The sequence below is a fragment of the Schistocerca serialis genome, chromosome 9 (genome assembly GCF_023864345.2).
Source record: "Schistocerca serialis cubense isolate TAMUIC-IGC-003099 chromosome 9, iqSchSeri2.2, whole genome shotgun sequence".
NCBI lineage: Eukaryota > Metazoa > Arthropoda > Insecta > Orthoptera > Acrididae > Schistocerca > Schistocerca serialis.
The window spans coordinates 278,360,902-279,493,265 of NC_064646.1; the positions used below are offsets into that span (position 1 = coordinate 278,360,902).

Sequence of the window (1,132,364 nt, forward strand, 5' to 3'; positions counted from 1 at the left end):
TCTAACTCTGTAACAGAGTACGATCTCTCGCACTCCGTCAGCACATGACTGGCGAAACTAACTATCCTAATCTCTTCTTTATCTCTAGTTTTCTTTAGCTGGAACAAACAAGCGCCCAAGCCTTGAAATGAGGCGTCACAAGAAATGCAGAATTCGGAGTTCATATCCGGATGACTGAGGATATTGCTATTCAGAAGAGCTTGTTTGATTTTGTCAAAGGCTTGCTGACATTCAGAGGTCCATACCCAATGAACGTTTTTCTTTAATAGATTGTGCAACACTGGACTGTTCATGGATTGATTTGGTATAAAGTGACGAAAGAAAGACGTTAACCCTAGAAACCCTTTTAATTGTCTTTTGGTGCAGGGCACAGGGAAGTTCCTTATTGCAGACAGTTTGTTAGGGTCGGGAGAGATTCCCTCAGAAGAGATAATATGACCAAGGAATTTTACTTCCTTTTTTACAAACTTTGATTTCTGTAAATTGGCAGTAACGCCAAAGTTAGCAAACCTCACGAAGATTTTCCGAATCAAGACAAGATGTTCCTCCCATGAAGTCGAGGCTACTAAGATATCATCGACATAGACAGTTATTTTGTCCAGTAAATCATGACCTAAGACATGGTCAAGTGCGGTAATAAAGACACCTGAACTAATATTCAAGCCAAAGGGTACGACATGAAATTGATATGACCGACCCGCAAAGATAAAGGCCGTGTACTTCCTTGAAGAAGGCAACTTCACTTGCCAATAGCTACTTCGAAGGTCGATGGAGGTTAGAAATTTGATACCATAAAACCTTTGCAGTTGCTCCTCCAATGCTTCCAGTCGGGTACACACAGGAATAATAATTTTGTTGATGTTCCTAGCGTCTAGAACAAGCCTAACACTTCCGTCCTGTTTAAATATAGACAATAATGGGCTCGAATGTGGAGAGTCAGAGGGTTCAATTATTTTCCAGTTTAACATTTTTCGGATTTCCTGTCGTACTGCTTCCTTGCGGGATTGCGGAACTGCATAGGTGGTTTTACAGTAGGTGCTGTGGGGCTTAACCTTCATGTCAAATACATAGTTGGCTATGATTCCCGGTCTCTTAGAAAACGCATTAGTAAATTGTGTCATCAGGTTGTATAGTTCCTTTCTTTGTCGGTCACCTAATCCATCAGATTCATTTGCCTTCATCAGTAATTCTTCATGTGTCGGTAATAAGTCAAAGTCTTCGTCCGCATCTCCTGACTCGTCTAAATAATTGAAATATTGTTGCCGAGATGTGAGGTTGCGGAGCTTTACTTTATGTTCTTGGCTGGACAACTTAACTTTGGTCCTCATAAGTCGAATCACTATACTCTTATCACTGCATCTGAGAGTACATGTACCTTCATGCAAATCTATGATGACACGATTCTTACGTAGAAACTCCATTCCTAGGAGGCAAGGTACTGACAGATTTTTAACAACTAGAAAAGTACATGGTACGGTGTCTGATGCAAATCTCACTGGTACATGAATTTGTAGCGTCACCTTTTGAACTAGAGAGCCTACAGCTCCGGATATGGTACACCCTTGTACTGGCAATGACAGAACTTTTGCTACAGAACACACTTTCTTATATACACATAAAGACAAAACATTGATATTGGCACCAGTATCTATTATGGCGACAAGTGGTACATCATGAATATGAATCACAGTGGATGCCTGAACCTGGTTTTCCCATAAATCCTCACCATTCAAAAAGTCGTTCTCCTTCAGCAAGTCATCTCGTAAGTCACAGTCATTGTCATATCGTATAAGGTTGATTTGCCCTCTAATGAAATCGCCCCCAACATGTTCCACAGCTTCCCCAAGGAGGCAAGAAAAAGAAGCTGCTTTTAGTTTTCCGCATGTTCATTAGATTGAATTTCGCTCACAATTACTTTTGAAGTACCGGGCGGTACGCTCGGTACGAAGTTTGCTTCCGTATTCCACCCAAGTTGCGAGCTATTTGCCGGAATTTCAGTCGAGATGGTGTGTGTTGGCGGGTTTGCTCGGGCATAATAGATGCGAGAATTTTGAGGTTCATGATTTTGACTTTGATAGTTAGTAAAAGGTGGAGGACTATTCCTAAAGTTTGGAGCATACTGTTGTTTGTATTGCTTGGAAGGATCTGGAGCATTTCTCCCTTGAGAACAGTGCTGGAATCTAGGCTGGTTACCATACTGCTGTTTACTGTTGGTGTTAATCCAACGTCCCTTTCCATTGAAATTATTATTATTTTGGCGATCGTTATTGTAGTGATAGCGATCATTGTAATTAACTGTTGAATTACTGTATTGCTGTTGTGTTGTCTGGTATATGGGGTGGTACCTGTTTTGATCCTGGAATTTATGTTTCTGCTTCCCGCTACGGCGATAGTAGTTGTTATTATCGCACGGAACGTCGTGTTCTTTACTGTTGTTGGGTTGGTATGACATACCTGAGTCTGCGCCTACACCGTGCGGCTGTGTAGTGTGCAGGCCAAGATTACAATTACTCCGCGCACTAGCACGCACGTCTTCTTGAATCATGTCAAGGTTGTCAAGTACTGACAGAAAAGCCTTCGTGTCGTCGTCACTGACATTTACTAACTTCTCCCTGATTGATACCGGTAGCTTTGACTTAAGGATCATAATTACGTCCTTCGTGGAAATGGGCGTGTCCCAATATTGTATTTTTTTCAGGTATTTCTCGAAGTACCTACGGAGACCAGCACTTCTCGTGTTAAACGGTTCAGCATTATATACTTCCTTTCTAAGGCGTTGTTGTATGCCTGAACTCCAGAATTTGTTCAGAAATTGCTTTTCGAAGTCAGCGTAATTATTACATCTGTCAATTACTTCTGTTCCCCAGACAGAACCCTCTCCTTGAATGTAACCTACTATAAAGCGCATACGTTGCTTGTCATCCCAGCTCTCAGGAAAAATACCATTAAATGACTTCAGAAAAACCATTGGGTGGATGTTGCGTTTCTCTGACAGAAAAGGCTGGAACAATCGGTGCTTGAGAACGCTTTCTTCTTTCATTAGCTCGACAAGAGTTACTTGATCATTCTGGTCGAGTACTAACGGATTCTTACTGCTGTGTCCATGTACAAGTGGAGAGAATTCTACATGAGACACGGGATTATTATTGTATTCATGTTCTGAAGAAAGCAAATGTGAATGCTCACTTCTATTGTCATTAGGAAAATCATTGACTTGTTGTTTCAACTGCTCGATTTCCTTAGTGAGGTGTCGTTTCCACTCGGGAAGATCTCTGTGAAAAACTCTACGAATCTCTCCTAATTCAGTGAGAATCGTATCTCCTGATGTACCTGGAGCAGCTAAAACTTCAACTGTGGCTGACTTAACGGCTTCTTTTAAGTCGTGTTGAACCTTGTTTCCTATGTACTGTTCCTTAGTCTCGACCCATTCTACAAATTCTTTTCTTATCGTGGAACGTACGTTTGCTGCAGCATCATTCACCCTCTTTTCAGTGTTTATTTCGGATAGCGTCTGTGTCAGGTCATTGACCTGGCCTTGCAGAGTGACGACATGGTCTGCAAGCTTGTTTACTTTAGTTCCGACCTCAACGGATTTTTTTGAAACTTCTGTTGTAACTGCCTGGCAACTTTCGATTTGTACTTTGATGTCTTTGTGCACGTTACCTACTGTGCTCTCACATGCATCTACCTTCTGCAGAATACCTTCTATCCTTTCATTAACTTTAGTACTTAATTCCGAGATATATTCCACCGTGACTGTCCTTATTCTTGCCTCTAAGTTGGCATCAATATTATCTAACCTATTTTTCATTGTACCAATCATGGTATTTAGGTCAAACCATTTTCGCTCTGTCTCCCGCTCCTTTTCCCTTTCTTTTTGTTCCCATTCTTTTCTATCTCGTTGTTTCTGTAATTTATAAGCTTCCCTTTCCCGTTTCTCCTGTTCTCTTTCTTGAAAAAAAATTATCATCATTTCAACCATCAAATTTTCTCCCGCTTGCTGTGACGATGATTGCTGTGACGATACGTCACGTACATCACCATCGTCTGCCGTTCTCTCCATTCGCGAATCGGGTTTGCCTGTTCCCGTTCGCGAACGTAGTTGGTATGACTTGACAACTGTGTCATCACCGTCATCCACACTGTTTGTCGGCTTTCCTTTGTCATCTGCCATGTTTATTTTCAAGTTTGTGACGTAACTGCTCAAAGAAATATTTCGCGGCACGCCGATCGTCAACTCTCAGATGCGCGCGCTGATAGTCAAACGTCACACCGCGGTAGGTGACAATTGCAGAGCTATACCGTAGCTTTGAGGGATGAAGTAGTGAAGGCAGCAGAGGATCAAGTAGGTAAAAAGACGAGGGCTAGTAGAAATCCTTGGATAACAGAAGAAATACTGAATTTAATTGATGAAAGGAGAAAATATAAAAATGCAGTAAGTGAAACAGGCAAAAAGGAATACAAACGTCTCAAAAATGAGATCGACAGGAAGTGCAAAATGGCTAAGCAGGGATGGCTAGAGGACAAATGTAAGGATGTAGAGGCCTATCTCACTAGGGGTAAGATAGATACCGCCTACAGGAAAATTAAAGAGACCTTTGGAGATAAGAGAATGACTTGTATGAATATCAAGAGCTCAGATGGAAATCCAGTTCTAAGCAAAGAAGGGAAAGCAGAAAGGTGGAAGGAGTATATAGAGGGTCTATACAAGGGCGATGTACTTGAGGACAATATTATGGAAATGGAAGAGGATGTAGATGAAGATGAAATGGGAGATATGATACTGCGTGAAGAGTTTGACAGAGCACTGAAAGACCTGAGTCGAAACAAGGCCCCCAGAGTAGACAATATTCCATTGGAACTACTGACGGCCGTGGGAGAGCCAGTCCTGACAAAACTCTACCATCTGGTGAGCAAGATGTATGAAACAGGGGAAATACCCTCAGACTTCAAGAAGAATATAATAATTCCAATCCCAAAGAAAGCAGGTGTTGACAGATGTGAAAATTACCGAACTATCAGCTTAATAAGTCACAGTTGCAAAATACTAACACGAATTCTTTACAGGCGAATGGAAAAACTAGTAGAAGCCAACCTCGGGGAAGATCAGTTTGGATTCCGTAGAAACACTGGAACACGTGAGACAATACTGACCTTACGACTTATCTTAGAAGAAAGATTAAGGAAAGGCAAACGTACGTTTCTAGCATTTGTAGACTTAGAGAAAGCTTTTGACAATGTTGACTGGAATACTCTCTTTCAAATTCTAAAGGTGGCAGGGGTAAAATACAGGGAGCGAAAGGCTATTTACAATTTGTACAGAAACCAGATGGCAGTTATAAGAGTCGAGGGACATGAAAGGGAAGCAGTGGTTGGGAAGGGAGTAAGACAGGGTTGTAGCCTTTCCCCGATGTTGTTCAATCTGTATATTGAGCAAGCAGTAAAGGAAACAAAAGAAAAATTTGGAGTAGGTATTAAAATTCATGGAGAAGAAATAAAAACTTTGAGGTTCGCCGATGACATTGTAATTCTGTCGGAGACAGCAAAGGACTTGGAAGAGCAGTTGAATGGAATGGACAGTGTCTTGAAAGGAGGATATAAGATGAACATCAACAAAAGCAAAACAAGGATAATGGAATGTAGTCTAATTAAGTCGGGTGATGCTGAGGGAATTAGATTAGGAAATGAGGCACTTAAAGTAGTAAAGGAGTTTTGCTATTTGGGGAGCAAACTAACTGATGATGGTCGAAGTAGAGAGGATATAAAATGTAGGCTGGCAATGGCAAGGAAAGCGTTTCTGAAGAAGAGAAATTTGTTAACATCCAGTATTGATTTAAGTGTCAGGAAGTCATTTCTGAAAGTATTCGTATGGAGTGTAGCCATGTATGGAAGTGAAACATGGACAATAAATAGTTTGGACAAGAAGAGAATAGAAGCTTTCGAAATGTGGTGCTACAGAAGAATGCTGAAGATTAGATGGGTAGATCACATAACTAATGAGGAAGTATTGAATAGGATTGGGGAGAAGAGAAGTTTATGGCACAACTTGACCAGAAGAAGGGATCGGTTGGTAGGACATGTTCTGAGGCATCAAAGGATCACCAATTTAGTATTGGAGGGCAGCGTGGAGGGTAAAAATCGTAGAGGGAGACCAAGAGATGAATACACTAAGCAGATTCAGAAGGATGTAGGTTGCAGTAGGTACTGGGAGATGAAAAAGCTTGCACAGGATAGAGTAGCATGGAGAGCTGCATCAAACCAGTCTCAGGACTGAAGACCACAACAACAACAACATACCGAGTAGAAGACAAGATGGCAGCTAACTTTCAAAATAAATGACAAACACCTAAAGACACTGAATCCAGCTATTATGGCATCCATCTTGTGTTCTTAACTGTAGCAACAATGAAGATGCTCATAATACTAACAAATAAACTTTGCATGAAGAGATGATCAGAAATGAATTCTATCTACATAAATAAGCAACTCTGCAAGGAAATAACAGCGATAGGATAAAATGAAGCAGTAAGGAAAGAAATTTCGGAAATCAGTTTTTTTTTTTTAATACAAGACGCGAGATTTTATGCATAATGAAAACTGTACTTACATCAGTCGTTTTGCGCACTGCTGTTATTTTTCGAAAATTTTTTTTTTGTTAATAATTCCACGGTTTCGTTCAGTACTTCCTTTATGGCTTCCCGATGTCCACCGGATGATGTCATGAAAGAATAACAGACCAGATTAAAAAATTTTATCAGGTCCCTGTTCGGGCGCCACATCTATTACGATAAAAAAAATTATTACTATTATTAGGTTAAATATATTTCAATTCTATCAATTTAAATCTGTGTTTCATACTAGAATGTCATGTTCCCAGTTTGGCACAGCTTTGCCACAGGACACACGAAAGCGGTCAAAGACGTCCGTCTTCTGGTCGGCTCCTGATCGTTGTCAGAAGGAGGCTAGTTTTTGATTACGCAAAGACTTCTATTATTTGGAAAAGAACAACCCGGATTTCTTTACGTAATCAGTATGAATTTTATAATTACCTAAGGGACCTTTAACAATGAATAGTAAAAACAAATTGCATTTGCAAATGAAATCATTCATAAATGGGGCAGCTATGAGTTGTATAGAAGACAAGGAGTGGCCTTCTGTACACGACCAGGGTGCCGCAGTATTTTCTGCTGTAGTAAAAGCTGTTTGACATTTCTAAAAATAATATGGCATGGAAGTTAAAAAAGTATAAAGGAAAAGAATAGAATAAGAAATCTGGTAAACACTAAATATATTCTAATAATTCTCACAAGCAATTAGAGCTACTTTATAGACAGCATAACTTACATAAGTAATAATCTAACTCTGTGGTGCGATCAGATTTCAGCCTGTCCTGTACTAGCTCCTATGTTCGCGTTTTTGTCACAAATTACAGTCACTTTTCTCCTTCGTTAAAGACAATTCTTGCACTGTTCAACACCTCCGATAACAATAGCTTGCCGAGTTACAGTTTCTAACATAAATTACTTGAATGTTATTAATTAATAATGTTGTCTGCACGCTGAAAAGACCGCTCACTTTTTTAGCTTAAAGTCGACCTTCTTCACGCTTTCACACCACAAGCAGAAATGTGGTGTCACCGCCAGACACCACACTTGCTAGGTGGTAGCTTAAATCGGCCGCGGTCCATTTAGTACATGTCGGACCTGCATGTCGCCACTGTGTGATCGCAGACCGAGCGCCACCACAAGGCAGGTCTCGAGATACGGGATAGCACTCACCCAGTTGTACGGACGACATTGCTAGCGACTACACTGCTCATTAGCCGAGCAGATAGTTAGAATAGCTTTCAGCTAAGTCCATGGCTACGACCTAGCAAGGCGCCATTAGCCTTACATAGTTTGATAGTTATAGTATGAAATGTCTCATCAAGAACAATGTATACAACAAGGAATAAAAGTTAAGTATTCGAGGAGCTGCATACTTTTCTTATTAGCATTCACTACTTATCCTGTTCCAGAATTCACGCCCGTCTGCGTTAGATAGCGTGCATTTCGGCCTCCTCTATCTACAAGGTGTTGGCACATTTGCCAACACATCAAGAAGTACATTAAAAAATCTGAAGATCTACCAAAGTTTTTTTACTGTCATCTTTTATTTAGATCGAAGCGGAACGACAGTTCAGCTTCTGTTAAAATGTTTCTTTGACTGCGCAATCGATGTATTAGCGTCCGCGCTAGATGCGCATCTTTACAGTTATGTAAATTATACAAAACAAATGTCTTTCAAAGATTACTCAAAGCTTTCATAGGACGGAAATACCAATAATATTACAGTGTTCATTTTGCCTGGCGTGTCCATCGGGATCTGAGGGATAATCAGGTTGCCACCGGTGCCTTCATCTTGGCCTTTGAGGTTGACATATTGCCCGAGAAGGTCAAGGTGATGGTCTACTGCTGTGACATCAAGCCATACATCCCTCCCCCAGAACGGTGCTTTAAGTGCTGGAAGTTCGGCCATATGTCTTCCCGCTGTACTTCAAGTGTCACATGTCGAGATTGAGGACGTCCATCACTTCCTAATAATCCATGTGCCCTGCCTCCCATTTGTGTCAACTGCAGAGAGCATCATTCACTTTGCTCACCAGACTGCAGGATTTTTCAGAAAGAGAGGAAAATCATGGAATATAAGACACTGGACCAACTGACCTACACTGAGGCTGAGAGAAAATTTGAGCGCCTACATTCTGTGGCTATGACCACCTCTCACACTGCCGCTACGAGTACAGTTGCCGCCCCATCAGTTGCTCGCATTCCTGTCACCTCTCAGAACATGAAGACTATACCTGCCCCCTTGATGGTGGGGGGCATTTCCCTCCCTGTTGCTCCCGTACCACCTACTTCAGGAGCAACACCTCCCCCCCCCCCCCCCCCCCCCCTTAACCGTCGGGGACCTCTTAGCTGGAGAAGCGTAAGTCTTCTTCGGCCCCTCTCACTAGGAAGGTGTCCCTTGGGTCACTCCCTTCCCAGATTTCTGCTAGTGAGGAAGATGACACCTGTCAGTGGCTGGAGAGCCCAAAAGCAGTTGTTTGTGGGGCTTCATGATCATCCTCAGTCGTGGAGACTGAATCAGTGAAGACTGAATCAGCCTGGGGAACCCAAGGAGCATTGAGAGAAAGCCAAAAAGAAGGTATCCAAGACCAAGGGAACTGCAGTGGCACCCACACCACCGCTACCTGCGCGCTCTGCATCTGCGGATGAGGTGAAGATTTTGGCATCCACTGAGGACCTAGATCTCGCCGGACCCTCAGACTCAATGGATATAGACTGCTCAGGCAAAACGTCAGTGGCAGTAGGTCACCCCAAGGCACAGACTGCCTCATTGAATGTTCCATGCCTTCCCAGTCTCAAGATGATGTCATCCTCCAGTGGAATTGTGGAAGTTTTTTCCACCACCTGGTGAGCTACAGCAACTGTTAAGCTTTACACCTGCCCTCTGCATTGCCCTCCATGAAACCTGGTTCCCAACAATGTGGACCCCTGCCCTCCATGGCTATAAGCATACTACAGGAACCATAGCGACTACAATCGAGTGTCAGGTGGAGTTTGCGTTAATGTCCTAAAATCAGTCTGTATTGAAACTGTGTCCCTTCAAACCCCTCTTGAAGTGTGACTGTCAGAATGAGGATGACACAGGAAATAACTGTCTGCAATGTATATCTTCCTCCAGATGGTGCAGTATCCCTGAATGTATTAACTGCACTGATTGATCAACTCCCTAAACCTTTCCAACTTTCGGGAGATTTTAATGCCCATATCCCCTTGTGGGGTGTCACCGTGCTTACTGGCTGAGGCAGAGATGTCGAAACTTTACTGTCACAATTTGACCTCTGCCCCTTAAATACTGGGGATGCCACACATTTCAGTGTGGCTCATGGTAGTTACTTGGCCATTGATTTATCAATTTACGGCCCAGGACGTCTCCACCTATCCACTAGAGAGCACATGATGACCAGTGTGGTAGTGACCACTTCCCCATATTCCTGTCACTGCCCCGGTGTCAGGTCCACAGATGCCTGCCAGATGGGCTTTAAACGAGGCAGACTGGGGAACTTTCACCTCTGCTGTTACTGTTGAATCTCCCCCACACGGTAACATCGATGTGATGGTTGAGCAGGTGACTACAATCGTTTCTGTGGCAGAAAACATGATCCCTCACTCTTTAGGGTGCCCCCGGCAGAACGCAGTCCCTTGGTGGTCACCGGAAGTCACTGAAGCAATTAAGGAGCGTTGGCTAACTCTACAGTGCACACTTCCTTGGAGCACCTCATTGCCTTTAAATGGCTCTGTGCCTGCATTCACCAGCTTATCAAACAACGGAAGCAGGAGTGTTGTGAGAGATGTTTCTTGACCATTGGGTGTCGTACATCACCTTCCCAAGTCTGGGCAAAGATCAAACATCGTTTCAGGTACCAGATCCCAACAGGTGTTCCCAGTGTTAACATAAATGGCGTGTTATCTACAGATGCAAACGCGATTGCCGAGCACTTCACTGAGCACTTTTCTCAAGCCTCTGTGTCAGAGAAAACCCAACAGCCTTTCACACTCTCAAACGGCGGTTGGAAGGGAAAGTCCTCTCATTCACTACATGCCACAGTGAATCCTATAACGCCCCATTTACATAGTGGGAGCTCCTTAGTTCCCTTGCACATTGCCCCGACGCAGCTCCTGGGCCAGATCGGATCCACAGTCAGATGGTTAAACATCTCTCATCTGACTACAAGTGACATCTTCTCATTATCTTGAACCAGATATGATGCAATGGCATCTTTGCATCACAATGGCAGAAGAGCACCATCATTCCAGTGCTCAAACCCGGTAAAACCCCGCTTGATGTGGATAGCTATCAGCCCATCAGCATCACCGACATTGGGTTCTGGAGTCACTTGGCCTACTGGCTCCATGTCAGGGTGGCTTGCACCTGGGTTGCTCTACCACTGTTAATCTTGTGTTCCTCAAGTCTGCGAGTCTGCCATCTGAAAAGCCTTTTCCAGATGCCAACATCAGGTTGCCATCTTTTTTGATTTACGAAAAGTGTATGACACCACCTGGCGACATCATATCCTTGTCACATTATACGAGTGGGGTCTCTGAGGCCCGCTCCCAATTTTTATCCAAAATTTCCTGTCTTTTCGTACTTTCCATGTCCAAGATGGTGCCTCCCATAGTTCCCCCTGTATCCATGAGGAAGGGGGCCCGCAGGGCTCTATATTGAGTGTGTCTCTATTTTTAATGGCCATTAATGGTCTAGCAGCAGCTGTAGGGCTGTACGTCTCCCTTCTCTGTATGCAGACGACTTCTGCATTTCGTACTGCTCCACCAGTACTGGTGTTGTTGAGCAGCGCCTACAGGGAGCCATCCACAAGGTGCAGTCATGGGCTCTAGCCCACGGCTTCCAGTTTTCGGCTGCAAAGTCGTGTGTTATGCACTTCTGTCGGTGCCATACCATTCATCCAGAACCAGAACTTTACCTTAATGATGATCCACTCACTGTAGTGGAGACATATCAATTCTTAGGACTGGTTTTCACAACCTAATTGACTTGGCTTTCTCACCTTTCTCAGTTTAAGCGGAAGTGCTGGAAGCACCTCAATGCCCTCCGCTGCCTGAGCAACACTAACTGGGGTGCAGATTGCTCTACGCTGCTGCAGCTCTACAGAGCCCTTGTTCAATCCCGCCTTGACTATGGAAGTCTGGTTTATGGTTTGGTGGCGCCTCAGCATTGCGTATACTCAACCCAGTGCACTACTGTGGCAGTCACCTAGCGATAGGAGCTTTTAGGATGAGTCCGGTGACCAGCGTCCTTGTGGAGGCCGGAGTCCCTCCATTGCAGGTTAGGTGTGCTCAACTGCTGGCCAGTTACCTTGCACATATTTGTAGTTCTCCTGCACATCCGAATTACCGTCTCCATTTCCCACCCATGGCGGTTCATTTCACACATTGGCGGCCCAGGTCGGGGCTTCCAATTGCAGTTTGTGTCCAATCCCTTCTTTCCGAAGTGGAGTCCTTGCCTTTACCACACCTACTTGTGGTCCATTCACGTACACCTCCATGATGTACACCTAGGTCACAGCTTTGCCTGGACCTTTCACATGGCCCTAAGGACTCAGTTAACCCCACAGCTCTCCACTGCCACTTCATCTCAATTCTTGACGTTTACCGAGGCCACGAAGTGGTTTACATCGATGGCTCGATGGCTGCTGCTCACGTCAGCTTCATGTATGTCCTTGGAGGACATATTGTAGGGAAGCAGCCTACTCACGCTGTAGTAAATTCACATCAGTTTCCATTGTGTGCCAGCCAGTCTGCTGTAACTAGCTCTGACATCATAAATGTTGCGCAATACCTTAAAAATCAAGCAAATGACCTAAAACTTTTCTAGCATGTCAGGAATAATACTAAATTAATGTGTGTTAAATATCAGTTCGAGAACTTCAGCCATTTTCGAAATTTGGACGTTTTTCTGAAAAAATCATTGGCGCAACAGAAAAGAGCTAGAGACTTCAAAATTTATATTTAGATTCATCTTTCATAATGATTTAATAAAAACAGTACTTTGGATTTCACAAATTAAGATTTTAGTGGAAATTCATGATTTTCTGGTTTTCATCTCAAAACTGAAGGAAGCAAGATAGATTAAGTAGGCTAATAAATAAGGCTAGGATGTTTAGATTTAAATAAGTTGGAGGTCCGCTATGAATATGAAGATGTGAAAAGTTTCTTTTGAATACCTATAAAATTATAGCGATAGCGGATCTCAAAAGGGCCAGTTCGGAGCCAGTACACTGCGTGCAGTGTAATTTAATTAATTCTCTCGCCCAAAATATTTAACTTAGCCACGTCAAAATTTTATTATCAATACTTACCTGTGTGCTGAATGCACGTTTAAATTAAGAGCTTCATCGGCCATCAGCAAAAGAAGCTATAAATTATTATGTAACTTGAAGTGGTGCGTTACTAGCCCAGCGGCTAGTCGGGAGAACCGATTTGATCAGGCGTTCCCTTAGCCGTCCGCACCGCGGCTTTATATATAAGAACGTTGCGCGAGGAAGCAAGGCCCCAGTTCTCTCCAGACGCTGCATAACACGCCATCTGTGTCGGGAGTTGCGTCGCGTCGGTATCACTGCTACAAACAGTCTCGGGTGCCGTATTAAGTTACTAGAGATACGCGGAACCATGAAATCATTTCAAGTGAAGGGTTAATTCTGGGATGATTTTCATTATCTAGCTTCAGTTTGCATATTGTCGTATTTTCACGTGCCGTCGCGGGACAGACATTCTACCAATTATTTAGCGTGGCGTTTGATGAATTACTTTCATCAAATTATGGCGAGCATTCTTTTTAACATTTAATTCTGACATTTATAGTTGCATCGGCGCATTAGACTCTGAACTGCTCTGTTAGTTAGGTTGTAGGGATACTTGTGTTTTTTATCAGTGAATTTCAGAATATACTCAACTATTTTGGAAAATCGTTTTTTGATTAGAAATCCCGGACAATCTCCTAATTCCTCAGAGCTATAAGCTGCAGCTATAATGGTATTCTCAGATGAAGTGGGCACTAGGAACTCTATTTACAGGCTTCACGTTTTGTTAAATCACTTTCTGGGTGCTAAAAAGTAAATAGAGAGCCAGTGTTGAGAACGGCGAAAGACAGCATTAACAACATTCTAAAAGCCAAAAACTGATTCAACATGCAAGCATTTATACAGCAAAATATATTTTTACAAAATTATTCGCCGCCCCACATGTGGTGCCTCGGCCGGGAAATCAACTAAGTGAAAGTGATTTATAACTATTCGGATTCGCGAGTGAAATGCGACACGCAACTGAGTATAAAACAGGGAATGTGTTACGTGTGCATGTGGACGACGCAATTGGATTAACAACACATCTGGATTGGCGGAGCTGGCACTGAGTCTAGCGGTGCTGCCGGCATCGCGAGAAGCCAGTCTTGCCGCACCGCAGTCGTCCGCTGGAGCAGCCGGCGCAGCGCCTGCAATTGCGGGCCACACAAACACACAAGAGCCGTCGGAGAGCCGTCTGCAGTTCAACGTGCCACGTCGCATCAGGAATCCTGGTAATCCGCGCCGGCAACGCCATACGTCGTGCAGAAGGAACTAAGTTAAGTGAAAAGCTGTTAAAAATTTTACTAACCTGCACTAAAAAACTGTCGGCGATGGAACCGCCAAAAGAAGCTGAGGTTAAACTTAAATCAGAACCTATGTCTGTTGAGGGAACTGTAAATCCAGACAACGGTTCAAGTGTAAATATGCATGAAAGTAGTAATGTTAAAGTGAAATATGAAGTATTGTCTCCTGACAGTAGTGTGGGAAGGGGCAATGATTCAATAATAGAGACCCCTGTAGTAAAGCAGAAAGTAGAAATTGTAAATTTATTGGATGATAGTTTCTCTGATGAATTAAAAATGAAACAGTCTTCAGAGATGGTAGAGTTTAAGAAGGAGAAGTTAGATATGACTAATCAATCAGAAGTTTCATTTAGTTTTGACGATTCTGGTATTGGAGCTAGTTTTTCGTCACCTGAGTGTGATAAAAAGCCAGCTAGTGAGCAACCCAAAGATGCTGGGGCTGTTGATCTAAATGTTATATTACAAGCAATAGCTGCCAGTCAAACAAATTTTAATATGCGGTTTGAGGCAATGGACAATAAATTAGAATCCAATAATGCTGAATTAAAATATGAGATTATGGCCAGCCAAACTAATTTTAATAAATGATTGGAGGTAATGGACGATACCTTCAAGGCTGGTTGCAATAAGTTGAAAGAGGATCTAGACAGTTTGAATTATAAAATTGATTACAATCATGAAGATATTAAGAAAAAGGTTGTTCAACAGTTTTCTGAAATGTATAAAACAGTTAAATCCGAAGTTGCTGAGGTTCGCAAAGACTTCCAAATGGAAGATGTGAAGCTGGAGCACAAGTTAATAGAAAAGATCGAGGCGGAGTCTGAACTGTGCTCAGATAGATTTAAAGATGTTAATATAAAAGTAAACATATGTCAAGCAGACATAGATGCAATCAAAACTGATACTACTCATATTGTACAAAGAGTAGATAATGTGGAAATGAAAGTAGAAAATATAAGTACTAACATTGCTAACATTGATAGTAAAGTAGCTTCAGTAACTTCTGGTAATGGTAGTATACAGCAAGTTGTAGCTGCAAATGCCGCTTTTATTGGGTGTCGGCAGTTCTTGCGGTTTGATCCAGACAAAAATATCCACCCGCTAGATTTCTGGAACGATTTTGAAGATGTGATTCCACCAACTTGGTCTGAACGAGAGAAAATCTCATTTATTAAAAGCCATTTAGCAGGTGACGCCATGCGTTGGTCAGCTGATGTTATGTTAAAGTGTAAAACATTAGCGGAGTTTAAAACAGCTTTCATTAATGAATATTGGTCTAGTAATAAGCAAAATGAAGTGTTGAGAGAATTTTGGAGTGGAAAATGATTCAATGCAGGCAAGGAATCTATTAAAGAGTTTGCTAGGTCATGGATTTCACGTTTATCGCATTTGGACGAAAAGCTGAAACCTGAAATGATAATACTGGGTCTTGAAGCCAAACTGCCTTGGTACTGGCAAACTAGAATTATATCTGCCCCTAGAGACAATCTGGATCGTTTCAATGAGTATCTGGAATGTGTAGAACGTGTTGCTGCCAATGAGGAGCAAGCACGTAATAACAAAAATGCTAATAACAATAGTAGTAATTTTAGGAACGAGCAAAATGGCAATGTAAACATCAGAACAGTAGGTGTTCGCCATCCTAAGAGAGGTAGGAATTGGGGAAATAATTATCAGAACCAACAATGGCGTCCAAGGGATAATAATTTTGTTCCAAACAGAAATATGCATGTAAACAACAGTACAGAAAGTAATGCTGTGCCAGTCAACTATAATGAAAATAAAGGAAACAGTAGTAGGCCGAGGCAGGAAAACTAGTTCCCGTCTATGAGGACACTGGCGCTCACCAGGCGGTTACTTTTCCTATGCCAGTAGTTAAGGGAATTGGTAAGACAGATCAGAATACTCAAACTGAACATGTGGATGAAGAGTCGGTAGCACCTAAGAATACAGCGGAAATATTAGATCACTCACAGTATTTGATAGATAACGTGTTAGAGACGCTTTCTAAGTGGGAAGAGAAAGAGAAGGCGCAGCAGTGTAACGATAGGGAGGAGCTACAAAATACTGAATTGACAGGTGAAGAAGCAGAAGAAATTCATGCTTATATTTACGATGAAGATGATGTGCTCTTATCTAAAGTGCCTGTGCAGGATGTTGATAATGTACTAATAGATTTAGGACAGGAGATAAGTGAGAATGTAGAGGGTAGGCTGTTGGGGGTCGATGAACCCAGTAGCTGTGACCAGTTGTCACTTGAGAAGGAAACCGATGATAATGGTGAAAGTTGTTTAGCTGTAACTAGTGTTATGCCCGGTCTGGAGGCGCGGAATCGCTCAGACTACAGTAATTTGGGTTATGTTCAGCAAACTAAATGTAATGAAGTCATGCGGTGTTTTGATTTAAAATTAATAGACCGACTGGAAAAGGCAGCTGAAAATGTAATTCAGGAAACCCCTACACACTGTGACCTAAATGTAATGAAGACAGATGTCGATCACTTTAGTTGGAGACAAATCCAAAAGGAACTATTGGATGAGTTTGAGGAGCCACCTGTACAACCTAGAATAAGCCACCCTATAATAATAGTGAATATGTTGGGTATCAATGTACGTTGTCTCTTAGACAGTGGAAGTGAGGTGAGTGCAATATTTCAGTCCTTCTTTGATGCATTACCTGGTAAAGACAAGCTTACAATAATGAGGGTATCAGGACTAAGAATAATTGGTGCTACTGGCAAGGTTTCAAAAATGGTAAAGCAAGAAGCTTTACTACCCTTTAACATTAATGGTAATTTAATTGATCATCCATGTTTAATTGTAAACAATCTCAGTATTGAGGTTTTAATTGGCATAGATTTCTTGTCAAAATATCAGAGTGTTGTTGACTTTGAAAGAAGCCAGTTAAAAATGGTCTTGCCAATGACCGGAGTAATTATAGTACCTTTTAGTGATAAACATGTAGTAACTGATGATGAAACTTGGGAGCTGCCTATACGAGTTCTGAAAAATAGGAGATATTGGGACGAAGGTGTTAATCTTAGTAACAATAAGCTGAACACAGAAGAAGAAGAAGAAGAAGAAGCAATTATTTTAGACAAAATAGAAGCTAAATTGCAGGAAATCGATAAGATTTCAGCCAATCAGAAGGAAGAACTGAGACAGGTTATAAAAAGGCATCATAAAGTATTTTCAGATCTACGTGGCGTGGTCAAAGGTTATGAATGAATGCTGTAGGGAGGAGGTTGTTCTGTAACCTCTACACAGTGTGGCAGCTGTGCAGTCCCAGCTGTGTGAGATCTTCTTTCCCTTTCAGGTCTCACTCATTCTTCCTCTTTCCTGTCCTCAAAAATTTCGACCTCTTCTTTCATACATTAAATTTTCCGGTATGGTTATCAATACAGCATTAAACCAATGAATGCTGTAGGGAGGAGGTTGTTCTGTAACCTCTACACAGTGTGGCAGCTGAGCAGTCCCAGCTGTGTGAGATCTTCTTTCCCTTTCAGGTCTCACTCATTCTTCCTCTTTCCTGTCCTCAAAAATTTCGACCTTTTCTTTCAAATACTAAAATTTTCCGTTATGACTATCAAGCCAGCATTAAGCTCATGAATGCTGTAGGGAGGAGGTTGTTCTGTAACCTCTACACAGTGTGGCAGCTGTGCAGTCCCAGCTGTGTGAGATCTTCTTTCCATTTCAGGTCTCACTCATTCTTCATCTTTCCTATCCACAAAAATTTCGACCTCTTCTTTCCAGACATGAAAATTTTCTGTCATGGCTATCAAGCCATGAGTTATGTAACCATTCTATCTACCGATTAGTGAAGAAAAATACCTAATGTGACAAACCTAATAGTGACAAACAATAGAGAAGTATGACGTAATTAAGATATAAAATGTATTTGAGTAACAAGTATGTATAGAACCCAGGTAATATAGTAACTACAAAGTTTTGTTTTATTGGAAATGGTCCACCAACAGTAATTTAAAAAGATATATGAATTCATGTACAAGCAGGATCTGAAGTGGTAGTGAAACATAGTGTATGCATTAGAGCTAACTAAGAAATAGTAAAAGAGATTGCTTAGTGTTAGGAAAAATATGCAGATAAGTTGTAAGATTAAACTCACCTGGTGTAGCAAGGAAAGGCAGTGTAATAGAATTAAGCAGTGTTTGTGGTTGAGACATGAAGGACACGTCCCTGAAGTATTTATAAGGTTGGAGCTGGCCATTATTTTAGTGTAGTGTGTGACAGGATACACCTACACATATTGAGGTTATGAGTTGGAGGCGTGAATGCGACCATAGGTACCCTTATGTTAGATGAGACAGAGCAGCTCATGGTGTCCTATAGGTTTAAGGAATTTAGCATTACGCTCGTCCATAATTACTTAATGCACTTTAGTGGTAGGTCTGAGAGAGACTACCTGAGGTTTCAGCGTCCGATCGAGTGGAAATGGATTGCCACGTGAGCAAACTAATCAGCTGCAATACACTACGAATATGAAATAAATGTGCTATCCTATGCTTTAAATATTAATAGAGTGAGTGTTAAATAAGTACATACACTAGCAAAATAAATAAATAACATACTGACAGACGTGAAACATTATTTTAGCTCAGCATAAATACACTTCAAAGTAAGTAAGTACCTAATTGCAGATGTGGAACTGACAACAGCAGAGGACCAATAAGTGGATTTAGTAGTCAACTAAACGTAGTGTGTTTTGAACACTCACAACTGTACTATTACCAAAAGTTACTCACATGTACAAAGAAGCTGAGAAAACAACCACTAATCATACTCATACTATCTCTAAGAATAAGGTAATCAAAGATGAGTCAGTTAAGTGCTTAAAATACAAATGTATCAGGAATGTACCGAGCATTGGTTCAGTGTTCCGGCCCAGAAATAATAAATTGATGTTAAATAGGATTCATGATTGTATGCCTTGAGCATAGATTTTCTCTAGTACGTGACTAACGGCGTTTCGAGCCATTTGTTTACCGATTTTATGACAATTAAGTAACCACGAGAGTAAAATTGGAAAAGTTCTGTTAACTTTGTTCCAGCAAAATATTGAAGGATAAAATGTATATATCCCCATTTCATTGTGACCCGCCCATAGATATTAAGTGAACAGAGTCTGAGGCACTCTTTTTGTTTGTTCTACAGGACAAACCAGATAATGGCAGCCTGGTAGCTGCGTGAAAGCGTGGAGTGACTTGGACACAACTCACAGTGACCCCTCCCCTTTCCCCCATGTAATTTAGAGAGAACGTGAAGGACGCACACCATAGCAACTTCCCCTCCTCTACCCTTGTGAATGGAAGAGTAGGACGCCAGCCAAAGCGGCTACAACCACGTGTGTAAAAATAATTTGTGAACTTTTCTTTCAGGTTTAGAAAAGACTGCTAAGAGATAATCATCTGGTTATGTATCATGTTATTTTCTTTGAATTTGTGTATGTAAAAATGTATTTAATGTATTTAATGGGTCTAAGATTTTCATAATTTTTCAATTTGTATGTGTTTGTTTGTCTAAGGCAATATGTATGCCAAAATATTTCATTGACTTTGCTTAAAATTTTGAGTAATGACGTTGTTTAAAAGGCAGTGAACCTGCCCACAATTTAAATAATTAATTTAGGTAATCAGTTTTCTTTAATGTTTCTACATGTTTATATTTCAATTTTGATTTTTCATAGGGATTTAAACTGTACTCTTGCTTCCCTTTTTGTAATTAATTTTTTTTTTCATTCATTAACATTCATAAACAAAAAATTTAAGTAGAGGGTGATGTAGGGAAGCAGCCTACTCATGCTGTAGTAAATTCACATCAGTTTCCATTGTGTGCCAGCCAGTCTGCTGTAACTAGCTCTGACATCATAAATGTTGCGCAATACCTTAAAAATCAAGCAAATGACCTAAAACTTTTCTAGCATGTCAGGAATAATACTAAATTAATGTGTGTTAAATATCAGTTCGATAACTTCAGCCATTTTCGAAATTTGGACGTTTTTCTGAAAAAATCTTTGGCGCAACAGAAAAGAGCTAGAGACTTCAAAATTTATATTTAGATTCATCTTTCATAATGATTTAATAAAAACAGTACTTTGGATTTCACAAATTAAGATTTTAGTGGAAATTCATGATTTTCTGGTTTTCATCTCAAAAGTGAAGGAAGCAAGATAGATTAAGTAGGCTAATAAATAAGGCTAGGATGTTTAGATTTAAATAGGTTGGAGGTCCGCTATGACTATGAAGATATGAAAAGTTTCTTTTGAATACCTATAAAATTATAGCGATAGCGGGTCTCAAAAGGGCCAGTTCAGAGCTCATCTACTGCGTGCAGTGTAATTTAATTAATTCTCTCGCCCAAAATATTTAACTTAGCCACGTCAAAATTTTATTATCAATACTTACCTGCGTGCTGAATGCACGTTTAAATTAAGAGCTTCATCGGCCATCAGCAAAAGAAGCTATAAATTATTATGTAACTTGAAGTGGTGCGTTACCTGCCCAGCGGCTAGTCGGGAGAGCCGATTTGATCAGGCGTTCCCTTAGCCGTCTGCACCGCGGCTTTATATATAAGAATGTTGCACGAGGAAGCAAGGCCCCAGTTCTCTCCAGACGCTGCATAACATGCCATCTGTGTCGGGAGTCGCGTCGCATAGGTATCACTGCTACAAACAGCCTCGGGTGCCGTATTAAGTTACTAGAGATACGCGGAACCATGAAATCATTTCAAGTGAAGGGTTAATTCTGGGATGATTTTCATTATCTAGCTTCAGTTTGCATATTGTCGTATTTTCACGTGCCGTCGCGGGACAGACATTCTACCAATTATTTAGCGTGGCGTTTGATGAATTACTTTCATCAAATTATGGCGAGCATTCTTTTTAACATTTAATTCTGACATTTATAGTTGCATCGGCGCATTAGACTCTGAACTGCTCTGTTAGTTAGGTTGTAGGGATACTTGTGTTTTTTATCAGTGAATTTCAGAATATACTCAACTATTTTGGAAAATCGTTTTTTGATTAGAAATCCCGGACAATCTCCTAATTCCTCAGAGCTATAAGCTGCAGCTATAATGGTATTCTCAGATGAAGTGGGCACTAGGAACTCTATTTACAGGCTTCACGTTTTGTTAAATCACTTTCTGGGTGCTAAAAAGTAAATAGAGAGCCAGTGTTGAGAACGGCGAAAGACAGCATTAACAACATTCTAAAAGCCAAAAACTGATTCAACATGCAAGCATTTATACAGCAAATTATATTTTTACAAAATTATTCGCCGCCCCACAATATCAACAGCATTCCTTGCTCGATTGCTGCAGTGTACTCACTGCTGAGCTGGTGGCTACATCTCGTGCTCGTGAGCAGATCCGTTCATGCCCTGGGGAGTTGTTTCTTCTGTGTACTGACTCCTTGAGTGGCCTATAAGCTATCAATGAGTGCTACCCTTGTCATCCTTTGGTAGCGACCATCCAGGAGTTCATCTATGCCCTGGAACGGTCCAGACATACAGTGGTGTTTGTGTGGACCCCAGGTCACATCAGAATCCCAGACAACGAATTTGTCGACAGGCTGTTCAAAGAAGTTATGCGGAAACCGCATATGGAGATGGGCTTCTCTGCAACTGACCTGCGTTCAATACACCGCCACAAGGTTTTGTAGCTTTGGGAGATGAAATGTCATAACCTCAGCACCCACAACAAACTGTGTGCCATTAAGGAGGCTACGAATGTGTGGCAGTCCTCCACGTGGGTCTCCCGCAGGGACTCTGTGGTCCTCTGCCGGCTCCGCATTGGCCATTCTTGGTTGACACACAGCTACCTACTGTGCTGTGATGGCCCACCTCAGTGTCAGTCCGATGCCCGGCTGACAGAGACCTGTATCTTAGTGAGCTGTCCTTCTTTGGCTGCCCTGCGATGGACTCTTCAGTTACCAGACTCGTTGCCCTTAATTTTAGCTGACAACACCTCATCGGCTAATTTAGTTTTACATTTTATATATGACTGTGGGTTTTATCATTCCATATAAATTTAAGTGCATGTCCTTTGTCTCTTTGTGTTCTCCACTCTAATGCTTTTAGTGGGGATGGGGGATGTTTTAATGTGTCGCAGAGTGACTGGCTTTTCCTTTTTATTCTTGTGGTTGGCCAGCCACGGTCATCTGCTCTCTCGTTTTTACACCTTCTACCTGTATCTTGCTTCTCTCTGTGGCTTTCGTCCACGGTAGTGTTGGTTGTCCTTCTGTCATTCTTCTAGTTCTTCCTTTCTCCTGTTATTGTGCTGTCTCCTTTCTTTTCTTCTTTCCCTTCTGTAATTATTTTACCAGGAACAAGGAACTGATGACCTCACAGTGTGGTCCATCCCCCCCCCCCCTTTCACTTCTTTTAAACCAACCAACCATCTACAAATGAGAGAGAGAATGTAAAAACAAAAAAATGTGCAAATAATGACATAATATGGAGATGTACAGTTTCTTTTTTTTCTTCATCTGAATGTCACATATCAAAGATATGCCATGGCATTTGTCTTCATGAACCATGGACCTTGCCATTGGTGGGGAGGCTTGCGTGCCTCAGCGATACAGATGGCCGTACCGTAGGTACAACCACAACAGAGGGGTATCTGTTGAGACGCCAGAACAAACGTGTGGTTCCTGAAGAGGGGCAGCAGCCTTTTCAGTAGTTGCAGGGGCAACAGTCTGGATGATTGACTGATCTGGCCTTGTAACACTACCCAAAACAGCCTTGCTGTGCTGGTACTGCGAACAGCTGAAAGCAAGGGGAAACTACAACCGTAATTTTTCCTGAGGGCATGCAGCTTCACTGTATGGTCTGCCAGGAAGTTTCATATCAGCACACACTCCACTGCAGAGTGAAAATCTCATTCTGGAAACATCCCCCAGGCTGTGGCTAAGCCATGTCTCCGCAGTATCCTTTCTTTCAGGAGTGCTAGTTCTGCAAGGTTCGCAGAAGAGCTTCTGTAAAGTTTGGAAGGTAGGAGACGAGATACTGGCAGAAGTAAAGCTGTGAGTACCAGGCATGAGTCGTGCTTTGGTAGCTCAGATGGTAGAGCACTTGCCCGCGAAAGGCAAATGTCCCGAGTTCGAGTCTCGGTCGGGCACACAGTTTTAATCTGCCAGGAAGTTTCATATCAGCGCACACTCCACTGCAGAGTGAAAATCTCATTCTGGAAACATCCCTCAGGCTGTGACTAAGCCATGTCTCCGCAGTATCCTTTCTTTCAGGAGTGCTAGTTCTGCAAGGTTCACAGAAGAGCTTCTGTAAAGTTTGGAAGGTAGGAGACGAGACACTGGCAGAAGTAAAGCTGTGAGTACCGGGTGTGAGTTGTGCTTCGGTATCTCAGATGGTAGAGCACTTGCCCGCGAAAGGCAAAGGTCCCGAGTTCGAGTCTTGGTCGGGCACACAGTTTTAATCTGCCAGGAAGTTTCTCGTCAAATGATGATGGCGTCCTCTTGGGTAAAATATTCCAGAGGTAAAATAGTCCCCCATTTGTATCTCCGGGTGGGGCCTACTCAGGAGAATGTTGTTATCAGGAGAAAGAAAACTGGCTTTATACGGATCGGAGCACGGAATGTCAGATCCCTTAATCAGGCAGGTAGGTTATAAAATTTAAAAAGGGAAATGGATAGGTTACAGTTACATATAGTGGGAATTAGTGAAGTTCGGGGGCAGAAGGAACAAGACTGCTGGTCAGGTGAATACAGGGTTATAAATACAAAATGAAATAGGGGTAATGCAGGAGTAGGTTTAATAATGAATAGGAAAATAGCAATGTGGGTAAACAACTACAGTGCATTGCTATGGCCAAGACAGATACGAATCCCACACTTACCACAGTAGTACAAGTTTATATGGCAACTAGCTCCACAGATGATGAAGAGATTGATGAAATGTATGATGAGATAGAAGAAATAATTCAGATAGTGAAGGGAGACAAAAATTTAATAGTCTGGAACTCGATAGTAGGAAAAGGAATAGAAGGAAACATGGTAGGTGAATATTGAATGGGAGTAAGGAATGAAAGAGGAAGCTGCCTGGTAGAATTTTGCACAGAGCATAACTTAATCATAGCTAACACTTGATTCAAGAATCATAAAAGAATGTTGTTTATATGGAAGAAACCTGGAGATACTGGAAGGTTTCAGATAGATTATATAATGGTAAGACAGAGATGTAGGTTCCAGGTTTTAAATTGTAAGACATTTCCATGGGCAGATGTCGACTCTGACCACAATCTATTGGTTATGAACTGTAGATTAAAACTGAAAAAACTGCAAAAAGGTGGGAGTTTGAGGGGATGGGACCTGGATAAAATGAAAGAACCAGAGGTTGTAGAGAGCTTCAGGGAGAGCATTAGAGAACGATTGACAAGACTGTGGGAAAGAAATACAGTAGAAGAAGAATGGGTAGCTTTCAGAGATGAAATAGTGAAGGTAGCAGAGGATCAAGTAGGTAAAAAGATGAGGGCTAGCAGAAATCCTTGGGTAACAGAAGAAATATTGAATTTAATTGATGAAAGGAGAAAATACAAAAATGCAGTAAATGAAGCAGGCAAAAAGAAATACAAACCTCTCAAAAATGAGATCGACAGCAAGTGCAAAGTGGCTAAACAAGGACGGCTAGAGGACAAATATAAGGAGTTAGAGACATATATCACTACATGTATGATAGATACCGCCTATAGGCAAATTAAAGAGACCTTTGGAGAACAAAGGACCACTTGCATGAATATCAAAAGCTTAGATGGAAACCCCGTTCAAAGCGAAGAAGGGAAAGCAGAAAGGTGGAAGGAGTATATAGAGGGTCTATACAACGGCGATGTTCTTTAGGACAATATTATAGAAATGGAAGAAAATGTAGATGAAGATGAAATAGGAGATATGATACTGCTTGAAGAGCTTGACAGAGCACTGAAAAACCTAAGTCGAAACAAGGCCCCAGGAGTAGACAGTATTCCATTAGAACTACTGACAGCCTTGGGAGAGCCAGGCCTAACAAAACTCTACCACCTGGTGAGCAAGATATATGATACAGGTGAAATACCCTCAGACTTGAAGAAGAATATATAATTACAATCCCAAAGAAAGCAGGTGTTGACAGATGTGAAAATTACCGAACTATCAGTTTAATAAGCCACAGCTGCAAAATACTAACATGAATTCTTTACAGACGAATGGAAAAACTGGTAGAAGCCAACCTCAGGGAAGATCAGTTTGGATTCCATAGAAATGTTGAAACACATGAGGCAATACTGACCCTATGACTTATCTTAGAAAATAGATTAAGGATAGGCAAACCAATGTTTCTAGCATTTGTAGACTTGGAGAAAGCTTTTGACAATGTTAACTGGAATACTCTCCTTCAAATTCTGAAGGTGGCAGGGGTAAAATACAGGGATCAAAAGGCTATTTACAATTTGTACAGAAACCAGATGGCAGTTATAAGGGTCGAGGGCAGGAAAGGGAAGCAGAGGTTGGGAAGGGAGTGAGACAGGGTTGTAGCCTATCCCCGATGTTATTCAATCTGTATATTGAGCAAGCAGTGAAGGAAACAAAAGAAAAGTTCGGAGTAGAAATTAAAATCATGGAGAAGAAATAAAAACTTTGAGGTTCACCGATGACATTGTAATTCTGTCAGACAGAGCAAAGGACCTGGAAGAGCAGCTGAACGGAATGGACAGTGTCTTAAAAGGAGGATATAAGATGAACATCAACAAAAGCAAAATGAGGATAATGGTATGTAGTTGAATTAAACCAGATGATGCTGCTGGAATTAGATTAGGTAATGGGATGCTTAAAGTAGTGTATGAGTTTTGCTATTTGGGGAGCAAAATAACTGATGATGGTTGAAGTAGAGAGGATATAAAACGTAGACTGGCAATGGCAAGGAAAGCGTTTCTCAAGGAGAGAAATTTGTTAACATTGAGTATAGACTTAAGTGTCAGGAAGTCGTTTCTGAAATTATTTGTATGGTGTGTAGCCATGTATGGAAGTGAAATGTGGACGATAAATAGTTTAGATAAGAAGAGAATAGAAGCTTTCGAAGTGTGGTGCTACAGAAGAATGCTAAAGATTAGATGGGTAGATCACATAACTAATGAGGAGGTACTGAATAGAATTGGAGAGAAGAGAAATTTGTGGCGCAACTTGACTAGAAGTAGGGATTGTTTGTAGGGCATATTCTGAGGCATCAAGGGATTACTGATTTAGTATTGGAGGGCAGCGTGGAGGGTAAAAATCGTAGAGGGAGACCAAGGGATGGATACACTAAGCAGATTCAGAAGGATGTAGGTTGCTTTAGGTACTGGGAGATGAAGAAGCTTGCACAGGATCGTGTAGCATGGAGAGCTGCATCAAACCAGTCTCTGGACTGATGACCACAACAACAACATTGTCTTCATTCTGGGTGTAGTGGGTGTGCACTTATTGTTCACAATCTGATGCAGTGGCAGAAGACATCCATTTTTATAGCCCAGGCATTATTATTACCCTTCATACTCGCATTTTCAGTGGAGAGAACCCTGACCAACAGCATCCGTATCTGCTCGAACAACTATAGTTCACTTGTTAAAGTGTCAAACATTGTGAGCCACAAGACTCAGAAGTTATTTCATTGCACATGCATGTTCATGTCACCACACTTGACTGTCCACTTTTTGAAAGACACATATAGCTGTCCAAAACGTTGTATAAATTGCTTGTCTTCAAATTTCATTTCTTCTTATAGAGTTTGATTTCCAATGAAAATTCATACAAGTATTGAACTACAACAATATACATAACATGATAGATTATACCTATGGCTGAGAGTCCATCCATTGCTTATACTATGAACATAAATTTCTTAAGTTTTAAAATGTCATAAATTTTTCATTAACTGGGTTCTGTGACTACAGTTTGTTAGCTTTGTCTTATCTTCGTTCACATCACATATACAAATTAATTACATATCACATTATTACAACACAATACAAGCATATGATACTTTAATACTTCATTTTATAGATAGGCTTTTATCACTTATGGGAACTCATTTCTTCCTTGGATAGAAGAGGGAGGAAAGCATTGGAAATAGGACTTAATCATCATTCATTGCTGATCTAACTGTGCTTGGCCCCTCCTCCTTGTTTGAGAGGGAAGAAAGGAAATGCTTATCTACTGGTTCAAGGATTTATGAGGAAATGTTACTCGTAGAATGATGGACTATTTGCCAAGGAACATTTGCTTCATTGAAATAATGTGTACCAACCAATCACCCATGTAGTATCATGTTGTTTCTTCATGTGTTAGTGCTGTTTACTTCAATTCACATGTAGGTTAGTGTGAAATCTGATGTTTTAACCATCGTAGGCTTATCTTTTTAAAATACCTTGAAATGTCATTATTGAAGCTTTCATGTGACACGATAAAAGTTAAGTGGTTTTTGTAAAATTTCACACCTAAATATTTATGTGTACCCTGCAGTGAATAGGTATTGATAATTGTCACAGAGACACACTGCAACAATGTATATTTCATTTTTCATTTGCCTTACGACCTTTGTATAAATATCCTTATAACTAAATTGTTTACTTGAGGTATGGCCAATTTCTTCATTTGGTACTTGCTACTCTTGACGTAATTCTCTTCTTCTGCACTGTGACGATGCACTGGTCACTGAAAGATAAAAACTTGAAACTAACTTAAAACTAATTGCATTATGTAGCTCAGTGGCCACTGATAAATGTGGTCATTGCATACATCCACAGATATTTCCATAGTTTGTTTAAATTCATAAACATTCGATTATTTTCTTACCCATTATCGCCATTTACTCTGCAAAGAAAATTATTTGACATTTCTCATGGTATTGTGCCATTAGTCCTTAGCTTACATGTCCTATAAAGTTTTTCATTATGCTTCCTTTTGGTTGTAAATATGTTGTACATAGCTTAGTATTTAATTAAATCTCTGTGTGCATATATCAATAGGTTCCTTGGTTCATAGACAGTAGATGTATTTGCGTAGTATTTCTGTTTACTTTGTATTTAGGTTGGGTACATTGCTTATCTTAGAAGAAAGATTAAGGAAAGGCAAACCTACGTTTCTAGCATTTGTAGACTTAGAGAAAGCTTTTGACAATGTTGACTGGAATACTCTCTTTCAAATTCTAAAGGTGGCAGGGGTAAAATACAGGGAGCGAAAGGCTATTTACAATTTGTACAGAAACCAGATGGCAGTTATAAGAGTCGAGGGACATGAAAGGGAAGCAGTGGTTGGGAAGGGAGTAAGACAGGGTTGTAGCCTCTCCCCGATGTTGTTCAATGTGTATATTGAGCAAGCAGTAAAGGAAACAAAAGAAAAATTCGGAGTAGGTATTAAAATTCATGGAGAAGAAATAAAAACTTTGAGGTTCGCCGATGACATTGTAATTCTGTCAGAGACAGCAAAGGACTTGGAAGAGCAGTTGAATGGAATGGACAGTGTCTTGAAAGGAGGATATAAGATGAACATCAACAAAAGCAAAACAAGGGTAATGGAATGTAGTCTAATTAAGTCGGGTGATGCTGAGGGAATTAGATTAGGAAATGAGGCACTTAAAGTAGTAAAGGAGTTTTGCTATTTGGGGAGCAAAATAACTGATGATGGTCGAAGTAGAGAGGATATAAAATGTAGGCTGGCAATGGCAAGGAAAGCGTTTCTGAAGAAGAGAAATTTGTTAACATCCAGTATTGATTTAAGTGTCAGGAAGTCATTTCTGAAAGTATTCGTATGGAGTGTAGCCATGTATGGAAGTGAAACATGGACGATAAATAGTTTGGACAAGAAGAGAATAGAAGCTTTTGAAATGTGGTGCTACAGAAGAATGCTGAAGATTAGATGGGTAGATCACATAACTAATGAGGAAGTATTGAATAGGATTGGGGAGAAGAGAAGTTTGTGGCACAACTTGACCAGAAGAAGGGATCGGTTGGTAGGACATGTTCTGAGGCATCAAGGGATCACCAATTTAGTATTGGAGGGCAGCGTGGAGGGTAAAAATCGTAAAGGGAGACCAAGAGATGAATACACTAAGCAGATTCAGAAGGATGTAGGTTGCAGTAGGTACTGGGAGATGAAAAAGCTTGCACAGGATAGAGTAGCATGGAGAGCTGCATCAAACCAGTCTCAGGACTGAAGACCACAACAACAACAACAACATTGCATTCCTATTTCGGTTCCTTCTACCGGTCTGTCACACATGTGGGTGTGCACAGGTCAATGTCTCCTCTCCTGCTGATTGTCAAGTGCAGACAGTTGAGCCCCTACATTAATTTTGTTTATACTTTCACTTCGTATGAAGCAGTGTATTCCTTCTCATTACTGTTAATTTTTATGCCTACCTGTACAAATAAAAAGAATTACTTATGCATATAAACATTACTTTATCTTAAAATACACTCCAGAAGAAAAATTATTCTTAGAATTATGTACTCTATTTACAATTATCTTATGATAAAAAAAAAAAAAAAAAAGAAAAAATGTTACCACGCTTCATCGTTCTATAAAGGCTTTTATATCTTTGTGAGGGTGGAGACCCCTGTCTCTCCCTGTTTTCTCATAGGCTATTCTGTATGTACCAGGGTATGGTATTTTGAAAATTATATATGGTCCTGAATATAGTAATTGCCACTTATTCAGATAGCCAAATTTTGCCGGTTTAGGGTGTGTCTGTAAGAGGACTGGTTGCCTTTCAAAAAACTGTGTAAGACATTTCAGTTTCCTGTTATAAATTTTCCTTCTATACTTGGCCCTGTTTTCTAGTGTAACCATGGTTTGTTTGATTTTGTCTTACAGTGTCATTTCTGTAGTGGTTACTTTTGGTACGGGCAACTCCCACTCATTCGTTTGTTTTGTCTGGAACATCAATTCGTTAGATGTGAAACCTGTTGAAGAATGTGGAAGGTTATTGACAACTTGCATGAAAGGAGTTATGTATTCTACTCATCGGGTGTGTTTGTGAAGGGTGTATGTCCTAATAAACCAGTTAAATTCTTTAAAGACTCATTCCACTGTACTTGCTTCTGGGTGAAAAGGCTTACTAATATGTGCTTCATGCTCTGTGTGATCATAAATTGTTTACACTTTTTGCCCAATGAAATATGAAGCATTATCAGTTAGTAGTACCTTTGGTTTACCTACTCTTCTCAAATAGTCTCCCTCAATTCTTTTTCTGATATTTGCGGCTGTTGCATTTTTAATGGCATACATTTTCATATGTTTCGAGAAAATATCATATTGCGCTACTAAATATCTCACTCCTCCTTTACTTCTTGGATATGGACCAGTTATGTCCAGGGATACTATATATAAAGGGTTTTTTTGTGAATATTGTGTGTAGCTCAGTATATTTTGACACATTGGACTGTTTTGATTTTTGACATATTGCACACTTTCTTAATATCTGTAGGTCTTGCCTTCTCAAATTCAGAAAGTAACTATGTGTTGCAATTTTTTCAACACATTTGCCTACTCCATAAAGCACCTATGTGTGTGTCTTATAAATTCATCGATATAATCTTCAGGAATACACACACACCACATTGATCAGATTTTTATTGTTTTCTATGAAACAAAACCCTTGTACTCTTGATACCATTTACTTACCTTTTTACCTTTATCTTGCTTAAGGTTTTGCATGACTTTACTCCATCCACGATCTTGCTGTTGTATAATTGTAATTTGCTTACAAAACTTATTGTAATCAGACTGTTGTGTTGTACTTTGCATTAATAATGTTCTGAGTTCTGCATACTTCTCTGTTAATTAACCAAATTCCTCTAAACCTTATGGAACTAGGACAAGGCATCTGCAATAACGTTCTGACTTCCTTTAATGTAAATGATCTTGAAATTGAATTCTTGTAAATATAGACACCACCTAGCTAATCAATGGTCTAACAGTTTACATGTTAAAAGAAATGACAGTGACTGATGGTCACAGTAAACTTTGGTATTCTTGACCCACAAAAAATATTCAAACTTTTTAAATGCCCATATTACAGCTAAACTTCCCAATTATGACACAGAGAAAGATCTTTTTGCTTCTGATAATGTGTGACTATCAAAACTGATGACCTTGGGTACTTCTTTACCTTCTTCCTCTTGTATCTGAAACAAGAATGCCCCCCAGCCCTTGAGATGAGGCATCTGTGCTTAGACAAAAATCCTTGGACATATCAGGGTGGCTAAGAATGTTTGCATTGACTAATGCTTTCTGACACATATCATCCCGTAACAAAAGCCTATTTTTTCATAACAAGTTCAGTGATGCATCACTGTTCATCAGTTGTTTTGGAACGAACTTATGAAAAAATGAAGCTAGTCCTAAAACTGCTTTTATTTGTTTTTTATTCCTTGGAGCTGGACAATTGCATATGACATCAAGTTTTTTTGGATCAGGTAATATTCCTTGTTCTGACACAATATGTCCTAAATATTTGACTTGCTCCTTACCAAAACTAGACTTTTTTAAAATTGGATGTTACTCTGTAATCTGTAAATCATTGAAGCATGTGTCCAATGAGGCTGATAGGTTCCAACCAAGTGGGTGTAGCTGTTAACATGTCGTCTACATAAACAGTCACTTTGATAAGCAATTCTGGTCCTAAAACCTTGTCCTATGCAGATATAAACACTCCTGCACTAATGTTCAGTCCAGAAGGTAGAACATGGAATTCGTAACTTCTGCCACCACAAATAAATGCTGTATATTTTCAACTTTCTTCGTGGAGCTTTATTTGCCAGTAGTACATTTTGAGACTGAGTATACCGGAATATTTTGTATTTTAAAACTTTAGAAGCAGTTTGTCCAAGTTGTCTGGTGTCATGTGTACTGGTACTATAAACGTATTGATACCCCTAGCATTGAGAACTAATCTTACAGAACCATATCATTTGCTTACTGGTAATATTGGACTACAATAGAGTGAAAATGAAGGTTCTATAGTTCCCCATTTAATCATATGATTGAACTCTCCCTTACTGCCTCTCGTTTTTCCCATGGCTGTTTAGTATTCATGTTCGGCATAGGGCCTTGTGATGGTGAATTGTAATTCACTCATGCATTGAAATTACCCCTGCTGTTTTGAATATTTTTTTAAAAATTTTTCGTTTTTTCCATTCCTGTTACCGTACTCGTTACCTCTGGGTACATAATTTTGCTGCTGTGTGTACCATTCTTCCTGTGTGTTTACATCACATTTTACTGACTGATTTATGTAGCTATGTTGTTGTTGTGACTGATTTTCTGTTGCTCTATTGGGTACAGGTCTTTCCTCGTAGATTAAGTTGATAGAATCAAGCAATGACAGAAAATATTCAGTGTTGTGCTCTGGCATTGTGACTAATTTTTCTCTAATGTGCAATGGTTAATGACTTTTCAAAATTTTTAACATGTCTACCTGTGATATTGTGTTCATCCAGTAGCGTGTCTTCTTCATGTATTTTTCAAGTTATCCATCCACCATTGAATGGTGCTTGGTTGAAAATGTCACAGCTGAGTCTTTCTTGATTTATTTTGAAGATGCTGAGCTGCGATAGGCACAATAAAAAGATTCACACAATCATAGCTTTCGGCCATTAAGGCCTTTATACACACACACACACACACACACACACATACACACACACACACACACACACACACACACACACACACACACACATATGCAGGCACAACTTGCACACACATCTGCAGTCTCAGAGAGCTGAAACTACACTGGGCAGTGTAGTTTCAGCTCTCTGAGACAGCAGATGTGTGTGTAAGTTGCACTTGCGTGCGTGTGTGTGTGTGTGTGTGTGTGAAAGAGAGAGAGAGAGAGAGAGAGAGAGAGAGAGAGAGTGTGTGTGTGTGTGTGTGTGTGTGTGTGTGTGTGTGTGTGTGTGTGTGTGTACTGCTGACAAAGGCCTTAATGGCCGAAAGCTATGATTGTGTGAATCTGCTATATGGTGAGTAGCAACATTCCTTCTCTCGTATTGTTACATTCCATCCTGGATTTTCCATTGTTTGATTTATTTTGATTTATTTATTGATCCATTTTCATCTACAGCTGCACAATGTGCAAGAGATATTTGGATCTTTATGTCAATGTTAACAATTTTACATATAATATATGTTCGTACATAATAACACACATTAATATATCAATTAATGGTGAATACTTAAATAAATGTTGTTGCACTATATATATAGAGAGAGATAATATACAAATGTTCTTCTGTATGAGACTACATTGAGTTAACATAGAAAAATTTATTTTTGTGGATATTCATTTACTGTGTAAAATCAGTGATCAACCAAGTACAACTTCAATTTAGATTTGAAGTGACCAATGTTTTGTATGTGTTTAATGGTATCTGGCAAGGCACTATACAGTTTGATACTAGGATGGATAAGACTGTTTTGAAATAGCTTTGTGTTGGCATTGCCTCAGACCAGTATTTGTCGAGGAAAGCTTGTTCAGATTGGATATAAGTTGCCTATAAAAGCACATCACCTTGCTTGTATCCCATAACAAATCTAATTTTCTGTGCTTCCGTCCAGTTGCTTAGAAATACATGATGAAAAGCACTGATAAATACTACGGGATTCATTCTTTTACCTTTGGTAGTGAATGTAGGAAACTGCCGATGTCTTAGCAAACCTTTGTCTGCAAAAATAGTTGATAGACACATGACATTTTAGGTCATATTTATGATGTTATTGTAGTTACCTGTAATTCTGGCTTGTAATTATTCAGGTATTAGAGTTGTGGGTATGTTTACATTTTGCACTCTACAACTGTCACTGCTACCTGCTGTGGGACTCATGACAATTTGTGGATAAATACTGACAGGTTGTGGTTTGTTCACTGTAGCCTGTGTATTATTTACATGCATATTTTGAGATCCTGTAATAATTTCTTCTAAAAGATTGTGGATCCTATCTTCTGCAGCTTGTAGATTAATGTTTACCTTGTTCATGATTTCATTTTCTTTTTTCTGAATAGCCATTTCTATTACATCTGTGGATATCTTACAATTGGTTACTAACTTCTCTTCAATGGTATTACTTCATCTAACGTACCTGCTTCAGCTTCACTAATGATATCACTTAGATTTTCATTGATCCTGCCTCTCCTTCTTAGCACATGCTGAATCACCTTCTAATGTTGCTACTCTTAAAGTAAGCTCTTCTACAGCTAGAGATACACTTTCTTAGCCTTTATTTAGTTTGTTAATGACAGTGGTTACCTTTTTTACTGTCGAAACCAAGTGATTTTGTGTGGCTTCAGTGTTTCTGTTTGGGTCACTGATTTTCTTTATCTGTGGCTCTACTAGACCGTGATGGTCATTAAAAGAATCTATCTTCTGTTTTAACTCCATAATGTTACTGTTAACTCCAGAAAGTACTTCAAGCTTTACCTGTGTTTTTTTATCCTTCAATTTTTCATCAATTTCAGTGCGAAATCTTTTGGCTAAGTCATCAAATTTCTTAGAGACCATGTCTTGTAGATCCTTGAATACTTGTTTATGTTCCTGCTTCATTGCGTTTAGATCTTGTGTAACAGTGTTTTGTTGCTGTTTTACCATGTTCATATCTTGTGTGAAATTACTGAAATTGGTGTTCATATAGTGTTACATATCATTAGATTTCACATTTATGTTAGATAGTAACTGCCGTAGCTGTGCTTCACTTGTACTACTGTTGTTGCTGTCAGCTGTACTTCCCAAGTTAATGTTTGTATTGTGACCAAGTGGTGTTTGTAACAAGTTGTCAAAATTCATATTGGAATTGTTCTCCAATGTTTCATTCATGAGCAGTATGTCACTCTGGGAGATGCATGACATTGCCTCATCAATTGTAAACATTGTGTCATCTAGGTTGTTCTGCTGTGGAGTGTCACTATCATTTGTCACTCCTATGACACTCATTTATGATATATTTAAACTTTCTGCAGTAGGTATGCATGGTGCCTGAACTTCAATTGTTTGATCATGAAATTCTACACCATCTTGGCTGATGACATTTTCGCTATTGCTATTAACAATGAGCATATATTTTTCGGGGCCATGTTGTATGAATATGCAAAAAATATAAATTTCACAGAAATGTTAAAATTTCATATGCTAATTATTATACAGGGCTATTACAAATGATTGAAGCGATTTCATAAATTCACTGTAGCTCCATTCATTGACATATGGTCACGACACACTACAGATAAGTAGAAAAACTCATAAAGTTTTGTTCGGTTGAAGGCGCACTTCAGGTTTCTGCCGCCAGAGCGCTCGAGAGCGCAGTGAGACAAAATGGCGACAGGAACCGAGAAAGTGTATGTCGTGCTTGAAATGCACTCACATCAGTCAGTCGTAACAGTGCAACGACACTTCAGGACGAAGTTAAACAAAGATCCACGAACTGCTAACTCCATTCAGCGATGGTATGCGCAGTTTAAAGCTTCTGGATGCCTCTGTAAGGGCAAATCAACGGGTCAGCCTGCAGTGAGCGAAGAAACGGTTGAACGCGTGTGGGCGAGTTTCACGCGTAGCCCGCGGAAGTCGACGAATAAAGCAAGCAGGGAGCTAAACGTACCACAGCTGATGGTTTGGAAAATCTTACGGAAAAGGCTAAAGCAGAAGCCTTACCATTTACAACTGCTACAAGCCCTGACACCCGATGACAAAGTCAAACGCTTTGAATTTTCGGCGCAGTTGCAACAGCTCATGGAAGAGGATGCGTTCAGTGCGAAACTTGTTTTCAGTGATGAAGCAACATTTTTTCTTAATGGTGAAGTGAACAGACACAATTTGCGAATCTGGGCAGTAGAGAATCCTCACGCATTCGTGCAGCAAATTCGCAATTCACCAAAAGTTAACGTGTTTTGTGCAATCTCATGGTTTAAAGTTTACGGCCCCTTTTTCTTCTGCGAAAAAAAAAAAAAAGGTTCCAGGACACGTGTATCTGGACATGCTGGAAAAGTGGCTCATGCCACAACTGGAGACCAACAGTGCCGACTTCATCTTTCAACAGGATGGTGCTCCACCGCACTTCCATCATGATGTTCGGCATTTCTTAAACAGGAGATTGGAAAACCGATGGATCGGTCGTGGTGGAGATCATGATCAGCAGTTCATGTCATGGCCTCCACACTCTCCCGACTTAACCCCATGCGATTTCTTTCTGTGGGGTTATGTGAAAGATTCAGTGTTTAAATCTCCTCTACCAAGAAACGTGCCAGAACTGCGAGCTCGCATCAACGATGCTTTCGAACTCATTGATGGGGACATGCTGCGCCGAGTGTGGGAGGAACTTGATTATCAGCTTGATGTCTGCCGAATCATTAAAGGGGCACGTATCGAACATTTGTGAATGCCTAAAAAAACTTTTTGAGTTTTTGTATGTGTGTGCAAAGCATTGTGAAAATATCTCAAATAATAAAGTTATTGCAGAGCTGTGAAATCACTTCAATCATTTGTAATAACCCTGTACTTGACAATTGTAATTTACGTGATGTCAAAGCCTGTTTTATATCAATTATGATGTGCAAACTATTGTGTCACAATTATTTATGTTATACTGACAATGCGTATCACACTGAAAAATTTCTGTAAATTTTTCGCAATAAAATTCAAGGAAGGGAATAGTGAGGAAAAGATTTCTGCCTACTTCAAAAAAAACGCTACCAAGTGTAACCATGCAAGCAACTTGCGTAGCCGTCCTACATTTGCTGTGCCAAACAAAACATTTTACTACTGAAAATTTTTATGTAATCTGAGTCCAATTCTTATTCCTTTCCAAAATTTCTCCTCAATTTTTGCATTTTTGCAATACTTGCTCCCCATTGTGACTCATGCAAACAGAAAATACAGACAGTTGGTCTTTATGATTCATAACAATGTCGTAGAAATTTCTTACTATAACAATTGTTAACAAATACTACACACAACCGGTGCCCTGAAGTCCTAGCACACAGTTCGCCATTTGTGTTGTAATACAAAAGATAAATAAATATAAAATAAATATTACTATTACTAAATATTGTTGAATATTCATATTAACACACACTTTTGTAGGATATAATGCAATTGTGCTATTAGAAATGTTGTGTGCTTATTTGATTTTTTTTTCTATCGGACTTCACTTTTATTTCAATTGAAGTTGTGGGCAGTGGACTCTGAGAACACCAACACTTGTCATAATCAAGGAAATCCTCCTTATATGGTCTTCACTTCACTTCAATAATAAAAAATTTTTGATACTGTTGTTCAGTATACTATTATTCATGCACACATACAATACATAAAACTCATAATACTTCAAGCTTAAAATCTCAGATCTTCATCGTCCTTCTACGTATGAGAGACAGTGTGTGTAAAAACAAAAACCAGTACAAATAACTGAATGAATGTTTTTTCTTTTGTCTCTGCCTTTACCACACATTCATAATTAATGTGTTTGCCAATCCTTCTGGTCAATTGTTGTTTCATTTTTTGTTTTTGAATAAATATTAACTTTACGATATCTTAGGGGTCTTTCATCATGTACCTACATAGTGACTACATTGAAAACTAGTGTCACGTACTTGTGTCACTTTGAACAGTAGTGAAGCATTCAATGAAAGTTACTTGTACTGCTATGATCATGTGTAACCTACTTTTTGAGCTCCCCCTCAAAATTAATGTGAGCACACCACAGCATTTACACCACTATTTCATCTTCACATGATTGTCGTCCTTATACAGACTGGAGAGTAAAAATTGAAATAAAACAGCTTGTCATTGCATTAATTATTTATTTCAGGTAAATATAAATAGGAAAGCAGTCACATTGCTAAAATAGTTTATATCAATAAACATCTTCAATCATAACAAATTTCCATCTTTTGCTCATAATCTTCCCAGGAGAAATTATAATGTTCTGTTGAAAATGCTTCTTGCGGACAATGTTTCCATAACTGTTTCACATTGTCTTCATTCTGACATTTCTGTGTTGAATTGAATTGAATCGAATTTTATTTGATCCTGTAAGATTACATTGTGTACAGTAAATGTACGTGTAATATAGGACATATCAAAGTATTAAAATTCATTATCACTTATTTTTCTACACCTTTAGCTCACATTTTTACATCACTGATAATGAATAACAATATATACAAATTTAATGGCATAAGTATTCTGCAACACTGTAAAACTCTTTTTCAATGAGATAGTCTTTAAGTTTCTTTGGAAAGTCATTGTGAAGTACACTATCTTTGCAGGTTTTTGGGCAGACTTCTTAGTAGTCTGATATCAGAGTAATGGGGTCCTTTTTCTAGCATTGCCAGTCGGTGGGGTATGCTCCGTACTTCGTTTTTCCTTCTTGTATTGTGGGTGTGTACACTAGTATTTGTAATCCAGTCCTCACTACCTTTTCTGATGAACATTATTGTTTTGTATATATACAACGATGAAAAAGTTAAGGTACCTAAATTCTTGAAACAGTTTCTGCACGTTTCAGAGGTCTTTCTTCTTAAAATGGTCCTAATTGCTTTTTTTTTTTTGTAATGTGAACACTCGTTTTGTCTCTTGTTTGTTTGAGTTTCCCCACACAGTCACTCCATACTGTAAGTATGGTTCGAAAAGTCCATGATACACTGTACACAGAAGGTTCTTGTCTGAATACTGTGATAGCTGCATCATTAAGAATATGACAGAGCTCAGTTTCTTACAGACATTATTAATATGTTTTTTCCATTTCAGTTCATTCTCCACAAGAATGACTAAGAATCTAGCAGATTCTATTTCTTCCAGCCTTGTTCTATCAACATCTAAATCCATGTCTACAGCCTTTTCCTTGTTTTTAAACATTGAATACATAGTCTTTTTTAGATTTATAACCAGTTCATTTTCCAACAGCCATTGAGCTGTGACATTTGCAGATATGTATGCTCTTCTCTCAAGCTGTTCCATATTTTGGTCACTATTTGGTATTGTCATGTCATCAGCATACAATATTTTCTTTTCTTCCTCCTCAACACCTATATCATTAACAAACACATTAAATAACAATGGCCCCATTACCAAACCCTGTGGCACTCCATATTTGATGGGTTTGGTTTCTGATTGGTATGAGTTTCCTAATGATACATACTGCTTGCGGTTGCACAAGTATGATTTTATCCATTCACCTGGTTGCCCCCGAATGCCATAGTTGCGTGTATGATTTATTCCAGGTTTAGGTTTGTCATGAACTGGTCCACCTTTCCTGAATCTCTCTAGATATATTTTTATATCTTTTGGAAAATTGGCTAGTTTCGCTTGTTCTAGATGAGCATTCACAAGAGGTTTTTTTAGAAACAGCTGACACCTGTCTTTATTATCTGGGTGGTTGTTCCGAAAGATGGTGATTGAATTAAGTCCTGCGATATCAAGATGTCAACAGAATAATATGAGTGTCTATCTCTTGGTTATTCTGGCTGTTGTATATGATCCACAGTATCCACACCATCCTTGGTACAGCTGTAGTCTCAATTTACTGTTGATTTTCCACTTTTGATGTCAATTTCATTTTTATCACCCACAGTAGATGGGGGGGGGGGGGGGAGGGGGGGGGATCACAGTTTCTTCCTAGTGGCAGTCTAAGATGAGCCAAAATCATACTGAAAGCCACTAATTGTCACTCTGAGTCCATGTGGATTACGAGGCTGAAATTCACGTGGAATTTCCTTCCCCCCTGCGAAATGCCGATAGTTGTCAACTGTTTATCCAGAAGATTCTGAGCTAGACCATGGCAAGTGTAACAGTTATCAGTGATGACATGCCTATTTGTGCTCTTGATGAATGTTATCAGTCATTTGACGACATTTTCAATTTTTATTTGATTTTAGGCATAGTCTACCCAAGTATCTGCCACAGTATACATCAAAAGTTAGAGTATAAAATGTTTTGACATCAGTAAGGGCATATATTTTGATACCATACTTCACAGGCTATTTGGAATGTAGTGTACAAATTCACATTGGCCTTTCAAAACTTGCAGAATCTCATCAATTGTAACAAATTATCTGACTTTAAAGTGAGCAATATAGTTATTTGCAACTTTTTTGAAACTCGTGAAGAGGTTCCAATTTATTTGTAGGTTTTTCTTCAATTATTGCTTCTGTGTTGTCAAACCTAGTTGCCCTAAGAAGAAAATGGAAACATTTGTAATGGAAAAGTGGTCTGAAGATAGTCATACCAGTGCCACTGGCTGACCACATTCCTCTGAAATTTGCAGGGTTTCCTTTTCTTTGTACCAATTTAAACAATTCACCAAAAAGAGCACAATTTCCTTCAGCTTTAGTTTCTATACAATCTCCAGCTTGAGAGTAGTTGATATCACTATGATTTTTTTCTATTCCATCTGTTGGTGTGAGTTACAATGTCTCTATCACGTTTTCAACTATACCTACTGTAACATCATGTACAGCAATTTCCTGACTGTCTTCTTCCGATATGAACTGTTCGAATTCACTGTTGAAGTCATCAGCATTTGTAACTTTCTCTCCCATACCAAAAATGTCATCAGATTCATCATACATCAACTCATCATCCAAATTTCTGCTAGTAGCTGTAGGATCTCTTCAGGATTTTTATTTATTTATTTATTTATTTATTATTTCTTACACCATGGATCCAGCTGTGACAATTTCACATGGATGTAGTGTGTGTCAATTTTTACATTGTCAATGACAAGTACTTGTACACTATGTTTACAGGTAAAGAATATAAAGTTACTTAACCACTACAATGATCCATAACACAATATAATAGAATGAGAATCCTTAGACCTACAGATTACAGGTATAAAACAAAGTAAATTAAACCTGAAAAGGTCATATAACCCAGACTGTTAAATATAAGCAGTTAACACTAAAAGAGTTACATATGTGACAAGAATGTTCAGCTTAATGTTCAATTTATATGATAATACATCTTATTTTAAGGCCGTTTCTCACTGTGTTTCATAAACTCTTCCAAACTGTAAAATGACATGGCTAAAAGAAATTGCCTCAGAAGCTCTTTAAATGTAGATTTGTTGGCAATTTCACATTTGATTTCTGGAGGAAGAGCATTAAATATCTTTATACCAGAGGACTGTACACCCTTCTGCACAATCTTCAAATTTTTACCTTCAGTGTGGAAATCATGTTTCCTCCTTGTGTTATACTGATGGTATTCACTGTTACATTTGTATAAATCAGTGTTTTTACTTATGAAACACATAAGTGAGTATATATATTGAGAAGTAGTTGTAAGAATTCCCAGATTCCGGAATAGGCTTCTGCAGCTGCATCTAGGATCTACACCAGACATCACTCTTACAACACGCTTCTGAGCAATGAATATTTTCTTTGCAAGAGGTTGATTTCCCCAGAAAATAATTCCATATGCCATCAAAGAATGGAAGTAACCATAGTATGCAGCTTTTTTAATGCTTAAGTTTGCACTGACAGAGATGATTCGCATTGCAAAAACTGAAGAGCTGAGTCTCTTGTAAAGATCTAAAATGTGATGGGACCAGTTTACTCTACAGTCAATCTTCACGCCTAGAAACTTTGTTACTTCCACTCTTTCTATGACCTGTGTGGCATATTTAACAGTCATTTCTTCCTCAGTTTTGGCAGTTGGGGTGAACTGAATATAATTAGTCTTACTCAGGTTAAGTGAAAGACCATTTGCAGTAAACCATTTCATTAAATCTATAAGAATAGTATTAACAGACTCTTGAACATTTTCACATTTAAGACCATTAACCATTATGTTAGTATCATCTGCAAAGATGGTAAAATTGCACTGAATCATTGAAGAATAAGGTAAATCATTTATAAATAACAGGAACAGTAAAGGACCAAGAATAGAGCCCTGTGGAACTCCACAATTTATGTCTCTCCATTCCGATGAAATCATTCCACCACACAAATTGTCTGACTTATCTAAGACTACTTTCTGTTTCCTCTCTGTCAGGTATGACTGCAGCCAGTTATTTGCTACACCACTTATTCCTAGATGGTCTGCCTTCAGTAACAGTATTTGGTGGTTCACAGTGTCAAAGGCTTTACATAAATCACAAAATAACCCTGTTGTCACCATTTTCTCATTTAGATATTCCAAAACCTTATCTATAAAAACATATATTGCTTGTTCAGTTGACAGACCTTTCCGGAAACCAAACTGATGTTTGCTGAGAATATTGAATTTATGTAGGTGTTCTAAAATTCTAGAATACATGAGCTTTTCTAGTACCTTTGAAAACACAGTCAGGAGAGATATTGGTCTGAAATTTTTAACATCAGTTTTCTCCCCTTTCTTAAAGAGAGGCTTCACGATAGCATACTTTAGTCTATCAGGAACAATTCCTTGCTGCAAAGAGGCATTGAAAATATGACACAGTATATTGCTTACAGAAGTACAACACTGCTTTAACAATTTGCTAGAAATATTGTCTACTCCACAGGAGTTCTTGGTTTTCATGGAGGCAATTGTTCTTTCAATTTCTGATACTGTAACAGGTCTAATATGCATTTGGATGATTTTGTTAGGGAAAGCATTTCGCAAAAAGGTCAGGGCATCATTCACAGAACCCTTGCAGCCTATTTGCTCAGACACTGACAGGAAGTGTTTATTAAAGATTTCAGCTATGATCTCAGGATTTTGCACAAGATTCCCTTCATGTTTGATTATGAAGTTTTCTACAGCTCTTTTTTTATTGTTCCCTGTATCCTTGTTAACTATTTGCCAGACAGTCTTCATTTTATTATTGGAGTTATCAATTTCTTTTACATAATACAGTGCTTTTGATGTCTGAATAACTTTCTTTAGGATTTTACAATACATGTTATAATGGCTGATTAATTCTCTGTCCCTTGACCCTCTGGTTGCAACATAAAGTTCTCTCTTATATTTACATGACACTCGAATACCCTTTGTGATCCATGGCTTCTTTAAGGACGAGGAAATATTGTTCCTAACAAACTTTTTAGGAAAAGCTTCTTCAAAGTGTGATAGGAATTCATTTATGAATATGTTGAACTTTGTATCAACATCATCTACTCTGCGAACTGAATTCCAATCTTCATGCTGCAGCTTATGGTTAAAAAATTCCAGGGTCTCTTTGTTCATAAGTCTGATTGCCTTCCAGGATGGGACTGCTTTCTTGACAGGTCTGTAGTCATGTAGAGTGAGGAGCTGTCCATCATGGTCTGATACGCCATTTACTATTGCAGTGACAGTGAAGTTCTGGTATAAATTTACATCTAAAAATATATTGTCTATCAGAGATTGACAGTCAGGTGTGATCCTAGTAGGAAAGTCAACCACTGATGTAAGATTGTAGGAACTCAGCAAATTCTGGAGCTCTACTTTGTTGTTGCATTCCATTGCGAAGTTGACATTAAAGTCCCCAAGTAAGATAATGTCATTATTTTTAGAAAATAAGGTTGATAGTAACAATTCTAACTGAACCATAAAGACTGTGAAATTGGTTCCTGGTGCCCTGTACACTGTAACTACTATTAATTTGGAACTGTTTAATGTCACTTCTATTGCACACACTTCAAACTGTTGGTCACTGCAATATTTCCTTACATCTACAGATCTAAAAGTTAAATTATTCTTAATGAAAATTACTACTCCACCTTTTCTCATGCTATCTCTACAGTAGTAGGTGGCAAGGCTATAACTGTCTATATGTAACATTTCAATTCCTTCTGTAATATGGTGTTCTGAGAAACATAAGATATGAGCATTGTTCATAAAGTTTTTGTTATTTATGTTAACTTCTAATTGATCTAGTTTGCTTCTTATTCCCCTTATGTTTTGATGAAAAATGGAGAAGTTGTTTGGATTATTACCTATTTTGGTGGTTTCTTCTTTCTCGTGCCTGTGGTTAAAAAATCCTTCAGATGAGGAGGACACACAACTTTACGTTTACCTCCTGTTCTCTGTGATGATGTCGATTTTTCTTCAGTAGATGCTTCCTTCTTTACTGAAGATGATGAAACTGATGACTTCCTTGTTGATTTACCTTGAGCTGATGCTGTCAATTCCCTTGGAGATGATGAAGCTATTGACTTGCTTGCAGGTGGGGATAAGATTGCTGTTGCTGTAGGCTCCAGGGGTTGTACTGCTGTTGCAGCTGGTGTTTCTGCTGGCAGTGATATTTTTGACGAACTGCATGTAGGCAGGTGCACAAGTGGTGTTGCTGTAGGTTCACAGAGTGGAAATGCTGCCTTTTCTTCTTCTGCAGTACATGTAACCATTGAGTTATCTCTGTTTGGTGAAGAAACAGAATCATCTGTGCATCTAGGTACTGAAACTTCTGATCCATTCATTTTCTTCGTTTTTGTTATTAAGCATACTGGCAGAGGGATTACAGCACGACCTTCCACTGTGTTGCAGTTAATAGAATTTAACAATTGTTTGCACATAGCTTCCTTTCCCTGTGTGTTCCTGTGCATACCATGCTTTGTAAAGTGAGCTCTCTCCATGCTGTTTGCGTCAATAAAGGTAGCCTGTGGGAAACTGCAGCAGAGTTTTCTTATTTTCCTGTTGACTTTGTTAATTTCTAGGTTAACACACGAGCTACTTATTAAGTCATGCCTATGTGGAACACTAAGCACGAAAACTTTTATATGTAAGAGTTTTTCCAAAGTTTCTTTGAGTGCTCTTGTTGCATGATGGCTTTCATTACGATAAACATTGTTTGCACCACCTATTATGACACAGACAGAGGAATTTTTTGTTAGCTTTTCACAGTTTTTCACAATCTCGCCAAGAGGTGCACCTGATTTCACAACACTAGTAATTTTGTAGCGAGATTGCATAGCTATCATTATACTGGCTACTCCTTTGGCATGGCTATCTCCTAATATACATATTTCACTTTTATTTGGCACTGGATTGACATTAAGTTTCTTCCCTGTAGATACAATATCACTTTCTGGAAATGAATATACCCATAACACAAACATTTAAAACTTAAATATGAATAAATATGTGAAATATTGTAAATATGTGTTACCAATAGTAACTATATAAAGTTGAATGCATAGATATGTGATTAGGTTTGTCATGACAGTTGCCGCACTGCAGAGACTGGACTGAAGTTAGGAATGGTGTTACAGCTAAAGAATGGCTAGGTCATGTTTCAAACAATGTCTTACACACTCCATCAGTGATGAAGATTAAACACTAGACTGCATGAAAGCTGACTAGTAGCACCAGCCATGATTCAGAAAACTGAAATTTCTGGTGCCATTTCTGGAGCCATGACAGTGTACTCACTGGAGCATTGAACTACAGCTTTAGCTGAAATAGTATTAATAAAATAAGAGTTTGAGCTAAATTACTTGATTCCTAAGCAACATTAATGAAATTGCTACATTATTTCTGTTAAAGCTGTCTCAACTGCAATAGTGTAATACAGTCACAATGAATTTTCTCTGTTTTCCTTTGATTTTATTATTTGTGAAGAGTGAGATATATAGAAAAAAATAGTTTCATTTAATTTTGTCTTTTGTTGAGCTCTGAAGTAACCCAGACATCAACAATTAATAACTTAACTACAGAGAAAGAAAAAATGTTACAGCACCATATCACCAAAACTATATTTTAATAACATGAATTACGATGTATTGCTACTCACCACATACGGGAATCATTGTGCAGCAGAAAGATTATTTTCAAAGCAGACTAAGCTATAGTTTTTTCACTGTGTCTCAAATGAATTCTCAGGGTGGGGCAGGGAGTGGAGGAAGCAAGCTCTGCACACCAGCTCCCAGTACATGAGTACATGTGAGGGGGAGAGATGGTTCAGGAGAAACAAGCCACTCTTTCATCACACAGTGCCGGTGCTACAAGTGTGCCTACTGGTTGGCGCACCGTAGCATGACTATTACTTCACAACAAATACAATACACTTGCAAACTGTATTGTTAGATGCACAATATTGGCAGTGGGCAGATTCAAAATACTTATTGGCCCAAATTTGACCAGCTTCAGCCTATCCAAAGCTAGGGAGCCATCATTCACAGCACTGTGAATAAATAGTATTGGACAAAGATCTCCTTCAGATTTAGAAAAATACGCACACACACTTGTCCTCTGTCATTTCCTGGCATAGAGATCTGACTACAGTGAGCAGCGATCTCAATTGGGATGGGTAGTGAGGATTCAGAAGAGAAGTAGTGTGGGGGGAGGGGCGGGGGATGGGATAGCAGGGTTTGAGGGGGGAGGGAGAGAAGCTGTAGTGCTGTCTGGGGAAGTGTTTATGGATGTTGCAGGGACAGGATAGTGCACTGCTAATGTGGCGTCGAAATGCTATTCTGGCAGAGGGGGCGTGGATGGGAGAGGATAGCAACGTAGAAGAAGAAGGGCTATTGAGGTGAGTTAGGGGATTTTTGGGGAGGGGATAGAAGGCATACATGAAGCTGGAAAGGAGGAGGGAAGGGCATAGAGCCAGGTGGGGGCAGGTATAGTGAATATTGACACCATGGGGGATTAAATAAACAAAGGATATGTTGCAGAGAGAGTTCCCACCTGTACAGTTCAGGAAAGTTGGAGTTGGGGGTAAGAATCCAGATGTCTTAAGCTGTGATGCAGTTGTCGAAGTCTAGCAGACATGCCACATGACATGCTTGGCAACTTAATGGCTGAGTTTTCTCTCCGCCATGGTTTGGCAGTGGGCATTAATGCGGATAGATGCCTTGTTAGTGGTCATGCCTCATGCCTGTAGAAAATGCTGCACAGTGGTCACAGCTAAGTTGGTACATTACGTGGCTGCTTTCTTTGATGGGATAGAAAATGCCTGTGACAGGGCTGAAGTAAATGGTAGTGAGATTATGTATCCAACAGGTCTTGCATCTAGATCTTCTACAGAGACTGAGTCAGAGGAAAAAGGGTGGGAAGTGGAGATGGAATAGGGATGGATGAGGATATTGCATAGGTTGGGTGGGTGGCAGAATACCATAGTGGGAGGGGAGGGAGGAACTACTCATTTCAGGGTATGACGAGAGGTAGTCGGAGGCTTGGTGGAGAATGTGGTTCAGTTGCTCCAGTCCTGGGTAGCACTGAATTGTGAGGTGGACACTCCATTGTGGCCATTCAGTGGGCATGTGAAGGATAGTATGTGAATGAAGAGACAAAGGATGAGAGATCTGTTTCTGAACCAAGTATGGAAGGTAATTTCAGTCTGACCCTCAGCACATATATACAGACTGCTCATCACTTCAGATGCAATAACCAAAAGTTGGTAGGCTGAATGGAAGGGATTTCTTGATGCAGTGGCAGCTGTCAAAATTCTTGGTGGTTGGTAGGTATAATGTGGATGGAGATACTGTTTGAGCCACAAGTGAAGTGGAAGTTGACATCAAAGAAAGTGGCTTGCAGGGCTGAGGAAGACTGGATGATGTGAATGGGGAGAGTGTGTTGTCATTCTAGAGGAATGTGGATAGGTTGTTCTCACTCTCAGTCCACTGAGTATGTATCAGGTGAGCAGACTGAGATTCTATACGGGCCATGAATATATGAGGGCTGTTGAAAATGTATCCTACCTTATTTTTTACTGTTGAAAGCAACAGTAGTATCAGGGCACATGCATTGTAGTGTGTTTGCCTGAAATGTTATTTTCAGAGCTGTGGAAACAGTCAGTCACTGGCTATTTGTTGGCAAGTGAGTGCACGTAAGTGGTAGTTGTCAGATTCTGTGTTGTAAGCAAAATGAAAGACAAAGGGAAACAACATTATCATATCAAATTTTGTTTTAAACTTGAGGATTCTCAAGTTGAAAAAATGCACAAGGTTCAACAAATGTATGAGGACAAAGTAATGGGTACCACACAAATAAAGGAATAGTACAACTGCTTCAAAGATGGCTGCTCATCACTGAAGATTGAAGTACATTTAGGTTGTTGTTGTTGTTGTAGTGGCGGTCTTCAGACCAGAGACTGGTTTGATGCAGCTCTCCATGCTACTCTATCCTGTGCAAGCATTTTCATCTCCCAGTACCTACTGCAACCTACATCCTTCTGAATCTGCTTAGTGTATTCATCTCTTGGTCTCCCTCTACGATTTTTACCCTCCACACTGCCCTCCAATACTAAATTGGTGATCCCTTGATGCCTCAGAACATGTCCTACCAACCGATCCCTTCTTCTGGTCAAGTTGTGCCACAAACTTCTCTTCACCCCGATCCTATTCAATACTTCCTCATTAGTTATGTGATCTACCCATCTAATCTTCAGCATTCTTCTGTAGCACCACATTTCGAAAGCTTCTATTTCTTCTTGTCCAAACTATTTATCGTCCATGTTTCACTTCCATACATGGCTACACTCCATACGAATACTTTCAGAAATGACTTCCTGACACTCAAATCTATACTGGATGTTAACAAATTTCTCTTCTTCAGAAACGCTTTCCTTGCCATTGCCAGTCTACATTTTATATCCTCTCTACTTCGACCATCATCAGTTATTTTGCTCCCCAAATAGCAAAACTCATCTAAGTGTCACATTTCCTAATCTAATTCCCTCAGTATCACCTGATGTAATTAGACTACATTCCACCATCTTTGTTTTGCTTTTCTTGATGTTCATCTTATGTCATCCTTTCAAGACTTGTCCATTCCATTTAACTGCTCTTCCAGGTCCTTTTCTGTCTCTGACAGAATTACAATGTCATTGGTAAACCTCAAAGTTTTTACTTCTTCTCCATGGATTTGAATTCCTACTCCACATTTTTCTTTTGTTTCCTTTACTCCTTGTTCAATATACAGATTGAATAACATTGGGGATAGGCTACAACCCTGTCTCACTCTCTTCCCAACCACTACTTCCCTTTTATGACCTTTGGCTCTTATAAGTGCCATCAGGTTTCTGTACAAATTGTGAATAGCATTTTGCTCCCTGTATTTGGCCCCTGCCACTTTCAGAATTTGAGAGAGAGTATTCCAGTCAATATTGTCAAAAGCTTTCCCTAAGTCTGCAAACGCTATAAATGTAGGTTTGCCTTTCCTTAATCTATCTTCTAAGGTGAATTGTAGGGTCAATATTGCCTCACATATTCCAACATTTCTATGGAATCTGAACTGATCTTCCCCAAGGTCAACTTCTACCAGTTTTTCAATTCGTCTGTAAAGAACTCGTGTAAGTATTTTGCAGCCATGACTTATTAAGCTGATAGTTCCGTAATTTTCACACCTCTCAACACCTGCTTAATTTTGGATTGGAATTATTATATTCTACTTGAAGTCTGAGGGAATTTTGCCTGTCTCATACATCTTTGCTCACCAGATGGTAGAGTTTTGTCAGGGCTGGCTCTCCCAAGCCTATCAGTAGTTCTAATGGAATGTTGTCTACTGCCGGGGCCTTGCTTCTACTAAGGTCTGTCAAATTCTTCATGCAGTATCACATCTCCCATTTAATCTTCACTTACGTCCTCTTCCATTTGCATAATATTGCTCTCAAGTATATCACCCCTGCATAGATCCTCTATATATTCCTTTCACCTTTCTGCTTTCCCTTCATTGCTTAGAACTGGTTTTCCACCTCAGCTCTTGATATTCACACAAGTGGTTCTCTTTTCTCCAAAGGTCTTGTTAATTTTCCTACAGGCAGTATCTATCTTACATGTAGTGACATAGGTCTCTACATCCTTACATTTGTCCTCTAGCCATCCTTGCTTAGTCACTTTGCACTTCCTGTCAATCTCATTTTTAAGATGTTTGTATTATTATTATTATTATTATTATTATTATTATTATTTTTGCCTGCTTCATTTACTGCATTTTTATATTTTTTTCTTTCATCAATTAAATTCAATATCTCTTCAGTTAGCCAAGGATTTCTACTAGCCCTTGTCTTTACATATTTGATCCTCTGCTGCCTTCACTATTTCATCTCTAAAGCAACCCATTCTTCTTCTACTGTATTTCTTTCTCCCGTTATTGTCAATTGTTCCCTAATGCTCTCTCTGAAACTCTGCACAATTTATGGTTCTTTCAGTGTATCCAGGTCCTATCTCCTTAAATTCCCATCTCTTTGAAGTTTCTTCAGTTTTAATCTACTGATCATAACCAATAGATTGTGGTCAGAGTCCACATCTGCCCCTCAAAATGTCTTACAATTTAAAACCTGGTTCCTAAATCTGTGCTTACCATTATATAACCTATCTGAAATCTTCCAGTGTCTCCAGGCCTTTTCCACATATACAACCTTCTTTCATGATTCTTAAACCAAGTGTTAGCTGTGATCAAGTTGTGCTCTGCGGAAAATTCTACCAGGCGGCTTCCTCTTTCATTCCTTATTCTCATTCTGTATTCACCTACAGCTTTTCCTTCTATTCCTTTTCCTACTATCGAATTCCAGTCCCCCATGACTATTAAATTTTCAACTCCCTTCACTATCTGAATGCTTTCTTTTATCTCATCATACATTTCTTCAATCTCTTTGTCATCTGCTTAGCTAGTTGGCATATTAACTTCCCCTGTGGGCCCAGGGGTTAGAAAAGGCCCAAGGTACTCCTGCCTGTCGTAAGAGGCAACTAAAATGTGTCTCACAGCTTTTGACCATTATGCAATGGTCCCCTGTAGGGTTTGACCTTCATTTTTCAAAATTTTCCTGAACAGCGAGCCAATTGTGGAGGGTGCCTTACGTGGTGCATCACGTTCAACATGCATTGAGATATTTAGCCCACTTTCTCATCATGGCATTGCACTCCCCCTCATCCTCCATCTCTTGGGTGAGGACACCTTCCTAAGTGCATTTACCTCCACCCACTACGCAGTGTCATTTTCTGCACCAACAATGACCATGGAATTCTTTGCTCCTCATATCCACCATGGTAGCCACTCCATTGTGGTGGGGCCACCATATACCCTGTTGGTTGTAGCCCCCGACTACACAGGGATTGCTCTGCTGATGCCTGCACTGTTAACTCCCCACATATGCCAAGGAGTAGATGCCTGTCACCTTGGGGCATCGGGACTCCCGGCGATGGCCATCCTGCGAGGTGGCCTTCGCTGCGGCTGGGTGTTGCTCGTGAGGAGGGCCGCTGGTCAGAGTGGGTGGCATCAGGACAAATGATGTGCACCATGTCATCACTTGCTGGTGATCAAACGCCAGCAAACTCTAAGAATTCCAAGTCTCAGTACAATGCAAGGAAGTATGATTATAAATCATTCCTCTCCTTGGCCACACCATGGGAGGAACGCCAGGCTAAGGATGGCAGTGAACCTTATTTTCCCTGGTACCTCGTATGTATGAGAGTTGATGGAGACTCCTTTGTCTTGATGGTGCCTCAGTGTTTTGTAGAGCATTTAGAGGACAAGTTTGGAGAGGTGGAGGGCTTGTCCAAAATGCGGTCAGAGTCTGTCTTGATGAAAACAGCATCCTCTGCCCAGTCACAGGCATTACTCACTTGTGACATGCTGGGGGATGTTTCTGTTACCATCACACCTCATAAGAGCTTCAATATGGTCCAGGGTATTATATTTCACAGGGACCTTCTTTTGCAGTCTGACGACGAGCTGCACGCCAACTTAGAGCGACGAGGAGTGTATTTCGTCCAGTGCATCCATCAGGATCTGAGGGATAATCAGGTTGCCACTGGTGCCTTTATCTTGGCCTTCATGGGGTGACACATTACCCGAGAAGGTCAAGATGATGGTCTACTGTTCAGATGTCAAGCCATATATCCCTTCCCCAAACCGGTGCTTTAAGTGCTGGAAGTTCGGCCATATGTCTTCCCACTGTACTTCATCACATGTCGGGACATCCATTCCATCCCAATACTCCATGTGCCCCGCCTCCCATCTGTGTCAACTCTGGAGAGCATAATTCCCATTGCTCACCAGAATGCAGGATTTTACAGCGAGAAAGGAAAATCATGGAATACAAGACCCTGGACTGACTGACCTGCATTGAGGCTAAGAGGGAATTTGAGTGCCTACATCCTGCGTCTATGACCTCCTCTTATGCCGCTGCTATGAGAACAGTTGTAGTGCCACGAGTTCCAATCGGCTCTCAAAGCCGGAAGACTACACTTGCCCCCCTTAATGGTGCTTCTCTCCCTGTTGCTACCGCACCGCCTGCCTTGGGAGCACTGTCTCCCCAACCATCGGGGACACCAGACCCCACTTCTCAGCCAGAGAAGCATCAGTCTTCTTCGTCTCCTCTTGCTAGGAAGAGGTCTCTTGGGTCACTCCCTTCTCAGGTTTCTGCTGGTGAGAAACGTGACACTCGCCAGTGGCTGAAGTGCCCAAAAGCAGCTGGTCGTAGGGCTTTACGATCATCCTCTGTCTCAGAGATAGAATCAGTGAAACCCTCCCAGCCAGAGAAACCCAAGGATCAGCAAGAGAAATCCAGAAAGAAGACTCCCAAAAACAAAGGAATTGCAGTGGCACCCACACCACTGCTGCCTGCAACATCTGAGGATGAGGTGAAGATTCTGGCATCTGATGAGGACCTAGATCTCACCAGACCCTCAGACACAATGGATATAGCCTGTTCAGGAAATAAGTCGAAACCAGCAGATGACCCTGAGGCATAGACTGGCTCATTGAGTGTTTCATGCCTTCCCAGTCTCATAATCATGTCATACTCCAGTGGAATTGTTGGGGTCTTTTCCACCACCTGGCTGAGCTACAGCAGCTGTTAAGCTTTAGACCTGCTTTCTGCATTGCCTTCCAGGAAACCTGCAATGCTGACCCCTGTCCTTCATGGCTACAGGGGATATTACAAGAACCGTAGTGAATATAACAGAATATCAGGTGGAGTTTGCGTTTATGTCTTGAACTTGGTATGTAGTGAACCTGTGTCCCTTCAGACTCCTCTTGAAGTTGTGGTTGTCAGGATATGGGCAACACAGGAAATAACTGTCTGCGATGTATATATCCCTCCATATGGTGCGGTACCTCTGAACGTATAGCCTGCACTGACTGATCAGCTCCGTAAACCTTTCCTACTTTTGAGAGATTTCAACGTACATAATCCCTTGTGGTGTAGCACCGTGCTTACTGGCTGTGGCAGAGATGTTGAAAATTTACTGTCCCAACTCGACCTCTGGCTCTTAAATACTGGGGCTTCCACACATTTCAGTGTGGATCACGGTAGTTACTCAGCGATTGATTTATCACTTTGCAGCCCAGGACTTCGCCCATCTATCCACTGGAGAGCACATGACGACCTGTGTGGTAGTGACCACTTCCCCATCTTCCTGTCATTCCCCCCAGCATCATGCCAATGGACATCTACCCAGATGGGCCTTAAACAAGGGAGACTGGGTAGCCTTCACCTCTGCTGTCACTGCTGAATCTCTCCCCCCCCCCCCCCCCCCTGGTGCCATTGATGTTGTGATTGAGCAGGTTTCTGCGACAGAAAATGCGATCCCTTGTTCTTTAGGGTGCCCCTAGCGAAAGACAGTCCTCTGTTGGTCGCTGAGGCAATTAAAGAGTGTTGGCGAGCTCTACAGCAACATAAGTGGCACCCTTCCCTAGAGCACCTAATAGCCTTTAATCAGCTGCATGCCCGCATTTGCCTCCTTATAAAACCTTCTTGGTTTTCTTGCCGCATCAATTGTGGATAAAATCCCAAGCTTTTGATGATTACCTCCATCGTCATCATCAGAAGCAACTGACTGTCTTCACTGCTGCTGTGGTAGCCTTTTTATACACCATGGATGGCTTCTGATTGGTCAGCTTATGATTGGTCGGCAATTACATACTGCTGTCACAGACGGTGTCAATGTATGCAGTGATGCCGCCACTGCTTCCGTTGGAACGTAAACCTTGGAAGGAACGTCTCTGATGTTTCTCTGAATCAAGTGCTCGTTTCCATGCACAGCTCAGATGGTATCTGCTATTGCAGTTAAAGTTCTTTTGGCTCATTCTTATTTCAACAGCCTCCTTAATAACAGAATCGCAGTACGTGGAGGCATGGGACAGAAATTTTGTTTCATCGAACAATATTTTATGTTTATTCGTGAGGCTGTGATCCACAATTGCTGATTTCTCCAGTTCTCTATTTTTAATATGGCTTTGGTGTTCTGCACAGTGGTTGGAAATAGTATGCATGGTCTGACCTATATAATTGCTTCCACACTCACTGGGGATATTATAAACTCAAGGGACCCTAAGGTTGAGATTGTCCTTAACAGGCTGCATCATCTCCTTAATTTTCTTAGGAGGCCGAAAAATCGGTCTTATACCTCATCTACTCAGGACTCTTCCTATTTTGCTTGAGATCACGTCACAAAAAGGAAGAACTGCAATCAGTGTTTCATCCTGTGAGAGTGCAGCGTTTTTACATTTACTTTTTTTGGAGAACACTGCCTTTATATTGCGCACCGTAGCCATTCTTTCTAAACACGTACTTCAGATGGCTAATCTCGGACCTTAAGTGGTCCTTGTCAGAAACAGTTTTTGCTCTATATAACAATGTGTTCAAAACGGCTCTCTTCTGAGCAGGATGATGGAAACTCTGTGCATTCAGGTATAAATCAGTGCTGTAAATAAGTGCCATTGCGAAAAACTTCATTCCCATTTTACTTTCCTCCACGGGGAGGACATCACATGCCAGGTTCATCAACTGGAGAAGATGCGCATCAAATATACACAGTTGCACAGTAATTTGGCATTTCTGTAAAGCTGTCACAATAAGGAGATTGTGCCTAAGTTTGCTGTGGTAAAACACCATATCAAGTCAGTTGGAATGAACAATATATTACAGAGGACAAGCCAGAAAATCGTCAGAGAAAGGTTATGACACACAAGGTACGGACTGGATCTTAATGCACGAAGTTTATATAGTTGTCATCTTTTATTATCTACACTTCACTTGCCATTTGACTGGGAGTGGGTCGATATGACAATGGCTGCTCATCAGAGAGCTCAACTTAGCAATACATCAGCTAAACGAGTAAAGAAATTTGAGTGTCTTGCAGCTATGCAAAGATCAGAGTCATTGTATGAAACAGCATGCAGTGTCGTCAACCTGACGGGCACGAACCTGGACATATGAGCCATCTCGGCCCTTAATAAAGGTTTGAATTTTCCTCCTACACCATGTACTATACCCACTGTGGATCTTATCAGTGGAGTAGAGCAAATGGTACGCCATCTTGCACAGGATGATGCCGACAAAGTGAGACTTGTTACCAGTCGATTTTTGGCCTCAGCTAAGTTTCCCAGATCTAATATCAGTAGAGAGGAGAGGGAGGGCCCTCTGTTTACTTCGGAAGGATGAAGATCTTGTCACATTACCAGGTGACAAAGGAAATGTCACCGTGGTCCTTAATACTACTGAATATCATTGTAAAATGACATCACTGTTGGAGGACAGTATGTATAAATGTCTTAAATGGGGCCCGACTTCGACGTACAGCAGAAAAACCATGAAGTTAATGAAGAATTCTGGGCTGCCAGATGATGTTACAAAAAATCTCAGAGTCCGAGCTCCTAGACCACCCAGGTTGTATTATCTACCATAGATCCACAAGGATAATGTTCCCATGAGAGCTGCTGTCAGTGCAATTGGTTCTCCTACTTATAAGCTGGCACATACCTAACAAAGTTGATGACTCCTATAGTCGGTCGGTGTGAACATCACATCAAAAACTCCCAGATGTTCATTGAGAAAATCAAACAAATTAGAGTTGGTCCAAAAGACATTTTTGTCAGCCAGGATGTGGCATCGGTGTTCACAAAAGTTTCTGTGGAAGACACATTGAAAATGCTAGTGGGTATTTTTCCTCCTGAAACTATAAAGTTGTTCCGGCATGTGATGACGACCACCTACTTCTTGTATGGTAACAAATTTTGTGAAATGATGGATGGTATGGCGATGGGCTCTCTGTTGTATCCATCACTGGCTAACTTCTTTAAGGAGAATTTTGAGGAACGTGCATTAAATTCGGCTCCCCTCCATCCATCCTTATTTTATCGTTACGTTCATGATACATTTATGATCTGGCCACATGGCACAGAAGCTCTTGAACAATTCATGGAACTCATGAACAGCATAAATTTGAACATCCAGTTCACTGTCGAGATGGAGAAGGAAGGGAGACTGCCTTTCTTAGATGTTTTAGTACAACAACAGGGGGACGGGCATCTTGGCCAATCTCTATACCTTAAGCTGACACATATCGATTTATACCTGAATGCACAAAGTTTCCATCATCCTGCTCAGAAGAGAGCCATTTTGAACACGTTGTTATGTAGAGCAAAAACTGTTTCTGACAAGGACCACTTAAGGTCTGAGATTAGCCATCTGAAGTACGTGTTTCAAAAGAATGGCTATGGTGCGCGATATAAAGGCAGCGTTCTCCAAAAAATGGAAATGTGAAAATGCTGCACACTCACAGGATGAAACACTGATTGTGGTTCTTCCTTTTTGTGTTGTGATCTCCAGCAAAATAGGAAGAGTCCTGCGTAGATGAGGTATAAGACCGATTTTTCAGCCTCCTAAGAAAATTAAGGAGATGATGCAGCCTGTTAAGGACAATATCGGCCTCAGGGTTCCTGGAGTTTATAATATCCCCAGTGAGTGCGGTAGCAATTATATAAGTCAGACCATTCATACTGTTTCTGACCACTGTGCAGAACACCAACGCCATATTAAAAATAGAGAACTGGAGAAATCGGCAGTTGCAGAGCACAGCATCATGAACAAATGTAAAATATTGTTCGATGAAACAAAATTTCTGTCCCATGCCTCAATGCACTGGGATTCTGTTATTAAGGAGGCTGTTGAAATAAGAATGAGCTAAAAGAACTTTAACTGCAATAGCATACACCATCTGAGCTGTGCATGGAAACGAGCACTTGATTCAGAGAAGCATCCGAGATGTTCCTTCCAAGGTTTACGTTCCAACGGAAGTAGTGGCGGCACTGCCGCACACATTGGCACCGTCTGTGACAGCAGTACGTAATTGCCGACCAATCAGAAGCTGACCAATCAGAAGCCGTCCACAGGCTATAAAAAGGCTACCACAGCAGCAGTGAAGACAGTCATTTGCTTCTGACGATGACGATGGAGGTAATCATCAAAAGCTTGGGATTTTATCCACAATTGACACGGCAAGAAAACCAAGAATGTTTTACATATAAGTGCCATCATTAAAAACTTCGTTCCCATACTCCTTATAAAACAATGGAAACAGGAGTATTGGGAGAGGTACGTGTTGACCATTTGGTGCCATACATCACCTTCCCAAGTCTGGACAAAGTTCAGACGTTTTTTTGGTACCAAACGCCATCCCCTTTTCCCACCTGCAGCAGGTCATCTCCCACATCAGCACCCCAGGTCAGGGCTCCCAATTGCGGTTCACGTGTGATCCCATCTGTCTGAACTGGAGTCCTTCCCTTTACTACCTCTACTTGAAGTCCAAGTACGCTTCCAAGGTGTACATTTCGACCGAAGCTTCATCTGGATCTTTTGCATGACCCTAAGGACTCCATTAACCCTGCCGCTCTCCGCTGTCACTTCCTCTCAATTCTTGACATGTTCTGGGGCTCTGAAGTTGTTTACACCAACAGTTTGATGGCTGATGGTAATGTTGGCTTTGCCTATGTCCACAGATGCCATATTTAACAGCATTCCTTGCCCACTGGCTGCAGTGTATTCACTGCAGAGCTTATGGCCATATCTCGTACACTTCAGTACATCTGTTCCTGTTCTAGTGAGTCATTTCTTCTCTGTTCTGACTCCTTGAGCAGCTTACAAGCTATTGAACAGTGCTAACCTCACCATCCTTTGGTAGTGAACATCTAGGAGTCCATCTCTGCCCTGGAATGGTCCAGTCGTTCGGTGGTGTTTGTGTGGACCCCAGGACATGTTCGGAATCCCAGGCAACGAACTTACTGACAGACTGGCTAAACAGTCTATGTGGAAACCGCTCCTGGAGAAAGGCATCTCTGAAACGGACCTGCCTTATGCTGCAAGGTTTTTTGGCTTTGTGAGATGGAGTGGCATAACAGTATGCACAACAAACTGCGTGTCATTAAGGAGACTGCGAATGTGTGGAAGTCTTCCTTGCAGGCTTCTCACAGGGAATCAGTTGTCCTTGGTCAGCTCCATATTGGCCACATGTGGCTCACACATGGTTACCTCCTCTGTCACGAGGACCACCCCAGTGTCGCTGTGGCTCCCAAATGACAGTCGTCCACCTCTTGCTGGACTGTCCACTTTTAGCCACTCTGTAGTGGAGTTTTAACTTTCCCAGCACCCTACCTTCGATGCTAGGTGACAATGCCTTAACAGCAGCTTTAGTTTTATGTTTTGTTCATGAGGGTGGGTTATATCATTTGATCTGAGTTTTAGCACAAGTCCTCTGTCCCTCTGTGTCCTCCACTGTAGGACTTTTAGGGTGGAGGTTTAAATGTGTTGAAGAGTGGCTGGCTTCTTCATTTTTAATCTCATGGTCAGCCAGCCATGGTAATCTGCTTTTTACTCTTTAACCTCTTCTCCCTGTTTCTTGTGTCTCTCTTTGGTTTTCTTGTTCTGTTTTGTCCATTGTAGTGTTTGTTGCCCTTCTGTCATTCTTCTGGTTCTTCGTTCCTCCTGTTTTGTGCTTTATGTCTTCTTTTTCTTCTTCCCCTTGGGTAATTGTTCTACTGGGAAAAATGAGCTCACATAAACTTGAACTACTGTGGTAGGTGTAGGCTTTGTGTCTATCTTGGTTACAATAATGCATTCACTATGCTTTCCATAGTATCTGACCCATGCTTCTATTATTTTATTCATTATTAGACCTACTCCTGCATTACCCCAATTTGATTTTGTATTTATAACCCCGTATTCACCTGAACAGAAGTCTTGTTCCTCCTGTCACCGAACTTCACTAATTCTCACTATATCTAACTTTAACCCATCCATTTCCCTTTTTAAATTTTCTAACCTACCTGCCCGATTAAGGGATCTGACATTCCAAGCTGTGATCTGTAGAATGCCAGTTTTGTTTCTCTTGATTACAACGTCCTCCTGAGTAGTCCCTGCCTGGAGTTCCAAATGGGGGACTGTTTTACCTCTGGAATATTTTACCCAAGAGGATGCCATCATCATTTAACCATACAGTAAAGCTGCATGCCCTTGGGAAAAATTATGGCTGTAGTTTCCCCTTGCGTTCAGCTGTTCACAGTACCAGCACAGCAAGGCCATTTTGGTTAATATTACAAGGCCAGATCAGCCAATCATCCAGACTGTTGCCCCTGCAACTACTGAAATGGCTGCTACCCCTGTACAGGAACCACATGTTTGTCTGGCCTCTCAACAGATACCCCTCCATTGTGGTTGCACCTACGGTACGGCTATCTGTATCACTGAGGCATGCAAGCCTCCGTACCAACAGCAGGCTCCATGGTTCATTTAGATAGGCCCTTTATATCTGTAAATAAGGTTGTTATTGATCACGTAAGGACCATGGTGATGCAGGATAGGCAGAATAAAAGAATCACAAGCAGAGAAGTTGCAGATGATGTTAAAATTGATTCCATTTTAATGGAACATTTGGACCTCAGGAGGATCTCACAACAATGTGTTCCAAAGTTGCCAATAACTGAGCGGAAGCAACATCATTCAGAGACCCTACATGACATGCTAGATACTGTGAACCATAATCTTAACTTTTTTTAACACAGTGATCATTGGCGATGAGACCTTGGTTTATGGGTAAGACCCAAAAACGTAGTTCTAGTCATCGTTATGTAGAATTTGAGAGAGCAGCCCTGCAACACACTAAAAGAGGCTTTACAGTAATGCTTCCAGCAGTGGCAGCAGTGTTGGGGGAGGTGTTTAGAAGCTGAAGGTGACTACTTTGAAAGTGAATGTGTCAAACAATTGTATCTGAAAAAGAGATTGATTTTATAAATAAAAGTTGGATGCTTTCTCAACAGCCCATTTTTATGGCCTTGCCAATACTGAATGCTGCCTTTCTCCACATCTGAATGACTCCAAATCTATCTCCATGACCAGCTACATCTTCACTCACAAATATCTCTCCTTCGAAGGCCGCACAAACAAACAAATCCACAGTACTGATATGCACTCCCATATGACAACATCCCATACTAACATACACTTGGACCATCAAGAGGACTCCTTCCTAGTCACCTAGAATCACAGCTCCCTCACTAGCTTCACATTAATTGATGATAGTTACATGATTTGGATCAAGGGTGAGGTTATCCTATCGACATTCCTCTAGAAATGTGCATGGTACATGCAATACCAGGATGACTATGTTACCGTTATCTGTGGAGTTATATACAGAGAAAAATATACAAAGAGCATTTGTTTTATTTATATGTGGATGTCAGTTTCTGCAGAACCAATACTGGGCCTTAAAGCTCTGCAAGAAATAAAATAAAATTTGTAATGTTACAGCTTCCATAGCTGATACATATTTCATCAGTTGCTGATTTAAACAATTTTTTTATTTAAATTGTATAGGATACAGGAAGCCTGGAAAATTCATTTCTGTCACACAGGATGTGCCTGATTTTGGAAATATTTTGGGCTGTTTCTGGAAGAAACTATAAAACAAGAAATTATAGTGTTTTATTGTTTAGGATGAATTATAACATAAATGAAAGGAATGAGAATATCATGCTTGATATTTGTACACAAATAACTTACTGTTGGCAGGTGGCATACAGATTTGCTTACACACACACACACACACACACACACACACACACACACACACACGAGAGAGGGGGAGTGAGAGAGAGAGTGAGTGAGTGAGTGAGTTAGCTGGGTTAAATGTCGTATAGGTATGCAGTGCTCTTCAGAATCATGAAATAGCTGATAGTGGTTTATACACTTTATTCTTTCAGTAGTAGCTTCTGATAAGTATGAAATCATATATGGTTAAAATTGTTTCACATATTTGTAATTTCAGAAGCAGTTATAAGCTATGTTACTCATCATACTGAATCTCCTGGTTAAGTTGAAAATAAAGGTATTCGAGGTACAGGATCTATTCTAAGATAAACTGAAAACAAACACTCCAAAATTACTGCACAATTTATTCATAGGCCTTTTTTTCAGATGAGCAATAAAGTACAAGACTGTATAATAAAATGCTGTACAAATATACTGCATTACACATTACATAAAACATAAAACAAATATAAATGTAAATCATTTATAATTAATCATGAATAGCTGAGCACTCTTGTTTTTTGCAGCATTTCATGCACCGTGTGCACTTGAGAATAGGAAACATCCTTCATTATTTTTTTGGCCTGTGGTGACGCCTGATGTTGCAGCAAGTGATAAAGATCTGCATAAAACTATAAAATAAAACAACATGTTACTGTTTCAAGAATTAATATGTACAGAAACTGACTACAAATATGTAAAAATGAGACAGCTATTAAAAACAACAAAATATTGTTAATTATGACTATCATTTTACAATACGAAAATATCAGATCTAATGACCACAGCTATGGAAATAACACACAGTAACCCCCAGTCCCAAGCAAAAAATACAACCTGGAATATTTATTTAATGTTTTACAATGTGTTAATAGTTCAAAGCACTAAAATTATGAATGTTAATGGGAGGTAGTAGATTTCCATAGACAACTCAAGATGAGCTAGCTAACACATCAGACTACCTGTGACTGATTCCAGTGTTGATGTCTTGATACACTGGCACCAATTAATACCCCAACAAGATGTGTGGTAAAAGACATAGTGAAATAGGAGTCAGGTAGAGTCAGAAATGAGGAGGCCCAGGAAGCTTTAACGGTAAATGGTACATTTATGATAGGTATGTAGTGCAGAAAAACATCTTAACAATTATTTTAAATGTGTTACTGATAACACGTGCCTATCAAGTTAAGTAAGTACTGTCTTGAAATATCTGAGTGCAATCTTCACAAGTAACTTGATATGATGTGTCACCATAAAAAGTTCATTATAAAATCTTTAAAATAAACACATTCTAGTGGTTCCACATTTACATCTACACTCTGCAAATGACTGGGAAGTGCATGGTAGAGGGAACTTCACACTGAACCACATATTAAGATTTACCAAATTTGTAGCATCAGTAATGATGTACTCATACAGATATTTTACATGCTTGGGATAGGAAGTTTACCATGTTACACAATTCTTCTTCTAGAAAAAGTTACTTGAGAAACCTTTTTGAAATAAAAAATAAGAACCAACACAGCTAATGGGAGCTGCTGTGGAATTAAATTATGGTAACAAACTAGAATGTGAAACTGAAATAGGTTTCATTTCAAGTGTCTGCCACAGCAGTCTATGTTAGGAATTAAAAATGTGTGATTAAAATCAGTATGGATAAGAGTGAAAATTATGATTCTTTTCATTACCACTTTATTGTCATTTCAAAAAAAACTAAACATAAGAGGTCTTAATATGAATAAGAGTAATAACTTCACAAAATACTTTATCCATCTTTACAGTATAATGATTTGCATGACCTGAGAATATTATTCAGCTTACCTTTAGGCCAGGAACTACTTCTGATACAAATGACTGGCTGAACTCGGTGCAGTCAACAAGGGTGGCTTTCAAAGGTGTTGCATGCAGAGTACTGTGGTTTGCCTTGAACAAAGAAGTGACACTCAGTACCCAAGGCACATTATTTGTCTTAATGGTTTTTGAGTGTTCTGCCAGGTGAGATTTGAGAAGTCCCACAATGTTTCAGCAGTATATCAGTCTGCCATTATCACCTGACTTGGCATAAATAAAAGGTGACATATAATTCTATGTGATTTTTTTTTTAGTTTATCCTGCAATACTAATAACAAAATACATGGTGTAGAGCCAGGTCTTGGTGTCCAGCAAGCACAATATTTCAGCAAACGACCACACTGCCATCATTAGGTGTGCTGATGAGGTCCCCTTCTGCACCTCTCAGCAGATTCTTTAATTACACAAAAGGAATGACAATTAATGTTTAATGTTTAATGTATCAATGACATTGGAAAAGAGCACAGGTAGTCCCAGTCTTCAAGAAGGGTCGTCGAGCAGATGCGCAAAACTATAGACCTATATCTCTGACGTCGATCTGTTGTAGAATTTTAGAACATGTTTTTTGCTCAAGTATCATGTCGTTTTTGGAAACCCAGAATCTACTCTGTAGGAATCATCATGGATTCCGGAAACAGCGATCGTGTGAGACCCAACTCGCTTTATTTGTTCATGAGATCCAGAAAATATTAGATACAGGCTCCCAGGTAGATGCTATTTTCCTCGACTTCCAGAAGGCGTTCGATACAATTCCGCACTGTCGCCTGATAAACAAAGTAAGAGCCTACGGAATATCAAACCAGCTGTGTGGCTGGATTGAAGAGTTTTTAGCAAACAGAACACAGCATGTTGTTCTCAATGGAGAGACGTCTACAGATGTTAAAGTAACCTCTGGCATGCCACAGGGGAGTGTTATGGGACCATTGCTTCTCACAATATATATAAATGACCTAGTAGATAGTGTTGGAAGTTCCATGCCGCTTTTTGCGGATGATGCTGTAGTATACAGAGAAGTTGCAGCATTAGAAAATTGCAGCAAAATGCAGGAAGATCTGCAGCCGATAGGCACTTGGTGCAGGGAGTGGCAACTGACCCTTAACATAGACAAATGTAATGTATTGAGAATACATAGAAAGAAGGGGTAGCAGTTACTTCTGTAAAATATCTGGGAGTATGCGTACGGAACGATTTGAAGTGGAATGATCATACAAAATTAATTGTTGGTAAGGCGGGTACCAGGTTGAGATTCATTGGGAGAGTCCTTAGAAAATGTAGTCCATCAACAAAGGAGGTGGCTTACAAAACACTCGTTCGACCTATACTTGAGTATTGCTCATCAGTGTGGGATCCGTACCAGATCGGTTTGACGGAGGAGATAGAGAAGATCCAAAGAAGAGCGGCGCATTTCGTCACAGGGTTATTTGGTAACCGTGATAGCATTACGGAGATGTTTAGCAAACTCAAGTGGCAGACTCTGCAAGAGAGGCACTCTGCATTGCGGTGTAGCTTGCTCGCCATGTTTCGAGAGGGTGCGTTTCTGGATGAGGTATCGAATATATTGCTTCCCCCTACTTATACCTCCCAAGGAGATCACGAACGTAAAATTAGAGAGATTTGAGTGCGCACGGAGGCTTTCAGACATCGTTCTTCTCGCAAACCATACACGACTGGAACAGAAAAGGGAGGCAATGACAGTGGCACGTAAAGTGCCCTCCGCCACACACCGTTGGGTCGTTTGCGGAGTATAAATGTAGATGTAGATGTAGATGCAGACAATGAGGTCATTAGAGGTGGAGCACAAGCTTGGAGTAGGGAAGGATGGGAAAGGAAATTGGGCATGCCCTTTCAAAGAAACCATCCTGCCATTTCCCTTAATTGATTTAGGGAAATCATGGAAAAATCTAAATTTGAATGGGTGGATGGGAATTTAAAACTATTGTCCCCCTGGAAGTGATTCCAGTGTCTTACCATTGTACCACCTTATTCAGTTTTTGTTCAACAGTTTAGGTAAGATCACCAGTCCCTTTTCTTCATCCCTCTTCCTTCCCTTCAACCCTTCTGTCAGAAGAAAGAGCCACTGACTCTAGAAGCTTGCACATTTCTTTAATATTTATACATACTTTCTTCTGCTGCTACTTAGTGACTAGAATTTTTATCCATCCAGTTATACTATAATTCCATGTAATTCTGATAGACAGAACACTGTGAATGCCAACTTTTTGAAGTTCAGTAATTGAGTATGCTTTAGGTGTTCACAGCAGTGGACTTCAACAGTACACAATCCCTTCCATGTTTGCTATGCCAAAGTCATAGAGTATTTGTTAATATGAGACTTCATAGTTCAAAAAAATCTTTGAGACGACCAAGGAGAATCCCTCTTTAACCAGTGGGTAGAGAAAAGTCATCACATGATTTTTCCTGAGAATTCATCCTCGATAACATACTATTGTACGTGATAAATGCAGTAGCTGCATCCTCCTCAGGCTCCTCTTCCATTTCTGCAGTTTTACTGTCAGCATAGGGCAAAGGACTCTCCAAAACTAACACTGTGTATAGGCATTTCAGTTCTTGAATGAAACTCTCCATATCCTAAAGGGTGTGAGCCCTGTTTACCAATGATTTGATGTTCCAATTCCTCTGCACTGGATGGTGACATCTGTCTAGGTGCAAGTACAAGTTGGTGAGCATCTTCTTATAGAATACATTGTGGCCCAATGTACCATCTCCTCTCCTTTTTACCAGTTTTGCTGGAAGAACCTGAAGAACTATATTACATACCTCTGCAGGGAGGAGATGAATTACTGTATGAAGAAATCATACAAGCTACTCCATCAGAGAAGCTATTGTCTGAGTACTTCCAGGTTTATCAGGAGATGTCATTATGAATATGTGGTGCAAATTTTCACCAAAGTGATGCATCATTTGTACTCAGTGAAAGTTAGGAGACTGAGAAAATATACCAGTTTATACTTGATCAACAAGAGAGTGGGCCCTGCTGGAAGATGGAGTGTACTGGAAAATATAATGTGGTCCTCCTAAGAGAGTAGAGAGAAGCTACTGTGTTCATTCCATACAGAGGCACGTTATCCAGGAAAACAGGATGAATTCTTAGAGACTGCATTGTAAAGAATGTCATCTGTCCACTGATCACAACACATTATCTTACAGCACCAAAAGTGATCTGAAACTATGGACTTCCAATATCTGTCAAATCCTTTGCTAATGCAGCATGACATACAAAGGGCAAATGGTATATGCCACTGAAATCATTGCACTGAATGTGAATGGCATACTTGAATACTACAGCTCAACAATTTGGTGGTTGCAGTGGGGGAGGGGGGAAGCAGAAGAGAGATATACGCACAAACTGAGGTGGTCAGTTCATCAACATAACTGAGGATAACAGTTGTTGACCAAAATGTTGGGGCCTCTGGACACTGACATGAATTAATTTGTCGTAAATTATATGACTTATTTAAGTTTGTGCTTTTACTGCCTCTCATCCTCTACCACCCTACCTGTCTCATAGTAGTCCACCATATCAACCTGAACTTTTTTGCAGGGAGTGTCAGGAGCAGCAGCTGATTTTGGAACTGACTCTGAAATTGTCATTATTGTGACAAGGTTAACACTTTTAATTTTATTGTGGTATGTTACCTGGACTGGTAACTCCTTACACACATTCTATGCTGCTTTAGTTATTTCATGTTCCTTGGCAATATCATCACCATCTGGTTTTGAAATACCATGTGACTCATATGATTTCCCTTGTAGGACACCCAAAAACTCCATAAGAATTTTACCTCAGTATCCATGAAGTTTGAGAACTCACAAGATTTATTGCTAATTCTGTGCACTACTCTTACTTTATACCATAATTCTATCATCATGAATTATGACATCTGCAGTGGAATGCTGCAGTTTGTTAAACTAACTATACCTGTATAATATGGATGTCTTATTTTTCTTATTTTCAATTTTTAAGATTTTAAGTGTATAACATCTTATATTGGTTAAACATTATAAAATACAAATTTTCAGTTCATTTAAAATATTTCTGTGAGCTGGGCTGTGTGCCTTTTGGTGCAGCAGTTAGGATCAATGGCACTGCTGCTATTGTTCTTAATAAATATGCTTTCAGTGATAAGTGTTGTATTTCACTGATGATTTTGGATTTAGAATTGATTCTGGCTACAAGCTCAAATTGTTTGGTGAAGGTGCCAGGTACTTCAAAACATCTACATCACGGTGGCTCCAATTAGGAAATGTAAAAATTGTCACTTACACAGATAAGTGTCAAAACACAAGCAGTGCATCTTTCCTACTGTCTATGGATTCAGGATATCCATGGGTAACAAAACACCAGTAAATCAGCTGGTATGACTGACTCCCGCATGTGGTCCCTCTGTCAGTCATGGAAGACCACCACGAGCTCACCTCTTTCATGTGCAAGGTGATAAGAGAAGGGTTGCAGCAGGTAGAAATGTCAGCCAAATAAACTAGAGAAAGCAACCACTGGTGTAAACCCCACATATCAGGAGGTAACAGAGAATGTTGAGGAAGAGATATATCAATCTTTAGCACCAACCTCTGTGACCAGTTAAATGTACCATGAAAAATGGACTTGGCCAACTTGGTCTTACGCTACAGCTGTTAATGACAACCCAGTATCTGAGCAACATAGGTACAGCCAACTCCTCTTCCAAATAAAATGCCCCACAGAGGAACAGACATTTCAAGGAAAGAAAACAACATGCCAGTATGTTTTCACTGTAGACACCCTGAACATAGGGTATCATCCACCAATTAGTCAGCACTTACACAGGACAAGGGCTGAGGGTCTGCTGCTACTGCCACTGCCTTTGCCTTTGCCTCCTCCCTACGTGCCTTTCCCAGCCTTACAGGATATACCACAGTGGTGTGGACCCACCTTCCTTGTGGACATCACTGCATCCTGTCTCTCCTCTAGGGCCCCGATGCATGCTGCTGACCTTTCTCATGATGCTCTTCTACCACCTACACTTCTGCTATCACCTGGGCCAGCACCACTGGGTCCTTCACATCAGCATTCCTGGCACCACCACCAGAGTTGCCTGGGCACCTTCATTGTCGGTGCAGTTCCGTCACTTCAAGGACTTGGATGTCAAGATGCTACCAGTGCCATTATCACCGTCCTCCCTTATAGTACTTCATAGGGAGAAGGGGGAGGGTGGGGTGGGGGCAGCTGCTATGCATGTCAGTGGGCACACAACTTCTGACCCTACTCACCAGTTCTGGCCCTTCCACCACTCCCATCATCACCTGCGGTGCCCACCAAAGGGGCCATGGACGTGTCATCAGTCATTTTGATGCCTGCATCAGAGGAGCACTCTTACCCCAAGGGAGAGGGTGCTATGACCCTGTACCTCATACATGGCACCAGGCTGCTGGTGTGCAACACTAATACCCCACTAATGGCATCTGGACAGGCCAGCCACCAGAGCCCCTCTATGACTTGTGCACATGGTGCAGCACCTGCCACACCATCTACTGGAGATTGCCTCCATAACGACAGTGTGTCAGATACCCACCCTCAGATTATGTTCTACTGATTATTGTACTTTTTTATATTTGTTGCTTACTTGACTGTGTATAAATAAACTCTTATTGTTTGTGGCCACTTTATTGTTTGTACCTAGCATTATAACATTAAGGAATAATGCTGTGTTCACATTAGTGCCAGTTACAACCAAAGGCAGCTGTTTTACACAGATTCAGCACTCAATCTATGCTGTGTTTTTTATGCTATGATACAATTTTATGTGACAAGGAAGATGGTATTTCATTGCTTAGTTGGTAAGCATCTCTGGACCTCTACGTACACATAACAGTGAGCCAAATTTTGAAGTACTTCAGACCCCTCCAGATGCGAAATTATATGCTAGAATAATTATATATATTTAGAAGCACTTTTAAATATTATGTGCACCTATAGATGGGAGGATATTTCAGAAACATCACCAACACACTGCTCCAGCATTGCTTTTATTCAATTGTTGAATATCTGGAGATCAATTCATGACAAACATAATTCACATCTTGCTTACAGTGATGCTTCACTTACAGTTAAGTCTTATATTTCTTTCATTTAATTGATGTGATTATAGAGAGCAGTTCATATAAAATATAATAATATTCAACTTAAAATTAATCCTTATGTGGCATTTATAGCCTACTATATTCTTTACAGAACATGCAAGACTGTATGTAAAATTATTGTAACAGAAAGGTCTGTGCTTTTTTAGAATTTCATTAAGATGCACCCCTTATCAAGAACATGATTTTCTGGATAAATAAATGAATAAATAAACTTCTGATCATTTCTCTTCATTCAATACGGAAAAGCATCACAAAATATTTATAATTATGGCCAGGATGGATTGTACACTTTCTCTACAATTGCTGATACTGTTTCTCTTGCCTTCCTGATGAAGGAGGCCATAGCTATCAAAATTTATGCAGTGGGGTCTGTATATATGTTGACCTCACATTCACTCCGGTCTCATGTTTAATTTATACTTTTTCTCTCTTATGCAATATTACCATTTCCATTTTTATTTGTATTACACATTCATTCACATTCTTTTCACTTCTTCATTCATTTTCTGGTGCTTGCCATCAATAATTCACATGATTACTGCTATATTCACCTCATCATTCTTGTTCTTTAATCTAAACACACACAAAATATTTTTGTGCCCCTCTTGAGATTTTTTGTGTTACTTTATTCAGGGAGATGCCTCTGATTTCTTCCTTCCATGCATGTCAATGTATTGCTCATCCTTATATTGCCTCATGCTGTGGTCATCCACTGTGGTGTAATGGTTACAGTCACTGGCTGGTGACATGTTACCACTGGGTGTAATGGTTATAATCACTGGCTGGTGATGTGTTGGTTGCTGATTTGATTCCAATATCCTGAAATTATTTGTTACTTAAGCTTCATTATATCTGGAAGGTTCTGGGACTTACTTATTTTTGGAAAATTGTTATTTTCTATAACATTCTATGTCTGTGAAAAGAGGAACATTCTCTGATGAGGCAGACAGTTCAACTTCATCTATACATTCATGCATGCTACATAAATGTGCTTTAAGCATGAAGTGCCCATAATTTACACAAGACAATTGAATCTGATTGATGAAAGGAGAAGATATGAAAATACATTAAATAAAAAGGAAATGCAGATGGTAAAAAAACGAATTTGACAAAAAATGTGAACTGGCTAAATAGGAATGGCTAGAGGATAAATGCATTGCTGTAGGAGCATGCATGACCAGAGGAAAGATAATTGTCACTTACAGGAAAATTAAAGAGATCTTTGGAGAAAGTACATACACTACTGGCCATTAAAATTGCTACACCAAGAAGAAATGCAGATGATAAATGGGTATTCATTGGACAAATATATTATACTAGAACTGACATGTGATTACATTTTCACGCAATTTGGGTGCATAGATACTGAGAAATCAGTACCCAGAACAACCATCTCAGGGAGTAATAATGGCCTTGATACGCCTGGGCATTGAGTCAAACAGAGCTTGGACAGCATGTACAGGTACAGCTGCCCATGCAGCTCCAACATGATACCACAGTTCATCAACAGTAGTGATTGGCATATTGTGGTTAGCCAGTTGCTCGGCCACCATTGACCAGACGTTTTCAATTGGTGAGAGATCTGGAGAATGTGCTGGCCAGGCCAGCAGTCGAACATTTTCTGAATCCAGAAAGGCCTGTACAGGACCTGCAACATGCGGTCGTGCATTATCCTGCTGAAATGTAGGGTTTTGCAGGAATCAAATGAAGTATAGAGCCATGGGTCGTAACACATCTGAAATGTAACATCCACTGTTCAAAGTGCCGTTGATGTGAACAAGAGGTGACCGAGACATGTAACCAATGGCACCCCATACCATCACACCGGGTGATACGCCAGTATGGCGATGACGAATACACACTTCCAATGTGCGCTCACCGCAATGTCGCCAAACACAGGTGCGACCATCATGATGCTGTAAACAGAACCTGGATTCATCCGAAAAAATGACTTTTTGCCATTTGTGCACCCAGGTTCGTTGTTGAGTACACCATCGTAGGTGCTCCTGTCTGTGATGCAGTGTCAAGGGTAACCACAGCCATGGTCTCCGAGCTGATAGTCCATGCTGCTGCAAATGTCGTCGAACTGTTTGTGCAGATGGTTGTTGTCTTGCAAACAGCCCCATCTGTTGACTCAGGGATTGAGAGTGGGTGCACGATCCGTTACAGCCATGCAGATAAGAAGCCTGTTATCTCGACTGCTGGTGAAACGAGGCCATTGGGATCCAGCTTGGCGTTCCGTATTACCCTCCTGAACTTACCGATTACATATTCTGCTAACAGTATTGGATCTCGACCAATGTGAGCAACAATGTTGCGGTACGATAAACCGCAGTTGCGATAGGCTACAATCCGACCTTTATCAAAGTCGGAAACATGATGGTATGCATTTCTCCTCCTTACATGAGGCATCACAACAATGTTTCACCAGGCAACGCCAATCAACTGCTGTTTGCGTATGAGAAATCGGTTGGAAACTTTCCTCATGTCAGCATGTTGTAGGTGTCGCCACCGGCACCAACCTTGTGTGAATGCTCTGAAAAGCTAATCATTTGCATATCACAGCATCTTCTTCTTGTCAGTTAAATTTCACATCTGCAGCACATCATCTTCACGGTGTAGCAATTTTAATGACCAGTAGTGTATATTAATTAGTATGACCTGTCTTGATAGTTGTGTTCTCCTTGAAGGTGTGGGAAAACATTATATTTTCAAGACCCATATCACAGAATGTGTTACTTTTCAGTTCATGAATTTTCTGTGATGTGACTGGTGAAAAGCATTTGATCGTGCAGTTCGAAGTGTTCTCCTATTGAAGCTGAAACATAATGCTATCAGAGGTGTTGTAGGTAACAGATTTTGGTATTGTATTATTAAGATTTTGCAGAGTGTTGTATTAAGAAGCACAGGGAGTGTGCACAATAAAACAGTATCTTCAGAATGGGGATTAACCATCAAGGGTATATCACAGGTGTTGATATTGGATCCACTCTTGTTCTTGATATATATGGATGATATTCCGTCATAACTCAATAAGGAGAAATATATTTTTGCTGATGATGCAAGTATTATTATAAAACCTAATGGAGTAACTACAGCACATGGAAATGTAAATGTAAAATTGACTTGTTCCATATGATAGGCAGAGATTGAAATTATGATTGACAAAATATGCATATAACTAACTGAATGGCTAAATTTCATGGAAGACCTTCAGCACCACACATCGGTAACACAGAAAATTGTAAGAGGTGAGATATGGAGGTTGATACTGTCTGTTGATATGGAACTCAGATGGTCTAAAGTACCAGACTTGAATGTCAAACATGTAGAAGGCGATGAAAGAAGAATTGCTTATGCCTCCAGGTTACTCTTGAATTCCAACAAAAATTCAGTCATAGTTAAAGCTGGATAAATTTTTGTTTTGAATCTCAAATATTTCTGTCAACATTATCAATGGTTCTATTTTAAACCCATATACTGTTTTGTGCTGCATTCCACAGAGCAACTTGTGAATATTTATGTGAAAGCCACATTGCATCATCATGCTCAGTGATTCACTGCCTTTGTATAATTTCTGTATCCCACAAGATACAAACAAAAACTGTCCATTACACATGCTGAATGAAAGTTCTGCAAAAGTATGTGCTAGTCTACACCCACTAAAGCCTGATGGATTAGATGCAGAATGTAAGGATTACATTCAGAATTTGTACCAGGAGACAGGGATGCATGACTTCAAAAGGGAACCTGCAAGTCAGTCATTCTATAAACACAATAAAATCCATCAACATTACAGTGTTAGCCATCTAAAGAGAAATCTAAAGCAAAATCTAAGTACACAATGAGGCTGTAAGTGCGGTGCATTCCAAACAGCTTCATAAAGTGGAGTCATCTGCTATAGTGTACACTTTATAGGCTGGCTGGTTTGCCCAATACAATCATTTTCAGCAGTAGCTTCTACAACTGGGCATAGCCTCCATAAGGCTCTACCTCCCAGCAATATGCCTTATTAGGGTCATATCAATATCCTCATCTGGTGGCAGATCAAACATGTCTGCATCTTCGTCATTGCCAGATGAGTATACAATATCTCCCCCCATTAGCCAGGATTATGTCAGGCTGGAAGTGGTCTGGTCAGTGCTTTGCCTGACATCCAAGTCAACAGTCTGCATCTTGGGCGGGGAGGGGGGAGGGGGGGGGGGGGAGACAAGTATGGTGATGACACCCGTGCCATTTATAGGCAATATTGCGGGTGGCACTTGGCCACTTTTTTTGGGAGGCCAGTGCTGAGGCCTGCCTCCCTACTTCCAATTACCTGTGTAAGAGAGGAGGTCATAGCTGAGTGTGGTGTGTACCTCAATCTCCACAAGATCACTCCTTGTGAGTTGTAGTTGCAGCACTGGATGAGCATGAGCGTGGGTGCCATTCTGCTGTATAATAGGAGGCAAGGGTGATGCCTGTGAGGCAATGGAGGGCTTATGCAGCTGTTAGTGAGTATGGTTGTGTCTTATTGTGATGGCTACAGTTCATAATGATGGCTGGACTAGGTGATTCTGGATGGCCACAACTTCAAATTACTTGTGCTCCCTACAGCCTATGATAACATTTTGATTTCTGTCCAATTTATCTTTACTTCTATATAAAGACAACTTATTGTTTAACATCATCACCAAAAATCTTGAAAAGTACTTGACCAATTTACTTCAAATTTGTACTCAGATATATAAATAATATATAAAGAGGAAATATTGTTTCTAATAATCTCAGAAAGTTCCTGACAGATTACTTCAAATTTTTACAGGTTTCTCTAAGAAACATTTGGACAGACAAAGGCTATATGTATAATTTACAAATTTATGTACCTATTTAAACTAATATAAAAAGACAAAACTTTGTTTAATGTTATTTCCAAATATCTCCAAAAGATCTTGGTTAATTTACTTAAATTTTTAAACAATGCTCTAATAAACATTCAAATACAAATAGGCTATATATTTTTAATATATATCACACATAAAAGTATATATAATAAATAAAGATATCTAAAAACAAAGATGATGTGACTTACCAAACGAAAGTGCTGGCAGGTCAATAGACAACAAACACAAACATACACACAAAATTCAAGCTTTTGCAACCAACGGTTGCTTCGTCAGGAAAGAGGGAAGGAGAGGGAAAGACAAAATGATGTGGGTTTTAAGGGATAGGGTAAGGAGTCATTCCAATCCCGGGAGCGGAAAGACTTACCTTAGGGGGAAAAAAGGACAGGTATACACCCGCACACACACACACACACACACACACACACATATCCATCCGCACATACACAGACACAAGCAGACATTTGTAAAGGCAAAGAGTTTCAACTCCTTGCCTTCACAAATGTCCGCCTGCGTCCATGCATGTGCGGATGGACATGCACGTGTGTGCGAGTGCACACCCCCCCCCCCCCCTGCCCCCCCCCCTTCAAGGCAAGACCCCCGTTCCCGGGACCGGAACGACTCCCCCCCCCTCCCCCTCCCCCAAAACTCAACCCCCCCCCCCCGACGAATCAACCGTCGGCCGCGAAAGCCCGAAAAGCGGACTCCTTACCCTCTCCCTTGAAACCCACATCCTTTCGTCTTTCCCTCTCCTTCCCACTTTCCTGACGAAGCAACCGTTGGTTGCGAAAGCTTGAATTTTGTGTGTATGTTTGTGTTTGTTTGTGTGTCTATCGACCTGCCAGCACTTTCGTTTGGTAAGTCACATCATCTTTGTTTTTAGATATATTTTTCCCACGTGGAATGTTTCCCTCTATTATGTCCATATCATTAATTTGAACCCAACAATTACGTTTGTTATTGTCACTGTTGCATTTCGAAATCTTTTCTGTTGCCTTAATTTCTCTCTCTGTTTTTGCCACTAGTTTCACTTTGTATTCACTTTCTCGTTTTTACCGTAATCTACTATACAATTTTTTCCCGCCTATATATACTCGATAATACATAACCCACTTCCAAACCATAACCAAAAAATTTTTTTCCGCTTTCAACACTACCGCTGCTATTAAATCCACCGTTTCTAGTTGATAAACAATTCCTTTCAGCTACTAAACAGCCATTTCGGCTATTTCTAATAACTTTCGCCTTTTTTTCCTTTTCCGTTTTTCCCACATCACTGATCTTTTTTAGCCACTTCCCACAGGTTTTAACGTCATTATTTCTTCATCAGACAATTGTTAGCCTCAATTTCACAATCTGCCACCACAAATCCACTGCTTTCAATACATTTGCAAGCAGTTTTTTCGAAATTTTCCCGAATTGCTCCACCCTTTAACGTGTTTTGGCGGCAACACAACCACATCGTTGTCTACGAACCCAAGTTCACCACAGGATCAACAAGCCCAGCTATAACCAACACTTTTTCGCCTTTTTCCACACCAGATCTCCAGTTGCTTTCCAGTTCACCTTTATCTCTCCCCATATACATATATTTATATTTTTATTTCCTTTTTCATTTCAGCCTCATGTTACACTTTCCACCTTCTAATACCATGTCACCCTACCACCATCCCCACAACAACCCCATTAAGTTTTATTTACATTTCCTCCGCAAACATTCCTTTGCCCGAGCCAGATTACACTCCCATATTTGATTTTCTCAAGCTTGTCTGACATTTGGCATTACCCCCAAAGGCCTCACACTTAAAGTTCCCATCTCTGGCTGTAACCCTTCTTTCCATCAGTCCCTATACCAGTTCCAAACTGAACAATCCATTGCCCTCACCCACCTAATCCTTCACCTACACATCAACTCAGCCAATGAACACACCCGTCAACTCCTATCCTTAATAAAAGTCCTCAGTCTTTCCTCTCCCACATCCACACTGGCTGTTCAGAGCATCCTCCTACAGACTAACCGCAAATTAGAACAGCATCCCACCCTCTACCTCAAAAAACTATCCAATCTTCTGGTTTCCCACTTCCGGAAAGGCAACTCACTCACCCTTCACAACCTTTCCAGCAAACCTCAACCTCCTCTCATTGCACACAGACCCAGTCTCTCCCATCTACTTAACCTCCCACTTCCAGCTCCACTCCCCCCAAAACCTCAAAATTCCAATCAACACAATCTGGAACCACAACACCCTAATTCAGTAGTTAACCTTTCCTCCAAACCTCTCTCCCAATCCGAAACCTCTGTCCTATCCAAAGGCCTCACCTTCAGCCCCACTCCCAGATTCAACCAAACAGCCCTTGTCAAAGATTTACTGTCCTACACCCGTACTCTCTGCTGAAAATATCACTTTGCCTTGAAGAAAAATGATCCTAATCCTACTCCTAATGATCCAACTCCCCAAGACACTATCCAAATTGAACCCTGCCTGGAACAGTTCTGTCCTCCGTCACAGCGGGACCCACCTCCTCCTCCCCAAAACACCCTCTCCAAACCTTCCAGGAATTTCTGACTTCCAGCCTTGACTTTCAATCCTTCTTAAAAAACCTTAATCCTACTCCCAACATCACCACTGCTGAAGCCCAGGCTATCCGTGATCTGAAGGCTGACCGATCCATCGTCATTCTTCCGGTGGACAAGGGTTCCACAACCGTGGTACTTGATCGTCGGGAGTATGTGGCTGAGGGACTGCGTCAGCTTTCAGACAACACTACATACAAAGTTTGCCAAGGTAATCCCATTCCTGATGTCCAGGCGGAGCTTCAAGGAATCCTCAGAACCTTAGGCCCCATACAAAACCTTTCACCTGACTCCATCAACCTCCTGACCCCACCAACACCCCGCACCCCTACTTTCTACCTTCTTCCTAAAATTCACAAACCCAATCATCCCGGCCGTCCCATTGTAGCTGGTTACCAAGCCCCCACAGAATGTATCTCTGCCTACGTAGATCAACACCTTCAACCCATTACATGCAGTCTCCCATCATTCATCAAAGACACCAACCACTTTCTCAAATGCCTGGAATACTTACCCAATCCGTTACCCCCAGAAACCATCCTTGTAACCATTGATGCCACTTCCTTATACACAAATATTCCGCATGTCCAGGGCCTCGCTGCGATGGAGCACTTCCTTTCACGCCGATCACCTGCCACCCTACCAAAAACCTCTTTCCTCATTACCTTAGCCAGCTTCATCCTGACCCACAACTTCTTCACTTTCGAAGACCAGACATACCAACAATTAAAGGGAACAGCCATGGGTACCAGGATGGCCCCCTCATACGCCAACCTATTCATGGGTTGCTTAGAGGAAGCCTTCTTGGTTACCCAGGCCTGCCAACCCAAAGTTTGGTACAGGGTTATTGATGACATTTTCGGGATCTGGACTCACAGTGAAGAAGAACTCCAGAATTTCCTCTCCAACCTCAACTCCTTTGGTTCCATCAGATTCACCTGGTCCTAATCCAAATCCCATGCCACTTTCCTTGACGTTGACCTCCACCTGTCCAATGGCCAGCTTCACACATCCATCCACATCAAACCCACCAACAAGCAACAGTACCTCCATTATGACAGCTGCCACCCATTCCACATCAAACGGTCCCTTCCCTACAGCCTAGGTCTTTGTGGCAAATGAATCTGCTCCAGTCCGGAATCCCTGAACCATTACACCAACAACCTGAAAACAGCTTTCGCATCCCACAACTACCCTCCCGACCTGGTACAGAAGCAAATAACCAGAGCCACTTCCTCATCTCCTCAAACCCAGAACCTCCCACAGAAGAACCCCAAAAGTGCCCCACTTGTGACAGGATACTTTCCAGGACTGGATACTGGATCAAACTCTGAATGTGGCTCTCCAGCAGGGATATGACTTCCTCAAATCCTGCCCTGAAATGAGTTCCATCCTTCATGAAATCCTCCCCACTCCACCAAGAGTGTCTTTCCACTGTCCACCTAACCTTCGTAACCTCTTGGTTCATCCCTATGAAATCCCCAAACCACCTTCCCTACCCTCTGGCTCCTACCCTTGTAACTGACCCCAGTGTAAAACCTGTCCCATGCACCCTCCCACCACCACCTACTCCAGTCCTGTAACCCGGAAGGTGTACACGATCAAAGGCAGAGCCACGTGTGAAAGCACCCACGTGATTTACCAACTGACCTGCCTACACTGTGAAGCTTTCTATGTGGGAATGACCAGCAACAAACTGTCCATTCACATGAATGGACACAGGCAGACAGTGTTTGTTGGTAATGAGGATCACCCTGTGGCTAAACATGCCTTGGTGCACGGCCAGCACATCTTGGCACAGTGTTACACCATCCGGGTTATCTGGATACTTCCCACTAACACCAACCTGTCAGAACTCCAGAGATGGGAACTTGCCCTTCAGTATATCCTCTATTCTCGTTATCCGCCAGGCCTCAATCTCTGCTAATTTCTAATTTCAATTTGCTGCCACTCATACCTCACCTGTCTTTCAACAACATCTCTGCCTCTGTACTTCCACCTCGACTGACATCTCAGCCCAACCTCTTTGTCTTTACATATGTCTGCCTGTGCGGATGGATATGTGTGTGTGTGCGAGTGTATACCTGTGCTTTTCTTCCCCTAAGGTAAGTCTTTCCGCTCCCGGGATTTGAATTACTCCTTACCCTTTCCCTTAAAACCCACATCCTTTCGTCTTTCCCTCTTTTCCGATGAAGGAACCATGGGTTGCGAAAGCTTGAATTTCATGTGTGTGTTTGTGTTTGTTATTGTTTCTATCAATGTACCAACGCTTTCATTTGGTAAGTTACATCACCTTTGTTTTTAGATATATTTTCCCACATGGAATGTTTCCCTCTATTATATTCATATCATCAATTTGAACCCAACTATTACATTTGTTACTGTCACTGTTGCATTTCGAAATCTTTTCTGTCATCTTACTTTGTCTTTTTGTTTGTGCAAGTAGTTTCACTTTGTATTCACCTTCTCCTTTTTACCAATGCCTCTGTACTTCCGCCTTGACTGACATCTCTGCCCAAACTCTTTGCCTTTACGTATGTCTGCTTGTGTCTGTATATGTGCGGATGGATATGTGTGTGTGCGAGTGTATACCTGTCCTTTTTTCTCCCTAAGGTAAGTCTTTCCACTCCCGGGATTGGAATCACTCCTTACCCTATCCCTTAAAACTCACATCCTTTCTTCTTTCCCTCTCCTTCCCTCTTTCCTGTAATGTTTCAGATAGATTATGTAATGGTAAGACAGAGATTTAAGAACCAGGTTTTAAATTGTAAGACATTTCCAGGGGAAGATGTGGACTTTGACCACAATCTATTGGTAATGAACTGTAGATTAAAACTGAAGAAACTGTGAAAATGTGGGAATTTAAGGATATGGGATCTGGATAAACTGTAAGAACCAGAGGTTGTAGAGTGTTTGAGAGAGAGCATTAAGGAATGATTGATAAGAACAGGGAAACGAAATACAGTAAAAGAAGAATGGTTAGCTTTGAGGGATGAAATAGTAAAGGCAGCAGAGGATCAAGTAGGTAAAAAGATGAGGGCTAGTAGAAATCCTTGGGTAACAGAAGGGATATTGAACTTAACTGATGAAAGAAGAAAATATAAAAATACAATAAATGAAGTAGGCAAAAAGGAATACAAAAGTCTCAAAAATGAGATAAGCAGTAAGTGCAAAGTGATTAAGCAAGGATGGCTAGAGGACAAATGTAAGGATGTAGAGGCATTTATCACTACAGGTAAGACAGATACTGCCTACAGGAAAATTAAAGAGACCTTTGGAGAAAAGAGAACCACTTATATGAATATCAAGAGCTCAAATGGAAAACCAGTTCTAAGCAAAGAAGGGAAAGCAGAAAGGTGAAAGGAATATATAGAGGTCTGTTCAAGGATGATGTATTTGAGGGCAATATTATGGAATTGGAAGAGGATGCAGATGAAGATGAAATGGGAGATATGATACTGCGTGAAGAGTTTGACAGAGCACTGAAAGACCTAAGTCAAAACAAGGCCCCAGTAGTAGATAACATTCTATTACAACTACTGATAGGCTTGGGAGAACCAGCACTGACAAAACTCTACCATCTGGTGAACAAGTTGTATGAGACAGGCAAAATACCCTCAGACTTCAAGAAGAATATAATAATTCCAATCTGAAAGAAAGCAGGTGTTGACAGGTGTGAAAATTACTGAACTATCAGTTTCATAAGTCACAGCTGCAAAATACTAACACGAATTCTTTACAGATGAATGGAAAAACTGGTAGAAGCTGACCTTGGGGAGGATCAGTTTGGATTCCGTAGAAATTTTGGAACACATGAGGCAATACTGACCCTATGACTCATCTTACAAGATAGATTAACGAAAGGCAAACCTACATTTCTAGCATTTGTAGACTTTGAGGAGGCTTTTGACAATGTTGATTGGAATACTCTCTTTCAAATTCTGAAGGTGGCAGGGATCAAATACAGGGAACAAAAGGCTATTTACAATTTGTACAGAAACCAGATAGCAGTTGTAAGAATTGTGGGGCACGAAAAGGAAGCAGTGGTTGGAAAGGGAGAGAGACAGGCTGTAACCTATCTCCTATGTTATTCAGTCTATATATTGAGCAAGTAATAAAGGAAACAAAAGAAAAATTTAGAGTAAGAATTAAAATCCTTGGAGAAGAAATAAAAACTTTGAAGTTTGCCTGTGGTATTGTAATTCTGTCAGAGACAACAAAGAACCTGGAAGAGCAGTTGAATGGAATGGACAGTGTCTTGAAAGGATGATATAAGATGAACATCAACAAAAGCAAAATGAGGATAACTGAATGTAGTCAAATTATGTCAGGTGATGCTGAGCGAATTAGATTAGGAAATGGGACACTTAAAGTAGTAGATGAGTTTATGAGTTTTGCTATTTGAGGAGCAAAACAAATGATGATGGTAAAAGTAGAGAGGATATCAAATGTAGGCTGGCAATGGCAAGGAAAGCATTCCTGAAAAAGAGAAATTTGTTAACATCGAGTATAGATTTAAGCGTCAGAAAGTCTTTTCTGAAAGTATTTATATGGAGTGTAGCCATGTATGGAAGTGAAACATGGATGATAATTAGTTTAGACAAGAAGAGAATAGAAGCTTTGAAAACATGGCATTACAGAAGAATGTTGAAGATTAGGTGGGTAGATCATGTGACTAATTAGGAGGTACTGAACAGAATCAGGGAGAAGAGGAATTTGTGGCACAACGTGACTAGAAGAAGGGATTGGTTGATGGGATATGTTCTGAGGCATCAAGGGATCACCAATTTAGTGTGGAGGGTAAAAATTGTAGAGGGAGACTAAGAGATGAATACACGAAGTAGATCCAGAAGGATGTGGGTTGCAGTAATTACTTGGAGAGGAAGAAGCTTGCACAGGATAGAGTAACATGGAGGGCTGCATCACAGCAGTCTCTCGACTGAAGACCACAACAACAAGAACATCTGTAACTGCTATATGGTGAGCAGCAATCTATCCTTCTCACAATATTGTCATTATTTTATTTCGATTTTCAATGGATTCAGATCAGGTGATCTTGCAGGCCATGCATCTGGAAAATCTCTGGGAATAACATGTTCATGGAAGGTACATCTGGAAAATCTCTGGGAATAACATGTTTGTGGAAGGTAGCATTAAGCAGACCTTCCACTGCATGAGTGACATGAAGTGTTCCCCCATCTTGCATGAAAACAGTGATTTCCATGCAGTTGTGCTCCTCCGAAGAAGAATCATATGCCCTGTGGAAAGGTCACAGTAACATAGAGACATCATGGTACACTTGACCTGTGTCTATTCCCTTCAAAGAAATATGAATCAAGAATAAAGGCGCTTGTGAATCCACAGTGCACAATCCCATAAGGTGAGTGCAGTGGCTCTCCATGTGCAATAGGTGAATTAACAGTACCCACTACACCCTACAGTATAAAACGTGCTTTTGATTCCATAGAACATCATCCAGCCACAAGTCACCAATTTTGGTCCATGCCAGAACAAAGTCAGAATGTTGCTGTCAATCATGAGGTTTCAGTTGCTGCACTGTCTTTATGGGTACCAGTGTAAAACACACTTCAAAGCTTTCCATACTGTTGACTATGGGGTGGACAGTTCTTGTGACACTGCATGAGCCCTAGCACAACCAGGGGCATGGGCTGCATATTTAGTTACAACAACAGCAACCTCATCAGTAACTTCCACCTCTTCTTTCAGGTCCCACAGAAAACTCAACTATGTGTTCAAATTACATTATCATCTCTTTAAAACATTTAATGACATCAAGCCTCTCCTCAGACCTTTCAATCAGCAGTACTCTCTTACTGCAGCACTATAATTGCTGCTGTTAACATAAAACAGTTTCCCTAACCATACTGTTCACTCACATTATAGTTTGTCAAATGACAGCATGGATATTATATGGATAGTGTACAGCACAAGATTTTCACCTGGTGGCTAGGCTTTTTTTACAGTGGGAATTGGTAAATTAATTTCTAGTTCCCTTTCTTCCTAACCAACAACTTGCCTTTCCTTGCAGGGATAAAAGTCTGGTAATCACTTCTTTTCTTAATCTGACAGTATATTATCTCTCTGTCATATTTGAAGTGAAATGGTTCACAGTCTAAAAGCAAATATTACCTTTACCTGATAGCCATTGTCTCTTACCGTTTCTCATTAAGAAACATATTACATGAATTTGTTACAGCCAATATTTCTGAAACTGTTCAACAAAAAGATACAGTCACAGATAACAAGAAATTATTTGTATTGTTGTACAGTTATATGTAACAACAGTGACTTCAGTGGATGGAAAGGTCCATACTTACTAGTCTCCTACGGTCAAGATACTCTCGCATCTGTAATATCATATTACGTCTCCCAGCTAACAGATTCCAGCGACTCCAGGCAAAGTTGTAAACACTAGAAGCATGTGCCATGCAGTGATACAGGTGGTCCTCTGCCACACAGTGTTTGGGTGCAGAACCTTCCACATAACAAAAGGCATCAACTGGTGGGAAGATGTCAACTCCCCCTCTTTTCATCCGCTAAAAAACAAGGAAAGGTAAATGCACATTGTTCCATGATAACATGAGTTAGGTTGTTTTTTGGGCTTATATGTTACTAAGCTAAATTTTAATCATTTTTCTCGAGCCCTTAGATACAATGTCCAACAGCGTATGTAATTTTCATTCAGAGCTCTTTTGCAGTTCACCCACAGAACCTGGTACATGAGAACCACTTTTAGAGGTGTCCAAAGGAGCTTCTGGTGGTGTTCAATTGCTTCAGACAATTACATGAATTACAATGTGAAGTTGTATAGCAGTTAAGACACTGGCTTCATATTTAGGATGAATGGACTCCAGATTTAACTGAGGAAGCAGCAGTGTTTCTCAGAGTTGTGGCTATAGCCTGAGTAAGCACAAATAGAATACAGAAATGTAATGACAGAATCAAACGATGGAAACTCCAGGTAGGAATATCAACAATGTAGGAAAAGATAGATTGCTGCTTACCATAAAGAAGACGTTAAGTTGCAGACAGGCACAATTAAAAGACACTTACACAATGCTTTCTGCCACAGCCTTCATCAGCAAAAGGGAAACACGCACCATTCATACACACAAGCAAGCACACCTCAGGCACGTATGACCACCAACTCCAACAGCTTGAGCCAGAAAGCTTAGTGCAATTGTCTTTTAATTCTATATGTCTGCCAATTAATGTGTCTTCTTTAAGGTAAGTAGCAATTTATCTTTTCCTACATTGTTGAAATTTAGTGGCAGTAAGGTATCAACTATAAAAGTTCATGACGGAAGGAACCTTCTGTGGTACACAGCCTCTCCACAGAAATTTTTGACAAAACAGAGATTACAGCATAGAAGGTGCAAAACAAAGCAAAAGTCTATAGACAGAGTGATGGTGAACGAAACACATTCGATTGTCAAGAGAGAAATGTGCAGTGCTGTCAACTACTACTGTAGCAGAATATTAATGACAGATATCTCATGAAAACTAAAGGCTTTATGGCGTTTATGGTCATATGTAAAGCCTTCAATGGTACCAAAGTTAGTGTCCATTCACTCAATGACAAAACAGGAACTGAAATTAAAGGTAGCAAAGCAAAAGCAGAAATGCTGAATGCTGTTTTCCAAGGTTTCTTTACGAAGAGAAATCCAACTATATTGCCAGTGATAATTTCAAAAAACGCCAAGTCCCAAGCTCATGTATTAATGCTAACCTAATGAGTGAACATAAACAAAATGTTCAATGTAACGACAGAGAAATCTGTGAATTAAATGACAGTGTAATCCACAAAAGTGCATGCAAGAAACTGTTCCAAACTAGCAGTAGAAGAAGCGAGAAGTACAAGAAGGGCCGGATTCTTATATATGGAGACAGTCATGGTCGCGAAATAGCTCAAAACATCGTGAATATCCAAGATGACTTCACAGCTGTGACTCACATTCAACCTGGTGAATCATTCTCAGTAAATGATTATGTTGTTATCGTTGGTGGTACAAATGATGTGGCTAAAAATGAAGCAAATGACGCTATCAGGCACATGAAAGCAACACTCGGTAAGTTGACTGGACTTAAGTAATTGTCGTTAACATTCCACAGAGACATGATCTAATGGACCAATCTATTGTGAACTTGGAAGTGCATAAAACAAATGTTCAGCTTAAAACAATATGTAACAAATTTCACAACGTGTCTTTGGTAAATGTCAGTAACCTAGATAGAAACCTGCACACAACTCATAGTATGCACGTGAACAAGAGAGGTAAAAAGATTGTGAGTATATTAATTATTGATGAAATCAGATGAAACATCACACAAATCAGTGTAAATAAGCGGATTGCTATGTAATGGCACAACCCATCCAAACAGGATTTGCCACATGCCACAGCTACAGCTGACAAGCCAGGGAAACTTGTAAACTCTGCTGGACAGCCTGGTAGCTCTAAATCTCCCTGTATGGTCCAGCAGGAGAAACTTAGCCCTAATATCATACAGTTGAACCCTTGTACTCTTAAAAACAACCAGTCTGGAAGGGTGACATGTCCATCAAGTGTTCAACAATCCAAACTCACTTTCAAATTAATTCAGCAGAACTTTCAATGTCTTGGCAATAAGCACGAGTTGGATACCATTGCAGCAATTGATAACCCTGATGTTTTAGTTATAAGTGAACACTGGTACACAGATGTGCTAATTAGTGTATGTAAGCCACTCTCCATGATCTTTTGCTCTGCCTTCAGTAGAAAAGAGAAACATGGTGGTGGGGTAGCTATGTTTGCAGTCAGTGGTAGTAATTATAGTGTAATAGATGTAAGTGCTTTCAGCATTGAGGGTGTAATAGAACTAGCAGCAATTAATTATAAGTGGGGGAAAGAGAACTTAATTATTATAGGCCTATATAAAGGCCTCCATCTGGTAGCCTAGATAGTTTCTTTGATGTTCTTAATGACCTGCTTGTTGACATTGACAGTAAACACTGCAATAAAAATGGCTGGGTTAACATAATACTAACTGGAGATATAAACATTGACTTCCTGTCCAATGACTCTGTATCTAAAAAACTAATGCTAATACTAGCTCAATTTAACTTAACATTTCTGATAAATGAGCCCGCTAGAGAGGTCAATAGTGTAAAATCATGCATTGATAACATTATAACTAACATGTCCCACTTTACATGCAGCGCATCAGTTCTGAAGCTTGCCATTTCTGACCACCACACAATGCAGGTATTGATAGAAGCTGAAAATCTTTATGTCAATAGAAAAGAGAAACAAAATGTGACAAAAAGAATCACGAGGGATGACAATGTTAAAGATTTCAACAGTCTGCTGAAAAGCTTACAATGGGGTGAAAAAAACAGCATTACTTTTAGCGATTTATCATCAGATTTTTATTATTGCTTCAATGTCTCATTCCCAGAAATGACCTTTACAGTAAATCACCGCAAAAAGATACAAGAAAATAACTGGATAAATCATGAAGTAAAAACAGCAAGAGAGAAACTTAGAGTTCTCCAATATGCAATGATAAATAATAACAATAATAATAGACTAAAGGTAGAATTTAAGAACTATAAGGATTACTATAAAGATCTTCTGCTAGAAAGTAAAAGTAAATATGTAGCCACAATGTTAAGAAACTCTACTAACACTGGTTTAGCTGTTTGGAAAGTAATAAATAGCTTTAGGGATTGTAAGGACAGATCAACAAGTGATTTTACTATAAACCATAAAGGGCATATCATGAAATGTCAATGTCAGATTGCAAATGTTTTTAATGAATACTTTTCTTCTGTTGAAAAATATGTCAATGACCATTTTAAGAATCTTCAGCATAGATATAAGGGCATTCCAACCAAACAAAGCATATACTTGGCCCCAACAAATAGCAAGGAAGTCAAAAGCATAGTAATGTCATTAAAAAATACAAAATCAGAAGGCTATGATGGATTGTCTATCAGTACACTGAAAAGATGCATAGACAACATATCTGATGCCATGGTCACAACAGTAAATGATGTAATTGCATCAGGTTGTTTCCCAGATAGTCTAAAGATAGCACAAGTAACCTCGATTTACAAGAAAGGTGATAAATCTAAAATTGAAAACAACCGCCCCATCTCAATCTTACCTGCATTTTCTAAGGTAGTTGAGAAAGTTATTTATACTAGACTAATGACATTCCTGAGTCAACACAATTTAATATTTGAAAATCAGATGGTTTTATGAAAAGCAAGTCAACTTCAGTAGCAGCAGCACAATTAATAGACAAAATAATATCGGCCATAGAGAACAAGGAGTATGTAACTGGAGTGTTCCTTGATCTAGAAAAAGCTTTTGATTGTGTCAACATCACCATATTACTAGACAAGCTATGGAACCTGGGTATCAGAGGAACTGGCTATGAGCTAATAAAATCATATATGAGCAATAGAAAACAATTTGTCTTGCTTAAAACAAACAGTGGGTCTTACAAATTTAAAATTACTGATATCAAATATGGAGTGCCTCAAGGTTCTGTCTTGGGGCCCCTTCTTTTCTTGATTCATGTTAATGATATACAGTATTGTTTTCCTAACTGTACAAAAATATTGTATGCAGAGTACACGTCAATAGTGTGTAAACACAAAGACTATGAGAGTCTGGAGGTGCTGTGCAACAGTGTAACTAATGAAATAGTCAAGCATTTTATTGAAAGCCATCTAAATGTAAGTGCTTCAATAGTGGAATAGTGGAATTTAACAAAAGGAAACAAATAGAATTTAACATGAAATTATCCATAGGAAATGACATTGGAAAAAAGGAAAAATGGACAAAGTTCTTGGGAATTACAATCCAGGACAGCCTCAAATGGGACATGCATATCGATTCCTTAGCATGTAAGCTGTCGAAGAATGTGTTTGCTATAAATATGATTAGTAAATATTGTAAGGACATATGTGTACTAAAAACTGCTTATCATGCCCTATTCTCATCAAATTTAAACTATGCTGTAGAAATATGGGGTGCAACAACTCAAGCCAACCTAACCACATTATTAATACTACAGAAAACAGTTATCAGAATTATTTGTGGTGTCATACCTCGAGAATCATGTCGGAATCAGTTCCCAAAATTAGGTGTGCTTACCATTACAGGTGAATACATATTGAAAGTTATATTGCTTGTGAAAACAATAAATCCAAATTTCAACTGTGACCTGCGCCATTACGATACAAGGCAAAAGTTCAGATACCATGTCAATAGCCACGGAACAGCTTTATATGAAAAAAATGCACTTCGTGCTGGGCTGAAGTTAGCCAGTGCCCTACCAGAAAGTCTCACAACCCTTACTACTAACAAATTAAAAGATCAACTAAAAAGAATTCTAATTGAAAACCCTTTTTATTCCCTAGATGAGTATTATATCTGTATGAAAAGTGCTTCATAAGTATGTCAAGCTCATAGTTTTAAGTAGCCTACAACTAATATAATGTTGATAACAACAATATTAGTAATATTGTGATTGTATACTACCAAAAGTAAAATGTATCAAAATGTAAAATTTATTAATACAAACAAATCTTTAGTTTGTAATTTATTAACTGACCTATTCAGAAGAATAATCTGTATGATGTCCTGAAATTGTATTATTTCTAGGTATTGTATTTGATTATTTGATGTTGAATAAATATTATTATTATTATTATTATTATTACTATAAATTCTTGCACCACTGAAAAGAAGAATAGTGTAGATATTAATGTCAATAGTGTTGAGAAACTTCTGAAATCACTAAAATTGAACAAAGCTCCAGGGCCTGATGGACTCCTTAACAGACACTATACCTCATTTTCATCTGTGTTAGCCTTTCTTTTAACCATAATCTACCACTGTTCCTCTGAACAAAAAACCTTACCCCGTAGTTGGAAGAAAATGCAGGCTGCACACATCTACAAGAAAGGTAGCTGAAGTGATCCACAAAACTGCTGTCCATTCTCCTTGAAATTTTAGAACATATTCTGGGCTCAAACCAAGTTAGGTGTCTCAAACAGAATGAGCTCCTCCATGTTAACCAGTACAAATGCCAAAAAATATTAATTATGCAAAACCTAACTTGCAGTTTTTTCAGGTAACATCCTAAAAGCTACAGTTCAAGGCAGTATTTCATGATTTCCAAAAACCGTTTGACTGTATGTTTATAATCAAAACTACAGTTATATGGGACATCAAGCAAAATTTGTGAATTATTGACAGATGTAGAGGTAACAGCAGGCATCCCCCAGGAAACATGTTGGGACCCTTGCTGTTCATGTTGTATATTAATGACCTGCCAGAAAACATTAACAGTAACCTCAGCCTTTTCACAGTTTGTGCAGTTATCTATAATGAAAAAAGTTCTACATATATCCAGTCAGATTTTGGTATGATTTCAAAGTGGTGTAACGATGGGCAATTTGCCATAAATGTTCTGAAATATAAAATTGTGCACTCCATCAAAAAAGACAGAAATAATAACATATCCTATGATTGCAATATCAACGACTCACTCTTGGAATCTCTCATATCATACAAACACCTAAAAATTATATGAAATGGATGGATTTCTACTCACTGGGTAGAAGAGGCATTGACTGACAGATAGGCACATTGGATAAAAGACTCTTAGAGATTATCAGCTAGTGGACTAAGTCCTTCGTCAGATGTAGTCAAAACACACATTCACACATGCAAACCTCACACAAACTTGGCCACTGTTATAGAGATATGAACTGGAACCATCATGTAGGCTTCATCATAAATCACTGCACATTGCACTATAGTGCTCAGTGGGAACTTAATTCTTAGTCATCCAGTATGGCAAATGTATCATTCATACACAGAAGGCCACTTCCCCCCACTGCAAGCACTACTCACTATGCAGTTTACAGACTATATTTATAACAGAAAGCTTGCTGAAACCATGTGACAGACTTCAGTTCATTGTTTGAATGCTGGGGAAATGCAACCAGTCTGCAACGAAGTTGCCTACAGAAGACTCATGTGACCAATCTTATAGTACTGTTCAAGTGTATGGGACATATTCCAAATACAACTAATAGGGGATATTGAAAGTATACAGATAAGGGCAGCACAAATGGTCACATGTTTGTTTGACCCATGGGATTGTCATAGAGATTCTGAGAAAACGGAACAAGCAGACACTTGGAGATAGATGCAAATTATTGTGGGAAAGCATACTTACAAATTTTCAAGAATTTTCTTTACATAATGAATATACCACAAATACTGCACATTGTTCCCATAATGCTCAAGGGACAAGATTACGCTAATAGGAAGTGTAAAAATCCTATAAAGAAAGCTATTCTTGAAACCTTAGGCAAAAAACAGCACTTTTTTAATGCACTTGAACATAAATGGCATGGTTACAACCCATCAAAATGAAAGCATGAATAAAATTAATGAACTACAAATTTTACTCTCAGAATGTAAAAATATTAAAATTGTTTGTTTAAATGAGCATTGGCTTACAAAAAATAGTATCATAATTTTAAATAAGTTAAAAAATTTCAATGTAGCCTCAAGTTTTTGAAGAACAAATAGTACTCATGGGGGCTCATGCATACTCGTAAATAACTCTGTAGAGTATAAAGTAAAAGATGATTTCAATTTTCTAAATGAAGAAGGAGTATTTGAAAGCTGCTCAATTGAATTAGAAACAAAAAATATTATTATTGTTTCTATATATAGAATCCCACGTGTAGAGATAGCAAAATTATTTTTACCAAAATTAAAAAATCTTTTACAGTAAGTCATCAATTAGAAAAAGAAAAAGGCATTAATAGCAGCTGCTTTCAATATAAATTTATTAAATCAAACAAATGACTAGATAAAGTTTATGGACTTAATCCAAGAATTTGCTTTCAAGGTAAACTTCATGGAAATCACAAGAGAAAATGAAAATACATGAAGTTCTGCTCTAAATTAGAAGAGGTAGAGTGGCAAGTAGAAGATGATACTACACTCTCTGTACAATTTAACAGGTTTCTAGAAATGTGTGTTTGTAGCAGGTTTCTAGAAAGTTTCTAACATGTACTTAATGAAATATTTCCACTTACAGTATTCCACACAAAGGTGTGATGTAATCTAAATTGGATCACCACTGGAATAAAAATATCCAGTTGGAAGAAAAGACAACTGCACAAGGAGTTGAAATACAATGAAGACCCTGTTTTCGTAAATTATGTCAAACAGTATAAAGGCTTATTTAAAAGGGTAGTGAAAGCTGCAAAAGAAATGGTAAATAATAAATACATCTTGGCTCATGAAAACAAATCAAAGGCAGTCTTGTCTGTCATAAAATCAGAACTGGGGATGAGAACTAACAGCAAAGTTATCTCCAGAATTAAGGTGGGAAATAAAACTATAACAAATCCTGCTATGACTTGAGAATCTTTTAACAATTTTTTTATAAATGTATCAAAATCACTTGCGGATGTAGATGGTTATACCAAAAAAGTACAGTTAGGTCAGAAGGTGGAAGAATGCTTTAAAAAATTAAAAAAAAAATTCAGCCAAAGATGTAGAGAACACTACATTACAGCTCAAAAACAAAAATTCCACAGGGTGGGCTGGCATACCTACAAAAGTAGTTAAATCAGCTGCCAGGATAATAGCTCATCCCCTTTGCTCAATAATCAATAAATCACTCTAAGAAGGCCACTTTCCAGATGCCTTGAAGCATGCAGAGGTAAAACCTTTGTTCAAAAAAGGTTCAAGAGAAGATATGGGCAACTACTACCCAATCTCTATTCTCCCAATTTTCTCAAAAATCTTTGAAAAATTAGTAGTAATGCAAATCAAAAGATTTATAGAAAAATCAAACATACTGTCAGATAATCAATACGGCTTTCAGAAAGGCAAAAACACAATAGACACCATACATGAGTTTGTGAAAAAAATTTGTTCTTCCTTAGACAAGTCTAGCAAAGTTGCAGGATTGTTCTGTGACATCACGAAAGCATTTGATTGTGTAAATCACACAAAGAGAAAACAAAGAGTAGTTATATCATCAAGCAAGGGAAATTTCTACTCTGAACGGATGATTATTTCACAAGGCATTCCACAAGGCTTAATTCTGGGTCCAATTTTATTCTGACTTTACATAAATGATCTGCCACTAAACATAAATTCACACTCAGTTTTATTCAATGATGGTACATGTTGGCCTCATCGAAAGCAATTTCTCCGAACAAATTCCCTCAACTGTCACAAATCTACTAGGCAGTTTAGAAACTTGGTTCCAACTAAATGGGTTAAAACTGAATATTAGAAAAACAAATTTACTAAAGTTTGAAACTAAAAACTCTAAAACTAATGAAATTCATATTACCTGCAGAAACCAGGACCTGAAAGAATCAGATTGTGTTAAATTTTTAGGAATACATTTAGACCAAAATTTATCCTGGTCTTCACATATAGAATACTTAGCAAATAAGTTAAACAGCCTGACATTTGCTATGAAGATTTTGTCATATTCAACTAGCATGGAGATAAGAAAAGTAGTTTATCACAACTATTTTGAAGCTGTTATAAGGTATGGCATTATCTTTTGGGGTAATACAAGCAAAATCATTAGAATATTAAAATTACAAAAATCGTTAGAAATATGTGTAACACAAGACCAAAAGAATCTTGTCACCCACTCTTAAGAAACCTAAAAATATTAAGTGCCCTCTGTTTGTACATCTATGAACTTATTTTTGTATATAGTAGTCCTATGTTATTCACAGACAGCAATTTTAAGCATCAATACAGCACTAGGAATAAGACAAACTTCATGCTTCCTACTCACATGCTAAAGTTATATGCACAAACCCCAGAATATATGGGCATGAAAATCTACAACATGCTAAAAAAAGAAACAAATAAACAGCAAGGAGCTAGGGTAACTGAAACTAAAGCTGCACAGGTTATTAGTGGAGAAATGTTATTACTCCGTAGAAGAATTTATGAATGATGATGTGGAAATCTGAGCAAGAAAACATCACCTGTAAATTAAGCTTAGCAGTTTTGTGTCAAACAATTGATTGTAAAAATATGTTCACTGAGTAAACACTGTTGTTATATATTACTTTGTAAACTGGTGTGTTGATATATTGTTTTTGTAATACTGTATATACAAACTGTAATTGTAATGTAAATGTAATGTTGACGAGTCCCCAGTAGATCAAATCTGAGATTTGACTTTGTATGATATGGGATGGTAAAAATTCTGATTCTGATTACAGCACACAAAGAGGCATTCAAACAATAATTTTTTCCATGCTCCATGTGTGAATGAATCACACATAAGTTCTAGTAACTGATACACTGGGAAGTGCACTCTACCATGCACTCCACAGTGGTTTGCAGAATATGGACTTGAGCAGTATTCTAGGTTGTGTCTCATAACTGTTTTGAAAACAATGTCTTTTGTACACTCATTGCACCTTGATATAGAGTTTATGTGATCATTCAGTTTCATATCCCCACAAACAGTTACACTAAAGTAATTCACTGATTCCAATAGTGAGTCATCAGTATTGTGGTCATAAATTATTATGTTTGTGTGTTTTGTGATAAGCACAACTAAACATGAACATTAAAGCAAGTTGCCAACCTCTGTCCAACACTTTGAAAGCTTAACATAATCTTACTGAATATTTGTGCTCCTTTTTTCAGGCAGTACTTCATTATAGAAAACAGTTTCATCTGCAAAAAGTCTGCCAGGTCATTAATATACAAAATGAACAGTTACCTCCATTACTCACTTCCATAGCCCACACCAGAAGTGCTTCTACATCTGTCAGTGACTCTCCATCCAAGACAACATGCTATGTTTTTCTGCCAATAAGTCCTCAGTCTAGTCATACATTTCACTTGATGCCTCGATAGGACTGTACTTTTGTTAATAAGTGTTGGTGGGGTATGACTCATTTTTTTTTTAAATTTTGCTTTTCAGAAGTGCTGAATGCCTTCAACTGTGGCTTTCAGGATGTTGTGTGTGAAAAGTGCAAGTTGGGTTTTGCACGAAGGTGTTTGCAAAATTCGTGCTGCTTGGTACATGGGAAGTCATTACATTTTAAACATATCATTATGTTTGATTCAATATATGTTGTAAAAGTCTGGAACAGATGGATGTCAAAGATACTGGCTGACAGTTTTGTGGACAGCTTTTACCCACATGAAATAGCTGCCAAAACACATCTACAGATATCGTATTAGAAGACTCAATACATGGAACGACAAACCAACAGTGGCACATCATGCAAATGATGTATGGATCCTTAAAAAAAGAGTCAAAAAATTTAAATATTTATGGGAATACATACAAATAGGAGTATCAAACAATACATCCAACATAGAACTAACAGAATGACTCCAGAAAGCATACAAAATCACATGGTGACATTATAATAAGAAAAGCATATCAAGACAGGCCAGAATTAGACACTACAAAACAGTTGTATTACTGGAAGCACTATATGCATCAGAAACAACCACAACTGAAGCATCAGGCATTATAGAGACAGAAAAAATAGAATGCAAAATTCTCAGGAAAATATTTGGACCTATACACAAAGATGGCATATGGTTTTGATTTGATTTAATTTTTTATTGGTCCAGTTTTATCATACAGCACAAATTGGTCAAGTCAAAGATAAGTTACAATAATGCATAGTATTAGCAAAATAGTAGACAAATTAAAAATAGGTACCTCTTACAATTAATTTTGTTACTTAATCATAAATTCTCTGACAGAATAGAAATAGTGCTTTATTAGAAATGCCTTTAGTTTAGATTTAAATATTGGATGAGTAGCATTTTTTATTTCCTCTGGTATCTTATAGTGTAGTATTACACCAATGTTAATTATGCTCCTCTGATAGGTTGTTTTATTTTATTTAGCATATGGCTTATACAAACATATCATGAAATTAAATTACATATACATTATTGGTCCAGTTTTATCATACAGCACAAATTGGACAAGTCAAAGATAAGTTACAATAATACATAGTATTAGCAAAATAGTAGACAAATTAAAAATAGGTACCTATTACAATTAATTTTGTCACTTATTCATAAATTCTCTGACAGAATAGAAACAGTGCTTTATTAGAAATGCCTTTAGTTTAGCTTAAATATTGGATGAGTAGCATTTTTTATTTCCTCTGGTATCTTACTGTGTAGTATTATACCAACATTAATTATACTCCTCTGATAGGTGGTTTTATTTTATTTAATGTATGGCTAATACAGACATACCATGAAATTAAATTACATATACATATGTACATATTGACACACAAGAAACTTAAGTTTGTCTTTACAACTGAATATCCAGTCCTTCAATCCAGCGCACTGCATCTGGAGCTGGTAGCAGGAAGTGCTCTTTGGCGGCGTGATAGGCTCGAATCCTGCATTCACTGACGATGTGGTGAACAGTCTGGTATGGAGCCACGCAGTCACAGGCTGGATCAGGCAGCTTCTTCCACTTAAAGAGAGCATCCCTGCATCAGCCATGGCAGGTATGGATTCTGTTGAGAGTAGTCCAGGTCTTGCGTGGTAGGTCGAATCCACTTGGAAGTTTAGCACCTGAGAAGATGTTATCCAGGTGCACATCCATCACTGCTTCCCACTGACCTTTCCATTCTTCAAGAGGTTTGAAATCCTTAGCAACCATGTCAGCAGCTTCGCACAAAGTTGGATGGCGTGATATCAGTCTCTTTCGATTTAAAAGTGGCAGGTCGCTATGCACAGGTAGGTTAGAATTCCTGGAGATCTTGTGGAATTCTCTCATAAGGGCAGTACATCTACGTAGATCAGGAGGCATTATACCAGTTAACAGTGGAACCCTATAAACTGGAGTAGATCTGACTGTGCCAGATATTATGCACATTGTTGAATTCAGCTGGGTATCTACAAGCCTTGCATGATGGCTGTTCGTCCAAACAGGTGCACAATACTCAGCACTTGAGTACACCAGGCCCAGAGCTGAAGATCTCAGGGTGGTTGCTGAAGATCCCAGGTAGTTCCACATAGCTTATGGAGAATATTGTTTCGAGTCCTCAACTTTTCAGCTAAGTTAAGAAAGTGTTGTTTGAAGCATAGTGTACGATACAGGATGACACCAAGATATTTTGGGTTCCAATTACGATGAAGAATTCTGCCTCTGAAACTTACTTGCAGTTTTACATTCGACAACCGATTATTTAGATGGAAGCAACACACTTCTGTCTTACTCACACTGGGTTGGAGTCTCCAGATTGTGAAGTAATTATCTATTGCAGACAGGTTGTTGGTTAGAATCCTTCTGTTGTCTTCATGTACTGGTGTTTTACAGCTAGTGCCAGGTCATTGGCACAGCAGTATTTTCTGGACGAAGTGTCAGGTAGATCAGATAGATATAGGTTGAACAGTAATTGTGAGAGAACTGATCCTTGAGGTGATCCGTTGTTCAGCTTCCTCTCCTTACTTATGTTACTTCCAGTGATTACTTGGAACTTCCGATCGCTTAGCATGCTGTTAATCAGTTGAGCCATTGTTCTGCAGGGCATGATGTGGAGAAATTTGTAGATAAGGTCTTCACTCCACACAGTGTCAAAGGCGACAGTTAGATCAACAAACGCCACAGATAGGTGGTTGTTCTGTGATATTTTTGATGTATATTTGATTTCCCTCTGGTACTATAGTTGTGTACATTTTTGTTCTGTAGCAGTTTGCCTTCCCTACCCTCTGGCTCCTACCCTTGTAACCGCCCCCGGTGTAAAACCTGTCCCATGCACCCTCCCACCACCACCTACTCCAGTCCTGAAACCCAGAAGGTGTACTCGATCAAAGGCAGAGCCACGTGTGAAAGCACCCACGTGATTTACCAACTGACCTGCCTACACTGTGAAGCTTTCTATGTGGGAATGACCAGCAACAAACTGTCCATTCGCATGAATGGACACAGGCAGACAGTGTTTGTTGGTAATGAGGATCACCCGATGGCTAAACATGCCTTGGTGCACGGCCAGCACATCTTGGCACAGTGTTACACCGTCCGGGTTATCTGGATACTTCCCACTAACACCAACCTGTCAGAACTCCGGAGATGGGAACTTGCCCTTCAGTATATCCTCTCTTCTCGTTACCTGCCAGGCCTCTATCTCCGCTAATTTCAATTTGCCGCCGCTCATACCTCACCTGTCTTTCAACAACATCTTTGCCTCTGTACTTCCGCCTCGACTGACATCTCTGCCCAAACTCTTTGCCTTTACAAATGTCTGCTTGTGTCTGTGTATGTGCGGATGGATATGTGTGTGTGTGCGAGTGTATACCCGTCCTTTTTTCCCCCTAAGGTAAGTCTTTCCGCCCCTGGGATTGGAATGACTCCTTACCCTCTCCCCTAAAACCCACATCCTTTCGTCTTTCCCTCTCCTTCCCTCTTTCCTGATGAGGCAACAGTTTGTTGCGAAAGCTTGAATTTCATGTGTATGTTTGTGTTTGTTTGTGTGTCTATCGACCTGCCAGCACTTTCGTTTGGTAAGTCACATCATCTGTGTTTTTAGATATATGTCTCTCTTTTCTATGATAATGGCACATTTTTAGTATATTTTAGAGATTGTCTTTCATTTCAGATGCATAAAATGATATTTTAACTATTTAATGATAATGGAAGAGGACAATGTTGCCAGAATACCAACTTTTTACATAAGTCTTTTCATAATACATATCTCTTCAGTATGTCCAAGAAATAACAACATATATAATTTTAACACCACATTAAGAAATTTTAATAAATCATTAGTGAGTGGAACAATGCTACATAACTAGTTTACTAAATTTAAATCATACATAATTGTAATCATGTACAGTGATCATACAGCTGCACTAAGTTCTTTCAGTAAGCCAACAATGTGGCTTTTGCAATGGTTTATGAAATTCTGCTGTAACCCAAGAAACATTGTCTACAACAAAAATGATAGCCCCAAGGATAGGTATTCTTTGTTATCTTCCTCATCTTCCTATTCTGTGCCCTCCCAGCATTCAACTACAAGACATTTTTAAACCAATGGTTAGTCTAACTCTAAAATATAAAATAAGTGAACAGCAGTCAATAGCAGTATATTTATTTCCAGCTTCATTCACAAAGCTGTTATCCACATTGTAACACAAATTATTTTTATTGCTACAATTCTGGTTGTATCACCCCAGGATGCTTATGGTGATACCAGTAACAGGCGAGACTCAATTGCACCAGCAGCTTATGGTCACAGCAGGAACAGGTGAAACTCACATCATCAGTTTGAAGTAAACATCATAGGTCTAAGACATTAACCAGAAAACAGTAGCATCTACAATACTAATATTGACATTAACAGTGGAGGACATAGAAGTGCAGTCTGAGCTATATACTATTGCCTGTGACTCATTTATAAATGAAGACATGTATCAGAGCAGTGGTTCAGCAACAGTGTTACTGATAATATTACTTCTCATAGTAAATGTTAAAGCATTCAATACACAAGGGTTGGACATAAATACAGAAATATCAAAAAACACAACAGAGCAGCAGGCCTAACATTGTGTCAGAAACCTGTTGGCATTCAAAACAGCTTTCAGTCATCCCATAAAGAATAAATACAGGTCCTGTTTGCTTTCCAAGAGAATCTTATACTATTCTTTCTGCAAAATAATGGCAGGTTCACGTAGCAATGATGAAAATGGATAATGATCACACACCAAACTAGACCACAAAGGCTCAATAATATGGAGATCTGGTGACTGTGCTGGCCAGGGAAGATGCAACAGGTCATCCTCATGATCACAAAACCAGCCCTGGACAATGCAAGCTGTATGACCAGGGGCCCTGTCATCTTGGAACACAGCATCACCCATGGGGAACAAACACTGTAAATGGAATGGATATAATCACCTTAAAATGATCACATAATCCTTGACAGTAATGCAGCTTTGCAGAGTAACCATGGGGCTCATGGAATATCAAGATATGGCTTTTCCTTACATTCATGTTACACTCGTGAAATGGTCGTACAGGAAAACCCCCACTTCATCGCTATCTCAGAGATGCTGTGTCCCATCGCTTGTGTGCTGACTATAACACCACATTCAAACTCACATAAATCTTGATAGCCTGCCATTGTAGTGGCAGTACCCAATCTAACAACTGTGCCAGACACTTGTTGTCTTATATAGGTGTTGCTGACTTCAGCGCCATATTCTGCTTGTGTTTACATATCCCTGTAACTGAATATGCATATCTACACCAGTTTCTTTGGGGCTTCAGTGTAAATAAGTAAATATTAAGACGTGATGGAACAAGAGTTGGAAATTTCAGTAAGTATAGGCAAGGAGGGTATCAGGGATTAGGAACAAGTTTTGGATAAAGTTCCTACAACAAAATTTCTGAGGTGGTCCTGAAAATAAGATTTCAAATCACCCATATGGTGAAGCAGAAATCAAGATGATGGGTACTGTGTTGCAGAGAATTCTCTGTAACAAAGTATTAGGTGTTATCCAATTTTCACATCTGTCTTTCTTTTGTTTATATTGAAATATTCAAGGAACAATACCAACATTTGCCATAGTGAGGTCTTTCAAATTTATGACATTACTATCTTAACTCATAATTGTTTCACAAGTAAAGTGTTCTCTAGCACCATAAATTCATTTTAAAGTGTTTTTAACTTACCTTAATTAGAAAATATGGTTTGAAGTATGTCCCAACAATATCTTGCAGAGCATTAGTTGCACCATTCTGCAGGGCATTTAAGCACACCTTGTCCCCCTGTACATAAATGGACAAATATAAAACTGTTAATGAGTTAAAAGTCTGTTAGCATCACTAATAGATCAAGAATAGACCAAATTTTACATTTGGGATTAGAACTGTATTTATGAAACTACAACAAAGAACCATAGGAAAGATATTTAGTGTTGTCAGTATCGGAATTAGTTTTCTATGTGCTAACATTGCTAGAAATATAGATAAGAGTGCTGAGGGGTGAACATGAGTGAAGGAAGGAGGAAAACCAAACTAAGTGCATTGAAATGCAGATGGTATCTACAGAAAAACATAAATTTATGATAGGGAATATATAACAAATTAACATATGGGCATGCTGCCTGTGATCTCAGTGAGTTTTTTCAAAATGTAGGGGAAAGTATATGTACAGTGGTTGAGTTATAATGTCCCAGCCTGAAACAAAACACCTGTAATGAGCCAAAATAGATGCACAGTGACAGATTCACTCTCACAGGGCAGAGAACAAAACCACTGCATCTCACAAGAGTTCTGTCCATGACTTACAACAACACACTGAAAACCCTATATACAATATTTCACTCCCAGCATTTTAGGTGGGTCATACCTACATGAATTTATATTTTCACAAAGGAAAAGAGCACAATGATCAAATGATCAACCATAACAACATTAGATAGTGAATGAATCTAACTATAAGTTCACATGAAAGTGTTAATACAATGATGTTATTTCACATGCTCATAGTACACATGCACATGGGTAGGTGACTTGTGGAAAGTATTGAAGGACTCACAAATTGCAAATATGCTCATGAGGGCACACAGACTGCATCATTTGGCAGGTCCTAGGAGGGGGGGGAGGGCTGTTGTCCTCACTAATGTTAATGTGGCAGTATGGTTCGCGGGAAGAATGACTGCCGGAAAGCCTCCGTGTGCGCTCGAATCTCTCTAATTTCACAACCGTGATCTCCTTGGGAGGTATAAGTAGGGGAAGCAATATATTCAATACCTCATCCAGAAATGCGCCCTCTCGAAAACTGGACAGCAAGCTACACCACGATGCAGAGCGCCTCTCTTGCAGAGTCTGCCACTTGAGTTTGCTAAACATCTCCATAACGCTATCACGGTTACCAAATAACCCTGTGACAAAACGCGCCATTCTTCTTTGGATCTTCTCTATCTCCTCTGTCTACCCAACCTGGTACGGATCCCACACTGATGAGCAATACTCAAGTATAGGTCAAACGAGTGTTTTGTAAGCCACCTCCTTTGTTGATGGACTACATTTTCTAAGGATTCTCCCAATGAATCTCAACCTGACACCTGCCTTACCAACAATTAATTTTATGTGATCATTCCTCTTCAAATCATTCCGTACACATACTCCCAGATATTTTACAGAAGTAACTGCTACCAGTGTTTGTTCTGCTATCATATAATCATACAATAAAGGATCCTTCTTTCTATGTATTCACAATACATTACATTTGTCTTTGTTAAGGGTCAGTTGCCACTCCCTGCACCAAGTACCTATCCACTGCAGATCTTCCTGCATTTCACTGCAGTTTTCTAATGCTGGAGCATCTTGTTCCGTTTCACCACAGGGTTGCATATGAGCATTGGATTTGGGGTGCCAACAGGCGCAACTGGCACTGCAGAGAAAGCTACAGATCCACTGGCACTGAGGGTGCAGAGGCAACATGTTGTGTCATGGAAAGTGTGTCTGGGGTTGGGTCTGGCAGCAGGGGCAAGGTGATGAGCACTGCTGGTGGTTCCTCAGGGGCAGGTACCAGTGGAATGGGTGGCTCTGGAACTGGGTCCCATGCACTGGATGCTGTATCAGTGACACCAGCAGGTTGGTGGCATCTGTAAGGGCGTCAGCGTTGTCTGGTGCCAGCTTGATGTTGATCACTAGAGGTGCACAGGGGCTGAGTAGAATGAGATTTGCAGTGTCGTTGAGATGCAGAGAAAAGGTCTTTCCTCTGTGCTTGAGGACAAAGTGAGTGGCCAAGTACTGTGGGATGAGAGGTGGCTGGCAGGCATCTTTGCAGCACATGAATGTGAGCACATCCACAGGTCCCAGTGGACAAATGATCTGCACGCACCATGGCGCTGTGGTGGCTGCTGCTCCAAAGTGGGAATGCAAGCGAGCAAGCAGGGCAGTGGCTCACCAAAACCGCCTGGCACAACGAGAGGCTCACTGTATACAAACTCAACAGTGGACATCCCAAGTCGACTTTGTGGGTCACTTGAAAACATTGGAGAACCAGTGGCAGGGCGGCAGACCATGTGACAGTTTGGCAAGTGAGGGCAGCTTTTAAAGTCCTGTGAAACCACTCCACCGTGCCATTTGTGGCAGGGTGCTAGCTCATTGTTACATGAATGAAAGTGCCACAATTCTCGGTGAGAGTTTTGAAAAGGCAGCATGTAAATTAGTGCCATGGGCTGAAGTTATTTGGTGGGGGCAACAGAAATGTGATACCCTTGTGGCAACAAAAGCCCTAGCAAAGGTGTGCACTGAGATGTCCAGGATTGGCACAGCCTTCAGCCAGCAAGTTGTAATCTGTCCCCTCCTTTCTAATTCTAGCTATTACCCACAATAAGCAAAGTCTTTTATAAAAAATTTTGAGAGGAGCAAAGATTACAATTAACTTTCTAGTTTACTTAGCTCTTTGTGTAGATTTGGCTCCAGTTCTTTGTTTCAAGGAGTCTGATTCTTAGAAGCTGAAATTCTCTCATTTTTGGTCCTCATGGTTGAACTGATGTAAATAAATTTGAAGAGTGTTGTTGCAGAATTTTTGTTGTTACATTAATATATTTTGTCACGTTTTAGTACATTTTCACATTAACAAAGCCAAAATTACATTGTTTAACCTGAATACAAAAATACGTCCGATCACATCAGAGGCATGCTTACTACTACTTCACTCTGTGGTAATAACCATATTACAAAGGGCTTACAATTTTTCTTAACAAATAAATTTCTATTAATTTTGATTATTATTTCATAAATGAATCCAGAAATACACATAGTAAACAGTACTAGTTTAACTGTGCCAAGTAATTCATAATTTCAAATGTTTCTAAAAAAAATAACTGTACATTCAGAGATAGTACTTATCGATTGTAACATCAAAAATAAATTAATTGCTTTTAATAAATTTTTGCTTGAAATATAAAATACTGTGTGTAAAATTATATGAAAGTTTTCAGAGAAGCAGTTGACATAAAACTGACCCGTCCAAATCTCAAAAAATAATACAGGTATTGACAACTACAGTTGAGGAAAAGTAATGCTAAAGGAGGATGTCCCGTTACAAAGTGAACCTGTCAGATGTGGTGAGTACGTATCAGTAGCCACTAGACAATATAATGAGGCCTACAATGTTGACATGTAGATGCCAGAAACAATGTTCCACTGCAGGGAAAGCAGCAATCGAAGTGTGCACATGATGGCCCACTTTTGTGCATTGGAATGGTATAAAGGTGCATCCCCAGTTAGTACAATCTTGAAGAATACTGGGCTAGAAGAAATGCTCTGACATGATCATCACACATGAAAAGATGCTGGGATGTGACAAGCCATGGTGGTTGTCAAAGGCTGGTTTGCAGAGGTCCGGCATATGGCGGAGGTAGGGACAGATGCAGTATTCTGAACCATCTGGGTGGTCAGGGTTTGTAAGAAGGTCACTCCAGATGTGGAAGTTGGTACCAGGGACTTTTTGCAGTTGTAGAATGAGGCCAGATGTCCCCATGCATTGCTGGGGGATAACACCTAAGGTAGGCTGCCTGACATCAGTGATGATTGTGAGTGGGGCAGTAAAATGGGGGTGGGCCAGAAGGGCAGCACCAGCTAGTTCACACTTTGTGTGCTTGAAACTGTCTGTCATTGAGACACATCAGGGCAAGGATTTGTTTCCTTTTGTGTGGTCACCTTTTGTAGTGTGGCAGTGTAGGGATTACGTACGCTCACTGCATTTCTAAGGTGGTGCCAGAAAAAATTCACCATCCAAAGCAGCCGGCAGAGTTCCTTGAAGGTTGTGGGGTGTGGGAAGTCAGTTATTGTGTGGACCTTCTCAGCAAGTGGTTGGAAGCCTGCAGTGGATATAGCATGTTCCAGAAACTCGATCTCTTTAGCATCAAAAATGCTCTCCAGGTTAATTACAGCCCCTGCCCTCTGGAGGCAGAAGAATAACTCCTGGAATCTGCGAGGTTGCAAGGGTAGCTTAGGATATCATCCAGGTATGAAAAACATCCCAGAGGGCCGTGGAGAACACTGTCTAGAAGCACTGCTAGTTTTGGGCAGCATTGCAGATCCTGAATGACATAAAAATTATTTCAGAGAGGCCAAAAGATGTGATAACTGCTGTTTTCTCAATGTCCTCCAGGCAGACCAAAATTTTCATGAATGTTTTAAGGCAATCTATCTAGTTGAAGACTGTTGCACTGTGTAAGGGATCGTGATCCCACGAAGATAGATGCTAGTATCTGACACCCAGGTCAATAGCAGACAGGAGTCGATTGTCGAGTGCTGCAGGAGGCAGTGAGACGAGTGTTGAGTGAGCAGTGGTGATGGAGAGATGGGCAAGAATGGTGTTGAGTGAGTAATAAATGGTAAATTCACCGGAGTATGAAAAATGAGCGCGTCCCCCCTGATCGTCGTGGGGTGGACCCTCATCTATATCGATTCGCGAGTGATATGAATCCTAAAGTGCCAAGTGCCAAATTATGTGTTTCGCGTCAACCGCATCGGCCAGCAACAACCATGGATTGCAGTGAGGATTGTTGTGAATGATAACCATCATCATTGCGTGTGACGAAGTACCTAAAATCACCAAGTGATAAAAGACATAACCGTAACTAAATGTGTAAGGCGAAGGTAGCAACTGCCTCAAAATTTGTGTGTTAGTTGTTGTTGTTGTGGTCTTCAGTCCTGAGACTGGTTTGATGCAGCTCTCCATGCTACTCTATCCTGTGCAAGCTTCTTCATCTCCCAGTACCTACTGCAACCTACATCCTTCTGAATCTGCTTAGTGTATTGATCTCTTGGTCTCCCTCTATGATTTTTACCCTCCACACTGCCCTCCAATGCTAAATTTGTGATCCCTTGATGCCTCAAAACATGTCCTACCAACCGATCCCTTCTTCTAGTCAAGTTGTGCCACAAACTTCTCTTCTCCCCAATCCTATTCAATACCTCCTGATTAGTTACGTGATCTACCCACCTTATCTTCAGCATTCTTCTGTAGCACCACATTTCGAAAGCTTCTATTCTCTTCTTGTCCAAACTGGTTATCGTCCATGTGTGTTAGTAGAAAATACATATCAGTGTGTACATCACAACTTTTGTGGTCCTTAATAATAGACAAACTTTTCATCATTCCACTACTCAGTCTCAGAACAGCCGCATTCGGTTGAAATACCCCCCAAACTACAGAAGAAAAACTGATAGCCTTTCATCCATTAATCACACGGTCATATAATCATAATAACTAACTGTTAGGTGGCTTCGGTAAATTATACAAAACCCAATAAAGGAATTTAAACAGGGGTGTTACAACTGGAGAGGTCATTGCTGTAGCTGCACAAGAGGGGCACGGGTTAATAGTTGGGAACTGTCCACACGTTTAGTGCCTGATAGTATCCACAAGGGTGCCACTCCTATCTTTTCTGAGGTCCATGTGAAGGGCAGAGGCCCACGGGCTTTTACAGGGGTGGAGCACACTGGCAGTGATCACTGCCTCAATCTTACCCTGAGTGGCTCCTTGCTTGTATAGTGGAAGATGGCAGGCACTGGAGAAAACCAGATGACCCTGCATTGTTGCTAGGTAGTGTACCATGTCTAGTTGCACCATCTAGGAGAGAGGGTTTGGGGGGGTGGGGGGGAGGTGGGTGCTGAAAGGACAAGTGATGAGAGGAAGTGTGGTATCACATTTCAGTACCACCCCACAGGCATCATAGCAACGGAATTTCAAGTTTCCATCAGATGATGATCACAGTTGTGTGAGATCTTGTGGGCCAAATGGAGCACACTCACTGACCCACACCTCCAGTAGCTGTGAGCACCCTCTGCCACTTCAACAAAGGACAGCCAATAGCAGCTGCTCACCTCATTTGTGCTCAGAGCCACTTTGCGATAAGATGTTACACAGATGCTGCCTGGTCACTGCCCCATCATTGTTGTTCATGCTTTAGTACAGAGACATTTTTCCTTGTGGACATTGTGATAGTTGGACTCTGTTTCTTGCTACACTATTTGTAATGGTTCTTCTTATATTTGCCAACATATAAGTTAAGTAAATCTTCGGTTTACTGTGTTACAGTACTCGCTAATCACTTTTTTTCCTTTCCAGCTTTCCTATGATGACAGTTGCCCCACCAATCTGTAGACCACCTCCACTTACTATTGTGTATGAAGTCATACACAACTTCTGGTGATGAGACATCGAGCTTATGTGTGACAGTCATCAATCATAATTGCTTTCTTCCTGTTCTGTCATCTTTTTGTTTGGTTTTTGTAGCTCTTGCTTACTCAATGCTTGCTTTGCTTGTGCTCTTTATGTTCTAGGTTTTAGGCTTGGCATTTGTCACTTTTGCCTCCCCCCCCCCTTTTTCTATTTTCTCTGTGCTTCATTGTCTTACTATTTTTGATTTCCGCTGTTTGTCTTTGCGCCTTGATTAACTGTCTTGTTCTCTTACACATTGTTTACTTATTATGGCTACTAAACTGCACTTGCCTGCTGCACCACCTGCAGTTACTTTAGTTTATTCAGTTTCAGAGTCCACAAATTGTGCAGCTGCTTGAAGTGATGAATTGCTTCACAACAGTACAGGTGACTTCACAGAAGACACCAGGCCCAATAGGTGTAACACCACCTGCACTGCCTGTGTATGTGCCGTCATTTCACCAGTTTGACAAGATGGAGGAAGACTGGACAGAGTACCTTGCACTACTCAATGCACATATTGCAGCACAACACATATCAGGTACTGCCAAACATTATTATTTCTTCTCCATGGCAGGAGTGGTATATATCACTTGTGCACCAGATTCTTTCCCATATCCCACCCTGACCTAGTAGACCATGAGAACTTATTGCAGGCACTTACTAAATATTATGAGGATAGTGTTCAAGTGACAACTGCCCATTACAATTTCTTTAGGTTGTTTAAGCAACAAGGACAGACATACCATCAGTGGGTGACTGAAGTGCAAAGCCTTACTAGATAGTTTGGATTCAAATGTAACTGTGGCAAATACTACAGTGATGCAATGGTTCCTGATGCCCTCATACGCACTGTAGCAGACTGCACAGATTCTTAAGTAATGCCCACTCTTTCTTACAACAGGTTCTGCAGACTATCAGTGTCTGTGCAAAAGTACAGAAGACAATTTTGGGGGAGCACCTATTTGTCTGTAGGTAGCTGTGGCAAAACGGCCTCACCACTGGTACTGTCAGCCACAGTCAGACAGTGTTAATGAATATGTGTCGCAGCAGGCACAAGTGTGAACTCATAACTCATGCACGTTCACTGATCTTGGCCCTTGCATGAAGTGCCCTTCTTTTTTTTTTTTGTGGCAAATGAGGACATGTACAACGTACAGGCTGTGTGCTTACAGAAACATAAAACACCTCCTTCTGCAAGTTTAGGTCACAACATGTGTGTAGTGTGTTTTTGAAGCCCCAACAGTGTGGTAGCCATTCAGAAAAGGCTCCCAACTCATTTATAATGCTACATGAAGACAAAAAACATTTTGTGTCTCTCACTATTGCTGAACAATCAGTCAATTGGCAACTTGACACTAGAGCTTCAGTGACTTTGCTCAGCCATTGCACTTATGAAGTGTTAGGGTAACCCAAGTTGTGCACATCATGCCATATGCTAACTGTGTATACCAGCCAAGACATTCCTGTCTTAGTATCTTAGGTACTTGTATCCTTCCCACAGCTTTCCAAAATTTGTCAAAGACAGCGACATTCACAGTGCTTTCCTATGAAAACAGTAATAATATTTTCAGTCTAGACTCTTTTGATTTGTTTGGGCTAAGTATACAGGATAATGAACATCCTGTTTCTTACTTTGATCCTTGGGAGAGTGTTGTTAAGTTATGTGCAGAATTTCAGAATTTGTCGCCCATGTCAAAATGAAGGCCACTACACAGTCACATCTTGTTTGAGCTCTTCCTGCCCATCACACTCTTTGTGAACAGGTGGCTCAGAAACTTAACAGTTTGCAAGACAGAGGGGTCATAGTGCTCACTACTGCCAGTCAGTGGGCATCCCCTCTTGTCATTCTGAGGAACCTATCGAGCAGACTCCAGTTGTGTGCCAATTTTAAGGAAATTGTGAAGCCCCAAACAGTCATTGGTGGTAATGCCTTGCTACATACTGGGTGCTGGTCGTCACTTTTCTAAGACTGATTTGTGTGGCACTCAAAAATCCCTCTGGATTGATGGATCTTTGTATTAACACTCATCTAGGTCATTTCCAATTTTTGAGATTGCCATTTGGCAGTGCTTCCACACCCGCCATATTTCAATGCTTTCTGGAGTAGCTCACTGCAAAAATTCTTTTTTGCTGAAATTGTCATCTCAGGACACACTCCAGAAGAACACATAAGCAATCTTCACACTTTGTTCCAAGTGTTGTCTGCAGCTGGTTTTAAAAATAACAGAGACAAGTGTGTGTTTTTTCTGACTGAACTTGAGCACTTAGGACGTGTCATTAATAGTCAGGGTATTCACCCCTTGCAATCACATTTGCTTGCTATCTGTGGCCTTCTGTCCCCAGGCAATCTGTGGAAATTGCAGCCTTTGTTAGTGAAGCTCACATATTACATCCAGGTTATTCTTAATGCTGTTCAAATTGCAGCTCCCTTGCATCATTTGTGAATGAAAAATGTCTCTTGTGATCAATGCCTTGTTCATTTTGATCCACCCAAACCTATGATCTGGTGTGTAGATGCTTCCTCTTAAAACATTGGTGCAGTTTTATTACATACATTTGATTCTGTTGACAGACCGACTGCCTCTGCTTCAAAGTTATTGAGCAAAGCTCATTGTAATTATTCACAAATTGGAGAGGAGGCTCTCATCATTGTTAGTGATGTCATTAAGATTCACAGTTTCTTTTTGGCAGAAAATTTCATGTGGTGGCTAACCATAAATCTCTACAATCTTCAATTATCACTTCTTAGTCAGTCCCAACTTGCACAGTGCAGAAGTTGCAACAGTGGACTCTTCTTTCGCCAAATTATCGATATGACATGTATCAGCCCACCTATAATTATACTAATGCAGGTGCTCTTCTTTCCCTATCTGTTGGCCCAGATTCATATTTCAAGTCCTCTGCTTCTTGTTGCTACACAAATGCACAAGACACAGATGTTTGCATAGCATTCAACTTAATCCATTGACTTACTAATATTTTTCCCTACATTTACCGTTTAAATTTATGAAAATCAACATATTTTGTCTTACACACTCTTATTTTTTGGTAGTAATTCCTTATAATTCTTACCTTACTGTTTATTTAAGTGATGAGGAATGAAGATAATACTGTTTTAGAAGTTTTTGTTGGTATTAGACAAGGGATGTTCAAAAAGTAGGTGACTATTCAAATGGCACGGGCAACTTATATTCAGTTATTGATCTTTTTTTTTTGTTAAGTTGGTACATATGTACCAAACATATGTTCACAGTTTCAAGTGTACAGCGTACTTCATTTCTTTTTAACAGATGGAAAGGTTAGATGTGTTTTAATGTGCTCGGCAATTTTCGATTATTATAAAAAAATGGAGCAAAAAATTTGCATCAAATTTTATGTGAAAAATGGAATCAAGTGCTTTAAAACACTTGAAACATTGACAGAGGCATACAGTGAGTGTGCTCTAAGTAAAAAAAAATGTTTACAAGTGGTAGAAGCTCTTCCAGGATGGTTGAGAACATGCCAATGATGAACCTCACTCTGGATGCCCCAGCACTTCAACAACAGATGATAGCATTGAAGCTGTGAAGAAAATTGTTTTTGATAATCATCAAGCCTTCTTGGTTACCCAGGCCTGCCAGCCCAAAGTTTGGTACAGATTTATTGATGACATCTTCATGATCTGGACTCACAGTGAAGAAGAACTCCAGAATTTCCTCTCCAACCTCAAGTCCTTTGGTTCCATCAGATTCACCTGGTCCTACTCCAAATCCCATGCCACTTTCCTTGACATTGACCTCCATCTGTCCGATGGCCAGCTTCACACATCCGTCCACATCAAACCCACCAACAAGCAACAGTACATCCATTATGACAGCTGCCACCCATTCCACATCAAAGTCCCTTCCCTACAGCCTAGGTCTCCGTGACAAATGAATCTGCTCCAGTCCGGAATCCCTGAACCATTACACCAGCAACCTGAAAACAGCTTTCGCATCCCGCAACTACCCTCCCCACCTGGTACAGAAGTGAATTACCAGAGCCACTTCCTCATCCCCTCAAACCCAGAACCTCCCACAGAAGAACCCTAAAACTGCCCCACTTGTGACAGGATACTTTCTGGGACTGGATCAGACTCTGAATGTGGCTCTCCAGCAGGGATATGACTTCCTCAAATCCTGCCCTGAAATGAGATCCATCCTTCATGAAATCCTCCCCACTCCACCAAGAGTGTCTTTCCGCCACCCACCTAACCTTCGTAACCTCTTGGTTCATCCCTATGAAATCCCCAAACCACCTTCCCTACCCTCTGGCTCCTACCCTTGTAACTGCCCCTGGTGTAAAACCTGTCCCATGCACCCTCCCACCACTACCTACTCCAATCCTGTAACGCGGAAGGTGTACACGATCAAAGGCAGAGCCACGTGTGAAAGCACCCACGTGATTTACCAACTGACCTGCCTACACTGTGAAGCTTTCTGTGTTTCTTCAGTATATCCTCTCTTCCCATTACCCACCAGGCCTGAGCCTCCACTAATTTCAAGTTGCTGCCGCTCATACCTCACCTGTCATTCAACAACATCTTTGCCTCTGTACTTCTGCCTCGACTGACATCTCTGCCCGAACTCTTTGCCTTTACAAATGTGTGCTTGTGTCTGTACATGTGCAGATGGATATGTGTGTGTGTGCGAGTGTATACCTGTCCTTTTTTCCCCCTAAGGTAAGTCTTTCCGCTCCCGGGATCGGAATGACTCCTTACCTTCTCCCTTAAAACCCACATCCTTTCATCTTTCCCTCTCCTTCCCTCTTTCCTGATGAAGCAACCGTTGGTTGCAAAAGCTTGAATTTTGTGTGTGTGTTTGTTTGTGTGTCTATCAACATGCCAATGCTTTCGTTTCATAAGTTACATAATCTTTGTTTTTAGATATATTTTTCCCACGTGGAATTTTATTATATTTATATATATGCTACCCACACACCTGTTGAAACTGTATGCACAGACTCCACAGTACATGGGGATGACAATATATAACAAGTTAATTGGCAAAACATATTTAATATGAAGCCATAAATTTTAAAAATGAGTCTACAGCAGATTCTTTGGGAGAAATGTTACTATTCAATAGAAGAAATCGTAGAGGATGAAATGATCATTTGAGCAATGGGTAAGTAAGTATTAGATTTTATTGTATGTATAACAAAATCGTATTATTATTATTATTATTATTATGCTGTCTGTTAACATCAGCTGTTCTTTGTTTTTGGTAAAATTTTACGATAATTTGATGTGTCTCCTAGGTCTGAATCAAATGATTTAGATTATGTGCATTATGAGGCAAATCAACCACAATTCACAGTCCCAAATATGGTTGCATTAGTTCTATAACAGCATCAGTAATCAGGATTTCTTTATTACTTGGCTCATGTTTCATGCCTGTATAAATATCAAATTCTCAACAGTAGCCACTATTTGACTCACAAATTTTGAAGAACTTTATTTTGAAATGTGCCCCTTTTTTGGGGATTGAACTGGATGTGGCAGAGTCTACTCTGAATTTCATGAGGCTTTCATCAACTTCAGTATCTTCTTCAGGATAATAAACACTCCGGGAATTTTGTTGGAAATTGTTAGTAAAAGGTTGCAACTTGTTGAGATGTTTAGATGATTTGCAGGGGCAGCATTTCCATTGTATGCAAAATGAAGGAAACTAGAAATATGTAAGAATCTTCTATATGGCACAGTGGCAGAAAAGAAAGGACTATGAGCTGATTTTTTTAGGGACTAGTATCACTGAAGTGTTGGCTTCTTCAACTGTGCCTTAAGCATACATAAAGCAAAATATGCTTGAATTTCATCAACTGTAGCAGGAAACAAATCAGTTTGATTCTGAAGCAGGACTACTTTTATAACAATATGTTGCATATGTATTTGTTTATACTGCTACATCCTCCCAGAATGACAAATTAATGATTTTTCTGTGCATATCTAAGAGGGTTAGTTGTTGAGGGACTTGTCTTTGAACCCTAGGACTGATGCCACCAGGAAGGTCTATCCTGATTTATTCCCCATTTCCTTTTATCTACCTTCTGTTTTCTAGCAAAATCCCACCTGTTGCAGCGTTGGTCTCCTTTATCTTAACTATCAGAAACACCACTTTCAAAAACATCACTTACAGAAATGTCACTGTCACTTTTATTCAACAGACTTCCCACTTCGTTATAGAAACTTTTAATGGCACAGTATTGCTTACTCCTACACAGTTGGTGAAAAATCCTGAAAATGATTGCTTATAACTCGAAAAATATCAAAAGAAATAGAATGTATTACATACACCAGTAAACAACTCTATTTCTCAGATTTCCAATGTTATATAACATGTCATGCCATCTATTGACAGAAAAGAAGAAACACTAAGAAAGTGTTACAGATGCTTCACCTGTCTCACATCCAGCAAATGTAGTAACAGACTTTAGACCTGTGAACAACTGTGAGCCAGTTGTATAAGCCAATGGGTTTATCCACAGCAGTGGATCTTGATACACAAATTCTGTTGCACTATGCCTGCATTGGTTGGCTGTCTTGTCAGAGACTTTTGTAGCTTTGTGGTTTGCTGATATTTTGACTGTCAGCATGCCCTTGCAATTCTACAATGTGTCATTTTGTTTTGGGCTAATAATGACCAGTCACATGTTATGGTTCCCCAGGATCTCCAGCCTGACATGCTTCTTTTACTAACAACAGTCAATGGGGCATCATTCATGCAAAGCAGATGGCGCAACATCATTGTTCTTTGCACAGTCTGGATGTGGAAACTGAACAGTTGACTTCCATTACCAAGCCTGTACTGAACATCAGTCAGCCCCACTTCAGCAGTTCTTTGAATGACCTAAACCTCAAGCACCTTGGCAACATTTGCACTTGAATTTCATTGGTACTTACTGGAACACACGTTGGCTCATCATTGTTGACAGTTTCAGTAAATACCCCTTCATGGTTCCTATGCACTCTATTGTGGCTCATTCCACAATCCAGGCCTTGTCATCGATCTTTTACCTCAAGGGATTGTGTGAAGTGATAGTGACTGCCAACAGGCCTCAATTTGTTGCCATCAAGTTTGCATGGGTTTGCACTGCTCCCTGCATCAAGCACATTATGTGTGCACCATGCCACTCACAATCCAATGGCGAATCTGAAAGCTTTGAATGAACATTTAAGCAACAGATGGACAAACTTTGTAGCTCTTCTTGTCTTCCTACTGCTACCAGCCAGGTGACGGATAATTACTGGAGGAGTTGTTACATGGGTGGGTGCCACCACACCTTGCTTTTGTTGCTGCACCCTTCACAGTGGGTGGTGCACACTCCGTCCAGACAAGCAAAGTTTCACACTAATGATTTAGTCTTTTACAGACTGTATGGCAGATGGCGGTGGTGAGAGCGAGGCACAGTTGTATGATGTATTGGATGTTTATTTCTACTGCAGCACAACCAGGATCAAATTTGTCCTTGGGATATGTGTGATCCTTTCACAAGCTTTGTGCTTTTGAATTCTGAGCCTGCCTGGATGCAACAGTTCCCAGTGCCACTAGGTCTTGTGAGCCGATCAGTGCCAGTCCCAGATCTGATGGAAGTTGATGCCCTTTCCTGGTCATTGCTGTCTTGACAGACAGTGTCTTCTGGGGATGGGCCCCTCTTCCTGGTCACTGCTCCATGTGCTGCATCAGGTCCCTCTGCAGTCATCAAGATACTTCTGACTCTGTCTGCTGCTCTGCCTCTGGATGTGGGTGCACACGATTGGACAAGCTCAGGGCATATGCCGGGGCATAGGGAAGCTCAGCATTGGCCTCAGTTTTGGCTCCTCTCATTGCCACCTGCACCCAGCCCCCGCCCCCCCCCCCCCCCCCCCCTCCAATCATTGTTCACTCAACTACACTGACAACAAGGTTGAGGTCAGTTGTGGGGAAGGAATGTGATATCATGTATTGATACCACCCCAAATTTGCAAGTTTCTGTGAGATGCTGATAGTGGTTATGCCAAATGTGGCAAACTCAATGGAGCACACCCAGGGAGACTCACCTCCAGCTGCTCCACACTTTAAGTAAATCTTAGTTTTTCTGTGTTAACTTGCTCACTAATCGTTTTTGCTCCTGTCCCACTTTCCTAGATGACAGCAGCCATGCCACTCTGTAGTCCACCTCTCCCTTAGCACTGTGTACAGAGTTATACACAACAAGAGGGAATTCTTCAAGGAGATCAGCAAAATGGCCAAAATAAGATACCTGCATGGTGGTGGACTGAGTGGCTATGCAGGATGTATGGGGATGTAATAGGGGATGTGCCATTTATAATGCAGTGATTTGCCAGATTGAGAAGCAGGCCATTGTGGGAAATGAAATGATTGCCAAGGACAGGGTCCATGTTAGTGGAAGATAGTGGAAGGCCGTGAGAAATCTCGACTGATTCCTATGCCAATGGAACAGGTATGGGAGAAGTAATTGGTGGTGACTGAGCCATTAGATGCAGCGAGGAGTAGGGGGGGGAAGATGGGTGGTGGCCATAAGAGGGTAACAACTTACTGGGAAAAAATGGATAGGTCAGATCCAGTATCAACTAGGTATGCTATGGGGAAGGAAAGGTCACAATGATCATGTACAAATAGGTACTGTGAGATTGCAGAGCTACTTGGGGTGCCTAGAGCCAGTTGCTGCTGATGTTTGGGGCCATTAGCACAGTGCTTAACAATTTGGTGTATTGCTGCCAAAATGTTCATGGTACCAGTAAAGACACCCACACCAAAAAAATCTAGGTAATTCCCAGGGGTTGGGTGTGGGAGTAGGGGAGGGGTGGCCACACCAGGCAGGTTTCCATCAAGTGTGTAGGTGTCATGAATGTAACATGCACCATGCGCACAGAACTCTTGGGTGTTGTTTGGCTGAATCTGGCATTGAATGGTGAAAGGTCAGCAAAGGTCAACACCATCTGGAATACTGAAGGGATAGCTCACATCTGAGTGGCAGTGATCCCTGTGATCTCTGCACAGAGACTGATAAAATCCTACAGGTTGCTTGCAGGTGGGGGTCATTGGTAGGGAGGAGGTTGGGGGGTAGGAGAGGTTGGTGATCTGATGGAGCCATACGCAAAGGGCACAGAAAGTCAGTGTTTTGCTGTGCCATAGTGCCCATAATTAGTGCTTCACGTATAGAAGCTGTAATAGTGTATATGATATGTGTGTTACCAGTAAACTACACATGTGTGCTGTAGAAATTGTCAAACTCCTGACAATTTTCTTAAGTCTTGATTCAACACCAATGGCTACTAAGTAAATATTATGACATCATGGAGTTACAACCATACTTTATTATACATTGACTATACATTAGACAAGAGATTACTGAGTACAAGAGGTACTGACACTGAAGTGTTATTACTCAGTGGATGAATTAATGTGGGAGAAACTGGAAATTTGAGCTGGATACAATGTGTTACACATTCTGAGAAATATCCTTATGGTGTTAATATTTATTATAGTGCTATTATTTATTAATGTAAAAATCATTGTAGCTGTTTTATAAATTTTTGACATGTCTCCTGTATGCAAACCAAATGGATTGCAAATGTATGTCATGACATGAATAAAACCCAATTCACAATTATCATGTGCCTTTTTGTTAAACTGACACCTAGTTCTGATTATAGCATTCAATCAATCAAACAAAATGGTTGACATTATTGCTATAAATTATGTTCAAGACATTGATATTCCTTATAGCTGTGCATAGCACAGTAGCCCCTTTGCTGTACTTATGATGTCATCAAACACCATGCTACAGTCCTTGTCACCATATGAAGCCCCTAAGTAATACCTCATGAAAATAACTAGACCAACCATGACAGAATGCATTCCATAATAAACCTTCATATGTAATAAAGATAGTTCTAATTCTTGAAATGACTTTCCTACTCAACTTTACCAAAACACAAAACTATGTATATTTATACACTCTAAGACAAAAAAAAAATTGGCGTCATGAAGGAATTATCTAATGGGATGCACATCAACAGATGATATGCACATGTTAAGACAAACAAATGATTACAGTTTCATAAAAATTGGATGATTTATTCAACAGAAAGAGCTTCACAAACTGAGCAAGTTAATAATGTGTTGGATCATCTCTGGCCATTATGTAAGCAGTTATTTGGTTGGTAATGACTGAAAGAGTTGTTGGCAATCCTCCTGATGAATATTCCATCCAATTAACTCGTTACATCATCAAAATCTTGAGGTGGTTCAAGAGCCCTGCCCATAGTACTCCAAATGTTCTCAATTGGGGAGAAATTCAGTGACATTGCTGGTCACAGTAGGATTTAGCAAGCATGAAGACAAGCAATAGAAACTCTCGTTGTGTGCAGGTGGGCATTATCTTGCTGAAATGTAAGACTAGGATGATTTGCCATGAAGGGCAGCAAAACAGAGTGTAGAACGTCATTGACATACTGCTGTGCTGTAAGGCTGCTACAGATGGTAACTAAAGGGGTCCTGTCGTGAAAAGAAATGGCAACTCAGACCATCACTACTGTATGGTCGGTGGCATTCACGTTGGTACCCCCACTGTCTGGGACATCTCCAGACAATCTTTAGCCTGGAATCTCATTGATTGGAGTAGAATTATCTACAGTGATGAGTACCACTTTGAACTGAGCTCTGATGACCATTGAATACATACCTGGAGATTCCCCGAACAGTGGTGGATACGAACCTGATTGTTGTCCATCATACAGCCTGGTCTGGTGTGGCATTCTTTTTATAGGAAGACACATCTTCAGCTTGATATTTCATTGAATGGAGTAGAATTGTCTCAGTGATGACTATAATGTTTGGTGCATGCACACACATCTACTGCTGATGCTGAAACGTTTGCATCATCTGCTAGGGAAAATGTGTGGCACGTGCGAATGTTTGGTAGTGTGTTGCCATAAGAGTATACTGACAGCTGTATCCTTCCAGGAAAATTGTGCCAACAAAGAGAAAGAACCCAACACCATCTGATTAAAGGATTAGTTTGAATATCTTGAATGTGTCATATTGTATAAGTATTTAGCAGTAATACTATGAAGTGATATGAAATGGGATGTTCAAGTAAAATTGGTATTAAGAAAGTGGATGGAAGATTTAGGTTTTGGGAAAATGTAGCACACCTGTAAAGGAAATTTCATACAAGATGCTAGTGTGACCAATTTTAAAGTGTTGTTTTGAGTCCTTCTCAAGTAGGCGTGTCAACAGGGAACAAACAATTTTTAAGATGTGCTACTAGGATCTTAATAGGTTGATGTAGCCCATATGAAACTGTAACAGAAATGAGTGGAGAACTTAAAAGGGAATCCTTAGGAGAAAGACAACTTATTCTTGCAAAACCCAGTTGAGAAAATTTAGTGAACCCATAGTGACTGTTATGTTGTCACTATTGCATATCTCACTTAGGAGTGATGAGAGTAAGATAAGAGGGGTTACAGCACATACAGACACATAGAAAAAATCATTTTTCCATCAAGGAATATGAGAATGGTTGTTGCTGTTATTGTTGCCATTGTAGTGGACTTCAGTCCAAAAAGTGGTCTGATGTAGCTCTCCATGCTACTCTATCCTGTGCCAGCCTCTTCATTTCTGCATAACTACTACAATCTACATCCCTCTGAATTTGCTTCTGTACTCATGCTTTGGACTCCCTTCACAATTTTTACCCCTCACACTTCCCTCCATTACCAAACTGAAGTTTTCTTTATGTCACAAGACATATTCTGTCAAATGATCCCTTCTTCTAGCCACAATGTGTCATAATTTCATTTTTACCCAATTTTATTCAATACTTTCTCATTAGTTATCTGATCTACCCATCTAATCTTCAGCATTCTTCTGTAGCACCATATTTTAAAAGCTCCACTTCTCTTTTTGTCTGAATTGCTTTTCAACCACATTTCACTTTTGTACAATGCTAAATTCCAAACAAATACATTTAGAAAAGACTTTCTAATGGTGAATAGCAAATGGTATAAGACAGAAGATCTATACTATTCATGTGATGTACCATCCACCATTTATTGTAGAGTAACATGCAGAGTATATATGTAGACATAGAACTTGACTGTATCAGTGATCTGATTATTCATGACAAACTATCTTGCTGTAAAGAACATCACTGGTTTCTTCAATGCATACCATAGCTAAATTTAATCTCTCTAGACACTATTGACGTGCATATGAGGTTCATCTGCGCCTGCATCTACATACATATTCCACGATCCATCACATGATACATGACAAAGGGTACCTTGTACCCTACCAGTCGCTAATATCCCTGCTCCACTCACAAATGGAGTGAATAGTACTCGTGCAAAATTTATGTTGGTGGCAGTAAAATATTTCTGCAGTCGGCTGCAAATGCCAGTTCTCTAAATTTTCTCAACAGTCTTTCACTAAAAGAACACCATCTTGCCTCCTTGCATTCTTATGTATATGGCATAAATCTGTTTGTTGAATTAATCTTCATCGAACCACCAAGAAATATAGATGAGCAGCCAAGGGAGCACCCTGTTCAAGCCCATCAGTGTCAGTTATCACATAAATGTGGTTCTCACTTAAAATTATAGTAAACGTAGATCCCTAAACATTCTGAAATATTTTTGATTTTACTCTTGTAAATCTGTGGTTCCTCTGGGGGCTCCTCAATAGCATGCATGGTGCATGTCTTACTCTTAGCGCCACCAGGTCATGATTTTTATAAACCCCTAATGACGTCATTGGTCACAGAGAAATGATAAACATACCCTTCTGAAAGGCAGAAGCGTTGCATCATTGACAGGCACACAAACAGAAGGTACAGAGCTTGACTAGCTTGCAGAATGTACTTCCTTTCTCTAGCTGCAAGAAAAACATGCACACAAACACACAAGCACTCACTCATAGCACACACCTGCACACCTGTATTGGGGGCATATGGCATGTAGATCTGCACACATGGCAGTCCACAATACATGCGGCTGATGCTTCAGGGTGTAACAAAAGTGACATATGACCACATGTGTAATGGCCATTATGGAGTGCGTTTTAAAGGTGAGAGGGAAAAAACATAAGAGAAGGAAGTAGACTGACAATAGAGGGGAGCTAAATGAAGGAGATGCTAATGAAGGACAGAAAACACACACACACACACACACACACACACACACATATATATATATATATATATATATATATATATATATATATATATATATATATATATATATATATATATATATATATATATAGAGGGAAACATTCCACGTGGGAAAAATTATATATAAAAACAAAGATGAGGTGACTTACCGAACGAAAGCGCTGGCAGGTCGATAGACACACAAACAAACACAAACATACACACAAAATTCAAGCTTTCGCAACAAACTGTTGCCTCATCAGGAAAGAGGGAAGGAGAGGGGAAGACGAAAGGAAGTGGGTTTTAAGGGAGAGGGTAAGGAGTCATTCCAATCCCGGGAGCGGAAAGACTTACCTTAGGGGGAAAAAAGGACAGGTATACACTCGCACTCACGCACATATCCATCCACACATACAGACACAAGCAGACATATTTTAATATGTCTGCTTGTGTCTGTATGTGTGGATGGATATGTGCATGAGTGCGAGTGTATATCTGTCCTTTTTTCCCCCTAAGGTAAGTCTTTCCGCTCCCGGGATTGGAATGACTCCTTACCCTCTCCCTTAAAACCCACTTCCTTTCGTCTTCCCCTCTCCTTCCGTCTTTCTTGATGAGGCAACAGTTTGTTGCGAAAGCTTGAATTTTGTGTGTATGTTTGTGTTTGTTTGTGTGTCTATCGACCTGCCAGCGCTTTCGTTCGGTAAGTCACCTCATCTTTGTTTTATATATATATATAAAATAGAGGGAAACATTCCACGCGGGAAAAATATATTTAAAAACAAAGATGATGTGACTTACCATACGAAAGCGCTGGCAGGTCGATAGAAACACAAACAGACACATACATACACACAAAATTCAAGCTTTCGCAACAAACTGTTGCCTCATCAGGAAGAGGGAATGAGAGGGAAAGACGAAAGGATGTGGGTTTTAAGGGAGAGGGTAAGGAGTCATTCCAATCCCGGGAGCGGAAAGACTTACCTTAGGGGGAAAAAAGGACGGGTATACACTCGCACACACACACATATCCATCCACACATATACAGACACAAGCAGACATATTTAAAGACAAAGAGTTTGGGCAGAGATGTCAGTCGAAGCGGAAGTGCAGAGGCAAAGATGTTGTTGAATGACAGGTGAGGTATGAGTGGCAGCAACTTGAAATTAGCGGAGATTGAGGCCTGGTGGATAACGGGAAGAGAGGATATATTGAAGGGCAAGTTCCCATCTCCGGATTTCGGATAGGTTGGTGTTAGTGGGAAGTATCCAGATAACCCGGACGGTGTAACACTGTGCCAAGATGTGCTGGCCGTGCACCAAGGCATGTTTAGCCACAGGGTGATCCTCATTGCCAACAAACACTGTCTGCCTGTGTCCATTCATGCGAATGGACAGTTTGTCGCTGGTCATTCCCACATAGAATGCGTCACAGTGTAGGCAGGTCAGTTGGTAAATCACGTGGGTGCTTTAACACGTGGCTCTGCCTTTGATCGTGTACACCTTCCAGGTTACAGGACTGGAGTAGGTGGTGGTGGGAGGGTGCATGGGACAGGTTTTACACCGGGGGCGGTTACAGGGGTAGGAGCCAGAGGGTAGGGAAGGTGGTTTGGGGATTTCATAGGGATGAACTAAGAGGTTATGAAGGTTAGGTGGACGGCGGAAAGACACTCTTGGTGGAGTGGGGAGGATTTCATGAAGGATGGATCTCATTTCAGGGCAGGATTTGAGGAAGTTGTATCCCTGCTGGAGAGCCACATTCAGAGTCTGATCCAGTCCCGGAAAGTATCCTGTCACAAGTGGGGCACTTTTGTGTTTCCTCTGTGGGAGGTTCTGGGTTTGAGAGGATGAGGAAGTGGCTCTGGTTATTTGCTTCTGTACAAGGTCGGGAGGGTAGTTGCGGGATGCAAAAGCTGTTGTCAGGTTGTTGGTGTAATGGTTCAGGGATTCCGGACTGGAGCAGATTCGTTTGCCACGAAGACCTAGGCTGTAGGGAAGGGACCGTTTGATGTGGAATGGGTGGCAGCTGTCATAATGGAGGTACTGTTGCTTGTTGGTGGGTTTGATGTGGACGGATGTGTGAAGCTGGCCATCGGACAGATGGAGGTCAATGTCAAGGAAAGTGGCATGGGATTTGGAGTAGGACCAGGTGAATCTGATGGAACCAAAGGACTTGAGGTTGGAGAGGAAATTCTGGAGTTCTTCTTCACTGTGAGTCCAGATCATGAAGATGTCATCAATAAATCTGTACCAAACTTTGGGTTGGCAGGCTTGGGTAACCAAGAAGGCTTCCTCTAAACGACCCATGAATAGGTTGGCGTATGAGGGGGCCATCCTGGTACCCATGGCTGTTCCCTTTAATTGTTGGTATGTCTGGCCTTCAAAAGTGAAGAAGTTGTGGGTCAGGATGAAGCTGGCTAAGGTAATGAGGAAAGAGGTTTTAGGTAGGGTGGCAGGTGATCGGCGTGAAAGGAAGTGCTCCATCGCAGCGAGGCCTGGATGTGCGGGATATTTGTGTGTAAGGAAGTGGCATCAATGGTTACAAGGATGGTTTCCGGGGGTAACGGATTGGGTAAGTATTCCAGGCGTTTGAGAAAGTGGTTGGTGTCTTTGATGAATGATGGGAGACTGCATGTAATGGGTTGAAGGTGTTGATCTACGTAGGCAGAGATACATTCTGTGGGGGCTTGGTAACCAGCTACAACGGGACGGCCGGGATGATTGGGTTTGTGAATTTTAGGAAGAAGGTAGAAAGTAGGGGTGCGGGGTGTCGGTGGGGTCAGGAGGTTGGTGGAGTCAGGTGAAAGGTTTTGTAGGGGTCCTAAGGTTCTGAGGATTCCTTGAAGCTCCACCTGGACATCAGGAATGGGATTACCTTGGCAAACTTTGTATTTGGTGTTGTCTGAAAGCTGACGCAGTCCCTCAGCCACATACTTCCGACGATCAAGTACCACGGTCGTGGAACCCTTGTCCGCCGGAAGGATGACGATGGACCGGTCAGCCTTCAGATCACGGATAGCCTGGGCTTCAGCAGTGGTGATGTTGGGAGTAGGATTAAGGTTTTTTAAGAAGGATTGAGAGGCAAGGCTGGAAGTCAGAAATTCCTGGAAGGTTTGGAGAGGGTGATTTTGAGGAAGAGGGGGTGGGTCCCGCTGTGACGGAGGACGGAACTGTTCCAGGCAGGGTTCAATTTGGATAGTGTCTTGGGGAGTTGGATCATTAGGAGTAGGATTAGGATCATTTTTCTTCGTGGCAAAGTGATACTTCCAGAAGAGAGTACGAGTGTAGGACAGTAGATCTTTGACGAGGGCTGTTTGGTTGAATCTGGGATTGGGGCTGAAGGTGAGGCCTTTGGATAGGACAGAGGTTTCGGATTGGGAGAGAGGTTTGGAGGAAAGGTTAACTACTGAATTAGGGTGTTGTGGTTCCAGATTGTGTTGATTGGAATTTTGAGGTTTTGGAGGGAGTGGAGCTGGAAGTGGGAGGTTGAGTAGATGGGAGAGACTGGGTTTGTGTGCAATGAGAGGAGGTTGAGGTTTGCTGGAAAGGTTGTGAAGGGTAAGTGAGTTGCCTTTCCGGAGGTGGGAAACCAGGAGATTGGATAGTTTTTTGAGGTGAAGGGTGGCATGCTGTTCTAATTTGCGGTTGGCCTGTAGGAGGATGCTCTGAACAGCTGGTGTGGATGTGGGTGAGGAAAGATTGAGGACTTTTATTAAGGATAGGAGTTGACGGGTGTGTTCATTGGCTGAGTTGATGTGTAGGTGAAGGATTAGGTGGGTGAGGGCAATGGATTGTTCAGTTTGGAACTGGTATAGGGACTGATGGAAAGAAGGGTTGCAGCCAGAGATGGGAACTTTAAGTGTGAGGCCTTTGGGGGTAATGCCAAATGTCAGACAAGCCTGAGAAAATAAAATATACGAGCGTAATCTGGCTAGGGTGAAGGCATGTTTGCGGAGGGAATGTAAATAAAACTTAATGGGGTCGTTGTGGGTGTGTTGTGAGGGTGACATGGTATTAGAAGGTGGAAAGTGTAACATGAGGTTGAAATGAAAATGAAAATAACTGGAGAAAGTAACTGGAGATCTGTTGTGAAAAAAGGCGAAAAAGTGTTGGTTAAAGCTAGGCTATGTTGATCCTGTGGTGAACTTGGGTTCGTAGACAACGATGTGCACAAAGGTTAGGTGGTTGTGTTGCCGCCAAAACACGATAAAGGATGGAGAGATTTGGGAAAATTTCGAGAAAATGGCGTGTAAATGTATTAAAAAGAGAGGTTTTGTGGTGGCAGATTATGAAAATGAGGCTAACAATTGTCTGGCGAAGAAATAATGACGTTAAAACCTGTGGGAAGCGGCTAAAAATTATCGGTGATGTGGGAAAAACGGAAATGGAAATAAAGCGAAAGTTATCAGAACTAGACGAAATGGTTGTTTAATAGGTGAAAGGAACTGTTTGTGGACTAGAAACGGTGGATATTATAGCAGCGGTAGTGTTGAAAGCGGAAAAAAATTTTTTGGTTGTGGTTTGGAAGTGGGTAACGTATTATTGAGTATATATAGGCGGGATAAAATTGTAAACCGTAGTAGATTACGGTAAAAAGGAGAAGGTGAATACAAAGTGAAACTACTGGCAAAAACAAAAAGAGAAAATAAGACGACAGAAAAGATTTCGAAATGCAACAGTGACAATAACAAACGTGATTGTTGGGTTCAAATTAATGATATGAATTAATAGAGGGAAACATTCCACGTGGGAAAAATATATCTAAAAACAAAGATGATTTGACTTACCATACGAAAGCGCTGGCAGGTCGATGGAAACACAAACAGACACATACATACACACAAAATTCAAGCTTTCGCAACAAACTGTTGCCTCATCAGGAAAGAGAGAAGGAGAGGGAAAGACAAAAGGAAGTGGGTTTTAAGGGAGAGGGTAAGGAGTCATTCCAATCCTGGGAGCGGAAAGACTTACCTTAGGGGGAAAAAAGGACGGGTATACGGGTATACACTCGCACACACGCACATATCCATCCACACATACAGACACAAGCAGAAATATGTCTGCTTGTGTCTGTATGTGTGGATGGATATGTGCGTGTGTGCGAGTGTATACCTGTCCTTTTTTCCCCCTAAGGTAAGTCTTTCCGCTCCCGGGATTGGAATGACTCCTTACCCTCTCCCTTAAAACCCACTTCCTTTCGTCTTCCCCTCTCCTTCCCTCTTTCCTGACGAGGCAACAGTTTGTTCCTTTCTTCTTCCAGAAAATTATTAAGTGGTTCTCTGCAAGTGGTTTAAACAATTTGTACAATAAAAAGCATAACACCATTGATAAATAGAGACTATGAACAGAAGTCTGTTGCTAAGGCAGAAGATAAAAATTTATTAGTGTGTGAACTGATGAGAAATTGAATTGGAAGAAATACATTGATGATCTGCTGAAACGGTTAGGTCCAACTATTTATGCTGTTAGGGTTATTGCAAATTTTGGTGATAAACATGTCAGTAAATTAGCCTGCTATGCCTAGTTTCATTCACTGCCTTCATATGGCAACATATTTTAGGGCAATTAATTTGTCATTAAGAGAGAAAGTATTCATTGCACAAAAGCATGTAATCAGAATAATAGCAATACATATAGTCACTTATGAAATTTATCATTAATAACCCATCCCAAATAAAAATAACAGCAAAGTGCATAGGTACAATACTATAAGAATAGGTGATCTTCACAATTCTGGATTAAATCTCACTTTGGCACATCATTATGAAAAGTTATATTCATGATTTATGGAACAAGGATTGAAGTACGTATGTATGTAGATGTCCAAGGATATTTTCCTTTCAAGTAGTATTGTACACTTTCTCTCTGTTAAAATGACACCTTATGGATGGTTTCTTTTGCACTGGAAACTTTTGTGTAGCCAATTCCAACAGGGTCAGATTATCATTAAAAGAATAATATCTCTTCAGCTAAAACTAGAGGTAAGTAAGGAGCTTCTTGGCTTTAGAATTCATTTACCCAGTAGTTCATCATGAAATTCAAATCTTTCTCATGCAGATAGTAAGATTGCTATAGCTATTTGTGTGCATATGGTCCTTCCCTAGTTTGAGGAGTAGAATTAGGTTCTATGATTGCAAGAACCCAAATATTGCCAGACGTTATTCAATAAAGCATAGTTGGTTTACTTTGACCACGTATTAACATGCAATATTGTATCTCCTTATTATGAAGATTGATGTCTAGGAGCTCTGACAGAATAGGCTGATTAATACTACTGGAGATGCTTATTTTATAAGCAAATTTATGATGGTTAAAGTCTTTATATTTTTTCCTGAGTAGTTACTACTTCATTAAGAGATATTGTAACTTAGTATCTCTAAACCACATACACTCCTGGAAATTGAAATAAGAACACCGTGAATTCATTGTCCCAGGAAGGGGAAACTTTATTGACACATTCCTGGGGTCAGATACATCACATGATCACACTGACAGAACCACAGGCACATAGACACAGGCAACAGAGCATGCACAATGTCGGCACTAGTACAGTGTATATCCACCTTTCGCAGCAATGCAGGCTGCTATTCTCCCATGGAGACGATCGTAGAGATGCTGGATGTAGTCCTGTGGAACAGCTTGCCATGCCATTTCCACCTGGCGCCTCAGTTGGACCAGCGTTCGTGCTGGACGTGCAGACCGCGTGAGACGACGCTTCATCCAGTCCCAAACATGCTCAATGGGGGACAGATCCGGAGATCTTGCTGGCCAGGATAGTTGACTTACACCTTCTAGAGCACGTTGGGTGGCACGGGATACATGCGGACATGCATTGTCCTGTTGGAACAGCAAGTTCCCTTGCCGGTTTAGGAATGGTAGAACGATGGGTTCGATGACGGTTTGGATGTACCGTGCACTATTCAGTGTCCCCTCGATGATCACCAGTGGTGTACGGTCAGTGTAGGAGATCGCTCCCCACACCATGATGCCGGGTGTTGGCTCTGTGTGCCTTGGTCGTATGCAGTCCTGATTGTGGCGCTCACTTGCACGGCGCCAAACACGCTTACGACCATCATTGGCACCAAGGCAGAAGCGACTCTCATCGCTGAAGACGACACGTCTCCATTCGTCCCTCCATTCACGCCTGTCGCGACACCACTGGAGGCGGGCTGCACGATGTTGGGGCGTGAGCGGAAGACGGCCTAACGGTGTGCGGGACCGTAGCCCAGCTTCATGGAGACGGTTGCGAATGGTCCTCGCCGATACCCCAGGAGCAACAGTGTCCCTAATTTGCTGGGAAGTGGCGGTGCGGTCCCCTAAGGCACTGCGTAGGATCCTACGGTCTTGGCGTGCATCCGTGCGTCGCTGCGGTCCGGTCCCAGGTCGACGGGCACGTGCACCTTCCGCCGACCACTGGCGACAACATCGATGTACTGTGGAGACCTCACGCCCCACGTGTTGAGCAATTCAGCGGTACGTCCACGCGGCCTCCCGCATGCCCACTATACGCCCTCGCTCAAAGTCCGTCAACTGCACATACGGTTCACGTCCACGCTGTCGCGGCATGCTACCAGTGTTAAAGACTGCGATGGAGCTCCGTATGCCACGGCAAACTGGCTGACACTGACGGCGGCGGTGCACAAATGCTGCGCAGCTAGAGCCATTCAACGGCCAACACCGCGGTTCCTGGTGTGTCCGCTGTGCCGTGCGTATGATCATTGCTTGTACAGCCCTCTCGCAGTGTCCGGAGCAAGTATGGTGAGTCTGACACACCGGTGTCAATGTGTTCTTTTTTCCATTTCCAGGAGTGTATAACACTATTTCATTTTCTCTGTCAGCTGAACAATTTCAGGAGGAAATATCTCAGGTTTTTAATTTAGAGCTTTTTTATAGTTATTTTATTACAAGACATATTTGTTTTAATGGTTTACTGAATACCATACGAAACTTCTCCAATTTATCTTTTCTTTTCTTCATTTGTTATAATGTAAATTTTCATTTATGTGTTTTTGATGTAAGTCTCATGTTTTTATTCTTCAGATTTGTCTTTTCTTCTCTCCTTTCAATTTCTTGTATTATTATATGTAACTTTTCTAATTCATCCTCAACCACTTTGAACCAGTTCTTTATGAGTCGTAGTTTTTTATCCTGTAACCATATGCTCCGTCTTTCTTGCAATTCAATTCCTTTGCCATGAAGGCAAGAAGTTTATTTTCATTTAGGTACAGCTTCTAATGCTCTGTTTTATTCATTATGTGCTGTTCATTTTGGTAAGTTATTTTAACTGTGTTTCCTAGAGTACTACAATCTCATATCAGAATTAACCACCGTCCTTCAGGAGATTCTTAGCATTGCCAGTAGACATATAAAAGTATTCACTTTTTTTACTTTTATCCATAGTAGCTATTGCTGCACACTGTGACTGATTTACATTCATAAATGTAAAGGGAAGGACCCCACCTTTCAAACACGAACTGGTTTTCATACTAAGCACTTGAAGATGGGTGTTCAAGGATTGAAATGCATCATGCTTTAGATAAGGAAAGCATTTGTGATGTTTTGAAAGGGATAGATTGCTACTCACCACATAGAGGTAGCAGTGAGTGGTAGAAAGGTGCACAGAAAAAAAAAGACTGCTAGATGTCATAAGCAATCAGATTAAGTGCTTCATAAGACATAGACAAAACAAAACACACACACACACACACACACACACACACACACACACACACACAGGCTCATTGTTGTTCCTGTGTACTATGGCCTGCCTGTGTCTGATGTGAGCAGTGATCTTTGCTGGCGCATGTAGTGGGGATACAGATGAGGTGTGTTGTAAAGAGGGGGAGGGATAGCAAGATAGTATTGGGGGGAAAATGCTAGTACTGCCTGTAGGAGTGTGCAGGGACATGGTGGGCACAGGATACTGGGCTCCTAGCTGCAGCATTGGGAGGCAAGTGCTGGCTTGGAGGGGGCAAAGGGAAGAGGAGAGAAGTAAAAAAGATGTAGCAGGTGTGCTGTCAGGATAGAAGGCATGAGTAGGGTTGTGGTGGAAACAAGAAAAAGCATAGAGGCAGTTGGGGAAAAGGGGCGAGACCAGAGGGTTACAGGAATGAGAGATAAGTTGCAGGGAGAGTTTTCACCTGTGAAATTCAGAAAAGTTATTGCTGGTGGGAACAATCCAAATGGCACATCCTCTGCCAAGAGACAGTTGGATCATCAGTTTGCTGAGCATGCCTAACACCACTATGTGCTCAATTTCAATGACTGCTTCACAGCCTGTGCCATCTAGATTCTTCCCAAGAACACCAGCTTTACTGAACTGCACAGATGGGAACTCTCTTCGTAACATATCTTTTGTTCCCATAACCTCCCTTTGGCCTCAACCTTTGCTAAACCCTGTTCTCCAATTACCTATCCCTTTCCCTGCTATAACTCAAGCCCCACTCATGCTTTCTATCCTGCCTGCACACCTGCATGGCCCTTTCTGCTTCTCTACTACTCTCCTCTTCCCTTTTCTCTCATCCTTCTCACACACTTCCAGCACAACCTTTTGATCCTGCTCATCTGCAGCAGACAATCCTGTCTCCAATACATTCCTGCACCCTCCCACAAGCAGCATTAGTATCTTTCCCTACCCTGCTATATCTCTCCCTCCCCAGCTCACACCCCTATCTTTACCCTCACTGTCCACCCCAGCAAATATTGCTACAAATCTCAGAAGAAGTTGCAGTTAGGCCTCATAGTCCAGAGACGACAGTGGCCATGTGTATGTCAATTATGCACTTATGAATGTGTTTGTACTTTGTTTTGTCTACATCTGATGAAGAACTTATTCTGAAGCAAAATAATATTCAGCAGTATTTTTTCAATGTGCACATTTGCCACTCAACATCTCATCTGCCACTCAATGTCTTGTCTATGTGGTGAGTAGCAATCTAACATGCTTATATTGTTATTCCATACTGGATTTTCCATTGTTTGACATATGTGTAGTTTAAAAGTATTTACTTTTAAAATTAGTCTAATTTTAGGTTAGTGCGCTTTATTCAATGTTTCTGGAGGAAGTATATTCCACCTTGAAGTGTTATTCTGGATCTTCCGATGCCATTCTATGGTTCCTATATTCACCTCATGGGAGACAGAATATTATCCATCTACAAATTTACTTATGTGAAGAAACAATATTAGGAATAAAAATAACCTCCCAGCAACACTTAATATTACCCTTGCACAGAAAGGAGCTAAGTATGCAGCCATAAAAATATTTCACTACTCCACTTGTGAATCTATGATGCTGGTAGACAATGAAAACAGCTTAAAAACAGATTAAAATCATTTCTGTTTTATAATTATTTCTACTCCATGAATTAATCTCTGAATAGACAATGTTCATATGTAGTTGACTTCCATTGACTAAATTTTAGTGTAGATTAAGTTAAAAATCAATTTTTACTGTGATAATGTGTAACATCTGTAAGTTTACTCCCATGTTCAGTATGACAGCAGGTTATCACAAATATGATCTATGGAACATAGGAATACTCAAATTAATTTAATTGTAGCCAGAGGTAGCCAAATATGGTAAACTGGGTTAATATTACAACCTGTTGTAGTTCAAATCCTTCTGTTTTCCCTTTGTCAAAGCACTTTGGGAATAATAGCTGCTCAGGCACTAAGCTGAGCTTGGTGAGAGCACAGAGGTTTTGGAGAACCTGTGCGGGGTGCATGTCAGCACATTCTTTGGATGAAAACAGTGCCCACATGTGCTGCTTCTTTAATCATGATATCAGAGTATCATTAAATGCACAAAAACTGGTGGACTGTGGTGGGTCTCAAAACCACAACTGGGGATCACAGATCACAGGCATTGAATGGTGAAAGGTGAGCAAAGGTCAACACCATCTGGAATACTGAAGGGATAGCTCACATCTGAGTGGCAGTGATCCCTGTGATCTCTGCACAGAGACTGATAAAATCCTACAGGTTGCTTGCAGGTGGGAGTCATTGGTAGGGAGGAGGTTGGGGGGTAGGAGAGGTTGGTGATCTGATGGAGCCATACGCAAAGGGCACAGAAAATCAGTGTTTTGCTGTGCCATAGTGCCCATAATTAGTGCTCCACATATAGAAGCTGTAATAGTTTATACGATATGTGTGTTACCAGTAAACTACACATGTGTCCTGTAGAAATTGTCAAACACCTGACAATCTTCTTAAGTCTTGATTCAACACCAATGGCTACTAAATAAATATTATGACATCATGGAGTTACAACCATACTTTATTATACATTGACTATACATGAGACAAGAGATTACTGAGTACAAGAGGTACTGACACTGAAGTGTTATTACTCAGTGAATGAATTAATGTGGGAGAAACTGGAAGTTTGAGCTGGATACAATGTGTTACACATTCTGAGAAATATCCTTATGGTGTTAATATTTATTATAGTGCTATTATTTATTAATGTAAAAATCATTGTAGCTGTTTTATAAACTTTTGACATGTCTCCTGTATGCAAACCAAATGGATTGTAAATGTACGTCATGAGATGAATAAAACCCAATTCACAATTAACATGTGTCTTTTTGTTAAACTGGCACCTAGTTCTGATTATAGTATTCAATCAATCAAACAAAATGGTTGAAATTATTGCTATAAATTATGTTCAAGACATTGATACTCCTTAGAGCTGTGCATAGCACAGTAGCCCCTTTGCTGTACTTATGATGTCATCAAACACCATGCTACAGTCCTTGTCAACATATGAAGCCCCTAAGTAATACCCCATGAAAATAACTAGACCAACCATGACAGAATGCATTCCATAATAAACCTTCATATGTAATAAAGATAATTCTAATTCTTGAAATGACTTTCCTACTCAACTTTACCAAAACACAAAACTATGTATATTTATACACTAAATGATTAATGGAAAATCTCATATAAGATGTGAAACAAATACTAACAAAGAGATAGAGGGGCTGGCCAGTACTTACCTCAGCTCAGTACAGCCGATAGATACAACAAAACAGAACTGAAAATTTACATTCCTAGCTTTCGGAACTTTGTTCCTTCATCAGGGAGGAGAGAGGGGAAAAAAGGGAAGAAGGGAAAGTGGATTCAGTTACTCACAACCCAGGTTATGAAGCAACAGAGAAAGGTAAACAGGGAGGGTAGCAAGGATGGAGGCATGGTTGTCAGAGGGAAGTCAAAGATATTCTACTGTAAGTACTGTGCCAGCTTCAAACCAAAGAGGATGCATACAGAAGTAAAGAGGTATATAGTATAAAGATAAACACAACTATGTAGGATGAAAAGATGCGTGAATGGCTAAAGAGGAAAGAGAAAGAGGAGAAGACTGAAGAGTGAATGGGAGTGAGGTTGTTTAATGTAGGTTCAGTCCAGGGGGATGGCGGGATGAAAGGATGTGTTGGAGTGCAAGTTCCCATCTCCGCAGTTCAGAGGGACTGGTGTTGGGGGGGAGAAGCCAAATGGCACATACGGTGTAACAGGTTCCTAGGTCCCTAGTATTATGCTGGAGGGCATGCTCCGCTACTGGGTATTGGGCATCTCCTAGGCGGACAGTTCGTCTGTGTCCGTTCATGCGCTCAGCCAGTTTGGTTGTTGTCATGCCGATGTAAAAGGCTGTGCAGTGCAGGCATGTCAGTTGATAAATGACATGTGCAGTTTCACACGTAGCCCTGCCTTGAATTGTGTATGTTTTACCAGTAGTGGGGCTGGAGTAGGTGGTTGTGGGGGGATGCATGGGGCAGGTTTTGCAGCGGGGTCGGTTACAGGGGTAGGAACCGCTGGGTAGAGAAGGTAGTCTGGGAATATTGTAGGGTTTAACAAGGATGTTACGGAGGTTAGGGGGGCGACGAAAGGCAACTCTGGGTGGTGTGGGGAGAATTTTGTCAAGGGATGATCTCATTTCAGGGGCTGACTTGAGAAATTCATATCCCTGGCGGAGTAATTTGTTGATGTTTTCGAGGCCAGGATAATATTGGGTGACAAGGGGGATGCTTCTGTGTGGTCTGGGGGTAGGAACATTGTTGTTGGATGGGGAGGAATGTATTGCTCGGGAAATCTGTTTGTGGACAAGGTCTGCAGGATAGTTGCGGGAGAGGAAAGCACTGGTCAGGTTATTGGTGTAGTTGTTGAGGGATTCGTCACTGGAGCAGATACGTTTGCCACGAATACCTAGGCTGTAGGGAAGGGAGCGTTTGATGTGGAAAGGATGGCAGCTATCAAAGTGAAGGTACTGTTGTTTGTTTGTGGGTTTGATATGGACAAAGGTGTGGATGTGAGCTTCAACAAGATGAAGGTCAACATCCAGGAAGGTGGCTTGGGATTTGGAGAAGGACCAGGTGAAATTCAGATTCGAAAAGGAGTTGAGGTTATGCAGGAAATTAAGGAGTGTTTCTTCACCATGAGTCCAGACCACAAAGATGTCATCTATAAACCTATACCAGGCCAGGGGAAGCAGCTGTTGGGTCTTCAGGAAAGCCTCCTCCACGCGGCCCATGAAGAGGTTGGCATAGGAGGGAGCCATCCTGGTTCCCATGGCCGTTCCCCTGATTTGTTTGTAGGTCTGGCCTTCAAAAGTGAAGTAATTATGGGTGAGGATGAAGTTGGTAAGTGTGATAAGGAACGAGGTTTTTGGAAGATCTTCGGGTGGGCGTTGGGAGAGGTAGTGCTCAAGGGCAGAGAGACCATGGGTATGTGGGATGTTTGTGTGAAGGGATGTAGCATCTATGGTGACAAGAAAGGTTTCAGGTGGGAGAGGAGTGGGAATGGATTTGAGGCGTTCTAGGAAGTGGTTTGTGTCTTTGATGTAGGATGGGAGTCTGCGGGTGATAGGTTGTAGGTGCTGGTCTACCAGAGCTGAGATACGTTCGGTTGGGGATTTGAAGCCTGCTACAATGGGACGGCCAGGATGGTTCTCTTTGTGGATTTTGGGTAATAGGTAGAAGGTAGGGGTACGTGGCGCAGGTGGAGTGAGTAAGTCTATGGAAGCCGTTGTGAGGCCTTGTGAGGGACCTTGGATTTTTAGGATTTTTTGCAGCTCAGTCTGGATGGAGGGAATGGGATCCTGGGTAACAGCTTTGTAGGTTGAGGTGTCAGAGAGTTGACGCAGTCCTTCTGCCACATACTCCACACGGTCAAGTACGACAGTTGTGGAGCCTTTATCCGCCGGGAGGATGACAATAGAGTGGTCAATTTTCAGCTCCTTAATGGCACGGGATTCAGCTGGGGTGATGTTGGGGGTTGTCGGGATGTTCTTCAAGAAGGACTGGGAGGCAACACTGGATGTGAGGAATTCCTGAAATGTCTGCAAGGGATGGTTTTGGGGGAGGGGAGGAGGATCCCTTTCAGAAGGCAGTCGGAACTGTTCTAGACAGGGTTCAACACTGGGTCTAGTACTTGGGGGCTGTGTTTGGGTAGTGAAGTGATATTTCCAGTTGAGGTTCCGGGTGAATGAGAGGAGATCTTTAACCAGGGCAGTGTGGTTGAATTTAGGTGTGGGGCTAAAGGTTAAGCCTTTTGATAGAACAGATGTCTCTGGAGGAGAGAGGGATCTGGATGAGAGGTTTAGGACTGAATTGGGACTGGTGATATGTGGCATTTGACTGTGGTTATAGTTGAGATTTGGTCTGTGTGGGGTATGTGCTGGGATGGGGAGATTGAGTAGGGTGGCTAGGCTGGGTTTGTTGGCTATGAGGGGGGTTTGTTGAAGGTTCTGTTGTGGTTGGTGTTTGTGAGGGATAGGGAGAGGGACCCCACTTCTTAGGTGTTGCACTAGCACTGTGGATAGTTTTTTCAGGTGGTGTGTGGCATGGAACTCAAGTTTGCAGCTGGCTTCTAGGATGATGTTCCTCAGTGTGTTCTCCAAGCAAGGGTTTGAGAGGTGGAGGACTTTGAAGAGAGATAGGAGCTGTTGGGAGTGGTGGTTACATGAAGTAGTGTAGAGATTCAGGACAAGTTGGGTAAGGGCTAAGGATTGAAGGTTCTGGAAGTCCAGGAGAGACTGGTGGAAGGAGGAATTGCACCCGGAGATGGGAACTTTTAAGGTAAGCCCTTTAGGGGTAATTCCAAAGGTTAAGCAGGACTGGAGGAAAAGTATGTGGGATTGCAGTTTGGCTACGGTGAATGCATGTTTCCGGAATGAATGTAAATAATGTGGTATAGGATTAGGGTACATAGTGGGTAACTGGTGGGTAGGGAAATTAAATAACTAAAGTTGAAATAGTAATCATAAGAAGGAGTAAAACACGGAGGGAAGGACGAGAAGGAAAGAAATTGTGTTGGTAATGTTCAATACCAAAGGAAGACCACTAAATAAGAAAAATACGGAAAAAGTTGACCAGACCAAGCAAGTATGTCCAGATCAGGGGAAAAAGAACACACGTAGCTCAAAAACAGAGATAGCGAATGGCGAAAAAAGATCGCGCGTGCCGCAAAAGCGATCGCGTGCCGCAAAAAAGATCGCGCGTGCCGCAAAAAAGATCGCGCGTGCCGCAAAAAAGATCGCGGGTGGGGCAGAAATGTCCCAAAAAATTTTTCTTGTGGCAGAGAAAGATAGCCAATGGCACAAAAATATCGCCAGCAACAAGAAATCGACGGAAATGGATGATACTGGTAGGTGTGGAAGAGATTGTTGGCAGTGATTGTTGGCTGGGAAACAGCGAATAACGAACGTTAAAACTATGGAATGTTGAATAAATAAATAAATAAAAAGAGAAGAGGACTATAAACGGAACAAGATAATAGGAGGAAGATGAAACTAGCACAGTTGGTGACGAAAATATTTATTTTTGTATATATAAAACACTGAAGAAGAGAAAGTGTTAAGATGACAGACGTAAGTGATAGCTGACAAAAGGGACAAAACAATGAAGGATGTGAACCATATAGGTGATCTAAATGATTAATGGAAAATCTCATATAAGATGTGAAACAAATACTAACAAAGAGATAGAGGGGCTGGCCAGTACTTACCTCAGCTCAGTACAGCCGATAGATACACACAAAACAGAACTGAAAATTTACATTCCTAGCTTTCGGAACTTTGTTCCTTCATCAGGGAGGAGAGAGGGGAAAAAAGGGAAGAAGGGAAAGTGGATTCAGTTACTCACAACCCAGGTTATGAAGCAACAGGGAAAGGTAAACAGGGAGGGTAGCAAGGATGGAGGCATGGTTGTCAGAGGGAAGCCAAAGATATTCTACTGTAAGTACTGTGCCAGCTTCAAACCAAAGAGGATGCATACAGAAGTAAAGAGGTATATAGTATAAAGATAAACACAACTATGTAGGATGAAAAGATGCGTGAATGGCTAAAGAGGAAAGAGAAAGAGGAGAAGACTGAAGAGTGAATGGGAGTGAGGTTGTTTAACATAGGTTCAGTCCAGGGGGATGGCGGGATGGAAGGATGTGTTGGAGTGCAAGTTCCCATCTCCGCAGTTCAGAGGGACTGGTGTTGGGTGGGAGAAGCCAAATGGCACATACGGTGTAACAGGTTCCTAGGTCCCTAGAATTATGCTGGAGGGCATGCTCCGCTACTGGGTATTGGGCATCTCCTAGGCGGACAGTTCGTCTGTGTCCGTTCATGCGCTCAGCCAGTTTGGTTGTTGTCATGCCGATGTAAAAGGCTGTGCAGTGCAGGCATGTCAGTTGATAAATGACATGTGCAGTTTCACACGTAGCCCTGCCTTGAATTGTGTATGTTTTACCAGTAGTGGGGCTGGAGTAGGTGGTTGTGGGGGGATGCATGGGGCAGGTTTTGCAGCGGGGTCGGTTACAGGGGTAGGAACCGCTGGGTAGAGAAGGTAGTCTGGGAATATTGTAGGGTTTAACAAGGATGTTACGGAGGTTAGGGGGGCGACGAAAGGCAACTCTGGGTGGTGTGGGGAGAATTTTGTCAAGGGATGATCTCATTTCAGGGGTTGACTTGAGAAATTCATATCCCTGGCGGAGTAATTTGTTGATTTTTTCGAGGCCAGGATAATATTGGGTGACAAGGGGGATGCTTCTGTGTGGTCTGGGTGTAGGAACATTGTTGTTGGATGGGGAGGAATGTATTGCTCGGGAAATCTGTTTGTGGACAAGGTCTGCAGGATAGTTGCGGGAGAGGAAAGCACTGGTCAGGTTATTGGTGTAGTTGTTGAGGGATTCGTCACTGGAGCAGATACGTTTGCCACGAATACCTAGGATGTAGGGAAGGGAGCGTTTGATGTGGAAAGGATGGCAGCTATCAAAGTGAAACATCCAGGAAGGTGGCTTGGGATTTGGAGAAGGACCAGGTGAAATTCAGATTCGAAAAGGAGTTGAGGTTATGGAGGAAATTAAGGAGTGTTTCTTCACCATGAGTCCAGACCACAAAGATGTCATCTATAAACCTATACCAGGCCAGGGGAAGCAGCTGTTGGGTCTTCAGGAAAGCCTCATCCACGCGGCCCATGAAGAGGTTGACATAGGAGGGAGCCATCCTGGTTCCCATGGCCGTTCCCCTGATTTGTTTGTAGGTCTGGCCTTCAAAAGTGAAGTAATTATGGGTGAGGATGAAGTTGGTAAGTGTGATAAGGAACGAGGTTTTTGGAAGATCTTCGGGTGGGCGTTGGGAGAGGTAGTGCTCAAGGGCAGAGAGACCATGGGTATGTGGGATGTTTGTGTAAAGGGATGTAGCATCTATGGTGACAAGAAAGGTTTCAGGTGGGAGAGGAGTGGGAATGGATTTGAGGCATTCTAGGAAGTGGTTTGTGTCTTTGATGTAGGATGGGAGTCTGCGGGTGATAGGTTGTAGGTGCTGGTCTACCACAGCTGAGATACGTTCGGTTGGGGATTTGAAGCCTGCTACAATGGGACGGCCAGGATGGTTCTCTTTGTGGATTTTGGGTAATAGGTAGAAGGTAGGGGTACGTGGCGCAGGTGGAGTGAGTAAGTCTATGGAAGCCGTTGTGAGGCCTTGTGAGGGACCTTGGATTTTTAGGATTTTTTGCAGCTCAGTCTGTCCTCACCCATAATTACTTCACTTTTGAAGGCCAGACCTACAAACAAATCAGGGGAACGGCCATGGAACCAGGATGGCTCCCTCCTATGCCAACCTCTTCATGGGCCGCGTGGAGGAGGCTTTCCTGAAGACCCAACAGCTGCTTCCCCTGGCCTGGTATAGGTTTATAGATGACATCTTTGTGGTCTGGACTCATGGTGAAGAAACACTCCTTAATTTCCTGCATAACCTCAACTCCTTTTCGAATCTGAATTTCACCTGGTCCTTCTCCAAATCCCAAGCCACCTTCCTGGATGTTGACCTTCATCTTGTTGAAGATCACATCCACACCTCTGTCCATATCAAACCCACAAACAAACAACAGTACCTTCACTTTGATAGCTGCCATCCTTTCCACATCAAACGCTCCCTTCCCTACAGCCTAGGTATTCGTGGCAAACGTATCTGCTCCAGTGACGAATCCCTCAACAACTACACCAATAACCTGACCAGTGCTTTCCTCTCCCGCAACTATCCTGCAGACCTTGTCCACAAACAGATTTCCCGAGCAATACATTCCTCCCCCTCCAACAACAATGTTCCTACCCCCAGACCACACAGAAGCATCCCCCTTGTCACCCAATATTATCCTGGCCTCGAAAACATCAACAAATTACTCCGCCAGGGATATGAATTTCTCAAGTCAACCCCTGAAATGAGATCATCCCTTGACAAAATTCTCCCCACACCACCCAGAGTTGCCTTTCGTCGCCCCCCTAACCTCCGTAACATCCTTGTTAAACCCTACAATATTCCCAGACTACCTTCTCTACCCAGCGGTTCCTACCCCTGTAACCGACCCCGCTGCAAAACCTGCCCCATGCATCCCCCCACAACCACCTACTCCAGCCCCGCTACTGGTAAAACATACACAATTCAAGGCAGGGCTACGTGTGAAACTGCACATGTCATTTATCAACTGACATGCCTGCACTGCACAGCCTTTTACATCGGCATGACACAAACCAAACTGGCTGAGCGCATGAACGGACACAGACGAACTGTCCGCCTAGGAGATGCCCAATACCCAGTAGCAGAGCATGCCCTCCAGCATAATTCTAGGGACCTAGGAACCTGTTACACCGTATGTGCCATTTGGCTTCTCCCACCCAACACCAGTCCCTCTGAACTGCGGAGATGGGAACTTGCACTCCAACACATCCTTTCATCCCGCCATCCCCCTGGACTGAACCTACATTAAACAACCTCACTCCCATTCACTCTTCAGTCTTCTCCTCTTTCCCTTTCCTCTTTAGCCATTCACGCATCTTTTCATCCTACATAGTTGTGTTTATCTTTATACTATATACCTCTTTACTTCTGTATGCATCCTCTTTGGTTTGAAGCTGGCACAGTACTTACAGTAGAATATCTTTGGCTTCCCTCTGACAACCATGCCTCCATCCTTGCTACCCTCCCTGTTTACCTTTCCCTGTTGCTTCATAACCTGGGTTGTGAGTAACTGAATCCACTTTCCCTTCTTCCCTTTTTTCCCCTCTCTCCTCCCTGATGAAGGAACAAAGTTCCGAAAGCTAGGAATGTAAATTTTCAGTTCTGTTTTGTGTGTATCTATCGGCTGTACTGAGCTGAGGTAAGTACTGGCCAGCCCCTCTATCTCTTTGTTAGTATTTGTTTTATATTTATACACTCTAAGACAAATAAAAGTGAGGCGTCATGAAGGAATTATCTAATGGGATGCACATCAACAGATGATATGCACATGTTAAGACAAACAAATGATTACAGTTTCACTACTCCACTCGTGAATCTATGATGCTGGTAGACAATAAAAACAGCTTAAAAACAGATTAAAATCATTTCTGTTTTATAATTATTTCTACTCCATGGATTAATCTCTGAATAGACAATGTTCATATGTAGTTGACTTCCATTGACTAAATTTTAGTGTAGATTAAGTTAAAAATCAATTTTTACTGTGATAATGTGTAACATCTGTAAGTTTACTCACATGTTCAGTATGACAGCAGGTTATCACAAATATGATCTATGGAACATAGGAATACTCAAATTAAGTTAATTGTAGCCAGAGGTAGCCAAATATGGTAAACTGGGTTAATATTACAACCTGTTGTAGTTCAAATCCTTCTGTTTTCCCTTTGTCAAAGCACTTTTGTGATCAGGTCCACTGCTCTGATGATAGAAGAATTTTCTTTTGTTTCCAAGCCATTCCAAACATATTTTTTATGTAGTCTGTTTATGCATCTAGTGCTGTATTCACCAGTTAAATAAACATCATAATCTGAAGGGTAATAAATAAGAAAATCTTGCTTTCATCCCAGAAAAGAGTCATCACAACCTTTGTGGCACATGAAATTGACTCTGGTCTTTTAGGTGCAGTGCCACCAGATGTCACCCACTCATCTGATTATCTTTTCTCTGTAGTGGACCCATTTGTTACACAACAACCAACTGGTGCAACAAATAAACTGATCTCTTCTCAAAACATTGTGAACATTGAGAAATTTATTTTCACAAACATGTGTGATCAATATTCAAGTAATGCTTGTAAACTATTCAGAAACCTTTAATTTCTACACTCAGTACCATATTGTGCACTTTCCTTACATTTTCATCCTTTGTTGAAGTTTTGGGGTGTCTTTCATATGGATCATCTTCAAGAGAAATATGATCACATTTAAATTTATCTGCCCATTAATCAACTATTACAAATGACGCAAACAGCCTTTTCATATATTTTCACCAGCTTTGGTTAAATTTTTTTTGGTGATAAATCATCCAAAACAATGACTTTTATAATGGCATATTAGTTAAGTTCACAGTTAAAGAAAAATATGAGCAGCATAACTACTTTTAAAAGCCACATAAAAAAACTAATGTGTATATCAAGTTGATGTTAGTACTGTATGCCACATGTATAAATGTATTAAAAGCAAAGTTTAATTGATAGCAACACCATCTTCTACTGCCATAATATTATTTACTTGTCATATGCAAGTAGTTATCTGAGACAGTACACCAATTTACACAACTGAAACTTGAAAGTACCTCATCATTGTTGGAACTTGCCTCTATGTCATAAAATAAACATACACTGCATGTTATTTCATACAACCACATTTCTAACCTTTATATGAAACTCCACAATGACAACTGTAGCTGTTATGCTCAATATTATTCCTCCATTCTTGAGGTCAGGTTTCATTTCCCAAGACTGGTATGGGAGGTTAAAATAACGATAAGCAGCAAGGCCTATTGGACCAAACCTCCCAAGCCTAAATGTTATAACCTGAAACAGATATGAAACATGTGCATCATTACACAGTCTATGTTAATCACAGGCTAGGCAAGAACCAAGTGGAGCTAAAAATAAAGCTGATAATATTTTATCAAACAGTAATTAAATTTAATTGGATGTGACAGACCTTCACCATGTTACAGTTTCAAGTGACTGTAGATCCATAGGATGCAGGCTAAAAATAAATACAAACCTTGGAAAAATAGACTCATCAGGCAAGATGGCAGAAATACAAATTATGATTATACGGTTATTTATTTGAGAATAGGGAGGTATAAGAGATCAAATTAGGCAATATGTTCAGCACCTTACAAAATGAAGATTAAATATAGCAGGAAAATTTTGGTCAAAAGTAAATAACTTAGACATAAAGGGAACCACTCACCAAGTAGCAGAGATGTTGAGTCATTGACGAGCACACACAAAAGAGAAGGAAAGTTTGCTTGCTTTTGGAGTGACTCGTTTCTCAAACGAGAGTACTAATACATGTCTAAAAGACACACACACACAGGATGGGGCAAGATTTATGTTGGGTAGTGTGGGTAGATGGAGAGAGAGGTGGGAGAAAGGAAGAGGGTTTGGGGTGTGTAGCTAGTGGCTTGGAGGGAGGCAGTCAATTCGCTGGCTAGGAATGTGGGAGGTGGGAGGGAGGGATGGCAAGTGCACAGGCTAGGTATGATGATGTGAGGACATGAATTGGGAGGGAATGATAGGACAGAGGAAAGGGTAGCTGGTGGATGGAGGGTATGAGAAAAGTGAGCTAAAGAAAACTGAGGCCAACAGGGTTATGGGAGTGAAGGAGTGTTGCAAGGAGAACTCCCATTTGCATAGTTCTGAAATGCTGGTGATTGGGTGAAGGATCCAGATGGTCCAGGTTGTGAAGCAGTCACTGGAATCAAGCATGTTGTGCTCAGCTGCATGTTGTGTCACACAGTATGCAACTTTATTCTTTCCTCAGTTTGGTGATGGCCGTTGATTCTTGTGGATAGACAGTTCATTGTCATGCCAACAAAAAAGTTGTGCAGTGATTGCAGCAGATGTGGTATAAGGCATGGTTGCTTTAACTGGTGGCACCTTCCTGCACCAAACGTTTTCTGGGCTATCTACAGAAAACGTTCCAAGCCTCCCAAAACCACAAACCGTTATTCCGGTTAAGGTTCACTGATGATATCTTGATAATATGGCCAAGACACCCTATCCTCATTCCTCCACAACTACAAAACCTTCTCTCCCACACCTAAAATCCAGTTCAAAAACAAATTTTCTGTGCCATTTCCTCACACACCTCTATACTCTAAGCATCCTCAAGAATCAGCTACAAAGATGTGTCCCTCTAGTAACCCATTATCGTCATTGATTGGAGCAACTGGACCACACCCTTTGCCAGGGCTTTGATGATTTATCTTCATGCCCAAAAATCCTTCCAACCCCTCCTAAAGTGAAGTTCTGTTATCCACCCAACCTGAACAACATCCTTGTCCATCTCTATGCCACTCCCCCTCTCAATCCCTTGCTCCAGGGAGCATATCTCTGGGGAAGACCACATGCAAGACCTGCCCAATCCACCCATCCAGCACTACCTTCTCCAGTCCTGTCTCAGGTTTATCCTACCCCATCAGAGGCAGGGCCACCTGTGAAAGCAGCCATGTCAGATACCTAGTCTGCTGCAATCACTGCGCAGCTTTTGATGTCGATATGACAGCCACCAATCTGTCCACCATAATGAATGGCCACTGCCCAACTGTGGTCATGCTCGATTTCAGTGGCTGCTTCACAACCCAGGCCACCTGGATGCTCTCCCCAACCCTCCCCCCACCCAGCCCACCACCACTAGATTTTCCGAAGTATGCAGATGGGAGTTATCTTTGGAACACATCCTTCACTCCCATAATCCTCCTGGCCTCGCAGTCTGCATTAACCCTCTGTTCCCAAACCTTCCACGCAGCAGTTTTCCTTCCTCTGCCTTATCAGCCCCCCCTCCCCCCAAATTATATCGTATGTCACTACCCATCAGCTCTGACACCCATGCATCACATGCCTAGCTTGTGTAGCTGCCACCCCCCCCCCCCCCCCCATCCTAGCTGGCAAACCGGCTGCCTTCCTCCAGGCTGCTAGCTACCAACCCCAACCCCTTATCCTGTCTCCCACCTCTCTCTCCATCTACTCACCCCACCCAAACCTTTACCCCACCCCCATCCACCAGCCAAACTTCAATCACAGTATTGTGCTTTGGGTCAGTTCTGTGAAGCGGCACAATGTGTGTGTGCATGTATGTGTGCATGGTATGCAAAGGTATTCACTATCCTACAGTATCAGTTCGCAATTAGCTATGATACGAATCAAAAATTTCTGTGAAGATTTCAGAATTTCAAATCTCATGCTAATTGTTCTCTTGAGGCACGCATTTTAAAATCTGCTTAAATCTAAGTTCTTCACTGTAACTGAATGTGTGCCAATTTACTGTATTACTCATATCTGTAAACAATCCAAACTGTTTGTTTCTATATTTTAGAATGAGTTGGGGACTGGGATGGAGGGTTGAAGAAAATGGATGGTGATTGGGAGAGACTGATTATGTAACACCCGTACCATTCTTTGTAAACACAACATTTCTGTTATGTTTTCATTGCTTCGATTTTCTATAAATATGTTGCCAGTATTCATTATTAAATTATTGTTAATGTGGTCACTAGCTTTTGTATAAATCTTTTTCTCATTAATGTTTGCCTGTTTCATAACTATGACAGAAAACATGATAACAGCATCTTCATGCTAACACTTTTACAAAGACAAAACATTTCTTTCAAATGTGTTGTTTTTAATGTTTAACCTGAAGAATTGGTAACACTGCTGACCACTATACTAACATCTGATGGACAACAGAAGCATTGTAACATATATAAGGTAACAAACATCTGTTTAAAAATGCATCTACTAATATATTCCACCCATTTACATTAACTAGAGGTGCGGTATTTAAGTACCAGTAGGAGTACAAATCAATAGGGCGACTGCACTACAAACTGCAATCGCTTGAGGAAAATAGAAAAAAGTCCTTCACACTGACTTCTAAACATGAAAGTACAAAAGGAAATTGGAAATCATAGTGTGTAAATTGTTGTGGGTTGGCAGGAGAGCCAACACCGGGTTACTAGAGGAAGCCGAAAGGCATGCGTTTTAGCTCACGCAGGCTGGCATGAGGTCTGGAACAGGTCAAGGAAATTAGAATTTAGAAAAATGGACATAGCTGGTGGAATAATTAACTTTAATCCATTAATGATGAGCATCGCTCTTGACTGTACATTATTCACAATATCAATAGTAACTGAACATGGCACCTTGCTAGGTCGTAGCAAATGATGTAGCTGAAGGCTATGCTAACTATCGTCTCGGCAAATGAGAGCGAATTTGTCAGTAAACCATCACTAGCAAAGTCAGTTGTACAACTGGGGCGAGTGCTAGGAAGTCTCTCTAGACCTGCCGTGTGGCGGCGCTCGGTCTGCAATCACTGATAGTGGCGACACGCGGGTCCGACGTATACTAACGGACTGCGGCCGATTTAAAGGCTACCACCTAGCAAGTGTGGTGTCTGGCGGTGACACCACATTCCTCCCCCACAAATCGGCGCACGGTTGTGGCATAACGCTTCCGCCCGCCGTGGGGAGGACCCCATGTTGACGTATACGACAAGGTGGGGAGCCTAATAACAGGCAAGGCTGTGCCACCCGCACCCTGCCATTCAGACCGCAGGGAGCTAGGAAATGCCTGAAAACCTGCTCCAGGGTGCACGCCAACATGCGGTGTATGCGCCCGCAGAGAGACAGGAGGGGCCGAAGGGTCAACCTCCATCGGGCCGGGGCACCCGATGGGCGAAGACAACATACGGTCCGGAGCGGGCAAGAGTTCCATGTCGGAGGACAACTGGTCACCGGAAGTGATCAGCCGTGCGTGACACAGGGAGGCGCCCAGCAGTTGTAGCGACGCCTCCACTGCAGGCGTCGCCAGCGGGAGAACAGGCGGTGGCGGCGGCGGCGGTGGCGCATCGCCATGGGGCAAAATGGAAGGCAGCGTCGATAACACCTGGGGCTGAGGTGAGCCAGTAGATGGGTCCCCAGGGCGCTGACCGGACGGCACCATCACTGAAAGCAGACAGGGAGCGGCAGATCCCGTGCGACGACAGAGGCGCAGCTGATTGAGATGCCGTCGCACCTCACCAGAGGCCCCCAAAACCAGATACATAGCACGGCCGAGGCAGCAAAGAATGCGCCCTTTGACCCAACGCTGTGAACCTTGATAGTGGCGGTAGTAGACAACGTCGCCTGGGGCAAAAGCAGGTGTCTGCCGCTGTACAGGAACCTGATGCGGCGGATGTAGCAAAGACATCAAGGTGTGATGAGGGTGACCGTGAAGCAACTCAGCCAGCGAGCGGCCATCTCGGGGCTGAGACTGATACGAGGACAAAAAGAGCAATAACGCGCCCTCCTGAGAATGCGGCTCTTTCAACTTCAACATCTGTGACTTGAAAGTCCTGACCAATCGTTCAGCGGCACCGTTTGACTGTGGCGAAAACGGCACGGACGTCAGATGTTGAATACCATTGGCCTTGCAGAATGACTGAAATTCTGCGGATTTGAATTGTGGGCCATTGTCGGAAACAATAGTCTGTGGAAGACCTTCAATGCAAAAGATAGCAGATAATGCTTGGTGGCAGATGACGTCGTGGAAGACATCCGGACAACAAAAGGAAAATTACAGAAGGAATCTACCACAACCATCATCGAGCATTCCAGAATGGACCAGCAAATTCGATGTGTAAGCATTCTTGTTCGGCACACACCACGCAAGAAGAGCATATATTCGTAATCACGGCATCGATTCCGAACCAAGTACAGTGCTGACAAGCAAGTTGTTTCGTTCTCACTATACCCCAATGTCCTTGGTGGAGAAGCTGTAAGACAGAGGACTGTAACGAACGTGATACCACGACCCTGGACTGATCATTATCAGAATGCAACAGCAAAACACCACGTCATACAAAAAGTCTCTCCTGGTGAGCATAAAATCGGTGAACCAACGGATCCCCGATCCGTGACTTTGACAAGGGCCATTGCGTAGCAATAAAATGCAGAACGGTAGCAAGCACAGGGTCGGCAGCTGTGGCTGTAGCTACATGATGAAAATCAATTGGAAACGATTCGACCACGTCATCGGTTTCTGAATCAATGAACATGCAAGCAAGTTCGGAGGAATTGAATGCTCTATCCTCAGCAACAGGCAAATGGGACAACGCATCGCCATTTCCATGCTTAGCAGTGGACCGATACAAGATACCGTAGTGGTACTGCGAGAGGAAAAGAGACCAGCGAATGAATTTCTGTGCTGTACGTGGAGGTACAGGCTTGGTCGGATGAAAAAGCAATGTCAAAGGTTTGTGGTCTATGATGATGGTAAAGTGACGACCATACAAGAAATCATGAAACTCTGTAACACCAAATACGAGAGCCAATGATTCTTTCTCAATCTGTGAATAATTTCATTGCGCGGATGAGAGCAATTTGGATGCAAAGGCAATAGGGCGATTGTGCGATCCATCTTTGTGTGCAAGCACAGTACTGATCCCGAAATCCAATGCATCCACCATCAACAATAGGGGCTTCCGGGGATTGAATGGCATAAGGCAAGTATTGGAAAGCAACGCTGATTTCAACTGGCGAAAGGCGCGTTCGCATTCCATCATCCAGTCGAACGGAACACCTTTACGGCGTAAGCGATGAAGTGGAGCTGAAATGGAAGAGGCATGGGGAACATAGCGATGATAATAGTTAATTTTGCCCAGCACACTCTGTAGCTGCTTCAAATTCTGTGGTGAAGGCAAGTCTTGTATGGCACGGAGGTGCTCTGGACTGGGATGTATGCCTTGGGCATTGAGTACATGTCCGAGGTAGGGTTAGTCACGAGCAAATAACACACATTTGTCCTTCCACAAGTGAAGACCATTTTGTCGCAAGACCTGAAATAATGTTCTGAGATTGGTTAAATGTTCTTCTTCCATCTTTCCGGAGATCACAATATCATCCAGATAGTTTGCTGCAGTAGGGACCGAAGCACAAACAGTTTGTAGATACTGCTGAAACAATGCAGGGGTGGATGCACACCCGAATGGCACTCGTTTGAATTGATACAAACCAAGATGCGTGTTAACCACCAAAACGCACTGGGATTCTTCATCCACCGGTATTTGCAAGTATGCATCTGTTAGGTCCAACTTCGAAAAATATTTACCCAGGCACAATTTTTCAAAAAGATCTTCCGGGCGGGGAAAAGGAAAAGTTGCAGTCACTAGTTGTGGAATCACTGTTGCCTTGAAGTCCACACAAAGTCTCAATTTTCCGGAAGGTTTTGGCAAAATTACTAAGGGCGATGCCCAGAGAGAAGCCTGCACACGTTCAATGACACCTTGTGATTCCAAATCGTGTAATGTTTTTGTGACCTCATCACGCAATGGGTGGGGAACATTGTGAGCTCTGAAAAATTTCAGTTGCGCATTTACATTCAGTTCCAAATGTGCTTTATAGTTCTTAGCGCAACCAAGGCCCGGTGCAAAAATGCCTGCAAATTCTTCACATAGACGAGAAACACTGAAGGCACAGTCTTGTTCACTGATAGGACCTGACTTACTATAGACAAGTTAAACAGCTGAAATAAATTGAAACCAAACAAGTTCACTGCAGAAGAAGAACGAAGGATGTAAAATGACACAAGTTTTGTTTGTCCGTTGTATGTTGTAAGAAGGCTGCACTGTCCTAACACAGGGATCTCTTGACCTAAATAGGTACTTAACTTAACATTTGCGGCACGCAACAGAGGTGTGCCCAGCAGTTTGTAAGTGTCTTGATTGATCAGTGAAATTGCAGCCCCGGTATCGAGCTGGAATGGTATCACTTTGCCGTTAATGTCCAAGTCCACAAAAGTTTATTGCCCTGCTGACGACAAGAGTGACTGTCTCGTGCAACGTGAACTGACACTGGTACAAAATCACTTGCGACTTGACGGGAGTTCCGGCAATGTCAACACACACTATTTGTGGGACGAACACAGTAACTGTTAGAGAGAGTGGCACTGGGCGGAGTGGAATGAACTATATGAATTTCCATGGGTGAAGTGTCGCGAGCCTGAGTATCCTTGGCTCGATGCCGATTCCAGCATGAAGCAAAGGGCCTGGAATGGTTTTGAGCTTCCGTTTTGAGCTTTTCCTGGCAAACACTTTGAACATGTATTTTTTATTACAGTAAAAGCAAATAGCTTGGCGTGACGGGCAATTCTCACGCGGATGTCTAGTAGCACACCGCGGGCATGTTTTTAGCACTGCATTTGCTTGCCGGCGCGGTACACATGGCTGAGAGCCTGGCGGCAGCAGCGCGGCTGGGCGCGAGGACTGTTTACTGTTCCGTGCAGCTCGCCCAGCGGGCCGGTTAACCTGACACATGGGTAGCGAAGTTTCAAATGATTCCTGAGCAAAGTCAAGTGTGTCCTGCCGATCCAATATGTCCATCACTTGTTGAAGGGAGGGATTGACTAGTTTCAAAATCTGTTCCCTTATACAAACATCAGAAACGTTCTGTGCAATTGCATCACGTACCATAGTATCTGAATAAGGGAGTCCACATTGACACTCAAAAGCACAATCCCTAGTAAGGCCTTGCAAGGTTGCAACCCACTCCCTATTAGTCTGACCTGCCGTACGTTTTGTATGAAAGAAGGTATACCGTTTGGCAACTACATTGACTGATTCTTTGAAATATGCATCTAATGCAGACAAAATTTCGTCGTAGGACAGAGTTGCTATGTCGCGTCGGGGAAATAATTTGACTACCACACGGTACGTGTGCAGCCCTACAGAGGACAACAAAAAAGGCTGCCGTTCGCTACCTTGAATTCTGTAGGCGGCGAGATGGAATCCAAATTGGTGTGACCACTCCGTCCAGCTTTCAAGTGCAGCATCAAAAGGACGAAAAGGTGGTGCAACTGCGTGTTGTGGCTGCGTTAGCGGTGGGGCAGCGGCTGCCGCATCGTTTTGCATTGCACGTTGACCCTGGATGAGCTGTCCCAGGGCATCCAGTAAGGCCTGCGTATGCTGATTCTGTAAGCGATAAAATTCAGACAGTACATCTGGAGATGTCGGCGAAGCCATTACACAAGTAAATCAGGGCAGTGTAGTTATGAATGCAGTATTGTATTGTCGCCAATGTTGTGTGATGGCAGGAGAGACAACACCGGGTTACAAGAGGAAGCCAAAAGGCATGCGTTTTAGCTCACGCAGGCTGGCGTGAGGTCTGGAACAGGTCAAGGAAATTAGAATTTAGAAAAATGGACATAGCTGGTGGAATAATTAACTTTAATCCATTAATGATGAGCATCGCTCTTGACTGTACATTATTCACAATATCAATAGTAACTGAACATGGCACCTTGCTAGGTCGTAGCAAATGATGTAGCTGAAGGCTATGTTAACTATCGTCTCGGCAAATGAGAGCGAATTTGTCAGTAAACCATCACTAGCAAAGTCAGTTGTACAACTGGGGCGAGTGCTAGGAAGTCTCTCTAGGCCTGCCGTGTGGCGGCGCTCGGTCTGCAATCACTGATAGTGGCGACACGCGTGTCCGACGTATACTAACGGACTGTGGCCGATTTAAAGGCTACCACCTAGCAAGTGTGGTGTCTGGCGGTGACACCACATTCCTCCCCCACAAATCGGCGCATGGTTGTGGCATAAGGCTTCCACCCGCCGTAGGGAGGACCCCATGTTGACGTATGCGACAAGGTGGGGAGCCTAATAACAGGCAAGGCTGTGCCACCCGCACCCTGCCATTCAGACCGCAGGGAGCTAGGAAATGCCTGAAAACCTGCTCCAGGGTGCACGCCAACATGCGGTGTATGCGCCCGCAGAGAGACAGGAGGGGCCGAAGGGTCAACCTCCATCGGGCCGGGGCACCCGATAGGCGAAGACAACATACGGTCCGGAGCGGGCAAGAGTTCCATGTCGGAGGACAACTGGTCACCGGAAGTGATCAGCGGTGTGTGACACAGGGAGGCGCCCAGCAGTTGTAGTGACGCGTCCACTGCAGGCGTCGCCAGCGGGAGAACAGGCGGCGGCGGCGGTGGCTGTGGGACGTCGCCATGGGGCAAAATGGAAGGCAGCGTCGGTAACACCTGGGGCTGAGGTGAGCCAGTAGATAGGTCCCCAGGGCGCTGACCGGACGGCACCATCGCTGAAAGCAGACGGGGAGCGGCAGATCCCGTGCCATTATCGGAAACAATAGTCTGTGGAAGACCTTCAATGCAAAAGATAGCAGATAATGCTTGGTGGCAGATGACGTCGTGGAAGACATCCAGACAACAAAAGGAAAATTACTGAAGGAATCTACCACAACCATCATCGAGCATTCCAGAATGGACCAGCAAATTCGATGTGTAAGCATTGCCAAGGCGAAGTGGCTTTTGGCCATGCAAAAAATTTCCACGGCGGTGCTGATTCTTGTTCGGCACACACCACGCAAGAAGAGCATATATTCGTAATCACGGCATCGATTCCAAACCAAGTACAGTGCTGACAAGCAAGTTGTTTCGTTCTCACTATACCCCAATGTCCTTGGTGGAGAAGCTGTAAGACAGAAGACTGTAATGAACGTAATACCACGACCCTGGACTGATCATTATCAGAATGCAACAGCAAAACACCACATCATACAAAAAGTCTCTCCTGGTGAGCATAAAATCGGCGAACCAACGGATCCCCGATCCATGACTTTGACAAGGGCCATTGTGTAGCAATAAAATGCAGAACGGTAGCAAGCACAGGGTCGGCAGCTGTGGCTGTAGCTACATGATGAAAATCAATTGGAAACGATTCGACCACATCATCGGTTTCCGAATCAATGAACATGCAAGCAAGTTCAGAGGAATTGAATGCTCTATCCTCAGCAACAGGTAAACGGGACAACGCATCGCCATTTCCATGCTTAGCAGTGGACCGATACAAGATATCGTAGCGGTACTGCGAGAGGAAAAGAGACCAGCAAATGAATTTCTGTGCTGTACGTGGAGGTACAGGCTTGGTCGGATGAAAAAGCAATGTCAAAGGTTTGTGGTCTATGATGATGGTAAAGTGACGACCATACAAGAAATCATGAAACTCTGTAACACCAAATACGAGAGCCAATGATTCTTTCTCAATCTGTGAATAATTTCGTTGCGCGGATGAGAGCAATTTGGATGCAAAGGCAATAGGGCGATTGTGCGATCCATCTTTGTGTGCAAGCACAGTACTGATCCCGATATCCAATGCATCCACCATCAACAATAGGGGCTTCCGGGGATTGAATGGCATAAGGCAAGTATTGGAAAGCAATGCTGATTTCAACTGGCGAAAGGCGCGTTCGCATTCCATCATCCAGTCGAACGGAACACCTTTACGGCGTAAGCGATGAAGTGGAGCTGAAATGGAAGAGGCATGGGGAACATAGCGATGATAATAGTTAATTTTGCCCAGCACACTCTGTAGCTGCTTCAAATTCTGCGGTGAAGGCAAGTCTTGTATGGCAGGGAGGTGCTCTGGACCGGGATGTATGCCTTGGGCATTGAGTACATGTCCCAGGTAGGGTTAGTCACGAGCAAATAACACACATTTGTCCTTCCACAAGTGAAGACCATTTTGTCGCAAGACCTGAAATAATGTTCTGAGATTGGTTAAATGTTCTTCTTCCGTCTTTCCGGAGATCACAATATCATCCAGATAGTTTGCTGCAGTAGGGACTGAAGCACAAACAGTTTGTAGATACTGCTGAAACAATGCAGGGGTGGATGCACACCCGAATGGCACTCGTTTGAATTGATACAAACCAAGATGCGTGTTAACCACCAAAACGCACTGGGATTCTTCATCCACCGGTATTTGCAAGTATGCAGCTGCTAGGTCCAACTTCGAAAAATATTTACCCAGGCACAGTTTGTCAAAAAGATTTTCCGGGCGGGGAAAAGGAAAAGTTGCAGTCACTAGTTGTGGATTCACTGTTGCCTTGAAGTCCACACAAAGTCTCAATTTTCCGGAAGGTTTTGGCAAAATTACTAAGGGCGATGCCCAGAGAGAAGCCTGCACACGTTCAATGACACCTTGTGATTCCAAATCGTGTAATGTTTTTGTGACCTCATCACGCAATGGGTGGGGAACATTGTGAGCTCTGAAAAATTTCAGTTGCGCGTTTACTTTCAGTTCCAAATGTGCTTTATAGTTCTTAGCGCAACCAAGGCCCGGTGCAAAAATGTCTGCAAATTCTTCACATAGACGAGAAACACTGTCTGAAGGCACAGTCTGGTTCACTGATAGGACCTGATTTACTATAGAGAAGTTAAACAGCTGAAATAAATTGAAACCAAACAAGTTCACTGCAGAAGAAGAACGAAGGATGTAAAATGACACAAGTTTTGTTTGTCCGTTGTATGTTGTAAGAAGGTTGCACTGTCCTAACACAGGGATCTCTTGACCTAAATAGGTACTTAACTTAACATTTGCGGCACGCAACAGAGGTGTGCCCAGCAGTTTGTAAGTGTCTTGATTGATCAGTGAAATTGCAGCCCCGGTATCGAGCTGGAATGGTATCACTTTGCCGTTAATGTCCAAGTCCACAAAAGTTTATTGCCCTGCTGACGACAAGAGTGACTGTCTCGTGCAACGTGAACTGACACTGGTACAAAATCACTTGCGACTTGACGGGAGTTCCGGCAATGTCGACACACACTATTTGTGGGACGAACACAGTAACTGTTAGAGAGAGTGGCACTGGGTGGAGTGGAATGAACTATATGAATTTCCATGGGTGAAGTGTCGCGAGCCTGAGTATCCTTGGCTCGGTGCCGATTCCAGCATGAAGCAAAGGGCCTGGAATGGTTTTGAGCTTCTGTTTCGAGCTTCTTCTGGCAAACACTTTGAACATGTATTTTTTATTACAGTAAAAGCAAATAGCTTGGCGTGACGGGCAATTCTCACGTGGATGTCTAGTAGCACACCGCGGGCATGTTTTTAGCACTGCATTTGCTTGCCGGCGCGGTACACATGGCTGAGAGCCTGGCGGCAGTGGCGCGGCAGGGCGCGAGGACTGTTTACTGTTCCATGCAGCTCGCCCAGCGGGCCGGTTAACCTGACACATGGGTAGCGAAGTTTCAAATGATTCCTGAGCAAAGTCAAGTGTGTCCTGCCAATCCAATATGTCCATCACTTGTTGAAGGGAGGGATTGACTAGTTTCAAAATCTGTTCCCTTATACAAACATCAGAAATGTTCTGTGCAATTGCATCACGTACCATAGTATCTGAATAACGGAGTCCACATTGACACTCAAAAGCACAATCCCTAGTAAGGCCTTGCAAGGTTGCAACCCACTCCCTATTAGTCTGACCTGCCGTACGTTTTGTATGAAAGAAGGTATACCGTTTGGCAACTACATTGACTGATTCTTTGAAATATGCATCTAATGCAGACAAAATTTCGTCATAGGACAGAGTTGCTATGTCGCATCGGGGAAATAATTTGACTACCACACGGTACGTGTGCACCCCTACAGAGGACAACAAAAAAGGCTGCCGCTCGCTACCTTGAATTCTGTAGGCGGCGAGATGGAATCCAAATTGGTGTGACCACTCCGTCCAGCTCTCCAGTGCAGCATCAAAAGGACGAAAAGGTGGTGCAACTGCATGTTGTGGCTGCGTTAGCGGTGGGGCGGCGGCTGCCGCATCGTTTTGCATTGCACGTTGACCCTGGATGAGCTGTCCCAGGGCATCCAGTAAGGCCTGCGTATGCTGAATCTGTAAGCGATAAAATTCGGACAGTACATCTGGAGATGTCCGCGAAGCCATTACACAAGTAAATCAGGGCAGTATAGTTACGAATGCAGTATTGTATTGTCGCCAATGTTGTGTGATGGCAGGAGAGCCAACACCGGGTTACTAGAGGAAGCCAAAAGGCATGCGTTTTAGCTCACGCAGGCTGGCGTGAGGTTTGGAACAGGTCAAGGAAATTAGAATTTAGAGAAACGGACGTAGCTGGTGGAATACTTAACTTTAATCCATTAAAGATGAGCATCGCTCTTGACTGTACATTATTCACAATATCAATAGCAACTGAACATGGCACCTTGCTAGGTCGTAGCAAATGACGTAGCTGAAGGCTATGCTAACTATCATCTCGGCAAATGAGAGCGTATTTTGTCAGTGAACCATCGCTAGCAAAGTCAGTTGTATAACTGGGGTGAGTGCTAGGAAGTCTCTCTATACCTGCCATGTGGCGGCACTCGGTCTGCAATCACTGATAGTGGCGACACGCGGGTCCGACGTATACTAACGGACCGCGGCCGATTTAAAGGCTACCACCTAGCAAGTGTGGTGTCTGGCGGTGACACCACATAAATGAAATACATTTATTTGCCACATACTAAAATTAAAGATGTTGATACAGCATGGACAAGTTTTGCACCAAGAAGAGCAATGAAACTAAACATATTGAATATATTACACAAGGAGACTACTTTCTCAGAAAGTACAAGGTAGTACTAAATGGAGTTCAGTAAATGAAGCCTGAGAGAGTCGAGTAACACAGCAGAGTTGTATCATAAGCATGATCATGTAAACTCCAAAGAGGTAGAAGTATTTTAGTATCAAAGGTGTCATTGTCTAAGCAGTTGGGCAGCTAACAGAGATTCTCATGCAGGCAGCAAGGGAGTAATTGCTAAGGGCTCTGAAATATATCTTTAGAGAATCACTAAAGCCAGTGGTAAGGTCTATGTCATGAACTTAGTTCACCTTGTATTCCTCTACTGTTGTTTATGGTGTGATGATACCTCCAGCAACTGGGTTTTCCATTAGCTCCTTGTCTAAATTCATGTCCAGAGGTACTGAAGAAATCAAAGTAGGAGTGAAGGGAATATGTAGTGAACTGGCAAAGATAGCAGCAGATAAGAAAAATGATTCATAATCCAAGATAAATCAGTGTTCACATTCAGCAACATGATTTCACACATAACGTGCCAAACATGTGCTAGGGACCTACACAATATTATAAAGTTATTATTACTGTACCTGCTTATCTTCATTAAACTTCGTGTCATGACAGTCTTCAGTTGACCAGAAACCTTTCTCACCATCCCACCTGACCACAGTTGGTGGTTCAAACCAAAGAACATTATCAGGTAGCCTGCAACATTGATAGAATTATATGGATTTCACCAACTGAATTAAACAATAGTCAACAAAGAATCAGAGACAGGAAAGATAAGGCTGTAAGAGACATTATGTCACTAAACAAAGGATAAGGTGATCCTGTAAGTATGTGTGCCACCTCGGATTCTGGACTCCTTGTGGGTCAGTGTTCTGTTTTCATTACTACTGGCACAGCAGTGTCCTTGTATCACATGTTCAAGTGCAGTAAGCATATATTTATCATTGTGCAGTCTTTTCTGGTTTGTGCACTGCCACAGTCACTCTGTAGTTGCGTGTAGCAGCTCATATTAACCGAAAAATATCACGAGACAATTGGCCATGATCAGTGGTGGAGTCCAGAATTTGTAATTTGAGAGTGCTAAAGTTTTATAGGTGTTTAGTGCTCCAGATGCCTAAATTGTAGTTGTTTAGTGCTGCAGCTACCTAAGTACTGCATGACAACAGCAACAAAATGTGGTATGTGTGGTCATGGTGCTATTTACGTATGTGCAACTTGTGTATCTGGACAGGGCAACAAAATTACAGGGGCAGCAAACTTTTGGCATCAAAAAATTATTTTTTAAGTATATGTTTAATGTGCATTGCATCAACACTCAGGTGTTCAACAATTTATTGCCAAAGTGTTGGCAAATATTTTTATCTGTCATTGAATTTGTATTTTATTGTTAGTCCATTTGTATAAAATCTCCTGTGTACAAGCCTACAGGCTATGGTATGAGATAGCTCTCGACCTAATAATGTAGCCTATGAGATCATGCCTATGGGGCGTTGTTCAGGTTTTCATACATTCATTGTTATGATGGCACCATACACATCACAACATTATTCCATGTGGTTCTCAAGTTAAAATTAAGGTATGTAGTTCAGAATTTGGAATCAGTTCAACCTTCTTCAGTTGCTGAGAATCAGAAAAGGAAATGTCAGATTAAACACAAGAGATTCTTTGATGAGTCATTTGACTCAGAAGAAGTGCCCCAGTGCCCTGAAGAAGAAAGAGGATCAGACTTTGTTGATATCTGGAGAAGAATGAAAAAGTCATATTCTAGGATAATACAAACTCCTCAAGATGTGTTACAGAAGAGAGTTAATGTCTACAGAGAATATATAACTTAATGTTTTAATTTCTCTCAAACATCACTGAACTAGAAGGTGTTCAGATTTATGATGCTGCAAATAAACTTAGCGTTAGAACAACTTTGGTGAAGAATGTATACATTTTAAAAGCTATCTGACATCTGAAGAAAGTAGATGGTGACAAGTTGTCCTCTCTTCTGTTTCTCTGTAGAATATTGTTTAAAAAAAATGGCAATATCTGTCCAAATGTGTACACAGCACTCAAGATTTATAACTTTTCTCCAGAGCAACAAACTGTTCCCCTGAAAGGTCCTTTTCTTTTTTTAAATTGATTAAGAACTACCTACAGGCATTGAGAACAACTGGTGAATCTCATAGTACTAGCCTCAGAATCAGGCATGACAGTCAGTCTGGATCTTGAGGAAGTGAAATATGAATTCACAAATACAAAAGTGAGAAGGAAGTTAAAACTAAGTTCACTAAATTCTGGAAAAGTTCAAGTAAGTGGTATTGTATCGTATACTTTAGACTGACTAAATTTCACATTTAACTGACATAATTTTGGTGTACAGTATTAAACTGTAGTGATTTTCTTTTTGTTCTTACCATATATTGTGCCCAAATATACTGTTTCGGTAGCAATTTTTCAGCAATGGGGACTACTGAATTGTAGTAGTATTTTATTATTTTTTAATATTTAACTTACATATGTGCTTTGATATAGCTTCAAAGACATCATTTTGGAGAGCATCAAGGGAGCTGTCAAATACTGTCAAGTAATGGTTTGGGTAAAAGATGACCACTGTTTTCATGCTACCTTCAAATCTCCAAAACATAGTATTCTTCAAAGAAGTGTATCTCAAGGATATTGCACTGACAGTAGAACAGGGAGTGAACTGGACCAACCAGCTAATCTTCAGTGCAGCACTATAGCTCAAGGCAGGTGCTCACATTTATATGTAGCTGTTGCGCCCCTCCTCACTGTTTAAGCAAAAGCTGGAAGACAATGCAATGCGTAGCTACTGCTGTGTAGCTGAGCATTTGTGTGTCCATATTTGCATTTGAGTTCACCTGTATATAAAAACTAGAAGAAAAGTGGAAAATCAAATATTATGATCTTTTAATTGCAGCTATACACAATCCATTTTTCATCAGCAGGTGACTGGTTGCCTGTACCCTGTTTTTATATGGTTTCCACACTGGATTTTTCATTTGTCATAATATGTTAACTGTTCCACTGTAACTCTGTGGGAGAACTGATATTACAGGGTGTGGACAAAAATACCATAAACATAACACATTACCATGCCGAAAATGATGCAGGAAAACTGTCAGCATTCAAAGCAGTTTCCAATCATTTCAGAAAGGCCCTGTATGGTTGTCAAGGGAATATTGTACCATTCTTCCAGCAAAATGATGGCAAGTTCTGGTAATGATGATGGAGTGGTTAGCTATCATGCATCTTTCTCTCCAAAATAGACCGCAAAGGCTCAATAGTACTGAGCTCTGGCGACTGTGGTGGCCAACAAAGATGCAACAGTTCATCCTGCCACTCATGAAATGAGTCCTGGATGATGCAAGTTGTGTGAACAGTGGTCCTGTTATCTTGGAACATAGCATTACCGTTGGGGAACATATATTGTACCATGAGATAGACTTGATCAGTCAAAATGGTCACATAATCCTCAACACGATAACCATGTGCAGGATAACCATGTGGTCCATGAAATACCATGACATGGCTGCCCAAATTATCCCAAAATCCCCGCTGTATTTCACTCTTGGGATGTAAATTTGGTCAAAACTTCAAAACAAGACTTATCTGAACAGTCTCCTGTTGTGAGCATTTGCGCCACTGATGAGTTGAATTCCAGTTTGCCCTGCAGTTCCTTGTTTATGATGCTCACTTTATGTTGTTATGGTGCTGACAGAGTTTGCAAGTGTGACATTAGGTTCTGCTGTGACTTTTGCATCTGTCATCCTCTTTTTTTTTATCATAGTTCCTTTCAATGACTGTCCATCACAATACTCAGTACACACTTTCACCTACATTGTGACTTAGCAAATGATGTTTTTCTGCTTTGCTTGCATGTGGTGTAAATCTTCGATATGGTGCCTTTTGAAATACCAGCCACTTCAGCTCCCTTGGTTAAGAAGTACTCACTATTGAATACCAATAATTTGCCCATGTTTGATTTCACTTAACTCCAATATAATGCACTCAAAACCATACAGAACCATGTTCTGATCATGACTGAGACTCACAATGTATTGAAGACATTGTGGTTCAAGATCAAATACAACAGCACACTCTGCAGGCTTCATTAGCATCTCCGTTTATGTTCAAGTGTGCATTTGTTGCAGTGTTTTCAAACTTTTGTCCAACCCCTGTACATCTGATACTGAATAGACAAATAAAGCTTTCTCTAGTCATAACGGAAAATGGACAGCTCCACATCTTACTCTATACTTATGAGAGCAAGTTCATTCAACTCTTGCTCTTGCTTTCTGAGCTCAGCTTCAATATCTTCTGGAAGTCGCTTCTGCCCTGGTTCTGGTGGTGGTGGTGGTTGGTACCTAGCCCAAAAGTCCACTGGTTGTAGCTGTGCTGGTAAGGGCACTGTGAGAATATTTAAAACAATGTTAGCTCATAACATGTCAATTAAGACTGTTAAGATCTGATTATATTTGAAATAAAGCAACATTGTTATTACAAAAGATGCTGTCCACTCAAAAGTTCTCTATGTTATTCATAAATATAACAGAAATCATTAAATGAGTAGGAAGTAATAAACAACACACACAGAAAAATAATTTCTATGCTTCAAATTACTTGCAAGTAGTAGACATACACTGGAACAACAGACGACAAACACAGCAGGAAAACATCAGACCAATTTACAATGAAATGTTAACAAAAGACAAGATTTGAAAACCTGGAATGGCAGTGGCAAAGAAGGAAGCTGAAATGTCATAACAAATTTATACATTCATTCAGTCATTCTCTCACTCAATTGGGAGACCACTTGTCAAAGAAAGGCAAAGGTTCTGTGTTGGAGTTCTGGTACAGCACACTGTTTTCATTTGCCAGGAAGTTTCATATCAGCACACAGTCCATTGCAGAGAAGATATACATGTTCAACATGGTTAAGACAATTATATATCACAAAGAAAAAAAAAAAACATGAATCATAATAAACCAGATAATGTATAAGAAACAACTTTAAGTAGATAGAAAAATACACTAGACACTCTGCAAGCAGGTAGCATATTGAAGTGAAAAGCACAAAACCACATGAATCTAAAAGAAAAAAAAAGAAAAAAGAAAATGCTGTACGCACTGCAGTCAAATAACACTCTGAATAGTACTCAGCCATTGGAGGGCTCCTCTGGAGACATTGTGGATGCCTTCAGTTCCTTCTCCTTTGAAACCATAAATTACACAGTTTATAATATGATCCATAATTTGAAGTCCACCATGCTCACAGAAAGGGTCACCTGCAAGATACCAATTTATCATTAAGCTTTCACAGCAACCCGCTCCAGTATTTATTCTGTTTAGTCTTGTCCGGAGTCTTCTTGGAAGGTCAAAACCAGAAACTTATATGCTTACATAGGGAATCCATTTTGTGTGATGTTTCTTCACCAGTGTTTCTGCTAGTCCCTTTCTTCCTCAAAAACTTCTAGTCTATGGATGGTTTTCCAGAGATGCATCCTCAACTTCAGTTGATTGTTTGTGTGGAAATGATGATGAACAGGGAGATCACATTTGTTTGATATCTTCTTCCACTCCTTTTTTATTGCAGAGTGAAAATACATTCTGGAAACAATCCCCTCTAGGCTGTGGATAATCCATTTCTATGCAATATTCTTTCTTTCAAGAGAGCTAGCCCAACAGTGTATGCACAGAACTTCTGTGAAGTTTGAAATGCAGATTATACTTAATGACGAAAATAAAGCTGTGAGAGCATGTTGTGAGATGTGCTTGGATGGATCTGTTGGTAGATTACTTGCATATGAAAGACAAAGCTCCCAGGTCTGTGTCCTGGTCCAACATACAGCTTTAACCTGCCAGGAAGTTTAAAAATTAGTTATACATTTTAGGAACTGCTAACTGTTCACATCTTTGTCAGAACATTATGAATATGCTGCATATCCTCAATTCATTATAAGGCAGCATACATATGTGACAAGCATAATTTTGGAATTAGTAAAAACAACTGCTCAGTATACAGAGGTGGCATAAAACACATGAATAATAATTAGCACGCAGTACTTCAGTTTGTAACTTGTGTTGTGCCACAGAGCACACAGACACAACATTAATATTATCCCTGCACTGTGGTCTGACTAAGGTGTGGGTTGTGGTAGTGAAGTGGGTTAAATGAACAAGAAAAGGGTGATAGTAAGAAACGGATTAAGGTAAGAGATGGGTAAGAATTGGAAAAAGCAGAGACAGCTGGATATTGAGAACCTAGGTAAACTTGTGTATCCATCTCCCAACTGCCAAACTGCCACTCTTATATCACTGCATGGAACGACCTAATACTTCTACTTGTGCCATGTGAAACTTTCTTTTGTGCTGTGTTGTTGTACTGTTGTCCTGCTTTCTCTCCATGTCCTTGATCTTGCTCCTCAGTTCCCTTTGCTCCTTTCTTACCATAACAACTTCTTTATTTACTGCACTAACACCATCCAATATAAATTCTCACAACAGTGAAGCCATTGTACCAGGGCAGAGTAGCTTCCATGGTACTGGAGAGTCTTCTGCACCCAACTGTGCCCCTACCAGCTGGGGCCCCAGCAACTGTACCTGCCTACACTATGCAACTGAATTCACATGTCAAGACTGAATTCTCTTCTTGCACTCCTGCTGCTTGTAAAACGTGTGGTTTTGTCCCTAATAACCAGATTAGTACAGCTACTGTGTGCCAGTCTCCTAGTGCCTACAATCCCGATCTGGCACCACTCTACACTGCTACACCATCTGCACCTCCAAGTAGTGTGTTTGCTGCACCGACAGTTCCTCAGTACCTCGCGCCTAGCAGATTCCCAAAACTGCCAGCCCTACAAACAGAGAACCCTAAGACATGGTTTGCATTAGTGGATAAAATGTTGGACGTCCTAGATGACGGAGCCCAATTTGTGTGCCTTCTTAGTCACCTGCACGATCACACGGATCTTATTAGTGACCTGCTGCTTTCGCCTCCCGTGCAGAATAAGTACATATTTGCTAAGACTTGTATCGTTGAACGCTTATCCCATCCTCCTGCTGAGCTGATCCAATGCATTATCCATGAGGAACACATCGATGACCGTACCCCGTCACAGCTGTGGCGCCACTTGTGGACACAGAATTTCTACCAGACGTCGCACTGTGGACAATTTGGCTACTTAAACTTCCTTCTGAGCTACAACTGCAGCTATTGTCCCATGTCTCTGAGCCCCTCGAAGCATGCCTGTTCATTGCCGACCGTGCCTATAGCATCATTCAACACCGGTGCCTCCAGCATTTGAGTCCGGCATCCGCCGCCCCCACGCATTATGCAGTAACAGAAGCCAAGCCTACCTGCGGCCATGGCAAGACATGCGCCTCGCTGTCAGTGTAAGCAACGGCCCTGCCACCCCGTGGTCACCTGACTGCACTACCTACTTTTACGTTGCCGCCCCAGAGGTCATCGGAGACAGTCGAGTGAGCACCTGAGTACACTCCGGCTGTGCAGCTGGCCGCCTCACCGTCCAGCCCTGCTCCTGCACCGCAAGCTGGCTCTCCTTATTGCTGGTTCCACGCTAACTTTGGTGATGTGGCTCACAGCTGCAAACCCCCGTGCACTTTCACAAATGCTTATGGCGGGCACGTCTAGGCGCCACGTCCCACCGCGCTGCCTCACGGCCCCTACCGGCATCCGCCGCCTGCTGCACTGTCATCTGCTTCGCGCCTATTTGTCGAGGACACCAACACCAAACTTCATTTTCTAGTGGACACTGGAGCCGACATTATTGTTATCCCGCCCTCCCTCACCCCTAACGTAGATCCCTTATCTGCACCGCCACTGATAGCTGCTAACAATTCCCTGATTCTGGTGCTAGGTTCCTCACATCTCCTGCTTAAATTTGCCCGAGATCAGGTTTTCCCCTGGACATTTTAGGTCACAGAAGTTGATGCGCCTGTACTGGGCCTCGATTTTCTTCATCACTATACCCTCTCCCCTAATCAGCAAGTCGGCTGTCTGACTCACGTCTCCGGTTCGAGTGTTCCTGGTGCGTCACAACATTCCCCCCCTCAGCTCAAAGTTTCTACTGACTGTTCACACTCTGTCCTTTCAGAGTGTATGTCACTTGCTGCAAACCTTTCTTCTGCTCTCTCAGCTTTCTTATGCAAGCGTTCAGACATCGATGCATTGCGCACTCAGAATGTTGACCTGCATGTTCGCATTGATGAAGTCTATGCACAACTGTTGCAGACACAACAGCAGCTTCTGCAACTCCACACACCCACTCTTGCAATCGTGGACACGTCTCCTCAGCCTGGTCGTTGTTCTGCAGCTGTGACCTCATTAACAGTTTGGCCAGCCTCTGCCCCTCCCCCATCTGCCCCTACCCCCTCTGCCCCTCCCCCATCTGCCCCTACCCCTCTGCCCCTACCCCTTCTGCCCCTCCCCCATCTGTCCCTACCCCTCTACCCCTCCCCCATCTGCCCCTACCCCTCCTGCCCCTACCCCCCCCTGCCACTACCCCCCCTTCCCCTACCACTCCTGTCCCTACCCCTCCCTGCCCATACCCCTCCTGCCACTACCCCCCCTGCCCCTACCCCCCCTGCCACTGCCCCTCTGCTTCTCCCACGTTTTTGCATGCAATTACCAATGGCACGTGCCACAGAATAAACATGACTGAAGGACCCCCTGTGCGACATAAGGCACGCTGCCTAAATGCGCAGAGACATTGTTAAATATCTTTTGGATTCCAACATTCTCTGTCAATCTGATAGTAACTGGTCGCTGCCAATCCATCTCGTGCCAAAGAAGGACGGTATTTTCCACCTCTGTGGTGACTACCGTGCTCTTAATGCATCACTGTCATTGATAACTACCCTATCCCCCACATTCAAGATTTTATTCAGATGTTGCATGGTTCCCAGATCTTCTCCATTCTCGATTGTAGCAAAGCATATCATAAGATTCCCATGTTCCCCGACGACATCCCCAAGACAGCCATAATCACTCCATTTGGCTTCTTCAAGTACTGTTCCATGCCATATGGTCTCAAAAACGCCACACAGACATGGCAATGCTTCATTGACTCACTGTTGTTCGACTTCCCTTTCGCCTATGCCTACTTAGACGATATACTGATTTTCTCTCCCTCACCTGAGGAACACACTCTCCATCTATCCAGAGTGCTTGCACTGCTCGCTGCTAATGGAGTGGAGATCAACCACGAGAAGTCTCAGCTTGGCAGTCCTGAGGTCACCTTCTTAGGTCACACAGTCACGGCCGAGGGCGTCCGCCCTACCACCTCTCGGGTTGAATTCATACTTAGCCTCCCTCCCCCAGAGGACTTCGCGAACTTTGCATGGCATGGTGAACTTCTACAGGCGCCACCTGCCCCATGCTGCATCTATCCAGATCCCTCTGACCGACGATCTGGTGGGTAAGGATACTAAAGGCAAACACAAACTCGTTTGGACACTGGAGATGTCCGATTCATTCAAAAATCTCAAAACTGCCCTCTCTTAAGCTGTCACACTTGCTCACCCTGCTCCTGGCACACTCATTTCTATTACAGCTGATGCGAGTGACACTGCAATTGGTGCGGTCCTTCAGCAACATGTATTGGATACCCCCCAACCCCACCATTTCTTCTCCTAGCAATTAACCAAATCCCAGTCCAAATGGTCCGCCTTCGACCGTGAACTCCTCGCCCTGTACAAGGCAGTCAAATATTTCAGAGCCGATGTCGAGGGTTGCCCATTCATGATTTATACAGATCACAAACCCTTGGCAGATGCAATCCGTAATCCCTCACGCGATCTCCCCCACGACGCTTCTGCCATATGGGTTTCATATCCCAATATTCCACTGATGCTCAATATATCCAAGGCACTGACAATGAAGTCGCTGACTACCTGTCTCACATCAACATCATCACTACCCCACTTAACCTTACTGACCTGGCCCACCGGCAAACCAAAGACACCAATATTCGTGCCTTGCAACAAGACACAACCTCTTCCCTCCAACTGGAACAATGTGCATTCCCTGGCACCACAGAACCGGTTTGGTAGCCCCTTCCCTCTCATACCTGCAGCTCTCCACAGCTCTGTTTTTGATGCATTCCACAACCTAGCTCACCCAGGCATCAAAGGCTCCACCAGATTGGTCACGGAAAGGTACATCTGGCCTGGTGTTAAACATGATTGTAGGATTTGGGCTCGCACCTGCGTACCGTGTCAGAGCTAAAGTGGGCCGCCATGCACTTCCTCTGCCAGGCACTTTCGACACCTACGACATGCACATATTGATATCGTAGGTCCCCTCCCTCCCTCCAAGGGCTTTCGATATATCCTGTATGTTATTGATAGGGTCACTAGATGGGTCGAGGCAGTCCCTTTGGAAGATATTTCAGCTGAGTCTGTAGCTCGGGCCTTCGTTGCCACTTGGATTTCCCGATTCGGAAGCCCTACTTCACTGACCACCGACCGAGGAAGGCAGTTTGAATCACAGCTGTTCGCCTCCCTCTGTTCGTACTGTGGTGTCACGAAGTTTCACACAACCGCTTATCACCCCCAGGCCAATGGACTTGTGAAGCGCTGGCTCCGCACGCTTAAAGCCGCACTTATGTGCCACGGTGGCCAGTGGTCTAACGCTCTCCCCTGGGTTTTACTAGGCCTTCGCACCGCATACAAAGAGGACTTGCAAGCCTCCCTCGCCGAGACCCTTTATGGGGAGCCTCTGGTTTTACCAGCCGAATTTGGCGGGGATACGCCGCTACCAAGCTCTTCTGAGCTCCCAGCACTCATTGAGAGCGTCCGAGGGCACATTGCGCTCATCAAACCTCCCTTGCCTTCTGCCCACTGTAGGCCTCGTGTGTTCATGCATAAGGAACTGGCCACATGTGAATTTATCATGTTACATGACGACACAGTACGGTCAACCCTGCAGCCTCCCTACGCTGGTCCGTTTAAAGTCCTGTCCCGAGGCCCTTTCACATTGTTGATACTTAACAACGGCAAACCAGTAACTGTTTCACTCCACCGGGTGAAACCTGCATGGACCTTGTAGGAGCACTCTGCAAGTGACCCTGATGTACACAACACCTGCCCTCCTTCCCAGGAATCCCATCATGATTTGGACGGGCCCACCACGCCTATCCCCCTTCCTCCCCCCTTGCAGCCTACATCACGGGCCGGATGACTGGTGGTTCCACCCCACTGGCACAGTGATTACGTCCTAGCTTCAGGCGAGCTTGCTACACCTACTCCCAAGTGTTGTGCGGGTGATATCACCATGGACAAGTGCTTTTGTGACCATCAAGTGTCCCACCCCCACCGGGCTGGCACAGGACTTGATGCACCACCATGCTCCACACTGCAAGGGAGGGGAGGGGGGGGGGGTGGCGGGGGGGAGGGGGGAGGGGCCTCTGTGGCGACTATCAAATCTATGAGTTATATATCTCTGCTATAGCAGGCTCTCTGAGCCATGTGGACCTATTGTGCGCCGCCATATTGCTTTCCATTCTGTTTTGTGATGCCGACTGTATATGAGGTGCGGCTAGAAAAAAACCGGACTGATGCTGGAAAAAACATTTATTTACAATTTCATGTTATCTCCTTCAATGTACTCTCCTCCTCGGTCTCTACACCGCTCCATACGAATTTCCCACTGTTCATAGCAATGCTGCAGATCATTTTCGGTAAGTCCATACTTTACTTCCGTCACTTTTTCTTTTACTGCTTCAACAGTCTCAAATCTAGTTCCTTTCAAAGGTGACTTGACTTTAGGGAAAAGAAAAAAGTCACAGGGGGCCAAATCAGGTGAGTAGGGTGGATGATCTAAGATGGGAATGTTGGGTTTTGCCAAAAACGTCTTCACTGACAACGCACTGTGAGCTGGGGCATTGTCTTGGTGAAGCATCCATGACTTTTTTCTCCACAAATCGTTCCGTTTTCTCCGTACTCACTCACGTAGGGTAGCCAGGACGCTAATGTAGTAATGCTGATTCACTGTTTGTCCCTCTGGTACCCAATCAATGTGCACAATCCCTTTGATGTCAAAAAAAAACAATCATCATTGCCTTGAATTTCGATTTTGACATTCGTGCTTTTTTTTGTCGTGGAGAAGCAGGAGTTTTCCAATGCATCGATTGGCGTTTAGTTTCGGGATCGTAAGTAAAAAACCACGATTCATCACAAGTAATAACATTTTGTAAGAAGGTGGGATCACTTTCAATGTTTTCCAGGATGTCAGAACAAATCATTCTTCGGCATTCCTTCTGTTCAATTGTGAGACACTTTGGAACCATTTTTGAACACACTTTGTTCATGTTGAAACTTTCATGAAGAATTTGCCTAGCACTTTCCTTGTCAACTCCTGTTAACTCAGACATTGCTCTGATTGTTAAACGGCGATCTTGTTGAACAAGTTTACCAATTTTTTCAATGTTTGCATCAGTTTTTGCTGACAATGGTGTGCCAGTGCGAGTGTCATCACTGGTGTCTTCGCGGCCATCTTTAAATCGTTTAAACCACTCAAACACTTGTGTTCGCGATAAACAATCATCGCCGTACACTTGTTGTAACATTACAAACGTTTCACTTGCAGATTTTCCTAGTTTGAAACAAAATTTGATGTTAACACGCTGTTCTTTCTGTACACTCAACATTTTCCAACGCACAGACAAAACGTCAACTACTTAAAACAGACGCCACGGGCAGACTGAGTGCAGGAGACCGATGAAACTCGAGCAGTAGGCGGAGCGAGAGTCACGTGACAGGCCACGCGACTTTCAGCCTTATTGCATTCGTTTTATTGTTTCACCAGTACTAGTCCGGTTTTTCTCTAGCCACACCTCGTAAGACGTTGTAAATATTCACACATAATAAAGTTGTATTAATGTATGTTGGTGTGTTATTTAATGATCGCCGCCGCTCCGCATATCAAGAATAACCACATATGTATGTTCATCCTTCTGCTTTGAGGAAAAAATATAGAGTGTAAGCTTAATTAATGTTTTGCAATTCTTGTTTGAATACCTGTCCACAGCTTAACATATACACTGTACTCTGTGTGTTTACCCTTACTAATTCTACTAAATGTATCTCATTAACGGTTATCCAGTATGATTTCATTCACAGATAAAATCAGGGATCATTAAGAATGGGTACAGCAAGTTTAGAGCTCATCCTTCACCATGCTAGCGAGATTTGAACATGTAATGAGAGAAATATAACTGCACGCTGTAAGGCAATGTTATGATAATTGCCTCCTGATCAAATAGTGAGGACTGTTGAAAGCTCAGATCATGATTTTAATCATCGTACCAGTCTGAAGCTGAAGTACAACATGTTTTAATTTGTAAGGCTAAGTTGACTGAAGGCAAAGGCTGCAATAAGATGACTTGATTGAGATATGAAGCCCGACTGCCATCTCTCCTCCACTTGCCTGGTCAAAAATATTCAGTGCATGAACAGCAACAAGGAAGGGAATTATTACACTTTTTGGATATTTCATTCGAGCAACTTCAGAGAATTACTAAAAGTCAGCATCACAAACTTCATGGTGAAGCAAGCAGAGATGTTTCCAACACCTTTTATGTATGGCCAATTCAAACTTTCAGATTGCTCATGCAACAGTAGGAATTCTTTCAGAAATGAAATTTTAGTCACTGGGCTATTCATTTAACAGAAAAAAAATTGAGCTCAAGTCAAAAAGCCAATAATAAATCCCTACTCATATTGCTAGCTTACTGTAAGCTTTGAGTGAACTTTGATGCCATTAGTGAGAAACCTGACTTACATACTGAGGTTTTTGCCTTTCTTCCATGCTTAATGTGGACTTGTTATCACAGAATTATCAATTCTCATCTGTTACATTTTAGCTTTTCAATAAAGTTTCCATTAATTTTAAAGCACTTATCGTACTGGTTAATGAGATAAACATGGTGCTTATAGTATTCTGCATATTTTGCCCTGATAAAAATTAAAACAGTACAGTCCACATTTATGTCGCTACTGTAATGGTGATGGTAAAGTTCTCTCTGCAATAATGGAAATAACTGAAAAACTGTGATGTCATAGTATTACTGTTTAAGTGGAAAATGCGTAATTCATACAGTGCATACAGATATTTACATACTTGCAGGTCTAGTTTGACAAGGACAAGACAAAGTCAACCATGGTCATATGGTAGGAAACATGCCAACATTTTCCTGAAGTAATTTAGGGAAACTGCTGTAAACCTTAATCAGGATGCAGCCTCCATGCTATGAAAAAAAGGCCAGTCTGTTTAAACCAGTGAAATTACATTCAATTTATTTCTAGTGTACAATAATGTTTTGCAAAGAAGTCATTTAGTAATGTAAAAAGTTGGGCTACTCTGTTCATTCATCTACCACTACCAATAACACATTACACACACTATATTCATACTATTTCATAATTGCACAAACTTAATCTTTCATAAATAATTTGAATTCTCTTTTGTATCTCAAAAAAAGTTGTCTTTCAGGAAGAATTTTCATTTTCTCTCATAAGTAAATAGTGCTGTGCAAAGTAATTAAGTTTAACAGTTGCATCTGAGGTATGTAATACAACTGTGTCAACTGTGTCTAAACAGCCATCACCTTCAAACTATTTTATAAAAATATTAAATTTAGAAATGCCTTGTGTGATGTCATTTTCCAATCAAAGCTTAGTAGTTGAATACCTTGACTCTCATAATGAATGAGTGTGCAAATTGCCATAGAATCATAAGAAACGTCAGTCTGTGAGAAGGATGCCAGCATTATTATCATGTGGAATGTTGTAATACGCCCTACATGAGGAATGCTAATGGATGCTTCTCAAGATGCTGTGGCTCACACAACAACTACACAATTCTTGGGAAAAAACAGCTTATCTGGAAACTTTGAACTTATTTGCCAGTAGTGCAGGAAGAGGTAGCAGCTTTGTGAGCTACAGCAGGACTAGAAAAGAAGATTGGATTAAATCAAGTGTTCCAAATAAGTAATAGAACCAGGAAACACTACAAGTATGATTGCTTCACTCTATTTGTTTCAGAGAGAGTGAAGAAAAGTACAAAAGGATTAAGATAACCCACGAAGAAGCCCAGAAGAACTCTGCAATACAGAACATAAAGTGCAAGCTAAGTGTAACAAGGAATGTTTTAAGAAGCCCAAGAAGGTCTTACTGCTTCATAATACTCAGTAGAGGGGAATGGCAGAATCAATACAGAACTTGTTTGGATGTGATTACCAGGTAATCAGCATTTATAAAGTCTCAGCAATGCCACCTGCAATTAAGGCTCACTAGGGACTGATATTGGAATGGAAGATCATGTAATAAGAGTAGGAGGTGCAGACAACTGTTTGGATTGTAACCTTAATTGTAAAACTAAGGATGAAATCAAATCCACTGTAGAGAATGCTCCTTGCATTTTTGTGAAGACTGTATCACTCTTTGAGAATTGTGATAAGGCAGTAGAACATGTTCATGCAGAGATGGGAAACTGCTCAGGGGAGATGGATATTCATACATGTGTATGACTAATATATTTTCCTCCATGGTTTGTATATGAATGTTTCTGAAAAGAGGCTACTTTAGTAGTGAATTACCAGAGATATACCTCATCACAAAATAGTAACTGTCCAGTCCCACTGATTCTGATGTGTTCCCTAAGCCTTTCTTTTAGGGAAAATTCATTCAAAACTTACAGATGCAAAATATATATAGCTACAGCCATAACAGCTACTGGCACAACAAGATACTGCAGCTTGGAGATAATAAAAAGCATTTAATGCATTCCATCAAAATATTAAAAGCTTCATAAATAGAAAAAAAGCTTCTATGTAAAATAAATGAAATGCAACCGCTCACCTTTAGCAAACTAATATGTGGCACATAGACCCATGTAAAAGAACACAGTATTAACTAGTTTCTGTGCCGTGGCTCTTTTACTGAGTTTAAAGTATCTTGTGCTAAGAAGAGAGAATGCTACCTAATTCAGAGGACAAGCTGTTGTAAAGAGTTGAAACTCAGCTGCCACCAGCATTGTGAAATCCTTCTGTCTGCTATTAAAAAAGTAAAAATTATGTACTATGCTCAAAAAATGAAACACTTAAAGAATAAAGCAAAAAACATTTACAACATCATTAAACAAGAAACTAGCAAAAATAGCAACCCACATCAAATGATCTCCTGGTAAATAATTTGTTTTTCATAGCAGACTGGTGGTAACTGAGATTCAAATGAAATTCAATAATTATTTTTTTACAGTGGCACAAAACTTTTCACTCTCTAATAAAAAATCAAATACAGACAAATTACATTCACTTGTGCAGACACTGCATGTCTCAGCAACAGACATTAGTTTTTTAAGGTCACCTCCTAAGGATATTGTAAAATTCATCATGTCACTCAAAATTAGTAAGCCTACTAATTAGGATGGTCATCCTAGCAGAATATTGAAATCTTGTGCTGAATTGATAGGATTACACTTATTCTATCTTTGTACTCGATCAATGGCTCCTTTTCCTGATAGTAACACCCACTTTTGAATGGATTTACTCCTTAATGGTTTCCATTGTTAAGAATAAAAAGATAGTTCAATCTGATATACGTAATCACAATACAAGAAACAAAAATTATTTTCAAGTAGATTTTGCCTTCTTGTCTAGGATTGGCCTGAAGACCTGCAACAGGCTCCCATGTAACATAAGGCAAGAAATTTGGTATTATCTGAGCACACGGAATCAAGGATTGAAAATTTTTGTTCTGGTGTTCACTAACAGTGTCAGGTCCATTATGGACTGCTGCTATGGCAACACTCTACACACATAAGTGAGCTACGGAAGATACAACAAAAAGTCATAAGAGAAATATGTAGGGCTGGTCCAAGAGATCACTGTCAACCTCTGTTTAGTAAGCTTAATATATTTACTGTTGTAAACCTGTACATATGTGTCTTGTCACTCTACATTAAACGAAATGCAAAATAATTTCAAATGAAAGGAGATAAACACTAACACAACACAAGCGGAAAAATTAAAATGGGTATTCCAAAACACAGTCTTGTAAAGAAGCCAACTCGACCAGTCAGCTCTCTAAGAATCTTTAACAAATTAACAATTCAGCATGGTCTATGTCATGTAAATTATTCTGAAAAATTGTATAACTTTTTGGCTGGAAGTACATTTTATAATGTAAAAGAATTTTCTGATGTACAAGTTGTGAACATATGTTAAAATTTAAAATGTATAAAAATGTCTAATTGTGTGTATAATTAAGCACAGTGATAATGTGAATCACAGATGAAGCCTATTCCATTGTCTAAGTGGTCAATGATAAACATAGATGACAAGTGGTAAAGTTTTAAAGCTGTGTGACAAGTAGTAATGTACTGCACACAGAACTCATTATTTACAGATACAGTTAACTATTTTATGAGAAAAATGCCAGTGTAATTAAATAAATATTAAGCTACCAACGTTAGACAAACAGCAGCTATCTTATATAACTGAGGAAGTGGCAACTTTTTCTTTTTAGCATGATTAGTACTAAGCAGTACTGTGATACTTTACTATTAGTACAGTGTTCAGAATAAGTTTCTACAGTTTTCTTGCTTTCTGATAGTGTATAACTTGATCTGTTGCATATTTGGAGAACAATATTCAATGATCCTCTAACACACATATTCTGATGTGAGCACCTTTATTGTTCACAGTTATATATATAGCCACATATGCAGAGCACAACTTCACAAACTTCTTGGTGACCAAACATTACAATATATCAACAAAAGACATCACAATAATACATACTGGCGCATCCAGCATGCTACATAAGTTCATATTCGATCTTCGATTTATGTGTGCATCTGCCACATTATATTGTATCTGAAACATCTTCTTGCTGGGATCTACAGAACATGTTGAATAATTCAATTTTGAAGTATCCTCTGCCATGCACTTCACGGTGGTTGGTAGAGTATAGATCTGCATATCTGAACTGGATATTACAGGTTTCATAGCTACACAGAGAACTTTTTGGCTGGCTCATGTGAGAACAATCACAAGACTAATATGATAGAGTGGCAAAATATATGATTGCATATTAGTTTACAAAATGGCTACCTATGAAACAAGAGGGCATTTTTGCATGTTTATTGTCACATGCTGTGCTAATAGCTTTTTGACAGTGGCAGACATCCTAATCTAAAGAACCACACAACACAGTGGAATTTTGACTGCAATATAATATGGAATCACCAGCATGTATCCAAGATTGTGGCTAAATACGGATGAAGGAAGTGTGGGGCATTAGCATTAGTTCTTTCTGACCATTCATAATAAACATTCTAGAGGGAAACATATTACATGCACACATGGAGGATAACTGCATGAAAAAGATCTTCCATCTCTCCTGCCCATAAAGTTGCAGTCACCTTCAGTGGACCATAAAGAGCCAAAATCATATTATGTTGTCAGGATGAATCAGCTTTCTGCCTGTATATAAAAGAGGCTCAGCAATGTGATCATGAATCAGCTTTCTGCCTGTGTATGAAAGAGGCTCAACATTGTGATCAGTGGCAGGTATAGTGAGTACACTTTCTATCAAATGCCACTTTTATATTTATATGTATAGTTTATTTAGCACAGCACATTTTGTAACAAAAAACTGTTCCCAAATCCATTTTATCCCTCTGCAGATATAGCTCTCAGTCAGCTGAAGTTCCAAAAAAAAACACCATATCCTAAACTATTACTTCCAAAATCCATGTCTGCTTGTGTTACTGCAATTGGAATGTTTGTCAAAATCAGCAAGCAGTTGCCAGCAAGAGTGATAGCTAGTTTGTGTGCAGCATTTAGTTTAGTCATCTTCTTGCATGTTGGTTAAACTCATTTAAACGATATCGAGAACATGATAAACATACACATTTGGGCATTTATTGTAACATTTCATGTGTTGTGTCTAGACAAGACAGCCTAGACACATTGAGAGGAAGCCGAAAGGCACGCGCTAAGTTGAAGCTGGAGGGCGTGAGGTCTGAAACAGGAGACGTAATGAATGCTATAAAGAAAAGTACGTAGCTTCTGGAATACTTAACTTTAATCCATCCTTTTGGTACATCTGGAGATTGTGGCGATACAAGTGAGACTCTTTAGATACATGCAATGTTACTAATGGCGCCTTGCTAGGTCGTAGCCATTGACTTAGCTGAAGGCTATTCTAACTATTGGCTCGGCTAATGAGCAATGCTTCGTCCATGTAGTTGCTAGCAAAGTTGTCCGTACAACTGGGGTGAGTGCTAGTCCGTATCTCGAGACCTGCCTTGTGGTGGCGCTCGGTCTGCGATTCCTGACAGTGGCGACACGCGGGTCTGACATGTACTAGTGGACCGCGGCCGATTTAAAGCTACCACCTAGCAAGTGTGGTGTCTGGCGGTGACACCACATCATGGAGACACCAGAGCCTCTAAACCAGTTGAAGTAGTATGTGCAGACCTATGTGGACCAATGGAAGTTATGGAATTAGGTGCTGCAAAGTATTTTCTCATTTTGAAAGATGATTATACCCAAAAGGGATTTGCGTATTTTCTTAAGTCAAAGAATGAGACTTCAAAAAAATTTCATAAAATGGTGGGGAATCAGCCAGAAATAATCAAAACACTAAGAACAGATAACGGAAAAGAATTCTGTTGTCTGAATTTTGACAGTTTGTTGAAAAAAATGGCATTATACATCAGTTATCCAACAGCTATACACCAGAACAAAGCAGTTTGGCAGAAAGGTTGAATAGGACTGTTGTAGAAAAGGCAAGATGTTTACTATTTATGATAAACTTGATAAGAGATTTTGGTTTGAAGCTGTTAATAGTGAAGTACTGTATATATGTGAAATAGGTTAGTGAGTTCAAGGTTAGAGAATAAAACACCCTATAAACAATGGACTGGCAAGAAACCCAACATTAGTCATCTCCGAATAATTGGATGCAAGGTCATGGTGCATATTCCCAAAGTCAAGAGAAGAAATTGGGATTAAAATGCAAAAGAAATGATGTTAGTGGGATATAGCAATACTACAATACTACACTCTATGACCCTGAAACAAATTATGTAGTGATAAGCTGAGATATAATGGAAAATATTAATGATGCAGGAACTAAAATAAATAATCACAAAAAAAAAATCACCAGTTCAGTGGAGGATGATGAAAAAATGAGAAGTCTGATACTGTATTAAGAGAGGACTTACACAGTGTCTCAAAAGGAGCAGTTACATCAGAGAAAGAAACTAATGATAAAAGACCAAACAATGAAAAATCCAGGATGGAATGTAACAGGATTATGAGAAGGAAAGTTGCTATTTACCATATAGTGGACATGCTGAGTCACAGATAGGCAAAACAAAAAGACTTTCACAATTCAAGCTTTTGGCCATTGGCCTTTGTCAACACTAGACACACATATGCACATTCACACACTCATGCAAATGCAACTCACGCACATGACTGCAATCTCAGGATCTCCCTGAACCTCTCCCCGGAGTCCATCTCTCTACTCACCCCTACCACTCCCCACACTCCCACCTCCTACACGCTTCCTAAAGTCCATAAACCTAACCACCCAGGACACCCCATTGTGTCTGGTTACTGTGCCCCCACTGAGAGAATCTCTGCTCTCATAGAGCAACATCTTCAACCTATTACCCAGAACCTACCCTCCTATATAAAAGATACCAACCAATTCCTCCACTGACTCTCCACAGTTCTTGTCCCTTTACCACACGGTGACCCGCTCATCACTATTGATGCCACCTCCCTGTACACTAACATTCCTAATGCCCATGGCATTATCACTATTGAACACTATCTTCCCCAATGCCCAATGGATTTCAAACCAACAACCTCCTTACTAGTCACCATGACCAACTATATCCTCACCACAATTACTTCTCCTTTGAATGCATCACCAACAAACAAATGCAAAATACAGCTATGTGCACCTGTATGGAAACCATCCTATGCCAACCTATTCACAGACCATCTAGAGGAATCCTCCCTAAACACCCAGAATCCCAAACCCCTCACCTGGTTCAGATTCACTGATGACAGCTCTGCTATCTGGGTTGAAGGTGAGGACACCCTATCCACTTTCCTCCAGAACCTCAACAACTTCTCCCCCATTTGCTTCACCTGGTCCTACTCAACCCAACAAGCCACCTTCCTAGGTATTGACCTCTACCTCAAAGATGCCTACATCAATACTTCCATCCATATCAAACCTACTAACCACCAGCAATACCTCCACTTTGACAGCTGCCACCCATTCCATATCAAGAAGTCCTTTCCTTGCAGCCTAGCCACCCATGGTTGTCGCATCAGCAGTGACGAGCAGTCCCTCTTAAAATATACTGAGGGTCTCACTGAAGCCTCCACTGACCGTAATTATCCTCCCAACCTTGTACAAAAACAAATCTCCCATGCCTTATCTTTCCAGTCTCCCACCACCTCCCAAAGTCCCACTGTCTGGCCACAGAGGAGCATTCCCCTCATAACTTAGTACCACCCAGGACCAGAGTAACTGAATTACATTCTCCGCAGGGGTTTCCATTACCTCTCATTGTGCCCTGAAATGGGAAATGTCCTGCCCACTGTCCTTCCGACCCCTCCCACAGTGGTATTCCGCTGTCCACCGAACCTACACAATGTACTTGTCCATCCTTACACAACCCCTGTTCCAAATACTGTATCTCATGGCTCACACCCCCGTAATAGACTTAGATACGTCCCCCAACACCACCTACTCCAGTCCAGTCACTAACATCACCCATTCCATCGAAGACATGGCTCCCTGTGAAACCAGTCATGTGGTCTACAAGCTAAGCTCCAACCACTGCACTGCATTCTAAGTATGCATGACAACCAACAAGCTGTCTGTCTGCATGAATGGCCACTGACGAACTGTGGCCAAGAAACCAGTGGACCACCCTGTTGCTGAACATGCTGCCAAATATGATATCCCTCATTTCAATGACTGCTTCACAGCCTGTGCCATATGGATCCTTGCCACCAACACCAGCTTTTCTGAACTGCATAGGTGGGAGCTTTCCCTGCAATACATCCTTCATTCCCATAACTCTCCTGGTCTCAACCTTCGTTAGTCACTGTCCTCACCCATCCAGCCCCGTCCCTGTTCCTATTCCAGTACTAAGCAGCTGTCATTCCACCACCACATCCAGTCTTTTAATTTTTCTCCTTTTCCACTACCTACCCCCCCTCCCCACCTCTTCCCCACCCACCGTCCACCATTCCCATCATACTATCCCTCCCCATCCCTGGCCCGGCCTCATCCTTACCAGCACCCAGTCGCCACTCCCATCATGCACTGGTGCTGCTGCTCATGGTGTGGTTTCAGTTCCTGAGACTGCAGTCGTGTGTGTGAGTTGCATTTGCATGAGTATGTGTGAATGCCTATGTGTGTCTATTGTTGACAAAGGCTAATGGCCAAAGGCTTTAAGTGTGAGCGTCTTTTTGTTGTGCTTATCTGTGACTCAGCATCTCCACTATATGATGAGTAGCAACTTTCCTTCTCATAATATTGACGATAAAAGATGTGTTACACAAAAAGATGACGTAAAAAAATTAGAAGATCACAAAGGCAGCTCAAACCAAATAGAAGACTTGATGCTTAGCAGATCTGATGCAGAAGAATTGAAATGTGCTATGGATGAAGAGATACAAGCTTTTCAAGATAACAATGCTTGGGAGGTGGCAAATCTTCCAGAAAGAGTAAGTGTTGTGCAATGTTAGTGGGTTTTAAGAAAAAAGTCAACAGTGAAGGTGAAGCTCAGTTTTGTGCTAGACTATTGGCAAGAGCCTTCACTCAAAAAACTTGGGAGTTGATTATGATGAGACCTTCTCTCCTGTTGTAAGGCATTCAACCCTTAGACTTCTAATAGCTTGATCCATTGAACTAGATTTGAACATAGCAATCATCCGGAATGTGGGATCAAAGAGTGAATGATGTCTTAAGCTGTCTAGATTACAAAATATCTGACTTAGAACCTTGCTTGTTTACAAAACATAAAGATGAAGGCTTAGTTACTATGACAACTTCATATGTTGATGACTTTCATATATATTTTTCAAATGACTCAAGTGAGACTGAATTTTTGAAAAATAAGTTAAGTTCAGAGTTTGAAGTAAAAGATTTAGGAATGGCTAAAAATTGTTTGAGGATGTAAATCAAATATGATAAAGCTAATGGAGTGTTAGCTTTAAGTCAAGAGAACAATATTGATCAGTTATTCAAAAAGTTCAATATTCTAGACTGTAAAACTGTAAAGACTCCTATTGAAACTAAATTTGATTTTCTAAATCAAAAAGAAATTAAAACTGATATGGTACCTTATCAAGCCCTAATGGGTAGCTTAATGTATTTATCAGTACTTACAAGACCTGATATCTCTTTCAGTGTGAGTTACTTATGCCAGTTCAATAATTCTCATACATTGGATATGTGCTAAGCGAATTTTGAGATATCTGAAGGAAACTGAGAATTATGTTCTAAAATTTTGGGAAGGAGATTTAGAATTATGTGATTATGTAGATGCAGACTGGGCAAATTGTTTTTGAGACAGAAAATCGTATACTGGTTTTATTTTTAAGCTATGTGATTCTACATTGTAATGGCAGAGTGCTAAGCAAAAGACTGTTGCTCTTTCTAGCATAGAGGACGCATATGTGGCTCTTTATGAAGCTTGTTGGGAGGCCATTTATTTAAGGAACTTGTTACATGAACATATAAGCTATAATAAGTGTCTCACATTATTTAATGATAATCAGAGTGCCTTGAATTTGCCTGTTGATGCTTCAAATCATAAAAGGTCAAAGCACACTCATGTTCTACATCATTATATAAGGGAAGCTGTGTTCAATTAAGCTGTAAAAACTCTTTACTTACAAACAGCTGATATGCCTGCAGATATAGTGACAAAAGTATTGTGAAAAGAAAAGACAATATGAATTTCTGAATTGTATTGGTCTAGGTATTTTTTAAGAAAATCATTTAAACATTCTGAATTGCAGGTGTCAAGCTGGTCAAACCCATTCAAGTGATATTTATATGGGATGAGCTATGTGTGTATTATCTTTGACTGTTTTTTACATCTTTGTTCCTACATGTTGTTCTGTTCAGTTCTGTTTCGTCCATATGGATTGTGTATGTTTCCACATGTAGCAAAGTGTACCAACGTGGAAAGTCATAATAAATCACTAAATGTGTACATGCTTATCATGTCCTCAATATCCACAGAGCCTCACCAAAAGAGAATAGTAACTGTCTTCGTGTGTTGAGTACTGTTTGCATATTTTGCTGACTTTGTGATGTAGTGCTCTTGTCTTTGTCATGAGCAGCAGTATTCAGTTTGTGTAGAGCATTTATTTTTATTTTACTTGACTAGTTCCATAGGACCACAGGTACCAACTCCATGGAGCCCCAGGGGACCCCCCCCCCCTCCCCCCCAATTATTTAAGAAAATTATTAGTTATATTATGCTTCATAAAATCACAAAATTATGTTGGAATTTTTTATTTTCCTTGTTTGATAATAGTTACCTTTGTAGTGATTCCAGAATTTCTGTGTAAATTATAGAACCACTCAGCCTTCTACCATCTTGAACACATGATATTCTAGATATGAGTTTGGGATTGTAAAATCCTACCTACTGCATGACAGATGTTTGTGTGTGCAGGTTTAAAGTCAGTCGCGAGAAGGAAGTTGACGCATTGGTCAAACGGCACTGACAAGTACTTGTCGGGCAGTCCATAGATGTTTGAGAGGAAGAAACATGGAGTTTTTATGCAGCTCTGTGCCTATTGTGTCATTGACTATTGTTATGTGAAAGAAGAACAGCTGAAAAAGTAATCTTGAAAACTCTTAATCCAGCCTTAGAGGCAAGACCTATTTTATGATTCATGTGAAGTAGAGTCATGGTTATTAAGCTAACTCTTTTACAAATGTAATTAAATTTGTTTCTAACATTGTACAGAGCAAGTGACTTACTGGAAGTCATATATGTATGTGTAAAGTGAGAATTTCATTCTGTATGGAGTCCAAATATATTATTGGTTTGCATATCTGGTTATTTCACAAGTAGAGATAGAGGTTTAAATATTCCCATACCTAGCATCATTCTACGGAGATGAAGTCAAGAGAGTCCTCTAGCAGCTGGCCAGCCAGCAAAGAAAATCAGCTGCGAATCTCAAGTAAGTCACCTCGTATAAAAGAAGTGTGAAGTTTGTTGTATATCTACTTCAAGCTTTAAATCACCATCAAAAATGTTAGAACATGGCGACCTGTGTGAAAGAACTCGGGAAAACAGGAATTTTAAGTCAAAAACTAGGGAAGAAGTTGTTATGTGTTGCCCTATCAACCAAACATAACACGGCAATGGATAGACTCTGAGACATTGGAATATGTTCAAGTATCCAATGAAGCAAAATTTGAATGAAAAATGGTGAAAGACATGGAAAGTTCACAACTATAAAACAGCAAAGAACATTTTGATGCATTTGTCTAAGAAGAAATACTCGTAGAACGCTTCAACCAAGAAGATCCAATGCGGGGAGTATACAGCTCTCACACACATCGCAGGGACACAGACGCAGAAACCAACATACATCCAATGCCACCAGCATCAACTGCTGTTCACTGGTGCTGACCTGCCTCTACATCTGCTCACCTATGCAATGAGACTTCTATGCCAGGTGAGCATGAAATAAAACTTCATTACGTTAGTGCGAAGTGGTACATCCTGTTGAGTGAACTTTTATTGTGTAATTATAGTATTTAAAGCTAGTTTTAAATGCTTAGTAGAGCTAAAGCACATAAAAGCATGGACAATATCAACAACAAGTTGAGGTGACTCAAGAATGGCTGGGCAGAGTTGGTAAATTTAATCAAAACTCAGAGTGTGACACTATGTTTGGTAAATTCTCAATTAAAAGATCAGTCTTAAGGTAAACTCATTAGATTTGCAAGTAAATACCCAGAGTGAAGTTTTGAATGCCCAGAGTGAAACTCTAAATAATCTAGCAACAAATCTAGCTTCGCTAAATGCCAAAGTCAACTCGCAAAGCAAAGAATTTAGTAATCTATGTGAAGGCATAGGTGCTCTTAAGACTGGATTTGATGCCTTCAATAGTAGAGTAGAGAATTTAAAAATAGAGTTAAAGAACGAATTGACTAATACCTTGACCATTCATGTAAATAAAATGTTTACTGATCTTAGTCAGAAACAGAATGACCATTTCCAAGATTTATCAAAAAAGTTAGAATTTAACATTGAGGACAGATGTAATAATGTGGAATGCGAAATTAATGAAAAGTTAGGATCCTTTGAAAATGTGTCCAATGTTAAGTTTAGTGCTGTAAAGCAGGGACCAAATACTTTGAAAGAGAGTGTAGATAAGATTAATGACTTAATATCGATTATTCAATCGCAAATTACAGGTGTCAGCACTCGTGTAGATACTGTAGAGAGAAATTTCAAAGAGAAAATAATGAACTCTGATATCATAAATGGAAGTAGTTTGGAGGAACAATTTAAAGAAATTATAGATCAATAAGTTACCCAGAGAATAACCTCCAGAAACATATCGCCTATTCTGTCTTCCGAACTTGGTGATGCCAGGAAGGGTATAGACGACTTGTGGAGAGAATTCAAGCTTATCCAGGATAAATTAGAAAAAATGTTGTCACCTAATGTGGAGTTAACTAGTGAAGCTATGACTGATTTACAGTGGGGGCTAATTAGGGGTTATCTAGACAATACCCTAAATTTCAGCCAGATGGAGATGTACATGTGACCCATTTCTTAAAAAGGTTTAACCAAGCATTACCAAAAAATTAGAAAAATTCTAAGAAGATTGAATTTGTGGTGGAGTACCTTCTAGGGGAAGCCTCAGACTGGGGTACATTAAATATTGAGAATTTTTACTCTTGGGAGGACTTTCAAAAGAAATTTAAAGAAAATTACTGGTCTGCTGGGCCACAAGAAAATTTAATATCAGATCCATGGGGTCCGGTGGAGTCATATATCCCCCATCATTGTTGTTTTCGGTGTTTCTTCCAAAATAGTCTTCCTGCACTGAATTCCTTTAAAATCTTAAACTATTCTGTCATCTATCCTTTAAAATATAGACCTATCCTGGAGTCTTACTGCTTAGAAAACAGAATATGACTATAAAATAGAGAACAACTTAAGAAAATCACCAAAAAGAAGTGATATCTAGACAGAATAAACTGAATAGATTGCTATATTTATGGAAAATATAATAAGATGTGACTAGCAGAACAATTTTTATACTGTAGTGTATAGATTTTCTATTTTGGATAGAGTATTTTATACCTTTTATGAGATGTGATATAGATGGGAGGGTTTGTATAAATTTTGAAAGGGGTGGATATTATAGATAAGAACAGATAAATCATGACTACCACAAAATACACAGCACACCTTTCAAACAACCCTCACAAACAAGTGTGCCTGATGCTTCATCATTTACCATTTCCATAGAATTGCTAGGATTTCCTCCAGGGACCTCAAAGGGTGAAGGTGGGACAAGTCCATTCTGTAAGAGATGATTTAATACCAAACCTCCTCCAGCATCTCACTAAGTACCTGAGAGGTAGGGATCCTGGGGTAGGGGGGTGGGAAGGGTTTCCTATCTTTGGGGCTATCTTCTTTCTCTTCTTCGATCCTAGCAGCCACATCTATTTTTTCCTTTCTTACTTCTCATCTTGAGGACCTGTCTATTTTTTCTCTCTTTCCATATTCATAAACTTGTATCGCTGAAGTCCTTCTTTATTTCCATGGTTTCTAATAACCTACATCTTATCTTTAGATAAGAAAGCCGAAGAATTAGACAACACAAACATACATCTGCATATACACAAGTATACACTTAGACATACAATTAAAGACTAGAAAGCCTGTCATGATGTGAGAACCGCCAAGTGTTGTAGGGGAAAATATGGGTACATGCACACATATATAGGAAGCAATGATGGTTCTACATCGAATATACACAAGAAAAGGTGTATATACACTAAGAAAGAGGCATGAGCAAAGAGAGAAAATGAAAGCAGGAGAGAACGTTAATCATGATGATCAATAAGAAATGTCAGTATAATAAATACTCTAATGAACTGAAGGATAGTGGGACGTGAATAGTAATGTTGATATAGTATTTGTTGAGAGTATGGAAGTTGATAAGTAGAGGAGGACTCTAGGGAGTAGATGATGTATTAAAGAATAAATGTGGAGCTTAAGATAGATTTATATCTTTACCAGAAAATTCTTAATTATGTTACACATAGAAATGTATACTAGGGTAATGAATCATGAGGCCTTCTCAGAAAGGATAAGGGGAGTGTACCCAGTATAAAGGGCATGTGTACCTACATGGAGATAGGATGACCTGTGGCCTAAAAAAATGGGATGTTTTGTAAGGGGCATACCTATCAGAATGGAAAGAGGAAGTGCTCTCATAAGGTCAACCCACAAGCAAGGAATAGTTGCGGATCCTAGGAGAAGAGGACAGTATAGTGACAAAAGTCACAAATTTTATAGGAATTATTCTGGAAAGTATAAATTCTGTGAACGACTACCATTATTATGTTTTGTAGACATAAATGAGTGTCAAAAGAACACTTTTATTTCGCCCAGAGTTCCTCCAACCTACAACTAATGAAAATAGTACATACTAGGAAAAAGGTAGTACAAAAAGATGAAGAACAGAAAATAGATTACTTATGCCTCATAAACGCCTGAATTTTTGAATTGAAAAAGAAAATAAAGGAAAGAGAAAAAGTCCTCAGGATTCCTAAATGTTAGAAAAGCTGACTAAAACCTCAAGTGAATGCTCATGTCTTAATGTTAAAGTAAAATAAGAAAAGAATAGAGATACAATAAGAGAAAGCTTGTTGTTATAGAAAGGAGAGATATGTATAGAAACCTATGTAAAAAATATGTATATTGTTAAGATATGAAATGTTATTATGAATGATATTACTTGCATAATGATTACGTATAAAATATAGCATGTTCCATCTGGAAGGGGGCATATGTTATGATTCGAGAAGTTCTGTGTAAATTCTAGAACCACTCAGCCTTCTACAATCTTGAACACAAGATATTCCACATACGAGTGTGGGATGGTAAAACCCTACCTACCGCATGTCACATGCAGGTTTAAATTCAGTTGTGAGAAGAAAGTAGATGCGGTGGTCAAACAGCACCAACAAGTACTTGTCAGGCAATCCATATATGTTTTAGAGAAAGAACCATGGAGTTTTTATGCAGCTCTGTGCCTATTGTGTCATTGACTATTGTTATATGAAAGAAGGACAGTTGAAAAAGTAATCTTGAAAACTCTTAATCCAGCCTTGTTAGAGGAAAGACCTATTTTATGATTTACGTGAAGTAGAGTCATGGTTATTAAGCTAACTCTTTTATAAATGTAATTAAATTTGTTTCTAATGTAGTATAGAGCAAGTGACTTACTGGAAGTCATTTTAGTATGTGGAAAGCGAGAATTTAATTCTGTATGGAGTTCAAATATACCATTGGTTAACGAAATGTAAAGTTTGCATATCTACTTATTTCACAAGTAGAGAGAGAGAGAGGCTTAAATATTCCTGTACCTAGCATCATTCTATGGAGATGAAGAGAGAGTTTCCTAGCAGTCAGCCAGCCAGCAAAGAAGATCGGCGGCGAATCTCAAGTAAGTCACCTCGTATAAAAGAAGTGGGAAGTTTGTACGTCTACTTCACACTTTAAATCACCGTCAAAAACGTTAGACCTTTTAAAATACATTCAGTAATGAGTTAAAACAAATAATTATTATGGTAGTAAGCAGGTTAACTGAAAACAAATGACGTGAATCATGATAGTGTTACAGTGCAGCGGGCATACGTAGAATTTGTCCCGGTGTGCGAACCTTTGGATAATGTCTGGAGCCATTGGGCCAGTGCTGCGGCCACGGCCACATCAAAAGGACTGGAGCAGAAGTTCCTGAAACCCTAATGGCACCTTGACGCTTCAAGACATTACAACGCCATGGCTATATAAAGCCCATGCTGTCGCAGTCATTCAGTGAGGATAGTTTCATTCAGTGAATGCTGCAGATGTGTTTAGTTTTCCAACTTTAGTGTCTAGTGGACTATTTTATATGACTATATTTTATTCGTTTACTTTAGTCTCTTAGTGTATTGCAAATTAAGTTTGCAATGGATAAATTTGTTACCAAAAAGGCGCACTTGGAAGTTGATGATACTGCAAGTCAATGTCCAACAATTATTGTGTCATCAATTGCTTTGTCATCTTCAGGCAAGAACCATTCACAGCTGAAACCTGAACAATCTGGTAAGGGAATATCAGTGCAGAAGTCTTGGTTGATCAAATATACATGAAAAAAGGTTTTGGAAAAATTCTGTCTTCATGAAAATACCTTTACACATAAGGAAGGTGTTCTGAAACTAAATTCTATCGCTAACTGAAGTGTGGCCTCCCAATTGAATGAACAGTTAGATAGTGATATGAAGAAAGGTAATTTAGTTCTTGAGACAATTTTTACTACCATGGAATTTCTATTTCGATAAGGACTAGCAATTAGAGGCCATGAAGATGTAGACTCAATTTTTTTTCAATTGGTGGAACCCCGAAAGAATGACATACCTGAGTTTAAAGACTGGTTAGGGCGTTTGGGGTATAAGTGGATGTCCCATGATATTCAAAATTAGATCATTGATCTATTAGGAAAGTCGGTTTGACAAACTCTGTTTAGTATTTTAGAAGATGTTTTTGCTCACCTTGATTTGTCAATGGATAATTCAAGAGGACAGTGCTATGATGGTGCCTTGAATAAGAGAGGTAAGTTCAAAGGACTAAAAAAGCTAGTTTTGGATATACAACCAAAAGCACATTACATGCACTGCACTGCTCACATTTTAAACTTGGCAGCTGTAAACAGTCTTCGCCATCTTACATCTATGAGGGATATTATGGCTTTAGCCAAGGACTTGATAAACACCATAAGAGAATCCAACAAAAGGATGGGACTTTTCAGAAGCATACGCTATGAGAGCGCCAACAACCAAGCTGGTCTAAGACCCCTTTACTCACCTTGATGGACTGTGCGAGCTTCTAGTCTCTTGAGAATAATGAAAAACTTTGAATAACTTCTAGAGCTTTTTGAAACATTTTCTGCAGAGAACAAAACAGAGGCAGGTTACAAATGTGCAGGCTACCTTGAGTCAATGCTACAATCCAAGATTTATTTCTTTTTACAATGAACCCAGTAGAGGATATCAATGAAAAAATTCAATGCCCTCATCTAAGTGTTGCTGACCTGGAAAAAATATATGAGGGCTTGATTTGTATATTGAATGGAAGGTGTGACAGTTTTGAACACTGTTGGGAATTGTGTTTAAAAGAAAATCCTTCACAAACTGATGATCATTTGTTTCCTCAGAATTGAAGTACACCAAAGAAGTATGAAAACAATGAAGCTAGCTCACCACACACTTTCAGAACCCCAAAGGAATACTACAAAGCTATTTACATTGAAGTTTGTAAGATGGTGCAATTTTGCATTACTGAGCGGTTTGCTTCAACTGGACTCACACAGGTAATTGCAGTTGAACAAGAGTGCTTGCTTTTAGTAAACAGAGCTGAAACAAATTTGGAAAAATCAACTGAGTTTTTCAAGAATGGCCTAGACATTGAGAGACTGTGCTTACACTTGAATATGTTAGCCGATATTGCTAATAAAAACCAACTGGTCTTAAAAAACATGCACGATGCAAGAAAGTACATTATACAATAGCCTGCAGTTGAAGAAATGTTATGTGAAGTACATTAAGCTTCTCTAAGTATTTCTAATTATGGCAGTATCAGCAGAACGGTCATTTAGCACCCTTAGATGTCTGAAGTCATATCTCTCATCAACAATGGGACAGAAGTGATTGAACAACTTGGCTGTTCTTCATGCCCACCAAGATGTTTTTGATGAATTAGGTATCAAACCAGTCATCAACGACTTCATATTCAGTAATCCAGTCAGACAGTTGACATTTGCACCTTTCTAAAGACACTCTAGCCCTAATAATAGCATTTAGAGCAATATCAAAAATCTTTATAGAATAGAGAATTAAATAATACATAATGTCAAATTTTCAGTTTTGAAATATTAGTATTATTTTAGTACTGTATTACTATAGTACTGTATTAGTTATTTTCAAATACTTAAATATTTTTAGGGTGTAAGACCCAATTAAAACCCGCTATTTACATATTTTTTGACTGAAAGTATTAGACATACTGTATTAACTTTATTAACTGTATTAAAGCATTAACTTTGAGATATTGTTTTTATTTAATGAACCCTGAGCCTTATTTGAAGTAAGCTTAAATTAGCTATTTCACTTATTGATCAAAGTGCTACTACTATGCAACAGCAATATTTTATGTTATATTCTTTTAATGATAGTTTAGGATTTATTTAAATACAATTTCAGTCTTTTCATAGCTATATGTACACTGATCATATGAATCTAAAATGCTTTAAAAAACTTTAAAACTCACAATTTTTCATCTAAAATTTTGAAAATTTCCCAGAGTAAGACCCCCCACCCCAGTATGGACCCCCTCCCCCCAATATTTTTTATAAGTTGGCGCACCTGCATAGGACCAAATTGAGGAGCAAATATTCAAGGTTGTGGAACGTGTCAGTACGTAAAAGTAACAGCAGATAAAATAAAATGTTTATGAACCCATAAAATGACAAGCCATAAGTTTACGTAAACACAATCAACAATTTAACACAAGAATCAGATTAATGTTCAAGGAACTTCTCGGCAGAACAGAAGGAGTGACCTATGAAGAAACTCTTCAGTTTCAATTTGAAAGCACATGGATTACTGCTAAGGTCTTTGAATTCTTGTGGTACGTTATTGAAAATGGATGCAGCAGTACACCACACGTTTCTACACAAGAGTCAAGGAAGTGCAAGCCAAATGCAGATTTGATTTCTGCCTAGTATTAACTGAGTGAAAGCTGCTAATTCTTGTGAATCAGCTGATACTGTTAACAGGAAATGACAGTAAATATATATATTTGGAGGCCAATGTCAGAATACCCAGACTAATGAACAGCGGTCAGCAAGAGGTTCATGAACTTACGACTTATTGCTCGAGCTGCCCATTTCTGAACCAAAAATATCCTTTGGGAATGGGAAGTTATCCCAAAATATAATACTGTACATTATAAGCAAATGAAAATAAGCAAAGTAGACTATTTTTTGTGTCAAACTATCACTTACTTCCGATACCGTTCGAATAGTAAAAATGGCAGCATTAAGTCTTTGAACAAGATCCTGAATGTGCACTTTCCATGACAGTTTACTATCTATCTGAACACCTAGAAATTTGAACTGTCCAGTTTCACTAATCATATGCCCATTCTGTGACATTAAGACATCAGGTTTTGTTGAATTGTGTGTTAAAAATCATAAAAACTAAGCCTTACTATGATTTAGCGTTAGTTTATTTTCAACAAGCCATGAACTTATGTCATGAACTGCACTATTTGAAACAGTGCCAATATTGCGCACAACTTTCTTTACTACCAAGCTAGTGTCATCGGCAAACGGAAATATTTTATAATCACCTGTAATACTAGAGCATATATCATTTATATAAATAAGGTACAGGAGTGTACCTAGCACTGATCCCTGGGGCACCACACATTTGACCGTGCCCCACTGAGGCCCCATATCATAGCCATTCTCAACACTGTGGATAATGACCTTTTGCTATCTGTTGTTAAAGTAAGAGGGGAGCCAACTGTGAGCTACTTCCTGTAGTCCGTAACGGTCCCACTTCTGAAGAAATATTTTGTAATCAACACAGTCAAATAAATGCCTTAGTTAAATCAAGAAAGATATCTAGCATTTGAAACCTTTTGTTTAATCCATCCAGTACCTCACAGAGAAAAGAGAATATAGCATTTTCAGTTGTTAAATCACTTCTAAAACCAAACGGTACATTTGATAGCAAATTATGTGAAGTAAAATGATCAATTATCCTTACATACATCGTGTTTTCAGTAACTTTAGTTCAGTTGTTTCATTATATGCTCCTACTTACTGAGTAGCGATTTTTATTTTTCTTGTTGTTGGGTTATTTTGTGGGTGTTCGTGTCAAATTATGACACTGTAGTGTAGTTTAAGTCCACCAAAGAGCAACAGTCACCTGACTCAGTATGAATTAAGTGGCCTTTGCAGCGCTCCAGTCTTTGATGAATGAGTGACATCCAGGAGCAGCCCAGTAATAATTCTTCTAATGCATCTAATGTGTGCTTGTGTTGGTAGTGTATATGTTGTATAGTTGAATGCTGGTACAGATGGGTAGGGCATGCACACATTGTATAAAGCTGCAGTACAAGCTGCCCTGGGCTATGATGGGGCTTCCTGCAAAGGCAGTGGCACCTCTGAAGCCTGTAGTGTCATGCTGTATTCCCAGTATTGCAGTGCTTTCCTATATGCCTGACTTGGATGGTTGACATTTGCCTGAGTCTGAATGGCCAATTGTGGTGGAGTAACACATCTTTACGCAGATGGCAGAAGTGAGTACTGGCCACACAGCTTTTCCCTTAAGCCTTAAAAACAGATTTGAGTCTTGCCCATTGCTGAGAGTACCTTTAAGACCCTGCAGGATGCTTTGCCTGTTGCAAACGAGGTCAATCTCCTTTAAAGCTCTGAATAAAAGAAGAGGGTGAATTGGCTGTTCATTGTGAACTCTAAAAGACAGGTGGATGATGGAAAGCAGAACAGGAAGTTTAGTCAGTGTCCACCTGGGTTCATAGTCCATCCTTGATTTCTACTGACATTTGGTTGATATGGTGCAAGGATGAAAGCCGGGCTAGTATTTTACAGCATTGTTCCCAGAACCAATTGTGGTCCTCTGATTTGGAGCCAAAGAGCTTAAACCAGGGACTCAGATGATTCTGTGACACTCTCTGCTATTGGGTGGAGAATTGTAGGACACATCTTAACAAGGTAAGAATTTGGTACACAAAGGTAATGGCTACTAGCACAGCAAAGTATGTTTGGCGTGTAGGCATGTACATGCAGATTTTTTTAGGCTGTAGAAACTGCTCCACAGACTCAGTAGAAAACTCATCCACTGGTTTCAGAGAAGGGAGGATATCAGATCTACTAATTACAGATTACTGCATTTGTCACTGTAGGCCAGAAAAAGAAAACAGTATTATTAACCACAGAAATGACTTTGGGAAGATCCCAGAACTAGTCTCACTTATAAGTAGTAATAATGCCCACATAGTATAGTCTGTCTCCAAACTACATGTGAGCAGGCAATTCACCTCTCTCTCTCTCTCTCTCTCTCTCTCTCTCTCTCTCTAACTACACCACAAAGAGCTATCACAACCTGTTTTAGAAAGTTATAATGATCCTTCCACAGCACATCTTTTGGATCAGTGGTGATGTAGTGCCAACCCTGCCACAGCAGGATCTGTGGTGATGCAGTGTGCAGACACAAAGGGTGTTTATTTTCCAGTAAATGTGTTAACACTGCATTGAATACAGAATTAGGTACTAATATAACATATAGATGCAACACACACCTACAGAACCTATGTAAATCACTGAATACTGCACTACAGTGCTTGGCAGGAAATTTATTCGTTATCATCCAGTATGGCAGTTGAAGTATTCATTATGAAAAGACCACTCCCCTCAATGCAAGTGCTGCTCGCTCCTCAGTTTACAAACTACACTAGTAACAGAAAGCCTGCTGAAACCAGGTGGCGGCCTTGAGTTCAGTGATAGAATACTAGGGAAATGTAATCAGTCTACAAAGGAATAGCTTACAATATACCCATGCCATCCATCCTAGAATGTTGCTCAGTTGTGTGGGACCCATACCAAATAGGACAAACAGTGGATATTAAGGGCAGCATGAATGATGGGCCTATGACCTATGGGAGACTGTCACAGAGAGGCCAAAAAAACAATACTGGTACACATGTGTCAACAGATTCAGACTATCCTGAAAAAGCTACATAAAGGGTTTCAAAAACAAGTTTTAAGTGATGAATCAGGTGGGTACAGAAGCATTTAAACAGTCATTCTTCCCACACTCCCTGAGTGAACAGAACTTGAAAAAGTCCTAATAACTGACACAATGGAAAGTACCCTCTACCATGCAATTCATAGTGGTTTGCCAAGAAGGGAAGTAGATGCGGAACTTGTGATGTTATTTCTTCACTGATAGTGTTGACGTACTGCATTTTTATACTGGCTGAAAAATGGGGTGTGGAAGTTCAACACTGACTACCGTAAATGATGTAGCTGACAGTTGCACAGTTGCTTTTCACAGTTCTTTACTTTCACTGTTCACAACCCCACAATATTACACAGTTATATGGCCAGTTCACTATTGGTTAACTTTTGATAAGCCTCATTATTTGTTTGCAGGCAAATGTCAGCACACTGCTACATAGTTTACCGTTGAACATCTATGAGTAGTAAAAACCTAGCCACACAGTTCTTGCAGAATAATACGGTACGTGTGGCACTATTGAACAGACATTGTCATTATTTTAACACATGGCCTATTTGTGTTACACTTATTTCACCATTAAATTGATGCATTGCTGATGACCTAACCAATACAGGTTTCTCGTCTCAAAATCAGCCATGGACTGACTGTCTCGGGACCAAAAGTCGGGTCTTTATATATCCTCACAATAATGGATATTGAAACTACACATTGTTTGATGTTTAATTTCCAGAAATTACAATTAAAACATAATTCAATTAACTTAATATATCGAAAGATTCCTCCTCTTTAACAGTTCCTTCAATCACAAAGGTCAGGCCAAATTATTTGTTTAAATAATGAAATTAACAGATATAGTTATACAAACAATACTTTTGACAAACCTGGTAATTATTTTGAAACTAATTAAGGGCTGGTTTTGCTAATATGTTTTCAAATAGAGCGAAATAAATACTTGAAGAATACTAGTAGTTCTTCTTCCAAATGTATATAATTATTAAAGAATTTATATTTGTTTCTAAGTCAACAATAGAATTTATGTCATGAACCAATTACTGATTTCACCTTCTAATAAAATATATTAAATAGGAATAGTCAAAATAAATTAAGAAAATGATTACATACACAAACTAAGCTCAAAATTAGATCTCGTTTTATGTTCTTTAAGACTGAGGGCCAATCTTTCTCTTTTATGAAAATGCAGATTATATTCATGTATGTTAATAGTAATTAGTCAAAAATGAAAGAAATGAGTTTAAGGGAGCAGATGGCAAAACAAGAGAGGAAGTAAAGAGATCCCAGCTTGCTTTGTCACAAACTGAACACTGTGCTGTACTGCAAAGGAATTGCAACAAATTTGGTTAATTATGACTGGTATGTATATCACAAAGAAAGACATGTTTACAGGTATAAATAAGGCAATAATATTTGGTGAAGTTAGTTTAGATTCCATTTTTGAAATAATCTGGACAACGTTGAAAGAGAATCAAGCACATAAATTGGGTGCTTTTTCAAACCTTCTGATTCAGCAGCTACGTTGGCAGAACATTTACTGATAATATATTAACAGTAGGAGTGTGGGTCCTGTGATCTTGCTCTAAATACCGTACCAAAACTTATCTTCAGCAGTTAGATACTCAGTTTTCAATTCAATTCAATTCAATTTTTATTATTACATAACATGCCTTATACAATCAAAGATTTTGACATATAGGTGACTTGACAGTTTTACACTATATATAATAATAATACTAAAAATAGACAATAAACTAATAATATACATGGTGTAACATCTTCAAAGAGGTATTTTAATTACAATTATAATGCATTGTTGCCACTCATGTAATCTTCTAACTAGTATCATATTGATGCAAGAAGAAGTTGCCCTCAAAAAGTTGTGGGTTTCTTTTTGTGAAAGTGAGAGTTTCATACATGTATATGCTTGGAATGCTATTAGATCTAGTTTTACAAATAAAGGTTTACAATGTTGCTTTGGTTTTGCTCCAACCATTGCTCGGATGATTCTTTTTTGTACTCTAAAAGCTGTAAGTAAATTTGTTTTTTCAGACCCCCAGAAAATTATACTATACCTAATGACTGAAACAAAATATGCATTGTTTACAATTTTTCTTACAGCTAAATCAGTAATACTATTCAAGATATTCATAATATATACAAGGCTATTTAGTCGACCCAGTCTGTTGTCCACATGGTGACTCAATAACAGATTTTTATTGACTAATACACCAAGGAATTTGACACAGTCTGCAGTCTCTAATTTTTTGTCCATATACCTTATTTCACTTATTGACTGCGCAGATTCTTTTGTGGTGAAATGAACAATTTCTGTTTTTGTAAAAATTAATGTTAAGTTATTGTTTTTGACCCATGCCTCAACTTCCCCAAGTGTTTGTTCAATATGACGAATTAGGTCTACCTCATTTTTACAACAGACTACAGAGGATAGTATCAGACTGGACCTGACATGGCATATCATTAATATAATACAGAAAAAGCAGTGGCGCTAATATTGAACATTGTGGAACACCTAATTGAATGTATTTCCAGCCAGAAAGAAATTTCTTGCCGTTGATGTTAATAAGTACCATTTGCTTTCTGTTTGCCAAGTATGATGACATCCAGCTAAGAGATTTGTCTTGAAAACCATAGCGTGACAATTTTTGGAGAAGCAGGTCATTATTTACTGTGTCGAAGGCTTTGGGCAGGTCACAAAAGATGCCTGACACACACAGTCTGTCACCAAGACATCTGCTGACTTTTTTTTGTGACTAATTCATTTATTGCATGGATTGTGCTGCGGCCTTTTCTGAAACCATATTGATTGCCTAAGATAATGCTGTTAGATGAATTGTAATTTTCTATCTGATCACATGCAGCTCTTTCAAATATTTTTGAGAAAATTGGTAACAGTGAGATTGGCCTATAGTTGCCCAATTCATCTTGTTTGCCTTTTTTATGTATGGGCCGAATTTCTGCATATTTTAATCGATTTGGGAAACATCCCTCATCAAAAGATTGGTTGATTATGAAAGAGAGTGGATATGCAATACTGTGACGGACTATTTTTATTATTTCAGTGGGGACCTCATCCCACCCCGCAGATTTTGAATTTTTTAGGGACGTTATGATTTTGATGACATCTGAGATGGAAACATGAGAAAACTTAAAGCATGGGCAATTGCTGTCTGTCATACTGGGCTTTGTTTTTGGTGGTGAACAGCCACCAAATTTGTTACAGTTTATGACAAAGTCATTGAATGATTCACAAATGGCACTGGGTTCTGTAACAGCTCTACCATTTATCACTGTTTTAGAAGGGCATTTTCCCTGCCAACTTCGCTTCTTCTAACAGACCAAACAGCTTTTGATTTGTTTTTTGCATTTGAAATGAAGTTATTATTCGCAGTATATTTTGCTAGTTTAACTATTTTGTCAAAGGTTTTTTTTTTTTTTTTGTATGTGCTTACATACTTAAGAAATTGAGGGCTTCGATTTACTTTTGCCTCCATATGCAGTTTCCTCTTAGTAGCACTAGACACTCTAATTCCTTTTGTTACCCAGGATCTACTTTTTTGGGACCTGGTCCTCACTGTTACAAAAGGGAAGCGTTCATTGAATATACTCAAGAATTCAGTTAAAAAGTTATTGTAATTGTCACTTGTGGAAGTGTGTTTGCTGACTGTCCAATTGGTTTGGCTTAGTTTTTTGCAAAATACTTCCATATTTTCTTGACTGAAATTCCTACATCTTTTCGTTGTGCAGACTGAATTTTGCTTCGGTAGTGATACAAATAGCGCTTTATGGTCTGATACTCCTAAATCTAGAGGAAACTTTTTTTTACATAATAATTATAACTACTTACAATATTGTCAATACAAGTTGCAGAGGTTGCTGTAATTCTTGTGTACTGATCAAAATTGAGATTTAGCCCATTTGTGGCTACCAGGTTCTTTAAGTGTGAAGAAAATTTGTCATCAGTCCTTACATCTATGTTGAAGTCAGCACATATAACCACTTTCTTGTACAGTTTCTCACTTTTTAATTTATGTAGCAATGTATCAAACTTATCTAAAAATACAGAGCTTATATGGTACCCAGGGGTGCGATATATGCTGATAATTAGTATGTTATACTCTTTAAGTTCTATACAACAACTTTCAAATGTACCTTCTTCATTCAGATGGCGAAAATTCTGTCGGATATCATGGTCTAGCGTGGAATGAACTAGTATGCAAGAGCCTCCATACCCATTGGTCCTACAAAAGCTGGTAGCCAGTTTATAGCCTGTGAGTTTATTCAGGAGACTCATATTTTCAGATTTTAGCCAATGTTTATTAAGGAATATTACTTTCACAGGTTGTTTCACACTTTCTAGTAAAATTTCTATATCATAAATCTTCCTGGTCATTCCTTCAGACAGACCTCTGATGTTTAAGTGCATAATGAAATTACTACTGAATATATTATTAGGTAGAGGGCCTTTAAAACTAATTTGACTATAAAGTAATGGAACGTCCACCTGAGTGTTGACTGCTCGTTCTGGATTCGTTGTATTGGGCCAAACTCGGAAAGAATTGGCCCCCTTCATCAGTTTCCTTGTGTGTGAGCATCTGGATGATGAGTAGGTACAGTTTTCTTGACGATAATTGCAATCTCTGCTGTATCTTCTGAGGTTGGTTCTGGCACCGTCTCATCATCTTGACGTGATGTTCCTGTTTGAGCTGGTGCTGTGGTTGCGACTATGTGTGTGATTTTGAAGTTGTTATCCCTTTTTTCCATTTCCTTGGTCGAAACTGGTTGCATGGCAATTGGTTGTCTTGCAACATCGTCATCTTTTTGTATTAATTTCACTAGAATTTTGTCAACGTATGACTTGCCAGCATTATTATAATGTAGTCCATGTTTCGTAAACAAATCTCTTCCATCAGGAAGATCAAAAAATGTTACATTTTGCTGGGACTTGCATATTTTGTAGAACTGTCTGTTTACTTTTGCAAGCTCCAGATTTACAATGGAATTGTCTTGCAGGTCGTATCTGTGAGGCAAGCTAGAACTACGATGTTCGGAACTTTCAGATCAAGTAATGTAGTTTTTAAACACTGGGTCGCATTTTTACCCTCATTTCTGTATACATCATTACTTCCACCCATGATTATGATGGCATCATTCTTAGATAGCTCATTAAGTGAGTTGCTGCTCTTAACTATCTCAGTCAAAGGTGCACTGGGCTTCGTCATACATGTTAACGTGAATAACGTACTGTATTCATTTATTTTTTCGGCAATTTTCTTGCTGTGGCTATCACCAAGTACAACAACTCGTTTGATGTTCACTGGTTTATTTTTCGTATTAGATGTTTTCTTGACTGTGCACTCGCTTGGAAGTTTCGTTACTGATTTTTGTTCGTTATTGTTCGTTGTCTTATCACAGTCTTCGTCTAGTCCTGTGAATTTATTTTGATAGCGGTATCGCCGGAACTGTACTCACAGTCTGTTTATTTGTTTTTTTCGGCACACGCCACGTTTTTTGCGCAGAACGACGGTTAACAACACTGTCTTGTGCTAGACGATGATCTCGCTCTATCTCTTTGTATTTCGTTTCCAGTTCTTGATATTTCTGCCGAAGTTCTTCATATTTCGTATTTATAGTCATTAAATCATCTGTAAGCACACTTATTATTTTTTCTTTTGATTTTATCGTTCCCATTACCTCGTTTTTCGTGACACTCACAATGCACTGACGGCATGTCCAGTCATGTTCGTCTATTTTAGATTCACTTTAACACATTTGCCGTGATACCACGACCTGCACTGGATGCATAGGATACCTCTCTTTACCTTTTTTACGCAGATTTTACACGCATCACTATCACTTTTTAAGGAAACTGAGACATAGTTACAGAACAAAGTTTCATTCGGCGCCATCTTGGACACAAGGGTAATGTCATAGACCTGCTGGTTACAAATAGTCCCATTCTGATTCACTTAACACAGAATAGGTAATTAGTGACAGTAATGTCATTACAATATCTCTGACTATGAGTGTAAATTCACAGAGATTTCAATGCACCAAATGTGACTACAACAGAAAAAGGAGGAAGTCACAGAAATAAATGAAGTATCCTCCACCTCACATCAGAAAGTTGCTTGCAGCATACAGTTGTAGTAATTGATAGTTCTGATTGTTTTGAGCCATTTTCTTGACAGGCACATTTCAGTGTGATGTACCAGTGAGGTTTCAGGAGACTGTCAAACAGCGCATGTTTCCTAGTATTGAAATGCTATGCATGCACAAAGGTGACAGTAAAAAGCCACTCTCTGTTCATTAGATTTTCATATATTTTTATTTACAACTAATAAATACCATCTCCAACCTGTTATCTGGCAAAAGAATGTAGTGAAGCTACTCAAGCTACTGATGGGGCACTGTCCCCACCATGTTGAGGACTCAACAAAATTTGTGTCATTGTTTTAAAATATGCAGTAAGGAAGGAGAGATCTGGCAGTTGACTTTGAAATCACATTGCACTTCATGTGGGTCCCACTAGAACATCCCTGATAGCTGCTGGAGAAGCATGATGACACAGTACAGCTTGCTTCAACATACAGTCACTGTCATTTAGTTTCAAGACTTATGGACAGATAGGAAGGGTATCAATGGGTTTTCCCCTGGCTCCAGTAACTGCCATTTGAAATCGCTTATCTCAATCAAAGTCCTTATACACTGAGATGACAAAAGTCATGTGATAGTTTGGAGCTAGATACATGGGGCATTCCATTTCAGAAGCCGTTTGGGAATTCAATATTCCAAGATCCACAGTGTCAGGAGTGTACTGAAAATACCAAATTTCTCATTAGGGACAACAAAGTGTCTGACGGCCTTCACTTAGTGTCCGAGAGCAGTTACATTTGCTTTGAATTATTAGTGCTAACAGACAAGTAAGTCTGAGTGAAATAATTGCAGCAATCAACGAGGGATGTATGATGAACATATCGATTAGAACAGTGCTGCAAAATTTGGTATTACTGGACCTCGGCAGCAGCCGACCAATGTGAGTGCCTTTGCTAACAGCATGACATCATCTGCAGTGCCTCTCTCAGACTCATGACAATAGTGGTTGGACCCTAGATGACTGGAAAACTGTGGCCTGGTCAGTTGTGTCCTGCTTTCAGTTGGTAAGGGCTGATGATATGGTTTGAATGTGGAGCAGATCCCATAAAGCCAGGGACCCAAGTTGTCAACAAGGCACTCTGCAAGCTGGTGGTGTCTCCATAACGCTGTGGGGTATGTTTACATGGAATGGACTGGGTCCTCTGGTCAAACTGAATTTATCGTTGATTGGAAATGATTATGTTTGGTTACTTGGAGACCATTTGCAGCTATTCCCAGACTTCATGTTCCCAATCAATGGTGGAATTTTTATGGGTGACAATCTGCCATGTCAATGGACCACAACTGTTTGTGGCTGGTTTGAAGAACATTCTGGAGAATTCAAGCAAATGATTTGGCCACACACTGAACATTCATGGGACAATTCAGAGGTCAATTCATGAACAATATCCTGAACCAGCAATGCTTTCACAATTATGAATGGCTATAGAGGCAGGATGACTCCATATTTCTGCAGGGTACTTCCAACATCTTGTTGAGACCATGCCACATTAGGTACTCGTGTGATTAACGAGTTTGAAATAGAAGGTACCGTTAAATCAGGAGCTGGTTTATGAGATGTTTCAACATCAATCAAGAAAGAAAGCACAGGCCTCGCAGACAGAGACTTTGTAGTGTTAATGGCCGGAGCGAACGACGTCAGCAGAAACGAAAGGAAGATTGCTACTTCGACACTGAAGAAGACTCTCGGAATGTTAACCCACACCAACGTGGTTGTTGTTAATGTGCCACTTCGACGTGATTTGCCCCAGTGGTCATGTGTGAATAAGGAAGTGGAACAGACAAACAAGGAGTACAAAGCTATCTGTAAGCACTTTAAGAATGTTTCCTTAATTAACACCAGTAGTTGTAGCAGAGAATGGCATACCAAGCATGGTCAACATTTCAGTTATCTAGGTAAACGTGTTTTAAATGATACAATTATTGGAATAGTATTGGAGAAGCTAGAGAAGGAAAAAAGACCAGTAATGTGTTTGGACTATGTTTCAACTGAGATGACAAAAAACTTGTATACATAGACCAGGTTGGGTGTTCGAGTAACATAAGGAAACAACCTGGTCAACTTTCATGCAGTAACAGTAGGTCATGTCAACTAAGAGAATATGTCAAAAATTAAATGCCTAAAGTAGAGTTTAAAATATGCTACCTCAATATTCAGGGCACAGCAGATAAAAACTTAATTGTCAACGAATTTTCAAATGAAAACGTGATAGATATTGTATGTTTAAGTGAACATTGGTGTAAAGAGGATGAGCTTGGGTACAAAGTATAGGATGATTACACACTACTTAGTTGCTATTGCAGAAAACAGCACTTGCGTGGTGGGGTAGCAATATATGCAAAAGCACCTCTTGCACCAAACTGTGACAGAATAGATCTCAATACCCTCTGTGATGAAATGCATTTTGAAATGTCAGGTGTAGTAATTGAGAGCCTTAAGCTAATGGTAGTAGTAGTGTACAGGCCACCTAGTGGTGACCCTCATATCTTTCTGGAGAAACTTGAGGAACTCTTAATGTACATATGTATACCGAAATGGAAAAAATACAATGTTGTCATTGGAGGGGATATCAATTTAAGTTTTGATGTCCTGCAGGACAGAAAACTGTGACAGAGCTCAAAAATGTGCTTTGACAATTTAACCTGTACGATGTTAACTGCAAACCTACAAGAGGCTCATCCTGTCTAGACAATATATTTACAAATATTAAGAGAACTTGTATGTCCACTGATGTAATTTGTTTCCCTTTCTCAGACCATGATGCAGTATATCTTAGTCTTAATAATGTAACTTCAGACTGCACCAAACTAGAATCTAAAACTGTGATTACTAGACTAGTGAGCAGAGAGAGGATGGATAGGTTTAGATATGCCCTCACTTATTTCAGTTGGGACACGTGTTTTATTAGGCTTCAACACTGTTCAGCTGATATTGTATTCACAAAGTTTTTCTCCGTCTTTTTAAATGTATTTGAAAATAACATCCCTCTGAAAAAATGTACAGTGAATATTAGTAGTAATTACAAGAAAAGGAAAAGGAAGGAATGGTATACTCGACAGTTAGGGCAACTGAAAAATACTGTTATGCTGTATTCTAGTCTGTACAAAACCAGTAAATCAGAACTATATAAAGACCTGTATGCTAAACCTAAATTCAAGTATAGGAAGGCAATAAATGAAGCAAAGAAACTGCATAACATAGTAAACATTGAAAAATCTAACAATAAATGCAAGAAGGCCTGGAGTGTAATAAACTCCATTGCACAAACTAAACAAAAAGAGGAAATTGCCATTACCCCAGAAGAATTTAATAAATATTGCATTCAGTCCATTGAAGAAATTAGTAGTTCAATAATCAAACCACCTGAAAATGCACTTAGTATTATGGACAGCTGCTTTGAAAAGCTTCCCCCAAGCACCTTCACTTTCACAGAAGTGAGCCCAAATAATATCCTAAAAATAGTGAAAAATTTCAAACCTTCAGTTAGTGTTGATTACTAAGATATGTAATGTAATTTGTTGAAAGATGTTATTGATTGTGTGATTTATCCTTTAACCTTTTGTGTTAACAAATGCCTAGTTGAAAGTAAGTTCCCCGACGTACTAAAAATTTCTAGAGTTTTACCCATATACAAAAAAGGGGAAAAGAACTATCCCGCTAGTTACAGACCTATATCCATAACCCCAGTTTTTTCAAAAATTTTAGAAACGATTATGTATGAGCAAGTTAGTGCCTACTTGGGTAAACTAAATATAATTAGTGATAAATAGTTTGGATTTTGGAAAGGTAAATCCACAACGAATGCAATGGACTCCCTCGTAAAATTAGTCCTAGATGTGTTTGACGCTAGGGACTATGCCCAGGCTACATTTTGTGACCTGAGCAGAGCCTTTGACTGTGTAGAGCATGACACTGTGCTGAATAAGCTAGTTTACTATGGTTTTCATGACAACAGTATAAATATGTTCAGGTCTTTTCTAGAGAACCGTCAACAAGTTGTGTACATTGGTAGGGAGAAATCACATTTGGTTAATGTTAGGTACGGAGTGCCTCAAGGGTCAGTGCTTGGACCTTTACTGTTTATACTAAGGATTAATGACCTTCCCTTATTCATAAATTCTCATACAATACTGTATGCTGATGACACAACTTTTCTACATAAAAGCTCTGATCTAGGTACACTGAAAACACTGACCGAAAATACGCTTGCTCAGTCCTCATTATGGTTCAAAGCTAATGGCTTCTTGCTAAATGAAAACAAAACCCAGACACTTTACTTTAGCCTCAAAGAGATTCCTAACTACCAGGAACTAGAAACTGTTAAATTTTTAGGTGTTACTATTGACAATAATTTGACGTGGGAACCACACATTAAAAATATATTGGCTAGGCTTTCAAGAGTTATTTATCTAATTAGAAATTTAAAAAGACATGTTCCCAGTGACTATGTGAGATCAGCATGTTTTGATTTCTTCCAAAGCATCATCTCTTATGGAATTTTACTGTGGGGTAGTAGCTGTCATGTAAATGACATTTTACTTTTACAGAAGAAAGGAATAAGAATAATAACGGATTCTGATAACACAGAACATTGTAAACCTCTGTTTATTAAATTGCAGTGTCTTACAGTAGTAAACTTATTCATCAACAATGTTTTAATGTACATTAGAAACAATGTGTCTAATTTTGTGTTGAGAAGTGATATTCATAGCCATAATACTAGAAACAGAATATTTGTAGACGTACCATATCATAGATTATCAAAATCGCTTAACTCTTACCTAGTTCTTGGACCAAGGATGTTTAATAGACTAAGTGCTGACTTTACAGAACTGCCTGTAAATATCTTTAAAGCTAAATTATACAAGCTACTACACCATTGATGAATTCTTTGAAGATGAAAATACTGTATTCTAACGTGTACCTATTTTATGTAAGCCAATTTACATCGATATAGTAGTTTATGTAGAAATATATGCTCTTGACTTTGTCTATTGCTGTTATCAGCTGAACGACAATAAAATTATTATTATTATTATTATTACTGCATTAGGCTGGGCAAAAGGAGGTCTGACAAAATATTGGGAGATGTCCCATGACTTTTCTCATCTCACCGCACTGTTATGAGGATGACGCCTTTGTGCCACTTGGCGAAGAAATCCTACTGGAATTTCTGTGGTACCTCAATTGCATACATGAAAGCATGAAGTTCCCCATGCATTTTCCAATGCTTGATTACCTCTCTTGAGCATTTTAATAAAGAAGAAACAGGATGTTATCCTCTGGCACTCTGCAGCCACAGGGTCCTCATTTAGCTCCCTGGCTAGGCCATCATCTTGCAATCTGCCCTCTATATGCTGCTCAACTAAAACCCCCCATTGCTCAGTCAGTTTACATGTACTGCTTACTGCTTGCAATGTCACACACTGAACAAACTAAATGATTGTTGCTACTGCTGCTATTTTACCACTGCTCTTTGGTTTCTGTCATTGTCAAAACTGTTCTGCCAGTTTTTGAATACACTGATGGGTGTCTCAAAGTCGGAGAAAATGCAATATGTACATACAAAAATAAATTTAAGAGGAAATAAAATAACTGTTCTGTTACAAAACACGATGAGAACCAACATAAATAACTGGGCCTTTCTTGAATTATTTAATAGGAAATACTTTTAACACAAAAAATGTTACTTCAGTGATTTACCAAGAAGAAATCACTGATGCAGATTGACAGTATAGCTTGCTTTCACATTTATTGACTACCTCTTCACAATAAATAAATAGTTTCAAACAAAGTTGGTGTCTAAAAACAGTTTAACATTGCACTGAAGTTTACTCCCTGCTTCCAGCCGCCAACCCCTGCCCCCACCCATAGAGTTGAGGCCACATGTGAATGTCTGGAGCATCTCATCATTAAATACACAGCTGACTGGGAATACGCTTTACCTCAGGAAGTGTGATGGGACTACTGCGTGAAAAAAATAACACTGGAGGAAGCTTTGATGCTGTTGTAATGACACAGAAGTGAATCATTTAGTTAAGATGACAGATATATTGAATGAGAACAGCTACATCAAACTGCTTGACTACCAATTTTGATAGTTCGTATGTCATTTTAATACTGATCCTACATAGTGTTGTAGTGTATGTTATTGGCCCATAAATGATATGATGTACAACAGGTACAGAACAACCTGTCTTCCAGTCTCTTTGCCTCCCAAGAAAAATGAGTGATTGGCGTGATAGACATTCAGAAACAATCACTAATCTGGGTAGCCCTATTTGGTGCCTGTAATAATGTTCCTAACATCGGAGACTTCACCCTTAGAACACGGCCGAGATGTGTCACTTCTGTAGTCATCTGCATATCAGAAGGCAGATGGTGGAGTTTTGTGCAGCAGGAAGGAGCACTACATGACTCCAGTAGCATCATTCCGCTCCATCTGTCTGTAGTATGCCTTCGGCAAGGCTGGATCAAAAACATTTTTCAACACAAGCTACCTCCCCCCCCCCCCCCCCCCCCCCCCACCACCACCAGTCATTTCCTTAGTACATTGCACCTGTGGCAGTTTTTGCTACTAATGAAGATAGGCACTGTACACAAATCTTGCACTTTGTGGGGGGGGGGGGGGGGGACTGGTATCTCTCTCAGTTTGGTTCACCGAATTATGGGTTCTGTCATTTGGGCCTTAAACTTGTCCTGTACTTCAGTATGCATGTAGTGCGTTTGACATTGATTTTCATGTTCATTTAGCACAGTGAGGGTACTTCAGCACTGTAGAGTTTATTAAGGGTGGCATAAAGCATACATGTCAAATACATTAACTCAGCTGGCTTTTGAACATTGGTGTATGCATTGTAAGTTTATTTCTGAACAAATTATAAGTTGAATTTTCAATGCATCCATAGTGTATGTGATGTCTCTGCCAGGAGTTCCCTGTCACATCTAGAAATAAAAAACTTTCCCACAGGCAAAAGGGGATGGGGCTACACAAGCTGGGCACAATACACCCAAACGGGTGAATGCAAATCGCTGTTTATATGGTTGATTGGGTGTGCAAATGATGAACATAGATATGGTATAATTATTAGGAAATCCATAGATTCAGACAACCAGAGTGGAAAAAACGACTAACAGGAACAACAGATAAGAAAGATTACATATAATCTTCTCGGTGTATCCAAGAAAATGAAATTTTGACAGAAAATGTTTGCCAGAACCCTATACTATCCCAGGCATGTTCAATAGGGTTCATATCTGGAGAACATGCTGGCCACTCTAGTCGAGCGATATATCAAACTCTTCAGAAAGATGTACGCTACAAAATTAATATATTTTTGAAATTTTTTTTTTTTTACGTCCTGTCTCAAACGCTTGAGTGAGGGGGGAGGGCGCCACTATCAAGTTTTTGTCCCAGAGTATCTGCCCCGGGTGGCAATTTCAAGGAGTGCCAGATACATTTTCATGAAGAAAAAACCTTGTTTCACAAAGCGCCTAGCACATTGGTCTATCGATTGTTCATATAATTTTGAAACGCATCCTTGCTGGGTTTTGAATATTTTTGAACACATTCTAAGTTGGTTTCTGAACGAATCATAAGTTGATTGTTCAATACACCCATAGTATAGGTGATATCTCTGCCAGGGGACTCCCTGTTGCATCTAGAAGTGAAAAACTTCCCGCAGACAAAAGGGCATGGGGCTGTATGAGCTGAGCCGAATAAACCCGAACAGTTGAATACCAACGGCTGTCAGTTTATGTGATTGATTGGGTGTGCAAATGAGAGCATTTTTATAATTATTTGCGAAATCCATAGTTTCAGACTACCAGAGTCGAAAGAAACAAGTAACATATTGCCAATAGTGTCAGTGTCGTCCTAACCGCCGTCCGCTTCACGTCTGCTGTGCAGCGAGCTACCTTAATTTAAGTATTAACTGTATTTTTCTTACTTGTCATTTCTTCTTCCGTGTGTTTTTGCTTTTAGGAAGCTTTAATTGTCGGGTGCTATTAATAGTGTTCCATAGATTTCGTGTTTGTTTTGAATACAGTCAGAGAGAGTCCCTTTAGTCAACTATAGTGCCAGTAGTGCTAGTGTTTGTTTTCAATACAGTCCAGAGGCAGGTAGTGCTATTTTCATTGTTTTCTACAAGAAGTGGCTAGCAACCACAGTTTAGTCAATAAACAGCCGCCTTTAGTGAATTAGCGGTCTAGTTAAATGTTGATTAACCCTCTTCAGTAAATTGATTCCTTAGGATGGATAGGATGTGTGACTGCTGTGTACGGACGCAGGAGGAGCTGGCCACTGTTCGCGAACAGCTGAGCGTGTTGATGGCCGCGGTCAGCCGTCTTCAGGCTGCTGCCTCAGAGTGTAGCGGCAGTGGGGAGTCTGGTGCGTCGCAAGGTACACCCCAGGTGTTACATGCTTCACCCACCGTCCCTGCTGTCGAGACATCTTCGCGGGTACCGGGCGTGGTTGGGCCACCCTCTCCCCAAGGGGAGTGGCGGGTTCAGCGGCGTTCGCGGCGCACGAGGCGGAGGGTCAATGTGTAGGCTGGCCGTGTGGCATCGCCCGCTCTGCCTGTGAGTGGACATGTGACTGCTCCTTCAGCAAGGTCCGAGCAGTCACATGGGGGGAGGGGTTTATTAGTGATTGGGAGCTCCAACGTTAGTTGGGTGATGGAGCCCCTTAGGGAAACAGCGGAAAGGTCGGGGAAGAAGGCCAGTGTTCACTCTGTCTGCTTGCCGGCGGGTCTCATCCGAGTCGTGGAGGAGCCCCTACCGGCGGCGATAGAGAGCACTGGATGCACCCGACTGCAAATTGTTGCTCATGTCGGCACCAATGACTCCTGCCATCTGGGTTCAGAGGTCATCCTCAGTTCGTACAGGCGGTTGGCGGAATTGGTGGAGGCGGAAAGCCTCGCTCGCGGGTTGGAATCAGAGCTAACTATTTGTAGTATCATTCCCAGAACCGATCGCGGTCCTCTGGTTTGGAGCCGAGTGGAAGGCTTAAACCAGAGGCTCAGACGATTCTGCGGACATCTGGGGTGCAAATTTCTCTACCTCCACTATCGGGTGGAGAAATGTAGGGTCCCCCTGAATAGGTCAGGTGTGCACTACACGCCGGAAGCGGCTACAAGGGTAGCGGAGTACGTGTGGAGTGCACATGGGGGTTTTTTAGGTTAGAGAATTCCCTCCCTAGGCCCGACAAGACGCCTCCTGAGACGCGGCAAGGTAGGAGTACGCAAAATGCAACAGGGAATAACAATATTAATGTGCTAATAGTAAACTGCAGGAGCGTCTATAGAAAGGTCCCAGATCTGCTCTCATTAATAAACGGTCACAACGCCCGTACAGTACTAGGGACAGAAAGTTGGCTGAAACCAGACGTAAACTGCAATGAAATCCTAAACTCAGATTGGAATGTATACCGCAGAGACAGGCTGGACAGTGAAGGGGGAGGCATGTTTATAGCGATAAGAAGTGCAATAGTATCGAAGGAAATTGACGGAGATCCGAAATGTGAAATAATTTGGGTGAAGGTCACTGTTAAAGCAGGCTCAGACATGGTAATTGGATGTCTCTATAGGCCCCCTGGCTCAGCAGCTGTTGTGGCTGAACACCTGAAGGATAATTTGGAAAATATTTCGAGTAGATTTCCCCACCATGTTATAGTTCTGGGTGAAGATTTTAATTTGCCGTATATAGACTGGGAGACTCAAACGTTCATAACGGGTGGCAGGAACAAAGAATCCAGTGAAATTCTTTTAGGTGCTTTATCTGAAAACTACCTTGAGCAGTTAAACAGAGAACCGACTCGTGGCGATAACATATTAGACCTTCTGGTGACAAACAGACCTGAACTATTTGAAACATATAACATATTAGACCTTCTGGTGACAAACAGACCCGAACTATTTGAAACAGTTAACGCAGAACAGGGAATCAGCGATCATAAAGCGGTTACGGCATCGATGATTTCAGCCGCAAATAGAAATATTAAAAAGGGTAGGAAGATTTTTCTGTTTAGCAAAAGTGACAAAAAGCAGATTTCAGAGTACCTAATGGCTCAACACAAAAGTTTTGTCTCAAGTACAGATAGTGTTGAGGATCAATGAACATAGTTCAAAACCATCGTACATTATGCGTTAGATGAGTATGTGCCAAGCAAGATCGTAAGAGATGGAAAAGAGCCACCGTGGTACAACAACCGAGTTAGAAAACTGCTGCGGAAGCAAAGGGAACTTCACAGCAAACATAAACATAGCCAATGCCTTGCAGACAAACAAAAATTACGCGAAGCGAAATGTAGTGTGAGGAGAGCTATGCGAGAGGCGTTCAACGAATTCGAAAGTAAAGTTCTATGTACTGACTTGGCGGAAAATCCAAAGAAATTTTGGTCTTATGTCAAAGCGGTAGGTGGATCAAAGCAACATGTCCAGACACTCTGTGACCAAAATGGCACTGAAACAGAGGATGACAGACTAAAGGCCGAAATACTAAATGTCTTTTTTCAAAGTTGTTTCACAGAGGAAGACTGCACTGTAGTTCCTTCTCTAGATTGTCGCACAGATGACAAAATGGTAGATATCGAAATAGACGACAGAGGGATAGAGAAACAATTAAAATCGCTCAAAAGAGGAAAGGCCTCTGGACCTGATGGGATACCAGTTCGATTTTACACAGAGTACGCGAAGGAACTTGCCCCCCTTCTTGCAGCGGTGTACCGTAGGTCTCTAGAAGAGCGTAGCGTTCCAAAGGATTGGAAAAGGGCACAGGTCATCCCCGTTTTCAAGAAGGGACGTTGAACAGATGTGCAGAACTATAGACCTATATCTCTAACGTCGATCAGTTGTAGAATTTTGGAACACGTATTATGTTCTAGTATAATGACTTTTCTGGAGACTAGAAATCTACTCTGTAGGAATCAGCATGGGTTTCGAAAAAGACGGTCATGTGAAACCCAGCTCGCGCTATTCGTCCACGGGACTCAGAGGGCCATAGACACGGGTTCACAGGTAGATGCCGTGTTTCTTGACTTCCGCAAGGCGTTCGATACAGTTCCCCACAGTCGTTTAATGAACAAAGTAAGAGCATATGGACTATCAGACCAATTGTGTGATTGGATTCAGGAGTTCCTAGATAACAGAACGTAGCATGTCATTCTCAATGGAGAGACGTCTTCCGAAGTAAGAGTGATTTCAGGTGTGCCGCAGGGGAGTGTCATAGGACCTTTGCTATTCACAATATACATAAATGACCTGGTGGATGACATCGGAAGTTCACTGAGGCTTTTTGCAGATGATGCTGTGGTGTATCGAGAGGTTGTAACAATGGAAAATTGTACTGAAATGCAGGAGGACCTGCAGCAAATTGACGCATGGTGCAGGGAATGGCAATTCAATCTCAATGTAGACAAGTGTAATGTGCTGCGAATACATAGGAAGATAGATCCCTTATCATTTAGCTACAAAATAGCAGGTCAACAACTGGAAGCAGTTAATTCCATAAATTATCTGGGAGTACGCATTAGGAGTGTTTTAAAATGGAATGATCATATAAAGTTGATCGTCGGTAAAGCAGATGCCAGACTGAGATTCATTGAAAGAATCCTAAGGAAATGCAATCCGAAAACAAAGGAAGTAGGTTACAGTACGCTTGTTCGCCCACTGCTTGAATACTGCTCAGCAGTGTGGGATCCGTACCAGATAGGGTTGATAGAAGAGATAGAGAAGATCCAACGGAGAGCAGCGCGCTTCGTTACAGGATCATTTAGTAATCGCGAAAGCGTTACGGAGATGATAGATAAACTCCAGTGGAAGACTCTGCAGGAGAGACACTCAGTAGCTCGGTACGGGCTTTTGTTAAAGTTTCGAGAACATACCTTCATCGAAGAGTCAAGCAGTATATTGCTCCCTCCTACGTATATCTCGCGAAGAGACCATGAGGATAAAATCAGAGAGATTAGAGCCCACACAGAGGCATACCGACAATCCTTCTTTCCACGAACAATACGAGACTGGAATAGAAGGGAGAACCGATAGAGGTACTCAAGGTACCCTCCACCACACACCGTCAGGTGGCTTGCGGAGTATGGAAAAAATAATTACATATTATCTTCTTCGTGTATCCACAAAAATGACAATGACATTTTCACAGAAAATTTTTGTTTGATCACTACATTACCAAGGGGAACTTGTATAGTCCGTGATTAGCAACCGCTTAATTCTGTAGTCGGAATAGCATGGCAAACGCGTTGTACGAACACGTAATTACGCCTAACCAGAGAATTATTGCGCGGTAACTGGAATGATGATTCTGGTAGTGTTAGGGAAGTTAATCGGAGAATAAGTTTTGACAATGGTGGAAATAATTATAGAATTAGTGATGATGAGAGTGTTTGATGAACGAGGAAGTAGAAGAAATGGGGACATCGCACAAATTATATGGAAGAATATGACGATTCCAAATTTGTATAAAAATTTCGTACTGCTACTACTTTTCGATCTCATACTTGAGAAACTGGAGCATATGAATGAAATGTAAAACTGTTTCCTAACATAAAACCTTTTGCTCGTAGTACGCCTAATAGGTATTTCATGTTTGTACTTCGTGAATTGTATTCTGTCATGTTATTTATGTAAGTGAGGTAAATGAAGATGACCATTTGCGCCTAAACAATCTCGCTTTTTTGGCGTGTGTTACAATTGCTGCAATATCAGAAACAGTTATTTCATTTTATCTAGCGGACAGTGACAAAATAGACGTAATCAAATCGAGGACCCGAAGTAGTCTTGGGTACTATTCATATTAACAGCTTTTTCAGTATTGGACAACGAGATTTTGATTTTTCATGTAGCAAAATGGTCGACGAACTTTGGTGAAGCAATAGATTCTTTCGCAGAAAAAAGCGGTAAAAAGCTGTAGCAAGATTAGAGAGAAAAAAACGCTGGGACCTAAGGATTGAAGAAATGTGTACTGTCTTGCTTGTCTATTGTCTTTATTGCTTTTATGTTTCCTATATTTAATTTTATGTCGCACAAAAAAGAGAAAGTTATTAGCTAATAGGCAATAAATAGTTGAAATTTTCCGAACAGTTCTTATTCTTCTGGTCACAAGTAATCCCACCCAGTATTAATTGTGAGGGATTTTTAAAAAAATCGGCTGACGGGAAGCACGAGACACACCACAGCACATTTTAGTTACCACTGTTGTGAATAAGGTTTGATGGCTTCCATTACAAAATATACACTTTTGAATTCCACACAGAGAAATACAATGAGCGCAATAGAAGAAGATAGTGTAAAGAGGCGTGGCACTGCACTTTAGCACACTTGAGACCAAATAGCATGTCTTACATTTTCTCGAGCATATACAGTATGTTTTGTATGTCAAACTCTTCAAAAAGATATACACTATAAAATGAACATATTTTTGAAAAACCGTTTTTTTTCTGACGTCCTATATCAAACGCTTGAGGGGTAAGGTGGGAGGGGGAGGGGGGGGGGGCCACAACTATCAAAATGCGGCTTCAAGCGAAAATATTACCCAGTACAAAATTAAACTAAATTAAATTTCGTACGAAATTGGATGTATTCATTTTTTCTCTATGACTAATAGTTTCCGCGTTTCAGGGGATGGAGAAAATCACAGGTTAAGAAAAAAAGATGTTTTAATGGTATAAAATTAATGTTTGGTGGTGGAGGAAGTGAGTTACGAACAAATATTAAATGTGTGGACGACAACTGAGTGAGATTGAACCGTATTAAGGAATAAATCGTGTTCCGTGGGTATGACGGACTGGAGGGGGAGGGGAATGGAGGCTAGACACATCAGAGAAGGCAGGTCACTGGATAGTGGTCATGCTCTTCCTCCCTTCGTACGCCTCCAAGCTGAAGAGGGAGAAGACGAGTCCCCAGTCTTTCCACCCATCTACATCACAAGCAACAGCTCCTAGGTGTTTCACGAACTTATACCGAGGCTTCGGCTGCTCACCTTATGAACCACTTGTCACACAGTGTGCAGACATGCCAGGAGGATGATGATTTTCCACAAAGTCCACTAACACTACTTGAAATACAGCTAGGGGTTACTAATAATACTAGCACAAGAAATGCATATGGACAGATTCTACATAAATGTCTCCACACTGCTATAGAAGAAACTGATTCTTAGTCATCCTGTACTGCAGTTGTAGCATCCCTCTGGGAAAGGCGACTTTCCTCACCACGAGCGCTGCTCGCTTTTACGTTTAAAGACCTCACCAGCATTTCGTGACCAATTCTCCTATCTGAGTAGACTAAATACACTCCTGGAAATTGAAATAAGAACACCGTGAATTCATTGTCCCAGGAAGGGGAAACTTTATTGACACATTCCTGGGGTCAGATACATCACATGATCACACTGACGGAACCACAGGCACATAGACACAGGCAACAGAGCATGCACAATGTCGGCACTAGTACAGTGTATATCCACCTTTCGCAGCAATGCAGGCTGCTATTCTCCCATGGAGACGATCGTAGAGATGCTGGATGTAGTCCTGTGGAACGGCTTGCCATGCCATTTCCACCTGGCGCCTCAGTTGGACCAGCGTTCGTGCTGGACGTGCAGACCGCGTGAGACGACGCTTCATCCAGTCCCAAACATGCTCAATGGGGGACAGATCCGGAGATCTTGCTGGCCAGGGTAGTAGACTTACACCTTCTAGAGCACGTTGGGTGGCACGGGATACATGCGGACGTGCATTGTCCTGTTGGAACAGCAAGTTCCCTTGCCGGTCTAGGAATGGTAGAACGATGGGTTCGATGACGGTTTGGATGTACCGTGCACTATTCAGTGTCCCCTCGACGATCACCAGTGGTGTACGGCCAGTGTAGGAGATCGCTCCCCACATCATGATGCCGGGTGTTGGCCCTGTGTGCCTCGGTCGTATGCAGTCCTGATTGTGGCGCTCACCTGCACGGCGCCAAACACGCATACGACCATCATTGGCACCAAGGCAGAAGCGACTCTCATCGCTGAAGACGACACGTCTCCATTCGTCCCTCCATTCACGCCTGTCGCGACACCACTGGAGGCGGGCTGCACGATGTTGGGGCGTGAGCGGAAGACGGCCTAATGGTGTGCGGGACCGTAGCCCAGCTTCATGGAGACGGTTGCGAATGGTCCTCGCCGATACCCCAGGAGCAACAGTGTCCCTAATTTGCTGGGAAGTGGCGGTGCGGTCCCCTACGGCACTGCGTAGGATCCTACGGTCTTGGCGTGCATCCGTGCGTCGCTGCGGTCCGGTCCCTGGTCGACGGGCACGTGCACCTTCCGCCGACCACTGGCGACAACATCGATGTACTGTGGAGACCTCACGCCCCACGTGTTGAGCAATTCGGCGGTACGTCCACCCGGCCTCCCGCATGCCCACTATACGCCCTCGCTCAAAGTCCGTCAACTGCACATACGGTTCACGTCCACACTGTCGTGGCATGCTACCAGTGTTAAAGACTGCGATGGAGCTCCGTATGCCACAGCAAACTGGCTGACACTGACGGCGGCGGTGCACAAATGCTGTGCAGCTAGCGCCATTCGACGGCCAACACCGCGGTTCCTGGTGTGTCCGCTGTGCCGTGCGTGTGATCATTGCTTGTACAGCCCTCTCGCAGTGTCCGGAGCAAGTATGGTGGGTCTGACACACCGGTGTCAATGTGTTCTTTTTTCCATTTCCAGGAGTGTAATTTACAGTGCCGCACGGGGTAGCCGCGCGGTCTAGGGCGTCTTGTCACGGTCCGCGCGGCTTCCTCCGTCGGAGTTTCGAGTCCTCCCTCAGACATGGGTGTGTGTGTTGTCCTTAGCGTAAGTTATTTTAAGTAAGATTAAGTAGTGTGTAAGCCTAGAGACTGATGACCTCAGCAATTTGGTCCCGTAAGGCCTTACCACAAATTTCAGTGAACTCACATTTGTATATTGAAGTTATGGTTCAAATGGCTCAGAGCACTATGGGACTTAACTTCTGAGGTCATCAGTCCCCTAGAACTTAGAACTACTTAAACCCAACTAACCTAAGGACATCACACACATCCATGCCCGAGGCAGGATTCGAAACTGCGACCGTAGCGGTTCGCCAGACTGAAGCGCCTACAACCACTCCGCCACTCCGGCCGGCTATATTGAAGTTATTTTCAGTTTATTAAGTGAATAGTTATTTCCTGTTGTTCAGTGAGTTAATATGTTTAAAAGCACAACAGCTGGAGCTGTCATCTGTCTACCACACTGAAGTGCCTGCTGCAAGTAAAACATGCTGTCAGCATGTGTTTGGAAATGTCAGTTTCATATCCTCTACTATCAGTGGCTGGAATATTTTTCACAGACTTAATTTGGCTCCTTCTAAAAAGAAGTAGGTCACCTAGGACTTATGAAACTTCAGATATTTCAACATAAAGCAAGCAATGCTTTACAGCAGATTGCTGTTCTAGAAATGCACATTATCTGTCCTTTCCATTAGACGTATTTCTGCCCACCTTGCAAGATGTTCTATGGATGTGTGGGAAATGGTTTCACGTATTGCAGCCTGCTCTACAAGTGGCAGCAGTTTCTGAATGGATGAGATTTGTGCAGTCTACCATAACATAGTTGAAGATGTGAGAAGTGCAATAACTTCCAGGTTATTCATTAATTCACCACCAACTGGCTATAACGCCGTTACAAAGCTTGACAACACACTCTAAAGATAGACAGTAGCAAGATACCACATTTATCAATTCAATTCCTTTCCCACCAAGACTATATAGTCCACTGACGACTTAACAGTTACAAATTAAACGCTTCTCAGCTCCCTTAGAAACTCCAGCCGGCCGGAGTGGCCAAGCGGTTTAGGCGTTTCAGTCTGGAACCGCGCGACCGCTACGGTCGCAGGTTCAAATCCTGCCTCGGGCATGGATGTGTGTGTTGTCCTTAGGTTATTTAGGTTTAAGTAGTTCTAAATTCTAGGGGACTGATGACCTCAGATGTTAAGTCCCATAGTGCTCAGAGCCATTTGAACCATTTAGAAACTCCAAATAAGTACTCACTTAATAAACTGAAAATAACTTCACTATATAAATACGAGCTCAGTGAAGTTATTTATTCCACTCAGATAGGTGTATGTGACAGGAAATTCTGGGGAGATACATGATCCGCAAGGACATTATGACCACCTACATAATAGGCGGAATGTCTACCTTTGGCACGGATAACAGATGCGAGACATCGTGGCACGGATGCAATGAGGCCTTTGTAGGTCGCTAGAGGGAGTCAGTACCACATCTGCACACACGAGTCATCTAAATCCCATAGATTAAGGGGAGGGGAGTTCTGACGCCATGTTCAGCTATATCCCAGATATATTCGATTAGGTTCATATCTGGCGATTTGGAGGGGCAAGAATATCAAATGGAACTCACCACAGTGTTCCTTGAATCACTCCATCACACTCCTGGACTTGTGACATGACGCATTATCTTGATGAGAAATGGCAGTGCCATCAACCAGTGTACGATACTCCTTGGCTGTCATGGTGCCATGTACATGCTCCACTGGACCCATGGATGTCCACATGAATGTTACCCAGAGCATAATGGAACTGCCACTTGCTTGTCTCCGTCACACAGTACAAGTGCCAAGGAGCTGTCCCATGGAAGACAATAGATTCGCACCTTCCCATTGGCATGATGAACAAGGTATTGGGATTCATCAGACCATGTAACACACTGCCATTATGCCAACGTCCAGAGCCGACGGTCACATGCCCATTACAGTAATAGTTGCCAATGTAATAACATAGGTATATGCATGGGTCATCGGCTGACGAGATCCATTGTTAGGAGTGTTCGGTGCACTGTGTATTCAGATAAACTTTTACTCTGGCCAGCATTGAAGTATGATGTGTTCCACCACAGTTCGCTGCCTGTCGTGTTTTACCATCTGTAATGAGGGGTGGCTGCCCAATCCCATGATCTCTGGACTTGGTTTCACTTTACTTTTGCCACATGTTGAAGACAGTCATCACAGCACTCCTTGAACATCTGACAACTCATGCAGTTTCTGTAATGCTCATGCTGAGCCTCCAGGCTATCATGATCTGCCCTCGGTCAAATGCAGACAGATTGTGTGCTTTCCCCATTCTACACATGGACAGCATGCTCACTGATACTATATGAATTGTGCATTTGTCTGAGTAGCAATCATTGGTCGCCAGGTGATGCTGCTATCTCCTGCACGAGTTTGTGTCGATAGCGGGGTGGTAATCATTATGTTCTGGCTGATCAGTGTATATTCTGTCTGTAAACTGCAAAAAAAAGCAGCGCTCACAGTGGGAGAAGTCATTTTTTCCAGAAGGACGCTACAGCTGAGGCACAGGATGGTCTCTCTAGCACTGTAGAACAGTGTGGAGAGATTTACGTAGAATCGTCCATATGCGTTTTTCCTATACAATTATTAGGAAGACACCATGTGGGCACTTCTGCATTCTGTGTCACCAGTGAGTCATAAGGCGAGCTGTGGAAAGGTCGGTACAACTTTGTCAAACACCCTACAGTTGCTTCTTGTGACGTAGTGGGTAGAGAGAGCAGGAACTTGCATACTCGCTCATCAGTTTGCAGTCCTGCGAAGGAGGGAAGGGCAAAACTACAATCTGGTGACCTACTTTCACTGACTCATCTACACTACACTCCCCTCTCCCTCGAGCCCGAAACACCCCAATGCAGTTTATCGATTAATACGGTCCTGCTTTACGTAGGTGTGATACACAAATTCAATATTTGTTCCTAACCCACTTCATTTATCACTAAACATTAATTTTATACCATTAAAACTCTCTTTTTACCAATCTGCGATTTTTCCATCCCATCAAACGTGGAAGGTATTAGTCCTACAGAAAAAGTGAATACGTCCCATTGAGTAGGAAATTTAATGTCATTCAGTTTTGTACTGGGAAACATTTTCGCTGTAAGCCGTGGTTTTAGAGTTATTTAAGGAAAACATTAAAGAATGATCTTTAAATAACCCCAGTCCCCTTGCTCACGCACCAACAGTCAGGATTTTTGGTATGTTGCTCATACTACTGAAGAAAGTTTATGAGTGCATGAACTTAGCTAATTGAGGAAATGTGGATTTTGGTCATGGAATACCGTCATTTTACAGTATGAGAACTTGCAAACGATATACTTGTAAGTATTGGATTGATACATTTAATTTTAACCAATGATATGTGCATGAAATGAGTGTCAGCCACATTCATACCAAAAATGATGACAATGGACAGACGCAGGGCCATCTGGAAATCGCACAGGACATACTAGGGAATGCAAGCTGTAACCCCAGTCTTTTCAAAACAGGGATCACAGCCGGTGAGACATGGTTTTATGGGTTTGACCTAGAAACCAAGATACTGTCGTCATAGTGAAAATATCCCATATCACCGAGGCCAAAATGAGCACAGAAGGTAGCAGCAATGTCAATGTCTAGTTGACAGTTTTCTTTGGCTCTCATGCGGTACTGTATCACAAGAACGCGACATAAGACGAAATCATTACCAAAGAATATTACCAGGCTTCTGTGATGTCATACAATGCAAACGATAGGATATGTGAGAAGCAAAAAATTGGCAACTCACTCACAGTAATGTATCCATCCAACCTTCACATCTGATTCAGACTTTGCAAGCCAAACACAACCTTCTTGTGGTAAGAATGTCAGTAACTGCATAGCCAATACAAAATGTAATAGTAACACCAGGGGAATTTAAAGAGGGATTCTTGAAAGAAGGAATACTTAGTGCTAAAGACACCTGTTTGGTAAAGTTACTCAACCTGTACTAGAAGAAATTTGTGTGACCATCATGTACTTCCAGTAGGAACTACGTGAATCTATATTACTAAGCGACTGTCCTGGGATCCAATTCCAGTTGAAGGTTGCCTATCTAATGGCATCCAGGGGCAACAGGCATTTGACTTTCAACATTTCACATAGTTACTGGCAGAATTGAAAATGCTGTCATAATCTGTCCATTAAGAACTCCGATCTTATGTTAAAAGTTTAACACAATAAGACAAGTGGTATAATCAGAAACCATGTGTTTTCCCTGAGCTGAAACATAATGAGGTATCTTGAACAGAACGACCCCTCACATGCCAACCAGCATCAATTTTGAAAACACAGATCATGTGAACCTGACTCGCACTTTTCTCATATGGCATCGTGAAAAGACATAGGTAAACACCTGTGTGAAACGCTTATTAGCGATATGAAAATGGAACGATCAGAAACGCTCAGTCATGGCTAATGCAGGCACCCCAGATTTCGTTATATTGGTAGAAAACTGGGGAAATACAATTAGTCTACAAAGGAGATCGCTCACAAATCACTCGTGTGCCGCATGCTAGAATACTGTTCAAGTGTGTGGGATCCGTATAGCTAGCGTAGGATATGGTGGCCAATCTACAGTGACCAGTTTTTGTCCAAAGCACTGGTTGAGTTCATTCACTTATTCGGAAGGGGAGGCCGATAAGTGTTTCTCACCTTACCGCTGATCAGCGATGACAGAACTGAGGCGCGCACCCTGCAATCTTTCTCAAACGATTTTGCAGAAACTATTCTGTAAAAAAGTTTCATTTTTGCTTTACCTATAGCTTCATGTATCAGGTTACACACGATGTGCCCATCATTTCGTTATTGGTCATAGTTATTGTGATATTTACGTGAAACTAAGACACTGCGCGATATCCGGAAGAGTGTCCAATGAAAAATATAGAGGTCGCTTTAATTTTGCATTTGGTGCATATTACATAATATGTTGTTGTTTATGAAATTTAGCTAACATGTTGATTTTTTTTATAGACTTGGTTAGTGTGTGCATCTGTGTGTCACCAATCTCGAGAAAACTAATCTGATGTAGCACACTCATTTGCAGTCGCGCCGCGCCAGCGATAAAGCCAGAGTGAAATGTCAACAACATTCCTCATATTTCACAAATGGTTTGAGATATCGACATGAGATTTTGGCAAATGATAACACACAGTGAGGAGAGTATTTTACCATATCGTTATTATGTAAAACTTCATTATCTACTGTGTTGTTCCAATAAGTACAGACTTTTTCAGTGAAAGAATTTAATTTTTAAGGGCCATCGATAGTTACAGTTTATTAGCATTTATTACCAGGTCTTCATCATTCCCCAGCCATGGCTGGACAGACTGCGTCAAAGTTACAGTCAAGTGATTTACAATATAATGAATTACAGAATAACATCTAAACTTTATACAGATAATGTGTATAGACTACGTAATGTTCATTGTGTCCATTCGCTTTTTTCACAGTCAAATAATTCTTGGACCGAGTATAGTGGGTATTGTTTTAGGCTTTCAGCAATTTGTTTCTTGAAGTTGTCCAGTGGCAGGGTCGGCAATTCAACAGGTAGTTTGTTGAACATACTCACAGCGATCATCGGAAACTGTCTCTTGTTTTGGACAGTCGGCAGGTTGGTAGATTTATGTCTTCTTTGCTGCAGTATTATGTTTGTGGATATTATGCCTCTTGCTGTAGGTATCTAGGTTTTCCCTTATGTGGATGAGGCATAATAATACATAGGGGCTACAAACAGTCATTATTCCCCATGTTCTGAATAGCAGTCTGCAGAGTTCCTGGCTGCTGCTCGATGTTATAATTCTTATTGCCTTTTTTTGCAGTAGCAGCACATCCTTGCAGCCTGCCGAATGACCCCATAACTGTAATCCATACAAAATGTGGCTATGGAACAAAGTATAGTAGACAGTTATCAGAAACTGGTCTGTGATCACTTTTTTTAATCTTCGTAGGAGGTATATTACACGAGAGAGGTTCTTGCATACGTCCACAGTGTGTCCATTCCATGAGAGTTTGTGGTATATGGTGAAGCCTAACAATTTCACAGATTCTATATGTTCAGAGTATGTGTTTTTTCCAAGGCTGCATACCATACGCTGGGTTTTTTCTTTGTTTACTTGCATCTCGTTGGCGATGAACCATTTTTTTAGCGTTTTCGAACTGTACATCAGACTTAATGACTGCTTGGGCAGAATTTACCCCTTTGGCAATAAGAGTGGTGTCGTCCGCAAATTGTAGTGTCTCACGAACTTCACTTAGATCATTTACAAAAATGAGGAAGAGGAGTGGGGCTATGACCGAACCTTGTCGCACTCCATGTTCTACCTTCTGTTCCTGGGATGTTGCTCCTTGGACTGAAACAATTTGCCTTCTGTTTTCCAAGTAAGACTGAAGTGTAGCTAGGGCTGTACCTCCCACACCATAGCATTTTATTTTTTTGAGCAAGATCTTGTGGGGGATGCAGTCGAAAGCTTTGCTTAGACCACACAGTGTGAGTGTCAAAAATTCTCTCTCCTCGAATGCCTGCATTACTTTTCTTAATAAGTGTAATGCTGCAGTGGTACAGGACTTTCCCTTCCAGAACACGTGTTGTGCATCTTTGAAGAGATTGTTTTCTTCAAAATAAGTTAGGATCTCATTTTTCATGATAGATTCAATCACTTTTGCTATGTGTGTCTGACCTGCGAGAGTGTCACAGAGATGTTGAAAGAACTGAATTGACAGACTTTTGAAGGTAGACAGAAGCTATCCTGGGAAAGTATATTAACAAAGTTTAAAAAAAATGGGTTCAAATGGCTCTGAGCACCATGGGACTTAACATCTTAGGTCATCAGTCCCCTAGAACTTAGAACTACTTAAACCTAACTAACCTAAGGACATCACACACATCCATGCCCGAGGTAGGATTCGAACCTGCGACCGTAGCATCCCCGCGGTTCTGGACTGCAGTCCCTAGAACCGCACGGCCACCGCGCCCGGCCAAAGTTTCAAGAACTGCTTTTAAATGAATATACTACAACACCATTTATATTGCTGGCATAGGGATCTTGAAGATAAGACTACATTAATTACAGCACGCACAGAGTCATTTAAACGACGATTTTTCCCACGCTCCAGATGTGAATGTAACAGGAAAATGTCCTAATAACTGGTACAGTGGACCGTACCCTCTGCCATGCACTTCACAGTGGTTCACAGAGCATATATATAGATTTAGATGTAGGCAGCGTAAATGAGTGAGCGCAAATACATGGGCTTTATTCATACAGTATTTGCGAATGAGATCACTTAGAGACTTCCATCAAACTTTACACTTAATTTCAAATCTTTACGAAGCTTTTTCTTGTTGACAGCCCCTCACAAAATGACGAAAGGGAAAGAGTTCATCGCTTATTACATTTTCAGTGCTCATGCAGGAAAATTTCAGCAACAGATACGACGTTTTAATTTGTTACTACTTTACTACCACATTGAACCACCAACTAGGAAACCCACAGGTCGTTGGTTTAAGCAATTTCATCAAACTACTTGCCTGTGGACTGGTCCTTCACAAGTGGAATAAAGTGCCTGGACATGTTAGAACAACAGCTTTTTCCTCACATTCGCAGCACTTCATTTTCCAACAGGATGGAGCTTTGCGCCACTGGCAACCTTATGTCCAAGGCTTTTTAAACCAATCCCTTCCCCAGCGATGGATAGGTGAAACGGGAAACGAGACCTAGTTTTACACTTCTAGCCACCGAGATCTGATATCACACCCTGTGACTTTTTGTAGCGGGACTATGTTCCGGGGGCCGTTTACGACCCACATTTACCTTTACCAACAACTCGGCATGCTTATTCGTGTGTGGAATGAATCTGGTTACTGCTTAGATGTTTGCCGTGCAGCAACATTTATAATTTCTTTTTTTTTTTTTTTTTTTTTTTTTTTTTTTTTTTTTTTTTTTTTTTTGTAATATACTTGGAATATTCCTCCTTTCGTTGGTTCCGTACGTAGTCTGTTCATGTACAATTTATACTCTTTAAATCAATTAAATTGGGTGCATCTTTTTGAATAACCCGCTATATCACTGTGCGACACATAATTGACGAGATATGACGTCAAAGAGATTTAATGCATAAAAAACTAGCCTGTGTTTAAAATAGCGTGCAGTAAAACTTCAAAATCAGGCAAGACGTTATAATTTATTACTTCTTTTCTACTAACTCTATTCACAACTCACTTTGCAGGCAGTACTACACTACTGGCCATTAAAATTGCTACACCAGGAAGATGACGTGCTACAGACACGAAATTTAACCGACAGGAAGAAGATGCTGTGATCTGCAAATGATTAGCTTTTCAGAGCATTCACACAAGGTTGGCGCCGATGGCGACACCTACAACGTGCTGACATGAGGAAAGTTTCAAACCGATTTCTCAAACACAAACAGCAGTTGACCGGCGTTGCCTGGTGGAAAGTTGTTGTGGTGCCTCGTGTAAGGAGTAGAAATGCGTACCATCACGTTTCCGACTTTGATAAAGGTCGGATTGTAGCCTATCACGATTGCGGTTTATCGTATCGGGACACTGCTGCTCGCGTTGGTCGAGATCCAATGATTGTTAGCAGAATATGGAATCGGTGTGTTCAGGAGAGTAATACGGAACGCCGTGCTGGATCCCAACGGCCTCGTATCACTAGCAATCGAGATGACAGGCATCTTATCCGTATGGCTGTAACGGATCGTGCAGCCATGTCTCGATCCCTGCAGCATGGACTATCAGCTCGGAGACCATGGCTGCGGTTACCCTTGACGCTGCATCACAGACAAGAGCACCTGCGATGGTGTACTCAACGACGAAACTGGGTGCACGAATGGCAAAACGTTATTTTTTCGGATGAATTTAGGCTCTGTTTACAGCATCATAATGGTCGCACCCGTGTTTGGGGACATCGCGGTGAACGCACATTGGAAGCGTGTATTCGTCATCGCCATACTGGCGCATCACCCGGCGTGATGGTATGGGGTGCCATTGGTTACACGTCTCGGACACCTCTTGTTCGCATTGCCGGCACTTTGCACAGTGGACGTTACATTTCAGATGTGTTAGGACCTGTGTCTCTACCCTTCATTCGATCCCTGCGGAACCCTGCATTTCAGCAGGATAATGCACGACCCGGCCTCTGTGGCCGAGCGGTTCTAGGCGCTTCAGCCTGGAATCGCGCGGCCGCTACGGTCGCAGGTTCGAATCCTGCCTCGGGCATGGATGTGTGTGATGTCCTTAGGTTAGTTAGGTTTAAGTAGTTCTAAGTCTAGGGGACTGATGACCTCCGAGGTTAAGTCCCATAGTGCTCAGAGCCAATTTTTTTTATAATGCACGACCGCATGTTACAGGTGCTGCACGGGCCTTTCTGGATACAGAAAATGTTGACTGCTGCCGTGGCCAGCACATTGTCCGGATCTCTCACCAATTGAAAACGTCTGGTCAATGGTGGCCGAGCAACTGGCTCGCCTCAATACGCCAATCTCTACTCTTGATGAACTGTGGTATCGTGTTGAAGCTGCATGGGCAGTTGTACCTGTACACGCCATCCGAGCTGTGTTTGACTCAATGCCCAGGCGTATCAAGGCCGTTATTACGGCCAGACGTGGTTGTTCTGGGTACTGATTTCCCAGGATCTATGCACCTAAATTGCGTGAAAATGTAATCACATGTCAGTTCTAGTATAATATATTTGTCCAATGAATACCCGTTTACCATTTGCATTGAATGTACCTGCAAAATAATACCACTGTACATCACATGGTTCAGGAAATACGGCGTCATTTACGTTGAGATACGTAAAAACCTTAATTTTGCTTAAAATGGAACTCAAATTACCTCAACCTCACTCAGCCAGCATTTTCATAATGAGAGCACTTAGCGATTACCAACAAACTTTAAGCATGATTTCAAACTTTTTCTCGCTTAACCTGCTAACGTCATTTATTTTACAAATAAAATCATTTGTAATGAGACGTTTGAAGCTGTTTTATACAGCGGAGTTCAACTCTTTTTAAGAATCGGCTGTTTACTGGTAAGATAAGGAAGAGGCGGACGCGCACAGAGACACGCCCAAAGCAATTTTGCCCTGGATCAACACACAGATGGAGAAGGACAGAAAATCGATATAACTGCAATAAGGCAGTATCCATCATTTCACTGTACAGTGGCATGTAAATAGTATGTAGCTGTAGAGATCTGCTTTCTTATGCGGAAAGCACGACTTTGTTTTAAGGGAAAATCTTGACCAACATTCACTATTGCTTTATCTTCTGTCTTTCCACTTTTCTCCTATCCCTATCATGTTTAACTTTTGGACTCTAGTGTGCGATTGCAGACAACAGTACATGACAACAAAAATTGCCGAGGCAGAAATATTACTAGCGGACTTAATATAAGCTGATGTTACACACAAGTAACTCCGAGATACGATCAGCTTTGAGCAAAACATCCAGAAATAAGCTTCTAAAGAATCGTGGGAATCGACAATCTCTTAACGTTCCAGAAGCGACGAGTATCATAATGACGCTCCAGAAAGACACGTTCAAGGTTATGGAGATTAAGGAGCTATACAAACAATTCAGAAAGAGTTGCTGATAAGCTTGTGACTGATGTCAGATCTTTTAGGCGACAGTGTGATCAATTTTTATCATTACAAGCGTGACTGTTTTCATTGTCTTGAAGCACCAGCGTTAAGAACCCATTTAAAAAAGAGGTTTTTAAGACCTTCCGTAGTCAAAAGCTTTCGCACGGCGTACATTTGTTATAAACAACAGCAGCAAAACATGGTCGCCTGCTAACATTACCGCACGGTTCTTACCAACGCTGGAAGTAGTGCTGTTTATAATGAAAGCCAAGAGGGAAAATAAAATCGTTGAAATGAAGTAGTCAGTGGAACGCTCACAGAGAAATAATAGGTCGGTTTGGAAAATACAGCATCAATGAAAGGAAGAGGCTGCTTACACAGCCTCTGTATGTCGTCTTCCTTCACGTTTCAAGCAGAGTCAGTCCACCAACGGGCAAAGCAGTGGCTATCGTAGCAGCTCCAGTCCACTGTACCATACTACCAAAATATGGTACAGCCAGAACAACTTTCGAGAAGACCCGTAACATCAATTGTTCGAATAAGATTTTCGCAGACATGTTTCGCTACGCACCTGTACAAGTTCGAAGTGATACTCACTTCCGCTGCAACGAACTTCCATAAGGCGATGAAGACTTGAACCACGGCGTTTTGAGATGTATTAATTTCCTCCACACCGAAATACATTTTTGCAAAAGCCTCGCAAAATGTGGATTCCCTTGCCAAATACATTAAAACTAATAATGAGTCAAAGCAGAAATTAGTGTAATAGCGGGTAACCTGAAGGAAATGGCCATATGAGATACTATATTCACATTTGTAAATTTATGGATGTATAGAATAACTCTACTTGAAATTTAACTGTATTACCTAGCCTTAAAAACATTTCTAAATAACATTATTTCCATCAAAAAGCAAAAAACTCAAAAAAAATATACTACCACGGCAGTGTTGATGAATATACACTCCTGGAAATTGAAATAAGAACACCGTGAACTCATTGTCCCAGGAAGGGGAAACTTTATTGACACATTCCTGGGGTCAGATACATCACATGATCACACTGACAGAACCACAGGCACATTGACACAGGCAACAGAGCATGAACAATGTCGGCACTAGTACAGTGTATATCCACCTTTCGCAGCAATGCAGGCTGCTATTCTCCCATGGAGACGATCGTAGAGATGCTGGATGTAGTCCTGTGGAACGGCTTGCCATGCCATTTCCACCTGGCGCCTCAGTTGGACCAGCGTTCGTGCTGGACATGCAGACCGCGTGAGACGACGCTTCATCCAGTCCCAAACATGCTCAATGGGGGACAGATCCGGAGATCTTGCTGGCCAGGGTAGTTGACTTACACCTTCTAGAGCACGTTGGGTGGCACGGGATACATGCGGACGTGCATTGTCCTGTTGGAACAGCAAGTTCCCTTGCCGGTCTAGGAATGGTAGAACGATGGGTTCGATGACGGTTTGGATGTACCGTGCACTATTCAGTGTCCCCTCGATGATCACCAGTGGTGTACGGCCAGTGTAGGAGATCGCTCCCCACACCATGATGCCGGGTGTTGGCCCTGTGTGCCTCGGTCGCATGCAGTCCTGATTGTGGCGCTCACCTGCACGGCGCCAAACACGCATATGACCATCATTGGCACCAAGGCAGAAGCGACTCTCATCGCTGAAGACGACACGTCTCCATTCGTCCCTCCATTCACGACTGTCGCGACACCACTGGAGGCGGGCTGCACGATGTTGGGGCGTGATAATTTGCTGGGAAGTGGCGGTGCGGTCCCCTACGGCACTGCGTAGGATCCTACGGTCTTGGCGTGCATCCGTGCGTCGCTGCGGTCCGGTCCTAGGTCGACGGGCAAATGCACCTTCCGCCGACCACTGGCGACAACATCGATGTACTGTGGAGACCTCACGCCCCATGTGTTGAGCAATTCGGCGGTACGTCCACCCGGCCTCCCGCATGCCCACTATACGCCCTCGCTCAAAGTCCGTCAACTGCACATACGGTTCACGTCCACGCTGTCGCGGCATGCTACCAGTGTTAAAGACTGCGATGGAGCTCCGTATGCCACGGCAAACTGGCTGACACTGACGGCGGCGGTGCACAAATGCTGCGCAGCTAGCGCCATTCGACGGCCAACACCGCGGTTCCTGGTGTGTCCGCTGTGCCGTGCGTGTGATCATTGCTTGTACAGCCCTCTCGCAGTGTCCGGAGCAAGTATGGTGGGTCTGACACACCGGTGTCAATGTGTTCTTTTTTCCATTTCGAGGAGTGTAGTTTCAGTGCTAATTACGAAGGGATATTTTGTTGCTTTTATGCAAACTGCTATTGTTACTGTTCCGTATTTATTCCACCATGTTTAATACACTGACGAAATCAAATTTATCTGAGATGTGTTAATGTCACAGCAATGTCTCTGTAACTGAGGGGGCAGATCCGTGTGCCTGCCTGAACGCAAGCATACTTGTGGCGCTCAGGGAGATAGGGAGAAGTTTAGGGACATGTTCTTATACACAGGCAACTCAGCTTTCAGAAGCGCCACATGCAAGTTTGCAATTAAACGTGAACCTGTGCTGAAGGCAGCACGATTGTATAGCATGTGAAGTTGGCCAGTTCTGAAAACTTGCACAAGTACTTAAGCTGCAGCCTTGTTCTATGAAAAAATGAATCCAGTGTGTATTACTATTGATACTACAGCAGCATATATTGTAGCTATGTCTATGAACATAAATCAAAGAAAACATGGTACTTTGGTTAAGGAAGTAGTATAACAAAGAGAGAATGAGTAACCTCTGCATTGTTGCCAGATTTACAATACTGCCATCAATTATGTTATGTGCTGTTGCCAGATTTCCTCCCTTCCCAGCCTATCCCACACCCTCTCTGATACAGGCCAATTTCCCAATATATATAAAATGAAGGAAAATTAAAATATACCCCAGTAGTGCTAACGCTTTTCCCCCACTCCTATTTTGAGACTCCATAGTGGATGTAGGTCTGTCATCCTAAGTGGTAGGAAATTAATAAATCCCAGATGGTATATTGTTCTGTTGGTGTGAAATTCAAAAAAAATTCGAAATGGGAATGAAAGATGGCTGACCAGCTATACTGGCACAGCTCTATAATGTCACAACCTAAAGTGGTGACCCACGATGGCTGACCAGGGATATTGGTGCAGTCCGCATAGTTGCCAGATTTCCTGGGTTCTCTCCAGCCCTCATGCCAGTCTGAGCTTGCATGGGCTTCTATTCCCCATGCAGGTCCAAGTCTGCCTGCTATAATCCGTTCATCAAAGAATAAACCTGATGTAAACAAACACAAACGCGATGATTGGTCAGAAGCTGAAGCACACATACACTGGTGTTGTTATGCTCTTGGAAGTAGATCCTACTTATGTGTTAGATATCTTATTACTAAGTTACATTAAATGAAATGTTAAGATATTCAAATGTATTAAGAGCCATCAATCACGCTTTAGCTACGTAGTTTTCATTTTAAAAATCGTGTATACTCACAGCCTCTACAGCGTTGTGCTCTGCTTGTCGCCCTTTAATGCGGAGTATGAAAGTGGCTGAGGGTGCTTTCTGTTCTGTAGTGAAACATGCGCCGTTAACACGGTTAAGAAATGAGATGTTTTTAATATTTTTCATAAATTTACGGAGATAATCGGCTTTGAAGTTTTCCCAGCGTTGTATATACTGCAGTTCATAAACTAATCCACATAGAACGTGTAGCACAGTCGGTAGCCTAATACAATGGGAACCAAATGCTGTTGTTTGTGCGTAGCTTCAGTATAATTTTTTGTTTCTCGTTCAATTTGAAATACCTACATCTCGTAATTATTAAACACATCATCCTTTTTTATGAAAAATGCAATCTTCTTGTTTCTAATTATGCAATGGACTCGAAATTCCTGTTTCCGTTTCAAATAAAAATTCTTAATTATCGATGTTTTATGAAAGACTTCATATGACTTGTTTAAATTAAAAAACATAACAGTTTCATTATCTAAGGCAAAATTGAAAAGCCAGATCCTCTTTATTTGGACTATGTCCATCGTTTTATATCACAGAGGTAGACAAATATCGTAAAAACATGAAAAACAATCATTTTCACAGCATCGAGCACATCACACAAATGCTGCATTTTTACGTTTGCTACTGTACCATTACAAATGAACCCATCAGAAGTGATCTGGAACCAAGCTGAGGGATTTGGCCCGAGAAGTAACAAGACTGTTAAGTTGCCAGATGTACAGGAACTAACACACGCAGCTTTTGCACACGTCACTGCCGAACGCTGGCGGGATATAGAACGGCTCGTCATAAAATGAGAAAATGCTGCGCCTGGTTGGCTTCGTGGTTTCCGTTGTTGATAGGCTCATCAATGTAGCAGGTAATACTTCCAGAACTGAAATGTATTTCTCGGATTCGGATATGGAAGCAGCTAAGAGGTTGCCAGACAACTGACTGTAAGTAATGCCTTCGGTGGCTTCAATATTTAACTATACGGTGATATTCTTCAATACCGAAGACGATGGCCAAACGTAGTGCAGTCACTGTCTTTAGTAGATTTGTTGCACCTTGTTAGCGTTCTGCCAATAAAACGCAATCTTTTGTCTGTTTTCCTCGCAACATTTTCTATGCGATGGTTTCCATTTGAATTGTTCATAATTGTAATCCCTAAGATGAATCAACAATTAGCCGGCCGAAGTGGCCGTGCAGTTAAAGGCGCTGCAGTCTGGACCCGCAAGACCGCTACGGTCGCAGGTTCGAATCCTGCCTCGGGCATGGATGTTTGTGATGTCCTTAGGTTAGTTAGGTTTAACTAGTTCTAAGTTCTAGGGGACTAATGACCTCAGCAGTTGAGTCCCATAGTGCTCAGAGCCATTTGAACCATTTTTGAATCAACAATCATCAAATTTGTTTGACTGGTCGTGCAACCTAAATTTAAAGGGCTTCTCTTAGTTGTTATGTGGAGCACTTATCAATTTTATTGTTTAGGGTCAACCGCTATTTTTTGCACCATACGAGTGGCTTGTCTAATGAGTTTGCAATTCGTTTTGATCGTCTCATGGTTTTAGGAGTCGGTCAAAGACAGAAACAACTGCAAACATTGTGAGATAGCTTCTCAGATAGTCTCCTAAATCGTTTATGTAGATTAAGAACAGTAGAAGATCTATAATGCTGACCTGGCAAGGGAAACTCCCCGTGGCACCCCCTTCAGATTTAGTGGTAAGATGGGCTGTCAAAAACTGCACAAGGGTCAAGCACGAGAACAGGAAGAATGTGTACTGAACTGTGAAAAAAGAAACAGTGAACAGTAGAAGCTCAAGATATACATCGAACGAATTTGGCTAGCCGCAAGGTCATGGTTATATGGTCACGGTGTTGGACTGCGAAAGAGAAGGTATGTGTTCAAATCTCCGTCGACTCCAATTTTTATTTTTTTTTGTCACAAAAATATGAACTGTCCGTCTGGCCATTGATGTGTCTGTTCGGTGTACTCAGATTTGTATCCGTGTCGTGGTGCAACGTCCGTTTGCAATCGCAAGGTGTAAGGAAGGGACCTACAGACGTACGTATTTCCTGTTTATTCTACACAAGCGCCACTTGTCATAATTCTTGTGTTCCGTTTCGGGAGTTTTGGCTCTCGACTTACTTTTTTGTATCATAGTTCATATCCGATTATTTGTTGTATTCATTTCTGTGACAGATATACGCGACATCTCGCTAGTTCTCACTATTCGTCACTTTAGCTTGCGACTGTAATACACTACTGGCCATTAAAATTGCTACAACAAGAAGAAATCCAGATAATAAACGGGTATTCATTGGAAATATATATTATACTAGAACTGACATGTGATTACATTTTCACGCAATTTGGGTGCATAGATCCTGAGAAATCAGTACCCAGAACAACCACCTCTGGCGGTAATAACGGCCTTGATACGCCTGGACATTGAGTCAAACAGAGCTTGGATGGCATGTACAGGTACAGCTGCCCACGCAACTTCGACACGATACCACAGTTCAACAAGAGTAGTGCCTGGCGTATTGTGACGAGCCAGTTGCTCGGCCACCATTGACCAGACGTTTTCAATTGGTGAGCGATCTGGAGACTGTGCTAGCCAGGGCAGCAGTCAACATTTTTTGTATCCACAAAGGCCCGTACAGGACCTGCAACATGCGGTCGTGCTTTATCCTGCTGAAATGTAGGGTTTCGCACGGATCGAATGAAGGGCAGAGCCACGGGTCGTAACACATCTGAAATGTAACGTCCACTGTTCGAAGTGCCGTCCATGCGAACAAGAGGTGACCGAGACGTGTTACCAATGGCACCCCATAGCATCACGCCGGGTGATACGCCAGTATGGCGACTACGAATACACGCTTTCAATGTGCGTTCACCGCGATGTCGCCAAACACGGATGCGACCATCATGATGCTGTAAACAGAACCTGGATTCATCCGAAAAAAATGACGTTTTGCCATTCATGCACGCAGGTTCGTCGTTAAGTACACCATCGCAGGCGCTCCTGTCTATGATACAGCGTCAAGGGTAACCGCAGCCATGGTCTCTAAGCTGATAGTCCATGCTGCTGCAAACGTCGTTGAACTGTTCGTGCAGATGGTTATTGTCTTGCAAACGTCGCCATCTGTTGACTCAGGGATCGAGACGTGGCTGCACGATCCGTTACAGTCATGCGGATAAGATGCCTGTCATCTCGACTGCTAGTGATACGAGGCAGTTGGGATCCAGCACGGCGTTCCGTATTACCCTCCTGAACCCACCCATTCAATATTCTGCTAACAGGCATTGGAACTCGACCAACCCGTGCAGCAATGTAGCGCTACGATAAACCGCAATCGCGATAGGCTACAATCCGACCTTTATCAAAGTCGGAAACGTGATGGCACGCATTTCTCCTTCGTACACGAGGCATCACAACAACGTTTCACCAGGCAACGCCGGTCAACTGCTGTTTGTGTATGAGAAATCGATTGGAAACTTTCCTCATGTCAGCACGTTGTAGGTGTCGCCACCGGCGCCAACCTTGTGTGAATGCTCTGAAAAGCTAATCATTTGCATATCACAGCTTCTTCTTTCTGTCGATTAAATTTCGCGTCTGCAGTACGTCATCTTCGTGGTATAGCAATTTTAATGGCCAGTAGTGTATATTCTTAGCACATGACTCATATTCTATAACGAATGTACAGTATGACAATTGCGAAGACTACCAGAACGAGTACAGACACGTCAGTGACAGGACGGAAAGTTTATAATTTTGTGAAACGAAATGGGGTCCAAGGGAGATTTGAACATGGATCTCCCGCTTTGTAATCCGATACCGTGACCACACAACCACGACGCTGTGGCTTTAGTAACTCGCTCAGTGTTGCACATCTTGAGCTTGGACCGTTCACTGTTTTTATTTTGCTTCTTTTCTCGCAGTTCAATACACTTTCTTCCTGTTTTCATGCTTGATCTGCGTTCGGTTTTTGACGGGCTATCCACTGGGTAATTTTACCACCAAACCTGAGGAGGCTTCAATGGGGAGTTTCCCTTGTGACTACCCAGAGATGTAATTTCTGTTTCAATATATGCCTTCGCGTCAGTTATTACAAACTGTGACCTTTCTGACATGATATTACATATCCAGTCGCGCAATTCCATAGGCACGCAATATTATTAGAAGCCGATTGTGTGGAAAGGTGTGAAAAGTAGGTTCGTATCCTGCCTCGGGCATGGATGTGTGTGATGTCCTTAGGTTAGTTAGGTTTAAGTAGTTCCAAGTTCTTGGGGACTGATGACCTCAGATGTTAAGTCCCATAGTGCTCAGAGCTATTTGAACTATTTTTATTTGCTCCTAATTACATGAACATCTTGTACCTTGGAAAATGTTTTCACATTTGGAAAAACCTTAATTTTCCGGAGTAATTTTTGTAATTTCAGAGAAAAGCTGGAGCAAAAAAAAGGAAATATCGTCGTATTACGGGGCTCGCTAGAGTCGGCAGTCTGAAAAATTTATCGAAGTACTACTCTGTCCCCTATTCATCAGTGTGTACAGGGGACATGGAAAACTTTATCATCTAGCACCGTAGTTGCAATGGGCAACGTCAGGCGACCACATCCATCGTTTTAATTCTAGAATGGCGGAATGGCATATGCGAGGGGCTTTCAATAAGTAATACAACACATTTTTTTGTCGGCCAATTTTGATTGAAAAAAACGTGTAATTTGTTGTGGAACATCGTGAAATCGTTCCGCCTTAGCCTCTATAGTTTCATGAGGTTCCGGCAGATGGTGGCTCTACACGTAACCTTCAAAACTGTGTCTGTATGGAGGTGCGTCTCAAGCAAAGAGCTGTGATTGAATTTCTTTTGGCGAAAAGCCAGAGCATCGCATATATTCATAGGAGCTTGTAGAGTGTCTACGGAAACCTGGCAGTAAAGAAAAGCATGGAGAGTCGTTGGATGAAGCGTCTGTTATCATCGCAACAAGGTCGCGCAAAGCTGACCGATCTCCAGCGTGCCATGTAGGAACGTGTGGACACTCTCATTCGAGGTGATTGACGCATCACTATCAAACACTTCGCTATTTCACTGGACGTCTCTGTTGCTAGTGCTGACACACTCGTCCACGAATTGGAGTACTCAGAGGTATATGCTCGCTAGGTTCCTCGCTACCTAACAGATCATACAGAGCTTCTGTCTGTGCGGCTGAATGAAGGAAGCACTCCCCGGGAATCAGTACGTGGATGATGAGGATGTTACTGATACAGCAAGATGTTGTCTCAGACGTCGACAGGAGAGTGGTACCGTGCAAGCATACGGGCCCTGCCAGTAAAGTGGCATAAGGCCGTCGCATTGAACGGAGATTATGTTGAGAGTGGGGAGTAATATGGTGTATTGAAAATCTGAATGAAACCAATCTGATTTCAGATAAAAATGTATATCATTACTTACTGAATGCCGCTCGTACATCGCTCAATCGTATACAGGCTGTACCATATTTTATTTAATTTCTGTAGTAATGAGTGATATCACCCACTACTTTAATTTTTGCACAATTAGCTCCACCTTTAACAAAAATACAGGCAGACTCACGCTCACTTATTTTGCGATGGTTCCTCGTGCGGAGAACCAACGGCATCGATGACATGGAACAAGATTTTGCTCGTGTTCTGTTGAAAATTTCAGATATTTGAAAGGTGCGATAAGCAATTATGTCTCTTTCATTAAAACTTTCCAATCCTCCAACACTGGAAACTTTGTCTCCTGGATACCGTACAATAGCTACGGTCATGCAACCGTTTCCATGATCGTATGTTTCACTGTTATCGAAAGTAAAATTAAACACAGCTCCACAAAACACTGAAGGGCCGTGCAAAAACGGTTGTCCAGTCACTGGTTGAGCATTCAACTCCAACATCATCTACAGCTTTATAAACTGTTAGACGAGATCGTCTCCTCCTCCTGTAGTAACGCGGCATCATAAGTCTGTCTCGGTGCTTCTGCTCGACCGGATTAGTGTCGAAATGAAAAAAGTGTAAGAGCATAAAACCGGACGACTGCAAGCGAGAATTTCTCTAACTCGGTGCGTGACGGAATAAACGAGTGTCGGCGCGGAAACGCATTAACTGCTGAGCAAGATGCTACTTGACAATGACGCACAGTTATCTCGTCATGATATTGTGCAACTTTAAAATTAAAATCGACGTCATTCTCAAGTGCCGTTTAGAGAACCAAATCTTAAAGCGACGCAAGATAAAACACATTATGATGTTAAACAGGGGATGGAAAAAGAATGGACTACGTCTCAACGACCAAAAGGTCGAATTGCACAAGGTTACATGTGGTGTCTTTTTCAAAGAATTATCCTAGCACATGCATTTCGTGAATTATAGATTTGAACCACTCTCTTTGCACAAGACAGTCCAATGTAACTACTGTACCCTCTCGCTCTATAGGGGACTGTGTTTTAGGAGGAGGAGGAGGATATTAATATTTAACGCCCCGTCGACAACGAGATCATAAGAGACGGAGCAAGAGCTCGGAATAGTGAACGATGGAGCAGGAAAGCGGCCGTGCCTTTTCGAAAGTACCATTCTGGAATTTGCTTTAAGCGATTTAGGGAAATCATGGAAAACCTAAATCAGGGTGGCCGGACATGGGTTTGAACTGTCGTCCGCCCGAACTGAGTTTTTTACTGGGTCATAGTATAGCTAGGAACACACGATGATTGCTGTTCAGTGCTTGCTGAGTTTAGAATCAGATGAAGGAATGCGCTCTAGAGACTTTCATAAGCAGTATCTGCCATTTTCTACAGGTTTCTTTTTTTTTTTTTGACACGAAGTTCGGTTTCGTGCAACATTTGTAAATACACTCTAAGACAAAAACGACGTACCACGAAGGAGTTGTGTAAATTAGTTACAAACTGATGTTTATACAGGCACCGACGGAAAATGCGAAATTGTAAACTTCAGCGGCCAGTAGATGAATGTTCGATGTTGCAGCGCTATTTCACCCCGCAGTGCCAAGAATAGTACGCAGGGGACCTGTCGATGCCAGGACATAAAGTCTTTGCGATTTTAATTCCGTGACTCACTTGGACAGTAATTGTGCCTGTCAGACGGGCACATGAACAATATACGGAGACGTCAACGTTCGAGAGAGAGCTTGTAGTAGGGCTCAAAGAAGCTGGTTGGAGTAATGGGCGAATCGCTCGATATTTGGATAGAATCGACGCCACTATTCGACGATGCTGCCGGAAATTGATGAACCATGGCCGACAACGTCAAGAAGAAAGCGGGCGGCCTAGAGAGACAACAGAACGTGAGGGCAGGGTCGTTGAGAGACATTCAAAGACCCGGATTTATCACTGTCATCGATCCGTAGTGCAACTGGTGCTTTAGTGGCCACAAGGATCATTAACAGGCGGCTCACAGAAAGTGAGCTGAACTCCCGGCGCCCTTTGCACTGACTATCATTGACCTTTGTACACCAACAAATCCATTTGCAGTGGTATCGGCCACATTCGGCCTGGAATCTCATTGACTTGAGTAGAATTGTCTTCAGTGATGAGTCCCCTTCGAACTGAGCCCGTCTCTATGACCAGTCAAGACGTGTACGAAGACGCCCTGGACTGCGGTGGGATACCAACCCGACCGTCGCCTGTCTTATGGCCCGACAACCAGGTCTGGATTACCATTTCTGTTCCTAGCAGGACCCCTTTGGCTATCAAACGTGCCACCCTTACAACACAGCGGTACGTCGACGATATTCTACGCCTCGTTTTGTTGCCCTTCACGGCAAGCCATCATGGGCTTACATTTCAGCAAGATAATGCCGGCCCCTACAACGCGAGAGTTTCTACCGCTTGTCTTCGTGCTTGCCAAACCTTATCTTGGCCACCAAGGTCGCCGGATCTCTCCCCGGCTGAGAATGTTTGGGGCGTTATGGGCATGGCCCTCCAACACTCTCGGGATTTTGATGATTCAACGCGCCAATTGGACAGAATCTGCCACGATACCCCTCAGGAGGACATCCAACAACTCTATCAAACAATGCCAAGCCAAACAACTACTTTCATAAGGGATCGACGAGTTACTGACTTGCTCAATTTGTGAAGCTCTTTCTCTTGAATAAATCATCCAATTTTTCTGACACTGTAATTATTTGTTTGTCTGTACATGTACATAACATCTACTGATATCGGTCCCAGTCAGATAATTCCTTCGTGGTATTTGGTATACACTATTAATTTTCACCTGCAGAATTTTATGGTGAGTAAAACGCTATTTATTTTTAGAAGTTTTGATATAACATGTAGTCAGTTAGGCCACACTTCTTCGGTCGCGTACACCCTGCACCTTTGAAGAGAAGATTTTTTACCATGAAACATTTAGTGATAATTGCAGTTTAACTGAGTTTCTTTGACGTCTTAACAATGTTGCTTGTCTCGAAAATTAAAATTTGTGTTGGTTCCCAATAGCTTCTATTTCAAAATGTATTTAACTTGTAACTAGTTTTTGATACTACTGCTGCTTAATTTGATTTAGTTTACTGATTATTGCTGTGTAGAGAGTAATACTGTAACAGATAAACTATTAAATGAAGTATTCACAACATTTTAAAGCTATGGAAACTCAGTCGGATATTTGCTCCTAATTACATGACCATGTTGTACCTTGGAAAACGTTTTCACATTTGGAAAAACATTAATTTTCCGGAGTAATTTTTGTAATTTCAGAGAAAAGCTCGAGCAAATAAAAAGAAAATATTGTCATTTAAACACGGAATAAGAGAATATATTAAATATCTATTACGGGGCTCCCTAGGGTCGGAATTCTGAAAAATTTATCGAAGTACTACTCTCTCCTCTACTCAACACTGTGTATATGGGACATGGTTCAAATGGTTCAAATGGCTCTGCGCACAGTGGGACTTAACATATGAGGTCATCAGTCCCCTAGAACTTAGAACTACTTAAACCTAACTAATAATCTAAGGACATCACACACATCCATGCCCGAGGCAGGATTCGAACCTGCGACCGTAGCGGTAGCGCGGTTCCAGACTGAAGCGCTTAGAACCGCTCGGTCACAGGGGCCGGCAGGGGACATGGAAAACTTTATCCTGTAGCACCGTAGTTGTAATGAGCAACTTCAGGCGACCACACACACCGTCTTAATTCTAGAATGGTGGAATGCTATATACGAGGGACTTTCAATAAGTGATGCAACACATTTTTTTCTCGGCCAATTTTGGTTGAAAAAACGCGGAATTTGTTGTGGAACATCGTGAAATCGTTCCGCCTCAGCTTCTATAGTTTCGTGAGGTTCCAACAGGTTGTGGCTCTACACGTAACCTTCAAAACAGCGTCTGTATGGAGGTGCGTCACAAGCAGATAGCTGTCATTGAGCTTCTTTTGGAGAAAAACCAGAGCATCGCATATTGCCATAGGCGCTTGCAGAATATCTGCGGAAACCTGGGAGTAAACAAAAGCATGGAGAGTCGTTGGGCAAAGGGTCTGTTATCATCGCAACAAGGTCGCACAAAGCTGACCGATCTCTGGCGTGCTAGCCGTCCACACGCAGCTGTCATGTAGCAACGTGTGGACACTCTCATTCGTGATGATCGACGCATCAAACACTTCGCTACTTAACTGGACGTCTCTGTTGCTAGTACTGAACCGCTCGTCCACAAGCACTCAGAGGTATATGGTCGCTGGGATCCTCGCCACCTACGGAGCTTCTGTCTGTGCGGATGAACAAAGGAAGCACTCCACGGGAAGCAGTACGTGGATGATGAAGGGGTTACTGATACAGCAAGATGTTGTCTCAGACGTCGACCAGTAGATTGGTATCGTGCTAGCACACGGGCCCTGCCAGTTAGGTGGCATAAGGCCGTCGCATTGAACGGAGATTATGTTGAGAGTGGGGAGTAATATGGTGTATCGAAAATCTGAATGATACCAGTCTGCTTTCAGAATAAAATGTGTATCATTACTTACTGAATGCACCTCGTACATCGCTCAATCGTATACAAGATGTACCATCTTCTGTTGCAGGAACTGAAGCTAGCGATCAGTAAGGTACTCGTAATTAACTACTATTTCCGTATCATATAGATCCCACGAATGACATGTCGTAAGAATGTGCAACGCCTTCATCCGATTACAAAAATAACTCTTTTGTCAGCAACCGTCCTAACAATTAACACAAATGTCGGGGCTGCATACATATATCAAAACAAAGAAGCTCAAGTTCTCGCATTTCTAAGGAACTATTCGTTGTGGTGTGTTACTGAGTATCTGATTTTGGGCCAGTCACACGTCTGTTGAAAGCCGTCGTTCGCTGAGATGATAAGACTTTCGCGAAACGGTAAAATTTTGCCCAATAATTGCGCAATGAACGGTAAAATTTTGCGCAATAATTGCGCAATGATGCACCACCACAAATGTTTCTAAGTAACGCCATTATCCTCATTTCTTTATGTCAGTTCTCGTACTAATACTGAATGTACTTCTAGATCTAAATTTAAACACACACACACATAAATGGATACTAAAAAAATAATAGCAGTTTGCAGGTTCAATCTATTTTTATTCACTAATATTAATTGGATTACACACTTAGATATTCTAAATTCATCAGACATAAAATACTACTCCATCTAATATGAAAGATATTTGAGAGAAGAGCAGATGCCGCCAGGTGTGAATATTTCCAAACTATCAGTTTAATAAATACTGATTACAAAATACTAGCACGGATCTCCCTTGTAGAAAAATAGAAAAACTGGTAGAATCTGACTTCAGGGAAGATCAGTTGGGATTGCGGAGAAATATAGAAACACGCGAGGCATTACTGACCCTACAAGTTCTCTTAGGCAGCTAGATAGGTTGAGGAAAGGCAAACCTATGTTTATAGCATTTTTAGCCTTAGAGAAATCATTTGATAGTATTGTATGTATGTTAACCGGGGACCTAGAAACGACAGAGAGGCGCCGTCCCCGCCGCAGCCGCATTGATTCACAACCCCACCAACCTCACGACGACTACCGCAGTCCACTTCACCCCTCCGCCGCCCCACACCGAACCCAGGGCTATTGTGCGGTTCGGCCCCCGGTCCCGGTGCCACGCCACCCCCCCCCCCCCCCGCTCGAGTGTAACCCCTATGTTTGCGTGGTAGAGTAATGGTGGTGTACGCGTACGCGGAGAACTTGTATGCGCAGCAATCGCCGACATAGCGTAGCTGAGGCGGAATAAGGGGAACCAGCCCGCATTCGCCGAGGCAGATGGAAAACCGCCTAAAAACCATCCACAGACTGGCCGGCTCACCGGACCTCGACACAAGTCCGTCGGGCGGATTCGTGCTGGGGACCAGGCGCTCCTTGCCGCTCCGGAAAGCCGTGCGTTAGACCGCTCGGCTAACCAGGCGGGCTTGATAATATTGACTGCAATACTCTCTTTGAAATTATGTAGGTAACAGGAGTAAAATACAGGCATCGAAAAGCTGCTTACAACTTGTGCAGAAATCAGGCGGCAGTTATAAGTAGGGGGGCATGAAAGGGAAGCATAGTTGAGGAGGGAATGAAACAGGGTTGCAGTCTGTCCCGATGTTATTCAGTCTGTACAATGAGGAAGCACTGCAAGAAACCGAGTAGAAAATTGTAAGGGGAATTGATGTTCAGTGAGAAGAAATAAGCACTTCGAGATTTGCTAATGACAGTGACATTTTGTCTGAGATGGCAGTTGAACAGAATTGAAGTGGAACGTGGACGACGAAAAGTTCAAAAAATTTGACACACCTGAAGAATAGTGAAGATTACAGAAAGGTTGCTATCATTGGGCCACCTATAGGAAAGATGTAAAATCCTCAGATATAGTAATAAATATTTTATTTTCAGTGTAGTCACAAGGAGTGAGGTCTGGAAACCCAGGAGGCCACCGACGATGAAGTTCATGTTCTGCTCCTGCTCTTCCAATCCGACGCCCCAGGCCTCACTTCTTGTGACTTTTATCTGTGGGGTACGTAAAAGACCGTTTTTATCCCCTCTATACCTGACACACTTGGAATTCTGTGACATCATATTGTTGAAGTTTTGAATTCGATAACGAGAGGCCAACTGCTTCATGTGTGGCAGGAACTGCGCCATCGTTTTGATAGGTGTCGTGTAACACATGCTGCTCACATTGAAAGCATAAGAATTTGAACTTTTCTCTTCCCAGAAACGTTGAAATTGTGTTTTTATCTTTTGTAATTTGTAAGCAATAAATTGTTTAATATCTGTTCCTTTTTTTAATAGCCCTGCATTTGAAAAATAAAAACATGTGTCATGGGTCCAGTCAAGACGGCTGGTTCCCTTCATTGGTCAGGCAGTTTCTGTAAATGGACTACATTGTAAGAGCTGTTAAATACTACACAAATCTAAATAAGACTCTATGTATTTCCTATTTTTTTATTTTAGGAGTATTTTGACATCTAAAGCCGAATAAAATGTTTTCAAAACTAAAGTGGCTAAAAGAAGGAATATAGCCTTCGAAGGTAAAAGAAAAAAATCACACCAATTTTACTGATTACAAAAACGTTAACGAAGTATTAGAAAACATATAATGGAAACCATTATTTAAATTTTGATCATATCGGGGCCCTTAGGCCTAAGATTAGACAGAATTCTAGGCGGCTCATTCAAGGCTGCATCGCTTACCCACACCTAGTCTCCACCCACAGCACGTAACTTTATATTGTGGATATATGACAACATGACGTCAGTTCCCAATATTTAAATTACTACTAGGCAATTAAAAGAACACAGTTCAACTCCTACTTTTCTTGATTCTTGCTTTGTGTTCTCGTGTAATTACTCAAGACTAAGATGGCGAATCTTTGGCAACACGGGATACACCTAATGACCGGTGCTACACGCCTGTATTCATTATCCACAGAGAAATCGAGCCAGCCCATCGATTGCAACCTTACCCTAGGTGGGTAGACTGAGTAACTAGTGAAATGTACTGAACTGAATGAAGACAGAAAGGAGTTTTTCGGCACAAACTGACTAATGGAGGTATAATGAAATTCAGAACATTAGCTTCCTACAGGCGTTGATGAATATCATGGGGGTGCGTTGAAAATGTGTGCCTCGACCGGGACTCGAACCCAGGATCTCCTGCTTACATGGCAGATGCTCTATCTGACAGAGCCATCGACGACACAGCACATAGTGCGACTGCAGGGACTTGTCTCTGGCACGCTTCCCGTGAGACCCACATTTCCAACTTACTGTCCACACACTACTCTTGTAGTGCCCCTGCCCACTATAGTCATTACTCGCGGCAGACAATCTACCGATTCCCGTAAGAGTTTGAGCAGTGCGAGTGCATCCGCACTGAAGAAGGTCATGGGCCAGTAAGCCTTATGTATATTTAGATGGTATCTATTCTTTCGGACATGTACGAAAGAACAGATACCATCTTCATATTCATATATAATGGAATGATATGTTGATATGACACATTCTGAGGAATTGAGGAAAAGTTAATTTAGTAATGGAGAGAAGTATGGGGCGAGCAGTTAGTTCTGCAGAGGTGCTGAGACTGAGTAGTCCTGTAAGCTGTATCAACCAGTTTTCGGACAGAAGACTAAGACATAAACACCATTTTTAATTCACAGAAACAGATGAAATGCAAGTTTGTATAATGTACATGCTTGCAAAACAGGAACGTGAGTCGGACCGAGATCGAATTCGCTCAGTAGATTACTGACAATGGCTGGTGCACCACCCAGTCTGAGGATGGTTTCTGGGTGGTTTCCGACGCTTATTTAGGCAAATTTTGGGCTAGTCCCAATTGAGGCTCAAAATACATTGCCTTTGTCAGAAAAGTTTCAGGACAGGTATTTTTTATTTCTGAGTTTGCAATACTAAAAAGGAACAAACGTTGTTTTTATGTTACCTGGTATCTGTGTGTTCTTGAAATGACCTTGGCCATGTTTCTGCACCAAGTCACCAGGTGGCAGGGCAGTGCTTAGCAACACAATGTTTGGGTTCTTGGCATATTAGTTACAGTGACACAATGGATGCTGATAATGAGTAAAGACTTCTTCGTCAAGTCCAGGACAACCCCTAATGAAAAGTAGACAATGATTAAGCTAGCGTATGCAGTCGAGGTACTCTTAAGAAGTCGTGTTTTCGAGGGACACAAAAGATTTCGTGAAGGCAGAGCTTGGGAACAAGACAAATCCAGAGCTGGTCGCCCGTCTACAGGACATACTGATGCAAACGTGGACCGTGTAAGGTGGTTATAGCAAGAGGACCATCATGAAACTATGTGTGATATATCAGAATAATTCTTATGTAAATTAAGTGGCAGAAACTGTGTGCGCAACAGATTTCGTCAAGCCCAGTGCATCCCAATCTGAAATAGGGAGGAAATAGGTAAGTTTTTGTATGCCCATCAATGTGATTAGAGGATTTCAGCCATTTACCAGTAACCGTCCTTATGATGTCATTTATCGTATGGCTACCAGTTTCGGTGTTTCAGTGCACCATCCTCAGGCCTTAGCTGACGCTGAATGGGTTAACATCTCTGTATTCACAATGCATCAATGGCCAACATGTACAACTGTTTTACACAGACTACTGTAACAGCGATGTTATCTCTCCAACCATCAACTGTCAACTTAATGTTGACAGATTCCAACGACTTGTTCAGCGCTTGTCACATCGAGTTGCTGCACTACGATGGGCATAAGAAGGTCCGACATGATATTAGGAGGTACGCCATGACTTATGACACTCCAGTGTAATGCTAGTGTTTTAAAAAAATGTAATTATTGGTAACTTATCAGTATTGTAGTCTTAGGAAATAGTAGCAATAGTAATGATATTTTAAAAATAATTTCGTTTTGTGAAGGAAACGAAATTAAACCCTTTTGTTTTTATCTATCAGAAAACTAAATTTTACCCCCTCAATGGGGGCTGGAAATCACAATGCTATAACAACACAGTTTCAACACTACACACCTCAGTCAACCGCACGATACAATACATACAACGGCCGTTCATAATAAGTCACAGCAAATCAAAGGGAAACCACCTGTACGAGAATCCTGCATAGGATATCAAAACATGAACAGCAATGTGCGTCATCTATGCATGTTATAATCGCATTTGAGAGAGCCTCTCAACGGCGTTGAAACCTTACAATGTTGGAAGTAAGACACTTACGGAGGTTACGTGACTTTAACAATATGCTCTTCTACGCGAGGCTACATCGATCCTTATCATTCTGCCACGTCTGTATCTCAACAGGTGGCAAGGCTCCCGTCTGCGTTATCATGTCCGCTCGAGAGGTTCGCTTCCAGTCTTGATAAACCGTGTGAAACGGATGTATCTGTAGCACTCTAGGCTAAAGAGCACGATTCTGCTGTACCAACCAGAGTTACTATGGTCAAAGGAGGGGTAGTAGCCAATCGTAAGCGGCTGGTCACCGTTGGAGAAAGAGAGAGAGAAAGAGAAGGGAAAAAAAAGAAAGACGAACTAACATCGTATCCTGCCAAATACACAGACGTATTGATCCAGGATCAGTTTGGGAAAAGCCAGGAAATGTAATGTATAGGATGTTTCAAACACACTGGTGTGCAAAACTAAGGACGAAAGTAATTTTTGCCGGCCGGGGTGGCCGAGCGGTTCTAGGCGCTACAGTCTGGAACCTCTCGACCGCTACGGTCGCAGGTTTGAATCCTGCCTCGGGCATGTATGTGTGTGATGTCCTTAGGTTAGTTAGGTTTAAGTAGGCCTAAGGTACTGATGACCTCAGAAGTTAAGTCCCGTAGTGCTCAGAGCCATTTGAACCATATTGAAAGTAATTTTTGCATGCTATGTCACTTCTTCTATTACTCCATAAGTAACTTTGAGATTCACCGATGACATTGTAATTCTGTCAAAGACAGCAAAGGACTTGGAAGAGCAGTTGAACGGAATGGACAGTGTCTTGAAAGGAGGATATAAGATGAACATCAACAAAAGCAAAACGAGGATAATTGACTGTAGTCGAATTAAGTCGGGTGATGCTGAGGGAATTAGATTAGGAAATGAGACACTTAAAGTAGTAAAGGAGTTTTGCTATTTGGGGAGCAAAATAACTGATGATGGTCGAAGTAGAGAGGATATAAAATGTAGACTGGCAATGGCAAGGAAAGCGTTTCTGAAGAAGAGAAATTTGTTAACATCGAGTATAGATTTAAGTGTCAGGAAGTCGTTATTAAAAGTATTTGTATGGAGTGTAGCCACGTATGGAAGTGAAAGATGGATGATAAATAGTTCAGACAAGAAGAGAATAGAAGCTTTCGAAATGTGGTGCTACAGAAGAATGCTGAAGATTAGATGGGTAGATCACATAACTAATGAGGAGGTATTGAGTAGAATTGGAGAGAAGACGAGTTTGTGGCACAACTTGACAAGAAGAAGGGACCGGTTGGTAGGACATGTTCTGAGGCATCAAGGGATCACAAATTTAGCATTGGAGGGCAGCGTGGAGGGTAAAAATCGTAGAGGGTGACCAAGAGATGAATACATTAAGCATATTCAGAAGGATGTAGGTTGCAGTAAGTACTGGGAGATGAAGAAGCTTGCACAGGATAGAGTAGCATGGAGAGCTGCATGAAAGCAGCCTCAGGACTGAAGACCACAACAACTACAACATGTCACTTCTAAGTAATACAGCTCGATGAAACTCCGATCATACCTAGAAAGAACTACTACAGTATAGCACAGAAGGTAACTGAAAGAAGTACGCAGTGAAACGAACACAAATTACACTTTTGTTCAAAGACAACAAATTTATTGAAGTCACCTCGATTTATGATGGACCCCGGACGTTTCAAAGGCAGGACATGGCTCTTAATAGGGTGTCTGATCACTCAAGGTGGCGCCGGCCGGAGTCGCCGTGCGGTTCTAGGCGCTACAGTCTGGAACCGCGCGACCGCTACGGTCGCAGGTTCGAATCTTGCCTCGGGCATGGATGTGTGTGATGTCCTTAGGTTAGTTAGCTTTAATTAGTTCTAAGTTCTAGGCGACTGATGGCCTCAGAAGTTAAGTCGCATAGTGCTCAGAGCCATTTGAACTAAAGGGGGCTATGCATGCTTCCATGCTGGCCTCAAGATGGGTAAGGAGTTCTTCTGATAGGGCATTCCATTCCTCCAACAGTGCTATTGACAACTGCTGGTGCATGTGGGCGAGCTGTAATACGTTTCTCCAACGCATACGCGCGTGCTCTGTGGAATTCAAATCGGCGAAATAGGCAGATCAATCCGTACGCCGAATATCCTTTCGCTGAAAGAGCTCCCCACTTGCGCTGTCCGATGCGTTCACGCATTGTCATTCATTACAATGAAGTCATGAATAGAAGCGTATGGAGAGGAGTGCAGAGTCACAATAACGTTAACTGTTGAGTGTACATTGTTCAAAGATTTGGAGGTCAGTACACTGAAGCAACATTATGCTTTCCCACACCGTAACACCTGGATCACCAAAACTACCACGCTCGACAATGTTCCTGGGTGCATTACGTGTTCCCACTTCGCTCCCTGTGAGGTTACGTCCAGCACTGTCGAACATGATGCCACTGATGGCCCAAGCGTTATTGTGTGGGAAAGCGTAATAATGCAAGGGCTTACTGATCTCCAAATCTTTGAACATGGCAAACTCTCTGGTCTAACAAGGGGAGGCCACGACGTTTGGAACGTGGATTTACTGTACATTTCGTACACTCGTATTAATCCATGAATACAGCAAACTGTGTAAGGAGTAGCGCGTACATCTCAAGCGTTACTGAGAAAATCGTAAGATAATGTCGGTCGTCAAATATATGTCTGTGCGTGGCCATTTTAACCATATAGAGGCTACAGCCGAGTGGTGGCGGCACGATAGCTCAGCGTGTTCGGCCAAAGCGTTAGCTTTCCTTTCTCATGAAAAAGAAAGAACTAAACGGGTGTCATCGGACGTCCGCCCTGAACAAATTCAGCGAACAATGTAGAACTTTTTTTTTAAGTGGTTGGCTTTCAAGCCCCTAGATCGCTGGATCGAGTTCCGTTCGTCAGTTTTTTTTTTTTTTTTCAACAAAGTCATTTTCTTTACTATTACTTGAACGCCAACCACATTTTTTTTTAAAGGTTTGTTCTGTATTATTCGTTGAATTTGTTCAGGGCGGATGTTCAATGACACCCGTTCAGTTTGTACGATAATCCGCTCGCTCTGTTCTTTTATTAGAAAGGAAAGCTAACGCTTTGACCGAACACGCTGAGCTGCCGTGCCGCCAACACTTAGCTGCAGCCGCTTCATGGTTAAAATGGCCACGCACAGAAATATACTTGACGACCGAAATTATCTTACGATTTTCTCAGTAACGCTTGAAAAGTACGGGCTACTGCTTACACATTTTGTTGTCCTCATGGAGTACTACGAGTGTACGAAGTTTGCAGTAAATCCGCGTTCCAAACGTCGTGGCCTCCCCTTGTAAGCCATTTTCACTTTGTACTCTTTCCCTATGCGAGTCGTTACAGGAATGCATTCAGCCCAGACTTCATTTTTATGGACGACAGTGTGCGATCGGATCTAACAGCGCAGGTGGAAGAGCTCTCGGGACGAGAGGTTATTCGGCGAATAGGCTGGCCTGCCCATTCCCACGACTTACCTGTAAATCACATCGAGCACGTGTGGAATGCGTCGTGGAGACGCATTGCAACCCGTCCACGAACATCCAGCAGTTTCAACCGCCTTGCTGGAGGAATGAAACGACCTACCTGATGTCCGCAGCTTGTGGCCTAGTGGCTAATGTTGCTGCCCCTGGATCAAGGGGTCCCAGGTTCGATTCCTGGCCGGGTTGGGGATTTTCTCTGCCCGGGGACTGGGTGTTTGAGTTGTCCTCATCATTTCATCATCATTTGTGTCTGTGGCTATATTGGACTGTTTAAAAAAATGGGAATGGAAATGAAGTCCAATGATTCTTGACAGAGGGTAGGGGAACGATGCGGGAGACTCGCACCGTCGTACTAGGCAAGGTCCTAATGGAAGTGGTTTGCCGTTGCGTACCTCCCACCGTAATAGGGATGAATGATGATGATGAAGACGACACAACAACACCCAGTCATTCCGGGGCAGGTGGAAATCTCTGACCCCGTGCTCGGGAAGCGAGAACGCTACTGTGAGACCACGAGCGCGGACAAAAACATGGGACTGTGTAAAAATTGGGACTGCCCTACCTGAAGAGCTCCTTACGGAGCACGTTGCAGAGCATGCACTGCCGTCCGTTCTGATTACACACCCTATTAAGAAGCATGTCCCGTCCTTTGAAATATCCGGGAAACCGTAACAAATCACGGTGACTTCAGCGTAATTGTTGTCCTTAAATAAAAGTATCATTTCTGTTCGTTTCAACGCGTATTTCTTTCATTACCTTCTGTACTATATTGCTATACTGTAGCAGTTCCTTATATGTATGGTCGACGTTTCATCGAGCTACGTTATTTGACAGTGACACACCATGAAAAGTTAGTTTCGTCCGTAAGTTTTGCACACTAGTGTGAATTCATCGGATTTCACGAGTCTATATTTTCTTCACGTTGATGACAGAACTGGGCGAATTTTAACTTACTCATAGGTCTACAGGGTTTTTATTTCCATAAGCACGATCCAGTTTTACGAGAGGATATCTTTTAGACACATTAATATACAATCTTTGGATGCTTTTTACAATAACGTTTAGAACCAAAGTATTCATTTATCTCTTCCGATGCGCCTTTCACTGCACGCACGGGAAACATGAAGGTGATAGTCAAAATTGTTCCATACATTTGACAGTATGTCTCGCATCACTGCTATTGCTAGGTGGTTGCAAGGAGAGGTAGATATATGGAAAACACACGCAAAAAAAAAGTCACATGCAGAGAGATCAGATGACCTTACAGGTCAGTGGTGCAATCCGAGATCTGCGAGTTCCTTACAACCACTCATAGTTACGCCTTTTATCAAGGCGCCACAGCAATGGTATGGGCCCTGTTGAAAAATTAAATTTTCCACATGATTTCGCAATTGAGGGAGAAGACAAATCCAGATACTTGATTCCTTTAACCGTCTTTTCTTTAAAAAAATGTATACCGCAAATGATTTCTCAGAAAACGGCGCAAAACACACAAAACACCGGAGATACCTCTCGTGCTCGACCGTGGTATGTAGCTGTTGGATCTCCCATATTCTTGCGCAGTAATATTTCACTTCTGCGTTTAAACGTCACGTACCCTCAGCACTGAACTTAGGAAATTTTTATTTTCCATATCCACGTCCGGAATGAATTCACAAAACTCTTCGAATTTTTGTTTCTTCTTATGTAGTGCATCTATCTTATGACAGGTTTCAATTGGAGGCCCTCCGTCGTGACAGTTTCTGAACATCTTCCATCATTTATTTGTATGTCCGTCTTCTTCTAATACCATCTATCATTCCATGTTCAAGTCTCGCCTTGGTTATTCTTTTTTTTTTATTCAATTTCAAATACCTACACTAGTAATTGTAAAATTCATCGTCATTTTTTTAGTGAATAATACACTCTTCTTGTTTGAAATTACATATTGCACGCGAAATTGATGTTTTCATTTCAATGTAAACTGTTAATTATCGATCTTTTAAGAAAGATTTTTAATAAAGGTTGCTTAAATTAAGAAAACATAACAATTCAATTTTTAGGACAAAAATGAATAACCAAGTACTCTTTATTTGGATTATGTTTATTTTTCTATACCACAGGTGTAGTCCCACACGAACCGTAGTGATAAATGTCGTAGAAACATGGAAAATAATCATTTTCACACCACCGAGCACATACAAATCCTGCATTTTTACAATTGCCAGTGTACCAATACAATACGAACCCAACAGAAACCGATGTGGATCCAAGGTGAGAAATCTTTCTTCAGAAATAATAAGACCGTTAAGCTTCCCGACGTACGGGAACTAAAGGACGCAGCTTTATCACATGTCACTACTGAAAGCTGGCGGGATGCAGAACGGCGCGTCATAAAAGAAGAGGAGAAAATGCGACGCCTGGTTGGCTTCGTGGATACTGTTGTTGATCGACTCTTTATCTCCGTAGCAGTTCCAGAACTGAAATGAGTTTCTCAGATTCGGATAAGGGAGAAGCCAAGAGATTACCAGACGACTGGCTGAAATTAATACATTCAGTGGCTTCAATATTAACCAATGTGGTGAAATGCATCACACATAGCTCACTCAGAAAAATTACCCCCTGTTTTCGTCACTCTTGTTTGTAATTAGAATATTACGTTCGGTGAGAACGAGAGCATTTTATGTTTTTCGCTTAGTCACCTAAGAAGCGTGCGGTAGTGCTAGAGTTTTGACGAATTTAATTTCATTCTCTGTAAAAATTAAGTGACATGCGAAGTTATATTGTTTCCCTGCTCGTCTCTTTTTACGTTTGCTCACATCACTGCAGGTTAGTTGGGCCAGCTGCGTTGTCGCTCAGTTTATCCTCTAACTACTATGGTCATTCACAGGAACACAATTACTATGGAGGGGTCTCACAGGCCACATTTTTCTATTTTATATATCAAACCAGAATTTTGCTGAATATATATAGTTTCTTGACTTGCAGCCATTCATTACACTTCTTAGAGGTGACATTTGTAGAAATTTGATTTTTTTAAACACTGTGGAATTTTAAACACTTCGACAATTAAAAAAAAGCGAAATCTGGAATATATTTTTATTTTATGATTTACGAAAATAACAGCCAATAATTAGCTCTCTACCCACACATAGATTTTCATCAGAGGGATTATATTACAAATTGGCAATATAACTAGGTGGAAAAATCTGACATGACTTACGATAAATTGTATGCGAAGTCAGTTTTCAGTTTACGACTCACTTTGCAATGTAGAGCGAATATTTCAGTCCATAAGTCTATGAATTACTTCTAAAATTACAAATAAAAACTAAATACTTGTTTTCATGTGCCACTGAATCATACTTTAGTCAATTTCAACCTGCAAACACTTCACGCAGACCTTCCTGGAACACTCCAAACAATTCTGAACACCACGCTGTTGACATGGATACCTTGTTTCCCTCTTCAGACGAGGAGGGCAAAAGGTGCACGTTTTTCGATTTTCGAATTCTTCTTTCGGTGTCTGAGGCACATCTTGCAAGTGAAGACATCTGTCTCACATAACACACGTTGCACAGAAGGCCCAGCTTTCCCCGCCATGGAGAAACAGTAGCAGGCAATAAAAACGCGGCACGCAAACACTATGGTACGTCTGTGAGACCTCTCAAGGCTAACAAAGAGCAGCAACAATGCAAGAATGCTGGCACGTGTAGCTTGACAGCCAATAGGAAGGTACATGGAAGAGTCCATTTGGCTTTGCAGGGGTGTGAGAAATATCTCGACACAAAAATTAGCAGCCGTCTGAGAGACGGTCGATAGTGGTCAAGGGTTAACTGCATGTAACACAGCATAAAACGTACCTTTATAACCGTATTTGACTGTAAGGTAAACAGCTTGGCTTCCGCTCCACGTGAAACAAAATCCAATGATATTCAAACAAACGTGAACAAATACGTTGTGTAATATTTACATCAGGTTTTTTCTTGTGATGAACACAGTACATATAGTACAACACAGGTACTGCATTACAATACAGTACCTTACGCGATCATTTGAGGTAACGCGTGAACCTGCCGCGCCCAGTTCACTGCAACCGCCAGGGACCTCCCACGCTGTCTTGATTGCAGCTCTGACTGCTATGAATGTCGTAGCCATTGCCAGGATTAAACGTAATAGCAGCGTTATTTAATTAATTAATCTTTATTCAATTTGTTGCAAGTTGTCATCGCTGATGGTGGTGGTAAGTGACAAATTCTACAGTGTATGCGAGAGACCTAATTCGCACAATACACAGTTTCTTCCTTCAGAGGATGTTGTAGCGTGTACTGCAACTGTCGCATGGAACCGCCAACAATGTAGCCCCGTCTGTGCCTCGACTGCGTGAACCGCCATTGTTCGTGAAACGGACTACAAAGCTCGCTTGCTCGTTTGTTTCCCAACATGGTTAAAACCAAGGTCATAAACGTAACAACAAAAGCTGTTTTGTGTTTTCCATTTCAACAGATACAGTTGTTACACCTGTAAGGTCTGTTTTTCTTGGACAATTCGGATCAACGCCTCCTACATCTCAGAGCATTGGACAACTGCACTAGCATTTTCGAGACGATGGTTGTTTAGTGTAAGAGAAAACCCACTGGCCGCACCCATGTGCTCGTTCAACACGTACAGCGCATTCAGCAAAGTCTTGCACGTCGTCCACAGGATTTCGTCGTCGTGGCTGTTGAGCGTTATCCATTCCTCATGTGTCTAAAGTGTTTTTCTGCGGTGTTTGTGTTTCCAATCATACAGGTATTCAACTGCAGCAAGCTTTTTCTGACGGTGATGGTTGACGGAATCACAAGAGGAGCTACAAAAGGCGTTGAAAAGTATTGCAAAAATGGACAAGGAGTGTGGACTGAAGATAAATAAAGAAAAGACAAAAGTGATGAGCATAAGCAAGAAGGAAGCTCTAGTGAACGTATTCCCAGACGAAAAAAAGATAGAGCAATTAAAATCCTCTTTGTAACTGGGACGTTTAATGACATGGAATGGAAACTGTACAGAAGAAATAAGGAGGATACCTATGGGAAAGAGAGCATTTGAAAACCTGAAACAGTAACACCTAGAAGAATTCCAATAGAGCTGAGGAAAAGATTTAGTAAATGTGAAAAAGAAAGAAGAAAGATGTTTAGAAAGTTTTGAAACATGACTATGGAGGAGAATGCTTAACGTGAAATGGACTGAAAGACTTAAGAATGAAGAAATAATGAAGAAAATAGGGGAGGAAGAAGATTATTGCAAATGACGAGTGCTGTGTCGTCAGAACAAGACACAGCCAGGGCAGAAGCACCATAGGCGCAAAGATACGAGCTGGTGCCAGTGCCATAGTGGCTCGCCGCTTGCGCGAGATCCACCAGCGCCAAGGACGGCGCTGAGGATGAAGATATCGACTTCGCCTCGGCCAATTTCCGGCCGAGCACAATCGCCAACGGCCGGACGAAATGGACAGAAGCCTACTCGGAAGATGCAAGAGCAGCTCTCGCCCACTTGGATGTAGGTCATCCTCTAGGGCTGACTTAGACAGGGAACGTCGTTTAGTGAACTCTTGCAAGTGAACAGACAGTTGTAAATTGAACTTGCTATGTACTCTAAAGTTTACCTACGATTATTTGCACTTAGCCATCGAGCGTCTTTTTTGTGTTATATTACATACAGTGTTGCAGATTTAATCATTCGACAAGCCATAAAGATAAGTAAGCCTTTTAACTCAAATGTGTGACTTTGTTACTAATTTTTCGGAGTGTTGTAGGACCTTCGTTCTCCTATCCTGTTACCTGACCATGGGGCAGAGCTGCGTTATAATGGCAGAGAGAAATTGTCTTAGCGGTGCACTGCACCCGAAACCGTTTCACGAACCCACAAGCTCGGTCTACTGTAACATAGTGACGAGGTCTTTACAAAACTGGCGACGAGGGTTTCCAAAGTCAGAGAACATTATGTGACGATCGAAATCGATGGGGGAATCAGGCTAGTACAGTGCGAGCACTAGAGTGTGTAGACACCAGGACGGATGGACGTTTGAGTCGGTCCTCAAAGTATGCTCGGATAGCCGAAGCAATTAAAGCGACTGCTCGTGACGGGCCACAAATCCCTATCGAGTCCTGGTCCAGCACAAATTTTCATTTGTTCTGAAATATTCTATAGCTGAAGTAGAATGACAATTGCAATTTTTGAATCATTTCTCAATTCGTCAACGCAGTATCTGTTCCTTGAGACATACTTGTATATCCAAAGAAACATTGCTTCGGACTCGTACGAAACACCATAGCAGGGCAATGTCACGATCGCCAAAAAGTGTCTCAACCTGTGCGGGAATCACAGTGGTATTGGGCGAGCACTAAAGAGTGTATACACCAGATTATGGTAGCGCGTCAGTATTAATGCCGCTCTGTAGGTGGGTATTGTGTACCATTAGCGCTTCCCATCTGAAAGCTGGCAACACCACTGCAGTCTCTCGGAGTTTTTCTTACGCTATGTCGACTATAGCTGCACCAGGGAGACTGCTATTGGCGAAAATATGAGCCGGAAACTTACAACTGATGTCCAAGTATATTTCTAGTTCCGGTGCATAAGTTGAAATTGTACCCAAAGTTTCTGTCATTATTGAAGTACAAGCTACGAGAGTTAGACGTAAAGCTTCTATCATCACCGTGAAAAATTAAGTTGTGTAATTAATTTTTTGTTTGTTTGCATATACATGTCGCACACCATCTCTCTTTGAAGACTGGGGATCAAAATGGAAGCGGAGGCTCATGTGCTCGAAGTTATGGTTTCAGAGTGGTGCTCTTTGGATTGATGCTATCTGTTGCGGTTTTTGTGGAAGTGCTAAGCCAGGTACTGGGAGATCTGTTAATGAGGAAACTTGTTGTCCATGTGGACGATATTTTTATTGCTATGGAATCTTGGCGAAAGCGTTGTTAAGTTATTGGAGGAGGTGCTCTTGGCCTTAAGAAGGGGAGAAATGACATTAAAAATTTTTAAATATGAATTAGTTAGAGCAGAAAATCACTTTTCAGGTCTTAAACTCTCGTCCAAAGGTAGGTTGCCAAGCAGTGAGAAGCTTAAAGCAATTTCGGAATGCAAGAGACCCCAACACCAGGAAACAGTTCAAGTCGCACTTACGGTATGGGCTTCCTACCGAAAATTTCTGGATAGTGAGAGAAAGAATACTCCAAACTTATGTGAACTATTAAAGGAGAATGCTACATGGATACAGAGTGATGAATGTGTAAGGGAATTCATAGAGTTACAGGACAACTTACATAGTAGTAAAAAGCTATACTTCCCTGACATGTTGTTGCCGTTCTGTCTAGCTACGAACAGTTCAGATTACGGCATCGGATGTGAGGTATTCCAGTAGAAATTGATGGGAGGACAGATAGAACACAGGAGTGTTTTTTTTTTTTTTTGCCTTCTATCTGTTAAATAAACACACACACAGCTACAGAATTTCCGAAAACTAAGTACTCCCTATTGGGATACGGCTTCAAAAGTTCTGACTGTATCTGGAGGGTCACAAGATGACTGTGCTATCTGATCATAAGGCTCTTAGTTTTCTGCAGGATAGCAGGTTGCTAAATGATCGTCTTATGAGCTGGGAAATATTTTTGCCGGAATATAGTTATAACATAAGATGTATAAATGGAAATGAAAACTGCATCGCTTGTGCACTGTCGCGTCTACTTGTTGGGCAAGAAGGCAGTAATGAGGAAGAAGTAAATGAAGAGTTTTGGCTCCCATATATGAAATAAGTAGAACAGTATAGAGAGATTCGTGGTGTCTGTAAGTAAATGTGACGAGCGCAAAATGACGACCCACAAGTGAAAAATGCACACATAAAAAAAAGTTTTGCATCAACCCAGTTTCCAGAACCCCTGAAGATAGACGTTGACTGTGGATATCGTATCACAGACAGAGTCCCTTTGAATGTTCAGAGATGTCACTAAACCTGCCCAAAGATGTAAACAACCATGCACGAGCAGCGCCTATTGGACGGAGGGGGCCCAACAGCCGATCAGATCCAGTCATTCCACCAGGAATGAGATACACGGCTCCTGTTGTCTGTAGTTCAACCATGCCTAGACGGTCAGTACCGCGGTTCCATCGCGTCCGCATTGTTATTTTATACCAGTAAGGGCTCTCAACAAAGGAAGTGTCCACGCCTCTCGGAGTGAACCAAAGCGATGTTGTTCGGACATGGACGAGATACAGAGAGACAGGAACTGTCGATGATATGCCTCGCTCAGGCCGACCAATGGCCACTACTGCAGTGGATGACCACTACCTACGGATTATGGCTCGGAGGAACCCTGTCAGCCACGCCACGATGTTGAATAGTGTTTTTCGTGCAGCCACAGAACGTCGTGTTACGACTCAAACTGTTCGCAATAGGCAACTAAAGTTCCGACGTGCATGGCGAGGTCCATCTTTGCAACCACGATACAATCCAGCGCGGTACAGATGGGCCGAACAACATGCCGAATGGACCGCTCAGGATTGGCATCACGTTGTCCCCACCGATGAACGTCGCATATGCTCCCAACCAAACAATCGTTGGAGACGTGTTTGGAGGCAACCTGGTCAGGCTGAACGCCTTAGACACACTGTCCAGCGAGTGCAGCAAGGTAGAGGTTCCCTGCTGTTTTGAGGTGGCTTTATGTGGGGCCGACGTACGCCGCTGGTGGTCATGGAAGGCACAGTAATGACTGTACGATATGTGAATGCCATCCTCCGACCGATAGTGCAACCATATCGGCAGCATATTGGTGAGTCATTCGTCTTCATGGACGACAATTCGCGTCCCCATCGTGCACATCTTGTGAATGACTTCCTTCAGGATAACGACATCGCCAGACTAGAGTGGCCAGCGTGTTCTCCAGACATGAACCCTATCGAAAATGCCTGGGATAGATTGAAAAGGGCTTTTTATGGATGACATGACACACCAACCACTCTGAAGGATCTACGCTGAATCTCCATTGAGGAGTGGGACAATCTGGACCAACAGTGCCTTGATGAACTTGTGAATAGTAAGCCACGACGAACACAGGCTCGCATTAATGCAAGAAGACGTGCTACTTGGTATTAGAGGTACGGTGTGTACAGAAATCTGGACCACCACCTCTGAAGGTGTCGCTGTATGGTGATACAATATGCAATGTGTGGTTTTCATGAGCAGTAAAAAGGGCGGAAATGATGTTTATGCTGATCCCTATTCCAGTTTTCTGTACAGGTTCCGGAACTTTCGGGACCGAGATGATGCAAACATTTTTTTTGATGTTTGTCTAAAACGAAATTTTACGAAAAGAATCCTCGATACTATAAAATACACTCCTGGAAATTGAAATAAGAACACCGTGAATTCATTGTCCCAGGAAGGGGAAACTTTATTGACACATTCCTGGGGTCAGATACATCACATGATCACACTGACAGAACCACAGGCACATAGACACAGGCAACAGAGCATGCACAATGTCGGCACTAGTACAGTGTATATCCACCTTTCGCAGCAATGCAGGCTGCTATTCTCCCATGGAGACGATCGTAGAGATGCTGGATGTAGTCCTGTGGAACGGCTTGCCATGCCATTTCCACCTGGCGCCTCAGTTGGACCAGCGTTCGTGCTGGACGTGCAGACCGCGTGAGACGACGCTTCATCCAGTCCCAAACATGCTCAATGGGGGACAGATCCGGAGATCTTGCTGGCCAGGGTAGTTGACGTACACCTTCTAGAGCACGTTGGGTGGCACGGGATACATGCGGACGTGCATTGTCCTGTTGGAACAGCAAGTTCCCTTGCCGGTCTAGGAATGGTAGAACGATGGGTTCGATGACGGTTTGGATGTACCGTGCACTATTCAGTGTCCCCTCGACGATCACGAGTGGTGTACGGCCAGTGTAGGAGATCGCTCCCCACACCATGATGCCGGGTGTTGGCCCTGTGTGGCTCGGTCGTATGCAGTCCTGATTGTGGCGCTCACCTGCACGGCGCCAAACACGCATACGACCATCATTGGCACCAAGGCAGAAACGACTCTCATCGCTGAAGACGACACGTCTCCATTCGTCCCTCCATTCACGCCTGTCGCGACACCACTGGAGGCGGGCTGCACGATGTTGGGGCGTGAGTGGAAGACGGCCTAACGGTGTGCGGGACCGTAGCCCAGCTTCATGGAGACGGTTGCGAATGGTCCTCGCCGATACCCCAGGAGCAACAGTGTCCCTAATTTGCTGGGAAGTGGCGGTGCGGTCCCCTACGGCACTGCGTAGGATCCTACGGTCTTGGCGTGCATCCGTGCGTCGCTGCGGTCCGGTCCCAGGTCCACGGGCACGTGCACCTTCCGCCGACCACTGGCGACAACATCGATGTACTGTGGAGACCTCACGCCCCACGTGTTGAGCAATTCGGCGGTACGTCCACCCGGCCTCCCGCATGCCCACTATACGCCCTCGCTCAAAGTCCGTCAACTGCACATACGGTTCACGTCCACGCTGTCGGGGCATGCTACCAGTGTTAAAGACTGCGATGGAGCTCCGTATGCCACGGCAAACTGGCTGACACTGACGGCGGCGGTGCACAAATGCTGCGCAGCTAGCGCCATTCGACGCCCAACACCGCGGTTCCTGGTGTGTCCGCTGTGCCGTGCGTGTGATCATTGCTTGTACAGCCCTCTCGCAGTATCCGGAGCAAGTATGGTGGGTCTGACACACCGGTGTCAATGTGTTCTTTTTTCCATTTCCAGGAGTGTACATAAGGGTGTTCTGCTTTGTAGGAAAGATGAAGAAACGGAACTATGAAGACTGTGCTTCCCAGGAAAGTATGTTGAGATGCTGACAGATTACATTCACTTACGTTATGGGCATCACGGACCGCAATAAGTGTGTAAAGATCACAGAAGAAAATGTGCACATAAACAATCTAGCGACACGGGTGTGCGCTCAGTTGTTTGCATGTGAGAAATACCAGCAAGTGAAACACTGCACTATTTCGCACCAGGGAGAAATGCAAAGTATCATTCCTAGCAAGGATGGTAAGTTATTGGCAGTAGATAACTTCAGCCCTCTCCCACATGGTTGCGATGGTGTGAAGTATACATTTGTGATTGTTGTACTTCAAAGGTTTGTAGATTGTACCTGATATGGTAAGCTAATAACGAAACTCTGATCACCATACTGGGAAAGGATTTATTTACTAAAGTAATAAAACCAGAGACACTTTTGTCTGAAGATTACAGTTTACTTCTAATATGTGGGATGATTTCATGAACAAGCAAAGCATCAAACATAAAGATATCAATATTTCATTTGGCAAGTAAACAATGTGAACGCTAAATGCGGTTCTCGCTTCCCACGCCCGGGTTCCCGGGTTCGATTCCCGGCGGGGTCAGGGATTTTCTCTGCCTCGTGATGGCTGGGTGTTGTGTGCTGTCCTTAGGTTAGTTAGGTTTAAGTAGTTCTAAGTCCTAGGGGACTGATGACCATAGATGTTAAGTCTCATAGTGCTCAGAGCCATATGAACCATTTTGAGCCGCTAAATGTGACAAACTGGCCGCCTATGTAGGATGTACGCAAGCAACAAACACTCCAAGTTGACAGAGCTTATAAATCACTTGAAGATTTTCTAAATAGTGTTAAAAGTAATGCAACATTGCAAGTAATGATGGTAAGCAAGCTTAAGATATTCCTGACAGAGATTGTGGAGTTTCCATCATGCCTAGGAGTAACGGCAGCCAAAAGGGGAGACTGTGTCTTGGTGAAAGCCACGGAAAAATCCAGTGAAGTAGATGCAGAAATAAAAAAGCGATTCAAATTATACTACGGACCATTCGTTATAGCATAAAGTTCACACCCCAATCCTTATAGGCTCAAGTACTCTGTATCTAGAAAGTAACTGGGCTTACAAAACATGACAGAACTGCAATTCCACATAGAGAACGACAGACCAGCAATTGCACATAGAAAAAGAAAAGTGAAAAACTTGTGAATAAACAAGTGTATTTTCATGGGTTCTATTTAAGAATTTTGGGAGCTATTTCTGCTTTGTATAAGGAATGTTGTTGATGAATTTAAGGTGTATGTAATAAAGTATGGAGGCATAATTTAGTGCAAGGTGGGAGTATGCATTGGCTGCCCAAATCTTGGAGCATGTAGATTGGCAGAACGTGAATAATTTCAACATATACGAAGGAAAGAAATGTGTATTGTGCTGTACATAAGATCTAGGGAGAAATTTCAAGGGGTTATTGAAATGTGTTATTTGTGTTATTTTGGGTGGGTTACTCATGTAGATATGTGTAGTTTAATTATGGTTATTGTTTACATACAATTTCGGGCTTTGAGGTTTTTGGGGTATATTATATGTTATTCTGGAAGCGTCTTGCATATTTTCGTGAGAATAAATTCAGGAGATAAATGATATTATGGTAAAAATATGAACAAATATTGGATGAATTTGTAATGAAGTTATCTGATGAGCCAAAAAGAAAATTAAATGGGAGAATTCTGCCGAGAGTAGTTTCATTTTTTTTTTAAGTTTCTTATTAGAGGCAGTAAAATTGAGCAAAAATGATAAAATGTCAATTGACTTTGGTGTCGAACAAATTTCGTGGTGCAAAAGATATGTTTTCTAGTGGGAGAGTGTTCGAAATGTCGAGCTGACTGAAATGTACTTTGCTGAAGCTATAATCAGTCTTTGCTTTCCTATCCTGTTTGTGAATGTATCAGTTCCACTGGAGAGTTCGCTTAGTGCCGTATCTATGGGGATTCGAACATTCATTTGATTACTGTTAACTATGCCACTGTCATATTGTGACAGCTATCGTCGTTGAACACTGATGATGGCTGTGGATTGACAAATATTTCAGCACAGTATGTGGCCGAAGTAGAGAGGATATAAAATGTAGGCTGGCAATGGCAAGGAAAGCGTTTCTGAAGAAGAGAAATTTGTTAACATCCAGTATTGATTTAAGTGTCAGGAAGTCATTTCTGAAAGTATTCGTATGGAGCGTAGCCATGTATGGAAGTGAAACATGGACGATAAATAGTTTTGACAAGAAGAGAATAGAAGCTTTCGAAATGTGGTGCTACAGAAGAATGCTGAAGATTAGATGGGTAGATCACATAACTAATGAGGAAGTATTGAATAGGATTGGGGAGAAGAGAAGTTTGTGGCACAACTTGACCAGAAGAAGGGATCGGTTGGTAGGACATGTTCTGAGGCACCAAGGGATCACCAATTTAGTATTGGAGGGCAGCGTGGAGGGTAAAAATCGTAGGGGGAGACCAAGAGATGAATACACTAAGCAGATTCAGAAGGATGTAGGTTGCAGTAGGTACTGGGAGATGAAAAAGCTTGCACAGGATAGAGTAGCATGGAGAGCTGCATCAAACCAGTCTCAGGACTGAAGACCACAACAACAACATGTGGCCAACGGAGCCATGAGTTTCTGCAAAGGTGGCTGGAATGCAACAGTCTAAATTGCAGTCTAAAATGCACCGATCGTATGTTGTGTCCAAAATCATGATAGTGAAGCGCTACACTGAAATCGTCAACTGAGAAAGTGCTAACAAATACTGTAAGTGCAACAGCAATAAAAATTTTTCTAAAAGTCGAGTTGACTCGAAAGTTTCTTAAAATCGATGTTTTCTTTTTATTTGAGTATTTAATTAATGTGCAGTAATTTTTATAATTTGAGTTAGATTTACGCAATTTGTGCTGATAATATATATTATGACGTATTCTAGAAGGTATATGCTATTTTATACACTATCACAAAGATACTTCTACTATTATTCTGAAACATACATAGGATATTCTCGTTATTTAATGCCATGTACTCAATTAATCATGTTATTTAAGTATTTCAAATTTTGTGCGACTTAATGTGCCAAGTTAGCAAGCTAATGTGTCACATAAATGGAGGTGTGTAATGTAACACATCTGTGGACGAGCCCCTGTATCGTCTAGAACTGGTAGGAGGTGTTTTGGCTTGTGCTGCTGAAGATCAGCCAGTGGGCCCAGGGCTGAGAGCATGTCATTGCTGAACCAATCGGTGTGAATGTTGCTGATCAGCCCAAGTACAAAGCCTGTCAGTCTAACAGGAAATGGGTAAAACCTGGTGTGGTGAATCTGAAGGATGGTCACTCGCTTAAGATGAGCAGCAATGGCGGAGTATAAGACAGTTTGAAAATGCCTTCTTACACCTCTTAGAAAATCTATAATGAATAACAGTAAAAAATAGAGCAGATATGAATACAACCGCAGTCACAGAAAAGCGAGGTTCATGCCATCAAACAATAGTATTTTCAGTGTCTTTAAAGCTGCAAAGTTAATAATTTACAGCTACTAAATGTTAAATGGTTCAAATGGCTCTGAGCACTATGTGACTTAACATCTATGGTCAACAGTCCCCTAGAACTTAGAACTACTTAAACCTAACTAACCTAAGGACATCACACAACACCCAGTCATCACGAGGCTAAATGTTACTGCAATGAACCTCAGAATTAGCAACTTTTAAACAATTCATCTGATCTGAACAGACGCTGTCCCAGGTGATAGTGTTGCACTTATCGTACTCGAAAGCAATATATCTATATCTATTTAATTTATTGCTTTATTATATTTTATATAACGTTTTCCTTATGCAAATATTTGTCAGAACATCACATACTCTACAATAACACAGCATCAGAAAGCAGCGTGAATACCTCATATTTTGCCATACTTGTGTAGTTATTTAAGAAATATGATATTATTTTGCCTGTAACTTTCCTTAAATATGATTGGAGTTGAAGAACAAAATCTTGGTAATTTAAGAAGTGGTCAATCGTATTTGTTAGGTGACACCTCTGTTGGAATGTGCAACAAATACCAAGGAGGCCCAAATATTTGTTTAAGCAATACTGAACGACAACCTGTTGTCATTTAACTTCAGCCCACTTGCACAAGAATATTAGTTTATTTATGTATGAGCAAACTATTATTTATATTTCTTGTTAATGGTTTGAGTGTGATTGAGTTCCTATAACCTCTATTTAAATATTGTTTCAATAGATTAGTTTAGTGCAGTAAGCGGTCAAGTGAAGTCAAAACTATATCTGTAGAGCATAACTATGACATATTCTTGGTAGGGGCAGGTTTCAGCCTATGGAGAAGCAGACAGTGGCGGAACACTGCTGGAGTCAAGTGGAGACGGACACTTTTCTAGTGGTGTATTCAAGGAAACGATTCGAGACACTTTACATTGAGATCCTGAAGAAGAAACTTTTACTTTAATTCTGGAAGAAGAGAGACCTGCGTGAGGGGACATGTAAGATTCACTCATGTGGGTGACTGATCCTGGATGTGAATGGCCGCTACAATACTTTACGTTCTGAGGGGCCTCTACATTTCGTGAGGTCTGAAAGTGCTTCACTTGCATTACGGAAGAGAGGATAGACTGTATGAATTTCTGCTCATTACGTCTCTTGTTACTGTGCATATTGTCATGCTGAACTTTGTGAATTATTTTGAGCTGTCAAACATTCCATGTACTGTTATCAACATATGGACGTAGTCCTTGTGGGTCTTGGATGACTTAGGGACTTAGAGATTTTGCTACCAGACGTGTAATCCTCTCAGTGCAACTTTACTGCACTTATTAAGATCGTAGGACTATTTTTCATTTGTTCAGTGTAAAATTTCATGAATAAACATTATTCAACAGAATTCTTTGGCGTCCTCTACATCAATTGTAGACGTTAGAATAGAACACTTTTATCAATTATTCATTTATATATTTTTTAAAATGTTTCTGTATATTTTATTAATTCGCAACTCTAGCCTATGCATAGACTATTTGACTGCAAGATCACAGCTACAGATTACTATTTGCAGCGGGTTAGCTGTTGGGCATGAAAGCAGACGTGTGCACCGCGACCCTACGACATTGACGAGCTGTTCTTTTTAAGCAGAGCCATGCGTTGCCCAGTTGTCCATGGTACGAGGAACCGTATGCAAGGCCGCAACTGGTTTGCTCATATGGAATTCTGAATAGAGAAGCTACCACTCAGCAAAATACCTGTTAGGCAACGTGCGACTGGAAAGACAATAACATGCTGAGTATGGACTAAACTATTGTTAGACTGAACATTTTTGGAAGGTAACTATTAACGGTCGTCAAGTAATGTATAAAATGCATGTTTGACCATCAGCTGCCTTTTTATTTAAAACCTAAATATCGACCAGTTTCAGTCACAGACCATCTTCACGGATTAGGATTAAAACGGCGACATCTCATATGTAGGGCATACCATGAATTCTAGTATAACACACAGGACTTTGGAAGGCAATCGATATTTGGGTTTTAAATAAAAAAGACAGCTGATAATCAAAATGCATTTTACTGTTACTAGATTGATACTGTCGTCTAATAAACAATGATTACAATTGCAGATATTTCTTACTAATTACTGAAAACAACCCATGACATTACATTATCTATTTGAATGAGCAGGGTCATGGTAATGGTAATAGGCACACGGTCAATGCTCTTAATCTTTTCTCGTTTTCCAGTTATTCTCCCCTAGTTAAATTATTTCCGAGGACCATGACTGAACTTGCGAGTGCTAAAAAATATTTTAAATAGGTTATATGGAGAGGGAGAGGAGTGTTACATCAGATAAAGATTCCTGCACCTTTCACATGGGAGATACGACATTACATGGACAATAAGCCCCGTTCCATTCTGGGCAAACATGCCTTATACGATAAAATCTCTACCATCTGTTTGGACGGCGATCTATTGGTAAGCAGAGTATCTGACATACAGCTTTGGCATTTTCTTCAGCTATCTTGGCCATCTAATAACGTGTACCGAGACACATCGATCCAGACGAACTTTTGCCCTTCTTTGAGCATCCAATGCTATTATTGCCGCATTCACGCTAAACTCTGGTTTTTGAGGTGCAGTAAGAGAATGCAAAAAGACTGCCCGACTCGAAAAAAAGGACGAGCTTTTGAATCTAATTTGAGACAGTTGTCACTTTTTTTAGACCTGTTTGGATAATATTTTAAACCTTGATTCGCTACAAATTGTGCAGCCATAGATTTTCTTAGTTTCCACATTCTTTCAAAAGAATCCATTTTATAATAGTTTAATATTTAAAGAAATAGACAAATGGTCATAGTAAGGTATTGAAAATGGGTGTATATATTTGTAATTACTCCGACCGCCACCTGGTGCCTCTATAGTTTTCAGTTGAGAGAAACGTATCAGCTGATCGTCATATTCTTCTAAGTCCTTATACGCGGTTTACACGAACGAGTGAATGTCTCGATACCTCTATAGTTTTCAGCTCACGGAAACGTATCAGGTGTTTGGCATATTATCCTTACACGTGGTTTTCATGAACGAATGAACGTCCTTTCTAGTATCTGTTTTTTCCAGATTATATTCGTTCTTCAACTATGGTGGGCCTATTCGACCATTGCGGTAAAAAGAAAAGATCGATAGCTCCTTTACAGCGTGTCTGCATACTGTACTGGTAGCTGTAGTATATGTCGGATCGAATTTCACCAAAGACTTACCTTTTATCTCAACACAAATATTTCATGTTTTATTTATTTTTGTTATTAAATTATATTTTCTTTTTTTTCTTTTTTCAGTGTTCTCTTCAGTAAATAAGTGATTATGGTTTGGAAATTTGATGTCTAAAAATAATCTTCCTTGGAAGATAATATTTATCTGACCTTCCATAAAATTAAAAATAATCTTCCTTGGAAGGTGATATTCATCTGACCTCCCATAAGAATACAAATAATATAACAACAAGTTGATTTGTATTTTGAAGTTAATATTGTTGGCCTGATAATTATGTAGGCGTTTCACAGAAAAATGAAATAAAATAAAATGAAGAGTAGACTACGTATAGCTTCAGTATTTTGTCTATATGGCATTGGCATCAAGAGCAAGTTCGATCCTTTGAGGCCTAGAATTTACAAGTCTATGGAAAAAGTCCTCATCAATGGGAATTCTCTTCCATGAAGAATGAACCAAATCCCATAGGGCATTCACAGTTCCTGGACAGAGATCAGATCAATTGTCCTGCAGAGTCTTCTTATGTTGAGCCCATATGCGCTGTATGGCATTGAGATCAAGTAACTTTGGAGGTCACGGAAGGCACTGAATAATATTCTCCCTCCTTGGAAACCAGCTCAGAATCCTAATGCTAGTTATGATAATTATAATGTTGGTGAGACGTCCTTCGGGGCACCAAAGTCGAGCTCCAGGGATGATTAAATTTTTAAGGAAATGTTCATAGCATGCTGAAATGAACTTGCCTTAGATACGTAGAAAAGTTCCTGCACACATGTAAGATATCCAGCCGCAGCATTTCACACTTATGCGTTCACTTTGGGACCTGATTTCATGATCCTTTAATCTCTGAGAGCAGTTCCCGACGAGCCCGGGAAATGTGTCGCTCTTCTTAGTTCCCGCATGACTGACAAAGGAGCATTTTGGGCCATCCTGACCAATTCTTCATCTTGTCTCCGTATAGAGACTCGTGATTTTCAATGTATTGGTCGTATCGCTACCTCGCCATTATCTCTAAATCATCTAATCCTTTTCCTTGATGCATCAACACCATAACAACATCCTGTCGCAGATGTTTAAACAACTTACGGGAATTCAGCCAGGTAATATTAACAGCGAGCGCCGATATTTCGGCGGGAGTACACCCCGGCATTTGCAAGTCACAAACTGCAAAGGACAGGCGATGTACAAGCAAATTTAAAACCTCGGTTCTTGGATTAATTCAGGAAAGATAAAACACACACACACACTGAACACTAGCGCCACGAAAAATGACCAGTCGGAGGTATCGATAGCGAACGACTACGAACTGGCAGGTGAGGCAACATTGACTCTGTCCCTTTTTTTGACAAGGGAGAGAGCAGGGTTTCAAGCAGAGCCCAAAGAGAAACCTCTATCCCTGTTTACAAGGTCGCTCGATAATTTAATCTCAACAACTTCCTTAATAACACTGCCCCAATAGCTGGACGTGCATATCAATATATCGGTATTGTTATATAACGTGGGGTGACCAATATCCAAACAATGTTTGGCAATAGCAGATCCACTTGGCTGCTGTAATTGTGTCTGCCGTTTATGCTCAGTACATGGGTCCTCCACGGTCCTGATAAGTCTGACCAATGTATGCCATGCTACAGCTACAAGGAATGTGATACACACCCACCTTATGCAAACCAAGATCATCCTCAACAGAACTCAAAAGTATGGTGGTCGGAAAACACATTTCATATCGTATTTCCGTAAAATACGACCGATCTTGTTGGAAGTGCTTCCTGCGTAAGGCAAAAAGGCAGTGGACTTAGGTGTCGACTCAGTATTACCATCAGTCACCCGATGCACAGTTGGCCGATAGCCCAAAGCACGTTCAATCTGTCTTTTACTATCACCATTGTGACTAAATGTAGCTTCAAGATAGGCCAGCTCAGCTTGCAAAGTTTCAGCATCGGAAATGACATGTGCCCTGTGTACCAAGGTCCGAAGTACCCATTTACGCTGAGCTGGATGGTGAGAACTACCAGCCTGTAAATACAAGTCACTGTGAGTACGTTTCCGGAAAACTGAATGTCCCAATGATCCATCAACCTACCTCCTAACCAGAACGTCAAGAAAGGGAACGCAACCATCCTCTTCCATCTCCAACGTAAAACTAATGTTCGGGTGGATCGAGCTCAGATTTTCTAAAAAGGCATTTAAATATACAGAAACATTAAAAAAAATATATAAATGAATAATTGATAAAAGTGTTCTATTCTAAGTCTACAATTGATGTAAAGGACGCCAAAGAATTCTGTTGAATAATGTTTATTCATGAAATTTTACACTGAACAAATGAAAAATAGTCCTACGATCTTAATAAGTGCAGTAAAGTTGCACTGAGAGGATTACACGTCTGGTAGCAAAATCTCTAAGTCCCTAAGTAATCCAAGACCCACAAGGACTACGTCCATATGTTGATCACAGTACATGGAATGTTTGACAGCTCAAAATAATTCACAAAGTTCAGCATGACAATAAGCACAGTAACAAGAGACGTAATGAGCAGAAATTCATACAGTCTATCCTCTCTTCCGTAATGCAAGTGAAGCACTTTCAGACCTCACGAAATGTAGAGTCCCCTCAGAACGTAAAGTATTGTAGCGGCCATTCACACCCAGGATCAGTCACCCACGTGAGTGAATCTTACATGTCCCCTCACGCAGGTCTCTCTTCTTCCAGAATTAAAGTAAAAGTTTCTTCTTCAGGATCTCAATGTAAAGTGTCTCGAATCGTTTCCTTGAATACACCACAAGAAAAGTGTCCGTCTCCACTTGACTCCAGCAGTGTTCCGCCACTGTCTGCTTCTCCATAGGCTGAAACCTGCCCCTACCAAGAATATGTCATAGTTATGATCTACAGATATAGTTTTGACTTCACTTGACCGCTTACTGCACTAAACTAATCTATTGGAACAATATTTAAATAGAGGTTATAAGAACTCAATCACACTCAAACCATTAACAAGAAATATAAATAATAGTTTGCTCATACATAAATAAACTAATATTCTTGTGCAAGTGGACTGAAGTTAAATGACAACAGGTTGTCGTTCAGTATTGCTTAAACAAATATTTGGGCTTCCTTGGTATTTGTTGCACATTCCAACAGAGGTGTCACCTAACAAATACGATTGACCACTTCTTAAATTACCAAGATTTTGTTCTTCAACTCCAATCATACACTCCTGGAAATGGAAGAAAGAACACATTGACACCGGTGTGTCAGACCCACCATACTTGCTCCGGACACTGCGAGAGGGCTGTACAAGCAATGATCACACGCACGGCACAGCGGACACACCAGGAACCGCGGTGTTGGCCGTCGAATGGCGCTAGCTGCGCAGCATTTGTGCACCGCCGCCGTCAGTGTCAGCCAGTTTGCCGTGGCATACGGAGCTCCATCGCAGTCTTTAACACTGGTAGCATGCCGCGATAGCGTGGACGTGAACCGTATGTGCAGTTGACGGACTTTGAACGAGGGCGTATAGTGGGCATGCGGGAGGCCGGGTGGACGTACCGCCGAATTGCTCAACACGTGGGGCGTGAGGTCTCCACAGTACATCGATGTTGTCGCCAGCGGTCGGCGGAAGGTGCACGTGCCCGTCGACCTGGGACCGGACCGCAGCGATGCACGGATGCACGCGAAGACCGTAGGATCCTACGCAGTGCCGTAGGGGACCGCACCGCCACTTCCCAGCAAATTAGGGACACTGTTGCTCCTGGGGTATCGGCGAGGACCATTCGCAACCGTCTCCATGAAGCTGGGCTACGGTCCCGCACACCGTTAGGCCGTCTTCCGCTCACGCCCCAACATCGTGCAGCCCGCCTCCAGTGGTGTCGCGACAGGCGTGAATGGAGGGACGAATGGAGACGTGTCGTCTTCAGCGATGAGAGTCGTTTCTGCCTTGGTGCCAATGATGGTCGTATGCGTGTTTGGCGCCGTGCAGGTGAGCGCCACAATCAGGACTGCATACGACCGAGGCACACAGGACCAACACCCGGCATCATGGTATGGGGAGCGATCTCCTACACTGGCCGTACACCACTCGTGATCGTCGAGGGGACACTGAATAGTGCACGGTACATCCAAACCGTCATCGAACCCATCGTTCTACCATTCCTAGACCGGCAAGGGAACTTGCTGTTCCAACAGGACAATGCACGTCCGCATGTATCCTGTGCCACCCAACGTGCTCTAGAAGGTGTAAGTCAACTACCTTGGCCAGCAAGATCTCCGGATCTGTCCCCCATTGAGCATGTTTGGGACTGGATGAAGCGTCGTCTCACGCGGTCTGCACGTCCAGCACGAACGCTGGTCCAACTGAGGCGCCAGGTGGAAATGGCATGGCAAGCCGTTCCACAGGACTACATCCAGCATCTCTACGATCGTCTCCATGGGAGAATAGCAGCCTGCATTGCTGCGAAAGGTGGATATACACTGTACTAGTGCCGACATTGTGCATGCTCTGTTGCCTGTGTCAATGTGCCTGTGGTTCTGTCAGTGTGATCATGTGATGTATCTGACCCCAGGAATGTGTCAATAAAGTTTCCCCTTCCTGGGACAATGAATTCACGGTGTTCTTATTTCAATTTCCAGGAGCGTATATTAATATCAAGAACGTAGATGGCGAGCCAATACTAACCAAGGAAAACTTGGAAGGTGGAAGCAATGTATAGAAAGGCTATACAGGGAAAATGATCTCAAAGGCGATATAATAAAAAGGGTAGCGGCAGCAGGTGAAGATTGGATGGGAGATATGATACTGCAAAAATAATTTGACAGATCGCTGAAAGACCACACATGAAACACGGTCCCTGGAGTAAACAACATCCACTCAGAATTATTGGGAGCCAATTGTGACAAAACTACTTCACACAAATTTTCCACTGTATGGGATACATGAAACAGATGAAATACCATAAGACTTCAGGAACACTGTAAAATTCTAATTTGAAAGAAGAGAAGTGCTGACAGTGATGTTGTGCCACATCACCTACAACCAGAGATGGAGAAATTCATCAACCACCAGTTACGTGGTGGTATCATTGAGGGAAGTACCAGGCCATGGGGTACATCTGTGATGATAATACCAAACTAAAGTTCGGACAGCACAAAGAAGTATTAATGCTGATGTCATTTCAAATATCTCAACATTTATATGACTACAGATGCACATTCAATACTGAATATAACAGAAACTCTTTATAACTTCGGACAATGTAGGTGGATCTAAGAAGAGCTCGCCCTATTTGCCCAAGAAATTCACAGTGCCGTAGACACTGGCGAGCAGATTGATGCCGTATTCCTGGACTTCAGGAAGGCATTTGATACGGTTCCGCACTTACGTTTAGTGAAAAAAATACGAGCTTACGGAATATCGGACCAGGTTTGTGATTGGATTCAGGATTTCCTAGAAGAAAGAACACAACATGTCATTCTTAACGGTTCAAAATCTGCAGATGTAGAGGTAATTTCGGGAGTACCGCAGGGAAGCGTGATAGGACCTTTATTGTTTACAATATACATAAATGACTTAGTTGACAACATCGGTAGCTCCGTGAGGCTATTTGCAGATGACACGGTTGTCTACAAGAAAGTAGCAACATCAGAAGACTCGTACGTACTCCAGGAGGACCTGCAGAGGATTAATGCATGGTGCGACAGCTGGCAGCTTTCCCTAAACGTAGATAAATGTAATATAATGCGCATACATAGGGGCAGAAATCCATTCCAGTACGATTATGCCATAGGTGGTAAATCATTGGAAGCGGTAACGACCGTAAAATACTTAGGAGTTACTATCCGGAGCGATCTGAAGTGGAATGATCACATAAAACAAATAGTGGGAAAAGCAGGCGCCAGGTTGAGATTCATAGGAAGAATTCTAAGAAAATGTGACTCATCGACGAAAGAAGTAGCTTACAAAACGCTTGTTCGTCCGATTCTTGAGTATTGCTCATCAGTATGGGACCCTTACCAGGTTGGATTAATAGAAGAGATAGACATGATCCAGCGAAAAGCAGCGCGATTCGTCATGGGGACATTTAGTCAGCGCGAGAGCGTTACGGAGATGCTGAACAAGCTCCAGTGGCGGACACTTCAAGAAAGGCGTTACGCAATACGGAGAGGTTTATTATCGAAATTACGAGAGAGCACATTCCGGGAAGAGATGGGCAACATATTACTACCGCCCACATATATCTCGCGTAATGATCACAACGAAAAGATCCGAGAAATTAGAGCAAATACGGAGACTTACAAGCAGTCGTTCTTTCCACGCACAATTCGTGAATGGAACAGGGAAGGGGGGATCAGATAGTGGTACAATAAGTACCCTCCGCCACACACCGTAAGGTGGCTCGCGGAGTATAGATGTAGATGTAGATATCATCAATTGCAGTAGTATCAGAGGGCCACCCAAAAACTGCATTTATAGATGCTTGTTGTCATTACTAATATCAATGAAAGCTGTTTGGTTTGAAAAATGCACAACTCATTTTTCAATGATTGTTTGGCCAAGTTTTGAAAGGGATTAAAGTTGAAACAGTATAGGGTGTACCTAGATGATGTTATTATGTTTGTGAAGGATGTGAAGGAGCATATATGGCTGAGGCAAGTTCTTATGAAACAGTGTTCAACACACCTAACTCTTAGTACAGCGGAGTGTTATTTTGTACTGACTTCAGACATGTAATCAGTAAGAATGGAGTAAGAACAGATCCAAGATTAGTGAATATTGTACGAAGTTTTCCAATACCTCACGCGAGTAAGGAATTACAATCATCTTTGGGCCAGAAAATTGCTATAGGAAGTCTACCCAAGGATCTGCAGGTACAAACAGGACCTATCACACTCTCGTTAAAGAAGGGTACTCCATTGGATACCAGTGTAAAAGTGAATTTAAAAAAATTAAAAGAATTGTTAACAAATAGTCTCAAATGACATTTCCAGATTATGAGAAAGGGTTCGTTCTATCATGTGATGCTAGCAGTTGTGCTGTAGATTGTGTTTTAACCCAAGAAGGATAAGGGACATTCAGTGACTTGCACATCACATCAATTGAACAATGCAGAAAGGAAGTATTCCAGCACTGAAAAGAAGATGTTAGACTTAATATATAGCTTGACATACTTCAGTGCTATTTGAATGGGAAAAAATTTAAGGTATGAACTGATCACACAGCACTAAAGTGGTTGTTGGGATTAAAGGTTCTGTCAGATAGACTTACACGATGAGTGTTAAAAGTAAGTAATTTCGATTTTGAAGTAGTTCACAAGCTCAGTAAGAAATGTGGCAATAACGATGGACTTAACAGAAAAAATTAGTGCAGTATGAACAGTAGGTCTAGCAGTGCAAAGTGCCAAAGAGCACAAGATGCTGACATAGATTACAAATGATATACAATGCAATCACATTTTGCCACTCACAATGGCGTGTTGCATAGGACAAGAATGCTTCGGCCTCACATAGTAGTTCTTGTAGTGCTGCAGGAAGAAGTATTGAAACAAGTATGTGATCACGTAGTACCTGGTCATGGAGGGAATACAATCACAGGATGAAGAGTACCCAGACATTACCTGCTGGGGAAAGCTGTAGAGCAACGTTAAAAACTGTATGTCATGTGTGCAATGTGTGGAATTAAGTCTCCAACATGTAGTGTTACAGAAGTTGCCAGGAGCTACTAAACCGTGCAAAGTTATGGGGTTAATATTTTAGGACCTTTTAGCCATACCCTGGCGGGAAAACCACTATATTGTGACTATTATGGATCATTTCTTACACTATGAACAGTGATCACTAACCCATACCACCAGGTGGACATGGTAGAATATGCAATTGTAAATAACTGATTGAAAGAGCAGCTGAACGGAATGGACAGTGTCTTGAAAGGAGGGTATAAGATGAACATCAACAAAAGCAAAACGAGGATAATGGAATGTAGTCGAATTAAGTTGGGTGATGCTGAGGGAATTAGATTAGGAAATGAGACACTTAAAGTAGTAAAGGAGTTTTGCTATTTGGGGAGCAAAATAATTGATGATGGTCGAAGTAGAGAGGATATAAAATGTAGAATGGCAATGGCAAGGAAAGCGTTTCTGAAGAAGAAAAATTTGTTAACATCGAGTATAGATTTAAATGTCAGGAAGTCGTTTCTGAAAGTATTTGTATGGAGTGTAGCCATGTATGGAAGTGAACGTGGACGATAAATAGTTTAGACAAGAAGAGAATAGAAACTTTCGAAATGTGGTGCTACAGAAGAATGCTGAAGATTAGATGGGTAGATCAGATAACTAATGAGGAAGTATTGAATGAATTGGGGAGAAGAGGAGCTTGTGGCACAACTTGACTAGAAGAAGGGATTGGTTGATGGGATATGTTCTGAGGCATCAAGGGATCACCAATTTAGTGTGGAGGGTAAAAATTGTAGAGGCAGACTAAGAGATGAATACACGAAGCAGATTCAGAAGGATGTGGGTTGCAGTAGGTACTGGGAGATAAGCTTGCACAGGATAGAGTAGCATGGAGAGCTGCATCAAACCAGTCTCAGGACTGAAGACCACATCAACAACAAATAACTGCTTACTAAGGGTCAATGTTCCAGATATACAATTCATGGGTCAGAGCGCCAGAAAGATGCTAAGCCGCTACAAGAACAGACATCACAATGATTGGGATACTTTCTTTCTGTAGATGATAGTGAGTTAAAATTAAAAAAAAAAAAAAAAAACAGGAGAGTACAGGACTATCACGGTACAAGGTGGTGTATGGTCGAACCAATCAAACCAAACGTTGGGAAAAATGGTGAACTAGTACGAAATTTCGTGAGAACTTTCAAAGAAGTGTGAAAATGGGTATAAAGAGCTAACAATAAGGCACTTGAGTGTTAAGAAAGTGGGGCTCAGTACAATGCTAAGTTACCAGAGTATTGTATATGTCAGTGGGTGATGATGCCTAGTCCATGTGCGCCAAAGGGTAAAAAAAAAAAAAATCGGTACCCAGAACCAAGGTTCGTACTGGGTTATTGAGATAACTTTGCCAGTGAATGTCGAACTGCAGTACCAAGGTGTATGACAATCAGGCATGTCTGGCATATTCGTCTTTTTAGGGTACATCGGATTTGTTTCCATTGCTAATGGTGGTACTCCCTCAAAAGGGGGGCAGATGTACAAAGCAAAAAAGAAAAACTAGACATACTCACACAAACTGCACACACAGTCCCATAAGCGTTAAGATCATGAAATTATTAGTAGTATTATAAGATGTTTATATTTTTATGTATATTAATGATGTCAAGATTATTTGAGGGTCGTTATGTTGCAAATTACATCAGATGATGGGAGCAGAGGTTTTTATTATTTTGTAGGGAATGACGTCGTAGGAGTTATTTGTAGATGCTGGACTTAGAGCTAGGAAGGTGGAATGATTACAGTTCACTTCCTGCAGGTAACATCACTAGCAAAGATGACCATGGGATGCATCATAATTCTGGCAGTACTGAACCTCCACAGCTTCAAGAGGGTGAGCAAATTGCAGGACCGACTATTGGAGGGAAGGGCAGTTTTCTCTTGCATAATGCATGAGATGTGAGAAACGAGCTATGGTGACGTTCTCAGGTTGGAAAGAAGGGGGTATTAGTGGAGATGTAGGGCGAGTATCGAATACCGTGCCTCTCCTACGAATGTACCTGGGATCAATTACCGCAGGCTGTCGCTTTGTGTCCATATACAGTGCAACAATGGAAGTGGAGGTGGTTAGATGTGGGAGGCAGATTACTGAAAACAGTATTTGGGACTGCAAACACTGATGAAATTTTGTGTGGCAAGGGCCTCTCTTAGGATAGACCAGTCGCCTGCTGCAAGTCTTTTTAGTTGACGCCACCTATGCGAATTGTGTGTTGATTGGGATGATATGATGATGAAGACAACACAACATCCAGGCCGGCCGGAGTGGCCGTGCGGTTCTAGGCGCTACAGCCTGGACCCGGGCGACCGCTACGATCGCAGGTTCGAGTCCTGCCTCGGGCATGGATGTGTGTGATGTCCTCAAGTTAGTTAGGTTTAATTAGTTCTAAGTTCTAGGCGACTGATGACCTCAGAAGTTAAGTCGCATAGTGCTCAGAGCCATTTGAACCATTTGAACAACATCCAGTCCCTGAGCAGAGAAAATCCCCGACCCAGTCGGGAATCGAACACAGCCCATTTGCATGTCATCCCGTTGCACTAACCATTCAGCTATCGAGGCGGATTTAAACACCGATGATGTACGGGGACCCAGTGACATTCTAGTACAAATACAGAGGAAGGTAGAAGGTATTAAAACTTTAATGGCAAGGCACATGAGTCACTTAATGAATCTGGAGAAAGAAGTTCAGAACAACACCAGAATAGTAAGAGGATTAACAGTGGAACTAATCGGTTATGTAAAAATGGCCAACAGTATGGTGAATTGAGATTTCCATGTCGTACAGACCTCACTTGAGCTACTGTGAACCTGGTTAACTGTAGCATGACTTTTACGAACACTGGCCAACAGTGAAGGGAACGCTCGATTTGAGAAAGCATAGTTACAAGTAACTATATATGAGGCAGTGCATGGGCAGTCCACCCCTACCCCACTGCCACCAAAACAATTTTTGTCTGGCCTACATAAGAAATAAAAGGAGATACTAGCTACGTTAGACATTATTAGACCTACAGACAAGAAAACTGTATCACTGATTTACCACTTCACGACAGTAAAGATCGACACTGACTATCTTCGATTACATGTGGTTGTCTGGTTCTCAGTCAAAAACACGAATGCCCAGTATGAGTTGTATGCACTCTATTCATATCTGGTGAGATTGGAGGCTCTGGGGAAATGTGTGCAAGTCTAAATAAAAGAGATGCTACTGATTTCGTCAGGAGGGAAACTTTATGCACTAATATTGGTGGACGAACTTTACTTATGCCAAAAAGAACAAGTCACCATATATCCATCGCATGTGAGCCAGACTGCTGCAGGAGCCTGTGAGATACAATTATTCTGAGGAGGAGCAGGAGCAGAAGGACATACAGGCCCCATTACCTCATTTTGAAGAAGTGGGCCTGCTATATTCTGTGTATGAAGTAGTAGTAATTATTGCAGGCTTCCACAACCAAGGACGACCTAAGAGTATAAATGGTTGAAGCTGCAAGGGAGCAGACTATCGATAAATGGAACAACTTGTCATATTTCAGGATAAATGTTTCGTCTTCTAGCTATCATAACTGGTTCTACAGTTTTAAACTAAACACATCTGGTACACTGGCCTGCCAAATCCTTAGATACACTACCTGCCAAAAGCTTGACCTACCTAAACAGTATCCTAGAACCCAATTTCCTTAACTGTCTGGATGTGTTGATAGCAACATCAAAAGGATGTATTAGAATGTAGTAAATTTTTCAGCATGTGCAACAGTATTGTAATGATCACCACCAGAAAGTAGTGGCGACTAGCGTTTCAATCTCAGGTACAACTTTGATCTGTGCAGCCTATAACTATTCACAGCAGAAGCTTCCCCAATTTCTGAATTCCCTGTTTACCAAGTATTGGCTGAGTGGTTCTCCCTAGGGAAATAATTAGTGATCAAGTAAACTAGCCATCTGACATTGTGATTCAGGCTAATTTAATGTAAGCGAAACTTGAATGGAATGAATATCAATGTAAAAATGTAAGATGTTTTGTTAAACAATTTTTATAAGTGCTCTCAGATTGCTATCTGGTGAACTGAATCATTCAAAGGGGAATTGTGCAATGGCCTTTCAGCCTGGTGACTGAAAGCTGTGGCCAAGCAAGAAGAAAGGTGCCATTGCATTGTGATTCAAGAAGCTATAGAGAGGCCACACTGATACAGTGGAAGTCTTTCCTGTGGCTCCAAAGTGAGACTAGTTATCATACGTCCAGCCCATTGCCGTTGGAAGGGCTGGAACAATGTTGTGCTATGGGAGGCAAAATGGTGCAATGGTGACCAGATTATAACATGTCCTAACCTACACTAATGGCTGGGACAAGTGACCATAAATAACGTGTGCCCCAGCCTAGCAGTATCAGTCATTGTCCACAGCCAGGTATGAGAGGTGCTCCAGGCAACCATCGAACTTACGTGTGTCATCCAGCTTACTGCTACTAGACGCTACCTCTACTAACCGTTGGACTGTGGGTTGCGCTTAATCCTGATGCTGCTGGAAGCTGAACTGGCGCCATCTGCCGACTGATTTCAACTGACTTCAGGGCGCCTACACAAGGATCAAGGGTCTGCAGCTGCACCTGACGTGCTGCCAAGGTGCCACATGCCCCACGTACATGCATTCTGCTACTGCAGACTAGCATACATGATCTCCTGTATCCTTTACTGTGGCCCTTGGTCCATCTGAACTTGTGCGCTCTCTGCACAGTGCCTGTCACAGGTTGTTAGCTGGTCAGGCATACACACCAGTTGGCGTGATCGGCTTACTATGGAGATTGCTGTCGCTGTGTGCCTGCCACCTGCTCAGGCGTGATACAGCCCTCCACTCGACATAGCATTGACATCGCCTCATCACCACTGCTGCCTGCTCAGCTTGGCGACTCTGTGTGCTGGTTGCCTCCTGAAGCTGCGGGCTGAGCTAAGCACACTTCACCATTCAGGGGCCAGTCCGCGCGCTTGGACACTGACCATGGCAAGACACCGGTTCGACTGATATATTGATTGAGATGAATAAATACACTATTGTTTCCTCATTGCTTCTATAGGACTTCTACCAACCATCCGAGTGGCTCAATGTACCCACCCCCTGCCAACCACCCCGCATTGTCATCATGACCTGCAATCAGGTCAAAAAAATACCGAAGCCATCCTAACCCCACTGCAGTAATTAGAAATAAATAAATAAGAAAATTACTAATAGCTTATTTTGGATGCGACAGGATCACATGCATAATCGTTATATACAGGGTGTAAATATTAAGTTGACAAAGCAGAATAACTCGAAAAATAAGCTTCACACGACAAAAAGTGTAGGATTCAAAGTTGATTATTTTCCAGGGGAACATCTGCTAGTGCTAAAATTAGCCCGCCACCCCAGCCCCCTGGAGGTGGGACGGGAGACAACTTTAAAATTTCCTGTGGGAACCCCCATTTTTTATTGCAGAATCAGATTCTACATAAAAAGTTACATACATTTTGTCCTTAAACATTTGTTTTGATTCATGGAAGTTGGCGCTGTAATTCAAGAAAATCCATGTTCTCATTTTTGCGTGGAAAATGGTTACGGATAAATAATAAATACTATTTCCTTCGTAAATTTTGATTCACTAAAACTAAAACTCTCCCTCTCTCCCCGTAGGGGAGAAATTAAAAGTTGTGTGGCCTCATGACCACGATACAAACAAAACTTATCCGAATCTGCGGAAAAAATTAATATTTGGGTCCACATTTGGAAAAATCTAATTCCTCTCTCTCAAACCCCACCCTGTGGGGAGAGAGGGAGCGTTTTCGTTTTAGCGAATCAAAATTTACGAAGTAAATAAGTATCTTTTATTTATCTGTAACCATTTTCCACGCAAAAATGAAAACATGGATTTTCTTGAATTACAGCGCCAACTACCAAGAATCGAAACAAATTTACGTAGTTTTTTATGTAGAATCTGATTCTGCAATAAAAAATGGGGGTTCCCATTTGAAATTTTAAAGTTGCATCCCGCCCCTCTCCTAAGGGGCTGGGGTGGCGGGCTAATTTTAGCACCAGCAGATGTCCCCCTTGAAAATAATCAACTTTGGATTCTACACATTTTTTCGTTTGAAGCTTATTTTTCGAGTTATTCTGCTTTGTCAACTTAAAATTTACACCCTGTACACAAACTATACTTCAAAAATAAATCTGTAATGATCTGTGTGAATTTTATGTACAAAAGTATTACACAGAAACTTATCAGTACCATCCATCGAAACCCATTGAAGAGACCAAAAACAACTGAACTGAGCTTGCATATCTTAAATACATTATGGCAAACATGAAGGTATGGAAAAATGCTTCAAATAACTGTTACACATATACTACTTTTCAATGGGGAATATGCTACTTCTTTTGGCTGTTCTTACCTAAGGTACAAACAGAATCTTTTTACAATTGGTAATCACTTACAAGGGTGTCCCAAACCCTTGGGGTCAAAACAAAACAAACAGCAGACGATCCGAAACCGAGAATTTTGAGATATGGAGCCGACATTAGAAACAAATATTTCAGACGATACTAGATCATAAATGAGTACGCATTCGCAATCAACTTGAACATCCCGAAAACAGACGGCTGTCTGATTCGTCGACTTTGTTTGCGCTACAATGGAAGAAACTTATCATAGTGGGTAGAAACTTACAAGAAAATGAGTCGTTCAAGGCATAGAGAGCTGGCCAGGTTTCTAGATAACTCAGGTAAACAGTACAGTTTGAAGAGAGGTTATCACGTCATATAGTAGAGCGGTCAACAATAAGTTGGTGCTCATAACATTTGGCCGCGTAATACATTAATACACCTCGTTATATCAGAGACTGCGAATGCAGACTGTAGCGTTGCACATGATTAGCACCGGTTCGGTGATTTTGTGTTTCATTTTTCAAAATAAGTGGGGCACGTAAATTCTCCTTCTTATTACCTTTTGTCTCACAAAAGTCTTCATGTAAATCAAAATAAGTGAGGCACGTAAAGTTTCCTTCTTATTATCTTTTGTCTCACAATTGTCTTCATGTAAGGATGCATTTCCCTGTTTTCTTAAATTCTATCTATAGTAATAATGTTATCTAAGTTCGTTTATATTTTTATTTAGAGGAAATTGGTCCATATTTCTTTACTACTAATGTATATTGTGTTCGTTAGTCTTTCAGATGTTTAAAAACGATGGGAAGCGATTGGTTTGGTGATGTACCAATTGCGCGCCATCAGCAGACTATCATGCAGGCATTTCCGCTTATACAAATCGAACCTTGCAATCTAAATTTGTTTCTGTGCAATGCAAATCATTTGTTGCATCATACTTCTTCTTATCGCTGTGCAATGCAAATCATTTGTTGCATCATACTTCATCTTATCGCGGCCCGCTGTCACCAATCTTTTCTGCTCCCAAGTGACGACACTGCACCTGACTCTTATATCAGAAAATAGCAGATAATGGAGCCGTCTTTGGCCTCGTAAGAGTCGTAATACAAGTTGACACTGAAACTCAGATTACCCATGTTTTTAGGGTTATTTTCTCAGAAACGAGTAGACGTATGAATTTGAAATTTACGTCACATACTAAAGCACACGGTCCGTTCGCGGTGCACAAAATTGAATCTTCTAAGTCAATGCAGTCAACAGGTAAGGTCATTTACGCCACATATTTTGATACTCTCAGACTCACCCATCAAAGCCTACGGGGTACATCCCATTGGCCTAGAATCATGAAATTTGCCAGGAAGCAAGGTTTCACAATAAAACCAAAGGTAAAAATCCAAGAGCTGTAAATTTGTAATCACCTCACACGAAAAATAATTCTTTTTGTTATTTGTTATATGACTGTCTGTCTGTCCGACCATCTGTTAAGACTCCTTTTCTCTCAGGAACTGGTAGACATATCACGTTGAAATTTATGTCACATACTGAGGTCTATGGTCCCTTGGCGGTGCAAAAAGTTGACGCTTATACGTCAGTGGTTCCCAACCTTTCTTAGACCATAACCCTCTAGTGCAATAAGACATCAGCCAGTACCCTCGACCCTCCTCCCCGGTCCCCCCCCCCCCCCCCCGCGCCGTCTGTTGCCCGAATCACCCTCCCCCACATTATCAGCAACTTCATCTACATCTACATATATACTCCACTAGTCATCAAGCGGTGAGTGGCGGAGGGCACAATTCGCGCCAAGGTCATATTTCCCCCCCTCTGTTCCATCCGCGGATCGCGAGAGGGTAATACGACTGTCTGAACGCCTCGGTACGAGCTCCTATTTCCCTTATCTTTGAATGATGATCATGATCGATCTGAAAGTTGGTGGTAATAATATGTGCTCTACATCCTCGGTGAAGATTGGATTTCGGAATTTAGAGAGCAGCCCCTTCTGTTTAGTGCGTCGTCTATCTGCAAGTGTGTCCACTTCAAACTTTCTCTGAGATTTGTAACGCTCTCGCGATGGCTAAATGTACCAGTCACGAATCTTGCCGCTCTTCTTTGGACCTTCTCAATCTCTTGAATCAGACCCAACTGGTAAGGGTCCCACATAGACGAACAGTACTCTAAGACTGGACGAACTAACGTATTGTAAGTTATTTACTTTGTTGAAGGACTGCATCGCTTCAGGATTCTACCAATAAACCGCAATCTAGAGTTCGCCTTACCCGTTACTTGTGTAATCTGATCATTCCATTTGAGATCATTTCGAACAGTCACATCCAGATGCTTGACTGATGTTACCGCTTCCAAGGACTGATCATTTATTTTGTACTCATACATTAATGGGGATTTTCGCCTTGTTATATGCAGTAGGCTGCACTTACTAATATTGAGAGATAACTGCCAGTCATTACACCACACATTTATTTTCTGCAAATCCGCATTGATTTGTTCATAACTTTCGTGTGATACTACTTTCCTGTAGACTACAGCATCATCGGCAAACAGTCTAAGGCAGCTGTCAATACCATCAACCAGATCGTTTATGTAAATCGTAAAAAGCAGAGGACCTATTACGCTGGCCTGGGGCACACCTGAAGTTACTCTTGTTTCTGTTGAAGTTACCCCGTTCAGGACGACTTACTGCTCCCTCTCTGTTAGAAAACTTTCTATCCAACCGCATATGTCATTGGATAGACCGTAAGCGCGCACTTTTTGTAGTAAGCGACAGTGCGGAACTGAGTCCAACGCCTTTCGAAAGTTGAGAAATATGGCATCAACCTGGGAGCTGGTATCTAGAGCCTCTTGTATATCATGCACAAAGAGGGCCCGCTGTGTCTCGCATGAGCGCTGTTTCCTAAAACCTTGCTGGTTTCTGCAGATGAGCTTCTCAGAGTCTAGAAAGGTCATTATGTCTGAACACAAAATATGTTCCATGATTCTACAACAAATCGATGTCAGTGAAATTGGCCGGTAATTATGTGCATCCGATTTTCTACCCTTTTTATAGATTGCTATGAGCTGGGCCTTCTTCCACGGGACTGGAAAGGGGGGGGGGGGGGGGAATTGCCCCCCAGACCGGGAACCACTGTTCCAAGTCAACGCAGCTAAAAGAATACTGTTATTTATTTCACATATTTTAATACTAGCAAACACACTGATCACAACCTAAAGACTACTTCCCATTGGCCTATAATCATGAAATTTGACAAAAAGCAAGGACTCACAGCACAACCTAAGGAAAAAATCCGAAAACTGTAAATTTGTAATTATGTCACTCGAAAAAAATGTTTTGTCCTTTGTTATCTGACTCCCTGTTCTGGCATAACCAAAACGCCGGAACAAAGATGCGGAACGCATGACCAGAGAAGGCGGTGAGGAAACGGCGGCCAATGGTACGTGAAATTGGACCATGCTGCGCCAGGCACACCCCCTGCAAGACGTGAATAAAAGCGACGTTCCTGCTAGCCTTGGCGGGGCATGTCGCCTCCTGCTAGTGATATTTAGTGTATCTCCAAAGTATTGTCAATTGATTTCTAGAAATGAAACTACTGATGTTATTTGTTTGAAATTGTTGTAGAGCATTCCGAGAACGCTGCATCCCGTAGCCAGCCTACTAGCGACTAGTGGGCAAGACCCCTCAACTGGTGACGAGTTATCAACTGAGCTATGTGCCGACGGCCACAAACTTTTGTTTCTTTGTTGCCGGCGCTTTTATTCTCTCCCTGTCATTACTTTGCAGGGACGCTCGCTTTGCTTTACCCATTTCTTGTTGTTTTTTCTAATAAGTGTTTTCAGGTGGGCATTGCAGAAACTTTTGTTGTACATATTTTTGTCTTTTTATTGCATTTGTGTCTTCCAACATGCCCACCGATCCCGTCCCGCCCCCTGCTCTGGCGCCACATAGCTAATGCAGATGTTTCAGTTTCAGACAACCCAGATTTCTACACTGCTCAACATGGTGCAGCAGGTACTCACCAACGCTACGTGCCCGACACAACAAGCACCCGAATACAGCTCCCATACCATCTTTTCGAAAGTTTAGTGAACAAGACGAAGAATGGCTCGAATGGTTGGCCCAGTTTGAGGCACACATCATCGCCCACAACGTGCCAGGTGCTATGAAACTTTCCCATCTATTATCAACGGTAGGAAGTGCAGTATTTCGCCTCATTCAAAAACTATTTCCTAAAACCACTCCGTGTGAACTGTCGTACGACGCAGTGATAGACACACTAAAAAAACTATTATGACCACCAAGTGAATGTAGTAGAAGCTAGGTATCAATTCTTTATTTGCAAAAAACGGTCTGAACAAACATATCATGAGTGGGTAACAGATCTGCAGGATATGACGAGGAAATGCAAATTTAAATGTGCTTGCGATTCTTTATATTCAGACATAATGTTGCGTGATGCGATTATGTACAATGTGCCTGATGTCAAAATCCAAGAACAAATTTTGGAACAGTCCAATCCATCATTTCAGCTGGTAGTGCAAGCACTAGATCAGTACGATTCCGGTGCCTTGTCGGCTCATACATTTCAACAGCCAGCTATTTGTTGGGTTCAGTTCAGTAGTTGTGATGGCCCATTCCGCACCGGCGGCATGCACTAACCACGCCAAGAAAACAACCTTCCACGCCACGAAAGCAGTTCGCCAAACAGGCGGCTACTCAGGTGAACAGAATTACGTCTTGCCCTCATTGTTGTATAGTGCACAAATGCCAAGACTGCCCCTCTCGACAAGCTCAGTGTTACGCTTGTGGTAGGAAAGAACATGTGCAATCCATATGTTTGCATAAGAAGTCAGCCCACTCACAGAACTCTCGTCAGAAGGCCCATTTCATTAATGCAGTATATTCCAAGTCCGCAACTAGCAAGCATGCAGTTCTTACAGTGATACGTCAGTCAAACAAACTTTTTGTTCATTTTCTTATTTATGGAAAACGTGTGAAATTTCAGTTGGACATGGGTGCCTCTGTCACATCGATAATCGTCACGCATATGAGCTGTTAGGCTCCCCACGCCTGTCTAAAACGAGCATGCAACTGACGGCTTATAATGGAAGAGACATTCCTGTTCTTGGAACATGTACTTTGCCTGCCATGTATCGCTCGCATATGCAACCAGTAACTTTTACAGTGTTAAAATCACGCGAGTGTGAGAACATATTCGGTCTTGATTCTTTTGATTTGTTTGGCTTTAACATTCAGGACAATGCGTTGTCAGTGTCAGTGTCTGCATTCAATACAAAAGACAGTGTAGCTAGCTTGCTCAAAGAATTCCTGGAACTCTTTTCTGAAGGTTTAGGCAAAGCTAACAATTTTGTTGCACATATTACGCTGAAAGACAATGCTCAGCCAAAATTTTGCTGGTCCAGGCCTGTTCCCATTACATTACAGGTCGAAGTCTCTGCTGGACCATGTGTTCGCGCTCTAGTACCACTAATGGTTGTGCCTTCTATTGTTTCCCTCTGTCACACGTGCTTGTAGGATCTTTCTTATAGTCTGTGTCCCTTAGGATCTTTCTATGATTACCGTGGTCACCTTTGTAGACTAAACATGTTGTTTAGCCCTGAAGATGGTGCAAAGACAAGTAAATATGCGGTTAAGCCCTCAAGACGGTGCGAAAGCTGATGCTTTGGTGAAAGGTGGTCGCAGCATGTATTACGTTGAAGTAATGTTGAGAAGTTCACCTTCTACGAATCCCAGAATCATAAGAAGGTACAGGGAAACTAAAGGCTAAACAATAAAATCAGAGCCATGCCCAAAAAGAGTAAGATCCACAAGAAACTACACATGGTTCGGATTCGACGCTAAACTGTAGGTCCTCTTTCCCCCTGTTGGATAACTGATGCCCGGCATTAGATACTTAGAGATATATATAGCAAGTTCATAATTAATATCGTATTTCCCTCCAACCTTTACAACTTCAAAACCAAGTGTAGGGATTAAAGATAGAGATGTGCTGAATGAAATCATTTGGCTGTCAAGAGTGCAATGAGTGAAGACTTCAATGACTACTGTAATAGAGTATTATCGAAAGATGTCTCAAAAAACTCAAAGAAATATGTAAGAACTGTCAGTGGCGCTGTAATTAGTGCCCACGCACTCATGAACGATTGAATTTGTGACAGGATTGAGGATTTCTTGATAGGGAGCACGTTGTATGTTATGGTGGACGGAGCGTCAATAGACGAAAGTAGAAATAACTTCAAGCATACCCCAGGGAAGCGTGTTTGGATCGTTGTTGTTCATGTTTTATATTAATAACTTGGCAGAAAAGTTCATAGTAAGCTCGGCCTTTTGGTAGATTATGCAGTTGCCTGTAATGAACACTGTCTGAAAAAAAATACTGCAGAAATCTTTAACCCATAACTCGCCAGGTGACTTCTGTAAAGCATACCATGAGGTGGGGTCTCTGGGACCCCTACGTTTAAACCGAGATTTAAGGCAAAAATCATTTGAAATTTTTAATTTATGCTATATAGCACTTATTTTTACAATTATTTAAGTGTTGTTTAAATGCTTATAGTTTATTTTATTGCACTAAACAAAGTCTGCAACATTTTACTATTTATCATACTAAAGCACGTAATTATGTGTGGTTCTTTTAAATTGTACACATAAATAGATCGTCAGAATACTGAATTTTACATTCTGTAAAATTTTACAATGTCTCTAACAAATAAATTTCCAAACGAAACTAGATTCCAGGGTTAAAATTTGTGCATAAAAATTCCAGCCGACAGGTACAAAAAGAAAGTTTGTCAAATTGACATTCATTGCTGGGAATTACATTTTTCTTATCACCACTCAGAACACATTCGCTTTTAACAGACACTTTAAGTATTTCACTGAAGAACAGACTTTCCTTAAGTTCTTCCTCTGAATGATACTCTTGTTCGCTAGCAGAACTGTGATCAATGGCTAATGTAAAATCGTCGCCTTTTTCGTTTATTTCTTGATCTATACCACTGACACCTTTCTCCATAGACCGACTAACAATTTCATCAAATTCGGGAAAGTTAAAAATGATACATTCGTGCCAACACATTTTGAGCTATACGTTCCCGTACTGAAGACAACAGGTACGAAGTTCACGAGGCGCGTTCTAAGTGACTCAAACACCTATCAATAACAAGTTTCAGCAATAAACACGGAAGGCTATAACGCAACCGACAACAAAACGTAGTAGGCTTGGCAATTTAAGGAGGAATATAGAAGCATTCCGCCACAAATGGCCTTGGAGAGCGAGTTCGAAAATTTTCAAGCGGTCTGAGAGACCACATCTCGTAAGTCAAGAGTTGCAGATCTTGATAGGACTTCAAAATGCTGCCAAGATTGGAAATTTAGTTAAATGTGAAATTAAATACTGCACAAAACGAGAAAACGTTGTATCTTACGACCGTACTATCAATGAATCACAATTAGAATTCGTTAACTTACGCGAGGGCGTGCTGAAAAGGAAAGCTTCCGAATTTTTTAAATGTGAAACCTCTTAAAGCTTTTTTAAAACAAGCTTCATTAACATTCTTCATCTTTATTCTCCATGTCTACATACTTACACTACTGGCCATTAAAATTGCTACACCACGAAGATGACGGGCTACAGACGCGAAATTTAACCGACAGGAAGAAGATGCTGTGATATGCAAATGATTAGCTTCTCAGAGCATTCACACTAGGTTGGCGCCGGTGGCGACACCTACAACGTGGTGACATGAGGAAAGTTTCCAACTGATTTCCCATACACAAACAGCAGTCGAGATGACAGGCATCTTATCCGCATGGCTGTAACGGATCATGCAGCCACGTCTCGATTCCTGAGTCGACATATGGGGACGTTTGCAACACAACAACCATCTGCACAAACAGTTCGACGACGTTTGCAGCAACATGGACTATCAGCTTAGAGACCATGGCTGCGGTTACCCTTGACGCTGCATCACAGACAAGAGCGCCTGCGATGGTGTACTCAACGACGAACCTGGGTGCACGAATGGCAAAACGTCATTTTTTCGGATGAATCCAGGTTCTGTTTACAGCAACATGATGGTCGCATCCGTGTTTGGCGACATCGCGGTAAACGCACATTGGAAGCGTGTATTCGTCATCGCCATACTGGCGTGTCACCTGGCGTGATGGTATGGGGTGCCATTGGTTACACGTGTCGGTTACCTCTTGTTCGCATTGCCGGCACTTTGAACAGTGGACGTTACATTTCAGATGTGTTACGACCCGTGGCTCTACTCTTCATTCGATCCCTGCGAAACCCTACATTTCACCAGGATAATGCACGACCGCATGTTGCAGGTCCTATACGGGTCTTTCTTGATACAGAAATTTTTCGACTGCTCACCTGGCCAGCACATTCTCCAGATCTCTCACCAATTGAAAACATCTGATCAATGGTGGCCGAGCAACTGACTCGTCACAATACGCCAGTCGCTACTCTTGATGAACTGTGGTATCGTGTTGAAGCTGCATGGGCAGATGTACCTGTACACGCCATCCAAGCTCTATTTGACTCAATGCCCAGGGGTATCAAGCCCGTTATTACCACCAGAGGTGGTTGTTCTGGTAACTGATTTCTCTGGATCTATGCATCCAAATTGAGTGAAAATGTAATCACATGTGAGTTCTAGTATTATGTATATGTCCAATGAATACCCGTTTATCATCTGCATTTATTCTTGGTGTAGCAGTTTTAATGGTCAGTAGTGTATCTTCGGTTACTTGTACTGCTTTATTAATAGTCGTTTAAACTATGTTATTTATAAAAATGACTTTTACCAATTTGTTTCCAATCATAAAAGCTGTTTACAAAATCGTTAATATTTTATTTTACTTACTGAACCATTTGTATCAAAGAATTTCTCCTCGCCCCCAAACAATTATTAAATATTTCTGTCGGGTTTGAGATTGGAGTGACAAGTTAAAACACGGCACCGGCTGCCAAACTGCGTACCGACTCTGTCACTGAGTGGTAAATTCATTCACAGACACAGTCAACAACTCTCGTACCCTACCGACAGTGGCGGCTGCTATGTAAGAACACAAGAGCATATGAAGACCCTAACTTTACGACACCTTGTGGATTTACTGGTTATTTTTCTTTGAATGCTGTTAAGTGTAACGTAGATACTGCAATCTGAAAGATGCGGCACTTAAATCTACCGCGCTACTGCTCCTCTAGACTCCGTGGAACGTGGCATCAGGATCGCGAGCACACCGAGTACTGCACGTTTTAAGGAGCTTCTGCGCATCCGCAACTCGCGTGACGTGGGGTCGTGTGCCGATCCGAGACTCGAACTCGGGACCTTTGCCTTTCACGGGCAAGTGCTCTACCGACGAACCTACCCACGAACGACCCAATCCTCCAGCTTTTCCTCAAGTCTGTCGATGCTCTGCTCACAAAGAACCACATCATGTTCCACGGTGCTTCCTTCTCCACATCTTTCACCAGCACATCCATAATCAGGTCAAAGAGTTAGGGACTAAGCGCAGACCCTTGATGTAACCCTACTTTTACTGGAAACTCCTTTGTCATGCCCACACTACTTCTCACCTGTGTCATTGCTCCTCTGTACATTTCCTTCACTAACGTCACATACTTCTCTGGCACGCACTGCTCTCTCATGCTTCTCCATATTTCGTCCCTTGGGACTCTGTCATGTGCTTTCTCCAAATAAATGAAAGCCATATGTAGATCGGCTTGTAGCTCCCCGTGTCCCTCCACTGTCCGCCTTAAAGCATGTATTGCATTAATCGTTCCTCTTCCAGGCATGAACCCAAACTGTTCTTCACACACCACAGTCTCCTTGCGTAATCTTGCTTCTATAACTCTTTCCCTCAGTACTACGCAGTTCAAAACCATTTGTCCCCCGTGTGTCACGCTTTATTAACTAGTACTTCAGACTAAAAAATAGTTCACAATATTTTTCAAAATTGGGATAAAATTCCCACCTCATCACTACCCAAGGTCATTGCCGCTCCGCTTTACGAAATGGCCAATCAAGAATTCACAAGCTACAGATTTTTCGACACAAGATTTCGGATTACCCTACGGTAAAACTGACGGCTAGCTTTAACTTCGTCAGTCACAATATTATTTCAATCTGTAGCATCGCGCATTGTTCAGCCCCATTGATCTATTCGATCATATCGTGCAAAGCATTACTCTTTGTGATTATGACGCCTTGTTTTCGGGACTGCTGCCAACAATAACGATTTAACAGATGGCAGCGTCGGATCTACAATATTTCCGAACCAGGACAAAAAACTTGTCAGTGTCAGCCCCCTCCCACTCGAGCGTTAGACATAGGACGTCAAAAATTAAAAAAAAATAAGTTTTTCAAAAATATGTTCATTTTATAGCGCACATCTTTCTGATGAGTTTGATATATAAATATAAAACACATATGTTCGAGGAAGTGTAAGACATGATATTTAATCTTAAGTGTGCCAATGTGCAGTGCAACACCTCTTCACACGACATTTTTCTATCGCACATCACTGCATTTAGCTCTGTGGAGTTCAAACATGTATATTTTGTAAAGGAAGCCATTAAAAATATCCCCTTAAAAAAAAAAAAAAAAGAACAGACAGAGAGAGAGAGAATAAGAACCCTTCAGAAATTTGCACTTTGTATTGTCTATCAGCTAATAACTTTCTCTTTTGTGTGACATAAAATTAAGTATAGCAAACATAAAACCGGTAAAGACAAGAGACAAGCAGGGCAGTACACATTTCTTCAATCCTTAGGTCCCTGCATTTTTTCTGTCTAATCTTGCTTCCTGTGAAAGAATGTATTACCTCATCAAAATTCGTCAAACGTTTTGCTATGTGAAAAATCGAAACTTCGTTGTCTAATACTGAAAAAGCTGTTAATACGAATAGCACCCAAGAGTGGCGTGGTTTCTCGATTTGATTATGCCTATTTTGTCACTGTCTGTTAGATAAAACGAAATAGGCCTTTCTAATATTGCTGCAATTGTCACACACGCCAAATAAGCGAGACTGTTTAGGCACAAATGGCCATTTTTGTGTACCCCGTTCACATAAATAACACTACAGAATACAATTCACGAAGTATCAATATCAAATCCCTATAAGGCCCATCACAAGCAAAAAGTTTTATGTTAGGAAATAGTTTCACATTTCACTCATACGCTCCAGTTTTTCAGGCATGAGATCGAAAAGTAGTAGCGGTATGAAAAATCTTATACAAATTTGAAATCTTCATTTTCTTCCAAATAATTTGTGTGATGTCCACGTTTCTTCTCCTTTCTTATTCTAACGAAGAATCTCGCCACCACTAATTCTGTAACTATTTCTGCCATTGTCAAAACTTATTCTCTGGTTAACTTCACTAACCCTACCAGAGTCACCGGTTTAGTTCCCCGTATTATTACGTGTTCGTACAACGCGTTTCCCGCGCTATTCCGAGAACTAAACTTAAGCGGCTGCTAACCGGGACTGTGCAACTGGCCCTTAGTAGTGTAGCCATCTGGCAAAAACTTTCTGTGAAAATTTCATTTTCTTGGATACACCGAGAAGATAATACGTAATCTTTACACCGAGAAGGTAATACGTTATCTTTCTTCCCTGTTCCTCCTGTTAGCCGTTTATTTCCACTGTGATAGTCTGAATCTATAGATTTCGTTAATTATTATAACAACGCTTATCATTCGCACACCCAATCAACCACATAAACAAACACGATTAGTATTTACCCGTTCGGGTTTAATCAGCGTATCTCGTATAGCCCCGTCCCCTTTTGTCTGCAGGAAGTTTATTATATCTTGATGCAACGGGAATTCCCCTGGCAGAGACATCACGTACACTATGCACGCGTTCAAAAATCAACTTATGATTCGTTCAGAAATCAACTTAGAATGTGTTCAAAAATGTTCGAAAATCTAACAAGGATAAGTTTCCAAATCATATGAACGATCGATAGACCAACTTATGCTGGATGCTAGGCGCTTTGTGAAACAAGGTTTTTTCTTCAAGAATATGAATTTGACGCCCCCGGTTTGCCCCTACCCCTCCCGCACCTACATCCGTACCTGATAGTTGATATAGCAAGCATTAACGTAATTTCGGACATTTTCGGACGTTGTTCTAAACTGAATATGAACTTCTCTATAAAGCGCTTTTACAAAACTTATTACTTCCATGTATTTCTACCTTAGTAACTGAGCTGTACTTTATGCCAACATCGAATTCACCCGTCTCTCCCCACCCCTTACACTGTAGCACCAACCAGCTTACTTTAATCTCCATCTCATACGACAGGTCGATGAGAATAAAACAATTACGAATCATTGTGTAAACACTGGATCACCAATGGGTATTCGTAACATGTAGATTCCCCTATGAATGTTCGAATGCTATTTGAAGTATCACAGATGGTTTAAACTGATATCATACCAACATGGGAAAGGTGCCGAAAAAAATTTAAAAATCAACAGTTTGAAATAAAATTTATGGTTTTTTCCCGGTTTTTACCGATTTTGAAAATTCCCATCTTTTTCCAGGTTGTCAAGAGTTCAGAGCTCGCTGGACACATTGACTGATTGGTACTCGTTACATTTTCAGCTTTCAGTTCAGATGTACAACGTGTTTAATCTTCATGTTTCCAAGAAACTTCTCTAAATTTTCTTTGTTAGCCCATAAATGTGTCCAATGAGGAAAGAAGTAGCAAGAGATGCTATCATCACTTGTGGATGTCAACATAGTGAAAGATTCTTGAAATGTCGAAGGAACAGAACTACATTGGGAGGAGGGGGGGGGGGAGGAGGTATATCGCGCTTCTTGTTTTAATAGACTGGGAGTACATCAGTGTCTGTGTAGTTTCACATCTTCTCGCTTTGAAATCTTACCTATGAACTGTCGTTCAGTATATGGCCAATAATAGCCAAAAAACAATAAATTTATTTTTGAAAGGATGTTCCAGCAATCTGTAATTCAATAAATAATTCATTGCCTCCATAGTAGGCAGTTATGTGGTATTAATGAGCGTTTAGAGTAATACCTACTATATTAGTGCAAAAGACCACATTGTGAATGAAGGAATATTCTCAAGGTGCGCATTAATGGAGATGGGCAAATACAGGACGTTGTGGCATGTTAGCCAGTATTCTCGGCACTGCGCGGCATCACCAACAGGCGCCTTATTACTCTTAAAGTCTTTGGGTACTACAGGGAAAGCACATGTAGAGACCAGAGGAAAACATAACACTACACCAGACAAACTTATAGGTAAAACCATATCTAAGTCCATCCATATATACAGCCACTGAGAGACACATCATAGCATTCGTGACAGTAATCCGGTATATTTACTAGAAGAATATTCGAAAGCTACAGCTGTCACATTCAGAGAAAAATCATGTGAACAGTGTGTCATACGAACAATATAGAGCACTTGCCCGCAAAAGGCAAAGGTCCCGAGTTCGAATCTCGGTCCGGCACACAGTTTTAATCTGCCAGGAAGTTTAATATAAACCGATTTTTGTGACTAGCTACAACATAAGTTTTGGGTACCCAGTTCATTATGTGACAAATTTGGTGCCACCTGTTCTAAACTTGATTTCCAGATAAACAACGAGGGAGATGCAACTCAATCGTTGAATAAGCAGAAACAACATCTAACAACTTAAAATGAGATACATAAAAGGAAAGCTGACATTAAATTTTCTGAAAATCTTAAGTTCAGAAATCCTGTGATTCTAAAAGCAACCTTTATGGATTACCAGAAGAATCTTCCACTTGCTAATAGTGCAACCAATGAAGCATATTACTACAAGCAGCTATTAATTTATTCAAAGTTCATTTGTTTTCTTCTGGTAAAAGTGTATTTTATACCTGTGACGATACACTTCACAAAAGGATCTGATAAAGTGTGTTCAGTGTTGTGGTATTTCTGTTCGGAAATTTTGACCGACTCTGTGCCTTAACTAAAGTATTCTATGATCCTGTTTTGGACAGAAATTAAATCACCTGAAGATAATATTTTGGGACAAGCAAGATGGCGAACGTCACCATGTAAGCTCCTACAGTTTTTACTACAATGAGTGTAACACAACAGAGCTCGAATGTTTGTGATTTAAGGCACTTTACATTATACTTCCAATGCACTCAGTACAATCACTTATGCAACTACGAATCATGGATAAATAGATTAAACGGGTTTCCTTCAAAGTGAATGTGACACTTTTGTGAGACATACTCGTCCCCTCTATGAATATTTTTATCCATGTGTCTATGTCTCCCAGACGCAAATAATTTTGTATTTAGAAACGATACTTAGAAGATCTGACAACAGATCTTAAAATTACCACAATTATGAAATACATTGATCTGTATGTTATTTAGTGTGAACAAAAAAGTTGTGATGATGTGGCAATGTGGGCAAATCCTAAAAGAAAGGTCTTATAAACAAAGGTCTGAATTCAAGTTACAGGACTGCAACGGCTGTAAGTGCTGAACTCAGTTCTGTTCGTGATAATAACGTAGGACCTACAGCTAACAGCCGGAAGTTCGTCAGTGAGACAACGTCCACTGTACACGAATTTTGTTAAAACCAAACAAAGATGAAACTATTTTCATTCGCGATAGCACTAGAATGATGAAACACTTTAATAGGTTGCACCATGGCTGATGGCAACTTCATCATCCCAAGAGTGATGGAAACCTCTTCATCCGTGTTGCTGATAAAGAGTTCAGTCTCGTCAAAACCTAAATGCTTCTGACAGCAGATTAAAAAGTAGCAACTGTGTGGTGTTTTTTTTTTTTTTTCATGGAAATGATAGAGGATTAATGCGTGTGTGGTCTATATCTGTATGCAGTGGGCAAGTTGCAGACAAAGGTTAGGTAACGCTATGTAATATTAAGGAGCTTCTTTCTACGGTGCAACTGCGTTGTGGGGGATACATATTGTCAAATAAAAATAGTTCAAAGTAAACGTCTTTAAGAAATATTAATTTTGTCATTAGTAAAAATGGGTGGGTGTAACTCAGCTTGGTCAAAATAATAAACGTTGACCAGAACTTATCTACATTGCGATAAAATTCGCAGCAGATCAGATCTGATAACACCCTGGTTTTCAAAATACGTAAAACTCAGGTAGTGTTTCAGGTATACAATGTATTTTTTTTTTTTCACTTGCCGCCCTGATTTTACGACCCACCACCTAAGTGCTTAAGGTGGGTCTATTTTGACCACTTGGCCGCTACGACCGGTGTGCGGACACTGATGTAGTTGATGAAACTCACACCAGTTCCCGCATCCGGTCGCACCGTTGCCCGTGTCCCGCCACGTGGAGGCGGGTCTGTGCTTTTTTTTTTTTCTTATTTCTTTCTTTACTTTGGCAGCTTTCCCAAAACCGATTTAATAAAATTTTTACAAAAATTAATTTTGAATTGGAAGAAGGAAATACAAGGAATAGTTTAGTCTGAAGAGGAGAAAAGACGATAGGAAAGGAAGAGATGATCGTCCCACCACCGTAGGGGACTGAGGATGAGCGCCTTGGGATTTATCTTCAAGCCTCTGATCCTCAGTCTCCTAACCTTAGCCTAGGAAGTTCTATTCTATTCTATTTATGGCGTTTGATATCTCTATTTATGTTCTATCTGGTTACTTGTATACAGGTTTAGAGTGCCGTGGTAGCTGATGGCAATTGCGACGGTGCGCCGACACTGTTTATGTCTAATTTTATACATTAATCTATTGTCAGTTTTAGGTCTACTTATGTAAGTCTATTGCATGTCAGTTGTTTTATATTGAGACTTAGTTTAGTTCTTCCACACTATGGTGTCTGTCTGGGTGCTGCATATAGGTTTATTGTCTGTGTGGTCGTCTGTTCCTGTACTCTTTGTGGCATTGGTCAGAAATTTTGTCTGTTAGTGCGTTCAGTATGTCCCAAAGTTCAGGTGTTCTGATCGCATCGTATATGTGTTCCTCTGTCTGTAAGTGTTGTATCCCAGGTGTGTTCCTGTGCTGTCTGTATTTCCCGCAGAATAGGATTGTGTGTTCGGGGGTTCCCATACCTCCACATGTACACGTTGATGTGTCTCTAAGACTCACGCGATTTAAGTGCGTGGGATAAGGTCCGTGGCCAGTCAAGAAATGCACCATGCCGCGGCTAGGATCGGCATGTTTCATTCTTAACCTTTCCGTTATGTTCGGAAAAAATGTATAGACTCTCCGTCCCTTATCACTTGTGCCCCATTCCTGTTGCCATGTGTCGATTTTCCATTTTTTGAGGTCCCGCTTATTGTTCAGCGGGGAACCAGTCAATATGTTGACCTGGTCTAGTCTACCCATCTTTAACCAGTACAGAGCGGCCCGATATTTGATTGTGATATCTATCGGGAAGATTCCTAGCACGACACACAGTGCTTCGACTGATGTAGTGCCGAAGGCTCCCGATAGTCGCAGAAGGACGCTTCTCTGCCCTCGCCTAACCGCTGTTCTGTTTGTGGCGAGGTTGAGTCTGTGCGCCCATGTACTGGCCGCAAAGCTTAGCACTGATTCGAAGAGTGCGCAGTGGTAAGTTCGTGTGACTGACAGAGGAAGTCTGTATTGTCCTGAATTAATCCTTGCCAGTTTATGTAGTAATTTTTCTGCCTTGTTTGTTGTTATTCTGATATGTTCATGGAAGTTCAGCTTCTCATCTATGTATACGCCCAAGTAGCGGGTTACCGTCATTCTCTTTATGTTGTTGTTCTCTATTTTAATAGATGGATTGCGTCTGAGTTGCCCTTTGAGCAGTGTGTATGTTGTTTTGTTGCCCGCTATCTTGAGCTTGTTTGTGTTGCACCATTGTGTTATTGTTTGCAGTGTGCCACTCGCCTTCTCCTCTAGCTGGGCTCTGGTATTTGCTGAGATGACCACCAGTAGGTCATCTGCATAGGCGACAGCACCGTCTGTCCTCATATCCTCCTCCAGGAGTTGCAGGAGAGGTTCAAAAATTATGTCCCAGAAGATGGGTCCACAGATCGATCCCTGCGGACATCCCTTGGTAATTTTCCTTATTACCTTCCGGTTGCCCACGCGCCATTCCACTATTCTGTCTCTGCAGTAGTCTAAAAGACTGTTGTATAGGGCTGCGGGTACTTCCATCTGGCGTAACCTCAGAAACAGTGCTGGCCACCACAGGTTGTCAAATGCTCCTGCGATGTCTATCATGATTGCCAAAGAGTATGTTTTATCTGTGTTTTGTGTAATTTCTAATGCTCTGTTTATTGCATCATCGATGCTTTTCCCTTTCCGAAATCCAAACTGGTGGGGATTCATTCCAAGTAGGGTTCTGTGAGCCTGCAAGCGGTCACACAGTAGCCTCTCTTGGATTTTTGCCATGGTGTTTATGAGGCATATTGGTCTGTAGGATTTCGGATCTGATTGGTCTCTGTCTGATGATTTTCGTATGATGACTGCATTTGAGGTTTTCCAGACTGTCGGTACACGGCCTAGCCTTAAGGCGTCGTTTAGTAGTTCTGTTAAGTATGGGGTGATCTGTGGTGCTAGCCTCTTAAGCACTTCTGCATGGATCCTGTCGGGTCCAGGTGCTTTTTTATTCTTTAGCTCTCTTATCGCTACCGCAACTTCCTCGTGCGCAAAGGGACAGGTGACGGCGTCAGTGTTATACTGTTCATGAAGTTCTTGTCTGAGTGTGATCTGTTCCTGTGTGTCTGAGTCTGTGGCATCTTCCGGGAGGAGTTTGTTCAGCAGATATTGTGCTGTGTTTCTCCATCCCACTGTCATTGTGCCGTCATCCTGCCGTAGCGTGCTTAATGCCAATGGGGTCTTTATTTTTTCTGTCAGGATCTTGTATTGTTCCCCCCAGATATTCTGTTGTGTGTGTGTGGTCAAGTAGCTCTCCCAATGTTGTTTCCTGGTCTGAAATAATGTCTTTTTGAAGAGTTCTTTGGCTTCCCTATATGCAGCTAGTCTTAGTAGTTTGTCTCTTTGTATCCATGTCCTCTGGTATAGTTTTCGTTTCCTTGTCATGTCACGTTTGAGTCTGGTTAATTCGTCTGACCATGGTGTTTCCCGTTGTTTGCTGTGTGTGTGCGTAGGTATTGCTGTTTCTTGTGCTGTTTGGATGATTTGTGTCAGTTTGTGTGCTCTGTAGTCCACGCTTCCCTGTATGTTATATATATTCTCATTTTGAACAATTTGTTGTAGTCTGTCCCAATTCGCTCTTTTAAAGTTGAAGTGTGTTGTATTGTGTGTGGTGCGATAATTGTTTGTTGTGAGACTTATTTCAATTATGTTGTGATCACTTGTGGTCAGAGAGTCATGTATGGTCCATCTTTGCAGTCGTCCTAATGTTCTGTCATTCGCCAGTGTAATATCGATTTTGGTGGCAGATCCGCCTGCACCTCTGTATGTAGGTGTAGGTCCGTCTTCATTTATAATATGTAATTGTGTCTCCTGTATGACGTCGTTGACTTTCCGTCCTCTGTCGTCCGTTCTGTCCGAGTGCCATAGTGTGGATTTAGCATTGATATCTGCACATATAATTAGGTTCTTATTTCTAGAGTACTCAGCAATGTCTTGTATCATATGTAGGTATGGCTCTATGTCGTCACTGTACTGTGTGTATAGTGATGAGACCACCCATGTGTCTCGACCCTTAGTTATTTCTGCCGTGGCCAGATGACTGTTACATAGCTGCGTAATCTTAGTGATATTTAAAGTTTTGTTGAGGACAACTATGGCAGCCTTGTAGTTTCGTCTGTCTGAGATTGTGACAGCGTCCCAGGGTAGGTTAGTTAAGTTTCCCTGGGTTGTCACATAAGGTTCTTGCAGGCAGAGAATATCCGCCTGCAAGTCCAGAGCTACTCGCGGCAGTTCTGCACTAACGAGTGTGCTTCTATTAGCATTAAGTTGTATTATTTTCATGGGTGTTTCACATGAAGATAGAATTTGTGTCCTGTTTGCGAGTAGTCAAAGTCAGTTCTGCCATGTGCCCTCACTTGGTCCTTGTACACTTGGTGTGGGTTATATGTTTCCCCCCTCCGACTACACGCTAGTATGACTAATTTTTCTAGCTCTGCTGGGTCTGTAGGTATGTTTGCGGTCTTTAAAGTCATTCTGTCAGATTGTTCAGTGGTCGGGAAGCATACATAGCTGCCTAGTGGGTGAAGTAGTCTGGTTAGTAGTCTTTGTGCTGTGATGAAATATCCTTATATTCTAGCCTACTTAGTCTTAAGTTTAGTTCTACATTGTTGTAGTCAGCATGCCATGGTGTTTGGCCGACTTTTCCCTTCTGCTCTTTTTCTACATATGGGATGATTCCGCTATATTTATCTCGAAGTGCAGATGTCACCGGTGTGGTGTCTTGTTCCGTCTTCAATGGTGGTGAGGCTGATGAGCTGCTACCTGCGGCTCTTCTTCTTTCACCTTTACTTTTTCTTATGTTTACACTACCTATTGCACTGTCGTCACCTTTCTTTTTGCTATCACTATCTGTACACTCATCGTCACTATCGTGATCACCCGTAAGTAGGTTTGTGTCAAGGACTACTACCTTTTTCTTATATGTCTCGTTGCATGCGGTCATCTGTTGTGTTTCATTATGTTGTTGAGGTGTTATGCGTTGTTGTGTATGATCTGCAGGGTTAATTATCCCTCCAGATACAAAATTCACTGGTTTTATATGTCCTATACATCTTTTTGTATTATACCTTTTTGGTGTGTTGTCGTTTATTCTTTCTTCGCTGCTAGCTTTGGCATAGTCAGGTGTTGCGTGAGATTTCTGTGTATTGTCCATTTGTTCGTTTTCCGTGTGTTTGTTTAGGTTTACAGACTTGTCTGTGTTCGTGTTTGTTTGTGTGCTATTGTTTTGTATTTGATCGGTGTTGCTGTGTGCATTGTATAGCACTTCAAATTCCAGCTCGTCAATTCTCGCCTGCAGTGATTGCTGGTAGCTGACCCAGTATTGCATCTGTTTTTTAAGTTGTTTGGCTATGTTGTAATGTATAGCTCCATTAAGTACCATGTCGTCGATGAAGTCCATGGTATTTATATAACTGTCATGTAATGCGTGCATGCCTTGAAGAGATGGGATATCGTCTGTGTGTGTGGGGTGAGTGGGAAGCAGTCCCATCTGCCTGCGCCAGCTTATAGCTCTTTGGTGGTTTCGATTAATGGTCGATGGTGATTTATAGTTGGTTTTTTGCATTCTTGATTGGGGCAGTGTTGGGCTGCTTTCATTCTCCATAATCGAAGCTCTGTAGCAGTCGATCTTGGAGGAATTTATGTGTTTGGCAATCAAGACCTCTTCGTCTGGCACACAATTTGCCTCGGATTCTGCAGGGGATGCAGATGTCTTGTTCTGCTAGTTTGCACTGATTTCTTATGTGGCCCTTCCCTTTGCAATTGGAGCACGTGATTTCGGTGTCTTTACACTGCTTTGTGGTGTGTCCAATATCACAGCACTTGTAGCAGGTGGGGACTTGGGCGAAATTTTTGACAGTTAGGGACTGGAAATCTATATAGACTCTATCCCGTTTTGTCAAAATTTTGTGCAGATTCGGCGTGACTTCAATAACTTGATGATTGTATCCCCGCCCTCTTGGTCCTGTTCGGAATTTGATTTTTGTCTCTTTCAGGAAAGCCTCTTTCTCAACTTCCTCACTAAGGTTCAGTTCATAGAGGCTTTCAAGAAAGTCTTTGTCGCTGATTGTGTCTGGCACGTGGTGTATGATCACTAGCGGTCGTCTCTTCCGTGGTGGCTCGCACTTGATTGTGTTAATGTTCTCTGCTGACTCGAGCAGTTTTTTACAGTCGTCCTGTGTTGCAGTCTCAACTATGACAGCTGTTGCTGTAGTTTTGACTGCCTTAATTTTTATCTTGTCCTTTTTTGGGTCAAGTTTCTGTGTAAGGGTTTGTCGCACAGTTTTTGGGTCCTTATTTTCTGTCGAGGTGATGAAGAGTGTTGTCGCTTGTTTTGCTTTGGCGTGTTCTATTTTTAGTGTTTCTTTGGATTTCGGTTGGGATTTGGCGATACTGGCGAAAGTTGGTATTGCTGGGAGTATTGTCTCTGGTTTAATTGTTTTTGCCTCATCCAGTTCTTTCTGTAGTTCTTGGTTGTCTCTTTTTAGAGTAAAATTTTCTAGCCTGAACTCCTCTACTTGGACGGACAGCTTGTTATTCTCGTCTTTGAGAATATCAATCTGGCCCTTCAGTCTCGCATGTATGAGCGAGTCTGTTGCTTCAAGGTCATGTCTGGCTGCTGCAATTGTTTGTATTTCTACTTGTTGTCTTAGTCTTGCGTTTTCTTTTTCTAGGGCCTGAATTTGTCCCTCTAACCTAGCTTGTGTCACTGCGTTGCCGATTAGCTTATTTCTAAATGCTGACAGTATGGTCAGTGACACTTTTTTTGCTTCTAGTTCTGTTTGTATTTCAGCAATGAAGGTGTCGATGGCATCGACCTTTTCCTCGTCAATTTTATTGGGCTGATACAATGTATTACGTTATACAGTGCTGCTCAAGATTTTTCATCCTGCTGGTCCTCCCTGCCCTCTTCCCCCTCCACCCACCCCTCACGACTTCTCGCGGTTCTTATACACTCTTCCTAACTACTGATGTATTGTTGCGTATAATTCGATAACAGAAGCTGTTGATAATTACAAAAAAAGTTATGATCCGCTGGTTACAGTTGAAATGCATGGAATAAGATACAAAGACAATTACAGATTACTTGTTCTCATGGAAAAATACGTGAAATGACACTGTTAAACAATGATAATTAGATTTTAGCTAATTACACTAAAATAACGTTATACGAGATGTTCCTACCATGTTTCTGTTTCAAATATGAGTACATTATTTTTTTAGTGTGAACAGAATTTCAATATATAATACAACAGCCCAAATAAGCACTTTGTTTACATTGTTAATCTGGTTTTGTTTCATGAATTACTATACAAGATACTCAGATGTTTTTAGTTAGCCAATAGCAAAGTAAACTGACAATATGAAAAACCGAGTAGTTATAGGTTTGAAAGTTATTAATTACTATATATTTGGTATTTCTTTTCTTATTCAGTTGTTCATAAATGAAGAGCCCAAATTTGCATTTAAACAAATTAACAATACATTTTCGTAGCAATGGATGGAAGAAATGTTAGTGTGTACTTTGACATGAAGTTGTAGAAAATTATATTATACAGCTCAAAGGCCAAAATTACTTATATGAGTTCAACTTAATGACATAATAGCTAATCATGCAAACCAAATTTACTCCAAAATCATATAAATATGAGCTATTAATTGGCTATTACGTTTCATTTCCGAACAATATTTATTTTCCATGCCCTGCCCAACAACAGCAGCAAATATGTTGAAAAACTCATTCAGTTACCTGCTGTTTACTACAGACGGGTCTCCTCTGCCTGTAGTATCACTGATCAGAGTTAGAAGTTAAACTGTGCCGCTTATAGGACCCATGGAGAACACGCGAGGAGATATACCATGATATGCTTCTGTACTTGACAAGAATTTACAAAATGAATATCACCCGAGCTAAAACAATGGTAATGGAATGTAGTCGAATTACATTAGGCGATGTTGACAGAATATGATTAGGAAATGAGACACTTACAATGGCCAAAGTAGAGACGGTATAAAACGCAGGATGGCAATGGTAAGAGGGTGTGTGTTCAGTGCTTACGGGCGCTCAACGGCGAGGTTATCAGCGCCCTGCAATCTAATGGCAAGAAAAGCATTTCTGAAAAAGTTAAATTCGTTAACATCGAATTTAAATTTAAATCTTTTTTGAATATATTTGAAAGGCTTGTAGTCTTGTACAGTTGAAAAAGTGGATGACAACAAGGGAATGGAAGCCTTTCAAATGTGGTGCTAGAGAAGAGTGCTGAAGATTAGATAAGTAAATCGAATAACTAATAAGCAGGTACTAAATCTAACAGGGGGAAAGAGAAATGTACGGCACGACCAAATGAAGCGGTCAGTTAAAAGGCACATCCTGAGGCATCAAGGAAGTTGCAATTTGGCAGTGGAGGGTACTGTAGGGAATAAAAATTGTTCAGGGAGACGAAGGTTTGAATACAGTAAGCAGGTTCAAATGGATGTAGGTTGCAGTAGTTTTACAGAAATGAACAGGCTTGCACAGGATAGCAGCAGCAGAATAGTCTTCAGACACGAGACCACAACAACAACTACGATGTCCTGACGCCACGGTTCTGCTCGACTTCTAGAATACTACTTAGAATTACAGTGGTGGCAAAAAAAATTGTTTTCTCAAATTTGCCCATAAAATGGGAATCACCGAAGGTGTAAGAGCGCTGATAACCAAATGTGAGGAAATGTTGACTGATTTCTAATCTTGTACACGAACATCTATGGAATAGAAGAATAGAAAATGATGATAATGTGCATCGCTGTGGAGGACCGTTAATCAGCTGGTAACCGTGTGGTATCCGAGAGGACCAGGCCCCATGCGCAGACATAGGTTTTAGCCAGGGCCGATTTAAGGTATGGTGGGACCCTTAGCACCGTGGAGCCTTATTCAGCAGTAAGTACTCAAATATTTTAACATAATATTTGATTTACATATACAGGATGTTCGGAAATTCCCGATGCAAACTTCTAGGAATTGTAGAGGGTGGCGCGTACGTAATACGTTATTTTAGGAACCCATGTCCAGGAACGTCATTCACCGATGCCACAGAACGTCAAGTTACAGGTGCAGGCGCCCGCAAATGTACATGTATATACAGGGTGATTCTGATGACGATGTTAGAAACTGTCTAGGGTGATGGAGAAGAACAAATGTATCAATTTGAGATAAGGATCGCTGTACCGGAAACGAACGAGTCGAAAGTTGTAAACAAAAGCCGTTCTCATACTTCTGACAGAGGAATACGCATACTGGTACTGTTATTGTTAAGACTGGAGATTAGGGAAGTTTCAGAGGTGACAATATGGACCAAAACAAGGAATATGCCTAGTAAACATGGGCTCTAAAATGCATCTTAAGAGCTAGGATCACTTGTTCAACAGAGGAGATGTATTTCACAGTACCGAAGATGAACAAGTGCTCATATCTCTTCAGGTATGCATTTTAGAGGCCATGTTTATTGGACATTTTTTCCTTGTTTTGGTCCATACCACCATCTCTGAAGGTTGCCTGTCTTACAGTCTTAACAACAACTGTATCACTACATGTATTCCACTGCCAGAGGTATCAGAACGATTTTCGCTTATAACTTTCGACTCGTTCGTCTCCGGTACAATGACTCCTACCTTAAATTGATACATTTTTCCTTCTTATTTGTAACTTCGCCACGGAATCACCCTGTATATACGTACATTTACAGACACCGGCGCCTACAACTTTAACGCTCTTTAGCGTCTTTGGATGACGTTTCCAACATGGGTTCCTATTCAATATATTGTACACTCACTCTCCTCTAAAAGTCCTAGAAGTTTGTAGCGCGAATTTCAAACACACTGTATAATGAAGAATTCATACACTAAAAATAAATTGCATAGTTTACTTTTTAGTAGGTCCATTAACATAGTCTACTGTCTGGACAAGTAAAAGATGAATGTCACCCAATGTTTTGTGTTACATCCCTATGAAAGAATAACTGATGTAACTAACAATGAGACTGTGAAGGCGAGCACTGTCTCAGTTCGACCACCGGTCGTTCGATTCCGTTGATCAGCAAATTGAAAAAGTAAGAATGTAGGGAAATCAGTAAAGAGAAAGAAAGTGTTGTTAGGTAGTTCCCACGGAAGAGGTGTTGGCCAACTTTTGCGGGATGAACTAGGATCAGAATACCAGGTCACCAGTTTTATTTATTTATTTTTTTTAATCTAGTGTTGGTCTGGAGCAGGTGACAGAGGATTTAGGATCACTTCGCAAAGCTTTCACTAAGGAGGACACCGTGGTTATAGTGGGTCGGCCAGGTAATAGGACCGACAGAGATCCTGGGTACAGTGCAGAGTATGACCTGGCAACGTTTGCATCAGCATCGAAACATTGTAGTGTTGAGTTTGTATGTGTTCTTGGACGCCATGACCGACCTCATTTGAACTTGTCTGTCAGGAGAGTTAATTTGGAGTTGGAACGGCTGCTTATATCGGGTGCAGGGTTACATCTCTGAACATCATGTGACCACTGGTATACAGCTTTAAAGGGATACAGGATTTAGGTTAGCATCTCACTTTTGTAGAGCAGAAATGGAGAAAGGAGGAGTTGGCAAATTCATCAGGAACTGTCATAATTTTACGAACATAGACATTCACAAATTTTGCCTAGAACAGCATATGGAAGCATGTGCAACAGAAGTAGAATTTCACAAAAAATCCTTCATAATATTAAGTGTATATCGAGCACCTGCAGGTAACTTTAATCTGTCCATAAACCACCTTGAACCTGTACTGGCCCATTTAACAACAAAAACAAAGAAATAGTGGTTGCTGGGGACTTCAATGTAGATTTCCTTAAAGACACTCCCAATAAGAACTTATTTGAGTTATAACACTATCATTCAACTTAATTCCCACTGTAAAGTTCCCAATTAGCATAGCCAATTGCTCACAAACAGCCATTGATAATATTTTTATAGAAAAGTCCATGAACAAAATTATATTATCAAACCAATAGTCAATGGCCTCTCAGACGATGACATGCAGTTCCTCCTGTTAAATGTTAATACTGAACATGATATAAAATCTGTTAAATCTATACTCAAGAGGTTAATCACTAAGCAAAAAATTGATTATTTTAGGACACTCCTCAGAGACATTCGCTGGAGTGACGTTTACAATGCTCATGGCATGAATGAAAAATATAATACTTTTGCTAATAAAGTGCTTACCTTATTTGAACACTGTTTTCCCCCAAAACAAAGAAGCCATGGATTACTCAAGGAATAGAGGCATCTTATAAAACAAAAAGAAAACTGTATCTGTCAGTCCGAAACAGTTACGATGTTGATGCTATAGCACATTACAAGAAATAGCGCAAAATATTAAAATCTGTAATGCAGAAATCAAAGCAAATATATTACAGGGAAAAGATAGTCATATCAGATAACAAAACAAAGACAATATGGGAAATAGTGAAGGAGGAGGCCGATAGGACCATACATGTAGAGGGGTAAATAACACTAAGAATAAATGATACGTTGGTGAAAGATGTGTATAATGTTGCAGAAATTTTTAACTGCTACTAAAAGATGGGGTTGTCAGGTTCTGAATATGCTGCCATGAGATACCTCAGACCAGACATTTCAAGTAACCTCCATAATATGAATTTGACCCTCACTACCCCAGCAGAAATAATGTCCATCAGAAAATCTTTAAAATCAAAAACATCTAGTGGGTATGATGAAATATCAACAAAGTTAATTAAAGACTGTGATTCTGAGTTAAGTAACATATTAAGCTATCTGTGTAACCAGTCGTTTATCAGTGGAATATTTCGTGAATGGTTGATATATTTTGAAGATAATCCAGTGTTTAAGAAGGGAGATAAAGAAATAGCGTCAAATTTCGATACAATTTCACTTTTTGCTTTTAGAAAACGTAATGTATAATCGGCTATATAACCATCTTATCACAAATAACAAACTGTCAAAGTCGCAGTTCGGATTTCTAAAGCATTCTAATATTGAAAAGGCTATCTACACTTACAGTGAAAATGTACTTAGTTCATTAGACAAAAAATTGCAGGCAACTGATATATATTGTGATCTGTCAAAGGCATTTGACTGTGTAAATTGCAATATCCTTTAGGGTAAATTAGAGTATTATGGTGTAACAGGAAATGCTGCAAATGGCTCAAATCTTATATCTTTGGCAGGAAACAAAGGGTGTTATTAGGAAAGAGACATGTATTAAGCTATCAGGCATCATCTAACTGGGAACTAATTACATGTGGGGTCGAATAAGGTTCCATTTTAGGTCCCTTACTTTTTCTTGTGTATATCAATGATCTTTCATCAGTAACATTACCAGATGTCAAGTTTGTTTTGTTTGCCGATGATACAAACATTGCAATAAATAGCAAATCAATTGTAGTCTTAGAAAGATCGGCTAATAAAATATTTGTGAATAGTAATCTCTGGTTCCTAGCCAATTCTTTGTCACTAAACTTTGAAAAAACACACTACATGCAGTTCAGAACTTGTAAGGGGTGTCCCACGAGTATATGCCTAACATATGATGACAAGAAGATTACACCTTGATAATAAATTCAACTGGGAGAAGCACACCACAGAACCGCTGAAGCGTCTAAACAAATGTCTATTTGCAATGAGAATTCTGTCAGACATAGAGGATATAAAAATGTAGAAGCTGCCATAGAACGCATACTTTCACTCCATAATGACATATGGGGTTATTTTTTGGGGTAATTCATAAAACCAAGCTAAAGTTTTTTTGGGTACAAAAACGTGCAATAAGAGTTATATGTGGTGTGAACTCGAGAATATCCTGCAGAGGCTGTTTAGGAAACTAGGGATACTAGGTATGGCTTCCCAATATATTTATTTCTTAATGAAATTTGTCATTAAAAATATATCGCATTTTCAAACCAACAGCTGAGTTCATGGAATCAATACAAGAAATAAGAATAATCTTCACAAGGACTTCAAAGCACTTACTTTTGTACAAAAAGGTGTGCAATATTCAGGAACATACATTTTCAATAACTTGCTAAGTGCCATAAAAAGCTTAACAACCAATGAAATTGAGTTTAAGAGAAGCCTAAAGGATTTATTGGTGTCCAACTCCTTCTACTCCATTGATGAATTTCTCAGTAGAACCAACTGATTTTTGTACATAACGTACAATCTAACTTCTGCACCATTTCAGTGCAGTAATGTGTACATTGTAAATAAGTATTTTAGTAGTTCTATTATATGTTTATCACCCTATAATTAAAAAAACCTTTTTTATTATTTATTAATGAGATCTTAGTAAATGATCTGGGACCTGTGGAAGGTACATTAGCTTATTTGTTTTAGTTGTAAATATTTGTCATATATTATTGGTTTTCTAACATGTCGTGTAGACAGACCACGATCAGAAGAAAATTCACACAAGTATGCTAGATTCCGAATTTTTGCAATCTGTGTCACGTCTGGTAAGGGATCTATCCTTCCTCCCTGTAACTCCGCATGCTACCCTATCTCATTCAAATCTTTTCCTGAAACTGACGTTTACATTTCTAAAGCCATATGTTGAGCAAGCATTATGGTGGCGACTCGAATCGCAGTCTATTACCAGTTTCATACGCTAAATACAAAAAGAAAAGAAAAAAAAACTACGGGGTAATTCGAGTAGTATCGAGCAAACGCTGTTTCTAAATTCTAACATTGACGGCAGATACTGTTGCGTTACTGCAATGTCAACTGTCAAAGAATAACACCTCTAAAGTGATTTTGAATCAAAGTAACACGCGTTTCGGAGTCGCAACAACCTGTCTCTTTCAAGTGAGCTTTTTGGTGCACGAACTTAGCCTTTTTAAAAGTATGTACCATCACATTTTTAATGTATCTTTAGATACAATTCATATTATTGCCAATATTATAGGATGTGACGATATCTATCTCAGATAATAACAATAGGACTGTTAAGCTATCACAGTGATACTTTCAAGATGTAGCAATTTGTACCGTACAAATCAGAAAGCGTGCAAACTTGAATTTTAGATGTAGATGTCACGACTACATAAAAGGGATGAAAATAACATCACTGAAAAACCGTTTACCGTCATGTCGTTCTGAAGCATGTTTTGCGAAACACAAAATGTGTTTTTATAATGCTTTCACTAAAATTAGGATTTGTAATGGAGATGTTGGAGGAGGAAAACTACGAAGTAGACATACGTTTTATGTCATCGTTACCTTCTTCCCTTCAAAGTCTTAATAATTCCTGAAAATTACAAGTAAAAATGACATTTTCACAAGCGTCATATGATGTTGAGCATGTAACCCCTGCAGGAACCACTACGAAACGTACATGCACTAATTCAGAATCCTAAATATGCGTGTCGTCATTTGTTTGTGTTTACATTCCAGTAGAATTTCACGTTGTTAAAGGAGTGGAAAACAGCAATAATGATGATGAGTGTAATTTAATTACTTTAGGAGCTTATGTAGCAAATATTAAATAAAATCTCACTTTCCAAACCGACATTGTTTTTCATGTATATACTTTTCTGTATATAACTAAAAGCCTTACTACACTTGATACAGTATCACGAACGACAATCCGACACGTAACATAAGATGAAGTAATAGCAAGTAACTTATTAAAGCTGTTGACCGAAATTCTAGTGTAATCTCAAAAATTCGAACAATGTATCCTCAATTCTTAACACGACCAGTTAACTGATTTCACTTGTTAGTATATGTACCCAATACTTTGTCCGCTGTTTCTACTGCTTCAGTTTTATAAGCAGAACACAAACACTTGCTACTACTTCCAAATCCGTATTTAAGTAAATTTTGAACTGATACATGCATCGTTAATACGTGAGAACCACCATCACTTGACTTAAAAACGTTACTGCGCGATGTTCGACATGGTGTAGTCGGCATATTAAACAATCGCTCATGCACGTCTAACCTACTAGAGTCCGTCTTCCAAAACATCATTGCACGCAGATTTGTCGAATGTAGTCGGCGGACAGAAAAATCGTTAATGCACGTCTAACCTAGAACCTGCTCTCCTGTCACGTTACTAAATGTGGAATTCAAGATCTACACGCACCTGATTAGCAAACAAGAATGTCACATTTCATAATGTGGGGTCAAATCACGCCAATGCGGTAGCGGGTCAGTCGATGGTAGACTTTCGGTCTCCTAACAGAAACGTTGTTCGCATGACTTAGGAATCAAAAGCCAAATTAGGCATTTTTTCGCACACAGCTATCTGCAGTGAAAATAAACGCAACAGTACAGGGGCGTCCCAAAAAGAATGACCCGATTTTAACTTGTAATAATATTGATACAAGTGTCACTTCACTAGGTAACTGAAACAGCGCTAGACGTAATCGGCATGGTCTACAGTTTCAGAAAAAATCCGCTAGATGTCGCTAAGAGCGGTGACATGAAGCGCGAACGTGGAAGATGACACTTTTATGTCACGGTTGATATTCAGCGATGAGGTAACTTTCAACATTAGCGGCAAGCTTCACCATCATAATGTGCGTATATGGGGGCTCAAAAATCCTCATGAAACAACTGATGACGAACGTGATTAACCAAAAGTGAATGTTTTTTGTGCTGTTTCGCAAAGCAAGGTTTATGGACCCTACAATTTTGGGGAAGAAACCATAACAGGACACTCATATCTTGCAATGCTACAGAACTGGTTATTCCCACATCTTGACTCTGACAATTTCATCTGTTAGCAAGATGGAGCACCACCGCACTGGCACAACAACATGCACAGTTTCCTCAAGGCCAACGTGCCTCAACGTTGGATAGGGCGCACAGGACCGCGAGACCAGGCTTACTCTTGGCCCCCTAAGTCCCCTGACTTAACACCATGTGATTTCAAACTGTGGGGATATGTTAAACAATGTGTCACGTTCCTCCCTTACCTAGTGGCATTGATGAACTAAAAACCAGAGTATCAGCTTTAGTGACAGAAGACACCTTACACTCAGTTTGGGATGAATTCGGCTATCAGCTAGACGTTGTCCGTGCAGCCAAAGGACATATTGAACATTTATGATGGATTTTTATGAACTTCTGCCTTTTCTGAGTAATTTAGTATCCAATTTGTTGCTGTTAAGCTCTTCTTCCTAATAAAAAATTCTATTTAACATTGGGTCATTCTTTTTGGGATACCCTCTACTTTACCAGGGTTTGTGGGTCTTTTAGACACGCATGGGAAAATCTGCACTCAGGTAAAGATAAGCTATACATACTTTTCCATGGCAAAAACCGTATTTACAAATTGCTTCGCAGACATTTTGCATCCTACGTTTTACTAACAGAGAACCACAATGTTGGAGGGTGATGTCATTACCTTCTTCAACAACAGTGGATAGCACAAAACTAGTAAACCCCTTGTTTCTTAAATAATCGAACCCCCATGTACACTGAGGTGGCAAGAAGTCATGGGATACTAGTAAACCCCCTATTTCTTAAATAATCGAACCCCCATGTACACTGAGGTGGCAAGAGGTCATGGGATAGCGATGCACACATATACAGATGGCGGCAGTATCGCGTATACAGGGTATAAAAGGGCAGTGCCTTGGCGGAGCTGTCATGGGTACTCAGGTAGTTCATATGAAAAGGTTTCTGATGGATGACCGCACGTTGGGAATTAACAGACTTTGAACGCGGAATGGTAGATGGAGCCAGACGCATGGGGTATTTCATTTCAGAAATCGTTAGGGAATCCAATATTCCGAGTTCCATAGTGTCAAGAGTGTGCCGAGAATACCACATTTCAGGCATTTCCTCTCACCACAGACAACGCAGTGTCTTCTCTTAACGACAGGGAGCAGCGGCGTTTGCGTAGAGTTGTCAGTGCTAACAGACAAGCAACAATGGGTGAAATAACTGCAGAAACCAATGTGTATTCGTTATGACAGTGTGGCGAAATTTGGCGTTAACGGTGAAAGGAGAAGACAACTGATGTGAGTGTCTTTGCTAACAGCACAAAATCGCTGGCAGCGCCTCTCCTGGGCCCCATGACGATGTTGGACCCTAGACGACTGGAAAACGGTGGCTTAATTGATGAGCCCCAATTACAGCAGGTAATAGGCGATAATAGGGTTCGAATGTGGGATAAACCCCACGAAGCCATGGACCCAAGCTGTCAACAAGGCACTGTGCAAGTTGGTGGTGACACTCTAATGGTGTGGGTTGTGTTTACATGGACTAGACTGGGTCGTCTGGATATTTGTCCACATGTAGACCATTTGCAGTCATTCATGGACGTCATGTTCCCAACAAGCGATGAAATTTTTATAGATGACAATGTGCTGTGTCACTGGCCACAGTAGTTCACAGCTGGTTTGAAGAACATTCTGGACAATTCGAGCGAATGGTTTGGCTATCCATATCTCCTGACATGACTCCAACCGGACATTTATGGGACATAATCGAGAAGTCAGTTCTTTCACAAAATCCTGCACCAGCACCACTTGTGCAATTATGGACGGCTATAGAGGCGGCATGACTCAATATCTCTACAGGGGACTTCCAACGACTTGTCGAATCCATGCCACATCAAGTTGCTGTACTACACCGCGCAGAAGGTCCGACACGACATTAGGAGGTATCTTATAATTGTTTTGTTACTTCAGTGTATAAAACAGTCTCACTTCTGATTACTTTACAAAAGAGTTAATGTGTTACATATTCTATGTCAAGCATATAAACGATATAAAGTTTCGCAAAGGTTTGAAACTATGGCAAAGTTTGTTGCAAGTCACTAAGTGCTCTCATTCTCAAATACTTTATGAATATAGTCTGAGTATTTGTGCGCGGTGAGTTTGCTGCCCCAAAACACATGCACAGTTCGTAAGACCCGCAGGTTCGAATCCTGCCTCAGGCATGGATGTGTGTAATATCCTTAGGTTAGTTAGGTTTAAGTAGTAGGAATGATGACCTCAGATGTTAAGTCCCGTAGTGCTCAGAGCCATCTGAACCATTTTTTGAAATATTTAAAATCAGATGTTTTTGTTGTCCCTGGAAACTATTAGACAGGCAACCAACCTGCAACTAGATCCAGGTTCCGTGCCCCGGAATAGTCGTTTATAAAATATGCTTGGCCATTAATGAGGGAAAACTCTCCAAAATCTCCCGGAGCCAAGGGAATATTTAGTTTCAAGGATATTTTTGGTACATGATATGCATCCGCAATTACGAATACGAACAACCATCAGCTGTATAAGGGAATCTCGATCGGTCGTCTAATCATTAGGCTATCTATATTCGCTTCACGACCAGCCCAAAACTTCCGTAGGTCGTCAACCACGTGTCTGCAACCTACACTCGTACATCTATTACGTATGTTCCTGTGCAAGGGAGACAATTTAACTGAAAGTCGTCTGTCCTTTTTCAGCGGATCAATACGCCACTGCAGCGCCTAATTTTTTTTAAAAAGAATGATGCAATGATGTTCTTTCGGACGCGCAAAGACTACATCCGTTATGAAATATATTCTCATTTAAGGCGACCGCTTGCATAAAGCGGGAAATCTGGGTTCGAGTCCAGGTAAGGCACGAATTTCCACTGTTGTCATTCCCTTGTAAAGCTGATGGTAGTTCGTTTTCGCAACGATGAATAAATTTCACATGTTTCATAACAGCTTTAGTTGCTGCAGTGCCCACCCCTTCAGACATACATAAAGGCGTCCATGTCCGGAGGAAAGTTGCACCGTTCTTCTTAACATCAAACGCTGCTATATCGAAGATTTTTAGTTTTCGAGAAGAGTTTATCTTCCTTCTGGTTTGGTTTTCAAAGAGATCTTAAGTTTAAGGAAGAATTTAGTATCTATCGTCCATCAAAAATTTTGTCTGGAAAAGTAATTTAGTCTTCAAGAGGCATTTTAGTTCCGCTTTTATAGTTTTTTATTGACATAACCAGCGGGAGAAGGGGGCGCGATGGGTGGCAACTGCACCTCCTCCCCCTCCTTCCAACAGTGAAAAAATAATCTTCACAATCCAAACTTGCATCCTCCCCCGCTAAACAAACAGATATTTGAATTCAGTAGCAGTTCGAAGTAGGATTGAACATGTAATGGGTTTGCCGATGATAGCTGATGTACCCGGAACCACTTGCCGTGAAATCACCTCTATGCATAAAAGGCACTATCCTGACTGATTCATCATCGCCTAGCCAAAACCGCCAAGGATAGTAACTTGAAATGTGAAGGTGTGGATCTTATATTGTAGGCGTCGTTTTAGAAGGGAGTTTTCGAAATTCCAACCCTACGGGAGTGAAAGAGAGGATGAAATGTCGCTATTGAGGCAATTTTTAAGCCAGACCTATGAAAACTGGTACTTGGTTTCTCGATCAAAAATAAAGAAATACTTGTTTCAGCGTTTTTGAAAATTTAGCCCTATGGGCGTGAAATAGCGTTTTTAAAAATATATATCGTTATTAAATCAACTACTTAAGTATTTTAAAGCTACTTCTGTGTACATTGGTTCAAATAAAAATTATGTATTTCAGTGTTTTTGAAAATTAAAGCTCAGAGGGGGGGGGGGGTGAAACAGCAGATGAGATTTTTTATGAAAATACTTTATTATGGAAAAATGTTTAAAACTTTCAGTTTGACTTCTCAGCTGAAAATAAAAAAAATACGTGTTCAACTGTTTTTTGGAAATTCAACCCCTATGAGGGATGAAAGATTTTATGGAAATATTACATTGTGCAAGCGTTTTTGAAGCTCAGTCTATGAAAATTTGTATTTGGCCTCTCTGTTAGAAATAAAACATAAAAATGTCACTGTTTTTGGAAATTAAACCCCTAAGGGGTTGAAATAGTGTAAGAGTTACTGACTCATTATCGCCCAGATAAAACTGCTGATGGAAACTTGAAGTTTGGAGAGGGTGCGGATCTTATACTGTGGGCATTGTTTAAGAAGGATTGTCCAAAGTTCCACTCCCAATATGGTGAAATAGGATATGAAAGGCTTTTGGAAAGTATATCACTATTAAGGGAATTTTCAGGCTCGAATTACGAGTGTTTCAGGAGTTTTGGAAATTCAACCACTAAGGGGGTAAAATAGTGGGTGAAAGTATTTTTGAAAAAGAGCCACCACAGGATTTTAAGGTTACATCTATGACAGTCGGTATTTGATTTCTCTGTAAGAAATAAAACAATACGTGTTTCAGTGTTTCTGGGAATTCAGTCCCTAAGGGAGTGCAGTAGAGGATGAAAATTTTGATGCTTCGTTACACTAAAAAAATTTAAATGTAAATTTATGAAAATTGGTATTTCACTTCTCAGTTAGAAATAAAGAAATATTTGTTTGGGGATGAAAGTTGACATGGAAATATCTCCAAAAGAACGCAAAACACGTGATTAAGAAATGCTTTGGATTCCCGCTACCAGAATCTCTTTTTGGTCAAGTACATTCGGAAAAGACTATGCTTATAAGGCCTTTATTAGCGTGAAAAGTGTAGAATATGTTACAGTTCGTGAGCAACATAAAAATTCGATTAAATAAAAACAAAAAAACTATCTGCAGGCCATACAGTCTATGCGAACCAAGCAGCAGGCACTAAGCTAGCCCTACCATATTCATCATTCCTTGCAAAAGCCATCTGAGTAGCCTCCTATCTCTCACCCCTTAGCTTAGAATCTGAGCACTCCTTGGATTCTTTCATAAACATAGAACGTTGGAGTTATACAGGGTGCAGCAGTACCGACTAAGCAGTTTTAAGGAGCAATAAAAAGTAAATCTGTAGGTATAGAGAAAAAAATTCTTAATTAGTACAATATACCATTTTACATTCATTTAGTTTTGAAAATAATGTCCTCAAGATGGCGGCCGTTAGCATCAATACGCTGTTGTAGACAATCCCTGAAGTTTCGAGCAGCTCTTGCACACATATCGCGGGATGTGGCGTTCACTTCGTCGATAATCCGCTCTTTTAACCCTGGTAGGGTGTGAGGGCGGCTTTTGAAAACCTTTTCCTTCAGATATCCCCCAAGAAAGTAGTCACAAATGCTCAAATCAGGTGACCCTGCAGGCCACCTGACATCACTCCTGAAAGATACAAGGCGTCCTGGAAACATTTCTCTCAAAACATCAAGCGAAATTCGAGCTGTACGAGCAGTAGCTCCATCCTGTTGGAACCACAAGTCCCCTAGTCTAAGTTCTTCCACAGTCTCGTCCATTCTGGGTTGCAGAAAATGTTGCAACATTGAAACATACTGTGTGGAATTCAGTGTCACGGTCACTTCTTCCTCAAAAAAGTAAGGGCCTACCACGCCAAATTGTGATATGGCACACCACACTGTTACTTTAAGAGAATGTTGCAGTCTTTCATGAATAATTCGGGGGTTATTTTCAGCCCAGTAGCGAAAGTTTTGCTTATTCACACAACCACTAAGATGAAAATGTGCCTCATCACTACTGAAGAAAGCTACATTCGGACGGATCTGAGCAAGCATTCGCTCATACAGATTTTGACGATTGGCACAGTCTGCTGGGCGTAATTCATGAGCAAACATTATTTTGAAAGGATGGAACTTCAAATCGGATTCCATAATCTTTCTCAATCTGCAGTCTGAAATCCCAAATTCAACAGCATGTCGTCGAGCAGAACGTTGCGGCGATTGTTGAACTGATGTTCTCACCCGCTGCACATTCTATTCGTAGTGTGCTACCAGTTTCCTCCAACTGCCGAACCCAGGACCGAATTGCGTTTGCATTACGAACGGCATTGTTGCTTGGAATGTTGAACTGTTGCCGAGAAGCTCGTTGTTTAGTAATCACAGATCTGTTGTTTTCATAATAAGCGCGAACGGCAAAAACTCGATGTGCACCGGTCCAAACCATACTGGCTACTGAAATGGACAACGGCATACCAGGTGCAACTGCCTACCCCCACCACAGCCTCAGCGGTAATCAATAGAAACTGCTTAGTCGGTTCTGTCGCGCCCTGTGTTACATCTGCAACCAGAGTTATAGAATATTTGCAAAATTGGTTTGAAGAGAACAAATTAACCATAAATATCTCTAAAACTAATGATATCCATTACAGGAAAGCAAAGTCACACTCTGATCTAGATCTTAGAATACAAAATAAAGAAATTGTGAGAGTTGCTACCACAAAATTCTTAGGTGTACATATAGATGAAAATTTAGACTGGAAATCCCATATCCTGTATCTCTCGCATAAGTTAAGCTCTGTTTGCTTTGCTTTACGCGTTATTAGCTTTGTATGTAGTAGGGAATGTAGCAGAGCTGTTTACTTTGCTTATATACATTCTGCTATTACCTATGGCCTCATCTTCTGGGGTCATAGTAAGAAAAATCTCAAAACCATCTTCACTCTACAAAAACGAGCTGTTAGAATAATTACCAACAGTTCAAGGCTAACTCCTTCAAAGCAATTATTTAAACAGCTGAATATTCTACCCCTACCATGCCTCTATATACAAAAAAGCGTAATTAATGTAAAACGAAATATTAATAATTTCCAATCCAACTCGGATCTACATACTTACAACACAAGAAAGTGCAATGACATTCATATAAAAAGAGTTAACAAGGCTTTGGCGCAGAAACAAACAAACATACAAGGAAGCAGATTGTATAACAAACTACCGGTAAAGATAAAAGAAATAAAAAAATTGTCTTCATTTAAAGAAGCAGTATTCATATTTTTAATGACCAACTGCTATTATAGTGTAAAAGAATACCTGGAATAGCTTCATACTAAACAATTATATTGATGTACTCTGTGCCAATAGTAATTTTTATCTGACTGTTGCTATGATCTAAATAAATAATATGTACAAAAGTGCTAGAATTGTATGTGTTATATCTAAATGTCAACTGTGTATTCCATGTAAAAAGTCTTTCTCAAACATCAATGTAAATAATCAAAGTTGTACATGCTATTTCAATGTGGTCTGATGTTATGTAGTCCGCTATGCACATCTGTATTTTGTATAGTATTGTTCACCCTATATGTGTGTATATATATATACTATGTATTTTTTGACGAAATCCATGCAATGTAAATTGTCTCTGGATGAATAAACTACTACTACTACTACTACTACTCCCGCTACCAAGAGAAAAAAAATCACGAGAACAGTGATACGTTTTAAGGCAAAAACGACGCACCACGAAAGAATTATCCCAATGGGACAGAAATCGGTAGACGTGATTTACTTGTACAGAAAAACACACAAATACAATTCTAGAAAAATTGGATGATTTATTCCAGAGAAAGAGCGTCACAAATTCAGCAAGTTAGTAACGCATTGGTACACCTCCGACTCTTATGCAAGCAGTTATTTGGCTTCGATTGATTGATAGAGTTCTTGGTTGGCCCTCCTGAGGAAAATAGTTTTACGGTTATAGTCCTTTAAAGGTAGCATATTGCATGCTTACTGATTAGCTTCAACATCTACATTTATCATCTATACTCTGCAAGCCACAGTGATGTGCATTGCAGAGGTTACGTCCCATCGTACCAGTTATTAGGGTTTCTTCTCGTTCCATTCACTTATGGAGTGAGGGAAGAATGGTTGTTTAAACGCCTCTATGCGTGTAATAATTATTCTAATTCTATCCTCACGATCCCCATGTGAGCGTTATGTAGGGGATTGTAATACATTCATAGATCGCCATTTAAAACTGGTCCGTCAAACTTTGTTAATAGACTTTCTCAGGACAGTTTACGTCTCTCTTCCAGAAACTGCCCGTTCAGTTTCTTCACTATCTCTGTGACAGTTTCCCACGGATCAAACAAACATGTGACCATTCGTGCTGCTCTTCTCTGTACGTGTTCCATATCCTCTGTTAGTCCTATCAGGTATGGGTCCGCCACACTTGAGCAATGTTCTAGAACTGGATGCACGAATAATTTGTAAGTAATCTCCTATGTAGACTGCTTGTACTTCCCCAGTATTATGCCAATAAACTGACGTCTACCATTTACCTTACCCATGACTGAACCTACATGATTTTATATCCGTACAAACTTTTACACTCAGTTATAGTAGGAGTTTGGCGTTTCCAACAGTGACCCATTGATGTCATAGTCGTAGGATATTACTTCTTTTCGTTTTAGGAAGTGCACAATTTTATATTTACATTTTACATTTGAATTTACACTTTATATTTAAAGCAAGTAGTCAGTTTTTGCACCACTTCTTTCAGTAGTAGTGCATATACTCTACGATACATTATAGTTCGAAGAGTGGCTAGCTCAGCCGCAAATACAATACAGATTTTGGCGAGGATTCCATCGGACCCTGGAACTTTGTTCAATTTTGACGACTTCATCTGTTTCTCGACACTACTGACACTAATTCGTCTTTCATTCATCTTTTCAGTGGTACGAACATTAAACGAGGACATTCTCCTGGATTTTTCTTTGTAAAGGAACATATGATAATGGAATTAAGAATTTAAGCTTTAGCTTTGCCACTCTCAATTGCAGTTGCTGTCTCATTCGTTAGGGACTAGACACTAACTTCAATGTCGCTGACAACCGTTACATACGAGCAGACTTCCTTTGGGTTGCATGTAAGATCATTTGACAATATTCTGCTACAGCAATTAATTAAGGCTTCACAAATCGCTCTCTTGACAGCCAGATGCGTTTCATTCAGCATCCCTCTATCTGTTTATTTACAGTGAATGTGTACCATGGATTTCAGGATGATTGGGGAACTTATGTAAAAGTGAACTAAGGTTTTCTCTAAATTTTCTGGTTGCATCAGGAGATGAGTCCGGGGGGCGATAGAAGGATCCAATTATCATTTTAGGCAAATCCCTGATACTGAGTCTTGCCCAAACAATCTCACATGCAGCTTCAGTTTCTACCTCGTTGGGTTTGAGTTTCTTGTCTGTTGCAACAAATACCCCACCTCCATTTTCTGTTTGCCCATCCCTTCGATACACCATACACTAAAATATTCCCAAAAATTCTCACTGCTATCAATTTCAGATTTCAACCAGCTGTCTGTACCCAGTCCTATGTGGGCTTCACTGCTTTTCATAAGCACAAACTCTGGCACTTTGTTGCGAATGCTTTGGCAGTTTACCATTATAATACTCTCTCCTGTGGAATGCATTTCTTTTGACGTTACACTGATACTTCCGGGTTTCTGACAGCTATCGTTATCTGGATTGGATAGTGTGTGGCCTAATCTACAAAAAACTCTTGTGTGCATGCCACACACAATCAGCTACCTGAGTAGCAATTTCTGATGTGTGCACACCTGACCCATTTAGGGGCTCTACAATTCTCGACCCTACAGCGAATGACCAGGAAGTCACTGCCTAACTTCTCACAGAACTTCCGAAGTCTCCGGTTCAGTCCCTCCACTCAACTCAGAACCAAAGGGCCACAATCAGTTCCGAGGAAAATTGTACAAATTATGAGCTTCTTTGAAACTCCATGCATTAGGCTGGTCTTCTCAACATTCTCTGCCAGTTGTTGGAATGACCCAAGTATGGACTCAGAGCCCTGATAACATGCGTCAAATGTTCCAACATGCACAACAATCTGAAGTTTGGTCGTACCCTTTTCCGTCAATGTCTGCGGGAACAACCTCTTCAACATGTTGAATTAGGCCCCCAGGCATATACACTGAGTGCACATGGTGTCCTTTCCTGTTCATTGGTGCCTTTTCCCTGAAGGGTACCATCATTCACCGAATATTTGAACTAATGACGATTAATAGACACTAACCGTTTACATTTGCCTCCTCTGCAGAGGAGGCAGGATCCACAGGAGAGGATAGTACTTGACGTACCTCTAGTACAAGTATCACAGGTACACGACTCTCTGGAACTCTTCCAATGCACCGATTTGCAGCAGCTGCCAATCTTTTGACAGCAGTCAGGGTCAGCAAACTCATCCCCTAATCCAGAACAGCATTCACTGTGGGGCTGCATTTTGGCCAGTGCAATGTATTACAGGGCAGGGAAAAAATAAGTTTAAATTAAGCCCACTGATTATCTTTTAATCTGTTGAGCTAAAAAGTTGCTAATTCCCTATAAGAACTGAAGCAAATACACAAAACGAGATTTCTATTAAGTGAACGGAAAAACCTATGGTAAAGGTTAATGGGTAATACATAAAAGACTGTCTCATTTTCTTAATAAAAATAAAATTCTAGTTAATGGGCAAAACGGTTTTAGGAAAAACAGGTCAACTGACACAGCAATTTATAACTTTTTAAAACTGATCATGAATTCTGTTGACAAAAATGAATTAAACTGTGGCCTGTTTTTGGACCTGTCTAAGGCTTTCGATGTCATTGACCATAATTTACTGCTCAGGAAACTATATTACTCTGGGGTTCGTGGAGTAGCACATGATTGGTTCAAATCCTATCTTTCTAATCAGTATCAGAAGGCAGAGACACAGCGTGCGGGTAAAGTCTACTGATCAGCATACCACAGAGTCAGGTTTGGTGAGCCGCAGGGCTCTGTACTAGGGCCATTGCTGTTCTTAATATTTATAAGTCATTTGCCAAGCCATACATCAAAAGCAGCTGCAGTATTATTTGCCGACGACACCAGTCTGTTTGTGAAAGCTACGAATGAAACTGACTTACTGGAGAGAGTCACAGTAGCCACAGAAGAAGCAAACATGTGGTTTACAAACAACAAATTAATTGTTAATGACAAAAGAACAGTTTGGATGAACTTCAGACGTATAACAAACAAAGTAAAGTCTGACCTAACTGTAGAACATGGGCAGAGTAAGATAGAGCAAACCTCCCATACTAAATTTTTAGTATTTGGCTAGATGAATATTTAACGTGGGAGAAATACACAGAAATGTTAAACAAAAAATCAAGTCAGTATTGTTATGTGCTTAGAATACTAAAAAATTCCTGTAGTGCTGATGCAGAGTTATGTTCATACTTTGCACTCATGCATAGCACACTAAGATATGGTATCATATTTTGGGGGAATACCAGTTTGGCCAAACACTCGTTTGTGTTTCAAAAGAGGGCAATAAGGATATTCAGAGGTATGACACACAGTGAATCGTATAAAAAAGTTTTCAAGGAACTGCAAATCATGACTCTCCCATTTATCTATATTTATGAAAGTATATATTTAATGAAGGCACACCAGGAACAGTCTTTGCTAAACAGTCAAGTTCATAATTACAAAACGAGTAATAGAGACGACATTCATAGAGAAAGTCACAAAAGTTATGTATCAAAAATGTGTTCTTTATCAGCCAAAAATCTTATTTAGTGCACTACCAAAGGAAATTAAAAGTATACCAAAATTCCACATATTAGTTAGCAAGAGTTTTTATAGTGTCAAGGAATACTTAATTCATCAGCATTCAATACACAGTAACTTAAATCCTTCATTATAATGACCAAAAATGCTCATTGAAAACTAAATTGTGTTCATCTATTATCCTAATTTAGCATATTATGAGTGTTGTTATGCATATGTTGAACTACTGACGGCCGTGGGAGAGCCAGTCCTGACAAAACTCTACCATCTGGTGAGAAAGATGTATGAAACAGGCGAAATACCCTCAGACTTCAAGAAGAATATAATAATTCCAATCCCAAAGAAAGCAGGTGTTGACAGATGTGAAAATTACCGAACTATCAGCTTAATAAGTCACAGCTGCAAAATACTAACACGAATTCTTTACAGACGAATGGAAAAACTAGTAGAAGCCAACCTCGGGGAAGATCAGTTTGGATTCCGTAGAAACACTGGAACACGTGAGGCAATACTGACCTTACGACTTATCTTAGAAGAAAGATTAAGGAAAGGCAAACCTACGTTTCTAGCATTTGTAGACTTAGAGAAAGCTTTTGACAATGTTGACTGGAATACTCTCTTTCAGATTCTAAAGGTGGCAGGGGTAAAATACAGGGAGCGAAAGGCTATTTACAATTTGTACAGAAACCAGATGGCAGTTATAAGAGTCGAGGGACATGAAAGGGAAGCAGTGGTTGGGAAGGGAGTAAGACAGGGTTGTAGCCTCTCCCCGATGTTGTTCAATCTGTATATTGAGCAAGCAGTAAAGGAAACAAAAGAAAAATTCGGAGTAGGTATTAAAATTCATGGAGAAGAAATAAAAACTTTGAGGTTCGCCGATGACATTGTAATTCTGTCAGAGACAGCAAAGGACTTGGAAGAGCAGTTGAATGGAATGGACAGTGTCTTGAAAGGAGGATATAAGATGAACATCAACAAAAGCAAAACAAGGATAATGGAATGTAGTCTAATTAAGTCGGGTGATGCTGAGGGAATTAGATTAGGAAATGAGGCACTTAAAGTAGTAAAGGAGTTTTGCTATTTGGGGAGCAAAATAACTGATGATGGTCGAAGTAGAGAGGATATAAAATGTAGGCTGGCAATGGCAAGGAAAGCGTTTCTGAAGAAGAGAAATTTGTTAACATCCAGTATTGATTTAAGTGTCAGGAAGTCATTTCTGAAAGTATTCGTATGGAGTGTAGCCATGTATGGAAGTGAAACATGGACGATAAATAGTTTGGACAAGAAGAGAATAGAAGCTTTCGAAATGTGGTGCTACAGAAGAATGCTGAAGATTAGATGGGTAGATCACATAACTAATGAGGAAGTATTGAATAGGATTGGGGAGAAGAGAAGTTTGTGGCACAACTTGACCAGAAGAAGGGATCGGTTGGTAGGACATGTTCTGAGGCATCAAGGGATCACCAATTTAGTATTGGAGGGCAGCGTGGAGGGTAAAAATCGTAGAGGGAGACCAAGAGATGAATACACTAAGCAGATTCAGAAGGATGTAGGTTGCAGTAGGTACTGGGAGATGAAAAAGCTTGCACAGGATAGAGTAGCATGGAGAGCTGCATCAAACCAGTCTCACGACTGAAGACCACAACAACAACAACATGCATATGTTTTCATGTTATATGTAATAATATTTTATTTATGGACATATAATTTTTAAATCTGTTCATGTCATATTTTCTATGTAAGGTAATGTATGACAAATCCTATATCATTTTTTATAATGATGAGATACAAGGATTCTAAGTAAATAAATAAATGGTTTCCTAAAACATTTTGAGGTTAAGTATAGTTGTTACCTAACACGGAAACAGAGTTAATTTACGATAAATGCAGACAATATATACTCGTCTTAAAGGTGAAAATAGATGTAACACAATACGTTTGTAAATCTGGTATAGTAAGTAAATCACAAACGCCGAGTTACTACAAATTTCTCATAGATTATACAAAGGACAATGGTAGATTCCGAAAATTCTCAAAAATGCACGTTTATTGGCGTTGATACACGTACAATGAAATTCGGGAGTGATGTATTCATTTGTAGAAATGTCAAAAACGCCGGCCACGTTGGCCAAGTGGTTCTGGGCGCTTCAGTCCGGAACCCCACGGCTGCTACGGTCGCAGGTTCGAATCCTGCCTCGGGCATGGACGTGTGTGATGTCCTTAGGTTAGTTAGGTTAAAGTCGTTCTAAGTTATAGGGGACTTATGACCTCAGCTGTTGAGTCCCATAGTGCTCAGAGCCATTTGAACAATTTTTTGAACGAAATAAATTAGGTACTATTCAAAACCCTCGTGCTGGTAACTTACGAGAATATAGTTTTGTAAGCGTCCGAAAATTCTCAAAAATAGCCTATTTCTCGCGTAATTGTACAATGAAATTAGAGAAAGACTACTTTGAAGGAGGGTAGGCCTACTCTTCTCCAAAATTTTCAATGAGCACAATAAAGTTTAGTCATATAATTGACGATAACAGAACCAGTTTATTGCGGCCTCGCGAATCTTTCAAATTTCACAATACATCACAATAGATTCATACCATCAATGAAAGATTATGCAGAATCAAGGCAAAGAGTAAAGTATGCCAATCTAGAACTTCAGATTGGCGCACTAATCTTGTACGCACGCTCTAGCGCAAAGGAAAACTCCGAAGTCGACTTTTATATGCAAAAACAAACGTGCGTATTGCACGGATTTTTCACTTAGCTGATCCTGTGCACACTTAAACACTGACGTGCTGAAGAAGAATACTTATCTCGGTCAAAATTAGTAAAATGTGCCAGCTGATGCGTGACACTGGAAGTCCTGCACCTAATACAGTGAAATATAAATAACACTGCCGTCTCTTGGCAGTTTATGATATTGGCACCATGACTGAATATAATCATGCAGACACTCATGATTGTCTTGTTACTCCAAAACTAGTGATTGCGAAGTCAGAATGTTGTCTATCCCAGTAGAACTCCTGAAACTCTGCTCTGTAGCGTAGTTTCAGGCACTATAGGCTACTGAGGTGGCTGCAGGCACTGAATGGTATTGTACTGTCTGCAGGATCGGAACTGTGCTGTCTAACGTGTAGGACTGCTATCTAGTCTTTAAGTTAAAACTGTGTCTTTAGTAAAGTAATGAGAAGTGGAAGCCAGTGTGCATCATTGCGTTAACAGCTATGAGTTGGTAGCCACCAGTGTGGTGACGTGTGGGTCACAATACCAGACATGCAAGTGGATTGCAAAGCAGGAAGAGCTGAGCAAAGTAGTATACTCTACCCCATGGCAGTAACCTCGTAGCCAATGGGGCGATGTCACGACACCACGGAAAGTCTCTTGTTATGAATGATGTGACTAGGTCCCAAGTTTTAGTGAAACAAATGCATGGAGGAGGAATAAAAATCAGACAGTGAGACAATTGTGCATCGTCAGCAGCAGCCATGGGTTTGAGACCAGGCTGCACTTGCTGCCAGCACCAAGTCCTTCAGGGGACTTGGTACCACAGCCCTGCCGATGTACTATCCATGCTTACTGTCACCGATACTGATTTCCTAGGGGGAGTTGGCCATGGTGCAGGCCATCATCTGACTCTTGCCAGAGGGTAGTAACTCATAACCCATGCCACAGCACTCATTATAAAGATGAACGGATAGGACCTGTACATTGTCAGCAGTGAAATTTGATTAGGAATTCTGCCCCTTGTGTTGGGTCTATAACTGTTGTTAGCCTCATGAATAATCATTTTGCACACATGACCAGGCAATGTAGATAGTCGAGGTGGCTCATAGTTAGACAGCAAAATTAGTTTAGTAGAGCGTTCCATGGCTACCTGTTTTGTCTGCGTTATTAGTAGATTGTTATTTTGTGATGTTTTGAGATATTGATTTTAAGCCATAAATAAGTAAGAATGACGCAGTGAGAAAATAGGAGATGCAAGGTGTCACTAGTGAGCAGTCTATACTTCTACAGTAGTTGGAGAATCAGTTGGCTCGTTAAGTGAAGATAAATTGGCCACAGACTATAAACTGGCAGAGAAAGATCACAAAAGACAGGTGTTAATGTCACAGGTTCTAGGTGAGGATCCGGTGGCTGCTAACCTCGTTTCTCCCTTCTCAGGTAGAGCATCTGAGGATGTGTTGGGATTTGTGGAGGTCTCAGGTTATCGGCTAACGTAGTGAATTGGTCCAATCAACAATTGTTAAACATAGTGAATTTCAGAAGGGGCAGTGAAGTCGTTTGTATGCACACAGAGGCATTACATAATGTGTAGACTTTTTACCAAACCAGGTACAAGCTAGAGCAAAGGTATAGGAAGCAAAACGTTGCTTGGTTTTTCTGATGAGTGGTTGGGTTGTTTTCCAAGAGGCACAATAGAGGTGTTAAGGGTTTTGGAAATTTGGGTTAGGAGACTAAAAATGCATACTAATGAGTTTACACACAGTGAGTAGGTGAACGAAGTATTGCTGCAAGAAGCAGAGCCACGTGGGCTTGATATTTTTCTGAGAGATATGGCACTGGAGATGTGTAGGAGCATGTGCTCTGGGGTGCCATAAGATCTCCTGGCAGAGGTTAGGCTAGTACTGGAGTATGAGGAGATGGATTTGTCCACAGGTATAATGTAGTGGAGGTGTGTGTTTGTGTTGAGCATGCCAACCAGGATGTATTTGGAAAACACTGATAATTTGAAAACCAATTCACATTTGCTCTGGATCGAGGAAGTCAGATATGTGCAGTATTTTTTGAGTTCTCGAAATCGAAAACATTTGACTCAGTACCTCTTTTATGCTTATTGTCAAAACTACAATAATATGGGGATAAAGCAAAATTTGTGACTGAATTGAGAATTTTTTGGTAGGGTGGACACAGTCTGTTATGGATGATGAGCCTTTGTCAGGTGTAGAAGTAACTTCGAGTATGCTCCAGAGAAATTTGATCTGAGCATTGCTGTTCATGTTGCATATTAATGACCTTCTCAGTAATATTAATGGTAATCTTAATTTAATAATTATTATACAAATGTAACAGAGAACTACTACAATGGACTCCCAATAGAAAACAGCATAAGCATACAAAAACACGGTAAAAAGTGTCAAGCAAATCAATGTTTCTGTACCCAACAAATGTAGAAGTACAGTTTACAATAAAAAGTCTCAAAATGAAATACTCTGCAGTAGTAGATGATATACCTGATTTCATTATAAAGAATTGTGGGGACCTGATTACTGAGGCTTAACTCATCTATGTAACCTATCCTTTGCTATGGGAATTTTTCCTTCATGTTTGAAAATAGCAAAAGTAAAATCATTGTACAAGAAAGGAAACCTAGATGATATTTCAAACTACAGACCATTGGCAGTTTTGTCTGTTTTCTCAAAAATATTAGAAAGATTGTACAATAAGAGACTAACAGACGTCTTAGAGGATAATGGCATTCTGTCAGAATCTCAACATGGATTTAGAGCAAACCATCAACCAAATTAGCAGTTCACTCCTTTCTATTTGAGGCACTGTTAGCATTAGACAACAAGAAACTTACCATGGGCATATTTTTAGATTTGTCAATGGCATTTGACACCATAAATCATGATAAATTGCTATACAAGCTAGAAAGTATTGCCATCAGAGGAACAGCTAACAACTGGTCCAGCTCTTATCTTAACCCTAGGACTCCCAAGTATTTTTTTCTAACTTGGATGCCTAAGGGGTGGGGGGTGGGGGGGTTCAGCGAGCCCACAGGTATTAAATAAGTTTACTGACGAAAAATTACAACTTTCAAAATGGTTTATGTATTTTAACTAAGGCATCAGTTTATAAATGTTGTTAATTGTTATAAATATTGGATTGACTGAATGAAAAATTGACATATTACAATGCAAAATACAGATGTGTTCATATACAATAGACTACTCTGAGTCCTCAACTTCAAGGCAAGAGACACACTTCACAATTTTTTCTGAATTATGACACTGTCCACAATACTGTTTTGGTTTACTTAGATTGTTGTACTTCTGCTTCTTTGTTTTAGCTTTTCTTACACAAATATGGCACCGACCTTTCCCTGCAGAAGGGTGATGTGCTTCTGTTGTCACTTCTTTGATTTTCTTTTGTAGAATAGTCTCCATTGATTGAACAATTTGGTTAGATAACCCTCTTGCATTCTCACTTCTTTCTTCTACCTGCAATTTCACTAGTTACATCCCAGCTAGCAGAAGATAAAGTTTCCATTTGTTGTGTTCCTTTTCATTCCATCTTGGATGTTGCTGGATGAATATGGTGGTTGCATTGATAGCACAAATGTTGATGAGAGAGTAAAATACAGATAGAGTCCATCTCTTTGTTCCCCTCTTGCTGGTGTACATATGCGCCATTTGATCAATGGTATCAATTCCACCTTTAGTGGAATTATAGTATGCATTTATCTCAGTTGTATTCTTCTCTCCTCCAACAGTGCCTTATCTTGGTGTATTATTGACAACATCAGTAAGTTTTTACTTGATTTCGTTTTTGCTGTGTAGGACACCAAAGTTACTGCAGGCCTATGTGTTGGGAACTCACTAACTCACTGCAAGTTTACAAGATAAATAACAGCTGACATCAACAATCACTTCCTCTGAAAGTAAATCGATTGCTGTGAATATCAAGAATACTGCCCTCAAGAAACTAACTTGCATTGCTGTAGAGATGAGAAATATGAAATCCAACTAAGGGAAATTTTCTATAGCATGTAAGCCTAAGGGTTGGGGGGGGGGGGGGGGGGGGGGTGGACCCATAATAAGTTTATTTACTTTTTCTTTCAAAGCAGGAATTTTCTATAAAATATATTGACACTAACGTTTCATAAAATAGCCAACAAACAATAACTCAAAGGCAATATGTAGTATGAAAGTTACTTGGACAAAAGCAGGGACAAAAAAAACTGTGGGTTCAACGAACCCCCCCCCCCCCCCACCCCTCCCCCCTTCCTTAGGCGTCCTAGGGTTAAGTACTGGGAACAATATGTGGAAATATATCAGGAAAGGGATAATGTCATCAGGAAATATAATTCCAAGCTACTGATTGTTAAATATGGTGTGTCACTAGGATCAGTAATGGGTTCTGTTCTGTTCTTATTCTATGTAAATGACCTAAACATAAGCAATGACAACAGGGAAATATTTTAACATGCTGATGATACAAGCTTTCTAATTACGGCAAACTCAGAAGAAACCCTTGCAAAAAACATAAGAGAAGCCAATGACAGGCTAACATGTTACTTGGATAACAATGACTTATTGTAATAATAAAAACTACAAAAACTGTAGCTATGGATATACACACAGCATAAACAAAAACTCTGATGTCACCCAATCTAGAGCTATAGGGCAGACGATTACCAAAACATCCTGGGCCAAATTTCTTGGAATTCATCTACAAGACAACTTGCAATGGAAAACACCTATTGAGCAAATGAACAAAAAATTAAGTACTTCTTAGAATGAGATTTTCACTCTGCAGCGGAGTGTGTGCCGATATGAAAGTTCCTGGCAGATTAAAACTGTGTGCCAGACCGAGACTCAAACTCAGGACCTTGTACTTCTTGTTTTGTGTTGAGTACATTAAGAAACTGTACCAGTTACAACATTCTTCAGTTTGTATATTATGCAGTCGTACAATCTCACCTCTGTTCTGGAGTTATGTTCTGGGAAAATTCTGGAGATACCATCGAAACATTGAAAAAAAAATTAAAATTAATGGAAGGGGTGGAATATAGACGTACACACACACGTGAAAATATAAAGTATTTAAAACAAAACTTACACACAAAAAGACAACTGATCACTCAAAATCACACAATACACAGCTAAGACAAAAACTGGATTTACATGTTCAAAGTGCCAACACAAAGTTATTTCAAAACAGTCTTATCCATCCTAGTATCAAACTATTACCAGATACTATTAAACACATACAGAACATTGATCACTTCAAATCTAAATCAAGTCATACATGGCTGATCACTGCTTTCACACAGTAAATGAATAGCTACCAAAAAAATTATACTGTGTTAACTCAATATAGTCTCATACAAAAGAACATTTGTATATTATCTTTCTGCATATAGAATAACAACATTTATCTAAGTATTCATCATTAATTAATATATTAATGTGTGTTATTATGTACAAAGGAATAATTATATATAATATTGTTAATATTAACATAAAAATCCAAATATCTCTAGCACATTGTGCAGCTGTAGATGAAATGGATCAACAAATCAATCAATCATTTTGCAGATAATGCCACAAATATTCAATCAGAAAGGAGCTGCATAAAACTCAATCACATCTCGATAAGATTCCAAAGTGGTGCAAAGACTGGCACTTGGTTTAAATGTTCAGAAATGTAAAATTGTGCACCCCACAAAACTAAAATAGTAGTATCCTAGGATTATAATATCAATGAGTCACAGCTAGAATCCATCAACTCATACAAATTTCTGAGTGTAACACTTCATAGGGATGTGAAATGAAATGAACAAGTAGCCTCACTTGTGGGTAAAGCAAGTGGCAGGCTTTGGTTTACTTGTGGAGTACTGGGGAAATGCAATCAGCGTACAAAGGAATTGTTTACAAATAACTTGTAGGGCCCATTCTAAAATACTGCTGAAGTGTGTAGGTCCAGAAACCAAATAGGACTAACAGGGGCTTTTATTTTATTTTACAAGTCTAGTTCACTATGAGCAAACTGAAGAGGAAATCTCTAAGGTCATGGAACATGCCAGTACATGAAATTACAACTTGAAAGTAATAACAGATAAAATAAAATGTTTATGAACCCAAAAACAGACAACCCATATGTTTACGTAAACACAATCAACAATATAACCCAGGAATCAGCTTAATTTTTCAAGGAACTCCTCAGCATAATAGAAGAAGTGATCCATGATAAAACTCTTCAGTTTTGATTTAAAAGTGTGTGGATTACTGCTAAGATTTTTGAATTCTTGTGGTAGTGGCAGTATATTGCAGACTGGATTTCTGCCTATTATTAACTGAGTGAAAACTGGCTAATTCTTGGGAACAAGCTGATACTGTTAACAGGAAACAACAGTAAAGAATATATATACTGAGAGGCTAATGTAAAATACTCAGACTAATGAACAGGGATCGACAAGAGCTTCACGAATGTACACCACTTGTGGCCCGAACCGCCCATTTCTGAGCCAAAATTATCTTCTGAGAATGGGAGGAGTTACCCCAAAATATAATACCATACATCATAAGCGAATAAAAATATTCAAAGTAGACTACTTTTTGTGTTGAACTATCACTTACTTCAGATACTGTTTGAACAGTAAAAATGGTAGCATTAAGTCTTTGAACAAGATCCTGAATGTGGGCTTTTCATGACAATCTATCTGAACACCTAAAAATTGAACTGTTCAATTTCAGTAGTCATTTGTCCATTTTGTGAAATCAGAACATAGGGTTTTGTTGAACTGTGTGTCAGAAACTGTAAAAACTGAGTCTTACTTGATTTAGTGTTAGTTTATCTTCTACAAGCCATGAATGTATGTCAAGAACTGCTCTACTTGAAGCAGTGCCAACATTGCACACAACATCATTTATTACCAACCTGATGTCATCAGCAAACAGAAATATTTTACAATCATCTGTAATACTAGAGAGCATATCATTTATATAAATAAGGAACAGGAGTGGCCCCTGCAATTATCCCTGCCCCATTTCACCGTGCTCCACTCAGACCCCACATCATAACCATTTTACTTTCTGATAATGTAAAAGGTGAACCAATTGTGAGCTACTTCCTGTACTCCATAATGATCCAAATTCTGGAGCAATGTTTTATGATCAACACAATCAAACACCTTAGTTAAATCAAGAAAGATGCCTAACATTCAAAACCTTTTGTTTAATCCATCCATCCCTAACAGAGAAAAGAGAATACAGCATTTTCAGTTGTTTAACCACTTCTAAAGCTGAACTGTACATTTGATAGCAAATTATGTGAAATAAAATGATCAATTATCCTTACATACATAGCCTTTTCAATAATTTTAGCAAACACCAATGGTATAGAAATAGGCCTAATATTGTCTACATTATCCGTTTCTCCCATTTTATAAAGCAGCTTTACTACTCAATACTTCAATCATTCAGGAAACTTACCATTCTTAAAGAAAAAATTACAAATATGGCTAAGTACAGCACTTTAAAATTCTGCTAGGCACTCCATCATATTCATGAGAGTCCTTTGTCTTCAGTGATTTAATTATTTAACTCAGTCTTTCCCTTGTCAGTATCACAGAGGAATATTTCAAACATCAGTCTAGGAAAGCCATTTTCCAGGAGAGTTATATGACTCCCTATAGAAACTAAGGTCTTATTTAATTCACCCAAAATGCTTAGAAAGTGATTGCTAAATACTGTACATATATCTGATTTATCAGTAACAGAAATATTTTTATATTTTTACTACGAACTGTCTCCATATTGTAAACCTTGTGCTGGTGATGAGACACTTCCTTCATGACTGACCATATAGTTTTAATTTTATCCTGTGAATTAGCTTTTCTATTAGTGTAGCACATACTCTTTGTGTTCCTAATAATGTATACAGAGATGGGCACCACAGATGATCACACATTTGTTTGACACATGGGAGAGTGTCACAGAGGTGCTAAGGAAACTCAACTGGAAGACACAAAAACTGTTCCCAAAAAGCCTACTTACAAAGGCTTTCAGTGATGACTAGGAATATACAACACATCCCTATATATTGCTCACATAGTGATCACATGAGGACAAGATTAGATTAATTACAGCACCCACAGAGGCATTCAAACAATCACTCTTTGCATGATTCACATGTAATTGGAACAGAAAGAAACACTAGTTACTGGTATGAGCTGGATGTACCCTGTGCCACTCAACAGTCATTTGCAGAGTATGGCTGCAAATGTAAATTTTTTTATGTGCTTGACACCTGGGTACACCTAAATCATGCAAGGAAAGCTTATTGGAATATGATAGTTCAAGTGGCTTTACAGTGCCAGTTGGTAAAGGTGCACAAATAATTGTGATTCATGCAGGTTCTGCTTCTAGATTCCTTCCAGTAAACAAACTAGTGTTCCAGGCAAAAAAGAGCAATTCAGGGGATTATCGTTCTCAAATGAACTCAGAGGAATTTAAATTATGCTTCAGGAAACAGTTTCTACCTTACTTGGCTGTAAACTTAGTGACTGTTATGGGCAATGGGAAGTAGCACTCAGTTGTAGTTAACAACGTATTCACAATATGTACAAAAAACAAGCTGAAATCATGCTGTGACTTCCAAATGTAAAGCTACAGCATACTGCTAACCAAACTAATGCTGAATTGTTGAATCTTGTAATGCTTCATAAGCACTTAGTGAACAAATTTATGAAATCTATTGTATAGCACAGGAATGTGGACATACAGTTTTTCATTTGCCACCAAATCATTTCCAGTACAATTGGACAGGGCTCATATGGGTCCATGTGAAAGGGTACATCACAGAATGAAACATGACATTAGAAACTGCTGTCACACAAATGCTTTTGCATGGAGCTCTAGCCAGGATATCTCCTTCAGCATGAGCTGAAAGTGTTCAACATACAGAATGGCTACAAGAGGAGGACACAGGGAGGGAAATTTTAATTAACAATCTGCTTCCTCCCATTATCATTACTCTAAGACCAATGAATCAGACACTGACACAGGCCTGGATGTCAGTAATCACAGCAATTGAGAACAGTGAAAGGTAAGACACAAATGACACATGCAATATTCATTTTGTCTTTTTTGTTGTTATAGTTTCTTTAATGCAGTCACAGTTCAACAAGTAATATTGGAATATATTCTGTCTTTTCTGAATGTAATAAAGCTCTTATTTAGACCAGATGCATTTCACTTTATTTGAAGCAACTTCAGTGGTCCGTTTCTTGGCTGCGACATTGCTGAGGCTGAGCCACCTGGCTGCTGTGGTAGCATCATACTCAAAGTTTGTGTTGACTGATCTATATTTTAGAAAATATTTGCTGTTTTTGCGTGGCATGCACACACAAATATGTACAATTTTCAGCACAATGCATATATTTCAATATTCACTTTTTTCATAAATGCACAATTTGCTCTTGCACGTTTCATTTCATGTTTTGATCAAACTGCTTTAAAATAAGGCAGTATGGTTCCAGGATAAATAATGTCACAAAAGACAGAATACATCTGAATATGCACACATTATTTTTGTGGCATTTAAATTATTTCCTTCAGGACATTATCTAACATGTAATGTATGGTATTCTGTAGGGAAGTTGTAACTGAATTTGGCCCCTAGGTCCACAGTAGCAGAAAGGTAGTTTTACAGCTATATTCCTTTAAAGGTGACAGATTGCTAGCTAATTAACTTAAAAATACAATGCTTGCTTGACAGGATGACACTAGAACAAAAATGAGGCAGCACAATGAGATGTAACCCATAACACTAATTAAGACTTATGAAGCAATGTGGTAGTTGATGTGTGGCACTGGGTGTCCTGTACCTAATACCATGATATCTGAGTAACTTTGCTGTCTCTTAGCAGTCAATGATATTATCACTATGACTGAATATAATTATGCAGACACTATGAGTTGTCCTATTACTCCAAAACTAGTGACTGCAAAGTCAGAATATTGTTTATTCAAAGGAGCTCATACAACTGTGCTCTGTAGTGTAATTGCAAACACTGTACTGAGGCAGTCGCAGGCACTAAATGGAACTGTACCATCTGCAGGATCAGAACTGGTTGCTTAACTTGTAGTGCCTACAGCTAGTCTTTGAGTTAACACTGTGTCTTTAGAAAAGTAATGAGAAGTGGAAGTCATTGTGAATCACTGCATTAACAGCTGAGAGTTGGTAGCCGCCAATGTAGTGATTTGTGGGTCACAATATCAGACATGCCAGTGGATTGCCCCACAGCAATAACCTTGTAGCCAGTGGGACAGTGTTACAACATCAGGGAAAGTCTCTTGTTATGGGCAAAATGGCTAGGTTCCAGGCTTTAGTAAAACAAATGCATGGCAGTGGTTTATAAATAAGTATGAATTTTGAGGCAGGGGATCACTTCTTATCATTGAAAACCAGTAGCACCACCACAACATCAAAGCTACACTAGACACTAAGACAACTGGGCATCATCAGCAGTAGCCATGGGTTTGAGACCAGGCTGCAATTGCTGCCAGCACTAATTTCCTCAGGGGACTTGGTGCCACAGCCCTGCCGACTTACTATCCGTGCATACTGCCACCGATACTGAGTTCCTAGTGGGAGTTGGCCACAGCAAAGGTCATCATCTGACACTTGCCAGAGGGGAGTAAGTAATAACCCATGCCACAGCACACATTGTAAAGATGAACCGTTAGTACCTGTACATTGTAAGCAGTGCAATTTACTTAGGAATTCTGCCCCTTGTGTTGGGTCTATAGCTGTTGTTAGCCTCATGAGTAATCATTTTGAACACATGATCAGGTAATGTAGAGAGTCGAGGTGGCTCATAGACAGTAAAAGTAGTTTAGTAGAGTGTTTCATGGCTACCTGTTTTGTCTGCATTATTAGTAGATTGTTATTTTGTGTTGTTTTGAGATATTTTTTTTAGCCATCAATAAGTAAGAATGACACAGTGACAAAATAGGAGATGCAAGGTGTCACTAGTGAGCAGTCTATACTTCTACAGTAGTTGGAGAATCAGTTGGCTCAATAAGTGAAGATAAATTGGCCACAGACTATAAACTGGCAGAGAAAGATCACAAAAGAGAGGTGTTAGTGTCACAGGTTCTAGGTGTGGACCCGGTGGCTGCTAACTTCATTTCTCCCTTCTCAGTTAGAGCATCTGAGGATGTGTTGGGATTCGTGGAGGGTCTCAGGTTATCGGCTAACATAGGGGATGAACAGTTGTTACAGATAATAAATTTATGTGTAGAAAGGGAAGTGAAGTCATTTGTGTGGTGCACAGAGGCATTATACAATGTGCAGACTTTTTGCCAACTCAGGTACAAGCTAGAGCAAAGGTATAGGAAGCAAAACAATGCTTTCTTTTTTTTTTATGAGTGATTGGATATGTTTTCCAAGGGGCACAATAGAGGAGTTGAGGGTTTTGGAAATTTGGGTTAGGAGACTAAACATGCATACTTATGAGTTTACACACAGTGAGGAGGTGAACAAAGTATTGCTATAAGAAGCAGAGCAATGTGGACTTGATGCTTTTCTGAGAGGTTTCGCATTGGAGATGTAAAGGAGCATGTGCACTGGGGTGCTGAAAGATCTCCTGGCAGAAGTTAGGCTAGCATTGCAGTAGAAGAAGATGGATGTTTCCTCAGAGATAAGGGATTGGAGGGGCATATTTGCATCAAATATAAGCTTAATTGTGGTTGTGGAGGACACATGCAAAGACAGTGCCACCAGCCACAGGAGGGTAATAGAGATGGTGTGGCCCCCATACAGTTTGATGGAAGTAATAGAATATTTGTGGGAGGGAGTAATGTCAATGATATTGGTGTAATGGGAGAGATGGTCTGGGTGGTGAGAGGCACATGTTAAATTCAAGAGGGAGTCCGCAGCCACCAGAAGGGCTTCTCAGTAAAGATGAATACACTAAAAGCAAATGAAGAGTGGAATATGCCATTGCTGGTGTGACTGATGGTAGTATTTGTAAAGTACAGAAGCTTACGGGACACTGTGTAAGAAGCCAGGTGACAATGAAACATGTAACCCAAACGGCTTGCCATCTGCGGTATTCTTGGAGTGTTACAGATTATTGGCCTTCTGATATTTTATGAAAACTGTTATCTGCATACTTTAATTTTGCTGTTGGACACAAGTGTTCACCTTCCATGTATGTAGATGCTCGGGGCAAAGCACAAAATGCACATGCAATGCCAGTCAACATTCCATATTTATATCCCCACCCCCCCTGCCGCACCCCGCTCTGGTCATCTGACAGTGGTAGTCATTTGATGGAGTGGACTTAACTGTCTCCCTTGCATGCTACCTCACATATTGTTTGATGTGTGCATCTTCTATATGGACATCATACTTGTTGTGTGCAATCAATAATGCTGAAACCCTTGTCTGTGCCTCTACCTACACTCCCACCTTTTTTCAACTATAGTGAACAGTGCTCTGAAGAAAAATAGGGACATGGAGCTGACTGAAATGAGAAATGAGTGTACTGTGAACTCTGACAGTGGCAACAATGACAGTAGCCTTGATGACAGTAGAGAAAAGAAGTAGCAGCGAGTGATAAAAATAGGCGGTGTGTAAAGCCTAGTTTACACACCGGCACTAGGTTGCAGGCAACTGCGCTACCAGCCACTGCTCATGTGCACCACATGTTTGCCCAACTCGTTGGTCAAGCTAAACACTTTTGGCATGTTCCAACTTTGGCGACACTAGTTGCATGAGTTTTTGAGGTTAAGTGTGTTCGTAGAGTGTAGACAAACTGAAATATGAAGTGGGGAATGGAGGATAATGTTCGATTTTTGGATATCTATGCTTTTCATAGGTGTTTGTGGGATTTCAGTGATGCTGATTACAAAAATAAGCAACATATTGCTGCCGCTGAGACCATCATGTGCGATCATAACATGGGTGGTTTGACAATATCTGAGCTGCAGGGCAAAATTTATTGAGTTAGGAGCACAAATACAAATGAATTGAGAAAAATACAAGCAAGTGTAATTCTAGCTGTGGCAATGCTCTCATCTACAAGACTAAAATCCCATCGTTCAAGTTGGTCAACTCTTTGTTGAAGAATATTATTGACAGGAGGGAAGGCTATACAGATTCAAGAAGCTGCATTCTTTATTCAATATTCATCTATTTGCAATGTTGCTGCAGTGCTCCCTGTTCACATACGTTAGAATTTTGAAATATTGCCATTGTAAAGGTCTATCTTCAAGAGAGTAGTTTGGAAACCATTCTCTTCTTAATGTGATCTGATTCGAGTAATTATTGTTGCTCATGTTAATAATTATTACTGTTAATGTTATTAATTATTGGTGTTAATGAAATAGCCTCATCACCAAGTAAAACCGTATCTTATAGTATACTGAGTGTTCTCGATTGTAATGCACGCATTATGATATGTAATTTCAGTTCTGGTGACAGTGCTTCATGCATTACAGTACCTTTATTCCTTACTGCAGAATTAACTCTATTTAGGAGGAACATGAACAGTTCTGGTGACATTCTAAGATAATTAAAAGAACTTCTTGGATCTTCCATTATAAATTAGTTCAGCAAAGATGCTGAGCAACTGAGCTGACATCTTTTCTTCATCCATTTACAAATTGAAACACCTTTCTTATTTTTTATTTCTAATGCAGCGATTCCACGCAACAATCTTTAATTCCATCACAACTCGTGCGATGTGCAGCTGTCAAAACTTTCATTTCAGACATGACTCAGGGACCCACAAAACAATGAAACTGAAGTGTATACTGATGTTGTGGCGTCTACAGTCATATATGAAACCACTTGCATGCAACTCAATCCACGGAATGAGTGGCGCAACCCAATGTCGTCGTGTAAACTAGGCTTTATGCATGTCTGCCACAATCATTAATCAGTAAGAGTAGGCTGCAGAACCTGAATTTAATTTGTGTATAATGTTCTTGTTGAGTATAAGGCAGAGGATAAATCAACAGAATTACAGGAGGCATATAGTCTGCCTGCTTATCTGTGTGTTTATGTGCTTGCTTCCCACACAGCGGGCTCGGGTTTGATTCCAGGCTGGGTTGGAGATTTTCTCGCCTTGTGGACTGGGTGTTGTGTTGTCCTCATCATCATTTCATCCTCATCACTGGCACCCAAGTTGCCCAGTATGGCATCGACTTAAATAAGACTTGCCCTTGGCAGCTCAAGTTCCCTGGATGGGGCCCACCTGCCAACAATGACACACACTCATTTCTATTTTTTTTTAAGGAGGCAAATAATGTAAAAGGTACTGGAGCCACTGCAGTAAACAAGGGGATAGCACATTTGTTTCTTGCAGAGGGTGATAGGCATGTGAATATGAATGGAGATGTTACTTTGGAATGGCTGAAAGAGGAAGAAAGAGATTTCAATGTGGCAAGGTGGAGTTCTTATGAAAATTGCAACACTTTCTTTCATCTGTTTGATGATAATTTAATAAATTTAAAGTAACTTGAGAAAGTGAGAATAAAATGGGGGAAGTGGAAATAGTGGGTGTATTTAAGAAACTTTCCTCAAGGGAGCGAGAAGCATTATGGAAAACAACATTTGTGTAATGGAAGCCATCACTAAATGTTAAGAGATAGAAATGAATTTTTAAGAAAACACAGAATTAAAGAGAGAATTTGAAGAATAGATACACACTGCAATTGACATAGAAGTTTGAGATGTGAGTAAGTTAAGGAAAACAGGTTATACAGTTATCAGAGGATTGGGAGGGGGGGGGGGGGGGGAGGGGGGGTGTCAAAATAAAAATGGTGACTAGAGGTTTTGGGCAAATCACGAGGAAATTTTGCTGTGATTGTTATGTGTTTAATGTAAGTTGCTTTGTAATTTGTAGACTGACCACTATCTCTGGCTGTTGCAGCGAGAATACTTTCACTTGCACCACATTGGCATTCTGGTTGTAGCATCCTGAGATAGCAGTCATGTGTGCATGAGATGTGCCTTCTTATATGAATGTGTATGTGTATTCTTCTCTGAATAAGGCTTTGGCCAAAGGCTCCATGTGTAACAGTCTTTTGCTTGTGCAATTAATGTGTCACCTTTATGGTGAGTATCAATATATCCTTTTTCACAATGTTGTTGATATTCTCACCTAGATCTACCTAAAATTTGATAGAGAGAAATATCATGTGAATGCAAGTTTAAAAAATGTGTTAAGGGAAATTTGAGCAAATTTCTCATTTACAATGTAAAAGCTGCAATATCAGTGAGGTTGTCATCAAATAATAGGGAAAAATTTACCTGACATGTGGGGGGCCTTCATATTTTCACACAAAAAAATCCATCCACTAAGGAAAAGGGGATAAAAAGTGGTGTAATTAATGGTCTGACGTAGAAATGCAAGATGCTTGTTGACGTTAATTTGAAGAATAAACCAACAAAAATACAGCTGCAGCTCTATCACTTGTGTGTGACAAATATCAAAGCAAACAGATATAAATAATCATCCACATAAAATATTAAATTTCTCTGTATGCTAGATGTAAGTAATGTTTCTTTAATTCAAGCTGGAGTTATATGGACATGTTTTTCACTTATAGTTTGGTAACATATCTTGATTTTTATGCACTGTCATGCTGGCTGTAGAATTATTTTAGTGGTGTTATCTAAACTACATATGAATAGGGTGTTTATATATAGAACTCTACTGTCACAACGTACTCCACAAGCTATTACATCTGTTTTTGACATGAAAATAACAGATTTGGAAGACAGTAGTAAAGATGCAATTTATTACTGCAGTTAACAATAAAATACAATGTAATTTGATTGTGTGTGCCAAATGGACAGAGATGTTGCAAATGAAATGTGTGATGTGGATCTTTCACACTGCTGTACTTTCACCTAAGTGATTACACACATGGTAAAATAAAAGTAAAATAATTGTATGTTAAAGTGATTGTACAGTGCTCAGATGATTTTATTTTTATGTTATGTTATTATGTGAAACAAATATTTAATAAATCTCTTTGTTTCTCTGTTTCACATTGAGTGCACAAGTGAGAAAACATTCCAACAGCATCATCTCCACTGCAGAAGCACTAACAAGAAGATCCCAATAATCAGTGACATAAATGTGACAAAATGTCACATAAAGTCAGTGCTGTAGACCGCTGGCCCTATTCTACATTCAGCTCTAAAAATTAAATCATTGAATGATTCATATGTCTTATGTAGTATGTTTTGTTGAAATTGTTTTATTTGGACAAATCTTTATCACTAACATTTCTTTTAAAAAAATTAGCAAACATGCCCAGAAAAATATTGAAGAAATTTTATGCTGAATACAAATTTATTAAAATGAATATGCATAGGCATGAATGAAGAAAATGTTTGACAATTTACCTAAAACGATTCTCAAAGAGTAAAGAGAATCAAGTTATGTATGATTAATTAATAATAGGTAAAATCTAATCACACATTTATATTTGTATTGACATGCTCATTAACACTTCACCTCATTCTTTATGATGAAACATGACAAAGTTATGATAAATAAACTAAGTACCATATTACACTAATCAATATAACTGTAATTCCTGCTACAGCTACAGATATTTATATCTAATCAAATAATGGGAATTACATGCCATATTAATCAGTAGAATTATGTTTAGATACGTTTGATTTCTTTGATGTATTTTTGATAAATTACCATTTTAGTGATTAAAAGGTAACTAGTACATGTAGAACTGATTGTAGTGTGTGGAAATATGAAAAAAATAGTAAGCATACTGTATTGATTGTCTAAATTTAAGTGAATGGCCCTATTCTAAATTTTGCACTGTTTTGTTGAGACAGTAACATTAATTAGCAAATTTCACAGATCTACTGGTAAGTACAAGGATAAATATAAGAGTGTGTGATGTGATTCTATGACATCAGTGACTAGTCATTTAATTAGTTGATGATCACATGTTGGTTGGTTGGTTGATTTGCATGAGAGGACCAAACAGTGAGGTCATCAGCACCATCAGATTAGGGAAGGATAGGGAAGGAATTTGTCCATGCCCTTTCAAAGGAAACATTCTGGCATTTGCCTGAGCGATTTAGGGAAATCATAGAAAACCTGAATCAGGATGGCCGGATGCATGTTCAAACAGTCGTTGTCCTGAATGCAAGTCCAATGGGCTATCCACTGCACAACCTTACTCGGTAATGAACCCATGTGATGGTTACAACAACATTCATACTGTGCAGACAGTTGTTAAGTGCTTGGCAGTGGGTACGCCCCCTGAAAACAGGTATTAGCATTTTTCCCTGTTCCACATGTGTATATTGCAGAGAAAGAATGACCACTTTGATGCCCCTGTGCTGTAATTAGTGTGATATTGTCTACATAACCAATATGGGAAAGATACATAGTGGTCATAATCCCTATTAACCCTTTATGATGAAACATAAATAAAATAACATAGTCCTCTACCATTCCATTGTTGCTTTACAATTGCAGGCTTGTATTTATTCCTTCATTATTGCTTCAGATAACAGAATGGTAGTTGTGTTGTCATATGTCCAAGTGAGAAGCAGTAATATAAAATAAACTGTGAGCCAGGTGAGAAAAAAAATTATGATTCATGCAAGAAAATGACTCAGATTCTGAGCTAGTGGCACAGTCCACAATGAGTCAATTGTCTAAGACATAATTAGTAGTGGTTAGCTGGATCTGATCCACCTGCAATGTTTAATGTTCTGACTGAGTCACTACTGTGGTGTAATGCTTGTACAAGGCAACTGAGTAATGCAATGAAAGTTTATTATTGTTTAATTAAAATGTGATTGAGCTCATTTTATTGTTGTTTAGTCAAACTAAGATTGAACTGTGATTTTGCTTGTAGATGTGTACCATGGTAATATAAAAAAAGGTATTTTTTACATGAGTGTAAACTGCACTGTGCACCTGAGGGTTAATTGTGATTCTTGGAACTTTGTCAGTGGGCTTTTGTGGGATAAATGACATTTATCTTACTGGATGCAGCAGTTTGTGGTTTTCAGAATACCTGGGAAACTCTCCTAAGGGTGAACAAACATGTCACTATTTGTACTGACCTCCTATCTGTACATTAGTCCTGTAAAATAAGGGCCCAACAATTAAGCAATATTCTACATTTACATCTATACTCTGCAGACCAGTGCACGGCAGAGGGTACGTCCCATAGTACCAGTTATTAGGATTTCTACATATTCCATTCATGTATGGAGTGTGGGAAGACTGATTTTATGAGTGCCTCTGTGCATGCTGTAATTATTCTTATCTTATTCTTATGATCCTTATGTGAGTGATATGTATGGGATTGTGGTATATTCCTGGAGTCATCATTTAAAGCTGGTTCTTGGAACCTTGCTAGTAAACTTTCTCAGCATAGTTTATGTTTATCTTCATGTTTCTGCCAGTTCAGTTTCTTCAGTATCTCTGTGACACTTTCCCATGGATCAAACAAACCTGTGACCATTTTTGCTGCCCTTCTTGGTATAATGGTCGGATGAGAGTCTTTGTAAGAAATCTCCTTTTTAGAATGATTGCATTTTGCCAGTATGCTTACAATGAACCAAAGTCTACCACCTACTTTATCTTCATTTGTATGAGTCAAATATTTCCTATTGTGACTCACTGAAATTGTAATTGTAGAATACTATGCTTGTGTATTTTGTGAAATGCACAATTTTACATTTCTAAATGATTAAAGCAAGCCACAATTTTTTACACCATTTTAAAGTCTTGTGAAGGTCTGACTGAATAGCTGAGAGTTTTTCTTTTTATGTGTAGGACTTCATTACTGATAACTGCATCACTTGCAAAAGTCTTAGTTTACTATTAAGGAGTCTACAGGATGACCTTAGGTACCATTGCTGAATAAACAAAATATTAGTGTATAGAATATTCAACCAGCTTTGTGACTAGAGTGAAAAGTCCCTTGCAAACAGAACACAGTTTGTAGTTCTTAGTAAAGAGAATTCTACACATGTAAAAGTAGCTTTGGATGTATGCCAGGGGAGTATTAAAGGACCATTATTGATCACAATGTATATGAAAGACCTAAAAGACCTGTAATATCAAAAGTACCATGAGGTTGATTGTGGATGATACTGTTGCAAGCAGACAAGTCATAACAATAGAGAATTGCAGCAAAATTCAAGAAGACCTACAGATGGTTGATGGTTGGTGTAGGAACTGATAGCTGGTTCTTAACATAAATAAATTTAATTGTTGTTAAACAATCACTGGAAACTGTTGCAGTCAATAAATATCTGAGAGTAACTATACAGAGTGATTTAAAGTGGAATGACCATATAAAACTAATGGCAGGAAAGTCAGACATTAGACTGAGATTCACTGAAAGGATCCTGAGGAAATGTAGTACAGTCACAAAGGAGAGACCTTATAAAAACCTAATTAAACCAGTACATAAGTATTGCTCCTCATTGTGACATGCTTACCAGATAAGATGATAGGGAAATAAAGAGAATCCAAAAAAGAGCAAGATGTTCCATGTCAGATTCGTTTAGTAAGAGTGAAAGCATTACAGAAATGGTAATCCAACTACAGTGGTAGACACTAAAAAAGATTCATGGTGCATCGCAGAGAGGTTTACCATTGAAATTTCAAGAACATGAATTCCTAGAAGCGTTAACAAATGTAATGTTTCCTCCTACATATATGTCATTAAAAGATCATTAAGGTAAATTAGAGAGATTCCAGCACACACCGAGGCTAATCAACAGTTGCTTTTCCTGCACTCCATTTGCACTAGTAACAAAGGAAGTACACTTCACAACATACTGTAAGGTGGCTTCAAAAATTATACTGTTCCCTCTTTTTAACACTGTTAGGCTGTCAGGTTTTGATACAGGACTTCCTTTTTGAAAGGCAGAATACAGGCCTGTAAAGTAAGCAGAAGATTGTACTTTCAAAGTCCCACAAACAACCATCATTCATTGTCAAGTGGTATGGCAAGGATAACTGTTATGCATTTGACATAACTTGATAAGGATTGATGACTGACCTAGAGATAAACTACATCATAGTACTTTGAAAACACAATTCCACAACAAATTCAAAACTGTTGTTTGCAATAACAAGGCTCCAGATCAGAGAGAGAAGGGAAGTGAAGATGAACAAGGAGTGGGAGAGGAGAAAAACACAGAAAGAAGGGAAAGGTGGAGGTTGGGACATATAAACATTTCTCACACATGAAACTTCCTGGCAGATCAAAACTGTGTGCCCGACAGAGACTCGAACTCGGGACCTTTGCCTTTCGCGGGCATGTGCTCTACCATCTGAGCTACCGAAACACGATTCACGCCCGGTTCTCTCAGCTTTACTTCTGCCAGTATCTCATCTCCTACCTTCGAAACTTTACAGGAGCTCTCACACATATTTAGCAACTGTGAAAGAGAGCCAGGTTCACTAGTATATCACATTTTTATTTGTTCGTTAGCAGACCAGGTGCGAATGTAGTGGAGTCGATGTTGAAAGATTTTTGGTAGTGGAAAAACATACCCATGCTCTCATAGCAGTATTACAAAGAAAAGGGAAGGAAAACCATCATATTGACCTAATGTGATGTCTTTAAGATACTTCATTAACCACTAAATGACACATTTTATATCAAAATTTGGATTTAGTCCATTACCAACTGAACAGTCATGCAACAGCATCAGTGGCCATTATAGAAATGCAATAAATTGCAAAACTGGCTGCAAAAGTAATTCAGATGCATATGTGGCTATGTTGGAAACTATGGTAGACTATAGGAGGTATTTTAAAATAATGTGACAGGGAAAAGCTTAAATGAACAAAACTGAAACATCATTATATTGCAAATCTTTAAAGTTGTTTAAACTCATACATGAAGACATGAAACTTGACCAGTCACAAGCTACAGTAATGATCTTGGTCAGTACTAATCATTCAGTTCAGACTTCATGCTAATAATGCCTTTCATGAAAGTGGGAAATCTTGGGAAATAAAAAACTTTTGAAAAAGAAATGTCTGGCAAAATCACAAGGTAAAATGACTTAAATGACATTTGGGGAATAGTCATCATCCAAATGAACCAAATCAGGTTCTTCAACCTTACTGTTTTGAATTTTGCCCATTTCCACAAGCCCCTACTGCTCATAAACTTCAGTGTAGAATTTTAACTTTCCTCCTTGGGCCACGTCTGTTCCTAGCGAAGTGCTAGTTGCTGCTGGATGTCCATAATGCTGTCAGGGTAGCCGCGCAGTGTGAGACACCTTGTCACGGTTTGCATGGCTCCCCCCGCCGGAGGTTTGAGTCCTCCCTTGGGCATGGGTGAGTGTGTTGTCCTTAGCTAGCATAAGTTAGTTTAAGTTAGACTAAGCAGTGTATAAGCCTAGCTATTGATGACCTTAGCAGTTTGCTCCCATAGGAACTTACCACAAATTTGCAAAATAGTCCATAATTTTAACTTTTTCCCAGTGGGATCCACTTTGGAATCTCCTTAGGAAAAGTTTATTTCCTGAAATGTTTATTCTATTCAAAAGAGATTTCAGGTCTCCATTCTCAAAATTGAAGACTGATTCTCCCTGCACAGAGCATGACTTTCTGTTTGCTGTCTTCATGAAGATAATTATTTTTTTTTTACTCTTGAAACTGGCTGTGCCAATATGCAACAGCTTTGATGATGTCATTGGTGAACTTCTTCTAGTCTCTCACTTTGCAGTCATCCAACCCTGAGGGCATTACTGTGGTGAATTTCTCCATTATGTTGATATAGATTGTAGTATTTTCAATTACTCTCAGTCTGGAAAATTTTCTCTCTCTGTTTCCGAAAATTCTGTTGGGAGCTGTAAATGAATGACCAATGATTGGAAACCACATTTCCATGCTTTCTACGTGAACTGGATCATCAAAGAGGAATCAGTATGTCAACATCCAAATCATTGTTGTATTCTTATTTTGCCCCCAAAATCCATCTGAAAAGTAGTGTAGTTTGTTGACATCATCCAAATCAGCATGAAGCAGCTGATGATGAAGAGGTGAAGCAATCTGATATGTCCCCTTTGCAAACTCATTCTCAAGCTGAACATACAAGGTCACATTCTCTTACATCTGAGTGTTCATTGAGGAACCACGGCAAATCAGGGCATTTAGAAGGCCACCAAATCTACACTTTTGAAAGGACTAAATTCTTCTTGCAGTCATCAGGTAAAATAAGTTGACTGTTGATGTCTTCCTTCAGTCTTGTGAGCTGTGATCCTGATGTTCTAAATTTTTCTATTCAGTTGGTCAATTTTACAAGGAAATCTTTCTTTTCAGGGATGAGCATGTGTCAGCAAGGTGCTCAGAAGCCAATATTAAAATCTGACAGATTTTGTTAAGTTTGATCCCCATGAAAGCCACTCTGCATGCCCTTATCTTTTCAGAAACTTGTTCAAGTTTCTTTGAATTACAAAGTTTGTAATTAGTTGCATTCTTGATGCTTTGTCCTCTCTAAGCTCATTTTTGAGGAGACAACATAATGTGATGCTGCCAAATATAATTGCTCTGCCTGTCTCAGTTACTTCCTTCATAAAACTTTTCATGGATCTGCTGTATGTCCTGCAGGGTGAGTTCCACCCATTTCAGCTTTTCAGTAGGATGTTTGCAGTTTTGTTACCTAAAAATAGATAAAAAATAAAATTAACTGAAACTCAACCAGAAGGAGGTTACAGGTGCTCTATGCTGGGTATCAGCATTAAAACCCAACAGATAATAGTTGTACGTTGATGCAATCAGAAGTTCAGTGTTTCTGTTTTCAAGTAAGTTGAATTAACATAAAATGAGTTCAAAGGGAGAATTATATTTTAGATTTGCAGAGGCTACATGGCAATGAAGAGGGTAATATGAAGTAATGCTTTTAGGTTATTAATTCCAACAATATTGAACTTGTAACTTATAAATATTTGAATATTACTATAAGATGTGGTCTTCCTCCTTCTTCTTTTTTTGACATTTCACCTCCGTTGCTGGATATTTCTTCATATCATTCTGGAACTAAAGTTTCTTGTGGCCTCTTCCCTGTCTCAGCACCATTCTCATCAGGCTTGTTGACATTCTTCAATAGTGGAAGTTTCTTCTTCATTATTGAAACCACAAAGTATTTCTAAATTCAACAATGGAACAAGCATTCCATTTGATAAGTTCATCATAAAACAATGCTTTCTTGTGCTCTCCTTTTTGCAAGTGAGCACTAGAAGCAAAATCGTATGAGATTCTTTCCAATACTGCCGACCTTAACATTTTACTCACAGGATTCTCAAAACTGCAACTTTTATAAAGAGTAAAGTGGGGTAAGATGATATGTCCAGTTCTGCATTCATATCCTTTATTGGTGGCCGCAATTCCTTAACACTTTGGCTGTTTTGCAAGCAATTAGGATATGGCTAGGTTTGCCACCCGACACTGTGCAGGCATGGCCACCTTCACACCTGTAAACAATTTTCTGACCTCATTTTAAATATCTTAAGAGTCATGTTTACAGTCTAAATGATATAGCATCAGACAGCCACAGCAAAACCTTACAAGATGGGAGCTCTAACTCAATTTTTGTTTTTTGGGCACATTTGCACCTGGGGTGTGTATAAGATACTCCAATAGGTACATAAAAAGATGTGTGTTTTCAAATGCAATGTTGTGTCAAAATTCCAAAGCAACCAGTGAAAAACATTAAGAGATTCACTGTGTTGTTCAAATGAATACTTTAATTTCTGTTGATTTCCTCTTTAACCATTACCTATATATTTATATATTATATGTGGTGCACTAGTAGGTATACAAAAATACATGCTCATTTGAATTCAATGTTATATGAAGAACTTTGAACATTTAAGATTCTGAACAAATGGACATTTATATTTTTACTCATGTAGATGTTGTACTATAAAAACAGGAAAGTGTCAATTAGATGTTTAATTTATTATACACCTTTTTAAAATAGTCATGATGTGTTTATTCTATTCAAGTGGATAAAAAGGAATTCCTTAGCATTTTGGTAATCTTTATTTTGAATTCATTCAAGTTGAAAGGAAGGAAGACTCGAGTTTAACATTCTGTTGGCAATGACCTCCTTAAAGATATTATCATTTTTTAAGGAATGGGGAAAGAAATTGGCCATGTCATTTCAGAGGAACCATCCTGCCATTTTGCTAGAGTGATTTAGAAAAATCATAAGGAACTAAAATCAGGATGGCTGTATGGTGATTTGAACAATAATCCTCCCAAATGTGAGTCCAGTGTCCTAATCACTCTCCCTCTATTCCATTCAGGTTGGTTAGTTTTTATAATGCGTTCTATAATGAAGTATTTACTACCTGAAAAGAAACTTTACAAATATTCTGGCACATCTTAACAGTATTTAAGAAAGGTGCAAAAATTGCCAATTTGTATTAAATATTCAGAAATGTCAAGTAGTGTACTTCACAAAAAAAAGGAGAATCTTATGATTACGATACCAATGACCCACAACTGAAATCAGTCTAGACATTGAACTACCTTTGAATATCAAATTGTGAGAGTATGCAATGGCCAGATCACAAAGACTCAGTACCAAATGGTGGACAATCCAGGGGTAGGATACAGAGAAAATGCAAAAAGTCTACAAGCGAGATTACTTACAAAATACACAGAATTTTTTTCAAGTGTAGGGGACCCATTACAAACAAGTTTAATAGAGGATATTGAACATATAGGAAGAAAAGTCTGTATGGATGGTGATAGCTTTGTTTGACTCATGGGAGAATGTCATAAAAATACTAAAAAAACAAGAACTGGCAGACACTTGAAGACAGACAAGGAATCGAAGGGTATACACAATTCCTCATGTACCACTGCCAAGGAACCCCAAAGACAAGATTAGACTCATTAATGTTTAAGCAGTCATTTCTTTGTAGTCATCAGTTCAGATCACAAAAGTCATTATTATTGTGCTACAGACTATACTGAAACACAGAGTAAATTATGCATAATTCATAAGAGGTACTGATCATGTGGATTTTCCAGGACTATAAATGAGGAAAAATGGAATTTGCACAATTTGAATTAAAAGTGGTGGGAACATCTCACAGGTGAGGCCCATGTCAATCACTTGGCCAAAAGGGTATCACAGTCTGCCAAAGGAGAACTTAATAGCAATAGACAGATGCTACTATACTCATATCTCAAGCAGGCACATCAGTCACGAACAAATCACATGATTAGTCCAGAGAACATCCAGATGTGAAATTACAATACAATCTTCATGCACTGTGTAGACAAGTGAATGGGAGGAAACCCCCATGTATGGTAAACTTGGAAATATCCCCTGCCATGTAAATGACGCCATGAACAACACAGTCCACTGCATATTTTATTCTTCCATTTATTTCAGTATGAGCCACTGGTCTTTGTATATTCATTTTGATGTCAGTGGGATATTAAAATTAAAATTTCCTTGTAAATAAAATCGAACTTTCCTAAACCAAATAAATGAATTATACTACATAGATAGCTCAGTAATTTTGTGTAACATGAGCCTGAAGAGGAGGGCTGAATTTTCCCTAATCCTTCTAAACCATTGGTTTTACAGGGAGAGAAATCTCCTCATGTTGGCCACTGCTGAAACTGTCTGAACATTCAAACAGGAGGCAGCACATTACAGGAATGTTGTAAGTAGAATCCAGGGAATGTACAGTGAAAATACCAACTTTCTGCTGCTGTTTTTTGATTGGGTCTGAGAGGACTGTATTTTAAACATCTTTATGGTACAAGGCGAAGCTCTCAAAATTGGAGAAGTCTGACAGGAGGCCTCATGGAGTTAAGGTGCCAAAGTGTGAACCTCTGCAGTCAAGAGTAGGTGATCTTGAATGATCTACAAAGTGATGGAGTGTCATATGAAAGATTGAGTGAAATCAAAGAGCATTCCATGACTCAGGTGTTGATTTCTGCACAGGCAGCATTCTGTTTTCTTGGAATGTCTTGTGTGTTCAGATGTTACAAAGGGAGACCTCAAAACATTTTGTGGAGCCAGTAGCTAGCTAGGCAGTAGGGTTTTAGTGGACAAGATGGACTGGGTTAATTATTGTCAAAAATTTTACCATTTTCTGTGCAGATCTGAAAGTGATAGTTTTTAGTGACCTTTTTCCTGTTGACATTCAACTGTGTCTCTATTTGGTTGGTAGGATAATTGTCAATAGCTAGTTAATCGTGATTTATTGAATTGTTAGTGGTAAACATTTCCAATGCAGTGATCAGATCTTGGAGTCTTACCTGAAAGTAGTTAGTTAGCAATAGATTTTTGTAATTATTGTCTTCAAAACTGTGAGAATTTAACACTGACTTGCAGGTTAAAGTGAGGCTGACAACCCTTACTGTATATGACTGAATAGTGTGGCACACTAGTTAATTAATTCTGGTACACCAGCAATGTAATTAATCCTGGTACACCAGAAACATTTCCAATTAAACCAGTACACCATGGTACATCAGAAAGAGTATGTGGATTCTAGCTGCAGCTGTGAGTATGACTTTGTGCAATGTCACAGAAGCTTCTAGGATGGATAAAATGAATATTTCACTGTCACAGGCTTATCCTACCCCATCACAACAGTATCACCTATGAAAGCACTCACATCATATACCAACTCTTCTGCAATGACTGCACAATTTTTTATGTTGATATGACAACCAACCAGCTGTCCACCACAATAAATGGCGACCACAAAACTGTGGCCAAGAACAAAACTGACCACCAGTGACACAACATTCGGCTGAGCACAACATGTTCAATTTCAATGGCTGCTTCACAACCATGGCCATCTGGAACCTTCTCACCACCACTAGCTTTTCTGAACAATGCTGATGGGTGTTATCCTTGTAACACATCCTTCACTCCCATAACCTTTGTGGCCTCAATTTTCATTTACTCACTGTTGCCACACTCTCCACCCAACAGTTTCCAATACCTCTGTCCTGTCACCACCTCCCAATCCAAGTCTCCACATCACCTTCATTGTGTACCTCATCTCACTGCCTCTGGTACCTTTTCATCATATGCCTAGCCTGTGAACCTGCCATCCCTCAATCCTGCATTCCTAGCCAACAAAACTGCTGTCTTGCTCTGAGCTGCTAGCTTCCCACTCCAGTCCCCTTTCCTGCCACCCACTACCTGCCCCATCTGATAACAACCCCCTCTCCAGGCTAGTCCACATGCTGAAATGCATTTCCAACTAGCACAACGAAGTATGTGTGTGCATGTGAGTGTGTGGGTGTTTTTACTCTAGCTCAGCAAAGGATTTATTCCAAAACTAGTGAGTTTTCTTTCTCATTTGTATGTCCCTCTCAATGAACCAATGCTTGTGCTATTCAGTAACTGGTTGTCCCTTTGTTTCTAAATTATTTATGTTCTACCAGAACTTTTCTGTTATATTTATATGAACTAGCGGTTCCCTTCCACCATAAACCTTGTCCGACAATCAACATAATTTACATCTGCTTTGTCTCTCCTGTATTGTCCAGCCATGTGTTTAATGCACTTTCCTCTTGCCTTTCTTATGCAATTTGTTCACTGGCCCTGACCAGAGTAGTTGCGTATGACTTTTGTGACAGCCAGTAGCAATGGTCCCATCTGTTTTGATTTCATTGCATGCTATTCTACGAACTGCACAGCCATTGGATGACAGTTAAAACACTCTCCTAGCAACCAACCACTATATTTCACTTCCAAATCCACCCACACCTCCTCACACATTGCTCCCATCAGAATAATATGTCTTTCCTTTTTCTTTCCATGTGTCACAATAACTTATGGGTAATCAAATATCCTTACATTACAAAACTATCCTATTGTCCTCAGCACAGTTTACTCCATCCTTTTCACTCCCCAAACTCAGACTTTCTTGTGTAGTTCACTTTACAGCCACCTAACACTTTCATCCTTCTATTTCTCATGCCATTTCATGTTTCTTTTATTGCCATCCCAACCAAAATGGGCCCCTGCTCCATCTGTGTGCACCAGTTCATAAAAATATTCAATTCCTTAGCTAGAAACCAGTCCCTCATCGTGTTTCCTAAATTCTGCCTAAGCCTTGAAATCCACCCCTTCCCTCCCCCAAGGACCTAACATTAAAAATTCTCATTTCTGGATCCCACTTCCTTTCACAACATTGTTAAACTTTTCACATTCTGCCAGTCCCTCACATACATGGTAATGCAGAAATGCAACTCCATGACACATGTATTCCATAACCATTTCTGTTGTATCTGTAACATATTGTTATTGTGCTATCCTAACTAAATATACCAACCACATCTCCAAAATTGAAACCCTTATCCTCTAACAACTGGAAGAGAATTCCAGGTGCCACCTCAACAAATTGGCCAACCTGTTGCTCCCATCTCCTGCATTCGAGCACCACTACCTATCAACACCCATCCTACCCATAGTGAACCCTCTCATCAACCCCTCATAGCATCCAAACTCAGCCTAGCTGAGCTTTTCAGTTTGTTGTTTCCTTGAGAACTTGCCCTGAACATTCAACGAAATCCAGAGCCCAGACAAACCCAAAACACTGTTGCTAATCTTTCCATAAAAGGCCTCAATCCCACAGATGTTTCAGTCTTATCCAAAGGTATCAGCCCAAGTTTAAACATGTTAGACTTCTCAATGACCTACTATTCTTCTCCCAATCCATACAGTAGAAACACTTCTTTGTTATCAATCCCTCCAACCAAACTCAACTTAATCTGAGCATTGAACACTCTCTCTTCTAGTTCACACGACCATCCAACCATGACCTTCTGTCGCCAGGTCCCCTTCCAGGAATTCCTTACCTCCAGCTTGGCCTGCCGTCCTTTTCCAGGTCTCTTGCTAAGAATACTCAGAAGAAGGAAGGATGATTGTTCACAACCTCAAGACGGATCCTAACCTAATCATCCTCCATGCCAACAAAGGCTCTACCATTGTCATGATGAAATCGCAGAAACTACCTGAGAGAAGGGCTTCCCCCAGTTGTCTGACTCCTTCACTTACAAACGCTACCAAATTGATTCTACCCAGAAGTCCACCATAACCTCAGATCCCTAATTAAATCCTTAGACCCATCCCAGAACATCTATCCCGAGACCATCTCACTCATCACCCCACTCACTCGTCACCCCAATTACACCTTGCACACCTACCTTCCACATGCTCCACAAGATCCACAAACCCAGCAACCATGGATGCTTCACTGTAGCTGGTTATTGTGCTCCTATTGAAAGAGTTTCTGCTCTTGTTGACCAACAACTCAAATCAATTGCCCAGAACCTAACCCCTCACATCAAAGATACTGCTTCCTTCACCATCTTTCCATCATTCCCACCCCTTTACCTAATGGATCCCTACTCGACTCTGTTGATGCCACTTCCCCACACACCAACATTTCTTATGCCAATGGCCTTACCTCTATCAAATACTACCTCTACTAATACCCTCTTTACCCCAAACATACTATCTCACTCCTCATACACCTTACAGTTATATCTTGAGTCACAAATACTTCTCCTTTGAGCAGAAGATATACAGACAAATCCACAGCACAGCCATGACGGCCATGAGCACCTGCATTGTAGCCTCCTATGTCAATATTTCTGTGGGTCCTCAAGAGGAAACCTTACCTCCCAAAACTGCAAACTGCTTGTCTGGTTCAGGTTCACTGATCTTCATCATCTGAACTCAGGGCCAAGCTACCCAATCATCATTCCACTACAGCCTCAACATCTTTCTTTCCATCCACTTCACTTGGGCTCTCTCAACCCAACATGCCACCTTCCTCAACATTGATCTCTACCACTCAGACTGCTCCACCCACATCTCTGTCCATATTAAACCCACTAACCTCCAACAGTACCTGAAGTTCAGCAGCTGTCATCCCTTTCACACCAAAAAAACTGCTCCCATACAGCCACATAACCTGGCCAACAATGACTGGTGTATCTGTATATCTGTAGTGACAAGAGCTCTCTTGCCCAATATACTGAAGGTCTCTTGGGGGTCTTCATGGATAGGCAGGCGCCCTCCCCCCCCCCCCCCCCCCCTCGAAAAAAACCTTGTCCACAAACAAATTTCCATTGCCATATCCTCATACATCCCTAATCATCCCACTAGCCCCAAGATCAGCTACAAAGGAGTGACCACCTAACCACAAAATATCCCCCTGCAAAAGAAACGATATCCTTCTACAGGGCTTTGATTATCTGTCGTCATGCCTGGAAATGAGGGACATCTTACACAAAATCATTCCGACCTTTCCTTTCTGTCACCCACCCAAGCTACATAACGTCCTGGTCCATCCCTATGCCACGCTAACTCCAAACCCTTTGTCATAAGGATCATATCCTGCCCTATCAACTCACCCAGCACATCCTATGCCAGCCCTGTCACATGCTTATCCTGCCTCATCAGAGATAGGACAACCTGTGAAAGCAGTCAGGTCATATACCATCTGTACTGCAATCACTGCACAGCTTTTTATGCCAGAATGGCTATCAACCAGCTGTCCGCCAGAATGACTGGCTATCATCAAACTGTAGCCAAGAACCAAGTTGACCATCAGTGGCACAATATGCAGCTGAACACAATGTGCTCAGTTTCAATGGCTGCTTCACAACCGAGGGCATCTGGATCTTTCCTCCACCACCAGATTGTTTGAACAACACATTTGGGAGTTATTCTTGCAACACGTCCTTCATTGTTATAACTTTCCTGGCCTCAATATGTCCACACATCTTTCACCCGGCAGTTTCCACTTCCTCTGTGCTGTCACCTCTTCTCAATCCATGTCTCCATGTCAGCTTCGTACTGTGCTGCACCACACCATTTCTGGTCCCACTTCATCACATGCCTACCAAATGCATCTGCTATCCCTCCCTCCTGCATTCCTAGCCAGCAAACCTGCTGCCTCCCTGTGAGCTACTAGCAACCCAACTCAGTCCCCCTTCCCACCTCCCTTTACCTGCCCAACTGACACAACCACCACTCCACCCTTGTCCACATGCAAAAATGCAATTCCAGCATTGTCATTCAAGCCACCAGGGCCACAGGTGTCTGTGTGTGTTCATGCATGTATGTGTGTGTGTTGTATGTATTTGTACTGTAGCTCGACAAAGGATTTATTCCAAAAGCTAGTTTTATTTCTCTTTTTTCTGTGTTTGGTGACAACTTAGCACTTTTGCAATTTGATGAATGGCCTTTTTACTACTTAATTATTTACACATTTGTCATATGCATATAGAGCCAAAAACGCAGGTAAGAAGCTAGTGTGTGTAACATTTGTAAAATGATCCTTGGATGAATAACTTACTGTACCATACCATTCATCTGGAAACCTCTTTATTCATTCAATCATCATATTTCCTAAATCCAATCAATGAGGTGTCCCTTCAGGGATGTGGAATGGGTTAAGATATAAAGACAATCAAATCAAAGACCTAAATCTTTTCTACATTAACAATAAACTATCACTATACTGCCTAATGATATTGATGGTTATACCAGCTTAATTTATTTAAGTAAATTACAAAGAAATCTACTGATTGTGAAAAGAGTTTCTGTTTCTTCAGTTTTTCTAAATAGCTGCTGTTCATCTGCTGCTGGCAGCTTAATACTTACTTAATAACATTGGTATTTTATCAAGGAAAATAGTTACCTATGTCTGTAAATAGTGAGTCTTATTTACAATAAATAAATACCTTTGATGCTAGATTATTACAGACACTATTACTTGACATATACCTAACAGAAAGTTTTCAGTAGCTGGATCTAGACATTCAAATAATTTTTAGAAGGAGAGGCTAACAAGGTATATATATATTTTTTTACTTCCTTTTGAATTGGGAGGAATTCTCAATTTCTTACTTTTTATATTAGGTGGGAATTTGTTTAATATCTTTGCACCATACTACATAACTCCATTCTGAACAGTGGAAAGCTGGCAAAATCTACATGAAAGTTATTTTTGATCATATATAAAGATTGTGTAAATCACAATTCAACTGAAATCACAGTTCAAATGAAACTGAATTCATTTCCAGTAACAAAAAACAGTAAGGGGTAAACACATCAGTAACTGAGTGTAAGAATTCCAAGACCCTTAAAAATGCATCTGCAAGAAGTATGTTTATCTACTTTACACAATATTCTTGCTGCCAATTTCCATTAAACAAACATGTCATTTACTTTAGATGCACTGCCCTAGATGACAAATGTTAAGACAACAGGAATTGAAAACATGTAAACTAAGCCAATACTGGTCTTGAAGGCAATGCAGTGAGAGAGCAAAACATGCTAATCAAGCTTCTTGCTTAGTTTATGTGTGTTGATTCCATTTTAGCTTGCAATTCAATTGACCTGATGAAATTTTACACAGTGTGCTTCATTTAATGTATGATTATAAATGACTACTTTTGGTGCTAACCCATCATTATTGCTCATTTGAAATTGCATAATGTGAGTCTTTGTGAGGTTAAGATTTAAACTGTTAACAGGAAACCACTCACATGCCTCTTCAACTATTGTCTTATCTGTGTCTCCTAAAATTGAATTTCACTCTTCAATAGTACGCTTGCATTCTGAGAAATAAGAACAGAGTCTGAAGTGCCCTTTAAAGTAACTGGAAGATTATTTACATTGGTTAAGAACAAGAGTGGGTCCAGTATCAGTCCTTTAGGAACCCCTCATGCTATGTTTTCCCATTCTTAGGTTAGTTTCACACCTATAACACAGTCTGTCAATGACGCCCTCTGCTACCTGTTATGTGGGTAAGACTCCATCAATATAACGGGAATGATTTTGGTGTTATAATACTTAACTTTGGCACGGAGAATTTTGTGATCCATGCCATGAAAGGATTTGGTGAGGTCATAAGTTATACCAAGAGGATAAGTTTCACTGTTTAGTTCTCACAGCACTTAATTTTTGTATTGTTTGGAAAATCCTTTATGAAAGCCAAACTGAGAGGCTGCTCGAGGGTTATGCTCATTTAAATCTTTAAAATGATATTCAGTGGTTCTGTGATTTCATGTTCTTGACAATTCTAATGAATGCCCCCTTATAATGTTTACTAACATTTTTAAAATCTAAGATGATGTAGACCACTTTAATTTGGAATGTTCTGAGCATTTTGTGTCCTTCAGGTATAGTCCAATCATAGTATCTGATTGCCACAACAATTGCATATGAAACACAGTCTGTCAATGACGCCCTCTGCTACCTGTTATGTGGGTAAGACTCCATCAATATAACGGGAATGATTTTGGTGCTATAATACTTAACTTTGGCATGGAGAATTTTGTGATCCATGCCATCAAAGGATTTGGTGAGGTCATAAGTTATACCAAGAGGATAAGTTTCATTGTTTAGTTCTCACAGCACTTAATTTTTGTATTGTTTGGAAAATCCTTTATGAAAGCCAAACTGAGAGGCTGCTCAAGGGTTATACTCATTTAAATCTTTAAAATGATATTCAGTGGTTCTGTGATTTCATGTTCTTGACAATTCTAATGAATGCCCCTTATAATGTTTACTAACATTTTTAAAATCTAAGATGATGTAGACCACTTTAATTTGGAATGTTCTGAGCATTTTGTGTCCTTCAGGTATAGTCCAATCATAGTATCTGATTGCCACAACAATTGCATATGACGTTTTACACCTTGAATAGCTGAAAACAGATGTTCTCAAGTACATAGAGTAAAAAAAGAGGATGGGAGAGTAGGGGTGGAAGACATAAATGTCATGTTTTTTGTTCACTTAATCACTTAACTCTAACACAATACAAATGTGAAACTAAGAGATAAAACTCTTCATCACAAATAATCTTGAGTGGATCAGTGGATGATATTGTATTGTATATTATGCATCAAATAGAACCTCATGAACACACACAGAAGCTGAGAAATCACAAAGCATCTTAACATCTCTTGTAGTTCTGCAAAAGAACAACATCAGATTTCAGTTACTCCAACAACAAATACCATGCACCAGTAGGCAAAACATGATTTGTTCCAGAACCTACAGAAATAATACCAACAAACATGCATGAGTCTACCCTGTCATTCAGCAAATTCTACTAGATCAGAAAAATATAGCTCGTGTGGACTGTATGGCCTGCATACATTTATTTTTATTTTTATTTAATCGAACTTTTTTGTTGTTCACAAATTCCAATATCTTCTAAGCTTTTCTCATGAATTAAGGCCACATAAGTGTGGTCTTTTCTGAATGTACCTCTGATCAAGACACAGTTCTGGTAACTGGAGTCTAAAGTTTTTGCTAATTACACCTTTTGATTTCTTGTGGAGCTACTTTTGCAGCGACTTTCCTCTCCTAACAAATCTTTCTTAATATCTAACTGAGAAGTGAAGTACCAGTTTTCATAAATTTAGCTTTAAAATTTTTTTAATGTAAAGAAATATTTTCTTAAAAATTTTCGTCCTCTGTTGTACTCCCTTCCGAGATGAGTAGCCTGAAGAGGAGGGCTGGATTTTCCCTAATCCTTCTAAACAATTGGTTTTACAGGGAGAGAAATCTCCTTCAAAAAAAGCTTTCACCTGTCATTTCATTCCCATAGGGTTAAATTGTCCAAAAATGCTGAAACACACCTGTCTGTATTTCTGACTGGGAAACCATATACCCATTTTCATAGGTCTAGCTTCAAAATTGCCTTAATAGCAACATTTAAAAAAAGAAACCTTCATCCCCTATTTCATCCCTTAGTGTTGGAATTGGAATTTTGAAAAGTCCATTCTTAAATGAATATTATAAGACCCACACCTTCTCCAAATTTCAAGTTTTATCCTGAGTGGTTTGGCCTGGGTGATGATGAGTTGAACAGTCAGTCAGCTAACAATCTTATGAATGTTCAGTATGTTGCCATATTTACAAATTAATTTGTGATGTGAATGTAAAATGACTTGTTCCACATCATTAGAATATATCATACAGAGTGATCCATTAAACATGAAACTAACTAACTTAGCAATGTCAGTTAGTACTCAAGAAATTATCATATGCCCTGCAAGATTAATACAATGTCACCCAGAAAGTCACAAGCAGTTTTAGTCCATTACAAGAGTGAAAATATAAATCTAAAGTCGTCACAAGATTATCTCAGAAGCAGAACTAAAGGGCATTCTGAAGAATGTGCACAGTGTGGGTCATTTTAAATAGTCACCAAATGGCACTGATGCACTGTACAACTAAACAAAGTGTCTCATTTCAATAAATTATTGGGGAGTGACATATTACACTGTTTCATACATAGACCATGAAATGGTGAAGAATTGCTACCAGGAAGATTAGAAACTGCAGACTGAGTCAAATGCCTAAACATCAAGTTGTTATCAATATGCAGAATATTTAATATTATGTTTTCCCGTTCCAAAATTTTGTTACTATATGTATTATTTTTCTTTATTATTATGTCCACTAAAATGTGCAAAGGTATAACACATATAAAATATAATATAGTTTATACATGCAAAGTAATGTTTTTGGTACCCTGAGAAGTCACATGATGGATTTTAGCCTTGCAAATACTTTACCCAAGTACCTAAAGATATATGTAACACTACATCTCTTTTAGAACTACATTATAGCTCTTAATTAAAGGACTGTTATTAAGAGCACACTGAAGGAGATGTACCAAATATAAATACATGACAGTACCATCAGGCTGTTTTATCTGGATGTGATGTTCTTGTCCTATCTACATAACAGATAAGATTTGTGCAAAAGAGAAAGGAGATAAAAAGATACAGATAACAGATAAGTCAATCAACTTCTAATCATTTTGATGTTCAGTTGATGAGAAAACAGCTGAATAGAATGTGGTGAGTAAACTAAATATATATCACAATCAACTTAAGAGACACAGATAATTCTAAACTAATGTGCACACAAAAACACTCAAATTATACTTGTGAACATAATTTATGATATATTTACTCAGTATTGGAACTTTGACACTGCAGAAAGTGAATGTAAATGTATAGGATGTCTGTTAAATTGGGGTTGACTTTTCTGAGAAAATATTTTAAATTGATTGTGTATTTCTTGAAACTGTTACGTTCTGTTAAAATAATGTACCTTGACGAACATCAAATTTCATTTACATGAAACAGTCTAAAGTGACATGTCACCAGTTTAGCTTCATTTATATATCAATTTTTTATTTTCTTCATGTCTATTTAAATAAGTCACATTATTAAGACTTTTCTTTCATTTTACTGCACAATTTAATTCATACGAATCTGAAAAAAATGCCTTCTGACACAGTGGAAGTAACATATTCAAGTGGCATTTTTTTATTATTTGTTTGTATATGTGTTAGGGATGCAATAGTGAGAAAGATAAATGCTGCATATTTTAGTGGATACAAGTTTTCTTGAATTTGCGTTTATTCCACCATTTTTTTGATGGAAACGAGTGCCTGACAAAATAAGTGAAGCACCCAGAAGACATGGTCAAATGTCAATATCACTTCATACATGCACACACCATGGATACATAGGGATTAGAGCTACAGTTCTCTGTGACAGATAGAATGGCAACCAGATTGCATTAGAGTTGTCCATGTTTACTGTTGGCACCAGGCCTGCTAGGGTATATAAGGGGTGCGAACAGTGCCACATGTTAAGCAATCACTGTGAAGGATACTGAGATGGTATGTGCTTATGTGGGACAGTGTTATCAGCATCTGACAATGTTTGAAAGGGATGTCTTGGTGTGTCACTATTTGGTTGGCCAGTTGAATTTTGCAATATTGAGATTTTTAGGGTATTTGGATGTGATAATGCCTCAGCTCTGGACTGCATGGAAATGTAAGGGCAGGCATACTTGTCAAGGTTCTGGTTGACTGCATCTGGCCACCACAAGGGAGGATCACCATATTGTATGCCAAGAACATTTTAATCCTTCACATCTGCTTCTGCCATCTGAGAACATTCTGTGTCATCCTGTACTATTGATCAGAGATTAGCAGCAGGCAGACTATGGAATTACCATCCCGTGTGTAGGCTGCCATTTATACTACAACATTTGGAGTGGTGACAGGACATGAAACCATAGACTACTGAGGAATGGTGTTGCATTGTGTTCATTGATGAATTGCTATTTTGCACTACCCCAAATGTCTGTCTTCGGCAAGTATGGCAGCAACCTAGAGAGAAGTCTGATTCTTCCAATGTTTTGGAGAGGCACAGTTGTGTTATTCCTGGTACCATAATGTAGGGAGCCATCGAGTAGAAGTTGAGGTCATGGCTGGATATGACTGAGACAACATTGGTGGCGCAATGGTATATGTTCTTATGTGTTACGTCTCACGCAACAGGATCACAGTGAAGTGGGACAGTGCTTGTGCAGACATGGCACATGTCTTGTGAATTGTCTGCATCATGTTGAAGTATTTTCTCATGGTCAGCAAGATCCCCAGATTTATCCCCATTACAACATATTTGGGACCAGGTTAGATGTCAATTCCAGCCCAGTGTCTTTATCCAGGACATAAAAAACCAGTACAACTGTTGTAAGTCAGCTTGCCTCAGGGGAGGATAAAACACCTCTAAAACACCCTTTCCAACTGTATCAGGGCTTGCGTCAAGTCAGAGGGAATGCAATGTCTTTCTGATGAGTGGACTCATGCTTCCAAGTTTTTTGTGAATATGACTTGAGTTTGTAAACACTGAAATAACATCACACATCCTCTCACCCCCTGATATTTTATTTTGTTTGCTCCTTCACTTCTGGGTGCTTCACTTTTTTTGTCAGCAGAGTATATAATGAGGCAAAGAACATATAAAGATAAGTATTTACTTCTGTGTACTACAGCAACTAGTATAATTGAGACTAGTCTATTACTGAAAAAAAGGGGGCATTGAGATTTATTTGAGCTTAAAACGAGTATAACTGGTCTTTCCACTCAGTCCAACACCTTTATTAAACTTCTCCTTTTCCAGTTTTGCCTATTTATATGCTACTGAAATGTTAATTTATGTGAGTAAAAGCTTAGCTATTTATGTATGGTAAAAACACAAAGCATATTTCAGTGTAAATACTAGGGCTGGTCAACATTCTGGTTGGGTTTGTTCAGGATTCCAGTACACCATATTATTCCCAACTCTTTTAGCTGCAAAACGTTAGTTTTCAACATAATCTCCATTAAATGTGATCGTCTTGTGCCACCTTACTGGTAGGGCCCCTATGCTCACATGGTACCACTCTACTGGTTGCTGTCAGAGCCAACGTCTTGCTGCACCAATAAACTCCCCATCATCCATGTACTGCTTCCCACAGAGTGCGTCCTTCATTGGGCTACACAGATGCTCTTTGTGGTCTCCTGTTAGGCAGCAAGTAAACCAGCGGGCACACATCTTCAAATACCCCAAGCGGTAGATGAGTGTCAGTACCCCCAACAGAGACATTCAGTTGAGCAATTTGGTGTTTGATTGTGATCTGTTGATCACCTTGAACAAGAGTGTCCACTTGTTCCAAGATTGCAGGAGTCAGACCTGTGTGTGGCAGCTGGCACAAGAGAGATATGATGACAGACACCTCATTCAACTACTCACCATGCTTTTGTCCACTGTCAGGTCTCCGTAGACATTCTGTAAGTGCCTATGGAATACCTGTAATGCTTTGTTTTTCCATCAAGAGGAACTCAATGACAGCTCTCTGCGTTATACATTACAAACAGCATTTTGAAGAATATGCGTAGCACTGCCACCTGTCAGAACTTCACGGAACTTTGTGGGCTGAAATGGGAATATTTCATAATGTCCCACAGCAAATCCTATATGTTTTCAACTGAAGCTGGTCAAGAAAAAAATTTATTTCATTATTATTGAATGCCCCTTGTATTATTCTTCACTGTACTAAAATATAACAATGAAAACAACCAATTTATGATAAAATTATTTAATTGGATAGATGAAAAATCTACTCACCAACCAGCAGCAGAACACACACATAAAAGGATGTTGTGATTGGCATGCTTCAGAGCCAGTGGCTTCTTCTTCAGGCAGAAGGGTTGAAGGGGAATTCAGTCTTTCCTTCTCATCCTGTACAATGTGTCCCCTGACCCATGGTTCTGGGTGACTTTCCTGAAATCTACCCCTTTTCCAAGACCTCTCCAGTCCTTTTCCTTCACCCTTCTCCTTCTACCCTTCTGCTTGAAGAAGGAGCCACTGGCTCCGTAAGCTTGCCTATCATAACAGTCTTTTATGTCTGTGTTCTGCCGCTGCTTGGTAAGTAGAATTTTCATCTATCCAATTAAATAATTTTATAACAGTACTAAAAGTAACTTTTAAGCTTAGAATCCAGATAATTAAGAGAAAAAGTGTATGATGTATTTATTATTTTTAATTAATTTTCAGGTTTCTGGGAAAACCTCTGTTACTTATATTGTGTTTGTGAATAATTTCTAACACATTGTTATAGAAGAACACAGAATCTATTATGAATGTCACAGGGTTCATAGAAACTAGTGGTTTTTTTGTCATGCCATCCTGCTACGTCTGCCTTGACCGATGGTCTTTGACAACTTTCCTGCCTTATAATTGGGTAGTCTAATTTTCTCCTGTTAATAAGTGAAGTAACTGTGGATTCTAATCAATCATCATTTGTGTCTCTCTTGCTGCCAGATAGCGAATTTGACGTAAATTGTTTTAGTACCCATCTTGTGAATGGAGAAATTTTCCTTTAGTGTGTTGCTGTACTAATAGTTCTTATGGAATGTACTATTTGTACCTCTGACATGAAAGCATAGTATACAATTAACATAAGTGATAAAGCTGATTTTGACTTGAATTTGGAACTTTAGGAGATCTCTCAGGTTGAATTCACAGCATTTGTTAACGGTTTTGTACCATTCTATGTATCTTACCACATGATTGGAATGTCATCTGCATTTATATGTCTTGGCAGGAGTATGTCTCAAGGATACATCTTTGCAGAAAGTGCTGCATCTGTAATGTGTTGTGTTGATCACAGAGACTCTTGCAAAGTTTCAGAAAATCAGTGATCTGAGAATGACTTTATAATATTTAAGTTGACTGGGACTTTTCTACTGTGAATAACTGTGAACAGTTTTACATGAGAAAAACAGCTTTTGAGGCTAACAGATATGAATTTTGCATCTGCCCAAATTCTGAGAACACAGAAGAGGTAACAATTTTATTCAGCTTCCTCCAAAAGTACAAGGCTAACTATGTTTTGTCTGAGATTATTAATTAAATGAAGATAGTGATAGATAATAAGACAGCAAATATAAAATATTTCAGCTCAGTGTTTTCAATAGTTGAATCAGTTTTAGGACAGTTTGTTTGGTATATCCATAGATAAGTTCAGTATCCTGGGGCCAAACTTGCCTACAATGCAGAAGGTACGTGCTGATTCTTAGGATAGAGGAAGCAAGGCACTTTCCTCAGACGTTTCATGTGTAAAATTTCACCTTGGCTTATGCCATTGACATGATATGTGGAGGGTATTCAAGGAGGTCATTAGAGGTATTTCACAGTTCAGCTGTTGTAGTTCTATCGAAACATGTATACTAAACATCTAGATGATGTTATTCAATTGTTCACTTCAGTAATGACTGGACTGGAGCAAAATATAAATACAACTGTCACTCCATCTATATAGAGAAGATGATGATGTTCTGCTCTTATTTTAATCCCAACAATGACAGTTGTAGGCAGATTCAACTAATGACATTTGACTGATAACATGGACTTGTCCATTAAAGCAAAACAAGCCACAACCCTTACTCTCACTGTTTAATAGAAACCTTCACTGTCTATCTTTTTCACTATCAGTTACTGCTTTGAAAGTCACATTTCACGCTATTCTGCATCAAAAATACTGCCTTGCACTGACGTATGCTGGTTTCTAAATGGTTTTGCAAATTATCAAGGTAGACACGTGAACCTATAATTGAGACCCATTGTTAAAACTATCATGTATAGTAATCTTCCTATGGTAAAGACATATGTCAAGAAAATCATCATGACTATGTAAGGGAAACATATTTATTTATTGATACATACAGGAATCATCTTACAATGATATTTGATTTGACATCAAAATACAATGAAAATAAATAGCTCAAAAATATACATATACACAGAATATACATAACTGTTCTTTATGAGGGTAGGACAAGCATTCGGCCATGACCTTTATGATGGAACTATCCTAGCATTTACTGGAAATGATTTAGGAAAACCACAGAAAAATTAAACCAAGATGGCTGGACAGGGTGAACTCCACACTCCTTGATATGAGGTTAGTGTCTTAACAACTGCATTGCCTCATTTGTTTGGTCCCTGATATCAAATGTTCTTTCATTTAAACAAATTTTTGCCTTTTATCACTACACACATCAAGGATACTCATCACACATCAAGAATACCCACTGCTGTCCCCAGAACCTGAACTTTCTGCTATGCCCCTTGCTCTAACACCAGTCCATTCAGAAACCTCATTCCAGGTTCATATAAATGCCCTTATTCTCCTGCATGTGTTCATGTCCTCCCCTCAATCCACTTGAACAACTGCATTAGCATCTCCCCCGTGATGAGTGAGATGTTGAACTCAGAAGAATGACAAAACAGTAATGTGACAATGTTTTGCAGTTACCTCCTTTCATTATTAACCATTAGTCTGAGTCCTCTAAGTAATCATTGATCATATAGTATGCATTACCTATGAAGAAATTTTTAGCTGCCTTTAAAACAGGCATATTTTAGAAATATTTTTCATTTCCTTGGGCAACTTATTATACATTTTTTGGTCTCTAATAGAAAATGTAAGTTCAAACTAACTCTTGTTCCATGATTATGTATAGAACTATTAGTGAAATATTTAGTCATGTTTTCACTGATATGCATAATAGATTGGCAGAATGAGGTACTCACTTGCAGGATACTCAGTTTTTCTAACAGTTCTTTACATTGAGCCCCATTAAAACTTCTAGGTATTATTATTAGGCTTTTCTCTGCAGTTTAAAAACTGTGCCCATTTTTTGTGCCTTCAGTCCCTAAAAATTGCTAGATGGTTCTTATGGTACACAGTCAGTGTGACAGGAAATTATACAGGAAACCAGTCATAGGATCAAAGGTGATGGTTAATACTTCTTTCTCTATTTGGGAATAATTCTTATGAAGTGAAAACTGAATATTTGAAGTTTGTACAGTTGTATGTTCTAACTTATTCACTTGAAGTGCCTGAGACACCATATGTATAATCAAATGAAAACCTATTCATATAGTGGAGTCAAAATGAATTAAATGTTGACATTACCAGTTCATTCAGCAATTCTGTATCTGTGGTAGCATTCAGGATAAACTGTGGATAAATGCTAATCATATGGAACACGTATTCTAATTTGATGAAGTTACGGAATGACAGGGATTGTTCATGGATATTGTAAGCGGCTGGTTACATTAGTCCTGATAACTAAGGTGTCATCAATGTAATTTCTTCTCCAGAAACTGTTGAAAATATACAACTTTGTTAGAAAAAGCAATCCATGATATTGTTATAATCCAAATCAGGCATTAAACATCATGAACATCTGTAGTTTGTCATCAATGGGTAGCTAAAAATAGGTTTTTTGTAGATCAATCGTTCAGACAAAGTGACCCACTGCCAGGGAGGAAAACAGGTGCTGAAGGTGGAATGGCACTGACTGACCATCATATTGTTCTCAACCCATATGCATCACTGGATGTCGATATGGACATGTTGTCAGCAAATTGCTCTCACAGCCATTGTTGGTTTGCATGATTGGAGCTGCTACTTTTCAATAAAATTGCTCCTCAATTGGCCTCACAAGGTCTGAGTGCATCCCACTTGCTAATAACACTCAGCAGACCCAGGTGTCACCCACCCAAGTTTAGCTCAAAACCACTTAACTTCGCTGATCTGATAGGAATTTGTGGGACCACAGTGGCAAGGCCACAGGTAGCAGAGACCCAAGTTATTTACAGAAAATAATGTTGGTTACCCTAGTACAGTAAAGAACATGGCAGAGTTCACTTAACTGGACAAGAAAGTTAAGTTTATCACATAATGTATCATGAAGGTTGTATTGAATGATATGTGTTCTAGTAATACACTTGGTAACATCAGTTTTAACAGAAATGTTGCTGGTGAGGTTCCTTGAACATATGAAGTATTGGCTGGTATGTAGAAGGGGCGTAATAATGCAATATGCAATTTTTTGTTTCTGCCTAGTTTCACTTTTAAGTGGTAAAACATAGCCAAAAAGGTAATTCGGCCTATTAGATTTAGAGGAAATAACTTCATAATGATGATACACAAAAAATGTTTTTCATGTAACAGTTTATATGTAATTATATTCTTGAAAACTGTGCAATCAGCTTTTGTAATGATATAAAATTTTGCAAAGTACCCCACCACCATTAATTAATAAAAAAAAATTACTACTCTAATAATAACATAAAGACACTTTCATGTCACCTACATCTAGGTGTAATGAAGCTGGTTTCCGGAAAACCATTTTTCAAAAATAAGATGTACACAGTGTGCAGTCAGAGTATTTTCAACATACTTAATTAAAATGTCTAAAAATTCATTATTATTTTAATTATTAATTTTACTTATATTTGTTTTATTTGTTATATTGTTACTTTATGTCTTCCATTCAATTTTTTTAGTTTACCATTTCATATACACATGTTTTTTTTTTTAAAGTGAAATGTAGCTCTTTTTTATGATCCAAACTCATTACAGTAATGATAATATGTAAAGAAATGGTTAAAATATAATTTTTTAAACCATGCACATAAAATGAATGAAATTATTTCAGTTGATATATACAATCTAGTGAACTGGTGACTGCGACTTGATTACATTGTTTCTCAAGCAGAAAACAACATAATACTCATTCAACAGAACTAGATCTGAACATTTTCTCACAAAGTTCTTCCCATATCAAAAGCCTTGTATGTCCTATGGCTGTAGTCATGTCACCAAGCAATTTGGGAGCACTGGATGTACAAGGTTATTATTCTAAAGCATACTGCTCAAAACAGTTTTTTAACACTAACAACCCACCTTTTTCATAGTTTTAAAAGGAACTAATGGTGATTTTAGAGTGCGAATTTGAGGATTTCTTTTTGGAGACCCAAATGTCCTCATGACAGCATCGAAATCTGGTAATCAAAATGTTACTTCAGCAACCAGCATTGTTACTCTTGGATATATAGCATTTAAAGCTTCTTTACATTTAAAGCTTCTTTAATTCTTGTTTTCTTTTTTCAAAATTAATTAATGGTAGTGCAGTGTTTTGCAAAATTGCATGTTGTTACAAAAGTTGATTTATACAGTTTTCAAGAACATTAATTGCATAACATTTATACAAAAAGCATTTTTTATATGTCGTCATTTTTAAGATATTCCATCTAAACCTAATATTATGGTAAATTATCTTCTGGGATGTGTTTTACCTCTTAAAAGTGAAATTGGGCTCAAATAAAAAACTACGTATTGCATTATTTTACCCCCTCTAAATAACTGCTAAATTTCAAGAATGTTTATTTACCTTTATAAATATCTCCTTGTTAGTTATAGACAGAAAAAATAGTCTTGGAGATGCAGAAATTATTATATTTTGTATTAAAAAAATAATTAATTTTTGAAAACATAATATAACTGTATGGATAAAAATCTAATCAACAAGCAATGGCAAGAGCAAATATATACAAAAGTGACCAAAATGTGCATGCTTTTGGAGTCTATGGCTCCTTCTGGCAGAAGGCTTAGAGGGGAAGGAAAAGCAAAACTCACCAATCCTTTTCCTCAATGCCCCTTCCTTACTCTTCAACCCTTCTGCCAGGAGGAGCCACTGGCTCTAAAAGCTTGCACATTCCCTTAACTTTTGTTTGTGTTTGCTCTTGCCACCAGCTCGTGAGTGGATTTTTATTGATTCAGTCACACTGATGGAAAAAAATTGAACACCAAAATATAATTAATACAGAGTAACGAATTTTTGAGAAAACATTTTTCTAAGTGTTGTATTTCCATGATTAACATTGCATGGTCACAGGTTAATGTAAGTGTGAGATAAGGCACTACAAATGTGGAATGCTGGTATACATTAATAACTGTTTAACTGACACAGTGTTGTATGCAAGTTTACAAACGTAAATGCATTGTATTGCACAGGTGCTGGATATCAGTTTGTGGGATGGTATTACATGCCAGTTGCACTTGGTCAGTCAATACAGGGGTGGTTAATGCTGGTTGTGGATGACACTAGAGTTGTTGTCTGACAATGTCCCATATGTGCTGAACTGGAGACAGATCTAGTGATCAAGCAGGCCAGGGTAGCATGCTGACCCTCTGTAGGACATGTTGGGTTATAACACTGGTATGTTATTCAATCTGTATATTGAGTAAGCAGTGAAGGAAACAAAAGAAAAATTCGGAGTAGGTATTAAAATCCATGGAGAAGAAATAAAAACTTTGAGGTTTGCCGATGACATTGTAATTCTGTCAGAGACAGCAGAGGACTTGGAAGAGCAGTTGAATGGAATGGACAGTGTCATGAAAGGAGGGTATAAGATGAACATCAACAAAAGCAAAACAAGGATAATGGAATGTAGTCGAATTAAGTCAGGTGATGCTGAGGGAATTAGATTAGGAAATGAGACACTTAAAGTAGTAAAGGAGTTTTGCTATTTGGGGAGCAAAATAACTGATGATGGTCAAAGTAGAGAGGATATAAAATGTAGACTGGCAATGGCAAGGAAAGCATTTCTGAAGAAGAGAAATTTGTTAACATCGAGTATAGATTTAAGTGCCAGGAAGCCGTTTCTGAAAGTATTTGTATAGAGTGTAGCCATGTATGGAAGTGAAATATGGACGATAAATATTTTGGACAAGAAGAGAATAAAATCTTTTGAAATGTGGTGCTACAGAAGAGTGATGAAGATTAGATGGCTAGATCACATAACTAATGAGGAAGTGTTGAATAGGATTGGGGAGAAGAGAAGTTTGTGGCACAACTTGACTAGAAGAAGGGATCGGTTGGTAGGACATGTTCTGAGGCATCAAGGGATCACCAGTTTAGTATTGGAGGGCAGTGTGGAGGGTAAAAATCGTAGAGGGAGACCAAGAGATGAATACACTAAGCAGATTCAGAAGGATGTAGGTTGCAGGAGGTACTGGGAGATGAAGAAGCTTGCACAGGATAGAGTAGCATGGAGAGCTGCATCAAACCAGTCTCAGGACTGAAGACCACAACAACAACAACATGTGAGTGAGCGTTATCCTTGTTGGGAAACACTCTCTGGAATCCTGGTCATGAATGGTAGCACAACAGGTCAAATCACTAGATTAATGTACAAATTTTCAGTCAGGGTGCTTGGGATAACCACAAGAGGGCTCCTGCTGTCATATTAAATCACATGCTAGACCATAACTCCAAGTACGAACAGCACACAGACAAGTTGGTTTAGGCCACCAACTGTCCTCCTCCTAGCACTGGCGTTGAGGCAGAATCAGCTTTCATCAGAAAACACAACATACCTCCACCCTGCCCTCTGATGAGCTCTTGCTGAACATGAGTGAAGTTACTAATGGCAGTGATTTGGGGTCAGTGGAATGCACTCTGCAGGGTGTCTGGCTTGGAGCTGTCCTTGAAGTATCTGATTTGTAACAGTTCATTGTGTTGCTGTGGTGACAAGTGCTGCTCAGACTGCTGCTGCAAATGCAGCACAATGCACCAGAGCCATGGTCTTTGCTCTCTGTAGTGCCACATGGCCATCCAGAGCTCAGTCTTCTTGCAACCATACATTGTCATAACCACTGCTGCCAGCAATCATATACAGTGACTCCATACCTGCCGATTCTTTCTGCAATATTGCTTCTTGTAGCCCTATTACATGACCTTGTTAAAACTCAGTGAGGTATTGATAGTGGCATCTTAGTTGCCTTAAAGTCTTGACTAACATCAACTCCTCTTGTCCAATCTCAAAGGTAACTAATTTCCACAACCATTATAGCATGTATTTAAAGCAAACCTGATTTGCATCTCAGAGCGGAACTACTAGTGCCACTCTGATGCGACTGGCAAGAAATTTGAATAAACATCATCTTTGAGATGCAGAACATGCTAACCAACTTTTGTTTATGTCATGCAGCTCTGTCTTGGTGGTGTGGTTTCTTTTTCCATCAGTTATATCATCTTTTGTATTGTTTGAAAAAGTCAGCACATGATAGATATGGGTGCTGATGAGGTAATCACAGTGCAGCAACTGTCTGTGTCAGTGGACAGATGATGTGATAAATTCAGTGTCCTATGATATAACATTTTTTGCAACTTTCAACATTTTTAGTGTTTGAGCAAATCAGAGCACTTCCTCAAATGGCAAGTCATCCAGTTGAGACTTTCAACATGTAATTGCAATTCTGGCATTTCCTGGGAAGACAGTCTTTTATGATGATGTCTCATGTAGGTTGACTGCATCTCAGGATGGTGTATATGAAAAGGAATTGTTGACTTATGCCTAGCATCTCAATGGTCCTTCTGTAGAAGATTAGCCTGGCTGAGTAATAAACTGGCAAAACAAAAATATTGACATCCATTCACTCACTGGTCAAAATAATGGGATAATATCGGTATGTGTGCTTTTGAGTTGATAGATGAAGATTCTGGCTGAGGAGAAAATTTCTACATAAGTCAAAAGGTATCTGGACCATACTGGAAAAGGAAATATTCACAGCACAAGTGTGAGTTAAGACACAATGAGTTGGTATTATAAACGTGCAACATAGTCATTCTTGGCATTGCAGACACTATTAGATGTTGGTAATAAATGGGGAGAGGACTGATGGGCTTAAAATCAGGAACTGGACAACAGTGTATGTACCAATAGAAGTTGTTTAATATGAAGTTGTTGATGTTGCGCCGGCCGGAGTGGCTGAGCGGTTCTAGGCACTTCAGTCTGGAAACGCGCGACCGCTGTGGTCGCAGGTTCGAATCCTGCCTCAGGCATGGATGTGTATGATGCCCTTAGGTTAGTTAGGTTTAAGTAGTTCTAAGTTCTAGGGGACTGATGACCTCAGATGTTAAGTCCCATAGTGCTCAGGGGCCATTTTGAACCATTTGTTGATGTTGCAGCTGTTGTTACCAACACTGTGCCTCTTGCTGTTCTGCTTGTTTCTGTAAAAGGTAAAGTGTTTGCTGCTTCTGCAGGTGTTGCTTCTCAAACTGTTTCTGTTGCTTCTGTGTAATTTGCAGAAATGGCTATTCCATAATGAAAGTGGAATGAAACTGATTTCAGTTTGAAACAAAATAGCTGCCTTACTAGGCACCAAAATCTTCATCAACAATTTGTTGTATCCTTATACAAATTGAAAGACTCAGTTTCAGAATGAAAAGTTTATTTAATCTCAATGAACATCCATGGTAAACAAGATAGGTGTTGCTTCTCAATGAACATCCATGGTAAACAAGATAGGTGTTGCCTAGGATTACAAGTTGAACAAAGACAATAATACAAACCAAGATTAGGAATGTAACTGGTTTAAACTTGGTGTTTGAAAGAAAATCAAGACTGAATAATTACAGTAATATAATTTTTAAAATATTGGCTCATAATGATCATGATGGAAGTTAATGATAGCAGATATTGTATAAAGGCACAAAAATCTAAGTTTCAAAATATTGGTGATAGTATCAGCACTTCCAGTAAGATTAGAGAAAAAAATCACAGTATTCACGAGGTGTTTGAGAAAAAGGTAAAGCTGGAATGCTAACTGACATGATCTAGCACTCAATAGGTGACTGCCATTTCATACCATACCACATATATTCACAATGAGAAGAAAATAACTAATTAAAATATAGTGCATGAAGCTTGGTCCATATGCCCAGCTGGTTACTCATGAAGGACAAGATTTGTAAAAATGTGACCTTTTCCATTTAATGAAAAATCCAAGAAGTTCTTAATGGTAGGTCTTAACACATATACAAAGGTTGGAACGAAGGAATGTGGAAAAACATTAACTGAAAGTGGTACAGACATTGTGGTGGATTCACATTTTCAGTGTCTGACAAGCCACTGCAGGAAACTGATGCCTCACTTTTTACTATGCAATGCATATTCAATACATTTATGAGTTGATTAGTGTCATGTTCTACCTGAATGTAAATGTTTCAAATTACTTATAGGACTCAAAATCTGAAGTTTTCTGGTTACAGTTAGAAAAAATGAAAAATTTGGATATACTCCTAATTAAAAATGACATAAACTTACTTAACTTTCATGCTTTTAGGATAAAAGGGCGTTATTTGAAGTTCTGCAAATAATTCACAATGGTATCATCTCATCTGGAGCAATGGTCAGAGTAAGTATTTCTGTTGAATTTGGACTGTTCAGTTAATTCATGGTCCATTCATTTGAATTTGGACTGTTCAGTTAATTCATGGTCCATTCATTTAAATTCTTGCTGAAAATAAGTGCTAATGCCACCCACTACAATAGTCAGCAATTTCCCTAAGAGGTTTACACAGTTCAGTATTTCTGCACTAGAAATCTGAATCAATTTAAACTTGGCATATTTATCTGTGACTTAGACTTGTAGCCTTGTGGTTTTGGAACAGTTTTCATACTGTTAGTGATAGTCAATTGACTTTAAAGAATGGTTAAAAAACTATAACATTTACTAAAGACATAGGAATACAAACTCAGTTTTACCAGCTGCATTACAGAGGGTAGCTGAACATGTATGTATATACCGGGGAGCTGCTTCACAGCAAACAGTTTAAGAGTTAATCTCACACAGGCTCAATTTCACACAAGCAAAAATAACATTCTAGCTCCAGAAATAGGCATTAAAGGTCATAAACTAAATGAAACTCTGGGTGCAAAATTTCATGGGATTGTAACTGGATATTTTTTTTGAGCCCTCAGTCCTCTGACTGGTTTGCTGCAGTATGCCACAAATTCCTCTCCTGTGTCAACTGTTTCATCTCATAGGAGCAATTGCAACTTATGACCTTGGTTATTTGCTGGATGTATTCCAATCTCCACCTTCCTCTACAATTTTTAACCTCTAAAGCTCCTTCTAGGATCATGGAAGTTACTCCCTGATGTCTTAACTGATATCTTTTCATCCTATCCCTTATTCTTGTCAGTGTTTTCTGTATATTCCTTTCCTTGCTGATTCTGTGGAGAACCTCCTCAATCCTTACCTTACCAGTCCACCTAATTTTCAACATTTGTCTGTAGCACCACATCTCAGATTTTTTGTTTTCTTCTGTTCCAGTTTTCTCATAGTCCCTGTTTCACTACCATGCAATTCTGTGCTCCAAACATACATTCTCAGAATTTTTTTTCTCGAATTATGGCCCATATTTGATTCTAGTAGACTTCTCTTGGTAAAAATTGCCCTTTTTACTAATGCTATTCTGCTTTTCATGTTCTCCTTGTTTCATCCATTATGGATTATTTTTCTACCTAGGTAGCAGAATTTCTTAACTTTGCCTACTACGTGATCACTAGTTTTGATGTCAAGTTTCTCACTGTTCTCATTTCTGTATTACAAGCTGAAATCAAAACAGATACATATATACTTTATCGAAGAAGCTCAGTTCAGCACGTTTTGGCCGTAGAAGAGTTTCTAATTGTGTTGACCTGAAGACAAAAGTACCATATTAGTTTATTTTTGTATATGTTCACTCCCTGCAGACATGGAATTTTCTTCTGGGGCAGCACAGAAAATAATGCATTATTTAACAGAAGTGAGCAGTAAGAATATTGCATAAAGGATACAGTCAAACATCTTGCAGAGACTCTTTTAAGGAGGCACCAGGAGCACAAACGACCTCATTAAATAATTTCAGAAACATTCTACAAAACTGACTTAAAAGAAAGCATGCCATGCCATAGGGGAACTTTTGGATTCTGCAAAAGGAGATCTAAACTTTAAATATACATTCAACTTTTAACATACACTCATTGTATATTTGTATGCAGATATATATATATATATATATATATATATATATATATATATATATATATATATATATATATATATATATATATATATATATATAGAAGGAAACATTCCACGTGGGAAAAATTATATATAAAAACAAAGTTGAGGTGACTTACCGAACAAAAGCGCTGGCAGGTCGATAGACACACAAACAAACACAAACATACACACAAAATTCAAGCTTTCGCAACAAACTGTTGCCTCATCAGGAAAGAGGGAAGGAGAGGGGAAGATGAAAGGAAGTGGGTTTTAAGAGAGAGGGTAAGGAGTCATTCCAATCCCGGGAGCGGAAAGACTTACCTTAGGGGGAAAAAAGGACAGGTATACACTCGCACACACGCACATATCCATCCACACATACAGACACAAGCAGACATATTTAAAGACAAAGAGTTTGGGCAGAGATGTCAGTCGAGGCAGAAGTGTAGAGGCAAAGAAGTTGTTGAAAGACAGGTGAGGTATGAGTGGCGGCAACTTGAAATTAGCGGAGATTGAGGCCTGGCGGATGACGAGAAGAGAGGATATACTGAAGGGCAAGTTCCCATCTCCAGAGTTCAGATAGGTTGGTGTTGGTGGGAAGTATCCAGATAACCCGGACGATGTAACACTGTGCCAAGATGTGCTGGCTGTGCACCAAGGCATGTTTAGCCACAGGGTGATCCTCATTACCAACAAACACTGTCTGCCTGTGTCCATTCATGCGAATGGACAGTTTGCTGCTGGTCATTCCCACATAGAATGCATCACAGTGTAGGCACGTCAGTTGGTAAATCACGTGGGTGCTTTCACACGTGGCTCTGCCTTTGATCGTGTACACCTTCCGGGTTACAGGACTGGAGTAGGTGGAAGGTGTACACGATCAAAGGCAGAGCCACGTGTGAAAGCACCCACGTGATTTACCAACTGACCTGCCTACACTGTGATGCATTCTATGTGGGAATGACCAGCAACAAACTGTCCATTCGCATGAATGGACACAGGCAGACAGTGTTTGTTGGTAATGAGGATCACCCTGTGGCTAAACATGCCTTGGTGCACAGCCAGCACATCTTGGCACAGTGTTACACCGTCCGGGTAATCTGGATACTTCCCACCAACAACAACCTATCCAAACTCCGGAGATGGGATCTTGCCCTTCAGTATATCCTCTCTTCTCGTTATCCGCCAGGCCTCAATCTCCGCTAATTTCAAGTTGCCGCCACTCATACCTCACCTGTCTTTCAACAATTTCTTTGCCTCTACACTTCTGCCTCGACTGACATCTCTGCCCAAACTCTTTGTCTTTAAATATGTCTGCTTGTGTCTGTATGTGTGGATGGATATGTGCGTGTGTGCGAGTGTATACCTGTCCTTTTTTCCCCCTAAGGTAAGTCTTTCCGCTCCCGGGATTGGAATGACTCCTTACCCTCTCCTTTAAAACCCACTTCCTTTCGTCTTCCCCTCTCCTTCCCTCTTTCCTGATGAGGCAACAATTTGTTGCGAAAGCTTGAATTTTGTATGTATGTTTGTGTTTGTTTGTGTGTCTATCGACCTGCCAGCGCTTTTGTTCGGTAAGTCACCTCATCTTTGTTTTTATATATAATTTTTCCCACGTGGAATGTTTCCTTCCATTATATATATATATATATATATATATATATATATATATATATATATATATATATATATATATATATATATATATATATATATATATATATATATATATATATATATTACTCAATTTGTAGTCACTTTTAACATCAATAGCTGTAAAATGTTCATGATGAAATAAAAATAAAACATTAAAAACAGAGCTCATTGTCTAAATTATCTAGAGTCAAGGATAGAAAAGTTCTGTTTCTACATGGAAATTAGCAGCAGTCGTTTTAAAGCTGCATAACAGGTGGCTGTAAACAACAGGACTAAAACTTTCATGGGTAGGTAACTATTTTCTCTGAAACACACGAATGCAATCATGAAAATACTAAGCTGCAAATATGAGGTAAATGGCAATTATTTAATATAACAGTTTTTCCCTTCTAATTTACTAAGCTAAATTTTGCCAAGATAAACTATGAGGCATGTTTTTTAAGTAAGGTCCATTTTGTTGTAGACACTAGTAGTTCACGTGCATACCACAACGAGTGCATGCGTCATGTACCAGCATGCCTCGGGAACAACTGTGCTCAGTTTCAGCTCTGTAGCTAACCAGTATGGTTCCATTCTGTACTTTCAAAATGTTTAAGACTATCAACTCATCCACCGTGTGTGAGGTTCGCTCAGTGATACAGTTTTTGTCAGCAAGTAACCTGTCTGCTACAGAAATTCATCAACAGTACTTACGAAGTGTATGGTGATACTGTTATGAGTGAAAGCAAAGTGCATAAACGGGTATGAGAATTCAAAGATGGCCGTGACAACGTCCGTGATGAGGACCGTTCCCGTCACCCTTCTTTGGTTACAGACGATTTGGTGACTTCAGTTGAAGTGAGGATTCATGATAACATGCACTTCACAATAACAGGTCTCTCAAACGAATTTCCTGATGTGTCACGATCAGTGCTCTCCAACATTGCTTCTGAACACCTAAGTTTAGGAAACTGAGCTCCCATTTGATCCTGAAACTCCTAACAGAGAACCACAAAAACCGAAGATTGTACGAAGAAGTTCTTGACTCGTTATTATGAAGAAGGTGAGGGCTTCTTGAGTCAGATTGTAACTGGAGATGAAACATGGGTTTCTCGTATCACACCCGAATCAAAGCAACAGGGCATGGAATGGAAGCACACACACTGTAAAGGTGAAGGCCAAACAGACTCTGCCCCAATGCAAAATCATGGTGTCAGTGTTTTGGGATAGGCATGGTGTTTTGTTGGTCGACTACCTGCAGCGAGGAACCACTATCAATACAGAAGCATACTGCCAAACTCTGAGAAAGCTATGCGGAGTGATTCAAAACAAAAGAAGTGGCATGCTGACAAAGGGAATTGTCCTTCTCCGTGACATTGCAAGACCTCACACTGCAGGTCAGACCCGTGATTTATGGAGAGTTTTGGCTGGGAACTTTTAGACCACCCACCCTACAGTCCTGATCTTTTACCAAGCAATTACCATCTGTTCCTCCACCTCAAACAACACCTCAGTAACCATTACAATGATGACAACAACATGAAAACAGCAGTGAACTCTTGGTTATCAGAGCAGGTGGCAAGTTTTTATGAAGAGGGTATTTTAAAATTGGTTGAGAGGTATTATATGTATTTGAACAAACTTGGCAACTATGTTGAAAAATAGAGTGAAGTATATACTTTATGAAAATAAATTTACTTTTTTGAAATAACCTTTCATTGTGTACCTATGTTCAAACGGACCTTACTTAAAGAACACTCCTCATAAATAATATTAATCCGTAGAGTGATAATTTTTTGTTAATGCAAGTTACAGATTAAGTTTCTATAAGTCACTGGTTTTTGTTGATATTCCTCAGCAGTGGAAGTTCTCTTTCTTAATGGGATCTACAAACATGATTAATTAATTAATGAACTTTTTACATTTGGCTTTGAGGTATACCATGAGATATCATTCTTAGAACCCTGTGAACATTAACTTTGGGTACCTTACTTTCAGCTTACAGACATATTTTTAATATGGCTTCATACCTTCAGCAGCTGAATCTCTTTCATGTGATGTCAACCTTCACGACCAAGAAATGATTTGATCCAATTTTTTGCATAAAATGTTGTTGGTGAAATGTTCAGTGATAATTAGTATGAAATTTTGAGCTTTCAACACTATCTTCCACTATCAGTACAATAAGGGAATATGCCAGGTTGAATACAAATAGTGAAAGGATTAAAGGTAACTATTTACCATATAGCTAAGGTACCGAATACACACTCATAAAAAAGACTGAAAATGATGCTGAGTTTTCAGACAATGTCCTTCTTCAGAGTGAAATCAGCTCATGCACACACACACACACACACACACACACACACACACACACACACACACACACACATACACATACACATACACACACACACACACACACACACACACACACACACACACACACACACACACACACACAGAGAGAGAGAGAGAGAGAGAGAGAGAGAGAGAGAGAGGGAGAGATAGCTACACTGTCATGATTGCTCACATTGTCCCCTCACTCCAGTTTGGACTTTTATATTTGTATGGTCGCCAAGCTAAGGACATGTTTAGGGGTCAGTTAGAAATTTAAGTAGGTGCTGATCTGTGTGCATTGTATTTTGTACAACCTGCAGCAACTGAAGAAAATATGTAGGTTGGAAATTACATAGTGCCAAAACTGCTGTGGAGACACTATGCAATGGAATCTACTATTGTCGCTGATAGCACACATTGTTGACATACCTACCTTACCTCCAAGCAAATGGTTTCACTTGTCCCACATCACCAGCGTGCACACAATCGAGGGAAACACAGTCACTTGTGAGCAAGAGGTCTAATGTAACAGTGTCAATATGTCTTCAAACCAGGAACAATGGAGTTGGATCAAGATTGAATGAGCCAGAGGTCATACAGCATGACAGTGTTACCAAGGTCTTCAAGAGGTGTGTGGGGAACTGGCACTGCCGCACAGAACAGTGGCATGCTGGGGAAAAGCCTTCAATGAAGGTGGCAAACTGTGGCAGACATGCATCAGGCAGGTTGTCCTAGCATCTCTGAAGAAGACGTGCATGCTGTTACCTTGTTAGTGGACAGTGGTTGATGCCATATGATTTGTGAGCTCATTCACAAAACCAGATTAGTTCATATGACTGTGCTTTGCATCCTGAAGGAACACCTGGCCATGCAAAATATTGCATCCACATGACTTGACGGAAATGCAGAAATTGATGCGTTACAATGCTGCTCAGATGCAGTGCGAGCACTATGAGCACGAAGGAGAGGATTTCTTATGCCATATCATAACACTGGATGAGACATGGGCCACACCATACAAGCCAAAACTGAAACGATAATCCAATGAATGGCGTCATTATGGGTCACCGAGGAAGTTGAAAGTGCGTCAGAGCCCCAGTATGGTGAAACTTATGGTGATTCTTGTGTATGACTGTGATGATGTTATCCTAATGCATTACATTCCCCCATGGCAGACTGTCAATACACAGCATTACTGTTCGTTTTTGGAGCATGACCTGTGACCAGCTTTGCGAAAGAAGCTGCGACACTTTCTGGACAACCCACCCATCGTGGTAGTGGCTACTGGGTGGGGGTAAGTAGGAGGCTGGGACGGGGAGGGGGAGGAATAGTATGGTGGGAGTGGCGAACAGTGAAATGTTGTAGTTTAGATGGAGGATAGGAGAGAAGGTGCGGAGGGGGTACATAGCGGAAAGGAGAGAAATACAAATATAAGAAATTAAAAGACTGGGTGTGATGGTGAAATGATGGCTGTGTAGTGCTGGAATGAGAACAGGGAGGGAGTTGGATGGGTGAGGACAGAGACTAACAAGAGTTGAGGCCAGGAGTGTTACGGGAACATAGGATGTATTGCAGGGAAAGTCCCCACCTGCACAATTCAGAAAATCTGGTGTTGATGGGAAGGATCCATATGGTACAGATTCTGAAGGAGTCATTGAGATGAGGGGTATCATGTTTGGCAGAGTGTTCAGCTACAGGATGGTCCACTTGTTTTTTGGCCACAGTTTGTCGGTGGCCATTCATGCGGACAGGCGGCTTGCTGGTTGTCATGCCTACATAGAATGCAGCACAGTGGTTGCAGCTTAGCTTGTAGATCACATGACTGGTTTCACAGGTAGCCCTGCCTTTGATGGGATAGGTGATGTTTGTGACCGGCCTGGAGTAGGTGGTGATAGGAGGATGTATGGGACAGGTCTTGCAGCTAGGTCTATTACAGGGGTATGAGCCATGAGGTAAGGGATTGGGAGCAGGTGTTGTGTAAGGATGGATGAGTATATTGTGTAGGTTCGGTGGACAGCAGAATACCACAGTAGGAGGGGTGGGAAGGATAGTGGGTAGGACATTTCTCATTTCAGGGCACAACGAGAGGTAATCAAAGCCCTGGTGGAGAATGTAATTCAGTTGCTCCAGTCCCGGATGGTACTGAGTTACGAGGAGAATGCTCAGCTGTGGATGGACTGTGGGACTTTGGGAGGTGGTGGGAGACTGGAAAGATAAGTCATAGGAGATTTGTTTTTGTACAAGGATGGGAGGATAAGTGAAGGCTTCAGTGAGACCCTCGGTAAATTTAGAGAGGGACTGTTCGTCACTACAGATGCGACAACCATGGGTAGCTAGGCTGTACGGAAGGGACTTCTTGGTATGAAATGGGTGGCAGCTGCCATTTCGTACCAAGAAGTCATACAGCCTAGCTACCCATGGTCATCGCATCTGTAGTGATGAGCAGTCCCTCTTAAATATGCCGAGGGTCTCACTAAAGGCTTCACTGACCGTAATTGTCCTCCCATACTTGTACAAAAACAAATCTCCCATGATTTATCTTTCCAGTCTCCCACCACTTCTTGGTATGAAATGGTTGGCAGCTGCCGTTTCGTACCAAGAAGTCATACAGCCTAGCTACCCATGGTCGTCGCATCTGTAGTGACGAGCAGTCCCTCTCTAAATATGCCGAGGGTCTCACTAAAGGCTTCACTGACCGTAATTGTCCTCCCATCCTTGTACAAAAACAAATCTCCCGTGATTTATCTTTCCAGTCTCCCACCACTTCTTGGTATGAAATGGTTGGCAGCTGCCGTTTCGTACCAAGAAGTCATACAGCCTAGCTACCCATGGTCGTCGCATCTGTAGTGACGAGCAGTCCCTCTCTAAATATACCGAGGGTCTCACTAAAGGCTTCACTGACCGTAATTGTCCTCCCATCCTTGTACAAAAACAAATCTCCCGTGACTTATCTTTCCAGTCTCCCACCACCTCCCAAAGTCCCACAGTCCGGCCACAGAGGAGCATTCTCCTCGTAACTCAGTACCATCTGGGACTAGAGCAACTGAATTACATTCTCTGCCAGGGTTTTGATTACCTCTCGTCATGCACTGAAATGAGAAATGTCCTACCCACTATCCTTCCCACCCCTCCTACTGTGGTATTCTGCCATCCACCAAACCTACACAATATACTCGCCCATCCTTACACAACCCCTGCTCCCAGTCCCTTACCACATGGCTCATCTACTGTAATAGACCTAGATGCAAGACCTTTCCCATACATCATCCTGCTACCACCTACTCCAGTCCGGTCACTATCATTACCTATCACATCAAAGGCAGGGCTACCTGTGAAATCAGTCATGTGATCTACAAGCTAAGCTGCAACCACTGTGCTACATTCTATGTAGGCATGACAACCAGCAAGCCGTCTATCTGCATGAATGGCCACCGACAAACTGTGGCCAAAAAACAAGTGGACCATACTGTAGCTGAACACACTGCCAAACATGATACCCATCATCTCAATGGCTGCTTCACAGCCTGTGCCACATGTATCCTTCCCACCAACACCAGATTTTCTGAATTGCGCAGGTGGGAACTTTCCCTGCAATACATCCTATGTTCCCGTAACTCTCCTGGCCTCAAACTTCGTTAGTCAGTCCTCACCCATCCAGCCTCCTCCCTGTTACCATTCCAGCACTACATAGCTGTCATTTCACTGCCACACCCAGTCTTTTAATTTCTTTTATTTTTATTTTTATTTCTCTCCTTTCCGCTACTTACCCCCCTCCCCCTCCCCCCCCTCCTCCACACCTTCTCTCCTACCCTCTGTCCAAACTCCAACACTTCACTGTCTACCACTCCCATCATACTATCCCTCCTCCTCCCCACCCCAGCCTCCTCCTTACCCCCACCCAGTCGCCACTCCCATCATATACTGCTGCTGCTGCTCAGAGTGTAGTTTCAGCTCTCTGAGACTGCAGATGTGTATGCATGAGTGTGTGTATGTCTTCTGCTGGCAAAGGCCTTAATGGCCGAAAGCTATGATTGTGTGAATCTTTTTATATTGCCTATCGTTACTCAGCATCTCCACTATATTATTTTGTATTGGTTGTGAATAGCTAGTTGCCACTATTTAAGTTCCAACCCTCATAGTTTGGAGTTTGTAGGAATTTGTGATTATGTTCATTAAGGTCCTGGATGAAACATAAGCAGTCAGTATATTTTAGTGACTACACTCATTTTGTCTGTGAAAAAATTCATATTCCATGGGAATGAATTACATATTTCTTTTGCAAAAATGAGAAACAAGACTTCTATTCAGTTCCAGCTGAATATCTTGTAGGAATCGATTAAAGAACTTACACAGTCTGTAGAGTTGAACTCTAGTACATTAATTCTTTTTTGGTATTAATCAGTTGTAATCATTAAAATTCACTAATAATTATAATTAATTTAAGAATATAATAGAAGGAAACATTCCACGTGGGAAAAAATATATCTAAAAACAAAGATGATGTGACTTACCAAACGAAAGCGCTGGCATGTCGATAGACACACAAACAAACACAAACGTCAGGAAAGAGGGAAGGAGAGGGAAAGGCGAAAGGATTTGGGTTTTAAGGGAGAGGGTAAGGAGTCATTCCAATCCCGGGAGCGGAAAGACTTACCTTAGGGGGAAAAAAGGATGGGTATATGCTCGCACACACACACATATCCATCCACACATATACAGACACAAGGACATATACAGAGGCAAAGAGTTTCATTTTTAAAACCTGTTGGAAGCGGCTAAAAATTATCAGTGATGTGCGAAAATCGGAAATGGAAATAAAGCGAAAGTTATCAGAACTAGACGAAATGGTTGTTTAATAGGTGAAAGGAACTGTTTGTGGACTCTGTCTGCGTGTGTCTGTATATGTGTGGATGGATATGTGCGTGTGTGTGCGAGTGTATACCCGTCCGTTTTCCCCCCTAAGGTAAGTCTTTCCGCTCCCGGGATTGGAAGGACTCCTTACCCTCTCCCTTAAAACCCAAATCCTTTCGTCTTTCCCTCTCCTTCCCTCTTTCCTGATAAGGCAACCGTTGGTTGCGAAAGCTAGAATTTTGTGTGTATGTTTGTGTTTGTTTGTGTGTCTATCGACGTGCCAGCGCTTTCGTTTGGTAAGTCACATCATCTTTGTTTTTAGATATAATTAATTTAAGAAGAACATGAGTACACAAAATGCCAGTGTAAGATATAAAATTAATTTTTATGTAAGCTTAGTACATACATGTTAGTTTTAGAGTTGAATTCCACACTTCAGTGGAAAAGTTACTCATCACAAACCAGAGAGGAAGTATGGAATGAAGAAGATTATCATCCTTTTCTTTCATCTATTCATACATTGCAGTTTCTAAATACCATCACACATTAGAGCCTTGATGGGTATGGAATAAGTCAAATTACAAGTTACTGGCAGATTAAAAGCTGTGTACCAGACTTATACAAAATGATGGGGATGAGAAACGGTGTTTGGTAATGAAAATGGCAATACTGAATTAGTATTGTATGCCTAAGACCACAAACAGAAAAAAAGATCCCTACATAATGCACTTGAATATAAACAGTCTGAGTGCTGACTTTTCAAACAACAGTCATAAAGTGGGCGAATTACAAATTATTCTATCTGAATATATATTTGCCTCAATGAACATTGGCTTCCATTTGATAACATTAAAATTCTTAATAAAATTGAAAATTTTGAATTAGTCAATAGCTTTTGTAGATGAGAGAAACCACATGGAGGCTCTTGCACACTTACTCATTCTGATATAAAATGTAAAATAAGAAATATTTTAATCATTGGAATGAAGAGTGTGTATATGAAAGCTGCTGTATCGAGTTGAGGGACCTAAATGTCAAAGTTGTTTCTGTTTATAGAGTACAAGAGAAAGCTACAATTGAAGCTTTTCTGGTGAAATTTCATTGCTTGCTCAAAAAGTTAGTAAATAAAAAAGAAAAAAGATATTAATAGCTGCTGACTTCAATATTAATATCGTAGTTGAAAGCAATGATGTGTCCAAATTCACTGACTTAAAAAAACTTTGGCTTCAAAATAAAACTTCATACAACACACTAGACTAAATTTTGCTTGGATTTAGGAATCTCTTACCACTCTGCATTATTCGTTGGACCACCAAAAATTAAGAAAGAAATTTCATGTAATAAATGCCACATGAAAAGGCACTTCAGTGAAAAAATCCAATTACATTTAGAAATAAGTTAAGAGAGGTTGAATGGCCTTCCAACAGCTTTATTTCAAGTAATAATAGCTTTAACAATTTTTAAGTAGCCTTCTAGTAATATTTAATGAAACTTTTCCACTTAGAATGACATGCAACAAAACAACTAATGGATAACCCTGGGTATAAAAATTTCTAGTGCCAGGAAGAGGAAACTCCACAATAAACTGAAATATAATAAAAACAGACGTTTTACTGTGTATGTTCATCATTATAAAGCTACTAAAAGTCGGGAAGACAGTTAAACAAATGGTAAAGAAGAAGTTCATTGTACAAGATAAAAGTAAAACAAAAGTAGTGTGGTCTGTTGTCAAATCAGAGTTATGTGTTAGAGTTAGAAGTAATGAAATATCTAGGATTAAAGTAGATGATAGCTTTATTGTAAAGCAGGCTCAAATATCAGAGTGTTTAAATGAATTCTTCATAAATGTGGCAAAGTCAGATGTTGATGCAGCAGAGTATCAGAGTAAAGTAAATCCCTTTGGAATCCACCAAGAAGCTGAGTATATTATGGATTTAAAAAAAGTCACAATAAAGGATGTGGAAAACATTATATTATCATTAAAAAATAAAAAACTCTGCTGTATGGGATGGGACACCCACTAAAGTGATTAAAACAGCGTGTGGTACAATAGCGCCTCCCTAAATAAAATATTCAACCAGTCTTTTGAACAGGGATGCTTTCCCAATGTTTTGAAGTATGTTGAAGACAGACCCCTGTTCAAAAAAGGGTTGAGGGAAGACATGGGAAACTATTGGTCTATTTTTATACTTCCAGGCCTGTCAATTATAAAGATTACTTCTTGGTTACTTGATATGTGTATATTACAAGAAGAACAGCTGCTCTGAAAAAAGTCACAGCTGCTATTATCTAATATTTTGAACAACAGATTTACTTTTCACAGTCTACTATTAGTTTTCTGTACTGTGACAAATTGCTAGATCTATTTAATACCACCATTAAATTTATGTGGAATTTACATGCAAGAGTCCAAATATTCTGATAAAATGTAGAAATGATAATGAGGTATTCTTTTACTTTCTTTTTGAATATCTGGGAATTTTCAAAATCCTGCCTGATGTCTACCAGAACTTATTATTGAGCTTTGTAACAATGTATCAAACTCTAGTCTGAGCCCTAGACACAAATGCGATATGTTTGGTTATCAGCTTTACACAATATTTATAGCACAGATATGAAGGTTAAATACATTTTTATCTTAGCTGCATTGTCCTAGATTGTACACTTTTGAATGAAAGTGTTGCTAGTAATCATGTCTGACAACATAATGAGAGATTATTTCTAAGTGAAATTGAGGTATTTGGTTAACTTATCCATGGGTGCCAGTTTATTATCCATCTGGATACTTAGGAACTTCATACATGGACCTTCATCACGTGTATACCCATTGATCTCTACCTCTGGTACCTGTAAGTATCATTATTTGCTAAAAAAAAATTCAACAGCCTAGAATGCATCAGTAGTTCTTTATTGAAAACAAAAGATCTTCATTTTATGTTGGACCCCATGCCAAATTGTCATGTGGATAAAAACCAGCACATTGTGAAATATTTGTCATAACTAAAATATTTAGAAACATACAGCACATGTTACATGACAAAATCTCAGTACACAGTAGCACATATGGACATGATGTCCAGTTTATGTAAACAGATGTGCTACTGTGTTCTGTGTTTTTGTCATACAAGCATCATGAGTGATATACATATGCACATGGTTATTCATACAAGATAATTTATGTAGCTGATTTTTATCCACATGACAACTTGGCATGAGGTCCAATGTACAAGAATGTGTTTCACAACAAAAAGAGTTTTGAGACCTGAAGATGACAATGAAGTCTGATGAAACTGGCTGTCTTAAATAAACATTTGTGTTATCTAGACTTCTGAATGTTTTTAGCAAGTAAAACAGATTACTCCTTGAATATTCTCAAAATGAGAAAATTCAGTATGATTATTTGTTTGGAACTGCATAATACATTTTTTTGTAACTATGAATTGTGAATCAGCTGTGATCCTGTTCTGTTTTTCTCCTGGCTGTGCCTAGTGTGGACTGTTTAGTTCCCATACTGAAATACTGTTCTTGTATCATCAACAAGAATTACATGTTTTGAAGAAACCTCAAACATCTCACACAACCATTTATGTAGGGCAAGGACAGGATCGAAGCAAGCACTAAATCTTGTGTCTTGTGGGCAACCATATTTCATGTTACATCACTTTGATATTACTCTTATTCCTATTTTTTCATTTGCTAATAAGATCCTCTGTTTCTGTTGCTAAAATAAGGCTCCATCCACATGGGAGGGATGCCTTTAACGCCATAAAATTTGAGTTTCCCTATTAGAATTTTATGACTGATAAAGTTGAAGGTCTTGGCAGCCAAATCAATGCAAAATTTTGTACTTTGGTTAAAATACCATCATCGTAGCCAGACGTGTCACTGGATTTTAGTAACCAAGTAAGGTTTGTGATCTCTAACTACTGATCTGGCAAAACTGCTGTCTGATAGTGGATTATGCAATACCTATCTAAGTAAATCTAGAGGGTCTGCCTTTGATGGACTATTTCCTGTCCCTGTGCTTTCAGTAACTGTCAGGAACAACTTGTTGAATTTAGTGGCCAATGATTTGAATTTAATATCATTGTTTTGCTGCTAATTTTATCAGGGAGTTGAGTATTAACCAAGTTTACTTATTTCATTCTTAATGACTCTCCAGGTTGTCCCTGTCTTTTGCTTAGAATGTTTAGTTGTTTGGACATAGTGCAAAGCTCTTGCCTTTTTGATGTAAGAGTGGAGAATTTTAAATACAGCTTATAGAGCATCTTCAAGTCTTGATTAGTGCTAGTCTGCTGCAATAAATAAGGCTCTCTCTTCCTAACAAAAGATATGTGGATATTAGATGTTAACAACTCTTTCACTCAGCTTTCACAATAATTGTCTCTGACTCATTGTAAAGGGAATAGTTAAATTTTTCATATGTCATGTTTCCTAAGTGACTTCTTCCCATTTTTGATCCTATAAATTCTCCCTGAATAGTGTAATTGACTCAACATTTACAGTTCTTTGAAACTGTACTTTTCTTTTCTTAGGTTAACCTGATTGATGGGAATAATTTATTGCTGCCTTTTGACTATCATGGCCAGACAACCCAATTATTATGTGACTCATATCTGTTCCATAAAAGACAGATTTAGAAACAAATTATCGGCTGTTGTTGCACTATGTCTTTCTACTCTTGTTGAGACTGTTACTGTAAGGATAAAACCAAAGCAGGGCATCAGTAACTGTAAGTGCCCTCGATCAGAGCTCTCCAAGATGAAATCAATAGTGAAATCTTGACATATAATCATCTCCAAATTGTTTCTACTAGGTCTTACTATTACCCTTTTCAATTGATTAACAAAATTTTAAAACATTTTGAGTTGTAGTTAGTAGACTGTCAGAACTGTGGTCTGGCATATTTCCAAATCTGTTACTGAAGTACATTACTCGATGAGCTTTTCAACACTGTAATCATTGATGTCTATGGACTGGGACTTTATTCTACTAATTTCCTCATATTATGTCTACACTAAAGTGATGCAAACTTTAGTAGATGCACCCAGATAAATACAATTACTTTGGCTTCCAAATGATATTCTGTTATGCAAAGCACACGTGTGGAAATACCTTCAGATTTTCAGTTTCTTTTAGTGATATCAGAAGCTTATTTTTCTTCTTTAACAAGGTTCTTGTGTTTCCACCAAAAAGTCTGAATGTTTTATAACAATTATTCACTGAGCTGTCCAAGCTGCCATTTTTTATTTCTTCACAGGTTGTTGCAGCTATGTCTGTAGTTTTGAGATGGATCTGTCTTTTGAAAACATTTATTGTAACAAAAAATGCCTAGTGAAAATACTGAAAACTATATGGATTGAATAAATAGTGTTCTGGTTACATTGAATGTTTCTAGAAATTAGATGTGGAAATAACCTCACATTTGTAACATTCACTTGCAGCCCATGCAATGTGTTTTGTGGGCATGTGATATCTCTTTTCATCAGTAAATATGGATATACTTTAATAGAGGGAAACATTCCACATGGGAAAAATATACCTAAAAACAAAGATGATGTGACTTACCAAACAAAAGCGCTGGCACGTCGATAGACACACAAACACAAACATACACACAAAATTCAACCTTTCGCAACAAACTGTTGCCTCATCAGGAAAGAGGGAAGGAGAGGGAAAGACGAAAGGATGTGGGTTTTAAGGGAGAGGGTAAGGAGTCATTCCAATCCCGGGAGCGGAAAGACTTACCTTAGGAGGGAAAAAAGGACAGGTATACACTAGCACACACACTCATATCCATCCGCACATACACAGACACAAGCAGACATTTGTAAAGGCAAAGCTTTGCCTTTACAAATGTCTGCTTGTGTCTGTGTATGTGCGGATGGAAATGAGTGTGTGTGCTAGTGTATACCTGTCCTTTTTTTCCCCCTAAGGTAAGTCTTTCCGCTCCCGGGATTGGAATGACTCCTTACCCTCTCCCTTAAAACCCACATCCTTTCGTCTTTCCCTCTCCTTCCCTCTTTCCTGATGAGGCAACAGTTTGTTGCGAAAGGTTGAATTTTGTGTGTATGTTTGTGTTTGTGTGTCTATCGACGTGCCAGCGCTTTCATTTGGTAAGTCACATCATCTTTGTTTTTAGGTATATGGATATACTTTCCTAGATATAGAAATTGTTCATCTACAACATCTGAATAACATATGAAACACTGTTCTACTTCTTTTTCTCTTCTGGAGAATTTTGTTTTTACGACTGCTTTAGGTAACATTCAACAATTTTGGCACCCATAATGTACAAATATTTCTTATAGTTAATTCTTTCTGTTTTTATGACTGCTTTAGGTAACATTCAACAATTTTGGCACCCATCATATACAAATATTTCTTATAGTTAATTCTTTCTGTTAATCATCCAAAACAACATTGCACACCATGGATAGTGCATATCAATGGTGGAATGTTGTGTATGTTTTCAGGGGAGTCTCAATATTGTTAAAATGATTATTTTCTATTTACAATCTTTTAAGAACACTGTCTATGCCATAAAGGACTGTGCTGTGCAGAAGTAAAATATACTGGTACTACAAGCATTGTAACCCTATACAGCGAGTGCACATAATTAAACAGTGTGCGCCTTCACAGCCAATCTAAAGAGGCTGCCTCATTCCACACAGATGACACATTAAGTACTGTGCCATGTGCAAACAGCTGTTTATAAGGTGGCATGCTGGGCCCTTGTCTGCTCTAATGTTTTTGTGAACTCTTCACTATTAAACTGTGCATTTATGTAACCCATCATTTCATGTGCTTGTTCTAATTAAGTCACATAGTGCTCAGAGCTATTTGAACCATTTTGTATTTGCCTTTATGTGGAAGCAAATTGAAAGTTGGTTGATAGAAACTCTAATATTGTGTTTGTGCAACATTACAATTATTTTGGTGATGAGTATGGTATTCTACTCCATGTGTTTCATTTCTTGGTTTGCTATGGCCAACATGTCAATGGAAGAAATTCTTTGATTCATCGCCGAAAAGCTGTGAGCTTTCATCAGCCAGCAGCAGGCCCTCTCTGTGGCACTAAACAATTTGGCTGCCCCTCTCCCATCTTGCATCATTGCTATGTTCAAAAGAGTGGACTGCATGACCAAAGCATTGGGCAATGTGCAGTCATAGCGGGAAGGGGTCATATTGTATCTGTGTGCATCTCTCAGTCTCTTGCATCAGACATTAACATGGATGTAACAGTGTTTCTCAAATGATGGTAGCCCCAAAAAATCTTTATATTGATGTATGTGTAGGGACAAGATGCTACAAACGCAAATAGACAAGAGTGTGGCAGTAACTTTGTTAAATTATCAAACTTTTATGAATCTCGGGTCATTGGCATTGTCCCCTGTCTCTTCTTAGTTGGTGAGTTACAACTAACAACACATACCCATGTTGGGAAAGTTTTCTACTCCCATTTTGTATAAAACAATTGTTTGACCTTTGACCTCTCTAGTGGTAGATATGCCAACACTAAAAACTAACTTGGGTTAGACACCTTCAAAATTTTTTGATTCTCTGTTTCTGACGAAGTGCATCTGTTAATGGAAGTAGTTTTGTACCAACAACTGGGCACACTACGCTTGGGATTTTCATCACTGTCTGGACAGTTTAGGCTGAACTACTAATTTCAAGGCTCACGTCACAATGAAACTTGTGGCATGCCCCCATTTTCTTTGAACCCACCCCATCCCCATTGCCTTACAGAAGCAAGTCAAAGTGGAGCTTGATCGAGTTACATTCTTGGGTGTTGTCATGCCTGTTTCCTCAAGTGAGAGGTCTACTCAGTTGGTAATTGTCACAAAACATGTAGTTATTTTAAAAAGTCTTCAAATTCCCAGGCTACTATTGATACCTACCCCTTACCCCAGGAGGATGAACTCTTAGCTTGGCTTTCCAGGGTAGGGGCCAATATTCCTCCAGAATTAAACATGTCTAAAGCCTATTTGCAACTGCCTCTGGATAATGATTCTAAACATATCCTTATGGTGAATATCCTCTTTGAGTTATGCCAACACCAGCATGTGCCATTCATCATAGCTAGTGCCTCTACTATTCTCCAATGATTTTTGTAGCAACTCATGGCCTCCCTGCTGGGGTGCATTAACTACCTGGATGATATTGTGGTCTCCAGTTCCTCTACAGATGAGCACTTTCAGAACCTTTGTGGCTTGTTCATGGTGCTTTAGGCTGCCAGGTTGAAATGTAACTTGGAAAAATTGCAATTTTTTTCAGCCATCTATCGTCTGTCTCACTTTTGAAGTCTTGCATGGTGGCTTCAAGCCTTTACACTAGCATGTCAAAACTACTGTAGCTTTGACACTGCTTACGGATGTCAAAGAGTTGCAGGACTTTTTCAGAAAGATTGTGTACTACCATAAATTTCTTTCTGATGTGGCCACAGTGATTCAGCTTCTTTAAGCTCTCTTTTATAAGGGTGTTTGTTACTTTTCTCTGGTCACCCCACCAGCAAGTGTGCTTTTATTCTGTCAAAGTCAAAATTACATTTGACACCTTACTTAGTTATCTTCCATTTGTTTTGACCATGGGTGCTTCCCAGTATGGCCTTGGAGCTGTTCTTGCACACAAATATGAGGATGATTCCAAATGCCCTATTGTGTGTGCTTCCAAACCCGTGAATCAGGCACAACTGTGCTACTCACACATCGAAAAAGAAGTCCTCGCTATTGTGTACACTCTCAAAAAAATTTCATGTTTTCCTCTGTGGTTCTAAATTTTATTTGATTACTTATCATAAGTATCTGGTTTCTCTTTTCCATCCTACAACATCTCTTCTGGCAAAGTGGCCCATCACCTGCAAAGTTGGGCTCTTATTTATTTATTTATTTATTTCTTGTTCCATAGATCCAGTTAGTGAGTCAATCACAAGGATATGGAACGTGTCAAATTGTACAGGTTTCAATTTAAACTTACAATAAATACAAGGGCATTTCAATTGCAAATTGTACATAGTTTAAGTAAGACATACTATAAATACAGTAACAGATACAATGTCAGCTAGATAACATAACTACCATTTGACAGAAAAAGGAGTTTCAAATAAAGGTTAAAGATATGAGCACAAAGTTAAATCAGATATTAGGCCTACAAGAGTAAATACATGTACAGCCAAGTTTTTGTCATCCTATAACTATGAGATTCACTGCTGCCCCACAGCATAAGGTGCTAATGTTGATGAGCTTACTCAATTGCTGATTAGCCCTGATCCAGTATTTAATCAGGATGAATTGTTGTGTTTCTATTTAGATGTTAAAGACCAAAACACTGTGGATGGTTTTTCCATCACCAGTTCTTGAATTTTGCTAGCTGTCATGGCTGATCCTGTCTTGAGTTAGATTTTTCACTTCATCCATCACAACTGGCTAGCTAAACTACAAAGCTGGATGTTAGATCCTTTGCACAATTAGTATGCTCTCTATCATCATCTCCCATCATTGTGATTCCATCCATGTTGCATCAGGACATCATGTGCCTTCTCCACCTGGACCATTGGAGTATTTATCATACAAAATTGCCAGCCCACTGACACATGTTTTAGCCAGGTATTGACAATTAAATCACACAAGTTGTGTCAGCCTGCCTGCAGTGTGCTTCTCAGCAGGTAGCACCACATGCCTGTCTTTCCATGGAGCCGGCCCTCCAGTGCCCCTTGTAATGTATTCAAGCTGATTTTGGGGGTTGCTTTCTTAACTCCTTTTGGCTTGTAGTAGTTGATGCTTTCTAGCAATTTCCTTATGTGGTTTGTTGCCTATCCACATCCACAGGGACTACGGTCACAGCCCTCGGAAAGGTTTTTCCTGGGAAGAATTACAATACACGCTTTTAACAGACAATGGACCGCAATTTGTGCCTTGGGATTTTGGAGATTTTTGTGTGAAGAGTGCCATTCAACATATTATGGCCCCTCACCCAACAGCAAGGGCTTCTTTTTCAATCTGGGTGTAGCACTGTTACGCCTGATTCATGGGTTTCGAAACATACACAATAGGGTGTTTAGAATCATCCTCACATTTTTGTGCAAGAACAACTCCCAGGCCATACTGGGAAGCACCCATGGTCAAATGGTGAGATGGAGCAGGTGGTCTACACTTCCAAATCATGCGCTCTTCTTCTGAGGCAGCACTTGATAGGTTCTTGAGCTCCCAGCAGTTCACTCCAGTCGACAACCGTAGCCCAGTGGAGCTGCTTCAGAGCTGCTAGCCCGTATGCTGCTTCATATGTTCTGGCTAATTCGCAGCCACCTGATAGCACCCATCTCACAACAGTTCTGTCTGGACTCCGCCATCTGGGCCCACGAGTTTGGACGGTGTCCAAAGTGGATACTGGCAGTTGTTGGTCATTGGGGAGGCCACTAACTCTCTATCATGTGACCTCTGATGGCTTGGTGTCTCGACACTATGACCAGCTCTGCCCACATGTGATTGACCACAGACCCCTGTGACTGCCTCCGCCATCCACACTGACTCCAGCACCCCCTCTGGCTCCTTTACTGTCTTCACCATCGATGCCACTACTGCTGGATAGAGTAGTTATCACTGGACCACCTCCATCTCCATGGCCTCTGCTGCTGCTTTTGTCTTCTCTGCCACCTCTGCTGCTGAATGCCTGGCAAGATGTGGACATGGGTGCAGCACCTCCATCACTGGTGCTCCCTTACACTCTGTCACAGGGAAGTGGCCACTGTGCCTGTCCATGCCTGCACCATTTCAGACCATGTTCTCCTGTGACAGCATGACACCTGCTCCAGTAATTGTTCCCTTCTGATGAAGACATGAACATCTCCAGTGTGAAGGTGGGGCTTGTAAACCTATACAGTGATGGTGCATGGCTGGCCTAAAGAGCCTGCCTCACTAAGTACAGAGGCAGCAGCAACTGCTGCACTGTGTGCAAACAGCTGACTATATGCCAGCATGCTGGGCTCTCAGCTACTCTAATGTTTTTGTGACTAAGGAGGACTTCATGGTTAAACTGTGGATTTATATAACTCATAATTTCGTGTGCATGTTCTTATTATAATGACCATCATTGTGTCTGTATTTGCATTTATGTGCAAGCAAATTAAAAGTTGATTGGTGGTAGTTCTAATACAGTGTTTTTGCCACATTACAATAATAAGGCTGAGGCCCTAGCTCAGTCAATAATTTGGCTGACTTAACCACAAGAGACCCTAAAGATGACACATTGAGTTGCAGACAGGCACAACAAAAAGACTCTTACACACTAAGCTTTTGGCCAATGCCTTCATCAGAAAAAGAAAAAACTCTAATGCATTTACACAAGCAAGCACACCTTGAACACTTGATTGCTGTCTTGCTTGAGTCTCAATCTATCCTTTCCATAATTGTTTATATTCCACCTGGACTTTAAATTGTTTAAATGCAAGAGAAATGGTTTCAAACCTGGATGCAAATGTACTAGGATAGCCCCAAAGGCCATATGTTTCTGTGGGCAACTCAGTCTGAAATGAATACTGGGAGCAAGTCTGGGACCAAAGCAATACGCTGACGAAATGTTCACCCAGACAAAGGCCTCTGTGACAGGTCCTGGCCTGAAGGGCTGTGTTGGATGGGTTTGGATTACAAAGATAAGTTAATGTAATGCATGTACTCAGAATATGTAATCATAACATTAATTGATTCTTTCTGCATAAATTATTATTCTCCTTTTCTACTTTTAATTCACAAATACACTGAAGGGCCAAAGAAACTGGTACACGTGCCTAATACCATGTCGGACCCCAGTGAGCACTCAGAAATGCCACAACACAATGTGGCATGGTCTTGACTAATGTCTGAAGTAGTGCTGGAGGGAATTGACACCATGAATCCTGCAGAGCTGTCCATAAATCCATAAGAGTATGAGGGGTTGGAGATCTCTTCTGAACAACACGTTGCAAGGCGTCCATCTGCTCGATACAATTTGAAATGAGACTCATATGACCAGGTAAGATGTTTCCAGTCATCAACAGTCCAATGATGGTGTTAATAGGCCCAGACAAGTTGTGAAGCTTTGTGTCGTGCTGTCAACAAAGGTATATGAGTGGCCCTTCAGCTTCGAAAGCAGATATCGATGATGTTTCATTGAATGGTTCACATGCTGATACTTGTTGATGACCCAGCATTGTAATCTGCAGTAATTTGAATGATTCTCTTCAGTCATTGTTGGTCCCATTCTTGTTGGATCCTTTCCAGGCCACAGCAATGTCGGAGATTTGATGTTTTACTGGATTCCTGATACCCAAAGTACACTCATAAAATGATCATACGAGAAATCCCCACTTCATTGCTACCTTGGAGATGCTGTGTCCCATCACTCATGCGCTGACTATAACACTTAACTCTTGATAACCTGCCATTGTAGCAGAAGTAACCAATCTGACAACTGTGCCAGACACTTGTTGTCTTATATAGCCATTGCCAACTGCAGTGCTGTATTTCTGTCTGTTTACATATCTCTATTTTTGAATATCTATGTCTATACCAGTTTCTTTGGAGCTTCAGTGTAAAATACCTGTTAGAACTGTAATTAAGTATTTGAATATCTATGTCTATACCAGTTTCTTTGGAGCTTCAGTGTAAAATACCTGTTAGAACTGTAATGAAGTATTCTATGTTTTAAACAGTTTTCATGCACAATGAAAGTAAGAGGCAATGTTATATTATTTTGTTGTGAACAGAAACTACAAAATAACTAATTTAATGCATTAAATAATAATAATACTAATAATAATAATAATAAAAACGACATGTTAACTTTCAATATAAAACACATTCCTTCTTTGTCATTTTCACTGTGAGTTTGTTTGCAGTGTTGGTAATGTCAATATTTTTAGTCATTTCTTTATGAACATGCAAAATTGTCCAATCACTCAACCTTTATTGGGTACTTGTTGACTACATTCATCAAAGTGTTGAAAATTACTGCTCAAAGATATAAGAAGTAACAGGTTCAGTTAAAATCATCTGCACAAATTCACAAATTCTGTGAGCATTTCACTCACACATGGAACCACTCACTGTTTTCTGTGCTTAAAATATCGGTGATGTCTGACAAGTTAGCCACTTCTTCTTTCATCATTCTGCACACATCTAGAAACATGTCCCTATGCAGCATTAACTTTTCTTTATCAAAGTTTGTCACATAGAACTGCAGAATTTGATCAGCATCAGTTTGACAGATGCAAAGGCTTGAAGTTCTGAAATACTTCAAAAACATTTGTTTGAAATTTAAAATTTAGTGAATCCATGTCTGCATCAATTATTTAAAAAAATATTTTTCTATACAGTTCCTCCCGCATTTCATACATAGGAGGGTCACTACCTTCATCATAGTGTCTTGGCATCTTCCTTTTTCTATGCAATACTGGCACAGCAACGTTCAGTTCCTCTGCTTTCCTCGTCGTTTCATCACACAACTCAAAAAATATTAATTTCTTGACACCTGTTGTTAATGTGCATCAGGGACTGCCAGAAGACATATTCTCAGGTATCTTATTCCTGTCTGAATATCCTTCACACTATATTCAGTGTCACAACTAGCAAACCTAGTGTTCAAATTCAAAGTATAACGAAGCAATACTATTCAATGCTGTGTTTCAGCTTTCTACATGCACTCAGAAATTTGGGCACATTTGAAAATTGTGAAATTTTTTCGCTAATAAAGACATTTTACTTCGTGGATCTGGTCAGTAGATGCTCCTATTTGAATTGACTGTTAACATTGTAACATTCCTTTTTACTGAAAATGATAACTTCCCAGTATGTATCCAGTGTCCTTCCAAGCCACTGTCTCTCAGAGAACAAACAAAATGATAACAATTCAGTTTACATGGAATCAGCTTCACTGAAATTGTACAGCACAGTGCTCTAATCTGACTGAAACAAACAAAAGAAGAAAAAAAATCAACTATCAAGGTAGTTGTTCAGGCAACGGCCTTGCCACAGTGGATACACTGGTTCCTGTGAGATCACCGAAGTTAAGCACTGTCAGGCTTGGCCGGCGCTTGGATGGGCAACCATCCAGCCGCCATGCGCTGTTGCCATTTTTTGGGGTGCACTCAGCCTCGTGATGCCAATTGAGGAGCTACTCGACCAAATAGTAGCAGCTCCGGTCAAAGAAAACCATCATAACGACCGGGAGAGCGGTGTGCTGACCACACGCCCCTCCTATCCGCATCCTCCACTGAGGATGACACGGCATTCGGATGGTCCTGATGGGCCACTTGTGGCCTGAAGACAGAGTGCCAGTGTGCAAGGTAGTTGTTCACAGTTGGCTTCCTTGTGTTTCAGTTTCTTCTTTATTAGTGCTCAATATTGGCTAGCAGTTACTTTAAAATGATTGCTGATAAATGGAGTGTATATTGTGATGTATCACTTCTAAGGAAACATAAAAGGAAGCCCAAAATATTGAATTCTGTTCTGAATATGCAAGGTGATAAATCCTTTATGCAAGTGCCAGGCAGGGATTTTGTTATCCTGCCAGCAGACAGCCAGTGGCTGCATTGGTGGGAACTGTATTTCCCCTCTTCTGTGAGGCTTTTGTTTGTGTAGAAATCTTGCACAGCGAGCACGTGTTTGTTAGGTGATGCAATAAAGTGTATGGGGTGAAAGTGTTTCAAGTGAAATGGCGAAATACAAGTATTTTATTCTCCAAAGAGTACTGATGTATGATTTATATGTGCATACAGAATCAGCGCATGCAGTAGGGAGATTATTTCTAGAGGAGTTTCCTGATGATCAAGTTTTAAATTGGAGTATGATTCTTTGATCAATAAATAAATTTCATGAAAGGGAAAGTGTTCTTGACAGGAAACATAAATAATCACATTTAATACTCACAGAAGATACTCTGGATAACACTGGGCATGCTCTGGAAAGATCTAGAAAATCAGTTCAAAATCTTTCTCAAAAAATGGGAATTTCCAATGGGTCTGTTCAGATGGCTAAAATGTTACTGAAGTTAGAGAGCTATAAAAAAACAGCAGTGCAAAGACTTAAACTGGGTGACCCTGCAAAAAGGTTGCAGTTTTGTGAATTATTTTTCAATAGGGTGCATGTCGGAGTAACTGACCATCACCTAACTTTGTTTTTGGATGAATCATGGTTCCACCTAAGTTGTGAAAAGCTAAACATAATATACAAGTACTCCTGCAGGTTCAAAAAAAGAAAAAAAGGAGTGTGGTGCTCTGTTAGTAGTGAGTGAACAGTAGGCCTTATTTTTTCTCCATGAAACAACAGTTTCAGACAGTAATGGATATGTGGAGAACATTTTGCAGCCTTTTTTGGCCAATTAGCTGAGAGGGAGCATGCTTTCATGAGCTTTCAGCAGGGCTGTGTGGTAGCACATATGGCCAACTTCTCATTACAAGAAATTCATTAAATGTTTCAAGAGAGTGTTATCACTGACAGCATGCAACCTCCTCATTCTGACAATTTAACCCCCTGCAATTTTTATCTCAGAATGCATTAAAAGAGAAAGTGTACAGATCAAATTCACATACTTATATCACCTTACCACTAACATTACCGAGCGAGGTGGTGCAGTGGTTAGCACACTGGACTCGCATTCGGGAGGACGATGGTTCAATCCCGTCTCCAACCATCCTGATTTAGGTTTACCGTGATTTCCCTAAATCATTTCAGGCAAATGCCGGGATGGTTCCTTTGAAAGGGCACGGCCGATTTCCTTCCCAATCCTTCCCGAACCCGAGCTTGCGCTCCGTCTCTAATGACCTCGCTGTCGACAGGACGTTAAACACTAACCAATGAATGAACCATTAACATTCATCAAGAAATTGCTGCCATTTCTCAGAGGAAACTGCAGAGTGTAATGAGCAGTTTCCTGAATAGGTGTCAGAAATACTTGAACAATGAAGGGAGGCAGTTCCAGCATCTGCTTGCTTAGTATACATGAGAAATTGACTTCTCTTTTGTAGTATTTATGTCAAGCATATATAAAGAAGAGAATAGAAGCTTCCAAAATATGGTGCTACAGAAGAATGCTGAATATTATATGGGTATGTCACGTAACTAATGAGGAAGTACTGAATAGAATTGGAGAGAAGAGAAATTTGTCGCACAACTTGACCAGAAGAAGGGATCAGTTGGTAGGACATATTCTGAGGCATCAAGGGATCACCAATTAAGTATTGGAGGGCAGTGTGGAGGGTAAAAATCATAGAGGGTGACCAAGAGATTTATACACTAAGCAGATTCAGAAGGATGTAAGTTGCAGTAAAATGGGAGATGCAGTTAAGGGAATGAGGCGTGGCGACTCAAGCACACCCAGTCTTCCTCGAGCCTCTAGTTCTAAAGCAATTCTCGAGAAACTCATGAGAAATGGCTTGACGGTGTGTGCCGCTGCGTGCCAGGTGGCTGCGACAACATACGCTGTGCTGCTGTTGTTTTATGAACTGAATGCCACCGCTAGACAAACACGCTCGCTGCTCGCTGCACTCGTAAATCATATGTCTCAGGTTTCATTCGAGTAAAGTTGTTATTCAAATCAATATGGACACTCGAAAGCGAAAATCATGGTGCTGTCAATACTTTACGGAGGATGTAGATAACGTTACTTGCAACATTTGTCGTAAAAATCTCCATAATGTATCAAAAAATACAACGGGCTACATTAGACATCTTAAACTGCATAATTTATCGAGCAATAAAACAGCGATGTCCGTGGATACAGAGGCTCATTCTTCCAATAGTGTGAGGCAGACAAAATATCCAGGTATGTATGGTACAAAAGGTGAATTCCGTGCAAAAGTTTGGATAGTGTCCAAAGCAGTCCGCTACGCTTAATAAATATTAATTTTTTAATCATACTCTGATAACATACAACATACCCCAAAATCAAACCTAGCTTTTGCATGATACGATACGAAATGTTATTGTACTAGTTGTCGAGCATAACATATCCCCTTTGACGAGCACTCATCTAAATCTTACGTTTATCTTCATAGAGGGAAGTAAACGGCAACAACAGCTAGATGAAGCACTAGTGGTCATGATAACAGACGATTTTCAACCGCTTTCAATCGTCGAGGACACTGGTTTTCGACGTTTTGTTTCACTGTTGGACCCACGATACTCGATACCAAATTGAAAAAAGTTGCACCTCATGATTGAGGATGAGTACCGTAAAGATAAGATGAACATCAACAAAAGCAAAACGAGTATAATGGAATGTAGTCAAATTAAATCGGGTGATGCTGAGGGGATTGGATTAGGAAATGAGACACTTAAAGTAGTAAAGGAGTTTTGCTATTTAGGGAGTAAAATAACTGATGATGGTCGAAGTAGAGAGGATATAAAATGTAGACTGGCAATGGCAAGGAAAGCGTTTCTGAAGAAGAGAAATTTGTTAACATCGAGTATAGATTTAAGTGTCAGGAAGTCGTTTCTGAAAGTATTTGTATGGAGTGTAGCCATGTATGGAAGTGAAACATGGACGATAACCAGTTTGGACAAGAAGAGAATAGAAGCTTTCGAAATGTGGTGCTACAGAAGAATGCTGAAGATAAGGTGGATAGATCACGTAACTAATGAGGAGGTATTGAATAGGATTGGGGAGAATAGGAGTTTGTGGCACAACTTGACTACAAGAAGGCATCGGTTGGTAGGACATGTTTTGAGGCATCAAGGGATCACAAATTTAGCATTGGAGGGCAGCGTGGTGGGTAAAAATCGTAGAGGGCGACCAAGAGATCAATACACTAAGCAGATTCAGAAGGATGTAGGTTGCAGTAGGTACTGGGAGATGAAGAAGCTTGCACAGGATAGAGTAGCATGGAGAGCTGCATCAAACCAGTCTCAGGACTGAAGACCACAACAACAACAACCGTAAACAGAAAGAGGCTGTAAACTTGGCTGTGGAAGACTCTACTTGTGTTTCTTTAACAAGCGATATTTGGACCTCACTCAATAGTGAGGCATATATTAACTGGTTATTTCATTAACACTAGTTGATGCCTGAAAGCTTTAGCTCTTGAGACATTCCGTTTCCCAGAAAAGCATACAGCGCTAAATATTAGTGAGGCGTTAGATAACGTGATTTCAAAATGGAACATTGAAAACAAAGTTGTAAGCATCACAACTTACAATGCCAGTAACATGACGGCAGCCGTACAACTTATTCATAGTAGCAACATAGATATGCAACATGTGCCTGGTTTAGCACACAGCATCAATTTAGTTGAAAGTTCTTTGAAAAGCAACAGTAAGCTCTGCATAATGCGGGAAACGCCAGAAAAATTGTTAGCTATTTTAAAACAAGTTGCAATGCTAATGAAAAACTCCATAGATCCAGGATCTAACGAAAAAACCTGTTCATAAACTGATTCAGGAAACTGAAACTCGATGGAACAGTTTGTTTTATATGTTACAATGTCTAGTGGAGCAAAAGGAATGCATTGCAACCTGTTTATCATCTTTGCATTCAGATGTAGAGCTGATGAGTGGCGAATTTTGAGCGAATGTTTATGTGTACTGGAGCCATTTGAAGTGGTAACAAGTGAAATCTCAACTGAAAATTAGACCTCTCTTTTGAAAGCTATTCCAATAATCAGACAGCTAATCCTAACCATATGCAATGGGAAGTGGGCTACCATGACAGTGCAAGAGCTACAGCAACATCTGCACAACTCACTAATAGCCTGGCCAGGATTAATAGAAACAAGCAAAGTACATGCCGTTGCACAGTTCTCGACCCAAGATTCAAAATGTTACCATTTACGACTCCCATTCATTCAAAACATGCCAATATAAGCCTAATTGCAGAGTGCACAAACGTGGCAGAGACCGTACAATCTACTCATTCAGCTGCTAACGACGCTAGCCATGAGTACCATTTCACACAAAATGCCAGTAGTTCCTTATGGGCTTCTTTCGATGAAGAGGTTTCCAATAAAAATCTAATGAAAAGTGGTTGTGCTAGCATAGACCTGGAGATACAGTGATATTTGGAAGAACCGTACCTACAATGGATAATCATTTACACTACTGGGAAAAAAATAAAAAACAGTTACCCAGATCTAGCTGCCGTGGCAAAAAAATATCTTGCAATACCTGCAACTTCTGTTCCCAGTGAAAGAATATTTTCGAAAACAGGACTCCTTATAAACAAACAAAGAAGCAGACTAAAAGGCCAATTGGTTAATAAAATCATATTTCTAAACAAAAATCGACGGCAGTGCAGCAATGGGATGCAAAAATGCCTTCTCCTGAACAACTTTTGTTTCCTTTCTTTCTTCAGTAAGTAAACGCATGTATGCAGTTTCTGTACATAAAAGGCTATAGCAGTTCTCTTTTATGTTTAAGCATGCATGCATATATGCAGACTGTACAAGGTAATTTATTTTGTAAGAATAAAGTTTCTGTTTCATGCAAATTCTGTGCTTTGTTTTAAACAACAATTCTATGATTTTTGTCTTATGAGACATATACTAATACTTCAGTGGACATTAATAATGGTAGTACAGTTGATATCAATCATAGAATTTCAAAGTTTTCCGTGCACGTATGTATGACGAATACGGCCATTGCAGCTCAGTGCTTCGTGTACTGAAGGTTTGCGCAATTTCTCAGAGAGCGCAGCACTGTAAACTTCTCGAGCATACCTGAGACAGTCTTGAGAAATTGCCTTCACGTCGTGCATTTCTCAGGCATGATCAGAGCCCATCCCCAGGGAGATGAAGAAGCTTGCACAGGATGGAGTAGCATGGAGAGCTTTATCAAACCAGTCTCTGGACTGAAGGCAATAACAACAACAACAACAATGTGATGCATACCAGAAATATCATATGAGACAAAGCATACTACTTGTATATTTACTGAAAATATTCTGTTACCCATGCCACAGGCACAGCAACTGGACTTGCCAACTGGCCACACGTCACGGGAGCAGCTGTGTTAAAACACTGACCACCCTGTACTTGCACTGTTATTTTGGGGACCGCCACTGACTCGACCAGAGACAGGGAAGAAAGGGGGGAATGTTTTGTGGGTTGCCTTTGTATAAACACATTTGCAATAAACCGTTATGTTTTACAGTGTTAGAAATTTTAAAGTCCATCTCAATTTTTTAATTGCACATTATATTTTGATCATGGCAAATGAAGTGGCACAGCCACAAGATTATTTATGTGACTGCTTGAGCTCATAGCACCTGTGTAGTTGACATGCATGGTGTGAATTTCCATATTGTTTCATGTGTAGTTGCAGTTTTGGTGTGCCATTCATGTACATCATATTCAAGAACCACAACCATACTGGCCTAACATCATTCATTTATTAACCACTGCAAATGAAGGACCAGACTCATAAATCTTCATGAGTTCTAGATAAATTTCCACTGACAATAAAGAATACCAAACAACAAAAATAATACTATTATATTAAGCAATTGAAAATCCTGATTGAAATACCAATAATATTATGAAAAGGATAGACTGCTACTTGCCATAATGATGACAAATTGAGTTTCAGACAGGCGCGCCAAAAAGACTGTTACACATTGAGCTTTCACACAAAGACTTCTTCAGAAAAGAAAACACCTTCTGGACAGAGTGGCTATAGATAACAATCTTTTGTGTTTAAGGTGCACTTGCTTGTGTGTGTGTTTTCTTTTCTGAATAAGGTTCTCACGGAAAGATCAATATGAAACAGTCTTTCCATTGCATCTGTCTTCAACTTGTAGTCTTAACTCTTAGCAGCACTCTATCCTTTTCATAATATTGTTGATACCATTATTTTAAAAAGCAAGAGCGACTTTTATTTTATGCAGCTGGGGGTATTGTTTGAAGTAATCTTATCAGGCATTAGGCGGTTCCACCAAACTGCATGTGATATCACCACCCATCTGGAATTAGATCAGTTTTCATTAATTAATTTATTCATTATCTTTCATAGATCCTGGTGATTTAGTGGTAAACTATGCACCAGGAAATCTAAAGGTTCTGGGATTAAAGCACAGTCAAGTCATGGAAATATTTCAGCTCCATTTCACCTAGCCTTCACCTCTCAATGATATGAAAATTCAGCAGGAATTACACACAGTTCAGATTCCACATTAAAAAGTAGGTCTACTTTCTCTGGTAGGGTTACTGGGATAGGTTAGCAACATGGAAGCTGCCAAAGTGGCATCCAGTTGAAAGACTTGCATCTGGCTGTTAAACCATACTTTTATTCTACATTCTGTCAAAAAGGAAAAAGGTGGAATATGGAATGCTGAATGTGTTGTGATATATATTAACAAAAGAGAAGCACCTCTTAGAAACTTATTCTGCACAAAACATTAACAATAAATTACCTCTGTGCTGATTAATGCTACAATTGATTAGGTCACATAAATTTAATACTGTAAATTATCTCAGGCATTGCTATTAAAAGTAAGTAAATAGATAAATAAATATAATAAAAACTGCTGCTTCTTCAACAGCTGCTGTTGATGTTTGGTTGGTTGCATCAGCATTTTTCAATGAAGATACACTACTGGCCATTAAAATTGCTACACCATGAAGATGACATGCTACAGATGCGAAATTTAACCGACAGGAAGAAGATGCTGTGATATGCAAATGATTAGCTTTTCAGAGTATTCACACAAGGTTGGCACCGGTGGTGACACCTACAACGTGCTGACATGAGGAAAGCTTCCAACTGATTTCTCATACACAAGCAGCAGTTGACCAGCATTACCCGGTGAAACGTTGTTGTGCTGCCTTGTGTAAGGAGGAGAAATGCATACCATCACGTTTCCGACTTTGATAAAGGTCGGTTTCTGGCCTATCATGATTGTGGTTTATCATATCGCGACATTGCTGCTCACATTGGTCGAGATCCAATGACTGTTAGCAGAATATGGAATCGGTGGGTTCAGGAGGTAATAATGGAACGCTGTGCTGGATCCCAAAGGCCTCGTATCACTAGGAGTCGAGATGACAGGCATCTTATCCACATGGCTGTAACGGATCATGCAGCCACATCTCGATTCCTAAGTCAGTAGATGGGGACGTCTGCAAGACAACAACCATCTGCACGAACAGTTCGACGATGTTTGCACCAGCATGGACTATCAGCTGGGAGACCATGGCTGCGGTTACCCTTGATGCTGCATCACAGACAGGAGCGCCTGCGATGGTGTACTCAACGATGAAGCTGGGTGCATGAATGGCAAAGCATCATTTTTTCGGATGAATACAGGGTTTGTTTACAGCATCATGGTGTTCACATCCGTGTTTGGTGACATCACGGTGATTGCACATTGGAAGCGTGTATTCGTCATCGCCATACTGGCGTATCACCCGGCATGATGGTATGGGGTGCCATTGGTTACATGTCTCGGTCATCTCTTGTTCGCATTGATGGCACTTTGAACAGTGGATGTTACATTTCAAATGTGTCATGACCTGTGGCTCTACCCTTCATTCGATCCCTGCGAAACCCTACATTTCACCAGGATAATGCATGACCGTGTGTTGCAGGTCCTGTACAGGCCTTTCTGGATACAGAAAATGTTCTACTGCTGCCCTGGCCAGCACATTCTCCGGATCTCTCACCAATTGAAAACTTCTGGTCAATGGTGGCCGAGCAACTGGCTCATCACAATACACCAGTCACTACTCTTGAAGAACTGTGGTATCGTGTTGAAGCTCCATGGGCAGCTGTACCTGTACATGCCATCCAATCTCTGTTTGACTCAATGCCCAGGCGTATCAAAGCCATTATTATGGCCAGAGGTGGTTGTTCTGGGTACTGATTCCTCAGGATCTATGCACCCACATTGCGTAAAAATGTAATCACATGTCAGTTCTAGTATATTTGTCCAATGTATACCCGTTTATCATCTGCATTTCTTCTTGGTGTAGCAATTTTAATGGCCAGTAGTGTAGTTAACTACATCTACATCAACAGAGGCCTGTTTAACCATAGAAACTATGAGATATAATCATAACCTCGAAAAAAATCAAGCTGCAACAATAAAATTTTTTGTGATAGTGTTAGTTCTCTGTGTATTCACCCTTCAATGTGACTCATTTTTTGTTATGATTGTAATTTCAGAGAAAACTTGGTTGTACATGTCTGCATTTTGTCTGTTCAGGAAATGTTCTACCTCAAAAATAGCCTTGTCATTTTACTGGGAATGACCACCGTGCAATGGGTTCATCATCTGAGAAAATAGAGGTGAGTGAAATGTATGGAAAATTGTAGGGGGAGGGTGTGGATGGTGGAGGGGGGGTTAGACAAAATTTGGCAACATAAAGAAACAATGTGTGTGACTATGTCCTACGCAGAAAGACCCAGAACATTTTTGCTGAGCAAACACACTCCCTTGGACAGTTTTGTGATGCTTTTTCATCACAGTCTCCCATAACCCCATCAGATTTCAACAGTATGCTCATATGATGTTTGCCCCTTACATGCATAATCTATTAACATCACGATAGTGGCAAAAAACAGTCAACACTACCTCGCGCCTTGAGGGCTGTGACTTTCTCTTTTTTAATGGTGGTGAACCCACACATTTCTAGTGCTTGTTTTGCTGTTTTGTTCCATGGTCAGACTGATACACTCATGACCTGTCCATGACATCTAAAGGAGTCTTATTGATTGGCCTGACACAGCTACAATATGCTGCTGTCTTAATTCATTGATGTTTTTTAGTAGTTGTGAAGAGTCTCAGATATCATCAGGCTTTTTCATGTTCAAAGTATCATACGAGGTGAAACTTCCTGGCAGATTAAAACTGTATGCTGGACTGAGACAGGATCTTTGCCTTCATGGGCAAGTGCTCTACTGAGTGAACTACTCCAGCAAGGCTCACACTTGTCCTCGCAGCATTATTACTTCCACCAGTACCTCATCACTTACATTCCAAACTTGTCAGAAGTTTCTTCCACAAAATTTGCAGGACTGGCACTCCTTTCTTCCAGGAGAGTTCACAGCTTTACTTTCATCAGTACCTCATCTCCAACCTCCCAAATTCACCAGAAGGTCTCCCATTAAACTTGCAGGAGTGCTAGAACTTCTGGGAAGTTTAGAAAGTGGGAGATGAGGTACTGGTGAAGCAAAGGTGTGAGGATGTGTCGTGAATCATGCTTAGGTAGCTCAGACAGTAAAGCACTTGTGTAGGAAAGGCAAAAGTACTGAATTCGAGTTCTGGCCCAGCACACAGTTTTCATCTGCCAGGAAGTTTCATACAAGTGCACACTCTGCTGCAGAATGAAAATTTCATTCTGGAAACATCCCATATGAAACTAAGGCATATGTTTGCAATACAATTTTTTTTTTTTTTTTTTTTTTTTGGGAGGGGGGTGGAGGGGGGGGAGTGCTGGTTATACATGTTTCATGGTAGAACTTCTGATAAGTTTGGAAGGTAAGAGATGAGGACTGGGAGAAGTAAAGCTGTGAGGATGGGTCATGGGTCATGTCCAGCACAGTTTTAATCTGCCAGGAAGTTTCATAGCAGCACACACTATGCTGCAGAATGAAAGTTTCATCATGTAAGATGTTGAAAATCGATCCATGACTGATTTCCAAAGTTTTCACTATTTCCTCAGTCATGACAGGGCAGATTGTGAGCACCATGAATAGTGGCATATAGATGGGCAGGCACATAATGGAAACTGATTAATTATTTCTGCTTGAATAATTGAAAAAATGATTGGAAGGAATAACTGAAAGAAATTGGAAGGTAATTTATAAATCTGTACGCATATCCTGGGTGAACTTTAAGTGGCACTAATGTCAACAGACCTTCAATGCCAATACATTTAAGATCAATATTCAGATTTTGAGTTATGTACTGCTTCACATTAGTACCATTGTGTGTAGCACTGGTTATGATAATACTGATACAGGATCGCACCTTCCTCCTGTATGCTTCGAGCCTCCTGATGCACGATTCTCAGTGTGGGCAAAATGATGAAAAGACAGGTGTGATTGATGTAAATATATGAATAAACTTGACCTTACTAATAACTTTTATAACACTTCTTAATATATGTTTGGAGTACACATTTTTAAACAATATTGGTACGATGGAGGCAGTCGTATGTCCGCCCCCTACCACTTATAGAAACAAACAGGTGAAGATACAGAAATTAATCAATTGAAGAGAGTATCTCTTCTCTTTTTTGTATCAATACATTATCTCTGCCACAAAACGACTCATTACTTTAATTTTATATATACATAGCTTACATGCACAAAAAAGAAAGAATGAAGAAAGAAAGAAAAAAAGAAAAATAATGATTCATCGTAATTGCCTCCCACTGTGAATCATCATAATTGCCTCCCACTATGCACTGATGTCTTATGGAGGTGCACAGTGTCTGAGCTTATTTCTCTTTTTGAGGGTTGATAACCCTGGCCAGTATGGGCATAGCCCTTTATTTTCGGCCGTTGGAGTTATCCTATAAGGTTATCAGTTTATATGGTCATGTCAGCTTCTTTTAACACATATGTAGGTAAGTTTTCTTTCCTAAAAAAGTGCTCACTGTAACTGCATAATCCCATTGCCATTCAGCATCTGCACAGTGTTTAGCTTGCGGAGCATGTGTCTGTTATCATCCCAGCTCACACTCACATGTTTAGTACAAAGCCAGAATGTCCATGTTATGCGTTTACAATAGCTTTAACTGCACAAAATTGTGAAGCTCATATTCGGTGGTGCGATCCTTAGTGAAATCTTTGATGCGGTGACAACTGGGTTGCATATCAGCATCCTGAGGAATTTATTTTCATCTCTTTGCTCTGACTTATTCAGTGGGGAAACCAGCCACACATCCAACATCTGTTGACAAGGTAAGTTTCTTGCTACTTTTGCTATGTTGCTGAGCACAGAAAATTCATGTTACACAAAGCTTTCCATCTCTAGTTTATCACGCCCACAGTCACAAATATCACATGCACACTTAACACTTTGCAGCAGGTTTTGTTTGTTATTAAGCTTTGTTTTTGAGCATCTTTCATACAGTTGCATTACATCAAGTTTCTGTAGTGCCCTTTCCACATACTGTACACATAAAAAAAATACAATTACAAAATACACTTATCATATTCATCTGCTGACAAGACATTATCATCACTTATATACACTATAGTCTGCATTTTGTTTTAGAACATTTTGTTAAATTACAATTTTGTTTCATTATTATGAGGAGGAAAGTTGCTACTCACCATATAGTGGAGATGCTGAGTTGCAGATAGGCACAACGAAAAGACTTCCATAATTAAAGCTTTCAGGCAATTAAGGCTTTCATCAACAATAGATACACACAAACACACACACACACACACACACACACACACACACACACACACACACACACACACACTCATGCAAATGCAACTCATGCACATGACTGCAGTCTCAGGCAACTGAAACCACTCTGCGACCAGCAGCACCAGTGCATGATGGGAGTGACAACTGAGTGGGGATAAGGAGCAGGCTGGGGAGTGGAGGGGGAGGGATAGTATGGTGAAGTGCTGCAGGTTAGATGGTGGGCAGTGGAGAGGTGGGGAGGGGGTGGGGGAAGTAATGGAAAAGTAGAGAAATAAAAAGGCTGGGTGTGGTGGTGGAATGATGCCTGTAAGGTGCTGTAATGGGAACAGGGAAGGGGCTTGATGGGTAATGACAGTGACTAACGAAGATTGAAGCCAGGAGGGTTACAGGAATGTAGGATGTGGAAAGTTCCCACCTGCGCAATTCAGAAAAGCTGGTGTTAGTGGAAAGGATCCATATGGCACAGGTTGTGAAGCAGTCATTGAAATGAAGGATATCATGTTTGGCAGCAACATACAGCAATAGGGTGGTCCAGTAATTCTACATTATTTACAATTTTTTTTTTTTTTTTTTTCACCACCATGGATCCTTGCTCCTTCCATCTACGTCAATACCAAAAAGATCCCAGTCCCACATACTGTTCCTGCATAGCTGCTTGGCTCATGGAATCCCAATTAATGGCCTTACCATCAAATTACTCCCCTCTAGCCTTCCACCCCTTCTTCCACAATGACCTCCACCTGTTCAGACTCCACTGAACCTTAACCCTCACAAACATAGTCCTGCAGAACCATATCAACCAAGCCCACACCTCCTTGTAGTACCTTCACTTCATCTGCAAAATTCTCCTGCTATGCAATCCCAAATTCCTGGAACCCATAACACATATTGAAGCCCTTGCCCTGCAGGAACTTGAGCAAAATGCACAACACCACCTTAAAAACCTCTCCATCCTGCTCATTTCCTACTCCCACCTAGGAGTACCACTGTCCACCACCTCTACAACAATCCCCAAACCTTCCCATGTCCCCTCATAGCTGACAAAGCCTGTTTCGCAGAGCTACTACACTTATTACCCTCTACAAATCCTTCCCACTACCACACAGAATCCAGAACCTAAACAGACCCAAAACACAGTAATGAACCTCTCCTCCAGAAGACTTAGCCCCACAGAAATATCAGTGCTTTCCAAAGGCCTCACCTTTTGCCCCTCTTCCAAATTAAATCACGCAGGACTTGTTAAAGACCTCCTCTTCTTCTCCCAGTCTCTACAGTGGAAACACTTTTGCCATGAACCCTACCAATCAGACTTGATCAAAGACCAATATAGAACCTTGTCTAACTCAGTTCACTCTTCTGTCCAACTGTGATCCACCCCCGTTGCCCCCAGACCACCCCCTCTTAACTTTCCAGAATTTCTTGACCTCGAACCTTGCCCCACCATTGTTCCCCAAATTCCTCAACATGCAAACAAACCTTTCCTCTGCATAAGGAACTGCATTCCACCATCTAAAAACTGATCCCAACCTTACAATCCTACCAATGGGCAAAGGCTCCCGCACTGTTGTTTTGAACCACAAGGATTACCTGGTGGAGAATGCCACCCCTGGTAGCTGAGTGGTCACAGTGACAGTATATCAATCCTTAGGGCCTGGGTTCAATTCCCAGCTGGGTCAGAGATTTTATCCGCTCAGGGACTGGGTATTGTGTTGTCCTAATCACCATTTCATCCCCATCAACGTGTAAGTCGCCGAAGTGGCGTCAAATCGAAAGGCTTGCACTCGGCAAACGGTCTACCTGCTGGGAGGCCCTAGTCATACGACATTTATTTATTTGCCTGGAGGAAGGACTCCGCCAGCTGTGAGATACTTCCACCTACAAACCTTGCCACAGTGACCCCATTGCAGTAATCCAGTAAGATCTCCAATCACTACTCAAATTCTTAGTTCCATCCCAGATCCACTCCCCACACTCCTACATTCTATATACTTCCCGAAATCCATAAACCTAACCTTGCAGTATGCCCCATTGTAACCAGTTACTGTGCCCCCACTTACAGACTCTCTGCTCTCATAGACCAACACCTATTACCCGGAACCTACCCTCTTATATAAAATATACCAACCATTTCCTCCACCGACTCTCCTGCCCCTTTACCACACAGTGCCCTGCTTGTCACTATTGATGCCATCTCCCTGTACAATAACATTCCTAATGCCCATGGCCTTACCACTATTGATTCCAAACCAATAACCTCCTTTCTAGCCCATGACCAACTATATTCTCACCCACAATTACTTCTTCTTTGAAGGAATTATCTATAAACAAATCTAGGGTATGGCTATCCTCTACCAACCTATTTCAAGGGCTGTCTAGAGGAATCCTTCCTAAAAACCCAGAATCCTAAACCTCTTACCTGGATCTGATTCATTGATGACATCTTTGCTATCTGGCTCGAAGATAATGACACCCTATCCACATTCCTCCAAATCCTCAACAACTTCACCCTCACCTGCTTCACCTGGTCCTTCTCAAACCAATAATCCACCTTCCTAGATGTTGAACTCCACCTCAAAGATGGCTACATCAGTACCTCTGCCCATATCACACTTACTAACCATTAGTAGTAACTCCACTTCAACAGCTGCCACCCGTTCCATACCAAGAAGTCCCTTCTGTACAACCTAGCCACCTGTGGTTGCTGCATCAGCAGTGATGAGCAGTCCCTCTCCAAATATACTGAGTGTCTCACTGAAGCCTTCATTGACCGTAATTATCCTCCAAATCTTGTACAAAAAGAAATGTCCCATGCCTTATCTTTGCAGTCTCCCACCACCTCCCAAAGTCCAACGTCCAGCACAGAGGAGCATTGCCCTTGTAACATTCTCCACCAGGGTTTTGATTATCTCTCGTCGTGCCCTGAAATGAGAAATGTCCTGTACACTATCCTTCCCACCCCTCTCACACTGGTATTCTGCCGCCCACTGAACCTACACAGTATACTTGTCCATCCTTGCACAACCCCACTCCCAGTCGCTTACCTCATGGGTCATACCCCTGTTATAGACCTAGATGCAAGACCTGTCCCATACATCCTCTCACCACCAACTACTCCACTCTGGTCACTAACATCAACTATCCCATCAAAGGCAGAGCTAACTGTGAAATCAGTCATGTGGTCTAAGAGCTAAGTTGCAACCACTGTGCTGCATTCTATTTAGGCATGACAACTGTCTCTCCACCTGAATGGCCACCGAAAAACTGTGGCCAAGAAACAAGCGGACCACCCTGTTGCTGAACACATGATATCCTTCATTTCAAAGACTGCTTCACAGCCTGTGCCATGTGGATCCTTCCCATCAACACCAGCTATTATGAATTGCGCAGGTGGGAACTTTCCCTGCAATACATTTACGTTCCCTTAACTCTGCTGGTCTCAACCTTCCTAAGTCACTGTCCTTACCCATCCAGCCACTGTGTGTTTCACAAGTTCGTTTATTTGTTTACAACTGGGCTATGTGCAGGGTGAAGCACTGTATTTAAAGTATTGTCATCTCTAACACATAAAAATAAAATTATTCTTTGCTACAGCCACTCATTATATTGTTAAACATTTTACATACAAGAAGAAATACAAAAAAAATTTCCTTATCAACTAGCAACATAAATTATGGAATGTGATTTTACAACATCCTAAATCAAATTTTATTATACATATGTACAATTTAGATAGTACACAGCCCTTCCTCAATATATAAACATTCTCAAGTCTTTGTGTGGGTAAAGGCCCTTGTCTCTACCCGTGTTTGTGTGTACAAATCTGTATGCTACCAGGCAGGGGATTTTAGTAGTTATGTATGGTCTGGTGTATGTTAGTTGCGACTTACAGTTCAGTTATCCAATTTTTGTGGATTTGGGATGTGCTCTACGGAACATCTGTTATCCTACATAAAATTATGTTGTATGTTACAGCTTTCTGTCATAGATTCCTTTCCTATATTTAGCCCTGGTTTCACGGATGATTACTGCTTGTCATATTTTATCATGCAGTGATAATACCAGTATCGGTATCTTGGGCAGAGGTTTCTCCCACTCATCTACTTGTTTGCAATTGAACATTTGATGTAAACCCAGTTGATGTATGGGGAAGGTTGTTAACAACTTGTAAGAAGGCAGTGACATATTCATCCCACTTCGTATATTTACAAGGGGGGTATAAAGGTCCTCACATATGTGTTTAATTCCTTAAACACCCTTTCTACGGGGGATGCTTTGGGATGAAATTTGGATACTTAAAGGGGTTTGATTTCATTGGACTCTACAAACTCTTTAAATTTACATCTAACTTATGGTTTTCCTACTCTTGAAAAATAATTTTCTTTGATTCATCTTATAATTGAACAGGCTGTAATGTTCTTTACAGCATACAATTTTACGTACTTGGTGAAAATATCATACAGACCTATTATATATTTTACTCCTCCCTCACCTATGGAATAGGGTCCAGCCACATTTAAGGGTACCTTTTCTAGAGGTTTGGAGATGTTAGAAAGTTTCACTTTCTGGCAAACAATACACTTTCTTACCACCTGTAGTACACTTCATCTAAGGTTGGGGAAATAACAATATTTACCTATTTTGTCAGTGCATTTTTCAGTGCCATAATGGCCCCTAGTATTGTGTGTGTGTAAGATAATAATTTTTTCATAATGTGGGGCCACAGTCATAATATATTCCATTAAAGTCAGTACTGCCATTAGACTGTTGTTTATTTACAGTGTTACATTTACACTTACAAAATCATGATTTCGGCTTCAAAGTGCCATTATCAAGGGTTTTAAGTGTTATAAATTGCCTAAGATGGCATACTGTCGTATTAAAATACTGTTGTATTAAAATACGACAGTATGTCATCTTAGGCAATTTATAACACTTAAAACACTCCATAATGGCACTTTGAAGCCGAAATCATGATTGTGTAAGTGTAAATGTAACACTGTAAATAAACAACAGTCAAATGGTGGTACTGACTGTAAAGAGATGTATAAGATAAAATCATCCACATATTCCTCTGGCAAACAAATGGGCCATTGTTCTTGTTCAGAATGGTTCCTATGGAACAGAACACCTTCGTGAATAGTGAAAAACCTTTTTAACTTTTCATCACCATTTTACATAAGTTTCACTCTTACCTTACTCCATTGTTTGTCTTCCTGCTCTAATTATCCATCTGTTTACACATATGGACATAGTATGGCCAGAGTGTTTTGCCTTCCATCAACATAGCTCTTATTTCACCTCCTGCTCTTAGAGATCATTGAATTCCTCTAAGTATTGTGGTAATTGAGAAAGAGCATCAGCTATTATGTTTTAGTCTTCTTTTATGTGTACTGTTTTAAAATCAAAATGTTGAAGATACATACACCACATGGCTATCTGTTGGTGTAGTAATTTACAAGTTAACAAAACTGATAGGGACTGATATGTGTTTACTCCCAAGGATATATTCAAAATTTTTAAAGGAGCAAATTACAGCAAAACCCTCCAACTCCGTAACTGAAGACGAATGTTCAGCTTCAGATAAGGTGTGGCTTCCAAAGCTAATTACTTTTGGGATGAGGTATCCTTCTTCTTCCACCATTTGAAAAAGCCATGCCTCCAAACCTTGAGAAGATGTTTCAATGCTTAAACAAAAATCCTTCTTCATGTGTGGCTGAGATAAAAATGCTTGTTTGATGTTCTCAAAATTGTTTTGACAGTGCTTGTCCCATAACCAAGGCCTGTTTTTCCAGAAAAGATTGAGTAAAGCATCACTGTTCATAAGTTCATTATGGACGAATTTTCTGAAAAATGAAGTTAGGTCTAAGTATGCCTTTAATTGTCTCTTGTTTTGAGGAACAGGGCAGTTCCTAATGGCATCAAGTTTTTTAGGGTCTTTCAATCTGCCTTCTGAAGAAATTAAGTGTACCAAAAATTTTACCTTTTCTTGTCCAAAATTAGATTTATTGAGATTTTCTGTTACTCCATATTTGGAAAAGTGGCTCAATACTTGTTCAGTCAATCTTAAATGTTCTACCCAAGTGGGTTCAGTGACTAAAAGGTTGTTCAAGTATACTATTACCTTACTCAAAAGTTCATGTCCTAGTGCTCTGTCCAATGCAGACATAATACACCTGCACTTACATTCAATCCAAATGGTAATACTTGAATTTCAGACCTTTCCCCCCCCCCCCCCCCCCCCCCCCACCACCACCACCACACCCCCCACCCTCACATATGAAGGCAGTATACTTCCAACAACTTTCTTCATGTAGTTTTATTGCCAATATGAAGACTGGAGGTTGATTATAGTAAGAAATTTAGTATCATGGAATTTCATAAGGTTCCTCTAAATTGTCTGGGCGTGTTTGGACCGGGACAATAGTCTTATTAATGTTACATGTGTAGAAGACCAAGAACACCTTGCCATCTGGCTCACTCACAGCCAAAATAGAACTACAATAAGGGGGAAAATGATGGTTGTATTATGCCCCATTAAAGCATCCTGTTAATATCTTTTCTTACTGCTTCCCTCTTTGTCCATGGTATAGCATATGAGGTAGAGCAAAAAGTTTCGTGAGGGTATACTTTCATTTTGTACACAAAATCATTAATGAAACCTGGTCTTTTTTTAAATGCACATATGTAAGCAAGTATCATTTCCCTAAGTTCTGCTTGCTGTTCTTGAGACAAGCGCTTTGATTCACTTACCTTTGAGCTTATTGTGCTAACATTTACTTCTTTTGCTGCCAACTGTTCATTACTGTATGTTTTGACAAACATAACTGTGGGATTTACCAACTGAACTTCAAAGTTGTGAGTAACTTCAGTTTTATGTCTACCAGTACTTTACCTGATTAGGTCTATTACATATAATTGTTTCTTTCTTTCTTTTTTTTTTTTTTACAGTGAAATGTCATTAGCCATTTCCTGTATCAATTTGTACTTGGTATGTCCTATGTTTATCCATATCAATTAAACAATCAACTATTAATTTCTCTACTATCAAAAAATTGCATTGTACAGAAAACTGTCCTAATTGCATGGAAATTAAGGTTTGTATTTTGACTCCTTTCAATTTCTGACCAGTGGCAGTTTGTACCTTGCAATTTTGCACTGGCAGTGTGGGTATATGTCCATGTTTCTTCAGTTCTTGAAAGAATACCTGTGACATCAAATTAGTTGCAGCACCTGTGTTGAGCACAATGGGTACATCAAGGTCAAATATTTTGGCTTTAATAGTAGATTGTACCTTGCTCTCAGTCAAGCTTTTCTATGTATCCTCATTACTTTGATACAGATCATGTTTCACATCGCTATCATGATTGTACCCGATAAAGCAAGTGTTGATCAAGCTCGTGCGCCCACTCTCCTCGGTCACAGAATGAGGGCCTGCCATGACCAGTTCATGTTTTCCAGCATCACGTTATCACTGGTGACTGGGTTAGACATAACTTGTACTATATGGACTGTTGGTGTTTTGATTATGCCAATTAATATCCTATGAGGCTCATGACTGAAATTATCTTTGCTTTTGTGCATTATTTGGCATATGTGCATTACTTTGATGGCCAAATTCCACTGTCTGTGGATTATTTGTCTGTCTGGTATTGTTTTGTGTTTGCCATGTCATTGGTTGATTATTGCTGGTAGCTTGTGTCTGTACATACTGTAGAGGCTTGCCATATGCTGCTTGCCCACTGTAGTTGTTTTTGTTAAATTTGTGCACATTTCTTTTATATCCACCCTTGAATTTATGGCTTTGTCCATTGTTGTTGTGATTACCATTGCCATCACCATATGTCTGTGTGGGGTAAGGTTGCCATCCCTGTTGTACTATGAATCTATTGTTTACTTGTTAGTCTGTAAATATCTGTAGGACTACTTGTGTATTAACAGGCTTGGGTTGTACTGGCCTCTCTTCATATATCAAATCTGTTGAGTCCAGTACAAATAGAAAGCATTCGGTGTCATGTTCCAGAATGGTAATGTTTTTCCCTAATGTGGGCAGGAAAATGGCTCTTAAAAATTTTCAGCACATCTACTTGAGAAAGAGGTTCATCCTGTATCTGGTTTTATTCAAATATTTTTCAACACAGCCCCTTAAGCTTCCGTGTTTGCTATTGGATGGAGCTGGGTTGAGTACTTCATGTCTGAGCTTCTCTAGTATGGCCACAGACCAATATTTATCCAGAAAGGCTCTCTCAAACTGTTCATATTAATGGCAACATTCTGCCATGTCCTTAGCCCACAGCAGAACATCACCCTGTGTGTATCCAACAACAAATCTAATTTCCTGGGGTTCAGTCCAGGTACAAGGTAAAACATTTCAAAATTCTATGATAAAGACCGTGGGGTTTGTTCTTTTCCCTTCAGAGGTAAATTCTGGAAATTGTCAATGGGAATTGTTGATGCCTAAGTAATCCCTCATCTGCAAATAATGTTGACAAACACACCGCACTGTCAGTGACAGGTGTTTTTGTGTTCGCTTGTGGCGTAGGTCATAGAAATTGTGCGTGCTCAATAGCTACAGCTGTAAGTGTTGTTGCATTCTGCTACCATCACTATTTTCCTGCGATGGGCTAGCCCCATGTTGTGGGTAACCAGTGAAAGTATCTAACTTCTCAAAAAGCATGGGTTTGTTTTCAGTCAAATGTTGTTTTGGAATGTCACTAGTTTTAGCAATACTGCCTCATAACCTTTCCTCTGCTTCCTTTAAACCTGAATCTGTTTTAGCTAGAAGCTGACTTTCTTTCTCCTTTAAAGCTTTTTCTACAGCATCTACATAAATTTTGCACTCTGACACAATCATTTCAGCAAGGATGCTGCCCTTACCCAGCATCCAGGCTTCAACTTTTTCAGTTATTTCCTTTACATCTGCACGTATCTTATCTCTTTGTTTTTTTGGCAATTTTGACTCGAAACTTAACTGGACTACTTTTAGACTTTTATAGTTTTTGCATACATCTTGCAGCTCGCTGATTGCATCTGTCGCAATTTTTACCCACACAGCCGCTTGGGATTGTTTTTCCTGAATTTGAGGATATGCTTCACTAAGGTTTTGTACATCACCTGCAAGTTGTTCCTATTTATTGTCTATGGATGAGACTCTTTCCATTAACATAGTTATATTGCAGGATATATCAGTAATTATTTATTGTTTTAGTTGTTTACCTAGCTCTGTCAACTTCCCGAATAGTTCATGTCAGATAATTCAGTGTGTATAATTTTCTCACATCATGGAACTGTTGACTAATACTATTCTTGAAATGATTAAATGCCTGATTTTGCCTTGCACACTGTTGTTCTATATTTTCTTTAAGTTGGTGTGTTACACTTTCCTCAAATTCCTGTTGTTTTGTAAACTGTTGTGTTACATCCTTAAGTTGCTGTGTTACACTTTCCTGATATTCCTGTTGTTATGTAAACTGCTGTGTTATTAGTTGCATGAGTTGTGTCTAATTGTTTGTCTCACTAGTATTTACATTGCTTTCATGAACTGTTTCCTATTCTTGCGTTTGCAACATCATGAGCAAATTAACAAGGGAAGTTTCGTTGTTGCGCGCTTCAGTTTCACTATTTGAAAAAAAAAAAAAAAAGTTTCCCGGTGAGAAATGAGAAATTGTCTCATTGAGTATCATAAAAGTGACATCTTGATTAGTTATATTACCAGTATCAACCTTTTTTGACAGTGGGACACCACCATCCTTGCGCATTGCTTTGGTAGACATTAGCCAGTTCACGAACTGGCGCGTTACCTTCAACTGTTGTGAAACTTGGATTTCTGAGATCTTGGTATACTGCATTTTGTAATGAATTTTCAACAATAGCCATTTCCTTTGACTCCATTGTGAATAGCATTGAACAAAATTTAAAAAATTATTTTCTCAGAAAATGAAAATTTGTCTGTATCAGTTCATTTCAACTAAGGTAGATTTATCTGCATATTCACTAACGAACCTGATTATTATCTGAAAACAAAGATGAGGTGACTTACCAAACGAAAGCGCTGGCCGGTCAATAGACACACAAACAAACACAAACATACACACAAAATTCAAGCTTTCGCAACAAACCGTTGCCTCATCAGGAAAGAGGGAAGGAGAGGGTAAGACGAAAGGATGTGGGTTTTAAGGGAGAGGGTAAGGAGTCATTCCAATCCCGGGAGCGGAAAGACTTACCTTAGGGGGAAAAAAGGACAGGTATACACTCGCACACACACACATATCCATCCACACATACAGACACAAGCAGACATATTTAAAGACAAAGAGTTTTGGCAGAGATGTCAGTCGAGGTGGAAGTGTAGAGGCAAAGAAGTTGTTGAAAGACAGGTGAGGTATGAGTGGCAGCAACTTGATATTAGCGTAGATTGAGGCCTGGCGGATAACGAGAAGAGAGGATATACTGAAGGGCAAGATCCCATCTCCGGAGTTTGGATAGGTTGGTGTTGGTGGGAAGTATCCAGATTACCCGGACGGTGTAACACTGTGCCAAGATGTGCTGGCTGTGCACCAAGGCATGTTTAGCCACAGGGTGATCCTCATTACCAACAAACACTGTCTGCCTGTGTCCATTCATGCGAATGGACAGTTTGTTGCTGGTCATTCCCACATAGAATGCATCACAGTGTAGGCAGGTCAGTTGGTAGATCACGTGGGTGCTTTCACACGTGGCTCTGCCTTTGATCGTGTACACCTTCCGGGTTACAGGACTGGAGCAGGTGGTGGTGGGAGGGTGCATGGGACAGGTTTTGCACCGGGGGCGGTTACAAGGATAGGAGCCAGAGGGTAGGGAAGGTGGTTTGGGGATTTAATAGGGATGAACTAACAGGTTACGAAGGTTAGGTGGACGGCGGAAAGACACTCTTGGCGGAGTGGGGAGGATTTCATGAAGGATGGATCTCATTTCAGGGCAGGATTTGAGGAAGTCGTATCCCTGCTGGAGAGCCACATTCAGAGTCTGGTCCAGTCCCGGAAAGTATCCTGTCACAAGTGGGGCACTTTTGTGGTTCTTCTGTGGGGGATTCTGGGTTTGAGGGGATGAGGAAGTGGCTCTGGTTATTTGCTTCTGTACCAGGTCGGGAGGGTAGTTGCGGGATGCGAAAGCTGTTGTCAGGTTGTTGGTGTAATGATTCAGGGATTCCGGACTGGAGCAGATTCATTTGCCACGAAGACCTAGGCTGTAGGGAAGGGACCGTTTGATGTGGAATGGGTGGCAGCTGTCATAATGGAGGTACTGTTGCTTGTTGGTGGGTTTGATGTGGACGGATGTGTGAATTTGACCATTGGACAGGTGGAGGTCAACGTCAAGGAAAGTGGCATGGGATTTGGAGTAGGACCAGATGAATCTGATGGAACCAAAGGAGTTGAGGTTGGAGAGGAAATTCTGGAGTTCTTCTTCACTGTGAGTCGAGATCATGAAGATGTCATCAATAAATCTGTACCAAACTTTAGGTTGGCAGACCTGGGTAACCAAGAAGGCTTCCTCCAAGCGACCCATGAATAGGTTGGCGTACGAGGGGGCCATCCTGGTACCCATGGCTGTTCCCTTTAATTGTTGGTATGTCTGGCCTTCAAAAGTGAAGAAGTTGTGGGTCAGGATGAAGTTGGCTAAGGTAATGAGGTAAGAGGTTTTAGGTAGGGTGGCAGGTGATCGGCGTGAAAGGAAATGCTCCATCGCAGCGAGGCCCTGGACGTGCGGAATATTTGTGTATAAGGAAGTGGCATCAATGGTTACAAGGATGGTTTCCAGGGGTAACAGATTGGGTAAGGATTCCAGGCGTTCAAGGAAGTGGTTGGTGTCTTTGATGAAGAATGGGAGACTGCATGTAATGGGTTGAAGGTGTTGATCTACGTAGGCAGAGATACGTTCTGTGGGGGCTTGGTAACCAGCTACAATGGGGCGGCTGGGATGATTGGGTTTGTGGATTTTAGGTAGAAGGTAGGTGTCAGTGGGGTCAGGAGGTTGATGGAGTCAGGTGAAAGGTTTTGCAGGGGGCCTAAGGTTCTGAGGATTCCTCGAAGCTCCGCCTGGACATCGGGAATGGGGTTACCTTGGCAAACTTTGTATGTGGTGTTGTCTGAAAGCTGACGCAGTCCCTCAGTCACATACTCCCGACGCTCAAGTACCACGGTTGTGGAACCCTTGTCTGCCGGAAGAATGACGATGGATCGGTCAGCCTTCAGATCACGTATAGCCTGGGCTTCAGCAGTGGTGATGTTGGGTGTAGGATTAAGGTTTTTTAAGAAGGATTGAGATGCAAGGCTGGAAGTCAGAAATTCCTGGAAGGTTTGTAGAGGGTGATTTTGAGGAAGAGGAGGTGGGCCCCGCTGTGACGGAGGACGGAACTGTTCCAGGCAGGGTTCAATTTGGATGGTGTCTTGGGAAGTTGGATCATTAGGAGTAGGATTAGGATCATTTTTCTTCGTGGCAAAGTGATATTTCCAGCAGAGAGTAAAGGTGTAGGACAGTAAATCTGTGACGAGGGCTGTTCGGTTGAATCTGGGAGTGGGGCTGAAGGTGAGGCCTTTGGATAGGACAGAGGTTTCGGATTGGGAGAGAGGTTTGGAGGAAAGGTTAACTACTGAATTAGGGTGTTGTGGTTCCAGATTGTGTTGATCGGAATTTTGAGGTTTTCGAGGGAGTGGAGCTGGAAGTGGGAGATTGAGTAGATGGGAGAGACTGGGTTTGTGTGCAATGAGAGGAGGTTGAGGTTTGCTGGAAAGGTTGTGAAGGGTGAGTGAGTTGCCATTCCGGAGGTGGGAAACCAGGAGATTGGATAGTTTTTTGAGGTGGAGGGTGGCATGCTGTTCTAATTTACGGTTGGCCTGTAGATCAACACCTTCAACCCATTACATGCAGTCTCCCATCCTTCATCAAAGACACCAACCACTTCCTTGAACGCCTGGAATCCTTACCCAATCTGTTACCCCCAGAAACCATCCTTGTAACCATTGATGCCACTTCCTTATGGAGCATTTCCTTTCACGCCGATCACCTGCCACCCTACCTAAAACCTCTTTCCTCATTACCTTAGCCAGCTTCATCCTGACCCACAACTTCTTCACTTTTGAAGGCCAGACATATGACATCTTCATGATCTGGACTCACAGTGAAGAAGAACTCCAGAATTTCCTCTCCAACCTCAACTCCTTTGGTTCCATCAGATTCACCTGGTCCTACTCCAAATCCCATGCCACTTTCCTTGACGTTGACCTCCACCTGTCCAATGGCCAACTTCACACGTCCGTCCACATCAAACCCACCAACAAGCAACAGTACCTCCATTATGACAGCTGCCACCCATTCCACATCAAACGGTCCCTTCCCTACAGCCCAGGTCTTCGTGGCAAACGAATCTGCTCCAGTCCGGAATCCCTGAATCATTACACCAACAACCTGACAACAGCTTTCGCATCCCGCAACTACCCTCCCAACCTGGTACAGAAGCAAATAACCAGAGCCACTTCCTCATCCCCTCAAACCCAGAATCCCCCACAGAAGAACCACAAAAGTGGCCCACGTGTGACAGGATACTTTCCGGGACTGGACCAGACTCTGAATGTGGCTCTCCAGCAGGGATACGACTTGCTCAAATCCTGCCCTAAAATGAGATCCATCCTTCATGAAATCCTCCCCACTCCGCCAAGAGTGTCTTTCCGCCGTCCACCTAACCTTCGTAACCTGTTAGTTCATCCCTATTAAATCCCCAAACCACCTTCCCTACCCTCTGGCTCCTATCCTTGTAACCGCCCCCGGTGCAAAACCTGTCCCATGCACCCTCCCACCACCACCTGCTCCAGTCCTGTAACCCGGAAGGTGTACACGATCAAAGGCAGAGCCACGTGTGAAAGCACCCACGTGATCTACCAACTGACCTGCCTACACTGTGATGCATTCTATGTGGGAATGACCAGCAACAAACTGTCCATTCACATGAATGGACACAGGCAGACAGTGTTTGTTGGTAATGAGGATCACCCTGTGGCTAAACATGCCTTGGTGCACAGCCAGCACATCTTGGCACAGTGTTACACCGTCCGGGTAATCTGGATACTTCCCACTAACACCAACCTATCCAAACTCCGGAGATGGGATCTTGCCCTTCAGTATATCCTCTCTTCTCGTTATCCGCCAGGCCTCAATCTCCGCTAATTTCAAGTTGCTGCCACTCATACCTCACCTGTCTTTCAACAACTTCTTTGCCTCTACACTTCCACCTCGACTGACATCTCTGCCCAAACTCTTTGTCTTTAAATATGTCTGCTTGTGTCTGTATGTGTGGATGGATATGTGTGTGTGTGTGCGTGTATACCTGTCCTTTTTACCCCCTAAGGTAAGTCTTTCCGCTACCGGGATTGGAATGACTCCTTACCCTCTCCCTTAAAACCCACATCCTTTCGTCTTTCCCTCTCCTTCCCTCTTTCCTGATGAGGCAACGGTTTGTTGCGAAAGCTTGAATTTTGTGTGTATGTTTGTGTTTGTTTGTGTGTCTATCGACCTGCTGGTGCTTTCGTTCAGTGGGTCACCTCATCTTTGTTTTTTTTTTTATACATAATAGGGAAACATTCCACATGGGAAAAATATATCTAATAACAAGGATGATGTGACTTGCCGGGCGAGTGCGCTGGCACGTCGATAGACACACAAACATACACACAGGATTCAGGCTTTCGCGACGGGCTGTTGCCTCGTCAGGAGGGAGGGAGGGAGAGGAAAAGACGATGTCTGCTTGTGTCTGTATATGTGTTGATGGATATGTGTGTGTGTGCGAGTGTACACCCGTCCTTTTTTCCCCCTAAGGTAAGTCTTTCCGCTCCCGGGATTGGAATGACTCCTTACCCTCTCCCTTAAAACCCACATCCTTTCGTCTTTCCCTCTCCTTCCCTCTTTCCTGATGAGGCAACAGTTTGTTGCGAAAGCTTGAATTTTGTGTGTATGTTTGTGTTTGTTTGTGTGTCTATTGACCTGCCAGCGCTTTTGGTTGGTAAGTCACATCATCTTTGTTTTTAGATATATTTTTCCCACGTGGAATGTTTCCCTCTATTTTTCCATGTGGGAAAAATTACCGCCGTCCACCTAACCTTCGTAACCTCTTAGTTCATCCCTATGTCATCCCTATGAAATCCCCAAACCACCTTCCCTACCCTCTGGCTCCTACCCTTGTAACCGCCCCCGGTGTAAAACCTGTCCCATGCACCCTCCCACCACCATCTACTCCAGTCCTGTAACCCGGAAGGTGTACACGATCAAAGGCAGAGCCACGTGTGAAAGCACCCACGTGATCTACCAACTGACCTGCCTACACTGTGACGCATTCTATGTGGGAATGACCAGCAACAAACTGTCGATTCGCATGAATGGACACAGGCAGACAGTGTTTGTTGGTAATGAGGATCACCCTGTGGCTAAACATGCCTTGGTGCACGGTCAGCACATCTTGGCACAGTGTTACACCGTCCGGGTTATCTGGATACTTCCCACTAACACCAACCTATCCAAACTCCGGAGATGGGAACTTGCTCTTCAATATATCCTCTTTTCCCGTTATCCACCAGGCCTCAATCTCCGCTAATTTCAAGTTGCCGCCACTCATACCTCACCTGTCATTCAATAACATCTTTGCCTCTGCACTTCTGCCTCGACTGACATCTCTGCCCAAACTCTTTGTCTTTAAATATGTCTGCTTGTATCTGTATATGTGTGGATGGATATGTGTGTGTGTGCGAGTGTATACCCGTCCTTTTTTCCCCCTAAGGTAAGTCTTTCCGCTCCCGGGATTGGAATGACTCCTTACCTTCTCCCTTAAAACCCACATCCTTTCGTCTTTCCCTCTCCTTCCCTCTTTCCTGATGAGGCAACAGTTTGTTGCGAAAGCTTGAATTTTGTGTGTATGTTTGTGTTTGTTTGTGTGTCTATCGACCTGCCAGCACTTTCAATTGGTAAGTCACATCATCTTTGTTTTTAGATATATATTTCCTACGTGGAATGTTTCCCTCTATTATAACTATATATATATATATATATATATATATATATATATATATATATATATATATATATATATATATATATATATATATATATACACACACATATATATATATAAAAAAAACAAAGATGAGGTGACTTACCGAACGAAAGTGCTGGCAGGTCGATAGACACACAAACAAACACAAACATACACACAAAATTCAAGCTTTCGCAACAAACTGTTGCCTCATCAGGAAAGAGGTTTTTTTTTTTTTTTTTTTTTAGAACTGGCCGAAATGGTTGTTTAAAAGGTGAAAGGAGCTGTTTGTGAACTAGAAACGGTGGATATTATTGCGGCGGTAGTGCTGAAAGCGGCAAAAAAATTTTTAGTTATGGTTTGGAAGTGGGTTACGTATTATTTAGTATATATAGGCGGGATAAAATAGTATAGCAGATTACGGTAAAAAGGAGAAGGTGAATACAAAGTGAAACTACCGGCAAAAACAGAAAGAGGAAAATAAGACGACAGAAAAGATTTCGAAATGCAACAGTGACAATAACAAACGTAATTGTTGGATTCAAATTAATGATTAATGGTATATATATATATATATATATATATATATATATATATATATATATATATATATATATTTTTTTTTTTTTTTTTTTTTTTTTTTTTTTTTTTTTTTTTTTTTTTTTTTTTGATACACCATATAATAATTTGTTCTTAATAAATTTTGGTGTGGTGCTCAGTCGTATGCTTATTGTAAGTCAAGAAGTACTGTAGCTACAAGAATTCCTTGATCTATGGCTTTCCTAGTGTCACGTGGAAAAGCATCAGTTGAATGTCACTCGACTAATGTTTTCAGAACACATTGTGGTTGGCATGGAGCAGATCATTCTGTTTCAGATAGCTCATTATGTCTGAACTTAGAATATGTTCTAGGGTTCTACAGTAGGTGAATGTTAATAAAACTGGACAGTAGTTTTGTGGATCAATACTGGTGTCCTTCTTGAAGATGGATGTTACCTGCACTATCTTCCAACTACTGGACACAGAACTTCTTGGAATATACGTTAGCCTAAGAGGGAATGTTACTGTGACATTTTCCTTGTGTTATGAAGGTTTGAAAAGTTCAATACTGCTACAAACTGCAGCAGCTGCTAAGTGTACATAATAACTCATTTTATGGGGAAAAAAGATGCCCTTGACATTCTCAGTGCAGTATTAGAGAGGTTTATGGAGGAAATGTGTGATTGTGCTATGTGATAATGGTGACACATGTTTCTGAGTGATGAAGTGATGTGCACAATCAAACATGAAGTGCATGACCATTAGAGGGGCCCAATGGATTTGTGAAGAATATGGATTAAATGTCTATTCACATCTGTGGAATTGTAACACCATTCTTCTCATGATTTGTGATATGATTGGGCTTCAGAGAGCTTTGCAATTGCTGAATGGTGAAATCTCTTTATGGTGAATATAAGACCCACAGAATGGGCTCACCTTTCACATTTTTGCTACAGTACACAGGGGAAGGTGGATGTTTCCTCAGATACAGGGTTACAAGTGATCAGACATGGATTCTGCATGAGAACTTTGTCTACGAAGTGGGCTTATACCTATTTAATATGGAAATCTCTGAACTGCAGCTAGACATCTTTCTGGGGGAAGGTTATGATCACTGTATTTCATTACAGAAAAGGCATACTGCAAATTTAGTTCTGAAACACATCAATCAATTCATCAGTGTACAGCAATCTTTTTTTTTTTTTAAATGAACAATTGAAAACAATTGATGTGGTATTTTTGAATCTCTGCATCATTTCGCTGCATGACAACACTCATCTACATGCAGCCAATAAAATTTTGAGAACACTAACAGCATCAAACAGGAGTTGATTCATTAACCTCTTTACAGTCCTGGATTTTCACCTATTGAAGAAAAGTAAATTTAAAATTCTTCTTATGTCTCATCCATTGCAACAGAAATTGAAATTGGTTGCCTATATGTAGTAAATTAAATTAATATTAAAATGTTTGTTTTGCCAATGTTTTCATTAATTATTTTCCATATATGTATTAGTCTATCATAAAATAATAATGTATGTGCTCAGATTGTAATTTACCCCGTAGCTGTAATGTAAATGTATGCTGATATAATCAGTATTGCTCTAAACAGTGACCAAAAGATCAACAAATAAACAAATAACTAGTTTTTACCTAATATGAAGAAACAGTCATCATTACAGTGTTTTGCAGATTATGTGGAGTATCAAGATTTCACTGATCATTGTTAAGATGGAAGGTAAAAGAATTAATTGGCAGGTGCATACAAAACTCATCCTGTGCTAAGATGAGTGTTTTACAATTGCAGAAAATTATGTTGTGGTGATCAGTGACTTCAGGTTTTACTAGTAACTTGCAATAATGAAAAGTCACTACAAGGACTTTTAATTATCACATGAAAATTTCTTTCCAAACCCATAAAACTGCTGGAAGATTTAGGAAAATTTGGAGCTGACCAGTTCTTGATACAAAGACTGTCAGAAGACATTCACTATGACCAAGTGTGACACAATGTATCTAAATACACTGGTGTCCAAAATTAAAGCAACAAAGGGAAATTTCGAAACATTACTTTTCTTTTGCCACAGGGCAGTATAAACAGATGACAGTAAAGTAGAAAAAATGTAAAAAATACAGGATGTAAGCAACTGCAACATGTGCAATGACAGACAAAATTGTTCTTCGCTTTTTTCAACTTAACAGGTTTGTACAAACAGTCCAATACCTGGTTAATGTGCTCCATATTGGGTGTGGCAACCTCTGGCAGCAATACAGACCTGACAATGATGGTGCATGCTGTGAATGATGTCATCACTCTTTTTTTGAGGTAATAACACCAATTATTCCTACAGAGCTGCTCACAAGTCTTGGAGAGTGGTCAGTGGATGCTGATGTGATGTAACCTGTCTCCATAGTGCTCCCAGACATGCTCTATGGACACGTGCCTCTTATGAGGTCGAGAATTATCATCCATCAGTGCAAAGTCTGGGCCCTTAGCACCTCACAAAAACTGCACATAAGGTCCCATGATTTCATCATGATACTTGACAGCAGTTAATGCTTGCCGACTCACCGACAGAATTTTATGAAGAGGTTTCTGAGTGTTCAATTCAATCTCTGCCAACACCATTAGGGATCCTCCTCAATATCGGGCTTTTTCCACAATATTTTGGTCTCAAAATAGTGTTCCACATTTCCTCCAGATGCAAATCCATTGAGAATTGCTCTTCAGACCAAATTGGGACTCATCTGTGAAAAGAACATTGGCCCATTGTTTGACCATCCAGGTGGTATGTTAACAAGTTCACTCTAGTCATTCCCTTCTGTGAAGATGCGTCAGAGGTACACATACAGCAGGTCTCTGACAATGAAGGCCAATCTGTTGAGGCCTTCTAAACACTGTTTGCCTTGCTACGACATATTCAGAAGATTTTTCAAGGTCATATGCTGGTTTCCATGCAGTACTAAGGCTGAACTGTTGTGTCCTTACAGCCAAATAACAGTCCTCTGTTTCTGATGTCACATATGGTTGAACCTGCCCTGGTCTTTGGGATACGGTTTTGTTCTCTGTAAACTGTTGCCACATCCAAGAAACAACAGAACAATTCACATTAAACCATCAGGGCACATCAGTTTACGTATGTCCTGGTTCCATTCTTCCTATGGCCCTCTACAGCAAAGAGTCTGGTAGATGTCTCCTCTCTGCCAGTCTGCACCATCTGTGACTGTGTACACAGTGATTGTGGATGTAACACTATCCCATTTGATAGGTGCCCTGATGTCATCAATGTTGTGGTTGTGCAATGACTGGAATGCCATCTTCCATGGAGAACACGGTTGTACGGTGATCTTCGACAGTTTGTTCAATTATATCATGAATTAGACACAGGATGGGGAAATAGCAGTTTGTTGCTTCAATTCTGGACACCAGTTTATATGAAAAAATACATTATTATTATGCTACATCATTTTCTAAATATCCACAGTACCCATCATGAATTATTTAAGATAGAAAGATTACAAAGGCATATGCCACACTGAGATTTATTAGAAGAATCCTAAGGAAGTGTAATTAACCCATAGCACAAGCTGCTGATTCTTGAACAGGAATCACTAGTCTATTGAATTTTAAATTTGTCTCAAAGAGGAGCAGTGCAATTTATAATAGTTTTGTGGATACTTTAACATGCCTCACAGAAGTGCTAAATAACTTCCCACCTGAGATGCTACAAAAGTGTGTTATGCATTAAAGAAACAGTTACTACTGAAATTCCAAGAATATGTGGTTCAAGACAAGTCTAAAAATATATATTACTTCCTCCCACATATATATCACATACTGACCATCACAATAACATTATAGTTCAGGCTTACGTGAAAGTGTGACATCAGTCATTTTTGGTGTGCAACAGCAAATGAAATATTAAGGGGATAAAATGATACCAGAACAGTACCTAACCTAAAATGCACACAATAAAGTTGCTTGTTGTGCTGTTTTGATACTATAAAATATATGCATCTTCTTCACATTTATAATTACTTACATAATTAAGTACCAACAATTTTTATATCTCATTCAGACTCACTCAGATTTTATTTCAAGTAATTAGAAACCTTTTGTATAAGTTTCCTGAAAAATTTCAAGTTAATTTTTGACTTACACATAACCTATAATAATGTTACCCTTAAAAGTATTTCAGTATTATACAATAAAAATTTTGTATTAATAATGATTTTGATGGGATTTATTAAATGCACTCATTATCAGTGTCTACAAAAAATGATCTTAATTTGAATTTATGTTGTTATTTATCTTATATACAAATCAGTTTTAATTTTTTCCCTCACAGGGAGAAGACTTGAAATGCAGCTCATGTGTTTGAGACCAAACATTAACACCTGGGTCAGCATTATTCTGGGAGTAGTTTTGGCTCTTGTTTTGACATCACAAGTGGCTGGAGATGTACCATTTCAACAGAATTATTACAGAGGTTCTGCAATAGACTTAAGGGGTTACATTAAAGGACAGGTATGGTTTTCTAAGAAAACAAAATCTCATACTGCAGGAGGTAATGGCGAGCATCCAAATAAACCACAACAATCACTTCAACCTGAGGAGTCGCAGCAGCCACAAAGTGAACAAACAGATCACCCTGAAAGTGAACAACCATATAGACCTGAAACTGAGCCACCAGATCATCCTGGAAACGAGCACCAAGATAAACCTTCATCTGAGCAATCAAATCAACCCCCAGATGGGCAACCAGTTCAGCCTCCTCCTGACCAGCCAGATGAGCCTATGGATGAGCAAATGGACAATCCTCCAGATGCTGATCAAGAGGATGATTTTGCTGATGATTCTGAAGAGCCCCAAGGAGATAGCACAGATGCAGTTACAAATGTTCCCTTGCAGCCAGGCTCACATTTATGGCCATATGAATGTCCAAAAGGACATCCAGAGGTAAAATACCTGAGTGAGACATGTTCCTCCACAAATGATAGTTTATGCAAACTATGTGCAGGTAACTAACTGTTCATTAATTTACTATTACATAAACATAATGAATATAGTGTGCAATAAAATCATAACACTCCAAAATGTCTGAAGCTGCATATGAAATTAAAAAGAAAACTATTTATATGTTTCTACATGTAGCAGTAGTTGTCAGGTAGTATATTTCCTTAGGGTAGTAACAATTATTACCTGTTTGAAGATATTTGGGAAATGTCTCTGGTAACGTCTACAGGAGTGCTAAATGTGGGAAGAAATGAATGTAAATTGGTCATTTCAAAACCTATTTCTACAGACTTTTGAACTAGCTAATATACAAAATGAATGAGAATAAACTGAAATAAAAACAAGAGAAATCATCTCAGATTTTCTCAGAGGAGTAAGCCCTACAATAAGAGAGCCTCGTTTAAAATTGTACATAAACTGTTACTAACACTGAAAGCAAATAATGAATAACACTATTACAACCTAAACAGTTTTACAAGTTGCACTCATAAACATAGCAGTGGACTACAAAATGTGAGCAAAGCATGAGCAAATGGCCCTGTTGCCTGAAAGTAAGTACCAGATTCTAAAACTTCATTTTATGTGTTTGCATATAACTAAAGTAATGGTACATGTCTGTGACTGTTTCCTTACCAAGTTTCCTGGCATTTTTGTATGTTTCTGCAGGATAGCCTTGGTAACAGAGCAATCAATCTTCACTTCAATTAACTCAGTCAAAAATTTTTGTAAACACTCTCAGTATCCATAAATACTGCTCTAAAGAACCAATTTTTGCTTAGACTGAGCCTTTGTTCAACATTTCTCAAGTTTAAATATTTCTGGGTGGTAGGTTTCATTAGTTTAAATGTTATTTAGGATGTTACATTAGTGATATTGCATCTCAGTTGAAACTGCACAATCTAACTTTTCTTGAGTATATGCATAATTTAAGAAGTGACACTACTTAAGAAGAAAATTTGGGTCATTTAGTCTGTTGATACTGGACATTGGGTTCATCTTGGGAAGTAATGATACTGTGGTGTGTGACATCATTCACTTACTTACAGGAAGAGAACAGAACACAGACATTTTTTCTAATCTATATTATTTTGTGGAATGTAGGCTATGGTGGCAGGAAGCACAGACTGAGTCTTAATTTAGGCTGACAGGTGACCATTTGGTTATTAGTTTGTGAAGCAGTAGTAAGAGAATTCAGTTAATCCAAAAATTTAATTCCATCTACAAACAACCAGTAGAATGATGTTCTTACAATTCTGATAGCATGGTATCAATAAAATGAACATTTTTTTCCAACTCATGGTTAGGAAATTCCTTTAAAGTATCAAATGAAACTTCCCATATTCAGAACCTGAGACAATATACAATACTCATGTGCACCAAACTCTGGCAGGACGAAGAAAAATAAGTTTCTGGCCATCAGTGAGGCTACAAATCCATGTTACTTTAAACACTTACAAAATTGCTGTGCAAGTAAATGAATCTAAGACAAATTTGGATAATAGGAACTCAGTTTATCTCGCATCTTGAAGTATTTAAGCATAAAACGATAAAAAGCCTCAAAGGTCATGCCTATGATATTCAACTGTACTTCAGCCCATGGATCAAGAAATTATGGATAAGGCAATTTTATAAGTACAAGATCACCGAATAGATGGCACTCAGGCTGAGTAGTACTTGGCCTAAACCTCACAAAAATTTAGTCGTATGAATTTAGTCTGAACTTTGAAAAGATTTTATATGTTCATATTGCAGCAAGATCATGTACTTGTAGATGAAGCAAGTATGTAGCCTTCTATCATGAGCAACTCCTTGCACAGTAGGTAAACTTTTTCAAGCAGTGGACGGTGTTGCTGATGTAGTGAAATTGTGAGTGTAATCTATGCATTTTTAACTTGGTATATGGGATGTTATGACACAACAATAATAATAATAAGGAGAAGTTCTATTCTGGAATATTAAATGTAAATTCTCTTCTGAAAATTGGAAAGCAGAAAAAATTGGAATTACTTCTACAACAGAGCTTCACACAAATTTTAGCTCTGCGGGAAATGAAATTCTTAGATCAGAATTTCGTTGATATATATCATTACAGAATTTATAAAGGAAAGTCAGCAGTAAGAATAATGGAAAAGGTGTCAATGTCTGGAACATTGTTTGCAGTTTTAAAAAAATGTAGATAGTATAACAGATTTTAAGAGAAAATTAGAAATAATGTTCATGTGAACAAGAAATTTCAAGAATAAAAGCTATACATTTATTAACTGCCATAACTGAAAACAATGAAACAGCTCTGCATTAAGTAAATTAGTTTTGTGATCTTTTAGGATCTGAAATGTCCAACATATCTACAAACAATGTTAAAATATTTCTTGGTGACTCCAGTGTGCTATCTGGGAAGGAAGAGAAATTTTAAATTATACCATAGATCAGTGTTCAGCATCCTTTAGAACAAACAAAAATGATGAAAGTCAATATGTGTAAAACATGCCAGTTAAAATAGATGTTCACACATTTTTTTCAAACTACCAAGAAAAGTCAAAAATTGGATACCACCAAATCCAAATCTAGGAGAATTTCACTTGGATCACACAGCCATATCCAAAAGATGTATCAAGGAAATTATGAATGTTAAACTGATGAGATTTGGGGAATTTCATTCAGATCATTTTATCTATAATGTTAAAATACAATTTCTCTAATCTACAACAAAAAGAAAACCCAGAAAGTAATCAGATGCAACACCAGTAGAGTGAATATTACAAAAGGGATTATAGAAGAACTTAGAGATGAAACTGGTACAAGTAAAAAAAGGTGATTATTATTACTATTACTGCTGTCCCCCCCCCCTCCCCCCCTCCCATGAACCATGGACCTTTCCGTTGGTGGGGAAGCTTGCGTGTCTCAGTGATACAGCCGTACCGTAGGTGCAACCACAATGGGGGGTATCTTTTGAGAGGCCAGACAAACTTGTGGTTCCTGAAGAGGGGCAGCAGCCTTTTCAGTAGTTTACATCTACATCTACATCTACATTTATACTCCGCAAGCCACCCAACGGTGTGTGGCGGAGGGCACTTTACGTGCCACTATCATTACCTCCCTTTCCTGTTCCAGTCGCGTATGGTTCACGGTAAGAACGACTGTCTGAAAGCCGCCGTGCGCGCTCTAATCTCTCTAATTTTACATTCATGATCTCCTCGGGAGGTATAAGTAGGGGGAAGCAATATATTCGATACCTCATCCAGAAACGCACCCTCTCGAAACCTGGCGAGCAAGCTACACCGCGATGCAGAGCGCCTCTCTTGCAGAGTCTGCCACTTGAGTTTATTAAACATCTCCGTAACGCTATCACGCTTACCAAATAACCCTGTGACGAAACGCGCCGCTCTTCTTTGGATCTTCTCTATCTCCTCCGTCAGACCGATCTGGTACGGATCCCACACTGATGAGCAATACTCAAGTATAGGTCGAACGAGTATTTTGTAAGACACCTCCTTTGTTGACGGACTACATTTTCTAAGCACTCTCCCAATGAATCTCAACCTGGTACCCGCCTTACCAACAATTAATTTTATATGATCATTCCACTTCAAATCGTTCCGCACGCATACTCCCAGATATTTTACAGAAGTAACTGCTACCAGTGTTTGTTCCGCTATCATATAATCATACAATAAAGGATCCTTCTTTCTATGTATTCGCAATACATTACATTTGTCTATGTTAAGGGTCAGTTGCCACTCCCTGCACCAAGTGCCTATCCGCTGCAGATCTTCCTGCATTTCGCTACAATTTTCTAATGCTGCAACTTCTCTGTATACTACAGCATCATCCGCGAAAAGCCGCATGGAACTTCCGACACTATCTACTAGATCATTTATATATATTGTGAAAAGCAATGGTCCCATAACACTCCCCTGTGGCACGCCAGAGGTTACTTTATCGTCTGTAGACGTCTCTCCATTGATAACAACATGCTGTGTTCTGTTTGCTAAAAACTCTTCAATCCAGCCACACAGCTGGTCTGGTATTCCGTAGGCTCTTACTTTGTTTATCAGGCGACAGTGTGGAACTGTATCGAACGACTTCCGGAAGTCAAGAAAAATAGCATCTACCTGGGAGCCTGTATCTAATATTTTCTGGGTCTCATGAACAAATAAAGCAAGTTGGGCCTCACACGATCGCTGTTTCCAGAATCCATGTTGATTCCTACATAGTAGATTCTGGGTTTCCAAAAACGACATGATACTCGAGCAAAAAACATGTTCTAAAATTCTACAACAGATCGATGTCAGAGATATAGGTCTATAGTTTTGCGCATCTGCTCGACGACCCTTCTTGAAGACTGGGACTATCTGTGCTCTTTTCCAATCATTTGGAACCCTCCGTTCCTCTAGAGACTTACGGTACACGGCTGTTAGAAGGGGGCAAGTTCTTTCACGTACTCTGTGTAGAATCGAATTGGTATCCCGTCAGGTCCAGTGGACTTTCCTCTATTGAGTAATTCCAGTTGCTTTTCTATTCCTTGTACACTTATTTCGATGTCAGCCATTTTTTCGTTTGTGCGAGGATTTAGAGAAGGAACTGCAGTGCGGTCTTCCTCTGTGAAACAGCTTTGGAAAAAGGTGTTTAGTATTTCAGCTTTACGCGTGTCATCCTCTGTTTCAATGCCATCATCATCCCATAGCGTCTGGATATGCTGTTTCGGGCCACTTACTGATTTAACGTAAGACCAGAACTTCCTAGGATTTCAGGGGCAACGGTCTGGCTGATTGACTGACCTGGCCTTGTGACACTAACACGGCCTTGCTGTGCTGATACTGTGAACGGCTGAAAGCAAGGGGAAACTACGGCCGTAATTTTTCCCGAGGGCATGCAGCTTTACTGTATGGTTAAATGATCATGTAAGGATGTAGAGGCTTATCTCACTAGGGGTAAGATAGATACTGCCTACAGGAAAATTAAAGAGACCTTTGGAGAAAAGAGAACCACTTGTATGAATATCAAGAGCTCAGATGGAAACCCAGTTATAAGCAAAGAAGGGAAAGCAGAAAGGTGGAAGGAGTATATAAAGGGTCTATACAAGGGTGATGTACTTGAGGACAATATTATGGAAATGGAAGAGGATGTAGATGAAGATGAAATGGGAGATATGATACTGCGTGAAGAGTTTGACAGAGCACTGAAAGACCTGAGTCAAAAAAAGGCCACGGGAATAGGCAACATTCCATTGGAACTACTAACGTCCTTGGGAGAGCCAGTCCAGACAAAACTCTACCATCTGGTGAGCAAGATGTATGAGACTGGTGAAATACCCTCAGACTTCAAGAAGAAAATAATAATTCCAATCCCAAAGAAAGCAGGTGTTGACAGATGCGAAAATTACTGAACTATCAGTTTAATAAGTCACAGCTGCAAAATACTAACGTGAATTGTTTACAGACAAATGGAAAAACTGGTAGAAGCTGACCTCGGGGAAGATCAGTTTGGATTCCATAGAAATGTTGGAACATGTGAGGCAATACTGACCCTACGACTTATCTTATAAGAAAGATTAAGGAACGACAAACCTACATTTCTAGCATTTGTAGACTTTGAGAAAGCTTTTGACAATGTTGACTGGAATACTCTCTTTCAAATTCTAAAGGTGGCAGGGGTAAAATACAGGGAGCGAAAGGCTATTTACAATTTGTACAGAAACCAGATGGCAGTTATAAGAGTCGAGGGGCATGAAAGGGAAGCAGTGGTTGGGAAGGGAGTGAGACAGGGTTGTAGCCTATCCCCGATGTTATTCAATCTGTATATTGAGCAAGCAGTGAAGGAAACAAAAAAAGTTCGGAGTAGGAATTAAAATCATGGAGAAGAAATAAAAACTTTGAGGTTCGCCGATGACATTGTAATTCTATCAGAGACAGCAAAGGACTTGGAAGAACAGTTGAACAGAATGGACAGTGTCTTGGAAGGAGGATATAAGATGAACATCAACAAAAGCAAAACGAGGATAATGGAATGTAGTCGAATTAAGTCAGGTGATGCTGAGGGAATATGTCTGCTTGTGCCTGTATATGTGTGGATGGATATGTGTGTGTGTGCGAGTGTATACCTGTCCTTTTTTCCCCCTAAGATGAGTCTTTCCGCTCCCGGGATTGGAATGACTCCTTACCCTCTCCCTTAAAACCCACATCCTTTCGTCTTTCCCTCTCCTTCCCTCTTTCCTGACGAAGCAACCGTTGGTTGCGAAAGCTTGAATTTTGTGTGTATGTTTGTGTTTGTTTGTGTGTCTATCGACCTGCCAGTGCTTTCTTTTGGTAAGTCACATCATCTTTGTTTTTAGATAAATTTTTCCCACGTGGAATGTTTCCCTCTATTATATTCATATCATGAACTAGTAATTATAATAGACGCTCCGTTCTACGGATCGGAGCGTGGAATGTCAGATCCCTTAATCGGGCAGGTAGGTTAGAAAATTTAAAAAGGGAAATGGATAGGTTGAAGTTAGATATAGTGGGAATTAGTGAAGTTCGGTGGCAGGAGGAACAAGACTTCTGGTCAGGTGACTACAGGGTTATAAACACAAAATCAAATAGGGGTAATGCAGGAGTAGGTTTAATAATGAATAGGAAAATAGGAATGCGGGTAAGCTACTACAAACAGCATAGTGAACGCATTATTGTGGCCAAGATAGACACGAAGCCCACACCTACTACAGTAGTACAAGTTTATATGCCAACTAGCTCTGCAGATGACGAAGAAATTGAAGAAATGTATGATGAAATAAAAGAAATTATTCAGATTGTGAAGGGAGACGAAAATTTAATAGTCATGGGTGACTGGAATTCGAGTGTAGGAAAAGGGAGAGAAGGAAACATAGTAGGTGAATATGGATTGGGGGAAGAAATGAAAGAGGAAGCCGCCTGGTAGAATTTTGCGCAGAGCACAACATAATCATAGCTAACACTTGGTTTAAGAATCATGAAAGAAGGTTGTATACATGGAAGAACCCTGGAGATACTAGAAGGTATCAGATAGATTATATAATGGTAAGACAGAGATTTAGGAACCAGGTTTTAAATTGTAAGACATTTCCAGGGGCAGATGTGGACTCTGACCACAATCTATTGGTTATGACCTGTAGATTAAAACTGAAGAAACTGCAAAAAGGTGGGAATTTAAGGAGATGGGACCTGGATAAACTAAAAGAACCAGAAGTTGTACAGAGATTCAGGGAGAGCATAAGGGAGCAATTGACAGGAATGGGGGAAAGAAATACAGTAGAAGAAGAATGGGTAGCTTTGAGGGATGAAATAGTGAAGGCAGCAGAGGATCAAGTAGGTAAAAAGACGAGGGCTAGTAGAAATCCTTGGGTAACAGAAGAAATACTGAATTTAATTGATGAAAGGAGAAAATATAAAAATGCAGTAAGTGAAACAGGCAAAAAGGAATACAAACGTCTCAAAAATGAGATCGACAGGAAGTGCAAAATGGCTAAGCAGGGATGGCTAGAGGACAAATGTAAGGATGTAGAGGCCTATCTCACTAGGGGTAAGATAGATACCGCCTACAGGAAAATTAAAGAGACCTTTGGAGATAAGAGAACGATTGGTATGAATATCAAGAGCTCAGATGGAAACCCAGTTCTAAGCAAAGAAGGGAAAGCAGAAAGGTGGAAGGAGTATATAGAGGGTCTATACAAGGGTGATGTACTTGAGGACAATATTATGGAAATGGAAGAGGATGTAGATGAAGATGAAATGGGAGATATGATACTGTGTGAAGAGTTTGACAGAGCACTGAAAGACCTGAGTCGAAACAAGGCCCCCGGAGTAGACAATATTCCATTGGAACTACTGACGGCCGTGGGAGAGCCAGTCCTGACAAAACTCTACCATCTGGTGAGCAAGATGTATGAAACAGGCGAAATACCCTCAGACTTCAAGAAGAATATAATAATTCCAATCCCAAAGAAAGCAGGTGTTGACAGATGTGAAAATTACCGAACTATCAGCTTAATAAGTCACAGCTGCAAAATACTAACACGAATTCTTTACAGACGAATGGAAAAACTAGTAGAAGCCAACCTCGCGGAAGATCAGTTTGGATTCCGTAGAAACACTGGAACACGTGAGGCAATACTGACCTTACGACTTATCTTAGAAGAAAGATTAAGGAAAGGCAAACCTACGTTTCTAGCATTTGTAGACTTAGAGAAAGCTTTTGACAATGTTGACTGGAATACTCTCTTTCTAATTCTAAAGGTGGCAGGGGTAAAATACAGGGAGCAAAAGGCTATTTACAATTTGTACAGAAACCAGATGGCAGTTATAAGAGTCGAGGGACATGAAAGGGAAGCAGTGGTTGGGAAGGGAGTAAGACAGGGTTGTAGCCTCTCCCCGATGTTGTTCAATCTGTATATTGAGCAAGCAGTAAAGGAAACAAAAGAAAAATTAGGAGTAGGTATTAAAATTCATGGAGAAGAAATAAAAACTTTGAGGTTCGCCGATGACATTGTAATTCTGTCAGAGACAGCAAAGGACTTGGAAGAGCAGTTGAATGGAATGGACAGTCTCTTGAAAGGAGGATATAAGATGAACATCAACAAAAGCAAAACAAGGATAATGGAATGTAGTCTAATTAAGTCGGGTGATGCTGAGGGATTTAGATTAGGAAATGAGGCACTTAAAGTAGTAAAGGAGTTTTGCTATTTGGGGAGCAAAATAACTGATGATGGTCGAAGTAGAGAGGATCTAAAATGTAGGCTGGCAATGGCAAGGAAAGCGTTTCTGAAGAAGAGAAATTTGTTAACATCCAGTATTGATTTAAGTGTCAGGAAGTCATTTCTGAAAGTATTCGTATGGAGTGTAGCCATGTATGGAAGTGAAACATGGACGATAAATAGTTTGGACAAGAAGAGAATAGAAGCTTTCGAAATGTGGTGCTACAGAAGAATGCTGAAGATAAGGTGGGTAGATCACGTAACTAATGAGGAGGTATTGAATAGGATTGGGGAGAAGAGAAGTTTGTGGCGCAACTTGACAAGAAGAAGGGATCGGTTGGTAGGACATGTTTTGAGGCATCAAGGGATCACAAATTTAGCATTGGAGGGCAGCGTGGAGGGTAAAAATCGTAGAGGGAGACCAAGAGATCAATACACTAAGCAGATTCAGAAGGATGTAGGTTGCAGTAGGTACTGGGAGATGAAGAAGCTTGCGCAGGATAGAGTAGCATGGAGAGCTGCATCAAACCAGTCTCAGGACTGAAGACCACAACAACAACAACAACTGAATGATTTGATTTAGAGATAGTTCATGTGAGTGTCATTTATGTTTATGCATATATTTAATCTGTGCAGTGTTTTTTATTTTACCACAATAATTACCATACACATGTTTTGGCACAAGTAGAAATTAGGCATATTTAATAATGACAGATATTCAATTGGTGCTACACTTAATCACATGTAGCAGGCCAATATGATTCAGGTTAATTGATGTTTTCATAGTCATATGTGCTTTAAATAATTAATTGAGTGTTTATAAGCTGGTGCATTATTTATTGGGTTAGTATAGGACTCAAAGTAATGGGAACAACCAAATTCCTGTGCAGATATGTGATCTAACAGGTTGTGCACTTGCCCTCAGGTAACATCACAACTCGCATACCAACTCTCCAGCTTTATGTTTCTTTGCCTTTATCATATCAAATGCTGATAACATTGTATGATGATACACCACCTCACAAGGGGACAACCCATTATTTGAGTATACTTTTCAATTATAGGCTGACACAAAATACTTTAGATATATATTCCAGTCAATATGGTGTAGATATACAAGGGTTGAATGAAAAGTAATGTCACCAACTTCAGTAATTGGGTTTGGATGGGAATATTTTAATAAATCAAATGCAGAAATAATCCTTAGAATGTGGTCTTTAATTACCAATATTCACTTTTCCACATAATCAACAGCCAATTGAATACATTTCTGCCAATGATGAACAAGTTTTCTGAAGCTGTCATGGAACAAGTCGACACTCTGTTTCTGCAACCACAATCTCACAGTTCACTCAACGTCTTCATCAGAAACATAGTGACATCCCCACAGATCGTCTTTCATTATCGGGAACAGATGGAAGTCAGACGGTGTTAAATCTGGACTGTATGGAGGTGAGATTCAGTCTCTGAAGTTTTGCTGTGGTGACACATGAAGTGTGTGGTTTGGCATTGTCATGCTGCAGGAAAACATTTCCCTTTTCCTTTCAGACCCTTGTTAGCCGTTGTTTCAGAGTTTGCAGTGTTGTGATGCAATGCTCTGAATTTATCATTGTTTCACATTCAAGGAAATCATCATGGATAGCACCATCTACATCCCAGAATACTGTGGCCTCAATTTTTCCAGGTGAGGGCTGCGTCTTGAATTTCTTTTTTGGGGGTGAGTGTTTGTGCAGATATTCCATAGGCCAACATTTTGTCTCTGGGTCATAGTGGTGTACCCACTTTTCATCTCCTGTCACAATTGAATGGAGAAAGGCGTCACCTTCATTCTCATAATGTGAGAGGAGTTCCTGGCAAATTTCAAGCCTGTGCGCTTTCATTTCAGGAGTCAGTATCCGGGATACCCATCAGGCACAGATCTTCCGATAGCCAAGCAAAGCAATCATGAAACCCACACATTCTTGTGAAATGCCAGTTGTGCTTGCTGTCTCTCTCTGAGTGATATGACAATCATCCTGAATCAATCTGTCAACATTTTGCTTGTGAAACTTGGTGGTTGCTGTCACAGGACATCCAACTCTTTGTTTGTCATGCAGGTCAGATGTTCACATCCCAACATCTTTAAACTTACTTGCCCAACAACGCACAGTACTCACATCAACACAATCACCATAAACTACTTTCATTCTCTGATGAATCTCCTTTGGGATGACACCTCCTGCTGTCAAGAATTCAATGACTGCACGTTGCTTAAATCGCATTACAGACTGTCTGCGCAGGTTCCCATACTTTACACTCTAACTACACAACCGTTCAATGCTAAGGCTTTGTGCCAACTGGAGCTATAGAGAAGAGGCTACAGAAAAAGCCAGTACCTGCCACATACCAATGCTGCCAACTGTTGAAGAGTTATGAAGGTGGAGGTATTACTTTTCAGTCAACCCTTGTATATTCCAGTCAATATGATGTGCATTCACATAGTAATTTAACATTTTCCTTGTTATTCTATGTACCTATTCAGTTCTACTACTGGCCTGTGGATGAAGAGGACTTCTTCTTATCTTCTTCATGTACAATAACCAACACAGCTTCTTCAATATGTCAGACATGAAATTTGCAGGCCAGTCTATTATCATGTCTGGTACTTCAAATGTCAACATCCAGTTGTTAACCATTGCTTGTGTGACTGTCACTACCTGCTGGTTCAGTGTAGTAGGCATCTCCACATACTTATAAAAAAGACCTATTAATGTTAATAAGGATCGGTTTCCTGCTGAATGGTCCTAATACATCAGTCCCATATGTTTCAAATGGTTTTGATGCTTTTGGTATTCTGTGCAATGGTACTTGTTTACGATTCAACTCAGCTCGATGGGTACACGGTACAGAATTTCTCACATATTGATCTGCATCTGCTTTCTTTCCACTCCATGAGTATCTCTCAGCCACTCCCAGGTTTGTTGCTCTGCACCCTCGATGACCAGATAACTTGTAATCATGTGCTTCCTTTGGAGTCCCTTCCTTAAACTTCACTGGTGCCACTATCCATAGCCCTAGCTTTGTTTGGTGGCAGAACAGTCCATTACATCTGCTAAACTGCTAAGCTGCAATTGTGTCCTCTACTGTTTACAGTCACTGTCAGTGTTCTTTGCTGCCTACCAATCCACAAGGCTATGACCCAGAATTTTCAACACTGCTACTTCCCTGCTTAATCAAGTGCATCTTCCCTGGCTGATGTACTACTTCATAGTCAAACTTACTAAGTGTTAGGTCCCATCTTGTCAGTCTGATAGGTGTGTCCTTCAGTCTCAATACCACTTCAGAGCAATGTGGTCAGTGACTACCTGAAATTTTTTCTATGAAGATAACATCTAAAATATGTGGCATCATACATGAGGCTCAACATCTCCTGCATTCAGCTGTCTTGTTGTATAGACTACACAATGCTCTTCATTATTAATCTCTTGGTCTAAAACATACCCCAGAGCACGAGAAGATGTGTCACATGAGAAGATAAACTCCTTTACAAAGTCTGGAAATACTACAACAGGCCTGGATGTCAAAACTCTTTTTAATTCTTCAAATGTACACTGACATACTTCTGTGCATATGCATGCCACACCTTTCCTTAGCCACTGTCTATGTGGTTGTGGTATGTCAGCAAAATCTTTCAACAGTTTTCTGTAGTAACTTGAGAATCCCAAAAAAGATTGCAGTTCCTCAGTTGATTTAGGGACTGTGAACTCTCATACAGATTGCACTAGTCTTGGGTCTGTTCTCACTCTTTCTTTACTAATTGCATGGTTTAAAACCATACCTCTTCCAATGCAAAATGACACTTCTCTGCACTCAGTGTCAGACAAACAGTACTCAACTTCTGAAACATTTCCTTCATACATGCTGCTTGATGTCTGTTGAGAATACAGTGATATCGTCTAAGTAAACTAGATATTGGCACAGTTTCAAACCTCTAAACACTCTGTCTGTAAACTCCGAAATGCCGCAGGCACATTTTTTCAATCCAAATGACATTAACTTGAACTGAAAGTGCCTCAACAGTACTGAAAATGCTGTCTTCTGTTGGTCTTCAGAATTCAAATTCACTGTCAGAAAGTATCAACACTGTCCCAAGTAACCAATGGTCTCAGTAATGGTTATGATCTCACTGTTCAGGTGACAATAATCACAGCAGAACTTGCACTGGCAGACTATCCATAGATTGTTTTGGTATAACCATGGTTCCTGCACCCCATGGACTGCTACTCTCTTCTATTATTCCATGAGCTGACTACTGGTTAACAAAATGTACCATGGGAAACAATGAGTGGAGTGCATGAGATGCGACCAGCTGCCACCTGGACAGGAACTGGCCATGCCACTGGAGCTGAAGTAGAATAGAAAGCTGCATCATAGCACTAAAGGGGAGGGGGGGGGGGGGGTCTTGGTGTGTAGAGCTGTTGCCCTTCCTTGGCTTCTGCTGGCAGGTCCATGTGGCGTCCTTGTCTGGCACAGCCCTATTGTCTGCTTAGAGCTGAGAGACTAAGAATCATTTTATTACAAAAATATCCAGTACTTACAGTTTGCAGCAGCACACTTGTGCATATGTGTCACTACCACTCGCGTATCCTAAAACATGATGCTACTGTCAGAGTGGAAATGTGTCTCACTGCTTGCTGTGCTAATCTGTGCAGTACCTCTGAGTTTGCTGTTTCAGCAAGCTAATGTGCCTTGCAAAATTGTATTCATGTTGTTGAATTATTAGATGACATTATCCCACACTCACCTGCTGTCAATGTTGTTGCTATATACTGCTCAGGCTCACACTAATATGCCCATATATGGTCGATATGTGACAAGATTTTGAAGAAATTTGAGACAAACTTATAGGATCATAACAAGTTTGTGTAGCTTATACACTATGTGATCAAAAGTATCCAAACACCCCCAAAAACATACTTTTTTCCTATCAGCTGCATTGTGCTGCCACCTACTGCCAAGTACTCCATATCAGCTACCTCAGTAGTCATTAGACATCGTGAGAGCAGAATGGGGTGCTCTGCAGAAATCACATACTTCTAATGTGGGCAGGTATTTAGGTGTCACTTGTGTCATACATCTGTACGGGAGTTTTCCACACTCCTAAACATCCCTAGGTACACTGTTTCTGATGTGATAGTGAAGTGGAAATGTGAAGGGATAGATACAGCACAAAAGCATACAGGCCGACCTTGTCTGTTGACTGACGTAGATCGCCAATAGTTGAAGAGAGTTGTAATGTGTAATAGGCAGGTGTCTATCCAGACCATCACACAGGAATTCCAAATTGCATCAGGATCCGCTGCAAGTACTATGACAGTCAGGTGGGAGATGAGTGAACTTGGATTTCATGGTCGAGCGGCTGCTCATAAGCCACACATCACTCCGGTAAATGCCAAATGATGCCTTGCTTGGTGTAAGGAGCTTAAACATTGGATGATGGAACAGTGGAGAAACATTGTGTGGAGTGACAAATCATGGCACACAATGTGGCAATCCAATGGCAGGGTGTGGGTATGGCAAATACACGGTGAACGTCATCTGCCCGTGTGTGTACGCCAACAGTAAAATTCAGAGGTGGTGGGGTATGGTGTTGCCATGTTTTTCATGGAGGGGGCTTGCACTCCTTGTTGTTTTCCTTGGCATTATCACAGCACTGGCGTACATTGATGTTTTAAGCACCTTCTTGCTTCCCACTGTTAAGGAGCAATTTGGAGATGGCAACTGCATCTTTCAGCACGATCGAGCACATGTTCATAAGGCACGGCCTGTGACGGAGTGGTTACATGACAGTAACATCACTGTAATGGACTGGCTTGCACAGAGTCCTGACCTGAATCCTATAGAACACCTTTAGGATGTTTTGGAACACTGACTTCATGCCAGGCCTCACTGGAAAACGTCAATACCTCTCCTCAGTGCAGCACTCTATGAAGAATGGACTGCCATTCCCCAAGAAACCTTCCAGCACTTAATTGAAAGTATGCCTGTGGGAATGGAAGCTGCCATCAAGGCTACAAGTGGTCCAACACGATATTGAATTTCAGCAGTACCGATGGAGGGTGCCACAAACTTGTAAGTCATTTTCAGCCAGGTGTCTGGATACTTTTGATCACACAGTGTATGCAGAAGACATGTTCAGGTCACTTAAAAGGGAATCTGTGCAAGAAAGGGGACAATGTTCTCCTAAAATGCTGCTGGATAATGCTAGAGAACTGTGCAAAATTTCTGCTACCTCCTTCATATACCTTACCCAGCAAACATGAATGTAAAATAAAAGCACACTTCTGTTTCTCCATCACACCATATATGAACAGAACAGCACAAGGAAAATCTAATACTGGTTTGAAGTATTCCTTGGTATGCAATAAACAGTGGCTTGCAGACTATACATGCAGCAGCAAATCAAATTAAACATTTCACTGCATGCAAAATTGTATGAAAGTCTTCTGGAAACAGTTCAAGATTAACATTCCTTCAAAAGGAAAGGAATCTGCAGTAGACAAAATGGAAACAACATCATTGCCATGGTCCTGATTTCAGCTAAAAGTTTGTTAAGTGTTACATAATGACATAATGTCTGTGTGTAAATGTTGTGTGCACAGTGTTTGGTAATGCTGGGATTGTTTCTGCTATAAGATCATAATGAAGTATCAGCCCAAACCTTGTCAAAATAGATCAAAAGATATGAAAATCCCAGTATAAGGGATGTTACTAAATTCCCTTTGCAAGCTTTCAGACCTTATAGTGTGGACCACATGTTGCTTCCACGACTCTTGTTGCTTGTCACCTGGCTCCACTTACAAGTAGGCCTCAGTGTGTCAACCACTGACACTAACACAGATCCGATAGCTCTCTATTGTATTCTGGTACACACAACACTGTTCTCAGATCCTCCAGCATCCACCACACAAATAAACTGTGCCAGTACACCTTCCATAAGTCCCATAGAGGTCTTATAAATCAAATATTTCAAGTGAACCCACAGGTAGTAATCTACCAGGTTCAAGTTGGGAGAATGTACAGACCAAACACATGCGTTACTTGCTCAAACTTTTGGTCCAGATGATCTCAGACCACACATGGAAAAAGTGGTAGTGTGCCATCATGTCGAAACCACATGCAGTGACACACTTTCCAAGTGCCCATGCAGTATGCTGTCAAGGCAAGTATGCAGTGATGAGATGTGGTGGAAGATATGGACCAATCACATGTCCATTTGGGAACTCTGCCCAAATATTCAGAACATATCATTCCTGAAACCCATGGGAGTGTGCAGTGTGCAGGTTTCCATGAGCCCAAACATGACTGTTGTGGGAACTGAGAACATCTTCCCTGGAGAACTTGGCTTCAAATGTGAAAAGAATCTGCCATGGGAAGTTGGGCCCATACATAAAACAGTGCAAGAACCACCTGCAGAATGGGGCTTTTGATGCAAACTCCTGTGGCTGCACTGCTGTACCTTATGGTAGTGGCACAGAGGCAGCTGCTGCTCATGCAGAATATGCCAGACAGTTAGGTGATTCACATTCAGTCTACCTACTATGTTTCTGGTCCTAATTGTCACATCCTCCTCCACTACATGGAGTAAGGCATCTTCAGCCTTGGGTGTATGATGCTGCCTTGGAGCACCACAGTCAACTCTGCTGATGGTGAATATACTCAGCCCTGGGGCCGATTGGTACACTGTACTAAAGAGGGAGTGCATACATATCTGGAAATGTGGAAAATGCATTGCATACAACTTACAAGTACCCCCCCCCCCCCCCTCCAATTGCACTGAACTTCATCATATAAGCACATCATATCTGCATGTTGCACTAACTTGTAGTTCATCAAGGTCAGCAGCAACACATTGAAAATGAAATGTACATACAGCTTGCATTCTGTACTGTAGTGAATGATTACTACTGTACAGTTATACAGTATGAACAAATATCGCAAGCACAAGACTGGGTACAAACCTCTATAGGTGAGCAAAGTATGAAGAAAGACCACAAGCACAACAGTAGGTACAAACCTCTCTGGGGAGATCGCAAACTCAACTGAATGGCAGGTAAACAAACCTGAAATGGGTGTGGGACATCAGGCAATAGGTGGTTGGTAACATTTGTAATAATATAGTCAGTTGCATCAAACTTATGTTGTGGCATTTTGCTCATAGCAGGAAAAAAGTACAGTTCTGCACATGAGTTTCTATGCTAAATTTGAAAATCTGGGTTTCCACTACAAGTCCTCAGTGTCTTTATTGGACATTTAGTTACATGTTGTTGTTGTTGTTGTTGTTGTTGTTGTGGTCTTCAGTCCTGAGACTGGTTTGATGCAGCTCTCGATGCTACTCTATCCTGTGCAAGCTTCTTCATCTCCCAGTACCTACTGCAGCCTACATCCTTCTGAATCTGCTTAGTGTATTCATCTCTTGGTCTCCCTCTATGATTTTTACCCTCCACGCTGCCCTCCAGTACTAAATTGGTGATCCCTTGATGCCTCAGAACATGTTCTACCAACCGATCCCTTCTTCTGGTCAAGTTGTGCCACAAACTCCTCTTCTCCCCAATTCTATTCAATACCTCCTCATTAGTTATGTAATCTACCCACCTAATCTTCAGCATTCTTCTGTAGCACCACATTTCAAAAGCTTCTACTCTCTTCTTCTCTAAACTATTTATCTTCAACATTTCACTTCCATACACTCCATACAAATACTTTCAGAAACGACTTCCTGACACTTAAATCTATACTCGATGTTAACAAATTTCTCTTCTTAGAAACGATTTCCTCACCATTGCCAGTCTACATTTTATATCCTCTCTACTTTGACCTTCATCAGTTATTTTGCTCCCCAAATAGCAAAACTCATTTACTACTTTAAGTGTCTCATTTCCTAATCTAATTTCCTTAGCATTACCCGACTTAATTCGACTGCATTCCATTATCCTTGTTTTGCTTTTGTTGATTTTCATCTTATACCCTCCTTTAAAGATGCTGTCCATTCTGTTCAACTGCTCTTCCATGTCTTTTGCTGTCTCTGACAGAATTACAATGTCATCGGCGAACCTCAAAATTTTTATTTCTTCTCCATGGATTTTAATACCTACTCTGAATTTTTCTTTTGTTTCCTTTACTGCTTGCTCGATATACAGATCGAAAAGCAATGGGGAGATGCTACAACCCTGTCTCACCCCCTTCCCAACCACTGCTTCCCTTTCATGTCCCTCGACTCTTTGTAACTGCCATCTGGTTTCTGTACAAATTGTAAATAGCCTTTCGCTCCTTGTATTTTACCCCTGCCACCTTCAGAATTTGAAACAGAGTATTCCAGTCAACATTGTCAAAAGCTTTCTCGAAGTCTACAAATGCTAGAAATGTAGGTTTGTCTTTCCTTAATCTTTCTTATAAGATAAGTCGTAGGGTCAGTATTGCCTCACGTGTTCCAACATTTCTACGGCATCCAAACTGATCATCCCCGAGGTCAGCTTCTACCAGTTTTTCCATTCGTCCATAAACAATTCGCGTTAGTATTTTGCAGCTGTGACTTATTAAACTGATAGTTCGGTAATTTTCACATCTGTCAACACCTGCTTTCTTTGGGATTGTAATTATTATTTTCTTCTTGAAGTCTGACGGGATTTCGCCAGACTCATACATCTTGCTCACCAGATGGTAGAGTTTTGTCAGGACTGGCTCTCCCAAGGCTGTCAGTGGTTCTAATGGAATGTTGTCTACTCCCGGGGCCTTGTTTCGAATTAGGTCTTTCAGTGCTCTGTCAAACTCTTCACGCAGTATCATATCTCCCATTTCATCTTCATCTACATCCTCTTCCATTTCCATAATATTGTCCTCAAGAACATTGCCCCTGTATAGACCCTCTATATACTCCTTCCACCTTTCTGCTTTCCCTTCTTTGCTTAGAACTGGGTTTCCATCTCAGTTCCTGATATTCATGCAAGTGGTTCTCTTTTCTCCAAAGGTCTCTTTAAATTTCCTGTAGGCAGTATCTATCTTACCCCTCGTGAGATAAGTGAGATAGTTACATAGTGTATATGAATTATGATTTTGTTGTTGTTTGATTTTTGTTCTTAAACTGTAACACCACGGTGTGTCTATTATCCTAAATGTGATCCATAGATGAATAAACCTACTACTACTAACACCACCACTACTACTACTAAATCACAACCAATCACCTTTTCTGCTTATGACAGGCTAATGTGACCTAAAATACTGTAAAACTCATGTTCACTCAGATGGTCTGTAGTTGTTATTACCAACTGTATATATTCAGCCTATATAGTGGCACATTCTGCCACATGTGCTGTATTTTATTTTATACTTCTTCTTTTATGATGAAAAACTTTTTTGATGTATTTTGGCACCCTGTTCTGATTTTCATTAATTTTATTTCATTACTTAAATAAAGCACTTTTTATATTTAACTGCATTTCTAAGTTTGATCACTCATTTTTGTATTGTTCAATTTGCATGATTAAATTCTTAATATAATTACAGGTGGCACAGTTCTGATGTGTTGCAGCAATACAGTATCAAGAGAAGCTGTAAGAAATGCTCCAGTGGAAACAATGTATTTGCAAATTTGGAATGTCAGAACTGACCATATATTCCAGAACATAACTGTCAGAGCAGTATATATTAAATTATTTCAAGCTACAATTGAAGAAGGTGCATTCAAGGGCTCAGAGGATATTGAAACATTGGATATAACAGACAGCCATTTTGGGCATATGAAAAGGATGGATCTGATATTTGAAGGTCTTCATAAGCTGAAAGCTCTGTATTTGGATAACAATGGAATCACAACATGGGATACCACTGATACTGGTAATTTTTTCCAGTATTTTACTAATTCAACTTTTGTCTTCAATTATTGCTTAGAAGTTTTCCAAATATAGCACAAAATCATACATTCATTCATTTGCATTTGTTCATGTGACACCTCACACAAATAGAAGTCAAGTCATTGATTCATTGTGTTCAATAGAAGGTACTAAATTCATATTCGGAAGAAGCAGGATTCAAATCCCCATCCAGTAAGGCAAAATGATGTTCTCCATCATTCCCGGGAATTGATTAAAGCTAATGCCAGGATGGTTCCTTGAAAAAACACAGCAGATTTCCTTCCCCATCATTATCCTTGCACTCCTTCCCTAACAGTCTCGTCATCCAATAGGACCTTAAGATTAATCTTCCTTTTTAGGTCTGCAGCTCTCACAATGAAAGAGAACTTCTCAGAGATGTGAAATGAGTGAAGATAGCATATGTTAGAAACTAAATTAATATTTCACTATTGTTAGAATTCAAAATACATGCAACTCTATTGTGGGGATTACAAGTCACTTGTTAAGAAAAAGATGCTTCACATACAGTTATGTTAAACAAAACAAGAAGCTGTTTCATATTCAGTTATGTTAAATAACTGATGAATGGAACAGAACCTTTATTGCTACATGGCATGTAATACACAATAAATACAGTGAAACACTGGTGACTAGTCAATGATTACAATTGTAGGCCTAAATAGGTATATATAAATGTGCATTTGCCATACCCACACCCTGCTATATCAGATTACCACATTGTATACCTTGATTTGTCACTCCACACAAGTTTTCTCCACTGTTCAATTGTCCAACGTTTAAGCTCCTTACACCAAGCAAGTCATTGTTTGGCATTTACCAGCATGATGTGTGGCTTATGAGCAGCCTCTCGACCATGAAATCCAAGTTCTCTCACCTCCCACCTAACTGTCATAGTACATGCAATGGATCCTGATGCAGTTTGGATGGAATTCCTGTGTAATGGTCTTGGATACATGTCTGCCTATTACACATTATGACCCTGTTCGACAGTCGGCGATCTCTATCAGTCAACAGACGAGGTTGACCTGTACCCTTCTGTGCTGTACATGTCCCTTCATGTTTCCACTTCACTATCACATCAGAAACAGTGGACCTAGGATTGTTTCGGAGTGTGGAAATCTCATGTACAGACATATGACACAAGTGACACCCAATCACCTGACCCCATTTGAAATGAATGCGTTCCGTGGAGTGCCCCATTCTGCTCTCCCATGATGCCTAATGACTACTGAGGTCGCTGATATGGAGTACCTGGCAGTAGGTGGCAGCACAATGCAGCTAAAAATATATGTTTTTGGGGGTGTCCAGATACCTTTGATCACAAAGTGTACCTTCCATATAGTCTATTCATTGATGAATGTTGCATCTTTAGTGACATAGTGATGTGGGACAGTAGTTAGCACATTCGACTCACGTTCAGGAGGACAATGGTTCAAACTCACCTCTGGCAATTCAGATTTAGGTTTTCCATGATTTCCCTAAATCACTTCAGGCAAATGCTGGAATGGTTCCTTTGAAAGGGCCCAGCCAGCTTCCTTTCCCATCCTCTCCTAATCCAATGGGACAATGACCTCACTGTTTGGCTCCCTCCCCAAAATCAACCAAAGAACCAATCATCTTTAGTGACAAGTTGTCACTCCCCAAATATGCCAAGGGTCTAATTGAGCCCTTCAAAGACTGAAATTACCCTCTGAAGCTTCTACAGAAACAGATTTCTCCTGGCTTGTGGCTCCAGTTACATACCACCTCCCACATTCTCACCATCCAGTCACAAAGAAGCACTTCTCTCATAACTCGGTACCATCGATGACTGGACTACTAAATCATATTCTCCACCAGGGTTTTGATTTTCTCTTGCATTGCCTAGGAATAAGGAAGTCTTAACCACTCTCCTCTCCACCCTTACCTCAGTGCAACTCCACCACCCACCAAACATATACAGTATCATTGTCCATCCCTACTCCACCCTTGCTCCACACTCTTGCCTCATGGCTCATATCTCTGCAACAGTACTAGATGCAAGACCTGTCACATGATCTGAAAGCTAATCTGCAACCATTGTAATGCTTTCTACATGGGTATGATGACTAACAAATTTCCAGAATGAGATTTTCACTCTGCAGCGGAGTGTGTGCTGATATGAAACTTCCTGGTGGATTAAAACTGTGTGCCGGACCAAGACTCAAACTCAGGACCTTTGCCTCTCGTGGGCAAGTGCTCTACCATCTGAGCTACCCAAGCATGACTCAGAGACAAGGTACTGGCAGAAGTGAAGCTATGAGGACAGCGCATGAGTTGTGCCTGGGTAGCTCAGATGGTAGAGCACTTGCCCGCAGAAGTCAAAGGTCCCAAGTTCGAGTCTCGGTCTGGCACACAGTTTTAACCTGCCAGGAAGTTTTGACTAACAAGTTATCTGTCAACATGAATGGCCACCATCAGTCTGTGGCCAAGAGATACTGGACCATTCAACTGCTGAACATGCTGTCCAACACAATGTGCTTCACTTCAGTGACTGCTTCACATTCTTGCAACACCAGCTTTTCTAAACCTCACAGTTGGTAATTCTCCCTATGACATAGCATTTGTTCCTGTAACCGACCAGGCTTCAACCTTCTCTGGTCACTGCTCTTCACCTATGTATCCCCTTCCCTGCTCCCCCTCCAGCAGTTCACATGCCTTCTATCATGCCAGCACACAGTCTAGTCTTTTCCCCTCCTGTACTTCTCTCCTCTCCCTTTCTGCTACCTGCCCCCCTTTCCCCTCCCTAAAAATGACTCCTGGTTCTGCACTTAGCAGCCCTATCCTGTCTCCAACATATTCCTGCATTCTCTCATAGACAGGACAACACCATCCTCCCATCACTATCCTACTATTCCTCCTCCACATCACCACATGCTACCTCCTTACCACCACCACTACCCATCCCAGACTGCTGCTCACATCAGACACAGTAGCTGTTCAGTCAGACTACTGCAGCTGGGACAGTGGCCATGTATGTCTGAATTGTGGTTGTGTGAATGTGTGTATGTTTTCTATTTCCAAAGACTGAAAGCTTAAATGTTTAGTAGCCTTTGTCTTATGCCTGTCTGCAACTCAGCATTGTATCCTTTTTGTAATGTTGCTGTTATTCCATCCTGGACTTTCCATACTGTAATCTATGCCTTGTTTCACTTTTTTAGGTTAATAGAGCTGTATTTCATGTGTCCATGTAAATATAGAAGGAAATGTCAATAAGTCAAGGCTTTTGTATAATGATTGGTATGATTGCCTATTGTTTGTTCCCATTACAGTTCCAATGATTTTTTCTGTAGCTAGAACACTCTGAGGAGTTTGCTTTTCCAGCACCCCTAAAATTATATCATATCTAATAATACTCACTGCAAAAACAAAACTGTTTAATAACTTCACTAAATGATCCATGTCACCAGTCCATGGTAAGTTTTTGTTTATAGTAACTCCAAGAAATTTAACAGGTTCTGTAGTGTTCAATCCTTTGCCATGATAATTAATTGTGATATACAGGGTTTCTGCATCAAAATGCCCTACTTTTTGAGGCAGTTTAAAACCAGTAATTCTTTTTTGTTTTAGGCCTAACTTGTTCATAGGGTGTAGAAGGACCTAAATTTGTTGCCTAATTTTTGCCAATGTTTGTTGCATTTTTGTTTTGTTTTATTGTCTGTTCAAGAGAAAATGGTGTCAGTTCAGGCATAGCTGCAAACTGTGGTTTGCTACACAGAGTTACAATCAGTTGTTATGATGCAAAGACAGTTTGTTCTGTTTGCAAGAAAGTAGAACTAGATACCAAGTGGATAAAAATATGGAAAGTGCAGTTTCTGAACACTGGCAGCATTCTGAAGCAGCATGCAGAGGGATTGGCATAAGAACAAGCTGAGAATGTCTGCCAAGATTTCCAGTGAAGTCCACACAGATCAATATGTCAGGTTTCACACTAACTTCAAATACCATGTGAAATTACTTATAAGATCCTCAAAAAGCAGTTGCATCTGTACTGATACAAGGTGCAGATTCTGCTGATCATAAAACCTAATGATAAACAACGATGATACAGATTTGCATGTGAAATGCTTAGCAGAATTGACAAGAATCCTACTGTCTAGTCACACATAATGTTCTATGATGACTAAATTTCATTTCTTTGGATTTGTGAATAAGAAAATTTTGTGTTGTCTCATTGTCCCTGTAGAGCTGTACCATGGGAAGAAAGGATAGGATGTTGTTTGGTGGCCAGTATCCTATTTCTAGAACACAACTGCACACATATATTAATTGGGTTCTTAATTCATAAGAATAAGAAAGCTACTTAACTGAAGCTAGTTGTTGTGGTACAAGCTCTTCTGTAATAGTCTATGTTAGCCTCACTGCTGTTGAAGTAGAAGTCCCACTGTGCACTCTACTCTGGCTGCTAGGTAACGACAGAGCTAGATGTTGAGCTAACTGTGACTGTGACTTCCACTGGGATGCAACTACTTACTCACTGGATGAGTGACTGGGCCCTCCAGTCCATGGGGACAATTTAAATACTAATGGTCCAGAGGGTGTTAGTGGCGTGTTGGTTGCCAGTCTATTTGGCCTCTCTCCTGATAGGCAGGTTGCTTGCACCCACTATCAATCTTCTCACAACCTCTTTGCTGCCTGCTGTGCTGGTGTCAGCTTACACCAGCACACTCAACATTTACATGTAGGGGTCACAGAATTCACACAGTATCAGGAAAAAGGTGTGAGGTAGCCCAGAAGTGAGAAGTGAATGTTTGGTGTGGCCTCATGTGCAACAAGAAAACTGGGCCATTTCTCTTTGCCAAGGAGACAGTCACAGGAACAATGTACCTATAAATGTTGCAGAACACCTGCAACCAGATCTTCGGTTTTGACAAGATGGTGCTCACCCTCACTGGTCACTGGATGTTTAGGAAACTCTGAATGAAACATATCCAATATGTTGGATTGGACATGATGGACCTGTAAAATGATCTTCATGTTCTCAAACCATTTTATTTTTTTCTCTGGGGCTACATGAAGGACAGGGTGTCTGCCACTGTAGTGAGGGATCTCCATACTCTGATTTGGAATACATTGGTACCATACCTCTGGACAAATTGCAGTGTATCTGGATGGAAATCAAATGCAGACTTGACATTCTTTGTGTCACAAAAGTGATTATGCTGAAATGTTTTGATTTGATGTTTTTTCTTTTCTTTTTTTTTTTTTTCTCAGAAATTTAACTTGACGTATCACTTAAGTTTGAGAAGGAAATAAATTTATTTCATTTAATTTTGTGTTAGGAGCAAATTATAAATAGATCATTTCAGTGTAGACACTCTGTACATTCAGCAGTTTGTTTGGTTCTGAAACATACAATTTGTGTTTTTGTATGGTTCAGTTACATAGCAATATTATTTATCCAAGTTTCAAGTTTTTGAAGTGTTTATTTTGTATTCTGTGCTAGTTACCCTTAAATTTTTACAGTGAACTACTGCTGCTCTCTGCCTATAGAACTATTTATGAGGTTATCTCACATGACATGTTGTTTATGTAATACAGGGACCGTAATGGGCCTAGTATGGACTCCTAGGGTACACCTGCTTGTATCTCCTTCCATCTACATTGGGCTCTCACACCTTTTTGTTTTATAACTAACCTCTGGTTTCTGTTTTTGAGACATGATGAGAACCCTCTTTAGGATTTCCTAACGAAACCATAAGCAGCTACTCTGTGAAGCAGCAGCTTATGGTTTACCTTATCAAATTCTTTAGTGAGCTCACAAAATATACTGCATATACACTTCTTATTCTTACAAGATTTGCTTATTTTAGTGATTAGTTTATTAATAATGTGCACAGTAGTGTGACCCCTTCCTAAATCCATGTTGCTTATTTTGGATAATGTTATGTTTTTTGTTATACATTTTTAACTGATTACAGACTGTTTGCTCTGACATTGATACTAGGTGGAAATTTTCTATCTCATCTCGTCTGCTCCTTTTGTGGATAATTAAACTTCTGTATATTTCAGCCTGTTATAAATGCAGTCTTTATCAAATGATTGATTTGTTATATAGTAGAGCATTTTATTTTTGTTAGAATTTCATGTCATCCCACAGATTTAAGATTTTTTAAAAGTATTTTATAACACCAACCACTTAATGACAGGATACATGAGTAAATTTAAATTTATCAGACCTATGTTGCATTATATTGGGATTTAAGTGAAGAAGAGAGAAGTGCATAGTGCATTTTATTTGAAGTTACAAAGTACCTTTTGATTTCTTCACAGATTTGTCTCGGGTTTGTAATAGTGTCCCCATCAATTTCTAATTTATATTTAAAATGAGCTGTTTTTTCAGCACATACTTCAGTCTTGACAATCTGCCTCACATCTTTTGATTTTTTTATGGCATCTGAGATGTACATACTATTTAACCCCCATAAAATATTCTGTTGTATCAGTTTACATACAGGTGTTGCTATCCTTAAAGCTAGATGACCTACAATAGCTACCTTGAATGAATTTTCCACTCTGCAGCACAGTGTGTGCTGCTTTGAAACTTTCTAGCATATTGAAATGTGCTGGACTTATACTCAAATCCAGTACCTTACCTTTCATAGTCATTGCACATACTGGTTAATCTATCTTGGTAAATTCACATCCCCATAATTTCAGTTCTAACAGTACCAGCTTTATACTTCCAAGACCCCATTGATACTCCCCTTCATACCTCGTGACACCAGCATTTCAGGAAGAAAGGGTATTGTGGAGAAATATCTTAAGACATAGCTGAGGGGTTGTTTCCAATTCTGTCCTGCAGCAGAGAGGATCACCATTTTGAAGCTTCCTCGTACATTGAAACTGTGGAACAGACCAAGACTTGAGCAAGGAACATGCATTTTGTAAGATATGTGGGAAATCGTATGAAAAATTTAGAAACTAAGAGGCTTTTAATTTTCTTTTGGATTTACAGTAAATATCAGTTTCCTGGCTTATTACATATGGAAGATAGTTCAGGGTTTTCATAATAAAACACAGAACCCAATTTTGGGCGTAGAGAAGGAGTCATTGTCTTGGGAAAATTATTTTTTTGTCTTGTATTATAGCTGTGAAGACCACAATTGAACTAAAACATGTTTTACTACTAAAGCACTCTAACAACAAATGCCATTGTACCTGAATTGTTCTTGAGTGTTTGGGATAAAAATCAGGTCAGACTAGCACGGTTCATTGACAAATGAGGGTGATGCAAAAGGCCATTCTTGTTTGACAGGCAAGAGAGTGTAAGACAAACAATAAAAAATTTTATCTGACAGATACTCAAAGAAAGATACCACACATATTATTATAACCTATAGGGAAAATTTTAAGAACCATCCTTAAGGGCAGAAACTATATCATTCAGCCTCTTATGCATCTATTCCATAGAGGTTGTGGTGATAAAATGAGACAAATAACAGCTGCCACAGAAGAGTACAGCTAATCATTTTTTCACACTTGCTAAGCAAATGGAACAGGAAGTAACCATAATAAATGATAAAAAGTATCATCTCCTATGCACTTCGCAGAAATTATCAGAGTGTAGGTATATATGCAGAAAGGAGAAAATGTATCGGTAGATGGGCAAGATTTCCATCATATTTGAAGATTCCTCTGCATGATGTGTGCTTGTTTATGTTCTCTTTAATTGCTTTTCCTCTGAAGATACAATAATTGTGTAAAATGACAGGAAGTCAAATTATGCTAAATAAGCCTGAAATTGGCAGTTTCTATTGGAAGTAACATACTGCAAAAGAAAGACTAATCATCATTTTTCATCTTTCAACAGATGCCATTAACTCAAATAAAAGTCTGCAAATGCTGCCATCATTGGAAGTTCTCTCTCTCAAAAGAAATTTGTTTGAAACTCTAGGGAGTAATTTCTTTGAATGGCTGGAAGGCTCCCCATTGAGATACCTAAATCTTGAGGGTTGTAATAAAATTGTGAAGATTGATCCAGGTAAAATTTCTGTTTATTTTTAGCAAGCAGAATATTTTCAGTTACTAGCTTTCTATATGATATTGTCTAATATCAGTATTCCCTTATTTAGTTTATCTATAAGTATCAATGAATGCTGTTCACTACACATACTATATACAAACAGAAGATAAGGAAAAAAAAATTAATAATAAGATATGCAGTGAGAAAGGGAATCACATGAAAAAAATGTCATGTTTTATAGTGAGCAGAAAAGTTTGCAGATGATGTTTAGTATCAAGGATTTAGTATTCAGACTTATTCTTTTGGAGAGACTGAAAGAACAGGTTCTACTGCAGAAAGTTAGAAGGAGATAGTAAACAGAAGTTACACCATTGACGATCCAGCATCCAGGTGATGGGAGAGAAAAGGTCAGTGGGTGAAAAAGATGGCAAAGTTCAGGAAAATTAATCCCATTATGAGATTACTCATCACTCAGAAAGAAAGTACTGACTGCACTAGAACATGCAATTGAATAAATTGTGGTGTTCACCAACAGATGCCATGTTGGTACCTCTTCAAAGAGCTAGGCATTTTAGGTGGACCATCACAACAATATTTTCACTAATGAAATTTGTCATAAATAACGTGTCACAATTTGAGAAGAACAGTGATGTCCACACCTACAACACTAGATGACCTTTATTACCCACTGTTAAAGCTATCAGTGGCTCAAAGAGGAGTTCAGTATGTACCATTAGAAATTTTTGACCATTTAACCATGTCTGATAGATAGTGATGCAAGTTTTAATCTGACTGAAAATCATTTAATGATATGGTTATAATAAAGGGAAACATTCCACGTAGGAAAAATATATCTAAAAACAAAGATGATGTGACTTACCAAATGAAAGTGCTGGCAGGTCGACAGACACACAAACAAACACAAACATACACACAAAATTCAAGCTTTCGCAACAAACTGTTGCCTCATCAGGAAAAAGGGAAGGAGAGGGAAAGACGTAAGGATGTGGGTTTTAAGGGAGAGGGTAAGGAGTCATTCCAATCCCGGGAGTGGAAAGACTTACCTTAGGGGGGAAAAAAGGAGAAAAGGACGGGTATACACTCGCACACACACACATATAGATGGATATGTGTGTGTGTGCGAGTGTATACCCGTCCTTTTTTCCCCCCTAAGGTAAGTCTTTCCACTCCCGGGATTGGAATGACTTCTTACCCTCTGCCTTAAAACCCACATCCTTTCATCTTTCCCTCTCCTTCCCTCTTTCCTGATGAGGCAACAGTTTGTTGCGAAAGCTTGAATTTTGTGTGTATGTTTGTGTTTGTTTGTGTGTCTGTCGACCTGCCAGCACTTTCATTTGGTAAGTCACATCATCTTTGTTTTTAGATATATTAAAATCATTTAATATGGACAACTCCTTCTACACCACTGACAAATTTCTACTTGAAAACTGGTAGCAAGTGAAAAAAATCTTTTTTAAATTTTAGGTGCATAAGTATGAATAAAATCATAATGTGTTCATTAGTGTTAACATTAACCATATATCCATATCCTGTAAATCACACACTGGCAATGTTAAAGGATAGTATAGATAAAACAAAAAGTATATATTTAAATAAATGTGTGTCTTTACCTAAATTAATATGGAAACTGTGTATGACTGAAGACATTAAATGAATAAAGGCCAGGTAAATGGTGATTAGATTAGATTAGATTAGATTAGATTAATACTAGTTCCATGGATCATGAATACGATATTTCGTAATTATGTGGAACGAGTCGAATTTTCCAATACATGACATCATTAGCTTAATTTAACAACATACTTAAGTTAATATAACAACTTTATTTTTTTGTTTTTTTTTGTTTTCTTTATTTTTTATTTATTTTTTTAATTTTTTTAATATTTTTGTTTTTTTTTTTTTCTTTTTTTCTTAATTTATATCTAAAAATTCCTCTATGGAGTAGAAGGAGTTGTCATTCAGAAATTCTTTTAATTTCTTCTTAAATACTTGTTGGTTATCTGTCAGACTTTTGATACTATTTGGTAAGTGACCAAAGACTTTAGTGCCAGTATAATTCACCCCTTTCTGTACCAAAGTTAGGTTTAATCTTGAATAGTGAAGATCGTCCTTTCTCCCAGTATTGTAGTTATGCACACTGCTATTACTTTTGAATTGAGTTTGGTTGTTAATAACAAATTTCATAAGAGAGTTTATATACTGAGAAGCTACTGTGAATATCCCTAGATCCTTAAATAAATGTCTGCAGGATGATCTTGGGTGGACTCCAGCTATTATTCTGATTACACGCTTTTGTGCAATAAATACTTTATTCCTCAGTGATGAATTACCCCAAAATATGATGCCATATGAAAGCAATGAGTGAAAATAGGCGTAGTAAGCTAATTTACTAAGATGTTTATCACCAAAATTTGCAATGACCCTTATTGCATAAGTAGCTGAACTCAAACGTTTCAGCAGATCATCAATGTGTTTCTTCCAATTTAATCTCTCATCAATGGGCATACCTAAAAATTTGGAATATTCTACCTTAGCTATATGCTTCTGATTAAGGTCTATATTTATTAATGGCGTCATACCATTCACTGTACAGAACTGTATGTACTGTGTCTTATCAAAATTCAGTGAGAGTCCGTTTACAAGGAACCACTTAGTAATTTTCTGAAAGACAGTATTGACAATTTCATCAGTTAATTCTTGTTTCTCAGGTGTGATTACTATACTTGTATCATCAGCGAAGAGAACTAACTTTGCCTCTTCATGAATATAGAATGGCAAGTCATTAATATATAATAAGAACAACAAAGGACCCAAGACTGACCCTTGTGGAACCCCATTTTTGATAGTTCCCCAGTTTGAGGAATGTGCTGATCTTTGCATGTTACGAGAACTACTTATTTCAACTTTCTGCACTCTTCCAGTTAGGTACGAATTAAACCATTTGTGCACTGTCCCACTCATGCCACAATACTTGAGCTTGTCTAGCAGAATTTCATGATTTACACAATCAAAAGCCTTTGAGAGATCACAAAAAATCCCAATGGGTGGTGTTCGGTTATTCAGATCATTCAAAATTTGACTGGTGAAAGCATATATGGCATTTTCTGTTGAAAAACCTTTCTGGAAACCAAACTGACATTTTGTTAGTACTTCATTTTTACAGATATGTGAAGCTACTCTTGAATACATTACTTTCTCAAAAATTTTGGATAAAGCTGTTAGAAGGGAGATTGGACGGTAATTGTTGACATCAGATCTATCCCCCTTTTTATGCAAAGGTATAACAATAGCATATTTCAGTCTATCAGGGAAAATGCCCTGTTCCAGAGAGCTATTACACAGGTGGCTGAGAATCTTACTTATCTGTTGAGAACAAGCTTTTAGTATTTTGCTGGAAATGCCATCAATTCCATGTGAGTTTTTGCTTTTAAGCAAGTTTATTATTTTCCTAATTTCAGAGGGAGAAGTGGGTGAGATTTCAATTGTATCAAATTGCATAGGTATGGCCTCTTCCATTAACAGCCTAGCATCTTCTAATGAACACCTGGATCCTACTATATCCACAACATTTAGAAAATGATTATTAAAAATATTTTCAACTTCTGACTTTTTGTTCGTAAAGTTTTCATTCAATTTGATGGTAATACTGTCTTCCTCTGCTCCTGGTTGACCTGTTTCTCTTTTAATAATATTCCAAATTGTTTTAATTTTATTATCAGAGTTGCTGATTTCAGACATGATACACATACTCCTGGATTTTTTAATAACTTTTCTTAATATAACACAGTAGTTTTTATAATTTTTGATAGTTTCTGGGTCTCTACTCTTTCTTGCTGTCAGATACATTTCCCTTTTCCGGTTACAAGATATTTTTATACCCTTAGTAAGCCATGGTTTGTTACAAGGTTTCTTACGAGTATATTTAACTATTTTCTTGGGGAAGCAGTTTTCAAATGCATTTACAAAAATGTCATGAAATAAATTATATTTTAAATTGGCATCAGGTTCACGGTACACCTCATCCCAGTCTAACTGCTGTAGGCTTTCCCTGAAATTTGCAATTGTTAAATCGTTGACTGAACGTACTACTTTGGAGGACTGTTTAGTATTGCTGAATGGAGCTATGTCATATATTGTAACTAGCTGTGCACCATGATCAGAAAGACCATTCTCAACAGGCTGAGCATTTATCTGGTTAAACTTATCTTGGTCTATAAAGAAGTTATCTATCAGTGAGCTGCTATCCTTTACCACCCGAGTAGGAAAATCAATAACGGGTGTCAAATTGAAAGAACCGAGTAATACTTCAAGGTCATTTTTCCTGTTACCCTCTTTCAGAGAATCTACATTGAAGTCCCCACAAATAATAATTTGCTTCCCCCTGTCTGACAGATAGCACAACAAGGACTCCAAATTTTTCAGAAATAGATGAAAATTTCCTGATGGGGACCTATATACAGTTACAATTATAAATGTGCCTTTATTTAATTTAAGCTCACAGGCACATGCTTCTATATGTTTCTCTACACAAAACTTTTTTGTTTCTATACTTTTTGCACAATGATAATTTTGGACATATATGGCAACTCCTCCTTTCTCCATATTTTCTCTCATTACATGTGCAGAGAGCTTATAACCACTTACATTTACCTTATCCATATCAGTAACAATGTGATGCTCAGACAGGCATAGTATATCTATTTCATTCTCAGCTTCTAAATCTTCTAAACAAACCAGAAGCTCATCTACTTTATTCTTTAAACTCCCAATATTTTGATGAAATATACTTACATTATTTTCAATTATACTTTTATGAGAACCTTTCCTTATTCTAACATTTGCAGTACTCTCCTGTCTGAGTTTCTCATTGTGCTTAGGCCTAGTTCCTATACCAGTGGTCACATGGTGTTCAGAGAGGCAGATTATGTCAATTGGGTTGGGTGACTTTAATTCATCAATGCAATTACCTAGGACTGAGATACAACATGGTGGAGATAAAATTTCTGGTGATTGGTGAAAATTTATAATTGATAGCTGTGATTGGTGATCCAATGTGCTAGAATTGTGCTGTATAATTTCTTTCCTAAACTGAAGATTTGTTTCAATCCCGACCTCTCGTAGAACTTGACATCTTTCTGTCTTACCTACCGGTATCCTAAAAACGGTGCTGCTCCAACACCTGTAACCACTGGTATTTTACCATTCATGGCAGTGCCTCCCCCCCTTAAATTTCCTGCTATTACCCCAGCCAGTTTCCCCTTCCCTTTCCTGTTGAGATGTAGGCCGTGCCTGGTATAGTCCCACCTACTGAGATAATCAACAGGAACCACACCAATATGAGCCCCCGCACCCGACCGAAGCAGCCGTTCCAATTCCAAATTAACACTCCCAATAGAAGAGTTCAAATGAGGCCGGTCATGGCATCTCAGGACAGATACAAATTCAACATTGGTGTGTCTCGATGCCGACGCAATCTTTACCAGGTCACACTCTATACTGTACCCAGGATCTCTGTCGATGCTGTTCCCTGGCCCTCCCACAATAACCACGGTGTCTTCCCTGGTAAATCCTTTACAGAGTGAACCTAAATCCTCTGTCACCTGATCCAGACTAGCACTTGGTTTGAAAAAATTTGTGACCTGGTATTCTGGTCCTAATTCCTCCTGCAGAAGTGAGAGAAAAGATGCAGCGCATGTAGGAGAACAACCTCCAATTTTTGGAATTTGGAAGATCTTGGTTTCTAGTAACCAACCAGGTAACTTTACATAACATTAATTGCACTAAGTGTCAATTACCCAGACATTAATTATGGATGTGTAGAATTAATTATTAGGCACTGTGACTGTCATTCCACTTACTGCAAGTGTTCTTTGCTCACATGTATTTCTTATTTGCGAAAACCTTATATCTGTTAAGCTGTTATTTTTGCAGCCATTTTGTTCTTAATTTGTTATAAGCACTTCATTCTTACAAAGAGCATTAAGTGGATAAGGTACTCATATATTTCATGAGTCTACATCTTACTCTGCCATGACAAAGCCCAAACCCTTGAATGACACTGAACTGACAAAAGTGCACATTTTGAAATGAAAAATTTGGAAACCCATGAGCATTATATTCTCTCTGGCATATTCACAAAACCTTTGGCACTTGAATAGTGAATTTATAATTATATTTATTGAACATTCATGTAATATGGAGAATACGTAAGTCTTCTAAATGGCCTTCGAAGAATCTGAAAGTATGAAGCACTCCTTGGCAACTGACTAATAATGTTGCTGATCTATCATATGTTTTAAAGCAATAGTCTTGTAGGATATATGAAAAACATGACATTTATTGGCTGCGAAGAAAAATTCTGATGTCATTTCAATAGTTGATTTGGTAATTGCTGTATTGGGCCTGCAGATACACATAATTTCACAAACAAAACTTCTGCCACTTTATGGATTCTTTGCATTATGGAGTGTAATGTGAAGGTAGAGCTGTCATTACTAGACGTGGGCCTATTGGGAGTAGTATGAGGGTGGTCCCATAAGTACCTGACCCAACAAAGGAAACACAAAAATTTTGGAAAAAAATGTATTTATTTTTCAATATAACCTCCTTTCAGCTCTATACATTTTTTCCCAGCAATGTTCAATAAGTTTGATCCCCCTTTTATAATGAGAACTGTCTAACTCCTCTAAATAGTCATTAAATGCAGACATCCCATCTTCATTTGTTGAAAATCTTCATTTGTTAAAAATCTTCGACCACCGAGCCATTTTTTTCAAGTTTGGGAACGGAAAATGTCTGAGGGCGCTAAATTCAAACTTTAAATTCATTAATTTTGGCCATTGCAATAACAGACTTGTGAGCTGGTGCAGTGTGCTGAAGAAATAACACTTTCTTCTTTGCCAAATGCGGCCATTTTTGCTTGATTTCTTCACCAAAACATTGCAATAAGTTCACTTAACACTCACCATTGATAGCTTTTCTTTTTTCAAGGTAGTCAATGAAAATTATCCGACCCGCATTGCAAAAAACTGGCATCATGACCAGATGAAACGGTCTTCATCTTCTTTGGGGTCAGTTCTCCAATTGGTGTCCATTCTTTTGATTGTTCTTTTGGATCAGGAGTGAAGTGGTGGACCCATGGTTATGAAACAATGCAAAAAATTAGCTTTTTTGCTGTGAAACTTTGCTAAACACTGAATTGAAACATCTTCGTGACACTGTTTTTGCTTGAGTGTGAGCAATCGCAGCACAAACCTTGCACACAGTTTTCTCATGTCCAAATTTTCGCATATCACACTTTTTGAAATGCTTACTATTTCTGCTAGCTGTCAGTTGATGTTCATCCAGTACCACTTTGCGGATTTTCTTCACCATTTCTGGAGTCATCACCTGATTTGGTTAATCACTCATTTAATCTCAGCTACCTAATATCTTACTGCTGTCAATGAAGCAGACTCTCCTAAAGTAGAATCTAGCTCAGCTTTAATATTGGTTGTGCTGAGGCTTTTTAAAAAAAAATGTTGTATCTCATCACAATGGCCAATTTTCTCCATTTTCACAAGTTCGCTCACAATATTCACCATTTATGGCTGCCAAACAAATACTAAACAATGTGGCTTCTTCAAACTTGAAACATATGCTTCATAGATCACATAATTTCTAATCCAGAGATATTTTTCAACAACAACTTCCATCTCTCGGTCAGGCTGCCTTCCTCTAATATACATCTACACCTAAATCCGTATTGTGCTAACCACTGTGAAGTGTATGGAAGAGGGTAGTTCCCAGTGTATCAGTTATTAGTGCTTCTTCCCATTCCATTCACTTAAAGAGTGTGGGAAGAATGATTGCTCAACTGTCTCTAAGTGCACTGTAATTAGTGTGATCTCGTATTTGCTATCCCTTCAGAAGTAATCATGGGAAGTTGTAGTATATTCACAGATTTATCACTTTAAGTTGGTTCTTGAAACTTTGTAAGTGAGATTTCATGGGACAGTTGTCTTATCCTCAAGCACTTGACAGTATCTCATGGGTTAAACAAACCTGTAAACATTTTTGTGCCTTTCTTTATACACACTTGATATCCCTTGTTAGTTCTACTTGGTACAGGTTCCACTAACTTGAGCAATATTCTAGTATGGGTCACATGAAAGTTTTGTAAGCAACCTTCTTTGTAGAATGATTTCCTAGTATTCTCCCAATGAACTGAAACCAGCTACATACTTTACCTGCAGTCGAACCTATGTGATCATTCCATTTCAAATCCCTACAAACTGTGACATTCAGGTATTTTGGGGGTGTCTAGGTGACTGATTCCAGCTGTGATACACTAACTGAGGTTGTAGTCATAGGAAACAATGTTTCATTCATATTCTGAAGCACAAAATTTTATATTTTTGAATATTTAAGGCAAGTTACCTAGATTTCCACCACTTTTGAATCTTGTAACTATATAACTGAATATTTGCACAGCTTTTATCAGACAGACTTCATTACAGATAACTCCATAAACTGTGAAAGTCTGAAGTTACTATCAATATCCAAGATAATGTGCTCTTTCCTCCCTGTCAAGAAATACTCACTCCAGTCACAAATTTTGCTTGATATCCCAGATGTATGTTTTCAGTAATAAGAATAGGTGTGGTACTGAGTCAAATGTGTATTGGAACTCAAGAACTACTGCATCTTTCTGGCTGCTTTGACCCATTGCTTTCAGGATTCTGTATGAGAAAAACATGAGTTGGGTTTCACATCATTGATGTTATTCGAATCCATTCTAGATGGCACAGACGAAATTTCTGTTTGATATATCTCATTACATTTGAGCTTAGAGTATGTTCTAAGTTTCTAGAACAAATGGATATCAAGAGTACCGGTCAGTAGTTTTATGGATTACTTTGACTATTCTTCTTGTTGAACAGTGTGACTTATACTGGACAGTTTTCTGTTCAATAGACTTATGGTATATATATGATTAAAATGGCAGCTATCCCATTTGTAAATTCTTTATGGAATGTGATGGGGATCCTGTGGAGCCTTATCCTATGGAGCCTTGTTTAATTTTAGCAGTTGTATCTGCCTCTTAGTGTCACTGACATTAATAGTTATATTACTGATATTTGTAGAGGTGTGAGAGGGGAACTGTGGCATTACTTGTGTATCTTCCTTAGTCAAGAAACTTTTTGAAGGTCAGCATTTCTGATTCTGGTTTCCTGTATCATCCATTAACAGCCATTGCCAGAGGTGAAAGAAGTGATAAGTGAGATACAAAAATCTGAAGACTGACCAGGGGCTGAACCAGGGACCTACATGGAGTTGTGGTAATTCCAGTCATAATGATGATATGGGAGAGGATAGAAACCACCAACAAGTGATTCAGTACCAAAAACTTTAATGAAATGGAGGAGAACAAGTCAACTGAACAACTCATAAGGGGGTAGATGCAGGGTGCGATTGCGGGCTGGGAGTGAAGGAACATATATGCAGATGTAGCCTTTATCTGTAGTGGTGGCAATTTCAAGACTATGATGTAGTGTGAATGTTTTGAAGTGAGTTTGGATCAGCTTCTGTTATTCTATTTGATACGGGGTCTAAATGATTTTAGTGGCCTTCACAAATGGTGGCACTCCTTCCTCTAGTTGTAACACTGGTTCAGAGCTACTCTCCGTCAGACAATATTCCTTCTGAAGTTTATCTTATATCTTCAGAGATGTTGGAAGTCGGAAATCACGTTTCTTGAGTGATGTCATGGCAGTAATGAAGACCTGTCTCTGGGTTTTCAGCTTTTTAAGAGTATGCCCCTTCCCAATAAATAAGTTTTTTTTTAGTGACACTCACGCATTAAACACACTCCTCCTTTCTCTTGCATCAGGTTTGATAGCACATTGATAAAAAAAGTGGAATCTATTAATATGGCTATCATCATATAGGGATTTTGTAGCTTCCTTCATTCACTCCAATGGAACACTTTCATTGAGACCATGACCAGTTAGATTCCCATATTTCAAAATGTATTTGTTGTTGTCTATCATTAGAATTCATTATAACCAACAAAATGTTAGCTTTATCTCTGCAGCATGAAGATTATAATATTTGGGTTAGAACTGTATCAGTTTCATCTGTTTCAAAAGCTAGTTCTCTGGCTAAGCATCACAAAATTTCTGTATTGATTTAGTGCAATAGAAGATGCACTACAGGTAATGATAAACAGTACTTCAAGTTTCTTGCTACAAATAATGTACTTGAAACTGGTATTACTATCAGCAATAAGTGACACAAGATCGGATTTTTTGTGAAAAAAGTTGAAAGTAATTGGTAGAAGATCTAGGTGTGTCTTTAGTTAGGTTTCCCCATAAGAATGTGCTATGGAATGAAGTAAGATGTTGCACGCAAACAGGGATTGAATGTCACAAAAGTAATCACTGTTTAAAATTAAAAAGTATCAGAATATCTTATACAAAATGAACCAGAAACTGTATACATGATCTGCCACAACTATAACATAACTTTTTAAAAAATGTAACAGGCAAATGAACTGACTCAACAAAGATTTGCTCGACATGACATTTACTTTGTATAAATTTTGAGTTCAGCTATGGTTTAGTGGCAAATGAAAAATGAATACACGGAAATTATGGCCAGATATGAAGGAACTTTTATTTACATTTTATACTAACTGTACATCATATATGACCATAATCACAGGGTCTTATGCCTGTGGGCAGACTGTCTTGAACAACAATTTCTGTGTCCTGACAAGCCTCGTCGTTGCAGTGCAGCAATTGTGCATGGAGAGGATTACAGAAGTAAAGAGGTAGTGTTCAACACTACTTCAACACACTGTGCAAATGACCAAGACATGCAGCCTGTCATGCAGAATGGATCAGATGCCATCCAGTATTCTGCACACAGTTTTATTGAGGATTGGTTCTGGTGATGGTGATTGGTAGGGAAGATAATTAACAAGCTGGAAAGAACAATTGGGTAATGTGAGAAGTATATGCACAATGATTGTCTTAATAGAATTGCATATGTGCCTGACATCATACGAATGGGAAGAAAGTGGGCTAGATGAGGTTCTAAATGTGTCGGATACTTTTCAGTGTTCTCTCACATAACATCAGAGGTGTATAAGCATTGTAAATTTTGACACAGCAATCGAAGAATTTTCATGAGAAGAGAAAGTGAATTTTATATGCAAGTAGGCTGATGAAGACTTTTCAAGTATGTATTTATTATTGATAGAAGAAGCAGTACATAACAGGAATAGCTTAAAATAGAAATTATTTTATACTTACACAGTAAAATTGCATGTAATGGCCTGATGTGATAATTCAAGATTGAGGTGAACAGAAGCATTAACAACTGGCAGGTGAACTGTTGCATTATATGTTCCAAGATATATTAAAGAAAACAATATGTTACTGGATCAGTTAGTAATAAATAAGTATGGAAGATAGACTAAAATTCTGTAAATTGTTCTAGAAATAAAGTAACTATTTGTTCCAGAAATGAGCAACAGTATTTGATGTGTGTATCTTTACCAACAACCAATATATGAAGAACAAGACAAGGGTTAGAGAATAATATCTCATACAATGCTTCCAAAATGAAATGTAGTAAGATCCCTGTGCTATGATGCCTGGAGTTGGTTCTGAATATCAGTGCCTGATGGATTCTATTGGTTGTTAGTACACTCACAAGTGGACATCATTGTAGAGAAGGCAGAATCTACCATCATCATTAAACAAAACTTTGCATAAATTATTAATTCTTCAGCTGTGTATTTCATTAAATCCTATTCACTAGGCTGATTGATGATAAGTAGTGAGAGGATTCTTGGCAGGCTTCCACTATGCATGTAGTCTACTTTAAAGAATATGGACCAAGTTAACGTTCTACGTGCAACATGGCTCCTAATTTTTGGTGCAGTTGATGTGAAAGCAGCAATGTCTACTCATCAGGTCCACCAACTGAAGTGGACATTTATGTGCTACTGACACCTCCAGTGAGTGCAAAGATAATGTGAACCTTCCTTGAGCAACTGCACAAAAATCCCTTGTTAGGAGGTACACATTTTTATGTTCAATGAATTTTTTTAATGGAACCTAGAGCACACATTTTGAATTATTGTCTTTATTGCCAAATATAGCTAATTTTTGTGTTATGAAACATTTTGTACTTCAGTCTGAGCAAACTTATCATTATACACAAAACTCATGTCCCTTTACAAATAAAACCAGGTGCATATTGTCTATGGTGCTGCAAATGGAAAAGATTTTCCACAAATTTTTGGAGGCACATTATTTGTTAACTCATAAAACACTTTCAGAAATCTAAGGGTAAAGTAATGCTCAGAACTTCTTCATGTGCCATGTGAGTCTCAGAAGAGGTAGCACCATTTTTATTTTGTGAACTGTTCCAGGTATCAAAATGAGGCTTTTGATGGTTGACAGTAAGCTAAGGGGTACATAATGTTTTATACAGATAATGCTGTAAACTTTAATATCGACTGAGATATTGCAAGAAGTATCTTTTTTTTTAATGGAACTGTATACTTTTCATTATTGCATCAGTAGCTCATGGAAATATAATTTCATGATAAGCACTTGTTAATGTTGACCTTGAAACCTTTCACAAAAATATCTGAGAAATGTACTAAATTTGGAAAGCAATGCAGCCACAGTCAGCTATTGAAGTGTAAACACCACCAAGCAGAGCTCTCATGCCAGTCTCTGCCACTGTATGCAGAAAAACAGGCCTATCTACCAAGATAAAACCTTATTTCCTATATGACACAGATACAGGGTCAGCTATGATACCTGTTGCAGCACTTGTTAGCGTTTGTTACATCATATGGGACTTATGAAAACTATTTCAAACATCTATATATTTCTGGGTTTTTGTGGAAAGAATTACAGTTACTTCAGGCAATTTTCCATTTAAATCCTCCCTGTTGTTGCTTATTTGTTGAAAACCAAAACAGAAATGTTGGTTTTCATACTTCATAATGATAAAAGAGTCCTATTTTTTCTTTTCACAAAAGCCTACTGATTAAATTTCTTAGACTTGGTGGGGCAAATAACAGTGGCCCAGAGAACAGAGTTCCAGGGTAAAAAGAAATACAGCATAGAAAAGGAAATACAGTACTAATCTGGCTATAGCAGATGTTGAAGGTGACCACCATTCATCATTTTTCACTTTTCAGCCCTGGTCAGCAAGTTGCTGAAGGCAGTTCAAAGCTGGACTGCTAGAATTCCTGCAATGTCCTCTGAAATGTTCTGCTGCAGTTTTTGAAGACTATGAGGGTTGTTGCAATATGTCTTGGACTTAAGAGCCCATCACACAAAGTAATTGCACACTGACAGATCAGGTGACCTGGGTGGATAGCTAGGGCAGCGAACACTCTGACCTCTGCTATCATCTCTGTCAGATGTGAAGATTGTGTAAATGTGCTCCAAGGTTTGACAGGTTGTATGGGCAGTTGCTCCATACTGTTGGAAGTAATTGTACATCTTTTCCTCCTCCATTAATGTTGCCACAAATGGTTTCAAAATGTTGGCAATGTAATGTGTCGAAGTCAGCATCTGATAAAAGAAGGTGGGACCAATAATGTGATGTGAAGATAGTATGCACCAAGCTCCAATCTTCTGCTAATGCAGTGGTGTTTCATGGAAGTTATTGGAAGTTATGTGTATCCTTCACCCCCCAGAACCTGTGAGTTGACATAACCACTCAAGTGAAATGAGGCTTCATCAGACATAATCAATAGATCCATGTACAAGCCATTCATTGTTATCTCAGTGAAGAACCACTCACAAAACAGGAACCTCTACTGATTTCAATGCATGAACAACAGACACTTGGTGGGGAAGCATGTGCAAGTCCAGCTGGAGAATACGTCTGCATGGTTGATGTGCCATGTCAGTCTCGTGCGACAGGTATCAGGTTGATTTGGTAGAATTCTGAAGCATTTTGTAGTCAACTGCAGCCACATTTTCTGGTGTGCAGGCACATTTTGGAGTTAAAATTGAAACAAATGAGTCCTTGGTAACAATTATTTTTAGTCTTATTGGCCAGGGTTCAACACTTTTAAGAGTGTCTTCATCTGAATTAAAACAATTAAAATGGCCTATAACATAGTTACAAATGTATAGGAAAAGACATTTTTTATTTAAAAGAAGATATAAGTACTGACTAACAATAAAAGATAGAGGCAGTACTTACATGTCACATATAAAATAATTAACAGGCCAGAAGGGCATTAGTCACAAAATATATAAAAAGGATGCATGAAGGCAAGCCACTATGGGCTGCTCGTACCTGTACAGTCACAGGTTGCAATGGACTGAGGTGCCTGCATTAACAAGTGCGGCCAGGTGAACCTGACATTGCATCAAGAATGCCATCTACTAGCTGCAGGTACAACTTGGCTACTTAACATTCAAGTGAGACAGATGAAAATTATAATGAATATTGTTCAGTGCATAATGTAAAAAGCAATATTTTGTTACATATGTTATAGGCCATTTTAATTGTTTTAATTCTAATGAAGGAACTCTTAGAAGTGTTGAAACCTGGTCAATAAGACTAAAAACAATAGTGACCAAGATCTCATTTGTTTAAATTTAGAAATGGTCACTGAACCAAGCAGCCATGTTTAAAACTTTGACATTTTGGAATGTTTTTTGACTTGTTCAAAACAGATTCTGTCTGATGCTGTTTTTGGACTAAGGCTTGTATGGTACTCTTTATTGACACTTTGATGCCATTAAACTTCTCAAGAAACACGTGACACACCGTTTCCATGACTTCGTTGTCACATAACTTTTCACAGTGAATTCCCTCTGCTCCACTGTACCTTCATCCCCTTTCCACTGGTCTACTCACACTAACACAGCCTGCACTACGCTCTGAATCAATGTGGATTATGTGACGGGCATACACATGATGCATGCACCACAGGATGGGGTTATGTGCATCCACTCACATGCAGACACATAGACACATCCACTCTTCTGAGCACTTTTATTTGCCCCACCCTGAGTGTGTGTGTCTAAGAGAGAGAGATAAAGGGAGAGAGAGAGAGAGAGAGAGAGAGAGAGAGAGAGAGAGAGAGACATCTGACTTGACTTACCTTTCCCTAGAGGTGCCTGAATGCTTCATACAACTAAAATGCTTGCTGTCAGACAAATGTTTCTATAGATACTGTTTGAAATTGTAATTAGGTCCCATACACTTTAAATAAACAAAAAATTATATTCTGTATTATGAAAAGGATAATTGCTACTCACCATATAATGGAGATGCTGAGTCGCAGATAGGCACAACAAAAAGCGATCTTTCCGACAGTCTTTTTGTTGTGCCTATCTGTGACTCAGCATCTCCACTATATGGTGAGTAGCAACTATTCTTTTCATAATATTGTTACATTCTATCCATTGTTTAAAAATTATATTCAGAATGCTTGCAAGATGTCACCCACATAATAAATACCTTTTTAAGGAAATGCAATTTTCCACTTTACTTAAGTATATGCTCAAATTGTTTATCATCAACGGCAAGGCACATATACAGTCACCATTTGAGAGATAAATGAACAAATGAAAGTATACTGGATTGTGTGCCATTACATGCTTTGGCAATTTGATGGCATATATAATCTAGTGTATTTGGGCATTAGAAAGAAATCAAGAGAAGTCAAACCAGGGGACGTGGTTGGCCACTGTATGCAGTAGTTCATCCTTTCCAATGATGGAGCCTGGGGTCGGAGCTCTACATGGTGACACTCTCACCACAATAGGTGACTCTGGCCTCAATTCTTTCCAATGTTGGTACATTACTAGCTTTTTTCTCATGATATGTTTCTGTGTCAGTATAAACAAGCACTTGAAATTGTAGTTTCAACAACTAATGAATGCAGTTTAAAAAATGCCCTTGTTCCAATGTCTTGGTTGATACCAGAGTTCAGAGCATTATTCATACAACACATTGTGCGCCCCTCAGCATGCTATCAGTTGTGTAAAAACTCATTTTGATATCTGGAGCTGTTCATAAAATAACAGTTACATCTTATGAGTCTCATGCTGTATATGTCAAGATTTAGATATTAAAGTAAGAACATCAAAAACCAGTATTTATTTCTCACAGACATCAGGTGATAGAGATTTTACAATACATGCTCAACAAAATTTTTTGATACATTGTTGCCACAGCAATGAGTTGATGCCAGTGTGCCATAGTTGAAATTTTTTCTTGTTTCTTGAATAAAATGTTATGATTTATGATACATAACAAAGAGTTTTCCTTGCAACTAACTGAAACCCTCAGCTGCCAACAGGTGGGTGGGCAAATGTCTATAAGGTACATTACATATGTAGAATTGTAGACGGTTGGGAATGTGAGTCTCATGGGAAGCGTGCAAGGGATAAGTCCCTACAGTCGCGCTATTCATCTGTGTCCTCGGTGGCTCAGATGGATAGAGCGTCTGCCATGTAAGCAGGAGATCCCGGGTTCGAGTCCCGGTCGGGGCACACATTTTCAGCCGTCCACATCAATACCTGTTGGCAGCTGAGAGTTTCAGTTAGTTATCATTTATTCCAGGGAAAAGCTGCACAGTCATCAACAGTATTCATTTCTTTCGAGAACAGTTACTGTCTTCGTATATATAGACTAAAATGGTTCCTCTTATAATGTATCATAGTTGGAACTGTACAGGAGTCAGCCAATGATTCACCACTGCAAAGGAGAGCTGACACTCAAATTACCACTTACTGAATATTGAGAAGAGAAATTATTAAAGTAGTGGAACTATGAAAACCACTTGGAGACAGTTTAGAAAGTTCCACAAACTTCTGTCACCTGACTGTGAGATGCACATTTATTGCAAAGTCACTGTCATCAAAACGAAAATGATAAATAAAAACTAGATTGGTCAATATTTAGATGTGAGCAGTTGAAACTGGGCAACCATTTGACATCTTCATAGTTTCTTTTTATGTGGACTCAGTAGCATTTACTAGGATATTTCTCTATCATTCAAGATTGTTCTGAGTTAACGCAAGTAAATTTGATGCAGGCTGTAATGGGGAGCTTGCATTGTGCCATAATTTGTATGATGCATGTCCTCTGGGCTGTTGCATCTGCCAATTAGCTCCCTATAATTTATACATGCACAGGCACAAAGCAGAACATCACTTCCTTCTTTTGACACTGTAAGAAAGGAGGATTTCATTAATGGACTAGACTGGTTTCTCTCCTGGGTATATGCACTGGATGGTTTGCAGAACACCCAGTGAATCAACAGTAGATGAAGAATTTCACATCTCAAGTACATCCAATGTTCTTCAGTTAAAACTGCTACATTTATTATCATGTTAGCCTGTAAAATGAGTAAATTGATGTACTGACTGATGTACTGGAAATGTCAAAGAATGCACAAGTTTAAAATTCCCATTAAATCAACCAGATTTTAATTTTTCAGGGTTTCCATAAATAAAGGATGATTGCTTATACAGACCAAGACTACTCCTTTCCACTGTGTTTCTCCTTACTACAGCAATGCTAAAAATGCCATTTAAACAAATACAAGGAAATACTGCATTTGTAAAATGCAAAGTACTGATACATAGAGCAGTAAGAGAAATTGCATGCGTAGGATAATCTAGCAAATTCTTATAACAATTTTTATGTTTATTCCTATAACTGGATGAAATGCAAGCAGAAGCTGTAGTAAAATGAAAATGTCTTTAACAATTCCATGTTGAGCTTGTCCATTTTCACAGTAGCAAAATAATAAAACATTTTTCAGGAGTTCTTCTTCCAGTCAAAGACAGTTTGTGGATTCTGGAGCTAGCATATACCAATATGAATGAACATAACCTGACAAATATTCTGTCCTCTAACTTGACAGAGTTAAAAGCACTGGGTTTGAAATCACTTGGTTTGCAAGATGTACCAAGAAGTGCACTTGAAATGGTGAATGGTTCACTTGAAGTACTTTCTCTCCAAAGCAACCCTCTAACATATGTCTGTAGGTAAGTAAATTTTCTGCAATTTGACCAGAATTAAATACTTTGTTGTAAGATTTATAATGCAGTTAAGACTTGAAACAGTGTTACATAAACTAAAATATACTGTGTTGTCTTGCATTATTCGCTACACTTATGAATCTACAGAAAACACATACACATAAGTTATGTAGTTGAAAATAACAATGAAACACAGAAGAGTCAGTACAACCAACAAGTGTGGGTGAGTGATAGCCATATGTATGCATTTATATATATAGCATATTACATGCCATTGGTGCTTTTCACATCTTATAATGAAAAATGATGCCATTATACAGTCATCACATTCATGTCATCAGAAATCTCTTTTAATGATGAAGAATGGGATAAATAGATTACCTGAGTTGATAGCTAAAAATGTAAGGCAAAAGAGTTGTGGGGGTGGGGTGGGAAACACTATCCCCCAAGGCAAAATTCCTGTAATTGCAGGTGTGAGGGGTAAGCCTTTTGACTGTAGTGCTAAAGTAGTCTGTCATTCAGACAGTGAACTGCTTGCCATATATGAAGGCCTGCATTACTTTCAGGACAATGGCTGATCATCTTAGTCTACACAGCTCATTGTCCCCATCAAAAACCCATCAACTGGTTCTGTCCCTGGTTCCACCAGCTGGATTATATCACCCAATTTACTGTCAATGTCACATCTTCAGGGTGCAGAAAATATCATTGTTGACCACCTGTCCAGAATATCGATGACCACATCACAACTATGAGATCATATAAGATCTTATATGACTATGACCAACTCACTGATGCATAATCTGACAATCAGCAGATCACAGTCCTACTCCACAACCTGAAAACTGCACTAAGCCCTGAACACCACTGCTTTCAGGGCATAACATTATTTGCTTTGTGGCATTACATTATTTAATAAGTTATTTATAAACAAAGTATTGTATACCAGGAGTAAATCTAATGACTGTCTCTAACTAGAAGTCTGTAAATATACGTGTATATGAATTAGCTTATTTTAAATTGATCTAAACTTGTAAATATATCTAAAAACAAAGATGATGTGACTTACCAAATGAAAGCGCTGGCAGGTCGATAGACACACAAACAAACACAAACATACACACAAAATTCAAGCTTTCATAACCAACGGTTGCTTCGTCAGGAAAGAGGGAAGGAGAGGGAAAGACGAAAGGATGTGGGTTTTACGGGAGAGGGTAAGGAGTCATTCCAATCCCAGGAGCGGAAAGACTTACCTTAGGGGGAAAAAAGGACGGGTATACAATCGCACACACACACATATCCATCCACACATATACAGACACAAGCAGACATATTCAAAGGCAAAGAGTTTGGGCAGAGATGTCAGTTGAGGTGGAAGTGCAGAGGCAAAGATGATGTTGAATGACAGGTGAGGTATGAGTGGCGGCAACTTGAAATTAGTGGAGATTGAAGCCTGGTGGATAACAGGATGAGAGTATATATTGAAGGGCAAGTTCCCATCTCCGGAGTTCGGATAGGTTGGTGTTAGTGGGAAGTATCCAGATAACCCAGACAGTGTAACACTGTGCCAAGATGTGCTGGCCGTACACCAAGGCATGTTTAGCCACAAGGTGATCCTCATTACCAACAAACACAGTCTGCCTGTGTCCATTCATGCGAATGGACAGTTTGTTACTGGTCATTCCCACATAGAATGCATCACAGTGTAGGCAGGTCAGTTGGTAAATCACATGGGTGCTTTCACATGTGGCTCTGCCTTCGATCGTGTACACCTTCCAGGTTACAGGACTGGAGTAGGTGGTGGTGGGAGGGTGCATGGGACCTCCAGTCCTGTAACCCGAAAGGTGTACACGATCAAAGGCAGAGCCACGTGTGAAAGCACCCACGTGATTTACCAACTGACCTGCCTACACTGTGACGCATTCTATGTGGGAATGACCAGCAACAACCTGTCCATTCGCATGAATGGACACAGGCAGACTGTGTTTGTTGGTAATGAGGATCACCCTGCGGCTAAACATGCCTTGGTGCACGGCCAGCACATCTTGGCACAGTGTTACACCGTCCGGGTTATCTGGATACTTCCCACTAACACCAACCTATCCGAACTCCGGAGATCGGAACTTGCCCTTCAATATATCCTCTCTTCCTGTTATCCACCAGGCCTCAATCTCCACTAATTTCAAGCTGCCGCCGCTCATACCTCACCTGTCATTCAACATCATCTTTGTCTCTGCACTTCCGCCTCGACTGACATCTCTGCCCAAACTCTTTGCCTTTGAATATGTCTGCTTGTGTCTGTATATGTGTGGATGGATATGTGTGTGTGTGCGAGTGTATACCCGTCCTATTTTCCCCCTAAGGTAAGTCTTTCCACTCCCGGGATTGGAATGACTGCTTACCCTCTCCCTTAAAACCCACATCCTTTCGTCTTCCCCTCTCCTTCCCTCTTTCCTGACAAAGCAACCACTGGTTGCGAAGGCTTGAATTTTGTGTGTATGTTTGTGTTTGTTTGTGTCTATTGACCTGCCAGCACTTTCGTTTGGTAAGTCACATCATCTTTGTTTTTAGATATATTTTTCCCACATGGAATGTTTCCCTCTATTATATTCATATCATTAATTTAAACTTGTAAATACTTTGACATATCCTATATCCTTGTAAAAAGAAATCTACAGGTTAATAAAGTTACTACTACTACTACTACTACTACTACTACTACTAGTACTAGTAGTAGTAGTAAATGAGTGCTCTATGACATTTCCCAGAGCAGACTCAGTCCAATCATACCCAGTCCTTTCTGGAAAGCTGCGTTTGACACCATGCACAATCTTTCACACCCCAAGATTCGAATGTCATTCAACCTTGCAATAGAATGGTTCATCTGGTCAAATGTAAAAATGATTGTAAGACCTGTGCTCACACCTGCACTGCCCGCAAAAGGAGTAAAGTTGCCCCAAGACAAAGCCTCCACTAGGCAGATTCGAGATTATACATGACCACTTTCAACATGTCCACTGGGCCTCTCCCAGAGCCAGAAGGGTTCCAGTATACCATCTCCATCATAGACATAGTTGTGGGATGGGTGGTAGCCACTTTGATCAGAGGCATCATGGCAGAATCAGTTGCCAAAGCATTCACTGATATCTTGGGTTCCATCATGAGTGATCAGGGAAGCCAATTTGAGTCCGCCTTATTCATGGAATTGTGCAACCGATCCCACCAGCAGATACCACACTGCAGCATACTACACAAAGGGTTAAAGGCTGGTCGTTACTTCCATGTCACACTCTGTGACATGGGAGCCTGCCCTACATGCCTCGTATTCTGGCCTGTATATTGGTCCAATGTGGCGTGAACACATTTAACATTGTTGTTAACTGTAAATGCTCCACTATCTCCATTAACAGATTAAAGCCCACATCGACACTATCAGACACTGTATGTGCCAAGCTTACACCTGATGTGCCTCCTCCACCGCCAAGCATTTCCAGTGCTTTCAAATTCAGCATCGAGGTCCATGGTCTCCTTAAGCAAGACATCTCCATCAAGTTAGTTAGTGAACACCTCATCACTGACACCTGTCACTACAACTATCAGATGGACAAAGAATCTATCATGCACCAGTTTTCTCACACCATCCAACGTCAACGCAGGCAGACTCACATCATGCCTCTCCACCAATGGTATTCTACACATCACAGTGCTGAGGATTCTATCTCTTCCATCCACTTCTTCAGATGAGACAGCTGACACTTCCCACAGTGACATCCCTGACCCTGCCTGACAGTGGTATATCTCAGTTCGGATGATCTCACCACTTCTCCCAATGTCTACAAGATTATCATCTTAGCATCATCCACTGGCTAGAGCAGATTTTCCTCACTGCTGCCTATGCACCCCACTACAGACGGAAGGGGCTTCTGTGGAGACTCAACAGATAATACTGCTGCCAAGATGGAGAAATAACTTTCTGCTTCTGGATAGTTGGGTCTTGTGTGGATCTCTTTCATATGACAGTCTGTTCTCTGACATGTAATATGCTGGTCACATTTATGTAAGCTCCAATATGTGTCAAAAATCACTGTTTATACCAGATATATTCTTATGGATTATGTTCCTTAACTGACACTGTAGCAGGGAACTACAAATTCACAAGATTTATTTTTTAGTCCTCTAATATTCTGAAGCATAGTTGTAAGGTTATTCAAGCAAGTTTCTTTTGTATGTGACACTTCACTTCTCTGGATTTCTTTCAAAATAGTCTACCTCAATGACAGACTACTTTAGCATTGTGCGTCAAAAGTCTTACCTGTCATACTTGCAATTACTGGAATTCTGTCTTGGGTGGCAGTGCATCCCACCCCACCGCTACACCACTTTTGACTTATATTTTTAGCTCTTTTTGTTGTGAATTAGACAGTTTCTGTGACAACTGAGTTGCGTAACACCTACAAGTTCCTGTTTTAGACTGCTGAAAAGATAGTTGATTTCATCCTTGGTGACTGATAGTGAGCACTAGGAGAAGACTGGGCTAGGGCAGCAGTTTTGGTGAGGTCATCTTTGTTGCTGTGATATGCTTATTGCATACATGGAGTCCACTCAAGCTGGCACATGTTGATTTTTTCCCCCTGCTAGTATTTCGGTTAGAGGTAGAAAGTTGGTGGTAGCATTAGGGAGGTGGCATCAGTATAAGCTGATCATCACTAATAAATGGCATAATTCATGATAGTCCATTGGTAGTGGTGGTGGTGGCAATTTGATCTGCTCCATTTTTTTGGGAGTAAGGTGGATACTTTAGCATCAATGAAGCAACTGATGAAGGTTATGTTGCACTGCTGCAACTGATGCTCAACATCATTAATGATCACTCTGTTCTGTGCTAGCATGTCAAAAACTAGTTTGTGGTGGTGCCCGTGCTCTACTGGTGCGGTGGAGAAAATGATTAAATCATCAAGATACGTGTAATAGGATTGTAGTTAGGACATGATGCCATCAGTAAAACACTGCCAAGTTTGTGCGGTGTTTTTAAGTCCATAAGGCATGATCAGATATTCTGAAAGGCCAAATGATGTAATGACAATGGTCTTTGGAACATCCTTCACACTCATAGGAATTTGTAGTATGCTTTCTTGCAGTCTACCACACTGAAAATTGATACAACTGTGAGAGATTGTGAAAAGTCCTACTTTATGAGAGGGACAGATGATCCTTGCTTTTACTAGCTCATCTACGGTGACCTTTGCCACACATAGTTCATGTGGAAGTAGGCAGCGTGGTTGGAATCAAACAGGCACACATAGGGTGGTGACAATCCAATGTACAGTTTCATTACAGACAGCACTGAACACAAGGGATGTAGGGGTATGTGAGGGTGGTGTATTGGTTGCACAGGCAGGCTCATGCACAGTGCAGGGTGTAAATAATCGAAGTTCCAGTTTCACAACATCGTAGAAAGAGAACCACTGCTCAGAATGACATCAAATTTGAACAGCATGTTATTGACACAGAGGTAAACATTACTGGCACTGGTAGGAGAGGGGTGGAGAGGAGCGGGGAGTGGGGAGGAGGGAGTTGACAAAAATTTTACCAATGGGTGGTGCTGTAAGCTTATTAACATAAATGAGGTTGGCTGCAACTGACAGAGGAAGTGCCATATGGTGCCTATGATTTGAGTTGCACATTACACCATCTGTATTCTTCAATATGCATGACTGCACAAGTTTGCCAGTCAACAGTTGTGGCACTGTTAGTTAGGTAAGTCCATACATCATGGCAATGTCTTGCCACTTCAGATGGGCTAAATCAGATTTTAATCATCCTTAGACCAAGAAACAAATAAAAAGCAAAACGACATCTGATTTTAATTGTTCTGGATCCATAAGCCACATAACAATCAAAATGACATCAGCTTTTAATTGTTCTGGGGTCAAAAACTGTGTAAAAAGGAAAATGATATCAATTCCTACTTGTTGTGAGACTGGCACAAGTCATGTTCAATATGCTGTCCAGTTTTATACCACAAGTTGAAATCCAGAAACAGCACATTCCACAACACATTGGAATGTCTTGGGGATCACATTCACAAATCATTGTGCAATTCAGCTATGTTTGTAATTGGAGCACTGGACACAACATCTTTCCAATAACCCCACAGACAACAGTCACACAGATTAAAATCAGGTGATTTGGATAGTCAAGCTGTAGGGAAATGATGGTTGATAATTTTAGCATTTCCAAAATGCCTGTGCAGCAGTTGCTACCCTGGCTGTGAAATGTGGAGAGGAGTGTCATTTTGCATAAAAATTATCCTACCCACACATTCACACTGTTGGTGGACTGGAATGATGTTGGTGTGCTAAAGACTCTCATAGTAATACTTGTTTTGTAAATAAAACCACCTTTTCCTGTTGCCACTTAATTTATTTAACCAACACATGTTTTGTCTTTTTGTTGTTCTAAGGCATCATGAGTGGGGTGATTTGCTGAGCTGCATTTCCTCTCATGAGGAAATGCAGATTAGCAGATCAGCAAATCATCCCACTGATGATGCCTTAGAGCAAGAAAAAGGCAAAACGCATCTGGGATAAATAAATTAAATGGTAGAAGGAAAAGGTGGTTTTATTTACAAAACAAGTATTTCTATGCTTGGTGCAGAAGATGGCCATGCAAACAAACTTGTGGCTCTCATAGAGTTTACTGGTGATGGTACGGGTATGATAAATGCTCCATGATGTTACTGTTGCAGAAAGAAGTAGTACCATTTAATGTGTGAGCTGATTTTTCCATTTCCCACATTCTGCAATTCTGCATACTGGCATGTTCATGGAGATGGAAATAGGATTTGTCTGTCTACAGAATGTTGCATGGCCATTTGTTGTCCTCTTCCATGGGGGCAGCAAATTCCAGAGCAACATTTGTCTTCTTGACAGGACAGATGTCAGATCAGCTGTTTTCCTTCCTCTGCCTCAATACCCTTCAAAAGAACCTGTCTTTTTGGATTATGTAATAGTTTTTTCCACACCCTTAGCAGACGTCAAACCAGTGCTTTTCTTTGCACCCTTGAATGTTCAGAACTTCTGCCAGACTTCTGCAGGACTCCTGGCACACAGTCACCATTCTTGTAAAAGAGCTCTACCAACAATGTGCAGTCCTTCATAAAGACACTCATCTTGGCATCTTGGTCCCAGACTGAAGAACAGTTGTGTGTTGCATGTCAGTTGGTGCACATATTTATGGCACCATCTGTTGATCAAATTTTTGTTACTTTTTGTTCCATGATGTTTCCCCCTGCATCAATAGTATGCTGTTCAAGTATGACACCTTCTACAGTGTTTTGAAACTGGAACTTTCTGGAACTTTTAATTATGGACATCATGTATCTGACAGTGGCACTTCACTATCTTTGTGTATGATATCCAGTGGCCCAGCTGAGCCAGACTGCAAGATGCATAATGGCTCTGTCAGGAGAGAGAGAATGGCATTGATGCCTCATAGGTTGAACTCGACACAGATTCGGATGCGAAACTTCAATGTAAATTGTTGAGATCACATCACGCATCTTGCAGTGTAGCAGTATCTCTAGCAATGCATTAACAAAGGACATTGTTTTTATCAAGCATACAGGCCTTCCTGAGGAGTGTGTTATAATATTGAGTCTGGACTGACAGACTCTCACTGAGGATGTTGAAGCACTGGGAGAAGTATTCATGACGATCGGGGGTGGGAGGGCTAGCAGAGATGACACAGATTCTCGACCGGGTGAGGCCAGTTTGTAGCTAACAACACGAATGATGGGTCAACCACCATCCTGCCGAAGGAAAACACTGTGAGGAAGGTCTGGTAGCAGCTGGTAGTATCATAAGAAATCTGCACTGAGGACACATTCTGTGACAGTAACAATGAGGAAGATCCACAGTAGCAGGTTGTAGGAAATCAGATTGACACTGATGGTTGTTCGGTCATGTACAGTGATTGTAGTGTCATTCAGCACATGAGGTTGAATGTGTGAGTCACGGCAGGAAAGGCCAAGTCAGTCACATGTGTGGTGCTAATGTCAGTGCCTGTATCAATAAGAAGGTAGCTTTGTGTTGTACGGTCAAATAGATAGAGGCGAGACCAGAAGGCCATGACCATGGTGCTTGTATGACACATGCAGAATGCATGTGAGGCATCTTGACTGATGAGAGTAGCCTGGAGCCCCTACTATGTGCTGATGTTGGAGTTTGAAAATGTACATGAAGGCTGACAGTTATATGCCACATCCCTGAACTGTGAATAAAATCAGCAGTAGCATGATGGGGAGGCTGGGGAAGCAGGTGAAGAGCAGGGCTGTGTGTAAACAAACAAAAAGTTATTGTCCTTGGCAGCTGGTGATGGTAACTCAGACAGAATCAGGTGAACTTGGTTTGCCTGGACAGCATCAGGGTAGATCGTACAGCAAGGTGGTTGTAAGTCAGTGATTTGTGCATTGTTAGCTTTGTTGGTGCTGGGCTATGGTGTGTACTCTATCGATGAGCCCTAATTACACATTGAGTCATTGCTGTTATTGTGAAATTATCAAAAGTTACATCTGTGATGGCAGTTTAGTGATTCACAAAGTCCACAAGTCCAGTCAGGCATTAGGTTTGTATCTACCACGGTTCAGAGGTGGTGCAATAGCTGTAAAACCATGCAGTCACCAATGGCTTCCTCGTAAGTAACCTGTTTGATCCAGTGCCCATGACAAATCATGTCATTACCCAGTGCCCACGACAAATTGTGTCATGCTTGTTTGCAGTGGGTGACCTGAAAAATAAGTTACTAATCAAATCTGCCCGCCCCTTGAGGTGGCTCAGGAGAATGACTGGTTTATCATTGTCATAAATTGCTCCATGTGTGGTTATGATGTACTCACTGGCGGTGAACCACACTGCAGACTGATCAGCAAAGAATGATGGAAGCTTGAATGTTGAACAGTAAATAGACAAGTAGTCCCAAGGTTGTAGGCTGGTGTGCATGCAGAACCCAGCATACTGAAACCCAATGTAGTAGGTACGGCAGCAGTATCATTAGCCAGCAAGTCATACGGCTGTATCAACTGTTGCAACATGAGCAGCAGAATCATGGACATGTGCAATGCGGTGGGCAATGGGCGAGGTAAACAGTTATGGATATTACACAGTCTGTTTCATGGAAAACACTAGAAAAGTCATGAGTGCAGTAGGAATATTGTAGCAGTCAACTAAATGTCTGTCTGATACAGCTGTTCAGTTGGCAGTAAAGACACATGTGATGCAGTAGGCATGACATACTCAAGTGAAGAAAATGGATCAGAATACTGCACAGTCCAGTGTGCAGGAAATGCCAGAAATTTCATGGGTGAGGTGGATACATTGTGTATACCTGACAAAATGTATGTTTGATATCATTGTCCAAGCAAGAGATCAGAATTATTCACATTTGGTGCAGGGCACTGCTGGCCCACATCCTCAGGGACAGTCTAAAGAGACCCACTCGGTTGCATGGTACTGTATTACAACACATAGCACAAAGTAATAGGAAATTAGCTGTGTTTTCGTAATAATTGCAGAGCTCTGGATTCCAAAAATGATTGCATTGGTACTGTATAGTTATCAGCATTGTTGTATGATGAGAAATTGTAACCAGACACAGTCATTGCAGATCACCAGTCTGTTTCCTTGCTATGATGGCAGTTAAGATACAGTCCATGCAGGACCTGACTGCCTGAAACCAGAGACATATTTTATCCTTGTTGCAGCATCGTTATTTGTTGATTCCCCACAAACTTCTTATCTATTAACAAGATCTTGAATGTGAAATGAAGGTTGGTATATTATGTCAGCACCATATAAATACAGGGCTCTGTATGTTAAACATAGAAGAATACAAATTTCCTGCCCATTTATGTAGGAAAAATACAGAGAAAGGAGCAATTGTCACGTAGGTAAAATATACAGTCATCTTTAAATATATTGATAGCAGCAGTTTCTGCTTACATCAACAATTTGAAGCATGTACTTGTGAATTACTGCTACCAGAAAAGTCATTTATAATTATTACAGTAGGAAGATCCACACAGGGAAACTTTCAAGGATTCTTACAAGCACTTTGTTGAGCATTTTTACTATAAACGTGAAGTCTTTGTAAAAGAACATTTTATTACACGAAAAAAGGCTTATGTGCAGTACAGTGACTACACATATATGAATACACAAAGGTCACATTGTAAAGGAATAAATGGAAAACTGTCAATAACATTTTACATATTCCAATACATCCCCTTCTATTGGCGTCAACATAAAATATGAAGTTGAAATGCTCAGTCATGCTTAATCACTCATTCACTTAGTTCACAAGGCCACACTTTCTTACACATGTTTCATGTCTAGCATTAGCCGGCCAGTGTGGCCGAGCGGTTCTTGGCGCTTCAGTCAGGAACCGTGCTGCTGCTACGGTTTCAGGTTCGAATCCTGCCTCGGGCATGGATGTGCGTGACGTCCTTAGGTTAGTTAGGTTCAAGTAGTTCTAAGTTCTAGGGGACTGATGACCTCAGACGTTAAGTCCCATAGTGCTTAGAGCCATGTCTAGCATTACCTAGGGGTTTTAAGAAAGCATTAGCTAACATTTTTTCAGATGACAGATGCACAATATCAATAACACCTGACTCAGCATCCCTTCTTACAAAAACACATTTTATATCTGTATAATTTGATCTAGAATTTGTAGCTAGTTCTTGGCTAACTTAATGCCTTCTTTACTATCGCAATATATTTTACATGAATGAAAACACATACAACCCTAGTGTAAGATTCTACAATACTTATTATTTGTTTCAAAAACAAGTTTTGAGCTGTTACGCCATCATCAGGTACAAACATAAATACGTAGTGTAGTGAAATTTAGTTGGCTCAAAGATTTTAAACTAGTGCATTTAAAGACTATCTCCATTTCCATAGATGAAAAATGTTAAAGTTAGATTCAGGAAAAAAACAACAGGGGGACTGTTATAAGTAAATGCAATGTAAGATTATTTAACTAAAATGAAATTTAAGTTAGAAGATATCAGGAAAAACTAAAAGGGCTTCAGTCAAAAAAGGTGCAAGCTGATCACAGGAAGAACATAGATACAGGAACCATCAGTATAACAGCTGTAAATTGTCATAGCTGTGTTGGTAAAGTACCAGAGCTTCAAGTGCTAATAAAAGCACTGATGCTCACATCATTATAGGCACTGAAAGCTGGCTACAGCTGAAGATAAGTTCAGCCAAAAGTTTTGCATAGAATGTAATGGTGTTCAGGAAGGATAGGCTAAACACATCTGGTGGTGGCATGTTTGTTGCTGTTAGATATAGTTTATCTTGTTGCAAAATTGAAGCAGATAGTTCCTGTGAGTTAGTATGGACAGAGGTCATTGTTGGAAACTGGAATAAAATGATAACTGGATCCTTTTACCGACCTCCAGATTCAGATGATGCAATTGGTGTAAGGTTCAAAGAACATTTGAGTTTGATTTCTAGCATGTACCCAACTCATACAATTATAGTTGGTGGTGGCTTTAATTTACCCTCGATAAGTTGGCACAAATACATGTTTAATTCTGGAGATATACATAAAACATCATCCAAAATTGTACTAAACACATTCTCTGAAAGTTAATTTGAACATTTAATTCATGAGCCCACGCGAACAGTGAATGGTTGTGAAAACACACTTGACGTCTTAGTAACAAACGGTCCTGAGTTAATAATGAGCATGAGAACAGAGACAGGGATTAGTGAACACTGGGTTGCCATAGCAAGATTGAATACTGTCACCCCCAAATCCTCCAAAAATAAACGAAAAATATATCTATTCAAACAAGCATATAAAAATTCATTTGACACCTTCCTGAGAGACAATCTCCACTCCTTCCGAATTAACAATTTAAGTGCAGATCAGATGTGGTTTGAATTTAGAGAAATAGTGTCAGCAGCAATTGACAGTTTTATACCAAATAAATTAACAAACAAAGGAGCTGATCCACCTTGGTACACAAAACAGGTCAGAACACTGTTGCGGAATCGATGAAAAAAACATGTGAAATTTAAACAGACACAAAATCTCCAAGATTGGTGATCTTTTACAGAATCACGAAATTTAGTGTGGACATCAATGCAAGATGCTTATAATAGTTTTAACTATGAAACTTTCTCTCGAAACCTGGCACAAAATCCAAAGAGATTCTGGTTGTATGTGAAGTATGCTAGCGGCAAGACACAATCAATGCCTTCTCTACATGATAGCGATGGAGATAGTATCTAAGGTAGTGTTACCATAGCAGAGTTACTAAACACAGCTTTCTTAAATACCTTCAAAAAAGAAGATGAAGCAAATATTCCAGAATTTGAATCAAGAACAGCTGCCAACATGAGTAAGAACAGCTGCCAACATGAGTAACGTAGAAGTAGATATCCTCGGAGTAGTGAAGCAACTTAAATCACATCTGGTCCAGACTGTATAGCAATTAGCTTCCTTTCAGAGTATGCTGTTGCAGTAGCTCCATACTTAACAATCACATACAACCGTTCACTTGACGAAAGATTCGTACCCAAAGACTGGAAGGTTGCACAGGTCACACCAATATTCAAGATAGGTAGTAGGAATAACCCACTAAATTACAGGCCCTTATCATTAATATCAATGAGCAGCAAGGTTTTGGAACTTATATTGTGTTTGAATGTTATGAATTATCTCGAAGAAAATGGTCTATTGATACACAGTCAACACAGATTTAGAAACATCATTCTTGTGAAACACAATTAGCTCTTTACTCACACAAAGTGTTGACTGCTATCAACAAGGGATTTCAAATTGATTCCGCATTTCTGGATTTTCAGAAGGCTTTTGACACTGTACCACACAAGCAGCTTGTAGTGAAATTGCTTGCCTATGGAATATCATCTCGGTTATGTGACTGGATTCATGATTTCCTGTCAGAGAGGTCACAGTTCCTAGTAATTGATGGAAAGTCATTGAGTAAAACCACAAGTGATTTCTGGCATTCCCCAAGGTAGCATTCCCTTTGCTGTTCCTTATCTATGTAAATGAATTGGGAAACAATATGAGCATCCGTCTTAGGTTGTTTGCAGATGACACTGTTGTTTGTTGCCTAGTAAAGTCATCAGAAGATCAAAACAAATTGGAAAACTATTTAGAAAAGATATATGTATTGTCCAAAAATTGGCAATTGAGCCTAAATAACGAAAAGTGTGAGGTCATCCTCATGGGTGCTAAAGGGAATTGGTTAAACTTTGGTTACACTTTAAATCAGTCATATCTAAAGGCCGTAAATTCAACTAAATACCTATGAATTACAATTACAAGCAACTTACGTTGGAAGGAACACATAGAAAATGTTGTGTGGAATGCTAAACAGAGACTGCATTTTATTGGCAGGACGCTTAGGAAATGTAACACACCTACACTACACTTGACCATCCTCTTTTAGAATACTGCTGCACAGTGTGGGATCCTTACCAGATAGGATTGCTCGAGTACATCAAAAACGTTTGTGGCATCGATCCATGGATCAATAGGCCAGAACATCATATGTGTATTATGTCTTCAAGTTGATCTTTGTTTTGTATACATCCAGGACCTCAGTTCCATCCTAGCCTTTGACCTGTACGTTTGTCGTGTAATAAAAGTATTGAAGATTAGAAGAGAGAACCGTGGTCATTACCTTACCACCTTGATATCTCCTTCAAGTTCAAAGAAGGGCAGCATGTTTTATATTACTGCAAAACACGGGATGGAGTGTCACTGAAATAAAATTAGGAAAATTAGAGCTCATACAGAAAGATATAGGTGTTCATTCCTTCCACGCACTGTACGAAACTGGAGTAATAGAGAATTGTGAAGGTGGTTCGATGAACCCTCTGTCAGGTACTTAAATGTGATTTGCAGAGTATTCATGCAGATGTAGATGTAGATATATGTGACACATTAACTAATGAACCATATACAAATTACAACAGTCGTTCATAGAAGAAAATAAATTCAACAGTGAACCTTGGTGCCATGTTTCAAAGGTGTGGCTGAACAAAATAATCTTGTCTGTAATTGGTCCTAAATTACAAACAGATGAAATATACTTTTGATATTAAGCATGTATGGGATGCAGCTGTGATTATACAGTGGAAATTTTTTAAACATAACAAGAGAAATTATAGTAACTGAAATGAAGGAAACTGGGGCATGCGTGCACGGGGGTAATTTACAACATGGTAAGGATGGGATTATGAACAGTATCTGCAATTAGAAGTGGCAGTTACTCACAAACTCCATTATGTATTTTGTACTGGTTGTGTTTAGAATTTAGTTGTTCTCCATGCACTTACCCCCCAAACTCCTTTGTGAATTTTGTACTGTTGCAACTAGAATTTAGTTGCTCTGCATACAGTTACCCAAAGGTCCATTCCATTGTGAATTTTATACTGTTGTGTTTAGAATTTAGTTGCTCCTCAAGCATAGATTATTTACGTCTAACAATAGATCTCAGTCACCATATTCATACTTTCAAGATTTATAGAAAACCTACCACCACAGATATTGAATACCTGCTCAACACCCAGTGACCCATAAACATCATTTAATACCCATCCCCATGAGTAAAGACAACTTCCAGATGTAATTAAATGCAATCAAACAATTAGTGTCAAACAATGGCTACCCTCCTACCTTTGCAGATTCCGTAATACACCAAAAGCAGAAACAAGAAGTGTACTCTCTTCTTTAACCTCTTCTTGACCAACCACCTCTAGAATGCAATAAATGGTGCCACATTTAATATTTAGGAAAAGCCTCCTTGGATGTAGATAGAAACCTTAAATCCAGGAACATAAAAACATCATTTTAAAAAGTGGAAAATCCAGGATGTAGCGTAACAATATTATGAAAAGGATAGTCACTATTCCCATACAGCACAGATACTGTGTTGCAGACAGGCACACAGAAAGTGAGATTTTGGCCGACAAGGTCTTCATCAGAAATAGACAACATACACACACACATGCTCACACAAACGCAACTCACACACACACATGACTACAGTCTCTGACAGCTACTGAAGATTGTGGTCATGTCTGCATGAGTTGCGCTTGCTTGAGTGTGAGTGAATGTGTGTGTGTGTGTGTGTGTGTGTGTGTGTGTGTGTGTGTGTGTGTGTGTGTGTTTTTCATTGTATCTACCTGCGATTCAGCATCTCCACTATATGGTGAATAGCAACTACCATTTTCATAATATTAAAACATCATTTTATGTGAACAACAATGTTGGAAATTTTTTGACGAATAGTAAAGACAGCACTCCAGGTTTGGAAAAGAGTGAAATATATAAAATTACTTGCAACTGTGGCAAATTTCATTAGGTCAGTCTGGCAGGACTATATGTATCTGCTTGAAGGAACACCACATAAAGTGTAAACTTAGAAAAGCAGACTCTACTTTTGAAGACCACCTGCTTAAAGAAGATGAAACATGAAGTATTATATCACATCCATAAAGGAAGGAAGATGAACTATCTTGAAATAATGGAAATTAATAAACATATATCAATGAGCTCAAGATTAGTACTAATTGATCACACATAGTTCCCTTACTCACTGCTTGTAACTGCAGATAATCCCATCCAGGCCATGTTTTAAATTACTCCTCTTACTCAGAAGCGCCATTTTCCTTTATTTCAGTTACTATAATTTCTCTTGTTATGTTAAAAAACCTTGCTTTGTATAACCACAGCCACTTTTCTTACCTGCTTAATATCACTAGCATTGATTGTCTGTTTGTAACTATTAAAGACAAGATTATTTTGTTCAGCCACATTGTTGGAAAATGGCACCAAAGTTTATTGTTGAATTTATTTTATTCTATGAACAGCTGTTGTAATTTGTATGTAGTTCATTAGCTAATGCATCAATATTTTGTTTTGTTAAATAATCTTACATTGCATTAACACTAAAATAGTCCCTCTTATTTTATTCCTAAATCTAACATTAACAGTTTTCATGTCTGGAAGTGGAGACACTCTGTAGATGTACTAGTTTAAAATCTTTGAGCCAACAAAATTTCACTGCACCACAAATTTATTTTTGTATGTGATGATGGCATAACAGCCCGGTTGGTTGGTTGGTTGGTTATTTGGGGAAGGAGACCAGACAGCGTGGTCATCGGTCTCATCGGATTAGGAAAGGATGGGGAAGGAAGTCGGCCGTGCCCTTTCAGAGGAACCATCCCGGCATTTGCCTGGAGTGATTTAGGAAAATCACGGAAAACCTAAATCAGGATGGCCGGACATGGGATTGAACCGTCGTCCTCCCGAATGCGAGTCCAGTGTCTAACCACTGCGCCACCTTGCTCGGTATAACAGCCCGAAAATGGTTTGTGAAATAAGTAATAAATACTGTAGGATATTAAACCATTGTTGTGAGTGCTTTCATTCATTATGTGTAAAATATCCTACCAAGAAACGATGGAAAAACTATCAGTGTTATTTTAAGTGACTTTGTGACACTACTTGCCTCTTCCTCAGACATAAATTGTCTTAACCACAGTAAATCTTGAACAGTCAATGTCAAAGTCGTCTATTAAGCTTCATAATTAGTGCATTATTATTTTGTTATTTATTAGACCAAAATGAAATATTGTTTCATTTTTATCTATGAATCACTTCAGAGCATCTGCCATTGATTTTATTTCCCTTATCTGCATCACTGAATGCTTTTATTTCTATATTTCCATCTTTATAAAATTCTAGTTTATAGCCCAGGGTTTTCTTTATGTATCTAAATGTAACACTCTTCACTGACAACAAACTGACCTTTTTAAAATACTGATTAATTCTGCTATGGGAACTGATAGCAAAATATTTCAAGTCTAGAGATTTAGGACATATATAGAAGAAATGATATTGCCTCATGATAACATGATTAAGTACACTTACATAACCTAATTTGACAGTTTCAAAGTCCAAACCAAGTTCTAGTGGTGTTGACACTGGCCTAGCTTCACTCATTGCAAATTTCTCCAGAACTTTCTTGCATAGTATTCCTGGGAGATCCAAATTTTTCCTCTTTCATGATTCCATGTAATTTCCATACCTAGGCACTGGCATACTGTTCATATGTCTTTTATCTCAAAAAATCTCTTCAAAGAATTTTTGATGTGACTCAAAACACTTATGGCATATGAGAATAATAGCACATCATCCACATACAAAGCTGTGGTGACTAGTTTTATGCCTTCTGTATGAAAACAGATCAGTTTTTGACATGGTCACCTTCAGTTTTCTTAACACCTCATCAGTTTTTTGATAGTAATTCTGATCAGCCTGTTTAAGTCATAAACAGGTACAGGTTTCTTCAGTATCCATACTTTTCCAGGCACTGCAAAATTTTCTTGTGGAATGACAAATTTCTTCATTTAGGCCTCCACGGGGATATGCAGTTGTGAAATCAAATGGTTAATCTCCATGTTCTCTTAAGCTACCATAGACAAGAGATATCTAATGGATGCATGTCTGGCCACCATTGTAAAGTTTTCCTGATAATCAACACATTGAAAAGGGCATGCCTTAAATGTTTCAGGTGTACTGCCAGCCCCAGGTTTTACCTTTAGTACCCACTTAGTCTTTAGAAGCTTGTGTCCCCTGAGTGCTATCTCTTTGAATGTGTCATTATGAACTAGAGATGATAATTATTTATTCATAGTTTTTACCCAACCTTCCTTATTTATTCCTTTCAAGGCCTCTTTGACATCAATGTCTTTTCTGTAAATCCTTCTTGCAAGTAGTAAGTAAAATGGCCAGGTAATTCCTAGGGGTTTTGTTCTTGCTTCACCATTGAGGCATAAACACTTGTTGAACTACAGAATCCATTTTTTTATTCTAATGTTCCTCATCTTGAGCTTCAGTTTCCATTGGATCATGGTCAGGACCATAAGAAGACTCATTAAGACTGTCTGCTGAAACAATTTCTTCTTCAGTGCCTGAAGTATAGATACCATGAAAAACAAGTTCTTGCTCTGATCTTAAGACAATGGTGTTGTTTGACTCCTCTGTCTTTGAACTTGGAAAACGTACATGCTGTAGGAAATTTACATTCCTGGTGACAGCCATCTGGCAGGTCTCCTATCATGGAATGAAAAGGCTTTCAGTTGCCTGTCAGTAGCCTACAAATATCAGCTCCTGTGATTTCTTATCCCACTTGTTGAGATGGAGTTTCAGAATGGGAACCATTGCACTGAAGCCAGAAATTCTCAAACATGATAAAAAAATACTCTCTGGAAAGCCTCCCTATTGATGAATCGATAATCTTTGGTTGTCTGGCAGTAGCCTATAAATGTCATTTTCTGTGATTTTTTATTCCATTTCTTGTGATGGGGTTTCACAATATGAATCATTGCACTGTTTAAAAAATTCTCAAGTATGATAAAGAAGACTTTCTCCCATGTCAAAATTCATATGGCATTTTATCTCCAAGTGTGGTGGACTGAGATTGATTCGATAGGCATGGAGCTGAAGACATGGCTTTGGTTATCTGGAAACAAATGTCATGGTATGGGGTTTTCAATCAATGTCTCTCATCAACACTATTTTGCTGTGGACTGTTTAGTACAGTAGGCTGGTGGATGACACCTACAAAGTCAGAAATCTTTTTAGTTCATTGTTGACATATTCCTTACCATTGTCAGACAGGATCTTTTTGATATTTCTGCTTGTCTGCATTTTGTCTATGCCTTTAGAATTTATAAACATCTGTGTGATCTCAGACTTTTTTCTTCAAAAAATAGGCAAACTTGGATCTTGAAAAATCATCCGTACATGATAGAAAACAACGATTTCCACTAACAGATGCTATCTCCAGTGGCCAATGGTGTGTAGGGAATACTTTTTGCTATCTCTGAATGGAAGATGATGGCATTGAGACAGAGGATGACACGCGTAAAGCTGAAATATCAAAGCTGTTTCACAGAGGAAGACCGCACTGCAGTTCCTTCTCTAAATCCTTGCACAAACGAAAAAATGGCTGACATTGAAATAAGTGTCCAAGGAATAGAAAAGCAACTGGAATCACTCAACAGAGGAAAATCCACTGGAACTGACGGGATACCAGTTCGATTCTACACAGAGTACGCGAAAGAACTTGCCCCCCTTCTAACAGCCGTGTACCGCAAGTCTCTAGAGGAACAGAAGGTTCCAAATGATTGGAAAAGAGCACAGGTAGTCCCAGTCTTCAAGAAGGGTCGTCGAGCAGATGCGCAAAACTATAGACCTATATCTCTGACGTCGATCTGTTGTAGAATTTTAGAACATGTTTTTTGCTCGAGTATCATGTCATTTTTGGAAACCCAGAATCTACTATGTAGGAATCAACATGGATTCTGGAAACAGCGATCGTGTGAGACCCAACTCGCTTTATTTGTTCATGAGACCCAGAAAATATTAGATACAGGCTCCCAGGTAGATGCTATTTTTCTTGACTTCCGGAAGGCGTTCGATACAGTTCCGCACTGTCGCCTGATAAACAAAGTAAGAGCCTACGGAATATCAGACCAGCTGTGTGGCTGGATTGAAGAGTTTTTAGCAAACAGAACACAGCAGGTTGTTATCAATGGAGAGACGTCTACAGACGTTAAAGTAACCTCTGGCGTGCCACAGGGGAATGTTATGGGACCATTGCTTTTCACAATATATATAAATGACCTAGTAGATAGTGTCAGAAATCCCATGCGGCTTTTCGTGGCTGATACTGTAGTATACAGAGAAGTTGCATCATTAGAAAATTGTAGCGAAATGCAGGAAGATCTGCAGCGGATAGGCACTTGGTGCAGGGAGTGGCAACTGACCCATAACATAGACAAATGTAATGTATTGCGATACATAGAAAGAAGGATCCTTTATTGTATGATTCTATGATAGCAGAACAAACACTGGTAGCAGTTACTTCTGTAAAATATCTGGGAGTATGCGTGCGGAACGATTTGAAGTGGAATGATCATATAAAATTAATTGTTGGTAAGGCGGGTACCAGGTTGAGATTCATTGGGAGAGTCCTTAGAAAATGTAGTCCATCAACGAAGGAGGTGGCTTACAAAACACTCATTCGACCTATACTTGAGTATTGCTCATCAGTGCGGGATCTGTACCAGATCGGGTTGACGGAGGAGATAGAGAAGATCCAAAGAAGAGCGGCGCATTTCGTCACAGGGTTATTTGGTAACCGTGATAGCGTTACGGAGATGTTTAACAAACTCAAGTGGCAGACTCTGCAAGAGAGGTGCTCTGCATCGTGGTGTAGCTTGCTCGCCAGGTTTCGAGAGGGTGCGTTTCTGGATGAGGTATCGAATATATTGCTTCCCCCTACTTATACCTCCCGAGGAGATCACAAATGTAAAATTAGAGAGATTAGAGTGCGCACGGAGGCTTTCAGACAGTCGTTCTTCCCGCTAACCATACGCGACTGGAACAGGAAAGGGAGTTAATGACAGTGGCACGTAAAGTGCCCTCTGCCACACACCATTGGGTGGCTTGCGGAGTATAAATGTAGATGTAGATGTAGAAGATGTGACCATTTTCCCATGATGCACAACTAACAGGTACCCTTGACCACAATATCCTCATTTAATCCAATTTCAGCATACTTTTGCAATTCATATGCCCTAGCTTGTGATGACACAGGAATCAATTCATTTGTCCCAACAAATTTGAATCATTCTTATGAAACCTAGCAGATGAATGAAAGCAGATTATAGTCTGTGAAGATTTTAATATTAATTTTCTGAGAGATTTAGACAAAAGAAAAGGTTTTAGAATGTTACTTATCACTTACAACATGAGTGATGTGATTGATTCTCCCATCTGAACTACAAAGGAAAGTAGTATAACAAAACAAGGGTCATTCAATAAAAAACCGGAAACTTTTCTAAAGACTGTTACAAGAGTGGAATACAACATTTGTTTATTTTTCAATATAGTTCAATGAACTTATGCCAGTGCTGAACAAAATTCTCAATTCTACGTGGAAAGAATTCTAGGGTATGTGTGTGTAACCACTGCTGCCTGGACTTTCTCATCATAAGGAGACTTTGAGCCACTAAGAACTTCTTTCAGTGGGTTAAAAATGTGATAATCTGAAGGGGCCAGATCTGGGGAATATGCAGCATGCAGCAAACAAATGAACTTCAGGTCTCCCTGCATGTATCCATGTGCTTTTTTTTCCATTTCTGATGTCAAATGTTTTGGATCCTACCATGCACTCACTTTCTTGAACATCAGTACATCATGAACAAGATGGTGGGTTGATCGGATACAAATGTTCATCACTGCTGCAGTGTCACTCACTGTAGTATGTTTGTTTTCCTGTGTCACTCACTAGTTCTTGCAATGTTGTGCTCTGTGACTGCACAAAAAGAGCGTCCTGGGTGTGGTAACATTTTTTACGCCCTGTTTGAACTTATATGCCCACTTGTATACTTGTGTTTGACTCAAACAACTTTCACCATATAGCACTACCAATCAATTTTTGAATCTCAGTTGGTTACAGCCCTTTAACCAACAGAAATCAAATTACTCTGCCTTGCTCCACATTGGTGCAAATCTGCAAGGCTGCTGCCATCTTGTTTCAGTGATTTCCAGCTCCCTGTTAATGAGACAGTCATCTCATCCCCATCTGATAACAGTTCTAGGACACCACCAAAAATAACAAAGAAGCACAAACTTCATACAGTTTTGATTTTTATACAATTTATTATAATTTGATAACACACCATCAATCTTGGCCCAAACATTAATTCTTTCATTAGCATTAAGACGTCTCCTATTTCTTGTATATAATGAAAATGGTTTATCAGTGTGTACGACACCTGTACCATAATTTCTATCACCTTGTACACCAATAGAAAAGGTACGATAGGTAATGATGTCTCTGTCATAGTACGATTCCAATCCTTGTAGTGCTTTATCACTACCTCGTACCATAGCAAGAGTCAACCATGAATTACCAGGAACAAGTTCTGTGTTAGTACATAAAAAGTTAATCTTGCATCCAACAAATGTGATAGGACCAGTCAGTAGTTCTTCTTGAGAAACATTATTAGGAACAAAACTGAAGGTGTCCACAGTCTTGTACACTGGCAATCTGGTCCTTTTTCTATACATTCTCCTCCTGTACGGCATGGCTGTGTGCTTCGTGCGGCTGCCTCGAGTCGAATGAGCATGCTGCTGCCTCAGAACAGGATGTACTTCCTGCCTCCCACCCGTGCGCGCAGCACCAGCGCGCTTTATCAGTGTTGCGCAATCTTGATTTTCCAGCAACACGGTGCTAGTAATACTAGGGCCCGTGTTGCCCGGCTGCCTCGCTCAGCGGCTAAGTCCGCTTCAAGGTCACACGCCTTACACAGCAGCATAAGGCTACTTCACACAGCCAAGATTGATGGTGTGTTATCACATTATATTAAAGTACAAGGTGACATTACTGTATATTATCATTCTTAATAAAGATCCTTATCCTAAAAAAAATTTCTTATCAGCTACTGAAGCATCTTTCTCTTCTGTGGGTTGGCTTGTGTGCCTCAGCGATACAGATAGCCATGCCATAGGTGCAACCACAATGGAGGGCTATCTGTTGAGAGGCCAGACAAACGTGTGGTTCCTGAAGAGGAGCAGCAGCCTTTTCAGTAGTTGCAAGGGCAACAGTCTAGATGATTGATTGATCTGGCCTTGTAACACTAACCAAAACGGTCTTGCTGTGCTGGTACTACGAACGGCTGAAAGCAAGGGGAAACTACAGCCATAATTCTTCCCGAGGGCATGCAGCTTCACTGTGTATGGTTAAATGATGATGGTGTCTTCTTGGATAAAATATTCCGGAGGTAAAATAGTCCCCCATTCAGATCTCCGGGTGGGGACTACTCAAGAGGATGTCATTATCAGGAGAAAGAAAACTGGCGTTCTACGGATCGGAGTGTGGAATGTCAGATCCCTTAATTGGGCAGGTAGGTTAGAAAATTTAAAAAGGGAAATGGATAGGTTAAAGTTAGATATAGTGGGAATTAGTGAAGTTCGGTGGCAGGAGGAACAAGACTTCTGGTCAGGTGACTACAGGGTTATAAACACAAAATCAAATAGGGGTAATGCAGGAGTAGGTTTAATAATGAATAAAAAAAATAGGAATGCGGGTAAGCTACTACAAACAACATAGTGAACGCATTATTGTGATCAAGATAAATATGAAGCCCATGCCTACTACAGTAGTACAAGTTTATATGCCAACTAGCTCTGCAGATGACAAAGAAATTGAAGAAATGTATGATGAAATAAAAGAAATTATTCAGATAGTGAAGGGTGACAAAAATTTAATAGTCATGGGTGACTGGAATGCGGTAGTAGGAAAATGAAGAGAAGGAAATATAGTAGGTGAATATGGATTGGGGCTAAGAAATGAAAGAGGAAGCCGCATGGTAGAATTTTGCACAGAACACAACTTAATCATAGCTAACACTTGGTTCAAGAATCATAAAAGAAGGTTGTATAAATGGAAGAGGCCTGGAGATACTGACAGGTTTCAGATAGATTATATAATGGTAAGACAGAGATATAGGAACGAGGTTTTAAATTGTAAGACATTACCATGGGCAGATGTGGACTCTGACCAAAATCTATTGGTTATGACCTGCAGATTAAAACTGAAGAAACTGCAAAAAGATTGGAATTTAAGGAGATGGGACCTAGATAAACTGACTAAACCAGAGGTTGTACAGAGTTTCAGGGAGAGCATAAGGGAACAATTGACAGGAATGGGGGAAAGAAAAATAGTAGAAGCAGAATGGGTAGCTTTGAGGGATGAAGAAGTGAAGGCAGCAGAGGATCAAGTAGGTAAAAAGATGAGGGCTAGTAGAAATCCTTGGGTAACAGAAGAAATATTGAATTTAATTGATGAAAGGAGAAAATACAAAAACACAATAAATGAAGCAGGCAAAAAGGAATACCAACATCTCAAAAATGAGATCGACAGGAAGTGCAAAATGGCTAAGCAGGGATGGCTAGAGGACAAACGTAATGATGTAGAGGCTTATCTCACTAGGGGTAAGATAGATACTGCCTACAGGAAAATTAAAGAGACCTTCGGAGAAAAGAGAATCACTTGTATGAATATCAGAAGCTCAGATGGAAACCCAGTTCTAAGCAAAGAAGGGAAAGCAGAAAGGTGGAAGGAGTATATAGAGGGTCCATACAAGGGCGATGTACTTGAGGACAATATTATGGAAATGGAAGAGGATGTAGATGAAGATGAAATGGGAGATATGATACTGTGTAAAGAGTTTGACAGAGCACTGAAAGACCTATGTCGAAACAAGGACCCGGGAGTAGCCAACATTCCATTAGAACTACTGACGGCCTTGGGAGAGCCAGTCCTGACAAAACTCTACCATCTGGTGAGCAAGATGTATGAAACAGGTGAAATAGCCTCAGACTTCAAGAAGAATATAATGATTCCAATCTCAAAGAAAGCAGGTGTTGATAGATGTGAAAATTATCGAACTATCAGTTTAATAAGTCACAGTTGCAAAATACTAACGCGAATTCTTTACAGATGAATGGAAAAACTAGCAGAAGCTGACCTCGGGGAAGATCAGTTTGGATTCTGTAGAAATATTGGAACACGTGAGGCAATACTGACCTTACGACTTATCATAGAAGCTAGTTACGGAAGGGCAAATCTATGTTTCTAGCATTTGTAGACTTAGAGAAAGCTTTTGACAATGTTGACTGGAATACTCTCTTTCAAATTCTGAAGGTGGCAGGGGTAAAATACAGGGAGCGAACGGCTATTTACAATTTGTACAGAAACCAGATGGCAGTTATAAGAGTCGAGGGACATGAAAGGGAAGCAGTGGTTGGGAAGGGAGTGAGACAGGTTTGTAGTGTCTCCCCGATGTTATTCAACTGTATATTGAGCAAGCAGTGAAGGAAACAAAAGAAAAATTTGGAGTAGGTATTAAAATCCGTGGAGTAGAAATAATAACCTTGAGGTTCGCCGATGACATTGTAATTCTGTCAGAGACAGCAAAGGACTTGGAAGAGCAGTTGAACAGAATGGATAGTGTCTTGAAAGGAGGATATAAGATGAACATCAACAAAAACAAAACAACGATAATGGAATGTAGTCGAATTAAGTCGGTGATGCTGAGGGAATTAGATTAGAAAATGAGACACTTAAAGTAGTAAAGGAGTTTTGCTATTTGGGGAGCAAAATAACTGATGATGGTCGAAGTAGAGAGGATATAAAATGTAGACTGGCAATGGCAAGGAAAGCGTTTCTGAAGAAGAGAAATTTGTAAACATCGAGTATAGATTTAAGTGTCAGGAAGTCATTTCTGAAAGTATTTGTATGGAGTGTAGCCATGTATGGAAGTGGAACATGGATGATAAATAGTTTGGACAAGAAGAGAATAGAAGCTTTTGAAATGTGGTGCTACAGAAGAATGCTGCAGATTAGATGGGTAGATCACATAACTAATGAGGAAGTATTGAATAGGATTGGGGAGAAGAGAAGTTTGTGGCACAACTTGACTAGAAGAAGGGGTCGGTTGATAGGACATGTTCTGAGGCATCAAGGGATCACCAATTTAGTATTGGAGGGCAGCGTGGAGGGTAAAAATCGTAGAGGGAGACCAAGAGAGGAATACAGTAAACAGATTCAGAATGATGTAGGGTGCAGTAGGTACTGGGAGATGAAGAAGCTTGCACAGGATAGAGTAGCATGGAGAGCTGCATCAAACCAGTCTCAGGAATGAAGACCACAACAACAACAACCATTTTTCTGGTTATTTATTGAATGGACCTTATGGATAGCATTTACATAGGTGGACATTTAATCAGTAATATAAATGTTTCTATTGATTGGTGACTCCATGGAGTGCTGTGTGCACAATGACCATATATGTTAAATTAAAAGGAAGGTCAGCGTTGGCAGTAATATTGATGTTGTATTGATAGCAGAATCGATACTCTCAAATGATATTTCAAAAAACCAAAAGAAATTCTAGTCCTATCTAGAAGCTGTTAGTGGCACCAAAGTTAGTGTCCTGTCCCTAGTGAATGGGACAGGAACTGAAACTGAGTGTAGTGAAGTAAAAGCTGAAATGAATACCGTATTTACTCGAATCTAAGCCGCACCTGAAAAATGAGACTTGAAATAAAGGAAAAAAAAAATTCCCGAATCTAAGCCGCACCTGAAATTTGAGACTCGAAATTCAAGGGGACAGAAAAGTTTTAGGCCGCACCTCCAAATCGAAACAAAGTTGGTCCATTGTGATACGAGACACAATTTAGGTCGAATGAATGACGATACAGCTACAGTAGTTTGGTTCGAGTCGTAAGCTTAGCAGTTAAGCTTTGCCACGTAGCCATTGCTATGCGTCAGGCGCTCCGTCCGTATTTATACGGGTACCCTTCCTTTTTCACGTGCTTCGTCTGGTTTGAATCGATTGCTTATTTTGCTTTGATCTGATAAGTGCCGTTTTCTTTGTTATAGGTGTTTGCGTCACTCTTAAGCTGAAAATGCATTACTGCACTGTGTCATGTATTGTTTGTCGCATTCTGATAGTGCGTGTTTACTGCCTGTCGCGACTCGCGGCATGGCTTGCTTTTGTGCGCGCTACCGCCGCGTACAATTTTTTTTAAAAAAAAAAAAAAAAAAAAAAAAAAAAAAAAAAAAAAAAAAAGAGGAATCGTCTCATTAGCGAAACAATGGCAAGAGACGTGACTTACACTGCTGCTTTCTTTGATAATGATCAACAAGAATCAAATAATAGATAGAACATGTTCTGAACGAGGGTTAGGCGAAAATTTTCTCCGTTTGAAAATCTTTGCGGCCGCTTCTTTATTACATCAAATTCTGCACAGAAATTAGAGTCATCTTAGATTTAAAAATCGAGTCACTTGCCGTGCTTCATTTCTGACTGTATCACTATTAGGCATAAGAATAATACGAATATAAACATGACACGATACGTATATTCTTCCGCGTTTGCTGTAGTCTCACTCTAGTTTCGTAGTTTATTAGGCAGACAGGATTTAAATGAGATAGCAGCAAACACGAAAGAATACATGGCAAAATGTTTATATTCGTATTAATCTTATGGTGAAGAGAATACTGTATGTGATCCAAATCTCTTCTCACAGATAGGAAAAAATTAAGAACGTAGAGTTGGCCATATTGACGAACATCCCAAACAGTCTTGCCAGTCAGATTTTCGTAGTACACTGAAATTGTGCTACATTCGAAGATGAACAATACGGAATTTGTATTTACTTCGTTGGATAATGTATGAAAATGCAGTGGTCGAAACTCGCGGCGGAGAAAAAAAGCTCGTCTTCCACTTTTTTTAAAAAAAAAAAATTATTTACTGACGCTGAGGTTTTGGCGCCAGTATTTATCTTTGTGCCTACAAAGCATATATTCGACGGTAGAAGTTAGTTGTGGTGGCACGTACCAACATTTTTCATAACTTCCGCTTGCTTTACACTCGATTCTAAGCTGCAGGCGGTTTTTTGGATTACGAAAACCGGAAAAAAAGTGCGGCTTAGATTCGAGTAAATACGGTAACTCCATTACGAAATTTTCCTTTACTAAGGAAAACCCAAGAGAACTGCCCTAATTTAATCCTAATACACCTGAAAAAATTAATGAAACATGTATTAGTGTCAGTGATATTGAGAAACAGCTGAAATCATTAAAATTGAACAAAGCTTCAGAGCCTGATGGAATACCTATATGATTCCATACTGAATTTGTGGCCGAGTTAGCCCTTCTTCTAATTATAATCTAACATAGATCCTGTGGACAAAAATGCATTCCCAGTTCATTAAAGAAAGCACAGGTTATAGGCTTCTACAACAAGGGTAGTAGAAGTGATCTACAAAACTACAGTTCATTATCCTTGACATTGATTTGTTGTAGAATCTTATAACATATTCTGAGCTCAACTGTAATGAGTTATCTTGAACAGATTGACCTCCTCAATGCCAACCAGCATGGATTCCAACAACACTGATCATGTGAAACCTAACTTGCACTTTTCTCATATGACATACTGAAAGCTTTGGATCACTGCAGTTAGGTAGATGCAGTATTTCTTGACTCCAAAAAAGCATTTGACTCAGTACCACACTAACACTTATTGTGAAAAGTATGATCATATGGGATATCAAGTAAAACATGTGACTGGATTGAGGACTTTTTGTGTGTAGGATGCAGCATGTTATCTCGAATGGAGTCATCATCAGATGTAGAAGTAACTTCAGATGTGCACCCAGGGAAGTGTGTTGGGACCCTTGCTCTTTATGTTGTATATTAATGATCTTGCAGACAATATTAATAGTAAACTCAGACTTTTTACAAATGATGCAGCTATCTATGATGAAAGAAGTTACATAAATATCCAGTCAGGTCTTCATAAGATTTCAAAGTGGTGCAAAGATTGGCAACTTGCTTTAAATATTCATGAATGTTAAATTAAGCACTTCACAAAATGAAAAAAGATGTAGTATCCTATGACAATAATATCAGTGAGGCACTGGCGGAATTGACCAACTTGTACAACTAACTGGGTGTAACACTCATGAAATGGTATGTTAACATAGGCTCAGGGGTGGGTAAAGCAGGTAGTAGACTTCTGATTTTGGTAGAATATTGGAGATTTGGAATCAGTTACACAGGAGATTGCTTACAAATTACTCATGCAACCCATTCTAGAATATTGCTCAAGTCTGTAGGAGCCATACCAAATAGGACCAACAGAGGATGTTGAACATATACAGAGAAGGGTACAGGTTTGTTTGATCCATTGTAGAGTACCTCAGAGATGCTGAAAGAATTGAAGTGGAAGTCTCTTGAAGATAGACATAAACTATCCTGAGAAAGTCTGTTAACAGAGTTTCGAGAACCGGCTTTACATGATGATTCCAGGAATACGCTACAATCCCCTACATATCCAATAATGGAAAATTCAGGATGGAATGTAACAATATTCTGAGAAGGAAAGAACTACTCACCATATAGCGGAGATGCTGAGCCGCAGATAGATGCGACTATCTGCGACTCAGCATCTCCGCTATATGGTGAGTAGCAACTTTTGTTCCCAGAATAATCCCCTACATATCATTCATGTAGGAATTATGATGATAAGATTAGAATAATCACACACACACACACACACACAGGCATTCAAACAATCATTCTTCCCATGTTCCATAAATGAATGGAATGAGAAGAAACCCTAATAACTGGTGGTTCACAGAGTATAGATGTAGATGCAGATGCTGTGGCCATGAGGGCCAATTGGGACCAACTGGTCACTGTGTCATCCTCTGCCATTGGTCTCACTGGACATGGTATGGAGGGGCACACTGCTCTCCAGGTTGTTGTCAGCTTTCATGACAGGGAAGCATCACTGCTCATTTGTGCAGCTTCTCAGCAGGCATCATGAGGCTGAGTGCACCCCATTCCAGAAAAAAATCCTGACTGTACCAGGAATCAAATCCAGGTCATTCCCATGCCAGTCAGACATGCTGACCAATAAGCTACAGAAGTGGTGCAGTCAGGTAGCCAAAGTTTTAAAGATTATTTCCTTGAAGTAAATCAGAAGATTGGGGTGGACAATTCAAGGATAAAGCAACAGATTGCATGCAAGAAGTAATGCCTCATACACACAAGCATATTACAACTAATCCATGCTCTGCAAGGAAATTAAGAATGTAATTAACTACCTCAAAATCTAAACCTCTCACATAGTTGACAATATCTCACATACATTAAATGTATTCAGTCATATATGCAACACATGACTATCACAGAGGTGCTTCGAGAGGATATATGACACTGAAATGCCTGTGTTGTTCAGAAGTACAATACAGTGATCAGGTGCACGTGTGTTCAAAGGAACATTGCATCATACTTCTGAACAACAAAACCATTACAATATCATGTTTATCCACTGACACAGGGCTTGTGATTCTGAACTAAGATGTCTCCCCGGCACGGGTATATACATAACAGATGTACAAGTGCAGGTTGTAGACATATGGTTGATGACATGTGGAAGTTTGAGAGTGGCTGTGAAAGGTGTTCGGATAGCCTAATGCTAGGGTAACTGCTTGTGGGAAGTGGGACATCTGGGTTCAAATCCAGGTCTGGCACAAATTTTAATTGCTGTCATCTGATTATACAGCTGATGGTTGTCCACATTTGCAACTGTAAATACATTTCATGAGATATGATATTGTCAGACACCTTTGCAAGAAAGGTAGTAAGGCAGATATTAATAATCACCATGCAGTTCCGCCACTTACCTCCTTCTTAAAAGTAATGGAAAAAATTATATCTTCAAGGATCATTTCACACCTCTCCCAAAATTATTTGATTTGATAGATAAAAAAATCTACTCACCAAGTGACAGCAGAATACACACACAAAAGGAAGTTATAATTACACCTAATTATAACTTTTGTGTGTGTGTATGTGTTTTCTGTCCTCTCTTGCTGAGTAGACTTTTTATCTATCCAATTAAGTTATTTTGTCAAATATTAATTGTTATGCTCTCCCAGAGTTAGATATTTAGTTGTTGTAAATCTGGATTGAAAGGTTCTCTCAACACAATATCTTGTTCACAAATCACATTATACAAAATTTGATGATAAAATATTGCCAGCTGGTATTTTTTGCAGCTCGTGAAAAACATTTGATTGCACAGTTTACCATATTATTTTACCATATTCTCCTAGAGAAACTCCAATATTGTGATATTAGTGATGTTGCTGGTAACTGGTTTTCATCCTGTGTTACTAAAATGGTGCAGAATTTTGCAGTAAGAAACTTACCAGGGTGTATACACACTGGGACAAATGGTAAAAACCAAGAAATTTTCATCTGGGAGAAAACTGGGGAAAAGCAAGGAATTTTTTTAGAATTCTAGAAATTTTTAGTGTCTTAGTTTTCAGTTAAATTTTTGTAATTTTGATTGATAAGAACTACTACTCTAACAATAAATTTTTCTTTAGCCCACTACTGCAGAATAATACTGCAGCAATGAATATAAATGAGGTGAAAAACCAAAATAAAGGTTAAGTTGCAAAGAAAATGCACCTTTTACAACAACAAAACACAGTGCACACACAAGAATCTGGTGACAGCAAAATGTGTCAAAGGCTTTAGGATGAAAACCATGCAGTACTTCACAACAACAAATGCTTTCAATGAGCATCATGTCACAACTATTAACATTAGTTTTGTTTGATCAGTTGCCTGCAGGCTCATGTGCATACGCAGAGCTGAAGTTGCATACAAGAAGCACCTTCACCAACTTCTGGTTATTGGAAGCATGTTTGTTAGCTGTAAAGCATTAGCAGCAAGCAGGCAGATGCTAGCTGAAAATAAAAAAATTCTAGTATGCCCAAGCTGCCATGTTTGTGCATATGCAGAGCAGTCTGAGTTGAAAGGGGGCAGTGGTGGAGGCAAGGGAGGGGGAGTCTCCACGTGACCCATATTTTGTGATTTTTCTGCTTTGTCTTCATTTTAAGCTCTAATATCACAGTGGATTTCTGCACCTGGAAGCTATCAGGTGAATTAAAATACATTCGCTTGATTATGGAAGACTAAAATGTTATTAGTTTCAGTTTTCTGATTTTATCTTATTTCCGTGTTATTGGCACTCAAACATTTCGTAAAGCACTGGAAAGTTCTATGCTGGTGTATAAAACCTTTACCATTCAAATGACTCTGCACATCAAAAGAGGTGCTCGGACATTTTGTGCCAGTGTATAAGACCTTCACCATTCAAAGGATTGAGGGAAAGTATACTGTCCTTTAACATGGAAAAAGTGTATATTTACCTCTTAAATAGTGTATGTTTACCAGGAAAAATATGGATTTTTCCCCCCCTTGTTCATGTGTAGAACCTGGTCACATGTATACTCAATGAAACGGCATCTTCAGACTGGGAATAATAATTACAGGTGTATCACAGAATAGAGGGAAACATTCCATGTGAGAAAATATATCTAAAAACAAAAGTGGTGTAACTTCCCAAATGAAAGTGTGGGTATGTTGATAGAGACACTAACAAAGACAAACACACACACAAAATTCCCTCTTTCAGTAAATGTAAAACTTTACCATGAGTGAAAAGTGTAGGCTCTGATATTGGTTTGTGAGTAGTAGGCTACAATGTGGGATTTGTTCAAAGTATTTTCATTGGAGAGAATGCTATGGAGAAGCCAGTGGGCATTCTAACCAGATCCTCTCCTGGGAATTCAGAATCTGTTGTAGAAATAAGTTGATATCGAGCAGGAGCATAACATCTGTGCCCTTAATGTGACTTTTAGGTGTGTTAACATGGTTGTGGAGGGGGTGTTGATGGCAGAGGGAATGGGTCACATTCAGTGGTGCCAGTTGGGTCTATCAGTAGACTGGGTTTCACTAGGCAAGGCCTGGCACCTTTTTTAGATTGAAGTCAGCTGATAGGTATACCTGCTTAAAGAAAATCCCTCTAACAAAGGGCTCACCTTCAGAGGATGTAATGTTTCCAAGTAGAGAAGTAATTAGCATATTTCATTAAAATATAAGAGGTATTAGAGACAAAGTTAGTGAACAGCTTTTAAATGTTGACTCTGAAATTATTGGTATATCAGAGCACCACTTAAATAATTTGACAATTTAGAGGCTTCCTTTACCAGGATATAGATTAGCTGGCTGTTTTTCAAGGAGTTCCTTGCAAGGTGGGGGAGTGGCTATGGACATAAAAAAACAGTATTCCATTAGAGTCCACAGATGTATCACAGCACTCCACTGAATAGATATTTGAATGTTGTGCAGGGGCAGTTGAATTTAGGAAAACTAAACCTCTAATTGTTGTTGTTTATAGGTCCCCTAACTATGACTTCAGAACATTTCTGCTCGTGCTCTAGTGTGAGCAGGGTTCTTAATTCACTTTGTAGGAAGTACCAGAAATTTGTCATATGTGGTGACTTCAATATAAATTTTGTATATGATGGTGCAAGAAAAAGGATGTTGGTAGATCTCCTAAATTCATATGATCTGATACAGACTGTGTTTTTTCCAGCTAGGGTGCAGGGGATCAGTAGAACAGCCATAGACAATATTTTTATTCATTCTTCATTACTAGATGGGTATTGTGTTAGTAAAGGGTGAATGGCCTTTCAGACTGTGATGCATAAATTTTAACACTAAAAGGCTTTTGTACTCAAACAAATGTCATGAGTTCAAGTCTCGGTCCAGCACACAGTTTTATTCTGCCAGGATGTTTCAAATGTCACATGTAATTACAAACTATGTTGGAAAGTTAATCCAACAGCAAAAGAGAGTTTTTTAAACTTTGTCAAGGAACAAGAGGGGCAGGATGTTTATAGTGCCAATAACATAGATGATAAATATAATGTTTTCCTTAACACATTTCTCATGCTCTTTGAGAGCAGCTTTCCATTAGAACATTCTAAATGGGGCACTAGCAGTAATAGGCAGCCCAGGTGGCTGACTAGTGGGTTAAGGATATCATGTAAAACAAAGAGGGAATTATATCAAAATGTTGGTAGTCACAATCAAGCTACACTAGCCCATTATAAACAGTATTGTAAGGTGCTTAAAATATTATTAGGAAGGCAAAGAGTATGTGGTATGCAAAGATAATAGCTAATTCACAGAATAAAATTAACACTATATGGTCAGTTGTGGTCTATGACATAAAGTCAGTTCGTAGTAAAAATATTTCTGTTACTGATACATCAGATATATGTACAGTATTTAACAATCATTTTCTGAGAATTTCTGGTGAATTAAATAAAAATTTAGTTTCTACAGGGAATCATATAACTTGGCAACTGCCTTTCCAAGACTGATGTCTGAAATACTCCTTTGTGATACAGACAAGGGGGAGATTGGGTCAATAATTATATCACTGAAGATGGTTTCTCATGGTCATGATGGAGTGCCTAGCAGAATATTAAAGTACTGTGCTGCACATGTTAGCCCTGTATTTAGCCATATTTGTAAGTTTTCATTTAGGAATGGTCAGTTTCCTGAACGATTAAAGTAGTCAGTAGTAAAGCTGCTTTATAAAAAGGGAGAAAGGGGTAATTTAGACAATTTAAGACCTATTTCTGTGCCATCAATGTTTGCTAAAATTATTGAAAAGGCTGTGTATGTAAGGATAATTGATCATTTTATCTCACACGATTTGCTATCAAATGTACAGTTCAGCTTTGGAAATCATTTAACAACTGAAAATGCTACATTCTCTTTTCTCTGTGAGGTACTGCATGGGTTAAACAAAAGGTTTTGAACGCTTGGCATATTTTTTGATTTAACTAAGGCATTTGTTTGTGTTGATCACAAAATATTGTCCAGAAGTTGGACCATTACGGAATATGGGGAGTAGCTCACAATTGGTTCATCTCTTACTTTAGCAACAGACAGCAAAAGGTCGTAATTCGCAATGTTGAGAATGGCTGTGATGTGGGGGTCTGAGTGGGGTTGGGTCAAGTGGGGAGGTGCCACAGGGATCAGTATTGGAGCCACTCCTATTCCTTATTTATATAAATGATATGCCCTCTAGTACTACGGGTAACTTTAAAATATTTCTGTTTGCTGATGACACTAGCTTGATAGTAAGGGATGTTGTGTGCGACACTGGCTCAGTCTCAAATAGTGCAGTTCATGACCTAAGTTCATGGCTTGTTGAAAATATACTTACACTAAATCACAGTAAGACTCAGTTTTTACAGTTTCTAACACACAATTCAATAAAACCTGACATTTTAATTTCACAGAATGGGTATATGATTAGTGAAACTGAACAGTTCAAATTTTTAGATGTTCAGACAGATAGTAAACTGTTGTGGAAAGCCCCTATTCGGGATCTTGTTGAAAGACTTAATGAGATTCAAAAATCTTAGCAGTAATCCATGCACTTTCAAATCAAAACTGAAGAGTTTCCTCATGGGCCACTCCTTCTATTCTGTCAAGGAGTTCCTTGAAAAATTAAGCTTCTTCTTGTTGTATTGTTGATTGTGTTTACTTAAACTTGTGAACTGACTTTTTTTGGGTTCATAAACATTTTATTTTTATCTGTTATTACTTTTATGTTGTAATTGCATTTACTGACACTTCCCATGGCCTTGGACATTTGCTCCTCAATATGGTCCTACACAACTTGATATGGATATAAATAAATAAAAATTTTAAAAAAAACTGTTAATGGTCAGCATGCAGCCATATAAATATTACTTCTTATTTTTTATTTAATTGTATGTGAGTGTTCTATGTTTGTTCTGTTGACTTTTCCTCATAAAATGTTCACAGTGAATTTGATCCGTGAAACAAGTAACTAACTATCTAACTACTTTTCAATGACTTCCTATGTCATTATCATCAGCATTTATTTATTTGGGCAAATTACGTCACAGAGATCAACTAAATAGAAGTACTACATAGTTTACTGATAACTCCTGGCCAGAATGCTAGAGAAAGCCACCGAAATCATGAGATTTCAAAAAAAATCTGATGTGGCAAAAAATCCATGAAACATTTATCCAAGAATGATATCATGAAAAACTATCTTCTCATACCTTCAGGGACAGACATACATTTGGCTGGTCTGTCTGGTCCCTTGATTTATTACCGATAAAAATTATCTGGGATGTGATGACAATATGGATACTTTCAAACCATTTCAGCCGGCAATCTTCATGAACTGACACAATATGTGTTTCAGGAATGGAAAGAAATTTCTAAATTTCTCAAGATAACGTTCCTAGGATGTATGAAAATGAATATGAGAGTTAAGTCATTCCTGTGTGGGTCACACCTCATACTAATATTGATTATGGATATGAGTTCTGAATGGAATGAAAGTTTAATCAATTAAACCTGTTGTTTGATGAACATCTGCATAAATGTTGATAAATATCAGACTCATACTTCACTGTGTAACACTTTCCATTTTAGTTGGTGTATGTTGTCTGACTCTCAAACTCCCAGAATTTCAACAGTAGCCCTCCACATAGTAATAACACCTCTCTTATACTGTCTGCATCTATTGTGTTTACAAATGATTCTGTGATGAAACATGCTGCTCCCCACTGAATGTTCTCTGTCTCTTCTCTTACTGTAACCAGATAAGCAGAGCAGGCTGATGGGCAATACTCAAAAATCCATCTGCATGTATTTTGTAAGCCACTTCTTTTGTTGATGAATTACATTTTCTTAAAATTCTGCCAATGAATCACTGTCTGGTATCTGATTTTTCTACATTAGTTTCACATGGTTATTTCACTTTCAATCATTTCAGGTGGCTACTTCCACATATTTTACACTAGTTACTGTTTCCAGAGATTTATTGCCAATAGTGTAGATTTGTGTTTATCGAAGCAATGAATATTTTTAGAAAGAAGATTTTCATTCTTCAAAAACATTGTAATGCCTTAGCATAAAACGTATTCCATATTTACTTCAGCAACATAGATTTATAATTATGTGCATCTCACTAACAATTCTTTTTGAAAATAGGAATGCCCTTTACTTTTTTTCAATCACTTGGTATTCTTTGTTGCTGAAGTGGCCTACAATAAACTGCTGCTAAAGAGGGAGCAAGTTCTTTCACATAACCTGTGCAGAACCTTGAAGATAGTTACCAGTGTTGAGCAATTTTAGTTCATTTCCTAAGCCATGAATCACTATCTCAAGATCTGCCTTTTTGACTTTCATGCCCTCATTGTAAGGAGGAATCATATTATGGTCACCCATCCTGAAGTAATTTTGGTGGACCAAATTCAGTATTTTGCCTTTTATTTGTTGCATTCTACTTTTGTGCCACATGGTCACTGAGCTACTGCATAAATGATTTCCAACCACTTACTGACTTCACATAGGACCATAACTTCTTGGTATTTTTGTCAAATTGGCTGGCAAATTTACCTTTGAAATTCATTGAATACTACTAGACTTTGAATTTTCTTAAATATGTTGAGAAAGATGCAATTTTCACCAAAGCTTCAAAATTGCCCTTTATGAACTCTTTCCTTTAGACAGTGACATATGAAAAGGCAGCCATCAGCAGAGGGTCTTTATGTTCACTGACATTATGTACCCATCTGTAGACAATAAATATTGTATGTATGTTGTCCAGATGTACATGTTAATTTATAGGAAACCATTTCAAAGAAATGAACATACAAAAATGTAAATAAAAAAGTAGAAAAATAATAATACAGGGTCATACAATACACGGTTACACAGAATAATGCAAGATCATACAGTACATAGTAACACAACTTTATGTACATGCATGCTTATGGTATTATAGCTGCATATTCTGTTTATGTACATGTATGCTTATGGCATCATAATTGCATAGTCTGCGCCCCACTCCTGCCCCCCATGAACCATAGACCTTGTCATTGGTGGGTTGGTCTGCATGCCTCATTGATACAGATAGCCATAACTTAGATGTAACTACACATGGGGTGTATCTCTTGGGAGGCCAGACAAATGTATGGTTCCTGAAGAGGGACAGGAGAGTTTTCACTAGTTGCATGGGCAACAGTAAGGATGATTGACAGATTTTTTTTTTTTTTTCATCAAATGAAATAGCCTTGCTAAGGGCCTGCAGCTCTACTGTATGGTTAAATGATGAAGGTTCACTTACACTCTGGTGTAAAATATTCAAGAGGTAAAATAGCTCCCATTCGAATCTCCGGGCAGGGGTTACTCAGGAGAAAAAAAATAAGGCTGGTGTTCCATGTGTCAGAGCTTGGAATGTTAGACCCCTTAACTGGGCAGGTACATTAGAAAATTTAAAAAGGGAAATGAACAGCTTGAAATTAAACACAGTGGGAATTAGTGAAGTGTGGTGGCACGAGGAAGAGGACTTCTGGTCAGGTAATTTCAAGGTTACAAATACAGAATCAAAAAGTGGTAATGCAGGAGCAGGTTCAATAATGAATAAGAAAAAAGGAATATGGGTAAGCTACTATGAACACCATAGTGCATGTATTATCATAGCTGAGATAGACACGAAGTCCACACCCACCACAGTAGAACAATTTTATACGCCAACTAGATGTGCAGGTGATGAAGAGATTGAAGAAATGTATGATGAGACAAAAGAAATTATTCAAGTAGTTAAGGAAGACGAAAATTTAACAGTGATGGGGGACTGGAATTTGATAATAGGAAAAGGAAAAGAGGAAAAAATAATAGGTGAAAATGGACTGGGGGAAAGGAATCATTAAGAAAGCAGCCTAGCTGAATTTTGCACAGAGAATAAGTTCACCACCACTATCATCTGGTTGAACAATTATACAAGGAGGTTGTATACATGGAAGAGACCTGGAGACACTGGAAGGTTTCAGATTGATTATATAATGCTCAGACAGATTTAGGAACCAGATTTTAAATTGTAAGACATTTCCAGGAGCAGATGTGGACTCTTGGCCACAATTTATTGGTTATGGTTAAAACTGAAGAAATTGCAAAAGGTTGGAAATTAAGGAGATGGGACCTGGATAAGTTGAAAGAACCAGAAGTTGTAGCAATTCTTGGAGGGATCATTGGACAACAACTGAGTAGAACAGGGGAAAGGAATACAGTACGAGATGAATGGGTAGCTTTAAGAAATGAAATAGTGAAGGCAGCTGAATATCAAATAGGTAAAAAGATAAGGCCTAGTAGAAATCCTTAGATAGCAAAGGAGATATTGAATTTAACTGATAAAAGGAGAAAATATTAAAATGCAGAAAATGAAGCAGATCAAATGGAATACAAATGTCTAAAAAATGTGACTGATAAGAAGCACAAAATGGCTAAACTGGAATGGCTAGAGTACAGATGAAGAATATAGAAGCATATATCACTAGGGGAGAAAGAGATGCTGTCTACAGGAAAATTAAAGAGGCCTTTGGAAGAAAAAAAAGGAGCTATATGAATACCAAGAGCTCAGATGGAAAACCAGCCCTAAAAAAAAGGGAAAGCTGAAAGGTGGAAGGAGTATATAAAGGGTCTATACAAGGGAAATAAACTTGCAGGAAATATTATTGAAATGGAAGAGGATGAAGATGAAGAGGAGATGGTAGACATAATACTGTGAGAAGAATTTGACAGAGCACTGAAAGGCCTAATTTGAGGCAAGACCATGTGAGTAGACAACATTCTGTCAGAGCCAGCCATGACAAAACTTTTCCATTGGGGGCAAGAGATATGACTCAAATGAAATTCCCTCTGACTTCAAGAAGAATGTAGTAATTCCAATTCCAAAGAAAGTGGATATTAACAGGGGTAAATATACTGAACTAACAGTTTAATGAGTTATGGTTGCAAAATACTAACTAAATTACTTACAGAAGAATGAAAAAAACTGGTAGGAGCCAATGTAAGGGAAGATCTGTTTGGATTCTGGAGAATTGTGGGCACACATGAGGCACTTATCTTTGAAGACAGGTTAAGGAAAGGCAAACCTATGTTTATAGCATTTGCAGAATTAGAGAAAGCTTTTGATGATGTTGACTGATGACTTGTACAGAAATCAGATGGCAGTTATAAGAGTTGAGGGACATGAAAAGAAAGCAGTGGTTGAAGGGGAAATGAGACTGGGTTGTAGACTATTGCTGATGTTATTCAGTTTGTACATTGAACAAGTAGTAAAGGCAACGAAAGAAACTTTGTTGTGGGAATTAAAGTCCAGGGAGAAAGAATAAAAATGGAGGTTTGTTGGTGACACTGTAATTCTCTCAGAGAGAGTGAAGGACTTGGAAGGGCAGTTGAACAGAATGGACATGGTCTTGAAAGGAGGATATAAGATGAACATCAACAAAAGCAAAACAAGAATAACAGAATGTAGTCAAATTAAATCAGGCGATTCTCAGGAAATTAAACTATGAAATAAGACACTTATAGTAGCAGGTGAATTCTGCTACTAGGGCAGTAAAATAACTAATGATGGCAGAAGTAAAGGGGATATAAAATGTGACTGGCAATAGCCACAAAACCATTTCTGAAGAAGAGAAGTTTAATAACACAGATTATAAATTCAGGTGCATGGAAGAACTTTTCTGAAAGTATTTTACTGAAATTTTGCCAAGTATGGAAGTGAAACATGAATGCTAAACAGTTCAGACAAGAAGAAAACAGTAGCTTTTGAAAATGAGGTGCTACAGAAGAATGCTGAAGATTAGATGAATAGATCAAATAGCTAATGAGGATGTATTGAGTAGAATTTGGGAGAAAAGAAATTTGCAGCAGAACCTGACTAGAAGAACGGATCAATTTATAGGACACATTCAAATATATCAAGGAATCATCAGTTTAGTACTGGAGGGAAGTGTGTGGTGGTAAAAATCATACAGGAAGACCAAGAGAGGAATACAATAAGCAGATTCAGAAGGATGTGGATTGCAGTAATTATTCAGAGATAGAATAGAGTAGCATGATGAGCTGCACCAAACTAGTCTTCACACTGAAGTCCATCACAACAACAACAACAGTCTGTTTTCCATAGGACTTTACTTTTGTCCTCCCTAGACAGCAAGTCATATATGCTACAATAATTAAGTAGAGATTTTATATCACACCACAGCTATCTGTTAGATATGCAAATATGATAAAAAGTTTAGGGTGAAAAGGCAGCATTTTCAGTTTTCCCATAACATAAACATTATTAAAAAATGTTTATTGGCCTTTGCTGAGTAGAAATATTGTTTGAGTAGAAATTGTTTAACTTCAGCTTTAAATTTGTTTTCATCTTTTAATTTTATGATGTTGATTGGCAGCCTATTGTATAGTTTTGTACGAATATGATTCACATGCTTTGGATTGTTGGTTGTTTTTGTTTTCTGAGTATAGGATCCCCTGATATTTTGAGTATTATTGTTGTGGAAGTTGGCATTTGTTTGCAAAATCTGCAAGGTGGGCCCTGACATATAAATGATATTTGTATATGTATATATAATGAAGGTATTGTTAATATTATAACATAACAATCTTTGAGCTTCCAAACTCTAGAGATCTGTTCATGAAACATGGTCAACACTATAACAACACTAGGAAGTCATACATCGCCAAAATGCTGGCAAAACTAATACTCAAAAGATGACCACGCTGCAAGAAATACAATTGCTCTACAGCCAGTTTCGATCAAGGAAATACAAAAACGCCATAACAGCTCCATAACAAGGAAGTCAGTCACAGCCACAGCATCAGTGCAGCCAGGATCATCACTTGAACAAGAAGAGGCATCATCAGAATCATCTTCAGCGAAAACAGCAAGAAACGGTGAGGGTCCAATGGAAGTAACAGTGGCAGTGCATCAATCGGTAGGATAACTGCAACACCTCATCACCAAAAGGATTTTTTAGACCAAGGCAAGTGAAACATAAAGTCTAAAAGATAAGCAGTGCTCAGTGGTTCTCAATCTTCCACCAAAATATGCAATGCATAAGAAACAAAGTGCAACAGTTAGAAGTGGAACTGCAGTCTATTGACAGCTCACTTGTTTGCATAACAGAACATTGGTGTAATGGTTCAGAGTTAACAAATGTAGCACTAAATTCATACAGTCTAGCAGTAGAAACACTATGAAATGTGGTGGATCATGCATATATTTGAAGGAGGGAATTATTTATAAAATTAGAAATGACGTTTTGGCATTAAGTGAGGATAAAAACATAGAAATATCAGCTTTAGAGATAAAAAACCTAGATATATTCCAAAGACTAACTGTACTATGTATTTATTGTGCTCCCAATGGTGACAGGGACACATTCACTACAAAGTTAACACAAGCATTAGATATGGTCTCCAACCCCAAAGGCAAAATCATCATTTGTGGAAACCTAAACATTAACATGATGAACCCAGATATGTCATGCAACAGTTTTCTGAACATTATGTACACCTATGGTATATCACAATTAATTAACACTGCCACAAGGATAACTAGGCATTCAGCATCAAGTATTGACCATATGCTAACGGACATAGAGAAAGATAGGTTTGACATTGTCATAGGCAACCTTGGCATCTCAGACCATTCCAGTTAGTTATTAAAATGAGGCATAGAATTAGATAATAACACTAAAATACACAAGTACAGTAGGGTTTTCTCTAAGCCAAAAAGAGCTCTATTTCCCTCACTAATTAACAGTGAAATATGGGAAGAAGTGTACAGAGAAACTACTATAAATGGGAAGTTTTCAAAGTATATGTCAATATTTAAATTCAGATTTGAAGAAGTATTTCCTAAAGTTCTAAGAATCACTAAATCATGCAACAACAACAGCTAGGTAACCAATGCGATAAGGAAATTCTCTGAAATCCTCAAGCACCTTAGCTTAATGAACAGGACTGTTTGGCTGCAAGGTGGTAAAGAAATGTGCGGGAAGCATGAACTCGTTGGTGCATGTGGTCTTCAGTCAGCATGCGTGGCATCCATGTTGCGCACACCTTCTGGGTAGTTCAATGTTTCCGTTAAAATTCTGTGAGCAGTGCTTTGGGGAACCTCAGGAACCAATGTGCAGAGATCATCCACCATGATCCGCCAACCCTCACACGTGCTTTGCTCTACCTTCAACACTGTCCCCTCAGAAATTGACAGTCTCCCACTCCTTTGTTTGTCATGAATTTCGGTCCGACCAGCTGCAAACTCTCTAAACCACTTACAAACATTTTTGACATCCATGTACGACTCACCATACACTTCCATCAATTGGCGATGGATTTCAATTGGTGCAGTGCCCTTTGCGTTCAAAAACTGAATAACTGCGCGCAATTCGCACTGGATGGTAACATCCAACAGGAGCTCCATTCTCAATGGCTGCCAAGTCGAGACTGAGAGCAGCGTGCGCATGTTTACACACAGTGCTTGTGAAGCACTCTTCATAACAGTGTGACCAATTGCCACACAAACAGAGTTCTGTACTTATAAAAAAATAGGAGATCTTACTTTTGGGATTACCCTTGTATATGTAAAAATTATCAACTGTGTTATTAAGTGGTTTAACAATGTATCTTCATTTTACAATATTCATGTATTTCTGATTATGATAATTATAAATTTGTGTACCTGTTGTATATACTTAAGCTGACAACATCCATACAATCCTGCTTGTCTACGGATAGATAAATAAATAAATAAAATAAATAAATAAACTTTTCAAATTTGGGTTTGCAGTGTGTCTATGGATGACTGTATTATTATTCATAAAACCCTCTTTTGTAACAAAAAAATTGTTTTAATTGGCAAATGATGGAACCCCAAAATATTACTCTGTGTGTTGCAAGAAACTGAAAATAGTTAATATATGCCATCCTGGCATCCTCTAAAGTACAAACATTTGAAATAACTATGTGAGCCAAATGGGATGAATTAAGTTTATGTGAAAGTTTCATTACATGGTCATTAAAATAAAAGTTTTCATCAACATACATCCCTAGAAATTTTGTATATGTCACTCTGTCTACAGCTTTGTCACCAAACACCAGATCAAGGTTTACATTCTGGCTTATTTTTTCAAATTGGATGTATTTTGTTTTTTTTCACATTTATGGTCAACTTATTTGCATTGAACCAAGAGTGGACATTCTTTAGCCTTTGATCAGTAGTTGTTTGCTGCTGTTGCTTTGGTGCACTTATTTCACACTAGTAACATCTGTGAACAGTATGACATTTTCTGCACCATCTGATGTGTGGGTGTTTTTTCATATAGACAAGAAACCAAATGGGATCTATGGTACTGCCTTGTAGTACTCCTATTTGCACTTTTTGGCACCTGATACTATGTTTATTCTGTGACAAGTTAGCTGACATCAGTCTTACAATCTGTGTACCGTATTATATGTATGATTCAAACCACTTTTACCCTGTCCCTTGAATAGCCAATACACCCAATTTTTCTAAAGGAATATATGTTTAAGAGTATCAAGTGCTTAGGAGAGATCTAAATTTATTCCTACTAAACTACTGTCTTTTTCTAGATTTTTGATTATTTGTTCAGTGTAGGACACTATTGCTGTCTCTATATTTTTACCTGCCTACAACCCACACCACTTTCTGTTTAGCAGTTTATGTTCATTTAGATATTTGTTGATTCTGTGCTTAATCAATTTTTCTAATATTTTGGAAAATGTCAGAAAAAGTTATACTGGCCAGTAGTTTTCTACTTATAACTTGTTGGCATTTTTAAATAATGATTTGACTTTTGAGATTGTCATCTTTTCCAGAAATACGTCTTTGCTAAATAATGAGCTGGCTATGTATGCCAAGAACCTAGAAATTTCTAGAGCTGTCATTGTTCTGATGGATACCAGCACCTCCTACAGTGCTGCCTACATTTTTGGTTTTAGACTTTTTATCACTTTTAACACTTCCTGTTCATTTGTTGGCTCTTCCCTCATGCTGCAAGTAGTTTCTGAAATTTCTGCATTTCTCTCTGCAAAGCTCAAGGAAGCCTTAAACGTTTTGAAGATATGGCCTTGTCAGATGCAAAGAGCCATTCATTGTTAATGCCACAAAAATACCAGCTATGTCATCAATTGAAGCAATTCCTATGCTTTCAAAATGAGAAACTTTATGGTAATCAATTTTGAAGGTCAGTTTTCCCTTCAAAGACAAACGATACATGGTGAGCATTTCAGAGTGATCAAAAACTGACTAGCCTTGGCCAGCCTATTGAGCTGAAATGCTTATATTTAGAACATGGGCAAATTAAGTCTGCTTGACATCAGTCAGATGTGTTCAAAAAGCAAAAACACAAATAATTATGACTCTTTGGTAGTACGTAACCATGGTTTAAAAATCATGTTTGTTAATTTATGACATTTCTTTTTTGCTTTTGGATTTTGAGATAAATATATCTGTCAGACAACTGGCACCCTGCACAGAAACACGATGGCAAATTTTAACCTAATTTACTCAATAATTATCGAAAATATGGATTTTCATGAATAATATTACAGTGTGTAATGGAAGATTGTAACAATGTACTGCAACAGCCCTCTTGAGTGTATATGTGGAACTGACAGTCTGGAGCAACAAAAACATACATAACTAATAAAGCTACCCTATCTTCTGACAGCTTTGAAATCTATTGGTACAATGATAATGCATCTGGTTGATACAGATTTTTAGCTTCTTCATACACATGGAGCTAATTGCTCAAAATGCCAACTTTACAGAAAATATTAAAAATTGAGTATTGTGAGCAATGGAACTAATTGCTCAGAATGCCATAGTCTACAGAAAATATTACAAATTGAAAATTTTGAGCAATGCAAATATTATGAACAATTCACTAAATTAGAGTTGAAGTTTTATTGGAAACCTATACAATTTTTCAGTTTTATTATTATCATTGTTATTTTTTATGGATCACTTATTGGTAGAACAATTCAATATTTATGGTTGAATAACAAACAAAATGTATTTGTTCAACTGATTTTTGTTTACTTCTAACTAGCTGTCAGCTTATTGGGCCATCTTCAGGAAACGATCAATTAGTTTACTTTCTAAAAATGAAATTCACCGAAGAGTCGTGCAATTGAGCAGCTATTTTATTTTGTTTTTGCTACCTGCTTCAGCAACTCATTATGCCATCTTCAGACTCCATATACATCCCTCAAAAATAATCAAAATGGGGCCCTATGCGTCTGGATTTTGCGAACTATCAGGTGCTTCCTTTGAAAACTTGACTTGCCATTTTAGAAGCAATACATTTAACAGTGTCTAATTTTGTCTGAAAATTAACAATATTGTGAAAAAGAAAGTCACTATTCACCATATAGTGGAGATGCTGAGTCACAGATAGGTACAACAACAGGCTTTTATCAGAAATATACCACACACACACACACACACACACACACACACACACACACACACGCACACACACAAACACAAGCACACAGACACACACTCATGCAAATGCAATGCACACACACATGACTGCAGTCTCTGGCAAATGAAGCCACACTGTGAACTGCAGCACCAGTGCACGACAGGAGTGGGAACTGGGTGGGAGTAAAGAGGAGGTTGCGGCACGGAGGTGGAGGTATAGTAGGATGGGGTGGTGGACAGTGAAGCGGAACTGGGTGCGGGTAAGGACGAGGCTACGGCAGGGAGGGGGAGGGGTAGCAGGGTGGGGTGGTAGACAGTGAAGTGCTGCTGTGGAGCATGCAGGGATGAGGCGGAGAGGGGGTAGGGCGGCTATGTGCAGGCAGGATGTTAGATGGAGGACTGGAAAGTGGCGGGGAGGGGGTAGTGGAAAAGGAGAGAAATAAAAATACTGGGTTCAATAGTGGAATGAGAGCTGTGAGGTGCTGGGATGGGAACAGGGAAGGGGCTGGATGGGTGAGGGCAATGACTAACAAAAGTTCAGGCCAGGGGGGTTATGGGAATATAGGATATATTGTTCCTATCTGCACAATTCAGAAAAGCTGATGATGGTGGGAAGGATCCATATGGCACAGGCTGTGAAGATCATTGACATGAAGGATGTCATGTTTGGCAGCATGCTCAGCAATAGGTGATCCACTTATTTCTTGGCCACAGTTTGTCGGTGGTCATTCATGCAAACAGACAGTCTGTTGGTTGTCATGCCCACATAAAATGCAGCATAGTGGTTGCAGCTTAGTTTGTAAATCATGCGGCTGGTTTCACAAGTAGCCCTGCCTTTAATGGGATAGGTGATGTTTGTGACCAGACTAGAGTAGATGGTGGTGGGAAGATGTATGGAATGGGACTTGTATCTAAGTCTATCACAGGGGTATGAGCCATGAGGTAAGGGGTTCGGAGCAGGTATTGTGTAGGGATGGACAAGTATATTGTGTAGGTTCATTAAGAGGCAGAATACCACTATGGGAGGGGTCACAAGGATAATGGGTAGGACATTTCTCATTTCAGTTTCTCCTGTTTAGGGTGGTCCTGTGTTATGAGGGGAATGCTCCTCTGTGGTAGTATGGTGGGACTTTGGGAAGTAGTGGGAGATTGGAAAGATAAGGCATGGGAGATTTGTTTTTGTACAAGGTTGGGAGGATAATTATGGTCTCTGATGTCTTCAGTGAGCCCCCAGTATTTTTCAAGAGGGACCACTCATCACTGCAGATGCAATGACCGTAGGTGGCTAGGCTGTATGGAACAAGTGGGAGCTGATGAAGTGGAGGTATTGCTGGTGGTTAAAAGGTTTGATATGGATGGAGGTACTGATATAGCCATCTTTGAGGTGGAGGTCAACATCTAGGGATGTGGCTTGTTGGGTTGAGTAGGACCAGGTGAAGCAGGGGAGAAGGTGTTGCGGTTCTGGAGGAATGTGGATAGGGTGTCCTCACCCTTGATCCAGATCACAAAGATGTCATCAATAAATCTGAACCAGATGATGGGTTTAGAATTCTGGGTGTTTAGGAAGGATTCTTCTAGATGGCCCATGAATAGGTTGGCATAGGATGGTGTCATGCTGGTTCCCATAGCCATAACCCAGATTTGGTTTTAGGTAATGCCTTCAAAGGAGAAGTAATTGTGGGTAAGGATACTGTTGGTCATGGTGACTAGGAAGGAAGTTATTGGTTTGGAATCCATCAGGCATTGGGAAAGGTAGAGTTCAACAGTGGTAAGGCCATGAGCATTACAGATGTTAGTGTAAAGAGAAGTGATATCAATGGTGTCAAGCAGGGCATCATGTGGTAAAGGGACAGGAACAGTGGAGAGTCGGTGGAGGAAATGGTTGATATCTTTTATATAGGAGGTAGGTTCTGAGTAATAGGTTGAAGGTGTTGATCTATGAAAGAAGAGATTCTCTCAGTGGGGGAAGAGTAACCATCCACATTGGGGAGATCTTAGGTGGTTGGGTTTATGGACTTTAGGAAGCATGTAGAAGGTAGGAGTGCGGGGAGTGGTAGGGGTGAGCAGAGAGATGGACTCCGGGGAGAGGTTCTGGGATGGGCCTAAGGATTTAAGGACTGACTGGAGATCCTGCTGGACTTATGGATTTGGGTCACTGTGGCAAGGTTTGTAGGTGGATTTATTTGACAGCTGGCAGAGTCCTCCTGCCAGGTACCCTTGCGGTTCAAACAACAGTGCTGGAGCCTTTGTCTGCAGGTAGGATTATAAGGTAGGGCTCAGTTTCTAGATGGTGGACTGGTTCTTTCTGCAGATTAAGGTCAGTTTGCATGCTGAGAAATTTGGGGAATGATGGTGAGGCAAGGTTCGAGGTTAAGAAATTCTGGAAAGTTAACAGTAGGTGGTTTGGGGTCAGTGGAGGTGGATCACAGTTGGGTGGAGGAGTGAACTGAGTTAGGCAGGGTTCAACATTGGCCTTTGGTTGAGTCTGATTGGTAGGGTCAGTGGCAAAAAAGTGTTTCCATTGTAGGGACCAGGAGAAGGAGAGAAGGTCTTGAACAAGTAGTGTACAATTATATTTGTGAGTGGGGCAAAAGGTGAGGCCTTTGGAAAGGACTGATATTTTTGTGGGACTTTGGGAAGTAGTGGGAGATTGGAAAGATAAGGCATGGGAGATTTGTTTTTGTACAAGGTTGGGAGGATAATTATGGTCTCTGATGTCTTCAGTGAGCCCCCAGTATTTTTCAAGAGGGACCACTCATCACTGCAGATGCAATGACCGTAGGTGGCTAGGCTGTATGGAACGAGTGGGAGCTGATGAAGTGGAGGTATTGCTGGTGGTTAAAAGGTTTGATATGGATGGAGGTACTGATATAGCCATCTTTGAGGTGGAGGTCAACATCTAGGGATGTGGCTTGTTGGGTTGAGTAGGACCAGGTGAAGCAGGGGAGAAGGTGTTGCGGTTCTGGAGGAATGTGGATAGGGTGTCCTCACCCTTGATCCAGATCACAAAGATGTCATCAATAAATCTGAACCAGATGATGGGTTTAGAATTCTGGGTGTTTAGGAAGGATTCTTCTAGATGGCCCATGAATAGGTTGGCATAGGATGGTGTCATGCTGGTTCCCATAGCCATAACCCAGATTTGGTTTTAGGTAATGCCTTCAAAGGAGAAGTAATTGTGGGTAAGGATACTGTTGGTCATGGTGACTAGGAAGGAAGTTATTGGTTTGGAATCCATCAGGCATTGGGAAAGGTAGAGTTCAACAGTGGTAAGGCCATGAGCATTACAGATGTTAGTGTAAAGAGAAGTGATATCAATGGTGTCAAGCAGGGCATCATGTGGTAAAGGGACAGGAACAGTGGAGAGTCGGTGGAGGAAATGGTTGGTATCTTTTATATAGGAGGTAGGTTCTGAGTAATAGGTTGAAGGTGTTGATCTATGAAAGAAGAGATTCTCTCAGTGGGGGAAGAGTAACCATCCACATTGGGGAGATCTTAGGTGGTTGGGTTTATGGACTTTAGGAAGCATGTAGAAGGTAGGAGTGCGGGGAGTGGTAGGGGTGAGCAGAGAGATGGACTCCGGGGAGAGGTTCTGGGATGGGCCTAAGGATTTAAGGACTGACTGGAGATCCTGCTGGACTTATGGATTTGGGTCACTGTGGCAAGGTTTGTAGGTGTATTTATTTGACAGCTGGCAGAGTCCTCCTGCCAGGTACCCTTGCGGTTCAAACAACAGTGCTGGAGCCTTTGTCTGCAGGTAGGATTATAAGGTAGGGCTCAGTTTCTAGATGGTGGACTGGTTCTTTCTGCAGATTAAGGTCAGTTTGCATGCTGAGAAATTTGGGGAATGATGGTGAGGCAAGGTTCGAGGTTAAGAAATTCTGGAAAGTTAACAGTAGGTGGTTTGGGGTCAGTGGAGGTGGATCACAGTTGGGTGGAGGAGTGAACTGAGTTAGGCAGGGTTCAACATTGGCCTTTGGTTGAGTCTGATTGGTAGGGTCAGTGGCAAAAAAGTGTTTCCATTGTAGGGACCAGGAGAAGGAGAGAAGGTCTTGAACAAGTCGTGTACAATTATATTTGTGAGTGGGGCAAAAGGTGAGGCCTTTGGAAAGGACTGATATTTTTGTGGAATTAAGGCTTCTGGAGGAAAGACTGTGTTTTGGGTCCATTTAGGTTCTGGATTCTGTGTAGTAGTGGGAGGGAGTTTTGGAGGGTGGGATAAATGTAGTAGGTCTGCGAGAGGGGATGTGGGAGACGTTTGGAGGTTGTTGTAGTAGTGGTGGGCAGTGGTACTCCAAGGCAGATGCAGGAAGTGAGCAGGGTGGAGAGCTTTTGAGGTGGTGTTGTGCATGTTGCACTCATTCCTGAAGGGCAAGAGTTTCAATGTTTTTCAGGAATTGGGATTGTGTAGTAGGAGAATTTTGTGGATGGAGAGAAGGCACTGCAAGGAGGTTAGGGCTTGGTTGATATGGTTTTGCAGGGCTATGTTGGTGATGGCTTAGGATTGGAGGAATCTAAATAGGTGGAGGTCATTATGGAAGGAGGAGTGGCAGCCAGAGACGGGTAATTTGAAGGTAAGGGCATTTGGGGCCAAGCAACAATGCAGGGACACTATGTGGGACTGGGTTCTGGCTATGGATAAGGAAACTTTTCTGAATTAATGCAGATGGAAGGAGCAAGGATCCATGGTGGTGGAAAAAATGTGAAAAATTTCATAAATAATATAGAATTATGCCTGAAAAAATTCACCAAAAAGGTACCCAAATACGTGTGAAAAATCACGAGAAGGATGAAATGGAGGCAAAAGAGGGGAAGAAGAAGAAATCTGTGGGAGTCAACAATAGCAAAAGGTAAAAACTCTCTAAAATTAGCAGGAAGGCACAATGAGATCAAATAAAAGATATAAATAATATATAAATATATTTTACTGCGTGTAGCAGGTCTGAGGGTGGATAAGTGTTAAGAAGGGGGACAGCAGATGTGACTGGATGAGGTGGAATAGTGGGACAGACTGGGATAGAACAAAGAAAGAGTGGAGAGTGGGGAGGGGTTCATAGAATGAGATACAAGATCGTGTGGTGCCAGAAACATGCGGGAAATAACACAAGACATTATGGGAGAGTGGCACAGGGACAGTGATCAAGTTGAAGGTATAGGTTTAATGATATTGGTGGGGACATAAGATGTTGCACTAAAAATCAGTGTGGTCTTGCAGCCGTCTGTTGTGTGTGGCTAAGATGGTTGATACAGTGAGGCTCGTAAGTAGAACATGCAGTGCTGTTTGTAAGGTGACAAGATAATCACAGGAAAGAAGAGACAGAATGATGGACATTGAGTATAGTGATGCATTAGAAAATAGTAACAAAGGAAAACATCACTGGGTTAGGATCAAAGAAAAGCCATCAAGCAAAAATCACACAATGTAAAATCTAGGATGGAATGTAATTGCTGCTGCTCTCGTTGTTGCTTCTGTTACTTGCAACTGCAGGTATGTGTGTGTAAGTTGCATTTGCGCGCGCGCGCGCGCGTGTGTGTTTGTGTGTGTGTGTGTGTGTGTGTGTGTGTGTGTGTGTGTGTGTGAGATCTATTTTCGATGAGGGCCTTCCTGGCCTAAAGCTTTATTTGTGACAGTCTTTTGGTTGTGCCAGTCTGAGACTCAGCATCCCCAGTCTATGGTGAGTAGTAACTTTCCTTTTCATTTACTGTTATATTCCATCCTGGTCTTTCCATTGTTTGATTTGTTTGAAAATGCGGTTCTTCAGGATGTTTTATATATATTGTCAATATGGTCAAATACGCAGAAAAATTTTATTGAATCAATGACGATAGTTCAGGTATACAGGTCAACATTGCAAGCTGAAGATGAAGAGATAGAGAGAGTATTTGAGGATACTGAAAGGGTAATACAGTACATAAAGGGAGATGAAAATCTAATAGTTATGGGGGACTAGAATGCAGTTGTGGGGGCTGGACTAGAAGAAAAGGTTACAGGGGAATATGGGCCTGGGCAAGGAATGAGAGAAGAGAAAGACTAATTGAGTTCTATAATAAATATAAGCTAGTAATAGCAAATATGATGTTCAAGAATCACAAGAGGAGGAGGTACACTTGGAAAGGCCATGTAATACACGAAGATTTCAGTTAGATTACATCATTGTCAGACAGAGATTCTGAAATCAGATATAGGATTGTGCAAGGCATACCCAGGAGCAGATATAGACTCAGATCACAATATAGTAGTGATGAAGAGTAGGCTGAAGTTTAAGAGATTAGTCAGGAAGAATCAATACACAAAGAAGTAGGATACGGAAGCACTAAGGAACGCTTTAAGTTATCTAAGGCTATAGATACAGCAATAACGAATAGATAAGCAGGCAGTACAGTTGAAGAGGAATGGACATCTCTCAAAAAGGGCCATCACAGAACCAGAAAATGGTGCAAGATGTTCAAAATTCTGAGAAAAATAGGGGTAAGCTATAGGGAGAGATGGATAATATACAATATGTATAATAGCCAAGAGGGAATAATCAAAGTGGATGACCAAGAACAAAGTGCTCAGATTAAAAAGGGTGTAAGACAGGAACGTAGTCTTTCACTCTTACTGTTCAATCTGTACATCCAAAAAGCAATGGTGGAAATAAAAGAAAGGTTCAGAGCGGAATTAAAATTCTAGGTGAAAGGATATCAATGATATGATTCACTATGACATTGCTATCCTGAGTGAAAATCAAGAAGAATTACATGATCTGCTGAGTGGAATGAACAATCTAATGAGTACAGAATATGGAGTGATAGTAAATTGAAGAAAGACAAAAGTAATGAGAAGCAGCAGAAATGAGAACGGCAAGAAACTTAACATCGGGATTGTGGGTCATGAAGTATATGAAGTTAAGGAATTCTGCTACCTAGGTAGTACAATAACCAATGATGGATGGAGCAAGGAGGACAGCAAAAGGAGATTAGCAATGGCAAAAAGTGCATTCTCAGCGAAGAGAAGTCTATTGGTAACAAAGACAAGCCTTAATTTGAGGAAGAAATTTTTGAGAATGTACGCCTGGAGTACAGCACTGTATTGTTGTCACGAAACATGAACTGTGGGAAAACTGGAACAGAAGAGAATCGAAGCATTTGAGATGTGATACTATAAATGAATGTTGAAAATTAGGTGGACTGATATAGTAAGGAATGAGGAGGTTCTTCACAGAATCAGAGAGGAAAGGGATATGTGGAAAGCAGTGACAAGAAGAAGGGACAGGATGATAGGACATCTGTTATGACATGAGGGAATGACTTCCATAGTACTAGAAGGAGATGTAGAGGGCAAAAACTGTAGAGGAAGACAGAGATTGGAATACATCCAGCAAATAATTGAGGATGTAGGGTGCAATTGCTACTCCGAGATGAAGAGTTTGAGAGGTTGGCACAGTAGAGGAGTTCGTGGCTGACTGCATCAAACCAGTCAGAAGACTGATGACCAGAAAAAAAAGTAATATGTTGTACCATGGAATGGAAGGCAGCATGTTTGTGTGCTACTGAGCATTGTGAACATGAGGGTGTTTCAATGTCTGTTGTTGTGGGTTTTCTGTAAATTTTGAAACTGTGTGTATTTGTAGTGATATCTATGTTAAGGTCTAAGAAATTAATGGATTTTTCAGTAATGTCCATGATGAACTTTGTGTTTTTGCCTAGTGGGTTTAGATGTTCACCAGTATTGTGCAATTAAGGGAAACTGCTGTTGCTGAGACAGAAGTAACTCTATCCAAGATAATACTGCATTAATCTGTTGTATGCTACCTTTTCCCTTTCATGGCTTACATGTCTGAATGGACGTTCTCTATTGATTGAAATGACTGTTTTATTAAATTTTTATAAATAACTAATTATATTCAAACTATTCTTTGGAAATGAAGTGGTTCATTATTTCATCAAGATTCTAAAAATTATGATAGTTTCGACTTAATAGAGAAGATAAGCATTGTAAGATTCTTTTTCAGAATGATGATGCGTAATAGCCATTACTACAGATTTATTTGCAATAATAAGACTCATAAATTATTGTTTGTGACAAATTTCTGATACTTCAAGAAATTACAATTGCATTGTACAAATTTTATTTGTTTGAAGAAATACAGGTTCCTGACTTCCATCTCGTTATCTTTCAGGAAATGTGATCCAACCCAACATGCTCCACCAGAAAGGCAAAATGAGAGGATGCTGCAGGATGTTTTTCCATATATGCCCAAACTCAGAGAACTTAGTCTTGCAAACTGTGATATTACTGTGTTTCCAGAAAATACCTTTCATAATTTAGAAAATCTGAGAAAACTGTCCATACACCAAAACGCATACAGCAAGTTTGAACAAGGGATATTTCAAAATTTGAAGAAGCTTAAGTACTTGAATATGGGCTATATTGCATCAGAAGAGGATTTGGAAATAGATTTTAGAGGCCTTAATGAACTTGAAGTTCTTGATGCTACTCATACCAGACTTCCAGTGACAGAATATACATTTTGTAACTTACCAAATTTAAAAGAATTACAACTTAAAGAATCAGGAGTACTAACCTATGACCCAGCAGTTTCAAAATGTTTGACAAATCTGGAAGTTTTAGATCTGTCTGGTAACCAAATATTATGTGATCACTTTTATGAAATATTCAATGAAAGCTTGAACCTAACCAAATTAGGAATGTCTGACTGTGAGTATCATAATTTGAAGGAAGAATCAATTGCTGGGTTTGTAAGAAACCTGAAACAACTAAAATTTCTTTCTCTTGAAAGAAATAAGTTCGCTTCCATACATGCATTAAAGTTTATAGGAGACTTAAATAACTTGGAAACACTTAATCTAAATGGAAACAACTTAGTTTCATGGGATAATGATGTTTTACTCAGTACTGTAAAGTTGAAAAATGTATTTATTGCCTCAAATCAAATTACTGGCATCAGTAGAGGAATGATGAAGGGTTTCTTAACATTGAACACACTGGATGCATCAAACAATCCATATCTCTGTTACTGTAGCTTAAGTGATTTCAATAAGTTTGCTCAATTACTTAGCGAACGAAAGAAAACCTGTGAGAAGTTTTGTGCAATGACTAATGGTATACAGCATCAAAAAAATTCTTCATGTCTCGAAAAATGTAGAAAGGAAAGCAAATATAACAAAGATTTACAACAAATGATTGATAATGTCAATGTCAGTTATAAAGCTGAAGAGATTACGCTGGAAATTAAAGGGTGGCATGAAGGAACATATCAATGTTTAGACAATTCTGGCAGGACAAATATTCAGAATTTTCAGTTTGAAAACTGGCAATGTTTTCCTAACAGGATAGGTTACTCATCACCGGTAAGGATGAAAATTCTTCTAAAGCTCTTTCAAGTAAAATAATAAGAATGATACATCTTAATGGACAAAAGTATTGACTTCTTGCCATTTATGTAACATTTCCTAAAAACTGTCTGTGTGTGTGTGTGTGTGTGTGTGTGTGTGTGTGTGTGTGAGTTTGTGGGCATGGAGGAAGGGTGAGAGAATATTGACTTACTGCTCATAAATGTACTGTCAGATGGATCCAATGCAAATGTAATGTCAGATGGATCCAAGTACATACACAGCAAGGTATGCCCAGTTTCACTTCTGCCACATTACCTAAAGATTGCAGAGGCCCCTTTAATGATCTTGAATAGTTACACTTATTTCTAGTGTATTTATTCATAAGCATTTTTTGCTGATAATGAAAAACATTTCACCTTAATTGTTGTCTGCATAATCACAAAAAAAACTTTAGCAACCAAACAATGGTAATGAAACACAATGTGAGAAATTGAATACAGTAATAAAAATAGGGATGGAGTTGGAAGAGAGAAAAGGTATAAAAGTAAAAGGAAAGGTGAAAATAAGTAATGTTGGGCAGTGAGGAAACAGTAAGAGATGTGAAGTTAATGGATAAGGGGTGAAATAGGGGAAAGGGAAGAGCTGAAAGAGGACATACAAAGCAGAAGACTTTCACATAAGTTGATATGAGCTGAGTGTGCACCAACACAATAAATGATATTGCTACAAATTCAAAACCATCATGCAAATCAAAGGGAAAAATAAATGTGATAGTTAAATGTGCCTACAGACAACACATCCTGATCATAAGCTTTGCCTTTCACTTCAGTCTATATTAGATGTACATTTTTGGTTGCAAATTTAATTACAACAATCAGAATTAATTTAAGACTTCCAGAAGGATAAAAGCTGTGTGCGAGACCAGGACTCCAACTCAGGCCCTAGAATTTTGTGAGCAATGCTCTTACTAACAGAGGTACGCAGACACAGCCCACAATCCATTCTCATGCTTCACACTTCTGCAGTACCTCTTTCCACTTTCTAAATTTTACAGAAGCCTTCTAGTTGAAGGGTACACAGGGTGTTCAATGATGCTTAAGAAAATAAATAAACTGAATTTTCAAGGACAGTTTTAGTTTCTTTCTGGGGTCATATTGTGCTTAGTTCCTAACCAATTTTAATTAATTTTGTGACTAAATCCACAAAATTTGAATATATATAGGAACAAAAGTTGGGCTATACTCTTCCAATGTAGCTGCCTGCCGTGCTCCCACTGAAAGAATTTCCACTCTCGTTGACCCAACACCTACAAATAACTGCCTAAAATCTAGCCTCAGACATCAAATATACTGATCACCTCCTTCATCAAGTTTCCACCATCCTTACCCATTTACCTCCCGGATCCCTACACACTACTGTTGATACCACCCCTCTATACACCAACAATCCTCATGCCCATGGTCTTGCCATTATCAAACATATCCTCTCCTAACTTCCTTCAGACTCCAAATGCACTGCCTCCTTCCTCATAAATCTTACAAACAATATCCTGACCCACAAATACTTTTCCTTTGAAGAGAAGGTACCAACGTATTCATGAGCTGTCTAGAGGACACCTTCCTAGCCTTCCAAAATCCCAACACCCAGTTGGTTCAGGTTCATTGATAATATCTGCATAATCTGAACTCAGCACCAAGACACCCTACCCATATTTCTTCACAGCCTCATCACATTCTCTCCGATTCTCTTCACTCGGTCCTCCCCTACCCAACACACCCCTTTCCTGAACATTGACTTCCACCTCTCTGATGGCTCCATCCACACCTCTGTCCACCTTAAACCCACCACCAATCAAAAGCAGTTGCATTTTGCCAGTTGCCATTCCTTCCACAGTAAAACATCCCTGTCATGGAGCCTAACCAACTGTGGACAGCATATCTGCAGTGATTAGAAATTTTTTGCCCAGTATGATGAAGGTCACAAAAACTTTCACAGACAGGCAATACCCCCCCCCCCCCCCAATCCTAGTCCACCAACAGATTTTCTGTACCATATCCTCATTCACTCTCAATTCTCTCACAACCCCAAAAAACCAGCTACAAAGGAGCACCTCCTCATCCCCCAGTATCACCTTGGACTGGAATAACTGAACCATATCCTTTGCCAGGGCTCTGATTATTTCTCATCCAGCCCTGAGATGAAGGACATTCTATCCAAGATGCTTCTCAACCACCTGAAAGAGGCGTTCTGTCACTCGTCCAACCTACACAACATCCTGGTCCATCTTTTTACCACTCCCACTCCCAACCCCTTGCCACAGGGACACTATCCCTGTGGGCAGACGAAGGTGGAAGACCTGCTCCATCCATCCACCCAGCACCCTCTTCTCCAGTCCTTTCACAGGCTTATCCTATACCCTCAAAAGTCAGGTCCATTGTGAAAGCAGTTATTTTGTATACCAACTCCGCTGCCAATCTTTTTATATCTGTATGACTACCAACCAGCTGTCTACCAGGATGAATGGTCACTACCAAACTGCTGCAAAGAACAAAATTGACCACATGGTTGCACAAATGCGGTGAGCTTAACATGCTCAATTTCAGCCTGCCTGTCTGGATTCTTCCCTCCCATTACCAGCTTCAATGAACCATGCAGGTGGGAGTTATCCTTACAACACTCCCTCCACTTCCATAATTGTCTGGCTTCAGTCTCAGGAAACCCACTGCCCTTGCAGCTTCATCCAAAAACTAAGCTTGTCATCCCCTCCTGATTCATGTCCCCACATTGGTTTCAGTGTGTGATACTCCCCACCAGCGCACTACATCCCTAGTCCATATACCTACCACCCTCCCTCTGCATTCTTAGCCAGTAAATGAGTTGCTCCCTCCAAACTGCTAATTACACCCCCAGTCCCTATCCCTGCCTCCCTCTGCCTCTACCTATCCCACCCAACACTAGCCCCACCTCGACCAGTCTACCTTTGGAAACAAAACCTTGGCACTGTTAGACCAGGCATAAGTGTATATATGCATGTGTATGTGTTTTTTGTGCGTATTTTACTTTAGATTGTCAAAGCGTGACTCTGAATGCTGGCAAGTTTTCTTTCTTTTGTTTGCATCTCTCAATAACTCTACACTTCTGCTTTTCAATGAGTGCTCTCCTCTAATCCAAAAGTATTACAATTACATATTTTAATGAAAATGTACAAAGATAACACATTTATATTCACATATGTTACAATCAAAACTTTTTCAGACTTCATTAAATGTTTTCATATTGTCTGTTCACTGTGGTCTACAGCTCAAGGATTGGTTTTATGCAGCTCTCATGCTAGTCCATCCTATGCAAGCCTCTTCATCTCTGCATAATTATTGCAACCTATACCAATATGAACCTGCTTACTGCAATAAAGGCTTATTCTACCTCTAGATTTTGTAGCCCCCCCACACATCCCTCTACTACCAAATTAATAATTTGTTGATGCTCAGGGTGTGTCCTTTTACAAATCCTTTCTTTTAGTTAAGTGGTGCGATACATTTATTTTTGTCATTATTTGATTCACAGCCTCATCATTAGTTACCCTATCTAACCATCATATCTTCAGCATTCTTCTGCAGCATCACATTTCATAAGCTTCTATTCTCTTCTCTAGTGTTTCATTCCTTAATTTAATTCTCCTGGTACTGCATGATTTAATTAAACTGCATTCCGTGAGCCTTGCTTTATACTTGTTCATATTCAACTTATAAATTCTTTTTGAGACACTATTCCATTGTTGCCTCTGACAGAATTATGAAGTCATCAGCAAATATTAAAATTTTTATTTTTTTCTTCTCACCCCTTCACCAACCTTGTCACCCACAACTTCCAGTCCCCCTTCCAAATTTTGCCTTGTTTTCCTTTATGGTTGTTCAGTATACAGACTGGACACATTAACGATAGACTACAACCCTGTTCCACTCCCTTCTCAACTACTGCTCTTTCCTATCACCTATATACCACATAATTTTCTATCACACAAATCTAGCCATGCAAAATACCCAATCATCAGTCATTGTTTTGGGTTGTCAACAATGAATCTCATTATATATTTTTGTAGTAATTCATGAACTTTGTTGTCTACCATCCCAATATTTCTTTTAGGTAATATATATTTCTGCATGGGTTTTACAGAACTTAATGGCTATAAAGTACAATTTTTCCTGCTTTTTTATTTATTTTTTGTTTTTTTATTTTTTCTTCTCTCTCTCTCTCTCTCTCTCTCTCTCTCTCTCTCTCTCTTCAAATATATACTACTCTCTCATCTTTCTCAGAGACATGGCTCGACAAAAATATGGAAACACATTGAGAAATGCATCCTTGAACATAAATGCAGATGCTAGCCAAGCCTGCTGGTGGTGCTGTTGTATTTTATCATGAAAGTCACCTGTACAATGCCATCAATATCTTGCAAGTGCCACTCATGGTCAGAACAGTGTTCTTTGTAGTGAGTGCTTTACATCACAGCTAAATGAATTTGAATGTGGGCACATCGTTGGTCCTCATACAGTGGGTGCTTCCATAACCAAGGTGGCCAAAGTGGTTTTTGTTTCAAGAGGCCCCACATCAAAGATTAATATCACACACTGGGGAAGTGAAAAAACATCATTCACTAAGCCACAACATGGACACAAGTGTGTGTTGTGTGATGACAGATAGCTGCTGAAGATGATTGTTAGGAAAACAGTTGCAAGCCACTGCAGAACTGAATGTTTCAGTTATGAACCATGTCAGCATCAAAGCAACACAAGGGAGCTGGAAATTACTGGTTGAACTGGAGTTCCAAATCCACATACCAGTGATGCAAATTCTGTAACAAGAAATTGTGGAGCCAAAGCCATAAAATCTGGACTATGTGCCAATATAAGAATGGTATTCAGCTGGAAGATTCTCATTCCACACTGTTTGCCTTGATCTGGCATATGCCCTCCAGGGCCTACAATGCAGACTGCATGCGGCCATAGTGAAAAACGGTAGATGTTTGGTGACGATTTGGGCAGACATATAATGGTATTCCATGTGCCCGATGGCTACTCAGCAGGATGAACTTCTTGCCAAGGATTATGTGATCATTTTCACTGATCAGATCGAGCACATGGTTCAACATTTGTTCCCCAGTGTTGACGTTGTGTTCCAAAATGCCAGGGCTGCTCTTCACACAGCTGACTTCACCCAAAATTAGTTTTGTGAATATGATGATGAATTGTCAAACCTCCCCTGGCTACAACAGTCACCAGATCTCAAGATTATTGAGCCTCTGTCATCTACTTTGGAAAGAAGGGTGTGTGATTGCTATCCACTTCCATCATTGTTACCTCAAACTGCCAAATTTTTCAGGAATAATGATACAAGATTCCCTTGAAAATCATAAAGAGCCTGTATTTATCAATTCTGAGATGATTGGGAACTGTTCGGAATGCCAGTAGTTTTCCTACACCATATTGTGGATGTTAATATGTTGTGTGTTTGGTGTTTCCACATTTTTGTGCACCTCCTGTAGTATAGACATCTGCTGTCCACTGTATGCATTACATCCAAAGGTTTGCTTGGTAGTAAAATGCATTACCATTGCACTAGTCATGTAGAAGATCAAAACATATTTGATTTATATCACTGACAGTTCTGCAATCGTTGTATTTTCTTTCACATAGTTTGTTCCATATTGGTGGTTTAGTAGCTTGTTAGCCTGTAAACAACAGACCTTGTATATTCATTATAACTTCTTTTATATTTTGGTGATGTGACATTAACATTTAGTTTTGAAGTGTACATTTTGTATGAGGCTGACAGTGTCCTGTGATGATTAACAAACTGCTCAGATCCTCAAATTTTGGAGTAGATATTTACAATAGCTCATATTTTAATGAGAATTCTCTTATGAAAACCAATTTTAATTGGTTTCTCAGTGGGGATGAACACCCATTTTTGGAATTAATTACAATACATTTATTCAGTAATGTGGCACAACAGATTTTCAGGACTCCATGAATATATATTCATTGGCATCATGGTATAGTGGCATAAAGTAATAGTCATTGTAATCACCTGTGAAAGCTGCGAATGCATATATCTTTGGAAACGGCCATCAAAAAACTGATTTAGGATGCTACAACATTTTCATTCAATTATATATTATGTCCTATGTCTCTGCTTTTTCGTTATGAAAAAAGAAATTCAGAACTGTAAGTTTATATGTATGTGGTAAGAGAGTTAGTGTTCTTCAGTAAAAATTTAACAGCTCTCACTGCTGTGTAGTCATGTAAAAACATATGACATTAACTGAACCCTACAGTCAAAGTTGATAATTATATTCCACAACTTGTTATGTTATATGAAACCTTGTTATGGAAGATAATGATTATATAAGAGATTATTCCTTGATTATTAGTTCATTCATTGTTTCAAAATGCTGCCAACATTTTAGTATTCATATTTCTGCAATGAGTTCATTACTTTTTTAAATCGATGATGTCCTTTTTTTTTTTTTTTTTTTTTTTTTTTTTTTTTTTTTTTTTTTTTTTTTTTTTTTTCAGTCATTACTATGGAGACTGGCTTGCTATAGCTTTCTGAGCTCATCCACCTAGTGAAAGTCTTTTCAACTCTATGGCTAATGAACTCTACATATGTTTGAATTTGCTTACTGTATTCAATCCTTGGTATCCCACTGCAATTTTTACTCTCCTCTCTTTCCTCCACTACCAAATGAATTAACTATTTCTTGATGATTCAGGACGTGTCCAATAAACTTGTCTCTTCTTTCCATCAGGGTGTGTGTAAAATTATTTTTCTCCCCAATCCAATCCAGTACCTCTTAATTAATTACTTGACCATCTAATCTGCACGTTTTTTTCTGTAGCACCACATTTATAAAGCTTGTGTTCTCTTACAGTCTGTAATATTCATAATATACAGTACCTTCATGAACATTTAATAAATAGCGGGAAAAATCATATCAGATTTCCAATTGTAGACTGTAAGCATCACAAACCATCTTGAAGTTCATATCAACAAAATATCAGCTGACTCTGATCAGCCCACAGCCTATAAATAATGAAAAAATAATACTAGTAAATATCTTATCTGCTGTAATATTTGTGACTTTTTGACAATTATATTCTAGGAAGAGCAAATAATGGCAACGTGGAAGATTGTTGTCATTGTACTGAGCTGTGTCATAGTACTGATGTTGGGAGTATGCTACTGGAAATGGAAATACATATATCAGTTTGGTCGAGCAGTACGCAGTGTCACATTGCTCCGTCTGCTGGATGATGAAAAAAATTGTCCCAATAATGGAGAAGTCGGTGCTGGATCAGCATTCTCTTATGACGTATTTATATCATACAGTGATCCCAATAGACAATGGGTACTTGAAGAGCTGGTGCCAAATTTTGAGGAAAACTCAGATCTCAAAGTATGTCTGCATGAAAGAGATTTCCAGGTAAGCCATAATTTTTTTTCCTTAAGATATGTATATATGATAAGTTCTTAGTGTTAGATATATAGGTCATAATGATGTTTTACGGTAATGCTAATACAACTTAACTTTATTCATATTTTCTATTGCTATGCAAATTTTTTAATGCACAGATTTTATTAATGCACAGATGTCACTCAGTTCTTTGGGAAACTCGTTGTTCTCTTACTGAGAGACTGAAACATGAACATTTTTCTTTTGAAGAGGAGATTCCCTTTTTCCCATTACTGAATTCAACTGAATAACCCAAAATCAGACTTGAATTATTTTGCACAAATTACAAATAAACAGCATTCATAATGCAAAAATGATCAATGAATATCTCACCTTATAATGGATCAGTGAAAGTAATCAATGTCTGAAATGCAATATCGACAGGTAAAAACTCTACTCACCAACTTCCAGCAGGAGAAAATATTTAAAACATTTGAAAATGCCGGAGCTTCTGGCAGAAAGAAGGGCAGTGAAGGAAAAGGACTGGTAAGGTTTACAAAATGACAAGAATTATGGAAAAGTGGCCTAGAATGCCAGGTGATGCAGATTTGCTGGATGATGGATGGGATGGGTCTTTCCTTCTCATCTACATCTACATCTACATCTATATTTACACTCCGCAAGCCACCCAACGATGTGTGGCAGAGGGCACTTTACGTGCCACTGTCATTACCTCCCTTTCCTGTTCCAGTCGTGCAAGGTTTGTGGGGAGAACGACTGCTGGAAAGCCTCCATGCGTGCTTGAATCTCTCTAATTTTACATTCGTGATCTCCTCGGGAGGTATAAGTAGGGGGAAGCAATATACTCGATACCTCATCCAGAAATGCACCCTCTCGAAACCTGGACAGCAAGCTACACCGTGATGCAGAGTGCCTCTCTTGCAGAGTCTGCCACTTGAGTTTGCTAAACATCTCTGTAACGCTATCAAGCTTACCAAATAACCCTGTGATGAAACGCGCTGCTCTTCTTTGGATCTTCTCTATCTCCTCCGTCAACCCATCCTGGTTTGGATCCCACACTGATGAGCAATACTCAATTATAGGTCGAATGAGTGTTTTGTAGGCCACCTCCTTTGTTGATGGACTACATTTTCTAAGGACTCTCCCAATGAATCTCAACCTGGTACCCACCTTACCAACAATTAATTTTATATGATCATTCCACTTCAAATCATTCTGTACGCATACTCCCAGATATTTTACAGAAGTAACTGCTACTAGTGTTTGTTCTGCTATCATATAATCATACAATAAAGCATCCTTCTTTCTATGTATCGCAATACATTACATTTGTCTATGTTACGGGTCAGTTGCCACTCCCTGCACCAAGTGCCTATCCGCTGCAGATCTTCCTGCATTTTGCTGAAATTTTCTAATGCTGCAACTTCTCTGTATACTACAACATCATCCACGAAAAGCCGCATGGAACTTCCGACACTATCTACTAGGTCATTTATATATATTGTGAAAAGCAATAGTCCCATAACACATCCCTGTGGCATGCCAGAGGTTACTTTAATGTCTGTAGACATCTCTCCATTGAGAACAACATGCTGTGTTCTCTTTGCCAAAAACTCTTCAATCCAGCCACACAGCTGGTCTGATATTCCGTAGGCTCTTACTTTGGTTATCAGGCGACAGTGTGGAACTGTATTGGATGCCTTCCGGAAGTCGAGGAAAATGGCATCTACCTGGGAGCCTGTATTTAATATTTTCTGGGTCTCATGAACAAATAAAGCGAGTTGAGTCTCACATGATTGCTGTTTCTGGAATCCATGTTGATTCCTACAGAGTAGATTCCGGGTTTCCAGAAATGACATGATACACGAGCAAAAAACATGTTCTAAAATTCTATAACAGATCGACGTCAGAGATATAGGTCTATAGTTTTGCGCATATGCTCGACGACCCTTCTTGAAGACTGGGACTACCTGTGCTCTTTTCCAATCATTTGGAACCTTCCGTTCCCCAAGAGACTTGCGGTACACGGCTGTTAGAAGGGGGGCAAGTTCTTTCGTGTACTCTGTGTAGAATCGAATTGGTATCCCATCAGGTCCAGTGGACTTTCCTCTGTTAGTGATTCCAGTTGCTTTTCTATTCATTGGACACTTATTTTGATGTCAGCCATTTTTTCGTTTGTGCAAGGATTTAGAGAAGGAACTGCAGTGCGGTCTTCCTCTGTGAAACAGCTTTGGAAAAAGGTGTTTAGTATTTCAGATTTATGCGTGTCATCCTCTGTTTCAATGCCATCATCATCCCGGAGTGTCTGGATATGCTGTTTCGAGCTACTTACTGATTTAACGCAAGACCAGAACTTCCTAGGATTTTCTGTCAAGTCGGTACATAGAATTTTACTTTCAAATTCACTGGACGCTTCACGCATAGCCCTCCTTACGCTAACTTTACATCGTTTAGCTTCTGTTTGTCTGAGAGGTTTTGGCAGTGTTTAAACTTGCAGTGAAGCTCTCTTTGCTTTCTCAGTAGTTTCCTAACTTTGTCGTTGAACCACGGTGGGTTTTTCCCATCCCTCACAGTTTTACTCACCACGTACCTGTCTAAAACGAATTTTACGATTGTCTTGAACTTTTTCCATAAACATTCAACATTGTCAGTGTCAGAACAGAAATTTTTGTTTTGATCTGTTAGGTAGTCTGAAATCTGCCTTCTATTACTCTTGCTAAACAGATAAACCTTCCTCCCTTTTTTATATTCCTATTTACTTCCATATTCAGGGATGCTGCAACGGCATTAGGATCACAGATTCCCTGTTCTGCACTTACAGAGTCGAAAAGTTCGGGTCTGTTTGTTATCAGTAGGTCCAAGATGTTCTCTCCACGAGTCGGTTCTCTGTTTAATTGCTCGAGGTAATTTTCGGATAGTGCACTCAGTATAATGTCACTCGATGCTCTGTCCTGACCACCCATCCTAAACATCTGAGTGTCCCAGTCTATATCTGGTAAATTGAAAGCTCCACCTAAGACTATAAAATGCTGAGAAATTTTATGTGAAATGTATTCCAGATTTTCTCTCAGTTGGTCTGCCACTAATGCTGCTGAGTCGGGAGGTCGGTAAAAGGAGCCAATTATTAACCTAGCTTGGTTGTTGAGTGTAACCTCCATTCATAATAATTCACAGGAACTATCCACTTCTACTTCACTACAGGATAAACTACTACTAACAGCGACAAACATGCCACCACTGTGCCTTTGTAAAAATTTCACTAGAATTTATCTCTGGCTTCAGCCAGCTTTCCGTACATATAACAATTTCAGCTTCGGTGCTTTCTATCAGTGCTTGAAGTTCCGGTACTTTACCACTGCAGCTTTGACAGCTTACAATTACAATACCAATTGCTGCTCGGTCCCCGCATGTCCTGACTTTGCCCTGCACTCTTTGAGGCTGTTGCCCTTTCTGTACTTGCCCAAGGCCATCTAACCTAAAAAACTGCCCAGTCCACGTCACACAACCCTTGCTACCCGTCTCCTGTCTCATTTATTTGCATGTTCCATGGATCATAATTGTGACCTCTTGTTAGGATATGAAATGAGTCAAATTTACAAATATAGTACATCTTCTTTGCAGAAAATAGGCTGACCATTTACATACTTCTACACATTTAGAAAATCTTAAACACAGTAGAAAGAGCTGTCAAGCAGGTGTGACTCCAGTTTCTAGTTGTTTTGTTTGAAGTTAATTTTATTATCAGTTAAATTCTTTCTATAAATGGGTAGGTGTTCAAAGATTTTAATAGCTGAATATTACAGTCCTTTTTGTGCCACACTAAGTTTGATAGATGAAAAATCTAAATATTTTCTCCTTATAGTATTATATTTATGAATATCATTGTTGTTTTCAAACTGTGGTTGACTGTTGACAACAAACTTCATCAGGGAGTAAGTGTACTGTGATGTTGTCAGAATACTAAACTGGTTAAAGATCTTTCATTAGGGGTTGTAGACTGGACTCTACATATTTTCCTTACTACAGACTTTTGTGCAGTATCACTCTTTCCTCAACGCTACTCTAGTGAATGGGAATAAGAAAAGTAAGTCAGTTTTTTACAGTTTCATCTCCAAAATTTGATACTATCCATGAAGCAAAGCTGCAGAATGTTTAAGAAAGTCTGTAACATGTAGCTTCGAGTTAAAACTCTTATCAATGTAGACACCAAATATGTTAGACTATTCTGTTTCATTTTCAGATTTACCCTCATGCATTATTTCAAACAGTGTGGTAAAGCTTTGTGCAGTTCTGAAATGCATGTATCGCCTTTTATTTAAGTTCAGTAATGATCTACGAGGGCCGTTCAGAAAGTAACCTCCGATTGATTTAAAAAAATACACCAAGTTAAATAAAAATATTTTAATATATACATCTTACAACTACATCTTTGCACTATTTTTCTACATAGTCTCCATAGCGATTGAGGCACTTATCGTATCTCTTCACAAGCTTTGAAATTCCTTCTGCATAAAAATCACCCGCTTGTGCCTGGAGCCAGCCTGTGACCGCATCTTTGAGCTCTTCGTCGTCATCAAACCGCTGTGACCCGAGCCATTTCTTCAAATGCATGAAGAGGTGATAATCACTTGGCGCCAGGTCTGGGCTGTAAGGTGGATGGTTGATAATGTCCCACTTGAAGGACTCAAGAAGGGCCGTTGTTCTGCGAGCAGAGTGAGGACGGGCGTTATCGTGCAAAAAAACGATACCGGAAGTCGGCATACCACGGCGTTTGTTCTGTATAGCCCGTCGTAACTTTTTTATTGTTTCACAGTACACGTCTTGATTAATGGTCATACCACGTTCCATGAATTCAACCAACAACACCCCTTTGGCATCCCAAAACACCGTTGCCATCAGTTTTCTGGCAGAAAAATCTTGCGAGGTTTTTCTTGGTTTGGTAGGCGAATTTGAATGTGCCCACATCTTTGATTGTTCTTTTGTCTCAGGATTCACGTACTTAATCCAGGTTTCGTCACCGGTCACGATTCTGTTTAACAATGGTTCTCCTTCGTCCTCATAATGTGACAGAAAGTCTAATGCAGAGGCCATTCTTTGAGTTTTGTGGTGGTCGGTAAGAATTTTGGGCATCCATCGTGCACAGAACTTACGGTAACCCAATCTTGCTGTCACTATCTCGTACAAGAGAGTCTTAGAAATCTGTGGAAAACCAGTAGACAACTCCGACATTGAGAAACGTCGATTTTCACGAACTTTTGCATCAACTGTCTGAACGAGTTCGTCAGTCACCAATGATGGTCTACCACTCCTCTCTTCATCATGAACGTTTTCTCGTCCACTTTTAAATAAACATACCCATTCACGGACAACTCCTTCACTCATAACTCTTGGTCCGTACACGGCACAAAGCTCACGATGAATAGCTGCTGCAGAATATCCTTTGGCTGTAAAAAACCTTATGACAGCACGCACTTCACATTTGGCGGGGTTTTCTATTGCAGCACACATTTCAAACTGCCACAAAAACTAAACTAGCGCAGGTACGACGTTCACTCGACCACGGCTTGATGCCGACTGACCTGTTGAGTGCGTGAACGCACAGATGGCGTCGCTACTCCCCCCACAACCCGCACTGTGACCAATCGGAGGTTACTTTCTGAACCGCCCTTGTATAAGCAGAGAATCAGATTTTAAAACTCCCTGGCAGATTAAAATTGTGTGCAGACTGAGACTCAAACTCGATACCTTTGCCTTATGTGAGCAAGTTCTCTGCTGACTGAGTTACCCAAGCATGACTCATGATCCATTCTCACAGCTTTACTTCCATCAGTCATACTTGGGTAGCCCAGTTGGTAGAGCACATGCAAAGGTCCACAGTTCAAGTCTCAGTCTGCACACAATTTTAATCTGCCAGGAAGTTTCATATCAGTACACACTCCACTCCAGAGTGAAAATTTCATTCTGGAATTAGATATCAATTTTCAAGAAAATATTATTTACATTTTCAGTTTCTGAATTTGGGCTTGATTATAATATTTGAATTGCGAGCAAGGAGAACAGTTTTTGCCTCTTGGATATGTGATGGAAGGTCACATATGCTGGTATACAGGGTGTTCCAGGAGGAATGGTTAATATTGTTGTATGACACTTGTGGTCTATAAAGTCAGAAAACTGCCTCATATTGGTCTAAAAAAACTACTTAAGCAACAATGTATCCACATTGCATGAGATTTTCAGTATTCTTGACACCATAAGTGATTATTCCCATTTCTAAGATGTTGTTTCACTGTGTACACTCCTTGACTCTCTTACTGCATCCTTTTAGTAACACAGGATGAAAACCAGTTACCATCAAGTTCACTGATATCATCATATCTGAGCTTCTCCAGGACAATATGGTGAACTGCACAATCTAATGCTTTGACAAGTCACAGTAAACACCAGTTGGGTAATATTTTGTCATAGAATTTTGTATAATAATATTATGAAGAGTATAGCTGCTGCTAAACATATAGTTGGGATGCTGGGTTCAGGTAGGTACAGCAACAAGACTGTCAGAAAGTGAGCTTTCACCCAACAAGGTTTCATTGAAAATAGACAAAACACACACACACACAAATGCATGTTGTATGTTGTTTATTTTCAGTGAAGGCCTCGTTGGCCAAAAGCTCACTTTCTGACAATGTTTTGTTGTTCCTACCTGCGACTCAGCATCTCTGTTGTATGGTGAGTAGCTACTATCCCCTTCATAATACTGTTACATTCCATTCTGAATTTTCCATTGTTAACTTTTGTGTAATGTGATTTGTGAAATCAAAAATTAATGAAGGTTGAGGCCAGGAGGGTTATGGGAATATAGGATGTATTGCAGGGAAAGTTCCTACCTGTGCAATTCATAAGAGTCCAGGACTGGAGCAACTGATTTTTTTACAAGCATGATAACTCCTTCTTTCTCTGTATTTTCCCCACATAAATGGGCTACTAATTTATAATCCTCTGTATTTAACATACTTATTCTGCTAATTACATAGCACTCAGACAGACCTAATACATCAACTTCCTTCTGATGTTTTAGTATAAACAATTAAGAAGTTAATGAAGTTCATTTTTGACATTCTTATGCATAATAATAAGGCTAACCATAAGAGTTTCTTTTGTGTGCAATGTGTCATTTATCTGGAACTTTTTTTAAGGAAGTCTGTTTGAATGAGGTATTTAACCCAAAAAAAGTCTTACCTCCCACCCCTTCAATTACAAGAATTTACAGGAATTCTGCAACTGGTGATCGTTTGAAACCCTACCCCCTGTATCATCAGCTAGTAGTTCTGGTAATCTGTCTATTCTCATCCTGATAAGTTATAGGCCATGTATTGTGTATCTCTTCCTCTTAATAGCAACAACTGCTGCAGCACCACCAGAACTCAACTCAAAGGCAGCAGCAGCTTTTGACTATTGATGGTTAACTCGCCTGACAGCTTTGTTCATCCAGGGCTGAATGTGCCACTGCAGAACTTCAGCAAAGCCCACACTTGTGTGTGATTTTGCTGCACTTAGCTTCTACAGTCATTCCTGATACCATATTCTCTATTGTTGACCAAACTGTTCCTGCCCCCCCCCCCCCCCCCACCCTTTCCCCATCTATTAATATCTGGTTGTCTGCACTCACATCCCAAGTCAGTGTCTCAATATCCCATGTCACCCAGCCAAGGCTAGCACTCAGCTTTCCATCACTTTTGATCTGGTATCTTTTGATTTTAGTTTTTTCTTCAGATGTTAGCTGAAGTGGCAAATCAACATACAGGAGTGTCACAATTTTTAATCTCAAATTACAAGACAGTTACTAACTGAAGCATTTTATAGAATGAGTCTGCAGCTCGTGGTCGTGCGGTAGCATTCTCGCTTCCCGTGCCCGGGTTCCCGGGTTCGATTCCCGGCGGGGTCAGGGATTTTCTCTGCCTCGTGATGACTGGGTGTTGTGTGATGTCCTTGGGTTAGTTAGGTTTAAGTAGTTCTAAGTTCTAGGGGACTGATGACCATAGATGTTAAGTCCCATAGTGCTCAGAGCCATTTGAACCATTTTTTTTATAGAATGAATCATTTCATAACTTGAGAAGGTACAAAAGCCATGCAGGATTAGCCAAGCGGTCTATGGCACTGCAGTCATGGACTGTGTGGCTGGTCCCGGCAGAGGGCATGGGTGTGTGTGTTTGTCCTTAGGATAATTTAGGTTAAGTAGTGTGTAAGCTTAGGGACTGATGACCTTAGCAGTTAAGTCCCATAAGATTTCACACACATTTGAGCATTTGAACAAGATACAAAATAAATCTCCATAGCTCTCTTTCTTCTGTCCACTAATCAGCTATGGACAAGTCTCTGACCAGCGAACTGAAGCACTTTTGCGTTAATAAATGCATGCAATAGATATTTACAGACATAAAACAACACGTGGATGACAAAATATTCAGATATAAATTTATTCCCATTTTAGAAGCCACTGCCAGTTATTCATGAACATACATCCCCTGAAGAAATTTTCTGAGTATCTAGATTGGGGTATTGAAGATTTCCAGCTATACTTTATCAAGTACCTAGTAAAATCAACCTTCACACTCACTGATCCTTTCTTCATGGACTTACAACATAAATGTACCTTCCTAGAAGGGCATCAAATATTGGTATAGAGCAAAAATATATCAATATAAATAGAGGCTGCTAATGACCCTTTTAGTATGACATATATAGAACTATCATTAATGTTAGCAGTTTATAATAGTTGCTTCAATGTTGTAATGTATTGTGTTACTGTTCTTCATATTCATGATGTTAAAGTATAAATTACATGTAAAACTATCATTAGTGTTAGCAGAGGTGAATGTTGAGTCTAATATCAGTTTATAACAGTTGCTTCATTGTTAGTTAGTTGGCTGCATGTTCCATTGATCAATCCCACGGTATGGTAGCCCTTATGATGTGGAACGTGTCAAATGCACAAGAAATGCACATATGAAACAAAAATTTTTTAATATATATATTGCAATACAGAGTTGAAGATTAATATTTCTGTTATTTACCCCATTCCCTTAAATGATACAAAATGCATATACTATATTTATATATTTATGTATTTCTATTAAAGAATTCATATATGGTATAGAAGGAGTTGTCAAGGAGATATGATTTCAATTTATTTTTGAAGCTATTACTGCTGTCTGTTAGACACCTTATTTCATCTTGTAATTTGTCGAATATTTTTACAGCAGCATATTTTACCTCTTTCTGTGCCAAAGACAGGTTGAGCAAAGGATAGTGCAAGTCCTTCTTTTTTCTGGTATTATAATCATGAATGTCACTGTTGTTTTTAAACTGGTCCGTGTCGTTGAGAACAAATTTCATTAGTGAGTAGATGTACTGTGAGGCTGTAGTAAGAATTCCCAATCTCTTAAAAAGATGCCTACAAGACGTGCAACTACGTACCCCACACATTATTCTAACCACTTTCTTTTGAGGATTGAATACTTTTTGTCTAAATGTTGAGTTACCCCAAAATATTATTCTGTATGACATCAGAGAATGAACGTATGCAAAGTATGTTAGCTTACTAATTTCTATATCCCCAAAATTGTCAATTATTCTGATCGCAAAAGTTGCTGATCCTAGTCACTTTAGGAGATACAAAATATGAATTTTTTTAGAAGATCCAAAATATGAATTTTCCAATTACGATTCTCATCTACATGTACACCCAAATACTTAGTATGCTCTATCCTGTCTACTGACTTCTGTTGATGTGTTATATGTATTGAAGGATCTGTACTTTTTCCAGCAGAAAATTGGATGTACTGTGTTTTTTCAAAGTTTAGAGCAAGCCCACTTGCAGAAAACCAATTAACGGCTTTTCCAAAGACCTTATTTGTACCATTTTCAATTGAACTTTCTTTTACTGGATTAATAATTATGCTTGTATCATCAGCAAACAGTGTCACTTCAGCTTCCTGTTTCAGATAGGAATGGAGGTCGTTCACATATATCAAGAACAGAAGGGGACCCATGATTGCACCCTGTGGAACACGTAATGTAATTTCACCCCAGTTAGATGAAGTGGCAAACTTATTTAAATCACTTGACCCATATAAGGAAACTTTTTGCTTCCTGTTCTGTAGTTATGACTTGAACCACTCATATGCTATTCCATTTATACCATAGCATTGTAATTTCTGTAACATAATGTCATGCTTCACACGATAAGATGCTCTGGACAAGTCACAGAAAATTCCTATTGGTGACATTTTACTACTTAAAAACTCTATTTCAGTGACATTGTATAGTGCTGTCTCAGTGGAACAGCATTTTTGGAATCCGAACTGTGATTTACTGCGTATGCCATTACTGTTGAGATGGCTAACCATTCTTGAATACATTACTTTCTTGAAGATTTTTGAGAATGCTGTAAGCAAGGATACTGGCCAATAATTATTGACATCTGTGGTGTCCCCTTTTTGTAGAGAGGCCTGACAATGGCATATTTTAACCTGTCTGGGAAAATACCTTGTGTTAGTGATGCATTACATTTGTGACTCAGAACATCAGCTGTAATTGCTCCACATTGTTTTAATATCTTATTAGAGATGTCATCTACTCCAACAGAACATTTGTTTTTCAGAGATTTAATAATTTTATTTATTTCACAAGAGGTTGCTAGGTGAAACTTAATCTAACTAAATTTTTTCAAAACAGACTCTTCCATTTACTACCTAGCTTTTTCTTTTGAACTGTTCTCACCAATTTTTTCTCCTACACTTAATAAATGGTTGTTAAATACATTAGCTACTTGTGTGCTGTTGGTTGGGATGGTCTTGTTCTCTTTAACAGTAATACTACCTACCCTCATGGTTACTTTTCCTGTCTCCCTTCTAACAACATTCCACATTGATTTTATTTTATTGCCAGAGTTGTTAGTTTCTTCTCTAACATACATACTTCTTGATTTCCTTACAACTTTTCTCAGTATGTTACAATAATTTTTAAAGTGTAAAACTAATTCTGGATCTTTACTAGTTCTGCTGTCTCATACAGTTTTCTCTTGCTTTCTGAAGACACTTTAATACCAGTAGTAATCCAAGATTTCTTTTAAAAAGTGTGTGGTGTTACACTTAATAATTTTCTTTGGAAACAATGTTCAAAGAGGGATATAAATGTATCAAGAAATATGTTGCACTTATCATTAGCATTTCTCTCATTATATACATCTCCCCAATTAACATTTCTTAAGCTGTCTCTGAAGTGCTGTGTAGATACCAGGTTAAGCGCACCTCAGACTTTTACTTAATGGTTTCTGAACTGTACACCCTGTTAGGTTTTGTAAGTTAATCAGTTGTGTATCATGGTCTGAAAATCCATTTACCACAGGGAAAGCATTTGTTTGTTTTACATACTCTTTCTGTACAAATACATTATCTATTAGCATGCTACTGTCCTGAGCTATACGTGTAGAGAAATTGATCACTGATTCTAAATTATATGTTGTTAATAACACTTCTAGTTCACTTTTCCTATCAGAATTACTTAGAAAGTTTACGTTGAATTCACCACAGGTTAACAACTTCTTTTTGTCTGACAGACAGTATAATAGGGAGTCAAACTTTTTTATGAACAGCTCCCAGTCTCCTAATGGGAACCTGTACACTGTTTCTATTGTCAATACTACATTATCTAGCTGAAGTTCACATGCACAAACCTCGAAGTACTGATCAACACAAAATTTGCTTACTTCTGCAGTTTTGCATTTATACCCTTGTTTTATGAAAATGGCAGCTCCTCCTTTATACATCCTAGATCTACAAGTGTGAGACGCTAAATTATACCCACTTATACTGACACTACCCATGCCCACAGTTACATGGTGTTCAGACAGAGAGAGTATATCAGTCTCATTCTTATTTTTGAGATCATCTAAACACACTAATAGGTCATCTACTTTATTTTTTATTCCCCTGATATTTTGATGAAGTACGTTGATACTGCCCTTGACTTTAGCCCTATTAACTGTACATGAAGTTTCTTTTATTCTATTTATCTTGATTGTCATCTGTCTGGACTTTGACTTTAACCTAAAAAACCTGTCTGCCTGGACCTGTTAACCACAGGGATCACCCCTTGTGTGACTGTGGACCCCCTTACAGTTTCTGCTAATAGAGAAGCTAACTTACTTTTCCCCATCCTATTCAGATGCAGGCCATGTGTAGTGTATCCCCACCTACCAATAGCATTTGCTGGAACAACACTTACGTGAGATTTTGCCGATGTCTGGAGCATCCTGTTCAACTCAGTGTTAACATACCTTACAGTAGTGTTTACCCAGGGTTGATCATGGCACTGAAAGACCTCCACAAACCCCACATTTGTGTGCTCAGTTTCTGCTCCTATTTTATCCAGGTCACTCCTAATATTGTATCTTGGATTCATAGCCAGGCTGTTTCATGCTCCCCCAACTATAATTACCTGATCTTCCTTCTCAAAGTCCCTACATAGCTGACCTACGTTTTCTGTCACCTGGCTAAGGCTATCACTTGGTTTCACAAAACTTGTGACCTGGAACCCTGCACCTAATTTCTACTGAAGCTGCTGGCCCACACCCCTCCCTTGACTGCTGCCTATAAGCAGAATTCTTCTTTTCCTATTCTGGTTTGATCCCGACCTGTCTTTTTTCTTTAAGCTAATATTCTGCTTCAACCTACTTTCAACTACATCTGGATGTATAATGTACTGTGTTGTCCTTCATATCCATGATGTTAAAGAATAAAGTACATATAAAAAGCAAAGCTCCAAATTACAATAACAACAAATCTGACATCAATTCTAGAAGAAAGAGTGAGTGAAATAGCGATACTATAAACTTTATTTATCAAGTTTCTAAGTGGAGCTGACTACTTCACATTTCTCTAGGACATAACTTAACTCTACTGTGCTAAGATAACACACATATACACTAATTCTTTTATTAATTGGGGTTACTATTCTATATTTAAATTGGATGCTGCTTGTTGATTATGAATAAATGCTTAGCATATTTCACAATATTACTCACTAAGATAATTTTGAGAACAAATTTGTTCTTGTATGTACTTTTGTTTTCTGTTTTGTTTTATTGTAAATTAGCTTTGATATGTAACTTACAACCTGGCCAATCACTAAGCCTCTAGATCCTGTGCCATAAGTCATAAATAATACTTTCCATTAACAAGAACTATAACACACTTATAAGTTGCTTACAAGTAACAAGTAAGTCTCATGGAACAGTAGTATTCTATATTTATATCATTTTCAACAAATGATATAAGTGGATGATTGTTTTAGTAATAACAATTTTCCCAGGTTGGATTGAGCATACTAGAGAACATTATCTCATGCATGGATCAGAGCAGAAGTATCTTGCTGGTCATCTCACAGGCTTTTCTTCGCAGTCAGTGGTGTCAATTTGAATTACACATGGCACAACATCGCTTGCTTGAGACTCGACGTGAGGATTTGATTCTTGTTCTCCTTGAGGAGATACCAACAAGCAGAAGACCCAAAATGCTGCGTTACCTTATGCTCACCAAAACTTACATACAGTGGCCTGGATATGATGCTGGAGCAGAAGAACTCAAAGTAAGAATTATAATATGTTTGTTGTTGTTGTCTTCAGTCCAAAGATTGGTTTGATGCAGCTCTCCTAACTAATCTGTCCTCTGCAAATACTGCAACCTACACCCATTTGAATCTGCTTACAGTATTCAAACACTGCCTCCCTCTAAAAGTTTTACCTCCCCCACTTTGCTCCCTTACCAGATTAACTATTCCTGGATAATTCTGGATATGTCCATTCAGCCTATCACTTCTTATAGTCATGTTGAGCCATAAAGTATTTTTCGCTCAGATTTGATTCAGTATCTCTTTATTTGATATTCCATATGAAATTCTGTATTGTGCTCCTTATGATTTTGATGTCTTCTATTCATCTTTGCTGATGTCGAGTCTTTGACTTGTTATTACTCTCTGAGCATGCTTGCATGTGTTGTTACACATATCACATATTGTTCTTTTTTGTCAGAGAACAAATGTTTTAAAACTAATGTTTCTTGCTTGCAACCATGCTCTGCTACACATTTTGTCAATGACCTATGGGTCCAGATACAGAAAGTAAAAGTTGGAAGTTAAAAACGTAACTATTGTGCAAACATTTTTGTATTTCTGGTTAATCAGCTTGGAATATCAAGATGTCAGAAGAATATGAAAGCAAATATCAAGTTGAAAACAGTTTTGAAATCTGGAAATTCTGCACATGAGGCAGGCCAGATGAATTAGATTTGTTGGATCTTACTGTAAACAAATAGACAGAGCAAGTGAAGTTCTAGAGAGTGACATGGAAAAGGAGGATACTTAAAAAAAAAAAAAAAAAATACTCAAAAATCTCTCAAATCATGATACAAAGTGTTGCTAAAAAATAATGGAATGAATTACATACAACCACCTGAAATATGTGAAAGACTGCAGCAGTGCATTTCAAATGTGGAAAAACTTTTGTGTCCCATTTGAAAGAAAAAGCATTGCAGTCAGTTATTTCTACATAAACATTTACTGCAATTAAATTTCAATCCATCAAAAAGTACAATGAGTAAACATTTCATAGAATTTGACAATTTTTGGTCAACAGACACACCAGTGAAGAAACTGATGTTGGGTGTCATCTTTTGTTAACAATGCACAAGGCTGTGATGACATTGTAACTGCAATTAAGACATTAACTACAGAAAATCTGAAGTTCAGCTTTGTAAAAAAAAAGGCTAATGGATTGTGGAAATAAATGTGCAAACTCTAAAAAAGTGCAAACACTTAAAAGACAGATAGTGGTCAAGATTCCAAAAATTGGAGCTTCTTTAAAGGTGACACAGTTCAGTGGTCAAGATTGCAAAAATTGGAGCTTCTTTAAATGTGACACAGTTCAGTGAAACAGATGTTGTCAGATATGTCATTGGAAAAGCAGTACCAGTTTTGATTTAAAATATTTTATTTGTTCACAAACTACTGTCAGTGCAGTCTGGAGACAGAGGTATGGAGAGAGACAGAGGTATGGAGAGAGAGAGAGAGAGAGAGAGAGAGAGAGAGAGAGAGAGAGAGAGGGCTAGGTGAAAATGCATGCTACAAAATTTTTCAGAAACTCTTGCACAGCAGTTTTAATTGAAAGATTGCAAACTGGGATCAAAGTTTAGGACACTCAAATTATATAAATCTAAAAGTACTTCTGAAATATGGGGGAGAAATGAATATTGAAGGTAAGAGACATGCACCATCTGCAGAGAAGGCAAGTAAACAAGATTTCCACAAAAGCTGAAGAGGGCAAGAATGAAACATCCACTGAGACTTTCCTAGTGACATCATGAGTTCTATTACGTATGTGGGAAAGAGCTACATTATTGCCTTTATAGATGATTATAGTCAATATGCAGCAAAATAAATCTGAAGTACTGAAATATGTTAAACAGAATGAATCCATTTGAGGATTAGTGCATTCCACTGCTATAATGGAGGTGAATATTTGTCAAACAAAATGACAAGTTTCTTTGAAGAGAAGGGAGTCCAGTATGAATTGATGATGAGATAATGGAAACTTTGGTAAATATCAAATTGACGTCAGTGCGAGTGTGAACATTTTATCATTCTTCATGTTTGATATCTGGAATATACAACTGTCTTTGTTTTCCTTATTCTTTGGTCTAGTTCTTGTGTATGTTGAGAATGTGTGACATTTAATGAGACTGTATTTAATGTAAAAAAAAGTTGTATTATACTTTACTCACATTGTATGCTTTTAATAATGGGGGCATGTGCAAACTACCCCATAGTGATGACCCAAAACTTAACTGTTGTGTAAAACTACATTCTGTTGTTATTCCTGAATGTGTCAAACAAAGGAGGATCATAACAACACAGTGATCAAACATGGGAAGGCAAGTTTACCTTCAGCAAGTAAAGCCTTGTCATCGCCATCTACATCAAATGACAGTCAAGATGCACACTGCCCACACAGGATCAACAACGTGAATCGCCAGCATTCTGACCCACAAAAACACAACTGTGGCTCACAAAACTGGTTGCCACCTTTGGCCAGCAGGGAATTTGTGTCAGTTCAGATAAATATACAATGCTTATGTCACAGCTGGACCTTAATGAGATCGAGCACATGATGACACACTGCCACAACTGTTATAAAATGTATGCAGAGAGACCTTGTTGCAGCGCTTTGTTCTGCAACCCTGCACAAACTTATAGGGGTAGAGAATAAGTTGGTAGCTCCAATTTCCAAATTTTATGGGTGCAATGTGTGTTGGCTATCAACCGACAGTTATCTGAACAATCACTGTGAATCTTCTGGCTATGCAAATTACTGGCCAATATTAGGAAATTAGTTCTGCTACTGCTGTCCTACCTCCAGATAAAATAAAGTGCACAGCTGATGTGACTGCAATTGCATTCAGAAAAGAGTGCACATATGCAGTAATTAAGGAGGTTGTGATGGGTCATCCAGAAATACACATATCCATGCACACAGATGCAACCGGCCTTGAAGTGCATATATCAGCACAGCTGTTAGCTTCAAACACAGAGCAATCTGTCAGCTAACTGGTCAAGGTGTTAACAGAGCTCAGTGTTAGGGAAACAGTAATAAGCATGATACCTTCAGCTGATGTTGGTACTGTAGACTTTTAAAAAATGCTCTCAGACAATATAGTTGACTTGCCAATACCCTAACTTCAACAAGGAGTGATAGAATGTGTGCACACTTTTCAAATGAAGAGTAAGCACCTTATGAGCTACAAGAATGTCACAATTTCAGCAAATAATGGTTTGTATCATACAGGATGTTATGACTGGTAAGCATTTTCTTACTGACACTGGATAAGAAATTGGTGTCTACCATAAGGACCTGTATGAGCAGCCAGCAAATACAGCACTTCTCTGATCATAGTGGTGAATAATTCTATGATTTCTTTTGTAGTGGCTGATGTGTGCCACTGCTTATAACAGCACTGACTTTCTCTGTCACTTTTGCCAAATACCACACTTAACAATCAAATGTTTAGTGAAAGTGGCATCCTCTCCACAGCTCTCTCCTGCATTGGGTCACATATTGTACAATGCATGGAGATATCCAGGCATAGTGTGGCATCTGCATCAGTACTTCAAGATTCACTGCCATTCTTAACAAAAGGTAGAAATGGAAGAATTTCTGAAGAGGAAAACTTGAGTATCAATCACTTAAAGCAAACTTTTGTGATATCAACTTGAAACATAAAGGAGTACAAATGTTAACGGCTAAACTGCGCAAGGAAAAAAACATGGCCATTACAGCTGGTGTTGCTGATACACAGGCTATGCTGAACAATACAAAATATGTACTGTAACAGATGTGCCACCCTTCTGGGCCACATGGCAATAATTGTAACAGCATAACAGTGCTGAATACCAGGGTACAAGTGCAGATCATAACCTCTTCAGTAGCTGCTTCAGGAATTCTCTGCACTCATTGACTCAGTTGCAACAAAAAACAAGGAATGCCATTTTATGCAATATCGCATGAGGACCTCACAGGGGCAGCCTGTTTCTGCTTGGCTGTGTCAGTTACCCGCAGATAGACTACTGGCTGGACAAGTGGAGTTCAAAAAAATGTTTACTGATGGTACCCTCACAAGATCTTGCAGTGTGTGAGCATCACTCCTCCAAATGGTAAAAAAGAACGATGGTTTTTGGAGACTGTGTGGTGACTGTAAGACCTCAAGCAACTGCACCATACCTGATAGATCACTTATGACTGTTGTTTAAATACTTAGTGTTACGCTATTGTCACCTGCAGTGGTAAGTGTCTTATTGCTAAAATGTAAGTGCATTTGTCTCTCACACAGGTTTTTCACCCCTGCCTGGGCAGATGAAAGTGATTGAGTGGATGTGTTTACTGACTGCTTTCAAAGGTCTCTGCAGATTCATGGGGATATTACACTACAGCAGGTGACATTTACCCCATTTTGCTGTAGTATAGGAACCACTGAACAGATTGCTGACTGAAAACAACATGTATGGGTACAGAAAATTACTGTGGATGATGGAAGTGGAGATTGCTTTTCATGATCTAAAGGCGGCACTAGCTTAAGCTTCTCTGCTGGCACATCCAGCTCCAGCTGCTTCCCTTTCACTGATGGTGGATGCATGTCAGATGGCCATCAGCGCAGCATTGCAGTAAAGTGTGTGTAGTAACTGACAACTACTGGCATTCTTCTCAAAAATTTGTCTGCATCACAACAGAAATGGGGCATATTCGACAGAGACTTATCCACCATCTACTTAGCCATTAAGCAGTTCAGACCCTACACAGAAGGTCAACATTTGGAGATACTTACTGACCACAAGCCCTTCACCTTGATATTTCAGCATCTGACTGAGCTCAACTCATCTTACTTATGCAGGCAGACTGAATTCATCACCAAGTTTACTACTGACATAAAACACATAGCTAGACAAAACAGTGTTGTGATGTCTCATAACTGTGCAGGATTAAATGTGATCAATTGGGCTGATGTGGTGACTGGTCAAATAAAGATGCATTCCTTCAACGTTGCTAATCAGGAATGGCCCCACTGTTAGAGCACCTGGATGCAGGACATGCACCGAGGAATTTGGTGAGACACAGCTGGTGAGAGGCAATGGTCTTTCATCACTATGCAGTAGTGATGGGAGTTTTTCAGTGTCTGCCACAACCTTGTGCTCCCAAAAATCAGAGATTCTACCAATCTTGTGGTTGCAAAGGTAATTTGGACTGATATACAAAAGGATTGTCACAACAGAGCATGGACATGCAACAGCTGCCAATGCAGCAAAGTAGTTAGACATGTTTTCACAGTGGTGGGTTGCTTCCCCACAATTACAGAAAAGTTCACTCACAGTCACACTGATATCATAGGGTCTCTGCCATACCCAGGGGGATGCCAATATTTACTTATGATGATAGATCATTTCACTAGGCAGCCAGAAACAGTACCTATTCCTGAAATATCAGCTGAGTCAGTAGCTTGAGGCTTGGTGAAATCTTGGTTCACAAGGTTCAGCATCCCACAAATGATCACAACTGACAGAGGATGACAATTTGACAGACAGTTTTTCAAGGAATTATTCCAACTCTTTGCAAGCAGCACAATTGCATTACTGGCTACCATCCTGCGAGCAATGAGATGACAGAGCAAATACATCACATCTTAAAAGCAGCATAAATATGCCGTATGGAGGCCTTGTTTGATGCATTACCCTTGGTGCTGCTGGGATCTTGCACTGCATTTAAGGCAGACGCATGCTGTTAACCCGTGCAGATAATGTATGGTGAGCAGTTGCAGTTTGTTCTCAGCTTCATCTCCTCCACTGACTCAGGGAGATCCTCCAACCTGCAACTGTCAGATGTGTTCACACATTCACCATCTCATGTCACTCAACCCAGTCAGGCACGGTGACAGAAAGTTTTTCATCCATAAAGATTTACACAACTGTGAGTTTGTCTGGCTCCGAGATGATGCCATCTGATATCCACTCTCTCTGTCCTATTCAGGACTCTTTTTGAGTTGTGAAGAGAAGAGGCAAGCAATATATCATATCAAATGAATGCTTACAATATACATGTAAGGCCAATGCAGCACCCTTATTCTTTACCACTCCACTTCCACCAACAATTCATTCACAAGAACTGAAAACAGATTCCTCAAAACTGTCACAAGATTTACACAATCCAGTACCAAAGGCTGTGTCACCTCCCAGGCCTCTAATTTTCACATGTTCCAGTAGGCAAGGCAGATGCAAATTTTTGCTCACTAGAGATGCCCCTCATTATGCAATGAGAGATTTCGGTCAGAAGCTTGACCATATCAGACAGCTCAAACATTCTGCCCAATACCATGCAACAATACCTTGCAACATGTGCACAGGTGGCTGCAACTGGTGTCACAGAGAGTCCAACTCTATTCCCTACTTGCCGCACAGTGTGTGACCAGCTGTGTTTGTTTTCGTCACTTCCACCAAAATTATTCAGAGAAATATGAAGCATCCATTCACTCCATTGCTTTCTTACATCCTCACCTGCAGACTTCGATAAATACCACATCAACACCATTGTGACTGAACATTTTAATATTGACTCATCTTTGAATTGAATTGAATTTTATTTGATCCTGTAAGATTACATTGCGTACAGTAAATGTACGTGTAATATAGGACATGTCAAAGTGTTAACATTCTTTATCACTTATTTTTCTACACCTTTAGCTTACACTTTTACATCACTGATAAAGAGTAACAATATATACAAATTTAATGGCATAAGTATTCTGCAACACTGTAAAACTCTTTTTCAATGAGGTAGTCTTTAAGTTTCTTTGGAAAGTCATTATGAAGTACACTATCTTGCAGGTTTCTGGGCAGACTTCTTAGTAGTCTGATACCAGAGTAATGGGGTCCTTTCTCTAGCATTGCCAGTCAGTGGGGTATGCTCCGTACTTCATTCTTCTTTCTTGTATTGTGGGTGTGTACACTAGCATTTGTAATCCAGTCCTCACTACCTTTTGTGATGTACATTATTGTTTTGTATATATACAACGATGAAAAAGTTAAGATACCTAAATTCTTGAAACAGTTTCTGCATGTTTCAGAGGTCTTTCTTCTTAAAATGGTCCTAATTGCTTTTTTTTTTAATGTGAACACTCGTTTTGTCTCTTGTTTGTTTGAGTTTCCCCACACAGTCACTCCATACTGTAAGTATGGTTCGAAAAGTCCATGATACACTGTACACAGAAGGTTCTTGTCTGAATACTGTGATAGCTGCATCATTAAGAATATGACAGAGCTCAGTTTCTTACAGACATTATTAACATGTTTTTTTCCATTTCAGGTCATTATCCACAAGAATACCTAAGAATCTAGCAGATTCTACTTCTACCAGCCTTGTTCCATCAACCTCTAAATCCATGTCTACAGCCTTTTCCTTGTTTTTAAACACTGCATACATAGTCTTTTTTAGATTTATAACCAGTTCATTTTCCAACAGCCATTGAGCTGTGATATTTGCAGATATATATGCTCTTCTCTCAAGCTGTTTCATATTTTGATCACTATTTAGTATTGTCATGTCATCAGCATACAATATTTTCTTTTCTTCCTCCTCAACACCTATATCATTAACAAATACATTAAATAACAATGGCCCCATTACCGAACCCTGCGGCACTCCATATTTGATGGATTTGGTTTCTGATTGGTACGAGTTTCCTAATGATACATACTGCTTGCGGTTGCACAAGTATGATTTTATCCATTCACCTGGTTGTCCCCGAATGCCATAGTTGCTTAATTTTTGTATCAGCATTTCATGGTCAATGGTGTCAAATGCCTTTGAAAGATCAAGAAACATTGCAGAGACAACCTTTTTCTCATCTAAGGACTGTAAAATGTATTCTGTTAGACTGACAATTGCTGATTCTGTAGATTTACCCTTTCTGAAGCCATGTTGTGAGGGCATGAGAATGTTATGTTTGTCCAAATAGTTAACTAATCTGGTATACATAAGCATTTCTAGGATTTTTGAGAAACCTGATATCAGTGAAACTGGTCTGTAGTTGTTGGGATCATCCTTACACCCTTCCTTGTACACTGGCACTACCTTCGTTATCTTCAGTTTTTCTGGAAAAATTGCATCTATGAAAAAACAGTTTGCTATGTTCAGCAGTGGTGTTATTATCTCCTCACATACCAGCTTTATTACATGATTTGATATTTCATCATCACCAGCTGATTTCTTGGACTTCAGTTTTTGTATAGTTTTCCGCAATTCATCTTCCGTGACTGGTCTTAAGAACATAGTACTGCATGATCTTTTTGGTACCTTAATACCCTTCTGTTTTTGACTATTTCTTTCCAATTTTAGGTTTTCTACTACACTGATATAGTTATTATTCAGTATGTTTGCTATTTCCATACCATCTGTGACCACTGTGTTGTCTATTTTAATTGACCTAATACCTTCTTCTTTGTTTGACCCATCTTTTTCCTTTCTTTCAGCATTGATTGCATTCCAAGCTGCCTTTGCCTTGTTTTTTGAGTTCACTATAGTGGTGTCAATTGCTCTTGCTTTCACTTCTCTTATTGTTTTTCTATACTTCCTTTTTAACATTTTATATTTTTCAGCTTCGCCCATCCGTCTCACGTCCTGAAGCTTCCTTCGCTGTTCTAGTATTTCACTGGTAATCCACTGTGTTTGATTTTGCTGCCTTTCTTGTCTCTTTACTTTGGGAAATGCTACATTAAAATGGTACTTAATTGTTGAAATAAATGCATCATATTTTTCATTTACACTCTGGGCCTGTAGGGTTTCATTCCAGGTTTCCTTACTTAACACTGTTCTAAAGATGTTGATATTTTGTTCACTGATGATCCTAATTTCTTTGGTTGTTTGTTTTGGTTCTGATACTCTGTCATTACTTCTGCAAAAGCTGATTAGTTGTCCATGATGATCAGATATTTCTGTCTGAACTACATGTGACTCATAGTCACACATATTAGTAATTATGTTGTCAATAATTGTCTCACTTTGTGAAGTCACTCTTGTTGGTGCAGTTATTGTCACTTTCATGTTATGTTGTATTAACAATTCTTCAAAATCCTGTCTTATTTTTGTTTCTTTTCCCATATCAATGTTGAAGTCTCCACATACAATAAGATTTCTCTTCATATTCATTCTCAATAAGCTAGCAATTTTTTTTAGAAAGATGCTAATATTGCCACATGGTGACCTGTACACACAAAACACTCTAAAATCCTCTGCCACTATACCAGTAACTTCAAAGTCTTTTTCTCTAGCTGTGGGAAATGTAGCAGCTTCACTGTTTACATTCTTTGATAGAGTACCTGTTTTAATATATATGCAAACGCCACCACCCTTATATTTAGATCTGCAGAAGTAACTAGCTAGTTTGTAGTCCTTTATTGCCACATTATGTATTTTACTTTCAGTTAGTCCATGTTCACTTATGCATAATATGTCTGGTCTTACTTCACTCAGGAGTACTTCTGCTTCTAATTTTTTGTTACCAAAGTATTGAATATTTTGATGAAGTACTCTTATGTAATTTTTCTTTTGTTGGTTTACATGTTGTGAGCTGTATTCTGAGGCAAATTCTTTAGTATCGTCTTTTTTTGTATGGTGCTTATATTTTTCTTTTCCAGCTGGAGTGTGTGATTTTTCACCCCCTTCAGGCCATATTAGTTTCCCTTGCATCTAATGATTTTGCAGACATCTGCAAACATTCTCTAGAAAATATAATTTTCTTTGTTTTCTTGTTCTTTGGTCTAGTTTTTGTACATGTTGAGTACATCACAATTGGTTCATTTTCATTTGGTGAGATTGCATTTAGGGTAAGCAAAGTTGTGTTTTACTTTCCTCAGTGTATGCACATTTAATACTGGGTACAGGTGCAAGCTACCTCATAAGAAATACACCACAACAAGATGAAGGAACATTATAAACAAGGTTCACTACATGTTGCTGAATAGTAAACATGAAAATCTTTTTGGTTACAAGCAGGACAGAATATTGTTCGCTTGATAAATAAAACAAGTGTGCATTAAAATGACAGTTCCTGTTACTCTGTGGTATGGCCAAATGGGATAGTTGCAGAAAATGAGAGTGTTTGTGTTATGAGATATTTATGACTTCCTGGAGAAGTGATCGCTGGAAAGTTGAATTCCACAATAAAGAAGTGCTTCATGGCTGAATATTGTGTTAACAGATATCAGCGATGGTGCCAAAGAGACACACATCATTCTTGAATGAGAGGTTGCATGAAAACCATTTTGACTTTGATAATGAAGACTGGTTTTCTTCCAATGATGACAAAAATGATGAGGCTATCATTAATGAAGAAAATGTCAGTGACTACTGATGTGATAATAAAGCTGAAAATGCAAGATCTCCTGAAATCCACAAAAGCATGAAAGGATGAAAATATCCACTTTGGGTGGAAGACGATGCTGTATTAACACTGAAAGTGGATATGTAATGTTGAGGATGTTCCAGAAACTTCCAGTGACATCTATGGCAGATCAGATAAAGAATAATGGTCTCACACTGAAGCAGAAGAGGTGGCTGTAATAAATGAAAGTGAGACCTGGGCAGTGTATATATTATCTTAAAACAAGAAGGCTGTTGACAGTAAATGGGATTTTAAAGTAAAATTGATGATGTAGTCCATATTAATAGTTATAAAGCTATACTAGTTGCTTGTGGTTATTTTCAAAGAAAAGGATTTGGCTATAATGAAACATATGCATCTGAAGCAGGGTTGACCAGTCTGAGAACAATATGTGCTGTTATGAATCACAAAAAAACTGCAAATCAAATGGATGCAGAGAGACCTTTCCTTCATGGAAATTTTAATGAAGAAATTTATGTAATTGCACCAGCAGGAATTAATGCCGAAGCAGAAACTGTGGGTAAACTAACCAAAGCAATAATATCCTGGAATTTAATCAAATGGTTCAAATGGCTCTGAGCACTATGGAACTCAACATCTTAGGTCATAAGTCCCCTAGAACTTAGAACTACTTAAACCTAACTAACCTAAGGACATCACACACACCCATGCCCGAGGCTGGATTTGAACCTGCAACCGTAGCAGTCCCGCGGTTCCGGACTGCAGCGCCAGAACCGTTAGACCACTGCGGCCTGCGGAATTTAATCTCTGAGAAGTTTGTTAAGGTTTTAGGCTTTGTTCAAAGCAGTGCTGATGGTTATCTTTATACTTATAGGGACATAAAGACTAAGGTTAATATTTTGTTATATGTAGATGGCATTATCCTTTTAGGAAATGATAAGATGAATATTCAAGATTTCAAATTGGCCTTAAGATGTACATTTAAAATGAAAAATTTGGGAGATTTGAGACTGTTCTTGGGAATTATGTAGATAAGAGGGAGGATGGAATGATTTAGAGTCAGGAAATTGATTTCGAAAATCTGTCAAGGAGGTTTGATATGAATGAATGCAAGTCAATTAACACATCCATGGAACTGAACTACAGAGAAGTTGAGAAAGATTGGATGAGAAATTGCCTTACAGGTAACCAATAGGATGTTTGCTTTATTTAACTGAAACAACATGACCTTATTTAAGCTATGCTGTTAATTATTTCAGTCGTTACCAAAGTGCTGCAAAGGAATCACACTGGAAAGATTTAAAAAGAAATTGTGTTACATAAAAGACATGATAGGTAACAGGATGCATTATAAAATTGACTATAATAGCTTATATGATGCCAACTGAGCCAACAGCACAGATAGAAAATCAACAGATTATACTATCAAGCTGTTTGGTAACACTGTCAGTTGGGGAGCTAAGAAACAAAATGCTGTAGCATGGTCTTCTACAGAAGCAGAATTTGTGTTGTAAAATATTTATGGATGAGATATGTTTGAAAAGGAGAAAAGATGTCAGGCACATTGTTACAGAAAATCAGTGTGCAAACAAAAAATATGAAAAACTGTCACAAGGATTCAGAACATGTCAAGTAGTAGATTAAGATTACAGAGAATGGAGGTTGAGTGAAGGAATAGCAATTCCATATCTTGCTGCTTGTGATTTCTTTGCCTTGAATTCATTTTTCTTGATGAAGAGACTTTTTTCTTGTTATTACTGTTTAGGTGTCCTTGTATGTGTTGTTCTTGTTGTTTTTAGATGTGACATGTATTGCTCTTTTCCTTCAGTGAGTAAATCTTTTAAAACTAATGCTCCTTGCTTACTGCCAAACTCTGCTACCAGTTTTCTCAACAAATCTTCAGCATTCTTCTATAGCACCATATTTCAAAAGTTTCCTTTCTATTCTAGTTAGAACTTATTATTCTCAACATTACAATTCTGTACAAGGCTGGACACCCTCTGAAACAATTACCTAATAGTTATATTTATATTCAATGTTAACAAATTTCTCTTTTTAGAAATCAAACATTGGAAAATCCAGGATCAAATGTAACAATATTATGAAAAGGAAGGTTGCCACTCACCATATAGTGAAGATGCTGAGTCACAGATAAGCACAACAAAAAGACTGTCACAAATAAATAAAGCTTTCGGCCAGTAAGACCGTTGTCAAAAGTAGACAACAGCCCCACTGCAAGCAGCAGCACCAGTTCATGATGGGAGAGGCAAATGGGTGGGGGTAAGGAGGCAGTTGGGGTGAGGAGGTGGAGGGATAGTATGGTAGGGGTGGTAGACAGTGTAGTGATGCAGGTTAGACAGACTGCAGGGAAGACATGGGGGAGGGGAAGGAGGGGAGTAGCGATAACGAAGAGAAGTAAAAAGATGCGGTGTGATGGTGGAATGATGGCTGTTTAGTGCTGGATGGGAAAAGGTAAGGGGCTGGATGGGTGAGAACAATAACTAACGACGTTGTAACCAGGAAGGTTACAGGTACATGTACATAGAGCCAAGCCACCTGTGGTCGCTGCATCTGCAGTGACGAGCGGTCCCTCTCAAAATATACTGAGGGTCTCACTGAAGCCTTTACAGACTGTAACTATCCTCCCAATCTTGTACAAGAACAAGTCTCCTGTGCTTTATCTTTCCAGTCTCCCACCACTTCTCAAAGTCCCACCGTCCTGCTACAGAGGAGCATTCTCTTCGCAACCCATTACCATCCAGTACTGGAGTAAGTGAATTACATTTTGTGCTAGGGTTTCTACTACCTTTTTTCATGCCCTGAAATGAGAAATGTCCTGCCCGCTATCCTTCCCACCCATCCCACAATGGTATTCCGCCATCCACTGAACATACACAATATACCCGCCCTTTCTTACACAACCCCCGCTCCAAACCTCTTACCTCATGACACATACCCCTGCAATAGACCTAGATGCAAGACTTGTTCAATACATCCTCCCACAACCACCTACTCCAGTCCATCACAAAGATCACCTATCCCATCAAAGACAGAGCTACCTGTGAAACCAGTCATGTGATCTACAAGCTAAGCTACAACCAATGTGCTGCATTCTGTGTGGGCATGAGAACCAAGAAGCTGTCTGTCTGCATGAATGGTCACCAGCAAACTGTACCCAAGAAACAAGTGGACCACCCTGTTTTTGAGCGCACTGCCAAACGTTTCATCCTTCATTTCACTTATCTTCACTACCTGTGCCATAAGGATCCTTCCCACCAATGCCAGCTTTTCTAAATTGTACATGTAGAAACTTTCCTTGCAATACATCCTAAGTTCCCATAACCCTCCCAGCCTCAGCTTTCATTAGTCACTGTCCTCACCCATCCAGCCTCATCCCTGTTCCCATTCCACCACTACACAGCCATCATTCCACCCTCACACTCAGTCTTTTTATTTCTCTACTTTTCCAGTACTCCCTCCACCCCACCTCTTCCCTGCCATTGATCTAGACTTCAGCACTACTCTGTCTGCCACTCCTACCACACTATCCCTCCCCCTCCCTGCCCCAGCCTCCTCCTTACTCCCACCCAGTTGCCTTTCCCGTCGTGCACTGGTGCTGTTGCTCGCAGTGTGGTTTCAGTTGCCTGAGACTGCAGTGGTGTGTGTGAGTTGTGTTTGCATGAGTGTGTGTGTGTGTGTGTGTGTGTGTGTGTGTGTGTGTGTGTGTATATGTGTGTGTGTGTGTGTGTGTGTGTGTGTGTCATCTATTTTTGATGAAGGTCTTACTGGCTGTAAGCTCTATTTATTTGTGACAGTCTTTTTGTCATGCCTATCTGCAACTCAGCATCTCTGCTACATGTTGAGTGACAACTTCCTTTTCATAATCTTTTTCAGAAATGTTTTTTTTGCTATTGCCAGTCTGCATTTAATATTCTCTCTATCTTGGCTATCATCAGTTATTTTGTCAATATTTGCAAAATTCTTCTACTACTTTTAGTATCTCATTTCCTGATCTAATTCTCTTGGCAGTGCATGATTTAATTTGACTACATTCCATTGTTTTATGTTTGTTGATGCTCATCTCATAACTTGATTTCAAGGTACTATCCATGTTCTTCCAAGGTCTTTGCCATCTCTGACAGAATTACAAACCACAAAGTTTTTATCCCCCCCAGTCTTTAAGTCCTTACCAAGTTTCACTTTGGTTTCCCTTACTGCTTGGCTGATGTACAGATTGAATAGCCTTGGAAATAGGTTACAATGCTGTCTCACTGCCTTCTGAACTACTGCTTCCCTCTTGATTAGCTTAGATTAGATTAGAAGTAGTTTTTGTCCCAATTAATCCATAGTGAAGAGTTCCTCCAAGATATAGAACATGTCAGAAGAACAAAAAATATATAGCATGAAAAACAAATATGCTAATGTGTCTTCCACAGATCCCAAGTAGAATAATCATGATGGAAAGGGAATTAGTGAAAAAAGTTTTAAACATATTTTTATTTATGAGGTAATATGTACTGAGTAGACAAATCATTTTATAAGACTGATTTACAATGATCACATTATTGATTGAACTTTTAGAGAAGTTCAGTTGTACTGATATTCACATTATTTTATATTATTAGTAAAACACACACACACACACACACACACACACACACACACACACACACACACACACACACACACATACATGCACACATCAGTTGTTTTTAATAAGAAATCCATTTATGGAGTAAAAAGAGCTGGTCACCAACAGATCCTTTAGGTTCCTCTTAAACTGAACTTTACTTTTAGTTAAACTTTTCATGACTGCTCGCTAGTTATAGAAAATGTGTGTTCTTCAATAATGGACACCTTTTAACTAAGTGACTTTAAATATTTGTGAAGATTATTCTTATTTCTAGTACTGATTCCATCAAGTAAGCTGTTGGTTTGAAATAGAGAGATATTTTTAATGACAAATTTGATTAAGGCATGCCTATATTTTAAAGGTGAAGTTAATATCTCTAGCCTCTAAATAGGTCTCAGAAGGATGTTCTTGAGTTTACACTGCAAAAAATCTTATTACATGTTTTTGTACCCAGAAAAGTTTAGCTTGGCTTGACGATCTACCCCAAAAAATAGTCCCATATGACATTATCGAATGAAAGTACGGCTAGTATGTCAACTTTTCATTTTTATGTCCCCTATGTCAGACAACATTCACATTGCAAATAGGGATTGGCATCGGTGCTTCTGCAGTTATTTGGTGTAATCCACCCAGCTGAATTTATTACTATGCTGTAATAGCAAGTAATTTAACGTTTTACACTTCAATCTGATTGCCATCATATTTTAAGCATATACTGGTGGGAACCCTCTTACATGTTTATTAATGTCCACAAAAATTTCAATAGCTGGTTTTTTTAAAGACTACACTTAATTTGATGTTTATTGCAATGTTTGTATCATCTGCAAACAAAATAAGCTTGTCATTTGGTAATATTATTCATGAAAGGTCATTGATATACACAAGAAAAAGTAAGGCCCATGAGATGGAACATTGTGTGAAGCCACACATAATTAGTTCCCAGTTGGATGATGCCAGGTAGCTTAATACATGGCTCTTTCCTAATGACACCCTTTGTTTGCTCTCAGAGCTATTCGAATTGAACCTTCACACCACAACACTAATTTACTTGAAAGGTATTGTGATTTACAGAGTCAAATAACAGATCTCAAAATTTACCAGTAGGCTGTAATTTATAGTCTAATGAATTAAGTACATTTTCACTGTATGTGTAGATAGCCTTTCATGTCCTTCAACTCGTACAACCTGCAGTCTCATTTTTCTGCAAGATGTAAACAGCCCTTCATTCCTGAATTTTATCACTGCTTTCTTCAGAATTTCAAAGATTTTGTTCCTGTCAACATTGACAAAAGCTTTTTCTAAATCTATAAATGCTTGAAACATAAGTTTGCAGTTTTTCAACTTATCTTCTAAGATAATCTTATTGTCAATACTGACTTGCATGTTCCTAGATTTCTCCAGGATCCTGACTGACTTCAATGTCAGTATTTTGCAATTGTGATTTATTAAATTGATGGTAGAGTAATATACACACCTTTCTTATACACACTGAAAGAAAACCAAGAAGGAGATGTGCAATATAAACAAAAGCTGGTAGTCATGTTTCAACATCTGAAAGATGATGTCCATTCAAATTTTGCAGTAGTTACATAAGAGTGGGAATAGCAGTGCCACTATAAGTGTGCAAATCAGGTTTGCTTAAAATATATGCTGCAACAGATGTGAGCATTAATTACCTTAGAGGTTGGACATGGTAAGTTGATGTTAGTCAAGAATGCCTTTAAGACATCAAAGATGTCATTAGCAACACCTCATAGAGTTTGAACAAGGTTCTGTAATATGAATATGAGAAGCTGGGTGTTCCTTCCACAATACTGCAGGAAGAGTTGGCAGGGATGCAGCCACTGTATATGATTGCTGGCAGCAGTGGTTGTGGGACTGTATAGTTGCAACAAGAATGGGCTCCAGTCAGCCATGTGGCACTACTGAGAGGGAATACCACTGTGTTCAGCATATGGCTTCGGTGCATTATAGTGCATTTGCAGCAGCGATTTAAGCAGCAGTTGGCACAACAGTGACACAATGGACTCCAAGGACAGCTCTGAGCCAGATGCTCTGTAGCGTCCATTCCACTGATTCCAAACCACCAGCACTTGTGTCTTCGGCTGTGTCAAGGAAGAGCTCACTGCAGGGCAAAGTAGAGCTCTGTTGTGGTTTCTGATGAAAGTTGTTTCTGCCTTGCTGCCAGTGATGGATGTCTGTTTATTAGATGGAGGCCAGTTGAGAGCTTTCTACCAACAAGTCTGTGTGCTACAGAAATAGAACCTACACCTGGAATTATATCTGAAGTGTGATTTCATATGACAGCATGAACACTCTTGTGCTTATCCCATGCGCTCTTAATGCAAATTTGTACTTCAATCTGGTGATGTGACCTGTTGTGTTGTGATTCATGAACAGCATTCCACAGGCTGTCTTCCAAGAGGATAAAAGATACCACATACTGCTGTTGTAATCCAACATGCTCTACAGAATATTTGCATGTTGCCTTGGCCTGCTGGATCACAAGATCTTCCTCTGACTGAGCAAATATTGGACAATCTCAGATGACAACTCCAGCGTCATCCACAACCAGCATTAATTGTCTCTGTATCAACCAACCAAGTGCAACTGGCATTGAGCTCCATTCCACAAACTAACATCCAGCACCTGCAAAACACAATGCATGCATGTTTGCATGCTTGCATTAAGCATTCTGGGGGTTATGTTGATTATTAATGTACCAGCATTTCATGTTTTCAATGGCTTATCTCACACTTACATTAATCTGTGATCTTGCAATGTTGATCAATTAAATAAGTTACCTAGACAAATGTATTGCTGATACTTCATAATTCTATGTTAATTATTTTTTTGATGTTCCAATTTTTTTCTATCGGGGTATCTCACATCCCACTTGGAGTAGTTTTTTCATTGAGTTTCCTCCCAAGACCTCAATACTTCTGAGGGAATATCATCTTCTCTAGTTACCCTACATTCTGTCAAATTCTTCTCACAGTAACACAGTTCCTATCTTATCTTGATCTGCTTCATTTATCTTTTTATAATATGGTCTTCAAGCAGATATCCCTTGTATAGCCTTTAAATATATTCCTTCCACCTTTAATCATTTCTTTATTTGCTTAGTACTCGCTTACTGTCTCCCTTTAGTTTTGTTAAATTGGCAACTATCTTCCCCTTAGTAATACATGCTTCTACAGCTTTACATTTGTCCTCCTGCCATAGTTGTCTTCCATTTGGCACTATTTGTCAGTCTAAGTTTCTGACATCTGTATTCCCCTCTGCCTACTTAATTTGCTACATTTTCATATTTTCTCCTTTAGTCAACAAAATTCAATATCTTCTTGTCATTCAAGGATTTCTACTGAGCCTCATCTATCTGCCTATTGGATCTTCTACTGCCTTCACCACTTACTGTTTCAAAGTTACCCATTTGATTTCTATTGTAGTTCTTTTCTCTGTTTCAGTCAATCATTATCTAATGTTCCCTCTGAAAATCTCAACAACCTCTTGTAAATTCAAATTATACAGGTTCCATCTCCTTAATTTTGTATCATTCTGCAATTTCTTCAGTTTTAATCTGCAGTTTATTGCCAATAAATTAAGGCCATAATATATACATCTGCCCTAGGAAATGTCTTGTATTTTAAAATCTGATTTTGAAATCTCTATCTCACTATCATATAATCTATGAGAAACCTTCTTGCGCCTGCAGGTCACTTCCAAGTATACTACTTTCTTTCATGATTCCTAAACCAAGACTCAGCAATGGTTACACTGAGATCTGTGCATAATTATACCAGATGGCTTCTGCTTTCATTCCTTCAGATCAGTCCATGAAATCCTATTAGTTTTCCTTCTCTTCCTTTTCCTGCTAATGAATTGCAGTACACCACCACAAATAAATTTTCATCTCCCCTCAATATCTGAATAATTTCCTTTGTCTACTGATGCCTTAATTATTGCTTTTTCCTTGTGCTAACATCCTCCTGAGTGTTCTCCACCTTGAGTTCCAAATGGGTAACTATTTTAGCTTCAGAATATTGCACTTAAGAGGGTGCCATCTTGTAGAACTTCACCACTTAAAGTTATCTGTTACTGTTAAAAATATAATTTTTTTGAGAACTGTGCTTTACATATTCACAACTCAAGACAAAAACATTATGAAGTCATTTCCTCCTTGTCTGTCGTTCGGAATGGAGTTATATACTCTTGGGAAAGGTCTTCTACAGTTTAGCGACTAAGAAAACAAGAAATTTAGAATCAATACCAGTTAAGCAGATTAAGAATGTATCTTGCTAGCCACTTCTTCTGCAGATTACATTATCTAGATTCAGCCACTGAAAATTCATGTTAGCTGCATGTTAAGTGAGAAGCTTCACTTTAAACAAGCATCTGTTGTTTCAAGTGTGAGTAACTATTTTCTTTGAAAACTACCACTATGAGCCACCAGTAGAAGATAAACAGAGCACTTTAATATAACTAATGAAGTGTCAACTTTATTTTAAGGAACAGCTTTCGTGCTAATTTACTAACAGAAATTACTTTCAGCTTTTCCATACAAAAACATATTAAATATAATATTAATAGTTTTGTTGTTAAAAGTGTACAGATTAAGTTTCTGAGGGTTGGTTCTCTTTTGTTGAAGTATACACTGACTTGTTTCACATCCGTGAATGTTCTCCTTCTTGATTGGTACCAACCAATAAGAGCAATGAAATGTATGATTTCCATTTTAAAGTGTGATTTAACACAGAATATTATGCCACAGGACAATCTTAATCTGTTACTTCAACTTTTTGCTGAATTTTATAATTATTTGGTCTTAATAATATCAGTAATTAATCCACAGTCTTGTATTAATAATACCTCCACACTGGTCCCTCATTGCATCAGGTTTCCACTATATCTGACTCGTTTCTTCAGCAAAACTAATTTTGGGACATTGTTTATGATCTGTCTTGAGGTTTAATGAAGCACCAACAGGCCATTCTTTACTCTCTCTTCAATATTTTATTGAAAATTCCCGTCTTTTGGTATCCTCTTTTTAATTCAACTCTGCCACATGCATTCCTGCTCACTTAATTCATTATTTAATGGTCACAACACATTTTCAATGACTGTCATTTGGACCCCCTTTTTTTAGTTCACTGCAAATGTTGTACCTGCAAAAGTAATACTGAATTCAATGTTGGACTACCTCTCTTCATTGCTTCTAATGTTTATAATTATTTTAATATCCTGCATTTAAATAATTTACACCACTAGAAGTGATTTACCAAATTTATTAATGTTTCTCAAGTGATGAGGCAAAAATATTAAAAGTGATCAAATGTTTCAAATTTCACTGATAACATGTCGATTATTTAGAATAATTATTTTAAAAAATTATCTTGTGACATTATATGTGCAGTTGTTCTGGAAGAGACTGCGTCGCGCAGTACTGCTGCCACGTGTGATTCAAATTCAAGATGCACAGGCTTGAGATGACAGCCAAAAAGAAGGAGATAGATTGGAATACAGCTGGTTTTGGGGAGGCTTGTCAGCCCAGAAAAGGAGATAGATTAAAATTTGATTGATTTCTGGAGAGATTTTATTAGTGCTTCATGAGGTGCAGTTAGATTAGAATGTGATACTGCATAAGTGAAATGTTGAAGCAAGCTGTTATATTTTTATGGTAGTTAATACTAATCAGTTAACTCCATTCTGAGTTAATGCCTAGCTATGTAACTTTCTGAAGCATTACTGAATAATTAAGATGTATTGAAGAATATTTCCAAATTAGAAATATGGATAAAAGGAATAGAAATGCAATTTGCAATACTGAAAGCAGCAGAATGACATAGTAAACACATCAATGAGAGCACTTGTACAGAAGCACAGATGAATTATGTTTGAGGAAAAATAGAACATAGCAACTATATTATTTGATGTAGTGAGTTTTAATTTGTTAAGAACAGTACATATTCTTCCCATCTATCCTGAACATCATTCATAGCTATTCTGCATGATGCTTTTCAGGCTGTTGTTTTCATGATGACAGTGAAATTGTTGTCAAGTGCCAAATGCCTAATGGAAAATCAACAATTATGGAAAGGATAGAGTGCTACTCATCGTAATGATGACTTGCTGAATTTCTGACGTGCACAATGAAATGACTGTTACATTAAGCTTTCAGCCAAAACCTTCTTAAGAAAAGAGAAACACACATAAATTCAAACAAGCAAGCACACCTCACACACGACTGCTATCTCTCGCTGCTCTGGTCTTTGAGGAGCCAAGACAGCAGTCGTGTGTGTGTGTGTGTGTGTGTGTGTGTGTGTGTGTGTGAGAGAGAGAGAGAGAGAGAGGGAGAGAGAGAGAGAGAGAGAGAGAGAGAGAGAGAGAGAGAGAGAGAGACAGAGAGTGGGCTTGCTTGTGTGAATGCATGTGTGTTTTTCTTGAGAGAGAGAGAGAGAGAGAGAGAGAGAGAGAGGGGGGGGGGGGGGGCTTGCTTGTGTGAATGCACATGTGTTTTTCTTTTCTGGTGAAGGATTTAGCTGAAATCTTAATGTGTAACAGTCTCTTTGTTGTGCCTGCCTGCAGCACACTGTGTTATTTTTATGGTGAGTTGCAATCAGACTTTTCCAAATTGTTGATATTACAGCCTGGACTTATCACTGTTTGGAAATGCCTAATGGATCTTTTCAGTTGACTGTAGGATATGTACTACACAAATTTCCATTGTCACCATCAGTTACATTTTCATGACTCTGTTGTCATCCTTACATATCTGAACTGTTCTCCTCTCTTCATTTAGAGAATGTGCTTTTTAGATAATGGAAACAGTAAAACAATAAGTTTCCATATATTTGAGGCTTGGAATCATTCATAGGCACATAAACTATGCTGAGAACATTGCTGAATGTTTGAATGATAGCTCAGCAAAGTTTTCAGTCATCATATGGCAATCAAAGACAATGCCTCAACTACAAGGCGAGTGGTTAGTATAATTCTTTCAACCAAGTACTACCCATTACCATAGCAATATGGTTTTTGATTTACAACAACACAGCTCACAGATAAGCAAAATGTCCTTTGTAAGTGTTTACAATAGTATACTTACAATATTTATTAACTGTGATGTGTATTTTATTTGTGATCTGTCACTGTCACACAGTATACTATACTGAGTACAAATATTTTATTGCAGAAGTACTTGAAACAATGTGCTACTGTTTTGATGCTACATATGAATGTCATTGCAAGAACAAAATAAATTATGCTGAACAATATAATGTATTGAGATTGAAAATAAACTACCAATAAAGACATAGTACCTGTAAATTATATAATACATATAAACCTCCAATAGTTCACATAGTTTCTTAAATTTGTAGTGATACCATAGTGCTTAGAAGGAGAAGTGTCATTACTTCTGTTTTTGTGATAGCTTTTATAACAGTAGCTGCTGCACACACCGACAGACTGTGCAGCTGTTGCTTATGACTGGCTGAAGTACATTTCTAATGGTGCAGCTCATAAGACACATTTACAATTGTTGTTGTGTTTAGTGGTGTTTCACAATGTTAAGGAATTTTTTATCAAAAAGTAACAGTAGAGTAATATTTTTGAGTGTGTTTATACATTTTTTCCACAAAACTTATCTCAAGAATTTTAGCAGCAGTGAAAACTTGGCACTATTCACAAGAGATATGAATACCATAATGTATCAGATGCACTCCACTCTTGAATACCAAATAACTCACTCTACAAAGATTTCCCCTCATACGAAATATTGACTGACTTTTACAAAATCATCTGCTCAGAAAACAACGCAATTTCTCACACAGTACAATGGAATCTCTGTCACATTAAAGAGTACATTGGAAATTTATCAGTATTTATGCTCCAAAGGTTTTAAGTATGTAATGACAGGAAAATTCAACCAAGATCCTCTGGAACATCATTTTGGAATTTTGAGGTCTATAAGTTGTGAAGAGCATCCATCGACTGTAGATTTTTAAGTATGTTACAATGCATGTATGTCCCAGTTAAGATGCTGTATCTGCACCTGGGAACTGTGAACCGAATTCAGATGTGGTTATGTTCTAAAGAAATGGAGGTATGAAACAAAAGCATTAATTTATCTACTTAGGGCAAAATTAAGGATAAAATGGTGATAGTGGACTAGGAGAATGACCTTCCTACTCTGTACAAAGACAATATTCCAAAACAATGTTTAGTTTATCACATAGCATGTTACATTGTCAAAAAGCTTAATAAACAGAGCAGGTGTGTTAAGTGTGCTCAAACCCTTGTGAAAGGAATGTTGTATGACTCAAAAGTTGCAACCTTCACTGCAATAAAGGACTTTGGCTCAATAAGTAGCCTTTTCATTTGACTTACCTACCTTGAAAAGAAATTGTCTTCCATCTCAACACTATGGGGTATATATTTTATGAGCGTTTAGACAACACTGATGAAACTGTTTGAGGAACATGTGATTTAGGATGTTGTTGGAACATAAACTTGACCTTGCCAGTAAATTAATTTTCCATTTCATGAAGTGCTGCTTTTTCTTTCACATAAAAGAAATCAGCAAAGAGGTCTTATCAGCAAACTCTGTGAAGACATCACTCAAGCTTTAAAAAGTTTCTGACAATTAATATCTTCAAGTTATATGGTGAGTTTATATTATCTTTTATCTCCTATGTTTTAGTCTGCATTATTGTTAGGTATGTGCCTCTATAGATAATTTTTTGCATGTTGCGCTATATTTTGATCTTCATCAGTATATTTTATTTACTTATTATACGTGACCTGAAGTTTCATAATTGCCTTAAAGGATGTCAACATTTTATATTTCAATGCAGGTAGCATAGTTAAATTGACTTGTCTTAATCTTGTCAAATGAAGTGTTTTAAAATTGTGTAAGATCTGACTAGTACATATACCGAAATATTCTTCACCCAGCACTAAGCGATGGTAGAAATGCCTAGCGCCTACTCTTCTTCTAGACTCTATGGTGGTAATGTAGCTCTGTGTACTGCTAAATTTGTGGTAATGATGTTCACAGTGTGTTTCTTGTCTGATTTGATATGCTGGCTAAAAGAACTTCTTTGTTCAGGTTCCCACAAGCTTCTCCCATTTTCTACACTGAAACTAATATTTATTTTCCATTTTATAATATAACTGCACTACTCTCTCTAGTAGACATTAAAAGTGCAGCCCATCTTAACACACCCTCTAACAGTTTCAATACCAATTCCAAAAACATGCTGATATTGTGGATTTGTGATTATTTCTGACATTTCTTTTAGGTCAACTGACAGTGTCTAGCAGATAAATTCAATATCTATAAGCCTTACTCTCAAATTTCAGTCATTCTTACCAAACAGATATCACTATCTACAATCAGATGCCGAGTCCAAGAACATTGGCATTACATGTTCAGCTGAAGATGCTCCACCTCTTAGTGCTGATCATGAACAATATTAACCAGTGGTAAAAGACGCTTAATGTAAGAGGTGGGGGAAATGATAAATTGCAACAAATATGTATTGTACTCTATTCTGAGGGGTAAGTAACAGTTGTGTTACAGTATGCAGCATCTCTCTGATGTAGTAACACCAATCACCTGTGGCTGTTGTTATTTTTGTATGCTGAACAAAATTTGTTGTTATATGCAATATGTTGCATTGCATGGTTTAGGTATCACATCAGACTGTAGATTAAACTTAAATGGCTGAAAAGTAATCAGTAGGAAAGCCCAGTTATTTGCAATTAAAGGATGTGAAAGGCAAGATATCATTTGATGGCAGCTATAATTTTAATATAACGTTAATAGCTATCCTTGACCTTGTTTCAATGATTAATTAGTCTTAATATATGGCACATGTGCAAAGATGCTGATGCACTGGCCTATCTGTTTATTACAGTTAATGTCTACTTCACAGTGTTAAACACCAAGAGGGCTATGTTATTGCACACACCACATTCAATAATATTCCATTCATCCTACAGCTATTATGTAAAGACCTTCACCAATACGCTATAAAGAAATTATAAACAAAAAATGTATCCTACGATTTCTTCCAGATTTTAAATTAATAAACCCCTAACAGATATGACTTTGATGCTATCAGTCTACATAGGAGATGGATCACAAAATCATTCATGCAACACTTTCTAGAATATTGCTCAAGAGGTTGGGACCCCCCTACCAGATTGAACTAACAGAGGATATTAAACATATTCAGAGAAGGGCAGCACAAATGGTCATAGGTTTGTTTGACCTTTGGGAGAGAGTCACATAGATGCTGAAGAAACTTAACTGGCAGACTCTTGAAGATGGACACAAACTATTTCAACAAAGCCTGCTTGCAAGGTATCAAGAAACAGTTTTAAATGGTGACTCTAAGAATATACTACAGCCTCTATGTACAGCTCACATAGGGATTGTGTGGACAAGATAAGATTAATTACAGCTCATGCAGAGGCATTTAAAGAATTATTCTTCCTACTGGCCTACATGTTGCCAAGATTGTTTCGACTACACTGCAGAATACAGGAACTATAATTTGTATTTGTGTAATTAATGATCATTGCATATAAGAAGAATTATTACAAGCAAATCACCATCATCTACTTAGGTTTCATCATAAATATTGTCTTCTATTTGACAACTGCGTCAAATGTTAAAAAGTAACTGATGCGTTTACTCCAAAATATGTCCACCCTGTTCGTTACTTGGACACCAGTCAGGGTGTTGGTATTTGCATTTTAGAGGACAAATATGATTTTGTGTCAAGCAATTTGATGTCTTTGTGTCACACAGCATCATCTATTATGGTAAAATATTCTATAACTTTTACTTAAAGTGAAACTGTTGATTTAATAAACAAGAGAGTACAACCAAATATGTGGTTAGTGTTTTCATTTATAACAACATAGTATCATTATCATAGAACTGTACAGTACAGAAATGATCTTGAAGCAGACAACTATTCTGTTTCTATATTGATGAGAACATTGTGAACTGATACGCAGTAAATTAATTTTAAATTACTGGTTTGCTTGCAAAGTTGGAATTTGTGGTGCTGACCTCACATGAGATGTGATGTCACAAACTAATTCCAGAAGAGTTTTCTGAGTGCCATTTAAATGTGAATTTGTGGAATCAAAATTTAGTCCAGGAAAACAGTGATCCCATTTGAAGATAAATTTCTGCTACAGTATTTCATTATGTTTATGACAAACTTTTTGGAATCAGAAAGTGACTGACCTGGCCTATATTGGTACTGTAGAGAGTGACACAGTGGCATAAAATGTACTGGGAATTGAAAGTTCTGCATACAGATTGAAAAAAATGGCAATTGTAATGTTACCAAATGACTATCATCACCTGAGCTAAATGTGTATCACTCATCATCATCAACAACAATTTACCATCAACTGCCTCTTCCAGATAATTACAGTTTTAATCTTTTGCATCTGAATTTGACTTTCTTGTTTCCTTATGTCAAGAATTAGATAACTTTCAGAGTTTTTTCTTCTCATGGGAAAACTAACACACAATTTCTGTTGATTTAATAAACAAGAGAGTACAACCAAATATGTGGTTAGTGTTTTCATTTATAACAACATAGTATCATTATCATAGAACTGTACAGTACAGAAATGATCTTGAAGCAGACAACTTTTCTGTTTCTATATTGATGAGAACATTGTGAACTGATATGCAGTAAATTAATTTTAAATTATTAGTTTGCTTGCAAAGTTGGAATTTGTGGTGCTGACCTCACATGAGATGTGATGTCACAAACTAATTCCAGAAGAGTTTTCTGAGTGCCATTTAAATGTGAATTTGTGGAATCAAAATTAAGTCCAGGAAAACAGTGATCCCATTTGAAGATAAATTTCTGCTACAGTATTTCATTATGTTTATGACAAACTTTTTGGAATCAGAAAGTGACTGACCTGGCCTATATTGGTACTGTAGAGAGTGACACAGTGGCATAAAATGTACTGGGAATTGAAAGTTCTGCATACAGATTGAAAAAAATGGCAATTGTAATGTTACCAAATGACTATCATCACCTGAGCTAAATGTGTATCACTCATCATCATCAACAACAATTTACCATCAACTGCCTCTTCCAGATAATTACAGTTTTAATCTTTTGCATCTGAATTTGACTTTCTTGTTTCCTTATGTCAAGAATTAGATAACTTTCAGAGTTTTTTCTTCTCATGGGAAAACTAACACACAATTTCTGTAGATGTTTCCGATCATTTTGCCTCACTACATGCTCAAACCATCTCCATTTCACTTTTTTAACAGCTGCTATCACCATCTCAACTAGTTATTTTCCCATTTTTAATTTTCTGCAAAGCACAAACAAACAATGTCCATTACATGACCAGATAGAGACTCCTGCAAAGCAATGCTTGGACTCAGGTACACAATCAACAGAACGTAAGCCCCAAAAAGAGGTTCTCAGGTTTGAATCCACAACCAGTAAACACCAATGGACTAACAGTAAAATGTAAAGATTATATTCATAATTCTCAGCTGCCCAGGGATGAAATCAATTGACTTTGAAGGAGAAGTTGTGAGCTAATCATTCTGCAAATGCAGTAAGTTTCATAAACAGTAGCCGTCCAAAGAGAAATCCATGTACACAAGGTCATCAAAGTCAATTGATTTCATCCCTGGGCAGCTGAGAACTATAAATACAATCTTTACATTTTACTGTTAATCCATTGGTGTTTGCTGGTTGTGGATTCAAACCTGAGAACCACTTTTTGGGATTTGTGTGGCACACTCTGAAAAGCAGCTGAATTATCTGCATTAGCATACATTGTTGTGGACCTATAGATTGCTTGATACCAGAGTGTTTACTCAGCACAATTGGCATCTGCAGTGGCCTCAAGAACTGTGTGTGCCCTCTGCCAGCCCTGCCTCCCAGCAATATGAACTATGGTAGTCATCTGAGAAATCTCCTCTTGGTGGTGCATCAACTACCTCTGTATGTTCATATTTTGTATACAAAGGTGGATAAACTCCATCATTTGTTAATTTATTTGGTATAAATATCTCAGTTGCTGTTGATACTATTTCTTTAAATTCAAGCCATATCTGGCCTCTGACCTCTATCCATGCAAATTCTACTTCAGTTTTGCTACAAGATAAACTACTTCTAACAGCAACAAAAACGCCATCCCCAACTGTGTATAGCCTATCCTTTCTGAACACCATTAGGTCCTTCACAAAAATTTTGGCTTATTTCTGGCCTTAGCAAGCTTTAAGTGCCTATAATGATTTGAGCATCAGTGCTTTCTATTAGTGCTTGGAGCTCTGGTAGTTTCTTAACACAGCTGTGACAATTTACAACTGTTATACTGGTGGTTCCTGGATTTATGTTCTTCCTGTGTTTGACTTGAACCCTGAAGCCCTTTTCTTGTTTCCCAAGACCCTCTGACTTCAAAAAGACACACAGCCCATGCCATACAGCCCCTGCTACCTGTATATCTGCCTCTGTGTGTAGTAGACTCATGACCTATTTAGAAGAATCTGAAACCTAACCACCTTGTGGAGCAAGTCAAGGAATTTTCAGCCTACATGGACATAGAACCGTTTGAGCCTCTGATTCAGACTCTCACTCTACTCTGTACCAGAGGTCTGCAATCTGTCGTATCAACTAGGCTGCAAATGGTGGGCCCTGCTTCCACCTTGCAAGCAAGATTGACAGCCTTTAACACTTCTGAAAGCAAATTGAAACCAGAGAGAATCTCTTCCAATCCAAAACAACTCACATCATTGCTACCAATGTGAGTCACCACCTGCAGTTGGCTGCACCCTGTGCTCTTCACGGCATCCAGAAGGACCAATTCCACATCTGGAATGACTCCATCCAGTATGCATATGGAGTGTACACTGGCTTTCTTCCTCAGCTTAGCAGCCATGTAGCTAAGGGGTTCCATAAGTTAGAACTTGAAAACGGTGTTATGGAAAGGGAAGAGGAAGTAGATGTAAATGGGATGCAAGGTATGATATTGCGAAAAGAATTTCACTGAGCATTGAAAAGATCTAAGTTGAAATCAGAAACTAGAGTAAACAAAATCCTCTCAGAATTATTGAGATACTTAGGAAAACATAACATGACAAAACTACTTCATCTAGAATGCTAGACACGTGAAACATCCTCAGACTACAAGGAGAATGTATACCTCCAATCCCAAAGAAGGCAGACCTTGACAAGTTCATACATTACAGAACCATCAGTTTAATAAGGTATGGCTACAAGATACTGACATCAATTATTTAAAGAACAATGGGAAGACTGGTAGAAAGTGACCTCAGGGAAAATTGTTCTGGATTCCTGTGAAATGTAGGAATAAGTGAAGCTTACGTTACACCTTATCTTAGAGAAGATAAACCAAACAAAAGCAAATTTACATATACAACATTTGTAAATCTAGGAAAATATTTTGACAATGTAGAATGGAATACACTCATCAAAATTCTGAAGATAGTGGGGATAAAATATAGGGAGCAAAACATTATATATAAGCTGTACAGAACCCAGACTGCACTAATAGGAGTTGAATGACATATAACAATACTGTGAAAAGGGAAGTCGCCACTCACCAAATAGCATAAGCACAATAAAAAGACTGTCGCAAATATAGCTTTTGGCTTGTAAGGCCTTCATCAGAATTAGACGGCAAACACACACGTACATACTCACACAAAAGCAACTCACACACACAGCTGAAGGACATGAAAGGATAGCAATAGTTGTGAAGGGAGTGAGACATGGCTGTAGCTTATCCTTGATGTTATTCAAACATTACATTGAGCAAGCAGTAAAGGAAACCAAGGATAAATTTGAAAAAGGAATTGTGTTCAAGGAAATGAAGTAAAAACTTTAAGTTTTGCCATTGTGATTGTAATCCTGTCAAAGACATCAAATGATTTGGAAGAACAGTTGAACAGAATTGATAGGGTTTTGGAAACATGTTAAAAGATGAACTCCTACAACAGTAAAACAAGAGAGACAGATTATCTTGAATTATTTGAGACAATGTTGAGGTAATTAGATTAGGAAATAACACACTGAAACTAGGAAATGAGTTTCCTACTTTGGCAGCAAAGTAACTGATGATGACCAAACAAGAGAGGATAGAAAATGCAGAATAGCAATAGCAAGAGAACTTTATTCAAAAAGATACATTTGATAACACTGAATATAAATTAAAGTGGTCAGAAGTCTTTCTTGAAGACCTTTTTCTGGAGTGCAGACATTGATGATGAACAGTTCAAGTAGGATGAAAATAGAAACTTCTGATATGTTGACCTACAGAAGAATGGTGAATATTACATTAGTAGATGGGTAGACTCGTTACCTAATGAAGAGATATTAAATGAAACTGAGGTGAAGAATTTGTGCCACAATTGACTAAAAATAAGAGACTCTTTGATAGGATACATTATAAGGCATCAAAGAATCATTCATTCAGTAATGGAAGGATTGCACAATGTAAAAATTGTATAGGTAGACCAGGGCTTGACAATAGTAAGCTTTTTCAGATGGCTATAGGCTGCAGTAACTATGCAGAGATGAAACTACACAGGACAGACTAAGGTAGAAAATTGTCTCTTGACTGATTACCACTATTCAAACAGTAAGTTGGTAATGACAACATACACTGGTTGTTGACTGAAGAACATTGGGATTTACTTCTGAATACTGCATTTAGTTTCCCAAATGAACTTAAAGCCATTTTTGTCATCATGTTTATTTCTTTAAATATTCATCCACTTGTTTTCAGTTGTCCTAAGTATGCAAAAATTGTCAACTGTTTCTAAATTTCATAATTAATCTTTATTATTTTCCTATTGACATCCAGATTGTACATTATTTTGCTCTTACTGTAATTAATCTTAAGGCTGCCAACTTGATCTGTCATGTTCCTTCACCATTTCCTGAAGTTCTTTTAAATCCAAAACAAACTAAATACAATCATCTATGAACTGAAAGTTCTTCAGATTAGATCTACTGATGTACATCCCTTCTTCATGCCAGCTTATTGACTTGAAGACCTCCTCCAAAGCTGCAGCAGTTTAACTGAAATAGAGTCATCTTCTCAACCTCTTTGACAATTCTGGACTTTTCTCTCTCTTAACATATGTGAATGGAAGTAGTAGTCTTGTTGTAAATATCCTTCAACAAACTGATGTCAGTAGATATAATTTTTTTATTCTCATGTTATGCATGCACAGACCTTACTGTGATTGTGTTAAACACTACTTTGTAGTCTATAAGCATAATACAAAGTGGTACCTAGCATTTCATTGCTTCTGCCTATAGCTTCACTCAAACCTTTAGATGGTCAGTTGTGTTATACTCATTTCTTTGGTTAAAGTGTAAACTGTGTTCAGACAGTTAGCAATGATTGTTATAAAAATATTAAACATCACCTTTCTTGAGATGAACAGCTTTCCTTACTTCATCTAGTAGTTCATTTGGAATGCATTCATTCTCACAGTCTATTATTTGACAGTTTGTTTCCTTATGTGCACTGGTCCATCATAACAATGCCATCAGACTCCATGTCTGATGTGATGTCTATCCAACATATGTTGTTATTGTAGTGGTCTTCAGTCCAGAGACTGGTTTGATGCAGCTCTCCATGGTACTCTATCCTGTGTAAACTTCATCATCTCCCAGTACCTACTGCAACCTACATCCTTCTGAATCTGCTTAGTGCATTCATCTCTTGGCCTCCCCCTATGTTTTCTAGCCTCCACGCCACCCTCAAATATTAAACTGGTGATCCCTTGATGCCTCAGAATATGTCCTACCAACCAATCCCTTCTTCTAGTCAAGTTGTGCCACAAGTTTCTCTTATCCCCAATTCTATTCATTAGTTATGTGGTCTACCCATCCAATCTTCAGCATTCTTCTGTAGCACTACATTTCAAAAGCTCCTATTCTCTTCTTGTCTAAACTATTTATCATCCACGTTTCACTTCTATACATGGCTACACTCCATACAAATACTTTCAGAAATGACTTCCTGATGTTTAAATCTATAGTCTATGTTAACAAATTTCTCTTATTCAGATATACTTTCCTTGCCATTGCCAGTCTACATTTTACATCCTCTCTACTTCAACCATCATCAGTTATTTTGCTCCCCAAATAGCAAAACTCATCTGTTATGTTAAGTGTCTCATTTCCTAATCTAATTCCCTCAACATCACCTGATTTAATTCAACTACATTCCATTATCCTTGTTTTGCTTTTGTTGATGTTCATCTTATATCCTCCTTTCAAGACACTGTCCATTCCATTCAACTGCTCTTCCAGGTCCTTTGCTGTCTGACAGAATTACAGTCATCAGCAAACCTCAAAGTTTTTATTTCTCCTCCATGAATTTTAATTCCTACTCAAAATTATTCTTTTGTTTCCTTTGCTGCTTGCTCAATATACAGACTGAATAACATCGGGATCGCCCTTGTCTAGACCCTCTAGCTGTTTTATTTCTTTCATACTTAAGCTCTTTCCTTTACAATCTTATTGCTAAGCTTCCTGACACATTCTTGTAAATGTTTTTGAGCAGTTATATTTAGATCAGTTAAATCTATCTTACTTCTTTCATTATTTACTTTTAATCTTTTCCCTTCTTGATTGGCTGTCTTGTGTCCTTTGAAATATAGTTTTGTTTACTCCTCTTGGTTCCTACAACATATCTAGCTGTTTCCACAGTAATAGTCATTAAAATACCAATTCTCATATGTATGTCTATATCTTTTTCATTCTCCAGAGCCTTAAACCCATGTGTTAATTTTAATCTGTTCCCCTTCTTTTACAGTCAGTTTTTTAAATAAATGAAACTGCATTTGTGCTTAATGGGTTTAATTCATTCTAACTTAGTGTCTAGTTTTATTTAGCATCTTACTAGGCTGTGGTCACAAAGATTCAGGAGAGTGATTTATTTAACATGTCTCCACTATCATTCCAGGTACTGAATTCTGTGTTTTCTTCTGAGGAGTAATTTTTCTGCTTATTCCCCTCTTTTAGATTAAAGTTGCCTGTTAATGTTTTATGATGCGGATTACTTCTGTTTACGAGATCTTGTAACTCTTCATATACATCTCCAACTTCCTCATAAGGGCCTGAGGCTGTTTGGGATAAAATTGTACAATTTCCAAGGAGTATAATTTGTTTTTAATACTAGCTGTTCTGTCTGACATTCTTTCAGTATCAACAATTTTAACTTTAGTTTTCTTGTTAATGATACAAACTACTGCAGAGTACCTGTGTTGGTCTGTGTCTCTATAGTAACACATATAGCATAATAAGCAGTGTGCTTTGGGATATTAGGTTGAGTTGTTAAATCGATTTTTCAGGATGACTTTTTTATAATCAACCCAGTCATCTTCTTTGTAATCTGTGATCTGCATTATTTTGCATATTTGTTGCCTGGTTAGAAGCCTGTGAGTATCCAAAATAACATAGCTTGTGGCATATGAAGAAGACTATTCTAACTTACAGCTTTCTATTTTCCATGGCAGTCATGTAAACCTGAATTAACTCTCACAATCTAGTTACAAAAGTTTGATGTGTCTGTTACACAGCAAACAAAGACTAGTGATATATAATCTATGGAGAAATAGGTTATGATTGGAACTGAACTTGAGAGTCAAAGCTATGATGATGGAGAAACATCATGTCAATATTTTAATTCTACTAGATATGGTGATACTGACTCCAGGATGAGAACTCTATAAGCAGTCTTCATATGCATGGCCCTATCTCTGACAGGAAGAAATGGTGAATGTGAACTAAATTTTCAGTGGTGCCTCACAGTTTTAGTTGTGCAGTATTGAATATGCTAAATAGTATGCATTGTTTGCACTGATCCAATGAAAAATAGACTGTTTTAATGTCTCTTCAATTTTCTGCATACTTTCAAAAATGGCTGATGAAAGTATTAATGGTCATCAAATTGTTAGAAAGGATGGTCAAAGTCAAAAAATTATGTAGAGTAGGTAAAATGTGAAACTGGTATCAACAGTGAACCCAAACATGTAATTGTGATAGAGATTGTAGATTAAGATTCTAGTGTGCTGAATCAATACCCCATAACGAACAATTCTGCTGTTAGGAAAGTTGGTAACAGTTATGTAATATGTAATCCTGAAGTGTATGAAACAGATGGACAAAAAACTGAACAGTAAAAAAAAGTGTGAAAAAATTGCAAATTGAACAATAAACTGCATGGAAACAAGTGAAAGACAAGAGTTATTACCAAATTCAAAAAGGAAATTACAAGGACTTATGGATTTGAAACTTTCTCATTTCACCTAAAAGGATGTAAAACAATGCAAACACTTGCAACCTGAGTTGGGTTTAATTCAGTCTCTATTAATCTTGCAGGAACAAGAAGTTCATCAGACAGCTGAACTGACTTCAAAATTTCAGGATTCCATTGTTAGCGTGTAAAAGCCATCCAAGGTGAAACAATATTCTAAGCCTCACACTGATTCAAGTTTGATACAAGAAGACAGTAATTCCTAAAATTAAGGAGAGTTATTATGGAAACTGCTAATCCAGTGCAATGCTCAACAATATTTCTAGCAATGTACAATTTAAAGAGTTCAAAACGAGCAAACAGTTTCATCTGTTAAATATTCTTAAGCAATTTGGAGTTTAAAAATGTAAAATGAGGGACAAGCAACTGCTCATCTATAGTGGACTGTTGTGTGAAGCAGAGAAACACGTAACAGAAAACAGTTTTCATGCTATGTTTCAACCTCATATTCTTTTTCTAACAAAAGTACACACATTCACACACACAACCACACAGACACCCAAATGTACAATACTGCAGAAACTGTTAAATAAAATGTGGCACAGTGCGATCTGCACATTTCAAGCACCACAAACTAGGGAGTCGTCTCACTGGAGAAAGAGGCCATGTGTCATATGGCTGTGTTGTACGCAAAGACAAAAAAAAAAAGAATCTTATCTTGCCAGTGCAGCTAGAAGGAGGTACTTCATGGCTGCGCTGTGGACTGTAGCAGACTCAGTTTATTGTCTATCACTTCCAATTACTCTTCTTCCCATCAATGCATGACTCTGTACCTCAACAACAAGGTGATAGCCTTTAGGGGGATGGTACACAAAACTATCTGAGAATCAGAACACATCTCCTTGGTTGCTACATCCTCCCTTTCATCCCCATAATGTCCATGTGTCCTGGTACCCAGCAGAAAGGTACCTCCTTTGTCCCTTTCATCCCCATAACGTCCATGTGTCCTGGTATCCAGCAGAAAGGTACCTCCTTTGTAGGTGTGTAGGTGTCCTTTTGGAGGCCATCATGGATATTCTGGATTCCTTTATCTGCTGGGTGCAAACACTGTAAAGAGTGAAGGGTACTCAGAGAATCAGAACAGATGAGGAATTTATCATTTGCAACTCATCTCATATACTCAGTGCACACAAGACTGCATGTAATTATGCATCAGAGGCAGTAAACTGTTGGGGCAATTGGATCTTGAGGGCATGGTTAGGGAAAACAGCAGGGCAACCAGCGGTGTCCTCCTGTTCTGATCCATCCGTAAATACAGTTACAGAGTTGTGGCGCTCAGTTAAAATGTCAGAAAATAATATATAATATAAGCAGGAGTGCAGCCTCTCCTTTACTGCACTGAATCTAAAATTACTCTAGGCCACTGCAGTAAGCCAGCGTGGCAGACAGTTTAAACCCCAGATTTGGGATTGTACTTGCTCCACACTAAGTGACTTCAGCACGTTTGTCACACAGATCCAAAATGGCATCATTGCTCATGGACAATTGCAGAAAAGGCATTCCATAACTGGATGAGCAACATTATGAAGCACCAGTGAACTGGAGCAGTGAGGAACTTAAATGTCTGACTCACGAAGAGGAGTTGTTGCCGCATGATGAGTGGCAGTTCCCAATCCTCAATGCAGAGATGGCATGGGGCTCGTCTTCCAGGCACCTGTGGCCAGCCTAATCCCACATGGCAGATAGTGCAATGATCATCAGGTAAGAAGGCCTTGCTGATCTGCACACTGTGCACCCAAGGTCTAGCAGCAATCACACAAAAGCCGTATAAAACTGGAGAAGACATGTCCTGTCTGCTCCTGAAGACCTGTGGCAAAGGCACTTGAAGATGTTCAGTGCCTTCTGGGCCTTGGCCAACATGTTATTCATTTATGGCAAAAACACAACAGGTTGGAATCTATAATGAGGTCCAGAAACCTCACAGAATCTTTAAAAGATAGAATGCCCCTCCGGCAGGTAAATTAAAAATATTATAAGAATGATTGAAATGAACACACTTACCTGAAATAAATGTAAAACCTGTCTTTGCAGCCCATTCCTCTAACCTATTCATGATAAACTGCAACAGACAATATGCTGTTGCCTGTGCTGGAGAAGGAACAAAAAACTGCAAAATCATCCACAAATAAGGAGAATGACCTTACCACAGACATTATGCTGTTTATGGCTATGGCAAAGAGGGTAACACTTAAAACTCTGTGCTGAGGAACACTATTCTTCTGCCCAAAACTATTGGACAGCACATCAACTTGGTACTGAAAAAGTGCTCTGATAAGAACAACTAAATGTAGATGGGGAGATGGCCCAGAAGCCCCACTGGTGGAGACACCCTAGAAAACTGTGTTTCCAAGCAGTACTGTACACCTTACTGATGCCAAGGACTGTACCTATACAATGCTGTTTACATAGGAAAGCCTGCTGGCTAGCCAGCTATATAACGGTCAGGTCATTGACAGTGGACTGACATTATTATGTACGTATTACTACATCCTGTATTATACTCCAATGATGAAACCTATTTCATTGTAAAAAGTTCTTGATTCTAGATATGAGCCTTGAATTATACACTGTAGATGTCACATGTATGAAATGATAACAATTACATGACTTTTAAGGATGAGTCAGAAAATTATTAAATACTTTACCGCTTAATTTATGTGAGAAAAGTAGTACTTATCCAACACTTTAAAAAAAAAAAAAAAAAAAAAAAAAAAAAAAAAAAAAAAAAAAAAAAAAAAATCATCCCTTAGTTGCATTTACATGTGAGCTGCAAGTATTACTTGTTACTCTTTCTTACTTTAAATTTTTGACAGTGAAACCTGAAAGAAGATAAATTTTAAAGTAGGTATTAGAGATGATTAGTGAATCTCCAATATAGATGAATGACTAATTCTGAAGGCTGGCAGCACATAATCAGTGATGTCAAGGAAAAGTGTGTATTGTGTTAAGTTATAGCTCCCATTATTTCACAGAAAAGATTTTGGAAGTCCTCAGCAGGAAAGTTAGAGATTTCCAGTTGTCAAATTAACATTACAGGGTTGCTTGCAATTGCTCAGGGAAGAAATATGATCATATTCACTTAATAAAATTGCCAGTGGGAAGGCTTACTATATTAACATGCAAAAGTAACTTGGAGATCACATAAAATCAATATAACAGACAATGAATATCACATTAGAGTACACATAGTGTGCTAATGGTGAGAAAAAGGCAAAATGGTATTTTTTAGTGTATGAATAATGTGAACAGTAAATAATACATTTGTAGAGATTTTGAACTATTTACCTATATGAATACTCCACCCATGCGGCAGTTTCTGGGGTTGAGGTAACTGTTTAATGACATCAACATGTAGCACTCCCGAAAGAATGACAAACTTACGAAGATTCAGTTCACTGGGTTGTCCCACATATGTAAGACTCTCCTTCATCATTTTTTCGTCCTCGTCTAAATAATGAATCACATTACAAAATCTAATGTGAAAAATTCACATGAACAGTTACCATTTAATTCATTTTAGTTAAATTTATTTATTTATTTCATTAAAAGACACATTAGTCTTAAGATTTAATCCTTCAAGTACATAATGATCAGAGAATGTGTAGATTCAAATATAACAATCCCATATATAGAACAAATAATACAATGTAAAACTTCTATTACCAAATTTATAAATGTTCAGAACTAAAAAATGTGCTAATTACGTCTCAGACTGTGTCGAGTGTCCACTTGACAAGATTATAATTAACAAAGGAGTATGAGCAGACTTGTTAAGATGACTCATCTTGATATGTTCTTTTAATTATCTTTAACCATTAGTTGCTGTCACCTTACACTATATGAAAGACATTGTCTATGACACAATAAAAAGAAAACAGATGAGACACACAATATGGCTGCTAAATGGGTAACTGCAGATTACTATTTTGTTGTCATATAATGAAAAGTCAGTAGAAAACCTATTATAATTCATTAATTCTTTAGAACCATGAAATTTTTGTGGACCATGTGTCAAAAATCTTATCTTCTTGACAGGCAATCTATCCTTACTCACTATCATAATCTGAGAATTGTCAGATTTAACAAATTCATGTCAAAACTGTTGATGAGAATAGAAGTAGGTTTCTATAGCCAGTGTCAATTTGAAATAAAATAAATAAAAAAGAATTATTTTCGGTACTAGACTGCATCATTATGAAACACTAAAAAAACTATAATGCTGACATTTTGACTATCTTTGTAGTTGTCCTTTTAATGATGGTTAACTATTTTTACCAATATTGAAGCAGTACTCTCCAGGGCAATCAACTAATTGCTCAGAAGAGAGACTGCTACAAAATGGTTGAAAAGTTGGCATTTTAGATGTTTTGCTGTTTCATAAGGATGGGGCCTGATACCCAAAATAATTTGATTGACATTGGTATGAAATATTTAAATATGATTGTGTTTTATTTCTTCTTGCTCACTGGATTTCATCACTAAAGTATTGCTGGAGCTTCTTCATGGTGAAGATCGTTTTGCTCAAAGTTGTTTAGCAACTCAGAGAACAAACCACTTCAATGATTGTAGAATTGTAGCAGAAACCAAAAATGAAACCAGATTTTTTAAGAATGAACAATGTTAATTTACAGTAACATTTATTAATGCAATGAACAATTATTACTCACAGTGCACACCCTGTCCAAGAACTTACAGCTATGAGAACCTCTCTTAACAGCCATGTGTGATTGTTCTTAAATATTCAAGATGGACACTAATTCGAACTACAGAAGTCCTTTCTGTAAACTACTTATGTAAGTGGTACCACACTATGCTGAATTAATTAATATATGTACAGAATCATGTAATGGTATCTCTACCTCCTCAGATGCACTGATCTTGTAGATAGCTCCTTCATGTGTCTTGTACACCCCCTCAGCTTGCTCATTAGATTACTACATTGTCTTTCCAAATATTGAAAACATAAACACCCACAATAAAAAATACAAATTAAAAGAAAAATGAACATTTCCTTTAGTTCATAGCTGGACTCTGACACCAATATCAGGACGAACACTAGTGTTGGCCATCTACAGTTGTTTGGTTTCACAGCCCCACTGTGGCAGGGACTTCACCTCAGGTGGAAAGAGCCTCTGATGGCATGTACTACAAAAAAAGGACACATGCTTTCCTTGTCCAGTTGTATTGATGTATATGAGCTTTCTGGTTCCCAGCATTACTATTTGAACACAGTAACTTGATCATTCTTTGTTATTCCTCTCAGTTGGCTACTGTTGTTTTGTTGATATACTGTTGAGAAATATGAAACAATGGAAAATCCAGGATGGATTGTAACAATATTGTGAAAAGTAAAGTGGTTACTCACCATATAGTGGTGATACTGAGTTGCAGATAGGCACAACAAAAAGACTGTCACAAATACAGTTTTCAGCCAGTAAGGTCTTCGTCAAAATTAGACGACAAACACACACATACACACTAACACAAACACAACTCACACACACATGACTGCAGTATCAGGTAACTGATGCCACTCTATGAGCAGCAGAATGATGGGAGTGGTGACTCCTCCATCACACCCAGTCTTTTTATTTCTCTCCTTTTCCACTATCCCTCCCTCCCCACTGCGCTCCGTCTAACCTCCCAACTGCACATAGCTGTCCTATCCTCTATGCTGAAATTCAACATGGTGTTGGACCACTTGTATCCTTGATGTTAGCTTCCTTTCCCACAGGCATACGTTCAATCAACTGCTGGAAGGTTTCTTGGGGAATGGCAGCCCATTCTTCATGGAGTGCTGCACTGAGGAGAGGTATTGACGTTTTCCAGTGAGGCATGGCATGAAGTCAGTGTTCCAAAACATCCCAAAGGTGTTCTATAGGATTCAGGTCAGGACTCTGTGCAGGTCAGTTGATTACAGGGATGTTATTGTCGAGTAATCACTCCACCACAGACCATGCATTATGAACAGGTGCTCGATCATGTTGAAAGATGCAATCACCATCCCTGAGTTTCTCTTCAACAGTGGAAAGTAAGAAGGTGCTTAAAACATCAATGTAGGCCTGTGCTGTGACAGTGCCATGCAAAACAACAAGGAGCACAAGCCCCCTCCATGAAAAGCACAACCACACAATAACACCACCACCTCCAAATTTTACTGTTGGCACTACACACCATGGCAGATGACATTCATTGGGCATTTGCCATACCCACAGACTGCCATTGGATCGCCAAATTGTGTATCATGATTCGTCACTCCTCAAAGTTTTTCCACTGTTCAATCGTCCAATGTTTATGCTCCTTACACCAGGTGAGGTGTCATTTGGCATTTACCGGCATGATGTGTAGCTTATGAGCAGCTGCTCAACCATGAAATCCATGTTTTCTCACCTCCCACCTAACTGTCCTAGCACTTGCAGTAGATCCTGATGCAGTTTGGAATTCCTGTGTGATGGTCTGGGTAGATGTCTGCCTATTACACATTAAAACCTTCAGCAACTGTTGGCAGTCTCTGTCAGTCAACAGACAAGTTCAGCCTGTATGCTTTTGTTCTGTACATGACCCTTCATGTTTCCACTTCACTATCACATTGGAAACAGTGGACCTAGGGCTGTTTAGGAGTGTGGAAATCCTGCGTACAGATATCTGACACAAGTGACACCCAAATACCTGACCACATTCGAAGTCCATGATTTCCGCAGAGTGCCCCATTCTGCTCTCTCACAATGTCTAATGACTACTGAGGTCGCTAATACGGAGTACCTGGCAATAGGTGGCAGAACAATGTACATAATATGGAAAACATATATTTTTGGGAGTGTCTGGATACTTTTGATCACACAGTATATATCATCCCTTCCCCATAAGGCTGTGACTTAGGGGCAGAAGGAGAATGGAGTCCACCCCCAGTATCACATGTCCCCTTAGGAATTATGATTTTTTGTTGCATTATATTGAAGACACTTCATCTCAGGGCTGGTCTCCAGGCACAAGTCAGTTTGAAACCTCTGTCTCTGTTAAAATTGTTACTGCACATGCAAATTTCTACTGCTTCTTTCATTATGGAATCCCAGTAGGACGATGTGTGGGCACAGACCTTTGTTTTCTCCATGTAGATTTTGTGTCCTGCTGTAAGGTCATGTTCTGCTATTGCTGATTTCTCAAGATTTCTATACTTGATCTGCCATGTAAGTCCACGGCAGTACTCTGTTATGGTGTGGATCACCTTCCCTGCATAATCTTCTCCACATTCATATGACCTATTGCAGACACCTGATATTCTCATTATCCAGGCTCCTTTCAGTGGACACAGCCTGCTCTCATCTCTCAAAGTGGTATTACATCACAACTCAACCCAGAAATTATCCATATCCATCACCAAACAAATCTTTATCACAATCAAGCATCTCACAGGTGATACATCTTTGGGTAATCCGGATGTAAAACCTGTCATGTACACCAATCCTACATTCACCACAACAGTCCAGTCATAGGCATTTTCTATTAATTTTGAGAGATGGGCATATATGAAAGTAGCCACACTGTATACCATTTAAGCTACAATTATTGTGCATATTGTATGTGAGTGTGACAAACTATCAGCTACCTGTCTGCATGAATCGCCTCTGCTGAACCATGGATAACCTAAATCTTGACCACCCAATTACAATTACTGAAAATGCCACAGACTGCAACAAAAATAACAGCAAGCACTGTTTCATTATCTGAGTCATAAGCATTAATCCCTGCCCCATCACTCATTGCTCCAGCTTTTCTGTATAGACAGAAAATGTGCCTGTAACAGGTCTACTGCACTTGAAATGCCCCTTGCCTAAACTTACACAACCCCTTCTCACATCTTTGCGTTCACTCTTTCCTCTGCTGTTATCTTCCACTCTATTCCTCCACCATCCAAACATTATACTCACAGTTATCAACTCTTCTTATTTACAAGACCACCCACTCCCACCTCCAACTCTTACTACTACACCCATTCCCTTCTCATGCTCCACTCCATAAGTTCATTATTGTTTCTACTGATTATATCCTCTTTTTACAACCACTGTTGAGAGCTTAACATGTTACCCCATTGAAATGAAAGCTCAAAAATTAGTACAATTCTCTGAGCTGTTACATGTGTCCATGTGAAACCATTCAGTCATCTACAGGTGAGTGGCTGCCATTGTTTTTTATTTTGTTTATTTTATTTAGAGAGACCTTTTATCAGTGAGAAACTTGCTCTCTTTGACACTTTTTTGATATCTGACATGTGAAAGAATAACTACTTATGAGAATGACTATTCTTATCAGGAAATGTGGTTTACATCAAACATTTATAAGAGCTGACTTGTTCTTCTCTTCAAACAAAAATTCTTTTTACTTGAAAATTACTTCTTGAACATAAATCAACAAGCTGCATTTACATACAAAAACACTGAATAAATTAAGCAATGCTTTTTTTCTGAGACATAAACTATCTTTCTTTAAAAATTATGCAGGGTTACACTATATAAGTATTTTGTAAACTGTAAGTTCCTGTATTAGAGACGTGTGGAGTATAAGACAATCTCGTGTACATCTGTTCTGCAACTAACCTTCAGCTTCCTGGAAGCGCTGTGATGCTGTTTTTACTGGAGGCATCTCCTGGAGCATCTTGACATAGTTAGGCTGGTCTACTTGAGGGTCAGGAGCTGACTTTGATCCTTTGCCAGAAGATGGTGTTTTTGGTGGTGATGGGACAGCTGTCATTTTAGCTAGTAACTCACAGCGTTGCTTAGTATGATCTGCCATATCTTCATCCACTTTCAGCTGCAGTGCAGCTTTTTGTTCCCATTCTTGAATGACCACAGAAAGGAGATCTGCAGTGGATGAAATTGCATGTATAAAGATTTTCCGTATTTTAGTTTTTATCATTTGTCACCATTAATCATATAAACATTTAAGAAGCAAACAACCTGATTTCTCATAAATGTTAAAAAATAAAATCTGCAAAGTAAATGGTCTTTCTGGGTATTTCCACTAATTCTCTACTCTGATGAACTTTACTTATGTGAACATCACATATGCAGTTGGTAAGGGGTAAAGCACAGTGGGAAGAAATGCCTCATTGTTGACTTGGTAACAGATCATTCTGCAGTCTATGTTTCTTGCCTATATTTTAGGCACATGTTAACATTATCTCTGATTTTCATGTTCATCTATTTGAGCAGATTATTGTCTTACCATCATAGGACCTATAAAAAGTGATGCAATGGAATTATGTCAAGTGTTACAACAACAAATTAGGAGAACATAATTCTCTGTATATCAACTTTCCAAAACCATTAGAAGCAGAATTTAAATCTCCCCATGCAGCATTCCAATGTTGTTATAAATTAGGCACACCTGTCAATAGCTGAAGCATATGGTATGAACCTAGGAGCATATGGGCCGTAGAAGAAACTGGAGACATCAAAGTATTCTATTACTCTCTCTGCACAGAAAGAACTACACAGCCACTTTCATTCATACAAATGTCTTTAATGGCATTTAATTCACAGATTACGATAACTTTCAAAAGGTGGCATCTCACAGCTCATAAATATTTGAGGAATGTCATGACTACTGCCAACAGATGCTGAAAAATTTTTTTTATTTCAGTCCACAGACCATCATCAGGTTCATAAAAGCATTTATAACATCAAATAAGGTGATATAAAATCATTGGTATCAGATAATAAAATCCATGAATTTGTCACTGCTGACACATGGAAATATAAATTACATTATCAATCATAAACTGTACCAGACAGTGCTCCATGCATGCTACATCAACAGTTAGGCTTGGTACAGAGGCATTATGCATACTACTAAACATTACTTACTTATGGAGAATGTGTCTGTTACTAGTAATTATACTGGCTGTTGATGTGACATGAATAAGTGCACTATCTGGCAGAGCTAATGTTTGATTATGTAATATATTATCATGTGAAAATGGTGATGAAACCACGGATTTTATTATCTGACACCAATGATTTTGTATCACCCATTATGATGCTGTAAATTCTTTTATGAATTTGATAATGGTCTGTGGACGGTATCTGATTGTTCAATAAGGAAATTTTGAAAGAAGTTCTTTGCAGTAATCATCCTGTTCTTCAAATAAGGCAACTTTGTTTGATACATTAAACAGCAAATTGTCATCATGAACACCAAATAGCTAAGTATTACATTTTTTTTGCAGTTGGTATGACAGTGACTGGGCCACATGAAAGGTTAGCTAGAAAGCCAAGATTAATTAGTTAGTTACTGTCCAACAATGAAACGGTTTTGGATAACAATGGATAACTTTATATATTTGGGTGGCAGAATTGAAAGCATCAAAAATTGAACTAAATAAAAGCTCAGAGCAAACAAAAACTGAACCAGATAACAATTTAGAATAAACAAAAAGAGAACTAAGCAACAGTCTAGAACAGTTAATGGGTAGTAGGATAGCTGCTTTGAATAATGGAGTGAAGAGTTGAGGAATAAAATTCTAAATAATTGTGCACAGGTCATAGAGATAAAAAACATGTTGCTAAATAGAAATTGATTGTAGAGTCAGAGCATAAACAAATCGATGCATGGGTTAGTCCAATAGAGACTGAAATCATGGAGGTGACATCAAATTTTACAGACACAGCAGAAAAATAACTAAGAACATCAAAATTGTTCACAATGTAATAAAACAAGAGAGTAACTTTTTGAGATCAAATATGTGTCAAAATATGGACTCTTGAACAAAAGTTTGATAAATTAGAGGTGGAAACAGGTAATCATATTTCTATAATTAATGGCAAAGTTGTAGAGGTAGAGAAAGTTGTAACAAGCAATGTGGATGCATCTAATAGTAATGTGGGTAATGTTCATAAAAAAACCTCACTAAATTGTTAGAGAATTTTGCTTCTAGGAGTTTCATTAGTAATTATACTGGGATATGGGCCAATCTGCCTGTAAAAGTTTCCCTGGTGATAATAAACTTCATCTAGTTATTTTTTACAACACTTCATGATAATTTTTTTGCTGGTACAACTGATTTAATTAAGATAAAGTTTATAAAAAATGTTTTGGATGGAGAAACACTTTCATTGGCTAAACAGTAAACTAATATGGACACATCATGCTGTGATTTTGAAGAAACAAAAATTCTGAATAAATTCTGGGCAGGAACTGAAAACACGGATTAAAAGTGAATTTTTAAATGGACTATGTTACAGGAAGGGGAATGATTGCATTTAGGAATTTTATGAGAAGCAATGAAGAAAATTAATCCACTCAGACAGATCATTTGATCAACTTACACAAATAGATGCGTTAAAAAGGAAATCATCAAGGAAAGAACAGGGTTTTTTTTTTTCAGCTGATTCTACTAGACAATTTTTGAAGCATGTAAACAAACTGGGGAGAGCATTAGAAAGGAATGACAGACATAATTTTACTCAGAATATACATGGAGGGTGCAGTGTAGGAGGGTGGAATCATTATTATAGTAACATGTGGAATCATGGGAGGAGAGAAGGAAGAAATTACATAAACAGTTACCAGGGGTAACAGAAAAGAATCACAGTGGAATGACATAAATAGGAATGAGAGTAAAGTGTACAAAAACTGGAATCATTCAAAGACTATCTATGCTCAGCAGCGCAGAAATACCCAGATCATGCAATATTAGTTGGAGGCAACCTTAATCTGTTGAGTATAGACTAGGACATTAATAGGTCCATTGCAGTGCTCCATTGTAAGTGCTTTTGAACATGTTTTCTGAAAACTGCCTTTAACAAATAGTTAGGCTACCCACATTAAGTGTAAATATTTTATACATTGTAACTACAAGCATGCCTGATCTAATTAACAGAGTCAGTATAGAGACAGGGATTAGCAATCATGTGATTATACTTATAATGGTTAATAAAGTTAATAAATCCATTAAGAAGGCTAGGGGGTATTAATGTTAGAAAGAGCAGATGAGCAGTTGTTAGCATACCACTGAGGCAATGAATGAACATAATTTAATTCCAATATGATGCATGAAGGCAAATTATGGACTATTGTAAATCATGCTTTGGAGACATGTATGTTACGTAAGAGGATTAAAGATGGAAAAGACCCTGTGTGGTTCAGTAATAAAATTCAGAAAATGCTGAGGAAGCAGAGATTGTTGCACTTTCAGTTCAAAAAAGAATGAGCAAATGTTGACAGGCAAAGTTAGTGGAAATGCCTATGTCAGTAAGAAGTTAAATGCGCAAACATACAACTATTTCCACATCATAGTTTAGTGAAAGATGCTGCCAGATACCAAGAAAATTCTGTTTGTAAGTAAAACCATTGAGTGGATCAAAGGCTTCTATCAACTTGTAATCTACCCCCTCCTTCCCAATTGCAGCTATTGGAGCTAAATCTTTTCTGAAGATTCAGGAGGAGTAAGATTACAATTACTTTTTATTTTACTTATCTTTTCTTGCAGAGTTGACTCCAGTTCTTCTTGTCTAGGGGTATGACTGTTGAAGCTGAAATTCTCATATTTTAAGTCTTCATGCGTGAATTCACCTACATAATTTTGAAATTGTTGCAGAATTTTTGTGTTTACATTAATTTATATTTTGAATTTTCACATTAACAAAGCCAAAATTACATTGTTCTCCCAAAGTACAAAAATGCATCCGATTACATCTGAGACATGCTTACTACTACTTCACTCTGCAGTAATAACAATATTCCAAATGGTTTACAATTTTTTTCAGAAGTGAAATTCTATTAGTTTTGATTATTATTTCATAAATGAATCCAGAAATAAACATAATAAACAATACTAGATTGTGTAACTAATGACAGAAATTTTAAGTGTGCCAAATAATTCGTAATTTCAAATGTTTCTAAAAAAAATTAACTATACATTCAGAACTAGTATTCATCAATTATAACATCCAAAATAATAATTCCTATTCATAAATTTTAGCTTGAAGTATAATATATTGCATATAAAATTACACACAATTTTTCAGAAAAGTAGCTGAGAAAATATTGACCTGTCCAAAATTCGAAAAATGTTACTTGTATTGACTACTACTGTTCAGGAAAGGTAATGCTACAGGGGGATGTCCCGTTACAATATCACCCTCACATAATATGGAAACAATGTGTTTATAATATTTTGTGACATACTGTAAGGTTTGGCAAATGGTGTACAAAATGATGGCAAAAGATAGAATACAGATGTATAGGAGTATCTGACACATAGCATATTACAAAAAAACATAAGAAAAATATCAATTATCCAAGTCATAATCCATACATATATGAAGACATGACATTCAGATTTTCAGATTTGTGGAACATTCTGTCTCAAGATAAATGATACAAAATCAAAACCACATCATTTCAACACTAAAACATACAGAGAAGTCCCGAGGCAATGTAAATTACTAGAATTACAAATTGTTAAGTTTACATCTATACAGTCACATCTTCAAGATCATCAAAAAAGAGGAAAAAAATTCAGAGTCTAAGTGTATGGCAAGTGGGCTGATTCGAAAAACTCACAATGACACGTAGAGACCAGAAGAATATACTCTGACACAGGTAAGAGTATAGCACAATATCAATCAGCCACATGAAACAGAGTATTTAAGGATATGTTGACTCATGAAAGGAGAAAATAAAGAAAAAAAAATTAGGGTCTATGCTTATGATGTGGGGACCAACCCACAAATCAAAACCACACTGGGTACACAGCAGTAGAAATGTTTTAACACAACAAAATGAATAAACATCATATTCATGTACCAATAAGTTCAATCATATGTAAAGAATAATTAGAGGAAACATCTAGCCTCAATCAATAGTTGTACACTCTCCTTGAGTACACACACAAAGTCATGATGACTAGGGGTACTCAAAAGAGAGTCAAAACCACAAGAGTCTGCCCACAACTTGAGTTCCAATCAGATAAAATATTGCAGTCATAATTAGCTTTGAATGATGACATAATTGAGTAACTTAAAGGACCAAAATCAGACTGTGAAATCAGAAATGCATAATCTTGCTATACAGTCTATATTTGATTTATGATCACAATCGTAGGTGTCTTCCACATTATTTGCTAATTGTTCATACAAACTAACCTACATATATAGAAGCCTAGAAAGTTCATTTACAACTGATAAAAATTACTTACTAAATGCTGAGATAAGAAAACTCATTGAAATGTATAACTACTAACTTAACAGTGCTTAATTTTTTCAGGTTCTGATAATTATTTACAACATGGTTCATAGAATGTACTCTTGAACTTTTTAAGTTTTCACATTTCTTTACTGAACATAACAAATCAGCACTCATAGAACATCAACCTTCCACAGCATTATACTTTCCTAAACAAATAGTTCCACAAATTCTTCGTATAGGATAATTTCTTGGCTAACAATTTACAAATTTTAGCCACAAGACTGATGCAGTTGACAGACACGTGAGTCAACTGGACTAGCAAGGGTGCAGCCATACAGGAGCGTGGGACTGGATCCTTCAGTTTCCTCACTAGATTTCACATCAGTCACTTCTTGCCTTTCGGCAATATCAATATGTAGATTTTTTGGCTTAAAAAAAGTCACAGGAGATAAGGAAAGGATAGCTAGTTTATTTCAGTTTCTGTAATAATGTGTCACATCACCAACACCTTCAATCTTGCTATGCTTAAGAGCTCGTTTAAGCCATATGGACACAGACTCTGACTCCTTTATTTTACGATGATTTCTCGTGCTAAGAACCAATGGCATTGCAGACATATAGTAAGATGTACCAATGTCTCTGTTATAGTCTTTGTAGATGCATATTGAATTTCACACTTATGAATGCAGACACTAATCAACATGGTAATGGTTGGGCTGCAGTGGCTGTAGTACGTGAAACTAAAGTAGACACTGTACCTAGCCTTGAGACTTTTAACAGAAAAGAGATTATTTCTGATTTGTGAGGAGTATAACAGCAACATTGGTACGTCTTAGTATATGCCTACAATGCCACTGGCTCTCAGAATGAGGAATCATCATAAAATAAATGAGTCAGAGTCTGTATCTGTATGGTTTAAAGGACTACTACGGATATGAAGGGAAAAAGGTGAGGGGGAATTATATACAGATTTGCCGAAGTCTTTATTTGCAATTTCACAAACATGGTAGGTCCTGTAGGCGATGATGTCTCTATCCACGAAACTCTCCAGTCCAGATACATTAGGTACACCACTTCCACCACGTACAACAGCGACAGTTAACCATCCATTCCCATGTGAAAATGAATCATTGAGATCAATACTAAAGTTCAGTCTACATCCACAAAAGACAGCAGGTCCATCAAGTAGGGAGTGTGCAGCAACAGATTTTACAGCGTTCTTCTTCTTGTCAGCGGCTGAAGTAGTCAATTCAATGTATTCAATTGTCCTATAAATGTCAATTGTCCTATAAATATGCCGACAGATTCGAGATGTACGCGCCCCAGTTCTCAGCTACGCTACAGATCACTTTATTTGTGAAAATATAAAGTACAATCACCAACAAACTTTACATATTCACAACATCCTTTTCCTTTAATCCAAATAAATACAGTTTCGTTAACAGATATTTTACGTCTACTACGGGTATGAAGGGAAAAAGGTGAGGGGGAATTATATACAGATTTGCCGAAGTCTTTATTTGCAATTTCACAAACATGGTAGGTCCTGTAGGCGATGATGTCTCTATCCACGAAACTCTCCAGTCCAGATACATTAGGTACACCACTTCCACCACGTACAACAGCGACAGTTAACCATCCATTCCCATGTGAAAATGAATCGTTGAGATCAATACTAAAGTTCAGTCTACATCCACAAAAGACAGCAGGTCCATCAAGTAGGGAGTGTGCAGCAACAGATTTTACAGCGTTCTTCTTCTTGTCAGCGGCTGAAGTAGTCAATTCAATGTCTTCAATTGTCCTATAAATGGTCTGTCTTGCATGACGACGATATCTCCTGTAAGGCATCTGGGCAGCGTTCAATGCAGTTGCCTGTGCAGCAGCAGCAGCGCGATTGCTCGGCTCCGCCGGGATCGCTCGCTTATATGGCCGCGCAGTTGCGCGGGACTTAGAATATTTCACAGTGCCAGCCGCGCGTTATCCCGGACGCGAGCACTAGTCGTACTAGGCGCTCGCGTCCGTTGTTTGTCAGGCCACAGCTGCGGCTGGCGCGCCGCCAAGATAGCCTTGAGACGCCTTATCGGCGGGGTCAAAGGTCATGCGCTCAGAGAGCTGACGTAACATGCTGTTACTTCAGCCGCTGACAAGAAGAAGAACACTGTAAAATCTGTTGCTGCACACTCCCTACTTGATGGACCTGCTGTCTTTTGTGGATGTAGACTGAACTTTAGTATTGATCTCAACGATTCATTTTCACATGGGAATGGATGGTTAACTGTCGCTGTTGTACGTGGTGGAAGTGGTGTACCTAATGTATCTGGACTGGAGAGTTTTGTGGATAGAGACATCATCGCCTACAGGACCTACCATGTTTGTGAAATTGCAAATAAAGACTTCGGCAAATCTGTATATAATTCCCCCTCACCTTTTTCCCTTCATACCCGTAGTAGACGTAAAATATCTGTTAACGAAACTGTATTTATTTGGATTAAAGGAAAACGATGTTGTGAATATGTAAAGTTTGTTGGTGATTGTACTTTATATTTTCACAAATAAAGTGATCTGTAGCGTAGCTGAGAACTGGGGCGCATACATCTCGAATCTGTCGGCATAGAGTTGGTAACAGCATGTTACGTCAGCTCTCTGAGCGCATGACCTTTGACCCCGCCGATAAGGCGTCTCAAGGCTATCTTGGCGGCGCGCCAGCCGCAGCTGTGGCCTGACAAACAATGGACGCGAGCTCTCAATTGAAGCAAGATTAAAGTTGTTGGTGCTGTGATACATTATCAAAGAAATTGATATGAAGCACTTATCGCTTGATTATATCCTGAGAGATTTTTTAAATTAAAAACAAAAAACATTAAAAATAACTTTATTACAGATAATACAGACAGCAAAATAAGAAACCTGTTGTGTCATGGTGAATAGCCCATCCCAAGTCATCCAGAAACCGATTCACCAACAAACACTGACAAAGATGCTGTGACTTACCAAACGAGAAAGTGCTGGTAGATATACACAATAAAAAACACCAAACACACAAACAAATTTCAAACTTTTGTAACCCAACGTTGCTTCATCAGAAAAGAGGGAAGGACAGGGAAAGACAAAAGGATGTGGGTTTTAAAGGAGAGGGTAAGGAGTCATTCCAATTACAGGAGCGGAAAGATTTACCTTAGGAGGACAAAAGGACAGGTATACACTCGCGCACACACACACATATCCATCCGCACATATAAAGACACAGGCAGACATATGTAAATGCAAAGAAGTTGGGCAGAGATGTCAGTCGAGGCGGAAGTACAGAGGCAAAGATGTTGTTGAATGACAGGTGATGTACGAGGGGCGGCAACTTGAAATTAGCGGAGGTTGAGGCCTGGTGGGTAGCGGGAAGAGAGAATATATTGATGTGCAAGTTCCCATCTCCGGAGTTCTGATAGGTTGGTGTCAGTGGGAAGTATCCAGGTAACCTGGATGGTGTAACACTATGCCAAGATGTGCTGGCTGTGCACCAAGGCATGTTTAGCCACAGGGTGATCCTCATTACCAACAAACACTGTCTGCCGGTGTCTGTTCACGCGAATGGACAGTTTGTTGCTGGTCATACCCACATAGAATGCTTCACAGTGTAAGCACATCAGTTGGTAAATCATGTGGATGCTTTCACATGTGGCTCTGCCTTTGATTGTGTACACCTTCCAGGTTACAGGACTGGAGTAGGTGGTGGTGGTAGGCTGCATGGGACAGGTTTTACATCAGGGGTGGTTACAAGGATAGGAGCCAGAGGGTAGCAAAGGTGGTTTGGGGATTTCATAGGGATGAAACAAGAGGTTATGAAGGTTAGGTGGACGGTGGAAAGACACTCTTGGTGGAATTGGGAGGATTTCATGAAGGATGGATCTCATTTCAGAGCAGGATTTGAGGAAGTCATATCACTGCTGGAGAGCCACATTCAGAGTCTGATCCAGTCCAGGAAAGTATCCTGTGACAAGTGGAGCACTTTTGGGGTTCTTCTGTGGGAGGTTCTGGGTTTGAGGGGATGAGTAAGTGGCTCTGGTTATTTGCTTCTGTATCAGGTCGGGAGGGTAGCTGCGGGATGGGAAAGCTGTTTTCAGGTTATCAGTGTAATGGTTCAGGGTTTCAGGACTGAAGCAGATTCGTTTCCCACAAAGACCTAAGCTGTGGGGAAGGGACTGTTTGATATGAAATGGGTAGCAGCTGTCATAATGGAGATACTGTTTCTTGTTGGGGGGTTTGATGTGGACAGCGGTGTGAATCTGGCCATTAGATAGATGGAGGTCAATGTCAAAGAAAGTGGTATGGGATTCGGAGTAGGACCAGGTGAATCTGATGGAACCAAAGGAGTTGAGGTTGGAGAGGAAATTTTGGAGTTCTTCTTCACTGTGAGTCCAGATCATGAAGATGTCATTAATAAATCTGTACCAAACTTTGGGTTGGCAGGCCTGGGTAATTGGAAGTGGAAGTGAGAGATTGAGTAGTTGGGAGAGACTGGGTCTGTGTGCAATGAGAGGAGGTCGAGGTTTGTTGGAAAGGTTGTGGAAGGTGAGTGAGTTACCTATCCGGAGGTGGGAAACCAGGAGATTTGATAGTTTTTTGAAGTGGATGGTGGCATGCTGTTCTAATTTGTGGTTGGCCTGTAGGAGGATGCTCTGAATAGCCGGTGTGGATGTGGGAGAGGAAAGATTAAGGACTTTGATTAGGGATAGGAGTTGATGGGTGTGTTCATTGGCTGAGTTGATGTGTAGGTGAAGGATTAGGCAGGTGAGGGCTATGGATTGTTAGTTTGGAACTGGTATAGGGACTGATGGAAAGAAGGGTTACAGCCAGAGATGGGAACTTTAAGTGTGAGGCCTTTGGAGGTAATGCCAAATGTCAGACAAGCCTGAGTAAATAAAATATGGGAGCGTAATCTGGCAAGGGTGAAGGCATGTTTGCAGAGGGAATGTAAATAAAACTTAATGGGGTTGTTGTGAGGATGTTGTGAGGGTGACATGGTATTAGAGGGTGGAAAGTGTAACATGAGGCTAAAGTCAAAATAAAAATATATGGAGAGAGATAAAGGTGAACTAGAAAGCAACTGGAGTTATGGTGTGAAAAAAGTCGAAAAAGTGTTGGTTAAAGCTGAACTATGTTTATCCTGTGGTGAACTTGGGTTGGTAAACAACGATGTGCACAAAGGTTAGGTAGTAGTATTGCCTCCAAAACACGTTAAAAGGTGGAAAAATTTGGGAAAATTTCGAAAAAACTGCTTGTAAATGTATTAAAAGGGCTGGTTATGTGGTGGCAGATTATGAAAATGAGGCTAACAATTGTCTGCCGAAGAAATAATAACGTTAAAACCTGTGGCAAGCTGCTAAAAAATGATCAGTTATGTGGGAAAAACGGGAATGGAAATAAAGCGAAAATTGTTAGAACTAGCCGAAATGGTTGTTTAATAGGTGAAAGGAACTGAAGCTGTGAAATAGTATTCACGAGATTACACAAGAAATGTTTGTAAACTAGGAATGGTGGATTTTATAGCAGTGGTAGTGTTGAAAGAGGTAAAAATTTATTGCTTATGGTTTGGAAGTAAGTTACATATTATTGAGTATATATAGGCAGGATAAAATTGTATTGTAGATTATAGTAAAAAAGGAAGCTGAATACAAAGTGAAACTACTTGCACAAACAAAAAGAGAAAGTAAGATGACAGAAAAGATTTCGAAATGCAACAGTGACAATAACAAACGTAATTGTTGGGTTCAAATTAACGATAAGAATATAACAGAGGGAAACATTCCACGTGTGGAAAATATATACAAAAACAAAGATGCTGTGACTTACGAAACGAGATAATGCTGGTAGATACGCACAATAAAAAACACACAAACACACACACAAATTTCAAGCTTTTGCACCACAAGGCTGCTTCATCAGGAAAGAGGGAAGAACAGGGAAAGACGAAAGGATGTGGGTTTTAAGGGAGAGGGTAAGGAGTCATTCCAATCCCTGGAGCAGAAAGACTTAACTTAGGGGGAAAAAAGGACAGGTACACACTCAAGCACACACACACACATATCCATCCGCACATATACAGACACATGCAGACATATGTAAATGCAAAGAGGTTGGGCAGAGATGTAAGTCGAGGTGGAAGTACAGAGGCAAGGATGTTGTTGAATGACAGGTGATGTACGAGGGGCGGCAACTTGAAATTAGCGGAGGTTGAACCCTGGTGGGTAACGGGAAGAGAGAATATATTGAAGGGCAAGTTCCCATCTCCGGAGTTCTGATAGGTTGGTGTCAGTGGGAAGTATCCAGATAACCTGGACGGTGTAACACTGTGCCAAGATGTGCTGGCACAAGATGGAGGTCAACGTCGAGGAAAGTGGCATGGGATTTGGAGTAGGACCAGGTGAATAAGATGGAACCAAAGGAGTTGAGGTTGGAGAGGAAATTCTGGAGTTCTGTTTCACTGTGAGACCAGATCATGAAGATGTCATCAATAAATCTTTCTCATTGCCTTAGCCAGCTTCATTCTAACCCACAACTTCTTCACTTTTGAATGCCAGACATACCAACAATTAAAAGGAACAGCCATGGGTACCAGGATGGACCTCTCGTAGGCCAACCAATTTATGGGTCGCTTAGAGGAAGCCTTCTTGGTTACCCAGGCCTGCCAACCCAAAGTTTGGTACAGATTTATTAATGACATCTTCATGATCTGGACTCACAGTGAAGAAGAACTCCAAAATTTCCTCTCCAACCTCAACTCCTTTGGTTCCATCAGATTCACGTGGTCTTACTCCAGATCCGATGCCACTTTCCTTGACATTGACCTCCATCTGTCCAACGGCCAGCTTCACACATCTGTCCACATCAAACCCCCCAACAAGCAACAGTACCTCCATTATGAAAGCTGCCACCCATTCCATATCAAACGGTCCCTTCCCTACAGCTTAGGTCTTTGTGGGAAACGAATCTGCTCCAGTCCTGAATCCCTGAACCATTGAACTAATAACCTGAAAACAGCTTTCGCATCCCGCAATTACCCTCCTGACGTGGTACAGAAGCAAATAACCAGAGCCACTTCCTCATCCCCTCAAACCCAGAACCTCCCACAGAAAAACTCCAAAAGTGCCCCACTTGTCACAGGATACTTTCCGGGACTGGATCAGACTCTGAATGTGGCTCTCTAGTAGGGATACAACTTCCTCAAATCCTGCACTGAAATGAGATCCATCCTTCATAAAATCCTCCCCACTTCACCAAGAGTGTCTTTCCACCATCCACCTAATGTTCATAACCTCTTAACCTCTTGGTTCATCCCTATGAAATCCGCAAACCACCTTCCCCCTCCTCTGGCTCCTACCCTTGTAACTGCCCCCGGTGTAAAACCTGTCCCATGCACCCTCCCACCACCACCTACACCAGTCCTGTAACCCAGAAGGTGTACACGATAAAAGGCAGAGCCACGTGTGAAAACACCCACGTGATTTACCAACTGACATGCCTACACTGTGAAGCCTTCTATGTGGGAATGACCAGCAACAAACTGTGCATTCACATGAACAGACACAGGCAGACAGTGTTTGTTGGTAATGAGGATCACCCTGTGACTAAACATGCCTTGGTGCACAGCCAGCACATCTTGGCACAGTGTTACACCGTCCAGGTTATCTGGATACTTCCCACTGACACCAGCCCATCAGAACTCTGGAGATGGGAACTTGCCCTTCAATATATTCTCTCTTCCCATTACCCACCAGGCCTCAACCTCTGCTAATTTCAAGTTGCTGCCCCTCGTACATCACCTGTCATTCAACAACATCTTTGCCTCTGTGCTTCTGCCTCGACTGATATCTCTGTCCAATCTCTTTGCATTTACATATGTCTGCCTGTGTCTGTATATGTGTGATTGGATATGTGTGTGTGTGCGAGTGTATACCTGTCCTTTTTTCCCCCTAAGGTAAGTCTTTCTGCTCCAGGGATTGGAATGACTCCTTACCCTCTCCCTTAAAACCCACATCCTTTCGTCTTTCCCTCTCCTTCCCCATTTCCTGATGAAGCAACCTTGGTTTGCAAAAGCTTAAAATTTGTGTGTGTGTTTGTGTGTTTTTTATTGTGCCTATCTACCAGCTCTTTCTCATTTATATTGTGTGTTTCTACTTCCAGTAGATTAATGCAACTGCTTTACGTACCCCACCCCACGCCATGAACAATGGACCTCGCCATTGATGGGGAGGCTTGGGTGCCTCAGCGATACAGATAGCTGTGCAGTAGATACAACCACAACAGAGTGGTATCTGTTGAGAGGCCAGACACATGTGTAGTTCCTGAAAAGGGGCAGCCACCTTTTCAGTAGTTGCAGGGGCAACAGACTGGATGATTGATTGATCTGGCCCTGTAACATTAACCAAAACGGCCTTGCTGTACTGGTATTGTGCATGGCTGATAGCAAGGGGAAATTAAAGCTGTAACTTTTCCAGAGGGCATGCAGCTTTACTGTATGGTTAAATGATGGTGGCATCCTCTTGGGTAAAATATTCTGGAGGTAAAATAGTCCCCCATTTGGATCTCCAGGTGGGGACCACTCAGGAGGATGTCGATATCAAGAGAAACAAAACTGGTGTTCTACAGATCAGAGCATGGAATGTCATATCCCTTAATTGGACAGGTAGGTTAGAAAATTTAAAAAGGGAAATGGACAGGTTAAAGCTAGATATAGTGGGACTTAGTGAAGTTCAGTGGCAGGAGGAACAAGAATTCTGGTCAGGTGAATACAGGGTTATAAATACAAAATGAAACAGGGGTAATGCAGGAGTAAGTTTAATAATGAGTAAAAAAATGGAAGCATGGGTAAGCTACTACAAACAGCATAGTGAATGCATTATTGTAGCCAAGATAGACAGGAAGACATGCGTATCACAGTAGTACAAGTTTATATGCCCACTAGCTCCACAGAACGAACAGATTGAGGAAATGTAAGACGAGATAAAAGAGATTATTGAGATGGTGAAGGGAGACAAAAATTTAATAGTCATGGGGACTGGAATTCGATAGTGGAAAAGGAAAGAGAAGGAAAAGTAGTAGGTGAATGGGGTTAAGGAATGAAAGAGGAAGCCGCCTGGTACAGTTTTGCACAGAGTACAACTTAATCATAGCTAACACTTGGTTTAAGAACCATGAAAGAAGGTTCTATATATGGAAGAGGCCGCGAGACACTGGTAGTTTCAGATAGATTATGTAATGGTAAGGCAGATTTAGGAACCAGGTTTTAAATTGTAAGACATTCCAGGTGCAGATTTGAACTCTGACCACAATCTATTGGTTATGAACTGCAAATTAAAAGGTGGCAAATTAAGGAGATGAAACCTGGATAAATTGAAAGAACTAGGGGTTGTAGAGAGATTCAGAGAGAGTATTAGGGAATGATTGACAAGAATGGGGGAAAGAAATACAGTAGAAGAAGAATGGGTGGCTTTGAGAGATGAAATAGTGAAGGCAGCAGAGGATTGAGTAGGTAATAAGACCAGGGGTCATAGATATCCTTGGGTAACAGAAGAGATATTGAATTTCATTGATGCAAGGAGAAAGCATAAAAATGCAGTAGATGAAGCAAGCAAAAAGGAATACAAATGTCTCAAAAGTGAGATCAATAGGAAGTGCATAGTGGCTAAGCAGGGATGGCTAGAGGACAATTGTAAGGATGTAGAGGCATATATCACAAGGGGTAAGATAGATACTGACTACAGGAAAATTAAAAGGACCTTTGGAGAATATCAAGAGTCCAGACGGAAAACCAATTCAAAGCAAATAAGGGAAAGCAGAAAGGTGGAAGGAGTATATAGAGCATCTATACAAGGGCAATGTACTTAAGGGCAATACTATGTAAATGGAACAGGAAACAGATGAAGATGAAATGGGAGATATGATACTGCATGAAGAGTCTGACAGAGCACTGAAATACCTAAGCCGAAACAAGGCCCCGTGAGTACACAATATTCCGTTAGAACTACTAATAGCCTTGGGAGAGCCAGCCTTGACAAAACTCTACCATCTGGTGAGGAAGATGTATGAGACAGGTGAAATATCCTCAGACTTCAAGAAGAATGTAACAATTCCAATCCCAAAGAAAGCAGGTGTTGACAGGTGCAAAAATTACCAAACTATCAGTTTCATAAGTCACGGCTGTAAACTACTAACACAAATTCATTACAGAAGAATGGAAAACCTGGTAAAAGCTGACCTCATGGAAAATCATTTTGGATTCTGAAGAAATGTTGGAACATGTGATGCCACACTGACCCTATGACTTATCTTAGAAGATAGATTAGGGAAAGGCAAACCTACATTTCTAGCATTTGTTGACTTAGAGAAAGCTATAGACAATGTTGACTAGGATACTCTCTTTCAAATTCTGGAGGTGGCAGGGGTAAAACACAGGGAGTGAAAGGCTATTTACAATTTTACAGAAACCAGATGGCAGTTGTAAGAATTGAGGGGCATGAAAGGGAAGCAGTGGTCGGGAAGGGAGTGAGACAGGGTTGTAGCCTCTCCCCGATGTTATTCAATCTGTATATTGAGCAAGCAGTAAAGCAAACAAAAGAAAAATTTGGAGTAGGAATTAAGATCCATAGAGAAGAAATAAAAACTTTGAGGTTTGCCAGTGACACTGTAACTCTGTCAGAGACAGCAAAAGACCTGGAATAGCGGTTGAGTAGAATGGACAATGTCTTGAAAGGAGGATATAAGCTGAACATCAACAAAAGCAAAATCGGAATAATGGAATGTAGTTGAATTAAATAAGGTGATGTTAAGGGAATTAGGTTAGGAAATAAGACACTTAAAGTAGAAGGTGAGTTTTGCTATTTGGGGATGATGGTCAAAGTAGATAGGATATAAAATGTAGACTGGAAAACTTTTCTGAAGAAGAGAAATTTGTCAACATCAAGTATAGATTTAAGTGTCAGGAAGTCATTCCTGAAAGTATTTGTATGGAGTGTAGCCATCTACGGAAATGAAACATGGACAATAAATAGTTTAGACAAGAAGTTATGGAAATGTGGTGCTACAGAAGAATGCTGAACATTAGATGGCTAGATCATGTAACTGATGAGGAGGTACTGAATAGAATTGGAGAGAAGAGGAATTTGTGGCACAAATTGACTAGAAGAAGGGATCAGATGGTAGGGCATGTTCTGAGGCATCAAGGGATCTCCAATTTAGTATTGGAGGGCAGTGTGGAGGGTAAGGATCATAGAGGGAGACCTAGAGATGAATACACTAAGCAGAATCAGAAGGATGAATGTTGCAGTAGGTACTTGGAGATGAAGAAGCTTGCACAGGATAGAGTAGCATGGAGAGCTGCATCAAACCAGTCTCTGGATTGAAGACCAAAACAACAATAGATTGAGTAAGACGGTGTCAGTCATCGAGCAGCTGGACTTTCAGCAGCATTGACACAAACTAGTCATGACACATTATGATGGAGGGGAAGGTGTTCGTGCCTTACAGTATAGAAAGCTATTGATAATATTGCTACTAGTATGAAGAATGGAATAAGTGTCCAAGTGAGTTTGCATGGGCCTCCAGTCTTTTGTGGATTCATATTGAATTTCATGCTTATGAACACAGACATTAATCAACCTGGTAATTGTTGAGTTACAGTGGCTGTAGTACATGGTATACATGGCATAAGATTTTTCTTCCTATATTGAAAAAATAAGTATACAGGATTCACTTCAGAATGGATTAAAAAGTGTTCACCTATATAATACATTAATAAACAGAGCTAAACACAATGAAAAAATGAACCAGTAAGGTAATATATACACATACACATATGAAACTTGAAGATACTATTCCTGATATTTGCAGTACACATGAATAAAACTAGTCTTCACTCAGTTTAGCATAACATCCATGACTTTCCCAAAAGAATTCACGACAAATAAATTTAATTATTCTCTGTAGAGAACACAATAATTATAATAATAATAATATTTAACACTAATGGCATTCTATAAGAAGAAATTTATTACTAGATATTTAGTGGCATTGTCCCATTGACAAATTGTTAAAGGATAAACCCATTTCATCACATGGCATATATATATCAAATTGTAAAGCACAAATCTATTATAAAAGAGGTTTTTCTGTTTTTCTTTTGTTTTTTTGTCATAAGCCTTTTGACTGGTTTGATGTGGGCTGCCACGAATTCCTCTCCTGTGCTAACCTCTTCATCTCAGAGTAGCACTTGCAACCTATGTCCTCAATTATTTGCTGGATGTATTCCAATCTCTGTCTTCCTCTACAGCTCCTCTAGCACCATGGAAGTCATTCCCTCATGTCTTAACAGATGTCCTATCACCCTGTCCCTTCTCCTTATCAGTGTTTTCCACATATTCCTTTCCTATCCAATTATGCGTAGAACCTCTTCATTCCTTACCTTATCAGTCCATCTATTTTTCAACATTCATCTGTAGCACCACATCACAATGCTTCGATTCTCTTCTACTACGGTTTTCCCACAGTCCATGTTACACTACCATACAATGCTATACTCCAGACATACATTCTCAGAAATTTCTTCCTCAAATTAAGGCTGATATTTGATATTAGTAAACTTCTCTTGGCCAGGAATGTCCTTTTTGCCATTGGTAGTCTGCCTCTGATGTCCTCCTTGCTCCGTCCATCATTGGTTATTTTACTGCTAGGTAGCAGAAATTCTTAACTTCATCTACTTCATGACCATCAATCCTGATGCTAAGTTTCTAGCTGTTCTCGTTTCTACTGCTTCTCATTACCTTCATCTTTCTTCAATTTACTCTTAGTCCATACTCTGTACTCATTAGATTGTTCATTCCATTCAGCAGACCATGTAATTCTTCATCACTTTTACTCAGGATAGCAATTTCATCAGCGAATCTACCACTGATTTTCTTTCACCATGAATTTTAATTCTGCTCCTGAACCTTTCTTTTATTTCCATCATTGCTTCCTCAATGTATAGCTTGAACAATGGTCTGTGAAATGCTACATCCTTGTCTTACATAATTTTTAATACAAGCACTTTGTTCTTGCTCGTCCACTCTTATTATTCCCTCTTGGCTTTTGTACACATTATATATGACCCGTCTCTCCATATACCTTACCCCTACTTTTCTCAGAATTTCAAATACCTTGCACCATTTTACATTGTCGAACGCTTTTTCCAGGTCAACAAATCCTATGAATGTGTCTTGATTTTTCTTTAATCTTGCTTCCATTATTAACTGCAACATCAGAATTGCCACTCTTGTGCCTTTACCTTTCCTAAAGCCAAACTGATCGTCATCCAGCACGTCCTCGATTTTCTTTTCCATACTTCGGTAAGCAAAGATAGGGAAGGAGGAAGCATTCCTGCCTAGAATTAGGAAATAAAGTTTGCATAACATTTCAAATGATAATGGCACAAGGGTGGTTAATTTTACTGTTTCAAAAGACATGACTGTTGAGACCACATATTTCAAAAGAAAGGAAATTCATGAAGCAACTTGGGTCTCTCCGGATGGACACACCAAACATCAAATTGATCATGTTCTTGTAGATCAGAGATGGCACATTAGTACAGAAAGTGTTAGGATTCTCAGGGGAGCAGACTGCGATTCTGATCATTTTCTTGCAGTTGTTAAAGTTCACCAATGGATATCTACAGCAACATCAAGGTGTCACAATGCAGAACTTGTTAGATTCGACACTGACAAGCTAAATGATGAAAACTTTAGAAGAAGGTACTTGATATAAATTTCAAATAGGTTTGATGCTCTCAAGACACATGAAGATCAAGATGAGGATGTAAATAATCAGTGGATCACTGTGAGGAATAATATCAAAGAGGCAGCGAAGGTCACAATAGGTACAATTAAGAAGAACAGGAGGAAACTGTGGTTTGGTGAAGAATGCAAGAAATTGGTAGAGGAAAGGAGATAAGTACGATTAGATTGGGATATAATGGGAGACAGAAAATGAGAGGAGTTCTAGAACATGAGAAGGGACATTGGTCGTAGGCTACGGCCAAAGAAGAGGGATTATTTGAACAATCAAATTAAAAAAATGGAAACAAACAGTAAAACAAAAAACATTAGGGAACTTTACCTAGACATAAATGGGTATAGGAAGGGGTTCAAGGCTAGGACAAATGCACTTTGAGGGGATGCCGAGGGAATACTGACAGAATCCAGTGCTATATTAAGTAAATGGTGGGCATATTTTGAGCATATATTAAATGTACACCAGGAAGCAGGAAATGAGCAGGCATACGAAATACATACAGCAGAACCCCAGATACCTGAGCCAACATTAAAGGAAGTAAGAGATGCAGTCAACAAATTGAAAAACCATAAAGCACCAGGATCAGATTACATAACTGCAGAATTAGTTAAAAATGGGGGTCAGAAATTGGTGGAAGTAGTTCACAAAGTGATAACTAAAGTATGGAACTCAGAGATGATACCTGTAGAGTGGCAGGAGTCGATTCTGATCCCAATTTTTAAGAAGGGTGACAAAATGGATTGTAGTAATTATAGAGGGATATCGCTATTACCAGTATGTTCCAAAATTTTCTCAAATATTCTGCTAAGCAGGCTTACACCATACACAGATCAAATTGTGGGGGATTACCAAGCTGGCTTTCGGAGGAAACTGCGTCAAATTTTGGAAAAGAAACGGGAATATAATAAAACAGTTCATAATCTTTTAATAGATTTTACAAAAGCATATGATTCAGTATTGCAATCAAAATTGTACAGAATTCTTTTGGAACTTGGAGTACCAAAGAAGTATGTTAGACTTATAGAAGCAAGTTTGAAAAACACAAAAGGTAGAGTACACATGGGGAAATTGGAGTCAGAAGAATTTGTAATAAAGAATGGACTTAAGCAGGGAGATGCCCTGTCTCCGCAACTTTTTAATTTAGTCCTAGAATATATTGCATGAATGGCAGCAGATAATTCAGAGGGTGTGGAGTTAAATGGAAATATTAAGATATTAGGGTATGCAGATGATCTAAACATCATTAGGAAAGAATTTGTAACAGCAAATGCGAATGCATTAATCAAAGCTAGTGAAGACGTAGGTCTAAGGATAAGTGAAGACAAAACTAAATACCTGGTTACCACTAGAATGCCAATAGCAGCAGATCAGGAAATGTTAAGAGTTGTAGACATGCAGTTTGAAAAAGTGAATACATTTAAGTATCTAGGCGTGGACATCGCTTCGAGAAATGAGAGTGAATCCTAACTGAAGAAGAGATTACGGGCGGGAAATGCATACTACGTCTCACTGAATAGATTACTTTCATCACAGATATTGTCTAGGAATTTAAAGATTAGTGATATGAATATAATAGAAAGAAACATTCCACATGGGAAAAATATATTAAAAAAAGCTGTGACTTACCAAACGGGAAAGCACTGGTAGATAGACACAATAAAAAATAAAAATCACACAAACACACACACAAATATCAAGCTTTCGCAACCCACGGTTGCTTCATCAGGAAAGAGGGAAGGAGAGGGAAAGACAAAAGGATGTGGGTTTTAAGGGACAGGGTAAGGAGTCATTCCAATACCGGGAGCAGAAAGACTGATATGTCTGCTTGTGTCTGTATATGTGCAGATGGATATGTGTGTGTGTGTGTGAGAGTGTATACATGTCCCTTTTTACCCCTACGGTAAGTCTTTCTGCTCTAGGGATGGAATGACTCCTTACCCTCTCCCTTAAAAACCACATCCTTTCGTCTTTCCCTCTCCTTCCCTCTTTCCTGATGAAGCAACAGTGGGTTGCGAAAGCTTGATATTTGTGTGTGTGTTTGTGTGTTTTTTATTTTTTATGTGTCTATCTTCCAGTACTTTCCTGTTTGGTAAGTCAAAGCTTTTTTAAATATAATTTAAAGATTAGAATATACAAGACTATTATTCTACCAGTTATGCTACATGGGTGTGAGACTTGGTCTCTCACTGTGCAAAATGAAAAGCCGTTTCAAGTATTTGAAAACAAAATTTTGAGGAAAATTTTTGGAGCAAAAAGGGATAACATTAGTGGAGAGTGACAAAAACTGCATAACAAAGAAGTTCACGAACTCTATTCAAGTCCTGACATAATCAGTATTATTAAATCACATAGGCTGTGATGGGTGGGTTACGTAGCTCGAATGGATGAGGGCAGGGCAGCCTGCAGAGTACTGATAGGGCACTTAGAGGGAGTTTTCCCTCCTGTGGGGAGACCAGGTCATAGATGGGAGGACAATGTGAAGGCTGATTTGAGGAGCCTAGGTATTGAAGGTGAATGGAAGGAAATAGCCCAAGACAGGGACAGATGGCGAAAATACGTTGCTGCGGTAATGGACTTGAGTCCAGTATGACCAGTGAGTGAGTGAGTGAGTGACTCTTCGGTATACTATTCTTGTCAGTAACTTGGATTTATGAGCTGTTAAGGTGATTGTGCAGTAATTCTCACACTTGTCAGCTCTTGTCGTCTTTGGAATTGTGTGGATGATGCTTTTCCAAAAGTCAGATGGTATGTTGTCAGACTCATACATTCTACACACCAACATGAACAGTCATTTTGTTGCCAATTATCCCAATGATTTTAGAAATTCTGAGTGTGGCCTGAGCTCCCAGTTGGTGCACATCAACTGTGCAGAAAGATACGTATATAGCTTCTTCTCTGTGTTTACTTTGTAGATTCTTACTTAAATTGCGTGTGAGTTTCGTATAGGAGGTGTAATTTCGAGGTTTAGTTGCTGTAATCGTAAATTCAGGCAGATTGTAGTGCAGTCATTAGGCATTTGTTTTGTTTTGGTACGTCAGTGGCACTTGTCTGTCTAGTAGGCTCTCAGAGACCAGTGTGGCCTGAGCTCCCAGTTGGTGCACATCGACAATGCAGAAAGATACGTATATAGCTTCTTCTCTGCGTTTACTTTGTAGATTCTTACTTAAATTGCATGTGGGTTTCGTGTAGTAGGTGTAATTTCGAGTTTTAGTTACTGTAATCGTAAATTCAGGCAGATTGTAGCACAGTCGTTAGGCTTTTGTACAGGTTAGTTCATACATTCTTTGCGTGTTTCCCTTGCATTATCTAGGCACGGACTCGTGTTTCAGTAACTGTTGTTCAACATTGATTAGAATGGACAGGGACTGTGATTGATGTGTTTGGATGAGGGATGAGTTGGCATCCCTTCGCTCACAGCTGCAGGCGGCGCTGACTTCGGTGGCGCAGCTTGAGGCTGCTGCCAATGGGCACCACTATGGAGAGCCGGACTTGGGTATCACGGGGATGTCAACCTCGTCCCATCTGTCCACAGATCGGTCTGCCGCTGTGTTTGCCCCGGTTGCTGCCCGCAGTGGGGCTGAGCCCTCGCCTGTGGTTGATTGGGAGGTCGTTCCAAGGCATGGCAGGCAGCGAAAGACGTCCCCGGAGGCTGATCAGAAAGCCTCCTCGGTGCGTCTGAGAAACAGGTTTCAGGTAGTGTCTCTGGCTGAGCCAGATGCAGCTGCCTGCCCGGTTTCAGAGGATGATTCTCAGCCTTCAAGGTCCGGGCAATCACACAGGGTGGGCTTATTGGTAGTTGGGAGCTCCAATGTTAGGCGCGTAATGGGGCCCCTTAGAGATATGGCGGCTAAGGAGGGGAAGAAATCCAGTGTGCACTCCGTGTGCATTCCAGGTGGAGTCATTCCTGATGTGGAAAGGATCCTTCCTGATGCCATGAAGAGCACAGGGTGCAGCCACCTGCAGGTGGTGGCACATGTCGGCAGTAATGACGTGTGTTGCTTTGGATCTGAGGAAATTCTCTCTAGATTCCAGTGGCTACCTGACTTGGTGAAGGCTGCCGGTCTTGCTTATGAGATGAAGGCAGAGCTCACCATCTGCAGCATCATTGACAAAACCAACTACAGACCTTTGGTGCAGAGCCGGGTGGAGGGTCTGAATCAGAGGCCCAGACGGTTTTGCGACCGTGTTGGCTGCAGATTCCTTGACTTGTGCCATAGGGTGGTGGGGTTTCGGGTTCCGCTGAATAGGTCAGGAGTTCACTACACTCAGCTGGCGGCTACACGGGTAGCGGATGCTACGTGGCGTGGAATGGGTGGTTTTTTAGGTTAGAAGGCCTCGGGAAAGTATGGGATGAGCTGCAATCTCAAAGGCTGCATGGCAAATACAGGACGTGCTTGGATCAAGGAACAGTCGGAATTGTAGTTGTAAATTGTTGTAGTTGTGCTGGGAAAGTCCCCGAGCTTCAAGCACTAATAGAAAGCACAGAAGCTGAAATCGTTATAGGTACAGAAAGCTGGCTAAAGCCTGAAATAAGTTCTGCAGAAATTTTTACGACGTCTCAGACGGTGTTCAGGAAAGATAGATTAAGCAGAATTGGTGGTGGAGTGTTTGTGTCTGTCAGCAGTGGTTTATCTTGTAATGAAGTCGAAGTAGATACTCTGTGCGAATTGGTATGGGTGGAGGTTATACTTAACACCCGAACTAAGTTAATAATTGGCTCCTTCTACCGACCCCCAGACTCCGATGATATAGTTGTTGAACAGTTCAGAGAAAATTTGAGTCTCGTAACAAATTAATACCCCACTCATACAGTTATAGTTGGTGGGGACTTCAACCTCCCCTCGATAAGTTGGCAAAAATACTTGTTCAAAACCAGTGGTAGGAAGAAAACATCTTCCGAGATTGTCCTAAATGCTTTTCCGAAAATTATTTCGAGCAGTTAGGCCATGAACCCACGTGAATTGTAAATGGTTGCGAAAACACACTTGACCTCTTAGCCACAAACAATCCAGAGCTAATAGAGAGCATCATGACTGATACAGGGATTAGTGATCACAAGGTCGTTGTAGCTAGGCTCAATACCGTTTCTTCCAAATCCACCAGAAACAAACACAAAATAATTTTATTTTAAAAAAAGTGGATAAAGTGTCACTAGAAGCCTTCCTAAGAGACAATCTCCATTCCTTCCGAACTGACTGTGCAAATGTAGACGAGATGTGGCTCAAATTCAAAGATATAGTAGCAATAGCAATTGAGAGATTCATACCTCATTAATTGGTAAGAGATGGAACTGATCCCCCATGGTACACAAAACAGGTCCGAACGATGTTGCAGAGGCAATGGAAAAAGCATGCGAAGTTCAGAAGAATACGAAATCCCGAAGATTGGCTAAAATTTACAGACATGCGAAATTTGGCACGGACTTGAATGCGAGATGCCTTTAATAGGTTCCACAAAGAAACATTGTCTCAAAATTTGGTAGAAAATCCGAAGAAATTCTGGTCATATGTAAAGTACACAAGCGGCAAGACACAGTCAATACCTTCGCTGCGCAGTGTCGATGGTACTGTTACCGACGATTGTGCCTCTAAAGCGGAGTTATTGAACACAGTTTTCTGAAATTCCTTCACCAGGCAAGACGAATGGAATATTCCAGAATTTGAAACACGAACAGCTACTAGCATGAGTTTCTTAGATACCTTAGGGGTTGCGAAGCAACTCAAATCGCTTGATACGGGCAAGTCTTCAGGTCCAGATTGTATACCGATTATGTTCCTTTCAGATTACGCTGATACAATAGCTCCCTACCTAGCAATCATATACAACTGCTTGCTCACCGGTAGATCTGTACCTACAGATTGGAAAATTGCGCAGGTCGCACCAGTGTTTAAGAAGGGTAGTTGGAGTAATCCATCAAACTACAGACCTATATCATTGACGTCGGTTTGCAGTAGGGTTTTGGAGCATACACTGTATGCAAACATTATGAATTACCTTGAAGGGAATGATCTATTAATACGTAATTGTCATGGTTTCAGAAAACATCGTTCTTGTGCAACGCAGCTAGCTCTTTATTCGCATGAAGAAATGGCCACTATCGACAGGGGATCTCAAGTTGATTCCATATTTCTAGATTTCCGGAAAGCTTTTGACACTGTTCCTCACAAGCGACTTCTAATCAAGCTGGGGGCCTATGGGGTATCGTCTCAGTTGTGCGACTGGATTCGTGATTTCCTGTCAGGAAGGTTGCAGTTTGTAGTAATAGATGGCAACTCATCGAGTAAAACTGAAGTGATATCAGGTGTTCCCCAGGGAAGCGTCCTGGGACCTCTGCTGTTCCTGATCTATATAAATGACCTGGGTGACAATCTGAGCAGTTCTCTTAGGTTGCTCGCAGATGATGCTGTAATTTACTGTCTAGTAAGGTCATCCAAATACCAGTATCAGTTGCAAGGTGATTTAGAAAAGATTGCTGTATGGTGTGGCAGGTGGCAGTTGACGCTAAATAACGAAAAGTGTGAGGCCATCCACATGAGTTCCAAAAGAAATCTGTTGGAATTCGATAACTCGATAAATAGTACAATTCTCAAGGCTGTCAATTCAACTAGGTACCTGGGTGTTAAAATTACGAACAGCTTCAGTTGGATTGTAGATTGTATTTTATTGGTCCTGTTGTCTACATAGCAGCTTATGCATAAGACATTGGACAAGTCAAGTTATAAATATACAGGCTGAAAGTAATTTCAAGGCATACATATTTAAGCTTACAATAATACACTTTACACACAAGTATTTATATAACACATTTCATAAATTTAAATATTCTTCAATGGAATAAAAGCAGTGATGCTGTAAATATGACTTTAGAGATTTTCCAAATGTATTGACATCAGTGATAGCTTTTATGTTTTCAGGAAGTTTGTTTTAAAGCTTAACTCCCATGTGAAAAGTACCTTTTTGGCACAGTGCTGTGCTGATTTGAGTCATATGTAAGTTCCTGTTTTGTCTGGTAAAGTGCTCACGTATATCACAGTTTTTTTGTAGCCTCTGGTCCTTGCGTATTACATTTAATTTAAAGAACAAAAGGGTTTCCATAATGTATACACACAGTAATGGGGGAATACCAGATTTCTTAAACAGGGGTTTACAAGAGTCTCTAGGCTTGCACCCAAACAAGATTCTAATGGCCCTTTTTTGTAGTTTAAAAGTGCTATTAGCTATTTTAGAGTTTCCCCAGAAGGTGACCCCATATCTAAGACGAGAATGAAAGTACGCATGATATGCATTCAATACTGTTTTCTCACTACAGCATGATTTTAATGAACAAAGAAGATAACATGTTTTGCTCAGTTCTGCTTTGAGACATTCAATATGCTTATTCCATCTGATGTTACTCTGCAGCCAAAGTCCTAAGAATTTGGTTTCAGTACTGTTACCAACTGGTTCGTCATTGATAGAGACTGATGGGATAAACATGTCCTTGTTAGGAACATTGTGGAATTTTAGAGCAACGGTTTTCTTACTGTTTATTACAAGCTGATTACTCTGTGCCCAGCTGCTAAGTTGTTTCGTGACCATGTTTACTGTCTGTTGTAACTGTTCATCGTCGTCTCCATTTAGTAGAATCGTGGTGTCATCTGCAAATATGATTGATTTGTGTGCATCAATATTTAAGCTTAGATCATTTATGTACAGAAGAAACAGAAGGGGTCCCAATACGGATCCTTGGGGTACACCACATTTTATTTGTTTATAGTCAGATAAGTGATTAGATATAGTTTTTAGTTCAATATTTGTGTGCTTGACGCACACTGCCTGCATACGATTTGTCAGGAAGGAACTGATCCACTTGTTGGACAGACCTCGAATACCATATCTTTCTAGCTTTGATAGCAGAATTTTATGGTCCACCATGTCAAAAGCTTTTGACAAGTCAATAAAGACTCCTATTGTTTCCTGTTTTTTGTCCATCAGGTTTAGGATAGAATTGATGCACTCATAGACAGCAGTTGTCGTTGACCTCTTATTTCTGAATCCATGTTGTTCATTACATAGGATGCTGTTTTTATTTATAAATTTCATAAGTTTCTCATACATAACTTTTTCCAGTACTTTAGAGATGCAGGAGGAAATTGTGATGGGTCTGTAGTTATTTACATTGTCTTTATCCCCTTTTTTATATACAGGAATAACTTTTGATGTTTTTAACACATCAGGGAAAGTGCCTGCCTGAAGTGAGCAGTCGCATAAATGTGTGAGTACTTAATTAGGTTTGATGCGCTCTTCTTTAACATTGTTGCAGGTATACCATCAATACCTGCCGATTTGGAATTTTTTAGTCCTTTTATTGCTTTAGCTACTTCATCTTGTGAAACAGAACTGATGTACATTGATCCTCTACATGTACTTATTTTATATTCATTTGCCTGGATGCTCTTAAAGTTTGATTGTAACATATTTTCAGCAACACCTGTGAAAAAGTTGTTAAATGTGTTAGCTACTTCTAAGGGGTTTGTTACTTTTTTATTTTTATGTGATAGTGTTATATTTTTCCAAGGTTGTCTGTATTCTCCACATTCTTTTTTTATAACACTCCACATAGCCTTTGATTTATTAGCTGAATTATAAATGATTTCATCATTATGCATTATTTTTGCTGCTTTTATTACTTTTCTTAATATTGTGGAGTATTTTTTATAGTATGAGCGTACTACAGGTGAGGAATTTTTCGAGTTACATATTTCATGAAGTAGTCTTTTCTTCTGGCATGAAACCCTTATTCCCTTTGTGATCCAGCTGTTTGTTCTAGAGTTTCCCCGTATGGTTAATGTTTTCAGTGGGAATGCAAGTTCAAAGAAATGGGTTAATGTATCAATGAAAGTGTCGAATTTTTCATTTATATCGTTCATTTTGTACACTCCTAGCCATTTTTCTTTCTGTAATGAGTTGTTGAAGTAGTTCACATTATGCTGATTATAGCTTCGATATTTTGTTCTAAAAGACATGTTGTTAATAATACTGCCTTGTACTTTTATGCTTAATATTTGAGCCAGATGATCACTAAAACCTGCATTGAAAATTTTTAGTGAGGTGTTGTGTAAACTCTTCTTTACTAGAAACTGATCAAGAGCTGTTTGACAAGTTTCTGATACTCGGGTAGCTGCTTTTACTTCAGCCTTTAAATTGTAGGACGTTGCAAGGTTCAAGATGGTCTCCCTATTTCCACTATTCGTGAGGAAGTCAATATTGAAGTCACCACAGATTATCAATTCACAATCCATTTTATTTACTTTATTTAGCAATGACTCCATTTTGTTTAAGAAAAGTTCAAAATTCCCGGACGGTGATCGGTAAACTGTAGCAATAACCAGGTTGAACTGAGTAATTTTTATAGCTGCAACTTCATAATCCTTTTTGACATTTGCCCTAGTTAAGTCAGGTAGTGTAATAAAATCTACATTATCCTTTGTGTAAATTGCTACCCCACCCTGTTTGCTGTTTTTCCTGCAGTAGTATGCAGCCAAGACAAATTTGTTTATTTTCGTATTCTGGATTAATTCTGGGTTAAGCCAGTGCTCAGAAATGCATAACACTGAGATATCATTAAGTTCATGTGTTAATAGAACGTTAATTTCATCGATCTTATTATGCAGGGATTGCACATTATGGTGATAAATTTTTAGTTCGGGCGTATTCACGATTTGGTAATTGGGAATCATATTTACAGCATCACATACCTCTAGATTAAATTAGGAACGTCAGCAGCGTTGTATTTTCGTTCTTCTTTCTTGTTTATTTTGTTTTCCTCACTGTTGGAAGGATGTTCAGGAAGCTCATAAATTGTTCTATCCCTTACAAGTCTTTCTTTGATTATTTCACTAACACGATCACAAACAAATCTTTTCCCATCATAGTTGAAATGCATTCCATGCTTCGTGTGCAGATTTCCATGTAGCTTGCTTATATCCAGTACATCGCACTTAGTGTATTGAGAACACAGTTTCCTTATTTTAATGTTTGTTTTCCGAATTTCTTTGTTTACACACGAACTATAAATCAGATCATGCCTATGAGGAAGTGTGGCAACTACTGTGTTTCTGCATTTATTAGCTTGTAAAAAATTCTGTAGCGTTTTCACGCAAACCTCTGCTTCATTTTTTGCCACATCGTTTGAACCCATTATACAGACGATAAAGTCATTTTCTTGCATTAATTTCATCTGAGAGTTAATGTCTACAACATTTTTACATCCTGCTCCCGGTTTCACTACACTAGTCACTGCTATGTCGCGATTTTTCTCATGGAGCATGCTGGATAGATTCCTGCCATGACTGTCTGTTAGTAATAGTACACTACTCTTTTTCCCTGATGATCTGTGTTTGTTGTTGACATTATTTGAAAAAATGCTATTCATTTTCAGTTCACTGTCTTTTTCAAGTTTACGATCATTTGGAGAGTCGTTATCACAGTCACTTGTTTGCAAAACATGATATTTGTTTTTCTCCGAAAATGTGACAGTTTTAGCAGACTTTGTTGTTCTTTTTGTAGTTGGAACACTATTTTTGTACGGCACTTTTACCCACTCGGACGATATATTACTTTTGTCTTGCATCACTTCACTTAGTGTTGGCTTCGATCGCAGATCCCGATTTTCTTTCTTGAGTGAGTCAATATCGCTTCTTAAGGAACTAACTATGAATTGTAAGCTAGCAATTCATTCTTTTAGCGTTGTAATTTCAGTGTTACAATTCTTACAAACACGCTTTTTAACAGCATAATTATAACTATTTCTCAAGTTAGATTCACACACTTCTACACTCGCGGCCACATAGATAATAATGTGGGGAAGGTGAGCCAAAGGTTGCGTTTCATTGGCAGGACACTTAGAAGATGCAACAAGTCCACTAAAGAGACAGCTTACACTACACTCGTTCGTCCTCTGTTAGAATATTGCTGCGCGGTGTGGGATCCTTACCAGGTGGGATTGACGGAGGACATCGAAAGGATGCAAAAAAGGGCAGCTCGTTTTGTATTATCACGTAATAGGGGAGAGAGTGTGGCAGATATGATACGCGAGTTGGGATGGAAGTCATTAAAGCAAAGACGTTTTTCGTCGCGGCGAGATCTATTTACGAAATTTCAGTCACCAACTTTCTCTTCCGAATGCGAAAATATTTTGTTGAGCCCAACCTACATAGGTAGGAATGATCATCAAAATAAAATAAGAGAAATCAGAGCTCGAACAGAAAGGTGTAGGTGTTCGTTTTTCCTGCATTCTGTTCGGGAGTGGAATGGTAGAGAGACAGTATGATTGTGGTTCGATGAACCCTCTGCCAAGCACTTAAATGTGAATTGCAGAGTAGTCATGTAGATGTAGATGTAGAATGTTATATATCCCTACTGATTAATTGGAGCTTACCTCTTCCAAAGCTCTGTTAAATTCTGATTCCAGTACTGGATCACCTGTCTCTTCTAAATAGACTCCTGTTTCTTCTTCTATCACATCAGACAAATCTTCCCTCTCATAGAGGCTTTCAATGTATTCTTTCCACCTATCTGCTCTCTCCTCTGCCTTTAACAGTGGAATTCCCATTGCACCCTTAATGTTATCACCCTTGCTTTTAATGTCACCAAAGATCGTTTTGACTCTTCTGTTTGCTAAGTCTGTCCTTCTGACAATCATTTCTTTTTCAATGTCTTCACATTTTTCCTGCAGCCATTTTTTCTCATCTTCCATGCACTTCCTATTTGTTTCATTCCTCAGCAACTTGTATTTCTCTATTCCTGAGTTACCCTGAACATTTTTGTACTTCCTCCTTTCATTGACCAATTGAAGTACTTCTTCTGTTGCCCATGGTTTCTTCACAGTTACCTTCCTTATACCTATGCCTTCCTTCCCAACTTCAGTGATGGCCCTTTTCAGAGATGCCCATTCCTCTTCAACTGTACTGCCTACTGAGCTATTCCTTACTGCTGTATCTATAGCCATAGAGAACTTTAAGTGTATCTTGTCATTCCTTAGTACTTCCATATCCCACTTCTTTGTGTATTGATTCTTCCTGACTAATGTCTTAAAATTCAGCCTCTTCTTCATCACTACTATATTGTTATCTGAGTCTATGTCTGCTGCTGAGTACGCCTTACAATCCAGTATCTGATTTCGGAATCTCTGTCTGACCATGATGTAATCCAACTGAAATCTTTCCATATCACCCAGCCTTTTCCAAGTATACCTCCTCCTCTTGTGAATCTTGAACAGAGTATTCACTATTAATAGCAGAAACTTTTTACAGAACTCAATTAGTCTTTCTCCTCTCTCATTCCTTTCCCCAAGCCCATATTCTCCTGTAACCTTTTCTTCTACTCCTTCCCCTACAACTGCATTCCAGTCTCCTATGATTGTTAGATTTTCATACCCCTTTCCATACTGTATTACCCTTTCAATATCCTCGTACACTTTCTCTGTCTCTTCATCTTCAACTTGCAGTGGCGGCATGTATACTTTGAATTATCATTGTTGGTGTTGGTTTGCTGTCGATTCTGATAAGAACAACCGTATCACTGATCATTTCACAGTGACACACTCTCTGCCCTATCTTCCTATTCATAATGAATCCTACTCCAATTAAACTATTTTCTGCTGCTGTTGATATTACCCTATGCTTATCTGAATAGAAATCCTTGTCTTCTTTCCACTTCACTTCACTGACCCCTACTATATCTAGTTTGAGCCTTTGCATTTCCCATTTCAGATTTTCTAGTTTCCCTACCATGTTCAAGCTTCTGACATTCCAGGCCCAACTCATAGAACATTATCCTTTCATTGATTATTCAATCTTTTACTTATGGTAACCTCCACCTTGACAGTCCACTCCCAGAGAGCCGAATGAGGGACTATTCTGGAATCTTTTGCCAATGGAGAGATTATCAAGACACTTCTTCGATTCCAGGCCACATGTCCTGTGGATACACATTATGTGTCTTAAATTCAGTGTTTTCCAGTGCCTTCTGCATCCTCATGCCATTGATCATTGCTGATTCTTCTGCGTTTAGGGGCAGTTTCCCACCCCAAGGACAAGAGGGTGCCCTGAACCTCTATCCACTTCTCCGCCCTCTTTGGCATGGCCATTGGCAAAATGAGGGGTGACTTCTTATACCGGAAGTTTTATTAACCTGCAAATACAGTGTATATTTTCTTCCAGACAAGGGATCACTATGCTCCATGTTCAAAGGTCTTGTCTTCTACACTAATAATTAACAGTGCCTGAGATTTTACCAGTTTGCTTTGCTTATCTGTAGTGCCTCTTCTCTTTACACCTACAATGGACATTTCCATGAAATTCTTACTATGCTTGATTTTTTCCCTAAGTGTTCAGATAAACCACAAATCAGGCTGCTTATCAGACTGATACCTTCCCACTGATCAGTCTTAATTTTAATGCAAGAACACCCAAAACTCAATCATCTTCTTTGTTGTCAGACACTTCATGCAAAATATCACTTTCAATTTCATCAAATGCTCCATCCCCACTGTCTTCATAAGGTTTTATCAACTTTACAGGTATCGTAACATTACTCTGATTACTCATGTTGTGAGATAAAGATTGAACACAATGAACAGATTCCATGGCACAACTAACTTACTTGTTACAGAAGGAACACAGAACACCTTATTGTCAAAATTACACTTCCTGTATATATCCTTTTTCACTTCATCCCACCAATTGGGACACAAATCCTGACTAACCATAACTAACTTATTCCAGAATGCACCTTTATCATCAATCTGCTTCCAAACAAACTTCAAAAAATTCTTCACCTTCATTCTCCAGGCTCACAGATACACCACCTTTACTGTTTGGGTCATTACTCTGCATGACATTAATCAGAAACTGTTTTAACTGGACTGGTATTCCATGATCCTCACTTACAACATCACATACATTGCTTACCTTACGCATGTTGTCAACATAATTTACAAATAACTCTGAAACTTCATTATTCTTATACTCCGCAGATACCTGATACTGATCATCATATTCCTCCCAAATTACATAATCAATAACATCACTAACTATACAAGTCTCACCTCCATCAAAGTCAGTTATCTAACGTACATTCATTTGCAAGATGTCACCAGTCTCAGACTTACTAACCTCAATATTATGAGAAGGGAAGTTGCTACTCACCATATAGCGTACATACTGAGTCGCAGATAGGCACAACAAAATGACCCTCACAATTAAAGCTTTCAGCCATTAAGGCCTTAATCAACAATAAACACACACACACACACACAAAAGCAACTCACACACACGACTGCAGTCTCAGGCAACTGAAACCACACTGTGAGCAGCAGCACCAGTGCATGATGGGAGTGGCGACTCGGTGGGGGGGAAAGAGGATGCAGGGTTGGGGAGGGAGAGGGATAGTATGGTGGGGGTGGCAGAAAGTGAAGTGCTGCAGGTTAGACAGTTAGACAGAGGGAAGGTGGGAGGTGGGGGGCAGAGCAGGAAGTAGTGGGAAAGGAAAGAAATAAAAAGACTGGGTGTGGTGGTGAAATGATGGTTGTGTAGTGCTGGAATTGGAACAGTGAAGATGCTGGATGGGTGAGGACAGTGACTAACGAAGGTTGAGGCTGGGAAAAATCATGGGAACATAGGATGTATTGCAAGCAAAGTTCCCACCTGCACAATTCAGAAAAGCTGGTGTCGGTGGGAAGAATCCTTACGGCACAGGCTGTAAAGCAGTCATTGAAATGAAGGATGTGGTTTCAGTTGCCTGAGACTGCAGTCATGTGTGTGAGTTGCATTTGCATGAGTGTGTGTGTCTATGAATATATTGTTGACAAAGGCCTTAATAGGCAAAAGCTTTACTTGTGAGAGTCTTTTTGTTGTGCCTATCTGTGACTCAGCATCTTACCAGCCTCAGATATTTCAAAGCTTACATTCACATCTGCATCAAAAATATCACCTAGTTCAGATCCAATACAGTCATCATCTGGTTTACATATATCAACAATACTGCAATCCAACCAAGAAAAGAAATCATTAGTAAATACTACATCAAAATTCCCATTATTTCCACAGTGTAGTTTGTGATTAGCATCCACATCACCATAATTAAACATAGTATCCCAAAACTTCTGATCAAAACATAAATGAGAAATCTGATGTTCCTTCTATTCAGTTTCAGATCTGTGTATTGTATCATCAACACTCAGTTATTGACAAAATTATTTAACTGCTTAGATAAAAAATCTACACACCAAATGGTGGAAGAACACACACATAAAAGCCAGTTGAAATTGGCAAGCTTTCAGAGCCAGTGGCTCCTTCTGCAGGCAGAAGTGTTGAAGGGGATGGAAGAGATGTGAAGTAAAATGACCGGAGTGGTCTAGGGAGAGGTGTAAATTTTAGAAAAGTTACCCAGAACCACAGGTCGGGGGAGACTTACCGTATGGGATGAGAAGGAAAGATTGATTGTTGGGGACTGTTATTATTGTCTAATTGCAAGTGTAGCTTGGGGATCCTGTGATTGTTACGTTTCCTTGCCCCAAAACAGTGCACCTACATTGTGGTGAACTGCCGTTTCTCGAGTAGTTACTTCTATGATTGTTTCTTCTATTAAAATGCTCATGGTTATCCCCATTATTTCTAGCCTGCTGATGTTCAGAATTTCTCTCTCTATTGACACTTTGATCCTGATAGAAGTTACCTTTATCTCTGTTTCTGTGATTACTCCCATTGTGATTTCTATCATTCTGATTAGTATGGTACATACTTCTTTCTACTGCCCTATCCAGCCTGTCAACATATCATAAAAATTGTTCAAGACAATCATCAGGTCCGTGTATTAAATCCCACTGCTATATTTCTGGTAATCTCCTTTTAAGTGCATCAATCATGGTCGTTTCCTCAAATGGTTTGCCAGGATGTGCTAATTTTTTAAGTTTGTTCTTACAAAACTCTTTCAAAGTGCTGTCCCTATTCCTATAATTAGGACCATTCAAAAATTCACTTTTGATTCTCCCCTGTTCAGATTCCAACCAAAATTTATTCAAAAAACTTTTCTCGGAACTCTGATATGTTTTCCTCTCACTTCATTTAAATTTACCCATGACAGAGCATTACCTTCAAGAAATCTTTTAACAAATTTAATTTTTTGATTGTCATTCATGCTTGACACAAAAGTATCTCTGGAGTGGTGCAGAAAATCCACTGATGTAAGTTTTCTGATGGAAAACTTTTGATAGGAATGTTGGACCATGCAATACCATTGTTTGCACACAGATTTTTGTGAATGCAAATTTCCTGAACTGTTGAAATTTTTTATCAAAACAGTTACATTAGTTAGCATACTTTAAAATTTTGTATTTTAAACTGGCGATATCTTGTTGAGTTTTTTCCCTTATGGTCTTCTGTTGAGCTCTGATGTCATCAGCATTCTTTCATTGTTTTGTTGACTCAGCTACAAACACATTTTCCAAAACAATATATTTATTTTCTAAAATATCAACTTTTTCATTCACCATTTTTAATCCCTCTGACAATTTATTTTGAACTCTGAAACATGATTATAAGTTGATCTATCGGATATTGTACTCTGTCCATTCTGTTATTGTTTTCAGTTCTTATTTCAGTTAACTGGTCATTAACTGCCCTAAATTTGCTATTGTTATCTATCTTCATTTTTCTCTAGTTTTGTAATTGTAATTGTAATTTCGTTTATCCTGTAGATCACGTATTGTGTGCAGAGAAGCACATGATGATACAGGACAAGTCAAAAATGGAGACGAGATGATATGTGTGTAATGCCAAGAAACACAAAAGTGTATAGGTGGATAGCTTGTGAAAAATTCATAATTGCACATTATTTCTAAAGACATTCACATTATTAATGGAAAGAAACATATAAGCAACTAATATGGAAATTCAAAAGTACTATATACATATGAAAATCTATTACTAAAGTAAAAGAGTAAAGATGACACACTTCTGCATTAAGGCATTTGGGTTTACATACAATGTACATAGTACACACAAAAAATTTTTTTTGTTTCAAGATATTCATCTGTATTATAACAACACTTTTGCAATAAATATTTATGAACAGCAGTTTTAAATTTTGAAGCATCTTTTATTGTTTCAGTGTTATTAGATAGCTTATTGCACAGTATGCTCCCTGTTTGCAGTGGCCCATTCTGTTTTATTGTTGTGTATGCATGTTGAAGATGTATGTCTTGCTTTTTCCTTGTGTTATACAGATGGATACTCTGGTTAGTCAGTATAAGACTGCTGATGCTGAAATCCTCACATTTTAGGTCCTCATGATTGGATTGATCTAAATAATTTTGCAGATTGTCATTGCAGAATTTTTGTTTTTACATTAATTATGTCACACTTTTGTATATCAAGTCTTTTGAATTTTCACATTAACAAAGCCAAAATTACATTGTTTGCTTCACTCTGGGGTAATAAGAATAGTCCAGAGGGTTTACAGTTTTTCTTGACAAATGAATTTCTGTTAGTTTCAATTATTATTTCGTAAATGATCCAAAAATAAACATAATAAACAGTACTAGATTGTCTAATTAATAGTAGAAATTTTAAATGTGCCAAATAATTCATAATTTCAAATGTTTCTAAAAAGAATAATTTTAACTGTATATTCAGAACTAGTATTAATAAGTTACAGTATCCAAAATAATAATAAAATAATAATTTCTATTTATAAATTTTAGCTTGAAACATAAAATATTGTCTATAAAATTATATGAAATTCTTTCAGAAAAGCAGCGGAGATACTACTAACCTGTCCGAGATTAGAAAAATATTACTGATATTGACAACTAGTGTTGAGGAATAGTAATGCTTGAGGAGGCTGTCCCGTTACAAAGTCACTCATCAATCATACTGAGGTGTCAATAGAAGAAATCTAAAGGTTAACTGTCACACAAACTCATTCATGTAACACATAGAAATAAGCATCCCTGGCATAGTGAAGCAACTAAATGAGTCGAAAACAAAATCGTCACCAGTTTGGGTTTACTGTGTGTCATTGCCCCTTATTTGCTTGCATTTATCATGAAACCCAGTGTAAAGTCCCAAGTGACTGGAAAAAAAGAGCACATGAGTTCTACACACATCAAAAAAGTTTAGCATCACCCTAATTCCCAGAACTCCTGAAGACAGACGTTGACTGTGGATATTGCATCACAGTCCCTTTGACTGTTCAGAGATGTCACTAAACCCACCCAGAGATGTAAACAACCATGCCTGAGCAGCGCCTATTAGATGAAGGGGGTCCAACAGCTGATCAATTCCAGTAATTCCACCAGGAAGGAGGTGCACGGCTCATGTTGTCTGTAGTTCAACCATGCCTAGATGGTCAATATCATGGTTTGATTGCATCTACATTGTTACTTTGTGCCAGGAAGGGCTCTCAACACGGGAAGTGTCCAGGTATCTCGGAATTAACCGAAGTGATGTTGTCCACATATGGAGGAGTACAGAGAGACAGGAACTGTCGATGACATACCTCGCTCAGGATGTTCAAGGGCTACTACTGCAGTGGATGACTGCTACCTACAGATTATGTCTCGGACAAACCCTGACAGCAACACTGCCATGTTGAATAATGCTTCCCATGCAGCAAGGTGGAGGTTCCCTTCTGTTTTTGGGTGGCATTATGTGGTTCCAATGTATGCCGCTGGTAGTCATGGTAAGTGTCGTAACAGTTGTATGATACAAGAATGCCATCCTCCTACTGATAGTGCAACCATATCGGCAGCATGATGGCGAGGCATTTGTCTTCATGGACGACAGTTCACGCCCCCATTGTGCACATCTTGTGAATGACTTCGTTCAGGATAAAAACATCATTTGACTAGAGTGGCCAGCACATTCTCCAGACATGAACCCTATCAAACATGCCTGTGATAGATTGAAAAGGGCTGTTTATGGATGACGTGACCCACCAATCACTCTGAGGGATCTACGCTGAATCGTCATTGTGGAGTGGGACAATCTGGACCCACAGTGCATTGATGAACTTGTGGATAGTGTGCCATGACGACTACCGGCATGCATCAATAGAAGAGGTCATGCTACAGGTATTAGAAGTACTGGTGTGTACAGGAATCTGGACAGCCACCTCTGAAGGTCTCGCTGTGTGGTGGTACAACATACAACGTGTGGTTTTCATGAGCAATAAAAAGTGAAGAAGTGATGTTTATGTTGATCTCTATTCCAATTTTCTGTACATGTTCCAGAACTCTTGGAACCGAGGTGATACAATACTCTTTTTGATGTCTGTGTATATATAATAAAGGTAAAAGAACAGACCCACATAATTACAGTCAATATTCTTAACATCAGTTTACTGCAGAATTTTTGAAAACATTCTGAACATGAATGTAATCAATTTTCTTGAGATAGAAAAGCTTCTTTCAACAAATTAGCACAGATTCAGGAAGCATCACTTGCATGTAACTCAGTTTACCCTTTTCTTACATGATATCCTGCAACCCATGGATGAGGGGCAACTAGCAGATTCTGTACTCCCAGATTTGTGGAAACTGTGTAACACAGTGCTTCATGGCAGACTATTGATGAAGATCTGAGCATACAGATTAGGTTTCCAGATATATGGGTGGCTTGAAGACTTCTTAAGTAACAGAATCCAGTACATTGTTCTCGATGGTGAGAATTCATCAGAAATGAGGGTACTGCGAAGGGTGCTCCAGGGAGGTGTTACAGAACCACTCTTATTCTCTACATACATAAATGATCTGACAGACAGGGTGAACAGCAATTTCTGGTTGTTTGCTGATGATGCTGTGGTGTACAGGAAGCTGGCATTGCTGAGTGATTGTAGGAGATTACAAGATGACTGAGAAAGAATTTGTAGTTGGTGTGATGAACAGAAGCCACAAGCAGACATATTTAAATATGTCTGCTTGTGTCTGTATATGTGTGCATGGATATGTGTGTGTGTGCGAGTGTATACCCGTCCTTTTTTCCCCCTAAGGTAAGTCTTTCCGCTCCCGGGATTGGAATGACTCCTTACCCTCTCCCTTAAAACCCACATCCTTTCGTCTTTCCCTCTCCTTCTCTCTTTCCTGATGAGGCAACAGTTTGTTGCGAAAGCTTGAATTTTGTGTGTATGTTTGTGTTTGTTTGTGTGTCTATCGACCTGCCAGCGCTTTCGTTCGGTAACTCACCTCATCTTTGTTTTTATATAAAATATAAGTTAATGTGGATGAGTAAGAAAAACAGTCTCATGACAATAGAATACAGCAAGCTTGACACAGTCATGTCAATTACATACCTAGGCAAAAGATTGCAAATCGATATGAAATATTAAGAACACATCAGGTTGATAGCAGGGAATGTGTATGGGAGAATACTGAGAAAGTGTAGCTCATCTACACAGCAGATTCCATACCGAACACTAGTATGACCCATCCTTGAGTACTTCTCTAATGTTTAGGATCACCATCAGCTCAGATGAAAGACATGGAAGCTTCTCAAAGGTGTGCTGCTACTTTGTTGGTGGTATTTGCAATCAGAATGTGAGTATTATGGAGATGCTTCATGAACTTACATGGCAATCCCTGGAGGGATGACAACATTAAAGAAATTTAGAGCACTGGTATTTGAGGTTGACTACAGAATGATTCTACTGCTGCCAATGCACATTTTGTTTAAGGACCAGCAGAAAAAATACCAGGAAAGGAGAAACCTCAGATCATACAAGCAACAAAATAGAGGAGTATATCAAATGAATGGGATATATTTTGATAGGGAATTTTTGAAGGCAGTCAACTGTGATTTGTGTGGGGAAAGACAGATAAAAGTTACTCACAGTGAGGAAGTAAAACTGGACTGAGTTTCACTAACAAATCTTTCAACAGTATCAAGTAATGAAGTTTTGCTGGGAGAAGAAATGACCAATAAAGAGTTTGATGAATTTGATATACATACGCTTATGGCTGAGTAGGTAGTAGAAATAAAAGGCAAAGTTGCTGTTTCTGATTCTGAGACTGGTGAATGTGACAATCATGTACGTAGCAGAGAACAAATACCAGGCAGCAGTAATGAGAAAAGTAAAGATTATTCCAAAGAAATTATTAAGGAGGTTGTACCAGGAAATGGTCGTGAGAATAATGATGTTGAAGATATTGAAGAAAGCTAGGGAGTGAAAGTGATTTTTTGAGGAATTAGGTGGTATGATTTATGAAGAAATTAAAGCAGATCCAATCGAGTAATATAGTTACAAGAAGAGTAATGAACATATTCAGGGAGGCCAAAACTGTGATTGGGAAGTTTAAAAAATGAGAAATTTTGGCAGCTGGTATCAGTAAAACAGTAAGCACTTGTAGAAATGAAAGGGACCATGAAGAATGTATAAATAATAAAATCCTGAGGGTAGCTTGGGAACCTTATAGTAATTATTGCTTTAATGTGCAATTAAAGATACCTTAGAAAAGGTATGTGAAAGTTTGCATCCAGAATTATGGGAAGAGATGAAAAATGATTTGAGCAAATTAGAAATATCTCATATGCATGTGGGTGCTATGCAACTAAAACTGGAACCACACATAAGCAATGGTGAGGTGAATGCTATGGGGTTTGAAGAAATAGAGGAATATCTATTGTATAAAGCTAAGAAAAAAACTGATTGTGATATACAAAGGCAAAGCTTAAGTTTGGCCAGAATGTGTCAGAACAGCATTCTGGCGTCTCCTACGGACTTTTTTTTTTAACTCATTGCAATGAGTTGGCACCCGTGATCTAAAATAGTACATGTATATTAAATCATAACAACCTATAATTTGCCACTGCACTGGCATCAATGAATGTGAGTGTGCGTGTGCACATGTGTGTGTTTAATATCTACATCTACATCTATACTCCGCGAGCCACCTTACGGTGTGTGGCGGAGGGAACTTATTGCACCACTATCTGATCCCCCCTTCCCTGTTCCATTCACGAATTGTGCGTGGGAAGAACGACTGCTTGTAAGTCTCCGTATTTGCTCTAATTTCTCGGATCTTTTCGTTGTGATCATTACGCGAGATATATGTGGGCGGTAGTAATATGTTGCCCATCTCTTCCCGGAATGTGCTCTCTCGTAATTTCGATAATAAACCTCTCCATATTGCGTAACGCCTTTCTTGAAGTGTCCGCCACTGGAGCTTGTTCAGCATCTCCGTAACGCTCTCGCGCTGACTAAATGTCCCCATGACGAATCGCGCTGCTTTTCGCTGGATCATGTCTATCTCTTCTATTAATCCAACCTGGTAAGGGTCCCATACTGATGAGCAATACTCAAGAATCGGACGAACAAGCGTTTTGTAAGCTACTTCTTTCGTCGATGAGTCACATTTTCTTAGAATTCTTCCTATGAATCTCAACCTGGCGCCTGCTTTTCCCACTATTTGTTTTATGTGATCATTCCACTTCAGATCGCTCCGGATAGTAACTCCTAAGTATTTTACGGTCGTTACCGCTTCCAATGATTTACCACCTATGGCATAATCGTACTGGAATGGATTTCTGCCCCTATGTATGCGCATTATATTACATTTATCTACGTTTAGGGAAAGCTGCCAGCTGTCGCACCATGCATTAATCCTCTGCAGGTCCTCCTGGAGTACGTACGAGTCTTCTGATGTTGCTACTTTCTTGTAGACAACCGTGTCATCTGCAAATAGCCTCACGGAGCTACCGATGTTGTCAACTAAGTCATTTATGTATATTGTAAACAATAAAGGTCCTATTTTTTTCACTAAACGTAAGTGCGGAACCGTATCAAATGCCTTCCTGAAGTCCAGGAATACGACATCAATCTGCTCGCCAGTGTCTACGGCACTGTGAATTTCTTGGGCAAATAGGGCGAGCTGAGTTTCACATGATCTCTGTTTACGGAATCCATGTTGGTTATGATGAAGGAGATTTGTATTATCTAAGAACGTCATAATACGAGAACACAAAACATGTTCCATTATTCTACAACAGATTGACGTAAGCGAAATAGGCCTATAATTATTCGCATCTGATTTATGACCCTTCTTGAAAATGGGAACGACCTGCGCTTTCTTCCAGTCGCTAGGTACTTTACGTTCTTCCAGCGATCTACGATAAATTGCTGATAGAAAGGGGGCAAGTTCTTTAGCATAATCACTGTAGAATCTTAAGGGTATCTCGTCTGGTCCGGATGCTTTTCCGCTACTAAGTGATAGCAGTTGTTTTTCAATTCCGATATCGTTTATTTCAATATTTTCCATTTTGGCGTCCGTGCGACGGCTGAAGTCAGGGACCGTGTTACGATTTTCCGCAGTGAAACAGTTTCGGAACACTGAATTCAGTATTTCTGCCTTTCTTCGGTCGTCCTCTGTTTCGGTGCCATCGTGGTCAACGAGTGACTGAATAGGGGATTTAGATCCGCTTACCGATTTTACATATGACTAAAACTTTTTAGGGTTCTTGTTTAGATTGTTTGCCAATGTTTTATGTTCGAATTCGTTGAATGCTTCTCACATTGCTCTCTTTACGCTCTTTTTCGCTTCGTTCAGCTTTTCCTTATCAGCTATGATTCGACTACTCTTAAACCTATGATGAAGCTTTCTTTGTTTCCGTAGTACCTTTGTACATGATTGTTATACCACGGTGGATCTTTCCCCTCGCTTTGGACCTTAGTCGGTACGAACTTATCTAAGGCGTACTGGACGATGTTTCTGAATTTTTTCCATTTTTGTTCCACATCCTCTTCCTCAGAAATGAACGTTTGATGGTGGTCACTCAGATATTCTGCGATTTGTGCCCTATCACTCTTGTTAAGCAAATATATTTTCCTTCCTTTCTTGGCATTTCTTATTACACTTGTAGTCATTGATGCAACCACTGACTTATGATCACTGATACCCTCTTCTACATTCACGGAGTCGAAAAGTTCCGGTCTATTTGTTGCTATGAGGTCTAAAACGTTAGCTTCACGAGTTGGTTCTCTAACTATCTGCTCGAAGTAATTCTCGGACAAGGCAGTCAGGATAATGTCACAAGAGTCTCTGTCCCTGGCTCCAGTTCTGATTGTGTGACTATCCCATTCTATACCTGGTAGATTGAAGTCTCCCCCTATTACAATAGTATGATCACGAAACTTCTTCACGACGTTCTGCAGGTTCTCTCTGAGGCGCTCAACTGCTACGGTTGCTGATGCAGGTGGTCTATAGAAGCATCTGACTATCATATCTGACCCACCTTTGATACTTAACTTAACCCAGATTATTTCACATTCGCATTCGCTAATAACTTCACTGGATATTATTGAATTCTTTACTGCTATAAATACTCCTCCACCATTGGCGTTTATCCTATCCTTGCGGTATATATTCCATTCTGTGTCTAGGATTTCGTTACTGTTCACTTCCGGTTTTAACCAACTTTCCGTTCCTAATACTATATGCGCACTATTTCCTTCAATAAGAGATACTAATTCAGGAACCTTGCCCTGGATACTCCTGCAGTTTACCAATATTACGTTAACTTTTCCTGTTTTTGGTCTCTGAGGACGGACGTTCTTTATCAACGATGATAATGTCCTCTCTGGTAAGCCGTCAGGTATTTTATCGTTTCGCCCAAGGGGGGGTCCCTCTAACCTAAAAAACCCCCGTGTGCACGCCACATGTACTCTGCTACCCTAGTAGCTGCTTCCGGTGTGTAGTGCACGTCTGACCTGTCTAGGAGGGCCCTACAGTTCTCCACCCAATAACGGAGGTCAATGAATTTGCAACCATTATAGTCGCAGAGTCGTCTGAGCCTCTGGTTTAGACCCTCCATACGGCTCCAAACCAGAGGACCACGATCGACTCTGGGCACTATGCTGCAGATATTAAGCTCAGCTTGCACTCCGCGTGCGATGCTGGTTGTCTTCACCAAATCAGCCAGCCGCCGGAAGGAACCAAGGATGGCCTCAGAACCCAAGCGGCAGGCGTCATTCGTTCCGACATGTGCTACTATCTGCAGCCGGTCACACCCAGTGCGTTCAATAGCTGCCGGAAGGGCCTCCTCCACACTACGGACGAGACTCCCCGGCAAGCACACCGAGTGCACACTGGCATTCTTCCCCGACCTACCCGCTATTTTCCTGAGGGGCTCCATAATCCGCCTAACGTTGGAGCTCCCTATAACTAATAGGCCCGCCCTATGTGACTGTCGGGACCTTGCCGGAGAATCGGCCACTGGCCCAACAGGCGAGGCATCCTGCGGTGGCTCGGAAACGATGTCATCACCACTAGGAAGCACCCCGTACCTGTTGGAAAGGGGTAAGGCAGCTGCCACGCGGCCAGATCCCACCTTCGCCTTTCGGCCAGGCACGCGCGAGCCAACCACTGTCCGCCGTTCACCCTGGAGTGATGGCTGACCGGTAAGATGCTCACTGCCGGAAGACGCAGCGACATCAGGGGTTCCATGTGATTCCAAGGCCACCGAAGTAGGCATAGGTCTCACCACAGTTGCCCCAACGCCACTATGAGCCGACGCCTGCGCCTCGAGCTCGATGAGCCTAACAGACAAAGCCTCCACCTGCCCCCGAAGAGTGGCCAATTCTCCTTGCGTCCGCTCACAACAACCACAGTCCCTACACATGACTATGTTTACCCTACTCTATACGGTGACAAATTCCCAAGATAATCTTCTGATGAGCTACTCTGATAATCAAGAAACACTCACTGAAATACGAGACGCGAAAACTACGCTAGGTTTTCCCAGAAAAACTATTTAAAAGCTAAGCGCAGCAAATAAGTACAAAAACGCTTTATACAAACAGTACTCGCTGCTGCTGGTGCTCTCGCTCTGGCTGTCACAAGACAACTGCTGATTCAAGTGACTAGTGGCTAACGGCCGCGAAACAAACAAAAGACGGTTTTAGGGCGCTTTCTGTTCTAAACGATCAAGAAAACACTAAGAAATCTAACACGAAAACTACGTAAAGTTTTATCAAGAACTGTTAGTTACTATGCAGAGCAGATAAACACAAATAGAATCCCTTCCTTAGTGGAAGGTCGTAAACAAAATGCAAAATAAACGCTTTATACAAACAGTACTCGCTGCTGCTGGTGCTCTCGCTCTGGCTGTCACAAGATAAGTTCAGTGAGATGTTACAGTGGAAACATTTGAACATTGTGGCCAGAAGCTGTTCAAAATGTGACATCATAATCAGGATGACTACTGAGTTTTGTTGATATGTACAAAGCGGAGCTAGGGAGCAAAGTGTAACTGCTCAAGTAACAGATGGTAGTATGTGTTGTTTATATGAAATCTTGTAGTTTTATTGTATGCCCAGGTGGAAAGGGGGGGGGGGGGAGGGGGAGGCTGAGTTACCGTGGTTGAAGAGGTGCATTCTGGTGCCTCAAATTTTAGAAATTGCTTAAGCACTGTGGGAAGGTAAGTATGTAACTGGCTCTGAAAGTTGAACTTGTGGAGTGTCTGAAAAACTAGGGATAGAATTAAACATAATTCAAATTTTGTTGAGTCACTTCTGATAGGGATTAAAATAAGAGGAGCCACTGGGAGATATAGCAAAATTGTGAATAAACAAATATTACTGCAATTTAGAACTAACTGCGTAGCAATTTACTAGGTTGCCCTGTGATCCCAGAGTTGATAAAGAATATTATTATGGGCAGGGGTTGTATTATACAAGCAAAAGTAGGATTCTACTAGACAAACAAGGAAGTAATTTTTACAGCATCTAGAAGTGAGGTTTCTTCCCAGACAAAATTAATCACATTGAACTCCACAAACAGTATTAATAAAGTCAGGGGGCTGGAATATGCAGATAAGAGAGGCTGCTATGAAGAAGAGGAGTATTGCCTTAAGGAAAGGGAAGATGATGAACAGTACCATACTTCTGTGAAAGCTGAAGCAGAAAGTGCAGAAAAACTAGACCAGAAACAGAAAGAGGATTTAAGAAAATTTTTGTGGAAATATTATGATGTATTTAATAAGAAGTTTGGAAGAGTAAAGACTTACCAGTGCAAACTTAAACTAAAACCACATAAACAATTCTGTATGAGATAAAGAGACACTTCTGTGATAGCAAAATTTTATATAAGTTAGACCTGACATTCCCATTTTGTTTTTGACTGACAGTGAGGAAACAGAACTGGGAACTTATTTATTTCAAGAGAAAGAAGTAGTTGTAAAGTAGAGGAGCAGTCCATAGCTTTTGCCAGCAGAACACTGTAACAACATGAAAATAATTACACTGTCACTGAAAAAGCACTTTTGGCGATTCAGTGGGCTTTTACTAAATTTAGGAACTATTTACTGGGGCACAAAATCACTGCATACTCTGATCATAAATGTTTAAGTTATCTACATGATGTAAACTGCATCAACCTAGGATCAAAAGATGGGCACTTTGCTTACAACGGTTTGATTATTTAGTGAAATATGTAAAAGGAAAGGAAAATCTCATTGCAGATGCTCTGTATAAACAACCATGGGGGTGAAGGTGAAGACAGCAGTGGAGAAGAAGGAAGATGTTTAAAAATTATGTATATGAAAGTACTTAGAGATTAAAAAAGAAATTGGGAAAATTTGTAATGAAGTAAGAAGAAACCAAAACCGCGATGAGAATTGCAGACTTGTAAAGAGTTATTTGAGAAAGAAAGGAAAGGACAAGGCAGCACAACATTATAAGGTTCACAAGAGAGTGTTATTTAGGAGAAATAGTCCACAGAATGATACATGGAAGTTATGTTAGTCAGAGCAGTATAAGATATTCTGATAATGTATGTACACAAATATATTGGGTGCTGTGGAACCTTAATGTACATTCAAAAGATTCAGGAACATTTACATTTTTACAACCATATGAGAAGAGTTAGGAAAAATGAGCCACTCATGACAAATGGCAGTGTGTGAAAGTCAGAAACCAAACATGTATAGAGTACACAGGGAACTTAATTCTGAAAAAAAAAAAAAGAAAAGGAACAGATGGAACTGGTGAGAGCTGGCTTCTCTGGTTAATCTCCAGAGGCAAAAGGAGATTACAGTTACATTTTTGTTATGATAGAAATATTTTCTAAATTTATAAAGTTATATCTTGTAAAGATATATAAATAAAGCAGCCAGTATAAGCATAAAAAGTAAAAATTAAAACAGGCTACATTGAAAATGTGGGTATCCCAGAGAGAACAGAGAGAGAGAGAGAGAGAGAGAGAGAGAGAGATAGAGAGAGGGTGAACTAGGGAGGGGTGGAGGGGGGGTGGGGGGAGAGCAAGCAGTCTGATATGATGCTTGTTGCATACATGTAGGTACTGTCCCAGCAGCTGCCAGAAGATCGACTGCTGATGTTGTCTCTTTTGCTCTTTTGTTTACGATACTGATGGTTGCATTAGTGTTTCTTCATTTTCGATTGGTGCTTCTGCTGCTGTCAGTGAAGATGATCCTTCACAAGCTGTTTATAATGTAGTTTCTTCCTCATGAGTTGTAGCCTGAGATGCATCTTTCTCATATGCTGCTGGTGCATCATTCTTTTCTTTTGATATTGGCAGTGAATCTAGTCAGTTTCTGTGCAGTCCATGTCTAATAATGTTCTGTGATGTTCTGTGACAGAACTGGGTCCTCCAATAGAACTGGGTGCTCCAATAGAATTTGTATGTACAAAAGTGCTATAAACCTTCTTGTACATTTAATGTGTTGCTATGATATATCTGTAGCAACCACAATTAGCATTGCAGTGCAGAGCAGTTTGGTTCATGAATGCATCACCCATGTGCCACACCACAAGTATTTTATTTTCCATGGATAAATTAGTTCTATGCCAGCCGCTAGGAGCGCTGTGTTTTGTCCGTTACTTCGTGCCATTTACTCTTAGTATATAGTGTTTTACATGTTCTTTTTTCTCCATTTTAGTTCTTAAGTACCTTTTTCATACTTAGTTCTTGAGTAACCAGTCAACAAGTCACTTACTCGTTTTTGTGTGAGTCTTGTCTTGACGTACACTGCATCTAAAAGAAATCCTGTATTAATTGCCAAATGAATGAATAAAGATCTTTTCATCTCAGCATTGGAGATAACGTCGTGCATTATCTATCAGAAGCTAGCAGGCCAACTGGTCAGACAGGCCAGTACCTAGCCCTAAGATCAAACTGGTGACTCCTACATGATTTATCGCCTGCCTGATGCACAAAATACAGTGATACTGTAAGATCACAGAAAATCTGACCACGACCAACCCTTCTGTGTCCAGACTCACTGTTAGACTATCACCCTTCTGGCCTCACAATCCAGCACCATGGTTTGCGCAAGTTGAAGCTAGTTTCTTTTACTCTGGGATAACTGCCAACACTACCAAGTTTGCACTGGTCATGGACCAGCTCAGTCATCACTATGTGGCTGAAATGCAATACGTGATTACCGCACTGACAGGGACTAATTCCTATGACCAACTCAAGGCAGAACTTATCCTCAGAGTATCAGCTTCACAAGAAGAATGCCTCCACCAAGTTCTGATGTGAAATGCAATACATCATTACCGCACTGCCAGAGAGTAATGCCTATGATCGGCTCAAAGCAGAACTTATCTGCAGAGTAACAGCTTTGCAAGAAGAGTGCCTCCACCAAGTTATGATGCAGGAGGACATAGGAGATTGTAAACTGTCGCAGTTGCGGCACCTCCGAAGTAAGATTGATGTTGGTACTGTACCTGACAGCCTGCTGAGAACCATCTGGAGCAGTCAGTTGCCAACTGCCATCAAAGCAATAATAGCTTCACCATCGAAACTGCTTTTAGACACAGTGGCTGAGCTAACAGACACGGTACAGGACGCTATCTCACCTGCACCTATTAACATAGCAACTGTGCAATGTGTGGGCACATCAGCCACAGTTTCGTGTGCTGACTACGATGCTCTGACAGAAAACATCAATATGTTGACACAACACATTAGCCAATTGATGTCTCAATGTAACATCAACAGTGATTAAGGGCCACCAAGATACCTGAAGTACTCATGCAGCAGAGCATCAACTGCCTCATTTGTGCCTGTGACTGAAACATAGCAGGGGATATACTGGTCTCACAGAAGATTTGGTGATCAAGCTTGTCACTGTACTAACTCCTGCACATACCCAGGAGTGGACTTCCTGTCTGACATTGCCAACACATGCCTGTAGACCAAACCACTGGACTGATGGTTGTAGGGTTCCAGTGCCAAACAACCATCCAATCCGCCAAGCTGGCTGAAGCACCAGACAGCGAGTATGCTGCCTTACTTCAGGATTTTTTGGCACTGACAAAACCTGCAGGTATGCCTAAGGAAGTGAAGCATAGCACAGTGTACTAAATAAAGATCACGAAGGGGCCACCATTATCCTGCAGACCCCAACAGTTAGTCCCGGGACAGTTAGCTATTGCCAAGGCCAAGTTTGATAGTATGATTCAAAAGGGTATCATGTGACCATCAAGTAGCCCTTGGTCATCACTGCTACATCTCTTGCCTAAGAAGTGTGCTGCGTGGCATCTGTGCAGGGACCATAAAGCACTTAATGCCCTTAAAGTGCCTGATCGTTCCCAGCTCCATTGCTCCATGATTACAACTAAGTGTTGACCAGTGCCCACCTGTACGGTGTGTTGGACTGCACCAAGGCATACACACAGATACCTGTCACCGAAGAAGACATCCCGAAGATGGCAATAATTATGCCATTTGGCCTGTTTGAAAGTAAATTCATGACTTTTGGCCTCAGAAACGCTGCACAGACATGGCAGAGACATATCAGTTCAGTGTTGCAAGGTCTGCCATTCTGTTTTGCTTACCTTGACGATATATTGGTATTTTCGGTCTTGCCAGAAGAACATTGCTAGCATCACATACAAGTTTTTAAATGGCTAGACTAATATGGTGTCATTCTGGACACAGCAAAATGTATTGTTGGTCAACCAGAAGATTTCCTTGGCCACCGAATCTCTCTCTCTGACTCACTACCATTACCTGACAAAGTGGACGCCATCCTACAGATTTTGTGGCCATTCACAGTTATGGAGTTGCGATGATTTTTGAGGATGTGTAATTTTTACCACAGACATTTACCACATGCAGTGTATATTCAGGAACCATCAACAGCTGTGCTAGCAGGCCTGAAATGCAAAGGGAACACAACAATATAGTGGTCAGACTGCATGACAGGTGCGTTTGAATGGGCTAAACAAGCAATAGTGGATGCTGCATTGTTGGCACATGCTGAGCCAAATGCACCATTAGCATTGGTTGTAGATGCAAGCCAGACAGCTGCAGGTGCAGTGTTGCAACAACACAACAATGATGTGTGGCAACCTCTAGCCTTCTATTTGAAGAAATTGTCGTCATCTCAATGTAAGTGGAGCACCTATGATCGAGAACTCTTAGTGATATATGAGGGAATCAAATACTTCTGTCCTCAGCTGGAGGCCTGTGAGTTCACCATATTCACAGATCATAAGATGCTGACATATGCCTTTCAACAGAATGATATGAACTGTTCACCAAGGCAGCACAACCAACTACTGTATATCAGTTCAGTATGAACATCCAGCATATATCCGCAATCAAGAATGTAGTAGAGGATTGTCTCTCCCATGTCAGCAGCGACTCCACCATAGACTACACAGAACTCGCAGAAGCACAACTTACAGACCCAGAACTACAAGAGCTGTTGCAGGAAAACAAGTCTACAATGGATCTGCAGTTAGTCATCACTCCTGACAGAGGTATCAGGTTGTACTGTGATGTGTCCACAGCCAAACCACGACAGTTTTTACCTGCAAGATTCAGGAAAAATGTGTTTACATCTTTGCATAACCTGTGTCATCCTGGAGCATGAACTACAATACGCCTAATCTCAAATCGCTTTGTGTGGCCAGGGATGAAGAAAGACTGCTGTGAGTGAACTAATGTTGTACATAGTGTCAGTGCAGTAAGGTCGGTCAGCACGTGCATGCACCTATCGAAAACTTTCTTGAAAGCACCACCTGTTTTATACATGTACATGTCAACATTGTGGGATTGTTACCGCCATCAAATGGCCATCGATATTAGCTGACGATGATTGACTGATTCATGCAGTGGCCAGAAGCGGCCCCAGTGGACAATGTCTCAGCAGAAACCTTGGTTTATGCCTTCACGTTAAACTGGGTATCTCGATTTGGCTGTCATTTGCACATCACTACAGATCATTGTAAACAATCTGAATCTGATTTGCTCACAAAGCTAACAGCGTTCTGTGGGATAAGCCACCACAACACAGCCAGCTAACACCCAGTCAGTAATGGCATGATAGAGTATTGACACTGTACTTTGAAAGCAGCCTTGATGTGCCACTATACCAGGTGGACAGAAGCTCTCCACATGGTCCTGCTTGGCTTACAAAACTCATACAACCCAGGTCTAGACGGTTCCTCTGCAGAAATAGTGAATGGAGTCTCGTTACAACTGCCTGGTTAATTTGTAGATGTGTCTCCACAGTCTGAATAGAGAAAAACACTCCCTGAATAAAAATACCTCTTCACATGGCCCGCTGAAATAACACCATCAAAGAAAAGATGAATTAATGGTAGATGATATACCTCACTTTTTGCGATATCCAAGATGATTGTAGTCAACTGTTACTCATAGCTGCACAATCCTATTTCCTTGTCCTTATAATTTTTTAATTCCAGAATCTTTCAGCATGCAGCCCAAAATTTTGCTTCCCAAATAAAATCGTCTTTCAGTTGAGATGTTAAAATACTACACATGAAACTCACAAGTTGACTTTTGCACTTATACTGAAATTTAAATCAAATCCCAGCTCCTCTGCCATATTGTGGCATATGATTTTGCTGCGGATAATAATTGTCAAATAAATAAATGAAAGTAAAAGTCTTTATATATCTAACACAGACTGTTTGAAAAAACTTGTTGGTTGGAATTTCATTTCTTTTCATTGCTCCGCTGCAACTAATTTTTCCTGTAATCTCCATGTGTGAGGACAGGTCAGAGATCACCATTGTTCTCTAGTAATGTGAAAAGTCAAAAAGTGATACAGAGCCACTCAGATTTAGAACTTTGAATGCTGTTTATTTCTTGACTTGTTGTTATGTCACACATCAAAATCTCACACTGCACTGGAACCTTTGAGTTATTTCTTGTGGGCCTTATACACATTCACTGGCAATCAGAACATTGTTACATATAGTAATTTTGTTAATTACAATCACAGAAATAGTTCAAAATTACTCAAAATGTTATCATCCAGTGGTTACAACTAAAATACATGAAATAGGATACAAGGTCAAATACATATCTATCATTTAAATGGGAAAATAAGTGAACTGACTCAAATAAATAATGCTGATTACATTTTTGTTAAGTGCGCAGAAACTCCATTATCCCAAGTGTTCCTAGCATGTTCCCCACTTCAAATAATAATACATAATTTTTTAGTGTAGTCTGAATTTCATTATATAATCCTGTAGCCTAATTAAACACTATGTTTACATTCTCAATTTAGTTTTGTATTGAGAATTATAGTAATTACAAAATAATTAGATGTCATTATGTTGTAAAACACTATATCAAGTTGACAGTATGACCAATAGAATAGTTGCAGGTTTCTAACATTATAAAATACAGTATATTTTTTATTTTTTGGTTATACAATTGTTTGTAAATGAATAGTGCCTGCAATAAACAAATCATTGATAAATGTTCCTATAAATGGTTGGATGTACTACGAGCAAATGCTTTGACATGTAGGTGTTCAAAATCACACTGCGGAGCTCAAAGGGGAAATTACATATATGGGTCCTGCGTAATGACATAATATTTCTTCAAGTGATCCCAGCTTTGAAATTGTATGAAATATGAGCTGTTACATTTTATATTTTAGATAATAAACATAAAATTTGCTCAGCTGATAGGTAAGTTAAAAGAATGAATGTACTTTGGAAGCACGAAATGATAAATCTATTTTCTTAACATACAAATGTAAAAATTTGAACAATAAGATGCTTACGCATTAAACTGAATTTGTCAACATATTGTACATTTTTATATTTTTATTTTTGTGTACTTTCTGTGCATGTTTTTGTTTTTTAAAAACTGAGGATAGTTTATGTAAAAAAGAGGGGAATGTAATAAATACGCTACCTTATTTTTTCTTCTTTTTTTTATATTACCTTATTTTGTTTAAAAAATTGTGACAGTTAGGTATAAACTAGGGAATTTGATGCTTTTTCAGGGGAGGAGCATTTCTAAAACTGTGCTAGAACCTGCATTTTATATCCACTTGAATCTTTCGAACCTCTGCATATTACATGAAATTAAAGGAGGAAGTATGGGGTACTTTTAACTAAACTTTTGCTACCTGAGCCAGTGTACACTGAAATATGAGTACCCAGCTTTATAAAAATGATGTTGAGGTTGTGACCTCCAGGATTTGTATTGTTGGTAGTGTTACTGTCTTGACTTGGCATTATGTGCCAACACTGGTATGGTGATGCAGGGTTGAAACACAAGTATCCATGAGCATTACATGGGGAGAGAGTCAACATGGGTCTGTACAAGGTAAGAAGAGCTGTTTCCATGAACTTTCATTGTCCTACTGTCGCTCATTTTCCTAAGGGCTCTCTCAAGAAGTGAAAGTTTAATTATAAACATCCTATGAATTGAATGGACCTGCTGGGTATTTGACAAGGTTTATTCCAACATTTACAAAGTGCAACTATGGAGAAAATGCGAAAAATACATCTCTGGTTACACATAGAGACCAAAAGCAAAAACAGGAAGTAAACAACATTATGACTACATAATGTCTTCTAAACTTCTTTGACAAGTGGCACTTTGCAGCAAGATAATTTTGCACTATTGCCACAGGATTCAACCCCCCGCCCCTCCCCCCCCCCCCCCCCCCCCAGTGTCAATGATGTAGTTGGTTGAATTGCACATGATGCCCTGACCATGTAACCACTTGCTTTGCAGTGTTTGCAGTTGTGTCACTTCCTTTGGCATCACCGACACCATTAGTTAACCTCAGCTGCAAAGCTCCTGCATTCCAGTGTGGGATGGGAAGCTGTGCTGACATGTCTGTATTGGCTTGTCCTGTTGCCTTGTCGCAGATGGTGGAGATGGTGCTGTAAAAGGCTTCAGTCCGTAAAATAAAATTGTTTTAAGGTTACCATCAATGCCCACCTTAAATTGTTTGTCTCCTTACTGAACACTTTGTAGGGTCCATCATAAGGTGGCTGTAATGGTATATGCATGGTGAAGCACTGAACAAAAACTTATTTGCATCTTGACAACTCATGAAATACAAATGAATGTGAGACTGTCTTTCTCTTGGTGCCATGGGGCGCAATTGCCATATGTGCAACCACAGTTTCATAACAAAGATGGAGCCTTGATCACATCACCCAGTGTACTGCCATAAATTCATCTTTGTTTGTCCATTCACCATCTCGGCTATCATGGCTCCCACATCCTCCTTTATAGCTGCACAGATGCCCAGTAGAACGACAGGTAGGGACTCAGTCCAACATTGTGAGTTGTAACAATTTAAGGACACCTTTAACTCTCAATTCAGTTGTTCCACAAGTCTATTGGCCACTGGGTGGTATGCTGTGGTTTTAACCCTCTTTGTTCCTAGAAGCAAAGTGGCAGTCTGAATAGATGTGAAGTGAATTTTCTACCTTGATCCATCACGATGCATAGGGAATGCCAAAATGGATGATTCACCTGCGAAAAATAGTGGTAGCTCTGCTGTGATGTCTACCATGGGAAAAACTTCTGGCCAATATGTGAACCAATCAATTGCAGTCAAACAGTAGGTAAACCCTTCACATGGTGGTAGAGGTCCAACTACATCCAAATGTATATGCTCGAAACCTTAACTGGGTGGCAGAAGTGTGCCAAGTGGTGCAAGAACATATCATGAAATTTTACTGCACTGGGATGCAGTGCACTGAGGTACATAAACCTTGCAGTCTACATTCAAACTTGGCCACACAAAAGTTCATTTGATAAGCTTGGTGGTTCCATGGACTCCTGGTTGTGACAGCTGCTGCAATGAAATAATGTCTTGCTGACAGAAACTCTTTGTCTCAAAAGGACATGCTGCTGCTGGGAACGAAAGACGCTGGAGCTGTAGACCAGTGGGTTCTGCCAAAATCTCTCACAGCTCTGTATCAAGCTGTTATGCTGCTGCAAGGGCTTCATAGTCCATAGTGCTTGTGATCTCTTGAATGTAAAATAGAGTGTCAGCCGGCAGATTCTTCTCACCGTCGATGTGTATAATCCTTGTTGTGAATTGTCCAGTGAAATCTAAACGGCAAAGCTAGTGTGAAGAGGATTTGTCAGGTTTTTTATTGAAATGCATATGCGAGAGTTTTGTGGTCCATAACCAGGACGAATTGTTGCCCCTCAAGCACACAAGCACATACCGGAACTTCTCATCAGTGGTGTGTGCAGTGTACAGCTCCCGGTCATATGTGGACCACTATTGTTGTGCCGGTAGATGTTTCTTGCTTAAATATGCTAATGGTTGCCAGCAATGGATTATCTGTTGTTGCAACATGGCACCCACTGCTGTCACAGAGGCATTGACCATGTGGGCGAGAGATGCTTGTGGAGCTGGGTGAATCAACAGTGTGGTGTCTTTGATAGCAAATTTTAGTTTCACAAAAGCCGCTAGCATTGCATCAATTCACTTCATTTATTCATCAGGTTTATGCATCCCTCATAGATACTCATTTAAAGGTGCCACCAATAAAGTATGGTTACAAACTAAATGCCTATAAAAGTTTTTGACACATAGAAATTGATGTAACTCACATGTTGTTATTGGTTGTGGGTAATTCAAAATCATCTAAACCATCTCTTGTGGAGATGGTGCCAATAGTGTAGCCAAGAAACTGCACCTCTGGTGCTCTGAAAACATATGTCTCTGGATTCACAAGCAAACTGTGTGCAGAAATATGGTCAAGAAGCTGGAGTAAATGCTCTAGGTGCTCTGTGTCTGATCTGGACATCACCAAAAGATTGTTAATATAGATGAAACAGAAATCAAGATCATATATAACTTCATCCATAAATATTTGAAAAGTTTGGGAAGTGTTTCATGGCCAAATTGCATCCTGTTAAATTCAAAAAGTCCAAATGGAGTACACACTGCCATTTTGTGGCTCTCCTCTGGTGCAAATGGTATCTGATAGTAAGCCCACACTAGATCTATAGTAGAGAAGATGCATTTATCATGTATGTTGAGTGCAAAGTCCTTAATGTGAGGCACAAGGTATCGATCAGGAATATTCCTTTTGTTAGCTGACAATAATCACCACAGGGGTGCCATCCATTGGTTTTCTGTGGCACAACATGGAGAGGCAAAGACCAGCTACTATCATATGGTTGGCAGATTCCCTTTGCCAGCATGAAGGTAAGCTCCTGTCTTGCTACTTTAAACTTATCCAGTTTCAAACAACATGGCTGTACATAGATCACTGGACTAGGACTTTTCAATATGTGGTGCACCGTATTGTGCTGAACTGGTGCAAGTGTCAGTCACTGCTGCATATCATCTGGATATTGCTGAAGGAGTACGATACACAGTGAATCACCTGTTACTGTTCATAGTCCCGCACAGTCACTGTAATGAAACTGACCCTGGCTGTTTAGGTTGATTGTCATTTCCAAAAGATGGTGGTATCTGAGGTCTGGTCCCCAGCATGACAAAAAGTCTACTCTTAGTATTAGACGCACTATGTCGCTGATTATGAATTGCCGTTCAAATCGACATCAGAGACCCAGGTTGAGAGCTAATGTCACCTGTCCATATGTTTTAATGGTGGAGCCATTGGCGACAAACAGGTACCAATGATCACGACTATGGCAAGATAGGCATTTGGCCATGTAATCTGACGCATCTGCTCTGGGACCACCAAGAATGGCTGTTTCGTGTATTGTACAGTGACCAGAAGGTGACATCTGTTATCTGCTGAGTCAGTTGCCATCATCACTGAGTGGTCGTGGAAAATAACCTTGTTGTGACTGCTTCCCATTTCACATGGTGGGTTACACTTCTTGGGCTCCATACTGAATCATTTGTGGTACCAACATACCCTCATGATTGATGTCGAGCAACTACAACCTATGTTGAACTACAGTGCCAACATTGGTTGGTACTTGCATGCAGAGCCGCAACCTGTGTGGTAAGCTCTGCCATTTGTACCTGTAGCAATGAAAATGTTGCTCTGATGGGACTCTAGTTGTGGTGTGATGCCTGTCACAGTTGCAGATGGATACATCTCCACTATATATCTGTGTGAGGACATCTAAATTACCTACACACACTGTAAATATCTTTTGCATATCTGTGGGCAGTCATGACATTCATATGCTCCTCAGTATGTCATCACTGACTGCAATATTTGCCAAAGCATGCAGACGATGTAATAAATGCAATGGAGTGCGACCACCAAGCTCTTCTGTGCCCAGCAAATTTCTCTAGTCTCTTGGTCTCTGACTGTGACAAGTACTTGATTAGTGTGCTTTTAATTGTCACTTACATTTACAGGGCTGGGGGCATGGCTATAATATCCTGTACTTCGCTGGCCACCTCATCATTTAGTGCCAGAATGACACAGCTGTGCATTGTCTTGCTGGCAGTGACGTGCGGCTCTCCAATTGCGCAAACCAAAGCATTGGGTTTTGTTGCCAAAGGGAGGTAGTTTCACAGATGTGCGGATGACTGTCGGGATCACTGGCATCTTGCTGGTGGCTGCTGGTTTTGGCCTGAGTATAGTGTAGGCTCCTCCGTAAGTTGCATGAGAAGTACACGTTGGCATAGTCATTATGCGTATATGTTATGGCACGGAAGGTTTATGTGTATGCTGTAGCCAACACAGCCCTTTAACTCATTAGGTGACATGATCACGTTGGGGTCATCACTAAATGTTGGGTACTTGACAATATTTATTCCAACATTTACAAAGCACAACTACACAGACAATATATAAAATACATCTCTAATTACAAATAGTGATCAAAAGTAAAAACAAAGAATAAACAAAACTATGACTACTTAACACCTCTTAAAGTTCTTCGACAAGTGGCAGTTTGCAGCAAGATAATTTTCCACTATCACTACAAACCTGTGATGAAAAACATTCATAGTCTTTAAAAAATCCTAATGTCATCTATTAATCCTACTTGTTAAAGGTCTCATACTGCTTAGCAACATTCATGAATCAGCAAAAAGAGAGTTTTGCAAGCACACTTAGGATTGGTTCAGTAAATATCACTATGACATCTTGCTTTCCTTCAATTAGCTCTATGTGGTCATTGGATTTTCAATCGCTCTGGATACATACTTCTACATATTTCATGGTTATTATATTTTACTGATTCATTGCTCAGACTCAAACAATAATACAACCGACCTATTTATGCATAGTCATGCACTTAAAACAATAACAAGACCTTCCTATGCATGCATAAAAATTATCCTTGAACAATGCAAGGAATGAAGGAACTACTCATGATACAGGTGAGGTGCTGAGTGGTCAAAATGCATCTAAACAAAATTGGAAACATAGCTGGTCAGTTGGACAATAAACATCTTTGGAACTAGCCAACAGAATGTCCCTGCCCCCCCAATCTAACAATTGTTAACTTGTAATTATATCACATAAAAAAATATTTGTTTGTGATTTGTTATCCATCAACACCTGTAGATGAACTATCTACATATAAGTCAGTTCTGGTGATCTATTGGTAAAGTGCGTGCCTGGAAACTGAAATATCACAGGATGGAATCTCATGTTGGATTTTTCAGCCCTTGTTTTAACCCTTCTCTACCTCTCAATGATGTAAGGAGCCATCAGAAACAACATATCGTTTCAATTCCACATTAAACCATAGGTGCCCTTATCCCAGCTGGATAATCGAGGTAGATTAAGGATACACAATTCTCCAAAGTAGCATCCAGTACAATGATCTTTACCATTAAATTATTATTATTGTCTACATACATAATTTGTACAGAACCCTCAGAGTGTGAGTCATAATCGCACTTGCCAGGTTCCATAAATCAAATTTTGACAATATAATGTAAATGGATAGATAACAAAACATCAACTCACCAAGTGGTGGCAGGAGAACATACACGCACAAAAAGGTTTAACTTATGCAAGCTTTTGGAGCCAGTGGCTTCTTCTTCCAGCAGAAGAGTTGAAGGGGTAGGAAGAGGGGTGAAGAAAAAGGACTGGAGAGGTTTAGGAAAATGGCAGCAGTTTGGAAAAGTTACCCAGAACCACAGATGAGGGGAGACTTACCAGATGGGGTGAGAAGGAAACGCTGATTGTTGGGGACTGTGCTGGACAAGTTTTGAAAATCTGAGAGATTAAAGGTGGAAGACAGGGTAATATGCAAGACAACATTACTGCTAGAACATCATGCATGAAATAATAAGAGTGAATAGCACAGGTAGTTAAAAATAGACAGGTAAGAAAATGAGTGGAGAAAGGAGTATTTACTGTGAAGAAATGCTGAGACAGAAGGAATTAAAGTATATTAAGGCCAGGTGGGTGGTGCAAAACAGGGACATGTTGTAGCGCTAGTTCCTACCTGCTGAGTTCTGAGCGACAGGTGTCTGAGGGAAGAATCCATATGGCGTGTATGGTGAAACAGGCACTGGGGTCACAACTGTCATGTTGTAGAGCATGCTTTGCAACAGGATATTGTCTCTTGTCAATATACACCCTCTGCCTATGCCCTTTCATCCTAACTGATAAAAGGATGCTAGTCATACTGATGTAAAAGGTCGAACAGTGTTTACATAACAGCTGGTATATGACATGTCATTTCACAGGTGGCTCTTCCATTGATGATGTATGTTTTTTCAGTTGCAGGGCTGGTATAGGTGGTGACAGGAGGGTGCTTAGGGCAAGTCTTCAAGTGGGGACAGTCACAAGTGTAGAGGCCATAGGGTAGGGAGATGGGTGCAGAAGGAGCATGGGGTCTAACAAGGATATTGTGGAAATTGGAAGGGTGATGAAAAGCAATTCTAGCTGTGGTGGGAAAAAACTCAGACAGAAAGGATCTCATTTCAGGGCATGACTTTAGGAATTCATGGCCTTGTGGAAGTAGCTCATTAATACATTCAAGACCAGGATAATACTGAGTAACAAGTGGTGTGCTCCAAAGTTGTTTTTTGGAGGGATCAGCAATATCAGGATTGGAGGTGATGGCTTGGGAAATTTGATTTTGAACTAGGCTAATGTCCAGTGAAGACTGAGGTGAAAATGGCAGTGTCTTGTTGTAAAGAGTCTGCATCCAAATAAATACATTTGCCTCAAATGCTAAAGCAGTATGGGAGGGGATGTTTGCCATGGAAAGGATGGCAACTGTCGAAATGTAAGTGCTGTTGTTTGTTAGTAGACTTAATGTGGACAGAAGTGTAGCTGGCCTTCAGTGAGGATGAGATCAACATCAAGAAAAGTGGCATGGGATTTGGAATAGGAGCTTGTGAAATTTAATTGGGAGAAGGTACTTAGAGGTTTCAGAAATTTTAACAGGTCAGCCTCACCATGAGTCCATATGGCAAAGATGTCATTTATATAGTACTATTGGTTGCTGGTATTGATCAACTAAGGCAGATATACATTCGGTGGGTGCTTTGAAGCCAGCAACTATAGGATGGTCAGAATGATTGAGTTTGTGGATCTTGAGAAGAAGGTAAAAGGTAGGTGGGGGGGGGGGGGGGGTTATGGTTTATGCGGAGTAAGAAGTTCTATGGATTGAGGTGTAAGTCGTGAGGGGCTGAGGTTTGATGTTTAGAGGTGAAATATCCAAATTCTTATACAAGCTGTATTTTTCAAAATCTTATTTGGTGTATAGTTTATAGGCCACTGATGTTAACAACATAAAGTGTTCATGCAGACATTTTTTTCGATGAAGCATTCAAAATTTACAATCCACTAAAACCACATGCATTTCAAAATGTAAGCCTAATAACAGTTGCTTGTTTTCGAAAGACCTATTCTCTCCTTTCTAAACAACACCTTATCATTCCTTTGAAAAAATGTGTATTTAAAAAAGTTATCTTTATTAGTAATTGTTGGTTTCCAGAATGTTTGAATTGCAAAATGCATTCCTTTGAAAAATCCAGCATCATTGTCCTGTAGTCCTAATTTTCCTGTTTCCAGAAATGTATAATTTTACAGGAATTATATGTTATTCTATGCAATATTTCAATCAGAAGAGAGTTTTTAGACATTTCTTGGAAGACTTTGCTACATATTGGGGACAAAACTGCAGACCCAACATTTCGTTATGTAAAATAGAACCTATCATTTTTGCCATCTGAAGAATACTTAGCTTATTGTTAAACAAAATAACTTATTTCTCTAAGGTATATATTTTAACTACTATTTCAGTATTTTATTTTGTTACTGAATATGTAATAATTCTATAGTTTATAATTTTGTAAAAACAGTATTATGCACATCTTTAAATGAACATTGTGAACAAAAGCACAGTCAGTCAGCATCCATCATTTATAGAGTACAGTCTCTAGTTCTCAGTTAGTTATGAGTAAAAGTAAATGCACTCAAATCTATATGATTAATCACATGCTGAGTAACAGTAAATGAAAGTTATTTAAGTAAAAATTTTTAACTGGAACACTTTTAGTTTGAATCATGCATTAACACCACTTGTCCCTGTAATTTAGACTAATTTTATTGAATTTCCTGACCTGTATCATTACAGGTGTGAATTTACTATATAAAAGTTGATTTTCATCAACATAGACAGTGAAAATAAAACAGCATAAAAATGGAAATCTACTTCAGTGGCATTGTGTAAAATTATTCCAATTACCTCAAGCACCTAGTTGTTGTTGTTGTTGTTGTGGTTTTCAGTCCTGAGACTGGTTTGATGCAGCTCTCCATGCTACTCTATCCTGTGCAAGCTTCTTCATCTCCCAGTACCTACTGCAACCTACATCCTTCTGAATCTGCTTAGTGTATTCATCTCTTGGTCTCCCCCTACGATTTTTACCCTCCACACTGCCCTCCAATACTAAATTGGTGATCCCTTGATGCCTCAGAACATGTCCTACCAACCGATCCCTTCTACTGGTCAAGTTGTGCCACAAGCTTCTCTTCTCCCCAATCCTATTCAATACTTCCTCATTAGTTATGTGATCTACCCATCTAATCTTCAGCATTCTTCTGTAGCACCACATTTCGAAAGCTTCTATTCTCTTCTTGTCCAAACTATTTACCGTCCATGTTTCACTTCCATACATGGCTACACTCCATACAAATACTTTCAGAAATGACTTCCTGACACTTAAATCTATACTCGAAGTTAACAAATTTCTCTTCTTCAGAAACGCTTTCCTTGCCATTGCCAGTCTACATTTTATATCCTTTCTACTTCAACCATCATCAGTTATTTTGCTCCCCAAATAGCAAAACTCCTTTACTATTTTAAGTGTCTCATTTCCTAATCTAATACCCTCAACGTCACCCGACTTAATTCGACTACATTCCATTATCCTCGTTTTGCTTTTGTTGATGTTCATCTTATATCCTCCCTTCACGACACTGTCCATTCCGTTCAACTGCTCTTCCAAGTCCTTTGCTGTCTCTGACAGAATTACAATGTCATCGGCGAACCTCAAAGTTTTTATTTCTTCTCCATGGATTTTAATACCTACTCCGAATTTTTCTTTTGTTTCCTTTACTGCTTGCTCAATATACAGATTGAATAACATCGGGGAGAGGCTACACCCCTGTCTTACTCCCTTCCCAACCACTGCTTCCCTTTCACGTCCCTCGACTCTTATAACTGCCATCTGGTTTCTGTACAAATTGTAAATAGCCTTTCGCTCCCTGTACTTTACCCCTGCCACCTTTAGAATTTGAAAGAGAGTATTCCAATCAACATTGTCAAAAGCTTTCTCTAAGTCTACAAATGCTAGAAACGTAGGTTTGCCTTTCCTTAATTTTTCTTCTAAGGTAAGTCATAAGGTCAGTATTGCCTCACGTGTTCCAGTATTTCTACGGAATCCAAACTGATCTTCCCTGAGGTCGGCTACTACCAGTTTTTCCATTCGTCTGTAAAGAATTCGTGTTAGTATTTTGCAGCTGTGGCTTATTAAACTGATTGTTCGGTAATTTTCACATCTGTCAACACCTGCTTTCTTTGGGATTGGTATTATTATATTCTTCTTGAAGTCTGAGGGTATTTCGCCTGTTTCATACATCTTGCTCACCAGATGGTAGAGTTTTGTCAGGACTGGCTCTCCCAAGACTGTCAGTAGTTCTAATGGAATGTTGTCTACTCTGGGGGCCTTGTTTGGACTCAGGTCTTTCAGTGCTCTGTCAAACTCTTCACGCAGTATCGTATCTCCCATTTCATCTTCATCTACATCCTCTTTCATTTCCACCTAGTAGCAATTACAAATTTAAATTAAGAAGAAGAAGATTTCCAAGAAGCCCAACTGACAGGTCAGTAAATTCACAAACTTCTCCTGATGCTGCAGCCCAACAGCCCAGGCAGGTTGTAGCGCCAGGCCTTAAGTTTAATTTCCTTACCGTTAGGCTTAACATCGAACTGTTGCTTCAGCTCACAGGAAGGACTCAGGTCAGAATAGTGGTCGTAGTTGACATGCAAGCCCCGCACCACCAGGTCCACATCTGCCAAAGACCCTGGCAACTGCACTAGCAACCCGAGCTCACTCATCTCGCACGTCTTTATGGGCCTGCAATTACAGGACGAACATATCTTTGCCACTCATTCCAAATGTTATGGGAAATTCACTATGGATCTGAATTTTATGTGATGTGGAACAAATCAAAGCATATTTTAACAGAGTAAATCATCTGCTAGAAACTGCATAAGTGTTTAAATACTGTTATCTTATTATACACTGTTTGTTCTGAATTTCAGATAGTAAATTAACACAAACTCTACTACTTAAGAAACACTACTGTTTTCTTAGTTGTACTAAATAGCTGATGTTACTCTACCACTTTCTTAACACCAACAGGACAACAGAGAATAAGAGATCCCTTTGGGCCAGGAAAAAAAATTGTTTACTATGAACCCTGCTACTCTTCCTGTAGAATCTTGCAATCCAGATAACCTGGCAATTTTCAGAGATGGACACTAACAGTCATCCAAAAGCATGCAACAAGATTTACTGACTGTGTAGCTGAAACATCAAATTCTCAAACTTATTCAGACATATTTTAATACAGCTTAAATCTTTCTTTCTCCAGCACATGAAAAGATATATATGTATGCTAACTTTCTAAAAGGCCAAAAAATTTAACAAAGAAGAAAACAAGCTCTTTGAGATTGAAAATCAAGCTCTGGGAAGCCACCACAAGAGGATACAAACCTAAACATGTCTGCTAGCACAAAAGTCACTCTCACTATTAGGAGTGTTTCACATCCCATGTGAACAGCATGCCACACCATGGAATGATGGTCTTCTGTCTAATAGAAGCTTGTAATCTCGCTCACATTATCTGTTAATTGTCAATCTTCAAAATAAACTCTTTTAATAAGCTTTGACAGGAGTAAGATTTACAATAATCTTTTTTACTTGTCTTCTTTTCTCAAAGTTGTCTCCACTTCTTCACATCTGGTGGCTGATTCTTGAGGTTGAAATTTTTGATATTATTGCTTCTTCTGGTTCCAATTGGCGTAATGACTACTGAAGAATTGCCTGTTTTTATCGTGATTTTTATTTTTTCACATTTTTCTATCTCACACTGTCTTTAGAATTTCCACTTCATTATCAAAAATTACATTGTTAATGCCAAACGTAAAAACCCATTTGATCACACCAGAGGCATACCCATAACTACTTCATTGTGTAGTTCTAACAATTTTCTAAAGAGTTTACAAATTGTGTTAACAAATTATGTTCTGTTAATCTGTATTATTATTTTATAAGTGGATCCTGAAATAAATTTAATAATTAGCACCTGACTGTGCAATTAATAATAGGAAATTATTGTGTGCCACATATTATGTAATTTCAAATGTTTCTAAAAGAAGAGTAATTTTAACGGCACATACAGAGATGGTCCATATCAATTGTAACAAAGAAAATAAAGTGATTTATTTTTAAACATTTTAACCTGAAATATAATAAATTGTATACCAAATCAGATGAAATTCTTTGAGCTAAACAGCTGAAATAATATTAACCTGTTTAAAAGGTAGGAAGTATTTTTGGTGTCAATAACTTCTGTTGAAGAAAAGTAATGCTAGATGAGGGTGTCCCTTTACAAGCTGGATCACATAATGTAATGAATACATCAGGACCTATATACAGTCTTTGTGATGGCAAGCTAATGCATAATTTTGTGTAGAATTTCATATCTACATGAAATGAGATACAAGTCCTAATTTCATAACCACTGAACATTTTCTTGGTCAAACAGGAATATGGACCAAGTAGTGTATTTAATTATTTATGGTCCATTATAAGATGTAATCTTGAAACAAATGGCTGCACAACAAATTTATTTACTGAAAACAGAATTACCAAAATCTCCTTCCCAATCTGTAATGAAAACCATTATGTAGTTGACAGTGTTTTTGATTAGAATGTGACTGTTCTATGTCATCTGCTTTACTGTGCCAAAGGGATATTATGTGGCATTAGTTGCTTGAACTTTGGTTTAGAAAGTTCTTCAGTCTGATTAAATCTTTCTCACTTTCCTTGAACAAATGAAATGGGACATCTTAATTTTGAAGGTGGCTTAAAGATGCATGATGTGCATGGGCCTTTGAATGAATTTGGCAAAGCAGTTTACCACTGAAGAAGCTATGGTAATGAGCTGAATAGGCAGAAATGTTTCAGGAAGAAAAAGAAGAAAGAAGAAAAAGAAGAATTTACAATTTCAAGGAAAGTCTGAAACACTCTAAATGATGTAAGTCTGGGCTACATATATAACACCTGCACATTGTTGCTGTAGTGGTTATCAGTCCAAAGACTAGTTTGACACCCCTCTCCATGTTAGTCGATCCTGTGCAAAACTCTTCATCTCTGAATAACATCCATGACCTACATCTGTTTGAACTTGCTTACTCTCCCTCTACAGCTATATCCCAGCCCCCAACATCTCTCTCTCTCTCTCTCTCTCTCTCTCTCTCTCTCTCTCTCTCTCTCACACACACACACACACACACACACACACACACACAAGTGCACACACACCCTTTTATCGCAAAACTGATGGTTCCTTGCTGCCTCAGGATGCCTCCTATCAACCAATTCCTTATTTTAGTCAAGCCATGTCACAAATTTCTTTTTATACAACTCAGTTCAGTACCTTCACATTTGTCATTCAAATATAACAACCTAATCTTCAGCATTATTGTGTAGTACCACATTTCACAGGCTTCTATCTTGTTCTTGTCAGAAGTTCCTACTGCCCATGTTTCAGTTCCATACAAGGTTGCACTCCAGACAAATATTCCCAGAAAAGACTTCATAATACTTACATTTGTACTTTATGATAACAAATTCCCCTTTTTCAGAAATATGTTTCTTGCTATTGCCAGCTTCAGTATGTTACCTACTTTGTTCACCATCTATTTTGCTGCCAAAATAGCAAAACAGATCAACTATTAGTGTCTAATTTCCTAATTTAAATCCTTCAGCATCACCTGATTTAATTAACTTACACTCCATTAGCCTTTTTTTTTTTTTGCTTTTCTTGACGTTCATTTTATATCCTCTGTTCAAGACACTGTCTATTCCACTTAAGTGATCTTAAAAGTCCTTTGCGCTCTCTGACAGAATTAGAATATTACTGGAAAATCTCAAAGTGTTTATTTCTTCTCCTTGAACTTTAATTCCCTTTCAAAATTTCTCCTTGCTTTAATTCACAACTTTCTCAGTGTACAGACTGAATAACATCAGAATAGGCTGTAATCCTGTCTCATTCCGTTTCATGTCCTTCAATTCTTATGATTGCAGTCTGGTTTCTGTACAAGTTGTAAATAACCAAGACACAAAGGAATTGGAGACATTAGCTGCCAGTGGGCGTTTGTTTACATCAATAGGGAAAGCTGAAAATTTGTGCCAGACTAGGATTCAAATCTGGTTTCCTGGTTGCTAGGCAGTAGCACTGACCACTATACCATCCGGACACAGTGGTCATGACAAACACACAGACTACCCAAGCACACCTCCTGTTTGACCCAAATTCTGAACTGATACCACACTTTACTGATGTAGCATCACTCTTAATTAGTCTCATTACTTGCGGCATCTTGTTGATACCCATAAGAGTTAGACCATGGTGTGCATCTGAACTGAAAGGATCATTGGCCATTAGGCCTTATTATGTGGTGTCTGTTCTTTTCAACATGTTCCTGATGTTAGCGTAACCACTGTGTCCAGATGGTGTAGTTGTCAGCCCATCTGCCTAGTAAGCAAGAGACCCAGGTTCAAATCAAGGTCTGGGAGAAATTTTCAACTTGTCCCATTGATATAAATCAGTGCCCACTGGCCGCTAATGTCTTTAATTCCTCTGTTCATTGTTTCTAAGTGGCTGCAGGACCAAAATGGTGCCTGATCCTTCAGATATGTCTGAAAGAACTGAACCCAGTATATATTGTAAATAACCTTTTGAGCCCTGTATTTCATTCTTTCAGACTTCAAAATTTCAAAGAGTATAGTCCAGTCAACACTGTTAGCAGTTTTTATAAATCTACAAATACAATAATCATAGGTTTGCCTCATGTTTTCCTCTACAAATTTTTTTCAGCATTCAGCTTTCCCTTTTAGTACTGGTTTGCCATCTGATTTCTTGATATTCTTACAGTTGCTCCACTTATCTCCAAAGATCTCTTTAATTTTCCTATAGGCATCAGTATCTTGTGCCTAATTACGTATGTTTTCACAGGTTTGCACTTGTCCACTATACATGCTTAGCAACCCCCCCCCTCCAATGACAAATCTCATTCTCATCAACTGCCCGAATTGACAAAAATTCGTGAGCTTGTGAAGCTCACAGACTGTCAATAAACAACTGACCAACTACCAACTACCAACTATGAAAGATTAGTGGGTTATCTTGGAGCTCAGTTCTGCAAATTTTAATGGAAGATTTGTTCCACTATGACAATGCACCTGCACACACAGCCATCTTTGTTAGACAGCTTTTGACTAAAAACCTTTACTCACCTGATCTGGCTTCATACGACTTTTTCTTATGTTGATGCATGAAAAGGGGTATCAAAGGACACTGCTTTGACAACACTGAAGTACAAAAAGTGTTTTGAACAATGGGAGCACTGGTGGGACAAATGTATTATTGTAATGGAGGGTATTTTGAAGGGCATAAGGTTGTTTTGTAAACAATTTGAAAGCAAATAGCTTTTAAAAAATAAAAGGTCTTTAAGGCACTACAAGGTGCTTGCCACGGATTTTAAGATATTGGATTGGATTAAAGAAATAAAGAAAGGTGGGCAATATCACATCAGAGTAAAGATGAAGCTGATATACAGGTTCAATGACCCATCAAGGCAATGTGCAACCCTACTTAAGTGAGGCACATGTGTTGACCAGGTACATGAAACTCCCATAAATGACAAACAGAGAGTGTTACCTGATGCTAAGAAACTGGATGTCGATTACCTGTTGAAAGCAATGGAGGCTGATAGTTTGCAGTTTTATTTTTTGGCACTAAACATTGACACACCATCAGTTGAAACTCTCAGACTGATTCATGAGGATGACGACAGTGACTATTTGCACAAGGAAGAAGGACAATGTACAAGACTGTGACACACTGATCTACTGTCAACAACATGTTAATAACTTTATCTTCTTATGTGATGGATTACGTCAACAATAAAATCAACAAAAAATTGAAAGGAATGTTTGAAATTGTATTATGTGAAACAGTGATTGGATCAAAACATATTTTGTTCAGCGAATTGGTTTAAAATGTGTTAGGTGCAACTTAAAAACTAAAATGGTGCCTTCACACATTTGTAAATGATTTCAATAATGACTAATTTTGTAACACAGTCTAAATACCTAAGTCCTGCTGTCAAGAAATTTGAAGTATTTCGTTTGTGTAGCAAGTGAAATGTTTTTTTCGCTTTCTGTAAAATCTGGATCTGTGCACATAAAACAATTCAAAACAATGCTCCACATATGAAAAATTCCATCTTAACTCCAAATGTCAACCAAGTAGTCCACCACATGTAAAAAGAATTTACACTCAACCGACCTACAATCTAGACCTACATTATAAACAGTATACACAAATTTTATAAAAATTCTTGGCAGGATGTCCAGGTGACAATTATGCAATCCAGATAATGGTAAATGATTGAATAAATAAAATTAACTGTTTTAAGGGACTTCAAAATGTAATAGGACACTATCTAAGCAAAATGGTGAGTAATAATTATGCTGAAAAGGAAAGAGGTGTTAGCTATTACAAACTCCTGTGAAATTTCGTGCATAGGGAACTGTAAGTAAACATCAGCTAACATCTACTTTAGAACAATATTCACTGCTTTACAAAGCAATTTCTCCAAGCCCCTGGAATAGAATATGCTTTATTCTGAGGCTGAGATTTATAATTGGTACAGAATTGCCACATAATTGGAGAAAACTATTTTTTATTCGCATCACTAGTAATAATGTAGTCTATATGCCGTATCCCAATGGCTGTATGAGCCCTGGAGTTTCACCAAAATCCTCAGCCCCAAAGATGTTTCAATTATATCCAAAAGCCTCACCTTCAGACTTACACCCAAATTTAACCAAGCTGGACTTGTCAGAGACCTACTATCCTTCTGACAATCCCCACAAAGGAAACATTTGTTTGGCACCAGTCCTTCAAACCACAGCCAACCTAATTGCAACACTGAACTCCACCTCTCCAACTTCATACCACCATCTAACTGTGATTATGTCCGTCCCTCACCTCCCATGTAAACATTCTCTGCTCACCTACCGGGAATTCCTTACCTCGAACTAGGCCTCACCTTCCTTCTCTTCTTAAGATTACCAACATTTCAAGAGGAGAAAGGACAGCCATATATAGTCTCAAAACAGCTCCTGACCTGCAGATAAAGGTTCTATTACTATCATTTTGAATCACAGTGATTATGTGGCTGAAGACCTCTGCCAATTGTCTGAATGTTCCACCTATAAATTCTGCCAGTGTTCCCACCTCAGAAGTCCAACATAAGCTCTAATCCCTGCTGAAAGCCTTAGGCCCCTCCCACAACCTCTCCCCTCAATACATTTCCTTTCACACACCTGTGACACTTCACACACACACCTTCTATATGCTCCCCAAAATCTACAACTCAACAATTCTGGACACCTCATTGTACTCTCACTGAAAGAATTTTGGCCCTCATTCACCAACTCCTCCAACCAACTGCCCGAAATCCAGCCTCCTGTTTCAAAGATACCAACCACTTACCACTTCCTTCACCGACTCTCCACCAGCCCCACCCATTTACCTGCTGGATCCCTACTAGTCACTGTTGATACCACTTGCCTACGCACTGACATCCCTCACATGCATGGTCTTGGTGCTAATGAACACTACCTCTTGCAACACTCTTCTGACTCCAAAACCACTACCGCATTCATCATACACCTTACTAACTTTATGCTAACACACAAACACTTCTCCTTTAAACTTTGAAAGGAAGATTTACAAACAAATTTGCAGCACATCAGCACATCCATGGGCACCCCCCCCCCCCCCCCCCGCCCCCGCCTCACCCAACATCAATTGATTTATGGACCATCTACAGGAGACCTTCCTAGCGTCACAAATTCATATACCCCTGGTGTGATTAAGGTTCATTGACGATATGTTCAGGATTTGGACTCAGGGCCAAGACACCATATCCTCATTCCTCCTAAAACTCAACACCTTCCCTCGCAATCACATCACCTGGTCCTCCTCAATCCAGCATTACCAACAGACTTCATCTGCAAACAAAATTCTCATGGCATATCCATACATCCTCCCACCACCCTACAAGAACCAGCTACAGGGGAGCACACCATTTGTCATTTAATATCATCCCATACAGGAACAAATGAACCACATCCTTTGTCAGGGCTTTGAATACCTATCATGGTGCCCTAAAATGTGGGACATCCTACCCGAGATACATGCAAGACCTGCTCAGTTCACCAACCCAGCACTTCCTGTTCCAGTTCTGCCACAAGCTTCTCCTATCCCATTAAAGACTAGTTCACTTGTGAAAGCAGCCATGTCATATACCAGCTCTGCTCCAATCACTGCACAGCTATTTATATTGGTATGACTACCAGGATTAATGGTCACCACCAAACTGTGGCCAAGAGCAATGTGAACCATCCTTTGCGATAATATGCAGCTAAACATCAAACGCTTGATTTCAATACCTGCTTCAAAACCTTAGTCATCTGGGTCCTCACCTCCACCATCAGCTTTCCTGAACTGCATAGATGGGTGTTATCCTTACAATATATTCTCCACTCCCAAAATCATCCCAACCTACAGTAACCTCTGCCTCACACCCTCCACCCAACAGTTTCCACATACTCTCTCCTATAATCTCCTCCAAATTCATGTGCACCCACCCTCATTGTGTGCTGCTTTCTGCCAATGCACCCATTGGTCTTTTCCCCTTCTCTGCTCCTCTCTTTTTCCACTAACCCCCACCCCCTCCCAACTGTAGCCTACCGACACTGTGCATGGCAGCCTTGTCCTGCCACCACTGTTCCCTGCATGTTGCATCAGGCAGCTCTGACTTACGTCCCATCGCCTGCATCTTGTTATCCCTCCATCTCTGTGCCCCACTTCAGATTGCTGCTTCTGGAAGACTTGACGCAGTTGCACTTTTGGCTGTTGCAGCCAGAGATAGTGGTTATGTGTGCATGAGGTGTGCTTTCCTGTGTGAATGTGTGTGTTTTTCTTTCTGAAGGAGGCTTTGACCAAAAGCTCAATGTGTAGCAGTCTCTTTAATTTTGTTTCTGTCTACAACTCATTGTATCATCTTTACAATGAGCAAGAATCTATTTTTTTCATAATATTGTTGATATGCCACCCTGAATTTTTTAATTTGTCTAATTCATGTCTAACTCATGTTCCTAATGGAACAAGTAATGTTCAAGAAAACCACGAGATGGCAATCTGTTTTAATGTAATACAAGCCTCCAAATCATCTGCACATCCTAATGCTGGTGAAAATTTAGGTGGTACAACCTTAATGGTGAAGTAGTGTTCTGACTATTGCCAAATGTTGTCAACTGCTAGAAATACTAGTTGTCTACATGACCTATTTAAATGACAGCTCTTACTTGCATGAAAAGGAAACCATAACACAGTCATCAGTGATCATGATGTGTTTGTGTATGTCCATGCACAAAAATTAGTCAGGAAGAACAATAAGGAAAATGCCGTAGAAAATAGTAGCATAAAAGTATCATAATTAATTATAAAACATCCAAAATAGAAGAGTTGTTTGGATAGAAAAGCTTACAAGAACAATCCTAAGTGTTTCTTGCCAACAGTGTGTCAAAAATTTGGGGTTAACAAAAATTTGTCATATGTGCACTGCCATCTAAAATAAAGGGCACATTCCTAAAAGTAATGGGGTGACCTCTCTCCTGTAAAGTGATACACTCTATTAAAATACTGTATACAGACTGTCATATGCTAGAAGTATCACACAGTGTTGAGGTACTCTTATTGGAGGAGGAATCCATGCATCATATCTGCTACACAATCTCTGATAGTCAGCAGAGTATCACCTCCTTTCTGAGATGTTTAAGTAGTAAAGGTGGGTCTCCTAAGTGTAATGGACTGGTTTCTCTGCTGAGTAACACACGTACACTTTATCGTGGCATTATGACTCCATCATTCTGAATTGATAGCTATTGGAAGACTTCGAACTGACACTGTTTTGTACCCTGTTGCTGTCAACATTAGCTAACAACCAATACTGTGTGCATTATCATTGTAGTAGTCATTGTTCAGTGTTGTGTTTATTTTTGGAAATGTAATTTTTAACAATAAGTATCATTAACAGTGCACCATCACTGTAAATGTTACCATATTTTAGTTTTCATTACATGAAACATTTATGTGTTTGTTAACTCTGTGCCTCATTTCTGCTTTGGTAAACACCCACTGTGATGTAAAATGAGTACGTATAGTGATTACAATGCACTGAGCCTGCTGTTGGATCTATTCCTGCAGCAGTCTCTATTCAAGGTGGAACATAGTTTCTCCTCTGCACCACTCTCTAACTCTGTGCAAGTTAAAACACATGCATACTGCTTGAAAAGGGTGGCTTGACATTCCCACATTCTCTCAGAAAGTCAGAGAAAATAAGGAATTTTGTAGTTCTAATATTCTTATCTGGTCCAGTGATTTCAAGATAACATATATCTGAGCATCAGTGATGGTGCATTCATTCAATATGGAGGTGTGTTCAGCTACAATTACATAGTAGCCACTGTTGGCCACTTGCTTAGGCTCTTTAGTGTAGACAGGAATATAACTAGCATTCTACTATAACATGTTATAAGTCTGAAAACAAGATCAAGAGCACTATGTTACATAAACTGTGGTACATTTATAATAACTATAGGCCTCATAATTAACTGGGGTGGTAGTTGGTTCCATCCATGGGTAAGGATTGATACTTGGAGAAGATCAAATATCAGTATCAAGGGGAGTCTACAAATGAACCTTGGCTTTTAAAAAATAAACTGGTCGGTGAGTATTGAATGGAATGTGTCTGCGCAATTGTAGGCTTTTACTGCCAGTGGCTTATCTATGATTTAATGTTTAATTTTCTAAATTTGAAAATAGTCATCTTGTGTCTTGAAGTTCTGTCCCAGACAGATTTCCTGAATATGAACAAGAAAGTATAATAATTCTAGGAACAATAGTTTATTTAATAAACTATATTATGTGTTTTGGCACTGTGCTGTGTCATTGACACTGAAGCAGCAACTGGCCTCCACTGCGGTCAGGCAGTAAGCAACTCAATCTGACAGGCCTGTAACAGGAGGTATAGAACATGATAATATGATGTACCATTTGCAGTTATTTATTTCAAAATTAGTGAAAGATTTGATTACATGTATGAGATGCCTGTCATTATGAAACTGTTTAATTTAGACATCTGAGAGTACTGTGGTCATTTGGGATTGGTGCTAATGACACAACCCAGTGATGAAATATGTGACCTAATTTACTAAATAAATTATCAGCTTTAAACTAAAATACTACCTATTGTACTGTTATTTTCCTCTCAGTGAGATGTAACTGTAAATGAAAACTCACAATGCCAGAACCACTTTCAAATTTAAGCAGTTAAATGTATTTTGTAAAAAAAAAATTGGTAGTAAATTACCTACAATTTAGCAGACACACTAGGTTAATGGTCTCTTACATGTGTTTTTTTTTGTATGCTTCAAAAGCCGAGGTCCCAGTCACTGACTCCCTTCATAAATTGTGTTTTAGATGAATTCCAAATTGCTTTGCAGCATATATGTCACCAGAGAAACCTGTTTCCATGCATGGAAATTTAACCACATAGTATTTGAGTGATTTTTATCAGACAAGAAGCTGAGTTCCTGATAAAGCCTGGGGTCTTCCTTTTAGGTGGTTACTAAGGGTACCAACATTAATGGAGTGGATAGTTATGGGCTTCTTCTGTAAGCACCTGCATCTATTCTAGTTTGCACATGATGAGACAGTATCGGTCATCTCCAGATACCTTGATCTTGTCAATCAATGCACATGGAACTGGTAAGTCATATTTCTGTGAAAGTGAGGGTTTGAAACTTCACTGATTTCTCAAATATGAGAACTGTGCTGTTCATTTTAATTACAAACACTTCAAAAAGGCTTCATGAGTATTTTAAACCTATACACAATGACTTCTCTATGGAGTATTTAAAGCCAGGTCTCTCTTCCCAGTCCTGTACGCAACTTATCTTCAAATACAATATAGTCACTGCAAGGATGTGTAAGGAATATAAAACAGCAAAATCATCCACAAAAAATTAATATTGCACCAATGATCAATGCTGCAGTTTCGATCCCAGCAGCTGTTATAGAAAACACTGTAACACTTAACCCTGTCCTTACCAGTGGTTACTGCATATATTGACCTTTTTTAGGTCAAAAGCCTTGTTTATCAGTGACATCATAGCATAACCATGATGTTTGCAGGCCATCTCTAGCTCACAGTGTTGATTAGCACATGTTTACCACCTTCCCTGTCTTTGAGGTTTTTGCTGTCACTCATACATCTTAAGGTTTTCACTTTCCGTTGTTTCTTGTTTGTGATTACACAGTCAGGCGAACTTCAGTTTTTGTTATGGTTCTGATTAGACTTCAACATTATGTTTTGCATGCAGCAAATCAATACTCTAATGAATAGGAAAATAGGAATGCGGGTAAGCTACTACAAACAGCATAGTGAACGCATTATTGTGGCCAAGATAGATACGAAGCCCACGCCTACTACAGTAGTACAAGTTTATATGCCAACTAGCTCTGCAGATGACGAAGAAATTGAAGAAATGTATGATGAAATAAAAGAAATTATTCAGATTGTGAAGGGAGACGAAAATTTAATAGTCATGGGTGACTGGAATTCGAGGAAATGGGAGAGAAGGAAACATAGTAGGTGAATATGGATTGGGGGACAGAAATGAAAGAGGAAGCCGCCTGGTCGAATTTTGCACAGAGCACAACATAATCATAACTAACACTTGGTTTAAGAATCATGAAAGAAGGTTGTATACATGGAAGAACCCTGGAGATACTAAAAGGTATCAGATAGATTATATAATGGTAAGACAGAGATTTAGGAACCAGGTTTTAAATTGTAAGACATTTCCAGGGGCAGATGTGGACTCTGACCACAATCTATTGGTTATGACCTGTAGATTAAAACTGAAGAAACTGCAAAAAGGTGGGAATTTAAGGAGATGGGACCTGGATAAACTAAAAGAACCAGAGGTTGTACAGAGATTCAGGGAGAGCGTAAGGGAGCAATTGACAGGAATGGGGGAAATAAATACAATAGAAGAAGAATGGGTAGCTTTGAGGGATGAAGTAGTGAAGGCAGCAGAGGATCAAGTAGGTAAAAAGATGAGGGCTAGTAGAAATCCTTGGGTAACAGAAGAAATATTGAATTTAATTGATGAAAGGAAAAATATAAAAATGCAGTAAATGAAGCAGGCAAAAAGGAATACAAACGTCTCAAAAATGAGATCGACAGGAAGTGCAAAATGGCTAAGCAGGGATGGCTGGAGGACAAATGTAAGGATGTAGAGGCTTGTCTCACTAGGGGTAAGATAGATACTGCCTACAGGAAAATTAAAGAGACCATTGGAGAGAAGAGAACCACTTGTATGAATATCAGGAGCTCAGATGGCAACCCAGTTCTAAGCAAAGAATGGAAGGCAGAAAGGTGGAAGGAGTATATAGAGGGTCTATACAAGGGCGATGTACTTGAGGACAATATTATGGAAATGGAAGAGGATGTAGATGAAGATGAAATGGGAGATATGATACTGCGTGAAGAGTTTGACAGAGCACTGAAAGACCTGAGTCGAAACAAGGCCCCCGGAGTAGACAATATTCCATTGGAACTACTGACGGCCGTGGGAGAGCCAGTCCTGACAAAACTCTACCATCTGGTGAGCAAGATGTATGAAACAGGCGAAATACCCTCAGACTTCAAGAAGAATATAATAATTCCAATCCCAAAGAAAGCAGGTGTTGACAGATGTGAAAATTACCGAACTATCAGCTTAATAAGTCACAGCTGCAAAATACTAACACGAATTCTTTACAGACGAATGGAAAAACTAGTAGAAGCCAACCTCGGGGAAGATCAGTTTGGATTCCGTAGAAACACTGGAACACGTGAGGCAATACTGACCTTACGACTTATCTTAGAAGAAAGATTAAGGAAAGGCAAACCTACGTTTCTAGCATTTGTAGACTTAGAGAAAGCTTTTGACAATGTTGACTGGAATACTCTCTTTCAAATTTTAAAGGTGGCAGGGGTAAAATACAGGGAGCGAAAGGCTATTTACAATTTGTACAGAAACCAGATGGCAGTTATAAGAGTCAAGGGACATGAAAGGGAAGCAGTGGTTGGGAAGGGAGTAAGACAGGGTTGTAGCCTCTCCCCGATGTTGTTCAATCTGTATATTGAGCAAGCAGTAAAGGAAACAAAAGAAAAATTCGGAGTAGGTATTAAAATTCATGGAGAAGAATTAAAAACTTTGAGGTTCGCCGATGACATTGTAATTCTGTCAGAGACAGCAAAGGACTTGGAAGAGCAGTTGAATGGAATGGACAGTGTCTTGAAAGGAGGATATAAGATGAACATCAACAAAAGCAAAACAAGGATAATGGAATGTAGTCTAATTAAGTCGGGTGATGCTGAGGGAATTAGATTAGGAAATGAGGCACTTAAAGTAGTAAAGGAGTTTTGCTATTTGGGGAGCAAAATAACTGATGATGGTCGAAGTAGAGAGGATATAAAATGTAGGCTGGCAATGGCAAGGAAAGCGTTTCTGAAGAAGAGAAATTTGTTAACATCCAGTATTGATTTAAGTGTCAGGAAGTCATTTCTGAAAGTATTCGTATGGAGTGTAGCCATGTATGGAAGTGAAACATGGACGATAAATAGTTTGGACAAGAAGAGAATAGAAGCTTTCGAAATGTGGTGCTACAGAAGAATGCTGAAGATTAGATGGGTAGATCACATAACTAATGAGGAAGTATTGAATAGGATTGGGGAGAAGAGAAGTTTGTGGCACAACTTGACCAGAAGAAGGGATTGGTTGGTAGGACATGTTCTGAGGCATCAAGGGATCACCAATTTAGTTCAAATGGTTCAAATGGCTCTGAGCACTATGGGACTCAACTGCTGAGGTCATTAGTCCCCTAGAACTTAGAACTAGTTAAACCTAACTAACCTAAGGACATCACAAACATCCATGCCCGAGGCAGGATGCGAACCTGCGACCGTAGCGGTCCTGCGGTTCTAGACTGCAGCGCCTTTAACCGCACGGCCACTTCGGCCGGCACCAATTTAGTATTGGAGGGCAGCGTGGAGGGTAAAAATCGTAGAGGGAGACCAAGAGATGAATACACTAAGCAGATTCAGAAGGATGTAGGTTGCAGTAGGTACTGGGAGATGAAAAAACATGCACAGGATAGAGTAGCATGGAGAGCTGCATCAAACCAGTCTCAGGGCTGAAGACCACAACAACAACAACATGTCAGCTTTCACTACACAACTTGCTCTTGCATAATTTCAGTCCATATCCACTGTCAATAAGGGTTGAGTCATCTTCGCTTTTCAGCAATGGAAACATGGAGCCCGCATGATCAGTCACATGCTATGACAGCATTAAGATGAATCATCTCATGGGCTGAGTTCAGTAACTTCCAACAATGACAATGAAAGTGAAATAGTGGCGCCTTACGTTAGTATAATCTTCAGCAAAATTAATGGAGAAGATAGAGTGAGTTTGAAGTTTAGATATGCTGTAATTCCAGGGCTTGTGTGGGTACCAACATTTTTCACCAACAACAAAAGCAAGTAAAGAACTCTGCATCAACAGTTACAAAAAATACATTCTGCAAGCAAAATGGGTAAATGAAGCAGCATATATGCCTGAAAATGGTAAAATCAAGTTATGGATTGTTTAGCACAACATGCAAAACCCAACATACAAAATGGGTTTACTAGATGTGTAGTGTTGAACTTCATGTGAATCATAATAAGAAAAATTTTGCTGAGTACTACAAAAAGAGCACTGTCCCTTCTTTACCAGTGGTTTCACTGTGCAAAAACACACAATAAAAATACTGTAGAAAAACTTTTTCAGAAAATACTTCTACTTCTGTTGATGTGACAAGTATTTGATTGTACTTGTCTTATGAAATTAACAATTATAACAAATATTTACTGCTGGTAAACAAAAGGGCAAAATTGATATCCTCATTTTCATCTGCTGATTAGGTATTATTAATGAGATACTGTAGAAATCATCTGGAATGAAATGTCCATATGAACATGGGAAGATGGTCCCAGGAACAATATTTGTGGAGATTCCAAGGATATTATGCCTTTTTGGTAGCATCATAGGGTTTGTCTAGACCTAAAAAAAATTACCAGTATGATATATTGCTAGCAAAGGATTAAATTGTCAATGATGAAGGAATGCCTATTGAACCCACACTTGAAGATGTGGTGTTACACTCAGAATGTTCCCATCTAAGGTGGTTGTGATTCAGAATATGACAGCATAACTTCAGCTGTGTATCTGAGTCTGGGTTCCACTGAGATGGGTGACTTCTGTTACACATGCTCCTGTCAGATTTGGCCACCACCAGAAGCTATGGACTACGAGGGTACCTACTGCTGATCATGTATGGCTGTTAGTCTTTTGTAACATCAATATTAGTATGCATACAACAGCAGGCACTACCCAATATTTTCCAAAATGCTGCACATAAAAATGGAATTATTCAGGGGTTGATATCTTAAAGTTCTGTTAGTTATAGAAAGGTCAGATTAAGTGTTCTGGATACCCCTCGGGCCAGGGATCACTCATAAACCCAACAGAAGAATCCACTTAGTTTCACTATCATACAGCACACAATCAAACAATGAATATTACACACTTCTCCTAACTTTGGCAAATGGAGAATTTTTTTTTTATTTTTATTTTATTTATTTATTATTTTGCATTTGATGTTGCCTATGGTGGACTTTAAGGTACTACTGGTGGCTCCAATTAATTCATGGACAGTTCCTTATGATACCCCAAAAAAGATTTTTTCCATTATTTGTATCGAAACTGATCCATGGATTCCAAGATGGCTATGCACAGCAAATGGCTGAAATTTTTCTGATATACATCCTGATCTTGAACAACCTTAAAAATTTTCTTGATATCATCATCCATTACCAACATATAAAGGTTCAAATTTACCTTATACGTGCACATAAAATCCTGTGTGAAACAAAATCTAAATAATAAATAACTGCATCAAATTGCTCAAATTTTAACATTACATTCTCTAGGTATCTATCTAGATGTACCAACTTCCTGTTTCCAAAAATCTTTATCTGTTATCAAGAAACACCCCAAAAACATGATTTTTGGTTACCAAAACAGAGCTGCAGATTCCAAGATGGCTATTCACAGCAAATGAGTGTAATTTTTCTGATGTATTTCTAAAATCCTGATCTCAAACAAGCTTGAAAAGTTTATTGATATCTTTCTCTGTTTCCAAGACAGCAACCTTCCAAGTTACCTAACATGTGCACATAAAATATGCATGTAAAATCTGGCGTGAAGCAACAATGTAGTTTATAAAGTGATGTAGCACAGAGGAATATGCTGTAAAGTGTCTCTGTTATCATCAGAAGGGTTCTGGGAATCCCATGTTGTAGTTCTGAATCACATGCAACATTTTTGTGCATGTAAAATCCCATCTGAAGTATTAAATTAGTTTTGCATTATTTCAATTTCATATAAGTGAACTATCAAACTGTACTGACCCATAAAGTTATTTCCATATGAATACCATGCTCTGCTGTGGCAGGGAAAGGAAGGGAACCAGCAGAAAAATGCTCCTACCAGCACACAAAGAGGAAAGTATGATATTGATTAAATGACTGATTCAGAAGTGGGGTACCAGTTGACTTTTCCCACCTTTCGCAGCACCTTTAAAAATTTTCACAGAAAGTTTGGCATGCAATCATGTTCCCTTTTCATGCTGAGAAAGAAGGAGACAGTGGCACTGGGAAAGAGAAAGAAAAGAAATAAATGCTAGAAGATAGTGGGCAGTGGTTATGGCATAGAAAGAGTGAAGGAGACAATGGCAGTATGAGAGAAAAACAGGAACACAGTGGAAGATGGACACAGCTGACAGTTTCAGAACAGTGGTAGGAAAAGAGGGAAGGAGACAGTGCCAGTGGGAGAGCAATAAAGAGACAGAGAATGTGGAAGTGGATGAGAGCCAGTGATAATGAGAGACAGTCTATGACAATGACAATGAGGGAGGAAAGAGAGAGAGAGAGAGAGAGAGAGAGAGAGAGAGAGAGAGAGAGAGAGAGAGAGAGAGAGAAGAGACAGCAGCAGTGGGAAGCAATCAATGAATGAGATAGTGGCAGTAACAAAGAGCAAGAAGCAGGTGACAGTGAGTGGAGACAGTAGTAGTAGGAAAGAATGAAGGAGACTGTGGTTGTGAGACAGGACATAGTGACAGTTGGAGAGACGCAAAGAGATAATGACAGTGAGTTGGACTGAATGAAAGAGTTAGATTGGGCAAGTAGGAGTGGATGGATTTGAGCAACTTACAGCAATGGACCAATGGGCGTGAGAGAGCTACAGTTATGAAAGCTTGTGGACGTGAGAGGTGAGTTGCACGTTAAAAAGAGTGAGAATGCATTCACATGTCAAAATTTTTGAGAAAATTTTTATAGGTGCTGAGAAAGGCATAATGAGGCATCTCATACTTTACATTTCAGTCTGAGTTTTTTGTGCTCTGACAGGGGCATTTTTCCACTGCTATGTTCAAATCACAGTAACCATATGTGATACAGAAAAGCACAAAATGGTATTTTAAAGAGTATGCTGTGCTACCTATTATGTTTGTACAGGCTTCATTAAATGAGGTTCATAGCGAAAAGAAAAAGTAATGGGCATATGCTATTAAATTAACAAATACAGTCTGATTAGAGTAACTTGTTAGCTAGCAGTTCACAGCTTACAGAGTATTTTCTCCAATCAGAGCTTGCATTATCACATGATCACTGTTGTCATTGCCAAATTGCCATAACAAAGTGTCAGTTCAGCTGCAGTCATCAAGTAATGGTGTACTCAATGGTCTATTACTGAATACATCTGGCAGCCACTGAACTACTGCTAGAAGCAGCATACGTAAACACAATTTGCCTGTGTTGGTAGACTACTTCCTATGGTCAGTGTAGTAATCAAAGCAGAACTGGCAACCAGTGTCACATCACTGTAATGCCATGTGACAAACATTAAGTAATGAGTAGTTTTAATCAGAGTATATTAGACCAAAGGAGATAAGCAGATGACTGTTGTGTGACTGGCAAGACAGATTCCGGACAAAGCTGAAACATCAAGAAGAGCATCTCCATCACGATTAGTTGCAGAGACCCAAGTTACAACTTCAAATATTATAGCTGAAACAACATAACACTATGTTTCAACTAGCCCCACAGGAAAGAACCACATTTTTGTGGAAAATTATTTCAGATAAATATTAAATCATCTTGTAAAACATCACACTGGAAAGGTAACTACAACAGCAAAACTGTAGTGAATGATATGTAATGTTGCAGCTGTTAAATGTAAGGTAGGCCTAAGCAACCAGATAAATAAGCCTTCACCAAATCTGCATTCATTATCAAATAAAGTCTGTGAGATGGAAATATTGTTATCAAATGAATTAAAAGAATTATCAGTTATATGTGTTAGTGAACATTGGTTAATAAAAAAATGTTCAAATGTGTGTGAAATATTATGGGATTTAACTGCTAAGGTCATCAGTCCCTAAGCTTACACACTACTTAACCTAAATTATGCTAAGGACAAACACACACACCCATGCCCGAGGGTGGACTCGAACCTCTGCCGGGACCAGTCGCACAGTCCATGACTGTAGCACCTTAGAGCACTCAGCTAATCCTGCGTGGCATTGGTTAATAGGAAATAAGTTATCATATATAAGGATAGCGGGCTTTAACCTTCAATCATTTTTGTAGTAAAATCTCTATGCGTGGTGGAACATGCCTATATGTTAGACAAGACATCAAACACAGTTCATTAATCACTTAGGGGAAGAGCATGCATTCAAAGTTTCTGCTGCAAAACTGACTAATTTAAATAGAATCAATATTTGAATATACAGAAGCCCAGTTGGAAACATAACTATGTTCCCTGAAAATCTTAATAGTTTAAAAGTATTTAGTAAAAGAGCTACCATGTGTGGTGACTTTAACATGGATTTCAAAAATAACTCAAAAGGGAGATTAAACCTTGAGGCCTTATTAAAACTTACAACAGACACACAACCATTATATCCCTTAACAGTCACCAAATCATCCAGCAGTAGTACACATCCTGTGCTAGTAAATACAGGTAAATATTTAAGAAAACTGGAAACATGAACACAGGTTTCAGTGATCAATATGCACAATTTATTGAATTCCCAATACATACCACTGGCAATACTGAAACACAAATAACAAGAAAATGTAAAAATTTTAGGAAGCAAAATTTAATGCACTTCAGGCACAAAAAAAGAAACATGGAACATGGAATGACATATACAACTGTGAGGGCACATGTGAAAAATCAGACTTGTTCATGGAAATATTCCCATATTATTTCAATATTGCATTTCCAATTAAAGACAAAAATTAAAAACCAGTACAAGAGATGTAATTTGGCTGATAACATGCATTAAAGTGCTGGAAACAAGAGACTTAATGAAATTTCAAAAACACAAGATGGTGTTTTCGGTGTATTTCAAGAATAATAAGACAGTGGTTCACAGAGTCATAAATGAAGCTACAAAATAAAAAAGGGCAACTGATCACCATGACCAGGAGCAAAATGAAAGGTGATAGATAGTCAAACAACAGGTAATGAACACCCCCCAACCCCCAGACAACCTCCAGTTAGACTGAGATAGCAAATGAACAATTACTCTATGCCACAAAAAAAATCTAGTGCATTTCAGCAAATCTAAATAGAAACTCTGACTCCCTATTTCTTCCTCCAACCAATCCTAAATAATTTACACTCATAATCAGTAAGCTAAGAGCAAATACTAACTTAAGAAAAAAATTTTCAACAGGTATGGGTGAGATTTCAGATTATGTCATTAAATACATTAAATTTCAGGTTACCTCACTGCAGTAAAATTAGCCCACCTTTTCAACAGTTCATTCACAAATGGAATCTTTCCTTCCTGCTTAAAGATAGTGATTCTCAAGCCCTCATTCAAAAAGGATAAGAAAGAAGACATAGCCAATTATAGGCCTACCATTTTGTTATCTGTATTTTCAAAAATACTACAAAAAATTTTCATAACAGATTGCTATATTTTCTAGAAAAATGCAGCACATTATGCACAGTCCAACACAATTTCCAAAAAGGCCAATTGATAGAAAGAGTATAATTTTGACTTTCTGAATGAATTGCTTCAAAAACTTGATAGTAGAGGAAAAGTAACTGGAATAGTCACAAACATAGCATTTCCCACCAAAGACAGAGCTACCAGTGAAAACAGTCATGTGATCTACAAGCTAAGCTGCAACCACTGTGCTGCAGTCTACATGGGCAAGACAACCAACAAGCTGTGTCTGTATGAATGGCCACTGACAAACTGTGGCCAAGAGACATAAAGAGACAACTGGATGTTGCTGAGCACGCCACCCAACACAATGTTCTTCATTTTAATTATTGCTTCACAGCCTGTGCCATCTGTATCCTTCCCACCAACACCAGCTTTCCTGAATTGCACAGATGGGAACTTTCCCTGCAGAACATCATATGTTCCCATAACCCTCCTGGCCTCAACTGCCATTGGCCATTGTCCTTACCCATCTAACCATTTCCCTGTTCCCATTCCAGCACTACACAGCCCTCTTTCCCATCAATACACCCAGGCTTTTTACTTCTCTCCTTTTCTGCTACCCCCCTCTTTCCCCCATGCGTAGTTTCTTTAAATGGCCTGATGATGATGATGATGCCTCATACTCTGAGGAGCATAGGGGACAATGTGGGAGACCCACACCGCTGACTAGGCAAGGTCCTAGCAGAGGTGGTTTGCCATTGCCTTCCTCCGACCATAATGGGGATGAATGATGATAATGAAGATGATGCAACAACAGCCAGTCATTTCAAGGCAGGGAAAATCCCTGACCCAGCCAGGATTGCAACCCAGAACCCCATGCGTGGGAAGCGAGAACATCACTGCAAGACCACGAGCTACAGACTAAATGGCCTACACATATAAATAAATCTTCACCCTGTCTCCACACAGCAAAGACATTGTAGGGATGTATGATTATATTTACGCTGACGGAAAACTGAAGAACAGATATAACAATTATTTTGTGTAACTCATTTGCTCTTTTTCACTGACTGTGGCAACTGTCGGTCTTCTAAGCTGTTGCAAGAAAGATGTATGTAATCGAGTTGTCTCAGTATTGTGTTAAGTAAAGGCTCTAATGCGTGAGAGTTGCAAGTTTTTCGTTCTACTACCAAGAGCTACATTCTATTTTCCATCTCCCAATGCAATGAGGACCTGCATTTTAAATTTCAGCACTTTGGAGAGGAAGTCAACTAGAAGAATAGCCACCATCATTGTTGTACATCATTGGGGAGAAAAGGTAAATACCAAACTGCACACCAAATGATTGTAGGAAGTAAAATTTAAGTAATGTTTCAGAACTGTCACAACCTTCTTAATATGCATGCATCTATACCTGCATATGTTTCTCAGAAGACAACTTTTGGTTTGCCGATAATTGATTCATATATCACTGTCCCCAACCAACATATCTGGTGACCTACAGAAGGATGTCGCCACTGAAAGAGAGTTAGCACATCTGTAATAATTTAAAATAATGATATAATCTTGTAAATTTTCTATTATACTAATTGTTGTCTTCCTCTGTTTCATGAATGGGATGCTTTGTTATTGCAATGAGAAAAGAAAAGGAAATCACACATTGTGCAAAAGATTAAATATAATCAATTGGAGAATTAATTCTGGAATGAGAAAAAAAGCCAACAAAAAGGTAGAAAAATTCACGACCATTATGTGCATGACTGCACTTAGTGGCAGCTCTGTCAACAGCAATTACAGCAATTGTAGTACCTTTCCTAATCCAATTTCCAAATTGAATCATTCCTGCAAAATATGATGACAATTGGACAGAAAATTAATTTTATGGAGAGAAATGTGTGCATACAGTTGAGCTGCGTTGACAATGTACTTTGATAAATGCTAGCGAGGCATCACTGAATAGGTTTCATAGTGGTATCCCCACTATTACAAACAGAATATTTCATTTTCAAAAGTATTAATTTGTTTTCTCATCTTGTAAAAGTATCAAAAAATGAGTACACATGACAGACCCATTGTTGCTGGTCCATTGCTGGATAACAAGGCACCAGATGTCACCAAAATGGATGTGGCAACAAATGAAATCAAAACTGGAAATGTCAGCCACAATGATAACAACCAATTACACTTTTCAATTAACGTGGAAACGTATGATGTAACATTATCACTCAAAATGATACAATGATGACAGTAGATGAGACAGGGAGTATTTTTTCCCATGGCAAAAATGTAACGTATGACAGTGCGGACTTGTTAAATCATTCTTTGCCTACCACACTTATGTCCGATGCAAACATGATTGGACAGGGTGTATTGTACACACTGGAAACCCCAATCATGATGCAAATGTTACAACAGTTACTTAAACAAAGTTTCAATGATTTTTTGAAGCAACAAAATGAAAAATTCAAGAAGATTAATGAGCAAAGTCAAGCACTCATTTTGAAAGAAACGATAGATAAAGACATAAAAGAAATAAAGGATAGAGCTGAGGCTGGTATCCTATACCAAGGCAATAACCTGGCACAGAAGGTAGTCCAGGAACATAAGGGCTATGTAGATGTAATTGAGAAAGCAATGAAGGTACAGAAGGCAGAACTAAAAGCTGAAATAGATCAGAGGTTGAGAGCAGAGGAGGAAAAATTCTGGACTAACATCATTAGTACCATTGAAAAGCAAAGGGAACATTCAACCCCAGCTTATCAGGTGTCAGCTGACAGGACTGATAATCCAAACATCTATCCACACTTGAACCCTAACCTATCACGTGAAATAGATCACCATTATAACATGCAGCACATACTGCTGACATCTGTCCATGTGGTGCAGAGGTATTTTTTTTTTTTTTTTTTTTTTTGCCGCCTCCCCCCCAATGGTAAGCATACAAACCCACTCATGTTCATAAGAGCTTTCCGGAACATTTTGCCAAGGAATTGGACCAAAGCACAGAAGATACGCTTTGAGGTAGGTTATGCACAGGGTAACGTCTTGCTGTGGACCACTGACATGGTGAAAAAATGTCACACCTATGAACAGTTTGAAAATGCATTCTTAGTTAAGTTCTGGTCCATTGCACTACAAGAGAGAATGAGGCATAAAGTGTTTAACCCAGTACCATTCAGCTGTAAGAATGGAGGGCTCAGAAGAAACTTCAAGAAGTATCTAAAGAAAACCTGTTACTGGACAAACCCAATATCACATGTAGATGCCCTAGAAATCTTGAAAAGCTGACAGAAATTAATGACCACTCCTGAGCACAGTATAGAGAATTCCCTCTTAGTTCTCAATTCCATTGATCTTATTTACAAAGAGTGACCTGCACAACCACAAAGCAATAACACACAGTCAGACCCCACATGAGCTAATGCACAACACAGTGGGAATGGCAATACTGTAAAGTGGGGTGACTTTCAAAATTGTAAATTCATTTTTGTAAATTGAACGGAAAATTCTTGATATTGACATGAAACGTTTTGGGAAGTTGCAAGAGGGGTTGCTGACTATGATAAAACACATTATACATTTTTATCCCCCATGCTTAGTTTATTTTCTTTTAATTCTTCACTCTTCAATTTCACCCCATGCAACAGGGTCACTTTGAACATGGAAACATTTGCTTATTCTGTGGGAGTCATTTCAATTACTGTTAAATGACAGCCCTATCATATGAAACAGCATGGTATTTGTATATAAATGTAGTTTTGAAAGTAAATTATTTAGGAAAATATGAGTATTTGTTATGAGTTTTCTCTAATCACCTGAAACTTATCGTATGATTACGGCTTAATTTTGCTAATAATGGAAATGGGTGTGAGCTACTTATGAAATAAGAAAACTATTTAAAAACACATCTTTTCAAAACAGTCTGTGTAACTTTTATAAAAGTAATGAAAAAAAGTTATCACATTTTAAGGAAATACATTTTTAAACACTATATGAAAGGAAGTTACCGGGACAGAGTGCCTACTCTAGCAGATGTCATAGACATCAAATTTAAAATCAAAATGAAGCCTTCTCCTTCTATCTACCTTAGGATCAGGTAGAATCCCACAAGTATCACCTTTCTCAAAACCTGACACATTAGGAACATCAGGCCACTCAAGAAAACTTCATCTGATTCCAGCTTGGAATGCCATTTCCTCAGAAATGTAATTTGATCACCAGTGATAACATGTCCATCACAATATTTTACACTTTTATTTCAAGAAAACTTCCATAAAGGTGATGAATCAAAGAATAATGGATGGTGCTGTGCAAAGTCACCCCTTGAAAGACAAGCCTTCACATTTTATTTATTTACGTCAACAAAAACTAAATGTAACATTTTATGATTTCTGTAAATGTTCATTCAAATGTTAACCTTGCCCACAAAAATTCGTTTAAAATCATAAACTCAAAAATGGTTCTAATAATAGGCAAATGTTTTTGTGGTTATGAAGGAACTTACATTTCCAGAAAAATTATTTTATTTTCTGGCATTGGTATAAAACGTTATTTCATATCGACTGTCATATCATCTGAAATTATCAATTGTTGGCAATATTTAATGACTCTGACCTTAGTTCCATATTTACATGCTAGGGTGCAGCATTTACTTTAAAAAGACGCTAAATTGCTGTTCAAAGTCACCTCGCCGTTCGAAGTCACCCCACTTTATGGTAACATCCAACACAGTTGGCAGCCATATCACCCTTACAACAATACCAACAGAAACCAAACTGGTAACAGAAAGGGGCAAACATTCAAGTGAGGATATAAAATAACCAAGGGCAGAATTTCAGTTGGGCATGATTTAATGGCCAGAGGGGTTATAGTCAGCAAGCGTACAATGTGCCGCTGACTGGTGACAATGACCCAAATGGCCACTGGCAAGTGCAGAATGCAAATGGGCAACAAAATAATCTGCCACTGCCTCACTCCAATCAGTAAAATCAAAATTATGTTTCAAATAGTGGCCAGGGACAACAAAATTTTGAATGAAGAACCACACAAGATACTAACTGGTGAAGCCAGATGCATAATGCGCACATAGTTGAGGATACCCCAAACGAAGAGGTCAGTGCTCAGAGCAATTTGGAAAACTCGAACCGGTCTCAATAGGCCCCCATTCAATGATCAGTAATAGGGGTGTGGGTGTGGAACTAGTTAAAAGCTGTTTTCTTAGATACAACAACAATGGTGATATCAAAGATGACCTGTATCAGGAGGATATTACCAACTCTGTAAATGAAAATGAAGACACAGTACAGGCAGTAATCAGTGGGAAAATATTTGGTTTAATGGTATCCGTAGTATTGGACACTGGAGCTACCACAAATGTAATGTCACAGGATCTGTTTGACCAATTACAAAAATGAGGGCACATACCGATGCTTCCAGTCCAAAATTGTAAAATCTGAACAGCTGTAGGAGGTAAGACTAAAGGCATAAAATTCCAGGCATAGATTCCTATTCAAATTCAGAGCTTCTCTTTACAATGCATTTTTCTTGTGATTGAAAGGCTAATAGTCAACTGCCTTATCGACATGTACACATTTAGCAAGTACCGAGCATAAACTGACATTGGTAAGGGGAAGTGTCATTTCATTATGAATGACCAACAATATTCAGTAGACCTAGTCAAGTAAAATGCCAGAGAAAGCAAACCAAAACACACTGCTGACATTTGAATAAAATTTTTCTATGCTACAGTCATATTTGTAAACACACAGGGAATTAACCAAACACAGGAAGAGGAAATAGGTCCTGAGATTGTGCACAACAAAGTAAGTGACTGAGCACGTCTTACAGAAGAACAAAGGGAAGAACTGCAGGAGCTTTTAACGCATATCTCTCATGTTTTAGAACAACATCCTGGCATAAACAAAGGACAAAATACAAAATTGTGGTGTATCCACATGAAACATTCTATTTTTCATCTTACCCCATCCCATGGGCCAAGAAGGAGGCTGTAAGGAAAGAGATCAATAGAATGCTAAACTGGGAAATAATACAACCATCCTTATCTCCATACTGTAGCCCCATTTTGGCCATTAGCAAATCAGATGGTAGTGTCTGCCTCGTGCTCAATGAACGAGGAATAAATAAATTTACTGTGCCTATCAGGACATGGCCTGAGAACCTGGAAAAACAACTTCTCAAATTCCATAATATTAAGTACCTCACCATAATAGATCTTGTACCCTTGTACTGGCAAATTGCACTACTTGAAGATAGCAATAAGTACACTGCTTCTGTATGTGGGGCAGAAGCTATGAGTTCTGTGTTTTCCCTTTTGGTTTCAACATCAGTGCAGGCATATTTACTTGTGTTTTAGACTGAGTCTTATGACCTGAATTATTAAGTAGAGTCACTGTGTATGTTGATGATTTACTGATTGCTACCCTCACGTGGTCAAAACACTTACGTGTCTTGGCTCAAGTCTTGTATCAGTTTTCAGAATATGGAGTTACAACCAACCTAATGAAGTCACATTACATAAGGAAAGGATTAAATTCCTTGGACTCATAATATCACCTCCAGGCATACTTCCAGGCCCTATGAAGCTTGATGCTATCAGACACTGTCCTGTACATCAAAATAAGAAACAGTTGAAAGGATATCTTGGCTCAGTATCTTTCTTCAGAATATTTATTCCACAGCAGCCTTTAAATAGTGATGCTCTATTGAATCTTCTACAGAAGAATCACACTTGGTTATGGACCAAGCAATGCCAAACTGATTTTGACAGCATTAAAGAAGCTCTTTTGAATGCCACAATCTTACATCATCCTGACATGATTCAGAATTTTTGTCTTTGTACAGACACATCCTCACAAGGGCTTGGGGCTTGTTTACTCCTAATCACTGAGACGAATAGGTAGTTTACCCCCAGGGTAACTAATTTTGTTTGTAGGGCCCTATCTGAAGCTGAATGAGCATATTCCATGACGGAATTGGATGCTCTCATGGTAATATGGGCCTTCAAAAAGTTTGAGTACTCCTATGGGAAAAGCATACCAAGGTGTATTGTGACCATCAGTCTTTGTCCTTCCTTCTCACTTGTAAACTCTTACACAGCAGGATCTCTAGGTGGTGTTTGTATTTACAAGAATATGATTTTGAAATTGTGTGTATCAAAAGTAATCAAAACGTAATTGCTGACACCTTATCAAGACTTCCAGAAGGTCTAGATGAATTCTTGGTATTCGTGGAGAACAATTCAGGAATCAGGGTTCTGTTGATAAAAGATAAAACACAACAACCATACTATGTTAGGACGTGTAAAAGCATGGAGCAACTACAGCAGAGAGATCTCAAGTGGCAAAAAGTAAGGCTAAAACTGCTGCAGAACAATGACAAGTTGAAAAAAATGTTTATGCTTTACCAAGGTGTATTGTTTCATCAACACCAACCAGCTCAGAGCCAGTGGCGTGTTTGTTTACCAGAGGATCATGTTAATGACTTTATATTACACAATGTGTGGGGATACTATGGCCTTAGTAAGATAAATACTTATTCCTACTGTTCAAATTTAAGATGAAAAGTTCTGCAGATAGTATGGAAATGTGTGGTGTGTCAGAAGGCTAAGCATACAAACAAGTTAAAACTGATTGAACCATACCAGGTATTGACTAAAAGACCCTTCAAGATAGTTTCCTTGGACCGTATCTGCAAGGGAAAGGAAATGTGCTTTATGTTGTTGAGCTATACAACATTTTCTCCAAGTATGTCAAACTGTATGCTGTGCAGCCAGTGACTGCCAGCTCCATCATCAGAAGAATTACAACAGATTATCTACCCAGAGTGGGAAAGCCGAGACATATTGTTGATGGACAATGTGCCATACTTTACAGGCAACCATTGGAAAGAGTACATAAACACCCAGAACATTAAATATATACTTCTATCCAGGATTCACCCAGAAGGAAGTCCCATAGTGAGGATATTTAACAAATTTAACAGATTTATCCAGACTTACACCCCTCACAAACACACAAGTTGGATCGAATACATTACTTCAGTCCAGAAAGTTATAATTAATCTCCCACATAGCTCAAATGGCTTTAGACCTATGGAATTACTTTTGACAAAAGATGAATAGATGATTGGGAAAAACCTCTAACCATGCACCCTAGGAAGGAAATATCACATAAGGAGAAAATACGTTGGGCACTGGTCAACATTGAAGGAAAGGCTGATTGCAGAAAACAACTGTGTGATAGGAAATTAGGACTACTGTAGAGTACAAAGTGGGACAGCAAGTACTTATTAGGACCCATCCAAGACAGACAAAGTATGGCAAATTGAATTACAAGTTGCAACTGTTGTTCATAGGGCCATTTATATATCAAAAATCCCTCACCCAGGAGTCTATAAGTTAGTATACATAAACAGCGGTAAGGAAAAAGGGCTCTACACACACAAAGATTTACATGAATTTGTGCACTAAATGGAATTTGACACTGATCAGGCATGGCTTGGAGGAATGTATATAAGTGTGTATAAGAGATGACATATTGTCTGCTTGAATAACTTACTGCAGTTGATGTTTAATATTAAGGAAAGATTTCATTTTTGCCTATTTTGTGTGTGATGCCTTATTAGGATATAAGTTTTAATTATGTAAGATTTTATTATATGTTTACAAGCAAGAGCAGAACAGAAATCTTTGCCTTTGCCGAATGCAAGAAATTGTTTTATTTAACATTATACTGTGTAAACACACTGTAGGTGTACAGTTGAGACACAGCACATGTAAGTAGCAAAATGGGGTGAACAGAACTGCGCACATGCAGCACCTAGCCTTAAGCCTGACAACCTCGCGAATGCGCACAGCACAGCATAAGCTGATGGATCACAGATGACAATAGCTTAGCAGAGAAATGTCAAGCAATCTACATTTAGAGAAATCTTATAATGTGAGTTGACTAGTAAGGAAATAAAATGTCTACACTACGGAACTAAAGTAACATTAAGAAATTAGGAAGAACTAAACTAAGATACACACACACACACACACACACACACACACACACACACACACACACCGACACACACACACACACACACACACACACACACACACACATGCAGAGGATGAAGTAAACACAGTTTACAGAAGACTAGTTACATACTACCATACTATGTACACATTATTTAAATTGATACATGTGGCTATTTACACACTACATGAAAGGGATATCTACATGAAGACTGAAGGAATATAAATTAAGCCTTGAATATGCTGTGAGAGATAGTATTGTGGCCCGCCTAAGGCAACACATTTCTTTCCAGGTGCAAAAAGGTAAGTAAAAACAACCTCAGTACTAACATGTACACTCTTAAAACTCATAAAAAACTGATAAAATATGAACTGCATACTAATAGAAATTGAAAATATGAATACTGGAAGCATGATGCATTAGTAGCCAGTGAGCAACTATGAACTTAGTTTTAAGTTAGTATTTAAGTGTCCTTCCAGCAAACGATGTAGAGTCATGTCCTGTGTAAAATAGCGAACACAATAGTTAGGTGTTTGGTACCAAAGCATAAGGGCTGCACCGATAATAAATAATTGTATGTATAAAACTATGTGTGAGTGTGATGGTGTGAATGCATGTATGAAATAGCTACAGTACACCACATGCATAAAATGGTTGAACTTAGGTCTTGTGCGACTGAATAAAAAGGGGTAGGTTCTTTAAATGGCCTATGCAGATAAATAAATATTTGCGCCATCTCCATATGGCAAAGATATCATAGGGATGTATGATTATATCTAAACTTACAGAAATTTGAAGTACAGAAATAGCAATTATGTTATGCAACTCATTTGCTCTTTTTCACTGTATTTGATGTCTGTCAGTCTTCTTATCTGATGCGAGAAAGACGTATGTGATCAAGTTGTCTCAGTATTGTGTTAAGTAATGGTTCTAATGTGTGGGAGTTGCGAGTTTTTCATTCTACTACCAAGCTAAGTCCTAATTTCCTTCTCCCGATGGGGTGAGGACATTCATTTTAAAATTCAGCTCTTCGGAGAGGAAGTCAACTCGAAAAAAGAATAGCTGTCACACCCACGCCAGCATTGTTGAACATCAGTGGGGAGAAAAAGTTAAATGCCAAGCTGCACACATAAAAATTACAGGAACCAACATTCAAGTAATGTTTCAGATTTGCCACAACATTCTTAACGTGCAGGCATTCATACATGCATGAGCTACTGGAAAGACAATTTTTGGTGCAGCTTTCTGATAACTGATGCATATATCTCTCTCCCCAACTAATATGGGTATATTGCATTTGTGTGTGTGTGTGTGTGTGTGTGTGTGTGTGTGTGTGTGTGTGTACTAATATGGGTATATTGCATTTGTGTGTGTGTGTGTGTGTGTGTGTGTGTGTGTGTGTGTGTAAGTGTACGTTCTCTATTTTTGACAAAGGTCTTGATGGCCGAAAGCTCACTTTCTGACAGTTTTTTTGTAGTGCCTAGCTGTGACTCAGCACCTCCGCTATATGGTGAGTAGTAACTATCTTTTTAATAATACTGTAACAATTAGTTTCAATCATATCTTACTAGTTGCAAGCACGTAGTTGAAATACAATTTCAAAAAGATAATAAATCAACCAGACACTATTCTGATTACATAGAAGTAAAGTGTGTCACAACACAGGGTTCAGTACTGCGTCCCATCTTATTTTTAATATATATAAATTACATAGCATTAACCAAACAGCATCATAGCACTACCAAGTTTTCAGATGGCACTAGCATTTTAGTTGGTGGGAAGAGAGCAGGAAAGTTACAGACAACACTTTCTGAGATTTTAACTAGTGTTGTAAAGGGGTTTATCAAAGACAAACTAATAATAAATACATAAATGTGAAACAGTAGTATTTAATTTTCATAATGTCAAGAGAAACAGTAAAGTGGACATAAGAATTTAGATATCAACACAGATAGAGCAAGTGTAACTAACACAAAATTTCTGAGCTCTGGATCCAAGATAAGCTCAGACAGGGCACTCACACTGACAGCATTTTTAAGAGATTAAGTACCATATGCTGTTTAGTGAGAGTTTTTGAAAACTGTTGTCATAAGGACTGTCTAATGACTGTTTACTATTCTAATACACATTCTGTTCTGAAACATGGGATCACTTTCTGGGGTTACTCATCATCCTGCCTAAAACTCTTCAGAATGCAAAAAAGAATGGTGAGAATCATGGCTGTAATGAAAAAGAACAGGGCCTACAGACCACTATTGAGAAAGGTGTAGAGTCTTCCTCTTCTACATCTTGTTAAGTGCCATTCCCCCCCCCCCCCCCCCCCCCCCACTCCCTCGTGTATAGTTTTTCTAAATTTTCTGTCTTTCTGAAACCATATACAAAAAGAGCCCATTAGAATTTTCACATGATTTTGTGGAATTTCAAAGATTTTTTCTGACACTTTCCATGAATTATTTACTTTTCTCAATTTGTTTTATTTTGTTTCTTGATTGGCATATGTCACTGACTCATTCCATATCCTAGTGAGAAGCTGGAATTATGACCCTGTACATCTTATTTGCACATTTCAATGAAATGGACATTAACCTGCTGTTCAAAAGCATCAAGCAAGCCATGAAACCGAAAAAGCCTTGCAAAACTGGAAACAAAACGCCTACATGAAGTGTATTTTTAGTATTCTTTTGCATGTTTCACTTTTGATCAGTCTGTAATGTCCAAACTCCATGGTGTTATTATTTGTCAATCTTGTTTCTTTCAAGTCTAAAATTTTAATTTTTTTCTTTTAGCATTTTTCTAATGTGTAGTGCTTTCTAGGTTTGGAGAGTGGGCTAGAGTTGACCAGGAAACTCCAGTTATCTATGATAATTCCTATCTACAACAGATTAAAAGTAGTTGGAAAATTTCCAATCAAGACCTGATGGAACTTTTCTCAGTTACAGGAATCTGAAATACTACAAAAATTCTGGCCAGATTTGAACTCATTGTTATTTATAAATTATGTAATTCATGATTGTGGATGTTTGAAAAGTTTTCTGGCCCTTAGAAGCAAATTTGCCACAAATATAATTTTTCATTTCTATATCAACTTTTTAGCATACTGTGATGCTACACTGTGAAGATTAGTTTGCAAATGCTCATAAAACATAACTACATAATTTATTATTATTTTACAATGTAATTACAACATTAGACAAAACAAATGTACTATTTATATTTTTATTATGACACTATTGATACTCAACCAATGTTTCATTATAACCTGGCGTTAACAACTTTTAGAATATTTTCTATAATGTAAAAACTTTATCATCAACTGTTATTTCAAAAACCAGCTGTTGAAAAGGTTATTATCATGGAAAGTCTTCAGAGTTGTGGGATTTAGAAAGACAATGAAACTGTTCTCAAGTATTTATGTTTGTTCTGAATTTATGTTCTTTCTTGAGACACTGAACAGAGTTGGTGATTGTGGAGTGTTTCACACTGAATGTGAATAAAGCCACATATTCTGAAAATATGAACTAGTGCTTCAAGTTGTCTAACAAATGATCCAGGACCTGATTGATGGAATTAAAATGATGCAGACCCCTAGATACTGAAGCCATTTTAAAGTTAAGTAAACTACTTTTTATAAAATATGATGATGTCTTTCTTATTATGCAGTTACATTGTTAATACAGGGCTGCTCACTTACATGCAACATCAGCAAAAATAAACATTTTACATGTACTTTATTACAAGAGAATAATTACAGTATATTATATGTACTATGTTATGTTGCCATGAACTCACTTGGGCTCATCTGGTGGTGGAGCGTGACCTCGTGGCAATGGCAGCAGAGCCCACAGGAGCAGTAGCAAGTGACTTGATTTGATGCGGAAGCTTGCCTCATTCAGCCCTGTCAGTGTCATCGATTGTTCCATGTTGCTCAACAGCTTGTAGCAGGCATTGTCCAGATGGCGCTGCTGCTCTGCACGGAAGTCATTCCTCACCTGCAACAGTATTCACATTAATTTTGCTAGTGTGTGACAGAAAACTGTAAAGGCTCAAGATAATAAAACTGACATCCACTACTAGGGAAAGAAATAAAATATCTTGACTTGAAAGAGAGATGGCAATGACATCAGGGAAATTTGGTTCTCATTGTCGGGGTGAGTGAGTGAGGGGATAAAAGTTGTGGGGATTGGTAGAAAGGTACCCCCTCACCCCCTGGTTGCTCCTCTCCTCTCCCATCCCCGCCCCCTGCCACGTCTTCACCGTTGTGTCCCCCCTACCCTCCATCTCTACACCCTCCATCTCCTTTCCCGAGGTGGCTTCCGTCAACTCCCCCTCCCGGATGATGCCCTCTCTCCCTCCATTTATCCTTCCTATCAACTCTGATCCTCAATCCCCCTCCTTTCCTCTGTCCTTTCCCTGGGCTCCCTCTTCCCCCCCCCCCCCTTCCGTCCTGTTTTTCTCCCCACTAAACCTCTCCCTACCTCCCTTCTCCCCCCCAGTCCTTTTGTATTCCCCTCCTCTGCCTACCCCACTCCCTGTCGCGTCTGCCCCCCACCCCTCTTATGGGTCCTCATCCTCCTTCAGCTCCCTTCCCGGCTCCCCCCTTCGCTTTTACTCTCCTTTCCCCCCTTTTTTGTTTTCCCATCTTCTGTCCAGTTTCCCCCCACCTGCTCTCGACTGTGGTGTCACATTTGCCAACTTTTTAGTGCAGTGTTCCAGTGACTATTCAGTGTTGTTTGTCTTTCTCGTGTTGTGAACAGAAACCATGCTGTCGCTAGGTGTGAATTTTATGTCCTTTGCGAACAGAATCCAGACTGTCGCCGTGTTTTTTTTAATTGTCTATTGTTTTCCCTGTCTGCTTCGTATGTATTTTTATTAGCGTCATCATCCCTGTGTTGTTGTTTTAAGTTCCACGATTTCTTTTCGCCTTGTTACTCTCTAAGTTTCCGATTTTATCACCTGTTTTTTATTATTTGTTCTCTTGATCTTTGTCACAAAATCTGTCGGCTGAAGAGCGGCATACTAAGCTGCTGCCAGCCCGCCCCCTTCGGGGGGAATTGAAATTCAATAAATGAAAAAAAAAAAAAAAAAAAAAAAATATAAAGGTTTAGGCTTGGGTGGTTGACAGCTTAGAAGGAGGCAGGACATGTACAGGATGGAAATGTGGGAGTGAGAGGTAGCAGGTGCATAGTTTAGAAATGTGACACATGGACACCAGAACCACTAAGCTCATGCAGTGCATACTGATGACGATGTGTAGGAGTGGATTAGTAGGGAGGTGACAGAATAGAGAAAGGGGAGCCTGAGGGGAGTCAGATGTAGGTGCAAGGGGTTAGCAGAGACTGGGATCAGGAAGATTATGTGACTGAATGACATGTTGTAAGGATAACTCTAATATACATAGTTCAGAAAACCCAGTACTGGGAGAAAGGATCCAGATTGCACAGCTTTTGAAGTAGTCATTGAAACTAAACATGCTGCGCTCAGCAGCATGTTCTGCCACTGGGTGGTCATATCTGTTCTTGGCCATAGTTTGTCAGTGGCTGATCATTCAAGTGGACAGTTGGCTGATGGTCATGCCCACTTAAAATGATGTGCACCAATGCAGCAGAGTTGGTATGTAAAGTGGTTGCTTTCACATGTATACAAGTGTTACACAGGCTTATGACTCATTTGGCAAGGGGTTGAGAGTAGGTGTGGAATATGGGTGGATTAGGATACTGCATAGTTTAGGTGGGTGGCAGAATACCACTTTAGAAGGGGTGGGAAGGTTTGTGGATACAATGTTCTTCTTTTCTGGGCATAATGTTAGATAGCCAAAGCCCTGGTGAAGGAATCATTTATTTGTACCAGTCCAGTATGATATTGTCTTTTTAGCTGATTATTGGGGGTGGTGAGATGATTAGCAGTGTTTGAGGATATTGTGTGAGAAATCTGCCTGAAGACTAGGTTTGGGAGCAGTGACAGCTGTCCAAACACAAATGCTGTTAATGGTTTGTGGGCTTTATATGAACAACAATGTGGATCAAGCCATCAGAAAAGTGGTACGGTGGGCTGAGGAGGACCAGATGAAGCTGATGTGGGAGAATGTGCTGAGACAATGGAGGAATAAAGAAAGACTGTCTTGATAATGAGTCCAGATAACGGAGATACCATCAATGTACCTGAACCTTCCTAGCCTCCCAAAACCCCAAACATTACATTTGCAAACATTATATTCTACCAGAACTTTCCATGTTATCTTATTTCTTACTTATGAATACCACCAGAGCATCAGAATAAATTCAGTGAGACACTTTCAGGTTTTTTCTTCTGTATTTTATCTTCATATTTCTTGTAATGCTAAAATATCTCCAGTTCTTCCAACACATTCATTTTATGATCTTTCTTTAGTTGGTGGAGTACTTTAACACTGTGCTCCATTAGTGTCAAAATGTATATCTTGTTAGTATGTGTATTGCTGATTTTGTGTGTCTGTTGTGTGTGTACGCTCTAATCTGCTCTGTACACCAGAATAGAAATCTTGGGCAGTTAACTCTTGTCAGAACATGGAATATTGCTGTCAGCTGTTTATATGACTGTGATAGTCAAATTCTAATAGGGACATATACTGATCAGTTACATACAGATCATAGAAGAAAAGTATTGTATCACAGAATTGTAAACAATGTCTCATCATAGTGTTAAGAAAGGAATTATGAGAGGAATGTTAGGTAACATTTATAAACCAAACAGCGTAAATGGAACATTTAACACTTTCTCAAACATATTACTACTCAGAGCCTTACTTTTCTCTAAAGCAAGCAAGGGTAAGATCAAAATGAGGCAAAGATGTTGGATAGTTAACTATTGCAAATAAAGCACCTTATCCTTGGAAGATACAGTAGGTTTCAACCTAATACAGAAAACAAGTTGTAGTAAAGATTTGAAACCCTTAACGTGAAACAAACAAAAATAGTGATTCTAACGCAACTGAGGCCCCAGAAAACACCTCTGGCAAAAATGATGACATGCTGCACCATACTGTTGGCGCAGGTCATCGAGGGTGGCTTGATAATAATCAGGTAGCAGAGCCCATGAGATGAAATGAAACTTTCTGTGCAAGTTGATAAACAGGAAGCAGAGTGTCCAAAACCCTGTACAGACATGCAAGGTGATAAAATCAGTACACAAATGGCATGGACAACTAACAACTCAGTACTCAGCAACAACACTCAGCACAAAGTGTAAGGTGGGGTCAGCTGTAGGTGTTGAACACATTTTAAGCACTGGTCCACTTGGCTTACAACCATCTACAGGTAAACACTTCTGTCAGTGGGGCTGCTCACAATATGCATTGCATGCATCCTCCAGTGTCACCCAACATGCAACCAGAAAATTTGACAATGCACTGTCATGGGAAGAGGCAGACATGGACTGTTTCATTTGGGTACTGAATGCATGCAGAAGATGCTCCACTGCTGAGATAGAAGCCGCATGAAATGGGGTGGTAGTCAGAGGATGGGCAACATTGTGAATGTAAAAAGTTTTCAAAGTACTGTGACAAAAATTGCCTAGCACTATCAGACATGACAGTTCTAAGGGAACCCTCAATGGCAAAAATAATCAAACACATACAAAGAGTGGCAGTCAATGATAGGGACAACATCTTGGCAATGTATATGAAAATGGACAATGCTTTGATCAGCAACAACCAGATGATGCAAGAAAGTGGACCCATGAAATTGACATGCACCCTGTCCCAGGGGTGCTCTATGACCAGGCAAAGAGAGAACTGGTGCAATGGTCCAGCCTGATTCTGTGTACAGCCCCCGAAAGCCCACACCAGAGGTTCAATATCATCATTGATCACCAGGCAGCAGATGTGATATTGTTCCAACACATTTGTAGGAGCTATATCTCAGTGTGGCACATGCAGCAACTGGAGTATGTGACAATGCAACACCAGTGGGAAGAGACTACTTGATAGCATTACTCCTCCATGGCAAACATGAGGACCCCCTGGACAACTCTAAGTTGAGTATGCAGGACGAAATGTGTATGTCACACCGGATCTGCACTCAAAGAGATGCGTTCTGTCCAACCTAAATGGACAGCTGAAATGATTTTTCAGAAAAGTGCTTCAGCAGCCATGTGGGGTCATCTTCTCACGCTGTCAACAGAAAATCCAACACGATCTGCTGTATGGTATCATCCAATGTGAACATGAGGAGTTCCTGCCCATGAAACTATAGATTGGGCCCCAATGGTAGCTGTGATAGTGCATCTGTACTGGCATGCTGGAAATGGAATGGTAATGAATATCATACCAATAGTTACTGAGAAAGAGAGGCCCACTTCTGCAGTCAGTGGACAGTCTTATCCAGCAGCTTGGAACAAGGGCCAAAAAGGAAACTGGTGGCTTGTGAAGAACCTCACCCCATACAGGAAAACATGAAACTTCTTAGTTCTGAAAATAATAGCCAGCACCATCTTTCCCACCTTTGAATAATTACACTGCACAACAGAAACTGTCCTTGATGTATAAGCAATGGTTTGTTCTGTACCATCTGGTTCTGATGAGACAGGATGTCATTAGTGTCAAAGGTACCGTATTTACTCGAATCTAAGCCGCACTTTTTTCCAGTTTTTGTAATCCAAAAAACCGCCTGCGGCTTAGAATCGAGTGCAAAGTAAGCGGAAGTTCTGAAAAATGTTGGTAGGTGCCGCCACAACTAACTTCTGCCATCGAATATATGTAGCGCTACAACAGACATGTTTTGCAGGCACAAAGATAAATACTGGCGCCAAAACCTCTTCGTCAGTAAATAAATTTAAAAAAAAAAAGGTGGAAAACGAGCTTTTTTCTCCGCCCCAAGTTTCGACCACTGCACTTTCATACATTATCCAACAAAGTAAATAGAAATTTCGTATTGTTCATCTTCTAGCAGCATTTCAATGTACTACGAAAATCCGACTGGCAAGACTGTTTGGGATGTTTGTGAATATGGGAAACTTTACGTCCTGAATTTTTTCCTACCTGTGAGAAGAGATGGTTGCTACTAGGAACTTTTATGAATTGTGAATCACATGCAGTATTCTCTTCACCATAGGAATAATATGAATATAAACATTTTGCCATGTATTTTTTCGTGTTTGCTGCTGTCTCATTTAAATCCTGTCTGCCTAATAAACTACGAAACTAGAGCGAGAGCACAGCAAACAGGGAAGAATACACAAATCATGTCATGTTTGTATTCGTATTATTCTTATACCTAATAGTGATACAGTCAGAAATGAAGCACGGCAATTGACTAGATTTTAAAATCTAAGATGACTAATTTCTGTGGAGAATATAATGTACTAAAGAGGCGTCTGCAAACATTTTTCAAACGGAGAAAAATGTTCGCTAAACTCTCGTTCAGAACATCTTCCATCATATGCAGTCTATTATTTGGTTCTTGCTGATCATTATCAAAGCAAGCAGCAGTGTAAGTAACCGCGCACATGAGCAAGCCAAGCCGCGAGCGGCTACAGGCCGTAAACACTCATTATCAGAATGCGACAAACAATGCATGACACAGTACAGTAATGCATTTTCAGCTTAGAGTGACGTAAACACATAACGGCACTTATCAGATCAAAGAAAAATAAGCAATCAATTCAAACCAGACGAAGCACGTGAAAAAGGAAGGGTACTCGTATAAATACGGATGGAGTGCCTGACGCATAGCAATGGCTACCTGGTAAAGCTTAACTGCTAAGCTTACGACTCGAACCAAACTACTGTAGCTGTATCGTCGTTCATTCGACCTCAATTGTGTCTCGTATCATAATGGACCAACTTAGTTTCGATTTGGAGGTGCGGCCTAAAACTTTTATCTCCCCTTGAATTTCGAGTCTCAAATTTCAGGTGCGGCTTAGAATCGGGAAAATTTTTTTCCTTGATTTCGAGTCTCATTTTTCGGGTGCGGCTTAGATTCAAGTGCGGCTTTGATTCGAGTAAATACGGTAAGTGTTAAAAGTTTATCTGACATAAAAGAAGCCAGATAGGGAACAGAACACAAATGCTGGTTGAGACACTGAAAAGCCCTTTGACAGTCCACAGCCCAGACAAACTTAATGCCCTTCTGGTGAAGCCAGTTAAGAGGCTGGGAGGTGTGTGCAGCTTGGGGAATGAAATGAGAATAATATGAAATCTTGCACAAGAAAGACTGAAGCTTCTTTGAGTTCGTGGGTGGTAGGAGGCTGACGATGACTTTGATGTGGTCATCCAGAGAGATGAGACCATCTGTACAAAGCACAAGACTCAAAAAAGAACCTTTGGAGAGAAAAAAAACTGCATTTTTTCAGCTTGCAATGAAGGCCATTCTCCAGGAGGCATTGGAAAATCAACTGAAGGATTCGTAAATGGTCCTTCCAAGTAGGGCCTATTACCCAGATACTATCAAGGTAATTGACACGACAGCAAATGTCCTGAATAAACTGTTTCAAATACCATTAATAAATTCCAGATGCAGATGAGCTTCCAAAAGTCAAATGATTAAACTGGTAAAGTTCAAAATGGGTGCTGAGGCCCAAGGAAGTCTGAGAAACTGCATGCAATGGCTTCTACAGGTAGGCACCACACAAGTCAATTCATGAAAAATACTGGCCTCCCCACAACAACTCTGATTACTCTGCCTGCTACAGAACTGAATATGAATCAGTGGCAAAGTGCACATTGACCCTCAGTTTAAAATCAACACAAAGGTTCACATGGCTGTCAGGCTTCTGAATCACCTCTAAAAGGGTGGCCCATTGACTTGATGAACTAGGAGAAACAATGTCTTGATTCTGCCAACACTGAAACTCAGCCTTTACCTTGTCACACATGATGAAGGGAATGGGGCAAGGGTGACAAAATTTAGATACTGCCAACAGCTTAATAGAAACATGTGCCTTGAAATTTTTGCCCAACCCAAGGTATTCTCAAACAGTAGGCTGTAACACAACAGTAAGGAGCCCAACTCATGAAAAGGAATGGATTGGAACACAAAATGCACTTCATCAACAATCTGGAAACCAAGAACAGAAATATGTCTAGACCAAAAATATTTTGTGCCAGTGGTGAATTGATTGCTAACAATGTAAACTGCTGTTCCAAATTCGTACAGCATGGGATATAGAGAGTTGGCACATAATGGAATGCACAGTTTACTATAAGATACAATATGACATAGTGGCTGCTGCAGCTCCAAGCACCCCTAGAGCCTGTACGTATCCAAATTAATGAGGCTGTCACTCCCATGTTGACATGAAATTTGACAGTCGCACATCCACCACAAACATCAGCAAAATGCACTGGGGTGACAAATGTTGGGCATCAGAAACATCCCAAGAGTCCAGAGAAAACAAAGGGGCACTGCCAACTGACCCGTGGCCTGCCAACTGTCACAAACAATTGCCAAATGGCCTATCCAATGGTATAAAACTGCTGTGGACAGGAATTACAAAAAAATTGACTGATGTGAACCCACTGAGCTCAGTGTGGGTGAAGAGGGGGAGCATCATGACATCACTGCACCAGAATCATCAATGGCGGGGCACCACACAGGACACCAGGGCCTGTTTACCATAGACACCAATAACTAATTGAGCTACCTTCCAATTATGAGAAAAGAGGTCTCTCACCATCACTGTCTTCTCACATTTTGGACAACTTTGTATAAACCCATGCTGCTGTACACCAGGACAGATGATACCCCTTACCTGATAGTGCTAAAGAACTGGCACAGGCATTCTCCCATCTTCCTGTAGATTCATTCAAACTGCCACATGGCATCAGGGTTGACAGAGGTTTGGAAGAAATCTGCACAATGGACAACTGGCTTGCCACAGCTGGAGCAAGTGTGTAAATCAAATCTGCAATCTGCATATCTGTATATGCCAAGCATTGCATGCACTCTCCATGGCCAGTTTCCAAACCATTCCATTGAGCTTTTCATACCAGCTCACCTGCCTTCATTGTGATGTCCAGTAATGGAGATAATAAAATGACACTTTCAAATAAGTGGGAACCAAATTCAATGATTACTTCATTGCAGTGAAAGAAAATGTTGCATCCACTAATACACAACCACATACAGATGCACTACTCTTGTTGGTCCAAGCACTGCATGGACACTGAAAGACAATTCACTATGTCACTAAAAAGTAGTAATTCTGCTGGGCATAATGGTGTTCCTACTTGAAAATTTTCTACATTCTTGTGCTGACTTGATATGTTTGTACTTAGGTTATCTTTCTAATAAATCAATGACTCAGAGTGTATATCCTGATATACTTAAATATGTTGTAGTATCACCCATCAATAAAACTGGAAATAAAAAAAAAAAACCATCTCAAATTACAGATTTACTTCACCCCTTCCAAATTTATGAAATTGTTTGAAAAAGTGCTCTATGACAGAATACTGGTGCATTTAACTAAGCAGAACTTTCTTCACCTTTGTAAAGGATTCTTCACAGAGAGAGCAATATGAGGCTCCACAAATGAAGTATTGGCAGAGGTAAACAAGAAAATTATTTTGTTGGTATATAAACTGATGGAAAAACATTGCAACACCAAAACAAAATTAATGTAGAGTAATGAAATTTCAGGAATACATTTGTCTAGGTAACACATTTATGTGATTGACATTGCAAGATCACAGGTTAGTATAAGTGTGAGATAAACCATTGCAAATGAGAAACGCTGGTACATTAATAATCAGTGTAACTGCCAGAATATTGAATGTGAGCATGCAAATACACACATTCTGGATGTCAGTTTGTGGGATGAAGCTTCATGCCTACTGTACTTGGTCAGTCAATACAATGACAGTTACCACTGTTTGTGGAAGGCATTGGAGTTGTTGTACAATGATGTCCCATTTGTGCTTGACTGGAAACCAATCTGTTGACTGAGCAGGCTAAGGCAACATATTGACACTTTGTAGAGCATGTTGGGTCACAACAGTAGTATGTGAGCAAGCATTAACCTGTTGGAAGACACACCCTGTAATGCTGTTCATGAATGGCAGCAGAACTGGTCAGACTGCCATATTGATGAACAAACTTGCAGTCAGGGTAAGTGGCATAACCATGAGAGTGCTCCTGCTGTCACATGAGATTGCAGATAGGTTGGTTGTAGGCCCTCAACTGGCCTCCTCCTAACTGACACACAGCCATCATTGGCACTGAGAGAAAAGCCGTCACTAGAAAACTCAACAGACCTCCACCCTACCCTCCAATGAGTTCTCGCTTGACACCATTGAAGTCACAAATGGTAGTGATTTGGGGTCAGTGGAATGCATTCTGCAGGTCACCTTGCTGAGGGCTGTCCTTCAAGTAATTGATTTGTAATTTTGGTGTCAATAGCTACCCAAATTGCTACTGTAGGTGCAGTATGACGCACCAGTCATATGCTGAACATGATGGTCTTATCTCTCAGTGGTGCCACATTGCCATCCAGAGCCCGGTCTTCCTGCAACCATACAGAACATGATGGTCTTATCTCTCAGTAGTGCCACATTGCCATCCAGAGCCCGGTCTTCCTGCAACCATACATTCTCGTGACCACCGCTTCCAGCAGTCATGTACATTGGCAACATTCCTGCCAAGTATTTCTACAATATTGCAGAGGGAGCATCCAGCTTTGCATAGCAGGAACATCCATCTTCACATAGCCCTATTACACAAACTCATTCAAACTCAGTTTGGTGTTGATAATAGTGTCTTAGTCCCCTTAAAGGCATTTTTGACTAACATCAACTCACCGTGACCAATCTCAAAGGTAACTAATGCTCATGACCATTTGCATTTAAAGCAAACCTGATTTGCATCTTCACAGCTGGCACAAAATTTGAATAGATATCAACTTTCAGATGTAGAACGATATCTACCAACTTTCATTCACATTGCACAACTCCTTCTAGTTGTGATTTTTTCCCAGCTGTGTGTTTTTTGATCTCACCCAAGTGTTTGTCTGTGTGCATCACAAAATTCTACCAGGAAAACTGCAGTCTTATAGCATTAATGACATCTATTTTTTAGTATCAAAACAAAATGTAGGGGGATTTTAGTGACAGATTGTGTTGCAGGCTTGAAACTAACCTCAAAATGGGGAAACATAAAATGTTGGGTCCCAAAAGGATTGAGTCTAGGCCCAGTTTCCTTACAAATCAACGTAAGTGATCTTACAATGACTTAAAGGTTGTGTAAAAAAGTATTGTGTACACAGGTGACATAAACATATTAACCAAGGGTTCAATCTCAACCTTACAGAGACAGCTCAAATGACATCTGAGCAGGTCTGTAAGGTTGCAAGTGGTCCACAGTTAACAATTTAACTCTTAAAGACATGAAGAGACATATTATGTGACCTCTAATGAGAAAAAATGAGCTGCTAGCACCAGAAGTACCCACTGATGATCATAAAAAAAACCATGTAAAATTCCTTGGTGTGTAGTTGGAAAATGGAGTCAACACAGAGATAAATTAATTTAGAATCCATTTCATCATGTTCTGCCCTTAGAGGTGTCATTCATAGTATTGACTTAAAGTCAAGAGTTTTTACCTTGTTTTGCATGTACTTTCACTCCTTGTCTTACAGTATTATCTTCTGGGACAGTACCCCTAAAGTGTTCTGCTATTAGCTAGTTACAGATTGCATAGATCATTTGACTAACTTTTTACTGAAGTGATGTGGAATGAATTAGTGTACAGGATAAGTATACATGGGTAGTTCTAATACTAATGAACATATTCAGTTTTATCATGCAGCTATATCTCAAAATAGTATTTTTAATAAAAATTCATCTATGAAACAGGAGTCATGCAGATGAAACAGATTTATGTTAAATTCAAAATTTCCTGTGCTAATTTCAGACATTTGAAGTTGGTTAAATGATAAAAAATTTTGTTGAAGTACAACAGAGCCCTGGTAATTTGAAGTAATTGAGGATGAGGCTATCTCGAATTACAAAAAACTCTGATAATATGGAAATCTCACTAGATCAATGGGTAAATCAAAAATAAATGTTTAATGAGCACAATGATGATTAAAAAATAAATAAGAAACAATATAATACATACCTGTGTTATACATACATACATGGCACACATTTCCAAGTTGCAAAAACATAAGTTACATTTTAAAAAATTAACTATGGTACTTTGTTTTACAATAGAACCTCATTTTTAGCAGCAATGTAATGACATCTGCCAAGAAGAATGGTGTCAGTTGGAGTAGCTTCCACTTGCTGCTCAATATAGCGCAATGCCACAGCTAGGGCTCCTAAACCCTCAGTGTGAGTGATCACTGACACACTTTTTCAGGAAATTCCTCATTGTCACTATCCTCAGCGGTTTCACTATTTCAACAATTCCAAGTTCAGTCACTTAAAACTGTTCACCACAATTAATCCATTCTGAAACATCACTCACATTTGCATTTTCACATCTAGCAAGCTTTTTCATCTATTCTGCCAATGGTAGGTCATCTTTGTCTGTACTGTAGGTATCCATTTCATTCTGTAAAATCTTGTTCCAGACCTTCACCTTCTGTTGTTTGTTGTTTGTAGAAGTGCCTGAAGCAAACAACAACAATACCTTTCTTTCAAAGCACTGCAAAACGCCTTGGTCCACAGGCAATATTAAACTCATCATATTAGAGGGTAAGAACGATGCGGAAACACCATTGTAATTCTTTCTTATCAGGGTGTGAGGCAGTGTTGTCAAGTGTTAAAATTACTTTAAAAGGCAAGCCCTTTTTCTTTAGGTATCTTTTGGTCTCTGGAACAATATCTTTGAAAAACAATATTTTATAGTTTATCCCTGTTTCATCACAGTTACACAGCTCATCAGGAGTAAGATTTTCTTCTTATATATTTTTACTTGTTTTCTCACAGAATTATGTAACAGTTTGGAAATCTGCAGAAAGTTTTTGACCTGCAAATTTCAAGCTACCTTATGACATATTGTTTTTTCACCTATCTAACTATTATCAATTTGCAGTAAAATTGTCCACACCTTACTTTAACTCTTTACTAAAAATACAGCTTTTTTTGCAGAGCAGACTCTGAAAATGGATTTCCTTTTTGTCTCTGTAGAATAAACCAAACAAACAAAGCTTCACTCAATTTTCCGTACTCAGATTTCTACAATGACTTACATTCAAATGACAAACTAGAAAACTTTTTCTATGCCAATCTCTAACTCTCACATTATCAACTCCATGCTCAGCAGCAACTTTTTTTAGGGTTTCTCCACTGTCTAGTATTTTCAAAGCCTTGTTTCACATTCTATAGCACAATTTCACTCTTATTCCTACCACTCACTGTAATGCATGCATTAAAACATTATGAAACACACAGTTTCATATGTACAGTACACTGTATATACATGTAACATTTTAAAATTAACATGACACTGTAGTTACTCGAGAATTTCTGTGTAAATTCTAGAACCATTCGGCCTTGTACCATCTCGAACACATGATATTCTTGATATGAGTGTGGTATAGTAGAATCCTACCTACTGCACATCACATTTTTGTGTGTGCAGGTTTAAAATCAGTCATGCGAAGAAAGTAGACACGGTGGTCAGATGGCACCAACAAGTACCTGTCAGGCAATCCATAGATGTTTTAGTGAGTCTGTTAGGAAGAACCATGGAGTTTATAAGCAGCTCTGTGATTATTGTGATTATTGTTATTAAAACAAGAACAGTTGAAGAAGTACTCTTGTAGACTCTTGACGCAACCTTGTTAGAGGCAAGACTCATTTTACGATTCATATTAAGAAAGGTCATGGTATCCAGGCCAACTTTCTTTAACTGCAACCCAATTTGTTTCTAACGTCCGACTGTATGAGAGACTGGCAGGAAGTTACATATTCACGTGAAATGTGAGATTTTTATTGTGTACAGAGGTCAAATACATTGTTAGTAGATGAAAATTAAAGTTTGTATGTCTACTTATTTCATAAGTAGAAAGAGTCTTAAAAATTCCTGTACCTAGACTTATTCAACAGAGAAGAAGTCAAGAGGGTTCCAGCAACCGGCTATTCTGTAAGGAAGAGTGGCTGCAAATTCCATGTAAGTCGTCTTGTAAAGAAGTGGAAGTTGGTTCGGGGGAATATGCCAATATAACCCAGATCCACTTTCATACTTTAAGTCATCAGAACGTTAGAACACAGGTGGGCTCACTATAGGACAGATGTTACTACACAACCAACTACAGTACATCAGTACATAGAAGATTGGTCAGCCAATATTGTAAAATGTGTACTGCATTGTTACTTAGGTGTACTACTGTATTTTAATAACTATTGTTGCTGAGTATACACAACCCTAGGGGTAACAATAAAAATGGGATGCACTATACAGCTGATTGTCAGGCAGTCCCTGTTAGTGAAGGGTTGACAAAGAAAGAGCAAGCACACTCCTTGAAACCTAATGGTACCTGTCCATCTGTAATAGAAATGCATGTGAATTTCTAATATTACTCTTCATGCTTGTCTTTGTGCATTCTGTCCAATTGATGCTTCCTTTCTTTCAAAGTGATGAGTTACCACAGAAATTGAAAAAAAGCTCAAAATGTAACAAATTTGAAAATGTGTAAAATATACTTGTTTGACAACATATTAAAATGAGATTTTACTCTAATTTCACAAAAAATTTTAATTTTCTTAATACCAGCTCATATTACATGGAACCTCAAAATACTCGGTCTTGATCTACTGGTGCCCTACTGTCTATTGAACTCATTTCTAAGCCACAGAAAGTTTAATGGGTAATAAAGGTGTTTTTTCCTTCTAGCATTGTAGGTAAAGACACTACTAATTTTCTCATACTGCTTACTGCAATTTCATCAGCAAATATGCACTGAAGTACTAAAGAAACTGCTATAGGAATGCATATTCAAATACAGAGATACATAAACAGACAGAATATGGCACTGCAGTTGGCAACCCCTATATAAGACAACAAGTAACTGGCACAGTTCTTAGATCAGTTATGCTGCTACAACAGCAGGTTATCAAGACTTAAGTGAATTTGAACATGGAGTTATAATCAGTGCATGAGCAATGGGACACAACGTCTCCAAGGTAGTGATGAAGAGGAGATTTTGCCATAAGACAATTTCATGAGTGTACCATGAATACCAGGAATACAGTAAAACATCAAATCTCTGACACTGCTGCAGCCAGAAGAAGATCCTGCAAAAACAGGACCATCAGCAACTGAAGAGAATCATTCAGTGTGACCTAAGTGCAACCCTTCTGCAAATTGCTGCAGATTTCAATGCTGGGCCATAAACAAGTGTAAGCATGTGAACCATTCAACAAAACATCACTGATAAGGGCTTTCTGAGCTGACACAAAGACCATGACTGTATGACACAAAGCTTCATGCCTTGCCTGGGTCCATCAACACCGACATTGGACTGTTGATGACTGGTCAGACGAGTCTCATTTCAAATTGTATAAAGCAGATGGACATGTACAGGTATGAAGATAACCTCATGAATCCATGGACCCTGCATGTCAGCAGGGGACTGTTTAAGCTGGTGGAGGCTCTGTAATGGTATGGGGCATGTGCAGTTGGAGTGATCTGGGACCTCTCATAAAGCTAGGTACGACATTTTAGCAGGTGACATGTATGTAAGCATTCTGTCTGATCACCTGCATCCATTCATGTCCACTATGCATTCCAACGGACTTGGACGATTCTAGCAGGACAATACGACACCCCACAGATCCAGAATTTCTTCAGAATGGCTCCCGGAATACTCTACTGTGTTTAAACACTTCTGCTGGCCACCAGACTCCCCAGACATGAACATTATTGAGCATATTTGGGATGCCTTCCAACATGCTGTTCAGAAGAAATCTCCATCCTGTCATACTCTTATGGATTTATGAACAGCCCCGAATGATTCAGGATTCATAGTGTCAATTCCTCCAGCGCTAGTTCAGATATTAGTCGAGTCCAAGCCACATCGTGTTGCAACACTTCTGTGTGCTTGCGAAAGCCCGACACGATATTAGGCAAGTGTACCAGTTCCTTTGGCTCTTCAGTGTATATTGTGAAGGTGCAGTTAAAGTGTCTAACTGTGTGAAGAAGTACCTCTAATATGAAAGTAAGTGAACTGCTAATATTATTCTTACTGCTTGCCTTTGTGCAGTCTGTACTATCAATGCTTTCTTTCTTTCTTTCTTTCTAAGTGATGAGTTACCATAGAAAATTATTCCATAAGACATCAATGAATGGACCTATGTAAAATATGTTAGGAGCTTGATATGTTTGTTTCCAATAACAGTAGTCCCTTAGCTGCATTGCGTGATGAAGGCTTAGAGTCGATTGTGTACAATGGAATATCCTTGAAATGGTTGTAGGTTTCAGGATGAAATCCCACGAGGTAGACAATTTGGGATGATGATGGAGGTGACAAAACATGAAGTGGTGCAGAGAAGGCACTCAGTAATGGCCTAGCACTATTAATGTGTGGCCAGTGACGTGCTCATTGATCTTTGGATGAGAGCAAAGGTCAATACGGGGAGATTGGTGTGCTCAGCAATGGGAGCACCATATTGAGGCACTGTGGACAGTCAGAACTTGGCCACAGATCATTTCTGAAGAGTTGCTGCTGTGCTCAGCATAGGGAGCTCTGTACTGAGGAACCAGTCAGTTATTGCATGGCCATGGAGTGAACTATACAGCTGGGTTGCGGACCCAGTGATCAACACGTTGAGGCATGCGACTGGTGTCAGTAATGTAGTGCCAGTGCTGGCAATGACACCTGTGGCAAGCCTTCACCACTAAGATGTGTGGCAGCCAATGGAGACTGGAGGGAAAACAATCCCCCTGATTATGTATGGGTTTGACTGTTTCCCTGTGATTGACAGAGACCTTTAACTGAGCAGGTGAGGAAGGCAGCCATTTATGATACGCGTCTGCATGAAGAGTAGTTAGATTGTAGGCACTAGCCATACAATACTGTAGTACACTGCATAGAGTTATGATTAAAATTCTGGAACAGCCTATGGTCACTTGCTGGCTGCCCAAAACCAGTGCATGTCTGACACAAGCTACATTTTTTGTGTGCCCTTTTCCAACATTTCCTACCATACTACAACAATGGTGCAAAGCACTCTCTGGCATGTAACATTGGTAGGGTACACCTTCTGTCATGCACAACTTGTGTGCAGTGTCCTGTGCTACGCAACATTGATACAAAGCAACATCTGTCATGCAGCTTTGGTATGGAGCCCATTTTTCAATGTTTAATTGGTACAACACAACCTCTGCTACACAACATTGGTAAGAAGTACCCTTTGCCATGTAAACTGGCAAGAAGCACTCTCTACCATGCAACACTGATACAAATCGTCATCTGCCACATAAAATCAGTGAGATGCACAATTGGTATGAAGCACACTCTACAATGTAACATCGCCACAAAGCATCCTCTACAACACAACAATGGTACAGTGCACCCTCTGCCTTGTAATATTGGTAAGAAGTACCTACTGCTACGCAACACTTGTACAAAAAACCATCTGCCATGCAAAATTGTTAGGATGCACCCACTGCAACACAATATTGGCACAAAGTACCTTCTGCCATACGACATCGGTACGAAGCACCTGTTGCTAAGCGACAATGGCACAGATCATCCTCTGCCACATAACATAGGTACGATGTACCCCCCATCATGCAGCTTTGGCACATAGCCATGTAACATTAATATGAAGCAACCTCTGCCACATGACTTCAGTACAAAACACCCTCTGTCATGCAACACTGATGTGAAGCGTCTTCTGGTACATGAGAGTAGTACAAAGAACCTTATGGTATGTAATATTGATAAGAAGCATCTGCCACCTCACAAGACTGATATGCAGAAACATCTGCCATCTGCAACATTGGTACATAGCAACCTCTACCACCAAACATTGTTAAAAAGCACCATCTGCAAGGCAACAAGTGTCTGTAAAACCATCAATTTGCAAAATTTAAGTTTTTTGAAGAGAGTAATATGATCTATGCAAACACCTTGCAAAGGTCACAAAAATATGAACAAGCAATATTTTATTTCTTAAGGTGTTTAATATTTTAGAGTGATGTTTTAATCACATTCTTAGTCAAGCAACCCTTCTGGACTCCAAGCTCTGATGTGCTAAGTAAATTGTTTTTATTTAAATATGAGACCACTCTGGAGTAAATTACTTTTCCAAATATTTTGGCAAAAGATATTAGTATGGAAACTGGGCAATAATTATTTCACTCTTTCTTTACCAAGATGCCTTTTCACAATATTATACAAATTATTAAGTGGATTTAAGTCTTCTGGATTACCAGGCTACTGAAGCACATTAATGTTGTTTTCTCCCATGAACTGCTTTAGAAATGTGACATTGGGTCAGATCATGTTGAAATGTTTCTTCATCATCTGCAAAGGTTTTTAGGAATTGCACAATCCTGATCTGAGGGTTTCAATGTATTTGGCTGAATTCATCCTGCCATCAACTGGAACTAGTGCCCCAGGGCCACTTGCAGTGAAGAAACCCAAAAATATTTTTTGGGAGGGTATTTTACAGTCTGTTCAATAAGTTCAGCTCTCAATGCCTCATGTCGGACAACACTTGCTCTGTATCCTTAAACAAAAAAATGTGATGCATCACTGAAAATTACACATTTCCAGTCCTTGGAGGTCCAAGATGCATTTATTTGGTACCACGCCAATTGTTTTTTCTTTATACTATATGTTAAAAATGGCTTCTTTATTGACTTTTCTGCCATTAATCAAAAAGTTTACACCACATTGTTGAAGAGTCCATTTGAACCCCTGTAGCCAATAATCTCTCCTAGGTCCTTACTTGTCTTTTAAGGATGAATTCCACTGTTTCTAAGTTGAGTTTTGTCAGTACTATGAGTGGTCTCTTTAGAGACAATGAGGCAGTATCACTATATGCCCTAATAACTCTTGAAACACTAGGCTTTCCACACCAACAGCAGAGTCAATTTCTCTTATGGTCATAGATGTGTAATAGTGAAGAACAACTATTCTTGCCCATTTCTTAGGTAAAATGTCTATTTTAACACAAATACAAAGTTTTCCTGTTGAGAACATAGAAACAAGGCACACTGTTTCTACACACATTTATACCGGGTGATCAAAAAGTCAGTATAAATTTGAAAACTTAATACACCATGGAATAATGTAGATAGAGAGGTAAAAATTGAACCACATGCTTGAAATGACATGGGGTTTTACTAGAAATAAAAAAAAAAAAACAAAGTATTGCTGGACGCATGAAAGATCTCTTGCGCGCGTCATTTGGTGATGATCATGTGCTCAGATGCCACTTTCGTCATGCTTGGCCTCCCAGGTCCCCAGACCTCAGTCCGTGCGATTATTGGCTTTGGGGTTACCTGAAGTCACAAGTATATCGTGATCGGCCAACATCTCTAGGGATGCTGAAAGACAACATCCGACACCAATGCCTCACCATAACTCCGGACATGCTTTACAGTGCTGTTCACAATATTATTCTTCAACTACAGGTATTGTTGAGAAATGATGGTGGACATATTGAGCATTTCCTGTAAAGAACATCATCTTTGCTTTGTCTTACTTTGTTATGCTAATTATTGCTATTCTGATCAGATGGAGCGCCATCTGTCGGACATTTTTTGAACATTTGTATTTTTTTGGTTCTAATAAAACCCCATGTCATTCCAAGCATGTGTGTCAATTTGTTCCTCTCTACCTACATTATTCTGTGATTTATTCAGTTTTCAAATTTGTACTGACTTTTTGATCACCCAGTACTTAAGTGGAGGGGACCTACAATTGTTGTTCACAGCCAAGGCAATAATAGTCCACCAAGAGTCAAACAGTTGGGTGGATAAAATTAGTTACAGCTAACCAACTTCAATTTCTTGTAATATGTGAGCTTGTCCCAATTAGTTTTCACACTACTGTTTGTTAATCTGTCTGGAAAAATAGTCTATTTCAGTGATACATCACAAACATGATGAGGGACATTAATTATTCAGTTACAACAGTCCTTCAGAATTCTATCTGAGGATCCATCAACACCATAAGAACTAATTTCCAGGACTCTGGAAGGCATGACATCAGCAACTGTATTGTTTACAAAATTACACAACAAATTGCAGAGATATATTGAAGGCACAATATTAATTTTCTTTATCCTTTGCTGATTAGTTTTTAGCCTAAACTCATAATCAAATCATCCACTAAGCTATGCAATACCATCCATTACAACAATCATGACTGTTTGTTTTAGTTAAACGCATCTTGAAAGTAGTACAGGGCTGCACTTCATTGAGGTGAATGATGTGCGGTGCATGATATGATAATGAGCTTAGGCTCAAAACTAGTCATCAAGTAATCCAGAAAATTAATATTGCAACTTCAACAGTTCTCTGCAATTTATTGCTTAATTGTGTAACACCAAGTGAGCTTCTGTTTTTCAGAACTTCTTTAATTCTATTAATTTCAGTGAAAAATGTTGTGTTACTTTCAACTGCTTAAAATTTTGTAGAATGTTATTTTTAACATATTCCCAACCTTCTTCATCTGAACCATTTAAATTTTGCTGTTGCATGTAGTAAGTGACTGTTAATATTATATGCAGCTTGTGAATTATCTGAAACAACATTGTTATTCAATTTAACTGTGATCGTATCTTGCAGATTAACTGGCTGTCCTGTCTCCTGTTTCACAATATCGCAAACAATTTTAGTCTTATCACCCATGGGTATCTGTGAACATTTAATGATTTTCCGTAACCATTACAGTATTTTTGTGTAATGTCAGTAATGTCAGATCTTACGTTGTTCCGACATTTAAATAAATTTTCCATTTTCTCTTACATGTTCTTTTAACCTCTTTAGTTATCCATAACTTATTTTTTCTTTTAAATGGAGTTTCTGGATGATTTTTTAGGAAAGTTACTTTCAAATATTGACACACACTTGCTATTTAATACACTGAATTTCACATTAGCATTTCTTTCCATATATGCCTCACACCATACTACCTCTTTAACCCATCTTAAGGCACTATATCCTAGTATCATTAATAAGTGCCAGTGCTTTTTATGAAAATATCTCAGATCTGTATGGTGCTGCATTGTTTATTTTCATTAATTCTATGTCATAATCAGACAGTCCATAAAAACTAGATGTACATTAATTGTTTCAATCCAAGCTCTGTCTATAAAAATGTTATCAGTCAGAGTTTTGCTCCATACAAGTTGAAAAATCCACTACTGAAAGCAAACAATGGAAAATCTAGGATGGAATATCCAATATTATGAAAAGAATAATTGCTACTCATCATATACCAAAGATTCTGAGTCACAGATAGGCACAACAAGAAGAGTGTTTGAAAGGGAGCTTTTGACCAACAAGGCCTTTGTTAAAAATAGACAGCATACATGCACACACACACACACACACACACACACACACACACACACACACACACACATATGTGACTCACACACACATGACCGCAGTCTCTGGAAACTGAGCCTGACTGGCTCCAACCACGAGCACACGCATATGTGTGTGTGTGTGTGTGTGTGTGTGTGTGTGTGTGTGTGTGTGTGTTGTCTATTTTTGACATGGGCCTTGTTGGCTGAAAGCTCATTTTCCAACAGTCTTTATGTTGCGCCTGTCTGCAACTCATTCATTATCTCTGCTATATAGAGAGTAGCAACTATTCTTTTCATAACACTACTGAAATCAGACTGAAGCAGCCAAATAATGATTGCACTTCATTTTTTGTATAACAATATGTTAAGAAATCTGCAATGAAATCTTTAAACTCCTGAATAACTGTTTGTTCTTGCTGACAGGCAGTTAAATACTCAATCTAGATATCTCTTAGACAGCTGAAGTTTCCTAGAGGGGATTTGTACACTGTTACAGCTAGAAGAGAAGTATTCTGCAGCAAAAACTGACAAATGTAGGATTCTTGGTACTGAACAACATAAAAACAACCTGTTGCAGTATTCTGACTTTGTCTCCAACTTTGACATTACTGGTGGGAGGCTATGACTGTGTGCATCCATGACATATCATAAGTCACCCATATCCTCTGGGTGATGCTACAGAGCAGTCACTTCAAGGCAAATATCTAATGCCAAGAAGCAGAGGCTGCCAAATAACCTCAGAGATCTCCTTGCTAAAATTAATTTGTCACAAGACAAGGACTCACATGGTTCTTCTCGGGACTCTCCAGCCATAAACTTTGGACCTGTCATCAAGATATGTCAAATCAATACTGAAGGCATAAGTATATCAAAACGCCAAGTCCTACAGAAGATTTTATCAAAATTTAACATCAATGTAGTTGTTTTTCAGGAAATGCATACTGATGTGGTTCAGTCTATCAAAGACTACAAAAATAGAAAAACAAAAGGCAAAGTTTTTAGGTATTGTACTTGACAACAGTCTAACATGGAACTCTCCTGTTGATCACATAGTGGTTAGGTTGTCAAGAGTTATATATTTGTTGAAGAGACTGATGTGTTGTGTGACATTTGAGTACGTAAGGACAGCATACTTTGCCTTTTTTCAATCTGTTTTAAGGTATGGGTTAATACTCTGGGGAAACAGCAGAAAAATAAATGAAATTATGGTGATCCAGAAGAAAGCAATCAGAGTAATGGCTAAGGTAGATAATAGAACACATTGTAAACCATTATTCACTAAATATAGAATTTTAACAGTAATTAATTTATATATTCTTGACAGTGTTAACTACATACTTGCTGAACTACCTAATTTAAGTGTAACAAATGAAAGACATGGCTACTATACAAGAACGTGTACTTCTCTGCTGTTGCCACAAAATAGATTAGCTAAAACTAACAATAGTCATAAGTATATGGCAATTAAAATATATAACAAATTGTCTAAAAATGGGTCAATCAAGCCTGACAAATTATTTAAAGACAATGTTCATAACTTCTTGTTAACCAATCCATTCTATTCATTAGAAGAATTTTTAGAAATGCCTAATATCAACTTAAATGTGTAAAAATTTTTTTTTGTAAAATTAATAGGTTAAGTGAACTGACGAAGTCTATTGCATGTAACAATGCTGAATGACTAATAAAGAATCTGAATCTGAATCTGAATCTGAATAATGAAGAGCTAGTGAATCAGAGAGGAAAAATTCCTGGGTTTGAATTACTAGGGCAATGTACCACTGTGATTATGATGTGGTAACACACATACGATTGTCAGTCAAGAATGTGCATCTATGCTCTGTGTCTGATCTCAATGATCTCCATGAAGTTACAGTAAAAATAGGCGAACTAACACTAATTAATGTATAGAAACCTCCAGCTATCTCTTGGCCTCCACAGATTATCCTGGGATCACAACACCCCACCATATACCTTGGAGATTTTAACAGCCACCATACTCAATGGAAGTGCAAGGAAAGTGATGAAAATGGTGAATCTGTTGTAAATTTGGCATAAGACAATAGTTGATATTTGGTGTTCGATGCAAGGGGCAAATGAACATTCGTATCAGCAGCTTGGAGACATGAGTATAATCTCGATTTATGCTTTGCAACAATTAATGAAAATAAATTATCACTCCAAAATTCACTGTTCATATTACAAGACTTCCAACACATCCAACACCATCCAATCTTAATCGAAGAAGGGGCAAATATCCCGCTGGTTTCATCCTTTAAATTTGGACAAATGTCTTGGTTGGATTTCCCCAAAAGCAAAAAGCTATGAGAGGCTTGTTGGCAATATGATAAGTGCAGCAAAGAAACATATTCCTAGGGGCTGCTGGAAACAATACATTCCAGGTTGGAATGGGACAACTAGTGGAGAACATACTCCATAACCTCAATACAGCGCCCTAAAACCGTCTTTTGTTTGTTTCGCGGCCGTTAGCCACTAGTCACTTGAATCAGCAGTTGTCTTGTGACAGCCAGAGCGAGAGCACCAGCAGCAGCGAGTACTGTTTGTATAAAGCGTTTTTGTACTTATTTGCTGCGCTTAGCTTTTAAATAGTTTTTCCGGGAAAACCTAGCGTAGTTTTCGCGTCTCGTATTTCAGTGAGTGTTTCTTGATTATCAGAGTAGCTCATCAGAAGATTATCTTGGGAATTTGTCACCGTATAGAGTAGGGTAAACATAGTCATGTGTAGGGACTGTGGTTGTTGTGAGCGGACGCAAGGAGAATTGGCCACTCTTCGGGGGCAGGTGGAGGCTTTGTCTGTTAGGCTCATCGAGCTCGAGGCGCAGGTGTCGGCTCGTAGTGGCGTTGGGGCAACTGTGGTGAGACCTATGCCTACTTCGGTGGCCTTGGAATCGCATGGAACCCCTGATGTCGCTGCGTCTTCCGGCAGTGAGCATCTTACCGGTCAGCCATCACTCCAGGGTGAATGGCGGACAGTGGTGGGCTCGCGCGTGCCTGGCCGAAAGGCAAAGGTGGGATCTGGCCGCGTGGCAGCTGCCTTACCCCTTTCCAACAGGTACGGGGTGCTTCCTAGTGGTGATGACATCGTTTCCGAGCCACCACAGGATGCCTCGCCTGTTGGGCCAGTGGCCGATTCTCCGGCAAGGTCCCGACAGTCACAGAGGGCGGGCCTATTAGTTATAGGGAGCTCCAACGTTAGGCGGGTTATGGAGCCCCTCAGGAAAATAGCGGGTAGGTCAGGGAAGAATGCCAGTGTGCACTCGGTGTGCTTGCCGGGGGGTCTCGTCCGTAATGTGGAGGAGGCCCTTCCGGCAGCTATTGAACGCACTGGGTGTGACCGGCTGCAGATAGTAGCACATGTCGGAACGAATGACGCCTGCCGCTTGGGTTCTGAGGCCATCCTTGGTTCCTTCCGGCGGCTGGCTGATTTGGTGAAGACAACCAGCATCGCACGCGGAGTGCAAGCTGAGCTTAATATCTGCAGCATAGTGCCCAGAGTCGATCGCGGTCCTCTGGTTTGGAGCCGTGTGGAGGGTCTAAACCAGAGGCTCAGACGACTCTGCGACTATAATGGTTGCAAATTCATTGACCTCCGTTGTTGGGTGGAGAACTGTAGGCCCCCCCTAGACAGGTCAGGCGTGCACTACACACCGGAAGCAGCTACTAGGGTAGCAGAGTACGTGTGGCGTGCACACGGGGGTTTTTTAGGTTAGAGGGACCCCCCCTTGGGCGAAACGATAAAATACCTGACGGCTTACCAGAGAGGACATTATCATCGTTGATAAAGAACGTCCGTCCTCAGAGACCAAAAACAGGAAAAGTTAACGTAATATTGGTAAACTGCAGGAGTATCCAGGGCAAGGTTCCTGAATTAGTATCTCTTACTGAAGGAAATAGTGCGCATATAGTATTAGGAACGGAAAGTTGGTTAAAACCGGAAGTGAACAGTAACGAAATCCTAGACACAGAACGGAATATATACCGCAAGGATAGGATAAACGCCAATGGTGGAGGAGTATTTATAGCAGTAAAGAATTCAATAATATCCAGTGAAGTTATTAGCGAATGCGAATGTGAAATAATCTGGGTTAAGTTAAGTATCAAAGGTGGGTCAGATATGATAGTCGGATGCTTCTATAGACCACCTGCATCAGCAACCGTAGTAGTTGAGCGCCTCAGAGAGAACCTGCAGAACGTCGTGAAGAAGTTTCGTGATCATACTATTGTAATAGGGGGAGACTTCAATCTACCAGGTATAGAATGGGATAGTCACACAATCAGAACTGGAGCCAGCGACAGAGACTCTTGTGACATTATCCTGACTGCCTTGTCCGAGAATTACTTCGAGCAGATAGTTAGAGAACCAACTTGTGAAGCTAACGTTTTAGACCTCATAGCAACAAATAGACCGGAACTTTTCGACTCTGTGAATGTAGAAGAGGGTATCAGTGATCATAAGTCAGTGGTTGCATCAATGACTACAAGTGTAATAAGAAATGCCAAGAAAGGAAGGAAAATATATTTGCTTAACAAGAGTGATAGGGCACAAATCGCAGAATATCTGAGTGACCACCATCAAACGTTCATTTCTGAGGAAGAGGATGTGGAACAAAAATGGAAAAAATTCAGAAACATCGCCCAGTACGCCTTAGATAAGCTCGTACCGACTAAGGTCCAAAGCGAGGGGAAAGATCCACCGTAGTATAACAATCATGTACGAAAGGTACTACGGAAACAAAGAAAGCTTCATCATAGGTTTAAGAGTAGTCGAATCATAGCTGATAAGGAAAAGCTGAACGAAGCGAAAAAGAGCGTAAAGAGAGCAATGAGAGAAGCATTCAACGAATTCGAACATAAAACATTGGCAAACAATCTAAACAAGAACCCTAAAAAGTTTTGGTCATATGTAAAATCGGTAAGCGGATCTAAATCCCCTATTCAGTCACTCGTTGACCACGATGGCACCGAAACAGAGGACGACCGAAGAAAGGCAGAAATACTGAATTCAGTGTTCCGAAACTGTTTCACTGCGGAAAATCGTAACACGGTCCCTGACTTCAGCCGTCGCACGGACGCCAAAATGGAAAATATTGAAATAAACGATATCGGAATTGAAAAACAACTGCTATCACTTAGTAGCGGAAAAGCATCCGGACCAGACGAGATACCCTTAAGATTCTACAGTGATTATGCTAAAGAACTTGCCCCCTTTCTATCAGCAATTTATCGTAGTTCGCTGGAAGAACGTAAAGTACCTAGCGACTGGAAGAAAGCGCAGGTCGTTCCCATTTTCAAGAAGGGTCATAAATCAGATGCGAATAATTATAGGCCTATTTCGCTTACGTCAATCTGTTGTAGAATAATGGAACATGTTTTGTGTTCTCGTATTATGACGTTCTTAGATAATACAAATCTCCTTCATCATAACCAACATGGATTCCGCAAACAGAGATCATGTGAAACTCAGCTCGCCCTATTTGCCCAAGAAATTCACAGTGCCGTAGACACTGGCGAGCAGATTGATGCCATATTCCTGGACTTCAGGAAGGCATTTGATACAGTTCTACACTTACGTTTAGTGAAAAAAATACGAGCTTACGGAATATCGGACCAGGTTTGTGATTGGATTCAGGATTTCCTAGAAGAAAGAACACAACATGTCATTCTTAACGGTTCAAAATCTGCAGATGTAGAGGTAATTTCGGGAGTACCGCAGGGAAGCGTGATAGGACCTTTATTGTTTACAATATACATAAATGACTTAGTTGACAACATCGGTAGCTCCGTGAGGCTATTTGCAGATGACACGGTTGTCTACAAGAAAGTAGCAACATCAGAAGACTCGTACGTACTCCAGGAGGACCTGCAGAGGATTAATGCATGGTGCGACAGCTGGCAGCTTTCCCTAAACGTAGATAAATGTAATATAATGCGCATACATAGGGGCAGAAATCCATTCCAGTACGATTATGCCATAGGTGGTAAATCATTGGAAGCGGTAACGACCGTAAAATACTTAGGAGTTACTATCCGGAGCGATCTGAAGTGGAATGATCACATAAAACAAATAGTGGGAAAAGCAGGTGCCAGGTTGAGATTCATAGGAAGAATTCTAAGAAAATGTGACTCATCGACGAAAGAAGTAGCTTACAAAACGCTTGTTCGTCCGATTCTTGAGTATTGCTCATCAGTATGGGACCCTTACCAGGTTGGATTAATAGAAGAGATAGACATGATCCAGCAAAAAGCAGCGCGGTTCGTCATGGGGACATTTAGTCAGCGCGAGAGCGTTACGGAGATGCTGAACAAGCTCCAGTGGCGGACACTTCAAGAAAGGCGTTACGCAATACGGAGAGGTTTATTATCGAAATTACGAGAGAGCACATTCCGGGAAGAGATGGGCAACATATTACTACCCCCCACATACATCTCGCGTAATGATCACAACGAAAAGATCCGAGAAATTAGAGCAAATACGGAGACTTACAAGCAGTCGTTCTTCCCACGCACAATTCGTGAATGGAACAGGGAAGGGGGGATCAGATAGTGGTACAATAAGTACCCTCCGCCACACACCGTAAGGTGGCTCGCGGAGTATAGATGTAGATGTAGATGTACAGCCAGATGTATTAGTTGGACAGAGACTGTTGTTTCACTCAGTTCCCAAACATCAAGTAGTAAAGCATGGTCATTACTAAGGCATTTGGATGGAAACAAAGTTAAATAAGGAACAGTCATATATCAGCTAATAGAATTGCATCACATTTACTGTCCACATCAAGAGCACCAAGGGATAAAACTCATACAAGATACATCAGATGCAAACTTACATTGCTCAAAAAGAACATTAGCGAACAATCTGACTTCTCAAGAACTTTTTCTATACCTGAAATTTCCGCTGCTCTTATAACTCGAAAATCCAGAAACGCACCAGAAGCAGTGGAATCCACCCAGAATTTCTTCTGCATAGTGGGAACTAAGCAAAAAGATGGCTAGTGAATTTCTTCTCTGACATTACATCTAGTTCAGTCCCACAAAAAATGAAGCAATCAAAAATCATAGCAATAGCAACACTCAAGACTGGCAAGCACCAGACCAGCCTAAGAATCTCTAATTGCACTACTAAGCACTACTGTTTCTTGAAAGAATTCTATACAATTGGATTAATCCAGTATAATCTTTCTCGACCTTCCTATTGGACAAGCTGAATTCTGACAGGCTGGACCTGCATTGATCAAGTCTTATGTTATCAACATTTATTGAAGCAGGATACCAAATGAAGCAGAGAACATTATTTGCTTTCACTGATCTAAGTGCAGCATATGACACAGTTTGCAGGCATGGACTGCATTACAAATTATTGCAGCTTGTCCCATGCAAGTGGACAACAAAACTGATTGACAATGTGTTAACTGGAAGAACATTTACTGTAACTACAGAAAAAGAGACAAGCTGCCCAAAAGTATTGAATAATGGTTTATCATAGGGATTTGTCCTTGCTTCTCTTGTTTAACTTTCATATGTCTGATATCCCTCCAACACAGTCCAGGAAGTTTGGCCATGCAAACGACTGGGCGATAGCTACCGAACATAAAACTTTTGAAACAACTAAAGAAATCCAAACTTCTGATCTAGACATCTTACGCCACTATTTCCATAAATTGAGGTTACAACCAAATTCAAATAAAACAGAAGTTTCATGTTTTCATCTGTCCAGTAGATTCGCAAACAGAGCACTTGTTGTCTATTTTGAAGGAGACGAACTTCGCCACAATATGCATCCAAAAAATGCCTTGGGATCATGTTAGATAGGACACTTTCTTTTAAGGAGCCCATTATATGAATATCTGCTAATCTCAAAACCTAAAACAACCTCCTCCATAAACTCTGTGTTTCTCATTGTGAATCATTAGCAGACACTTTCCAAGTATTAGCATTTGGATTGGTATACTCAGCAGTAGAGTAATGGCTTAATAGTCCACATGTAGAAAAGATAGATGTATAACTGAACAAGGCCATGTACATTTTTAGTAGGTCAATACTATCTACTCCCACATACTGGCTACCTATCTTGAGCCACAGTCCACCTCCTGATATCAGATGGAAGAGCACACTACTGTGTGAATACCAAAATATTGCTAATAACACTGATCTTCCAATAATGGATGACAAATTCCCTGCAGAGTGAAAAAGGCTAAGCTCAAGACATCCCACTCTCTCATCACAGCCAGGACTCTCATGGAAACTCAATTCAATGTCATCGATGAATGGAAACACTGCTGGCAACAAAACTGCTCTCCACAATGCCAGAAGCTGCCTTGCATCCAGAAGAAACCCCTGGATTCCACCAGCCTCAGGCAATTTGTACTACCTTGAACCACATCCAAATGCATCATGAATGATGTGCAGACACTCTCTACAAGTGGGGCAAATCTTCATCACCATCATGTGACTGTGGTGCAGAATGACGGACAGTTACTTACATTGTATCGAAATGTCCAGCATGTGCCTACAAAGGTCCTTTCAAGGATCTCCTCACAGTGACAAGTGATGTTATAAAATATGTAAAAGACCTTGAAACTTCTAAAAAAAGAGAGATTACTGCATAACAGGCATAAAACAAAGCATATGGCTATAGATAGAGATATGCTGAATGAAACATGTTTGGCTGTTAAGAGAGCAAAGTGTGGTGCCTTCAATGACAATCACAGCAGAATATTATCAAAAGGCATTTCACAAAATCCAAAGAAATTAGAAATTCTGGTTGTATGTAAAGGCTATTAGTGGCACCAAAGTTAGTATCCTGTCCCTAGTGAATGATACAGGAAATGAAACTGAGAGTAATAAGCAAAAGCTGAAATGCTGAACTCCTTTTTCAAATGTTCCTCTGCAAAGTAAAACCCAGGAGAATTTCCGAAATTCAATCCTTGGACCACAGAAAGGATGAATGCAATAAGTATTAGTGTCAGTGGTGTTGAGAAATTGCTGAAATCGTTAAAATTTAACAAAGCTCCAGGCCCTGATGGAATCCCTGTCAGATTCTATACTGAATTTGTGCCTGAGTTGGACCCTCTTACCTTTAATCTGTTGCAGATCCCTCGAACACAGAACCATGCCCAGTTCTTGGAAAAAGGGGCAGGTCACACATGTCTGTGAGAAGGGTAGTAGAAGTGATGCACAACACTACAGTCCAATATCCTTGAAATCCTTTGTTGTAGAATCTTAGAACATATTCTGAACTTAAACATAATGAAGTATCTTGGACAAAGTGACCTTCTCAATGCCAACCAGCATGGACTTTGAAAACATCTATCATGTGAAACCCTGCTCCCTCCTTTCCCACATGGCATATTGAAAGCTTTGGATCTAGGCAGCCAGTTAAATGCAGTGTTTCTTGATTTCCATAAAGCATTTGACTCAGTGCCACATAAATATGGAAAAAGGTGTAGTTGCAGCATACCAGTAATTTACTTATTATTTATTTATTGCATGGCAATACATACACAAAGATTACAAAGTCAAAGCACAATCGTATGGAGTATCAAGTGAAATTTGTGACTGGATTGAGGACCTTTTGGTAGGGAGGACACAGAATATTATCTTGGATGGATTCTCATATGTAGAAATAACTTCAGGTGCGCCTCAGGGAAATGTATTGGGACCCTTGCTCTTCACATTGTATATTAATGACTTTTAAGACAATATTAATAGTAAAATCAGGCTTTCTACAGATGATGCTGTTGTCAATAATGAAGTACTATCTGAAAGATGCTGCATAAATATTCAGTCAGATCTTGACAAGGTTTCAATGTGAGTAGACATTGACAACTTGCTTTAAATGTTCATAAATGTAAAAACTTTGCACTTCATAAAATGAAAAAAATGTAGTACCCTATGACTATAATATCAATGAGTCACTGTTGGAATTGCCCAACTCATACAAATACCTTTGTGTAACGCTTTGTTGGGATATGAAATGGAACTATCACACAGGATCAGTCATGGGTGAAGCAGGTGTAAGCTTCCATTTATTGGTAGAATACTGGAGAACTGCAGGCAGTCCACAAAAGAGATTGCTTACAAATAACTTATGTGACCCTCCCTAGAATTTTGTCAAGTGTGTGGGACCCATACCAGATAGGACTAACTGGCGATATTGGACATAAACAGAGAAGAGCAGCACAAATGGTTACAAGTTCATATAATCCATGGAAGAATGTCACAGAAATACTGAAGGAACTGGAATGGCAGACTCTTAAATACAGATATCCTGAGAAAGTCTATTAACAAAGTTGCAAGAACTCGCTTTAAATGATCTCGGTATTGTTATATAACATAGGGTGACCAGTGTGCAAACAATGTTCGGCAGTAGCAGATCTACTTGGCTGCTGTAATCGTGTGTGCTATTTATGCTCAGTACATTGGTCCTCCACTGTCACAATAGTCTGACCAATATATGCCATGCCACAGCTTTGGTGTGATGGGTGCTGTAGTTTTTTCCATGTGGGTGACTGTAGTGGCGTGGGAATAGGGGAAGTAAATGAGACTCATCAGTGGTTTTGTAGGATTTGTAGTAGAGATAGGAAGATACTGGAACAGGAGGGGAAAATTGCTGCCCTTCAGGCTGAGTTTGACAAGGCCAGGGGAGATCTTGACAGGTTAAGGAGGGAGAAGGGTAAAGAGAGGTGGGAAGTGGCAACAGGCAACAGGAGGAACAGGCCTAGAACTTTGTCTGACAGCTTTATGGTGAATGTGGAAAATAGATTTGACCTGTTGCTTCAGTTAGAAGCTGGTGAGCCTCAAGCAGTTACAGGTGTAGACAGGGCACAACAAACTTTCAGCAGCAAATTGAAAAGTAAGAATGTAGGGAAATCAGTAAAGAGAAAGAAAGTGTTGTTGTTAGGTAGTTCCCATGGAAGAGGTGTTGGCCAACTCTTGCAGGATGAACTAGGATCAGAATACCAGGTCACCAATTTTTTTAAACCTAGTGCTGGTCTGGAGCAGGTGACAGAGGATTTAGGATCACTTTGCAAAGATTTCACTAAGGAAGACACCGTGGTTATAGTGGGTGGGGCAGGTAACAGTATTGACAGAGATCCTGGGTACAGCATAGAGTGTGACCTGGCGAAGATTGCATCAGCATCGAGGCATACCAGTGTTGAGTTTGTATCTGTTCTTGGGCGCCATGACCGACCTCATTTGAACTCTTCTGTCAAGAGAGTTAATTTGGAGCTGGAACGGCTGCTCATGTCGGGTGCGGGGTCACACATTGGTGTGGTTCATGTTGATTCTGTCAGTAGGTGGGATTATACTAGGCATGGCCTTCACCTCAACAGGAAGGGGAAGGGTAAATTGGCTGGGGAAATAGCAGGAAAGTTAAAGGGGGGAGGCACTGTCATGAGTGGTAAAATACCAGTGGTTATAGGATTCAGAAAAGACCCTTTTTTAGGGTAGGGAGGACAGAAAGAAAACAAATTTTAAGAGAGGTTAGAACTGAGACAAACCTTCAGTTTGAGAAAGAAATCAAAAAACATAATTCCAGCTTATTACATCAACATAAACAGCCATTGGTTAAGAATTTTCAACTGTCAGCAGATATTTTAACTCCATCCAATTTTAAGTCAGTCAATGTGAAATGTCAGCTATCTTTATTGCATCAAAATATTCGAGGACTGAGAAATAAAATTAATGAATTAACTATCTGCATAGATGAATTAGAGTCTTCAAACCCAGCTGACATAATCTGCCTCTCTGAACATCATGTGACCACTGGCATAGAACTTTTAAGTGTTACAGGGTTTAGGTTAGCATCTCACTATTGTAGATCAGAAATGGAGAAAGGAGGAGTTGCCACATTCATCAGGAACTGTCATAAATTTAAGAACATAGACATTCATAAATTTTGCCTAGAACAGCATATGGAAGCTTGTGCAACAGAATTAGATTTTCACAAAAAATCTTTCATAATATTAAGTGTATATCGAGCACCTGCAGGTAACTTTAATCTGTTTGTAAACCACCTTGAAGCTGTACTGGCCCATTTAACAACCAAAAACAAAGAAATAGTGGTTGCTGGTGATTTCAATGTAGATTTCCTTAAAGACTCTCCCAATAAGAACCTATTTGAGTTAGTAACACTATCATTCAACTTAATTCCCACAGTAAAGTTCCCCACTAGGATAACCACTTGCTCACAAACAGCCATTGATAATATCTTTATAGAAAAGTCAAATGAACAAAATTATATTACAAAACCAATAGTCAATGGCCTCTCAGACCATGACATGCAGTTCCTTCTGTTAAATGTTAATACTGAACAGGATATAAAATCTGTTAAATCTGAGCTCAAGAGGGTAATCAGTAAGCCAAAAATTGATTATTTTAGGACACTCCTCAGAGACATTCACTGGACTGATGTTTACAGTGCTCATGGCATGAATGAAAAATATAACATTTTTGCTAATAAAGTGCTTACCTTATTTGAACACTGCTTTCCCCCAAAACTTACCAAGGTTAGAGCAAAGTCTACAAAGAAGCCATGGATTACTCGAGGAATAGGGGTATCTTGTAAAACAAAAAGAAAACTGTATCTGTCAATCCGAAACATTTCCAATGTTGATGCTATAGCACATTATAAGAAATACTGCAAAATATTAAAGACTGTAATACGGATGTCAAAGCAAATATATTACAAGGAAAAGATAGTCATATCAGATAACAAAATAAAGACAATATGGGATATAGTGAAGGAGGAGACCGGTAGAACCAGACATGAAGAGGAACAAATAGCATTAAGAGTAAATGATGCATTGGTGACAGATGTGTATAGTGTTGCAGAACTTTTTAACAAACATTTTATAACTGTTACTGAAAAGATGGGGTTGTCAGGTTCGGTAGATGCTGCTATGGATTACCTTAGACCAGACATTTCAAGTAACTTCCATAATATGAATTTGACCCTCACTACCCCAACAGAAATAATGTCCATCATAAAATCATTAAAATCAAAAACATCTAGTGGGTATGATGAAATATCAACAAAGTTAATTAAAGAATGTGATTCTGAGCTAAGTAACATATTAAGCTATCTGTGTAACCAGTCGTTTATCAGTGGAATATTTCCCGAATGGCTGAAATATGCTGAAGTTAAGCCACTGTTTAAGAAGGGAGATAAAGAAATAGCATCAAATTTCCGTCCAATTTCACTGTTGCCAGCATTCTCAAAAATTTTCGAAAAAGTAATGTACAGTCGTCTTTATAACCATCTTATCTCAAATAACATACTGTCAAAGTCACAGTTTGGATTTCTAAAAGGTTCTGATATTGAGAAGGCTATCTACACTTACAGTGAAAATGTACTTAATTCATTAGACAAAAAATTGCAGGCAACTGGTATATTTTGTGATCTGTCAAAGGCATTTGACTGTGTAAATCACAATATCCTTTTAAGTAAACTAGAATATTATAGTGTAACAGGAAATGCTGCAAAATGGTTCAAATCTTATATCTCTGGCAGGAAACAAAGGGTGTTATTAGGAAAGAGACATGTATCAAGCTATCAGGCATCATCCAACTGGGAACTAATTACATGTGGGGTCCCACAAGGTTCCATTTTGGGGCCCTTACTTTTTCTTGTGTATATCAATGACCTTTCATCAGTAACATTACCAGATGCCAAGTTTGTTTTGTTTGCTGATGATACAAACATTGCAATAAATGGCAAATCAAGTGTAGTCTTAGAAAGATCAGCCAATAAAATATTTGTAGACATTAATCACTGGTTCCTAGCCAATTCTTTGTCACTAAACTTTGAAAAAACACACTACATGCAGTTCAGAACTTGTAAGGGGTGTCCCAAGAGTATATGTCTAACATATGATGACAAGAAGATAGAAGAAGTGGACGGTGTTAAATTCTTGGGATTACAGCTTGATAATAAATTCAACTGGGAGGAGCACACCACAGAACTGCTGAAGCGTCTTAACAAATCTCTGTTTGCAATGCGAATTTTGTCAGACATAGGGGATATAAAAATGAAAAAGCTGGCATACTATGCTTACTTTCATTCCATAATGTCATATGGGATTATTTTCTGGGGTAATTCATCAAGCCAAGCTAAAGTTTTCCGGGCACAAAAACGTGCAGTAAGAATTATATGTGGTGTGAACTCAAGAACATCCTGCAGAAGCCTGTTTAGGGAACTAGGGATACTAACTACAGCTTCCCAATATATTTATTCCTTAATGAAATTTGTCATTAAAAATATATCACTTTTTCAAACCAACAGCTCAATTCATGGAATCAATACTAGAAATAAGAATAATCTTCACAAGGATTTAAAGTCACTTAGTCTTGTACAAAAAGGTGTGCATTATTCAGGAACACACATTTTCAATAACTTGCCAGCAGCCATAAAAAGCTTAACAACCAATGAAATTCAGTTTAAGAGAAGCCTAAAGGATTTATTGGTGGCCAACTCCTTCTACTCCATTGATGAATTTCTGAGGAAAACCAACTGATTTGTATATAAGTACAACATAACTTCTGCACAATTTCAGTGCAGTAATGTGTTCACTGAAAATTTGTGTGTGTGTGTGTGTGTGTGTAAGTATAATCTAACTTCTGCACCATTTCAGTGCAGTAATGTGTTCATTGTAAATAAGTATTACAGTAGTTGTATTACATGTTTCTTACCTTATAAATAAATATAAAACTTTTTTATTTTAAATTCAGTGCAATAGTATTTGTAAAATGACTCTTAGTGTTCATTAAAAAATGACGATCATTCCACTTGGGACCTGTGGAATGGTACATTAGCTTATTTGTTTTAGTTTAAATATTTGTCATGTATTGTTGTTTTTCTGACATGTTCCACATCCTGGAGGACCTCCTCACTACGGATCAATTGGAATGAAAGTAAATATAATCTAATCTAAACAGCTACAAGGAGATATTGTCATGCATGTCAAGCTATTGGGGCAGTGTTGTTAAAGGGGCTGTTAAGATTAAATTAGCAAGCAACCTTGTAAATGGGGATGGAGGATTTTGTTTACACTCTGCTTGGAATCCTGCTCTCTCTCTTGTCAAAAAAACAGAGGAACAGAGTAAATGTTACCTCACCTGCTAGTTCGTAGTCTTTCATCACTATCAATACCTTTGAGTTTGGTCATCTTTGGTGTCCCTAGTGTTCAGTGTGTGTGTGTGTGTGTGTGTGTGTGTGTGTGTTTTATCTTTCCTGAATTACTCCAAGAACCGAGGTTTTAAATTTGACTGTACATCGCACGTCCATTGCAGTTTGTGCCTTGATAATGGTGGGGTGTACTCCCACCAAAATATCGGCAGTCACTGTAAATATTATCTGGTTAAATTCCAATAAGTTGTTTGAAATTGCGTACACCAGGAGAAACTCAGATCTCACCTTGTTTACCTCTACATGGGGAGGGGGGGGGGACGAGGGGGAAGGGGGGGGGGAATGTATCGGTGTTTAGGAAAGATGGATAAACTTTGTAGCTGTGGAGTTAGACTGTAAAGCATTTTGTTATTTTTATTGAGGTGTCATGATGAGAATCATGCCCAACATTTGCTGAGATTGTGCACCATATTAATTCTCCTGCCACCAATTGCATCAAGCAACATGCTGGCTTCGCTCTTGTGCTTGAAAGGATTTGTTTTACTCGTCAATGTTTGGATTCTGCTTCAAAAGAACTGTTTCATTCCCATTTAATGTTTGCTTCAAAACTGTCTGATTTCACTTGGGATTGGTTGGACGGGCATGGACTCAATCTGATTGGGAATACAATTCTGTTACTGCCTGGCATTTGGCAAAGTTTGAACATTTTCATCGCTCAGAATCTGATTTTATATCTCGATGTTCTGTGATGAATCTCACAGAGAAATCTTTTGATTATGCAACCTTATCCATGCTAGGGAAGGGTTTAAATTTGGCACCCACACCAAAGAGCTTGCCAATAGTTGATTTTATTAGTTCAATTGAACGGACAGTTTGCAGACTTCCTCCTGACACTGCAGAGGAAGTTAGGAGGGATGCATGCTGTTTTTTGACTAAGGCTCGTCCACCCAAGAGTAATGTAACAGCAGTAGAGAGGGCTGCTTTACGCTCTCTCAAAGATCCTGATATCGTTATTTTACCTGCAGATAAGGACGATGCCACCATTGTGTTAAACAAACAGGATTATGTACAAAAGATGCAACATTTATTATCTGATTCAGCATATCGCAGGATCCATACTGGCCTGGAGAGAAAGACCAATAGCCTCCTGAAGAAAAGTGGTTTGTCGCAGGACACTATCAAGAGTCTTAACACCTATAGTGCTGTTTCCACCTAGGTTATATGGCCTTCCAAAGGTACATCTACATCTATACTCCGCAATCCACCATACGGTGCATGGCGGAGGGTACCTCATACCACAACTAGCATCTTCTCTCCCTATTCCACTCCCAAACAGAACGAGGGAAAAATGACTGCCTATATGCCTCTGTACGAGCCCTAATCTCTCTTATCTTATCTTTGTGGTATTTCCACGAAATGTAAGTTGGCGGCAGTAAAATTGTACTGCAGTCAGCCTCAAAAGCTGGTTGTCTAAATTTCCTCAGTAGCGATTCACGAAAAGAATGCCTCCTTTCCTCTAGAGACTCCCACCCAAGTTCCTGAAGCATTTTCGTAACACTCACATGATAATCAGACCTACAAGTAACAAATCTAGCAGCCCACCTCTTAATTGCTTCTATGTCCTCCCTCAGTCCGACCTGATAGGGATCCCAAATGCTCAAGCAGTACTCAAGAATAGGTCATATTAGTGTTTTATAAGCGGTCTCCTTTACAGTACACAAGTACACAAGGAAGGGGTTCCTTTCCATTCTATAGTGAGTAATATTAGCACTCTGACATATCGTGTGGCCAAGCAACTTACTTCTCTGTTGAGTGCACAAGTTGGTCGGTGTGAACATCATACCAGGAACTCAGCAGATTTCTTATGTCATCTGGAGGGAATGCGGTTGAATGACTCTGGTATTTTAGTAAGTTTTGATGTGGTCTCTCTCTTCACTCTTTATCCTCTGTCTGATTTGTTGTGATTAATTGCAGTTATGTATGGTGCTGAACTAACTAATCTATTTTGGCATGTGCTGACATCCACCTACTTTTTATTCAATGACCAGCATTATGAGCAGACAGATGGGGTTGCAATGGGTAGTCCGTTGTCTCCTGTGGTCATAAACTTGTTTATGGAAGACTTCGACAAAAGTGCATTGGAGTTGGTGCCTTAGAAACCCACCTGTTTCTTCAGATATGCTGATGATGCTTTTTTGTTTGGCCTCATGGTAAGGAGAATTTGAATGCCTTTTAGAATATCTGAACTCAATCCACCTGAACATTCATTTTACGATGGAGGTGGATGTTTTGGTTAGAAGGAAGGTTGATGGATCATTTGAATGTGCAGTTTACAGAAAATGTACTCACACCAACTTGTATTTACTGGCTAATAGTTGTCACCATCCGGCTCAGTGTGAATGGGTACTTCGTACCTTGGTAAATAAGGCACTTTAACTTTCCATAAAGGATATTAATTGGAAGAAAAGAGATTATCTACTGACAGAGAGAGGGCGCCAAGTGCAGTTGCATAAGCATACAGTGTAGCAGCTTCCTTCCTTTACTGCTGAAATCAGCATTCCTGGCTCATCTCGTTTGAATGCAGAATTTAATTTTAACTTGTTCCTTCAATGTTTTTATCATTCCCAATCTCGTGGATGTGTAACAAGTACAGTGAAAGTTGCATTAGTTCCTTGTAACAATAATATGAATCATTTATCTCAAAAATTTTTATCTCAACAATTGGAAGGTCTTTTCATATTTTGCTCGGCGTCGTCCTTTAAACAGTTGGCATTGAGTAGGTATGTGGCAATGGAAATGGGTTAATAATTGCTTGAATAATTGGGAAAATTGATTGGGAAGAATAGCTGAAAAGAAATTTGATGGTAATTTACGAATTTGAGCACAATCTTGGGTGAACTTTAACTGATACCAATATCAACAGACCTTCAGTATCATTACATTCAAGGTCAATAGATATAATTTACATTACATACTGCTGCTTCCAGTAGTGTGTGGTACCAAATAATCACTGCAACCATTGACATTATTGATCTTCAATTAATTCCATAATGTTTAGTCCTGATCGTGACAAAGTTGATGCAGGAATGCTCCTCCGGATACCGCTTAAATTATTCTTGTCTGTACTGAACCTCTTGATGCAGAATCATGGTAGCGAGTGAAATGATGAACAGATAGGAGTTCATCTCAAACTGTGTGAATAAATATTCCTTTTCTAATAACTTTTTATAACACTTTTAATGAATGGTTAAAATACACATTTTTTCAATGCTGGTACAACAGATCCAAGCATACTTCCGTATGCTATCACTTACCTAAACAAAAGGGTGAAGATCCATGAATTAATAAAATGAAGAGTGCATTTCTTACTTTGTTTCATACAGGTATTTAATGATGTATGAAAACATTATCCTTGCCACAAAACAACTTGTTAATTTACTTTTGGTGGTGTCTATGACTCACTCAGTTTACATGTAACTTATATATAAGAAAAGAAAAGCATGAAAAAATAATAAGATTCAATATAGAACATATAAATGTATGGCCCCAAAAGAGATGTTGACATTTCATGTCAATTAAAGGCTATATTTCACAACAACCAGGAACTACAGCCGGTGCAGCAAACTAATGCTATGTCCCAGCAACACATAAAAACAGCATAGCGTATTTCTGTGAACACAGTATGGTCGTAAGTGTGTTTCTTGCTGCCTGCAAAAGAGTCAGTCAGTTGAAAGGTAGGAAGGTCTCCTGGGACAGAAAGGATTTACCGCTTAGATGTTAAACAGGTCACCAATGGGAGATTTTTGGTATCCTTTATTTTGTATTCTATATGTTTATAATGAACCATTTAACACCAATAATATGTTCACCCACATATTATTTGGATAATAAGTGAACAAAGAGCAAAGTGAGATCAAACCCAGTGTTAATAATAATTCAGCAGTGGAAGCAGATGCACTGCTAATTTTTGGACCCATCACTTTATAAATTATATGTGACATATTAAAACATTTTTGCCTTATGTGATACAATACCTCTTTCCAGTGTTCTACTTGGCGACCGCTAACTCCAGTAGGCATGTCTATCAGTTCTTCAAGTTTATTAAGGAGCTGAAACATGAATTCCAAATTTTATATAAGGAAGCAACATAATTATAAATGAGCATGGTACAGTAATTTTAGGCATTTGACTTACAGCAAGAATGATGTCTGTCTTCTTGACAACAGTTTCTATGTCATCATCTTCCTGCTTCCACAAATAAAGGAATGTATTCATTTGTGGGACATTAGCAGGATCTGGTAGACCATCACATTTCATGTACTGCTCCCACTGTAAATACAAGCATGAAGCACAATGGGTGACAATATTTTATTTCATTTGTTTAGTGCTACAGACATAGTAGGAACCTTACCCCAGAGATGATTTCCATTATTAAACTTAAAAGTAACACAACCTCTTTTTTATTTATAAAATGACACAAAAATATTCCAAAAATGAAGACAGAGTGGAGATGTGGTTCTGGCAGAAGTAAAGCTGTGAGGATGGGTCAGGGATATGCTTGAATAGCTGGATAGCTTGGTCAATAGAGGATCAGTAGAGTGGCTAGTGCACTGGATTTGCATTCAAGAAGATGATGGTTGAAACCCATGTCCAGCTATCCAGATTTAGGTTTTCTGTGCTTTCCCTATATCATTCCATGCAAATACTGGGATAGCCCTGTGAAAGGGCATGACTGATTTCCTTGCCTATTCTTGACACGATCTAAGGTTGTGCTGTCTCTAATGAACTTCATGTCAACAGGATATTAAACCCAATCTCCATACCCTCCTTAAGTCAGTAGAGCACCTTCCCATGAAAGGAAATAGCCCAGGTTCAAGTCCTGGTCTGGCACACAGTTTTAATCTGCCTGGAAATTCCATAAAAATATTTAGTTTAAAACATGATACAAGCTTGAGAAAGAAAGAAGATGGAAAGAAAATTATTACAGATAATATTATTTAAAGTATGAAAAATGGAAGGAACATATAATGTCCACATAAGGGAGACAAACTTGATGACAATATTATAGAAAGAGAAGAGGAAGCAGGTTGAGAGGAGATGGGAGATATGACACTGTGAGAAAGAAAGCAGAGCACTGAAAGATCTAAGTAGAAACAAGACACCCAGAGTAGACAGCACATCCACTGAATTATTGAGATCTTTGGGAAAGCCAGCCATGTCAGAACTATTCCACATGGGATGCAAGATGTATGAGAGGCAAAATACCATAAGGCTTCAAGAAGAACATAATAACATCAGTTCTGAAGAATGCAGGTGCTGATGGGTATGAACACCACTGAACCATCAGTTTAACAAGTCATGATTGCAGAATACTGACACGAATTATTTACAGAATATTGCAAAAACTAGAAGAACCTGACCTCAAGGAAGATTAGTTTGGTTTGCATGAAAATGTAGTGACACATGTGGCCTTGTTGACTTTATGATTTACCTTAGAAGACAGATTAAAAAATGCAAACCTACATTTGTAGGAGCCGTAGAATTAGAGAAATCTTTTGAAAATGTTGACTCAAATACACTCTTCGAAATTTTGAAGGCAGAAAGAATAAAATACATGGAGCAAAAGCCCATTTATAACTTGTACTGAAACCAAATTGCCATCATAAGAGTCAAAGGACATGAAAGGAAAGATATAGTTGAGATGAAAGTGAGCAGGATTGCAACCTATCCCCTTATGTTTTTCAATCTGTACATTGAGAGAACAGTAAAGGAAGCCAAGGAGAAATTTGGAAAGGGAATTAAAATTCAGGGAGTAGAAATAAATACACTGAGATTTTCCAGTGACATTGTAATTCTGTCAAAGATGGCTAAGGACATGGAACAGCAGTTGAATGAAATGGGTAATGCCTTGAAAAGAAGTTATAAGATGAGTATCAATGTATCTAAGTCAAAAGTAATGGAACATAGTCAAATTAAATCAGACAATGTTGACAGAATTAAATTAGGAAATGAAACACTAAAAGGAGTACATGAGTTTTACTATTTGGTCATCAAAATAACTGATGATGATCACAGTAGAGATGGAATAAAATGCAGACTGGCAATAGCAGGAACAAGTTTCTGAAAAAGAGAAATATATTAACAATCAATAGAAATGTAAGTTTAGGAAGTCTTTACCTTAGGGGGAAAAAAGGACAGGTATACACTCACACACACACACACACACACACACACACACACACACACACACACACACACACACACATATCAATCCACACATACAGAGACATAAGCAGACATACACAGGGTGTTACAAAAAGGCTCGGCCAAACTTTCAGAAAACATTCCTCACACACAAAGAAAGAAAATATGTTATGTGGACATGTGTCCGGAAACGCTTACTTTCCATGTTAGAGCTCATTTTATTACTTCTCTTCAAATCAAATTAATCATGGAATGGAAACACACAGCAACAGAACGTACCAGCATGACTTCAACCACTTTGTTATAGGAAATGTTCAAACTGTCCTCCGTTAGCGAGGATACATGCATCCACACCGTCGCATGGAATCCCTGATGCGCTGATGCAGCCCTGGAGAATGGCGTATTGTATCACAGCAGTCCACAATACGAGCACGAAGAGTCTCTACATTTGATACCGGGGTTGTGTAGACAAGAGCTTTAAAATGCCCCCATAAATGAAAGTCAAGAGGGTTGAGGTCAGGAGAGCGTGAACACCATGGAATTGGTCCGCCTCTACCAATCCATCGGTCACAGAATCTGTTGTTGAGAAGCGTACGAACACTTCGACTAAAATGTGCAGGAGCTCCATCATGCATGAACCTCATGTTGTGTCATACTTCTAAAGGCACATGTTCTAGCAGCACAGGTAGAGTATCCCATATGAAATCATGATAATGTGATCCATTTAGCGTAGGTGGAAGAACATACTGACGAAACTAAAATGAGCTCTAACATGGAAAGTAAGCGATTCCAGACACATGTCCACATAACATCTTTTCTTTATCAGCGGGTGAGGAATGTTTCCTCAAAGTTTGGCCATACCTTTTAGTAACACACACACACAGATATATATATATATATAAAGGGAAACATTCCACGTGGGAAAAATATATGTAAAGACAAAGATGATGAGACTTACCAACCAAAAGCGCTGGCAGGTCGATAGACACACAAACAAACACAAACATACACACAAAACTCAAGCTTTCGCAACAAACGGTTGCTTCATCAGGAAAGAGGGAAGGAGAGGGAAAGACAAAAGGATGTGGGTTTTAATGGAGAGGGTAAGGAGTCATTCCAATCCCGGGTGTGCAAAGACTTACCTTAGGGGGAAAAAAGGACAGGTATACACTCGCACACACACACATATCCATCCGCACATACACAGGCACAAGCAGACATTTGTAAAGGCAAAGAGTTTGGGCAGAGATGTCAGTCGAGGCGGAAGTGCAGAGGCAAAGATGATGTTGAATGACAGGTGAGGTATGAGTGGCGGCAACTTGATATTAGCGGAGATTGAGGCCTGGTGGGTAACGGGAAGAGAGGATATATTGAAGAGCAAGTTCCCATCTCTGGAGTTCTGACAGGTTGGTGTTAGTGGGAAGTAACCAGATAACCCGAACAGTGTAACACTGTGCCAAGATGTGCTGGCAGTGCACTAAGGCATGTTTAGCCACAGGATGATCCTCATTACCAACAAACACTGTCTGCCTGTGAACATTCATGCAAATGGACAGTTTGTTGCTGGTCATTCCCACATAGAAAGCTTCACAGTGTAGGCAGGTCAGTTGGTAAATCACGTGGGTGCTTTCACACGTGGCTCTGCCTTTGATCGTGTACACCTCCCGGGTTACAGGACTGGAGTAGGTGGTGGTGGGAAGGTGCATGGGGCAGGTTTTACACTGGGGGCGGTTACAAGGGTAGGAGCCAGAGGGTAGGGAAGGTGGTTTGAGGATTTCATAGGGATGAACTAAGAAGTTACGAAGGTTAGGTGGATGGCGGAAAGACACTCTTGGTGGAGTGGGGAGGGTTTCACGAAGAATGGATCTCATTTCAGGGCAGGATTTGAGGAAGTCGTATCCCTGTTGGAGAGCCACATTCAGAGTCTGATCCAGTCCCAGAAAGTATCCTGTCACAAGTGGGGCACTTTTGGGGTTCTGTGGGAGGTTCTGGGTTTGAAGGGATGAGGAAGTGGCTCTGGTTATTTGCTTCTGTACCGGGTCGGGAGGGTAGTTGCGGGATGCGAAAGCTGTTTTCAGGTTGTTGGTGTAATGGTTCAGGGATTCTGGACTGGAGCAGATTCATTTGCCATGAAGACCTAAGCTGTAAGGAAGGGATCGTTTAATGTGGAATGGGTGGCAGCTGTCATAATGGAGGTACTGTTGCTTGTTGGTGGGTTTGATGTGGACGGACGTGTGAAGCTGGCCATTGGACAGGTGGAGGTCAACGTCAAGGAAAGTGGCATGGGATTTAGAGTAGGACCAGGTGAATCTGATGGAACCAAAGGAGTTGAGGTTGGAGAGGAAATTCTGGAGTTCTTCTTCACTGTGAGTCCAGATCATGAAGATGTCATCAATAAATCTGTACCAAACTTTGGGTTGGCAGGCCTGGGTAACCAAGAAGGCTTCCTCTAGGCGACCCATGAATAGGATGGCATACGAGGGGGCCATCCTGGTACCCATGGCTGTTCCCTTTAATTGTTGGTATGTCTGCCCTTCGAAAGTGAAGAAGTTGTGGGTCAGGATGAAGCTGGCTAAGGTAATGAGAAAAGAGGTTTTAGTTAGGGTGGCAGGTGATCAGCGTGAAAGGAAGTGCTCCATCGCAGCGAGGCCCTGGGCGTGTGGAATATTTGTGTATAAGGAAGTGGCATCAATGGTTACAAGGACGGTTTCCGGGGATAACAGACTGTGTAAGGATTCCAGGCGTTCATGAAAGTGGTTGGTGTCTCTGATGAAGGATGGGAGACTGCATGTAATGGGTTGAAGGTGTTGATCTACATAGCCAGAGATATGTTCTGTTTCAACAATATCTTTGCCTCTTCACTTGCACCTCGACTGACATCTCTGCCTAAACTCTTTGCCGTTACAAATGTCTGCTTGTGCCTGTGTATGTGCGGATGGATATGTGTGTGTGTACGAGTGTATGCCTGTCCTTTTTTCCCCCTAAGGTAAGTCTTTCTGCTCCCGGGATTGGAATGACTCCTTACCCTCTCCCTTAAAACCCACATCTTTTCGTCTTTCCCTCTCCTTCCCTGTTTCCTGATGAAGTAACCGTTTGTTGTGAAAGCTTGAATTTTGTGTGTATGTTTGTGTTTGTTTGTGTGTCTATCGACCTGCCAGAGCTTTCGTTTGGTAAGTCACATCATCTTTGTTTTTAGATATATTTTTCCCACGTGGAATGTTTCCCTCTATTATATTAATATCATTAATTTGAACCCAACAATTACGTTTGTTATTGTCACTGTTGCATTTCGAAATCTTTCCTGTCGTCTTATTTTCTCTTTGTGTTTTTGCCAGTAGTTTCACTTTGTATTCACCTTCTCCTTTTTACCGTAATCTGCTATACAATTTTATCCCACCTATATATACTCAATAATACGTAACCCACTTCCAAACCATAACCAAAAAAATTTTTTTGCCGCTTTCAACACTACCGCTGCTATAATATCCACCATTTCTAGTTCACAAACAGATCCTTTCACCTTTTAAACAACCATTTCGGCTAGTTCTAATAACTTTCGCTTTATTTCCATTTCCGTTTTTCCCACATCACTGATAATTTTTAGCCGCTTCCCACAGGTTTTAACGTCATTATTTCTTCGTCAGGCAATTGTTAGCCTCATTTTCATAATCTGCCACCACAAAACCACTCCTTTTAATATATTACACGCAGTTTTTTCGAAATTTTCCCGAATTTCTCCGTCCTTTAACGTGTTTTGGCGGCAACACAACCACCTAACCTTTGTGGACATCGTTGTCTACCAACCCAAGTCCAACATATCCCAGCTATAACCAACACCTTCTCGCCTTTTTTCACACCAGATCTCCAGTTACTTTCCAGTTCACCTCTATCTCTCCCCATATATTTTTATTTTCATTTTCATTTCAGCCTCATGTTACACTTTCCACCTTCTAATACCATGTCACCCTCACAACACCCCCACAACGACCCCATTAAGTTTTATTTACATTCCCTCCGCAAACATGCCTTCGCCATAGCCAGATTACGCTCCCATATTCTATTTTCTCAGGCTTGTCTGACATTTCGCATTACCCCCAAAGGCCTCGCACTTAAAGTTCCCATCTCTGCCTGCAACCCTTCTTTCCATCGGTCCCTATACCAGTTCCAAACTGAACAATCCATTGCCCTCACCCACCTAATCCTTCACCTACACATCAACTCAGCCAATGAACACACCCGTCAACTCCTATCCTTAATAAAAGTCCTTAATCTTTCCTCTCCCACATCCACACCGGCTGTTCAAAGCATCCTCCTACAGGCCAACCGTAAATTAGAACAGCATGCCACCCTCCACCTCAAAAAACTATCCAGTCTCCTGGTTTCCCACTTCCGGAAAGGCAACTCACTCACCCTTCACAACCTTTCCAGCAAACCTCAACCTCCTCTCATTGCACACAACCCCAGTCTCTCCCATCTACTCAATCTCCCACTTCCAGCTCCACTCCCTCCAAAACCTCAAAATTCCAATCAACACAATCTGGAACCACAACACCCCAATTCAGTAGTTAACCTTTCCTCCAACCTCTCTCCCAATCCGGAACCTCTGTCCTATCCAAAGGCCTCACCTTCAGCCCCACTCCCAGATTCAAACAAACAGCCCTCGTCAAAGATTTACTGTACTACACTCGTACTCTCTGCTGGAAATATCACTTTGCCACTAAGAAAAATGATCCTAATCCTACTCCTAATGATCCAACTCCCCAAGACACCATCCAAATTGAACCCCGCCTGGAACAGTTCAGTCCTCCGTCGCAGCGGGACCCACCTCCTCTTCCTCAAAACCACCCTCTCCAAACCTTCCAGGAATTTCTGACTTCCAGCCTTGCATCTCAATCCTTCTTAAAAAACCTTAATCCCACTCCCAACATCACCACTGCTGAAGCCCAGGCTATCCGTGATCTGAAAGCTGACCGATCCATCATCATTCTTCCGGCGGATAAGGGTTCCACGACCGTGGTACTTGATCATCGGGAGTATGAGGCTGAGGGACTGTGTCAGCTTTCAGACAACAACACATACAAAGTTTGCCAAGGTAACCCCATTCCCGATGTCCAGGCGGAGCTTCAAGGAATCCTCAGAACCTTAGGCCCCCTGCAAAACCTTTCACCTGACTCCATCAACCTCCTGACCCCACCGACACCCCGCACCCCTACCTTCTACCTTCTTTCTAAAATCCACAAACCCAATCATCCCGGCCGCCCCATTGTAGCTGGTTACCAAGCCCCCACAGAACGTATCTCTGCCTACGTAGATCAACACCTTCAACCCATTACATGCAGTCTCCCATCCTTCATCAAAGACACCAACCACTCTCTCGAATGCCTGGAATCCTTACCCAATCTGTTACCCCCGGAAACCATCCTTGTAATCATTGATGCCACTTCCTTATACACAAATATTCCGCACGTCCAGGGCCTTGCTGCGATGGAGCATTTCCTTTCATGCCGATCACCTGCCACCCTAACTAAAACCTCTTTCCTATTCACCTTAGCCAGCTTCATCCTTACCCACAACTTCTTCACTTTTGAAGGCCAGACATACCAACAATTAAAGGGAACAGCCATGGGTACCAGGATTGCCCCCTCGTACGCCAACCTATTCATGGGTCGCTTAGAGGAAGCCTTCTTGGTTACCCAGGCCTGCCAACCCAAAGTTTGGTACAGATTTATTGATGACATCTTCATGATCTGGACTCACAGTGAAGAAGAACTCCAGAATTTCCTCTCCAACCTCAACTCCTTTGGTTCCATCAGATTCACCTGGTCCTACTCCAAATCCCATGCCACTTTCCTTGACGTTGACCTCCACCTGTCCAATGGCCAGCTTCACACATCCGACCACATCAAACCCACCAACAAGCAACAGTACCTCCATTATGACAGCTGCCACCCATTCCACATCAAACGGTCCCTTCCCTACAGCCTAGGTCTTCGTGGCAAACGAATCTGCTCCAGTCCGGAATCCCTGAACCATTACACCAACAACCTGAAAACAGCTTTCGCATCCCGCAACTACCCTCACGACCTGGTACAGAAGCAAATAACCAGAGCCACTTCCTCATCCCCTCAAACCCAGAATCCCCCACAGTAGAACCACAAAAATGCCCCACTTGTGGCAGGATACATTCCGGGACTGGACCAGACTCTGAATGTGGCTCTGCAGCAGGGATACGAGTTCCTCAAATCCTGCCCTGAAATGAGATCCATCCTTCATGAAATCCTCCCCACTCCACCAAGAGTGTCTTTCCGCCGTCCACCTAACCTTCGTAACCTCTTAGTTCATCCCTATGAAATCCTCAAACCACCTTCCCTACCCTCTGGCTCCTATCCTTGTAACCGCCCCCAGTGTAAAACCTGTCCAATTCACCCTCCCACCACCACCTACTCCAGTCCTGTAACCCGGAAGGTGTACACGATCAAAGGCAGAGCCACATGTGAAAGCACCCACGTGATTTACCAACTGACCTGCCTACACTGTGATGCATTCTATGTGGGAATGACCAGCAACAAACTGTCCATTCGCATGAATGGACACAGGCAGACAGTGTTTGTTGGTAATGAGGATCACCCTGTGGCTAAACATGCTTTGGTGCACGGCCAGCACATCTTGGCACAGTGTTACACTGTCCGGGTTTTAGATATATTTTTCCCACGTGGAATTTTTCCCTCTATTTTTTATATATATATATATATATATATATATATATATATATATATATATATATATATATACGAGGGCGGTTCAGAAAGTAACCTCCGACTGGTCACAGTGCGGGTTGTGGGGGGAGTAGCGACGCCATCTGTCCGTTCACGCACTCAACAGGTAAGTCGGCATCAAGCCGTGGTCGAGTGAACATCGTACCTGCACTAGTTTAGTTTTTGTGGCAGTTTGAAATGTGTGCTGCAATAGAAAACCCCGCCAAATGTGAAGTGCGTGCTGTCATAAGGTTTTTTACAGCCAAAGGATATTCTGCAGCAGCTATTCATCGTGAGCTTTGTGCCGTGTACGGACCAAGAGTTATGAGTGAAGGAGTTGTCCGTGAATGGGTACGTTTATTTAAAAGTGGACGAGAAAACGTTCATGATGAAGAGAGGAGTGGTAGACCATCATTGGTGACTGACGAACTCGTTCAGACAGTTGATGCAAAAGTTTGTGAAAATCGACGTTTCTCAATGTCGGAGTTGTCTACTGGTTTTCCACAGAATTCTAAGACTCTCTTGTACGAGATAGTGACAGCAAGATTGGGTTACCGTAAGTTCTGTGCACGATGGGTGCCCAAAATTCTTACCGACCACCACAAAACTCAAAGAATGGTCTCTGCATTAGACTTTCTGTCACGTTATGAGGACGAAGGAGAACCATTGTTAAACAGAATCGTGACCGGTGACAAAACCTGGATTAAGTACGTGAACCCTGAGACAAAAGAACAATCAAAGATGTGGGCACATTCAAATTCGCCTACCAAACCAAGAAAAGCCTCACAAGATTTTTCTGCCAGAAAACTGATGGCAACGGTGTTTTGGGATGCCAAAGGGGTGTTGTTGATTGAATTCATGGAACGTGGTACGACCATTAATCAAGACGTGTACTGTGAAACAATAAAAAAGTTACGACGGGCTATACAGAACAAACGCCGTGGTATGCTGACTTCCGGTATCATTTTTTTGCACGATAACGCCCATCCTCACTCTGCTCGCAGAACAACGGCCCTTCTTGAATCCTTCAAGTGGGACGTTATCAACCATCCACCTTACAGCCCAGACCTGGCGCCAAGTGATTATCACCTCTTCATGCATTTGAAGAAATGGCTCGGGTCACAGCGGTTTGATGACGACGAAGAGCTCAAAGATGCGGTCACAGGCTGGCTCCAGGCACAAGCGGGTGATTTTTATGCAGAAGGAATTTCAAAGCTTGTGAAGAGATACGATAAGTGCCTCAATCGCTATGGAGACTATGTAGAAAAATAGTGCAAAGATGTAGTTGTAAGATGTATATATTAAAATATTTTTATTTAACTTGGTGTATTTTTTTAAATCAACCGGAGGTTACTTTCCGAACGGCCCTCGTATATATATATATATATATATATATATATATATATATATATATATATATATATATATATAAAAACAAAGATGATGTGACTTACCAAATGAAAGTGCTGGCAGGTCGACAGACACACAAACAAACACAAACATACACACAAAATTCAAGCTTTCGCAACAAACTGTTGCCTCATCAGGAAAGAGGGAAGGAGAGGGAAAGACGAAAGGAAGTGGGTTTTAAGGGAGAGGGTAAGGAGTCATTCCAATCCCGGGAGCGGAAAGACTTACCTTAGGGGGAAAAAAGGACGGGTATACACTCGCACACACACACATATCCATCCACACATATACAGACACAAGCAGACATATTTAAAGACAAAGAGTTTGGGCAGAGATGTCAGTCGAGGCAGAAGTGCAGAGGCAAAGATGTTGTTGAATGACAGGTGAGGTATGAGTGGCGGCAACTTGAAATTAGCGGAGATTGAGGCCTGGTGGATGACGGGAAGAGAGGATATATTGAAGAGCAAGTTCCCATCTCCGGAGTTCGGATAGGTTGGTGTTAGTGGGAAGTATCCAGATAACCCGGACGGTGTAACACTGTGCCAAGATGTGCTGGCCGTGCACCAAGGCATGTTTAGCCACAGGGTGATCCTCATTACCAACAAACACTGTCTGCCTGTGTCCATTCATGCGAATGGCCAGTTTGTTGCTGGTCATTCCCACATAGAATGCGTCACAGTGTAGGCAGGTCAGTTGGTAGATCACGTGGGTGCTTTCACACGTGGCTCTGCCTTTGATCGTGTACACCTTCCGGGTTACAGGACTGGAGTAGGTGGTGGTGTGAGGGTGCATGGGACAGGTTTTACACCGGGGGCGGTTACAAGGGTAGGAGCCAGAGGGTAGGGAAGGTGGTTTGGGGATTTCATAGGGATGAACTAAGAGGTTACGAAGGTTAGGTGGACGGCGGAAAGACACTCTTGGTGGAGTGGGGAGGATTTCATGAAGGATGGATCTCATTTCTGGGCAGGATTTTAGGAAGTCGTATCCCTGCTGGAGAACCACATTCAGAATCTGATCCAGTCCCGGAAAGTATCCTGTCACAAGTGGGGCACTTTTGTGGTTCTTCTGTGGGAGGTTCTGGGTTTGAGAGGATGAGGAAGTTGCTCTGGTTATTTGCTTCTGTACCAGGTCGGGAGGGTGGTTGCGGGATGCGAAAGCTGTTGTCAGGTTGTTGGTGTAATGCTTCAGGGATTCCGGACTGGAGCAGATTCGTTTGCCACGAAGACCTAGGCTGTAGGGAAGGGACCGTTTGATGTGGAATGGGTGGCAGCTGTCGTAATGGAGGTACTGTTGCTTGTTGGTGGGTTTGATGTGGACGGACGTGTGAAGCTGGCCATTGGACAGGTGGAGGTCAACATCAAGGAAAGTGGCATGGGATTTGGAGTAAGACCAGGTGAATCTGATGGCACCAAAGGAGTTGAGGTTGGAGAGGAAATTCTGGAGTTCTTCTTCACTGTGAGTCCAGATCATGAAGATGTCATCAATAAATCTGTACCAAACTTTGGGTTGGCAGGCCTGGGTAACCAAGAAGGCTTCCTCTAAGCGACCCATGAATAGGTTGGCGTACGAAGGGGCCATCCTGGTACCCATGGCTGTTCCCTTTAATTGCTGGTATGTCTGGCCTTCAAAAGTGAAGAAGTTGTGGGTCAGGATGAAGCTGGCTAAGGTAATGAGGAAAGAGGTTTTAGGTAGGGTGGCAGGTGATCGGCGTGAAAGGAAGTGCTCCATCGCAGCGAGGCCCTGGACGTGCGGGATATTTGTGTATAAGGAAGTGGCATCAATGGTTACAAGGATGGTTTCTGGGGGTAACGGATTGGGTAAGGATTCCAGGCGTTCGAGAAAGTGGTTGGTGTCTTTGATGAAGGATGGGAGACTGCACGTAATGGGTTGAAGGTGTTGATCTACGTAGGCAGAGATACGTTCTGTGGGGGCTTGGTAACCAGCTACAATGGGACGGCCAGGATGATTGGGTTTGTGAATTTTAGGAAGAAGGTAGAAGGTAGGGGTGCGGGGTGTCGGTGGGGTCAGGAGGTTGATGGAGTCAGGTGAAAGGTTTTGTAGGGGGCCTAAGGTTCTGAGGATTCCCTGAAGCTCCGCCTGGACATCAGGAATGGGATTACCTTGGCAAACTTTGTATGTGGTGTTGTCTGAAAGCTGACGCAGTCCCTCAGCCACACACTCCCGACGATCAAGTACCACGGTCGTGGAACCCTTGTCCGCCGGAAGAATGATGATGGACCGGTCAGCCTTCAGATCACGGATAGCCTGGGCTTCAGCAGTGGTGATGTTGGGAGTAGGATTAAGGTTTTTTTAAGAAGGATTGAGAGGCAATATATATATATATATATATATATATATATATATATATATATATATATATATATATATATATATATATATATATGAGATGGGCAAGTTCCCATTTCCGGAGTTCTGACAGGTTGGTGTTAGTGGGAAGTTGCCCTTCAGTATATCCTCTCCTCTCGTTATGCGCCAGGCCTCAACCTCCGCTAATTTCAAGTTGCCGCCGCTCATACCTCACCTGTCATTCAACATCCTTGCCTATGTACTTCCGCCTCGACTGACATCTCTGCCCGAACTCTTTGCCTTTACAAATGTCTGCTCGTGTCTGTGTATGTGCGGATGGATGTGTGTGTGTGCGAGTGTATACCTGTCCTTTTTTCCCCCAAGGTAAGTCTTTCCGTTCCCGGGATTGGATGACTCCTTACCCTCTCCCTTAAAACTCACATCCTTTTGTCTTTCCCTCTCCTTCCCTCTTTCCTGATGAAGCAACCGTTGGTTGTGAAAGCTAGAATTTTGTGTGTATGTTTGTGTGTCTGTTGCCAGCACTTTCATTTGGTAAGTCACATCATCTTTGTTTTTAGATATGTTTTTCCTATGTGGAATGTTTCCCTCTATTATAATTATATATATATATAATTTTTTTTTTTTTTTTTTTTTTTTTTGTCAGGTTGGGAAATTACCCACTTACTATATCCGATAATTCATCTAATGAGTAGAAGGAGTTGCCATTAAGAAATTCTTTTAATTTCCTTTTAAATGCTATATGGTTATCTGTCAGACTTTTGATGCTATTAGGTAAGTGACCAAAGACTTTTGTGGCAGCATAATTTACCCCCTTCTGAGCCAAAGTTAGATTTAACCTTACGTAGCGAAGATCATTCTTTCTCCTAGTGTTGTATCCATGTACACTGCTATTACTTTTGAATTCGTGAGGATTGTTAATAACAAATTTCATAAGTGAGTATATATATATTGTGAGGCTACAGTGAAGATTTCTACCTCTTTAAATAAGTGTCTGCAGGATGATCTTGGATGAGCTCCAGCAATTATTCTGATTACACGCTTTTGTGCAATGAACACTCTTTTACTCAATGATGAGTTACCCCAGAATATGATGCCATACGAAAGCAGTGAATGAAAATAGGCATGGTAAGCTAATTTACTCAGATGTATATCACCGAAATTTGCAATGACCCTAATAGCATAAGTAGCTGAACTCAAACGTTTCAGCAGATCCTCAGTGTGTTTTTTCCAGTTCAACCCCTCATCAATGCATACACCTAGATATTTTGAATATTCTACCTTAGCTACCAATTTCTGATCGAAGTCTATATTTATTAATGGGGTCATTCCATTTACTGTGTGGAACTGTATATACTGTGTTTTGTCAAAGTTTAATGAGAGCCCATTTGCAGAGAACCACTTAATGATTTTCTGAAAAACATCGTTTACAATTCCACCAGTTAATTCTTGTCTGTCGGGTGTGATAGCTATACTTTTATCATCGGATGAGGAAGTACTAAATCAAAAAGGGAAAAATAAATTTATGGTACAACCTGATTACAGGAAAGCATTAATTGACAGTACACAGAATAAGCAATTTGGTAGTATGGGGAGAGGGGGAGGAGTGTTGCAGATTCAGCTGCGTGTAGGCTGCAGTAGTTATTGAGAAATGAAGAGGCTCACACCGGATGGAGTTGGGTGGAAAACTGCATCAAAACTGTCTTTCGGTGAAGATTGCAACACCAACAGTATTTAAAGTGTCTGTTTCTGAAATTACACATAACTATTGGAAATGGGACAAGGATTTGTGCAGGCAATCTATTCCACTCTCTATGTGTCCTATTAATAAAGGAACAATTTCCTATTTCAGTTTTCTGAACCCTGTCTCTAATTTAGTGTCAAGATTTTCTTCTTTTATGCTGTAATTTTTCCTAGGCTCATTCACCCAGTATTCCAGTTGAACTACTTGCCCAGCTATAACTATATAAAATAACAGAATGACTGTTTCACTCTGTGTATGTGACCAGGACTCCAAATGGAAGCTTGCCTTTTCTGAGGAATGCTCTTATCAACTGATCTATCCAGGCATGAATCACAATCTGTCTTTTATTTTTGTCATTACCTATCCTATGTCCCAAATTTTACAAAAGTTTTTCTATTTATCTGATATCTGAAGGACAGAACATTCCAAGAAAATTGCTTAGTAATAGCTTAGGAGATTGTTTCCAGAACAAACTTGTCACTGTGCAGTGGCATTTCAAAACTTTCTGACAGGATTAAAACTTTGTGGCAGACTGAGGTTTGAACATGAAACCTAGCCTTCCCTTGAATTGAGTCCCAGCCTGGGAAACAATTTTAATCTGCCAGAAAATTTTATACAAAATAACATTGCCATCAGTGTAAAACTACACAATTTTAATGCAAGAAAATGTTGCATTTGAGCAATTAAAAAGAGAGTTTGATAGTATTATAATGGTGATGCATGAATGTTAATTGAATAGCTTTCAAGCTTGTAGTTCACTGGCAATGTCTTAAGAAGAGACATCAATGTTCTAAAGAAAGAAAATCAGAAACTGAATTCATAGCAAAAATCAAGCAAAGTGATCCAAATCAAAAATGATAAATCATACAACTGGAAGGAAGTTAGACAAAAAGGGTAACGCTTTAGCCACAAAAATGCCACCAAACTTTCTAAAAGTAAGTACATTTATGGATAATAACAAATATCATGTATTACATTCAAATTACTGTGATAAGGACTACACAAGTGATTGTAAATTTGCAAAAATTAATATGCAGAAAATAAACAGTAATTTTGGAAAAATGATAGTAAGGAACAGAGATCAATTAAATAGCATAGTGCATCCTTCCTAATATATTAGTACTGGCAGAAAACTGTCTAGCATTTTCCAAGAGAAAAATCAAGGCACTGAGTTACCAGGTGGTGAAACCTGGAGGAAGAACTAAAAAATATATAGCATTTTATTTTACAACAAGAGCATTTCACAATGCTGAACCAGTTTTGACCAATCAGTGTTAATCTTCAGACTAAAGGGGCATTGTAAAGCAGGTCTCATTATTGACAATTCAATGGGAACCACTTGCAACACATACTATTCAGCCTGAAGATGATTAGGGGCTGGTCAAGACTGATTATGAGTGGGTGAAATATTCATGTAATTACATCATGAAAAATTATAATAAAGCATCATAATCATCTTCATCTCCAGCTTCCAGCTGCTGGCTACATATGTTTAGAACATTAGCCTTTCCATCTTTTCCTGTTCTCTCACTAAATTTTCTCTCTACTCTGTCCCAGTCTTCTCCTTTCATCACCACACATTCCTTCACTTCAACAATCCACCTGTCTCTCAGTTATACTCTAGGTCTCTTGCCTCCTATTGTCATTACATGGGCCTGTGTTGATATCCTGCCATCTCTCATTCTTTTAACATGCTCGTGTAATCTTAATCTTGTCTTTTCTATGGCCTCCTGCATGGATATCTTTTTTGCTGTTTCTCTCAGCATCTCATTCTAGTTAAGTCCTATTGTAGTGATTCGAGAATTTCTGTGTAAATTCTAGAACCACTCAGCCTTCTACTGTCTCAAATACACGATATTCTAGATACAAGTGTGGGGTGGTAAAATCCTACCTACTGCTCATCACATGTTTGTGTGTGCATGTTTAAAATCAGTCGCAAGAAGAAAGTAGATGCAGTGGTCAAATGGCACCGACAAGTACCTGTCGGGCAATCCATAGATGTTTCAGTGTGTGTTTAAGGAAGAACCATGGAGTTTTTATGCTGCTCTGTGCTTATTGTGTCACTGACTATTGTTATGTGAAACAAGAACAGTTGAAAAAGTACTCATATAGACTCTTGATTCAGCCTTGGTAGAGGCAAGATGTATTTTCGGATTCATTTAAATAAAGTCAGGGTGGTCAAGCCAACTTTATTTTAGCTGTAACTCATTTTGTTCCTCATGTTCAACAGTATGAGGTACCTGCAGAAAGTTGCATATGTATGTTGAAAGTGTGAATTATGTTGTGTATTAAAGTCAAATACATATTAACTGACGAAAAGGAAAGTTTGTATGTCCACTCATTTTATAAGTAGAAAGAGGCTTAAAAGTTCCTGTACCTAGTTCTATGCAACCAGCTATCCTGTAAAGATGAGGGGCTGCAAAATTCCAAGTAAGTCACCTTGTAAAGAAGTGGAATGTAGTTAATAAATCAGTAGAACACACACCCACACTCACACTTTAAGTCATCAGAGCGATAGATTATTCTGCTTCTTTGAAATTTTATCCTTTCTCCAGACCAGTTTCTTACATTCTGAAGGAACCCATTGGCTTGCCTCCCCTTGCACTAATCTCCTTACCATTCCATCCATCTTCTGTTATGCTTTTGTGGTCCACACAACATCATAATAAATAAAGCAACACAACCAATAACAGAATCTCTGTGGAGAGAGTATAATTCCATCCCATGTTGCAGACATTTCCCTTCAAATGAAAACATGACAATATTTGACTATGCAATCTGAAAAACAGACTAGAATGACGTTGAGAGGGATTTTTTTGTGATTGGGGTGGGGGTGGGGGGAGGGGGTGGGGAGTGGGGGGGGGGAGGGGAATAATAATAATAACAATAATAATAAGATTGCTGGAAAGTCCTGCAGAAATTTTGGCAACAGAATAAACCAAGAAATACAATACCTATACAAGGGCGATGTACTTGAGGACAATATTATGGAAATGGAAGAGGATGTAGATGAAGATGAAATGGGAGATACGATACTACGTGAAGAGTTTGACAGAGCACTGAAACATCTGAGTCCAAACAAGGTCCTGGGAGTAGACAACATTCCATTAGAACTACTGACGGCCTTGGAAGAGCCAGTCCTGACAAAACTCTACCATCTGGTGAGCAAGATATATGAGACAGGCGAAATACCCTCAGACTTCAAGAAAAATATAATAATTCCAATCCCAAAGAAAGCAGGTGTTAACAGATGTGAAAATTACTGAACTATCAGTTTAATAAGGCACAGCTGCAAAGTACTAAGACGAATTCTTTACAGACGAATGGAAAAACTGGTAGAAGCCGACCTCAGCGAAGATCAGTTTGGATTCCGTAGAAATGTTGGAACATGTGAGGCAATACTGACCCTACAACTTATCATAGAAGCTAGATTAAGGAAGGGCAAATCTACGTTTCTAGCATTTGCAGACTTAGAGAAAGCTTTTGACAATGTTGACTGGAATACTCTCTTTCAAATTCTGAAGGTGGCAGGGGTAAAATACACGGAGCGAAAGGCTATTTACAATTTGTACAGAAACCAAATGGCAGTTATAAGAGTCGAGGGACACGAAAGGGAAGCAGTGGTTGGGAAGGGATCGAGACAGGGTTGTAGCCTCTCCCCAATGTTATTCAATCTGTATATTGAGCAAGCAGTGAAGGAAACAAAAGAAAAATTCGGAGTAGGTATTAAAATCCATGGAGAAGAAATAAAAACTTTGAGGTTTGCCGATGACTTTGTAATTCTGTCAGACACAGCAAAGGACCTAGAAGAGCAGCTGAATGGATTGGACAGTGTCTTGAAAGGAGGATATAAGATGAACATCAACATAAGCAAAACGAGGATAATGGAATGTAGTCGAATTAATTCGGGTGATGCTGAGGGAATTAGATTAGGAAATGAGACACTTAAAGTAGTAAAGGAGTTTTGTTATTTGGGGAGCAAAATAACTGATGATGGTCAAAGTAGAGAGGACATAAAATGTAGACTGGCAATGGCAAGGAAAGCGTTTCTGAAAAAGAGAAATTTGTTAACATCGAGTATAGATTTAAGTGTCAGGAAGTTGTTTCTGAAAGTATTTGTATGGAGTGTAGCCATGCATGGAAGTGAAACATGGACGATAAGTAGTTCGGACAAGAAGAGAATAGAAGCTTTTGAAATGTGGTGCTACAGAAGAATGCTGAAGATTAGATGGGTAGATCACATAACTAATGAGGAGGTACTGAATAGAATTGGGGAGAAGAGGTGCTTGTGGCACAAATTGGCTAGGAGAAGGGATCGGTTGGTAGGACATGTTCTGAGACATCGAGGGATCACAAATTTAGCATTGGAGGGCAGCGTGGAGGGTAAAAATCGTAGAAGGAGACCAAGAGATGAATACACTAAGCAGATTCAGAAGGATGTAGGTTGCAGTAGTTACTGGGAGATGAAGAAGCTTGCACAGGATAGAGTAGCATGGAGAGCTGCATCAAACCAGTCTCAGAACTGAAGACCACAACAACAACAACAATACCTAATTCAGTGTCTCAAAGACACAATCTAACTTACAATTTGTTTGTTAATTAGGGATATTGAAAATAAATAAATAAAAACTTTGTTGACCGAGACTTGAACTCGGGACCTTTGCCTTTCGCGGGCAAGTGCTCTACCAACTGAGCTACCGAAGCACGACTCACGCCCGGTACTCACAGCTTTACTTCTGCCAGTATCAGTGCACACTCCGCTGCAGAGTGAAAATCTCATTCTGGAAACATCCCCCAGGCTGTGGCTAAGCCATGTGTCCGCAATATCCTTTCTTTCAGGAGTGCTAGTTCTGCAAGGTTCGCAGGAGAGCTTCTGTAAAGTTTGGAAGGTAGGAGACGAGGTACTGGCAGAAGTAAAGCTGTGAGTACTGGGCGTGAGTCGTGCTTCGGTAGCTCAGTTGGTAGAGCACTTGCCCGCGAAAGGCAAAGGTCCCGAGTTCGAGTCTCGGTCGGGCACACAGTTTTAATCTGCCTGGAAGTTTCATATCAGCGCACACTCCACTGCAGAGTGAAAATCTCATTCTGAAAAACTTTGTTCTCAATACACAATATGTGTTATAGTGGATACAAGTAACCTGCCATGTAATCTAAAGACTAACCACTTAAACTATGAAGGGAAGAGGCATCTATATGAGCGAGTCATGAAATAATTAAAGAAAATTTGGTTTCGCTCTACAGCATTATCTTTATTTTGTTAAATAGTTTTTGGCTTACAAGGCCATTGTCAGACATTTACTAACGTGATGTCAGAACATGTCTAAAAAGTTTAGTGGTCTCTTCATCAAATTTCTGGCTGATGAGTTCCAAGGATTCTTGTAACAGAACTTTAGTGAATAGAGATACCACGTCGAAGCTCGCCAGTATGTCAGATTTCTTAAGCACAAGGTTGTTGATGTTTTCCAGGAAATCCACAGAGTTACGGATATGGTGTGTACATCTCACAATGTAAGGGCTAAGCAGTTGTTTGAGGTGCTTGGCGAGAAGGTACGTTGGGGCACCAATACTGCTGACAATGGGATGTAACAGAATCGATTCCTTGTGCAACTTTGGCAGTCCGTAAAGTCTAGGAGGAACAGCAGCCCTTGGGTGTAGCTTCTTGGTAATCTTGTCAGGGAAGCAGGAATCCTTGAGAAGCGCCAGAGTCTTCCTCTTGACCCTCTTGGTAGGATCAGTGTCAATCTTGTGGTATGCGCTGTCATCAAGTAGGCGCCGCATCTTCTCAGCATAATCCTGTCGGGATAGGATCACTGTTGCATTGCCCTTGTCTGCAGGTAATATTACTATGTCTGGATCTTCTCTTAGCTCTCATATGGTGACCCTCTACCTGTAGGAGATGTTCGGTTTCATCAGCTTTGTTTTGGTTAGAGCTCTGCAGGTTTCATGGTGAACTTCTTCAGCAGATTCAGGTGGAAGTCGAGCAGCTGTTTGTTCCACTGTGCTAATGATGTCAGGAATGGGTACACCTTTATGAGTCAGAGTGAAATTCAATCCTTTCTTAAGAACCGAAATAGCATCATCATCCAGTTCCTTGTTAGTGGGATTCATGATGGTCTTTCTGCTACCATCAGAAGGTTGTTTCTCTGATATACGTTCGAACTTGGATGCCTGTCATTTGGCTGACTTCCTCTGGGTTGAGTTCGCTGTGGCCCATGTGACACCATCAACCCAATCCCATATCCACGGGGTTGAACCGGCTGGCCAGTGGTAGATGTAACTGTAGGAGTTCTTTGTTGGTAGTGTCCAAGCACCACCACATGAAGCGAACTCTCTCTCCTACCAAAGCTAGGCTGGCACGTTTCTTGATTCTTCTGGCCGCCGTTGAGTCAATGTGATGCTTGACCTTAGCAAAATTTGGTACCACATGTTCTTCTAGGCACTTCATAAGAAAAACAAAAGAACTTAGTAGACGACTTCTCCTATTATGCAGCTTGTTGATCCTTTTCATGCTGCAATACATCTCCTCCCTGTAGAGCTATGTGATGTGATTCTTCAATTTCTCCAGGCGTACTTTATGACAAAATGAATCTCGGGTGAACAGCCTGGTATGAGTGTGCATAGGACACAATATTTCGGCAATCAACCATGTTGCCATCATCAGGTGCGCTGATGTACTGACCGGTGGTGGGCCGGTGCCATGTATATAGGACAATCCCCCTCCCTCTCCTCCCTTAGGTGCTTCCTATGAGTTGGTGCGGTCCGCGCCCTGTGCGCGGTCCAGGTACAGCATCCATTCTCCTGCCATCTGGGTGCTGCGTCCTTGGTCTTCTCGTTCAAGAGGGTCTGCCGGCACCGCTCTTATTATTCTTCCTTCCTCCCCCGAAGTTGGTACACTCTGGGAAATATCCTTTTACTTCTTAATCCGGGTGATCGTGGGTTTCCATGCCTTGCTAAGGATGTAACCGCTGTCACGATTTAGTTGTGGCTCCCTTACTCTGATCTCTATGGCTTCTTTGATGACACAGTCCCAGATTTGGAAGTCTGTGTCAGGACTTTGGTTTGGTAATAATCTATGCTGTGGAGTTCTGACAGGCAATGCTCAGTGATTGCTGACTTACTGGGCTGTTGCAGTCTAGTGTGCTGTTGATGTTCTCAGCATCGGTCTTCAATGGTACGAATGGTCTGCCCTACGTATACACTACCACATTGGCAAGGTATCTGATAAACCCCTGGTTTTCACTTGGTGTTTACGTAAAATGCATATAATTTTTCCTGGGCCTTATCTGGAAAAATAGTACACTGCCACAACAAATGAGAGATACATGTTTCAATCATTATGATGTCAGTTCACATAACAACTTAACATCCTTCCAATCATAGGGTGCACTTGTTCCATTCTATCATTTGTCTGTGGGTGAAGCGGACTAGTTGTTGGTTTTTTCACATGTAATAAGTGACATAAATCATTTACCAAGAGCAACAAAAAATTTGTCCATTGGTCTCTGGCCATAATCTGGCATCCCACACTACAGCATTCAATTTTAGAGCACTGGTTGTGTGAGTGTAGCTGCTTGGGTGGTTCAGCATAGTGATCATCCCCACACACCAAAAAAAGGAATCTATTATTATCAACACAAAATGGTCTCATGTTGGGTTCTGATTAAATGACTGACTATACCCATCCCAACATTTCAAATGGCTTTGATGCTTCTGGTAGTATCTGTAATGGCATTTGTTTATAACTCAAATCTGGGTACTGCACACAATTTTTCACATACTGACTCACCTCTCCCTTTCTTCCCTTCTAAAAATATCTTTCAGTCACACCAGTTTTTTTGTTCTGTAAAGCTTCATGACCAGACAGCACATGATCATGCTCCTCTCTCAGGATTTCCTTCCTCCAGCACCACTACCCATGGCCCCAACCTAGCTCCCTAACACAGCATGTAGTCACACATGTTGAATTGCAGTTATATTCTGCATAGCTTGTAATTACTGTTAGCATTCTGCTCTGTGCACTGTACAGCAGTACTTGTACTGCTGTTACTTTTCTGCTCAAAGCTTCTGCATTTCCGCATTTCTTCCCTGGCTTGTGCACCACTTTGTAATCAAACTTACTGAGTCCTAATTCTCATCTTGTTAGTCTGTTGTATGGGTTCTTTAACACCAGAAACCATTCCAGAGTGGCATGGTTAGTCACTACTTAAAACTCCTTCTCATTAAGGTAACACCAAAAATATGTGACTCCATATATGACACTAAGCAACTCCTTCTCTGTAGTGAAAAAAATTTTTTTTCTTTATTAAGTTGTCTCAATATGAAAGCCAAAGGATGCTGCTCATCACTGATCTCTTGACTGAGAACACTTCCCAAAGTGTTGTTAGATGATAGCATAAATTACTTCTGAAAATCAAGAAAAATTATAACTTGACTTAACATTAAAACTTTCTCCAACTCTTAAAATATGCCCTGACAGTCCTCCAGCCATTCAAACTTTGCAGCTTTTCTTTACAGCTGCCTGAGTGGTCATGCTATATCAATGGACCATTTCAAAAATTTCCAACAATAATTCAAGAGTCAAAAAAATTACTGCAGCTCTTTGCCTGACTTAGGAACTGGGAAATATTGTACTATGCACACCAGTCTTGAATCCATTTGCACCCCAACTTTGCTAATCACATGTCTTAAATAAACTACTTCCTCCACAGCAAAATGACCCTTTTCAGTGTTTAATGTCAGATGTGCAGCCCAAAACTTGTTTAATACTTCCCTCAGTCATTGCCCAGGTACCTTCATGTCTTTCAAGAACATAATTATCTCATCCAGGTAGATAAGACTTTGGTGAGGCTTTAATCTCCTCATTCATTTGATTAACAATTGCTGAAAATTTGTAAGAGTATTATTCATCCTGAATGGTATCCTCCAATATTGATTCTGACCCCAGAGAACCAAGATTACTGTCTTCAGTCAGTCCTCCAGAACCACTTCCACTTGATGCCCATTTCTTAAATCCATGATAAAGGAATACTGGCACTGTCCAAAGTTATCAATGGCTCCCGTGATGTTGGGTAATGGGTATAAATCCATCACTGTTGGCTTACTATTAAGATGACATACCATAGACTTTCTTAGGCACAGCCATAGCATCTGCTCCTCATGGACTACTGCTCTCTTCTATTATCCCTTCTGCTAACTGCTTGTTGATTACCAGTAACTCTTCCACAATCGCTTATAAATTTCAAGATTTCTGGTACACTGGTGCTTCATTTCCTGTTGGCGCTATGTAATGGGCATCACCAGCAATGGATCCCGAGGAAAAAACAAGTCTTCAAACTCCAACAACAGCTCCTCCATTTGTACTCTTTCTGCTCCCTTTAGATGCTCCAACTTCTTAAGTAATGCATCCTTAGCCATGGCCTGTGGCTGCCCACAGATTACACGCTCTGTACAACAAACCTCCTCCTTCAGAATGTCCAAATTTGCTACTAACATCTCCTTCATGAACTTCTTCTCTTCAGTGCCAAAATTATCCCCATTCACGGGCACTACTATCTCACAATCTCTCTCCTGCATTCATACAACACTCCTTTTAACAAAACAACTTATTGAATCTAATGTTTCACTCCCTTCCATTGACTCTATTACACACAACACATTGACAGTGAAGTTCTGCTGTGCACTCACTCAAAGCAACTTTCTGGTGCCAACTGGCATACAATCATGTGAATTAAGACTTGGTGTATTGGCATACAGTTTAATACTATAGACACACCTCATGACAGTTCTATATTGGTGACGAATTCCCATAAGATGATGTTTGGTTTGTGGGGTGCTCAACTGCGAAACCATCAGCGTCCGTACAAAGTCCCAATTTTTACACAGTCCAATCTGGCCACTGTCATGAATGATGATGATGATGATGATGATGAAATGTTGAGGACAACACAAACACCCAGTCCTTGGGCAGAGAAAATCCCCAACCCGGCTGGGAATCGAGCCTGGGACCCTGTGATCCAGAGGCAGCAATGCTAGCCACTAGATCACAAGCTGCAAACAAATGCCCCTAGCTGGAATGTTTTCACACAAAGCAACACCACTTGTCATCTAAAGGCAGTTTTGGCACGATATTGACATAAAATGTCCCAACCTAGGATCATGCAGTAAACCTCCTCAAATGAGACACCATTTCCGCAGACTCGTTAAACCAAACTGCCTCCACTGATCACAATGGCCTTACGTCACTAACCCCTACCCAATGCACCTATGGCGTGGTGAGTTTCATCACCTCTGATACAGAAAAACCTCAAGGAGGCGGCGCTAAAGATATCTTGAGCTACCTTTACTTTTACCATAATAAAAAATAATCAAGTCACATGCAAAGTTTGAGAAAATATTATTTAAACTGATTATACACATATACAAGACAATGTCATCTTCTGATGAATTCTATGTGCCTACTCTTTCTGGAAAATCGGTTAATTACATCATCAATAGGAGAATCAATGTTAGGGTGAGTGTTCAACAGAGATAACCCATTAAGTCGACCTCAGCCATGTCTTTGTAGGCTGCAATGTTGAAAAGCTTCTTTTTACTGTAGCGGTAGATGCAGATAGACAAGCAAATATTTTGTACAGCATGTGCAAAGTAGGATAGTCAGATCTAAGACAAACAGATGAAGCTTGCATAACGATCATTAAGGGTGTTTATACTCGTTTGCTTGTATTTATGAATCTCTCCCATTAGTCTCTGATTCTTCTTCAAAGAACAGTAGTTCAGTTAAGCACCAATTCAATTTATGTTCCAGATCATTACCGTCATGTTTCAGTAGTTGTGAGGGCAAAGTATGTTGAATTTTAAATGATAAATGTTTTCTTCAGCAAAATGTTCTCTCATGTCAGTCATAACACGGTCCAGTGTTGGAATAAAAACAGTTCTTATCCAATATGTCATAGCATCATCATTTTGACTGCAGCTTTCCCTGTGTCTTTGTCTGCCTGTAAGATGAGGAACACTCATCTTCACGCCTGACTCTTCCCTAACTGCCTTCGCCTTTTCAAGAATATGAGCAAAGTAGCTATCAGTATTAGCTCCCATGCCATCGTACACCTTGAGTGTCAAATCTAATTTTGCTTTTGCCATCGTGGCATCAAAAGTAGGGTTTTGTAAGATTTTGTTGATGATATGTTATGCTCATAATGTCATTCAATGTAAACAGAGTGATAATAAACTCGCAATTAGACAGAGCTTGATGGAGGATATTGGCTTTGGCAGCTGTTGTTCTATCCATCCAACACTGCATTTCTTTAAGAACTTTGCAAACTGTTCCAAGATCAGCTGCAAATTGAATAACAACATCATGTTGCTCAACCCATCTCATCTGGCAATGTGACTGGCATTTTATGTATGTGGAACTTTTACTGTCAATTTTGTTCCTTAGTAGTGCATTTGACAGGGGGCCTATATGGTAACAACGCCTTTTTAGGAATCTTCTCAAAAGTCACTATTATCAGAGATATACACATCAATAGTTTCTCATATCTAACTCTTATTACAAGTTGGGTGTGAGAAAATATTGTCACATTATAAGTAAAAATATTTTTATGAGTGTCGCAACAATATTTTTACTAAGAAATTAGTATGAATTACTATTATTAATACTTCACAATCAACTGATCACTTTCACTCTTGATATATCTTTACACTTGCACTTGCTAGAACCAGGACTTTTTACTTATTCATTCTTAAGTCTTAATATTTCTGCTTCTGAATGAAAACTAGCTTCCTATTCAGTGAATAGCCCCTATTTATAACGCTACATTTCTAAGGTTTTCTGTACAAGAAAACAGTGGAATATTCATGACTTTTCTTGAACAAATGGCAGACAGAATAACGTATTGAGATCACTAGAATGGTCACGACTTTTCTCGTAGGAATGTGTTAGATATCTATGAGCCAGACAGAGATGTATAAAAAACGATGATGTGGATGCGCGTGCTGCATAGAAAAGTACAACTGCTTGATAACTCGATTCAGTCAAGTTGACTGATGAAGGCTGACCAATGGGGGCGGCCCAGGTGGAATTGTGGTTAGCCTCATTAGGGAGGTGCGCGCGCCCTGCACTCCACCCATGTGTATCCACCACTGCCTCTGACGCACTAGATCTCTAATGGCTACTGACACACGCTCCCCTGAGTTCAACAAAATCTTACACTTCTTACATCCTACAATGCCTATTATTGCACATTCTGACTCTCCATATTACTTTTTGCATTTTACTCTAACAGGAACACCTTATGGAGGACTTGGAGTTCCCTGTTCCATTTAATGGCTGCCCATTTCTTCCCTGTCTACCCCTATCACTGTTACAAAATTCTGTTGTTGATACCCATTTCTTATACTCCACTGAGGCTGGCGACACTGCCTCTGCAAATGCCTTTTCCATCCACAGTTACATTTATGAAGAACATGCCATGCCTATCATGTACACCCATTGACGCACTGCTCTCCTCACATCCCATTGCTAACCTTACTGTAGACCCTTTGGAGCGCCTGTGCATTCCCGTCTTGACATGTGATAATCCCCTCAGGAAAGTGTCTACTATTGGAACAACCACATATACATGCTGACATCATCAGGTTCTCCATGAACAATACCAAATCCTCAGATGACCTTTAAGAAAATGGAGGGGATTATGCTGGTGGCAGCTGGATTCACCACATTGTCTGGCACTTGGATCAATACTATTTGCTCATCCTTAACTACAATTCATCCTTGCAACTCCATGTTCTCTGCTGACATCTGTGCTACATTTTCCATCAAAGAAGGTGTTGCCTCTGGCTTGGAATGTCCAGTGTCCCTGACTCTTCCATTATGATGCCTTTACCCCTCATTCATACACAATACACATGATATAAATACTCAACCACTCACAGATAGAAAACTGCCAATAAATTACACCTTATATATTATCATTAACCACCTGGACCCCGTGCATTGCTTCACAACATGACCATAATTGTGGCACATAAAACACTTTACTGACACTGACTCTACACTAGGTGCAGTATGCCCAAGCAAACTGGACTGTGAACATCTAACAAGTTCAAATTACTGCTCCCTGCAATTTCCCCAAAATTCCAACCAATCAGCCAGTACCTCTGGCCTAACAAAATAAGCTTTAAATTACAGTGATCTCATGTCTGTCACATACACCAAAAAAGCTGACACTTCTCTCATTTATACCACTATGAGGACACTGCAGACCTTGTTTAGTTAGGCATTGTGCTGTGTGGACAACAACAACCTATTGCTCACCAAAGACAATGCCACCACTTCTTACTCCAACTGCACCTGACTCAGGAGATCACAGCATGACTAAAGTGCAGGTCAGCTAGCACCAGAGGGTTGAGGCAGGGCGGCAGGTCGGTGGTTGCTTATGGTGGTTGCCCAGAGAGACTCAGCTATAAATTTAAATACTTTATTTATATGCATACATCCGCACTACGCCAGTGCATGGTAGTGGTCACACAGCTCATAGCACATGGAGAGGCCCACATAGCCTGTCAGATGATGACTTCTACCCAGCCAGTTGGCTGCAACATGCACCCCCGGCTTTGCATGCAACCCACACACCTCAAGCACCTTGCTTCAATGGTGCTCAGAGATGGCCAGGGATCCTGTAGTGGTAGCTGACACAGCAGAGGATGGCTGCATCCCAGTGGCTGATGGAAGGCAATGCGGTGGCATCCACACTGCACTGGTGAATGGCAGCTGCTATGCCCAGGGTACGACCATCATAGGCAGGAGTCTGGGATTCTGAGGGAGTGAGTCTGGGATAGCCCTACGGCACTGTGGCAATAAATCTGGGAGGTACACTCATTGCAGGAGGCATGTATCATGATGGAGACCCAAACTCATGACTGCCGCTGATGATGATGATGATGTTTGGTTTGTGGGGCACTCAACTGCATGGTTGTCAGCACCTGTACAAAGTCCCGATTTTTACACAGTCCATTTTCTTTTCACAATCCAATCTAGTCACTCTCACAAATGATGATGATGATGAAATGATGAGGGAAACACAAACACCCAGTCCTCGTGCAGAGAAAATCCCCAACCCAGCCAGCAATCAAACCCAGGACCCAGTGATCTGGAGGCAGCAACGCCAGCCCCTAGACAATGAGCTGTGGACATGTGACTGCTGCTGATGGTTCCAAGTTTCCCGATCATCTGGTGTAGACCCACTACCCTGGTAGAGCTGCCAGATTCTGAATTAATCTGATATCAAAATAACAGCTATTTATACATAATAGCAGCGCTCCTGTTATACCAGTGCACTGCTTCTGATCCTGTTTTTATCTACACTAATGAAAGCTGTTGGTGGAAAAAAACCACTTGTCTGTACAGCAAGAATGCTATCTTAGTGCAGAGATGACAGGTTTCACTAAGGCAAGCCTGGCCCGTCTCATAATAAATCAACAGCTCTGTTACTCTAATCAGAATGCCAAGATCCTGCACTCACCAGGAGTGGCTGCTTCAGTACTCCTCCATCATATTTCTGCAAATTTGCCCATAAAATAGTAGTGGCCCTACAGAAAGAACATTTTATAATAGAGACTAATCAAATGAGACAGAGAAGTTGTTAAGGTGCTGGAGCTGACCTCATTCCCAGGAGGATAAAGTTTTTTCTCTATTTGGCCATCATGATTTAGGTTTTCCTAAATCATTTCAGGCAAATGCTGTGACAGTTCCTTCATCAAGGCCATGGCTCACCACTTATCCTATCCTCATTGAGCTTACCTTTAACTTCTATGTGCGTGTATATTTATTATGCAATTTACTTTCAGTGTATTTTGGATGACAAAGCCTATATCACTGTAAGATGATCCCTAGTTGAATAAATAAATAAAATGAAATGAAGTGGATATGTTACAAGAACATTTTTCACTGTTTAGCAGTTCTTACCAGTCAAAATTACAAAAATTTAATTGAAGACTAAAACAATGAAAAATTCCCGGAATCCTAAAACATTTCCAGGTTTTTCCCAGTTTTCTCCTGGATGAAAAATTTCTCAGATTTTTCCCAGATTTGCCAGTTGTCCTGAAGCGTATACACTCTGTGCATTGATAAGAATAGGCTCAAATCAGAAAAGAATGAAGAAAGAACTTATCCCTGTCCTTTCCAAAGTAGCCTAGAGTGCGCTTTAAACAATACATGGATACTACAGAAAATTTAAACCTGGGCTGACAAATTAATAAAACCATAAAATTTGCAGTAACTTGGGATAATATAAAACACTTGACACAAAAGTGAGGTACATTGTTATCACTGTTCTACTACGCAAAACTGCCATGTGGAAATCAGTGATCCCATAAGTTTGCTTGTGTCATTTTTATATATGAATAGCAAATATCTACACATTTGAAAGTATGATGATAGTTGATTTTGTAGTGCCTCAAGAATTTCAATGCAAATTCTACATACCCTCAGCTTTCCACCATCTCGAACACCCGATATTTTATGTACAAGAGTGAGAGACGGGATCGTGTCTGCCTCGTGCCAGTTTTCTGTGTGCGCAGGGTGGACGTGTATCAAGAGAATGCTACAATGTGGACGGTTGATCAATGTGGGCAAGTGGTTGCTGCACTCCCCGCAGAAGCTATATGCCCAGCACAAGAACCAAGCGTGCCTTACTCCGTGACAGTGCTATATCAGTCATTATTGTGAACAGATGAATTATGTTAAGACAAAAGAAAAGACACTGACTCACTCACTTACTTACTCTCTTGAAAGTCTGATGGTGGGCTTGTGAGAACTTTGAGAGATTTCTGGAACTGAATTGATTGTAAAAGTACTTCATAGTTCTGATGGTCAGTGAGTCACTGGGCTTACGAAATACTGTTTATTTATGTGAAAACATTTATGTGGTGTCCTCTTTGTGGAAGTGAAAATATGGTGGGATTGATTTAAAAGTATCTTGAGTGTTTGGAATCATTTTGAGAGTAGAGAAAATTCCTCCAAACAGCATTATATCTTCAGAGAAGAAGTTGGGGAGATTGACGCAGTCGGCTATCCTGGAAAGAAGATCGGCAAAGCACCTCCAAGTAAATCCAATGATGAAGGGGACGTGTGAGTCTTGTACACCAGCACCACATGACTTCCTATAGTTGCCAGAAACTGCCAGAACTTGGTGACCATGACAGGACTTGAAAAGGAGAAATTTCTGAAGTAAATTGAGACAAGAAGATATTGGGGGTTGCTATAGCAACCACTAGTAACAAGACTGAGAAATTGTCCTACAGAATTGGGTGCAGCCCAAACAGAAAAAGGGGTGAATGATTTAATAAATACTACACCAAAGAAGATGAAGAAAATACTTTGGATAAGAAGATTTGGGTGTGGGAAGGAAGCAATTCTCACACACACAGTAACAAGCCATCAATGTCAACGCAGTAACCAGCTGACGTTGATGCAGTAACCAGCCACTGATGCTGATTCAGTAACCAGCCGCCAACGCCGACGAACTAACCCACCACATTGCTGAATACAATGGCTGCTGTTCACTGTTGCTGACTTCAAGTCCACTCGCCGACGCCGATGCTGACGCCGCAACCAACATTCAGTGCTGCCGGCACCTGTGCTATCCACCAGTGCCGATTCTACACCTACTCACCAAGGCAGCATAAAACTCTACTCCAGGTGAGCAAAAGACAATAATTGTTCAAGTAGAAAATTTAAAAAAACTGTTCAAAGACTATAATACTGTAGCTAGTACCTTTAGAAGTGAAGCGGTTTTAGATGATCACTAGGTCTAAAATCAATAAGGATATCGACAGCATTCAAAAAACAGGGGAAACTTCAGAACCAGCCACGGCTATGACAGTAAGTAAAGAGGAACCAGATTGGTCTGAGGTAGTGAATTTACTTAAAGCCCAGAGAGCAGATTCAGCAGCTTTAAGAAAAGAAATAAGTCATAAAAATGTGTCTTTAAGAAAAGAACTAAATGCTAAGTTAGATGCTCAAAGAGCAGATTTAAATACTCAAAATGCTTCTTTAAGAAAATAACTAAGTGATCAAAGTGCTTCTTTAAGACAAGAACTACGTGATCAAAGTCTTAAGTTAGATTCAGTAAATACACAATTGAACACCAAGTTAGATGCTCAGAGTGAAATTCTAAGTAACCAAAGCAAAACCTTGAACAGTCGGGCAGCTAATATAGTTCTATTAAAGACTGAATTTGACTCTTTAAATAATAAGGTAGAAAATCTTAAATTAGATTTAAAGAGTAAACTCACCAGTTCTTTGAATACTCATGCTGAACAACTATTTCCTGAGTTTAACTAAACATAGGATGACCAATTTCAGGATTTAACTAAATAATTAGAATTTGACATTGAAGATAAATGTAAGAACGTAGAAACAGGACTTGTCAAAAAATTTAGATCATTTCAAAATGTATGCAATGTTACATTCGATACAGTAAAGCAAATGTTGCATGCCTTAAAAGACAGTGTAGAAAGACAGGATAAGATGATGCCTATTGTCCAACCGCAAATTGCAGGCATCACCACTTGAGTTGATGATGTAGAGAGAAATTTTAAGGAAAAACTGGCAACTTCTGACACCCTAAATATAAGTGGTCTGGAGGAACAGGTAGAGGAAATGAGAGACAGAAAAGTTTCTGCAAAGCTAACCTCCAACAACTTGTCTACAACTCTCTCTTATGAACTCAATGACACTAATAAAAATGTTGATGAGTTACAGAAAGAATTCAAACTTATGCAGGGTAGAGTAAGTAACAGGGTGACTTCTCCTAATGTCGTATTAACTACTGAAGTCATGACAGATTTACAATGAGGAGCAAATTCAGGATTCTCCAGGCAGTTCCCAAAATTTAAGCCAGATGGGGCTGTACAGCCAACTCATTTTTTGAAACTATTTAACCAAACCTTGCCTAAGATCTGGGAAGACTAAAACAAATAGAATTCACAGTAGGTTACCTTTTAGGAGAAGCATCAGAATGGGGAACAGTAATCATTGAGAGTTTCTCATCTTGGGCCAACTTTCAGAAAAGGTTTAAGGAGAAATATTAGTCAACAAGTGCCCAAGAAAAGTTAATATCTCATTTGTGGGACCCAAAGTATTATAACAGTGCATGGGGTCCAATGAGGAAATATTTTGACTGGCATTTAACATGAACAAAATATTTAGATAAACCCATGGAGGAAGAGGGATTGGTAAGAATTTTGATAAGGCGATTACCCATTTATGCTACAAAAGACATATTATGTAGTGGGTGGAAGACGGTAGAACTGTTATCCTTTGTAGACACACTTGATGCCACAAATAAGAACCAAAATGAGTATGTACATCAAAATGAGAATCAGAACTACAGAAGGAATAATAATAACAAGAACAATAGTAATTTTAAAAGACATGAAACTAATTTGGCTAGAGTACACCGGTATAATCAGAATAGTGGTAACGAAAATTATCAAAAAGCCATCTACCTTAGAATATGGGCCCAGTAACTACAAAGGAATTTGCACCTAGAAATAATAGAGTACAAAATGGGAACATGATACCTCGATTTGGTAACCAGCCTGTGATTACAAATAGTGAGGAAAACGTAGTGCAATCTGGACCCATGGTCGGGGCCCAGGTCATAGAAATACGTTATGAGGCCTAAAGCATAATAAATATGCTACTTTTAAGCATGAGGTACCCACCAAAGAATGGTTGTTACTAGAAGAAAATACCATTACAGCATTAATCCATGACTAATTATAATTGGAAGGGTGGAAAATCTTAACGTTAACATATTTATAGATTCGTTAGTGAAATATCACTTATTTCTTGGGCTTTCTTTAACACATTAAGAACTAAGCACGACTTACCTATATTACCAGTAACAAGAGTGTATATAATTGGTATAGCTGGAACTAAAAGCACGGTTGTCAAATATGAAAGCCAAGTAAATTGCAACATTGGCAATATTACGTTCCGTCAAACACTGCTAGTAGTAGAAAATATTAATAGGGGGGTGTTATTTGGCTTAGATTGGCTATCAGAATTTAACGTCATGTTAAATTTTGAGGAAAATTTGCTTTATTGTGGAAAAGGAGACTATAAAACTTGTGTACCGTTTGTAGCAGACAACGTTATGGGTAAACAAACAGCAGAGGTTCAAAGTTTGAAATTAACAGTGACTGCACAATTGTCACCAGAGATTGAAAATGTAAGTCATACGTCACACCGGGTGGACATACAAAACAAAGTATTTGAATCCCAAATATTAGCAAACAACCAAAAGTTAGATTTATCCAGGATTCTACTAGAATATGAAATGGTGTTTTCTGATAATCTAGGTAGCATTAGTGATTATGTATGTAAATTTAAGATCAAAGATAATACTCCATTCTTCTGTAAGCCTTACCCGATACTGGTAAGGTTAAAGGAAGTGGTTAAGGAGGAGACAGATAAAATGATAGACAAAAAAATATTAGAACACAGCACAAGCGTTGTAAATAATCCTTTGGTAGTAGTGAATAAGGCTACAGGAGGTGCGCAGTTGGCACTGGATGCACACACCCTAAATAAACAAAAAGAAACTGAAAGAGATAGACCTATTAACATTGATGATTAATTTCCAAATTTAAGAAAGCACAGTATATTTAGCTGTATGGACCTGACTGCTGGATATTGGCAAATCTGGTTGCATCCAGATTCAAAGAAATATACAGCATTTCTATTTGATGGAAAACCCTATAATTTTAATGTGTTACCACTTGGACTAAATATCTCAGTGTCAGTATTTCTACATGCCTTAAACAAAATGTTAGGAAGAGATTTATTAAAAGATTTAATAATATACATAGATTATATACTGATAACTCACACACCTGGGACGAGCATTGCCTAACCTTGAGGAAAACCCTAAAATGATTTAAGGAAAAAGGTATTACAATAAAATTGTCTAAACAAAAATTCTTGGGACATATCGTAGGTGTGCAACGAATCAAGCCTGAGCCATTTCTTGCACCTTATTAAGTGGATATTCTAGTGTTAAAAAATTAATTGCAAAAATTATGCCAGGTCCTTCCATACGCTTTAGTTCTTTCATGCCTACTGGTAGCCGAGACAAAGCGTCGGGTATAATATTCTCCGAACCCTTTATATACTGGATTTTAATGACATATTCTTGAAGAAACAACATCCATCACATCAATCTACTATGTAGTAATTGACTATTCATAAAAAATGACAGAGCTTGATGATCCGTATAGACATATATTTCAGACCCCAATATTAGTGTTTGGAATTTTTGTATACCCCATACTATGGTCAATAATTCTTTTTCTGTTGCTGCATAATTGAATTCATGTTTGTTGAGACTCCTGCTAGCAAAGAATAACACATGGGAATTGAGAGAATGCATCAATTACCATGAACCAGTATGCATTAAAGAAAGGGCCGGTGAAATCAATGATGAGATTGTCCCAGGCCTGTGAAAGTCGCGGCCAAGGGGATAACGTTGCCCATGGGGTTGCTATCCAAACAAGACCAAAATACATAACAGTGGGCTAACGTCTTGGTGCATGACATCCCCCCCCCCCTCGCCCCCCCCCCCCCGCCCCCCCCCTCCCCTCCCAGTGATCAGCGTGTAGCAATCGCAGGATCTCAAAACGGAGAGCTGAGGTAACCACTAGGCGAGGAGCTGAATGGTCTGTATCAAGGAATAGAACACCGTCAATGACAGGGGAACAGTGCTGAAACATATAGTAGTTATGGAGGTGCCTCAGGCCAGCCATGTTGTATGCAGCCATGTTATATGCAGTGTATCACTTTCCATAAAATCAGACTGGTAGCGCTAGCCTGTGCATGTTACTTACTGAAAAATGTCTGACAGTCTGTTGAGCACATTCATCAATGTGGAAACAGAGTAACTCCTCCCAATGAAAAACTGGGTCTGGACCAGCTGGAAGTTGGGAGAGTGCATCAGCATTTGCATGTTTAGCTGTGAAGTGCAAGTGAATCTCTTAGATGTACCAAGAGAGGGACAGCGCCCAACTTTGGAGGTGATGCGCATCTTTGTCTGGCAATGATGCTGAAAGGTTAAACAGTGAAACTAATGGCTTGTGATCCTTGATGAGATGAAATTCAAGAAAACATGAAACTTCTTTAAGGCACAAACAACTGCGAGGGCTTCTTTCCCTATCTGTGAATATCTCGTCTGAATCAAACTAAGCATCTTCAACGTGTATGCAATAGGCCACTCTGAGCTCTCAGAATATTTATGAGCTAGCACCATTCCCAGGCTATGCTGAGACACATTTATTGCTAACACTAAACGTTGACCCGGTTGATAGGTTACGAGGCAAGGTACACACTGTAACACAGACTTCAGTTTGGAAAATGTCATTTCAGGCAATTTCAACCAGTTGAAAGACACCCCATTGTGCAGCATGGCATGTAATCATTGTGCAACCAATGCAGCCCCTGGTAAAAACTTATGACAATAAGCTATCTTACCTTTAAAAAAAAGCTAGAGTTCCTTGATCAATGTAGGATGCAGAAGAGCAGTACAGCAGAGACAGTCTGATGAAGCAGTTTCATACCAGCACCAGAGACCTCAGACACAAAATACATGACAGACGCTGAAAGAGGTGGCACTTTTCCTAATTGCATTTTAACCCAGCAGCCTGTAGCACCAAAAAGAGTGTATGTAAGTTGTTGAGATGTTCAGCAGTGGAGGATCTGGAGACCACAATATCATCAAGATTGCTGGAACAGCCAGGCACAGACCTTGTGAGTTTTTCGAGAAACCACTGAAAAATTGATGAGATGTTGGTCACACCAAATGATAATTGCAAGTATTGATATAAGCCAAAAGGTATATTCATGACCAAAAGCCGTTGGAAGTTAGCATCAACAGGAAGCTGCAAATAAGCACTGGAGAGGTCGATCTTGAAAAAATTCTGACCACCAGCGAGCTTACCAAAAAGTTCATCAGGGCACACCAAGGAATATGTGTCAATGAGCATTGACAGAAACTGTGCAATTGCCACAAAGGCATAATCGTCCCAACGGCTTCTTGACGATTAAAGGGGTAGCCCATTCACTGGCTGCAATTGGTTGGACAACACCTGCCTTGAGGTGGTCAGTCTCCACCTTGACTTGGTCACAGAGTGCCATCGGCACCGGGCAAGCCTGAAAGAAACAGGGTCTGGCTGAAGGTGTCACAGTGATGTGGGTTTTGAAATTATTGACACAAACCAAACCCACAGAAAACAGGGTGGAAAATTCACATAATAAAGAATTAAGTTGTGTACAAGGTGCTTGATCAGAGATGAGATTAACCTTATGCGAAATAGTAAACCCAAAAAGGTTAAAGGCATCCAGACCAAAGAAAATTTCAGTGCGTCCATTGTTCACCACCAGAAAAGTCAACAGATGAATCACAGATTTGTATGTGACTGGAGCTGAGACACTAACTAATATCAGAATGATTTGTTTATTGTACCTGACTAATGTATGTGACACTGGTGGTAAAGGGGGAGAACCCAAGGCCACATACTTTTCAAGCTGAGTAAGGATGTGGCCACACCAGAGTCGACTTGCAGGTACAGAACCTTCTGATAAACCTTGACATCAATAAAAAGCTTATGGGGTGCAATGGAAGATGCCAATACACAATTCACATCCAAGTCAGTGTCTGCAATAGGCTGTTGGGATTTTGCATTACAAAAAGGAGCAATGTGGCCTGTTTTATCACAGCCCACCACTCAGGGCAATCCATCCTATCATGAGTGACAAAACACGATGGACAAGAGAGAAGCATTGAGTCCTAGCATTGTTGTTCATTAGCAGGCTCACTGTGCTGTTGCTGCAGCCTGACTGCTGCAATGATGTGGGCTGGCCACCAGGATGTTTTGCTCGCATGCAGACCACTGCCACCATATCATCGAAGGCTAAACTGTCTGACAAACAGAGGGGGGAAGTGGGTAGAGCTTCTGCAACCTCACACCATGATACTATCTGGATACCTGCAGCCCTTGAAATGACTGTACAATAGTCACAATGTCAGAAAGGGTGGAGTTGTCACAATGAAGGGCCCACTCACAAACCTCACGATTGGGGGCCAACAGAATGATTGCATCACGAACCATTTGGTTAGCATATGACTCTTTATGTACATCTGTGACAAAGTGACAAGATGCTGGAGTTGTCAGTCAAGTATGTGTTAGGTGTGCTTGCTTGTGTGTGTGAGTGATGTGTATCTCCCTTTTACTGATGAAGGCTCTGGCCAACAGCTTTATACATGTGTCTTTTAGTTGTGCCTATGTGCAACCTGATATATCTTCTTTATGATAAGTAGAAATATGTATTTTCCTCATTGTTGATATTCCTACCTGGAGTTTCCATTGTTTGATTTTTGCCAAACGGCTTTCTTCTATCTTACAATCCTGTGGTGTTTTCCTTTGTTACTCTTCTCTATAGCATTACCTTCTCAGCGTCCATTCTTTCTCGTCTTTCCTGTGCTTATTTACCACCTTATAAATGGCCTTTAAACAATTGATCCCAGCAATGGAATTTGCAAGTTAAATGCGATATAACTATCTATATTTGCACCAATAATCTATGACCATAAAAATGTAAGCAACTTGTCCCCACATTACCTTCTAGTTAAGGCCCAAACAATCCTATGGCTGATAGATCATTCAATGCTCTAGGTAATAATCTATGACCGTAAAAATGTAAGCAACTTGTCCCCACCTTACCTTCTAGTTAAGGCCAGATTTGGACTGCATTTGTAAGACCAAATGGCATAAACAAGAACTCAAACAAGCCAAAAGGTGAAATAACTGCTGTCTTGCTACATCAGTATGTGCTACTGGAATCTGGTTGTCAACTTTCTGGCAAACCAACACTGACCGTTCGCCATGAGAAATGTTCTCAAATATTACGGCTACAGAGCTGCAGTTAGAGCAGACAAAACATGTGCCAGCCAGCAATTGCAATTTGCTGTGTGAGTGATGAGTTTCTGAGACTCACTGAACATCATTTCTTGTATGAAGGATTACATCATGTGAGTTAAAATTCTTTGCCAACTGTAACAATCATCACTTGGTGCACTGTATTGGCTTCTGTGCTGGCTGACACGTGTTTTGCCTGCTCTAACTGCAACTTTGTAGACATAATATTTGCGAACATTTCTCATGGCGAACAGTGGTCTGGCAAAAAGTACTTTAAAAATGAGCACAAACCAGTCTCAATTGCAAGAAAACCTTCATTTTGTGGTAACTGGTTTTGGTCAGTTTTTTATCTTCTTCAGATCTCATACCATGATGGTAGGCAGTGACTATTATAACTTCTATCTGACATTCATGGAGTTACAAAAGCTACTCCATTCACTGCTACTGCCTATCATTATGGCATGAGGTCTGAAAATGGTCAAAAACTGACTAAAACTGGTTGCCCCAAAATATATGTTTTTGGTGTTTGAGACTATTTGAGCTCATTTTAAAAGAACTCAGTATCCATCAGCTGATATTTGTTCAAGGACAGTACTACTGAATCAACAATGTTGATCAGTTTGTTCATCAGTGTTTTCCAAAACATAAATTTAAAGGAATTTGTTATCTGTGTTCAGTAGTGGTAGAAGTGATCCTACACAATGATGACTTTGCCCTTGCCCTTTGAATGTTGTCATGTAATTCTTGTGCATGGTTGTTCCATGAAACAATCTCATTTTGAAACATGACTACTACTTGTGTACATCTGCCAAGAAATGTTTCTACTGGCTTGCAACAACATTGATAATTATTTCGCTGGTGGATGTATTCAGGCAGTTTCACTCTGCCATCCAAGCGGCATATACCTAGTGTTCCATTCTTAAATTTGAGTGCACTGAAATTCATCCATAATTTATCCATTTTTGAAATAACTGCTCCTGCACGAAGATTGTAATCATAATTTACATCACAACAGACTGCACCTAAGTGTAAATCAAGCAATGCATACTCAAATGGTATCCTTTTTTGCTTCCCACTGTTCATTTGTTTCAGATTAATGAGCTTGAGCAAAGTGTACTCAAACATTTTCCAGTATTGCTTCCCATTGCTCATTGGTCTGTAAAGCACATGATACCTTTTTCTTTGGTGCTAGAGGCATAGACTGACTAGTCACCTGTTGTTTCGGTGGCATAACTGATTTGACAGTGAAAGTAACACATTGAGATAACTGTTACAAATCTATTTGAAGAATGAAAAGAAATTGTGTGTGACATATATTATTTTATATCGACTGCCAATTAGAATTTCACAATCAACATTACCTGTTACATCACACATGAACTGAAATGTTGCTGTTCACCCTTTATTCAATTCAATCATGTCATGAATGCATATTAATACATAAAAAATTTATAAACTGCCACTGCACTACATGAAATACACACACATTTAATGAAATGACTCAGGTGCCGCCTACTGTAAAATGGATGTACTAATTCATAAACTTTCACAGAAATTCACACAACTCACCAATATTTCATTGCTGAAACAACCTGCATCCCAATTAATGTAAAATGGTGGTACTAATTCAGAGACATTCATGGGCATGCACACAATAACTCACCAAAGTCTCACCAAACTCATATAAGAGGTTTAGGAAGGCACTTTCACATGTCAGGAGAATTCATATTTATTCTTGTAATTTAAGTTTACAGTCCTTACCTCATCCAACTCTTTAGCCCTGGTTTCTGCAAGCCATGTCTGTCCCTCAAAGTGAGCAAACATGCTCTGTGTATCACTCAGCTGTGTCAGGCGAACATTCTGCTCTGCCAGGTCCTTCACTGCCTTTTCCTCTGCTGCTTTCTTATCCTGCTCAATACGCAGCTTCTCATTCTGTATAAGCATGATCCTACAAATGGAGTGTATCACAAAGCAGACACCTATATTTCTCATACATCTATGAAAACTGTACAGGAAAAGTAATTTTGTTTGTAAGAAAAATGCATGAATTGGCTGAATTAATAATGTGTTTCCCTCAAACAGGTAACAAATCCACAATGAAGCTCCTTATTTCCATATTATTTTTAATTTATTGAACTACTTTCATAACCTGTTTTGAAATAGCCTCTACAGATCCTTCCTTTAAGGATGAATTAGGTGGAGGATTTATTCACACAATGCTATGACAGCTGCTGCAGTGCAAAGTTAGATAAGTTATAGAAACACTTTTTACTGAATATGAAATAAATGTCATTTGATTTCATTAAGTAATTTCTGATGTAGTATGATTTATCATTTTGCTGAAATTAGCAAATTACCAAGTCTGAACAAATAAACAGTTTAATTTGTTTACTTGCCACAGCCTAATATACTATAGGTGAAAGAAGGAGCGTGGAGGGGAAGTAGAAAATCAACCTGACAATAAGGTCAGACCAAGGTAGTGGATGTTGAATTGAGCAAATTTTCTAGTTAAACATTAAACATAGGTTGATAATGTGCCACTGTGAAGCTATGGCTGGCAGCAATCATCAACAATCTCCAAAAAGGTCATTTCCGATCTAAGGTTATTTGGAAAATATTTCTCGATTCAAAGTCCCCTACCCTGCTCTGACCTTATTACCAAGTTACATTTCTCCACCGTGTAGAGACATCAAGCTGCTTGGACATTGGTATCTAATGTATAAATGATAACAGAAGGCATCAATTGCAAGACTGTCATTCATCAGATTCTTAAAAATTCTTTGGATGCCAATAACAGAAAGATTAAAGGTAACCATTGCCCATACAGTTGAGGTGTCTGCATTTATTATTCAGTTAGGTCTGGAGAAGGACAGGGTTCAAAAGCTCAGTAATGATTTCTGTTGATTACTATGGCTCAGCTACAAGGAGGGTGCTTATATTTACTGCTTTCCATTTTTGTATTCCAAAACGAACTTTCTAGTGTTTTAATAATAGTGGTGGATAGTAATCTTAAATATTACACACAACTTAAAAATGAAAATATATATCTCTAAACACATGATGTAGAAACTTCATACGCATAAGGCTCTTATGAAGGGTACTGGGGCAGTAATGTACTAACGATGAAGAGGCTACATTGCAACAAAAGTACCTCACTTGTTAAAAGAATGGGCCACTGTTCTGACCGATGTGCTATATTAATAAATATTGTAGACATGCCATGATGGCAAAGGAGTTGTTTGTTCAATTAAATGGCACATGCTCATTGTCCTGATTCCAGATGACAGCAGTATACAGATTCATATCTGGATTAGCAATTTGAAAGAGCAGGTACAGCTGATAGCATAGCACCTAAAGAACAAATTAAGAGCAATGCTGCACCTCGAGTATCAGCCACTTTGCTGGAAGTTGGGTTGTAAGCAAGAGAAGTGAGTAAGATGACACAGTGAATAAGTCACTGGGCTTACTTGCATGAGGCATGTAGGTCAAACCCTAACCCAGATTTAGGTTTTTTTGAGTTTAAGGCAAATACTGGGAGGCTCCTTTGAAAATACCACAATCAACTATAGTCTGTTCAAAATTACATGCGACAAAGTAAGTAGTGGAATGAGACTTGCAAGGAAGGCACAGTACACAATCAGCCAATCCTAAGAAATCTGTAACCACAGCGACCACACATGGTTTCCAGACCTTACCATAAAAGTTACAATGCTTTCTGCATGCACTAAATTGCCAAGTCAGGTGGCTTTCTGTCCTGTGGTACTGTTCATTTCATGCTGAGATTTTGTTTGTTTTAATTTCTTAGAGTTGTGGGGTGAATATTTTATCTGTTTATTACTACTTATTTGTTGTATTGAGCAGCTTTGGATGTGCATATAAGGATCTGATCCAAGCATATATGTGCACTGTCAGTTTCACAAAATAATAATCAGGTACACTATTTAATTATCACAGGTATATCTTTTTAAATACAATAACACCCTAAATAATCACACATTTTGAATCTACTGCCATTTTTCCTACACACATTTTAATTCTGTTACACCATACACATATTTTGAATTATTCTCATGTAGCATGAATTCTCTTGACTGAATAGAAAGGACATTCTCGAATGAATAGTTTTATTGTTTGTTTAAATTTGTCATTCAAACAGATTTTTGAAATATGAAGTGGTAAACAGTTTTATTGCTGTAAAACCAGTGTTTCTTCCACAGTTAGCTGTGTTATATTTCTGGTAGCATGGCTATGTATGTCTTCACGTTTAATGAATTTGTTTGTATCTCCCCATGCAAAAAAATAATATTTTGTGTATATACACTACTGGCCATTAAAATTGCTACACCAAGAAGAAATGCAGATGATAAGCAGGTATTCATTGGACAAATATATTATACTAGAACTGACATGTGATTACATTTTCACCCAATTTGGCTGCATAGATCCTGAGGAATCAGTATCCAGAACAACCACCTCTGGCTGTAGTAACAGCCTTGATATGCCTGGGCATTGAGTCAAACAGAGCTTGGATGATGTGTACAGGTACAGCTGCCCATGCAGCTTCAACACGACAGCACAGTTCATCACAAGTAGTGACTGGAGTATTGTGATGAGCCAGTTGCTCAGCCACCATTGACCAGATGTTTTCAATTGGTGAGAGATCTGGAGAATGTGCTGGCCAGGGCAGTAGTTGAACATTTTCTGTATCTAGAAAGGCCCGTACTGGACCTGCAAAATGCAGTCGTGCACTATCCTGCTGAAATGTAGGGTTTTGCAGGGATCTAATGAAGGGTAGAGCCATGGGTCGTAACACATCTGAAATGTAACGTCCACTGTTCAAAGTGCCGTCAATGCGAACAAGAGGTGACCGAGACGTGTAACCAATGGCACCCCATACCATCATGCCGGGTGATACGCCAGTATGGCGATGTTGAATACATGCTTCCAATGTGCGTTCACCGCGATGTCGCCAAACATGGATGCAACCATCATGATGCTGTAAACAGAACCTGGATTCATCCAAAAAAAATGACGTTTTTCCATTTGTGCACCCAGGTTTGTCATTGAGTACACCATCGCAGGCGTTCCTGTCTGTGATGCAGTATTGGTAACCACAACCATGGTCTCTGAGCTGATAGTTCATGCTGTTGCAAACGTCATCGAACTGTTTGTGCAGATGGTTGTTGTCTTACAAACGTCCCCATCTGTTGACTCAGGGATCAAGACATGGCTGCATGATCTGTTACAGCCGTGTGGATAAGACACCTGTCATCTCTACTGCTAGTGATATGAGGCTGTTGGGATCCAGCACAGCATTACGTATTACCCTCCCGAACCCCCCGATTCCATATTCTGCTAGAAGTCATTGGATCTTGACCAACGTGAGCAGCAATGTCGCAATACGATAAACTGCAATCACGATAGGCTACAATCTGACCTTTATCAAACTCGGAAATGTGATGGTACGCATTTCTCCTTACACGAGGCATCACAACAACATTTCACCAGGCAACGCCAGTCAACTGCTGTTTGTGTATGAGAAATTGGTTGGAAACTTTCCTCATGTCAGCACGTTGTAGGTGTCACCACCAGCACCAACCTTGTGTGAATGCACTGAAAAGCTAATCATTCGCATATCACAGGATCTTCTTCCTGTCAATTAAATTTTGCGTCTGTAGCACGTCATCTTCATGGTGTAGCAGTTTTAAAGGCCAGTAGTGTACATATTGTAGAAGGTTAGGATTTTAACTTTTTTGAGTATTAGCTTAGAGCCATGTGAAGTGTGATATGATGGCTATGATCTGAGTTGCATGTTACACCATCCATACTGTTCAATGTGCATGACTGCACAGATTCGACACTCAACAACAGTTCTGGCACATTTAGTTAGGCAAATCCTCCACCACAGCAAGGTCATACCACATCGCATGGGTAAAATCAGTTTTTAATTGTCCTGTGGCCGAAAACAGCACAAAAAGCAAAACAACATTGGTTTTTAATTGTCCTGGGGCCAAAAACTTCATAAAAACCAAAATGACAATATTTTCCAATTGTCCTGAGACTGACCCGAGACATGTGCAATGTGCTGTCCACCATTTTCTGCCGCAAGTTGAAAACCAAGAAACAGCATGTTTCACAACAAACTGGTGCATCTCAAGGGTCATGTTCAGTGAACACATCTTTTATATAACCTCACAGCTAGAAGTCACAATGGTTAAGATCACGTGATCTGGATGGCCAGGCTTTAGGGAAATGATGACGGATAATTCTAGCATTTCCAAAAGTCTCTGCAGCAGCTGCTTGACTGGCTATACATTGTGTGCGGGAGTGCCATCTTGCATAAAAATGATCCTAACCACACATCTACCCTGCTGAAGGATCGGAATGATGCTGATGTGCAAAAGACTCTCGTACCATTTACCTGTTACAAGACTGGGTACAGGACCCCAGGAATCATCTCTTCAAAAAAATAGAGTCATACCATATAAGATATACCGTCAGTCCACAGCCGACAGTCACCTTTGCAGAATGAAGTGGTACCATTTGATGTGTTTGCGGGTTCTCTGTTGTCCACATCCTGCAGTTCTGCATATTGATGTGCCCTTGGAGATGGAAATGGGCTATTTCTGTCTGCAGAAAGTTCCATGGTCATTCACTGTCCACTTCTATGTGAGCAAGAAATTTCAGTGAATGTTTGTCTTGGTGGTAGGCCAGCAGAAAGCAACTCCTGACCATGCATGATTTTGTATGGATAGCAGTGCAGGATGTTTAGTAAGGTTTGATGAACCATGCTTGCAGGCATGTCAACATTCAGGCACTTATCAAAGCAATGTATGTTTGCCTACCATCACTTGACTGCTCCTGCAATGCTGTGGCCACATCTTTGACAGAATTCACATCAACTGTTGTCCTCTCTTTGCCACACTGCACTTCAAATTTTGTAATAATTTTCTCCAGACCCTCAGCAGACATCAGACCAATGTCTTCTTTCCTACTCTCGAGCATCTGGAACTTCTGCAGGGCTAGTGGTGCACAGTCATCATTCTTGTAAAAGGGTAGTACCAGCAGCATGTTGTCCTTCATGCAGAAAGTGCTGTGGGCATCTAGGACACAAAATGAGGAACAACCTTTTGCTGCACATCTGTGGGTGTGAATATTCTGGCACTTACAGTGCCATCTATTTCCCTAATTTTTTTTCTTATCATGATGTTCAATAACATGCTGTTCAAATATGATGTTATTCTGAGCAGTGTTTCTGCACCATTTTGAAACTGCAACTTTAATTATGGACATCCTGTATATGTACGGATTATATTTAGGTACTGCTTGGAAATGAGCTGTGCTTGAAGCCAGTAGCAAAAAAGATATAAAAGAGCAGCTGTGGTGGACTGTCATTGCACCACATTTGATGCATATATAATGTTCGGATTTCCTTTTCAAGAAATGGAGAATGATCGTTCCGTCCAGAAATCTATTCCTTGCCCCTCTGTTCAATGTGGGACTAAGAATCACAACAGATTATGATGCTCCCATTACACTTAAAGCTCCTTTGAGGCTCATTTCTATCGATCCTGACCAATACTGTAGGTTCTTTATGCCATATAAAAAAATTAGTAGGTACTATGTGTATGGAACATTTGATAACTGCAGTCAACTTCATCAATGATAATCATCTGCAAACCAACAGTAAAGTTGTCATTTGTGGCAATTTTAAATCAATGGGAAGAGCACAAACAGCAGGAGAGACTTTCTTTATCTAGAACCAATGAACTGTTTGCAAAGCTTTCTGGATGGCAATACTTTTACATACAGATTTGTCTAATGCCTGTTTCCAGCTCCCAATACACCAAGAATCTCAAAAAATACATGTTGTTGTCACCCCTTATGAACTGCTTCAACATAACAGGTTAAAATTTGGGGTCATCAGTTTCTCTGAAATATTCCAAAAATATGGGGGACTGATGACCTTTGCTGTTTAGTCCCCCTTATACATCCCAATAACCACCACCACCACCATATTCCAAAAATATCTAGAAAAAATTACAAAAGATACTCTGCACTATGTCTCTATTACCTTGATAATATAATAAAGATAAAATGAATGTCAAACATTTGAAAAATTTGCAACTTGATTGTGAGATACTTTCACAGCATTGTCATAAATGCAACCTTTCCAAATACTCATTTCACTCAGGGATTTTTTTCTTTTTCTTAAAGAATTTTTTTTTTTTATTCATCAACTCTGACCCCTTCAAAGTAACTCCCTCAGATAAATACATTTATGCCAGTGCTTTTTCCAATCTTGGAAGCACTTGAACTGATTTTTCGTTATGGTGTACAGTTCCTTCAGTGCTTCTGTCATTATCTCATCAATGGTGGCAAAACGACGTCCCTTCTTGGTTCCCTTCAGCCTCAGGACTAGAGAGAAGTCGCAGGGGACCATGTTCAGCAAAACACAGTGGCTGAGGTGACATAATTGTTTTGTTTTTTACCAAAAAATAATCATGAACAAGCGGGAGTATTATCATGATGCAATTTCTATGAGTGGTTTTGCCACAATTTTCGTAGTTTTCTTCAGGTTGTTTTACACAAATGACAGATAACTTCCAGGTATTATTCCTTATTGGCCATATTACTATAATGCAGGAACCATAGTAATCAAAAGGAACTGTGAGAAGAACCTTCACATGAGGTTGAAGATGTCAAATTTTTTTCGGTCTTTGCTCTTCAGGCAGTTTCCACTGGGACAACTGGGCCCTGGGCCCTGGTTTCAACGTCATAGCCATATACAAATGTTTTGTCACCTGTTATAACCTTCTTTAGCAGTTCTGGCTCATTGTCAACTCCAGTCAGCGATTCCTTAGTGTCTTTTGACCAAAATTCAACAATTTCAGAACAAACTTTGCTGCTACATGTTCCATGCAAAAAAAAAAAAAAAAAAAAAAAAAAAATTGCATACCATGGGCCATAGAATATGCCAACATCATCAGCAACCTCTCTAATGGTGATTCAGTGATTTCCCAGAACCATTTTCTTTAGTACCTCCACACACTCATCAGTAATTGATGGGATAGGGCATCAAGGGCAATCATCTTCAACATCTTCTCAACCCTCTTTGAAATGTTTATACCACTTGTAAAATCTTGTCTTTATCACAGTAGATTTGCCAAAAGCCACAGTCAACATTTCAAATGTGATGCTGCACTTTTTTTGTTCAAGCAAAATTTAATGCAAATTCTTTGATCCATCTTCATCAAAAGTAAAAATTCACCACACACTCGAAAACACATATAACCTTATTGCGTTTTTGTCAACAATAAATTGAATATTCAAAACAACTGAAAAATCAAACATACATCCAGAACATGTGTACTAACAAGCTTTAAAAAAAAATTCCTATTACTTTTTGATCACACCTCATAAAGGATTTTCCAAGTATGGAAGGGCCTAGACCAACTGAAGACTGTCAGCAGCCATATATATTTCAAAGAAGGCACTGATACCTGTCGAGAGACATCCTTCTAGTGGAGTACCTTGCATTTGGATGGTGACTCTGGAAAAATTAAGATGTGAAGCAAGAATCAGGAAGCTGTACCAGAGCAGCATGACCCAAGGAGAAAGAACCCGAAGGCTGCTTAGAGACAAGCATGTTAAACAACATTTTAAGAAAAGAGTTATGGAAAACAAAAATGGAATAACGGAGACTAACTTAGAACCTGATCCATGGGGAATACCATATAAAATAGTCTTCAAGAAAATACCATCATCATTAGTCTTATCCATGTTCAGAAGAAGTAACGGGACAGTAACAGAAAGTTGGGAACAGGCAGCTACCCTGCTAATGGAAACTCTGCTTACTGATGGCAAAGAAGAAAAGATATGACATAAGATCAGCATAGATTATGAACTATGTTATGCGAAGACTACAGAAACGATAAGCTGGTGTATGACTTTAAACAAGAAGAAATTAGGCAAATATAAGAAAAAATCTCCAGGACTGAATAGGATACCTGCTAAAGTAATAGAAACCTTATGTGACAAAATAGATATCTGTTTGTGTGTATTGTTCAAACATCTTGCAATAAACATTCATGCACCATGAAAGAATCAATAAAAGGGAAGACAAGGATCCGATTATACCCAAATCCTACAGACCAATTTGTCTTCCGAACATTCTTGGTAAGATAGTTGAAAAACTGTTGTGCTAAATAGATTACTACAAGGAAACAGCGCTCACCAGAATGGATTTAGAAGATGCTAGGTAAATGAAGATGCATTTTATAAAGTGCTCTCCCTAGTGACAGGTACTGATTTTATGTACAGTCTAGTGATAATGGTTGATTTTACTGGTGCTTTGAATAAGCTATGGTGAATGTCTTTCTTTTGTCACCTTCTGAAGTTGGAGTGTCCAGTGGTGCTGTACAACTGCCCAAGAGGCTGCAGGAGACATGAAACTTTAATATGCTCAAGAAAGGAAATAATGAAGATCATAACAATAGGCTGTCCACAGGAATCAGTGTGTGTTCGAGTTTTTGGGACATGATGTCAGAACCCATACTACAGAAGTTACATGAGAACAGTAATGTAAGCAGACTGGTAGCATTTGCAGATGATGCGCTGTTCATTGTAAGCAGTGACACCCGAAGAACTATAGAAGATAAATGTAATGCAGAGCTCCATGAGCTTAAAGGATGGTGTAGAAGGGTCAAATTGATGCTGGCAATACATGAAACAAATGTCTTTCCAACTAAATGGGAAACTAGCAACAAATCCTAAGATAAAGTTAAATTATGTAACTATTACAAGAAGTAAAAGCAAAGAAGTAATAGCAAAGATGACAGCACTAAATCTTGAGGCACACATTGCTTGACTGCTCTACTCCCAGACAGAATTTACATTACTGAATTTACTAATTTGTCTGTTTCCATCATACCGATTTATGTAAGTGACTGCTTTGCACTGATGTAATCTATATATTAGCCCATCCTCTGATAATATACTATTCAGTTTTTATCAGGAATATTTTATGATCCACTGTGTTAAATGCCTTTGGCAGTTATAGAAATATTCCTGTTATGGTCTGCTTTGTATTCATATGATACAGTATTGATTAATGTAGTCATATACGGATGTATGTGTAGATTTGTTCTGTCTAGACCCATGTTGAGACAAGTGCAGTAGATTTAAACTCTACAAGTAAATGTTTGACCTTTTATTAAAAATTTCTTCATGGCAACATGATCAAATTTATCACTTCCACATGGGGCTTCACAATTGTTGTTGTTGTTGTTGTGGTCTTCAGTCCTGAGACTGGTTTGATGCAGCTCTCCATGCTACTCTACCCTGTGCAAGCTTCTTCATCTCCCAGTACCTACTGCAACCTACATCCTTCTGAATCTGCTTAATGTATTCATCCCTTGGTCTCCCTCTACAAATTTTACCCTCCACGCTGCCCTACAATACTAAATTGGTGATCCCTTGATGCCTCAGAACATGTCCTACCATCCGATCCCTTCTTCTAGTCAAGTTGTGCCAAAAACTCCTCTTCTCCCCAATTCTATTCAATACCTTCTCATTAGTTATGTGATCTACCCATCTAATCTTCAGCATTCTTCTGTAGCGCCACATTTTGAAAGCTTCTATTCTCTTCTTGTCCAAACTTCTTCACCATTAATGAAGCAATTATCATTCTTCCATGACCATCCAGTACATCATTTTTGTCACTGAACCTCGTCAGCTTTATGTGTATAAATTTTTCAAATACTTCAGAGAAGCAGGATGAAAATGTGATATGCTGATAATTGTTCATGTCTTTTTATCATTGAAAATTACTTTTGGCATTTTCAATGACAGGGCAAGTACCTGCCTGGAAAGAGCAGACACACAGGTGAGGTAGCGGTTCAGCAATAGTATGCATATATTTTTTCATGAAATCTGCTGGAATACCATCAATTCCAACTAAATAAGAATTTATTAACCCTCTGAGGGCCTTTACAGCAATATCTTCAGTGCCTGTGCTCATAAATGTTGACTCTATACATATGTGAATACTCTCTTTTATTGGTTAATATTTTAAGTATGTGTTATTTTAACCAATTTTTCAGCTACGCATTAAAAAGTTGTCACTGCAACTTGAGTATTAGTTATTGCTTCATTTTTGTTTTCAATTTGTATGTATATATGCATTACTTTGTTCTCTCTCTTTCCCTCTTCATACAGAGTGGGACAAATATAAGTGGCCTGGAGAGCAGAGTTCCATGGTACAAAGAAGCACAGCGGATGCTGAAAGTGGCTGCCATTCATCTCTTGGCACTTTTGGGTCCTGGTCAGCAAGTTTCTGAAGGCAGATTGAAGCTGGAATGCTGGAATTGCTGCAGTCTCATCTGAAATGTTCTGCTGCTGTTCTTGAACACTACGAGGGTTGTTGCAATACACTTTAGACTTGTGGGCTCCACATACAAAGCAACTGTACACTGACAGGTCAGGTCAAGTTACCTGGGTGGCCAGCTAGTGCCACAACCAGACTGATATCTGCTAACAAACCTGTCATGTGTGAAGATGGTGTAAATGTGCTCCAAGGCTCAGTTGGATGTACGGGCAGTTGCTCCATCCTGTTGGAAGTAACTGTAGATCTTTTCTCATCCATTAATGCTGCAGCATATGATTTTAAAATATTGGCAGTGCAACACGCTGAAGTCAGCATATGATGAAAAAGGATGGGACCAATAATGGAGCATGCAGATACAGCACACCAAACCACAACCTTCTGATCATGTAATGGTGTTTCATAGAAGTTATACGGATTCCCCACTGCCTAGAACCTGTGATTGTATGCGTTGACAAACCCACTCAGGTGAAACCAGGCTTCATCAGACATAAAGAAGAGATCCATATCCAATCCTTTCGTTGTTATCTTGGTGAACATCCACTCACAAAACCAGAAGTGCTGAGGAGTTTCTGCAGGTTTTAATGAAAAAAATAACCGATACTTGGTAGGGGTGCACATGCAGTGCCAGGTGGAGTATTGGTCTGCATGACTGACGTGATATACCAGTCTCTTGTGATAGGTGTCAGGTTGATTTGATAGGGCCCTGAAGTATTTTCTAGTGAACTGCAACCACATTTTCTGGTGTGCAGGCACATTTTGGAATATTCTTTGACTTGTTGAAATCAGATTCTGTCTGATGCCATTTTCAGACTAAGTATTGCATGGCACTCTTTGGTTGTGCTTTGACACTATTAAACTTATCAGCAGACAACTGATCACACTGTTTCCACGACTTTGTTGTCATGCAACTTTCCACAATGAACACCTGCTCTCCAGTGTGAGTACCATGCCTCATTTGCACTGCCCCACTCACACTGACAGAGCCTGCACTATGCTCTAAACTGGTGTGGATTACGTGGTTGGTGTACTGGTGGTGTGTATGTCACAGGGCTTGGTTATATGCATATATTCATGTCTAATCATATCCACTCATCCAGGTCACTTTTTATTTGCCCCACCCTGTATTACTCCATACCGTTTTTATTTTGTGGTTGGGTTTGTCAATGTGTTCATTTTGCATCTTTTTAGCCTGTCTTATCACCCTCCTTAGGATCCATGCTTATCATCTATAGTATAAGAGTAATTGAGTAGAGTTATTAGTTTATTTGCGTGATGTGTGTTATTTTGGCTTGAGCTTTTTACAGCCATCCATTTCTTGTTCCCTTTACTGTTATTTAATTGCGCTTTTTTTTTTTTTTTTTATTTTTTTTTTAATGTTTCTTCGAAGTGGTGGACCACTGTGTCAAGAAATATTTTAAATTTTTTGTTGACATCACTGCTGCATACATCTCTGTCCCCTTTTCTTTGCATAGAAGACTTGTTTAACTTATACTGTGTTTGTTTAACTTATTCTGAGTAAAGTACCTCACAAAGGTTTTATTTGGAAATGGATTTGAGGAACCTTAGTTAATCTCAACATTTTGCATGAGAGCTTGGTGGCCATGGACTCCTGAATTATTTGGCAAGAATTTTGTTTAAGGCTGTCTTGGATGACGGTGTTTTCTACGCAGATCATAAGATTTTACAAGATTCAAGAAGATCTCCCTGGCACCACCAGACAACATCACAGAAACTGAATGGCTGGTAAAGCTCTACTATTGACAACAGTGACACCACTACTCAGATGGTGTTGATCCACATGTGCACCATCTGATGGGGTCACACCAGACACTGGTACTTAACCTCTAAATCAAAGCACTGGTCTGAGAGACCTATTGGGTCTTTTAAATATGTTGTGTGGCAACAATGTTCTGTTTGCCACTATCCCCTTCAAAGCACCTTTTCATTGGCATGTCATTTACGTGGCAGAAGCATATCAGTTCAGTTTGTGGCTTCTCAGAGTCAGGAATGTATTAATTTTATAAAACATACAGGTCTGTCTGAATGGGTGATTCAAATTACATATGATATGGCTCAGTCTGTTTGACCGGATGTATTACATGTGTGGTGTCGATAGGTTGTATCAACCATGACTAACATCATCTTTGGTCTCTTATTGCTCTGCCGAGCCTCCATGTTAGTTTTTAGTTCTGTTCTGTATCTCAAGCTGTGTACACATTTATGACTAACTATGAAATATATATCTATGTGGAATTTAATGGGAATAGTTATATGCATTCAGCCAATAAGTGTATCCCATTCCCATACTGGTGACCCCGAAATTTCTATGTCTTCCTCAACTTCCACGCCGGTTGTTGTAAATCAACAGGTTATGCGCACGATGCCATGGCTACCTCACCCAATGCTTTGTTTGAAGATCTGGATGCCCAAATACGACAACCAGACCACTCCAATCCTTCACCAATGGCCGGCTCTCCACTAATCAACAGTGATTTGCGATCTCCAACCGAGTTAACCTCATATTATGGTCTTGTGCTACACTGTTAACTCAAAGAGTGGACTCAGGTTTCATGTCACTGGACTGTGCTCGCCAACATATAAAATGTGAAGTGGATAATTTTCAGAACTGTATAACTACGTATCGATCTTGTAATGTTCAAAGCGATCTACGTTTGCGCACGTGCTTTGACCCTTAACGGGCCGCAACATCAGTTACAGTCATGCCATGTGCAACACTGCCATTTGTGCAAAACACACATGCTATTAACCGCTATCAACCTAATCTGGTTCTACCTCACTCACAAACTAACGATGGACATTTTCATGCACCAAATTCCCCTTGCTCGCCCACCAGACCTGTTGCTCAGTTTTTCGACCAAGTGGGCCAAATCGCATCTTATGACACTTCACCTTCCAGGAATGTTTTACTGCAACAATGTGATCTTCAACAAGTTTCACCGGTAATTTATAGTCCGACCACACGGAGTGTATTCCCGATGTGCCCAGAAAACTCACACTGTTATCTCACACGAAGTACCAAACCACCCCACCCCCCTCCCCCCTCCACACACACGGGGGTCCACAATTCTGACTGTTCAGCCACTCACCTCTCCCACAGTTCCACCTGTGTCTGTTGTGCCAGCCTTCCGCGTCATTTCTGAAGTGGACAACAAATCTGTACCTCTAACCTCCGGTCCAGTTTATGGGACCACCACACGTGTTGCGCAACCGCTCGTTCCCATGGTACCAACTGTGCCAGCAGCGTCATGTTTTCGCAACACGTCAAAGACAATGCAACCCGCCGCTGCTTCGGACGTGCTTACCAATAACACACCTACGTCTATGGTGCCGGACTGCAGTACAGCCTCTCCTACCCCGGACCAGCAGGCCTTCCAAGATACATCGAAGCCGCCTTCATCCCCCCCTCCCCCCCCCCCCCCTTGACGAGGACAACCCCGTATCATGGTTTGCGCTTGTGGAGCATCTGTTTGAGTTACATCATGTGTCCAATGACAACTCTAAGCTCCTATGTCTCGTCACACATCTCCACGATCATTCAGACTTAATTTCTGATCTACTCCTCTCGCCATCGCCTCCACCAAAGTACTAGTCCACAAAGAAAACAATAATGGACCGACTCGCCTGCTCACCACAAGAATTAATCATCAAGATCATGTACAAGGAGCACCTGGGGACCGAACTCTATCACAACTCTGGCGCCACCTTCAATTACTTGTGAGTGAACATACAATGTTGGACGTTGCTCTGTGGGCGGTATTGTCCACCAAGTTATCTACAAACCTACAAATTCACCTGCTCCTGCACTCCTTTGAGTCAATCGGCTCTTGTCTTCACATTGCAGACCAGCTGTATGGACTGCTACGACCACACCAACCAGCACACCACTCACCACAGGTTGGCACTACTGCTCCTGTTTACCGGCCGTATGCGGTCAGAGGCAGAGCTCGCTTCACCTCAACACTGAATACACCACCTGGCAGTATCCGCTCACTCTCTCCTCCATCCAAGCATTCAAGAACCACCCACGCACCATATGTGCCAGTATACATCCCGGAACAAATCAATGAGGACAAGCCTCCTCCACTGCAGCAGTCGCCACCACCACCACATCCGGCTCATCTGTATTGTTGGTACCACAAGATTTTCAGTGATGATGCCAAAAAATGTTGATTACCTTGCCAGCACCTAAACGCCAACCACAGGATCTAGAAGACACCGAGTCCTGCGGGGAACCTCACAGGCATCCTCACACATTGCACTCCATCCACTCGTCCACCTGGACAAGGGGTCGTTTATACATAACCGACATTTTGTCAGGGCTCATCTTCCTAGTCAACACAGGCGCTGATGTGTCTATCGTACCCACATCATTGGCTCTGCCCACCTTTTCACCGACGAGGTCACTTCTACAAGCTGTCAACGCATCAATGTTACAAACCTCAGACGCTGTCAAAGTTACGGTGCACCTATCTCCTTCTCTGTGTTTTCCGTGGACTTTCTACATTGCTGACATCGATGGACCAATTCTCGGTATGGATTTTTTGTCACATTACAAGTTCTCTCTGAATGTGGTTCAGAGCTCAGTGCTACACCATCCCACCAACACTCAGATACTGTGCTCCCGCACTTGTGTTCCACATTCTGTTTCTCTTGCGACATGTGAGTTAGTACGTGAGTGCTCTGCCCTCGCGGGCAACATTGTGACCTGCATCGCTAATCTACTGTCAGAATACGACTCGGCAGCACAACTCTGCCCAGAAAATACGAGCTGAAACAACGAATACTGCACTCTTACACTGAGCTTGTCGCGGCTTGTACCTCACTGCTGAAACTGCAGTCCACAGTGCCACCATCTAATCGTGTTTCTCCAGCAGACACCAGCTCGGACACTCAGCAGGTTAGTCTAAAAACATTAATTGCGTGTGACGATTTGTGTCCATTAGAAACCGCACCCCCGACGTGCTCGCCATGTTCAGTGCCATGTGTTTCAAACAGTGCTTCTAATGACAGTCGTCCACGCGATACGACCGCACCCACTGCGCAGGCAGCTGCCCCGCATGTTATTAACATTCCCCCTCTCTCGCACACCAGCCACGTGACTCAGAGGCCATCGCTGTTCCCCGCGTGACACCAACACCTCTCTCACCCATGCTGGTTGCCCAAGGCAAGGCTGACAACAGACAGTTGCTGCGCGTCCCAACCCTCTTCGCACTCTGTGCACAGCCAACCTCTCCAAACAAGTGCATGCCACGCTCACATAATAGGCATGTGACTTTCGTGCTGCCTTTTCCCACTTTAAATAATGGTTACGCCTCGTCGCGCCCCACTAGTCGAAAAACTTCACGTCAGGACGTTGCTCAGTCTCGTGTGCAGTTCTCAGTTTCCTCCGTCACTGACAGAATGACACAAAAGATAGTTACCACTGCTGGCCATCCTATGAGGCACAATATTAGACGTCTCAACCCCATTAAGTTGTATGTGGCCCGGCAGCAAAGTAACGAACTTTTGGAGGCAGGTATCCTGCAACCATTGGACAGCAACTGGTCTTCACCGATTCACCTTGTCACCAAACGTGCAGTGACTACAGATGCTTAAACGCTCATACCATCATGGACAGTTACCCAGTGCTGAACATAAACGATTTCACTCGTATGTTATCGGGCACTACAATCTACAGTGTTATTGACTGTAAACGTGCCTATCACCAGATTCCCGCAGCACTGGAAGACATTCCAAAGACAGCTATTATCACACCGCTCCGTTTATCCAATAAAACTTCATGCCATTCAGCCTGAAAACGTGGCACAAACATGGCAATGTTTCATCAACTCAATCTTATGACAGTTCCAATTTTTGAGGGCTGTGTGCCATCGATAGGTTGTATCGAACCACAACTAACACCCTCTTTGGACTCTTATTGCTCTGCCAAGCCTCCATGTTAGTTTTTAGTTCTGTTCTGTATTTCAAACTGTGTACACGTTTATAACTAACTATGAAATGTATCTCTATGTGGAATTTAATGGGGATAGTTATTGCATTCGACTGATAATCGTATCCCATTCCCATACATGTAATTTATTTTTTCTATTACTCTTTCTGTGGAAGCTGCTTGGTAGAATTTTGCACAGAGCATGACTTACTCATAGCTAGCACTTGGTTTAAGAATCATGAAAGAAGGTTGCATATGTGGAAGAGGCCTGGAAACACAGATAGATTATATAATGGTAAGACAGTGATTTAGGAACCACAGTTTTAAATTGTAAGACATTTCCAGGGGCAGACGTAGACTCTGACCACAATTTATTGGTTATGAGCTGTAGATTAAAATGGGAGATACTGCAAAAAGGTAGGAATTTCAGGAGATGGATAAATTGAAAGAACCATAAGTAGTAGAAAGTTTCAGAGAGAGCATTAGGGAACAGTTGACAAAAACAGGGGAAAGAAATACAATAGAAGAAGAATGGGGAGCCCTGAGATGAAATAATGAAGGCAGCAGAGGTTTAACTAGGTAAGAAGATGAGAGCTGGTAGAAATCCTTGGGTAACAGAAGAGATATTGAATTTAATTGATGAAAGGAGAAAAATGAAGTAAGGGAAAAGTAATACGCGTCTCAAAAAACATGATTGACAGCAAGTGCAAAATGGCTAAGTAAGGGTGGCTACAGGACAGAAGTAAGGATGTAGAAGCATATAACACTAGGGGTAAGACAGATGCTGCCTACAGGAAAATTAAAGAGACCTTTGGAGAAAAGAGAACAACCTGTATGAATATCAAGAGCTCAGATGGAAAACCAGTCCTACATAAAGAAGGGAAAGCAGAAAGGTGGAAGGAGTATATCGAGTGTCTATACAAGGGCAATGTACTTGAGGGCAATATTAGAAAAATGGAAGAGGATGTAGATGAAGATGAAATGGAAGATGATATACTGTGCAAAGAATTTGGCAGAGCACTGAAAGACCTAAGTCAAAACAAGGCCCCGGGAGAGACACCATTGCATTAGAACCTTGGGAGAGCCAGCCATGACAAAACTCTTCCATCTGGTGAGCAAGATGTATATGAGACAGATGAAATACCTTCAGACTTCAAGAAGAATATAATAATTCCAGTCCCAAAGAAAGCAGGTGTTGACAGGTGTGAAAATTACTGAACTATCAGTTTAATGAGTCATGGTTGCAAAATACTAACACGAATTCTTTACGAATGAAAGGAAAAACTGGTAGAAGCCAACCTCGTGGAAGATCAATTTGGATTCCATAGAAATGTTGGAACATGCAAGGCAATACTCACCCTACAACTTATCTTAGAAGACAGGTTAAGAAAAGCCAAAACTACGTTTCTAGCATTTGTAGACTCAGAGAAAGCTTCTGACAATGTTGACTGGAATACTCTCTTTCAAATTCTGAAGGTGGCAGGTGTAAAATACAGGGAGTGAAAGCCTATTTATAATTTATATGGAAACCAGATGGCAGTTATAAGAGTCAAGGGGCATGAAAGGGAAGCAGTGGTTGATAACGGCGTGAGACAGGTTTGAAGCCTATTTATTCAATCTGTATATTGGCCATCAGTAAAGGAAACAAAAGAAAAATTTGGAGCAGGAATTAAAATCCATGGAGAAGAAATAAAAAGTTTGAGGTTTGCTGACAACACTGTAATCCTGTCAGACACAGCAAATGACCTGGAAGATTCGTTAGTTGGTGTAAAAGAGGGGGATGGATCAAACTTCTAGGTCATCGGTCCCTCATTCTGATTAAAATAATTCCACAAGGGTGGGAGTAAAATAATTGAGACATACAAAACACAGATGGAAGAATGGAAAAACCCACAAGAATAACAGAAGGGCAACAAACACTAAAATGGACAAAATCGGACAAGAAAACCACAGAGAGATGCAAGAAACATGTAGAAGAGATCAAAACAAGAGAGTAGATTACCATGGCTGGATGACCATGAGAATTAAAAGAAGGAGCCAGCTACTCTGCAACACATTAAAACCTCCATCCTAAAAGAACTAGGGTGGAGGACACAGTGGGACAAAGGGCATGCCCTAAAACTTAGAACAAATAATAAAACATACCCTCATGAATAAAACATAAAACTAAATATGCTGTTGAGGCATTGTCACCTAACACTGCAGGTAGGCTGCTGAGAAAGTTAAAAGTCCACTGCAGAGCACCTAACAGTTGGCAGTCAAGCAAGAGGTGGACAACTGTCATTTATGAGCCACTGCCACTGAGGTGGATCCTCACACAGGACGAGGTAACCATGCATTAGCCACATATGGCCAATGCACAGCCAGCAGAGGACAACTGATTCCGTGTGAGAGGACTGCATGGAAGACTTCCACACATCCATAGTCTCCTTAATGACATGCAGTTTGTTGTGTGTACTGTTATGCCATTCCGTCTCCCAAAGCCGAAAAACACTGTGGCGTAAGACAGAATGCAGGTCAGTTTCAGGGATGCCCATCTCCAGAAGCTGTTTCCACGAAGCATGTTTGGCCAGACTGTCAGCAAGTTTGTTGCCTGGGACTCCAATGTGTCCTGGGGTTCACACAAGCACCACTGAATGACAGGTCCGTTCCAGGGCATAGATGGACTCCTGAATGGACGCTACCAAATGGTGGCGAGGGTAGCACTGGTCGATAGCTTGTAGGCTGCTCAAGGAGACAATACACAGGAGCAATAACTCGCCAGAGCAGATGTCCTCAAGAGCACAATATATGGCCACCTGCTCTGCAGTGAAAATACTGCAGCCATCTGGCAAGGAGTGATGTCGAGAATCAAGAGGAAGTAATAGCGGAGAGCCATAGAGTTAACAGAGTCCTTAAGGCCATGCTAAAGGTCCAGAAGAATCTGTGGCCTAGGTGTACACCATGGAGTTGCACGTGAATGGACCTCAAGGAGAGGTGGTAACACGAAGGAATCCAGTTCAGACAGAAGGGACTGGTCATGAACCACAATTATAAACCTTCACCTGGGCCGCCGATGTGGGAGATGAACTGCCGTGGTTGGGAAAAGGAGATGGTAATTCAGATGTGCAGGAGAACTACAAATGTGTGCAACGTAACTGGCGAGCAATTGTGCATGCCTAACCATCAATGGAGGGACTCCGGCCTCAACCAGGACACTGGTCACTGGACTTGTTCTAAAAGCTCCTGTTGCTATGCGAACACCACCGTGGTGCACTGAGTTGAATAAATGCAACACTGAGGGCTCCGCCAAACCATAAACCAGACTCCCATAGTCAAGGTGGGATTGAACAAGAGCTCTGTAGAGCTGCAGCAGCGTAGAGCGATCTGCACCCCAGTTGGTGTTGCTCAGGCAGTGTAAGGCATTAAGGTGCTGCCAGCACTTCCGTTTAAGCTTAAGTCAATCAGGCTTCAAAAACCAGTCCCAAGAATTGATATGTCTCCACTACAGTGAGTGGATCGTCATTAAGGTAAAGTTCTGGTTCTGGATGAACGCTGCGACACCAACAGAAATGCATGTCACACGACTTTGCAGCCGAAAACTGGAAGCCGTGGGGTAGAGCCCATGACTGCACCTTGTGAATGGTTCTCTGTGGGCACCACTCAGCAACACCAGTATGGGACGAGCAGTATGTGTGCAACATAACTGGTGATCAATTGTGCATGCCTAACCATCAATGGAGTGACTCCGGCCTCAACCAGGACACTGGTCACGGGACTTGTTCTAAAAGTTCCTCTTGCTAGGCGAACGCCACAGTGGTGCACTGAGTTGAGTAAATGCAACACTGAGGGCTCCGCCAAACCATAAACCACACTCCCATAGTCAAGGTGGGATCCAATCTGCATACAGAGAAAGTGAGTCCAATGGCCCTACAGCTGCTGCTAGACTGTTAATAGCCACTAAAAATAGAGAGACACTCAATACGGAGCCTGCCATCCTCCTCAATATGGAAGGGGGCGGGGGGGGGGGGGGGGGGGGGACTATGGAGGCACCAACTTGGACATGGAAAGTACACAAATGAAGGAAGTTTTGGATAAAACTCGGGAGTGGGCCCCAGAGACCCTACTCATACAATGTAACAAGGATATGATGTCACCAGGTCATGTCGTATGCTTCTCATTAGTCAAAAAAGATGGCAACCAGATGTTGGCATCTGGAAAAGTCTGTTCAGATGGCAGACTCAAGCGACACAAGACTATCAGTGGTAGGGCGACCCTGGCAGAAGCTGCCCTGACATGGAGCCAGTAGACCATGTGACTCAAGGACCCAGCCCAACTGCCAACACACCATACATTCCAGCAGCTTACAAAGAAAGTTGGTGAGGCTGATGGGCTGGTAGCTATCCACTTCAAACGGGTTTTGACCAGCTTTGAGCACCAGATTGATGGTACATTCCTGCCATTGTGATGGAAAGAAGTAATTGGATGAGAGATGTTTGATCATCTGACTGTGGATCCGATCTGATCTGACCCAGGAACTGTGTGAGGACAATGTGCAAGGACGCTGAGGAGCTCCCACTCTGTAAATGGAGCATTATAGGGTTCACTGTTATGCTCAGTCAACGAGAGGGCTTTCCTTTCCATCTGCTCTTTGAGGGTGCAAAAGGCTGGGGGGTTGTTCTCTGACACAGAAGCACGAGCATAGTGCTCAGAAAATGCTCGCCAATTGCGTTTGCATCAGTAGACAACACACCATTGATGTTAATTCGAAGGACAACTGTTGGGGTCTGGTACCTAAGAAGTCATCTGATCTTCATTCAGACTTGGGAAGGTGACGTATGGCTCCCAATGGTTGGCACGTACCTCTCCCAAAACGTCTGTTTCTGGCTTATAAAAATAAACTGGCGAACACAGGCATGGAGGTGCTTAAAGGCTATTAGGTGCTCTAGGGAAGGGTGCCATTTATGTCGCCGTAGAGCTAGCCAACGGTCTTTAATTGGCTCAGTGACTTCCGGCAACCACCAAGGGACTGTCTTTTGCCAGGGGCACCCTAAAGAACGAAGGATCGTGTTTTCTGCGGCAGAAACAATTGTTGTAGTGACCTGCTCAATGACACCATCAGTGGCACCATGTGGGGGAGATTCAGCAGTGACTGCAGAGGTGAAGGCTTCCCAGTCTGCCTTGTTTAAAGCCCATCTGGGTAGGTGTCCATGGGCATGATATTGAGGGAGTGATAGGAAGATGGGGAAGTGGTCACTATCACACAGGTAGTCATGTGCTCATCAGTGGATAGATGGGAGAAGGCTAGGACTGCAAACTGAGAGATCAATGGTAGAATATGTGCCATGTGGCACACTGAAATATGTGGGGGCACCTGTACTTAAGAGGCAGAGGTCAAGTTGTTACTGTAAGTTTTCGACCTTCTACCTCGGCCATTAAGATTGGCGCCACCCCACAAGGGGTTACGTGAGTTAAAATCTCCCAAAAGTAGGAAAGGTTTAGGGAGTAGTTCAATCAGTGCACGCAATATCTTCAGGGGTACTGCACCATCTGGAGGAAGATATACTTTGCTGACAGTTGTTTCCTGCATTGTCCTTACCCTGACAGCCACAGCTTCAAGAGGGGTTTGAAGGGGCACAGGTTCACTACATACTGAGTTCAGCACATAGATGCAAACTCCACCTGACACTCTATCATAGTCACTACGGTTCTTGTAATATCCCTTATAGCCCTGGTGGGCAGGGGTCTGCATTGCTGGGAACCACGTTTCCTGGAGGGCAATGCAGAAAGCCGGTGTAAAGCTTAACAGTTGCCGTAGCTCAGCTAGGTGGCGGAAAAAACTGCCACAATTCCACTAGAGGATTACGTGATTATGAGACTAGGAAGGCATGAAACATTCAGTGAGGCATTCTACGCCTCAGGGTCACCTGCTGCCACCAGATGAGTACCTGTGCGATCAGTGTCCATTGTGTCTGAGGGCCCAGCGAGATCTAGGTCCTCAGCAGACGGCAGAATCTGTACCTCATCCTCAGACACAGAGCTTGTAGGTAGTGGTGGTGTGGGTGCCACCACAGTGCCTCAGTTCTTGGGGGTCTTTTTCCTTTTAGGTTTATCTCAATGCTCCTTAGGTTTGTCCGGCTGGGAGGGCTTCACTGATTCAGTCTCAGAGACTGGGGAGGACCTTGAAGCCCTATGACCAGCCTACCTGTGGTTGCTTCAGCCACTGGCGGGTGTCAGCCTTGCCACTGGTAGAAACCTGGGAAGGGAGTGGCCCAAGGAATCCTTTCCTGGCGAGAGGAGCTGAAGAAGACTTACACTTCTCCAGTTTAGAAGAAGTGGGGACTGGCGTCCTCGATGATTGCGGGGGTGGGTGGGTGGGGGGGGGGGGGGGCGGGTGTTTGCTACTGAAGTACATTCTGAAGTACATTGTGCAGGAGCAACAGGGAAGTGCCCCCCACCATCAAGGGGGCAGGTGGAGTCTGAGAGCCAACAGTAAGCAGTGGAACAGAAGATGGTAGAAGCACTGTCGTAGCGGCAGTAAAGGTTGACATCATATACACAGGGTGTAGCCTCTCATTTTTTCTTAGCCTCAGTGTAGGTCAGTCAAATGGTTCAAATGGCTCTAAGCCTTATGAGACTTAACATCTAAGGTCATCAGTCCCCTAGACTTAGAACTACTTAAACCTAACTAACCTAAGGACATCAAACATATCCATGCCTGAGGCATGATTCGAACCTGCAACCATAGCAGCAGTGCTGTTCCGGACTGAAGTGCCTAGAATCGCTTGGCCAGAGTGGCCGGCTGTAGGTCAGTCAGTCCAGGGTCTTGTATCCCGTTATTTTTCTTTCTTTCTGGAGAATCCTACAGTCTGGTGAGCAAGGCGAATGGTGTTCTTCACAGTTGACACAGATCGGAGGTGGGGCACAGGGAGTATTGGGATGTGAAGGATGTCACCAATTCCTACAGGTGATGCTGGAAGTACAGTGAGAAGACATATGGCCAAACTTTCAGCAGTTAAAGCACCGCATCGGGGTAGGAATATATGGCTTTACGTCACAGTGGTAGACCATCACCTTGACCCTCTCAGGTAATGTGTCACCCTCGAAGGCCAAGATGAAGGCACCAGTGGCAACCTGATTATCCCTTGGACCCAGGTGGACACACTGGGTAAAATGGACACCTTTTCACTCTAAATTGGTGTGCAGCTCATTGGCAGACTGCAAAAGAAGGTTCCTGTGAAATATGATACCCTGGACCATATGTAAGCTCTTATGGGGCATGATGGAAACAGAAACACCCCCCCCCCCCCTCCCCCTCAGCTTGTCCAGGCGAGTAGTGCCTGTGACTCGGCAGAGGATGCTGTTACGATCAAGACCAACACTGACTGCATTTTGGACAAGTCCTCCACCTCCCCAAACTTGTCCACTAAATGGTCCACAAAAAATTGAGGTTTCATTGACAAGAAAGATACCCTATCAACTCTCATACATACGAGGTACTGGGGTGAATAAGCTTTGCTGCCATCCTTAGCCTGGCATTCCTCCCATGGTGTGGCCAGGGGGAGGTGGGGGAGGAGTGATTTGGGGTCATATTTCTTAGAATTTAAATTAGACCTTGACCGCTTAGAGACTGCTGGTGTCTGACCACTAGCAAGAGATGACGTACTACACTTCATGGCGTGGCATCTGCCCTGATGCCACCCACTCCGACCAAGGGCCCTCCCCATGGGTGCCCCCAGCTGCAGCAAAGGCCACCTGGCAGGATGGCCATTTCCAGGACTCCTGATGCCCAGGTGATGGGCATCTACTCCTTGGTTTACATGGGGAGTTAATGGCGCACGCATCAGCAGAGTGATACCTGTGTGGTCAGGGGGCTACAACCAATAGGGTACATGGTGGCCCCACCAAAACAGACTGGCTACCATGTTGGAGATCAGGCACAAACGAGCTAAGAAGTCAATTATCGTTGACAGTGCAGAAAGCGATACTGCACAGAGGATGGAGGAAAACGCACCCAGGACGGTGATGTCACCCAACAGTTGGAGAATGAGTGGGAGTGCAGATCTATGTCAATGAAGGATCAGAGAGGTCTCAGCGCATGATGGACACTATGCTCCATGTAAGGTGCCCTTCCCCAATTGGCTCGTTCTTCAGAAAAATTTTGAAAAATGGAGGTCAAATCCTACAGGGTACCACATAAAGGCCAAAACATGTGAGACTCCTTTTAGTCACCTCTTACAACAGGCATGAATAGCTCGGACCTATTCTAACACCCGGACCCGCAGGGGGCAGGGGGAGGGAGAGGTGGTGGAAGGAGGAAGGGGGGGGGGGGGGGGGGACCTGGAAGAGCACCTGAACAGAATGGACTCTGTCTTGAAAGATGGATATAAGACGAGCATCAACAAAAGCAAAGGGAGGATAATGGAATGTAGTCGAATTAAATCAGATGATGCTAAGGGAATTATATTAGGAAGTGAGACACTTAAAGTAGTAAATGAGTTTTGCTATTTGGGGAGCAAAATAATTGATGATGGTCAAAGTAGAAAGGATATAAAATGTAGGCTGGCTATGGTAAGGAAAGCATTTCTGATGAAGAGAAACTTGTGCAAGCTTCTTCATCTCCTAGTACCTACTGCAACCTACATCCTTCTGAATCTGCTTAGTGTATTCATCTCTTGGCCTCCCTCTATGATTTTTATGCTCCATGCTGCCCTCCAGGACTAAATTGATGATCCCTCGATGCCTCAGAATATGTCCTACCAACCAATCCCTTCTTTTAGTCAAGTTGTACCATAAACTCCTCTTCTCCCCAATTCTATTCAATACCTCCTCATTAGTATGTGATCTACCCATCCAATCCTCAGCATTCTTCTGTAGCATCACATTTTGAAAGATTCTATTCTCTTCTTGTCCAAACTATTTATTGTCCATGTTTCACTTCCATATATGGCTACACTCCATACAAATACTTTCAGAAACAAATTTCTTTTCCTCAGAATTGGTTTTCCTTGCCATTGCCAGTCAACATTTTATATCCTTTCTACTTCAACCATCATCAGTTATTTTGCTCCCCAAATAGCAAAATTCCCTTACTACTTTAAGTGTCTCATTTCCTAATCTAATTCCCTCAGCATCACCTGACTTAATTCGGCTACATTCCATGATCCTCATTTTGCTTTTGTTGATGTTCATCTTATATCCTCCTTTCAAGACACTGCCCATTCCGTTCAACAGCTCTTCCAAGTCCTTGGCTGTCTCTGACAGAATTACAATGTCATCGGCAAAGCTCAAAGTTTTTATTTCTTCTCCATGGATTTTAATATCTACTCCGGAGTTTTCTTTTGTTTCCGTTACTGCTATACAGACTGAATAACATTGGGGAGAGGCTACGACCCTGTCTGCTGGCCAAAGTGGCCGAGCGGTTCTGGGCACTACAGTCTGGAACCGCGCGACCGCTACAGTCACAGGTTCGAATCCTGCCTCTGGCATGGATGTCTGTGATGTCCTTAGGTTAGTTAGGTTTAAGTAGTTCTAAGTTTGAGGGGACTGATGACCTCAGCAGATAAGTCCCATAGTGCTCAGAGCCATTTGAACCATTTGAACCCTGTCTCACTGCCTTCCCAGCAACTGCTTCCCTTTCGTGTCCCTCGACTCTTATAACTGCCATCTGGTTTCTGTACAAATTGTAAATAGCCTTTTGCTCCCTGTATTTTACACCTGACACCTTCAGAATTTGAAAGAGAGTATTCCAGTCAACATTGTCAAAAGCTTTCTCTAAGTCTACAAATGCTAGAAACGTAGGTTTGCCTTTCCTTAATCTATTTTCTAAGATAAGTTGTAGGGTCAGTACTGTGTCACATGTTCCAACATTTCTGCGGACTCCAAACTGATCTTCACCGAGGTCGGATTCCACCAGCTTTTCCATTCGTCTGCAAAGAATTCGCGTTAGTATTTTGCAGCTGTGACTTATTAAACTGATAGTTCAGTAATTTTCACATCTGTCAACACCTGCTTTCTTTCGCATTGGAATTATTATATTCTTCTTGAAGTCTGAGGGTATTTCGCCTGTCTCATACATCTTGCCCACCAGATAGTAGAGTTTTGTCCGGATTGGCTCTCCTAAGGCTGTCAGTAGTTCTAACGGAATGTTGTCTACTCCCGGGGCCTTGTTTCGACTTAGATATTTCACTTTTCTGTCAAACTCTTCACGCAGTATTATATCTCCCATTTCATCTTTATCTACCTCCTCTTCCATTTCCATAATATTGTCCTCAAGAACATCGCCTCTGTATAGACCCTCTATATACTCCTTCCACCTTTCTGCTTTCCCTTCTTTGCTTAGAACTGGGTTTCCATCTGAGCTCTTCATATTCATACAAGTGGTTCTCTTTTCTCCAAATGTCTCTTTAATTTTCCTTTAGGCAGTATCTATCTTAGCCCTAGTGAGATAAGCCTCTACATCCTTACATTTGTCCTCTAGCCATCCCTGCTTAGCCATTTTGCACTTCCTGTCGATCTCATTTTTGAGACATTAGTATTCCTTTTTGCCTGCTTCATTTACTACATTTTTATATTTTCTCCTTTCATCAATTAAATTCAATATTTCTTCTGTTACCCAAGGATTTCTACTAGCCCTCACCGTTTTACCTACTTGATCATCTGCTGCCTTCACTATTTCATCCCTCAAAGCTGCCCATTCTTCTTCTACTGTGTTTCTTTCCCCCATTCCTGTCAATTGTTCCCTCATGCTCTCCCTTACATTCCCACCTTTTTGCAATTTCGTCAGTTTTAATATACGGATCATAACCAATAGATTGTGGTCTGAGTCCAGAGCTGCCCCTGGAAATGTCTTGCAATTTAAAACCTGGTTCCTAAATCTCTGTCTTACCATTATATAATCTATCTAAAACCTTCTAGTATCTCCAGGCTTCTTCCATGTATACAACCTTGAACCAAGTGTTAGCTATGATTAAGTTATGCTCTATGCAAAATTCTACCAGGCAGCTTCCTCTTTCCTTTATTTACCCCCATTCCATATTCATCTACTACATTTCCTTCTCTCCCATTTTCTACTTTCGAATTTCAGTCACCAATGACTATTAAATTTTCATCTCCCTTCACTATCTGAATAATTTCTTTTATCTCATCATACACTTCATCAATTTCTTCATCTTCTGCAGAGTTAGTTGGCATATAAACTTGTACTACTGTAGTAGGCATGGGCTTCGTGTCTATCTTGGCCACAATAATGTGTTCACTATGCTGTTTGTAGTAGCTTACCTGCCCTTTATTCATTATTAAACCTACTTATGCATTACCCCTATTTGATTTTGTGTTTATAACCATGTATTCAGCTGACCAAAAGTCTTGTTCCTCCTGCCACCGAACTTCACTAATTCCCACTATATCTAACTTTAACCTATCCATTTCCCTTTTTAAATTTTCTAACCTACCTGCCTGGTTAAGGGATCTGACATTCCATGCTCCGATCCGTAGAACTCCAGTTTTCTATCTCCTGATAATGACATCCTGTTGAGTAGTCCCCGCCCGGAGATCCGAATGGGGGACTATTTTACCTCTGGAATATTTGACCCAAGAGGAGGCCATCATCATTTAACCATATAGTAAAGCTGTATGCCCTCGGGAAAAATTACGGCTGTAGTTTCACCTTGCTTTCAGCCGTTCGCAGTACCAGCACAGCAAGGCCGTTTCAGTTAGTGTTACAAGGCCAGATCAGTCAATCATCCAGAGTGTTGCCCCTGCAACTACTGAAAAGGCTACTGACCCTCTTCAGGGACCACACATTTGTCTGGCCTCTCAACGGATACCCCTCAATTGTAGTTGCACCTATGGTACAGCTATTTGTATTTCTGAGACACGCAAGACTCCCCACCAATGGCAAGGTCCATGGTTCATGGGAGGGTTGATTTTCATACAAAAGGAATAAGAATGTCATTCTAAACACATAAATTTTTTTTAAAATGATAAATCTGTAAATAAGTATGATGAGGGTAAAATCAGGACTGTCAGACTATGCTTCTTATTATGTACTATCAACCTATATTTTTGTTTAAAGGTTAAGGTAACTCAAGGCCAGCCAAAGACAATACCAATGCGAGCAGAGCAGTGCACAGTGTGAGTGTTATCATGTTCCTGATGGTGTTACCCTGGTGAACCTTATCTGTAAAAGACAAAGCCTGATTCAATTCAGTTTGGACTTCACTCAGAAATATACAGTTACGATAAATTGCACTGTTCTCAGTACCACGTTGCACATATACCTCTTGTTGTGAATAATCTCTGTCATTTGTGGGTGTGGATTGCCTTTTAAAAAAGTGGTGAAGATATGGGACCCGCAAAGTGTGAAAATCAGAATCTGAACAATTTTTTAAATAGTTGAGAGTGTGGGTTTTAGCCATGGAACTATTGTGACACTGGGCCCATGCAGGCTGTCCTGAGCAGCCTGGGAGTGTTTATATCAGCCACCTTTGTAATTCTGCAGCTGTGTGTTCCATTAATGCAGGCTGGCATAACGTTCTGAAATTAGACATTCTATCGTCAGCACTGTAAAGGACTGTTTCATTCTGTGGCACCGAGTAGCATTTCCACAGCCAAATACGTGATGGAAACCAAGCTGATGTAATAAAATCCCTGGTAAATGCAAGTATACACAGAGGTGCCAAAAGTCATGGGATAGTGATATACACATATACAGATGGTGGTAATACCACATACAAAAGGTATAAAAGGTTAGTGCTTTGGAGGAGCTGTCATTTGTGCTCCAGTGATACGTGTGAAAAGGTTTCCGGCATGATTACAGCCACACGATGGGAGTTAACAGACTTTGAATTCAGAATGTTGCGTGCGACATTCCATTTCAGAAGTTGTTAGGGAATTAAGTACTCAAAGGCACACAATGCCAAGAGTGCACTGAGAACACCAAATTTCAGACATTATCTCTCAAAACTGATGACACAGTCACCAATGGCCTTCATTTAACAACCGAGAGCAGCAACATTTGTCAGAGTTGTCAGTGCTAAAAGACAAGCAACACTGCATGAAATAACTGCAGAAATCAATGTGGTACCTAAGATGAACATGTCCGTTAAGACATTGTACTGAAATTTGGCGTTAACGGGCTACAGCAGCAGATGGCTGACATGAGCGCCTCCGCTAACAGCGTGACATTGACAGTGGCACCTCTCTTGGACTTGTGGCCATATCGACTGGACCCTAGGAGACTGTAGAACCTTGACCTTGTCAGATGAGATCCAATTTCAACTGGTAAGAGCTGATGGTAGGGTTGAAGTGTGGCACCAAAGGCTGGTGGTGGCTCCATAATGGTGTGGGCTGTGTTTATGTGGTATGGCCTGGGTCCTCTGGATGTTCAGCTACTTGCAGACCATTTGCAGCCATTCATGGACATCACATTCCCAAAGATGGAATTTTTATGGATGACATTGCGCCACGTAACAAGGTAACAATAGTTCAGATCTAACTTTTGAAGAACACTCTGGAAATTCAAGCCACCCATGATCACCCTACATGACTGCCGTTCAACATTTATGGGACATAATCAAGTGGTCAGTTTGTGCACAATATTCTGCCCTGACAACACTTCCACAATTATGGATGGCTAAGAAGACAGCATGGCTCAATATTTCTGCAGGGGTCTTCCAACAACTTGTTAAGTCCATGCCACATAGAGTTGCTGCACTACATCAGGCAAAAGGAAGTCTGACATGACATTAGGAAGTATCCCATGACTTCTGTAACCTCACTGTAGATGCTCCCTGTTCAGCCATTAGCTCCATTTCAACAGTGCTGTGCATCTGATTGGCACCGTCTCCATCCAAGTCATCAGCCAAGCAGCTACAGCTCCACTAAGGAGCATCATTAATTATGTACAGCAGCTGGTCGTTGGTCTATGAGGCACAGGTAGTCCTGATCGTTGCAGGTTTCAAACATGGTCCACTATTGGATGCCCTTGTCTATTGCTTGAGCCAGTCCCTGAGGCTCCTGGTTTCAACTTGGGCATCTGCACATTCAAGCCGGCCGCTGGTGGCCAAGCGGTTATAGGCGCTTCAGTCCGCAACTGCGCGACTGCTACGGTTGCAGGTTCGAATCCTGCCTTGGGCATGGATGTGTGTGATGTCCTTAAGTTAGTTAGGCTTAAGTATTTCTAAGTTCTAGGGGACTGATGACCTCAGATGTTAAGTCCCATAGTGTTCAGAGCCATTTTGCACATTCGAGCCAGCTGCCTTGGGCCTCATGCAGTGCATGCCAACTAATGGCTGCTGCACTATGGAGCTGACACCTGGCTTGCTTCAGGAAGGCCACCATTGTTGCATGCTTCTGTTATGCTGCCACAAAATTCCGCTACCTCAGTGCACTTACTTACTGCTTGATAGCCACAACTGGCTCCTCCACCACAGGCAATGCCAAATGCAACATTCACGGCATCATGCTGTTATTTTGTTGATGATAAGTAATTTTATCCCCTTTTACTTCATGAATTCCTAAATTCAAGTTTCTATTTTACTTTCAAAGTTACAATCAACAATGGAAATCCAGGCTGGATATCTCTCAACAGCTGGAACCACCAAAAAAATTATACATAATGTAAATTTTTCAATAACAGATTTTAAGCCATGAGTACATCCTATTGAGTGGCACAAATATACCAAAATTTTAAAAATAAAATAATAAATCAAACAAAAACTGTTCTGACAGGGAATGACAATGACTTACGAAACATTATTACTGTATAGCAGAAAGCTCAATAAAAACAAATAATTACACAAAAACGAATGATATGTTACCCAACAATAGAGGCAAAAATTTGATTTACAATCATATGCATATATTCTAGACTTCTAAAATGGACATGGTAACATAGAATACGATTTTTGGGACATGACAAAGAACTGTCTTATTTACCTTTCTTTCTCTGCTTCCTGTTTCTTTTTATCAGCCATTTCCAGTGCCAACATCTTCTTCTGCTTTTTTGACAATTTGGGAGGCTAGATGTGAAAAACACATTATTAAGCCAGCTTCTAAACAGTTTCTCAGTAAATATACTTGTGAATATTAGAATATTTATAGCCTCTTATATGATATTTCAGGTCCAATCATTTAGCAAAAATATATACAAGTTCAAATATTAAAAATACTCATTATGTCTACCCACCATTTTGAAATTAGAACTTCACTTGGATGTTGTTAAGCAGATATCTGTAACATTTGAATCAAACATGAGCATCCAATGATAAAACAACCAATTTTACAATCAATAAATGAATCATAGAGTATAAAACTTACAAATATAAATATAAATCCAGTAAGCTTATGAACAAATGGAATTCAAATAACAACAATGTAGGAAAAGATAGATTGCTACTTACCATAAAGATGGCATGCTCAGTTGCAGACAGTTACACATTAGCTTACAGTCACAGCCTTTGACAGAAAAAAAAGAGAAATGCACACAAGCAAGCACACCTCACACACCCAGGCCTGTCAATGCCAACAGCTTAGATCAAATTCTTAGAATATTGATTAGTAGATTGCTTCATCATAACAGCACCACAAGCTACAGACAGTCACTGCCAGACCAGTGACAGATGAAAGCTGTCAGCATAGACACACACTCAAAGTTTCCATCTGCCACCACTGCTTCAAGCTTACTTACATCAGTCCACTCTGTAATCATCATCTAAAATGACAGCTCTGATTTGGTTTCTTACCTAACAGAACTACTAATCAGAACTGTGGTATCAAAGTTTATAGTCAATTGAACATTCAGATTTGATTATCATTCTGTATTGTATCAGGTGATGATAGCTATAGTGTTCAGTGGCAATAACAAATACATAGTGACATTCCTGTGGATATGGGCTGTTTCCAAGTTGAGTATTTTAGATTGTTCAAATTTTAATAAGAAAAGCTAATATTCTGTGTGTGATGTAGTACACTCAACTTCCCCCAGAAGTAAATCTAGGCTAGCTATGACACACTGGTGATGGTAATGGTTGCTTTTGTATTCCAGCGTGTTATCCTATCTGCCATATATTTCACATAGCGACGAAAAGGTTCCCACGCTTGACACAAATGCTTTGAGTACCACTAGAAATGGTGTCAGTAATACTTGAACTGTTTCGTCTGCAAATAAAGTGCACAAAATTCCAGTATTTGGCATATGCTGTTTGCCAGCAGCTTTTCGTGATGTAACAAAGAGTGTTTCTTTCACGTGCCATATTCTAGACAGTGCAAACATTTTTGGGTCATGCTTGCTTGATTTGTTAAACTTCTGGATACAAGACGACATGTTACAAATCAGTGTTTCAGTGCCTCATACTAATGTTTTGACTTGTGTGCTGAGTATAGAGAACTTCCTGAATTAGAGTTAGGAGGGGCTAAAGATTCTGGGATGCACATTTTTGTTAAAGATAGTTCAAGACTATGATTTTATTGTGCTAGGCCTCTCTACCACACTATAGCTGAGCAGGTTGCTCCAGAACTGCACCAATGGAAAGACAATGGGTTGAAACATCCATTTTTGCATATCAGTGAGCATCCCCCTTGGTTGTACTTAAGAAGCCATCAGCAGATATACATCCATGTGCCGATTTCAAAGACACAGTACACCCACAAACTGCTGTGAATTCAGTTCCTTTCACATGACAGCAGAAATTAATGGATGGATTGGGACAGAGTAGATTCTTTTCCATGATCAGTTTATGTGATTCATACTTACAGTTACTGCCACCAAAAGCAATATCTTATGATCAACACTCTCTTGGGATTGTTCCATTTTCAAAGACTACCTTTTGGAAGAGGTTCTGCTCCTTCTATGTTTCAATGTTTCCTGTAAAAATTTACAGCAGAAATCCCTTCACATCCAAACTACCTGTATGATATGGTTGTTGCAGGTTGTATGCCTGCTGAAAATCTGGTAAATTTAGAATGTTTGTTTAATGCACTTGTTGCTGGTGGCTTTAAATATAACAAGAAAAAGTGCTTCTTTTTCCACAAAAAAACTTGAATATTTATGACATGTCATAAATGTACAGGGTATTCATCCTGCTCATTTGCACTTGTCAGCAATTAAAGATTTGGTGGTACCAAATAGCATCAAGAAGCTACAGGCCATCATGGGGAACTTACTGCATTAAGTTTATTGAAAATGCTGTGCAAATTGCTGCTCCACCAAACCAGCTGCGCCGGAAGGGTATTTCCTTTGTGTGGACCCAAGAACGTTCAGATGCAATTTAGCTGTTAAAGGATGCACTGTTAAGTCATCATCACCTGATTCATTTTGATCCACATAACCGTGTTGACTTAGCTGTGGATGCAGCTTTTTATGGTATTGGAGCTGTGCTCTTCCGTCAAACTGGTTCATCTGATAGGCCCATTGCTTTTGCCTCAAAAACTCTCAACAAAGTACAGCACAATTATAGTCAACTTCAAAAAGACGTACTTGCCATTATCTATGGCATTACCAAGATCCATCAGTATTTGTACAATCAGAAATTATACTTGAACACAGATCAACAGCCTTTTTTAACAGCTTTGTTCAATTCTTCCAGTCCTGTCCCACTGCAGACAGTGCAAAAATTACAACACTGGGCTCTGCCGTTGGCTAATTATCCATGTAAGTTGTTGTACAGGTCCACTGAATAACATTTGAATGCAGATTTGTTGTCTTGGTTACCAGCCGATACTGACAAAGCATTTGATGCATCTGAGAAATCATGTTATCAAGCTGATACTCAAGACTCTGAAATTCTTCAAAATTTTCCTCCTGACTTTTGGTGTGTTACTGGAGCAACTGCCTTTGATCCAGCTCTTTGGGTAGTTTTGCAGCATGTGCATCACAGGTGGCTCCGATGTTTGACAGAAATTCCCAACCCAGCAGCACCTCACTACTTTTTGCATCATCATGTGCTATCCACATGATCAGGTGTGATCAGGTGTTCTGCTGCTGCATTCAGAGAAATGATGATGCCAGCTCGCCATTCATTATTCCATCCACAGGGAAGTTTTGTCATTTTTGCACCAAAATCACTAGGACTTAGTTTGCACAAAGCAGCTCACTTGACTTTATTGTTCTTGACAGAGGATGGAAGAAAAATTTCAGCAAATGACTTCTCATTGGAATGTTTGTGTGGAGATTCAGTCCGCTCTACCACACTGATTTTTTTTTTTCAGTGTGCATATCTGTCTGGACTGCAGCAATGCATACATAGTGATTTTGTGGGTCCATTTTGGGACACGCAATGGTTCGTCATTGATGGCCGACAGATACAGTAAATTTCCTTGTGTAGTCCCCATGACATCCATCATTACTGCCAAAACTGTATCGGCTTTGGTTTCTATTTTTTGTCTTGAAGGTTTCCTGAGGTTGTTGTTTCTGACAATGGCCCACAGTTCACGGCAGCCGAGTTTCAGCAATTTTGTGCTGACAATAGCATACACCACGTCCCTACTGCTCCTTTTTGCCCTCAGTGTAATGGTGAAGCTGGATGGTTTGTTGAATCATTTAAAAGTAACATGGAGAAACTCCATCCCTCTCATGCATGAGAGCAACATTTAAAGATTTTTCTTCCTTCCTATCAATCCTTGCTAGATGACGAGAAATCACCAGCAAAATTGTTACACAGTCATCATCATTGTATCCTGTTGCATCTTCTGCAGCTGCCACAAAAATAGTTCATTCCACAGGTTAAGACAAGGTTTCAGCCACAGGACAAAGTTTTCTTTAAAGTTTATGTCACTGGGAGCACAGTGTCATCACAGAACTTTTGGCTAATCCACATTATGTCATGCAAAGTTCCTCTGGGCTGCACAGGTGTTACCAGAACTAGCTGCAGCACTCCTATGTTAGTGAATCTACTGCAGAAGTTTTGCGCATTTGCCCTCAACACCCTGCAGTTTGGCAGAAGGACTAGGGTGGGGTGGGTAGTGGGTAGAGGGATAGAGAGAGGTGGGAGGCAGGAATAAGGATTGGGGATGGGTCGCTAGTGACTCAAAAGGAGGTAGTGGGTTTGCTGGCTGGTAATATGGGACGGAGGGGTGGTACAGGCATGAGCTAGTGATGCACAGATGTCACAGCTCATGGGAGTGGTGCACTATGAAGGTGATTTGGAGACATCATTTGTAATGGGTTATAGGACAGAGCTAGTGGAAACTACTGTGTGGAGGGCGTGGAGACAGTGGCTTAATTGAGATTGAAGAGAGGAGGGTTAAGGGAGTGATGGATGTGTTGCAAGTCTAATTCTCATCTGCATAGTTCAGGAACTTTGGTGGTGGGAGGAAGGATCCTGATGGTCTTGAGTTGTGAAGCAGTTATTGAAATTGAGCATATTTAGCTCTGCTGCATGTTATGCCATCAGGTATTGAATTTTATTCTTGGTCACAGTTCACTAGTGGCTGTTCACTCTGGTGGACAGCTAGTTGGTTGTCATACCAGTAAAAAGCTGTGCAGTGACTGCAGCAGGGTTGGCATATGACATGGCTGCTTTCATGGCCCTGCCTCTAATGGAGGATGATAAGCCCGTGGGGACTGGGGTAGGAAGTGCAGGGTAGCTGAATGAGGCAGGTCTCGCACCTGAGACTTGCACAGGTATATGATCCCTGTGGCAGGGGCTGGGGGTGAGAGTGACATAAGGATGGACTAGGAAGCTGGGTAGGATGTGAGCACAAATGAACACCACTTCAGGAAGGGTGAAAAGGATCTTGGGTAGGTTGTCCATCATTTCAGGGCACGATGATAGAGAATCTAACCCCTGGCAGAGGGTAAAGTTCAGTTCTTCCAGTTGAGGGTGATACTGGATGATGAGAGATGTGCTCCTTCAAAGCTGGTTCTTGGGGATGGTATGAGGATTACATGTGTGTGTGTGAGAGAGTATGGTATGGGACATCTGTTTGTAGACTATGTTTGGGGGAAGAGGAGTAATGCTGGTCTGCAAATTCCTTCTTTCCAACAAAATCCTCAATCTCACAGAAGATTCAGTCCCATCCAAATGCCTCATCTTTATCCCAACACCCAAGTTTTATCTTGGTAGACTTTTTAATGACCTGCTCTTCTTCTCCTGATCCCTACAGTTTAAACACTTCTTTGCCACCAGTCCCTCCAATCAAGGCCAACCTAATACCAACATTTAGCCTTGCCTCTCCCAGTTCATACCACCATCTAACACAAGAAAGGAAAGCCATACAAAAACTCAAAACACATTCTAACCTAGAGACATATCCTCCCTACAGGCAATGATTCACAATGATTACCTGACAGAAGGTTTCCACCAACTACCTGTCTTGTCCACCTACAAGTTCTGCCATCGTCCTCCCATTCCTGAAGTCCAACATAACCTTCAATCCCTACTGAAATCCTTAAGGGCAGTTAAAACAGAAAAACATTTTTTCACATTTTTGGATTTTTATCTCATTATAAAATTTGCAATTTTCCAAATAAAATGATATATACATATAACTTATAAACTCACATTGGAAGTATTTTATTTCATTTTTTTAAATATAATCTACACCAGATTTTAATTTTAAAATTTTTATGTGCATTACTTCAAGATCTAATAAAACTGGTAATTTTTTATATAGAAGGCTGTGGATTGCTGTGTTATAAATGTTAAATTACGTGTTTGTATTGGTAGCACTGGCAAAAACAGTACTTTATTGTTTCATAGTATAAACACACGTTGTATGTTGAAGTGTTAATGTTTTTCTGTGGAAAAGTGATGAATAGATTGGTTGGTTGGTTGGTTGGTTGGTTGCTTTAGGGTATAAAGGGACCAAACTAGAGCATCATCAGCCCTTTTTCCTGATGCAAGCAAGGCTCAAAGCGCAAAAACACCCAACATTACAACTAAAAAGATACGGTTGAAGATGATGAGGAGATGTTGCTTGTAGTCGTATGAGAGATGTTTGATCATCTGACTGTGGATTCAATCCAATCTGACTCAGGAGCTGTGTCAGGACAATGTGCAAGGATGCTGAGGAGCTCCCACTCTGTAAATGGAGTATTATAGGGTTCACTGTGACGTTCAGTGAATGAGAGGGCTTTCCTTTCCATCCGCCGTTTGAGGGTGCGAAATGCTGGTGGATGATTCTCTGACACGGAGGCTCAAACATAGTGCTCAGCAAAGGGTTAGGCAACTGCACTTGCATCAGCAGATAACATGTCATTGATGTTAATGCCAGTAACACCTGTCGGGACCTGGTACCCACAAACACGTCTGATCTTTGTCCAGACTTGGGAAGGTGACATATGGCACCCAATGGTCGAGATGTACCTCTCCAAACACGCCTGTTTCCATCTTTTTACAAGCTGGTGAATTCGGGCATGGAGACATTTAGAAGCTATTAGATGCTCTAGGCAAGGGTGCTGCTTATGTTGCTGTAGAGCTCGCCGAAGCTCTTTAATGGCCTCAGTGATTTCCGCCTACCACCATGGTACTGACTTTCACCGGGAACACCCTAAAGAACAAGGAATCGTGTTTTCTGCAACAGAAATGATCGTTCTAGTGACCTGCTCAACTACCACATCGATGGTACCATGTGGGGGAGATTCAGCAGTGACAGCAGAGGTGAAAGCTTCCCAGTCTGCCTTGTTTAAAGCCCACCTGGATAGGCGTCCATGGGCATGATGCTGGGGGAGTGATAGAAAGATGGGGAAGTGGTCATTATCACACAGGTAGTCATGTGCTCACCAGTGGATAGACAGGACAAGGCCAGGACTGCAAACTGAGAGATCAATAGTAGAATATGTGCCATGTGGCACACTGAAATATGTGAGGGCACCTGTATTTAAGAGGCAGAGGTCAAGTTGTGACAGTAAATTTTCGACCTTCTACCTCGGCCATTAAGCATGGCGCCACCCCACAAAGGATTGTGGGCATTAAAATGTCCCAAAAGTAGGAAAGGTTTAGGGAGTTGATCAATCAGTGCAGCGAATGTGTTCAGTGGTACTGCACCATCTGGAGGAAGATATACTTTGCAGACAGTTATTTCCTGTGTCGTCCTTATCCTGACAGCCACAGCTTCAAGAGGGGTTTGAAGGGTCACAGGTTTACTGCATTCTGAGTTAAGGACATAGACACAAACTCCACCTGACACTCTATTATAATTGCTACAGCTCTTGTAATATCCCCTATAGCAGTGAAGGGCAGGGGTCCACATTGCTGGGAACCAGATTTCCTGGAAGGCAGTGCAGAAAGCAGGTGTAAAGCTTAACAACTGCCATAGCTCAGCCAGGTGGTGGAAAAAATCACAGCAATTCCACTGGAGGATGATGTTATCATGAGGCTGGGAAGCTATGAAGCATGCAAGGAGGCAGGTTACACGTGAGGGTCACCTGCTGCCACCGATTGAGTATTTGTATCCAATCCTACTGTGGATGAGGCATCAGTGAGATTGCAGGTGCTCAGGGGATGCTGAGATCTCGACCTCATTAGCAGGTGCATAATTGGTATGGAGAGACGGTGGGGCCACTGGAGGGTCCTTTTTCTTAACAGACTTCTTTGTTTGCTTGCCCTCTCGCTTCTCTTTAGGGGCTTGCTGGGAGGACTTCTCTAAGTAGCTTTAGGTACGCAGGAAGAGCGTGAAGCTCATTGTTCAGCAGCTTTTGGCTCCTTTAGCCACTGGTGAGTGTCTGCTGTGGCATTAGTGGAAACTGTGGGAGAGAGGGCCCCAGGGGACCCATTTTGCATGAGAGGAGGCTATTGCTCCTCCAGCTGATGGGATGGGACCAATGTCCCCTGTGTTTGGGGGGGGGGGGCTTTTGCTAAAAGTAGGTTCTTTGGGGACAACAAAAGGAGATTTTCCCCCTACCACCAAGGGGGCAGATGTATTCTGGAGACCCCGAGGGTTCACTGTTCATGGTACAGAGTGTGGTACAATTGTACTTGTGATTGCGATGGTAATGTATCTGCAGTGTATGTGGATGTCAACTGAATGGGGTGCAATCGTTCAAATTTATGTTTAGTCTCTTCATAAGTCAACTGGTCCAGAGTCTTGTACTCCTTGATTTTCCACTCCTTTTGGAGCACTGTGCACTCTGGTGAGCAGGGGAAGCGCTGCTCTCCGCAGTTTATACAAATGAGAGGAGGCATACAGGGAGTATCTGGATGCAGTGGACATCTGCAGTCAACATGTGGCACTGGAAGTGCAGTGGGAAGACATTTGGCTGAATTTCCAGCACTTAAAGCACCACATAGGGTAAGTGATGTATGGTTTAACATCACATCAATAAACCATCACCTTGACCTTTTCAAGCAATGAACCCCTATTGTTCTTGGGTCCCCTGTAAATGTGTGGGATGAAATGAACACCCTGCCATTCTAGATTGGCATGGAGCTCATCATCAGACTGCAAGAGGAGGTCACAATGGAAAATAATCCCCTGGACCATGTTGAAGCTTTTATGGGGAGTGAGAGAAACATAAATATCACCCAGCCAGTCACAAGCGAGTAACACCCGTGATTGGGTTGGGGATGCTGTCTGAATCAAGACTGCACTGCTTTTCATCTTGGACAGTGCTGCTTCTCCAAATTTATCCTCAAAATGTTCAACAAAAAATTGAGGCTTCATAGGTAGAAAGGAGTCCCCATCCATTCTGCTACAGACTAGATACCGAGGTGAATATGGCTCTCTTCTATCTGTAGCCCTACATTGTGTAGCGGGAGGGAAACAATTTAGGTTCATATCTGTCAGCATTGTACTCAATCTTGCCCTTCTAAGAGACTGCTGGCACCATGCGGTCACCAACAGGAGATGACTCAGTCCACTTCATTGTGGGTCATCTGCCCTGATGCCACCCACTCCGATCAGGGGCTCTCCTCACAGGCGCCACCCAGCCACAGCAAAGGCCACCTGGCATGATGGCCATTGCCGGGAATCATAATGCCCCAGGAAGACAGGCATCTACTCCTTGGCATATGTGGGGAGTTTACAGCTCAGACATCAGCAGTGTGATCTCTGTCAGGGGGCTACCATCAAATGGGTACATGACAACCCCAGCACAAAGGACTGGCCACCGTGCTGGATATTGGGTGCAGAGAAATCCAGTACTTTCATGGGGGTGAAGGAGGACAGGAGACAATGGAATAAGATAGCATATCCTGGAAAGTGTCCTCACCCAAATAGTTGAATTGCAAGTAGAGATGCAAAGCCATGACAAGAGGTTCAGGAGATCGAATCTAAGGGCACTATGGATAACTCAAGCACCACATAAGGCATCCTTCCCATATGGCCCACACTTCTGTAGAATTTGGAAAGTGGCAGGTTAAATCATAAAATGAGACCTGAACTTACAGGGCCAGAAAGTGTGATACTCCTGTTAGTCGCCTCTTATGACAGGCAGGAATACCTTGAGCCAATTCTAACCCCCGGATCCACAGGTGGTGTCCAGATTGGTAAACTCTCAAAAAGTAAAGTATGATGCTAAAGTGAAGTGCTTTTAAGAAACGTGGGTTTCATGGTAATAGATTTTCAAGTAATACAAGAAGACTGGCTGAACTTCCAGAATGCGAGAAAAATTGCTAGCAAAATGATCAGAAATGGCAAGAGAAGAAGATGGAATGAGAAACTTGAAGAAGGAAACACAGCCTTCAAGAAACACAACTCATAAGTCTTTTTCAGAGAAATGAAAAGCAGAATTAAAGGCTCCGAGGCAAAAGAACCCTTCATAATAGGACAAGACATCACAATAAAAATTGGCAAGAAAGAGCGGTGCAAGGAAATAGCTAGGTATTTTAGGGTTTTGCTGAATGCAGAAGCACTGACAATAAAGTAGACACACTTATGCTCTAGGGACAAAACTCAGGGTAGTCTAGACAATGCACCCACCAGGGCAGAAGTAGCAGAGGCAATTAAAAACCTCAAAAACAACGAGGCATCAGGCAATGATGGTATCTGTCCTGAAGAGATCATGTGGGATGGGCCTGAAATAGAAGGAAGTATGTACAACACAATAATGGATATATGGAGAAATAAGAAAATACCCATAGACTGGAAAGAAGCCATTATAATACCACTATACAAGAAAGGGGGCAAGAAAGTATTGGATAACTACAGGGGCATCTCTCTCGTAAACATAAGGTACAAGGTTTTGTCAAGAATCTTACTGAACAGAGTGGAAGAACAACTGGAGCCAACAATAGGAAAGTACCAGAGTAGCTTTAGAAAAGGTGGGAACTGTATAGAACAGATATTTGCAATAAAAAGGATAATAGAACACAGACACAGGAAAAGAAAAAAGATAATAGTGACATTCAGTTGACAGAAGATAGAGGACTGGATGCTACATTACATGCAGTAAGTGACACTACTGCCAGAATCAGGCATTACAGTAAACTGTCAGTAAATGGTAGATGCTGGCCAAGGAGAATCCAAAGATCCTACAGCTGAGCTCTTAAATCAAATTAAACATTTGATGAATACCATAGCTAGTTCAGCCGCAGAACAGTTTCACATTTCTGCTATTCAAATGATTATGTATGCTATGCAAGCAAATATTTCAACAACAGTTGAAAATTTAGCTTCAGAACAGTCCAACATGTCTGCTACTCAGACAAAACTGTTTGCTGAGCAAGTGAATATGTCAGCAGTGCAGGCGGCTGTTTCTACAAATGTAGAAACCATAGCTGTGGAACAGGCAAATATAGTGGCTAAAGTAACAAATCCGACCACCACTGTGAGTAATTTAGTTACAGAACAGGCAGAGTTAGCTGCGAAAGTAAGTGCTATAACCAATAAAGTGAATGAACAGCCCACAAGAGAAGATTTTGTCAAAGTATTAGTTGACGTGAGTACTTTGACAAATGAACAGACAGAAATCAGCAAGGAAATAAATAGTATGAAGCAAACCCACAAACAATTTCGAATTGAAATAAACAGTGTAAACAGTGAAATTGAAATCATGCAGGGGAGACAACAAATGGTAGAAATAGAGGTACAAAACCTGGCCTCAACAGTAAATGAATTAGCGCCCGGATGTGAAGGGCAAATGGAACAAAAGTTCCAAGGAAAAAACCAGCAGTTCAATCAACAATTAGATGACTGGGTAGTGGATAAGAAACAGCAGGTGATATTGTCTGTTAATAAAGGTATCAAGGTAGAGAATATAGGGAGTCAAGGCCTACCGTTACCTCACCAAATAGATCAAGAGTTGAAGCAAGTTTGCAAGCAGATACGAACAGAGTTCCAAAGATGGGAAGGAGAAGTTAAACAGAATCTGCAAACATGCACTCAAAGGACAGAAGAACTGCGAGGGAGACCACTACTGAAAAAAGGTTGGTTGGTTGGTTTGGGGAAGGAGACCAGACAGCGTGGTCATCGGTCTCATCGGATTAGGGAAGGATTGGGAAGGAAGTCGGCCGTGCCCTTTCAGAGGAACCATCCCGGCATTTGCCTGGAGTGATTTAGGGAAATCACGGAAAACCTAAATCAGGATGGCTGGACGCGGGATTGAACCGTCGTCCTCCCGAATGCGAGTCCAGTGTCTAACCACTGCGCCACCCCGCTCGGTTACTGAAAAAAGAAACGAAGCCAGCCCAGAGTGGAGATATAAAGGTAGAAATCAGGGTTTGATGTATAATTGTGGGGGTGATGAGCAGTACCCACATACAAACCCAAATTGAACAGATACATGGACGCATGTCACCTATGAGTGATTATACCAGATCTATCATGGAATAGAAAATGTTAAAGCATAGGCAATTCCAAATATTTTTTTTCTGGAAAAGAATACATTAGATCCTGTCATATTTATCAGACGATTCGGAGGAGTGTTACCACAAGCTTGGTCTGATCAACAGAGAATCGAATATGTATCAGGATACATCCAAGCTGATGGTAGTCTGTGGGTGACCAACGTATTAGACAAGTGTCACACCTACGAAAAATTTGAGATATTGGTCAAGAGGCATCCAGGAGAGATTGAAGAAGGAAGTACATAACCCGGAACCCTTCTCTTACCGAAACAGGAACTTACGGAAATACTTCAAAAAATATCTGAATAAAGCAGGACATTAGGATCAACTAATAGATCATGAAAGTGTGATAATGATCATCAAAGCTCAGCTCCTGATGGAGATCAGGGAAAAACTGCTGCATGTTTTAGAAGATAATCTGGAAGAATTCATGTCTGCAGTAGACTCAATCAATTTGCTACAGGAGGAACAAAGAGGAAGAAATAATTATAATAAATCATGTCAATTAGAAAATAGGCAGATAGGTTATAACAGTAATAATGGAAGAATGAATGGAAGACAAATGGATAATTTTCATTGAACCAATACGAATAATGGTTGCAACAATGGAGTAAATTGTATGGAACAGCAGCATAACGGAAGAAATTATGAGCAGAACAGAAACAGACAGAGGCGATTTGAGAGGAGGTACAATCCTGTATATAATGCTGGTAGAAATCAAGAACAAAGCAATCAAAGCATATACGAGGTGAGGCCAAGGCCAGCAAATAATCAAGCCTGGCAAGAACAACCACTGGTAATAGTCGAAGCAATCAATGCTAACAACAACGAACAGGCTAGACCAAGCAATTTAAACTGAATCTGACTGGATTACGCCCCAGAGGTTCAGTCAATAAAAGAGTAATTGGGGGCAAGCAATCACCTGTAAACTGTTTTAGATACTACAAAGGAATGACAATCATTGAGAAGTTAATGGAAGATGTAAATTCTGGGGAACAAGTTTCTAATAAGGTGCCAGTATCAGCAAACCATCCCAAAATAGTAGACATACTTATAAGAGTAATCTTGGATACTGGAGCTTTGATAAATGCAAACTCTAACAATTTATTTAAATGGCTATCCCAGAAGACAGAGTTACCGATGTTGCCAATACGAAACTGTAAGACCATAGGAGCATTAGGTACCCGCTCGCAACTGGTCCGGATACAATATTTGCTAGATGTAAGAATAGGAAATACAGTGATAAGGTGTGTGTTCCTACTAATTCAAAAATTAATAGAAGATTGTATCATCAGATTAGAGACTATGAGGGAGAAGGACTTAAAAATAGACTTCTTGACCGATAAAGTCAGATTTTGTGATAATGGGGAAATGGCACAAGCTGATCTGATCATTGGATGTGTCTTTTGTATAAGTACACGATGAAGCATTGGAAATTACTGTACTGGGCATGGTATTAAGCTCATTAGTAAAGAAAGGAGATAAAAATGCACAGAAGAGGTAAAAGGAAGCAAGATACTTGGGATAGCAGAACAAGTGGAAGCAAAGTCAAAGGAAGGTGATGGATTGGAAAACAAAGAAAATTATCAGTTGATTGACCATTTGGAGAAATATATCTAGGTTTTTGAAGAAAGGCCAGGAATTATTAGGGGATTTACATACCATTTGGAGGTGTTTCCTCGTGAGGCATATTGTAATAAATCATATCCAATTCCATGGAAATTGAAGAAATCAGTAAATGAAGAAATAAATAGGATGATAAACTGGGACCTGATAGAACCATCGATCAGTCCATACTGCAGTCTGCTGTTAGTTGTACCTACACCAGAGGAATGATGTTTCAAAAGGAAGAAAGGAATGAGTGGGTGAACAGTCTACCAAAGGTGTCACATGATAAGCCCTCTTGGGAAGTAAACATTAAGTTGGCTTTAGTGAACATGGCCAAAAAGACCAGAAGGAGAATGGTAAAATATGACAATAAGTCAAAGAAGGTACAAACTTTTGCTGTAAGTGATAGAGTGTTGTTGTGCACTCATCCACAGGCATCTTTATTGAAGAAGAGGAACGAGAAATGGCAACTGTTATTTGTTGGACTATTTGAAATAATAAGGGTTCCACATCCTTGGGCATATTTATTGACCTACCCAGTGAAAGGGGAAAGGTGAAGGGACTCTATCCTCACCATTATATTAAAAAGTACTATGCAAAGTAAAAATTAGAATAAGTCCCATCTCTAATAAAGATTGTATATATTACAGAGATTTTATTTCATTGAATTTTTAGGTGTAGGTAGGTTTTGTTACACACATCAAAAAAAGTTTTGCATCACCCCAGTTCCCAGAACTCCTGAAGATAGACGTTGACTGTGGATACTATATCACAGACACAGTCCCTTTGACAGTTCAGAGATGTCACTAAACCTGCCCAAAGATGTATACAACCATGGATGAGCAGTGCCTATTAAACAGAGTGGGTCCGACAGCCAATCAGTTCCAGTCTTTTGTATAAGTACATGATGAAAGGCCCCCAGGATGCTGTAAAATTAAGATTTATATATTTAGAAAGAAAAAAAAAAGTATGAAACTCCGAGTAACCAGAAGGTTGGCAAAGACATTAATTATGAATGTGCGGTAAGGCGCAGACAAGTGAAAACATTTTCTCATTCAGTTTGTTGTACAGTTTTTTTATTTGAGACAAACACAGTCAGACTCTCGTAGGTAGAAGGACAATGAGGATATGCGATTTTAGATAAAGTACTGCTATCTCAATGTGTTATGTGTGTGATTGAATAATATAATCTTAAAGAACCATATCAAGCATTTTATTTATCAAAGTAAGTGAAGAGGAAAATTACAGGAAGAGGATTTTTGTGATTAAAACAAGCACTGGTGTCCCTGGAGCCCTCTGCCAACTGCAGCTTCAACAAAACTGTAAAGAATTTTAAAACTGTCGACCTGTGTGCCAGGACTTCTGGGCACCGGTCATTAGTAGTGTTTGTTAACAACTGTTATAGTAAGAAATTTCTACGACATTGTTATGAATTATTAAAACTAATTGCCTGTATTTTCTGTTTGCATTAATCATGATGGGGAACAAGTATTACAAAAAGGCAAAAATTCGAAATGTTAGAGAGGGATCTAAATATGAATCTTGGCAACACGTTACAAACATCACTTGGTCACAACACAAACATTAACTAGGGAAGTACAACAGACAGCAACCACAGTAGTACAACTGGAACACTGCTATGGCTGCTACTATCTAACATAAATGTGAAATTTGATGATATGAAACACAATATAAACACAAATTTCAGTAATTTGACACAAGATATGAACATAGCAAAACAGCAGCAAAACACTGTTACACAGGATATGAACATGGTAAAACAGCAACAAAACACTGTTACAAAAGATCTAAATGCAATGAAGCAAGAACAAAAACAAGTATTCAAGGATTTGCAAGACACAGTCTCACAGAAATTTGATGACTTATTCAAAAATTTTCGCACTGAAATTGACAAAAAATTGAATGATATGAAAACACAGGTAAAGCATGAAGTACTTTATGAAGTTAACAGTAACATTATGGAGGTAAAACAGATGGTAGATTCTTTTAATGGCCATCGCAATCTAGTAGAACAATAGATAAATAAAATAACAGACGCAAACACAAACATTGAAGCCACACAAAACCATTTGGTTTCGACAGTAAAAAAGGTAACCACTGTCATTAACAAACTAAATAAAGACTACAAAGGCATACCCATAGCTGTAGAAGAGCTTACTTTAAGGGTAGCAACATTAGAAGTTAACTCAGCATGTGCTAAGAAGGAGAGAGAGAAGATTAATGAAAATCTATGTGATATCATTAGTCAAGCTGATGCAGGTACACTAGATAAGGGTAACACCATTGCAGAGAAGTTAGTAACCAATTGTAAGTTATACACAGATGTAGTAGAAAAGGCCATTCAGAAAAAGAAGATGAAATCGTGAAAAAAGTAAACATTAACCTACAAGCAGCGGAAAATAGGATCTGCAATCTTTTAGAAGAAAATATTACTGAATCTCGAAATAAACAAATAATAATATGCAAAATATGTAATATGTAATAATATGCAAATAATACACAGGCTACAGTGAACAAACCACAACCTGTTGGTATCTATTCACAAATTGTCATGAGTCCCATAGAGGTACCAGTGACAGTTGTAGGTTGCAAAATGTAAACATACCAACAACTCTAATACCTGAATAATTACCGGCCGGAATTACAGGTAACTACAATAACAACATAAATATGATAAAAAATGCAACTAGTCTATCAACTATTTTTTCAGACACAGGTTTGCTGAGGCATCAACAATTTCCTACATTTACTACTGAAGGTAAAAGAATGAATCCCATAGTATTTATTAGTGCTTTTTGTCATGTATTTCCATGCAATTGGATGGAAGCACAGAAAATCAGATTTGTCTTGGGATATACACAAGGCAATGTGCTCTTATGGGCAACTGAAGTGCTTGACCATTGCAGCACTTATACCCAATTTGAACAAGCTTTCCTTGATAAATACTGGTCTGAGGCAATGCAAGAAAAACTCAGACGTGAGGTTTTCAACCCTGCATCATTCAATGGCAAATACAGTAGTCTCCGTGGATACTTTGAAAAATACCTTAACAAGACACACTACTGGACGAACTCAATATCACAGGTAGACGTGCTAAAAATTTTGAGAAGTTGTTTACCATCGCACATTAGAGAAAAATTAGTCACAACATCCGAGCACGACACTGAATATTTTCTGTCATTGCTTGATTCTATTGACTTAATCTATGAGGCAAGACTGGTACCCCATAGAGCAACAGAAAATAAGGCACAACAACAACATAATTATGTAAACCAGTCAGTAAAACGTGATTTAAACACACAGCAAGGTTGGTACACACAACAGCAAAACTACATACCCAGAGGTAATGAGTACAGTAACGGGAACGGTAAAAACAAGCTATTTAAGAGAAATTTCCAAAACAACAGGGGTAATTTCAATGCATGAGCGAATTACAATTCACCATCACAAGGCCCTATGCCAAATATGAATAGAAATAGTCAGCTGCAGCAGTGGCCAATGCACGGCAACAATGCCATGCCTTATGCTGCACCCACAGCCGATCTTTGGGCAGCAAAATAACTGCACAGAAGCTAACAACACAAATTGGCAAAGTACACACACAGTGCAACTCACTGAAATTTCTCGAGGTAATGAACTAAGTCCATTACGCCATTGGAAAACACCAACTGGTCGTAGTTAAGCCCCTGGCTATTGACCTCTCAGGGAGTGGGGGCAAGACAGAACTACAAACATGTTTCATGAGATTTGACAAACGAGATGACATCAAGGATGATTTGCATCAGCATGAGTTAGGTATAGTAGATAAAGTCCAGGAAGAACAAGTACAAGCAATCATTAACGTGAAAATATTTAACATTGACTTACAGTTAATGTTAGATACAGGTTCAACTACCAACCTAATGTCAAATGCATTTTTTTGTGAATTGAAGAAGAGAGGAAAGTTCCCAATATTTCCTGGACAAAACTGCAAGGTGCAAACTGCTACAGGCAGTAAGATTAAATTGGTTAAGCATCAAGCATTTATTTCAGTACAAACTGAACATTTTGCAGTGAAGTGCAACTTTCTTATAATTGACAAACTTTTAGTTAATTGTCTTACTGGCATGAACACGTTTGGAACAAACAAAACACAGATTCACATAGGTAATGGTAAATGCCACTTTTTTTTTTTTTTTTTTTTAATGATCAGATCTTTTCTATTGATTTAAACAAAACACCTGATGATAGTAACAAAACCAAACCAGAGTCAAATGTAGTAGTGCAATATTCTTTTCTAGCTGTATATTTCACAAACAGATTGGATACTGAGCAAGAAATAAACACTGAGGTTAGTTACAAAATGGTAGAACAGAACCTAAGTGAATCGCAGACACTAAATGATATGCAATGACAAGAACTTTCTAATGTGTGCAAAGGTTTTCAGTAACGAGCCAGAAGTAATCAAAGACTGAATATAAATTTGAAATCTATCCGCATGAAACATTTTGTGTAATGTCATCTCCTATTCCATGGGCTAATGAGAGGCAGTAAGGGACAATCATATGATTAAATGGGGAATTATAAAACCTTCATTTTCACCCTATTGCAGTCCTATATTACCAGTAAGTAAACCACACAGTTCAGTAAGTATTAGTTCTTAATGATAGAGGTTATAGTACCAGCATGCATAAGACTAGACAACTTGGATAAACAGCTTCTTAAGTTTTACAATAAAAAATTCTTCAATATACTTCATCTCAAGATGTCCTACTGGCAAATAAAGCACCATGAAGAAAGTTGAAAATATACAGCATTTGTTTGTGGTGGCAGGAGTTATGAACTCTGTGTTCTACCTTTTGGACTGAAGATTAGAACACATCAGGCTGATTGAACAGGTACTTCAACAACTTGCATATTACGGAGTAACAGCCAATTTCAAAAAGTCTAGTTTTGGTAAGGAGCAGGTCAAATTTTTAGGACATGTTGTGTCAGAACAAGGTGTATTACCTGATCCGAAAAAAATTTGATGCCATATGCAACTGACCAGTTCCGAGGAATAAAAACAACTAAAACCCTTTGTAGGACTAGCACCTTTTTTTTGTAAATTCGTACCACAGCAACTGATGAACGGTGATGCATTGCTCAACTTGTTATGAAAAAAATAGGCCTTGGTTATGGGACGATAAGTGTCAGGAGGACTTTATAACATTAAGCAGGCATTAGTAAAAGCAAATATTCTTAGCCACCCTGATATGTCCAACAATTTTTGTCTTTGCACAGATGCCATCTCAGGTGCTCGGGGGATAAGAAAGTAAAGAAGTACCCAAGGTCATCAGTTTTGCTAGTCACACATTATCAGAAGCAGAAAGATCTTACTCTGTGTCAGAATTGGAGAGTTTAGCTGTAATATGAGAATACCATGGTTTACTGTGAACACCAGTAACTGTCATTCCTTTTAACAGGTAAACTATTGCATCATAGATTAGCTAGGTGGTGTCTATATTTACAAGAATTCAGTTTTGAGATCATTTATATTAAAGGAGTCAAAATGTTATTGCAGGTGCCTTCCCTAGGTTACCACAAGTTTAGAGGAATTTGGTGAATTAACAGAGCAGGATGCAGAAATCAAAATGTTATTAATGCAAGGTACAACACAACAGTCTGATTAGCATACATTTTGTAAGCATATGAAAATTATACAACAGCAACATTGCAGATGGAGTAAATTCATGCAAAACCTTACGCAAGATGAAGGTGGAAAGGTAAGTAAATGGTATCAGAAGTACAAGGGCATTTTGTTTCATAGGAAACATGAAAAATCTGATCAATGGTGTGTAGGTATTCCTAAAGATTATACCAACAAATTTAAAAGACACACACATGAAATACAGGGACATTATGGAGCAGGCAAATGTACTGAAAAAATTGCACACTTTGTTATTTTCCAAATCTGAGAAGATGAGTCCTACAGATATTAAGAAATATGCAATATGTCATAAATCAAAACAGTCCAATGTTTCAGAATATACTGAGCTACAGCCAATACCCACAAAAAGCCCCCTAGATGTAGTATCCTTGGACATAGCTAGTCCATATCCAAGAAGTAAAGGAGGCGTAAGATATGTAGTAGCACTATAGGATATTTTCTTGAAACATATCAAATTGTATGCCATTAAAAATGCAACAGCCACAAATATCAGAAAAAGAATTGAGGAAGACTATTTGAGAAGAGTAGGTAAACCAAAGGTACTACTAACTGATAAGGCTTCATATTTCATTGGGCGGAAGTGGAAACAATTTATGACCTCAAGGGGCATAATGCTTTTTTCACTCAGAACCAAGCCCAGTTTAACAAGTGTGTAAAGAATTTAACCAGTTTATTAGGACATATGCCCCTCAGAAACATACCCAATGGGTAGAATATGTAACTCCTTTCATGCAAGTTGTCAATAAACTTCCACATTCTTCGACAGGTTTCATACCTAATGAATTGATGTTCCAGACAAAGCAAATGAATGAGTGGGAGTCGCCCATACCAAACGTATCCACTACATAAATGACACTATAAGATAAAACCAAACAAGCTGTAGTTACTCTAGAAAACAGGGCCAAGTATAGAAGGAAAATTTATAACAAGAAACTGAAATGTGTTACACAGTTTTTTGTAGGGCAATGATTCCTCTTACAGACTCGCCCTAAATTGACAAAATTTGGCAAACTGAATAAGAAGTGGCAATTACTCTATTTCCCTCCGCCACACACCGTTGGGTGGCTTGCGGAGTATCAATGTAGATGTAGATGTAATTTCCAAAATACCATATCCTGGGATGTACACATTAGCCTATGAGAAAACAGGAAGAGACAAGGGTCTCTACCCTCACAAAGATATAAAAGCCTTTATAGAAAGATGAAGAGTGGTAACATTTTTTTTTAGAAGATAATTGTACATAGTGTACATAATTCTAAGTGTAATTTTTCTTCTAGAGTGTATGTTAAGATAAAGTAATGTGTATAGACATAAGTGATTCTTTTGATTTGTACACATAGGCACAAAAATTATCAGCAATGAGAAGTAACACACTGCTTCCATCGGAGCAAAAGTATAAATGAAATTAGCTTATGTTTCAGCTGTTGTGTACTCAACAATAGCTGTCGTGTACTCAACAACACACATTGACATTAATAGCAGGATAGGAGATATTAACCTGTGCACATACACGACAGACTGGCTGTAGGCGCAGCCAAAATAGGAATGCAATATGTACCTAACTTAAATACAAAGTAAACAGAAATACTACATAAATACATCTACTGTCTAAGAACTCAGGAACCTATGATGTACGTACATGTTGTTTTAGTCCTATTTCCAATGTTTTTCTCCCTCCGCTACCTAAGAAAGAAATAAGCTCCTATAAATGATAAAATCCTATCTATAAAGTGAAGCAAAAATGTACCATATGCTCATATTGTGTCATAAAAGTGTGATATGTAATTAATGTGAACGAAGATAAGTTGAAACTAACAAACAAACTGTAGTAACAGAACCCAGTTAACGAAAATTTTTATGACATTTTATGTGATATGTGTGTTCATAATATAACCAATGGATGGAATGTCAGCCACAGGCATAAGCTATAATGTTATGTATATTGTTGTAACTCAATACTTGTATGAATTTTCATTGGAAACCAAACTCTATATGAAGAAATGAACTTCAAAGACAAGTAATTTATACAATGTTTTGGATGGCTATATGTGTCTTTCAACAACTGCACGGTCAAGTATGGTGACATAGATACATGTGTGCAATGAAATAACTTATGAATATCGTTGGTCACAGTGCTTGATACATGGACAAGTGAACTATAGTTGTTTGAGCAGGTATTCACCTTATCGATGGATGCTGTTGGTCAGGGTTCTCTCTGTTGAAAATGCGAGTATGACAGGTATTAATGACAACCAGGCCGTAAAAATAGAGATCTTCTGGCACAACACTGGATTTTGAACAATAAGCACACACTCACTGCACCCAGAATGAAGACAAACACCACAGAAACTCTTCGATACGTCGCACTCTGGTGGAAGAGTGACACTCAATGTGACATCAACACCAAGAAAACAAGTGCACACACAGGCAACGGTAGCATATAGCATGTTGACCATTGGCAACTCGTTCTTGCCACCAAATCAGCCAGTGCGAAACCCTGTTGTACAGTTTTTTTGTTTGAGACAGACACAGTCAGACTCTCTCGTAGGTAGAAGGACAATGAGGATGTGCAATTTTAGAGATGAAGTATTGCGATCTCGATGTATTATATGTGTGAGTGAATAATACAATGTATAAGAACCATATCAAGCATTTTATTTATTGAAGTAAGTGAAGAGGAAAATTATAGGACAAGGATTTTCATGATTACAACCCGTGCCGGTGCCCTGGAGTCCTCCACCACCTGCAGCCTCAACAAAAATGTAAGAAAGTCCGATGACCTATTAGTTCAACCATGCCTAGATGGCCAGGAAGGGCTCTCAACAAGGGAAGTGTCCAGGCCTCTTGGAGTGAACTAAAGTGATGTTGTTTGGACATGGACAAGATACAGAGAGAGAGGAACTGTCGATGACATGCCTCGCTCAGGCCACCTAAGGGCTACCACTGCAGTGGATGACCGCTACCTACGGATTATGGCTCGGAGGAACCCTGACAGCAATGCCACTATCTTGAATAATGCTTTTCGTGCAGCCACAGGACATCGTCTTATGACTGAAACTGTGCGCAATAGGCAGCATGACGCGCAACTTCACTCCCAACGTCCACAGTGAGGTCCACCTTTGCAACTATGGCACCATGCAGTACACTACAGATGGGCCCAACAACATGCTGAATGGACTGCTCAGGATTGGCATCATGTTCTCTTCACCAATGAGTGTCACATATGCCTTTAACCAGACAATCGTTGGAGACGTGTTTGGAAGCAACCCGGTCAGGCTGAATGCCTTAGACACACTGTCCAGCAAGTGCAGTAAGATGGAGGTTCCCCGCTGTTTTGGGGTGGCATTATGTGGGGCTGACGTATGCAGTGGTCATGGAAGATACTTTAACAGCTGTAACATACATGAATGCCATCCTCCGACCGATGGTGTAACCATATTGGCAGCATATTGGCAAGGCATTCATCTTCATGGATGACAATTCACGCTCCCATCATGCACGTCTTGTGAGTGACTTACTTCAGGATAATGACATCACTCGACTAGAGTGGCCAGAATGTTCTCCAGACATGAATCCTATCAAACATGCCTGGGATGGATTGAAAAGGGCTATTTATGGATGGCATGACCCACCAAACACTCTGAGGGCTCTACGCTGATTGCTGTTGAGGAGTGAGACAATCTGGACCAACAGTGCCTTGATGAACTTGTGGATAGTCTGCCACGATGAATACAGGCATGCATCAATGCAAGAGGATGTGCTACTAGGTATTAGAGGTACTGGTGTGTACAACAATCTGGACCACAGCCTCTGAAGGTCTCACTGTATGGCGGTACAACATGCAATGTGTGGTTTTCATGAGCAATTAAAAGGACAGAAGTGATGTTTATGTTGATCTCTATTCCAATTTTCTGTACAGGTACCAGAATTCTCGGAACCAAGGTGATGCAAAACTTTTTTTGATATGTGTATATATGTAAGCGTAATTATGTTTTTTCTCAGCAGAAAAACAGAAGGAGAGCTGATGCTGATTGTATACTTTTACATGTACGTGATTAACTTTTGTGTTTATTTCCAGAATGAATTTTAATTTTGTATGTGTTCATGTTCTCGATTAAGTATAAACAGTAATGTAGTTCATGAATAACAGTGTCAGTACTTACTAGAAGCAAATATTTTTACAGGAAATGAGTCCAAGTAGCTCTGGACATTGAACTCCATGCACTTGTCTGAGAAGTATGCTAAGGCAGAATAATTTTGGGGGGGATACTAGACAACAAAGAGCAGGAGTGTGCATGCTTTACTACAATTAGGTGGACCTTTGCTACATAACCAAATTTTCAGTGTCATGTAAAAGGTAAACTAACGGTGTCTGAGCTGAGTTAGCTAGCGAGAAATTACCATGTATTAGTGGTTAATGTTTGTAGTACTTCAGCAAAATGGACTTACAGTGAAGCAAGCAAAGTAATACGACATTGTAAATAAGGGAATAAATGACTGATTAAATTAGGTATGAATGCACCATAATTAGGAACATTATGAGAATTCACATTGTGTTGAGACTGATCCATGGTTTTAATTCATTGAAAATTGGATATAAAACCAGTGACATTTAACAGAAGTGTTATAAATGTGAAAGAATGGTGAAAAATTAATAAAGGAAAACTCGATCCGAATCTATGATGCCAGTGTAAAAACATGTTAGCATACCAATCTACTTACAATTTCAGGGCCAAGAAGAAATTAAGAGTAAGGGGTCAGAAGGCTCACACTGGTTATTGTGCTTCATGTCCACCACATCCCATTCCTGATCCTGACGCGAGCCCGTAACCACCTGGTCCACCATGAGAGACAACCCTATCCTGATCCATTGACTACACATCCTCGTAGCAGTTGTGGGAGAGAGTCATCATTCGAGGCCAGCCGCCCTGCAGCGCCCAGCTTCCCTGCAAGATCAACCGATGTCACCCAGCCTCTGCAGTAAGTAACTGTTAAAAAAACTGAACAAGAAGACTGTAATTTAAATTTAGAAATTTTAGTCAAAAGTAGAAAAATGCATAATGGGATTTTGAAACCAGGTTGGCTGACCTGACTCTCAGTTTTCCATGGTTTCCTGTGGAGGGTTTGCCCAAATAGAGAGGCCCAAAATCTTAAAAGGCCATGGCCCAAATAGAGAGGCCCAAAATCTTAAAAGGCCATGGCCCTACCAACCGCCTACTGTCAACAGTGTTTAATAAACATAGTCGAACCTGGATAAAGATAACTGCATACAGCTAGTACAGAGTGGGTTCGTGAAAAATTGTAAACAAAATTTCAGACAGGATAACGAGAGGATTTGTATGAAGTGTGTGCAATTAAACAGTCATTGATAGCCACCATATTGTATAATTTGTGTTTCTTGAGAATCAGAAGCAATATGTAATATTAATGTGGAGTTTAGTAATGGCCATAATACAGTCTGTTACATTTCAAAGGTAATTGCGCATATTTGATTTTTATCAAAGGATTCTGTGATGAACTGTTATTTACTACAAGCTTGTATACGACTTTAAACATTTGGTGGTCGATGTTTGCTGTAGAACCTGCTTCAATAACTCGGTCAAAAGCACCTCTGTTAAAAAGAACTCATTTCACTTGCAGACAATCATTGAATGACCAAATGCAAATGGCAGTGTTCCCATTTGAGAAGATTCTATAGGAGTTTTCTTTCTCTTACATTTCAAGAATTTTACAGGCAACCGCCGGGGTTGGCAGCTGCTTCTACACCATGAGAGTAACTTGCCTATGTGTATGAAATTACGTATGCTGTGGGAGTAGTCGATGCCGATCGAGATATTGTCCTTCACAGACATATAAAAAGAGACACAACACATGGTAGTTCAATAACAAGTTTAATATTACCAGCTTAAAACATTAATTTCTTCTTTTGAGCAGTAATATTATACCTCGCAACATTCCCGTCAATTCCTATGTCACTCCCACTCCATGTGGAAGACCTAAGAGCAAGAATTGTTGAATTAACCCACCCAGCGCTTTATTCTCCAGATCTGTCACAGGCTTATCCTATCCATTAGAGGCAAGGAAAACTGTATAAGCAGTTATGTTAGGTACCACCACTGCAATCACTGCACAGCTTTTTTATGCCAGTATGACTACCAATGACCTGTCCACCAGAATGAACAGCCACCACCAAAGTGTGGCAACGAACAAAGTCAACCATATGGTGGCACAGCATGCAGCTGAGCACAACATGTTGGATTTCAATGGCTGCTTCACAACCCAGGCCATCCAGATACTTCCCTCAATCAGCAGCTTTTCTGAACTACGCAGATGGGTGTTATCCTTGCAACACATCCCTCACTCCTGTAACCCTGCTGGCCTCAATCACCACACTCACTCACTCACTCACACCCGCCATCCAACAATTTCCCCTCCCTGTGTTCCATCACTACCTCCCAATTAATGCTTCACTTCACCTTCATGGTGCACTGCTCCCCAGTATCTTCACTACCCACGCATCACAATTCTGTCCTGTGTACATGCCTCTCCTTCTTCCCACATTACCAGCCAGCAAACCGCTTGTCTCTTTACAAACTACTAGCTACCCATCCCTAACCCTTCTTACCTCTTGCCTTCCTCTCCCTCTACCCACCCTACCCAACAAAACCCTCACCCTACCTTAGTCCAACTGTGAACTCCATTGTGCACCTGGCTGGCACTATGTAGGGGCAATGGTGTGTATGTGCATATTCTTTGTGAGTGTATTTGTACTCTAGCTCAAGAAATGGTTTATTCTGAAGGATTTATTTCTTTTTGTGTCCCTGTCAATGACTCGACGTTTCTGTTTTTCTGTGAGTAGTTCCTTTACTCTGTAAATATTTTCACTCTGCCATAACTTTCCAACTACATATTTTCAAAGGTTACATTAAAGTACCCCAATACACAGTACAGGGTACACTATTGCACAAATATGTAATAGTAAACTGGGACTACTTTGTGTCTACAGTGGCAACTTTGTACGAACTTCGGAAAACACTCAGTACAGTTTAGCTCTTATGCTAATAAACACTTTGAAACAGTTTCGATTCTGCCCAACTGTCGACAGCATCTATTAACTTAAATGTTGGGGTTACTCTGCCCTCAACTATCTTGGATATTGTCTGACAGCCAACACTCTGCTAGCATATTTGGTTGGTTGATATGGGACGAGGGAACCAAACAGTGAGGTTATCAGTCCCATCGGATTAGGGAAAGATGGGGAAGGAAGTCAGCTGTGCACATAAATAAATTCCATTTATTTATGTGTAGATGCCTTTGTCTAAGTCATACCCACAAAATCATAATCAACTCATTATTTATTTCTAAAAATTATTTATTTCTAAAAAACAAAGATGCTGTAACTTACCAAACGAGAAAGTGCTGGTATGTTGATAGACACAATAAAAAGCACACAAACAAACACACAAATATTCAAGCTTTCGCAACCCAAGATTGCTTCATCAGGGAAGAGGGAAGGAGAGGGAAAGACGAAAGGATGTGGGTTTTAAGGGAGAGGGTAAGGAGTCATTCCAATCCCAGGAGTGGAAAGACTTACTTACCTTAGAGGGAAAAAGGACAAGTATACACACACACACACACACATATCTATATTATTTATTTCTGTATAATCAAAGGAGATCTGTGGATGTTATTTTTGGAGAAAACTGGGGAAACTTTGCTCCACTAACAAGGTGTAGCAAAGTAGCAACACATTATTTTCTCTACTTTGTTTTGTCTTACTTCAGCTCTGGTTGAATATTATTCAACTGATAATGAACATTGCTAAGAGATTAATTTTGTTTTAATGTGGTACAAGTATAAAGGAAAGCCAGGAGTTCACAGATATGCAGATTACAGCACTGAAAATCAGGAAGGAAGCCTGGAATGTGGATAAAGTTGATAAGCAATTTTCTTTAAATTTAACATTTTTAGTCTATTACCTTTACATTCACTGATATCTGTGACTTCCTCAACTTTGCTGAGAACACCACGTGCCTGATCCATTACTTCGCCCTCAGGATTTGATTGCCATAATCTTCACCTTTGTCTGGCCAGTCATGAATATCCATCATGGTTGTAGCTGCTACAAATACATCCTGGAACTCTGGACCTTATATTCCTTGAAGATAAAACTCTGCTTCTTTTACTGCATGAAAGTTTATTCCACGTGGGTCACAGTTTTAACTTTAGTTGCTTGCCCAGATAAAATTGTCATTATTGACATCACAAGCTTTCAGTTTTGATCTTACCTGTCGCCTATATTGTCCTCAACACAGAAGAACACCAATAATTCATCAAGCTGTTTGCGTCTGTAAAGATGCTTACAAACCAGGTCACTCCTTGATCCATAGGCTGGATTAGCAAAACAGTGTTTGTTGGGAGAAATATACACTTAACCATCCCATCATCACTACACAATCAGAGACATGAATAGGGATGTTGTCTAAAATAAATAACACTTTTACTTCTTCAGGTTTCAGTATGAAATTCAGTGACAAACCATCAACTACTGAGAACTGAGAATTACTGTGTGGTAACTCATCCCTTTATTTTTTTTTAGCTGGTTAGACAACTGTAACATGCTGTTAACATTTTCATTGGCCTAGTTTTTTCTGATTTCCCCATTCTGAATGATTTTAAAAAGTATTAACTATCAGAATTAGCACACAAAATACCAGTGATGGATAGGTGTTGAACTGTTTCCTAATGACTTGTGTACTGTAGAGGATGGAGTTCCAAAACAAGCCAGTTTCATCTGAACTGTAGACCTACACCAAAGACAAATTTCCTTCTTCTGAAGTAGACTGTAATTCTTTACCAAACGGTTCAATATTTGCAACATCTGTACTTAAACTATAACCACACACTATTCTGTGGAAAAATCACCTATTGTGACAATTATGGATTCTGAACAGCCACAGTGTATTAGACTTGAAACCTGTTTGGGCTAATTTTTCTGCAAACCTTTTCAGTGCAACCCACAGTATGATTCCTATCATAGGAACTCCAACAGAATGTTGCTGTATGTGCCAGGTTTACACAGCATCATCAAATAATGGTGACCAGTTTTGGTCCAGATTTCTGTCTGTGTTGGTTTTTTTTGTTACATTATACAATACATTGGTGAAGCACTAGCCTGTAGGCCTAATTTTTTCAGCTCATAACTAACAAAAGTTTGTGTAGTGTAAAGTGTGTTAAGTGATTTAATTCTATTTTTAAGCATGTTATTTGCACTGCAAAGCATGATAAGTGTGGACATCATCATAGAACAGTCAAAGAGGGAGTTGTGAAGGTCTCTCTCATCACTGTGACACGGAAACGGAGGATGAAGATAACCTTGAGCTGGAACCGCAAGTAAGTGCAGCGGATCATGAAAGCAAGCATGACTTTTGTTGTTGGAAAGGATAAAGTTACAAAATGGATGAAAAGTTGTCCAAGACGCGCCCTAAGAACTAGAAGTGTAGACAGGGGCGGCGGAAACGGGGGGGGGGGGGCATGGGGGCTATAGCCCCCCCTTCATGGAATACCGTTTTACACTGGATAAAATGACTTCAGAAATCAGCGAATATATTACTTCAACAGCTTCAATCATTTTTTTAATATAATTATGTAGCAATATGGGTTGCAGTGTATTTCAAACACATATTAACAAAAGAATAGGAATGGCAAAAAGCTTACTATCTAAACCAATAAATATCATTTAACTTAAAATGGGTGTCTTGTTATTTATTATTATACACAGGATGTATATTAATGTACCACTCACAATTATCAAGAAAGCTAAATATGCCGGGTATGCCTACCAACACTTAAATTGCTAACCCCAGAAAAAAACTTCGAAATCGCCGGACATCTGGGTCTAATCGTATTATTTTCCCGGGCATATACATTCTGCAGACGCGTTGCAGTGCTGGCAACGCCAGCGGGCGCGCGCCACCGACTGACAAATAGATATAAACTACAAACGAGAGTTACAGGAATTTGTGAAAGCGCATTGTAGGGACGTTCATGTTGAAACGTAGTACGCGTTTGTAGTAAGGAATATGAACGTAAGTTAAGTCCGATTTAATATAGCTCAATGAGTAGAAGCAAATAACATTTAAATTATTCAGTTGTCTGCGAGCGGGGCGACGTCGCGGTGTATACGATCGCCGATTGTTGGCGGCTTCTCATTATCTCAATAAAGAAGTAAGGGGAATACAGGGTGTTCCAAAACGATCTTTACAACTTTGACCATAGCTATTTCAGAAACGTGTTACAAGGTGATGGTTCATATATATATATATATATATATATATATATATATATATATATATATATATATATAAAAACAAAGATGAGGTGACTTACCGAACAAAAGTGCTGGCAGGTCGATAGACACACAAACAAACACAAACACACACACAAAATTCAAGCTTTCGCAACAAACTGTTGCCTCATCAGGAAAGAGGGAAGGAGAGGGGAAGACGAAAGGAAGTGGGTTTTAAGGGAGAGGGTAAGGAGTCATTCCAATCCCGGGAGCGGAAAGACTTACCTTAGGGGGAATATATATATATATATATATATATATATATATATATATATATAGGGCAGCATCTGATATTAAATTTTAAAAACCAACCAAAAATTGATATGATAGCCGAAAAGTCCAAAAGAGAATGTAAATAAAATAACTCAAACTCGGACACTGAGTGTAAAATTCATATTAGAAGTTTCTTTACAAAATTATTCTTACAATTTCGTTATGATGTTGGTTAGTACTACGGTAAATCATCCGATTCCAGCTCAAAGTTCGGTAGTATTTAGGATGACAATCAAGTCTACGGAGGATGGTTAGTTTTGTGACAAATTGTGCATAAGATTACTCAAGGTCGCTTGAGTTTGCAGAGGACACAAGCTGGTGAACCAACAAGTTTACACCTCTGCACGCGGTATTTACCTTAGCTGTGATGAACTATCGTATGCACGGCCACTCTCTTCCTCTGAAATTCCTATAAAAACTTATTTAACCTTTGCTGAATTTTCCAGCAGAAACTCTCCCTATGTTTCTTGTTATGTGAGAAAACAAGTACTCATCCCTAGTTTGGGAATATGGCTATATACACCCGCATGGCTGTAGTAGTGTGCGTATTATAATGCCCTCTCAGTTCTCTCAAGAACAATTATCTAACTGGCTGGTTCGCTTATCCGCTGTTGGAGCTAAACGATGCTACAGCTAATTTCTAGCTGGATGTCAGCCGCTGTGAATGTAGTGTTCACACAAATTTCTCCTCTGCATCGTACAGAGCATTATGCACACCATTCTGCACTTCACACCTGTTAAGAGAAGAGTCTTTCTCGTAGCTGAACTGTTTCCCCACCTGGGTTCTTTCATTCTCCGTGTCATAGCTTTTTTCGACCAATAGGTTCTGAGTCACCTGGTCGGTCGGTAACACCCGCCTTGGGATGCGCCCTAAGTGTTTTCCATGGTACCCCCTGTGGTGCGGCCTTCACCTCTCCTCGCGATTGCCTCCAAACCAAAAAGTTTCCTCTTGCTGCTTGTCTCACCTACTGCTCATAGACATGCATTATATGATTGGTGTGTTAATACGGTCGATTGAGTGTCATCCCTTTTGTGTTACATACTTTCAGGCAAATTTGCTCATTACTGCCGAATTAAGTTAGGTGTCATATTCACCTTCCTATTATGATACATAAAGCTCTTATGTAAGGTGCGAAATTTACCTTCATTTATTCGGTCACTCCACAAATTATTCAAAGCTTTCTTTCTCAACAATATCTACCAACTTTCAGTAATAGTCTATAAACATGTGAGAGAATTTCAGAAGTTTCTAAAAGCTTTTCAGACTACTAGAAGGAAGCTTATTGACCTGCAGTAAGTAATGTGATGCTGAATCTTTCCTGGTTTTTCTGTTATTAATCTGACTGCGACCAACTGATGGTACAGGGTGAAACCAATCAACGATTTTGACTGACATAGATCGCTAATGATGTGTTAAAGTTTGAAGTCTTTCTGTAGCAACATTTGCAAACAAAACTTCCAGGCAAATGCCACTAAATTAAGATAAACTTAGATTTTATGTATCTTTGGGCTCATAAATACCGTTACGGGCCAGTTTTACAAACAAATAAGAGTTCCAGTGTGTGAACTGTATCTTGATAGTCCTCAATTAGTAGAAGGCGGGTGCTGGCAGTCACTTGTTCCGGGCTGCCGGTAACATTAGGTAGTTAACACACTGTCTGAAGTAGCCGTTGTTGTCTACTTTCTTACTCTTTACTGCTTCATTGTTCTGAGTTTTTTTACCTTGTCACTACTGTACAGAATTTATTTATTTATTTATTTATTTTATCCATCTTTCAGCACTAACATGCAATCGATGTCGTCAGAAGAGTTACAGCTATTTGTACATTATGTTTTACATACCAAAATATTACATAGTAAAAATATAACAATGTTGTAAACTATTAGCTTACAACAGCCTCTACACCTAGATCCATACATAACAGTAAGCCATAATTTATCAGCATTAACATGCAATCAATGTTGTTAGAAGTATTATAGCTATTTGTACATTATGTTTCATATAACAAAAATATTACATGGAAAAAAAAAGACAGTGTTGTACCCTATTAGCTTATAGCTAGCTGTCTCTACATCCATAACTATACATAACAGTAAGCCTTAGTTTATCAATAAATTAGATCATCTTTACAACTATTCTGAAAATCTTCTACACTGTAGAAAGTATTTTTCTTCATCCACACATTGGTTTTAGTTTTGAAAATATCCATTGAAACCAACTGAGCCTGTACGGGTAATGTGTTGAATAATTTTATGCCTATTTATTCATAACTAGATTGGGTTTTCTTAAGCGTGGTTGTGGGTATATCAATCATATTTGTTTGTCGAGTATTGTGTTGATGAACTGATTTCCTTATAGTGTAGTGGTTTAAGTTTTCTTGTATGTTTAATAGGCAGCAATATCTGTAAAGAGATGGGACTGTGAGAATTTTTAAGTCTCTAAAATAAGGTCTACATGAGGTCTTGTTGTCAGTGATTCCGTAAAAACGTCTAATTGCTGTCTTCTGCCAAGTGAAAATTTTTTTGGCTCCTGGAGAGTTACCCCATTAAAGAATGCCATATTGTAGATGGCAATGAGAGAAGGCATAGTATGACTGAAGCAATAAATCTTGTGTAACACATGTGTATAGTTTGGCTAGTAGGTAGATAACTCATGATAGCTTTCGACATAGATAATCTGTATGTGTGTCCCAAGTTAATTTTGAGTCAATGTGTATTCCTAGTAGTATAACAGATGATAACTCCATGTTACTGTTTGATAAACTGAAGAATATCTTGACAGTCTTTTCATGGTTCATAGATAAGTCATTAGCTTTAAACCAGATATTAGATATTTTGAGACACTCTTCACTTTCATCCTTCAATACGTTTATATCCTTTCCAGAATTAGCTAATGTGTCATCAGCATAGAGGATAGATTTACAGGGTAAGTTATTCGGAAAGTCATTTACAAACAATATAAATAGTAGAGGGCCAAGCACTGAGCCCTGAGGAACACCTCGTTTTATACTTAAAGTCTGTGACTGTTGGTCATTATGCTTTACTATTTGTTTTCTATTGCTGAGGTATGATTCAATTAATGAAAGTTCCAAGTGTTTGATTCCATAGCAACACAGTTTATATAATAATAATTTGTGGTTAACCGAGTCGAAAGCCTTACTCAAGTCAATTAGAATGGCTTCAGCAGACAATTCTGACTCACATGCCCTTAGTACAAAAGAGATAAGGTCTTCAACTGCTTTGACTGTTGATAAGTTTGACCTGAATCCATACTGAGAATCATTTAATATATTATTGTCTGATAGGTGTATGCATATTTGCTGCAGTATGCAATGTTCTATTATTTTTGAGAGAATAGGCACAAGTGAAATTGGTCTATAATTATTGATACAGGACTTGTCACCCTTTTTGTATAATGGTATGACAACTGTTTTTTGAGACATTCTGGAAAGTGTCCACTCAAGAGCATCCAGTTTATCAGTATGCAAAGAGGATATGTTATGAGATCTACAACTTTTTAAATTACATAGTTTGACAGGCCATACACATCTTCAGATCTAGAATATCCTAATTTAGAGGTTGCTTTAATTATATCAGTTACTTGTACTTATCTCCATTTACAAGCTGACACTATGTTTGTAATGTTTTGTTGAAAATTTCTGCCAGATATGGGGTGAGAAATAGGTGTATGTGTTGAATTGGAATTCTGGTTGCTGTGGGTTGGAAGGCTAAGATTGGCAGAGTTGACAAAAAAGTGATTGAAATCATCAGCAGTGATGTTAGCAGCATTTGTGTTGTCTTTGTAGTTTATATCCATACCTAGCTCTGCTTTTATTACTTTCCATGGAGCCTTACATTTATTGTGCGATTTTTTAATGAAATCACCATTTGCCTTACACTTGGCTATTTTAATTTCAGATCTATATTTTCTTTTCAGGTTTTTGTAAGTTTCTTTATCTACTGCTCCCTTTTTGACCTTATCGTGACAAGTAATTACCAATAGTCTCAGTTTTTGTAATTGGGGTGAAAACCACTTCTGTAAAGTTGAGTGGCTAGGTTTCCCAACTTTTTGTTTTTTTGTTTTTTAACCAGTGGACAGCATGTGTGGAAGATTCAGAAATGATTTAGAGGAATATGCTGAAGGCTTCATCAACATTTCTGGAGGAATGTATAACAGTATTCCAATCTATAGACTTAAGTTCTTCTCTATACTTGCTAATATTTGTATCTGTAGATAGTCTGACACACTGAGTTTGTTCCTCGTCTTCTTTTGGTTTTTTGGTAATTAGTTTCACCCATATACTTCTATGGTCTGACAGGTAATCGACATTAAATAAGCCTAGCTCAAAATTACATTTGTATACATTTGTTATTAGATTGTCAAGACAGGAGGAGTCCCTTGTAGGACTTTCATTAGCACAAAAGAGATTATAGGATCTTAACATGTTTACTAAATTAACATTTCTAGCTGTCATTTTCCTAATGTCTATGTTTAGATCCCCAAAGATTAAAATTTTGGATTTAGTATATTTTTGTATACTGATCACAAGTTTTTCTAAACGTTCTATAAATTGTTCTACATTACTTTCAGGAGTGTGATATAAAGACACAGTTATGAGCTGTATACTAGGTATAATAAAAGCAGATGCTTCAAAAACACCTTTAATGCATAGGTCACTAACTTCAAGAACAGAAAACTTTAAGTCTAGATCATTGCTAATACATATGGATGAACCCCCATAGGATTCAGTGGGTCTGCTGAAGTATGTAGCTAATCTGAAACCTGATGGTACATACAGTTTTATATCCTCTTCCTTCAACCAATGTTCGTTTATACATAAAATCATTCTTTTGTTACTTTTTAATAGTATACCAAGCTCATCAGCTTTATTTTTCAGAGACCTGACATTTAAGTGCAGAAATAAGATAGAGTTACTGTCACAGGAGGGGAGGAGTACAGTATTATGGGGCAATGGAGAACATTTAATTGTTTTTTCAGCCCTGGAATCTGTGTTAGGTGGCGGTTGGACTTCCTTGGGATAAACCATAAAAAATCTTCATTTCTCTTTGGTAATTTTTTGGGTCTGTTTGAAACACGGTTGGAAGTTTGTTTCACTTTACTGTCCACAAGTTTTATAGGAACATGTTTTCCCAAATCATTTGGTATCACTTCATCATGAGACAAAGATGATACTTTACTTACTGTGACTGGTCTATTCTTTTCTGCTACTCTTGAAGGTGATGGAGGAGGAGATGGTACTGTTTCTGCTGTTGGTGAAGTTGGTTTAGTTGCTGCTGGTGGAGGAGTTGTTTCTGCTATTACTGGTAAAGGAGTTGGTTCTGCTACTGCTGGTGTGGGAGATGGTGCTGCTGCTATAGGAACTGGTTCTACTGCTGGAGGAGTTGCTTCTGCTGTTGCTGATGGTGTTTCTTCTGCTATTGCTGCAGTTAGTACCTTCATTAAGCATGTCAATACACAGGATCATTTCAATACTGTTTACCAATGGCGCCCATACGAATGTTTGTAGGGGGAGGGGGCAAGACCGAGGAGTATGGGGTAATGCTAATGTTTTGGAAGACAAATGGTGACTTTTTAGTGGTCATAATGAATTAAAATTATTTATATGTATAAATAACGCTATATACTTTTGTGTTGAGCCACTTGTACATAATACTGACGTTTAAAGCATATTTAATTCACAGGAAGAAAGTCCAGAAAGGACTGAAATATATTATGATATAGGAAGAGCTGTTAAAGGGGCCTTACGTGATGATGAGGAGCTTAAGTTTTTAAAGACTACTTGGAAGCCTCCTGCAAACTTTTCTTTTCCTAATCAATTACAAGGGAAGCAAAACCTAAGATTTAAGCATGAATGGATGAGCCAGTACAACTGGATTTCATACAGTAAAATGTTACGTGGTGGATTTTGTACTGCATGTGTTCTGTTTTCTCCTCCAAGTGCCGGAATCGGCTCCCAGGTACTTATTACAGCTTTCCATTATTCTAAATAATTGAAACCTTTAACTGGCTGGCCGGCCGGAGTGGCCAAGCGGTTCTAGGCGCTACAGTCTGGAACCGCGCGACCCCTACAGTCGCAGGTTCGAATCCTGCCTCGGGCATGGATGTGTGTGATGTCCTTAGGTTAGTTAGGTTTAAGTAGTTCTAAGTTCTAGGGAACTGATGACCCCAGAAGTTAAGTCCCATAGTGTTCAGAGCCATTTGAACCATTCTTTAACTGACTTGGTAAAAAACATAAATAACATTTCGAGTGCTTACAAGGTTTTGTGTTTGCATTATTTTTTCTTTACTTAATTCTTTACCAAAGACATTAATTTATTTTTATAGGCGTTGAAAACACTGGTAAAAGAACCATTTGTCAAATACAAAAAGGCTACAGAAGAAATTCGCCATCATGAAAACACAAAAATCACAAATTTTCCTTGGAGAAGGCTACAGAGTTCACTAAGTCTATGGAATCGAGCAAAAAAAGTATTTGCCGTTGTCCTCGATACCAAAAAATCTTCAGTTATTGAAGAAAACCAGAAACGCTTGAGGTCTATTATAAGGACTATAGTCCTATGCGCTAGAAATAACCTACCTTTACGAGGACATCGTGATCATGGTTTAATACCTCAGCTAAAAGAAGAAAAAACTGGTGATCTTCTAGAGGGAAAGCATGGAGTGTTTCAGAGTCTTTTGGCTTTTCGTGTGGATGTTGGAGATGAATATTTAAAACATTTCAGTAGATGTGGCCGAAATAGTTCTATGATAAGTAACAGTCCAAAACGAAGTCATACATTGCATTGGTGACGCTATTCGCTCCTCAGTATCGAAGGATGTAAAAAAGGCTAATTTTTGTAGCATTATATGTGATGAAACAAATTATGTCACCACTAAGGAACAGATGATATTTGTATTAGGTACATTGACATAGAGACCTTTGTTACCAAAGAAGACTTTCTGCGTTTTATTGAGCTTAAATCAACTACTGGCACTTCGATTGCAGAAGCCATCGATGAAGAACTCAAGACACTAGGGCTGAGCTATCAATATCTTTGTGGACACGGCTATGATGGCAGTTCAAACATAGCTGAGAGACTTAAAGGTGTTCAGTGTCTTATTTTAAGTAAACAACCGTTGGCTATTTATACCTATTAGTTCAGCCACTTTTTGAACTTGTGCATTTCTAAGCCTTGTGATACTCCAATAGTTAGAAATATGATGGGAATTGTAGGAAGGATCACTTTCAGCATTCTTGTCTGCCTCTGCAAACAGAAAAAGTGCCCTAGAGGAAGTAATATCACGACCACCGTTCACAGAGTCAAAGAAAACAAATTTGAAAGCAATGTGTTCAACAAGATGGAAGGAACGACACGTTACCCCTATTACTTTCAAGGAGCTGTTTGTCCCAGTCGTGACCTTGCTTGACGAACTTTCAAGTAGTCGTGAAACCAACGCAGAAACGGCTAGTAAGGCTTGTATGTTTAGTTCTGCTGTCCAAAGAGGATATTTCGTAGTAGCTTTAGCAACTGCGACATTTTGCTTCTCTTTGAGTAAGCGAACAGCTCCAAAGTCCTAAAATTGATTTAACAACTGCCTTAAATCATGTCAACGACGTGCTTGAGGTATTCGACAGTATAAGGACGGATTCGGAAATAGAATTCGTAAGTGTTTTTGAAGACGCTGTTAAACTGGCAGAAGATATTGGAAGTGTAAAAGCAATGCCAAGAACTATTTCAACACAAACCAAAAGAGACAACGTTCCTACTACAAACGCCGAGGAATACTTCAGGCGAACAGTATTTTTACTTGTTGTGGATCGTTTTATTGCCAAGCTAGAAGCAAGTTTTTCCCCAAGATTTTCGCACCATATTAACCACTTGAAGGTCTTATTAACGCACACTGTTTAAAATACAGTGAGGATGAAGTGATCCAGGCATCTGAGAAATATGAACAGTTTTTGGAGCGTTCTTAACTTTTAGTGGAAGGAGAACTGAAACTATGGTAGAAAAGTTACTGAAACAGTAACTGAAACATTAAAGAACTGTGACAAGCATTTTTTCCCAAATGTATATGTTTTACTTCAAATATTTGGGACTATTCCTGTCACCACAAGCACTTCTGAACGAAGCTTCTCTACTTTGAGAAGAATAAAGACTTATTTGCGTAACACAATGGGGCAGGTCAGACTAAATGGATCGGCTCTTAGACATAAAGGAAGAGATGTGGACATTGAAAGTATCATTGACATATTCAGTAAAAAGAAACAGAGGCAAATGAGCATGACAAATTGGGCAGAAGACGGAAATATACAGTGAACTTTGTCACAGACTTTTTTTTATATTCATGTCAAGTTCAAGTTTTTACATTCTTGTCACCTTCTATATCCAGAAAATTAATGAAAACTTATTTGTTGTAAGATGACCTTTTTCATGATTTATGTAAGTTATAAAATCTCCCATGTGAAAATAAGTTTCTTTTCCCGGAACTCCACAATAGTTACAAAAAGCTACTATAAGCAATACCAAATTTTACCAATTTGTCGGCGGAGGACCCCAACAAGACCCCATTATTCATCTCCCGGGTGTGAAAGCTGTCACGGGGACCGCAAGTAACGCCGAGAGGTACTGTGAGACTCTGAAAAAAACCCTAAATGGGCAATTCTGAACCGGAGAAGAGGAATTTAGAGCAAGGTTGTACACATTCTCCATGACAACACTCGCCCACACATCGCTCGGCAAACCGTTCCTCTCCTGCAATAGTTTCAGTGGAACATAATCACCCACCCACCCTATAGTCCTGATTTGGCGCCCAGTGACTATCACCTGTTGTCCCCTAGGTTAAAAGAACATTTGGCTGGAAAGCGATTCAGCTCCGATGAAGAGGTGAAAGAAGAGGTTCATAACCTTCTGAACAGCATGGCGGCGAGCTGGTATGACATGGGCATGCAAAACTGCTACAGCATCTACAAAAATGCATCGACAGAAATGGTGATTATGTCGAAAAATAGCTAAATGTTCAAGCTGTAAACTGATGAAAACCCTTGTAGAAATAAACAGGTCTATGTACTTATAAAAAAATAGGAGGCCCTACTTTTGGGATTATCCTCGTATAAATGACATAATAATTAGAATGATTACACCGTGCTAAACTATTTTCATACAACACATAGCATCAAGAGACTGTGATGCCAAACCAACAAATGAGGAAGAAACTAAATCTCTTCTGGGTCTGTCGATATTGGCTGGGCATTACAAGGCAGGAGACCAAAATATGGAAGGACACAAATTTCGGAATTGCAGTATTTCATGCAACAATGAGTTTAAGGCACTTTCGTTTCTTGTTGCATTGTTTGAGATTCAATGATATTCAAGACAGACCACAGTGTAGAGAACTTGATCGCCTAGCTGCGTTCATAGAAGTGTTTGAATAATTCAAGTCAAGCTGTGTCAGTAAATAATTACTGACTACGTCCAAATATACGACAGTCGGTGAACAACTGGTTGCATTTAGCGGCAAATGCAGTTTCCGACAGTATATACCAAGCACACCTGTGAAATATGGTTTGAAAATTTTAAGTGACGCAAGAACATGGTATACTTTGAGGATGGAAAGCTATGTTGGGGAACAGGCGGAGGATCCCTTTGCACTGTCAAACTCGCCTAAGGAGATAGTAAATAGACTTGTACGGCCTATCGATGGTACAGGACGCAATGTGCCACTAAACAATTTTTTTCGTTCCATACCACTGGCTGAAGCAATGTGTCACTAAACAACTGGTTTCGTTCCATACCACTGGCTGAAGAGCTCCTGAAAAAGAAACTTACAGTCGTAGGAAATCTTAGAAAGAATAAGAGGGAGCTCCCTCCAGACTTTGATTGCACGAGAGGTCGTGAACTTAGAAGCAGCCGTTTTGGATTCAGAAAGGATATCACCATATTTTGATATGCGCCGAAGAAGGGCAAAACTGTTATTCTCCTTTCATCTTTGAATCATGACGGTGCCATTGACGCTAATACTGCAGAGGAAAAGAAACCAGAAATTATAACAATGTACAATAATACCAAAAAAGGTGTTGACACAATAGATGAAATGTGCACTACTTATTCAACCTCAGTAAAAACTAGACGCTGGCCACTTGCCTATTTTTCCGAATGATTGACAGTGCTTGCATTAATGCCTTCATAATATATGCAAATAATGACAATAAGACGATTTCCTGAAGAATGTTTTTACATAATGTCAGAAGGTTGTTAGCAAATCCCATAGTGTGCAAGAGAGCAGCCATCCACTCTATGCCTAATCAAGTTAGACAGAAAGCTGCTAAAATGCCGGGAATTGAAGACAGCAACAATGCACTACCTTCTGAACAATGACTACTTAAGTCCAGGTGCTGCACAGTTTGTCCTCAGAGTAAAGATATAAAAGTTAAATCGCACTGTGCTCGACACTTGAAAGTTATGTGTGTAAATGACATGAGAAATGTGTGTGAGAAGTGTTACGATAACGCACCCCTGGCAGCCAGTGATAGTGACTGATTTCATAAAATGTTTGTATCAGTTGACTGAACAAATGTTTAATAATATGTATAATGTAATACAGTATGAAGAATAACAGAAATAAATAATTAAACCAAATATTGTAAGAAAGTGGGAATTATTGCATTTGTTTCAATAAACTCAATTTAAAGATTAGATTAGATTAGATTCAGTTTTCGTTCCATAGACCCAAAAAATGAGATGATTCTCGTGGGTGTGGAACATGTCAGAAACTATAACATAAAATATTTGAATATATGTGTAATACTTACTACCCTGATCATTTGTCAGGAGATAGTTGAAATGGGTTAATACAATGCAGTAAACTGGAACAGCTAATATTTACAGAATTAACACACTGTCAGAATGAAACACTGTTATGCACTATTAATAAGACCTGAGTTTCTCCTGGCGTATACAACTTTCAAATAACTTCCGGGAATTCAGCCAGGTAACACTTTCAGCGACCGCCGATATTTCGGCGGGAGAACACCCCGCCATTTTCAAGGCCTTGAAAATGGCGGGGTGTTCTCCCGCCGAAATATCGGCGGTCGCTGAAAGTGTTACCTGGCTGAATTCCCGGAAGTTATTTGAAACACTATTAATAAGTTTATCATACACAAAATACCTAATCTTGACTGTTATGACCAAGTGTCGTCAAAACTGAAATCTAACAGATATTTTTATTTAAGCTGGCGTAAGAGTCTCTGTTCATAAATTCATTTATGGAGTAGAAGGAGTTGCCTATCAAAAAGTCTTTCAAACTCTGTTTAAACCATACTTTATCTGCAATCAAGTTTGCTTACAGTTGCTGGCAATTTATTGAAAATGTGTGTTCCTGAATATTGGACCCCTTTCTGGACCAAGGTAAGTGATTTTAGGTCTTTATGTAGAATGCTCTTATTCCTAGTATTGATACTATGTATTGAGCTCTTGGTGGAAATAGAGATGTATTACTTAGACAAAGTTCTTTGGACAGGTTTCTACAAGATGTTCTTGAATTTGCACCACAAATGATTCTTATCATACACATTAGCACCCTAAAATCTTTTGCTCAGTTTGATGAGTTGCCTCAGAATGTGATCCCATATGATATAATAGAATGAAAGTAAGCGAAGTATGCAAGTTATTTTGTTTTTGTATCTCCTACATCTGGGATCATTCTCATGGCAAATACAGACTTGTTTAGGCGCTTAAGCAATCCTGTGGTATGCCCTTCCCAACTGAATTTATTATCAAGTTGTAATCCCAGAAATTTAACACTGTCAACCTTTTCTTTCTGCATGTCTTCATATGTTATACATGCTGGAAGGAAATCTCTTACAGGTTCTGAACTGCATACAGTGGGTCTCCTCAAAGTTTAATGACAGTGAATTAGCTTTCAACCACTTATTAATGTCAGTGAAAATTTGATTAGCAGCTATTTCTAAACATGTTCTTGACTTGCTACATATTGCAATGTACATCACCTGTAAACAAAACAAACTTAGCATCTGGCAATGTAACAGATGAGAGATCATTAATGTGCACTAGAAAAGAAATGGACCCAAGGTGGAACCTTGAGGAACACCACATGTAATTAATTCCCAGTCAGATGAAGACTGACTGCTTACTCCACAGGTATTTTGCAATGACACCCTTTGTTTCCTGTTATCTATATAAGACCCAAACCATTTTGCAGCATTGCCAGTGACATCATAATATTCTAATTTACTCAAGAGAATGCTGTGGTTCACACAGTCAAAGGCTTTTGACAGGTTACAGAAAATGCCAGTAGCCTCTAATTTATTATGTAATGAATTAAGTAGTAACTAATTTATTATCTAATGAATTAAGTAATGTTAAATAAAAGGATAATGTACTCAGAGATAATAATTCTAAATAGCCATTTGTAAAGTAAACATATTCATACCAGTGATAGGCTGCACAAGAATGTCATTATAGCCGCTTTTATTTGGTGTGTTAGCAACACCCTGAGCGACTATTAACGCTACGAAAAGCCTCACGACCTCACAATGGTTCATAGTTCAAAAACTTGCTCAACAAATATAATATTTTAGACACGGGTTTATAGAGTTAGACGTTCTGTCTACTGCTTCATAGTACAGGGTTATTACAAAAGATTGAAGGGATTTCACAGCTCTACAATAACTTTATTATTTGAGATATTTTCACAATGCTTTGCACACACATACAAAAACTCAAAAAGTTTTTTTAGGCATTCACAAATGTTCGATATGTGCCCCTTTAGTGATTCGGCAGACATCAAGTCGATAATCAAGTTCCTCCCACACTCGGCGGAGCATGTCCCCATCAATGAGTTCCAAAGCACCGTTGATGCGAGCTCGCAGTTCTGGCACGTTTCTTGGTAGAGGAGGTTTAAACACTGAATCTTTCACATAACCCCACAGAAAGAAATCGCATGGGTTTAAGTCGGGAGAGCGTGGAGGCCATGACATGAATTGCTGATCATGATCTCCACCACGACCGATCCATCGATTTTCCAATCTCCTGTTTAAGAAATGCCGAACATCATGATGGAAGTGCGGTGGAGCACCATCCTGTTGAAGGATGAAGTCGGCGCTGTCGGTCTCCAGTTGTGGCATGAGCCAATTTTCCAGCATGTCCAGATACACGTGTCCTTTAACGTTTTTTTCGCAGAAGAAAAAGGGGACGTAAACTTTATAAACTGTGAGATTGCACAAAACACGTTAACTTTTGGTGAACTGCGAATTTGCTGCACGAATGCGTGAGGATTCTCTACAGCCCAGATTCGCACATTATGTCTGTTCACTTCACCATTAAGAAAAAATGTTGCTTCATCACTGAAAACAAGTTTCGCACTGAACGCATCCTCTTCCATGAGCTGTTGCAACCGCGCCGAAAATTCAAAGAGTTTGGCTTTGTCATCGGGTGTCAGGGCTTGTAGCAATTGTAAACGGTAAGGCTCCTGCTTTAGCCTTTTCCGCAAGATTGTCCAAACCGTCGGCTGTGGTACGTTTAGCTCCCTGCTTGCTTTATTCGTCGACTTCCGCGGGCTACGCGTGAAACTTGCCCCCACGCGTTCAACCGTTTCTTCGCTCACTGTAGGCCGACCCGTTGATTTCCCCTTACAGAGGCATCCAGAAGCTTTAAACTGCGCATACCATCGCCGAATGGAGTTAGCAGTTGGTGGATCTTTGTTGAACTTCGTCCTGAAGTGTCGTTGCACTGTTATGACTGACTGATGTGAGTGCATTTCAAGCACAACATACGCTTTCTCGGCTCCTGTCGCCATTTTGTCTCACTGCGCTCTCGAGCGCTCTGGCGGCAGAAACCTGAAGTGCGGCTTCAGCCGAACAAAACATTATGAGTTTTTCTACGTATCTGTAGTGTGTCGTGACCATATGTCAATGAATGGAGCTACAGTGAATTTATGAAATCGCTTCAATCATTTGTAATAGCCCTGTATATTTATTTCCTGATGAAGTTTTTTGTTAGTAATCCACTGAATTCAAAAGCATAATGATGTACATAGTTACAATACCAGAAGAGAAAAATGACATTCACCACTCCACATTAGAATTGTTTTTAGCACAAAATGGGGTGCACAATACAACTAAAATTTTTCATCACTATTCTGGGGATGTAAAATGTCTGACAGAAAGCAAACTGAAAAAGTTTCCCTTCACAACTCCTTCTGTTGCATAGAAGAATTTCTATTATAGTTATAAGGTAAGTGTGGTGAGTGGAAATTACTGACTCACATCTGTCTTTAAAAAAAATACTGACAATTTAACTCGGGAAGCGAACTCGTTCCACATCATTACGATTTATCGTGCAAAACGATCCATGGATCAACTAATTACTAACCAAGCGTTGTTGCGATTTTTCTTAATGTCGCAAAAAGTCGACTTAACACTGCCAAACTGTCACAAAACACTGATTTGAATTGTATCAAACAGCCACATTTTATCCTTCTACGTTATGCTCCCTTCAATATGCAGAACTCAGCAGCTCGACTTTGTTGCGTGACTGTGATTGCTTGTTTGTGACCAGCAATGATACAATTATCTGGGGAGTGTCTCCCGACAGTACGCACTTGGCTGTTTTGACGTTTGGCTGCCGGAAGTTACGTGACTGTCCCTTCAGTAAACACTTGGCTGCGAGGACGGTTTTCATACAGTTGCACCCGTGAAGACTGAAGGAATGAGTTAAGCTTGAAGTAATTTCTATCTTATGTTTTAGTCCTTCATGTTCAATAAACAGAATAGTGTAAAAGTTCCGCAGTAGGCCCATATTGAAATTTACGTAACTGATATATGTGCGTACAGATACGCCGAAATATTCAGTCGATTAGTGTCGGTTTTTTTTCTGTGGATCTTAGTTGTTACAACGAAATGTGCGTTAAATATGGAAAATAAATGTGGTTAAAAAGTTAACACAAGGCTATACTGCTCCTAAGTTTGCTACCTCGGTTTATTTCGCATTCACATGTAGGGTGACCAAACCGGGGAATATCAAGTATTTTTAATATTTTGGACGACGAAAAGTGGCTTTTAATTAGCCATAGTATAGTTCCAGCCCTGTTGAGAACCTGCACAAGGAATGCTGTATGGTGAAAAAAGATCATGACTACACCTGAACAGAGTCATAATTTGTACAACTCTATTAAACGTCATTAGCTTCCAGCAAAACAAAAAAAAAAACTTCCCTAAACATAACAACTTGACAGCTGAAAAGCTTTAAAGTGTTTACTCTGAGCTTAGATATAACGTAATGGATAATGCTACATGGCCCAAAAATACTGTGATGTATCGTTTTTTTATTCCAGAGAGTCGCCAATATTCCTGTGAAATAATCTTTTCTGTGACAAACAGAAAGAAGAATTAAGTGTAAACGGATCACATACTGCTCAGAAAGTTACTCCCATAATCCCAAGCAGTGCCTGTGTCTTAGAACTAAACTTAGTGTGTTATCACTCTTTATAGAAGTGAAGCCAATTTTACTGTGTCTGTGTAAACATTAGTTATCAGCACAATAAACATCAACATGAATGGCGTCTTCGAACAGGATGCCTCGTCACGTGAGACCAACTTCCGGTCAGTAAACGTCAAAACAGCCAAGTACGTACTGTCGGGAGACACTCCCCAATTATCTGCCACGGGTGAACGGATTTGGTGCAGTTAGTCGGTGTGGCGGGGGGGGGGGGGGGGGGGGGGGGGAGAGAGGTGGGTGCATACAACATTCTACATACATCAGCATGGCGTTAATTTTGTCTGGTACATTAACGCGGCGTGTTTCAGTCTCATATACATTAACGCAGCGTGTTATATATAGTTCGAATCATCGCGATGTGATGTTTTCAAGATCAACTTTGGTACAATTAAAATACGTCTTTGGCTCTTCTCTTGCCGCTCTATAGTCTATGGTTCTAGCGTGTGTGTCGTTTGAAAGTTGTTTAGTGTTTACAGTTGCCGAGAGCCGGAGAGCAGGAGACGCGGTATTATTTTGATAGCATCATGTCATGATGTTTCGCAGTTCCATTGGTATCAGTACTGACGGGATATATAAAAGCGTTTCGTGCTAGACGTATTAGGAAAAAAATATATTACGATAAAAACTTCATAAGCAGCATGGAAATCGAGAAAGAAGTGTGGAAATCAGTGTTGCAAATTCTCATGTTTCAGCCTGTAATGGAACTGAAAAATGTCACCGAATTGTTATCGGAACTGAATGGTAAAAATGTTATTGCCTTCTGTCGTTGCCATATTGCCTTTGTGTCCATATTTCTTAGTTCATTCTCTTGCAATCGTCTTTTACCTGTTTCATTAATTTACCTGTAGCATGAATGTCATTTTGATTGCCATTCCTTCGTTCTTTTTTAGACAGAAGAACAGTGGCGGTTGATTTAGACAGTGTTATTCACCAGATAAATCGGCATGTGAATCGACACGGACAGCAGTTAACTAAACAGATCTGTGAAATCACAGAAAATGAATATCTCATCTTATTCAGTACGAGCAACAACGCAGCTATTCAGTATGTTGATATTATTTACCTTTTGAGCGTAATCATTTCGCAAGTTCGGTTTGAAAGAATGATCGTTAATTCCAGAACTTGCCTTCTATTTTAATTGGGCTTTTGCATACTTTACATGGCTATAATATTTTCCACTCGTTCATCAGTTGTTTACAAACACCATGGTAGTTCTTTATCTAAAACTACTACTACCATTTGGGTAGGGCCTATAATTAAGTCTAAGATAAGCTTGTGTTTTATGACAGTTTCGCAATGTTAGTTCACATTCCCATTTCCATAGTCTTTGAGTGCTCCTAAAAAACACACACAGACACACACACACACACACACACTCTACCAGTGATAAATGTGTATTGTAGGCCATAAATGGACAACTTCTTATCCTTCAGGAGATTACACACTGCTTATCCCAAATACAGCATGTTAGACTGCAAGGAAAAGTACACATGGTGTAAAAACTACCATGCCTTTGCTTTGTAGAAGGCTTCAGATACTTAGTAGGTCAAAAACATAGAACTGTTCTCTGATAGTGGGCTGTGGTTTGAGTTTAGTTGCCATGTTGTGAATTTAATCTCCACCCATGCAGTAGCCTACCATCACTGTTATTCACTAAATGGCTATATGAACTTTGTAGTACATTAGCTTACTGGTACATGTAATTTATGTTATTTCATTGTAAACACTGTGGCTTGATTTCAAGATTGAGCATGTATTTACACATGATCATTTTTAGTGTTTCCTTAGGCCTTCGGGCATTGTGGGTTTCTTGCTGACACTCTTTGGCTGACCAGTCAACCACGTGTCTATACCACCTCCTGTTTAATTGGTCTGAGCCTCACCTGGTCAGATTTAACTCTTGAACACGAGGGATATGCACATCTACCACTTTCTTCCATACCACTGTAATTATAATTAAACCTATGTATGTGGTGTCTGTTCTTTTGGATACTATTAATTAATGTTCGAAGGACTAACAGACATGGTTTGTGGGTAGGCATTAATTTAATTCAAAGAGGAAAGTTGAAAATTTGTGCTGGACTGGGAATCAAACCTATGTCTCCTGCTTACTAAGCAGATGCTGTGACCACTGAGCCATCTGGACACAGCTGTTATTGCAACTCCTAGACTACCCTACCACACCTCCTATCAGACCCGAATTCTCAATTTATTCACACACTGCTAGGATAGTGCCCGGCCCATTATTGTCATTACTTGCGGCATTTCGCCGATTCCCATAAGAGTTCGATCTGGTGTGTATCCATACTGAAGAGATCATTGGCCATCTTTGCCCTAATTCGATATTTGTGGTGTTCGTTCTTTTGGGCAGGTCAGAAAGAACAGACACCATTTTGATCCAGGTTCAAACTCTTATGGGAATCAGCAAAATACCGCAGATACCATAATCAGAATAATGGGTAGAGGCACTACATTAGTGATGTGTGATTACGTTGAAAATTTGGGTCTGATGGAAGGCAGTCGGTGTACTTACGATAAGCACTGTGTATGGATGGCTTAGTGGTTAGAGCATCTGCCTAGTAAGCAGGAGACCCAAGTTCAGTTCCCTGTCCAGTACAAATTTTCAATTTCCCTATTGATTTAAATCAATGCTCGCTCACAGACAATGTGTGTAGTTGCTTTGTGTAATTATTAAATCTATCTGCTTTGCTGTTGTTAGTATATTCAGTTCAAAGGCTAGTTTGATGCATATATCCACACCAGCCTATCCTGCACAAAGTGACTCATCTCTTGTAAATAACTGCAAACTAGGCCTACATCCATTTGAACCTGCTTATATATTTTAGCAACCCCTCCCCCCCCCCCTAAAAAAAACTCTCCCTCCCCTTCTTTCCACTCCCAAACTGACGATTCCTTGATACCTCAGAATGTGTCCAAACAATTGTTCCCTTCATTTAGTTAGGTTGTACCATAATTTTCACTCCACTCACAATTCAGTTCAGTCCCTTCTCCTTCACTATTCAGTCTACCTATTTAATATTCAGCCTTCTTCTGGAGCACCACATTTAAAAAACTTCTATTCCCTTGTTGTCTGAACTGCGTATATCATTCACGTTTCACTTCCATACTAGGCCGTAATTCAGATAATCCTTCAGAAAAGACTCCCCGAGATTTAAGTTCATGTTTGACATTAAGAAATTCCTCTTTTTTTCAGAAATACTTTTCTTTCTACTGCTTGTCTGCATTTTGTGTAATCTCTATTTTTTTTGACATACGCCACTTTATTGCCCAAAAGGCAAAATTCATCTACTACTTTGAGTCTCACTTTTCCTAGTCTAATTCTCTCAGCATCATCCAGCTTAAACTACCTTCCATTACCCATGTTTTACTATTGTTTATGTTAATCTTCTCTTGTATCCATTTTTTATTAAACTGCTCTTCCTTGTCCTTTGCCGTCTCTGATAGAATTTTGATGCCTTCATAAAACCCCAAGTTTTTAATTGTTCTCCTGAACTTTCAGTTCCCTTTACAAATTTCTCCTTGGTTTCCTGCACAGTTTGCTCTGTGTACAGATTGTGTAACATCAAGGATTGACAATAACCCTGTTGGACTCTTCTCAGTTACTGCTTCTTTTGTATCCTTCAACCCTTGTAACTGCTCTCTGGTTTCTATATAATTTGTAAATAACCTTTTGTTATCCGTATTTTACCCCTGCTAGCTTCAGCATTTCAAATAGTGTAGTCAGTGTGGTCAGAAACTCTCCAAATCTATAAAATTATTTAATTACTTTCCTTAAACCTATTTTCTGATGGAAGTTGTAGGGCCCATATTGCCTTTTATGTTCGTACTTTTCGTAGATGCCCAGAATGGTTCCCGAGGTTGGTTTCTACGTTTTCCCATTCTTCCTTAAATAATTTGTCAGTGCAGTAAATTTTCAACTATTCGGGCAATGTGACAGAAGGTCACATTGGATAGGCTGGAGTTCTATAGTTTCTCTTTTCTGACCCTAGCTGTACTATACAAAACACCTTTTTTATACCAAAACCTAATTGCATTAACATTTTCTCACTTCGTACGTAATACATGCTAGTTACATATGTTTGTTATGTATGTACTGCGCCCTTCAAAAAATGTTGAAGAAAAAATAAAATGATCTGCATGGTAAAGTATGAATGTATGATTACTTACGTGTGAAACACCAGGCCTAGCAACAAAGATGAAACACAAAGATTTGAGGTTCTAAGAAAGCCTTTGGTAGGTGACTGTTCCCCTCCTTTAGCCCTTTCCCACATTGTAGTATCCTTCCACTTAAGCAAACAGATGATATCCACTGGCATTGCTTCCTCCTGCTCACTTATGTACTTGCAGCATTGCCTCAGCCATCTTTAACCTTCCCAAATATGGGATGATATTTCTCTTCCTCCTGCATCACCATTTCCATAATATCATCATCACTTGCCTGTCATTCTGTGACGTCCTATGTGTCGACATCCTCACAGTGTGGTACATTTTTGGTTTCACATGTGGGGTCAAAGTTAAAGGTCCACATCATGGTATAAAAGAATTTACCAAGACCTCACAAATAATATGTTCAGAATCTCTTCCCACACATTGGTCAACCATCTTATGACACCTAGCAAGTCAATCCTCTTCAGAATGGTTACACAGTTCATTATTAGCAATCGCTGATATCAATTAAATAAGAAGAAGGTGGCAAAACTTCTTTAGCATTTCGAGGGTGCCCTCGAAACTTCTTTAGCAGCTGAGGGCAGCTGACATCTTGTACAACTTTTTGTGCTCTTTTAAGCGACATACTGAAAAAAGATTTCTTTAGCTATTTTCATGTGGACAATTTGAATCAAAGTGGGCTGTAAAAATAGATGCTTAACAAAATTTAGTCTCTAGCTTTTTATATCTCCAGAAATAATTGCAGGATAAACCTGACATCTTGCACCTAATAACTTACCGCTACAAGGTCTTAGAACGTAAAATTCCATTCTCTCACTGTTTTCCAGTAGCTTACAAATTGAGGGGAAAGTTGACAATTTTTGTAAAAATGCCAAAAGTGGGTATTTTTAATCCACTTTTATGAAGAGAGTTTTCAGCAAACTCCATTAAACTGCTCTCATTAAAAAGACCGTGTTCTACACCACCTCAAAAACTGGATTTGGTTTTGCAATGCAAGCAGCTTTAAAGTCAACATGGTGGAGGTGCATTGAAAATACATCATATTCTGATGGTACTCAAATTAAATCTGACATCTTTTATTCTGTTTGACAATTGTTTGGTGCTCTCTGGGAAAGGTAATATTGAAAGCCCTGAGAACTAGGAAATGAGGTTGTCAGGAAAATTTCAAATAAGTAATCTTTTTTGTTTCCTTTTAAACACCTCTATAGTGTTTACGTCTACGAAATTATTTTTATAAAAAATGAAATGGAATAAAGAAGCCAATAAAACAATAGTTTTCTTCTTTTGGGGCTCTATTAATTTGAGGTAATCACATTCAAAAAGTGTGATTCTTTAGGTTCTGCCGTATCAAAAGTACTTCCCAGTTAGCCCATGTGTTTTGAACCTTGTGTTGCATGATAAAAATGTTCATAATCAATACTATACATTATTTAAGTCTCTCTAAAATGTATAGGATCTACCTTGTGATTTTGTAATGTGAAATTAGTGTATTAAATAGCTATGAATTTAAAAGAAAGATTGTATTTCTGGACTTTTATAAAGCATGCTACCAGTAACTATTTAACTGACTAATTTCACGTGGAAAATACCACAAGGTACATTGTATAGAAAATGTCATGTCAGTAATTATTTAACTATCACTTATGCTTCTGTATGTTTAATTGTTGTGGAATTTGTTCAAACTATCTGCATTTTACTATTGGGTTCTCAGCATAGTGGGTGCTTTCCTTCAGCTGAGTGTAGCTGTTATGTACTTCATAAGGCCAGGTAAAGTTTATAGCCCAATATAAACTAGTTTTGATTATTATTTGCAAAGCTTTCTACAAATATTTTTTTTTGAATGTTTTATTCTGGTGTTATACAATGTACGTATCTTCATTCAGTTGCAGTTGAATGCAAAAAGTTGTACAAGATAGCCTAGTTTTGTTTCTTTCAAGAAAATGTTACTGGAGATAACATGCCTCAAAGTTGCCGAAAAATCGGGGGAGAGCTGTTGATAGCTGCGCTATGGGGTCAAACAAACAGCTGTATCTCTTATCAGTATTATATTGGTGAAAGTAAAACTTCACCAATATTCCTTGGAAAATATATGAATTATCACACAAAATTTCAGCAAAACCCATGATAGTCCTGCAGGAACTTTCTCCTAAATTAGACCACTTGGCAGGAAATGGCCCAGTGACTAATGTTCATTGATCTCAGTTTAAAAATAACATGTTACGTGGTGCACGTATCATTTAAAAATTACGATAACTGTGCTTCACAGAGTGGAAGATTTGGGGATTTATTTTGAAGCCATATAGCAGCTAACACAGCTTCTCTCTCACTTATTGAACTGCAGGGAGGACGTAAAAGTTACAAGACGTCCCATTTGTAGTCACCCAAAATCGAATTGAACCAAAATCACACAGAACAGTTACACAGAGTTTGTTTTGGTGCAACTATGTAAACTTTTCCCAACATATTAACTGGTGATAATCTTATCTTGTCTGTAAACAGATCATGCAGTCATCTGGATGTAATATTCCCATGGTCATGCGAGAATACCGTTTGGTAATCTTGCTGGAAATGATATATATTGTGAGTGGCAGACCATTTATAAGCCACAGAAATCAAACAAAACTTCCTTCGTAAATTGTCACTGCTGCCAACTTACTCTAGTGTAGATACAGTGCCTCAGTGGTGAAAGCTGACAAAAACAATGAATCACTATCGAGTACCATGGACGATACATTCTGTAGGCCGAGGCAACAATCGTTGTGTTTTATAAAATACGGTTTCAATCGTTGCGTTTGTTTAACCGTTTTCTCTGTTTATTATTTGGCCTGACAGTCTAATTTCAACTGATTCCTTTAAAACACAGCCCCAAAAGCTAGTTGCAGGAGCAGCCCTTTGTTCCTTATCATATAACTTCCGAGTTCCTCAATATGACAGTGCTCTGTCATCGTATATTCCTCAGGCTGCAACAGTCATATGCAGTGATGATGCTCAGTATATTAATGATGCAGATAGTTCGGCCAATATAAGTTTTCCCGCAATGGCAAGGGATTTTATAAGCACCAAGTCTCACTTAATTGTAGGTCAGATTTTACCAAGCCATGAGCACTGTAATCTTGGCTGGCGAATGAAATGTACTTTTGATATTATGTATTTTTAAAATCTGTCCAGTTTTGAAGATATGCCCCCAGAAAATGGTAAGAAAGCCTCTAATCTACTGGCATATTCTAGATGATGTAATCCCTCTTTATAAACACCGCAGGACCTCTGTGCATCGGTGCAGTGGACAACAACTCTTTGCATCTAAATACTGGTCTGTGTGCATTGGTTTTCTATAAACACTGTCTGAGTCCCATTGTCCTTTCTGCAAACCAGTATGTCTAAAAACGGAAACCTTCCATCCCTTGCCATTGTGAACTTGTTGCTTGGCTGAAGGAAACGGTTCAGAGCATCTATTGCATGTGGCCACACCATAAATGTATCGTTAATATAGCGCCAGAAACAAGTAGTTTTAAAAGGACCATCCGCAGTGCCTTGCCTTCAAAATTTCCATAAATAAATTGGTGACTGGAGGATAATGGATTTCCCAGTTGTTCTGTCAATATGTTCAAAATTTTTGTCATTGAATAAAAAAATATGTAGACTTCAGCAGATGATGGCAAAGCTTTGCCCTTTCCATGTCCAGTTTCCTAATTAACATCAAGGATTCTTCAAGAGGACTTTGTGAAAAAAGACTCACTTCAAAGCTCACAAGCAAGTCCAAGGGATGAAGACACAAGGACTTCAACCATTGGGTAAAAATCGTAGAGTTGTTAATGTAGTGTTTACATTTTCCGACATGAGGGTGAAGAACAGTGCTAATAAATCCTTGGCCAAGTTGTAAGTGGACACACCCAGATTATAATGGGATGTAGTGGAATCCTTTCTTTATGAAGTTCAGGCATATCCTAAAATCTCAATGGAACAACAGCAACAGGACAAAGTTTTTTAAGGCTTCGTTGTTTAAGTGTAACACGAGATGGAATGTCTTAAGCTTGTGTTCAAGCAGAATGGCTTCACAGACAAACAGATCCATCGTTCCTTGAGTCCCCCTCCCAGCAAGCAGTAAAGTGCACCTTGGCTTGGTAAAAGATGACCTAGGATTGAGCTAGTGTGTAGTTTACAAACTCCCTTGCCAGTGTGGCTGAACTATTTGCATCAGTTAAGCAGGAGAATAATTTTAATGTGCAATTTTAAAATTTTGTTAAGTTTCTACCAGGCGAGCTCAAGGTTGACACTGGGCTGATGTGGTAATCAGTGTGCCAACAAGGTGTACTGCTGCAACAGACCCCAGAACAGTGTGGACAGAAACACAAGTACTGTTATTTAACAAGACACTCTGAGGTAACACTATATAACTCCACCACCTGAGTGACACTACAAAATCAAAATCAAATGTAGACAGAAAAGAATAATGGAGCTCACTGACCCAGAATTGCTATTAAATTACCACAGTGAAGGAGTGCTGACAGGTCTGATAAATGAGGACAAATACACTCAGAGCCACAGCACCTTAGGCCCAGTCCTTTTAATAGAGAGGTTTTCAGAGCTCAAGAACACATTTTGTCAAGCTGCTATTCTGTCTGTGTCACCAGAACCAGAGAGAATGACGGCCTGTCGAGTTTCAGTGAAACCATGGCAAACCTACTACTTACTTGCTGACTTCAACACAGAGAGGCAGCCAACCAAATGCATACCATAGTGGTGGTCTGCTGTTGATATCTACTGAATCATTGCGCATGACAATACTGGTAAGTGGTCAGCCCTCCTCCGCTAATGGGGCATCATGGACGACCTGCAAGCTGCCATCTTCGCTCTGACCATGCAAGGCGTGTCTGCCCAGCCTCCTGTCTGAGTGGTGAGCATCTGCTGTAGTCTGTAATTTCATGGTTGTTTACCAGGGCATAGCCTTCACAACAACTGGAATCCTGGAATACAGTCAGCAGTCTCCACCTCAACACACAACAGGCTTTCTTTGAGAGAACGGGCTGTCTTTGAGAGCCCTAAGGTGAGATTCGTACACTGTGAAACATCTGGGTAGGCAGAGCCTTCCTTGTCCTGCCACTGCCATGAGCACAACACACAGCCATGGCACTGACCTGTGGCAGTCACTGTTGAGACTTCAGCACTCATGTGCAGCACATGTGTTTGCACCCAGCCACCGACTGCAACCCTGAATTCACATATACCTTTGTGTGCTCTGCACAATAAATAAATGTTATTACAAGTACCGCGGTTCACTTACGGCCACGGGCATGCACTAGACCACTCACCCTCACTCCACGCATTACCCCAGCACACGGGTCACAACACATCACTATGACAGGTGTATTGAGCACCGTCGCCACACGATTATTGCAGCATGAGAAATCTGTGGTGGTGGAAAACTGTCTTGCTGATGCATGGAGTATTTTATATGATAAGGCGCAAATGGTTGCTCCTACATCTTTCTTTTGGGGCTGTGTATTGAAATAATTAATTAAAATTGGACTGTCGGACCAAATTGTAAACAGAGATTAGGGTTACCCAGTACATAAGATCTGGAACCATATTTCAACTGACATTAAAACACAATGGTTGTTGACTCAGGTGACAGACTGTCTTGACAGTGATACTTGATAGTTCATTTTCTTTTTTTTTTTTTTTTTTTTTCCCCCTCCATGGGGTTATACCTACACTTGCATCAGGGGGCAGCAGTGATGATTTATGGTGCATGCACTGTTGGTCTTCTGAAGAGTATAATTGGTTGCCATTTGTGGTACGAATCAATTCTGGTGAGATTAACAAACAGTCTTGTCACCTGAAAGGGGCCAGACGGACCAAGGAAATATTGTGCTTAGATGCCTGCATGATCCAACTGCAAACCAACATCATCAGAGGTTGCTTTGTTAGTAGCAGTGTTTTGTTGAAAGCCTATTTGATTTTGGAGATTAACAAGGACAGGATTGTTAATGTCTTTGTTCACAAAAACCTGTACGTACTTGGGAGCCCACTGTTTATGAAATTTAAGGAAAGAAAGAGTGTACAAACCATGGTAGAAATTATACCAACTCAAGTTGGAAACACTTGGGCACTCGTCCTAGAGTCCTGATCTCTCCCCATGCAATTATGACACCTTCAGTCATGGTTTCTATCAGATGAGGATGTGCAGCAGGCAGCTGTAGACTTTTTCACAGAGCAGGACACAGTGTTTTATCAAACAGGTATCTTCAACCAGGTGCATCAGGGGGATAATTGCCTCAGTGCTCACTGTGATTTTTCCCAATTTGGCATACCGATGATTCTGGACTGTAAGACCTTCATTATTTCGTGTTGGAGATTTCACAGACATGTTACACTGAGATCCCCTTTGTGTGAAGTCAACATAGGAAAGAGACCTGATGCTATGAGTCCAGTCCACAATAGGATAGGCAACTACTGAAGTCATGCTGGGTTGATTGATGTGTGATACTAATATTTTTATTGGTTCAGTCGGTTTCCAGTCAATGTTACGAAAAGCACATTATACCCATCATGAATTGAAGGTGAATGTGTAAGGGGCAGTCAGAATGTTTCTGTTGGAAGGCCTTATAGTCCAGAATCAGTATGCCAATCAGGCGAAATTGCTGTGAGCATTGAGGCAGTCATCCCACCAATGCACCAGATTGTGAAGATACCTGATTGGTAAAACAGTGTCCTGCTGCGTGAAGAAATCTGTTAAATGCCTGCTGCACATCCTCATCCAAAAGGGAATCATCGACCTTTCAAGGCCTTTTTTGTGCAAACAAAGGTGTGATAATCGCATAGAGAGAGATCAGTACTATTGGATGAGTGCACAAGTGTTTCCCACTTGAGTTGGCATAATTTCTGTCATGGTTTTTCTCATTTTTTCATATAATTTCATAAACAGTGGGTTTCAGCAAATTATTTTTCTCATAAAATAGATAAAATTTTAATTACCACTCATTTTGACACAAATTACACTCATTTTGACACAAATTATATTTAACACTTTACAAAATTGTTGAGAAAAATATATGGAAGTTTAGTCACTTTTCATTTTTGACTTAACGCATATACTTTAATGTGGAGTAGCAGCATAAAATGATTTCTCTTGCTTCTTTAGAATCCTTTTTTTCACTTATTTCCTTCAGTTTTTCTGTAACTGTTCGTTGGAAAGTGTTTGACTGCAACAAAGTGCAATATCCGTAGTCATCTCTGCTCTCACTGTCTTGCCAGAATGAGGCTTTATCTGCATTCTTTATTCTTCTTTTGTACTCCATAATATGTAAAAAACAAACTGACCTCCCTGTGCACAGAACAAACTGATAAAACAAAATTAACAGCACACAGCACAGTCTTAACTTGTAAAAGCATGGATGATTTGCATTTACGTAGGCATCATTGTACACAATGCTGGAGATCTGTTACTCAAAATTTCTTAAAAAGTTCTTTGGAATTTGTAAGGACTTTGTGTAGTGTGTATAAGGTTTTCTGTGGTAGCTTAAATTAGTCATCCTACGTGCGTAGTATGTAAACTTCATGGACCAAATTGTCCTTGTCATCCCATGAAATTACATGTGAAACAATAGTAATTTTGGAAGACATAAAAATAAGCAGCTTCTAAGGGCCCTTAAAATTTAGTAGCTGAAAAAAGGACTTTTTAAGCAGATGTGAACCAGTCTATATTATGACATTTGCAACATGGGGACATGCATTTACACGAAGCAGCAGCAGTTCCCCAAGTGTTTTGCCTTGATTTCCACAGTGGTGGTTTTTGACAGACATGCTTTCCCATACACATTCCTCATTCTCTGATGGATGTTTACTGGTGTTTGTCCTTTGGCTGCCAAGGAAATAACATGTTGGTCTTGTTTGGATGCATTCAGTAATAATGTCCCCACAGTTACTGCACACACATAGGAAAGACACAAATGCCACATTAACCCTCTCTGTACACGTCAGTTCTTGTGCGCCCGCATCAGAGTCACACTATGTTGCATATACACTGCAGCAGCGCCCTCAAACGGAAATTTTTTTAGCACCCCTTGTAATATTTTGTTGGAGTCTTCTATTTCCTGCGTTTTTAAACACTTCTGGTAGGAGTAGCATATTGTAATTTTTTGCAAGTATTGGAATATTGTTTTCTAAAGCAATTCATTGATAAATATATCACATCTGCTTTTACAGGACTCTGACAGGTGGTTACACAAAGGAACACAGGGAGGTCTACAAAAGGATTCTGGCAGAAATTATGACTTCAGAGACTTTGGGCTGTGTGTCATCTACCCATGTGCTGAATATGTCACAAGATATGCCTTTTCATATAACAAAAGGGCATCTCCAGGATATTGCAGAGAAACTCATTAATGATGGGTGGTTCTGCAAAAAGGTTGTTCATTAATATCTGACAGTATTGTTTAATATGACAGATCCAACCATTTTAAGGATGGGAGTACTTGAAATTAGTGTAGGGTGTTCATTGTTAATGAGATGTCATTGTTGCCTCAGATTTCAGTAAAGGAAGACCTTAAATTTGCTGCTACACAAGTAAATTTACTACAAATGAAAACTAACCATAATAACTGATTGGTCTTTTTTCCAATTTCATTGTTATGGAGGTGATCGCTTTCTCTCCTGTATATAATAATTAATTTTGCTAAGACTTTCTTTTCTTGAATTTAAAGTGTTCCTTAATATTTTCCTTTGATTTAGTCCTTACCTCTGTACATGTGATATCAAGGATGTCCACATCAAATGCACCAAATCTGTATTTTGAGACTATAACTAGGAAGCAAGCTTTTAATTCTCTAGTTGAAGTGCTTGGATTATCTGTGTTGAGATGTTGTCCCAGAAGAGCATAGAGACTCCGAACCCTTGAGGTCAGGACACAAGACTAAGACAGCTGGTTGTGTAAAGCTGGACTGAAGCCACAAGACTAAGACAGCCAGTTGTGCAAAGCTGATGCTAGTAATTAAGAATTCTTATTTAGAAGTATTTGTGTGTGTGTTACAAGATAACTTTGCAGGAATTTTCAGTGAATAAAGCTTCAAACTGAGCAACACTTCAGCACATTGTCCAAAAGTGCCATTTATATGATGAAACTCGGTATATTTCTGTAGCTTAATGCAGTACAATGAGAGGAAAATGGAAACCATTTGTGTGTAGAGTGTGGTATGTTTCTTCCAGGGCAGTGTATCTCATTATTTTTCAGGGGCAATGGTTTCCAATCATCACTTGCCATCTCAGGTTCATTCAGCAAACTAAACCAGTTGCTGTTCTTACGAAGGCTGTAAAATTTTGCACAATTTACAGCTCTGTCACTTCTGTAATCTACAGTGTTCTGTGCAAATAAGTGTATTTGAAGACACTGTTATCAGAGAAAAACCGTTTGCTTATTGGGGGGGTGGGGGGGAGGGGGAGAATCACCAGGCAGTCCTTACCTTCAGTAGGTGCTTTCTATACTGCTGATAAACACACACAAAAGTGCATATACTATCTTAGCTTTCACAACTATTAGTTTTTTCCCCAGTGGGGATGGGCAAATTACACTATCCATTTCTCTTCTGCTAATTTATCCTTACTTGTTGTTCTGCCCTCTTATCTGAACTGAAACTGGCACAGTGCTTACCAGTGTACTGTCTTTGACAGTTCCATCTGCATATTTGCCTTCCATCATCAGCAGGTTGATCTGTTTCATCCTGAGATCTAAGTGACATGCCCTTCCTGATTAACTTTCCCCATTAATAGACAGTACTAAGTATTACACCACCTGAAGGGTTAAATACTAGCCTTATCATTTTTTCAACTGTTTTAATAAACTTTGCACTTTAGAGTGAGAAAATTTGTATTTCTATGGCGCATTTAAACAACAGGGTGATTAAATCTGTGTTTGCTATCCACAGGAAGGCAAGATCTACATAGGCGTTCGCACCATTGCTGAAATGGCACCATACATTGCAGAAGCATATGCAGATTGTGTTTCGAACTGTCACCTGTGCAAAGACTATGTTTTTGTGGTAAGTGTGAGTTTGTGTGATACACACAATTGCACATTTTTAAATTTGGCAAATCTGTTCCACCATAAATGAAACTGAGTTTACCAATTTAATGTGTCATTTTGTATGGCTGTTGCCATCGCATATCTTCCTTCATTTATTACACAAAGTGTATGGCAATATATAGTGGAAACTGACACAGGTAAAAATGTATAATAGAAGCAAAAGTTTCTAGTAATCATTGCTCTGCAAACAAACTTTTTCAACTTAATTCAAATGGATAGTTATAGGTCATCACTGACTTCAATATGAAATATTGTCTATAGTTAGTACAACTATTTGTAGTACAACTAGAGCAGATCCTGTATCATGGCCTGCAGAATCACCTGACCTCAATGCTGTGGATCTTACTGTCTTGGGTCTTCCTAAAAGTGAAGTGTAGAGCATTTCCATTAATATGGTTTAAGAATTGCAGCAACAAGATGTGCAGTTTTGTCGATATTAGGAGAGGGTCAAAGGATGTTTGAAAGGATTCGTAATGTACCATGAAGAAGAGCACAGTATTGCATCCAAATGCAAGCACTAAGTGTCTGCGGCTAGGTGATTTGTGTGGTCTGCCAGTAATTTTATTTATGGACCACTGCATAAGGTTAAAATGAATAACATCACATTCATATCACTTAAACAATTTAAGCTGCACATGACAGGGAAGTTGTCAGGCAGCACGAATGTTGTGTGTTCCATATTTAATTCGTATTTGGAGTGACATCTCTTGGCAGTGATTGGAGCTGTGAGCTACTCTACTGCCCTGAACCAGTCTATCTATTAGTGAAAAATGAGGCCGGGGGGGGGGGGGGGGGGGGGACTTTTTAATTTATGAAATGTATAGAAGAAGAATGGGAAGAAATGCACAGTATGTGATAATAATAGTTTTGTGTAGCTCAGTGACCCAGTGCAAGACTTTCTGTGAGACACCACTTCATGCCTATATTAGACAACATTGCCCTGATCCCAGAAGCGGATACATTGCCACCTGAGCCACCCCTGCCATTCGGCCCGCACGCCTTTAGTTCATTTCTTTCATCAGTCGCCTTGACTGAATCAAGTTGTTGTGCTTTCCTATGTAGCAAACGCGTCCGCATCATCATATCTTATACATACCTAGGACAAAAATGCCCTTAATGATCATGATTCTGTTATGCAAGTGTTGTCTGTTTGTCCTAGATCTATCTATCCTACTTTGCACACACTATGCAAAATATTTGCTTGTGTATCTGCATCTGTTGCTACAGCAGAAAGAAGTTTTTCAACAATGCGGCATTCAAAGACATGGCTGAGGTCAACAGTCGAGGAGGATCGACTTAATGGCTTAGCTCTGTTGAACACTCACCCTGACATTGATTGTCCTATTGATAATGTAATTAACCAATTTGCCAGGAAGAATAGGCACTTAGAATTCATCATTTAAGAAAGAGAACCACAACTGTAACTTTTTTATATCATAAGATGGCATTGTCTTGTATATGTTTATAATCAGTTCAAATAAAACTTTCTTAAACTTTGCATGTGAGTTAATTATTTTTATTACGGTAAAAGTAAAGGTAGCTCAAGATATCTTTAGTACTCCCTTCTTGGGGTTTTTCTGTATCTGCCACTGCCTGATCCAGGAAAATATGCAGACAGCACAAAATGTACAAACCCCAGAATGGAAAACGAAAATACGTCACACAATCATGACAGTAGTGTCTTGGAGTGAGTGAGAACAGTGAAGATCAAATGGACTCTCTCGATCACACAGTAACAGCCCAGTGGAAGCTCTCGATCGCATAATAGCAGCCCTCACTCTGAGTTGCACCATTCATTGCTAGATGATAGCGGCATCATTTTCACAGTGACTGTTGAATTTTTCATAATAGTCCTGCCAGTTTGCACAAAATATTTATAAGTTAAATACACAAGCCTTTCTCATAATTTGGTGTACCTGTTGGTAAAAGAAATATCATAATATGAACAATCATTCCTGAGATTAGCCTGAATACACAGGCAGAAGTGGGCAGGGGACTTAAATTTATGTATGTAGAGAAGAAGAAATTTTACCCATTTTTTGTGTTAATTATGATACACCCCATCACAATAGAATAATTCATGGACAAATTACTATATTGAGGCAGACATGTAAAATATATGAACTATAGAACAATTTGTCACTTTGTCAGTGATGGCTGGGTGCTGAAGCCCACTAACTTACTTGTGCACCTGTCTAATATAACAAGGAAAGTGGTGCTGCCCACAGTTATGCTGATGGTCTGCGTTCAAAAATACTCACTGAAGTGATAGGAAGCTGCCTGAACAGGTTCATTGCATTTTTTGCCAGTTAATTTGAGATTTCTAGTATCAAAGTCTGCAAGAATATCAGAGTCTGTAAGCAAAAATTGTCTTGGGTGCTATACAAAATTCAGTTAGTTGTTTGTGTGGTCTTTGCATGGAGTGAATGTTTGCTGACAGTGACTTTAAGTTCTTTGCTGACTGGTGTGTTGGAACTGTAATATTCCCAATTTTGGGGTGCATGCCTTGTCATAGTCTGTAAGAGAGCCACATAAAATCTGAGTGTATCATTTTCTGGGACAACTTGTGCTCCAACCATCAATGCACTTGTTGATAATGCATTCTTTTGCTAAAATACTTTGCTTGTCTGCTGTAGTGATCTGACCTCACCAAACCCTCTTTCACTGTGAAATAAGCCAGGGAAAATTGGTAATTGTAGGTATACTGTTTAAATTTGTAGTAATTAAAGTACTTGTGTACAGAAGAATTTTTTTAAAGGGACAAAGTTTTGCATCACAACTATTAATAGTGGTTATCTGTTGCCTTAAATGAGCATTAATTCATACTAGTAATCAAATTAGTCCTGCGTATGACTGCAGAAACAAAATATGAAAAATATTTCCAGTCTTCTTGCTGAATCAAATTAAAGAAGGAACTTGAACTTGGGAAAATTACACCTATGGACAAATTGTGATCCCAAGAAATGTTAGCTGTATTTTATATATTAGTTAGCTGTATTTTATATGATAGTTAGCTGTATTTTATATGATAGCATGAAACCTGTCAGAAGACTAATGAGACAACCCCAACTCACACCTCTGTAAATGCATGTGCGTTAAAAAAAAAGAAAAAAATGCAACAATGCTGGTTTCCAAGATTAATATGTTTCTAAAATCTTTGTTGGTGGTTTCCATTCTCACAGATTATGTTCCTGCATTCCCATTATTACTGTTATAGCACTCCCTGAAGGAAATCTCTCTGTCATAATTCTATAACATTTTAGAAATTTATGATTATGTATGAAATTTTTTGAATATTGGTTTATAAAATGTGGTTTATAAAATGCTTTTTAATTGTTTCTCTCTTTTCCAGGGAATTGTCTGTGAATGTGGTGTAGTGTGTCACAAACGATGTGTGGACAAAATGAGAAAAATTTTGTCAGGTGTATACGAGTGCCCCAAATGCAAAGTTCAGCAACAGATATAGAATTTTGGTGTGTAGAAAGTTTATAATAAATGCTAAGAAACACTATTTATTGTAAATAAACTCAGAGTTCGTACTATAGTAATGACACACACTTAGTAATATATAAGCAGTGGAAAAACTCAGGAATGGAAGAATAATAACAATATGAATTGGGACAAATTCCTACATTATTCAGCTTTTGGACAAATTCTTTCATCAGAAAGAGTGGGTAGTAGAGTTATGAAAGAGATAAGGATGGGTAGTAGGAAAAGGGCGGGGGATGATGCTGTAGTGCTGCCTGTGAGAGTGTGCAGAGACTTAGCAGGGATAGGTTAGTGGGATCTACAGTGTGCCATCAGAAGATCTGCGGTGATGGGGGAGGTAGAGAAGGAGAGGGATAGTGGAGAAGAAGATAGAAGGAAAGACTGTCCAAGTGAGCTGGAGGAGAGAAGGCATGTGTAAGGCTGGAGTAGGGGCAGGAGAGCAGATGAGGCAGTTGCAAGATATGGCTGCAAAGGTTGAGCACAGGGGATTACGGGAATAAATGATATGTTACAGGGAGAGTTTCCTATTGAACTATTAAAAAAGTGCTGGTTGTGAGAGGAATCTAGATGGCATTGGGCTATGAAGCAGTCATAGAAGTCAAGCACATTGAGTTGTGCAGCATGCCCAGTAACTTGTTGGTCCAAGTGTCTCTTGGCCAGTTTGATGGGGTAGAAAATGTCAGTGACTGGATTGCAATAGAGAGGGGAGATGTATGGCCTACGTCTTGTATCCAGGTCATTTACAGGGACATGAGACACGGATAAGAGGTTGGGAGCAGGGGGTGAAATGGGAACTGATGAGTATATTGGGTAGATTGGGTCACAGGAATTTCCTTATGCATCAAAGGCAGACCCACCATTTAAAGCAACCATGTACCGTATTTACTCGAATCTAAGCCGCACTCAAATTTAAGCTGCACCTGAAAAATGAGACTCGAAATCAAGGGGAAAAAATGTTCCCGAATCTAAGCCGCACCTGAAATTTGAGACTCGAAATTCAAGGGGGGGAGAAACGTTTTAGACCGCACCTCCAAATCGAAACAAAGTTGGTCTGTTGTAACATGAAACACAATTTAGGTCAAATGGATAAAGATACAGCTACAGTAGTTTGGTTTGAGTCATAAGCTTAACAGTTAAGCTTCACCAAGTAGCCATTGCTATGTGTCAGGCTCCGTCCGTATTTATACGGGTACCCTTCCTTTTTCACGTGCTTCGTCTGGTTTGAATCGATTGCTAATTTTGCTTTAATATTATAAGTGCCGTTCTGTTTGTTATGGGTGTTTACGTCACTCTAAGCTGAAAATGCATTGTTTGTTGCATTCTGATAATGAGTGTTTATGACCTGTCGCCGCTCGCGACATGGCTTGCTTTTGTGTGCGCTACCGCCGCTTACAATAAAAAAGAGGAATTCTCATAAGCAGAACAATGGCAAGTCACTGCTATTTGTTGTTACTTACACTGCTACTTTCTTTGATAATGATCAACAAGAACCAAATAATAGACTGTGTATGATAGATGATGATCTGAACGAGACTTTAGCGAAAATGTTTCCCCGTTTGAAAATCTCTGCAGGCGCCTCTTCAGTACATTACATTCTGCACAGAAATTAGTCATCTTAGATTTAAAAATCTAGTCAGTTGCCGTGCTTCATTTCTGACTGTATCACTATTCAGCATAAGACTAATACGAATATAAATATGACATGATATGTATATTCTTCCGCGTTTGCTGTTGTCTCACTCTAGTTTCATAGTTTATTAGACAGCAAACGCGAAAAAATACGTGACATAATGTTTACATTCTTCTGCCTTTTCTTTCAATTTATTTACTGATGCAGAGGTTTTGGCGCCAGTATTTATCTTCGTGCCTGCAAAGCATGCCTGTGTAGCGCTACATATATTTGACGGCAGAAGTTAGTTGTGGTGGCACCTACCAACATTTTTCAGAACTTCCGCTTACTTTGCACTCGATTCTAAGCTGTAGGTGGTTTTTTGGATTACAAAAACTGGAAAAAAGTGAGGCTTAGATTCAAGTAAATACAGTAGCCTATTCATTTAGTTGCATAAAAGGCCACTACCCAATTGTGGCCAAGAGATAGTTGGACAGGTGGGAACTCTCGCAACCTTCCCTTTGGTCCCATAATCCCTCTGGTCTCATATCCTTCATTGCTCCCACACCAGCCTCATACATGCCTTTGTGTGTGTGTGTGTGTGTGTGTGTGTGTGTGTGTGTGTGTGTGTGTGTCCCTCCTGGGCTCGCCACTCTTTGGTGGGTTTGTACTTGGCTACCACGGGGCCCCAGCCTTTGCAGCACTTTTTCCCTTCCGGGCTGCTCGTCTATCCTCTTGCTATTCTTTTTGCCCTCCCTTGGGGAACATGTCTGGGGTATTATTGGGAATGTTCTGCATTCTGTCGCTGACGTGCGAACGGTCTCAATTTTATTTTTGGCTCCCTTTTCCTTTCTTTGTTCCCCTTCTTCTCTCATTCCTCCACTTTGGCGTTTGAGGATCCTCTTTTTCTTCTTCCTCCCTGTGTGCTCCTGAAAGCCGGCCAATGTGTCTGATGTGTAACAGGTGACTGAGTAATGCGTAATTCCCAGCCCCGGGTCAACAGGTTGGGTTCACACAGACCTCCTGGTAGAGGCCAGGCCCAGGGAGGGCTGATTGCCTGAGCTGTAACCTTTCCAAATTGCCGATTGGTCCCTCCGGCAGGTGTTCGAGAGGTGTGAACAATCACCCCCTTGTGAAGGTGGCCCGCAGCTGGAAGGAGCGCGTCATAGGAGATGCGGGCAATTATGGGGTATTTCCTCGTTATGAGTCAATCATTCTCCCCTATTGGCGTCTATGAAACGTAAATGTAACGAGGCTACTTATTCGAAGACCCCTCCCACTGCACTGCGGTTCCTTGTGGCCTCACATACTGATGACGGTCAGTCATTTGCCGCAGTCAATCTGTTTATTATCCAGAAAGGTGTTGATGCAGTTGTTGGCTGTGTGGAATCCTGCTCTCATTTATGAAATGGCAATTTGCTTTGGGAGACGGCTTCTGATTCTCAAACACAATTGCTTGCTGCCTCGCTTCTCCAAGGCTAATCTGTTCATGTCAAGGCACATAGAACTTTGAATTCTTCCCACGGTGTAATTTACACCAGGCTGCTTGACGGTCTAACTGAGGCTGAAATACAATCTTACCTCTCTGATCAGGGTGTCATTGCCTTCCGTTGTGTGATGAAAAAGGTCGATTCCTCCTTGGTGCCCACCCACACTCTTTTCCTCACCTTTGATAGGGTGGTGCTGCTGTCCAATATCAAAGCAGGTTATGAAATTGTCACAGTCTGGCCGTACATTCCGAATCCAATGCGCTGCTACCAGTGTTATCGTTTCAACCACACTCAAACATCTTGTTGACACCCAGCCAAATGGGTAACCTGTGGCAGGGATGCACACGAGGGTGAATGTCTGCCTCCTTCTCCCCACTGTATCAACTGTAATGGTTGCCATGCCGCCTCTCAGGATTGTTCCCTATATCTAGATGAGTGGGCTCTTCAAGAGGTTCAGTTAAAGGAAGAAGTGCCTTACCCAGTAGCTCTCAAGTTACTGGCTAGTCGCAAAACCTGTGTTCTCGCGTCTGGCACCTATAGTTCTGGTCTTGGTACCCCTCGCTCCATGAAGGACATGGCCATGCAGACACGTGACCTCAAATTCGGCTCAGAGGTTGGGAAATCACCCAGTGTCAAGGTAGCATCGCCGTCCCGCTGTGCAACAAACCATTAAACTCTCACCTCAAGGGGCAAAGCCACCTGCTACACAACCAGTAGGCAGGAAAGGACAGAAGTATTACTCCCTTGAAGACTTCCTCTGTCCCTCCAGCCAAATAACACCCAAGTCTTCCTCCATCCCTCCAGCCAAACAACACCCAAGTCTTCCTCCATCCCTCCAGCCAAACAACACCCAAGTATTCCTCTAACCAGAAGGGCTCGAAGAAGTCTGCTAAAGATAAGTGGTCTTCTCCTTCGCCAACTCGAAGATACTGCTCAATGGTGTCGCCACGTGGTCCCATAGCCTGGCTGGCCTGTGTCTCGCCTGTGCGCACCACCAACAGTTTTTGAGCATTGGACTCCACAAACCGACCACCCAAGCATGCCGATGCTTCTGTGGACCCCATGGAGCAGGATCCTCCTGCTTCTGTGCCCTATAGTAGCAACTCTACACTGGCTGTCACTTGGCAGCCGCCTAGTTGACACCCCCTACATCTCTTCTTCCTCATGACTGTCCTCCAATGGAACATTTATGGCCTTCAGTCCCACAAAGAGGATTTATGGCTGCTTTTAGCAGCACAGCATCCCCTTGTACTCTGCCTTCAGCAAACGAAATTGTGCCCTCACGACCGCTTTGAACTTTCACATTACTTACCGATTCATTTTGAACTTCCCACTGAGGTCAGCATTCCATCTCATGGGGGCATCATGCTGCTCATACGGGATGACCCTCATAGTCAACCCATCTCCCTGAATACCTATCTTCAAGTTGTTGCAGTTCGTCTTTTCCTTCCCTGCCTGACTTTTTCCTCTGTACCATTTTCGTCCCTCTGTCAATCGCGTGTCACTAGGGCAGACTTCCTTCAGCTTATTGTGCAGCTACCCCTCCCCCTCCCTTTTTTGCTACTCGGTGACTTTAATGCACATCATCCCCTTTGGGGTTCTCCAGGACCTGTCAGGGAGGTGCCCTCTTGGCTGACCTACTTAACCAACTTAACCTCTTCTGCCTTAACACTGGAGCACCCACTTTCCTTTACAACTCCTCGCACACCTATTCCCATTTGGACCCATCCTTTTGCACTACCCAGCTTGCCCATTGCCTTGAGTGGTCCGTTCTTTCTGATGCCTACTCGAGTGACGATTTCCCATGTGCTCTCCCTCTGCTGCTCCTACCCCATCCGCACACACACCCAATTGGCAGCTTACCTTAGGCTGACTGGCAGCTTTACTCCTCCCTGGCAACCTTCGAAGAACAAGATTTCCCCAGTTGTGACGACCGGTGGACTACCTCACCAACGTTATCCTTACTGCTGCAGAACATTCCATTCCTCGCACCTCTTTGCCACGTTGTGTCCCAGTCCCTTGGTGGACTGAGGCACACAATTCGCGCACGGAGACATGCTCTCTGCATTTTTAACCATCACCCTACGCTGGAAAACTGCATTCGTTATAAACAATGCGTGGAAAGTGTTGTTGAGTTCTTCGGGATAGCAGAAGAGCTAGCTGGATTTCATTCACTAGTTCTTTTAACAGTTCCACACCTTCCTCTGTCCTGTGAGCCAACCTCCGACGGTTCTCTGGACCCAAGATCCAGTCCCCAATTCCCAGCCTGACAGTAGCTGACGATGTCATCGTGGACCCTATAGCTATCTCCAACACCTTTGACCGCCATTTTGTGGAAATTTTGAGCTCTTCCCACTATCACCCTGCCTTCATCCATTGGAAACAAGTGGAGGAGGCTCGGGCGATACCCTTCTCTTCTCAGAATAGTGAGTGCTGCAATGCCGCCTTTACTATGAGGGAGCTAGATCATGCTCTCAGTTCACCCCGATCCTCTGCCCCCAAGGCCAGACGCCATCCACATTCAGATTGCAGCACCTCTCTCTTGCAGGCAAGCACTTTCTGCTTAACACGTACAAGCGTGTCTGAGCTGAGGGCACATTTCCTCGTCATACCCATACATAAGCCCAGTAAGGACAAAAACCTTCCTTCTAGCTATACTGCCCCATCTCTCTTACCAGCTGCGTTTGCAAGGTGATGGATCATATGATTCATGCTCGGCTGGTTTCATGGCTCAAGTCTCGCCATTTACTAACGATTGCACACCATGGATTCAGAGCACAGCATTCTGCAGTTGACCATATTGTTACTTTGTCCACCCATGGCGTGATTGGTTTTCTGTGGAAATCCCAGACTGGCTGTTTTTTGATTTGGAAAAGGCGTACGACACCTGCTGGAGAACTAGTATCTTCCATACTCTTTACACGTGGGGCTTCTGTGGGCGCCCGCCCTGTTTTCTTCGGGCACTTACAAGATTGAGTTTTCAAGGTGCGTGTCAGACACCTTTACCCAGCAAAACGGTGTGCCTCAGGGTTCCATCCAGGGTATCATCCTCTTTGCTATTGCCATTAACCCTCTAATGGCCTGTCTCCCACCGGGCATCTCCGGCTCCCTTTTTGTCCATGATTTTGCCATCTATTGCAGTTCTCAAAGGACCTGTCTCACTGAGCGGAGTCTTCAGTGCTGTCTTGATCGTCTTCACTCCTTGAGCATCGACAATGGCTTTTGCTTTTCCCCTGACAAAATCATCTGTGTGAATTTCTGGCAGTGAAAATGGTTTCTCCCACCATCTATCTATCTTGGGCCTGTTGCTTGCCCTTCCCTTAGTTGACACCACAAAATTCCTGGGGCTCCTGCTCAAAAAGAAATTCTCATGGTCCTCCCATGTATCTTACCTGGCAGCCTGCCACGGTACACAGTCCCTCAAATGTCCTACATGTCCTCAATGGTATTTCCTGGTGTTCCGATCGAACCACCCTCCTCTGTTTGTACCAGCCCATGTTAACCTTGGCCTTCATTCGCTTCCTAAGGACACTACTCCAGCCTCAGTCTATTGCCTTCAGTTTCACGACCTTCGCATGGGACTTTGCGATAGTACCTTTGTATACACTGATGGCTCTTGGACTGACCATAGGGTCTGGTGTGCCTTCGTCATTGGCACCTGTGTCTTTCAATATCAACTTCTGGCACATTCCTCAGTATTTACAGCCAAGCTTTTCGCCTTGTATCAGGCCACGGAGTACGACACTGCCTTCCCAACTCATCCCTTAGTGCAGCAAGCCCAGGAAAACTGTCACTTGCTCACTCTTGGTGGAGCCAATGTCATGTTTCTGTGGGTCCCTGATCATGTTGGTCTGCCAGGAAACGAGGCTGCTGATGCTGCTGTGAAGGCTGCTGTCCTTGTACCTCAGCCCACAAGTACCTATATTCCCTCTGATGATCTCTGCGCTGCCATTTGTCAGGAGGTGGTTTCCTTTTGGCATCGTCAGTGGTCCTCGATTCACAGGAATAAGCTTTGGCTTATTAAGCCTCTCTCTGCACCTTGGACGACCTCCTCTCGGCCCTCCTGCCAGGAAGAGATTCTTTTAACTTGGCTGCATATTGGGGACTGCCTTTTTAGCCATCGTCATTTGCTCAGTGGCGCTACCCCGCCACTTTGTAGGCATTGCGCCCAAATTTTAACTGCTCACCATTTCCTTGTGTAATGCCCTTTTTTTAACAATTTATGTTCCAGCTTGGGTTTCCTGTCTGATTTATCAGCCATTTTAGCGAATGACACGCAGGCTGTCAACTGTATTTTACTTTTTATTGGCTGAAGCAATATGGCGAAAACCACTTAATTTTTAGTTTTGGACCTGCATTTTTGATGGTTTTTTTTAGGCCTTTTCCACATGCCTGTCTTTAGCTGTCTCCTATTCTGTCCATTGGGACTAACGTATAGTCGTTTCCTTCCTCACTGTGTTCATGTCCTGTAGTGTTGACTTGGGAGCATATGGCCCCAGTTGTTTTTTGTGCCCTAAAACAAAACAAAACAAAACAAACAAACCTTTCCCTCCCCCGGGCTCACCAGCATAGTCCTTTCCCTCTCCGTGCTACTCTCCTTTCCTTTCTCTTCCTGCCCAAGCACAGTTAAACCAAGCAGCCCACCATTCCGTCATTGACACTTCTCTACAGACCCCACAGGCAACACACAGGACATGCTGAAGCATTGATGTCTTGTGGGACCCGCTCGCTCAGTGGCTGTTGCACAACATACTGGGCTGACAAGTCGATCTGGATGCCGACCTGTGCCCTTCTGTCAAATGATGCCAGGACCCATGGGCATGTGGGGCAATGTATTGGCATTAGCATATTTAGTTGCGGACTTCTGATGAATTTTTAAATTGCAGTACCAGAAATAAGTGCGGGAGCTGTGCTGTCCACTCTAGTTGACTACTGCGCAGACCAAAGAATATTACCACCAAGGGCTTATGATTAGTGATGAGATGGAAGTGTGCTCCATAAAGAGAGGATGAGGAGTTTCATGGTACCATTGGCTATATCGCAAAGGCCTGTCGTCTTATCTGGGAGTAATTCCTCTGGGCAAGTATTAGAATTTTTGAAGTTGAATAGATTCTGTGTTCAAGCCCATTAGTGTTCTATTGAAACAGTGCTATTCCTAAGCCATAGTGCGATGTCTCAGCTGCCAAGATCAACAATTGGCTGTATACATAAAATGAGGGTTGTTCAATAAATAATGTCCACAGTCTTCTTCTCAGAACATAATTCATTCTTAAGAGTTAGAATTTGGTAACAATAACAGTTAATATTTCTTTTATATGTATTCCTTCACTACATAATCTTAATCATGTTTTATGGGCTTTTGTCAGTGTTGTGAAAGGGTATGTATTCCCTGTTGGTAAAAGCACTTGGCCTGTGCATGTAACCATATTTTCACTGCATGAATTACACTCTGGTGACGTTCAAAGTGTTCCATGTGGATAATACTTTTGTGGTCCAAATAGCTGGAACTTTGAAGCCTCTAGGTTTGGGCTACAGGGTGGATGAGACAGTGATATTCAACCCAATTTGATGATATATTCCCAGTTGTGAGATTTGTACCCCCCATGAACCATGGACCTTGCCATTGGTGGGGAGGCATGCGTGCTTCAGGGATACAGATAGCTGTACCGTAGGTGCAACCACAACGGAGGGGTATCTGTTGAGAGGCCAGACAAACGTGTGGTTCCTGAAGAGGGGTAGCAGCCTTTTCAGTAGTTGCAGGGGCAACAGTCCGGACGATTGACTGATCTGGCCTTGTAACACTAACCAAAACGGCCTTGCTGTGCTGGTACTGCGAACGGTTGAAAGCAAGGGGAAACTACAGCCGTAATTTTTCCCGAGGGCATGCAGCTTTACTGTATGGTTAATGATGATGGCGTCCTCTTGGGTAAAATATTCCGGAGGTAAAATAGTCCCCCATTCAGATCTCCGGGCGGGGACTGCTCAAGAGGATGTCATTATCAGGAGAAAGAAAACTGGCATTCTACAGATCAGAGCGTGGAATGTCAGATCCCTTAATCGGGCAGGTAGGTTAGAAAATTTAAAAAGGGAAATGGATAGGTTAAAGTTAGATATAGTGGGAATTAGTGAAGTTCGGTGGCAGGAGGAACATAACTTTTGGTCAGGTGAATACAGGGTTATAAATACAAAGTCAAATAGGGGTAATGCAGGAGTAGGTTTAATAATGAATAAAAAAATAGGAATGCGGGTAAGCTACTACAAACAGCATAGTGAAGGCATTATTGTGGCCAAGATAGACACGAAGCCCATGCCTACTACAGTAGTACAAGTTTGTATGCCAACTAGCTCTGCAGATGACGAAAAAATCGAAGAAATGTGTGATGAAATAAAAGAAATTATTGAGATAGTGAAGGGAGATGAAAATTTAATAGTCATGAGTGACTGGAATTCGGTAGTAGGAAAAGGGAGAGAAGAAAACGTAGTAGGTGAATATGGATTGGGGATAAGAAATGAAAGAGGAAGCTGCCTGATAGAATTTTGCACAGAGCACAACTGAATCATAGCTAACACTTGGTTCAAGATTCATAAAAGAAGGTTGTATACATGGAAGAATCCTGGTTATACTGGCAGGTTTCAGATAGATTATATAATGGTAAGACACAGATTTAGGAACCAGGTTTTAAATTGTAAGACATTTCCAGGGGCAGATGTGGACTCTGACCACAATCCATTGGTTATGAACTGTAGATTAAAACTGAAGAAACTGGAAAAAGGTGGGAATTTAAGAAGATGGGACATGCATAAACTGACTAAACCAGAGGTTGTACAGTGTTTCAGGGAGAGCATAAGGGAACAATTGACAGGAATGGGGGAAAGAAATACAGTAGAAGAAGAATGGGTAGCTTTGAGGGATGAAGCAGTGAAGGCAGCAGAGGATCAAGTAGGTAAAAAGATGAGGGCTAGTAGAAATCCTTGATTAACAGAAGAAAGATTGAATTTAATTGATGAAAGGAGAAAATATAAAAATGCAGTCAATGAAGCACGCAAAAAGGAATACAAACGTCTCAAAAATGAGATCGACAGGAAGTGCAAAATGGCTAAGCAGGGATGGCTAGAGGACAAATGTAAGGATGTAGAGGCTTATCTCACCAGGGGTAAGATAGATACTACCTACAGGAAAATTAGAGAGACCTTTGGAGAAAAGAGAACCACTTGTATGAATATCAAGAGCTCAGATGGAAACCCAGTTCTGAGCAAAGAAGGGAAAGCAGAAACGTGGAAGAAGTATATAGAGGGTCTATACAAGGGCGATGTACTTGAGGATAGTATTATGGAAATAGAAGATGAAATGGGAGATATGATATTGCGTGAAGAGTTTGATAGAGCACTGAAAGACCTGAGTCGAAACAAGGCCCCGGGAGTAGACAACATTCCATTAGAACTACTAACAGCCTTGGGAGAGCGAGTCCTGACAAAACTTTACCATCTGGTGAGCAAGATGTATGAGACAGGGGAAATACCCGCAGACTTCAAGAAGAATATAATAATTCCAATCCCAAAGAAAGCAGTTGTTGACAGATGTGAAAATTACCGAACTATCAGTATAATAAGTCACAGCTGCAAAATACTAACACGAATTCTTTACAAACGAATGGAAAAACTAGTAGAAGCCGACCTCGGGGAAGATCAGTTCGGATTCTGTAGAAATACTGGAACACGTGAGGCAATACTGACCTTACGACTTATCTTAGAAGAAAGATTAAGGAAAGGCAAACCTACATTTCTAGCATTTGTAGACTTAGAGAAAGCTTTTGACAATGTTGACTGGAATACTCTCTTTCAGATTCTGAAGGTGGCAGGGGTAAAATACAGCGACCGAAAGGCTATTTACAGTTTGTACAGAAACCAAATGGCAGTTATAAGAGATGAGGGGCATGAAAGGAAAGCAGTGGTTGGGAAGGGAGTGAGACAGGGTTGTAGCCTCTCCCCGATGTTATTCAATCTGTATATTGAGCAAGCAGTGAAGGAAACAAAAGAAAAATTTGGAGTAGGTATTAAAATCCATGAAGAAGAAATAAAAACCTTGAGGTTGCCGATGACATTGTAATTCTGTCAGAGACAGCAAAGGACTTGGAAGTGCAGTTGAACGGAATGGATAGCGTCTTGAAAGGAGGATATAAGATGAACACCAACAAAAGCAAAACATGGGTAATGGAATGTAGTCGAATTAAGTCGGGTGATGCTGAGGGAATTAGATTAGGAAATGAGACACTTAAAGTAGTAAAGGAGTTTTGCTATTTGGGGAGCAAAGTAACTGATGATGGTCGAAGTAGAGAAGATATAAAATGTAGACTGGCAATGGCAAGGAAAGCGTTTCTGAAGAAGAGAAATTTGTTAACATCGGGTATAGATTTAAGTGTCAGGAAGTCGTTCCTGAAAGTATTTGTATGGAGTGTGGCCACATATGATAGTGAAACGTGGATGATAAATAGTTTGGACAAGAAGAGAATAGAAGCTTTCAAAATGTGGTTCTACAGAAGAATGCTGAAGATTAGATGGGTAGATCACATAACTAATGAGGGGGTATTGAATAGAATTCGGGAGAAGAGAAGTTTGAGGCACAACTTGACTAGAAGAAGGGATCGATTGGTAGGACATGTTCTGAGGCATCAAGGGATCACCAATTTAGTATTGGAAGGCAGCGTGGAGGGTAAAAATCGTAGAGGGGGACCAAGAGATGAATACACCAAGCAGATTCAGAAGGATGTAGGTTGCAGTAGGTACTGGGAGATGAAGAAGCTTGCACAGGATAGAGTAGCATGGAGAGCTGCATCAAACCAGACTCAGGACTGAAGACCACAACAACAACAATGTGAGATTTGTGTGTGGATGTGCAATGTCATGTTGGAACAAGATTTCTTTTGGGTTCTAGTCAGACATTGGAAACAGTTCTTGAGTTTGATCCCTCTCTTCACATGAACTTCAGTTATTAATTGACCCTTTGGTCAATACAGCCACAAGAATGATGATTTACCATGTCAGTGGCTGAGGCTTTGACAGGATGCCATGAATGTGACCAGTTGTGCTCAGTTTCTGCCTTCCTGACATTTTAACTGTTGACCCAAGTATATATTAAATGGAGCTCAGATTTTTTGAATATAAGAAATCTTATAGGAGCAGAAACTGCTCTGTAAATACTGAATTTCAAGACTCCTTTTGAAGAAACTTAGTATGAGTTCGAGTTTGTGAATTGCTGTCTATGGGAAATTCAGTAGATACATATAAGGGCAGAGCAGCTCAATAACCATTTGTAATTACGAAGCATTACTGAAAAATAGATTGTGAAGAATAAAGGAGAGTTTGGTACTAAGAAATCAGCAATAAGTGGTACGTGACTGCTAAAACTGGAAAGTGATGCAGGATATGACAATAGGATCGAGAAGAAAACAAAAGTAAATGCTAAAACTGAACTACATCTATTTTGTCAGTTGCCAAAATGTGCTGAAGGAATAGCATTAGTATCATGAACTAGGAACAAAGTCATGCTTACTGCCAACAGTGAAGTTTGGAATACTGTTAACAACAACAAAAAGTGTATTATTCTTCAATCTTAAAGTTGGTTGATATGCTGTCCAGTAGTAGACATGCCCATTACTAACAAATGAAATGGTACATATTATTGGAGAGGATTTCCATGTTGTCCAAAACACCATTCTGTAGTTTTGTTTTCACCCAGATATGTTTCTGCACTTTTTGTGCTATCTTCAGTGGGTTTATTCATTGCTTTCTGCAAAATTATTGTTACATGTTACCCTCTTGTGTGAGTTATTTGAACTTTTTGCACAGAACATTTACATTTGTAAAAGGACCGATTATTGTCAAATATTTTACGTTGGGTTGCGTGCAGTACGGAGTTAGGACACAGATTATAGGGTTGAGGCATTCAGTGCCCATTTACGATATGCCTACAGGTTTTAGTTTTATAGTGAATTTGGAAATAAAGTAAGTGTATTCATTTCTTTACATACCTCACATGAAACTATTGGTTGTTTATGCTGGTGGCTTTACATCTTCTACACAATCTACAGCTTGTCATCTGCAATCAACAAAACCTTTTGTATTTTATTGTTATTTTCCAACAGAATCACTATATACTGGTTATTTAATAGGTTAGTTTTTGATGTTGTGGTGCTTTTCCCATATTTATGTCAGTTTAACACAATTATTTCCTTCACTTTCTGCTGCCATTACATGTAGGTGTGGCTGTATGGTGTTCATTTGTTTTGTTGTATGTTTGGGACATGGCACACACATCATTTGAAGTGTTGTTGATGTTTGTGATGCATAGCTTTTGTGGGGGTGGAGGGTAGAATGTCAAAGATAGAGAAAAAGGGGACAGGAGAGGAGGGAAATGAGGGAGTTATGGATAGACGGGTAGAGTGAATGGTGTGGAGTATGTGGTGGAGGGGAATTCAATTTTGGAGGATGCTCATATGCAGTTTTCTTGCATTGTGATGTCTATTTATTTAGTACCTTCTTTCCTGCGGCTATTGATTTTTGAATATGATAATTTTTTTTTTAGTGTTAATTTTTGGTATAGGCCGTTAGTAGTTTTAAGAATTTTTAAATTAGTTTCTGTGTTTGTTGGATGGTGATTCAATGCTTTTAGATGGTCAGCAGATGTTGATTAGGAGTGATCACTTTTCAGTGCTCTGAGATGTTCTGTACAACTGGTTCTAAAATAGCCCCCATTCGTATCTTCGGACGGGGAATAATCAGGACGTCATTATCAGGAGAAAGAAAACTGGTGTTCTACGGATCGGAGCATGGAATGTCAGATCCCTTAATCGAGCAGGTAGGTTAGAAAATTTAAAAAGGGAAATGGATAGGTTAAAGTTAGATATAGTGGGAATTAGTGAAGTTCGGTGGCAGGAGGAACAAGACTTTTGGTCAGGTGAATACAGGGTTATAAATACAAAATCAAATAGGGATAATGCAGGAGTCGGTTTAATAATGAATAATAAAAAAAAAGGAGTGCGTGTAAACTACTACAAAAACAGCATAGTGAACGCCTTATTGTGCCCTAGATAGACACGAAGCCCACGCCTACTACAGTAGTACAAGTTTATATGACAACTAGCTCTGCAGATGATGAAGAAATTGAAGAAATGTATGACGAGATAAAAGAAATTATTCAGGTAGTGAAGGGAGACGAAAATTTAATAGTCATGGCTGACTGGAATTCGTCAGTAGGAAAAGGGAGAGAAGGAAACATAGTCGGTGAATATGGATTGGGGGGGAAGGAATGAGAGAGGAAGCCGCCTTGTAGAATTTTGCACAGAGCACAACTTAATCATAGCTAACACTTGGTTCAAGAATCATAAAAGAAGGTTGTATACATGGAAGAAGCCTGGAGATACTGACAGGTTTCAGATAGATTATATAATGGTAAGACACAGATTTAGGAACCAGGTTTTAAATTGTAAGACATTTCCAGGTGCAGATGTGGACTCTGACCACAATCCATTGGTTATGAACTTTAGATTAAAACCGGAGAAACTGCAAAAAGTTGAGAATTTAAGGAGATGGGACCTGGATAAACTGAAAGAACCAGAGGTTGTACAGAGTTTCAGGGAGAGCATAAGGGAACAATTGACAGGAATGGGGGAAAGAAATACAGTAGAAGAAGAATGGGTAGCTTTGAGGGATGAAGCAGTGAAGGCAGCAGAGGATCAAGTAGGTAAAAAGATGAGGGCTAGTAGAAATCCTTGATTAACAGAAGAAAGATTGAATTTAATTGATGAAAGGAGAAAATATAAAAATGCAGTCAATGAAGCACGCAAAAAGGAATACAAACATCTCAAAAATGAGATTGACAGGAAGTGCAAAATGGCTAAACAGGGATGCCTAGAGCACAAATGTAAGGATGTAGAGACTTATTCCACTAGGGGTAAGATAGATACTACCTATAGGAAAATTAGAGTGACCTTTGGAGAAAAGAGAACCACTTGTATGAATATCAAGAGCTCAGATGGAAACCCAGTTTTAAGCAAAGAAGGGAAAGCAGAAAGGTGGAAGGAGTATATAGAGGGTCTATACAAGGGCAATGTACTTGAGGACAATATTCTGGAAATGGAAGAGGATGTAGATGAAGATGAAATGGGATATATGATACTGTGTAAAGAGTTTGACAGAGCACTGGAAGACCTAAGTCGAAACAAGGCCCCAGGAGTAGACAACATTCCATTAGAACTACTGACGGCCTTGGGAGAGCCAGTCCTGACAAAACTCTACCATCTGGTGAGCAAGATGTATGAAACAGGCGAAATACCCTCAGACTTCAAGAAGAGTATAATAATTCCAATCCCAAAGAAATCAGGTGCTCACAGATGTGAAAATTACAGAACAATCAGTTTAATAAGTCATGGATGCAAAATACTAACACGAATTCTTTACAAACGAATGGAAAAACTGGTAGAAGCCGACCTCTGGGAAGATCAATTTGGATTGCGTAGAAATATTGGAACACGTGAGGCAATACTGACCCTACGACTTATCTTAGAAGCTAGATTAAGGAAAGGCAAACGGCCGGCCGGTGTGGCCGTGCGGTTCTAGGCGCTTCAGTCTGGAACTGCGTGACCGCATTTGTAGACTTAGAGAAAGCTTTTAACAATGTTGACTGGAATACTCTCTTTCAAATTCTAAAGGTGGCAGGGGTAAAATACAGGGAGCGAAAGGCTATTTACAATTAGTACAGAAACCAGGTGCAGTTATGAGTCGAGGGACATGAAAGGGAAGCATTGGTTGGGAAGGGAGTGAGACAGGGCTGTAGCCTCTCCCCGATGTTATTCAATCTGTGTATTGAGCAAGCAGTGAAGGAAACAAAAGAAAAATTCGGAGTAGGTATTAAAATCCTTGGAGAAGAAATAAAAACTTTGAGGTTCGCCGATGACATTGTAATTCTATCAGAGACAGCAAAGGACTTGGAAGAGCTGTTGAACGGAATGGACAGTGTCTTGAAAGGAGGATATAAGATGAACATCAACAAAAGCAAAACGAGGATAATGGAATGTAGTCGAATTAAGTCGGCTGATGCTCCTGGAATTAGATTAGGAAATGAGACACTTAAAGTAGTAGATGGGTTTTGCTATTTGGGGAGCAAAGTAACTGATGATGGTCAAAGTAGAGAGGATATAAAATGTAGACTGGCAACGGCAAGGAAAAAGTTTGTGAGGAAGAGAAATTTGTTAACATCGAGTACAGATTTAAGTGTCAGGAAGTCGTTTCTGAAAGTATTTGTATGGAGTGTGGCCATGTATGGAAGTGAAACATGGACGATAACTAGTTTGGACAAGAAGAGAATAGAAGCTTTCGAAATGTGGTGCTACAGAAGAATGCTGAAGACTAGACCGGTAGATCATATAACTAATGAGGAGGTATTGAGTAGGATTGGGGAGAAGAGAAGTTTGTGGCACAACTTGACTAGAAGAAGGGATCGGTTGGTAGGACATGTTCTGAGGCATCAAGGGATCACCAATACGAGACCAAGAAATGAATACACTAAACAGATACAGAGGGATGTAGGTTGCACTAGGTACTGGGAGATGATGAAGCTTGCACAGGATATAGTAGTATGGAGAGCTGCATCAAACCAGTTTCAGGACTCAAGACGACGACGACAACAACAACAACAACAACAACAACATGTTGTTTACACTCCATTCACTGCAGCATATGAACTAAAATGAACCATAGACAAAGTTTACACAATGCATTTTTACCACTGCAAAATCTTTAAAATTTTGTGCAAATGATTTGTTTAATGTAATGTAATGCAGTGTGTATGATGGATAACGAAAGGAATTTCAGTTCTTTATTGAGTGAAGGTATCAGACTGTAAGGTGTGCAACAATTAAAATTTTTTCACGTAATACACTCCTGGAAATGGAAAAAAGAACACATTGACACCGGTGTGTCAGACCCACCATACTTGCTCCAGACACTGCGAGAGGGCTGTACAAGCAATGATCACACGCACGGCACAGCGGACACACCAGGAACCGCGGTGTTGGCCGTCGAATGGCGCTAGCTGCGCAGCATTTGTGCACCGCCGCCGTCAGTGTCCGCCAGTTTGCCGTGGCATACGGAGCTCCATCGCAGTCTTTAACACTGGTAGCATGCCGCGACAGCGTGGACGTGAACCGTATGTGCAGTTGACGGACTTTGAGCGAGGGCGTATAGTGGGCATGCGGGAGGCCGGGTGGACGTACCGCCGAATTGCTCAACACGTGGGGCGTGAGGTCTCCACAGTACATCGATGTTGTCGCCAGTGGTCGGCGGAAGGTGCACGTGCCCGTCGACCTGGGACCGGACCGCAGCGACGCACGGATGCACGCCAAGACCGTAGGATCCTACGCAGTGCCGTAGGGGACCGCACCGCCACTTCCCAGCAAATTAGGGACACTGTTGCTCCTGGGGTATCGGCGAGGACCATTCGCAACCGTCTCCATGAAGCTGGGCTACGGTCCCGCACACCGTTAGGCTGTCTTCCGCTCACGCCCCAACATCGTGCAGCCCGCCTCCAGTGGTGTCGCGACAGGCGTGAATGGAGGGACGAATGGAGACGTGTCGTCTTCAGCGATGAGAGTCGCTTCTGCCTTGGTGCCAATGATGGTCGTATGCGTGTTTGGCACCGTGCAGGTGAGCGCCACAATCAGGACTGCATACGACCGAGGCACACAGGGCAAACACCCGGCATCATGGTGTGGGGAGCGATCTCCTACACTGGCCGTACACCACTGGTGATCGTCGAGGGGACACTGAATAGTGCACGGTACATCCAAACCGTCATCGAACCCATCGTTCTACCATTCCTAGACCGGCAAGGGAACGTGCTGTTCCAACAGGACAATGCACGTCCGCATGTATCCCGTGCCACCCAACGTGCTCTAGAAGGTGTAAGTCAACTACCCTGGCCAGCAAGATCTCCGGATCTGTTCCCCATTGAGCATGTTTGGGACTGGATGAAGCGTCGTCTCACGCGGTCTGCACGTCCAGCACGAACGCTGGTCCAACTGAGGCGCCAGGTGGAAATGGCATGGCAAGCCGTTCCACAGGACTACATCCGGCATCTCTACGACCGTCTCCATGGGAGAATAGCAGCCTGCATTGCTGCGAAAGGTGGATATACACTGTACTAGTGCCGACATTGTGCATGCTCTGTTGCCTGTGTCTATGTGCCTGTGGTTATGTCAGTGTGATCATGTGATGTATCTGACCCCAGGAATGTGTCAATAAAGTTTCCCCTTCCTGGGACAATGAATTCACGGTGTTCTTATTTCAATTTCCAGGAGTGTAGTTTTTGAAAAATCGGATGAAAAGTATTTCATATTGGCAGAAGTGCCCAGTCTCAGCACAGCCACCAGAATGCAAGGAGCATGTCTGTAGCAGCAAAAGAATTAAGGAAAGCCAAATACTAAAGCACTATCGTTGGACTGCAGTACTACCACATTACTCACTACAGAGTGAGGGCAGCAAAGACAGGCCACTCCAAACATTTGCAGAACGAGTAAATATGTTGAGACGAGATTTTCACCAAATTGAGTTGAGACAGTGTGGCAAATTTTCAGACATTCAAGCAATTTTTAATATTTATAGCAGCTGAATTATGATTTTTTTAAGGTGGGACTGTACAGTTTTTTCTGTGGCATTGGAAATAGCCTTCATAGAGGACTTCAGTTACTGTGCAAAAATTTTTCAAATAGTTGCAAGGTAACAGCACCAAAAAACATTGTCACACAATCAGGAGAAGAGATCCCACAAACATCTGGCTACTATACCTTACATAAGTATAGTTCTTGTGTTTTATCTGTGCACTTGAAATCCATCAGTATGTGTTCTGCTGTTGTAGGTATCAGAAAACTAGCTCATGAAGTTATTCAGAGTTTCATGGGGTTGTCAAAAAAGAGGATTAGGCTTTTATTTATGGGAAATGTCACCAAATTCTTAGAACAAGTTGTCCATTTATATACCAAAATATATCCTGATTGTGCCAAGCCCTCACAATCTGTCTTTGCAAACATATAAGTAACATTCAAAAACTGGTACTATAAAGAATAAAATACACCACTGGAAAAAACAGAACATCTGAACGCAATCAAACAAAAGTTTTAGCAGCGGTTACTTACAATACACATCTTGCTACAAGGCAGCTAGAATGTGCTAGTCAGATCAACCAGGGGAGTATTTTGTGAATACTACAGTCAAACACATTTTATATTTCCCACATTTCACTTCAACAGTTTCACGGAAATAGCTTTTAAAATCAGTTACAGCTGCACCAGATTTTGTTTACAAATGAAGCATCATTTACAAACCACAGGCACAAGAATCTTCACAATGCGCACTACAGGTCAGCTGTAAAGCCACATTGGCTGAGAGAAGTGGATAACCAACCCCCTCAGTGTGTCAACTTGGGGTGCAGGCTTTCGTGAATCACATTGTTGGTCCTTGTTTTATTGATGGGTCTGCCAATAGTGAGAAGTAAATATAGTTACTAACAGATATCCTACAGCAGTTACTGTTAGACGTCTGTGAGAGTACAACCCAATTCCCATAAAAATGTTATTTGGTCTTTCTTATTGGGGGGAGGGGGGTATAAAGACAACAAAATTACTGTCCAGCTGTGTTGCAAATTAATGAAGGACTGGACTTTCACAAACTTTAAGCACAGTCTAACATGGGTCTCGAAATTACCAGAGCACGAGGGCCACACATCAAGTTTTGAATCCTATTAGGCACCAGATAACAACACACTGTTCTTAGAAATCCAAGAAGGAAATAACAACGAAATTTATTGTTGTTTGACAGAAACACAATTTTAAGTGAAAACCTCAGGTACACTTTATAAATCTTTAGTAGAGGAGAGTGATGTATGTTGGAACCCTTAATTCAGATTTTCGCCTCTATCCAGCCCAATTGACTTTTTGTGTGCTGCAGTTTTTTTCTTGAAATTACAAAAATTACTCTGGAAAATTAAGGGTTATCCAAATGTGAAAACATGTTCCAATGTACAACAAGGCCATGTACTTAGAAACAAATATTCTGTTGAAATTTAAAAGCTATGCAGCTCAGAAAATCTTCCCAATCTGTTGTTAATCACCTCTTAGTTACATTATTACTCTACTGCGCACTAATAATCAGCATGTCAAGTCAAATTAAACAAAAGTATTATCAAAAACCAGTTACAAGTAAAATACATTTTAAATGGAAGCAGTTGGAAACAACAGACATTTTCATTTTTCAAGGCAGATGAAATTGTTGAAACATTAGCAAAACTCAGATTTATGGATTATCCATCCATACTTTGTGTAACTAATTTTTGCTTGCATTAAGATTCTCTAACTGAAGAATTAACAATATATTCCAAATAGCTTTAATATACAAGGTGTGCCGAAAAGATTTGGTCAGAGTTCTCAGAAAATAAAGGAAACAAGAGTTACAAACAAAACACCTTTAGTGTCCTTCAAAGTAATCACTACTAGTAGTAGCACACTTTTGACATCAGCTGTAAAAATATAGTAAACTGTCAGCAAACGATTCTTGTGGAATTGCTCAAAGCACGTGTGGTCATGCCTTGTTGGACATTCATGTCATTACAGGTCATGGGACCTAGTGCTACCAAATCGATCTGGAGACCAAGTGACAGTTAATGGCGTGCCGTTCATTATCTCCTCCATCTCCCTGGATAAATATTCATGATGGATCAAGCCCATGCTGTCAAAAAAGGCAATCAACATTGTCTTAATCTTGGATTTTGTCAGACCACTTTTTTGGAAAGTGTGGAAGATGAACAACTATGTGCCGTTGACAACTACTTACTTTGAAGACTAGTAGAGGTATTTTGTTTGTAATTTTTGTTTCCTTTATTTTCTGAAGCCACTGCCAAACTTTACAGACTTTCCTTTTATTATACATAGCTTAAATGTGTAGAACTCGAAATATTTACAAATGCTGCACAAAACACGATCTCGTATACAATAACTACAAAAACTGCATAACATGACGGAAATTGCTTCTGGCAGTCTTTAGTACTTACTCATGCATGCGATTCTATTATCAAGTCATTAGACTGAAGTACTGACCAAAAAACTTGTGTTTTTCACTGCAGTATCCTCCTGGCACAACTCTCTCCTCTGCACACTTAGTGAAAGGAATGAAATTTAGAATTTTAGCTTTGGAACCCATAATTTTCTGAAAATGTGGCTCTTAACTTAATCTGCTGTATGAGTAAACTATTTCATAAATGTTTGTTGTTTTTGTGTTTAGATTTTCTAAATTTCACTAAATAAAATGTTTGTTCCCACTTATAGGTAGTGTCAAATGCAGACAACAAATCTTGTGCAAAATCTTTGATCTTGGGGTAGTTTCCTTCTGGAAGAAACTTGTAAAACTCAACACAGTTTCTTCTTTAAACTGGTCCTTCACGGAATAATCACCTCGCAGGTCAATGATTTCCATTTGCAGTGTGCCTGGACATCTTCCACTTTGCAAGAAAAGGGGTTCTGGAAAATCTCGATCTCATTGGAATAAGCGTCTAAATACAAGAACCTGGAAGAGATCTCCTTCAGATCACCAAGAAATTACCTTGTGAACAAAAATGGAGAACTTTAAACATGTTCACCATTTGATGACTGGGAGTTGGCAAAATGTGAGGAATGTTTCTGTGTGATATTGTGTTCAGAAAGTATTTGTTTTGATTAAAATCTTTAACATGCTTGTAAAGACAAAAAATAATATTGTCCTCCTCTTGAAGTTTGATTCATTTCATTCAAGATGGTTTTTCTCATTCAGAAATATTTCATCTTTGTTCTCAAAGAAAGGAAGCTTTGCAAAATTTTACCACACATTAACCATCTCACTGCCATGTGATATGAGAGAATACTTGACAAAGATTCTACCTCTTGAAGGAAAGGCTTGAATTGATGGCGGTAGCGAGTCTATGACATCGAATGAAATTAAAAACCAAAATTACAACAGTATTCTTCACACAAGACACACCCACTGATTTTGCCCAAAGTGCATCCCGATCAATAGTGCAGTGTGTTTTCCAGGGTTTGATACACCACTGGCTTCACACTGAATGTAGTGTGGTGTTCCAATGAGACCTGTATATTTGGCACACAATCCCCTGCACCCATCTGTACCCTGCAAGGAAATAAGATTTGCTGGTTCTTCAGTAACTTCGAAGTCTGTGTTAATACCTCAATTGAGTGACAACAGAGATGTCTGTGATTCATCCAGGTCTGTTGGGTACCAAGCAAACTTATGTCTTTTCTTGTAACTGTTTGGATAAATTACAGACAATTTCTTCAATTCAACATGTCACTGTATTTGCTAAAAGAGTAGCTTTACATCATTTGGTTCTGTAAAGAAAACACCTCTCTAGCTGTAATTAAAATGCACTGCTATCGAAATGTGCATCATGCATTTTTTCATAGTGGCACTGACTATTGTATTCCATAAGAACAGCAATAAATTCATTACAAACAACACTAATTAATTTGTTGGCTTTCTCTATAACAAAATATTTCATGGCCACGTTGTACTGAAGATAGGACACCTACATTCAATTTCCTCTTTTTAGCTTGAATAGACATATTTCACATGCATTCAGAAGAAAGAAAACTTGAAATTACAATTGAATTAAACAAGCCAGGAAGACTCTCACACTATTTTAAAAGGCTTCGTTCAAGCTTGTACCAGATGCAACCTTTAGACCGTATTTTGGAGATCCCTCGTGTAACACACACAATAACTCTCAGTATGTCACACTATTGAACATAATATCAGATGAGTGTGAATAGCATCATTTATATTTATTTCTAGCACAGTTTTTACCAAAGGGAGCATACCTAGCATCACATGGGTTTAATAAGAGTGAGTTTTATACTGAAACTGCAAAAAGTCGATAACATAAAAAAAAACCTTCTGTTAAGGTACTAGATGGGATATGTAAAACTGTACAAAGAGAATAAAATAGTAGATTATAAAAGTGGAAATTGAGTAGTGAAAACTGAATTAATATCTGAAGCTATTTTCAAACTGTGATACTTTGAAAGCACAAGGTCATAAGTTCTTACTCTGAAAGCATAAAGATAAAACTATAATTCTTTTTCACTAAAATACTAAAAGTAAATGCCTAGAACAATTGACATATAAATAGTGAAACAGTAAAATTACAGAAGTGGGATTATGTTGAGTACCTAGAGTTGCATGAAGTGTCATTAAATATTGTCAATTTTAAAAAGCAGATAATGTATAAAGCAGTAAAAAATATAAAACAATAAATTATAAAAGTGAAACTGCATACAGCAACTAAGCCCTGACAGGGTGTGACAGTTATGGTTACCTGCATTTGCTTGGCAGTATTGTATGGCGCGCAGTTTTGCATTACGTACGGAAGTCAGTCAGCACTTGCACACCCGCCTGCTTCTGGGACAGTGTGTGAGCCGTTAATAAAATCATTCGACTGATTTAATGTGTTGCCAGGCTTTTGCAAATAGTGTGTAAAAATCTCGATTGCTTCCAACATTGTTAGAAGGTGGTCCCTTATGTTCATTGCACTTTCAAGTGCATATCAATAGTTCCAACAGCATGCTTCGATGTTAGAAGATGCTCACCAAACGCTGTTGTATTACTGTGAACAGAAGTGTGCTCTTTGATGCATATTTCACACACACGTCCTGCCTGTTTGACGTACGTAAATGTTTCGACAGTTTCTACACTTTAGTTTATATATACCTGCTTCCATGAATTTTGAGGCGTTTCTATTCATATGATACTCAGGCTGAAGAGAGTAATGTCATTAGTTTTAAATCCCATATGCAAATTGGTATTGTAAAATTGTCTAGCAATAACATCTGTGCGCGCAATTCACTTTCAAGCCTCTGGTCCTGCGTTAGTACATTTGTTTTGAGCATGTAGTGCAAGAGGACTCACTGTTTTCCCCTTTTTTCCTCTCACAATAATTCTGTATTACTTTACAGGTGCTATTCAGCAATATCTAACAACTGGACAATGTGCCCATGAACTGCGGCCCTTGGCTGGACAAGACATACATCTGATTGCTGCAGTCCCCGGGTCACCAGCTAGCCACTTACAGCAGCCGACCAGCTTACTTGCATGAACAGATGATCTGGAAAGTCCACTTCCGAGCACACAGTTAGAATGTTTCCCAAAAAGGAGCAGATTGCACCTGACAGTCTGGCCTGCCCAGTTTTCAAACTGCCACTAGATGGTTCTTACAGTGGCAAATGAGTTATGGAAGTCAACAATCTGATACCTGTCGTTTGTAACTCAAGGGCATATGTGTTATTTTCTTGTATTGCTGTTCACCTGTTAGCTTGCTACTATTGATCTCACGCTATTGTTGTTTTTTAATTTTCTGTAATAACTTAAGTTACTGTTGAGACCGTGTAACCATTGCTCTCTGCAACGTGCTTTATAACAGTGATTTCTTATTCCTCTCGTGCTTGCTTAGTGGCAGTTTTAATAACCTATTAATCTTGGATTGAAAATATGCCATCTTCATCCTTTCAGGGTGCCAGGACTTAGTGATAATGTCTGCACAGGTCAGTTTTCTGTACACGCTAAAACGGTGTTTACCCACCTTACTTATAACCGTAATGTCGAAATAGTTGATGGCTTCTTTATTTTCTGTAAATCTAATTTTTGGGTGAATGGCACTCATTCTCTCCACTATGTCATTAAAATCGCTTTGATCTCCTTTAACCTACAAAATAGCATCATCAACGTAGCGGTAATAGCAGACAACTTTACTGGCTGTTGCAGGGTTCTTAGTGAAAAATTAGTTTTCTAAATGATTAAGGTAAATCTCAGTCATAATGCCGATGAGGGAATTTCCCATGGCTGGCCCTCCCGGGTTTGTGGAATATATTACCTTTAAACCTAAAATAGGAAAACATCAGTTCTCGAAGCTCCATTAATTCACGGTTGTTCTTAACTATTTCTAATGGCTTGCAAACAGGCATGTTAATATACAAATTCACCATATCTAGGGATAAAAAGATGGAAACAGGTGGTATGACTTTGTCCGCAAACTATACTGCTCATGAAAGTGTATAGCATTTTCAATCTTTGTACTAGCACTGCATTTATCACGGCATGAGGACTTTTTACTTTTTTTATTATGAAGCTTAACCTGCACATGTGCGTCTGGCATTCATGGGCTTATGATTATACATCGCTTTTTGCCCATCAGAAAACAGAAAATTTGATTTTCGAACTTTGCCCATTAGTTATGCCTGGAACTTTTTTGTAGGATCTCTAGCCACTTCACTAATCCCGTTTTGAGAAAAGGTTATGCTAACGAAATTGAAAGAAATTTTTCTGTATAAATGGGATTACCTAAATGACCAGAGAGGTTCATAAAATTAACAGACAACAACAGCATAAAATCAATGGCAGCACGCTAACAGGTGAACAGGGAGACAAGGAAGTAGTGTACATGGCTGTGAATTATAAAGGACAGGTTTCAGATGTTACTGCTGGAGAATTTCGTAATACCAATTTGCATATAGGGTTTAAAACTAATGACATTATTCACTTCACCCTGAGGTAGCATGTGAATAGAAAAAGCCTCAAAATTCACAGCAGCAGGTGTATGTAAATTAAAATGTGGAATCTCTAAAAAACCTTACACAGGTCAAACAGGCAGCACGTTTGAAATATGGATCAAAGAGCACACTTCAATTCATTGTAATAAAACAGCATTTGCTGAGCATCTTCTAACATGGAGGCATGCCATTGGAACTATCAATACGCACTTGAAAGTACTGCACAATGAACCTAAGGGATTGAGATTTTTTCACCCCATCTACAAGAGCCTGGCAACACATTAAATCAGTTGAATGATTTTATTAACGGCTCACACACCAACCCCCTAGCAGTAGGTGGGTGTACAAGTGCTGACTGGCTTCCGTACATACTGCAACAGTGTGCGCCATACAGTGTCACCAAACAGAAGGAAATGCAGGTAACCGTAACTGTCACACCCTGTCCCCTATAACATTAGTTGCTGCATGCTGTTTCGCTTTTATAATTTAATGTTTTTTTTTTTTAATCGGTTTCCATGCTTTTTAAAATTGACAATGTTTAATGGCACTAAATGCAATTCTAGATACTCAACATAATCCCATTTTGGTAATTTTACGACCTTTATATCTTTCACTATTTATGTGTCCATTGTTCTAGGCCTATACTTTTAATATTTTAATGAAAACAATACACAGTTTTATTTTTACACTTTCTGAGTAAAAACTTATCACATTGAACTTTCAGAGTATCACACTTAGAATAACTACAGATACTAATTTAGTTTTTGCTACTTTATTTCCAATTTTATAATCTACTATTTTATTCTCCTTTTACAGTTTTACGCCTTGTACTGGTTGTCCTGTGGAGAACAACATTTTTCCATACGGAATTACGGTGCAATGATTTCATGATTCTTGAAGAAAAAAAAAAAAGTTATCATTCAACTTAATTGTATTTAAGAATGACATTGATTTATTATGTACATTATCCTTCGTTCCATGTTTAAAATGTTAATGACTGTGAAACAGCCAAGTAATTTGATGTAATTACTTTCTGTGGTGGTCATGTTTTTTGATGAGGATAGATGTGAGAGACATTGTTAAGTGTACTTATGTTGCATTTTGGTAAAATATACGTATTTATTTACTCTTGAAACCTTTATGTATCTTTAGCACCCCTACATGTTAAGAAACTAATAACTTATTTTTTCAGAGTATCAGAAAGTGCAATACAGCGCCATTTGCACAGCCACAACATTTTATTTGAATATTGCCAATATTAAGCAGCACAGAGCTACAGAAATAACTTTGAAAGTTTGCATTTTAATTTATTTCCAAATATTAATAGCAGTTTTCATTAAATTCTTGTGGTTGCCACATAACAGCTATCTTTTATCCCAGCTACATAAATTCACAGAAATTAACTTACTCCAAATGATCATTGACAAACATGCCACACTATAAAATTTTTCCACCACAACCCGTGACATTAAAGCAGTATTCAATGAAATTGCAATGCAAAAAGGATCTGAGATGTTTTGTTAACATACAGGCTACACACTGCTCTTTATGTGTTTCATATTGTGGGTATTAAACTGTCAAATAATATTTCCTTAAAAAAAGACTGTGTAATTTGCCCCTGATAAGTTGTGTTGTCACCTTAGCACGTGTGGCGTCGTTTGATGAGTAACTATATGTATATGTATACGTGCCTACAAATCATACCATTAAATGAACTACATGTGTACACACAAAGCGCACCACTTGATATATACAACAGAATACAACAACATACATATTAAGAACAACACTACATCCACTCTGGTATCATAACAAGGTTTTTTGCATTACTGACTTCTTGCAGTTTTAATATAAGACTATCTCTTGTTAAACCCATAGCACTCTGCCACTCTCCCCCCTCCCTTTCCATTGCCCACTCTCCCCCACACTCTATTTCATAAATTCAATATTTATGCTATTTGCATTTTACGCACCTATTGTTCTACACTACCGGTGTTTCAATGAGAATCGAACAGTTATACATTCTATAATTCTTAAACTCTTGACATCCCTACCACCCCCTCCCAGCCTGCTTTCCCCACTTCCTCTTCCATTTAACCTCACTCCATTGCCTGTTCCCCCCATCGCCAACTACCAACCTCCAACAGATACCTGTTTAAAACACTGACTGCAGTTGCAAAACACAGCACTCTGATATGTGGTTCTTAGTGAACCAGATGAAGCTGGCTTATTTGAGCTGGTAATTTATCAGATGCGTATTTCATTTACTTCTGCTGTTAGATTAGTACTTCATGCATGAAAACAATACAAACACATTACCCATTTTGTCGCCAAATTCCTTAAGTGAAAAATTGTGGCAGAATTGGTAGTTAAGCCTCTCCACTGACGTTAGCACTTGCTCCAAGGTATGTTGAGAGAGACTCGGAAAGAGAATGTTTAAAAGTGCGTTGTTCAACAAATAGCTCTAAAATTTAAAATAAAAAAAATTTTCACCAGTCATAAAATTCTCAAACGTGGGACATTTTGGTATCCCCGGACAGCACTAAAAAACCAGGATTATCTGAGCTAATCCCAGACATATGGTAAGCCTTCACTTATGTGAACTAAAATGTATGCTATGTATTATAACACAGTTAGAATGATACTACCTTTAATTGGAAGAATATCATACCACAAACAGTAATAACATGAAAGTGGGGTTTTTCATGATGGGTGTTCTAATGATTAAAATCGAGAACAAAATTTCAAATGTTGTGTCGACCTTTTTACATGTGGCTTAGTCATCTGGTGAACATGCTGTATGAAGAACCAATTTGAAGTCCAGTTCATGCACTTTCACCTATGTTATGTCTGATGTGTGGGATGGTGCATTATCTTGGTGAAAGAGCACTTGTTTGTGTGGCAACCTTGGTCTTCTTTCAACCAACGCAAGTTCCAGACGGTCTGACAATGAAGCATAATAGGGTCCAATTATGATTCTGCCTTTTTCCAATTAATCTAGGTGGATTATTCGTCAGGAATTTAAAAAAAAAAAAAAAAAAAAAAAAAAAAAAGTGGTCATAACTTTATCACCTGACATATTGGTCTTTCCTTTTTTGATGCACTTTCATCAGCCTTTGTCCAGTGTTTTGACTGCCATTTTGACTCTAGTGTGTAACGTTGGATCCATGTTTATTCAACAGTCACAAATCAGTGCAAAATGTCGTGCAGATTTTGATTGTACATTGCCAGACATCATGCTGAAATGTTGTGCTGGATGCACCCACCTCACCCGCAGTTTCTTCATAGCCAATTCTCCGTGCACGATATTGTGCTTGTCCAATTTCAGTTCATTAATCCAAAAGTAAATGGTCTATAGTGATGATGCAGAGTTGCTGGGTTCACATGAACTTCATCAGGCTCTGTGTTGATTTGTGTGGCAGTCCAACCCAACAGCAAGAAACTTGATTTTCTCCATTCTCAATTGCAACAACAGTGACCAGTTCAGGTGGCTATCAACAATGAACTGTACGCTCTATATTTTTGGAATTCTTTATATGATACTGGGAGAAATCAAGCTTACCAATAACATTTCTTTAATATAAATTACGCAATGTAAGCAGTGCACACCAGGAAAGTTGTCTGGAGACAAGAATGTTGTGTGTTCCATATTGAACTGGTGTTTGGAGTGAGATCTCATGGCAATGATGGGAGCACATCATAATGTAAGTAATACATTGTCCAGTCACATTTATGTGACCATCTGTCAAAAGCCTGAAAAACTCAAACAACTGTGAGACGTGCGTGAAGGGATTCCATGAAGTTCTCGAAGATACTGACAGGGATATGGATCTTTGCTGACTCCAGTGGTAAGGTTTCTAAGTTGAGGCTCAATGGCACAAACAGATCAATCAAGGTGGTCTCTCAGATTTTTGATTGGATTTAAATCTGGAGAGTTTGGTGGCCAGGAGAGGACCCTAAATTTGTCCTGGTGCTGTTCTAACAATGCATGAGTTCTGTGAAATATGTGCATTGCATTGTCCTGCGTCCCCAAGGATAGATGCATACTGGGGTTGATTCATTGAATTACAGGGTGTTTGCTTTCGGACGTAACATGCCAACGCCCATCTGCCCGATGGAGCATAAAACGTGATTCATGTGAAAAGGCCACCTGTCACCACTCAGTGGATGTCCAGTTGCAGTACTGGTGGCGCAAATTCCATCCTTCATCACCTATCAACTGCAGTCTGCGTGGATGTATGAACCAGGCACCTGCTGCAGAGGCCCATACGCGGCAACATTTGCTGATCGGTCATTGAGGAAACACTCATGATAGTCCCGTTGTTCATCTGGGCAGACAGTTACTCAACAGTTGCACATCTATTTCCCCATACAAATCTCCCCCTGTCATCAACAGCCCATGAAGCTCCACAGTTGCCTTGACTCTGGTTTTCGATAGCACTGTTTTTCCATGTATGGAGCACTTTAACCACAGCAGCACACGAACAGTTCACAAACTTAGCAATTTCGGAAATACCTCAGCCCTTGGCTCAAAAGCCAATTATGCCCTTTTGAATGTCAGATAAATCTTTTCATTTCTGCATTACGACAACGACTGCACTGTTTCCCACGACCCCTAGGCGCTCTATATATCCTACACTGCTCGTGTCCGCCTGTGATCCGTCAATGCTTATTGCACATTGACATTGAACATGGGCAGTGATCACATGGATGTGACTGGATCATGTATATTTACAAACAATGCAAATACTGTATGCAAATTGTGGGTTTTTATGTTATATGAGTGATTCAATATGTATTGGAGGCTGCCTCAGGTTGCACAAATAAAAGAAAAAAAAACACATGTGATCTACATGTTTAGCTCATGTTAAAGCACTTCTCTCATGAAGTTTAGTATGCACTGTGATGCATTGTTGACTCATTGCCACAATTCTTTGTAGTGGACCCATTATGGCAGATTTCTTTGCCATGCCTTGCGAAGAATTTTGTCCACATGTAGGTTTACGAAGAATAGTTACTTTCATGTCTGAAAGAACAGCTATTACTGACAGTCGACAGACATATGAAATTAGTTTGAAATAAATTTGTTGAATGTGGATATCTTGGTATCTACTGCGTAAGGTATACACCAATCAGCCAGAATGTTATGACCATCTAACTAATAGCCAATATGTCCACCTTTGGCATGGATAATAGTTGTGATGCATCGTGGCATGGAAGCAGTGAGGCCTTGATAAGTCGCTGGAAGGAGCTGGCACCATGTCTGCACAGAAAAGGAAGGGGACTGATGAGCTCTGACATCATGTTCAATCAGTAGGTATGGTGAGAAATTGCCGTCAGATTTTGTCTTTTAGCATCTCTAATGAGATCGGTAGACTTGTGAGTTCAGGTAACCCCACAACCAAAAATCACATGGATTGAGGTCTGAGGACCCAGTAGGCTAAGGATGACAGAAATTGCGGCTGAGTGCATTATCCTGACCAAACAAATGTGCACAAGATATCTTTCACATGTGTAGCAATATGTGTGGAGTGCCATACTGCATAAAAGTTGTACCTTCCACCAGCTGTTTATGAGCCACACTGGGGATGATGTGATTCTGTAACATATGGGCATACCTCGCACCTGTAACACTGGCAGTTTTTAAAGAAGCAGGCCCCGTTTCCTCCATGGAAAAGGGTCCAATCACGACTGATATGGTAAATCCACACTGCACTGTGAAGACTTCATCATGCAAAGGAGTTTCAATGACCATTCTGGCATGCGGTTCTCAAAATAATATCTTTTTCAAATATGTACAACAGCTATTGCACATAAGAGAATACATTTTCTTGTACTGCTCACCTGTATGAGTTTTCCTAAGGATATTTTATCTGATGATGATTACTCAAAAAGTGTGATAAATAAGGTATTTAGTGATGTTTCCAAGGAGTTACTACTTGCCCAGATGCAGAAGTTTCGGTAGCCCAATACTGCATCTGTCAGTGTTGAGAGACCAACAGAGTGAAATGGGCTTCATTGGTCCATAACACAGACAACCAATCCTCACCTTCCCCCATTTTTTGAAGTGCACACGCCACAAATGCACTTTGTGTCTCAAAACTGGTTGCAGACAGTTCATGATGATGCTGGATGTTGTACAGTAGCATTGGAGGGTACACCTTAGTGCTTTCCAAACAATGGTGTGCAGAATGCTGGTGTGACATACAACTTAACGAGCGCTGACTTCACCATGCAGAAAGGAACCCACTAAAGTCTCCATTTCCTCCTAAACTGTCTGAGCAGCAGCAGCATTTATTTATATCATGTCGTCCACTATGGGGCCGAGCACCTAAACAGCCTGTAGCTTTGAACATCATTATCATTGTCTTTACAGTGACACTTGTCACAGGATATTTACCGATATGGATACCCTTTGTCTGGCGATAGGATCATAAAGCTGCAGTTGAAAATTCTCCATTCTGACAGTAAAGCTTCACTAATATAAGGGTCAATATGCTGCAATTGCTGGTGCATCAGACTCCCTCTCTCACTACAGCTCATTTTATTCACGACTTGATGTCACCACTGTCATCTTGCTGTCCAGTGCCATTTGTTGCATGTGTAAGTCAAGTTTTACCTCTCTACCTACATTATTCCAAGAATTAGTGCATTTTCAAACGTTAATGGACTTTTTAGTCACTCTGAACATCTAAAGTGGTACACAGAACAATTCAGGAGGAACAGAAATTCACTCGTACGACCTGAACATGGTGAGCAGACACATATTTGAAGCTGATGTAAAATTAGCAGATATTGATTATGAGACTAGCAACATAAATGTTAAATGCCATAAACACTGCAGAAATGTTTGTTAAAAACTAATTTGTTCCATTGATGTTTCACAGTGTTTTTATCAGTGAACAGTAGCTTGTAATTGCTGGGAAAAAAATATATTTTTGCTCTGCTATTTGTCTGTTGTGACTTTAATGAAATAAAGATAAAATCAGTTTGTTATCTATCCGAGTTTGTAAATTATCAAAAATCAAAGAAGGGAGATATTCTGAAATGACCCTGCATAGTAAGTGTGTCTAAAGTGCTCTGCTGAGTTCTTTATCTCTATCTGAGGAAATAAAAATCCGGTTAGGTTCAGTCCTAAATGAGACTGGTCAAAAAACCTATTTTCGTTCAGTAGGGACAATGCCACAGTGCACACTAAAGGCAGTGACAATTAGGACAGAAATGACGGACATTGCTGACTTAACAGAAGCAGCATAGTTGTTCCACTTGGGCAATATAAATTTGTGCCACAAAAAGGATGTATTGTACAAAATTACATTATGCAAAAAACATAAATTATGTCCATTATGTAATATTTGACTCTGATTATTATTTTCAGTGACTGTTTATTCGCACTTTAGCTTTCATCATGACTGACTGGAATACTTCCTACAGTGTCCAAGAACAGATTAGGCAGAGAGGGTATGTTTTGTTATTTCAGTGATCGTAATATCAAGTCAAATTTACAAATAGTTTGGTAATATGAACCCACGTATCAGTATGACATCGCATCCTCTTTGACCTGGATGCACGCACTGATTTTGTTGGGAAGGGTGTCATAAAGCTATTCTATCTTCTCCTGACGTAAGCCAGCCCTCAACTGTTGTAACTGGTCTTTGATATGCCGAATACTAGTGCTGGTATGGAGTTGATATTCATGCTGGTCTCTCACGTTGTATAGAGGACATATTTGGGGAGCTTGCTAGCCATTGGAGTACCTCCATTCACAGACAGGTCATAAGTGTGTGCCATGTGTGGACAAGTATTATACTGCTGAAAAATGGCGCCACAACAGTGTTGCATGAGAGGTAACACATGAGGGCACATGATGTCTGTGAAATAGTGTTGTCACACACCAAATGTGGCCATTTGTGTTGTGGTGTTAATGGCATCCTAGGCATTGGATAGTAATTTTGCAGTCTGGCTGTTGCTAATCTCTGGCCAATGGAGAGGGTTGACACAGAATGTTGCAGGGAGTCCATTACCTGTTCCTGGACGGCAGGCAAAGATGTGAAGGGGTCACAATGAGCTCGGTACACAACACTGTGACCTTCCAATATGGTGGCTGACGAGAACCTTGATGATAAATATGCCTGCTCTCACGGTCCCGTACATCCAACATCGGCCCACTGTTACATCCTAATGCCTTACAAATCTGTATACTGCATGATTTGACCAGACCCACAAGGGGCTCCTCTCAAACGGTCACTTGCTGCTAATGCTGTATCACACGAGTATGTGGCATCTTCATGGACTTCACAGTCATCATTTGACACCTGATGACCTTATATACCCTATCAGGCCTGGTAACAACACTAATGCACTCTGGTGGCCATTCTACCTGTAACTGAAAATTGCATCTGTAATCATTTAACCTTGTGAATCTGTCCTAGAAATTGTACTTAAATATCTTCTAACGCCATGAAGCTTTCGTAATACCACAATGGAAAGGCAAAACAGGTTTGAACTATATATTGAGAAATCTGTTACCAGATTTTTCAGTGGAATAAAATTTAGGAATTATTGAGTAGCAAAAGATTTCTCAGCTATGAGAGATTTTTAAACAGTGTGAACCATTATAATTCGCACAGACAAGGTTAGTGATTTGTTCCTTACTCACTTTGTCTTCATATTAAACTATCTTTTCTGCTAGCCTGTGTGTTGTCAGAAATGGATTCACAAGACAAACCATTTTCATTTGTGTTGTAAAAGTGTGACTGAGCAGTCATTACACCTGCACTTAAACTTTGTCCACACACTTTTCTGTTAGAGATATTGTGCCAGTTATGGAATCTGAAGAGCCACCCACCTGCTTGACCTACTTCATCTGCAAATATTTTTAGTGCAGCATGCAGTTCGATTTCTCTTACATGGTGCCCTGCAGAGCTTTATCTTGTACGTGTCAGGCCCATAGAGCATCATCAGTGGCGGTCAGTTTTGACACAGTTGCCCATTTCCATTTTTCTGGCTAGTTCATCTTGTTTTAAACAAAAAAATCCAAAGTTTTATTATGATTATTCAAGATGTCGACTTACAGGACATTCCCAAGTGTCAATAAACGATCCTGATGAAACTCAGCGGGTATGTCGAGTGGGCAAAATAGTGCAACATGCCCATTTTTTTTTTTTTTTTTTTTTTTTTTTTTTTTTTTTTTTTTTTTTCCTGGTTTCACTTTTAAGAGTTAAGACACACCCCGAAAGGTAATTTGGTATTTTAAGTTTAGAGGGAATATCTTCAAAATGATGGTATATAAAAAATGTTTCTCATATAAAAGGTAAGATGTAATTAATGTTCTTGAAAATTTAATAATCAGCTTTTGCAGTTCTATTCACCAAGTCTTTGAAATGTACTGTAATAATGTCTGATACAAACCAGAATATTAGAGGATTACCCATGAAAATTTGAAAGTCTGCCGGATTTTTACTTTTGGGTCGCGAATATCTGAAGAAATTACGTTGATTTTATGTGCAAGGTGTAAAAAGAAACGCTGTTTTGAGCATTTATTTGCAAATTATCGTTATTGTAGTGATTCTGTATCATGATGAGTTACTTATTATTTTCAATTAACAAAATACACATATGTGAAATGGTAAGCAAAAAAAAAATATAAATACAGTTTATTTTCCTACAATAGTATTTCATTAACCAGCTTTATTACAAGGGGATATATTTGGCTTGAAAGCTTCTTAAATTTATGTTGGAACAAAAGTTTTCAGTTTTCAAAATTAACTAATGGGTGTAGGATCTTTTGCAAAATTTCTAATTACAACAGTTGATTATACAATTTTAAAGAACGTCAATTACATATCAACTTTTATAAGAAAACATTTTTTTGTATATCATTGTTCTGGGGTATTCCCACTAAACCTAAAATGCCAACTCACTTTTCGGGTTGTTTTATCCCCTAAAAGTGAAACTGAGCATAAAAGGAAATCGTATTGCTCTTTTGTCCCTTCTACACACACGATTATATATATATATATATATATATATATATATATATATATATATATATATATATATATATATATATATATATATTTTTTTTACTGATATTTGGTAATGTTCCCATGTTGGTAATGCCAAACTCGGCCATAACTCTTGGTAGATGCACCAGCACGGATTTTATAAAGCATTTTGTTTTATCTTTTAAATTTTAACGATTTATATATTCCAACAATGATATATACGTTACTAATTATCGGCCACAAGTGAAGCAAATGGGGAGGGGATGCCTTTGACGCCTGTCAATAATGAAGCTTGATGCGAATGAAGTCCGGTACAGTAAGGGCGATTTACTTCCTGATAAAGAACCAGACCAAATTGTTGCGAATTCCGAAATCGTGAGAATTTATTGTACTGTATCTTTTTAAGGGCTTCTAGCGAATGATTATATTTTGATGAAACATTAAGGCTGAGACCACGGTCGGAGTAAGAAACACCATTGATTTGGGGCGTACTTCAATTTTATAATACATGTGACTGGTTTAATTTCTGAACGGTGATACTTTTACTCTAACGAGAGAACTGCGGATTAGTTTTTTGGTATCGTATAAATTTAAGATACAGGTACAGTAGATGCGTAGAATTACGAAACATTAACCAGGATTATGAAATCGCATAAACACAGGTAAAGAATAGCTGGGCATAGGATACTGAAGAAACTCAAAATACTGCTCAATCGAGAGGACACTAACTCGTATCTTTCCCTCCATTGGCTCCGCAGATTGTTGGAGAAGTAAACCTAAAGGAAATAGTTCTACGTACCTTTTTATGCGTGGGAGTCCAGGTGGCCCTGCGTGGTCGGATGGTTGAGTGCTAAAAATGACGTTTCCTCTGTTGTTGACTTCAATACGACCGTTGCCAAGGTGACAGCTGAAATTAGGAGCTTATTCGGGCATTAAAATAGCAATAAAATGTGAACTCTGTTAGAATTTCGCATGTGGCTAGCTTCCGTAAATGAAAAATACTGTTTCTTCGCCATTCCGATGTTTATCCGGCATGTAATTACACACTGCTTAAGCTAGATTGTGTATCCCCGTATCGCGCTTGCAAGGATGAATTCAGAACTTTCCCTTGTGAAAAGTTTTAAAGCCAAGGACCCAACAACACAACCATCATTTTGCAGCTTATTGAATTGAATCGTATTTTTCTAACAGAGCATAAAAGTTACCTCTGTCTCTGTGATTTCTCACTACTTTACAAACCACTGAAGTGCATAGAAGAGGGTGCTTCCCATTGTACCTGATCATGGCATTGTAGCTCAAAATTTCAAGTAATTAATCGTCCCGTCAGTCAACCTGCATTATCTCATACGGCGTACACAAGATGAAGTGAGCGCGTATCACTGTTTTCACATTATGTGTGATCTACCCAACAATACACATTGCCGAAAACGAGAAACCACAAAATACGAGGGTAATCCCAAAAGTAAGATCTATTTTTTTAAGTACATAGACCTGTTTATTTCTACAATAGCTTACATCAGTTTACAGCTTGAACATTTAGCTATTTTTCGATATACTCACAATTTCTGTCGATGCATTTTTGTAGACGCTGTGGCAGGTTTTGTATGCCCATATCATACCAGCTCACCGCCATGCTGTTCAGAAAGTTATGAACCTCTTCTTTCATCTCGTCGTTGGAGCTGAATCACTGGGACCACAAGTAACGCTGATAGGTACTGCGAGACTCTGAAAAAACTCAAACGGGCAATTCGGAATCGGAGAAGAGGAATGTTGAGCAAGGGCGTTCTTCTGCAACAGTTTCAGTGGAAAGTAATCACCCACCCACCTTATAGTCCTGATTTGGCGCCCAGTGACTATCACCTGTTCCCTAGGTTAAAAGAATATTTGGCCGGAAAGCGATTCAGCTCCGACGACGAGGTGAAAGAAGAGGTTCATAACTTTCTGAACAGCATGGCGGCGATTTGGTGTGACATGGGCATGCAGAAACTGCCACAGCGTCTACAAAAATGCATCGACAGAAATGGTGATTATGTCAAAAAATAGCTACATGTTCAAGCTGTAAACTGATGTAAACCATTGTAGAAATAAACAGGTCCATGTACTTATAAAAAAATACCTTACTTTTAGGATTACCCTCGTACGTCATCTTACGGTACTGAGACGTTCTGTACCGAATGGTCAGTCAGGCTCCATTTGACAAAAACGTTATTCTACTAACTTCCGTGTAACCGAGCCATCAAGTTCTAAGCGCTGTATATAGATGGCACCCAAATCAGAAGCGTGCGCATCCACTGTCAGTTCCCTCGCCAGACAGAAGTATGAGGCATTGTCAGTTCCCTACTTGCGGTGCGCGTAGACTTTCGTGGACGCTGGAACGTTTACTGGGTTATTTCCATCGTGTCATCAGAAGACTGAGGTCGACCTGGACTCTTACCTTTACACAAGCATTCTACCTCTTCAAACTGGCGAAACCAACTACGAATGTTTTTGGGTGCAGACAGATCAGTGTCAATACGTCAACGAAATGCTCACTGGACCGACATCACGTACTTGCTCTTTGCAGACTGCATCGCACAAAACGCCGTCTGTTGAGTGCTCGCCATCTGACTGACTGCTAATGAGGTCCCACAATCCCGTGAGTGGTCGTGAACAAAGGACAAACTGAATGGCGGCCACTGTGGTGGCAAATTTAGGCGCGAAATCTCCTCTTGTTTGCTCTTCAATGTTTTTCAAGTTATTAGATAAAATACAACACGACAGGCTCTATTGCGAACACAGAAAATGGGTTTCTTTCTGTTGGAAACCGTGCCTCCAGACAGCATTTTACCATTTTTCTAAAAGGTGTGGTTCTGAAACAGGAAACCTGCAATTAAATGCACTTTTATTAGACTATCACGTTGTAGGAACATTTATAAGGCAAGTGCATCAATATACAAAACATTAAAAAAAGCTATGAAAGGTTATATTGGTCCCTTTATCGAATTTATTTGTGCAATTGAATGCTGTGCGACTTTTCACAATTTTTTTCTACGTGAACTGCAACATGTATGTAGTACAATTACAAAATAAAGTAAATACCTACCACCCCCCCTCCCCTCCAATAAATACACAATGTTCGATTTTTGTCCATAAAAGCCACATACCACTTCTACTTACCAGACTCTTACCACCAAAATCGCGCCCAGCCAAAGGTTCAAAATATCCCAGTTATTTTTAGAATGGCTTTGGACTTCCAAGCTGAGAAGACACATTGACAGATTTACTGGCGATTTTCTGAAACTATACGTCTTGCACATTCAAACAACACACGTTTCTTTGCCATCACATCCCATGTTTTGGAACTATTATCGTTCAAAATCAGGTTATTCTTTTTGAAACACCCTGTATTTTAACCAAAAATCACACATGCGACCATTATTTGTTGCTTAAGACCTTCCTGGATGGTTAAGTTGTAGGGACAGCTCTCGGGGAAAACTTCAGATTTCGTGAAATCCCCACAATATATCGTTGCTTTAACTTTGGGTGTGATGAACACATTGCTGAGCTAATAACAGCCTCCTGTTTATACTAACCTAAGTGTGAGCCTTGGCAGAATGAAAGCAAACACATGAGTTAATTATTTTCAAAACAAATATTATTTGGATGTCAAAAACATCTGCATTAATATTTGTGGACATAAAACAAAAACTTACTTGTTAGCATCAGTAAAATGTAGGAAGCAGGTTCCAGTAATACTGTGCATGTCACTTAGCAGAGATTTTTTCTTCAGACTTTCAATTTATGAAATGTAAAGTACATAATTGTGTTATTTAACAAAATATTTCCTACTGTTGCATTAAATAATTTTCACTGCAGTCAGCAGAGAGCAATTGTGTTTTAAATCAAAGGCCTACCTTTCCTAAAAATGTTGTATGGAGACAGATCAGGATGAAATGATGGGCTGAAGAACAGAATTTCTTTAATTGTAGCATAACAGTCAAGAAATTTTAAGTAATTCTTAATAACAAAACACTTTAAGATTCACTTATGTGATAACTATCAAACTTGGCAAGAGACAAATTATATAAGCATCCTCAACCAGACATAAGAATTATAACACAGCTGAGTGTATTCCAAAATTCTGGTTTTATTATGTATAATATGTTGTTATTCCTTATAAAGCATTGAAAGAAATTTTGCTGATATTTTAATTAATATGGCAGAAAAGATATGAAATCCTGTACACTATGGAAATGTGAAGTTGTGCTTCCTTTCACTTTTAATAAAAAAATTCAGGTAGTAATAGACGTGGTTGTGGTTGGGAATTACCACTATAGTTAGCTTCTACTTCACTTTTATATGCAATCACTCAGGAGCAAACTCAACTAATTACATTACTGGCTTGAACAAATCATCTGTAACATACTATGTAATAACAAACATTGGTTAAGTAGTTCACATACAGAATTGTGTGTCCCACTTGGGATACTTTCTGATCACAAGTAACTGTAGAACAAATATTGCACACAGTGGGGTATCAATATATGCTAGAAACAGTCTAAATATAAAGTACTCAGTTATAGACATCAGTAGCTGTGTCTAGAAGGTATATTTAAAGCATAAAGACATAAAGGAAAAAAGAAATAAGGTATCTGACTTAATAAGGTGATGAAGTCACTTAATATCTATTGCATAAGTGAACAACCCACAAGGTTAGGAGCAGACTATGTAGAATGTAGTGTTAAATTATGACTATCTGATCTTGAACGACTATGTCTAAAAATAAAACAGTCACACTTTGAATGTACCAAAAGTTTTGTAAATTATAGGATGCTAAATAAAAATCGCATGGAAAAATATAATAAGGGAACCAAAATCAATGGATTGGTCCTGTAAATTGACCACAGAGAAGTATTGATGAATGCACAACTTTGTTTCTTGACATTGTTCAGAGTATATTAAATAGCAGCTGTCCAACCATCTATAAGAAAAACATTAATAACACTAATTAATATTAATCATAAAATACTAAAATACGGTACACTTCAAGTCTGAATAAAATAAGAATACAGCTTCTTGTAACTAAAGATATATCTCTTAAAAGCGGTGAAGTTAAGAAACTATATGCAAAACTCAAACAAGTCTGCAAAACTGGTATTAAAATAGCCATGTGCGAAACAACTAATAGCTACATTCTGAAATCTAGAAATAGTCATAAAGCAGCATGGATGTCATTAAAAGTGCAGGAAACGAACGTAAAAAAATACGATACCATTCCCATAGACTCTAATGTATTAAATGTACACTTTGTAAACTGTACAGGCTGTCGTCATTCAAGCTGCAACAACAACCCAGTTGCTGACACACATGTATCTCAAATAAAGAATGTAACTATCTTCTTGTGGTCTAAAACTACTCTCCACAACATTAGCAAGGCAATTAACAAGCTTGGAAATTCTAAGACAGAGGAGTATAGTGAAATGCGTAACTTTGTCAGAAAGATCGTAGCAAATGAAATTTAAATGCCATTGCTTTATGTAGCGAAAAATTCTTAAAAGAATTGTTACCCTCTTTGTGTTTAAGAAAGAAGAGAGACACCACTGTCGTAATCATAGACTGATCTCAGTTCTATCAAGAATAATAGAAAGCTGTACACATAACTGACTGTATGGCTATTCTGAAAAAAAAACTGGTTATTGAATACAAGCCAGTTTGACTTTAGATCAAATCTGTCAACAGCAAAAGCAGTAGGAAATATGTATATACAGTTAGAACATGCAAATAATCAGGCACCACCATTGTCGAAAATAAAATATGGAACACAACATGTATAATATCAGCAAAAGCATCAAAATTCTATTATTATTTGCAAAGTTTTGAGTGCTATTTTAACAATACTTCTTGAAGTTATTCATTGAGTAGGAATCTGAAACACAGAATTACAGAAGTCTAATCTATGTGTCATCGAATCTTATGAACAAACAGAAGAAGTTACCGAGGTTTTAAGTACTTCTCATGATTTTAAATTTGAGGTAATTTAGCATAAAAGTGATCAAGCTGTTACTGTTCTTGATCAACCTAATTGTCTGCATCAGCAAAAAAGTTGAAAACGTTTCGATTAAGGCAATAAAGAATATATTATGGAAATGTTTCAAGAATTTTTCAGTAAATCGTATTCTAAAATTTTCAACAAGTTGATTACGTCACTCGAGAATATATTTGACAATGATTCTGCAAAATTTTTTAAATCATTGAAAAATTTCCTGTTGGACATCCCACTGGCGAAAGTGAAATTTCACAAAGAAGAGAGGCTGATACGCAATAGCGACAGGTTTTTGCAACTTTTGAAAAGACAAAATAAGTAGGAAAAAAACTTGGAAGTTGTGGGGTTCTTAATAGTATGAACGGACAAGAGGACTAATTCTAGAGTTAGCACACGTTGCTCGCTTGCTTTTTACAATTCCTGGATCATCCTAGTCTAATGAGCAAAGTTTTTCTTTCTGGCGTCCATTCAGATCTTATCTAAGATCAACAGTGTTGCTAGACTGACAATCATATTCTCGTTTTGTACATTTACAGTGGTTTACCAATGAACTAGTTTTAGATGATATATTAACTACATATATTTTGTATCACACAAAGTATAGCACAGTTCTGGCATTATGCAAGTGACTTTTTGCACTGAACAGTATTTAATAAAATAAATTCAATTTTAGGAAATATTTTAAATTATTTTTGGAAGAGTGACTCATTTTTGGAGAAATACCCATCCACGCAAAACATGCAGTACTGAGGTTTATATGTTGCTTATGCTTATCCACTACTGTTGTTTTAGAACCAGTGACTGTTGGATGTATGCAAAAAACTGCAACTAGTCACTTTATTGAATAATTATTTATTGTTCCATGAACTGGTTTTTGAACCTTTTCAGGTTCATCTTCAGATGGTTTTCTGGGAGTTACGTCACTATTTATAGCATTATACTGGGTGCTGGCTTGCGACAGAATGGGTTACCTTTTTTATTTTTTAATTATTTTTTTCGTTAGTGTCTATCTCCCTGCTTCCATTTTGATGGCCAGTTCTCACATCACTTCACACACTTCTGCACAATCTGTATACATTTACGCTGCGATAGCGAAACTCTGTCTCTGTCTCTGTCCTTCTCCTTCACTCATCTCTCTCTCTCTCCACCTCCTACTCTCCTCTTCCTCTGTCGAACACCTCTGCTCCACTCTCTCTGTCTGCCCCCTCATCTCCCTTTTCCCAGTGCATCTCCTCCTCTCCCATCTCTCTGCCTGTTTCCTCCCCTCCCCTGTCCCTAACCATCTCCTCATCTCCCCTGTTCTGTCAATCTCTTCCTCTCGCCTTTCTCTGTCGATCGCATCCTCCCCCTCTCTGTCCATCTTCTTTTCCCCCCTCTTCTGTCCAGCTCCTCATCTGCACTCTTTGTCAATCTCCACCTCTTGCTCCTCTCTGTCCATCTCCTCCTCTTGAGTCTCTCTGTTCATCTCTACCCTGTCTGTATTTCTCCTCCTCTCCCCTCTCGCTGTCAGTCTCCTCCTCTCCCATCTCTCTCTCCATCTCTTCCTCTCACCCCTCTCTGTACATCTCCTCTTTTCCCCTCTCTCAGTCTGTCTCCTCCTCTCGCCACTCTCTGTACATCACCTATTCTCCCCTCTCTCTGGCCATCTCCTCCTGTACTCTTTCTCTTCCTCTCCCCTCTATCAGTCCATCATTTCCTCTGGCCTCTCACTGTCGATCTCCTGCCCTCCCCTGTCATTGTCTATCTCCTCCTCTCCTGTCTCTCTGTCAATCACTTCTTCTGCCTTCTCTGTGTCCATCCCCTCCTCTACCCTCTCTCTGTGTCCACCCCTCCCCTTTCTCTATCTATCTCCTCCTCTCTCTGTCCATATCCTCTTCTCTCTTCTTTTTCTATTTCCTCCCTTGCCCTCTCTCTGTCCACCTCCTTTTCTCCCATCCACCACCTCCCCCACCCTCTCCCTGACTGTCTTTACCACTCCTCTCTCCTTGTCAATCTCCTCTTCTCCCCTCGCTTGTCAATCTACTCCTCTCGCCTCTCTCTGTCTGTCTCCTCCTCTCCTGTTATTTCTAGCCACCTCCTTCTCTCACTTCTCTCTATTTCCTTCTCTCCTCTCTCGCTGTCACTCTTCTCTTGTCCCCTCTCTCTATTAATCTCCACCTCTCTTCTCTTTCTGTTGATCTCCTCTTCTCCCACCCCCTGTCCATCTACTCCTCTCTCCTCACTCTGTCAATCTGCTCCTCTTTCCTTTCTCTGTCAATCTCCTCCACTCCCCTATCCCTGTCCATCTCTTCTCCTCTCTCTCTCTGTCAATCTCCTCCTCCCCCTCTCTCTGTCAATCTTCCCCTCTCCCCTCTCTCAGTGCACTTCCTCCTCTCCCCTCTTGTGTCTATCTCATGGTTTCCCATCTCTGTGACTTCTTTTTCCTTACCCCTCTCTCTGCCAAGCTCCTCCTTTCCCATCACTCTATTTCCTCGCCTCCCCTCCATCTACCCATCTCCTCCTCTCCGTTCTCTCTGTCTCTTTGGTCCTCTCATTTCTCTCTGCCCATCTCCTTCTGTCGCCACTCTGTTCCCCTCTCTGAGTTAATTTTCTGTTCTTCCCTCTGTCAGTCAATCTTTCCTTCTCCTGGCTTTCAGTCCATCTCCTCCACTCCCCTCTGTCTGTCCATCTGATCCTCTACTCTTTCTTTGTCCATCCCCTCCCACCTCATCATTTCTCCACAATATCATACCCACTCTAAAAGGATGTTGTTGGTTCTTACTCTCACTGTATATATTTCCGGATAGTAAGGTACATTGGTTTATTTGGGGGATGGGGGGATGGGTCCAAACAGTGAGGTCATCAGTCCCATCAGATTAGGGAAGGATGGGGAAGGAAACTTGTTTGCGTCCTTTCAAAGGAACCATCCCAGGAAATCACGGAAAACCTAAATCAGGAATGTTGGATGTGGGTTTGAACCATCATCCTCCCTAATTTCGCTTATATCTCTAACAAATTTCGTTCTGCAATTTCGTAATACATTAAAAGGTCATGCTTGCTCTGGCAGTTTCACTTCTTTAATATCAAAATTGTAGTGAGTGATAAAATGGTTCAAATGGCTCTGAGCACTATGGGACTTAACATCTGAGGTCATCAGTCCCCTAGAACTTAGAACTACTTAAAACTAACTAACCTAAGGACATCACACACATCCATGCCTGAGGCAGGATTCGAACCTGTAGCGCCTAGAACCGCTCGGCCACTCCGGCCAGTGACACCAATAGATTTCACATTGATTGTATAATGGCAAGACAAATGTCGGAGCTAGATTTTGAACTGCAAGATATTTCTGGGAGCAGTTATGGACAGACCATAATTTTCTGGTTATGAACGGTTCACTATAACTGAAGAAACTGCAGAAAGATAGGAAATTAAAGAGATAGAGTCTGGATAAATTGAAGGAACCAGAGGTTGTTGAGAATTTCAGAGAAAGCATGTGGCAATGGTTGAGTACAACAGGGGAACATAATACAATAGAAGATGAATGATTAGCTTTGAAAGTTGAAATAATGAAGGCAGCAGAGGACCAAATAACTGCACATATTGAATTTCACTGATAAAAGGAGAAAATATAAAAATGCAGCAACTGAATCAGGCAAAAGGGAATACAAATGTGAAAATGGGATTGACAGGAAGTGCAAAATGGTTGAGTGGGAATGGCTAGAGGACAAATGAAAGCCGGCCGGTGTGGCCGTGCGGTTCTAGACGCTTCAGTCTGGAACCGCGTGACCGGTATGGTCGTAGGTTCGAATCCTGCCTCGGGCATGGATGTGTGTGATGTCCTTAGGTTAGTTAGGTTTAAGTAGAGAGCCATTTGAACCATTTTTTGACAAATGTAAGGATTTGGAAGTATATATCGATAGTAGTAAAACAGATACCGCCTACATGAAAAGAGGCCTTTGGAGAAAAGAGAACCACCTGGATGAATATCAAGAGCTCAGATGGAAAACCAGTAACAAGAAAAGAAGGGAAAGCTTGTGGAAGGAATATACAGACGGGTCTATACAAGAGAGATGAACTTGAAGACTATATTATAGAAAGGGAAGACGACGTAGATGAAGATGATATGGTAGATCTAATAGTGCGATTGAATTCGTCAGGCCACTGAGAGAACCAAGTCGAAACAAGGCCCCTGGAATAGACGACATTCCGTCCGAACTGCCGATAGCCTTGGGAGAGCCTGCCATGACAAAACTCTTCCGTCTGGTGTGCAAGATGTCTGAGACAGGCGAAATACGTTCATACTTCAAGAAGAATGTAATAATTCCAATTCCAAAGAAATCAAAAAATGGTTCAAATGGCTCTGAGTACTATGCGACTTAACTTCTGAGGTCATCAGTCGCCTAGAACTTAGAACTAATTAAACCTAACTAACCTAAGGACATGACACACATCCATGCCCGAGACAGGATTCGAACCTGCGACCGTAGCGGTCGCTCAGTTCCAGACTGTAGCGCCTAGAACCGCACGGCCACTCCGGCCGGCCCAAAGGTATCAGGTGCCAACAGGCGGGAAAGCTACCCAACTACCAGTCGTGGTCGCAAAATACTATCACGAATTCTTTACAGAAGACTGGAAGAACTAGTCGAAGCCGACCCCGGGGAAGGTCGGTTAGGATTCCGGAGAAACGTAGGAACACGTGAAATAATACTAATGCTGCGACGTATCTTAGAAGATAGGTTAAGGAAAGTGAAACCTACTTTAAGTTAGAGAAAGCTTATAGGCTAAGAGAAAGCTTGTGATGGTGTAGACGGGAATACTCTGAAATTCTGAAGGTAGCAGGTGTAAAACAGAGGGAGTGAAAGGCTGTTAACAACTTGTACAGAAACCCAGACAGCAGTTGCAAGAGTCGAAGGGGATGAAAGGGAAACAAGTTGTGGCACACGTCCTCTCCTGGAATCTGAGTGGAGCCTTCTTATTCATTACAGAATTCTCTCGATCCTCTAGCAATCACTGCCTACGACTCCGCTAATCCGTTGATTTAACATTCCCCACCGTGGCGTGAAATACTGCAGCTTTTGGCATTCACTAAATATTTTGATTTCACGATAAATTATGCCGATTCCTTGGTGCGGCTGCAGTTTCGGCGCCGGTCTGCGGTCAGAATGATACGAACTTTTATGGAACCGTGCCGATACAACGTCTTCAGTTTTTTCCTGTCGCTTCCTCGTGCAGCCCTTATCAAGCTGCAGCAAGTAGCCGGTCTAACATCCTGGCGCACGGATTCCGTGTCCGATTCGCGATACATAAACATGGTAGCAATAAACGTATCGGTCATCCGTTACCAATACCAACAAAGACCCTTCCTCTTCTTGATGCACAACGGGGCCACCACGGTAGTGGAACATTTGTCTGTGGAAAAAAGAAAACTCGTAATTAGGGACAGGACAAAATCGTTTTAGTTTATGGCCAAATTCGATACTACTTTTTGCCAAATTCGATGATATTCTTTGCGTATTTCGGTGCTATTTTCTGCCAATTTAGTTCGTTACGCAGGAAATGAACTGCCATCCAAGGCTATGCACGAACCTCAGTAGCGAGGGAAGGAGTAAGAAAAAGTTATGTTTCAACATTCAATAAGCCGGCCGAAGTGGCCGTGCGGTTAAAGGCGCTGCAGTCTGAAACCGCAAGACCGCTACGGTTGCAGGTTCGAATCCTGCCTCGGGCATGGATGTTTGTGATGTCCTTAGGTTAGTTAGGTTTAAATAGTTCTAAGTTCTAGGGGACTAATGACCTCAGCAGTTGAGTCCCATAGTGCTCAGAGCCATTTGAACCATTTGAACATTCAATAACTATCAGTTCTGGATATTGGTGAACTGTTGTCCTCAGATTTATAACATTTTTTGTACAGGAAAATCAAAAATTTCATGATATTTCGCATAAACGCCGATTTCGCTTTATTTCACATAAAAACCACCAATTTCGCGTTATCGTTTTCGCGAAATTTTCCAGTCCCTACATATAATGGCTTGCTGTTCCTGTATTGCGTTTTAGACGGCAGGGCTACTGTAATACACTCTGAAGAACACAGCCAGTCTATATTTGGGTATGTTTATCTATACTTAATCCCAAAGACGTTAGCCGAAAAAAGAAAATATTATTTTCTGCTTTAGAAGAGAAAGAAAAAACTGTGAACTTTCAAGGTCGAAAAAAATGCTCTTCAGGATTGGGGCCTTCTCAAAGTCTGTGGCCGCAACACATCACCACATGCAATCACATAGCTACAAATTCTACATTTCAGATAGCATGCTGCATACTAATGACACAAACTCGAGAGACGAGGTTGTCTGTGCAGTCCTAGGCTGCTAAAAGTCAATTCAATATGAGGATGGCTTTGGAGGATTCCCACATTCATCTAGTCGAATATTGGCCCTGGACTACATTTTACCTAACCAAGCCAAACAAACATAGCTTTCAAAACACATTTTGTTCAACTTTAGTTACGCCAGCCGACTCCAACAAACAGAAATTATGAAAGTAATCCAATAAACCAGTTAACGTGAACAGGCGTGAAATTTTACTTATAAGCAACCATTGTGTTACAGATGACGTCCAGAATTGAAAAAGCTTTCTTAAAATTTTATATCCCGTTTCTCTTCTTCGAGGGATATTAACGCGGATTTTTGTTGATATGCAGCAGGTTTTTGTGAATCATTCTGACTTTTTTTTCCTGTTTCAGAATTTCAATTTTCAGTTTCAACCTAACCTTAAGGGAGTATAAAAAATTGTTTTCGATAATTTTTCCAGCTTTCTTTCGTAACTCGTTAAATACCTTGAATTTAATCAAATGAAAATGTAATTTCAGATCGTTGAATCAACGTGGCATCCATTTTCATGTTAATAGCATAAAAGGATTTATGTTCTATGTTGTTGTTGTGATCTTCAGTCTGTAGACTGGTCTGTTCATTTAACTCTATGGTGTGTAAGCCTTTTCATTTCCTCGTCACTACAACAACCTACATCCTTCTGAATCTGCTTTCTATATTCATATCTTGGTCTCCATCTATGATTCCTCAAGTCTCCCTCGTCCCACACACGCACACACACGCTTCTCTTAAGTACTAAATTGGTGATCACTTGATGTCTCAGAATGTGTCCTATCAACCTATTCCTTATCCTAGTCAGGTTGTGCCACAAATTCCTTTTCGCCCCAATTCTAGTCAGTATCTCCTCACTAGTTACATGATCTACCGATATAATCTTCACCATTATTTTGAAGCACCACATTTCAAAAGACTCTATTCTCTTCTGTTCTTTTCCAAACTGTTTATCGTCGGTGTTTCACTTAAACACTTGGCTACACTACATGCAAGCACTTGAAATAAAATACGTCGTTTTTCAGAAAAACCTTCCTAACACTGAAATATGTATTCGATGTCAACAAATTTCTCTTCTTCAAAAATGCTTTCCTTGCCTTTGTCATTCTACATTCTATATCCTCTCTACTTCGGTCATCATCAGTTCCTTTGCTACCCAAGTAGCAAAACTTATTCACTACTGTAAGTGCCTCGTTTCCTAACCTAATTTCGTCAGCATCACTTGACTTCATTCGATTAGGATCCCTTATCCTTATTTTGCTTTTGTTGATGTTCATCTTACATCCTTCTTTAAAGACGATGTTTATTCCCTTGAACTTCTGTTCCAAGTCCTTTGGTGTCGCTGACAGAATTACAATGTCATCAGCAAAGCTCAAAGTTTTTATTTCTTCTCCCTGCACTTTAATTCCTACTCCAAATTTTTGTTTGGTTTCCTTTACTGATTGCCCAGTGTGCGGATTGGATAGCATCAGCGATGAGCTACAACCCTGTCTCACTCCCTTCTCAAGTACCGCTTACCTTTCATGCGCCTCTGCTCTTGTAATTGCAGTCTGGTTTCTGTACCAATTATAAATAGTCCTTCGGTAGTCCCTGTATTTTACCCCTGCTACCTTCAGGATTTTGAAGAGAGTGTTCCGGTCGACATTGTCAAAAGCTTTCTGCAAGTCTACAAATGCTATAAACATAGATTTGTGTTAACTTGTCTTCTCAGAGAAGACGCTGAGTCAGTATTGCCTCATGTGTCCCAACATTTCTCTGGAATCCAAACTGATCTTCTAAGAGGTGAGCCTCTATAAGTTTTCCATTATTCTGTAAAGAATTTGTATTAACATTTTGCAACCGTGACTTATTAAACTGATAGTTGGGTAATATTCACGCCTGTCAACAACTGCTTTCTCTGGTATCGGAATTATTATATTTTTCTCGCCGTCTGAGGGTATTTCGCCTGTCTCAGGCATCTTCCACACCAGGAAGAATGGTTTTGCCATGGCTGGCTCTCCCAAGACCATCAGTAGTTCTGATAGAATTTCGTTTACTCCTGTCGCTTTGTTTCGGCTTAGATCTTTCAGTGCTCTGTCAATTTTTCTTGTATGTTCCACATGCTACTGAAATATGCTTACCTTAAAAATACAAAGTAGATTACTAGCAGTCTTTTGTGATACAATAAAATTTGTGCACTTATCAGATTTAGTTCTTAGGACACATCGCCTTTCCAAACTCTTTTAAATATTTAAACTTTCCCCTCTTGAAAATTTTCCCGTGTACGCGCATGGCTGACTCGTTTATAATGGAACCATCTCTCACTGTTTTTAGGTCGAGAACGCGTAAGTGGAGAAACATGGCTCTGGACGGACGATTGCAGTGCTTGCTTGCAGTCTCGGCTGCCGATGTGTGCCAAAACAATGGACGGTGCTCGCTTGCGGCAACGACATGACGTACTGGTTGCTGACGACGGCAGGCGGTCGTCAGCGGGACGTGGTATCTGTGACGTGGATGTGGCTCGCAGTCAGCTCGGAGGAAAGCAACGTCAGGTCACAACGGGGTCATTAGAGACCGAAATCAGGCTCGGATTGAGAAACGACTAAACTAAAAACGAAACTGATTGCTTCGTCACAATCTGTGGATTGTGCGATGTTGAGCAGCCACGAGTCGTCGTCTGCTAATAACGTCGTTTGAATGGGGTGAGAATAGTAATCGAGAAGGAGCCTTGAGGAACAGAAGAAAGGCGTCAGTTGATCGATAATAGAAGAAAATATAAAAATATTCAGGGAAATACAGGAAATTAAGTTACCTAGAATGAAATAAATAGGAAGTACACGGAAACTAAGGTGAAATGGCTGCACTAAAAATGTGAAGAAATCATTTACTTTTACCTCATACTGCACAAGCTACACTACTGGCCATTAAAATTGCTACACCAAGAAGAAATGCAGATGATAAACGGGTATTCATTGGACTAATATATTATACTAGAACTGACAAGTGATTACATTTTCACGCAATTTGGGTGCATAGATCCTGAGAAATCAGTACCCAGAACAACCACCTCTGGCCGTAATAACAGCCTTGATGCGCCTGGGCATTGATTCAAACAGAGCTTGGATGGCGCGTGCAGGTACAGCTAACCATGCAGCTTCAAAACGGTACCACTGTTCATCAAGAGTAGTGACGAGCCAGGTGCTCGGCCACCATTGACCAGACGTTTTCAATTGGTGAGAGATCTGGAGAATGTGCTGGCCAAGGCAGCAGTCGAATATTTGCTGTATCCAGAAAGGCCCGTACAGGATCTGCAATATGCGGTCGTGCATTATCCTGCTGAAATGTAGGGTTTCGCAGGGATCGAAAGAAGGGTAGAGCCACGATTCGTAACACATCTGAAATGTAACGTCCACTGTTCAAAGTGCCGTCAATGCGAACAAGAGGTGACCGAGACGTGTAACCAATGGCACCCCATACCACCACGCCGGGTGATACGCCAGTATGGCGATGACGAATACACGGTTCCAATGTGCGTTCACGGCGATCTCGCCAAACACGGATGCGACCATCATGATGCTGCAAACAGAACCTGGATTTATCCGAAAAAATGACGTTTTGCCATTCGTGCACCCAGGCTCGTCGTTGAGGACACCATCGCAGGCGCTCCTGTCTGTGATGCAGCGTCAAGGGTAACCGCAGCCATGGTCTCCGAGCTGATAGTCCATGCTGCTGCAAACGTCGTCGAACTGTTCGTGCAGATGGTTGTTGTCTTGCAAACGTCCCCATCTGTTGACTCAGGGATCGAGACGTGGCAGCACGATCCGTTACAGCCATGCGGATAAGATGCATGTCATCTCGACTGCTAGTGATACAAGGCCGTTGGGATCCATCACGGCGTTCCGTATTACCCTCCTGAACCCACCGATTCCATATTCTGCTAACAGTCATTGGGTCTCGACCAACGCGAGCAGCAATGTCGCGATACGATAAACCGCAATCGCGATAGGCTACAATCCGACCTTTATCAAAGTCGGAAACGTGATGGTACGCATTTCACCTCCTTACACTAGGCATCACAACAACGTTTCACCAGGCAACGCCGGTGAACTGCTGTTTGTGTATGAGAAATCTTTTGGAAACTTTCCTCATGTCAGCACGTTGTAGGTGTCGCCACCGGCGCCAACGTTGTGTGAATGCTCTGAAAAGCTAATCATCTGCATATCACAGCATCTTCTTCCTGTCGGTTAAATTTCGCGTCTGTAGCACGTCATCTTCGTGGTTTAGCAATTTTAATGGCCAGTAGTGTAGCTAAGCGGTGGCTGGGGAGTGTACTTCAGGTATCACTAACTGATCTCCCCTTTCCTGTTCCACCCGCGAATGCTGCGTGGAAGGGATGATTGTCGGTAAGCGTCTGTTCAAAAAATGGCTGAGCACTATGGGACTTCAACGTTTGAGGTTATCAGTCCCCTAGAACTCAAAACTACTTAAACCTAATTAATTTACGGACATCACACACATCCATGCCCGAGGCAGAATGCGAACCTGCGACCGTAGCGGTCGCGCGGTTCCAGACTGAAGCGCCTAGAACCGCTCGGCCACGCCGGCCGGCCGGTAAGTCTCTGTATTGCCTCTATTTCCTCTTCGTGGTCATTACGTAAGATGTATGTGAGAAGATTCAATGTGTTACCCGACTCTTCGCGGGAAGTGCTCTCTTGAAATTTCAATGGTAAACCTCTCTGTGGAACACAGCGCCTCTCTTGTAACGTCTGCCACTGGAGTTTGTTGAGCACCTGTCGCACCGACTAAACGATCCCATCACAATAAACGATCCCATCACAAACGCGCCGTTCTTCGTTGGAGCTACTCTATCTCTTCTATCAGTCCTGCCTGCTAACAATCGTGCACTGATGAAAAATAAACTCAAGAATCGGCCGTTAAGCGGTTGTAAGCCACTTTCTCCATGGATGAGTTATATTTCCTTAGTCTGCCATCTGCTTTTCCTGCTATTTGTTTTATGTGGTGATACCACTTAAGGTCACTCTGGACAGTTAATCCTAGATATTTTACGGTGTACACTGTTTCCAACAGTTTGTCATCGCCAGTGTAGTTGTACAGTAGCGTATTTTTTTCTGTATATGTGCTATATGTTACATTTACTTCGGTTCAGGATCAACTGTCAGAGCCTGCACCATTTACCGCTCCACTGCACGTCATCCTGCAAATCGATAGTGCCTTCTGGTGTTTCTACTTTCTTATAGACAACTTCATCATTTGCGAACAGTGTTAAACAGCACCCAACGCTTTCTACTAGATCATTTATATACGTTGTAAACAGTAACGGTCCTATCAGACTTCCTTGTGGTACTCCGGAATTACTGTTACATCTGTTGTTTTTGTTCCGTTAAGAGCGACGTGGTGAGTTGTGTCTGCGAAGGAATACTTTAATCAGTCGTAAATCTGGTCCGATACTCGGTAAACTCGCACCTTTTTTCACTGAACGGCAGTGCGGGACAGTGTGAAATACCTTGCTGAAGTCAAGGAACACGGCATCAACCTGAGCACCGTTTTCTACAGTGCTATCGATCTCTTGGAGGAAAAGGGGGAGCTAAGTTTCGCACGATCGCTGTTTGCTGAATCGTTGTTGAATTTTCTAGGGAAGGTATTCGTTCGCCAAAAACGTCGTAATTCTTGAGCATAAAACATGTTCCATTACTCTACAACAGAATGATATAGGTCTATAATTGTGTGCATCTGTCCTGCGGTCCTTCTTGAAAACGAGAGTGGACTGCGTTTTTCCCAGTCACTAGGTGCCCTTCGTTGCACCAGTAATCCACGATTAACTGTAGTTAGAAGGGGAGCAATCAAAACTGAAATGTACACTAGAAGGACCGATGCAAAATACAGAAAACACACGGCGACCCTCAGTGACATTAAAACCAAGACGTCAACATAAAAAGTACAAGAGGTGTTCCACTGTTAAACATAGAGGAGAGAGCGAATAGGTGGAAAACGTAAATTGAAGACCTCCGTGAGTAGGAGGAACTGTCTGATGACAGAAGAGGAAATGCGAGTATAAATGAAAGACATAGGGGTTCCAGTATTGGAGACAGAGCTTAACACAGCTCTGGAAAACTTGCGATCAATTAAGGCAGAAGGTATAGAAAACATTTCTTTGGAATTTCTGAAATCATTGGTGGTAGTCGCAACAAAACGACAGTTCACGTTAGTTTGTAGAATATGAGAATTGGAGACATACCATTAGACTTTCGGAAAAATATCATGCACAGAATTTCCAAAATAGCAATGGCAGTCAAGTGCGAGAACTATTGGAATCCAGCTTAACAGTTCATGCATCCAGGTTGCTGACAAGAGAAAGGAGAAAGAAAACCGAGGATCTGTTAGATGAAGATCGGTTTTGCTTTACGTAAGCTAAGGGCATCAGAGGCAGTTCTGAAGTTGCGTTTAATAATGGAAGCAAGACTTAAGAAAAATCAGAACACGCTTACAGAATTTGTCGACCTAGGAAAAGCTTTCGAGAACGCGTAATACTGTAATGTGTTCGAAATTCTCAAAAAAATAGGTGTAGCTGTAGTTGAAGACGAGTAATACATATAATGAACAAGAAACAAGAAGGGACAATAAGAATGGAAGACCAAGAGCGGTGTGCTCAGACTAGAAGCGGCGTAAGACAGGGATGCAGATTTTCGCTTCTTCGTGTAGAAACAATGACACCACCAGCTGTGTGCATGTTTTATTTAATTGCATCCGTTTTCTGCGGTGAAATCCACCAACTTCAGGTCTGTATCGAAGTGAATTATGGATTGTGGAAAAACTTGAAACGAAGAAAATCGAAGCGTTTTAGACACTGTGATATAGAAGGATGTTGAAAATTAGTTGGGCTGATAAGGTAAGGAATGAGGAGGTTCCCTCGGCAGGGATAGGAGCGTGTGGAAATCATTGACAACAAAAAGGGACAGGATGATAGGAAAGATTTTAAGATGACAAGGAATCACTTCCATAGTACTAGAAGGAGCTGCAGAGGGTAAAAACTGTGGGGGAAGACATAAACTAAAATATAACCAACAAGTACAAGTGCTATTCTGAGCCGGCCGAAGTGGCCGTGCGGTTAAAGGCGCTGCAGTCTGTAACCGCAAGACCGCTACGGTCGCAGGTTCGAATCCTGCCTCGGGCATGGATGTTTGTGATGTTCTTAGGTTAGTTAGGTTTAACTAGTTCTAAGTTCTAGGGGACTAATGACCTCAGCAGTCGAGTCCCATAGTGCTCAGAGCCATTTTTTTGCTATTCTGAGGTGAAGAAGTTGGCAGAGGAGAGGAACATGTCAAACTAGTCAGAAGACTGAACACACACACATACACACACACACAAAAGGAAGGAAAGGGGGCGTGAGTGAGTTGAGAACAACGCTCTCCCGGCCGTCATCAACTTCCTGAACTTTGGAGCCTCTACTTCTCATACAAGTAGCTCTTCGATTAGTCTCTCGAGGCTGAGTGCATCCCGTTCAAGTCGTTCTACTGTAGAAAAATATCTGGCAGTACCGGGAAGTGGACCCGGTCCTCCGCATGATACTAAGACAAAGTGACCGCTCAGCTACGGCGGCGTAAATTGGGAAAAAAACAGAACAGCTAAATCTGGATTGCCGGGCGAGGATTTGAAGCTCGGACCTGTCGCTTGCTCGTGCAGTTTCTTAACCTCTGCGATTTGCTTGGTCATCATTAGGCAACCGCTTAGACACTTACGGTGGAGGAGTATGGAGTATGATTGTGATGATCTCTACATGTACATCATACTCCGCAAGTCACCTAATGATGTGTGACGGAGTGTAGTACTGCTGCCACTAACTGATGCCTCCTCTGTTCCACTCGCGAATGGCGGGTGGGAAGAACGATTGTCGGTAAGCCTTTGAATTAGCTCTAATCCCTCGAATTTGCTCGGCGTGGTCATTTTGTGAGATGTATGTGAGAGGGAGTAATATGTAGTCCAACCCTTCCCGGAAAGTGCTCTCTCAAAATCTGGATAGTGAACCTCCCCGTGATGCACAATGCCTCTCTTGTACCGTCTGCTACTGGAATATGTTGAGCATCTTACCAACGCTCTCGCGCCGACTAAACGAACCCGTGACGAAACGTGGCGCTCTTTTCATTGGGCCGTCTCTGTCTCTTCTATCAGTCCTACACGGTGAGGGTCCAAGATTGACCAACAACACTCAAGAATCGGTCGAACAAGGGCCTTATACGAATTTTTCTTCGTCAGTGAGCTACATTTCGTTAAGATTCTTCTCAGTGTGGCATCTACTTTTCTTACTATTTACTTTATGTGGTCATTCAACAATTGATAGGTGCCTCAATAACTGTGAAATAAATAGCCACAATAGTCAACGCAAATATGATGTCCTTAAAAATTCTTTTAAAGTGTGGTGTACAGAGATCTATGCACCATAAACGCTACACACTGCTGGATTTTCTAACAGGAGGAGGAATCTGATTATGGCAGTCTGCTATGAGGCGCCATGAATAGTTGGTGTCGCTAAATAAAGTGCGAGTTAGGCAGTTCTTTCATTGTACGAGATTATCACTTCCGAAATTTGGCTTCCCTCTGGAGGAGAGAAGGCAGCCTGCAGGTCTTGATGGCCCACTTGTTTATCAGTGTACTGTAACTAACTCCAATGTATGTTATGGTGGCCGCCCATGAGGTATTGATGAGGCTGATCTACGATAGTTCAAGACTGCTTACATAAGAGGGCAATGGGCATGCAACGTCAACTGGAGGAACTGCATTTAACACGCGTCAGCCGGGGCAGAGCAGACAGCCGAGATAACTATGGCGGCTGTTAGCCTTGGCGTGTTGATACTTGGTATCTCCGTGCTGGTCTAGTTAACACGACACAGTGTTACGAGGTCGTTGACTGAACGCGAAGCTAGCGTGCTTCTCTTTGCCTATCAAAACACACACACACACACACACACACACACACACACACACACACACACACACACACTTCGCGGCGATGTTATCAGAAATATTATTAAATGTATGATAGTGTGTAATTGTTCTTTCTTATCCGTTTACCAATGACAGATTAAAAAATACTAGGACCACAAACTCTCACATGTCACCTAGATGCTTGAATGTACGAGGTTCTTTCAGCGATCGAATAAACAAATAGTTTTACAGCAAAATGGTTTACTAAATCAGAATAATATTTAGTCTATTTTACAACGCAGTCCTCTCTCAACTTCTATGCCGTTGTCCCATCTAATCCAGTCAACGGGGAAAAATTAGGGAAGAAAATCGTGTAGTCGTAAATCTTAATGCAGTGGTAAGCGGGTGTGTCATGAACAACAAGTAAAAAGTCCCCTCATGGGATGTAGGCGTGGGTTGCCGGGCGGTAAGGGGGGCGGGGACGTTTAAAGGTAACTTATTTGTGCTTTTCTGAAATAACTCGGAAATTGCGGTTTCTCACGAAAATACAGAATTAAACTACATTAAATTTGTTACAAAGAAGATCCCGTTCATTTTTGTGTAGGTCCTATATTTTCCGCATTGCAGGCTATGAAAAACCGCAATTATTAAAAATAAAGTTTTGACTCTATAAAAGTAATATTTACACTTAAGTGAAGTGGGTTAAGAGCAAATATTAATTATGTGTTCCACATTTAAGTTTAGTAGAACCGTGTTATGGGTTAAATTGTGTTCTGGGGTGTAACAGTGCGGAGCGGGTTGGGGTGGAAGGTAGAAGTGCAAGGTAAGGTAGGCCCCGGAATGTGGTCATACAATGCCCTCCTTAATCGGTCTGCAAAACTAAGACCGAACACGTGATTTCCCACTCTGTGTACCCCACTACGTCACAAGGAGGGACTACGAGTTACTTCACCAGTCATGCCGACCCTCCGCAGTGTGCCTTATGCATCATCAGTGTGCAGAATTGCCCATGGGATGTTTATTTTGCACAATATGCCTTAACACTACATGGGATACAGATCTGAGTTAGTATTATAAAAATAATACAAGAAAAGCATACGTACTGAATCTACACCATTCTACGATGCTACGAGGTTGGTTTGAAAAGTTCTCGGAATGACCATGAGAGGTCAGCGCTAACGCAACTAGTTGTTCACGTGATATTCATTTGACTGTTGCCTGTAAACACGTGCCATGTAAGTGCTCTTGGAAGAGAGCTGTGGCGGTGACGTGGCTCTGTTGATGTTCCCGCGTAGTGATTTGCGAAGATGGAAAAAATCGAGATTCGAGCATTGAATAAGTAATTCGTAAAGGAAGGCGTGAAAGCAAAGGACACTCATGCCGATTTCCAGGAACATTGGGGACTCTGTTCCTTCATATTCAACTGTTGCCAATTGGACAAATGAATTTAAATTTGGTCGGGAGAGCTTAGATGATGATCCGCGCAGTGGTCGGCCAAGATGAGTCACTGCTCTAGAAATCATTGCAAAAGTGCACAAAATGGTCATGGAGGATCGTCGATTGAAAGTGCGTGAAATTGCTCACACTTACCAGATGTCATCTGAAAGGATATATCACATTTTAATTGAAGTATTAGAAATGAAAAAATTATGTGCAAGGTGGGTGCCGCGACTCTTGACGCTGGATCAAAATGCATCAGAATGAACATATCAGAACAATATTTGGGTCGTTCTAGGAGAAACGAACAAGATTTCTTGTGCTGGTTTGTGACCACAGATGAAACTTGGGTGCACTACTGTACCCCAGAGACAAAACAACCGTCAAAGCAGTGGAAACATGCTGATTCTCCGCCGCCAAAGAAAGCAAAGATAATTCCTTCGGCGGGAAGGGTCATGGCATCAGTGTTCTGGGACACGAAGGGGATTCTATTTGTAGATTATCCCCCTACTGGGAAAACAATTACTGCAGAATACTACGCTAACGTCCTGGGCAAATTGCAATAAAAGATACGTGAAAAAGGCCAGGTTTAGCAAGGAAGATAGTCATCTTCCATCAAGACAATGCACACGAACTAAGGTATGAATTGTTGCCACACCCGCCTTTTCAACTGATATGGTTCCGTCAGACTTCCATCTCTTCCCAAACCTGAAAATTCTTATTGGTGGACGAAGATTCACTTCAAACGAAGGATTGATAGCCGGAGTTGATAACTATTTTGCAGGCCAGGAGGAAACTCATTTTCGAGATGGGATCAAGGCACTGGAACATCTATGGACCATGTGCATTAATCTACAACGAGACTACATTGACAAAGTTCTGAGAACTTCTCAAACCACCCTCGTAAATGAACAATTGATTCTTAGTCATCCTGTGCAGCAGTTGTAGCGTATTTCGGGGAAAGATGACTTCCCCCACTACGAACGCTGCCCCCTTTTCGAATTACAGAATACACCTACCCAGCATTTCCTGTCTAGTTCTCTTCTGGTAATACAATAATTTCACTGAGCTCGTGTTTATTGGTGGTGGTGGTAAGTTCCTATGGGACCAAACTGCTGAGGTCATCGGTCCCTAGGCTTACACACTACTTGATCTAACTTAAACTAACTTACGCTAAGGACAACACACACACACCCATGCCCGAGGGAGGAATCGACGATCCGACTGGGAGAGCCGCGCGAACTGTGGCAAGGCGCCCTAGACCGCGCAGCTACTCCCCGCGGCCCGTGTTTATTCAGTGGAATTATTTTCAGTTTATTAAATAACTGCTTCTTTGCAGTTGCTAAGTGAGTTTTTGTCGAAAATTTGTTCCAATAACCAAAAGCTGAGAAATATGTAATTTGTAAGTGTGATGTTGTTAGCGGCGTTTGTAGAGTTGGTGGGAAAGGGTTTGGATTGGTAAATGTGGCAGCTTGCTGCTGTCTGTCATTGACAGTATGTTGTAAACCGTGTAACTGTGTTGTACTCACTTGCTGGTGAGTTAATGAATGACCAGAAAGTTACTGCACTTCTGTCAGCATTATCTGTGTTGCTGGTAGACTGTATAAATCTCGCCTGCCTGCTTAGCTGAGTGGCAACGGTGCTTGCCTCCCATTCAGCGGGCCCGCTCGTGGCCTGGAAGTTGTGTTGTCGTCATCATCATCGTTTCATCCTCATCACCGGCATGCAAGTCACCCAATGTGGCGCTGACAGAAATAAGACTTGCGCTTGGCGGCCGAACTTACTCGGATGGGGCCTCTCGGCCAACAATGCCATACGATCATTTCTTCCATCCAGGAATTGCTGGCACTTGTAGTATGCGCTGTATTGAGTGGAGCCACTTACCACACATACCACAGTACATCTTTCAAGGTGAGTGAGAATATCTGTTCTGGGACAGCACTGACCATGGTCAAGTCTGGAACAGTAATCTGCGGTAATGCACTGATTGACTTACGTTGAAATATCTGAAATTCCATAACAACTAGGTGGCCAACTTCTGTTGCAGAAGGACTCAATTTAAGGCTCTGGGCCTCTTCAGAGACAGTTGAGGCTAGGATACTGAATTAGATATCCCACATGCTGTGAAAAGTACTCCAGCCAGTCATAGCGGAGACAATGAAATCGCCAATGTCGAATACATTTTGGCAGCAGGGTCATTTCATGTCAAATCGCCTTAATTTCAGAACATTTTCCTCCTCGATTATCAGGGATTTCGTTGAGATTTTATTGAACATTAGCACATGTCCTCAGTGAACAGTGGTAAAGTTTTCAGTTCGTTGGAGCAATACTGACCGAGATACAGTCACTTGTTTGACTCCACGCGCGACAATGCATAGACGGAGCGTGAAATTCTGGCGACATTTAGCGATATTTTGTGGAAAGAAATGAAATTTGGCAGTCTTCTACAACTTTATACGTTCTCTTAAGAACAATAACGAAAGAATTTTACGAGCCACATTAAGCCAGAAGATTTTAGGCAGAGACTGTGAAGATATGACGACCGTGAAATTTGGCATGTAGTAACCTAACAGCACAAGGTTCTCACATATGAAGTTTTACTTTACGTACCACTTTCCGATACTGAATAAATTAAGTGCAAAGTAGACGATTTTCTACAAGGGTAAACATTTCGCTATTTTTGATCTGATAGAACCATGTTCTATAAAACTTTCCAAACTGAGCTCATTGGAAACACCAAGGTTTCAACCGCCATAAAAAGTGTATTTGATTATCGAACGTGCGCTAACAATGATAGGCAGTTTGAATCAAAGTTAACTGCGAAAATCACGCACAAGAAAAATGTAAACTTCCGGTTCTTATATCTCGTGGAGTATACGCATGGTAAATACGAAACTTAATAGGCAATAGTTCGGTAGCACAAGGATTTGGAATACATAATTTCATCACCTAGTATTTTCGAATAGTCCACAAATTCGTCGAAAAAATGGAGATTTTTGTGAAAAAATGGAGATTTTTGTGAAAAAATAAAAATTGAGTTTATTGGAGACTTCTTTTAAAAATATCTTTTTCTGTCAAAGCTTCAAAACCAGTTTTGATGAAAAAAAATATTTATATAAAAATATTTATTATGTAAAATGAATGGATGAAAATGGGGAAGAAATGGCTTTAAATATTTTTGTTATTTACTCTTTCAGTACGAACTTTGTTGTAGAACCCCCTTTTTTACTTGTGGTAATAAAAATTCATTTAGACAGAATTAAGCACATTTAAAATTACGTGAACTTTAGCAACCCTCTCATGCTGATAAATTCAAACTAACTGATTTATAACATTTATGACTTTGAAAATTATTTAAATTAATTTTTTTTACATATTTCGGCCTTGGCTCATATTTTCTAGATGCAGTGCGTTTTTAAATATTTACTGAATTCTTTCCCGGGGTTAGCTATGGAACGCAAGACTGTCTCTGTTAGCATAAAATGGTTAAACATTGCCAAGCCGACCTGAACGTTTAATTATCATTGACAAAACACACTTCACTATACGTTTAAGTTATTTGCTTTAGAAATTGAAAGAACCAACAGATTAACAACTTCAACGTTAATTATCCGCCTGTGAATGTACAAATGTAAAGCCAGTAATAAATTCAGTCAGCCTCAGGATCGCTGTAAAAGAAAAATATTTCGTAATTCACTGCTAATATTACCTGCTCCCGATTTACGGGTTTGATTAATTTTATAGCGGAACAATTTTGTAAATGTGCCGCCGCTGAAAATCGTTCGGTCGCGGCACAGCCCAGCAACACCAAAGATAATCGCTAAAAGTGCTGAAAATTCTTTAAATAAATATTATAGATGACATGGGCAAGATAATTTACATTAGTAATACACAATTTTGATAAATTATAATGTATTTAGACCGTAACAATAATTAAAATTACACACCTTTATAATTTCTCCTCTAATGGCGGCTAAAGATAGATACAAGCGAAAGAAGTCTACTCATTCATATAATGCTACGTCACAGGTTCCTCTCTCTCTCAGCTCTCGAGGGAGACGACAAAGAATGCACATTATGTAGTGCTACTAATACTATTGCTGATTATTAATGTTGTTGTTGTTGTTGTTGTGGTCTTCAGTCCTGAGACTGGTTTGATGCAGCTCTCCATGCTACTCTATCCTGTGCAAGCTTCTTCATCTCCCAGTACCTACTGCAACCTACATCCTTCTGAATCTGCTTAGTGTATTCATCTCTTGGTCTCCCCCTATGATTTTTACCCTCCACACTGCCCTCCAATACTAAATTGGTGATCCCTTGATGCCTCAGAACATGTCCTACCAACCGATCCCTTCTTCTGGTCAAGTTGTGCCACAAACTTCTCTTCTCCCCAATCATATTCAATACTTCCTCATTAGTTATGTGATCTACCCATCTAATCTTCAGCATTCTTCTGTAGCACCACATTTCAAAAGCTTCTATTCTCTTCTTGTCCAAACTATTTACCGTCCATGTTTCACTTCCATACATCGCTACACTCCATACGAATACTTTCAGAAATAACTTCCTGACACTTAAATCTATACTCGATGTTAACAAATTTCTCTTCTTCAGAAACGCTTTCCTTGCCATTGCCAGTCTACATTTTATATCCTCTCTACTTCGTCCATCATCAGTTATTTTGCTCCCCAAATAGCAAAACTCCTTTACTACTTTAAGTGTCTCATTTCCTAATCTAATACCCTCAACATCACCCGACTTAACTCGACTACATTCCATTATCCTCGTTTTGCTTTTGTTGATGTTCATCTTATATCCTCCCTTCAAGACACCATCCATTCCGTTCAACTGCTCTTCCAAGTCCTTTGCTGTCTCTGACAGAATTACAATGTCATCGGCAAACCTCAAAGTTTTTATTTCTTCTCCATGGATTTTAATACCTACTCCAAATTTTTCGTTTGTTTCCTTTACTGCTTGCTCAATATAGAGATTGAATAACATCGGGGAGAGGCTACAACCCTGTCTTACTCCCTTCCCAACCACTGCTTCCCTTTCATGTCCCTCAACTCTTATAACTGCCATCTGGTGTCTGTACAAGTTGTAAATAGCCTTTCGCTCCCTGTATTTTACCCCTGACACCTTTAGAATTTGAAAGAGAGTATTCCAGTCAACATAGTCAAAAGCTTTCTCTAAGTCTACAAATGCTAGAAACGTAGGTTTGCCTTTCCTTAATCTTTCTTCTAAGATAAGTCGTAAGGTCAGTATTGCCTCACGTGTCCCAGTATTTCTACGGAATCCAAACTGATCTTCCCCGAGGTCGGCTTCTACTAGTTTTTCCATTCGTCTGTAAAGAATTCGTGTTAGTACTTTGCAGCTGTGGCTTATTAAACTGATTGTTCGGTAATTTTCACATCTGTCAACACCTACTTTCTTTGGGATTGGAATTATTACATTCTTCTTAAAGTCTGAGGGTATTTCGCCTGTTTCATACATCTTTCTCACCAAATGGTAGAGTTTTGTCAGGACTGGCTCTCCCAAGGCCATCAGTAGTTCTAATGGAATGTTGTCTACTCCGAGGGCCTTGTTTCGACTCAGGTCCTTCAGTGCTCTGTCAAACTCTTCACGCAGTATCGTATCTCCCATTTCATCTTCATCTACATCCTCTTCCATTTCCATAATATTGTCCTCAAGTGCATCGCCCTTGTATAGACCCTCTATATACTCCTTCCACCTTTCTGCTTTCCCTTCTTTGCTTAGAACTGGGTTTCCATCTGAGCTCTTGATGTTCATACATGTGGTTCTCTTCTCTCCAAAGGTCTCTTTAATTTTCCTGTAGGCAGTATCTATCTTACCCCTAATGAGATAAGCCTCTACATCCTTACATTTGTCCTCTAGCCATCCCTGCTTAGCCATTTTGCACTTCCTGTCGATCTCATTTTTGAGACGTTTGTATTCCTTTTTGCCTGCTTCATTTACTGCATTTTTATATTTTCTCCTTTCATCAATTAAATTCAATATTTCTTCTGTTACCCAAGGATTTCTACTAACCCTCTTCTTTTTACCTACTTGATCGTCTGCTGCCTTCACTACTTCATCCCTCAGAGCTACCCATTCTTCTTCTACTGTATTTCTTTCCCCCATTCTTTTCAATTGTTCCCTTATGCTCTCCCTGAAACTCTGTACAACCTCTGGTTCTTTCAGTTTATCCAGGTCCCATCTCCTTAAATTCCCACCTTTTTGCGGTTTCTTCAGTTTTAATCTACAGGTCATAACCAATAGATTGTGGTCAGAGTCCACATCTGCCCCTGGAAATGTCTTACAATTTAAAACCTGGTTCCTAAATCTCTGTCTTACCATTATATAATCTATCTGATACCTTTTAGTATCTCCAGGGTTCTTCCATGTATACAACCTTCTATCATGATTCTCAAACCAAGTGTTAGCTATGATTAAGTTGTGCTCTGTGCAAAATTCTATCAGGCGGCTTCCTCTTTCATTTCTTAGCCCCAATCCATATTCACCTACTACGTTTCCTTCTCTCCCTTTTCCGACACTCGAATTCCAGTCACCCATGACTATTAAATTTTCGTCTCCCTTCACTATCTGAATAATTTCTTTTATTTCATCATACATTTCCTCAATTTCTTCGTCATCTGCAGAGCTAGTTGGCATATAAACTTGTACTACTGTAGTAGGTGTGGGCTTCGTATCTATCTTGGCCACAATAATGCGTTCACTATGCTGTTTGTAGTAGCTTACCCGCATTCCTATTTTCCTATTCATTATTAAACCTACTCCTGCATTACCCCTATTTGACTTTGTGTTTATAACCCTGTAGTCACCTGACCAGAAGTCTTGTTCCTCCTGCCACCGAACTTCACTAATTCCTACTATATCTAACTTTAACCTATCCATTTCCCTTTTTAAATTTTCTAACCTACCTGCCCGATTAAGGGATCTGACATTCCACGCTCCGATCCGTAGAACGCCAGTTTTCTTTCTCCTGATAACGACATCCTCTTGAGTAGTCCCCGCCCGGAGATCCGAATGGGGGACTATTTTACCTCCGCAATATTTTACCCAAGAGGATGCCATCATCATTTAATCATACAGTAAAGCTGCATGCCCTCGGGAAAAATTACGGCCGTAGTTTCCCCTTGCTTTCAGCCGTTCGCAGTACCAGCACAGCAAGGCCGTTTTGGTTATTGTTACAAGGCCAGATCAGTCAATCATCCAGACTTTGTCCCTGCAACTACTGAAAAGGCTGCTGCCCCTCTTCAGGAACCACACGTTTGTCTGGCCTCCCAACAGATACCCCTCCGTTATGGTTGTACCTACGGTACGGCTATCTGTATCGCTGAGGCACGCAAGCCTCCCCACCAACGCCAAGGTCCATGGTTCATGGGGGGGCTTATTGCAAATGAATGTAGGTGAGATAAGTGACTTTGACAGACAGATATGAGACTAGTATTGTCAGTGATGTTGTTGATGAAGTAATTTTGGAGGAATATGATGATGATGAGTACCAGGAATTTGTGCAGATTAAGATTAAGATTAAGTTTCAGAGTTAATTGTAAATGATGTTGGCAATACATGTAAGGTAATGACATATGTGATATTATGAGTGAGGGTCCCAGAATACCAGTCCAGCCATAACAATTTTTCATTAATATCATGCAGAGTAATGATTCAAACAGTGAAGGTAAGGTATCTTGTGAGCCCGGAGAATAAAGGTGAAAACTTTCTGAAGTTTGTTTGGGACCAGATTGGTGATAACTTAGATAAAGGGGTATTCTGGAATAAGTTAGCTGTGGCTAGCTAGAATTTGTATCCCAGTTGATGAAATGAAGTGAAAGAGAATCTAAGCAGGAATTGTAATTTTGACAGTAATGTGTCTTGTGTTCCTTCTGTAACAAGTGATGATAGTTGTGCCATGGAATCAATTCTTTACCTCACAACAAGAATAATCAAAGAAATGTTATGATACATTAAAGTTGATAAAACCTTGGGAAGACAATGTGGATAAAGCAGTTGATGAAATTGGAAGTGATCTTTTGCATGAAATGTCTGTTAACATAGAGGATGATTCAGATTTTTGGTGTCCTTACATTAAAATTAAGATTGATCAGTGGGAAGGCAACTGTTTGATTGATACAGGTAGCCTGATTTGTGGTATATCTAAACATTTTGGAGACAAGATGAAGTATAGTAAGAATTTTGAGGAAATGCCCATTGTAGGTGTAAAGATAAGAGGAGCTACAGGTAAGCAAAGCAAATTGGTAAAATCTCAGGTACTTTCAACTTTTAGTATAGAAGACAAGACCTTTGAACACGGATACATAGTGATCCCCAATCTGGAAGAAAATATTATTCTCACTGTGGATTGGATAGTGGAAGTTGAGGCTCGTTTTGGATGGAGTGCTAAAAAATTGATTATTTTGGAACCTAAAAGTAACACTTATGTGAAAACTAATTTCTGTATTTTAAACTGTGGGAAAAGTTGTAACTATCTGCAAAAAATTGTGAACCAAGGTGAGTACCAGACGTTTTATGACAATATAAATTTGGATGACGCTAAGGATCAGGATTTTGAAAGTGCAGTAGATCCTAAAGTGAGGGAAACTAAAATTTTTAACGACCAACAAAAGGAAGAACTTGGGAATTTATTATTGGAGTTTAGAAATGTGTTCAGTGAAAGACAAGGGAAAGTGAAAGGCTATCAGTGCATGATTTTCCTTAGAGATCATCAACCTTTCTTTCTCAAGCTGTATAAAAATATACCATTTTCAAAAAGGATGATGTGGAGAAAGAAATTCAGAAAATGGAAACGTGGTGGTGGGGGAGGGGGAAGGGGAAAGGGGGGGGGGGTGGTAGTTGAGAGAAGGAGTGCTTAAATAATTCTTTGGCTGTGGTAAGTAAAAGAAATGGGGAAGTGAGAGTTGTTTTGGACTCTAGACATCTTAATAAGCTTCTTATCAGAGAGAATGACCATCCTGAGAACATGGACAAGCTGTTACACAAATCTGATCGTGTAAAATTCATGAGTAGTTTGGACTTGACCTCTGAATTTCACCAGATTCGATTTGAAATGACTTATAGAAAGTATACTGCATTTTTGTATGTAAGGTATGTGTTTTCAATACTGTGTGGTGCCATTTGGGCTAAATGTACCTGAAGCTGATTTCATGAGAATCTCTGGATTCTGTCTTGGGAAGTGAAGTGGGTTCAAAATTAATTGTGTATGTGGATGACATTTTGGTCACTGGAAAGACTTGGGAACAACATTTGGATCTGTTAATATCTCTTTGTAATCTTGCAACATTATTTTCCTCTGTGGCTATATTTTACATTTTTTTTTCATCGCAGATATTAACATATTTCGTAATTACATTATGAGTATAGAAATATTACAATCATAAATACATCGAGAATATTATTACAGAAAATATTACAACAATAACCAACGTCCTTTATACTAAATTAAATAATATTTTTTGTTAAACAATTACAGTACATACGAATTGCTTCATAGCGGCGTACATAGTACAATTAAATGTCATTTCAGTTTATTGATAGTGTGTGTGCTGCCAGGGAACGTTACACAGTCTCATTCAAAAAATGTGATTTAAGCGTCACAGAACAGCGGGTTTAATTTCCAGCATGGGCTAACAATGCTTTATAAATTGAAACAAACTAGCCTGAAAAATCGCGCTGCAAATAAGTTTTCGCTTTGCCTTGATTAAAGGGATGATAAACATAAAACTTTGGACACAACAACTTAGCAACTTGATGTTATCTAGTCTAAAATATCATTCACGTTCTGCTTTCCAGATTTCTACAAAACCAGTTCAGACATGATTTTCGTAAAAATTGCCAAAATAGTTTTTTTTAGTAAATCGTTTCTCCGTAATTGATTTCAGAAAAACTGCATAGCACGTTTTCAATCATTCAGAAAATCTCATTCGATTTTCCAGTGTGCGCTAGCAATACGTGAAAATGACGGACAAATTTGAGAGAACGTACGACGGGAACACACTTCATTTTAACAACCTGTTGATCGTGTGCTGTTGTTTGTACGTCTTTTTTATTTGTATATTGACAAGTAAAATCTCATTATATTTCGTGTGTCCACGGTGACATTCTTTACAGTTTACCCCATAATTGTACCTGCATTGAAGACATGTGCGAATGTTCACATAGCATTTCAACGAAATTCCTAGTTGTCGAGCAGGGAGCCCTAGGTGAGTTGACTTGGAATGACCAGCATGTTTTACTTGAGATAGGCTTTTCTGTGTGGCAGACAATTGACAGCTCCAATTGTTCATATATTTTCATAATACACTATGTGATCAAAAGTATCCGAACACCTCCAAAAACACGTTTTTCATATTAGGTGCATTGTAATGCTACCTACTGCCAGGTATTCCATATCAGCGACATCAGTCGTCATTAGACATCGTGAGAGAGCAAAATGGGGCGCTCCGCGGAACTCACGGACTTTGAACGTAGTCAGGTGATTGGGTGTCATTGTGTCATACGTCTGTACTCGAGATCCCTAGGTCCCTTGTTTCCGATGTGATAGTGAAGTAGAAACGTGAAGAGACACGTACAGCACAAAAGCGTACAGCTGACCTCGTCTGTTGACTGACAGAGACCGCCGACAGTTGAAGAGGGTCGTGATGTGTAATAGGCGGAAATCTATCCTGACGATCACACAGGAATTCCATACTGCATCAGGATCCACTGCAAGTACTATGACAGTTAGGCGGGAGGTGAGAAAACTTGGATTTCATGGTCGAGCGGCTGCTCATAAGCCGCACATCGCGCCCGTAAATGCCAAACGACGCTTCTCTCGGTGTAAGGAGTGTAAACAATGGAGGATTGAATAGTGGAAAAACGTGAGGTGTGACGAATCACGGTACACAAAGTGGCGATCCGATGACAGGGTGTGGGTATGGCGAATGCCGGTGAACGTCATCTGACAACGAGTGTAGAGCCAACAGGAAAATTCGGAGGCGGTGGTGTTATGGCGTGGTCGCGTTTTTCATGGAGGGGGCTTGCACCACTTGTTTTGCGTGGCACTATCACAGCACAGGCCTACACTGATGTTTAAACACCTTCTTGCTTTCCACTGTTGAAGAGCAATTCGAGGATGGCGACTGCATCTTTCAACACGATCGAGCACCTGTACATAATGCACGGCCTGTGGCGGACTGGTTACACGACAATAACATCCCTGTAATGGACTGGCCTGCGCAGAGTCCTGACCTGAATCTTATAGAACATCTCTGGGATGTTTTGGAACGCCGACTTCGTGCCAGGCCTCACGACCGACATCGATACCTCTCCTCAGTGCAGCACTCCATGAATAATGGGCTACCATTCCCCAAGAAACCTTCCAGCACCTGATTGAACATATGCCTGCGAGAGTGGAAGCTGCCATGAAGGCTAAGGGTGGGCTAACACCATATTTAATGCCAGCATTACCGATGGAGGGCGCCACGAACTTGTAAGTCATTTTCAGCCATGTGTCTGGATACTTTTGATCACACATTGTAGCTCGTTTAATAGCTGCATGTAAGTACTCATTTAATAAACTGAAAATAACTCCACTGTATGAACTTGGTATCACTAACATTATTTTGTCTACTTACACATATGAATTGACAAGAAATGCGGTTGAGATGCGGCCTGTCTGTCAAATGAAAAGTTTGCAGTGCGCGGGGTCGGGAGAGGTGGTGGAGCTGCCTTTCCCGGAAGAACGTAGCGTTCATACAGGACGTGTAAGAATCAATTTCCCCCTCTAGTAATGTACAACAGTGTACAGACATTTATGTAGATTCAGTGTATTGCATTTCTTGCGTTAGTATTTTCAGTAAGTCATCGATGAATACCATGTAGTGCTATATGGAAAACCAACAGCCCCGCTGGCACGTCCGCGCACTGCGTCGCCAGTGATTCATAATGTATGCCGCGGAGTGTCGGTGTAACTTTGTGAAGTACCCTTTAGTTGCTCTTTGTGACACAGTGGGGTAGATAGAGTGCAAATCTGTGATGGAGGGAATTGCATGGCTATATTCCGACGAGCTACCTTCCACCCTTCCGCTCCCCTCTTTTATACTCTCAGGACACAGTTTATACACTGAAGAGCCAAAGAAACTGGTACACCTGCCTAATATCGTGTGCCCCCCCCCCCCCCCCGAGTACGCAGAAGAGCCGCAACATGACGTGGCATGGACTCGACTTACGTCTGAAGGAGTGCGGGAGGGAACCGACACCATAATCCTGTACGAGTACGAGAGGATGGAGATCTTTTCTGAACAGCACGTTGTAAGGCATCTCAGATATGCTCAGTAATGTTCATATCTGGGGAGTTTGGTGGCCAGCGGAAGTGCTTAAACTCAGAAGAGTGTTGCTGGAGCCACTCTATAACAATTCTGGACTTGTGGGGTGTCGCATTGTCCTGCTGGAATTGTCCAAGTCCGTCGGAATGCACAATGGACATGAATGTATGCAGGTGATCAGGCAGTATGCTTACGTACGTGTCACCTGTCAGAATAGTTTCTAGACAAATCAGGGGTCCCATATCACTCCAACTGCACGCGCCCCACACCATTACAGAGCCTCCACCAGCTTGAACAGTCCCTACTGACATGCAGGGTCCATGGATTCTTGAGGTTGTCTCCATACCCGAACACGTCCATACCCTCGATGCAATGTGAAGAGACTATTCCGACCAGGCAACAAGTTTCCAGTTATTTACAGCCCAATGTCGGTGTTGACAGGCCCATGCGAGACGTAAAGCTTTGTGTCATGCAGCCATTAAGGGTACACGAGTCGGCATTCGGCTCCGAAAACCATACCGATGACGCTCCACTGAATGGTTCACACGCTGACACTTGTTGATGGCCCAGCATTGAAATCTGCAGCAATTGGCGGAAGGGTTGCACTTCTGTCACGTTGAACGATTTTTCTTCAGTCGTAGTTGGTCCCGTTCTTACAGGATCTTTTTCCGGCCGCAGGGATGTCGGAGATTTGACGCTTTACGGTACACTCGTGGAATGGTCGTACGGGAAAATCCTCACTTCATCGTTACCTATTAGATGCTGTGTCCCATCTCTCGTGCGCCTACTATAACATCATGTTCAAACACATATAAATATTGATAACCGGCCATTGTAGCAGCAGTAACCGGTCTAACTATTGCGTCAGACACTTGTCTTATATAGGTGTTGCCGACGGCAGTACCGTATTCTGCCTGTTTACGTATCTCTGTATTTGGTTATGCATGCCTGTGCCAGGTTGTTTGACGCTTCATTGTACCTTAATAAGGGTTTACTACAGTTAGATGTGGTAACCACATTTTATATTTATTCTTAACTCACTTCATGTAACAATAAACATTAATTTTTTAACATGAAGACACTTTATAATCTTCGATATTTCCATCTCCTGCAACGCGGAAATTAGCAGTCCTAAAGGAAATAATGAATATGACTTTTTTTATAGGAAATCTAACGTATTTTAAGTTTTTACTGGGAAAATGATCGCCAGAAGTCGCAAATTTCGAGTTATTCAAGAAACACGAGAAAAGTGACTTCTAATCCCCCACCCTCGCACCCCACAGTAGGGGTTTTTTGTATGTTGTTCATGACATAACCTCCTTTCACTGTACAAGAATTTGCGACGACAGGACTTTTTCACCTGTTTCACCTTTTTTGGCCTTCGTTGACTGGGCTAATCTACTTACGAGTCTTATTGTCCCCTCAGCGAAGAATTCCTTTTTTATTTAGCTCTTCTTTGCCTCTAAACTTGATGGCATGCAAGCTTCTTTCTTCGGACCAATCATTTGAAAATCCATAGGAGTAAGATCATTGCTGTAAGGAAGATGAGTTAGCTCTCAAAACCATTTTGTCAATAGTTTGCATCGTCAGTTGTGTCGTATAACGCCGAATATTGGTTCAAATGGCTTTGAGCACTATGGGACTTAACATCTGAGGTCATCAGTCCCCTAGAACTTAGAGCTACTGAAACCTAACTAACCTAAGGACAACACACACATCCATGCCCGAGGCAGAATTCGAACCTGCGACCGTAGCGGTCGCGCGGTTCCAGACTGAGGCGCCTAGAACCGCTCGGCCACTCCAGCCGGCACGCCGAATATTGTCTTGAAAAAAAGGCACGAATTTCTTCTGCCGTTCCGAAAATTTTCTCTTCGTCGCAGGCTTCATTCTCAATCAGGCTTGAATAGTATAGGTTGTTGGTAATGCGTTGCTGCTTCAAAAAAATCACAGAGAACGGAGCCGTGGGCACTCGAAAAGGTTGTTAATATGAGCTTACCAGCCGATCGTTCAGTTTGGAAGTCGTTACGGAAAGGCGATTCTGGGTATTTGCACTGCTTACTCGCTCGGTTTCCAGCTTTCATCACAGCTTAAAATCCTGTCCAACAATGCACAATTTTTAGCTACTCAAACGATATTTGAGGTCGGTGCAAATGAGAAATCTATGTTCTTTATGGTGGACGCTAAGCTCCCTTGAAAATCACCTTGCATTTGTCTTAATGGAAGTTCAGTTTGTTTTGACTGATGACACAAGTTATGTCAACATCTATTCGACATTTTCAGCAGTGTTTTCAACTGTAAGCTGTCGGCCTTCTTGGATAAGTGAATTAATATGAGTTTGCATTGCCGAGGTCGATACTGCTACAGGACACCCTGGGCAGTTCTCGTCGGTTACAATTTTTCAACTATTTTTAAACTTTTCCACTCACGCGTAAACCCTCGCACGGGTCATGCAACTATTGCCATATAGTGTTTGGTCATCTGAAAGAATATTTCTGACGCTTGCACATTACCGAAAATAAAAATCGAACCACGTAACGTTGTTCTCCATAAGTACTTTCGTCGAATCCACACCGCCTTCGTAACTAAGACCTTAGACGTTATGTTGATGTAGATGTTTATCGAATAAATTACTAAAAATCTTCACAAGATGATTAACTGAAAAGTTCCCTGCATCAGACGTTGCCTTCACTCTATATATTTGTTTACTTATTGAATTATCCTCGTATGTTGAAAAACTACAAAAAAAAAAAAAAAAGTGGTTCAAATGGCTCTTAGCACTATGAGACTTAACATCTATGGTCATCAGTCCCCTAGAACTTAGAACTACTTAAACCTAACTAACCTAAAGACATCACACAACACCCAGCCATCACGAGGCAGAGAAAATCTCTGACCCCGCCGGGAATCGAACCAGGGAACCCGGGCGTGGGAAGCGAGAACGCTACCGCACGACCACGAGATGCGGGCTGAAAAACTACATTCTTTTATTTGATTCAATTGTGGTTCTTGGTGAAACACTTTATATTGCATTAACTAAACGAACATATTTTAGCCTTGTATCACAAACTTTTACTGTACCAACTAGGTTTTGGTCGTATGTCCATTTTCTAGTACACAATTGCTCCTGAAGATAGGAACCAGGCTCCCATCTTTCGGACCGGTTGTGTACTAGAAAATGGGCAATAATCGAAACACCCCAAAATTTTTGTATAATGTTAAGGAAACCACTCGCATATGCATGGTGCTGCCGTCTGGCAAGACACACAATCTGGCTGCATCGCGCTATACTGTCTTTAGCATCATTATGTTGGCAGGCCCGTTCAAAATCAATAATCTTTGCTGAAGGTCGGGATTACGTAAACACACATGAAATCAGCTGAAAGAGTGAATTATTTCTGCCACTCAGATTACATTCAGTTAGATTTTAAAGGTATGTAAAATGATGCTTAATAATAGCAAGGATTATGTTCCTATGTTTCTGTAACTGAACTATTAATAATTAATCAATACTGAATAAATCACTATTACATAGTATTTTGCTTGTCGGGCTCTGCCTCTAGATATTTTTTCACTGAAATTGGTTTCTTTAAAGAAAGTAATGCAACAGAAGGTTAGGATATTATCTATCTGATGCCACAACACCAAACTTCGTCGACAAGTTTTGCATCACAGAATGACGACAAAACGAAATCTCGATTCCCAACAAGCGTGGTTGTACAGACCCACAAGTTCAGACCTTTCTTCAGAGAGATTATTGGGACTGTGCTAACCCACGCGCTTTGTTAGCGGGTTATTGTGAAGAGGAAACACCATGTCTCTGATGGACCTAAGTAGTTAACTAACAGATGTTACCGAAGGCGAAGGAGCACTGTATGGGTCAGTTAGCACACGATCTCGTCAAATATTTCAGAGGACTTCAACTTAGGTACAGAGGTCGGCTACGGAACTGTTTGTTAAGAAGCAGTGAAGCTCAGCTTGTTAATCATACTGCCGCGCAGAAGCCTTGAATCACGAGAACGTATCTTCACGGTGGTACAAGCAACGGCATCGTTGTTTTATCGAGCTATGGAATAAGGTAATAGGTATCCCGACTGACGTGGCAAGTGTGTGCACCTCATCCCGATGAGCTACTGATTTGAGCTACACTGAACGCCCATTATTGACTGTTAAATTAGTAAAGCAGTAATGGCTAGAGAAGGATAGCGTCTTATGGAGGCATTCATGGATGTAGGAAATATATAGATGCCGCGTATATGAATTTTAAACACAAAAGAAAAGCAGTTGTATAAGCACACGGAAATCAGATACCGAACCAGTACAGTGCAATGAAGGGAAGGTTGAAAGGCGGAAGGAATATACAGTATGCAAAAGTATACATCGACGTCTGCTGAAAGGTGGAAGAAATACGCAGTATGCAGAAGTAGATATAGACGTTTGTAATTAAAGCGGAAGAAACAGAGCGTTGCAATGTCGTTAACTCACTGGATTGCTGATATTTCAGTGCAGTGAGATTTAAATTACTTCCTGACACTTGAATTCCAACCGTTCAGACGAATGGCGAGATTATCGCTGCAGTGAGGCCACAGCCAATATCCTACACCGATGTAGTACTCTCTCTAATGACTACGATGTTGCCCCTCATTTTTGAAGTGAACCAACTAGTTTAGAGAAAGGTCTGGTGGGTGACCCAATTATACAGGTGGCTTTAGCACAAATGTCACTGTTCTTAGTCAGGACCTAGGCATAAAATTTTATTTATCGGTTGCGATTTTGGAAAGCTGTTTGAAGCAAAGATTCACCAATGAAGTTGCTTTTTCTACTGACTATTGAATTTATTTAGACGCTACTTGCGCATGAAATTAATATTTCCTGATAGCAAATTGATACACCTGCGAATATGTCAAAGGATCTTTTACTTTTAAAAAAGTAACTTGAGTTCACAGAGCGTTAAAAGCTAGGTGTAATAAATATTTGCACATGCTGTTTTCTACAGTATTAAATATACAAAAAAGCTGTATCATGAAGCATAATTAACGACGCGCAACATGGTTCTACGAAAGGATACTCTCGCATAATAATGTACCAGGCCGTCTGAAAAGATCAGCGGATGAATAGATGCCCAGACGATAACGTATATTTAAGATGATCTCAGAGCGCTGGAGAGTCTGTCGGGAAGCAATATGAAGCTCTGAATATCCTAATCGGAAGCAGATCAGTCTGCTGCAGACGGTCGAACGTAGCGAGAGGTAAGTTTGTCCTAGCGTCAAACAATGTTCAAATGTGTGTGAAGTCTTATGGGACTTAACTGCTAAGGTCATCAGTCCCTAAGCTTAAACACTACTTAACCTAAATTATCCTAAGGACAAACACACACACCCATGCCCGAGGGAGGACTCGAACCTCCGCCGGGACCAGCCGCACAGTCCATGACTGCAGCGCCCTAGACCGCTCGGCTATCCTAGGGTCAGCATTGCTTCGTGTGATCCTATACACTGAGGTGACAAAAGTCACGAGATACCTTCTAATATCGTGTTGGACCTCCTTTAGGCCGGCGTAGTGCGGCAGCTCGGTGTGGCATGGACTTAACAACTCGTTCGAAGACCCCTGTACAAATATTGATCCATTCTGCCTCTATAACCGTCCATAATTGCGAAAGTGCTGTCGGTGCAGGATTTTGTTTGCGAAATGACCTCTTGATTATTTACCATAAAGGTTCGGTAGGTGACCAAATAATTCGGTCGAATTGTCCAAAATGTTGTTCGAACCAATCGCGAACAACTGTGGCCTGCTGGTACGGCGCATTGTCGTCCATAAGAATTCCATCGTTGTTTGGGAACATGAAGTCTATGAATGGCTGCAAATGATCTCCAAGTAGCCGAACTTAACCATTTCCAGTCAATGACCGGTTCAGTTAGATCAGAGGACACAGTTCATTCCATGTAAACACAGACCAGAGCGTTACAGAGCCACGACCAGCTTGCACGTTCCCCTGTTGAGAAATTGGGTCCATCGCTTTGTGGGGTGTGCGCCACACTCGAACCCTACCATCAGCTCTTACCAACTCAAATCGGGACTCATATGACCAGGCCACCAGTCGCATAGGGTCCAACCGATATCGTGACGAGCCCAGGGGAGGTGCTGCAGGCGATGTAGTGCTGTTAGCAGAGACACTGACGTCCGTCGTCTGCTGCCATAACCGCACTGTCCTAACGTACACGATCGTCGTACGTCCCGCATTGATTTCTGCGGTTATTTCGCACAGTGTTGCTTGTTTGTTAGCACTGACTACTCTACGATAACGCCACTGCTCTCGGTCGTTAAGTGAAGGCCGTATGCCATTGCGTTGCCCGAGGTGAGAGGTAATGCCTGAAATTTGTCTTTCTCGACATTCTCTTGACACTGTGGCTCTCAGAATACTGAATTCCCTAACGATTTCCGTAATGGAATGCCCCATGCGTCTACCTCCAACTACCATTCCTCGTTCAAAGTCTGGTAATTCCAGTAGTGCGGCCATAATCACGCCGGAAACCGTATGACATGAATCACCTCAGCACAAATGACAGATCTGCCAATGCACTGAATTCTAATGTCTTGTGTACTCGATTTGTGTAAGCGCATATCGCTATCCCATGACTTTTGTCACCTCAGCGTATTTCTCAGCAAACCAGAGATTTTGCCCCAGGCTGGCCTCTACCTAATGTACTATTCTTGTGCGGACAGTTTGTGTTGGTCGCACTCGTGGTTTCACTTTCCACACATCTTACGTACGGTATGGATTCGACAAATCCTTGGTAGGTTTCTGCTGATTCGATTAGTCCTTGGTAGCTTTCTGAAGATATGTGGCAGCAGATGTCTACGCACAAGTCCCATAGTTCTAGTAAATTGCGTGTCTAAAGGTCATGGGGGCGGATCACGCACCGGATAGCGTCGCAGATGGATTACATCGAGTGTCGATCAGGCGAACAGGTGGCCAGACGCATCACCATGAGTTCACTATCATGCCCCTGACCCCCTTAATCTGCTATAGCACTATTCTTGTCTTGTGACAAGGGTGATGCCATCGCCTAGTCCACAGCTGTTATGGTGCTTCGAATACCACCACAGGTCGCATGGAATTCTAGGTGGATGTCCCTCATACCATAATACTACCCCATCTGCCTGTATCTGTGGCGCAGTGCATGCCTCTGGATGACGGCATATGCGAACATGACCATCGATCTGTTGCAACAAGAAACGCCATTTGACCAGACGACACGTTTCCATTGATCCGTGATCTAACCTCGATGATTCCGTTCCCCTTGTAAGCATAACTGATGGTGTCGCTGCTACATGGAAACACGTAGGGGTTTTCTGCTAAGGAGCCCCAAGTTTAGCAATGCTCTGAACGATGTTCTCCGGAACACATATGGCCTGCACCACCATCGCACTCTGCCGTCAGGCCAACTACAGATCGTCTCCTATCCAGCTTTACATTTACAGAGCGGGCAAACATGCGATGTCGATGTCCTGTGATAAGGAATGGACGTCCAGCACCTTTTCCCTTTTCCATGGATGCTAACGATAGTTGTACACAAACAGCCAACTAACTTCGCCGTTTCCGAGATGCTGGGTCCAAAGCGCCGTGCCGTAACAGTCTATCGTTTGTGAAAGTTCCTTTTTCAGTGTATTTCCCCATTTACGGCCCGTATCGTCGATAGAATGATCCCCTATCCTTCTCTGCTGCTCTTGCATACGTTCCTTACCGCGTCACGTGCTTGTATCGCTACCAGGTGGCATTCAGTCTCACAATGGGCGGTGGCCATGAAGATTTGGCTCATAGGTGTACATACTCCGCAAGCCATTGTACCGTTCGTAACGGAGAGCACTTTGTCTTATTGTTAGCCATTTCCTTTCGCATTCCTCTCACCAATAGAGCAAGGGGAAAATGATTGCCTGAGCTTCTGTACGAACTACTGGGTGTTTATAATTAAAACAGTCCGCCCCCGGTAGCTGAGAGGTCAGCGCGACAGAATGTCAATCCTAAGGGCCTGGGTTCGATTCCCGGCTGGGTCGGAGATTTTCTCCGCTCAGGGACTGGGTGTTGTGTTGTCCTAATCATCATCATTTCATCCCCATCGACGCGCAAGTCGCCGAAATGGCGTCAAATCGAAAGACTTGCATCAGGCGAACGGTCTACCCGACGGGAGGCCCTAGCCACACGACATAAATAAATAATTAAAACGCAAATACTCGCGTTGATCCAGTGCGGGTTGGAATTATCGCCTGGCAGTGAAACTTGGCAGATATGCTAATGTGGTAATGTGGTAATGCGGAACCGATTTACGCTGGAAAAGATAGTTCCAATTTTGGCCACCAGATGCAAATCCGGGGTTCTACTGCATTTCATCGACGTCTCCGGTGCTCGTATTGAACAAGTTCTGTAAGCTGTGGTTACTAAAAAAAAATCAGCATTATGACTTTCTCACTTGTTTGGCCTTTTCTTCTCACGTCCCGCTCCTAATCCATTGCATATGGAAATATTTCTATGCGTCTTTCTTGCATTCACAGCATCAGATTTGCACTGCCTGCGAAATTCCGCCGTCATATGTTAATTACAGCCCAAACTCCACCTCTTTGAGGTGTTGTACTTCAATCGTAAAGAGCCGACACACTCACACAGTACAACAGGTGTTGTATTTATTTAAGTTCGTTAGAGACCCATGCAATCTTTGAGTTGGAAAAAATTGGAAATTTGTGGTAAGGTCTTATGGGACCAAACTGCTGAGGTCATCGGTCCCTAGGCTTACACACTACCTAATCTAACTTAAACTAACTTACGCTAAGGACAACACACATACCCATGCCCGAGGGAGGACTCGAACCTGCGGACTGTGACAAGACGCCTTAGACCGAGCGGCTACCCCATGCGGCTGAGTTGCTTCTTCTGGTGAATATCTTTAGAGGAAATTTTATAAACTAATGCTTTGATAATGGGGAAAGGAAGTTATATGAGATATCTTAAAGTACTGAGAGAACAGACCTAAACAAGGAAGAAAATATTACGCATCTAGTTAGGAAACTAGGTGTGGGTCACATACATCCCACAAAAAAATGGGCGAATACGTATTTAATAAATAAGATTTGTAATTTCGTACCAAAATAAGGTTACTTAAAAATTCTATGTCCTATGATATAGGCAGTTGTTACAGAATGCCGCAGAGTAACAGCGTGACAAGGAAAAGTTCTCATACCCTTCCTCAATTGAACAAAACTATCATCAATTATAAATGTCCAGTATAAATAAACGAAGGAATATAACTAGGAATCAGAGATTGATCCTTGATTAAAAAACTGCGAAGCAATAACTAAAATGAAAAAGACAATTGCCAAAAACTGGACTGACCTGTTTTAAAATCACGAATTGTCATCAGCTTACAGATTAAAATATGTTCGTGTCGGCCTATGTCAGGCAACAGACGATCCTTCTCGTAAATGTGATCCAGGAAAGTATTGTGTCCTGGAGTGACTGAAGAATAAAATAAAGTCAGCGCTGAAAGGCAATAATATTCGTGTATTTAAATACACTGGAAAATTATTTTTAACGTGTTTTAGGGGACATCAATGATCACACACTGCAACAACACACTCTACGCCTTGTAGTCGTTGTCAGTTGTTACGATTACTATTATGTTGGTGACAAACACACATAAGCGTGTTGGCTTTCAGTAAGTTTGACTGTCAGCAAAAGTTTCTTCCTTTGGATCATTGATGACTCCGAAAAAACGTTAAAAATAATTTTCCAGTGTATTTAAATTCACAGGTTCATCACTAACTTTATTTTATTCATCAATCACTCCAGGACACAATACTTTCCCAGATCACATTTACGCGGGGCACATTCTGTTGCCTGACATAGGCTAACAGGAACATTGAAATCTGGTATTTCGAAGGACAGAGCGGATCAGGTTATGGTTGTGGAAAGGGGCTAAAATGAGCTACTGTCAGTTGCACAAAACACACAAACTTTATTTTCCTAAAAACACTTAATCACACATGCCCTTAAAAGGATTCAAAACGATACGGCTGAAAGCCCGAACACAAGTTATTACAATTGCTTTAAGAAATACATGTGGCTGAGGCCTTACTTAAAAAAAAAAAAAATACGTAAATACTCGGCTGAAGGCCACACACTGGACACACAATAACTAAGGGCTCAAGACCTGGATAACAAGAATTTCGGATAAAGAAGAAACTTTTAAAAGGTTTTAAACAAGTGAATTTTCAAATTTTAACTTGACAGCTGAAGGCCTTATCTTAAAATATTTCATGTAAAAGTTTGGCTGAAGGCCACATTCATCAAGCTTGGAACCCGGCCTTATTTTAAAATTGAAACAAACTAAATTAATAGACGGCTGATGGCCTCGCACAGTACTTGAGACTAAAAGAATATCACAATCTAAAAACAACAGAACAATGGTACTCGGAAATGTTCCAAGAGTCAGCCTGAGGAGGTAACTCTAACACAAGTTTAGGTGAGACAGGCAGCCAAGAGTAAATAATCGGATGGCAACCCGACCCAAGGATGGCTAAAGGACCAACAAACAACCTAATCAATTCCCTTCCGCCCGACCAATGGCACGACAACAGAAAATATCAGCAAGTAGGAAGATACCAGCAGCACTACTTCTTGAAAATTGACATCTAAATGCAGTCAAGGCACAATAAACACTCAAAATATGAACAACACCAAGGCTGTCGAACTACACGCCGTGCCGGACAGCATCAACATGGTGAGGAATAACACGCTGCCGAAAAACTACACTAACGACCAGGGCAGGCAACTGGAACGTTAACGGCCACAAGGCAGAAAATACCGCTGGTGTACTTTACTAATAAGTAACGGTTGCAAAATTTCGCCGACTCCAACACACCATACGTTGCTGCTTGCGGGAAGGGCCCAGGAAGCAACAACCGGCAGTGAACGAAGAGATGTCACAGCAGTTGAGGTTTCATAACAAGTTAATTGATCACTCAACTTCAGTGTCCAGGTTCGGTGGGCGACGAACTTATGTAGCTCTCGCAGCTAGCGCCTCACAAATCTGACTGCGCGTGCACGCCGCCAGTGGCCTCGGCCTGACCGCGCGCTACGGAGACTTCCTCGCTGCTCTCCCAAGCAAAAACGACAGCCACATTCAGCACGCAGACAGCATTAAAATAGCTGCTCAGTCAATGCACACAAGCTACACATGGTTCTGCGGAAACACTTCCAAGGACTCGAACGATACTAAAATCAGTCACTGAGGAACAAATCACAAGTCGACACACGCAGAAAACCCAAAAGTGACCCGGCCGAAGTGGCCGTGCGGTTAAAGGCGCTGCAGTCTGGAACCGCAAGACCGCTACGGTCGCAGGTTCGAATCCTGCCTCGGGCATGGATGTTTGTGATGTCCTTAGGTTAGTTGGGTTTAACTAGTTCTAAGTTCTAGGGGACTAATGACCTCAGCAGTTAAGTCCCATAGTGCTCAGAGCCATTTGAACCATTTTTGAACCCAAAAGTGATCGACGACCAAATACATGTCGTCCGATGAGACGAACAACCGAACGACCAAACAAGGTCATCCCCACTCAAGTCGTGTGTGTCAGCAACGATCGGGCGAGTCATGGCTGTCCGGACCCCACTGCTGCTCCATCCTAACTACTGACACACGACGACCCGGAGATACTAGCGGTAGCTCCAAGGATAATGCGACAGTGCTCTTATCGATAAGCGCTGCTGCTGCCATTCACGGGCAGGCAAGCCAGCAACTTAGTGGCACCAGTAAATCGAATAAGAAACGAGGCGGCAGTACCGTAAACACAGGATGACAAACAATAAACGGCATGAATACGAGCTGCACATGGCTCAAACATATTTTAACCTGTAAACTGATGATAGTTCGTGATTTTAAAACAGGTCAGTCCGTTTTTTGGCAGTTGTTTGGCGTTATATGGCGACTGTTCCCTTCTCTTTTACGTTTTAGTTATTGCTTCGCCGTTTTAAAATCGAGGATCAGTTTCTGATTGCCAGTTTTATTCATTCGTTTTTCTAGATTCGACATTCATCATTGACAATAGTTTTTATCAACTGAGGAGGGCTGAGAATTTTTACTGGCCACGCCAACTGTTACTCTGCGGCATTTTGCAACAACTGCCTTTATCATATTACATAGCATTTTAAGCAGCCTTATTTTGGAACGAAATTATAGATCTTATTTATTAAATACGTATTGACCCATTCTTTCTGGGATGTAAGTGATCCACACCTAGTTTCCTAACTAGATGCGTAATATTTTCTTTCTTGTTTAAGTCTGTTCTCTCAGCACTTTAAGATATATCAGATAAATTCCTTTCCCCATTATCAAATCATTAATTTATAAAATTTTCTGTACAGATATACATCAGAAAAACAACTTAAAAGTTTCGAAATCGGTTGCGAGGGCTTCTAATCGATGTAAATAAATATGGCTCCGGTAGACTATTGGGCTCTTCATTCAGTTTTAACATCTGTATTTATACACCCGTTTTCCTACATCAATTGTAAATGAATCATACATACAACACGACTTTATTATAGTAGGCTTTCGCACGACAGTTAATGACTGTCTTCAAGTGCCTACTGTTACAGGTTTTCCAGCATTTTCATGACGCTCTCCCGTGAGTCAAACGAACGTGTGACCCTTGCTGCTCCCCCTCTTTGAATACATTCAGTATCTCCTGATAGGCCTATTTGGTATGAGTACCACAAGTTTTACAAATATTCTACAAGGACGTACAAGCCTTTTGTAGACTGGCTGCATTTTCCCACCATTCTCGCCACCTACAACTGACAAGTGAGAACAGTCTCACTCTGTATCATACCGGCAGAAATTTTTGTACTTCGTTATTTGTATGGCAGGCCTGATTCTTGTTGTGACACATTAATATTGTAGCCATGGCACATTAATTTCCTTCGGTTTGTGAAACGCATAATTTTAAGTTTGTGTACATTTAAAGCAAGTTGTCAATCTTTGAAACTTATTGAAATCTTATTAAGAACTTATTGGAGATTTGTGCAGCTGTTTTCAAATAGTACTTCTTGTAGATAACTGCAGCACCTACAAACTGTTGAATGTACTGTTAGTATCGTTTGTTAACTAATATACAAAATCGACAGCAATGGTACCAGTAAGTGCCACTGGGACATGACTGAAATTGCTTCGACTGCTGTCGATGACTAACCAAGATAACATGCTGTGTCTTCCTTACCAACAAATCCTCAGCCCAGTGACAAATGTTGTTGGATATCCCGTACAATTGCAGATTTGTTAATAAACATTGGTGTTATGCCGAGGCAAAAGCTTTTAGAAAGTTAAGGAATACTGCAATCACTTGATTCCTCGATGTATGGCTTTCATGATGTCATATGAGAAAAGCACGAACTCGCTTTCGCATGAGAGACGCTTTTCGAATCCATGCTAATTTGGCATGGATGATGTTATTGTGCTCGAAATACCTCATTGTGTTCGAGCTGAAAATGTATTCGAGGATTCTGGGATTGCTTTACAGGGTCTGACATGGTATAAGAGGCAGTCAGATGAAAACGAGACAGATGGGAGAAAAGTAAGTAAACTGTTTATTATTTCATAAGTAATCGCCACTGTAAGACAAGCCCGCGAATGTCTTCATAGAAAAGTGTTTGTCGTTGCCTACGGAACGACGATTGTACCCGGGCGTGCACCTCTTCGTCCGAGGCAAATCGGCGGCCACGAATGTCTTTCTTCAGGGCTCCAAAAATAATAGAAATCGCGTAGACGGAGATCGGGACTGTATGGAGGATGTGTGCCCGCCCGCATGTTGCAAAGGTTGTTTCAAGTGCACTGTAGAAGATTTGCTGGGACGCCCTTACACAGCCTCCATACAGTTCCGATCTCTCCCCATGCGATGTCCACAGTTTTGGAGACCTGAACAAAGACGTTCCTTTCCCTCGATTTGCTTCAGACGAAGAGGTGCACGCATCGGTACCATCATGGTTACGTAGGTAACTGCACTTTTCCATGAAGGCACTGACCGTCTTTTCTCACAGCAATATAGATGTATTATCACTTGCGGGATAACTTTTGAAATAATGAACAGTTTACTTACTTTTATTCCATCTGTCTCGTTTTCATCTGACTGCTTCTTATACATAACTCAAAATTCAGACGCCCATGTTTATATGCGAGTTTTTTTCTCTGTTAGGCGCAACGCGATAGAGTGGCTAACTCGGTATCATATCACTTTCACAAAACCAGCGTGTGTGTGTGTGTTGTGAGCAGGCGGGACGCAATGACACGCGATGCGCTACACCCATAGCTGCCCGAGTAAACAGAGAATTCTTGCATCTATGCGTACAAAGGTTGAGGTTGAGTTTACCATTTACCAGGAACCAGGCATCCACGAACTTCTCTCTGCGTATACGCCTGGAAAATCATTCACACTGGAAGCGAACATCATTTTTCAGTCAGCCCAACGCCCAAAGATTTCAGTTAAAGGACAAAAGTCCGTCTTATTTTTGTTTCTAAAATTGTGAAAATGGTGAAAAGTTCTCAGTCAGGTAGTGAACTTCCGGTTTTCATGTTATAAATGCACTTTTTCTAGAAATACAGTCTCGTCATTAAAATTGCAGGACTAGGTACGATGGCTACGATGGCAAATAACGAAATTTTACTTAGGGTGTGCACACAGTATATTAGGAAGAATACATTAATAAATTTGTAAATGGTTTGGTTCAAATGGCTCTGAGCACTATGGGACTCAACTGCTGTGGTCATCAGTCCCCTAGAACTTAGAACTACTTAAAAATAACTAACCTAAGGACATCACATACACCCATGCCCGAGGCAGGATTCGAACCTGCGACCGTAGCAACAGCGCGGCTCCGGACTGGAGCGCCTAGAACCGCACGGCCACCACGGCCGGCGATTTGTAAATGATTTGAGGGCATAATGAGGGCGAAATTCAGTACACTGAGCGCCCACCTCTGGCAGCAGCACATGCTGCAACCCTGCCGGACGTCGAAGCGAATAGAGCTTGGCTGACATATACACTAAGATGACAGAAGCCATGGGATACCTCCTGATATCGTGTCGGAACTCCTTTTTCCCGGCGTAACGCAGCAACTCCACGTGGCATGGGCTTAACAAGTCGTTGGAAGTCACCTGCACAAATATTGTGCCATCCTGCCTCTGTAACCGTCCATAATTGCGAAGGTATTGGCGGAGCTTCATTTTGTGCACGAACTGACCTCTCAGCTATGTCCTATAAATGTTCGATGGGTGACCACATCGGTTGCTCGAATTGTCCATAATGTTCTTCAAGCCATTCGTCAACAATTGTGGCCAATGATTATTTCATCGTTATTTGGGTACATAAAAATGGCTGCAGATGACCTCCAAGTAGCCGAACATAACCATTTCCCGTCAATGATTGGTTCTTCCTGTCGGTTCCGCTGAAGCAGAGGAGCCAGTACATTCCACGCAAACACAGCTCACGGCATTATGTGGCCACCACCAGCTTGCGCAATGCCTCATGGCTTCGAGGGTTCTGCGCCACACTCGAACGGAACCATCGGTTCTTACCAACTGAAATCGGGACTCATCTGACCAGGCCACACTTTTTCAGTCGACTATGGTCCAACATGTTGTCACGAGCCCAGCAGAGGTGCTTAAGACGATGTCGTGCTATTAGCAAAGGCACTCGCGTCACTCGTCTGCTGCCATATCCCATTAACGCCAAATTTCGCCACACTGTCCTAACGGAAACGATCGTCATAAGTCAGACATTGATTTCCGCCGTTACTTCACGCAGCGTTGCTTGCCTGTTAGCTCTGACAACCCCACGCTAAAGCCGCTGCTCCTGGTCGTTAACTGGAGGCTGTCGGCCACTGCGTTGTCCGTGATTAGAGCTAATGCCTGAATTCCGCATATTCGGCTCACTCTTGACACTATGGATCCCCGAATACTGAATTTCCTAAAGATTTCCGAAATCGAATGTCCCACACGTCTAGCTCCAACTGCCATTCCACTTTCAAGTGCGCTCATAACCACATTGGATACCTTTTCACATGAATCACCCGAGCACAAATGACAGCTTCGCCAAAGCACTGCCATTTTATACACTACTGCCCATTAAAATTGCTACAGCAAGAAGAAATGCAGATGATAAACGGGTATTCATTGGACAAACACATTATACTGGAACTGACATGTGATAGCATTTTCACGCAGTTTGGGTGCATAGATCCTGAGATAGCAGTACCCAGAACAACCACCTCTGGCCATAATAACGGCCTTAATGAGCCTGCGCATTGAGTCGAACAGAGCTTGGATGGCGTGTACAGGTACAGCTGCCCATGCAGCTTCAACACGATACCACAGTTCATCAAGATTAGTGACTGGCGTATTGTGACGAGCCAATTGCTCGGCCACCATTGACCAGACGTTTTCAATTGGTGAGAGATCTGAAGAATGTGCTGGCCAGGGCAGCAGTCGAATATTTTCTGTATCCAGAAAGACCCGTACAGGACCTGCAACATGCGGTCGTGCATTATCCTACTGAAATGTAGGGTTTCGCAAGGATCGAATGAAGGGTAGAGCCACGGGTCGTAACATATCTGAAACGTAACGTCCACTGTTCAAAGTGCCGTCAATGCGAACAAGAGGTGACCGAGACGCGACACTAATGGCACTCCATACCATCACACCGGGTGATATGCCAGTATCACGATGACGGACACAAACTTCCAATGTGCGCTCACCGCGATGTCGCCAAACACTGATGCGACCATCATGATGCTGTAAACAGAACCTGGATTCATCCGAAAAAATGACGTTTTGCCATTCGTGCACCGAGCTTCGTCGTTGAGTACACCATCGCAGGCGCTCCTGTCTGTGATGCAGCGTCAAGGGTAACAGCACTCATGGTCCCCCAGCTGATAGTCCATGCTGCTGCAAACGTCGTCGAACTGTTCGTGCAGATGGTTGTTGTCTTGCAAACGTCTCCATCTGTTGACTCAGGGATCGAGACGTGGCTGCACGACCCTTTACAGCCATGCGGATAAGATGCCTGTCATGTCGACTGCTACTGATACAAAGCCGTTGGGATGCTGCAGCACGGCATTCCGTATAACCCTCCTGAACCCACCGATTCCATATTCTGCTAACAGTCATTGGATCTCGACCAACACGAACAGCAATGTCACGATACGATAAACCGCAATCGCGATGGGCTACAATCCGACCTTTATCAAAGTCGGAAACGTGATGATACGCTTTTCTCCTCCTTACACGAGGCATCACAACAACGTTTCACCAGGCAATGCCGGTCAACTACTGTTTGTGTATGAGAAATCGGTTGGAAACTTTCCTCATGTCAGCACGTTGTAGGTGTCGCCATCGGCGCCAAACTTGTGTGAATGCTCTGAAAAGCTAATCAGTTGCATATCGCAGCATCTTCTTCCTGTCCGTTAAATTTCGCGTCTGTAGCACGTCATCTTCGTGGTGTAGCAATTTTAATGGCCAGTAATGTACCTTGTGTACGCGATGCTACCGCCATATGTATATGTGCATATCGCTATCCCATGACTTCTCTCATCTCAGTTTGTATCTGTCCTCACGGGCGCTATTCAGATTGTGGAATGGTGAACTACGCTCTCGATAGGCCACGATCCTGCTGCTGTCGAATCGTGATATGATATGTGCTTGTAGATGTTTCTCTTACTTACAGAAGGCTTAACAAGATCTTTCCACTAGGAGTCAAAATCCAAATGCCATTTCTGAATAAGAAATCCACTGCGTAACATTTCTTTCTATATAGAATGTACATGGACGTACTCCCATCTGCTTTATGTGGTTGCACTGAAATTCTTATCATTTGCGTAGCCAAGCGTGCAACACGTTTCACGCCAATTATACGTATGTTGAATGCCTCCTTCATGGTGTTGCAATTTTATTTGCCAGCAGCGTAGTTTCCAGATGACTAATGTACCTTGTTAACGATTTTCCATTGAGTGAATCCTACATTCAGCGCGGCGTTCACAAGTAGTTATATTAATTCCATCGTAATGTGAAGTTAAAGCTGGGAGAGCTTTCTTTGGGGCAATCAAACTATTTTTAACTATATTTTTGTTTTAAAGTGCGAAGTTCATTATGTAAGGTCATACATTTATGTTCCGCTATTGAGGTATAGCACAGCTATGCTGTGCCATACACACAGAAAGCTGGAACATATTTTCTAACGTGCTTGTTGTCCAAGAAGCACGGAACATTTGCGTAGCCAAGCATGCAACACATTTCACGCCAATTATACGTATGTTGAGAATGCCTCCTTCATGGTGTTGCAATTTTATTTGCCAGCAGCGTAGTTTCCACATGACTAATGTACCTTGTTAACGATTTTCCAGTGAGTGAATCCTACGTTCAGCGTGGCGTTCGCAAGTAGTTATATTAATTCCATCGTAATGTGAAGTTAAGGCTGGGAGAGCTTTCTTTGGGGCAATCAAACTATTTTTAACTATATTTTTGTTTTAAAGTTCTAAGTTCATTATGTAAGGTCATAAATTTATGTTCCACTATTGAGGTATAGCACAGCTATGCTGTGCCATACACACAGAAAGCTGGAACATATTTTCTAACGTGCTTGTTGTCCAAGAAGCACGGAACATTTGCGTAGCCAAGCATGCAACACATTTCACGCCAATTATACGTATGTTGAGAATGCCTCTTTCATGGTGTTGCAATTTTATTTGCCAGCAGCGTAGTTTCCAGATGAATAATGTACCTTGTTAACGATTTTCCAGTGAGTGAATCCTACGTTCAGCGCGGCGTTCGCAAGTAGTTATATTAATTCCATCGTAATGTGAAGTTAAGGCTGGGAGAGCTTTCTTTGGGGCAATCAAACTATTTTTAACTATATTTTTGTTTTAAAGTTCTAAGTTCATTATGTAAGGTCATACATTTATGTTCCACTATTGAGGTATAGCACAGCTATGCTGTGCCATACACACAGAAAGCTGGAACATATTTTCTAACGTGCTTGTTGTCCAAGAAGCACAGAAATAATTTTCAAATTAGCACGTTTATCCACATATGACCATTGTACTTTGGTACAACTAAAAACCAGCGAAGGGTGCAAATTTCACTACTTTTGGTTACTCGACAGCTAATTTCTTTGTAACTGTTTTTTTGTACTTTATAACATGTATATGAGGCACACCTTATCCATTTTTGCAAATTTTTCGGGAAACGGAAAAAAGTTTTTTGCTCGCCTTCAGTAAAATACATGTATTTATTCATTTTTATCATATTGATGTACTTACATATATCGATATATCTGAGAGCTGCATATAATTCGTGACATGTTAGGAAGGTATTTACAAATTAAGATTGGATACGTCGTGTTTTGGAACTCAACACTGGATAAGGAGGGTTTTAGAACTGTCATCATGGATAAGGGCAGGTTTTGTAAATGTAGCTAAAACTTAATAATGATAATTTTGGTCATTAATTGTAATTATTATTGACGTTCTTTTATTATTTAAGTAATTTGAAATCACAAGATATTTCAATCAAAGTATATAAAAATATAAAATGCCAATAATTATACTCAATATCGTTTATAGTGTAACAAAATTTTCCAAAAATGACAAGTAAATGTAGCACGATACACATTACTTTCCTACATATTTTTAAAACTGTAATAATGTGCATCCAGAAAATAATCTAAGAAAACGGGTATGTGCCTTGGTAACCGGTACTTCAAATTGCACATATCGTGAGCTGCGCCACAGAACTTCCCCATAATATGACAGTGGTCCCTATGAGGAGTTCCCGCTTTTCTATCTGACAGCAGCCCACAAATATGACAGTCAATTGCATTACTGTACAAATCTTTATTGGCCTTCGACTTGGTCTTGGGACAGTTGTCGCTGTAAAGCTTATCAACTCCCATGAAAATGATCAGTGAGCAGCGAAACAGCATGATTATCCCTGACATAAGATTTGTAGTGCGTAAGACTTTAATCATAGGACGATACAATTTGGCACGCTGTCACATACGGTACGTATTTTTGTATTAAGGTGGTAAGGGAGGTCGTGGAGTCACCTTCACAGTGAGTCACAGGAGCGAGGAGGCATTCAAAGTCGGCGTACACTACAAGCGGGAATTGACCCTGGTACTGAGCATTTTTAAATTTTATGAATTTGTTTTCTTCAGTGGGTTCCTTGGAAGCGCAATCTATTAGATGCTCTGCTAATAACTTGTCTGGGGAAAAGACATTGAGGCATCTTAAGCAAGTATGCTGCTCATGTGCATGTTTGCTCAGTTGGGCAGAAAGTAGCTGGGGCATGTCTTTGATTCAAACATAATTATAATTATCACCTTCAAAGAAGAGCAGCATGTTTACAAACGTCTCACGCTCACTGGTAAATTTTGGGAAATGGAAGGGGCCGACAACTATGTGCTTGTCCTGCTCATCTGACTTGCTTTTTCTTCTCCAGACCATAAAGATGAACCGATATTCCGGTGTTTTGTGCCTCAAATTTAGGTATGTCCTAGATCTTGACAGGGAACTTGGTACCATCAAAGTTATAACATCCACGAATATTATCACCTACATGGCATGCACCGAGACCCTCAGGATGATCTCTGTAATTGTAATTTCTCTCGCAATCCAGGACTGACGATGCAAAACAAATCTGATCATTTCTATTTTCGACATTAATGCGTAACTGCTTATTAGCCGCCTTCTTAGGGAGCATGATATAGCTAGACCTTCCATTTCCCGGATCATAAACATGTGTGTGAATGTCCAGGTGTAGTATTTGGCTGAGTGCTTTAGCTGACACTCTCACTTCGATCTCGGAAAACCGGGCCAGTATAGCATTCAAGGTGGATTCACGAAATCACTCGCCGATTGATGTGCTCCGCGATATCACGCCGTTATTCACCGCAATGATAATGAAGACTTGTATCTTCAATAACAGAGGCAACTTTGGTAGGGTGCAATAGTTTGGTGCAGAGCACGGCACTGCATTTAAAGGCGAGATACCGTGGATCATTGACTACTTTGAGGAGCTCCGTTTCCACAGCAGGAAGGGACTCCCTTAGAAACCGAACAGGGTCGCGGTACCCTCCTGTCGGATTCTCGATCCTTATGAAAGAGATTCGCTCCTCAAAGGCTCTGCAGTCCCCAAATATAAGGTATGGTGTCACTGAAAGGACTGCCCCTAGCCATAGGATCATTTCTATTACTAATAATACTGGGTGTCCGAAATTGATAACTCAGGCTAGAAGTAAGATACAAATATGAAACTTGTGTCGAATTGTTTACAACTATCAAAGTTTTTTTCTGCTTTAGGTTCGCAGTACGTAAGTAGTGGATGAGGTGCAGTGCCCAAGAAGCTATGTTAACCAATCAGGAGAAGACACAGTGTGTCCTGTGGTACCATGAGACACGATCACCAACCACAGTGCAGAGACACTTCCAGACAACATTTGGAAGGAATCCACGTGATGTCAAGAGCACTAAAGCCTGGTATGAGAAGTTCAAGAACACAAGATCGGTAGCTGACCTTCCGAGGTCTGGTCAACCAAGAACCTCAGCAGACCGTGTGGAAGCTGTAAGGCAGTCTTTTCTGCGAAGTCCGAAGAAATCGGTGCGCAGGGTCTCACGTGAGTTGCAGATGCCAAAAAGCTCTCTCCATGACATTTTAGACAAACGATTAATGTTTCGTACATACAATGTGCAAATTGTTCACGCCTTGTTGCCCAATGACAGTACACATCGATATGACTTTGTGGTCGAAATGCTATCATATATTGAGGACGATGATGGTTATACTGAAATGTAGACTTTCACGGCCGGAAATATCATGTCCATTATAATTACCCGGGCTGTTATGCCGTGGTGCGTTGATGAATTTTGTCTCAATTCCCAACGTTTCGTCTCCGACTGCGGGAGACATCTTCAAGGGCGTCTGTAGGTCGATGGAAGGTCCAACACACCCACTGACTCGCTACTGACTGAGTAGCGAGCCAGTGGGTGTGTTGGACCTTCCATCGACCTACAGACGCCCTTGAAGATGTCTCCCGCAGTCGGAGACGAAACGTTGGGAATTGAGACAAATTTCATCAACCGACCACGGCATAACAGCTCGGATAATTATAATGGAGATGATGGTTATCTCAGACGAATTTACCTTTTCTGACGAAGCGACCTTTTTTATCAGTGGAGCAGTGAATCGCCATAATGTGCGCATTTGGGGTTCACAACCCCCTGGCGAGGTCATGGAGTGCACTAGAGGCAGTCCAAAGGTGATTGTTTGGTGCTCACTATTGCACGATCGAATTATCGGGCCATTCTTCTTCGCTGAGGCTACCATCACATCTGCAGTGTATCTGGACATGTTGCAACTGTATGCTGTTCCTCAGCTGCTTCAGTATCACCCCAATGTCTTGTTTCAGCAAGACGGTGCACCGCCACATTGGGGTTTGGGCGTCCGTGACTATCAAGATATGATCTTTCCTGGGCGATGGATTGGTCATGATGGGCTAACGATTTGGCCTCCACGCTCTCCTGACATAACCCCATTAGACTTCTTTTTATGGGGGTTATGTCTAGGACAATGTCTACCGAACACGTGTACCAGATCTTGAAACCCTGCAGCAACGGATAACCACAGTCGTTGAATCGATGCCTCCAGTGATATTGGCTAATGTGTGGACGGAAACTGAATATCGCCAAGATGTGCTACGTGCTACCAAGGGTGCTCATGTGGAAGTTTACTGATGTGTGAAAAAAACTTTGATAGTTTATAAACAATTAGACACCAGTTTCATATTTGTATCTTACTTCTAGCCTGAGTTATCAATTTATGTAATCAGGGAAAGACTTTTCGGACACCCTGCACTAAGACTAGAAGGCGATGAGGTCCATCTTGTTGATGATGGAGTCTTCGAGGTGCACAGGAGTATGCACCGAGGCACACATACTTCCATTGCTGGCGAGGGCGAACAGTCGAAGCCAGAGTAGGATGAAGAGGTTGCAGTGAGGTCCATTGGGAACACCCTGCTTGCGGCGACAAAGGCCAGTGATACTGCTGGTGCTGCTGCTCCATACTGGTGCTTTCACTAGCGTCAGCCTGGAGGGTGGGTGATCGTTGCTGTTCTTCTTCTTCTTCCAACTGAACCACCTATGGACACCCGGGGTATGCTATCATGCGTGTTTTTTTCTTGCCCCCGCAACCACCGCTCGTGGCATTTGTACCACAGCTAGCTGTTGTGGTGCTAGTGGCGGCTCTGGTGCCTCTGTAACACACGAATAACGAAAAAAAAAAATTAAGTACTATGCAAGACGTTTTAAATAAATGTACGCTGTAAGCAAATAACAACATTTCTGAGTAGTAATTATTATATGCTTTAACGTAGACGGCTACATTATAATCACCTTTTCCACTCTCGGTCTAAGAACTGAGCAGTTCAGCCGGGCTTTGGGTGGTTGTCCCACCCAACCCAGTATTTCCTCATCCTTCTCCAAAAGGGTGAGATGGCGCTGCCTTTCAGCTTCCTCAGCAGCTGCCATCTCATGCACCCACTCTGGTTCTTCATCCCCGCTTTGCGGCTATTTATCTCGTTCACTGATGCTACCTACAACAGTAAGATATTAAACGTAATTATTTCTTGAAAATCTTAGGGACGTAAACACAGAAAATCATACTGAAAATCGTATTCTTTAGCTCACTGAAGTGTAAACAGAAAATCATTTCTCTCATTCACTGAAAGATAAACAGAAAATCGTATTCTCTAGTCCACTGAAATTACTTATATATGAAACACACTGAATTTGAAAACCGAACTCTGCTACTTACAAGACTGAATCGATTGCTCCTGGCTCTTGGCCTCGACACATATCCCTACCCCTCCTTTCTCATCCATAGAAACACCTAGAAAAGCAAAGAACATGATTCAGACAGCTGAATGCACCACGTTACGAAAAGTAAATGTATATGCATTCCCCAGCCCTTATCATTGGAACTACAGTACATTATGTGAACAAAAAAAGTATGTTCTCTCACAGCCACATGATAAAAAATATATGTACTTACGTTCTTGCTGCGCCGACTCGGGTACTATTGCTGGAGACTGTTACTACAATAGTCTGTTAGCCTCCAGTTGCCGATGTAGAGGCCAACATCTCAAGGACGAAGGCTACAATGACAAGAAAAAAAGAGGACTGTAATACCAGATATGGAATGAAAATTCGTCAGGCATTAAAATTACAGCAGCGAACTGTTCGAAACCTTGGTAGCAAGGAAGTATGCCTCTACCAACTACGACCTAAACAAGTGCTGTGAGGGATACTAAAATTATGGGGTATACAGGTATATTGAATGATTAGAACAATTTACATAGTAAACTGTCCTGGCGAAGCCGTTTGCTGCTGCTACCACTGCTGATGCTGTCGCTGGAAATTATACCTTGCTCCCCCCCCCCCCCCCCAAAAAAAAAAAAACCAAAGAAAACTGGGACAAGAACACACAGTCAACCATACAGGCAAACTGACGAAGGCAGAATGAAAGCGACTGCACCACGACAGTGGTTTATATAATCTCCACTCCCTCCACCCAGCATTTTACCCAGGGAGCCAATAGGAGTGCAGCATTCCATCCCACCTACGGATGAATGCTGGTCTGAACACGCAGGACAAGTTGGTGCTAGTGTGCTGGCCAAAGATTCACGCACTTAGTACGTAGGGTTCTGGGAAAGCCAACTTGCTCTGCTGATCCATTGTTTGTGTGCTGTAGTGCCCCCGCTTCGGGTCGCCATCACTTTGTGGCGAGCTGCGGCCACTGATGGACACGCCACCACTTCACGGGTAGCAGACTACTGTGATAATGTATTAAACAATATTTTCTTATGTGATGTAGGATTGTCTTCAGTTTCGACATGATGTATTTGCACTCATTTATTTTGGTTTCAGTTTATACACAATATTCCCACACGACGTATTTTAAAGTGTAGTTCCATTCCACTTGCACCTAGGAAGACAGTGCTGTGTCTTGGGTGTGAGTGCATTTGAAGCAAATGGTTTAAAGCAACATTTCAGAATGTAATGAGGCGTTAAACACTTTACCTTATTTATTATGCACGCAAAAATTGCAAAGCAGTGGAGGAAGACTGAGAGGTTTCACAAGTGGGCCGTGATCTTTTTAGAGTCTGTGTCCAAGTGCGGCAGTATACACAACAAAATTGAGGCAAACTGTTATGCAGCGACCTTTTTGAAAGTGCATTTAGAGACATATTCAATTGGATTTAATAACTCCTGAAGCAGCTCGTGCTCAAAGGCAAGGGAAGGATGCCGTATTTCTCACAAAAGTGTGTGAAGAGTCTCAGGATGGATTCAAAAGTATGCTGCAATCATTTTAAAGTCTGTGTTCAACTGCGGTGGTGGTATTCCTCGGAATAAAAAGTGTAATTACATCGCAAATTGTTTAAATATTGTTACTTCATCTGCAAAGCTCTCTCTCTCTCTCTATTTCTGCACTGGTACATTTAGTTGCTGTGACATCTTCAAGTTATGTATGTGATAATATTCCACACATTGCTTAAACATCAGATGTAATAACTCCTGAAGCAGTTCGTTTCCAACGGCAAAGGGTATCCATGTGCCATGGGTGAGGAGGGAGGCTGCAGGTACTTTCAACACAACAAGAAGTGCTTAGAGCAGCTGCTCTCTGTGGTTACCATGTGCTGGTGCTGTGAACCTAGCTCCAGCAGGTACAGAGAATCTGGAGCAGGGAGCCCTTGCTCTGGAGTGGATGAATGTCTTGCCTCTTGCGCCACAGAAGACTGACTACACTTTTATCGAATGATCTACAGTTACAGCACACGCATTTATCAGTACACGTTGCGAAGTGTAACTTATCCACTTCCTGCTGCATATTCGTTATCTGATGAAGCGTGTCATCTTATTCATACAGTCACCAAATATCATTCCTTTCCAAGCACTGTACAGGTAGCTATTACCACATTCCCCAGCTGGATGATTGCAATTAATGTACCTGTCAAACTCCTTCAGCACAGACACCTCATCCATTGAACACATGCTACACAGTAAACAATTACATCCATCCTCCTGGGAAGCTCGGCACAAGGGGAAGAGGGAGTAGGAGAGGAGGAGGAGGGCCAACAGCGGACAGTGCACTCTGGTGACGGTGTTGTGAACTAGGTCAGTTGGACTCCAAACCTGAAGGTGAACAAACTGGATGGAGCTACTGTCTCTCGAATGATTATCCTTCGATCGCTGGCACAAATCACATGACCTCAGTATTCTGGCTATTCTCCTTTCACCATCTGGGATGTAGCAGTATCACCTAATCTTCGATGCACACTCAGAAGCACCAAAGTGGCCCCACGCTAAATGCATATACTGCACCAGATCTTCCACTCTACCATTGGGTATACGCACACACACACACCAGTTTTTAGACTTTTCACTCTCCCTGTGAAACAATACTCCATCTACTAGCTTGAAATGTTCGCCCAGATTGGGGTCGCTCTTTTGTTACAGCAGCTGTTTGATCTTACTCCAACATGGATCCTGCTCTTTTAATTCTGCCATGTTCTTACATAAATCTCAATAATATCTTCGGTGTGCTGTAGCCTTTATTAACAAAATCTGATGTTCATCTTCTGCTTCCCCAACACATGTATCCTCTTCTAAACCTTCCAGCATTCTTGACAACACGTTCCTAATCAGGTTATCTTTGAAATTAATATATTCAATGGAAAAATTGTACTCTTGAGAAACATTGTCCAACGACTCAATCTCGTGTGTAGCATCTTGCTTGTTTGTAGGAGTCTTAATGCCTGATGATCACAGAATACTTTAGTCTGAGATTGGTGTAGGTAATTGTAAAATTTTCTAAATGCCCCTATTATTACCAATGCTTCTTTCTTGGTGGTGGTATAAGCTCTTACACAGTTGCTTGAGGTCCTACTAGCAAATGCTATTGTACAAAATGTTGTCTGCCCTTCAATTTGCCTGACTTCGAATAGACATGCACCCAAACCAATATTCGATGCATCTTTCGTTAATCCAAAGTCCACATTCATATCAGGATGATACAGTAACTGTGTGTTTACCAAGATTCTCTGAGTTTCTCAAAGTCTCCCTGACATTCTCTGGTCCACTGCCAATGTGCAATTTTTCTGAATTCAAGGACACAGATCTGCAGAAAAATGATGCAAAACCCATAAAATCTTTCAACTATCTCTTTGCACATGGTGTCGGGAAATTCTTTATTGCACTGATCTTCTTCATGTCTGGTAAAACACCCTTTTCATCAATTAAATGGCCTAAAAATTTAATCCGATTCAAACCGAAGTGAGATTTCTGAAAGTTAGCTGTGACTCCTGATTCTTTAAATTTTGTGAGTAATCTTTCCAAAATTTTGATATGCTCATCCCATGATCTTGTAGCAATCAAAATGTCATTGACAAGCAAAGTTAGGTTGCTTTTCAGTTCAGGTCCTAGCAAATAATGTAAGGGCAAAACTTCAAACTGATAGCTTTGTCCAGCATAAATGAATCTGGTGTACTTCCTCAAGCTCTCGTGCAGTTTCATTTGCCAGTACGAGGAGTATAAGCCAATGATGGTAAAATAGGTTACCCCATCGAATGTTGAATTAATTTGTCGATGTTCTCTGGCTGTGTTCACAGTGGTATTATTATAGTACTGATTACATGTGCATCCAGTACAAGACGAACTTTTCCTCCCTGTTTGGGAATTACCAAAAGGGGGCTACAAGATGGACTTGTGGAAGGTTCAATCATATCCCGCTTTAACATTGTTTGTATGTCTTGATCTACAGCTGCTCGTAACCTCCACGGGACAGGATAATAACTTTGGCAATATGTCTTGTGTGGTTTGATGTCTAATTTACACACACAGCCACTCATCATGCCAGGTTTTTCATTAAATACACTGCTAAATCTAGAAAACAATCTGTTCAGTTGGTGTGTCTGTTCAGTACTCAGATAGGGTGAGTCGTTAATTTTCTGTTGTAAATTGTTAAATAACTCATTCACATTTGTTACTTTTCCTCTTATGGACAGATGCTTGATCTGTAGCTTCTTACCAGACGTATGCGAGCTCCTTTGCAATACTTCCCATGTATACTTCCTGTCCTCAAAAGTGGTACCTCAATATCTCGTGCTTCACTCTCCATTCTCAAAATACCATGCACAAAATCTATGTTTCCACATGTTTCCCTAAACAAAAAAAATCCAGCCCTAGCATGCAGTCCACGATTAATCCCTCAGCATTTACAAATGTGCCCTTATGTACTCCATTCCCCAAATAAACAATTATAAGCACCTGTTTCCTAACATGCTTGGACTTGGCTCAAAAACGCCTATGAGGTCGCAATTACTAACTGGATTTACTAGAAACTTTGCTTCCTGTCTCAGTTTGTCAAACAAACTGTCTGAATCCAAATTTACTGTTACACCTGTGTCCAGAATGATCTTTACTTCATTATTTTCAATTCTGCCCTTAACTGTTGATACCAGAGTCAGCCTCTTCTCAGCTTTACACATTGTCTTCTTTGAGAGTAGTTCGTCTCTTAATAAATGCCCGTCATTGTATCGTAGCATAGCCAAGTTACTATTACTGCCCCTCCAATTCTTTTTGATTCTAACACTGGGGCTGGTGCAGGTCCTTAGGCGTTTCCATGATTTGTATTGGTATTCCTGTTTATATCTTCGCGTACTTCTGTTATTACAGGCGTGTTCTGACGCCAGTCTACCGCATTTGCATTCAATGGTACACTCGTACTTCGTTCTTGTACGTTTACTTGATTATTGTTCCAGGTTTGATTTCCACTGTTGTACCTTAGATAATCTGGGTGATATCTCCTGTCAGATCTTTTGTTTCTACCTCGGTACTGCCTATAATCTGGCCTGTAACCATACTGTCTTTGGTTATTTCCATTCATATTCATCTGTGGCTGTGCTTGCACCTCATTTGTAGCCACAGGCTGCGCGCCGATCATTTTTCTAAACCGTTAACATTTTTGCGTGTCGTCTGTCCATTATTCTCTGCATGCTTTTTGTCGTCATCTTGGATTATGTCTTATGTGTCCAATGTTGACAAAAAAATCTTCAGTGTCATGTTCTGTGATTGTCATGAGCTTTTCTCTGATGGCGGTGGGTAATTCTGATTTTAATATCTGGATGATATCTTCTTCGCTCATCGGATTATCCCGTTATTTTGCTTTGGTCAGGTATTTTTCGAAATATTTGCGTAATCCTCCAGATGTCCCTGTAAATGGTTTTCTGGGTTTATTACTTCTTTCTTTAGCCTTTCTTGCGCACCTCGTGACCAGTACTTCGACAGGAATGCTCGCTCGAACTCTTCATACGTAGTGCATGTTTTTATGGCATCAAGAACCCACATTTTGCTTTCTCCATGCATATATCCTGCTATATGCCGCGTCTAACCTCTTGGTAACAAGTCAGTAAAACTCCTCATGAACACCACTAGATGTATTGTCTTCCTTTCCGTTCAAAATGTTTGGAATTCATGGTATTGTAGTAACTTTTCTTCACTACATGTACTCTCTTCATCATATGTTGCAGTTTGTCCAGAATTATGTACTCGTTTTCTGCCGACTTCTTGAATGTAAGCGGATTTGTTGTTTCTGGGCTGGTGGCGACATTTGCCCAAGGATTATTCGATAGGTCTTCCTGTCTGTTATTTATAGATGACGCTTGACGTTTCTTCAACTCGTCCGTGAAAGGTCACTTTTCACAGTGTTAAACTCTTCTGAAAATTTGTTTTGCATTGCTTTCATTCTTTTAGTTACAATTCTTTCGATCTGAGGGATGTCGATCGTACCAGAATTTATTCCTTCCTGTATTTTCCTCTCAACTACAGTGCTTACTGAAATTTCTTTCTCTTGTACCCACTGTACTCATTTTTGTTCATGAGTAGCACGTTTCTGTTGTTTTTGTGTGCAATGGATTTCTCACCCCCTGAAGCAGTTTCGGTTACTACCGTTGACAAATTATCTAATTTTTCATCTACTGATTGTTGTTTTCCAGTGAGATTACGCATTTCTTTTCTCATCTGTTGTATATCTTCCTTCGTAGGTAACTGTTCTTGCTTCTCTTTCACTTCAGCAACAGTTTTGTACAAGTCTTGAACTTCGTTGGTAATTGTTTCATTCATTATAGATAAAGACTGCATTTGTGTGACAAAAGCTTCTTGTTGAGTCTTTAAGATTTGAGCTTCATTTGATACAGTTTTCAATTCTTCCTTTATTTATTCCTTCATATTCTTTATCTGTGAAGATACCTCTTTCACCTCTATTAGCTTCTTCCAAGTTCTTTATTGGTGACAATACTTCTTTAAGCTCTTTTCTGTTTTTTCTTCCATGTTCTTCATACCTTGCACCACTAATTTTTTAAAATGTGTTAGCATTCAGGCGACATTATCTTCTACTGCCCTCGTTGGTGCATTTTCTGTTTTGCGTGAAGTGCCCACTTCACTTGGAAGTCTGTCCACAATGGACATACTTGACTGATCCGATGATGCAGGTCTTACGTCACGATGTTCACCTACCACATTATGAGTCGATTCTATCTCAAAATTGTCTAAATCCTTTTGTTGTTCCATTTTGTATGGCTATTAGATTTAACCATTACACATACACACAAAAATTGACACACGCAGATGCAATAATCTCTAACACCCAAATAATTCACTTTGAAAATATATTCATGGAAATTCACAGTACATATTTAATAAATAAATACTATTTTACTTCAAACTACTAGGAAATTAATATCCTCAACCAATGAAAGTCTAGAGTTCAATGCTGCCAGTTTGAGATTCTTATGATAAGGCACAGAAAGAGAACTGCCAAGGCCTTTTCTTGATCTTGCCTTTCGATGAGAAGTGATGCTGGCAGTGCTCCACATGTACTGGATATCGCCTCTCTCCAACAGGAAATATTGATAGAAGGGGGACATGAAACAAATCACACATTCATTAGTCTATTATAATAGTAATGCATACACAAATGACAAAAACTTAACTTAAGACACATACATTAATACTTTTTCATTTAATCTAACTAGCTTTCAAGTTTATCTTTATCGTGATTACATCTTGTTACACATAAAAAGGAAGTTACAAGTCAAAATTCAGAAATTATTCGATTCTCTTACCACTTCTAAACGCCCTGTCACAAAAGGCGTCATTGTAACTCCCTCTCATGAGAAAGGTAAATTCTTATAACTTTACTGAGATATAACGATTCACGAGAGGAGCCATTATTTCAACATGAACCCAGTTATTGATGGAGATCTGTTTTGAAAATTTCCTTCCAGGCACAAAAAGTAACCTTGATGAGCTGCTTTTATTATTATTATTCATTTATTTACTGCTTTGATTTTATTGTTATTATTATTACTGATTCAAGGAATTAGTTCTTTCATATTCAGTCTTTCTAAGAATAGAGTTTAGGTCTTTGAAGTGAATAAATAATCAAACATATATGCGACTGCAGCCTTTCTCGGCGTTTTCCAATCATGAATTCTCGGGTTATCAGCCGACTGGTGGCGTCGTCTTGTCGCAACATTTCGATGAGTTTCGTGCCCATCATTTTCTGGCGAAGTGTCGGGATGATGCTGCTGCTCTCATCTAATACTTTCCCCTCTTTGGGGAGGCGTGTGGGGGAGTTTGTGGCCTTGCGGCTATTACTCCTCTGTGTACTTGTGTGTGTGAATTTCTCTGTGATTTTTTTTTGTGTCTGTGAAATGTGATGAATATTCTGTATGAGTGTGGAACTTGCCTGACGTTGGTGAGATGATTGTTATTCTTGGGGTGGCAGGGGATTAGGATTTGGATATAGGGATGTTCTCTTCGACTTAGTCGTCGAAGATCGTCATAAAGCATTTGTGCTTATCGCGTGACATGTCATACCGACCTAAGAAGTGGATGAGGTTATTTCCAGATCTGCAAGAGCTCTCGTAGAAAACCCTTGCCAGATCTTGGAATCTTTCTTTGAGGAGTGGGATTTCGACAGCGGCGTGCAGATCATCAGTGGGGAATCCAAGGGGTAGGTTCAGTGCCCTCCTGAGGGCGCAGTTTTGCAGCCTCTGGAGTTTCCATTACTGGCCTGATCAGGGCCTGGTACGCATTTACTCCTACTGGGCAGGGAAGGGAGCTGGTTGAGTTCAGGATTGGGTATAGGATGGACGTTCTGGCACAGATCATCCTATGGACCCCTTTCCACATAAGACAAGAGTCCAACGTTATGCCAAGGTACTTGGCGGTTCTGCGCCAGGGGAGGTGGGTTCTGTTTAGGTGAAGGTGGAGGAGGTTTTTTGAGGAGGTTCGCACCTTCTGAGCCTGCGGGTAATCAGCACAGCCCGCGTCTTTTCAGAGTTGATGGTGATGCGCCAGCGACGGGGCCAAGTTTCTGTGTCATCTAAAACCCTTTGTAGCTCACGGTAGACCAGGTCCTTGTTCCCATTTCTCGTGTAAAAGGCTGTGTCGTCTGCATACTGTGCAGTGTGCACCAGGTGGGCCGTCGGAGTGTCTGCAGTGTACAGGCTGTACAAAACTGGCCCCATCACTGATCCCTGTGGCACCCCAGCACGAATACACCTTTTGGTGGAGGTGGCAGTTTCTACTTTGAGAAAGTTCTATTCGTGAGATAGGTTTTGATCTGCTTCACTATGCTCCTGGGAAAACCTTGTGTGTACAACTTGTAGAGTAGCCCTCTATGCCATACTGAGGCAAAGGTTTTGGCTACGTCTAGTAACACTATCCCACAGTAGCCTCTGTTGTTGAAGCCCTCTGTGGCTGCTTCAACCACTCTCATCACCTGTTGTGGGTCAGAGTGGTTCTGCCGGAATTCGAATTGAAAATCCGGCAGAAGATGCTCTCTGGTAATATGTTCCTGTATGGGTCTTAGCAGGAGGCGCTTATAGATCTTGCTGAGAGTTGTCAAGAGGCTAATCGGCCTGTAGTGCTGCAGGAATAGTGGGTCTTTCCCTGGTTTGTGTATCGCGACCACGTCCGCATGTTTCCAACCCGCTGGGAACTCTCGGGATCGAGTAATCTCGTTGAGGACGTCCTCGAGGTGTGTGATCGCCGTGGGTGGGAGATTTTGACTGACTGGTGACACTGTCGTGTCCTGGCACCTTTTCTGTGGGGAGGGACCTAATTACTCTTGCCACGTTTTCAGTGGCGAAAAGTGTGTGTTTGTCTTCTGGGTCCTCCTCAGCATTGAGGAAGACAGCCAGTTGGCGACTGACTACCTCTTCATGCTCTTTATCCTGGGGTTCTGCCGCTTGAAACTGCTTCTCAAACGAGTCGGCGAGGGCGTTGGTCTTCTCAGCACGGCTGTAGCTCGCCGTGCAGTGGCAGCATCCTAGCGCGTCTTTTTGTGAACTGTTTGGTTGCTTGCCATAGTGTATGATCGTCTACTTTGAGAGCTGTGAGTCGGTTTTGCCATTGCTGGTTTCTGTGCTCATTGAGCGCTACGTTCAGTTCTCTTTGTAGAAGGAGCCTCCTGGTGGCCTGATTTCTGGTGATCTTCCACTCTTTTGCCACTCTGTTCTTATGTCGAATCTGAGCTAGCAAGTGTTGTGAGAGTTGTATTTTCGGCGGTGGGCCATCGCTTTGCGGAGGGGTGGCTTCTTCCGCTGCCTGCAAGATGGTGCCTGTTGAGACTTGTAGCGCTTGTTCTACTGTTTCGGCAGTAGGTGGCGGAGCGCGAGCGATATCAGAGGCGACAGTTTCTTGGTATCGCTCCCAGTCTGTACGTTTGTAAGACGTCTGGTACCGTGGGAGTGCTACCCATTCTCCCACATCGACCTCTAGAATCACTGGGTTGAAGTTGGAGGACATTCTGTTGATTGTCCTTGCGGCCACAAACCCCGCGATCCTACTAGTGAGAGCTATGTCTAATACGTCGGACCAGCCGCCATTTTTTGGAAAAGCGTGGGCTCGACCGGCTGTGTGGCTGATCCCAGCGGAGGTTCGAGTCCTCCCTCGGGCATGGGTGTGTGTGTTTGTCCTTAGCGTAATTTAGGTTAAGTAATGAGTAGGCTGAGGGACTGATGACCTTAGCAGTTAAGTCCCACAAGATTTCACACACATTTGAGCATTTTTTGGCTCGACCGGACCCCATGTTTCGAAGTGGTGGATGCGCACTAGTTGTTTCAATTTGGCGCCTGGAGGTTACTCTAGAATTCCAATCAGGCTGTTTGGCATTGAAGTCGCCCCCTATTATGAATTTGCCTTCAATTTGGCCTAGAGCAGCTATGTCTCCCTCATCTATCTGGTCCTGTGGGGGTCGGTAAATTGCAACAATTGTTAGGGGTCTGGTGGCAATGGTTACTTCCACCGCCACTGCTTCTATTTTGTTGGTAGCTGGTAAGAATACCTGGTGGTGGGGGATCCCTCTTTTTATGCATATGGCCACTCCTCCGCCTTGGGTTGGCCTGTCTTTACGGTAGCTAACATAGTTGGGAACTGTCGCTTTTATTCCCGGTTTTAGGTGCGTTTCCCCCATCATGCACATGTCGACGGAGAACTCCTTCATGAGTTCTTTGAACTCAACCCCTTGATTAACAATGCTGTCTGTGTTAAAGATGCACATTCTCAGGCCTTGGATGTTTGGTCGTCTATCCATGATGGGGTTCTGAAACTACTGAGGAAGTCGCAGAGGGGAGCGACTGCTGCCTGAAGGGCAACGAGGATCTTTGTGTTCTGCCTCTGTTCCTCCCTGAGTTCCTTCATCATTTCCATGATGAGGTTCATGGTCTGTACCATGATGCCTAACACCTGATCCGAGGGTGTGGGCTGCGTGTCGGGTTCCCTGGAGCTTTATCTGTCATGGTGGACCTGTTCGTTGTTGCTGTGTGTTTCCCGGTGTTGCTCCTGTGACTGTGTGTGGCGTTGTGGTGATGGGGCTACATTTCCGTGGCTTCTCGAAGGATAAATCACTTCTGCGTATGTTGCCTTTGATGTGTCCGGTCTTGGTTTTACCCAGGCCTTGTCTGTGTGTGTTGTCGTGTTTTGTTTCCTTGTGTGACTGGATGGGTTGGTGGTATTTTGTTTGCGCCCTTTGCCTGCTGTGAGTGTCTTTTGTGGACCTCACAACCTTGGTAATCCACTGTGTGGTTTTTGCCACACAGCGTGCACCTTATTTGTGGATCCATGTGTTTTAGTGTGCACGTTCTTGTGTCATGGGCCTCGGCGCATTTTCTGCACCTTACTGCCATGGAGCAATGTGCTGCAGTGTGATTCAGGCCGTGACACCTGAAGCACTGCACCATCTTGTTTTTGCGGCGCAGTGGTTCAGTGGTCACAGACACAGCCAGGATCATTTTTATTTCCCTTTTGTTTTGCGGGATATCTGGCAGTGTAACCCGATATAGGGGCCATTTGCTTCCTATCTTGCCCATCTGCTGGACCGCCTTGAAGACGTACCCCTGGGCAGTCAAGTCTGTTTTGATCGCCTGGGGGGACAATCGTCTTGGGAGGTCTCTGATCACGATGTTCTTGTTTCGTGTTTTTGTTGTGGGGAATGTGTTGTGGGGTATGTTTTTGTTGCTGAAAAGTGTTTTGACTGTGGTGTAGTCTTCAAGTGCCTGTGCTGTTATTTTGATTTTATCACCACAGGTAAGTTTTGCCTGGAAACTGACTCCCCTGATTTCTGTTTTTAGCATCTCGAAGAGTTCCTCATAGTTCTGAGTAAACTCTGCGACAATCGGAGGGAGGTGGTGGGTGACATGGTTTTGTGTTTCTGTTGTGTTATGCGATGTCTCTGGCCCATCAGCCACCGCCTGGAACCTGTTCAGGGTGGGTTCCACTCCCCGATCTGCCAGAAGCTTCGGCTGGCGAAAGCTTTTCCTCACCAACTCGAAACCATCCGAGTCCTGCCCGATTACTCGGTTCCCTTCCAGGGCAGTAGTTTCCTGGTCCCCTCCCAGAGCGACGACAGGTGCTCTCGGGGGCGCAGGTTCCTCAGAGGGTGAGGGAGTGGTTGGAACGGTTGTGGTGGAGTGCTTCTTTCCGTTGGAGTGCTTCTCCTTCCGGTCCTTCCTTGCACGCAGCTGTTTGGATGAGGTGGACTTGTGTGAGGGGGATGTAAGGTATTTGGATCGGGTGAGACAAGGTGGTGGGTTTGGGGAGGATTTCGATCGGTAGACGGGACGTCTGCTTACCTTTACTTGGGGAAGCGATGTAGCCTGGTAGGTTGTTGGTGGCGTTGGCAAGCAGGAGCGGACTTAGGGCAAGGAGAGGAGGAGTGGGATCACAAATACTGACTATGTATGAGGTTGTTGGCGTTTTGTGTAAGATCGCGTTTCTCGTGTTATTTGCCATGTTGGGAACGGAAAAGGGTGCTGCTGCCAAGGGGGTGCCAGTTACAGCCATCGTTGACACCGTTAGGTGGCCCGGCTGCTTTGCTGGCACTATTTTCCTGGTGGACGCGGAGGTCTCAACGGCAGCGGGGGAAACCTTCTCTACGGCTCCGCATCCGGCTTCCAGGTCCTGGCCCACATTTTCCCTAACCTTCGGGGGGGAAGGGGGGGGGGGGAGGGATGGGGGCGGCAGAGCCTGGCTTTGCGGCAGCTGGAGTGCTCGAAACGGCCGGAGACGCGGCCCGCGGCAACAACAAGGCGCGCCTCTTGTCGACAGCGGTAGACCGCTTCGACCCCAAGGCACCACTGGAGCTAGACATCGCGCAAATCGAAGAAGGAACACAACTTTGTGTCGGGCGTCGCCGAGAAATATCCTGCCCGCCGTAGTTTCTTACTGCAGACCTGTACTGAGATCCCGCCAATGCTTGTATAAAAGCAAAGCCGAGGGTTCTCCTGGTTTGTCACTCGTACCAGCAGAGGCCTATGGCTGAAGGTGCGCTAGTAAGAGAAGCGATTCTGAACCCTTCACTGCCACTCAACGAGTCGGGATGCTGTGTTCTGCATATCTATATAGCTACTTGGCCGTCGTCCGCTTCTTCAGGCCTCCCAATCACATTCCTCCAGAAGGGGGCACCGCGTTGGTGGTGGTGGGGGCCGCTGCGTGGCTCAGCGTCGAACCCCAGTGGCTATCCAATCTGTCTGCGGACGCCGCTGCCTTCAGATCGGAGCGTTCCTGACGTATTTTGTCAATTGTGAGATTCAACGCTGCACTGAGCTGAAAACCGCTATCCCTGTTTACTAAATTGTTGTGCAGACGTATCTCCACTGCCTCTTTGAGGATCGAGTCCCAGAAACCGGTGGCGCTGCACAGCTTCTTCGTATTTTTCGAATTCGGACGTGTGTCCCTCGATAATGCTATGTTCTGCTACCGCAGTCTTGTTTGTCTGTCCTAGTCGTACGTTCCTGATGTGTTCAGTACAGCGCTGAGAGATACATCGTTGTATCTGCCCGATATATTCCATCCCACATTTGCACTCACTACTGTAAATGCCTGGGGTCTGTAACCCCAGCTGGTCTTTGGTTGAGGCAAGTATACCTTTAACTTTTTGAGGTGCGCGGAAGATAGTCGTTATTTCGTGCTTCTTTAATATTCTTGCGATCATGGCTGCCGGCCAGGCAGCGGTCTCCACAGACAGATTGGATAGCCACCGGGACAAGACGCCAGGCCGCGCCGCGGCCCCCACCGCCACCGACGCGGTACCCCCTTCAGGAGGATCGTGATTGGCCGGCCTACAGAAGTGGACGACGGCCAAGCAGCTATATAGATACCCAGAACACACCAAACATCTGGCCAACCTCAGGCAAGTACTAGACATCACCAAACACAACACACAGACAGATAAAACAGTCGAAGACAATCGCACCCTCAAAACGCACACAGTGGAGTAAAAGTCAACAGGCTACACACTCCTCAAAACACTTCCCCAAGGAGGGGAAAGTTAAAGGTGAGACAGCATCCCGACACTTCGCCAGAAGATGATCGGTACGACACTCATCGAAACGTTGCGACAAAACGATGCCACCACTAGGTTGATAACGCGAGAAGAATTCATCAACCAAACAGATCTCTCTAGACGACGTTTATGTTCACGGGATTGTGCATGATAGGCTAGAGATCTGTTGCTGCATGCTGACTGTAAGCTGTACTCAATGTCTCTGCCGGTTGTCGAACTGCGTGCTGAATCTGTAGGAATCTTAGTCTATGTTAATTATGGTCCAATTCCCCTTTCTATGGAAGCATGTCCGTCGAAGTGGATTTGTTTAAAAGTCTTTAAATGAATGACTGCATAAAGTTTACAGGTTTGAACTTCCACAGTCTAAAGAAATGTCTCGTAGGCATGCACAAACATTTGAAAATGTGAAACCATAAGATGGAGAATAATTTGCGCAGTACATATCTTGTTTATGCTGCCGAGAAACTGGTTTATTTTGTTTATTATTCTTGCACAAAATCAAAAAATGCCTTTCAATTAAAGATTGCGGTCTCGCAACAATGCCTCCTCTCTTAAACCATAATACATTCGTCCATATTCATTAAGATCAGAAACTAGATTATACCTTTTCACAATAGTTATTACTGAACCAAAGCTCTCTCAGTTCAAAGAATAGAGAGAGCGTCAGCCATAATGCTACTTTCTCGCAGTCAGTTCCATGCGAATACACTTTAAATAATACCTTGTTCGACTATATATCTTTTACTCTCGCGTGCCACGAACCGCTGTAAAACTTATTAGAACTTATGCATTCCACTCAGGGCGGTGGAAGCAAATAGGCACCTCGCATGAACTGCAGTCTTAGTGCAAATGAGATCAGTGACACGTCATATGTAGTAACACAGAGGAGGTATGAAGGAGAGAAATAATTTTGAGAAAAGAGGTTTTTCATATGCACATGCATCACCCAATCTCACTCACACTCGCTCTTTTTCAGCTTGCCGTAGCCTGCCGGTTTGTTCCTGACAAGGGTGTTCCTGCAAAGAAAGAATTTGAAGGATTGCTAGCTATGGAAGTTATCAGACGTTCTGACAGCACTTGGGCATCTCCCCTACATCAAGTTCGAAAGAAAGACGATTCGTTGTGTTCTTGTGGGGACTATTGCACATTAATGCATTCATCATTCTGGAATACTATCCTACTGCCCACTCACGATTTTATGGCCACTCTGGCAGCTCATTAATACTTAGTTTCATTGACATCCAAAAGGCCTATCATCAGATCCAACAACTTGCCATAGAAGATAGGTTAAGGAAGGGCAACGCTACATTTACAGCATTTGTCGACTCTGAGAAAAATTTTGACAACGTTGACTGGAATACTCTCTTTCAAATTCTAACGGTGGCAGGGGTAAAATACAGGGAGCGAAAGGCTATTTGCAACTTGCACAGACACCAGCCAACAGTTATAAGAGTTGAGGGGCATGAAAGAGAAGCAGTGGTTGAGAAAGAAGTGAGTCAGAGTTGTAGACTATCATAGATGTTATTCAATCCGTATATTGAGCAAGCAGTAAAAGAAACAAAAGAAAAATTTCCGGAATGAATTAAAGTCTAGGGAGAAGAAATAAAAATTTTGAGGTTCGTTGATGACACTGTAATTCTGTCAGAGACAGCAAAGGGCTTGGAAGAGCAGTTGAATGGAATGGACAGTGTCTTGAAAGGAGGATATAATATGAACATAAAAAAACAAAACGAGGGCAATGTAATGTGCTTGTGGTGCTGCAGGAATTAAATTAGGAAATGAGGCTAAAATTAGTAGATGTGTTTCACTATTTGGGCAGCAGAATAACTGATAATGGTCAACACAGAGAGGATATAAAATGTAGATTGAAAATGCCAAGAAAAGCGTTTCTGAGGAACAAAAATTTGTTCACATCAAATATACACTCCTGGAAATGGAAAAAAGAACACATTGACACCGGTGTGTCAGACCCACCATACTTGCTCCGGACACTGCGAGAGGGCTGTACAAGCAATGATCACACGCACGGCACAGCGGACACACCAGGAACCGCGGTGTTGGCCGTCGAATGGCGCTAGCTGCGCAGCATTTGTGCACCGCCGCCGTCAGTGTCAGCCAGTTTGCCGTGGCATACGGAGCTCCATCGCAGTCTTTAACACTGGTAGCATGCCGCGACAGCATGGACGTGAACCGTATGTGCAGCTGACGGACTTTGAGCGAGGGCGTATAGTGGGCATGCGGGAGGCCGGGTGGACGTACTGCCGAATTGCTCAACATGTGGGGCGTGAGGTCTCCACAGTACATCGATGTTGTCGCCAGTGGTCGGCGGAAGGTGCACGTGCCCGTCGACCTGGGACCGGACCGCAGCGACGCACGGATGCACGCCAAGACCGTAGGATCCTACACAGTGCCGTAGGGGACCGCACCGCCACTTCCCAGCAAATTAGAAACACTGTTGCTCCTGGGGTATCGGCGAGGACCATTCGCAACCGTCTCCATGAAGCTGGGCTACGGTCCCGCACACCGTTAGGCCGTCTTCCGCTCACGCCCCAACATCGTGATGCCCGCCTCCAGTGGTGTCGCGACAGGCGTGAATGGAGGGACGAATGGAGACGTGTCGTCTTCAGCGATGAGAGTCGCTTCTGCCTTGGTGCCAATGATGGTCGTATGGGTGTTTGGCGCCGTGCAGGTGAGCGCCACAATCAGGACTGCATACGACCGAGGCACACAGGGCCAACACCCGGCATCATGGTGTGGGGAGCGATCTCCTACACTGGCCGTACACCACTGGTGATCGTCGAGGGGACACTGAATAGTGCACGGTGCATCCAAACCGTCATCGAACCCATCGTTCTACCATTCCTAGACCGGCAAGGGAACTTGCTGTTCCAACAGGACAATGCACGTCCGCATGTATCCCGTGCCACCCAACGTGCTCTAGAAGGTGTAAGTCAACTACCCTGGCCAGCAAGATCTCCGGATCTGTCCCCCATTGAGCATGTTTGGGACTGGATGAAGCGTCGTCTCACGCGGTCTGCACGTCCAGCACGAACGCTGGTCCAACTGAGGCGCCAGGTGGAAATGGCATGGCAAGCCGTTCCACAGGACTACATCCAGCATCTCTACGATCGTCTCCATGGGAGAATAGCAGCCTACATTGCTGCGAAAGGTGGATATACACTGTACTAGTGCCGACATTGTGCATGCTCTGTTGCTTGTGTCTATGTGCCTGTGGTTCTGTCAGTGTGATCATGTGATGTATCTGACCCCAGGAATGTATCAATAAAGTTTCCCCTTCCTGGGACAATGAATTCACGGTGTTCTTATTTCAATTTCCAGGAGTGTAGGTTTAAGTATGAGGAAGTCTTTTCTGAAAGTATTTGTATGGATTGTAGCCAGGTATGGAAGTGAAACATGGATGATAAACAGTTTAGCAAAGAAGAGAATCGTAGCTTTCGAAATTTGGAGCTACAGAAGAATACTGGGTAGATTGGATGACTAATGAGGAGATGCTTAATACAATTGGGGAGAAAAGAAATTGTGACACAACCCGACTAGAAGAAGGGATAGGTTGGTAGAACACATTCTGAGACGTAAGTGGTCACCAATTTAATACTGAAGGGAAGTATGGGGGCTAAAAATCGTAGAGGGAGACCAAGAGATTTAGAAGGGTATAGGTTGCAGTAGTTACTCGGAGATCCAGAGAGTTGCACAAGATATACTGCATCAAACCTGTCTTAGGACTGAAGACCACAACAACAAACATCATTGACTTCCAAAAGGCCTATCATCAAATCTCAGTAGTACCAGATGACGTACAAAAGACTGCAGTACTGTAATCATGTCTTTTGCCTTTCTATAAATGTACAGTTAGCATTCAGCGTTAAACACTGCAAAGCTTTGTCGAACAGGTTCTCCAAGGCCAGAATTTCTGCTTTGCGTATCTCGGTGATGTGTTAATTAATTCTGCGTCTGCTACTGAGCATGAAATTCACCTACAGACTATTTTTGAGAGGCTTTCCGAGTATGGATTGAAAATAAAAAGTGACAAGTGCGTGCTTCGCTAACAGACAGTGGACCTTTTGGGACATCGGGTGACTCCAGCATATATTAAGCCCTTATTGTCGAAGGTGGACTTGTTTAAGTCGTTTCTTCTTCTTAAAACTTGTCACCAATTACGCAATTTCTTAGATATGGCTAATTTCTGCTGGTCCACCTACCATGTGCAGTGGTGGTCCAGGTACCACTCATAACAGCACTTTTCAGCATCACTTCACGAGGAAAATGCTCAATCACGTGGAAACCTGAAATGTTGTCTGCTTTCCACTAAGTCAGATCCTTCTTGCTCACTCTCTGCCTTCAGTGTCACTGCCTATGGTCGTAGACGCTAGCCAGACTGCTATAGGAACACTGTTGCAACATAAGGTAGAAGGGTCATGGCAGGCGCTCGACTATTTTCCCCGTAAGTTGTCTGACACGCAGACTAAATGTAATACCTACGACTGCGAGCAATTAGACACTTCCGACCACAAAAGTTAATGCACGCCACTTCACTGTCTTTACAAACCATATACCTGTTTCATTGGCATTTAACAACCTTTGCAGTTCCTGCTCTCCTTGGCAGTTTCACCAGTTGATTTCATCTTGTTGTTCACTACCGACTTCCGTCACCTGTGAGGAACTGACAATGTAGTCGCCAACTACTTCTCAAGAATCAACATGCTCTCTGCAAGAGTGGATCTAACCCAGACAGCTGTGGCACAGGAAATGGATGAGGACTTATAACAGTTCCTTACAGAACAGACAACTAGAATGCAGATGAAACAAGTACCCACAGGTAACTTCCTCATCTGGTGTGATGTTTCTCAGAGCCGACAATAACCTTTCATTCCCTTGCATCGTAGGAAGGGCTTTTTGATGCAATTCACTACCTCACGCATACTGCAGTCAACACACGTATTCATATGGTGAGGATAGGTATGTTTTCCTGGGATTACATCATGATTGTCGTGCTTATATCGTCAGTCGGCCAGTCGAACACGAAGTTCACAAGTCCCTCGGCTCCTTTCACGACCCACATGCCGTTTCTCTCATGTCCACATAGGTCATTATCCCCAGTGCAAGGATTCAAACATATTCTCAAGGCTATTGATAGTTCTAGTCGCTGGGTCGAAGCCACGCCTATTATGGATATTTTTGAAGTGACAGTGGCACGAGCCTTTTTGACAACGTTCGATTGCTTGACGGATGTGAAGACAGATCAGAGTCAACAATTGGTATCTTCTTATTTCAATAAACTAGCTGGTTTATGTGGTTTCACTAATCAGCATTCCACAAGCTACCATCTAGCAAGCAACAACATGATGTAATGCTGGCAAAGGACACTCAAGTAAGCACTAATACGTCACAAATCCTTCTGGTTGTTATTGGTATTGCTCAGGCTGCAGATTTAATCAAAACCAACTTCGGAACTTCAGCAGCACAAGTGATGTATAGCGAAATCCTGCGACTTATGTCCCACTTTTTCTCCATGCACCAAGAAAATCAACCTGAATGTCCTTGCTAATTGGTATTGCAAATGAGGAACTACATTTGAAATTTCCGACCTTCAGTGGTATCTCACCAATGAATATACCAATTTTCGTTCATAAAAACCTTACCCACGTCATGCTCCATACAGATGTTGTTAGAGCACCCTTGCAACCATCTTATGCCAGCCCCTTCCCAGCTTTAGAAATACACTCACACAATGATGCTCTTAATGATCATCTAGCTAAACAGGGTTTCCACTGAACGAGTAAATCCAGCATAGCCGCTACTGAAAAATGACACTGCATTATGGCAGCCTCTCCTTCAGCTGAAACCTGCTTCTAGATCTCCCACTGCAGACCAGACTACCTCTCCCTGCTCCATCCAGCACCCAGCCGTCATCGCCATTGGAGTCAGCTGCCACAGATGCTCACTAGTCGATAGGCACTTCTCCACTCAATGAGCCATCTCACTCACTGACACCAGTCCACATGAGAGCCGGCAGAATAATTTGGCGCAAGTTTCCTTTCATTCTAGGAGTTCCACTCTACAGGAGAGGGCCTGTGTGGCGATGCAAGCAGACGAACAACTGTCTGGAAGTATGGACTGTAGTTCCGCCTATGTGATGGACGATCTACCAGCATTTTTCTTTATGTGTTACTCTTTGTTTTGTGAATTCTCTCCGGTTTTCTCCCGAGTATTTTCTTTCTTGCTTTTTGCATTTGATTAATGAAATAAAGTGTACTGGTTGACCTGTGCAAATAATTTGCTCTCTTTTCTGACCAATCGACAATAGGTAATATAACAATGGAGAAATAAGTAAATGCAAGTATTATTAATAAAATTATGGTGTGGGGTTAATGTAGGGATTAGTACAGTTTTATTAGAGTCAATGAATTTAACACAGATGATGTACTCACCTAAATGAGTTACCACTAATTTTGCACCATTAATCAATCCCTGTTTAGTGTTATGAATTCTAATAAAATAATTTTGAATAGTAGTAATGAATATTAGTATCATTATAAAAACCGATGTCATTATATACAATATGATTTATTGTTAAATATACAAAAGGCAGATACTGTATTTAGCTGATTAATTTTAGTTTTTAAAACTTTTTTATTTTACAAAATTTCTTTCAAAACAAGAAGCCAAGATGGCCGCCGAGTAAGTGACGCCAGAAACCATTTCCAGAAACTTAAGTGATTTAGACAGGAATATAATTTAGTTTAACGCCGACAACAATTTAAATACGTGCATTAGTGTATCGTTTAGTCTTGCCATTAAAGGTTTGACTTTTCTTTGCGTATTTTTTCAGAAAACACGAAAAGATCGTAACTTCGCGAAGTCGCGCTTAGGCTTAAATTTTGTAAACGTGTTTGTTTCTTGTTTCACGGTAATTTAACTAGTTTCTCGGTAACAAATAAGTAAACTACCGTAAATAGCGTATAACTTCATTGTTGTAATACAGATTTCAGAAAAACAGCGTAACTTTAGATCAGAAACTTGCCTATATACATTTGTTTATAGGCCTAATTCTCGTAACGTTTTTGGAGAATCAAAGTTAAAGTATCTCGTTTAATTGTCCTTTTTTTTCATTCCATCGAGTGAAATATATAATAAATAGCGTATACCTTCATTGTTTTAATACAGATCTCAGAAAAACAGCGGAATTTTAAATCAGAAACTTGCTTATATACATTTGTGAATAGGCTTAATTCTTGTAACGTCTTTTTTGATTTTCGGTAATTTAATTGATTTATTCTAGCTAAAGTATTATTTTTGCCATGAGTGAGAAGTGCCTGACTTGCCGTAGAATTGTTAGTTCCGGGGTTTGGTGTGATGGATGCAGTAGTTTTTTTCACTGGGGGGACTGCAGTGGCGTGGGTGTTGGGAAAGTGGATCAGGCTCATCAGTGGTTATGTAGGATTTGCAGCAGAGATAGGAAGATAGTGGAACAGGAGGGGAAAATTGCTGCCCTTCAGGCTGAGCTAGATCAGGCTAGGGAAGATCTGGACAGGTTAAGGAGGGAGAAGGGCAAAGAGAGGTGGGAAGTGGCAACAGGTAGCAGAAGGAACAGGCCTAGAACTAAGTCTGACAGTTTTGTGGTGAATGTCAAAAATAAGTTTGACCTGTTGCTTCAGTTAGAAACTGATGAGCCTCAAGCAGAGGTAGGTGTAGACAGGACACAACAAACTTTCAATAGGAAATTGAAAAAGAATGTAGGAAAGTCATCGAAAAGGAAGAAAGTTTTGTTGTTAGGCAGTTCTCATGCCAGAGGTGTAGGCCAACTTCTGCAGCAGGAATTAGGACCAGAATACCAGGTCACAATTTTTTCAAACCAAGTGCTAGTCTGGATCAGGTGACAGAGGATTTAGGTTCACTCTGTAAAGGATTTACCAGGGAAGACACCCTGGTTATTGTGGGAGGGCCAGGGAACAGCATCGACAGAGATCCTGGGTACAGTATAGAGTGTGACCTGGTAAAGATTGCGTCGGCATCGAGACACACCAATGTTGAATTTGTATCTGTCCTGAGACGCCATGACCGGCCTCATTGGAACTCTTCTGTTGGGAGAGTTAATTTGGAGTTGGAACGGCTGCTTGGGTCGGGAACGGGGGCTCATATTGGTGTGGTTCCTGTTGATTATCTCAGTAGGTGGGACTATACCAGGCACGGCCTACATCTCAACAGGAAAGGGAAGGGGAAACTGGCTGGGGTAGTAGCAGGAAATTTAAGGGGGGGGGGAGGCACAGCCATGAATGGTAAAATACCAGTGGTTACAGGTGTTGGAGCAGCACCTTTTTTAGGATAGGTAAAACAGAAAGATGTCAAGTTCTACGAGAGGTCAGGATTGAAACAAATCTTCAGTTTAGGAAAGAAATTAAACAGCACAATTCTAGCACATTTGATCACCAATCACAGCTATCAATTATAAATTTTCACCAATCACCAGAGATTTTATCTCCACCAAGTTGTATCTCAGTCCTAGGTAATTGCATTGATGAATTAAAGTCACCCAACCCAGTTGACACAATCTGCCTCTCTGAACACCATGTGACCACTGGTATAGGAACTAGGCCTAAGCACAATGAGAAACTCAGACAGGAGAGTACTGCAAATGTTAGAATAAGGAAAGGTTCTCATAAAAGTATAATTAAAAATAATGTAAGTATATTTCATCAAAATATTGGGAGTTTAAAGTAGATGAGCTTCTGGTTTGTTTAGAAGATTTAGAAGCTGAGAATGAAATAGATATACTATGCCTGTCTGAGCATCACATTGCTACTGATATGGATAAGGTAAATGTAAGTGGATATAAGCTCTCTGCACATGTAATGAGAGAAAATATGGAGAAAGGAGGAGTTGCCATATATGTCAAAAGTTATCATTGTGCAAAAAGTATAGAAACAAAAAAGTTTTGTGTAGAGAAACATATAGAAGCATGTGCCTGTGAGCTTAAATTAAATAAAGGCACATTTATAATTGTAACTGTATATAGATCCCCATCAGGAAATTTTCATCTGTTTCTGAAAAATTTGGACTCCTTCTTGTGCTATCTGTCAGACAGGGGGAAGCAAATTATTATTTGTAGGGACTTCAATGTAGATTCTCTGAAAGAGGGTAATAGGAAAAATGACCTTGAAGTATTACTCGGTTCTTTCAATTTGACACCTGTTATTGATTTTCCTACTCGGGTGGTAAAGGATAGCAGCTCACTGATAGATAACTTCTTTATAGACCAAGATAAGTTTAACCAGATAAATGCTCAGCCTGTTGAGAATGGTCTTTCTGATCATGGTGCACAGCTAGTTACAATATATGACATAGCTCCATTCAGCAATACTAAACAGTCCTCCAAAGTAGTACGTTCAGTCAACGATTTAACAATTGCAAATTTCAGGGAAAGCCTACAGCAGTTAGACTGGGATGAGGTGTACCGTGAACCTGATGCCAATTTAAAATATAATTTATTTCATGACATTTTTGTAAATGCATTTGAAAACTGCTTCCCTAAGAAAATAGTTAAATATACTCGTAAGAAACCTTGTAACAAACCATGGCTTACTAAGGGTATAAAAATATCTTGTAACCGGAAAAGGGAAATGTATCTGACAGCAAGAAAGAGTAGTGACCCAGAAACTATCAAAAATTATAAAAACTACTGTATTATATTAAGAAAAGTTATTAAAAAATCCAGGAGTATGTGTATCATGTCTGAAATCAGCAACTCTGATAATAAAATCAAAATAATTTGGAATATTATTATAAGAGAAACAGGTCAACCAAGAGCAGAGGAAGACAGTATTACCATCAAATTGAATGAGAACTTTACGAACAAAAAGTCAGAAGTTGAAAATATTTTTAATAATCATTTTCTAAATGTTGTGGATATAGTAGGATCCAGGTGTTCATTAGAAGATGCTAGGCTGTTAATGGAAGAGGCCATACCTATGCAATTTGATACAATTGAAATCTCACCCCCTTCTCCCTCTGAAATTAGGAAAATAATAAACTTGCTTAAAAGCAAAAACTCACATGGAATTGATGGCATTTCCAGCAAAATACTAAAAGCTTGTTCTCAACAGATAAGTAAGATTCTCAGCCACCTGTGTAATAGCTCTCTGGAACAGGGCATTTTCCCTGATAGACTGAAATATGCTATTGTTATACCTTTGCATAAAAAGGGGGATAGATCTGATGTCAACAATTACCATCCAATCTCCCTTCTAACAGCTTTATCCAAAATTTTTGAGAAAGTAATGTATTCAAGAGTAGCTTCACATATCTGTAAAAATGAAGTACTAACAAAATGTCAGTTTGGTTTCCAGAAAGGGTTTTCAACAGAAAATGCCATATATGCTTTCACCAGTCAAATTTTGAATGATCTGAATAACCGAACACTACTCATTGGGATTTTTTGTGATCTCTCAAAGGCTTTTGATTGTGTAAATCATGAAATTCTGCTAGACAAGCTCAAGTATTGTGGCATGAGTGGGACAGTGCACTAATGGTTTAATTCGTACCTAACTGGAAGACTGCAGAAAGTTGAAATAAGTAGTTCTCGTAACATGCAAAGATCAGCACATTCCTCAAACTGGGGAACTATCAAGAATGGGGTTCCACAAGGGTCAGTCTTGGGTCCTTTGTTGTTCTTATTATATATTAATGACTTGCCATTCTATATTCATGAAGAGGCAAAGTTAGTTCTCTTTGCTGATGATACAAGTATAGTAATCACACCTGACAAACAAGAATTAACTGATGAAATTGTCAATACTGTCTTTCAGAAAATTACTAAGTGGTTCCTTGTAAACGGACTCTCACTGAATTTTGATAAGACACAGTACATACAGTTCCGTACAGGGAATGGTATGACGCCATTAATAAATATAGACCTTAATCAGAAGCATATAGCTAAGGTAGAATATTCCAAATTTTTAGGTGTGTCCATTGATGAGAGATTAAATTGGAAGAAACACATTGATGATCTGCTGAAACGTTTGAGTTCAGCTACTTATGCAATAAGGGTCATTGCAAATTTTGGTGATAAACATCTTAGTAAATTAGCTTACTACGCCTATTTTCACTCGTTGCTTTCATATGGCATCATATTTTGGGGGAATTCATCACTGAGGAATAAAGTATTTATTGCACAAAAGCGTGTAATCAGAATAATAGCTGGAGTCCATCCAAGATCATCCTGCAGACATTTATTTAAGGATCTAGGGATATTCACAGTAGCTTCTCAGTATATATACTCTCTTATGAAATTTGTTATTAACAACCAAACCCAAATCAAAAGTAATAGCAGTGTGCATAACTACAATACTAGGAGAAAGGATGATCTTCACTATTCAAGATTAAATCCAACTTTGGCACAGAAAAGGGTGAATTATACTGGCACTAAAGTCTTTGGTCACTTACCAAATAGTATCAAAAGTCTGACAGATAACCAACAAGTATTTAAGAAGAAATTAAAAGAATTTTTGAATGACAACTCCTTCTACTCCATAGAGGAATTTTTAGATATAAATTAAGAAAAAAGAGAAAAAAATATTTGAAAAATAAAAAAAAAATAAAAATAAAAAATAAAGAAAAACAAAAAACACAAAAAATAAAGTTGTTATATTAACTTAAGTGTGTTGTTAAATTAACCTAATTATGTCATGTATTAGAAAATTCGACTCGTTCCACATCATTACGAAATATCGTATTCATGATCCATGGAACTAGTATTAATCTAATCTAATCTAATCTGTCAGTAGTCATAATGTGATCACTGTTTACTTTTTGGCTCTGCATGTCTTTAGCACAAACATAAATGTCAATAATGTGTGAAAGCCATATATAACAGTTCATATGAAAAACAGGTTTTGGTAAATACAATCCTGCATTTTGAAGCATCTGGCCTTGTGGTTTGTTAATGATCATAGTGAATGCTACTTTTAAGAAATGGTTGGATACAAAGGTGTGAGGTTATTGTGGGGATTAGTAAAGTTTTATTAGAGCCAATGAATTAAACAGAGATGATGTACTCACCTAAATGAGTAACCACTCATTTTGCAACATTAATCAATCCCTGGTTAGTGTTAAGATTTCTAATAAACATAATAGTAGCATTTTGTAAAACAGTTGATAAGGTGGTAAACCAAATGGATTTAAAGTGTTCAAGAATTCTTTGTGGTACAACTGAACATTGCCTATTTCTTCTAGTTGGATGGAATCAAAACAGAGGTAAACATTCGCCTCTCCGAGTAACATATTGGAAATAACATATTGTTTAATTGTTGTACAACCACCATTTATTGATCATACAATCGCAATAAACAGAATTGTGAAACATTTTGTAAATTGATTTCTGTGGCATTGAATATGGTCTGCATGTGTGCCCTGTGGCATCATGAAAACACGAAATATGGAAGAAAGAAGTCTTTGTTTTGTATATAATTACTTATTTGTTAAGAAAGATTAATAAGAAATAAATATTCCTGACAGTAAATATTTCTTTTACCATTGCTGGCGATGTAGACTGAGATTACCAGAGGTACAAATACAATGTAACGTTGCAAATGCTGTGAAGTAATGAAGAATTGAAAGTTGAATATATTAATCTATAAAAGTAAATGGTGTTTATTGTGATGGTGAATATTGATGTAATTCAGTTTATTCATGCAGTATACAACACTTGGTTAAAGAAAGTAAGCAACTTTCACTGCTGTTGTGCATTATAGTAAAATTAGATTATCAATAATGACACCTTCTAAATTCTTTACATCGACGTGTATGACAGAAGTCGCATGACACACTATATGGGACCTTCTATATTGTTTTTATAAAAAATATTTTCAAATCTGCAATTGTAGAGTCTGCAGTTTCGGCAAGAAACAGTTGATAAAAGAATGCTGTTTTTGCTCCTGTAGATAAAATTCGCTTTATTTTCATTATTTTTTTCACTAACTGTGGGGTGCACTCGTGAACGGAAGTAAATGCAAAATCTGATGATTCTGAAGAACGTGGGAAAATAAATTACAAATTTAGTAGATTTTTCACATGGCGGTAAGCTTATTCTTACCTCCATGATTTTTCACCTTGCTGAAGACAAAATCCTTTTGTTGTGGTGTAGGCTACACGCAAAATCGATAACGCCGTTGTAATCGAAAATTAGCTACAATCGATATTAGTGTGACGTTTCATCTACAGTCACATGGAGTTTAGTAGTTGACTGTGGTTAGTGATATTGCTTTGTGTGGAAGGTTGTCAAAATTTTTGTGTAGTTGTAGCTCTGTGACAGGAAAGGTGATCGTGAAAGGTTTAGTGATGGCAGGGCAACGCTATTTAAGTAATCAGAATAGCCCTTTTTTCGCCATAGAGGATGATGTTGATGATGAAACGTTCCTACGAAATTCGAGAGTTGGAAAATCAGGTTATAATCAAGATAGGGTAGATTTAGAAGACAGGAGACAACAGTTGCTTGAGAGAAAACGAGAAATAGAAGAAAGAACTTTAGCGTCTTCCAACAGGTCCATTACAATGTTGCGGGATTCGGAACAGATTGGAGTTGCGACAGCAGAAGTAAATTTTATGTGAAAATGTAATTTTGTTAAAATGTTTGCTTAAACTTTTTGGTGTTTAATCATTTTGTAATTGATGCACAGGAACTATTGCGTCAAAGAGAGCAGTTGGAACGTACAGACAAGAGACTGGATGATATTAACGCAACTCTGCGATTCAGCCAAAAACATATTCAGGGCATCAAGGTACGTAGAAGGAATGATTCCCGATGCACGTAATGTTTAGGTTGATCTCTGCAGGTGACACGAAATTTGCAGGCAAATATCATTGTTTTTTTAATGGAAGGAATTCGAAATTGTTTTTGACTAAGCTCCACTTCAGTTCGCAAATTACGTTGGTGAATGTTAATTGGGGATCAAAATTGTTTAATGCATTGTCTTGTTGGTAGAGTGTAATGGGCAGTTTGAAGAATTACTTCAGTGGAAAATCTAACGAACAGCCTCCTGGTTCCAAAGAAAAATCTAGTATCGATGCTGATAACAAGACCAAAAGTCCATTAGTTGACACTATTGATAGAACAAGAAGCGCCCCTGGCTTAGTCTCACCAGTTGATTCTCATCCAGGTGAGTATAATGAATTGTATGTATTGTGTGGTTCTCGCATTGTGCATGCAGTCGGGAAACCAAAATTTTACACGCGTGTATGAACTGATAGATTTTTTGATTTTTTTCTGTGGCTAACTGCTTCCCTTAGTTATGTTTGTTCAAAACATTCTGTATACTACTTGGATTGCTTGCTAGTAAACCTGTATGTCTTTACTGGCGTGTTTAATTCTTTAGATTAGAGCTAGGTCTAAAGTAAAGAATTCCTGAATTCATGTGTCTTTAATAAAGTTGGGGACTGGATCTTATGGCTCCTTGCTCTCTTCTTGAAATTATTGGGAAACGTGTAGTACATGAACTGTAATGTAACATATTCATCACAAGACTTCAGGCATTGTTATCAATGATTATAGTTTTTGCCACAAATTATGGGAACTGAAACTGCTCGTAGGAGTTGTAGATTTGTAATCTGCCAGTTCACTGGGCATTACCCAGACATACCCCCTTGTTGGCTTTTTACATGAAAGTCCTTTTCTGTGTGATCCTTTTAAATTACTGCTTGCTGTAGTAAACAGGAACAATATTGCTGTCTGTCTTCATTTGTTAAAGGGATCTCCATGGCTTTATCCTTGTAGTCTGCTGCTTTTTCCTTTATAATACAATCCCATGTTATCCACTTTTTGTAGGATGCTGTACCAGCAATTTATTGCATTGAAACTATAGACTTTTGTATTGAAAATGTTTGCATATGCATTTGTGTGCCTACCTGAGAGGTACAGGAAAACCTTTGACTGTTCTACGATTCCTCTTTTTCGTTGCTGTTGATTAAATGCTGTTAAAGGTTGAATCATGATCAATAGCAGTCTAGTGTTCTGAAACTAACATTTTGCTTGGCAGTGTTATTGAGATGGTTTTAAATGATTGTGTTCTGATGATCTTTCAATAAGAGTACCTTCAAGTATGAGACTTTATTAACCCTAGGATGCATGGTGCTGAAAACACACATGAATGCATATGCAGGGCCTCCAAGACCCTGCCCTAATTTAAAATTTTCCTCTTTTCATATAATCATTCTTTGGAGTTAAATTTATTTCTGTCAAATTTATTGTCATATTGAAAGATTCCGAAGATACAGTAACAGGATCTGGTGGGCCTGATTAACATTTTATTAATTTAAAAAAAAAAGAACTCTGAGTGAATTTTTATTATTTACATCCATTTACATACAACATTACAAATAATTTTATTAATTCACTTATAAATTGCAATTTACATTTTATAACATTTATGACAACCAATTTCTTCAATTAAAACATACTCATCACTCACAATATGTATATAGGCAATATTTTGACAAAAAGTTATTATTCATTGTTCTCAAAAAATTGCATTTTTCTTAGTTTTCAACATGTGACAAACAAGAAGCACAAAGAACGCCACTATGTTCATTACAAATGTTGGTTTTACACTTAATGCATGTCATAGCACTTTTCCTGTGTTTATTATATGGACAGTAAATAAATCTTCTTTTTCCTGAAACAGGTAGTTGGTTCGGCAATGACCTCTTTTTGACCACCACATCTTTGCATGACCGCAACGATTTTCTTTGGAAGATTAGGGATCTGGATATGAAGTTCCATTAGTGGTCTTACCATTTCCTCTGCTAAATCTCTTAGGAACAAACGCCTTTTATCACTTCTTCCACTATGGTATGTCAGATGTTGGGCGGAAAATAAAATTTTACTTTTTGTTGCTGCGGCGTCCATCATATTCATCCATAATGCAAATGGCCATATTCTTGTTTGTCTCTTCCAAGTGTAATAACAAATTTTCTGGTCCATTTGATCTACTCCACCCTTCGTAGAGCTATATAACTTTATTATATCTGGTTTCTTTTTTGCATGAGTTTCATCAATGTTTCTGTCGTGATGCATTGTGCTAATGAGAACTACAGACTTTCTTTTTGGGAACATGAATCACCATTGTAATGCCACCTTTAAATCCAAAAAAAGAGGAATGAATCGCTCTTGATGCAGATGGTTTCATCTTATTAGGAATTTCTGGTTTATTTTGTTTGCTTGTTCCCACCACTGTAATTTGCTTCGGAAGCATCTGTTCTGCCAGCTGCACACTAGTAAAGAAGTTGTCAACACTAATATTTTTCATGATCCTTCAATGCTTTTAGCAAGATCATTCACCACATTCAATCCCAGATTTTTCTATATAGGTTCATGGGGCTTCCTTCCCGTGTAAACAATTCCGTCTAAAGCATATGTAGATGTAGCATCACATAACCAAAATATTTTTATGCCATACTTCGCTGATTTAGAGGGCATATACTGGGTGAAGCTGCATCTTCCACGGAATGGGACTAGCTGTTAGTCAACTCTGAGCAAATCATTGGGAATCATTCTATTTCTACACTTGTCAAGAAATAGTTCCCATACATAGTGAACAGCTGCAAGTTTGTCATCTGCAGATCGAGATTCACGGGTACGCCTGTCATCAAATCTAATCATTCTCCTTATATCCTCGAATCTATTTAGTGACATGGTGGCCTTATATGTAGGATTTGCCTTTCCATCCAAAAATAATTCTCTAATAGGGACATCCTAACTCTTTAACACCAGAAAGCAGTAAAAGACCAAGAAAACCCTCCATTTCAGCACGTTTTACCACGTAAAGCAGCCACTCTTCTGCCTTCAATATTTGTGCAGTTGATGATTTCCTCTAGTATTTCCTTGGAGATGAAATAGTCCCAGGCATCCTTAGGTTTACAGGTTTTCAAATCACGGGCTGGTTCCTTCTTTACGATATTATGGACAGGTGTATGAAAAGTTGCAGGAGGATCTAATTTCCAAATTGTTCCATTCCGACTAATGTATGTGTGGTCTTCAATACCTTTTTGTGGTGGTTCTTCATTTTCAGACCCTGATGGAGTAATATTATCGGAAGGACTGTCATCTGCCTCACTATTCACATCTGCAGATACATTGGCTGATTCTTCACTACTTGCATCTTCAAAAATATTTCCTTCCTTGGAAGAATCATAATCTTCAAACCGCTGAGCCACAACACTTTCAAAATTAGCTGCATTTGCATGTACTGACGCTCTTGCTTTGCATGTCGAAGCCATAGCAAAAGGCGTGTCTCTCGAACAGCAGCTTGTGCAGCACTAAACCAGTCATACTCGTAACAATATGGGCCTTGTAGCAACAAACTAACTACAGTAACAATGAGGCTGACAAGAGCAGCACAGAATAACAATACTATGTAATAATAAAACATTTGATCGCAAAAAGATCTAAAATACACAGACATTGCCAATACGTGAAAGTAGTGTGTATTATTTCTTAGTTATACTATTACTACTACAGCTACTGCTGCTGTTGGCACTCCTGTTGCTGGAAATACCACTACAGTTATTGTTGAATTAATAACTGCTCCCAAACAAATGTTGAAGACAATATAGGCTAAAGAACATTTGTAAATGTGTGAGGGCTTCTGAAGCCCTGCTTATGCATTCACAGTGTATGGGTAAACATATTGAATTATACAAAAAAAACTTGAAAAGGTATCTCATTCAGACTTGATAGGAGGAATGTCATAGTGTTAGTGAGAGTACTGGAAAGCAGTTTGAAATCAAACAAAAAATTACAGAATTTTTTTAAAAATGAAGACATACAAGGGCCTCAGAGGCCCTGTATATGCATCCTAGGGTTAACACAGTAGTAGTTTTCAAAAACTTAATAATGCAGGCTATATTACATGAGAAAAATTCATTATCATTCATGGGCTTTGATTGAATAGAGCACAATATTACTAATTTTTCCCATAAAGCCAGCTTCCGTGTGTCCGAGTTAGTGCACCCTGTGTTCTCAGGTGCTCACTCATCCGCATACTAATGGGCTCAACATTACTAAACTTTGGTGATAGGGTGAGAGCCAGTGTATCCAACATGACAAGGTTTTTAGTGCCTCATTTCAGTGATTTTAAAACTGAGTCAGGAATCAAGTCATATTTACAAAGCTACCCTCTCTGGCCTGGATGCATGCACTGATTGTCTTGGGAAGTGTGTCATAAAGCCATTGTATCTCTTCCTGAGACAAGCAGGTCCACATGTATTGTAACTGATTCTTGATGTCCTGGATACTGGCATTGGAATGGAGCTGATGCCCAGGCTGGTCCCTCACAGGTCCTGTTAGGGACAGATCTGGGGATCTCACTGGCTATGTGACCACATCACCACCACACGGACAATTCATGTATACACACAATGTTTTGAGCATTGTCCTGTTGAAAAGTCACATGACACAAGATGTTCATGAGGTACTGTTGTCAACAAAATTCTCTTGGTCACTACCAGCTGTGATCTAAAGTCATACCCAATAGCTTTCCACACCTTGTCACCAGAAGTAGCATCGCTGTGCATATCCAAAACATTGGATGGATGGTGCCTCTCACCAGGTCACCACATATTCGGCAACACTGGTCATTTGGGATAATGCATAACCACTATTCATTGCTGAATAGCGTCACATTGCTGTGATGCTATTCATTGGAAGTCCATGCTTCCTGGTCATGGCATGACCCAAATTGGAACAGTAATTCCTTAGTCAGGCAGCTGCAATCTCCTACCAGCAATGGAGGATGACGCAGAATGTTGCAGTTAGTACATTATTTGTTCTTGGATGGTATGTTCAAATGTTAAGGGGCTACAATATGCTTAGTGCACAATATGCCAATCCTTCTTTCTTGTGGTAGTGTGTCGTCAACTGGAACCTGGCAATGTGTGCCTGCCCTCACATTCCTGTGCACTCGGACAACAGGCCACTGTCACTTCCGAATGCCCCACAAATCTGGATGTTGTATGATTCAACCAGGTGGTCAACTTGACCCACAATGAGGCCTCTTTCAGACTGTCAGGTACTGGTAATGCTGTCTCGTACAAGTATGCAGTATCTGTCTGTCCATCAGTGTTCACTCAAAATCCAATGCTTTGCATGCCTTGCGTGTACCATACCAGGTCTTGTAACAACACTAATGCACTCTGTCACAGAGAATTGTAACTAATCATTTACACAGAGTTCGTACATATACGAATTTATGTTGATATCAGAGTGCATGTTCTGCATGCTTAACTTTTCTGTCAAGCAGTGTACTTAACATTCTCAATTTGTCTTTATTTCTTAGATTATCTTCTCTGAAACATTGCCTAACAGTTCAAATCAATTTTATTGCAGTGGATTGAACTCAAGAAGCAGCTCAATCTATTGTCAGAATTTTACTTGGAAGGGTTGGGGGGTTGGATTGATTTGGGGGGAGGAGACCAAACTAAGAGGTCATTGGTCTCATCGGATTGGGAAGGAAGTCGGCTGTGCCCTTTCAAAGGGACCATCCCGGCATTTGCCCGAGGCGATTTAGGGAAATCATGGAAAACCTAAATCAGGATGGCCTAAAGTGGGATTGAACTGTTGTCGTCCTGAATGTGAGTCCAGTGTACTAACCACTGCGCTACCTCGCAGGACACAGGCTTGAGTACAATAGGCAGGTGCAAATAGGTGTATGATGTAGTAGTTAGGTAGAGATGAAATGACTTGCATAGGATAGTCTGGTGAAATTAATCATGTTTAGTTTTAGAAGGAAGGCTTAAACAATGAGTGCATTGTTACAATGGCTGCATTGTTACAATGACTGTAGTTTTTATAGAACCTCATTTGTTTTCTTGGTTCAGTCATGGGGTGTGCGTATTGTAAGACCTTCTGTACACACACCATCAGATTATTTGACTTGTCACTCTAACGAAGTAGGAGAGTGTCAGCAATATGTCTCGTGGTCTTATCGTGGCGGGTTTATCTTCTGGCGTTGGGTCAGACGATAGAAATGCCACTTGCATGCTTAGAGTAGCAGATTGACGGTGACCAACTTTAAACAGAACTTGATTAATTTTCACACACATTTATTAAAATAATAAAAAGCATAGACATTATGTAACTTTATTCTGGATGCTATTTACAATTGACAATCTGAAGTTCCTTTGGTCTGGGTACGTTAATCTTATTCTCACATATCTCTGATACTTGACAAAGTGTCTATACATTTATCTTCATGGCTATGTACAGGAATATGATGATCTTCTTAGGTGCAGACTTAAACTTGACTATAGACTGGTACAGACTGCTGCAGACAAATGCACACTGACTAATCGGAGGTCTGTACACTCGTTATAATACCTCGCGCGTTCATGTATCACTGCGCGAGTGTGATCCACGAGGAGAAAAGGTTCTACGTTAGCAGCAGTCTCATTGGCTGCGTTACATATTAATACGTGGATCGGCGGAAGCAGAATTTGGTCCGTCTCTAAGGCAGCGCCATCTCGTAGTGCGGAGACGGGAGAGTGCTGTGCCTGCGCTGTTGTGCTTAGCAGTGCTCGCTCTGGTGGGAAAGTTGTGTACGCGCTAACTATGCGGAACTATGTACACAAGAAGTCATATGGATTTTTTTTTTCTTTTCTCTGTGCCTGAAAAATTTATTTTTGTCATATCTGTGTTACTGTTTAATTCTTGGTATTTGAAGCCTGGTAATTATTTTGAGGGCACTGTAGCCACTGTATTATTTTAAAATAACTAGATCTTAACCATAGAAGCCCATTTTTTGGCTTTAATTTTAGATATTATTGGCCCATAATCTTTGCAAATCACTTGTAATTTGTGTATTTACCTTATAGATTATTTTCGTAGAATGAGTTTCACCTTTGATTGTTGATTGGCCAGTTGTAATACTGTATTTTATGCTAAAATTTGAATTACTGCTGTCACCTGTCTGGTATATCCTATTTATGGTTAGCAGTTAGTTTCTTTCAAAATTATTAGAACCTAGGAAATTTACAAATCCTGTGTCTCAACATATTACTGTCTAAATTTCTGGTACTTTATTCAAAGTTAAACCTCCAGTAGTGTATAGTCTTCCTGATCCAAATCCAATTCCTTATTCTGTGATCAGGCACTCTATTAAGCCTGTTACATGAGAGAGTGAATGATCATTTGGTCTGTAAACTGACATTCAGCACTCAAAATCTGTGTCTATTGGCAATTTTACAGCTCATATATGCTTCTCAAATCCCAACTTTCCATTTCTGTTAGGATAGTATATGCAAAAGGGATACCATTAAATGTCACATTATTTTACCTACCTCACATTACTCAGTTTCACTTGTTTGACACTTTAAAGCCCGCCACTCTTTGGTGGATTTGTGATTGGCTACCACAAGGCTCCAGCTTTTGCAGCATTTTTTCCCTTCCATGCTGCATATTTAACCTCTTGCTATTATTTTTCCCCTCCCTTGGGGAACATGACTGGAATGTTTTTGGGAATGTTCTGCACTGACCTAATAAGTCTCACCTTTGTTTTTCACTTCCTTTTCCTTTCTTTGTTTCCCTTCTCTTCTCGTTCCTCCTCTTCGGCGTTTGAGGTTCCTCTTTTTCTTCCTCCCTGTTCACACCTGAAGGGCGGTCCACGTGTCCGACGTGTAATAGGTGACTGGGTAACCCGTAATTCCCAGCCACGGGTCGACAGGTAGGGTTCACACGTACCCCCTGGTACAGGCCATGCCCAGGGAGGGTTGATAGCCTGAGCTGCAACCTTCCCAAGTTGCCAATTGGTCCCTCTGTCAGGGGTTATGGGGGTGTGACCTGAACAATTACCTAAGGTGGGTGCGCCCCTTGTGAAGGGAGCCCCCAGTTGGAAAGTGTGTGCGATTGGAGATGCTGGCAATCATGGGGAATTTTCTCGCAATGAGTCAGTTATTTTCCCAATCAACATCTACCAAACATGAACATAATGAGGCTAACAATTCAAAGACCCTTTCCGCAGCACCTTGGTTCCTCGTAGTCTCTCATACTCAAGACGATCAGTCCTTTACCACGGTAAATCCGTTTATTATTCAGAAAGGTGTTGATGCAATTGCTGGCCCTGTGAAATCCTGCTTACGTTTATGGAATGGCACTTTGCTTTTGGAGACTACTTCTGCTTCTCAAGCACAACTGCTTGCTGCTTCGCTTCTCCATGCCTACCCGGTTTGTGCCGAGGCTCATAGAACTTTAAATTCTACCCATGGTGTAATTTACACCAGGCTGCTAAACAGTCTAACCGAGGCTGAAATCCTATCTTACCTCTCTGATCAGGGTGTCATTGCCATCCATCATGTAATGAAAAAGGTAGATTCCTCCTTAGTACCCACCCGCACTCTTTTCCTCACCTTCGATACTGGTGCTGCTGTCATAGACCAAAGCAGGCTATGAAATTATCACAGTCCGGCTGTACATTCCGAACCCGATTCACTGCTACCAGTGTCATCATTTCAGCTGCTTACCAATGTCATTCGACACCCAGTCAAGTGTGTAACCTGCGGTAGGGATACACATGAGGGTGATTGTCCACCCCCCTCTCCCCGCTGTATCAACTGCAATGGCAGCCATGCCGCCTCTTCTCGGAATTGTCCCATGTATCTTGATGAGCGGGTTGCCCAAGAGGTTCAGGTAAAGGAATAAGTGCCTTAGCTAGTCAATCACAAGTTACTGGCTAGCCACAAACCCTGTGTTCTCCCATCTGGCCCCTATAGTTCTCTTCTTGTTACCCCTCGCTCCATGCAGGACATGGCCATGCAGACATGCGACCTCAAATTCAGTTCAGAGTGTGTGAAATCACCCAGTGTCAAGGTGGCATCGCCATCCCCCCTGTCCAGCTGTGCAACAAACCGTCAAACTCTCGCCTCAAGGGGCGAAGCCACCAGCTACACAACCGGTAGGACAGGAGGAGTACTCTTGTGTAGACTCCCTCTGTCCCTCCAGACAAACTTCCAAGTCTTCCTGTACCCAGAAAGCCTCGAAGAAGTCCACCAAAGACAAATGGTCTTCCCCTTTGCCAACTCAAAGATCCTCTTCGACAGTGTTGCCACGTGGTATCTTAGCCCCGCCAGCCTCTGTCTCGCCGCTGCGTACCACCAACCATTTTTCAGCGTTAGACTTCACAGACCGACAGCCCCCCCTGCGGGTTCGGGGCTTAGAATAGGCCCGCGGTATTCCTGCCTGTCGTAAGAGGCGACTAAAAGGAGTCTCAAATGTTTTGGCCTTAATGTGATGGTCCCCCTTGGGGTTTGACCTCCATTTTTCAAAATTCTACAGAAGTACGAGCCTTTTGGGGAAGGACACCTTACATGGTGTACCACTGGTCCTAAGTGCACTAAGACCTTGGCACTCAGCATTGCACCGGCGTTGTCACCATACCCATTATTCCTCAAATTGGGCCTAAACGCCTGATGGGTTGTCCATGTTACGCCCATAGTGCCTCTCCATCTGCACCAGCGATCATGATGGACTTTCCATGGCACCAGAAATCCAGCACGGTAGCCAGCCCGTTGTGGTGGGGTCGTCATGTACCCTCTAGGTTGTAGCCCCCTGACAACACAGGGATCGTACTGCCGATACCTGAGCTGCACCCTCCCCACGTTGGCCAAGGAGTAGATGCCCGTCTCCTTGGGGCATCAGGACTCCCGGCAATGGTCATCCTGCCAGGTGGCCCTTGCTGCGGCTGGGTGGCGCCCGTGGGGAGAGCCCCTGGTCGGAGTGGGTGGTATCGGGGCGGATGTTTCGCACATGAAACGTCAGCACGTATCAGGTCGCTCTGCGGCCGAGTCTTCCAAAAGAAAAGGTACCGTTTCTAGTTCTGGTTCTCCTGCCCTTTCCCCCTTGGCCACTCCATGGGAGGAGGGACAGGCCCGCCGGCTTGGGGCGAAGTACTTCCCCCGCTATTTGGTCTGTTCTCGAACAGATGGGGGGACGTTCGCCACCTCCAAGCCCATGTTCTTTGTTCAACACATTGAGGACGTCTTCGGGGAAATCGAGGCTCTCAGCAAGATGCGATCTGGGTCCGTTCTTATCAAGACCACCTCTGCCACACAATCGGCGGCACTCCAGGCGTGCGACCGCCTAGGGGACATCCCGGTCTCCATTGTCCCACATCTGGCACTCAATAGGACGCAGGGGGTCATTTTTCATCGTGACCTCCTGCTACAATCTGATGAGGAGCTCAGGGCCAACCTGGAGCGCCGCGGCGTGCATTTCGTCCGGCGAGTCCAGCGCGGCCCCAAAGACCGTCGCATCGACACCGGGGCCTTTATCCTCGCCTTCGAGGGGGACGTTCTCCCGGAGAAGGTAAAGGTGATGTGCTACCGGTGCGACGTGCGACCTTACGTCCCGCCTCCTATGCGCTGTTTTAGATGTTTGCGTTTTGGGCACATGTCGTCCCGGTGTGAGGCTGAGCCCCTTTGCGGCGACTATGGACGTCCTCTTCGTGAGGAACATACTTGCACCCCACCACCTCGGTGCCCTAATTGTCCTGGCGTCCACTCGCCTAGGTCCCCAGACTGCCCCGCCTATCAGAAGGAGAAAAAGTTACAAGAAATCAAAACTTTGGATCGGCTCTCTTATTCTGAGGCCAGGAAGAAGTATGACCGCCTTCATCCCGTGTCACTGGCCACTTCGTTTGCCTCAGTTGTGTCCACTCCTTCCGCTGTATCCTCACCTTTATCCTGTCCCCCCTCCGCCTCCTCTGCCCGTCAGGGGGCTCTGCCTCCGCCTCCCAAATCCCTCCCTTCCAACTCCTCCTCCCCCGCGGCCCCCACCCCCCCTGCCCCAGAGGCCACCCTTCCTCCTCCTCCTCCCCCCACGCCACCTGAGAAGCGATCCTCTTCTCAGGCGTCCATCGGGGAAACGTTCCGGACCCCAGCTTCCGAGGTCCGGCGTTCCAAAACGGACCCCGCGCGTGAGGACCTTCTTCGGGTCCAGCCCAACATCCCTGTGCCTCCTCGGCCTTCCAAGAAGGCCTCCAAGAAGAAATCTCTCTCCCCCTCTCCACCCCGGCGCGTTTCATCTGACGCTTCATCCGTGAGTCGCTGCTCCCGGCCGTCCTCAGTTTCGCCAGGACGCTCTGCTGCCAGGCGTTCCGCCGGCCTTTTGTCGGCAAATGATGCGGCCCCTCCTACACAATCAGGGACAGCGGCCGCAGCTGGCGACGAGTCGATGGAACCGGATCCGCCTGCCGTCAGTTGTAGCGTTTCTGCCTCGCAACCTGGCCCTCCGCGGCCATCGAGGTGACCAGCTCTTCCCCGTCTCGTTCCCCCAACTTTTTGACTAGCGATGGCGTTGTTTCATTGGAACATAAGAGGTATTCGATCTAATCGGGAGGAATTACAACTGCTCCTCCGCCTGCACTGTCCGCTCATCCTTGGTCTCCAGGAAACCAAGTTGCGCCCGACTGACCGTATTGCCTTTTCCCACTATACCTCGGAGCGGTATGACCTCGCCCCTGTGGACGGTATCCCAGCTCATGGTGGGGTCATGTTGCTCGTTCGGGACGATGTCTATTACCATCCCATCCCATTGACCACCCCACTCCAAGCAATAGCTATCCGCATTACTCTTTCTGCTTTTACTTTTTCAGTTTGTACCGTCTACACTCCACCGTCATCTGCTGTTAGCCGGGCAGACATGATGCACCTGATCGATCAGCTTCCCCCGCCGTTCTTATTGTTTGGCGACTTCAATGCCCATCATCCCCTTTGGGGCTCTCCTGCATCCTGTCAAAGAGGCTCACTCTTGGCGGATGTCTTCAACCATCTCAATCTTGTCTGCCTCAATACCGGCGCCCCGACTTTCCTCTCGGACTCTACTCATACCTACTCCCACTTGGACCTCTCGATCTGTTCTACCACTCTTGCCCGTCGGTTCGAGTGGTATGTCCTTTCTGACACCTATTCGAGCGACCACTTCCCCTGTGTCGTTCGTCTCCTGCACCACACCCCATCCCCACGTCCTTCGCGCTGGAACATACTGAAAGCTGACTGGGGACTTTACTCCTCCCTGGCGACCTTTCCGGACCGCGATTTTTCCAGTTGCGACAGTCAGGTCGAATACCTCACGGCTGTTATTATCAATGCTGCCGAACGTTCCATACCTCGTACTACTTCTTCTTCACGTCGCGTTTCCGTCCCCTGGTGGAACGAGGCTTGTAGGGACGCTATCCGTGCTCGACGACGTGCTTTACGCACCTTTCGCCGCCATCCTACGTTGGCGAATTGTATTGAATACAAACGACTCCGAGCGCAATGCCGTAGAGTCATCAAAGACAGCAAAAAAGCTTGCTGGGCCTCTTTCACGAGCTCCTTTACCAGTTTTACTCCCTCTTCCGTTGTTTGGGGTAGCCTGCGCCGGCTGTCGGGCATTAAGGCCCACTCCTCAGTACCTGGCCTGACCTCAGGTAATGAGGTCCTTGTTGATCCTGTGGCTGTCTCCAACGCCTTTGGCCGCTTTTTCGCGGAGGTTTCAAGCTCCGCCCATTACCATCCTGCCTTCCTTCCCAGGAAAGAGGCAGACGAGGCTCGGCGACCTTCCTTCCACTCGCTGAATCTGGAGACTTACAATGCCCCCTTTACTATGCGGGAACTCGAACGTGCGCTTGCACTGTCCCGGTCCTCTGCTCCGGGGCCAGATGCCATTCACGTTCAGATGCTGGCACACCTTTCTCCGGCGGGCAAAAGCTTCCTTCTTCGTACCTACAATCGCGTCTGGACCGAAGGTCAGGTCCCCATGCGTTGGCGTGACGCCGTTGTTGTTCCTATACCCAAACCCGGGAAGGATAGACACCTTCCTTCTAGTTACCGCCCCATTTCTCTTACAAGCTGTGTCTGTAAGGTGATGGAGCGCATGGTTAATGCTCGGTTAGTTTGGATTCTTGAATCTCGACGACTACTTACTAATGTCCAATGCGGCTTTCGTCGCCGCCGCTCCGCTGTTGACCACCTTGTGACCTTGTCGACATTCATCATGAACAACTTTTTGCGAAGGCGCCAAACGGTAGCCGTGTTCTTCGACTTGGAGAAGGCTTATGATACCTGTTGGAGAGGAGGTATCCTCCGCACTATGCACAAGTGGGGCCTACGTGGTCGTCTGCCCCTTTTTATTGATTCCTTTTTAACGGATCGAAAGTTTAGGGTACGTGTGGGTTCAGTATTGTCCGACGTCTTCCTCCAGGAGAACGGAGTGCCTCAGGGCTCCGTCTTGAGCGTAGCCCTTTTTGCCATCGCGATCAATCCAATTATGGATTGCATTCCACCTAATGTCTCAGGCTCTCTCTTTGTCGATGACTTCGCGATCTACTGCAGTGCCCAGAGAACATGCCTCCTGGAGCGCTGCCTCCAGCGTTGTCTAGACAGCCTCTACTCGTGGAGCGTGGCCAATGGCTTCCGGTTCTCTGAAGAGAAGACGGTTTGTATCAACTTTTGGCGATATAAAGCGTTCCTTCCGCCATCCTTACATCTCGGTCCCGTTGTTCTCCCATTCGTGGACACAACTAAGTTTCTAGGGCTCACGTTGGACCGGAAACTGTGTTGGTCTCCACATGTCTCTTATTTGGCGGCCCGTTGTACACGTTCCCTTAATGTCCTCAGAGTTCTTAGCGGTTCATCTTGGGGAGCGGATCGCACTGTCCTGCTTCGCTTGTATCGGTCCATAGTCCGATCGAAGCTGGATTATGGGAGCTTCGTCTACTCGTCCACTCGGCCATCCCTCTTACGCCGGCTCAACTCCATCCACCATCGGGGGATACGTCTTGCGACCGGAGCCTTCTACACTAGTCCTGTCGAGAGTCTTTACGCTGAAGCTGCCGAGTTACCGTTGACCTACCGGCGCGACATACTGCTGTGTCGGTATGCCTGCCGGCTGTTGTCTATGCCCGACCACCCCTCTTACAAGTCCTTCTTCGCTGATTCTCTCGACCGTCAGTACGGGTTATATGTGTCTGCCCTGCTGCCCCCCGGAGTCCGCTTCTGTCGCCTGCTTCGACAATTGGATTTTGCCCTCCCTACCACCTTCAGAGAGGGTGAGAGCCCGACACCACCTTGGCTCCAGGCTCCGGTTCGTATTTATCTCGACCTCAGCTCACTCCCGAAGGAGGGTACTCCGGCTGCAGTGTATTGCTCACGGTTTGTCAAACTTCGTGCTCGACTTGCTGGTCACACCTTTATTTACACCGATGGCTCCAAAACTGACGATGGTGTCGGCTGTGCCTTTGTCGTCGGGACCGCCACCTTTAAATACCGGCTCCTTGACCAATGTTCCAGCTTTACGGCCGAGCTTTTTGCTCTCCTTCAGGCCATTCAGTATGCCTGCCGCCACCGCCATTCATCGTATGTCCTCTGCACTGACTCACTCAGTGCTCTTCAGAGCCTTGGGGCTCCCTATCCGGTCCATCCCTTGATTCAACGAATACAGCAGTCCCTCCATTGTTTCGCCGATAATGGCGGTTCTGTCAGCTTTCTGTGGGTCCCCGGACATGTGGGAGTGCCTGGGAATGAGGCTGCGGATGCTGCAGCCAAGGCTGCAGTCCTCCAGCCTCGGCCAGCCTCCCATTGTGTCCCGTCATCTGACGTTTGTGGGGCTGTATGTAAGAGGCTTGTGTCCTTGTGGTGGGATGCTTGGTCATCCCTCCAAGGAAACAAGCTCCAGGCAGTCAAACCGCTCCCAACTGCTTGGTCAACTTCCTCCCGACCATCTCGGCGCGAGGAGGTCCTTCTGACCAGGTTGCGGATTGGGCATTGCCGGTTTAGCCACCGCTACCTGCTCTCTGGTGACCCAGCCCCGCAGTGCCCTTGTGGTCAGGCATTAACGGTGCGCCATGTTTTATTGTCGTGTCCCCGTTTTAGTCAATTTCGTGTTGTCCTGTCCCTGCCATCTACCTTACCGGATGTTTTAGCTGATGACGCTCGAGCAGCTGCTCGTCTTCTGTGTTTTATAACTTTAACTGGCTTGACCAAAGACATCTAACCTTTTTACTTATTTCATCTGCATCTTTGTCAGGTCCTTTTGATGTCCCCCCCATCCCCTTGAGTTTTAGCAGGTTCCTTGTGCTCTAACACCAGTGACTGGGCGCTAATGACCTCAGCAGTTGAGCGCCCTTAAACCCTACCAAAAAAAAAAAAAAAAACAGACCGACAGCACATGCAAGCCGATGCTTCTGTGGGCCCCAAACTTCTCTGGTCAAGGACCTAGTCCTTCTAGTAGTATAACTGAATCTTGGCAACAATGCAGAATATGTTTGGGAATTCTGTGACAGAATTACACCCTGGTTAACAAAGAATTACCCTGCTAAATTCATTTGACTTTTCATGACATTTTCATTGAATAATCAGTGATTTTCACTTATGGTGTGACTTCAGGTCATCAGTTTATGATTTGAGTCCAGGAAAGTCATTCCACGTGGTAATTCTTAACTAGTCTTGTCTTTCACATTGAGATTTGTCTGTCATAGCTGTCAGGGGACACTAAGGAAGAGATGAATACTGTAGCTCTTCGCTAGCACTGAGGTTACGTGGTCACCAGTAAAATGGCAACTGCTTTGTCTCTAGGTTTCAGTCTCCCTGAAAGCCAGGTTTTCATTTTTCCTGTGACAAAGCTGCACACAGCCAGATCAAAAATGTCGAAGGAAGTCTATTGCACAATTGATAATTCCACTTTCCACTTCAGCCTACATAATTTTTTAACTGTGAATACATAGTTTTATTTATGAAATGCATTTCCATTCTACTTGCATATGATGCACAAAGGTAAACAAATATAGACAGTTTTGAAGTCCAAAGTGAGTAATGTCTTACTAATTCATGCTGATATAGGCATATTCATGTTATAGATACCTCATGTTTTATTAAAACAGACTTTCATTGTAAGATTATAGTGGTAAGTTATTTCATTTGTACTAATACAGTGCATATTTTAACGGCATTTACCATTAGTTCATTGAATACAACAGTAATCATCAGAGGAAGACCAGGTGCCGACTATACATTGTGCCCCACGAGGAATTGTCAGTATTCAGGGTTTTGACAGGAATGATCATTTGAAGCAAAAAATCTATTTACCAGGGCACTAGAATGGATACCTTAACAGCTATGACCACTTGCTCATCTTTGCTACTGTGGGACACCTACTGAAAAAGTGCTCATAGCTCTTGAAGGTATATGCTTTAGAGCCTTTGCTTACTAAACTTTTTGCTTCTAATGATCTTTCCTTTCACATCCCTGAATATTGACCATTCTTCATGGGACATGCTGTATTTTCTTTTGCATTATCTGAAACAGTCTGACAATGTTAAGGTACTCCTTGAGGTTCCTGCCACAATATTTTGGCTGATAGCCATTCACTGGCTTCTTGTAAGTGATAAGCACTGGAGATTACTAGTTCACATTATTAACTTCATACCAAAAATTATCATGGAGATACATGTGCAAAGTCAGTTGTAAGATGATGTCTGTGAAGTTTCACACCCTTTTTTAATATTTCTCCATCTGTGGCACGCAGATGGGTGTAATGGTGATACTACAGGCACATTCTGTAGGAATGTGCATTTGTGGAGTTAAAATTGATGTCAAATTTAATCAAATTAACTATCACTAGATGTGGCATTGGTCATAAAATGTGTTCTTTTTGAAGAAATTAAAGAAATGACCTGGTCCCAAGACTTGTCTAGTTGAAAGCCACCATCACAATTGATAAAGATTTTCTTCTAAACATATTTCCTCTGATTCCTTAATAACTGAATCCTAGGAGGATCTCTTCGAGGCCAAGATTTCTGGGGCAGAGTAATCCATGGAAGAACGTCATGTCGAGATATAATGCTCGGCCATCACTAACTTACTGGGCTGTACAAAACACAAGAGTTGCCATTGTGTTAAACACATCTTGCATGCACTGTTTGCACTGTCTATCCAATTTAGGTTTTGCCATATTGGCAAGGTATTCTGTAGAAGCCAGCCCTCCACAATCCCAGATCCTCCTTTGCTGAAGTGGGAAGGGGACAGTCTTTGTAGGTTGGTGTAATGTTTCCTTATGATTCTGCCCAATTTAACAAAATTTTGCTGACATACAAGTAGTGTGTCCTGAACTTGAACAGTTCCTCCTCCTCTTGTTCTTTTAGGTGGTCATGTTTCTTCCCCTTAAGGCTGTGCTGATTTGACGTGGAGAATAATTACTTACGAACCCTGATTGTAGGTTTTCCAGCTCTTTTGGAAGGCTGTATCCATCAGATACATGTGCCTGGTGGACAAACATTTGAAAGAAACCCATAGTTAGTGACGGATGGTGGCAGCTAGATGACTGCAAATATAGGTTTGTATGTGTGAGCTTGGAGTAAATGGAACAAACCAGTGATCCATCCACATTTTGCCAGAAGACTTTTGGTTTCATTTCGGCCGAATCAAGTGCATTCTTCTCAGTATCCCATAAAAAACTTTGCTACCAGAGGGGAGAGAGGACTACACATGGTAACACAGCCAAGTTGCCCAAAATGTTCACTGTTGAATAAAAAAGTAGGTTGAGGAAAGGACATTATGAAAGTGCTACGTCAGCTTTGAGCTTACTGCTGAGTGTCAATGAATCCACGAGAGGGACCCTAGTGAAGATTGAGACAACATTGGAGCTTGGTAATAGGAGGTCTGTTCAGTTGCTGGAAAGCAGCAGCATTTGCATGAGGTAGTGTGTACTGCTCATGTTTTTTCTATGCAAGGGAATGACAGAACTGGAGCAGTGGTATTGCATCAAATTTTGCCAGAAATTGGGTGACTGACAGGTGGAAACAATTCTGAAGATGCAGACGGCTTTTGGTGACAGTGCTATGGGCATCACACAGAGTAAGGAGAGTGGTACAGATAGTTTAAAGACAGGTACACATTGGTGGGGAGTGAGCCACACTTTGGTTGGCCATCAACATACTGAAATAACCAGGTCATTGCCAAAGTGAATGCCATGGTGATGGAGGAACGTTGTGTGACTATCAGAGAAATTGTGGAAGAGCTGAGCGTTGGCACTTTCTTGGCACATTCCATTGTGACTCAAGATTTGGGACTAAAGAGTGCGTTGGCGAAATTTGTGCTGAAGCGGCTGATGGTGGAGCAAAAGCAGCTTTGTGTTGAAGTCTCAAGGCATGTGCTTGACCCCACAATGACCCGGCATTGTGAACACAAAGTCCTGGGTGTGTGGGCATGACCTGGGAACCAAATCCCAGTCACTGTGGAAGCATTCCTCATCACAAAGACCAAAGGCCTGCCAAGTGTGCAGCAATGTCAAATTGTTGCTGACTGCTGTCTTTGACTCACATGGTGTAGTAAAACATGAGCACGGATCACAGGCTCAAACAACACGGATGAGTACTACAGGGATGTCCTCCATCACCCACATGATGCTTTGTGTTGCAGGAGACCGAACTTGTGGTCAACAGGATATTGGCACCATCATCATGGCAACTCATACTTGATTAAGACTTTTTTTGGTGAAAAAAGATTCTGTGCTTAAACAGGCTCCTTACTCCTGCTGTGTCCCTATGTGACGTGTGACAGTTCTGCAAACTTGAGAGGCTATTGAAAAGAATGCGATTTCAGGCAACAGAGGACATTGTGGAAGCAATGACAGCTGAGCTGAACTCCATTCTGAAAGAGGCTTTTTCAGCATGCTTCCAACAATAGCAGCACCATTGAGAGAAGTGTGTGGAGTCCCCAAGGACTACTTTGAGGGTGATTAGATGTTCAGTGCTTCAGGCAAGCCAGTTTATTTTTCCTGGCCATGGGTTGGATACTTTTCTACCAGACCTTGTAGGTTTGACTGGTTGAGTCAAAAGTGACTGCAGTCTATTAATAAACTCACCGGAGTTGTAAATATGATGTGAGCACTTCCCTGCAAAAGGTGTCACTAAAGACACAAGATGCCTAGCTAAGTCGTATGTTGGAATGCCAGTATTTCTCACAAAAGAACCTTGTGTGCCTTCGGAAGACCGTATAACCATGGTGGAGCAGAGCTATGAAATCTTAATCTTTTGCATCTTCTTGCAGAAGCAAAGAAGAAATCAGCAATGTTATTGTTTCTCTTTTTTCCCTCCCTGTTGGGTCTGTATAAATCTTCCGGTATGTTCGTTCACTCTAGAAGGTATAAATCAGCACAGCTTTCAGGGAGAAGAAACATGTCCACCCACAACATAAAGAGGAGGAGGAAGAGTGGTTAGTCCAGGGTGTTTCTCCTGTATGTCACCAATATTCCGTCAATAATAGGCAGAATTGTAAGGAAACATTATGTCTAAGTAGTCTTCCACCAACAACAAAGACTTGTGCTCTTCCCAGTTTGGCAAAGGACAATCTGGGATTGTGGAAGGCTGGCTTCTACAGTATTCCTCGCCAGTATGGCAAAATCTGCATTTGTCAGACAGTCCACAGTGCGTGAAAGATGTTCATTGACACACACACACACACACACACACACACACACACACACACACACACACACCTTTTGCAGCCCAGTAAGTCAGCTGTAGCAGAGCATTGTATCTCTGCAGGACATTCCATGGATTAATCTTCCATGGAAATCTTGGCTTCAATTATATCCTTCTGGGATTGTTATTAAGGAACTGGAGGCAATATACACTCCTGGAAATGGAAAAAAGAACACATTGACACCGGTGTGTCAGACCCACCATACTTGCTCCGGACACTGCGAGAGGGCTGTACAAGCAATGATCACACGCACGGCACAGCGGACACACCAGGAACCGCGGTGTTGGCCGTCGAATGGCGCTAGCTGCGCAGCATTTGTGCACCGCCGCCGTCAGTGTCAGCCAGTTTGCCGTGGCATACGGAGCTCCATCGCAGTCTTTAACACTGGTAGCATGCCGCGACAGCGTGGACGTGAACCGTATGTGCAGCTGACGGACTTTGAGCGAGGGCGTATAGTGGGCATGCGGGAGGCCGGGTGGACGTACTACCGAATTGCTCAACACGTGGGGCGTGAGGTCTCCACAGTACATCGATGTTGTCGCCAGTGGTCGGCGGAAGGTGCACGTGCCCGTCGACCTGGGACCGGACCGCAGCGACGCACGGATGCACGCCAAGACCGTAGGATCCTACGCAGTGCCGTAGGGGACCGCACCGCCACTTCCCAGCAAATTAGGGACACTGTTGCTCCTGGGGTATCGGCGAGGACCATTCGCAACTGTCTCCATGAAGCTGGGCTACGGTCCCGCACACCGTTAGGCCGTCTTCCGCTCACGCCCCAACATCGTGCAGCCCGCCTCCAGTGGTGTCACGACAGGCGTGAATGGAGGGACGAATGGAGACGTGTCGTCTTCAGCGATGAGAGTCGCTTCTGCCTTGGTGCCAATGATGGTCGTATGCGTGTTTGGCGCCGTGCAGGTGAGCGCCACAATCAGGACTGCATACGATCGAGGCACACAGGGCCAACACCAGGCATCATGGTGTGGGGAGTGATCTCCTACACTGGCCGTACACCACTGGTGATCGTCGAGGTGACACTGAATAGTGCACGGTACATCCAAACCGTCATCGAACCCATCGTTCTACCATTCCTAGACCGGCAAGGGAAATTGCTGTTCCAACAGGACAATGCACGTCCGCATGTATCCCGTGCCACCCAACGTGCTCTAGAGGGTGTAAGTCAACTACCCTGGCAAACAAGATCTCCGGATCTGCCCCCCATTGAGCATGTTTGGGACTGGATGAAGCGTCGTCTCACGCGGTCTGCACGTCCAGCACGAACGCTGGTCCAACTGAGGCGCCAGGTGGAAATGGCATGGCAAGCCGTTCCACAGGACTACATCCAGCATCTCTATGATCGTCTCCATGGGAGAATAGCAGCCTGCATTGCTGCGGAAGGTGGATATACACTGTACTAGTGCCGACATTGTGCATGCTCTGTTGCCTGTGTCTATGTGCCTGTGGTTCTGTCAGTGTGATCATGTGATGTATCTGACCCCAGGAATGTGTCAATAAATTTTCCCCTTCCTGGGACAATGAATTCACGGTGTTCTTATTTCAATTTCCAGGAGTGTATTTAGCAAAAGATTTTCAGTCCTGATGGCAACTTTCAACTAGATAAGTAGTAGGACCAGGTGATTCCTTAAACTTTCTTAAAAAAGAAAACATTGTATGACTAATGGCACATCTAGCAACAATTAAATTTACTAATTTTGACATCAGAATTTTAACTCGGTGAGTGTACATTCCAACAGAACGCACATGTAGTATCACCATTGCACATCCACCTGCTCACCATAAATGGAGCAATACTCGAACAGGGTGTGATACTCGACAGGTCGCTCATGTTGTGGATGCCTTTGAGCATGCGTCACTGCGCCAGTTTTTGATATAACATTAGCGATTTGAACTAGTAATCTTCTGTGCTTAACACTCACGTGAACATGGCTGAAGGGTTGTCAGCTGATATATTGTGACAAGAAGTGTGCGTAATCCAAGTGCAGTCCCAAAACTTCATAGAATACTCTTTAAAGTGGGAAAATTTCAGTAATTGCAATGTTAAAGTAGTTTACCAATAGAAAACTGCCGGAGTTAAAGATATTGTCAAACCAGGTTTGAATTGTATTTTCATCTCGAAAGGCATTTGCTTGACGGTTGTTTGATGAGGAGTGGGAAAGAAAACATTTGAGGGCATAAGTTTAGAAGGATAAGTGTTTTAGGGATGACTTCCCAAACTAACTCTTGGATAGTTTTGTTTGCGACGTCAGGAGTGTGTGTTATCTCATAGTAATAACATATGATGCAGTTTCATCTGTCATTTCCCTTACACTCTGACCGAAAGATGTCGTAGTTGGTGGCAACTAATATCAGCAGCAATGGACACATCCCTGGGGAGTGGGTAGAGCGCAACACCTGTTTTAAGTCACCAGATGACACATATTATGTTAACACTGCCCTTTGCTAAAGTGTGTCTTTTCTGTTAGGCCCCATTTGTTAATTTTTTCTTAATTGTAGCTTGTCACCAGCAACAATATTGCATAGGGGTGCTTAATGAGTGAACTGAAGATATTCAAGCAAATATGCTGTAAAATTCACCTGTTTAGTTGTTGCTTTGAATTAGAGCATGTGGTACTCCTAAACCTGACAGTTAAATGGTCCCAGTTTATTGCATGTCAGTTATTGAAACTTCCTGAATGATGAAATTCATTCAAGCCAGAACTGTCTTCCTTGAAACAAGCAAATCCTTTTCTGACGTGTTTTGCTCGAAAGCACTAACCCCATCTACAGTATAAAGGACTTGGGCTGCGACTGCTGCCTTAATCTCTACTTAACCCAAAGTGTGCAATGTTACTAATGTTAGATTTTTGCCACACTGTTTTACAATGCTTATGCTATGTTCATAAGTAAAGTATGCATAATCCAACACATAGCTACAAGACACATACTAAAACTTAAGACAAGAAAATGGCAGCTGATGGACACTCAAAGCACTGCAACACTTGGTTGTTTGGCACGTGTTGTGAGGCAGCAAGTGGCTGCTTGTTGGTAGCTACAGTAGCCTGAGGAAACTCTCAAGCATATACTGTCCTGATCTTCACACAGCTATGAGCTGTTTTGTGATTTTTTTTCCTGAAGTTTTTACTATTACTGGGGTGAAGAAAATGAAGTGAATTATCTGGAGAAATACAGTTTTAAAAAATAGTAGAGTATGCGGACCTGTACTCGAAACTTCGTGGCTACATTTTGCAGTGTTTACCACTATCATGAGCTCATTCAGCACTCAGCAGCTCGAGTAGGAGACAACACTTCCTCCATACATTTCCACATTCTGTAATGTCGTGAAGTCATGCGTATGGTTGGACTGTCTGATGGGCGGTAAATTTTATTGGCGGCCATAACAGAACAACTTGGGCTTAGTCTCTGTGTCAGCCAGTCTCTAGCTGTGTTTTATGTCTGATGAGACTGTACATTTATGACTCATCTTCTGTATATGGTGGCTGTATTTAACATTAGAAATGTAAAATTATTAGAGATCACAGACCTGATATTCAACAGAAAGACTGATGAAATTTGCAGTTCAGAAATATAAAATCTTTCTTAAATCTTTCTATAAAGATTTTGAGAATCTGTGTGAATGCATACAATCTGTTATTACCAACATTTCTGATATGGCAGTGAGATATGTTTTTTTAAGTATGAAAACCATTCCAAAAGGAACAGTTTCTCAGTGAGCAATGAAGAGACCTATGTTGGGAACTACTAGGAGGAACAGTAAAGGATACAAACTAATTAGGAAAAGGCTGGAGTGGAAGATCTTAAAGTGGAATGAAAATAAAGTTGTAGTTGGAACATGTAGACAGACAAATGGAGCCCCCAGGGGGTCCACAACTCTTTCGTGGATACGTGCGTGGCGAGCACGGGGCCCCGAGCCATTGCAGCCTTCTTTCTCTCCCGGGCTGCATTTCCGTTCCCTTCCCCTCCTTTCCCCTCCATACCCCTTTCCCCTCGCCCTCTCCTCTCCCTCTATTGGTGTCCTTGCTTATGTTGGCCCCGCTATCCTCCTGGTTCTGTTGGTTTTACACTCTGGCTTTGTTGCGTAATCATCTCCTCCTTTTGGCATTCCTTGGTCCCCCTCTGGGGTTTGACCTCCATTCCAAAATTTCTTTTCCGTAGTGTGAGCCATTTGGGGAAGAGCACCTTACCTAGTGTCTCCGACGTGTGCCCTCCTAGTATATTCCACCTTTTCTTCTACGTCGTTGTCTGATGCTAGGGTGCATAGCCAGCACGGTAGCCAGCCCGTGTGGTGGGGTCGCTATGTACCCTTTTGGTTGAGCCCCCTGAACACACAGGGATCACACTTCTGATACCTGAGCTGTGACCTCCTCATGCATGCCTTGGAGTGGTTGCTCGTCATCCTGGAGCATCGGAACTCCCGGCAATGGCCGCCGTGCCAGACGGCCCTTGCTGTGGCTGGGTGGCGCCCGTGAGGAGAGCCCCTGATCGGAGTGGGTGGTATCAGGGCGGACGCTATGCAGATGAAACGCATAAGGGTCCAAACCTCTGGCCGCTCTTCTGCGGCCGTCTCTCTGCGTGGTACTGATTCCTCAAGTGCTGCTTCTCTTGCCCCTTCGGCCTTCCCTTCCGTGGCTACCCCCTGGGAGGAGGGTCAGGCACGTCGTCTAGGGGCAAAACCTTTCCCCCGTTATCTAGTTTGCACCAGGACTGATGGAGATACTTTCACCAGTGTCAAACCTTTATTCTTTGTGGAACACATTGAAGACAAGTTCGGCGAAGTGGACTCCCTGAGCAAGATGCGGTCGGGTTCGTTACTGATAAAAACTGCTTCGGCTGCCCAATCTGCGGCCCTTCGTGCCTGTACCCATCTTGGCACAATTCCCGTGTCCATTACCCCTCACCAGTCTCTAAATATGGTACAAGGTGTGATTTTTCACAGAGACCTCATCCTTCAAACTGATGAGGAACTTGGGGACAATCTCGGACGGCGGGGTGTTCACTTTGTTCGGCGTGTTCAGAAGGGTCCTAAAGATAATCGTATTGATACTGGTGCCTTTATCCTGGCCTTTGAAGGGGATACCCTTCCTGAGAAAGTTAAGATTATGGTCTATCGCTGTGATGTGAAGCCGTACATCCCACCTCCTATGCGGTGTTTTAAGTGCTTGCGTTTTGGCCACATGTCTTCTCGCTGTACCCAGGACCCTCTCTGTGGTGACTGTGGACGTCCACTCCATGAGGGGAGTCCCTGTGTTCCCCCTCCTGTATGTGTAAATTGTCATGGTAGTCATTCTCCACGTTCAGCAGATTGCCCAGTCTATAAGAAAGAAAAAAAGATACAGGAGTATAAGTCTCTTGATCGTTTAAGCTACACAGAGGCCCGTAAGAAATATGCACGATTGCACCCTGTGTCTATGACATCTAGTTACGCCTTGGTTACATCTTCATCCCTTCCTCCCCCTTCCTTACCCCCGTCCCGGACCCCTCTCCTTCCCCCCTCCCCTGCGGCTCCCACACCTTCTCCTCTGGGCGCCGCTCCCCCTCCCCAGCCGGAGAAGTGTCCCACTCCTTCGGCGTCTGCCGGTCAGGGGCGCCTCTCCCGGGATGCCCCTTCCCGGCACCTTCCAGGTCAAAGGTCTGCTGCAGCGCGGCGACCGCGAGAGCCGCGGTCTATCGGCCCCCAGGTCGCCCGGTCTCTTTCTGTTCCTGATCTTGCTGCAGCTGGCTCCATTATGCCACACAGCCCTCCTCGATCTCAGCCTGAAAAGAAGAAGAAACATAAGTCCCGGGACAAAGAGCCTCTGGTGTCACCGGAGGTCCCTTCCCCGGCTTCACAACCGGATTCTGACCTGTCGTTTATGGATGTCGCCCCCTCCTTGTCGGTGACGGGTGGGGACCCGGTGGTATGACTGGATTTAGCGTGTTCAGCCCTCATTTAAACCATCGTTCTGTGGTTCTCCAATGGAATTGTAATGGCTACTATCGTCACCTTCCGGAATTGAAATCCCTTCTTTCGTCCTACTCAGCAGCTTGTGTGGTTCTCCAGGAATCTCATTTTACTGATGCTCACTCACCGACCCTCCGTGGGTTCCGTGTTTTCTGTCGAAATCGGGTCGGACCCTTGCGGGCTTCTGGTGGCGTTTGTACGTTGGTCCGTACAGACATTGCTAGCACGTGGATTCCTCTCCAAACTACATTGGAAGCAGTTGCTGTTAGGGTCCACTTAGACTCTGCAGTCACAGTATGCAATCTTTATCTCCCTCCTGACAGGACTCTTACACCTGCTGCCTTAACCACCCTTCTTCAGCAACTTCCTCCTCCCTTCCTCCTCCTTGGGGATTTTAATGCTCATCATCCTTTGTGGGGCAGTGCCTTTCCATCTAGACGAGGTCTTCTTATCGACCAATTTATTGCAGACCACGACCTGTGCCTTCTTAATGATGGCTCCCCTACTCATTTCAGTGCTGGTCATGGTACCTTTTCTGCCATTGATCTTTCTCTTTCTTCTCCCTCTCTCCTCCCTTCATTACACTGGTCGCCACACGACGACCTTTGTGATAGTGACCATTTCCCGTTGATTATCACGCTCCCTTCCCGCTCCCCGATGGAGAGGTTACCTCGTTGGTCTTTCCACCGCGCCGATTGGCCTCTATATACTGCACAGGTCGAGTTTTCTCCCTCTTTGTCGGGTTGTATTGATGACGTCCTACGTGACGTGTCTGACGCGATTGTTCGCGCTGCTAACCTTGCTGTCCCGCGCTCATCTGGACAATTTCGTCGTCGGCAAGTCCCGTGGTGGAGTACGGCCATTGCCATTGCCATCCGTGATCGCCGTCGAGCTTTGCAACAGTTTAAGAGGCACCCATCTGTAGCCAGCCTTTCTACCTTTAAGCGCCTTCGCGCTAAAGCCCGTTATTTAATCAAACAGAGCAAGCGGATATGTTGGGAACGATTCGTTTCTTCCCTTGGTTCCACTGTCCCTCTGTCACGGGTATGGGCTACACTTCGCTCTCTCCAAGGTTGCCATCGGCAGTCCACCCTCCCAGGCCTTCACCTCCCAGATGGCATTTGTACGGACCCATTAGTTCTTGCAGAACATCTTGCGACCCATTTTGCAGTGGCATCAGCGTCGGCCTCCTATCCAGCTGCTTTCCTTCATCAAAAACAGCAGGCTGAAGCTGTCACCTTATGTTTCACCACTTGTGAGTCAGAATCTTACAACGAACCTTTCACTGAATGGGAATTTCTTTCTGCTCTATCTGCTTCTCATGATACGGCTCCTGGCCCAGATTCCATTCATAACCAGCTGCTTCAACATCTCAGTGCTCCACAACGGCACCATCTTCTTCGGGTGTTTAACCGTATCTGGCTCCAGGGTGACTTCCCTTCTCAGTGGAGGGATAGCATTGTGGTTCCTGTCCTTAAGCCTGGTCAGAACCCCCTATCTGTTGACAGCTATCGGCCAATTAGTTTGACCAATGTTGGTTGTAAGTTACTTGAACGGCTGGTAGCCCGTCGGCTCACTTGGGTCCTCGAATCTCGGGATCTATTGTCCCCTTACCAGTGTGGCTTTCGAGAGGGACGATCTCCAATCGATCATTTGCTTCGCTTGGAATCCGCAGTTCGGCAGGCTTTTTCCCAGCGCCGCCATTTGGTTGCAGTGTTTTTTGACCTTCGCAAGGCCTATGACACGGCCTGGCGCCATCACATCTTACTAACCCTTCATCAGTGGGGTCTTCGGGGCCCACTCCCGATTTTTATCCGCCAGTTCCTGATCCATCGGTCATTCAGAGTTCGAGTTGGTACTGCTTTTAGTTCTCCACGGACCCAGGAGACGGGCATCCCACAGGGTTCTGTCTTGAGTGTCCTTCTTTTCCTCATTGCTATCGATGGACTTGTGGCCTCTGTCGGTCCCTTGGTCGCCCCTGCCCTGTATGTGGATGATTTCTGCATTTGGGTTAGTTCCTCCTCGATGCCATCTGCAGAACGGCAGCTCCAGGTGGCTATATGGCGTGCCTCTGCATGGACCCTCTCCCACGGGTTTCAATTCTCTCCTTTAAAATCGCGGGTGGTCCACTTCTGTCGCCGTACTACGGTCCACCCTGATCCAGAGCTCTATCTCGCTGCACAAAGATTGCCTGTGGTTCCACAGTTTCGTTTCCTAGGTCTTCTTTTCGACAACAAGCTCACTTGGCTGCCCCATATCAGACTCCTGAAGGTAGGATGTTTCCGTAAACTCAATGTCCTTCGCTTCCTTGCCCACTCCTCCTGGGGTGCGGACCGTTCCCTCCTCCTCCGTCTTTATCGTGCTCTAGTTCTGTCACGTTTGGACTATGGTTGTCAAGTTTATGGTTCAGCTGCTCCTTCCGCGCTGCACGTGCTGGATCCAGTCCACCATCGTGGTATCCGTTTGGCCACCGGTGCCTTCCCTACTAGCCCTGTTGATAGTCTCCTGGTTGAAGCTGGGATCCCCCCCCTTTCTGTTCGGCGGTCCCAGCTTCTGGTGTCTTATGCCCTTACTATCCGTTCTTCTCCCGCTCATCCTTCCTATTCTATCCTATTCCCAGACCATGGACGTCGCCCGCCTGACTCCCGCCCTCGGGCGGGTTTACCGGTTGGGCTGCGCCTTGCGTCTCTTACCCGTGATTTTCGGCTTCCTTCTTTGTCCTGTCTTCCTCGCTCCCTCCCCTCCACCCCTCCTTGGTTAGTTCCTCGGCCTCGAATTCGGATGGATCTCCGCCGCGGTCCGAAAGATTCCATCCCCCCGGTGGTGTTCCGTTCCTTTTTCCGCCAAATTTTATGGGAGTTTCGGGATGCTGTTGTTTTTTACACTGATGGCTCTAAATCTGCTGATCAAGTTGGGTATGCCTTCACGTCCTTCGTTGGAACGGAAAATCATCTACTGCCACCCTCATGTGGGGTGTTTACTGCGGAATTGATGGCAATTTCCCGGGCCCTTACCTTTATTAAACAATCCCAACACAACCGTGTTTTGTTATGTACGGACTCGATGAGTGGCCTTCTTGCTATTGACCGGTGTTTTTCGCGCCATCCCTTGGTCTCTGCCATCCATGACCATCTTGCTGATCTTCACCGTGCTGCTTGTTCCATTGACTTCTTATGGGTCCCGGGCCATGTGGGTATCCCGGGTAATGAGCTCGCTGATCGTTTGGCTGGGGAAGCAGTTACTTACCCCCCGTTTTCTGTAACCCCTCCTGCAGCGGATTTACGGCTTCACATCAAATCCCACTTTGCACAGTCATGGGCCAATTCTTGGGAGGCTACTCCACTGTCTAATAAACTTCGTGCCATTAAGGTGAATACAGGCCCATGGCGTTCTTCCTTTAGCCTCTCCCGCAAGGACTCGACCACACTGTGTCGTCTCCGCATTGGCCATACCAGGCTGACCCATGGTTTCCTTTTGCGTGATGAGCCACCCCCGCTATGTGGTTGTGGAGCCTTCCAGTCAGTGGCCCACATTTTGGTTGAATGCCCCCTTCTTTTGGCTCTGCGTGCTAAGTACAGACTCCCCCACACTTTACCTTTGATGTTGGCTGACGATTCCCGGATGGTCTCTCTGGTTCTAGGTTTCCTCCGGGAGAGTGGTTTTTATTCTCAGTTTTAAAGTTTTTAATCTCCCTCTGGTGTTGGGGCAGGGCGGTGAGTGTTTGGGTGTCTCCCACTGTAGGCAGTGTTCAGAGATTCCCGATTCACCTCCCTGACCGGAATCCTCTTTTCTTTCACTTTTACTCTGTTTTTACCCCTTCTTTTTAAGGCTTGGTTAGTTTCTCTATTCCCATACGTACTTTCTGCATTATAGCAGTTGTACCTTTTAAGTCACAGGTGGTCTTGCCTATGCTGTTTCAGCATAGTGTTGGGTTCGTTCTCTTGCCAACTTCCCTCATTTGTTTTTACTAATGACAACGTGACTGCCCTTTTACGTTTCCCCTTTATCCGTTTTATTTTTCTGACTATACTGCGATGTCCCGTTAGCGGAATGGAGTCTATTTGAAACAAGGGACTGATGACCTTGCTGTTTGGTCCCTTTAACCTCAAACAACCAACCAACCAGACAAATGGAGCTGGTCCAAGATCATTTTTCCATACAAGTGACACATCAGTTGCCCCTGACCCCTCCTCCTGAGACATTTTGAAAATTGAGATAGATTCTGGTAGGTAGGCAAATGCTAATAACAGCATTTTGCTTGTAGTAAACAGGCTGTGAAGGTTTGTATGATGAAGGCTGTACTCTGCACCTGCACTGATCTGAACAAAACTAAGGCAGTGGGAACAGTAGTGAGAAATTGAAATGTCTAGCTAATGATTTAGTATCCCAGACACTGAAAAGAAAATTAACATTTATTTCACAGACGAAGACTATTTGTAGTATGTGAAATGGAAAGGCACTAGGGATGTACTTTCTTTGACAGTGAAACACAACATGGAAACATCTAATGTTGATGTCAGAATGGAGTTGGGAGTCATAGAAGAGATGAAACCTGATGTAGTTTAGATTGCAATAGAAACAAGATTGGTGTGGATCACAACGACCAGCAAATAGGCTTGTACCATTTTGAGAGGAAAAAAAAAATAAAGTTGTGGAAGAAAGTTGTTTTCGCCTTTTCATGATGATGATCATCTTAAATGTGTGTTCTATATAAAGTCAAAGTGTATTAGTAGACATCTTGTTCAGTTCATTACTAAATTGGCAGATGCCTTGGCCTGGCTGAATAAACTTCCACTTAAAAAATTTCACCTGTAAATATAACCGGTGGAAGACATTTTCCTAAGTTCTTCCAGCTTCAGAAAAGTCAAAATGGCCTTGGAGGAGATACAAAGTTAGTGCAGAAAGAAGCAAGCCAAGATTGTGCAAAGTGGCAAGGAGAGATACCAGATACTATTGTGAAGAGTGTGATGCAGGACTTCCTTTTCCAGAATGTGAAATTTTTCACACTAGATCAGATGTAACTAAGTAATAAAGAAAACCACATTTTCAAACAGTTTTATTTCTAGTAACAACAAATTCAAATTGTATCTCCGTTTAGAAAATTAAAGGCGAGACTGTTGCAAAAACAACACATTTTAATTTCAGTATAATAAAATTGTTGTTGAAATAGGTCTGTTTCTTTGCAGCATTTCTTCGAAAAAAGATCCATGTTTCAAATATAAACTGATCTAAAAAGTTCTGTGCATTAGAAACTGCTACACAAAATCCAGAACTGAAAATGTGCAGCATCAGTCAGTCAATGGAACTGTAGCCGCCCAGGCTGTGGAAATGGTTTTTAAATAAATAAAATAAAAAAATAATACTACATACAAATTGCTCTGTAAAAGAAATAAATGTTGTACTTTCATTCCAGTGCTGAATATTAAGATGAAACAATTCATTACCATTTAAAGTAATTTCTGAGATTTTAAAAGCTTGTAATGAAAGCAGAAAAAACGAGACCTGTTGTATTGTACTGGCTTAAAATAAAAATATGCTATCTATTAGACTGAGTGGAAAGGGTGAAAATACAAAGTTTCTGTAATTTTTAGTTTAGTGAAGGAACTCCGTAATTCTGTAAGTCAAGAGTTACTTAACTTTTCATTGGAGAATGGGACAGAAATACAAAAATCGTCATCTAATTTTAAATTAGACGACACTGTTCAACTGCATAAGATGTATGTTGCATGTGAAGGAATCAAATATTAGAAAATTTACCATGAAAAATTAAAAATTATCATCATAAGACAGAAAAATTTACCTTATGGACTGCTCTACTTTACCTATATCACTAAGTTTGTATTTCTTCTTCACTCCCTTGGGATAAATTGTCTTTTCTATTTCAAACTCTGAATGAGATTCAGATTTGCAGCAAGCATTTATCCACCCATTATCATACTGTCTCGAGCCCTCTTGCAATGTCATCATCTTTGAAAAAACTGCCAGTACTTTCAACTAGATCTGCTGCAGTGTATCAGTTCACAGTAACTATTTGGAGAGCTTTGTTCACTAGGTTGGATCCTAAACATAGTTTCATACCATATCACTGCACAACAAAGAAACAAGAATTCTTGTGACGTTCTTACAATACCAGTAGCACTGTTTCTTCCAAAAGCATCTCCCTTAGAATCTTTGCTAGTTTCATAAAAGGCACCATACACTTCCTCAATGTAGTATCCAACAGGCTCCAAGGTATCCATTTGATATTCCCAAGAAGTACCACTGAGAGGTTTTACAGCCAGATTAGATAAACCTCTCTTCAAAATACACCATCAAAACCTTGTTGAACTGCACTGAACACATGCACGCCTCACCTCTTTCTATCTGTGATAGGAAGTACCTGAAATATTGGAAGCTATAGATACCTCATTTGGGAGTGCCAGCTTCAATCTGCTCTTCTAAATTCATAACTTTTCTTTATGTAGTTCTTTTTTTTGCAACCCCCAGGGGGTCCACAACTCTCTTGTAGATACGTGCATGGCGAGCATGGGGCCCCGAGCTATTGCAGCCTTCCTTCTTTCCAGGGCTGCATTTCCTTCCCCTTTCCCTCCTTTCCCCTCCTTGTTCCCTTCACCTCGCCCTCACCTCTCCCTCTTTTGGTGTCCTTGCTTATGTTGGCCCCCGCTATCCTCCTGGTTCTGTTGGTTTTACAATTTGGCTTTGTTGTGTAATCACCTCCTCCTTTTGGCACTCCCTGGTCCCCCTCTGCTGTTTGACCTCCATTACTAAATTTCTCTTCCATAGTGTGAGCTATTTGGGGAAGAGCACCTTACCTAGTGTCTCTGATGTGTGCCCTCCTAGTAGTATATTCCACCTTTTCTTTCACGTTGTCTGATGCTAAGGTGCATAGCCAGCACGTTAGCCAGCCCGTGTGGTGGGGTCGCTATGTACCCTTTTGGTTGAGCCCCCTGAACACACAGGGATCACACTTCTAGTACCTGAGCTGTGACCACCTCATGCAAGCCTTGGAGTGGTTGCTCATCATACTGGAGCATAGGAACCCCCGGCAATGGCCGCCTTGCCAGACCACCCTTGCTGTGGCTGGGTGGCGCCCGTGAGGAGAGCCCCTGATCGGATTGGGTGGTATCAGGGCGGATGCTATGCAAATGAAACGCATATGGGTCCAGAACTCTGGCCATTCTTCTGCGTCTGTCTCTCTGTGTGGAACTGATTCTTCTACTGCTGCTTCCCTTGCCCCTTCGGCCTTCCCTTCCATGGCTACCCCCTGGGAAGAGGGTCAGGCCCGTCGGCTAGGGGCGAAACCTTTCCACCGTTATCTGGTTTGCACCAGGACTGATGGGGATACTTTCACCAGTGTCAAACCTTTATTCTTTGTGGAACACATTGAAGACAAGTTCGGCGAAGTGGACTCCCTGAGCAAGATGCGGTCGGGTTCTTTGCTGATAAAAACTGCTTCAGCTGCCCAATCAGCGGCCCTTCGTGCCTGTACCAATCTTGGCACAATTCCTGTGTCCATTACCCCCCACCAGTCTCTAAATATGGTGCAAGGTGTGATTTTTCACAGGGACCTCATCCTTCAAACTGATGAGGAACTTGGGGACAATCTCGGATGGCGGGGTGTTCACTTTGTTCAGCATGTTCAGAAGGGTCCTAAAGACAATCGCATTGATACTGGTGCTTTTATCCTGGCCTTTGAAGGGGATACCCTCCCTGAGAAAGTTAAGATTATGGTTTATCGATGTGATGTGAAGCCGTACATCCCACCTCCTATGAGGTGTTTTAAGTGCTTGCGTTTTGGACACATGCCTTCCCGCTGTTCACAGGCCCCCTCTGTGGTGACTGTGGATGTCCACTCCATGAAGGGAGTCCCTGTGTTCCCCCTCCTGTGTGTGTAAATTGTCATGGTAGTCATTCTCCACATTCACCAGATTGCCCAGTATATAAGAAGGAGAAGAAGATACAGGAGTATAAGCCCCTCGATCGTTTAACCTACACAGAGGCCCGTGAGAAATATACACGTCTTCACCCTGCGTCCATGACATCTAGTTACGCCTTGGTTACATCTTCACCCCTTCCTCCCCCTCCTTACCCCCATCCGTGACCCCTCTCCTCCCCCCCCCCCTCCCCTGCTGCTCCCACACCTTCTCCTCTGGGCGCTGCTCCCCCTCCCCAGCCGGAGAAGTGTCCCACTCCTTCGGCGTCTGCTGGTCAAGGGCGCCTCTTCCAGGAGGCACCTTACCGGCCAAAGGTCTGCTGCCGCGCGACGACCGTGAGAGCCGCGGTCTGTCTGCCCCCAGGGTCGCCCGGTCTCTTTCTGTTCCTGATCTTGCTGCAGCTGGCTCCTTTATGCCACACAGCCCTCCTCGATCTCAGCCTGAAAAGAAGAAGAAACATAAGTCCCAGGACAAAGAGCCTCTGGTGTCACCGGAGGTCCCTTCCCCGACTTAACAACCGTATTCTGACGTGTCATTCATGGATGTCGCCCCCCTCCTTGTCGGTGACGGGTGGGGACCCGGCGGTATGACTGGCTTTAGCGTGTTCAGCCCCCATTTAAATCATCGTTCTGTGGTTCTCCAATGGAATTGTAATGGATACTATCATCACCTTCTGGAATTGAAATCCCTCCTTTCGTCCTACTCTGCAGCTTGTGTGGTTCTCCAGGAATCTCATTTTACTGATGCTCACTCACCGACCCTCCGTGGGTTCCGTGTTTTCTGTCGAAATCGGGTCGGACCCCTGCGGGCTTCTGGTGGCGCTTGTACATTGGTCCGTACAGATATTGCTAGCATGTGGATTCCTCTTCAAACTACATTGGAAGCGGTTGCTGTTAGGGTCCACTTAGACACTGCGGTCACAGTTTGCAATCTTTATCTCCCTCCTGACAGGACTCTTACACCTGCTGCCTTAACTGCCCGTCTTCAGCAACTTCCTCCTCCCTTCCTCCTCCTTGGGGATTTTAATGCTCATCATCCCTTGTGGGGCAGTGCCTTCCCATACAGACGAGGTCTTCTTATAGACCAGTTTATTGCAGACCACGACTTGTGCCTTCTTAATGATGGCTCCCCTACTCATTTCAGTGCTGGTCATGGTACCTTTTCTGCCATTGATCTTTCTCTTTTTTCTCCCTCTCTCCTCCCTTCATTACACTGGTTGCCACATGACGACCTTTGTGATAGTGACCATTTCCCGTTGATTATCTCACTCCCTTCCCGCTCCCCGATGGACAGGTTACCTCGTTGGTCTTTCCAATGTGCCGATTGGCCTCTATACACTGCACAGGTCGTTTTTTCTCCCTCTTTGTCGGGTTGTATTGATGTCCTACGTGACGTGTCTGACGCGGTTGTTCGCGCTGCTAGCCTTGCTGTCCCGCGCTCATCTGGACCATTTCGTCGCCGGCAAGTCCCATGGTGGAGTACGGCCATTGCCATTGCCACCCGTGATCGCCGTCGAGCTTGGCAACACTTTAAGAGGCACCCATCCGTAGCCAGCCTTACTACCTTTAAACGTCTCCGCACTAAAGTCCATTATTTAATCAAACAGAGCAAGCGGATATGTTGGGAACGATTTGTTTCTTCCCTTGGTTCTACTGTCCCTCTGTCACGGGTATGGGCTACACTTCGCTCTCTCCAAGGTTGCCATCGGCAGTCCACCCTCCCAGGCCTTCACCTCCCAGATGGCCTTTGTACGGACCCATTAGTTCTTGCAGAACATCTTGCGACCCATTTTGCAGTGGCAACAGCATCAGCCTCCTATCCAGCTGCTTTCCTTCACCAGAAACAGCGGGCTGAAGCTTCCACTTTGTTTTACCCCTTGTGAGTCAGAATCTTAAAACGAACCTTTTACTGATTGGGAATTTCTTTCTGCACTTTCTTCTTCTCATGATACGGCCCCTGGCCCGTACTCCATTCCTAACCAACTGCTTCAACATCTCAGTGCTCCACAATGGCAACATATTCTTCAGGTGTTTAACCGTATCTGGCTCCAGGGTGACTTCCCTTCTCAGTGGAGGGATAGCATCGTGGTTCCTGTGCTTAAGCCTGGTAAGAATCCCCTATTTGTTGACAGCTGTCGGCCAATTAGTCTGACCAATGTTGTTTGTAAGTTACTTGAACGGATGGTAGCCCGTCGGCTCAATTGGGTCCTCGAATCTCAGGATCTATTGTCCCCTTACCAGTGTGGCTTCTGAGAGGGACGGTCTCCAATCGATCATTTACTTCGCTTGGAATCCGCAGTTCGGCAAGCTTTTTCCCAATGCCGTCATTTGGTTGCAGTATTTTTTGACCTTCGCAAGGCCTATGACACGGCCTGGCGCCATCACATTTTACTTACCCTTCATCTGTGGGGTCTTTGGGGCCCACTCCCGATTTTTATACGCCAGTTCCTGTTCCATTGGTCATTCAGGGTTCGGGTTGGTACTGTTTTTAGTTCTCCACGGACCCAGGAGACGGGCATCCCACAGGGTTCTGTCTTGAGTGTCCTTTTCCTCATTGCTATTGATGGACTTGTGGCCTCTGTTGGTCCTTTGTTCGCCCCTGCCCTGTATGTAGGTGATTTCTGCATTTGGGTTAGTTTCTCTTTGATGGCCTCTGCAGAGCGGCAGCTCCAGGGAGCTATACGGCATGCCTCTGCATGGACCCTCTCACACGGGTTTCAATTCTCTCCTGTAAAATCGCGGGTGGTCCACTTCTGTCGCCGTACTACGATCCACCCTGATCCAGAGCTCTATCTTGATGCACGACGATTGCCTGTGGTCTCACAGTTTCGTTTCCTGGGTCTTCTTTTCTCCAATAAGCTCACTTGGCTGCTCCGTATCAGACTTCTGAAGGTATGATGTTTCCGTAAACTCAATGTCCTTCGCTTCCTTGCCCACTCCTCTTTGGGTGCAGACCGTTCCCTCCTTCTCCGTCTTTATTGTGCTCTAGTTCTGTCTCGCTTGGACTATGGTTGTCAAGTTTATGGTTCGGCTGCTCCTTCCACACTGCATGTGCTGGATCCCGTCCACCATCATGGTATCCGTTTGCCCACCGGTGCCTTCCCTACTAGCCCTGTTGATAGTCTCCTGGTTGAAGCTGGGATCCCCCCCCCCCCCTTTCTGTTCGGCGGTCCCAGCTTCTGGTGTCTTATGCACTCTCTATCCGTTCCTCTCCCACTCATTCGTCCTATTCTATCCTGTTCCCAGACCATGGACGTCGCCCACCCGATTCCCGCCATCGGGCGGGTTTACCGGTTGGGCTCCGCCTTGCGTCTCTTCGCTATGATTTTCAGCTTCCTTCTTTGTCCTGTCTTCCTCACTCCCTTCCTCCCCCCCCTGCCCCTCCCCCTTGGTTAGTTCCTCGACCTCGAATTTGGATGGATCTCTGCCGAGGTCCAAAAGATTCCATCCCCCCGATGGTGTTCCGTTCCTTTTTCCGCCAAATTTTATGGGAGTTTAGGGATGCTGTTGTTTTTTACACTGATGGCTCTAAATCTGCTGATCATATGGGGTATGCCTTCACGTCCTCTGTTGGAATGGAAAATCATCTGCTGCCACCTACATGTGAGGTGTTTACTGCGGAATTGATGGCAATTTCCCAGGCCCTTACCTTTATTAAACAGTCCAAACACAACTGCGTTTTGTTATGAACGGACTCGGAGTGGCCTTATGGCTATTGACCGGTGTTTCTCGCACCATCCCTTGGTCTCTGCCATCCATGACCATCTCACTGATCTTCACCATGCTGCTTGTTCCGGTGACTTCCTTTGGGTGCCTGGCCGTGTGGATATCCCAGGTAATGAGCTTGCTGATCGTTTGGCTGGGGGAGCAGTCACTTACCCTTCCTTCTCTGTAAACCCTCCTGCAGCGGATTTACAGCTTCACATCAAATCCCACTTCGCACAGTCATGGGCCACCTCTTGGGGGGCTACTCCCCTGCCTAATAAACTTCGTGCGATTAAGATGACACCAGGCCCGTGGCGTTCTTCCTTTCGCCTCTCCCGAAAGGACTCGACCACACTGTGTTGTCTCCGCATTGGCCATACCAGGCTGACCCATGGTTTTCTTTTGCGTGATGAGTCACCCCCACTTTGTGGTTATGGAGCCTCCCAGTCAGTAGCCCACATTTTGGTTGAATGCCCCCTTCTTTTGGCTCTGCGTGCTAAGTACAGACACCCCCGCACTTTACCTTTGATGTTGGCTGAAGATTCCCGGATGGTCTCTCTTGTTCTCGGTTTCCTCTGGGAAAGTGGTTTTTATTCTCAGTTTTTATTCTCAGGTTTTTAATCTCTCTGGTGTTGGGGCAGGGCGGTGAGTGTTTGGGTGCCTCCCACTGTTTGGAGATTCCCCGACTCACCTCCCTGAGCGAGATCCTCTTTTCTTCCCCTTTTACTCTGTTTTTACCCCCCCCCCCCCCCCCCTTTTTTTTTTTTTTTTTTTTTTTTTTTTTTTTTAAGGATTGGTTAGTCTCCTTTTCCCATACATACTTCTACATTCTAGCGGTTGCACCTTTTAAATCGCAGGTGGTCCTGCCTCTGCTGCTTCATCATAGCGTTAGGTTCGTTCTCTTGCTAACTTCCCTCATTTTGTTTTTACCATTGACAACATACTGCCCTTTTACATTTTTAGCCTTTTCCCTTTTATTGTTCTGACTTTCCTGAGATGTCACACTCGCGGAATGGACTGCATTTGAAACAAGGGACTGATGACCTTGCTGTTTGGTGTCTTAAACCCCAATTAACCAACCAATATTTGCAAATTAACTTCAACTTATTAACTAGTACATCAAGAACAAGAAGAAAGTAGAATTTTCATTGATTTCAGTTTTTTTCCCATTAAAATAGTTCTTAAATGGAGGAATTGAAGTGTTAAAGATATAAGTAATCACTGCATAGAATAAATTAGACATTTTTTATGTATTTCGATTAATAACATCTATTTTGGATTATTCTTACTTTAGTTTTTAATGTAAGCCACAACAGATGAACAGTCTTAATGATTTTGATTTGTAACAGGTCTACGAACCAGAGGATTAACAACTGATACCTTCGCCTCGGCTGACACTAATGATATGAGTGACATGCAGTTAGCTTTGGACCGTAACTTGGAAGAAATGTGTGGTTCATTGTCTCGGCTGAAAGGTTTGGCTGCTGGGTTAGGGGAAGAAATTGACTCTCAGAATGAGCTACTTGATAAAATAACAGACAAAACAGACACAGCAGATACCACTTTGCAGCGCCAAAATAAGGATATGCGTCGCTTGCTGGGCAAGAAATAGTGTGTTGGTGACAACATAATAGGACAGTGGGACCTTACAAAGATGGAAACTTGAGCTGCCATTACCATCTTGTGGTGTGAAGAGTTCTCTTGGTGTGTTTCTTATGAAACAGTTTGTTTCCTTCCAGTGAACACTGAAATTTATTTACATGGAAGGTGGAAATTTGTGTCAGTTTTTAAAGTGATTTTTTTCCTTATGAAATCTGACACATGTAAAAACAAGCACAGCTTAGTGTAGATGTCATTATGCAATCTCAGTGATATGTTAATTCAGCAAGCTATGTTAATTTGTTAAATGTTTTGATGAGACCTATTGTTCAGTCTGTGTTGAATGCATCATTTTTGTGATGTGGTGAGAGAGATTGTAGGGGAGGCTACAAGGTGTGTGTGTGTGTGCGCGCGTGTGTGTGTGTGTGTGTGTGTGTGTGTGTGTGTGTGTGTTTTTTTTGGGGAGGGGGGGGGGTGGTACTGAAGTACTTAGTTATTTTTCCTATTCCAACAAAAGTCTTGGAAGAATGTATTAAATTTCTGTAAATAATAGCAACCTTGTTTTCATGTTTTTTATTTGAGAAAACATTGATGTGTTTCTGTGTGATAGCATACAGTAAAATTGATATTAATTGTTCAAATGAATGAAGATTTTATGAAGGTTTGCTCAATTTACTTTCCTTTCCTGCCCAGGTAGTATTCCTATCAATTGTGATTCATTAAAACAAGACAAAATGTTCTGCTTCTATGCAGCACTTGTGTTCTACAAATGAAAAAATTATGTGGTGCATTTAATATACCTCTGGTGTTCTCATTGTAGTTCACAAAATATTTTGTTTGTAAAATGTTTCATATATAATAAAATTGTTTTTTACTTTATGTAGAACTTTTTAAATTTCATGATACATCTCTTTTTGTATTGGCTATTCATGTGGTGAGTTTTTGTGAATAGATTGAGTTTTGGTTTTGCATTGATTCTGTAAACATGTTGATCTTGCCTTAAGGTGGCTAGATCTCTTGCAAAGTGTGGCAGCAACACAGAAATGCATTCTCAGTGTGAGTACAGACAGATTCCATTCTGTTATTTCCTCTTTTCGCATCTGCTGCGTTTGCCATGACTGTCTTAATGCAGGATTGTGCTCTGCTTGTAAAGCTGTATTACAAGAATGGTGACTGTGCACATTCACTGTGCAGAAGTTCCGGACACTGAAGGATTTATAAAAAAAAGAAGTTGGTCTGATGACTACCATGGGTCTCAAGAAAATGATTCTGGAATTCGTAAAGACGGGTTCTTTTGGTGTGCAACCTAGTAGAGGGGGGAAACAAATTAATTTGACATCAGTGGAAGCAGTGGCCAGTGCAATGCAGGGGGAGACAATTGGTGGTGTGCAAACATGTAGTGCACGGAGAATTTCCTGATCATGGGACATACCCGTGAGCACAATGCGTAAAATCCTAAGAAACATTCCTTTTTTTATCCATTCAAAATTACCCATGTTACCCATGTGCACGAGTTGCTTCCCGTTGATCTGCCAGCAAGAAAGACTTTTGCTTTGGAATTTATTGCTCGCATGGAAGTGGTCAATGATTGGCCATGAAAGATTTTGTGGACAAAGCCCACTTCCATCTGACAGGATATGTCAATAGACGGAATTGTCAAATATGGGCAACAGAAAATCCACACGCAAATCAAACTACCACTTCATCCTGAAAAGGTCACTGTGTGGTGCGGGTTTATGGCATTCTTTATCATAGGGCCATATTTTTTTCGATGAGACGGTTGCTTCCAGTCCTGTTACCTGTACAGTCACTGGTAACTGCTACGAGTGTCTTACACAACCACGTCATTCCAGCTCTCCAACAGTGTGTGTGTGTGTGTGTGTGTGTGTGTGTGTGTGTGTGTGTGTGTGGATGGGATCATTTTTATACAAGGTGGCACACATCCACACACTGGAAATTCAGTTAAGCAACTGCTGAAGCATCATTTCAGAAATGATAGAATTATCAGGCGCCATTTCCCTAGAGCCTGGCTGTCCCGATCACCTGATCCTAATCCGTGTGACTTCTGGCTGTGTGGCTGTCTTAAGGATGTTGTTTTCAGTGTTCAGATTGCAAACATAGCTGCTTTGAAGGAACACATTGCACAACACATTCTGAACGTGAGCCTGGAAACACTTCGATCAGATGTGGAACATACTGTTTCTCGATTTCAACTTGTTGCAGAAAATAGTGGAAAGCATATTGAACATGTTTCACACCAGTCACACGGAAATTAATAATCTAATTTGATTTATGCTTTTATGCAGTTTTTAGCCTCAGGATAATTAAAAACCGTTGTGATTGATGTTTTTTATGTGGTTCTTGGCCTCAAGACACTTAAAAACAATTTTTCCCATCTGTTGTGATATGACGTATTTGTGGTAAACGGGCTTACGTAACTAACAGTATCACACCTTGTACACCCATGTACACTGAGTAGTACAGTTTGTTTAATGCCAAATGTACATCTTAAGCACTGTTGTATGGTTGATTTGTCGTTTGTAGTCAACCATTATTAAATTATGGTGCTTACATTGCCATCTATTGCTACATTTTGTAACTATTTATTTTTCTTCTGCCATGTTTTCCCCCTTCTCCAATAATATTCCGTTGCAATTTGCTGTCATTCTGACCAGTGGTGTTACTTCTACTTTAACTTTAATTATAATCACCCTGTACATCACACCAGTTACAATGATTGTCCACAGTGTCGAACATATATATGACTCTTGCAGAAATCTTTGCAGTATGCAGACACTGTAATTTCTACTCTGACTGCTGAATCATAGTAGCAGCATCAGTGGAAAAGATTTTTTGCTACTGAATCCTTTGTTTGTCCTCATGGACCAAAACCTCAACTTTGGTGCAGAGATTTGTGTGTTTCAGTGATCCACTGAGCTATGCTGGCTGGAGTAATGTGCCTGGTAGGGTCATCCATGACAAGACTGGTGAGTTTCCACACAAATTGTAGTCCCCCAAGGGACCCCAATCTTTGGAGTATGGGATTGGGATGGACAATTAGCTAAGACCTGCATTACTTCCCCTGGCTTGTGAGGCTGCTTCTGTTTTCTTTTCTGTCTGTCTCCCTCTGGCAACTTTTTCTTTTTTCTTTTTACCCCTATGGTGTTAGGTTTTGAGGCCAAAGTGTGCCATGCATTTTTCCTTTTCTAAATGGACCACCACCTGCTGAGGATAAGTTGCAGCCTGCTTCTTTGTAGGATGAGGGCTCCTCAACTGATAAGTGACCATCCTTGATGCAAAAGGCAGCCTCCTAACAGGCTGTGAAGGGGGCACCCTTGCTGGTGATAGTTGGCTTCCCTGCCATGTAGAAATGTGTAGTCACAAAAATTTAGAGCATATGTGCAAAATTGACAATTTCTATGATCAAGCAACAACAGGAACTGATCCAAAAGTGGCTGCATGGTATGTACTGTGTCTTAGTGAGAGCAGGGCATTCAGAAACTTGACAGACCAACTGAAAAAGCATCAAATAGGAATAGCAGTGAACCAGGAGATTAGGTGGAAGACCTCCCTGTTGTGGATACTGGTGACTACACAATGTTTTGCAGCAGCAATGATACAGCCATTCTTGAAACCAGTTGCCTAGTACACAGGACAGACTAGTCAGTGATATCTAATTCTGAAGCCATTAATGGTAGGATATGCACAGGAAGAATAAAAATGACGTCCTTCAGTATTACACTGATGCTCCAACATAGAAAGTGAATGAGGTGGCCAAAGACTCCTTTTATGAACTGGTTGAAGGTGCATAAGATCGGATAGAAAATTTTGTGTAGCTGATTGTAGAAGATAAGAATGCCAAGGTGAGAAGAGAAAGTGTTTAGGTCAAATGGGGGAAAGTCCAGTCTGCCTGAAGAGTGTGCTGACAGTGGACTGAGGCTGGTTGATTTTGCTGTAAACAAAAAGTTCATCATAACTGGCACCATATTCCCACAAAGTAATTCTACAAAGGGGCAGGGAAGTCTCCGAATGGAAACAGTCAACCAGATAGATAATATACTTAGCCAAAGAAGGCATGGCCGAGACATTGAGTAGATTAAGGTGGGGGGAACTGTTGCTGATTTGGATTACCATATAGTAGCAGTCAAGTATAAGCAAAAGATATAAACAAGAATCTGTAACCATGTAGAAAGGGACATAAAGTATTGCTTGGATCCAATCAACACCAACAAAGGGAAGAGCAGAATTCCAAAGAGAAGTGGACGAAATGATGAAAGTGATTGCCACTGAGGAGAGAGAAATCCTTAAGAGCAGTAGCTACCAATGGAAAGATCAAAACAACAGAAGTCAAGCTGGAATTGGAAAAGTAAGATAAAGTGAGTGGTTCAGTGATATTGAGAAGGCTATTGAGGAATAAAATAGTACAGAGACACTTCAGTGGGGTGCAGTGCAGCAAAAACTATATGCGAAGGAAACAGAATTTGAGAAAAGCAGATCGAAGAGCCTTGAGGAATGTAAAATGAAAAGACAATTAAGGGAATAAAAGATAGAAAACAAGGATGTTAGCATCGGACAGATATACATTGATATAGATGGAAAGTTGATCAGAGATGAAACTAAAATAGTAAAAAGATTGGATGAATATTTTAAAGAGCTGCTGAAATCTAGGGAAATCCAGTAGTTTGAAGAACAGGTGGAACAAATTGGTACCAGTGATGACAAAGAATCAACATTGGACAAACTGATGGTAAATGTTAAGGAGATGAGGGACAAGAGTTGTGGGCGCAGATAAGATAGCAAGTGAAATTTTCAAGTGTGGTGGTACAAAGGGATTAAAGAAAATGCTTGAACTGGTTTAAAAACTTGTAGAAGTAAAAAATGCCAACAAGCTGTAACACATCCACTATTATGCTAATACACAAAGACAATAGAACAAATTGCAATAACCTTAGAGGAATGGCACTGGTGAATGCTGCCTAAAAAAACGATACTGGACAAGAAATTACCACCATATGCAGAAGCTACGGTTGTGGATTATTAGTGCGGGTTCAGGAATTAAAGAGCAACAACAGATTAGATGTTTGCCCTTAGATTATTTTATAAAAGTGTTAAGAGTTCAGTGTAATAGTGCATTTTATATGTGTTGGTTTTAAATCAGTGTGTGACAATGTCAACAGAAGTGGTCTTTGAGGTGTTTATGGGAGCTGGGGATACCATCAAAGCAGATAGGACTTGTGAAAATGATCCTAAACACCACCAACTGCAAAAAAAAGCTAATGGCAAATATTTCAGTACTTTTTGTATCACCGAAGTTAAGTTGGCTCTGGTGGCTGTCATCCAAAAACTGACAAGCAAAACAGATGGTGCTTGGTGCTATTTTCAACAGTGTGACTCAGAATATGGTATTTTCAGATGACATAGCCTTGTGTAGGAGAAGTATAGAACATTTGCTGGAAAACTACATAGTTTTGCAATACAAAGTGACTGCAGTTGACTTGGTCATAAGGAACAAACTAAGTCTGTCATCAAAACCTGCAACAAAACAAGGTGGAAAGGTGCTGATCTGTTGGAAAGAGTAAATCAGTTTTAGTATTGAGGAGAGGGGGGGGGGGGGGGGGGAGGTGAGATATGATTATGGAAGCAAAGATAAAGGCAAGAATAACTGCAGGTAACAGATGGTATTAAAACTTCCTTAACGTGCTGTGATTTTCCAACACTACAAGATAGCTGAAGATAAGTTTACAAAATGATTATAAAACCAGTTATGAATGGCTCTAAAATGTGGAGACTAACCCGACAGGTTAGAAATGTTTTGGATGCTTGGCAGAGCAGAGTACTGTGCAATATCTGAGACAGTGTTTGAATCTGGTGCTTGGAGAATTAGAACCAATATAGAAATGTACATACTCTCTAAACGTTCTACCAATCACTGTAGCTGTAAAGGCACAACAGTTACAGTGGCTGGTGTACGTAAAGAGCATGGAAGAACAGTGAGTGCCAAAGAATGCATTAAGTATAAAGCCAGAGGATAGCCACCTCAGTGGGGAGACCAAGATTATGTAGAGACAGATGTGAGAAGGTTAGGAGTATGGAACTGGAGAAGGTTGGCAAAGTAGAGAGATGATAGGAGGAGACAGATGGTGGACAAGGCCTGGGCCCTTTGTTGTCTGTAGCACCAGCAAAGAAAAAAAGGATCTTTTGTTATTGTCACTTGGTTTGTAGGCTTTAGCTAAGTTTGAGTTTTTTGTGCTTTTGTTTTGATTTTGTAGTAAAAATATGCAATGAAGAGGAGAAACATTTGAAGCAAGTGGTTTTATGAAGCCCTTGGTGTGTCAATGAAACTGAAGTATTTGATGGTGATTTAGATTACATGTTATCTGAAAGTAGTGGCAAATATAAATTTATTTGGTTCTGAGTTGCTGTTATGTTTATAGTTTTATTTTCATAGATCGTGTTGTAATGAATGATGTAGGTGCAGCAGGAAAAGAATGAGCATGTACCAGCTTATACACATATGCCTATTAAAAATAGAAAAAGGTGTGAAAGTGAATTTGATGGCAACTGTACAGATGTGGATGACATCGTTGACATAATTGTGTATACAGCCCCTCTTGGATTGAAGCAGAACAGCCATGTCCACTGTTACGTAACTGGGTACAGTGGGACATGTTCATGCTCACAGCACTCGAAAATGGCCTGTAAGGCAGAAATTGGCCAGCCGTGTGTAATTAATTAAATACGCCAAACAACACCTGAGGTGGGACCCGTACACTAACAAATGAGGTGTGATCAAAAAGTAATGGGAATATTTTGTTTTCCTTAAAGAACCTTTAATTGTCGTCGTCATCATAAACATCAACTGCTACGTTGTCTCTTTCAAAGTAATCCCCCCTCAGATACTCCACACTTGTGCCAGAAATTTTTTCAAGTTTGGGAAGCATTTATGGAACTCACTTTTTGTGATGGTGTTCAGTGATTCTGTTTGTTTCATCAGTTTTGGCAAAAATGTCCTTTCGTGGTTCTCTCCAGCCTCAAGAATAGAAGGAAGTCACAGGGGCTGTGTTCGGCGAATACGGTGTTATGCCAAAAAATCATGACCAAGCATGGAGGTGTGAGTGGGAGCATTATAATGATGCAATTTCTATGAGTGGTTTTGCCACCATCCTGGTCATTTTCTTTGGGTTGCTTCAAAAAAATGGAGCATAACTTCTTTATTGATTGTATGAACATGGGGGAGTAACTGGGTGTACTGTTTCATTGTAATTGAAGAAGACAGTGAGAAGAACTTTCGCATGTAATCAAATTTGGCAATTTTTTTTAGGCAGTTTCCATTGGGATGATGGGGCCTTGGTTTTGACGTCATACCCATATACCCATGTTTCATCACCTTTTATAACCTCCTTTAGAAGTTCAGGATTGTCTACTTCATCCAACAATTCCTGAGTGATGTCTACGTGGTGTCATTTTTGGTAGAACATTTGGGAACAAACATTACTGCTACATGTTTCATGCCAAAAAACATCCAAAAAATTGTTCAGCATGAGCCAGAGGATATAGAAACATCAGCAGCCCCTCTATTAGTAATTTGATGATTTTTCCAGAACTGTCTTCTTTACTACTTCCACATTTTCATCAGTAATTGATGTGCTAGAGCATCCCAGGAGGTTGTAGTCTTTAACATCTTCTTGATCCTCTTTGAAATGTTCATACACTTGTAAATTTTTGTCTTAAATATAATAGATTCACCAAAGGCCACAACTGATATTTTGAATGCGGTGCTGCACTTTATTTCATTTTTTAAGTAAAATTTAATGCAAATTCTGTGCACTATTTTTTTTAGAAGTAAAAATTTGCCGAGCACTCAAAATATATATAACCTGTTCAGCTGTCGGCAATAAAGTAAATATTCAAAACATATGAAGAGATAAATATGCGTAAGTAACATATGTACAAACAAGATAAAAATATTGAAAATCAGATTTATAAAGCCTGCGAAATTTAAAAAAAATTTTTTTGGTAGCTGTAAAGGAACATGTGAAATGTTATTCAAGGCACAAACCTGCAAAGCTAAGATCAGAGAATAAGTTTCTGCCTAATTTTAGTTTAAAACAATGGAAAACTGTAACAATAGCAAAATCAAAAAGATCGTTGCTTTTCACTGCATACAGCAAAAGTGAGAGGCCAGATATGAAGTGTTGGAGTGCTGAAACTGCTGTCAGTTGTAATTTTTACCCCAATGGTTTTCCAAGGGATAGATTTCTAAACATACTATCAAACTTTCACCTGAATAACAAGAAGCTGCACAAGGATTTGATGTATTTTATAAAGTTCGACCTCTCCTCAATTGATAGAGTGGAATTCAAAAGTATTTGTTACTCAGAAGCTGTAACTGTTGAAGGAATTTCTCTTTAGAGGAAGAGTAAGCTTTGAGGTTTGTGGCCAATAAGCCAAATAAAAATGGTTTGAAGATTTATATCTTAGTGGAATCCAGGACAGGATGTGCGTGGAATTTTGAAGAATAATTGGAGATGAGGCAATAAATTAGTGCTTCTGGCATGATACAATAACTAGTAAGCTGCCTAATGTTGACAGTTTTTAAGCAAGTGTACACTTAACTAAAGCTAATACTTTTATTATTAGGACAGTAATGAACAGGAAAGAACTGCCAAAATCACTGAAAGACATGAAGCTAAAAAGAGGAACAAGTTTCCTGCTACAAAAGGAACAAGTTTCCTGCTACAAAAGGAACAAGTTTCCTGCTACAAAAGGAACAAGTTTTCTGCTACAAAAGGAACTTGTTTGCCTTGACCTGGGAGGAGAAGAGAGATTTTTTGATGACGAATACAAAGGCACACAGGTACAATGCAGTGTTACAGCAAAGAGATAAAAAAAACAAAAAAACTGGAGCAGTTGCTGACTAATAAACACAAGGCTGAGATAGACCTGTTTGACCACTGTCATATAGAGGGCACTGGACTACAAAATATTGACATGGAGGCTTTTCACTGCATTATAATGGCAGTATCTAATATCTCCATACTGCGCAATACAATCAGAGAGAGAGACTCACTCCAATGAAGTTAGTGTAGATAATATGTACAGGCTTTGTGCTCTTTGCTGGGGAGTCACCATAGAGCTTTTCAGAAGGCCCAAGAAAAGCAGCTTGACTTTCAGAAAAATTCGTTCATAATCACACAACAATTGCATGAGGGAAGAAGAAAAAGAGAAAGGAGTTGATGTAGTGAGCAGTGGAAAGGGGAAATTTTTAACAAGGAAGGCTAACTTTGGTATTGTCTCTTTTGAGTTTGTAATGTAAAGTGGCTGGAAAGAAATTAAAAAAAAGGTCAAGTGGTTGTGTACATGTGTAAATATTGGAATCCTCCTTCAATTATTTTTTTCTGGAATAAATATTACTACTGAATTAGTGTTGTGTATGTCTAGTTCCTGTACTAGTAACACCAGAATTAGTGTGTTTAAAGTAGAAAGTCCCACAAAATTATGAGGGTGGTTTGAAAACTTCTCAGAACAAAATAGGAAAAAAAGTACTTACCACTGAAACTTCATTTTTCAATCTAGTTTCCTTGCAGATGAATGCACTTTGTCCAACAATGTTCCAGTGGCAACAATTCATACCTTAGTTTGTGTGATTTTGCCATGGCGATGGCACGTGTGCAAGCGCGCATTTTGTTGATGGAAGGTCACTTTCTCCCTTGTTAACCCTGGCATTTTTCTTGTATATTGTGTTGCAACTTGTCCAGGAAGTTAGCATAGTATTCTCCAGTAATTGTTTGCCCAGTGGGGAGGAAATCTGCAAACAGGATCCCCTTCACATCCCAGAAAAATGATGCCATGACCTTTCCCGCTGAAGGAATTTTCTTTGGTGGCAGAGAATCAGCATGTTTCCACTGCTTTGACTGTTGTTTTGTCTCTGGGGTACAGTACTGCACCCAAGTTTCATCTGTGGTCACAAACCAGCACAAAAAATCTTGTTCATTTCTCCTAAAATGGGCCAAACATTGTTCCGATATGTCCGTTCTCAAGCGTTTTTGATCCAGCGTCAAGAGTCATGGCATGCATCTTGCAGGTAATTTTTTCATTCCTAATTTTCCAGCTAAAACCTGATACACCCTTTCAGATGACATCTGGCAAGGATGAACAGTTTCACGCACTTTCAATCGACGATCCTCCATGACCATTTTGGGCACTTTTGCAATGATTTCTGGAGTAGTGACACATCTTGGCCGACCTCTGCATGGATCATCATCTATAAGCTCTCCTGACCAAATTTACATTAATTTGTTCACTTGGCAACAACTGAATATGAAGGAGCAGAGTCCCTTAGTGTATTCTGGAAATGGGCATGAATGTCCTCTGCTTTCATACCTTTCTTTGCGAAGTACTCAGTCACTGCTCAAATCGCAACTTTTTTGATTTTTGCAAATCGCTACGTGGGAACAACAGAGCCACATCACCACCACAGCTCTCTTCCAAGAGCACTGACATGGCTAGTGTTTACAGGCAACAGTACAATAAATATCACATAAACAACTCATTCTGCTAGCGCTGACCTCTCGTGGTGATTCTAAGAACTTTTCAAACCACCCTCTTAAAAGTTTTTGAATTCCCAACAACTGTTTCCTGCACACAAATTACATCTTTTTTGTTGTATGAGGTTTCCTTCTGGCAGCATGTGGTAGATCTTTTGCTTTGATCTATTGTTCATACAAATATTTCTTATTTGGCACTCTAATGAGAAACTGTCAACTTTGAATGTTTGTATTTGTCAAATTATTTATTGTTAATACAATTATTTGCACTTAATAGCTGTAGCTTACATATTATGTGAGGTTATAGGCATAGGCTTCAGCTGTCAAACTGCACCTCCCCTACCGTATAGTCTTCATTGACAATGGATCCATCACCCTACCCTTGTCCCATCCCCTCCTACACTGTCTGTGCGGGCCAAGTTATTCTCTGCAAATGCTAATGTTAATCTGAGTAAGAAGTTAATGAAAAAAAAAAATGTAGTTCATTCATGAAACAATTAGGAGAACAGACACATTGATAGCTTGGATGGTGTAAAGAGTGTTTTTGTGTATGTACATGTAAAGTAAGTTTGTGATGAAATTTACTACTACCAAAGTCTGTCTGAAAAGTACCAGAACAAGTAAGTTTGCCATGTGAGACCAATGTGAGAAATTCATAGTCAGTGATAAACGTGTTTCTTTAGATACAAAAGAAAAATATACATATTTTCAGTGTAGTCATGTTTTATGATAGTGTACTTAACTAATATGTTTCTTGTGGGTAGAATGACTGTGTACTAAGAGTATGGAAGGTCTCTCTAATTCCCATCTCCTACTGTCATGACCTATTCATTAAATTAAAATAGTCATGGTACTTAAGACGTGAGAGTAGGTGGAAGTCAGCCTGGATGCTCAAACAATATGTGCTTGAAATCACCTACTTTTCACTTTTAATGCATCTTTATTGGTGAGGACATTGTCATGATCATTTTCAATTCAACTGACTGCTCATGTGTTTTTTTCACCTGATTTGTTCAGAAAACTTGTGCAATAGACGTTTATTATTTTAACCTATACAAGGTAACTGATCAAAAGAATCTCTTTTGAATTCAGAAGCACTAGTCATAATAGACAGTGGGCGTTATAAAACTGTCCACAGCAAGGAACAGTTCAGCAGAGAGAGAGAGAGAGAGAGAGAGAGAGAGAGAGAGAGAGAGAGAGAGAGAGAGAGAGACATGTCACCCTTTTATCAAATGTGAACGTGATGAGCATGTGCAGAAAAATCGTCCACTGAGTGGAATTTGACAACTGCCAGAGCAGCAACAAATAATGGAAGTAACAACTCACTGTGTAGTTTAGGCACTGAATAATCAATATTCACATGAACTAGATTGAAAAGATTCTGAACTTTAGTACAGTGTTCTCCTTCACAGCTAACCACTATGGCATACTAATATACATACACATATGTGCATCACTACATTGTACCAGCACCGCAGCTTGACCAGGATGACAGGTTGTACCAGTTTATAGTGGGAGGGGGGGAGGAAGTAGCAAAAGGGGGTTGGTCGCTTGGAGGGATTGGAGAGGAGGGTGTGGAGTATACGAGTATTGTCAGTAACTTACGGTCTGCAATGCTTCTTCGCATAGTAAACATCACTTTATTGCAAAACCAATTACAGATTCTGAAAGCATGGCCTTTTGATATTTTTCAACAATGGCCCCATCATGATAATGCATTTTGGAAATTCTCTGGAAGCTTTTTCATACCCTTGTCATACCACTCTCCCATTGACTTATGCAGGAAGTCGGTGGGATGCCTGCGGCCAGCCTCATTGTGCACGTTTGTGCAGCCGTCTGCGAAATCCCTACACAGCTTACACACATTTTTACGTCCATACACTTTTCTCCATACACATCAGTCAACTGGTGATGGATTTCAATAGTGTTGACACCTTAACACAGAAATCTAATCTCACAGTGCAATTCACACTTGGTGGGAGCATTGATTTCCCATTCCATTGTTAACAGCTGCTACGCCAAGAATGAGTGCTACAGAGAGGTAGTGACTGGCAAGAATAGTGGTGAGGGAAGCAAAGAACGTGGTGCTGTTGTCAGATTTAAGCTCGCACACATTAGCTTGTTGGAGATCTTACTTTACGGACAGCCCTCATAGTATGAGTGTATTTGGGTTGGGCAAATGGGGGGAATGGTAGACATGGATGTCGGAGAGGGGCTGATGAAAATTAAAGCCAATAAGATTGTGTGGTATGTTGTAAGGACAGTTCCCACCTGTTCAATCCAGAAAAACTTGTTGGGGAGGGAAGTGTCCACATGGCATGGGTTGTGAAGCAGCACATTACTACACACCCTCAGTTATGTACACCCTTATTTCAAAGTGAAAACCTTTACGTCAGCACTGGGAAGAATACTCCAGACACAACTTCCAAAAGTTAACCAACATTGCCATCCTCTCTCTCTCTCTCCCCCACAGAAGTTTCTCCTATACAAAGGCTTGATTTTCATTGCTACATCTCAGTTTAATTACACTAGACTCATCAAAGATCTAATCTCCTTCTCTCAATATCTACTGTAGATGTGACCACTATGGTGGTGGCTGGATTGCGTGCTAGTAAGTTATGATGTGTGATTCCCCGACATGGACATAGATGCAGTGGTGTCAGTGAGGTAGAGTAGAATGGCGAACTGTCATTAAAACATTCCTGGTTAAGATAGTGCTTTATTATGGCAGTTACGGAGGTCAAATCATAGGTGGAAAGGAGGTCAGTACCATCTGTGATGTTGGCAGCCATGGTTGCTGCCATGTGCCAGCACCAGTGCTAGTGTGCCAGGAAGGCAGTATATGCTGCGGGTGGCATGTGTTGGTGTCAATGTAGCTGTGGTAAGCTGACATAAGGTGGCATGTTGTAGGTGAAGGGTGATAGAAACAGCTCTGGTTTCTTGGCTGTTTCTGTAGTGACAATGTACAACACTCTGGGACAGGAGATGTTAATCTGTGGCTTCTGGCATAGCTGAAGACAAACAACAATGTAGGCCCAGGCTTGAACCCATGGTTCACCAGGGTGATTACTGTGAGCAGAAGGTAGTCACACAGCACGTGACTCGCAGCGCAATGAAGACTGCATGTAGACTTCAGCTCAGACAGAGGCCTGCAGCTGGTGGCAAAAAGGAAGGGCTGGCAATGGCAGCTGGATGCTTCGTCTTGAATTGCAAATGGTCCTCTTCCCATAGTTATTGGCTGGCATTGACCACATCACTGTGCATACTGTGTGCATCTGGTTACCACTCAACACAATCTGAGAAAGAGGGTCTCATTTGGCTGGGATGTATGTGGCTAGTGTTTCTCCAATATACCCCAGAACCCACAGCAGGTTGCCATTGAGGAATGACATCATTTTCTCCAGTTTTCTTGTCCAGTCAGGTCCTTCAGAATCCTTGCCAGAGCTGTAAGACGTCACAGTTTCGGATTTCAGAGATGTTGGCTGATGTCTTTCACTTAGTGTCCTGAATATGCACTGTTGCTCCATAATGGCTGGCCATTAAGCCATCTTGTGCTTCTATCCCTATGATGTCATTCTGCTGATTGATGCAACAGATCACTGCCCACAGCAAAACTGTGTATTTCAACACTACAGAAAAAACACTATTTTGCAACCAACCTCTCCAACCAAAAGCGAAGATGATACTGAACCTTAAATCTGAAAGTTGATATCTCCATCCACTTCAACCTAACCGCCTCCTGTGTCCCTTCCAGGAGCTCCTGACCTCCAAACTGGCCTTGCCCACTTCTGCTATGTCCCTTCCAAATAACCTGTCCATTTCAGCAGAGGAAGGAAGAGCCATCCACAATCCTAAGATAAATTGCAATTTGATCATCCTTCTGATCAACAAATGCCTATCCACTGCTGTGATGAAACACAGTGACAACCAGACATATGGTATCTGGCAACTCTCTGACTCTTCCACCTACAAATCCTGCCACAATGATTTTATTGTAGAAGACCAGCATAACATCCAATACGTATTGAAATTCTCAGACCCACTTCCAGAACCTCTCCACAGAGTTCATCTCCCTTCTCACCCCAGCTGAATTTTGCATTCTCATGTTTCCCAACCTCTACGAGCCTAACAAAGCTGGATGTGGTATTTTAGCAGGATACTGCAGAAATAATTTCAGCTGTTGTTGAGCAACACCTCCAGCCCACTACTCTCATCCTAGCTTCCCATATTAGAGAGATGAAACAATTTCTTTGAAGAGAGAACATGTACGATCATGGCTTACAAGTTGGTGGTGCAGCAGTCCAGTTGTATTGCCACAGCCATGCACTGTGCTCAGGATGTAGGCTGTGGTGACTTTAATTGACAAAGAACATGTCCACACAATGATACATTAAGAAAAGGAATATACAACCAATTAACAATATTTTCGAATAGCAGAAGTCTGTGCTTTCACGATCATGTGACTGTAGCAACAGACATAGCACAGTAGATCTGCTTGAACACTGTTCCCAGAGAGAGCACTTTCATCAGTGATCAAGCACATTGTCTGATTGTGTAACAATGAGAAAATGATGTGTGAGTGGACAAAACTACAACCATCATCCTGATCTGTGGGGCACTGTGTACTTTGCAGTCACAGTGAAACGAGATGGACAAATGGATAAATGGATGGTGCTGACTCAATAATCCCACATGCATTGTGGGGAGCTTATGATAAATTCAACCCATGTTCGCTGTGGCAACCAGAATTGGCCTCCGGGAGCAGCATGTACATCATTCTGTCACTCAGCTCACTCTGGCATCTGCCCATCTGCATTGCACTGTTGCCAAAACTTGGCTGAACGGTAAATCTGTGAGCACACGTGAATGCTGGGCACTGCTAGCTTGTGCTGATTGTAACTATGGCTCTGGCATTAATCCATTTCTCGGCGTGACTTCCACACAGATCCTCCCCTGGAGAGCAGTTTGAAATTGTGAGAAGGCACCAGTGACCAGCTTGTGCCTAAATTGTTTGGAGCTCACATGCTTTGTGGTGATGTCAGCGTTTGTGTGATGGCAGTGGGCTGGTCCACAGTGATTGGGTGATAGCCAGTGATCTCAGTGCGTGACTGGCAGGGTGCATGGTAAGTGTGTCTGCGCGCAGCCATCTAGTGATGGCAACAGCAGGCTGCACGCAGTCCACAGCCGTACGTGATTCGTCTCGAAGGGAACTAACATGCAAGAACTGTCTGGTTGGCAATTAATATAACACGTCAAAGTATTCACAAGTTTTACAGTTAACGCAAGGAAACGAAATAGTGTTCATGAAGAAATATTGCTGTACATAGTTCACTGACACAATCCAATGCGGAAACACAGCATGGCACTCGATTCAGCCTTGACACTCAATACGCTGGATCCAAGGCAACTGTACAAAGCATCTTTACCTGCTGCTGGAGCCGACAAGACATAAACTGGTTTGACTTGGTTGCTCAAGACTTTAGTTGGCTTGCCGTTGCACTCTATGTCAAATGTTTTTTCTCTGCAAGTAATCACATAATGTGGCCCAGAGTAGGGTGACCAAAGTGGTGGCTGTACTGTGTTGGTGTAAAACATTGTGCATGTACAGTGCAGCAGATTGACAAGTACAAATACTTTGCCGGTGCCAGGCAGCAACGAGGTGCGGGTGGAGGCCGGCCATATGGGTGCACAGATGTTTTACTAATTGTGTGACAGTAGTACTTCCTCCACGAAATCCACAGAAATTGTGAGTTGTTGTCCATAGATGATATTGGAAGGTGAAGCACCAATCTCTTCCTTCAGTGTTACTCGCAGTCTGAGGAGTACCAGCAGGAGTGCTTCCATCCAGGTGGTGTCATGGCAAATGAGGGTGGCTTTCAGCATCCTTTGGAACCAATCCACCATGCTGTTAGATGCTGGTTGGTAGCTAGTGGTTCTGTGCAACTGCATGTAACGCAATCGGACAACATGTGAACAGTGTGCAGTCAATCTGGCATCCTAGATCTGTTACAACGTGATTGGGGCATCACAGGAATGCCACCAGGTGTTAACAAGGTTGGTGGTAATGGGTTTGGCGGTGATGTCTGCTATGGCTGTTGCCTCTGTCCAACAAATGAAATGGTCCACAATTGTCAGAAGGTACAACTTGCCTTGGGACAAAGGAAGTGGGCCCAAAATGTCCATGTGAACATGTGCAAAGTGGCATGTTGTGTTGGTATATGTACCGGTGAGTCCATGAATGTGCCTCCCAACTTTGGCATGTTGGCATGTGGTAGAAATGTGTGCCCATTGATGGCAGTCCTTCTGGAGGCATGGCCAGATGAAGTGCTCAGTGATGAACTACACAGTATTGTTGACACCCGGATGTGATAGGCAATGGACATAGTCAAAAGTGCTGCACTGGAATTTCTCTGGGAGGAAGGGGTGGTGTGTGCTTGTAGATATGTCCCACCAAATCTTAAGGGTGGAACTGGGAATGGTCACTAGTTCAAATTGTAGGCTGTTGGAGCTGTCATGGAAAAGGCTGCCCAGTTGTTCATTTCTATCCGTAGGCAATGTCCTCAAAGTTCACAGGAAGAGAAATGGTCTATCTGGTGCGTGGGAGTCCTCCTCACGGTGGGGCTGTGAAGACTGCTGTCAGTGAGGGGGATGGCACCAATAAAACTTGAGCATGAGACATAATTCTTCGTGTGTCTGTAGGCATGGCATGTTTAAGATCACCCATAGCTTGTTACGTAGTGGCACGGATCTGCTTGGCATGATCAAGTGCCCAAGAAACACTATTTCTGTGGCCCTGAATATGCAATTCATTGTTTTAATGATAATACTGGCCTCAGTCAGGCACTGAAAGACAGTTGTTAAGTGATGGCATTGAAGCTTGGATGTATTCTGGAAGACTAGGATGCCACTGAGATATGCAAAACATAGTAAACCTCAAAAGACACCATCCAGGAAACACTGCCAGGTCTGGGCAATGGCAATGGCAATGGCAATGGCAATCACCATGCCATTTGGTCGCTTTGAGAGCATATGTACGATGTATGGTGTACACCAAGCATCATACATATGCTCTCAAAGATATCCAATGGCATGATGATTGCTATTTTTTGAATGTCTACAGGCACTACTGTAATTTGCGTGAATGTCTTCATGCAGTCAAGTTTGCTGAAAATTACTGACAGGCATGGCTAAAATCCTGAAGGTGCAGTATCAGGTATGAAACTGTCACTGTTCAAGAATTCAAGGCATGATAGTCTGCACAAGGGTGCCATAAATTTCCATTTTTAGGGACTAAGTGCAAGGCAGAGGACCACGGGCTGCCTGATGGCAAGATGATACCTTGTAGCAACATGACCTCAAAATCGGCCTTTGCTGCAGTGAGCCTGCTGGGCATAGTTACGATATGGTGAACCATTGAATGTTCTATGTTCTGTGGAGCAGCAGGTGGGTGGGTGAGCTACAAAAATGTGTCTGTGGTGTTGGCGTATGTTATGGTGCACTTGACTAGTTTCACACTGAAGAAATCAGCCTGCTGCCGCTGTCCCACTATCAACAAACTTATGGATGCGTTTGTCAGCTGGACATTTGTAATATAAGCAAGCAGCTTATAGTATTTGATGAAATCTGCACTCAGGATTGGACCTTTGATATCAGGTACACAGAAGGTTTACGTGAATGTGCGATGTAGTTAGATCAAAATTTCATTGTTGTGCACCATACATTTTGGTGGTTGAATTGTTTGCAGCCATGAGAGACAGCACTTTGGCATTCGTGCGGACCCTCAGCATGGCTCGTGGAGATATTGAGAAACCAGAAACTGTGCCTACGAGGTATCTGACACTACTAGCCTACTCTGATACGAAGAGAAACTTTGATATGGCACTGCAGCCAGGTGCGTCTAAGCCTGGTTGCAGCTGGCATTTGGGAGTGAGCAGGGTGGCCGGCACTTATTCACATCATTGCCATGACTAGCAGATGATGTTCGGCAGCTGATCTGATGTCAGCATCATACAACTAGAATAGCTTTTGCTGTGTTGTTAATTGTGTGAGCCATTTCAGCTCCCACTGTGGCTCCTGGCACCCTTCTTTCTGAGAGTGTGGCAATTGGTCCACTTACATGCTGAAAACTGCCACCTATGTGGCCAAGTTCTGAACTAGGTGATGCAGAATGGCATCCAGGACAGTAGCTACAGGAGGTGTGTCTCACCACAGAGGTGAAGGAATGGTGTCACAGGTTACCATGGTTGTGGTACTAGGCCCTGTTGCCAGCAGTTTGTGCACACGATTGACCAAGTCTGCAATAGAGTCCAACTGCATGTCTGTCTATGTCACCATTACTGCTTACATGTGTGCTGGGAGCCTGCATGCCCAGTTAACACACAGCAGCAAGTCCAGAATTATGTCAGACTGTATGAGGCTCTGCATATTGAACATGTAGCATGATGGCCTCCTGTTGCTGTATTCATGATAGCATAATAACTGATGCTCTCATTACTTTTGGAACAATAAAATCTGACAGATCAACTCCTCCTTCAACCAATTAAATGAGGATAGCGCCAGCAGAGTGGTAAACATGTGCTGAACCTCAGGAGTCTAGTTCTGGTTTAGCTGGCTCACTACGTGCTCGAATTTGGTGAGATCCCATTTTATATTCTTACTCAGGAAGACCACCTGCATTTAGCTGAACCACATAAAAGGGTTGTGGGCTGAAAAGGGAGGCAGCTTGACTAACACGTGTCCCATGTTTACCACTGCTCCAGCAACAGTAGGGGCTTCGGTGCAGAGCCCAAGGCTGAAAAACATTTGATAATGCCTGACTTCTAGGCTGCCCTGCACATTTGGCATGTTTTGTAGGGTAGTGTCTGGGTATGTATATGGATAGGAAGGGCTGAGCTCAGAGAGGGGGAGGAGGAGATGGACAGACAGGAGGAAGGAGGTAGTGGACAGAGATAGAGGGGAAGAGGAGACGGGCAGAAAGAGATGGAGGAGGAGGAGATAGAGAACTGTGGGGAAATAGCAGATGGAAAAAGAAAGGGAGGAGCAGGAGGAAATGGACAGAGAGAGGGAGAAGGAGAAGGCATGTGCAATATATGTGCCATACACCCACACAGGTGAAGTTGTGGATGAATAGTACAAATGAATCTGTAGTATGAAAATTTTTTGCCAGACCAGTGCCTGAAGCCACAGTTTAAGTCCTCAGAACCCATTTGTTGTGATATTTTCATTAGATTGCAGGTTCAGCATTTCTGAGCAGTTTTCATTGATATAGCCTGTCATTCCTTCATCACTGACTTCAGTTCCCATTAACTCCAATTATTTCACATTAGTTAATTTAGGAAAAGGGAGAGAAGGAAACATAGTAGGTGAATATGGATTGGGGGGAAGAAATGAAAGAGGAAGCCGCCTTGTAGAATTTTGCACAGAGCATAACTTAATCATAGCTAACACTTGGTTCAAGAATCATGAAAGAAGGTTGTATACCTGGAAGAATCCTGGAGATACTAAAAGGTATCAGATAGATTACATGATGGTAAGTCAGAGATTTAGGAACCAGGTTTTAAATTGTAAGACATTTCCAGGGGCAGATGTGGATTCTGACCACAATCTATTGGTTATGAACTGCAGATTGAAACTGAAGAAACTGCAAAAAGGTGGGAATTTAAGGAGATGGGACCTGGATAAACTGAAAGAACCAGAGGTTGTAGAGAGTTTCAGGGAGAGCATAAGGGAACAATTGACAGGAATGGGGGAAAGAAATACAGTAGAAGAAGAATGGGTAGCTCTGAGGGATGAAGTAGTGAAGGCAGCAGAGAATCAAGTAGGTAAAAAGACGAGGGCTAATAGAAGTCCTTGGGTAACAGAAGAAATATTGAATTTAATTGATGAAAGGAGAAAATATAAAAATGCAGTAAATGAAGCAGGCAAAAAGGAATACAAACGTCTCAAAAATGGGATCGACAGGAAGTGCAAAATGGCTAAGCAGGGATGGCTAGAGGACAAATGTAAGGATGTAGAGGCTTGTCTCACTAGGGGTAAGATAGATACTGCCTACAGGAAAATTAAAGAGACCTTTGGAGAGAAGAGAACCACTTGTATGAATATCTAGAGCTCAGATGGCAACCCAGTTCTAAGCAAAGAAGGGAAGGCAGAAAAGTGGAAGGAGTATATAGAGGGTTTATACAAGGGCAATGTACTTGAGGACAATATTATGGAAATGGAAGGGGATGTAGATGAAGAAGAAATGGGAGATAAGATACTGCGTGAAGAGTTTGACAGAGCGCTGAAAGACCTGAGTCGAAACAAGGCCCCGGGAGTAGACAACATTCCATTAGAACTACTGATGGCCTTGGGAGAGCCAGTCATGACAAAATTCTACCATCTGGTGAGCAAGATGTATGAGACAGACGAAATACCCACAGACTTCAAGAAGAATATAATAATTCCAATCCCAAAGAAAGCAGGTGTTGACAGATGTGAAAATTACTGAACTATCAGTTTAATAAGTCACAGCTGCAAAATACTAACACGAATTCTTTACAGACGAATGGAAAAACTGGTAGAAGCGGACCTCGGGGAAGATCAGTTTGGATTCCGTAGAAATGTTGGAACACGTGAGGCAATACTAACCTTACGACTTATCTTAGAAGAAAGATTAAGAAAAGGCAAACCTACATTTCTAGCATTTGTAGACTTAGAGAAAGCTTTTGACAACGTTAACTGGAACACTCTCTTTCAAATTCTGAAGGTGGCAGGGGTAAAACACAGGGAGCGAAAGGCTATTTACAATTTGCACAGAAACCAGATGGCAGTTATAAGAGTCGAGGGGCATGAAAGGGAAGCAGTGGTTGGGAAAGGAGTGAGACAGGGTTGTAGCCTCTCCCCAATGTTATTCAATCTGTATATTGAGCAAGCAGTAAAGGAAACAAAAGAAAAATTCGGAGTAGGTATTAAAATTCATGGAGAAGAAGTAAAAACTTTGAGGTTCGCCGATGACATTGTAATTCTGTCAGAGACAGCAAAGGACTTGGAAGAGCAGTTGAACGGGATGGACAGTGTCTTGAAAGGAGGATATAAGATGAACATCAACAAAAGCAAAACGAGGATAATGGAATGTAGCCAAATTAAATCGGGTGATGCTGAGGGGATTAGGTTAGGAAATGAGACACTTAAAGTAGTAAAGGAGTTTTGCTATTTAGGGAGTAAAATAACTGATGATGGTCGAAGTAGAGAGGATATAAAATGTAGACTGGCAATGGCAAGGAAATCGTTTCTGAAGAAGAGAAATTTGTTAACATCGAGTATAGATTTAAGTGTCAGGAAGTCGTTTCTGAAAGTATTTGTATGGAGTGTAGCCATGTATGGAAGTGAAACATGGACGATAACCAGTTTGGACAAGAAGAGAATAGAAGCTTTCGAAATGTGGTGCTACAGAAGAATGCTGAAGATAAGGTGGGTAGATCACGTAACTAATGAGGAGGTATTGAATAGGATTGGGGAGAAGAGAAGTTTGTGGCACAACTTGACTAGAAGAAGGGATCGGTTGGTAGGACATGTTTTGAGGCATCAAGGGATCACAAATTTAGCATTGGAGGGCAGCGTGGAGGGTAAAAATCGTAGAGGGAGACCAAGAGATCAATACACTAAGCAGATTCAGAAGGATGTAGGTTGCAGTAGGTACTGGGAGATGAAGAAGCTTGCACAGGATAGAGTAGCATGGAGAGCTGCATCAAACCAGTCTCAGGACTGAAGACCACAACAACAGTTAATTTAACTAGTTGAAGAATAGTAGAAATGCACTAATTTGTTCTGAATTAAATACTAGCTGATTTTCTGGTTCTATGAGAGATACTAGTTATTAATGGTTGGTGTTTATGATGGTACAGATAAATGAAAGTTTCATCATTTAAAATACTTGTATTCACACATCATCATTACTTTGTATATGCAAGATGACAGAAGAACAAATACACAAATATACTTCACTGCCTTGTAGGTGAATACAGCAAACATGAAAAAACACCAGAATATCAATATAACAACACAACCACATAATCTGGTGACAATTTCAAGTTATGATTTAGGTCTTGTATTGCTCTGAGCAAGTTCAGTATCAGCAGGCATTTTCTTTGACTGCAAGTATTTAACAACAATGTCACTGCATTTCACACATTTGCTCTTAAAATGTCATTTAGCACAAACATGTTTCAGTATAGAATGCAGTACAGGATTTTGACAGTCTAAAGGACTTTCGGTTCTCATTAAAAATTATTACACAATTATTTAACAGTTCCCCTGCCATTCGTACACTGACTCTTTGGCTGCGGAATTTAAAGTTGCATGTTCAGCTTGAGTAATTGATATGGCAGCCATCTCCAGTTTCCAATTCTTGCAAGAAATTATGTTTTTCCCCCATAGAAAAGCACTCTTGCACTGACACAACCCATTGGTTAAATCTTTTACAAAATTTGAGGCAATAAAACCAGTTTATTGCTGATCTTTAAAATCCCCATTGTTAATACGTTGACTGTCATGAGGCAGGTGGCAGCCACAGCAAAGCCTTTTTCTTGATGCTGTGTGCTTTCCGCTGACCACAGCAGAACCTTATTCATCCCTGATGCCACCTGGCCTGGCAGTGAAACATCCATCACTATGCATGCAGCAGTCAACATGTTAAACATAATATCATAACTCATGGCACACTTGTGATAACTGAGGATTCTCCTTTGGTTTGTTCCAATGTGCCCTAGTAAACTTTCAGTTATGTTGGCTTAAAGCAATTGCTGCATAAGATATGTCAGGTCTTGCATTTGTACTATATACAGAAATGTCCCACAACTTATCACCCTGCAATTCCCAAAGCTATAATCCAGCTTCCATTGGTGTTCACATGGGAGTACAGTCAGACATATTAACATTTTTCAGTACAGCAGGTCAAGTTTTAAATTACCTTCTTTCCAATTGCAGTTATGCACATGCCTAGGCAAGACTTTAATTGTTTCAGATCCTTAATTTCGGAATGCTCAGAGAATCCCAGGTACAACTCGTCTTTCTTCACTTTGTTATTACAAAAGGCATAAAAGCAACAACACAGAAAGCAACAACTGCAAGACTTGTATTTGACCTTTTAGCACATACTGTCTTCATCAGTATTCACGGCATAACCTAGAATTAAAAGTATACTTTTTAATTTTTATTCCAATGTCTGGCTGACAAAGCATAAATGGCCATATATACTTTGTAAACTTTACCCTCATATCTTTTGATACAGAACCATGTGGTGGGGGGGGGGGGGGACGAAACTTGATAACCTACTACTAAGTTGACTCAACATATAACATGATATAATTACTAACAAGGTGGCAGAACAGATGTTCACAGATAAGATAGTCTGAAATCAGTACTTGTCCACAATAGGAACAAGTTTCCATTTTGTGATAGCTCATGCAATTAATCTGAAGGAGACATGTGAGAACTTTAAACTGCTACTCATACATATCCAGTTTGAGGGAACGTGAATGATGTGCAGGAGGTAACTGCATTCCATCTTGGTGTGCAGCTCAGGCAGACAAAGCAATGCCACTTTCTATGCAGGTGGGACAGTGGAGACAGTGGTTTGCATTGTTGCAGTATGAAATACTGCCTGGAGAGAAGAATGTGGAGAAACACTCCTTGTATTGAATCAAAAAATACACGGAGGTAACAAAAATAATGGGACACCCCCCTAACGTAGAGTCAGACCTCCTTTCGCCTGGTGTAGTGCAGTGACTCAATGTGGCATGGGCTCAACAAATTGTTGCAAGTACCTTGCAGTAATATTGAGTCAAGCTGCCTCTATAGTTGCCCATAACTGGAAAAATGTTGCCGGTGCAGGATTTTGTGCATGAGCTGGCCTCTCGACTATGACTTATAAATGTTCAATCAGATTTATGATGGGCAAGCTGGGTGGCCAAATCATTCACTCGAATTGTCCAGAATGTCCTTTAAACCAATTGTGAAAAATATTGTGGCCCAGTGATATGGTGCATTGTCATCCATACAAATTCCATCATTGTTTTGCTGCAATTTCTTTCCCAGTAGCTGAACATAACCATTTCAAATCAATGATCAGTTCAGTTTGGCCAGAGGATCCAGTCCATTCCATGTAAACGCAGCCCACACCATTATGGAGCCACCACCAGCCTGCAATGTGCCTTGTTGACAACTTGCATCAATGGGTTGGTAGTGTCTGTACCACACTCATACCCTACCAACAGCTCTTACCAACTGAAATGGGACTCATCTGACCAGGCCATTGTTTTACATTCATCTAGGATCCAACCGATAGGGTCACGTGCCAAGGGGGGGACCTGCAGGTGTTGTCATGCTGATAGCAAAAGCACTCGCATCCATTGTTTGCTGACATAGTCCATTAATGCCACATTCTGCTGTACAGTTCTAATGAATACATTCATTGTATGTCCCACATTTATTTCTATGGTTGTTTCATGTAGTGTTGCTTGTCTGTTAGCACTACCAACTCTACACAAATGCTACTGCTTTCAGTCTCTAAGTGAAGGCTATTGGCCCCTGTTTTGTCCATGCTGAGAGGTAATGCCTGAAATTTGGTGTCCTCGGCTCACTCTTGACGCTGTGGATCATGGAATATTGAATTCCCTAATGATTTCTGGAATGGAATGTCCCATGCATCTAGGTCTATTTACTATCCCACATTGAAAGTCTGTTAATTCTTGTTGTGTGGGCATAATCACATCAGAAACATTTTCAGATGAATCACCTGAGTGCAAATGACAGCTCCATCAATGCACTGTCCTTTTACAGCTTGTGTACATGACACTATCACCATCTGTATACGTGAATAGTGCTATCCCATGACTTTTGTCACCTCAGTGTATGTTTTTACCTCTGCTGTACGTGAAACTTTATGAAAGTCACAGACAAAACTTCATGTGGGTTCATGTAGTTGCTAAAAATTTCCAAGGATCAGAGAAGCAAAAATAAAAAACCTGTAAATTAGGGAATTATTGTCTGGTGAACATTTCCTTGATTTGTTGAGTGATATGATTTGTAGAGTGATGTTGGAAGAATGGGATTGTTGTTTTCACAAGTGTCTGAAAGAACATTTAAGCAACCATAAGGCAGGCAGGTATTGTGCAAGAATTACCGAGATCACATCACATTTGACATTAGGGGTTGTAATGTGTCACTTAAATTATATATCTTGAATGGTCATTTGCAATTTTTCTGATACTTTGGCAAGAATGGTTCCATTAGGACATTTCTCAAATGGAAAAACATTATTTAGGCAAGTGGAGTACCACAATCCTGTCCAACTACCATTGGTCCACAAGAAGTGACATTCCTGCATGAAACTGAGCAGGTAATATTTTTAGGTATGAGTCCTTAGATTTCTTTACTGTTTTGTTACTCATTTCTTTGATTCCTTTGTGCACTGACAGATATTTCTGCAGTTTGTATCTGGAACTCTTAATGTGAGAGTGTGTCATTTTAGCAGAGACATACAAAACATACAGTGCTACAAGCATTTAGTACAAAAACGATTAGTACATGCAGAAATCCTGAAATTAGACCTGGATTCAGGAACAAATTATCTTGCAGCAACAGTGTATCTCTATACAAATGAAGATATGCTACTGCTCTGTGAGACTTTCTTTAATGTTATAAAAATGATATTAGGACACACCTCCAAAGCAAATTTCCATGAAACTTTTTACATATTTCGAAAATTTGCTAAACAATTTGATTCCCATATGATATGGACTGTTGTCTGCACCTTTTGTCTTACACTTTGCCAGGTAATCATCACTATCCTTCCTAGTGTAATAAATACCCTGGTGGAAGTGGAAAGTGTTACACAACACAGCACCAGTTCAATATCTGTTAAACTTTGTGGGGATGTTTATAACATAATAGATACTGAATGATTAAACTTTCATTCCATTTAGAAATGATGTCCATTACACATAAGTATGAAGTGCAACCCCCATGGACATAAACACACTATAGTATTCATTGTGACATTGAAACAAACAGCCTCTGAATGTCAGCTTGAGGAATTTCTTACCATGCAAGAAATGTATGGCGTGTCGTTTCATCAAGATTGCTGGCTGGAGGCTGGTATGAAAGTATACATCTTTGCAATACATCCTAGACATGTTGAATGGGTGACAAACTAGGGGACCAGAGAGGCCAACCAATGATCTGTATACTCCTAGAGGCATTTATGGTGTGAGTTGCAGGGTGGGATAGCTCATCACGGCAAAGCCCTGCTTCTGGGGCATCAGAGGTGCATCAGCTCCAAACTGAATCTGCCTTATGGATTAATGATGGGGAGCATATGTGCTGGACAGCCTGTAAGTGCTTTTTAGGTGGTTTTCCATATCCCCTTTTATGAATTACCAGGCTGTTCCCCAAGACCTGAGCTGACAGTAGCTTTAAAATGCCTATGGAAGTGGTGACACTATCATAATAATAGCCTATAACAGCGTATGGTTGGGTCTCTTTAAAATTGGAGATGACCCGTACCAGACCCAACTAGGTAGGCTGGATAAAGGGCATCAAAAAGGAAGGATGGTGCAGGGTGTGGTGTTATACTGCTGGAATATGCCATTTGGTACCCTGATTTTGAAGGGTATGGACAGTTTTTACCTTTCTTGTCATCTAATGGTGATTACTCAGCCGCTCTTCAACAAACTAGTCCTGATGTCTCATGTCCAATAGCTCCACACACCATGATATGATTAATTGGAGAGGTAGGCATACCGAGAATCACCACTTCTTGTGTCCTTGCACCATGTCTTCTATGAACACAATGTTGTCCATTTGACCATCACAAACAAAATGAGACTCACTGCTTACCACCGCAGAATGTCATTAAGTATCTCAGTTGACTCTGACTCTACACCACGCAAGTCACTGTTGGTTGTGGTGTGGTGTCATCATTAAATGACACAAGGAAGCTCAAGATCTCAACTGAGCTGGCAGTAATCGGTTCGCCATGTACTGTGATGATGATCTGCCTGGATTTCAGCTATTGTCACCTGTCTGTTCATCAGAGCAAGTCAAACAATGCTATGATATTCCTTTGGTGCAAGCAGACCTGCTGATGCCTACTTGTCTTGCCACATTGTTGTTCTGAGTCCATTTCATCACCTGTCATTCTACAGCTGTTGCACTGTAGCCAGTTGTCTGTGCGATCTGTGGGTATGGACCTCCTGCGTCCCTTATGACAATGATTCAACCTTTCTCAAAGTCAAAAATATGGTGATAAGGTGTTTGTGTACATCTTCTGTGCATACTGTGAGTGCTCTCCACCTGAATAGTTCGATGACGAGCATGACGACGAGCATGAAGAATAAGTTCATCATCAACTGGCTGTCTTCCTCAACGCTGAGGAAGACCCAAAAGCCGGCCGGGGTGGCCGAGCGGTTCTAGGCGCTACAGTCTGGAACCACGTGACCGCTACGGTCGCATGTTCGAATCCTGCCTCGGGCATGGTTGTGTGTGATGTCCTTAGGTTAGTTAGATTTAAGTAGTTCTAAGTCTAGGGGACTGAGACCTCAGCTGTTAAGTCCCATAGTGTTTAGAGCCATTTGAACCACTTGTAGCGCTCAATAAGCACAGAAACCAGCAATGGCGAAACCACCTCACAGCTCTCTAAGTAGACGATCACACACTTTGGCAAGCAACCAAGATATTTAGCAAAAGACGCTCTAGGATGTCGCCACTGCACGGTGAATGGGGTCTGGCCTACAGCCATGCTGAAAAAACCAACGCTCACGCCGACTCCTTCGAGAAGCAGTTTCAAGCGACAGAACCCCAGAATGACGCACAGGAAGAGGTAGTCCTTCGTCAACTGGCTGTCTTCCTCAATGCTGAGGAGGACCCAGAGGACGAATCCCCACTTCTCGCCCCCGAAGACGTGACGAAAGTAATTAGACCCGTCCCTACAAAAAATGCGCCAGGACATGACAATGTCAACAACTAGCTAGTTAAAAACCTTCCGCCCTCGGCTATCGAATTCCTCGCGAACGAGATTACTCACACACGTGAGTTCCCAGCTTACTGGAAATACGCGGAAGTGGTCGCGATACACAAACCAGGGAAATACCCTTTATTCACGCAGCACTACAGTCCGATTAGATTCTTGCCAAGTCTCAGCAAGACCTATGAGCGTCTCCTGCTAATACCCATACGAGATCACATCACCGGCGAGCGACTTCTGCCGAATTTCCAATTCGGTATCCAACAGAAGCACTCCACCCACAACAGACCATGAGACTGGTGGAAGCAGCCACAGTGGGCTTCTACCACAAGGCTACTGTGGGACGTGCTACTTTATGTAGCCAAAGCCTTAGACTCAATATGTAATAAAGGGCTATTAAACAAGTTATACACACAGGGGTTCCCCAGGAGTATAGTCAAGTTTAACCAAAGCTATCTCACGAACAGAACTTTTTCTGTCAAGGTAGAAACAGCCACCTCTACCAATAGGCGTATTCATGCCGGGGTGCCACAGGGATCGGTCCTGGGCCCATCATGTACAGGGTCTGTATACTGTGTACACCCCCACAGCCCCCCTGGTGCACACTGCACAGTATGCTGACGACACAGCCTTTTACACTCGTAATGCGAATAAGGACCTGGTCATTCGTAGGCTACAAAGGGTTTTAGATGACACAGAAACCTGGACCTGTCACTGGCGCATCACCATCAACCATGAAAAGACACAGGCTATGCTGATCACCTGGAGGTTCGGGAGACGTGGACCCCCTCAACGACCCCCCCCCCCCCGCCCCCCTTCACCTACACCTACACCAGCATTGATCCAGACTCCCCTGGCGCAGATCAGCCAAGTATCGCAGAATAACCTTGGACTCGAGACTAATGTGTAAGCTCCACATAGATGAGGTCCATAGGAAGGTCTGTGCAAGAATGTCCATCCTATACCCAATCCTCAACACAACCAGCTCCCTCTCCTGCTAGATAGGGGTAAATGTATACCAGTCACTCATACAATCAGTAATGGAATATGCGTGTCCTGCCTGGGGGAATGTCGCGAAGCAGCACCTGGACAAGTTCCAGGGGCTGCAGTTCCGCGCCATCAGGAGGGCTCTGCACTTACCCGGTGGGTTCCCAACAGACGACTTGCACGCCGCTGTTGAAATCCCCCCTCCCCTCAAAGAAAGATTGCAAGATCTGGCAAGGGCTTTCTGTGAGAGCTCTTCCAGATCTGAAAATAACTTCATCCACTCCCTAGGTCGATATGGCATGTCCCACGATAAGCACAAAGGCCCCATGACGATCTTCAACGACTAAGTCGAAGAGAAAAATCCCAAAATTTCCAAGTCCTAATACCATTCCTTAATCCTTAAAAAATACCCAACATCTCGCCAACCTCAGGCAAGTACAAGACACAACCAGAACACCATCACAATACACAGGCAGCCAAAACTATCCAAGATAATCACAAACACACAAGTATACAATGTGGAGCAAAAGCCAACAGGCTACAAACTCCTCCATATATTTCTACAAGGAGAGGAAAGTAAAAGATGAGAGAGAGAGAGAGGGCGACAGACCATTCCATCAGAACCACCTGCTCATGGCGATGATTCGCCGAATTATCGTGGGACTTCAACGATCGCATCTGACTGGACACCCGAGAGCCCTGGAAACAACACATATGCCGGGAAAGCCTCTGATCATATATCAAATTTTTCCTTTCTCCCGCAGTCGATAATGATCTTGTCTAATCCTACAATATTAATAGCAAAATTTCCAAAAGAATGAAAAATAGAGATGACATTTATCATTTTTTCATAAGTATTTTACCGAGAAAGGGGAAGTGAAAATTTTGTCTGTGTTCTTATGTCTATGTAATTAATATTAGGATACTTTTTTTCGTATTTTTATAAGGTGGAGTGTAAAACTACGATGAAATATCGCACTTCCCCAAGAAGTGGATAATCCATTTATGTAATTAATACTTGTTTCCCTTTTGTTTACTTCTGTCATAATAGTAGAAAGCAATATTAAAAGTTAAGTTATGAACAAAGAGGTTCCCATCATAATTAATTAAACATATCACCGCATGTTCATAGAGAACAGATTAAGATAACAAAAGGCCGAAAAATAAAATCTCTACCCGTATGGCCTTACTAATGATGACACCCTGCTTCCCCCTTTATATTTGTGTATGTAAATTTTTGGTGATAACCAGAATCTTTATGTAAAGTCGATCATACAGTGGCAGTAATTTTTAAGTCTATTAAAAGACGCGCTCTCTGACCACTAGATTGGGATGCCATCTGTGACTACGATGAAAGATAGCGAGGCCAGAGATGGTTATTAATGAGCAATCCAGCGTGCACTAATTAATTAGTAATTGTCTGTCTGTATTGAGATCTCTTAAGAGACTAGACGCATGTATACGCCCGCCAAGTATGGGTAACATTGTGACTGTATTACGTAAAGGTCGTGTGTGCAAATATATTCTGGACTGCTATAAAAAAGTTGTTTGAGTATCTGTTGTTTCGCTTCGAAAAGGACTCAAAAGAAGAAAAAAGAGTTTTGTGGCATTGTTCCATGGGAGACCTCAAGGGATTGTTCAGCAGCATAATGAGAAAGTATTTTCTTCCTCTGCGCACAATAACACATTCCTACGCTCTTTGTGAGTTGTGTCTTCAGTGGATCTATTTGGTTAAATGGCCATAGGATGCCGAAGCACAAATAAATGAATAAGATATAATAAGTGAGCGTAAATGACTGCAGTGGGATCGTTTTATAGTGTGCTGTCATGTTTATGTTGTAGGGTGATGGGATGATCGAGACGATGCATTTCGGTGCTAGCACACAGCCTACCCCTCTGGAATAATGTCAAGAGGACCATCCAATGAACTTATCACTATGAACAATATACAAAAAAAAGTAATGTCGAATATCATTATTGTCTGGGAGACCCCTGAAGGGGCAGATACAGCCGCCTAATCAGAAAGGTTTTTCCTATCCTTTGCACACAACGGCACCTTTCCTTCGCAAAGTGTGAGATAGCATCTGGTAAGTGTAGGTAACTGTAATGGGTGCGTGGTTTCATGTCTGATGATGAGGGAAGGGAGAGGGTGAAGCCCAGTTCAGGAGCATAGCTTACCACGCCGAGTTTAAAGGGACCCAGTTATGAACGTTTTTCCTATGGTTGACCATAAACTTTTATTCAAATGAGGCCATATCTTCTTCAGAGTGTACTGCTTAAATGGCAGTAGCTTTGCTACCACAGTAGAAATTCCCAAAAAAGTATGTGACTAAAATAACTGGCATTTAAAAAAATAACATCTAAATATTTGTCACGTCTTTTATTTGATTGCCATGATTATAAAAGAAGGTGATGTAATTAATTTCTGTACCAATTTTCATTGCGACAGATATATTAGTTTCAGAGAAAATTGTACCTAGAGCTAAAATTTTCATACTTTTGGGAAAATGCATTTAAAGTTTTTGATACGGTCTGTTCAACCTACATTCAAAGTTAAAACTCGACAGCTCCACAGCTGTCGTCGTTGCAAGTTTCTGTATCCTTCAGTTTATGTTTGGAGGCCCTCTTTTGAATTTGAACCTCTTCCTTTGTATGTTCCACATATAAGATACTTTTCTCAGTCTCCTCAGGTGGTCAGCGGGTTCTTCATGTTCACTCCAGGTTCTATGCCCAAATCACTGAAAACATTCAGTCTGATACTAACCCATTCTTGAAACACAAATACTGTTTGAAGCAAGGATTGCCACTCACAGTTACTGAAACTGTCGTTGGGATTTTGAGTTTTCCCTTCGATGCATTCAGCAGGCAAATTTTTCTATCTCTCTATAGATAGGGTTCATGACATCTGCTATTGACACTGGTAGGGGGTGGTTGTGTCTGCTATTTGCACCATGACTTGGGGCTATTTGGACAAAAAGAGTGTCAGGGGTTCTCATCTATAGCAATCCTGTGAAGGAAGGTGGCCGCATAGTTTTTCTCATTTCTTCTAAATCATAAGTATTTTCCCCATTATTCTGCCCATACGTGCGGTCTATTCGGATAAGATAAAACTGTGAACATGTCCCCTTCAAATCACTACGACAAGTAAACAGTAAACAGCACACTTAATTGATGTCCAGCTGTTACCTATTGTCGCTTAGCAACGGGGTGACCAACCTGAAAAGCAGTGGCCAAAATATAAATACAGTGAAGTGAGGGAAGTCTGCTGTAGCCGGGACAAAGACGGCTGAATTGACAAAAGGGATCGCTCTTTCCTACCAACATACACCAAACATACGAAAACCATACATATTATTATTCAGGAAGGGCTGGGGTATAACTTAACACTGTAAAAAAATTCATTATTTCGATGAATTTTACTTTCTGGTTCCCTTGGTGTCCCCAATCGACGGAGTGCTCACCACCAACAATGTCACATGTTCCCACTGCAAGTAGGATTGGAATATAATCCAAGACATTAGCTGAAAGACTGCTGATCAATGACTTCATGCTGTCTGTCACCCCTTCTCTTCTTTGTCATAAAAGCGAAGAGAAAGCAACCAAGTAGCGTACCCAGGCGGTTACTCACCCAAATACTGACCTCGCCCGACGTTGCTCAGCCTCTGTTATTTGAGAAGAACCGATGTATTCAACGAGGCGAGGCCTTTGACATCAACAGCATCACGTGCTCCAATTCCATGAGACACTGCGGAGAGGTTTTGAATTCAATCCAGGACTTATGCAGTAACTGCGTTGGTCAGAAACTTTGCGCTGTCTTTTCCCCTCTTCTTGCAGTCCGTATTCCGGGGTCTTGAACTGCCTGTTTTCGAGTCGACAGCCATCAGACAGGCGTGCGTTAGAGATCTCGACCATGGAGGCTGGTTAAAATGAAGGAAATATTAATTTTTCATGACGGAAGAGTCGATGCCGATGAAGAGAGAGAGGTGGGTAGTAAAACGGAAGTTCATGATTCCATTTTCGCTGAACATACAGTCTTCTCTGCCTCGTGAGGCCAAGAGAGTAGATACCCCAGTAAATAAGCAGCAACTCAAATACCTAAGGCTGCTTTCAGAGTGGCTCCGACAACGGTTGTCAGAGGTCACACGATAACATCGGCCAAAATCTCGGGCGCCCGCATCTCGTGGTCGTGCGGTAGCGTTCTCGCTTCCCACGCCCGGGTTCCCGGGTTCGATTCCCGGCGGGGTCAGGGATTTTCTCTGCCTGGTGATGGCTGGGTGTTGTGTGCTGTCCTTAGGTTAGTTAGGTTTAAGTAGTTCTAAGTTTTAGGGGACTGATGACCATAGATGTTAAGTCCCATAGTGCTCAGAGCCATTTGAACCATTTGAGTCCAAGATCTTGGTCACAGCGAGTCCGTTCTATTCGTCAGTTGTTGACGGTATCGGGGAGGTTAGGTGAGAATTTATTTTATGTACGAAATAGGTTATACTTTAATCTCCGAGGAAGGGACAGATACCACAACGCCTCTGTACTTGGAGACGAGTGCTGCAATGCGGCTTTTGCTATTACAAGGTGCATATAAATGAGTCAAAACGAAGGTGGCGAGTACTGTATACTCTGACCTCAGTTACTGGAATTACCAGACAAGTTTTACGAATATAAGAGACGAAGCGAAAAACACCATGCCACAAAAGTTAAAAACGCTTTAACTTCGTGACGCCACTTTCCTCCTCTCACCAGCGATTAGCGTCAAATGGAACCACCGCCTTAGAAACTAAGAGGCCGTAATTGATGTTTTCCATATTTATAACCGTGTGTTACGAAAATATGTAGTTTCAGTATTACACTGCACTAATGATCTCTCCAAAACATGTTGTTCAAAGTGTGGTTTATTATGCTATAGTGGCAGGATGTGCGACACCGGTCGATAAAGTTTTTGCCAATGAAGTTATGAACACATACGGGGTGAAAGTACATATTTCTGTTATATGATGCATAGATAAAATTTGTATGTAAGGAAGCAAGTATTATATAATTAATGAAAGATAGATTTACTGTTTCACAGCAGTTCACTTTATTCTAAAAACCGTGAAAATTCATGCAGTACTGGCTGGATATTCAGATAATCAGATTCTAGTACACTTAACTGCTCTGTGAACACTTACCCAGTGAATTTGAGAAAGGAAGTAACAATATTCCTGGTGGGAGTATTATTTCAAAATGAGTGTTGCTTTTAATAAAGAAAATCAGTATTATAGTGTTTTTTAGTACACTTGTGCGGCTTCAAAATTTGGTTTCGAAAAAATTAAAAATTTTATAGACTAGGTATTTGATGTACAAAAGTGAAAATATTAGATTTTAAATTAATATTTAGAGCATTATATAAATCTTTCCGGGCGGGAAGGCGCGCCGGTCCCCGGCACGAATCCGCCCGGCGGATTAGTGTCGATGTCCAATGAGCCGGCCAGTCCGTGGATGGTTTTTAGGCGGTTTTTCATCTGCCTTGGCAAATGCGGGCTGGTTCCCCTTATTCCGCCTCAACTACAATATGTCGGCGATTGCTGCGCAGACAAGTTCTCCACGTACGCGTTCACCACCATTATTCTACCACGCAAACATAGGGGTTACACTCGTCTGGTGTGAGACGTTCCCTCGGGGGTCCACCGGGGACCGATCCGCACAATAACCCTGGGTTCGGTGTGGGGCGGCAGAGGGGTGAAGTGGACTGCGGTAGTCGTCGTGGGGTTACGCACCACTGCGGCTGCGGCGCGGACGGAGCCTCTCCGTCGTTTCTAGGTCCCCGGTTAACATAACATAACATAACATTATATATATCACACAAATTTTGAAACTGTACTTTTCAGAACGTGGCATGGACCTAATTATTAGAAGATGTAGTCGACAGACGTCAAATATCAAAGGGTCATTTCCAGTTTTACTTGAACCAGAACTGTATCTTTAATGTGAGAATTGGATTTTTTAATAGAACTCGAGTGACATCTCTAAAAGCAGGTGACTACTCGAAATCTGTTTTGATGAATTTATTTAAAGTTGTGCAGGAATACGTCGAATAACGTTCAATGACTGTCATTCAGTATTCGTGTGAAAGACAAACATAAAGTTTAGTGTAAGATACTCTGAGCACCCAAAGCACTAAAAAGTGGAAACACATACGTACACCACATTTGCAAACCACTTTACGTAACAGAATCACCAACCTGCTGCCATAGAAACAACGCCGGCAAGCAATTGTAATAGACAGCCGATGTCGACCTACCACAGCCCAAAAAGATCCACTGCAGTAAATTTAAGCGAAAGATAAGCCATCCTTGTCACCTGAACGAATTATTTTTCCAGGTTATAATCCCACACCTAAAAAAGCTTTCCTGTCTCGTAAAGAACATGGCGAGTACTATACACTCTGTCCTCAATTAGTAACCAGACAGGCCTTACGAATATATGAGATGACAGGAGAAACGTTCTGTTACATACTCGAGATAAGTCGTGGTGACCTTGAAATGCAAGTTATAAACACTCTGTTTCGCTGTATGTATTTAAAGTTGTGCTGACGCACGTCAATTAACCTTCAGTGACTATCGTTTAGCAGACTGGTGAAAGACAAACATAAAGCGAAGCGTAAGGTACTTTGAAGATCTAAAGCACTTAAAAGTGTAAATACATACCGTACATCACATTTGCATACCACTTCAAATTAACAGTATCACTACCCTACTGGCATAAAACGCTAGTAAGCAGTAATAATAATTTGTGGACAACTAATGATACCTACCACAAAAAAAATCCAGTACAGTAGCTATAAGCTTATAACACACGCCACCCTCTTCACTTGAACAAATTAATTTTTGATGATATAATCTATGCCTAAAATTAACAATAAAGATTGTGCCTATTTGAGGTTTCGAATAAACCTGCTGCGGTAGCGTTCTCGCTTCCCACGCGCGGGTTCCCGGGTTCGATTCCCGGCGGGGTCAGGGGTTTTCTCTGCCTCGTGATGACTGGGTGATGTGTGATGTCCTTAGGTTAGTTAGGTTTAAATAGTTCTAAGTTCTAGGGGACTGGTGACCATAGATGTTAAGTCCCATAGTGCTCAGAGCCATTTGAACCATTTTGAATAAACCTGCGATTTCAGTCGATGGATTCCGAACTCTATCCCCAATTATGATATTTTAATCCTCAGGATGCCACAAACCCACTGTTTCTTTGACTAAACGTGTCAGTTTCGCACGCTCCGTATTTCGTGTGCGAGAACGTCGGTCGATTTGACCGAAGAAAACAATCTGATTTAAATTTCACCGATTGTCGTCCGAAGTCTCTACTTTCCGGAGGTAGGATCGGCTATAGAGTGACTACGCACGCAGTGGTGAACTAATTTGAAAAGATCGATCGTCTCCGGCCAATGTCGATCGTCGGCGGAATCCACCGATATTGGAGCCACCGTGGCCCCAGCCACGAACTGGCGTCAAACCGAAACGTCTTGCAGTGTTGCGGAATACCGGAATACACCCATTACAAAGAATTAAAACGAAAAAGAAAAACTAAATCGCCAGAGGTTGTGTTGTAAGTAAGTTTCCCACGCTCGGTCGTGGATGTACCGGTGTACAACCCAGAAAGGGCAAATATCTGCTTGTGAGCTCCTCTTCACTGAGTTACTTCCGTGGCCCCGTACTCGGAAACACGTAGGCTGCGGCTAAGCCGAAGTCAAGGCTGCCGCGAGTCAAATGTCAAGGGCGGCAGGAGCATCTTCTCAGTTCGCTACTGCGTCACACCTGCACATTCCGTGGCGAAACGGGTGGCAATCCGATTGGTCCTACTGCGTGATTCTGAGCAGCACGCAGTAGACCAGGGCTTAATTTCGGCTGGAATGCACCGGGACCGCTTTTCGGCATCTCCAAGGACATTGCCACTAGGCTGGCACCAGTGAACTTGACAGTGGGTTGATAGGTGTCATGTATAATTTTGATATATGAATTTTTGGTTGATATCTGTATCAATTGTGAGCGAGCAGCGATGTTGTAAGCTGTGTCGCAGAAGTTAAGTGAGTATCTTTGACCTGCGCGTGGGTGCAGTAGAGCAGACATCGTTTAGCTTTAGTAGAGAGAGCTGTTGAAGTTCAGCAGTTAGAGTTACGCAAGTAAGGAAGCAATGGCGATATTATGATTCAAATTTAATGCCTCAGTTTATCATTTTTTTCAATCGACATGATTATGAAACTGATTTGTGAAGGAATAAATCTAAAGGAATGTCAAGTAAATACAATAATGATGTTACTTTTTTTGTCACTATTGCTGCGCCATCGAAGTGACTTGGTTATCGTACTGAAAGTTGTTAGATTTGAGAGATAGGAAAGTGTGTTTGGATGTTGAGAAGTTCATTAAATTTAAATCTGCCTTGAGCACTTTTTCTCAATATATATATATATATATATATATATATATATATATTTGCCCTTAAAGAGCGCATTTGGACTAAACTACATGGCCAGTTCCTTTTGCTGCCTTCCTTGCTGCCCAAACTTCCCTCGTTCGCTCGCTGTGTTTTTGTTTCCGGTCCTCTGTCCATGCTTTTTGTCGGCTTTGTGTCTTCGGCTTCATCTTGATTGCCTTTTTGGTTGCCCACATTTCTTTCATCTTCTGGCTGTGATCTTGCTTGCGTTCTTCGGTCCATTTTATGCCTGTTCGTTTGTCACATTGTATCTCATGTAGTTTACTTTTCTTAATGATGTTTCTGAATTTTATTCTGTTGTTTATTGTGTCTGCTGGTATGTTGAGTTGGTTCAGGTCATTTTCTATCTCTGCCACCCATTTGTTGTTTCTAGTGGTTACCCAGTCAAAGATCTGTTTGGTCAGCCTGTGTGATGGCATTCTGTATAGGTGTCCATAGAATTGTAGTCTGCGTTTTCTAATCTTTTCTGTGATTGTCTCCGTATGTTTGTACAGTTCCTCTGTAGGTTTCTTGATCCACATTCCATTGTTGTTAGTTGCGCCAAATATTTTCCTAAGTATTTTCCGTTCTACTTTTTCTAATTGTCTGATACGTGTATGCCCTAGGATTAGTGTGGTCTCTGCTGCATATAGTGCCTCAGGGAGCACCACCGTGTCGTAATGGCGTAATTTGGCTTTTTGTGAGATAGACTTCTTGTTGTAATGATTCCACACTACTTTGTATGCCTTGTCCAGTTTATTCTTTCTTTCTTCGTTTGAGTCTCTGTTATGTCCACTCATTTGTAGTGTTTCACCGAGGTATTTGAAGATTGCCGTTTTGTAAATCGTGCCATACTTTGTGTTCAGAGATGAGAGTTTCTTTGTGCTCATTAACTGTGTCTTTTCGTAAGAGATCTGTAGTCCAGTTTTGGAAGCGATTTCGTGCAGTTTTTCAATACCGTCTTTTGTTTCCTTTATACCTTTCGTGACAATCGCCAAATCGTCTGCAAAAGCCAGGCATTTAATCTGTAGGTTTCCAAAGGTTATTCCCTGTTGTGATGTTTCCCATTCTTTTATGACCTTATCTAACACCAGATTGAAATGGAGAGGTGAGAGGCCATCGCCTTGTCGGACACCTGTGCGAATTTCGAAGGGCTCTGATAGTTCCCCACAGAACTTTACTTTGGAGGTCGTGTTGGTTAATGTTTGCTCTATGATAGCCCGTGTTCTGTTGTCTACTTTGTATTCTGCTAGAATTTTGAAGAGAGTTTTCCGGTCGATAGAGTCGTACGTCTTTTTGAAGTCAACAAAGGTAATGATCAGGTTCTGTTTGTGTTGTAAAATCATTTTCAGGTTCCAAATTTGTTCCGCACAAGACCGCCCTTTACGGAAGCCTGCTTGGTATTCCCCAATCAAGTGGTCGGTCTGGCATTCTAGTCTGTTCAGTAAAGCTTTAGAGAGGATCTTGTATGTGACCGGTAGTAGGGATATTCCTCTGTAGTTGTTCGGGTCAGTCTTGTCACCTTTTTTGTGTAGTGGGTGTATCAGGGCAGTTTTCCAGTCGTCAGGGATTTTCTTGGTCTTCTAGATGTCTTCCAAGATCCCGTGGATGTCTTTGGTGAGTTCTGGGTCTTGTAACTTCCAGATTTCCGCGATGATGCCATCTTCTCCTGGTGCTCTACGATTCTTGAGTGACTTGATTATTTCTTTAACTTCTTCTAGAGTTGGAGGTTCACTATCTGGATTGTATGTGCTCGTTTCTGTCATCATTTCTTCCATAGGGGGGTCCGTGTTGAGCAGTTTTTCAAAGTACTTTGCCAGAATGTCACAATTGTTTTTGGTATTGGTTTCTAGGGTTCCATCCGGCCTTCTGAAGCACAAGTTGGGTGGTTGATATCCAGTCATATTTTCTCTGAACGTTCTGTAGAAGTTTCTTGTATTGTTCTTCATGAAGTCCGATTCGATCTCTGTCAGTCGCCGTTTGTCATACTGTCGTTTTTCACTGCGAATGATTTTGCTTGATTGCTTCTGTGTTTTCAAGAGGTTCATCCAATTCTCTTGGGATTTATGGCTACTAAATTTTTTCCATGCACAGATTCGTTGGTCAATAGCTTGGTCACATGTGTGGTTCCACCAACGGAGTTTCCGTGTGCGTGGTGCTTTTGCTAGTTTCATGGCCTCTCGGATTCTTCGTGAAAGTTGTGTCCAGTCTGTCGTTTTCTCCATTTTAATTTTGTGTAATATTTGTGTCTGGTTTAAAGTAACGTATTCTGGATCTGGTCTAACAATTTTGTTCTTCTGGAGCTTTTTCTTGGGCAAAAGACGAATGCTGATCTGTAGTAGGTGGTGGTCTGAGTCGAAGTAGCCTTTACGGGTGTCTATGTTCAAAATTTCTTTTTGTGAGTCTTTCTGGACTATTACGTGGTCGATTTGTAGTTCTTGCTTTCCGCTGGGGAATTTCCATGTGGTAAGTTTTCGTGTTGGTTTCTTGAATTTTGTTGACATAATGGTGAGGTCGTGGCTTTTGCAAAAGTCTATCAGATGTTTTCCGTTTTTGTTGGTGTCCTTGTGTGGAGTATGTTTTCCTGTGATATGTCTGTATATCTTTTCTTCATATCGCTCTGCAATGTTACGCCCAAATATTTAATCGACGTGACTGTGTCAAGCGCTACACTACTAATGGAGTATTCAAACATTGCAGGATTCTTTTTCCTATTCATCTGCATTAATTTACATTTAACATCTTTCAGGGTTCCATACATACAGGGTTGCAATTAGTGCACTATATGAAATTAAATCGTCATAAATTCTGAACGGTTTGCGTTAGGACGTTCAAACGACACGGTTGGCCGCAGAGCATGATGGGAAATGATATGCGCATTATGGTTCAGTGACGAAGCTCACTTTCATGTGGGTGGGTTCGTCATTAAGCGAAACTGGCGCATTTGGGGGACTGAGAATCCGCATTTCGCGATCGAGAAGTCTTTTCATTCTCAAAGTGTGACTGTGTGGTGTGAAAATGTCCAGTCACAGAATAATCGGTGCGATGTTCCTTAATGGCACGATGACTACCGAACGGTACGTAAAGGCTGTGGAATAGAGTTCTGCATTTCGATGAAAACAACCGCTCGAGCATTTCCCGTTTCGTGCCGCTGCTCGACGGCTGGGAAAGGCCCACGCTGCGATACGGCTGTGGCCGTCTAATGCGCCATGTGGCCGGTTGTCCTCCACCTCTCGGTTATCGGTTGGACTGTCGAGCACTGCCGGGCGCTCGAGCGTACTCACAATCTCGGCCGGTGACAGTACAGTCGCCGCGCGCTCTACGGTGCCGAGTCGCATTAGAAACCGTGTGTACACGCAGTTGACGACCTGGCTTTGAGAAGCGCAAACAGTGTTATGGATAAATCAAGTATAGGTCGTAAACGTTCCATTCATGAAACGAAGAGAAGTATTATGGAGAGAATTAGGAGCGGCTCATTAGTCCTGGAGAAGAAAGACATGTCGCAAGAGGAGGCGAAAAGTGAAGCTTGGCAATCGTTTGCACTTGTAGTGGATCCTGTCACGCAGGCTTCTGCTGGTTTCGTGCAATGTACCACAGGCGATACCATACTTTCGTACCAGTCAAGCACAACAGGTATGATTCGGCACTGCAAAAGTAAATGCGGAACAGAAGTCCACCGGCCACTTTCAGTACCAAGTAGCATAAAGAAAGTTGTTGTTGATAGGTTGGTCGGTATGAGTGGAATAGATTTGCTACCGTTAAATACTTGTAGTAAGATTGGCTTCAAGATTTATTCGCAGGAGCTCATCAATGTTGGCGCCACTTACGGCAAAGTCAGTATAGAAGATGTTCTTCCGCACCCTACAACTGTATCGCGGCATATTAAAGAAAAGGCAGACAAAATACGGGTGACAATGCTGCCCAAGCTAATATGTGCCTTAAAGAACAAAATGTGCGCTTTAGACGCTGATCTGTGGTCTGACAACTACAAGAAGAGAAATTTTTTGACTGTGACGTCGCATTATGTGAATGATGAGTGGCAGCTAGAAACGCTTGTTTTGATAACAACCGAGTTTCCGGACGTACCTAAGACAGGAGAGAACATACGGCACGAAATCGAAGAGCGGGTGCTTGAGTTAGGAATTTACAAGAATGATCTTACGAAATGTTACTTTGTCACCGACCAAGGAGCTAACATGAAGAAGGCACTTGAATCTTACGACCGTTTTCCTTGCTTTGATCACTGCTTGATGACTGCGCTTCGTCACACATTTCAAGAGACGTTTTTAGAAGACGAAGCCCCTGAAATCCTGTCGTGTCTACTATCAGCAAGAGCTATAGTAGGCTATTTGAAGAGATCAGGTCACTCGGGGCATCTGCGGCACTCTGTGAAGCAAGAAGCTGTAACTCGGTGGAACAGTATACTGTTAATGCTCAATTCCATCATAAGTCAAATCGACGATATTCGAGGTCTACTAGAATCCCGGGGGCAATCGACACTCTTAGAAACCTTCCAAGAGGGGTGCGTACGAGACGTTGTCGCTTTTCTAACCCCCTTTAAAGAAGCGAGTTTGGATTTGGAAACTGCAAAGATAACAACGCTGGAACGTGTGCTGCCGTGGTACAAGAGTCTGTTACATCATTGTGAACCAATAGACAGTGACAACGAGGTAAGAACACTTTCTACAGGTTACGATCCTTTATACAACTGTTGAATTATAAGAGTGCAGTTATGTATATTGGGTTTCCTTTTCAGCTCATGGCGAAAATAAAAAGGAGAGCAGCATACTTCATCACAGAGAAGTGCAAAATTGAGTCTATCCATTATATTGCCACGGTTCTGTGGCCATCACGGCGTCATTTGAAGAAACTCACAGCAGACGAAAAGCAAGCCGCGTATGCTGAAGTTCGACGATTGTACTCGGAACTGCCCGTAAATGGTAAGGTTCATTCACTGAAACCAATTAGTAAACGAATGTTTGTTTGTCTAATCTGCCATCTTTCGTTAGATCAACATTTATTACGTCTACAATGTGATATTTGGGAAAGGTTTCGCAGCTTAAACATTCCACAATGCGTTTTAATATAATTTGTGCGATATATATAAAATGTCACCGTAAATATAGTCGTTTAGTAACAAGTAATTCTAACTATGGTGTATACATATTTGAAGGTGACAGGAATATCTTATGGATGTTTTCATTCATGTTTAGAGTCCATTCAAGCAAACAGTGACCAAGTTCTTCCCATGAAAAAGTCCAGGATGGACTGGAGTTCGGATGAGGACGCCGAAGATGGACACACAGTTACTACCAATGAACTCGACAGGTACCTTTCGCTCTCCAAATCCGACTGTAGCTGTGCCGAAGGACAAATTTTGCAGTGGTGGAAAGCGCACGCGGGGTTATTTCCAAGGCTGTCGGTAGTAGCCAGAAGGGTTCTCTGTATTCCTGCCACTAGTGCTGCCAGCGAGAGAAATTTTAGCCAGGCCGGTCACCTGCTGTCCAGCAAAAGATCGTGCCTGGTATCAGACAAGGTGGATGATCTCTTATTGATCCATCACAATTACGTAAGTATTCACAACATCACAAGGAAGGAAACATTCCTCAAACTGTATGAATGTATGATTCCACTTTCATTGACTTCACAGGAAGAAGTTCAAACCGCCATCTGTTGTAATAGCTCCAGGAACACAAATGACGCCTGTGTATCAGGGAGCACCAATGACGAAAAACGAATTGTATAGTCATGATTCACTTGTAACGTTTTTACAGGTCACAATTTGTTCAGAAATTAACGTTTGTGCAACAAAATTTCGTGAGTATTACTTTTAACTCCGTCATTCCTTCCCGATCCTGCATTTAATATTAGTACAACGTATACGTGGCCGAGTTTGGAGATAGGCTACACATAGTCGATGATTAGACTGCTGTATTTCCGTTTGTCTACCGAACGGAACAAAATACTAAATACAGACATTACTGTTTTTAACGTTACAATTACTGGAATACATGATAGCCTCAAAGGCGAAAGTCCAGTAGTCTGCAACATATTAACAAACATCAAATGTAACATATACAAGTCATATATTTAGGTCATAGAACTGGTAGTAAACAACGAAAGACATTTGTAAAAGAAATAAATGAGCGGTTAATGTGAAGCGGTGGCATCTGATCTCAAGGAGTGTGACGAAGCGCCGCTCGCTGGCACTGAGTCCGCCGGTTACTGGCGACCGGCCGAGCGTTTGGCGCACTCGGCCGAGCGCTGGTGATCGGTTGCCCACAGCCGGCGGAAGAGGACGCTCGGCCGCATACTCCCGAGAGCCAGAGGGGCGAGCGGGACTCGCCGGTAAAAATCGGAGATAATGCAGACCTCTACTATGGAAGATGATTTCATCCCCATTATCCAAAAGTGAACCTGATTTCAACAAGATGTGGTTCATGCAAGACGGAGCACGACCCCATCGAAGCAAGAGAGTGCTTGATGTCCTACAGCACCACTTTGGGGAGCGCCTTCTGGTTCTGAGATAGCCAGAGGCCACTGGCATGGGCCTCGATTAGCGCCATATTCTCTGGATCCGAGCACATATGACTCCTATTTGTGGGGCTATGTTAAAGACAAGGTGCACAGCAATAGCCCCAAAACCATTGCTGAGCTGAAAACAGCTATTCAGGAGGTCATCGACAGCGTCGATGTTCCGCCACTTCAGTGGGTCATGCAGAATTTCGCTATTCCTCTGTGCCACATCATCGCCAATGATGGCAGGCATATCGAACCTAAATCCGAATGTCTATAGTGACGTTTACATATTGAATAAAGTGTGTGCGCGCCGTAGATTGTAATTAATTTACTTCTTTTTCATATACTTTAATAAACTATTGGCCATTTAAACTGCTACACCACGAAGATGACGTGCTACAGACGCGAAATTTAACCGACAGGAAGAAGATGTTGTGATATGCAAACGATTAGCTTTTCAGAGCATTCACGCAAGGTTGACGCCGGTGGCGACACCTTCAACGTGCTGACATGAGGGAAGTTTCCAACCGATTTCTCATACATAAACAGCAGTTGACCGGCATTGTCTGGCGAAACGTTGTTGTGATGCCTCATGTAAGGAGGAGAAATGTGTACCATCACGTTTTCGACTTTGATAAAGGTCGGATTGTAGCCTATCGCGATTGCGGTTTATCGTATCGCGACATTGCTGCTCGCGTTGGTCGAGTTCCAATGACTGTTGGCAGAATATGGAATCGGTGGGTTCAGAAGGGTATACGGACCGCCGTGCTGGATCCCAACGGCCTCGTATCACTAGCAGTCGAGATGACAGGCATCTTATCCGCATTGGTGTAACGGATCGGGCAGTCACGTCTCGATCCCTGAGTCAACAGATGGGGACGTTTGCAAGACAACAACCATCTACACGAACAGTTCGACGACGTTTGCAGCAGCATGGACTATCAGCTCGGAGACCATGGTTGCGGCTACCCTTGACCCTGCGTGACAGACAGGAGCGCCTGCGATGGTGTACTCAACGACGAACCTGGGTGCACGAATGGCAAAACGTCATTTTTTCGGATGAATCCAAGTTCTGTTTACAGCGTCATGATGGTCGCATCCGTGTTTGGCGAGATCGCGGTGAACGCACATTGGAAGCGTGTATTCGTCATCGCCATACTGGCGTATTACCCGGCGTGATGGTATTGGTTGCCATTGGTTACATGTCTCGGTCACCTCTTGTTTGCATTGACGGCACTTTGAACACTGGACGTTACATTTCAGATGTGTTACAACCCGTGGCTCTACCCTCCATTCGATCCCTGCGAAACCCTACATTTCAGCAGGATAATGCACGACCGTATGGGTACGGAAAATGTTCGACTGCTGCCCTGGCCAGCACATTCTCCAGATCTCTCACCAACTGAAAACGTCTGGTCAATGGTGGCCGAGCAACTGGCTCGTCACAATACGCCAGTTACCACTCTTGATGAACTGTGGTATCGTGTTGAAGCTGCATGGGCAGCTGTACCTGCAGACGCCATCCAAGCTCTGTTTGACTCAATGGCCAGGCCTATCAAGACCGTTATTACGGCCAGAGGTCATTGTTCTGGGTACTGATTTCTCAGGATCTATGCACCCAAATTGCGTGAAAATGTAATCACATGTCAGTTCTAGTATAAATTATTTGTCCAATGAATTCCTGTTTATCATCCGCATTTTTTCCTGGTGTAGCAATTTTAATGGCCAGTAGTGTAATTGTCACCCTGTATTGTAAAAATGTATGTGCGTATGTGTATTAACATGTGTATGTATCTTTCACGTCTCTTCCTAAACCACCGGATCAATTTCAAACGAACTTGGAACTTGGTACACATATACCTTACTGTCAAGCGACAATCGCTGTGGGAGTAAGAAGCACCTACGTATCAAAAGCGTGGGGGTGAAAAAGGAGCGTTGGTTCCCAGACTTCATTCATCCAGTGTTTGAGAATGAGAGAACTTAGTTATTTGCAACAAACTTAACACATAATTTCAAACCTATACGAAATTCTTTCTCGGTAACACAACCCCTACAAAATGATGAACGGATAAATGTTTATCGCTAACTAGTTTTCCGTTGTTCCTGCAGGAAAAGGACCGCGTGGGGCATGACGCTATGATTTATTACTTCTTTGCTGCTAACTGTATTCGCGACAAATTTTACAGTGTGCATATATTACTGAATGTAATTTCAAAATTGTATCCTTGTACGACACATAAACAATGAGATGAGTGAAAAGTTGCTGCATCATGCAAGACGTTTAAATTTAGTACCTCGTTCTACCAACTCCATTCGAAATTGCGGCGACGCGGTTCTTTCCGTCCCTTTACGACGAACCTGCACCTACCTGTGAACATTGTCTCAGCATATCATCAGTAGGGAAGCCATGTGAGACCTACTGTACTTCGACGTGAACCAGTCTGCAATTAAAGTCACTAATCTACGTTTCGGGAGAAAATTTTCACACGAAATGAAAGGTTGGAAATTTTGTCCTCAATTAATATATTCTGAAACTTAGTTGGACAAGTATCACTGACAAGCCTGTGCTAGTTTTAACATAGTCACTCACAATCCCTTTCACTCACGTTAGCAAGTTTATGGTGTTGCATTTCCCGGAAACGTAATAGCTACAAAGATACTGATTGTTTTTTATTGAGAACGCTCGCCAAATGCAAGTCTGTCGGTACGAAAGGCAGTCACAGTTTTTAGCCACCGACCTGCTCAATACGCCACGCGGAATATATGTCTTTTCTCGTCACAAAATTCACTTAAAAATTCCGAAATTTCTACACATCCATCGGAATAATTATGCCGTCACTTTACCACACTTTTGATGTATGAAACACGGCTAGATCCGGCAACTTATCATTTCCATCGGAACTACTACTACACACGTCCAAACTGTTTCATGGCTAGGCTCCCACTCTTCTCTAAAATACTCGAAGTCTTATCTACCAGCAGAGAAAGGCACGCGAAGAATATTGCTTTACCACTGGTCAGTTTACTCAACAGCCAATAGCAAAACTCTCCCGCGTCAATCCACGCTTTTCATCAATAACCAATCGCAAAATAATAAACCTAACGACTGCACTTTTTACCGACGTAATTATCTAATATGCTGAAGTTTTGTTTATGCATAGAGTTATATACTATTGTTATTTATACCTGAATTAACTTTCCCTTTACCGTAAACTTACTTTACAAATCTATTCTACAAAAATCCCCTTTGTCCATATCCATACTTCTTCGAAATGTTCCCACACTAAATCCTACTACATAACTCGTTAAACAATTATCTTCATAGGGATGGTTCCTCTGAAAGGGCACGGCCGACTTCCTTCCCCATCCTTCCCTAATCCGATGAGACCGATGACCACGCTGTCTGGTCTCCTTCCCCAAACAACCAACCAATTATCTTCATATTAATCTTATACCATACTCACGCATCATTCATACTGCTAAAACACATTTATAACATTTTACATACATAAAAAGAAATAATAACACTTAATGAAAATACTAGAACAGTTTATGAAAAACATTCTATTACTTTAGTGCACTCTAGCGGGCAAAATCGAAACTAAAATCACAGTCCCCCTATCCAATATTGTCCTTTATCGGCTGATAAATAAACAACGTGCGCGTCCAGTCTCGCGTCACCATGTCACGTCCGCAGCTCGTTGTCGTGCGGTAGCTTTCTCGCTTCCCGCGCCCGGGTTCCCGGGTTCGATTCCAGGCGGGGTCAGGGATTTTCTCTGCCTCGTGATGACTGGGTGTTGTGTGATGTCCTTAGGTTAGTTAGGTTTAAGTAGTTCTACGTTCTAGGGGACTGATGACCATAGATGTTAAGTCCCATAGTGCTCAGAGCCATTTGAACCATCTGTCACTATCCAGTTCTGAGGCACATCTCCCACTTAACCGCCTTCAAGACAGGATCGTTATACGCGCAACGCCTCAGCAACACTTTTCGGAGACAGTATCGACATACACCGCTGAATGTATGTACAAAGATATATAATTTTTCGACGGATAGTTCAGGAGATATGACGTCAAATAACGAGATGCGCGAAAATTGCCGTATCGTGCAAGACGTTTAAATTTAGAACTTCGCTGCTACTAATTCTGTTCGCTTTCGCAGGCATTATCCACGTACGCCACTGAATGAACCTACAAAGTTATATAATTGTTTGTCTCATAGATCAGGAGATATGTCGTTAACACTGGGATGCGTGAAAAACTGCCGTACCATTTGTGAAGATTAAATTTATTACTTCATTGTTACTAACTCCATTCCAACACATTTTGCACACAGTATCCACACATGCCGTTGACTCTACCTACAAAATTATATCATTGTACCACAAATAGTTCACGAGATATGACGTCATAAACGTTAAGCACAAGGCTAGGCGCTGTATAGCACGGGTGTCGACGCACGGTTATAAATAAATACCTGGGCAACGTTGGGTTTCTCTGCTAATATTCAATACATCTCCCCTTTGTGTATGCAACTATCGGCATTTTCACTGATAAAAATGACGCATTTTTTCTGCGGGTATGACAATCCCTCATGTGTAACATACCACCTATGTTCGGTACATCGTGAGATACATATAAATGCACCGAGTAGTGAGAGAGACGTTACGCTAAGTATGAACGTGTAGCCGTTTGACGCAACGTTGCCGTTTCGTGACGTATACTGTACATCAACAACAACGTGGTGTCACCCACCATCTAGCAAACGTGACATTCTCGCACCATGTACGAAAGCTACGATGCTCGTTTGCTGACTTCAGCTTACCTGCGCAACACTAGCTGTCCACCGGGAAATGGACAAGAAATATAGACTGGTAATTACCAGGAATCTGCCGCCGGATTCTCTGCTGGAACCCTGCGGTGGCTCCATCCCATCAACTAATTTGGCAGAATATCCTGGGACGTCGCTGGACAGACATCCCCGTGTTTTACTACGTCTTTGAGCGAATGTCGACGTTTCCAACCTAGCAGGGCATCACCATGTATTCGACGTTCGTTCGACTAGTGACCGAGTACGATACCAGCATATGGCAGATCGTAGGTGACCAATATACTGCACCGCTGTAGAAGTCAGCTCAGGATGTAGAACTTAAATTAGAGCTTCCCCGGCATTAGGAATTTTCCCACTAATAAACTGTATCAATAATTTATAAATGAAAAGCGCAATATTCTGGATGATTTGTCCGCCTGCGTAGCTGAGTGGTAACTGCCGACCGTGCAGCGGGCTCTGGTTCGATCAACGGGTGGATTGGAGATTTTCCCCGCCCGTGGACTGGGTGTTGTGCTGTCCTCAACATCCTTCATCACCACCACCGACACGCTAGTCGTCCAATATGGCTTCACCCGAAATAAAATTTGGAACTCGGCGGCCGAATTCCCCCGGATGCGGCCTTCCGCCCATCAATGCCACACAATTTTTTTTTTCCCTGTATATTCCACAGTATTAATGTAATACGCTAGTGTTTCTGCATCTCCTTTCCTTTGTAACAACTGTTCAAGCTATTCTTCAGTACTTTTTCCTTATGGTAATTGTACTTTATTGTGACTGTTAATTTAATTTAGCCACGCGGGATTCGCCGAGCTGTCTCAGGCGCCACAGTCGAGGACTGTGCAGCTGGTCCCGGCGGAGGTTCGAGTCCTCCCTCGGGCATGAGTGTGTGTGTGTGTTTGTCCTTAGGATAATTAAGGTTAAGTAGTGTGTAAGCTTAGGGACTGATGACCTTAGCAGTTAAGTCCCATAAGATTTCACACACATTTGAACATTTTTAAAAAAAATTAATTTAACTTGTAACGTTGGCTACTAGTCGATTTTATCACACGAACATCCTCTCTTCCGTTGAGTGTAATTCTTCGCTAATGTTGTCTCCTATGTTTCCCCTCATCGTCACACAGCGGGCGGACACACACACACACACACACACTCTATTTTGTGATGCTTAGTGTCAATGTTTTAATGGTTTGTTCCCTATGTATTAATTTAGTGTGTAACATTTTCAATTTCGTTACCACTGTACTGTCAAAGATAAAATTTACTCTGGGTTTGTACCTCTTTCTCGATGTGTCACAGCTTTTTCGTTGTTGTTCACCCTAATTCTACCCTCCTTGACGACGCCAGCCAGTTAAAATCTGATGATTGGTTTTTAATTCGAGAAATTGGTAACGAAGTAAAGTGATACTGAAAAACATCCACAATTTTGCACTAAGTTACAACTATGAAATTGTTTTACCGTGAAGCTAAGGGAGAATCAGTTAACATGAAACGGCATTAGACTATCGGGATTAGTATGCACAAGACATCTGCACGATAGACTGCCCAAAAAGGCGACGCAATCTAACCAACACGATCAGAACAACTCCATACCAGCAATTACATTTCATCACTACGACAAGATGACCGAATTTGCTAACGACATAACACTCAGCACACGTAGCACTCATGGAACGGAAAAGATACACAGCGTAGATGACAACTACTCGAGATTTCTGAAATAAGTATTGCAATAAAATGGCGAGAAGGAATAACACCCAAGATTAATCTCCTGTCCAATTAAGGAAACATGCAGTTCGATGGCCAATCTATGAATACACTATAACCATCACATCGAGTGCCTTAAGCTTAGGCGCACACTGCCAGAGACCTGTAGCACGCTAGTTTTTTTGTGAACGGTAGAAACAACTTACAGACGGAAGAAGGCCGCGACAACTACGTGAAATTAAGTTCGTCTGGAGCGATATAAATCTTACATCTATACTTCGTAAGCCACCTCGCGGTGTGTGGCAGAGGGTACTTCTGGAATCACTATAATTTTTCCTCTTCTCTGTTCCATTCGCACTGGTGCGTGGGAAAAACGACTGACGATAAACTTCCGCAAGGATAACTTCACCGATTTTTACGTCATGTTCGTCTAGCGAGACGTAAGCCAAAAAACAGGAATTTTTAATTTATGTCACTGAATAATACGTGTGAAGTGCCCAACGTGCACTAAAAATATAATGGAATTTACTTACGACAGAACTTACCTGGAGTTTAAAGGCAGCTTATATTATTTCAATGTAATTTTTTTAGAATTATTTAAGTCGTGTTTTTTTTCAAGTTTTGTGTTTTGTGTGATGTCACTGTTCTTGCCAGGGTGCGATGTGTGGTAGAAAGTAGTATTTTGCCCAGCCCATCTTCGAATGTACTGTCTCGGAATTTCAGCAGTGACCTATCTAGCAGCGAATGCCAGTGGAATTTTGTTGAACAGCTCTGTAACGTTCTCGCGCTCAGTAGCTTGGCACACTGAACTCGCATTGGGGAGGACGACAGTTCAAATCCGCGTCCGACCATCCAGAATTAGATTCTCTGTGATTTCCATAGATCTCCAGGAAAACTCCTTTGAAAGGGCACTAGTTACTTTCTTCCTCATCCTTCAAAGAATCAGAACTTGTGCTCCGTCTCTAACGACCTAGATGTTGACAGGAGGTCAAGACCTAATCTTCCTTCCTTCTCCGTGCTTCCTGAACCATCCCGTGTCGAAACACGCTCCTCTTCTTATGACCTTCTCTATCTCTTCTGTTAATCCTGCTTGATACGGATTCCACACTGATGAACAGTACTCAGAAATCGGTGAAACAACTATTTTGTAACCTACCGTTTTTGTGAACGAATTACGCTTCCTTAAGACTCTTCCAATGAATCTCAGCCTGGCATCTGCTTTTCCTACAATTAGTTTTATGTGGTCATTCCATTTAGGTCGCTCTGGTCTGATACTCCTAGGTATTTTACGGTTGTCACTGTCTCAAGCGATTTTTCACCAGAAACGTATTTATGAATAATACACCATCCGTCCATAGAGTTCCTAGACTGATTTTATTCCTGACGCAGAAGCGACGTCAGCGCTATAACTACGATGGCAGCTTTGGACAACAGATGTGTATTCCACCACTGATTTGTGAGCAGACAAAGTAGTATTATGTTATAGTTAGTATCTCGCAATGAAGCAACATCTCTAAATCAACTGTTCAGGACATTCTGCAGGATGTTTTGAAGAAGAGGGAAGCACAGAGGGTTGAGAGGTTTGGTTTGTGGGGCGCTCAACCACGCGGTTATCAGCGCCCGTACAGATTCCCAATCTTTACTCAGTCCTGCCTCGTCACTGTCACTGCCACTGATGAACGTGAAATGATGAGGACAACACAAACACGCAGTCCCCCGGTGGAGAAAATCCCCAACCAGGCTGGGAATCGAACGCATGACCCCGCGATCCAGAGGCAGCAACGCTAGCCACGAGCTGCGGACAAAGAGAGAAAAGCATGCAAAGTAGTCCTGCATACACTGATCTCACTCCACTCCACATGCCTCCTCCCCTCCCATTCATGACCCCCCCCCCCCAAAAAAAAGAACTGTGGACGCTTGCCACGACTTGACTTTGACTGAAATGCAAAACGCAGACAACTCTTGTCTGAAAAAAAAAAAAAAATCACCAAAGGTGACGAAATTTAATGTTATCAATGCGAACCTACAAAAAAACGACGAACTGCAGAAATTCACATGAAGGTTCAGCGCTTCGACATTAAAGCCAATATTAGCATGAGATGGACAGCATTCGAAAGAGGGACTTTTCTGCCTGTTTCTAATGGTTTCATGAACGTTCTGTGCGCTGCACTCAAGTGCGAGGGAGACTATGTACAATCCCGAAGCATTAAAACCGTGATCTTAATTTTTCTCTACTTATTAACCTATGAACTTTTTGGACTGTCGCGGTATGTTACATTTATTCAAGTTCGTAGTTAACCCCCATTCCCTGCGCTAGTCATCGGTTCTCTGGGGGTATTTCTGCATTTTGTCAGCAAAGAGTGTCATATAATTTCTGATGTTACCGTTAGAACATACACAGGGTGATCCATTGATCGTGACCGAGCCAAATATCTCACGAAATAAGCGTCAAACGAAAAAACTACAAAGATCGAAACTTGTCTAGCTTGAAGGGGGAAACCAGATGGCACTGTGGTTGGCCCGCTACATGGCGCTGCCATAGGTCAAACGGATATCAACTGCGTTTTTTAGAATAGGAACCCCCATTTTTTATTACATGTTCGTGTAGTACGTAAATAAATATGAATTTTTTAGTGGGACCACTTCGTCGCTAAATAGAACGCGTGCAAAATATCTGTCATCGTCCCGTAATTTCTCTTGTGCCCAGTGGAAGAACTGTACACGACGTTCAGAGTCGTCGCCATGCAATTCCTTGTGCATGGAAATATGGTACGGGTGCAATCGATGTTGATGTAGCATTCTCAACACCGACGTTTTTGAGACTCCAGATTCACACGCAGTTTGTCTGCTACTGATGTGCGGATTAGCCGCGAAAGCAGCTAAAACACCTACTCGGGCATCATCATTTGTTGCAGGTCGTGGTTGACGTTTCACATGTGGCTGAACACTTCCTGTTTCCTTAAATAACGTAACTATCCGGCGAACGGTCCGGACACTTGGATGATGTCGTCCAGGATACCGAGCAGTATACATAGCACACGGCCGTTGGGCATTTTGATCTCCATAGCCATACATGAACACGATATCGACCTTTTCCGCAATTGGTAAACGGTCCATTTTAACACGAGTAATGTATCACGAAGCAAATACTGTCCGCACTGGCGGAATGTTACGTGATACCACGTACTTATACTTTGTGACTATTACAGCGCCATCTATCACGAAGCGAAAAAAGTAGTCCAACTAAAACATTCATATTTCTTTAAGTACTACACGAATGCGTAATAAAAAAATGGGGGTTCCTATTTTAAAAAAACGCAGTTGATATCCGTTTGACCTATGGCAGCGCCATCTAGAGGGCCAACCATAGCGCCATCTGGTTTCCCCCTTCAAGCTAGACAAGTTTCGTTGTTTGTAGTTTTTTCGTTTGACGCTTATTTCGTGAGATATTTGGCCCGGTCACGATCAATGGACCACCCTATATATAATATACAATGTGTAAGAAAAACTTATTGAGTTCTATGTCTCAAAGTCCTGAATTTAGTCACAAATAACGCACGGTAGTCGATCACTAAGCAGCAGTGCTGAATTGTATCCCTGAGGCAGAACCGCTTGAAACTCGTCCAGATTGCTTAAGCAACGTCTTCCTGCTAGGTGCCGGAACGCCAAAGAGAATGCACAGCCTTGTCCGGATCTGCTTTACGTCACCTACCATGAAGTACTTTCTATCCCGAAACAAATTTCGCATGCAGAGATCTCAGCGATAACATGTTAACGAAGGAATGTGTACTGTTCCTGTTCAGTATTCTTTGTCTAAGCCTTGTGGCAGAATTTCGTTTAGAAGCTAAAGGCAGGGCGGGTGTCATTGCGAGGCGTTGGGTGACACGCCCTCGAATGCTCAGAATGTTTCGTTCCGCAAGGTGAAGTTATCGTATGTAAACTCGTATCAAAACGTTCATAGAGTACAGGGACCAGCACTTGATCTTCAGCATAAAAAAGTAACGTAAACCACCACTGCTGTGTTCGGTATCGATCTGAAGAAGAATCCTAGTGTTCAGTTGTGAAGTGGAGCAAATCCCGCATGAAAATCGAAATCTTTCTTATCAAAAAAATGGTTCAAATGGTTCTGAGCACTATGGGACTTAACATCTGTGGTCATCAGTCCCCTAGAACTTAGAACTACTTAAACCTAACTAACCTAAGGACATCACATACATCCATGCCTGAGGCAGGATTCGAACCTGCGACCGTAGCAGTCACGCGGTTCATCGACGAGACATTTGACAGTTGTTTGAAACAAATCAAGTGTACATTACACATATTGATATCAGCAACACGGAAGACGAGACGAATATATCTCCTGTTTTATCTGCTTTTCCCCTACAGAAAAGATAAAATACACATGAAAGCCTTTTTTCTGGATTGAAATTTAAGATGCTCGACTGAGTAGGGGATCGAAGAAGGTTCTGGGGCAAATCATTGACACTGGCGTCAGCATTCCTGCAAACTCTGATGTCAGCATCAAGTTTCCCTGGAATAGCCGACGCTAGCATTCAATACTTGGGCAATGACACCATTCTCAAAACTAACCCCCCCCCCCCCCCTCCCTGTAGCCAATGTTATGCATTTTACGAAAACGTGGGATGGACAGTGGCGTGCAAGCGTGACCGACCACCCTCGAAACAATTTTAATTTTTATCGTTTAGTTGTGCAAGTACTACCATTTACCATCTGTACTTCGAGGATGAATGGATTCTCACTGTTTTGTAGCACTATGCTCTCGATTTTAGCTCAGTGCTTAGGTGTTTGTTATAACAAATTAATTATTCTTTTATCCAAAAGTATTCAAATTGTCTTACGGCGCTGCACTGGTGTTGTGCCGGCGTCGTTTTGGCTTTGCATTCGCATCAGACATGTGACTGTCACACTGGCATAATATCTTGTCAAAGCACATAATTAAATTAGTGTTCAAAAGTACCTGTATTATTTATCAATCACACGTGGTTTCTCTCCATTCGACACCTGTGATCTGCAGTGAGGGTATAGGTCTTCTTGTGGCCCTGGAAGAGGTCAGGATGGATTTCTCCAAAATGCTAAACATGCCTCAGCTATTAGGGAGGAAAACAAGGGCAACCAATGCACACTTTGGTTACTGGTTAATTCTGGAAAACCTGGATACTCTTGTTACTAGCATTGTCAAGGACACTGAAAATGGTATCCTCCTTAGAAAGAAGAATTTAAATGCACTTGCACCCATTACAGAACCATTTTGCGATAACATTATGGTAGTTAAAATTTGTGATAAAGTGGACAATCAAGAGCGACTAGAAAAAGGGTGTTCACCAATGTTAAAGAAGGAGATGTATGGGCCATTTAACTATTATCTAAAAAGTAAATTTAATACGCTCATCACTGCGAGACACTGTCTGAAGGCAGAGCCACCGTTTCTCCTACATGGAAATGAAATTGTGGCGAGAAGAGAAATATTGGGAAAAAAATCGTCGAGTAAGCACTGGAAATTATTTTGAAGGGAGATCCTGTAGAGATCCTGTAGCTATACCATGGAAAGTGAAATAAGCTGACATTAAAATGGATGTTCTAAACGAAAAAGCGGCCAGGGACATTGCAACAGCATTGTGTAAACAACTATTATCTTTTGGGTTTGAACAGAACACAAGATTTTATCGAGATTTTTAACAAAATGCAGATGTGTGACTGACTAATATCAAACCACGACTTCTACGCGGAAGGAGATTGCCAGGGAAACAGTAATATTGTTGTGGACAACGATAAGGAAGTTGGGATTGACTGTTTAACGTGGTTGCGCTCCAACTATAGAGTAAATGTTTGTATCAAACTGAAATGTCAAATCAGAAGTTCTGATGTCGACAAAGGCATGGTAACGATGTTAGAGATTTTACTAAATATCCAGACATGAGACAGTGATATATTTATACTTCTTCCTTGGCTAAGAACCATGGTATTACCAGGTTGGAGGCCTACTGAATGGATCGTGAGTTTGACCCTGTGCATGACTGTTAGTTTACTTGTCACCAACAAACAGTATTTACAATATGTCCCCCTGCACTCTGTGCCAATCGCTTCTATATGGTGTCAATTAACGATGAACTTATAGAACAGCTGGTGTGTGATGTTTAACAACGTTCTGCGGACCGAGCGAGGTGGCGCAGTGGTTAGCACACTGGACTCGCATTCGGAAGGACGACGGTTCAATCCTGCGTCCGGCCATCTTGATTTAGGTTTTCCGTGATTTCCCTATATCACTTCAGGCAAATGCCGGGATGGTTCCTTTGAAAGGGCACGGCCGATTTCCTTCCCCATCCTTCCCTAACCCGAGCTTGTGCTCCGTCTCTAATGACCTCGTTGTCGATGGGACGTTCAACACTAATCTCCTCCTCCTCAACGTTCTGCCGTTTGTCTATTGGGATAATAAGAATACCCAAAAACTGACTGGAGTGCAAGCAAGCCTTTCACACATTTAAGACCGAGTAAAACTTATAAACCATGTTCTGTCTCCATATAGTTTTAGTTATCTACCTGTAAACTAACTGTGACTAGTCATACCACACAGACGTCTTGTACATTCGTGTTGGTAATGTCCGATCTTCACTTTGAAGTTTCTGACCCACCCATAATGCCGCTTTTCATCGATTTAAAACGTGCAATCTTCACTTAGCACTGTGCCACTAGGTATATAAACTTGCGTCTAAAGCTACGGCGAACTAAACAGCCGTCATTGCTTTCAAGATGTGCACACTTTGCACTTCCCTGCTCAGCATAATGACGTCTGATCGTCCCATCTTACCGCGAGCGCTCACAATCCAGGCAGCGAGCGAGCGTGAAAGCCGGTGCTCGCATAGCTGTCTACTGAGCACGTCTGACATGAGCTAATACAACAACATCGGTATCACCGGTTTTAATGTCATTTGTATTCTGCAGTCCTTTAATATTTCTTAAAACGTATAAATCTACATAAGAAATATGTTCCGTACTGCAGCTCGCGTTGGTGCTGTTGTAGGTTTCCATCCTCTGTTGGAGGCTAGATTGTATCGTTTAGTTGGCATGGCTGCAGCTGTTTGTATTCTTCTTGTGTTGACTGGCGCCACTCGGTTTCGCAAGCGTTGCCTGTCTGCTAGTGGCAGCAACGGCGTTATCGATATGTAGTAACTGTGGCCCTATCTTTGGGGTGACGTCGTTGTTCTTCCGGGTCGCGTGAGTGAGCAGTTCGGTTGGGGACGCAGGAGGAGCAAGGTCCGCGCAGAGCGCGAACAAGCTGGGGCCGCTCGTGGCGCGCATGGACTGCCGGATGGAAGGGCTATGGTCACGAGGGTGCACGACCTCGTCGAAACCGGATCCTGCAAGTTTTAAGTTGAGTGCATTTCAATTCAAGTAGACAAACCTCCACCATTGTGAAATCTTGCGATTCTCCAGTGACTCGGGTTTGCGTTGCTGCTCGTAGTGTCGCCAAGGCAAAGAGCAGCGAGTGGAGTGCTTGGGAAAGGCGGATCTGATTAGCTTTCCTGGGATTCTAATTTATATTTACTTCCTTCAGCTTGTTACAATTCCTTAGTTCAACCAGCGGTATTTTACTGCCTGGTGGCCGCTAACGCCCCAGTTACCTGCACTGAGGGTTAGTGTATGTAATGTCAGTGTATGTTTCATCGCCTTGCCGCCACTGCCTGGTGAGGCGTGTGAGTTTGACAGCTTTCTTGAGTGTAGGTTGGTTGACGATTCTTCTACCTTGCTGGTAGTGATTCCTTTCTTGTTCCAGACGCTCTAAGCACAGTATTCTGCGGGTGGAGTCGAGACCGCCGGCTCCGACTTTGGCGTATTTTTACATCTTTGCATTTGGTTTATTGGACGTCAGGTAGCCTCAGCAAGATCATCATTAATCACTCGTTAGACTGCCATTAGTCTGAGTTACCATCTTGTGGTGTGAATGCAATTCTTGACTACCTTTCTTATCGTTCGCGAAAGTGTTTTTGGCCTGACCAACTCAGAAGCGATTCCTGGAGCACCTTCCGTGACTGGCCCTTGTGTTTTTTTATTGTGTTATTTTATGATTGTATTACCAAGTTACCATCATTTATCTCACCTGTTTGGTGATCAGTTGCTTGTCCTTTGAATTAACCTTTGTTATTATATTTGCTGTATTATTGTATATTGTTAAATTATTTTAGTAATTGCCATTCTTGGCGTTTAAGGCCTTCAGCCGAGAAACAATTCTTAATTTATTGCCATTAAGGCCTTCAACCGTGAGTGTCGTTACTTGTTTTAAAATCCTAATTCGGTAATTCTAATTTATCAGTAAGGTTTAAGATCTTTGGCGATTTGTCTTTTATATTTAAATAACTGTAATTGTAAATTAGAACAAGTTTAAACATTTCATAATTTATTCCCATTAAGGTCTTCAGCCGTGAAACAATTTTAAAATTATTGCCATGATTTTAATTTGTTGTTGATTTTAAATAAATTGTTTGTGATTGAAAGAAAAGCCAACCAATAGTAACTGATTACGGCTCCATCCACAATTGTAACCGAATCCTGCCCTCCTTGACCATCAGGTTTCAAATTATTAGACTGAGCAAGAAGTTATCCATCTCGTATTTTTGACTGCAGTGAAACAGCCATCAGGCTGACTAAATAATATGTTGGAATCGCTGATTGCCAAAGACTTTTCATGTAAAGCAACTAGCGATCGTTAAATCATATTTGACTGAATCAGCAAAGTCGATTCAGGCTTTAACATGTAATTTCGTCAGAAAAAATCGGTTTCTGACAATCAGTTTAGCTACCTAAAGGCCTTATTGCAAGTAAATGTAGTAATTATTCTGTAACCACCTGTAAGCATTGGTGTCCACAAGGAGCAGGTGGTAATAAGTGTTGCCTCTTCATGGAATCTGACTTGCAGACTTTTAATTCATTACAGAATTACCACACAGTTCTAGAAATAATTAGCTGTGACTCTGTTGAACTGTAGATTTATTGTTGAGCACCATCGGAATACTCCATAACTTAAATTTGCTTGTCTGTCAGACTGCTCTCTAGAGGTTGTGCCTTTCCCCTGGCATGACCGCACTTTACACTGCCTTGTAGCCAAGGTTGATGACAACCATCATAGAACAGTGCTGAAATAGTGTTTCTCACCTATTCTCCGTTGCTTTCTCGTAAAATCATTAGCAGTTCAGGAAAGGAGCGTTCCAGCATCCTGGTATGTGCAGTTTTCTTTCTTTCGGCCGTGTTAGTACGGATCTGGCAATGTTAGTTGCAAAAGGTGGCCAGATGCCCTTCCTGGTGCCACCCCAAACCCCCTGGGACATAAGTAGTGTACCCCAGCTGTCTGCGTCTAGTGTAAGCCATGAAGTAGTGCGAGCATCTGCAAATACTGCGAGACATGTAACTGAGGCGGAGCGTGGGGACCAGCCCGGTATTCACCATGCGGGATGTGGAAAACCGCCTAAAAACCACATCCAGGCTGGCTGACTGGCTGACTGGCCCTCATCGTTAATCCGCCAGGCGGATTCGATCTGGCGCCAGTGCCCTTATCCGAGTCCAGGAAGCAGCGCATTAGCGCTCTCGGCTACCCTGGCGGGTCGTCCTGGCACGCGCGATGTTTGTAACAAATTCCTGGAGCACTCCTTTCCTCCATCACCAGCATAACACTGAACATGGCTGTAATACAGGGTAAAGAAAAAATGTCACAGTTGGAGGTCGGCACGCGATTCCTCATCCAGATTTATATCGGATGCATTTTGAAAACAAATGTATGAGAATGAGGAGCTGGCATCACTGTTACCCAGTGCCGTGCATCAGAATGTACAGAGATGTTATCACCCCACACTGCATAGCAGTCATCGTAGCTCACTGAGTAGACTTCTAGGACATCAGACCCATATCCACCATCGAGCTGTGGTTTGAATCCTTATCAGATTCCTTTTTAATATTTTAGACATCCGTTCCCTAGTTCTCGTCATTTATAAAAACGACATCATTTTGTCAGATGGTAACAGCGTCTCACATGACAGTGCGATTCATTAAATTGTGTGCATGTGTCTACTAACCGGACAGTGTACAACCATAAGAGGTCCTGTAAAGTTCATGTAGGGTGGCTTCCCAATGCAGTACACAGATGATGAACGTGTCAGTATGTTCATGGTGCTGGTCTGCAAGTAATGGACAGAGGTCGCCCAAGGACTAGACGTATTCCACAAACGCAGGACGCGATTCTTGAAACCATTCACCAATCACCTCGGCAAAGTACCGGTGGAATTGCAAGGCAATTCTGGTAACTCAGACACTGGCTGTTGAAGTGTTGCATGATGAACTGCATCCATATTACATGTTAACTCAACATGTTACATGTGACATGTTAACTCAACACTAGTTGTCAGAGGACTGCATTCGACGAGGACAATTTTGTGGATGGCTTTTACACCAAGTGGAAGATAATGAACATTTCATAAATAACAAGATGTTAACTGAAGAATGTAGCTTCACTCGCCTCCACAACAGCATTATTGGTCGGAGCACAACCCACATGTCACCCACGAATGTGGCATTCAGGCATACTTTGGCATAACCCTGAGGGCTGGAAGGAGTGGTTTCAGGGTCTTACCTATTGCTGGACAAGTTGAATAAGACCCTGTGTCATACGTTTAGCTGGTGCATTAGAAAACGTTCCACATGGCGTTCACTGACAGCTATGGTTTCAGCATGATGATGTACCGCCATACTTTGAAATTAATGTGTGTAACTATTTAAACGACGCGCTTCCATGGAAACTGATTGGTCATGGAGGTCCAACGTTCTGGCCTCGACATCCTCCGATCTTAATCCACTAGATTTTTATTTGTGGGGACACTTAAAGGATGCATGGTACCCAGCTTGAACATGAAACTTCCTGGCAAATTAAAACTGTGTGCCGGACCGAGACTCGAAATCGGGACCTTTGCCTTTCTCAGGCAAGTGCTCTACCATCTGAGCTACGCAAGCACGACTCACGCCGCGTCCTCACAGCTTTACTTCTGCCAGTACCTCATCTCCTGCCTTCCAAACTTAACAGAAGCTCTCGTGCGAACCTGCAGAACTAGCACTCCTGAAAGAAAGGATATTGTGGAGACATGGCTTAGCCACAGCCTGAGGGATGTTTCCAGAATGAGAGGACGGGGCGTGAGTCGTGCTTGGGTAGCTCAGATAGTAGAGCACTTGCCTGCGAAAGGCAAAGGTCCCGAGTTCGAGTCTCGGTCCGGCACACAGCTATAATCTGCGAGTAGGTTTCATATCAGCGCACACTCTGCTGCGGAGTGAAAATCTCATTCTCACCTTGAACATCTTTGCTAAAGTGAACATTACTCGTATGTGTATTTACCAGCTCTGTGATGATAAACCTGGATGTAAAAAGTACAGAATGGAAATACTGTGTGTAGCATAATGTGAAATCTAATGTAGCATACCTATTGTGTCTTTTGTACCTCACTGGATACAGATGATCTTATTCCATCCACTGTAATTTTCTATTGGCTTCATTTGCATCATGGATGAAACAAAGTGGTCGTTTACGTGTGTAATAAGTTCATGTCATATCTTAATGTTTCAATAATGGTATCAGTAACAGAAAGAAATACAAGATACCACATTGTGGAGATGTAAATTGGGAACAATTAGATGCTTTAACTGAAAAAAGAAGCTTGGCGTGCACATGGCTCAAACATCGGCGAGTAGGTATATCCATTCCTCAGGGCATTGCCCTGTCTCACATTTTTGTTAACTCGGACCCGCTAAAGGGCAATTTTTTTTAAAGAATCTTTCCAGCGCCCAAAGGAAGATGTGGGGGCAAAGTGGGCAGGGGTCGCATCCCGAGGCCTGGTCACGATGTCCCGTTCCCACCGTCCAGGAACCAAGGAAAGCGTTGGGAAAGTGGAGTAGAGGTACAATGAACATCGTATTTATTTATTTTTCCTCTCGTTCTTTTTCATTTATTTGTTTTTGTCATTAATACCACTGAGATATCAGGAAACAGGCATCTAGCGAGGAGGAGGGCGAAGGATGAGGTCAGACTAAGAGGAACATTCCGATTACCAGCAAATATATCGATTCTAAGTGTGGAAGAGGCGGGGATCAACTCTTCATGACAGAAACACCCCAGTTCTGGGGTGGGTTAAGCAAGACACTGCTGAGAAAATTAGAGAAAAATTGTCTGTATTTTGGAATGCGGACAGCTGCATAGTGGCGTCATTAAGGAACTGCCAAAAGTCAAGGATACATTTCTCGTCATCAGCAAACAAGTAGCCTGTTGTGCGTGTCCACAAATCTTCCACACAGAGTTCGTCTTTGCTTGCGGGAAGTATCCCGCGTCTGGAAAGAGGAGCAATTGAGTAGGTATCTGATGAGGAGTCGTATGGGTAGGGACAACATCTGTCGCACCAAGAACCAGACACCTCTCGTCAATTTGCACACCAGGCGGTGCTTGTCTGCACACAATGGGGTGTCTGCGAGGTGAATCCTGTGAAGACGTGGCCGGCATACTTGCTTCCCATTGACAGTAAGGTACCACGCATACTGGACATCAGTGTCAAGATAAGGAGCGCACACCGATCGCCAAACCGCACGCCAGTCGACGTGGGGAAGCTCCCCTCAACCACATTTGGTGACCTGTACTACTGAAGGAAATCATAGATCGCCTTTATGGATGACAATCGCGCCGGCAGTACCACAGTATTGGCGTAGCTCAGTTCAAGGAAAAAGTGGCGGAAGTAAAAGAAGAGCGGCGGGACTTCCGAAAGTTGGATGGGTACTGCGAGAGAGTATGGTGCAAGGGCCTCCAGTAATAGGCTGGTAAGGCACTTAGGACTACGGCGCCACAACGTCATCAGAGAGCCAATGAAAAGGACTACCGCTCTGTCAGGCTCATGATACAGACCTAAACCTTCCCTGCACCGCGGGAGGGTAGGGGTTCGTACCTTATCTTGATAGTAATCCGTGGAAAACAAATGAACCCAATGCCACTAGCATGCGGTGGGCCACAGGTGGCGGAATAGGAAGTGTGTGTGCCACGTGGAGGACACGTGACGACAAACATAAATTTACGTGTTGCGTGCGTTGCAGAAGATCGAGTGCTCGTAAACGGTGATCTAAGAGCCCAGCTCATAGTTGGGAAAGTAGACGTCGGCAGTTGAGGGCAATTGTCCACCGCAGATCACTTGAGAAACTGAGTCCTAAGCTTCGGAGAGCATCAGCTATACGCAAAGGAGCAGCACTGTTAACAGGAAGTCCAGTACATATAGTCACGGCGCTCGATTTGGGGATGTTAAGGCAGCTACCAGAAGCTTTGCCGTAGGTGGTAACCAATGCTAGTGACTCTCTGACCTCAGCAGTGCTACTAGGAACGATGACGAGATGTTCTGCATATGCAGTGCAGCTGAATACCTGTTCATAGGGGCAACCCAGAGAGGTGTTGAAGGAGGCCACGTAACAGTGGTTCCATGGCGGATGCATGCAACAGTGGAGAGAGCGGGCAGCCGTGACGCACTGATTGACAGTTCGAAATGGGAGGCCTGACTGAAGTCAAGCGCTGCCAGAAGTCCAGGCATACGATATGTGTGAGCAAGAGCGATTATGTCCCGATAGCGGCAGAGAGCAGTGCGGATGATATTGGTACCACTCAAAGAAGTTCGATTGGGGGAAACCACGTACCGAGCTGTCCATATAAGCCACACAGCCAACAGCCGGGTAACGATCTTTGTATCGCTGTTGAGTAACGTCAAGGGGCGGTAATCGCATTTCTGTGAGATACCCCGAGGCTTGTACATGGGAATGAGGAAACCGTCTGGAATCAGCAGAAAAGGTGACGTAAGGTCCTGACAAATTTCCGTCCACATTAGTGCCAGAAGAGACTCCAGCGTGACGCCGTCAGGGCCAGGTGACCTATTCATAGAACCCACCTGGATAGCGTCATGAACTTCGTCCTCCATGACATTATCAATCAGATTCATCCTCGCATCCATGGGACCCAGCCAAAGAAGAGTATGGAGACCGCCGTAATGCTGGCAGTAGTCGGCCGCTGTGGCCGAGCGGTTCTAGGCTCTTCAGACTGGAACCGCGCTGCTGCTACGGTCCCAGGTTCGAATCCTGCCTCGGGCATGGATGTGTGTGATGTCCTTAGGTTAGTTAGGTTTAAGTAGTTCTAAGTCTAGGGGACTGATGACCTCTGATGTTAAGTCCCATAGTGCTCAGAGCCATTTGAACCAATGCTGGCAGGGTGGTGACGTTGTTCAGAGCACAGCGTGACATAATGTGCAAGGAGGGCAGACCCGATATCCTGTTGAGCATCAAAACGCTGCCCATCATCAGCTGTAAGAACATTAATCAAATTTCTCCGACGGTGGCGTTGTTCCACTATGACATCATACACAGATGAACGCTCTTGCACTAATCCATCGTGTGTGCGCGCGCCCTGACCATAGCTCCCTCAAGGTGGCGACAGGAGAGGGACGTGAGCTGTGCCTTGGCAGGCTTCGCCATCGCCTGGCGCTCTGGCGAATACGGCTCATACGACAATCCCGGAGAATGATGAAACAGAATTCATGAGTTGGTCGCCGCCACGCTGCTACCTCCTTCCATAACCAATCAATGCCTTGCGGAGAGCACGCTCACCACAGAGCACCCACCATGACAGGGCAGACGGATAGGCATCACGGCATCTACGATAAGCTGCCCATGTGGTCTAGATGAACCGCTGGCAGTCGGATGAAGTAAGGTGGATCGTGTTCAGTTTCCATGGTCCACAGCCGCTTCACACCATTTGGCGGCAGAGATTGGTGGCACAGATATATGAGTTATGGTCAGAGAACACAGTGGGCCAGACTTCAGCAGCCTGCACCGCACCAACAATATTGTGGGAGATGGAAGAAATGGCTAATGAAATGTGTAAACCCTGGACGGTCGCCATGAACATGCTCCCAAGAATCCAATAGGTTGAGATGCTGGAGAATTGTCGCTAGCACCGCGCACGGAGTGTGACGTAGATTTTGGCCTTTGGGTGCCTGGGTGCAGATGAAATCCCCTCCCATGATCAATGCATCCTGCCGACCCAGGAAAAGAGGCATGACTGTCTGTGAGAAGAAGTCGGAACGTTCATGGCGGCGACCCGAACCAGATGGAGCATGGGCATTGAAGATCCTGCTGCCACTAAACATGAGAGCCATAACTCTGACATCAGGGAGATAGGGATCTGCATCAGTAAGGATACCGTCATGTAAGAGGATCCTCACCCCATCAAAAGTAGGCGAAGCATGATAGACATGTTCTGCAAGACCATGGGGAACACAAAAAGTTGCAACATGCACCTCCTGAAGGTGAGCTACGTCAACGTCCGTGGCATACAGCATGTCATGAAGTAAAGCCAGTTTGTGGCGTATGCAAACAGTGTTGGCATTTACCGTGGCTATGTGATAAGTCTGGAAAGCTGCCATCGCCAGGGGGACAGGCGATTCAAACACGAGGAAAGCCCAGGGAACTCCCTGTTAGGCCCCCATGGAAGGGCACAACACTGTGACGTGGAGGGACCCGACCTCACCAAGGGGAGTCCATCGTTCTGTACACCTCCACAGCATTCATCCTCAGCATCGAAGTCGTCCGCCCAGGAGAGAGACGTGTCACTGGGCCAGCCCAGTGGAACATTATCAGATGTGCGCCCACAGTTAGCGTCAGACACAGAAAGTGAGGCAACCACATCAGTCTCAGATGGGGGAAGGTCGGTGTCCGGAGGTGGACGCTGGCTTGAGATGGAGGCAGGGAAGAACGTCGAGTCGTCAGGTGTCAGGGCGTCAGAGGACAGTGCACCATCATTAGCAGGGTCGTCATCCTGTGCAGACATCCGATGGACGCAGTCATCAGAAGGGGTACGGCGTTGTGTCTTCCGTTTCCTCGGCGACCGTTGTTTCCTAACATGCTGTTCCGTGTCAGATGGCCGGCGGTTATCGTCCGATATGTATCCTGATGGCAGAAAGGAAGAGGTAGGTACAGCTCCATGATCAACAACCATGGGGTCGGGACAGACAGCTTGTGCCTGCTGGCAGTTGTCGTTCATTTGTGCTGCCTCCGGCAGGGGTGTAGGAGAGGCAGGCGAAATGTCCATCGCGTTGTCGAGAGGAGCCCACTGATTAAGAGGGAGCATAGCAGGCAGGACCGCCGCAGACGTGTAAGACAGAGGTAACACAGTGGGCGCTGCAGGAGGAGCGACGTCTCCGATCGGCGTCTGAACCAGACTACGTCGGAGTCATCCAGAACGGACATGGCTTTCTTGGTCACAGCCTGAACAGGCGCGCGGCTGGCCATCGTACATGACGACAGCCCTGCAGCCGGCAATAACCAAGTAGGAAGGCACTTGTTTCCGTAGTTCAATTTTTATCTGACGGACACCATTGAGGACATGGTACGTTTCGAATGTCTTGCAGTTTTTGGCCACGTGACTGACGACGTTGCGGTAAGGTTTAAAAGCGGCCACCACAGCGTCCGACGGTACTTCAACGTTCGGAGGCCAAAACCAGCGTGATCAACCAGTACAGTCCCTATATGACTGTAAGAGTATCCAAACTAGAGATCGTTATCGTGGCGCCCCACAACGTCGGCGCACAGCTTGTCATTCGCCAGCTTTATGTACACAGTAGTACTAAGGACTGAAAAACGTATTCCGAGAAAGTCTTGTGGCGGGAGACGCATTTCATCCCATATAAAACGTTCAACTTCATACGCCTACGGTCGCTCGTAATCTAATGTAAAAGTTAATTTAATTGTGGCGTGGCGGTAAGAAAATGGTCAGTGAAGTCAGACTCCGAATAAACCGCTTTCTTTCTTTCTTCTTCTTTCGCTTATGCCTTTTCTCGTAGGTAGGCAGGGTCGGCATGGTTAATCGGATTTGGCAGTTAGTGGAAGGGGTGGCCGGATGCCCTTCCTGCCGCCACCCCGTAACCCCCGGGACGGAAGTAGTGTACCCCAAATGACTGCGACTAGTGTAATCCATCGAATAGTACGAAAGTGTTCAAATGTCTGCGAGCCATGTAACTGAGGCGGTATGTGGGGACCAGCCGGGTATTCACCTAGGGGATTGTGGAAAACTGCCTAAAAACCACATCCAGGCTGGGCGGCACACCGGCCGTCGTCGTTAATCCGCCGGGCGGATTCGATCCGGGGCCGGCGCGCCTGCCCGAGTCCGGGAAGCAGCGCATTAGCGCTCTCGGCTAACCTGGATGGTTCGAGTAAGCCGCTACTCATAAGTAAACAAACGCGCGCTCGCTCGCAAGCAGCACAACACGCGATACGCAGACAAGGCGTGTGCGCCTCACCACAGCCAGAAGCCGATTTCTCACTTAGCTACTGGAACAACTCCAGCAGAGTGCAGAGCTCAAGCTACTTGTTCGTGGCCATGCTGCACGCAGTTATAACATTGATAGAGCCTCGGTGGCTAGATCTCATTTCTATTAAACGTATTGGTGAATACTTTTATCTTGAACTGGGATGAGGAATAGCGTCGACCGTCAAGTGCAGCATGTTTTCTTCACCCGGTATACAGAGTGTAGCCACCTTATATATTTCCAAAACGACGCAAAATATGAAAAATGCAATTGGCCTGGGATGCACCATTGTCAAGGGCTCGCATAATGGGCAGGGATGCCCAATCCATAAATGTAAACAGACATCACTTTCAACACAAAGTTACGTTTGTTCAAATGACAGAAGCACGTTTTTTCTATGGAAATGAAAACTAGAGGTACAATTAGAAACGGCACACTTATTTTCACTTTTGCAGACCTCATACCTTCTGGAATACTTGTACTTTAAAAGGATGGCAACGGCGCCACAGTTTCTACCGTAATATGCAGAGCAAGGTTTGGCTAGAGTAGGCTTCAGGACGGTACAGGCAACCCGCATTACGGCATTATAATATTACGGCAGAAACTGTGGCACCAGTTCCATTATTTTAAACTGTAAGTATTCGCAAGTTATAAGGTTTATGGCATTGAAACCAATTACCATCACTGAATGTAGCTCTAGATTTCATTTCGATCGAAAAAAAAAATCATGTGCCATTTAAAAAAGCCTAACTGTGTTGAAAGTGGTGTTTGTTTCTTTTATGGATCGTAAATTCCTGTTGATTGTGTAACTCCTTGACGTAGGTGCATTCCTGGCCAATTGCATTTTTCGTATTTTTTTCATTTCGAAAATATATGAGGTAGCAAAATTAGGCTGGACAATCTGTACCTGTCTGACATCTGCCCCCAGTTCCCACCACGAGACTTCCTCTCTCCATGCTGCACAACTTAATCACAACAGTAGTTTACCTTTCCTCCTTGTGCAAACAGAGAGAGGCTTAGGGGTTCAGTTATGCGTCCAATTCTATTCAGTACATATGTGAAGGACCTCCCATGTAACATGCACCAAGCAGAACTGGTCGTTTTTGTAGATGATAACGACTGTAGTAATAAATCCCATTAGAGAAAAAGAAACAGATGGTTGTTGAATTATTAAGTGATTATCTGAAAATGATATGTCCCTGAGTTTCTCTGAAAGTGGTCTCTCCCTGAATTTTTAGGAAACATGTCACATTAAGTTTTGTATAACAGAGTAATGCCAACAGTTGACGTAGCACATAAATAGGAGTCAGCAAACAGAGTAAAATGATCCAAATGTTTGGGTACATATGTTGATGTAAACTTTAACTGGAAAAAAGTATGTTACTGATCTGCTGAATCAGTTTTGTTCCCTTTGCTATTAGTATAACTGCTAGTTTTGGGACCAAAAGAATCAATCTCCTAACATGTTTTGCGTATACCGACTCAACAATGTCTTATGGAATAAATTTCTGTGATAACTCGTCACTTAACAAGAAAGTACTAACGCCACAAAAGTGAGTAGTAAGAATAATATGTGGTGTTCACCCGCACTCATCGTGTAGGTACCTCTTCTAGGAGTTATGCGTTTTAACTACACCTTCACTATATATATATATTTGCTATAGAAATTCATCGTAATAAACCATCACAAAAATGTTGGCCATACCTACAAAGAAGAAAAAATAGCCTTTATTACCCGTTATTGAAACTGTCAGTGCCCAGAAAGCAGCTCCATATGCATTTACAAAAATTTTTGATCGTTTGCCTAATAACATAAAATATCTGAAGCATAGCAAACCAAGTTTTAAGACGTACATAAAATCATTTCTCATGGAAAATTCGTTCTATCCCATAGACTAGCTTTATTTGAAAACTGGTAGCTTGTAAAAAAGAAAAAAAAAGTTTTAAGTTAAGCTGTATGAGCGGAACTGAAAAGTGTTACGTTCATTGACGTTAAAACTATTCATGTATACATATCCTTTGAACTGACTCGTTCCACATCACTTGAGTTACAGAAAATCTTTAAAACTTTCTGTGGAACATGTAATTAAATAACTAACTTGCACACATTGATGATATTATATACAGCTTCAGGCGGCAGAAAGATTTTTGTAGACCCTGAAAGACACTGCCATTTCATACTGTAGGTATACACCATGCTCCTTTGTGGACACAAATTTAACAGCCGGTCCAAAAAAGGCAATTATCCGCTGTAGAAAAGAGCATCAAATTGTGAACACTCGAGGTGTAGAAAGACGTTCCCTCCAGCACCTGGCATCATCTCGAATTCTGTGGAATGCAACTCAGTGAAACATGCATTCATACAATTACGAATTCTATGACCCAGTTGACATGCCACCACGAAGGGCAAATTAGGGCGACGAGGGCCACCTTGGTTCAATCCTAGTCCTAGTCCTAGCCCAAGTCAGTTCTACTGAGCAATATGCGGTTGTTTTCGGGAGCTTATTCGTAACTATCTGGGTAATGGTACCCCTGGTTTTCGCAGACATGTCTGGAGTATAACCTTCATAACACATATTTCTTATCTTTAGTTATGACAGTTTACATTAAAAAAGAGAAGAAATGAAAATAAACCAACAAATTCATTAACACGATCCTCAGTAAAGCTTGGTTAATCAACACGGTATTATAGATGGCATCAAAGGTGTGTAAAAGATATTTGTTTTTTTAATTGTGCCTTTCTCCATTTTCAAGAGTGGCATATCTTACCTTTTTTTTAATCCATCAAGATTTTGTCTGGCGGTTTGTCTTCTTTTCTGTTTGAAAGCTCATTGTATAAGCTTCACTTAACAGTATGGGAACAAAATTTCGAATTATTGACTCAAAACTGGTGATAACCATAGCCATATGAATTACTATACTTTGCGAATACTAATGAAATACGCTTATCTTTTACATATCATAGTTATTTACCTTCAAAACTGTATTGAATGAATAGTATCAATGGTTGAAGATCCAAAAAGTTTATTGCAAGTGTTGCGAAATTTAATTCTTGAGGCGCGCTACATCTTCAGATTTGCCGAAACTTCTATAAATTCCTGCAATTGTCCACGGCTGTAAATGTTGTATCCACTAATTAATGTTATCGGAACTACTTGTAACTAACGATACTGAAGCTATAATACGCCTTCGTGAGGTACGAATATCTTGGACCAGTCGGGTAGTCGGGTGAACGTGTGAAGACAATGAACTCAGTGTATCATTTTTACCTACTATGAGTAATTACGTGCCTAATTTAACACGGAAAATTCTGAGTACAAGTACCTCAAGACTATTGCGTTTCGAAAATTTATTAGTAAAACAGAGGTAACACATTTGATTTTTGTAAGAACCAAAGAATTCTGAGAGTTTTACAAACGTCGCGTGGTTGCGTTTGGAGTAAGTATTTGGAACAGTTTTTCAGATAGGGACTGTTGTACGTAAAGTCGGTAGGAATAATCCCAAGCCCTGTTACAGAGGTGGTACATTCGTAATCGCCATGATATTTACATAACAGGCTGCCAACGTGGCTGGTGAAAGCTAGTGAGTTCACTTTCCTGTGCGAAATTACTCGCTATTGATTCATTGTTTGTTCCACGAAATACCTTTAGCTCCTCTTCCAAGTTCCGCCTGGCGTCAGATGGCTCACATGTTTTCTCGAAGTTAGTATGTCTCAGCAGATTCTTTCGCTCACAGTCAATAGGACCTCACAAGCGAAATGATTCACACATTTGCAGCCCGCTATTGCATCACCGCCGGGAATCATGCACTCATTTACGAAGTGAGGCAAGATACTGCTCTGTATCTGGTTTGACTGTGCATGTCATGACATCTGGAGTCATAACTCCTTGTTTCTCAGTAAGAATACAGGGTAGCACACGGGCGAGCTAAGGTCTAAAGCTGCGTCTCACTAACTCCCCAAAGCGAAAACTGTAGAAACGAAAATGCACTGGCGGAAAAAAATCGCAACAGCAAATAATAATTAATGCCGAGTAATGAAAGTTCGGGAATACATTTGTCTAGGTAACAGGATTAAATGATTAACGTTGCAAGAGCATGGGTTAATGTGCGCACTAGATAATCCTTTGCAAATGTGAAATTCTAGTACGTTAATAACCGGTGTAACCGCCAGAACGTTGAATGAAAGCATGCAAACGTGCGTGCATTGTGTTGCACTGGTGCCGGCCGTCTGTTTGTGAGGTGAAGTTTCATGCCCTTTGCACTTGGTCGGGCAATGCAGGGACCGTTAGCGCTGTTTTTGAATTATGCCAGAATTGTCGTCCGATGATGTCCCAAATACGCTCGATTAGAGACAGATCTGGCGATTGAGCGGGCCAAGGCAACGTGTCGATACATTGCAGAGCATGTTAGCTTACAACAGCAGTATGTAGGAAAACGCCCTCTCCCCCCACCGGAAATGCTGTTCATGAATGACAGCATAATGGGTCGAAGCAGTATATTGCAGTCAAGGCGCGCGGGCTAACCACGAGAACGCTCCTGTTGTGATACGAAATCTTCCACCAGACCATAACTCCAGCTGTAGGTCCAGTGTGTTCAGCACGCAGGCTATTTGACTGCAGGCCGTCAGCTGCCCTCTTTCTAGCCATGACAAATGGTTCAAATGGCTCTGAGCACTATCGGACTTAACATCTGTGGTCATCAGTCCCCTAGAACTTAGAACTACTTAAACCTAACTAACCTAAGGACATCACACACATCCATGCCCGAGGCAGGGTTCGAACCTGCGACAGTAGCAGTCCCGCGGTTCCGGACTGAGCGCCTAGAACCGCTAGACCACCGCGGCCGCCTCTAGCCATGACACGCCCATCGCTGGCTCGACGCAGAACCAACTTTTACACTACTGCCCATTAGAATTGCTACATCAAGAAGAAATGCAGATGGTAAACGGGTATTCATTGGACAAATATATTATACTAGAACTGACATGTGATTGGATTTTCACGCAATTTGGGTGCATAGATCCTGAGAAATCAGTACCCAGAATAACCACCTCTGGCCGTAATAACAGCCTTGACACGCCTGGGCATTGAGTCAAACAGAGCTTGGATGGCGTGTACAGGTACAGCTGCCCATGCAGCTTCAACACGATACCACAGTTCATCAAGAGTAGTGAGTATTGTGACGAGCCAGTTGCTCGGTCGCCATTGACCAGACGTTTTCAATTGGTGAGAGATGTGGAGAATGTACTGGCCAGGGCAGCAGTCGAACATTTTCTGCATCCAGAAAGGCCCGTACAGGACCTGCAACATGCGGTCGTGCATTATCCTGCTGAAGTATAGGGTTTGGCTGGGATCGAATGAAGGGTAGAGCCACGGGTCGTAACACACTTGAAATGTAGCGTCCACTGTTCAAAGTGCCGTCAATGCAAACAAGAGGTGACCGAGACGTGTAACCAATGACACCCCATACCTTCACGCCGGGTGATACGCCAGTATGGCGATGACGAATACTCGCTTCCAATGTGCGTTCACCGCGATGTCGCCAAACACGGATGCGACCATCATGATGCTGTAAACAGAACCTGGATGCATCCGAAAAAATGCCGTTTTGCCATTCGTGCACCCAGGTTCGTCGTTGAGTACACCATCGCAGGCGCTCCTGTCTGTGATGCAGCGTCAAGGGTACCGCAGCCATGCCCTCCGAGGTGATAGTCCATGCTGCTGCAAACGTCGTCGAAGTGTTCGTGCAGATGGTTGTTGTCTTGCAAACGTCCCCATCTCTTGACTCAGGGATCGAGACGTGGCTGCACGATCCGTTACAGCCATGCGGATAAGATGCCTGTCATCTGGACTGCTAGTGATGCGAGGCCTTTGGGATCCAGCACGGCATTCCGTATTACCCTCCTGAACCCACTGATTACATATTCTGCTAACAGTCATTGGATCTCGACCAACGCGAGCAGCAATGACGCGATACGATAAACAGCAATCGCGATAGGCTACAATCCGACCTTTATCAAAGTCGAAAACGTGATGGTACGCATTTCTCCTCCTTACACGAGGCATCACAACAACGTTTAACCAGACAACGCCTGTCAACTGCTGTTTGTGTATGAGAAATCGGTTGGAAAGTTTCCTCATGTCAGCACGTTGTAGGTGTCGCCACCGGCGCCAACCTTGTGTGAATGCTCTGAAAAGCTAATCGTTTGCATATCACAGCATCTTCTTCCTGTCTGTTAAATTTCGCTTTGTAACACGTCATTTTCGTGGTGTAGCAATTTTAATGGCCAGTTCGTTGTAACTGTGGTGTCAGCAGCTGCTCAAATTGCTGCTGCAGATGCAGTACGATATGCCAGAGCCATACGCCGAACACGATGGTCTTTCCTCTTCGTAGTGCCACACGGCCATCCGGAACCCGGTCTTCTTGCGACCGTATTTTCTCGTGGCCACCACTGCCAGCAATCATGCGCAGCGGCTACATTGCCAGCAAGTTTTTCTGTAATATCACAGAAGGAATATGCAGCCTCTCCTACCTCTGTTACATGACCTCGTTCAAAGTCAGTGAAATGTTGATAGTGAAGTCTTTGTCGCCCTAAGTGCATTCTTGGCTAACATCAACTCTCCACGTCCAATCCCAAAGATAACGAAGGCTCACGACAGTTACTGAGTGTATTTAAAGCAAACCTGATTTGCATCTTCATAGAGGCTCTACCAGCGCCACTCTTATGCGACTGGTACGAAACATTGTAGATGTAGAAACAAGCCCACCAACTTTCGTTTTTATTGCACAAGTGCTTCCTTTTGTTTCGATTTTCCTTTCTGTCAGCATAAAATACTTCAATACATCGCCACCGACCCCTTCTCGCCCCCACACCTCTCGTATAATTTTAATTCAGTCGAACCTCTGTTGCAATGAGGAAGTATTATAGCATACGTCTTAAGGTATTCAAAACGTTTTTAAAAGAAGACAATTACCATACTGCAGAAGTCCATACATATTATAAAAGTGGATGTACGTACTTATGTATGTATGTATGTGTGTTCGTTCCACATCTGTTCCTAAGCCACTGGACCTATTTCGAAAGAATTGGTACGCGTATCACTTACTGTCTAGAAACAATCGCTGTGGCGCTAAGAACTACCTACTTGTCAAAGGGGTGGGGTTAGGAGTGTAAAAGTAGCCTAGTCCATACACTCAATTAGGCAGACTATTCGATCTAGTATTTGAGAATGACAGAATTAAGTGACCTACAAAAACTTTACACATCATTTAAAATATCTATGAAACTTTTATCGCTGACAAATCGAACAAATTGATGAAAGGAAAAAGGTTTATCGGTTAATACCTAAGAAACTATCAGCCTCGATTGCGGTAATGAAACCAGCCTTTACCTACGTTTCAGGCCAAGTAATTGAGTCTTCTTCAGAAGATATACCTGATTCTATAAAATGTCTACGAGGGCATGGTCTAGAAATAAAACTAAAACAGCCTGAATAGGAGTAGTCACATTTTAAAAAAGCGTTACGTAGGTACTAAGTCACCACCAAGACTTGACTTAAGCTGCGGCGAGCGCCTCGTCTCCATGGGCACCGTGCGGTGGGCATCGGGAGCTCACGTAGAACTAAGTAGACCCAGATGACGCGCGCTGCATATCAACATGCATATCAATATGCGATGCAGCGCGTCATCTGGGTCTACTTAGTTCCACGTGAGCTCCCGATGCCCACCGCACGGTGTCCATGGAGACGAGGCGCTCGCCGCAGCTTAAGTCAAGTCGTGGTGGTGACTTAGTATCTACGTAACGCTTTTTTAAAATGTGACTACTCCTATTCAGGCTGTTTTAGTTTTATTTCTAGAACATGCCCTCGTAGACATTTTATAGAATCAAGTATATCTTCTGAAGAAGGCTCAACTACTTGGGCTGAAACGTAGGTAAAGGTTGGTTTCATTACCGCAATCGAGGCTGATAGTTTCTTAGATATTAGATTATCACGATTGCTGACTGGGCTGCAAGGTTGAAAGTACTTAAGTTTAGCGGTTACTACATTTTCGCTGTTCACGCAGTAAAACTGCCGCTTGAGTCATGACTTTTTAATTTATTACTTCTTCACTAGTGACTATTTGCAACAAATTTGGCAGACAATATCCACATATGCCACGGAATGAACCTGCAAAAATATATCTTTCTACGATACATAGTTCACGAGATATTATGTCAAAAATATTGAGATGGGTGAAAAACTGCGTATCATGCATGACAGATTAAATTATAACTTATTTATTGCTAGCTTGCAGAATTATATCATTTTATCATACATACACTGAAGAGCTTAAGAAACTGGTACACCTGCCTAATATCGTGTAGGGCCCTGCGAGTACGCAGAAGTGCCCTAACACGATATGGCATGGACTCGACTAAAGTCTGAAGTAGTGCTGGAGGGAAGTGACGCTATGAATCCTGCAGGGCTATCCATCCGTAAGAGTACGAAGGGGTGGAGATCTCTCATGAATAGCACGTTGCAAGGCATCCCATATATGCTCAATAAGGTTCATGTCTGGGGAGTTTGGTGGCCAGTGGAAGTGTTTACTCTCAGAAGAGTGTTCCTGGAGCCACTCTGTAGCAATTATGGACATGTGACGTGTCGCATTGTGCTGCTGGAATTACCGAAATCCGTCGGAGCGCACAATGGACATGAATGGATGCAGGTGATCAGACAGGATGCTTACGTATATGTCACCTATCAGAGTCGTATCGAGACGTATCAGGGGTCCCATATTACTCCAACTGCGCACGCCCTACACCACTGCAGAGCCTCCACCAGCCTGAACAGTCCCCTGCTGACATCCAGGGTCCACGGATTCATGAGGTTGTCTCCATACCCGTACACGTCCACTCGCTCGATACAATTTGGAACGAGACTCGTCAGACCTGGCAACGTGTTTCCAATCATCAATTTCCCAACGTCAGTACTGATGGGCCCAGGCGAGGCATAAAACTTTGTTTCGTGCAGTCATCAAGGGCTCCGAAAGCCCATATCGATGATGTTTCATTGAATAATTCGCACGCTGACACTTGTTGATGGCCCAACATTGAAATCTGCAGCATTTCGGAAAGGGTTGCACTTCTGTCACGTTGAACGATTCTCTTCAGTCGTCGTTGGTCTCGTTCCTGCAGGGTCTTTTTCCGGCCGCAGCGATGTGGGAGATTTGAAGTTCTACCGGATTCCTGATATCCATGGTACATTTGTGAAATGGTCGTATGGGAAAATCCCCACTTCATCGCTACCTCAAGGATGATTTGTCCCATCGCTCGTCTGCCGACTATACCATATACTGGAGCTCATCCAAGATCATCCTGCAGACACTTATTTAAAGCCGGCCGGAGTGGCCATGCGGTTCTAGGCGCTACAGTCTGGAGCCGAGCGACCGCTCCGGTCGCAGGTTCGAATCCTGCCTCGGGCATGGGTGTGTGTGGTGTCCTTAGGTTAGTTAGGTTTAATTAGTTCTAAGTTCTAGGCGACTGATGACCTTAGAAGTTAAGTCGCATAGTGCTCAGAGCCATTTTTTGAACTTATTTAAAGAGCTAGGGATCTTCACTGTAGGCTCTCAATATATATATTCACTTATGAAATTTGTTATTAACAGTCCGAACGAATTCAAAAGTAATAGCAGTGTACATGGCTACAACACTAGGAGAAAGGATGATCTTCACTACTCAAGGTTAAATCTAACTTTGGCTCAGAAGGGGGTAAATTATGCAGCCACAAAAGTCTTTGGTCACCTACCTAATAGCATCAAAAGCCTGACAGGTAGCCATATAGCATTTAAAAGGAAATTAAAAGAATTTCTTAATGGCAACTCCTTCTACTCATTAGATGAATTTTTGGATATAGTAAGTGGGTAATTTCCCCAACCCCCACAAAAAAATTAAAAATATTAAGTGTCATGTAATATTTTATGTAATGTGATATCTTGTATAGACACCTTTTATTAACCTGACACGTTCCACATCATTACGAAGTGTCGTATTCATGATCTATGGAACAAGTACTAATCTAATCTAATCCACCACGTTCAAACTCACTTAAATCTTGATAATTTGCCATTGTAGCAGCAGTAACCGATCTAATAACTGCACCAGACACTTGTTGTCTTAAATATGCGTTGCCGACCGCAGCGCCGTAGTCTGCCTGTTTACATATATCTGTATTTGAATACGCATGCCTATACCACTTTTGTTGGCGCCTCTGTCTAGTTGAGGATATGAAGGTTATAAACATTGAGCTGCGTGGAAACAAAAGTGCGGGGCGAATTTCGATACAAATGCAGGAGAAATATGTATACAAGTCGGCGAAGAAATACTACACGGATAGTAACCAGAAACTTCCTGTTGGGGTGGGGGTGAGAGCTTGGAGAGAGAATGGAGGAGGAGGAGATGGATGGACAGAGGGGGCAAAGAGGAGATGGACAAAGATAGGGGAGGAGATGGACAGAGAGAGGTGAGGGGGAAACGGACAGTGACAGGGAATCGGAGGAGATGAATAGACAGGGGGGGGGGGGGGGGGAATTAAAACATGGACAGAGAAAGGAAACTGGAGGAGATGGGCAGAGAGAAGAGGGAAGAAGAGATGAACAGCAGGATAGGGGAGGAGGAGATGGACAAACAGAGAGGAGGAGGAGATGCAATTAGAGGGGGAGGCACCAAATGGACAGAGATTAGAGAGTGGAGGAAATGGACAGAGAATAGGGGGTGGAGCAAGCAAATGGAGAAAGGGGTTGGAGGAGATGGAAAGGGTGGTGTGAAAGGTGGGTATGGAATGAGAGGGAGAAACCAGGAGGTGGACTACTATAAGACTGGAATAAATACTGGTACATCCTCTGTCAACTCTGGGTATTCAGCTACTGAACTATAAAATTCCAGAATGAAAATAACAGTGATGGTAACATAATAATAATAATAATAATAATAATAATAATAATAATAACAATAATAATAAGTCAAGGACATGTGGTATCAGGATAAAGTTGACATTATACCAATTATACTATCAACTACAGGAGTCATACCACACAATATCCACCAGCACATCAATGCAATACAGCTACATCCAAACTTATATATACAACTACAGAAATCTGTAATTATTGATAGGTGTTCAATTACCCGAAAGTTCCTAAATGCAAGCCGGCCGCGGAGGTCTAGCGGTTCTAGGCGCTCAGTCAGGAACCGCGCGACTGCTACGGTCGCAGGTTCGAATCCTGCCTCGGGCATGGATGTGTGTGATGTCCTTAGGTTAGTTAGGTTTAAGTAGTTCTAAGTTCTAGGGGACTTATGACCACAGATGTTGAGTCCCATAGTGCTCAGAGCCATTTGAACCATTTTGAACCTAAATGCAATGTAACATATACCGTACAGTTAAAAGGAAGTCACGCTTGATCAAGGTCCGCGTCACTTTCCATTTTTGACCAGACATAACGTCTGAGAAAAGAAAGAAAGATAATAATAATAATAATAATTGTTATAAATATACAGCATAAGAGTTGCGGTAACTTCACTCTACAAAACTTGAGATTCAGAATGGAAAGGGGTAATAACCGTTCGTTTAGAATTATTTGAATAAACCACGGAAAACACTGGTCACGATTTTTATAGGATACAAACAAGTTTGACACTCTTGACCTAAGTAGCTTTTCGTGCTTCTCAATTTATGTTTCTAAGTTGCCCAAATTATCATCCTATAGACAAAGGAATCAACATGACCTTGTACAGTGAACTGGGCATTCGCTTGAAGTGATTTCAGGAATGAATATACACTCCTGGAAATGGAAAAAAGAACACATTGACACCGGTGTGTCAGACCCACCATACTTGCTCCGGACACTGCGAGAGGGCTGTACAAGCAATGATCACACGCACGGCACAGCGGACACACCAGGAACCGCGGTGTTGGCCGTCGAATGGCGCTAGCTGCGCAGCATTTGTGCACCGCCGCCGTCAGTGTCAGCCAGTTTGCCGTGGCATACGGAGCTCCATCGCAGTCTTTAACACTGGTAGCATGCCGCGACAGCGTGGACGTGAACCGTATGTGCAGTTGACGGACTTTGAGCGAGGGCGTATAGTGGGCATGCGGGAGGCCGGGTGGACGTACCGCCGAATTGCTCAACACGTGGGGCGTGAGGTCTCCACAGTACATCGATGTTGTCGCCAGTGGTCGGCGGAAGGTGCACGTGCCCGTCGACCTGGGACCGGACCGCAGGGACGCACGGATGCACGCCAAGACCGTAGGATCCTACGCAGTGCCGTAGGGGACCGCACCGCCACTTCCCAGCAAATTAGGGACACTGTTGCTACTGGGGTATCGGCGAGGACCATTCGCAACCGTCTCCATGAAGCTGGGCTACGGTCCCGCACACCGTTAGGCCGTCTTCCGCTCACGCCCCAACATCGTGCAGCCCGCCTCCAGTGGTGTCGCGACAGGCGTGAATGGAGGGACGAATGGAGACGTGTCGTCTTCAGCGATGAGAGTCGCTTCTGCCTTGGTGCCAATGATGGTCGTATGCGTGTTTGGCGCCGTGCAGGTGAGCGCCACAATCAGGACTGCATACGACCGAGGCACACAGGGCCAACACCCGGCATCATGGTGTGGGGAGCGATCTCCTACACTGGCCGTACACCACTGGTGATCGTCGAGGGGACACTGAATAGTGCACGGTACATCCAAACCGTCATCGAACCCATCGTTCTACCATTCCTAGACCGGCAAGGGAACTTGCTGTTCCAACAGGACAATGCACGTCCGCATGTATCCCGTGCCACCCAACGTGCTCTAGAAGGTGTAAGTCAACTACCCTGGCCAGCAAGATCTCCGGATCTGTCCCCCATTGAGCGTGTTTGGGACTGGATGAAGCGTCGTCTCACGCGGTCTGCACGTCCAGCACGAACGCTGGTCCAACTGAGGCGCCAGGTGGAAATGGCATGGCAAGCCGTTCCACAGGACTACATCCAGCATCTCTACGATCGTCTCCATGGGAGAATAGCAGCCTGCATTGCTGCGAAAGGTGGATATACACTGTACTAGCGCCGACATTGTGCATGCTCTGTTGCCTGTGTCTATGTGCCTGTGGTTCTGTCAGTGTGATCATGTGATTTATCTGACCCCAGAAATGTGTCAATAAAGTTTCCCCTTCCTGGGACAATGAATTCACGGTGTTCTTATTTCAATTTCCAGGAGTGTATAAATTCCATCGCGCACAAGCTCTCACTAGACGATGTTTGAGATTTAATTGCTTGCAGTTTGGTTACAATAGAATGCTGATGAACATGCTGCATCATTCCACTCCATCAAAATTCGATTAAGTGTTAATGGAGCCAGAATGCATTTTGGACCTTGGACTCAATCGTAAGTAACTATACTTGAAGTGTGTCAAAGTATCATTGTGAGGACTGGTCAAACCAAACAAAAATGACAAGAGGACATGCGGTAAATAATGAGACATCGAGTTCCAAATGATTTTTAAGCTGATATTCTTTGCTCGGATTTGATGCAATTGTTTCGCGTAAAACAACTGGCGACCGAAAAATGGATAGTTGACTAGACTATAAAAATCGATCCAGCCGTTAAGATGTAAACTCGTCAGAAAAAAATAGATTTTTGGCAGTTGGTTTTAGCATTCTAAAAGCCGTTTCGCACGTAAATTTAGCAGTTATTCTGTACCCACCTGTAAGCATTCATGTCCACAAGGGTAGGGGGGAGGGGGCGCAGGGGGGTGGGGGGAGGGAGGTAATAAGCGACACCTCTTCGTGCAATCTGAGGTACAGACTTTTAATTCCTTACAGAATTATCACGTACTCCTAGAAATACTTCTCTTTAGCGTTCTGCTGCTACTTTTTGATTGTCTAATTTAAAATTCAAACTTTGAACCATCATTTTCTGTAAAACCTTCGTTTCGGAACATTCGGAGACGACGGCTTAATCTGAGGCGCAGTTTCAGTCTGAAGTTCCGACATTTCTGAGCCGGAGTCGAGTCTCCATTACACTCCTAAACCAGATCAGAAGGCGGAGATGGACCGTGGCCTAAACGCCCTGCTCTGCCGTCGCCGACCGGCGTTGTTTGCGCTGCTGGCTTTAGAGAAAGGCTTCCGGCCTGGCTGGGCGTGTTTCCCTTCGCCCAGCCCTCCCTCTCTCTCCCAGTCTTCTCGCAACTCCTGTCATCTCGCTGCCCGCTTACGACGTGTTACGCGTTCTGAAAAGTCCCTGCTCTCTAAATAACACTCCTGCTCACGATACGGAACCCGTGTAACAGGCTAGTGCACTGTGTGCGGCCGCTACTTGGCAGATTCCTAGCCATGGACTGTACTCTTTCGTCACTACTGCTGTGACATACAGCAATAAACAAAAACTTCTACAGTACTGGCCATTAAAACTGCTACACCACGAAGAAAGGCAGATGATAAACGGTATTCATTGGACAAATGTATTATACTAGAACTGACATGTGATTACATTTTCACGCAATTTGGGTGCATAGATCCTGAGAAATCAGTACCCAGAACAACCACCTCTGGCCGTAATAACGGCCTTGACACGCCTGGGCATTGAGTCAAACAGAGCTTGGATGGCGTGTACAGGTACAGCTGCCCATGAAGCTTCAACACGATACCACAGTTCATCAAGAGTAGTGACTGGCGTATTGTGATGAGCCTGTTGCTCGGCCCCCATCGATCAGACGTTTCAGTTGGTGAGAGATCTGGAGAATGTACTGGCCAGGGCAGCAGTCGAACATTTTCTGTATCCAGAAAGGCCCGTACAGGACCTGCAACATGCGGTCGTGCATTATCCTGCTGAAATGTAGGGTTTCGCAGGGATCGAATGAAGGGTAGAGCAACGGGTCGTACCACATCTGAAATGTAACGTTCACTGTTCAGAATGCCGTCAATGCGAACAAGAGGTGACCAAGACGTGTAACCAATGGCACCCCACACCATCACGCCGGGTGATACGCCAGTATGGCGATGACGAATACACGCTTCCAATGTCCGTTCACCGCGATGTCGCCAAACACGGATGCGACCATAATGATGCTGTAAACAGAACCTGGACGCATCCGAAAAAATGACGTTTTGCCATTCGTGCACCCAAGTTCGTCATTGAGTACACCATCGCAAGTGCTCCTGTGTGTGATGCAGCGTCAAGGGTAACCGCAGCCGTGGTCTCCGAGCTGATAGTTCATGCTACTGCAAACGTCGTCGAAGTGTTCGTGCAGATGGTTGTTGTCTTGCAAACGTCCCCATCTGTTGACTCAGGGATCGAGACGTGGCTGCACGATCCGTTACACCCATGCGAATAAGATGCCTGTCATCTGGAGTGCTAGTGATACGAGGCCGTTGGGATCCATCACGGCGTTCCGTATTACCCTCCTGAACCCACCGATTACATATTCTGCCAACAGTCATTGGATCTCGACCAACGCGAGCAACAATGTCGCGATATGATAAACCGCAATCGCGATAGGCTTCAATCTGACCTTTATCAAAGTCGGAAACCTGATGGTACGCATTTCTGCTCCTTACACGAGGCATCACAACAACGTTTAACCAGACAACGCCGGTCAACTGCTGTTTGTGTATGAGAAATAGGTTGGAAACTTTCTTCATGTCAGCACGTTGCAGGTGTCGCCACCGGCGCCAACCTTGTGTGAATGCTCTGAAAAGCTAATCATTTACATATCACAGCATGTTCTTCCTGTCGGTTAAAGTTCGCGTCTGTAGCACGTCGTCTTCGTGGTGTAGCAATTTTAATGGCGAGTAGTGTACGTTGGCGGTAGTGAATCGTTGTGCAGTCAGCTTCAAATGCCGGTCGTCTAAATTTTCTCAATAGTGTTCCTTGTAAAGATAGTCGTCTTCTATCGAGGGATTCCCGTTTGAGATCTCGAAGCATCTCCGTAACACTTGAGTGTTGTTTGAACCTACAAAACCCAGCAGCCCGCCTCTGAATTTCTTCGATGTCTTCCTGTAATCCGATCTGTAGTACTCAGGAATGGGTCGCACTACAGTCTTATAAGCAGTCTCCTTTACAGATGAACCACGCTTTGCTATAACTCTCCCAATAAACCGAAGTCGACCATTCGCCTTCCCTATTACAATCCTTACACGCTCGTTCCATTTCATATCGCTTTGCAGCGTCACGCCTAAATATTTAATCGACGTGACTGTCCCAAGCAGCGCTCTACTAATGGTGTATTCGAACATTACGCATTTGCTTTTCCAATTTATCTGCATTAACTCGCATTTTTCTGCATTTAGAGCCACCTGTCATTCATCGTACCAACTAGAAATTTTGTCTAAGTCATCCTGTATCCTTCTACAGTCACTCAATACGACATATTCCCGTACACAAGTCATTTTACATTTACATTTAAATGTAATTAGTGACCACCAGGCACGAATATAACATTCACCGGCAGATTACTGTACGTGGTAAGTCACCCATCTCCTGTCCCACTGAAGAGAAACAGCCATCATGCTGACTAAATAGTAAACTGGACCTAATGATTTCCAAAGGCGTTTCGCGTAAAACAACTGGCGATCGAAAAGAGTTTGGTTCAAATGGCTCTGAGCACTATGGGACTTAATTTCTGAGGTCATGAGTCCCCTAGAACTTAGAACTACTTAAACCTAACTAACCTAAGGACAGTACACACACCCATGCCCGAGGCAGGATTCGAACCTGCGACCGTAGCGGTCGCGCGGTTCCAGACTGTAGCGCCTAGAACCTCTCGGCCACCCCAGCCGGCTTGATATTGATAACTTTTAATCAGTATATTTCGATAATAATCTGTAAGAGGTGGTCATCTATATCTATATCTTTCACAGCTTCCCACAATTTTGTTCTAGTAACCGTGTCATAAGGTTCTGCTAAATCTGCAACAAGGAATTAGGAAAACTGCTGTAGAGGTAGTGGGGACTGAGACTAGGACTGTGGACTAACAGGATCTTTCATGGATGTCGGATTACCTTAAGAAGTTGATTTGACAGAAGAAGAATTTGTTCAAAACAAGGTTATCAATTATAAGGGGCGATCAAAAATTTTCAGTTTGAGGGCGTTGCTGCAGCTTACATGCAACGCAGCACGACATCGATATGGGTATATAAGCACCTATATGTAGGTAAGGGACTGGTGTGGCATTGGTGTCTTTCCGATGTACGTTAGGTTCATGCAGATGCATCCAAACAGGACCAACGGGCTGTTATTATAGACGACAGGAAAACCGTGAGCTGGTCAGATGAGTTCCTATTTCAGTTAATAAGAGCTGATGGTAGACTTCGAGTATGGCGCAGACTCCACGAAGCTATGGACTCAAGTTGTCAACAACGTACTTGCCACCGTGGCTCCATAATGGTGTGAGCTGTGTTTACGTGGAATGGACTGGATATTTGGTCCAACTGAACCGATTATTGGCTGCGCATGCTTATGATCGGCTACTTGGGCACCATTTGCAGCCATTCACGGACTTCATGTTCCCAAACAAAGGTGGAATTTTTATGAACGACAATGCATCACGTCAGCAGGCCACAACTGCTTAGTTTTAAGAACATTTTGGACAATTCAAGCGAATCATCTGGCCACCTTGATCACCCGTTATGAATCCCATCGAACATTTATGGGATATAATCGAGAGGTCAGTTCGTGCATGAAATCCTGCACCGGTAACACCTTCGCAATTATGGACGGCTATAGACGCAGCATGGCTCAGTCAATGCCACGTCCAGCTGCTGCACTACGGCGGGCAACAAGAGGTCCGACACGATATTAGGAGGTATCCCATGACTTTTGTCACTCAGTCTACATTACAAACTTTACACGAAAGAAGTTGAACCAAGGAAATGCTTTCGTCGACACTTCGTCTGATTGTGAAGGGTCTCCTGGAGATTGTAACCCAGAGAAGAAAAAGTCAAGGCCGTACAATGACAGCATCCTACTGGACTGTAAAAGAAAAGTTATCAATACAGTTTTTAAAAAAGAAAAATAACGACCGAAGGATATGGGCAAACACCAAGAAGGTTGTAGTTTCATTATAGGACTGTACAGCAATAACTTATCAAAAATACCTTTAAATTTCATGTCGTAACTTCGAGGGAATGGAAATGTGTCATAACACAAAAACGTTCATGTCTCCATGACTAAGCACGAAAACAGTTCTCAACCGTTTCCGTGGTTACTATTCAGCTATAAGGATTTACGTATTTTGGTGAAATCGATGTGTACACTATCTTCTACACAGTCAGATATTATCTTATTTAAGTTCGCCGTAATCATTTTGCCTTCTTCCATTGCAATGTGTGGGTGTTGTCCCGTTCCGAAACTAAAGGAATTCATCGAAACTGTTTTCGCGTCTTCTCGATGGCTATCCTTATTACGTTTTCCAGTTTGGCTGAAATGTAATGCTTGCTGTGATTACGCGCTCAGGTGGCCTCCTCTTTATGCGATTATGGTGTCTTTTTCTGTAGTTTCTAATGTCGGTCTGTCACTGTTGTTTTCACGCCTCGCAGTTGTCCTATACCTTCAATCCGCACCCTATCGCTTGGCGTTAGTCCAAGAAGTGACCTCAGAAACCTCATCTCAGCTGCTTCAGTCTTTGTTCATCTCCTTTTCTTAGGAACCAGTTTTCATTGCCATACATGAGAATAAGCTAAGCCAGCACATTCTGCAGTCTTAGTGTGACTTCTTTCCTCATAGATGTGCCAAGATACCTCCTTTCACAACCACTTATAGCATAATACTGCTGTATATTTTCAACCATACCTGAATTTGTTCTGTGTATTTGTAGATCTGTCTCGAGATATTTGAACGAATTTAACTGTTCTACTATTTTATTGTTTATCACCATTTTTGCTCTTCTTGTGTGTTTCCCTTTCATTGCCATAACTTTTGTTTTACTCACAAATACAACCATTTGGTAAGTCTGTTAAACTTCATTCGATTTGAACACACTTTCTGTTGTGGTTGGCAGGAGAGCCAACACCGTGTTACTAGAGGAGGCCGAAAGGCACGCGTTTTAGCTCACGCAGGCTGGCGTGAGGTCTGGAACAGGACAAGAAAATTAGAATTTAGAAAAAACGGACGTAGCTGGTGGAATACTTAACTTTAATCCATTAATGATGAACGTCGCTCTTGACGGTACATGATTCACAATATCAATAGTAACTGAATATGGCGCCTTGCTAGGTCGTAGCAAATGACGTAGCTGAAGGCTATGCTAAACTATCGTCTCGGCAAATGAGAGCGTATTTTGTCAGTGAACCATCGCTAGCAAAGTCGGTTGTACAACTGGGGCGAGTGCTAGGAAGTCTCTCTAGACCTGCCGTGTGGCGGCGCTCGATCTGTAATCACTGATAGTGGCGACACGCGGGTCCGACGTATACTAACGGACCGCGGCCGATTTAAAGGCTACCACCTAGCAAGTGTGGTGTCTGGCGGTGACACCACACTTTCTTTCAAAGCTTTTTCACTGTCTGCTAGGAGAACTTGGTCGTCTTCAGGTAAAACAGTGTTACCAAATTTTTTCCTAACTAGGTTCATCTTGGGATTTTTAGAATTCCATGCTTCTGGAACCTTATTGAGAGATATACAAAGAGGGACCACATTTGTGGTTTAGTCTCTGGTTTACACTCAATAACTTTTCTTCCATGCTAATTTTACTGTTATCCTGTACTGATCTAGTGGCATTTTAAAAATTTAGGGATTCGTAATAGTAGCTCCTACCTTACCGTAGACCTTCCCATAGTCTAGGACGAGCAGACATAGTGTCTTAATGAAATCTCCTTTATATCATTTGTTTTACAACAAATATAGCATCTGCACGGGATTTGCCTTTACGAAAACCGCATTGCTCCTCTCGCAAAAATGTTCTGGTATTGCCTTGAGTTTCCTTTTGATCATAGATGAATGGATTCTATAAGCAGCATTTAAAACGGCTGTAACTCTATAATCTGAGCATTCTCTTTTATCCCCTTCTTGTATGTACACGCTAAGACAAACGAAAGACACACCACGAAGGAGTTATGCAAATTGGTCACAAACTGATATTCATACAGGTATCGACGGAAAATGCGAAACCGTAAACTTTGACGGCCGGTGGACGAATGTGTAACGCTGCAGCGGAAGTTCGTTGAGCAGCTGGAAAAGATAGAAAACAGGGGACATATCAGTAACAGGGCGTAAAGTCTTTGCGAGTGTCGTTCCGCGTACTCTTTTGGACAGTAACTGTGCCTCACGTGCAGGTACGTGAACGATATACGCAGATGTCATCATTTTAGAGAGGATGTGTGCTGAGCTCAAACAAGCCGCTCGGAGTAATGGGCGAATCGCTAGACATATGAATAGAAACGATGCCACTGCAATATGTTGGCAGGAATGGGTAAACAGAGGCCAAACACAGTGTCAAGAAGGATACGATAGACCTAGAGAGACGGCAGAACGAGAGGGCCGAGTAATCGTCATGATGTTGTACAGGGTGAAAAGTATTTAAACCGACAAACTCTGGGAGTTTGCAGGATACATAAAAAAAAATATTTTTCCCTAATGTCATTTTTTTCCTATGAGGAGTATTTAAACCGGTAGAGGAAGATTTCTCTGGCGGCAAATTAATTAAACCAACAAACACTTTTCCATTTTTTTATGACAAAGAGACAACACAACACAACACAATTTCAATTACAGTAGATTTTCAAAAATGCCTCCACTGACACGTAAACAAAGGTTACAGCGTCGGATCATGTTATGTCTGACACGGGCAAAAACCCCAGGAGTATCCTGAATTGTTCCTGCTGCTGCTACTATCCGGGCAACCAGATGCTCTTTGATGCAACAGGAGTTGCGTAAACAAGGTTGCTCATCTCTCCCCACACAAAAAAGTCCAGAGGGGACTGGGGATCGAGCAGGCCACGGTACAGGACCACCTCTGCCAATCCACGTTTCTGGGAACCGTAGGTCCAGGAATCGACGCACACGACGACTGAAATGTGCCGGTGCCCCGTCATGTTGGAACCACATGCGTTGTCTTGTAGGGAGCGGGACGTCTTCCAGCAATTTTGGCAATGCTCTGACGAGAAAATTGCAATAGTGCCTGCCATTCAATGACCTAGGTAGCAGATACGGCCCAATTAAACAGTCCCCAACGACACTGACCCACACATTAACGAAGAACCGCAGTTGATGAGCGCTAGTAACTGTGGCATGTGGGTTATCCTCACTCCAAACATACGAATTGTTCATGTTGATGACTCCATCACGCCCGAACGTTGCTTCATCGGTAAACAACACAGAGGATGTAAATGTAGGATGCATTTCACAGTGTTTCAGGGACCACTGCGAAAACTGTGCTCTAGGTGGATAATCATCTGGTTTCAGGTTGTGGACACGCTGTAAGTGAAATGGACATAACAATTGATCTCCAAGGACTGTTCTTACATTCTTCTGATTTGTCCCCATGTTAGTGCAGAACAGCCACTGTAAGGAGTTACTACCATGAAAGAGAACGGCCAAATAAAACTAATCGCAGGAAAGACAGGTGACAGACTGACATTCATTGAAAGATTAAAGACAGGTGCCAGACTGACATTCATTGAAAGATTACTCAGGAAATGTAGTCAATCATCAAAGGAGGTAGCCTACAAAAGACTCGTTCGACCAATGCTCGAATACTCCTCGTCAGTATGGGATTCGTACAAGCTATACACTGAAGCGCCAAAGAAATATTCAAATACAGAGGTAAGTAAACAGGCAGAATACGTCTCTGCGGTCGAAAACGCCTATATAAGACAACAAGTGTCTGGCGTAGTTGTCAGATCGGTTACTGCTCTTACAATGGCAGGTTATCAAGATTTAAATGAGTTCGAACGTGGTCTTATAGTCGGCGCACAAGCGATGGGACACAGCATCTCCGAGGCAGTGATGATGTGGGGATTTTCCCGTACGACTGTACCGTGAATATCAAGAATTCGGTAAAACATCAAATCTCCGACATCGCTGCTGCTAGAAATAGATCCTGCAAGAACGAGACCAACAATGACTGAAGAGAATTGTTCAGCATAACAGAAGTGCAACCCTTCCGCAAATTGCTGCAGATTTCAATGCTGGGCTATCAGTAAGTGTCAGCGTGTGAACCGTTCAACGGAACACCATCGATATGGGCTTTCGGAGCCGAAGGCCCACTCGTATACCCTTGATGCCTGCACCGCCTGGGCCCGTCAACACCGACTGATCTATCGTATCAGGGGTCCCATATCACTCCAGCTGCACACGCTGCACACTATTACAGAGTCTGCTGACATGCAGGGTACATGGACTGTTGATGACATTGGACTGTTGATGACTGGAAACATGTTGCGTGGTCAGACGAGTTTCGTTTCAAATAGTGTCGAGCGGATGGACGCGTATGGGTATGGAGACAACCTCATGAATCCATGTACCCTGCATGTCAGCAGACTCTGTAATAGTGTGCAGCGTGTGCAGCTGGAGTGATATGGGACCCCTGATACGATAGATATGACTCTCACAGGAGACACGGACATAAGCATCCTGTCTGATAACCTACATCCATTCATACCCATTGTGCATTCCGACGGACTTAGGAAATTCCAGCAGGACAATGCGACATCCCACACGTCCAGAATTGCTGCAGAGTGCCTCCAGGAACGCTCCTCTGAGTTTAAACATCTCCGCTGGCCACCAAACTCCCCAGACATGAACATTATGGAGCACATCTGGGATACCTTGCAACGCGCTGTTCAGAAGAGATCTCCACGCCATCGTACTCTTGTGGCTTTATGGACAGTCGTGCAGGATTCATAATGCGTTCCCTCCAGCACTGCTTCATACGTTAGTCGAGTCCATGCCACATCGTATTGCGACACTTCTGCTTGCTCGCGGGGGCCCTACACTATACATCTACATCATACTCCGCAAGCCACCTAATGGTGTGTGGCGGAGGGTACTTTCGGTACCACTATTTGATCCCTCCAATCCTGTTCCATTCGCGAATAGTGAGTGGGAAGAATGATTGTCGGGAAGCCTCGAATTTTCTCCTCATGGTCAATGCGAGAGATTTATGTGGGGGGAAGTAATATGTTGTACGACTCCTCCTGAAAAGTGCTACCAACCTGTCTCTGTCCTACAAACACTGGACCTACACTGGGAGTTACGATCTGGTGGGCGATTTCGTATCACAGCAGGATCACTCTCGTCGTTATTCCACGCACGCTGACTGCAATATGCTGCAGAAGCTGCCTCCAAACGTACATTCGTAGAAATTTTTTCCTCAAATTAAGGCCTTTGTTTGATACTAGTAGACTTCTCCTGGCCAAAAATGACCTTTTAGCAAGTCTAGTCTGCTCTTTATGTCCTCGTTTCTCCGACCGTCATGGGTTATTTTGCTGCCAAGGTAGCAGAATTCTTTAATTTCATCTACTTCGTGATCACCAGTACTGATGTTAAGTTTCTCGTTGTTGTTATTTCTGCTACTTCTCATTATTTTCGTCTTCTTTCGGTTTACTCTCAATCTATATTCTGTACTTATTAGACTGTTCATTCCATTCAGCAGATCCTGTAATTCATATTCACTTTCTCTGAGGAGAGCAATGTCATCAGCATATCTTATCATAGGTATCTTTTCACATGAACTTTAATTCCGTTGTTGAACCTTCCTTTTACTTCCGTAACTGCTTCTTCGACGTATAGATTGAGCAGCAGGGGCAATGGTCTATATCCCTGCCGCGTTGTTGTTGCTGTTGTTGTGGTCTTCAGTCCTGAGACTGGTTTGATGCAGCTCTCCATGCTACTCCATCCTGTGCAAGCTTCTTCATCTCCCAGTACCTACTGCAGCCTACATCCTTCTGAATCTGCCTAGTGTATTCATCTCTTGGTCTCCCTCTACGGTTTTTACCCTCCACGCTGCCCTCCAATACTAAATTTGTGATCCCTCGATGTCTCAGAACATGTCCTACCAACCGATCCCTTCTTCTAGTCAAGTTGTGCCACAAGCTCCACTTCTCCCCAATTCTATTCAATACCACCTCATTAGTTATGTGATCTACCCATCTAATCTTCAGCATTCTTCTGTAGCACCACATTTCGAAAGCTTCTATTCTCTTCTTGTCTAAACTATTTATCGTCCACGTTTCACTTCCATACATGGCTACATTCCATACAAATACTTTCAGAAACGACTTCCTGACATTTAAATCTATACTCGATGTTAACAAATAATTCTTCTTCAGAAACGCTTTCCTTGCCATTGCCAGTCTACATTTTATATCCTCTCTACTTTGAACATCGTCAGTTATTTTGCTCCCCAAATAGCAAAACCCCTTTACTACTTTAAGTGTCTCATTTCCTAATCTAATTCCCTCAGCATCACTCGACGTAATTCGACTACATTCCATTATCCTCGTTTTGCTTTTGTTGATGTCATCTTATATCCTCCTTTCAATGCACTGTCCATTCCGTTCAGCTGCTCTTCCAAGTCCTTTGCTGTCTCTGACAGAATTACAGTGTCATCGGCGAACCTCAAAGTTTTTATTTCTTCTCCATGGATTTTAATACCTACTCCGAACTTTTCTTTTGTTTCCTTTATTGCTTGCTCAATATACAGATTGAATAACATCGGGGATAGGCTACAACCCTGTCTCACTCCCTTCCCAACCACTGCTTCCCTTTCATACCCCTCAACTCTTATAACTGCCATCTGCTTTCTGTACAAATTGTAAATAGCCTTCTGCTCCCTGTATTTTACCCCTGCCACCTTCAGAATTTGAAAGAGAGTATTCCAATCAAAATTATCAAAAGCTTTCTCTAAGTCTACAAATGCTAGAAACATAGGTTTGCCTTTTCTTAATCCTTCTTCTAATATAAGTCGTAGGGTCAGTATTGCCTCAGGTGTTCCAACATTTCTACGGAATCCAAACTGATCTTCCCAGAGGTCAGTTTCTATCAGTTTTTCCATTCGTCTGTAAATAATTCGCGTTAGTATTTTGCAGCTGTGACTTATTAAACTGATAGTTCGGTATTTTTCACATCTGTCAACACCTGCTTTCTTTGGGATTGGAATTATTATATTCTTCTTGAAGTCTGAGGGTATTTCGCCTGTCTCATACATCTTGCTCACCAGATGGTAGAGTTTTATCAGGACTGGCTCTAACAAGGCTGTTAGTAGTTCTAATGGAATGTTGTCTACTCCTGGGGCCTTGTTTCGACTCAGGTCTTTCAGTGCTCTGTCAAACTCTTCACGCAGTATCATATCTCCCATACCATCTTCATCTACATCCTCTTCCATTTCCATAATATTGTCCTCAAGTACGTCGCACTTGTATAGACCCTCTATATACTCCTTCCACCTTTCTGCTTTCCCTTCTTTGCTTAGAACTGGGTTTCCATCAAAGCTCTTGATATTCATGGAAGTGGTTCTCCTTTCTCCAAAGGTCTCTTTAATGTTCCTGTAAGCAGTATCTATCTTACCCCTAGTGAGATAAGCCTCTACATCCTTACATTTGTTCTCTAGCCATCCCTGCTTAGCCATTTTGCACTTCCTGTCGATCTCATTTTTGAGACCATTGTATTCCTGCTTCATTTACTGCATTTTTATATTTTCTCCTTTCATCAATTAAATTCAATATTTCTTCTGTTATCCATGGGTTTCTACAGGCCCTCGTCTTTTTACCTATTTGATCCTCTGCTGCTTTCACTATTTCATCCCTCAAAGCTACCCATTCTTCTTCTACTGTATTTCATTCCCCCATTACTGTCAATTGTTCCCTTATGCTCTCCCTGAAACTCTGTACAACCTCTGGTTTAGTCAGTTTATCTAGGTCCCATCTCCTTATATTCCCACCTTTTTGCAGTTTCTTCAGTTTTAATCTACAGTTCATAAGCAATAGCTTGTGGTCAGAGTTCACATCTGCCCCTGGAAATGTCTTACAATTTAAAACCTGGTTCCTAAATCTCTGTCTTACCATTATATAATCTATCTGATACCTTTTAGTATCTCCAGGGTTCTTCCATGTATACAACCTTCTTTTATGATTCTTGAACCAAGTGTTAGCTATGATTAAGTTATGCTCTGCGCAAAATTCTACCAGGCGGCTTCCTCTTTCATTTCTTAGCCCCAGTCCATATTCACCTACTATGTTTCCTTCTCTCCCTTTTCCTACTGACGAATTCCAGTCACCCATGACTATTAAATTTTCGTCTCCCTTCACTACCTGAATAATTTCTTTTATTTCATCATACATTTCATCAATTTCTTCGTCATCTGCAGAGCTAGTTGGCATATAAACTTGTACTACTGTAGTAGGCGTGGGCTTCGTATCTATCTTGGCCACAATAATGCGTTCACTATGCTGTTTGTAGTAGCTTACCCGTACTCCTATTTTTTATTCATTATTAAACCTTCACCTGCATTACCCTTATTTGATTATGTATTTATAGCCCTGTATTCACCTGACCAAAAGTCTTGTTCCTCCTTCCACGAACTTCACTAATTCCCACTATATCTAACTTTAACCTATCCATTTCCCTTTTTAAATTTTCTAACCTACCTGCCCGATTAAGGGATCTGACATTCCACTCTCCGATCCGTAGAACGCCAGTTTTCTTTCTCCTGATAATTACGTCCTCTTGAGTAGTCCCCGCCCGGAGATCCGAATGGGGGACTATTTTACCTCCGGAATATTTTACCCAAGAGGACGCCATCATCATTTAATCATACGTAAAGCTGCATGCCATCGGGAAAAACTACGGCTGTAATTTCCCCTTGCTTTCAGCTGTTCGCAGTACCAGCACAGCAAGGCCGTTTTCGTTAATGTTGCAAGGCCAGATCAGTCAATCATCCAGACTGTTGCCCCTGCAACTACTGAAAAGGCTGCTGCCCCTCTTCAGGAACCACAAGTTTGTCTGGCCTCTCAACAGGTACCCCTCCGTTGTGGTTGCACCTACGGTACGGCTATCTGTATCGTTGAGGCACGCAAGCCTCCCCACCAACGGCAAGGTCCATGGTTCATTGGGGGGATCCCTGCCGTACCCCCTTTTTATTCCGAGCACTTCGTTCTTCGTCTCGCACTCTCATTGTTCCCTCTTGGTTCTTGTACATATTGTACATTACTCAATTATTCCTATAGCTTAACCCTATTTTTCTCAGATTTTAAAACATCTTGCACCATTTTATATAGTCGAGCGCCTTTTCCAGGTCGACAGATCGTATGATCGCGTCTTGATTTTTCTTCATTCTTGTTTCCATTACCAAAAGCAATGTCAGAATTGCCTCTCTGGTGCCTTTACTTTTCCTAAAGCCAAACTGATATTCATCTAACATACTCTCAGTTTTATTTTCCATTTTTCTGCGTATTGTTCTTGTCAGCAACTTTGATGCATGAGCTGTTAAGCTGATTTTGCGATAATTCTCTCACTTGTCGGCTCTTCACCGAATATTTTTCTACTTCCTTCTTTCATCGATTAACTGAAGTATTTCGGTTTCATCGCAGCTACCTTCTCTGTACCAACATTTTTCATTCCAACCATGATTGCCCTCGCCTATTAAGCTGTTCCTTATCGCATTATCTATAGCATCAGAGACTTCAAGAATATACCTTCATTCCTTAGTACTTCCGTATCCCACTGCTTTGCGCATTGGTTTTTTCTGACTAGTCTCTTAAACTTCAGCCTTCTCTTCATCACTACTATATGGTGATCATAGTCTATATCTACTCCTGGGTACGCCTTCCAAACTAACATCTAATTTCGGAATATGCCTGACGATGATGTAACCTAACTGAAATCTTGCCGTACCTCCCGGCGTTTCCCAAGTACACCTCCTCCTCTTGTGATTCTTGAAGAGAGTATTCCCTATGTCTAGCTGAAATTCAACACAGAACTCAATTATTCACTCTCTTCTCTCATTTCAACTGCCAAGCCCACATTCTCCCGTAACTCTTTCTTCTAGTCCTTCCCCTACAACCACATTCCAGTCCCCCATGACTATCACATTTTCATCTCTCTTTACGTATTCCATTACCCATTCAATGTCGTCGTATACCTTCTGTATCTCTTCATCTTCGGCTTGCGACACCGGCTTGTATAAGTGAACTGTTGTTGATGGTGTTGGTTTGCTATCGCTTCTAATGAGAGCAACCCTATCAATGGACTGTTCACAGTAACTCACTCTCTGCCCTATTGTATGGTAGTGAAACATGGACTTTGAGAAAACCAGAACAGAAGAGAATTGAGATGTGGTATTACAGAAGAATGTTGAAAATTAAATGGACTTATGAGGTAAAGAATGTGGAAATTCTCTGTAGAATCGGTGGGATAAGGAATATATGGAAGACACTGACAGGAGGAAGGGGCGGGAGGTAGGATACGTGTTAAGACATCAGGGAATAACTTCCATGGTAGTAGGGGGAGCTGTAGAGAGTAAAAACTGTAGAGGGGAACAGAGGCTGGAATACACCCAGTAAATAATTGATGACGTAAGTTGCAAGTGCTACTCTGAGGTGAAGAGGTTGGCACAGGAGAAGACTCGTATCGAGCCGCATGAAACCAGCCAGAAGACTAACGACTAATAAATAAATGAATAAAAATAAAAAAGTAAAAAAATTAACTTGTGGTCTTGCAATGCCAATCACCTAAATATGTTACCTATTCAAATGTATTCCCGAAATTTCATTACTATATATTAATTATTTTTTGATGTTGCGATTTTTTTCCGTCAGTATAATTGCTTCCTCCTGCGTATATCTCGCGGAGAGACCATTAAGATATAATTAGAGAGATTCGAGACCACACTAGGCTTACCGGCAATCGTTCTTCCCGCGAAGTATTTGCGACTGGAACAGGAAAGAGAGGAAATGATAGTGGTAAAGAAAGCACCCTCAGCCACGCATAACTAGGTGGCTTGCGGAATATGGGTGTAGAAACAGAAACAACGATCAAGTAAGATTTACCTTAGGGTTTTACTAAAACGTGAGAATGATGAAATAATTTTTACTATTTGTGATGGAACGTTTATAAAGTGCATATATGTAAACTGAAGCGACCAGTTAAAATTTCTACTAAGGCAGGGTTTCGAGCCCACGTTTCCTGCTCGCTAATCGCTATGCCACCCAAGGACACGCGCTTTGTACAATTACACAGACAACACTATCACTCCTCCCTCCTCAATCCAAACGGCCATTCACGCCTCATCCCACTTGAAATTCCCACTAGACTCGAGCAGGATTAGTGAGCAGAAGACCGAGGTTCAAATCCTGGCGTTGGTACAAATTTTAATTCGTTGCTTCAGTCTGCATATATATGATGTAGATGTTTCAGCTTGAAAAAGGTCTCTGGAACCATACAGTTTCATTTGATTTTATAAGCTGAGTGGCTGAGTACCTGTTGCCTCAGTACGTATTTATTCCAGTCTTCTACTAGTTCACCTCCACCACACCTCTCTCTGTACACTTCCTCCACCCACCCTCTCTTTTCATCTCCTCCAGGCCACCATTCTGTCCATCTCTTCCTACCCCACTCTCTGCCCATCTGCTCCTCCCCCTTTGTGTGTGTGTGTGTGTGTGTGTGTGTGTGTGTGTGTGTGTCTGTGTTTTTATAAAAATGTGTGTGAAATCTTATGGGACTTAACTGCCAAGGTCATCAGTCCCTAAGTGTACACACCACTTTACCTAAATTATCCTAAGGACAAAAACACACACCCATGCCCGAGGGAGGACTCGAACCTCCGCCGGGACCAGCCTCCTCCCCCTTTGTCCATCTGCTTCCTCCCCCACTGGCCATCTCCTCTCCTCTCCTCTCCTCTTCTCTTTCTCCATCCATCCCTACCTCTTCCCTTTCTCTGTCAGTTTCCTGCTTCCCCTCGCAATGTCCATCACCTCCTTCCCCCTGTATTTGCACACCTTTTCCTCCCCATTCTCTGTCCATTCCCTCTAATTCCCTTCTCTATCCCTCTCCTCCTCCCCCCTCTCTCTGTCCGTTTCCCCTTACACCTATCTCTGTCCATCTCTTCCTTCTCCTTTCTATCCCCTCCTCCTCCTCCTCCTCCTCCTCCTCTTCCTCGTCTGTCTGCTCATTCCTCCTCTCTGTCTGTCCAGTTGCTCGTTGCCCTCTCTCTGTCTGTCCATGTCCTTCTCCTCCCTTCTCTCCACGTTATCATACCCACCCCAGTAAGAGTTTGGTGGCTCTTACCGCCACAGTATTATATTCCAGATTGTAACTAAAATGTGTAACGAATGTGGTTGACGTCATTCCAAAATGTTTCATATGGCTCTGAGCACTATGGTACTTAACATCTGAGGTCATCAGTCCCCTAGAACTTAGAACTACTTAAACCTAACTAACCTAAGGACATCACACACATCCATGCCCGAGGCAGGATTCGAACCTGCGACCGTAGCGGTCACGCGGTTCCAAACTGAAGCGCCTAGAATCGCACGGCCACACCGGCCGGCTGACGTCATTCCAGGATGAGCTTTTTACCTGTGCTTTTCCCGCAAATGCACATGTCAAATACATTTCACATACATTTAACATATTTCATAAGTACGAAGGTGGTTTGAAAAGTTCTCAGAACGGAATAGAAAAAAAGTACTTACATCACTGATAATTTTTTTTATTTTTCAGTGTAGTCTCTCCTGTAGATTAATGCACTTGGTCCAACGATGTTCCAGTGCCTTGATCCCATCTCGAAAATGAATTTCCTCCAGGCCTGCAAAATGATTGTCCACTCTGGCTATCAGTTCTTCGTTTGAAGTGAATCTTCGTCCACCAAGAAAAATTTTCAGTTTTGGGAAGGGATGGAAGTCTGACGGAGCCATATCAGATGGATAAGGTGGGTGTGCCAACAATTCATACCTTAGTTCGTGTAATTTTGCTATGGCGACGGCATGCGTTATTGTCCAGCGTCAAGAATCACGGCACCCATCTTGCAGATATTTTTTTCATTTCTAATTCTTCAGTTAAAATGGTATATACCCTTTCAGATGACATGTGACATGCATGAGCAATTTCACGCACTTTCAATCGGCGCTTGTACATGACCATTTTGTGCACTTTTTCATTGATTTCTGCAGTAGTGACACATGTGGGCCGACCACTGCGCGGATCATCATCTGAGCTCTCCCGACCAAATTTAAATTCATTTGTCCACTTGGCAACAGTTGAATATGAAGGAGCAGAATCCCCCAGTGTAATCTGGAAATTGGCGTGAATGTCCTTTGCTTTCATATCTCTCTCTACAAAGTACTTAATAACTGCTCGAATTTAGATTTTTTCCATCTTCGCAAATCAATACATGGGAACAACAACAGAATCACGTCACCGCCACAGCTCTCTTCCAAGAGCACTGACGTGGTACGTGTTTGCAGGCAACAGTCCAATGAATATGACGTGAACAACTCGTTGCGCTCGCGCTGACCTCTCGTGGTGATTCCGAGAACTATTCTTTTTTTTCATTTATTGTTCTTTATTTTCCTTTTTTCCTTTATGCTGCTGGCAGCAGTATATGCGCTGATCTTCAGCCGAAAGACATTAATCATACAATAGCAGACATTTAAAATAACATAAAGGAGAGAATATAGTGTACATCGATATAAAAAAGGAGAACATCATGGAAGAGAACAAAAAAGGGGGCGACTATAAAATGGAGATAAAAACCATAAAAAATTAGTGCACACAAAACAAAATCACACAATGGATCGATAGACGGCATAGCACAGAACAATCACTGACAATAACACTATGTACAAGTCCAGCACACAGTTCAAACCATAGCTCTTGACACACAGGAGAATACAACACTAACGTAGTACACAGATGACAATGAGCAAACAGACACGATCTGCTAGCAGCATAAAGACGAGGGAGGAGGGAAGAAGGAGGGGAAGAGAGGGAGAGGAGGGAAGAAGGGAGGGAGGGTAGGAGACGGGGGGGGGGGGAGATGGGTGTGGGGCACGACGAAGAGGGCTGAGGAGGGAAGGACATGGGAGGGAAGCAGTCGAGGAGGGGGTGCAGGGACTCAGGGAGGGAAGGAGAAAAATCCGCTCTGGGAGAAGAAGGGGAGAGGAAAAGGAGGGTCCTGGGGAGGGGGGGGGGGGGAAACAAGGCCAGGTTATAGCTGGAAGGAAGGGTAGATGTCATAGCAAAGTTCAACATCCAGGAGGGGGAGGTGATGAAAATTGCCCTGATGGAGGAGATGGAGGATGTGTAGAGAGGGAGGGTTACAGCAATAGAGGTGCGGCAATGAGTGGGAGATGGAGAGGAAGGAGGAAACCAGGCGGTGGGGGAGATCAAGCCTGCGGACAGTGTAAAGAATGCGGAGATGTTGGAGGAAAAGGAGGAGGTGGGGGAAGGGGATGAGGTCATACAGGAGGCGTGTGGGGGAAGGAAGGTGGATACGGAAGGCAAGACGGAGTGCATGGCATTTGATGATTTGGAGGACCTTGTAAAAGTGGGTGGATGCGAGATCCAGGCGATGCTGGCATAACAGAGGATAGGCTGGATGAGGGATTTGTAGGTGTGGAGGATGGTGGAAGGATGCCATCCCCACGTCCGGCCAAGCAGGAGTTTCAGGAGGCAGAGGCGGGAATGGGCTTTTTGCTGTATGGTCTGGAGGTGAGAGGTCCAGGTGAGGTGGAGGTCAAGGGTGGCGATGAACTGGATGGGACGACCATAAATGGTGAGGTAGAAGACAACTTTTCTAACCATCCTCGTATCTTTATACATATTTCAGCTATACCTCTAGTGAGTTTTGCCCTGCAGTTTCATTTTTACACAGCTCAATGCTTATGACACCGACCTTTTGAATTATATGTCTTAAACCGACGTATTTTTGTTGGTACATTCAGTGGGATATGTGAATACTGTCAGAAAACTGCGTTACAAATGCAGTTAGTAGCAAGGAAGTAGGAAATTAAAACGTCACACTTCACTCGGCAGTGTTACTACTTGTACAATGAAAATGTAGTAAGTAAATGTACCTTCATAATTTTGTGGAAGTTGTCAGCGAGAAAAACATTTTGTAAAGGTTTAAAATGATGTGTAAAGTTTGTTATAAGTCGCTAAGGGCTCTCACTCTGAAATACTGGATGAATAAAGTATTGATATTAGTGTGTTGGTGTGTCGTGGGCTACACTGCTTTCTCACACTCACCCCTTTGACATATATGTGGTTATTACCCCCACGGCGGTTCTTTCTACATAGCAAGTGATATGTGTACCCAGTTTGATTGAAATATTTCCAATGGTTTAGGACGGGATGTGGAACATTCATATATACATACATACATAAATACATTTTTATAATATGAATTGATTTCGTTACTGAGTAGATGTGAAGCTTTTCTTTTTGTCTTATAACATGTTGGTGGATATTAATGTTTTTATTTACGTATACTATAGAGAGGACAAGTATACGTCCGGTTCAGTAGAGCTGAGGCAGTAATTTTACGTCCGTCTATTTCTTAAACTAATTGTGTGATTTCAGAGCCATATGCAGCCGACAACTCCGGCTGGATCGCGCTGCGATGGCATATACAATGTTGAGACAAACGTACCGTGAGCACAAACCGGATCGTTTCTGAGCGTTCATCGGCAAGGCGGAGATGAAATCACGGCGTTGCACTATGAATGCCACGACTCGTGGGACGACAGGCTAAGAGACAATTCTTGCATCACTGAGTGCTGCCACTGTAGATGTCGGATTGTGCTGGTACATTACGCATCCTCCGCCATACTTTCGGAGTACAACTGTAGACGTCTACAAAAGCGCCGTCTACGGAAAATCTCATAGAGTTCTCAGTCCTATGCACCGGGTCATTTATGTAAATTAAAGTGAAGACCGCCCGAACAGGTTATGAAGACCCGACGATATCGGCCTGCCGCCGTGTCATCCCCAGCCTCCAGGCTTCACTGGATGGGGATATGGAGGGACATGTGATCAGCACACCGCTTTCCCGGCTGTATGTCAGTTTACGAGACCGGAGCCGCTACATCTGCCAACAGCGCTGGGCAGACTGGATAGTCACCCATCCAAGTGCTAGCCGAGCCTGACAGCGCTTAACTTCGGTGATCTAAGGGGAACCGATATTATCACTGCGGCACGGCCATTGGCCTATATTTATGTAGACTGCCTGGTAAAAGAAGTGAATCATCAAGAAGACTTGGTCGGATGTCAATGTAACTTCGTACGCATACACATCATCAGCGGTTATGTAAGTAATTGAGAGTTGCAATTCCCAGTAACAATTAGAACTGACAGCAGAGTATATTAGTGTTGTTCGTGTGTAGTATTGTTACCAGGCCTGATAGGTTATATAAAGGCTGTGAACAGCGTCATATGCTTATTGATCACTCTGAAGGACACGGAGATATCACGCACTGGGGCGAGACAACGCTATCAGCACCTGACAGAGTTTGAATGGGGCCATTTAACCAGCTGGTCGAATCGTGCAGTACCCAGATTTTTGGGGAATTCGGACGTGGCAATGGTATGATGCTGCCCTACACGGGAACGTGAGGGCGTGATACTCGTCGCCAAGGCTCTGTGCGGTCACATCCGACTACCACCCAGAGGAGGATCGCCGCTGTGTGCACCAAGCACGTAGTCGGAGACTAACAGCAGCCGGACTAGGGAATTAACGTCCCACAAACGGCTGCGTTATGTGTGGTTCTGTGACTGGGAAACATGGATTTCTGATGAATGGAGTCACATTGTGTTCAACGATGAATAGTGGTTCTGCACTACTCAGGATTACAGTGGTCGGTAACTACGGTGTCGTCCTTAAGCCTCTCAAGAGACTGTAACATGATGCCATTTTTCAATAGGACAATGCTTATGCACACATTTTAGGCTTCCCTATGAACTGTCTGCATGATACTGAGGTATTTCCGTGGCCAATAAGACCGAGGTTCCTGACAGGACATGTATGGGGTCAGCTCTTACGTCATTTCCGTCCCAGTGCTAGTATCCAGGGTATCAAACACCAGTCACAGCAACTCTGTGGTAGCCTGGCTCAGGAGTGCACACATGTTTCCTGACATCCTTGCCAACCGAAGTAGGCCCATACTATCAAGTTCTTTGTAAATCTGTCTCGATTTCGTAATCATTGCAATAACATACCCGTCTGAACGTGTGAAGTTTCATTTCGCTTCCTCTTTCCGTTCAGGGTGCTTCACATTTTTCTGATAGGCAGTGTATGCCGTGAATGATCCAGTAACACATCCTTCAAAATATTGGAGTCCCAGGAGCCTTTTCCTGATTACAGGCATTCATAAGGCATAAAATATGACACGTAGACAAACACATTTTGCCTTGAATTGCATGTGACAGATTCAAGTTTTTGTGTACATACATACTTACTGTTGCTTTGTTTGTTACAGGACCCAGCGTCGTAACATAAGCGGAATCGGACACCAATTGCAAACAACATGTACTCAAACCAGGAAAGGTCCAATGTTTCCTTCTGGTATCACGAGACACAGTCACCAAACGCAGTCCAGAGAAAATTAGAGACGGTTTACCATAAACAGCCGGCAGACGTTAAGAGCATCAAGGTATGCGAAATTCATGGAAACGGGAGGGTCTTAGATCTCCCTAGAACAGGCGGGCCTTTACCTAGAGCGCATACAATTCAGACAGTGAGATATGCCTTCGTGCGAAGTCCCAAGAAGTCATTCCGCAGAGCCTCATGTGAGTTGCAGTTTTCGATGACATCATTGTAACGCATCCTGCACAAACAACTTCTTTTCCGTACCTACAAGTTCAGGTTGTGCAGTTCCTCCATCCAACGGATTGCCATGTTCGTTATGACAGTTCTGTTGCCATGCTGGCTGAGATTAAGAAAGATTATGAGTGTCCGAAACGTGACCTTTCCCCAGATGAGGCCACATTTCATTTGAACGGTGTTCAAAATGGCTCTGAGCACTATGGGACTTAACTTCTGTGGTCATCAGTCCCATAGAACTTAGAACTACTTAAATCTAACTAACCTACGGACGTCACTCACATCCATGGCCGAGGCAGGATTCGAACCTGCGACCGTAGCGGTCGCGTGGTTCTAGACTGTAGCGCCTAGAACCGCTCGGCCACTCCGGCCGGTTGAACGGTGTTGTCAACCGACGACAGTGTGCTTTGATGTGGGTGTCTCAGATCCCCACGCCGTGTCTGAATCCATCGGAGATAGCCCTAAGTTAAACATGTGGTCCGATTTTATTCAAAATAAGAGCACAGTACCTTTCTTCTTCAGTGAAACGACAATCACAGCCAATACCTATCTTGATATGTTGCAGTTATTTGTCTTGCCACAGATTCAGGAAATTCCGGACCTAATTTTCCAGCGAGATGGTGCACCACCTCACTGGGGTTAGATG

The 1,132,364-nt window shown here is 40.7% G+C and overlaps 4 protein-coding genes and 1 non-coding gene across 10 annotated transcripts; 3 read left to right on the forward strand and 2 right to left on the reverse strand.

The window, feature by feature from the left end:
* Positions 1 to 61,415: 61,415 nt before the first annotated feature.
* On the reverse strand, positions 61,416 to 832,063 carry LOC126419539 (dynein axonemal intermediate chain 7-like). The gene is made up of 16 exons (XM_050086729.1): positions 831,985 to 832,063; positions 803,289 to 803,332; positions 803,039 to 803,121; positions 771,543 to 771,729; positions 731,565 to 731,699; positions 731,405 to 731,479; positions 691,543 to 691,742; positions 658,130 to 658,296; positions 594,091 to 594,354; positions 588,782 to 588,943; positions 157,956 to 158,112; positions 154,278 to 154,392; positions 139,981 to 140,142; positions 99,127 to 99,222; positions 62,743 to 62,844; positions 61,416 to 61,553 (listed from the first exon to the last, which is right to left on the reverse strand). Exons 2-16 carry the CDS (start codon positions 803,289 to 803,291, stop codon positions 61,416 to 61,418), a joined length of 2,046 nt encoding a protein of 681 aa, XP_049942686.1. The 5' UTR covers positions 803,292 to 803,332; positions 831,985 to 832,063.
* Positions 473,184 to 473,257, forward strand: Trnat-ugu (transfer RNA threonine (anticodon UGU)). The gene has a single exon. It is a non-coding gene; the product is annotated as a tRNA-Thr (tRNA).
* Positions 827,000 to 838,224, reverse strand: LOC126419540 (uncharacterized). The gene is made up of 2 exons (XM_050086730.1): positions 837,885 to 838,224; positions 827,000 to 827,088 (listed from the first exon to the last, which is right to left on the reverse strand). Exons 1-2 carry the CDS (start codon positions 838,222 to 838,224, stop codon positions 827,000 to 827,002), a joined length of 429 nt encoding a protein of 142 aa, XP_049942687.1.
* A 10,356-nt stretch (positions 838,225 to 848,580) lies between these two features.
* On the forward strand, positions 848,581 to 892,905 carry LOC126418630 (non-structural maintenance of chromosomes element 1 homolog). Of its 6 annotated transcripts, none has more exons than XR_007575879.1 (8): positions 848,581 to 849,020; positions 849,170 to 849,323; positions 860,673 to 860,874; positions 862,388 to 862,501; positions 865,898 to 866,018; positions 887,659 to 887,842; positions 890,181 to 892,189; positions 892,587 to 892,905. XR_007575879.1 is itself a non-coding variant. In XM_050085475.1 (6 exons), the coding sequence occupies exons 1-5, from the start codon at positions 848,918 to 848,920 to the stop codon at positions 866,009 to 866,011; spliced, it is 687 nt and encodes a 228-aa protein (XP_049941432.1). In that variant the 5' UTR covers positions 848,582 to 848,917; the 3' UTR covers positions 866,012 to 866,018; positions 892,587 to 892,905. The 6 variants fall into 6 exon arrangements, 1 of the variants encoding a protein (XP_049941432.1); XR_007575878.1 differs by lacking the exon at positions 887,659 to 887,842 and adding an exon at positions 886,794 to 887,030 and having other exon boundaries at positions 848,582 to 849,020; XR_007575876.1 differs by having other exon boundaries at positions 848,582 to 849,020; positions 887,505 to 887,842.
* Positions 892,906 to 988,078: 95,173 nt separating this feature from the next.
* On the forward strand, positions 988,079 to 1,028,218 carry LOC126419220 (synaptosomal-associated protein 29). The gene is made up of 4 exons (XM_050086355.1): positions 988,079 to 988,457; positions 988,541 to 988,642; positions 988,846 to 989,020; positions 1,027,309 to 1,028,218. Exons 1-4 carry the CDS (start codon positions 988,203 to 988,205, stop codon positions 1,027,569 to 1,027,571), a joined length of 795 nt encoding a protein of 264 aa, XP_049942312.1. The 5' UTR covers positions 988,079 to 988,202; the 3' UTR covers positions 1,027,572 to 1,028,218.
* The last annotated feature ends 104,146 nt before the right edge of the window (positions 1,028,219 to 1,132,364 follow it).

Excerpts from the sequence above, each read along its gene's own strand:
- LOC126419539 (XM_050086729.1), bottom strand. Across the intron at positions 771,730-803,038 it reads CAGGAAGCAGAGAAAGAAAG|GATCATGCTTATACAGAATG; the intron begins GTAAATAAGACA and ends CTCCATTTGTAG. Across the intron at positions 731,700-771,542 it reads GGGCTAAAGAGTTGGATGAG|TGGGAGCAGTACATGAAATG; the intron begins GTAAGGACTGTA and ends TTGTATTTACAG.
- LOC126419220 (XM_050086355.1), top strand. The coding sequence starts at position 988,203 with ATGGCAGGGCAACGCTATTTAAGTAATCAGAATAGCCCTTTTTTCGCC. Across the intron at positions 988,643-988,845 it reads AACATATTCAGGGCATCAAG|AGTGTAATGGGCAGTTTGAA; the intron begins GTACGTAGAAGG and ends TCTTGTTGGTAG. Across the intron at positions 989,021-1,027,308 it reads ACCAGTTGATTCTCATCCAG|GTCTACGAACCAGAGGATTA; the intron begins GTGAGTATAATG and ends GATTTGTAACAG.
- LOC126418630 (XM_050085475.1), top strand. The coding sequence starts at position 848,918 with ATGGAAATCGAGAAAGAAGTGTGGAAATCAGTGTTGCAAATTCTCATG. Across the intron at positions 860,875-862,387 it reads ATGGGTGGTTCTGCAAAAAG|GAAGGCAAGATCTACATAGG; the intron begins GTTGTTCATTAA and ends TGCTATCCACAG. Across the intron at positions 862,502-865,897 it reads GCAAAGACTATGTTTTTGTG|GGAATTGTCTGTGAATGTGG; the intron begins GTAAGTGTGAGT and ends TCTCTTTTCCAG.
- LOC126419540 (XM_050086730.1), bottom strand. The coding sequence starts at position 838,224 with ATGAAGGTACTAACTGCAGCAATAGCAGAAGAAACACCATCAGCAACA. Across the intron at positions 827,089-837,884 it reads TCCTATAAAACTTGTGGACA|GGAAGCTGGGCGCTGCAGGG; the intron begins GTAAAGTGAAAC and ends TTGATCTTGCAG.